At 40.5% G+C, this 999,643-nt stretch overlaps 2 protein-coding genes across 2 annotated transcripts in view; both read left to right on the top strand.

Moving 5' to 3' along the window:
- Positions 1-87,333, top strand: part of LOC124721655 (serine/threonine-protein kinase PLK1-like) — a 262,748-nt gene extending 175,415 nt beyond the window's left edge. The window contains exons 2-11 of the mRNA XM_047246724.1: positions 34,210-34,317; positions 74,592-74,708; positions 75,231-75,442; positions 76,856-76,951; positions 82,516-82,788; positions 82,890-83,181; positions 83,324-83,543; positions 83,959-84,109; positions 84,188-84,431; positions 85,619-87,333. Of these exons, the coding sequence (XP_047102680.1) occupies positions 34,210-34,317; positions 74,592-74,708; positions 75,231-75,442; positions 76,856-76,951; positions 82,516-82,788; positions 82,890-83,181; positions 83,324-83,543; positions 83,959-84,109; positions 84,188-84,431; positions 85,619-85,828 (1,923 nt within the window). The 3' untranslated portion in view covers positions 85,829-87,333. The remainder of the gene's footprint in view (positions 1-34,209; positions 34,318-74,591; positions 74,709-75,230; positions 75,443-76,855; positions 76,952-82,515; positions 82,789-82,889; positions 83,182-83,323; positions 83,544-83,958; positions 84,110-84,187; positions 84,432-85,618) is intronic.
- A 63,916-nt stretch (positions 87,334-151,249) lies between these two features.
- LOC124722628 (KICSTOR complex protein SZT2-like) lies at positions 151,250-878,530 on the top strand. The gene is made up of 58 exons (XM_047247762.1): positions 151,250-151,376; positions 151,472-151,606; positions 171,254-171,427; positions 171,510-171,587; positions 184,507-184,599; positions 213,115-213,252; positions 219,819-219,981; positions 225,593-225,813; positions 231,732-231,862; positions 233,366-233,489; positions 244,023-244,167; positions 259,746-259,992; positions 265,470-265,739; positions 268,102-268,216; positions 290,299-290,486; positions 307,849-308,079; positions 319,076-319,154; positions 328,383-328,492; positions 357,238-357,409; positions 556,563-556,729; positions 563,053-563,177; positions 567,029-567,262; positions 581,206-582,204; positions 594,516-594,694; positions 613,814-614,188; positions 614,390-614,516; positions 635,853-636,084; positions 636,180-636,261; positions 650,437-650,622; positions 661,554-661,758; positions 678,519-678,828; positions 681,029-681,222; positions 689,306-689,444; positions 689,773-690,011; positions 690,908-691,157; positions 701,952-702,123; positions 702,231-702,396; positions 704,422-704,588; positions 705,051-705,173; positions 705,273-705,528; positions 716,143-716,358; positions 734,120-734,160; positions 739,887-740,050; positions 742,619-742,890; positions 761,061-761,167; positions 780,232-780,414; positions 798,704-798,953; positions 804,408-804,549; positions 827,730-827,832; positions 830,431-830,627; positions 832,007-832,235; positions 839,112-839,325; positions 843,456-843,553; positions 843,679-843,875; positions 845,244-845,456; positions 849,423-849,606; positions 862,534-862,794; positions 875,238-878,530. Exons 1-58 carry the CDS (start codon positions 151,311-151,313, stop codon positions 875,376-875,378), a joined length of 11,019 nt encoding a protein of 3,672 aa, XP_047103718.1. The 5' UTR covers positions 151,250-151,310; the 3' UTR covers positions 875,379-878,530.
- The last annotated feature ends 121,113 nt before the right edge of the window (positions 878,531-999,643 follow it).

Genomic DNA, 999,643 nt, shown 5'->3' with positions numbered 1-999,643 from the left:
TCCGTGCTGGAGTAACCCTTCTGCCTATTAGGCAGCAGGCCCTGTTTGGTAGGCGCACACAGTCCGGCGCCGGTGGCCCAGCCGATCTCCGTAAACAAGCGGCGAGTGTGTTGATGTTAGGAGTGACGCCCGCATCGTGTGGCTAGCGCCGCTGTAGCTGACGCCAATTTCCTCGGCTTGTGTAGTAAATGTTTAAAGTACTGCGTTTTATTGGAGATGATGGTTAAGAGTGGGTGTAGATTGTTGCAGTGTCGCCCACGAAGCGGATTTTTAAGAGTCTCATTTCATTTAGTGATTCTGAGTTGCTCTGGTTAGGCAGGAGCGTGTGTGGAAGCTTATATAGGTGGATCGAACTGACTGCTTCTGCTTTAATTACACGTTTTTTTTATATACATTTGTATACGAAATCCAGAGATTATCGAATTGTTCTGCCCTACATAGGGATTAGAGGTACAGAGAAGACAATTATTTAGAATCTACTGCTTTCAATGGTTCAATGGCTCTGAGCACTATGGGACTTAACTTCTTAGGTCATCAGTTCGCTAGAACTTAGAACTACTTGAACCTAACTAACCTAAGGACATCACACACATCCACGCCCGAGGCAGGATTCGAACCTGCGACCGTAGCGGTCGCGCGGCTCCAGACTGTAGCACCTAGAACCGCTCGGCCACTCCGGCCGGCCTACTGCTTTCCTTTGAATATATGGGCATAAGCCTTCCAAATTAATAATAGTAAATTACCTATAAAACTCGTTTTGTTAGTACGATGTAAGTAGATTGTTTTCTACGGAGATTTGAAGATTCCTATTGAATTTAAAGAAACAAGAGCATTGATAGCTTTAACATACAGTGACTCATACCCACGTGATTTCAGTAAAGGAAGAAAAATCCTTTTTACTACTACTATACATCGGATTTTCGTCTTTATATAAGAAGTAAGGCTGTAGTCAACCAGAAAGTTGGTGTGAACATCGCAGTACTTTACTAATCATATTCCTGTTGCTTGTAGTATACCCATGCATTCTTCCGACATTACAACTGTCTGACCTAGTGTAACATGGACTGTATACCGTGGCACAACACGGTATTTTTGACATTAACAAATCATTACTATAGGTGACACAAGCCTGACACCTTATCAGTGGTCCATCGAGGCACACCGCTTGTCTTCATACAAAAAAAGTATTTCATGATTAGAAACGAAGTAGTACACTCAGAGAGATGCTATTTTATGTGGCGCTTCTTGTGTACCATACCACCACGCAGTGTGAAAGTTCGTCAAATGAGTTCCTTTCTGAGTGTATTTGCTGGCCGGTCCTACTCCGAACAAAGGACTGCCTCCTCTGTTTCGTCGCTCGTCGCCGCGTACCATAGCATCAGAAACAACGGGAGGGAAGGCGGACACATTGCTTCTTCCCGATGTCAGGGAGAGTCTCCAGATGAGTCACGTTCAACCAACCGCTGGTGTTGTACACTATCAGACAGGACATATCCACACCAGGATTATCTGTATAGAAATCCAAGGAAAAGATCAACCCAGCTGTGATTGCGAAGCAATAGGTTGTGCGGACAAAATAAGTTGACTTGTAGTTGCGTTGACCGCACATAGGGGAAAGGACAAAGGCAGTGCTGGGGGTTCCATTGTGAACGGCCACCGCAGCTGTAGGGAAGTGAATTTAGACAGCTGCAGCCTACGCACATACGCCTGACTTGTAAGCTACAGCTAGTGAGTATCTGAAAGATTGTCTTAACAGGTTATTATAGTACATTCGACATGTATTTACTTCAAAGTGAATAGTTTGTCACTAGGGTACCGAAAGAGATATAGCTGCATAAGAGACGGATCAAGCAAAACATAAAGAGCCCGACCATGCGCTCCCAGAAGGAATTCTCATAAAGTGCAAAAATGTAGCACACACAACGTATTATGTTACTGACATCGGAAAATAAAGAGCGTGTTTTTTGTGGAAATTATACGCCAGTCCTCTGAGAACCTACTCGTCATGCTACGTAAATATAACATTTTCTTCTTCTTCCACGTACCTTTGTTGAAGTTGAAGACTTGAGAAATACTTCGTTATAATTTCACGATACTCCTGTATTCTTTTTATTGTGCGATTGGAATAGCTAACAGTTGCTGCAACCCTCTCGAGCACATTTTCAAATGAACTTGTGCTGTTAGCATGTTCCACGCAGTAATGTGTCACGGCTGGAACATCGCCTCTCTTCTATTCATTAATGAGTTAAAGGGAAGGGTAGGTAGGAACCGCTACAGTATGTCTGGGTATGTGCTATACCAGAAAGAAACGTGTGGTAAATTCATTATTGCTACTGGGCGCGAATAGTAATACATACTCCAATATTATTTGCCCTGTACATCGCTGCCATGCTTTGAGATTTCATCTGTTTACAGTGCAGGTGTGGAACTTATAATTTTAACGGACTATTTAATTAATCTACACTCCGTTATAAAAGGTCTCACCCAGAAAATTGAACTCTTGTATTCAGACAATACTTCTCCAGCTCATACACGTGCAGAGCTGTAACTGTCTGTAAATGATCAGTAGTGCATATGAACGGTTTGGCTTGTCCCCTCAGCATCCCAATACAAAGGTACTCGCACAGTCAACGTCTGGTAGTGCCTTTCCCGATTTTAATATCTATATTACCAGCACGCGTATGGAGCAAGTAGAACACTGCCGCCGCCTGGCAACTATATTACCAACTAATGGCTCATCGCAAAAGGACGTGGACAACGGAACAAGAGTTGCCCTTGATTTTGGACGTCTCCTAAATAAAAATGTGACACTGTGCACCAAACTGGTGGTATATCGAGCACTTTTTTCTATTCTGTGGTTGTGAAACCTGGACGCTGTATCGCTGTGATCTTAAGGAAGTAGAAAGCTTCAACCAACAGAAGCTCAGATACATTATGAACATCAAATGGGATGACTTCGTATCGAACACACCAGTTCTCGAGAAGGCGAAAATGAACAGTATAGAAGATACAGTTATTGGCCACCAACTCACATGAACTGAGCGTTCCCAGCGGATGAGAAACGACAGACTCCGTCGACAAATTCTTGTATAGTGAAGTGAGAACAGGGAAAAGGCACTATGGTGCTCGGTGAAGCACTAGGATCAATTCGAGAGCAACCCAAACATTGATCCTAGTAACTGGTGCGCTACAGCAGATCATCGTACGCACTGGCGCACAAGTGCTCCAGCTACTGTTTTACATTTTAAGCAGTAACGTCGATGACTGGAAAATAAGAAACGCCAGGGATGTAAACTTCTCCAGGCCCAGCCACGCTGGCCGCCCTCTATTATATGTAACCTGTGTAGCGGCGTGTTTAATTCCAGGATTGGTCTACTGAGCCATCAAAGGCATCGGCACGTCAGAACCGCTGTGCAATAGAGGACATACACGAGAAAAACGAAAACTTGAATGCGAGCATCAGCCGACGATGTAGTCTATGTATCTATGGGTCAGCTCAAGAACATAAGTGACTGAAACCGGTTTCGACAAGTACAGTAGACAATACAGTAACTTTCGGCGGAAGACAGCAATTTTTTTAATACTTTGAAGTTGTGGAATGTTGCTGACGCGAAATATTTTATATCACGTCATGTACTTTTTCGACATAATGAAGGTTGGTTCAAATGGCTCTGAGCACTATGGGACTTCTGAGGTCATCAGTCCCCTAGAACTTAGAACTACTTAAACCTAACTTAAGGTCGCAGCGCCTAGAACCGCTCGGCCATCCCGGCCGGCATAATGAAGGTGTTCAGTAGGAAAAGCGTAACGAGTTAAGCCTGGAACTTCGAAATCACGTTGCTAGTTTCAGATTACTTCACTAACAACTGTTTTCATATACACGAAAAAAAATCCTGATGAACAAAACACGCTCAAAGCGCGTCTCATTCTTACTGTAGCCGTCATACTCGTTCGACCGACAACACAGCACAAATATTAGACCGATAATATAGCACAAATATTAGACGGTACAAATTTAGTATTATTTCGTTTTAGTTTTAAAGATGATCGAAATATGTCATATAATTAAAAATGTGCAACTGAGACTGAACAATAAATGAGAATTAGTTTTAGCGTCACAGTGTGTAGAATTCAAACAGAATAAATGTGCGTTAGGCATATAAACAAGCATCATAAACTGATGATTTATTAATGATTTTTTTTCCTGGTATGCTTTGTCCTCGACAAACTCAGCTTATTCCATTGATATCTGTAGATCGAGCGGACATGTAAGGCTATTGCTCGCACTTAAAAATATTACGGCTTCGATGCAGTAGCTAGTAACGTGTTGGTAGGGCACGGCGGCGGGGTTTGTCGGTTGTGAGCCGCAGTCGGCTATGCAGCTGTTCGGCTCGTCTAGCGCATTCCCGGCGGCTAGATGCGGCATGACGGAGACGCCGGTCAACGGCCAGCCAACAGGTTTGCACCTAGAGTTGCTGCTGCCGCTGCATCGGATCGCTGCCGCTTCCTACCTGCTTGCCTTCGGCGCACGCCGAGGAGCTGTCTAACTCGGCTCGCTTGCGTACAGCCAGATGCACCCGGCATCCGGTTGCATATGCACTACAAATTCCTGTAAACTGTGGAGTAGAGAGCAAGAAGCAAAAAGGAGCGGTGTTGCTTATATTTCGGAAAGCGTTGGCACAGTTCCGCGCTGTGTTTCAGTGAACGATGTTAAAGCTCACCGTGTATTGGAATAGATTGTTCATTGGATTAAAAAATTTCTTCGAGGTAGAACTCAACACATTCGTAACGGATGAATAAATATGGATGTAAAGGCATTTCTGGGGGTACTCCAAGGTACTGGTGTAGGGCATTTGCTGTTTACGGTATGCAGCGCAAACCCGAAATCCAGGCAGATTTTCGGAGATCGTCGAGGGATATTTTTTTTAGTATTTTGGTATAAGAGACGTTTGTTTTCCGGTCGGCCGTTCCACAGTAATTGCATTACGTTTGATTTGTTATAACTATCCTCCCATTTATCTTTGTCTGTACTGCAGTGAAAATAAATAGACATAATTTTCAGTGTAGACTGGGTGTGCTGTGTGTCTTGGTTGGACACTAACACGTTCCATTCAACCACAATGCTTCCTGTTGACAATAGTAACGCCTGCTTTAGACTTCGCCCTCAAGCTTTCATTGAGTACTGCTCGCTTAGGCGTTAGGTTTGTCTTTCCGTCAGTGCTAGTTCTATGTTAATAATGGACAGCAGTATGGATAGGTTTGCTGATGATGCTGAGGAGCACCTCGTGTATAAGTTCACTGAATGCAATGCAAAAGCGGCCCAACGACGCTATGCTTAGCTGTTTTGCAGCCGCGGCAAACAGTACTTGCAAATCTGTGGGTTATTGCATTATTCTGTGGTTAATATGGAATATTTTTATGATTGCACATTATAGACTTTTTCACTGTTCTGCAGGCATTTTCACAGAAACAAAGGTAAATCGGGTAACAAACAAAATAAGTTAGTTACATCACTATTATGTAATTATCCTCCTTATACCTCAGGTCAGTTATCAGAAAACATCCCAGATTAACTTCCAAAATATTCGCAGTGGAGTTCGGATGCACCTTGTATAGTTTCTTGAACACAGCATACAATTTATCGGTATGCATTTTTTTTATTTGGATCAAAATGCGTACGACAAATACTTCTTGACGGCAGTAATTTGACAACTACTGCTAGATAACGGCCACCTACAGGCTTAATCATGTATTAAGATCAAGTATACACACCGATGTTCATCCAATCTACTAAGTTTTCCAATATTGCCTCCTCCCATAGTCCTTACTTTTTTGTTTTACTGTCGAAAGCAGCAAAACGATTCGGTCAATCGGTCAGTTTCTCCCGTGCATTTTTCATGTTAGTCTTAACATTTTCCACTTCTGTCTGTTCCTTGATTAAATTTGTTTTCCTATCCATCCCAGTAATCGTCAACATGGGTTTTTGTTTACAAAGCACAATCTACTTCACGTATTACCACTTTCGGCCGGATTATACCAATTTTCGGATCGAAAATATGAAGACCATGACATCTATCACAGCTGTAACTTTCAGCGTGTCTTAAAAAATGTTAACTGGTTTGAAGGGAATCATGCTTACTAAAATTGTGCATAGGATTGTATGCTGTGAAATGGAAAAGTGTTATTTTATCGCAACTATTGGCTACCACATTGCATAAAGATACCATTGTGTATCTGTAACGCGAGGTAACAGATATTTCGCCGACGCTGTCACAATCAGCAATAAGGATTCTTTCTTTTTTTTCCCCTACTTGCGCGCTCCAAGCAGAATGTGGAACGAAGACACTTGGTGCGTGTGCCAGGACAACCGAGGCGCGTAGCGCTGCCAGCCGGCACTATTGTACTCGCCACCAAAATACGCTAGCAATGTGGCCTTGCCTCGTTGCCCGCAGTGACGCCGGCTGCCGATAGGCAGAATAGACGCTCGTGGTGTCCAGTCCAGCGAAACGAGTCCTCCCGTTCCGACTTGACTGAACACTGCATCCCCGTCTTCACTTCAGGGAATAAGCCTGTCGCCTGTTCCGATGTCAATCTTCCCATTTTTCCCGCGGTCTTCCGGGATATACACTACTGGCCATTAAAATTGCTACACCACGAAGATGACGTGCTACAGACGCGAAATTTAACCGACAGGAAGATGATGTGATATGCAAATGATTAGCTTTTCAGAGCATTCACACAAGGTTGGCGCCGGTGGCTACACCTACAACGTGCTGACATTGGAAAGTTTCCAATCGATTTCTCATACACAAACAGCAGTTGACCGGCGTTGCCTGGTGAAACGTTGTTGCGATGCCTCGTGTAAGGAGGAGAAATGTGTACCATCACGTTCCCGACTTTGATAAAGGTCAGATTGTAGGCTATCGCGATTGCGGTTTATCGTATCGCGACATAACTGCTCCCGTTGGTCGAGATCCAATGACTGTTAGCAGAATATGTAATCTGTGGGTTCAGGAGCGTAATACGGAACGCCGTGTGGATCCCAACGGCCTCGTATGACTAGCAGTCGTGATGACAGGCATCTTATCCGCATGGCTGTAACGGATCGTGCAGCCACGTCTCGATCCCTGAGTCAACAGATGGGGACGTTTGCAAGACAACAACCATCTGCACGAACAGTTCGACGACGTTTGCAGCAGTATGGACTATCAGTTCGGAGACCGTTGCTGCGGTTACCCTTGACGCTGCATCAGAGACAGGAGCGCCTGCGATGGTGTACTCGACGACGAACCTGGGTGCACGAATGGCAAAACGTCATTTTTCGGATCAATCCAGGTTCTGTTTACAGCATCACGATGGTCGCATCCGTGTTTGGCGAGATCGCGGTGAACGTACATTGAAAGCGTGTATTCGTCATCGCCATACTGGCGTATCACCCGGCGTGATGGTATGGGGTGCCATTGGTTACACGTCTCGGTCACCTCTTGTTCGCATTGATGGCGCTCCGAACAGTGGAGTTACATTTCAGATTTGTTACGACCCGTGCCTCTATCCTTCATTCGATCCCTGCGAAACCCTACATTTCAGCAGGATAATGAATGAGCGCATGTTGCAGGTCCTGTACGGGCCTTTCTGGATACAGAGAAAGTTCGACTGCTGCCCTGGCCGAGCAACTGGCTCGTCACAATACGCCACTCACTACTCTTGATGAACTGCGGCATCGTGTTGAAGCTGTATGGGCATCTGTACCTGTACACGCTATCCAAGCTCTGTTTGACTCAATGCCCAGGCGTATCAAGGCCGTTATTACGGCCAGAGGTGGTTGTTCTGGCTACTGATATCTCAGGATCTATGCTCCCAAATTGCGTGAAAATGCAATCACATGTCAATTCTAGTATAAAATATACGTCCAATGAATACCCGTTTATCATCTGCATTTCTTCTTGGTGTAGAGATTTTAATAGCCAGTAGTGCAGTTTCCTAGTGGTTTACATTTCAATACTTCAGTCGTTAGTCTTATTTCTGGCCACCTACAGATATCTTCACGCGTTTTTGCTCTTTTATTTTATTAACTAGTTCACCGAATAAACACCTAACTCAACTCTGATGTCTTCATTCCTTATGATTCCTCAGAATGCAACCTGTCGTGTATCTCATAAATATGATTTCTGTGGCATTACTTTTATTCATTGCCTTTCTTTCGTAATGTCCACGGCACTAAGGTGTGTTTTAAAACAGGAGTAGCCATTACATTATAAAGTTTAATTTTTTTCTTTCCTCATTTCGTTGACTAGCATTCCGTGTATTGTACCATACATTGATATTTATTCAATTTATACTTTGGTGTTCTTTTTTAAACATGTGCCTTATCCAACGAACGAAGTTAAAATGCGAAATTTGTTCTAAAACTTGACCATTTAGCAGTATTTTGGAATGCACAGGGTCTTTGCAGAGGTCTATTATCAGACTTTCCAGAATTAGTATTAAAATTGTAGTCGTATATCTGATCTAGGCTGTACAGGGTAAACCAGATCTGCACCGAAAAACTTGTAGATGCTTCTTACGTCGTGGTCCCAGTTTTCTCTCTATCCGTGTTTATTGTCATTCCTTAAATGGGGTCTTAATAGCATGAATTAAGTACGTCGGGCATCCTTTTATATCTAAGCAAACTCAGACTCCGTCCAAACTGGCCTCGGAAGGCCCAACTGTACCAACCGACCGTCGTGTCATCCTCCGCGAATAGGCGTCATTGGATGCGGATATGGAAGGGCATGTGGTCAGCATACTACTCTCCCGGCCGTTGTCAGCTACTTTCGAATAGAGTAGCTCCTCGATTGGCCTCACAACGGCTGAGGGTAGCTCGCTTGCCAAAAGCGCTTGGCATGCTCGACGGTCACCCATCCAAGTGTTAGACAAGCCCGATAGCACTTAGCTTCTGTGATCTGGCGGGAACCACCGTTGGCGTTCTGTATCGAGAATGCCCCATATAATACGTCGATTGGCCAATTCAAATTGTTCTCGTAGCATCTAAAACAAACTTGTTTCCATATTGAACTCCATCTTTTCCTTTAATTTGTCGTCGTCGTCGTCGTCGTTGTTGTTGTGGTCTTCAGTCCTGAGACTGGTTTGATGCAGCTCTCGATGCTACTCTATCCTGTGCAAGGTTCTTCATAGCCCAGTACTTACTGCAACCTACATCCTTCTGAATCTGCTTAGTGTATTCATCTCTTGGTCTCCCTCTACGATTTTTACTCTCCACACCGCCCTCCAATACTGCTAAATTGGTGATCCCTTGCTGCCACAGAATATGTCCTACCACGCGATCCCATCTTCTAGTCAAGTTGTGCCACAAACTACTCCTCTCCCCTATTCTATTCAATACCTCATCATTAGTTATGTGATCTACCCATCTAATCTTCAGCATTCTTCTGTAGCACCACATTTCGAAAGCTTCAATTCTCTTCTTTTCCAGACTATTTATCGTCCATGTTTCACTTCCATAAATGGCTACACTCCATACAAATACTTTCAGAAACGACTTCCTGACACTTAAATCTATACTCGATGTTAACAAATTTCTCTTCCGAAACGCTTTCCTTGCCATTGCCAGTCTGCATTTTATATCCTTTCTACTTCGATCATCATCAGTTATTTTGCTCCCCAAATAGCAAAACTCCTTTACTACTTAAGTGTCTCATTTCCTAATCTAATCCCTCCGCATCACCCAACTTAATTCGACTACATTCCATTATCCACGTTTTGCTTTTGTTGATGTTCATCTTATATCCTCCTTTCAGGACACTTTGTCTTATCACATTAATATTACAAGCTCTTCCTTTCCTAGACTTTTTCTGCGCTTACAGTAGTAGTGAGTCGCCTGTACTTTTAAGACGATTATTGATTTGCGTATGCAGCGTGTAACATTTGTTAAGAATCATTCCACGGTATGTTTCGCTTTTATTACGATCTTCTTTCGTATAAAACAGTAGTTACAACTTTAGCTGTTGTCCAGGAGTCCGCTATTATCTTTGTTTCCAGAACGTATTCACTGCTATTAATAAGTGTAGTCCCCGCAGTGGTCTTCCATATTTTAGTAACGTCTCGGTCAATTTATGTGATTTTGGTACGTAACCGACAAAGTAAAACATTTTAAAATTTTCGACCGTTTCCTGGAAGCAGTTTCTGCATGTTACTGGGTAGACAAAGTAATTCTGGCGTGAAAACCATTTCGACTTGACGTAATCTGTTTGTGAATCAAATGACAGTAGATGAACGATTGTATGGAAATTTTCAGTAAGAGGAAGCAATATCTCGCGCAGCACGTTACATGCTTGGCACGAGTTCATGAGGTCGTCGGTGGGAAGAGGGTATGCTGTGTTGCTACTGCCTTTAAGGTGCACATATTCGTTACACAGGGAAAATGACTGCCTACGTGCAGGGGTTGAATTCAGTATATAACGTTTGTCTGTAGTCTTGAATATAACAGTAGTGTAACAAGCTAATGACAAACAAATATTGGACTTCACAGCAGAAGATATCTCAGTGCTTAGAATAGATCGTTAGTGCTATACAAATCCAAATAAATAACACTCACAGCATAGAAAGTAAGATGCCTCGAGGATCACGATGGAGGGGAGGAGAATCACCTTAAAACCACGCCATTGTAATATGTAAAGCAAAACTGCAACAAGAGGTTCACGAGATTCATGCTACCGGCTCGTAGTAAACCCTTGGCCGTACGAAGGAGAAAACACACATTGGAATATGTACAAAAGCTAGTACGTAACGACTATGCCTTTGACATGAGAGGCGCAACGAAATTGGAAAATAAATCAGTAATCTTAATCTACAAAAATTCATTTCATTCATAAAAAATAGAATTTAGTTTTTTGTTCAGTTGACTACAACTTCAGTACCGTGGCATTTACCAGAACTTTTTCCTGCTGGGAAAAAAACCATAAAGTATATAAACTGCTCGAAAAAAGTTTTGCGCCATATTCAAATCAGTAAACGTGCGTGAGCTTAGATTCGAGTGTGAGTTAAAGAAGCTGCCTTATGAAACGAGGTTTACTCTGAAATGAAAGCATAACGATAACCAAAATAGTTTGCTCTTCGCTTCTTGTATATGACATGCATCGACCCTCGTTGGCACACTGTCCAAAAGTGGTCGAAACATAGCTGCCCCACTCTTCTTGGGGTCATCCAGAGTGCAAGGAGGAAGTGAACGCGTGAGCTCGTGCATTATCGGCTTGAAAGACGACTTCAGCGCCGAAATGTTGGATGTAGGACTTCATAGTAGGTCAGAGTATCTGTCTCGATTCTGCACAGCCCTCAAATTACTCTCGTCAGCGTTGAAAGGCGTCAGTGTCCGTATCTGATTGCAGCCCAAAGCTTGTCCGACCCACGTTCCTGCTAAACACACGGAACAGCCTGCTGGAGCCGGCCCCTGTGGCCGAGCGGTTCTAGGAGCTTCAGTCCGGAACCGCGCTGCTGCTACGGTCGCAGGTTCGACTCCTGCCTCGGGCATGAATGTGTGTGATGTCCTTAGGTTAGTTAGGTTTAAGTAGTTCTAAGTTCTAGGGGACTGATGACCTCAGATGTTGAGTCCCATAGTGCTTAGAGCAATTTGAACCATTTTTTGCGTGCTGGAGAGGTGAATTGCTTCCTGGCCGCCTCCATACAAATCTACGACGATCATCAGGCCTCAGACAAATCCTGCAGTCATCGGTGAAGGTAACCTAACACCAGTCATCCAGGTGTTCCCTAACCCATCTTCTTCAAGCGTTAGGTTGCTCTATGATTTGTACTACTACTCGTAGACATTGGGAGACCAGTTTGGTCGCGTGGAGACGGATGCGTGCTGTCTCTGTCGTCGTAACCATCGTAGTTGCTTCCAAAAAGGCAGCAGTTTTGTTGCATTCATTTTCGAATTTCCTACAAACGACAATCTGTAAGTAGCTGTACCATCAGCTGGTCTGGTTGACCGCAGCCGTTCACTAAGAGGCAGATACTAATTGTATCGCCATAACACTCAAATATGATCGTGTGGATTCTGGGGATGAAAATAAATACTTTTATTTCGCTTTCTATATCTATTCAAATGGATTTTACAATTTTGCATGCTGTCTTGTAAAGCCGAGTCGTTCCAGCTTAAGGCACGTTAAAAATTTGCGGAAATATTTCTACAACCACAACATGTGAAATTTCAAGTAACCCCTGAATTTCTATTTCGGCAAGATCCAGCTCAGTGTGCTGTGGAGAAACATCAGTTGCTCGCCACATGCTCGAAGACTGCACAGCTCCAGAAAACGTGCGACGTCAAATGGATGAGAGGCACCACCTGACAGATTCTAGCTATCGATGAAACTGCTACTAGAGGCGTTCAGTGAGTAATGAAACACATTTTTTCCTGAAAGCAGGTCGGTTTTATTCAGGATTCCGTTATACTATATTATTCCCCACTCTTTAATTACAAAACACCATTATTCAACATAATCTGCGTTCAGTGCGACGGCCCTAAACCACCTTACTGTTCGGTGGAGGGGGGAGGGGGGTGGGAGAGGAGGAGGAGGTCGACGTCGGAGCCAACGTATTGCGGCATCAATAACCTCCCCATCACTCATGTACCGCTTCCTTCCGTTGGGTTAAACAGATGGAAGCTCTGAATGGTCTTCTGTTAGGCGGCGAGGAACACATCGGTCACACATCCTTGCGTACCCCAAATGGTGAACATGTGTGTCACCAATACCAACAGAGACGTCCAGTTGAGTGGCGAGGTGTGTGATTGCGACCCGTCGATCACCTCGAATGAGTGTCCACACGTTCCAACATTGCAGGAGTCACAACTGAATAAGGCCGGTCGGCACGCGGGAGATGACAGATTTGTGCGACCTAGTTCCGATGATGAACACGCTTCGCCCAGCGACTCACCGTGCTTTTGTTCACAGCCACGTTTCCGCAGACATTTTCTAAGCGCCTCTGTATATCTGCGAAGTTGTGGTTTTTACTCGCTAACAGGAAACAAAGGGTGGCAGTGCAAGGGACTACTGAATTAACTCATCAGTCGCCATGAGAATAGGAAGAAATTACATGTGGTGCCCCACAAGGATCCATATTAGGGCCATTGCTTTTTCTTGTGTGCTTTTTCTTGTGTACATTTTCTGGTGTACATTTTCTTGTGTACACTGCCAGAAGCAGAGTCCGTTTTGTTTGCAGATGACACAAGCATTGCAATAAATAGTATGTCGGGTGTAGTTCTAGAAAGATCTGCTAATGATATTTTCATGGATATTAATAAACGGTTCAAAGTCAACTCACTGACATTAAACTTCGAAAAGACTCACTATATGTAATTCAGAACCTGTAAGTGGTTTCCACCCAGCATATGCATGAAGTATGGAGAAGAGCAGAAAAAGCTTGCATACTTTGCCTACTTTCATTCCATAATGTCATATGGTGTAATATTTTGGGGTAACTCTTCAAGTCAAAAAAAGTTTTCAGAGTCCAAAAGCGTGTAGTACGTATTATTTGTTGAGTAAATTCACGGACGTCCTGTAGAAACCTCTGCAAAGAACTGGGTATACTAACTACTCCCTCTCAGTATATTTACTCCTTAATGAAATTTCTCTAAATAATATATATCTCTTTTCCGACAAACAGCTCAGTTCATACATACAATACCAGGGACAAAAATGACCTGCACAAGGACTTAAAAGCACTTACTTTAGTTCAAAAAGGGGTCCACTACTCAGGAACACTCATCTTCAATAATTTGCCAGCAAACATAAAAAAATTTACGTACAAAAAAGATCAGTTTAAAATGAGCCTGAAAGACGTACTAGTGGCCAATTCTTTCTACTCCATTGACGAATTTTTTAATAGAAACAAATGATGTATTCTATTTATTCATACTATTAATTGTTATTTCAACTTAAAAAAATTGACATGTTCCATATCCACGAGGATCTCCTCAGAACGGATCTGTGGAACGAAAAACTAATCTAATTTCCCCAAAAGGAACTCAGTGACGGCTCTCTGCCGGCCGGAGTGGCCTAGTGGTTCTAGACGCTACGATCTGGAAATGCGCGACCGCTACGGTCGCAGGTTCGAATCCTGCCTCGGGCATGGATGTGTGTGATGCCCTTAGGTTAGTTAGGTTTAAGTAGTTCTAAGTTCTAGGCGACTGATGACCTCAGAAGTTAAGTCCCATAGTGCTCAGAGCCATTTGAGCCAAAAATATGCTGCGTCACTTATTGAACGCCCCTCGTATAAGTCGTGCTATACACTTCCTATGGAGTGGCTAGTACGACAAGATATAGAGATAACGTCGTTATATTTCGGCTTGTGGGGCGGAGGTGGGACTGTGTGGGTCTTTCACCGCCGATTTGGCCCCTAGGAGCCATCCAATCCGTTCTTCGCATCTGAACCTGACATGGTTCTCCATCAGCCTCTGGGCGTAAGTTACTAACTACATGTATTAGGTTTTCAGTGATCTTAATTTTATTTTTGACAGATGAATTTTAGTACGCTAGTTAGCCGTTCATTTACCCAGTACAAAATGTCAGTTTTATCACTGTTAAAAAGAGAAGGGAAAAAGGCTCGGACCTACACTTCGTACGACAAGAGAATCTAGGAACTAATCACATCGTAGTTCTATTCCTTAATACTACTTACGCTCATCACGTAAAATTTCCTGCAAGAAGAAACTATTTCGCACGTATCTTCAAATAGTATCAGAATCGCCCTAAAATGAACTCATTTGATCACTAAACGTTCACTAAGTTGGTTTCCAACGTTAGTTTCTTTCCTATTCCTTGATGCATGTTAATAGAGTTGAGCGCGCGAGCGGTTTGTGTGTGTGTGTGTGTGTGTGTGTGTGTGTGTGTGTGTGTGTTTGTGTGTGTGTGTGTCACAACACTAAAATATTAGAACGTCGTATACAATTCAAAACTGTGTCGCGTGACCGGGGTTCTAAAATAGTAGAGCTAAAATTACCTTGCGTCAAATTCCTGTGACTATCTCAGGACCTGTTTTGCCGAGAGCTAATTCGGACGCAGCCTGTGACAGGCAGACCGTGGCTGTTATTGAAACTTGCGTGCTGAGAGCCGATCGTGCGGCTCAGCGTGCACCTGTTGCCCACTTAAGACGGAATTGCGTGCTGCCGCGGTTGCGGCTGGTGTGCAGACCGCTAATTATGTCGGGAACAGCTGCGTGGCTGCCACAATTGAGCGTTTGTTGCTTCTTTATTCAGAGATTCGCCTTTGTGTGCTGCTGGCTGTCGCCGTTCCCATGGAGACGCGCAGATGGTGGGCGAGGACAATTCCCTCCAGCGGAACATTTCATTTTTGTCATTCGTTTTAAGAATCTTCCACGTAGAGCTGGAAAGGCTAATAATAATGTGCGAAGTAATTACCCTTGTGATTGTTACGTTCATTGAAGTATGTGGTGGTTCGTAAAAAGACGAAATCAGCTGCGGTTTCCTTTTGAGAGTTTTCTCTCCCGTGGTCTCGACAAAACTTTTCAAATGTTTGACGTACGTATTCACCATGTTTCTATAATTTTTGTATGGTCTTAAGAGTCTGTTGCAGTACTCTATTATACAGGCTGCACCCGAGCTCTGCCAACATTATTTTGTAGGTTGCTCAAGGACATTTTCTGAGCGTTCCCCACAATACCGTAAGTGGCCTAAGACGATCAGCGGACATACTGAATGGCGGCCATTGTGGTGGTAAACTCGGGTGAAAAATCTCCTTGCCGGCCGGAGTGGCCGTGCGGTTCTAGGCGCTTCATTCCGGGACCGCGTGACTGCTACGGTCGCAGGTTCGAATCCTGCCTCGGGCATGGATGTGTGTGATGTCCTTAGGTTGGTTAGGTTTAATTAGTTCTAAGTTCTAGGCGACTGATGACCTCAGAAGTTAAGTCGCATAGTGCTCAGAGCCATTTTGCAAAATCTCCTGTTGCTTGCATCTCAGCGTCTTTAAATTTCCGCAGTTAAAATAAAATAGTTCCTATGGTCCACAGAAATAATTTTCGTTTTGCTGTACATGGTTTGGAAAACGACAGACGGATCAGCTTAGAATTCTGCAATGAATATAATTCACAAGAAAACATCTTCCCTTGAAATGTTCCTAACACAGAAAATGATTGTTATTCGGAAACCTTCCTCCTGACAGCATTTAACCATTCTTCTAAAAGCTGTGGATTTTAAATTGGAAACCTGCAAATAAATGCACGTTCATTATAAGAATATCACGTTGTACGCACATTTATCAGGCAAGTGCATTAAGGTCTAAAAGTATCCGCGTACCTATGAAACGTAATATTACTTTCTTTCTCGAAATTGTGCAACTAAACGCTGCGCAACTCATCATCATCTTTCTTCACGTAAACAGGATTGTGTATATACAGTACAATTAGAACTAAAAAACAGTGTATACAGGGTTATTACAAATGATTGAAACGATTTCACAGCTCTACAATAACTTTATTATTTGAGATATTTCCACAATGCTTTGCACACACATACAAAAACTCAAAAAGTTTTTTTAGGCATTCACAAATGTTCAATATGTGCCCCTTTAGTGATTCGGCAGACATCAAGCCGATAATCAAGTTCCTCCCACACTTGGCGCAGCATGTCCCCATAAATGGGTTCGAAAGCATCGTTGATGCGAGCTCGCAATTCTGGCACGTTTCTTGGTAGAGGAGGTTTAAACACTGAATCTTTCACATAATCCCACAGAAAGAAATCGCATGGGGTTAAGTCGGGAGAGCGTGGAGGCCATGACATGAATTGCTGATCATGATCTCCACCACGACCGATCCATCGGTTTTCCAATCTCCTGTTTAAGAAATGCCGAACATCATGATGGAAGTGCGGTGGAGCACCATCCTGTTGAAAGATGAAGTCGGCGCTGTCGGTCTCCAGTTGTGGCATGAGACAATTTTCCAGCATGTCCAGATACACGTGTCCTGTAACGTTTTTTTCGCAGAAGAAAAAGGCGCCGCAAACTTTAAACCGTGAGATTGCACAAAACACATTAACTTTTGGTGAATTGCGAATTTGCTGCACGAATGCGTGAGGATTCTCTACCGCCCAGATTCGCACATTGTGTCTGTTCACTTCACCATTAAGAAAAAATGTTGCTTCATCACTGAAAACAAGTTTCGCACTGAACGCATCCTCTTCCATGAGCTGTTGCAACCGCGCCGAAAATTCAAAGCGTTTGACTTTGTCATCGGGTGTCAGGGCTTGTAGCAGTTGTAAACGGTAAGGCTTCTGCTTTAGCCTTTTCCGTAAGATTTTCCAAACCGTCGGCTGTGGTACGTTTAGCTCCCTGCTTGCTTTATTCGTAGACTTCCGCGGGCTACGCGTGAAACTTGCCCGCATGCGTTCAACCATTTCTTCGCTCACTGCAGGCCGACCCCTTGATTTCCCCTTACAGAGGCATCCAGAAGCTTTAAACTGCGCATACCATCGCCGAATGGAGTTAACAGTTGGTGTATCTTTGTTGAACTTCGTTCTGAAGTGTCGTTGCACTGTTATGATTGACTGATGGGAGTGTATTTCAAGCACGACATACGCTTTCTCGGCTCCTGTCGCTATTTTGTCTCACTGCGCTCTCGAGCGCTCTGGCGGCAGAAACCTGAAGTGCGGCTTCAGCCGAACAAAACTTTGAGTTTTTCTACGTATCTGTAGTGTGTCGTGACCATATGTCAATGAATGGAGCTACAGGGAATTTATGAAATCGCTTCAATCATTTGTAATAGCCCTGTATATCAGGGGTCGTGAAAATGCGGCCCGAATCAAGTGTTCGTGTGGCCCGCGGTTCTCAGCCGTATTTTATAATAATAATCATCTAGGAGATAGAAGCCGATCCAAACACTCAACTACCGTTTAGAGCTCTTTAAAACTGTAGTTATTCTGCTCACTTGCAAATAAAAATATTTACAGAGACAGTAATATTTTCAGATGTTTGATTTTAATTGATGTTTGCCAAATTGTCAATGAGCTATGTAAACTCGGCCACTTACCTCAGGGTAGAAGGTAAGAAGTGCAGCCACTGTCGGGTTAGAGGATGTGAGAGGAGGAATGTATTATATGTGAGAGGAGGAATGTATTATATGTGAGAGGAGGAATGTATTATTGTTTGCCTTCCAGGACTGACAACTCAAGGGCGTGCGCAACTCGTACCGATCAATTGCTGTGGTATAAATTTTCACACGGAAATAGCAAGGATTCGCGAATGTGTATTACACGACTGCCCTCTTCAAATGCAGTACTTGTAACAAAGGCGGTTGTAATACAACATAATGAGTGGAAAAAATGGCATGCAAAACATTTAATAACATTTGTGATCGTGTCTCGTATAATGTTGCATTAAAACGTAAGTACAGTTACTGTTATTAATAAATTAATCATATTCTCATACACACGACACAAGCAATTCTAGTGTCACAACTTTGGGTCACTGGAAGTGACAGCAGTCTCAGAGAACAGTCAGCACGAAGTTTTCGGAATGGTGACGACTACTGACGAACAGTACTTGGGATCCGGCAGCCAACTTAGCGCGTCCTTAATATAGGCATTGTTTTAGCAGACTACCAATTAATTATAACATAGGTACACATGTGGCTCGAAGTGCCACCCCACAATGTCAGTATTGGCCCTTTATATGCTCCAGTAAGAATATACTACTCGATTTGTGTCGCTGAAAGCCACAATACTCTTCTTACCAGACTCCTACCACTTCAGTCGAAGGTTCAAAATATCCTCCGACTGCAGCGCCATCGATGAGTCTACCTATTTTTCCGAGGTCTTTGGTTTTGGTATAAGGAGCTTGTGGTGTCCGGTTGCTCGTTATAGTAACTGAAATTCATCTGATTAAAGCTGTGTATCCCTGTTAAAGCGCAACGAACACGGACGTAAAACAAATGCGAGACAGAACCAAGCAGCACTGAATGTAAGGTTGAAGGCGAAGTAAAGTGGGCATCACTATTTCCAACAGCAGGTATAGAGAGTATGTTCTATAAGTCTTGTTTGGTTACCAACGTGGCCCATTCACTGTCTTCGTTTGCACTGTTGTCCAGATATTTTCAAAGCAATGCAGATAGTGGTAAAGAGGGTGGTAGAAGAAATCAAATCGAATGTTGTTACTGTGTAACTAGTCACTCGAAGACAAAAAACTGCACATCACGAAGGAATTGTCCGAATGGGACGGAAATCAGTAGATTTCTTTTACATGCAAAGAAAATCAAATGACTGTAATTTCAGAAATATTGGATGACTTATTCGAGAGAGAGCGTCACAAACTGAGCAAGTCTGTAACGCATTCGTGCACTTCCGGCCCTTAGACAAGCAGTTATTCGGCTTGGTATTGATTGCTAGAGTTGCTGGATGTCGTCGTGAAACATATCGTGCCAATTGGCGCGTTATATTGCCAAAATCCCGAGCGGTTTGGAGGGTCCTCCCCATAATGCTCCAAACTTTTTCATTTGGGAGAGATTCGGCAACCTTGCCAGCCGAGGTAGAATTTGGCGAATACGAAAACAAGTAGTAGAAACTCTCGCCGTGTCCGGGCGGGCATTATCTTGGAGGAGTAGAGCATCGTCAACGTGCCGCTGTGAGGGCCTCAGGGATTACAACCAATGCGATCCTGCTATGAAAAGAATTGGCATCCAGGACCATCACTCCTGCTTGTCAGGCTGGTATCCCACCGCAGTCCGGGGTGTCTCCAGACACGTCTTCGACTCGGAATCTCATTGAGTGGAGTAAAATTGTCGTCAGTGATGAGGCCCACTTCGAACTGAGCCCCAATGACCAGTGAAGGCTTCTCTGGAGATGCCCCGGACAGCGTTGGGATACAAACCTGACTGTCGCCCGCCGTAGTGCCCGATAGCCAGGAACGGTGGTCTGGGGTGCCATAACAGGAACCCTTTAGTCGTCATCTGCGGCACCCTAAGAGTACAGTAGCACATCGAGGATATTCTACGCCCCGATTTGTTGCCCTTCACGGCAGGCCAAAAAATGGTTCAAATGGCTCTGAGCACTATGGAACTTAATTCTGAAGTCATCAGTCCGCTAGAACTTAGAACTACTTAAACGTAACTAACCTAAGGACATCACACACATCCATGCCCGAGGCAGGATTCGAACCTGCGACCGTAGTGGTCGCGCAATTCCAGACTGTAGCGCCTAGAACCGCTCAGCCACCCCGGCCGGCACAGCAAGCCATCCTGGGCTTATGTTTCAGCAAGATAATGCTCGCCCGCACTCGGCCAGAGTTTTTGTTGTCTGTCTTCCTGCTTCCCAATAGGTCACCCAATCTCTCTCTCTCTCTCTCTCTCTCTCTCTCTCTCTCTCTCTCTCTCTCTCCTCCCTCCCCCCTCTCCTCAGTTGAGAACGTTTGGAGCATTATGGGCGGGGGCTTCTAACTAGGTCAGTATTTTGCCACTCCAACACGCCAATGGGACAGAATTTGGCACGAGATCCCTCAGGACGACATCCAACAACTCTTATCAAACAATGCCAAGACGAATAACTGCTTGCATAAGGATCGGAGGTAGACCAAAGCATTATTTATGTAATTTGTGAAGCTCTTTCTCTTGAATAAATCATCAAACGTTTCTGAAACTGTAATGATGTGTTTTTCTGTACATGCACATCACAATTTCCGCCCATTCTGACAATTCCTTCGTGGTGCGTCCTTTTTTCCCGAGCGCACAAAAAATCAGATTACCTTCCATTAAGAACGTGGGTGCACTCAGCGACTGTAATATGACTTACAAATGATAGAGCACAGCAATCAGTCGCCCTTCTCTTGCAGGTTTTATTCGGCAAATCAAGATTTCGGCTAGTGCCTAGCTATTATCAATGCACCATTTCATAGTATCAACGTATGTTCTAGTGCATCAGTTCCCTGTTGTTCGGACACAGTTCTTTGCAGACTAAGTCTGCATGCATTAATACTATGAAATGGTGCATTGACAATTGATTTACCGAATAAAACCTGCAATAAAAGGGCGATTGATTGCTGTGCTCTATCAGTTGTAAATGTACAAAAAAATACTCCGAAAATATCCCTCAACTTTTTCCCTTGCGTTTATGCCATCTAGTACGGGGTCTGCTTTTTAGGATTTGGCAATCTTTGTTAGTATTCTACTTTGTGGACAGATGCCCTTCCTCAGGTCACGGTCATTAAGGTAACCTATAGGCGGGAAGTTGTGCGCGGCTTCTGTCCGTGAGTCGCGTCAACTTTGCTGTGTGTTACCCTATTGTAACTGTTAATGGATTGTGATAGCTGAGGCAGAATTTGGGGACCAGCCCAGCCTTTACATAAACAAGACTGAGAAACCGCATAAATAACCACATCCAAGTTGGTTGACGTACCAGCCCACAGCTATTAATCGACTGGGGGTAGCTCATCTCTCTCTATCAGGCTACCGCGCTGCACATTACGTTGTGTGAACGTGTCGGAAGATATCTCTCAACAATCTCCGAAAATTAATTGGTGGTATTCGTGTTCACTCCGTGTCCAAGGCGAGTCGTAAATGATGAAAAACATTCGTGCGTAGTGTTAAACATTAAGTTACAAACTCAGTTATTTTGCCCATGTTCCTGTGTAAATATATGGCAAAGCATCTGTTTCATAAAATAAAAAAATGTGGGGGAAACTTTCGTATGTTTCTGTGCGTCCCCATAAAGCTGGAGGAAAGAGTGACAAAACTGCAAAACTTGCAGACGTAGTAAACAATAATCTCCATGAAGACGGGGGCTATATTTCTCGTTTAGAGCTCAAGCATGTACCACAAGATTTTAAACTTTGTCACCGCTGACAACATTTAGTTCTCAAGTTCTTATAAGATTGCGCGTAGCGCCACGGTACGATGTTCTTTTATTTTTATTTTTCCGCGTAGCTTCCCAGGGATGCCTGATACAAATAAAGACTTCAGTGTGTTATGCTGTACATAAGTGGGAGAAAAACATATCCAGGATATTTAGGTTCTTCAGTGTTTTGTCACATCATTAATTTTTTCTTTATTTAGTGAACAAATCAAGGAGTAAAAACAAACTGTAATTGATATGTCCATAGCAACAGGCGGCCCAGGAGATATCTTCCCAGATTATGACGCACCCTGTGTACTAGATACGGGAAAATATGTATTCTTTTCGTCTTCATGATTTTGGCGGTAACCACAGTATACAGACCATATACTGCTTTGGGTGCAGACGGTTTTAAAATATTAATAACGATTTGCTGCGGCTGTCGATCTCATCTGTTCTGTGTCGGATATATTTCTAGTTTATTAGTAGGATCTTGTAGCCTCGTTTTGATGCACTTAGGAGCATATTTCTCTCACCCTTCTCTTGCAGGTTTTATTCGGCAAATCAAGATTTCGGCTAGTGCCTAGCTATTGTCAATGCACCATTTCATAGTATCAACGTATGTTCTAGTGCATCAGTTCCCTTCGATCGTGTCTTGTGAAACGAAGAAAATAAGTGCAACAGAGATGGCTCAGCGGTAAGAAACTGGATTGTTCACATTCTGCAGCGTTTTAAACCCTTGACCAAGCATCCAGATTTAGGTTGTTACATGTTTCCTTACACTGCTAAGGAAAACAGCCATGGTTTCTCTGACGAGGGACACAGACGATTTCCTTCCCTAGTCCGAGGTTGTGCCCAGTCTTTAAAAACTTAGTCCTCCATGGGACTCTAAACATTACTCTTCCTTTTTACGTATGTCTATTATGTAAAGCTTTTTATTTAGTCGTACAGGCAGACCTAAAAACAAGAACAAAATTGCAGTAGCGTTTAGGACCAAAGAACCGACAGCGGAAATGTAAACCACAGAAAACAGCATCCTTCGCGTTTTAACAATGTAATAGCAGCTGTGTTTGCAGAATAATTTTAAAAAATTGGATTCCGCGCAATTAATCAAACAAAAGAATGTTATTGCTCAAACTTATTTACACACATTTGTGCTATAGTTAGTGGCTCAAGTTTTATTGAAACCTAAAAAATATTTCTTTACGGAAAAAATCACGCCTGAAAATATTTTTCTTTTATTGTAATTTCTATCGTAGTCTCACGCGAGTGGGGCTTTTTGTAGCATCTTCATTCAGTGGTCAAATAGTTTGTCACTTGCCACAATTTTTGTGAAAGTGGTTGGTGAGTTAACAAGTTGAGTTTTTCTTTAACCTTAATATTTCGCGACAGTATTTAGTGATTGCTTATAGTTTGTCTCGTTCTCAATGTCCTCATATGCATGTTACTCTTACTTACAGAGAGAGGCACAAAACAGGGTACATGTTGTTTGAATGAATAGCACAAGTTAAACCATTAAACTTCGTGTTTTTAATGTTTGTTTTCCTATCGTGTGCTTTTATCTCAGCTGACGTTACACTGTTTCCCTGTTTATCTCCCTCCTCCTTTGTCTCTCTCCCCCCCCCCCCTTTCCCTATGAGATATGTTATGATCGTATGGCATCAGGCCGGGCGTTCCCATCTGAGTTTGTTCGATCGCCTAGTGCAAGTATTTTTGACCTCAGTTGGAGGGAGAGGGAAAGAGGGTGATGGGAGAGGGGAGGAAGTATCCCACTGTCAAAGTTGCGTAGTAGTAAAATGCATATTTTCTAAATGAGGAATTTTGCCCAAACTTAAGTCATTACATACTGTCAGTACATAAATCCGTATAGATTTATTGTTGTCTCCACTATTTTGTAGGGTTGTAGATGTCTCCTTGTAAGCTCCCACACGTATACCTAATCCTTCACTGAAGTGTACGACGGGACGGCACAATCAAGATAAGGGCTGCTACGTGTTTTGACACGAGACATCAGACTCGGTGGTAGCGTAAAGTTCATTTACTAAACGCTTGCAGAGGGTGCTGGCAACTAGGAAGTCTTTACACGGGCGCCGGAGTGAGTGTAAAAGTTGGAGAAACGTCCGGGTTGTCGGCTTATCCGCAGCGACAAACTCTTGACCCGTGCGTGACATCACCAGTCGCAGCCACAGCTGCGAACAGAGGTCGGCCGATGTTGTCAGCAGCGTCCAGTTGCTGACCGCTTCCTTAAAAGTAATTCAGGGCGCTAATAGAATAAACGCACCGACGCTTGACAGCGAGAGACAAGACGTCAGAGTTCGTTAATGGCCCACAGCTAGGACAACGACAAGTGGTCGTTAAGCTATTGCAGAGAATATTGTTCGTATCTCGAAAGGAATGACCTCTTCCATGCCAAGCAGTATGGATTCCAAGAACATAGTTTATGAATTTCTGAAAGCCATGGCCCAGTCTAATAGGCGCAGTATTTTTTGACTTACAGCGTTTGACATGGTACCATACATACTTAATATCGAAAATACGACCGTATTGCGTATCGGGCGAAAATCGTGACTGGATTGAAAATTTCTTGATAGGGAGGACGCAGCGTTTTATTTTGGATTGACGTCATAAAAAAAAATGGTTCAAATGGCTCTGAGCATTATGCGACGTAACTTCTGAGGTCAGCAGTCGTCTAGAACTTAGAACTAATTAAACCTAACTAACCTAAGGTCATCACACACATCCATGCCCGAGGCAGGATTCGAACCTGCGACCGTAGCGGTCGCTCGGTTCCAGACTGCAGCGCCTAGAGCCGCACGGCCACTCCGGCCGGCGACGTCATCTACAGATTTACTAGTTACTTCAGGTGTAAACCCAGGGAAATATGTTGACCCTTGTTGATGTGACTTCGCAGGCAGTATTAATATAATACTCGAGACTTTTCGCAGATGATGTGGTTATCCGTAATGGAGTACTGTCTGAAAAAAGCTGCACAAATATTGGCAGATCTCGAAAAGATTTCAGTGCAATGCAGAAATTGACAAATTTATCTAAAGGTTGAGAAATGTAAAATTATGCACTTCCCAAAGCGGAAAAAACATAGTATCCCATGACTAAAATAGTGAGTCGTAACTGGAATCGGTCAAGTCAAATGCCGGATGTAACAATTGTAGGGATATGAAATTGGCTCAGTCGTAAGTAAAGGAGGTAACAGTTGTAGAGTACTAGGAAAATGCAGTAACCTACGAAGGCGTCTGTACGAAACACTCTTGTGACCTATCCTCGACTGCTGTTAAAGTGTGTGTAACGAACAACAAATGAGACTAGCAAGGGATATTGAACGTATACAGAGAAGGCAACACCCATGTCACAGACTTGACTCGTTGTCAGTTCAGTTTTTTTTCAGCTTCTATTTGCCTTTCCAGATGTTTTAAGATAAACGCAAACTATCCTGCGAGAGCTTTCTTACAAAGTGTCAAGAACCAACTTTAAATGATAATTTCAGAAATAAATAACCTCTTACGTGTCGCTTCCATGTGACAAGATTAGACTAATTACAGCAAATACACAAGCGTTTTAAGCAGTTATTCTTCCCGCACGCAATATGTTACTGGAACGGGAAGATGCCCTAATAACTGGTAGACCTATATTGGAAGTACCCTCTGCCATGCACTGAACTGTGTTGCGCAGTGTGTCGATGTATATACAGAGGGATACTTAGATTTAAAAAATTTTTACCGAGAGAAACGCATTTATTTATTGTGCCATGTTAATCGAAAGTAATACAAGTTAACGCAAGTTCATTATATTTATCAGGATATCACTAGAAAATTTCAGTGAAGATGAAATTTACCTTCCAGTAATTGTTTGGCAGAACAGAGTTCTGACTATTTTAAACATTCTTCTTTTTTGGGGAAAACTGGGCGGTATCAATCCTTCCAAGAGTTTTTGAAGCAAATAACTTTCATTGACTGGACACTTAATCATTTATGAAACCACAGCATTTCCTTAATTACCAGCACTGAAGCTACTAGTTCTACTCACTTCCGGCGTCGTATCCCTGGGCTTCTTAGTTAACTCCATCCTATGAAGATGTTTGAATCAGAAGACTTGTGACACGGGGGCTTCCGCATAGGCAGCTCGCGAACAGTTTCGGGTGTTTGTTCACCCTTAATTCGCAACTTAGTTATCAATTTTTAATTTCCAGTTATTCGATTTTTTTTCGTAATATTCAAATACATATTAAAATCTTCGTTAGTATCCAACTACACACAAATTTTGACTTAAAACTTGAAATATCCAAATTTGTAAAGCACTGTTGTGTTTTCAGTATATATCCAGAACTACTGTACATTTGAAATGACAAATCCCCCTCCCCCCCCCTCCCGCCATATTCGATAGTAATTGTCCATAGTTACTGAATAGAGGGGTCTCACTACTTAAAAGTACACGAATCTGTAAGTATATGACGGGGAAATACGCTCTCCAGTACACGGTCCGTTTATTTTCTGAGATATATCTCATTGTCAGTTACGGGAAGTAATGCGTAACTCAAAAGGACAATACTGGACATTGTATAATTTGATGCTTGAGTAAAAAAGTGGACGCAGTCTGACTGAATAGACGTCTCCACTCATAATGGACGACAACACACTAACTGCTGTGTACTTCACTTTCATCTGTCCAAGATCCAAGGGTAAATTTCATTTAAAACTCGTAGAAACGGACTTACTCTCAGTGCATACATGTATCTTCGATTTTTGCCCACGTATTCAGAATGGATGGGTACTGAATAACTGAGCATACTCTCTGATTGCCCAAAACAATATGACCACTGCCCACCATGAGAGTGAATACCACGTGGTGGCTTTGCAGGCACGTGATGCGGCAAGGAAGGTATATAAAAAGAGCAGGAATAACTCTAGTGACGACGGTGGCCGCAAATTGAGAAAGCCTCTCGCATAAGGCTGATCGCTATACCCCGGCGGCTGGGAAACATCTCGAAACGGCTAAGATGGTCAGTTCTTGGCGTGATAGTATCTGTGGAAAGTGATTGGAGGACGGTGAAGCCACGAATAGGCGAAAAAGTGCTGAACGTTCACATATCACTACAAGTGGCGATCGGAAGCTTGCCCTCTCTGAAAGTCAGGCTATGTGGCGGTCTGTGGCAGATCTTACAACAAAGTACAATGCTGGTGCAGGCACAAGTGTTTCGAAGCACAGCGTTCAGCACACATTGCTGAACATTAAAGGTTCGCAGCAGACGGCCACTACCTGTTCCCATGAAACTTCCTGGCTGATTAAAACTGTGTGCCGCACCGAGACCCTAACTCGGGAACTATGCCTTTCGAGGGCAAGTGCTCTACCATCTGAGCTATCCAAGCACGACTCAGGCTCCGTCCTCACAGCTTTACTTCTGCCAGGCAGTTTCATATCAGTGCACACTCCGCTGCAGAGGGAATATCTCATTCTGGAAACCTGTTCCCATGTTGACCCAAAGACATTGCCACTTACTATTGCAGAAGGCACACCACAATTGAAATTTCTTGCACTACAGAAAAATGGGAGAATCCGAACTGAGTTATCGTGCGCGGGTGTGGATTTCTGGTCGAGTCATTCTGGGTTTTTAGGCGAGTGTTACCGTCGAGCGAGCGTGCAGGCGCTCATTGGGCACAGACCTCAAATTCGATTGTGAAGCCAAACAGTTAACGGGACAGTGGTATTTAGTAAACGAGACAGACCCCACGAGGTTTTCATTGAAGCCAATGAAGTAAATTTCATTCTCGGGAAATCAGTGTCATCTTTTCGTGTGACTTTCCCCCCCTTCCAGACTTTTAAGTGTGTTCTTGTTTCGTTATGCGCGGATTGTCGGCGGAAATGGTTACACGCCAGTTGGAATCGGTGTAAGAACTGTAAGTGGCGTAAATTTTCCAGTCAGTTGTCGGATCTCTGTATCTCTCAGGAAGTGGTTGGAGTTCACAGTTATAATGACCGACGTTCTAATAGTCGCAAATTTAACACTTTGTCTAGGGTCAAAGCGAAGTGGGCAACCATTAATGAGACTGATTTAACATGTTTAGAAGTGCAGAGAATTAATCTGGGTCCGCCAGTAAAGGTTTCTGATTAAATCCGTGCAGCAGTAGGTCGCGTACGTTGTCTTGCGCGCCGCCTATCGACAAGTGTGTGCGACTTCTGGGTGTGTGTGTGTGTGTGTGTGTGTGTGTGTGTGTGTGTGTGTGTGTGTGTGTGTGAGAGAAACAGACAACTGTTAGCTAATAGTATCATATTTGTTGGCAACACTTCTATAGTCAATAGATTCGAACTGTCACTGCTTCCTTTGGTCAACCTCAGATCTGCGAGTGTTGAATACGATAAGGTGCGTAAAAACAATTGCCATTAAGGCACGTATCGCTCCTCCTCCACTTAATTCTCTCCATTCTCCAGTCCGCTCTTATTTCGCATGTTTAGGAACTAGATATTTCGAGAAGTGCGATTAAATTTTGTGTCAAAAACATAACAAAGGTAATTTCTATTCCTCTACGTTTTATCAAATGAGTACTTTTGAGGACACAATTCCGACACAAACAATGCAGACCCAAGCTAGAAATGAGCACGTCCGTTGTGTTCTAACATAGTACATGTGCCCCCTCCCTCCCTCTTTCCCTCCCGCCCCCGAGTATTGGTAACGTCCAAATTCATTCAAAGTGTTTCTCAAAGCATACATAGAACTACCTTTTTGAGACGAGTTATGAAGTTATCAATTCGAAGCTTTTGGCCGAGAAACCCTGTTGTAGAATATGAAGGAAAGTATAATAATTAAATTGCAATTCAACACACGAAGATAACTGCAAACAAGAAAGAAGCTTTGATAAAGGGTAAAGAAAATATTTACTTTTGCATCATTCGTTTTCGTAAAATTCAGAAGCGTTACATTGTTTTACTAAACTGAAGGCGCAGTCAGATTAGTCGGATTTTGATTCGTAATGGAATCACTTTAATCTCAACAGTTCCAAGTGTGTGTCTGTTAAAGGAAAACAACAACAACGGTACAAACCTGTGATGAGAAGTTTAAAACAGGAATATTTTTTTACGAGGTTTTTATGAACTGGTGTTCATTCTTCGCGAAAACAGATGCTACAGAAAGCATGGCCAGGTTTGCTTCTCCAAGTGACACACAATTTGAAATCACTGTGGTCTCTTGTTGAACACTAAAGCAAGAAATTGACTGTAGCATATAAAAATGGAGTTGGTAAGGATTTTACTAAAATTGTATTAGTATTCTCACCCAGTGGAGTGATCAGTGACTATGCGTTCTAGAGTTTCTCTCCTGTACTGGTCGCACCTCGTTAATGTCTTGAAATTATACACGCCAATCGCTTAGTGACAGTAGTGTTTGAAGATTCGTCACTGTAGATTGTCACCGGACCCTCCCTTGCTGAGTTGCGCGGTGTTTACCATCAGACTGTTCGTCATTAATTAGGCTCGATACTTAGCGAAATTTTGAGGGTGTAAGGCGATTACGGCCTAGTTCTCTCAAAATTAGAGGGGCTTAAGATTGTTAAGTACTTCTCGACTTGCTTCTACATTAATCTCTGATGATTAAAAATCTGGACTGTGATTAACAGCCTCGCGCGTGTTAACATTAAACTTAGGTGTAACAAATGGATTATATTTCTTTCTTCGCAAGCAGACTACGACATATCCCATGACAGGAAAATAAAGCATTAAGATTTGTGGGTATTCGTGTTAAATGTTTTGTGTTGCAATTTTTGTTTGATGTCATACCTCGAATCACGTTGCAAAAATAAATAATTTTGCTGGCTAGTAGTTGTCTCTGATAAATCAGCCTATTAAATTTTATAAATAGCCATGTTGAAAAGATTTACGCTAATACAGAGGCATTTTTCCCTCCCCTCGCTCCTTTTTCGATTGGTAGAGGAAAGAAAATGACTAGCACTCGTACGAAGTTACTTCTTTCCATGTGCTGAGCAGCTGCTTGCAGACTATTTATGAAGATGTGAACAATGATCGTTGAGCAAATGCATCACAGTGATAGTGGAAGGCATGCGAAACATAGGAATTGAAACTGTTCCAAACGTTTCTCTAGACTCGCCACAAGGTTAGGAAACTTAGTGCGAATCTGATGTTGAGAGACGGACGCCGTATGACGAAACTTGAATGTTGAAACGCGTCCTCTGAATAAAAAATTGACTTCATCGAAAGTTAAAAATATCGACTATTAAAGTAGTGTGAAGATTACCGCTGGCATAATCTCTGTCGATTGCCGTGTGGTAAAATCATAAGGTCAAAACGAAATGCAAAATATTTGACACATGGTACCTGTATTGTGCGAAAAGATGTAGGTAATGACCCTTACCGACAAAAAGTTAGGTATTCCTCATGAGTTCTAAAAACTTACTTTAAATTTCGATTACACAATAAATACAAATGTAAAGGTTTTCGATTAAAATAAATGCCCACTTAATTTGGAACCAAGGCATACAAAATGTTGGGGAGAAGGCGAACCAAAGACAGTTTTATCGGCAGAACACCTAGAAGGTGAAACAAATCTCTTAGAGAGACTGCCTACAGTAGGTCTGCCCGTCCTCTTCGTGAATATTGCTTCGTCGTATGGGATCCTTACCAGGTAGTGTTGACACCGAAAAAGTTGTATTATTGCGAAATAAAGGAGACATATTTCATTTCGGCAAGCTCTTTCCACAAAATTTTAGTCACCAGCTTTCTGCTCCGACTGCGAAAATATGTTGCCGATTCCCACCGACATACGGTTTACTAATCATCGTAACAAAATAAGAGAAATGAGAGATCGCACGGTAAGAGTTAGGTATTCACTTTTCCCACTAACTATTCGACAATGGGACGGCCATGAAATAGTCTGAAAGTGGTTCTATGAACCCTGTGTCAAACATCTACGTGAGAATTGCAGAACAGTCCTGTAGATGTAGACCGATGTTGAATGTACTGTTCTATTTCTAGAAGTTCGTGCGGATGTATGCATTAATAATTGCTCCGTGGTTAAGAGTAAAAGAACATTGCGGATATTACGACCTCCGTCTATTTGCACTACAAGCGATAGATAATAATTGTTATTATTACACATTGCTGACAGAGTCAGCATCTTAGCTCGAATGAGTCGAGTACAGCAGGCGTTAGATGGGTAGCTGACGTCTGCAAGGGCTAAAGACGGCGAAATGCGCTTGTTATCTTTACCATGAACATCCTGCTTCAAAAATTGTTAAGGATTTCGTTGCCACTTGTTGACAAACTGCTTATTGGCTTCTGTCTCGGGTTCTTCGGTCATCTAATGATTTCACTGACGTTTCGCCAGCACGAGTGGCTGGCATTGTCAAAGCTTCACCCTCCATTGCCGGTGGTGAACTGGAGCCGAGCTCGCGGCCGCAGACTATATGTACCTGACGCGCCAACGTCCGAGGGCTTCTCCGCGGTCATTTCCGGTGCGGTTCTCCTCTTGCTACCTGCGACGGTCGTTCGCTGCAGTGCGGGAAGCCAAGATCCATTTCCTGCTACCGCCGTACCAGCAACCGCATTACATCCAAGTCATTATTGTTAACAGAGATCACATAATTACCATAAGCTGCCACAAAGCTACCTGAAGGTTGTTCTAAAACATTCCATCAATTGGAATCTTAGATTTGCGGTGTGACTTTCGTTTATCACCCATGATATAATGTTCGGCACGTCAGTGAACCTACCAACGTTTCTCTTAAATGTAAGAGTATTTTCAAGTACGCAATGCAACGCTTAGTACATTGAAAATTACAACGCGTTAAATAGGTTTTAACATCATGACGAATTAGAGTACATTTGATAAAGGAACTATGGGATTAACATTTGGCAATATGTCAACCCTATTTTGTATTAATATGTCATGATCGGCAACTACGTTCTGTGGAATGGAAATTAAGAGAGAGACTTCAGCAAATGAACGTGCAAGCGTACCGTCAGAGATCCGGTCACAGAAAGAGTTAAAGAAAATTCCTTGAAGGTATATAGCAAAAGCCAATCACTGTACAGTTTTATTTATGCCACGACGCTGTTAGCACTTTCATTCGTTTTCAATTGGCAGCAATGCATTTATTTCTAGCTCAGTATAACGTTTTTATCGAATGCATTTTGAACGCTGCAGCGTCCTTTGCTTTGTAATGTGCAGCTGTGTTTTCCGCCCCTTTATGCATAGCACAAATATTTTGAGGTTCACTGATGCAGTACAGCTCGCGTTATGTTGCCAACCAAGTGCGTTTGTTCATATTACAAATAAAGCTGTACAAAGAATGGCTCGGTGAAAAATGCCATTGTGGGCTTCTTGGGCTATCTTACCTTGCAGTGTGGTTGTGTCGTATTATGTAACCAATCCACTCGTGTCTTCTTCACTGTTATTCTCCTAAATGGCCTTTCTTCACAAACTGTTTGCAGGACTTCCTAGGTAGTGGTTCTATCTGTTCACTTCATCTTAAACAGGTATCTAGAGCCTCATACCTCAAATGCTTGCAGAAACTTCATTTTTTCGTATTGAAGCCACAAAGTGCTGGACCCAAATGAAGCTGTTAACCACCTTTTTTTACCTCATTTCAGTATCTTTATTGCTCGATCAAAGCACTTTCTTTTAGTCATGAAATTAATTTTCTTTCTCTACTTCTTTGTTTTTGAGTTCTTGTCGTCATCCGTCAACTTAGCTCTAAATATGCGAATGATCTTGTCTGTTTATTTTCTTTTCATTAATTGTAATATTTATTACTTTTGATTTCTTCGAGCACACAAGTATGTCTTTTTAGAGTTAGTTTTCTTTTTGTAAACATTCTTTAGTACTGTACTAATAACTTCAAAGACAGAGATTACTTTCATCGGGAGCTGTTATAGCGTTTTCAGACGCAAACCTGAAAGTTTGTGTTCTTTCTCCATTATTACGTTCGATGTATAGTATTCCTTGGACTCGTGTATTGCATGTACCTATGACTAACGCCGTAAAAATTCTGGCTTCTTTTTGTGTATTTCTTATCGTCACTATCGCTGTTTGACCTTTTTCAATTATTCTTCTGTCTGTGTAGTCTAGTTTAATAATTTTTTGTACTTCTGTTAGTTTCTTCCATTTGACAGTGTCGAGTGCTTCCTGAGGTCTAAAGAGCTAGGTAACTTTCTGTTTACCGTTAACCAAAATTGTTCTTCAGGTAAATTGTCTTCATATTTTTTTCTTAGTGCGTCTCTGTATTATTCTTGTTAATATTTTCGAAGTGTTAGGATGCTCAAAGTCCTGTGATCTTCACATGTAACTGCTTTGTTGTTCTTCAGTATAATTATAATGATACTTTCCTTAAGGTAGTCTTAGACATTAACAGTTCTATATATCTTATAACATCTCATACATATTTTAATGAATATTTCTGGGTCTAATGCTTTAAGTATTTCACGTGAGCTTGAATTGGATGTAGGTAAGACTAGGGGATGCAGATAACATTTCTCTCATCCGCTCAGATATCTGTTAATAACATCAGCAGTGCCGAAACTGGGACGTCTTGACTAGTTAAAACTACACCGTATGATGTGTTTCTCATCTCATTTCGGAGCAGAGCCAAGTGCATGTTTTAAGGTACCTTTAAAGTATTTCCCTTGGTTTTAATCATATACGAGACGACAGCAGGACAGTAAGTCCGCTAAAGTTACTGCATCGTGACCAACAAGGGAACTGCTGCTTGATTCGCAGAAGTTAAGTTTCAGAACAACTCTGTGGGAGCGCTCCAGCTTAGCAAAAGTAATTAGACGTGAACGTCGGAGCGCATGCAGTGATGGCGCTCTATCAGGCAACAATCCGAATGCGGCCCCTTGGCAGCGAAATATGCTCCAGATATAAGAATAGTCAGCTTCGATATTCCGTGCCAGCAAAACTGGCGCGCCGTCGCTGTTTCTTTAGCGACGCAAGCTTTTTGCTAATTGCGTTCTTATTTCTAATCTTGCAAAAGAGCGCAGACCGCATTATTTCACAAGAAACTGCTTATACAGGGTGTGTTAGAATTTATAGCGCAAAATTATCCAGGTAAAGGCAAACGGTAATGAAGAAAAATATTCCAGTAAACGTTAGTACGCAGACTAGCAGTTTACGATAATTACGAATGTATCTAAGTCTCTACAGATTTCTGTGTGAAGTATTCTCCCAGTTGGTACAAATGTAAACTAGATGTTAATCATCTGATTAGGCTCAAATTTCATTGAGATCGAAAGAAATGCACAGCATGCCATAAAATACAACCTAGCAAATAGCAGGCACAGTTTTTTTTAAATGTATATACCGAAAATCGTAGCAGCAGAGCACACACTTGAGTACATGTTCAGTAATTAGTACAATTTTATTTCAGGGTGGCTTCGCACGTGTCCACGAGTTGATGGACCTAACGACGGATACAGTGTACGCTGGCAAGATCATCCCGAAGAACAGGATCACCAAGCGACACCATATCCACAAGGTAAGTCAGAGGGACGCCCCAGTTGCTCTCGCGTCTTGCGCGCGGCACAAGCGCTAGGTGGTGAGCGCCTTGCGTATAGGCTGCTGCCTAAGCGCCGTAGTAGTGCGGTACGTGGGAAAGTCGCAGCCGCTGCACAAACGTGGGACAGTGCGGAAGACGTATCCACAGCGTAAAACAAAGATATATGTGTACAGGGTGAATCTGAACGCCGCCAACAAAATTCCAGGGTTGCTGATACATTTTCTGAGGATTTAGTTTCCAAATTACCTGAGCGGCCAACATAAATTCATCTCCGGGACCAAAAACGTTCAGCGTCAAGGGACACGGTTCTAAAGCGGTAAAGAAACTAGTATAGGCAACACCTATATATGACAACAAGTGTCTGGCGCAGTTCTATGTTCTTTTAAAACCTCCATTACAAGTAGTGCGTTACATAGTTACAATAGTCTTCCACATACAATAAAAATTTCATCATTCTCACCTTCTAATAAAACGAAAACTTCATTCTTGCTACAACACTGTTTCTATTGAGCAGCAGAATTCTTATAACATGTGAACTACAAGAGTTCAAACAAGCAAGTTTTTCGGATGAGAAAATAGTCACCAAATTCCGATCGAATGAGGCAGTGACATACAAAACAGAACTGTTTTCCAGTTCGTTAGTCCATGTTCCTTGGAATCTTTTCAAACTGGAACAAACTCACTCCTGAGAGAACGCTCTTATATTCACATTAGATGGAATAATACAGACCATAATTCTATTAAATCAAGGAGAAAACCTCAGTATCATTTTTAAGAAACTCAAGGAAGCAAACCACCCACACTTTACTTCGTAACTCCACACATGTATCCACTACACTACACTGTGATATGTAGCATACAGGCATTCGTTTTATGTTAAGATCTTCTGAAGGCTTTAATCGCTGACAGGTTACTGATATTCAATTATAAAAAAAATGGCACCAAGAACAACGCATCTTCGATGAATTTTCACTGTGCGATTGTCTTGCCGGCCGCGGTGGTCTAGCGGTTCTAGGCGCGCAGTCCGGAACCGCGCGACTGCTACGGTCGCAGGTTCGAATCCTGCCTCGGGCATGGATGTGTGTGATGTCCTTAGGTTAGTTAGGTTTAAGTAGATCTAAGTTCTACGGGACTAATGACCATAGATGTTAAGTCCCATAGTGCTCAGAGCCATTTGAACCATTTTGCGATTGTCTTCAAACAGCGTACTTTCATAACACGGAAGTTGTTATGCCTAAACAACAAACTGTTAACATTTGTTAGCCACCAGCATCACATTTCCAATAATTTTATCGCAAAAATTCTAACCAAAAGGAGACGTTTTAGAGATCTTACATGTGCTGATGCTTCGAAATAGCACACATTCATGAAAAGTAAGTTATAATATGAAACGCACCGAATATTGGAAACCAGGAAACCAAATTCGGCGTCTTATAAGTTCTGCTTGTAACGTACAACGCGATCGTACATCTCGGTGGCCACGTTCCGCTCCACGTAGCAAGAATGTGTCGTCTGTTATTTAGTCTTTCGCGCTACAGAACGTTGTGTAACGTAGCCGTCTTAGATTGTTTGCAGAAAATGCTGTCATTTACCGTCTTGCAAAGTCATCAGATAATCAAAACGACTTGCAAAATGATTTAGATATCTGTATGGTGTGAAAAGTGGCAATTGACCCTGAATAAAGAAAAGTGCGAAGTTATTCACATGAGTACTAAAAGAAATCAGCTAAATTTCGATTACGCGATAAGTCACACAAATCTGAGGGCTGTAAATTCAACTAAATACTTAGGGATTACAATTACAAATAACCTAAATTGGAAGGATCACATAGATAATATTGTAGGTAGAGCAAACCAAAGACTGCGCTTCATTGGCAGGACACTTAGAAGGTGCAACAGGTCTACCAAAGAGACTGCTTACACTACGCTTGTCCGCCCTATTCTGGAGTATTGCTGTGCGGTGTGGGATCCGCATCAGGTGGGACTGACAGATGACATCGAAAAAGTACAAAGAAAGGCAGCTCGTTTCGTATTATCGCGAAGTAGGGCAGATAGTGTCACAGACATGATACGTGAATTGGATTGGCAATCATTAAAACAAAGGCGTTTTTCGTTGCGACGGGATCTTCTCATGAAATTTCAATCACCAGGTTTCTCCTTAGATTCCTAAAACATTCTGTTGGCACCCACCTACATAGGGAGAAACGATCATCACGATAAAATAAGAGAAATCAGGGCTCGCACAAAAAAATTTAAGTGCTCGTTTTTCCCGCGTGCCGTTCGAGAGTGGAACGGTAGAGAGACTGCATGAAGGTGGTTCATTGAACCCTATTCCAGGCACTTTATTGTGAATTGCAGAGTAATCACGTAGATGTAGATGAGAACGTGAAATTTCACGCTGTGACGTCACAAATCACGACCAACATCTCGTCCAAAGACGCTTTCTAGCCCCGTGTGCGGATGGCTTGGAGCCATGCGTGAAAACTTCATTGAATTGGAAAGTAGAATTCTATTTATCGATATGACAGGACAATTACGTAGTTCACGTCTACCATTAAGCGAGGAAACGTAGCGAAGCCATCTATCTGTTAAGAAACTCTTGTGACGATAATGGCATCGAAACGAAGGATGACAGAGAAGGGCGAAATATTAAACGCTTGTTTCCAGCCCTGTTTCAGCAAGAAATATTGAACTGCAATTTCTCATTTAAATCGTTATACGAATGTCAAATTGACGGATATCGAAATAATTGACCATGGTATAGAAAAGCAACTGAAATCGCTAAAGAGAGGAAAGTCCACTGTACCTGATGGGACATCAGTACGATTCTACACTGTGTGTTAAAGTACTTGATCCTCTCCTAGTACCAGTGAACCGTAGGTCACTAGACTAGCGAACCATTCCCAGTGATTGGGAAAAAGCGCAGGTCGTTCACGTTTCGAACAGACCCACTAAACTAGAGACCTATATCTCGGCCTGTTTCAGGATTTTGGAACGTGTTTTATGCTCGCGTGCTACATCTCTGGGGGCCGAAAAACTGTGTAAGAATCAACGTGGGTTCCGAAAACAATCGCGTGAAACACTGCCCTTTTTGCTCATCCACGAGACCCAGTAGTATAGCGGCTCCCAGGCTGATGCCGTGTTTCTTAACTTCCGAAAGGTTGTCGATAAAGTTCTGCACTGCCGTCTTATCAACGAAATAAGAGTGTACTGATATCAGACCAACTATGTGACTGGATCGAAGAATTTCTCGCAAAATATCAGAGTGTATGCATAAGGAGTTATTGAAGAAGTAACTACCACATAGAACTAATCCAGATTGGGAGACGCCAGAGACACTCACTAGAAGAATCCTGAGCAAATGTTGTCCGTCTACAGATGTTGTAGCTTAAAAAACCCTTGTTCTACCAGTACTTCAATACTGATCGGCAGTCTGGGTACGTACCAGACAGAGTTGATATAGGAAATAGAGAGGATACAAAGAGCATCGTGTTTCATTATAGATTAATTTAGTAAGCGCGAAGGCGTCATGGAGATGATAAACCAACTCCAGTGGATGATAAAAGTCGATGAAAGGCATTCAGCGTTAAGATATGGTCTGCCGTTAAAATTCTGAGAGTGCACGTTCGTACAAGAGCGAACCAATATATTGCTTTATCCTGCGTATATCTCGTGAAGAGACCCTCAACATGAAATAAGAGATTCTAGCTAACTCGGAGGCTTATCGGTAACGTTTCTTCCGCGAAACATACGCCACTGCAACAGGAAACTTGGAAGAGACTGGTACACAAAGTACTCTCCACTACACACAGTAAGGTGACTTTCGAAGTATAGACGTAGATATAGATCAGATGTCAACTGTACTATCAGATTGTTCGTGGACTATACTGTTGTCTGTAGGAAAGTATCGTCAATGAAACGTCGTAAGGAAGTTCAGAAAGATTGTGACAAAATTTCCACATGGTGTGATGAACGACAGCTCTACTCAAATGTCGATAAATGCAAGATCATGGCCGGCCTATGTGGCCGAGCGGTTCTAGGCGCTTCAGTCTGGAACCGCGCGACCGCTACGGTCGCAGGTTCGAATCTTTCCTCGGGCATGGATGTGTGTAATGTCCTTAGGTTAGTTAGGTTTAAGTAGTTCTAAGTCTAGGGGACTGATGACCTCAGATGGTAAGTCCCATAGAGCTGAGAGCCATTTTTTGCAAGATGATGATTTTGACAAAGAATTAACACCATAGTATCTGATTACAGGATTAATGATGAACATCTGGAGCATCTCACTCCGAATAAATATTTAGCTGTAGTAATAAAAAGCGACAAGAAAGGCGACCTACACCTGAAATCAGTATTAGGGATGCCAATGGAAGACTTGGATTTGTTGGAAGTTACTGTGAAAGCGTGTGGCATCTGTAGAGGAAATAAAGCGTACACTGAGGCGGCAAAAGTCGTGGAATAGCTCCTAATACCGTGACGGACCTCCTTTTGCTCAGCGTAGAGCAGCAGCTCGATGTGGAATGGACTCAACACGTCGATGGAACTCACCTACAGAAATATTGAGACATGCTGCCTAGGTTGCTGTCGATAATTCCAAAAATGTTGCTGATCAAGGATTTCGTGCACGAACCGACTCTCGGTTGCGTCCTAAAAATGTTGGATTGTATCCATGTCGGGCGATCTGGGTGGCAAAATTATTCTCTCGAATTGTCCAGAATGTTCTTCAAACCAGTGGCTAACAGTAGTGGTCCAGTCACATGACACCGGTTGTGTGGGAACATGAGCCGCGCGGGATTAGCCGAGCGGTCTAGACGCTGCAGTCATGGACTGTGCGGAGGTTCGAGTCCTCCCTCGGGTGTGTGTGTGTGTGTGTGTGTGTGTGTGTGTGTGTGTGTGTGTGTGTGTTTGTCCTTAGGATAATTTAGGTTGTGTGTAAGCTTAGGGACTGATGACCTTAGCAGTTAAGTCCCATAAGATTTCACACACATTTGAACATTTTTTGGGAACATGAAGCCCATGAATGGCTGCAAATGGTCTCCAAGTAGCCGAACATAACAATTTCTAGTCAATGATATGTTCATTTGAATCAGAGGATCCAGTCCATTCCATATAAATACAGCCCACACTATTATGGAGTCACCATCACCTTGCACGTTGCCTTGTTGACAACTTGGGTCCATGGCTTCGTGGGTTCTGCGGCGCACTTCAACCCTACCGTCAGATCTGACCAACAGAAAATGAGTGTCATCTGACTAGGCCACGGTTTTCCAGTCGTCTAGGGTACAACCGATATGGTCATGAGCCCAGGAGAGGCACTGCAGGCGATGTCGTGCTGTTAACAAAGGCACTCGCGTCGGTGGTCTGGAACGCAAAATTGCGCAGTACTGTCCTAATGGATAAGTTCGTCGTACGTCCCAAATTGATTTCTGCTGTTATTTCACGCTGTTTGCTTGTCTGTTAGCACTGACAACTATACGCAGACGTCGCTGGTCTCGTTCGTTAAGTGAAGACCGTCAGACACTGCGCTGTCCATGGTGAGAGGTAATGCCTGAAACTTTGTATTCTCAGAACACTTTTGACACTGTGGACCTCGGAATATTTAATTCCCTTACGATTTCCGAAATGGAATGTCCTATGCGTCTAGGTCCAAACACCATTCCGCGATCAAAGTCGGTTAATTCCCGTCGTGCGGCCACAATGACATCGGAAACCTTTTCACATGAACCACCTGAGTACAAATGACATCTCGGCCAATGCACTGCCCTTTTGTACTGCGTGCACGCGATGCTGTTGACATCTATATACGAGAGTTGGAACTTTAGTAGTGGCAACTATTTATTTACAGCTCGTACAAAATAGATACGTGTTTCAAAGTTTTACTGACATTCAAAGTAGTCACCGGCATTGTGTATAACCCGTTACTAGCGATGTGGAATTCGTAGGATACTCTTAGCAGTGCCAGTTGTGTTGACAGTTCGAGCGGCGCGGTCTCTTGTCCGACAAATATGTAGCAGTTCTGAAGCGAATGCCGTGAAGTGTTTCCTTCAGTTAGAAATAGTTGAGCTTACGAGGGCTTAAGTCAGTCCAGCAAAATGGTCAGGTCCTGCAGAAAGTGTCATCACTTCTGTCTCTAAGCTGGTTGTAGGTTGTGTTCCAAAAATGAACAACATAGAGACAAAAGTGATGACACTTTTTGCGGGACCTGACCATCAGCTGTGCAACAGTGTACAGTTAACAATAAAAGAGGTATACAGTTGTACATTTAATAAACGCCGCCCATACTGTCGCAATCAAGCCCCCAGCATTACGCTTTGTAAACAGCTGTGCCTCCTGTACACCATCTGAAGATGAACCTGAAAAGGTTCGAAAACCGGATCACGGAAAAAACAGTTCTTTCAAAAAAGTGACTGGCTGCAGTTTTCTGTATTTACATTGAATAAACAGTCATGGGTTCTAAAACATCCGTAATGGCTAAGCTTAATATGGTTTACAATCATTCCGCGCTATTCAGTATGGAACAGTGAAAAAAAGGGGGGGAAGGGGGGGAGAGGGGCCGGCCTTGGTGGCCGAGCGGTTCTAGGCGCCACAGTCTGGAACTGCGCGACCGTTACAGTCGCAGGTTGGAATCCTGCCTCGGGCATGGATGTGTCTGATGTCCTTAGGTTAGTTAGGTTTACGTAGTTCTAAGTTCTAGGGGACTGATGACCAAAGAAGTTAAGTCCCATAGTGCTCAGAGCCATTTGAACCATTATTTGGGGGGAGGGAAATCAGTTACTGGTGCCAGACTATGGTGGCCTTGAAGCTTTCCCTGATGCTAATATTTTGGCGTGGAAGACAGAGCATACGCACAGAGTATACACACACACATATATTCTTTAAAAGTGAGTGAGTGCGGTACCGATGTCGATCATAACGAAAGCAGACAGATGGGTACTAACAATAAAAGCTGTCGCAAGGCAGTACCCAGCATTAACCTTTGAAATAGCTGTGTAACCTCCAGTACATTATCTGAACATCAACCTGGGAAGGCTCGAAGACCGGTTCATGGAATGAATTACTATTTCAAAAAAGTGACTGGTGGCAGTTTTTTGTATTTACATTGATTGTAAACTTTTGTACTAGCTCAAATTACTAGAAATTTCTCGTTGTAATCATTTCGCGAGACGTATGTGGGAAGAAGTAATATGTTGTTCTCCTGGACGTACTCTCGAAGTTTCAATTGTAAAGATATGTGATGCACAACGCCTCTCTTATAGCGTCTGCCAGCGGAGTTTGTTGGCGTCTCTTTAACGCTATCGCACCACCTAAACGTTCTCAACATGAAACACGCCGCTCTTCATTGGATCTTTTCTATCCCTTCTCGAGGTGGCGCAGTGGTTAGACACTGGACTCGCATTCAGGAGGACGACGGTTCAATCCCGCGTCCGGCCATCCTGATTTAGGTTTTCCGTGATTTCCCTAAATCGCTCCAGGCAAATGCCGGGATGGTTCCTCTGAAAGGGCACGGCCGACTTCCTTCCCCATCCTTCCCTAATCCGGTGAGACCGATGACCGCGCTGTCTGGTCTCCTTCCCCAAACCAACCAACCAACCTATCCCTTCTATCAGCCGTACCTGGCAAGGGTGCCAGTGTGATGAACAATACTCAAGAATCGGTCGAACAAGCGCCTTGTAAGCCGCTTCCTTCGTGTATGAATTGTGTGTCCTTCAGATTCTCCCCGTGTATCTGTCTGGCATCTGCTTCTATTCTATCTAGTCATTCGACTTACGATCGCTCCTAGATATTTTACTGTAGATACTGTTTCCGGTAATTAGTGCAGTTGTACAGTGGTGGATTTCTTCTTCCATGTATGTGCAATATGCTACATTTACCAATCTTCTGCAGGTACTTTCGCAAATCGCACCAGTCTTTTGGCGTTGCTACCTTCTTGTAGACAACGGCATTATCTGCAAACACAGTAACGGTCCTATAACACTTCCTTGCGGTACTCCTGAAATTTCCTTTACATCTGTCGATTTTGTTCGATTTAAAGAGCGACGTGAGTTCGTGGATTTTTACTAAACGGCAGTGCGAGACGTTGTCAAATGCCTTCCTGAAGTCAAGGAACACATCAACCTGAGCGCTGTGGATATCATGGAGGAACAGAGCGGGCTGAGTTTCGCAAGATCTCTGTCTGCGGAATCAAGGTTGATTTTTATGGAGATTTTAGCTATCCAAAAACATCATAATACGTGAGCGTAAAACATGTTCCATAATTCAATAGACTGACGTCAACGGTACAGGCCTATAATTATCTGCATTTGTCCTACGATCCTTCTTGAAAACGGGAATGACCTGCGCTTTTTTCCAGTCACTAGGTGCCCTTCGTTGCTCTAGCGACCTGCGATAAACTGCTGCTGCTATTAGGAGAGCAAGATCTTTCCCATAATCTCTGTATAATCTTACAAGTAACTCGTCTAGTCATTATGGCTGTTTACAACTAACGAAGAAAGGCCACTGCGTTGGGATCACAAATTCACTTCAAACTTCGTACACCTTAGTAGGCCATTAAAATGACATAATGTGAAAATCGTGAGATGCACAACTCCGGCAATTTCGATAAAATCGCAAGAGAAGTTTTCCGCGTCTATTATGTATCGGATGTATCTGTGCGTAGGTACAGGGTGTTAGAGTTCAAGGTGGTAGAGGGTTAGCGTTCAAGCTTCGTATGACGGACGTGCAAGAGACGACGCTTCGACTCACGCTCTGACCTAATTTTTAATCGATATTTTTTCATCATTGGTCATATTATTCAATTTATGATCCTTAAGAGGTAATATAATTTAAAAAAAAGTGTATTTGCATGAAGTTTTAGTGAATTTCATGTTATTTGGCAGCTTACTATTTTTAATTAAACTTAATTATTAAAAACTGTCGACTAGTAAATGAACAAACGCATAGTGTTTTCCTGAAAATGTGTATCTGTCGTGATTAGCGAAATTCCTGATACATGCCATCTGGTGAGATACCCAGAACTACTTTGCATCTCGCTGCTTCGAGCTGCAGACACACAGGCAGGCTCCATTTGGCAGTTAACCTGCATAACAGTGAGACATTGCTTGCGTAGCAAGAACGAATATTGTTAGCGCAGATTTTTTGAATGTCGCAGAATTTACACTTTTACTAGAAAAATGAAGTTTGAGCGGGACTCGAACCGTCGCCTGATACGCGTTCGTCTTACGAAGCTCGAACGCTAACTACGTGATCAAGAACTCTAATGTCTAGCACCTACGCATATATAACATCAGTTACATAACAGACGTGTAAAGATTCTCTTACGATTTTCTCGGAATTGTTAGAGTAGGGCACCTTACCGCTTGCAAATAACGTTGTTTTAATGGCCTACTAAAGATGTACAAAGTTTGAAGTAAATCTGTGATCCCAAAGTCGTGGCCGCCCCTTGTAAGGGATTGTAGTTGCTTTTCTGTTCCGCGATCACTTACCACAGTATCAGCCATTTCGACGTTCGTACGAAGATTGAAACCGGCGGTGAAACAATATCAGAAGACGGAATTCAGCATTTCGACCTTCTGTCATCTTTCTTTTCTGTGACAGTGTGGTTCCTGAAGTATGGCTCCGTGTCTTGGTGATTAAGTTCCAGATTTCAAACCGAAATGTCTCCGGTTCGGTAGTAGGATTTGTATCGGTCACTTATCACTTCTTTTACCTCTGGCAGTGTTTGTCGATATGAAAAATGTTTTGCTCCGTGACTCGGATTCCACGTTTAAGCTGCAGGTCCCCCATAACTGGCTAAGTCGGTTAAAAAGGTCTGAGGAGGGTAACGGCATGAAATTTCCAACAGGGCCATGCCTGGGAAACATTTGTGTTGAAAAGTCTTCAGACTGATGACAGCTTTACTTATGGCTCCTGAGTGAATTTGATCCGCTTTTACGTAAGACCAAAACCTCTTACGGTTTTTCGTCAGATCGGTTGTAAAATTTCACTTTCAAAGTCTCATTGCTCTCCGTAGGCACACTTTCGCTTCGTTCAGCTTTAGTCACACATAGGTTTTGATTTATCTTGAATGTGTGGTGTTCTTTGTTTATGAGAAATTTTCTAACATAGTTATTAAACCATGATGGGCCTTTACCATCCCCTAAAACCTTGCTCGGAACGTATTTGTCTAAGGTGTAATGAACGATGCTTTTGAATTTTTTTCCATTTCTTCTTAGTCTTCAGCACTGAATATCAAACGCTGATTTCTTCCAGCAGGATAACTGTCCGTTGCACAAGGCCAGACTCGTGCAACTGATGTGAACCCCCATGGAAGACATGTGGGACACATCTGACGCCAGTTTCGCGCCTGCGTCCGATATATCTGTGACGTTCGACTTTTTGATCACATTCACCAGCATATGCAAAATTGTCGTGGCTGCGTGTAGACAAACGCAGAGATTTCCATACACTCTCTCATCTACTGCCTTATAAATGTACACTGTCCCTCATATCTCTCCTCGTCCTTAACGCTTATGTCGGAACAACATGACAGAAACACACGTTCCCATCATAATAAAATCCTCTCTGTTCCACTGCATCGCTCAGTCACCTTCTCGAAGTCCTTTACAGTAGCGGGAACCCGACTCTGGAATAACTTCCCGCGGCCGGCCGGAGTGGCCAAGCGGTTAAAGGCGCTACAGTCTGGAACCGCGCGACTGCTGCGGTCGCAGGTTCGAATCCTGCCTCGAGCATGGATGTGTGTGATGTCCTTAGGTTAGTTAGGTTTAAGTAGTTCTAAGTTCTAGGGGACTGATGACCTCAGATGTTAAGTCCCATAGTGCTCAGAGCCATTAGCCCAAAACTCGCTATACTAGTAAACATCTACTTTACACACCAAGATATTAATGTACATCTGCACAAATCTTCATTACTATTGCCAATTTTTCTCATGTTTATCATTATTATTTGATTTTTTTACTGTTACTATTATTGCTTTTATCATAATTTGTATGTATAGGACCTGTTGTAAAAATACTGCCAGCACTTACTTATTAGGTCTTAGTCATTACTCTTTATTCATATTGTCACTAGAGTAATCTAATTTTCTTATTTAAACTATTGTCATAATTAACTCTGATCTGTGAAATGCTGTATGTGTGAAACACTGGTCCGATGTAAGAGAGGGCCTGATGGCACTAATCTGATCAGGTTAAATATAAAATAAATAAATAAGTACAAACATGAGCACGTTCCAGCAGCCCCAAGGTTTAGGTGCAGAAGTAGTTTCCTCAAAACCCCTCTAGTGTTGCAAGAAGCAGCAGCAGCAACTACAGAAAGAAAGCAGTTATGGATCTCTAGACTTGAGAATATCACTGTCTGGCCTCTCCCTTAGGAAATCCTCCCGTCTAGGCATTAACAGAATTGGCTCTTGTGGTCACTCATCTGTCTTCGTTCTGGATGTATGTATGCAGACTGAAGCGACGAATGAAAATTTGTACCAAGGCCTGGATTCGAAACCGTGTCTCCTGCCCACTAGGCAGATGCGCTAACCACTACGCCGCCCTGCCACAGTGGCTTTCACAACTACACGGACTACCCTAGCACGCTTATCTCCTCAATCCAGAGACCCGTGTATTGCCTTTCAAAGTTGGACTAACAAGATATGCAATAGTTGTGTAACAACTGCTGGGATATGTAGTCAGAACGGGGAAATTGGAATAATTGGCACACGAAACGATATTTTCTTTAAACTGGGCAATTTAAGGACCACATTAAGCAATCTTTATACACTGTCCAGTCGCACTAATGTGACCACTTGTCAAAAGCCTTTTGCAGCGTGGACCGATGCGAAACATGTAGGAAGTGTGTCAGTGAGGTTCTGAAAGATACCGACAGGGATGTGGAGCCAAGCCATGGCCAGCTGCACTAGCTTTCTCGGATGAGGATCCATGGCGCGAACAGCCCGATCGAGCTGGTCACACCGATCCTCGATTGGGCTTAAATCCGGAGTGTTTGGTGGTCAAGCGAGTACGGTAAACTACCCCTGGTGCTCTTCCAACCACGCACGTAAACTGTGAGCTGTGATGACATGTTGCATTGTCTTGCCAGTAGAGGCCATCGTCCCGAGGAAAAACAAACTGCATGAAAGGATGGATATGGTCTCCAGGGATAGATGCATCTAAATCTACATGGATACTCTGCAAATCACATTCAATTGCCTGGCAGAGGCTTCATCGAACCACCTTCACAATTCTCTATTATTCCAATCTAGTATAGCGCGCGGAAACAATGAACACCTACATCTTTCCGTACGAGCTCTGATATCAATTATTTTATCGTGGTGATCGTTCCTCCCTATGTAGGTCGGTGTCAACTAAATATTTTCGCATCCGGAGGATAAAGTTGGTGATTGGAATTTCGTGACAAGATTCCGTCGCAACGAAAAACGCCTTTCTTTTAATGATGCCCAGACAAAATCCTGTATCATTTCTGTGACACTCTCTCCCATGTTTCGCGATAATAAAAAACGTGCTGCCTTTCTTTGAACTTTTTCGATGTACTCTGACAGTTCTATTTGGTAAGGATCCCACACCGCGCAGCAGTATTCTAAAAGAGGACGGACAAGCGTAATGTAGGCAGTCTCCTTAGTAGATCTGTTTCATTTTCTAAGTCTCCTGCCAATAAAACGCAGTCTTTGGTTAGCCTTCCCCACAACATTTTCTATGTGTTCCTTCCAATTTATGTGGTTCGTAATTGATTTTACGGCTTTTAGATTAGACTGATTTATCGTGTAACCGAAGTTTGAGTTCCTTTTAGCACCCATGTGGATGACCTCACACTTTCCGTTATTTTGGGTCAACTGTCACTTTTCGCACCATTCAGAATATCTTTTCTAAATCGTTTTGCAGTTTGCTTTGATCTTATGATGACTTTACTAGTCGATAAACGACAGAGTCATCTGCAAACAACCGAAGACGGCTGCTCAGATTGTCTCCAAAATCGTTTATATAGATAAGGAACGGCAAAGGACCTATAACACTACCTTGGGGAACGCCAGGAATCTCTTCTGTTTTACTCGATGACCTTCCGTCAATTACTATGAACTGTGAGCTCTCTGACAGGAAATCACAAATCCAGTCACATAACTGAGACGATATTGCATAAGCACGCAATTTCACTACGAGCCGCTTGTGTGGTACAGTGTCAAAAGCCTTCCGGAAATCTAGAAATACGGAATCGATCTTAAATCCCTTGTTAATAGCACTCAACACTTCATGTGAATAAAGAGCTAGTTGTGTTTCACAGGAACGATGTTTTGTAAACCCATGTTGGCTGTGTGTCAATAGACCGGTTTCTTCGAGGTAATTCATTACGTTCGAACACAATATATGTTCTAAAATCCTGCTGCATATCGTCGTTAACGATATGGGCCTGTAATTTAGTGGATTACTTCTATTACCTTTGTTGAATATTGGTGTAATCTGTGCAACTTTCAATTCTTTAGGTACGGATCTTTCGTCGAGCGAACGGTTGTATATGATTAAGTATGGAGCTAATGCATCAGCATACTCCGAAAGGAACCTAATTGGTATACAGTCTGGACCAGAAAACTTGCTTTTATTAAGTGATGTAAGTTGCTTCACTACTCAGAGGATATTTACTTTTACGTTACTCATGTTGGCAGCTGTTCTTGCTTCGAATTCTGGAATATTTACTTCGTCGTCTTCTGTGAAGGCATTTCGGAAGGCTGTGTTTAGTAACTCTGATTTGGCAGCACTGTGTTCGATAGTATCTACATTGCTATCGCGCAGAAAAGGCATTGATTTTTTCTTGCCGCTAACAACTTCGCATACGACCAGAATCTCTTTGGATTTTCTGCCAGGTTTCGAGACAAAGTTTCGTTGTGGAAACTGTTAGACACATCGCGCATTGAAGTCCGTGCTAAATTTTGAGCTTCTGTAAAGGATCACCAATCTTGGATATTTTGCGTCTGTTTAAATTTGGCATGTTTGTTTCGTTGTTTCTGCAATAGTGTTGTAACCCGTTTTGTGTACCAAGGAGGATAAGCAAACTTGTGTTGATCCACTGTGTATTCTAGAATGACTAGATCAACCGGGGAATGCCTCCAAAACATTCCCCAGACCAGAACGCTCCCTCTTTTGGCCTGCACCCTTCAGATGATCGTTGCAGGGTGTTCGCTTTCAGACGTTTCATACCGTACAGGCCAACGGCCATGTGTCCGATAAGCCCACCTGTCACCATACAGAGTATTTCCGGATGCGGTATTGGCACGCAAGTTTCAGCCTTCGTCGCCGATTAACCGTAGTCACAATGAGTGCCAGGTGCCTGCTGCGGAGAACCATACGGGGAAACGTTCGCTGAAAAGTCGTTCAGGAGACCCTGTTCGTAACCACTTGTTTTATCTGGGCAATCAGTTGCTAAACATTTGAAGGCCCATTCACCTGTACTGTACGCGCAAACGAAAGTGAGATTCGGCGCGGTGGCTGATGGGAGCGACCGTAAGGCATTTCCCCATTTACAGTCGCTCCCGTCAGCCACCGCGCCGAGTGTCAACTTTGCGCGAATAAAACCCACCGTGGTTCAACAACAAAGTTAGGAAACTAGTGCGAAAGCAAAGAGAGCTTCACTGCAAATTTAAACCCAGCCAAAACCTCTCAGATAAACAAAAGCTAAACGATGTCAAAGTTAGCGTAAGGTTCAAATGGCTCTGAGCACTATGCGACTTAACTTCTGAGGTCATCAGTCGCCTAGAACTTAGAACTAATTAAACCTAACTAACCTAAGGACATCACACACATCCATGCCCGAGGCAGGATTCGAACCTGCGACCGTACCGATCGCTCAGTTCCAGACTGTAACGCCTAGAACCGCACGGCCACTCCGGCCGGCTAGCGTAAGGAGGACTATGCGTGAAGCGTTCAGTGAATTCGAAAGTAAAATTCTATGTACCGACTTGACAGAAAATCCTAGGAAGTTCTGGTATTACGTTAAATCAGTAAGTGGATTGAAACAGCATATCCAGACACTGTGGGGTGATAATGGCATTGAAACAGAGGATGACACGCGTAAAGCTGAAATACTAAACACCTTTTTCCAAAGCTGTTTCACAGAGGAAGACCGCACTGCATTTCCTTTTCTAAAACCTCGCACGAACGAAAAAATGTCTGACATCGAAATAAGTGTCCAAGAAATAGAAAAGCAACTGAAATCACTCAACAGAGGGAAGTCCACTGGACCTGACGGGATACCAATTAAATTCTACACAGAGTACGTGAAAGAATTTGTCCCTCTTCTAACAGCCGTGTCCCGCAAGTCTCTAGAGGAACGGAAGGTTCCAAATGATTGGAAAAGAGCACAGGTAGTTCCAGTTATCAAGAAGGCTCGTCGAGCTGATGCGCAAAACTATAGGCCAATATCTCTGACATCGATCTGTTGTAGAATTTTAGAACATGTTTTTTGCTCCCGTATCATGTCATTTCTGGAAACCCAGACTCTACTCTGTAGGAATCAACATGGATTCCGGAAACAGCGATCGTGAGAGACCCATTTCGCTTTATTTGTTCATGAGGCCCAGAAAATATTAGATACAGGCTCCCAGGTAGATGCCATTTTCCTTGACTTCCGGAAGGCGTTCGATACAGTTCCGCACTGTCACCTGCTAAACAAAGTAAGAGCCTACGGAATATCAGACCAGCTGTGTGGCTGGATTGAAGAGTTTTTAGCAAACAGAACACAGCATGTTGCTCTCAATGGAGAGACGCCTACAGACGTTAAAGTAAGCTCTGGCGTGGCACAGGGGAGTGTTATGGGACGATTGCTTTTCACAATATATATAAATGACCTAGTGGATAGTGTCGGAAGTTCCATGCGGCTTTTCGCGGATGATGCTGTAGTATACAGAGAAGTTGCAGCATTAGAAAATTGCTGCGAAATGCAGGAAGATCTGCAGCGGATAGGCACTTGGTGCAGGGAGTGGCAACTGACCCTTAACATTGACAAATATAATGTATTGCGAAAACATAGAAAGAAGGATCGTTTATTGTATGATTATATGATAGCGGAATCAACACTGGCAGTAGTTACTTCTGTAATATATCTGGGAGTATGCGTACGGAACGATTTGAAGTGGAATGATCATATAAAATTAATTGTTGATAAGGCGGTGCCAGGTTGAGATTCATTGGGAGAGTTCTTAGAAAATGTAGTCCATCAACAAAGGATGTGGCTTACAAAACACTCGTTTGGCCCATACTTGAGTATTGCTCATCAGTGTGGGATCCGTACCAGGTCGCGTTGACAGAGGAGATAGAGTAGATCCAAAGAAGAGCGGCGCGTTTCGTCATAGGGTTATTCGCTAAGCGTTACGGAAATGTTTAGCAAACTCAAGGGGCAGACTCTGCAAGAGAGGCGCTCTGCATCGCGGTGTAGCTTGCTGTCCAGGTTTCGAGAGGGTGCGTTTCTGGGTGAGGTATCGAATATATTGCTTCCCCCTACTTATACCTCCCGAGGAGATCACGAATGTAAAATTAGAGAGATTAGAGCGCACACGGAGGCTTTCCGGCAGTCGTTCTTCCCGGGAACCGTACTCGACTGGAACAGGAAAGGGAGGTAATGACAGTGGCGCACAAAGTGCCCTCCGCCACACCGTTGGGTGGCTTGCGGAGCATAAATGTAGATGTAGATATAGAATATTACGCATCTCTGCAGCCGTCGTGCACCCCTGTTATCCTGTGGCCCGTGGTGCGCCACAGTTGCCTGGCCGCCGGTTTTGGATAGCGCCATTTTTGCAGTGCAAGATGTACTTAAACCACGGCGGCACGCGAGCAGTTCACAATCTTAGCTGTTTCGGAAATGCAATCTCTCCCCCCGCCCCCCTCTTGGCCCGAAAGCCAATGATCATGCCCTTTTCGACGTCGGATAAATAGCTCCGTTTCCGCATTACGACAATGACTGCACTGTATTCCGCCTGCCCCCGACAGGCTTTAAATACCATCCACTGCTAGTGCTGCTACCCACCGTCTGTGAGGGATTATTGCACTCTGACGTCGGACATAAGCGGTGCTCGCATTGTGACTTGACCGTGTACATCTTCGCAGGTGCTCAGAACATGGGCACTTTCCATGGCTACCTGTACTCTTCCTTGTCTCTACCTGCTGTTCTGCTTCGCGTTATGAAACTGTTTGAAAGTATGAGGAAGGTATAAGTACCAGGTTCTGTTAAAATGGTTGTTGTCTGTAATTAATATTCCTGAAGGTCTCTCATTTCCCCCTCTTTAAATGTAAGGGCCAAGTTGTCCGAAGCAACTACAGTGTAGAATTTTTAAATTTTGTTCTTTTTAATCGATTTGCAGTCAATATGCATGGGTGTACGCAGAACTGATTCGCTCTTTCTGATAGACTGTAGCAACCTCTCGTTATTACCATTTTCTTGACGTGTAATAACCATCTAAAATTTTTGGCTGCATTATTTTCCGAAGGCTCTTCCTCTCTAATTACTTTGCCTCTCTCTGCTATTTCTTTCTCATCGTTTGGAAGGTTTCACTCATACACACACATCGTGATAAAATTATTGAGACACAGTAACTTAATTCAGCTCGTACTGGGCTAGGCAACTTCATATAATGGCTGTATGCTCTGAGAAAACCAACAGTCGTCGTGTCCCATCTCCCATTGTTTTCTTTCCTTTTGCTAGCGCTAGCTGCATAATCTCCCTAATATAATTAAAGCCATTGCGTATGTTGTGTATTAAAACTGTCGCTTTAACTGAAATTCAGTTGTAAGGGATATGTCGTGATTTAGATATAAATAAATTACGAGTATCACAAAGCGTGTAGTCAGCTTTGATGTATTTCACAAACATTTCCCGCCTGAATCTCGCATTGCTGCATAGAATAGTTACATTACGATCGGTTTCCTGAGACATGACTTCTATGTATTTGCGTAAGCCCACACAAAACATGATAATTTTCGCATAGTGGCTTACGGAACACGGACATTGTCGTATATTCCTGAGAAAGGGTTTGCTACTACAACCAGTCACGATTTAGGTTAGCAAATTTATTTTATTATTGTTTACAAATATAGAGTGCTTTCATACCAATTCACATTCTCTCTCTCTCTCTCTCTCTCTCTCTCTCTCTCTCTCTCTCTCTCTCTCTCTCTCTCTCCCCCCCCCCTTCCCCCCCCCTTCCCCACAGTTATATAAATTGAAATTCCCTGCTCGCTTCTGACACCCCCACATTCCGCTGCTCGACTCGCTGCGACGCACTTGCTACTGTCACCGCGCACGTAACGCCATGACTGTGAAGCAGCTTGCCGCCGCACTCGAAACCGTCATCCACGCGATGGGGTTCGCCGGCTGCCACCAACGTCAGCATAAGCGCAGGCGAACGCAGCAGAACAGGAAGCGCCTCCAGTGCTACAATTGCCAGCAGCTGGGGCATGCTGCGCGGGAGTGCACGAACGCCGTCGCGTGCTTGAAGTGCGCGGCGGCTCACGACACCCGCAGTTGCACGAAACCCCGTGGTATGGCCAGCAGATGCGTGAACTGTGGCGGGTCACACGCCGCAAACTCGCGTCGCTGCGGCTACCGTCGGGAGTTCCGCCGGCTGTCCGTCGCACCACGTCCTGCGACGGCGTCAAGCGCCTCGACGGCCGCCCCGCCCCCCCCCCCCCCCCCCGCTCCGGCGAGGGGTGCGAGCCGCGCCGTCTTGCAGCCGCCACCGACCACGCCATGGCCGACTTCCAAGCCGCCTTTGCGGCCGAAAGGGCCGCACTGAAGGAGGAGCTCGCAGCAGTCCATCGCCAGCTCCAACAGCTGCGCGATGAGCTGCGGGCTAACAAGAAGAAGCCGCCAGTTCCCGCCGCCGCCCCTGCCGTGAGTCGTCCGGTGGGGGTCGACGCGGCCACGCAAACAACCGCCGCTCCCCCTCCCGCAGCACTGCAGGAGGTGGCGCCCATGGAATCAGAAGATGTCCCGCCTGAGCTGCCCCCCTCCGTGGTGGCAGCCGCAAGCAAGGGCGCTAAGGCGCCTCCTGTCTCCTCGCAAGCCAAGAAGCCAACGAAGAGGGGGAGGATTTGCCTCCCGTTTCCTGACGCGACCAACGTGCAGGTCGTCCTGAAGGACATTGCCGCGGCACTGAAGAACGGGTCCTACCCCCATGCAGACCAACCATATCCCTTCACTCCGCCAGACCAGCCCATACCTTCTCTCCCCCATCGACCGCTTCAATTTCGCACGTACATATACCGTGACTCGATTATGGCAGTGCTCACGAAGAAAGAAATAGAACAGATAAATTCACACCCCATATTCACCCCCTCTCAATGGGATGCCTTAAGCTACTTTATAGACGAATTCGTGGAGGAAGAGTTCCGGTCTGGTCGGCATAAACAACGCCAGTTACAGTAACGAACACCACGCGCAGCCATTGCCCCTGTAGCGGAGCCTTAGCTTAAACCATCGGCCAGTCACATCGGCCCTTCGTTTTCCATTTCTCTCACTGTCTCTCTAACTATCCTTTCATCTTCTTTATTTAAAAAAAAAAAATCCAGCGCAACAGTCAAGGACAATACCACCCGTCATGTCACACCCACATTTTCACCTCACCAATGAAGAAGGAGAAGCGCATCAAAAGCGCTAGAACTTCGTTCCCGGCTGAGGGTTCAACCCTCCATCATGTGCGTCGTCGTCGCTTCTGACTGTATGTTTGAGGTAATCTGAGGAACTACTGTAGGGGTTTTGACTTATAGATACGCTGATTCACGAGGAAGGTTGTGTGTATAATTTTTTTTCGTAGAAATTGGGTGAAATATTTCGCCGCCGCTGAAGACGATGGCATTGCCATCTAGCGGTGCAGCCGCCGCAACTCCAGACAACAGCGAAGCTTACGCAGAATGCGAGTCTGGCCTAGTGGTCTACCAGTAAAGCGCGTGTCTGAAAACCGAAACGTTGCGGTATCGAATCCCGGATATTTCACTGTCGTTTAACCTAGCATTCACACCTCAGTGATATGGAGATTAGCCACAAACGAGACGTGTTACGGTTCCCACGTTAAACTGTAGGTCGCCTTTTCTGGGTTGGATAACTGGCTAGGGAGATGCAATTCGTGGAAGTGACGCCTAACTGAAACACTTGTACAAGGAGATTGAACCACTCAAAAGAATCTATACTTACATACCTATATTCTCCTTCTGTACATGATACATATAAAAGTCCCCCGCTGCCTATAAATCAAGGCTAATGCCAGGAACTACTGTAGGGACTTTGAGAAGGGTGTCACTAATCGATACATTGACACACAAGGAAGGTTTGTGTATAATTGATAAATATTTGGTGCAAATTGGCTGAATTATAGTCCTCCGCCTCGTTTTTCTGTGTGTATGTGAAGGTTGCTCTCAGGAATTACTCCACAGATTTTCATACTCGGGGCCACGGAGCCTTTGATGCAAGGCTTACATTGTTAGCCACGGGATGAAACTCGTATAGGGATTTACGGTAACACGACCTCGGATTTGCAGTGTGAATATGTTGCTCGTAATTTGCTCGATTTTTGCTCACATCCATGATTTTTTTATCATTTAAAACAGAAGTTGGTTTCTTTGCGTTGTGTTCAGTGGACATTTGCCCCTGTCTACCAATCAGTATGTGAACTGCTAGATTGAAATGTGTTTTACTTATACTGTTCGTATTGTACTCTCTTTTAGTTCGAATCTGTCTTCCGTACTTTCCTGCGTTTAACCGCGTTAACAGCTTTTGACAATTAGTATTCAACTCAACTACATCTATTCATGGGTTGAGTATTTATTTCTACTTTGAATGGTGTTTCTTGCTACTGAGTATTCTTTGTAATATTAGCAACAGAGTACGTAAATATTGTGTCAGGCCTTAATATACAGCAAAAATATTTGACATCGAAGTGCATATTTGTACATACGATCGTGTGGTATAGTGTGAACGGTCTTCCACCGTATTTAATACTAGTGCATTTAGTAAACTTTTGTTTACAGAATTCATTAGTACATCCAATGATGAAAGCATAACTGTTTATTATTTGCTTTTAAATTTTCATGGGAGTGGGAGTATAACTGCAGTGTACTGATTTCTGCTAAAAAGTGTTGTTTGGAATACATTTTTATAACGTCTGAACACATTTGCGCTACTGCTGTTGCTTGTGGATCATTTGTAAGGAAGAATGCCTTAGTCACTAAGACTGCAAAGCTTTCTCAGTAGCAAGAAACACCACCATTCAAAGCAGAAATACGTGCTCAATCCTTGAAAAGAGGTAATACAGTTAAGTACTATATATGTCAAAAGCTGCTAACAGGGAGTTCTCCATTAAATGTGTGAGAGTACGAAAAACGGATGTGAACTAAAATAATGTAGAATACAAACAATATACTTAAAACATATTTCAATCGAGCAGTTCATAAACAGAATCGTAGGCAGGAACAAATCCCCACAGAACACCAAGCGATAAACCAGCTGCTGTTTTATACGAAACAAAAACAAATATGGAGTCATTTCACTCCACACAATTTTACAGATACATGTAAAAATAAAGCAGAGTACGAACAACACATTGACAATGCAATTCAAAGAGAGCAATACACACTTAATTCGTATTCGGGAACACAGTGCGATGAAATCAGCTTCTGTGACATGTCATGTCAGACGATTTTTAAGTGTTGGCGTGTGCTAAGGCGCACTTATTCCCACTTGATTACGGACGCACGGTCAAAATTGCAGTACTGGACTTTACAAATAAATAGTTTTACTATCAGAAGGTAACAGCGATGTCATTTACAAAATTTTACATGACTACAAGCCCCAGCTACGAGATGTTAGTCTTAGTTTTTGACTGAGATTTCTCGAATATATTACTTTGGAAAACAACAAAAACCTTCCGGTTTGCAGCCACCCACTTTAATGCTACACTATGATGCCCACTCATAAAGGATAAATAAAAAATGTCTAAATCGCGTATTTCAAATTAAAAACATCACTGCCAGGACACAAGGACCGCTACTGTGTTCTGTTTCCGGGTCTTTGTTGGGGACCTTGCAACCACTACGACAGACAAGTCGTCTGGCCTCAGATACTTCGTGCTGCCCGTGCGAAGCTTGGGGCAGCTTGATAGTATTACAAAAGTCAAATAGCAAGTCTAATATTGGTTCTCAGCACTCGCATATTTTCACGAGTGTGGTTACCTAAATATTAACACAATGCATTCTGTAAATATTATTACATAAAATATTTCGATAGCCACGCTTACAAAAAAAAAAAAAAAATTCAGTCATCTAGGTTGTAAGCCCTCTGGCACCGTTGGCGCTGTTTGATATTGTTACTGGTTTTTAATAATGAAATTTGGTGCTCAACAACTTGACTTTCCAGTCCGGAAAACTTACAAGAACGTGCAACTGCGTTCCATTGGCCATATGTGGAATTCTGATGTGTTTGTGGTTATTGTAGATATGCTTTGCGGATACAGAGTGCGCGCACATTGGTAGTTGTGGAGTCATTGACAAGCTAGTGGAGGTCATTGAAGGGACGGACACACTGAAGCCAATTAACTCAATTTTTCTGCCAAAATTGAAGTGGTTTGATATTGATGTGACTCTCGACCTACGTAGCTTTGAACTGTTATTCCTTTTGCATTTTGGAAGGTCAGAGAATCCAGTTGAAGGCAGTGTCTAGAGTGTTAGCGTTTTAAGTTGTCTAGTCCAGTGGTCGGAATCTTTCTGAATGCAATTATATCGCTGCAGAGCGTTAGTGCTGGAGCAGTGACAATTTTAACTCTACCGGGCCAAAGAGAAACTGGCGACTCTTGTTACGGCTGCAACGGTAAGTGTAGCGATGCACTGAATTTATCTGCTTCCGCCCATAAACTTTCCCTTAGAGGTCAGTGGTGCAATGCGTTGCATAATCACGCGCGTCGCATATCGCTAAGAGCTCTTGGGTTATTTGTAACCTTTTGCTTTATCGTCCGTTGTAGGTTGCTGGAATTACACGTTTGTTCAAAGACAGAACAAGTTTAGTTAGTTCGTAACGCTGTGTTAGTGGGGGTGAGAGATTTTGATTAGATTATTTAAATTCTTCGCAACACCGACGTAATTTTGATTTTAAATTTTGTTGAGCAGTGCTTATTGCGTACGGCCTTGTCGCAGTGGATACACCGGTTCCCGTGAGATCACCAAAGTTAAGCGCTGTCGGGCGTGGTCGGCACTTGGATGGATGACCATCCAGGCCGCCATGCGCTGTTGCCATTTTTCGGGGTGCACTCAGCCTCATGATGCCAACTGAGGAGCTATTCGACCGAATAGTAGCGGTTTCGGTCAAGAATACCATCATAACTACCAGGAGAGCGGTATGCTGACCCCACGCCCCTCCTTTCCGCATTCTCCACTGAGGATGACATGGCGGTCGGATGGTCCCGGTAGGCCATTCGTGGCCTGAAGACGGAGTGTTTTTTATTTTTTTATTTTTTTAGTGCTTATTGCGTACTAGCAACCCGCCCCAGCTTCGAGCGGATAGCACAAAGTACTCTATTTGATCAAAAGTATCCTGACACCACTGTGCAATACGGAGTTGAGCACTAGATGTTACGAAAGGCGGACCCGCCAGTATGAAAGAAGGCGGCGAGTGTTTTCTTGTCAGTAAAGAAGCTGTAACTGTGGAATAGGTCGGTTAGCAGAGCTTAATGACTCCGAACATGGACTAATCAATGGATGTCATTTGAATAACAAATCCAACAGTGACATTTGAACCTTTCTAAAGCTGCCCAAATTGACTGTTGGTGGTGTGATTGTGAAGTGAAAACGCGAATGACCGACAACAGCTAAACCAAGAGCAGACAGACCTCACGTACTGGCGGACAAGGACCGTCGAGAATTGCGGAGAAGTGGTTGTGAAAAATAGCGTGAAGTCGGCGGAAGGAATCAGTCGTGAGTTCCAGAGTGCTACCAGCAGTCCAGCTAGCGCAATGACTCTGCGTAGCGAGGTCAGAAGAACAGGATACGATGACTGAGCAGCTCCTCCAACCACACAGTACTGTGGTCACGGCTAAGCGAAGCTTGAGGTTGCGTAAAGAGCGACGACAGTGGATGAGTGGAAATGAGTGATACGTAACGCTGTACCCCGTGGCGATCCGACGGAAGGGTTTGGATTTGGCGAACGCCTGGAGAAAGTAACCTGCTGGCAAGCGTAGTACTAACAGTGTTGGTGGTAGTGCAGTTTGGAGGTGTTTCTCACAGTTAGGGTGCGATTCCTGTACTGCGCTTCAGAAACGCTAAATGGGAAAGGCTTATAACCCATTTTACAGCCTTGTGTACTGCATGCAGTAGAGACGACGACGATTGATTGCATCACAGTATGACAGTGCGACAATGCATCCTGACGTGAAGCAGCATCTGTGAGGCAATGGTTTGTTGACCGTAACATAACTGAAACGGACTGGCCTGCCCACGGGCACTATCTGAACTGAAGGAACATCTTTGAGATGAATTCGATTCACACTCCAGCGTCCAATATCACAAACGTATCAAGTTTGGGCTCTTGAGGAGGAAGAATATGCGGTTATGGCTCAACATATGCTAATCGCCATTAAAATTGCTACACCACGAAGATGTACTACAGACGCGAAATTTAACCGACAGAAGATGATGATGTGATATGCAAATGATTAGCTTCCAGAGCATTCACACAAGGTTGGCGCCGGTGGCGACACCTACAACGTGCTGACATGAGGAAAGTTTCCAACCGATTTCTCATACACAAACAGCAGTTGACCTGCGCTGCCTGGTGAAACGTTGTTGTGATGCTTCGTGTAAGGAGGAGAAATGCGTACCATCACGTTTCCGACTTTGATATAGGTCGGATTGTAGCCTATCGCGATTGCGGTTTATCGTATCGCGACATTGCTGCTCGCGTTGCTCGAGATCCAATGACTGTTAGCAGAATATGGATTAGGTGAGTTCAGGGGGGTAATACGGAACGCCGTGCTGGATCCCAACGGCCTCCTATCACTATCAGTCGAGATGACAGGCATCTTTTCCACATGGCTGTAACGGATCGTGCAGCCACGTCTCGATCCCTGAGTCAACAGATGAGGACGTTTGCAAGACGACAACCATCTGCACGAACAGTTCGACGACGTTTGCAGCAGTATGGACTATCAGCTCGGAGACCGTTGCTGCGGTTACCCTCGACGCTGCATCACAAGTAGGAGCACCTGCGATGGTGTACTCAACGACGAACCTGGGTCCACGAATGACAAAATTCATTTTTTCGGATGAATCTAGGTTCTGTTTAAAGCATCATGATGGTCGCATCAGTGTTTGGCGACATCGCGGTGAACGCACATTGAAAGCGTGTATTCGTCATCGCCACACTGGCCTATCACCCGTCGTGATGATATGGGGTGCCATTGGTTACACGTCTCGGTCACCTCTTGTTCGCATTGACGGCACTTTGAACAGTGGACGTTACATTTCAGATGTGTTAGGACCCGTGGCTCTACCCTTCATTCGATCCCTTCGAAACCCTACATTTCAGCAGGATAATGCACGACCGCATGTTGCAGGTCCTATACGGGCCTTTCTGGACACAGAAAATGTTCGACTGCTGCCCTGGCCAGCACATTCTCCAGATGTCTCACCAACTGAAAACGTCTGGTCAATGGTGGCCGAGCAACTGGCTCGTCACAATACGCCAGTCACTACTCTTGATGAACTGTGGTGTCGTGTTGAAGCTGCATGGGCAGCTGTACCTGTACGCGCCATCCAAGCTCTGACTCAATGCCCAGGCGTATCAAGGCCGTTATTACGGCCAGAGGTGGTTGTTCTGGGTACTGATTTCTCGGGATCTATGCACCCAGATTGCGTGAAAATGTAATCACATGTCAGTTCTAGTATAATATATTTGTCGAATGATTACCCGTTTATCATCTGCATTTCTTCTTGGTGTAGTAGTTTTAATGGCCAGCAGTGTATATTTAAACCCCATTGAAAGTTTCCCTAGGTCAAGTCGTTATAAAGGCGTATGATGGACACACCCCATATTAATGGTCCCGTAATGGGAGTCCGGATACTTTTGCTAAGATATTAAGAGGGTTGCCCAGAAAGTAATGCACCGCATTTCTTCTTCAAGTCTTTATTGAACATAATGAAAATTATGGTGTTTTGTGTACACACCCTATTTTTCCACGAAATCTCCACCCCGTTCTGTGACCTTTCTCCAGCGCGAAACAGGGGTATGTCTGTCCTGTCGGTAACGATCCTTGTCGTAGTGGCGGGACCAGTGCTTCACTGTGTGCATCACAACTACCTCGTCCTCAAAATGTCTTCCACTAATGGCATCCTTTAATGGCCCAAACAAGTGGAGGTCCGAGGGGGCTAGGTCAGGTGTGACAGACGTTGATGGTTTCCCCGACCGCTGCAAATCGTGGAACTTCTCCGAACCGCCTTCCGATTACCTCACCCTCCGTGCCCAGAGACATAATACTTCTGTCGACAGCAGATGCTCCATAGACTTTGCACAAGCGTTTGTGAATATTCGCCACAGTTTCTTTCTCTGCAGTAAGAAATTCAATGACGGTACGTTGCTTGAAACGTACATCACCTACAGCCGCCGTTTTGAAACTGTCCTACAACTATAATCCGTTCATCATAAGAATATACCAGATGTAAACAAACACAAACGCGACGATTGGTCAGCAGCCGTAGCACTCGTGCACTGGTGTTGTTACGCTCTTTGAAGTAGGTCCTACTTATGTATTAAATATCTTATTATTAAGTTACTTTAAATGAAGCTTTAAGATATTCAAATGTATTAACAGCCATCAACATTTTTCTTAATCACGCTTTAGCTACGTAGGTATTATTTCAAAAATCGTGTACAGTCACAACCTTTGCACCTTTGTGCTCTGGTTGTTGCGCTTTTAATGCGCAGTATGTTAATGGCTGAGGCTCCTTTCTGTTCTGTAGTGAAACACGCGCGTGGAACACGGTTAAAAAGTGCCGAGAAATACACTGTTCCTAATGTTTTTCATAAATTTACGGAGATAATAGTCTTTGAAGTTTTCCCAGCTTTGTATGTACCACAGTTGATAACTAGGCCTGAATTGAACGCACAGCGCAGTCGGTTATTCGTCCTTAGGTTCAAATCTTACCAGTATCAATTTTTTTTCTCGTTCAATTTGAAATACCTACATCTCGTAATTATAAAAATTATCAATTGTATCAATAATGCACGTCTTCTTGTTTCTAATTACAAATTGGGCGCGATATTCCTGTTTCCATTTCAAATACAAGTTCTTAATTATCGATGTCTTATGAAATACTGTTCATAAAAGTTGTTTAAATTAAGAGAACATAACAATTTAATTTTTTAAGGCAAATATGAAAACCCAAATCCTCTTTTTTGGACTATGTCCATCGTTTTATAACACAGAGGTATGTAAGTATCGTAGAAACATGAAAACAATCATTTTTCACAGCATCGAGCACATCATACAAATGCTGCATTTTTACTTTTGCTACTGTACCATTAAAATATGAACCCAACAGAACTGATCTGGAGCCAAGCTGCGGCATTTGGCCCGCGAAGTAACAAGACTTACGTTAAGCTGCCAGACGTACTGGATATACAACCAAAAGCACGTTATGTGCACTGCACTGCTCACAGTTTCGACTTGGCAGTTGTAGACAGTCTCCACCATCTTATGGCTATGAGGGATATTTTGGCTTTAGCCAAGGACTTAATAAACACCGTAAGGGAAACCAACAAAACGACGGGGCTTTTCAGAAGCATACACTGTGGGAGCGCCAACGACCAAGCTGGTCTACGACCCCTATGCCCGACTTGATGCACTATGCGAGCTTCTAGTATCTTGAGAATATTGAAAAACTTTGAAGAACTTCTAGATTTTTTGAAACATTTTCTGCAGAGGACAAAACACAGGTTACAAATGTGCAGGCTACCTTGAGTCAATGCTACAATTCAAGACTCATTTCTTTTTACGCCTTTATTGCCATGCAGTGAACCCAGTAGAGGATGTCAATGAAAAAATTCAATGCCCTCATCTAAGTGTTGCTGATCTGGAAAAAATATGAGGGCTTGTTTTGTATATTGAATGGAAGGCGTGATAGTTTTGAACACTTTTGGGAATTGTGATTAAAAGAAAAACCTTCACAAGTTGTTGATCCTTCGCTTCCTCGGAATCAAAGTATGCCAAGGAAGTATGAACACAATGAAGCCAGCTCATCGCACACTTTCAAAACCCCCAAAGGAACACTACAAAGCTATTTACATTGAAGTTTGTGAAACGGTGCAATCTTGCATTACTGATAGGTTTGCTTCAGCTGGACTCACAGGTCATTGCAGTTGAACAAGAGTGCTTGCTTTTAGTAAACAGAGGTGAAACAAATTTGGAAAAATGAATTGAGTTTTTCAAAAATCACCTAGACATTGAGAGACTGCGCTTACAGTTGAATATGGTAGCCTATATCGCTAATAAAAAAACAACTGGTCTTAAAAAACATGCTTGATGTAAGAAAGTACATTACACAAGAGCCTGCAGTTGGAGAAATGTTATGTGAAGTAGTGAAGTGCATTAAGCTTTCCCAAGTAGTTCCAATCACGACAGAAACAGCAGAACGGTCATTTAGCGCACTTAGACGTCCGAAGTCATATCTCCGATCAACAATGGGACAGAAGCAATTGAACAACTTGGCTGTTCTTCATGCCCACCGAGATGTTTTGGATGAATTGGATATCCGACCAGTCATCGACGACTTCATATTCAGTAATCCAGTCAGGCGCTCGATATTTGCACCTTTCTAAAGACTCTAGCCCTAATAATGGCAATTTGAGCAATATTAAAAAATCTTTAAACATTTACAATGTTTAATTTTCAGTTTCGAAATATTAGTACCAGTTTAGTACTGTATTACTATATTACTATAGTAATGTAGTAGTTATTTTCAAATACTTTAATATTTTAGGGTGTTGTTGTTGTTGTTGTTGTTGTTGTTTTGTCTTCAGTCCTGCGACTGGTTTGATGCAGCTCTCCATGCTACTCTATCCTGTGCAAGCTTCTTCATCTCCCAGTACCTACTGCAGCCTACATCCTTCTGAATCTGCTTAGTGTATTCATCTCTTTGTCTCCCTCTACGATTTTTACCCTCCATGCTGCCCTCCAATATTAAATTGGTGATCCCTCGATGTCTCAGAACATGTCCTACCAACCGATCCCTTCTTCTAGTCAAGTTGCGCCACAAGCTCCTCTTCTCCCCAATTCTATTCAATACCTCCTCATTAGTTATGTGATCTACCCATCTAATCTTCAGCATTCTTCTGTAGCACCACATTTCGAAAGCTTCTATTCTCTTCTTATCTAAACTATTTATCGTCCACGTTTCACTTCCATACATAGCTACACTCCATACAAATACTTTCAGAAACGACTTCCTCACATTTAAATCTATACTCGATGTTAACAAATTTCTCTTCTTCAGAAACGCTTTCCTTGCCATTGCCAGTCTACATTTTATATCCTCTCTACTTCGACCATCATCAGTTATTTTGCTCCCCAAATAGCAAAACTCCTTTACTACTTTAAGTGTCTCATTTCCTAATCTAATTCCCTCGGCATCACCCGACTTAATTCGACTACGTTCCATTATCCTCGTTTTGCTTTTGTTGATGTTCATCTTATACCCTCATTTCAAGACACTGTCCATTCCGTTCAACTGCTCTTCCAAGTCCTTTGCTGTCTCTGACAGAATTACAATGTCATCGGCGAACCTCAAAGTTTTTATTTCTTCTCCATGGATTTTAATACGTGCTCCGAACTTTTCTTTTGTTTCCTTTATTGCTTGCTCAATATACAATTATACTGTTGGTGGGGGGGGGGGGGAGGTTGTTTTGGGGGAGGAGACCAGACAGCGAGGTCATCGGTCTCCTCGGATTAGGGAAGGACGGGGAAGGAAGTCGGCCGCGCCCTTTGAAAGGAACCATCCCGGCATTTGCCTGGAGCGATTTAGGGAAATCACGGAAAACCTAAATCAGGATGGCCGGACGCGGGATTGAACCGTCGTCCTCCCGAATGCGAGTCCAGTGTGCTAACCACTGCGCCACCTCGCTCGGTGTTAGGTATACTGTATTGACTTTATTAACTGTATTAAAACGTTAACTTTGAGATATTGTTTTTATTTAATGAACCCTGTGCTTTATACAGAGTAAGCTTAAATGAGCTATTTCACTTATTAATCAAATTGCTATTACTGTGCGACAGCAATAGTTTATGTTTTATTCTTTTAATGATAGTTTAGGATTTATTTAAATATAATTTGTCTTTTCAGAGCTATATATTCACTGCTGTGTAATGGTCTGTAAGCATGATTATTACTGTAAATTAAATTAGCGTTTTACGAAAATACCGTGCGTGTTCGTTTTCTTTTTTCAAACCCAAAAAACGTCAGGCTTGTCTAGTTTCCCGGAGTGTCGAGTTATCGAGAGTCCAGTTTTCGGGGTCCTAATGTTGATCATATGACTCTAAAATGCTTAAAAAAACTTTTAAAACACCATTTTTCATCTAAAATTTAGAAAATTTCCCGGGGCAAGACCACCAGTATACCCCCCTCCCCCCTCCAATATTTTTTGTAAGTCGGCGCCCCTGCCCTCGTATATGTACAGCCGGACGACTTGTCTGCCGTAGCTGTTATAAATTACGGGTAAAAACCTTGAGTCTATCTGTGTAGTTCTAAGCTTAGCCTTCACATATAAGACAGAAAAACGCGGCGAGTGATTTAATTTATAATACGTGAAGAAAATGACATAATTTGCTCTCACTCGCCAGGACAGTGCACATGGAAAAAAATCCAGGAACTTTGTGTATGCTACCAATTGTCTACAGCAAATTTGTGGATCTTTTTTTGTAGAGAGAGAATTTCCTGTGACTCGGAGCGGGCTGCCGGAACTGAAATGTTTCGTCGCGTGGCGAATACATTTTAGAGAAAAAGTACTAAAATAGTTGTGGAAGTCTGTGATCGAAGAGTATGTGGCACACCAAACTTTATTAATGTGGGTATGTACCCACTCGGTCTAGCAACTCAATTGTTTGATGTGCATAGGATAGTGGAACGCTCCGGCATGTGTTTAATCGTATGCTTAATATTGGCTCGTCCGGTGTTCGTGATCTATTGGCAAGCGTTGCTGCCTCTGGATAACGGGGTTCCGGGTTCGATTCCCGACCGGGTTGGGGATTTTCTCTGCCTGGGGACTGGGTGTTTCTGTTGACCTCAGCATTTCATCATCATCATCATCATTCGTGGCATTGGCTAGATTGGACTGTGTAAAGGATTGGGGTTTTGTACGGGCGCTGATGACCGCGTAGTTGAGTGCAACACAAACTCGTCATCATCGGCTGTCACGGAGAGGGTGTCCACCCCCCCCCCCCCCCATTCGCCCCCGCACTAGTAAAATTTTCATACCATGGAGCGAACACTTAAGGCTGGCTTTTTCAGTGACCAGCTGACGTGAATTAAGTCAGCATTTAACCCCCAAAAACTCGACATTTCCTCGCGTCAAATTTCCAGTGGCGCCCAGTCAAAAGCGTAACACTTCAAACTGCGAAAATTATAAAAGTTTCGGGCATTTTTCCTACGGAAGTGTTTCATGTCTTCTATACCTCTTTTCATCCGAACCAGCACCCATAAAAAAATTTAATTCCTGTTGCCAGACGCAGATTCTTGGGCTCGTGAAGCCTAGAAATATCGTTTTCAGATAACATCAAGGGGAGATTGCAGACAATGTGCAATATGTTCTATGATCCGCAGCGTCTGACAGCTTAGTAAGTCTTGACATCATAGCAATGTCAAGTAAATACCGTGAGCGTATTCACGGGAAATTCTGCCTTCGCTCGTTATTGGAAGTGATAGTTCAGCACAAACCACTTAGACAATAAGTTCACACTTTCATTTTAAGGCACACTGAAAAGTATTGCATTTGAATCTTAAGCAAAGTTTGCGTGCCGGTCTCGGTGGTCTCGCGGTTCTAGGCGCGCAGTCCGGAACCGTGCGACTGCTGCGGTCGCAGGTTCGAATCCTGCCCCGGGCATGGATGTGTGTGATGTCCTTAGGTTAGTTAGGTTTAAGTAGTTCTAAGTTCTAGGGGACTGATGACCACAGCAGTTGAGTCCCATAGTGCTCAGGGCCATTTGAACCATTTTTTTGAAAGTTTGCGTGATTGTTACGTTTCTTTTATTACCTTGTATTTGCCTGACACAATTTTCCTATATCTTATGTTTTAAAACTGAAATACTGATTTTTGCATGGAGATCAATCTCGACTATTTATTATTCTTTTAAAAATTATAACACACAGCGTGATTAGTAAATCGTGTTGATTGCCTTAATTAAACCCACCAGGTTATCCGAGAGCACTAATGCGCTGCTTCCTGGAATTGGGTAGGCGCGCCGGCCCCGGATCGAATCCGTCTGGCGGATTGACGACGAGGGCCGGTGAGCTGGCCAGCCTGGATATGGTTTTTAAGCGGTTTTCCACATCCCAGTAGGTGAATACCTGGCTGGTCGCCACGTCCCGCCTCAGTTACACGACTCACAGACATCTGAACACGTTCACACTATTCCATGGATTACACTAAACGCAGACAGCTGCGGTACATAATTCCGGGGGGGGGGGTGTATGGGGTGGCGCAGGAAGAGCATCCGGCCACCCCTTAACATTAACATTATCCTTGCCAAATCCTACACTACTCATGCCGACCATGCGCAACTGCGGGATACAGGCACAAGTGATAGGTAGATAAAATTTATTCCCTTAATTATATCAATTACTGTGATTTTTAATTTTTTAATCTTAATTCATTGAATCGTAAATGGTATACAACAATTTTATATAAGTAAATAATTTTATATAATGAAATAATTAACGTTACATATTGCATTATAAGAATTTAATTCAAATTTCGTTTTCAAATCATATTTTCACAGGTTGTTGTAGTTGTGGTCTTCAGTCCGAAGACTGGTTTGATGAAGTGCTCGATGCTAGTGTATGCCGTGCAAGGCTCTTCATCTCTGCTGCAACATGCGCCCGTTTGAACCTCGTTGCTGTGTTTAAGACATGGTCTCCCTCTGCATCTTCTACCTGTTCCCTACGGATATAGTGGCCTTGTTCCAACACTGTCTATCCTCGACCTATATTCAGTACAATGGTGAATTTTATGAACAGATTGATGGGGTAGCCATGGGAAGCCCCCTAAGCCCCGCAATTGCGAATTTATTCATGGAATATTTTGAACATCAAGCACTGCAGTCGGCCAAAAAAAGCCCCTCGAAGTGGTATCGGTATGTAGATGATACCTTTGTAATATGGAATCATGAGGAAGAAGCCTTGATTGATTTCCTGGTACCCTTAAATAGCATCAACCCAAAGATCAAATTTACTATGGAGAAAGAAAAGAATTGACAACTTAACTTTTTGGATGTATCAGTTATCAAACGGGCGGATGGGACCTTAGGCCATAAGATCTACTGGAAAGGTACACGTACTGATCGCTACCTCCATAAGAACTCAAACCACCACCCTAGGTAAAAGAGAAGGGTCATAAAAACACTAGTGGATAGGGCCAATAATATTTGTGAACCAGGCTACTTACAAGAAGAACTAAAACATTTACGAATGGCTTTTGAGAAAAATGGTTATACGAAAAACGAGATTAACTGAGCACTTCACCCAAGTAGAAAAATGCCTAAAAATAGGAGACAGCAACAACCATCAGCTGGAAAAGTATTTCTTCCGTTCATCCATAACATCACGGATCGCATTGGGAAAGTACTAGCCAAGTTTCAGGTGGAGACTATTTTCAGACCTACTAAGAAAATTAGTGAATGCCTTAGATCAACAAAAGATGCTCGTCACCCCCTAGCCACCCCAGGGCTATATAAAATTCCGTGTAGTTGTGGCAGGGTTTACATAGGAACTACAAAAAGAAGCATCAATACACGGTTGACGGAGCACAAAAGAAACTGTCGCTTGGGACATATCGGCAGTAGCGGAACATGTTTTTAAGGATGGAGATCACGAAATAAAATTTGGTGAGACAAGCGTGCTAGCGACGACGTCGCATTATTATACACGTATGTATAGAGAGGCAATTGAAATCCACAAACATCAATACAATTTTAATCGTAAAGAAGAAGGATTAAAATTGGACAAGATATGGCGGTCGACATTGCATCAGTCACGTGACAATCGATTGCCTGCAATCGAGAGAACAGACGATAGCCAGAGATAGCTACACATCGACGCCACGTGACGTGCGGTGGCGCCCTCTACGATCTCCATGTAAGCGGCGGCCCAAGCTCCTAGCAGCCAGTCGTCGACTTACCTCGGAAGATGTTCTCCGTAGTTGAAAACGAAACGTCAGTGAGAAGTAGTTCTACAGATCGACCACGGCAACTTAGCCCGGAAGTGTTTACTGTTGAAGACGTCGGCCGTGAAAGCCTACATGGGATCTATCCTATTCTGTTCATGTTCACCGCCGTCCTAGACAAGTTACAGGACATTGTGAAAAAGGACTCAAGAAATGTGGGTTTTGGAAGCCAACCCTACTGGGCTTCCCGAAAAACAACCTCTACCGTCCACGTCATACCTTGTGTTTGCGGACGACCTGGACATACAAAGGACGAAGAGACTGCCATCATACAGCTCGAGGTACTTGAAGAATATGCAGAAAAAGTAGGATTAACAAATCTCATTCGAGAAAAGTGAATTATTATGTTCAAAAACAGAAATTTCGGGCCTGAAAACAAAATACGGTAAAATCAACAGGGTGCTGTACTTTAAATAACTTAGAAAACTCATCGAACGTATGGACGTTGGAAAAAAAAAGCAAAATCGGCTCCAAAAAGTAAAAAAAAAGAATTTGTGTTAGTTCTAAGCCTCTACGGCAAAAAATCCATCGGCACTACAACACAGCCACAAAATCAAAAGTCCTCTACACAAGCGAAACACAGACACTTATCAAAAAACATAAACTTGAAGAAATAAAAAAGAACAGGAAAAGACCATTGGAAAAATTATAGGAGCACGACATACCTACGATGATTATAGGCTATAATCAGTCAAATCAACAGACAAGTTTTCAAACATCGAAATTGACAGACTACCAGAAAAGAGATTGACAAAAATTATAATAGACTGTGTAATATCACATAAGAACTCAACACCTTGACTGAACGAAGGTCGAAAGGACCTTAATAACGGAAACATAAGATCAACCGACATTTTCTACACACACACACACACACACACACACACACACACACACACGGTGTAGATAATTGGGAAGATGCATCAGAGCAACCAAAATAAAAACAGTATAGACAAAAGTGGTCGGGAGAACATAAACAAGTCTTCTTGGAAAGAATGTAAGCCTATTGGAACAACAAGAAGCACAAAGAAAAGTTGAGTTACTTGCTTAACATCATCCATTTATTGGGCGAATTTGTTGTAGCAGCAGCAGAAACAACAACAACAACTTTCAAAATTTTTTCAAAAGCATTATAAAACAGGCTGGAAGGCCAACTGGGTCAGCAGTCTGGAGAATACCGAGGAGGGATTAGAAAAGGACGTTCCTCTGTGGAAAAATTTTTAAATCTGAAATCAATAATCGAATATAACAGAATAAGATCCAAAAGCGTTTATATGACATTTGTAGATTTCAAAAATGAATAAGATTCAAGTGTTTCGAGCTGACAAGTTGGTTGCAGTCACAAAAGACACAATTAAAAATCCAAAATTAAATTATTAGGTGAAAACATTTAAGGTTTTTGAGATCAAAACACATGTAAGACAGAGGTGAATTATCCCCACTGCTGTTCAATTGTGTACTAGAAAAGGTAATCAGGGACTTAAGGAAAAGAACAAAAGAAACTGGAATAAAAAAAAATTAAAAAAAAATACAATTACAACTGAGAGAAGGGGGATAGACAGAGTTTTGGTTGTTTGGCTTTTACCTTCAATCTCGTCATCTTAGCTGAATCAGTAGAAGGTGCAACAATGCAGATAAATCCTCTACAGGAAACAGCTTCAAAAGCAGGCCTATGTACATCTTTTGAAAAAACAGTGTATATGACAGATGCGAAGGAGGCAGTGAAATACGAGGGCCGTTCAGAAAGTAACCTCCGGTTGATTTAAAAAAATACACCAAGTTAAATAAAAATATTTTAATATATACATCTTACAACTACATCTTTGCACTATTTTTCTACATAGTCTCCATAGTGATTGAGGCACTTATCGTATCTCTTCACAAGCTTTGAAATTCCTTCTGCATAAAAATCACCCGCTTGTGCCTGGAGCCAGCCTGTGACCGCATCTTTGAGCTCTTCGTCGTCATCAAACCGCTGTGACCCGAGCCATTTCTTCAAATGCATGAAGAGGTGATAATCACTTGGCGCCAAGTCTGGGCTGTAATGTGGATGGTTGATAACGTCCCACTTGAAGGACTCAAGAAGGGCCGTTGTTCTGCGAGCAGAGTGAGGACGGGCGTTATCGTGCAAAAAAACGATACCGGAAGTCAGCATACCACGGCGTTTGTTCTGTATAGCCCGTCGTAACTTTTTTATTGTTTCACAGTACACGTCTTGATTAATGGTCGTACCACGTTCCATGAATTCAACCAACAACACGCCTTTGGCATCCCAAAACACCGTTGCCATCAGTTTTCTGGCAGAAAAATCTTGCGAGGCTTTTCTTGGTTTGGTAGGCGAATTTGAATGTGCCCACATCTTTGATTGTTCTTTTGTCTCAGGGTTCACGTACTTAATCCAGGTTTCGTCAACGGTCACGATTCTGTTTAACAATGATTCTCCTTCGTCCTCATAACGTGACAGAAAGTCTAATGCAGAGGCCATTCTTTGAGTTTTGTGGTGGTCGGTAAGAATTTTGGGCACCCATCGTGCACAGAACTTACGGTAACCCAATCTTGCTGTCACTATCTCGTACAAGAGAGTCTTAGAAATCTGTGGAAAACCAGTAGACAACTCCGACATTGAGAAACGTCGATTTTCACGAACTTTTGCATCAACTGTCTGAACGAGTTCGTCAGTCACCAATGATGGTCTACCACTCCTCTCTTCATCATGAACGTTTTCTCGTCCACTTTTAAATAAACGTACCCATTCATGGACAACTCCTTCACTCATAACTCTTGGTCCGTACACGGCACAAAGCTCACGATGAATAGCTGCTGCAGAATATCCTTTGGCTGTAAAAAACCTTATGACAGCACGCACTTCACATTTGGCGGGGTTTTCTATTGCAGCACACATTTCAAACTGCCACAAAAACTAAACTAGCGCAGGTACGACGTTCACTCGACCACGGCTTGATGCCGACTGACCTGTTGAGTGCGTGAACGCACAGATGGCGTCGCTACTCCCCCCACAACCCCCACTGTGACCAATCGGAGGTTACTTTCTGAACCGCCCTCGTACATGGAAACTGATTAAGGAAGAATAAAAGGAGACTACAGACTTTAAATTATAGGTGACGTAATACAACCAAGTACTTTGAACAAAGAGTGTAACTTATCAAGAACAAGGAAAAATTGAGATGACTTTTCAACTAACAAAAAACTTATATAACAAGAAATCTATTTCCATAAATGCAAAACTTCAGCACAACACCACTGTTATTAAACCAGAATTCCTTTGTTTAAGTACAGATATACAATTAAGTGAAATAGAAAAGAGAAAAAGAAAAATAACCAAGGAGGTTTTGGGACCAATATATGACAGTGGGAAACAGAAATGAAGCAGTTGTGAAGAAGTTTATGAAAAAATAAACAATATCTGACACAATGAAGAAGAGAAGAATTGTACTGTAAGGACACCTAAAAAGGCTACATGAAAAGAATAACGAAAGGTATTTTTAACTTTTTTGACAGAAACACAAAAAACATCACTGGCATGGATCAAAGACGTTAAACAGGACCTGAAAGAAATAGGAGCAGGAGAAAAATTCAGAGTAAGAGTAAAAAGTTTCAAGGGCTTCCAGGAGAAAACAAAAAGTACAGGTACAATATGGACAGAGAGAGAATAAGAAAAGAATAAAAAATGACTGGACAGAAAGAAAGGAGAAAAGAAAGAAGACCTAAGTAATTTCATGTGATCCTTCTGATGAAACAATTCCAACATCTATATTCTTGAAAAGAACTGAAATTTTCTGTCATAGTTCCTAAATAAGGTACACTTGCATAGGCACCTCATAGTACATAAAATCTGTCTTGTAACCCCACATTTCCTGGAGTGCATTGATAATTTTAGATGTCACACTAACTGTGCACATAATGGGAATCTGATAAAGATTCATTATTGAAAAAAAGCGAGTGAGAGTTTGTGGCTGGCTATTAGCTAGTAAAAAATGAATTAGCAAGCCACCCTGTAGCACACTAAATTCCCCTTCATATCTGTTTATGAAAGTGTCCTGATGCAATATGAAACCTGAAAATTCTATTCTCAGCGCCATTTAAAATAGAGGGATGTACATATTTCTAACCTAAGGGATTTCCATTAGCTAGTACAAAAAGAACAGGTAGTTAAAATGTAACTCAGATTGGTTCAGCACAAGCACCTTTTGTATTAGGAGTCCAGTGCCTCATTATTAAACTTGGTGGTGAGGGGGGACATCTTTGCAATTGAATTGTTGGAAGATGTTCTCTCATGATTGTGTTGATGGTTATGTGTGACCATTAGTTTATTTTGTTCAAGTTTCCCAATGACTTGTGGCCTTGCATCTTGAAAATGAGGAGTGTGTCTTTAGATGGTGTACATGATCTTATAATGTATCTCTTTGTCTACTGTGTCAACTTCTTCAATCCTCTGGATTCCCACATATACTCCTATTCAACAGAGAAGGAAAGAGTATCTTGGATGTCCTAGCCAATTCCCTTTGGACTGTGTGAAGTGACACAGTGAGCAAGACACTGGATGTGTATTTGGCAGAATGGCAGTCTAAATCCCCCCTCCAGGAATCCAGATTTAGGTTTTCAGTTGTTTCCGTAAACTGACTAAGACAAAGAGCAATGTTCAGTTCTTGCCCCATTCTTTCTGAACCCGAGTAGTGCTGAGTCTCTAATGATTGTATTGTTAATAGAACTTAGGTTTGGATCTTCCTTCCATTTTCTCTGCTCATCTCCACTTCTTCTTCAATCCATCCTCATGCAAGCCAGTACCATCTGGATTGCATGCACTTTTACACAAGTTTTTATTAGTCTGGGAGGGGAATACTAAAGGCACAACCATGAGAAACTACTAAATATCAATAACCAAGCCTTTTTTTACACTCATTGTTGTAAATATTAACCACAGTGATTGTCTAAAGTAGGGTACAAGACTTAAACACCTGGGCCTCACCAACAAAGAGAAGAAAACTTGCTCAAGCCCTTTGATAGAATATTCAAATATTGAACAGATAGGATGGTGAGTTATTCCTATACACAGATTGCTAGCAATCTCCTTGGCCTTCTGTGAGTTATTTTCGCACTCAACTCTCAACAGTGCTGAATGTGGTGTAGACTGAAAAATGGAACTCATTCCGAGAATATGTCGTCAACTTTGTGCCCTATTGATGGGCAGTGTCAAATATCTCAAGTAGCATGGCCATAGGTCACACAATCATAGTCTGCATGGGACCAAACAAAGGCATTATAAGAATATGATATGTGCAACTTACTCAGCACCATTGAAGCTTTTAAATGTCCTATAAACATTGGAGCCTGAGCATAAAGTGGGGCATTCATGACTCTTGTGTAGTCGAGGCACAATTTAATCAAGGAAAGGAACAAGCTAACATTAGAAGTGGATAGGCCATTTGCAAGTCATTAATGAGATTTTATTCCAAAGCAGTATGTATCAGTTACTACTTTTCTTGGAATTAATAGATTTTGGGAAAGTTTTTATCTTGATCAGCATTAAGGAAAACAGCTTTGAGTCAACTGATATTAGTATTCTGAAAAATATATACATGAATGCTACAGTTTAATTAGATCTAATCATGATAGTATGAAATTCAGAATTGGAAGATGACTTGTGTGCACACAACCCTCTCACCACTGTTCAACAGAGCTCCATTTCAGTACAGAATTAACTGTAAAATCAACTGTATAATGATTAAATGATTAACTGAATATGAGAGAGTATTAGCTGACTTAGAATGTTTGTTACCTTTGTTCTAGATCGCACGAGAGATTTTTATACATAGAGGTCTGGTGCACAAACATGTTGTTCGGCTGCATCATTTCTTCGAGGATGCTCTCAATGCATATATAATTCTGGAGAACTGTCCCCGAAAGGTAAGGCTACATTGAAACTAGTAATCAACAAATACATCCAGAAGCAGAATTCTGAGAAACATAAATTGGATAGTAGCTACATCAGTGTACTGAGAGAACATGTCCCATTGAATTTTATTGCAGAACATCAGGGATGTTTGTCCTATGTAATACAATTATGTTTTCTTGAAATATAACTCTTACTAGTAACATTTTTAACAGTAAGGATTTCACAACAGTAAAATGTACACCTAATTTATGACCCTTTAGAAAATGATAATGTGGATAATTTTTGTCATTTTATGATAAATTATCCCATTGTAGATAACTTTTCTATGCATTTTATATCAATGGGATACATGTAAAAAGCATGCATGTTGGAGCACTTGATATTGTGCTACAATTATATTCTAGATGAAGATTTAGTTTACTACTCAAGAATATTATATTTTAAAATTTTTGAATTAGAATAAGTTAATTATTTGCTGTAGTTGATTAATAGTACACTTGAAACATTATTAAAACGTGTCTCCAACTTTTCAGTCACTGGTGCATGTCCTGAAACACAGGTGGACAATCACAGAGCCAGAAGTTCGATATTACTTAAGTCAGCTTGTGTCTGGTGTTCAGTACATTCACAGTCAGAATGTAATCCACAGAGACCTGAAACCTGGTAACATGTTCCTCAGTGAAAGTATGGTGGTGAAGTTAGGTGACTTTGGACTTGCTATGCAAATTGATGGTGACAAAAGAGTGTAAGTTATTTGTAAAAGGCTGTATATTTTAAGGCATTCTACAAATAAATATTATAAGAAAATGTTATATTTTTAATGTTTCCTTAATATCATATCATTGTGTCTTCATTGACTATGCTGAAACAAAAATTTTCAAAATGGTAGAGGGCTGCAATAAGTCATTGTTTCCATTCTAGCTTTATAAAGCATATCTAGATTTCAGCTAGTAACTAGCTATTATCATTGCAGTATTTCAGAGTTGTTATCCATGTGCGAGTACATCTACATCTGTTGTTTGGGCTCTGTCAGTTCATTAAAGATTGTCTTTAATGAACTGTAACAGAGCCTGAACAACAGGTGTAGACATACTAGGGCATGTATAACAACTCTGAAATACTGCACTGATAATGGCTAGTTACTACTCAAAATCTGGATCTGCTTTAATGAAGCTAGAATGGAAACAATGACTTATTGCTGCTTTCTACCATTTCAAAGTCGTATCGGAGCCATGGAGTGCATTATAGGTTACCAATGGAGGTAATTTGATGAAGCAAAATTCACCAATTGATTCTTAAGTCTTTAATCCTTTGGTCATCTTCAACGATTTTACTGACAATGCTGCTTTTTCAGTAAAATAGTTTTCGTCAGTGGTTCCCAAACTTCCAAACACTGAGAATCCTGTTAGTTTAGTGAGACACCTTGTTTAATTTGGAAAAAAAAACCTGAAAACACTTGTTTTATTCAGAGATTAATTCAGTTTTAAATTGTTACTAATAACACACAAATCATAGTAAAATTTAAAAATAATGTTCGTATTGTCAAAATGGGTTAATAGTATTTAGCAGTGAATTTATTCACATGGAACATCAGTGTTACACAGAACACAGTTTGAGAAACACTGATCTTACATGTACCTATTCGATTTCTGCAATTTTTCTGCCATATACCTCTTTGTCAATAAGGAGGTCATTATCATATTGTACAAATAAAAGTAAGCAACAATTAGTTCTTTGTAAATGTATCTCCCTCCAGCTTGACTCTTTTATGTGAAATAATTTCTGTTGATGCGGAGAATCATTATTACAGAAAGATCAGAAGGCTAAGATCGCTATCTGGCGATGTTTGATGCTGCCACACTGGAGATCACTCTTGATTAATTTTCATATTTTGTGATTCCAAGATAAAATTAGAGAAATACTTATATTTAAATATGTAGATGCCAATACTTTATTGTACTATTACTCCAAGACTGCAAGAACACTTAAGTCAGTGTCCAATTTTGTATCAGTTGCTTGTTAAATATTTCTTTAGTAAACTACTGTACTTGTTGAGGATTCAGATATTTTTACTTTCCACATTTAACTCTTTCCTTTCTTCATAAATTTAGTGATAATGAGTGAAACAATCATTTTCATACTTGTCTTCCTTTTTCAGCTCTATATGTGGCACCCCAAATTATATTGCTCCAGAAGTTCTGAACAAGCTCAGCTATAGCTTTGAAGCCGATGTGTGGGCTATAGGCTGCATAATGTGAGTACTAGTTTGGTTCATGTGAATTACAAAATTTTGTGTAGATGTAAAGTGGACTGCATTGTGCATTAGCAGCAGCAGTAGTTTATTGCTAGTAATTGTATTGCCTGACACATGCTAAACTAAAATGGGCATAACAGTTATTTGGAGCCCTTCCAATTTTCCTCCTCTCCTAACTGGGTAGAGTGAAGTAAACATGTGTCCACAAGAGAGGGGTTGCTCCCACATACAGATTTCGTTCATTGCAGAAGTATCCATATCTCTAGAAATAATTATCATATATCACTGAACTACATTTTTACCCTTATTCAGGCACTGTTGGAGGATGCTATTGGCAACATTATAGTCTTAGCAATGACTATATGACAAGTTTGGTTGTCATGCCGTAAATGGGTTAGTGGGGTTCTTTGTCGGCGCATTTCATCATTGTGGCATGGCCTCTCTCCATGAAAATAAGCATAGGGCCATCAAACTGATCCTGACGGCTTGGACGACCTCCTCACACCCTTCCCGGCGAGAGGAGGTCATTTTGGCCAGGTTGCAGATTGGGCGTTGCCTAGCTGATGACGCTCGAGCAGTTGCTCGTGTCCTTAGTTTTATTACATTGACGGACTTTGTAAATACTTTCTGTTGTTGCCCCCTTGCGTTTTTCTACGCTATTAGTGCATTGATTTGCATGGACGTTAATAACCTTAGTAGTTGTGCGCCCTAAACAAACAAACAAAAAAACTGTAAATGGGAAATTGTGCTGTTTACTTTGGCTAGACACAGGCAGGTACCTGGTCAGAACAGTACCGAAATAAAGTGCCCTAAAATTTTGTCTCACTTTGTTGTGCAGAACTTTGTCTTGAAGAAAAGGATTGTCAAGCACTGAAATGTAAGGAGTCAGTCAACAATTTAAGCACTTCTTGTAGCTCAACAGTGCAACAAACAGAGCTGAAGAATACCTGACTGACGTGTTACCAGTTTCAGTAACTGCTCATCTTCCTGCTGCTCCATCAACAAATTGTCTTAGATGACCCTATGTGTGATATTCCAGAGAACATATAGTAAGGGAATGTGCTGGCCATCAACTTCTCATCCATCCATCCATCCGTCATCTTAAATCCTATATAGAATCGCTAATCGGCTAGAGTAGTTCTATCCAACTAGACGATGATGAGTTTACAGCTTGCATGGTTATCAGCCCCTCTATTCACAGAAAAACATGCATGAAGATATGAAATGAGAAAAGGAGATCTGTCAGCTCCAGGATCTTTGAACATGCGCCATTGTGGCTGAAAAGTGTAGGAGACAGTAGCTTTAGGGAGACAGTTAAGAGAGAAAATCCAGGCAGCTAGAACTGTAGTTGGTAACTTGTTGACTTGGCAGGTGTGGCACCAGAAGACAGCAAAAAGAGAGATGAATTCTTAAATAGTGTGTTCAAGAAGTCCTTCACAGAGGAGGACTGTACAAACATACTGCATTCAACCGTTGCATAAACTGTGTATTCCGTATATAGATTATGTATGGAGTACATAGTAATGGGCTTACCTAGCATAGAGAAGCAACTAAAAAGAGTTGAAAACAAATAAGCTGCCAGGTTGAGACCGAATTCCAACTCAGGGTTATAGTGGGTACTCTTTTTGCATTGTTCCCTTGTTATGGACTCATAGGCTACCATGACTCTCAACAACCTGAGAGCAATCAAAGGGCATCACCAAGGCATGGAATACTTCACTCCAGACCTCTCAGAAAGGTGCCATGATACTGTGCCGACTGCGTATCAGCCGCACGAGACTTACCCCTTATGCGTCAAGAGAGCACACCTCAATGGAGCTGTGGTAGTCATTTCACGATTGTCCATATTCTCAAAATATGTGACCTGCTGATTGATCTGAGATAAGCAGTCAACCTGTTTACCTCACTAACTCTGATACTTTTGGACAGTGAGTTAGCAGCTACTAAAGTCCTACATTTCATGAGAGACAGCAGATTTTACAACAAAGCTGACTGAACCTCTATGTTTGGTGTCTGGTGGTTGGGGGAGTACCAGCTCTTGCTGGGCATGTGCTCGGAATTGCCTCGGGCTACTTTCTCTCTCCACACTTTTGTGCATTTTTAAGCTTTTATGTACGTATTTCATTTATCTTACCTATTTAAGATAGTTATTTCTCTCTAGTCCTTATGCTGTGCATGTTCTCACTGCATGTTAATTCTACAAACTATGATTACCCTTCTTGGCGTACCTTTTGGTGACCAACTACAGTTCTAGCGACTGGATTTTCTCTCTTTTTAACTGTCTCCCTAAAGCTACTGTCTCATACACTTTTCAGCCACAATAACATGTTCAAAGATCCTGGAGCTGACAGTTCTCCTTTCCTCATTTCATATCTTTATGCATGATTTTCTGTGAATAGAGGGACTGATGACCACGCAAACTGTGAACTCCTCATCGTCTAGTTGGTGTGATGAATGGCAGTTGTTCTTAATGTCAAGAAATATAAGTTATTGCAGTAGAAAAGGAAAAACAATCCCATAATGTTTGAATACAGTGTTAGTACTGTGCTGCTTGACACAGTCAAGTCATTTAAATATCTAGGCACAATGCTGCAAAGTGATTTGAAATGGAATGAGCATGTAAGAGCAATAGTAGGGAAGGTGAAGGGTCAGTTCTGACTTACTGGGAAAATTTTAGGAAATTATAGCTCATCTACAAAGGAGACCACACACAGAACACTAGTGTACTATTAGTGTGTGGAATCCTTGCCTGATAGGATTAAAGGAAGACATATAAGAAATTCAGAGGCATGTTGCTAGATTTATTATTATGGTATTATGGTAATTTGATCAATGTGAGTGTTATGCAAATGCTCTATGAACTCAAATGGGAATCTCTAGAGGGAAGAAGACATTCTTTTCATGAAGAAGTACTGAACTTCAGAGAACCAGCATTTGCAACAGACTTCAGAATGATACTTCTGCCACGAACATATGTCTCGAGTAAGGACTTGGAATACAAGACAAGATAACAGAAATCAGGCTTGTATGGATGAGTATTGACAGTCGTTTCCTCCTTGCTCAATTTGCAAGTGGAACAAGAATGGAAATGACTTTTAGTGTTAAAAGGTTACCCCCCCACCCCCCTCAATGCACCATATGGTAGCTTGCAGAGTATATATGGAGAGGTAGATACGGTGGATTGACATTTTGTGAATAATTTGTCAGCAAAAGTTGTACCACGATTTGTTGATGGCAGGTGAAAGGCCCTGTGCATGTCGTTGACAATATGGTCGCATGTACTACCATGAGGTGCCATCCATTTGGTGCTACGAGATGTCACATGTTACAGTATCATGTTCTGTGCTTCCATCTGGACAAGCTTGTAGCGTTTATTATTTCTGATCAAGCATGTGAGCAGATCTTAGTCTGTGTTGGTCTACCACTTCGGGTGTTAGGTTCCTGTCTCAGCTGTATGACAAACAGACATTAATAAAAGTTGGATGACTCGGTTACCTCCTGCCCGGAACTACATTTAGATGCAAATGTACAGTGTCCATTACCATTTGCATGGCCATACATAAAAATCGTACCTGCTTGCTCATGGTTAAATGGAACATTGATAAGGTAACTCATGATGACTACACAAGTGAGATGTAGAAGCGGGACTAATCTCAAATGTGTGCAAATGTAAAATATAAACTTCTCTATATCAGCACTGTGCCAATGAAGTTACAACAGCTCCAGCAAATTGACTTGTCTCAGTATCATCACCTACTTATCTAACAAAATAAATTTCAATTAGTGGATCAGTTGTTTGGATTATACCTGGATCAAATTTTCTCACCATCATCACTGAATTATCTAACAAAATAAATTTTAGTTAGTGCATATAAAGATCAAATGGGATTATACCGTGAACAATTTGATTTTAAACTTATTATAACTAAAACAATGAATGACTTTCAGTGGATGTCTATTTGAACTTCTGTTTCAATATGAGGACTATGCCTCCAAAGTTTGTAGAAGGGGTTCTGAAACACACGGTAGATGGTATCTAAGTTCAATAATCACTTCCAAAGTATATTTTCTGCTTCACTTCTTATTTTTATTGATGTCCATAACAGTTACCTCCATTGGTCTGATGTATTTCTGATTCAGGATTTTTAAAATTTAGTGCAAACATGACATTGAAAAAGATACTTTATGAATATTTTATTACTTCATTTCCTAATTCAACCATTTAGTCAGGTACCTGGTGGATTTAACCACTTGAGGAACTGATTTCAGATCATTAAATTCCAAAGGTGACATAGTATATACTAATGACATGTCTGAAACTTTTATGTACCACACTAACCAACATACAAAAATATTGAGTGGATAACTATCAAACATTGTGGACATGTAAGTTCTGTTTCTCTCTTGTGAAGTTTAATCAATCAGGAATGACACATCAATTCCATTGACTCTATTGTACAAATGAATGACTCCCCTCTTGCCTCAATCCCACTGGATTAATTTTTATAGACACCCAGTTTCAGATGCTGAAAAAGATGACTTGCCATGAGTTCACAAGACAGCAAAAGGATTATCAGTATGTGCAAATATCCATCGGCAGAAGTTCTCACAGGGTTTGTGATTGCCAGGTGAAAGACCCTGTACCATTTAAAGGTGATATAGTCTATTCCTACACATAATAGTGGCATGTCATAAGAAGTGGATATTGTGGTGGCTGTCACTCTCCTTCACAACAGATACTAAAGAAATTCATCCAGGCAGTATGATGATAATTGATTGGTGGTATGCACTGTTGTTGTTGTTCATTATTTGTAGATTGTGGGAAGGAAAGATGTTGGGTAGCGTTGCAGTTTCCAAAAATGTATCTAACAAGTTACTTCAGATTAGAACATGTAGTTTCCTTGAAAATGTCAGTAGTATCCTAATAACTTGTAAGAGATGTGTTCAACATTGTACAACACCAAATGCCGATGATACCTCTGTAAATGAATGAAATACTACATACCTCAAAATACTGAGGCAATTTTAGTTACTACAGTGATAACAGATATTTAATTTTGATAACTCCTGTTTTCTTTATTGCTTTGTTACTGTTGGTTTTTCTTATACGCTGCTCAGTTCAGTTATTTTGATGTCCATGAAATTACACACATGGATCTGGAGTTACATTCTATTGAATTTAAAGTTACTCTTTAGTCTTCCATTTTGATATGAAGCAAAGTGTCAGATGCAGCATTTTGACAACAGAAATACAGGAGCTCATTTGCCACATTAGCTGATGTCCCACTAGATTCGAAAATATGTTCCACAATATAGAAAGAGAGGTAAATGGTGCTTTGGTTGTCAACAACTGCTTGGCGAGCAGCATGTCAGAAAATTCATAACCATTAGATTATAAAGTATCATGCTTAGAAGAAATCATCCTTTTGTTAATATTAATTCACCAATAGTAACATATAATATTTTAGTGTACTGTCAGAAGCATGCTGAAAGGCAAATTTCATTTCTCCATGTTGTTTTAAGATGGATCAGATTATTCTTTGCATTGTAATTGTGTGTTACAGGTTTGCTATGCTAGTTGGGCAGCCTCCCTTTGAAACAGCAACACTGAAAGACACTTATGCAAGGATTGTAAGTAACAAGTACACACTTCCACCATGTGTATCAGAAACTGCGTGTTCCTTGATAAGAGTGTTGCTGCAGCCACTTCCAGAGGATCGTCCAAAACTGGAGGACATATGTAAACATGAATTCTTTACAAGTGGTTATACTCCAGAAACATTGTCTCCATCTTGCTGTTACACAGTTCCAAACTTTCCCAATGTAGTAACTGACAGGTAACAAGCAAATTATTTGTTTTTGAGAACTAATTTGTAACAATACAACAACAATAATCATTAAACTTGAAATCCATACCTTTACAAGTGACTTTTTCCAGGTCAACAGTCCAGTTGCAACCTAGAATTGCTAATCCCAAACATGTGGAAGATCAACACACAAAAGATAGACTTAAAAACCAGACACACAGAGTTGCACAACAGTTCAAGCCCAGAGCTCCAAACTCAACATTGCAAGAGGAGCCACAATTAAAGGCCAGAGTCAATGGGCTATTGCCAAAGGAAGACAAAGGACTAAACTTTTCGCAGAGAAGTGAACCAAAGCCTCCAATGAAGAAAAAATCTATGCTTAAACTACAGTCAGCACCAAAGAGTCCTGACCTAAGTGAAAAGGTAAGGAACTAATTTATACTATTTTTAAATGGACAAGTGCTAAAATGTATGCAACACACTATGGGCAGTTACATTATTTTATCTATTCTGATTCTAACAGTGCTTAATGAGTGTAATGTTCTATGTTTGCATTCACTGACAGAAAGAAAAATCTGTAACAAGAGAAAGTGGATCAAGTGTGGGCTGCATGCCAACTCCAAGCCGTAAGGAACTACGTGCAGCTTCATCTCTGAAACAAATGATTAGCAGTGTGCTTTGTCCTGATAAGCTAAGTCTGTGCCGTAAGCGTGTGTGTAATGCTGTTACCCTCTATAGATTTCTTACTGAATGTTTCAACAGTATGCCAACAGATGGTGGAAAAGGTACATATTTCATGTAAATATGTTTAAGAAAAATGTGTGTAGGTGTGTAACTTATTTTTATAATTTACTTCAATGCTTAAACCATAAGTCTATAAGACAATTAAATTAAAAATTATTGCTATCATCAGTGACAAATCTATTGGATCTTGGGCCAATCATGTGGTCATAGTAGAAGACCCAAACAAAGTAATTCAACAAAATATATTCACCTGTAATTTGTGTAGTACTGACATCTTAAAATAGACATGACAGCCTGGAACCAGCACCTAATGTTCAACTGACACTCAGGAGCAGTAATGTAGATAGATTTGTAACTGAAGGCTATAATAATTTAGGACTAAATTAGTTATAAAGATTACTCTGCAATAAAATTTGTCACAGGCATGGTATATTAGATTTTTTCTTCTTTTTACAGCTAATCCTCACCCAGTAAATTGCAGACCTCTCTTTGTATCCAAGTGGATTGATTATTCAAATAAATATGGCTTCGGTTTTCAGTTGTCAGATAAATCTGTTGGTGTGCTTTTTAATGATAGCACACGAATTAGTTTCAATGCTGACAGAAGGTAAAAGGGGTAAAAAGTACTAATGAAAATGTGGCTGTCAGTAAATTCTGTTACTAATAAAAGCTTCCTTCATTGCAGTCATGTGGAATTTCATGATGCAAATGGGAAAATTACAGCACATCCGATACATTCTGTGCCAGCTGCACTGCAGGAACGCTTAACTGTTCTGCGTTACTTCAGTCACTACATGGATGAGCATTTAACAGAGGGTGGTGACGGAATGCGTACAACAAGTCGTCGCAGGTTGCCTGTTCCACATATGCGTCGCTGGGTTCGCACAAATGCAGTCATAATAATGGAGCTCTGCAATGGCACTATTCAGGTTTGTGGTAACCATTCACTGCTGAAATTCTTTTCAAATGTGTTTAAGACAATTTTTGTGGTTGAAAAATTAAAAAAGCTTATAAAGATATTCCCCCTCCCTCACGCAAGCACGCACGCATGCGCGTGCAAAGAACAATAACTGCTCCCTGAATTTATGGAACATATGCACTATCATTAAATAAGTAATAAATTGTACAACTCTCAAAACAGCTCTTATAATGTTTCTCAGTGTTTTCTGATTAGTTGTGACTACCTGTAAGCCAGACATCCAAATTAACTGCAAGAGATTCTGAATCAATGATGTACCTCTAGATCTCAAAATGTTATCGTCATGCCATTTTTTCCATGGAAGTTTAGGCTTCCATTGCGACAAAACTGTGTGTAATTTTTTAGCTAGAGGAGTTAGTAATTTATGTTGTAATACATTACTTGTAACATGTCTTTGAATGCTTGTCCATAGTTACTGGGATTTGTGTAAAAATGACTAATTTCTTCTGTGATTATAGCATCAATGCAGGTTGCACACAGTAAATAAACAAAAACAAACAAACCAGTGGCACTGGTTCTATTCATTTTACAGTAGTATAGTCAGTGAAGAAAGATCCTTCAGTTGCACTACAGTTGGCGTAGCTGCTTTGTGTGTCTACCTCAACCAATCACATAACATGATTTTGTATACATCTCTATAGTAATACTGTAGTGTTGTAGCAGCTCTGCGGGCAACCATTATTTTTCCCTACAACTGCTTGCACTTTGCGGTTGAAAGGTGGCAACAGTGCTGAGAGCTGCTGCTGGGATCTTTCAGCGACTCTGCTGTAAATTATCCCCACACTTAGTGCAAAATAAAATTGGAAGTGGAAACAGATTTGTTAAGTCTTTCCCTTTTAAATGTACTAAAACACAGAAAAGGTGCCTTTTTTTTTTTTTTTTTTTTTTTTTTTTTTTTTTTTTTTTTTTTTTTTTTTTTTTTTTTTTTTTTTGAGAGGGATTTTTTGGGGGGGGGGGGGGGGGCATGTGGTAGGACAGTGAGATGAAGTAACTCATTCAGTTACATTAAAAATCAGACACAAGGTAGGCAAGGAAAGAGCTGAACCACAGTATTGGCGCACACTCCATCTATTTTAATAGAAAGTATCGTGATACATATAACATTGCTAAATTAAAAGGATTCATGTATTTTTTCAGATAAATTTCTTCAAGAATCACACAAAACTGATACTATCAGACTGGAAACAGGGGCTGCTTGTAACATACATAAACAGTGAACGTCAGAGTGTGTCATACTGGCTGCATGAAATTGAACTTGTTGGTTGTGACAGTGACATTCTCGACAGACTGAAAATAGCAGCAGCAATATTGCGAGAATTTGCTGAACTTGATGGAGAGGTTGTGTAACTGTTTAATGTTAACAAATGTAGTTTCTGTGATTATGTGAGATTTAAAAACTGTTATGAGCAGTTTTACATTATTGATGTTGATTGATTTTTACTACATAATAATAAGCTGTTGTACTTGTGTGTGTTACAGTGGTGGAGTGAAAGAGGGAGAAGAGTGTAAATTTTTTGCAAAATAGTTTTCCTTTCAGTAGTTACTTGTTTGTTTGAAGTATAAGCTACTGATGTAAAGGAAAGGAAGATGAATGATCTGCATTTCAACAATTTTCAGTATAATTATGCTGATAGTAAAATATTATATTTTTTAATTATGTTGAACTTTGTTTTCAACAAAACTTAAAAAAAGAAAGATAAAAAATTGTTTTATTGGAAAGAGAGAATTGTGATAATGGTGAGGATTAATGTAACTTGGAAGTAAAACTTGAAGTAACTCTACTTTTACACAAAACAGAGCAGTAAAAGTGAGTGTAATTGCTATGTTAATTTTCTGGGAAATAATTACATATGAATATGTACATAATATAGTTCATTTTAGTTTTAAATGAGAAGTTCGTTAAAGTAGATGTCTGTGCTGTTTAGAATTTGAAATATTGCTCATGTTGGTACAAAGTTAACCAATTTATGTATGTGTGTGTTTGTACATAGTATTTAATTATTTGCGATTGACTTTAAATACAAGAAACAGCCAGATATTGGACATTATGTGCCATTCTTTTTTTTATGTTTTGTGTGTGGTGTGCCTGTAAGCTGTAAGAAATATGAAATGCTTAGTGTGTAATACACTCAAGTGGATTTCCTGACTGATTCTCCAGTATGAATAGTAAGAGAAATTGTGTAACTGAAATTTTCAAGAAACAGTATATGTAGTATTCTCTGTGATATTTACCAACTGAAATGTTTTGCTGTAACGTACTATAACTCATATGTAGAATGGTTCTATCTTTCATGAAGATCACATGTCAAATTTGAATCATGAAAATATCTAAATGTTTGGGTGCAATTCTATTGCCCTACTCTGCTTCTAATTTTTGTTGTTTTACTCATTATTTTTGCTTTGGTACATGTTGCTGCTTATGTGCAGTTATCAAACAAATGGATCCGTAGAGATATTGAAAATCAGTAAGTTGAAAATGATTTAATCTGTCTTTGATAATACAACTTGTTGCAACACATTCAGCTGCAGCTTTTGTAACTCCATGGATATATATCTTGTGCCAATTTAAAATTTTTATCATTAACAGCCTATATGCACAGCCATGAAAGTAAATTGCAATTGTACTCTGATTGTATGTAGTAGTTTGAGAAAAAAAAGTGCTTAACTACAAATAGTTAATTACTGTGTAAAATGAGGTGGACTGGAACTAAAAAGATACATGATAAATAACAGATCCAAACCAAAGATGATTATGATGATGCTGCATTTTGTGTTCAGTTTTAATTGCTGATTGTAAGGTCAGCTAAACAATTTTCTTGGTGCACAGTAAACAATGCAAAATATTTTCTAAACTGAGTGTTTACATTTTTCTTAACCTTCTGCAAAAACAAATCTCTCAACATTTGAATCCAAAATAATTTACATGGATCAGATCCAAACAATAACAGTTTTAATTTTTTTCCCCACTTCACTACAATGAAGAAAAGCTTCTGGCTTTACTCCAGGCTATAAGTGTAAAAAAGTACCATTTCACAATTAAGATTACAAACTCGACGCAATACACACAAATTGCAGTTCACCGATGCCATGCTCCTACTGTTCTTCTAATACTACCTTGCATAAAGGAGTTCATAAAAGACAGCTGGTGGGGTAATTCTATGCATTAGTTTTACAGCTTCTGCATTTGTAACAGGTAATGTGACAACACTGAAAACTGATGAGACATTGTGGAATCTACTGTTCATGTCATCACAACTTTACCATTCTTAATACATGAAGTTAGTGCTACAAAGTACTACACTTCCTGGTGTAAAAGGTATGTATAGTGTTTTTCTCTGCAACATTTGTAGCATTTCATCTATAGTATGGACCATAAGAGACACCATTCCTGCATTCCTCAAGTGATAGAGATCTGTGAAAGTTAAATGTGTGTCTGGGTGTGTATATCGTCATCAATCATCATCTTGGTAGATGTTAGTTCCAAAAGTAACTATTGTAATATCTTTCAGTTCATCACTGGTGTGATGGCTGTTTATAATCATGGGGTTTTGAGATCACATTGCTCAGCCTGTGATATTTTGGCTAGCTGTAAAACAATCTACTTGCAAGGAAACTGTCACTTAGGAATTTATGCACAGGTAACATAGATAGTACCTAATGTGTAAATCTGCCACAATCATAGTTAATCATAGAGTTGTTAGTACAAGAAACGTGCTGCATCTTGATGTTCTGTCACCAACTATAGTGGAGTCAGATGGTTCTCTTAGACCGCATATAGGAACCGGCAAGCAACTTTTTCTCTGTCCATCGATTCCCTGACTGAATGTTGCTGTTTGACAACTTCAGATACCTCATTGTTAGTACTGCCATTTGTATAATGCTTACAGCAGTTCCTCACCCATTCATTCTAAGATTTCTGTCGTATTTATTGTCACCATAGCTTTCCAATATAAACTAATACAGTAGGCATTTTTGATTAATAATAAATAGAGGGTACACAAACTGTGCAAAGTCATGCATTTGCTCTTCTTTTCCAATCTGTTTATGGATGTTCGTCATCCATATGACAATTCTATTTTTCATGCACCACACTTCTTCTTCCGTGCCCTGCCAGGATACGTCATCACATAGCTAAGGCAGTAAAATTTTCTTTCCTTGAGAGTGCTTGTGGTTTCTGATATTTTCAGATTCTCCTCAGTATTTTACAGTTGGGTATGTGGTTAATGTGAGTGGACAGCTGTAGGCCCACATATCAAAATTTGTTTCTTGTGGCTTTGTTCAATATTCATGCTTAAATTTCTATAATTTTTTTTGTATCATTGGACTCAGACTCATTAAATAATGTGAAAACTGTGTACTGTGATGCACCTAATTTGTGATCTTTGAAAAATACATGGGTGTATTTTAAGTTTGCCTGTAGATGTTTCGTACAGAGGTCACAGAACTGTAAAGATATCTAACAGGTATGTGTAACTATTGCAAAGAAACATTGCTGTTAACATGAGGGTGTGCTGAAAAGCAATGCCTCAGAATTTTTTATATGATAGCTCTTACAGCTTTTTGAAATAAAACGACCTGTATTAAGATTTTACATCTTTATTTTTCATGTCTAAATATTTATTTCGCAACATAGCCAACCTGGTGATGAACACATTTCTCCCAACAAGAGACCAGTCTGTTGATTGCAGAATGTTTGACTTTGTCCACAGAGCCATGATCTCACCTCTACTTGCACCGCTTCTTCACTGTCCAAGTGAAGTCTTCGATAGTGTTCTTTAAGTTCTGGAAACAGATGAAAATCAGATGTGACAAAGTCAGAACTGTATGAAGGATGATAAATGACAGTGCAAGGCTTTGGATTGTTGCACATGTTGCAGCACTCCTGTGTGGTCTGGCATCGTCATGCTGAAAGAGAGGGTGCTATGTGCTTCTTGTGTGGATGAACTCTTGAAATTTGAAACTCTGTTACAGCGTGCTGTTTCCCACATACACACAGTTACATTAAACACCACCATGTTATGCACCAAAATTTGGAGCCCTGTAATGGTAGACATGTGACATGAAGAATGCAGATGTAGAATGTTAATAAATTAATTTAAATTAAAAAGTTTTAAAGAGTTTTCACATAAATGTGGAGGCATTACTTCTCACCACACCCTTATATTAGCAAATGCCTGGAATGTAAAATAGACAGTTGGGTTATCGGAGTAGAAGCATTATTCCTCGGCTGATCAGCTGGGTTTGCTGTATGTTCACTCCTAGTTATTGTTTTGACAGTTCTCCGTTTGCTTTTGGTTGGCAAGTAAGAATCTGATTAATCTAGTGAATAAATCTTGTTAACGTGTGTGTGTGTGTGTGTGTGTGTGTGTGTGTGTGTGTGTGTGTGTGTGTACATTTATGGTTGAAATGATGAAAGCAGCCTATAAAGTGGTGATTCTGAAATTACACAAAAAAGCAAGGCCTACAAGCAATATACTGAGTGAAATAGTGATATCACAATATCACATAGCGATGTTAAGTGAAGCCAGACAGAAGAACTGCTTTTAAGACAACAAGTGAACCTAGAGAAGCAGATTAGGGATCTGTAAACTCAAATTGCAGCCCAAGATGACAGGAGTTTATACCAACAAATGTTGAATATGAAGGGCAGTTTGCCTGCTGCATCTAACGTGGTTTCTGCACCAAAGATAAAAACACAGATACCGAAGTTCCTGCCAGAGAAGCCTGAACTACATTATGTAATGCCAGATTCGGTGTTTACGCAAAACAGCGGTACTAGCAATTGCACAAAGCTCGCTGAAGCATTTAACAGCTTGGATGCTAGAGCAGTTGAATGGTGTCTGACATTATTTTGAAACCACACTCACAACAACAGTATCTCCACTTGAAGGACACTGTGGTCCAACAGAAGTGTAAGTCGTTGGGCCAACAAATGGACCAAGTACTTCAGTTCAAACATATCGGCAATAAATGCCATCTGAATTCTGGCAACAACTGAAGAGCATCATGGGAGAGCTAGCAATGTCAGATGAAACACTTTGGCATGTGTAGCTAATGCAAGTATTGCTTCCACTGAAAATGGTGGTGGTGACATGGAGGAAGTGTGATATTCTGTGCTTGCTGTAGCAGAGAAGGTGAATCCTACAGTGGGGCAAGCAGGTACCTCAGTGGTGTTACAGGTAGCTAGCAATATCACCATTGTTGAGACAGCAGCTATACAGCACGAGCAACAGACGAACATCAATAAGCAGCTCTGAAGTCTGAAACACCAGATGGACACAATCTTGAAGCAATTGTTGTCCCTCGCAATGAATAAGTGGACCCACACAAGGAAAGATAAAGGAGAAGAGGGGTAATCCATCCAGCCAGCCAGCAGAATTGGATTGCTAGCCAGATGGTATGAAGAGGACAAAATCGTCAGATTTGTTTGTACCATAAGTGTTTTGGCAATGATGCCATGAGATGCATATCTCCCTGCGCATTCCCAAGCAGCCTCAGTGACCAGCAGTGGGCAGAACAGACAGCACAGTTCCACAAGAGTGCCAAAATTCTAGATGAGGGAGTTGCTGCTACTTCTGCAGACACTGACAGAGATGTATCCAGAAGGAGTCATGACCAAGCACTCAAGATTGGCCCAGTTAATTCATGACAAATCAATGGCATCCATACATACAGTGAAGCAAGCGTGTCTGCTCACATTATCACATCACTTGTAATCAGATTGGTGCTCCCTTATTGACTGGGGTTCAGGTGTAAGTGTCTTGCAATTCCGTCAAAGTAGGACTGCAGTGATGGGTGCAACTCTCCACCTTACAGCAGCTAACAACTTGTCCATCAGAGCTTATAGTGAATGTAATGCAATGGTGGATCTGGGCTTCAATAAAAATTTCAAGTGGAGGTTCACACTGGCAGATGTTAGTGAACCATTATCAGGTGCAGGCTTTGTATACCGACAAGGTCTGAAATAAACCTAAGTATGGCATGAACTAAGTCGGACAGTGAAGTGGTAACACACACTATGGGCAGAAGTGCAACAGTGCCATCATCTCACCCATTTGTTTGGTTAGTCCAGGAGCTAGATAAAAGGTTGTTGGCTGATTACAGAAGGTATTGCATACCAAGGTGCATCACATTAAGATGTCATCTGGTCAACCGATTTCTCGATGTCCACCGAGATAAAACCCAACTGTTTCTTGTGGCAAAAGTGGAATTTGAAGAGATGTTATGTGTGGCCCAAAGGCCTGACAGCACATGGGCATCACCATTGCATATAGTTAAAAAGAATGATAGCACCTGGAGACCTTGCGGGGATTACCCCACTCTAAATGCAGGAAACAATCTCTGACCATAATCCTGTTCCTAAGCTAAGGGATTCCACGAATGTCGTAGCTGGAGTTACGGCCTTCATTGTGATGGACTACAAGAAGGCTTATAAGCAGATTCTAGTCACTGAAGAAGATATTCCCAAGATTGTGGTGGTATTGCCTTTTCGCCTCTTAGGATATATACTCATGCCATTTGGTTTAAAGAATGCAGCTGTCATGGCAGAGGTTTGTAGATGAAGTACTAACAGGCTTGGATTTCTGCTTTGTCTACCTTGATATTTTCAGACAACTAAATTACATGAAGAACACCTTAAGGCAGTGTTCGATAGGATGCATGAATATAGCCTGGTGCAAAATGTGTTCTGCGTCAAACACAGGTGACATTTCTTGGTCATATGGTAGCTACCAGTATTTACCCTCTCAAAGAGAAGACAGAGCTCATTAAGAACATTCATCTCCCAATGGATTACCAGCAATTAAGAAGATTCCTGGGGATTGTCAACTTTTTCCTGCATTGCGTACCTAGAACAGCAGAGGTGCAGGCACCACTGACAGACGCACTGGCAGGTCAGAATGTTACGGGCAGGCATCCCCTGCTATGGATGCCCATGATGCAACATCCTTTTGAAAAGGAAAAAGCTAGTTTGCAAAAAGCAATCCTTTTATCCCACCGGTTCCATAATGCACAATTAGCGATGGTGGTGCATACCAACCAGCATGCTATTGGGGCAGCTCTCCATTAGTGTCGAGAGCAGTTGGAAACATTAGGAGTCTCTCTCCTTGAAGCTGACAGAAGCCCAAACAAATTGGAGTCTACGATTGAGAGCAGCTGGCCGTTCGTGAAACCATATGATACTTCCATCTGTGTGCTGCAGCTGGAGTTTATTGGGAAATTCACAACAGACATAAGAGGGGCAGAAAATGCAGTGGCCGATATGACCTCTCCCCTCGAAGAGTCAGGGCAATTTCTTTTCCAGTAAAGTATGATCAACTTGAGCAGCCCAGGTTACAGACAAGCAACTGCAAAAATATTTGCAGGATCATTCAACAGCTCTTCAGCTCAAATGTTTGCAGTTGCTGGGCACAATGAACCTCATTTGGTGATACATGTCTAGATCCTCACCTAGACTGTTCGTGACCAAAATACTACAAAGAGTGTAGAGAGGGTGAGGGTGAGGGTGAGAGAGAGAGAGAGAGAGAGAGAGAGAGAGAGAGGGGGGGGGGGGGGCATCATCATCAAGCAATTTGGATGGTAGAGCTCTGGCACAGAATGTGGAAAGCTGTGCCTTAGCGCCATGAGAACAGCTGGACAGCTGCACTACCACTGAATTTTCTGGAGCTTCACACAGTCCTTAAGCCAGACATCTGGGCATCTACCACAGAGATGGTTTATGGAGAGATGATATACCTGCCATTGGAGTTTTTTGGCAACACCAACACAAATTGAGATGCCTATTATATATGCTGCAACAAGTAGAGCTCCAAATAGCTAAGCTGTGCCCCTCACCAGTGTCCCATCATGGAGATAAGAGAGTGGTCATCCCCAAAGACCTTAAAACATACTTAAATGTGATGCTGCGAACAGATGCGATATGACCATCATTGCAACCACCACCCACTGGACCCTTACAGGTACTAAAACACGAGGAACGTACTGTGTAGATAATGTACAACAACAACAACAACAACAACAACAACAACACAATGACAATGGCATAGGAATGGGTAACACTGGCATATTTGATAATTCAAGATGTACCCTCACAACAAGATACCTTGGGTACTACAGCAGCTACCTTGAGTAAACTGGACAGGGCTATTGATCTGTCAACAGCATCACCACCCTCGACTCTGCTAATGAGCCCACTGATGAAATTTGTAACCTATACAAGAGCTGATCGATGGGTACAACATAAATACCTGCACGTCCCAAGAGCTCTGCTCTACTGGGGGAATGGGGGAGGGGGGGGATGTGTCTGTGTGGGAAGTGCCAAATCCAGACAGTGATTGAGAATGCATGTATTATTCTTTGACTGACTGGCTGGGTTTGCTGTAGGTTTACTCTTAGTTTTAGTTGACATTTCTCTGTTTACTTTTGGTTGTCAAGTGTGAATCTGATTTATCGAGTTAATACATCTTGTTAACCAGAATTCATGTGTGTGTCTGTAGATTTATTGTTGAAATGATAGCAGCCTGTAACACTTTAGCACTTGATAATAAATCACATTTGTCATTGCCAGACTTTAAACATTTGCATATTTTTGTGTGAGTTTAAGGGTTGCTTTCACACAACATTTTCCAGGCACTTCCCAATGTAGTCTGTTATCCAATTTTTAAAAATGGTGCTGGCTAGATTTTCTGTCATAAACTACTCACTTGAATGATTCTGTACCATTATACCCTGTATAAACACTTTATTTAATTTTATGGCTTAAATGTTTTTGTGGTAAATCAGCTGGGATAGCATTTATTTCTCTCTTCAGTCATGACTAATTGTTGGAACACACAGAGGCCAAGCCTTACAAAGTGATACCTACAAACAAGTTGGTGAAAATGAAAGAAATTATGGTTTGAATTGTTTAGAAAATGTCTTCATTCAGATTTTCTGTAAACTAACTTGGTCCCGAAGATTAGCAGTGCTGACCATCTTTCATATCAGTATTTGCCTATGGCCTCAGTTGGATTTGGCGCAGTTGAGCTGCAGTGCCAGCACAGTGTAGTCAATCTGTAGCTATGGGGGCATACATGTATTTATTAGCTCAAATATTCTTAGTCTTATTTATGTGTGTATTGATGACTGAACTCCTCCTTTACTGTAAGATGAATTATTACCTTTACTCTTTCAGTTAGTTATATTCCAACAAGGGCTTTCCATTGCTATAAACAATTGATACAGTTAAATAAACAGTCACATTCTACCATGGATTTGGCATGTACTGAAATATGTCTTTAGTACAGCCATTCGGTCATAGTCTTGAAACCAGGAAGTGCGTTGTAAATTGGAAAGGTCTTACTTTATGGCAAGTTGAATGAGACATGAATATATTTTATTTATATGAAAACCTTTGATACAAATCTGCCTGCATGCACACACACACACACACACACACACACACACACACACACACACTCTCTCTCTCTCTCTCTCTCTCTCTCTCTCTCTCTCTCTCTCTCTCTCCTTCTCCCCCCCCCCCCCCCCCCCTCTTCCACTGAAAGGTAAGTATGTTGCCTTTTCAGTGTGAGCAGGCCAGAGGTAATTACTGTCAGTACTAAATGAGGGGCGTATAAAGTTATACAATTAATTTTTTTTTTTTTTTTTGCAGGTACGTCTGCAGTGGTGGTATACACAAATCTCTGTACCTCACTACCGGTGCCAAAACAAAATGGCACTACCCTTGATAAAGTTGTGTATTGTGCATTCATTCATTTATTTTCAGCAACAGCTGAAAAGTTGCAGCTGTGTAAGGACAATCTACTTTGCTGCTTTACCTGCCGAGATTGGCGCACTGCTGCTGAAAATGAATCATTGCGTGATACCCACTTCATCAATGGGCTGTACCATTTTGTTTTGGGTAGCATTGGGGGGTGCTGTTGTGTTGTGGTACAGTGATTTCAAGGTGTACCAGGTCTGTAGACATGTACCTGCAAATGAACAAAAAAATTATGTACTTCACTGTTACAATACCAATACTTCACTGTTACTTTTTTAAGGTGATAATTAGAACTATACCTGGATCAGAATAAAAATGTGATAAACAGCATTACACAGGTGATGTTGGCAGGTTTGATGTCAATGTCAATGTCAATGTAGCTGCAGCAGCAGCTGTAAATTTAGTACCGAATTCATCCGCATTTTTACCATTAACACAGAGGTCACCTTGTAGAATCATAACAGCCTTATCACTTTGCTGCTCACTTCTGCTTTTAGTTGGACTTTTTTTTTTTGTACGGATTAAGGAACAAAGCATACGATGAAAACAAATCACAACAGTTTCATTGGCTGACACACAATAATTCTTATTCAAAGAGTCCTACGACAAGGCAAACACGACAAAAGGTGTGACCAAGCTCTTCCTCTGGTTGGTTGTTTCTATAGTAGGTCTCCCATAAACTAGCTGTCAATCACTTTTTTGTGCTTATCTTGGGTATACATGACAATCCAAACCTCAATTTGTCAGGAAACGTGACAGAACCTATGATATTCATCATCGCATAAATTACTAGATAATAGATCAATTTGGGACGGTCCACAAAAAGGAACAGTTGTACATGAAAAACTGACATTGTCAGAAAATTGGTGACTTTACAAATACCACTTAAGACAAACACTGTGCAAATAAACACAATTTAACAAATGAAATAACAAGTAAAAGGATTTTCTTCTTTACTACAGCATTACTGGTAAATCACTAATCAGTCACAATGATAAAACATTTATTCAAAGTAATTTTAAGATAAAACAATTATTAAGACTACAACACAAAATAAAATTTCAGGCTGCAGCTTGCTGAATGAAGATGAAATTGATTAGTTGCTCCCCTAAACCCTTTTTACAACTTGTTCCATGATGTTCATTGTATAGTTCAACTAAACCACCTCACAGAAAAGTGCAGCCTGTGACAACTTCCCCTCCAGTTTAGACCTCTTTATCTAGGAGCAGTTCTTACACTCTAGGTCTTCAATTACTTTTTGGATAGACTCCAACCCGTGTTTTCCACTAGTTTTTGTCCTCTACTGCTCCTCCTAGTACTGTGGGAGTTATTCCCTGACGTCTTAAAACATGTCCTTAAATCTGTCCCATCTTCTAGTTATACAAGATGTGTTCAAAAAAATGTCCAACCTTTAGTTGGCAGAAATGCAGTTGTTAATTTGGATGTCCAGAACCCTAATACCTTCAGAGTAATCTCCTTTAGAGCCCTGTAAGCACATGGACCATCAGAGTGGCTTGCATGTGCCTGGGGTATGATAGAAAGATGACGAATACACTCCACAAAGGTTGGCAGAAGTTTCCAAAGATGACAGAAGCCGGCTCACCTGTTAACACAAGCAAGTGGCCACTTGTCTACAGCCACAAGAGCGTCACATGCTTGTCCAGTCATGGTGATATCACGTGCTCACACTTGCAAATCTGCTGTGTTGTACATGTGTGTGATATCCTTTCCTATGTCACTTCCTGACACAGGATAGAGGGAAGACAGGGGTTTAAGGTCAGTCTGCAATTTCCAAGTGGTGAGCAGCAAATGCAGAAAGACAAATTCCTGGTGAAGGCAGATTGATGACTTGGATCAGCACCAAACACTGTCGCAGATTGTGAGAATTGACAGGATGCCAGCAGCAGGAGACTCAGGGGAAACCAGGAGTCTGATTAAAACTATTATTTGTGATAAGACTCACTAACACACTGAAGGCTAATTCTAAACATTAGAATAAGCAAAGAAGGCAACTGGTTGCACAATAGAAGTCAGTGTCTGAAGCCGTGGGGGAAGGTGCTAACTGAAGTAGCAAACCAAGCAGCATGTTAAGCACAAACTTGAGAGCAGCACTCCAAGTGAAGAAAACACTGTCGGAGCTTATCGAGGCTGGTCATGAGTGACACGGTGTTGGCGCCCCAATGGTCTGACTGAGAACTTTCCCTGAATACAAAAACCATGGGCTTTTAAAGAATCATCATGGTGCTTTGTTCCTCCCTTCCTATAGTGGCAATGCCAATCCACTGGTACTTGTTAGCTTCAGCTGATCTGGCAAGTCGCAATCTACCTCCAGCCCCCCCCCCCCCCCCCCCCGACTGACCACATTTAGATTACTTCCCTGCTCTTAATAGGTAGGTAGGGGTGCTTCTGGATTTTAAATTAACAAACTCCAACTTTGGTATCAACAACATTCAGCTGAAAGCTTAATGTCACTGCCACTGCTATTATGGCCAGCAACAACAGTGTTTTATGTCACTTGGCCCTGCCTCTGTCCTTATGTGGGTGCTGCTGTAGTAGCACTCTAATATGTGTAAACCCACTGACATTTCAGTTCTCAGGAGCAAATATCAAGCTTGCTGCCTCTGCTAAGATGCCTTTTCATGGTCATCTTCTACAGTGATGCCTTACAACATTCTAGGCCAGTGGTTCCCAACCTGAAGATTATTACCCCTTGAGGGGTAAAAACTAAATGATTCAATTCTGTTTGTCATGTAAATAGATTATTTTCAAAAAATCATAACTATTATCACAATTTTGTAAGACTCTAATATTGATTATACAAGTTGTGAGTAATTACTTTTTCTCAATAAGTAGCATTAATGTGGTGGACGTTATAGGTTCCTCACACAGTTAGTCCACTAAACACATACGTTGTGCTTCATCTCATAAATTGCTGATGATTAAGTGAGACATATATGTAACAAATACTAAATATCTCAAGAAAATGTCTTCTCCAAGTTATAGATAGTGCCTGCAGTAGTCCAGAAATTGCTTCATTACTCACTTTGAAACATATAAATGAATAAATTGACAGCGTAACACAGCAGTAACTACATAAGGACTACTATAGTGTTGTACATAGTTTTATTATTATTATTATTATTATTATTATTATTAGTAGTAGTAGTAGTAGTAGTAGTAGTAGTAGTTTGACACAAAGCATCACCAGCCTCAAGTAGTCCAATTTCTGCCAGTTCAGAAGCAAAGAACGCAGCAGTTAAGTGATTTACAAACGTTAAGTATAGTGCACAACCGAACTTGTTTAATTTTAAATGGGGTTGCAGTGTGCAGGTCAAGCAAGTGCGACAATGGAGAGGAACAATAAAAAATAAATATAAGCCATCTTTCATCATTTTAAAATTAAATGTTCCAAGAAAAGGGTGGGGTTACCAGCTAATGTCCATTTGCACTCAGGGGTGGTAGTCTAAGAAAGGTTGGGAACCACTGATCTAGGCAGTGGATGGAGTTACCAGTTAATTCTCTGAAGTGAGACTTTTGTTCAGAGACATCTGCCCAGATCATCTGTAATTTGCAGGGCTCTAGTGTTACTATTTATTTCTGGTAACTTAAACACTACCACTTTTACCTGCACTCTGCTAAGTTTCTCTGGTTTTCTACCTTGGAGTGCTCTCGATGGCCCCCAGTAGTCTTAAGCGTATCGACATACAAGTCATTACGTTGTCAATATGTGACACCTTACCACCAGAGTTGATCAAAATTTGTTTGGACGATGGTTATTATTCATCTCTTATGAATAAATAAAAATAAAAATAAAAAACACACATTCATCCACTTTCTGTGAATAAGATGATTTATGACAAAAGATAAATTCGAAATCCAATTACATACAGTGCTCCAGTTTTTTGTCATTTATTAAACATATATATGTCTTGTTTTTAATTTTCAGAGCAACTAGTTTCTGAAATGTCATCAGAGTGTATCTTTGATTTTCAAAGACTTGCCATTGAGAGACACCAAAGAAAATACTATACATCTTCAAAGAGGATATCAGTGTGTTAAATTGCCTGAAATCTTCTTTATTTCAGGATATCAAAATCTTCAGCAAAAATTGAGAAATCTACAGTTCTGCTTTAGATTGGCAAATAACTTCATTGCAATTCCACATGACCTTGAACTCGCAAATCACTGTCAAAGTAAATATTCTTTTTAAGTCGTCTTCGGCATTTTTTTCGTTCTTAGTGTGATCACAATATACAGTGAATAATTCTGTTAAAAATGAAGTAATAAGCTTACATGGGATTGCATTTAGTATCCTTCAAAGTACTGCCCTTGGCTAGCAATGCACTTATCCCAATATTGCATCCATGAGTGGAAGAATTTTGGAAGGGCATTCAACTGCTTGGTTGTGGCCCTCTGTATCAGGAATGGCGTCAAAATGTTTTCCTTTAAGCACGGTTTTAATTTTTGGGAAGAGCTAGACGTTGCATGGTGCTAAGTTCTGTAAGGAAGGCAAATGGGGCCAGACAGGAACACTTTTTTCAGACAAAATACTCACAAATTCTCTCTCTCTCTCTCTCTCTCTCTCTCCCTCTCTCTCTCTCTCTCTCTCTCTCTCTCTCCATACATAATTTAGCAAATGTTGCAGTACACTCTTGTAAAAATTTGGCGTTTCTACTTGTTCTCTTTGCTATGTGCCGTCAATATCAAAAAGAACAATGAGCATGCCTTTTGATATTTGGTCTCGTAAACTGACATACGGCCGGGAGAGCAGTGTGCTGACCACATGCCCCTCCACATCCCTATTGAGTGACGCTTGTGGGCTGAGGACGACACAGTGGCCGGTCAGTACCATTGGGCCTTCATGGCCTGTTTGGGTGGAGTTTAGTTTTTTTATGCCTTTTGATGTTAGATTTTGACTGATGTACCTTTTTAGGGTGAGTAGATTCACTGGTTTTCCAATAGTATCTTTGAATTGTCTTCTGAGGGCCAAACCCATAGACCCAAATTTCATCTCCACTTACAATTTTGGATGTGGAATCCATATCTGAATGAAGATGATCCTTCAACTCCATGCAAACTGATAAATGGTTTTCCTTCTTTTAATTGTTCAAAAGTCTGGGAACAAATTTTGTACTTTCACAAGTCATTTGAAAATTATCAGCTACAATGCTTTGCATGGACCTGTGAGAGATCCTAAGTTTTTCGGTAAGACCTTGAATAGTTATCGCATGTTTCGGTGAACAATTTTTCCCATTTTTTGCGTATTTTGTTCTGTTTTTGGTGTTAATGGATGTCCCAAACATTGCTTGTCTTCTACTGACTCACTTCTTCTAAATCAGTCATTAGTGTGTTTCTTTGGCACTTTTTTTGCAACTTGAAACATAACTTAATGTTCATGCATTGTTCAGAATCCATGATGCGCAATAGAAAAATAACCTGGCCCTACTAGTGTGTGTGAATGCTGACGGACAGGTCAGAACATGTTCCAGCTTGAAGTTGTCTGTCTCAAAAGATCAGACTATCAGGTAAATTACATTAAATGGTTGTAGTGTCGTCAGCAGCAGCCGCTGACGCCGCCTTCACTGTATTTTTTTGATCACACCTCTTATGTGTCTATAGCGTTTTGTAATTCTCTATTGGCCATAAACAATGGTACTGGTGAACTATTTGTTTTTAAATCATGAGTAAGGCACTACTGCAATAATGTCAGTTTCTGTAAAAAGGCGAAAAAATCATATTTCAATCTTCTCTTCACACTTTTTTGATACAGTTACCTTTGTGCTGCAGTATTATAAACACATGTATTCAAAACCCAGTGTCTCTTCTGAAATTTTTGAATCTCAAATCTCTATGTAAATAGATATGTGTCGGGTCAAAAAATTAGTCCCTATTCTAATGGAAAGCTTACTCAGTCAATGCTAAAAGATCTGGGTGACTTTGGACATGTAGCAGCAGTTCACAAATGTTTAGGAGTTCTTTTTATTTAAAGTCTATTGATACTTGTCATTAGCAACTGAATTATAACTTGAATCATTGATTTTGTAGTACTGCAAAGATGAACAAACTGTGTAATTAAATCACAGAGAAATGTTAAATGCGAACATTTCAGTTTAGGCTTTGCTGTGACCATTATTGATATCAAATAAAACAAGAAGTTTAATGTTACCAGTCACTATTTATAACCACATCATGTTTCAAAGGTTTAAGACTCCATCAGGTGGATTTACACGTGTTATTATGATGTGTATGGCGGGTTACAATTATATAAAAATTTTGCGACTGATCTAGTGTCAGCCAATTGACTGCATAACGAAAAAATTTACAAATTTAAAGGTTCTAGTGCTGGCAGAAAACAACGAGCCTCAACAGGGCAACTATTTGTCTGTCACATGTTCCAAAGATCATTTTGATGATTCTTTCATCAAAATGATTGGAACAAGTCAGTTTACAGCATATGCATAAATGATTTGGGTTAACATTAATAAACACATTTTTTATTCTTACTTGTGCAACTACACTCAAAAACTAGTTGTCCCCCTCTCAGGCTACCAGTTTTCAAATAGAAATTTGTCCCTGGAACAGCATGAGTTGTTCAGAAGAAATGATTTTAGGTTAGATTTAAAACTCGCTTTGTTCCCTGTCAGAAATTTTAAGTTATTGGACATGCAAGCAAACATTGTCGTTGCTGCATTTTGAACTTCTTTGTGAGCCACTAACAGCGTTTCTAATCAGTAAATGAGGTCACTTTTTCCTCAGATGTTGTAGGTACGGACATCACTGTTCTTCTTAAGACCGTGATGGATTATTTATGACGAATTTCACTAGTGAATATATGTATTGTGACAGTGTAGTTAAAATGCCTGGCTCCTTGAAAAGTGCCTACATGACATCCATGGGCAAACACCACATATTATTCATACTGCTCACTTTTCTGCAATCTGTATTTTCTTTCCAAGTGGTAGGTTGTCAGATCTGTATAACCACTTGGCAACTGACACACAGTCATGCATATTTTAACTGTTAAACTATTGGGACCTCAGTGATGGATTATGAATGGTAACACATGCTCAGCTACCAGTAAAGCACATAGCAGACTTCAGCAGTTCACTGGTAGGGTATTGGGAAAATGCAGTTAGTCTACAGAGGAGAATACTTCTGCATCACGTCCTATGGTACTGCTCTAATGTGTGTTACTCATACCTGTTACACCTGCTTAAGTGCAACACAGACTCTTTATTTTACAATGACTGTTCACAAAACCAGTCTGCATCAGGTCATCAGAGTTGTACACTTAGGTGCCAAAGAAACTGGTATAGGCAGAATATATAAGACAACTAGTGTCTGGTGCAGTTGTTAGATCAGTTACTACTGTTACAATGGCAGGTTTAAGTGAGTTTGAATGTGGTTTTATAGTCAGTGCATGAGCAATGGAACTCAGCATCACCGAAGTAGCAACAAAATGGGGAATTTCCCATATGACCATTTCACAAGTGTACTGTGAATATCAGGAATCCGATAAAGCATCAAACCTCCAACATTGCTGCGACCGGAAAAAGATTCTGCAAGAATGAGACCAACGATGACTAAAGAGAGTCATTTCACTTGACAGAAGTGCAACCCTTCTGAAAATTGCTGCAGATTTCAATGCTGGGCCATCAACAAGTGTCAGCATGCAAACCATTCAATGAAACGTCAACGGTATGGGGTTTCAGAGCCAAAGGTCCACTCGTGTACCATTGATGACTGCATGACACACAACTTTACATCTCGCCTGGGCCCATGAACACTGACAATGGACTGTTGATGACTGGAAACATGTTGTCTGGTCGGACGAGTCTGGTTTCAAATTGTTTTGAGCAGATGGACATGTACGGGTATGGAGACAACCTCATGAATCCATGGACCCTGCATGTCACTAGGGGATTGTTCAAACTGGTGGAGGTTCTGTAATGGTATGGAGCGTGTGCAGTTGTAGTGATATGTGGTCCCTGATATGTCTAGATACGACTGACACATACGTACGTATGCACGCACGCATCCTGTCTGATCACCTGCATTCATTCATGTCCATTGTGCATTCCAAAGGAGTTGGGCAATTCCAGTAGGACAATGGAACACTCCACACGTCCACAATTACTACAGAGTGGCTCTAGGAACACTCTTCCGAGTTTAAACACTCCCACTGGCCACCAAACTCCGCAGACATGAACATTATTCAGTATATCTGGGATGCCTTGAAACGTGCTGTTCAGATGAGATCTCCAACCCCTCGTATTCTTAGTATTTATGGACAGCCCTGCAGTATGCATGGTATCAACTCCCCCCAACACTACTTTAGACATTAGTTGACTCCATGCCACGTCATGCTGCAGCACGTCTGCGTGCGTGTGGGGGTCCTACAAGATATTTGGCAGGTGTACCAGTTTCTTAGACTCTTAAGTGTAGATATATACCAAGAGAAGAATGCAGATAATATGCGGTCCCAGAAATCCATCAGCATCCTTTACGAGATGTGATCAAAAAGTGACAGCAATTTTTAAGTTTTTCGGGCTTTATACGTCAGATTTTCAATTTTTTCTTTTAAATCCTGTTGGTAGACATGTTCCCGATGTATGTATTTTCAGCTGTTTTGAATATTTAGTTTATTGTTGACAGTCGAAAAGGCTGTAAGTGTTTTCGGGTGCACGGCAAATTTTTACTTTCAAAAAAAGATGGCTCAAATAATTTGCATTAAATTTTGCTTGAAAAATAGAATAAAGTGCAGCACTGCATTTGAAATGTAGACTGTGACTTCTGGCGAATCTGCTCTGAGTAAGAAAAGATATTTTACGAGTAGTATGAACATTTCAAAGAGGGTTGAGAAGATGTTGAAGGCTACGACTGCCCCGGATGTGATAGCACACCAATTACTGATGATGTGGAAGAAATAATGAAAATGGTCCTGTGTATGTATGTAGATGTAGATGTAAAATCATCAAATCAACATCAGAGAGGCACCCTATGATGTCGGCATATCTTTTGGCTCATGCCAAGCAATTTTTTCGGACGCTTCAGGCATGAAACATGTAGCAGCAAAGTTTCTTCTAAAATTATTAAATTTTGACGAAAACTGAATAGCTGAATGAAGTCGACAACCATCCAGAACTCCTAAAGGAGGTTATAACAGGTGACAAAACATGGGGATACACGTATGACATTGAAACCAAGGCCCAACCATCCTAACGGAAACTGCCTGAAGAGCCAAAACCGAAAAATTCAACAAATTTGTTCACATGTGAAGATTCTTCTCACTCACTGTTTTCTTCAATAACAGTGGGAAAGTGCATTGCCAGTTATGGTTGTACAGACAATAAGGAATACTACCTGGAAGCTATGCACCATTTGCGAGATGCAATTAGAAGAAAATAACCAGAATTGTGGCAAAACAACTTGTGGAAATTGCATCATGATAATGTTTCCGCTCACACCTTAATACTTGTGATGTTTTGGAAAAAAACAAAACTGTTATGTGCCTCAGCCACTGTATTCGCCAGACATGGGCCCCTGCGACTTCTTTCTATTCCCGAGGCTGAAGAGATAAGACGTCATTTTGCCATCATTGATGAGATAGAAACAGATTCACTGAAGGAGCTGCACACTTTAACGAAAAGTGAATTCCAGAAGTGCTTCCAAGTTTGGAAAAAGTGCTGCCAAATGGGTATTATATTTGAGGGAGGTTACTTTGAGGTCGACAAAGTTGGTGTTGATGAATAAATAAAGATTCTTTAAGAAACACAAGAATTTCTGTTACTTCTTGATCACACCTCGTATTTGCAATCAACTTGCAGTTGTTCAACTGAGACCCAATAAGCAGCAGTCACACATGCACAGCATCACCAAGGAAGATATTAGGGCACAGCATGATAGATAGTTATCTCATACTGGCAAGGTGGCCAGTTTTACTTCCGGCATGAAGTCAGAGATGATGTTCATGTGACTGCTCTTGGACACCACTTACCGATTGCAGGTTAAGTCTTTGGTAGTGTATATTGCAGACTATTGACCTTGCTGCATGACGATACAGGTGCAGCATCCCTTCCCACCTTTAACTGGCCCACAGTGTCAAAAGTGTGCTGTTGGTAGCCAGATCACCTTACCAGGAGGAGGATAAGTGTGGGTGGGCAAACCAGTGAGAGGTTTTATGTTCATCTCAATGTCAGCTAGTGTACGTGGTTGGGCTGGCTGCCTGGCAGCATCCACTATGGAAACCTCCTTAAGTGTGAGCCCCTACCTGTGCACCCAGAGAGTACTAGTAGTGACAGTTGCGCTGGTGTGAGTGAGTTGCAGGCCACAGGAGGTCCCAAGAGTGTCCTGCATCTTGCCATGCAGCAGTTCAGCGGTTCTAGCAGAGTGGTTCCTTGGATTTGTGTGGTCCTGTAGAAGAGCAGGAACTGGGTCAAGACCTCGACTCTGGATGCAGCTGACACCATTTAAACCTTAAAGGTGCAGATGCACTGCTCAGCTTCACCACTGGAGGCTAGATGGGGAACCACTGTTGTCAGGTGAATTATGCTGTTGCAAGAGCAAGAATCCTGAAACATAGCAAATCAGAATTGAGGGCCATTGTCCAGAACTATTATTTCTGGGGGCCCTTCAATGATGAACATTTTCTGCAAGGTGCTTATTGTTTCCCTTACTATGATATGCAGCACTTGAATGACATAAGAGAATTTGGAGTATGTGTCACTGATGATGAAGAGCCACATTTCTCACAGGGATGGGCAAGCGAATTCCATGTGTACACAGTCCCACAGGCACTGTAGTGTTAGGCAGGTGTGGAATTGTTGCAGAGGTGCTGGATGGTTTTTTCTTCTGTGATGCTGGGCCACACTGTGAGCACATTCATGTGTGATGTGTCCTAGTGGTCAGCATGCAGCAGGTTTATGACATGCTGATGCAGTGGCATGATCACCTGGCAGTCATTGCCATGTGTTAGCTTCAATACACCCTGTACACATGATTCCTACTTTTGGGAAAAAGTAGTTTTCAGAGTTCTGAAAGGGAGTGGAGTGGAGGGTGTTTGAGTCAACTTTGGCAAATATGTCTTATAATTTCCTTTAGAAGAGGTTCTTCAGTTGTGTCCTCTGTATTCATGGCTGCTGCTGCTGGAAGAAATCTTTGTAGGCAGTTTTGTAGGGTTCATAGGTTTGGAAACTGTATGCTCCCTGAGAGTAAAATGTGGGGTTTGGCCTTGTAGGTAGTTTGGCCATGGCATTGGCAATAGCATGTTGTACTGTCAGCCGATAATGAATTGTATAATTCCATCGGCAAAGGACTTAGCACTGGGTCACTTTCTTCATGAAGTTTACTATTAGGTCCAACCAAGGAAATCACTGGTTTGTGTAAGCCATGAGGTGAAATTCAGTGCAGAAATGTGTGGTATTTCTGAATGCCACATATGATTACAAGGGCTTCTTTCTTTTGTTTGACAATAGTTTGTTTGGGATGAACTTGGCATTTTAGATGCATATGTGATGGGTGGTCCACACTCATCAGCACTTCAGTGAGAAAGGATGGCACTGATGCAATGTTGAGAGGCATTGGTGGCAACGATAGGGCATTATGACTATCCGTTGATCACCAGACAAGGAACAGTTTGAAATGCTGTCTTAACTTCAGGGACCATTCATATTTTGTACATTGCTTACATAAACTATTAAATAGTCTGGGTGGCATTTGCTATGAATTTTGCATAGTAATTTATGTTGCCACGAAACAACTGGGAGTCTAAGTTGGTAGGCACTTAAAATTTTTTGCTGAATTTGTTGCAGTCCTTTCAAATTCCTCCCCGCCCCCCCCCCCCCCCCCCCCCCCCCCCCATGAACCATGGACCTTGCCGTTGGTGGGGAGGCTTGCGTGCCTCAGCGATACAGATGGCCGTACCGTAGGTGCAACCACAACGGAGGGGTATCTGTTGAGAGGCCAGAGATAACATGTGGTTCCTGAAGAGGGGCAGCAGCCTTTTCAGTAGTTGCAGGGGCAACAGTCTGGATGATTGACTGATCTGGCCTTGTAACATTAACCAAAACGGCCTTGCTGTGCTGGTACTGCGAATGGCTGAAAGCAAGGGAAACTACAGCCGTAATTTTTCCTGAGGAAATGCAGCTTTACTGTATGATTAAATGATGATGGTGTCCTCTTGGGTAAAATATTCCGGAGGTAAAATAGTCCCCCATTCGGATCTCCGGGCGGGGACTACTCAAGAGGACGTCGTTATCAGGAGAAAGAAAACTGGTGTTCTACGGATTGGAGCGTGGAATGTCAGATCCCTTAATCGGGCAGGTAGGTTAGAAAATTTAAAAAGGGAAATGGATAGGTTAAAGTTAGATATAGTGGGAATTAGTGAAGTTCGGTGGCAGGAGGAACAAGACATTTGGTCAGGTGATTACAGGGTTATAAATACAAAATCAAATAGGGGTAATGCAGGAGTAGGTTTAATAATGAATAAAAAAATAGGAGTGCGGGTTAGCTACTACAAACAGCATAGTGAACGCATTATTGTGGCCAAGATAGACACAAAGCCCATGCCTACTACAGTAGTACAAGTTTATATGCCAACTAGCTCTGCAGATGATGAAGAAATAGATGAAATGTATGACGAGATAAAAGAAATTATTCAGGTAGTGAAGCGAGACGAAAATTTAATAGTCCTGGGTGACTGGAATTCGTCAGTAGGAAAAGGGAGAGAAGGAAACATAGTAGGTGAATATGGATTCGGGGGGAAGAAATGAAAGAGGAAGTCACCTTGTAGAATTTTGCACAGAGCATGACTTAATCATAGCTAACACTTGGTTCAAGAATCATAAAAGAAGGTTGTATACCTGGAAGAATCCAGGAGATACTAAAAGGTATCAGATAGATTATATAATGGTAAGACAGAGATTTAGAAACCAGGTTTTAAATTGTAAGACTTTTCCAGGGGCAGATGTGGATTCTGACCACAATCTATTGGTTATGAACTGCAGATTGAAACTGAAGAAACTGCAAAAAGGTGGGAATTTAAGGAGATGGGACCTGGATAAACTGAAAGAACCAGAGGTTGTAGAGAGTTTCAGGGAGAGCATAAGGGAACAATTGACAGGACTGGGGGAAAGAAACACAGTAGAAGAAGAATGGGTAGCTCTGAGGGATGAAGTAGTGAAGGCAGCAGATGATCAAGTAGGTAAAAAGGCGAGGGCTAATAGAAATCCTTGGGTAACAGAAGCAACATTGAATTTAATTGATGAAAGGAGAAGATATAAAAAATGCAGTAAATGAAGCAGGCAAAAAGGAATACAAACGTCTCAAAATTGAGATCGACAGGAAGTGCAAAATGACTAAGCAGGGATGGCTAGAGGACAAATGTAAGGGTGTAGAGGCTTGTCTCACTAGGGGTAAGATAGATACTGCCTACAGGAAAATTAAAGAGACCTTTGGAGAGAAGAGAACCACTTGTATGAATATCAAGAACTCAGATGGCAACCCTGTTCTAAGCAAAGAAGGGAAGGCAGAAAGGTGGAAGGAATATATAGAGGGTTTATACAAGGGCGATGTGCTTGAGGACAATATTATGGAAATGGAAGAGGATGTAGATGAAGACGAAATGGGAGATAAGATACTGCGTGAAGGGTTTGACAGAGCACTGAAAGACCTGAGTCGAAACAAGGCCCCGGGAGTAGACAACATTCCATTAGAACTACTGGCGGCCTTGGGAGAGCCAGTCATGACAAAACTCTACCATCTGGTGAGCAAGATGTATGAGACAGGCGAAATACCCTCAGACTTCAAGAAGAATATAATAATTCCAATCCCAAAGAAAGCAGGTGTTGACAGATGTGAAAATTACTGAAGTATCAGTTTAATAAGTCACAGCTGCAAAATACTAACGCGAATTATTCACAGACGAATGGAAAAACTGGTAGAAGTGGACCTCGGGGAAGATCAGTTTGGATTCCGTAGAAATGGTGGAACACGTGAGGCAATACTAACCTTACGACTTATCTTAGAAAAAAGATTAAGAAAAGGCAAACCTACGTTTCTAGCATTTGTAGACTTAGAGAAAGCTTTTGACAATGTTAACTGGAATACTCTCTTTCAAATTCTGAAGGTGGCAGGGGTAAAAGACAGGGTGTGAAAGGCTATTTGCAATTTGTACAGAAACCAGATGGCAGTTATAAGAGTCAAGGGGCATGAAAGGGAAGCAGTGGTTGGGAAGGGAGTGAGACAGGGTTGTAGCCTCTCTTCGATGTTATTCAATCTGTATATTGAGCAAGCAGTAAAGGAAACAAAAGAAAAATTCGGAGTAGGTATTAAAATTCATGGAGAAGAAGTAATAACTTTGAGGCTCGCCGATGACATTGTAATTCTGTCAGAGACAACAAAGGACTTGGAAGAGCAGTTGAACGGAATGGACAGTGTCTTGAAAGGAGGATATAAGATGAACATCAACAAAAGCAAAACGAGAATAATGGAATGTAGTCAAATTAAATCGGGTGATGCTGAGGGAATTAGATTAGGGAATGAGACACTTAAAGTAGTGAAGGAGTTTTGCTATTTAGGGAGTAAAATAACTGATGATGGTTGAAGTAGAGAGGATATAAAATGTAGACTGGCAGTGGCAAGGAAATCGTTTCTGAGGAAGAGAGATTTGTTAACGTCGAGTATAGATTTAAGTGTCAGGAAGTCGTTTCTGAAAATATTTGTATGGAGTGTAGCCATGTATGGAAGAGAAACATGGACGATAACTAGTTTGGACAAGAAGAGAACAGAAGCTTTCGAAATGTGGTGCTACAGAAGAATGCTGAAGATAAGGTGGGTAGATCACGTAACTAATGAGGAGGTATTGAATAGGATTGGGGAGAAGAGATGTTTGTGGCACAACTTGACTAGAAGAAGGGATCGGTTGGTAGGACATGTTTTGAGGCATCAAGGGATCACAAATTTAGCATTGGAGGGCAGCGTGGAGGGTAAAAATCGTAGAGGAAGACCAAGAGATGAATACACTAAGCAGATTCAGAAGGATGTAGGTTGCAGTAGGTACTGGGAGATGAAGAAGCTTGCACAGGATAGAGTAGCATGGAGAGCTGCATCAAACCAGTCTCAGGACTGAAGACCACAACAACTTTCAAATTCAATTTGTGGCCTACGTATTCCACCTATTGTTGAAAGAATTTACAATTTTGCAGATTGCACTTTAACTTTAGTCCATTTTGTTGTTATGTCTGGAACAATAGGAATGTCTGCAAGAGGTTGCCCTTTTTTTATGCCACTTACTAATGTATTATTCATGTAGTTTACCATATTTGAAATCTTCTGAATCAGCTGCTCCAAAATATTCTGTAAAATAGCTGGCGCACTAGCGATTCCAGATGGCAGCCTGTTACATACATAAAATCGAAATGCAATGTTGATAATTACGAATTGGTTTGTCTGTTTCTCCTGGCAAAGAAGCTTTGGAGATATACTGGTCACTGATAGTTTTGAGATGGGCTCTTTTGGCCTTACAGTGGGATTGACATCAATCTCGGAATATGTATTTATTGCTACTTTGATATCACCACAAACATAAAATAACCATCTGGTTTTTGTTAAACTACCAATGATGTTGTCCAGTGGCTTGATTTGATGGCGTAAGGATGTCTTGTTGTATCAAATGATCTCATTCTGCCTGGAGGTCCTCTCACAATGCTATCTTACTGGTCTAGCTCTACAATAGTCAGGTGCTGCCGAAAACTTTAACAGAATGTTAGTTACATAATTATTTGCACACCCTAAGCCTGATGAAAATAGATCTGAAAATTCTTTGCACACTCAATTGAGATTATCAAATGGTGGCACTGCTGTTACAATATTGATGTCATCCACTATTTTAAAACCAAAAGAGGAAGAATTATCTATCATACAAATGTTTTGTACCTGAGGTGATGGTACAACTAAATTAATCAAATGGCTGACTTCCTCGTACAACACCATTGCCGTGAAAACCTATGTGGTGCTTACTGTAGGACTGGAACCTCTCCGATGTCGGTTGAAGAGATGGAGGACCAGTCAGAGCATATGTTTTCTCATTCATAATAAAAACTGGTGAACCACTATCAACTGCATACTTATACTAAGGCTGCATTGTTGGTGCAACACAGTGTAAACTTTTCAAACTTCTGCATATGCCCTTGTTTACAGTGCTGCGCACACAGTGTGTTTCCTTATTCAGGCACTGAGTGTGGGTGTATATCTAATAATAATAATAATAAAAAAAAGTCTGGGCACACTGGATACTGCAGGGAACAGTGATAGAGGAACTATGTGACTGAGTTGAATAAATATCCTGGCTGATTTGTTGCTTGGAATTTGTCCATAAATGGATGTTAGGGTTTGAATTCAAAGAGTTCTGATCACCCTTACTGTGTCTTTAATGGGAAAGCCATTTTATGGAAGATACACTATTGTGACCGATGGTATGCAAATGGTCAACACGTATTTGCAGTAAGGTTAATGCTGAAATTCAGCTAAGTGTCATTTGGTAGGGACATCTGTACTGGACTCATCTATTAAGAAACTTTTGGAGAAAGGAAACTGAACACTGAAATTCAATAGTTGTGTATTTTTTGTTCTTGAGTAATTATACAAGAAGTACGAGTACACTGGTGGTGCAGAGGAAATGTAAAAAAGGTTCATGTTATACTTACAGGAGGTGTAGTGCTAACTGTGGAGAGGCAAGACATGAAAATGCAAATTTCTACATTGCTGGTTGGAGATCAATCTTTACAGGTTCTGTCCATATGACTGATGCCGAGTGAACTCCTGGTTCAAAAAAACATAAGGGTTTTAGAGGTTAGGATCTTTGATCTTCACCGTCCCATGTTGTTGGGGTAGTATTTCTTTGTGCATGGCCTTGAGGGAGGGTTTCTTGTTTTCCTTTGGTGTAAATAACAGAAACTGTTGCCTTTATGACATTTGGTGGGGGCAGCGCTGAGTGTTGCTTCTACTCTCTTGCCACAGTGTGGGCCCCTGCTTGGAGGCCTTCGTTCAGCATTCTGAAGCACAGGAGACTGGTAGCGTATGAATTAACATGAGTCTGAGTTAGCAACCAAGTGCTTACAGCAGGTCTGACACGAATGTGTCACTGGACTATCTGAGGTCCATCCAGCTACAAAGACCAACCACAGACCAAATTCTCAGTGTCCATGTATGTCTTTTGTAAGGATAATATTAAAGGCATTATCTATTTTCTGATCAAGAAAGAGGAAGTGGTTCTGCATATGAAAACAACACTTCAAACCAGATTTGAAAACTGTATAGCAATAAAAGGAACAAGGCATTTCCACAAATTCCTTGGCATTGCAGAAAACTTAGTTTGATGTTATGTAACGTCAGAAACCGAAAGTTATGATCATCATTGTGTCAGTAAAATTACATCTCTGTCTTTAATGTTGAATGACATAGTGGCATGTGTGTATGATGGACAGTGGTGGCTTGCAGAGGTTGAAAGAATAATTTCGGCAAACAATGATTTTTTGTGCATTTTTACCACCTTGCTGACCCAAGAACATCATTCAAGAAATCTACTAGTGACACAGTTTGGATACCAATGAAAAATGTTTTAAGGAAACTTTCAGTCCTCGAACTTACCACAGCAACTGGGAGGTCTTATTCTATACCACAGAAGTTGTCTGAAGAAATAAGTGTTCTTAACATTCACTACCAGGTTTAGGAACAGTCGCATCTCGAAGGATGTTAATTGAAAATATTTATTTTAAGTATGTCAAAATAATATAAATGTTAATTTCAGTGATGTTTCCACTTTTTGTATATAATTCAATACCTTACATCAATAATAATTGATTATATCCCACCAGTATCACACATGAATAGGCAGCAGCCATAAGATCAGTTGTAGAGTAATGCAAATTATTTCCTCATTTTCAAAAATTCATATCGTTGTTCACAGTCAAATATCAATGTTGAAATTTTTACAGTATGTTGCTATCATATAGGTGTACAAACTGTGCAAAAATCATATTTTTATATTCAGTCCCACCTGAGATAACTATCCTCAAACTTAACAAAAAATAGAAATTTTCAAATTTCAAAAATTCATATAAAATGAAGGAAACATTTGTAAGTGTTCTTGCTCTATATGAGGCTAGTAGTGTATGAAATCTAAATATAGGAAAAAATAGACTCTCATAAATCACTCCTTGTTTGTTATGTTTGGGCCTAAAAGGTGGATTTTTGAAAATTTGGTTACCAAACTTTGGAGGTCATTTTGACTGGTTATTTTTGAATTTAGGGCATTTTGTGTAATAGACAATGTTGCAGACGACACTTTTCTAAAAACAATCATGTCAATTGCAATGTTGTAACTTAACCCAGTGCAGAGATATTCAAATTTTCACTAATGTCTCCAGACTGGAAAATCGTCGCGCGCCTACAAATAAAAATGGCCGCCATCTAGTAAAGTTGCAAGATAAATTATTTTAAAAAACTGTTTTGAACTTCTCAAATATAGGGCAATCACATATAAAAAATTAAAATATTTAAAAATTGTCAAGCAACCATCACTGGACCACTTCATATGGATGTTGTTGTTGTTGTTGTTGTTGTTGTTGTTGTGGTCTTCAGTCGTGAGACTGGTTTGATGCAGCTCTCCGTGATACTCTATCCTGTGCAAGCCACTTCATCTCCCAGTATCTACTGCCACCTACATCCTTCTGAATCTGCTTGTGTATTCGTCTCTTGGTCTCCCCCTACGATTTTTACCCTCCACACTGCCCTCCAATACTAAATTGGTGATCCCTTGATGCCTCAGAACATGTCCTACCAACCGATCCCTTCTTCTAGTCAAGCTGTGCCACAAACTTCTCTTCTCCCCAATCCTTTGTTTCCTTCACTGTTTGGTCAATATACAGAATGAATAACATCGGGGAGAGGCTACAACCCTGTCTCACTCCCTTCCCAACCACTGCTTCCCTTTCATGTCCCTTGACTCTTATAACTGCCATCTGGTTTCTGCACAAATTGTAAATGGCTTTTCGCACCCTGTATTTTACCCTTGCCACCTTCAGAACTTGAAAGAGAGTACTCCAGTCAACATTGTCAAAAGCTTTCTCTAAAGTCTACAAATGCTAGAAACGTAGGTTTGCCTTTCGTTAATCTAGCTTCTAAGATAAGTCGTAGGGTCAGTATTGCCTCACATGTTCCGATGTTTCTACGGAATCCAAACTGATCTCCCTCGGGGTCGGCTTCTACTAGTTTTTCCATTCGTCTGTAAGGAATTCGCATTAGTATTTTGCAGCCGTGACTTATTAAACTGACAGTTCGGTAATTTTCACATCTGTCAACACCTGCTTTCTTTGGGATTGAAATTATTATATTCTTCTTGAAGTCTGAGGGTATTTCGCCTGTCTCATACATCCTGCTAACCAGATGGTAGAGTTTTGTCAGGACTGGCTCTCCCAAGGCTGTCAGTAGTTCTAATGGAATGTTGTCTACCCGGGGCTTTGTTTCAACTTAGGTCTTTCAGTGCTCTGTCGAACTCTTCACGCAGTATCATATCTCCCATTTCATCTTCATCTACATCCTCTTCCATTTCCAAAATATTGTCCTCAAGTACATCACCCTTGTATAGACGCTCTATATACTCCTTCCACTTTTCTGCTTTCCCTTCTTTGCTTAGAACTGGGTTTCCATCTGAGTTCTTGATATTCATGCAAGTGGTTCTCTTTTCTCCAAAGGTCTCTAATTTTCCTGTAGGCAGTATCTATCTGACCCCTAGTGAGATAAGCCTCTACATCCTTACATTTGTACTCTAGCCACCCCTGCTTAGCCATTTTGCACTTCCTGTCGATCTCATTTTTGAGACGTTTGTATTCCTTTTTGTCTGCTTCATTTACTGAATTTTTATATTTTCTCCTTTCATCAATTAAATTCAATATTTCTTCTGTTACCCCAGGATTTCTATTGGCCCTCGTATCTTTTCCTACTTGATCCTCTGCTGCCTTCACTACTTCATCCCTCAAAGCTACCCATTCTTCTTCTACTGTATGTCTTTCCCCCATTCTTGTCAATTGTTCCCTTATGCTCTCCCTGAAACTTTGTACAACCTCTGGTTTAGTCAGTTTATCCAGGTTCCATCTCCTTAAATTCCCACCTTTTTGCAGTTTCTTCAGTTTTAATCTACAGTTCATAACCAATAGATCGTGGTCAGAGTCCACATCTGCCCCTGGAAATGTCTTACAATTTAAAACCTGGTTTCTAAATCTCTGTCTTACCATTATATAATCTATCTGATACCTTTTAGTATCTCCGGGATTCTTCCATGTATACAACCTTCTTTTATGATTCTTGAACCAAGTGTTAGTTATGATTAAGTTGTGCTCTGCGCAAAATTCTACCAGGCAGCTTCCTCTTTCGTTTCTTACCCCCAATCCATATTCACCTACTATGTTTCCTTCTCTCCCTTTTCCTACTGACGAATTCCAGTCACCCATGACTATTAAATTTTCGTCTCCCTTCACAATCTGAATAATTTATTTTATTTCATCATACATTTCTTCAATTTCTTCATCATCTGCAGAGCTAGTTGGCATATAAACTTGTACTACTCTGGTAGGCGTGGCCACAATAATGCGTTCACTATGCTGTTTGTAGTAGCTTACCCGCATTCCTATTTTCCTATTCATTATTAAACCTAGTCCTGCATTACCCCTATTTGATTTTGTGTTTATAACCCTGTAGTCACCTGAACAGAAGTCTTATTCCTCCTGCCACCGAACTTCACTAATTCCCACTATATCTAACTTTAACCTATCCATTTCCCTTTTTAAATTTTCTAACCTACCTGCCCGATTAAGGGATCTGACATTCCACGCTCCGATCCGTAGAATGCCAGTTTTCTTTCTCCCGATAACGACCTCCTCTTGAGTAGTCTCCGCCTGGAGATCCGAATGGGGGACTATTTTACCTCCGGAATATTTTACCCAAGAGGACGCCATAATCTTTTAACCATACAGTAAAGCTGCATGCCCTCGGGAAAAATTACGGCTGTAGTTTCCCCTTGCTTTCAGCTGTTTGCAGTACCAGCACAGCAAGGCCGTTTTGGTTGGTGTTGCAAGGCCATGTCAGTCAATCATCCAGACTGTTGCCCCTGCAACTACTGAAAAGGCTGCTGCCCCTCTTCAGGAACCACACGTTTGTCTGGCCTCTCAACAGATACCCCTCTGTTGTGGTTGCACCTACGGTACGGCCATCTGTATCGCTGAGGCACGCAAGCCTCCCCACCAACGGCAACGGCATGGATTGACCCACTTATTTTATATAATGATAGACACAAATGTGGGCAAGAAGTGTGATCATTGAACACTGATGATGATGATACATTAAAATTTATTAGCCTAGTATTTAATACCATAAATAATACTGATACACAATATTATAAGATTAGTTACTTGATATGCAGACAGCTGTACAAACGTTATTTATATTGGAGTATGCAAATTACTTTTTAGAAGTTTTTCAGGAAAGAAATACACACAAGTTCTACATATATATTTTCTCTTTCTACAGCTTTTGTTAAAGGGAATGTCTTTAATTACAGTCAGTGCTTGATTTGTTAAAAAAAGGTTCTCATACTGTGACTTCTAAGGAGTTGCTTCTGAAATACAGACTTCTTAAAATATTATTTTAACACTTTTGTGAGAATTTGAAAAATGTGAATACAGCATTTATTTCACACTGCATTAACTGCAGCAAAAGTTCTATCATAACCACATCTCAAAACCTGTGGTTCTGATTCCCCCCTCCATCAGAGGTACTCGTTTGTACCGTCACAAATCGAGCACTGATTGTACGTATTCATAAATTTATTTATTTCATATTCACTTTCAGCTAAATATTATCTTCCATCTCTTCTAGTATCTAGCTTGAGCTTTGGACTTTCACTCTCCTTTCTACAAAAGTGTATGCTTTCACTTGTTTCTGATGGGCATGCCCCACTCTCATGTGACTGTACGTGAGGGTCTTCCACAACCCATACATGTAGTCTCAGTCATTTTTTACACTGTTCACTGTAGTGGTCTGAACACACATTTTGTCACAGTAGTCATCTGGCATGAACCTAAAAAAAATAAATTAAAAAGTCAGAGAGAGTCTACAGCATTTACTGCATTTACATAAGCAACACATCAAGACTACAATCATAAATAAGACTACAATGTATGTGGCAAAGGAATAGGGTGATAAGTGAAGTCTGAAAATTTGCAGTAATATTCCTTTTATCCTAATCTACGATGTTGGGATCTATATCCATATTCAATTCAGGAGCAATATCTACACTCATTAAACTGAAACTAATTATTTGTTCTGACTGAATGAAAACATAGTTTTTTCATTATCCTTACATTTTTTCTATAAACCTCAGTTAACCTCTACCTTGGATTGATGTATCTACTGGTTTGATAACACTGCATAAAATGTTAAGACCTTTACCGCTAGGTACTACAAATAACTGAGCGAGGTATTGCAGTGGGTAGCACACTGGGCTCACATTCAGAACAACGATGGTTCACACCCGTGTCCGACCAGCCAGATTTAGCTTTAGTGCGATTTCTCTGAATTGCTCCAGACAAATGCCAGGATGGTTCATTTGAAAGGGCATGGCAGATTTCCTTCTCTATCCTTGACATAATCTGAGCTTGTGCTTCGTCTTTAATGACTTCAATGTCGACAGGACATTAAACCCAATCTTTCTTCCTTTCCTTCAGATGTCCCAATAGTCTCACTTAATGTGACAAATTTCTGTACACAGTCTGTTGGAGTTTCTCATATTCTGGCTTCACAGGTTTCATGGTTGTTTGTCATCATCAGCACATAAGTCTGTTTACATGGTTTTTCCACCAATGGAACACTCAGGAGATAACTCAATATATGTCCTAACAAGAACACATCTATATCAATAATCATGAGCAACTGAGAACTATAGTCCGTGAGACGAGTGGTTGGTACTGACAGTTCCGGCGGGCAGACGGCGCTGTTGCCGAACGTGGATCACAGCACGCGGCGCCCTGTCTGCTACACGCATTCTCTAGCAGCAGAAATAAAAGCGAGACAAAATACAAGTCGTATTGGCACGCGTGAATTTATTTAAAGTTGATGCTTGAAATATATTAACTCGAAAACTGATAAGAGCTATTGAGTACAAGTATATAAGATGCTGAAACATAATAAAGTTATTTGTTAAACTTCACAACTGAAATGAAAACTATTTTCGCAAGTTGTTGAACATTAGCAGTTTTGGTTTCCATTGTTAAGTATTAGCATTATTAATTTGTTCTACTAAAAGCTACAGAATAATTGGTCAGTGTATTAAGAGTTATAATCTGAAGAAAGTACTCACAATATGATGATCTGGTTGTAGATCGATAGCAAACTCCCTCCTTACATTCCTGAATACGTTGTAGTTACTGTAATGGAAAAACACCACTCACGTCACTGTCAGAATCTGATTTGACATTGTCTTCCTCAGCACTACTCGAACTATCACTGCTCTCTCCCAGATGTATAATTAAATTTTCGATGCATTCTTCCACAACCCCTTCGGTTTTGGCCGCCTCTCTGATGGCACTTGCAGTGCTGTTTACAATTTTAGCCCACGTCTCGCTTGTCACTTTATTGATAGCTGCTGGAAGGAGAGTTTCCACTTCAGAGCTCGTGAATTTTTTATTGTTTGCAGCAATGTAATATTTTATCTGCGCCCACACTCCTTCAATTGCATTGAAGTGACAGTGGTATGGAGGAAGCAGAACGATTTCATGCCCGTGACTTTTAGCAATCTCGTCAATTACATATGTTGGAAATTGGGGTTTCTTTTGTGCCACAATTTCGAGCAGTTCCGCCTTCCTTAAATCTTCTCTGAAATCTACTTTTCGCCGTTTCAACCACTGAATGATATCGTCTTTTTTTGTTGCCAAGGTTGGTGCCTTATCGTGAACAACGGAATGATAAGGCGCATTGTCCATAACAATCACTGATGGACTTGTCAGATTCGTCATAAGCGATGTCTCGAACCATTCTTGAAATACTACACTGCTCATTTCTTCATGGTAATCTCCCGTCTTTTTTGACCGAAACATTTTCAAGCAGTTTGGCACAAAACCTTTCGATGTTCCTGCATGTAAGACAATAATACGCCCTACTTTGCCAACAGGCACTGCCATTGTCCCCTCGGGCGTTCCATCATTCCAGCCTCTACGCGAAGAATGGCTGGCATTGACCCAAGTTTCATCTAACCACACTATACTTTCGAATTCCACACCCATGATCCTGCGCAGTAATCTGTACCGCCATGCAACTACATCTGTCCTTTCCATTAATATTTTGCGTCCGTTAAACAGTGAATAGCTGAAGCCTATGTCTTTCAACACTGTACGCAATGAAAATTTGCTCCCTTTAAAAAGATCGTCTTTCTGAAGCGACACCTGTAATTTAGATAGAGTGGGATGTTCCCTTCTCTTATAATAGCTGTATATATGACGACGAATAGCGTCTTTCTGAAAATCGTCCAAAGCTGTCACCTGCTTATTTCTCGGTCGCTTCTTTCCTGGTGTGTGCAGCTTTGTTGTGCCACTCTCGTCACAATCTACACTATACTGTTCTTTCCCTATCTTTACAACAGTGTTCTTACTTATTTTCAATGCTGCTGCAGTTCTCTTCACAACCTGAACAACAGGAATTAAGGGCCCACCTTTGTCCTTTTCTTTCTCAAAGTAATCCCTCACAGAGCACACGAGTTCACGGGCCTGGGTGTGTAGCACACTTTTCTTCCTCCGTTTCACTTCTTGTGTTGGGCTGGTACTACCCGCCGCACTAGACATTGTTTACAATATAACATAAACAAAGAAACACTAAAAACAACAAAAACGAAATAAACTGCGAATTCAACTTCAGACTAACGACGAACGACCGCACCGCCTGCACGCGAGACACTGGTAAGTTTCATAAGCGCGCGCGACCGGGTTTCAGAGACAGGCGTCTAAAGCTAGCGAAATGAGGGATGCTCAACTACCGGACCTACCGATAGATGGCTCTAGCGCGTGCCGGCAAGACGTTATATAATTGAGTGTCCGCCATATCTGAATTTGGCAAACAAACGAAGTGTCAAAACACGGATGAAAATGTTTTTCGTTCTGCGCCCTCATAAGTATTTTATATTGGATGTTCTAGATATCTACACATCAACATAATGAAGTGTTTCTAATCTAGCGAGAAAAAACAGTGACAGTTCTGCTATGAAATTCCTAAATTCGAGTGTGTTTTGAAAGTTTGACAAGCTGACCTATAAATTGTTTACTATTTTATGAGTGCTTTACTTATTTGCCCGTTTTAAAACACTATTTAAGATTCAATGGAGGTCAACAAATTATCTTACTTGCCGAAACTTTTAACTACTGGTATAATTCGGAAAATCAAGTGTGGACAACAGTGAAGACATCTCTTGAAAAAAGATTGACATCGTTTGCTGAGGGGTATCTTTACTGACAACGGAAATTACAAGTGAACTATTAAAGTATTACTCACGTATAAACAGAAAAAATTGTTATTTTTCTTTATCTGAAGAGATGCATTGCCGATCTGCATATATGCTGACACTGTAATTGCAACATGCACTTACGAATTTGGCTCTCCCTTTGATCAGTAATTTAAATGCCATGATTTTATTAACGCCTGTACATGACACGGTGTATTTAAACTGAGTGATATGGTAGAAGCACCAGTATTTAACAGTGCTTCAGTCTTTGATACGAGACAAGAAATACATTTAAATGAGATAAAAACAAAGCCCAACATTAAGGCTCCTCTTAAATGCATGACTTGTATTGGACTGATCCATGATGATGTAGGAAGTGAAAGAAGTTGTTGAAAATAACCTTGATCACAGCTGTTAATTTTAAGGTTGGCGTGTCTTAAAACTGTAATTTTCCAGTCTGACACCCAAACAATTTTAAAATTGAATTCAAAACATGTCAGTGAGCAGAATTAATTACACTTTGACTTACAACCACAGAATTCTATTTCTGTGAATCTTGGTTCCAGTCTTTGACATGGAGTCAATCACTGGAATGAGTGGTTGTCAGTATACGGCCCAAGCAAAAAACAAACCTGATAGTGAAAGCTGCAGAAGCTGGCCAGACAGGCACCCCAATGGCTGCTACCATCTGTGTGAGACAAGGGTGACATTATATTGCAAATTTATTGTAAAAAGTTCCATATTGTCTGAATTTGTCCTATACTGACAGGACAATCTAGTCCAGTCGATTTTCTTATCTGCAAAAGTACACTAGCCAATACCAGTGGCACAAAGGTAGTGCCACATTACAAACTATCTGGTAACAACAGAAGTATTGGTGGACAATGTACAGTAAATAATATGTAATAATCTGAGAAATTCAAAATTGGTTTGAAGAAATAGGACAGTATTGGGAAAGAGAGTAACATTTTGAAAATAACAAATGACGCAAGTAGAGTTCTCAGCTATGAAAGCTCGCTTAAATTTTTTTCCCCCCTCTCTCTTTTCGATTATCAAGGGAAAAATGTGATAACATAAAAGTGCAAGAAAGTTGTGTACAATGTTGGAAATGATGAAAAAGAAAATCTCACTATGCTTCCTCCTCCATGTGAAGAGTATTCCTGTAATAATAGCTAATAGCATACCAAGAACATGAGGGTGTCACAGTGGAGATTTGTTTTCTGGTACAGACACCTGATACAACTATTCCATAACAAAACGTACTTTCAGTAGGTGTGGTACCAGTGCACTCCCATAGGATAACAGAATATTATGTCCTCCAGGAATCACATTGGGTACACCACATACAGCATAAATTGTACAGCAACTACAGTGCTTTGTGAGCAAGTAATAATAGTCAGTATCTTTAATTTTAACATAACTCTTGACTCCCATAATTATCTGCTTATACGTGTGCTTGTACTACAGGTTATTGGTAAAGCAAATACTAATTGAATACGTCTTCACACTTTTAATACTTAGCAGAAATTCTGAAAAAAGTAAATTGTTTTATTACTGTATCACCTCTATGGCAAATTAAGAGGTACTGACTGGTTTCTTTGAACATTTAATAGAAGCCTTCTTTTTTACCTGCTATTGATTAAGAGCCATTCCAAGTTCTGTACAGAACAATCTCTCGCATTTTTCATGAGGTTTGTTATTCTGTACACTAATATTTCTTCTTCTAAATGGTAAATAATGCATTCAGACAGTGCTGGTATTAAAGGTAATTCATGAAATAAATTATATTTAAGCCAGAAAATTAAAGGTTCCACATGGCACATGAAAAGTACCTTGCTACACACATGTATGTACAGATTCCAAAATGTCTGTGAATTTGAGTTACAAACTTTTTTAAATAGAAATATGAAGATCACAATACTTTGGGTTTAGTTCCCTATGGGAAACTTTGTTATTTATGTGACTCGTGCAACTGCTTTCACTCTTAATGGAAAACTAAATGGTTTATGTTAAAGTTAACTAGCAAAAAGTGTAACCCTTGTTACATAATTTCTGTGAAGTAAGATTCCTTAATGTTATTTCCTTCCTTTGTCATCATAACTCGATAATTTCAGTTCCGTATGGGACATAAGAACTAACAAAATGAAATGCTTTTATTACTATGACCAAACAAAATCTTTTTAACATGTAGTACACAGTTCAAATCAGCAAAAAGTGTAACCGTATAATTAAGGTAAATGTTGATGAAAATTAGGCATGTAACATGAATACTGAAATTTCCTAGATTTCCACGTGTACCTGTAATCACTGTATTCTGTACTTTGTAATGCTAGAAAGATAATTCTATATGATTATTTGCATTCTCTTCCCCCCCCCCCCCTCCACCCCCCCCCTTTTACACAGGAAAATATAATAGAAAGACATCCTAACAAAATAAGGACAAAATTCAGAAAATTAGGTTTTGCCTGTCTCAGGTCCCCTTATTCTAGAATGGTTATAAAGTAATAAGAATGCTTATGATCAACTGGAACATTGTGTTCATTATAGGAAGTATTAAAACAAGAATTAACAGAGTAACAATTTTATTGCTCTTATGTTGCAGAGTATCCACAAACATTACTGTTTGAAACATAGGGCCACTGCATACTTCATTAGATCACACCCATCCTGTGATTAAACTGTTTTCTTAAAGTGAAAAATTCAAGTTAACATAGTTATTGAGGGACATATTTTCTCACACTGAAAGCCATCTCTCAAATAAGTCTCAGCACATTTTTTTTCATTAATTTCACAAAAATCACCCATTTTTAATGCAAGTGCATATTTTGTAACACCAAACACCTTAAACTACGCTTGTATAATAAACAATTATAATTTTGTTACAATATCTACACAGGATGTAAAGACTTAATTTTACTTCAATGTGATTCATCTTTTGAAGTTCATCATTACACAACAACAAATCTATGGACAAAATAGTTTTAAAAAAATCTGTCAAAATGTCGCACCCATTTGCATGGAATGTCCCATTACATAATTTTTCCAATTTGAGCACTATACATGATTAAACAATATGAGTTTATTTAACTTCTGCCTTATACTTGATTTGTTGTTTAAAATTTTCTCAGCAGGCTTTTTTTCCACATGTTTTTAAGCGTATGCAGGAGTATAGGGATGCAATCTTACGAACAAGTTGAGTCTGATATAAGTCCTCAATCCTAATTTCATAACTGTAATCATGACCAAGGGCAGGAAATGGGTAATCTACAAATTTATTTTTAACACAATGCAAAATCTTGGCCTGTATATGTTTGTCACATATCCCCAGCAGTCACAAACATCTGAAACAGTTTCTGAGTATTCTACAACAGAGTACACGCAGTCACTTGTTTTAACCAGTTTTCCCCGTTTTAACAAAATTTACAAATGCATTTTTATTGGCCATATTGGGAAAAGCATAGAGAGAATCACATTCTAATGCAGATTTAACTACTGGTGGCTTCAGTATGTGAAGACAGCCTTTGCATGTGATCTGCCTTGAAAGGCGCAATGACACATACCCTGCAATATAATTGAGTATGTTTTACTTGTGAAATGAGAACTTAATCTTATCATCAAGAAGTGCACACCACTCTACTTCATTTTCTGCAGCACTTTCATCACTTTCCACTACATGCTTTCTTGCATGAAAATCATAAACAGGTGGCAAACAACACACATTAAAATTTGAGCAATTCCCATTCATTGCAGTGACACTGTTACCCAAGAGCAACTTTCTCATGGCACATTTGAGCTGGTATGCATTTGGATTGTTGTTCCAACCACATCTGGACCGAATGCAGGGAAAAAAAGCTCTATGTGGTCTTGTGACAGTTTATATGTTAGCAAATACTTCAAAGGAGATTCAACACGAAGCATACTTGTCAGAGCTATGTGCCTTACTGATTGCACATTGAAAATTATCCCAAAAGCAAAAATATTTCTTGCATGGAGCAGCAATGGAACACCAATGATTTTTAAGCTTTTGATATAATTTTCAGTGTGTCTGAAAATACCAACGTGTTGACTGGGTGTTGTGTGATGTCCTTAGGTTAGTTAACACGTTCGCTGCGGTCGCCCGTGCGAGCCGCTAACGCGCGAGGCGGACGCTTGTAAGCGCACGTGCGCTGAGAGCTGAAATCATAGCCCTGCGAAACCTGTAAGTTTGTGGCGAATAAACTAGATGCCGCCAGCTGATTCGTTTGGAGTTCGTACGCTGGCTACCAGAGGCGCAGCGTTCCACTCAGTCAAAACAGTTCGGGGCTAGCTGCCAGGAGCGCTGCAATCACTTCTCTTTGCAGCCGCACGGCCTTCTATGATTTTTATTTCGAGGAAATAACTTTACATAGTTACCGACTTAGCTCGCCACTGTTGTTGTTGTTGTTGTGGTCTTCAGTCCTGAGACTGGTTTGATGCAGCTCTCCATGCTACTCTATCCTGTGCAAGCTTTTTCATCTCCCAGTACCTACTGCAACCTACACCCTTCTGAACCTGCTTAGTGTATTCATCTCTTGGTCTCCCTCTACGATTTTTACCCTCCACGCTGCACTCCAATACTAAATTGGTGATCCCTTGATGCCTCAGAACATGTCCTACCAACCGATCCCTTCTTCTGGTCAAATTGTGCCACAAACTTCTCTTCTCCCCAATCCTATTCAATACTTCCTCATTAGTTATGTGATCTACCCATCTAATCTTCAGCATTCTTCTGTAGCACCACATTTCGAAAGCTTCTATTCTCTTCTTGTCCAAACTATTTATCGTCCATGTTTCACTTCCATACATGGCTACACTCCATACAAATACTTTCAGAAAGGACTTCCTGACACTTAAATCTATACTCGATGTTAACAAATTTCTCTTCTTCAGAAACGCTTTCCTTGCCATTGCCAGTCTACATTTTATATCCTCTCTACTTCGACCATCATCAGTTATTTTGCTCCCCAAATAGCAAAACTCCTTTACTACTTTAAGTGTCTCATTTCCTAATCTAATTCCCTCAGCATCACCCGACTTAATTAGACTACATTCCATTATCCTTGTTTTGCTTTTGTTGATGTTCATCTTATATCCTCCTTTCAAGACACTGTCCATTCCATTCAACTGCTCTTCCAAGTCCTTTGCTGTCTCTGACAGAATTACAATGTCATCAGCGAACCTCAAAGTTTTTATTTCTTCTCCATGAATTTTAATACCTACTCCGAATTTTTCTTTTGTTTCCTTTACTGCTTGCTCAATATACAGATTGAACAACATCGGGGAGAGGCTACAACCCTGTCTTACTCCCTTCCCAACCACTGCTTCCCTTTCATGTCCCTCGACTCTTATAACTGCCATCTGGTTTCTGTACAAATTGTAAATAGCCTTTCGCTCCCTGTATTTTACCCCTGCCACCTTTAGAGTTTGAAAGAGAGTATTCCAGTCAACATTGTCAAAAGCTTTCTCTAAGTCTACAAATGCTAGAAACGTAGGTTTGCCTTTCGTTAATCTTTCTTCTAAGATAAGTCGTAAGGTCAGTATTGCCTCCCGTGTTCCAGTGTTTCTACGGAATCCAAACTGATCTTCCCCGAGGTTGGCTTCTACTAGTTTTTCCATTCGTCTGTAAAGAATTCGTGTTAGTATTTTGCAGCTGTGACTTATTAAACTGATAGTTCGGTAATTTTCACATCTGTCAACACCTGCTTTCTTTGGGATTGGAATTATTATATTCTTCTTGAAGTCTGAGGGTATTTCGCCTGTTTCATACATCTTGCTCACCAAATGGTAGAGTTTTGTCAGGACTGGCTCTCCCACGGCCGTCAGTAGTTCCAATGGAATATTGTCTACCCCGGGGGCCTTGTTTCGACTCAGGTCTTTCAGTGCTCTGTCAAACTCTTCACGCAGTATCATATCTCCCATTTCATCTTCATCTACATCCTCTTCCATTTCCATAATATTGTCCTCAAGTACATCGCCCTTGTATAGACCCTCTATATACTCCTTCCACCTTTCTGCTTTCCCTTCTTTGCTTAGAACCGGGTTTCCATCTGAGCTCTTGATATTCATACAAGTCGTTCTCTTATCTCCAAAGGTCTCTTTAATTTTCCTGTAGGCGGTATCTATCTTACCTCTAGTGAGATAGGCCTCTACATCCTTACATTTGTCCTCTAGCCATCCCTGCTTAGCCATTTTGCACTTCCTGTCGATCTCATTTTTGAGACGTTTGTATTCCTTTTTGCCTGTTTCACTTACTGCATTTTTATATTTTCTCCTTTCATCAATTAAATTCAATATTTCTTCTGTTACCCAAGGATTTCTACTAGCCCTCGTCTTTTTACCTACTTGATCCTCTGCTGCCTTCACTACTTCATCCCTCAAAGCTACCCATTCTTCTTCTACTGTATTTATTTCCCCCATTCCTGTCAATTGCTCCCTTATGCTCTCCCTGAATCTCTGTACAACCTCCGGTTCTTTTAGTTTGTCCAGGTCCCATCTCCTTAAATTCCCACCTTTTTACAGTTTCTTCAGTTTTAATCTACAGGTCATAACCAATAGATTGTGGTCAGAGTCCACATCTGCCCCTGGAAATGTCTTACAATTTAAAACCTGGTTCCTAAATCTCTGTCTTACCATTATATAATCTATCTGATACCTTTTAGTATCTCCAGGGTTCTTCCATGTATACAACCTTCTTTCATGATTCTTAAACCAAGTGTTAGTTATGATTATGTTGTGCTCTGTGCAAAATTCTACCAGGCGGCTTCCTCTTTCATTTCTGTCCCCCAATCCATATTCACGTACTATGTTTCCTTCTCTCCCTTTTCCTACACTCGAATTCCAGTCACCCATGACTATTAAATTTTCGTCTCCCTTCACAATCTGAATAATTTCTTTTATTTCATCATACATTTCTTCAATTTCTTCGTCATCTGCAGAGCTAGTTGGCATATAAACTTGTACTACTGTAGTAGGTGTGGGCTTCGTATCCATCTTGGCCACAATAATGCGTTCACTATGCTGTTTGTAGTAGCTTACCCGCATTCCTATTTTCCTATTCATTATTAAACCTACTCCTGCATTACCCCTATTTGATTTTGTGTTTATAACCCTGTATTCACCTGACCAGAAGTCTTGTTCCTCCTGCCACCGAACTTCACTAATTCCCACTATATCTAACTTCAACCTATCCATTTCCCTTTTTAAATTTTCTAACCTACCTGCCCGATTAAGGGATCTGACATTCCACGCTCCGATCCGTAGAACGCCAGTTTTCTTTCTCCTGATAACGACATCCTCTTGAGTAGTCCCCGCCCGGAGATCCGAATGGGGGACTATTTTACCTCCGGAATATTTTACCCAAGAGGACGCCATCATCATGTAATCATACAGTAAAGCTGCATGCCCTCGGGAAAAATTACGGCTGTAGTTTCCCCTTGCTTTCAGCCGTTCGCAGTACCAGCACAGCAAGGCCGTTTTGGTTATTGTTACAAGGCCAGATCAGTCAATCATCCAGACTGTTGCCCTTGCAACTACTGAAAAGGCTGCTGCCCCTCTTCAGGAACCACACGTTTGTCTGGCCTCTCAACAGACACCCCTCCGTTGTGGTTGCACCTACGGTACGGCTATCTGTATCGCTGAGGCACGCAAGCCTCCCCACCAACGGCAAGGTCCATGGTTCATGGGGGGGGCTCGCCACTGTATCTTTTCATAATTCTTATGGATGAATAAAACTTTGTTCTGCAAAGGAAGTCAGCAGTTTCAAGTTATAATAAGATACTGCTGGAATTTATATTTCGTAATCCATACCTGGCTGAATACAAATTATGAACACGCCTAAATTTTGATCGCAAGACTAATGTCTAGTTTTGCGACAAATTCATGTTGTGCACGAACGTAATATTGGCAACGAATATAACGTCTGCGGAAGAGGTGCTAGATATAGAAATACAAGTACACTTTAGCTGCATGCCGATCATGTGATAAATGCTGCCTGCTGTCTGTCGCTTATAAGCGTTACATGCATTTATTGCAAACAATTCTAACAAAGCCCCTTATTTATTTATTGTATTGCTAACTGGACAGAAAATGCAATTCACACAAGTGACAAATCCACTCCATTGAAAAAGAATTAGTCGGAAAACACCAAAAGATTTATAAAACGAAGAAAAAGAAACAGGACTCGTCTGCAATGTGGTGCTATGGAAACCCAATCACAAATATATACATATTATAAAAATGACTGTATGTGTATGTATGTATGTTCCACATCTCCTCCTACTGGACCGATTTCAACGAAACGTGGTACACATATTCCTATTATCGGAAAACTATCACTGTAGGGGTAAGAACCACATACGACACATACGTCAGGAGATATGACGTCATGAACAATGTAATTCGTCAAAAACGGCCGCATCATGTGACGATATTCCACATCTGCTCCTAAACTAGTACACCGATTTCAATCAAATTTCGTACAAATCTTCTCTAAGGTAATGAATCATTTGCTATGGTAGCAAAAACTACTTACGATATATAGTTCAGGAGATATGACGTCATAAACAATTCTGTTCTTGAATAACCGCAACATCAGGTTTGTGATTTCTATTTATTATGTCATTACTACTAAAGCTATTCGCGAAGAATTTTGCAGAGGATATGCATATATACCACTAAATGTAGCTTTGAAATTATATCATAGTATGACACGTAGTACAGGAGATATGACGTCAAAACTATGAAACGCACGAAAATCCGTCCCACTATGCATGTGGTTGTAATGTATTACGTCTGTAATACCAACTCCATTCGCACCTCATTTTGCAGTTTCCTAATATTCTTCCCGGGGAACATGGAAAATTATATTCTTGTGGGACACATAGTACAGGAAATATTATGTCATGAAGATTGACCTGTGTGAAAACGGAACTGAGATGAATGGAAAATAGATAGCGATAGAACAGGCGGCGATGGACAGAGAGAGAAGAAGCAGATGGACTAAAATAAGACAGGAATGAATACACACCCGGGCAACGCCGGGCACTGCAGCTAGTAACAAATAAGTTTTCAAGGTGTAGAGGTGATGTTTTTATAGCAAACCACAAATAAGTCCACATACGGTACTGTACAGAAACATCATATTCTGAGCAACCAATGTAACTATATTTACATGGCTATCAAATAAAACAAACACTTTACAAATCAAACACAAACAGATCTTCCTCTGTAGATACGACGTCCCATTACATTATGGATGTGTAATTGTGCAGCAGTTCAAACAGAATCCAGGTTGGTTTGGACACGTTATACACACGTATGGTGTATCCGTACGCTTGCCCCGTGCCGCGCACGTTTTACATCGCTTCCGCATAACTTGCTTCGTCCCTTCCGTTGCGTCCCGCTTTTGCACAACATGTGTGTCTTTACATTTGTTACGCACACCTTTTGTAACGTCCATTGGTGGAAGTAGTCCCTTCATTATTTGTATTCTATAATCATACAAAGTCATATTATGCCCTGAGTATTTATTATATAGGTAATGTGCATTGAACATTAGCATGTCAACTACATGGAAGAATAGTTTCTTTGGCCAGCGGATTGTCTTTCGTTCACATAAATAATAAGACAACATCTGGTCCTGCCTATCGGTCCCAGACATACAACTATTATATCTGATAATTGGCAGTGGTTTCGCGACTATTTGCTGGCGTGCATTCTGCACACGTTCCATTGTATTGGGGTATTCTGTGGAAATATAGGAGACCTCTCGTCTATCCTTCCATTTGCCGATCATTACCCCGTCCGAATATCGTGCTATGGTGTCCCCTTTCCCCAGCTTGGCGCATACCACGTCTTTAGGGGTATTTTTCCTATTCACCCTTAGTGTCCCGGTGCAATGTGTTTTTGCATTCAACAGGGTTTTAGCTAAGGCAAAGCTGTTGTAAAAATTGTCCATGTAAATGTGATGGCCAACATTCACCTTCTCTTCTAACAAATGCAATACTATCTTTTCAGCATGCCCTTTTCCCCCCATATCACCACGCATCCCCGTGTACACAGCGCATTTATTGATGAAGCCGTCTGGGTTATTTAGCATGTACAATTTGATGCCATACTTATTTCTTTTGTTTTTTATGTATTGTCTAAATGACAATCGTCCCCTCCAAAGAATCATTGATTCATCTAAAGAGAGATCCCTACCTGGATAATACACATTACACATTTTGTTGTTGAAATAATTCAATATAGGGCGTATCTTATACAGTCGATCATTTGGTTTCGGTTCGCCTGACTCTGGATTTTTTGCAAAATGCAATGCGCGTAAGATAAGCAAATATCTGTCTCTGCTCATACTCATCGTTATTCCTTTATTTTCGAACAGCGGATCCCTCTTCCAGTAGTCTTGTAGTCGGGCACATTTGACATTACCCATATGTAATGAAATCCCCAGGAAGACAAGTATTTCTTCTATACTTACGGGTTTCCAATTACTAATTCTAGAGCCCTCTTGTGTATTTGCGCTCGCAAATATATTCCGTGCGTTATCATTTGTTTCGTCAACTATGAGCTGCAGTATGTCATCTGTAACCAGTAGCCTAAAGAAATCCATTGGCGTATTGCCAGCAGGCTTCATCAGCAAACATTCTGCTTTCGTAAACGGGTGATACTGCATCCCATGTGGTTCTTCATGCCACGTAACACCTGGTTTGCTTACCTCTGCGAGCGCTGGTTCTTTATCGTCGGCGATTTCCTCATCATCGTCGCCCGTATCGTCCGATTCCGAACTGTCACGAAACATACTGGACAGTTCTGCTTCCACACTGTCATCACTGTGGTCTGTTTCTGCAGTCTCCAAATGCCAGTCACCCTCATCTGGTTCGTCCTCTCTGAACTCTACATCACTATCTTCTAACACACGTAGTAACTCATGGTCAGTATATTGGTCACTCTTCCTACACTTTTTCGCGTTCGAAGGCCCCGGTGTCGGTTCATTCGCCGCCATTGCAAACAATGCACAACACAGACGACAAAAAACGAAAACACACAACTGCAGACAGGAACACGTTACGTGATATGTCGTTGGTTACTTGAACTAACACGAGTGCACAGCCGAACAAACTAAACTGAGAACTCTGCTAGTGAACGCGCCGCTTATATGCGTCAGCCGCAGCGAACATGTTGACGGCGTAGCGTAATGGTCAAGCGCATTGCTCACGAAACAGTCGACCTGGAATCAATCCCAGGTGCTTCCTAATTTTTTTCAATTGTTTTCATTCTTATTTTCCTTGGTTTCGTCAGATTTTGCAACTATTTACCGTAGAATTTAAATACATTCAAGTAGTATATTTATATAACTAGGCGAAAGTTTTAATGAAAATAAAGATTTTAAAGATTCTTGTGATTACGTGCGCTACTTTTTATTCATTACGACAGTAGAAGTTTTGCCATTTTTATGGTGACATATCATAGAAACATATATGTTTCACTCTAGGCACATTTTATGAAGGCATTGTTTGAGCAGTTACATTTCTCTGCAACATGCTTCATTGGAAAGCACACTTAATTCAAGTTTTAAAACTAAGGTGTTTCCTCTAATAGTTTGGATGCAAACCAAGCGTACTAGATCATAGGGGTGTCCACAAGAGCACTGAATTGATGCAGCACGGTCGAATGTATTTTAATTGCATCTTCTCTTGATGATACCTCTCGCTGTTGTTGGAGTTATTCAGGGGCACTTTGTAATCTTTTAATTAGATTTTTGACTTGACGATAGAAATATACATCTACCGTAAATAACCGAACACTCTGAAGATACGAAGTAAAATAAAAATGAGAAAAAAAAATCAGGACGGACCTGGGATTGATCCCAAGTCGCCTGTTTCGTGAGCAATGCGCTTGACCATTACTCTACGCCAATAACGACGAACAGAGCGCTAAATAGGGTATAGCCTCCTATAGTGCTATCGGAACAACTTTCGAGAGCATGTTCTCCTTTCCTATGGCCAACTCAGGCGAAATATTTCGGGCACGTTATGTGGAGTCCCACCTCTTTCTAGAAACAATTCGGACGAAATCGGCGTGTCCCAGTTGGCGACCTCCCCTAGTGAGAACTCAGCTAGCGAGCGCACCGCTTATAAGTGTTACCCGCACTGGCTTGCTGATCGCGGCAACGCTTATGAGCGTCAGCCGCTCTGGCGTGTTGATCGCGGAAACGCTTATGAGCGTCAGCCGCAGCGAACGTGTTAAGTTTAAGTAGTTCTAAGTTCTAGGGGACTGATGACCATAATTGTTAAGTTCCATAGTGCTCAGAGCCATTTGAACCATTTTTTTTTAATTTAATTTTTTTTTTTAAATGCCAAGCCAATAAGATTTGTTGTCAAGTCTCATGGGGGCTCTTATACCCTTTACCCAATGGATTTCTGGAGTTCAGAATATCAATAATCATATCAATATTATACAAAAATTCTACTGTTGCTTCACTTCCTTTAATATTTGGATCACCAACCCTCCACAAACACTCTATACTATCTGCCACACTAGAAAGTCTGTGGAGCTAATGAAACATTCATTTTTCTATTTACATAACTTATATGTTGTCCTGATAGTTTGTTGGCAAATGTCATACTTTCTTCTTGTTGTACCTTGTTCAATTGCTCAACGAAATGCCATCTAATAGCGCCAGTTGGAGATGATGTACCTTGTTCAATTGCTCAACGAAATGCCATCTAATAATGCCAGTTGGAGACTCAATAGCAGATACTTCTGCTAGAGCATTTCTGGCAAACTTAATCATATGACATGCCCAAGATACAATAAACATTGTAGCTCTTAAAATCACCCTTGGAAAAATTTAAAGTACAGCCAAGTGTACGTAAAGTGCTTATATTTACCTTGCAGCCATCACATGTAACACACCAAACCCTAATGCCAGAACTATGCAGCCTCTCTAAAGCGGATTTTATCAGTGTGGCCTGATTATTTGCCTGTACACCGTTGATAAAGAAATATGCAATCGGGCATATAAATTTGCCTTTAATAGAGACAAGCATGAAAACCAGAGCCTCAGATGCCTCTATTACTTCTTTTGACTGAGGCACTTCCCCACCAAACTCTAAAAAACCTGTGTATTGCTTAGTTCCTTGGTCCCAAACTACTTGCTTCCTAAGTGCCACACTGTCTACAATTAGACATGAATCGCTGAACCGGTCCCTTACAATTGGGTTCGAATCAATGTACTTAAAAACATCTTTTAAGAAGCCAGTTTCACAGTCGACACTTGCCCCCCTTTTGGGAATCAATGATTTATGGGTCAGAGGCATTAATTTTTGCAGGTATTCATATGCTGCTGGTGAATAAAAGTACACAGTCATCGCAAACATTTTCACATTTGTTGTGTATCTATTACCCTTTGACGAGAGAGAGTTGTCCACTAAATTGCACACTAGTTCCACTTGTGTTCCTTTCTGATGATTGAGGAAGTTATGTAACTATTCAGGAAGATGCCCCTTCTCCTTCAATGAACTTATGATGTCATCCATGGAAAACACTTTCTTCTCTCTTCTTCGAAGTTTTTCACGGACACACTTCAGTTTACGTTTTAATTCGTGCACAATGTCTGAGAAAAAATTGCAAGTTTCGGTCGCTTGTCTTCCATTTCTACTTTCGGCTGTATACCACAATCAATTACTTGAGAACCAACTGCACTCTGAAATAAAGAAATAATTTCGTTATATATGATTGAAATAACTCAAGGCTTGATGAAAAAATATTATAAGAAAACTTTGGGGGTGTGAAAACATCCTTATACTAACGATTTCGACACAATTCGTAGCTTCTGCATTGGATAAATGGGACATGCTTTCCACGGAAGAATTCTCATTGACAACATTCTCCACGCAATCAGTTGCTTCTGCAGAGGGCAAATCAAGCACGGATTCCAGGACAGAACGCTAAAAACAAAAATATGGAACTGTATTACAACATTGCTTAGACCTATGTAGCCCATTTGTGTCCGTACGAAATAAATTCACAAAAGTCAAAACCACACACATAGCAAGGAAATTAATTAGCTACCTCAAATGGAGAAGCATCGTTGTCACTCAAAATCCTAAAATGTCGTCGTGGCTGCTTATTTGGTGGCATCAAATGTGTCGGAAAGTCAAAAATTGATGGCACTGCTTCGGATCTGAGACGTTTCTTCCACGTTCCAGGGCTCACTACGTAATCATCTTGTGGGAAAAGGTTTTCGCAAAGAAAACTGCAAGACGTAGGTTTAAAATCTTTCCGCTTCACGGAAGTAATCCACTTCTTTAGCAGCTCTGGGTGCTTTAGAGGAAACCTGTTCAAAAACATCGAATTAGCAAACGCACTAAGTCTGTATTGTTGTCGTATTGTATCGGCAGTCTTATCACCTGTGAAATGGTAAGTCACCTTCCTTACTCCATCGCTTCGCACAATTGAAAGCGGAACAAGAAATCACCATTTCGATAATCCTTAATTCCTTATACACCGTACAGACCGAGAGAAACTTCTTGGCAAATTCAAATATGGCGGGCAATACAGACGATAGTAATCAGCTGGTAGAGCCATCTATCGGTAGGTCCGGTAGTTGAGCATCCCTCATTTCGCTAGCTTTAGACGCCTGTGTTTCAGAGCGGCAACGTGGCCCTTGCTACCCGCTCAAAGTCAGGCCGTCATTGGCTGCCTGCCTGCGGTCGCTAGGCAACGGAAAGACGCTACCGAGCTGTCAATACCAAAGACTCGTCTCCCAGACTATATTCTTCTCAGTGAGAGCTATTTCTTTACTCTCAAATCATCTCTTATCAATTGTAAATAGTGTACGACTTGCACTATATTAATTATGTGTATTTTTAACATTCCCTTTTTTGCTTTTACTAGTGTGGAGATTACTAGATCATTCTCAGGCTCTAGTTCACTAAATACTGTGCTTAATTGAGTCAGCTGGTTGTTTATTGCAATCAGTACAGCTAGTTTCTGTATTCTATGGTTCATACTATTGGTGTATTCCCAGATGTATTTTCCGTCCTGGCTAAAGTTATTTCCTTATTTCCTGCCAGACCAATGATTTTGTGATTAAAGCTGGTAATGTTGCCTTAACTACTGTGAGCTGTTCCCTAGTTTTAGCAGTTTTCTCTGTTCTCCTTCCACTAAATCTATTTTCGTTTTAAAATGTGAACCATCTTGTTTGTCCAGTGTGCCAAACAATATCTCACTAATTTCTCCCACAAGATTTAGTACAACCCATCTTCATCTGACTCATCATGCTAACTGCCCAATTGGGCTCTGCAAATTCTGAATTTTCTTCACATGCTTACTTAAGCCTTGTTGTACCATGTTACATTCTGCATTACCTGGGTCCAAATTTGTGAACTTCTGTTTACAAAATCCTACAGCCTACTGCATTAATCACTACACCTCAAGTTCTTTCTTACGATCCATTAAATTTATGTTGGTCTCAATGTTCCAATTTACACTGTAAATCTGTACCTTGCCTTGATTATCACAATGTAGTCATGGTGACAAATGGAATTTCACCAAGATGACAGTCCTGGTTTTGTCCCCTGATTTGGCAGTGCAGCAATACTGCCATAATATTTTGAGAAACTCCTTTAATCTATTTGCGTTCACCGTCAGGTACTTACTTTTCTCAGTGGGAATGACAATTTGCCTACAAATATGGAGAAGAGTGAGATTCTACTAGACACTGTCTTTAAGATGTGAAAGAAGATAACTGATATTGAGCATCTGTAGAGGCAACTAGAGATGACACATGGCCAAACTGTATACGTTTACAGAATAGAACGATCCCACAACTATATACTCACTAGGATACTGCAGTATTTTCTTACAATCAACTTGTATCCCAATAGCATTGGGACAGACAAATAATTAAAATTGGCTAAATAATGTGATGCACAGTGCCATGGTGATACAAGAACTCAGGAAAGTGTATACATGCTATGTATACAGGAGCCATATTCCAAAAACAGGACATTATCCCACATACCAGTTACAGCACTGATTATAACATCAGGTCATCACCCAATGGTTGCCACTGTGGTGTCAGATAAAGACAGAACAGTGACGAAGAGATATCAACTCTGTGACAAACATGTGGTGACAATAGAAATAATGACTGCCTTAGGAAAATTTTACATAACTAATGAATATTTTCAAGGCAATCAGGAGATACAACTACATATATAAAACTTGAAAACAGCTGCAATACTGTATCAACACGACAGACACATTTTCGTAATGGATGCAAGTGCGAAATCAACATTATAGCATAGCTGAGTAACAGGTGACAGAGGACTCCGCGTACAGAACGCTATACAAGAAATTGGATTTCATGTCATGAATAGGCTTCTCAACCCACCTACTTTCCAAGATCACACAGGTGTGGCAAGAACTCCCAGACTCAAAAGTCAGTGACCACACTGCAAACTGGTAGATCTGTAATGGACTTACAAGTACTATAATCTCATTTACTTCACAATTACAGACACAGATGACAACTTAGATGTTAACATCCAGCCTGAGTGACTATACAATCTACACAAAGTGAACTGCAAACTTTTAAAGGCAGAATTCAAGATACAATCACTGCAAGGAAGTGGATTTGATGTTGACACCAAAGGGGACAAATAGGTCCGAGTGTTGCAGATGGCGCAAGACAAGGCAATCCCAACACTTGTTAGGAAGTCAAAAGGGTTTAAAATTCCCTGGAGTCCTGACCTACAGTCCATAAGATGCAAAGCACGACAGACAAAAAATACTACCAGAGATCCTTAGGGGAAACAGAACGACAAAGAATGTCGAGTTTCTACTGAACAGGCAAACAACAATATAAAGAACTAATACACCACACAAGAGTGGAAAAATGGGAGGTGTATATTAAGAACGAAATGGTAACAGATGTTTGGCGTTTTCCATACAAAAATGCAACAAACAAAGTTTGATCATCTATTGTAGTATCAACCCTGAGACAAAGAGCAGCATGTGAATAATAGTGTTGTGGTTCTGTTTCCCCAGGAGAAAGTGAAGCTGGCAATAATCCAGTTAAAGCAGAAGAAAGTGGTTTAGGAAATGGAGATCCATCGAGGATGTGATAAATCATGCGATCAATATTGTAAACATCTTAGACAACAAGTGTGTTTTAGACATAATGACAGATGTACCTGGGAAGTTTCAAAATTTATGGTAGGCTGCCCTGTTCAAAAGACAAAAGACTAAAACAGGTAGACTGCCTCTATAACAGACTATGAGATTATTGCAAAGATGGACAGGTGCTGTTACAATGGCTTGGAAAGGAAATTGTAAAAAAAAAACATCACCAAAGGCTGCCCACAGTGCTCTGTTTGTGGTAAACAGTTCTGGCGTGTTGGGATAGAGCCATTACTGAACCAGCTTCAGAGTAATAACAAACACTACAGGCTGCATCACCTAGAGAGACAATATGCTAATTACAATATCTGCCAAGACAATGGCTAATTTAGAGAAAAATAGCAGGGTAGTTCTTGAAAGACGAAATAACTGGTGCATAGAAGGAGGAGGAGGAGGAGGAGGAGGAGGAGAAGAAGAAGAAGAAGGAAAAAAGCAGCACACAAAACACTTGATATAACAGGCAATCAAAAAGCAACTGTTTGAAAGTTGTTGCAGTGTACATGCAACACAGCACAAGTCCGATGTGGGTATGTAAGTACTGACATATAGACAAGGGACTAGGGAGCATTCGTATCTTTCCAACATATACACAGTAAATGCGGAAACGAGAACTATGGTGATGTTATTACCAAATGTGTCCAAAACGGAAAACCATGCTATTATTCTTTTTTTGGCTACCAAGGTCAGACACCAGTAGGCAGCCATCAGAGACCAAAGAACGTGTATGGGGCAGCTTGCCTGTCAAAAACCATCATTATGGAATGAAGTGCCAAGTTCTATACTGGTGGTGATTCGACAAAAGAAACAAGACACAAGATGCTGGTTGATCTGGGAGGCCAGCCTCATCCATTACAGGCAAGTGGGAGAAACTCATCACCCTGTAGTCCTGATCTCTCCCCATGCAATCATCACACCTTTGGTCCCTTAAAAAATGTCTTAAAGGGTCAATGATAGTTGTCAAATGAAGATGTACAGCAGGCAGTTATGGCCTCCTTCACACAGCTGGGCACGGTGTTTTACCAAACAGGTATCTTCAACCTGGTGTGTCAGTGAAACGATTGCCTAATTGCTCGTAGCTATTTTGCCTGATTGACATTCTAATTCTTGAGTGTACAGCCTCTGAATGGAAACATTTTGGTGAGCTCTTATATATTACTAAAAGAAACATGATCAAAATTGAGAAACCCCACAGTCAGAATAAATGACCAACCTATGAAAAGAAAAGAAGTTCATAGGTACCTTGGTATAAAAATCAAAGAGAAGAAAAACTTCCATGCACATATAGAAATCGTCTACCAGAGAGGCATTAAACCCCTGAACAAAAAAGGAAAAATTGGGCAAGGAAGTTTTCAGCTGCCCCTAAGTGCAACAAGGATGTACTACAACACATCCCTAATTGCTGCTGTGGGCTTTGAGTGAAGTGTTTGCACTCAGAGCCTGAGATGTGAGGACAGTTCAAGAGAGCACAGTGAATAGTACTGCTGCACCTGACAGGTGCAATACGATATAACAACACAGACTGAGGTGTTGCTGATGATACTACGTGGTAAGAAAGAGAGGTGCACAATATTGGCTCAAAAAGGGTGAATATGATAAGGTAAAGGAGATAATGGGCACAAGAGCCACACAGAGTAAGGCATGCATTGATAAAGAATGGCAAGAAATCTGGAATATAGCAGAAACTGGGAGGAGAACTTACCAGTTCCTTTTTAACATGGAACAAAGATCCAGAATGTCATACTTCCTTCTGATCAATGAAACTATACACAGAACATGGTACATATCCCAGTTACTTGCTGAAAATATGACAACGCACCACATACCACTGTGGATGTGGAGCAATCGGCACTCAGGACAACATCATCTGGGGGTGTGCCATTAGACAAGATGTTACAGACTGGGACAGGAATGTCTTTCGTAATACAACAGTTTATAACATAATAATGAATGAGGAACTGTAGCATAAGCTGAACGCACTGAAAGATAACATATCAGCTTATGAACTAAAGCCTACATGGCTGAGAGACAACCAAGAAGAGGCCATATATCATGACAATGAGATGCACTATGGCAGAACATCCACCTACAACAAACTTACAGAAGCAGTTGAGAGATGAGCCTTGGGTGGCATAGTCCAGAATAAATTACAAAATTTGTGATCTACCAATGCTGCATAGAGCAACAGACCAGTATTGCGTACCTTCTGGATAAACATATCTGTGTACCAGACGGCCAAATGGTAGTATGTAGAAATATTTCTTTTAAAAATTATCATCATCATCATTTTTTTCTTTTTATTTATATATTCTATGTAGATGTTTTCCCTTAAACATCATAATGCTTAGTTATACTAACACATTTGAAATTATGTTAAAATATTTTGTTCTATATACGCTATATATGTTCTGTATTACATTGCTCCATGTGCAACATTCAGTCTGCTCCTGTATGTAGATAAAAAATAGCAAATACATAAGTAAGTAAGTAAATAAAAATACATTAGTTTTGGAATGTAGATAGTGATCACAGATTGATCTGTAGGAAATCTTGAGGTCTAGGTTAGGTTGGAAGCTGACCATTTGATGTGAGTTGGCAAAATATTATCAAATGCTTCAGTTAGTCCTGCCAGTCTGCTTTTCATGGGCAGTTATGTAATGACTGGGCCATTTGGAAATGCCTCTGAAACTGACTAAAAATTTTAATGAAAAGATTCATTCCTCTTCTTCCAAGTTCAATAAAAGGAAATGTTCAATAAAGCTAGTAGCCTGAAAGATAGTGGGAATTTCACTCTGAAACTTATCTAAGCTGGACATATACCATTTAACTGATACACGCCGATCCTCATCATTTGCAGCAATTGGCAAAACATCAGTAGAAGTTGGAATACAACAATAAAAGTAAATAACGGTTAAGACTTTAAACTGATGCACAGTTTAAAACTATGATGAATGTTGACTACACCAAACTTTTTAAAGAGATCAGTTCTATCATGAAAGCTGTAGGCAGCTCCATGCAAAAATGTCATAAAAGCTTAACTTAGCCACAAAATGGAAATTTATAATACCCTCATGAGATGCAGTCCTTACTTATATGAGGAAACCTGACATACCTAACAGGCCTATATGATTGATTACCACTTCCACAAAAATCTACGAAACCATAATATAGACTAGAACTGTCAGTTTCATAACAAAGTTTAAAATACTGTACTCAGCACAACAAGATTTTAGAGAAGGGAGATAAATGATAAAAGCAAAAACATACATAGCTGAACATGCTCTCAGTATGCTTGACAGGTTAAGAAGACTTGTGGGAACTTAATGGATCTGCATTTGACGATGTGAGTCATTCCAAGCTATGGAAAAACTGTATCAGTATAGGATTTCAAGGAAATGCTATGACATAATAAAATCATACACTATGAATTGGAAATAGTACACAGAAATCAGACTTACTAGGGGAGGAAAGTATAATCAAATACATAGGAGCTACAAACTGTCAAGAACAGTTTGCCACAGAGTTCTGTACTTAGGCCAATACCATTTATTCTCTACATCACATTTGGCCAGGAATTCGGCCAATGGGCCATGCCCTGGCTCGCACATTTCCCCCCACCAATGTGCCAAGCTGTCTTACTGCAAAGAGGGGGAGGGGGGGGGGACGCGAAAATTGAGAGCCCACCGCATTTAAATGACAATGAATACGACTTGATTTTATTTTTCACATTTCTCAACAACAAAGATCAAAGACAAAACAAATTTTCAGTATTATTTAATTATTTTGGCATGCAAAAGACATAACATAATTATCTCATACGAACTGCCAGCATACGGGCATACACAGACAATTTTGCAGATTTTTGCATTCAGGTTTCCATGTAATTGTAAGATTTTTAGTTTCATTATCAAAAAAATATGTTTCACACATACATGTTGGTCGAAATATTGTAGCATCTTTGCAACCTCATTATGGAGACATGGAAAAACTGCCTGAGGAAAACAATGCATGTGTCAAGAACAGTTTTAATGTGAAAGGATTTGTCTTTAAAATGAGAATTACACTGAAGATCAGTCAGTTACATCTGCACATGTACAGGCCACTCTCAACTGAAATGGAAAATGGCCTCAAAAACAGATGTAAGATTGGCAGTGTCCTAAGAACTTTTGGGGAACTATACTTGTAATTCTTTCACGGTCACAATGAATTCTTCAAAGCTTACATTTTCTTTAATGACAGTAAGCTTAGGGAATTTGACTGTTTTTAAAAATGTATCTACATCTACATCGACACTCTGCAAGCCACCGTACGGCGCATGGCAAAGGGTGCCCTGTACCATTACTATTCATTTCCCTTCTGGTTCTACTTGTAAATAGAGCAAGGAAAAAATGTCTGACTGTATGGCTTCATGTGATCTCTAATTTCTTGTATCTTATCTTAGTGGTCCTTATATGCAATGTATGTTGGCAGCAGTAGAATCATTTCGCAGTCAGCTTCAAATGCTGGTTCTCTAAATTTTGTCAATAGTGTTTCTCAAAAAGAAGGTCGCCTTCCCTCTAGGGATTCCAATTTGAGTTCCTGAAGCATCTCTGTAAAACTTGTGTGTTGTTTGAATGTACCAGTAACAAATCCAGCAGCCCGCTTCTGAACTGCTTCGATGTTTTCCTTCAATCTGACCTGGTACGGATCCCTAACACTCCAGCAGTACTCAAGAATAGGTTGCACCAGCATCCTATATGCAGTCTCCTTTACAGGTGAACCGATCCTTCCTAAAATTCTCCTAATAAACCAAAGACGACCATTAGTCTTCCCCACCAGAGTTCTCACATGCTCGTTCCACCTCACGTCGCTTTGCAACATTACACCCAGATATTTAAACGACTTGACTGCATCAAGCAGGACACTAGTAATACTGTACCTGAACATTACAGGTTTGATTTTCCTACTCATCCGCATTAACTTAGTTTTTCACATTTAGGGCTAGCTACTATTCATCACACTAATTGGAAATTTTGTCTAAGTCATTTTGTCATCCCTTCTAAACACGATTTTCTTTTTAGATGCATCCCCATCAAATCAGAAATAAACCATTTCTCACATTGCAAAGTCTTACTGTGTGCAATCAAGTCCACTTAAAATGTGAGGACGGCAATCCATTCCGGGTATTCTAATTTTTGTTCTTGCACTCCTTTTTTCCTTCATATATTCAACAACAGCAATATTTAAAGTGAAAAATCATTCCAGACATGTGCCTTGACTTAACTTGCAGTAATATATAAAGGAACTAATCCCATTACAGTGAATCAAAGCCCTGCATCTTTTGTTGGGGCCCAACATTCTGCCCTGTATGAGGTAACTGGTGGACTGTGCAGTGATATATTTTCAGCCTGATTCTGTCTGAGGTCTTCTTACCACAAAGCACATCAGTCATTGTCTGCCATTTAAGCCATACATTGCTAACACAGTTTGTGATTTCAAGAACAAGTGAACTGTCTGCAGCAATTTTTGAGCCAAAGTTCTTAAAGCTATTTGTCTGTGGCAGATCTATACCGTGTATGCTTCGGTGTACATCTGGCCTAACATTTCATAATAATGTAACAAATGTGGAAATACACAGGCACTAAAGTGTGACACCTATTATTGAGGAGATGAGGGACAGCTGTCTATGGCAGTTTAGACATGTACTATGAGCACACCACGATATTTATTTTATTTATTTATTTGCCCATAGGCCAGTTAGTAAAACAGTATTAGGCACGTCATGAACATACAGAAATAAAATATACATACAAAACATTAATAAAATAGGATAGGACAAGGTGAGAATAGGGGAGGAAATACAATAGCAAAGCACTGGTTTTTGTTGAAAGTTATGGTAGACAACTTATTTGGAGACCGACGCAACGTTTGCTAGATACTCTCCCTGCAGACGTCAAGGTGGTTGCCCTCCACCCTGACCAAGCACAAAATCGTGTCAACTGGAGACAGAGAGCCAAAAGAGCAGACCCTGCTACAATGAGGGACAAATACTGTGGAGGAGGACGAACAGACAAAAGGATTTTTAAATAGACTACCTAATGCAATTATGAAAAGAAATGAAATTAAAATCTTCAAAAATCACTTAATAGTGTACTTTCAGAGAGAAGTATTTACATCATGAGTGAGTAGGATAAGGTTACCTAAATATAACACAAAATTTGTTTGCATTTTTTAAACAAAGAGTACCTGTTAGGAAAAAATATTGTATGTTGGGGAGTATAAGCAGCTTCCAAATGAGACGGTATTTACAAAATGGTTCAAATGGCTCTGAGCACTATGCGACTTAACTTCTGAGGTCATCAGTCGCCCAGAACTTAGAACTACTTAAACCTAACTAACCTCAGGACATCACACACATCCATGCCTGAGGCAGGATTCGAACCTGCGACCGTAGCAGTCGCTCGGTTCCAGACTGTAGTGCCTAGAACCGCACGGCCACTGGTATTTACAAAATTTAAGTTAAAAATATAGACCGGAGAAGTAAAAACACTATCATTTTAGGACAAAAAAATCTTAAATGTGATAAAGTTGGTCCAAAATATTACACACGGGATACTCTTATATACATTGAAGATAGAATGTTTAGGTCATAAAAATGACATAGACCCAAAAAACGATACATTTGTATATCTAGGACTTTTATGGGATATTTACGGCATGAAATGTATGTAAGAGGGAACTAAAAACAAATCTTTGCTTTTTTTTCCTGTGTAAAGTCAACCAACAACAGGTAAGAACCATTTACAATTTATTTTATTTATCGTATGATGACACACAGTTTGGATCCAATACATAATTTTAAGAGTATACAGTGTAAGAAATGACAAGCAAAATACAGGTACAGAATGAAATGTCCAAAGTATTATACTAAATTATGTACACATTACACACATTTTTATATTTCCGAGTCCAACCTGTTGATCCAGTTGAGCCCTTCACCTGATGCATGGTGGATGTCATTTATTGATCCCCTGAAGGCTCATTTCGGGCATTCACCAACAATGTGATTTATTGTTTGCAGGGCAGCTCCACAGTCACAATCTGGAGATGTTGCCCAGCCCCATTTGTGCTTTAGATATCCGCAGTTCCCTTGTCCTGTTCGGATGCAGTTGATGGTTATCCACTGGCGTCTGGGGAGTGTGAAACCTGGAACTCGCATGGAAGTCTTTTGAACCAGATGACTGTTGAACACTGACAATTCTTCAATTCTTCCCATTGGCTTCTCCATACTTCGTTGATGTTAAAGTTGGAGGCTTCAAGATGTTGTGCAAGGTGGTTTTCTTGACTTCAGATGCTGATGTTCTGCTATTAATACCATCGCTGTGTATGGGTAGCTGGGGGTTTTTCTGAATGTTTCTCCAGATCTTCAGGAGAGCATCTGATCTTCGAAGAGCTGAAGGCTGGATGCTACTTAAAACTGGTAGCCATGCAGTTTGAGTGCTACGTATGCAACCTGTGATAAATCACATTGTCTGGTTGAGTTGCACATCTATCTTGCTACAGTGAGCACTGTTCATCCAAAGTTGGGCAACAGTATTCAGCGACAGAGTATGATAGTGCCAAAGCAGTTAATCTTAGGGTTTGACCACTGCAACCCCAGGAGGTACCAGCAAGCTTCTGAATGATATTATTACAAGTCTTCACTTATGCGGCTACATTGGAGAGATGGTGTCGGAAAGTCAGGGACAACTTTGAACATGGCTGACGTTTGCAGCAACCGTATACACAAATTTGAAAAATATGTAAAAATCTACCAACCGGTTGCATATATTTTCTATATACCTTGACCAGGTTTCGTCACCTCTAAGGGTGACTTCATCAGAAGGTGATGTAATTACATGAAGAACATATTGTACATCTTTGACAATATGTTCTTCATGTAATTACCTCACCTTCTGATGAAGTCGCCCTTAGAGGTAACGAAACCTGGTCAAGGTATATAGAAAATCTATGCAACTGGTTGGCAGATTTTTACATATTTTTCAAAAAAGTCAGGGAGCTATCGAGTGTTATTCTGAGGTACTTTGGAGTGCTGCAGTACTGTAAGGTTTGTCCTCACAGTTTAGCTTCTGGTTTATAGTCAGACTGTGTGTTCCGTAGGTGGAATGCTGAAGTAACAGTTTCCTGAGGGTTTAGGCGGAGGCACCATTTCCGGAAGTATGTGTCCAGGATTTCCATGTCGGTAGTTAATGTGCTTTCAGCAGTGGTGAAACTGGAGCTCTGTGTTACCAAACAGATGTCATCAGCATATATGAATTTCCTTGAGGTTGTGGCTGGCAGGTCATAAATGTACAAGTTGAAAAAGGAGAGGGGCCAATACAGATCCTTGAGGTAGTCTGTCACTTAATTTGAAGACTTTGCTTCTGTAGTTTTCAGAGTAAATCTGGAAAAGTCTGTTGCTAAGTAGGTTTGTGAGTTTATGACACTGAATGATGCTCACAAATTTTAAGAGAAGGCCTTCTCGTCATACGGTGTTGTAGGCAGCGGATAGATCCAACAAATCAGCTATGCTTACGCATTTCTTCTCATATTCATTTTCAATATGGGTTGTTAATGCAAACACTTGGTCATTACAGCTTCTACCAGGCCTGAGTCCAGCTTGTTCTATGGTTATTTGTTTATCAATTGTTTCATAGATCCTGTTGTAGATGAGTCGTTGAAGTAGTTTGTAAGTAACACTTTACAGGGTTATTGGACGGTAACTTTCTACTTTTATTGGGTCTTTGTTCGGTTTAAGGATTGCTATTAGCTTGGTTTTCTTGAATAATGGTGGGAGATTTCCAGCGGAGAGAATGTCTGAGAAGAAGTTAGAAAGCCATTTGATAGTTGCTGGTCCATAGTGTGCAAGAAATTCAGGGTACTTCCCATTGAATCCAGCTACCTTCCCAACTTCCATGTTTCTGATGGCATCTCTTACTTCCTCTTCATTGAATGGATTGGAAAATTTAGAGGAATTTGGGGCTGCTCTTTTCTTGGCGTTGAGCTGGGTTTTGATTTACAATTAGACTTAATGAACCTTTGTAAATGTTTTCTCCTGTCAGTGCTTTCATTTAATTGTAAAACTATTTTGTCCTTGTTCACAGACTCTAGCCACACAAGTTTTAGGACATTTTTCCAGTATTTTTGTATCATTCAGACATACCTGTAGCTGTACGTATGTATTCCTCTCTCCTCCTTGAAATTCAGCTAAAATAAAATCTCCTCCACCTACATGTGCTGATTCAGTCACTAAAATAGAATCTGGTGAAGATTTTTCAAAGATAATCATCATCCAGACTGTCCTCACTCTTCAGAGATGTTGGAATCAGAATCAGTTTCCTTTCTCTTTTGTGTACTGGCCACAGTTTTCGTCACAGGCATAGCTTTCTGGCTCTTCTGCTTTTAGCCTACTCCTTTTTTGTTTGGAGTCTTTTCTTGTTCAGCAATGGGTTTATTCTATTATTCTGAGGTTATCATCTGTGACAGTGGGGCCTATGCTTGGACACAAATTTGTCAGGGTTTTTTAAATCTTTTGAGGAGTAACTTCTCAAAACCTCCTAAGGATTCACTGCTGCATAGGTCACAGTACTACTTCCAGACCCATCTGCCTCAACTTCACCCCCATCTGAGCAAGGCAACGTGGCATTGTCAGAAATGCTGGGATCTGGCTCAATGATATTTATGGGTACATCCAATTTTGTTTTGTAAATTATATCTCTGAATGAGATTTTCACTCGCAGCGGAGTGTGTGCTGATATGAAACTTCCTGGCAGATTAAAACTGTGTGCCGGACCGAGACTCGAACTCGGGACCTTTGCCTTTCGCGGGCAAGTGCTCTACTATATGTGCTACCCAAGCACGACCCACGTCCCGTCCTCACAGCTGTACTTCTGCCAGTACTTTGTCTCCTACCTTCCAATCTTTACAGAAGCTCTTCTGCAAACCAGGAGTGCTTCTGTAAAGTTTGGAAGGTAAGAGACAAGGTATTGGCAGAAGTAAAGCTGTGAGGACGGGACGTGAGTCATGCCTGGGTAGCTCAGATGGTAGAGCACTTGCCCGCGAAAGGCAAAGGTCCCACGTTTGAGTCTCGGTCCGGCACACAATTTTAATCTGCCAGGATTTATATCTCAGAACTTTTTCAGGATTCAGTCAATAAATAGGATACTGTGACCTACTGTATGGACAGTTCCCTGTGTTCTTGAAGCCTGAAATTATGTTTTCAGGCTCAAAGCATCTGTACTTTGCAAGCAAGATCCACAAATTTTGATTTAGATAGTGTTCTGTAATTGCTTCTTTGCTACTGTACCAAATCACTATTTCAAGTGTCCTTGAATGGCTTGAAGCAATACTTACTTATCTAAAAGTTGCAGCTGGGCATTTGCATGCCATGACAGTTTCATGATTGCAACTTTCACATTCTTTGCTTTTTCATTTACTGTGGGATCAAAATGACTGGAGTGACCATCCAACAGCAAAAATAAAGGCCTACCTATTAAAGTATCATATAAATGACTTCAGTTTGCAGGAGAGCTTCTGTGAAGTTTGGAAGGTAGGAGACGAGGTACTGGTAGAATTGAAGCTGTGAGGGTGGGTCATCAGCCATGCTTGGGTAGATCTGTTGGTAGAGCACTCGCCTATGGAAGGTAAAGGTCCCGAGTTCGAGTCTCGGTCCGGCATACAATTTTAATCTGCCAGGAAGTTTCATATCAGCGCACACTCTGCTGCAGAGTGAAAATTTCATTCTAATGACTAAAGAAGTTTCAAAATATGGATGGTACCAAGAAACCATGAGCTCCATTTGGAAAAAAAAAAAAAAAAAATGTATCAAGTAAATCATGTGTCCCATTCCAGGAGCTCCATAAGCATAACCCCTCAAACACACAACTAACAACTTAAAAACCTTGTACAGTCTCCATTCCTAGTCCACTAATGTCAACAATAAAAAACCATGGCACAACTGCTACCTCATTGCCAACAGCAGAAAGAAACGTATTTCTGTGAATAGAACTGCATAATCAAAAAAGAAATTAGTGTATCTCCTTTAAGACTCAATTGCATCAGATTTTGGAAATGAGCATATCAAAATAAGGATTACATTGACTGCTTAATAAATATCTCCTTTTAATGAATGTGACAATAATGAATAATCTAACAGACACAGTACAATTTTCTGTGAATTTAACACAAATTTGGTAGATACAAAGTCAGTATTTCTATAAATGTGGCAACTATTCTAGAACTGTGTGTGCATTTATTTTCAATCTGAAAGTGATGTTTGTCAAAATTATTTTTTACCTTAAATGTGAAGTTTATAATAGAAAAAACAAATTATGAATAACTATACCCAAACAATGGCAACATAAATAACAGTAGGAACACTTGTGATAGGTATGGTTTTATTATGAAGAGACTGAGTGTGTCATTTTACCTTTGGGTGGAGTTTTATGACACCTTACCCTATTTAAATTAAAACTAAATGTTGCACATTATGAAATACACAAGGGCTTTTATGAGCCAATAAAATAAATGGACAACAAAAAATCATCATCTCATTTTAAATTTATTATAGTTTAGCATCAATGTAAATGGTAAATGCTGTCAAGAGACAGACATTACTTCTATATTAGTCACTGAGTGTATAACACCGTATGATGCACCCATATTTTCTTTCAATAAAACATTTCTGGGAATGTGATTGTCATCATGCTGTCTTATAGACAATTTTTTTTGTCAGTTATTGCAAGTGGACTATATCATGGTGCTGTATTTACACCCTGATGACGGCTATTTGCAACAGGGGCTGAAACAATAATCAATGAAACAACATGACAACGTAGTCACATTTCTGGAAAAGCTACACTGAAGATAACAGTGGCCATGGAAGTCTACACTCACATTTATACAGTTTATTACATCCTGCTTGGATTTCATGAAACAGGAAATGTTCTAGTCTCTTAAAGGATGGGTGCTATACCCGTTCTGTGAATGGTGACGAGAAAATTTCTATGAATCGTGTTTAAAGATGTGTTGGTTAGAACACAATAGTTGCTCTACCTGGAATCTTAGGTGTGATGACAGGCTAATATGTAGTGTAGCCTGAGGCCTTGGTAAGGTTGGAATGTGAGTTGGCGAAGCCAACGAATGTGAATGCAAAATAAATGTGGTAAGATACTGATTTGCAGAATAGCCTGATGTCTGCGTTAGATACATGTTTAATTCAGTCCTCGTTATAACAATTAAAACTGCAAGCTAACTGCTGAAAACCTATGTTAGATAGTCGACAAATCTCTGACGAGTATTTTGATTCTTATTATATGCATATATCGTATATAAACTACGATAACTGCAAGGGCCTCCACTAAGTAACTTTCACCAGTGTGTAAATAATCTACACTCCATCTCAAATACGGTTAAAATAATGGCAAACACCACATCTAACTCAATTATGGCATCCAGGTACAAAATCTGAATGCAAATACATACTGGAAAACATTTGTGGGGCAATAATTTTACAAAAAGAAAACATCTAAGTTGTTACGTGTTACTAATGGATCACTAGTGAGAAACTGTTGCGAATGTGGAGCAGAGAACATATTTTCGAGTCGCAAATTCATTTGCAATTGGTATTATGTGTCATAAAATGATCATGGCTAAACTATAAACAGAAATTAGATATCATGTAAACAACCTGCAAAGGCACTGTAAGAAATAACCAGGAATCAAATGGCAAATGAAGGTTCATTACGATACACAACCGGTATCAGTTTCCTGATAATCAAGCCTCAAAGCAAGAACGAACGTTATGCCGGTTAATGTCATTTACTCACTCAACAACCTACAAAAACCATGAATACAGGACAACATAACCCGAAAATAAACACAAGTCTATTGCGTTATACTCACAACACATTCTGTTATCTCAACTGTATGTCAACTGTCAAACACACAAAACGCATGACAGCTCTATTATGAATTTGTTTGCAGTGCGTCGAACTACGAAAAATACCAACAGTTGTGAACGAAAGTCACACTTTGAAATTTCTTTTATGCTTTGAAAGCACTGATTTCACTGGCCTTAGTTGTATAATTAGTACGTACAATTTGATTGCCTATTTTACAGGAAAAACTCTATTGAAGCTATCAAAAACCGGGTGTACTATCACAATTATTTATTATTCAAATATTGGTTACATTGGAAACAAAACAGAAATGACCTAGTGTGGAACATTTGTTTTAGGTTAAGATGTACGAAAACAATACAAATTGAAAGACAGTTGTTTTGCCGGCAAAAAATCGCCGAAATATATTAAGAGATGGAGACTAGTGTTATATGTGTGACTGAAATGGATACAGACAACTGTCAGAGAGAGGAAATTAAGGTGTGACATTATTCGCAGTTTGTTAATTTGCAACCACTTGTTAAGTTTAATATCAAATTATTACCAAAAATCCATGGCATTTAAAATTTTTGTAGGCTGGTGGGATACTGGAAGCAGGATGTGTTTACTTGATAATGAGGGAAGGCTGTCATGTATCCCTAAGTTCTAGAACAGAATGGTTACTGGAACATCTAAACAAAACAGTTTCCATCGAAGAAACGCAGACTGAAGTAAGTGAAGTATTTTATGTTGCAGTAAACGGTAAACCGTTCACAAGCGTGTGAAGTTTTGCGTAAGGTAATGTGGTATAAGTCATAGGTCTGCATTATCAGATAACGCAGTAGACGAATCAGATTTCACGACCGCGTAGACTTATGATCCCTCTTCTTCGTTTTTTAACACACATACACAAAAAACAGCTACACGAATTTCCCTATGTTTTTTCTTAATTTATCACATTTCATATTTTAAAGAGTTTATTACAACTGTATGAATTTGTTTGCCTAATCTCAAATTTATAAGTGACAGTAGATTAGTGGTCATTATGTATTGCTGCTGCAACTGGGGAATTGTTTGTTACGAGCAGTATTTCGTGTAGTTACCACTTACTATCCCAGCCAATAATACCCTTTGATGGTTGCACTGAGAATACTACTGGTTCTTCACTGTCATTACAACATCTTCCTGTACACAATTTTTCTCGTTGTTCCATTCTCACCATAAACTAGGACCTGTTCTCATAATAGCAATGCAGAGATATGAACACTATAAGGATAACACATGGCAATTTGATTTGTTAATTTTAGGCTGTTACATATTCTGTGTTTTCACTGTGTGTGTGATGTAATGAGTCAGTTCTATGTGAAGTCCGAAATAATGACCTTACTTATGCCACCAGTTTACCTTCATCCATGACATCATCAAAATGTGACACAAACAGACTTATTGGTATCCAATATGCTTATAAAATCAATTCCATAACAAGAATTTCTGCTATTTTCATGACATGACATTTATTGGCCTAACTATTTCTGAACTAGACCCACCTGTTATTATAACTTCTCACTTAGTATATGCCATGGATCAGAATGTAATCACAACCAAAACAGTGTATTCATATTCGTTAGCTTTGACAGCTCACAATCAAACTGTCGCATTCAAGCCTACCTAGACTTTGAGCTTCTCTATAGATCAGTCAATCTCCATAGTATAGAAGAAAATAAATACTGTTATTGTTCTGTCCTATCTCTGTTTGCACTTGTATGATGTCGCATGCCATATCATGTTGTCAAAGGTCAGAGCTGCTGCCCAGTACTGATAGGTTCAACTGACCAATCAGGTTAATGCATCAAGTAAAATCTGACATTTGTACATTAAACCTACCACTTTCTTGAGCTCATAATCTTTCCACGAAACAGTTCATAGCCCAAAATGGACAACTGACAGCAGTACCCAATAGAAACACCCTTTTTTTTTCTCTCAATACACATCAAGTACTGTCACTTGCATTAGCTCATTTAGTACTAAACATATATTATAATTAATGTTTGAGCATTGTCAGTTTACTTTCTTTTATGTTTGATTTTAGCTAAGGTATACCATGCCTTGGTGGCTCCATAGTGTTCTCATACACTCTGCTGTGTTCATTACCGGCACAGTATCCAAACAATCTTATGTTTCAGTTTAAAACTCTATGTTTTAACTGCAGGTGCTGAAACCATTTCCTTTTACAATCACATTGTCTCTTCTAGTAGTGTTTGACTTTGTACAGAAATTTGGAAAGGAACAGAAGTGTACTTCTCCTTCCACTGCCACAATGTGACTGTTTAGATATCTAATTGCGTATGCTTCTGTGGCCATTGTCAGTTGACATAAAAGTTTTCTCAGTATCATACTGTGTCATAATGTAAAAAACTTTACTGGAAAAAACCAACATTTCGACCATGGTTACAGCAGCCTTCTTCTGGATCTGGTACAATACTCAGAAAACTTTAATATCAGCTGTTTAGGTGTACACCAGAAAGATATAAATCTTCTACTTTCCAAATGGAGTATAGACATTTTAACCAGCCAGCAGTCAAATCAGTTACAAAAGACCTTAGAGCTTTTTTCTGCATTACCCAGTATTGGGTGTCTCAAAACATTGGGCAGTACAGTAGTGCCAGTGTGTCTCTCAGCGGCTGCAATAAATAATCATTCAAGCTCATGATAGCTAGACTTTTGCTTTACTGTAACTTCTGATGTTATTACCCAAACAGTATCGGAACATTAACGAGTACCATGCTTGAATATGTCTGTGAGTGATACAAGCTTTTTTACTAGTTTATGCTGCACGGTTCATTAGAATGCACAGCTATAGCTGTGTCTGTCCTTTTTGTCACATGATCTCTTTTTTTTTCTTTTTCACGTGACTTTCATCATACCATTCTCCATATATACAGGGTGAAGCGAAATTCGTACACTTGGGCTTCGCAGCGCGACTACTCACATGCCAGCGATAAAAACATATCTCTCACAAAATTTCATCTGGCGAGTGCATACAGCAGAAAAAGGATGTTAAAAGAGTGGCAATCTAGCAACACTTTAACTACATGTCTGGTAACTACCTCTGTCAGCACATATTTATTCGTGCTGTATAGTTGCTGCAGTGGATAGAGTTTTGGGTTGGGAAGCATTTTTTTAAATTTGCTAATTTCATTCTGACATTTCACACTGTAATATACACCATTTCTTAGGTCACATGTGTACTAAATTGACAACATTTTGTAATGGTGAACATAACAAATATGTGGTTAGACGAATAAGTTGAAACAAATGACCTGTCATAGGACAGAATAACAACAAAAACAATATAAATTTAGAGATGCTAAAGATGATAGCACAATACAATAACACAACATCCTCTTGTCATTTATATTACATGTAATATGAGTGCTCAGATGTCACACATTAGCAACCAGTGACAATAATAATGTCCATATTAATGACCAAATGACCTCCACAACAGAATACATTGTTCTCAGAACAACAGATGCTCAAAGTGACTTCCCTGCATGTCCAAACATTGTGCAGCCTGCCAGACCATACAGCTCTGGACCCTTTGCAGCTAAGCTGTGTCCACAGTAACAAGAACAGCATGAACACGTGCTACCAATTCTTCCACACTCATCAGCAGAGTAGAGTACACATGTTCCTTCAGGTGTCCCCACAGGAAGAAATCCAGAGGATTTAGGTCAGGTGAACGCGGTGGCCATACAACTGGACCTCCACGTCCGAGCCATTTCCCTGGAAATTTTCTGTCCAAGTACTGTCGCACAACAGTTCCAGAGTGTGGAGGTGCACCATCATGTTGGAACCATGTCCTCTGCAGAACATTTAGGGGAACATCTTCCAGTGCATCAGGCAGATATTTTGAGAGGAATGCATGATACCTTCGTACAGTCAACCGTTTAGGCAACATGTAAGGGCCCAAACACCTGTCACCCAATATTCCGGCCCAGATGTTGATACCAAAGGAAACTTGATATCCACGGTCGCAGGCGATGTGCGGGTTAACCTCACAGCAATGGTGGGCATTGTGCATATTAAAGACACTCTCATGAGTGAATGCTGCTTCATATGACCATATTATGGTGTTCACGAAGTCATCATTGGCTTCCTGTTGTTGTTTGAGCCATTCACAGAATTGAATCCGCTGATGGCGATCTTCAGGATACAGGTGTTGCATGAAAGCATAATGATAGGGGTGCAGCCCATGCTCGTGCAGCACGTTAATGACCGTGTGTTGCAAGACACGCAGCTGCCTTCTATGCTGCGTGTACTTCGCTGAGGTTCTTGGTGTATGGCCTCCAGAATAGCTTCCTCAGTAGCTGGAGTATGGCAAGTCTGTGGACAACCCCTGTCATGCGATGGTGGAAGGAGAGAATCTGACTGCTAAAGGCGCAGCTCCAGACGACAAAACACATTTTTATCTGGATGGCCTCAACGAGGATATCTAGCAGCATACTCATGAATGGCAACACCAGCCAGGTTATCAGATGCACCAAGGACCAGAAGCATATTCATTGTTTGTGTGTGTCATACATCTGCCGCACTGGTTTAGAGGATTACTACGAGAAAATTTGATACGTGTACACATTTACATTGGGGTCTGTCACGGGCACATTGCTCTGCTCGCAACTAGTCCCTGTCTGGTGGACAGCGCACACAGTATAAACACTCCATCGGTCCTGTGTGCTGTTCCACATAACGCCCATTACCCCTCTGATAGATATTGTTCTGCATGATTCATCCTGATCCCGCTAATTGTGAAATGTTCAGTTATGAATTACACTGTTACTCTAATGGTAATGGACATGATGTTTCCATAATCCCATCAATAGAATAATAATAGTAATAGTAATGCTTTGAGATACGTACTAACCAGCATGTGATTACCAGACTCAATGTTGAAAGGCAAAATTAGCGGGACCGTGGTGATAACACATACAAACAGTAACTGAGTTTGGACATTATTTTCAAAGCATGTTGCTAGTACTACTGGGCAAATAAGGCGCCAAAGAAATGTAATGGACATGAACGAGGCAAGAATAACATTTGGTATTAATCTATGGGACCATTGGAGGAGGGTACAAAGAAAACAGGTTTCGCATCTACTAGATGAAGTGGCGCGAAAAAGTTCACGCTCATAACATGGTAAGGGCTTCTTTCGAAGCTGGCGAATCTTCTATTTCTACCATTGTAGTATGCAAGTGCAAATGTTTTCTATAGGACCCACTGCAATCACCATTGACCATTAAGATGCCAGATACTGCACCACCTCTACTACATTTACTGAATAAAAAACATATGCCTCAACCCAGGGTCAAACCACCGACCTCCTGCATGCTAACTCAAAACTCTATCCACTCCACCAGCTCTACAGCACGACTAATAAATGCTGACTGAGGTAGTTGACAAACATGTGGTTAGAGTGTTGCCAGATTGCCACTCTTTAACATCATTTTTCTGCTGGATGTACTTGCTGGATGAAATTCTGTGAGAGACATTTTTTTTAATCGCTGGTATGTGAGGAGTCGCACTGCAAAGCCCGAGTGCGCGAATTTCACTTCACCTTGTATATTAAATAAAGGACACAGTCGTCTAATAAAGAACCAGGGATAATTAACAGTGCTGATGAGAAGGCCAGGACACCCAAGCAATAAGTGAAACATCGTGTGTGGTATATACTTTGGTATACTAGGTGTACCGGTATGAAATGAGCGTTTTTTTGTGAAAATGAAACACTAATTTTGAATTGGAAAGTAAAAACATTTTATTCAAAGTACTGACCATTGCTTTCTAGACATTTTGACCACCTTTCTGGCAATTTGTGGATACCACGCCAATAGAAATGTTCGTCTTTTGAAGCAAACCAATCAGACACCCAATTTTCTACTTCTTCGTAGGAATGGAAGTGTTCCTCAGCCAATGCGTGTCCCATTGATGAAAACAAATGGCAGTCGGAAGGGGCCAAGTCTGGTGAATACGGCGGGTGGGGTAGCAGCTCCCAGCCAAGTGTTTTGATTGTATCCTGAACCAGTTTCGCTTTGTGTGCAGGTGCATTCTCGTGTAAAAAAATTACTTTGCCATGTCTTCTGGCCCAGTCTGGTCTTTTTTCGGTCAATGCATAGTTCAAATTGATCATTTGTTGTCTGTAGCGATTATTACTCACAGTTTCACCGGGTTTTAGAAGCTCATGATACACCACACCTTTCTGATCCCACCAAAGACAGAGCATTGTCTTCTTGCCAAATCGATCTGGTTTTGCAATTGATGTTGATGGTTGTCCTGGATTAACCCATGATTTTTCCCGTTTAGGATTCTTAAAATAAATCCATTTTTCATCGCCAGTAACAATTCGATGCAAAATTGATTTTCTTTCATGTCTTTCAAGCAAAATTTGACAAATAGTTTTTTGGTTTTCCATCTGTCTTTCATTCAATTCATGTGGCACCCATTTTATACACTTTTGGATCTTTCCCATAGCTTTCAAACGGTCAGAAATTGTTTGTTGTGCAACATTTAGCATTGCTGCTATTTGCTTCTGACTCAAAGTATCATCTTCATTCAATATTGCTTGATATTTGGCGTCTTCGAACTTTTTTGGTGGTGTTCCACATTCTTCATTTCTTACATCAAAATCATTATTTCTGAACCGTTGAAACCATCTTTTGCATGTTGCTTCTGATAGAGCATGATCACCATATGGATCGACAAGTATTCAATGCGACTCTGCAGCACTTTTTTTCAAATGAAAACAAAAAATTAATGCTTTCCGCAAATCATCACTTTCTGGTACAAAATTCAACATTGTTATCACTATGAAAACATGTGGTGATGTTTGTTCCATGACTTGATATATACTAAATATCTTTGACAGATGTCATACCACCCAAACAAAAAAAAATTACGGCTGATTCACAACAAATGTTCCCTATTGACACATTTGTATTTTAACGCTCATTTCGTACCGGTACACCTGGTATAATAGTAGTGCCTTAACTCTTGTATGGATCGAGGTATTGAAGCAAGCATAATTTTTTTTAAATAGAATGATATGTTTTCTTAATAGCATACAAAACCACTTGAAAAGAAGAGTACAGTGATATAATATTTGTTAATTTTGAGGTTCTTTGCAAAATAATCTGAGAAGTGTTTTAAAATTGAAGAGCAAGTCAGCTGGATTCTTTTGTTGCATTGTAAACACATTCATGCCAGGGTACATCATCGTATCAAGCCTCTCAGTTGCTTACTGATCTGCACAGCAGAACTAGCTGGAACTGTCATCTATCAGCAGGTCATTTCTGCTTCAACATTGCTTGCATGCATACATGTACACCAGTGAGGAGAAGTTAGGCATTCTACTTTTATCAATCAAATAAATGCTGCCAAAACTGTATGGTGGTATATGGGTGTCTGTCCTGAAAGCCAGAAACTTGCACAGATTATTTGCTCAGAAGTACGAACAGGCAGCTTCAGAATCAACCAGGGGACAAAGACTGCAACTGACAGGGCACACTAAGAAGCCTATCAGTCCATATGGTGGTGCAAGACATACTGCCAAAGAATGTGGGATCAGCCAGGCGAGTGTCATTCACATCTTATATCAACATAAATTCCACTCTTGTCAACTATCACATCATGCACTCACTTGTGAAAGCAGCCATGTCATATACCAACTCAGTTACAACTAGTGCACAGCCTTTTATGTCACGATGACAACCAACTACCAGTCCACCAGAATGAGTGGCTATCACCAAACTGTGGCCAAGAACAAAGTTGACAACCCAGTGGCACAGTATTTAGCTGAGCACTACATGCTCGATTTCAATGGCTGCTTCACAACCTGGTCCATCTGGATCTTTCTCTTTGCCATGATATTTTCTGAACTATGCAGGTGGGAATTATCCTTGAAACATATCCGTTGGTCCTGTAACCCTTCTGGCCTCAGGCTCCAGTAACCCACTGTCCCCACACACTCCACCCACCAATTTCCACTTTGTTTGTGCTGTCACCTCCTCCAAATCTATGTCTCCATGTCACCTTTATTGTGCACCACATCCCACTGCCTCCGGTACCTGCCTAGCTCGTGTCTTTGCCACCCTTCCCTCCTGCATTCGTAGCCGGCAAACCTGCTACCCACCCTCACCCACTCTTCCACTCTCCTGCCCCCCCCTCACCCCCCCTCACCCTCCCCCCCCCCTCTCTCTCTCTCTCTCTCTCTCTCTCTCTCTCTCTCTCTCTCTCTCTCTCTCTCTCTCTCTCTCTCTCTCTCAACCTGATGCTACCCCCACGCCACCCTAAAAGATACCTGAGGAAATGTAATCTACTTACAAAGATAGCTTACAAATACTAATTTAATTGATTACTGAACACAGCTAATTGGTCTACAATCCTTACCATGTAGGGACATAGAAAACATGCAAAGAAGAGCAGCACCTTTCAAAGTTAAAGTGAAAAAATCAGAGAGACAGATCAGCCAACTACAGCGGCAGTTGTTCATCATGGAGAGGTTTTCTGTTCAAATTCCCAGAATGAACTCTCTCAGATGAATCAAACAACACATTACTACCTCCCTTGTACATCTTGCAAAATAAGAATGGTAGTGAATTTAAAGAAATTCATGTGGAGGTTAATTGACAGTTGTTGTTCCCATGTGAAGGAAGGTGACAAAGTAATAGTTACGCATGAAATACACTCCACAAAACACCATAAAATGGCTTGCAGAGCACGGATGCAGATATTACTGAGAAAATCTTTAATGTGTCAAGTCTGAACAATAACTGGTATTCGGTGGCTAACTTAAAGAGGTTATCCATAAAATTTCATACACTGTCAGAAGATGGTAATGTATACATAGTGAAGAATGCCACAGGTTAGTGAACATGCATGAGATATGAGCCATGTTGAAATTAGAATGTGGTATATTGCTTATCCCCAGAAGCATATCAGGTTCAGTGTAGTACTCAGTTACATCTGTGTCTTCAAATTATAACCATCCTTACAATGTATTTTGATAGCAAGTGGTCAGAATAGCAGCACCTCGTGGAGGCAGCTCCTTATGATTTCTGTGCTGAACCTTTGGAAGAAATGCATCTCTTCAAGTAGTTACCACAGCCATATATTCACCATCTAGATATGGAAAAACGTAAGTACAGGTGACAATTTCCAGTTAATGCAGATGTTTGAGCCCAGAAATCTTATCAGTTGCAGATAATGTTTCAATGATAAAGATTTTCTTCGGTTTTAAAAAGGCATTTGTTAGTATTTGCAGGTGCAACATATTACAACAGATGCTTAAGTAAGATTTGAATTGTAACCATTTTAATGTGATCCATAATAACTCAAAGATATTTCCACTACAGAGTTGAATTTTCACATCGAGTGAGTTTGTGCAGAGAACAGTTTTTTCATACAGAGTTATTCATATTATGCACTCTTACTGTGATTGGCATAAACTTGAAAAGTGGAAGGTAGTACTTATCATGTCTCTAGGACTCCTTAGGTACAGTCGACAAAACAAAACTGTACAGAAAATGACTAAGTCCCACATCAGGTATTCTTGGCAACTACAGCCATGTCACAATTTGTGGAAATGCTTTCACGTCGTTAATACCCATGTTGCATTATTAACAACAACATATTATCATACTGATGAGACATACTATACACAAAATTAGAAATGAATACCAATTAAATATTACACATGGAAGCATAGGATATCGATAGCGATCGTGAAAAATGTAATGATTTGATCAATAACACTAGAGGCAGTGTGAATGAGATGTTAGTGTCGCTATGCAAGGTGCTTATGCTCAAAATGTGTGGTCATCACTTGCTGAACCAGAATTCTGTCGTCCAGCCAAAATTTTTTATGTCCCTGTTTTGGTAGGTGCCAATTGCCTTTCTTTGATAGCTTCTCTTGTGTTGATGAGGAATACACTGGTCCATATTATTTGTAGTCTCTAAGAGAACTATTGTAGTATGAGTGAACAAAAACTTCATCACAAAACTCACAAAATTTTAAAGGAAAGTCATCTAAGTTATATTACATGTATAGGAGTGAGAGAACATTATTATTTTGGGAGTAACTGAGTTTAGATCAATCAGATTTCTAGAAATTTTTTTATCTTTTATGAAGTTTGAATTTGGCACAAATGAAACTGGTAATGATGTACTTTTATCAAATTATGCACTCAAATGTAAGTGCCAAGTTCAACAGCAATATTTTTGCCCTTTTATTTGGGCACACTAAAATTCATTATCATTCTCAATTTTGAAAACAGTCAGGCCAAAATTAAGTTGTCAAAGAGAAAGTTTTGTCTGCATGCATAAAACTTCTCAGAAGCAGCAGACAGAACAGGAAAGCAGATGCAGCAGAACAAACCATTAAGATGAAATTGAGTAAGAAAGATGTTTAAGTATGAACTCATATATTTTAGTCTGAAAATGAAATTACAGATATGTTGGGAAAAATAAGTTCAGCTATTCAGCATGATGGTTCTCCCAGGTAGATGCTATTTTTCTTGACTTCCGGAAGGCGTTCGATACAGTTCCGCACTGTCGCCTGATAAACAAAGTAAGAGCCTACGGAATATCAGACCAGCTGTGTGGCTGGATTGAAGAGTTTTTAGCAAACAGAACACAGCATGTTGTTATCAATGGAGAGACGTCTACAGACGTTAAAGTAACCTCTGGCGTGCCACAGGGGAGTGTTATGGGACCATTGCTTTTCACAATATATATAAATGACTTAGTAGATAGTGTCAGAAGTTCCATGCGGCTTTTCGCGGATGATGCTGTAGTATACAGAGAAGTTGCAGCATTAGAAAATTGTAGCGAAATGCAGGAAGATCTGCAGCGGATAGGCACTTGGTGCAGGGAGTGGCAACTGACCCTTAACATAGACAAATGTAATGTATTGCGAATACATAGAAAGAAGGATCCTTTATTGTATGATTATATGATAGCGGAACAAACACTGGTAGCAGTTACTTCTGTAAAATATCTGGGAGTATGCGTGCGGAACGATTTGAAGTGGAATGATCATATAAAATTAATTGTTGGTAAAGCGGGTACCAGGTTGAGATTCATTGGGAGAGTGCTTAGAAAATGTAGTCCATCAACAAAGGAAGTGGCTTACAAAACACTCGTTCGACCTATACTTGAGTATTGCTCATCAGTGTGGGATCCGTACCAGATCGGTCTGACGGAGGAGATAGAGAAGATCCAAAGAAGAGCGGCGCATTTCGTCACAGGGTTATTTGGTAACCGTGATAGCATTACGGAGATGTTTAATAAACTCAAGTGGCAGACTCTGCAAGAGAGGCGCTCTGCATCGCGGTGTAGCTTGCTCGCCAGGTTTCGAGAGGGTGCGTTTCTGGATGAGGTATCGAATATATTGCTTCCCCCTACTTATACCTCCCGAGGAGATCACGAATGTAAAATTAGAGAGATTAGAGCGCGCACGGAGGCTTTCAGACAGTCGTTCTTCCCGCGAACCATACGCGACTGGAACAGGAAAGGGAGGTAATGACAGTGGCACGTAAAGTGCCCTCCGCCACACACCGTTGGGTGGCTTGCGGAGTATCAATGTAGATGTAGATGTAGATGTAGAAAGATGTTTAAGTTCTGTTGGACAATATTTATTAAAACCCTGTTGGATGTGTACAATGATACAGAAGAGATACGCAGGTACGAAATTGCATATTGTTCTAATTGGCAGGACAAGAGTAGAGTATTGTTTTCCAACAGAAAAGTAGGATTCATTCCTCTGTAATTTTCGAGGAAAGTAGAACTCAGTAATGTCGTGGTCTGCAAGTATGAAACTACAGACACCAGATGGAATGCACTACGCTTTGTCTTACTGCAACTAGTATTTAATTTGGGAAAATAACTGTTTATGCTCTGATTTGACATTGTTTTTAATGTGCCCAAAGGATATTATCACTATTGAAAATAAGTGTGAATATAGAGGAAAGGAGTCCAATACAGGTGAGTTTGTCTCTGTGAGGAAGGTAGATTATGATAACAGTAAGTGCTCAGCTTCATTGTGTGATACCAGAACTTAGTTCTAACACTGCCAGAGTGCTTGTAGGGCAGTGACAATAAGATAATTACGGAGCTGGATATTGTTGAGAATCCTTTATTTTAAAAGTGTTGAATTTTGAGTTTTTTGAGTGTACGTGCTTTTAGGGCTTTAATATCTAAAGTTGAATAGCTGTTGCGATGATCTTCATATGTTTATATTATTCACAAAGTATTCTTTCGTTTACCATAATGTATTGTCCTTCAAACTGAGCAGTGTAACTATGGGGCTAGGTTTCTAGCATAAGATGGCTTATTAGCAAGATGCAGACTAATGTCTTTAGTAAGTGGTTTGACAATTTTGTGAACTTCAGGAAGCCATCTGGTGATGATTCTGCTTTGCTAATGAGTGATGGGATTCATATTACATTTCTCTGAGAGACAAAGCAAGAGAAAATATGACCACACATCTGTTTATCTCTTTATCCATGCATAAAATACAGTGTCTTGTGTGAAATTCATGGGGTCTGTTTACAGTATAATATCCCCAAGAAATAGAAACCTGGTGAGAAAATAACCCATGTCAAATAGCAACCTCAATTTTGATTATGATGTTATTTGGAGTGGCACACTTGAAAGCAGTGATAATGGAAAATGGGACTCTTTACATGCAACGGGAATACAGAATAACTTTGCATTATACCAGGAGTTTGACATACAAGATGCAAATAATGGAGTAAATGTGAGTCCAGTTGGCATCCGGTCAGCTCCCATAATCACCAAGACACATCAAGACCAATTTAATGTAGTAAGGTCAGCATGTTCTGAACCTGTTAAATCATCTCCATAAAGGGAACATTTGAAACAGTTCAAAGAGATGAAAGGTGTGGTGGAATCGTAGGAGACAGAAGTGATTCTTAGTTTGATATAGATTTATTTGAGAGAAATCCTTTGGTTGTGCAGTCTGAAGAAGAAAACACTGAATGCGTATTCTGCAATGATTGTTTCTCTGAAGACTAACATAGAGAAATAGGCACAGTGCATGCATGGGATGCTATCCCTGGGCTCCTGAGGAATGCTAATTGGAAAAAGAGCTTTGGCATTCCCTGGCTGCCCTTCTTTTGCAAAATAAAAACAGAAAATGTTGAAGAGGCATTTAGGAAGGAAATATTATTATTTTAGGGTTTGCCTGTTTTGATATTGGTCAATATTATATTTTTCTCTGACTGTCTCATACTAGGAGACCATTTCTGTTTCAGTTCAAATTGATTTGTTACTGCTTTTTTCAAATTTAAATGTAATAAGTGTTAAGTAGTCCAACAGCTTTGCTGGAATGGTAACACTGGTTCCTGTCAGATCATCAAAGTGAAGCACTGTGTGGCTGGGCTAACACTTGGATGGGTGACCATCTGGTCTGCCGAGCACTGTTGGTGAGCGGGGCGCACTCAGCCCTCGTGAGGCAAACTGAGGGGCTACTTGATTGAGTAGTAGTGGCTCCAGTCTCGTAAACTGATGTACAGCCAGGAGAGCGGTGTGCTGACCACATGCTCCTCCATATCCGCATCCAGTGACGCCTGTGGGCAGAGGATGACACAGTGGTCGGTCGGTACTGTCGGGCCTTCATGGCCTGTTCAAATCGAGTTAAGTTTTTTAAGTGTTACGTAGCATGAATCCAATAAATAAAATGTGAAATGTAATGATTTCATTTAAATTTCCAGTTAACAAACATGCATTTTTATCAGGAATTTAATACAAAGTGGGGTAATGTGAGATGAGGAAAGTTTCCCATTAGGGATGAGACTGGGATGAGGTCCACCAGTTACCTGCCTCATTTGTCAAGGCATGGCAGCAGTCGGCATCTGGAAATAAGTCTTATCGTCTGTGAGATTCGCTCATATAACACTTGGTCCAGGGGCCAATGTCTGCCAATGTAAGTTCATTTACCACTTCAGTTTGCTCCACACATTTTCAGTGGGATTAAAGTCCAGTACTCCATGAGGCCAGTTGATCAAGTTGACATCAGCTTGTTGTGAACCATTGCTGAACAATTTGACTCAATGTGAACAGGTGAGTGATTCTGCTTGAACTGGATCCCTTCATTGTGACAGCGCACTGAAACCATCATACTGTACAAGTGCCAAGATGCTATCTCTGGTGGTCTGCATATGCTGAGACATCCTGGCAGTAAATGACTGTTCGTCATATCAGTATGTTGTCCTGTGACTCCTTCAATGAAGTCAAATACTGTACAGTGACAGGGACTGGTGGCTGATCAATGGTGCTGTTTTTGACATTCAATCAGCAGGTATGACAGTTGAAAACTATACTTCATCTAACTGCTCGAATTGTGAAGATGTCACAAATGTCTGCAAAAGTACTTCAGTTACAAGATGTGATACTTGCGTATGGTTATTGAGCTGACACAGTTTATAGCCAGCAATCCCAAGTTACTATTTGCATTCCAGTTTTCAAAGCGCACTCAGACATGTGAGGCTCTATTTAAATGGACTTAAGTTTCCATACCTTATTGTGGGGTTTCCATAAAATGATCAAGTGAGGTGGTAGTGATTAATACACTGGATTCCCATTTAGGAGAGCTGGGGTTCAGTTTCCTGTCCATCCATCCAGATTTAAGTTTTCCGTAGTTTTTGGAATCATTTTGAAGGCAGATGCCAAGAGGGTTTCTTCAAAGATGATATTGTCGATTTCCTTCCACATTTTTCCCCAGTCTGGGCTAGTGCTGTGTCTCTTATGGCATCATCGCTGAAATGTCACTTAATGGTCAGGAGCAGGTGGGTGACAGTGCAAAGGTTCAAGTCCATGACACACTTCACATTGTAAAGGTTAAGTGTTGGTTTACAAATACAGTATGAAAAGATCATGGAAATAGTTCTGAGTTTAATTCATCATTACAGTTTGGGCACAAGACTATTGAAGACTAACAGAATGATTTATGGAAGGAAAGGTCCGAGTAAAGAAACTGCCATACAATGAAGTCAAGTTTGGATCAAATTTCCACACATTATATCAATAAAAATGGCAGAATGTTTTTGTAATATAACGTCTTGTGCAAAATGAGACCCCCTCCCATATTTCCACATAACCAGGAAGCCACAGAGAAGAGGAGGCTTTTGAGTTAAAACAATGGGATCTTTAATCAAAAGAAATCTCCCTTGAACTCTTTAACAAGAGATGTTTACGAGGACAGTATCCCACCTCCTGTAGGGAAGCTAACCTGGTTCCTTCCCTAAAACCAATAAAAAATCACTGATCTCAACATAGTTTTTCTGCAGTGCTCTTTCTTGAGCAGGTGTTCAGTAGCTGCTCTGTGGATTCTGGAAACAAGTTTTTTGAGTTGTTTGCATTATGGACCTGAGAGTATCTTTCTGCTCTGGATAATTTTACCCAACTTGAGATAGCTATACAGAAATCTTTCCCATGTGAGAGGTATCTCACAGGAATATCTTTCGTCAGCTTTATTAATTTATTTATTTATGCATCTAGTTCTATAGAACCAAATTGAGGAGCAAACCTCCAAGGTCATGGAACATGCCAGTACATGAAATTACAACATAAAAGTAATGATTCTTTCGACGTCTCCATATTTTATTATAAACATTTTTTAAATCATGTTAACAGAACCTGAGAAAGACACTGATAACAGCAGCTGGTTAAACAGGCAGTGGCTGATGTGGGTTTTGCTGTGTGTGAAAGTTAATTGCTGCCACTGCAGTTTGTGACCTCTGCTGGAAGCAATATAGATTGCATGAGAAAGGATTTCTGCAATAGTGTACCACCAAGTTCCTGGATTGTGAACTATCTGTAATTCATGACGACACTTTGTATATTGCCTCTTAGTGTTGTGCATTACTTTTTTATCTCCTTATGTCTTTGGTGGTCATCCATTGCTGCTTTAAGTTTGAGGTGGTGAATTGCAGTGACAGTGAAATAAGAGTGAGTAAATCAGATCAAATAATTATACTTTAGAGAGATAGTAATTTAGATGGTTGAAGAAAACTATTCTTTCGCTTGTGTGGCATGGGCATAACCAAAACAGTCATTTTCTAAATCAAGATACTAGAAATGTAGAGGGAAGAAAAGTCTGTCTTTTCCCAGTTTCTTGTACAGTTAGGAAATGGTTCCTTCTCCAGATCTTTCCCTGAACTGACAGAGAAACCACTTACTTAAAATCACACACGATATTTGAATAATGTCCATTGCTCAGATGTGAGGTACTGGTTGTTGCAGTTTATCAGTAAACTGACAGCATTCAGTTACCTCAACTGTATTTCACACAATAGGACAACATGTTTTGAGAACATCGTCTCTCGAAACGTATTATTGCATTGTGTGATGTACTGTTAAAATGTATTGCGCCACCCACCCACACACACACACGCCCCCCTCCCCCCACACACACACACACAGAAACAGCATCTTTTTGGAAAGTGTATAATGATGTCATAAAATTCAGACAGGAAACGTGTACTGAAAAGAAAAAAACCTGATGGCGTTTCAATTCTGATGTTGCTCTTGTGTGACTGATTGTTTCAAAACATAATGTCATATGGTGGATTATGCCTAAGGCCGGTATTACACTATCAAATTTCTTTGTCAAATTTCTTTGTCAAATATCTTTGTCAAAAATCTTTGTCAAAGATATTTGATGGTGTAAGAGGAACTTTGTCAAATGTCGTCCAATATTTGATCAAATCTAGGGCCTCACTGTAGATTCGATCAAAGAAATCGCTTGTCTTCTGTTCACTGCAATGTGACATGTTACCACATGGAGAGCTAGCATCGCTGCAGCGTTCTGTCATCTGTAGTGTTTTTATAAACATTGCCAGTAAATACAATTGGTGTGTGCCGACAACTACAAAATTAATAGAGATGTACGAAGCTGATGAGGCGCTTTACAACGTGAGGCACCCTGAGTACAAAAATAGATTAAGAAGATTAGAGACCTGACCTAACCTAACCTAACCTAACCTAACCTAACCTAACATAACCTAACATAACCCTCTCCTGTAGCAAGGAATCGGAGTGAGCCTGCCTTCTGAAGATGTAGCGGTTCTTAAGTGAATATTGTGCTTTGTGATATGAGGATACACTTCACTGAGCACATACAGAAATGTATGCTCATCCATTCTTAAGTAATTGATGTACGACTTGACATCTTCCACTGTAAACTCAGGTAACAAGTTTTGTTGAATGCTTTTATCGTGTCGTAAAACCCACGGCTTCACCCAGATTAGATTAGTTTTTCATTCCATAGATCCGTGCTGAGGAGATCCTCATGGATGTGGAACATGTCAATTTTTTTTTAAGCTGAAATAACAATACTAATAGTATGAATAAATACAATACATCATTTGTTTCTATTAAAAATTTCATCAATGGTGTAGAAGGAGTTGGCCACTAGTAAGTCTTTCAGGCTCCTTTTAAACTGATCTTTATTTGTAACTAAATTTTTTATGTTTGCTGGCAAATTATTGAAGATGAGTGTTCCTGTGTAGTGGACCCCTTTTTGGACTAAAGTAAGTGCTTTTAAGTCCTCGTGCAGATCATTTTTGTTCCTGGTATTGTATGTATGAACTGAGTTGTTTGTTGGAAAAAGAGATATATTATTTAGGACAAATTTCATTAAGGAGTAATACTGAGAGGCAGTAGTTAGTATGCCCAGTTCTTTGAAAAGGTTTCTGCAGGACGTCTGTGAATTTACTCCACAAATAATATGTATTACATGCTTTTGGACTCTGAAAACTTTTGTTTGACTTGAAGATTTACCCCAAAATATTATACCATATGACATTATGGAATGAAAGTAGGCAAAGTATGCAAGCTTTTTCATTTTTATGTTGCTTATGTCTGCTAACACTTGAATTGCAAATACAGATTTGTTAAGGCGTTTCTGCAGTTCTGTGGTGTGCTAGTCCCAACTGAATTTATTATCAAGTTGTAATCCCAGGAATTTAAGACTGTCAACCTCGTATGTATGGTTCCTTTTTTTCCCCCCACTTCTTTTCCGCATGTGCACACAATGCAATTGCGGTACATGCAACTGCTGCGGTTAATAACAAGTTGTTGTCTGCCATCTTGAACTTTGACGAAAAATTTGATGACAGTGTAATACCCCTTCTAGCGCTACATCAAAGATCTTTGTCAAATATATTTGACGGAATATTTGATCACATCTTTGATCAAATCTTTGACAAAGAAATTTGATAGTGTAGTATCGGCCTAAGAACAATACTTAGTTTTTTGTGTAGAAACATGAGTCAGTAAGATATGTTCTACATTTCCTATGTATAAAGTATTACGAAGTATTTGTAGGAGATGGTGAACCAGGTTTAAATATTGCATATGACACTTCTTCAAATATGTTGCATTTAGCATTGCAAAGCTATAATTTTCAAAATATGTTCTAAAATAAGTAGTCCAGATGTTTTGTTTGTGGTGTTTGAGGCCAGTCTTGGATGTGTTTGAGTGATATTTTTGATAAGAGATGGAGAATGCAGTCTCAGATGCTGGAGAGAGAGAGAGAGAGAGAGAGAGAGAGAGAGAGAGAGAGAGAGAGAGAGAGAGAGAGTGAGTTAACTGTCCCATTTCATGGATATTTGAGCACAGACACTGATAACCCTGTCACCAAGTGCCCTAGAAAACAACAGCATAGGCAAAATATGAATGTTTAAGAGTGTGTGTTGAATAACAACAGATACATCACACACAAGCGTTTGCAAGGCTTAAAGTACAAGACAACTTGTAAAAAATGTAGCAAGACTATGATGGAAACAGGAACATTGTTTTCTTTGCCACAAATCTGTGTATATTTTTTGGGAAATTATACAGTCAAGAACACAGCCATGCTAGGTTTTGTATTGTAATCTTTATATACACTGATCAGCCAGAACATTATGATCACCTAGCTAATTGCCAGTATGTCTACTTTTGGCACGGATAACAGTGGCAACACATTGTGGCATGGAAGCAATGAGGCCTTGATAGGTCACTGGAGGGAGTTGGCATCACTTCTGCACACACAAGTCACCTGACTCCTGTAAGTTTGTGGGGAGGGGGGATGATGACCTCTGACGCCACATTCAATCACATGCCAGATGTGTTCAATCCTGTTCAGATCTGTTGAGTTGGAGAGCCAGCACATCAATTGGAACTTGCCACTGGGTTCCTCGAACCACTCCAAAACACTCCTGGCCTTGTGAAATGTTGCATTATCTTGTTGAGGAATGCCACTGACATTGGGAAACATGATCATCATGAAGGGGTGTACATGGTCTGTAATCAGTGTAGATACTCCTTGGCCTTTATGGTGCCTTTTACGAGCTCCACTGGGGCCATGGATGCCCCAGAGCATAATGGAGCTGCTGCCAGCTTCTCTCTGTTTCGCAGTACTGGTTCAGTGAGCTGTTCCCCTGGAAGACAGCGGATTCATGTCCTCCCATCGGCATGGTGATGAAGGTTTCAGGATTCATCAGACCATGCAATGCTCTGCCACTGCTGATGGTCAAGTGTCCATTTCAGTTGTAGTTGCCAGTGTCATGGTGTTAACATTGGCACATGCATGGGTTGTCGGCTGCAGAGGCCCATCATTAGGAGTGTTCGGTACACTGTATGTTCAGACACCCTTGTACTCTGCCCCACATTAAAGTGTGATACTAGTTCTATCGCAGTTCACTGCCTGTCCTGTTTCACCATCCTGCCCAACCTACAATGTACAACATCTGTAATGAGGAGTGACCACCCAACCACACAACGTCTGGACGTGGTTTCACATTGGTTTTGCCATGCATTGAAGACACTCACCACAGCACTTCTTGAACATATGACAAGTTGTGCAGCTTCCGAAATGCTCGTGCCAACCCTCCAGTCCATTAAAATCTGCTGTTGGTCAAACTCAGAATAGATCGTGCATTTTCTCCATTCTACACATGGACAGCACACTCGCGGATACTACATGCATGGTACGTGTATCTGACTAGCAGTCATTCCTCGCCAAGTGATGCTGCTATTGCCTGGATGGATTTGTATTGATAGTAGGTAGGTGGTCATAATATTCTTGTTGATCAGTGTAGGCAGTCACTGATTTCTGTTAACTTCACAGTATCATTCAAAATACCTGATCTTAATAACTTTTAGTTCAAATCTTAATAATGTATGTGATACAGCTTGTAAGTGTCTCTTATGTGGTTATTGTATTGTGATGTAATAGAAAAATATTTTCTTATAACTACTCATCGCTTAGACAGTTATGTTTAATGTGTCTTAATTGTGTGCTGTTTTTCTCTTTCCAGGAGCAAGAGCTCATAGTCAGATCTATCGTGCCATATGAACCCCCACCAAACTGTAATTATGAAGCTAGTCATTATTATAAATATCTCATCACACAACAGTCAAAAGTAGTTTTCCTGTCTCACAAGTACCGTATAGTTTATTGTTTAGACATGAGTCCCTCATTGTCTGCAGTGGTAAGTATGATTTGCTTTCAGTTGTTTGAGAATCAATTAGCTGAGCTTCTTAAATGCCAATTATGACTTTTTTTTTTTTAAGGATATTCAAAGAGGTGAAGTTATGATAGATGAGATGTTTGTTTCTTTGAAACATAGTTTGGAAGGACTAACAAAACCAGTAAGTATTTAATATTATTGTCATTAAAAGTTCATAAATACAGTTTGTTCTAAAATGTTAGTATTCAGTTATGTTGAGAATATTTATTGTATACATTATTTAAATAAAATAGTGTATTTTATTTTTTTATTTTTTAAATTTTATTTTATTTATTTATTTATTTTTTTTGTTGCTTCACATGTGCCATATAAGGAGTCTTCATAAAATTTGTGTCTGTAATCTTACTTTTTTCACTGCTTTTATCTTGGGCAGAAGAGGGTGGACCTACAGGCAGCATAAACTTGCCCGAGAAAATAAGCTAGGTGCTGTGCCAATTTTTCACACCAATAGAACATTATGGGAAAAAAAGGTCAATATGAATTAGGATAGACTGCTTCTTACCACATAGAGGAGGCATTGAGCAGCAGGCAAGCACATTTAAAAGTAGACTGGTGGACATTAATCAGCTTTCAGACAAACTCCTTCATCATACAAAGGGAAGAAACCCCCCTCCCCCCCCCCTCTCTCTCTCTCTCTCTCTCTCTCTCTTTCTTTCTCTCTCTCTCTCTCTCTCTCTCTCTCTTTCTCTTTCTTTCTCTCTCTCTCTTTCTCTTTCTTTCTCTCTCTCTCTCTCTCTCTCTCAGGGTGGTCCATTGATTGTCACTGGGCCAAATATCTCACGAAATAAGTGTCAAACAAAAAAACTACAAAGAACGAAACTTGTCTAGCTTGAAGGGGGAAACCAGATGGCGCTATGGTTGGCGCGCTAGATGGCACTGCCATAAGTCAAATGGATATCAACTGCATTTTTGTAAATAGGAACCCCCATTTTTTATTACATATGTGTGTAGTACGGGAAGAAATATGAATGTTTTAGTTGGACCACTTTTTTCGCTTTGTGATAGATGGCGTTGTAATAGTCACAAACATATGGCTCACTATTTTAGATGAACAGTTGCTAACAGGTAGGTTTTTTAAATTAAAATACAGAAAGTAGGTACGTTTGAACATTTTATTTTGGTTGTTCCAATGTGATACATGTACCTTTGTGAACTTATCATTTCTGAGAACGCATGCTGTTACAGTGTGATTACCTGTATATACCACATTAATGCAATAAGTGCTCAAAATTATGTCTGTCAACCTCAATGCATTTGGCAATACATGTAACGACATTCCTCTCAACAGCGAGTAGTTCGCCTTCTGTAATGTTCGCATGCATTGACAATGCACTGACGCCTGTTGTCAGGCGTTGTCGGTGGATCACGATAGCAAATATCCTTCAACTTTCCCCACACAAAGAAGTCCGGGGACGTTAGATCCGGTGAACGTGTGGGCCATGTTATGGTGCTTCGACGACCAATCCACCTGTCACGAAATATGTCATTCAATACCGCTTCAACTGCACGCGAGCTATGTGCCGGGCGTCCATCATGTTGGAAGTACATTGCCATTCTGTCATGCAGTTAAATATCTTGCAGTAACATCGGTAGAACATTATGTAGGAAATCAGCATACATTGCACCATTTAGATTGCCATCGATAAAATGGGGGCCAATTATCCTTCCTCCCATAATGCCGCACCATACATTAACCCACCAAGATCGCTCATGTTCCATTTGTCGCAACCATCGTGGATTTTCCGTTGCCCAATAGTGCATATTATGCCGGTTTATGTTACCACTGTTCGCGAATGATGCTTCGTTGCTAAATACACTCCTGGAAATTGAAATAAGAACACCGTGAATTCATTGTCCCAGGAAGGGGAAACTTTATTGACACATTCCTGGGGTCAGATGCATCACATGATCACACTGACAGAACCACAGGCACATAGACACAGGCAACAGAGCATGCACAATGTCGGCACTAGTACAGTGTATATCCACCTTTCGCAGCAATGCAGGCTGCTATTCTCCCATGGAGATGATCGTAGAGATGCTGGATGTACTCCTGTGGAACGGCTTGCCATGCCATTTCCACCTGGTGCCTCAGTTGGACCAGCGTTCGTGCTGGACGTGCAGACCGCGCGAGATGACGCTTCATCCAGTCCCAAACATGCTCAATGGGGGACAGATCCGGAGATCTTGCTGGCCAGGGTAGTTGACTTACACCTTCTAGAGCACGTTGGGTGGCACGGGATACATGCGGACGTGCATTGTCCTGTTGAAACAGCAAGTTCTCTTACCAGTCTAGGAATGGTAGAACGATAGGTTCGATGACGGTTTGGATGTACCGTGCACTATTCAGTGTCCCCTCGACGATCACCAGTGGTGTATGGCCAGTGTAGGAGAACGCTCCCCACACCATGATGCCGGGTGTTGGCCCTGTGTGCCTCGGTCGTATGCAGTCCTGATTGTGGCGCTCACCTGCACGGCGCCAAACACGCATACGACCATCATTGGCACCAAGGCAGAAGCGACTCTCATCGCTGAAGATGACACGTCTCCATTCGTCCCTCCATTCACGCCTGTCGCGACACCACTGGAGGCGGGCTGCACGATGTTGGGGCGTGAGCGAAAGACGGCCTAACGGTGTGCGGGACCGTAGCCCAGCTTCATGGAGACGGTTGCGAATGGTCCTCGCCGATACCCCAGGAGCAACAGTGTCCCTAATTTGCTGGGAAGTGGCGGTGCGGTCCCCTACGGCACTGCGTAGTATCCTACGGCCTTGGCGTGCATCCGTGCGTCGCTGCGGTCCGGTCCCAGGTCGACGGGCACGTGCACCTTCCGCCGACCACTGGCGACAACATCGATGTACTGTGGAGACCTCACGCCCCACGTGTTGAGCAATTCGGCGGTACGTCCACCCGGCCTCCCGCATGCCCACTATACGCCCTCGCTCAAAGTCCGTCAACTGCACATACGGTTCACGTCCACGCTGTCGCGGCATGCTACCAGTGTTAAAGACTGCGATGGAGCTCCGTATGCCACGGCAAACTGGCTGACACTGACGGCGGCGGTGCACAAATGGTGCGCAGCTAGCGCCATTCGACGGCCAACACCGCGGTTCCTGGTGTGTCCGCTGTGCCGTGCGTGTGATCATTGCTTGTACAGCCCTCTCGCAGTGTCCGGAGCAAGTATGGTGGGTCTGACACACCGGTGTCAATGTGTTCTTTTTTCCATTTCCAGGAGTGTAGAATGCGTGCAAAGAATCTGTCATCGTCCCATAATCTCTTGTGCCCAGTGGCAGAACTGTACATGACGTTCAAAGTCGTTGCCATGCAATTCCTGGTGCATAGAAATACGGTATGGGTGCAATCGATGTTGATGTAGCATTCTCAACACCGACATTTCTGAGATTCCCGATTCTCGTGCAGTTTGTCTGCTACTGATGTGCAGATTAGCCGCGACAGCAACTAAAACAACTACTTGAGCATCATCATTTGTTGCAGGTTTTGGTTGATGTTTCACACATGGCTGAACACTTCCTGTTTCCTTAAATAACGTAACTATCAGGCGAACGGTCCAGACACTTGGATGATGTCGTCCAGGATACTGAGCAGCATACATAGCACACGCACGTTGGGCATTTTGATCACAATAGCCATATATCAACACGATATCGACCTTTTCTGCATTTGGTAAATGGTCCATTTTAACACGGGTAATGTACCATGAAGCAAATACTGTCCGCACTGGCGGAATGTTATGTGGTACCACATACTTATACGTTTGTGACTATTACAGTGCCATCTATCACAAAGTGATAAAAGAGGTCCAACTAAAACATTCATATTTCTTTACATACTACGTGAATATGTAATAAAAAATGGGGGTCCCTATTTAAAAAAAAAAAAAAAAAAAAAAAGCAGTTGATATCCGTTTGAGCTATGGCAGCGCCATCTAGCGGGCCAACCATAGCGCCATCTGCTTTCCCCCTTCAAGCTAGACAAGTTTCGTTCTTTGTAGTTTTTTTGTATGACACTTATTTTGTGGGATATTTGGCCCTGTCACGATCAATGGACCACCCTGTATATATACATCCAGTTAGTGTGGCCACACTCCAGTGAGAAGCTCTCTCTACTGAAGTGAGTAGTGATGGGTGTACGGAAGATGTGTGGAGGGAGAGGTAGGGTGGTGGAGGGGAGAGATGGCAGGATACAGGTTGTGTGTGTGTGTGTGTGTGTGTGTGTGTGTGTGTGTGTGTGTGTGTGTGTGTGCGTGCGTGCGTGTGTGGTGTGGTGAAGCTACTGTAGTGTTGCTTGTGTGAATCCGTATAGACAGGTGTGGGACAGAGACAGGATTGTGGGCTGCTAGGTGCAGCAGTGGGCATTGGGAGAGTTGTGCTGAGGGGTGGAACCCCGGGGGGGGGGGGGGGGGGGGGGGAGCAGAGAGAATGAAAGGACCCGGACCCTGCAGGTGAGCTGGGGAGACAAATGGTGTGTGTGGCTGGAGTGTGTATTGGAGAATGGAGGCCTTGGCTTCACCGTCTGGACTGTGAGGAAATACATACCACTAAAATACAACAACACTCAACCTCAAAGTGTGCTACATGCTGATGAGGTGAATGGCTGTTGAGGTAAAACAGTATCTAGCAGGCAACCTTGGGGGCACCTGTGCTCCGCTTTCTCCTCCCCCCTCTTCCCTGTTGCATAAGGTTTGCTCAGGCATGCAGGGCTCTGTCTGGGTGGACATTTGTTTCCCTAGCATCTCCTGGGATCTCAATGGAACTTATGTGAGGGCATGGTTACCTGCTCTGATATAATGGATGTGGACCTTGTGGAGTTACGTGAAGAATAGAAAAACGTGGGCATCCCAGAAGTGCAGAACTATATGAGGAGAGTCAGTGGCACATTGGAAAAATCTGCAGCGTTTATTCTAGCATCTACCGCTCCAGAATTACATGAACACATCCTTGCAGGCTATACCCTTCTTAAGGTTCACCTATTTGTTCCTAACCCAATGCGATGTCAAAGATTTGGCCATACCACTGTGGGGTGTAATGAGAGGGCTACATGTGGAAATTGTGGAGGCCCAGCTCACAAATTAGGCAATTCTTGTACACTTCCTCTGAAATGTATAAACTGCTCGGGGGATCACCCAGTATGGAGCAGAAATTTTGAGATGTACAACAAGGAAAGGAAAATTCAGGAGTTGAAAGTCACGAGATGCATACCCTATTACAGCAAAGCTTTGCAACCTCCTGTTTTTGATACCTCTTTTCCATCAGCCCTTAAGCAGCCAATCGCCAAGTGTGATGCCTCCACACAAACTCAGGCCACAGATTCAAGTATGAGTGCATAGGCTTGTCAGTGTACCTGTGGGGGAAAAACTACACTTGAGCCAAGAATCATTCAGAAGCCATCAGCAATGGGCTTACAACATAAGCCACATACTGCTGCCCACCATCAGAAGCCTACTAAGCCATCCCCTCAGAACAAGCAACCAACTCCTCCCATAAGTAAGTATAAACATCCCTCAAAAAGTAGTTTGGAGTTGAAGAAAGTGGCAGTTAAATCTTCAGATTGATGAGCTTTCTCCCTCTCAGATGGGGACTTTACTCTTGAGGATATGGATTTCCACCTGGAGGAACCGGAGGGCTGGGCACCAGCTAACATGTCCCCTGACCTCCCAGCTAAATCACTGCCTTTGTGGTAGAAAGACAAGACCAACCATCGCTAATCAGTGGCTGCCACAGAGACTTCTGCATTGTGGTGGAATTTAGATGGATTCCGATCACATCTGGAAGAATTGCAGCTCCTGATCCAGGAGAAACCGTTCTGCATCTGCTTACAAGAAGCTCATTTTAAAGTCACTGACACACCTGTATTAAGGGGTTACCACCCCTACAGGAAGGACGATGTTACTGAAGACAGGGCTAAGATGGAGTGGCTGATTTCACTGATGACAGATGCTATTCTTCTCCTGTCCCTCTTACCACGGCCAAACATGCAGTTGCCGTGAAAGTTCTAGCACCATTTAACATCACAATGTGTTCTTTATGTCTTCAACCTCATGATCCTGTGGATGCAGATGCACTGACAGAACTTTCCCAGGCAATCCCATGCCCATTCTTCCATGTGGGGGACTTCAATTCACACAACATGCTGTGGGATTCTGCCACCACTTGCTCCATGAGTCAAATTATCAAGCGACTTGTCCATTCTGAGAATATCTGCCTTTTGAACTCGGGTCAGTTCTCACACTTTTCCACAGCTTCAGAATCTTTTTGAGCCATTCGTCTTCGTGTTTGCTCCCCAGGTAGTGCAGACTCAGTTCTGTGGGAAGTGGCTACAGATTTACATATTAGTGACCACTTCCCACTGTGGGTCCATCTGCCGGTTCAGACGGTGGTCGACAGGAGACCACGAAAATGGATGATTCAAAGGACAAATTGGTTGCAGTACAGTTGACAGGCCATTTTGAACAAAAGGAATGTGTGCAGGAGATGGTGACCCATATCACTTGTGAGATCCAACAGGCTGCTGCAGAGTCCATCCCACAATCTAGAAAGCACCTCAGACAACAGACTGTACCTTGGTGGAATGACAACTGTCTGAGGAGAGTGATAAAAGAATCGAAGAGGGTTTCCTGGAAGGAATTACAACTTCCGTTAATTGTTCCACTTCCACCGTGGGAAAGCATGGGGAGCTGACAGGTCCCGCCTCCTGTAGTTTTATAGGGCATTTGTTTGATCACATTCAGATTATGGCAGAGTGGTCTGTGGATCAGCCTGTATTTCCTGCCTCAAGATCTTAGATGCTGTCCTCAGTGAGGGCATTCAGATATCGACTGGAGCCTTTCGGACCATCCCAGTTTGTAGTCTGTGTGCAGAGGCTGGTGAACCACCACTCTGGCTTTTGCAACATATCCTTTTGGCTTGAGAGGCACTGAGACTCTCAATGTCACCTCAGTCATTGGCATTTAGTGCAGTGGTCCAACCAAACTTTGAACAGTTGTTCAGGAATCGGTCCCATGCGACCAAGCCATTTGGAATACGTGCTACTGACTGTCTCAAGGATCCAGATTTATACAGATGGATTCTAGAAAGAGAATGTCCTAAATTGTTCTGCTGTTTTCCCTGATAGGGATTTCAAAGTGCGTCTTCTGGAACAATTTACAAGTTATGATGTGGAACTATATGGCATTATGATGGCACTGGAGAGAATTCACAGACATCACCATACAAGGTTTCTTGCCTGTTCATACTTGCTTAGTGCACTACAAGCACTTCACCAGATGTATCCAGTAGACCAGCTGATTCAGCTCATCCATGACTCCTTACAACAGCCCCAGCATCGTGGCAAGGAGGTGATCTTTTGCTGGGTACCTAGCCACATCTGGATATAGGGAAAACAACATGGCTGACAAAGCAGCCAAGGAAGCATGTCAAGATGGTGTTATCTGCCAGTGTCCCATTCCGTTGCACACTGCCATCTCATTTTCTGACTGCTGCATCATGCATCAGTGGAAGACTGAATGGTTGAAAGTGACAGAAAACAAACTGCAGTCACTCAAATCATCCACATTGGTGTGGTGGACTTCATGTCAGCCTCAATGCTGGAAGTGGGTTTTGCTTACCAGGCTGTGCGTCAGACATAGCGCTGTAACACATGGCTTCCTCCTCTGGTGGGAGTATCCCACCACTCTGTGAGGTTTGCGGTGTGCACTTTCAGTTCAGTATATTTTGACAACGTGTGTCTCATAGACTGGTATCAGGGCAGCCCTCATTCTTGATGGAGATCTGCCCACCACCCTCGCTGATACTGATTCCTATACAGAGTGGTGAAATTTTGTGAACTGTCAGATATCATCCCTAAAGTGGTGGGGAAGGGAGGCAGACTTTAATGCATTATAAACTGCTCTGTATGTGGGGACAGCCTTTGTCACCATCCATGAGATGCTGACTTTTCATCAGGGCACTGATGACCATGATGTTGAGTGCCTCTCACATAAAATAATGATAATAATAATAATAATAATCCCTGTGGAGGCCCGGGAAAAGAATAGGCCTCCGGTATGTTCTGCCAGTCGTAAAAGGCGACGAAAAGAACAAACCACTAATAGGGCTAACCCCTCTTTTAGTGTGATTAGTTGGTTCAGGACAGAACTAAAGAAGCCTCGGACAAGCGCCGTCATGGTGGGGATGACGCTTGAACCCTATGCCCGCCCACAATGGTAACGACACTGCTAGCCAACTGGAAAATTATTTAAATCCAAATAGAGGTGTTTTGCAGGATATGCTTCCTGCAACCACCCTAGAAGGAAAACAAAGACAGAGGATGAGATGGTCAGATGAAGTTAATCGACACCTCATGTTCTGTTATTACCAAGCAACAAACCTAGGAACCAACACAACTGGATACAGATCACAAGTATACACAACATTTATTACCAGATACCCAGAATTAAAATTTTTAACAGAACAACGACTAGCTGATCAGATCCGTGTAATAATCAAAAATAACAGGATACCCCAGTCAGAATTAGAAAACATCAAACAACAAGTACAACAAATACTGGAACAAAATAATGTGCAATCAGAAGAAGAAGAAAATACAGTAATGGACTCAAACATCCCAGAGCAAACAAACAAAGAACAACACGCATCAATTAAACAATCAGAGGAAAACGAAATCTTAAGACAGCCACCAGAACAAGCACAAATAGAACACAAAGTGACACACATGTTAGATATAGAAGAAAAATTTCAGCTGACATATATAGAATACAAAGACACACATACAGACATTAGACCATTCTTGCATAGACCGCCAAATAACCCACAAGTCGAAACAACAATAAAAACTATCAACACAATCATACACAACAAAATAAATGAAAACACAACTATGGAAGAGTTACAACTACTGGTTTATATAGGAGCACTCACTACACTAAATATACACACTAGGCAGAGATCAGAACCAACCATCACACAGAAGAAACCCACAAAACCAGCATGGCAACACAGGCTACAGATCAAAATAGAAAAACTGAGAAAAGACATCGGACAGCTAACACAATTTATAAGAAATGAAATCTCGGAAAAAAAAACGAAAAGGTTAGGTAAAATCTCACAACAAGAAGCGACAGAGCAATTAGATGAAAAGAAGCAGAAATTACAAGCATTGGCCAAACGACTTAGAAGATACAAAAAAAGTGAAAATAGAAGGAAACAAAACCAAACATTCAACACAAACCAAAAGAAATTTTACCAGACAATAGATAACACACACATTAAGATAAACAATCCACCAAACATAACAGACATGGAACACTTCTGGAGCAACATATGGTCAAACCGGGTACAACATAACAGGCATGCACGGTAGATACAAGCAGAAACAGACACATACAAGATGATACCACAAATGCCTGAAGTGATAATTTTGCAAGATGAAGTCACCCAAGCAATTAATTCTACTCACAATTGGAAAGCCCCTGGAAATGATAAAATAGCAAATTTTTGGCTAAAGAAGTTCACCTCAACACATTCACTTCTAACTAAATTATTTAACAGTTACATTGCAGACCCATACACATTCCCTGATACATTTACACAAGGAATAACTTATCTGAAACCTAAAGATCAAGCAGACACAGCGAACCCAGCTAAATATCGCCCCATAACATGCCTACCAACAATATACAAAATATGAACTTCAGTCATTAAACAGAAATTAATGACACGTACAACACAGAACAAAATTATAAATGAAGAACAAAAAGGCTGTTGCAAAGGAGCACGAGGATGTAAAGAGCAACTGATAATAGATGCAGAGGTGACATATCAAGCTAAAACTAAACAAAGGTCGCTACACTACGCATACATTGATTACCAAAAAGCTTTTGATAGTGTACCCCACTCATGGTTACTACAAATATTGGAAATATGCAAAGTAGATCCTAAATTGATACAATTCCTAAACATAGTAACGAAAAATTGGAAAACCACACTTAATATCCAAACAAATTCAAATAATATCACATCACAGCCAATACAGATTAAGCGTGGAATATACCAAGGAGACTCATTAAGTCCTTTCTGGTTCTGCCTTGCTCTGAACCCACCATCCAACATGCTAAATAATACAAATTATGGATACAATATCACTGGAACATACCCACACAAAATCACACATTTGCTATACATGGATGATCTAAAACTACTGGCAGCAACAAATCAACAACTCAACCAATTACAAAAGATAACAGAAGTATTCAGCAATGATATAAGTATGGCTTTTGGAACAGACAAATGTAAGAAAAATAGCAAAGTCAAGGGAAAACACACTAAACAAGAAGATTACATATTGGATAACCACAGCGACTATATAGAAGCGATGGAAAAAACAGATGCCTATAAATATCTAGGATACAGACAAAAATAGGAATAGATAATACAAATATTAAAGAAGAACTAAAAGAAAAATTTAGACAAAGACTAACAAAAATACTGAAAACAGAATTGACAGCAAGAAACAAGATAAAAGCTATAAATACTTATGCTATACCAATATTGACCTACTCATTTGGAGTAGTGAAATGGAGTAACACAGACCTAGAAGCACTCAATACACTTACACGATCACAATGCCACAAATATAGAATACATCACATACATTCAGCAACAGAAAGTTTCACATTAAGCAGAAAGGAAGGAGGAAGGGGATTTATCGACATAAAAAACCTACATTATGGACAGGTAGACAATTTAAGAAAATTCTTTCTAGAACGAGCAGAAACTAGCAAAATACACAAGGCAATCACTCATATAAATACATCGGCTACACCACTGCAATTTCATAACCACTTCTACAACCCTTTAGATCACATAACATCAACAGATATGAAGAAAGTAAATTGGAAAAAGAAAACACTTCATGGCAAGCACCCGTATCATCTAACACAGCCACACACCGATCAAGACGCATCCAACACATGGCTAAGAAAAGGCAATATATACAGTGAGACAGAAGGATTCATAATTGCAATACAGGATGAAACAATAAACACCAGGTATTACAGCAAGCATATTATTAAAGATCCCAATACCACAATAGATAAATGCAGATTTTGTAAACTACAAATAGAAACAGCAGATCACATCAAAAGCGGATGTACAATACTAGCAAATACAGAATACCCCAGAAGACATGACAATGTCGCAAAAATAATACATCAACAGCTTGCCTTACAACATAAACTTATAAAACAACACGTTCCTACATACAAGTATGCACCACAAAATGTACTGGAGAATGATGAATACAAATTATACTGGAACAGAACCATTATAACAGATAAAACAACGCCACATAACAAACCTGACATCATACTCACCAATAAAAAGAAGAAATTAACACAACTAATCGAAATATCCATACCCAATACAACAAATATACAAAAGAAAACAGGAGAAAAAATTGAAAAATACATCCAACTGGCTGAGGAAGTCAAAGACATGTGGCATCAGGATAAAGTTGACATCATACCAATCAACTACAGGAGTCATACCACACAATATCCACCAGTTCATCAATGCAATACAGCTACATCCAAACACATATATACAACTACAGAAAACCGTAATCATTGATACATGTTCAATTACCCGAAAGTTCCTAAATGCAATATAACATATACCGTACAGTTAAAAGGAAGTGACGCTTGATCAAGGTCCGCGTCACTCCATTTTTAACCAGACTTAACGTCTGAGTGAAGAAATAATAATAATAATAATAATAATAATAATAATCTATAATCTATAATCTAAGGTGGTAGACTACAGGCTGCTTTCACAGGTGGCACTACCTTTGATGGGATAGAAAATGTATGTGATAGAACTAGAGTAAGTGGTAATGGGATGATGTGTGGGACACATCTTGCCTCTAGGTTTTTTTACAGGGATATGAGCCATGAGCAAGAGGTTGGGAACAGGGGTGGAAAAGTGAAGGATAGTGGTACTGCATAGGTTGGGTGTGCAATGCAGTACCAATATGGGAGGGGACAAAAATAGTGTGGAATAGATGGTTCACATCACTAGTGTGGCCCACTACATAACTGTGTTAATGTATTCTAGAGGATTTAGGGTGACTTAGAAGGCAGTCTGTTTCTTCTGATTCAGGGGCATAGATGTGGTTCTGTTGAGGTTCAGACATAGTCCAAACACTGAGAGCTTTCAAATGTTGGGGACAAAAAGAGCACAAGTAGATAACAACAACTACAGTTCTTAAACTCAGATGTTTCAGTAAATCAACAGTTAAATGGAAGAATATAGTTTTACCCAGACCATTTAAGAGCATTTCCCTCTAATGACTACTACAGCCCCTCAGGACTGATCTTTCCACTATCTGTGAGTGACTGCTGAAAGGAGTCCCCACCAGTAATGACATTTTCAGCTATGCTTTCTTCAGTTGGATTCAGCTTCATCTGAAGTACATGGCATTATATCAGATATCACAATGAAATTCAGTACAGCATGTTGTGGTAGCTCACTGGTAATCCGAAACACATCTTTGCTGCCTTTAACCTAATATGTGAATCAAGGCACTTTCCCAATGAGTAGAATGAAGCTATTTTAAAACATCCTCACAAATCCGTGAAGGACCTTTCAGCTATAGAACAGTTTGTCCTGTGCAGGCATCACCTAATATGTGCTTAGTTTGGCCTCGTAAAAAATTTTAATAATGATTGGAGGTAGGATATCCTCAGATAGATCCATTCTCGGGACATACAGAGATGTATCCCTGTCTGTATATGGTGTTTTCTCATCATCAACAAGAAATAAATCTTTTCTGGTTTGTTCTGTCCTACAAGGTCTTGGTCCAGTTATCTCTTCTTTAGTTGTCCAGTGTTCCTTCTCCCATGTTTTGCCTTGTAGTTCAGCAGTTCATTTAGATTTATGGGTTCATCCATTCTTGTTGTGTATTCCTTCGATTTCTTTGTGTATTGTATTTCTTCTATGTACATCTACTTGTTGTTTTATTTTTCAGTGTTGTATTCCTGGCTCATCTGTGGAATTTAGGCCACAGATTTATGTTACAGTAATAGCTCATACTCCATTCTTCACCACACCAGCTCAGCAGGTGAGTAACAGTAATTTTATGAATATTTTATATTACAGTTTGGCATGTCACTTCGCCCACAAGAATTTCAATGAAAATATTTTAAGTTTCATATGTACAAGGCCTAGCAGAAATTCAGATTGTTTTCTGTACCATACTTGCTTTGAAAATTATTAAAAATCAAAAAGGCCACTTTTATCTCATTGAAACTACGAAGACCAATTTGTCATCGAGATATCTTTAATTATGAGTATGAAGTATTCCCCTTCCTCTTGTAGCCACATTTCTTTTTCTTTTGATATTCCAGTGTCAAAATTATCTTGATGGAACAGGGAAGAAAGTTGCATATAGCTCTCTAATTGGAGCCATTGTCGCCTTACTTCTCATTTTCAGAGTCTTACGAAGCTAGAGACTCTGTAGTATTGAATGTGATTCGTCTCTACAGTAGGATTAGTAGTCATGGCAAGTCCTTGATGCTATTCAGTTAATTAGACCAAATACCAGTCTGCTAATCCAGAGCAATACAAATGTAATTTTAAATTCAACATACATTCATTCAATTCATTTACACAATACCAGTCTGCTAATCCAAGACATTACAAATGTAATTTTAAACACAACATGCATTCATCCAACTTGTCTACACTATACCATTCTAGATTTGATATAAAGTATACAGGCTGTAGAAGGCAAACAGAAAATAATCTCAATTAAGCTCTATTCCAGAATATCTGTAGTAAATTTCTGCTATAATTTCCAGAACAAAGATTGAGTAAAAGATCAAACTTGTTCCATCTACAACATGAATGAAATACTGACCTTACAATGCAGTGAAGTCAAAAAGAGTAACCATGTTAGAAAGCAGCACAGGGCAAGTTTTTATTCATGGTATCTGCATTGATCAAGAGTGAATTTTTGCCTCCATTTCTCTCAGTTTCAGGGTTTAATCATTTTTCCTGAGGTATTTTTGGAAGAGCATGAAAAGAACGATATTCTGCAGTTTTCTCAAACCGCATGCAGTGAATGCTAGGCTGGTTTCTTTGAAACGATGAGGGCCAATTTCTTGCCCCATCGTTCAGCAGTTTGAGGTTGTGTTCTATCTCTTATGACCTCATCATCAACAAGATGTTGAACAGTAACTTTCCCCCTGGATTACTCCTAATTATCCCATCTACATATGATGTTTTAGGTTAAATGGTAATGGAAAGAGAGAGAGAGAGAGAGAGAGAGAGAGAGAGTGAGAGTGAGTGAGAGTGAGAGTGAGAGTGAGAGTGAGAGAGAGAGAGAGAGAGTGGGGGGGGGGGGGGCTGCGTGTACGTGTACGTACCACTTTCTTGTTCTTTGTGTTGAGGTTATTTTTTATTTTTGTGTTTGTGTGGTAAAATTGTGTTCGTGTAAATTACAACATCCTCATCTAATACAGCAAGGGAAACAATATTTGTTACCCAGCTTGCTCATGACTCAAACCGAACTTCATGCTGTTCTCAGCATTAAACAAAACTTGTGATCTCTGAAAATTTGTGGTTTTTGAAACCACAAGATGCAATAACAAATACTTGATCAGAAAAATTTTAAACATCCATCTGAATCTGGAATTGCAAGCTAGTTCAGTGGTCATTCCAGGTTGACTGTATGTGAAGACTACAGGCAAGTGAGTTTCAATCTCTTAACATATTTGATTAATACAGAGGCCAAGGAAATGACACCATCTGTTGCTTAAGGAAGACGTCTTGGACAGTCTGAAAAATGTTGGTGTTACACGTTTATTCATACCTGTTTGTTACACGATGTCGCCTTTGGGTGATGGACTGTCAGTGCCAGTAAAACATCCTTTATATAATGTGAATGATAAGATCTCCACTGATGGAAATTGCGACGTACCCGAAAATGTACCCAGTGAGATCTTAAACCATGGCACTGGGATGTACTATTGAATGTATGCATATAGATATTACTCAGTGAAGTTGGTGACTACATGTGACTATTATTATTCAGCAACTTTGTGCGATTGTTATGTTATCAGTCAGCGAGCTTCCATGTGTATTCAGAATCCTGCTACAGTTTGGTCAGTTATTGAGATTTAATTGTTGTAAAAATAGCTAACAAGCTGCAGGTCAAATCTTTTAGGTAACGCAGTAGAAATTTTTGATTTGTTACTATATTCCATTACTGTTTTTGCATGGGGGATGCTGCTGAGTGGGCCACAGTGGTCATATAGAAGAGTGACCCTCTGGAGTTTCAGTTGTAGGACAATGTGATTTTTTGCCGCTTATGGGTCTCAGTTGATTGTGCTGATGGCTTGTACTGTATCCATGGGCACCAAACGGTAGTGCACCGTGTGCAAACTTGTGATAGATGTATACTGTGTCAAGTTGTTCTTACTGTCCAAAGTCGTATACTGAGCAAGTGATGCACTGGCTTTTCCTACTGTCACAATCTATGTAATTTTTTAATAAAGTTATTTCAGTAAGTCACTCATTGATCAAATGTCCACCAGTCTCAGTACTGTTTTTGAAATTAATTTGTAACAGAGGTACTTTGAGTTTCAGAGCTTCATTGTATTAGTGAGATGTTCAACATGTAATATGCTGGACCCACATTTGGCAGATGACAGGACATCAAACTTTAATCTTCTTTCTTCCATTTCATGATCAGTAGCAACAGAGCTAAAATCCCTGTGTGATCATTCTGATTCTTAACATGTGATTTCTGATTCCATGGCTTCCACAACAACTTCATATGCTTTATGGATGAGGTGAAATCTTCAACAAGACTTCATTGGGTTTCTTCTCCTATCTTTATCCATCCAATCTGAACTAGTGCTCAGTCTCTAATAACCTTGTTGTGCATGAGATTTTAAACAGTAACCTTCCATCTTTTAATACCTTCATGAACTTTTGAATTTATTTCAATGTGTGTAGATAAAATAGTTGCACCTCCACTTTTACTAAAGGTTAACAATAAAATGCATTGCTTCTGTGAATCAATGTCATTTTTGTTTTTCTGTTTCTCAGTTGCTTGAATACTGAGTTTATTAACCAAACCTTTTAGGCTACTCATTTCTAACAGTTTATGACATGAATTAAACTCATATATATAATACAATTAATATATAGTGGTTGGTTGTTTAACATTTCATACACCATTTAATTTTGTCAAGAAAATTAGTTAGAATTTCAGTGAGGGTTTTTTTAGTTTAGTTGCAGCCATTGGAGAACACTTCAGGTCTAATTTTTAACCAGGAAAAGAAAGTGTTGGTCCTTTGCTGAAAAAGTATAAAAGAAACATAGCCATCCATATTAGTTGTTTTAGTATATGATCATTAGGTATATGCAGTTGCTGGTAATGACAGTGAGACAAGCTTCACATGTTACAACATATTATTTAAAAAACTGAAGATTTTTGAGAGGGGTGAGATGATCGTACCGGTGCTGGTGAAAGAATTAGGAACAGACACATGACAACTGGGTGAATAGTGGCCCTGCTAGAGCAAGGTTGAAGAATAAGATCAGATGAAAACTGTTAAATATTTGTACATGAGAGAGGAAAGCTTCCATCCACAAATAAATATACAGGGTGATTATAATTAAAGTTAAACTTCCAAACTGCTGTAGAAATAACACCACTGGTCAGAATGATACCAAATTGCAACAGAGTATTATCGTAGAAGGGGGAAAACATATCACAGAAGAAAAATAAATAGTTACAAAATGTAACAGTAGATGGTGTTGAAAGCATCATAATTTAATGGTGCTCGACTACAAACGACAAATGAATCATACAACACTGCCTAAGGTGCACATTTGACGTTAAACTAACTGTACTACTCAGTGTGTGCATGGATGTACAGGTGTGATACTGTTAGTTATGTAAACCCATCCACCACGACAAGATCATATCACATCAGATGGGAAAAATCGGTTTTGAATTGTCCTGAGGCCAAAAACCACATAAAAAGCATCTATCAAAATCAAATTGGATTATTAATTTGCATGTGACTGGTGCAAAACATGTTCAATATGCTGTCCACCATTTTCTGCAGCAAGTTGAAATCAAGAAACAGCATGTTCCACAACTGATCGAAGTGTTTCCGGGGTCATGTTGAGAATGTGTTGTGCAGTGCATGCCTTCAATGCAGCTAAGTTTGCAATCGGAACACTGAACACAACATCTTCCAAATAGCACCACAGCAAGAAGTCGTACAGATGAAGATCAGGTGATTGGGACAGCCAGGCTGTTGGGAAATGGTGGCTGATAATTCTAGCGTATCTGAAATGGCACTTCAGCAGCTGCTAAACCAGATTTGCAATGTGCAGAGGTGTGCCATCTTGCTTAAAAATGATCACATCCACACTGTTGGAGAGCTGGAATGTCTTGGTTGTGCAAAAGACACTCGTAGTGCTTACCAGTGACAGTACAGGTAACAGGACCGGAAGCACCTGTCTCTTTGAAAAAAATATGGCCCTATGATAAATGGTGCCATAAACCCACATCACACAGGGACCTTTTCAAGGTGAAGTGGTACTGGTTGATTTGCGTGTAGATTTTCTGTTGCCCATATTCGACAATTATGTGTATTGACATATCTTCCATGGCCAATCATTGTCCACTTCCAAGTGAGCAAGAAATTCTAAAACAAAGGTCTCCCTTGCTGGCAGGTCAACAGGAAGCAACTCTTGCACATGTGTAATTTTGAATGTATAGCAAATACGGAAGTTCTGTAGGATTTTACACACCATGATCATGGGCATGTCCAATGTTCGGGCAATTCTCCGTGCACTAGACATTTGCACACCACCACTCGTCTCCTCATACATTGCTGTGGTCACTGCTTCCACTGACATCGAATCAATTCATTTCCTCTCTTTACCAGGTTGCACACCAAAAGAACCCATCTTTTCGAATTTCCGAATCATTTTCTCCAGACCCACAGCAGTCATCGGACCAACACCTATTTTCAAGCCCCTCAGTGTCTGGAACTTCTGCAGAGTGATGTGTGCACAGTCATCATTCTTGTAATACAGCTTTCCAAGCAGAGCACAATCATGCATTGAGACAATCATGGCAAATGTCACGGACATGAAAGGAGGAAAAGCCATGTGCCCGGCGTGTTTGTACCAGCTTCAGTGGTTCATGTGCATGACATATTTTGACACATCCAGTACCATCTATTGCTCAATTTTCAGACTATTTTTTTTTTCTTCCACACATTTTCCCCCTTCTCCGATAATATTCCATTGCAATTTCATTTCATTCTGACCAGTGGTGCTATTTCTACAGTATTTTGAAAGTCTAATTATAATCACCCTGTAGGTTTAGAAATTATCGCACTTGTGAAACTCAGTTTGTTCTTTTCTCGCACGATGTTCTGTGAATTGTGGATGAAGGGCAAGAGGCAGATTCCATATTCCTAGATTTCTGGAAAATGTTTGACACAGTGTCATACTGCGGACTGTCAACAAAAGTCCGAGCAACTTGAATAGGTTCTCAGACATGGGAGTGGCTTTTGAAGATTTTTCAGATAATCGAACCCAGTACATTGTCCTAGATGTTGAGTGCTCATTGGAGACAAAGGTACCATCAGGAGTGCCTCGGGGAAGTGTGATAGGACTTCTCATATTCACTGCATACATAAACACTATGGCAGATATGCTGAGCAGAAATCTGCAGCTGTTTGTTGATATCACTGTGGTATACAGTGTTGCCTATGAGTGTCTGACTGTAGTAGGATACAGGATGACTTGAGTAGAATTTCTGTTTAGTGAGATTAATGGTTGCTTGGTCTGAATGTAGGAAAATGTAAATTAAAGCAGATGAGTAGGGAAAACAGTCTTGTATTGTTGGAATGCAGTGTTAGTGGTGTGCTACTTGACACAGTCATATTGATGAAATGTCTAGGCATAAAGTTGTAAAGTGACATGTAATGGAATGAGCACGTAAGGTCAGTTGCAGGGAGGGTGAATGTCGACTTCAGCACATTGGGAGGCTTCTAGGAAAACGTAACTCATCCGTAAAGGTGAGTGTGTATAGAACACTATGTGAACCATTCTTGAGTACTGTGTGGGTGTTTGGAATCCCCACCAGGTCCGATTAAAGGAAGGCATTGAAGCAATTCAGAGGCATGCTGCAATATTTGTTATCGGTAGATTTCCATCAGCACGCGAGTGTTACGTAAGTGGTCAACAAACTCAAGTGAGAATCACTGGAAGGAAGAAGAATTTCTTTTCTTGCATCACTATTGAGAAAGTTTAGAGAACATGCATTTGTGACAGACTGTAGAATGATCCTTCTGCCACCAACATACATTTCAAGTAAGGACTGCTAAGACAAGAGAAATCAGGCATCTTACAGAAGCATATAGGCAGGTGTTTTTCCTTCACTCCATTTGCAGGTGGAATGGGAAAGATAATGACTAGCAGTAGTTAAAGGTACCCTCCACCATGTGCTGTATGGGGCTTGTGGAGTATGTATGTAGATGTAATAGTAGGCTGAAGTGAAAGAGTTACTCGATAGATAAATGAAAATAAATTTCTACTGATACAGAGGCATGGGAGAAATTTCCATAAAGATTTACTGTGGCATGGTGGTGAATGGAAAACGTAAATGGGAATAGACATAATTTAAGAAAATACTCTTGTTCATTTAAAGAAAAATGGAACAGGTGATAGGAAGAATACATAGTACGACAGTAATTCATTTAGAATTTGAATTAAGTAGTTCTTCGTGAAAAGTTGAGCAGGGGGGAGGGAGGAGGAAATTTCTGATATTTGGGGGACAATAAGTTATTTTTAGTGTAGTCAGCACATTTTAGTAGTTGAAAAAGCAGAAACACTATAGTGATTTGAAAAATTGGGATGTTGTGCATCAGACTTCGGGAGAACAGTGTGAAATGGGAAAAATCGGCTTTTTGAGGAAGATTGTAATGGAGGCAGATTGTAACGGAATCTGTAATTCTTCCCAGTTTTGAAAAACCCATTGTAGTTGTCTCACTTTGATCATGTAGCATTTTGGTATATGAACAAACAACTATGGAGATATTTTTAAAGAAATTGATGTTAATGGATTGTAAAGAAATATCAGTATGAGGATACATAAATGCATGATTCTAAGCCACAGTATGTCTGGTTTATGGGGTCATGAAAAAAGGGTTATGGACATTGAGGAATTGCCTTTTTGGATCAAATTTTGCTATAAGATAAATAAAATGCCTCAGAGGAATTTTTGAAAGCGTGGCATTTTGTTCTATGATTTACTGCAAATATGGAAGCATAACCTGATGGGACCATTGCAGTTACAAGAATTCAGTTTTGAGGCACAATGCATCAAAGGAGCGGATATTAAAATTACTTTTGCTTTGTCCAGTCTTCTAGACGACCTTGAGGATATACAGATACAGAGACCTCAAGGTTGGGCCTCAAATATATTAAACATTAGAAAAAGTAACCAGTAAATTTTTACAGTGAATAGAATACTTACTCTGCATCAGAGTTATTGAAAAATGGGCCATGAAAATGTTGCTAAGAAGACGTTCTTAAATGCCCAAAAGTTCAAGAAGCACACTCATATAAAACATCTGAGATTTTTATTTATATGCATATTTTTTGTATTGGTAATTCATTGCCCCTTACATTTGACAACACGTAAGCAGTAATTAATAACATGTAATAAATAGAAAATTTTGCACGTGTGTATGGGATTTGCAATCTAAAAGTAGAAAGTTTAGGTTTACCATCTGCAGTAGTATAGAGTACTTTACAAATGTTCTGAATTTCACAAATATTTTACTCTTTCTAGACCACAGGTGGATTGATTATGCTTACCTTTTACAAAATTATTATGAAGCAGTTAAAATCTTTTAATCCTGGATGAAGATTAAAATGGAAAGCAATAATATGCCCACTGTGTTATAACTTCCAGTTTTGCTTTTCTGGTTGTTAGTTATTACTTTGTCATGTGGACTTTTATCACGTAGTATTAATAAATTTCATTATGTGAGAGTGTTTTGAGATGTGTTGGTGATGTTGAAGTGGCTGCGCATGGAAGTCAGCAGGCATCGGCCATTGTGTGTTGCAGTTGTAGCCTGGCTGGACTACACACTTGGCCTTAGCAGCATTGACTCCTACTGTCATCACTTGTGTCCAGAAACAAGTGTTGATTGATCTCCAAGGACACCTGACTGGATAACGATATTCACGTGACCGCTTCCAGGGTGGGGAGGTATGCTGGTCCCAGACTGAATCTTCTTGGAGGATTAAAGTTGTGGGGTTGATCTGCTGGTTAACCTGGATGTGTTTTTTAGGCCGTTTCTCACATCCCACTAGATAAATCCATGCTGGTTCTTGTGTTCTGCCTCAGATACACACTATGCAAACATTTAGCACACTTTTGCACTGAATTTACTCTACACACAGAAAATTGGGTACACTGCTTCTATCCAGGGGGAGGGGTGGTGGGATAGGAAACTGATGACCTTCACTATTTGGTGCCCTTAAACACTCAGCAGCCTCCTAGCAGATGATGAAGTGCCTCTCATTAGGACGAGCAGCAAAGTAGGAAAATCTCTCCCTTAGCATTCTACAAAATTTCCTTGACCATATACTTACATCTAATTGTCCAGCTTGAATTTATCATCTCGGCAGTAAAATTATTTTTTAGTAACTTTCATTTCTGTTACTTACTAGTAAATGCACAGTTTCCAAACACATTTGTCTGGAGATGTTCCTAACTAATATTTAGTTGGCAATAACTGTAAAATTCCATACCCTGTCACTTGTTTAGTGTCTTTGACACTTCTGTTCCTCTAATAGCACTGACGAACAGGGCAACAACCACCCTCGGATTAAGTCCTTCAAGCCTGCACTTAAGTAGCTTTTTGGGAGACACCTGTAGTGTCACTAACTCACAAGATGCCTCTGCTTTTTCTCCCCATCTCCAGGGGACTGGGTTTCCACTGCACTGACACACATCTACATCCATAGTCTGCAAACCACTATGAAGTGCATGACAAAGTGTACCGCACGTTAGGCTTTCTTCCTGTTCCATTCACATGTGGGGCAGGAAAAAAATGACAACTTAAATGCCTTTGTGTGTGCTGTAGTTAGTGTAATGTCATGTTCATGGTTCTTCTGGGAGAAATGTGCTGGGGCTGCAGTGTTTTCCTACATTCCTCAGTTAGTACACGTTACTGAAATTTTGTAAGTAGGCTTTTGTGGGATAGTTGACATGTGTATTCAGGTGGCAGCTAATTCAGTTTTTTTTCATCATTTCTGTCATGGGTGGGTGGGTGGATGGATGCAAAACCATGATCACATTCATGGTGCTGGAATATTTTATAACTCCTGTTTTGGTCTCTTTACACAGTAAAAAGTACCCAATTTGCACATTTTACTCGCTGTTACTTCCGAATTGGAGAGAGAGAGCAATCTGTTCCTCCATTGTGAATTCACCATTTTTACTACGAGGTGCATTCAAGTTCTAAAGCCTCCGATTTTTTTTCTAATTAACTACTCACCCGAAATCGATGAAACTGTCGTTACTTCTCGACGTAATCGCCCTGCAGGCGTACACATTTTTCATAACGCTGACGCCATGATTCCATGGCACCGGCGAAGGCTTCTTTAGGAGTCTGTTTTGACCACTGGAAAATCGCTGAGGCAATAGCAGCATGGCTGGTGAATGTGCGGCCACGGAGAGTGTCTTTCATTGTTGGAAAAAGCCAAAAGTCACTAGGAGCCAGGTCAGGTGAGTAGGGAGCATTAGGAATCACTTCAAAGTTGTTATCACGAAGAAACTGTTGCGTAATGTTAGCTCGATGTGCGGGTGCGTTGTCTTGGTGAAACAGCACACGCGCAGCCCTTCCCGGACGTTTTTGTTGCAGTGCAGGAAGGAATTTGTTCTTCAAAACATTTTCGTAGAATGCACCTGTTACCGTAGTGCCCTTTGTAACGCAATGGGTAAGGATTAAGCCCTCGCTGTCCCAGAACATGGACACCATCATTTTTTCAGTACTGGCAGTTACCCGAAATTCTTTTGGTGGCGGTGAATCTGTGTGCTTCCATTGAGCTGACTGGCGCTTTGTTTCTGGATTGAAAAATGGCATCCACGTCTCACCCATTGTCACTACCTACGAAAAGAAAGTCCCATTCATGCTGTTGTTGCGCGTCGACATTGCTTGGCAACATGCCACACGGGCAGCCATGTGGTCGTCCGTCAGCATTCGTGGCACCCACCTGGATGACACTTTTCGCATTTTCAGGTCGTCATGCAGAATTGTGTGCACAGAACCCACAGAAATGCCAACTCTGGAGGCGATCTGTTCAACAGTCATTCGGCGATCCCCCAAAACAATTCTCTCCACTTTCTCGATCATGTCGTCAGACCGGCTTCTGCGAGCTCGAGGTTGTTTCGGTTTGTTGTCACACGATGTTCTGCCTTCATTAAACTATCGCACCCACGAACGCACTTTCGACGCATCCATAACTCCATCACCACATGTCTCCTTCAACTGTCGATGAATTTCAATTGGTTTCACACCACGCAAATTCAGAAAACGAATGATTGCACGCTGTTCAAGAAAGGAAAACGTCGCCATTTTAAGTATTTAAAACAGTTCTTATTCTCGCCGCTGGTGGTAAAATTCCATCTGCCGTACGGTGCTGCCATCTCTGGGATGTATTGACAATGAACATGGCCTCATTTTAAAACAAATACGCATGTTTCTATCTCTTTCCAGTCCGGAGAAAAAAAAAATCGGAGCCCTTAGAACTTGAATGCACCTCATAATAAATGGTAGTGAAGAATCTGTGAAATCATTATTTTTCAACACGTCCAATACTGCTGTTATTTCTTTTGTCTCCAGTTATTGAGTGGACAACTACTCCTGGTTTACAAACCAAACAGTTTCTTTTGTGGCTACATTGAGTAAGCATTTGCTGTGGGAATCATCATAGATATCATGTTGCTTGTTGAAAACATTTTGTCAGTTGTTTTAGAGCCAAGTGTGATGGACAAACATTAATGTGCAAATTCTTTACACACTTTGGCAACACAATTTTTTCCTATTATCAATTTACCATACTCGGTTTTCCATCACAGCCATCACAGTGCACACATTTTAGGTGATGTGTCCAATTTTGTTTCACCCTAGTGATGAGTAGCAACAATGGAAACGAGATAACAATTTTTCAGCTATTTGGCTACACATTGCTGTCATCTCTGCTTTCCTTTGCTTATGTGAAATGGGTCAGCCTGGGAAACTTTGTACACTCATATGTGCTAAACTGTTGAGGGGCTCTAAAAGCTAACAAAGTTCAACTACTGCAGAAATGTTGTCAACTATACAGTCTACTAAATATGAGTCAAAATCAGTTGAGAGTAAAGAAGAGGAACATGGAGCTGTAACATACTTAATAAGAAAAATGAATGACGGCTATAGTGACATAATTGGAGGTAAGTTCTTTCTATAAAGTGTTATGCAGAATAAGAGTCTTCATCTATTACAAAAATCTACATCTCCATCTACATAGATACTCCCCAAGCCACCGTACAGCACGTGGTGGAGGGTACCCTGTCATTTCTTTGCTATTCCTATCACTAATACAGTTATGGAAAAATGACTGTCTGTATGCCTTCGTATTAGCCCTAATTTCTCTTATCTTTGTGATTCTTAGGCGCAATGTATGTTGGTGGCAGTAGGATTGTTAGGCAGTCAGCTTCAAATACCAATTCTCTAAAATTGTGTTCCCGAAGCATATTTGTAACACTTACATGTTGTTTGAACCTACCAGTAACAAATCTAGCAGCCTGCCTATGAATTGCTTATATGCGTTCCTTTAATCCTACCGGTATGGATCCCAAACATTTGAGCAGTACTGAAGAGTAGGTCAGACCAGCGTCCTGTACACAATCTCCTTTACAGATTAACTACACATTCCTAAAATTCTCTCAGTGAACCGAAGTTGACCATTTGCTGTACCTACCACAGTCCTTACATGCTCATTCCATTTCATATTGATTTGCAACATTACGTCCAGATAGTTAAACGATGTGACTGTGTCAAGCAGGACAGTACTACCACTGTATCTGAACATTACGGGATTGTTTTTCCTACTCATCTGCATTAACTTAGATATTTCTACATTTAGAACTAGCTGCCATTAATCGCACCAACTTGAAATTTTGTCTGAATTATCTTCTATCCTCCTACAGTCACTCAACTTCGACACCTTACCATACACCACAGCATAATCAGCAAACTGCAGATTGCTGCCTACCCTGTACCCCAAATCATTTATGCATAGAGAGAACAGTGGCACTCATACTGCACTTCCCTGGGCCGCTTTTGACGATACCCTCGTTTCTGATGACTACTCGCCGTCGAGGACAACGTACTGTATTCTGTAACTTAAAAAGTCTTTGAGTCAGTGACGTATCTGTGAACTTATTACCCAGGGGCATCATGTCAAATGCTTTCCAGAAATCTAGAATCTGCCTGTTGACCTTCAACCATAGTTCGCAATATATCGTGGGAAAAGGGCAAGTTGAGTTTTGCATGAGTGATGCTTTCTAAAACCACGCTGATTTGTGGACATAAGCTTCTCAGTCTGAATAAAATGTATTATATTCGAACTGAGAATATGTTCAAGGATTCTGCAGCAAAGTGAAGTTAGGAATGTTGGTCTGTAATTTTTCAGGTCTGTTCTTTGACTCTCCTTATGTACAGAAGTCACCTGTGCTTTCTTCCAGTTGCTTGGGAGTGTGCACTGTGTGACAGATTCACGATAAATGCAAGCTAGGTAAGGGGCCAGTGCCATAGAGTACTCTTTGTAATACTGAACTGGGATTCCATCCGGACCTGGTAACTTATTTGCTTCCAAATTTTTCAGTTGTTTCTCTGTGCCAGGGATGCTTATTAGTATGTTGTCCATACAGGATTCTTTCTGATGATCAAATGATGGTATGTGTGTATGATTCTCCTGTGTGAACAATTCCTTGAATGTGAAATTTAAAACTGCGGCTTTCGTTTTGCTATCTTGAAGTGCCATGGCAGACTGGTCAACAAGGGATTGGATGGAAGCCTTAGACTTGCTTAATGATTCTCTCTCTGTCTGTCTGTCTCTGGGAGGAGCGTGGTGGAAATTCCTGTTTGCTCAGCCATATTTAGCTTTTTCCTAGTTTCGCTTAAAGCAGATGCTGGGATGGTTCCACTGAAATGGACGGATTTCCTTCTCCATCCTTTCCTATATGAGCTTGCGATCTCTCCCTCATGACATTATTTTGAAAGGGACATAAAACCCTAACTGTCCTTGCTTGTTATTGTATTAGTAGAAAACTGAGAATAATTTTAATGATGTGTCATGTTGCAAACAAAATACCATGACATGGAGGAATTTTGAGGCATGATAATGTACTTACTATTCTAAAGGATCATGGCTGATGGCACACCAGCATGCTAACCATCATTCTGTGGCAGTACCCCTATAACAAGGTACTGACACAGCACTTTCAGTTGGCTGTGGATGCCACTGCCGCCAGGCAGCAAAACAGCTCTGCATGAGGCTGCTACAAATAGACAGACTCAGTGACCTACCAGCAGCAAAGACTTTTGTGTGACAGAACTCAGTAGATGCCACACTGTCCACATAATCCAATGAATGCGGCGAGCCGTCACCATGTAACTGCCGGCTGTGTTCGCACTGCTGCCCCTACCTCACAGACACTGTATACACACCAGCTGGTTGCCACTACAGTACTTGATCAGTGTGCTGCCTCAGCAGCACATGGGGCTTCGGGAATGTCTGCCTCTGCTACACTGAGTACGAAGACAGAAATGCCATGCTGTACTCACCAGGTGAGGGTGTGCACTAGTGTCTGCTCGAGCTTGATGCAATAATAAAGAGTTTTACTGTAATTCGTGTCACCTACAATGGATCCTTGTCTCCCTCACCCCACTGATTGAACCTGCAATGCCCAGGTGGGAGAGCAGCTACACCATCCTGATGGACAAAAGAAACATTACCCGATCTCCCAGTGATGGACAATGTAACTGGTCTGTTACATATGAATGAGACATCTATAGGATGGCATGGTGATGAGTGGAATATAGCCTAGTATTGTTTTGATTAACTGAAGACATAGGTACTGTGTGGAAACTATGAAACTTTAACACAGGAGATGGAAAAACAATGTAACACAAAAATGTAATGTAATTGGCTTGTCATCAGCGCCAGGTTTGGTAAAGGTTGAGCAGGGCCTGTAACACTGATGAACAGTGAGGTCCCTGTTAGCAATATGCACTCATATTTTTTTCAAACATGATATTTTACACCCGGGTAATATATGAAGGTAACAACTAATAACAGTTTTTTCACTAATGTATGCACTAAGAACTGCTATGTACCGTAATTTGATTTTTGATCCTTAACTGCCCAACATAGTATCCATTGATCAAGATGCTCAGGCTACTTGACACAGTTAATTTGTTAGCTCAATTCACATTACAAGGAAAAACCATTCTTTGGACAAGTACCTGGTAAAAACCATGTGTTTCATTTACAATGCAAAGGTAGTTCTGATCATCAAAAACACCTCATAATACCGTTGTAGATGCATTAGCGATGTGTGCTTTTGGACTGTCATGTGTGAAACAGCCGTGGGTATTTTTGTTAGTTTTTAGTTCTCTGAAGAAAAGGCTGCAGTATATTGGTCACATACCTATCAGAAGTTTCATGGTTTGGTTGAAAGAGAGCAGTCCAGGAATTTATATTACATTAATTGCATGCCACAATCCTGTTTTCACATTGTGCAGAGCCTCTTGATGTAGCTGAAGAGAATTTTCAGAACTCCAGTGTCGATTGTTCAGCGAGTCCACATATCCCAATTATTGCAGACATGCTTCCTCAGAAAAAAAGATCATTTCAGGATCAACCTCTCCATAATGTACAGACTGTGGTTGCCAGTTTCAGTACGGATATTGAACAACAGTATCTGAATTGATCAGTTCATGCAATACTGCTATTTTGTCTGCGTTCAGTTTGAGTCTGTGTCCAGATGCTACTGATATAGCTGCCTGAAGTTGTGGTTGGTGCAATGATTTTCATGGAGCTTTTTTCGGGGTCACTCTTAACCTCTCAAGTCTATTCTCAGCTAAATCCAATGTGCTTTTGTCACAGTCCAAGGAAGAGCCAGAGTATATGCAGCAAGTGGAGTGTGCCTCCCCAGTATTGGTTCCCGTTCAGTGCCAGGCTCCATGCTTGTGTCATATGTGAAACACCCCATAGTAAAATATTGCTCCATGTTTTCTCTGTCTCATCTCAATAAGAAAATTGATAACCTACTGGGATGGCTATGCAGTAACATGTCAGGACAGTCAGAGCATGGAGGTGAATACTGTCATGATTTGAACCCACATTGTTCCGAATCAGTTTTTCTGGCAGCTCAAATATGTTTTTCAGGTGGTTATCCACATTAATCTGGGCACTGGTGGGCTGGATAAAGGCTTTCCCCTTAGTTACACTGTACATGAACAGTAAGAATAGGAAGAAACACATCTACATTAGAACAGTAAGACACAACAGTAAGACACAGTAGGTTTCAACACTCATTCAACCACCTGTAGATTAACTATTAGTCATCCTATTTAGACAGGACCTACACAGAATCATATTTATACAAAAGATGTTTGTATTGTAATAATATTTTAAAAATTCACCTCTGTTCTCATAAATACTGAAGAGAATCACACTTTGGTTCTCATGACATGTAACAGGCCCAGCAGTGTCCCAAGTCTGAAAAGCTGATTCAGTTTACCTATTATGAATAGTAAATCTCTCCTTCATAAAACAGAAATAAGATTTTTAGGCCATTACCTACTCAGGTTGTGCATGCAGTGAAAGTGATCAATTGGATGAAGGGGTTCTTACTCGGGTTTTCACTAAGTGGGAAGATCAAGGTAACTATTTTTCCCAGGTTTTAGCTATTGCTCAAATTACTAGCAAGTAGAATAGACAGTTACTCTCCATTTTTGGCATTGACTGTGCAGACTGTCTCGAAATTAACATAATAGTTGTGTGGGTAACCAATGTTTTGGCTGTGGTTGCAATGGTCTGCTCTAGTTCTATTGGTTTACTGTGATGGTGACAAAGAAGGCCACTACAAAAATGGTTGAAATGTCTGTGGCAGTTACTTTACAGTATGATATGGCTTTATATTCAAAAGACTTTTATGCTTACTGACTCTTTCCACGTAAGCCTATGTGCATACCTCAAAACTGATTGTAAATTATTACAGCTTACTTTAAATAGGAAAATAATTCATATAATAAACCTATAAAGTTTGGACTATTACACATCACATAGGACTATGCTACATAGTAAAATATAGTGACTTACAGATTGTGAAAACATGACCTGCTTTGTGCTTAGCAATCTAGCAATCCCTTGCTGTATAACTGTTCAGGGAGAGGAAATAAAAATGTTTCGCAATGACATTGTATTTCTGAGAGAGACAGCAGAGGACTTGGCAAGATCAGTAGAATAGAATGAACAGTGACTTGAAAAGAGGTTATAAAATAAACACCATCAAAAGTAAAACAATGGTGGGGGTGTAGTCAAATTGAACCAAGTAATGCTGAGAGAATTGGAGTATGAAATGAGACACACAAAATAGTAGATAAGGTTTGCTATTTGGGCAGAAAAAATGGACACGGGAAAACTGAAGAGGATATAAAATGTAGAGTACAATTGGCAAAAAAAGTGTTTTTGTAAAAGAGAAATATTTCAAAGCTGAATGTAAGTCTAAGTTTTAGGAAATCTTTTCTGAAAGTATTTGTCTGGAGTAGCCTTATGTGGCAGTGAAAAATGTTTGATAAATGATGCAGACAAGAGGAGACTAGAAGCTTTTGAAATATAGAGTTACAGAGGAATACTGAAAATTAGATGGATAGATAAAGAAATGTAGTACTGAATCAAACAGTATTGAAAATGGGTTTATGATACAACTTGACTAAAAGAAGGGATAGATTGATATTGTCCATCTTGAGGTGTCAAGGACTACTTTTTTATTGTAAGAAGTGTGAAAGATGAAAATTGTTTATGGAGATCAAAGCTTGACTACAATAAGTAGGGTCAAGAGGACATAGGCTGCAGTAATTATGCAAAGATGGAGATACTTGAGTGGGATGGACAAGCATGGAGATACATGCATCAAATCAGCCTTTCAGCTGAAGACCACAATGATACCCATAATGTCATGATACTTCCTCTTTTTGAGAGCACCGATTACTTTACAAATGTACCAGATACCTTCAGTTATGTTTTTTCATGAAGATAAGAAAACTTCTGTCTCTTGCAACTGAAATTTATTTTTGAGTTCCAGAAATGTTTCGCCTATTCATGTTAGGCATCTTCAGTGGTCTGTGTCAGCTGCTCTTGGTCTTGTAGCTAGCATTGCTGACTCTCAATCACAGAACCCCGATTTCGATACCTGGCTGAGTTTGGAATGGTCCACTCAGGACTGGGGGCATGTGTTGTCATCGTAATCATCATCATCATCATCATCATCATCATCATCATCGATGGGCAAGTCGCTGAAATGGTGTCAGATAAAGAGACTTGCATCAGGCAGCTGAATTCCCAAGAAGGAGAATCCCAGCAACAAATTCCATATGCACATTTCATTTCATTGGTCTATAATATCCACAGAATTATTTTATTATACATATTTTAGAAACGTAAACCATGTGCATTTAGCACATATAGAGTAACATATGGCAGGATGAACAAGACACAAAAATGAATCTAAGTAAAATACACAAACATATAATTGTAAATAGAAATAGCTAGATCCAAACAAAGTGCCAAAGAATCACATAAAGATATATAATTAAATAATTTAATATGTATTATAGACCACTGAAGATGCCTAACATGAATAGATGAACTATTTTTGGTACACAAAAATAAATTTCTGTTGCAAAAGATGAAAATTTTTGTATCTTTCTAATAAAACATAATTGAAGTTATTGTTAGCAACTGAGTAAAATGGCTGCAAATATTAATAATATTGTTACCTGGTACCATTAAAAAGTAGTTACTCCAGTATTATCCTAGATAAAAATCTATTTATTGTTTACCATGGAGAAAATCACTCATCCTATAATGTACTACTTTTCAAAAACCCACTTTTAATACCTTAAACCATTTTCCAAGACACCTGGTATATAAACACCAGTATCTGTTAGATGCAGGGAGGTTGCACATTTTTTTCCCCAGTTTGGAACCCTTATCAAATTGCATTACCACATGACACAGTGAAGGGCTTGACAATTGATTTGCTTAATCTGTGTGAGGGCATCACAGAAATACTGGAGAAATGCTGCTGTGAGATGTAGAGAGACATTAGAAAAAAAAACCAGAAATACTCTAAAAGTTCTGAGGGTGGCCATTCCAAGATATGTCATTAAATATATTAATTTCTCCAGTGTACATCATCTATTGAACCACTTTTAATAAGACTAACATTATTGTAATGACTACCGGAGTACCCAGCATTGCATGGGTATGTATTTATTCCAATCTTCTGTTAGTTCATCTCCTCCTTCACCCTTTCTCTTTCCTCCCCCTCCCTCTTTCTCCTCCTCCTCCCCCTCCCCTTTCTCTTTCCTCCCCCACCCTCTTTTTCCCCTTCCCCCTCCCCTTTCTCTTTCCTTCCCCTCCCTCTTTCTCCTCCTCCCCCTCCCTCTTTCTCCTCCTCTCCCCCTCCCCCTCCCCCTCCCCCTCCCCCCCCTCCCCCCTCTATTCATGTCCTTCTCTCTGTCCATTTCCTCTCCCCTCTCTCTCAGTCCATTTCTTCTCCCCCCTCTCTCAGTCCATCTAATCCTCTTACATTTCCTTGTCCATCTCTTTCTCTCCCTGTCTCAATCCATCTCTTCTTCCCCCTGTCTCTGTCTCTCTCTTCCTCTTTCCTTTGTCCATCTGCTCCTCCCCCTTCTGTCCATTTGCTCCTTTACCCTATGTCCAGCTCTGCCTCCCCCATCTCCTTCTCATCCCCTGTAGGTCGATCTCTTCCTTCCCCTCCCCCCTCCCTCTCCTCCTCTTCCATTTCTCTGACAATTTCCCCCATTCCCCTCTCTCTGTCCATCTCCTCCTTCCCCTTATCTGTGTCCATTTCCCCATCTCCCTCTTTGTCTGTCCATCATCTCCTACTCCTTTCTCTGTCCATGTTATCACCCCCACCCCCAATAGCAGATTGCTGGTTCCTACCTTCACAGTTGGTGAGAAAAAGTTTTGTAAAGGTTTGAAATTGTGTAATGTTTGTTGCAAGTTACTAAGTGCTCTCATTCGCAAATACTGGACAAATAAAGTCTGAGTATTTGTGGATCATGGGCTATACTTCTTTTTCACCCCCACCCCTTTGATAGGTAGGTGATTCTTACCCCCACAGCACTTCTTTTCAGGAAGTGATATGTGACCAAGTTTGGTTCAAGTTGGTAGAATGGTTTCGGAGGAGATGTGGAACATAAATACATACATATATTTTTATATTATGTATGAATTATTTGAACTGGACTCAAACCTGGGAGCTTTGCCTATCATACCAGCTCACATTCCTCTGCAGAGTGAAAAGTCATTCTGGATTATTATTATTGTTATTATTATTATATTTTTAACTTTATCATCATTACAAAAACAATTTTCTCTCTGCACAGTGTAATACTTTTTGTTTATTTATTTATTCTTTCATTAATTCATCCAAGAATCATTTTACAATGATATAGGATACAATAAAAAGTAAATATCGCAAAGGTACACACACATAGAATGCATAAATATGTTTTTAGGACAGTACTTGTGGTCGGCCATTGCCTAGGTAGAGAGTCTGTCTTGGCATTTGCGTGAAATGATGTAGGAAAATCTAAGTCAGGATGACCAATGCCCTTGCACCAGTGGTAACACTGGTTCCCTTCAGATCACTGAAGTTAAGCGGTGTTGGGCTAGGCTAGCACTAGGATGGGTCACAGTCTGTGTTGGCTGAGCACTGTTGGCAAGCATGGTGCTCTCAGCCCTTGTAAGGCCACTTGAGGACCTACTTGATTGAGAAGTAGCTGCTCTGGTCACAAAAACTAACAGGGGCGGTAAAAGTGGTGTGCTGACCATGTGTCCCTCCATATCCGCATCCAGTGGTCCTTATGGGCTCAGGATGATAGGGTGGTAAATCAGGATGACAAACTCCGTCCTCCTGAATATGAGATCTGTGTCTCAACAACTGCACTGCCACATTTGGTTTACCCCTATTGTACAATATTCTTTTGATTCCACAAGATAACTTATAAAACATAGTTTTTAATTGTATCTCTGCACAAACTATGGACACTCGCTGGTGACTCCGAGACCATGAACATGCCTTGCATTCCCTTCAGTCCCTTTGAAAACTGATTCCAGCCCCATAAACATGCTGCTTCTATGGCTAATGCACGTCTCCACGTCTGTTCAGTCTGCCTGAAAAATGAGTTGGCATCCTCCCCATGAAGAATAAGGTGTTGGACTCAGGAGAATGGTAAGACATTACTGTCATGCACTATAGATCTTGGCACAAGGTTTTCTGGTAACAGCACTATGTTGTTGTCATGTATTGTAATGTGACAGGGTATTGGAATTTCCCCCTTTCATTATTAACTAGCACTTCGAATCCTCTAAGCAACTTTTAATTTTGTGGCATACATTACTTATGAAATATATTTTAGCTGTCTTTTTAAATGGATATATGTTAGTAATCTTTTTCATCTCCTTGGACAGTTTATCATACAATTTTATTCCCTGATAGGAAATGCTGTTTTGAGGTTTCTTTGTTTATTATTTTCTTGCTAAATGTGAGCCCAAATTTGCTCTTGTTCCACAATTGTACCACTGTTAGTGAACGACTTACCTGTATGTATCTATTGGCAAGAGCAATGAGAGATCCTGCAGTAGTTGCACACTAAAAAAATTACTCAAAATTACTAAGAAAAGTTATTAAAAAACCAAAGAACATGCGCATTAAATCAGAAATCAGTAATTCTGACAACAGAACTTAAGGCTATACGGAATGGCGCGAAACAAGAGACAGGACACTCATTCAAAAAAGAGGATAACATCACTACTGCATTAAATGGAAGCACTGTAAATTATGAATCACAGGTAGCAAATGTATTTAATAATCATTTATTAAATAAATCAAAAATATAGGGACAAACAACTGATACAAGAGAAAAATCATAGCAGTATGTTGAAAAAGTAACTCTTATAAAATTACCAACTTTGCCTTCTGAAACAAAGAAAATTATGTATTCTCTCAAAAATAAAAGTTCATCTGGGTTTGAAGGTGTTTACAGCAGCATACTAAAGATTAGTTCCATATAATAAGCCCTGTCTTATATGAAATATGTAATACATCACTAACTTAAGGTATTTTTCCAGAGAGATTGAAATATGCCATTGTTAAAACCATCTGTAAGAAAAGTTATAGGTGAGATGTCAGTAACTATTGACCTGTTTCACTATTGACCTCATATTCAAGAATATTATCCCAATTGAGCAACTGTAATATGCTCTGTAAATCATAGTTTGGATTTCAGAATATCATTTACACATTCACTCACCAAATTTTACAGGTATTAAATAACAAAATAGCATTGATTGGTTTTTTTCTGTGATCTAGCTAAGGAATTTGACTGTGTGATTGCAATAATCTCTGAGATAAACCGAGTTTTATGGGATTGATGGCATGGCCAACCAATTGATAATGTAATTTCTAACTAAAGGAATGCAGAAAGTTGCACTTAGTAATTCAACCAGATGTAAGGAGGGATGATTCTTCTATCCAGGGAAAAATGATTTATGGGGTTCCACAAGGCTCAAGATTAGGTCCACTATTGTTTCTCATATATGTAAACGTTCTTATGTCTAATCACAACAAGCAGATTGTAATCGATCCAAGCATACATATAGAAACAGAAGAAACGGTAAACAAAGTTCTTAAAACTATCATTAACTGATTTTCTGTGAATGATCTCACTCTCAATTTTAAAAAGACGTGACATCCAATTCTACACATCTAAGGGTACTACCCCAATGATAAGTGTAACAATTGGTGAAGAAATAATAAATAGAGTGCAAACTTCTAAATTTTTAGTTGTCCATATCAATGAGAATTTAAATGCAAAGAAGATTTTTTTTTAACTCCTAAAACAACTTAGTTCAGCCACATTTACACTTAGAATCACTGCAAATCTTGAGGAGAGACAGATCAGTAAGTTGACATTTTTGCATATTTTTCATTCAATGATGTCAAATAGAATAATGTCCTGGGGTAACTATATCATTAAGAAAGAAGGTCTTCATTGTTATGGCCTTTTCCTCAAGTTTAAAAACTTTACCCATATTTTGTGTCTTTAATCCACAGAAAAGAACCCCCATAGCTAAGAATTGCGTGTATGTAGGAATAATATGTCATCACAAGACCTTGGCTGTTACAAATCGATGGTAGAACCCTAAGAGTGTAGCATGCTGATGACATTCTTTTTACCAATATCTTTGTGTGTTCATTTCAAGTGACAATCAGAACTTTGCGTTTTTCACACAACTTGAAGCTTTATTGTCTGTGCTTAACTTGCTTCTATGACTGAGATTGTTAATGTATGCCGTGCAGCGGCACGGGACTCGGAGGTAAGTTGGTTTGAAGCCTGCTGGTGGATGAAATTTTCATTGCCAGTATTTGGCTGGCAAAAAGAGAGCTGGTGATGTAAAATTCGTAAATCACCAGTTTTTGTGCCAATGCCCTGGATTAAATTCCACCAAACCTTTTCACAGTGTCTCATGAATTGAGGACACATGACACTGTTGATTGTGATCCATCCATTGGATGGGGATGTTAATCTTGTCAGCTCCCATAATGCTATTTGAGAGGTCAGGCTATGAGTCAGCACTGGGTTTCACTCTCTCCTTTCTCTCATCATCATACAACACTAACATAATACTGCACTATACACACATCTACTCCACTCACCTACACTCTGCAAATACATGTACAACACAGCTCTCTCATAACTCCAAATAAAGGGACCAATGTATGTAGAGGAAGGACACCCTTTGGAATTTAGTGGTTGAACCCTCCCGGTAGAATTTTCCAGCTAAAAATGCCATATGACATTTAATTTCATGTAATCTGTGCTTAATGGAACAGAGTTGTTTTCCCTCTTGGTGATGAAGTGCATGTTGTATGTTTTGTTTATATTCAATGTTAATTTATTACCTACTGTCCAATTGTAAACCTCTTTGATGGTAGTGACGTCACTGTCATCAGCAAAGATAACTTTTTCTCTGTGTCTTATACTGCCTGGAAAGTCATTGCTGTGTGTATTAAGAGCAGAATTTGATTCAGTATACTATCTTGATGCACACCTGTGTATATATGTTTCTTGTTTGACACTTGTTTCGTTAAAAGCAGATATGTGAACTCTCGGTGTTTTTTTTTTTTTTTCACCATACTTTTCCATGGAAGACTGGAACCACTCATTTGCTATTCATCATACTCCTAGTGCTTCTAGTTTGTTTAGTGATATTTTATGGCCAGTAGTGTCAAAAGCCATGGCCAAGTCTAAGACTATGCCTGTGAAACAGTCATCTTTGCCTAGATCCTCAAGTACCATTTTCGTGAACTCTGCAGTGAACAATATTGTACTTCTTCCACATTGTAAACCAAACTGTGCTCTGCTAGAAGGTTGTATTTATGCCTGTAACTAATTATTCTGTCTTTTGTGACTTATTCAATTAATTTTGAGCACACTGATGTTCTCTGTAGGTAGTATTTCCAAAAGCATGCCTAACCAAGGCAACTAATGTAAAGGTATAAAATAAAGAGTAAAACATCTTTATATTTTTATGCTGTAACTTGACAGTTTTATATTTTTGTACTTTTGCTTTACATTTAAAATATTGCTGCATGCAAAATGTCATCCTACGTGGTGTAGCAGCTATAGTCGCCGGTTGGTGACAATGGTTGATTCCTGCAGTTATTTATCATTTTAAGATTTGTGCTTTCTAGAAGATTCTGGGACTTACTTATACTCCCTTTGTCAGAAAAGTTCAAGGACAGGTTTTTAATAAAATAGAACATTGCACTTACGAGGTAATGAACCTAGCTCTTCATCGAAGTAGTCCCCTTGACTATCTCTACACAGCTGCCAGTGTTTCTGGAGATCTTGGAAGCAAGCAGGAAAATTTTCACAGCAGTGCTTGTAAGCTCATTTGTCACAGTGTGATAGATGCCTGTGATATCTCGATGAAATGTTTTGTTTCAGTCACCTTTTCACTTGTGGAAACAAAAAGAATCACAATGCGAGAGGTTGGTTGAGTATGGCAGATGTGGGATGACAGTGACAGAAATTCTGGCCAGGTACTCGATAACAGATAAAGCACTATGGGGTCTTGCATTGTCGTGCAGTAAGAACCAGTCCTGAGAATTCCTGGGAATACTAGAAGTCAGGGCAGCGATGCCAAATTGCGTTTTGAAACGTTTCAAGATTTTGATGTAAAGAATTTGGTTCACTGTTTGACCTGGAGGAACATACATATCGTGAACTAATCCTTTACAACTGAAGAGTGCAATCAGCATTGTCTTTATTCTCAAAGGTTGTCATTTGACTATTTTGAGTCTGGTGATCCATGAATCCACTATCCCGCACTCCATGAATCCACCATTCTGCGCTTTGAAACTTTGTGTGAAGATCATACTGGTAGCACAGACTTTCATCCCCAGCCATAATCTTTGACAGAAATGTGGGATCACATCCAGCTCTATCCAGTAGTTCCATAGAAATTCTTTGTCTTTCCTCTTTCTGTTCATCTGTTAGTGTGTGAGGGATGAGTTTTGCATTAAGTTTCCATTTCCATAAATATTTGTTTAAAATCTTATGGCAACCATCACAATTCAAATTAACTTCTTCCAATATTGCACGCACAGTTACGTGACGGTCTTCTTGCAATAACTGCCTTACACGCTCAACGTCTGTACTATAGATGGGTGCCCAGCTGTGGGATCATCTTGCACTGAATCTCTGCCTTCACAAATCCTTTTGTGCCACTCGAAAACACTATTTCATTAAAGCGCCTTGCCCGCATATGCTTGCTCAATCATGGTCCACGTTTCATTAGAGGTTTTCCCGATCTTCATGAGCTAAATGCGGAACTTAATGTTCACTCTTTGCTCACAATTGCCATCAATTGTGTCACTGTAACTATTGCGCCAAGAACCCAAACAGTGTGTTGCTAAGCACAACCCAGCAACCTAGTGAGTTTGCATGGAAACATGACCAAGGTCATTTTAAGGACACAAACCCACCAGGTAACACACAAACATTTCTTACTCTTTAGTATTTCAAACTCAGAAATAAAAAAAAAACTGTCCTGGAACTATTTTGACAAAGGGAGTATTTTTGGGATACTGTAATATGGTAGAACATTCTTTATATGTATAAACAGGAGGACTTGCTGCTGAGGCAGGAAGTACAGATCTGTGTATGCTTCATGTGTACTCAATAAATGTGCTGTCAGTGTGAAATGTTCGTTGTGGTTGATGGCTATTTCCTTTCAAGTGATACTGTATTATGGATTCTATGTTACAAAGTTTAGTGGCTACACTGGCTAAGTTATATGTCGATACCACCTTAGCTCTGACAAAGCAGTGCAAATGCCGCTGCCTTCGTGGGCAGGACCACACATACCAAATAATTGTTGAGTCAGATGCACATCAGCTAGCAGTAATGTTTTCAGATGATGCTGGCCAGGATCTGACTAAATAGCTAAAGGGTTTTGACTGTGTCACTAAGTGCAACAGGTGGGATGACATGACCTACCTTGCCAGTGTCTACTTTTACTTGAATGCTACCACCCAAGAGTGATTCATCAACAATGTGGAAATGCTCAAGAGCCGGAAAAAATTTCAGATGGAAATTAGGAGACAATTAGCGTATACACACCGAAGTGCCAAAGAAACTGCTATAAGCATGTGTAATCAAATACAGAGATATATAAACAGGCAGAATACGGTGCTGCGGTCGGCAACGCCTATATGAGACAACAAGTGTCTGGTGCAGTTGTTGGATCAGTTACTGCTGCTATAATGGCAGGTTATCAAGATTTAGGTGAGTTTGAACATGGTGTTATAGTCGACACACAAGTGATGGGACACAACATCTCCGAGGTAGCGATGAAGAACTTTCCCATACGACCATTTCAAAAGTGTACTGTGAGCATTAAGAATCCAATAAAACATAAAATCTCCAACATCACTGCTGGAAAACGATCCTGCAAGAACAGAACTAACGACAACTGAAGAGAATCATTCAGTGTGACAGAAGTGCAACCCTGCCGTAAATTTCTGCAGATTTCAATGCTGGGCCATCGAGTGTCAGTGTGTGAACCATTCAACGAAACATCATCAATATGAGCTTTCAGAGCTGAAGGCCGACTGATGACTGCATGACACAAAGCTTTATGCCTCACCTGTGACAGTCGACTCCAACATTGGGCTCTTTATGACTGGAAATGTGTTGCCTGGTCGGACAAGTCTCTTTTCAAATTGTATTGAGTGCACTGACGTGTACGGGTATGGAGACAAACTCATGAATCCACGGAGCCTGCATGTCAACAGCGACTGTTCAAGCAGGTGGAGGCACTGTAATGGTGTGGGGCATGTGCAGTTGGAGTGATATGGGACCCCTGGCATCTAGATACGACTCTTGACAGGTGACACATATGTAAGCTTCTTGTCTGATCACCTGCATCCATTCATATCCATTGTGCATTCCGACAGATGTTGGCAATTTCAGCAAGGACAATGCAACATCCCACATGTCCAGAATTGCTACAGAGTGGCTCCAGGAACACGCTTCCGAGTTTAAACACTTCCGCTGGCCACCAAATTCCCCAGACATGAACATTATTGAGCATCTTGTAACATGGTGTTCAGAAGAGATCTCCACCCCCTCATACTCTTACGGATTTATGGACAGTCCTGAACCCTGCAGGATTCATGGTGTCAGTACCCTCCAGCACTACTTCAGACATTGGTAGAGCCCATGCCACATTATGTTGCGGCACTTCTGCATGCTCATGGGGGCCCTACACAATATTAGGCAGGTGTACCAGTTTTCTTTGACTCTTCAGTGTAAAAGATGTCACCACAACTGGGTCTTCATTAGATGGTGACAGCAAATTGAGGCAGTGCACTTGAAAAGTGTACAAGGAAGGATTTTCAACATATTTCTAAATATTGTCCTGATGACAGTCATGTTCGAAGACCATCAAGATCTTGCATTGATAATATGACAAATAGCCAGAGATAAAAGATTTTTTGACATCTGTTGGTGTTGAATTCGTACAGCCAAAAGTAACGGCGATGAATCTCAAACCCAGTCTCCCAGTGAAGTGTCATTATTAATTCAAAAGAGATTTGCTGATCATCGATACTGATCTCTTCAAAACAGGCCGTAATGGAAGAGTGGTGTTAGAAACCACCAGACTTGTGCTACAACCATCAGTGAAAGTTCTTGATGACACAAATACAGCCAACTCCTTCACCAGTTTGATCAGCATACAGAAAAATACACACATGGAGAATGTAGGACAGTACACCAGTATATTTTCATTATGTACACCCTGGATATGTTGTGTCCTAGCATAAAGAAAGAAGAATAGTGTTCAGCGACTATTCCACAAGAAGAAATCGAATGAAAAGGTAGTCCTATGCTTGCCAGATAACTACAGCTGACCTGCAGGGTGAAGCCGTCACTGTTTACATCACTTTCAAAACTACTACAACCATTCCCTGCTATTATATGCAGGTTCCAGCCACTTGCCCAGTCACCAAAATCAGAGAAATTAAATGAAGCAGTCATTTGTGGATATCAGGCCATCACAGCTGAAAGTCCTTAATGGGCAGCAGTTGCTGATGTGTTGTGAAATCACATCAGTGATCAACCTGTTCGGCTAATAGTCAACTCCATGCCATCATATTCTCCTTTTTCTGTTTTGTAATTTGTATTATAAAATACCATTATCTTAATGAAAGTGCACTTGAAACCTGCTCCTCTCATATGCAATAAGATGATTGCTCAAAGATGTATTTTCATTTAATTATAGATTACAAGAGGTATAATACATGTAACTATCTTTTACCCATACTGCACACTACAACTTGAGCATGTAGCATTGAATTTTTTAGTTAATTTGTGTCATACCACATTTATCTTTTTTTCTTGTATGAAGTAGAGTGACTTTATTGATAGTGTTGATTTACATCTTTTAATGTAAGTGCTGCCCCACACTTTATGGTAATCTTGGGAAAGTTCTGACAACAAAGAATATTGCAGCTGGTCCGTACAAAACTAGTCACTCATATGAAAATATGACAAGCTGAAAAAATTCTTAATTTTAAATATATAGTTGAATAATGGTTGATGTGCATGCACAGTCAAGTAAAAATTTTTGAAAATTGTTCCAGGTGCTGGTTCAAGGCTGGGAAATTACTGAAGAAAATTTAGAAATATTTCTTAAAACTGTTCAACAGCAGCTTCTGGAGCTAGAAAACATTGTGGCCGAAGTAGCGGGTATTGCATATGAAAGAGTGGAAACAATTAGAGTATGTAATGTAGTTACTAGAATCAGTAATTGAAACAACTTTACCTTGTGCTTATATTTTCGTGAGAAGTTTTAGAATTGTTGTAGGAGAAGGCAACAGCTCATTGTATGGGGAGGATGAGTGTAAAGGTGCATCGGAGGAGGTCGTTGACCACTGTAGCTCAGCTATTGAACTTGGGTTCACTACCTTTCTTGGGTGATTGACATGTTCAACAGAGCAAGTTTCATAGTCGAGCTACTGAAAGTAGCACCCTTTTTTATATGCCGATGCACTACCCCTGCAGTTTCTGTATGGTGAATGGTTGTCTTTACTCATACCAATTTTCTCTGTAGAATAAGAAACTGTGTGATTCATATGTTGGCAGTGCCGTTTCCTTACATCTAACATAATAATGAACTTTTGTGCTATCTTCTTTATGCATACACTTCAAACTAATATAATTTCTTTTCCACAACACACTCCATGTGTCTTTTCACCAGCTATCAGTACCAAATGGCAATTATTTTTACTTTTACTTTGTAGGTTCATTTATAATGATGTGCAGTATTTATTGTTTCATTTTTAATAATGATATACAATATGCAATTGAGTTGTACGCATGACTGTGGGCTGACCACGAGGAGCACTCAGAAGTAAACATAAAATTGCAAACTTCTCAAAGCATGAATTTCTACAGACAGAAATGAAGAGATGACACTGGTTTCATATTTAAGGACTGGAATTCAAATCCATATCAAGCAAACCCAGTTTAAAATTTCTCCAATGTCCTTAAATAATTCTAGAGAAACACTCAGAGTGTACCTTCAATGCAATGGCCGAATCCCTTCCAAATCCTTAGCCAAGTAAGTTAATGCTTAATCTTTATTGGCATAAATATTTTGAAGATCGTATCAGTGCTATAATGGATGCTATAAAAAATACATGTAAGTCAAAGGTTCTGTAGAGATGTGTTTTGATTTATAAATCATCAGATTAATCAAGGTTAAGGAGAACATGTCACACACAGGTTTGGAGTCATGTGTCTTACGTATAAGACAGTATGAAAATTTTGTGTTTTATGAGTAAAATATATGGCCCCATTCCTTTGAATGGTGTGTTCTCCTTAATCTTAAGTGATCTGATGCTGTATAAACCGAAACACGTTATTAGAGGAAGTAGTCACCACACACTCTGTGACTTGGATGTATTTTTTATAGTGTCCATTACAGCACTGATACAACCATCAAATTACTTAAAAATGGGTGCATACCTCTTATGTGATTTCACATCATACCTGTTATGGCATAAATATTGCCATACATGACTATAGCCTTCCACTGAACCCTAATCTATGTTCCGAGTGGTTAATGCTTAGTCTGGAAAGCTGTGGATGTGACTGAGAAAGAAATAAAACTGAGAAGAAATAGGATCTAGGATGTAATAGGTTTGGAGATAAGAGAATGGAGAGACAGAAAATCCACAAGCCCAAATGTGGGTGAATGTATTGAAGCACGCTAACAAGAAAATGATTGTGGAAAGTAAAAGTATGAGGGCATTTCGAAAAGTAAAGATACAATGACCCACAGTCCTTAAATAGAACATTTATTTAGAAAACGTCAGTTACATCTTATTAACTGGATTATTTGTTATTTTTCGACATAATCACCCCCGTTATCCAAACATTTGTTAAGTCGGTGCACAGGCTTTTGTATCCCACAGCCATAGAAGGTTGCTGCCTGTTGTCGGAACCACATTTCAACTTCATCTTTGATCTCTTCATCATCGTGGAATGATTTTCCACCAAGATTTGACTTCAGGTAATGGAAGACATGGAAGTCGGTGGGCGCAAGGTCTGGTCTGTATGGCGGATGATCCAATACATCCCATTTGAATTGTTTGAGTAGTGCTTTGGTTACGAGTGCTGTGTGAGGCCGAATGTTGTCATGAAACAAGTGGACTCCACTTGTCAGCATTCCTCTGTGTTTGTTTTGAATTGCCCTTCAAAGGCGTTTCAAAATCTGGCAATATGCAACAGCATTAATTGTCATTCCAGGAGCCATAAATTCCAACAGAAGAATGCCTTGTCTGTCCCAAAAAACAGAAGCCATGATTTTCTTCACTGAAATCGATGTTTTGAACCCACGTCTCGTCACCTGCCACAATGTGATCAAGGAACTAATCACCTGCTTCAGCATAGCGTGAGAGGAAGTCGAGTGCAAAGCCCATCCTTTTCTTTTAGTGTTCTTCCGTTAACAGTTTTGGAACCCAGCATGCACACAATTTCCTGTACCCTAACTTGACAATCACAATGTCATAAAGAGTTGTCATCGACACGTCTGGTATGATCTGATGCAATTCGTTCAATGTGAGATGTCTATTCACACGAATTGCTTCCTCTGTTCTCCGAAGAAGGGCATCAGAGATCACAGATGGCTGACCTGTTCTTTGTTCGTCATGAACATCGGTCCTACCTTCAGAGAAATGACGACACCATTTTGTTACATTTTGTCGATTCATAATGTTCCCATAAACAGAAACAATTTCCTTGTGAATATCTGCTGGTCGCTGACCTTTTCCATAAAGAAAACGTATGACTGAGTGCACTTTGCATTTGGCGGGATTCTGAATCGGCAGAGCCATTTTAAACACGACCTACTCCAACCAGAATCAATGTTCAACTGCCGAACGACTGCGAGGAGAAAGCTAACGGTTCAAGGTTAACACCAGTGTTGCCAACTTGCTCGCCAAAACTCTTCTGTTCCTCTGGCATATGGTGTATCTTTACTTTCTGAAATACCCTCGTATTAGGAGGGGACGACAAGTTAGTTAAGGGATGATGATTTGGGTAGAATTGGTCATATATTGTACATGCTGGAGGAAGATGTGTTTTATAATGAAAATAAATGTTTGCAGTATTGTAAACCAGTAATGTCTTGGGGTGTGAGCCAAGTGACAGAGTTGTTGCAAGAGCAAACCGATTTTCATGCTATAGAACACATTCATCAGTGATAATGAATTTTTGTTAACAAAATCAAAGTGTCTGTGTATGGGTAGACCTCCGTCTTGTGTTCAGTGGTTATCACATCAACATAGTCCTGGATATTTTTAGTAATGAAAAGTTTGATTTTGTTTTGAAGTGTTGGTCACACTGTTTTCTAATTTTATTGGATACAGCGACAGGAAATGCAGAGGGATGGTGGCAAAAGGTGTGAAGTGTGGAAGTGGTGTACAATTTCATCAAAGCCAATAATAACATTTTATTTAGTTTTATTTATTTGTTTATCCTGGCAAATTTTTGGTACATATATGGGGAGAATTAGCTTCTAAGTAAGTCTCTAAATGCTCGTACTGTTCTTCATTGGTAGGTTACTTTGTAAATGATGTGGTTGCAGGCATAAGAGAAAAGATATAAAAGATAACTGTCTAAAATTTTGGGGGAAGGTCAGCTGAATTAGATTTTTGGCAAGGTTTTATTTAAAAAATATTGTCTAGAAACTTGTTGCTACACAGGCCCAACATGAAAATTAATAAATACTAACACGTGCAGGTGTGGAGTGTGGCAGTCGTACAACTTGTACATCATCCTCGCTGCAATATCTGCATCAGTATGAATCATCTTTATTTCCATTGCTACACATAGTTGTTGAACAGTATAAACAACAATATTGGTACCAACTGCACTGGAATATCTTCATAAATTTTTCAAGTCAATAAACTTTACCAACAGCCGTTTACTTTAGGATATTTTATTTTATTTTAAACGCAACCAGTTTTGGCACTTCATTTTGCCATCTTCAGGCCCCGGCATAATAAAGGAGTATATATGTAGTAATATAAGGATGTACAAATCAAGTTTACAAGTGACAGGTAATCATAATACCGCTTAAACTTAAAAATGATGGAAGTATTAGCATTAAATCAAATCTATGTGTACATCCAGCACAATAGACTAAAACATGTGTATATGTTTGTTAGAAGCAATAAACCAAACCTCTATGTATATCCAACACAATAGACTAAAACAAGTATACATATTTGTTAGTCATAAAACATCACAGATTTACTAGGAAGCATGTAAACTCATTAAAAAGATCAGCACTAGACAGCGTACAATCAAGAGCTCCATAGAAACAAAGCTCGTCATTTTTTTATTTCTTTTATTTTTATTTATTTTTTTAAAAATAATAAATCCTATAATATTCTTTTGGATGAGGATCCGCCTAGCGTATATGAGTACCAATCTTCATTTAATGTAAAATGTCACACAGTAAGCTATGAGTTACAATAGTATTCATATTTACAGCCTAGGCAATATCATGGATGGTGAGACAAATAGCAGTCACAGCATCAAAAATAATTTGACACAAAATGGCAGTCAACATATTACGAGAAAATAGTATGCATAGCAAACACTAAGAATATGCACAAGAATTTTGTGGCCTAGATTGTACAGTAAATCGGAATAAAAGGTATGATTGGTTTTCTTAATATCACTTAACAGGTCGGCATTCCCACAGCGAAACAAATAAACAAGAAAGTCAAATCCTACGTAAGGAAGGTGAATCCTATAAGTTCACAGCGGACAACTTCATACAATTTCACTGGGAGTATAAGGCAATACCTAACATGACCTATCTATAGATGACCATCTATATACTAAGACATAGCAAGTTGTGTCGCGATAGGTAACCTGGGTACAGATAAATAAAAGGTAAATGAGTGTGCGAAGACCATTATATTATCGAAGTTGAAGCCCATAAAGCTATCTCCATGAATACCAAAACTCATCTCTAGTAAGAACATCATAACATACTCCCTGAACTGTATGGAGAAGTAAGGACAACACTGATAAACTAACCGGGTCCTAATCATACTCTTTAGGTATAGTCAAGACTTACTGAATATCCACAAGTGAATTGGGGAATGTGTCAGTTTGGGTCTAAAAAGTAACTGGCATTATAAGGAAGTATTAAATGCTTCATTGTCCTAAGTGTCCTAATTGTAATTCATAGCTTACTGTGTGACATTTTACTTTAAATGAAAATTGGTACTCATATGCGCAAGGCGGTTCCTCATCTAAAAGAATATTTTAGGGTTTATTATTTAAAAAAAAGACCAGCTTTGTTTCTATGGAGCTATTGATTGTATGATGTCTAGTGCTGTTCTTTTTAATGAATTTACATGTTTCCTAGTAAATCTGTGATGTTAAATAGTTTTATGACTACCAAATATGTACACATGTTTTAGTCTGTTGTGCTGGATATACAAAGAGGTTTGGTTTAATATAGCACTCCGTCTTCAAGCCACAAGTGGCCTACCCAGTCATAATGATGGTATTCTTGACCAAAGCTGCTACTATTCGGTTGAGTAGCTCCTCAATTGGCATCACGAGGCTGAGTGCACCCCAAAAAATGGCAACAGCACATGGCGGCCTGGATGCTACTAACAAATATATACATGTTTTATTCTATTGTGCTGGATGTACACATAGATTTGATTTAACAGTAATACTTCCATCTTTTTTAAGTTTAAACCATATTATGATTACCTGTCACTTGTAAACTTGATTTGTACATCCTTATATTACTACATGTACACTCCTTTATTATGCAGGGGCCTGACGATGGCAAAATGAATTGCCGAAACTGGTTGTGTTCAAAATAAAATAAAATATCCTAAACTATATAGCTGTTGGTAAAGTTTATTGAATTGGAAAGTATGTACCAGCCAAGTGCCCTGGCCATAATGTACCGACCGAGACAGTCTTCATAAAGGTGAATGTGCCACGTAAAGTACCAAGTTGTAGTAACAGAGATGTTTCTCACCTTGTCACTCATAGAAACTACCATGAAACCATTCTACCTTGATATACTGCCTCAGATGCCATCACCTTTCTCATCCATAGGTAATTTTAGTCTGGACAACAGAACTGCAACATAAATACTTCTTTTCTCCAGCAGTATAATTGTATTCTTTTCTCCAGCAGTATAATTCTATACCCATATGTATTTTCCATGCCAATTCACTTTCAAACAGATTGTTGTAGATACCAATTTTTTATTTCTGGACTTTGAACGTCATTTGAAAGTAGCAGTTCTTTACCTGAATCTTGCACCGTACCATCTAAAATTGGAATGTTTAATACCACTGTGATGAACTACTGCAGTTTCTTTGTTTGATCATCATGAAATTTTTTTCATAACTATCTATTTCAGGAATAATTCACGTTAATTACTACCTCCCCACATTACTACAGAATTGTCTAAAATTTGCTAGGCACGACCATAACTGATATTTAACTATAACTGACTTATTTTTAATCATCATTCTGTCATAAGACTACCACTATGATCTTAATTTGATCTAGTTCTCAAGAACTATCACTATGTGATAAATCAAAGAGCACAATGAAACATTAGATATTTTTAGCATTCAGTTAGAGTTTGGTGACTATTTCACTATGTCATCCTTATAAAATAAGTTTGGTAGATGTTGCTCATACGAAGGAATCACTATCATAGTTTTCACATAGTTTTGTTGTATTTGTGAAAGAAATTAAACAAAAAAATAAATTTTTCAATACACAGGCTGAATCTGAAAAACTTGTTGGGGGACTGTTTGAGGAAAGCAGTGAAATGATGCAGCCACCAACTGCTCACATTCCTATGGTTAGTCCAGATTTGGGATTTATCAACATGTTACGTTATGCCATATTGGCACTAAGGCTACTTCCTGACTCCAATTCTTCAAGTAAGTATGTTTTCCAAATCATATGTTATACATTTCTTTGATTGATTGATTGATTTCTTTATTAATCCATGTAACAATTTACATTGTGTGGATTTCGTCAGCAAAATCATATACAATACAATATACCTACAATTATACACATAAAATTAGTATTTACACACATTTTTGAGGTATCTTAAATTAGTTTTATATCCTTGTGTAATTTGTAATTTTCTTATAGTACTGTACAATTTTTGATTACATATCATAATTATTTCCTCATGTATTACAATGCAGGCTACTTTAATTACACTACATGTTTTAATTCAGATAGTCCGTTACTGCGTAATAACTTTTATTTAATAAAAAAAATTTTAGTTTTGTTTTGAACTGTCCGATTGTGTCAATATCTCTTATTTTTTGGGGTAATTTATTATACAATTTAACAGCATTGTACAACAAGCTCTGCTGAGTTTTAACTTTATTTTTCCTCTCTAGATGCAGATTGAATTGGTTTCTAGTTTCATAGCTGTGTACTAATGAATTTTTCATATAGCAGTCAATATTTTTTTTTACATACATAACACTTTGAAAAATGTATTCACAGGGGACAGTTAGGATTTCCAGCTTTTGGAAATGTTCAAGGCAGTGAGCCCTACTGCCACTCTTGGTTATTATACGAATTGCTCTTTTTTGTAATTTGAAAACTATTTGAATATTTTTACTGTTGACTCCCCAAAATATTATTCCATAGGTAATAACAGAGTGGATATAAGAAAAATATACAGATCTGACACATGTAGTATCACAAACTGCAGTCAGAATTCTCAGAGCATAGCATGCTGTAGCGATTCTGTTACTAAGTATTTTAATGTGTTCTTCCCACTTTAACTGACTGTCAACATGCATACCAAGAAATTTTGTGTAGTCTACACATTCTATAGTTTCATTGTTTAACTTAAAGTTGTTAAAGTGTGGTTTTTTGCAGACATAGAAGTTAACAGCATTTGTTTTTTTAAGATTTAGTGTTAGTTTATTATTGGATGCCCACTCACGTACACTGTTTAGTGTTTGTTCGGCTTTTTCTTTTAGTGCATCTGGTGATTTGTCACTGATTAGAACATTTGAGTCATCTGCAAACAATATTGTTTGTCCATGCTTGATACTCTGTGGGAAGTCGTTTATGTAAATGAGGAATAGTACTGGGCCAAGGACACTACCCTGTGGGACACCTATATTTACATAATTTGGGTCTGAAGTATACTTTACAATATAGTTTGAGCAACTTGAAATATGTGAGATTTCAGTTATCTGTCTTCTATTTTTTAGATATGACTGGAACCACTTTTTCACAAGTCCCCTAATTCCAAGTTCATCTAACTTATTTAACAATATGTTGTGGCCTACTGTATCAAACGCTTTAGTTAGATCAAGAAATATACCTGTTGTGTAGTTCCCTTTATCTAATGCTTCTAGAATGTGTTTTGTGAGGTGTGCTGTTGCTGATTCTGTGCTTTTCCCTGATCGAAATCCAAACTGGTCAACAGACAGTAAGTTGTATTTATTTAAATAATTGATTAGCCTATCTTTCATAATAGTTTCTAATATTTTTGCAAAGCATGATAGTAGAGAAATTGGCCTATAATTTTCAATTATTCCTGCATCACCTTTTTTGAAGAGAGGTAGTAATTTCGCATATTTTAAATAGTCTGGAAAGTAGCCCTGCTTGAAAGATTGATTTATAATATCAACTAAAAGTTGAAGCCATTGTTTTCTTTTCTTTTTTCTTTGAAAGTTAATTTTGTCTTCCTAGAGAGTTTCTTAGTCCAGATTCAGGTTCAAATTTCATAATATTACAGAAAGGCATCTTAATTGCTTTAGGACAAACACCCATTTATTTATGTCTTGTTTGTTGCTAATGAAGTCCTTTGTTTTTCATCAGATGCTGTTGTTCATAAGACATAGACTTGACATGTTTGACAATGCAGTAATTTGATTGTTTTAAGTGTTTTTACCTATATTAATAATTTGGTGTTTAGAATCACTTTGAACTGTAATACACATAAATTTATTTGTTTTCTTGCGTAGGGAACTGTTACATTAATTGTGTGTCCAAATACTCTGGGTCAGCATTTCATGCTTTGTAAACATGTGTGGTGTATTACTTTAAGTTAATTGCTACAAATATATGTATGTTTTATAAATATGCCATCTGGACCTCTCCTCCAACAACTAGGAGATTTTAATAAATTAAAAGTTGTCTTATCAATGGCATTTTGTCAGTGACCACTCACATATATACATATTAAAGGGCAAGATTTTAAGAGTGGTTTCGTGCCTTATGGAGTTGTAATGGGATAAGTTGTTCATTTGTCCCTGCCAAATGCACATAGATTCTTTTTCCATTTTCTAGCTACATATTCTGTCTAACTTTTACCATTTATAATGTCACTGTTCCTTCACTATTAATCTCCCAGTATTGAAAGGGAATCATGTGAATTGCCTGCAACCTGAGACGTTGGTAGGACAGGCCATACTGGTGGTGGCAGGAATTGATGGGGTCAGAGGAGGGAGGGTGGTCTGCTATCTAGGTCAGGGAAAGACTGTTATCAAAAACTACTGGTTTGTGGAAACTATTTCATGTTGATATGTAGACCTCCAAATCATCAGAGGGAAGATATGGAATGGCACAATCTGAAACAGCATCAAGCCAGAGCACAGATAACAATGCTCTTGAGAGTTCTTTAATGATCATTGTCATCATTATCATTATCATCATCATCACCATTATCATCATCAACAACAATATCATCATCAACAACAACAACAACAACAACAACAACAACTGTAACTGTAACTGTTAAATACCTTTTCTACTGAGTTTTGTGTTCTCCATATGACTTGGATGTTTTTATTCATATTGTATGGGTCTATAATAGTATTTTTGGCTTTCAGTATACCTGCTGTGCCAACAGGAATAGTTTTGCAGGTTAGCTGATGAGAGTATCTATTTGATACTAATTAATACAGACTGAAGCAAGCATTCATTTTTCGCAAAGCTCTTCAATCTAATTACTATAACTGAAGAATTAACAGAACAAAATACACATTCTCTGAGGGGAGCTCCAATCCTTCATAGAAAACGTTCAAGCAGAAATTGTTATCAGAAAATCAAAAATGATTCCAAAATGATTTACATGACACATCTGCATGGTGCAAAAAGTGGCAATTAACCATAAAGGTCTTCCCCATATGTTCTAAGAAAATCCATTAAATTTCCACACACAGTAAATCACAAAAGAGACTGCCTGTACAGTACTTGTCTGTCCTTTCTGGAGTATTACTCTGCAGTATGGGATCCTTACCAGGTAGAGTTCTCAGAGGCCATCAAAAAAGTTCAAAGGAAGACAGCTTATTTCGTGTTATTGCAAAATAGGGGAGAGAGTATCACAGGTATGATAAATAAGTTGTGATGACAATAATTAAAACAAAGCTGTGGCAAGATCTGTTCATGAAAACATGATCACCAACTTTCTCCTGCAAATGCAAAAATGTTTTATAAGCTCTTACTTACATAGGGAGATAAAATAATAGAAATCCAAGCTTGCACAGAAATAGTTAGGGTTTCATTTTTCCCACATGCTGTTTGAGAGTATAACAGTCGAGAAATAGCTTGAAAGTGCTTCTATAAATCTTGTTCCTAACAGTTAAATGTGGATTGCATAGATCTAGATAAATAGGGAATGAGGAATGTGGCATGTTACAAATTTAATATCAAGGAGAATGTGTGTGTCATTCTCTTAGAAAATTTTGACAAGTGACGTGAAGTCATCAGCATAGTCATTGCAGAAGTAATTAATATTTATTGAAAATATTTTCTGGAAATGAAGGAATTATCAGGGAAACACAAAGAGATCGTTGTATTTATTAAGGGCAAAAGTTTGAGGCTGGAGGAACTGTTGTTCAACAGGAAGATGTAAAGTTATCATTATCTTCACCCCTCAAAATTGTGTATGGTTGAAAGCGATTACTGTGTGAAATATATAAAAAAAATTTTTTAGCACTGAATTGTTCAGATGTCTATTTAGAATTAAGAGCAAAAATGGGTAGCAAATAAAGAATGCGGGAATGAGTAGAAATAAGAAACAAAAGAAGCTATAGTAGAAACAAGAAACAAAAGAAGCTATAATGGATTTGTCTGCTTACTTCAGGAAAACAGGAAATTGATAAATGGAAAAATAATGTGATAATATATACAATAATGATAAATGGAAGAGCCAGGAAATAAGTGCAGAAGCAGATAGCCAACTTTTTTTTCATAAAGTCAAAAATAGACAGTGAGTAGTTGGAATTAGTGAATATTCTGATTTTCAATATTAAGTTGCTATTTCACATTATTGTGAGAAATTATTCTTGTTCGATGGATTTCTTTGCTTATGTCAAGTGCGTGGCCATTTCTTTTTTGGGTTTTCCAGTATTTGAAGAATTGCATGTTTGGCATCAGCTGTACAAATTTAGTCATTATTTTCTGCCAATTTGAGTCATAACAACCACCTTCACAGGAAGAAAAATGCTGTACATTAGATGGATATGTAATTAAACTTTCCATTGGATAAGTTGAATTGTATCTTTACAGAAACACATATAACAGGCTGTGATTTTGGTACCAGCATAAAATTGGTTTCACTATCGTTAAACAAATGATCATTAAGGTGGTAACACAAGGACTGACCACTGTTGATATGAGTATAACAAAGAACTTATTCATAAGTTTGTATAACTTCCTTCCTTCCTGTGAAGATGGTCACTATTATGAAAACTGGTAGGAAGTAAAGAATAAATTTGTACAGCTGATGGCAAACATGCAATTCTTTAAATACCTGACAGCTGTATCGAGTCACTCCAATAAACTGTTGTTTTTTTTATCAGCCTTCTGTAATCATTTTCCCATTGTAACCTCTGACTCCATTCATTTATCACTTCAACTCGTAGTCGCCTCACCCCTGTCCCTACTATAGAATTTCCATTTCTCATTCTGTTTACATCATAAGTACCTGCACAACCTTTGAACAGACATAATGATAGTTTAAAAATGTATCTTTCCAGTGTGAAGATAGTTTTGCTTTTTGTAGTGATTTTTATTTGGGGAAAAAAGAAAGTAATTGAAATAATTCAGGATATTAGTTAAGTTATTATGGAAATACAGAGGAAGTTGCAGAGAGAAGAATCCACCTACCATGTGTGCAGCAAAGTGGGCTGGTGGTGAAGGTGCAGGAGGGGGTGGGGGATGTTCATTAGATATAAATTGAAAATGGAGGAAATATTTGTAAAAAATTCGAAGAGTGAACAAATTTTTCAGAACAATGTTCTGCATCATGACTGTTATGCCTTAATGATGCCTCTCCTGATACTATATTAAGTTGTAAAAACATGTATTATTTTATTATTCATATATATCCTTTCCCACAGTTCTGCAATTTGCCTCATTTCTAATAAACTGCCCAAGTGCAACTTTGTGTTAGATACAATTTCTGCTGATCCCAACATGCAAGCACATCTAACTATTATCTTCCTTATATAGTTTTTGTATTTAATATCTGATGGTAATGTACATTTTTTTTATTTCCCACAGATATTGTCATTCTTACGGATGGAATTATAGCAGTACCTGATGCACATGTCTTTGATTCTCTCATGAATCAGCTACGTGCAAATACAATACAATGTTCTTTTCTTCATGTGGGATCATTGTTCCATCCAGAGTGTTGTACAGGAATGGTTCCTGATGTGGACATTATGAGATTTATTGCAGAAGCTACACACGGTGTTTGTATGAACAATGTATCTGATTATGTAAGTTCATTTTAATTGAAGGGGTAGTGGATAATATTTGAAAACAGTCTCCAAGAACCATACACTGTTGTTAAAAATTTTGTAACAAACTGACACCAAATTAAGATGTCACATGTGCCTCATCTGTGCAAGGAGCCTATTAAAGAACCTTTCTTTGTTGCTGTCACTGAATTGGAATTTTTCAGAATGCTTAATCTGAGGAGTGGAGAAATATTCCTTTCAAAGAGTAAAACGAGACTTTGTATACAGTCCTTTTGTAGTGTTTTGCAGATACTTTGGTAGAACCAAATCCACTGAACATGAATAATTAGAATTGTAACTGAAATCAAAAGTCTATGATGTAAGAGCTCAGAAGGTGCCTAGTTATTATCCTCTAGAAATCAGTAAAGGTGGATGGGGTAGCCTCTTTTGAAAGTGACATTTTAAATATTAAATCGTATGCAAGGATATAATTATTACCGGTGGTTCTAACAAGAAAAAAAAATATCATTGATTACTTATAGAAACTTTAAATGCATCAGTCCATCTGCACTTGAGGCAGAGAAGCTAGGAAGGCAACGTCTTCTCCTGAATGGTCTGTCTCTGCAGAAAGGGGATATAGAATTCATCAGTTTGATGTAGTAGAATACTTGATATCCTATACCAAAACTATTTTTAGTGAAATTATGCCATCATTACTGACTTTTAATTCCAAAAAACAGAAATACAGAAAAATATGCAATGAAATTAACTTTAGAAATATTTTACAGAGGTGGTGCTGTACATCTTCAGTGAATGTTAAGAACTGCATTATGCAATACACAGCTGTAATGGTATATTTCTTTAGAGATGATCAATTTCGGTCGAAGATCAAACCATTATCAGTTCCAAAAACCACTTCAGTTATGCATTTGCATAATTGGAATAACAATTATTGGTTGTACATTGCTCCATCATTGAAACTAGCTGTATGTACGTAACATTATGTCCATTTAACCTCAGATCCAGGAATGTTTGCAGGTCGGTCTCACCATGAGTCCATAGGTAAAGATGTCATCAATTATCACATCTTGATGACTCATCTATGAATATCTTCTCACAATTATATTTGACATAGTCCTATTCTGAATCCCATGCCACTTTCCATGATATGGATCTCATCCTCACCGAAGGCCATCTACACACTTCCGTCCACATTAAACCTACCAACATACAGCAGAACGTACAGTTTGACAATTGCCATCCTTTCCATGTCAGACGTTCCCTCCCGTACAGCCTTGGCATCCGAGGCAAACGTATTTGTTCAGATGGGGACACTTTACAGCAATATTCCATCACTCTCACCTCACCCTTCACTGCACATAATCACCCCACCAACCTAGTTAAAAAGCAAATTTCCCGGGCCATCACATTCAATTCTGGTACTGCTGATCCCTCAACAGTATTATCTTGGTCTGGAATGTGTTAATGAGCTACTTCGACAGGGCCATGACATACTAAAATTGTGTCCTGAAACAAGATCCATTCTGTCTGAAATTTTGCCCACCACACCTAAAATAGCTTTCCGTCGCCCTTCCAATCTCCGTAATATTTTTGTCAGACCCTATGCTCCTTCTGGACCCATCTCCTTACCCTATGGCTCCTACCCCTGTGACTGTCCCCACTGCAAGACTTGCCCTACACACCCTCCTACCACCACCACCACCACCACCACCACCTATAATAGCCCTGTAACTGGCAAAATATATACTATCAAAGGGAAGCCACCTGAGAAACAACACGTCATGTACCAGCTATTATGTAAACACTGTTCGGCCTTCTACATTGGCATGACTACCACCAAATTATCAATTAGGATGAATGGGCATAGGCTAAGAGGGTATACTGGCAACTCACAATATCCTGTTGCAGAGCATGCTCTACAACATGACATTCGTGACCTCGGCGCCTGTTTCACCACACGCACCATCTGGATTCTTCCCCCAGACACCAGTTTTTCAGAACTCCGCAGGTGGGAACTAGCACTACAATGTGTCCTTGGTTCTTGCCACCCACCTGGCCTTAATTTACATTAATTTCTTCCATCTCAGCATTTATTAACTGTAACTACTCTTTGCTTCACTCTGTTTTTGTTTTCTACAGCTTTCGTTGTCTTTCCCCTCTGGTTTTCACTGCCCTCTTCGACCTCTGTTACGTACAATGCACTTAGTTTTTCACTCATAGTAACTCATGCATGATGTTTAAGCAGTAATCTCTGTCTGCATACTACCCTGCCTTCCACCTTTAACCTCTCAGGTTTTCAAATCTCATCCAATGCAGTCCCCAAAAATCAGTCTTTCCTTCTCATCCCGTATGGTAAGTCTCCCCTGATCGTGGTTCTGGGTGCCTTTCCCAAAATCTACCCCTTTTTCATAGACCTCTCCACTCCTTTTCCCTTCACCCTTCTTCCTTCCCCTTCAATCCTTCTGCCTGAAGAAGGAGCTACTGGCTCCAGAAGCTTGCCAATGTGTGTGTTCTGCCACCGCATGGTGAGTAGATTTTTTTTGTCTATCCAGTTCTTGTAAATAATTGATTGTTTTTGTTGTTATGTGTATTGTATAATGCAATTGGTAACAGAAGTCAACTTTGTTTTCCACATTGTTGGTACCAGGCTACTTGTAGTATGAGCTGTTAGTGTTTTGATGGACATTAATATGAAATAAGACGTACTGTGTAATTTATCTTGAATTTTTTAAAAAAATTATTTTGTTTAATTTTTTTACTAATTTCTACTTTCACTAAATGTAGACTCAAAATGGGAAATGATGAAAGTCCAAAATGTCAGAATTTAAAAAACCGGAAACAAACCACAACAGATTAACATTAACAATCAGTTTATTTGACGGAATGTAGATTATGATAATTTCACATCATTTGTTGCATCTAACAGAAAAATGTTGCAAAACTGTAATAAGAAACAAAGTATTACAGATTCACATTAACAATCAGTTTATTTGATGGAATGCAGATTATGATAATTTCACATCATTTGTTGCATCTGACAGAAAAAAAGTTGCAAAATGGTAATACGTTTAGACTTAACGAAAGAAAATTTAGGTAAAGATATAAGTGTGTTGCCTAACTTCCTGGAGTTGCTCGCTGAATGTGCTCAGTATCGCCTCTGCTATTTTTGATCAGTAATAAAGACATCACTGACACAATGAGAAATAAAATTCCCTGTATTTCACGAAGAAAATTTGCCTTTCTTCCGAGCACATAATTTGTTGGCCAATGTAAGGCAAGGAATATTTCCTAGGGTGAGAAAATTATGCAGTTTCAACACCAAAATTATACAGTATTTTATTTTATTATACTACACAGCTACATTCTGATGATTTCAGCTTACATAATGTATTCATGATTATTCCTGAGCAACAACTGCCTGATTGTTTATTACATACTGATTTCCTTGAATTCTTAGCACAATATTACACTTAATGTATCTCATCTTGCCTTTCCTTTCCATCATAAAACACTTGAGGCAAAAGGTTCACTTTGAAAGTAATTGAAATGAAGTAAAATGTACTATTGCTTGGTGCTTGAAGCAAAGCAAGCATTAAACAGTTTATAACATATTTAGCACCACAAACAGACACATTCGGTGCAGTCAGCATTCCTCATGTCATGAACAAAGGAACTTACACACTGCTATATCTAGGGGAGGTGTTTTCAAGTGCAGGGAGACCTGGTACTTTCAAAATATCTAAACTTATTAGTCATGGCACATTTAGCAGTTTACATGCAGGGTGAAAATATCCAATTTTGGCACTTTCAGCATGTCACATTTCCAATCTTCACTTGTGAAAAATGTAGCTGCAAAATCATCACACAGGGTTAAAATCTATTTCAACACACTGTGATCAGTTGGCATCACCTAGGTATAGGTATTGCAAAATTAGGATTCTCTAGATATTTTGGGGAGGTGGTGGTGGTGGTGGTGGTGGTGGTGGTGGTGGTGGTGGTGTGGGGGGATGGGGGGTGGGTTGGTGATTTGTGCGCACCACCGTTCCCTCATAATCATAAGCTCTGGACATGCTTCAGCGGCCACTATTAGGCGTAACGGTGGAACATTGTATGTTATGGGGAGTGGTTTATTTGTTTAAAACTCAGATTGCAAGAATGAGTACATACGTCTAAGAAATTCTCAACCTCAAGGTTTCGTCACGCGTTGATGGTTGTTGAGCTGATTTGGTTGTTATTGTACAATGCCTGGGACACCTGCAACACCTTACTTCTATTAGGCTTGCTCAGGTATATGGGATCTGCCTGAGATACCTGTCTTTTACTTAGCTTTCAAAAGATTAAAATTTATCATATTTTTTCAAGCATGATCCCTCCAGCGAGTGTAGTCAGCCATTGCTTGAAATGGACATTCAATCCTGTGAGTGAATTTGATAGCCTAGACCTCTACTGGAATTAAGAACTTAATCAAAATCTGGCAATGATAAACAGATAAATCTTAACTATTTCAGTATAACTGGCACACTGAACTGTTGGCTTGGTCACTCTACTATGGGGTCATAGAATCAAAATTCATAAACTGCCTGTGAACAAGAAGGGCAATTAGGATCCTAAGCAAGGCATGACATAATAGCTCTTGGTGTGAACCAAATTTCAACCCTAAGATAGAGTTGGAACCTGGTTTCTGAAGAAACGCAAAATTATATTACCTTTACCAAATAACATGGGAGTCAGTTTTAAGGACTGTTTTTTTTAACTAGATTTTTTTAGGAATATTAGACAAACACTACAACTAAATGGCTGTACTCTCAAAACAATGGGATTTTCACAGATGCTGTTTGGTTTTACCTAATCATTCACACAAGACCCTGTTACCAAATGAATTACAGTATTTGGTGCAGAATTACATGCAATCTTGAGAGTGTTTGAGCAGGCAACTTACACCGAGAAATTTATCATCAATGTTTTGAACCCATTTATCCACATGTATCCAGCAGAGAAAGAAGTGCAGAACATCCAGGACTCCCTTCTCTACATGCCATAGTTGAGAAGGTACTGTCACTCTACTGGGCACTAGCAGATTAAGGGAGACAAATTAGTTGTTGTAACAGCCAAAGAAGCAGGTACAAGAAATCTCATGGTTGGATGTGACTCCCACCCCCCTTGCTCCTCTATATACCATCCTCTCACTGTTGGAGCAATCATGCATCAATAAGAAGAAGAATGGTTAGAAGTAATGGAGATAAGTTGCAACTTGGAGAGTCAACTAATTGGATGTGGCATACCAGTTTCGAACTACTGGAGTGAGGTGAAGTCCTTAGACAACTGTGAACAGGGCATAGTCTAATAATGGATGGTTTCCTGCTCAGGTAAGAAGCCACTCCATTGTGATATGCTTATGGTGTGCATATTTCAGGTTTCTATGTTTTGACAGACGTTTGAACAATCTGATTGGTTTAGTACATATGTCAAGGCAGATTTTAACTTGCTATCAGGACACACACACACACACACACACACACACACACACACACACACACAATGAGATGTTTGAACAATCTGATTGGTTTAGTACATATGTCAAGGCAGATTTTAACTTGTTATCAGGACACACACACACACACACACACACACACACACACACAATGTTGTAAGTAGGTAGGAAAATCAAGCCATAGTGTAAAATATAAAAGATGTTAAGTCTTATGAAATTCGAGTAACTCTGAAATAATTTAATGACAAAAATATTTTTTGTGTTTTTTGTTCATTTCATATTTTTTCTTCTTATGCATTGAAATAGCAGGGGGTTTCATTTACAAAATGTATCCTGTATAAAGCTAATAGTCATTTTGCTACAATACTGTTAACAAAATCATCATTTTTGTGTCATAGAGCTGTTAACTGTATTCACTTTATTTGTCATATTTTTGTGTTGTCAGGAAATAAACACAGCAGCCTGTATGAATGTCTACCATAATGCATTTTTGACATGGAGCTTTTACACAACTTTTCCTTCTGTGCCATCAAATTACCACTCATCTCATGGAAATGTGCTCATCTGGAATACAAGGTATGTTCACCACATAAAGTACTATGTACTTTTTGATGATGATGTGCATAATTCTAGAAGCCATTTGTTATCCCCAAATTTGTAATGTGAGCGAATCAGATAGTTACATGATTCAGAAAAAGAAAGACCTACAGGACATTGAAAAGGAACAGGAAAAACAAGAGGAAAGTAAATAATGATTTACATTATTAATAGCCAATAAAAAAGGGCCTCATTTTCAGACGAAGTGATATTTTTCTGTACCTCAAGTAGTTTGATATAATGAGCCTTGAGTGTGTCATTGACAGACTATATCAGTCTGGAAATCATTTCTATTCAGCTCCAAAATGAACTTATGTGTTTATGAAAATTAAAAAATATGTCTGTATGATTTTCCTTAATTTCTTCATATTACTCAGTCACTTAAAAACTCCAGGACTATCTACGTTAATGATTCACTGTGTTAATGTTGAAGGCATTAAAACAAATGCAAGTAACCTATTCCAGTGAATCTGTGATGAGCCCTTCAGAATAAAAGTTAAAGTTTGTCATTTACCAAAAGGTGTAGCTTGGCCTATCACCAAATATTTGAAGATGATGTTGAGTCGCAGACAGGGACAGCAAAAACACTGCAAAACATGTAAGCTGTCGGCCAGAAGGCCTTCTTCTGAAATAGACAACATACACATACACATTCATACAAACACAGCTAACACACACGACCACTGTCTCTGGCCCCACCAGCCAGAGATTTTGGACATGTGTATGCAAGCTCTCTCTCTCTCTCTCTCTCTCTCTCTCTCTCTGTGTGTGTGTGTGTGTGTGTGTGTGTGTGTGTTTATTTCAGAAGAAGGCCTTCTGACATAAAGCTTATGTGTTTTGTAGTCTTTTCTGTTGTGCCTGTCTGCAACTCAGTATCTCCAATATATGGTGAGTAGTAATCTGTCCCTTTCATAATACTGATGTTATTCCATCCTGGATTTTTCCATTTTTTAAGAAATATTTGAAGATTGACGAAGTTTCATATTTTAATTTTAGGAGGGACAGAAGGGTATTTTGAAATGATAATCTGCAGGGAAACTGTTTCAGCAGCATTATTGTTTACAGCAATTTTGAGAACATTTTGTAATATACATCCACCCAACTGGAACTAATCATTTTCTTTGCGATTGCTAAAAAGGACTTACTAATTACTTGAGCAATGTTGTTTGTAATTTGTTTAGTCATTCTTTCATTATTGAATAAGATTTTTAAAAAACAGAAAATAATGTAATAGTTTCAGTGTAAATATTTTTTCAAGAACTCTATCAACTGTTGCAGTGGTATGATAATATAGCCTGTTGAAGGAGACAGTTATAAAATTGTGGATGGAGACAGTTATCAAATTAATTAGTTATAAAATTATTGGGATAACTATTTAAGACTATAAAAATTTTCACAACTTGTTGATAATGTGCTATAGAGATATTTTTCTTTTGTTGATTTGAAATAGTAAATTTATTTTGCACTTGTATAATTTTTCAGACCTTACTCTTTTCGTGGGACTGAAGAACCACAGTTACTGCGTAAAAACCAAATGGAAGACAATTTGAATTTGAGCTTATCAGCAATTATTTGCTGTCGCCAAAAGGAAGGATTTTCTATTAGGGTAATTACTTTCAAATATTATAAATTTATCTGTTAATAAAGTAGCATTCCTTCATATGCTACACTAACAAAGAAACCATTCTGCTTTGCCATTTTGCCCAAATGAGAACTGAGGACGATCCTGGAGACTTCAAAATGTTCAGTCAGATAGGAGGGATGAGGAGGGAGGAGTGGAGGGGAGGAGGTTGGTCCAGTGGGAAAATAATTCATGTGTTAATTGCAACCTTAAGAGTTGGGGGGGGGGGGGGGGGGGGGGAGAGGAGGATTTATGTGAATATGGCTGTGTAAACCTTCTGTATTATAGATAAGCCAAAGACAAGATGTTAATTTGTTTTTTGATATCATCAAGCACTTTCGTGACATGTCATTACTAGTACAGAAGACAAAGTTATTTGAAACCAGAAGTAAATGTGCACCACTAACACTAATGTAAGGGTAAATGTCATCAGTAGCAATATAATCTGGGTAGATGTGGGGTGAGGAGGGGGAAGGATTCTGCGGTAGGGGTGAGGGAGATGTTGCACTACTGTGGGGAGTGAACAGGGATGTGGTGGGGACAGGATAGGGCTGCATGGTATAAGGCTGTAGTTTTTGGTGCACAGTGAGTGAAGGACAATTCTCACTATAGAAAATAGTGTCTAAACTTCAGCTTGTGTAAACAGTCTGTAACTGTTCAAGACTGTCATTCTCATCATTTTCCTCTTTGTTCATAAACTCAGCATGGACAGACCCTGAGACTGCAGTGAATGAGAGGAGCATTTAAGATGACTGGTATCATTAATCCCTGGAATGTTATGTGGCCTATCAAAAAGTATAATCAATCAGTTTAAAGTAGGCACTGAATCACAAACAGACACAGTGAAAAGACTTCTAAACTTTGAGATTTCAGAGAGAAAAGTCTTCCACCAGAAGCAGAAGCAGAAGAGCGCGCGCGCGCGCGCGCACACACACACACACACACACACACACACACACACACACACACGACTACTATCTATACTATCTATGTCCGCTCAGGCCCGACTGAGAGCTTTGCCAGCATCTGACATGAGCAGCAATCCATGATGAATGGTGGGGGTAAGAGGAGGCATGGGGTGGGAAAAGGGAGGGGTAGCAGGATAGGCATGGGGGAAGATGTGCTTTTGTTGGAGCAAGCCAGAATGTGGTGGGAACAGGATAAGGCTGCTAGATGCAGAGATTGGAGGCTGTGCTGGGATAGGGGGAAGGGAAGAGACTTAGAGAAGGGGAACAGAAGAATAGGTGCATTGTTGGAATGAAAGACAAGAGTAGTGCTGGGGTGGGAGCAGGGAAGGGGGTGGAGAATGGAGTCTAGTAAAGGTTAAGGCCTGGGGCTTCATGAAAACGAAGGGTATGTTGATATGTTGTAGGGGAGAGTTCCCACCTGTGCGATTCAGCATAATTGGTGTTGGTAGGAAGGATCCAGATCACTATGAAGCAGTCACTGGAGTGAAGCACTTCTTGTTGGTAAGTGTGTTCAGCAACTGGGTGGTCCATCTGTCTCTTGGCCACAGTTTGGCAGTGGCCGTTCATGAAGATGTTCAGTTCATTAGTCTGGTCAATATTTGGGTTTTAAATAAAAAAAGCACCTGATGTTCAAACATGCATTTTTATACATTATTTGATGGCTGTTAGTAGTCACGTTCCAAAAAGTTAAGTGTAATAGGTCTGCAAAGCAGGGTTTGTCAGCTGCAAGGGGATGTGGGAAGGCCTGGTGAAGGCTCTTGTAGAGGTGGTGGATAGTAGTAGTCCAAGGATGGGGCAGGGGGTGAACAGATTGGGGAGTTTTTTGATGTGGTGTGGTATTTTGCATGGTACTCTTTAATTCCTGTAGGGCAAGAGTTCCAGTCCAGGAGATGAGATGTAGTAATTTGAGATTGCAGAACAGGAGAAGTTTATGGATGGAGAGGAAGTGTTGTAAGGAGGTTTGGGCCTGATTTACAGGGTTTTACAGGACTAGGTTGGTAAAAGCTATTGACTGACAGAATTTGAACACAGAGGAATTGTGGAAGGAGGGGTTCCAGTCAGAGATTCGTAATATGATTTTCAGGCCATTGACAAGATTCCATGAGACAGACGATAAAACAGGAATAGTGCATGGGACTAGGGTCTGCCTGGGGATAGGAAAACATTTCTGTATTGGCAAAGATGGAAGGAGCAAGGGTCAGCAGTGGAGGATAAATAAATGCTTATTAAAAATATGTGGGGAAAAGAAAAAATAACAAAACAATGAGGTGGGTGAGGTAAGGGGAAAAAGGTGGGACCTGAAGGAGTGAAGCCAAAAGTGAAAGACAAAAACGAACTAGAATCACCCTAAAAACACATTGAGATCAAAAAGAAAAATAAATAAGAAGACGATAATAGTGGGATGCAGGTTGGTGGGGGGATATGTGTGAAGAAAGGGGATAGGAGGTGTGACTGTATTAAGTGTGTCAGTATGTGTGTGCTGGACTAAGGGAAGAGGAAATTAAAATACATGAGTATGAGGGAGGAGAAGTGATCAATTTTGTGTAGAAATAATTATATCGGTGATAAGACTTTGGGACATAAGATGCTACACCAACAATACATGTGGTCATATAGCTGTGTGTTGCAGATGGATGAGACTGTCAATACAGTGTGGCTTGGAAGTAAAGGCATGTGCAGTTCGGAATGCGATAGAAAACACCAGAAAGTAGAGAAACAAAAGGATGGACATCGAGTATAGTAATGTGTTACAGAATAGCAATAAAGAAAAACAGCACTGGATTGTGGTATCGAAGGAACGCTGCTAGTCAACATCAAATAATGAGAAGTCAAAGATAAAAGGACCTTCTTCACGTATAGAAGACGTGCATCATGTGCGCTCACGCGCGTGCGCGCGCGCGCACACACACACACACACACACACACACACACACACACACACACACAGAGCATTACTCACTCACACATGGCTGCTGTCTACAGCCGCTTGGGCCTGACTACACCTGCACATGACCTGAGCACAATCCAGGGTGGGTTGTTGGGGTAAGGAGGAGGCAAGGTGCACGGAGGGGGAGGGATAGCATTTGGGGGGGGGATGTTGTGTTGCTGTTGGAGTGGGGAGGGATGCGGAGTGGGCAGGATAGGGCTGTTTGTTGCAGAGATGGAAGGCTGTGCTGGGAGAGGAGGTAGGGGAGAGAGGAGAGGAGAGACATAGAGAGGAGAAAAGACTAGCAGGTGCATTGGTAGAATGGAAGGTGTGGGTAGTGCCGGAATGGGAGCAGAGAAGGGAGTAGAGAACAGGGGCTAATGAAGGCTAAGCCAGGGGTGTTAGGAGAATAAAGGAGATGTTGTAGGGAAAGTTCCCACCTTTGCAATTCAGAAAAAAACTGGTGTTGTTAGGAAGGATAAGGGTGGCATAGGCTGTGATGCAGCCTTTGAAGTGAAGCACATTTTGTTGGGCCAACATGTTCAGAAACTGGGTGGTCCAACTGTCTCTTGGCCACAGTTTGACAGTGACCATTCACACAGACAGACAGCTTGTTAGTTGTCATGACCATGTAGAAAGCAGTACAGTGGTTGCAGCTTAGTTGGTAGATCACATGGCTGCTTTCACAGGTAGCCCTGGCTTTGGTGAGATAGGAGATACCTGTGATAGGACTGGAGTAGGTAGTAGTTGGAGGATGTATGAGGCAGGTCTTGCATATAGATATACTGCAGAGGCATGAGCCGTGAGACACGGGGGAGGAGCAGAGGTGGATTAGGGATGGACAAGGATATTGTGTAAGTTCAGTGGGCAGCAGAATACCACTGTGGGAGGTTCAAAATGGTTCAAATGGCTCTGAGCACTATGGGACGTAACTGCTGTGGTCATCAATCCCCTAGAACATAGAACTACTTAAACCTAAGTAACCTAAGGACATCACACACATCCATGCCCGATGCAGGATTCGAACCTGCGACTGTAGCGGTCGCGCGGTTCCAGACTGTAGCGCCCAGAACCTCTAGGCCACTCCGGCCGGCCACTGTGGGAGGGCTAGGGAGGATAGCAAGGAGGATGTTCCTCATTTCATGGCCAAAACGAAAGGTAGTTGAAACCCTAGCAGAAAATGTGTTTCAGTTGTTCCAGTCCTTGTTGCTACTGAGTCACAACTAGAGTGCTCCTTTGTGGCAGGGCAGTGGGTCATGTGGAATGTGGTAGGTGATAGGGGAGATAAGTTATGGGAGATCTCTTTCTGGACAAGGTTGGGAGGGTAATTATGATCTGTGAAGGCCTCAGTGGGAACTTTGGCGTATTTGAAGAGAGAATGCTCATCACTACAAGTGCAATGACCATGGGTGGCTAGGCTGTATGGAAGGGACTTTTTGGTATGGAATGGGTGGCAGTTGTCAAAGTCAAGGTATTGTTGGTAGTTGGCAGGTTGATGTCAACAGCAGTACTTGTGACCACCCTTGAGTAGTCACATGATCTAAAATCTAAGCTACAACCATTGTGCTGCATTCTACATAGACATGACAACTAATGAACTATCCGTCTTCATGAACGGCCACTGCCAAACTGTGACCAAGAGACAGTTGGACAGCCCAGATGCTGAACATGCTTACCAACAAGATGTGCTTCACTTCAGTGATCGCTTTGTAGCCATGTTTACTAATAACATGTGTAAACAGAGCATTACTGCTCTGTTTATGCATGTTGTAAGTGTGTGTACCTTTAAAAGTCGTGTGTGTTGTACTGGAATTCATGGCATGCTCTACATATGAGCCCCGTCCATTATTGAAGCAATGACGGATGTGATGTTATGGCCCAAATTATTTGAACCATAATCTGTGAAGATGGTCATGTCTGAAACCAGCCAGTATTTGGGTTTTAAATAAAAAAGCAGCTGATGGTCAAACATGCATTTTATATGTATTACATTTACCACACCCTCAGAAACTCCATCCCACCTTACAGAATCCAGAATGTAAATAGACCTGGAAAACTGTCATGAACCTGCCCTGCAAAAGCCTCAGTCCCACAGAAGTTTCAGTCCTTTCCTGAGGGCTTACCTTTTGCGCCACTCCCAAATTCAATCATGCTGGACTTGTTAATAAAGACTTTTCCTTCTCCCAGTTCCTACTTTTACGCCATCAACCTTACTAGACAGATTCAACCCAAAACCAATACTGAGCCCCACCTGAATCAGTTAACTCCTTCATCCAACTGTGATGTACCTCCGTTGCCCCCAAATCACCCAATGTTAAGATTGCAGAATTTCCTGACCTCGTACCTTGCCTCACCACCATTCCCCGATTCCCTCGAAATGGAAATCAACCTTACATCTGCAGAAAGAACTGTGCTCCACCACTTATAAGATGGTCACAACCTTATAGTCCTACGTGCTGTGGTTATGAACAGCAAGGATTAACTTGGCAGAGGGTCTCCACCAGCTGTCAGATACATCCACCTACAAACCCTGCTGCAGTACACCATTCCAGAAATCCAGCAGGAGCTTCAGTCCCTCTTCAAATTCTCAAGTCCATCCCAGAAACACTCCCCTAGGTCTATTTATGTCCTCACTCTCACCACTCTCCACAGTTCTACCTTCTAACTGCTCTCTACAGTCCATAAACCCAACAACCCAGGATGCCACATTGTGTCCAATTACTATGCCTCCACTGGGAGACTGTCTGCTCTTGTGGACCATAACCTATCCCCCTGAATAAAAGATATGCCAATCAATTCCTCCATGAGCTTTCCACAGTTGCTGTTCCTTTACCACCTGGCACCCTGCTCACCTGCTCATCACTTTTGGTGCTACTCCCTCTAGACTAACACCCCCTTGCCCATGGCCTTGCTATTATTGAACTCAAACTTTCCAATCACCCAACTACTCCAAACCTACAACCTGCTACGTTGTTACCATGACCAACTATATCCTCTCTCACAATTACTTCTCCTTTGAAGGCACAACTTACAAACAAATCCATGGTACAGAAATTGGACCTGAGTGATACCATTCTATGCCAGCCTCATCATGAGCCATTTACAGGAATCCTTCCTAGCCACCCAGAATCCCAAATCTCTCATCTTGTTCAGATTCATTGATAACATCTTCATGATTTGGAGCAAGGGAGAGGATACCCTATCCACATTCCTCCAGAACTTCAACACCTTCTCACCCATTCACTGCATCAGGTCCTCCTCAATCCAAGAAGACACCTTCCTTGATGTTTTCGGCCAACTCAAGGATGGATACGTCAGTACCTCGGCCACATCAACCTACTAACCCTCAACAATACCTCCACTTTAACAGCTGCCACCCATTCCATACCAAAAAGTCTCTTCCAGCCTAGCCACTTGTAGTTGTTGCATCTTTAGTGACAAACAGACTACATCTACATCTACATCAATACTCTGCAATCCACCTTATGGGCTCTGTATGAGCACTAACTTCTCATCTCTTATCTTCGTGGTCCTTATGCACAGTGGATGTTGGAGGCAACAGAATCATTCTGCAGTCAGCTTCAAATGCCAATTCTCAAAGTTTTCTCAATAGTGTTCCTCAAAAAGGGTGTCACCTTCCCTCCAGGGATTCCCATTTGAGTTCCTGAAGCATCTACATGACAGATGCGTGTTGCTTGAACCTACCAGTAACAAATCTAGCAGGCCACCTCTGAATCACTTTGATGTCTTCCTTTAATCTGACCTTGTACACATCCCACACACTCGAGCAGTACTCAAGAATATGTCGCATTAGTGACCTATATGCGGTCTCCTTTACTGATGAACTACACTTTCATAGAATTCTCCCAATAAACTGAAGTCGACCAATTCACCTTTCCCACCACAACCCTCACATGCTTGTTCCATTCCACATTGCTTTGCAATGTTATGCCCACATATTTAAATACATGATTGTGTTAAGTAGGACACTACTAGTGCTATATCTGAACATTACTGGTTTGTTTTTCCTACTCATCTGCATTAACTTTCATTTTTCTACATTTAGAGCTAACTGCCATTCACCACTCCAACTACAAATTTTGTCTGAGTGGTCTAGTATCCTATTACAGTCACTCAACTTTGACACAGAGCCATACACCACAGCAAACAACTGCAGATTGCTGCCCACTCTGTCTGCCAAATCATTTGTGTATGTAGCGAATAAGAGCAGTCGTAACAAACTTCACTGTAGCACTCCTTCGTACCTTTGTCTCTGATGAACACTCGCTGTCAAGGATAACATACTGGGTTCTATAACTTAAAGAGTCTTTGAGCTACTTGCATATCTGTGAACCTATTCCATATGCTCATACCTTCATTAACAGCGTGCAGTGGGGCACCGAGTCAAATGCTTTCCGGAAATCTAGGAGTATGGAATCCGCAGTTCGCAGTATATCGTGTGAGAAAAGGCCAAGCTGAGTTTAGTATAAATGATGCTTTGTTCAACCATGCTGATTCATGAACTTAAACTTCTCGGTCTCAAGAAAATTTATTATACAGAATGAAATTTTCACTCTGCAATGGAGTGTTCACTGATATGAAACTTCCTGGCAGATTAAAACTGTGTTTCAGCCCGAGACTTGAATGCAGGACCTTTGCCTTTCACAAGAAAGTGCAAATTTATTGTATTCAAACTGAGAATATGTTCAAGGATCCTGGAGCAAACCAATGTTTGGGATATTGGTCTGCAATTTAGCGGGTCCATTCTTGTACCCTTCTTATACCCAGGAGTCACCAGTGATTTTTTCTAATTACTTGGGACCGTTATACTGGCCTACTAGATTGCCTTATGTAACACGACTGGACAAGTGGGTTGGGCACAGTGGTTCCTGAGAATAGTCTTCCAGATTGCCTTATATAATATGACTGAACTTTACATCACAACTTGTTGTACCACATGTTGACTATCTTACTACAGTTGTTTTTCTACAGTATAGCTTACTTTCTTAACAATTTAATGGCTTTACAGTACTTTTAATAATTGATGTAATAGTCAAAGCTTTACCCAGTACAGGCGAATGAAAGCTCGTGCACCTGCCACTCCCCATCCACATTCCTAGCCCCTAGCCTGGACACCTGCTGCCTCCCGCTGACTCACTAGCTACCTATCGCCAACTTCTCCTCCTGCTTCCTTCTCCTTTCTCCCTGTACCCACCCCATCCGACACAACCCACACATCCAGTCCACCTGTCGAACTGCAATCTACAATTCTGGCATTGTGTGTCCAGCTGGCACATTGTAGGTGTACAGGTGTGTGCGTGTGTGCGTGTGTGCGTGTGTGTGTGTGTGTGTGTGTACATTTGTCACTGATTGCCTGTCATTATATGGCCACGACCGTGCATTTTTGATCTATGATTATTGTAAAATTTTGCACGAGTTCATGTCCCCTACCCTGCTCTGACCTTATTATCAGGTAGTTTTTGTCCCACAAGTATGTACAATTGTACATTTATTTTCTCCTTAAACTGAAGATGTATGTCAGATGTACTTACAGTTACGTTAGACTTTAGTTTGGAACTCTTCAAACTAAGTTTCATGACAAAATGTTCACATTAAAACTTTTCTTTAGTTAAGTAATGTTAACTTGGTGCAATGTTGACTTGAAGAGGGGTTCCTTTACACTTGGAAGTAATCCAGTTATAGTGTTTTAGTTAAAATGATATTATTGTAGAAAACATGTTTGACATTGTATTGTAGTATGTGTTGTCATTTTATATGAAGAATTTATTTCTGAAAAATGTAGCCACTGCTTGGTTATTCATTTATCAAAAATTATCACTTGTGAAAATGCATTTTCATTCTTCTTCTTCTTATTTGTTTGTCCTCTAATTCTCAAAGATTCAAAACTTTCAACTGTGTTAACATATACTTTTCTTACATATTCATAGCCATCTATGATAAATTGATATTTATAGCATTGTCATTACTTTTGTCAAACCTTAGCAGCAACAAATAAATAGTCAAATGATTATACCTTTGGATTCCATACATTGAAATCCATAGAATGGTCAGTTTAGATCTGAACATTTGGATTCATTACACTGAAATCTTCAGTTCAGATCTGAACATATGATCCAGGGAAAAACATTCCTTCATCTGGAACTTAAAAACATTTTGAAGGTGTGAGAATAGAATAGAAAAGGAAGAATTATGTCAATATAGGAACTATTGGGTTGGTGCACAATTTCATAGCATTTTTCCATAAGTTTAAAAAACGCATCAGATGCACGTAACAGAGACTTCAGTCATCAACAGTATATTTACAACAGTGTGCCAATGCTGGGGTAACTTTTTGATTATACAGCTGTTGAAATAAAATGGTGTTCAGCTGAAGAACTTGTCAAGCCATCTTCATAGCATATTTTCATCCAGAAAGGAAGTTCCTTGAAGGTTGCTTGATAGAGAGCAGAAAAGGTGAAAATCTGAGAGTGCAAGTTGAAGTGAATAACGTGGGTGCGGAATGACTTCCCAACCCAACTCCTATATAGTGTTTTTTGTCAGTCTAGCAGAATGTGGGAGGGCATTATTGTGGAGTAGCATCACTTCATGCAGTCTTCCTGGTCGTTATTGTTGGATTGCATCTGCAAGACATCTCAGTTGTTGACAGTAAATGTCAGCGGTGATGGTTACACCTCAGAGAAGCAATTTGTAGTACATTGCTGTTCCATCAGATGCAAAACATTATCTTTTGTGGATGTTGCAGGTCTTTGTAGGGGAACCTGCTGCTTTGTTTGGGCTCAGTGATTCCTTTCTTTCCCTTATAATAACATAAAGACACCTTTTCTCATTACCAGTAATGATACAGGATAGGAATGATCAATGTTGTTCACAAGCCAACTGATAACGAGCAAGCAGAGATGTGCATATGGCCACCGCCTGATTTTTTTTAAAAGACCATGTGTACCCATACACCTGATTTTTGAACCTTGCCCATTGCATGCAAATGTCGTACAATGATGGAATGATCACAGTTTATCAAATTTGCTAGTTCTTGAGTACCATGATGTGGATCATTGTGGCTTAATGTGTTTAAATGATTTTCATCAGATCCCAAAGGTCTTCCTGAATGTGGAGAGTCACTAATATCTAAATGATCCTCCTTAAAATGAGAAACCTGTTTTCTTGCTGTGCTCTTTCCAGTGGCATTATTCCCATATATGGTGCAAATATTTCTGGCTGCCTCTGCTGCTGTCACCCCTCTATTGAACTCAAACAGAAGAATATGTTGGAAATGTTCAGATTTCTCAACTGGGCACTCCATTTTGTAGCATCCACAGCTCCTCTCATTATCTCCAAATGAAAGTGTGTAAACTGAAATAGCAACAGTGAACTACAAATAGACAATGACAATCAATAAATAAACTTATAGAAACCAGGATAGCGTGCAAAACAAAAATTCTATGAAGTTATGCACCAACCTAATATATCAGCATTCATCTCAAGACCGTTAGAGTTTATAGACACACTAAACCAAGTGTGCTCTGTGTCCTGTTTCATGTAAAAGTTAGTAGACTCCCATTCTTACCTTTTATGCTAAATTCTGATTTTTGTTTTCAATTTTAGGCAATTAACATCTGTGAAAGTCATTTGGAGATACATCTTGTTCTTCCATGGAAAAACTATATTTATCTTGAGTACGTCCTCACTACTCAGTGGCCTATTAGTCCAGTTACGAGCACACCTATACATTATCGCATTAACATTGAAGGTAATTGCCTTGTATGTTTTACAATCATTGTTTTGTAATACAACATTTTCTTAATATTGTGCATTTCTTAAACACATTGCATAATTAGTCAGACCATATACTACTGTTATGTCTCATATGTGTCTGTTTCTCTTTTTTATTACTTTATCTGTTGTTAGTCTTTTATGTTAATTACTGTATGAAGATAAGGTACAGGCTGTTTCATTATGTAGACGATTTACATAATTTTATTTTGTTTCTTAATATACTCTGTCACAAATGACAGAGAGTTGCATTGAAATGGTACAATGTTTTTGAAACTCTTATTTAATACCTTCACTTTTGCTGCTATGTATCAACTTGTGTATAAAAAAGGCTTAGTGGAACACAATGTTGGACCATAATGCTAACATTTTTTGTATTTTAATTTTATTAATAATACAGTTAGTGCTTGGCAATACCTTGCGTTGCATTATTAGTAAGTTTTCTTGATGAATGGGGGACCAAGACAATCTTTTCACCTCTTGTGTTCCTTGTATCTGTATTGGTCATGGAGTAGTATGTTGAGGAGAGTCTACTACCCACCTGCTTGCCACTTCTGTGTGGTGTTACAATGCTACTTGAAAATTCACACATCTGTACATCTTGCCACATTCAAGAGGTTTTGCAAATTGTGGAGAGTATCCTTTGGTTTACTAACAGACAGGTAGGCTAGGACTGTGAACCACAACAGTAATGTATGAGAGAGAAGAGTTGGGGAGGACTGGAGAGAAGGCAGAACAAAGAAAGATAAGGGTTTAATGTCCAGTCTACTATGTGATCATGAGAGCTGGAGCACATCCTCAAATTGTGTAAGGATGAAGTACGATGTCAATCATCACGATATTGGCAGTAAGCAATTTGAGGAACCCTATGGTGCACATGAATCTGGATGACTAGATGAGGATTTGCACCACCAACAGTATCCAAGTCTCTATCGAAGCCTAGTAATATCTATATTGTTGCCCCACTGTTCACTTTTGCATATTTTGGGTCATCTATTATCTTAATAAGTGCAGCATTTGTGCTGTGGAGATTATGAAAACTGGATTCATGTTTACCATATAGATTCAGTTGCTTAAGTATACAGTTAACAATATATTCCAAGACTTTGGATACAGCAGGTTAAATGGAGGTCCTCTGACTTAGTCTGTTGGGGGGGGGGGGGGGCGGGGCGGCTCCCTCGTTGATAAATTTCCTTCTCAGTAGGTCATTATTATTATTATTATGGTTGCTTACTTTGCTTCTTCCGGACTGTTTTTGCTCACTCATTTTGGCTAACTCAAATTTGGTCCCTGCTTCTGGGTGTGACTGCCATTCTTCCAATTTTACAGTTGTGTGGACCATGAAGGGAATGTCACCCAATGTTATCCACATTCTGCCCACTGTGCAGTCCTATATTAAGCACCTCTGCTACATCTGTATCTACATCTATATACATTACAAGCCACCACATAGTGCATGGCAGAGGGTACCTTGTATCACTGCTAGTCATTCCCTTTTCTGTTCTCCTCATAACTAGAATGAGAGAGAGACACCTGTCAATATGCCTCCTTACAAACCCTAATTTCTCTTCTCTTTGTGTTCCTTAAGTAAGATGTGCATTGGTCACAGTAGAATTGTTTTGTACTCAGTTGCAAATTCCGGTTCTCAGAACTTTCTCAATAGTGTTCATGCAAAGAACATTGTCTTTCCCCCAGAGATACCCATTTGAGTTAATGGAACATTTCTGTAATACTTATGTATTGATCAAACCTACCGGTAACAAATTAGCACCACATCGATGAATTACTTCAATGCCTTTCTTTAATCCAACCTGGCGGGGATCCTGGACACTCGGTCAGTACTCAAGAAGGGGCTACACAAGTATTTTATACATGGTCTCTTTATAGATGAGTTACACATTCCTAGTATTCTGGCAATAAACGATAGTTGCTCATTCACTTCCCTACAATTGACCTTATTTGCTCGCTTCATTTAATACTAGCCGCGTGAAGTGGCCACGTGGTTTGAGGCGCCATGTCATGGATTGCGCAGCCCTTCCCACTGGAGATTCGAGTCCTCCCTTGGGCATATGGGTGTGTGTGTTGTATCAGCATAAGTTAATTTAAGTACTGTGTAACTCTAGAGACCAATGACCTTAGCAGTTTGGTTCCTTAGGCATTCACACACATTTGGACATTTCATATTGCTTTGCATTATTATGCCAAGATTTTTAATGGATATGATGTGTCAAGTAGCACATTGCTAATATTGTATCTGAAACCTACAAGGTTGTTTTTTCTACACATCTGCATTATCTTCACATTTTTCTGTGCTTAGAGCAAGCTGCCATTCATTGCACCAAATAGAAATCCTGTATTGTCATTCTGTATCCTCCTACATTCATTCACCAACAGTGCTTTCCTGCACACTACAGCATCATCAGCAAATAGTCTCAGATTGCTGCTCACTGTATCTGTCAATCATTTATGTTTATGGAGAACAAGAGTGGTACTATCACACTTCCCTGGGGCACTTCTGTTGATACTCTTGCCTGTGATGAACACTCACCATCCAGGACAACATACTGTGTTCTATTACTTAAAAAGTCTTCAAGCCATTCACACATGTGATAAGCTATATCATATGCTTGGACATTTGTTAACAATATGCACTGGGATATTGTGTCAAATGCGTTTCATAAATCTGTGGATATGGAATCTGCCTGATGCCCTTCATCCATGGTTCCCAGGAGAAGAGGGCAAGTTAAGTTTCACATGAGCAATGCTTCCTGAATCTGTTCCCATAAGTGGACAGAATATTTTCTGCCTCGAGGAAATTTATTACTTTCAAACTTAAAATATTCTCAAAAATTCTGCTGCAAACTGACATGGAGGGTATTGGTTTGCAGTTTGGTGGATCTACACTTTTACCCTTATAATATATGAAAGTCACCTGTGCTTTTTATATGTAGCTTTTGCTAAGTGAGAGACTCATGATAAATACAAACTAGTGAAGGGCCAGTGCTGGAAAGTTCTCTCTGTAAAGCTCAATTTGGATGCCATCCAGACCTGGTGCCTTATTTGTTTTAAACTAGAATTTCTGCACAATCCTAATGCGTGGATGAGGTTTTAAATGTGAAATTTAAAACTTCAGCTTCCCATTTGAAGTCTTTTATTGCCACACCAGGCTTGTTGACGAGTGACTGAGTAGAAGCCTTTGACCTGCTTAGCGATTTTACATAGGACCAGAATTTTCTGTTATTCTTGACAAAAATTTTACTTACGTACAATGATGGAAGTTGTATGCTTCATGCATTGATCTTTTTATAGACACACAAATTTCTACTAATTCTTACCTGTCAAAATTTGTGCATTCTTTTTTAAACAGAGAGTTCAGCAATCTCTCGTTTTCTCCGCATTTACTGAATTTAATTGTTAAGCCATGGTGGGTCTTATCCATCCTTAATCCTTACTCAGCAAATACTTCTCTAGATGATGATGATATTTTGTTTGTGGGACACTCAAATGTGTAGTAATCAGTGCCCGTACAAATTTCCAATCCCCTGTCCCTTGGCAGAGAAAATCCCCAACGTGGCCGGGAATCGAATCTGGGACCCTGTGATTCAGAGGCAGCAGTGCTAACCACTAGACCATGAGCTGTGCACACTTCTCTAGAGGAAATTATATCCATTTACTGTCTTAAGTGGGATGCTAACAACTGCTTATCTGCTCTTTGGAGCATAAAAACACTCCAAGTCTTCTTGATGAATTGACTTTCTTAACAACCATCATTGCTATGATGGAGTCATGATTACCAGTCCCCGTCTGTATACTGACATAGTCAATAAGTTCAGGCCTGTTTGTAAGTACATGGTTTGTCAGTTACCCACACAGTTGCAGCCCCTTGTTGGTGCCAAGGGATATGTGCCTATTGGGTTTGGGACAAGGGGATGCCAAACAACGGTTGCCATTGCTGGTCAACCTTTGTTGTGCCAGGGTAACATCCATGGAGAGCCTCTGGTTGGAGTGGTTGACACCATAGACCACTGTAGATGATCTGCAGTTAAGAGGGTCAAATTTACTTACACTGCTAGTTACAAGACCCCCATAGCCTCAACAGAGGGAATAGATTGTTTAAGTGTAGTGTTCAAGACTATTGAGTGGATGTGGTAAGCAGGAGATGGGCATCCAGGTGTGAAATGTAATTAGGTGAATAAGAACATGATACATGTGTGTTCAGAGAAAATAACTTGGTTTTATTGCCATAATTCTACCGCTAAGGGTACAGAAGAGTGAATTACTGTCACCTGGAGACTGCTGCCAGACAGGCAGAGGACGTGGTGTCCTAAAGAGGAGCAGAATGGTGTGACTAAATAGGACAAGGGCTGACTGAGAAGAGAGTGAGCAGTTGGACCTGCAGCCTGCTCACCAATCTCCCCTGTGTCATCCACATTACCATTACTGTCCCTCTGATTGGTTGTTGAAGGTGCTTTAGATGAGAATGCCTCCCAAGTGATGCTCTCAGAGATGTCACCTCATCAGCAGTACCTACTGTGAGAATCTTTTCACGGGAAGTGAGCATGGGTAGGTGACAGTATCCAGTCATATCCGATGGTATGCTGGCTCTACAGAGAAGCCTTTCTATGATGTACAGTGAACAATAATTGAAAAATTAAAATTTTTAAACATTGAATAAATAGAATTCCTTTTCCACTCTGTCTGGCTGACCATCATGTACAGTAGGAAGGTGTGGCCCCTTTCCACACCAGCAGATTCAAAAGAAATTGTGAGAAATGCTTCCTCAGTATGACATTTTCCCAAATGGAGGTTGAATCCTTTTTGTTGGAGATTTTGAAGAAAAATTTTGGAAATTGAGCTTGCACAAAAGTACTTGGTACATGCACAGAAACAAGTTTTTGTCCTGACTCCGGGTGATTCCATCCCTTTGTTTGAAGGCTGTCACCTCTGTTGACTGTTGCCTATTGACATGTGCACTTGGAGCGGTCTCATTGCTGTCATTCTACTACACAGCATGCCAGTGCATTCTTCTTACATCATAGGTGCAAATAAGATTGTTCAGAACCAGCTGCCATTAAGTTTATGCCGGAAGAGTTGAATGGGAAAGCAGAAATCTCATTAAAATGTGTACTGGAGATAGTTGCAGGATAATGAAGAGGGAAAAGGAAAACATAACAAAAACTTCCCAAGGCTTCACTACCTGAGAAAAGATGCCAAAGGAGGAGGAGAAAATTTTTTATTTACATAATATTGATATTCCATCCAACTCTCTGTAAGTAGAACATAGTGTTTGGTCACTCACACTGGCAGTAACACAGAGACCAGTGGAACAAATATGTGCTTCCAGAGGTCAATGATGGCAGAGTTCATGAAGTGAACAGCTGTTGTTGTTGTGGTCTTCAGTCCAGAGACTGGTTTGATGCAGCTCTCCATGCTACTCTATCCTGTGCAAGCTTCTTCATTTCCCGGTGTACTCATACCTTGGTCTCCCTCTACGATTTTTACCCTCCACGCTGCCCTCCAATACTAAATTGGTGATCCCTTGATGCCTCAGAATATGCCCTACCAACCGATCCCTTCTTCTAGTCAAGTTGTGCCATAAATTTCTCTTCTCTCCAATTCTATTCAGTACCTTCTCATTAGTTATGTGATCTACCCATCTAATCTTTAGCATTCTTCTTGTAGCACCGGATTTCGAAAGCTTCTATTCTCTTCTTGTCTAAACTATTTATCGTCCATGTTTCACCTCCATACATGGCTACACTCCATACAACTACTTTCAGAAGCAACTTCCTGACATTTAAATCTATACTCGATGTTAACAAATTTCTCTTCTTCAGAAAAGCTTTCCTTGCCATTGCCAGTCTACATTTTATATCCTCTCTACTTCGACCATTGTCAGTTATTTTGCTCCCCAAATACCAAAACTCTTTTACTACTTTAAGTGTCATTTCCTAATCTAATTGCGGCAGCATCACCCGATTTAATTCGACTACATTCCATTATCCTCGTTTTGCTTTTGTTGATGTTCATCTTATATCCTCCTTTCAAGACATTGTCCATTCCGTTCAAGTGCTCTTCCAGGTCCTTTGCTGTCTCTGACAGAATTACAATCATCGGCAAACCTCAAAGTTTTTATTTCTTCTCCGCTAACCCAAAGTAAAGTTCAGAGCATAGCAGAAGTCATCATAAGCATACACAAATGTTCAGAGAGCAGTATGAATAAAAAATGTAATACAGGCAAGGTCAAACAGTGTATTAATCTACAAGACGCATCTATGATGTCAATGAACTAGCAAAACTAACTGGCAAGTGAGGTTCCACAGTATTTACAGGCACTCTCTTGTCAGTGGATGGGTCCACTTGTAGCTGTGGCTGTGGCAGTACCTCTTGTAGTAGCCAGCTGTGGCCGGAGTATGTAACCGGGTACCTCTGACATGTCCTCCATATCAATACTCAGGCTGGGCTGGGAATCTGAATCACTGACAAGTACTAAACACCTTCCCCCCTTTAATCAGCAAATAGGGCCAGCCCAACCTATGCCGACTTCATTGAGGAAAAGGGGAAGAGAGGTACCAGAATTCCTGCCAAAGGCTCTTACGCTAGTTCCTTGATGTGGTCAACCAGCTCAGATGCCTGTGCAGTCTGTAGGATTTCAGGTGATTGATGGGTTCTGGAGTGCTATTTAGTCCTGCCTGCTGGGGTGTGGGTGCCAGCTGTGACTCCACCTCCGTTGATTGTGAAATCTGGGGTCGTTGGTTTTGGTGGGAGTTGGAAGTGGGTTATTGAGTGGTAGTGGTTCCACCTCCATTGGCTTCCATCACTTGTCACTGTTGATTCCCTGTCAATGCCTAAGATGAGGTTGGAGATTTTAGTGGTAACAGGCAAGGTGTTGGACACGTTTGTTCTGGGCACAGTTGTGTAGATGTAGCCCAGATGGCAGCTGTGGGAAAGGGTGGTGGGATACATCTCATTGTGACCTGTGCTGATTTTGATACCCAGCTAGAAGCTCCTGGCCAGCCACAACCTCAAACATTTGTGCCCCCTATTGTGGATGATGATGTCTGTGGTCCACCTGGGATCCTGGCCAAACATACAAGCCCAGACAGTAGAGGCAATATAGTAATACAGCTGTGTGCATGGACACTGGACACACCAAGTCATGTGCAGCAAATTGAATAGGGTACAGCATCTGCACTTGCATAAATTTTCAGTTGGGCTACATCCATTCACGGGAATGAACTGGTAAGTGGCATGGAAGTTGGTGAGTACTTCCTCAGAGTCAGTTGTCATCATTATCTTGTGCCTCTGCAGTCTGATGGTCCTAACATTCACTCAGCTTCCAAATTGGATGCGGGATGGAAAGGAGCAGTGGTCATGTGCTCAATGCTGTTGCACTGACAAAAATCCTGAAACACAGATGCCATGAACTGAGAGTCATTGTCAAAAATCAGGGATGAAGGTGCCCTTCTATTGGAAATATGATAGAGAGGGCACGGATGGTAGCTGCTATGGTAGTGGTAGCTATCCATACCATATGTGGAAAGTTAAGAGAGGGCATCAACAACCTAGTTACCGCATTGCTCGCAAGAATGGTTTGGTGAAATCAACTTATGCTCTTTGCCAAGGGTACTCGTAGATGAAATGCTGTGCTGGGGCTGCATGCTGGCACAGACTTGGCAGGTCTGATCGGTATGTTCTGTGATGGTGTCAACACCAGGCCAATACACTTGATGCCTTGGTATTGTCTTCATTCTACACATTCTCCAATGTGAAATATGGAGGAGCTTCAGTATGTGGGGCTGGAGCATGGGAGGAACTACCATCCAGCATTCAGAATTGTCCGGGCTAACAATGTGACATCATCAGTGACATTAATCATGTACTGTAATTAAAAACAGATGCACATTGCTGGACTGGTGTCCTTAGGCAGGTGCCCTGGCCATCCCTGCCATACAGAGACAACACCCTGCAGAGTAGTCAATCATGGCCTGTTTCTGTAATTAGGAATTCATCTAGGTTGTGCCACTGATTTGCATCTAAGGCAAAACACAGTGATTTGTGCCTATCAAACTCAGCATCTGGACCACATGGCAAGCGGGAAAGTGCTGAATGGTGGGCTGATAATGGAACTCATAGGTGTAGTTACTCAGGAATAACGCCCACTGTTGCAGCCGCTGCACCGTCTTATCAGAGAGTTTTAAATGGGGAGTGAATAACAGAATGACGGGCTTCTGATCAGTGATCAGCTGAAACTTAATAACGTAGATATATATGTGAAACTTCTTGACACTGTATATGATAGCAAACAGCCCCTTCAAAATTTGTGAAAAACCTCCTCTGTGCTACATTTAATATTTTAGATGCAAATGTGATGGACTGTTTTGTGCCGTCAATGTATTTGTGGGACAACACTTCACCACTGCCACAATCCAATGCATCGGTGGCAAGCATTAAGCGTTTCACGGATGGAGTTTTGCTATACAAGAGGCTGAAGTAAGGCCCTTTAAAGTAGCAATTCAGCTTTCTGGCAAGACAATCTCTGACCACATAAATTTAACTGCAGTTTTTTTATACAACTGATTAAGCAGATGGAAAGTCTATGCCACATTGAAAATAAAGTTCGCATAATAATTTATTTTGCTTAGGAATGATTGTAGTTCATTGAGGTCTTCCAAAGCTTGTAAGTTACTGATTGTGTCCCCCTGATACTGTGTGGGTGTGAGCCCTTCTTTACTTAATATCTGCCCCAGGTGCTTCACCCTTTGCTCAAAGAAACTACATTTGTCAAGGCAATAATACAGACCACAGACATGGAACTGCTCAGACAACATCCATAGATTGTGCAGATGCTGCTGCCACGTGGCCCCAGTAATTAGCCAGTCATCTAAATAATTAACACAGTTGAGGATACTTTGGATGCGTTGCTCAAAGTATTTCTGAAACATCCCAGGAGTGCTTGGAACCCCAAATATCAATGTATTTTAATGATACATGCCAAGCAGTGTATTAATCATTAAAAACTGTTTTTTTCTGATCATCTACAGGCAGTTGAAAGTAGGCATCAATGAGATTTATATTTGAAAAATAGTGGCACCCTGCTAATTTTGCTAACAATTCCTTCAGCCAAGCAACTGGATACATATTGATGTTTACTTGAGCATTAATGGTAGACTTAAAATAAATCATAAATTCTAAGTGATCCCTTTGGATTATCATCTGTGATCCGTGGCATTGGCCATTGCTAGACAATACTGGGAATATTACTCAGATGCTCTGCAATCTATCCAGTTCCACTTTAACTTGATCACAAATGGTGATAAGCACTCAATGTGCCCTCAAATACTTGCGCTCTGCTGATTTCATTAAGGATATATGGGCTAGGAAACTTGTTGCACAACCTACTGTAGGTTCAAAGAGTTGCTTATATTGCACGCATAAGGTATCAAGTTCTTTGTATGGTATCACAGTTGAAACTATATTCACTTGGTTTGAATGTGGAAACAACAAAGTACCAAAGTGTGTAAGCGAAAATGGTTCGTGGTCTTGCAAGAAGTGATAACTAGCAGGTTTAGTTGCTGATCTACAATTGTATACTTAGCTTGGACTACAATCTGACCCCGCAACAGGATCAACTGGCCATTGGTACTCTGCACTGAGGGTACCACAGCTGTGGTGACCCGATGTGCCAATACGTATCCACATTAATCAGAGAGATGGCTGTGCCTGTTTCCAACTGGAAATCTGCCATTACTCCATTAATCTTCAGCTGCATCATGAGCTTTTGCATCCTGTCTGCTGCTGCTATGAACACCAGTGCATGCAGTGCACTGATGGCTGTTCTTGTTGTCGTAGACCAACCCAGGCAGACACTTGCTAGCTGCCCCAGTTTGTGCCATGCAAAACAGGTGCTATCACAGAAATGGCAGTGACTCCATTGCTGCTGCGGGCCACAATCTGCACACAATTTGATGGCACAGACTTTTCTGGGACGCTTTGAAGTTGTCAGGGAGGGGCCTGTTGTATGAGCTTCCGATTGCTTTGGGACACATCAACAGCAAACAAAGTGCCTCTGTTTCTGTGCATCTGCGAATGATGAGGTCTTCTGTTTTTGTGAATCTACCAATGATGATATCTTCTGTTTTTATGTGTCTACCAAAAATGAGGGCAGTGGATCTCTAACTGCTGCACTAGCTACTGAATCCTGTGTCACCAGACTACCGACAAACAGGTGCTCGGTAAATCAGATGATGACAGTTACTGGATATTATTAGTTGACTGTAGACTATGACTATGACCCTGCCACTGCCGATTACTACTGCTACTACTGCTACTACTACTACTACTACTACTACTACTACAACGGCGATGACATTGACGACTAAAGAAGTTGACACCATAAGTATCGTGAAACGTGTGTGCAGAAGCTGTTACTTCATGAGCTTTGTAAATTTTTAGAATGTTGCTTAGAGTTGGATCAGATGACTGTAAAGCCTCTCACACTGTCTGTTCTGTCAGGGGCAAGACGCATAAGAATGTAACAAAGAGATGATTCCACATACAATATGCCGCTATGTTTATAGGAAACATCGCACAGGTGTGCCAAGCCTTGCAAATCAGCAGCTGATACCATGTAGGATTGTGCATGTTGCTTACCGCACTGATTAAATTTGAGCCTAGTTGCAACTAGTTGCCAATACATGTCCACATTAATCAGAGACATGGCTATGCCTGTGTCCAACTGGAAATCTGCCATTACTCCATAAATTTTCAGTTGCACCATGAACTTCTGCATCCTGTCTGCTGCTGCTGTGAACAACAAAATATGCCGTGTACTTGAACAGTTAGTTGCTGTGTTAATGTTCCTCTAACCATCTCACAGTTCAGCATCCAGTTATTGGCTGACATAATTTTTGACTATGTAGTGGTTGGCAGTAAAGAGCGTAAATATAACAGAAGGCAAAAAAGAACAACAACAACAAAGTCCAGAGCATAGTATAAGTTACTGTAGGCATATACAGTCAGTCTTGGGAGCAATCCGAATCAAAAATGTATTACAGGCAAGGTTAAACATTATACTAACCATGGCACATATCTAAGGTTCTAATGAATTAGCAAGGCTAACTGGCTAATGTGAGTCTGCAGTATTTACAGTCACACTTGTGTCAGTGGACAGCCTCACATGACATGCTTACGGTTGAAGCTGCGGCTGTGGCGGTGCCTCATATGGGAGCAAGATGTGGCTGGAGTACATAGCTCGGGTATTTCTGACCTGCTATCTGTATCGATACTCAGGCTGGGTGGGGAATCCAAGTCACTGTTAAACTTACAAACAGGTTGTCAGGAGACTGCTATATATTACACTCCTGGAAATTGAAATAAGAACACCGTGAATTCATTGTCCCAGGAAGGGGAAACTTTATTGACACATTCCTGGGGTCAGATACATCACATGATCACACTGACAGAACCACAGGCACATAGACACAGGCAACAGAGCATGTACAATGTCGGCACTAGTACAGTGTATATCCACCTTTCGCAGCAATGCAGGCTGCTATTCTCCCATGGAGACGATCGTAGAGATGCTGGATGTAGTCCTGTGGAACGGCTTGCCATGCCATTTCCACCTGGCGCCACAGTTGGACCAGCGTTCGTGCTGGACGTGCAGACCGCGTGAGACGACACTTCATCCAGTCCCAAACATGCTCAATGGGGGACAGATCCGGAGATCTTGCTGGCCAGGGTAGTTGACTTACACCTTCTAGAGCACGTTGGGTGGCACAGGATACATGTGGAAGTGCATTGTCCTGTTGGAACAGCAAGTTCCCTTGCCGGTCTAGGAATGGTAGAACGATGGGTTCGATGACGGTTTGGATGTACCGTGCACTATTCAGTGTCCCCTCGACGATCACCAGTGGTGTACGGCCAGTGTAGGAGATCGCTCCCCACACCATGATGCCTGGTGTTGGCCCTGTGTGCCTCGGTCGTATGCAGTCCTGAGTGTGGCGCTCACCTGCACGGCGCCAAACACGCATACGACCATCATTGGCACCAAGGAAGAAGCGACTCTCATTGCTGAAGACGACACGTCTCCATTCGTCCCTCCATTCACGTCTGTCGCCACACCACTGGAGGCGGGCTGCACGATGTTGGGGCGTGAGCGGAAGACGGCCTAACGGTGTGCGGGACCGTAGCCCAGCTTCATGGAGACGGTTGCGAATGGTCCTCGCCGATACCCCAGGAGCAACAGTGTCCCTAATTTGCTGGGAAGTGGCGGTGCGGTCCCCTACGGCACTGCGTAGGATCCTACGGTCTTGGCGTGCATCCGTGCGTCGCTGCGGTCCGGTCCCAGGTCGACGGGCACGTGCACCTTCCGCCGACCACTGGCGACAACATCGATGTACTGTGGAGACCTCACGCCCCACGTGTTGAGCAATTCGGCGGTACGTCCACCCGGCCTCCCGCATGCCCACTATACGCCCTCGCTCAAAGTCCGTCAACTGCACATACGGTTCACGTCCACGCTGTCGCGGCATGCTACCAGTGTTAAAGACTGCGATGGAGCTCCGTATGCCACGGCAAACTGGCTGACACTGACGACGGCGGTGCACAAATGCTGCGCAGCTAGCGCCATTCGACGGCCAACACCGCGGTTCCTGGTGTGTCCGCTGTGCCGTGCGTGTGATCATTGCTTGTACAGCCCTCTCGCAGTGTCTGGAGCAAGTATGGTGGGTCTGACACACCAGTGTCAATGTGTTCTTTTTTCCATTTCCAGGAGTGTATTTTGATATGACACATATTCTTTATTTTACATTATAAGTATTGTTGGAAGAGACATTATTCATTAAGCTATATTCTTTACCACTTTTTTTTATTTTATTTTTTTTATGAGATATCGTTCTTGCAGTGTGTGGTTTGACTTGTTTTGCTTGTTGATTCTTTTGATAATGTTTTTTTTTTTTTTTTTTTTTTTTTTTTTTTTTTTTTTTTTTTTTTTTGCGAGAAATGATTGATATTGAACATCTGCGTTTATCAGATTATTGTTCGTCCTGACATAACCGGTAAATGTGATTTACACTTCAGCTGTTGAATTGCACGTACACTATCATATAGTGGTACACTACCATGCAGTGGTTGTTCATGATGGAGCCCTCACCACTACTGTTGTCCCTTCCCGTACCATATCAACTGTGCATTTACAGGCTAAATTATTTTGAATGAACTCTAACAACAATTATCGAAATGCTAAAGTACTTCGTTCCAATTAAAATGATGACATCCTACTCAGTCACAGACATGGCTCTCCTATTAGAAGGCTGTGACTTTCCGATCACTATTCAGTCTCACACGAGACTCACACAGTCTGAGGTGTAAATTTTCCATTGCGACCTCGCATAGCAGCCAGATGGAGAAATATATGCAAACTTGATGAAATAATGGGAGGAGGATCAGTTTGTCCACCACATTACAATGTTTCCATTATATTCTCACCGGGGATGCCATATGTAAAATTCCCAAAATTATAGAGTAAATACTGAGATCCAACTCACACCAGCTTGAGTTGATGATGGGACCATGTCATGCTTTAAACCTCTAACATGTTGCCACAAGATCATTAAATATCCAAGGATGGCTGTATCTGATGAATAAAAGTAGTCAAATAACTCAAAGAATACACATTCTGTTGTTGTTTATCTGTACCTGAAGTAATAATAATATTTGAAAGAAATTCTGTTTTTAATCTTCTTGTGATTTCTATTACTTTTTGGCCACAAATATGTCCTGGTTTTGAAGTTCTGTGTATGTGGATCATGTGATCATCACAGTTACTGCTCATTTTAATTTTGCCGAAGTTTAAAATAATGGCTATGGGGCGATGAGTGTTTTAAGTTCTAAAATAACAAACACACATGATCATATTAATGGAGTCTTCTGTTGTTTATTGATAGAACAATCTCATACCTAACCATGAAAAACAAAGAAATTGCATTCTGTTCCACTGATACATATTTATTACTATCTGGTCTTCAATTAGCAGTAAATATATTCGTGGAACAAGACACAATTTGTGTACTTTCCACCTATAAATATTTTACCATACTTTCTGTTGCTAGTTTTAAATTTTCTCTTATATTATTTACTATATTGGAAATTTACAAGGGTCGCTCAATTAGTAGTGCCCCCATATTTTTTAGAAAAGCCATTAATATGCATAGATAAACCTCCTTGTTGGTGCTTCACATTTGAAGTTTGTTCTGTGCACCGGTGAAGTTTCGAACTATTCTGGCAGATGGCAGAACTGCAGTACAGTGTCAAAATGGCGTACACATGTGACTCACATTACAAGCAGCATGCTGTTATTGAACTCGTGTGTGCAGAAAAAGAATCCGTGGTGAACATCCATAAATGTTTGTGTGCAGTGTAGGGCAATGCTGCAGTTGATAGGATTACAGTTCGGCAATGGGTAAAGAAAGTTACAGCCTTAGGAAATGCAGAAACAGAGCTCCATGATCAGCTGTGCTCGGGATGTCCTGTCACAGACACTGTTCTAGACATGCTGAAGTGTGCGGATGCCATTATATGTGCCGACCAGCACATCACAACTCGACAAATGGCTCTACAGTTGTTAGTCAGCATTGGAAGCGCATCTGCAATGATAGAGACTCTCGGATGTTCAAAGAGGTGTTCAAGATGGGTTCCATGAATGCTCACAGCAGACCACAAGATTCAAAGAAAGGCCATTTCATCTGAATTGCTGGAACATTTTGAGACCGACAGCGAGGCCTTTCTGTCATGGATCATTACAGGAGACGAAAGCTGGATGCACCACTTTGTGCCAGAAACAAAAAGGTAGTCCATGGAGTGGCATTGTCCTCATTCATGACAAAAGAAGAAATTCAAGATAACCCCCTCTGCCAGAAAAGTCATGGTGACAGTCTTCTGGGATTGTGATGGCATCATTCTCGTGGATGCCAAGAGGGTCAACCATCAATTCAGAGACATACACGAAGACTCAGAATAAACTCGAGAACCATTTCCGACATGTTCAATTGGACAAGAATCCAGCAGAAATCTTGCTCCAACATGATAATGCACACCCACACACAAGTCTGAGAACCCGGGAATACATCGCTAAAAGGGGTTGGACATCATTGCTTCATCCACTCTACAGTCCAGACCTGGCACCCGTGGACTTCCATCTCTTTGGGCTGCTTAAAGATTCTCTATGGGGAACACACTTTGAAGATGATGAGAGTGTCAGTCATGCAGTGAAAACATGGCTATGCCTACAGGACAAGAGCTTTCACCAACACGGAATACATTCTCTTTTACGTTGGCGTACGGCCATAGATCATGATGGAGACTATGTAGAAAAATAAGACAAGGACAAGACATGTTGATTTATATTGTCACCAAATTCTGTCTCTTAATAAATATGGTCTGAGGAAAAAAAAAATGTGGGTCATTACTTATTGAACGACCCTCGTAGATGTTACATGGTGATAGACTGTACAAAGCACCTATATTATCTTTATTTTCATTTTTCTGTTGCAGCACCATATGAATTCCTACATGATGTCACATGCCTTGTTAAGAAGGAGTTTAAATCTCCATATCGACAAGCTGTAGTATCAAGATTTTGGGCCACGTTCAAAAGTTTGGGAGTGTCTGATCAAATATTAGTTCATCTTAACACTTTCCTCAGTAATTCTACTGCATATGTAGTGCCTGAGAGCATACGCAGTGGTATGCCTGTATTTTATCTTCCACCGAATTCGTGCAGCCCTTCTTTAACTTCTAGGTAAGAAGTGCATGCTATTACTTGCAGAATGTAGCCCTATGTATTAGTTTTATCTAAGATTAACTAAAAGGAGAGGGAGGTGATACAAATTTCATTTGGAAGGTTCAGCAGCAACAGTGAAATCGGGACAGAAAAAAAGGAGAGGCGTAATAAAATCTAAATTAGCATTGCAGGTTTGTTGCTCAGAAGAAGAAGAAGAAGAAAGGAACGGAGAAAAATAGTAAACCAATAATTATAATGGGTGAAGGGTTGGGGTAGTGTGTCATTTGTTGACATATATTTCATAATGGAGGGACTATAGCCTGTAGTACATAAGCAGATACTGCTGTGGTGTGTATCTGTGGATAATTCCAGGAAAATTTAAAAAATAAATAAATGAATAAATAAATAAACATGGAAAATTTGTTGTCACTGATGGTGAGTCAGTGTAGTACCTACATAAAGTTTTGTACACTGTTAACATTGTAGCTATTTTTGGTAAATGGTCTCACAAAATACTCTAACCATGATGTTATATATATGACCTTTTGTGGGACTGGAATGGTCAGTACTGGTGTGCTGCACTGATTTTTCACCTGTGGTATATGCAAAGGAAGAAACTGTGGAGAGGGAATTGTTCAGTAATACCCTTCACATTGGGATGTTATGGGTCTTGTGAGAGCAATTAACACTATATCGTCTGTCGACACGACAGTGGTGTTGTGCACAAAATAGCAGTCAACAGCCGGCGACACCACAGTGGTGTTGTGAGCATAGCATCGCGCAGTGGCCAGCGACAGCACGTTAGTATCTTTTGCATTTTGTTGGTGTTTTGTTTAGGTACCAATAAGTTACACACGTCAACAAGTTTTTTGTTTTTGTAAGTACTTGTGCCCTTTCATAATGGCAAACGAAAGAGATGATATGATTATTTATGATGAATGTGCCGACATCTTGTCTGATGTTCTGGATGACTTGGCCAATTGGGAAGAAGACATTGGGTATAAAAAAAATGAAAGTGAAGCAGAATTGTTGGAAGATAGTGAAATATGTCCAAGAAGAATTTGGCGAATGCTACGGTTGCCAACTGATTTGGATGAAGAAGACAGTGCACAGTGGTCAGACTTTGATTTACCGAGGACCAATAATACATTTGAAGGATCCCCGGGTGCAAACATATTTCCCAAAGATACACAGAGCATTGAGGATATCGTAGAATTATGTATTGGGAATGATGTATTTGAATATATTAGCAATGAAATCAACAAGTACTACAGTCAAAATTGCAATAGAAAGAAACCAGATTAAAAAATGCCAAATTTGTTGACATTACGGGACCCAAATTTAGAAAATGGTTTGGGCTTGCTATCTTTATGGGAACTGTGAAAAAAGCAAGGATTGTTGATTATTGGTCAATGAATCTGTTGATAGACATGCCAATATTTCGCAAAATGATGTCCCACAACCGTTTCAGACAAATATTATCATTTTTACATTCTTCCAGCTTTTCAAAGTGCAATTCGTAATTGATTATTTTTGCAAAAAGTTTAAAGAATCTTTTAATGTAAGTCTGAACATCTCAATTGATGAAGGAATGATACTGTGACATGGATGGTTAAATTTTAAAGTTTACAATCCGTCGAAAATTACGAACTACAGCATACTCATTCACATGCTGCGTGATTCGAGTACAGGATACATTTCCTCATTCAAGATATATTCCAGTGCTGGACAGCCTTCATCAAAAATAGTGATGGAACTATTGACACCTTCTGATGGAAAGTGGCATCACCTCTACATGGATAGTTATTATAACAGTGTAGAACTTGCAGAGAAGTTACTTGGAAAGAAAATTCGAGTTTGTGGAATGATATGACAAAATAGAGGATTTCCAGGAAAATTAAAACGCACAAAAGTCAATGTGTTTGAAGCTTGTTATCAACGGAAAGGTGAACTACTTGCACAGGTATGGAGAGCTCCGAAAACTAAAATGATATGAATGATCTCTACAGTACATAATGCCACTTTGAATGACACTCAAAGAAAATGTAGAAAAACCAGTTACACAATAGAAAACCTGAAAGTGTATTAGACTACAACAAATACATAAAAGGAGTGGATCGGGCAGACCGATATTTGAGTTATTACCTTATATACATAAAAACTATAAAATGGTCAAATAAAGGTTTCCATGTACCCCTTTAATTGCACATTATTTCATGCATTCTGTACATGTCAATGTTTCAATACAGAACACAAGTTTCCGATTTCATGATTTTTTTATTGAAAGTGTCTGATTTGTGGATAAAAGACCGTGTTGCTGTTTCTGAGAAAAACTTGGAGGTAGCCACTACATCACATATGTCTCATCATGATCCGGTTGACAGACTTTCCAGTTGCATAAAGCAACACGAACTAATACTTATTTCCAAAACGAATAAACGAAAACAAAGAAACTGCCATGTATGTTCCAAAAACAGAAAAAGAACAACAAACAAACTTAATGTGCAAGTCTTGTGGCGTTGCGTTGCATCTCGGAGACTGTTTTGCTGCATATCATATGAAAGAGAAATACTAGGTACTAAAGACAATGCAAATAAACAAATATATGAAACAAACAAATTTTGTATTTATTTATGTATGTATTTATTTGAAATTTCAGGGAAGTAGGGGAACAGGGTTGAGAACTTATGAGAACTAGTGACGAGATTCGTAAAACTTAACAATGTACAGGGCTATTACAAATGATTGAAACGATTTCATAAATTCACTGTAGCTCCATTCATTGACATATGGTCACGACACACTACAGATATGTAGAAAAACTCATAAAGTTTTGTTCGGCTGAAGCCGCACTTCAGGTTTCTGCTGCCAGAGCGCTCGAGAGCGCAGTGAGACAAAATGGTGACAGGAACCGAGAAAGCGTATGTCGTGCTTGAAATGCACTCACATCAGTCAGTCATAACAATGCAACGACACTTCAGGACGAAGTTCAACAAAGATCCACCAACTGCTAACTCCATTCGGCGATGGTATGCGCAGTTTAAAGCCTCTGGATGCCTCTGTAAGGGGAAATCAACGGGTCGGCCTGCAGTGAGCGAAGAAACGGTTGAACGCGTGCGGGCAAGTTTCACGCGTAGCCCGCGGAAGTCGACGAATAAAGCAAGCAGGGAGCTAAACGTACCACAGCCGACGGTTTGGAAAATCTTACGGAAAAGGCTAAAGCAGAAGCCTTACCGTTTACAATTGCTACAAGCCCTGACACCCGATGACAAAGTCAAATGCTTTGAATTTTCGGCGCGGTTGCAACAGCTCACGGAAGAGGATGCGTTCAGTGCGAAACTTGTTTTCAGTGATGAAGCAACACTTTTTCTTAATGGTGAAGTGAACAGACACAATGTGCGAATCTGGGCGGTAGAGAATCCTCACACATTCGTGCAGCAAATTTGCAATTCACCAAAAGTTAATGTGTTTTGTGCAATCTCACGGTTTAAAGTTTACGGCGCCTTTTTCTTCTGCGAAAAAAACGGTACAGGACACGTGTATCTGGACATGCTGGAAAATTGTCTCATGCCACAACTGGAGACCGACAGCGCCGACTTCATCTTTCAACAGGATGGTGCTCCACCGCACTTCCATCATGATGTTCGGCATTTCTTAAACAGGAGATTGGAAAACCGATGGATCGGTCGTGGTGGAGATCTGATCAACAATTCATGTCATGGCCTCCACGCTCTCCCGACTTAACCCCATGCGATTTCTTTCTGTGGGGTTATGTGAAAGATTCAGTGTTTAAACCTCCTCTACCAAGAAACGTGCCAGAACTGCGAGCTCGCATCAACGATGCTTTCGAACTCATTGATGGGGACATGCTGCGCCGAGTGTGGGAGGAACTTGATTATCGGCTTGATGTCTGCCGAATCACTAAAGGGGCACATATTGAACATTTGTGAATGCCTAAAAAAACTTTTTGAGTTTTTGTATGTGTGTGCAAAGCATTGTGAAAATATCTCAAATAATAAAGTTATTGTAGAGCTGTGAAATCGCTTCAATCATTTGTAATAACCCTGTATAATCTCCCGATAATGTCAAGAATGGCCTATGACAAGCCAAGTAATCTGTATTAACACTGCCTGCACCAAGCAAATAAATTTGTATGAGACGTGCGGATGGCAGAGCGCGACACCACTTTGGTGTCGCTGGATGGCAAAGTGTTAAGAGCTGTTGAGTGCTCCCTGCCTCGTATAGCTGTATGAAGATGGTAATGGGATCCAGTCATAGTGTTTTATATTGAATGATTGCCATATTTATATATTAGCATCAAATACTTATTCAAGCCTTGTCTTTCATGTTGTCAACATTTAAAATTTAGGTGGCTGAATATCTCAGCAGCCACTATGTATGATGCTGGAATATAATAATTTGCAGAGAGAAAGTGTGTTGACTTTTTCGTCTTTGTCTTGAGAAACCTCTTTAAAGCACTCGTAAGTTCAGATTAAAGAATGTGTAAAGAAGAGAAAGTGTACTGAGAATAAACCTGCAATTTTGGGCACCTACTGAAACTTAATTGTGGCGGGTTTACTTAGAGTGAAGATTCCCTTTGAGCAGTCCTGGATTTTTGAGAGTTTTTGGTATTAGAGAGAACCTTCCATGTTTTATTATCCTCAAAAGGCACTTATAAGCCATCGATGATGAGTACAGATACCAGCACACTTGCAAGAATATCTAAAGATAGTCCCCTTAATGAATGGATTAAAAAATGAGAACATTATTTGAAGGGTCCACTGCTGCAATGTTTGTGTGAAAAACCAGAGGAAAGGGAAGTGATTATTTACTTACCGAGGTAGATACTATGTAGAATTACCAGGATTTGGCATCATATATTGGTTGGCATTGTTCTCATTTCTAAAGTAACAGAGAGGTAAACAACATTGTAAAAACATCACATTGTGAGGCATGTCTTTGACATTATTTTATGTAGCTATCCTTTGTGGAGAGGAATCTGAATAAATAGAAAATATTTTATTGGAAATATTGTTACTTAATTATTTTGATGTTAGTTGTCATCAGAAAAGATCAACCCTTTATAGAAATGCAATGAGCAGAATGACATTGCAAATGGCCTATGAGGCATCTTAACATTCAACCTTGGAGTATAATTTTTTTTTCCTTTTTTTGGGGGGGGGGGAGGGGGGGGGAGCATAAGAAGGTTTATTTTGAGAACTTTCACCATGTGCTTAGCACTGATAGAATGTAGGTCAGTTGTGTTCTATTTGGGATTTTACATAACAATATTCAAAATTGAAATTTTTGTACATAGATTAGTCTAGTGGGATGCTGAGATAAAATTGGCTTTTAGTTGCTAGATTACATTTTAGACTTTATTCTTAGCTTCATTTTATCTGCTAATGAGGAGCATTCAGGTGACTGAAATTTATTAGGATAAATTTATCTAAAGTTGCCTGCTTCATACTGATCATTATAGTCTTTTTTTTCAGTGATATGACCAGCCCACAGTTTTGGCAGTACTGGCGACAGATTGTTTTGATGGATCCAAATTCATGGCATAAGTGGCTGTATACAAGAACTGTTAGTTTGATATTGCAACATGACCATCCATTGCCAAAACACCTGCATCTGGCAAATACAAGTGGTCGCTTTCAGGTCATTCAGTGTCGTCAGGCCGCTGCAGCACTTTACGCTCTTCTCAAAGACTGGAGCACCTTTGTACTGATTGAGAATCAAGCGTATGTTAAGCTCATCCCAGGGTGAGTCACGAAATTAATCATTTAACTTAAAGATAAAATTTACAGTTGGTGGCAAATACATATTGTTTTAGTGGCAAAGGTTTGTCAGTGCAGAGCATTATAATGGTTAATTAAAAATATAAGTTATTAGCCATGGTTCACTACTAATAAACGTTAAAACTGTGTTTTGGACTGGGACTTGTATCTGAACCTTTGTCTTTTGTAGGAAATGCTGTTAATATTGAGACATGACTAACAACTACCTTCACAGTTAAGATCCTGTCAATACTCCTTGCAGCAAAGCATGCTAGAGACCACATTTAAATTTAGAAAGAAGGGGAGAATTTCTGGCAGAAATGAAACTGTGAAAAGGCAAGTAATCAGCTATGTTTGCATAGCTCATTTGGCAACAGCAATTGCCTGCAAAAGGCGAGAGTCCAGGTTTGAATCCCAGTCATCCACACAGTTTTAATTTGTCTGGAAATTTAACAACAGCACATACTACTGTGCAAAGTGAAAGATTCAGGAATTTCAGTATTGTTTTTTTTACATTATATATATGTTTTATTTTTAGCTTCTGTGCCAGATATGTGTTGTGCAAAATGTAAAAGAGTCAGAGCACCTTATTAGAAAGTGTTTAATAAAAAACGAACAATCTTTTAGTGAAGCAGAGATAATTTTTTGTATACATTTGTTGTCTCTATAAATCCTGTTTATGATGCTCTGTGTGAGGTTATATACAATGTAGATTATGCTTGTAAAGAATATTTTCATGTTTTATAGTTGGCCAGAAATATAGGGTACAGTTTGTAGCTCTTAGATTGAGTCTCAAATTTTTGAATTAAATCTCTAGATTTATTGTAATAATTTTCAGAGGGGACTGTATAACATTTGGCTATTGTACATGAAATGTTGTATTTGGCAGTGAAGCATCAAAAAAGAGAAACTCAGTAGAAAGAAACCTTGAGTTTGAAAGCTTGTACAATATTCTATATACTGCTGACGGCGTGTCTGTATCCATTTTTTACCTGCTTTGTCAGTAAAACATTTGCATGAAAAAAGTGGTATAAATACCTACAAAATTAATGACTGGTTCAGAAGAGGTCTGCTCTGTATGGTAGATGGGGAACACCTGGATAGTTCAAACTGTGTAGCTTTTCTCTCTTTAATTTCCATCTTTTTTAAATTCACCCCGTGGACTCTTAATATTTTTTTCACTCTCAACATTGTTTCTGTCTACTCATCCCAACACTCTCCCTTCCCACTTTGGTTTTAAATTTCTTGGCTTGTGTTTTTTCCTGTTTCTGTATTTGTCTTCAACTCTAGTATTTGTTTTATTTGCTACCTTGGTTGTTAACTTACCCTCCCATTTTTCCAATTCTTATTTCTGTCTTATCAAGTGTCTTCTATGCCTTTTTTAGATTCCAAGGTTTTATAGTCACACCTTTTGCATTCCGCTGTTAATTTAAATTTCATCATGGCCAGTTTTGGTTATTTTGGGACTTCGTACTGTGTTATTGCCTCATGTCTTCTTTCTAAAAGTCTCCACATCTGTCCTCCTATAAGCTTCCATGTTATTCTATGAAAAATATATCTTTTCCATAGCATAGTGTTAAACTGTGCTCCTGACTAATATGAGGGTTCTAGTCTTTATTTCAGCTGTTCTGGAATTTTCTTGAGAATGATAGTTTATAGTATGTTGTACATAACTATGACACTAAAAGAGACAGTCTCTGGCTTAACAAACTATGTTATTGACCTGCAGATCGCAGAAGTTTTATGAAATTTTGCTGTGCATCATATTAGAGGGTATCATAATTATTCACTTCAAGGATGCTATAGTTTTTCTATAAAATTATGCATAGAAGGAATCTGTTGGAAGTAGGTACCAGATAATCAAAATTGGTATACAGTTTGTATTTATTTATTCACAAGAAGAGTGAGCAGAAAAAAAATCCCCTTTAAAACTTCTAATTCTGGTGCCATTTGCAAGATGGCAGAAAGCAGGTTCACTATCCAGTGGCTAGAATGTTAAAAAGTCATTTGTTCTTGTGAAAGACTAAAGTTGGACTATTTAAAGTGACTGTTGAAAGTATTTCCTGTAACCTTTCTTCAGTATGCCATCAAATACTATTTACTTACTGGGTAATTCTGACAGGGTGGTGCTATATTAATTAGTGTGAACTATGTAGCCCTTGAGGGTCTGAAGATAACATTCAGAATCCTGCTGAATCCATGTATTAAATAGGATGCAGATTACGCCAAAATCTCATGTTCAGCTTTGAAATTCCAAGCTATGATAAACTATATTAGTTGATAATATATTGTCTGTATTATTACAGCTAAATATGAAATTTTAAATATGTTCATTTCTTTGTTTCAGTGATTTAGAGAAGCCCCCTCAGTCTTTTGTTGCTCTAAAGGTTGCCTCAAAAGCTCCGTGTGTAGTGCTCCATTTAGCTTTTCTTGAGGGTACACCATCAATGATACGACAACAGGTATGTCAAGAACGAACTTATATAATAATTCATTGTTTCTAACAAAGAAAACCTTGAAAATCAGACATAAAAATGTGATCAAAAATTCAGTTATAAGTAATTTAAGTTTCTCTGAATGTAGAGATGATAGGTTTTTTGTTTGTTTCCAAATCTGTGCTATTGCTTGCTCATGGTGTATGCTCTCTTTTTCACCCTTTGGCATGGTTTGCCGGTGGTGAACTGGAGCCGAGCTCGCGGCCGCAGACTATATGTACCTGTCGCGCCAACGTCCGAGGGCTTCTCCGTGGTCATTTCCGGTGCGGTTCTCCTCTTGCTACCTGCGACAGTCGTTCGCTGCAGTACGAGAATCCAGGATCCGTTTACCTTAAGGCTTTCCTCTTTCTTGTTCAAACTGTTCGCGTGTTTTTGTATTTCTACAGCTTCTCTGAACAAGCGTGTGTGATAGTGGTTCTCTACAGCCAGAACTTCCGTGTCGGCGAATTTTATTACATGGTCGGCCATCTAGAGGAGTTTTATCAGGCCACTCTTGTCTAAACTCATTGTCTGATTCAGATATATTAATGATGGTTTCGTTAATTGGATCCAGAACAGAGACAAACTATCCTGACTCCTCCTGGACGCATCCCCTCCTTTGACTTCCCTTGGTTCTCTTCATCTCAGCAAGCCTTTGTCCTCAAATTTGGCCACCACCCCTCTGACGGCTCCATAAAAGATCTCTGTAGTGACTAGAATCAGACAAGACCAGGAATGACTCCAGAACTAGTTAAAACAGGCCAACCAGCTGTGGGCGTCACAGCAAGCTGCCTGAGAGTAAACGTGTGGACAAGAACAAAAGGAAGAGAAACAATGGAGATGGCATGACAGAATAATAAGCCCAGCGAGTAAACCAAGATCGAAAACCTAAGACGTAGTGAATACGGAACCAAGGCAACAATGTGTAATGAGATCAATATAGTAGTGCTGAGAAATCACGACTTACTGCAGAGCTGTTGCACTCCTGGTGTTAAAGGGCACCTTTTGTACCCTGATAGGCTGGCAAGGTGGGCCTTACATTGCGGTGGCACATGCAACAGTGAGACAAGCACCCACAGATGTAGCAGTGCTGTATAGTGGCTGTTGTCAAGTTCCACACCTTCTGGTGGACTTTCAAACTCGCTGGGCTGGGACACTAGATACTGCCACCCTGTAGTGGGCAGATAGGGCCAGAAGCACCCTGGACAACACTTGGAAAGGTGAAATGGCAGTGTGGGTGGAGTCCCAGCCCAGAAGGCCCTCCAGTTGGTGGGAAGCAACCGTCGTGTCTGGCAATTTGGTGGAGCCCAGTGGAGTGGGCCGCAGCGGTGTGGGCAACGAAGGCCGAGAGGGAAAAGGTGGCGCTGAGACCTCCACTTGTGCATGCATTGACGGGAAGTGCTACTGGTGACCTGGAGCACAAGTTGTACCTGTGCAGGTGTTGCAGTGGCAAGGGCGGACATTCCAGGTCCGACTGAGCTGGTGGTGAAGGTGCAGTCGATTCGTGGGGATGGAGCTGGTTGGTATACCGGCACTTGAAACCCTTCATAGTTTCAGCCATCATAAGGTGCAGCGCAAGGGTGGTGACCACATTGGACAGAATCCATGAGAGTTTTGTCCTATTCAAGTGGGACTACATAGCCGAGCCTGGTAGAAAGCCCCCAGTTAGTCGGGTCCAGGGTTCCATGAGCTGCAGATGTAGAAGATGGGAGGAGAGTACATGGCTGCCACCCATGGAGGTTACGGTCATGGACAGAGGTGGTCTTGTAGGTGCTCAGAAACATTACGAGTAGAGCTGTGGTGGTGGATACGCTCATCACTTTTAACATTTGTTGTTTGAACTTTTCACTATATGCTCTGCTGCACAATTAGAGGATGTGTGTAATGGCAGACTAAACAGATGCTTGGTGCCATTGGATGTACAGAACAGTTTGGAAGCTGTCCCTGTGAACTGCGGCTCATTGTCTGACATAATAGTTTGGGGAAGCCCTTCAGTTACTAGGCATTGAGAGTGGCATCAGTGGTGGTGGATGCCATGTTGACCACACTGTAGGTAGTTATAATAAGCATCCATGACAATGAGCCACATATACCCTAGAGAGAGACTAGCAAAATACAGATGAGTGCAGTTCCAGGAGCAAAGGGGGATGGACCAGGGGATGAAAAATTGCAGCGGAGCGGCGTGTCACCTAATGAAAGCTTTCATCTGTGACGTACCCCAGTGCCTACAATGAAGGCGATACAAAACATGAGGGTGCATGGTAGGTAAGGTCACGACACGGTGATCATCTGCCTCTGTGTCAAGCATGAGAATATCAGAGATGACTGACAGACGGTGGGAGAGGTGAACCCAGACCCAGAGTTCAGGAGTGTAGATCTTGGAAAAATGAGTAGGCCACCCATGGAGCACCTAGTGCATGACACACTCTATGACAGGGTTGTGGCGTATGTCAGCAGTGATGTGATTATCTGTAATGGGCAACCCATCCGAGGCATGCTGTCATTCCACACTGATGTGGAAACATAAGATTTCCTGTCTGTCAAATGCCTGGTCTTGTTCTGAGGGCAGCCAAGAGAGAGCATCAGCATTTGCATGTTGCACCATGGGCTTATATTTAATGGTAAAACTGTAGGAGCTGAGGAGAAGCACCCAGTGCAGGAGCTGTTGTACCATCTGCTCTGAAAGCCAGGAGTGTGGCCCAAAGAGTGCTACCAGCAGTTTGTGGGCTATACTATGGGTAAACTTGATCCCAGACAGATAAATCTGGAACTTCTTAATGGCAAAGGTAATTGCTAAAGCTTCCTTTTTGATCTGTGAGTAGTTCTTTTGAGTGGGTGTCAGAGACTTTGATGCGTAGGTAATCAGTTACTCAGTACCATCATTGTTTCTGTGTACCAGCACTGGTAGGACTGCCCAGGTTGCTTGTGGTGTTAATGGAATTTGAGGCACAATACAAACACATGGAATCATTCTAAATAAATTTGACAGCAACAAACACATCTCCTCAAACATAAGTGGGACAGCATTCGAGAGTGGTGTCATCTTCTTTAGTAACAAAAAATGGTTCCAGTGAAGCACAAGAAAGGAAAAAATACTGTTGGAGAGTGTCATCAGAAACACGAAAAGCAGAAAAGTGCTATTTTAACCCTTACAAATACATGCCCCAGTCCTCTTTGGCATCATTAAATGGTGGAAATGCAGGTGGGGTTGGTTACCCTGAACCTGCTGGAGCAGCTCCATCTGTTGCTGGTGGTGCTGTTGCTGTTGTCGAATCTGCTGCTGGAAAGGAGCATCTGTTCCTGTTCTATGAGTTGCACAAGCTTTGTATCCATGGGATGCTACTAATCTATTCCCTCATCACCAATTACAGTGATTGGAATTGGTTTATACTGGGAACGACCTGAGAACCAGTTGAAACAGGCCGACTGGCTGGGGCATCACAGTGAGCCACATGAGAGTACACAGGTGGGCAGCAACAAAAGGAAGACAAACAATGGATATAGCATGCCAGAACAACAAGCCCAGCAAGTAAACCAAGATTGAAAACCTAAGACGTAACAAATTCAGAAACAAGAGAATGATGTGTAGTGAAATCAGTACAGTAGCGCAAGGAAATCATAACTGACTGCTGGCTTTGATGGACAGCCATGGGCACTGATAGGCCAGCTAGGTGGCACAGCTCTTTCTAGCAGTGCTTGGAATGGTGACACCAGTGCCCACAGATGCAGCAATACTGTTTAGTGCCTTTCATCAAGTTTCATTCTATGTGGTGGGCCTTTAAAATTGCCGAACCGGGATACCAGACTCTCCATCCCCTTTAAACTTTGGGACCACCAATACCTCTCTTCAATATATGCTTTTCCTTTACATCAAAAGCCTCCTTGTATACTCTCGCAGTCTTTGGATGGTGCATCTTATCTCAGTGCTGCTGAACACTTCGCTAAGTTCTGCTGAGATAGACACTTTTTGTCGTTCTTGGCCCACAAATAGATCTCCATCAGCATACTCCCCCATACTCCTTCTTTTACAACTAAATTCGTTAACCAGCCACAAGAGAGCATTCCCTTAGTTACCTAGTATTCCTCCAGACTCGGACAGTTCAGCTACTGCCGTGGTACCTTTCAATGTATCCTGAGGAGTACGCTCTTTAAACTCAATGTCATCCAAGCTATGAAATATTCTAGTTCTTCCTTATGTTATCCTGCCTTGAATCACTTGCTACATGCATAATTTCTATATGAGAGACCAAAGTGCAAGACCAGTCCCATGAATCCACCTTACATATCCTATTCCATTCCTGTCTCCTGTATATACTGTCTATAAAGAGCCAGGCCCATGTGTGAAAGCAGCCATATGCAATACCAATTCTGTTGCAACACCTGTGTAGCTTATCTGTGTATGTGACCACCAACTAGTTACCCATGGATAAGTTCAACCTCCCATTGGCAGACAAATAAACATTCATCCATAGCTGTATAATGTTTTTGGTGATATTTGCTTAGAGAAAACCAGCTCTTCATTGAAACTTTCATGTTGCAGTGAAATTAGCTTTTCTGGTGAATCTGCCAACTGAGCCATCTCAGCACACTTAATGACCCAACCGTTGTGAATGTGGTATAAATTTTCAAGTTCTACCAAAATAACTATGTATGATATTGTGGTGATAAGGCACTACACTTACCACCTGGAGGAGTGGAGTTGAGAAACTCACCCATGCTTCCCCTTAAACAAGTTTATGCTATCAACCACAAATCTGTAATCATTTAGTTTACTGACAAATTTTAAACTCATATTGCACCAATGCAACAAGAAAAAATTAAAAAAAAGAAGCCATGGCATTCTCGGCATATGCACACTATTGCTCATAATCTCGTGTTCTCTTGGCTCCATTCCATTGTAAATGCTTGTTGATAAATACATATGAACGGTAGTGAATACTGGCAAATTCCCTGTGAATGCTTGTTCACTTCTGATCACTTCCATTTGGTGTGGTGTAAACAAGGGTTTACACTTGTTCAATCGTATTAATTTCTGTTCGTTCTAGTATTCACCGGGTTTAAGAGAACAGAAATGATATTGTGGTGTCATGCAGAGATTGCAGTGCCACACTGTAGTCAGCAGTGCGTATTGATACCACAACTTAGTGAGGGGCTCCCTGCAATCCGCAACAACATATGGGAGGCAGTCCTGAGGACCACACTTCCCCTCAGCACTGCAACACCCTCGTGCTGAGTTCAGTATGGAGTGAAGTTGGGAGGAACTCTGCCCCAGTTCATGACCTCATCTGAAGGAGTCTACATCATATGTAGGCCAAGCTGGTTGTGAAAGTTTCAGATGAACTTGTACTGTTGTAAATGTCAAAGATTTACTATGAGAGAACAGTTTATTAGGTAGTGCAGCTTGTGATGCTTTCATGTTGTTGTTGTTGTCTTCAGTCCTGAGACTGGTTTGATGCAGCTCTCCATGCTACTCTAGATGCTTTCATACTGAATTTATTTAACTTTGATAGGTTTCTTTGCTACAGGAGCATTGGATAATTTACAAATGTCATTCAGTATGATGCTTGCGTACTGAATGACATTTGTAAATTATCCAATACTCCTGTAGCAAAGAAGCTTATCAAAGTTAAATAAGTCTTTTATTCATTAATGTGATACAGAAAACTAAAATTTCAAGAGTCACAGTTCCTGTTAACCACCCCACTGAGCAATCAAAGAACCCAAAAGAACTGGACAAAAGTAGTTTCATCTGGTCGCAACAGATGTAATTGTTCCTTGGCTGGGGACCACAGCCATAATATACTTTTTAAATGAAATAATTTCTGCTATGTGACTGTAAATTTGCATTTTTTTTCACTATCACAATTTTGGCTGTAGAGCTGTGTCCGTGTGCAAGGTGGAAACTGAAATAATGCACCTTAAATTGTGTTTATTTAATGTTATCACATTATGTCTTGCACTTTGTTAACAGTATGTTTTATTGGTTTGTTTTCACATTGCATTTGAAAATGGCTCTACAAGTGAAATCGTGGTAGTGAAATACATTAAACACAAAAACATACAGTCTAGTTGCATTAATGGTTTCATTTAAAAATGATATATGGTTCCTGTGCTGGAAGTGCAGTTCCTGTGTTATATCAGAATCTAACATCAACTAAATTTGGACAGGATCGAGTGCTTAGGGCTCTTTATTAATTCCATAATGACCCACGGTGATTGGGGCCGCTGTGGTCTAGAGGTGCACCTTTGTCGGGTTGTGGAGGTAGTGTTGCTGGCAAGGGCTGGGTAGAAAAACTCTGCTGCAAGATATAATATATTTTATTTAGTGTTGAGTTACAATGTTGATGTGCTTCAACAGCCCCAGATATGCCCTCTGCAGGTGTGTGGTCTGCCGGCAGTAACATTGATGTCGGAAGATCGCAGTGCGAGATGACCATTTGATGTGTATGCCCTGCTTTGCTGACACTGTTTACCCCACTCGGCAGTGCGTGCTTGGGTTAACACTTTGTAGCCCTGAGTGAGCAATCTCAGCAATGTGACTCTCCACTGAATTCTCATAGACGTCCACTGCTTCTGGGTTAGAAACTCACCTTAGTGCAGATGGATGGCGGCAGTGCTACAACAGCGTGGCTGCAAACCCCTGCCCTTCAACCCAGGAGGTTGGTTGTCACCATGGAGTATTGGGACAGCTCATCCGTCATGTCATTCTAAGTCCACAGGTTCAGACTTAGTGCTGTGAACTGATCAGATGGAGATGGCCACCCAGACTGGCGTCGGTTGCTGGCTGGCCCATAACTTGATGGAGACTTTCGTAGACATGATGTTGTGGCTGGTGGTGCCAGATTGTGCATATCTGTGATAGAAACAGAGGGTATCTGTAGTAATTAAAAGCATGCTTGTTGTGCGTATACATTGATTACGGGCACATTCAGTTCAACACATATCATGTCTCAATGGTACGGAGATACTGTGAAGGCTGGTAATGTCACCACAATTGTGTGGCTTGGCCCAGTTGCCTTGTAGTATACAAACCGGTTCACTTGTGAAATTACATATCAGCACCTTTGCACCTGCCTGTTTGCCTCACATACAGCTGCAATGGACCTGCTTCTCACCCAGTAACACCCAAAATTAGTGACATAACTAATATATTCATTCAGCTGAATTCAAAATCCACTTCTTCTTCATCTTTGATGGGAAGTCTGAACATTTTTAGTTTGAGGCTTGTCTGCTTGTCCTTCCTCAGTTGATTTACTTGCAGGCACTCTGCTTGTCAACTCATGACACTTATCTCAGAAACAGCAGTACTTCGCAGAAGCCAGCCAGCAGAAAGCAACTTGAGGCTGCTTGCAGTTGAGCAAAGTTACAACAAATTTTTCTGAATCTATAGTTGTTTAGATGTTATTCAATCTCTATATTGAGCAAGCAGTAAAGGAAACAAAAGAAAAATTTGGAGTAGGTATTAAAATCCATGGAGAAGAAATAAAAACTTTGAGGTTCGCCGATGACATTGTAATTCTGTCAGAGACAGCAAAGGACTTGGAAGAGCAGTTGAACGGAATGGATGGTGTCTTGAAGGGAGGATATAAGATGAACATCAACAAAAGCAAAACGAGGATAATGGAATGTAGTCGAGTTAAGTCGGGTGATGCTGAGGGTATTAGATTAGGAAATGAGACACTTAAAGTAGTAAAGGAGTTTTGCTATTTGGGGAGCAAAATAACTGATGATGGACGAAGTAGAGAGGATATAAAATGTAGACTGGCAATGGCAAGGAAAGCGTTTCTGAAGAAGAGAAATTTGTTAACATCGAGTATAGATTTAAGTGTCAGGAAGTTATTTCTGAAAGTATTTGTATGGAGTGTAGCCATGTATGGAAGTGAAACATGGACGGTAAATAGTTTGGACAAGAAGAGAATAGAAGCTTTCGAAATGTGGTGCTACAGAAGAATGCTGAAGATTAGATGGGTAGACCACATAACTAATGAGGAAGTATTGAATAGGATTGGGGAGAAGGGAAGTTTGTGGCACAACTTGACCAGAAGAAGGGATCGGTTGGTAGGACATGTTCTGAGGCATCAAGGGATCACCAATTTAGTGTTGGAGGGCAGCGTGGAGGGTAAAAATCATAGGGGGAGACCAAGACATGAATACACTAAGCAGATTCAGAAGGATGTAGGTTGCAGTAGGTACTGGGAGATGAAGAAGCTTGCACAGGATAGAGTAGCATGGAGAGCTGCATCAAACCAGTCTCAGGACTGAAGACCACAACAACATAGTTGTTTAGTGGTTGATGTCACAAGTAAGGTTGTGACACCTTCGCCGCTTTTTGGCTGTTCCCTGACGAGGATTGTCTGCCAGAGCAAGTGGGCAGTCTGTCTGTTTCTTATGTGAACTGGGGTAGAGGCCTACATGAGCTACTTGAACCACAATGTGAGTTGATCATTGTGCTTCTCAGGCCACTGTAGCATGATTCTGACCTTGTGACACAGACAAGTTACCCTGCTGGAAGATGGCTTCACTGTCGGAGAAGACACTAAGTATGAAGGGATGCAGGTGATCCACAGTGATATTCACATAGTAAACAGCTGTCATGGTGCCTTCGATTACTACCATAGGTCCCACAGAAGCCCAGGTAAATGTCTCCTATAGCATAAAACTGCCCCCACCGGCCTCTGTCCATGACGCAATGTGTATCCACTCTCGATGATACCATTCCATTGCAGTCATAATTGAGTGTCATTGTGTCAACATGGGAATATGTAGGGATCATCTGATGTGGAGCCCCATGTTCAGCAATGTATGGTGGACAGTGTGCTCCAAAACATTGTGCCTGTGTCAGCCTAGTACTCTGTCTAAAGATTTGCCACCTATTCTGCTTTTTCAGAGCACGTTATGTGATGGGGCATGAACATCCAACACCTTGTTGTCTACTTGTGGTTTTATCATCCTTCAACGTCATGACAGTAGCATGTGAACAACCAACTAGACTCGCCATTTCTGATATGCTCATTCCTAGGCAACAGACTATAACAATCTGCCTTTTGTCAAAGTCACATAAACCAGTGGATTTTCCCATTTGTGGCCCTGTTTGTCTCTGCTCTGCCTATACACTTCCCTTACTACATCACTTGCCCACAAAACCACTAGACACCGTTCAGTTGTAACCAATAGATGACATTCAGTTGTGAGATAAGTAGTAGTCAGAATGTTTTGGTTGATCAGTGTATAGCTAGAAAAAAAATTGGTCCTTGTTTGGAACTCTGAGGAGTATCCCACATTACAACATCCCAGTTGGATGCTAGCCCATTTCCCACTATGCGATAGTGTAAAGCCAATTTTTTTGGTTTTTTGTTTTTCTTTTCTTCTCAGACAAGACTGAGATCAGCTGAATGCCTTGCCTCCAGTACTGCAGTATTCTAACTTATGTAGTAATGTACCATTGTCTACACGGCTGAAAACCCATGCTGCTTCATATGTTCTCACTACATACTGAAATCCAGTGACAGGGGGGGGGGGGGGGGGGGCAAATGATAAGCCCACAGTATGGGCTCCTTTTTTCTCCTGTGGCAGTGGCATCAGTTATTATTAATTACACAAGTAGCCTAGGGGAAGGCTATGTGTCCTGGTAGTCAATGGTATATTTTTACAGCATACATGGGTTGGATAAAAAATAGTGACAACACTATTACAATTCATACCAGACTTTATTGACAGATGTTCACTGTATTAGACACCCTCTATATAATCACCCCACATCTCTATCACCTCCCCACATAAGTGGGTGTCACTACACACTGTCAGCATGTCCATCTGTGTTGATGTCACACAAGTACTGCCTAAGCCACGGATGACATTTTCTCTTGCGTTTTAGTGTGTGCCGTGAAGAGGTTCCTCCATTTTGGCGAACAGATTTTAATTGCGTAGACTCATAATCGGTGAACACCGTGGGTGTTCCAATATCTCCAACCCCCACTTCTTAAAGATACTGTTCAGGCACTTGCACTGCCCTCCTACACTTTCAGGCAGTACACAAGGCAACTGACTCAAGCACAGCTGTCACCACTCACTGCACTACTTCATCTGACCTGCTGCTATCAGCTATAGACAGTGTGCATGCCATTTGATGCACACCTTTCATGTTACAGTAGTGCTGCCACTACTTTTTATCCAACCTTTGTAATTAATAAACATGTAATTCCAAAAGTGAATAAAAATAATGACCAGGGTGACTGAAAACATCTCTTTGCCATTTCTAAACAAGTGTTAACTTATACTTCGCAGTACTGTTTACTGATGGCAATTCATGAAGCCAAAAAACTTGACAAAATAGATATTTGTGCCCCAAGTCTTAGAAGCTATAATTGGCAGGTTACTGCTGACATTATATGGCCACCCCTTTTCAAACTGTTACCCACCCCTCCCACTGTCACTAAATGTTCCTCCTTTGAAAAGTAACAGTGGGTCTACGCTGGTGTGCAAAACTTAAGAATGAAAGTAAGTTTCACATCATGTGCCTTTGCCAAGTAACATATCTCCATGGAACTTGGACCATACATAGAAAGAACTGCAGCAGTATAGTACAGACACTAACAGAAAGAAATGGTTAATGAGACAAACAGAAATGAAACTTTTATTCAAAGACAATAATTACACTTAAACCATCATGATTTATGTTGGACTCCTTGATATTACAAAAGGTGGGACATTGTTCTAATAGGGCGTGTGATCACAACAGGTGGCAATGAATGCTCTGCAATGTGCTCCCAGGTTGGATTAGTTGACAGCTGCTGGATGGCTGGCCATTAGTCCATCTGGACATGCTGCAATATGTCTTGACAATGCATCCCACACATGCTCTAAGGGATTTAAGTTTGGGGAGCAGGCAGCTCATTCCATTTGCTGAGTATCCTCTCATTCTGAGAGCAGCTCCACATGTGCAGTTTGATCTGGCCGTGTGTTGTCATCCATAAAAATGACATCAGGGCTGACTGCATACCTGAAAATATGCATATGGGGAATGAATACAGTTTTGCAATAATGTTGACCAGTGAGTGTAGAGTGTTCAAAGATTTGGAGGTCAGTATGCCCATGCAACATAATGCCTCTCCACACAATAACACTTGGACCATTGAAATGATCATGTTGAACAATGTGTCTGGGTGCATTATCTGTTCCCATGTACCCAGGAACATTGTCAAGCATGATTGTTTTGGTGGTCCATGTGTTTTGGTGTTGGGAGGCGTGGGTGTACTGACCTCCAAATCTTTGAACACTTTACACACACCAATCAACATTATTGTGACACTGTAATCCTTCCCCATGTACGTCTTCTCAAGTCAGAACTGAAACATCAGTTCTGACTTGATTTTGACGTATGACAATGCATGACGGCAATGAACTGCACAGATGGAGGTGCACTTGTAACTAGAGAATATTCAGTGAATGGAATGACCTGTCCGTTCCCCTGACTTGAATTCCATTGAGTGTGTGTTGGGCATGTTGGGGAGATGTATTGCAGCAAGTTCACATGCACTAATGACCATCCAGTAGTTGTCAACTGTGCTGGTGGAGAAAAGAAGTGCCATACCACAAGAATTCCTTACCAACCTTGTGGCCTTGACTCCTTATCTTGTTTAATTATGTTATATATTTTGCAATGAACCCAGATCAATGACCTTGTTGTATTAGTATGTGCAGTAATTGTATCTGGTGAAATGCACTACGCTTGAAACTGAATAAAAAAATGAAAATGAAAATGAAAATGAAAATGAAAAAAAGTTTGTGGCCAACATGGGTGCACATTCCAGAGCGTGCATTGCTGTCCATGGTGATCTCGCACCCTGTTAAGAACCATGTCTCACCTTTTGTAATACCCAGGGACCATCCGATCACAGTGACTGAAGTGTAATTATTGTCTTTGAATAAATGTGCCATATCTGTCCATATCATTGTGTAATTTTTTTTCCAGGAACCTTTCAGTTCTTTTATTTATGGCCCATGTGTCATCAGCTATGTTAACTGACAGTGAGACAACATGCAAAGGATATTTTCATTCTTAAGTTTTGCGTACCAATGCATATTATCCATTACCTCACTGAACCCTGTAGCAGGTTTCATTGTACTACTGGACTGGTACTCATATCCTTAAACTTCCTGCAAACAAAGACATCCTACCCCACAATCACAGTTATTATCAAGCAACAGAACTTTCTTGTCCCTTCTCTTCTCCATCTTAATTCTTTCCTTATATTCAAAGTCTCTGGCACATTTCACCCACTATAGTTCTTGCCAAGATAGACACGAAGCCCACACCTACTACAGTAGTACAAGTTTATATGCCAACTAGCTCTGCAGATGACGAAGAAATTGAAGAAATGTATGATGAAATAAAAGAAATTATTCAGATTGTGAAGGGAGACGAAAATTTAATAGTCATGGGTGACTGGAAGTCGAGTGTAGGAAAAGGGAGAGAAGGAAACATAGTAGGTGAATATGGATTGGGGGACAGAAATGAAAGAGGAAGCCGCCTGGTAGAATTTTGCACAGAGCACAACATAATCATAACTAACACTTGGTTTAAGAATCATGAAAGAAGGTTGTATACATGGAAGAACCCTGGAGATACTAAAAGGTATCAGATAGATTATATAATGGTAAGACAGAGATTTAGGAACCAGGTTTTAAATTGTAAGACATTTCCAGGGGCAGATGTGGACTCTGACCACAATCTATTGGTTATGACCTGTAGATTAAAACTGAAGAAACTGCAAAAAGGTGGGAATTTAAGGAGATGGGACCTGGATAAACTAAAAGAACCAGAGGTTGTACAGAGATTCAGGGAGAGCATAAGGGAGCAATTGACAGGAATGGGGGAAATAAATACAGTAGAAGAAGAATGGGTAGCTTTGAAGGATGAAGTAGTGAAGGCAGCAGTGGATCAAGTAGGTAAAAAGACGAGGGCTAGTAGAAATCCTTGGGTAACAGAAGAAATATTGAATTTAATTGATGAAAGGAGAAAATATAAAAATGCAGTAAGTGAAACAGGCAAAAAGGAATACAAACGTCTCAAAAATGACATCGACAGGAAGTGCAAAATGGCTAAGCAGGGATGGCTAGAGGACAAATGTAAGGATGTAGAGGCCTATCTCACTAGGGGTAAGATAGATACCGCCTACAGGAAAATTAAAGAGACCTTTGGAGATAAGAGAACGACTTGTATGAATATCAAGAGCTCAGATGGAAACCCAGTTCTAAGCAAAGAAGGGAAAGCAGAAAGGTGGAAGGAGTATATAGAGGGTCTATACAAGGGCGATGTACTTGAGGACAATATTATGGAAATGGAAGAGGATGTAGATGAAGATGAAATGGGAGATATGATACTGCGTGAAGAGTTTGACAGAGCACTGAAAGACCTGAGTCGAAACAAGGCCCCCGGAGTAGACAATATTCCATTGGAACTACTGACGGCGGTGGGAGAGCCAGTCCTGACAACACTCTACCATCTGGTGAGCAAGATGTATGAAACAGGCGAAATACCCTCAGACTTCAAGAAGAATATAATAATTCCAATCCCAAAGAAAGCAGGTGTTGACAGATGTGAAAATTACCGAACTATCAGCTTAATAAGTCACAGCTGCAAAATACTAACACGAATTCTTTACAGACGAATGGAAAAACTAGTAGAAGCCAACTTCGGGGAAGATCAGTTTGGATTCCGTAGAAACACTGGAACACGTGAGGCAATACTGACCTTACGACTTATCTTAGAAGAAAGATTAAGGAAAGGAAAACCTACGTTTCTAGCATTTGTAGACTTAGAGAAAGCTTTTGACAATGTTGACTGGAATACTCTCTTTCAAATTCTAAAGGTGGCAGGGGTAAAATACAGGGAGCGAAAGGCTATTTACAATTTGTACAGAAACCAGATGGCAGTTATAAGAGTCGAGGGACATGAAAGGGAAGCAGTGGTTGGGAAGGGAGTAAGACAGGGTTGTAGCCTCTCCCCGATGTTGTTCAATCTGTATATTGAGCAAGCAGTAAAGGAAACAAAAGAAAAATTCGGGGTAGGTATTAAAATTCATGGAGAAGAAATAAAAACTTTGAGGTTCGCCGATGACATTGTAATTCTGTCAGAGACAGCAAAGGACTTGGAAGAACAGTTGAATGGAATGGACAGTGTCTTCAAAGGAGGATATAAGATGAACATCAACAAAAGCAAAACAAGGATAATGGAATGTAGTCTAATTAAGTCGGGTGATGCTGAGGGAATTAGATTAGGAAATGAGGCACTTAAAGTAGTAAAGGAGTTTTGCTATTTGGGGAGCAAAATAACTGATGATGGTCGAAGTAGAGAGGATATAAAATGTAGGCTGGCAATGGCAAGGAAGGCGTTTCTGAAGAAGAGAAATTTGTTAACATCCAGTATTGATTTAAGTGTCAGGAAGTCATTTCTGAAAGTATTCGTATGGAGTGTAGCCATGTATGGAAGTGAAACATGGACGATAAATAGCTTGGACAAGAAGAGAATAGAAGCTTTCGAAATGTGGTGCTACAGAAGAATGCTGAAGATTAGATGGGTAGATCACATAACTAATGAGGAAGTATTGAATAGGATTGGGGAGAAGGGAAGTTTGTGGCACAACTTGACCAGAAGAAGGGATCGGTTGGTAGGACATGTTCTGAGGCATCAAGGGATCACCAATTTAGTATTGGAGGGCAGCGTGGAGGGTAAAAATCGTAGAGGGAGACCAAGAAATGAATACACTAAGCAGATTCAGAAGGATGTAGGTTGCAGTAGGTACTGGGAGATGAAAAAGCTTGCACAGGATAGAGTAGCATGGAGAGCTGCATCAAACCAGTCTCAGGACTGAAGACCACAACAACAACAACAGTTCTTGCTATCCTACACTTATGACAGCTTATGAAGTCAATTTTATTTATTTATTTATTTTTAAAAATTTCTTAATATGAAGCTACTTGATAGCAAGCTGTTTCTGCCAGATCTACCTGCTGCCATTGATCAGCTCTTGGTTTTATTCCACCTCCACCTACCTCTCCTAAGCCTGTCTAATTATTTCCTGGCTTTCTGCAACTGTGCTTGAAGGAAAAAATTCTTTTTTATGCTCTTCTCTTATCCTGTTCCTGCTACAAGACTGCAAAACCAAGAGCAGGTCACCACAAGTTCTCCAGCGACCACCACTCTACATTCCCCACTGAAACACTTGCCACAAGCAAAACTCGTAAATTTTTTGCTTCTCCCACTCTTCTCTGTCTTGGTCAGAATGAACTAAAAACAGTAAACAAAAGGAAATAGAGGTGACTTTCAGTGTTTGATTTTATTGAATCAAGCTATATATAATTCAAATTTACTACACTAAACAAACTGGAAAAAGTTCTACAAGTTAGTTGGGCAAATGCTGCTGCGGTAGGGGATAAAATACTACAAGAGAAAGGGATGGAAGGTACTAAGACAGCAGTTCATTACAAATATGAGTACCTTATGCTCTCTGCTTAAACATACAAACATTTATTTACACTAATGAATACTAAAAAGCTAAATAGTTTACTATTATGTTACATTTCTTCCTTTACGTGGTAGACAGGCATTTCCAGATATTATTTGACAAGCTGTTCATAATGAAGTGGTTGAGCCACTGCCTGAGCTATGAAAACAGTCCTTTAAAACTGCAAATTAACTGATGGCCATCAAACCTTGGTCATACAAAACTGATGGTAAGATTATGAGCCGAAATGAATGTAAGGAAATTTGTTTCGTCACACCAAAATATTCATTTTACAAGGAGCATTATAACCACTGCCCTTCCTGCATGTGCCAACATGTATCATGACTCATCCATCCATCCATCCACCTAGTATTTTTCTGTTTTTCCTGTAGACATTCTAATCCCTGTGTTCTGTGAAGTGTGGTGTGCAGCAGAACTCAAACAGGAAATGGTACTGCATGTAAATTGTGGATGCTTTCATGTTTTCTATTGTCCAGCACTGCATCCATTGCTGCAGTGTGAGCTTTCTGGCTGTGCTCCCAGTCATTGTATATGTCTGTCTCTTTTTGTTGACTGCGGTGATCACAGTTTTACTGGATGACAGGTCCTTAGAGGGTTCATTTTTGAAACAATGATCCATGAAACTCTTAGTGGCTTAATGACTTTGAAGATGCAGTGTCCTGTATGTCTGGTCCTGAGAAATTGGTCCTAATCAAATGCATTAAAATGCCATGTTTTGTCCAGCAATTCAGTCAGTCAGTGTGGAGCCTGACATTACATTCACAAGGGTTTTGCTAGTTACCAGGAGCTCCAATGTTAGGTATGTTGTGGAGCCCTTTAGGAAGATAAGTGTTCAGGACTGGAAAGAAATCCATATCCACTTGGTATGTCTGTCAGGAGCAAGTTGTGGCTCACACCCTCAGTGTCAATGACACCTGTTGCATAGGTTCTGAGCCATCCTCAGTTCATGCAGGCAGCTAGTGGAGGTGGTGAAGGCTGCTAGTCCCATGCATGCATTCACAATTTGCAGCATTGTTCCCAGAGCTGATCGGTGTCCTTTTTTGAGCCGAGTGGAAGGTCTTGACCAAAGGCCTCATCGACTATGTTACCATCTTGGCTGCATATTTCTGGACCTGCGTTATCAGGTGGGGAATTGTAGGAGTCTCCTGGATGGGTCAGGAGTGTACTACACAAAGGAAGCAGAGTACTTGTGGAGTGTGCATGGGAGTTTCTGTATAGGTGATAGTTTGAGGTACTCTGATGAAAACTCGGCAATCGATATGCAGATAGCGAAATCAGACGATATTCAGAGTAAAGGCACTTCGACTGTAAAATTTTTATAAGTAAATTGTCAAAGTATTAATAACAAAGTTCCCAAATATACCTCTCTCCAAGAAAGTTGTGCTCAAATTATTCTTGGGACTGAGAACTGACTGAAACCCAAAGTAGAAAGCTCAAGAGACATATAGTGAGTCATGGAATGTATATCAGGAAGACAGATTTGCCACCATAGGAGAGGGAGCATTCTTTGCAGTTGGCAAAAATGTTGTCTCTATTGAAGTCAAAATTGTGTATGACAGTGGAGTTACCTCACTGAACCCTGTAGCAGGTTTCATTATACTACTGGACTGGTGCTCATATCCTTAAATTTCCTGCAAATAAAGACACCGTACCCCACAATCACAGTTACAATTATGAGCAACTTAAATTGAAAAGACCACATAGATAATATTTTGGGGGAAGGCGAAACAAAGACTGCACTTTGTTGGCAGAACACTTAGAAGATATGACAAACCCTTGAAAGAGACAGCCTACATTACAGTTGTCCATCGTGTACTGGAATATTGCTGCGTGGTGTGGGATCCTTACCAGGTAGGATTGATGGAGGACATCGAAAAAGTGCAAGGAAGGGCAGCCCGTTTCATGTTATCACACAATACGGGTGAGAGTGTCACTGATATGATACACCAGTTGGGGTGGCAGTCACTGAAACAAAGGCGGTTTTTTTCACAGCAAGATCTATTTACAAAATTTCAATCACCAACTTTTTCTTCCGAATGCGAAAATAATTTGTTGACACCCACCTACATAGGGAGAAATGATGATCATTATAAAATAAGAGAAATCAGAGCTTGAACGGAAAGATTTGGGTGTTCGTTTTTACCACGTGCCATTCAAGAGTGGAATGGTAGAGAAGTAGTATGAAAATGGTTCGATGAACCCTCTGCCAGGCACTTAAGTGTGAATTGCGGAGTAACCATGTAGATGTAGATGTAGATGTAGATGTCATGTATAACAGGTCTAGGAGAAACCAAGTTAATTGTTGGATTTTTTACCAGCCACCTCATTCCGCTTTGACAGTTCTAGAGTCATTCAAAGAAAGTCTATGGTCAGTAATGCATAAATACCCAGACCATGCAATACCAGTTGGAGGTGACTTGAACCTACTAAATATGGACAGGGATTTTTATAGATTCATTGCAGAGGATACAGGCAGACAATCTTGTGAACACATTATCCAAAAACTGTTGTGAGCAGCTAGTTCAGCAGCCCACACACAATGAAAATATCTTGGACATTGTAGCTATAAGCAGATTGTACCTTATTGATGACATCAGTAGAGTGATGGGAATTAGTGATCATGATGTCATCATAGCAACTATTGTATGCAGATGTTAATAAATCAGACTAGAATTCTAGGAGAGAGTCCCTGCTAGAAAGAGCAGATAAGCAGTAGTTAGCAAATCACTTACAAGGAGAGGGTCCCAGCGGTGTGATCGACTTTTTGAAATTATCTATATGGTGATGAAAGTTAAGATCCCAGGTATCACACACTGCAGCCATTCACCCTGGTGGGCCCTCATTTGCAAGTAAATGATGGACAAAAATAAAAAATAGAAAAATAAAAATAATTCAGAATTTCGTGCCACAAAAGAAGTTGCATTGTTTATGCTTGCGTGGTGTAATGGATAGGGTAACAGCTTCATACACAGGAGGTTTGGGTCTGAATCTCATACGGAGCATAATTTTATTTTTTACTTTTAAATCTTTATCAAAATTGCTTTGTTAATTATTTTTATTCACTTAATTGGTTCAAATATAATTTTTTATTTCTATTCCTTTGTCACATCATTTTAATCACTGTATGAACTGTTTCATTTGTTTCACTTTTTCTTTATATTATTCATTTTCCAGTCGGAATTTGTGTGAACACAAATTTAATTATATTTATCTGTTATAATATTAAATTACTTGAAAGTTCTGGTCTATCAGTTATAAAACAAAAGATGAAATAATCTATTTATGTCTGTGCAGGTGAAAAATGTATATTTGTTACCAGATATGCAGTATTTATTGCATGGTAATTGTCATACAAGCATTTAAAACATAACCTAAATACCTATTGCAGTATGGACAAATTTAACACAGATGAAAATTTAAATGAGAGATGGATTTCTAAGTGAAATGAAATTCAAGTAAAAGGAGAAATAGGTATAATGAAGGCAATAATGTGGCCAAAAAAACAGACAAACAAAAAAAGAAACAGTGTGATAAAACAAAAGAAATTAAAGCAAAATTAATAAATAAAATTAATTAAAAACACATCAACAAAGATTTCAAGTGGAGAAATAATGATGTGAAGAGAAATGAGAGCAAATGATGAAGTTGATATGTTTAAAATTATGTGACAAAAGAATGAAATTAAAAATTACATTTAAATCAGTTAGTTGAACAAAATGATGATCAAAGCTATTTCGATAAAAATTTAAAAATAAAAACAGATTTTACAACCCCTAATGAGATTTGAACCCATAACTTCCTGTATGTGAAGCCATTATCCTATCTATTACACCACCCAAGCACACCAAATAGTACAAATTTTTTAACCACCATCAGGGTGAAGAGCTGCAGCATGTAATACTTGCGATCTTAACCAACATCAACTTGCAGATAGTGTCAAATGGTCGATCACACCATTGGGGACCTCTCCTGGCTAGACAATGAATTGTAATCGTTTAGTGTCGGTATGATGGACATAGAGGAATTATGTGCAAAGTTTAAGCAGATTGTAAATCATGCTCTGGAGAAGTATGTGCCTAGTAAGTGGGTTAAGGATGGAAAAGACCCACCATGGTTTAATTATGAAATTCGGAAGATGTGGAGGAAACAGAGGCTGTTGCAGTCTCGGTTCAAAAGAGAATGCACAAATGATGACAAGCAAAGGTTACTAAAGATTTGTGTGTCAAGGAAAAGATCCATGTGCAAAGTATACAACAACTACCACTGTCACACCTTAGTGAAAGATCTGACTGAGAACCCGATAAAATTCTGGTCCTATCTAAAATTGCTAAGCAGCTCTAAGTCTTCCAACCAGTTGGTTATTGACCAGTCTGGTGTGGCAGTGGGAAGATAGCAAACTGAAAGCCAAAGTTTTCAATTTTGCATGTAAGAAATTGTTTATGCAGGAGAATTGTACAAATGTGCTGTCATTTGACTCTAGTACACAGCCCTGCATGGACGACATAATAATAAGCATCCCTGGCATAGAGAAACAACTGAGAGACTGAAAACTCAAAAGTCGCCAAGGTGCAATTGGAATCTCAATTCAGTTGTGCAAAGAGTACCCTACAGCATTGGCGCCATACTTATCTTGCATTTATCGAAAATTTCTCACCTGGAGAAAAGTCCCAAGTGACTGGAAAAAAGCACAGGTGGCTCCCGTATATATGAAGAGGAAAAGAATGGACCCACAAAATTGCAGAACAATGTCCTTAACATTGGTTTACTGCGGAAATATAGAACATATTTGGAGTTCAAGTATAATAAATTTCCTTGAGACCGAAAAGTTTCTGTCAAGGAATCAGCACGGTTTTAAAATGCATTGTTCATGCAAAACTCAGCTTGCCATTTTTTCATATGATACACGGCAAATTAGGGATGAAGGGCAACAGACAGATTCCATGTTTCTATATTTCCAAAAAGCATTTGCCACAATGCCCCACTGGAGACTTAACAGAGCATATGCAATAGGTTCCCAGATATGTGAGTGGCTCAAGGACATCTTAAGTAATAGAACCTAGTATGTTGTCCTTTGTGGCAAGTGTTCTTCAGAGACAAGGGTATCATCAGGAGTGGCCAAGGGAAGTGTAATAGGATCATTATAATTTTCTATGTACGTAAATGATGTGGCGGGCAGGGTGGGCAGCAGTATGTGGTTCTCTGCTGCTGATGCTGTGGTGTACAGGAAGATGTCAAAGTTAAGGGACTGTAGGGAGGGTACAAGATGACTTAGACAAAATTTGTTGTTTGTGTGATGAATGACAACCGGCTCTAAACGTAGAGAAATGTAAGTTAATGCAGATAAAGAAGAAAAACAAACCCATAATGCTTTGATACAACATTAATAGTGTCTACATCTACATCTATGTGATTACTCTGCTGTTCACAACAAAGTGCCCTTGACACCGTCATGTTATGTAGATGTCCAGGTGTAATGTTGCAAAGTGATATGACACAGAATGAGAATGTGGGGAGTGTGGTAGGGAAGGAGGATGATTGACTTCGGTTTATTAGGAGAAGTTTAGAAAAGTGTGGTTCATCTGTAAAGGAGACCGCATATAGGATGCCAATGCAACCTGTTCTTGAGTACTGCTCGAGTGTTTGGGGTCCACACTGGGTTGGATTAAAGGAGGACATTGAAACAGTTCAGAAGCAGGCTACGAAATATGTTACTGGTAGGTTCGAACAACATGCAAGTATTATGGAAAAGCTTCAGGAATTCAAATGGGAATCCCTGGAGGGAAGGTGATATTGTTTTCAAGGAACACTGTTGATAAAATTTAGAGAAACAGCATTTGAAGCTGAATGCAGAACAATTCTACTTCTGCCAACATACATTTCACATAAGGACCACAAAGATACAATATAAGAAATTAGGGCTCATAAGGAGGCATATGGCCAGTCATTGTTTTTCTCACACTATATGTGAGTGGAACAGGAAAGGAAATGACTAGTACTGATATTGGGTACCTTGCACCATGCATTGTACAGTGGCTTGCAGAGTGTGTGTGTCGATATAGAGATAGGTGTAGATGAAGAGGAAGATGTTTTCATATATGGGGGAACAGAAGTTATTTCTTTTGAATATGAAAGCACTCTCCAAGGGCATATCAGAGTAATTATGAATTCTGAAATAAATTATTCATGTTGTTTTGTTTAGTTCTCCAGTATGGCATTATATTCCATTTACCAGGTAATTTGAGTTCTCTAAGTAATGTGGAAAGTCATTTAATGAACTGTGCATCTGTAATAATTGAAGCAGTAATTGTTTACAATATATGTGTGTTTTAGAGATCATTGGGAGTAGCTAGTTTCTCTTGTAGTATATACCTGATTTCATAATGAAGATACATGAGTGCTCACAACTAATACACTCAGGTTGGTGAGGCACGTAGTATGACAAAAGAACACTCTGCCATATTTAATTTTTTAATGGATGTAGTTTCTTTAAAGTTTTGTAAATTCTTCTATTATTGTAATAGTTTTAATTTCTTTTTACTCCAGATTGTAGGTCAACTGAGAGACCAGGTAGCTCATCTCACATTTCCTCAGAGGCCTTCTACTAAGGATGTACTGCCAAGAAAAGTTTCTGTGACTCAGAATTTACAACAGCATTCGCCAGTTACTAGGACTTGGTCAGAAATAAAGTGCTGTTCCCTACTACGTAAGCCGGTTGAAAAAATTTTGATCAGGTGAGTATTAAAACATACTTGTAGTTACACTAAGAGAAGTGCTTGTAGATATTTGAGAACTCAAATACATTTCAAAACCCATGTAGTATAATTTACATACTTGTATTTACCTTGTCAGAAAGAAAACAAAAAGTCATATACTCATGTAATTTATATGAAACTGAGAGTCTTGAAAAATTACTTATTGTAAAAAATAGACCAAAACTTTATGAGAAATGAAAGCATAAAGTATTACAGGACCTTTTGAAGGAAACTCATGGGTCACCATGACTATGCTTTCAGTGAAATGACTGTATGATCGGCGACTTCAAATGAATAAAATCATAACAGTCTAGCAGATTATTTTAAGAATTTACTAAATTGTGATAAACCCAAAAGTCTAATCAAGGTCAAGAAACCCATTCTCCGGTGCCCAGAGTGCAGACCACCTAACAAAGACAAAATCAGGTGCCGCATTGACCATTTAAAAAACAAGAAAATGCCTTGAGAAGACTCAGTAGTTGCAGAACTGTGGAAATACGGCCGTGAAGAATCAGCTGAAATCTAGCAACAGCGAATTAATTAATTAATTAATTAATTAAAAAAAAAAGAATTCAGGAAACCCTATCTGAATACTGGAAAATAACCCCTAAGTATCCACTGAAACATGAAAAACATCAACTGCTACAGAGGAATATCACTGCTGCTGGTAAGTTACAAAATTCTCTCACTTGCCATTCTGGAGTTTTTAGAAACCCAAGTTGAGCATCAAATAGAGCTAGACCAAGACGGCCTCAGGAAAGGTCGTTATACAGCCGGACGGATCCATAACCTCAAAATCTTCACAGAATATTATACTCTATGGTCTAAGCAGTACAGGTCAGTTCATTTGTTGACCTTACACTGCTGGTATTAATTAGAGCCACCCTGATGGATACAAACTCCAAGATAAAGTAAGTTTTTGGAAACAGCCACAAGTGGCACTGTGTATTTTTTATTGACAAGTTTTGCTTAAATGAACAAGAGAATGATCAGAATATACAGTTTAAAACTGGCAGACAGCTTTACAGATTGCCTTTAAAGTTGGCTGACAGCTCTAATGATTAAACGGGCTGTACTATAGTACTTAAACATTTGTTTAAAGTACAGTAGTAAATGATGACAATGAGAGTGCCAAAGATGAAATTCATCTTTGGCTCTGTCAGTACACTCATTCTTTTACTGTACTTTAAATGTAACTTTAACTACTATGTTACAGCCAGGTTAATCTTTAAAGCTCTCAGCAGACTTTAAATACAATCTTTAATGCTGTCAGCCAGCTTTAAACTGTATATTCTGATGATGCACTTGTTCACTTGAGGAGCAAAACTGATCAATAAAAAGCACAAAGTGCCACTTGTGGCAGTTTCCAAAAACTTAGTTTTAACAGTTGCTCCCCTTACAGACAATGTTTGCTCTTGGTCCAAGATAAAGTTCCTAGGATGCCTTTGGGAGTGAAACAGGAGTGAGACAAGGCAGTGGGCTGTTTCCAGTGCTTTTCAACTGTGTTCTTTAAAATATCATTATGAACTGGCAAACATGATTGATGGAAACTGACAACGTGATGATACTAGTGACTAAAGCCAAAGGAATCATGGTAGACTGTCTAGGTTTTGCAATGATGTAGCCTTTCTGTCACATGACACAGAAGCTGCTAAGATTGACATTGAATATATTGCTTCCCCCTACTTATACCTCCCGAGGAGATCACAAATGTAAAATTAGAGAGATTAGAGCGCGCACGGAGGCTTTCAGACAGTCGTTCTTCCCGCGAACCATACGCGACTGGAACAGGAAAGGGAGGTAATGACAGTGGCACGTAAAGTGCCCTCCGCCACACACCGTTGGGTGGCTTGCGGAGTATCAATGTAGATGTAGATGTAGATGAAGTGGTAAAGGAAACTGACAAACAAATTGGTCTGCAGATATCGTCTGAAAATACAGAAGTAATGGCTAATGTCAAAGAAGCTCCTCCCCCTTTCAAAATCTGGACAATTGTGGAGACAACAGCAGAGTAGAATAATCCAAGTACCTAGATGAGTTCAGTATGAAAAATGGACTGGACAAGGAAGGACTGAAGGAATGAATATGGAAACTTGGAATAGCCTACCAAATGTCACATTCGATCTACAACAAAAAATACATTTCAAAAACACAGGGATACATTACAGTGAAATGGTTCTGAACTCAGTTGTTACATGTGCAGCCAAAATCTTATCTCTAAATACAAATGAAGGCCTCCTCAAAGAACTGAAGAGAAAAGAGTGCAGAATCATTAGGACAGTCATGGGCTCCAATTACAAGAGTGGCATCCACCAAAAAAGATTAAACAAAGACATCTATGATAAAGTAGAGAAAATTGCTCAAATGAATGGATGGGAACAGGTTAACCAAGATGATCTCCTTTTTTGACTCAAAACCTCCAACCCACAATGACCTGGTTTAGAAATGCCAAAACAGGCCCACTCACAAAGAATGAAGAAAATCTGGGCTTCAAAGAAAGCTAAGTTCACTGCCAGATGTAACAAGACTTAATGTGGTCATAGATGTCCTTAGCAAAATAATGATGATAATGTAAGGGTAAATCAAATGAAAATGAGGCAGATGGTAAGAAGTAAGTAAACTGTTTATTATTTCAAAAGTAATCAACATAACTGTTAATAAATTTACCCCAGTGTTAGACAAGATGGTCCATGCCTTCATGGAAAAATGTTTGTAGTTGCCAGTGGAGCTATGATTGTACCCAGGTATGCACCTCTTTGACTGAAACAAATCAACGGCCATGAATGTCTTTCTTGAGGGCTCCAAAAATATGAAAATTCCATGGGGAGAGATTATGACTGTACGGAAAATATGTAAGGGCTTCCCTGCGAATCTTTTGCTGCATAGTTGGAACAATGCTGGCCATGTATTGGCACCTTTGATGGTTTTTCCCTGGAGGTGACTTGTCAGATTTCCTCCCATTTTCCTGTCGGTGCATCGCCAAGAAGCCCATAAATTCTCTGTTTACATTGTGAGCACAGGAGCGGCACTATAGCATTCCCTTTGTCAGCAAGTAAGATGACCAACTCTGGATCATCACTTGACTGGCAGACACTCACTGTTTCTGCCTTTGAAATGTTGCTTTGTGGTGGTACAGCCCTGGTGAGCACACTGCATGTTTCACGATGTGTTTATTTGGCTTCATTAACTGGTAGATCATGGGTGTCATCTTCCATACTGCTTATGAGGTCGACAGTTGGTAGTGACATTGGAGCAGGGGCTAAGTTTAGTCTTTTCCTGACACTGATGCATCATTGATCATTCTAAGTGCAAGATTGATCACAGTTTGCTTATACGTTGGTTGTAGATTTTCTTCACACACAGTCTGCCTGCGCCCATGTGATAGCGTCAACCCACTCCCACGAAGTGGGAGCATGTGCAGAAACACTTTTAGAGGTGGACATTGTAGTGACCTGCATAAGATTCCACACCTGCACTCTGTACCCACAGCTGTACGGCATGCTACGGAAGTCGCAAGATGCTATCACCGACATAGGCCTCCACTCTTGGATGCACTTGCAGCCTCTTCATAGTGCACTCTTCTTGCCGGCCAATGACTTATAGTGTAGGGTCAGGCCACCCTCGGTCTCAGTCAGGTGTTGACATTCGGCCTTTGTGTCTCAGACTAGTAGTGACAGTACTCTGTGGCAGGTGTTTTCCTGTACCAACATTGTTGAAGTAATAAAGTGTCATATTTGTCATTATCCACGTGTTCTTGTAGTCAGAACATGTTGGCAATGGATAGGGTTGTTTTTTACGTGTTCTGTTCTGCGGTTGCTTTTTGCATTTGATTGTGACATTTTACTTGTTGTAACATGGAAGACCTGCTTCAAACATTGGTGCAACAACAGGTGGAAATTCTTACGGTCTTGCAACAGGCTTTGCTTGTGTAGCTCTCTCCCCCTTCAGCTCCAGCTATGTTTCCTTCTCTGTATCTGTCATTTGATAGGGCAGTGGAAGGTCGGGAAGCATACGGACACCGCCTACGGCAACTTTTCTGTGCCTTCCACACTACAGACACAGAGGTATGTCGTGCACTGTTTTTGTCATTGGATTCTCCTGCCATCTATTAGGTGTTGTGGCAGTTCGCCACATAGCAGGAACCTTCTTCATTGTCTTCTGACAATTTATGCTTGTTGTGGTCTTCCTATCATCACTGCTGCATGCAAGTTGTGATCGCTAGGGTCGAATTTTGCTAATGGAAGAAACATTACCATCAGTCTTATCATGCATAGGCCACTACCCTCCACGGCCTTAGTCACAAGTGCAATTTTGTCACATCCAAGTCAAAAGAATCGTATGCAGAAGTCACGGTTCGCGATGTCATCCGTTCCGCCCCGGATAAGGAAGTCTGGCAATGAACCCTCCAATTAGAAAACCCTTCCCTCAGTGAGGTGTTGCCCATTGCCCAATCATATGAGATCTCACATGCCGCTGCTATGAGATCTCACGTGCCACTGGGTGGCAACTGGAAGCTTAGTGTGGCATTGCAGTAGCACAGCTGTGTCTGCAGCATCCGGGGAGGATTACGTAGCAGAGGTGCAAGCCAGCCAGTCTGGTGGCTTCTATGTAGCACGTAAACAGTGTTCCATCCACCGCTCCCTGTTGCCATTGTGTCTGTCTTGTTACTCCCAGCATGATAGATCAGAGTGACCCCAGCACTGGGCCATCTGTCGTAAGTGTTGGAAAAAAGGCCACATTGCGGTAGTCTGCCAGTAAATGGGACAGAACACAGAATCAGAGAACGTGGATATGGATAGCCAGGAAGTGACATTGTCAGGGCTGGTTCCCAGTCAGGAGTCCAAGGAGCTTTTTATAGAGGATTTGGTTCTCTCTGGTAGCTGCACCTACAGGTGGACATCAACACAGCAATTTCCTTGCTTTAATCCCAAACATATTCAGAACTTGGCTCTTCTCCTCCAGTGTCACTGGTAAACGGGTGCATATGAGGATATGATAAACGCCAAATCCCCTTCCTTGGTTGGTTTGCAGCTGACATTACCTGTTGATCATTAACTCAGCCTATTACCTTTGTTGTTGTTCATGATGCTACTTCAGCAGACCTTTTTGGGTTTGACATCTTTCAGGTCTTTGGCTTTTCAGTCACGGAGTCCATACAGTTGGTATCTGGCGATGTCTTATCAGTCATTGGAATCTCTTTGCTCTGAATTTCAGGATATCTTTGCAGAAGGCCTAGGGGGTGCCACAGACTTTAAAGCTCACATAACCTTGAGGTAGTCAGCTTGTCCTAGATTTTTTCATGCTCAGCAGATTCCAATAGCCCTCCACTCGCAAGTCAAGGTGGAGGTGGACTGGCTCATATCTCTTGGGGTTGTGGTTCCCATTTCCTCTAGTGAATGGGTCACATCCTTTGTTATCATGATGAAACCCTCTGATAAACTGCAACTTTGCAGTGATTTTAAGGTCATCATAAATCCACAGTCAGCGGTCGACACACAACCATTTCCGTGTCCGAAGAGCTGTGTACATGCTTAGCAGCAGGTCAGTTCTTCTCCAGATGTGGTCTTTCTGAAGCGTATCATCAGTTACTTCTGGATGAAGAGTCCAAGTGTATCATTGTTCTTAATACACCTGTCAGCCAGTGTCAATACCAATAGTTAATGGTTGGTGTGGCAAGTGCCTCTGCAATTTTTCAAGGCTATTTAGAACACGTCATGTCCACTATTCCACACCGTTTCAGCCACCTGTATGACACTGCCATTACCAGACATACTCGGAGCAAGCACCTGCATTTCCAGGCCTTTTATGACAAACTTCAGGCTTTGGGTCTGCCTTGCAGTCTACAGAAGTCTAAATTTTTCCAACCCTCTCTTGAGTATCTGCGGCACACAAATCATGGCAGGGTGTCCAACGCTGGTGAGTCTGGTCAATGCCATTACGGATCTGCTGTCCCCCTTGTCATTGCATGAACTGCAGGCTTTCCTCAGTAAAATTTCCCGTTACCATTGGTCCATTTCCGGTATGTCCACTATTGCGCACCCTATCTACCTTCTCCTCTCCTTTGACTGATGTGCGACAAAGCCTTTCCCATGCTTCAGGTCACCACCATATCTATCTACTTTTGATCCCAACAAAACGTTGGTTTTGACTATGGGCACATCCCATTATGGCGTGGGGGCAGTTCTCACCCATAAGAATGCAGACAGCTCCGAGCAGCCACTGGCATTTGCAACCAAAACTCTCCATCTACTACAGATCCATTACTCTCAGGTCGAGGAGGAGACTCTGGCCTTTGTGTATGCATTCACCAAATTTCATGTAGCCTTGTATGGCACCAAATTCCAACCAATTATAGAGCACAAGCTGTCAGTTTTGTCATTGAGTCCATCCGACTGAACCCCCAATAAGGCAGCCCACAGTTTAAAGTGATGGGCCTTGTTCATCTCTGTTAATGTATATGATTCCACTTCTGGCACCAATTTTAATGTATATCCCACTTCTGGTCACTAATATTAACAGGATTTGGGTTGTCTGGGGGAAGAGACCAAACTACGAGGTCATCGGTCTCATCAGATTATGGAAGGATGGGGTAGGAAGTCGCCCGTGCCCTTCCACAGAAACTGTCTCGGCATTTGCCTGGAGCGATTTAGGGAAATCATGGGAAACCTAAATCAGGATGGCCGGACACGGGATTGAACCATTGCCCCCCGAATGCGATTCCAGTGTGCTAACCACTGCACCACCTCGCTCAGCCAATGTTAATGGTTATGAGCGGGGAAGGGGGTAGAAGATTGTTACATATGCCTCGTGACGACAGTGTGCAGGAGGTCGAGTGGTCAGGATTTGAGAGTGGGTAACCAGGGCTGCCATTAAATGACAAAACAGGAAATTAGGTACAATAAAGAGGATATATTTCAATGTACGGTGTACAAGGGGTGCACCTAGGGTCAGAAGTTACCAGGTTTAGGCCAGTCTAGGAGGTAGAACAATTAATTGAAATGGACAACGGAAGGGGAAGCGGTTCATGTTAACTTACGTTGGTGGCTGGTTGTGAAAAGCAGCGCCAGAGGCTCTGCCTTCCAAAAAGACGTCTGTTCTGCTCGAGGTCTGGATTACAAGAGAGAGAGGCAACTGTGTTCCACACTCCAAAACACTCCAGCATCCACACACGTGAAACTGCCTCGGTTTTGCAAGACAGGCAACTTGTGTCACGTAGATACAACATATGTTACTCTGGGAGAAAACTTGTGGGCCTTTGAAATAAATTTTTTAATCAATTCCTTAAAATATTCCTGGACTGGCTGCCACCATGTACATCTCTAAATACCACTATGGCATCCATTTTCACTCCACTGGGTGCCAATGTGGGTGCCTTATCCAGGCTGCCCATCGGTCTGAACCCTGAGTTTGATCATGTGTTTTCATTTGGATGTCACCTCCTGCCAGGTGGTAGACAGCTTTCCAGTCATTAGTACTGTGGTCACCAAGGCCGCAGCATCCGACCCCATCCTCAGACAGGTCATCCACCCACCTTGTCTGGTAGGGTTGGTCATTTTGTTCTCCAGGTGGCACTTTCGATCAGCTTCATAACTACTGCACCATCACCTCTTGGTCGTCATTATCGCCATCATTGTCTTCTCCTCCTCCTCCTCCTCCTCCTCCTCCTCTTCTTCATGAACAATGCCACTCCTAGGGTGATCATTCCCAAGAGTTTGCAGTGGGAGATCTTGCAGCTGTTGCATGAAGGTTACTGGGGTGTTTCCCACACCAAAGCCTTGGTTTGCACACATGTGTACTGGCCTAGCATTGACAGGGAGCTGGAGCATTTGGTTGCTGCATATCCCCAGTGCACTAGTGAACAGGCAGCTCCCAAGGCTTCATTTTCCACATGACCTTCAGCAACCCAGCCCTAGGAATGCGGGGAATGCATCCATGTAGATTTTGCAGATCTGTTTCTGAATGTGTTTTGGCTAATTGTCATTGACACATTTTCCATATGTGCTCTGGTGCTCCTTGGCCATTACTGAAGTCACTATTCAGGCTTTTTTTTTTTTTTTTTTTTTTTTTTTTTCTTGGCCATTATTGAAGTCACTATTCAGGTTTTTTTTTTTTTTTTTTTTTTTTTTTTTTAAAGTGTGGTAGGTCTCCTGGCTTCTCTCGTTGCTGACAAAGGACCACAGTTCCTGTTCCTGGCATTTCATGATTCATGTGTACAGTTTGTCATTGACAATGTTCATTCTCCTCCTATTCACCCTCAATGTAACGGTGGGGCTGAGCACATGGTTCAAACCTTCAAGACGTACTGCACTCTGCACCATGGACGGCAGTCTGGGCACATGATTTTGACTGGCATCCCTGCTGGTTACCGGCAGCCTTCATGTGTCAGAATGGCCACCATGTCTACACACTCCACATGGGAGACCGGGAGATCTGGTGCCATGAAAATCAGCGTGTCTGGGTGAGCACCTGTTCACCCATCCCAGGCATGCCACTGTTGTTACTGGTACCCTGGTTGCTGGGTGCCACCTATCTGCCTGTGTTCCAGCCTGTTTCTGCCTGTGTCAGCACTGTCCAATGAACCTATGATGTTACAGCCTCCAGGAGCAGCTATGGTGTCCCTCCAGCCAGTGGACATGCCCCTTGCCGGTCTGATGTGTCTTGTGTGCCCTCAATCTGAGGTAGAGTTGCCTCCACCTTTCCCGCCACTGCTGGCTGTCCCCATTGATCCCGGCTTTGACTACATGTTACTGATCCTGTTGTCCCATGCTCCCACAGCGGGCATTGGGGCTCTCCTCATGCTGGCCACTTTCGCCCATGTTCCAAGGTCTCTGCTGACCAGGAGTTGCCCTCTCCTCTCATCTCCGAGGCCTCCATGGACGTGGGCACCATCTCCACATCACGGGAGGCCACTCCTTTCCTGGGGAATCAGTGACACTCTGGCCGCAAGCGGGAAGGGGTGTACTATTGCATGTAATATTCCACACCCATGATCTGGGTGTGCTGCTGTGTGATGTGCAACAGAAGTCACAAGTCACAAGACACTAGCACCGGAAGAGGCCTCAACCCTTGGATGCATGTGCAGCCACTGTGTAGTGCACTCTGCTGGCTGGCCAACGGCTTGTAGTTGGTTCTCTGTCTTACCAGCACCAAGTTGGCTCGTTTTGTCATGTGATGTGATACCATGGCAAAAGTTGATATCAAAGTACCATCTTGACATCTGAGTAGGAATTCAAATGAACAGATAAGCCATGCTTTCTAATTCTGCAGCTAGTCCAGCATCTTCATTTGTTGAAGCACTACCTTCCCATGACGTTGAAGCACTACCTTCCCATGACGTACTTGTTATACCATCTGGTGTTTTCCTGGCATATTTGTAACTTTAAGAATTCTCAGGTGTTCACCAGAGTCATGTCGTGAGTTCTCCGAGGTATTTTGGCAAACAGTCTCATTACCATCTTCAGTTGTTCCTGATGACTGTTGCTCTGCTTGAGTCAGTGTTCTATATATATGTCGGCTGTTCCTCCCCCCATTATTCTGCTCCTATCACTGTCCGAACAACCACTATGTTGAGTGCTGGAGGTGGTGGAAGTGTGATGCTCAGCTGCGAACTGTGGTACCCAGTGTCTAGGATGTCAGGATTGGGAGTGGACCTCACTGTAAAGGCTCACTTTGCTTTTTATCGGCTCAGTGCCGGGTTCCATGTGTGACTTAGTTGTAGGCTGCTATCTTTGTCAACTGCACTGGTGGGTTTTGTTGACTTCATCAGATGTCAATGTAACTTCAACATGCACAAATCTTTGGTGGATATGTAAATGATTTAGAGTGGCAATTCACTGTGACAGGTAGAATGACAATCAGCGTGCATTACTGTTGTTTGTGTTTAGTTTTGTTATCAGGCCTGCTGGATATATAAGGGATGTGAACAACTTCATCTTTGAGTGATAACTGTGAAAGACATGGAGATAACGCATACTTGTGTGAGGCAGTGCTATTAGCATCTGACAGTGTTTGAAAGGGGCCTCATTGTAGGTCTCTATTTGGCCAGCAATTGAGGGGCTTTCAGATGTGTCAGTGGCTCGATGTTGGACTGCATGCGAATGTGAGATCAGGCATAATCATCAACGTTGTGATTGACCGCATCTGACCACCTCAAGGGAGGGTCGCCGTGTTGTGCACCAAGCACACTGTAACCTCTTTACAAGTGTGCCTGCCCTCCAAAAACAAGTAATGGTGTCCCAGCAAATTTCTGAGTCATTCCACACCATTGATCGCAGACTAGGAACAGCCAGACTGGAGAATTACCATCATGTGTGTAGATTTCCATTAACACCATAACATAAACAGCTGATTTTGAAGTGGTGCTGTGACTGGGAATCATGTACTGCTGATGAAAAGCAGCACACTGTGCTTAGTGATGAATTGCATTCCTTCACTACCTCTAGATGACCATTGTTGGCGGTGTGACCTTTAGAACACATGGGGGACCAACTTGGGCACTGACTCAGTCCCAGTGCCATTATGTAGGATATCAAGGACCAATTGCAACAGTTATGGGCCGGCCTGCCTCAGCTTTATACTCTAATGGCTTTATGACACCTTTCCCAACCAAATCAGTGCATGCATCTAGGCCAAGGGGGTGCAATGTTATACTGATGAATGGGCTCATATCTCCAAGTTCTTTGTATATTTGATTCAGTTTTGTAGTCACTGCAAAAGCATCACATGTTCTCTCAACGTATGAAGTTGAATTTTTTCCCTCCTCCTCCTCCTCCTCCTCCTCCTCCTCTTCTCTTCTGGGCACTTCACTTTTTTTGTCATGTAGAGAGAGAGAGAGAGAGAGAGAGAGAGAGAGAGAGAGAGAGAGAGAGAGAGAGAGAGAGAGTGTGCATTGATACAGGCAGTGTCTGATAAAAGATGTGTGTATTTTTTTCAGTCTGCCCAGAGCTATTTTTTAACTTTATAACAGAAAATTGCTCCTATTCTCATATCCCATGTTCTTGTTGTAATCTGTAACAATATACAGCTTTTGCACAATGCCATTCTTTACATATGATTCTACAAATGCGTCATCATTAGATGTGCTAGCCATTATGGTGTCTCTTTCTGCCATTCCATTTTAGTAACATCTGCTTCTTTCTGTTCACCATTACCATAGGTGTCTACAAAGGAAAGCAAGAGGGGGAACTTGTCCCCTGTTGGAATATTGGGAGGGGGCTATACTGTTTTTATGTTAGAAACGCATGTAAAGAATCTGTGATTCTACTAAAGAACAGATGTAGTACCATTTCCTACGCGTAGGCCTTGGCACTGTCACACAGTCAAGGTGGATGTGAAACTTTTGATAACTGAGCCAAAATAAAGAGTCCTGATCTTTTCTCTGTCACTCTTTCATGCAGGCTTTAAAGAGCTGATGAAATGGACCAGCCCAACACCTGGTGCACAGATTCCAGCTATTCTCAGCACATCACTAACATGATGCATCTCTCCCCACCATCTGTCCCCAATTCCCACAAGGATATCCTTCGCCTTCCCCTCACTCCCCTCCTCTTGCTGCACAACATAATTACATCAGTAGTTTACCACTTTTCTGTGGAACAGGAAGACCCGTAAAGACTCGTTTCATCCAACAACAGCTATGCTACAGACTGTCTGAATTTATATTTTAAAGTTATAAACTACAAGATTACACATCATAACAAGAAAAAACCTCAGAATTTAATAATTAGACTGCTAAAAAACACAGAGAAAGCTATATATGTAACTTATTGCTCGGCAGATGTGCAGCAGGCAGCAGGCAGCAGGCAGCAGGCAGCAGTTGGAACTTGTTCAGTCTTCATTCAGTTCTGCACAGCATAACTATTGTTCTAGACTACAAATAACATGGCTATAATTTACAGTATGAGTGTACATCTATCTATAAATCCAAGGATGGAAATGAATCAGTTAAGAACAGGGGAAAATGTGTTGAATTTATAGTTTGAAAAGATGTCTTCTCCAGGAACCTTCTGATACTCTGTGAGGTACAACATATTGTAACTTGCAGTCATGGAATTATGAATCCTGCAGTCTGGTTGGCATGGCAGCTTGATAATGTGTCAAACTGGGGCAAGAAGCATCAACTTGGTTCAGTCCCTGTCTGTTAAAAGTTGATTGTACCACCAGATTTCAGGGTGATTTTGAGAGCTTTCTCACATTTGTCTAGGTTGTACTTTACCCAAACAGCTAAAATAAATAAATAAATAAAGTAAGAAAGATAAATGTATCTTTGAAAACACAATAGGTTCAATGTGAGTTACTCTAGTGAGCATCTGTATTACTAGGCAACTATCCTGTAATGTAGAATCCATTGACATTTGCAGGTTGCCTATCTGACAACTTCCAGGGGCAACAGAAATTTAGTTTTCAATATTTTGTGTAATTACTGATCAAATTTAAAAATTTAAAATGCTGTCATAATCTATTCATTAAGAGGTTAGAAACTGTATGGTTGTAGTGAGATATTGTAGTTGACTGCGTGCAAATGCCTGGACTGTATTCATCGAATATTTGAAAATGGCAGCAATTAGCAACTTTCAAAAAACTTTACACTTAATTTCAGGCCTGTACAAAATTTTTTCTTGCAGACTCACAAAATGATGAAAGGAAAAATGTTTCTCACTTTTCGCTGTTCATGCAATAAAATGTCAGCATTATACATGACATTTCAGTTTATTACTTCTTTAACAATGACTCTATTCACAACGTGATTTGTAGACAGTATCCACACATACCACTGATTGTACCTCAGTGTATGACACACAGTTGTTAGGAGATATGGTGTCATAAACATTGATTTAACTTTTGCTTAAAATGGAGTACAAATTACCCAATCCAATTCATCCAATGTTTCATAATGAGAACGCTTAGCAATTTCAACAAACTTTAAACATAATTTCAAACCTTATCAAACATTTCCTCACTTGCATGCTTCACATAACTTATTTAACATATTGACTTATTTGTAATGTGGTAATAATCAGATGTATGAAGCAGTTTTATACCTGAGAGTTCGATTTTTTGAATACTTGCGGGTTTACTGGTTAAATAATAAAAAGTGTGAAAATAATTCATTAAGTCCAATAACATGGCCATATGTGCAGTTACGTAAGCAAAGTGGTATAAATGGCATCACAGTTGACCTAACCATTTTTAAAGTTTGTTTCCTGTTTCTCATCTTTCGGAAGAACTAACATGTCATTTTTTGCAAGTTAATTTGGTTGCTGTTTAGCAGGATTTTCTCAGATATTTTTTTCTGTTATTGGATTTTTAATTTTCTATGTAACCCTACCATTATTTGGGTATGAATAAAAATAATGTTTCATGAATAACTTGGTGTGTAGCTTGGATTTAATTAGAAGAAAAATATAATTTCAGGTCATTCAGTTATAAAGTTGGCATTCATATTCACATTAGAAGTATAAAAGTGTGAAGTGAGTGTATACTAATGAAACATGCCTGCCATTTAGGCATCAAAGTAATCTACCTTAAATAAAAGTGGGATGTGTATCATTTGTTTGACATATATTAAGTTTTTTAAACCTATTTCCAAATTTATTTTTCGGGAGCAAGACACATTCTCTAGCTCATTGAGACAGTTATATAAAAATGGCATTTCAGAATTGTGCCTCATGTTTTTAATTATTTGTGAAGTTAGAAAACTCTTTCCTGCTTTGCTGCATTGTACTAACAATACTATTATTCTTGATTGTTAATCTGTCAGCCAGATATGGATTCATCTACATCTACATGACTACTCTGCAATTCACATTTAAGTGCTTGGCAGAGGGTTCGTCGAACCACAATCATACTACCTCTCTACCATTCCACTCCCGAACAGCGCGCGGGAAAAACGAACACCTAAACCTTTCTGTTCGAGCTCTGATTTCTCTTATTTTATTTTGATGATCATTCCTACCTATGTAGGTTGGGCTCAACAAAATATTTTCGCATTCGGAAGAGAAAGTTGGTGACTGAAATTTCGTAAATAGATCTCACCGCGACGAAAAACGTCTTTGCTGTAATGACTTCCATCCCAATTCACGTATCATATCTGCCACACTCTCTCCCCTACTACGTGATAATACAAAACGAGCTGCCCTTTTTTGCAACCTTTCAATGTCCTCCGTCAATCCCACCTGGTGAGGATCCCACGCCGCGCAGCAATATTCTAACAGAGGATGAACGAGTGTAGTGTAAGCTGTCTCTTTAGTGGACTTGTGCATCTTCTAAGTGTCCTGCCAATGAAACGCAACCTTTGGCTCGCCTTCCCCACAATATTATCCATGTGGTCTTTCCAACTGAAGTTGTTTGTAATTTTAACACCCAGGTACTTAGTTGAACTGACAGCCTTGAGAATTGTACTATTTATCGAGTAATCGAATTCCAACGGATTTCTTTTGGAACTCATGTGGATAACCTCACACTTTTCGTTATTTAGCGTCAGCTGCCACCTGCCACACCATACAGCAATCTTTTCTAAATCGCTTTGCAACTGATACTGGTCTTCGGATGACCTTACTAGACGGTAAATTACAGCATCATCTGCGAACAACCTAAGAGAACTGCTTAGATTGTCACCCAGGTCATTTATATAGATCAGGAACAGCAGAGGTCCCAGGACGCTTCCCTGGGGAACACCTGATATCACTTCAGTTTTACTCGATGATTTGCCATCTATTACTACGAACTGCGACCTTCCTGACAGGAAATCACGAATCCAGTAGCACAACTGAGATGATACCCCATAGGCCCGCAGCTTGATTAGAAGTCACTTGTGAGGAACAGTGTCAAAAGCTTTCCGGAAATCTAGAAATACGGAATCAACCTGAGATCCCCTGTCGATAGCGATTAGTGTACTAGTTGTCGAGGTAAATACAGTAACCCTTTCTCAGAAAATCATGAGTAATTTCAAAATCAATTTGAGAAGTTTTTTTCTCTTCAGTGCCGTAATTTGCATTCTTTACCAAAATTATTGTAATAAAATTCCATAAAACATGGAATAGCTTTAAAAAAAAAAACTGTTGCCAAACCAGGTACACTGTAAAAGGATAAATTGCTTCCATCCAAGATGACTTTCCCAGAGCAACAGAAATGTGCCAATAATAATATCCCTTCGTGGTGTATAAATTGATCTTAAATTGCCCCTCAAATGTTCTGTAATCAATTGTACTTTCAATAGTTGTCCACTTATAGTACTTAAGGATTTATATGCAGTGTTGCATGCAAAGTGCAGAACTTTTTACAGATGACAAAACCTCTTTTTATTCACAATTTTCGTGAAGAATGGTGTAACAAGTGACTTCCTCTTTGAAGACTACAGTTTGTTCTGGCTTTTGCAGAATTGCCTGAAGATTGATCATTCCAATAAATGTTTTTACTTCATCTGTTGTGCCATATTAACTCCATACCCTAGGTATTACTGCTGAGTTTATTCATATTTATACTGCTCTTACCAGTGAACCTGAAGCTATGGTGGGATGAAATAACATGCATAAAAGCGTATTGTGGCATTTGTAGTTGTGTCATTGTCAGGTGTGCTGAATGCATGTCACTTTCCTTTTCCTCACTGTTTGTGTCTCTCAAACCAAATTGTTATAACCTTCTAAAAGGAGTCTTTCTATTTCTAAATCCCACAAACTGTAAGTTTACTGACCTGACTGAATGGGTGACTCCTAAAGCTGCTTCTTCATTCAGTGTCCAGTTTATGATTAGTAGCTGCTTCAAGTGAACTGTAAATAACCTTACATAACACTATCAAAGTAAAATTTCACTTTGAACTTACTTATTTTTATGGTCAACACATTAAGATGATCAACTTTTATACAGTACTTGTAACATGGCAGATCAGTAAACTACACACACTACTATGATTCTAGATCGAACAACATTGTTCATACTCAGTAAATGCTCAATTGGAAATTTACGTAAGTGACTTTATAAGGCTGACTTTCACTGAACTTTACTCAGTCAAGACTTGACCATGACAAATCATATATACATTTGTCTGTGCTCTACTGCAGCTTGGCATGGACTAACTAGCATACTAGCTGTACATGACTATAGCTCGATGGCAAATAGCTTTAGCATTGCTCACAGTGGCTTTTTTAAAGATGGGAGTAGGAGAGTTATAGAAAATTGTTAAAATACATAGTTATTACATTTTCTGTAAAAATATGAAATACAGAAATGATAGTTCATACATATATACATTACAGAACTACCTTACTTTAAATAAAATTTGGTTAAATATTCTTAAAATATAACAAGTAGCAGGTTCTGCTTTCACAAGTGAAAATTTGAGTACGTTCTTTTATCGTAGGTATTTTGTTAAGTCTGCCAAGAAATGTGTGGAAATTAAAATTTTATAATTGAAATATGTTATACTTGTAAAAGTCTGGATATTTGGAAACAGGAAAAATGGAAATGAGCATACGGCATTGTGGGCCGGGAGTCCCCCATTCGGGGGAGTTCGACCGCCGAGGGCAAGTACATATTGCATTCAACGCCACATTGTGCAACTTATGCGTCAGATGGATACAGGAAAATCAGGGTTACAGAACAGTAACACTGGTATTTTTGAAATAATTATATTTTAACATTTCAACATTCTAATCTTCTGAAGAGTATGACAATTTAATATGAGGATATCTATTGCACTGTTCAATTTTCAGACAAAGATGTATGTTTTTTCATTTCAGCAGACAAGAAAAAAATACTATTTGTGTTAAGAGTGGTATTATAGCAAGTGGAGCTGTTCCATCTTGCTATATTTCAAAACAAGATCTTCTTGCCATTGCAATAGGTTACATTGTAGCAAACACAAGGAAAACAGTCCAGAAAGTGCTCTATTCAACTGTCACTTAAACACATGAAATGCACTCGTGAAACAAAATGATGGAATTAGTGTAGAGCACATCATCTTGATTCGTGAGAGGTATCATCTAGTGTAGTAAGCTTTAACTAACAGCATTACATCAGTCTTAAGCATCTCCAATCACCATTACCATGATCCATATTTGCTCAAATAATTGGTATTGGCAGCCAATAACATAAATCACAAAGAAAGAGAAAGAAAGAAAACCTTATTGGAGTGTCACAGGTCCATTAGTGTGCTCTGTCTTCATTCCTACTTTGCTTGTTGTTGCAGGGAGGGGGGCGGGGGGGTGTAGATGTATGCATTACACCTCTGGGTATCTAGCAGATAAAAGATTTGATGTAACAATTAAAGTATCCATTTTTAAATAATTGAATAACTATGTCATATATAAGTAATTAAGATTCTAATGTAGTTTGTTTGTTCCAGGTATGAACGTGTTCCACCAGATTTCAGCACTGTTGTTTTCCCTGATGGAACACAACCTGCAACTTCAGGAAAGCAATTACTCTACAACATGGCAGGTGCTAATGCAGGAGGGCTGCTTACAACTTTATCCAGATACTTACATCACCGCCGCTGGCTCTGGTCAACACAATCTGGACCTAATTCATCTATTGGGATACCAGCTATTGCAAGAATTCTTTCAACTATAACAAAGTAAGTGTTGAAAGTTGGATACTGTGTTTAACGTTATTAATGGTCTGGTGTGTAACGTTTCCTGAAATATTGATCCATTGTGTAAACACAATATTTAAGTCTTCTTGTCTAGTGTAGCTGACATTTTAAAGTGAGAGTTTCTATGAGATAAATAAAGCTTGTGTAATGGGATTCAAACATTAAGTGATGACTGTAGATTACTAAATCGTATGGTGATTACAAATACCGTAGGATATATTTTCCAAATTGCCTGTATAGTTCCTGATCACAAAACAAAACACTTTTCACTGTTGAACTTGTTTATTATGATAAAAACACTCCTTGCTTTGTATGTGCCCATGAAAGTTATGTTTCTTTTCAATATAAATGCTGTGACCAAAAGTCACTGGACATGAATTGTTGTTTCTTCCAGAAAGACCATTGTTGTAATTAATCGTGTGTATGCCCATCTTTTTGTACTATTTCAACAACATGAACAACATGAAATGGGCGGATGGCTACCTACCTTGTAGTGGAGATGTTGAGTTGCAGACAAGCACAATGAAAAGACAGCTATACATTTTAGCTTTCAGCCAAAAGATCTTCTTCTGAAGAAGGAAACACACAGACACTCACACACCCATGACCACTGTCCCTGGCCACAGTTGTAACTGCGCCTCATTTGAGCTGCAAGCTGGCAATGGGAGGAGGTATGGGAATGGGAGAGGGAAATAACACGGTGGGGTGGGAAAAGGTGTAGTGCTGCTTGGGTGAGTGTGCAGGGATATGGTGGGAACAGGCTAGGGCAGCTAAGTGCAGTCAAGAGTTTGGAGGGGGTGGGGGTGATGGGAGAGAAATAGAGAAGGGTAAAAGAACTAGTTGATACACTGGTGGAATAGAAGACTTTGCTTTACTGGAGTGGGAGCAGGGAAGGTGATAGGTAAATGGAGGACAGGGACTAGTGACAGTTGAGACCACGGAGGGTTATGGGAATATAGAATATATTGCAAGGAGAGATTCCGCCTGCGCAATTCAGAAAAGCTGGTGTTGGTACAAAGGGTCCAGATGTTCCAGGCTCTGAAGCAGTCATTCAAGTGAAGCACAGTGTGCTGGGCAGGATGTTCAGCAACTGGGATGTCCAGCTATCTCTTTGCCACAGTTTGTCGTGTGTACAAACAGCTTGTTGATTGTCATACCCATGTCAAAAGTAGCATTGTGGTTGCAGCTTAGTTTGTAGATAACATGATTGCTTTCACAGGTAGCCCTGTCTTTGATGAGATAGGTGATTCCTGCGACCTGAATGGAGTATGTGGTAGTGAGCCCGCCTGGCTAGCTGCGCGGTCTAATACGTTGCTTCCTGAGTGGGAAGGCGTGCAGGCCCCCAGCACAAATCCACCCGTCGGATTTGTGTCGAGGTCTGGTGTGCTGGCCAGCCTGTGGATGGGTTTTAAGGCAGTTTTCCATCTGCCTCGACGAATGTAGGCTGGTTCCCCTTATTCCACCTCAATTACAATATGTTGACGATTGCTGTGCAAACACTGTCTCCATGTACGTGTACACCATAGTTACTCTACCACGCAAACATTTGCGGTTATACTCGTCTGGTATGAGAAGTTCCCAGGGGGGTGAGGGGAGGGAGGGAGGGGGTGGGGTCGACTGGGGGCCTAACCGCACAATAACCCTGGGTTCGGTGTGGGGTGGTGGTGGGGTGGGTGGACTGCTGTGGTCTGTTGTGGGGTTGTGGACCACTGTGGGCTACGGCAGGACGAAGTCTCTCCATCATTTCTAGGTCCCTGGTTCAATACACAATACAATACACAATGTGGTGGTGGGAGGATGTATGGGACAGGTCTTGCATCTACGTTTAATGCAGGGATATTAGCCATGAGCCAAGGGGTTGAGGGCAGGGATAAAGTAGGGATGGACAAGAATATTGCGTAGGCTTGGTGGGTGGCGGATTACCACTGTGGGAGGTGTGGGAAGGATAGTGGCAGAATATTCCTAATTTCAGGGCATGATGAGAGGTAATTGAAACCCTAGTGGAGTACGTGATTCAGTCATGGGTGGTACTGAGTCACAAGGGGAGTGTTCATTTGTGGTTGGACAGTGGGTATGTGAGATGTGGCAGGTGACTAGAGAGACAAGGAATGGGAGACTTGTTTCTGTGTACAATGTTGGATCAGTAAATACAGGATTCTGTCTGTGAAGGCCTCTGTGTGATGCTTGGTATATTTGGAGAGCTGTCACTGCAGATGTGATGACCTCAGTTGGCTAGCGTTTATGGAAGGGACTTCTTGGTATGGAATGTGGTACAGCTGGTGTCCTCACTATCAGTCCAGATCACAAAGATGTCATCAGTGATACTGAACCAGGTGAGGGGTTTGATATTCTTGGGGGGGGGGGGGTAAGAAGGATTCCTCTAGATGGCCTATGAATAGTTTAGCATAGGATGGTGGTGGTATGTGGGTGACCATTGCTGTATGATAGATTTGTTTGTAGGTGATGATTTCAAAGGAGAAATTATTGTGGGTGAGGATATAGTTGGTCATAGTGACCACAAGGGAAATTGTAGGATTGGAGTCAGTTGGCATTGGGAAAGGTAGTGTTCAGAAGTGGCAGGACCGTGGGTATTGGGGATGTTCATATACAGGGAGGTGCCATCAACAATGACAAGCAGGGCATCGTGTGATTTGTAGGAGGGTAGACTACTAGTAATAGGCTGAAGGTGTTCATCTACAAGAGGTTCTATGACGAGGCCTAAGCATTTGAAGAAGGACTGGAGATACTGCTGGATTTCAGGAATGGTGTCGCTGTGGCTGGGTTTGTAGGTTGATGAATGTGACAGCTAGCAGAATCCCTCCACTGTGTGACCCCTGTGGTTGAAAACCACAGTAGTGGAGCATTTGTCGGCTAGTAGGATTAGGTTGGGATCAATTTTTAGGTGGTGGATTGTGGTTCCTTCTGTGGATGTAATATTACTTTACAAATTGAGGCATTTGGGGAATGATGGTGAGACAAGATTTGAGGTTAAGAAATTCTGGAATGTTACCAGGGTGGATCACGGTTGGATGGAGGTTTGAACTCAGTCACACAGTGTTCAGTGTTGGTTTTTGGTTGAGTCTGATCAGTAGGCTTGTGGGGAAAAAATTGTCTCAACTGTAGGGACCAGGAGAAATAGAGGTCTTTAGTAACATGTCCAGCATGATTGAATTTGGGATTGGGGTAAAATGTAAGGCCTTTGGAAAGGACTGATACTTCTGTGGGACTAAGGCTTTTTGACGATACATTCATGAATGTATTTGTGGTCTGTTACAGTCGTCTGTCTGGTGGTGGGAGGGAGTTTCTCAAGGTGTGGTAAATGTAATAGGCCTGCGAGGCAGGATTTATTGGCCATGAGGGAATGGGGGGAGGTTTGGAGACTGCTGTAGAGGTAGTCCAAGGTGGGAGTGGGAAGTGAATGGGTTGGAGAGTTTCTTGAGGTGGCAATGAGTGTGTGCTGCATTAGTTCCTCAAGGGCAAGAGTTTCAGCACGAGAGATGAGATGCAGGAATTTGGTATTGCAGAGCAGGAGAATTTTACGGATGGGTAAGAGGTAGTGCAAGGAGATTTGGGATTGATTTACATTATTTTGACGGCTTGGTTGGTGAGGTCAGGACTGACAGAATTTGAACAGGTGGAGGTTATTGTGGAAGGAGGGTTTGTAACCAGAAATTGTCAATTTGATGGTCAGGCCATTTTGGGGGTTCCATGAGCTAGGTACACAACACAGGAGCAGTATGTGGGATTGGGTACTGGTTCGGGTAAGGGCTCTGTTCTGTATTGGTGCAGATGAAAGGAGCAAGAATGCATTGTTGAGGATAAGAAATGCTTAAAAATATGTGGAGGAAAAACTCATAAATATATGTAAAATTATCTGGCAAAAACTCTCAAAAAGGACAGATCAGATGAAGTATGGGGAAAAAGGTGAAACCTGAGGGAGTAGGACCAATGGTGAAAGGCAAAAGTGAACTAAAAAAATGTAAAAACACAATGATAGCAAAGAGAAAAATAAATAAAAAGACGATAGTGGTGAGATGCAGATCAATGGCTGGATGTGTCTGAAGAGAGGAGACAGCAGGTGTCAATATAAGGGTGTTGGAATAAGAGGAGAGAAAGGGGGTAGGGGGTGTTGGTAAGGTCAAGGTTAAAAATGTTTGTGTGGCACAGAAAAGTAAGGAAAATACACATGAAAGTATGCACTAGTGAGAGAGGAAGTGTGATCAGTGTGAATGTCTAGAATAAACCATATTGGCAGGAAGAATGTGGGACATGAGATGCAACACCAAGAATCTGCATGGTCACATAGCTATGTGTTGTGCATGGACGAGATTGTTGATACAGTGTGGCTCAGAAGTCAGAGCGTTTGTGGTTTGGAAGGTGAAAGATAAAACACAGGAAAGTAGAGAAAAAATGACAGACACTGAGTAAAAGAATGCAATACCTACCAATCACCAGCAATACCTCCATTTCGACAACTGCCACTCATTCCATACCAAGAAGACCATTTCATACAGCCTAGGCACCCATGCTCGTTGCATCTGCAGTCAGAACAATGCCTCTCCAAATACACCCACAGTCTCACCAAGGCCTTCACAGACGAAATTATCCATCCAACCTTGTATAGAAACAGATCTCCCAGTCACATTCCACCTCCCACATATCCACCATCCGGCCACAACTGAGAACTCCCCTCGTGACTCTACGACCCAGTATTGGAGCAACTGAATCACATACTCCACTAGAGTTTTGACAACCTCTCGTCATGCCCTGAAATGAGGAATATCCTACCCATTATCCTTCCCATCCCTCCCACAGTGGTATTCTGCCACCCACCAAACCTATATAGCATCCTCGTCCATCCCTACTCCAAACCTCTTGCCTCATGGCTAGTATCCCTGCAGTAGAAACAGACACAAGACCTGTCCCTTACATCCTCCCACCACTCCATACTCCATTCAGGTCACAGGAATCGCCTATCCCATCAAAGGCAGGGCTCACTGTGAAAGCAATAATGTTATTTACAAACTAAGTGCAACCATGATGCTGCTTTTGGTGTGGGCATGACAATCAACAAGCTGTCTGTACGCATGACAAACTGTGGCCCAGAGATAGCTGGACCATCCAGTTGCTGAACATCCTGTCCAACACACTGTGCTTCACTTGAATGACTGCTTCAGAGCCTGGGGCATCAGGATCCTTTGTACCAAACCAGCTTTTCTTAATTCCACAGGTGGGAACTCTCCTTGCAATATATTCAACGTTCTACTAACCCTCTGTGACCTCAGTTGTCACTAGTCCCTGTCCTGCACTTACATATTCCATTCCCTGCGCCCACTCCACCAATACACAGCCTTCTATTCCACCAATACACTCACTATTCCTTTTCCCTTTTTATACTTCTCTACATCTCCCTCAACACCTCCCCCCTCCCCCTCCCCCTCCAAACCTCCTGACTGCACCTAGCTGCTCTAACCTGTTCCCACTATGTCCCTGCACACACACCCAAGCACCATTACACCTTCCTCAACCCCACCCTGCTATTCCCATCTCCCCTCCCAACACTGCCTCCTTACCCCCACTGCCAGATTGCTGCTCAAATGAGGCACAGATATGTCTCAGTCCGTCCACAGTGGCCAGGGACAGTGATCATGGGTGTATGAGTTCTTATTGTATGAATATGTGTGTGTTTTCTACTTTAGAAGTAGGCCTTTTGGCCAAAAGCTAAAATGTATAGCAGTCTTTTCATTGTGCCTGTCTGCAACTCAATGTCTCCTCTACATGGTGAGTAGTTACTCCATTCTGGACTTCCCATTGTTTGAGTTTTACTCCTGTTGAATCTTCAGGTATTCAAACTTCAAGGAAAGCTTTCTGCTAAGTTATGTTACACTGAAGATGTAATTTGTAGGACTGAAGATAGAATTTGTGCCTGTTCTTCTTGAAGCATAGTGGGTAGTGTCACCAGATTTTTGAGTGAATTAATTTTACCTGTAACCAGTACTGTAATTTATTCTAAGGATATTCAGTAGGATCAGAAGTCTATCAAATCCACCAGATTTTCTCTAAAATATGGTGTATTGGCATATGCTGTATGGACAGAGGCATTATTATACTGATAACAGATATATGTTGAAGGGACCTGGAGACACTGGTGGGTTTCAGGTAGATTTTACAACAGCAGAACAGAGCTTCTGAAATCAGGTTTTAAACTGAAGAACATTTGCAGTTGCAGTTGTGGATGTGGATTCTGATCATAATTTATTCATTATGAACTGCAGCTTAATACTGAAATTCCAAGAAAGTAGGAAATAATGGAGTTGGGACCTGGATAAATTGAAAGAATCAGCAGTTTTTGAGAGTTTCAAAGGGAGCCTTAGGCAACTATTGACTGAAATGCAAAAGGAATATGATATAACGTAAGTATGGAGCTTAAAGAAATGAAATAGTACTGGCAGCAGAGGATCGTGTAGGTAAAAAGATAAGGCCTAATGAGCTTGATGCCTCTCCCTTACAACCATTACTCGTCCCTCTCCAAACCTCTTTCCAGCCCCTGTCTTCCTTACTCCCTTCGTCCACTCCACTCGATGCAGCCCCTCATCCACTCCACCCGACATAGCCCCTCATCCCTGTTGAGCTGCAGTGCAAGAGCGATGTAGCCATGCACATTTATGTGTGTGTGTATTTGTACTCTAGCAGTTCAGGAGGAGGATTTCTCCAAAAGCTCTGCAACATTCTGTCTTGTTTCTGTGACCATAGCTGACTCAACGGCTAAATTGCATGGTGGGTTGTTACCTTACTCCTTCCTTTATTAACAAAAATATTCCTTGCATATAAACTAGTCGTGATCAGCTCTTGAAAAAATATCTGTTATTAATTATGAAAGCATGCATGGCTCTGTGACAAATAGGTGTCACATATAGGAGAATGAAAGAAATCTGTGGAGAAGAGAGAAGCAACTGTTTGAATATCAAATGCTCAGATGGGAAGCCAATAGTAAGCGAAGATTAGAAGGATGAAACTTTGACGGAATAAAGAGAAGGGCTGTTTAAAGGGAAAAAAACCATGCGAAGATAATGCTATGGAAAGGGAAGTGGACTTACATGACGATGAGATGAGAGATTAGATACTACAAGAATAGTTTGGTGGACAACTGAAAACCCCAAGTTGAAACAAAACATCTAGCATTGAAGACACTCCCTCAGGATCATTGGGATCTTTGGGAGAACCAGTCATGATCAAACTATTCTGCCAAGGCGTAATATGATCGGACATCAAGAAATAGTAATAATCAGAATTCCAAAGAAGACAGGAATTAACAGGTGTGAATGTTATCAAATTGTTTAAGAAATTATGGTTGCAAAATATTAGCACAAATTATTCACAGAAGAATGGGAAAACCTGTAGAAGTGTATCTGGGAAAGATCAGTTCGGTTACTGGAGAAATAAAGAAATGTATGAGGCAACAACCGATTTTAAAAGATAGACTGAAGGAAGACAAACATGAATTTATAGCATTTTTCAGTTTGGAGTAAGCCTTTTGCGATTTTGACAGGAATACACTTCGAAATTCTGAAGGTAGTGGGAATAAAATACGAGCAAGGAAATATTAACTACAAGCTGTACAGAATCCAGAGTCAAAGGACATGAAAAGAAGACAGTAGTTGAGAAGGGGGTGAGACAGAGTTGCAGCATATCCCTCATGTTATCCAATCATTACATAGAGCAAACAGTAAAGGAAACCACAAGCAATTTGAGAAAGCATTGGAAGTTCAGAGAGAAGGAATAAAATCTGTGGTGTTTGCTGATGACACTGTAAAAGGACTTGGAAGTGCAGTTGAGTGGAACAGGTAGTGTCTTGAAAAGAGGCTATAAGAAGAACATCAACAAAAGTAAAACAAGGGTAATGGAATTAAATCGAATTAGATCAGGTGATGCTGAGAGAATTAAATTAGGAAATGAGACACTAAAATTAATTGACAAGTTTTGCTATTTGGGCACCAAACTAATTGATAATATTTGAATATGAGTGGACATAAAATGCAGACTGTTAACAGCAAGAAAAGCATTTCTGCAAATGAAACATGTATTAGAAATTTAAGTGTCAGAAACTGATTTCTGAAAGCCTTAATCTGAAGTGTAACCTTATACATAAATGAAACTTGGCTGACAAACAGTACAAATAGGAAGAGAATATAAGATTTCAAGCATGGTGCTACATCAAAAATTAAATGGGTAAATAGGATAACTAGTGATGGGGTACTGAATCAGGAGGTTTGAGGAGGGATAAATTTATGGCACAACGTGACTAAAAGGAGGGATCAGATGTTAGCACTCATCCTTAGACATCAGAAAATAGTGTGGTACTGGAAGGAAATGTGAGGAGTAAAAGTTACAGAAGAAGATCAAGGCTTGCAGTAATTACATAGAAATGGAAGAGCTTGCACAGGATAGATCAGATTGGACAGTTGCAGCAATTAGTATTTGGACTGAAAAGGATAACAACAACAACAACAAGGAGTCAATTTCAAAGTGTTGCAGAGTGTGAGTAGCATACTGTTGTGTACAGAGTTTTCATAAACATCTATCTTCATTTTTACATTGAGCAAAACTAATTGTGTAGTCCCCAATCACCTCCACCAAATTTGACTGTCACCACTACACATTAAAGTAAATCCTGTTTGTCAGGCATTCACAAAGCCCACTACAATCCCTGTAGTAGTTGAGCAAGTGAAGCAAAAAGGAATTCTGCTAACTAATGCAGAGAATGTCTGCAGTCGCTTAGCAGATATTCAAATTTCATCTTTCAGAAAATAAGAACTATAAAGCATCTCTGACAAAGATATGAGTTGTTGACCCCCAATGCCCATAAGGATTTGTTTTTACTTTTTGGGTTGTCCTATCTAGCATCACTTTGTGAAGGCTCCCCATTTCCTGTGGGTTTGTTTGCATTAGATCATCATTACTACCAATTAAGATAATTGAATGATGAACTTTGAAATTTTAAGTTTGTTAGTCCAGCTTCAAACCTTAAAATAACCATCATACAAGGAGTGGACGAAAATATGGAAACATCAAAAACACAATGCTTTACCTTGCCTAATGCAGTGTAGGAGACACATTTACATTCAAAACAGCTTCTAGTCATCTCTGAATGGACAAATACAGGTCCTGTATGGTTTTCAAGAGAGTCTTATACCATTTGTCCTAGAAAATAGTGGCAAGTGCAAGTAATGATGATCTAGGTAGATAGCAATCATGCACCCTTCTGTCCAACATAGACCACAAAGACTCAATAATCTGGAGACTGTGGTGGCCAGGGGAGATGCAGCAATTCATCCTCTTGCTCACAGAACCAGTCCTGGACAATGCAAACTGTGTGAACTGGGGCCCTGTGGTCTTCTAACACGGCATCACCATTGGTGAACAAACATTGTAACATGAGATGGACCTAACCAGCCAAAATCCATGGCAGTAATGCAAACTTGCAGAGTAACCATGGGGACCAGGGAATACCATGATATTGCTGCCCAAATCACCACTGAACCTGCACTGTATTTCACTCTAGGGATGTAAAATCGGCCGGAAGTTGTAAACAGAGTGCAACATGACTCATCCAGCAAAATGACTTTCTTCCATTGCACCATAGTCCAAGTGTAATGGCTTCAGCACCACGTTTTACTGTTATGGGGATTTGCATCACTAAAGCTGTTTTGGAATTTCAGCTCTCTCCACAATTCCCTGCTTATGGAGTTCCCTTCATGTTGCTTTGGTGCTGACAGGGTTCAAAAGTGTGACATTCAGTTCTGCAGTGACTTTTGCTGCTGTTGTCCTCTTATTTTTTATCACAGTCTTCTTCAGTGACAGTCTGTCATGATCACTCACCACAAAATATCATATACATTGTGACTTAGCGAATGTTGTGTGGTTCGGATTCACTGATGACATCTTTGTGATCTGGACTGATGGTGAGGGCACCCTATAAACATTCCCATTCCTTCAGAACCTCAACACCTCCCCCCCCCCCCCCGCCCCCTCCATTTGTTTCACCTGGTCCTCCTCAACCTTCCAATGTTCCAATGTTGACCTCCACCTCGAGGATGGCTACATCAGTATCTCAGTCCATTTCAAACCTACAAACCATAAACATTGTGACTTAGTGAATCTTCGATATGGTTCCTCTTGAAACACAGATCTCTTTGGTTCCCCTCAGTTATGGAAGTACCCACCAAAAGGGCACCAACATTTTGCCCACATTCACTTACCTTGAACATAATACACTCACAACTACACAGAACACTGTGCTAACCGTGACTAACACTTGCCATGCATTGTGCAGGTGCCATTCTTGGTTAAATATAACAATGCAACCTGCAGGCTTGACAGTCACCTGCATTTTATATTCAAGCATAAATTTCTCTCTGTGTTTCCATATTTTTGTCCAGCCCCCGTAGCTGCATGTATTGTGTTTTTGTAGCAACTCCATTTGGATGATGGACTGATTCCTGCACAGAGACAATTTTTGTCGTCCTGTGCACAGTTTAAGGTTACATGTCATGTTGATTAGCTTGCCGCACCGATCTGTGATGTATAAGTAACACATCAAGCCAAGTAGTGTTCAGCTTTTATAATTGTGTCCTCCCATACTTTTTGTAATACTTGCTGCTACTCTTTGTAAATTACTCACAATAATTAGTTGAATAAACTTCTTACTATAAAACTGTAATAGCAGTTTTGCCTATATTTGTAACTTCAGCAGTTTCAATTTTTGTAAGGTTGTCTGTAAGTAAATGATGGTGAGAAATACACCAATTCATTAACATGTTTAATTTTTGAGTGCCAAGATTCACTAAATCTCACAATCAAAACTTTAGATTTCTTTAAGCTTATTTGTGTTTATTTTGTACTGTACTAGCATTCCTTTACGCACATAAGTAAAGTAATTTAACCTTTAGTTCATGACACCTTTGTTACTGTGTTGCAGAATGAGGCTTCAGGAAGGCTTCACTTTTGCTCATTCATCTGCTGGGATTATTAATATGGTTCTTGAGGTTGAGATGAAGGTGAGAACAATAGATTAATACCATGAGAAATTGTTTAAAAGTTCGCAAATTTACTACAACATATAAGTGATATATAACTGCTTTGTATTCTTAAAAATAGCATTATAATTTACTGCAATTCTTGTCAACTCTTTCTACACATTTTGTATGAAAGACTGTATGCAACACAAGAAATTCTTTCTCCCCTTACTTACACTTCTTTTACTGTTTGATCTTTCATGTACTGTGTTGCCTGTGTGCTTTGTCTCCTGAATTGTATCTTAAAATGTGTTGTATTCTTGGATTTGTTGCCTGCTTATCCATCTCACCGTACTTAATATGCTGAGTATGTAAACTTTGCAAAACCTGTGAGGAGCAATAAGTTTCCTGTTAAATCAAAGACACTTAAAGTACTACTGGAGAAATGTACGTGTTAGAAATTATATAAAAAAGGGTTACTATAAAATGTTATAGAACAGCTACAGTACTTCATTTTATTGGGAATAACTGATCAGGAAACAAGAACTATGAATGTTCTTCTAGTATATGGAGTAATTCATTGTGTGAGAAGAATAACTCTTACATGTGAGAAGCCAGTAAACATCACATATAGGAAGAAATTGAAAAAATAATTTTAATTAATGGAAAAACTACATTTCACATTTTTTAATTGCTTTTAATTGTAACATCATGCAATTGGTGCTCATTATTTATAAAACACTATTGGATGTTTGTGTAAGGTCTCCATTGCTTTGCAGGACATTAAATCAGTGTGTTGGTTACTTCTTATTCTATTATTTGATGTAATGGTTGAATACTTCCAGGGAAACTTTCATACTTTTCAGCTTTACATATCCCACAAACACTAAAATATGGTATGGGGAAAGACACACAAAGAAACAAATCAGTTGACCTGGCCATATTAAAAGTGAATAACAAGAAGTGTGGGCTATGGTCTCAGCCTGTTGAAATGACATATCCTTGACTGGTTTATTGTATTCCAAAGGTAGGAAATTTTGTGGTCTGCCACAGTACTGATCCAAAGTTGCAGAAACTGTCCTCCTTTCTCATGTATGCAAGTGACAAATCAACAGGTTTCAAGAATGAAACTATGGTGCTTCTTGCACCAGCCATACAAAAATGGAAAAGGTAATCCTCACTGCATAATGGCACCTATCCTTTTGTAGTGCATGAACATAAGTACTCTTGTGGGGAGGTAAAACTCCTTGCACAGATAATAATGCTGTGGACATCTCTCAGGAAACACTCTGTAAAGATTCTGATACTCTTTTGTTGTCTGTGCCTTCTGCAGAATGGATGACCTTGGTGGTGAGAGAGCGAAAGGTAGTGTGGTTTACATAATGAAAACAATTCATTTTTAGAGTCCTCCCTGTGACATAAAAAAACTATGATTTGTGATTCATGACTCCTGTGCCTTCCTTAACTTTCTTAAAACAATTTCCAAGGTTATTTTTTCAGCAGTGACACTACCACTTTAATCTTCTACCTATGTCTTACATTGCTAATACTTCATCTCTGATATGGATCTCAATATGGATAATAACAGATACTCATTTGTTTGTTACTAAAGTAATTGTCATAGAGCTGCTTCATGTTCAGTTAAATTACTATTCTATTCAAAATTTTGACTAGAGTTACTCAGACATTCAAGGGTACTGTTAGATCGGCCTTGCAGTGATCTTCTTACTAAACATCTCAATGCTCATTCTGCAGCGTGCAGTTCTCAACATGACTATAATGGAATATTTTTTGAGGGTTGCACTTTATTGGATAATATACAAATAATATTGATTTTCTGTTTTGGCCAACCTTTTTCTAAGATGTAATATGTTTTTGGATACCCAGTAGTGAGTCAAGAAGATTGTGTGATATGTTACACTAGTGGTGAAACAGGAATGAGAATTACCTGTATAACATTGAAAAGTGTCCAATTACATACAAATAAAAACTGTGACAATTTTCCAAAATATTGCCAACACCTTTCAGTCTTATGACATAAATACAACTTTATCCTCTGACAACAATGTGTGGCATAAGTCACCCCACAATTTTGAAAGGGACCTGAATGTATACAAAAATTCTTTAATCTGTAATGTTGCTTGTACTATATGTTAAGTTCTCTATATAGCCCAAACTGAACTGAACTTCAGTAACCAGTTCAAAAAACATATCAATGCCTGGCAACACATACACACAACCAATAGATCAGCCATAGCTACATGCATTGAATATTTAGGATATAAATGTGCGAAAGTAAATGGCAGTATGACACTGGGTAAATTAAACAAAAGCAATAATGTGGACCTAAATAAAGAGTTTGACACTGTCATACACAGCAAACAGGTGGGAAAACTATTTAGTGATACAATATAATTTAGCTTAATAAATTATTTTAAACAAATTTATGAAGTTTACTAAATAAATATCAAGGGACTGGAAACAGTGTTTATATGCTCCATATCTAGCTGCACTTCTAATAGAAATAATATTTTTAATTGGATTAAAGTATATGATTGTTACATTGCTGTTGTTATTGTTGTCTTTAATCCAAAGATTGGTCAGCAGCTCTCCACACCAGTCTATCCTGTGCACATCTCTTCATCTGTGCATAGCTACTGCAGCTTACATCACCTAGAATCTTTGTATTGTAGTTAAGCTTTTGTCTCCATCTACAGTATATTATCCCACTCACTTCCTTCCATTACCAAATTATTTCTTGATGCTCTGGAATGTGTCCTTTAACCTATGACTTCTTTTAGCCAAGCTGTACTCTGAAATTCTTTTCTCCCATTTAAGACAATTGGCATTTATTGTTCTGTCTCAGTTGCATAGTTTTAATTAGATTGCATGCAATGCTGTGTTCATATCCTGCATTTAACATTTTATTAAACACAATAAGGGGACCATACCCTAACCATGAGAAACACACCATACCTTAACACCATCTCCTCCATACTTCACTATGGCACTACACATGATGGCAGCTAACATTCTCCAGGCATTCGCCAACCCCAACCGCTTCTGTCAGATTGCCACAGGGTGTAAAGTGATTCATCTCTCCGAATCTCATGTTTACAATCATTCACTGCCTAGTAGTGTCACTCTGTAAACCATCTCAAGTGTCACTAAACTTTGGCTATAGAAATGTGCAACTTTGAAGAACTCATCAGTTTTTTGCACCACATTTCCTATAACCCAAAGGCACATTTGTTTTTCTTGGTGGACTGCTGGTAGCACTTTGGAACTCATGAGTGATACCTTTCACTGATGCGATTTTTGAAGCTACCCTCTGCAATGCTCGACGGTCCCTGCCCATCAGTGCATGAGGTCTGCCTGGTCTTGGTTTAGCTGTGGTTGTTCCTTCATGTTTCCACTTCACAGTCACATCATCAGCAGCTGAGTTGCACAGCTTTAAAAGGGTTGAATGTCCCCAATGGATTTGTTACTCTGGTGACACCCAGTGATTAGTCAACGTTCGAAGACACTGAGCTCTTGCGACTGACTAATTGTGCTGTTATTGCTTCTCTACTGACAACACAATACTCTCTACCTCCTTTTATACTGGTGGGTCTGCCTGTTGTGAAATCTAGTGGTCAATTCTGCATTACATTATGGTCTCTTGATACTTTTGATCAGATAGCATGTAAAGGTATGGATTACTGGTTGTCTTCTGTTTGGGAAATGTTCAGAATACCATCCTCTTGCACCCACAGCATTGCATTTTGCTGCCCCATAAGCATAGTGAATGTTGGATAGCTGGTTGTTTGATTACCTGTTCGCAGTATCTCAAGTGTGACACAGCACACAGCAAGAAATGCAGTGGAGCACGACAACAGCACAGCATAACGCAGTAGCAGCTTAGGTGGACAAAACTGTACTGCTGCTTCAGTCTATATACATAAAAAATATGTTCATTTACCAAACAAACTTCTGCATTCTAGACACTGATTGGCTGTCATTCTATGGCTGTAGCTTCACAGTGGTGCACTTTAGACATACGTTTATTTGGAAAATTTTGCTCAATTTGGTGTCCCATAACTTGCTCTGACCTCCTTGTCAGATTGTTGTTTTCCACTCTGTATATTCCTTCCGCATGTTGGCTTTCACTTCTATGCTTATTACTAGCTTGTCAACTTATCTCCTGATGTACACACAAGGGCTTTTATTTTCTCCGAATACTTCTGAAATTGTACTATATTTAGTATATATCTTTCTTATAATCATTCCTGTTTCTGTAACTTTGCATTTCTCTTCTAGCCATCCCTACTTAGCAGTTTCACACCTTCTGTCAGCCTTATTTTTTTTATATTTCTGTATTCTCTTTTGCATGTTTCAGTTACTGCATTTTTACATTTTCTCCTGTCATCTGTTAAATTTAATATGTAAAATATTTTTCAAGGATTCCTGATGAGCATTGTCTTTTTGCCTAGTTGTTCTTCTACTACCTTCACTTCTTAAAGCCGCCAATTCTGATTCTGTTATTTTTTTACCTGTTTCAGTCAGTCAGTGACTAATGATGTCTTTGTAAAACTCGGCAACCTCTGATTGTTTCATTTTATCCAGGTTCTAAATCACCTTAATTTTCTACCATGCTATAATTTCTTCACCTTTCATCTGCATTTGATAACTAATAAATTATGATCAGAGTCCACAGCATCTCAGGGAAATGTTTGGCAATTTAAAATCTGGTTTTGAAATCTCTATCTTACCATTATGTAATCTGTCAAACTTTTAGTGTCACCAGATCTCTTTCATGCATACAACCTTCTTCCACGGTTCTTACACCAAGTGGTAGTTTTGATATAGCTGTGCGCTCTTTTGCTCTTCGTTTTCTACTGTTGAATTCCAATGTCCCATCAGAATTAAATTTTTGTCTCCCTTAACCTACTGAGTAATTTATTTTATCTCAAAATACGATTTTTCAATCTCTCCATTATCTGTGAAGCTATAGGTGCATGTACTTGTACTAATGCATAAAACAGCAAAAAAATGTATAGATGTCTGATACCGATTTTGTCACATATCTTGTGTTTAAAAACTGAAATAAACAGTTTTTGTGTAAGTAGGATGGATTATAATATATTTTAAAATAAGAATTTCTTAGCATTAATATAGCTTATTAACAGTGATCGAATTCTTGCAAATTTTCAGATAGTTATCACCACCCTCATATATACAATAAGCACAGTTTATAAATACAAGTGGAAATATGTAAAATAAGTTTTGGGATGTGTAAGTGACATTAATGTTTCGTCATTAGTGCAACATGACACACAGCCTCTTTGTCTTGTTGCTGGCTGCCAAAAAAGCATCATATATGCCTGCCGCAAGAGTAACGCAAGATGCAAAATGAGATGAAATCCCCCTAATGTTGAGGTTGATGATGATGGGTTAAATAAAGAGTGAAAGTTGCAGAAAATTGTTTTGTGTATTGTGTGGACTTCCTTTGAATTCAATTTTTTTAATTGATTGTGTTCAACAGCTTCTCTAAGTTGTAGAAATGGCACTATGGGTAACAAATTACATTGGTGTTCAATTTATTGTGCAGTTGGTTTTGGTCAGATATCATTTTCCAGCATATGTATCAACTAGTTGACATTGAGAAGGACTTCAGAAGTACCAACTCAGAAATTTCTATAAGAACTTCAAAACTAAGCTCATAGGATGTTAATGGCAAAGTCTTTGCTTCAAGAAATAAAATGGCCAATTTTCTCTAATCAATCAAGAAAACTGCAAAGAACTTGCCTGTTATTTCAGAGAATTACTTAGGTACTCAGAACCAACACACAGATTCTCACCACATGAACCTGTAATCCAAATTCATTACTGCTAGATGAAGAAGAAATTGCAAGACAGATCAAAAGACTCGTAATGATAAAGCATTGGTGGGGGACAGGGGGAATATGTAATCACAGCAGACGTCTTCAAATCAAAGGCTGAGACATTATAAATGAAATCACAAAACTCATGCAAGCCATTGGCAAATAGAACTAATTCCAGGATGATGGAAAAATGCATTAATTCACCTGTTGCACAAGAAAGGAGACAGATCAAATGCAAATAACTACAGGGTAATCCCACTAATATCAGTGGCATAGAAAACTGTATTCCAATATCTTCTTGATAGAGCACAGAAACAACTTGAACCAAAAATTGAAGAATATAAGGCAAGATTCAGACCAGACTATTCATGTCCAGAGCATATCTTGAACATAAAGCAAATCTTAAGACACCAGAGAATTTGTAGCAAAAATTTAGTCAACACATTTGTTGGTTTTTTTATTTTTTTAAACTGTATTTCGGTTGACCACAAATCACTTTTCAAAATATTAAAAGAACAAGATCTAAATCTGCACTTGCAGTCATAAAACAGTCTTTGACAGATACAAGGTCCAGTGTAAATTTGTGGTAGAACTCTCAGTTCCTTTCAAAATCAAAGCAGGAGTAAGCCAGGGAGAGGGGCTGCCTCCATTATTTTTCAACTGTAACCTTGAGAAAGTGATACAAGAATGGTGCAAACTGAAATCAGTCCTCAAAGACCAACCAATCACTTTAGGCGTAGGCAAGTGTTTGCAAACAGTTTAGTAATATTAACTTGGGGCACTGCATCAACCCAGAATCAGATTGAACTCTTGGAAAGAAACTGCAGAAAAAATCAGTCTCCAGAGATCTTTTGAGAAGACTGAGTATATGGCCAGCAACAGACAACCACCAAAATACGTGAAGACAAGATACAGAAAAAATAGATGAGTTCCATAATTAAAAAAGCTCAATGAAACCATTTGGGAAAATGGAATCCAAACAAGAGTTAACAAGATTAGGTTTCCAAATGCCCAAAATATCTAAAAAAAAAAAGTCTCTCCAGTCACATGAAACAAAGGCATCTCAGTACAGTAATTAAACCAGAAACATTTATATAAAGGAAAACAAACTTGTAAGAAAAATTCTAGGTCCAAAACTTGTAGACATACAGTACTGACTCAGAAGCAATCAGGAAATCAGTACACAGATATCTGTAGTGACATTGGGAAAGGCAGATTAAGTGTCTATGGACATGTTAAAAGAATAAACCTAGACAGACTTACAAAAAGGTAGTCAATTTTTTTGATAACAGGAGCGAAGCTAAAATGGACATGATGAAATGGGTTCCCAAGACCAAAACTCATCTTACATCAGCAAGAATTACTATGATGTCCAAAATTAAAAAATGCCAAGTTGACCAAGAGGAAAAGCTAAGGTAGAAGAGTGGAACAGTGTGGTCTGAAGGTAAAAAAAAAATCCACAGAAAAGAGAATGAAAGAAATATGGGCACAAAGAAAGGCAAATGCCCACCTCTAAGTACTTTGTGTAGACCTGATTGTCTTATTTAAAAATAATTTTACATTCATCTCTAGTGTTTGAAGAATGCACTTTCAATATATGCAGACTCCTCCAATGACTTCCCTAAAAATAATTTTGCAGATAAAATGCTACAGGCAAGGGAGCATACCTGAAAATTGGCTAAAAGCAAGGGTCATTCATATTTACAAGGTAGATGACAGGAGTGAATGTGAAAATTTAGAGGCATCATTTACTCCAGAATAATTATTGGTAAGCTTAAGTGTATAGCAGACACTATCATCAGCGAAGAACAGATGGCATTCAGATGGGACAGCCCTACAATAGATGTCATTTTCTTATTGAAATAAATGGTGGAGAAAAGAAGGGAATAGAGATGTGATATGGGAAATTTTGATAAGGAAAGGCTTAGCGTATAATACATTAAAAGTGATCAAAAATCTATACCAGAACACTAATGTGACACGATTGATATGGGGAAGCAACTGACAGCACCAGTAAAAAACAATAAAGGAGTTAGCCAAGGTTACTGTCTTCCCCCCCCCCCTTTTCCCCCCCTCCAAAAACTTTTTGATACCTTTGTGGAAATGGAAATGCCTTGTGGCTAGGGCCTCCTGTCGGGTAGATCGGTCACCTGGTGCAAGTCTTTCGAGTTGATGCCACTTTGGCGATTTGGATGATGGGGATGAAATGATGATGATATGGACAACACAACACTCAGTCCCTGAGCAGAGAAAATCTCTGGCCCAGCCAGGAATCAAACCCGGGCCATTATGTATGACATTCCGTTGCGCTGACCACTCAGCTACCAGGGGCGGACTATCGTTGTGGATGAAGTATAATAAGATGGAAACGAATTTTCAAATGTAGTATAATGCTCTTGCCATAGTATAGTTTAAGTAGTACTTTATATGCTGACATTGTTGTTGTTGTTGTTGTTGGTGGTGGTGGTGTTGTTCAACAGACAGAAGATAACTTACAAATGGGGCTATACATCTTAAGAAATATAGCAGAAGAATATTGACTCCTAATATGTCCACATCAGTCAAAAGTAATGTCATTTCTGGGGAAAGCATGAAAAGATCCAAGATTGATGTAAATGGCAAAATAGTTGAGCAGGTATTACCTTTAACTACTTTGAATATGAAATACCCTCAAAAACAGTTCATCACATTGAAACAAAACTTTGCAAATTTAAACATATATTTGGAACAATTCATATAGCTCTGAAATATGAAAAAAAAAGAAGAAAATTAGCTGAAGCTCTATAAAAAGTGATGGTTCCACTATGGAAGTGAGCTGTGGGTACTCACGAAGAAATACAGAAGGAAAATTATGTCATCTGAAATGAAATTTCTCTGGGTAGTCAGAGACTGCACACTGATAGGCAAAAAAACAAAATGCAGAAATGAGAAAAGAGCTACAGATTTTTGATTTGGAAAGCAAAATTTAAAAAAAGAAATATGAAGTCAACTTGTGTAACCATTTAGAAAGAATGTATCAATATAACCTGCCTAGAATGCCAAGACTTCAAGCCCAGTGGACAGCAAAATGTTGGATGTCTGGAGAAGAAGAAGAAGAAGAAGAAGAAGAAGTGGAAGATGAAGATAAAGATGATGACAATACAATGCTTCCAGTGAATGTTTTGTTTCATTTCCAAGCAATCTCTTAAACTGTGTTTAGTTTGTCAGCAGGTAACTGCTTTGTCATTGCAAATGGATCCCAGTCCAGTAGCTTTGTGGTTGTCTTTAATCTACCTATATATTGGGTGCCATTTCTAATATTAGTAGTAACAATTACCATAAGACTGTCATGTGGTTTCAAGCACTGTTTATTAACTTAGCTCATATTTTAGAGTAAATATAGAATATATTAAACTTTCTTTTTCAGTTGCCAAGCATCAAGGATAAAGATGAAGATGATGAGGATTGCATCCAGCCGTGTGTAATCCAGTATGTTCTCTTCCCACCTCATACAACGTCAATGAGCAACAAGGAAAGGTCAGTGATATCAAATGAATGTATAATGTAAAGTACAGGCTACAGTAATACACTAAGTGAATCAGAACCTTCAAGACGGGCTTCGGGGAGTGATAGACCTATGCAGAAACGATAACTTTTTGTCAAGTAATTCATAATTTTGAATGTGTCTATGGAATTACTCAACTCTGTTTTAAGCATGTCAATTTTTTTAGGTAAGTAATTGGACAAGTTCAGACACTGCACTTTTAATCAGATGGTGCTTATGTGTATGGTGCTGAACAAAGCTGAAACTACGTTGTTCTCATCTTATACCCTATATTTTAACAAGAGCTAGGTGAAGCAGTTGATTCCTGTATAGTTCTTCCATTTGGAGTGTTTAAAGAGAGGCCGTGTAAACTACCCATGTCACTGGCCCCCAATGTTTTACCAACAATCACTGGTATGGCAGCATTCTGTGTGTAATAAACTTTTGTGTAAACACTTTGGGCAGTATATGTAAACTGTTTAAGTATCTGAAGGCATAATTCATATTTAATTTAATTGACATTCTCTGTGAGGCTATGGAATATGAATATTGTAATGTAATTGCAATGCATTATAAGTGTCTTGTCTTTGATGCTGTGTTTCTCATTAAATAATGCCAGTGAATGTTTGTTGTCTGACAAAAATTATCTTTTATCCAATAATGTAAAAATAAAATAAATTTATTCAAAGATAGTTGGCTGTGCTAATCTGTAACCTAAATAAATGTAAACTACCCTCCATGATACATTTCAAACGATGATGTGTATTTCTGAAATAATATGCTGAAGATATTTACTGCTTGAAAAAGGGGGGGGGGGGGAGATCCGCTTTGCAGGATCTTATAATTCCTGCTGTTGTATTACAAACTTACTCTGTACAATTAAGCTACTAGTACTCTTTGAAAGCAGAGCAACTTACAGTTGGATAACAACAACACTAAACAGCAGAATCTGCGTATCAGTATCTGTCTCTTGGAACTCTATGTTTCTTCACTAGGAACTGAGCCATATGAGAGGGATAGGAAGAGTAAAGAAATATGACAATCAATACACAGTACAGCACCATGGGCCAGATTGCTGTCCTATGCGTCTAAGGTTTTGTTTCATGTTTCCATCTTTTTCATCTATAAGTCATTTCCTGGTTCATGGGATTTGAATCATTATGGTTTAATTTTGACTTTCATAGAGGGATTTCACTTTATGGCTTTCACTTTATAAGGAAAAGACAGATTGCTACTCACCATAAAGATGAGACATTGAGTTTCAGATAGTCACAACGAAATGACTCTTACAACTTAATATGTCATCCTTAAGGTGAGTAATAATCTATCATTTCCATATGTTGTTGATATTCCAACGTGGAGTTTTCATTGTCTGATTCTGGCTAACTGCTTTCACTTTATCATTTCTCTGTTTCCTGTATGTTGCTATCTGACAGTCTTCAGAGGTCTAGTTTTTTATTGTTGCTTTTCATTATTGCTTTTAAAAAAAATTTTGCATCATTTTAATTTCTTTCTCATTGAAACTGCCTGGCAGATTAAAACTGTGTTCCGGACCGAGACTTGAACTCAGGATCTTTGCCTTTCGTGGGCAAGTACTCTACCATCTGAGCTACCCAAGCACAACTCTCATTCTTTTCAGCACATGTTGCCTTAGTAATGTCACCTAGCACTTCTGGCCAACTTCTAATGTATATACTGTGTCTCTTGACCTCTGTCTTAATCTTTCCTAATAACTATGCATATTCTTATTTCTGTCTTCTCTATTAGATTTTCCTGAAGATCAGTATTTTTTGGTATTTTTTATCTTATTGCAGTTCTGTATGTTATTTCATTAAATTATATATTTATGTCTCTGATACTTCCTAATTTTATTATAGCATTTTCATCACCCCTGTATACTAGTCACTTTTTTCTGTGATATCCCTTAATTTTGTGTTTTTCACATAGCTGTTCAGCTTATGGCTTTTTCCCCTGATCTTTAAGTTGTTTTAAATGGTGAAATACATTTTGTTTGCTAATTCTTTGCTTCACTTATGCATCTTTCAGCTTGAAACATACTCTCACTTTTTTTGTAGGTCCGTCAATAGGTTTTATGAAGTGCTTTCGTCTGAAAACTTAGAACAGCATGTGTCCTTTTTATCTGATCTACATCTACATCTACACACATATTCCACAAGATACAAAATGATGTGTGGTGGAGGCTCCTTCTACTGCTACTAGTCCTTCCCTTTCCTGTTCCACTCATAAATGCAGCAAGGGAAAAATGAGTGTCTATATACTTTCATACAGGCCCTAGTTTCTCTTCTGTTGTCTTCACAATTTGCACATAAGATGCACATTGGTGGCAGTAGAATTACTCTACAGTTGGTCGCAGATGCTGGTTTCCTTAAACTTGTTCGGTAGTGTTTTGTGAAGAGAAAGTTGTCTTTCCACCATGGATTCTCATTTGAGTACACAGTGCATTTCTTTAACACTCACATCCTGATTGAACCTAACGGTTACAAATCTAGCAGCATGGCTCTGAATTGGTTCAATGTCTTCCTTTAACCCAACCTGATGGGGTCCTCAGACACTCTAGCAGTATTCAAGAATGGGTCATACTAGTGTTTTACACGTGGTATCTTTTATAACTGAACTACACTTTTCTAGAATTATTCTAATAAACTGAAACTTACCATTCACTTTCCATATTACCAGCCTTATGTGCTCATTCCATTTCATATTGCTGTGCGACATTGTGTGTAGATATTTAATCAAAGTGACTGTGTCAGGCAGCACACCATTAATAACTTATTCGAACCTTATGGGATAGTTTTTTCCTATCAATCTACAGTAGCTTAACATTTTTTTTTTTTTACATTTAGAGCATGCAGGCACTCATCACACTAAATAAAAATTCTGTCTAAATCATCGTGCATCCAGCTACAGTCAAACAACAAAGACACTTTTCTGTACACTCGTGTGCCATCAGCAGACAGTCACAGATTGCTGCTCAACCTATCTATCAGACCATTATGTATATAGAGAGCAAGAGTGGTCCTTCCGTGCTTCCCTGGGGTGCTCCTGACGTTAGAGTTGTCTCTGATGAACATAGCTGTCCAGTATAACACACTGGGCTCTATTATTTAAGATGTCTTCAAGTCACGTATCTGAGAACCTGTTCTGTATGTTCAGACCTCTGTTACAATCTGCAGTCCTTCCTCGACCTGTAGGAAAACTGAATCCCCTTCATCCATGGTTTGCAGAAAATTGCTTGAGAAATGGCCAACCCGAGTTTTTTGTGAGTGATGCTTTCTAAATCATTGCTGATTTGTGGACAGGAGCTTTTCTGTCTGCCCAAAATTTATTGTACTTGACCTCAGAGTATGTTCAGAAATTCTACAAAAAACCAACATTAAGGATATTAGTCCGTAATTTTGCAGGTCTGTTCCTTTATCCTTCTTATACAAACATAAAAAAAAGTTTTGCATCACCTCGGTTCCGAAAGTTCCAGAACATGTACAGAAAATTGGTATAGAGATCAATTGTAAACATCATTTCCGCCCTTTATATTGCACTTGAAAACCACACATTGCATGTTGTACCACCATACAGCGAGACCTTCAGAGGTGGTGGTCCAGATTGCTGTACACATTGGTACATCTAATACCCAGTAGCACATCCTCTTGCATTGATGCATGCCTGTATTCGTCGTGGCATACTATCCACAAGTTCATCAAGGCACTGTTGGTCCAGATTGTCGCACTCCTCAACAGCGATTCAGCATAGATGTCTCAGAGTGGTTGGTAGGTCACGTCGTCCATAAACTGGTCTTTTCAATCTATCTCAGGCATGTTTAATAGGGTTCATGTCTGGAGAACATGCTGGCCACTCTAGTCGAGCGATATCATTATCCTGAAGGAAGTCATTCACAAGATATGCACAATGGGTTGCGTGAATTATCATCCATGAAGATGAATGCCTCACCAATATGCTGCTGATATGGTTGCACTATCGGTCGGAGGATGGCATTCACGTATTGTACAGCCGTTGCAGTGCCTTCCATGACCACCAGTGGCGTACATCAGCCTCACATAATTTCACCTCAGAACAGCTGGAAACCTCCACCTTGCTGCACTCGCTGGACAGTGTGTCTAAGGTGTTCTGCCTGACCAGGCTGCCTCCAAACACGTCTCTGATGATTGTCTGGTTAAAGCCACATGTGTCACCCATCAGTGAAGAGACTGCGATGCCAATCCTGAGCGGTCCATTCAGCATGTTGTTGGGCCCATTTGTACTGTGCTACATGGTGTCGTGGTTGGAAAGGTGGACCTCGCCATGGACGTCGGGAGTGAAGTTGTGCATCATGCAGCCTACTGCGCATGGATTGAGTCATAACACAGTGTCCTGTGGCTGCACAAAAAGCATTATTCACCATGGTGGTGTTGCTGTCTGGGTTCCTCCAAACCATAATCTCTAAGTAGCAGTCATCCACTGCCGTAGTAGCCCTTGGGTGGCTTGATCGAGGCATTTCATCAACAGTTCCTGTCTCTCTGTATGTCCCCCATGTCCGAACAACATTCCTTTGGTTCACTCTGAGACGCCTGGACGCTTCCCTTGTTGAGAGCCCTTCTTGGCACATTTAACGATGTGGACACAATCAAACCTCGGTATTGACTATCTGGGCATGATTGAACAACAGACATCATCAGCCATGTACCTCCTTCCTGGTGGAATGACTGTAACGGATCTGCGGTCGGACCTCCTCCGTCTAATAGGCGCTGCTCATGCATGGTTATTTACATCTTTGGGCGGGTTTAGTGCATCTCCGAACAGTCAACGTCTGTCTTCAGGAGCTCTGGGAACTGGGGTGATGGAAAACTGTTTTTGATGTGTGTATATGCAAGTCACCTGTGCTTTTTCCCAATTGCTTGGGGTTTTGCACTGGGCGAGAGATTCACAGTAAATACAAACTAAGTAAAGGACCAGTGTCGAAGAGTACTCTGCGTAAAACTGAATGGGGGTTCCTTCTGGACCTGACAATTCACTTGTTTCCAATTCTTCCAGTTTCTTCTTAATGCCATAAATATGTATTTCAGTTTTCTGCACATGGGAGTCTGTGCATTGCTCAAGTGATGTATGTATAATCCTCCTGCATGAATGATTTTTTTAAATGTGAAATTTAAAACTTCACTCTTCCTTTTGCTGTCTTTTATTGCCGTACCAGTGTGTCCAAAGATTGACTGAATTGCCTACAATCCGTTTAGTTTGATGTAAAATCATAATTTTTTTCAGTTTCTCAGCAAGATCTTTTGCTGACTTGTGACTGAGGAAGTTGCTGTATGCTTCCTGCATCAGTCCTTTTGTAGGCACATGAATTTCCACTAGCTTTTGCTTGTTGACATTTCTGCGTTGTTTTTTGAACTGAGGGTGCCAAAATCTATCAGTTTCCGAATTTTGTTATTTAACTACTGTGGGTTTTTTCCATTCTTCCAGAGTGTGATTTACACTCAGTTTAAACTTTTCCCATAATTCCTCTACATCTGTCACATTGAAAGTAGTTCGTGTCCATTTGTTGTCTATGTAGGATGCTAACAACTGCTTGTCTGCGCGTTCCAGCATAAAAACTGTCTTAGCCTTCTCGATGATTTTAATAAATTTAGTTACTGTCATTGCTGTAATGACATCATGCTCACTAATCACTGTCTCTATACTGACACTGTTAAAAAGGCAAGACCTGTTTGTAGCTGCAAGGTCTAAAATATTTCTGTTGTGTATGGGATGTTGAACTAGTGCTCATGACAGTTTTCAGAAAATGTGTTATGGATTACTTCATGAGACTGTCTGTCCTGCAAAGAATCTGTAGATGTCCCAGTCTATACTTGGTTGGTAGTCACCTCCAACTAATATAGCATGATCAGGGTACTTCCACACTACTCAGCATGGACTCTCTTTGAATGATTCTACAATTGTTGAAGCAGAATCAGTGAAAACATGAGCTAATTAACTTCATTTCACCTAGGGTGTTTGATCACATCCAGATAACTTTGCAGTCAAACTCAATTTCGACCTCGATAGATAAGATATTTTTGTCGATTGCAGTGAACACCTCCCCTTCCAATGGCTTCTAACCCATATTTCTGATATACATTCTATGCCTCATTAAATACTTTGAAGCTTTCTACTTTGGGTTCCATTCAGCTCTCAGTTCCAGTTATAATCTGAGAGTGACACCTTTCCTAGAGGATTGAGCAGTTGAAGTAGAAATATGAAAATATCATTCAAAAATTATATAATTTTTTGTGCAGAACAAATGAACTTTCATAAAGTACTTAATGGTGGCCAGCCTACAATATTCATATACAAAAATGAATGTGTGTTGACCATGTAAAAGTTATATTTGATGAGCAACACACAGCATTTTAAAGGAAATACTTTATTATTTTAAATTGTATGGTCAGTACTATCTGTACTGAGCCATATGAAAAGGTTCTGTGAAAGGGTTATTGAGATCTTCAGCTTAATGGGCTAGGGATTTCTTTCACAGCAGTTATAGGCATTCTTGAACCACCTCTGCTCCCTTTGCAAGATGTGGATATATTGCGGCCACAAATACCTACACGATATCTACCAAATTAAACCCTTCTCCTTTAACACCAGAAAGAGCCCTCTGGACTACACCTCCAAAAGTTCTTAAATTTATTGATATCCTATACCCATCTTGGAACACCACTACCCGTCAATCTCTCATTGCATGCAGACCATACCTTACTGCCCTTTTCCTTGTACCAATGTCCACAAAATGCAGATCTTAAACCTGAAACACTGTTATCAATGTATGCACCAAAACTCTCAACCCTACAGAAGTGTCAGACCTATCCAAAGGTATCACCTTCAAACCCACTCTGAACTTCAATCATATCTGATTCATTAAAGACCAACATTCCTTCTCCCGAACCCCACATAATAACATTGTTTTTTGTTGCCAGTTCTTCCAACTAACGCTTGTCTAATCACAACATTCAACCTGGCCTCTCCCAATTTATACCACTATCTAAGTGTGACCCTCCCATGTAACCACCTCCTGGTTGCCATCCAGGATATCCTTGCTTCCAGTTTGACCTTCCCTCTTTCCCCAACTCTCTTCCCAGTAGCACAAATACCTCAACTGAAGAAAGACAGCCACAGCCTCAAGACAGGACCTGATATCATCATCCTACCTGCAGACAAAGGCTCCACCACTGTAGTGATGAACTGCAGTGATTACCTGACAAAAGGCACCTGCCAGCTGACTGACTTCTCCACCTAAAAGATCTGCCATAATGATCCCATCCCAGAAGTTGTACATAACCTTCAGTTCCTACTCAGATCCTTAGGCCCTTCCCGCAATATCTACCCTGAATCTATCTCCCTCCTCAACCCAACAACCCTGCACACCGACCTTCTGCATACTTCCCAAAATTGATGAACCCAATGATCCTCAGCTTGTTACTGTGCTTCCACAGAAGGAACCTCTGCTCTCATTGATCAACCATTTCGCCATCCCCTCAGGGGCATACACCTCTTTTGTGAGTATGTGCTTGGCCACCACAGGGTCCCAGTCCTTGCACCTCTACTTCCATTTCTGTGCTGCAAGTGTGTCGTTCTGCAACTCTTTTTTCCTCTCTTCCTTTCCATTTGATGATCATCTTGGTGTCAGTTGTGCTTGGATCTGGTTTCTGATTTTGAGAAGCTGTTTTCTTCCCTTGCAGCATTTGCAACTTTTCATTCTTAACTCTTTGGTCCCCTTGTTGGGTTTGACTTGATACGCCTTTCCCAAATTTTACAGAAGTACAGATGGTGCATGAAAGATCACACAGCATATATTCCACCTCTTGTGCCTTTTATTCTAATGCAGAGAGATATGACCCCCCTCCTCCTGCCCCATGTTCCCTGGCTACGCTGTGGGAAGAGGAACAAGCCAGATGCCTGGAAGCGAAATACTTCACCCAATACTTGCTCTGTAGTCAGACTGATGAGGCTACTTTTACTGCAGTGAAACTTTTGAAGACAAATTTGGAGAAGTGGAATCTCTAGGGGAAATATGATTTGGTTTGCTATTTATTAAAACTTCCTCTCCTACCAAATCTACTGCTCTTCAGGCATGTGATCAACTATTTGACATACCTATGACTATTGCACCACACAGAACTTTGAAGATGGCCCAGGGAATCATCTTCCACAGAGATTGTAGCTCTAAACAGGTGAGGTGCTCCAGACTAATCTCCAGAGGCAAGGTGTACATTTTATTACATGTGTACAAAAAGGGCCCAAGAATAATCAAATGGATACAAGTGCCCTTATCTTAGCCTTTAAAGGGAATGTCATCCAGGAGGCGGTTAAGGTCAAGGTGTACAGGTGTGACGTAAAAATGTACATCTCACAGCCATCCTTCAGATGTTTACCTGTTGGGCCTATTTCATCCAACTGCCTGATGTTCCCAGAATTGGCAACTGTGGATGATCACTCTATGAAGGTAGTCCGTGTGAACATCTGCCTTTGCGTGTCAACTGCACTTCCATTTTTGCTAGTTTGCCCAGTTTTCAAGAAAGAACGAAAGTTCCAGAAATACAAATCTATTGACCATATGTTCTGTACTGAGGCACGGAAGAAATACGAATCCCTACATCCTGTGGATATGATGATCATTTATGCTAAAATCATGACCATCCCCCTCCCTCCCATCTATACCGTCCCCAAACCATATCTTCCACCACCCTCCTCAATCCATTTCATGATCCCTCTCGCCAGAAACCGCCAGACCAGAGACCCAACACCAAAGAGTGCTTGAAAGAGCCATGACCTGTTGGTCCAAGGACTGTTCGCTATTCATATGCCCCCATGCTCGATGTAGATAGCTGCTTGAACAGACCTTGCCTACCGAAGCTTACAAAGGAATGGAAGACTAAGGATCAGGACAGGAGTCCACCGGTGTCCCTGGAGGTGCCAGATCCCCCCATGATGTCAGATTCTGAGATGATGATTGTGTATAAAGTTCCATCCCCACTGGTGACAGGCAGTGGGCAGTGATCCTGCAGCTTGACTGGCCCTCCTGGCTCCTTTGCGCCTAACCTGACCACCAGTCACATGGTTATTCAGTGGAATTATAGTGCTTACTTCTGTCATCTCCCAGAACTGCAACACCTTATTTCCTCTTCTTCTGCAGTTTGCATTGCTCTCTTAAGAAATGCATTTCACTTTTGACCATTTTCCAGTGCTCTGTGTCCACAACTCGTGGTCTAGTGGCTAGCATTGCTGCCTCCGGATCCTGGGATCCCAGGTTCGGTTCCCAGCTGGGTTGGGGATTTTCTCTGCCTGGGAACTGGGTATTTCTGTTATCATCATCATCATCATCATCATCATCATCATCATTCGTGACAGTGGCTAAATTGGACTATAAAAATTTGACTGTGTAAAAATTGGGACTTTGAACAGGCACTGATGACTGTGCAGTTGAGAGCCCCACAAACCAGTCATCATCATCATCATCCTCCAATGCTCTGTGGTTACTGTATATTCAGCCGGTTCAAAAATGGTTCAAATGGCTCTGAGCACTATGGGACTTAACATCTGAGGTCATCAGCCCCCTACAACTTAGAACTACTTAAACCTAACTAACCTCAGGACATCACACACATCCATGCCTGAGGCAGGATTCAAACCTGCGACCATAGCAGTCGCGTGGTTCCGGACTGAAGCGCCTAGAACCGCTCGGTCACCACGGCTGGCTATTCTGCCGGAACTGTGCTGGTTCTGTGAGGGCATCTGGAGATGTCTGTACTTTGGTTCACGTAGATGTCATCAGTGTATGGATTCACATTCATGTGTCATTGGAGGCATTACCATTTGCAACATTTACCTACCTTTAGGCAAGTCACTTACTTATGTTGAATTGACCACATTAATCCAACAACTTTCCCCATTTTCTCCTGTTGGGGACTTCAGTGCACATCACCCCCTGTGGGGAAGTACCACTTGATCTAGTAGGGGCTTTTTAATTGACCAGCTTCTCACAGACCATGATCTGTGCTTCCTCAATGATGTTTCTCCTACCCACTTCAGTGCCACCCCTGGCATCTATTCAGCTGTCAATCTAATGATCTCTTCCCCTAATCTTGTGGCTTTGCAACACTGATCTCTACACGACGAATTCTGTGACAGTGGCCACTTTCTGCTGATTGTATCATTTCCTTACCACTGCCAGACAGCCAACAGGCCTGTGCATGTTTCTGCTGTAACCTCTGCCATCTCTGTCAGATTGTATTGACATGGTTGTGCAAGGCATCTCAGATGTGATCATCCACACCACTGGAACTGCTATTCCTCTTTCTACAGGTCCCCCCTACCATCAACCATTGCTGTGGTGGACCAAAGGTACTGCAATAGCTATTCTCCTCCCTGGGGATATACGCTGCCTCATCTGGGGTGTGAATGAAACTTCTCGGCGTTATGAGCCCTCAATGCTGTTCTGATTCGTGTCCTACAGAGTGGTCTTTGTCGTGATTCAGTGGTTCTTGCAGATCATCTTGTGACCCACTTTGCTGCAGCATCAACATCCTCTTTCTATCCGGCTATGTTCTTACTACAGAAGTGACAAATCGAAGACATCCCATTACGTTTCACTCCCTACCAAGCAGAATCTTATAATGAACCTTTCACTGACTGGGAACTACTTCAGATTCTTGCCTCATCCCTCAACGCAGCCCTAGGCCCTGATTCAGTTCACTGTCAGATGACCCTACACTTGAATATTTCCCAAAGGCGACTTCCCCTCAGGGTCTCCAACCATCTTTGGCTCCGAGTTGCCTACCCCTCACAGTGATGAGGTAGTGTGGTTGTCCCAGTTCATAAACCAGACAAGAACCCAATGTGTATAGATAGTTACGGGTCGATTAGCCCGACATACTCTGTGAGCTGCTTGAAAGGGTGGTTACCCACAGATTATGCAGGCTTCTCGAATCTCAGGGCCTTTCATCCACCTACCGGTGTGGTTTCGGGGAGGGACGATTCACAACCAACCGTCTACTTAGGTTGGAAACAGCAATATGATAGGCTTTTTCTAAATGTTAACACCTTGTCTCAGTCTTTTTTGACCTGCATAAGGCATAAGACACTGTTTGACATTATCACATTTTACCCAACCTGTATGACTGGCACATTTGAGGCCCCCTACCAAATTTTATTCATCAGTTTTTATCGCACCGGTTATTTTGGATTGGCATTGGCACTTCAGTCAGCTCCTCACAGGTCCAAGACAATGATGTTCCACAGGGCTTTGTGTTGAGTCACTCTTCTCCTCACTGCCATTACTGGATTAGTGAACTCTGTTGAGTTGCTGGTCACCTCTGTGCTATATATTTACTGTTTTTGCACTTGATACAGTTTCCATTTGGTATCCTCTGCTGAAAGCTAGCTCCAAGGTGCCATCCGGCAGGCCTCTATGTGGGCTTTTTCCTGTGGTTTCCAAGTCTCTCCTACAAAAATGCAGGTCGTGCATTTGTGCTGCAATACCACGGTTTGTCTGAACCCGGAACTTTACATTGGTACCTAGCACTTGGACATTGTGGCACAGTCCCATTTCTTGGGCCAACTTTTTGATAGAAAGCTGACCTGGTTGCCCCATACTTGTCACCTGAAGACTAGCTGCATGTAGAAGTTTAACACTCTCCACTTCCTTGCCCACATATCTTGGCTGGTGGATTGTGCTACTCTCATCTTTATTTACTGGACTCTGGTTTTGTACCCACTGGACTGTGGGTACCAGGTTTACGGCTCAGCAGCTCCTTCAGTTTTAAAACTGTTAGACCCCAGTCCACCACCATGATGTATGTCTTGCCACTAGTGCCATTCGGACTTGCTGAAGGGGGATCTTCGTGCTTGAGATTCGGCAGTACGAGCTCTCGGTCTTGAACGTGATTGCCATTCGACAATCCCCTGATCATTCCACGGATCCCATTCTCTTTACGTACGAGTGGTGTCGTCGTCCTGATTCCTGCCCTTGCCTGGGATTACCAGTTGGGATGCGCCTCACTTCCCTCTGCCAAGATCTCCATCTCCTCTACGTCGACTGTGCTCCCTGTGTTTTCTCGTGCACTCTCCCTCGGATGGTGCTCGGGCGGTGGATTTTGTCCGATCTCATCCGAGATCCTAAAGTCTTCGTCGCCTCCGTGACCATTTGGCATCTTTTACACCCAGTTCTTTAAGAGTTTCGGGGTGCTACCATCTTTTGCACCAAAGGCTCTAAAACTATGAATGAGACAGTTTATGTTTTTACATCTCCTGCCAGTATGGAATGCCACTTGCTGTCGGGAACATATAGTGTGTTTATGGCAGATCTGGTAGCTGTCAGCAGAGCCCTCCATTTTATTAAACGGGCCTCCCTTTACTGTGTTTTAATATATACTGACTCAATGTGCAATCTCCAGGCTGTTGACCAATGCTGTTCTTCCCACACTTTGGTATCCGTTACTCGTGACCTTCGCCATGCTGCCTGCTCAGTTCACTTTCTCTGGGCTCTAAGTCCTGTGGGTATCCCAGGGAATGAACTCACCAACCATTTGGCTAGAGGAGCACTTATGTACTCACCGCTCACTTTCCTGACCTGAGGTGCGGATTTTTGGGTGCACGTGGGATCTCTGATCGCTTGGAAATGAAATGACATCTGGTGGGCTACTGCCCCATCTAATAAACCCCACGCAATGACTTTTGACTTCTCCTGTAAGGAATCCACAGTCTCGTGCCCAGTCTCTCGCAATTGGCCATACCAGCTTAACCGATGGCTGTTTTTCTTCACCATCATCATCATCATCATCTTCTTCTTCTTCTACTTCTACTTCTACTTCTACTTCTTCTTCTTCTTCTTCTTCTTCTTTCTGCTGTAACGAACCACGCTCACTTTGTGGTTACAGGACCTTACAGTAGCTCATATCTTGGCGGAAAGTCCCCTCCTTTTGGCCATCGACACTACGTATAGACTTATGGACTATTGCCTCTAATATTGGTGAATGATTAAGGGATGGTAGAATGGTTTCATGGTTTTCTCTGCATAAGTGCTTTTTGTTCTCAGTTACAAGGTTTTTATTTACTTCTGGTGCAAGGACAGGGTGGTTGGGGTTGGGGTGTCTCCCACTGTATCCCCCCCTGCAGGTATGGGGGTTAGAATAGGTCCGAGGTGTTCCTGCCTGTCGTAAGAGGCGACTAAAAGGAGTCTCAGACGTTTTGGCCCTATGAGTTCAGGTCCCATTCTATAGTTTGACCTGCCACTTTCAAAATTCTACAGAAGCGCGGGACATATGGGGAAGGATGCCTTAAGTGGTGCACGAGTTATCCATAGTGCCCTTAAATTTGATCTCCTGAATCTCTTGTCATGGCTTTGCATCTCCATCTGTGATTCAACTATTTGGGTAAGGACACGTTCCAGGCTATGTCATCTTCTTCCATTGTCTCCTGTCCGCTTTCACCCACATTACGATATTGGATTTCTCTGCTTCCAATATCCAGCACGATAGCCAGTCCATTGTGGAGGAGCCGTCATGTACCCATTTGATGGTAGCCCCCCCCCCCCCCCCCCCCCCCCCCCCGACAACACAGGGATCGCACTGTTGATGCCTGAGTTATAAACTCCCCACGTATGCCAAGGAATAGATGCCCGTCTTCTGGGGCATTAGGACTCCCGGCAACGGCCATTGTACCCGGCAACGGCCATTGTACCAGTTGGCCTTTGCTGTGGCTGGGTGGTGCCCGTGGGGAGAGCCCCTGACCGGAGTGGGTGGCATCAGAGTGGATGACCCGCAATGAAGCAGATTAAGTCATCTCTTGCTGGTGACTGTACAGCACCACCAGTCTCTAAGAAGGTCAAGATCGAATACAATGCCAACAGGTATGACCCTAAATCGTTTACTCCCCTCGCTACACCATGGGAGGAATGTAGGGCTACAGAATGGAAAGAGCCATATTCGCCTCCGTTTTTAGTCTGTAGCAGAACTGATGGGGACTCCTTTCTATCTGTGAAGCCACAATTTTTCATTGAACAGCTTGAGGATAAGTTTGGAGAAGTGACAGCACTGTCCAAGATGTGAAATGGCACAGTCTTGATTCAGACAGCATCCCTAGCCCAATCCCAAGCGTTACTCGCCTGTGACAAGCTGGTTGCTATTCCTGTTTTCATCACTCCCCATAAAAGCCTCAACCATGGTCCAGGGGATCATTTTCCATAGGGATCTCCTCTTGCAGTCTGAAGACGAGTTCCATGCCAATTTAGAACGGCGGGGTGTTCATTTCATCTGGTGCTTTTACAGGGGACCCAAAGACAACAGAGTTGCTACTGGTGCCTTCATCTTGGCCTTTGAGGGTGATTCATTGCCTGAAAAGGTCAAGATAATGGTGTACCACTGTGACATTAAACCATACGTCCCTCCGCCTATGCAGTGCTTTAAGTGCTGGAAGTTCGGCACATGTCTTCCCGCTGCACTTCCAGTGCCGCATGTCGAGACTGCGGATGTCCCCTGCACCCAGATACTCCATGTGCACCTCCTCCCACTTGCATCAACTGCTCACCAGACTGCCCAGTACTCCAAAAGGAGCGGAAAATCATGGAGTACAAGACCCTGGACCAGTTGATTTACACAGAGGGTAAACATAAATTTGAAAGATTACACCCCATTCGGTTCACATCGACATACGCAGCAGCTACGTCGCCATCGTCGTCCCAAGTGCCAGTGGTTCCTCACTCTGTGCCACGAACAGTGGGCCCTCTGGGCCACCAGAATACATCCATTCCCTTGGTGGTAGGTGGAAAATCTTTCTCCGTTGCTCCCAAAGCACCTACTTCGGGAGCAGGGACCCCCAAAACACAGGGGACATCATCCTCTCCCCCCTTCCAGAGAAGCAACAGCCTCCTCCGGCTCCTCTAATGGGTAAGGGGTCCCGTGGGGCCCTCTCTCCCAAGATCTCCACTAATGCCACGGTGGACACTCGCCAGTGGCTCAAGGAGCCAAAAGCTGCAAAAGCTGCTGGACGAAGAGCTTCACGATCTTCCTCCGTGCCTGAAACTGCTTCGGAGAAATCTTCCCAGAAGCCCCTAAAGAGAAGTGAGAGAGCAAGCAAACTAAGAAGAAGTCTGCTAAGAAACAGGGCGCTCTGGTGGCCCCTACACCACCACTCCCTATCAATTCTACATCTGAGGATGTGGTGGAGATCTTAGCATCCCCTGTGGACCTGGATCCCACTGATGCCTCATCACCATAGAAGTGGCTACAAATACTCAATCGGTGGCAGCAGGTGACCCTGAGGCATAACCTGCCTCCTTGCGCACTTCGTGCCTTCCCAGCCTCATGGTAACACATCATCCTTCAGTGGAATTGCGGTGGTTTTTTCCACCACATAGCTGAGCTATGGCAGTTCTAAAGCTTTACACCTGCTTTCTGCATTGCCCTTCAGAAAACCTGGTTCTGGAAATGCAGACTCTTGCCCTCCGTGGCTATAGGGGATATTACAAGAGCCGTAGTGACTATAAGGGAGTGTCAGGTGGAGTTTGTGTTTATGTCCTGAACTCAGTATGTAGTGAACCAGTGCCCTTCAAACACCTCTTGAAGCTTTGGCTGTCAGGATAAGTACAACACAGGAAATAACTGTCTGCAACGTATATCTTACTCCTGATGGTGCAGTAACCCTGAATGCATTGGCTGCACTGACTGATCAACTCCCTAAACCTTTCCTACTGTTGGGAGATTTTAACATTCATAACCCCTTGTCGTGGCACTGTGCTTACTGGCTGAGGCATAGATGTTGAAAATTTACTGTCACAACTCGACCTCTGCCTGTTAAATACAGATGCTCCACTACATTTCAGTGTGGCACATGGCACACATTCGGCCATTGATCTCTTGGTTTGCAGTCCTGGTCTTCTCCCATCTATCCACTGGAGAGCACATGATGACCTGTGTGGTAGTGACCACTTCCCCATCTTCCTGTCACTGCCCTGGTGTCAGGCTCATGGTCACTTGCCTAGGTGTGCTTTAAACAAGGCAGACTGGGATGCTTTCACCTCTGCTGTCACCGTTGAATCTTCCCCACATGGTAACATCTATGTGGTGGTTGAGCAGGTAACTACAACAATCATTTCTGCTGCGAAAAATGCGATCCCTCATTCTTCAGGGTGCCCCCAGCGAAAGACTGTCCGTTGGTGGTCACCAGAAGTCGCTGAGGCAATTAAGGAACATCGGCGAGCTCTACAGCTACATAATCGGCACCCTTTCCTAGAGCACCTCATAGCCCTTAAATGGGTCTGTGCCCATGTGCACCGGCTTATCAAAGATGGAAACAGGAGTGTTGGGAGAGATACACCTCGACTATTGGGTGCCATATGTCACCTTCCCAAGTCTGGGCAAAGATCAAATGAGTTTTTGGGCACCAGATCCCAACAGGTGTTCCTGGTGTTAACGTAAATCGCATGTTATCTACCGATGCAAACATGATTGCAGAGCACTATGCTAGCGTCTCTGCGTTGGAGAATTACCCCCCAGCCTTTCTCACTCTCAAACGGTGGATGGAAGAGAAAGTTTTACTGTTCACTACACACTACAGTGAATCCTATAACGCCCCATTTACAGAGTGGGATCTCCTCAGTGCACTTGCACATTGCCCCGACCCAGCTCCTGGGTCAGATCGGATCCACAGTCAGATCATTAAACATCTCTTGTCTGACTACAAGCGATATCTCCTCATGATCTTCAGCCGGATTTGATGTGATGGCGTCTTTCCATCACACTGGCAGGGGAGCACCATCATACCAGTGCTGAAACGTGGCAAAAATCCGCTTGATGTGGATAACTATTGGCCCATCAGCCTCACCAATGTTCTTTGTAAGCTGCTGGAAAGTATGATGTGTCGGTGTTTGGGTTGGGTACTGGAGTCACGTGGCTTACTGGCTCTGTGCCAGGGCAGTTTCCGCCTGGGTCACTCTACTACTGATAATCTTGTGTCCCTCGAATCTGTCATCCGAACAGCCTTTTCCAGATGCCAACACCTTGTTACTGTCTTTTTTGATTTATGAAAAGTATATGACACCACCTGGTAACATCAAATCCTTGCCACAATATACGAGTGGGGTCTCCGAGGCCCGTTCCCGATTTTTATCCAGAATTACGTGTTGCTTTGTACTTTCCATTTCCAAGTTGGTGCCTCCCATAGAGTTCCCCCCCCCCCCCCCCCCCCCCCCCCCCCCCCCCCCCCATATTGAGGAGAATGGGGTCCTGCAGTTCTCTGTATTAAGTGTATCTATATTTTAAGTGGCCATTAATGGTCTATCAGCAGCTGTAGGGCCAGCTGTCTCACCCTCTCTCTATGCAGATGACTTTAGCATTTCGTACTGCTCCACCAGTACTTGTGTTGCTGAACGATGCCTATAGGGAGCCATCCACAAGTCGCAGTCATGGGTTCTAGCCCACGGTTTCCAGTTTTGGCCGCAAAGTCATGTGTTATGCACTTCTGTTGGTCTCGTACCGTTCATCCAGAACCAGAACTTTGAACTTTACCTCACTGTAGTGGAGACATATCGAGTTTTAGGACTGGTTTTCAATGCCCGATTGACTTGGCTTCCTCACATTCGCCAGCTTAAGCAGAAGTGCTGGCAGCACCTCAATGCCCTCCGCTTCCTGACAAGGGAACCTCCTCATCGCACCCCCCTCAGATTTAGTTATAAGTTGGCACAGGGATAGGCCATGAAAAACTGAACACAGATCAATTGAGGAAACAGGAAGAAGTTGTGTGCAACTATGAAAAAAATAAGCAAAATATACAAACTGAGTAGTCCATGCGCAAGGTAGGCAACATCGAGGATTATGTTAGCTCACGAGCGCCGTGGTCCCATGGTTAGCGTGGGCAGCTGTGGAACGACAGGTCCTTGGTTCAAATCTTCCCTCGGGTGAAAATTTTAATTTTTTATTTTCAGTTAATTATCAAAGTTCAGCCACTCACACATAATCAACTTCGCTCTCCAAAATTCCAGGACATGTTCAGATTTGCTTGGACATATACAGAATTTGATGGTCTACGCACAGAAACATTTGAAAACGTAAAAAACATATGTTTTGACAGAGCACAGGGAAAACTGTGCGACTCTGAAACTGTTGCAATCATTTGATGCAGTTTATGTGACAAACTCTTATGTTTTCCTCACTTTTTTTGGAGTGATTATCACATCCACAAGAAAACCTAAATCGGGCAAGGTAGAAGAATCTTTTTACCCATTCGCCAAGTGTACAAGTTAGGTGGGTCGACAACATATTCCTGTCATGTGACGCACATGCCGACACCAGTGTCTTATAGAATATATCAGATGTGTTTTCCTGTGGAGGAATCGGTTGACCTATGACCTTGTGATCAAATGTTTTCGGTTCCTATTGGAGAGGCACGTCCTTTCGTCTACTAATCGCACGGTTTTGCGGTGCGGTCGCAAAACACAGACACTAAACTTATTACAGTGAACAGAGACGTCAATGAATGAACGGACAGATCGTAACTTTGCGAAAATAAAGAAAGTAAAATTTTCACTTGAGGGAGGACTCGAACCAAGGACCTTTCGTTCCGCACTTGCTCACTCTAACCATGAGACCACGGCGCTCATCTGCTATCGTTCTCCTTTATATTGCCTATGTTACACATGGACTACTCAGTTTGTATATTTTGCTTATTTTTTTCATAGTTCCACACAACTTCTTCCTGTTCTCTCGATTGATCTGTGTTCAGTTTTTCAAGGCCTATCCACTGTGTCAATTTATAACTAAATCTGAGGGGGTGCGATGGGGAGGTTCCCTTGTGAGCAACAGCAACTGGGGTGGAGATTACTCTGCGCTGCTGCAGCTCTACAGAGTGCTTGTTCAATCTCACCTTGACTATGGGAGTCTGGTTTATGGTTTGGCGGCACCCTCAGCATTGAGTTTATTCGACCCAGTGCACCACAGTGGTGTTCGACTAGCGACAGGAGCTTTTAGGACGAGTCCGGTGACCAGCGTCATGGCAGAGGCTGGAGTCCTTCCATATTGCAGGTCAGGCATGCGCAACTGCTCGCCAGTTACGTTTCACACGTTCATAGTTCTCTTGCGCATCCGAATTACCGTCTCCTTTTCCCACCCACAGCAGTTCATCTCCCTCATCGGCGGCCCAGGTCAGGGCTTACAATTGAAGTACGTGTCCGATCCCTTCTATCTGAACTGGAGTCCTTGCCTTTACCACCTATACTCGAGGTCCATTCGTGTACACCCCCATGGTGTACACGTAGGCTGCGGCTTCGCCTGGACCTTTCACATGGCCCAAAGAACTCAGTTCACCCCGCGGCTCCCTGTGCTCACTTCCTCTCGATTCTTGACATGTACCAAGGCCATGAAGTGGTTTACACCAACGGCTTGATGGCTGATGGTCACATCGGCTTCGTATATGTCCATGGAAGACATATTGAACAGCATTCCTTACCTAATGGCTGCAGTGTTTTCACTGCAGAGCCGGTGGCTATATCTCGTGCTCTTGAGCACATCCGTTCATGCCCTGGGAGTCGTTTCTTCTGTGTATTGACTCCTTGAGTAGCCTACAAGCTATCGACCAGTGCTACCCTCATCATCCTTTGGTAGTGACCATCCAGGAGTCCATCTATGCCCTGGAACGGTCCGGTCATTAAGTGGTGTTTGTGTGGACCCCAGGACATGTTGGAATCCCAGGCAACGAACTTGCTGAAAGGCTGGCCAAATAGGCTACACGGAAACTGCTTGTGGAGATCGGCACTCCAATAACTGACCTGCGTTCATTTTTACACCGCCAGGTTTTTCAGCTTTGGGAGACGAAATGGCATAACTTCAGTACGCACAACAAACTGTGTGCTGTTAAGGAGACTATGAATGTGTGGTAGTCCTTCATGCAGGCCTCTCTCTAGGACTCTGTGGTTTTCTGCTGGCTCCGCATTGGCCACGCTTGGGTGACCCATGGCTATCTCCTGCACTGTAAAGACCCACCTCAGTTTCGGTGCGGCGCCCGGTTGACACTGGCCCACATTCTGGTGGACTGTCCCACTTTGACTGTTCTGTGACAAAATCTTCGGTTGCAGGACTCGTTGCTGCTAATTTTATCTGACAATGCCTCATTGGCTGATTTCGTTTTACGTTTTATTCATGAGGGTGGGTTTTATAATTTTATCTACATTTTAGTGCATGTCCTTTGTCCCTCTGTGTCCTCCACCCTAGTGCTTTTAGGGTGGAGGTTTTAATGTGTTGCAGAGGGGCTGGCTTCTCCTTTTTATTCTCATGGTAATCTGTTTTGTCATTTTAATCTCTTCTACCTGTTTCTTGCGTTTCTGTGGTTTTCTTCCCCCCTTTTGTCCATTCAAGTGTTTGTTGCCCTTCCATCATTCTTCTGGTTTTTCCTTTCTCTCTGTTTTGTGTTGTCAGCACCATTTGTTTTATTCTCACCCTTGTGGCATTGTTTTATTTGGAACAAGGGACTGATGACCTAGCGGTTTGGTCCCATCCCCCCTCTTTTAAACCAACCAACCAACCAACCAACCAACCAACCCACTGTATGCTAAGTCTGTGGGATACCTGACCCTACCTCCTTGACCAGACTACTTTTTCATCACAATTTTACTCCATTTTAATTGCTTTTAGAGTTGGTTTACCTCCTTTCTGCTGCAACCAGTTTTCTGTTGTGGGTGTTACACATTGTTGGACAGTGGACTCTCTTGACTGTAATGTATCAGGGGTGCATCAGTTGTGGGTGGGACGTTATCCATCACATGCAGATCCCTGGGGATACACATCTGCTGACTTCCCTGTCTCCTCCATCTTGCTTTTGTTATAGACGGCACTCTTGCTTTTACTATTATGAATCTTGTGACTAGATCGGAAAATGTTCAAGATGGATGTCTCTACTTCCGGATGTACCACTCTTGGATCAAGAGATTGATGATCTCATTCTTTGGACCCTTAACTCCCCTCCCCACAACCAACCAACCAGTTCCCCATACCCTAGCTTCTCGTATTAAAGGTACAGACTGCTTCATTTACTGGCTCTCAACAATTCCCACTCTCTTACTACTTGGATCCCTACTCATCATTGGTTGGTGCCACCTCCCTATACAATAACATCCCCCATCCCTATGTTGTACCTACTATTGAACACTACCTCTCCCAACATTCTTTTGGCTCTGATTCCACTCCTCATTCGACATTCATTTAACTAATTACATTTTCGCACATGACTACTTCTCCTTTGAGAGTGGAGAGGATATACAAACAAATCTGCAGCATGGTCACATAGCATCCTCCTGTGCTGACCTTTTTCTGGGTCATCTATAGGAAACTTTCCAACCTATCCAAAACCTCAAACCCCTTATCTAGTTCATGCTCATTGATGATATCCTCACAGCCTGGACCCATCATCAAACTGTGGCCAAGGGCAGAGTTGACCACCCAATATTGGAACACACTGCTGAGCACAGTATGGTCAGTTTCAAAGGTTGCTTCGCAGCCCAAGCCTTCTGGGTCCTTCCCCAACACAAGATTCTCCAAACTACGTAGATGGGAGTTATCCTAATCCCCACTATACCCCTGCCCACAACACAAATTCACTCATCCTGCATCTACAACCTCCCCTCACAGTCTCTCCTCCTGTGCTGTTCTGTCATCCCCTCCCAATCCATTCCTCCACGTCGTTGTCATTGTGTAGTGCTAGAACAGATTGATGCTGGTGTCCATGTCACATTATAATCCTGTGCACATGCTACTTGTGTCACAGCCTAGCCACACTTTCCCAACCCTCCCTCCTGCTCTCTGCCTCCTCTCCTTACCCACTCCACCCGGCACAACCAGACAGGTGTGTGTGTGTGTGTGTGTGTGTGTGTGTGTGTGTGTGTGTGTGAGAGAGAGAGAGAGAGAGAGAGAGAGAGAGAGAGAGAGAGAGATGGGGGGGGGGGGGGGGTCAAGGAGTGAGCTTTAGCTCAACAAAGGATTCATTTGAAAGCTAGCCAAGTTTTCAGTCTTTGTTATGCACCTATCAATGACTGAACATCTCTACCGCTTGGAGAGTTGTTACCAAACAATCTTGTTAAATTTTACCAGGACGTTGCTTATCCTAGTATACTTGCTGAGATGCCTTCGATCTGTTTCACAAGCATTGTGTCAACTTGGAACACCACGTCCTCTGTATACCAAAAGCTTAGTCTGGGGCAGCCTGTAACTTCAGCAGTGCATCAGTGTTTATGTGCTGATTAATTGGTTGATAGTACAGCTTTTAATGACAGTTTATGAGCATTTATATCCATTGCTGCTGTTGAACATTTGACTTTATGATGTGTCACATAGCCAGTTAGCCACTGAATCAGTAACAATTTGGAATTTGAAGCCACAAAGGTATTGGTAAAATTTCTTCAAGGCATAAATGACAGTGCTTCCCTTTCAGTCTGCAAGGAATTGCCTCAAACTGTATTTTGGATCATTAATGCAGTGGACATTCAGACCAACCCATCTCCTTGTGGGAACGAACCGAGCTGATGCCCGTGTGCAATTAGCTCATTGGAATTACCAAAGGCCCAACATGAGTCAGACATTTGTTATCACAGTTGTCATTTAAATTCTTGGTATCCTTTCTGTATTTGGTAGAACATGCACAGCATGTCATTTAGTCACAGCTCATTTCACAATGTGGCTACACCTATTGCATTCTTACTGTGCTTAATATCTCTCTTTATTATGCCAGAAGTAAGATTGCAAGGCATTGGAAGATTTTTCTTAATAGCCTGGAGCAGGGCATCCATTGATTGTAAACACTTTTTGTCTAACTTATGACTAAATCAGTGGCCTTTATTCAGTTTCCATTCCAATCCATTTACACATGATGCATCAAATTATGATGTAAGGTGAAGCATTTGTTGTTAATTTCACAAACCATATGAGTACATCTAGCAAGTTTACGTATCTAAGAACTTACTATGTGATGTGTTTGAAATGACAATGGGTATTTGCCTTATGTGGCCTAGCACAGCCAAGATTTGAAGCAAACAGTTTACAAAACTGCTGATAAAGTAAGATGAAATTGTTGCATGAGACAGTTTTCCATATTATATGTGTCCCATTACACAGAAAAATCTGAGAGCTTCTAGTATGTGTACACTAAAAATATTTTCCACCATCTGCTGTTTCATCACTTATTAATGTGAGAGGGAACTTACCTGCTCCATACTCTACTTTGATTATAAACAAGCCCTTGACGTAGAGATGTTGTGCACCTTAACTCTTCAGGCGTATGTAGCATGGATGTAAATTTGTACACTTTTCCATATATGTCACTCAATTTTTTTGTGCCTTGATACATAATGTTAAGCAGAAATTGTTGTCTTGTAGTTTAAATTGTGAGACATGATGGGGTATTCCTGGTGAGTGATTGCTTTGACATGATGGTTGAATTTTATTGCGTTCTACTATTCGGTGTAAAATTTAATTTCATACATCTTGGTTATTGCCAGAAAGTCTTCAAGTATAAGCTTTAGGTCATCTTTGTGCAGCTTTATATCTAGCTGGCAGTGGGTGCTAAATGATCTTGTCCGTAATGATTGAGTCTGTGTGTGACATGCCACAGCCTGATTGTACACAGACAAATTTACAATTTGTGATGTGGCCTTGTAACTCTATGTTGTACAAGATGTTGGATTGGTGAGAGCTTTTCATAGCTTGCAGGAAAGTGTCGCGTACAGCTGTAACATGAACATAGTGCTCAGGCCATTGAGAGGCCTTTGCTATTAATCAAGCATATTCTATATCTACATCTATATTCTGCAAACCACTGTGAGATCCATTCCATTAATGTTACATTATTAATGAAATAATTTATGCTGTAGTTTGCACAATTAAGAGTCCCAGTAGTGTAAGAAAAAGGTCCCATTACCACTGTTCATCCACAACTTGAGATGTGAGGAACTATAGTTCAGGGTGCTATCGTTATATTTGGCAGCTATCCTTTGTTTGCTTGAATTTACTCAACTCCAGGGGACAGTGTATGTTTGACTGTGCTGAATTCGGACTAGTTTTTGAACTGTTTGTACTATTGCCAGACCTGTTGCTCCAAATGGTGAATAAGCAAGATAGTAAAATGATGCACAACCCCTCCCATTCCTGTCCTGTAGACTTGTCTCTAATGTTGTACCAAGGCTCAACTGGAAGTTAATACATTACCGACTTTTTACTGGGTACCCACAAACACTTCATGCAAAATTAACAGAAAAATTGTTTCTGGTTAACATAACAAAATATACTTGCGACAACTGAAATGTGATTGTCTTAGTATACGGTCATGCTTGGTGAGTCCCTAACAGAATACATGTACCTCAGGGAAATTGGAATGGAAATTGACAGTGAAAAGTGTTGATTCTGAAGACAGTCTCCTTGGTGCACAGGAATCAGATGTTGTCACTTTCTGGGTCAGCAACTGATGTAGGGGAAGTTTTGGGTATATGAATGCATGACTCACTAATTCAGCCACCTACTCAGGCCATTTGCTTGATTCAGGAAATGTGTCATGTTGGGGAAACATAAAGGGTACTGGGGCTCCATTCAGAAAATACAATAACAAATGTCCAGTTGTAAGTGATTTCAGTTCAGGGATGACTTTAAATGATTAAGAGATCACTCTTTAATAGGTACACATCACTTTCAAGATGGACTACATGTCAAGTATGTGGATGGCTGTTTCACTTCAACATCTGGTAGTGGACATCATCAGTGGCAACTACTGTATCATATAAGGCTTGTTCAGGGATGTAGAACTTCATGGATTGACATATATTTCCATAATTTCCTTTGGGACCACAACGTTTTTAAATTATCAACTAAAGAAACCACTAGTGTGGGATTGATGTACTGTATGGTAGCACCAGTATGACCCAACACCGAGGGCTTCATGTAACACTGTGAGCTGCAGTTAAGAAACATATATTAAACTGTAACAGAGCACCAATCATTCCTGAGTTTACATTTGTAATTGAAAGGTTTGGTGCAAGAAAGGGGCAGCTCCACTTTTTGCCTCTATTGAATTGAACATAAAAAAAGAGCCGCTTCGTTTGGTGGAAGAAGGAGGCAGCTCCACCTGCTGGTTCCAGAGAAATCCAACAGATGGAGCTGCCTGTACTCAGAGTTTGTGTGAAAACGGAGGCAGCTCTGGGAGTTGCCTCGTTCTTCTCCCAAAAGATAGTAGGAAGGAGGTTACCTTACGTAGCGTTCAGCAGACCTATGTAAACATTGCACGTTCTCTGTGAGGGCTATTTATTGTCAGGTTTACGCTCTGATTTCTGACTTCATCGTCTTTTGATTTCACGGTTACTGTCAATATGAGTGAATCAGAAGAAGAGCGACTGTTTAATTGTGACTCTTCAGAAAACTATGAGCCAGGAGAAGATGAGACACTTACTGATTCAGAAGAAGATTCCAGAAACAGACACGCAGTTGTTGAACTATTGGAGAGGAAAAAAGGATCGCACAAGGAACAATGGGAATCGAACATAAGAAAACAGCGGAAGGTTGATGGAAAGCAGTACAAGAGTAAGCGCGTGTGTGTGTGGGGGGGGGGAGGGGGGGGCGGGGGGGGGGGGGCGGAGAGCCCCACTGGCCCCACTGGACTACAGACAATGATTGCAGTTGCAAATACAAGTGTTTTACTGAATTCAACATTGAAGCAAGACATCATATTATTAATTCCTTTAATGGCCTAACTACTAAGCATACCTAAGATGTGTATTTGGCTGGTTGCATTAAAGGTTTACCTGTTAAAAGAAATAGGCCTAAAAGTGGAACAGGAAAGCCCAAGGCGTTTGCAAATGTTTACACTGTTCGAATCGATGAGAGTAATGCAAGAGTCTGTAAAAAAGCATTTGCGTCACTGCATGGTGTGTCCAGAAAGTGAGTGGAAAACATTGCAAAGCAACTTTCTTTTGATGGAGCTATCACACCAAAACCAGATGGTAGGGGACAGCAAGAAAATTTCAGATGAAACTGTGCAAAAGGTTCATTGTCACATTGACAGTTTTCCTAGGCGAGAATAACATTACATTTGACAAGACCTCATTGTCAAAGAAATGCATCATTTGTAAATGGAGAAGCACTCTGAATCTACAGTAGAATATGTTTTTTTACTTTCGATGCTTCAAGACACACAACAACATCAGATTCGGGCACCCAAGATTGGACGTGTGTCAAAAGTGTGACAACATACAAAAGGAACTCAGTGCCCCTTCTATCTCAGATGAGAGACATAAGGAGATCCAGGATGCCAAGCTGCTTCATCAGAGTCAGGCAAATTCATTTCATCAAGATGTTAAAGACAAGATGGCACTTGCACAACATAATAATGACACCGAGATGTTGTGCTTCGACTGCCAACAAAATATGCCTCTCCCCAAACTTCCTTCTGGGGACACATTTTATAAATGCCAGTTGTGGGTCTATAACTTGGCGATTTCGTCTGGTAAGACCTGAAAACATCATTTTTATCTCTATGATAAAACCATCAGAAAAGAGATGCCCAATGAGCCAATAAGTTTTATACATCACTACATCAACCACGTTCTAATAGATGATATCAAAATACTTTACCTATTTTCTGATAACTGTATCTCAAAAATAAAGATCATTCATTAATGCAGTACCTGTTTTACCTTGTGCAGAGTGGCTGCTTTACAAAGATTGTTCATCGATTCCCAGAACTGGGCCACAGCTTTATGCCTTACAACAGAGTGTTCGGTAATATAGAAAAGTTTTTGAGGAAGATGGAAAGAGTTTTTCTTCAAGAGGACTATGCTCACATTATCAGAAGACCCAGTCCCAAATTTCATGTTACTGAAGTGGACCAGGGATTTATTTTCAACTTTGTTGACAAGTTGAACTTTCTTTAAAGAACCCATATGGATCATTATCGAACAACAAAAGAAGAAAATATTTAATAACTAAGTACAAAATATTCCTCTATGAACAGCCATACACCAGTAAAGGGATTATTCAATGGATTGTGACTGTAGGGATGACTGTCTTCGATAATGTGCATATTTGCAACCAAAGATCTGCGAATCTCATAACAATGGACCACCTTCGTCAAGCTTATGATTGTCTCCTCCTGTTTAAAGACTGAAAGTTTAAAGATGTCAAAGAGTTGGCCAGAAAGTATGTTGGGCAAAACAAATTGTGATTTTATGACCAGTTAACATCAGATGCTTCAAGCGATCATTAGGAGACTGAGGGGGAGCTAGAAGACTGAAGAAGAACTGTACATATTGATGTATTATGCCAGTAATGTTGTACTGTCTTTATTAATAAATGTTCTTTAATCTGAAATATGGTTAATTACAGAGGAAATGGTCGTACAAAGAGTTTTTCATTGCCTTTGGAGCAAAACAGAGGCAGCTCCAAAATTCAAAACTCCATTGCATGTACCTGAGTGCATGCATTTTTGTGTATTCTGGTCAGTAGTATTAGATACCCCATAACCTAACAAAAAGCTGACTATTTTTTGGTTTCAGTGAAAACCAATTTTTTCTTTATTTATTTATTTTTTAAGTTGCCACAAACTGGAAAAAGTGGAGGTGCCTCCTTCTTGCACCAAATCTTCAATCGTGAAAAGTGTAGACTATGAAAATGTCTGTCATCTTAGCTCCCATGCCCAATTCCAATTTACGTTGATTTCATAATGCACGCGCATTATCCCCCCTCTTTCTCACACACTTACTGTGGGATTCTGCTTAAACTTGCTCCAGGAGTCGTAAGTGTTCAAACATGCTTGTCATCTTATGAACAACTGGCATTTTGCACAATCCAGGTAGCTGCTGCTGAATTATCACTAGTTATTTAATGATTTGCATTTGAATGGCCATATACTATATGAACTGGGCTGGTGATTAATCTAGGCTATGGCTGATTTCCTTCTTGATATATGTTCTATCGAATAAGTTGCCCTTCCACAAGGTAAAGCTGACCAGTGCCACAGTTCCATTTCATTCCCATACTGACTCTCGCTCGATCACCATCACCCTCCCTTCCCTTTATTGCTCCCTCCCCCTCCCTGTTCCTCTTTCTCTCTCCACCCGACACAACCCCTAAACCCTGTCAGACTCATGTGCTGGGACAGTGTAGCTATCTCTCTCTCTCTCTCTCTCTCTCTCTCTCTCTCTCTCTCTCTCTCTCTGTGTGTGTGTGTGTGTGTGTGTGTGTGTGTGTGTGTGTGTGGTGGGGGGGGGGGGGGGGAGGTGGTTGTTTTTTTAGTCTGTTAGCTAGTAGGAAGGACATTGTCAAAAAGTTTAGCAATGTTTTCAGTGTAGTTTATTTGCTTGTTGACTTCTCAAAGCCTCAGTTCTACAGTGAGCACTTATCTTTACTCCTTTCATTGTTTGTATTCTATCCAGGACTTTCCAATATTGTAGCCATGTTTTTTTGTGTCGAGATTTATACAAAGAAATGAATTGCTGTGGGGGTCAATCCTTCCCTTAGAAACCTGAACAGTGACTCATTTAGTCTCAGATACAAGATGCTTGTATTTTTAATACAGTAAAAGGCACATTAAAGCGTTATTGCTAACATTACACATCAAATACAAAAAAAAGTGTGGCATATCACTGAACACTGTGTATGACAAGTGCCAGTTTTAATTTTTTGTGTGTCACTAACAAAAATAAGCTATTGCATGGAATCTATGTTTCCAGTAATTCTGAAGAGGGCACAGAAGAAATTATAACAGATGCTGATGCTGATACAGAAGGAGAGCTGCAGATAATTGCAGAGTGCTGGATAGAGCCACAGCATGGCGTTGTTATTAACAGCCCACCAGAAAGGTCTTACATGAATAATCTCCCCTATCACAAATTGGCAGATGCGGTAAGTAAATGCCTCCATTTTACTAAGCAAATCATTAACTGCAATTTTTCCTTGTTTTCAGACCTTTATATTGTGATATCCTATATATTTCACTTTGTTTTGAAATTTGTCAACAGTTTCATATAATAAGTTATGAATAAGAAAGTAAAGTGCAGACATCTTCAATGATTTGTTAAAATACTTCTTACTGTACACAATGTATGTAAAAGTACTTAATTGCCATGTCAGTATTCACTCATCAGGTGCATCTACTACAGATAACATTGTCCTCTGTGTCAGATGCCGTGGATGAAGGGCCGTATGCCTGAATACTGATATGGCAATTAAATATTTTCACAAGCAGCTCCTAGTGTACAGTAAGACATCATTTCACAAGCTGTGAAACACCAAGCGTACAATTTTTTAACATCTTATTTAAGTTAGACTAGATGAATAGATGCTACATCTACGTGGTTACTCTGCTATTCACAACACAGTGCCTGACAGAGGGTTCAATGAAATTATCTAAACTGCAAAATACAATTAGGAAACTAGAAATCTTCAGACAGAACCACTGTACATTAAAGCATAGAATATAAATAACCCTCTACTGAGATTGAATTAAGAAAGAGAAATATATAGAAAATTCATCACTAGAAGAAGAGAATATTTGGAGTTTTAGGCAGGACATAAGTAATTGTTTTAAGACAGAACTGGAATGGCACAATGGAGGGTAGAATTAAAATCCCAAATGTATTTATGTGCTTAAAAGAGGAAAAGACATATGTTATGCAGCAATGATTACAGAGATTGCCCCAGAGCTGTATGTAAATAGTAATTTAGATGAGATGTTGATGAGAAATGTTTATGGTTCAAAGGCCTATGGACAAAAGAAGTAAAAATAAGAAGTATTTTAGGCACTAACAAACCATTAGGCAGCTTTACACTGATAGTTGTAGAATACAAATGTTAGAGGTAAATAAGAAATTCAAAAGTTATGGGTGCAAATGCAACAAATGTAGAAATGATTATATGGACAGCAGCCATGAGTGATCATACTAAATCTGAATAAAATCAGTGCTGTAGTTGCATACATGTGTTTTTCACCATGATCACTTTCAGCCATTTAGCCATTCTCAAATGTTATGCAAGTACTTTGCCTGAATTAAAAATAAATAAATAAATAAAAATTACAGAAAGTGTCTCAGAATAAACAACAGTACACTCTGGAAACTTACATATGGCTCAATGGCTGAAATTGGCCACAGACGGAAATATATTTATGCAGCTAGATTTGTGATTGATTCATAGGGTTGTTTTGTATTGTATGGAACTGGAGATCTAGAAACAACGGAGAGACTTTGTCCCTGCCATAGCCCTCAGTGGCTCACAACCCCACAACAGGCTACAGCAGTCCACTCACCCCACCGCCACCAGTCCACTCACCCCACCGCCACCCCACACCGAACCCAGGGTTATTGTGTGGTTTGGCCCTCAGTGGACCCGCCCCCCTCGGGAACTTCTCACACCAGACGAGTCTAACCCCATCGTTTGCATGGTAGAGTAATTATAGTGTATGCGTACGTGGAGAGAGTGTTTGCGCAGCAATTGCCGACATTGTGTAACTGAGGCGGAATAAGGGGAACCAGCCCGCATTTGCTAAGGCAGATGGAAAACCACCTTAATAACCATCCACAGATTGTCCGGCACACCAGACCTCGATGCTACTCTGCCGGGCCTTCTCATCCAGAAAGCAGTGCATTAGACCACACGGCTAACCAGCTGGGCTTCATAGTGTTACTAACAGCTGCAAATATCATGTGTGCAATATAAATAAAATAGTGGACAGAACAATTTTAAACTTTTTACATTGGGTCTTGCACAGTAAGTTAGATACATGGGTTAGACTGTTAATTAAGCGTAACAGATCCTAGAAATCTCTTAATCATTTAATGGGTTCCATATAGGCCATGTATTATGTAGCAATGTTTTCTAAGCATTAATTTTGGTTATGGAAATGATTTTTGGGTTTGATTTGCGTGAGATTTATTTAGGAGCCTAAATGAAGTATTCATTCTTTCTTCAACAAATAAGAGATCATATTTAAAAACATAACATTCTCTTGGTGTTTCCTCTTAAGTGAGAGTGGTAATACTTTTGAAATGATAAATTGGTTGATAGAAGCCTTCTCTGCAGATGTTATATCAGGCTACTCAGACTTGTTCTGAAACATAATGTTTGAGCGCAAATATCACACTGTGTACTTTTGTTACTTTCACCTCTTACAGAAAAATATCCCCACAAATAACTAGATATCTATCATTTTATTTGTGGCTGTTTATCACATACAAATGTAAACAATATACATTATTGTATGAAAAGTGCACACTGTTGTAATAAGGATCTCCTGAAGCTGCTTTTTTTATATTGATGGGTTGGCTGTGGGAAGCTACCTTGCAGAAACACTGAAAAACTACACTGCCTGACAAGAAAGTGAAGCCCATATAAGACATGGTCTGATGTCAATATAATTTTGTGCACATACACACCACTACCTGTTGTTTAAATGATTCTCTGATGAGTAGAAAGGCTACCAAAGTGGATTAGTGCTTGTTCATATTTAGTGTTGTTATCAGACCTGGTAGTGTATATGAGGGGCATGAACATCATCAGATATCAAGTGATCACTGTGGAGTACACAGATGTGCCACATACTCATGTGAGACAGTATTTTTATGGTGTGAGGAGCCATCAAGAACGACTTCAGCTCATGGCTGCTAGTGATTGAGGAAGCCCTCAAGGCACAATGGGTTGTCATGGACAACCTGCATCCTCATGTGTAGTCTCTCATGCTACAGTATTATGGTCCAATTTTTCAACAGACAATACTCATCCATACATTACACATGTATCTATGAACTGTCTGTGTGATGTTAAGGTACTCCAGTGGCCAGCAAGATCTCCAGATCTGTCCCTGATAAAACATGGGTGGGACCAGCAATTTTAACTATAAGAAAAATAAGAATTATAAAAAATGAGAAGATAAGAAAGTAGCATTATAAAAAAACTGAGTAGTTATCTCACGAGTATCCAGAAATGAAGTGAATGGCAAAAATTTACTTTCCCGTTAGGGAATTCTACCCTTTAAAAATTTTAGTGGGTTGCAGGATGTAAGATATTACTTGCTTAATAGGTATGACTCACTAACAGTATTATTTTCAAAGTCACATTAATATCACCAAAACTCTAGCTTTCTCACTCTCACTTCAGCCCATAATGTCTATTAAACATAATTAGCCCATGAATCTAACAGAAACAGTTGTTGGAAAAATATTCATCTGGACCACAATACATCAAAGTTCCATATAGGCAAGAGGTAGTGGAAGCCACACATCTGTGAGCCAGAGAAGTAAACACAGGGTAAGCAATCAGTGCAGCAAGGTCCACCTGTAGATACCAGCCAGATAACAACAACCACTATTGATTGGCCTTATATTTGGCTCGCCACAGAAGCTCATCTGACTAGCCTGTGATATTGGCCTTCTTTCCACCACAGGCACCCTACCAGATGTATGTCGTGTTGCAAATATCGATGAATTTTTATTACTCTTCTACACATCTGGGTGGTTTACTAAACCAATACCTCCTCGAACCACCACTTACAAGCGGGACCTGCCTGACTGGAGTGGGAGAGAACTTTGCAGCAGAAGTGGTCAATATCTGGACCATGTCACTGCTAAAGGTCCAGGGGAGATGTATGGGGGTTATGGTGATGACGGTGCTGGATCCAGAGCTTCTTGTGTAGACCGAGAGACTTCTGGGAGTGGAGGCATCTGTGTGGTACGTGGTGGGGTCAGTCGTTCAACCACCAGTGAAACTGGATCGACATTTGTGGGTGTGTACTGTGGCTCATAGGAAGGTAGGACTAGATGGCCACCCACTAAGACCCAGGAGTGGAGAGAGCTATAGTGTGGTTACAGTGGTGGAGACAGTGGACTCAGTGAGAAAGAAGGCCTCTGACGAGGGTGCACAACTTAGTTGATTGTCTTGTTGGCACAGCATCCCACATCATGCAGCCACTGTCATCATTTTCAGACCTACTTGTTCTGGCTCTTGGATCCACCCTGGACTCCATCCAAATGTGCATGTCCACATCAAAAACATGTTCTCAGAGAAGGGGGTGGAAGGGGGAGACACAGGAGATACAGAAGGGTCCTATGAGGGTACACATGAAAGAGCTGTGTAGGGCTTTCAACTTTTGACAGGTGTGGACTAGTTAGAAGTTAGAAAGATGCTAAGTGCTGAAGCCAGTTTATCAGATTCTAAAGATTTCAACATTTGTGCCTTAAAGGTGAAAACAAACCACTTGAGGCTGGATGTAAAGGTGGTGTTGTAAGACGTTTAATACACTACTGGCCATTAAAATTGTTACACCATGAACATGACATGCTACAGATGTGAAATTTAACTGACAGGAAGAAGATGCTGTGATATGCAAATGATTAGCTTTTCAGAGCATTCACACAAGGTTGGCGCCAGTGGTGACACCTACAGCGTGCTGACATGAGGAAAGTTTCCAACCGATTTCTCATACACAAACAGCAGTTGACCGGCATTGCCTGGTCAAACGTTGTTGTGATGCCTCGTGCAAGGAGGAGAAATGCGTACCATCATGCTTCCGACTTTGATAAAGGTCGGATTGTAGCCTATCACGATTGCGGTTATCGTATCACGACATGGCTGCTCGCGTTGGTTGAGATCCAATGACTTTTAGCAGAATATGGAATCGATGGGTTCAGGAGGGTAATACGGAATGCCGTGCTGGATCCCAACAGCCTCGTATCACTAGCAGTCGAAATGACAGGCATGTTATCCGCATGGCTGTAATGGATTGTGCAGCCACGTCTCGATCCCTGAGTCAACATATGGAGACGTTTGCAAGACAACAACCATCTGCATGTACAGTTCGATGATGTTTGCAGCAGCATGTACTATCAGCTCGGAGACCATGGTTGGGGTTACCCTTGATGCTGCATCACAGACAGGAGCACCTGCAATGGTGTACTCAATGATGAACCTGGGTGCACGAATGGCAAAATGTCAATTTTGGATGAATCAGGTTCTGTTTACAGCATCATGATGGTCGGATCCGTGTTTGGCGACATCGCTGTGAACGCACATTGGAAGCGTGTATTCGTCATCGCCATACTGGCCTATCACCCGGCATGATGGTATGGAGTGCCATTGGTTACACGTCTCTGTCACCTCTTGTTCGCATTGACAGCACTTGGAACAGTAGAAGTTACATTTCAGATGTGTTACGATCCGTGGCTCTACCCTTCATTTGATCCCTGCGAAACCCTACATATGGGCAGGATAATGCACGACTGCATGTTGCAGGTCCTGTACAGGCCTTTCTGGATACAGAAAATGTTCGACTCCTGCCCTGGCTGGCACATTCCCCAGATCTCCCACCAATTGAAAATGTCTGGTTAATGGTGGCCGAGCAACTGGCTCATCACAATACGTCAGTCATTACTCTTGATAAACTGTGGTATTGTGTTGAAGCTGTATGGGCAGCTTTACCTGTACACGCCATCCTAGCTCTGTTTGACTCAATGCCCAGGCTTATCAAGGCCGTTATTACGGCCAGAGGTGGTTGTTCAGGGTACTGATTTCCCAGGCTCTATGCACCAAAATTGAGTGAAAATGTAATCACGTGTCACTTCTAGTATAGTATATTTGTCTAATGAATACCCATTTATCATCTGCATTTCTTCTTGGTGTAGCAATTTTAATGGCCAGTAGTGTACTATTATGAGTGTAACAGCTTTTAAAATTGGTCACTGTGAATTAGGGACACTGCCTGTCACCAGTGTGCACGGTATACCCTCTCTTGCAAAGAGCTACTCCAAGGCTCCCACCATGGCTGCTGCTGCTAATAGCTGGAGGCAGACATTGTATGGGAAATTGGAGGATATGTTGACAGTAGATAAGCACATGGACTCCAGGAAAGGGCCTGTGAATTTGGTAAGAACTTGGTGCAGTGGTTACATCAGTGGTGGCCACTGTGAGAATGAGAGGAGGTATGGGGGTTGGTTGGTGTGCCTGGCAAATGATACACTGTTGAATCACCTGTGCAGCTTTGTCACCCATACAAGACCAATAGATTTAACGTGTGACAGTTGCTTCATCCAAGAAATGTCCCAGTGAGACTGATAAATATCCTGAAGCACATGATGCTTTAGAGGAGATGGTGTCACCATATGGTACCATTAGTCATCTTCTGTAAGGAATACCACACTTTGCTATACATGAAGTTGGCGGCATAAGGAACTCATTGAGCAGTTGCTCCTTTTGGGTGTCCTGACTCTAAACAAACTGTTTCCTGATGGACAAATTCAGCATCCAGACCTACCAGAAGGCAAGAGAGCACAACTGCATTATACTGCCGAGTAGAAGTGTAATAACTAATGGAATATTGAAAAGTCACCAAATAGAGAGCCCGTCGATGGAAGTGGTTGTGCTATATGCTGTGTTAGTTTTAAGTGACTCAAAAAGTTTATGGTCAATGATCACATGAAGTATACAACTATACAAAAAATGCTAAATCAAGTGAGGTGGTGCGATGGTTAGCACACTGGACTCACATTCAATAGGGCGACAGTTGAAATCCCTTTCCAGCCATCCAAATTTAAGATTTTCATAATTACCCTAAATCACTCCAGGCAAATGCCAGGAAAGTTCCTTTGAAAGGGGAATGGCTGATTTCCTTTCCCATTCTTTCGTAATCCGATCTTCCAATGACCTCATTGTTGATGGTAGGTTAAACTCCAGTTTTCCTTCTTCCTTTAAGAAATACAAAATATATGGGCATCAAAACTCTACATACACATCTGCATCTACATCGACATGGCTATTTTGCAGATCACATTTAATAAGTGTGTGGCAGAGGGTTCATTTAACCACCTTCACAGTAATACTCTATTATTCCACTTTCGAACAGTGCACATAAAAAACAAACACCTATGTAGGTCGGCGTCTACAAAATATTCTCACATTCAAAGGAGAAATTTGGTGATTGAAATTTTGTGAGAAGATTCCACTGCAATGAGCCTTTATTTTAATGATATCCATCCCAAATCTTGTTTCATGGCCATAACACTCTCTCCCCTACATCATCTGCAAACATCCTAAGACACCTGCTCAGATTGTCTCCTAAATCATATATACAGATAAGGAACAGCAGAAAGACTATGAGACTATCTTGGGGAATACCAGAAACCACTTCTGTTTCCATTGATGACTTTATGTCAGCTACTATGAACTGTGACCCCTACGACAGGAAATCACGAGTCCAGTCGCTTAACTGAGACACAACCGAAGTTACACAATTTGATTACAAACTGCTTGTGAGGTATGGTATTGAAAGCCTTCTGAAAATCTTGAAATACAGAATCAGTTTGAAATTCCTTGTCGATAGTACTCAACATTTCATGTGAGTAAAGAGCTAGTTCTGTTTCACAAGAATTATGTTTTCTAAATCCGTGTTGACAGTGTGTCAATAGACTGTTCTCTTTGAGGTAATTCATAATGTTTGAGCACAATATAAATTCCAAAATCCTACTGCCTATCGATGTTAATGACATGGTCCTGTGATTTGGTGAATTACTCCTATTGCCTTTCTTGGATATTGGTGTGATCTGTGCAACTTTCTGGTTTTTGGGTACAGATCTTTTGTTGAGGGAGCAGTTTTATATGATTATTAAGGAACCTAATTGGGACTGGACCAGAAGACTTCCTTTATTAATGAATTAAGTTGCTTCACGACTCCGAGGGTATCGACTTCTAAGTTGCCAATGTTGGCAGCTGTTCTTGATTCGCATTCTGGAATACTTACTTTGTCTTCTTTGGTGAAGGAATTTCGGAAAATTGTGTTAAGTAACTCTGCTTTAGCAGCACTGTCATCGATAACATTTCCATTGCTGTTGCACAGGGAAGGCATTGATTATGTCTTGCCACTTGTTAATTTATTTGGTATAAATCTCTCAATCACTGTCAATACTATTTCTTTGAATTCATACCACATCTGGTCTCCACTTACATTGTTAATTTGGAAGGAGTGGAGGTTGTCTCTCAGGATTGCGTCAAGCAAATTTTTATCTGCTTTTTTGAATATATATATTTTTCATTTATTTTTGGTGAATTTGGGAGTTGCGGTATTCAGTCTTGCTACGTCAGCCCTGTGTTCAGTAATCCCAGTATGCATTTTGATGCTCATTATTAGCTCAGGATTATTTGTTGCTAACAGATCAAGCGTGTTTTCACAACCGTTTATTGCTGATGATTGCGCAGTTGAGCACCCTACAGACTAACCAACAACCATTTACTATTCAAGTGTGCTCATGAACTAATTGCTGTAGATAATTTTCAGAGAATTCATTCAGCACAATTTTGGATGATGTCTTATGTGTACCTCTGGATTTAAACAAAATGATGGTCAGTGATGGAGTAATTGACTGTAATATAAATGTGACTGGGATTTCCATTCCGCCCTCTTAACTTTAGAGAGAACCACTCTGATGCCATTTGGGGATGTGTGTGTCTGTGACCACCTCTAATGGCAAGTGGAGCTGCTAAGTTACAAGGCAGGGAACTGCTTGGAAGGCCAATTGTAACTTCAGAAAAGACTGATTGCATTTTTCAGGCCATTGGAAAGGTATTCATTTTTTACAGAGACAGTTTCTAGAAATACTTGAAGACAAAGGCACAAGCACGTTCTGAATAGTCTCTACATATTCTGTGGTGGAGCAAAGGCCCTCATCATTGAGGATATGACCTAAATAAGTAACCAAAGGTTGGAAGAAGGCACGTTTAGAAAAGTCCTTTCTGTACAGGATTGCAAAAACTGGACAGAGATTGCGCAAATGTTTATCTGTTACATGACCAGTGACCAGAATATCAGCAAGGTGATTTATACAGTGTAGAATGCCAGCAGTAGTCTGTTCAAGAAACTTTTGTAAGATGGCAATGGTGCTAGCCACTTCAAAACACAGCCTGCTACTTTGACACAGTCTGAATGGTATGTTTAAGACTAGTATCTTGTGTGAGTCTTCTTCCAGTGGCAACTGAAAATTGCACTCTGTGATAATAATTGACCTCCTGAAAGTTTAGAAAAGAGTTGGTCTGAATGAGACAAAGGATAAGAATCAATGTCCACCTGATCAATAATGGTTATCTTAAAGCTTCCTCACAATCGAAGAGACCTCACTGCCAGTTTCCTGATCACCACTAATGGTGAAGCTGCTGGCTGTAGGAAACAACGGACGCAACTTGTTATTATAGTCTGTCAAGTTCAGTCTTAACCTTGCCCTTAACGACCATTGGAATTGGGCAGGGTTTGCAAAATCTTGATCTTACTATTGACTTCAATAATATGGGACTGAAAGTCCACAGTTTTCCCCAAAACAGGTTCAAATAGTGGTGCAAATTGTGTATGTAGCATGTCAATGGTAGCATAGTTTAGTGACAAGCTGTGGAAGCTTACTGTGTGATATAATGAAAATCCATAAATACAAGATGCACGAAGGCCAAATCTATTCTAGACTGATCGATCTGCGACAAAGAAAAATGACAATGTCAAAGACACCTTATAAGTGACCACCAGTTGCACACAACATAGAAGCGTAGCCCCACGGCAGGCGTAAGACCATTTCTTTGATTGTCAATATAAATATGCTGATAGGCTGCTGAAATGAAGGAGATCCAGATGGTAGTAAATTCTTTATTGTGCTGACGCATTTGGAGCAGAGCCCATCATCAGAGAACCTAGTAAAAAAGACAAAAGACAATACACATAATAGTACCTTCAGTGACATAGCATTTCAACGTATTGAAAACGAGTAGAACAACTAAACAAAAGGAAATACATGCCACTTCTTAAAAAAGAAGTTAAAGTGGGTGCATAATGATGTTCATACAAAAATGATAAACAGCATTTGTTGTAGAATGCAGTAAGTGATGTAGACCAGTCAAAACCAATACATGAAGTGAGACTGGTTCATTATGGAGCCATAACGAAAGCACAGAGTACATAAGCTGAGTGTCCTCTACACCATGTGATGTGTCATTAGTTTAAGAAATAAAATCAATGAAAACAATTTTTATGTTTTGTCATTTTTCATAAAAATTATGCAAATGTCAACTTGTAATTAGAGCCACCAGAAACTTTGCAGTTTCTCTTGAAACAAATATGCCAAAGCTGTGCGAAACAGATTACACTGAACAGACTGGGAGGTATTTTCAAGTCAGGTATCATGAGCATAGATATGCTAGTAATGATAGTAGATTAGGGGACCATCTAAGAGAATGCAAACATTGCTTAAGAAGCATTAACAATGACTAGTCTATCCTGCACTATGGTAGTAAAGGCAGGATCCTAGATATTTTGGAAGAGATTGAAATTTACGTCGGGTATCAGGAGGATACGAATCTTTTGACAAATGTGCAGGTAGCGAGCTGTCATAAATGGTTTTTTGGTTTCTTCCATAACGTAATAGTGGACAAAAAATAAAAAAAGGATTTTGTAAACTTTATGTTAACCTTCATTTTTTTTATTAAGGACTGCTTTGTATTAAGGCTGCAATCTAAATTTTGTAAAATTCCTTATAAGTTAGCTTTAGATTTTGTGCATTCAAAGCTTTAGTCAGTTGTGAGATCTTCTAGTAGGAGTATCATAAGTTTTCCTCTTTCAACTTTCAAGAGAAACTAGAAAGTTTCAGTTGGCTCTTGTTACTTGTTGACATTTTCGTACCTTCCCGCCAGAGGTTCAGGTCCTCATCCGGGCATGGGTGTGTGTGGTGTTCTTAGCACAAGTTAGTTTAAGTAGTGTGTAAGTCTAGGGACCGATGACCTCAGCAGTTTGGTCCCTTAGGAATTCAAACACATTTGAACATTTTCAAAATTTTAATGAACAATGATAAAATGTAAAAATTGTTTTCATTGATTTTATTTCTTAAACTTATGACACATCATACAGTGTAGAGGATGCTCAGTTTATGTACTCTATGCTTTCATTATGGCTCCATAATGAGCCAGTCTCACTTCATGTTTTGGTTTCGAGTGATCTGTGTCACTTAATTGTATTCGACAAGCAATGTTGTTTGTCAGTTTTGTATGGACGTCATTATGCATGCACTTTAAATTCTTTTGTAAGAAGTTGTATGTATTTCCTTTTTTTTTAGTTGCTCTACTCGTTTTCAGCAAGTTGAAATGCTGTGTCACCATATGTACTATTATTTGTATTGTCTTTTGTGTTTTTTACTAGGCACTCTGACGATGGGCCTCACCTGAAATGTGCCAGCACTATTAAGGATTTACTAATATTTGGATTGCCTTCATTTCAGCAGCCTATCAACATTTTTAGTGTCATATTTATATTGATTGCAATTATGGCTGCATACCTCCATCAAGACTTTGTCTGATCTATGAACTTTGATTGTACTACACCGAGAGAGGGAGGTGTTCACAATGACAAAGTCCATGAAAGCTGTATTGGAAAATGAGCAGGAGAGTGCCAAGAGTGATTAGCGTTAGGGTCTCACAAGGCTGTGGGCTTGTGGATGGTTGTGACACAGATCCAGCAAGCGTCAAATGTCCAGAGCTCGTGGCGAGGGCAAGATGACACCATCTGATGGGTAACAGAAGCGGCCAGCATTGAGCTTGGAGCATGCACAGTCTGCAGAGTGGTTGAGCAGTGACCTAAATACTCATCAGAGGCTGAATACTGATACAGTGTTGCAGAGGCACAAGATTGTATGAAAGTGGAATTGTGCTTGTCGCTAACGAGCGAGGTGGCGCAGTGGTTAGCATACTGGACTCGCATGCGGGAGGACAACAGTTCAATCCCGCGTTTGGCCATCCTGATTTAGGTTTTCCGTGATTTCCCTAAATCACTCCAGGCAAATGCTGGGATGGTTCCTTTGAAAGGGCACAGCCGACTTCCTTTCTCGTCCTTCCCTAATTCGTTGAGACCGATGACCTCACTGTTTGGTCTCTTCCCCCAAACAATCCAATCCAATGTGCTTGTGACTGAAGTGCTTTTTACTATTATATGTGTACCACATATCGGCGTGGCTGTCACCCTTCCAGTGCTATAGTGGCATCGTGATGTTTGGAGGAAAACAATCCGGCGAATTGTGTTGATGTCTGCTGTTTCCATATGATTTCCCAGAGTGGAGCTACTAGCAGCAGGGGCCATGTTATACTCATGGTACACATCTTTAAGTATGGTGACTGTGTCTCAAGGGAGCAGCTCGCCATATACAGTAGACCTAGTGAAGGTTATTTAGTTTTGCATTTCATTAACCTGTAGATGATGTATTGGTTGTGTAGCTGCTTCGTATGGATGGCTGTAAGGAATGAAAAGCTCTGAATTTTGTGCCATTACATAGTGAAGTTGCAAAAGGCAATGATGTTCGTGGTATTCGATGCCCCACATATTATCTACCATGCAACCACAATATTGGCTACTAATGGCAACAGGGGGTGGGACTTGGAGGTATTCAATGATGAGCCCAGCATAAGGCTACAGAGCATAGTTGAACAAAAAAGTTGATGAGTAACTCACAACAATGCTACAGTATTAGTGGTGTAAAAGAACAGTGATAAAGATAAACAAAGCAAACATTGTATTATGTCTACAACAAAGTTGCTGAAGTTGACATTTCGTCAGAAAGAAGCCAAAAAATTTCTCAGAGTGAGAAAGCAGTAGCAGGTGAAATATTAGCATTTCTACAGGATGAGCCAGTGGCATGTTGGGTGTCGTATACGCTCAACTGTGAGGACAATGTATATGAGGAGTACAATGATGACAATATGTGCTTAATGAGTGAAAGTTATATCGAAAAAGGTATTGAGCCAGGTAGTTCATCATACTTGTTGGACAGGGAGCCACGAATCCCATCTCCAATGAAACATAGTTAAGGACAATCGTTGTCCAAGGGGCGGGTACTAAACATAATTGTGTACATGGAAGAGCATCTGCAGCTTACTAAAAAAACAGATTTCGAATAATTCTGTGGCAGAATAACCGTGTAGTTCATAAGAAAAAATATGGACAGTCAAGTGAGGACAATGCGCATTTTTTTACAAAAACTGGTGTTTGCATATTTATAAGGTGCTCGATACAGTTTACAGGAGGAGTGTGATAGTGACCTACTACGTTATGCACATCAAATAGTGTGTGACATAGGTTACAGTGATTTCAAGGGAAGTAGCAGATGGTTGCATAACTTCAAACAGTGCTACAGAATTGGAAGTTGTAAGATAACAAAATTTCGAACAAAGCATCAACTTGATGATGCACAGCAAACTGCAGAATCGGCCTGAAGAATTGTAGATTAGATGAACAAACTTATACCATTGTTCCATAAGGAATTTGTTTTCATCCCTGACCAATCGATATTTGAAGAGGAAATGCATATGAAAGGAACCCTGGACGTTAGAGGTACCAAGAGAGTTGATAAAGATCAACTAATGTCAGTACTGTAACACACTCATATATAATTATGCTGACTGTTAATCTTTTTGGTAAATTGGCTGGAAAGTTATTTATTATGCTGCAATAAGTTGGAGGTTCTCTGCCCTCTACGATTCTTGTTTGTGTGAAGTCTTGCAAGGACATTTGGGAACATTTATGTCACAGCAAACAAGAGTGGGAAGAAGGTGTAAGAGAACTACAACTATGGTATGAGCAATGCTTTTGTCCAATAACTGGTCAAAATAACTTGTATTTGCTTCATTCCTGGTCTGCATACAAAAATCAGAATCCTTTAGAGCAAACTATTCCTCCTGAAAAGCATGTGACGTTGCAGTTCATTCCATCTGCAACGGCTGGACAAATTCATCCTCTGCATGTTTGTTTTTTCTGTGCCTATAAAATGTATTATTGCACTATCTGCAGCCAAGCCTTAAAGGATAGCCAGTTTTATGATATGCTCTGTGACAGACTTTTTCCCATTCCGTTGCATGCCGTCACATTCCATCAGTTCTCATCACCCTGTTACACCAATGTGGTTCTATATGCATGTCTTAAGAGTGGATACCTAGCTGAATGTCCTTCACTGGTCGTAACTTCCAAGCAGATTGTCTCCGAGCTTGAAGGTACGAACCTTTGTGATCACTGTGATGCACCATTTTTCATTTGGTGTTCATGGTGCAAGTTAATGGTTCATTTTGAACGTTTCTTGAATGTTGAGGATGTCCATTTTGTGAAGTGTAATACATACATCCGATAGAAGATTTATCTCTGCACCTCCCGAACACTTGTTTTCTGTCACACTCCTGATGCGCATGGTGAGTCTTTAGCAGCTAATATATATCCTGTCGTAATTGTTAACCAAACACTTTCAGATGAGTCATACTAAAGATTGAACTTGCTACATCACACTCACTGGATTCCTTGTGAGACTGAATTTACCATGCTTAACAAGCTTTAAATATCTCACTGGGTAGGACACTTTTGTTACATCATTGTCAGTTTAAGACATTGAGGTACAGTATTGGGAATAGTACCCACAAACTATATGGTGCTTCTTATCTTACTAAAAGTTGGAGAGACGATCAAAACGTCTAGCTTGTCTTGCAGTGCCCTGGCTGCAGTGAAGTACACAGTAGTGTGTGGTATAGGACATAAGCATTTGACAAAGTAGTCTGTACATTGTGGTTTTAACCTTGACTTGACAGTGCATTGTTCATCTCGCCACTCGCATACCTGGCAATGTTTTAAAAAGAGTACTTGTACAGCTGGTATAAGAGACATGTAATAACCTTTCATTAAGATCTAAAGATGGTAAGTATGCTAACCGAAACCGGTATTCGACAATGAAGGTTGTTTGTGAGTGATCTTGGCTAAGAAGTTCACCTTCTCTCAAGTAATGTATTATCTATTTATTTTTTTATATCTACTCATAGTTGTAAGCAGACAATACATTAAGATGGTCCATTGTTGGTGCTAACAGTTTTAGGGTCACTCTCTTGATACTTTATCTGTGTGTAAATTAGCATTGTACATAATTCTGTGGAAACTAGAGTGGATGAGGAGGAAACATGCAATAGAACTATTAGATTAGATTCAGTATTCATCATTCCTTCCATAGACCCAAAATGAGATGATTCTTGCGGGTGTGGAATTTGTCAGAAAGCATAACATAAGAAACATAGGACCTATGGATATAATTCTCACTTCCATGATCATTTGTCAGGAGAGTGTCAAGATATGTGAGTGCATTACAGTAAACTGGCACTGCTAATATTTAAAGACTTAATACACTGTCAGAATGAAACATAGTTATGCACTTTTAATAAAGTAATTGTACCTAAGTACCTAATCTTGGGTGTTGTGATCAAGTGCTGTCATAACTGAAATCTAACAGACATTTATACTTAAGCAGGTATAGCAGTCTCTGTTAAGACGGTGACTCCCGTCATGTCCTGCAATCAGTATCAAAAATATAATCAGTGGAGAGAATGACTTGAATGTAATAAAAATAAACCACTCAGTGCAAACTCAAGCGATGAGATGCCACACTGCTGAGTACAAGGATGTGTGGGTGTACAAGGAACTGATTTACATGTGAGAGATTCATGTAGAGGAAGATCTGTGCCAATCAAGTCATCAGCTTGTTAGCTATTACATCACTTTCAATCACATTTCATTTGCGAAATGTGTGGCTGAAAGTGGTGATCAAAAAAGTGGTTAGTGAAGTCAACTGTCTGGCTGTCTTTGACCTCTTTCTGGTCGGACTGAGGGAACTGGTGGTGTGACAAGAAGTTGTACAGGAAGCATGTGACCATATTATATAATTGGCAAATCAGTACTGTTGTTTTTATTTCATGACTATGTATCCTCTGTTTCACAGATATCTGATGAATGGATTCTCCCAAAACACGGAATGTTAAAGTCGTTCGTGTACCAACTGATGACATTTCATTAAGTAGTCAATTCAGCATTTGTGCATTACCATTCCAGTTACACTGATGGAAGTTATACTGATGTTACTGAGAATAGGACATTGTCCATTTACGTTGCGATGCTCATGAAATGATCAAAGGACTAACTTATATGACAAGTAGGCACCACATTTTGACTGACTGTGTTTTTATTGGTTAGAAGAAGCCAGAGCTCCATGTTTTTGGGCAAACCAAATGTTAACTTATTAAAGGAAAATTTTTGTGTGTATTTAAAAGTTTTCTTTGAAGTCTGACCTTCTAGTGACCAACACCACTGGGATCATGTTACCAGGCGAGATAGCACAGTGGTTAGCAAACAGAACTCACATCCAGGAGGAGTGGGGTCAAATCTCTGTCTGGCCACCCTGACTGAAGTGTTACATGGTTTCCCTAAATCAATTAAGGCAGATTCAATAATGTCCTTTTGGAAAGGACACGTCTGATTTTCTTCTCCGTGTTTGCCCTATTTGAGCTTGTGCCTTATGCTCTGAAGCCATAGTCACTGACATAATGTTAAACGAAAGCTTTCTGTTCATAATTATGTTAGCATGTTATACAAAGTAAATTTGCTAAATGGGGAAAAACTGTAGGAAATGATCCCTGATAGGATAAGGAGTAAAAAAGGTCAAATGGATATATGGCCAGAAATGGTGACGGTAAAAGATCTTTGACAGTGACACCAGTACCAGGCGGGGACCCACAAGCATGTGGTAACTAGCTGACCATGTGGAATGTTTTCCACAACATCTACAACTATCCGTATCACTTATGATGCATGTTGACCTTATTAGCTATGGACTTGCCCAGGCAACGATGATTTTGCCACTGGATCGTTACACAGGCCACCATAGTGCTGGGATTTTTGTCAACCGTTGTATTCACAGGTGAGGCTACCTTAATGAGGTGCAGTATTGTCAACTTTCACAACCCCCCCACCCACAGAGAATCTTCGCAGTATTCTGGCAGCGAAGTATTAGCACCGATTCAGTCCCAATGTGTTTATGGTAATTATTGCCAAATACCTTGTGGGACCAGTCATTTGTCTACAATGCCTCAGAGGTGAGGCGTATCTGCACTTCCTATGAGTGACACTGCCTCCCCTGCTGTAAGATGAGCCTTTGATGCTGTGAAGGGTAATGTGGCTCCAACGCACTGTCCTCTTGCATGCAGAGCTAAAAAGCTAGTACAAGCAGAATGTTCCCACTTGTCTGGTGTGTTCACATGTATGCTTCCAATCATTGAAACCTACACTGTGAAAGATCTTTTATCTCCATCTTTAAGTGGGTGTACCTCCCTTGGAACATATTTCTGTCCATATGACCACTTTGCTTCTTAGCCCTCCGTGATCATTTCTGCAGTTTGTCATTTCGGAAAATCACACTCTGGATACTGTTAATATAACTGTAGAATTTTTCACAAGAGTGCTTGGTAGCAAGTATTGAGAGGCACTAAAATCATGTACCTCATTTAATCAGCTGATAATGAATAACAACCATAAAATATGGTAGGATTCAGGAATATCTTCACACAGTGACTGTTAACTTTGGCACTGCCATCATTTTATAATCCCCTGAAGTTGTTCTGTTTTGGTATCAGGTAACATTCATTATGCTGGACCTAGGTTTTATTCTCCTGGAAATGCATCCAAAAAGACCAGAACTCGCGTATAATTACGAGTCAAGTCAGATAATACCATCACGTAAAAAACATTGATATGACATCCTTGGACTAACCTTGAGCCTATATTTCTACTTCCTTTGTTTGCCAACTATTGTCATTGAAAATATTACCTCCTGCACCTCCAGCATCTCTGATGTTTCATGATAATTCTCTCTTGATGTTATATGACCCTTTCAGTTTTTTTTTTTTTTTTTGTGCCATTGGGTCCTTTTCTACAAGTCTTTTTTCTTTTATTTTTCTTTTCATATGTACTTATGTTGGCCCATTGAAGTATGATGTTGAGATTCATACTGTGACATTTAGCTTTACTTGTCAAGAACTCATCATTATTTGTTATTTCACAAAAAACTGTAAATTATCATTACACTGTGTGTAGAACAATTGGGGATGTGAAGTAAGCCATACCGTGCTAGTGACAAGCCACACTTGTAAGTTCAGTGGATTTGCATTCAGGATGACAGTTCAAATCTGTGTCTGGCCATCCAGTTTTAGGTTTTCTGTGATTTCCCTAAATTAGTCTTGGTGAATGCCAGGATGATTCCTTTCAAATGTCACGGCCAATTTTATTCCCCATCCTTGACACAATCTGAGCTAGGGCGCCATCTCTAATGACCTCGATGTCAACAGGACGTTAAACCTAAACTTCCTTTTTTTTTATATTTGTAGTATAGTAGGGAAGAATGAAAGCATGTTTGAAAATGCAAAGATTAGTGTAATGTTCTCACAGGCTTTCTTGAATTAAGAGTCCAGCAGTTCTATGCTTCTTATTTCTTTTGTGAAATTTCCTTTTCTGTGTCTGGATTTAAAATTAATACCCACTTCAGGTTTGCTAACTCTGTTGAAGCCATTTTGAGTTAATTGCTTATTTATAAGTTAATTTTTATTAGTTCAATGAATTGGTCTTTTTTCGAAACTACCATTTACCTGTCAGTGCCAGACTAGATGTAACATTCTCAAAAAAGTTTAATGTCTGTATGTTTTACCTAGAGACTACTTACATAAGACTTCTTCATCAACTATCAAGTGTTTTTCTTGATTACAAGGCTTTTCAGTTTGCAGGCAGAGATAGGACTATCTCAGGGAAGTATCGCGTTTGTCTCTTGACCTTGTTACCCAGATAATGGCAGTAATCAAATTCATTCTATTGCAGCTCTTTTTGTGCATCTTTTATACCAAGCAGTTGCAAGTACATGCTAAAGTTATGCATTTTTTAGACTCTACAACACTTTTCCACACAGTTTTATAAATATTTGTAGTCAGATATTTATTTTTTAAAAAATTTAGGAGACCGTTTTGCATTTAAAGATAGTGGAAATACTAATTCAACAGAGACAGTTTTCTGTTATCTACAGTTACATTTAAACACAGAGTTATTACTGTATGAAAAATATGAAGCAGCTACTGTCCTGACATTTATTATTATAATGACAATTAAGAAATAGGTGAAAGTAATGGAATAATGTCCTCCTCCATAGGTATAGATGTCAGAAGGATCTGTGATAACACATGAAGTCACAGGAAGTCAGAATGACGTGCACCCAGAGTAATACCAGCATCCCTAAATAAAATCAAAGTGTATTTGTTGATCTTCGACAAAGTTACTTTCAAATTATAAGGAGTTTTGAGTGACATGATGAGACAGAGTGTGAATCAAACAAGGCACTCTTCCAGTGAACAAATTTTTTTATTATTTTTTATTATGTAATTAATTACACAAGCTAATGCAGAGTATTTTTGATTGCTTTTTATTAAGTAATGGTTCAGTCTCATGTTTTTTTGGGCATTATTCATATCTGACCTCGTCCTTCCCCCCCCCCCCCCCCCCCCCCCCCCCCCTCTACAGTCTTCCAGTTTCATCACATGTAACTTAAAAATTAGCAAATCACATGCAATTGGGCTGAAAAGTAACTTTATGTTTCAATATGAAGGAAGGTTCTATTGAAGTATAAACATGAAAATACCTCAGTATTACAAGGGAATTATATTCTCTTTCTCTCTTTTTCTTTAAGCATCTAATGTAGTTTTTTCTCCTATGAATTGCCCTTTGTATGTCAGGGTGAATTGACCAACGGTAGTCTCCCATTAGGTTATTATTCCAGTGATCCTCATACCATTTTTCTATCACTTTGATGCCATGATAAAAATCTGTATATTGTTCGTCACTGACATCTCCCAGATATTCTGCGGGAAAAATCAAGGTAATGTTCAGAGAGTGAATCTTGAACTCAACAAATAGCCTCAGTACATGAACTGTTCCAGCTTGTTTGTTCCAACAGTAATATATTATGGGTTCTTTTTGCTGCCTAAGAATTTAGTAAGAACCACCTTGATTGATACTCAAATGTCCCTCTCATACACAGTAATTTTTTACTCATAGTTGGAATGGAACATCATTTACTGAATGTCATGCCCAACAGACATATCTTCCTTCATTGTGACATGTGATAGATGAGGAAAATTCTCACAAAGATACCTAAAACATTCTCCATCCTTGGATAGGTTGCAAAACTTTCTTTTCTCCAGGCTTCAAAGACTTCCATGCATGCGCATTTATTCTGGGTCAGTGTCGATCCTTGCCCTACTATCCCATTCATATTTACAGAAACAGTTAAAAATCATGCATATTTTAAAATATTGAGTGTTAATTGTTTAAAAAATTCAGAGAGTGATGCAGCTTTTTCTTGTTGTTGTCAAGCTTCAGCTCACTAGAAACAAGAATAAGCCATTTTCATTAAAAATGTTTTTAAGTAATTGACCTGTGTCATTAACAAAGTTTCTGTATATACATATATAAAGGGCACACAGTTCAGAATCAGTATGCCAGTTAGGCAAAATTGTCATGAACATTGGGACAATCATCCCAGTGATGCACTAGGTTGAAGATAACTGTTTGCTAAAAGACTGCCAGCCGGGGTGGCCGAGCGGTTCTAGGCGCTACAGTCTGGAACCGCGCGACCACTACTACGGTCGCAGGTTCGAATCCTGCCTCGGGTATGAGTGTGTGTGATGTCCTTCGGTTAGTTAGGTTTAAGTAGTTCTAAGTTCTAGGGGACTGATGACCTCAGAAGTTAAGTCCCATAGTGCTCAGAGCCATTTTTTGCTAAAAGACCATATCTTGCTGCGTGAAGAAGTTTGTAACTTGCTGCGTGAAGAAGTTTGTAACTGCCTGCTGCACATTCTTGTCCGACAGGAATTGTCGACCTTTCAAGGCTTTTTTTAAGCGACTGAAGGCTCAATAATCACGTGGGGAGAGATCAGGACTATAGAGTGGATGCTCTAGTGTCTCCTGTTCGAGTGGTGTAACTTCTGCATTGAGACATTTGCCATACGGGGATGTGCGTTATAATAAAGCAGCAGCACCTGTGGGGACACCATTCCACAGTAGTGGTTTATGATAGATGTACTGACCCATACACAAGTCTACTGGTGTTTGTCTTTTGGCAACCAAGAGAAGAATAACTGCATGTTGATCCTGTTTGGACACATTTGGTAATAATGCTGCCACAGTTCTCGTGTCTGAATCAACTGCACACGTGTAGGAAAGACATGAATGCCACACTAATCCCTTGCATATACACTGCAGCAATGCCCTCAAATGAGTCAAAAAATCTTACACAGGAATGTCACTACTGCATTGTATCAGACATAAAACATGAAAAATAATTGCCTTGGACAAAACTAAACTGTATTTTTTCCCCTAAGAGAAAACAGAGCATTGTCTTTAATACTCTCAGGTCATTTGAGATGGCTTGTAGAGATGATGATACATCTATTAATTTCCATCATGTTGCCAATTTGCACATAACCTGAAATGAATAACTTTTTCTTTTGTGTACTTTGTGAATTCTGTTCTTCTTATTAAATATTCTCAATTGCAGTGTTCAATATTTGTGCAGATACTGTAACACTTCTGTATAGAACTCTTTAATAGTTTTTCCGGTACTCAAAATTTCATTTTGAGTTACAGGAGTATGCTACTGTCAGCTCTGCTTGGTAATAGAATGTCAAGTGGTCAGCAAATAAGAATGTTTGTGGCACAAGGTTTTCTATTTTGCCATTGCACTGTTACAATTTTTTCTTCAAATCTGCTGAGTAGGATGGTGTTTCTAAAGTGTATTCTTCAAATCCTCCAGTTTTCTCATCAGCTAAGTAACTTTCATAGACCTGATGATAGATTTTTCCTTCTTTTTTTGAAGTATAATCAATAAGAATAATCACTTTCACACCCAAGAAAATGCTGCAGATTAAACTATCTTCACGCTTCCTGGTAAAGGGCTACTGGCTTCCACCCACTGCTTGGATTGTTGTTTTATTTCTGAAATGAAGTGGTGGACCCACTTCCCATCCATAGTAAATATTATTGTTCAAAATCAACTGGAGCCTTTGTACCATATCCTGTGGTCATTATTTAACAAATGTGGCACTCATATTACAGAAAGTCTAAGCACAGTTAACACTTCAGAGATGAGTGATTTAGCTCCTACAGTACACAGCCCATACTCCAAAAAGCTGAATGACGTAGGACCTACATTGGCCGTTCCTAAACTTTGCCCAAACAGGCCATGTAGGTCCAATGGTACTGACCGGCTGCTATGTCATCCTCAGCCCACAGACATCATTGGAAGCAGATATGGTGGGACATGTGGCCAGAACACTGTTCTCCCAGCCGTATGTCAATTTACAAGACCAGAGCCACTACTTCTCAATCAAGTAGCTTCTCAGTTTGCCTCACAAGGGCTGAGTGCACCCCGCTTGCCACACTTTGGCACGCCCATTGGCACATTGGCCATTCCTCAGCTTTGTAAATGAATTCCATCATTTGTCCTAAATATCGTTTGCATAAATATGTACTGTATGATGTATGTACTACCAATTAAAAAAAAACATAGATGGCAGCACCTATCACTCATATTAGTGGGAAAAACATAACATTGTATGTTGCTTGCTTTCGCGGTGTCCATTCACCTTGTTGCCATGCGCTGCATCTCCCAAGGTCAAGTGCAATACAGAGCACATTGATTGTTGTTTGCAACACACTTTCTATCTATTTTCAAGACAGCCTTACAGTTTATTACTGGAAAGTAGAAAAGGGATAGCTAATGATGTAATTACCCAAGAGCTAAAAAAAATTAACTTTTGTTTAAAAAATGTTGTTTGTGAAATGGAAAGGCATTAGGAATGTCTTTATTCTGGTGACAAAATACAATATGGCTGCGTCCACTGTCAGTGTCAGAACAAAATTGGAAATGATAGACAAGATGAAACTTGAGCGTATTTTGGATTATAATAAAAACAAGGCTAATAGTCTCCTCCCTTTTGAGAGGAAACAAATAAAGTGGTGGAAAAAAGTTTTTGTTTCACAACCTTATGATGATGATTGTAAATTAAAATGGTTTACATAAAAATTGGAGGCCTGCTAGCAAACACATGTTGGATTCATTACTGAACTAGCACAGGCTTTGTTAAAAAAAGGAGGCCTGCTAGAATCAACATCTACTTAAAATTGTTCACCTGTAAACAGACTCACTTCAAGACATTTTCCTAAATCAATTTAGGTTATAGAAGATGTCAAAATAGCCACTGAGGTAGTTAAGGTTTGTGAAGCACAAAGAAGGCAAAATCAGGGAAAGTGGCAAGGAAAAATACCAGGTAGTATTATGAAATATGTTATATAGGACACCATTTTCCAAAATGCTTCAAAACTTTTCGTACTAAGCAAAATTTAACTAATTAATTTTCAATAAAAGAATGACCTTTTCAAACAATTTTATTATTGGTACCAACAACTTCTAATCCTTCTCCATTTAGGAAATGAAAGAAAAAAAAAGTTTTTGTTATTGTGATAACAACATAATTTCACATCAATATAAAAGTATTGCCACTTATGTAAATCTGTTTGTTTTCAATGTTTAATAGAAAAGAAATGCCCCTATTTCAAATGCAGTAAACTAACTTAAGTCTGTGCACTAGAACGTGCTACACAAAACTCAGAAAAAATGTGAAAAGGCACAGTATCAGGCAGTTGGACACCACTCTGACTGCCCAGTCCTCAGAGTGTTAATTCTTCATATAAACTGTAGCACTCTTTCTTCTAATATTCCTGTGGTGTGAGTTATTTTGTACACCATTAATCACTTCCTCTCCGTAACTGTATTGTGCTTGTGAATGTTTGTAGTTTTGAGACACCTTTCACATGAATCATCTACAAGATAAATACAGCATGTTTAGCCTCTGTCTCTCATTTCTTAACAGTTAAAGTTACAAAGCAAATTCTGTATAAACCTCATCAGTTTTTTAGAATTTCAATTGACACCATGATGTCACTTTATACCAGTTTAACAATTTGAATAAAACATGCGCAGAATGTTTAATTAAAAAAAAAACTTGCAAAAAATAGTGCCACAAGTCAAGTTAGCATTTATTTTATATTATGATGCAAAATGGGCCGCATAACAGAAACTTATTTTTTTGACAGACACATAAACAAGACTGAAAACTTGCTAGCTTTTTTGACAGATTCTTTTTAGAGATAGAGTACACACACACACTGGTCCTTGTATGATAAAAATTTCCCCTGCGGCAATTTTATAACAATTTTGTGAACTTATGACTCATTTATCTTGCTACAAATTGTTGGTTTTTAGGTAAACTGCACATTCTAAGTGATTTTTTCGTCATAGTAATTAACATCAAATGACAGCTTACAGCTGTAAAGATGAATCTAATTTAAAGTATGCACAGTTAGTGAATTCTGTCAGTGTGTTCCTTTTTAACTTGTAGGTGGTCCTTTATGCTCTGTTTTACGTTTTGGGGGAAGAAGTGAGGAATTTCTTCGTGATTTTGTGATGGTCAGGCAGTCTTTATAAAAAAAAATGATAGTTATCTTACATCATCCCTGTGGCCATAACTGTTTGTTTAAAAAAATATTTCTATTGCTTACTATGATTATCATCAAGCATATGTACTGATACTTGAGCATAAGTATCCTGAATGACCCAAAGACATCATTAAGGGAAGAACAGTTACCCCACCACTCTAACAGCTCATTTCTATCGTATAAAAAGTCCGAATACTTCCAACATTTCAGAATTTTCTCTTAAGGTGTAAAATTCTGAACTTATTCTCTTGGTCAGCTTATTTATGCGTTTGTACTGTTTTCTTTCTTGTTAACCATAAAAAGGAGTAAAGAGTTCATATGGAAAAGAGCATACAAAACTGCCAGAAAAAAGTGTAAATAGAAAAATTGTCACCATAAATTAGTCAGCTGTTGGGATTTGATAATATATTTCTGAAAATCAGGTGCATGCAAGTTGAATATTGCAGAAATGTTCTGTATCAGACAACTAGGATTTTCCCAGTCAGTCTTAAATTTTTATCTGTCTCTTCTTCTTTATTTCATCTCTACCAGCATTTGTTAATATGGAAAATGCTGAGTTGTGGTGTTGTTTAGAGTCCACTTTAAAAGTGTAGGTTCCCCTGGGTACGTTAGTTGAAAGATTGGACAAAGGCAAGAGCAAACCACTTCCAGTAGGACCATTCCTAGTAAAGCACTGAGGTGTTAAATTAACCAGTGGGATGCTGATAGTTTTAATATTTTTAAAATCTTCTTCTATTTTTCTCAGATAATAATATATACTTGATTCTACACCATTATCATTATTGTAAGAGCATAATTGATTTGTATATGTTTTACTTGGTTGTAACTGCAACCTTCCGTAGTAACCTGCTTGTACCTTATCTAAAACAAATTATGGCTAATCAGTTGAGCCAAAATGATTAATGTCTGTTACACAAGACACTGGAGAAAAAAATCCTTATCAACATGAAGGCTCTGTGAGATATCTGTTTGTATTGGTTATCTAGACTGCTAAGAGCATCTGAAAATTTCTTGTGAAATACAGAAAACAAATATCAGTTTTGTCATGTGTGTACTGACAATTCTGTATATGTAATCTGTAATTTTCAGTTTGTCTATAGTTTTATATGTCTGTCATGAGCAACAAATTTCTGTTTTGAACTGTGTTAATGTGCCCTAATACCCAATGCTACTGTGTGACCCTTTCCTGTAACTAATTTTAAAAAATCACAAAACTGTAGGTATAAATGGCTATATTAATATTATAATATTAGTTCCAGACCAGTCATCTCTGTACCTCCTTTGTAATCCTCCATTAGCTATTCGAGTTCATTAGGCGCATTATATATGTTTACTTTGTTGCATGTCTATTTCTATAGCAGTTATTTATTTCATGGTAATTACTAAAGAAGTGAAATATTTTCATTGGCGTTAATTACATAAATAAGCAAATACAACTGAACCAGTTTCACAGTACTGAAAATACTGACGAAGGAAACAATCTGAAGACTATGTTCACATTAATTTTCCACTAAATAATTTCTCCTGGAAGTCTAACTTGATAGCAGTAGAACTTGTGCTGAGTGAGAACACAGGAGAGATGTGCTGCCAGAATTGAACTGTGAAATTGAGAGTTGTGAGTTGTGCCCAGATAACTCAGTTCTTATGGACAGTTCCCATGAGTGTCAGGGATCCAGGTTTATTTTCCAGTTTGATACATAGTTTTAATTTGTCAGGAAGTTTCCTCAGAATGGACATTTTGCTGTAGAGTGAAAGGGTCATGCATGACTTAACAACATAAAAAAAACTTTATGATGATAGTTTAGCATTAGAAATATTGCCAGGCATGTGTGTGCTAATGGTGCAGCAAGGGAATTCCATATTCAGCATATATGACTTATTTTGTTCAGCCTTACCCATCTGTCATGTTGAGAATCAAAATACTAGTTCTAGCCACTATATAGGAACGACAATTGTAAATGCATAATAGTGTTGCTTACAAAATATGTGGACAATATATGTAAAATTCAGATTACTTGACAATCTAAGTGATTCACTCCTTCAGAATGCATTTTGATGATTGCCAAGTAAACTCTTACAAAGTATTTATTTAGCACTATTCATAGCATTGGATAACATCATCTAGTTATCCATTGCCACTCTGGAAGACATCTAAATCACCTGTGGCTTGTGTCTGTACTTTCTTTGAATGGTTGGATTATTTTCTGTGTATAAACACTATGTTCTGTAATTTTTGACCAAAAAATGAGATACATATTTGTCTGATTAAGTATGGTCATCTACAGTAAAATTATCCCTTGTCATACGTCCTTTAAGGCAGTTGGTTTTATTTACAGATAAAAATTTTCTCCTTTATTCGCAAAAACATAAAAAAAAGAACTTACCTATTGACCTTGTTGATTCCTCTTTGTTCTGAGTCATACTTTGTATGATCTCTAAAATCACAATGCAAGTGTAACTAAACACAGTGTTTACATGCCAACCAGTGAAAACAAAACTGTGGTTAATTGTAACTATAGTGTTCCTGGAAATAAAGCATCTGAAAATATGGTTATGAGTCAAGGAACACTGTACAGGAACTGAAACTTTGAATAGTGAGGGACAGTCAAGGGAGATAATGTAGGAACATTCTGAAGAGAAAGACATTCAACGTTTTATTAAGCCAACTGCTCCTCTCTGTGCAGTTTTCAATCCAACTGATAAATTATCAGAAGACTTGACTGTGTGTGATACTGTTCCATTAATGGTCAAACGACACTGAAAGCTCGTACAACATTATTGAAAACATTGATAGTGTCTTGCCGTTGTTCTCCTAGTCAGTAATAAGACAAATGTTATTTTACCCTCAGTTCCTAAATGATTCAATAAAGAATATTATAAACAAGAAAAACACCATGGTAAATCATATTTTAGTGTAAATAGTGAACTGTTCGAAATGGTGCAACAAAAGCAGGCTATCCATAAACTCTGAAATGGGAAGACTGTTACGTAATACATTCAGGAAAGACTGTCATGTGACAAATTCATGAATCATGGTTTTCACTTGAACAAACAGGGGAAGGAGCAATTTGCAATAGGCTTTGTGCATTAATTAAAATTAGCAATTGTACAAAACAGTTGCATTTGTCTTTGAACCAGCAAGTTTGTCTGAAGTTATCAATGTTTCACCAAAATAAATATAGTTCAGTGAAAGCCAGTGACAAACAAGTGTCGAAAATGAAACGTGCTTCTCGACAAGTGGATTACCATTAGAGGCACCATAGCATAAGAAAGCCATGACCCACAGTGGTGGCAACCAACTAGCAAGAAAACATCACCTACCTCTCAAAACAAGGAGGATTTTTGTACAGCTAACAGCACTAGGTCTAAAAAAGTGGTAAGTGATCAAGGAATGCACAAAATGGTCCCTACTTCAAACTTCAAATTGCTCCAACAAAATGTTCAGTCTCTTTCAGAAAACTTGTTAAACGATGTGAGTGATACTTCTGTTTTATGTTGTATTGAGCACTGGACAAATAGAGACATATAAGAACTGTCAGTTCAAATTAGCAGGCACATTTTGTAGAAAAGTACTCAGGCATGATGCTAGCTGCATTTATGTCCAAGAAAATATAGAATTCAGTAATATAACCAATTTTTACAGCTTATCCAGAGAATGAGACATGGAACTCTCAATAGTAGAACTGCCAAATCGAAATACAGTAATCATCTGTTTGTGTGTGTGTGTTTGTGTGTGTGTGTGTGTGTGTGTAAGTCATCAGATGGGGATAAAGTAGGTTTTTATAATCATATGGAAGAGCTGGAATGAAATTTTCACTCTGCAGTGAAGTGTACACTGATATGAAATTTCTTGGAAAATTAAAACTGTATGCTGGAGTGAGACTTGAACTCGGGACCCTTGCCTCTTGTGGGTAAGTTCTCACCACGAGAGCTACCCAAAACATGACTCATGACCTGTCTTCACAGCTTGGAAGGTAGAAGACGAGGTAGCAGTGGAAGTAAAATGTCAAGGACAGATCGTGAGTCATTGGGTAGCTCGGTTAGTGAGCACTTGATAGAGAAAGCCAAAGGTTCCAGTTAGATTCTCGGTCTGTCACACAGTGTTAATCCACTGAGAAGTTTCATATGGAAGAGCTGTAAGAATCTTCCAACATCCACAACAAAAATATTTTTATATGTGGAGACTTTAATGTTGATTTCTCCAAACCCAGTAAATTTAATGATGAAATCAAAGATGTGCTGGAATCCTTTGAGTTAAAACCATCTATAACTTACCCTGTTAGAAACCTAGCACTTCTGCAACAACCATTGATCAGGGATTTGTATATACAGATAAGTATATTTGTAACACACAAATTGTAAACACTTGTAGACATAAAACCCCAAAAAACTATAGCTAACGTCAGGAAGTTCAGTGATGAAACTCTTGAGAAGAGCAAACTGGACTGATGTTTACATTTCAGACAACACAGTCTACATTTTTGATAAATTTATGACCATGTACATTCTCTCTCTCTCTCTCTCTCTCTCTCTCTCTCTCTCTCTCTCTCTCTCTCTCTCTCTCTCTCCTTTTTTTTTCACAGTCAGAATAAAAGGAAATTATGTGAATACGCAAAGCAAACCACAAATCCTGTTTTTGTTAACTATTTTAAACAATATAAATGAATACTTATGCAAGTTATATTGAAAGCAAAGAGGATGGAAAATAACAAACACATAGAAAATTCCAGGACCAAAACTAAAACAACCTAAAATATCATAAAAAGAAACAAGTACTATATCGCTGGACCACAACAATATAGAACTTCATGGAAATAACAATAAAATAACTAATCACACAGTAGTGGCTAGTAGATTGAACAGTTACTTCTCAAATATTGCATATTGCACTACACCTGATTACCAAACATCACAACTTACAACAATCAGACAGCAATACACTACATTCAGATTCAAAAATTTATACAAGAACTCTCCTATATACAAGAAATCTCCTACAACACCTGAGGAATTATCTATGATGATCAAAACATTATCCAATAAATATTCAGCATGTGCTGATGAAATATCAGATATTGTCATCAAAGAAGTGTAGTATTTGTCATTCATGAGTGGTATATTCCCAACAAATCTGAAAATGGCAAAAGTAAACACCACTGTACCAGAAAGGAGACAAATGTGAGGCTGTAAACTATAGGCATGTGTCAGTGTTGTCAGGCTTTGGCAAAAATTATTGTGAAACAGTTTCTTGGGAGACTAACAGCCTTCCTAAATAAATAAATAAATGATGATAAGTGATTCACAACATGGATGCAGAACTGACAGATCAACACAGTCAGCAATTTTTACCTTCCTACATGAAAGTCCAACTGCAGTTGATAAGAAGCAACACATTTCTGGCATATTACTTGACCTTAGTAAATCTTTCAATGTAACTGAAAGTAACTATGGAATATGAGGCCTACCAAACAGGTGAATCCACCCTTTCCTTCATTATCATCAACAGATCACTGAAATAAAATACAAAGATACAAAATTTCTAATTTTTATAGTAAAGCACCAAAAAATTGCATATGGAATCCCTCAAGGGGCAAACCTGGGGCCCATTGTTTTAATTCTTTTTGTTAATGATCTATCACAAAATTTGATTAATGGGACAATAGTACTTTTTGCAGATCACAGCAATATCCTAATTAAATCATGCAACGAAGACAGCCTACAAGAACAGCTGCAGCTGTAATACAAAATTTAATGTAATCATTGAGAACAAACAACAAGCTAGTATTAAATTCCAGAAAAACTGTGACAACCAATTTCCTCTCTTCACAACAACTCCACGTTGCAAACACCACTGTTTAATGTTGATGGAAAAACTGTCTCATCTGTGAATGTGACAAAATTTTTAGGTATACATATTTTTAGGTATACATATACAGAATAACCGGAAATGGGACACACACCTGAATAAGGTAAATAGAAAGTTAAATACACTTACATATACTGTAAGAATTCTCTCACAAAATACAAGCCATACATCAGTGGTCACAATGTACCATGGCATTATCCATTTAATACTGATGTAGGGAATTGTCTTTTGAGGGTACTCCGTAAGTAGTGGAAAAATATTTATATAAAAAGATTGTTAGAATAATAACACATGCTAAATACAGACTCCTTTAGACCAATATTTAAAAGTCTCAATATACTGCCCCTTCCTTGTTTATATATCTATGAAGTACTAATCTTCGTAAAAGTAAGCATCTTAAAGGAAGAAAATATCTGCAAGGATAATTGTGATTTCCACTCTCTTGATACTGGACAGAAGCATTACCTGCATGTCAATACAGCAAGTATAAACATTTGTATGTTTATAACACATTTCATGCTGTATTAAACAGATATGTCATTTACATAAGTTTAAAGTGAAACTGAAAGAGTACTTGCTTGACCACTCCTTCTACGTATTTGCTCGGCCACTGCTTCTATTCTGTTTTAGTTTTTATAGCACCAAGAAATATAGTGTAATTGATCACATATTCTTAACAATACCATACAATTAGGTGTTATTTTGCCAGTATGAATTACCGAATAAAAATATAATTGGAAGTTACATACTGAAGATATGTCATAACACCATGACATGAGGATAAAATTTCATAATATGAAGACTGATTTGTTGATAATCACAACATAGAAATGAAAGCTGTTTCACACTTGTTCTCAGCAAAGAGTTTTCTTAGTTCAGCTAGTACAGATGAACTTGCAAATGCATCTTACTAAGTAATGTTCTCAGCATGAGTAGGAATTGTACAGTTAGGCAAGATAGTGTGGATAGATACAAGCTATATATATTCAAACATGTGACATGTATCTAGGCACCACTGTGCAAATTGTAGGCTTACCCTTTTGATGAAAGGTGGATGCTGTTGTTGGGTGCTATTCTCATACTGTAACATAAAAATGGAGATACTGGCCTTGTACACGATATTACTTGATTTTGCCATAACAGAGAATGACCCGCCCTGCATAATATCATAATTGCATTAATATTTGAATTGTGAATATTTTGAACAGTATTGTCTGTGAAGTTTGAACAATGCTGCACAATTTATTGCTTTTAAAACTTTCAGTGGCAGATACGTTGAAAATGTTTTGTTACCCACTAATGATAGTTGTCCAATAAAGAGAAAAAATTGTTTCTATATGAGATGCAAGTTTGTCATTATTTCTACCTGACAGAACTGAAACAGAGAAGAAAATCAGTGTCGGAATGTCTTCATGTGTCCTTCATCCCTGGCCTACAATTAGCCCTTTATTCATCAAATTCAACATCCATCAGTTTCTAATGCTTTTACTGATGTTTCTGGTGGATAGAAATACCATTCTGCCTATTAACTGACAGCTATTGAAAATCAAACAGTTCGTTGGTTACTTTTTTCACACGTTTCCTTCTGTCTGATGAAACATATTTACCGCTGGTGTGACGACTCTATGGTGAAATATGGATTTGTCTCAGCCATAATATGGAGTAAGACTTAATTTAAGTATGTCATAAAATAATTTAATTTCCTAATTTTATTTCCTATGTTTTCATTCATACGAGGGCATGCTGAAAAGAAATGCCTCCAAATTTTTTAATCTGTTCTCAATGTTGGTTGAGCTATTATATATCAAACGTCTTACTCAGTCAACTTTCCTGCTTTACTGAAGCAAATTGCAACCCTCTGCTGTTAGATGGGCCTGAATTGTAGGGTGTAGCATGGCAGTATGTAACGTAACTATGTCAGTACATGGGAAACAGCAGGCTGTAATCAAGTTTCTAATTGCAGAAAATGTCCAAACATGGAGCACTGTCTCCTTCAGCATGAGAGATCCAGACCACGCACGAGTTGGCTCCATCAATCAAGTCAAACATTTTACAGTTACGGAATCAAAAAACTGCTGTCTTGTAGGGAGAAATGTGTTTTTCACCAGATGACTATGTTGAGAAATAAATATGTAGATATGAAGGATAAAGATGTAGAATGTTAATGAAGTTTGTTTTATTTAAAAATTCTTAAGCATTTTCACCTAAAAAAATTTGGAAGCATTGCTTTTCAGCACACCGTCGTGTTTTTCATGCTGTATGCATTCCAACATTGTAGTTGTATATAAAGTACCTAATAATCCAAAATTGAAAGAAGTAGCAAAAAATCTATTTTTTATGCATTCTGTGGTATAAAATATGAATTCTGTAGAATTCTAATAAAAGACATGTGATGCATTTTTTTTAATAATGAAAAAAGTGGTGCTAGTTACTTATATTTTCATGGGTAGTCCTGTTGCAGTGACTCAGTGTTGCTCCCATTACCTGAATGTAGATATCTTCGCTGGTCCAAGTGGAAAATAATGAAAGAGGGCTAACTCTTAGACAGGATATTGGTTGGAAGGCTTTTCTTTTCTTACTGAAGCAGTCTTTCCTGAAGAATTTTTCCAACATGTTCTAAATTTAAATTTTCTGAAGTGAAATTGCTCTTAGTTTATTTTAGGAATCTTATTAGTTGGACATTGGATACTGTTTTCTCCAATGATGAAGTCATCCTGTAGTTTCCTATCAAATATTGATCCTCATCATTTGTTAATCCTGTCTCACTTCCCATATCGTTGTTGTATATGTCTATGACTGTGTGCTAACATTAATTTTATGACCATTAATTTTAGTTTTTATTATATTAGAGTAAGACATGACATTTCCATTTGGCTATTGCATTTAATTTTACAGACATGGATCAGTGTAATTGTAATATAATCCACAGATCTGAGAAAATCAGCTATTAAAGTACTGTTTTGCCTGAAATTATAGCTGACCATTCTTCAGAATCTGCTTAGATGGTGGTACTGACTTATCTGTATATCATTCACTAATACAGATAGCAAGAGATTCTTTTCACAGATTGTTGGCCTCAGTACTGGTATCCTATATTTTGAGGCATCAGATTATTACATCAAACTTGTCAACGTAATATTTAGCTGAAAATTCATGATAGATTAAACTGTATACTGATTTTCATGTATAAACTAATTTTTTGCCATTCACAGACAACACGGTTACCATTTCTGGCCAAAGGCAAAAGTTTGCATTTCCAGTCCTGGCTCAGCACACAGTTGTAATAGCTAAGGAACCTTCGTTGTGGTACACACTTCACTTCAAAGTGTAATATTCATTCTGTAAGCATATTAAGCTCTTTGTGCGCATTTTTTCCTAAAGTAGCATGTGGAAAAGCAAGTTTTTCTGTTAATTTTGCCATTTCAGATCATCTTGAGGAGTTTATTGCTGACACATCCTTAACTGATGTAATTAAAAATTGCAGCAAAGTTTAAAGTGTCTTACAGTATGTAACAGCAACATCCTTACATCCTTTGTATCTGTCCCTGAACAGTGGCCCAGTGGTTAGCATACTGGACTCACATTCGAGAGGATGGCAGTTCAAATCATGTTGTCTAGATTTAAGTTTTCCGTGATTTCCCTAAAACACTCGAGGCAAATGCCGGAATGTTTCATTTGAAAAGGATATGGTGAATTTCCTTCCCTATCCTTTTGTAATCTGAGCTTGTGCTCCATCCCTAATGACCACACTGTTGATGGGATGTTAAATTCTAATCTTCCTTCCTGAGCAGTAGAGAGTTTCATGATATTACTTAGACCAGGGAGAGGGAACTCGAATGACCACAGGCAACAAAGACTCGGTTGATGCAGGAGTTCTGTAGTTAAAGAAGTGGCAGGAAACTAAAGGTAAACCCTACATAACATGCACAGTGTGCACATAATTACAACACTTGCAAGCTGCAGAGCACCACTTATTCAAGACATTCTTGAGTGGATCATCTTGTTTTCCCATCATACAAAAGACCACAGTGACTGAAATCTTTCTGCACCTATGCGGCATTAGGTTGCCCAACACAGAACCAGTGAGACTGGCTGTCTTTGATGGTGGGCAAAAGATAATGTTCACTTTATGTTTGCAGAGAATCCAACCTATTTTAGAAGAGACTCCCTTAACAAAGTAGGAGGGCCAAGAATTTAAACCTTTCTTCTTCAGCCTCTTGACCGAGGACACTGAAATTTACTTTGACTGCAGAGCCTTACATACTATGTGGGGAAGGTAGCCATTGATTTAGAAAACTTTTTCAGGGTACTAAAGTTCTTAACACAGATGGTTGGCACAATAGTATGTGCCCTGTGGACAAGAGTATTAAGAACACCACCCATCAGCATTGGATAGTGACAGCTATCTGTCTGCTTATAAAAATCTGTGTGTGTCGGCTTGCAGTAGGCTCCAAATGCTACCATGCCTTCAGTATCCATCTCCATGTTCCCATTGATGGAATTAAGGCAGTCCAAGAACTGAGAAAGTTGCTTCTTGCCACGAGCCTACACCACAGATGTATCATCTACATACCACATATCTCCAAGAAAATGTCAGGCCTAAAATAATAAGGTTCCAGTGCCTTCTTCTCAAAGTCTTTCATAAATAAATTGGCCACCAGCAGTTTTGGAAATTTGTGGTAAGTTCCTATGAGACCAAACTGCTGAGGTCATCGATCCCTTGGCTTGCACACTACTTAATCTAACTTTAACTTACGGCAAGTACAAAACACGCGCGCGCGCGCGCGCGCGCACACACACACACACACACACACACACACACACACACACACCTATGCCCGAGGAAAGAGTCGAACCTCCGACGGGGGAAGCCGCGCGGGCAGACAGAGGGTTCCCTGTGGCAACACCTTCAATCTATTCGTAAAAATCGTTGTTATATAAAAGCACCTAATGTGAGAGTATGCTGAAAGAAAATTGTAACATGTTTATAAAATGTTTTGGAATCATAGGAAGGATTTGGTTGGTTTGTTATACCCAAACTGGTTTCCGCGATAATTTCGCCATCATCAGTGGATTTTTGTTCTTTTTCTCCTTCTGACCTTTACACAACACAACATGGTTAACATACTGTGTTGTCTCATGCAAAATGTCATGTGTTGGCCTCGGTACATAAATTAAAGGGGTGCTACATAGCATGAATTAGGATACAGGCGCACTCTGAATGCCTAAGATTTGCGCCCATACGTAAAAGTACTAAATTTTCGAAGTGACTTGATTTGATGGTATTAGTTAGGTGTTTACTTTAGTGTTATTTGACTTAGCAACGACTCTGTCGAACTTGCGCGCCTAACTGTGCATTTGGCAGTTTATTCACATGTTATGCGAGGCTACGTGCAGTAGGACATCTTCACAGGTGTCTGTAATCTGTGGAGTATCACGCAGAAGGAAGAGGCATATCGCTTATCATTTGACGCACGTATCGTTTTATTTGCATTGGTGTTGAGATATTGCTACACACTTCTCGCCTGAAGAAAAGGAATTTTCAAGCCCGTGTATAGTTTGCCGTCTTTACAAGTACCCTAACCATTTAATAGTTCTCGTATATTCAGTCATCACTCACCGGTAATTATTTCTTGCGTCCGCTTGCCGGGAGTGCGTACCACGCGTTTTCCTCTCGACTCCCGCCCTTTCTCACCTGTTTCTGCCTCTGTGGTAACGCGTATGCTTTTGACGCTCAGCGGACAGCTTCCGGATAACAATTTGTTTCAATATGAGTCTGTTTCTTAGCATAAGATCGCAAATAGTGATTACGAAGTTCCTTGCGACACAGCTTGTGATATAAAGTTCTCGATACAAAAAGAAGTGTCACACTGAATTGTCTCAGCCATAACATACATTCCGACTATGGCCTAATCGGAGATCAATACCAGTTTTCTGCTTCTAGTTGACCCTGTTTCTTGGGGCAACTCCCATCAAGATTGGGCAAGTATGAGGGGCAATAAATTGAAAATTCAATACCCGCCACAGTAGGACCATGTAATGGTTCCATTCAAAAGTAATCACCACACACGTTAAGACATTTATTCCTCTGGGAGACATTCCCGTTTCTTAGAGTGCAATCGGTGGCTGACGGATGCACAACCGCACCCACTCTTGCACTTCCTCGTCTGACTGAAACCGACACCACGCTTGTCTTTCTTCAAGTCACCAGCTATGTGAAAATGACACGATTAACGATCCTGGGCGTATGATGTTGCGACCGACCGCATTCTACGGAACAGGAATTGATCGTCCCGTCTCCCTGTGGAATAAATTGACGTGAATGGTGATTACTTTTGAACTGAACGACTCCATGTTCCCGTTGTGCCGGGGGTTTGGTTTTCATTTGACCAACCCCGTGGCATGGAGTCAAACCAGCCTTCAGAGTAGGTACATTTACATCTTTACTCGGTAAGCGACCGTGTGGTGCGTGGCAGAGGGTAATTTGTGTAACACTGTCTCTTCCCCCTTGCTTCTTCCAGACGTGAGTGGGGCACGGAAAGAACGGTTGTTGCTGAGCCTGCGTGTGAGCTTAAATCCCTGTCTTATGGTCTTTTCACGAGATATAGGCAGGCGGGGGCAATATATTGGTTGACTTTTCTAGAAATGTGCACTCACAGAATTTTAACAGTAAACAACGCCTCTCTTGTAACGCCTCCCACTGGAATCGGATGAGCATCTCCATGACACATTCGCATCTACTAAACTAACCTGTGACGAAATACGAAACGCGCTGCACTTCTTAGGATTTTCTCGATGTCCCTATCAGTCCTTTCTGGTACAGATCCCAGACTGACAAGCAATATACTAGTATCTGTCAACGTGCGTGGATTACACTTCCTGACGATTCGTCCAATGAGTCTATCTGGCAAATGCTTTTCCTACAATTTTATGTGGTCGTTCCACATTAAATCGCTCTGAATGCATACTCGTAGGTACTTAATGGTTGCGACTGCTTCCAATGCTTGTCCTGCAATCATGTAATCTTACTATAACGAGTCTTTCCGCCTATTTAGACGCTATGCCTTACGTTTATTTATGTTTAGGGTCAACTAGCAATCCATGTATAAAAAGTCGATCCTCTGAAGCTCTTCCCGCATTTTGCTACAATTTTCTAGAGTTGTGATTTTTCTGTATAGAACATCCTCATCTGAACACTAGGTCATTTGTTATATGTATCGCGAATAGTTTAGGTTTTCCATGATTTCCCTAAATCGATTGAGACAATGCTGAGGCGCCTGTGAAAAGAACGTGGCCGACTTCTTTCCCATCCTTGGTCCATCCTAGCTTGTCTTTCGTCTCTAATGAACCGTGTAGATAGTGACATTAAATGCTGATATTCCCGCACCCGTCGAGAGGGGCTGAGTGGTGGGTGCATGGGATGGGGGAATGCAGCCGGGGCTCTACCCCCAGATCTTGGACTGTTGCATTGGGCCCGAACAGCACGCAAGAGGCCCATTTAACACATGCTTTAAACTTGCTTTTTAAAAGTGTGAAAGTAAGAAAGGAGAGTTTTGTAGATTTTTCATTTTATGGCAAGACGAAGGCTATCTTGTCTGTTAGAAAGTAATGGGAAAGGTTAACACCAACCATTAGGTTATGGAACGAGGGTTTTGGTCGTTTAAGAGCCATTCGCCCTTCCAAATTATTGAGCTCGCTGCCGTACCGCGGAATAAAGGAAGACGGAAAGAAATGCTATCTGCAGGAAAGATTTATTGTCTTCTTCGATATACTGTTGTCACATTAACTACTAAGTGTATCCCCACTATTGGGGTTATCGAGTTCGCCTTCACAGTGTACTTGGGTAATTAAGAACAGCTACACGCAACGTTCCTTAGAGCATTGGTTGGTTTCACACCATACCAAGTGTGATACCTTGTGCACTGCGCTCTGTCTTAGCGATTGCTTTAGCAGTTTTTTTTTTTTTTTGTGTTCATCATGAACCGGTTAACATTGTGGTGCAGTTGTTTTTTGTGCTCGTATTTTTATACGCAAATGACATACGGCTGTAAATAGGAATATGAAGGAAGGTAGGAAATTATTTCTGCTTAGAAAGAGCGACAAGAAACAGATTTCAGATTACCTTTACGGTCAACATGAAACATCATTTCCAACGCTGACGGGGGACTGTTGACCCCAGAAGTTAAGTCCCATAGTGCTCAAAGCCAAGCCAACGCTGACAATTCTGAGCATTCGGACAAAGTTCAAGAGTACTGTGTACTATGCTTTAGACAGGTATGTGCCGAACAAAGTTACGAGGGATGGGAAATACCAGCCGTGGCTCGACGAAAGCAAAGAGAGCTTCACTGCAAATTTAAATGTAGCCAGAATCTCACAGACAAACAAAACTTGAACAAAGCCAAAATTAGCGCAAGGAGGCCATACGCGAAGGGTCGAAAGAAAAGGAAAGTAAAATACTATCGACCGACGTGACAGAATATCCTAAGAAGTTTTTGTCATATGTTAAATCAGTAACAGGATCGAAGCCATTTGTCCGCTCTCTGACCATAGTGGCATCAAAACGGAGGGTGATAGAGAGAAGTTCGAAATGGTAAACATATTTTTCCAAAACTGTTTTACCGAGGAAGATCACACTGCCATTCCCCCTTTAAATCGTCGCAGGAACGCCTAAATGACAGATATCGAAGTAATTGACCGTGGGGTAGAAGAGCAACTGGAATCAATCAGCTGAGAAAAGACCGCTGTGCCAGACAGGATACCAGTACGATTCTAAATAAAGTATGCAAAAGAACTTGTCCCTGTTCTAGAAATATCAGACCAGCTGTGTGTCTGGATTGAAGAGCTGTAGTAAACAGAACAAATCACATTATTCTCAGAAATCCTCAGACATAAAAGTACTCCCAGCATACCCTAGATAGTATGTATGTATGTGTGTGTGTGTGTGTGTGTGTGTGTGTGTGTGTGTGTGTGTGTGTGAGAGAGAGAGAGAGAGAGAGAGAGAGAGAGAGAGAGAGAGACCATTTGGATAACATCGCAAGTTACATGAGACTTTTCCATGATGATAGTGTTGTGTAAAGAGAAGTCGCAACACTAGAAAATTGTAGTGGAATGCAGAAGACCCTCAAAGGATCGACGTTTGGTATAGCACTTGACAGTTGATCCTCAACGTAAGCAAATGTAACGTACTGCACATGAATAGGGAGAAAGACCCATTATTGTATGATGACATGATTGCAGAACTATCAGTGGAAAGACTCGCATTCATAAAATACCTAGAAGTATGGGTCTTTCGCGACCACATAAAACTAATCGAAGGTGTGGCAGATACCAGACTGCGATTCATCGGAAGAATCCTTAGGAAGTGCAATCCACTCACAAATGAAGTAGCTCATAAAATCCTCATTCGACCAGTACTTCAGTATTCATCGTCTGTTAGTCTGGGATCTGTACGAGAATGGATTGATAGAGGAAACAGAAGGTCCAAAGGTGAGCAGTGCGTTTCGATACAGGTTCATTTAGTAAGGACGAAAGCACCACGGAGATCCTCAGGAACTCGAGTGGCAGATGCTGACACTACAAGAGAGGTGTTCTGCATCACAATGTGGTTCACCATTAAGTTCTGAGACCGTATGAGTAAGGTGGTTCGGGAGAGTTGACACAGTGGTTTATGACCACTTACATCACCTGTTACCATGAACAGGGGACTATCCGCCCCCACCAGCCCACCTGCCCTATTTGGCAATAAAGGACCCCCTCACCTCAGCCAGCTGTCTTGTACGACATGTGTTCTAGACAATATGTTGTTTCTTTTTACTTGGGGAAGAGTGCTTTATGATCCCAGCAATGTGACCCTTAATCGATATGTCTTGTATGAGTACAGAAGGATCCCTTCCCCATCCACAATTAATTGGAGTGTTCTAGGCCATTTGTTGGGCCATTGTCTTATCTGAATAAAAAATGTGCAGGTGCCCCTGAACGTAGGAGAATTGACTTGATTTACTAGTATGAAAGTAAAAATTTTACTTTTCATTTCTTCTCATTGAAATGGGGTAGCCAGCTTGGATGTTGAGTTGCCACAATAATGGGAATATGGACGTTTAGGGACAATCTTTTGATCTGTTGAATAAATAAGCCCCCCCAGTTGCCCTAGCTTAATTTAATGACCATTATGTAAACGAACTGCTCACTTGGGCGCATATTTTGCTTACTTACGATGTAATTAATCAGCAATAACTGTCAAGATAATTGCCGCAATTTATGGGCAAGATGGCGGCCGTGGTTCATATGTACCCAACTTTTACTGTAAAGAAATAACTGTTATTTTATTGAAGGTAATTTACGACCCTGAAAAAGACAGTTCCCCCTCCCTCATCTGACATCATTGGTCTCATACTGGCCTCGCCCGCACTCCTGCCTCCACAGTCTTTTTGTGCGTGCGTGTTTGTGTGTGTGTGTGTGGGGGGGGGGGGGCGCTTTCGCTGCTTAGTTTAGCCTACTTTTTAAGGAGATACGTGTAAATATGTGTTCTGTGACTAATTTTACCGAATTTTGAAGGCAACAACCTTAAATATGGGTTTTGCTGCTATTTTATCGATTTTTAGGAAACACATGGAAAAATATGTGGCTTTAAATGTTTAATAACACCTCCAAAAAATGACGCTATTTATGGTTTTTAGGCATTTCGTTAGAATTTTTTTCGATTTGCCCTCAGTATTTCGCAAAATATCTGCTTTTCCTGAAGACTCACTTAAAAATGGAACCTTAAATGTGTACCTACCAACACTATGGTACTGCAAGCACTCTGACATATGACACTATTTACAGTTCTTAAAAAAATTTTGTCAATTTTCTCCGCGAAAGATGCACCAGGCCTGTGTATCGTGTAAACAAACTTATCCCCGCACTTATTGTGTATGATGTAAATATCAGGTCTCCTAACATTATATGATTGCATGAATGTGCTATGTCTGTTCTTTCCAGCATGTCCGAAAGAACAGACACCACACATTCATATAATTGATTCACCTCGATGGGCAGTGAATCCACCACCTTCAATGTGGATGTACCATTATGTTCGACATCCTGCGAGATCTTAAAAGTAACGAATATGGAGGACATGGATGGGGACTATGGATAAGTGGCGCTAGGTGGGAATGTGGATCAACCGGTAGGCATACTGAGATGGTTTGCGCAATACCAATAAACAATGTGTCCGGGTGGCACAGTGGTTAATACGACTGCCTAGTAAGCAGGAGATCCTGGATTCGAATCCCAATTTGGCACAAATTTTCACTCATCGCCACTGTTTCAGCATTAAGTCCCTATGCAGCTGACATTGATAGTTCTTCTCCCCCCCCTCCATCTTCAATTTTATGACTATAATTATACTGGACTTGTAAAAAAAATAAAAAAAAATGAGAAAGGCTCAACTGTTTCTGTACAGAACCGAACCCTTGCCAGATAGGATTGACGGATGACATGTAAAAATTTTTTTTCAAAGAAGGGTGAATCATTTTGCGTTTCCACGAAATGGATGAGAGAGTCCCAGGGATGACGAACTTTCCCCATAAAGTCATGTACACCATTCAGCGAACGATTTACTTGATGGCACTGATTCGTTTTACTGAATAAAAAAATGCAAGCTTCGGGTCGCATTTCTGAACGGAACTAGCAACCTCTGAGTATATGGAACTCCAGTATGCCGACGAAAAACGACTCAGGCGCTCGTAACACTATCCAATCAAAAGTATCCGAACGACTATTAGTGCATATTAATATGGGTTGCAGCATATACATTCCTAACTTACATCGTCCTCATTTTGAATGTGTGTCTCGAAAGCTGTAGTTTTTATTGAATAATTTGTTAATGGCGAGAACATACGGAGAGGTGGATTAATAACTCCGCCAGAGCAATGACCAAATGAGCTTTGTTGCTATATCAATATGGTTATACGGTAATCGAACAGTAATTGATTTCTCCGTCTGTACACACAGTAAGTTGCAATATGTTAAGAGCCAGCTACCAGTCACTGCACTTGGCAGTTTAATGTTTCTGGCGATAGTGTAGAGGATACCTGGTTTTATAGACACACAAAACTCGTGGAAGAATGTTCTCTCGGTGCGTGATTTGTCCTAATTTAAAGTACGTACAAACGTGTTTCCGCTTTAGCACTGTCAGTATGATGCTCAGAAATAAAGAGAAACACAGGAGTGACCTATATCTTCACGATCTGCTAAACCAATCGCACATTTTATATGAAAATAAAAAAGACGTATTAAAATCCTATTTATTTTTGTTCGGTGTCTTCACAGCGCAGTTAATAAAAGGTGGGTAACCAACCAACTTTAATATACGAGGACAGCTCCTTTGAGGATGACGTGGCTTTTCCTCTCGTATTCCCGCCCTTAGCTATTCCTCCATTAAAAACTTAAACCATCGATATATAAATGTACAACGCAGCGGTAATATAGCCATTCTTTCTTATCCCACCGTAACATATTTTATCGAGAAAACAAAAGACGGAACTTCTGCTGCTGAGTGTCTCTCGATGAAAAACCTTCTTATTAGCTCCTAATTTTCTCACTGCAGTCACTTCGCGAGACATTCGTGAGAGGGAGTAATATGTTTGCTCACAACACTTAGAAGAAGCGGTAAAGAGATCACCTCTCAGCCTCCCTTTTGTCATAGTATCGCTTACCTCCCCCCACATTCTCACCATTGACGAATCTTCCAGTCTTCGATAAATGGCGTCTACATCTACCTGATTTTCACCAGCAAGGCTGGCTCTAGATGTCACCAGCCAAGTCACGAAGCCCTGCTAATTCCTTAGAAATCTCATGACGTTGCGATAGCACTGTTCCACTAGAAGGCTGTCTTGGCCTCTACCCGTCATTGGCTATGTAGAGAGATATCACAACTAGAAAAAATAGCTCACTAATGTACAGGAAGAAACTCACAACCACGCAGGTGCTTAGATCCAGATTTTTTTTTTACGATTGGTGCTGCTTCTAGTGATTTGTAGTCAGTCGCGTAATAGAAGGGAAGCAGGTCATTTCAGCTATCTTAGATCTCATAGTTACATTTATCTACATGCAGCTCCAACTCCCACCGATCCTCAATCCTATTCACATCGCTATAGCCAACTGGTGCCCATAGATAAGAGCCTACATGTAAATATTTATTCCACTGCAATGTACGGGCTATGTTGAAACAGTATTATCAATTTTTTTCGTTCCTATTCTATGCACATACGTAATGATCTAGTAAAAATGATTGTATGTACTTGAATCTCCTCTGTAATGGCTTTGTCAGATACAGGCTATTTTTTAATGGAGAGAATATGGGGGATTAGTTCTCGAGTGCAATGGCCTGCTGCACCTTTAGTAGACGAGGACTGCACCAAGAAAATCTAATGCATAACACCTACATTTCACGGCCATGAAATGATTGTCTGTAAATATTTATCTGTACGTCTCCTAATCACCTTCATTGTAATCCTATGATCTCTATCCTAAATATACGATAGTAGCGGTACAAGGGTGTCAAAGCCCTAATTAACAGCATAGCGTTTTGCGAGAAATACGTCTTTTTTTCAAATGGAATGTGCCAACTGTGTCACAGAACTTCCAACACACCCAATTCATTGAATCATTTACATTGGTGTAGCCATTTCGCACAGCCACTCACAGTTGAGGGCTGCTATAAGAGTAGATAGAGATTTAGGGTTTAATAATAGCCTTGTTCAATTGTGAGCTGTGCACAAATGTGTAGTTGTACTTATTTTATATTTTTAGAAACAAATCCACCAGTACTTACATGTCGGTCCGAGTTGCCGCCCGTGGTGGCCGAGTGGTTCTAGGCGCTACAGTCTGGAACCGCGCGACCGCTACGGTCGCAGGTTCGAATCCTGCCCGGGCATGGATGTGTGTGATGTCCTTAGGTTAGTTAGGTCTAAATAGTTCTAAGTTCTAGGGGACTGATGACCTCAGCAGTTAAGTCCCATAGTGCTCAGAGCCATTTGAACCATTCGGTCCGAGTTCTAGTGTTAATTTCCATAGGTGGCATGCAGGTGGGATTTGCAGCTGCTTGCCTGCCACATATAAATCGATATGTCAGTTCTTAGTGTTTGGGTACTTCGCTTAAAATTCCAACAAATGAATGTGTGCCTGATATATGCATTCTAAATCATCATGCACCGTATGCTTCATGCTAGACTTTTTAATGCTTACAGCAACAGTATAGAAGATTTCTAGTCCTATTAATCTGCAATAGATTTATTTACGTTAATATCAACTACCAGCCGCACCACAGGTCTTACTGCCTGATTGTAGACATCTTCATCACCTGCAGATATCCTACATCTAAAAAAAATTCGTCTCAAGACGCTGCACAGTGCATTGTGGAGGGTACATCACACCAGTATTACCGATTCCCCTCCATCCCACTTTCCCGCACGATCAAATGAAAAATGATTGTCTATATACCTCCATACGTACCCTAACCCACTCTCACATTTATGGGAGAAATACGTAGTCTTTCTCAGAGACTTTTTCCGCTACATATTCGAATGGAGTATGCCAACCTATATGATCCTAGCAACAGCAACATGATACTTTTGCTACGTAGATCAGCCACATAACAAGCACAGATGTTGACTCACATGATTGGTAGACAGCGACTATGTAGTATTGAGCTGTCAAATCGTAGTTACTGTTCACCAGTACATGTTATGTAAATACAAATGGGTCTGTACGTGCTAATGTCAGGATTGCAGCTGACAATGACCTTCAAGTTATAGTGGAAACTGGCTGTGTTATGAAGGTGAGGGGCTCGTTCATATAGAATGGGAGAAGCTGTGTGGTAAACATATCGATGGGGTTGCTGATGGATGAGTACGGCACATTCTGTCTTGACATTCCTGTCTTCAACAGCAGTGTTAATGCAACAATAGTTATTAGTTTTAGTGTTGCTACGTTAAAATTGACAGCTCGTGAGTCATCTCAGAGTATATTTATAAAGCATCAAAGTGTGGTTAACGTATGTGGTTTGCAGGAAGTGGTATGTGTTGCAATTGAACGAGAGTAGGTCTGTGGTATTTTCTTGCTTAAGAGAGTGGGAGCTGTGCTGTTTCTGATTTTGGTCACTCAATCACTCTAAGATTAACGAAAGATCAATGCAAGATGGTATATTTACTCCAATAGGTTTTGGATGCAGTATATGTGGAATTCAAAGGATACAAAAAAATCAATTATTTGCGTAATACTGTCATATAGTTTCCAAACGTCTGTCAGCCCTATTGAAGTACAGTAAGGCATATCTCTCTCTCTCTCTCTCTCTCTCTCTCTCTCTGTGTGTGTGTGTGTGTGTGTGTGTGTGTGTGTGTGTGTGTGTGTGTGTGTGATTATGTTTTTGAAATTTAGTTTGCTTACGGCGAATTGTCAGTCATCCACTCACTCCTACGGTTCTCTGTGACATGTAAACGCCATCCTGATTTCGAAATATAATTTCCTTACAGGGAAATACTCGTTCCTACAGTGGAGCAATGGAATCAAATGTTTGTAACATAGTTTTCACACTTCTGTCAGGGCTATTTAAGTATTGTCATGCTATGTGCGGCACTCCCTCCCACCACTAACAAATGTTCCATTAAAACTACACTCTTCAATGCTATATATTTCGAAACGTAATACGCTAAGAAGAAAACACAGTCATCCAGAATGACTTAATTTATAGATGATATAACGCTACAGTGCCTTAAAAACATGAAGAACTTACAGCTCATCACAAATTCAACGCACACGTCTCGAAATTGTGTGTCACATTTTTTTCTCTCTTTTTCAATACGGAGTGCGATTTTACCAGTAGACGGATCTCGTATTAATGTCCGCTAGTAAATGTCTGGATACTTCCTATCAGATATAGTTTCATAACTCCTTCCACATATCGTTTAAAGAAACATACCCACTGGGCTCTTCAGTTGCCTGTAGGGGTAGGGAGCTGTCCGTGGGCGGTGGGTGAGGCATGGGAGGGGGCTGCTTAAAGAGTATAGCGACCCGTTGTCGCAGGCGCTGACCTGCACTTGTGTACAGTGGTGGCGGGGCGTTTTATTAGCTCTCTCTTATTCCAGGAGTGAGTGTTGCCTGAGGCACCGAGATGGATTATTCAGACGTACGGAAGAAGCTGTAAAGTGCACATCAAGACAGTACCCTTTCGGTGCGCATAGGAGACACTAAACTAAACGTAGACATGGCAATTATTCACATACTATTCTGGCAGTTTGCATTCCTAAAATTCAGAGCAACGGCGCAAGCTGGAAGTGACGTCTATCCAGTAGGCGCATGCAAACACGCACAGGTGTCCTCTCCCAGACTAGTGAAGGCTTCACGACTGCATATACATATACATCGCTCTGTAAAAGTGTTCTAACTGTTAATTTCTTCTTCTTCTTTACAAGTGCAGTATAATCATAACGTGCTAAGGGACCTGGTAGTTACTGCATACACAAAAAGTGTGCAGGGATAAGTTTTTAAACTATATGTAGACCAGGTGCGTCTTTTGTGGAGAAAATCGACAAAATGTTTGAGGTCTGTAAAGTGTCAGTGTGCTCGCAGGATATGTACTATGGTTTTGGTGGCTACACATTTAAAGTTCCATATTTAAATGTGTCTTCTTGAAAAAGTAGATATTGTGCAAAATACTGATGAAAAATGGACAAAATTGTAACGAATTGCCTAAAAACCGTAAATAGAATCATTTGTTGGTTAAAGTTAACGAATTTTTACATGTTTCCTGAAAATCGGTGAAATAGCAGCGAAACCCGTCTTTAAGTGTGTTGTCTTAAAAATTCTGTACAATTAGTCACAAAACCCATATTTATGTGCATCGCCTTAAAAAAATGGGATGAACTAGAAACGAAACCCGTATTTACATATATCTTCTCGAAATGTGCAAGGTAATTGGAGAATAGCAATGAAACGTGCGTCTTCTTAAAAACTTTGTAAAAATTAGCCACGAAACAGTAAATATCGTTGTTTGTTGCAGAAAATAGCGTTTGGTGCCGAACATTCAGAAGAGTAGGCCAATACCGCTAGGTGCTGTGCTTGGATGGAAATTTGCAATATCAGCAGGATTTACTAATGCTACTCGAGAGAGATCCATACTACGAATGACCATCTCATGATGCAGGTGGGGACATTAAGGGGCATTAGGGGCAGTGGTGGGGGTGTGGCCAATAGGAGCACAATGGAGGCCGTGGGAACTGTAGTCGGTGAAATGTGTTTTTGGGTCATAAATTACCATAATTAAAATGACAGTTATCACTTTACTCTAAAAGCATTGAACACTTGGGTAAACATGAACCGAGGCCGCCATCTTGCCCATAAATTATGGTAATTATCTTGATAGTTATTGCCGATTAATTACGTCATAAATAAAACATGCGCCCAAGTGAACAGTTTATTTATATAACGGTCATTAAATTAGGGTAGGGCAACAGGGCGGTTTCTTTATTTACGAGATCGAAGGATTGTCGTCTGCAGCTCGTGGTCGTGCGGTAACGTTCTCGCTTCCCGCGCCCGGGTTCCCGGGTTCGATTCCCGGCGGGGTCAGAGATTTTCTCTGCGTCGTGATGACTGGGTGTTGTGTGATGTCCTTAGGTTAGTTAGGTTTACGTAGTTCTAAGTTACAGGGGACTGATGACCATAGATGTTAAGTCCCATAGTGCTCAGAGCCATTTGAACCATTTTGAAGGATTGTCGCATTCCTGTTCAAATGGTTCTGAGCACTATGGGACTTAACATCTGTGGTCATCAGTCCCCTAGGACTTAGAATTACTTAAACCTAACTAACCTAAGGACATCACACACATCCATGCCCGAGGCAGGATTCGAACCTGCGACCGTAGCGGTCGCACGGTTCCAGACTGAAGCGCCTAGAACCGCTCGGCCACTCCGGCCGGCGTCGCATTCCCGTCTTCCGAGTGCAGTTAACACTGGCAGCCACCTCTATTACCTGGTGTTAACGTATAGCCAGGGGGCACACAGGGCGCCGCTGTTATTATGTTTAATAGCACAGTTGCACCGTCATGTATAATTCCCAATACGCCTAGTGTGTGGCATGTATTAAACAACCCAGCACACTCGATCGCAGCTGGCCTCCCTAGCTTTAATATAACTCTGTGATACACACAGACAGTAGGATTTGATTAGCACACACCTGCACTTGGCACCAGGGCCTAGGATGGACAGTACTAAAACAGCCTGTACATATGCTGGAAACTGTACCTCCCCAAGGTCAAGGAACTTCCTACAGGAGCTCTAGGCTTACCTCACCATGACCCATAGAACAGTTACGCTGTGAACTGAGATTTATTCCCAGAACATTCAGAAAGTGCAGTAACTCTGCTAAAGAGAGTAGCAAACTGAGACAGTTGCGTAACACTAATTTAATCCTTTCCATTAAGAGTGTATCCTCTCGTCCATCATGGGTTGTATGGTAACAACTCTCTTTTAAGTTAATAATGATTATATTATTCTAAATAACGTCCTCCACAATAGTGTTTAGTTCGTTTGTAAAGATAAACCAAAGATTTAGTTTTATTGCCAAAACACTTAGAAAATACAGAATGTCTACTAAAGAGACTGCCTACATAACGTTTGTCAGTCCTCTTCTAGAGTTCTGTTGCATGGCGTGGAAACCTTACCAGATAGGATTGATGGTTTACATCACCTTGGCTGTGGTCTGCATCTCACCCCATAGCAGGTGTGTGCGTTTGCTTCCCTTGTAACTTCCTTAATTTAAGTTAGTGATAATTACACATTGTTTAGTATTGCATCCACAGCCTGGCATTACGTCTTACATTTACCTGCAAGGTGGCAGCACAATGCAGATCTGTTTTAAGAGAGAAATCAGAGCTCACATAAAAAGATTTAGGTGTTTAATACATGCATTATTACTTTGGCTGTACTGGTTTCGACCACTATCTTGTAATTTTCGTAAAATTCAGCGAATTTCGACAAACTTTATATCGAGTACATCTATGTCACATTTACACACTCACCGTCAAGTTTTGTAGTGATGCAGAGTGGTAGAACCCCCCCCCCCCCCGCCCCCTCACCACCACCACCACCACCACCACCACCAACACGAATATGAGAGCCATGTGTGTTGTTTTTACTGATGTAGAAGAAATAAGCTGAAGACAGTGGGACGAAAATCGAGAATTGTACTTGTAATTTCAAGTCAGAAGGTTATTTTTGGGTTTTTACTGCCTACAGTGTGTAGCAATGAGAGCTGCTAATATCCATATGAAGATTGCAGCATCGGAACATTGTATGTTTTGCGCATATTATTATTAGAACACTTTGAAGATGCAACAGATACACTTAAAGAGAAAGCATACACTGCGGTTGTCAGTGTTGCCGTGTGATGAGGAACCCATAGCATATAGGTTTGATAGTTCCTTAGAGGACGGCGCAGCTGATTTGTAGAGTTATAGAGACGTTACTGCCAACAACTGTTAACATCGGAAGCTCCATAAAGCTTTTACCGTATGAAGGCCGCAACGTCAGAAGACTATTGAAATACAGGAAGACCTACAGAGGATCAATAATTGATGTAGGAATCGCAGTTGGCCCTGAATATAAATAATGTGGCATACTGTGAATAGATAACCAAAGAGAATTGTTATTGCCAAATTTTTCTAGTGGAAACAGTATCAGCCATTAAATCCCAACTCAGTGCTACATGGTTTGCAGCAGTGATCTGCATAATTTGCGTCAGTCTAAAGGAGGAAAAATGAAGAAAAAAAGCGTAATTGCTGTGTGATCAAAAGTATCCGGACACTGCCAAAAATATACGTTTTTCATATTAGGTGCATCGTGCTGCCACCTACTGCCAGGTATTCCATATCAGCGACCTCAGTAGTCATTAGACATCGTGAGAGAGCAGATTGGGGAGCTCCGCGGAACTCACAGACTTCGAACGTGGTCAGGTGATCGGGTGCCACTTGTGTCATACGTGTGTACGCGAGATTTTCACACTCCTAAACATCCCTAGGTCCAGTGTTTCCTATGTGATAGTGTAGTGGAAACGTGAAGAGACACGTACAGCACAAAAGCGTACAGACCGACGTCATCTGTTGACTGACAGAGATCGCTGACAGTTTAAGAGGGTGGTAATGTACACTCCTGGAAATGGAAAAAAGAACACATTGACACCGGTGTGTCAGACCCACCATACTTGCTCCGGACACTGCGAGAGGGCTGTACAAGCAATGATCACACGCACGGCACAGCGGACACACCAAGAACTGCGGTGTTGGTCGTCGAATGGCGCTAGCTGCGCAGCATTTGTGCACCGCCGCCGTCAGTGTCAGCCAGTTTGCCGTGGCATACGGAGCTCCATCGCAGCCTTTAACACTGGTAGCATGCCGCGACAGCGTGGACGTGAACCGTATGTGCAGTTGACGGACTTTGAGCGAGGGCGTATAATGGGCATGCGGGAGGCCGGGTGGACGTACCGCCGAATTGCTCAACACGTGGGGCGTGAGGTCTCCACAGTACATCGATGTTGTCGCCAGTGGTCGGCGGAAGGTGCACGTGCCCGTCGACCTGGGACCGGACCGCAGCGACGCACGGATGCACGCCAAGGCCGTAGGATCCTACGCAGTGCCGTAGGGGACCGCACCGCCACTTCCCAGCAAATTAGGGACACTGTTGCTCCTGGGGTATCGGCGAGGACCATTCGCAACCGTCTCCATGAAGCTGGGCTACGGTCCCGCACACCGTTAGGCCGTTTTCCGCTCACGCCCCAACATCGTGCAGCCCGCCTCCAGTGGTGTCGCGACAGGCGTGAATGGAGGGACGAATGGAGACGTGTCGTCTTCAGCGATGAGAGTCGCTTCTGCCTTGGTGTCAATGATGGTCGTATGCGTGTTTGGCGCCGTGCAGGTGAGCGCCACAATCAGGACTGCATACGACCGAGGCACACAGGGCCAACACCCGGCATCATGGTGTGGGGAGCGATCTCCTACACTGGCCGTACACCACTGGTGATCGTCGAGGGGACACTGAATAGTGCACGGTACATCCAAACCGTCATCGAACCCATCGTTCTACCATTCCTAGACCGGCAAGGGAACTTGCTGTTCCAACAGGACAATGCACGTCCGCATGTATCCCGTGCCACCCAACGTGCTCTAGAAGGTGTACGTCAACTACCCTGGCCAGCAAGATCTCCGGATCTGTCCCCCATTGAGCATGTTTGGGACTGGATGAAGCGTCGTCTCACGCGGTCTGCACGTCCAGCACGAACGCTGGTCCAACTGAGGCGCCAGGTGGAAATGGCATGGCAAGCCATTCCACAGGACTACATCCAGCATCTCTACGATCGTCTCCATGGGAGAATAGCAGCCTGCATTGCTGCGAAAGGTGGATATACACTGTACTAGTGCCGACATTGTGCATGCTCTGTTGCCTGTGTCTATGTGCCTGTGGTTCTGTCAGTGTGATCATGTGTTGTATCTGACCCCAGGAATGTGTCAATAAAGTTTCCCCTTCCTGGGACAATGAATTCACGGTGTTCTTTTTTCCATTTCCAGGAGTGTATGTGGATTCGATGGAGAGACTGAACAAAACCGCATTAGTCGAACATAACTGCATTCACCAGTGATGTTACAGGCAATGCCATAGTGGATGCAGAATATGAGCATGCAGTGAATGTTTGGCAGGAATTAAATGCTGCTAATTTAGGGGAGTATGCAAGGAATAGTATGTGTAGTGTGTGTGTTGGATGTGTAGCTGTAATATTAAATGAGTAATTAAGATTGACAACTTGTTAATTAATTAATTGACTAGTCTGAGTTGGGTATCAATTTACTCGTAATTTTATTGAGAGTTTGAATCTGGGATCAGAGTTAAATGATTAATTTTATTACTCTCTCTTCCTTCGTGGTGGGGACTGGAACTGAACAAACGTGTTATGTGCTTGACAGAGTCACTGTGTTACACATGGACAGAGATTTACACTGGTTGTAGATATTATCGAGAAATTCTGGAGTGTATTCATGACTACATACATGTTGGATCCTGTCTTCTGTTACACTGCACCAGGGCTTTTGTGGTATACCACGTTGAATAGACACATGTCAACATCAAACTGTTGACTAATGTTGACATACTACTCTTTTTCATGGGGATTCATGGGGAGCTTTTGCAGTATGTCCATAGACATGCCAAGGCAAACTGTAAATGGGACAGTTCAATGCATCTTATGTGAGTTACATCATGTATTTGGATGTTAAAAACTTATATGGGAATGACATGCAACAATTGTAGATATTGGAGAGTTTCGTTGACTGTGCAATAGGGAAATTGTCAGGATGGATGTGACTGTGGATTCTGGTGTAGGATATGTGATGGAGGCAGACGTGGTATGTAGTTTGCATGATGTGCACAGTGATTTGCCACTGCATCCAGAGTTCCTAGTTCGGCGCAACAGTTCCATACCCTAGCTGATGACAATGCTGAGGTTAAAGAGAGGCACATTAGGCACTATAGAATCCTACAGCAGAGTATCATATTGTGAAGGAACTGCGTAGAGTCATCTGTGCTATCTCTTTCAAGCTGTGATGCTGGTTGAAGGAGTATATTGATGTTAATAGCAAACATGGGTCTCTCACAACATGACTTTGAAAAAGTTTTTTCAAGTTAGTTAATAATTCTATTTTCAGAAAAATAGTGAAGAATTTGAGAAACTGTCATAAAATTCACGTGCTTCACTGCTAAAGGGCATTATGACGCAAAGGATTATATCATCAGGCTAAAGTTTAAACAGGCCACAATTGTTAGTCAAGAATTCATTGCTCTGGTTGTGGCTAAGGTTTTGATAAATATCTCGTAGCCTGTTTATGTCGATGTGCGTATATTGGACTTTTCTAATCTCTACATGTACCAGTTTCATTGTGGGTTCAAAGAAACTCATTTTGCAGATCCAAAGTTATTTTCTATGGATATGGACCGCCTGATCTATGGAGTGAAGGGTTGTAATCCATGTGAAGTAATATGATTCCTCCGCAACACATATGACACATCTGGATACACGACTGATATTCCATCTGGCATAAAACCAGCTAACAAAAGGTTTATTGGTGTAACGAAAGATGAGGCGAATAGGTCGCAGATTGTGGAGTGTGTTGTTCTTACATTGAAAATGGATGCATACTGTACAGAAACATGTGCCACCTAGAGGTGGGCTAAGGGGATGTGGCGTGCAGCCTCAATGGCTGTCACAAGTGTTGATGATAAGGAGTGCCTGTGTGGTAATGCAGAATATTATCAGCACATAGTGCACTAAGTAATCATTTGGTCACAAGACCATGTGGTACACACTGTATCACAATTGAATATGTCATGTCATGGTGACAAACAGTTAATTTGCGAGGATGGGACTGAGACCCTCACACACTCTCACAATTTACAAAAGTGATATAGCGGATGTGTTTATAGTGTATATGTGTGCAAGTGCATTTGGAACAGTTAACAACTTTGGCTATTCGTGCATGCACCCTGAACTGATCTAAACCTCCATATATCACATTGTCTACATAGTTATATTATAGTACACTAAATTCATCACCTAATGCTTGCAACATTGCTTGGATTTCCACAAAAGAGAGAATTGAGACAGTGAGAAATGGAGGCCAATATTGTTGTCACTGGATGCCCTTATAGGCTTGTGATGCTTAAATGCATGTGTGAAAACAGACACTGTTGACAATCCATGAGGGTTTGGGTCGATAAGTGAGGAATCCTGGTTCAGGTCCTGGTTTGGCACAATTTTCACATGTCACTATGAGGTAGTAGATCCATACCTATTACAGCTGGTGTGAAGGAAATCAAATTCAGGAAATTAATTTTAAAGTATTTTGTACAGCTATCAATGGGCAACAGTATGTATTCTTGCAGACACCTCTTTTGTCAACGGAGGAGGATATTGAACTAAAGAATGATAATTCTATCTCTAATATTGTCTCAGTTGCAGTAAAGAGTGTAAAAATATGCTTGTTAAAACAGTTATATCAAAGAATAATGACTAACATTTTTTTCAAAGACTACCATGGGAAATGTACTATATAGCTTCCTCTTTTAGATTTTTAATGTAGAAATTTTATAGTCATTATTATTAAATAGTAGTAGTGTCAGAAGTATCTAGTCATTATTATCTATGAAAGAAAAATTTATCTCTGTATTTTCTAGCCAATGTTATTGAAGTGTCTTTGTACAAAAGAAAAAAATATTGTGGGTATATATCTAATGAATAAACCAGAAATTCTTTTATCTTATATATCTCTCTTGATCTTCTCATTTACAAAAACCTAATCACACATTGGCATATAAAAATGTGCAGCCACTGAAATTGGTAGTGAAAACATCCTCCAAAGTGGGTGATCTTTGTAAAAAAAAAAAAAAAAAAAAAAAGGGACACCTACCTCCACTAACTGAGACAGTCATTCACAATACAATGGGTGGCAGAGATAGTGCAGTCATGATTCTGAACATTGATTAATGAAAGTGAGTGCACTCCACACTATTGTCATTGCTGTAAATTTTAATTCTTTTTGGCTGATCCACAGCACGTGTTGTATAACAGTCCAGTAACACCACAACCACATGCTTACTCCCACTCACATTTACATTGTATGTTACAGAGAATGGAATCACTTTAATAGGTGAGGAATGCCGTCTTAACCACCCAGAAAGTGGTGCTGACATTGGTTATAGTGGTAATTTAAAGTCCTGAAAGAAGAGTTCTTTATGTCTTGCTGCTGCGTTATATTGCTGTGCACTGCTGCTGCTGTGATGGAGATTCAAAGTTGAATAATGAATCACATGGTAGAAATCTGAAGTCTGCTAAATTAGGTAGTTGCTTTGGACACTCAAAACAGCTACCATAAATCCCAGTAAGTTGACTGCTTCATCATGAGGGGCCCACTCCACTGTGGGAGACCTAATGATGATAAATTAAAAACACTTATGTAATAATAACAGCAACAACAACAACACCAACAACAAGAGAGGGATGAAAGTATTAATACTTATATTAGAATCTGACAATCTTCTTCTTTTTTTTTCACCCTGTGTGTGGTGGCTGATCTCTTTTGTTGCTGCTGATGCTTTATGTTGTTGATCGACTAATGTACAGAGCACTAATGCTAAGTGCACCACATGATGCTGGGTACGCTGAAGAATGTTGGTCGGAGAGGGGTTAGAGGAAGGGGAGGGGGCCCTATAGGAATACATTACATGGGTGGGTGAAGGGAGGACGCCATTTTGGATCATAAATTATGGCAATTAAGATGATAGTTATGGATCATTAGTTAGATCTTAAAAAAGCAGAACAAAGAGCACAAGTGAGCAGTTTGTTTACGTTAGTATCATAAATTATACAGATTTGTGAACCTGAGGACACTAAGTCAAGTGACTGGTTTGTTTATGTGAGGAGAACAAAAAACCCTCTGTCCCAGAACTGAACACCTCCACCCCTCCCAAATCACTAAAGTCTGTAGCCCTGTACATGTTGAAATACCCCAGCTGAACTACCGTAGAACAGAGGAGAATAAAGAAATGAGTGCATTGTTGAACTGGAATATTGTGTGGTAATTCGTTTTTAGCAGCAGTAGAAAAGTTGCAGATGTATCAGACCAACATAGGCGGTTACAGAAGTCATCTGGAGTGGCCTGACAGAGCTGCAACATTCCCACTTCTGCTGAAAATGAATTAGCACATGACACCATACTATTGAAAGGGCTGCAAATTCTTTTTCCTTCTCTAGTGGCATGATACGGTTTTGTGGCACAGGGATTTCGATATGTACAAGAGCTACAAATATGTACATACAAGCAAAGAAAAGTTAGTCATGTCATTTAATGATGTTTTAGAGTGATGATGTATTTTTACCTGTCCTTCATATTTACTGCCACATGTACTATGACTAGTGTAGATGTGTATTCTGGACAAATTCATTGTAGACAACATCCAAGAGATGTGCTGAGAGAACATACTAAGTACATCTGAAAAATTCTGTAACGACCTGTGTTGAGTGGGGCCGCTATGGTGTTGGGGTGGTGGAGTGGTAGTTTGTGGAGGCATTGGTGCTGCCCATGGGAGGCTAGGAAAACTCTACTGCAAGATTTAACAGCTTTTATTTAATTTGGAGCTCCAGTTTTGAAGTGCTGCGATGTCCGTGTATATGCCGTCTGCAGGCACATGGTGTTGGAGGATCATGGCGATGGGATGGCTGTTTGACATCCATGTTCTGCTTTGCTGGCAATGTTCACCCTCCGTTGTAGCACATACCTGAGTTAGCACTATGTTGCTCTAAGTGATCAGTGCCAGTAATACTAATGTCCACTGAATTCTCATAGGCATCCACCACTACTGGGTTAGAAGCTCATCGCGGCTTGGATCAATGGCGGCCATAACACCCTAGCTTGAGCCATTGTCCTCCTAGGCAGGAGTTTATTTGCTGCCATGGATCCTGGGGATGGCTCTTCTGTTGTGTTATTCTAAGTCCACTGGTGCAGGATTAAAACTGTGAAACTGGCATCAGCTACTGGCTCGCCCATAGTGTGATAGTTATGTGGACCCAATGTCATGGAGAGTGCTGCCAAACTGTGTGTAAGTGTGCTAGAATCAGAGTGTACTTATAATTGGTAATAGCACACTTTTTGTGCCGACACATTGATTCCAGGCATGTACAACACCTTTGTGCCTCAATGGTGTGGAAATACTCAGCGGACTAGTTCATAGCTACATGGTCTTTCTGCAAAGTCTCAGTGATTGTCTGGCTTGGTCTGGAAGCCTTGTGATACACAGCCATGCTTGCTTGTGAAATTATGTATCAGTGTCTCCGCACCTGCCTGCTTACCTACCTCACAGCTGCTTCTCATCCAGTAACACCAAAAACTAGCGCCAGCATTACATATCTCCCCTCTCTGGGATGACCCAGACCTCGTGCCTGAACCCATGACTGGTGTGCAACAGAAAACTTGACTTACATAATTACAAAGTATATAATTTACAGTTTTCCTCGTACATTAAGCAAGAAAACTCGGAAGGCTGACATTTCCTTTACAGTTCTTTGCCCATTGGCTTGTGCATCCATTCTTATGCTATTATATAAAACCTCTGTTCTTGTTTTCTACATCTACATCTACGTGATTACTCTGCTAGTCACAGTAAAGTGCCTGGCAGAGGGTTCAGTGAACCACCTTTTATGTGCGAGCCCTGATTTCTCTTAGTTTATCGTGATGATCATTTCTCCCTATGTAGGCGGGTGCCAACAGAATGTTTTCGCAATCGGAGGAGAAAACTGGTGATTGAAATTTCATGAGAAGATCCTGTCGCAACGAAAAACGCCTTTGTTTTAATGATTGCCACTCCAATTCACGTACCATGTCTGTGACACTGTCTCCCCTATTTCGCGATAATACAAAACGAGCTGCCCTTCTTTGTACTTTTTCGATGTCATCCGTCGGTCCCACCTGATGCGGATCCCACACCGCCCAGAATAAGGCGCACAAGCGTGGTGTAAGCAGTCTCTTTAGTAGACCTGTTGCACCTTCTAAGTGTTATGCCAATGAATCGCTGTCTTTGGTTTGCTCTACCCACAATATTATCTGTGATCGTTCCAATTTAGGTTATTTGTAATTGTAATCCCTAAGTATTTAGTTGAATTTACAGCCTTCAGATTTGTGCGATTTGTCGCGTAATCGTAATTTAACTGATTTCTTTTAGTACTCACGTGAATAACTTCACACTTTTCGCACCATACAGATATCTTATCTAAATCATTTTGCAAGTCGTTTTGATCATCTGATGACTTTACAAGACGGTAAATGACAGCATCATCTGCAAACAATCTAAGACGGCTACTCAGATTGTCTCCTATGTCGTTAATATAGATCAGGAACAATAGAGGGCCTATAACACTTCCTTGGGGAACGCCGGATATTACTTCTGTTATACTCGATGACTTTCCGTCTATTACTACGAACTGGACCTTTCTGACAGGAAATCAGGAATCCAGTCGCACAGCTGAGGCGATACTCCGTAGGCACGCAGTTTGGTTGGAAGACGCTTGTGAGGAGCGGTGTCGAAAGCCCTCTGGAAATCTAAAAAAAAAAAATGGAATCAATTTGCCATCCCCTGTCCATAGCACTTATTACTTCATGAGTGTAAAGAGCTAGTTGTGTTTCACAAGAACGATATTTTCTGAAACTGTACTGACTATGTGTCAATAAATCGTTTTCTTCGAGGTACTTCATATTGTTCGAATACAGTATATGCTCCAAAACCCTACTGCAAATCGACGTTAGTGATATAGGCTTGTAATTCAGCGGGTTACTACTACTTCCCTTTTTGGGTATTGGTGTGACTTGACCAATTTTCCAGTCTTTGGGTACGGATCTTTCTGTGAGCGAGTGGTTGTATATAATTGCTAAATATGGAGCTATTTTATCAGCATACTCTGAGAGGAACCTGACTGGTATACAATCTGGACCTTGGCTTTATTAAGTGATTTAATCTGCTTCGTTACTCCGAGGATATCTACTTCTATGTTTCTCATCTCGGCAGTTGCTCTTGATTGGAATTCAGGAATATTTACTTCGTCGTCTTTGGTGAAGGAGTTTCGGTAAACCGTGTTTAATAACTGTGCTTTAGTGGCACTGTCATCAGTGACTTCACCGTTGTTATTGCGCAGTGCCAAGTACTGATTGCGTCTTGCCACTGGTGTGCTTTATGTATGACCAGAATCTCTTTGGGTTTTCTGCCAGATTTCGAGACAGAATTTCGTTGTGGAAATTATTAAAAGCATCTCGCATTGAAGTACGCGCCATATTTCGAACTTCTGTAAAACTTTGCCAATCTTGGGGATTTTGTGTTCTTTTAAATATGGCATGCTTTTTTCGTTTCTTCTGCAACAACGGTCTGACCCGTTTTGTATACCATGGGGGATCAGTACCACCACTTATTAATTTATGTGGTATATATCTCTCAATTGCTGTCGATACTATCTCTTTGAAAACATTCCACAACTTTTCGATACTTACAAGATCAGATCGGAAGGAGTGAAGACTGTCTTTTAAAAATCAGGGAAATTACAGGAATTTCTACGCGTTTTTTAACTTAATTAGATCGAATTTTAGAAATAAAAAATTTAAAAATACTTAATATCTCAAAATATGTTAATTGTATGAATATTATTCCGCATAAATTATCAGTGCTGAAAAACTGTGGTTAAATTACTGGTTATAGGTGGTATATAGCTCATGTGACAGGGAAGAAAAATCGCTATTGTAGTATGCTGCCCACCTCCCTCCATCTCCATTAATTTCTCAAAAGTTTTTTGACACTATCTTCCTTCACACACCTTGAATAATTCTCAGGGATTTTTTTTTTCGCGTTTGAGTAGCCACCTTGTTAAAGCATATTGTACTGCAAGCAACAATGCCGGTTTGAATACCACTCATGGTTCCTGGTCTTGAAAATCTTAATTAATTATATACTACAGTACAATTTTCTTATTAGTATATCCAGTTTCTTGTACCCCTCGTTCCTTCTCATGTACAACAGTTAACCAATCCAGTGCTGTCTGATGTACTGGAGGATCACATTGACGAGTGACCCTCCAAAGGCTGCATAAAACAGAGTCAACACCAACATGGTGCCTGCGGCTGTGATGCTTATGGCGTTGATCCTGTGCTGCTGCTCCTCCTCCTGATATTGCCTTACTTGTGTAAGCATGAGCTCCTAAACACAGGCAGTGTCCGTTAGCCGGTTTAAGGGTAGAATTAGGTTAGGATCCAATGTGTCATTCAAGTAGGCCAGATTTCTCACTGCAGGGATAGCTAGTGGCTACTCTGGCTGTTACAACTGTGGCTGCCTAATGTTCAATCTGGTTTTCCGTGTAAAAGGCACTGTCAGGTGAAAGGTCTGCCCTGTCATATCACTGTCCATCCTGTTAATAATTGTTCCACTCTTGTGCAGTTCCAAACATTTAGCTCTCGTAAGCCTCTATCCTCTGACAGTGTTGGAGCTCAGTTAGTGACATCACCATGTGACTACCACCATCTTGTGTTATCAGCAGTACTTCATGTGTCTTGACTTGAACAAACCTCCCCACTTTAATTGGTATGCATGTACGGAGTAAAATTTGAACCTGGCTTGCTCGTTGGTAATCAAATATTGTTTTAATACATACAGTCTTGCTAGAGCCATCTTAATCTCATCTGCTGCTATGTGGTAATATAGTGGTAGATTTGACTTATTTGGTTCAACTATGCATTCCAGTTCCGGCAGCAATTCCTTCTGTACTTTCTGTAGGTCTACCAAGAACTGATGCGGCCTTAACAGAGCTGGACTCAGCTGCTTATGTGCCACATGTGCGACTGTTCCCTGCAACTCTGTTACCACCTCCCAAGCGTCACACAAGCTATCAGCTAAAGATTGCAACAATATTGTTACTGCCACCCTCCTATCTAAAGTATCTATGCATATAACTTCGAGCTCCCAGTTCACAGGTGTTAACAGTCGTCTTTACCAGGTGCGTTACCTCTCTTGCTAACCTTCTTAAGCCTGTGTGTTGTTCAGTACCCCTTGTTTCAAACTGCTTAGTTCTATAGTGTGCCATTCCATGGAGGCCTTATTCCTCGGTGCCACGTCACTCACACTCTCTGTTGTACCATTCAGTTCCTGGATGTCACCAACGTTCGGAGTGCTCTGGATCTAATTACCTTTGCTTATGAGTGTGGCACTACTTCCTCTATCTGCTGCATCTGCACTTGCTTGTTTATGTGATTGGTGCAACTTACCATACTCACTCCTCATTTCCTTCAGCATGTCCTTTTTCCTGTCACCACCTGCCGTAACTCCACAAACACATCTCCTAAGCGTCTCACCTTATTATACATTTTCCAAACGTTCAGGGTCGGGATCTGTGCCCAAAAATGACTTGTTAGTACTACATTTTCTTGCCTTGTTAAAAGTACTCCAGTTTTCGATGGTAGTACTCCTGGTGAAGAGGTGCAACACTGCCAACATAAGGACTCCCCTCATCTCTACTCTGATCTGCAGACACCTGGGAACAGGGAACTTCCATCGCTTCCCTCACCCCCTTTGAAAGGTATGCCATCTAGCAGATACACGGAGGAAACCCCACCCCTAAACTACCTAGAGTACATAAAAATGAACGTAGAAGTATAACACTACAGATAACATGAACAAAACTCGTCCCTCCTATCCTCACCCTCAACTGGTTCACTAATCACGTATGCTTCCAAATGATACATCACGCAACTTATGTTTCAACCGTATACATTCTAACACAAAATATAAACTATTCACTTCTACTTCCTTGGTCATAATTCATACGGAATCGCCTGTTATGCAAGGTTTCCACACTTCCTCTTCTTCCTACTACCCGTAGCTTTACCCTCAATGGATAACAACACTTGCATCACCGCATCTGGAGCACCTATAAACAGCCTCAGATGGTCAACATGAATAGTTATCAAGGGCCAGTTGTGAGTCAGGTTACTCACTTGTGCTATTTATGCTGAAGCGCCAAAGAAACTGGTATAGGCATACATATTCAAATACAGAGATCTGTACAAATGCAGAATACGGCGCTGCAGGCGACAACGCCTGTATAAGACAACAAGTGTCTATCGCAGTTGTTAGATCGGTTACTGCTGCTACAATGACAGATTAACAAGATTTAGGTGAGTTTGAACATGATGTTATAGTCGGCTCACGAGCGATGGGACACAACATTTCTTAGGTAGCGATGGAGTGTGGATTTTCCCATACGACCTTTCCACGAGTGTACCGTGAATATCAGGAATCCGGTAAAACATCAAATCTCCGACATTGCTGCGGCCAAAAAATGATCCTGCGAGAACTGGACCAACGATGACTGAAGAGAATCGTTTCAAGTGACAGAAGTGCAGCCCTTCCGCAGATTGCTGCAGACTTCAGTGCTGGGCCATCAACAAGTGTCAGCGTGCAAACCATTCAACGCAACATCATCGATATGGGCTTACGGAGCCGAAGGCCCACTCATGTACCCTTGATGACTGCACGATACAAAGCTTTATGCCTACCTGGGCTTGTCAACATCAACATTGGACTGTTGATGACTAGAAACACGTTCCCTGGTCAGACGAGTCTGGTTTCAAATTGTATCGAGCGGATGGATGAGTACGGGTATGGAGACAACCTCATGAATCCATGGACACTGCATGTGAACAGGGGACTGTTCAAGCTAGTGAAGGCTCTTTAATGATGTAGGGCGTGTGTAGTTGGAGTTATATGGGACCCCTGATACGTCTAGATACGACTCTGACAGGTGACATGTACGTAAGCATCCTGTCTGATCACCTGTGTCCATTCATGTCCATTGTGCATTCCGACGGATTTGAGCAATTGCAACAGGACAATGCTACACCTCACACGTCCAGAATTGCTACAGAGTGGCTCCAGGAAAACTCTTCTGAGTTTAAACACTTCCAAACTCCCCAGAGATGAACATTACTGAGCACATATGGGATGTCTTGCAACGTGTTGTTCAGAAGAGATCTCCACCCCTCGTACTCTTACGGACTTACGGACAGGCTGCAGTATTCAAAGTGTCAATTCCCTCCAGAATTACTTCAGACATTAGTCGAATCCATGCCACGACGTGTTGCGGCACTTCTGCGGGCTCGCGGAGGCCCTATACGATATTAGGCGAGTGTATCAGTTTCTTTGGCACTTCACTGTTTATATTCAAGGTCGCTCACCTCACCCTGGGGAACCATCGGTAACTGATCAAGGTCCGTCCTCCATCTCCCCCTCCCTTCTCCTCCCCCTTGACCAGTAATATTCAAACACCATATTTTTTCACATTTGTTCATATTTTTCCATTTAATCCACCAGCTAACATATTTTTCCAAATTTTTTCACAACTTTCCGTATATTATCCAATTACATGAGTTTTGTCCCACTGCTCCCGATACTACATCAATGTCACATCATGTGTCATCACCTTGTGACGTCACATTTGTGTCACATCGTGACACATTGATGTCATGGTGATGCTCTCAGCCAATCACAATGCAGCAGCATGTTCCCAAAAGCGCCCAAATTATTTATCATTAGTAAGCCGCCGCTACATTACTACAGTGTGTGTTACAAACGAACTCATTCCCTTATTGGTTCAAAATGTTCAAATGTGTGTGAAATATTATGTGACTTAACTGCTAAGGTCATCAGTCCCTAAGCTTACACACTACTTAACCTAAATTATCCTAAGGACAAACACACACACACACACACACACACACACACATATGCCCGAGGGAGAACTCGAACCTCCGCCGGGAACAGCCGCACAGTCCATGACTGCTGCGCCCTAGACCGCTCGGGTAATCCCGCGCGGCTATTGTTAGAAATAATGACATCACAACATATTATGCAGTATTAATAGTGCCATAGTAGATTCTGTAAGCGCTACAGCTTTACTAATTTCAAACGACAAAGATTGTTTGTATAAGAAATACCACATTTTGATAGATAATCCTTTGCTAAGCCATCACAACATTACTAGAATGAGTGATGTCATAGTTTTTATGTAGTTGTTGGAAATAATGTCACAGTAAATTTTTGACCTCATACCAAAATTCTGGGGTTAACTGATTTCCAAAAAAAGATACAGTGTGTACAAGAAGTAGCGCAACACTAGAAAATGTGCACTTAAGAGAGCTGACCAATATCTCCAAACACCCCCCCCCCCCCCCGACCCACCCTATCCCTCGCCCCAAGAAGAGTAAGTTGCCTTTAGCGTAGAGCGCACTTCGAACACCTATGCTTGGATTATGACCATGAAAACACTCCTCCAACCCGGAAATGACCGAGAAATTTACATTATTTTAGGTGTAAACGTCTCCTATGTGGCAGTTCCGATTGATGGCGCAAAAGAATGCTGCTATATCAAGCATTCAGCGAGGGGCCTCCCTCTCACAGTAATAATGGCAAATGGAAATACGTGGGCTGCACTGCAGATAAGCATCGGTCCCTCCTTCCTTTCTCTCTCTCTGGATCAATCAGAATCAAATTTCTCAACCATTCTGCCTTCAAAACTGCCACTTATATGTGGGCCTTTCAAAACTGGCACTTATATGTGGGCGGGGGCTTCAGTCTCCGTCAGCTAGAGCTCCTGGACAGAATATGAAGATACGTAATGTGAAATATACTCTAGCAATATTAGTGTGCTATGTCACTATAAATCCTGGTCCACACTGGAGTCTTTGTTGTGGGGCAGGTCCGCTCCAGTGCCTCCCATCTTTTCAGGGGCAGCTCTGCAACAAAGAGTCTTGTTCACACCATTAACGGCAGTTCTCCTCAAAATGTCTCAGGAACTAGCCTACACAAGTCTCTCTGTTTCACTTCCGTTTCTGAGTAAAAATCGAAATAAAACTTGTGGATATCTTGTCAATGCTGTGAACCATGCCGTGATCTCTTGGATCCGTTATAACTGGAAGATGGCGGTGGGTCTGTCAATTTTTTAAGAATGGCTCCCAGTGATTTTCAACACCATCTACAAATACGATATTGCAGTGCCTGTGTTATTTTGAATTTCGATGCAATTGATCCTTCTGACATGCATGCAGATCCGAAGGAACAGGCACTGCGGCGACTGCAGCTGTTACGAAATATATGAAATGTATTCGCAGTTGCAAATATGGACAACCATATGCTGTATAATGGAATGACGACAATGAAAATCTATACTAGATCAGGACTTGAACCCGGATTTCCCACTTACCACGAGTGATTGCCTTACCATTTGGCCATCCAAACACGACTCACGGCCAGGTCCAAACTTCCGTATATTGTCAACCACGTGTCTGCAACCTGTATCCGGACATCGATTATGTACATTCCTGTACAGGGCAGAGGTTTTACTTGGAAATCGCTTCCTTGATGTCGGCGGATAAATACGATACTGAAGTGCCAATGTTATTCCATTTGCATGTCCGAAGGGACATGCAATGCGGCAACTGGATCCGTTATGAAATACATGAAATATATTCGCAGTTGCGGATATGGACTACCAACAGCTGTATAATCGGAAAACTACAATGAAAGTTTATGCTGGACTGGGACTCGAACCCGGATTTTCCGCTTAGCACGAGTGGTCACGTTACCATTTGACCATGTGAGCACGACGCATGGCCAGACGCAAACTTCCGTATGTCGTTAACTGTGTATCTATAACCTGTACTTGTACATCCATTATGTATATTCCCGTATACCAGAAACATTTTACTTGAAGCTGCTTGCCCTTGTCGGCAGATAATACGATGTTTTAGTGCCTGTGTTGTTCCGAATTACGATGCAATGATGCTTTAATAGGCACTGTGGCGACTACAGCCATTATGAAATATGTAAAATGTATTCACAGTTCCGAATATGAACAACCATCAGCTGTATAATGGAATGTCAGCAATGACAATTTGTGCTGGACCAGGGATCGAACACAGATTTCACACTTATTGTGAGCGCTCGCCTTACTATTTAGCTATCCAAGCGTGACTCACAGCCAGATCCGAATGTCCATATGTTGTGAATCATGTTTCTACAGCCTGTAGATATTGCAGTGCTTGTGTTATTCCAAATTACGATGCAGTGATCAAAGTCAACAGACAATATTGAGCTGACTACGACGTCTGGTGATAAGAAGAATAAAGTACCTCTGAAATCTAGCTGCTAATGGTATACTAGATGGTCCATCTGTTTTTGTAGGATGTAAAATTTTAGTTGGATGTTGATGATACGTTTTCTCATGGTAATGGTTGGTTTACAGTAGCAGTTGTTATTGGACATAGCGGTATAAGTAATGTTTCGGGTCTTGAGAGTTTTTGTGAAGATGCTGTTATTGCTTATCGTACTTATTGTGTTTGGGAACAACGTAATAAGAATTGGTGTGTGTGTGTGTGTGTGTGTGTGTGTGTGTGTGTGTGTGTGTGTGTGTGTGTGTGTGTGTGTGTGTGTGTGTGCGCGCGCGCGCGTGTGTGCGCGTGTACGTGTATGTGTGTGTGTGTGGCGGGGGGGGGGGGGGGGGGGAGCAGAGAGGAAGTACTGCAGCATTCTGAATCCAAATAAATAATAACATTACTTTTTCCTCATGAACACAGAACTACCGGGACAATGTCAATTCCGTCTTGTCACCATGTCTCTCAAGAATGCACAATTTCTCGAATATTAAAGCGTATGCTGACACGTAGGAAGATTTCCCACTGTTACTTGGAGCCAGTGAGCTGGGTGTTATATGCATAGTGGTACTCCCCTCCACTAGCAGCTGCATATACGCGAGTAAGGATAAGGTGATGGACAGTTTGGCACAGATGAAATTGCAGGAAACTTGCTGATCACAAGTAGCATACATTTTGTCTACATCACTTAGATTAGCACCTAATACTATTGCTGAGCGTTTGTCTGATTTTTTAAACCATTTACCTTACATTTAACCATTTTTTTTCGATTGTTCTGCCTGACAGTATCAGTTGTGGGAAATATATACACTGCTTTCAACACATATACAGTTGTTTTGGAGGAGAGTGACTGCACGTAGGGGACAGACAGTCATATATGCAGCCAGTGTGCATACTGTCCACAGTTCATTGTCACTGTGTGGGAGATTATGCCTGGCACTGTTGAATCGCCAGGACCATTTGATAGCTCCGTCTGCAAACCTGCGGTCTCCTGTCATTGCTCTATCCTTTTGAATGTTTAACATTGTACCGTCTTGCATTATTATTTTTAAAATGATGCTATTACACTATTGCTGTGAAGTGGGTTTGGGTGACTTTAAAGTGAATTTCCTCCATTCGTATATGTTTTTGTGTGTTGAATAACACCATGCATACAGAAAAAAGTCACATCCACTGTACCCCTCTCCATGGGGTATCCATGTGGAAGAACATGCACAAAATACTGTAATTACATCCATACTTAGAGGGTGTGACCGAAAGTGCTGCTATCTTGAGTCTTTAGCCAGGTCTTCCTTTGCAACCGATATGAATAATGGTCATCCAGTGTTTACCATACACACACAAAGAAGAGATAGGAGAGAAGTGATAAATGCAAATACTAAAACAGGCTGATGTGAGATCTAAAACATCACATTCTGGAGAATTAAAGTAAATGTGGATAACTTGTGAAGAAGAACACATATTCCAGGCAGTCAGCTCTGATAATGGGTTGTAGACCTGTGTTTTGTATGCCTATTGTTTCCAGTTACTTAATGTGGAAATATACATACCAGTGGTTGCCCTACAAACACAAAGAAAACATTAATAGATATACAGATACTAAGGCAGACTGATGTGGCATTGAGCGATGCCTTGGAGAATTAATGTAAATATGGTTGACTTGTGTGGAAGTACATACTGAGGACAGATAATGGGTTACACAAACTAGATAATGGGTTACACAAACTAGATAATGGGTTACACAAACTATCAAATGGGGCTACTGGCAGTCATGTTATGGACTATCACTTGGTGGAATACTATGTTATTCTGCTGTCTATTAATAGTGAGCAAAGTACATTGGAAAATAATTATGGGGTGTATAAGCATTACAGGAATGCAGTTTTAACAGAGCATTTGCTAATTCTAGAAGGGATGCGATGACTGACTGTGAGCCATGTTACAGGGGTTGGATACATGCTATAGAGCCGGCCTTGTAACCGTGCGGTTCTAGGCGCGTCAAAATGGTTCAAATGGCTCTGAGCACTATGGGACTTAACATCTATGGTCATCAGTCCCCTAGAACTTAGAACTACTTAAACCTAACTAACCTAAGGACATCACACAACACCCTAGGCGCGTAAGTCCGGAACCGCGCTGCTGCTACGGTCGCAGGTTCGAATCCTGCCTCGGGCATGGATATGTGTGATGTCCTTAGGCTAGTTAGGTTTAAGTAGTTCTAAATCTAAGAGACTGATGACCTCAGATGTTAAGTTCCATAGTGCTTAGAGCCATTTGAATCATGGTATAGAATCAAGGTTGGGGAGCATTTTATTATTTACCGTTCATATGGCTGACAAAAGTGTCACCTTCCCCAGACGTTTTTGCGTGTGTTAATAACATGGAAAAATCTAATGACAGTAATTCTGAAAACGCAAAGGAGAGGCCTAACTGTCTTGATGGTAATGATATACAGTGGAACCTTGCTTAACGAGCACCTCCTATAATGCGCAATTCGCATAACGAGCAAAACAAACTGTAAAAAAATTACTCGCTTAACGAGCAGTTTTTCTCCCTAACAAGTGACAACGATTTAGTGTGACGTCACCAGGCGTTCGCGCGCGGCGGGGGAAACGTTCAACAATGAGAACATCTTTCATTGTAGGCAGTTTTTAGTGCATACTGCAGTCTCAGTTTAGCGCTCTATCATCTACCATCTTAGTGCAGCTTGTGATCACACATTTTTCTAAACTTTTGCTCATACGGTGTTTTTTGTGTGTAAAATTTTAATAACCCTCGTAGAAATGACCCCGAAGATAAAGGCACAAGAAGACGAACATAAGAGAAATGAAATGACCATAGAAATGAAACGTAATATCACTGCAAAACGCGAACGTGGTGTGAGCGTTGCTGATTTAGCACGCACATCTAATCGGTCTACTTCAACTATTTGCACTATCCTGAAGAACAAGGACAAGACAAAGGGGATAGACGCTTCAAAGGGAATGGCAAGAGTATCTAAACAGCGGCTTTGTATTCTGGATGATGTCGAAAAGCTGTTGCGTATATGGATAAATGAAAAGCAATTGCGAGGCGACACTATTAATGAGAACATCATTTGTGAGAAGGCGAGAATGATTTTCTCCGATCTCGTTAAGAAGTCGCCAGGATCATCAGCGGCCGAATAAGTGTTTAAGGGAAGCCGTGGGTGGTTCGAGAAGTTTAAGAGAAGAACCGGCATCCATCGCGTTGTGAGATACGACAAAGCAGCCAGCTCCGACAGAATAGCAGCAGAGAACTTCAACAGCAACTTCAAGAGGCTCGTAAGCTATTCTGTGCCAATGCAAGTGGCTATTTGAAAATTAAACCGTCGCTTGTTTACCATTCAGAAACTCCACGAGCCTTCGAGAAGTGTAAAGCTTCAGATGATTCTGCCACTCCATGTCTTACTTGTTATGGACAACGCTCCTGTTCAATCTCCAACCCTACAAGACCACCTCCTTGAAGAATTTCAATTCAATAAGATCCAATTTCTGCCTCCCAACACCACTCCATTACTCCAGCCTATGGGCCAGCAGATTATGTCTAACTTTAAAAAGCTCTACACTAAAGCACTCTTCGAGCATTGCTTTGAATTGACTGAAGCTGCCAATCTCATTCTCAGAGAGTTTTGCAAATGTCATTTCAACATCGTTGCCTGCGTCAAGATGATCTAAAAGGCGTGAGAAGGGGTTACCAAGAGAACTCTCACTTCTGCTTGGAAGAAGCTGTGGCCGGAACGCATCGTTGAATGTGACTGTGAGGCATTTGAGTCAGTACCTGTGGAGCCTGTAGGGACGAGATTGTGTCTTTGGCCAAGAGCATGAGACTAGAAGTGGATAATAATCATATCGAGGAGCTTGTGGAAGATCATAGGCAGAAAATGACCACCGAAGAGCTTATGGAGTAGCAGTGTGTTTCACGGCAGGAGGTTGTGGAGAGGAGTACTTCAGAGGAGGAGAAGAAGGAGAAGGCGGTAACAGTAAAGCTGCAATTTCTGGCGCAGTAAGCAAAATGCTAAAAAAAAGCATGGGAATCGGTTACATCATACATTGAAAATTATCACCCCAATAAAGCAGTGGCTACACACGCTACAAATTTATTCGACGATAATGCTGTGTCGCATTTTCGCCAAGTGTTGAAGCGTCGGCAGAAACAAATAATATAGATAGCTTCTTAGTAAAAAGGAATTAATTATGTATCGTGAATAATAAAGTACGTAATAGAGTCTGTATAATTTTCTTTGATAAAATGGCATAAATAAGGTAAAACTTTTCTGCACGGAACGGTTTATTGTATTTTACATTGATTTGTATGGGATAAATTGTTTCATGTAACGAGTGTTTCGCACTACAAGTAAGATTCTGGAACTAATTATGCTTGCTATGTGAGGTTCCACTATAGATGTCTAATAGAGGCAATGTGTCGAGCAGTCATATATTAGATAGATGAAAACATAGCGACCTCTTTTTCGAAGCTGTATGACCGAAAGTGCTACCATCTTGAGTCTTTACCCAGATGTTTTGTGCCACCTGTATGAATAATCATCATTCAGACTTGTTTGCCACACTCATACAAAGAAGACATATGAGAGAAGTGATAGATGCAAATACTAAGACTGACTGATGTGTGATCTGAACCATCACATTCTGGATAATTAAACTAGATACGGATGACTATGAAGAAGCACACGTGTTCCTGGCAATCAGGTGCGACAATTGGTTACAGAACTCTACTCTGTATCGCTATAGTTTTATTTAACGTCGAAATAAGCATTACAGCGATTGGCCTACCCATTAATAAAGATTAGAGAAGTGACGTGTGATTGAACACTCGCCATCTGTAGGATTAATGTAAATGTAGTTGACTTGTGTGGACAGTCCAGACAATCAGGACCAATAATGGGTTACACAAAATACCAAACACGGATACTGGCAATCATATAATGGATTATCTCTTGGCGGAATACTATGTTGGTGGTGGTGGTTAGCGTTTAACGTCCCGTCGACAACGAATACTATGTTGTTCTGCTGGATGACTGTCTATTTGTTGTAAACAAATCAGTATGATATGCATGTGCATTACTTTTTGACGGAGTGTTTGTAATGGCAAAAGGACGTGGATGACTGTTTATTCATCATATCGTTTCATCAGCCAAGTTACTGGGGTCAGACACATGCTATAGGATCAAAACTGGGAAATAACTTTTTTTTTGCGGTTACTATGGCTGTCAAATGCACCATCTTCCTCGGAGGTTTTTTGCTAATGTTATGAACATGGAATGATCTAGGGACAGTAATTCTAATAATACTGGGTGTCTTGCTCGACAATTACCTATTAAAATTTTTGTATATGTAATCCTAATACCGATCTGGAACTTTGTCTTCTGGAATATAATGCGATCATATGCACTATGTGATCAAAAGTATCCACACACCCCCAAAAACATGCGTTTTTCATATTAGATGCATTGTGCTGCCACCTACTGCTAAGTATTCCATATCAGCGACCTCAGTAGTCATTAGACATCGTGAGAGAGTAGATTGGGGCGCTCCTCAGAGCTCACTAACTTCGAACGTAGTCAGGTGATTGGGTGTCACTTCTTTCATACGTCTGTACGCGAGATTTTCACACTCCTAAACATCCCTAGGTCCACTGTTTTCGATGTGATAGTAAAGTGGAAACGTGAAGGGACACGTACAGCACAAAAGCGTACAGGCCGACTTTGTGTGTTGACTGACAGAGACTGCCAAAAATTGGACGATTGAACAGTGGAAAAATGTTGTGTGGAGTGACGAATCACGGTATACAATGTGGCGATCCGATGGCAGGGTGTGAGTAGGGCGAATGCCCAGTGAACGTTATCTGCCAGCGTGTGTAGTGCCAGCAGTAAAATTCGAAGGCGGCGGTGTTATGGTGTGGTCTTGTGTTTCATGGAGGCGGCTTGCATCCCTTGTTGTTTTGCGTGGGACTATCACAGCACAGGCCTACACTGATGTTTTACGCCCCTGCTTGCTTCCCACTGTTGAAGAGCAATTCGGGGATGGCGATTGCATCTTTCAACACGATCGAGCACTTGTTCATAATGCACGGCCTGTGGCGGAGTGATTACACGTCAATACCATCCCTGTAATGGATTGGCCTGCACAGAGTCATGACCTGAATCCTACAGAACACCTCTGGGATGTTTTGGAACGCCGACTTCATGTCGGGCATCACTGACCAACATTGATACCTCTCCTCAAATCAGCACTCCGTGAAGAATGTGTTGGTGTTCCCCAAGAAACCTTCCAGCACTTGATTGAACGTATGCTAGCGAGAGTGGAAACTGTCATCAAGGATAAATGTGGGTCTAGACCGTATTGAATTCCAGCATTACCGATGGAGGGCGCCACGAACTTGTAAGTCATTTTCAGCCAGGTGTCTGGATACTTTTGATCACATAGTGTATGTTGCTCACATGGTCATGACGTCTTTTCTTGTTATAACTCCTAAAAGTCGTCTTGCGGTAGCGTTCTCGCTTCCCGCACACAGGGTCCTGGGTTCGATTCCTGGCGGGGTCAAGGATTTTCCCTGCCTCGAAATGACTGGGTGTTGTTGGGTTGTTTTCATCATCATCATTCATCCCCATTACGGTCGGAGGAAGGCAATGGCAAACCACCTCCGCTAGGACCTTGCCTAGTCCGCGGTGCGGGTCTCCCGCATCGTTTCCTACGCTCCTCGGAGTATGGGACATCATCATCTACAACTCCTAAAATTAGAATACGTAAGTCTTATATTTTAGCTGGATGTGTACTACTTGTAGTAGACTGTTAGACTGTAGTTTTAACGGAATTTTCGAGAAAGGCAGGATGCAATACATATGTTGATACTCTACTTAAAAATGGGCAACCAGGATCAATAATGGGTTGTAAAATTATGCTTTATATGCGTATATTTTATTTATTTATTTATTTATTGTTCCGAGGGACCAAATTAAGGAGAAGTCTCCGTGGTCATTGAACGAGTCAATACATTAAATTATAACACGATATTAGAAACAGATAAAATGAAATATTAAAAAACATATTCAGGTGACAAGTCGTAAGTTTAAATGAAGAAAATCAACAATGTAACACATGAATTTGCTTAATTTTTTAGCTCTTCCAAGAGCTCCTCGACAGAATAGAAGGAGTGAACCATGAGGAAACTCTTCAGTTTAGACTTAAAAGTGTTTGGGCTACTGCAAAGATTTTTGAGTTCTTGTGGTAGCTTATTGAAAATGGATGCAGCAGAATACTGCACTCCTTTCCGCACAAGAGTCAAGGAAGTGCATTCTACATGCAGATTTGATTTCTGCCTAGTATTAACTGAGTGAAAGCTGCTAACTCTTGGGAATAGGCTAATATTGCTAACAACAAACGACATTAAAGAAAATATATACTGTGAGGGTAATGTCAGAATTCCCAGATTTTTGAATAGGGGTCGACAAGAGGTTCTCGAACTTACACTACATATGGCTCGAACAGCCCGTTTTTGAGCCAAAAATACCCTTTTTGAATCAGAAGAATTACCCCAAAAAAATAATACCATACGTCATAAGCGTATGAAAATATGCGAAGTAGACTATTTTTCGTGTTGAAGTGTCACTTATTTCAGATACTGTTCTAATGGTAAATAAAGCAACATTTAGCTTCTGAACAAGATCCTGGACATGGGCTTTCCACAACAGCTTACTATCTATCCAAACGCCTAGGAACTTGAACTGTTCCGTCTCGCTTATAATATGCCTATTCTGTCTGATCAAAATATCGGTTCTTGTTGAATTGTGAGTTAGAAACTGTAAAAACTGAGTCTTACTGTGATTTAGCATCAAATTATTTCCCACAAGCCACGAACTTATTTCATGAACTACATTATTTGTTACTGTTTCAATATTACACACAAGATCCTTCACTATCAAGCTGATGTCATCAGCAAACAGAAATATTTTTGAATCACCAGTAATACTAGAAGGCATATCATTTATATAAATAAGAAACAGCAGTGGCCCCAGCACCGACCCTTGGGGAACGCCTCACTTAACAGTGTCCCATTGGGACTGAACATCACTACCACTCTCAATATTGCGGAGAATTACCCTCTGCTTTCTGTTCTTAAAGTAAGAGGCGAACCAATTGTAAGCTACTCCCCTTACTCCATAATGGTCCAACTTCTGCAGTAATATTTTGTGGTCAACACAGTCAAAAGCCTTCGTTAAATCAAAGAAAACACCTAGCGTTCGCAACCTTTTATTTAATCCGTCCAAAACCTCACAGAGAAAAGAGAATATAGCATTTTCAGTTGTTAAACCATTTCTAAAACCAAACTGAACATTTGACAGCAAATTATGTGAATTTAAATGATCCAGTAACCTTGTATATACAACCTTCTCGATAACTTTAGCAAACACCGATGGCATAGAAATAGGTCTAAAATTGTCAACATTATCAATGTCTCCCTTTTTATAAAGTGGCTTCACTACCGAGTACTTTAATCGGTCAGGAAACCGACCACTCCTAAAGGAAAAGTTACAGGTATGGCTGAGAACTGGGCTAACATACATAGAACAATACTTCAGTATTCTGCTAGATACCCCGTCATATCCATGAGAGTTCTTTGTCTTTAGTGATTTAATTATTAACTCAATCTCCCTCTTGTCAGTATCATGGACGAGCATTTCAGGTAACAGTCTCGGAACACTTTTTTCTAAGAGCGCTATATGATTCCCTGTTGGGACTAGGTTTCTATTTAGTTCACCTGCTATATTCAGAAAGTGATTAATAAATACTGTACATATATGCGACTTATCAGTAACACGGACATTCCCACTACGCACTGATTCTATATCCTCGACCTGTCTCTGCAGACCAGCAACTTCCTTTACGACTGACCATATGGTTTTAATTTTATCCTGAGACTTAGCTATTCTATCTGCATACCACATACTTTTTGCCTTCCTAATAACATTTTTAAGCACCTTACAATACTGTTTGTAATGGGCTGCTGCATTTAGATTTTGCCTGTTTCTAACGTTTTGATATAATTGCCACTTTGTTCTACAAGATATTCTTATCCCTCTAGTTAGCCACCCAGGCTGCCTGTTTGTGCTAGTATCCTGTTTTAAACGTTCTAACGGAAAGCAACTTTCAAAGAGCATGAGAAAAGTCTTGAGAAAAGCATTATATTTATCGTCTACTGTATCAGCGCTATAAACATCTTGCCATTCTTGTTCCTTTATAAGGTTTACAAAGGTCTCTACAGCAACTGGATCAGCTTTCCTGAACAGCTGATGACTATATTTAACACGTGTTGCAGCACAAAAATCTTTTAAAGTTAAAATTTGTGCATCATGATCTGAAAGGCCATTCACCTTTTTGCTAACAGAATGCCCTTCTAATAATGAGGAATGAACAAAAAAGTTTTAATTATTTAACGTGGAAATTGATAGTTGTTTTGTAGATTATCTATTGATGGAATTCAACGTTAATCTGCTGGAAAACTGTCTGTTTGTCTAATCAGTTTTCCAGCCTACTTCCTATGGAACCAAGACTGAGAACATGTTTTATTATTATTCACTCTGAACTATGGCTAGTAGAAATGATACCTTCCCAGAGCAGTTGCTGAACTAATGCTTTAACTCCAAACTTTATATGTGAAAATGTATTACAGTTCCACCACACTGCACTAATTTCAGTATGGTGTTGTACATAAATGCCTACGATTGCCCGTCGAATTTATAATTATTTATCATTTACATAACGTGTTTAGGATTTTCGAGGTGTGTGACGTAAAAAATGCAGGATTTGTTTGAAAGCCAAAGACACTTACCAGGTTGGAAATGTATATTTCCTAGAAATTACCCAGCTGATTTTCGTGATAAGTTTGTTGTAGCTCTTCCATAGAAGCCTAATTTAATGACAGTACAGTGTTTACGTATACTGGGTGATCAAAAAGTCAGTATAAATTTGAAAACTGAATAAATCACGGAATAAGGTAGATAGAGAGGTACAAATTGACATACATGCTTAGAATGACATGGGGTTTTATTAGAACCAAAAAAATACAAAAGTTCAAAAAATGTCCTACAGATGGCGCTTCATCTGATCAGAATACCTATAATTAGCATAACAAAGTAAGACAAAGCAAAGATGATGTTCTTTACAGGAAATGCTCAATATGTCACCATCATTCCTCAACAATAGCTGCAGTCGAGGAAGTGTTGTGAACAGCACTGTAAAACATGTCCGTAGTTATGGTGAGACATTGGCGTCGGATGTTGTCTTTCAGCATCCCTAGTGATGTCGGTCGATCACGATACACTTGCGACTTCAGGTAACTCCAAAGCCAATAATCGCACGGACTGAGGTCTGGGGACCTGGGAGGCCAAGCATGACGAAAGTGGCGGCTGAGCACACGATCATCACCAAACGACGCGCGCAAGAGATCTTTCACGCGTCTAATAATATGGGGTGGTTCTAGTAAAACCCCATGTCATTCCTAGTATGTGTGTCAATTTTTATCTCTCTATGTACATTATTCCGTGGTTTATTAAGTTTTCAAATTTATACTGACTTTTTGATCACCCGGTATATTAGTCCAGAGTAACCCTTGAAAGAGACAGGTGCTCATTAATTCTGTACGCATGTCACAAATCCTTGTGTTATTCAATGTTGATCCGAACTCTAGGTTGTTGTGTGCTAAGTTGGTCATGTGATCATGATGTGTCTCCATAAATTTTTAGAGCACATGCACTCAGGAAATCCGTGGCGTAGGACATGGTTTGTCATTCGCATTAAAACAGATCAGGATATTTTTTGCTATGGAGATGGGAGTTCAGTCCAGTGTCTATACATGCGTATGGCTGAACAAATATAAGACAAAGCTTGCACACGCATTTTGCGGATTCTATGATTATTTAAAGCTGGTCCGAACTTTAGGTTGCTGTATGCATGTGATAATGATGTCTGTGTGTCTGTGCGCGCCGTGATTTTTCTCTTATCTTACAGAAAACGTGTATTGGCCACGACTGTCAGTTTTCAATAGTGTTTTTGCGAGAAGTGCATTGTCCAGTTTGAGATTACGTAATAATAGCGTGTTGATAGAAGCTACCAGAATTGATGAGTCCAGTGTTACATTGTTGATTGTTTTGGGGAAGTCTTCTACTAATGTAGTAAGGAGTGTGTTAAAACATTTCTGCAAGCAACGAAAGATTCACTGCTACAAAGAGCAGCCAGCGACCGTATAAACCACGTGGGATCATCATAACTTTGTTATTTCTATCTTTAGTTTTTCTTCTTTGTAGGAAGCAGTCTGTGGTCTGTCTTGTGATGCATTGATCTTAGTTCACTAGCATACTGTAATTTGTCGTCACTAATGCATCAGACTGTTTTTCTTTGTGCAATAGACGTAATAAATTCCTGCTGTGCAGGAAAAAGTTTTCTACCGTTAGTGGTATGTCATTAATGGTATTATTTTTGGTATTTAGAGTGACATACAATAAGAAAATTTTTTTAGAACTTTTACGTCTACCTGCATTCTGTATGTGTGTCTACTGGCTACCACATGTCTTCAAAACGTCCCTCATCAAACACCAGCTTTGTGAGATTACTGATGCCACCAATGCATGGGGACTACTCAGCTCCTGTTTCATTTACGGGTCCCTGAGTGACGTTTCTGTACTGAACATTGTGATAGGTGGTTGCAGCTTGGGTGAAGGAATGCTGCCATTACCACTAGAGCACACATTGTTTGGAATCTCTGACACGTCGGAAAGTTTCCCATGGTTTCTCGAAGCCAATGAGCGTGTTGTTGTATGCGTTGTACATGTTGATGCACCCCTGGGCTAGTGGCTGCACATACGAGAATAAGGATAGATGTTGGGTGATCGCGACCCGGCCAGTATACTGAGGGTTGGCTGGAGGCTCACAGTGCCGGAGGTTGTGGGCACTGCCGTTGAGGTGCTGGAGGTGACATTGGAAGTGGCCGGAGGTGGCATTGGAGGTGGGTGGCAGCAGCATCAACAGTGCCAGCTGTAGCTCCTGCAGAGATGTACAATGACTCGTGTGTAACTGTTTGGATCCGTATTTTATGTACATTTCTTTGGAATGTCTTTGAATGATAATAGACAGATGGTGCGTGAATGTTGCCTATGAACGCATTTATAAGGGACAGTCAAATGAAAATCTAATATCTGTCGCAATGGGACTGTAGAATGGTTCCATTCAAAAGTAACCACCTCTACATTGAGACATTTATCCCTCTAGGAGCTGAGACAGTCAATTCCTGTTTCATAGAATGTGGTTGACCACTGTTGGAGCCAGAACCACACCCACTCTTGCATTTCCTTGTTTGACTGAAACCAACGTCCATGCATGACGTTCTTCTGGTCGTCCAGGATATGAAAATTACATGGTCAAAGATCCAGGCTGTATGGAAGATGTTGCAGTGTTCCCCAACCTAATCAATGAAGCTTAGCCTTCATATGATTGGCTGTTGGGTCGGGCATTATCGTACAACAGCATGCTTCTGTCAGACAGCATTCCTGGGCATTTTAATTTTATGCCACATGTCAGTTTCTGCAGAGTGTCTTCATAGCACTATGCATCGATTGTGGTTCCACACTTGAGCAACTCGACAAGCAGTGGGCCTGTGCAGCTTTGGATTTCTGTGGTAGAGGCAGATGTGGGATGTTCCACATTTGGCTTTTCCATTTGCCCTTGGACTGTCGGAATGTTGTCAGATGGGATCATCTTGTTGCACGATGATTACCACCCCCATCCAATGTGAAGGCCAGATCTTTCACCATGTGATCTTTATATCTTTGGCGATCTGAGGAAAGATGTATATGGAGGTCAGTTCCAGTTGGATCAGGAAGTGCAAGAGTGGGTGTGGTTGCGGCTCTCTCAGTGGCGAGCGATGTATGAAACAGGAATTGATCCTCTCATCTCCCAGTGGGATAAATGTCTTAATGCGTGTGGTGAATACTTTTGAATGGAACCATTCTATGATGTCGTTGTGGCGTGTGTTCAGTTTTTATTTCACTGGGCCTCATATCATATAGCGAGAGAGGTGTCCATGGCCTTAGACAGTCAGTGACTTGGTAAGTAGGTATAGTTTATTTTTGTTGTACTATGGCCATTGCTCAGTCTCATTTGGATGGCAGAGTTGTCTATATATACTACAGATTATTTCTGTATCTATTTATGAGTCTTATAGTGACATTGCACATTGTAATTGCAAGAGTTTATTTCCTGTTAAATGTCTTTTTATTCTGCCTGGAATCTTTGGCTGGCTGAGACTGACGCCATCCATGCATAAGCGCTAGTTTAGAAAGCACAATGGTCAGGGAATTCGATCCTGAGTGGTCCAGAGAGAGAAAGGAGGGATGGGACGACGCTTATTTGCAGTGCAGCACACGTATTTGCACCAATGTGTTGGGACCTGTTTGTCATTATTACCAGGGAGGGGGGGGGGGGGAGAGGAGGGACGCACCAGCAGTCACATAGGAGACGTTTACACCTAAAATAATGCAAATTTCTCGGTCATTGTCGGGTTGAAGCAGTTTGTTCATGGCCATAAGTGTTCGAAGTGTGCTATGACCTAAAGGCGACTTCATTTGCATTTTGTGTGTGTGTGTGTGTGTGTGTGTGTGTGTGTGTGTGTGTGTGTGTGTGTGTGTGCGTGTGCGTGTGCGTGTGGGTGTGCGTGGGGAGGGGGAGGGGGGGTGTTTGGAGATACTAGTCAGATCTGTAAGTGCATGTTTTGTGGTGCTGTGCTGATTCTTATAAACACAGTATCTTTAGTTGGAAATAGGTTAACCTCTGAATTTTGGTATGTTGTCATAAATTTACTGTGTTGTCATTATTTCCAACAGTGTGCTCGATTTAACTCATAAACTATGACATCACATATGATATTTCTTACACGCACAATATCTTTGGTTAGACATCGGTAAAACTGCTGTGCTTATAGAATTTGTTATGTCGTCATTAATTTTGCTGAATTTCACGCACGCACGCACGCACACACACACACACACACACACACACACACACACCACTTCTTGGTGATAAATAATTTGAATACTTTTTGGAACATACTGCTGCATTGTGGCTGACTGAGAGCATCATCATGACGTCGACATGATGCAGTATGATGTGACACGACACAACACGACACTGATCTTACAGTGAGAGCAGTGGGACGAAACTCACGTAATAGTTTAAAGTATGTAAAATTGTGGAAAAATACGAATAATTGTAAAAAAGATATGAGAAAAATAGCTAAATTTGTCGAATATATGGAAAAATACAAACAGTTGTGAAATAACATGGAAAAATACGTAACGTTGTGGAAAGCATGGAAAAATACGAAATATGAGAGTGCTTAAATATCTACCTGGTTGTGGTGTCTGCTGATGCCTCGAACGATGAAAATTGCGTAGCATTAAATTCGTTATTAACAAATACCTGCATCCTAGACCTTGATTGATTGTTACTTAGATAATTACAATAACGTTAATTTGTTATTAACAAGTAGCCACACTCTGATGCTCACCATATGGTGCACAGCTCCTGTGTGAACGCACCTACACATATTCTTCAGTTGTAAAACATGAAGATGGAGAGAGTGTGCCCTGGAATATGTAGGGTGGACCATTCTAATCCATAATGAGGAATAACTCGGGATAGACAGCAAAATGCTTTATCTAAAAGTTGTAGACAGCTAAGAGGATCGTAGATTGCTACTAATGGCCGTGACTTTGAAGGTGATTTCCAAGGCGATTTGGAGGTCAAAGGATTTTTTTTAAAGATGGGAACCTTAACATTTGATTTAGGTTTTGAAAAGAGCGGAAAATTTTACATATAAATAATACATTATTGAAGGTCGTGGCAAGATTAAATGAAGGTCAAATAAACAAATACGGCTTTGCTCTAGTAGGGAGTAACTCCTAATATAAGAAGAATACAGCAAAACAGAGTTTTAGATACAAATTGGAAGGGGTATAAGGGGTCACGTATCATTACCAATAACCATCATCTTAAAGGTAATTGTCGAAGGTCATTCGAAGGTTGTGTTTTGTTTTCATGGAAACCCCTCTTTTTGACATCAGATTTAGAAAGAGTGAAGAGAGATTTGAACGTTAAACTTTATTTAACGTTTTTATTGACAAAAATAGATACATCATAATATGTAAATGTTAATTTAACATTTGTAAGACAGAACAAACAGAAACAAAACGTAGGTCATTGATTTATACGTCGTTGAGTAAGTTCCCTCACCTGTCATTTCTTGAAATGCCTGTTCCAATTCGTATCTAACATTGAATTTTGCAATATCCCTCCTCTGTTCCTAGTTAATCCCTACTAGAACTAAAAACGTATTTGCTTGAGTAATGTATCATTTTATATGTAAAATTTGCCGCTCTTTCTCAAATCTTAAATAAAATATTAAGGTTCCCATTTTATAAAATCACTTTCACCTCCAAATCACCTTGAAAATCGCGTTCAAGGTCACAGCCATTAGTAGCAATGCATTATCGTCTTTTTCCACTTGCATCTTCTATCCAAAATGCCTTGCTTTATTTCATCTCTGTCCCAAGTTATTCCCCTAGTGTGGATGAAAATGGTCCACCCTGTATATTATACATGTGTGTAACCTGATACTGGAAGTGTAACCTGACAGTGGAAGTGATATGATCATTTTCACACTCATAACCGGCCTTTGGAATCTACTAACATGAATAGTAGTTGTACGGTCAGTAATTGAAGCTTGACATTTACTGGTGATGTTGTTACTTTCTATGGCCCCTGGTACTGAGTTAAAGATTTCTTGGTCTTACCTTTTGAACATACTTGTTTGATAACATTACCCACTACTGACATTATACTGTGGTAACCTGCAAACACGATTTCCAATCACTCTTGTTGTACCCGGACTGTGGCGTCTGCTGCCTGAACATGCTTCCAAATCTCCTTAAGTTCTTTTAGCAACATCCTGAACGGACTCCCCATCCGTGCCAACTATTTACCCTATTTTGTACAATGGCAATGAGGTGTACCACGCATAAACTACCTTATATGGTGATATTCGTGAAGCATAATGGATTTTTTAATTATTCTCACTTGCAACGAAAGATACATAAACGTTCCAATCATTATGGTACGAGTTCACATAATGACTCAAAAGCCTTCCGACTGTGGGATGTACACTCTTTGTCCTACAGTTAGCCACAGGGTGCAGTGGACTTGTCCTTAACTTCCTAACTGTTGACAAATTACACAGCTGCTTTAACAAATTTGACAAATTTTGTCCCTTGATCTGTACTCATAGTTTATGACACTCCAAATTTGAGCATCCAGCTGTTGAACAATGCTTGCACCACGATTGCTGCATGTTGGTTGGGATTGCAATCGTTTCTGTGTATCTAGAGAAATAACCAATAATAATCAGCACAATTCAATTCTTGACTATAGTCCTGGTCAATGGCCCTAGGACGTCCAACCCAATCATCTCAAATGGTTCCGTCTCTTCTGGAAAGCTCTGCAAAGGTATTAACTTATGGCTCATACCTACCCATTGTGCACAACCTTTCATATACCGATCCACATCTTCTTCCCTTGACTTCTGTCAGTAGGATTCCACGTTTCGCCTATTCGTCGTACAATAACCCACATGTCGTGACAAAACTTCCTCTTTTAGCTCTGTTGGCATTACCATCCATAGTCCCAATCTCGTTGTCTTACACAAGAACCCTGCACACAGTGAACTGTAGCTGTGACACACATTGTTTATATTCTGCAGCAGCCCATTGTGTTGCTTTCCATTGTGCAAGGTCATGACCCAGTGTTTGTATCTCTGCTACTTTTCGATTTAAACTATCTGTTTTTGTATGTTTCCTACCATTCTTCTGTTCGACTTTATACTTGAAGTGGCTTAACTTCAGTGCCCATCTAGTTAGTCTACTAAAAGGGTCCGTAAGTCCCAACAACCACTTACAAGCTTCATGATCAGATACCACTTTAAACTTCTTCCCGTACAAATATCTGAAACATGCAATTCCATATGTGACCCTTAGCATCTCTTTTTCTGTTGCGAAGCAGTTTTTATCTGCTCTGTTCAACTGCTGAGAGACATAGGGTACTGGATGCTTGCCTTCGCTTACTAATTGACTGAGAACACACCCTGTAGCGTGATGGGAAGCGTCGGCGACAAGATAATAACTTGCTCATAGTCTAGAAAAATTAGTAGCCTACTGGACTTGATGTAGCCCTCCTTAATTCCTCAGATGCATCTTGGCAAACCTTTGTGCATTCGAACATGAACCCCTTGTAAAAGTCGCGTAAGTGGTCCCTTTATATCTATAAATCCCTTTATGAATTTTTTATAATAATTTCCTAATCCAAGGAAAGGTGTTAACTCCATGCTATTACGAGGAATCAGAAATCACTGTATTGCTTGTATCAATCTCAGTTCCATCATAACCCCTTCAGTGCTGATAACATGCCCTATGTACACTAATCAGGCAGAACATTATGGCTACTGACCTACTATCGATATAAACCCATCCAGACAATAACAGCATCACCTGGTGAGCAATTACTGCTAGTCAGACACACGCACTGTACATGTAGTATCAATGAGCATGCTGTCTGTCTGTAAATTGGGGAAGGCATGCAATCTATCTGAGTAACATTTCGGAAACTGCATGACTTATAAGATGTTGAAGAAATGCTGTGGTGTGTGTCTTCAACACATGTCAAAACCAAGGTGAAACCACATCCAGACGTCGTGGATTTAGGTCACCCCCCTCATTACATATGTCGAATGACATAGGCTGGGCAGAGTGGTAAAACAGGACAGGCAGCGAACTGTAGCGGAACTAACATCAGACTTTAATGCTGGGCAGAGTACAAGTGTGTCTGAACACACAGTGCACCAAACACTCGTCATGATGGGGCACTGCAGCCGACAACTCATGCATATGCCAATGTTAATACCACCACATTGGCAGCTACGACTGAAATGGGAACGTGACAATCAGCGATGTACATTGGCCCAGTGGCAGAGTGTTGTATGGTCTTCTTCATCATGTCGATGGGAGGCGTAAATCTGTCGTCTTCCAAGAGACAGCTCCTTGACACTTTTACTGTAGGACAGAGAAAAGCTGCTAGCGGCTCCATTATGCTCTGGGGAACATTCATGTGGGCATCCATGGGTCCAGTGGAGCTTGTGAAAGACGCCATGACTACCAAGGAGTATCATACACTGGCTGCAGACCACGTACAGCCGCTCATGACGATCATGTTTCTTGACATCAGTGGCATTTTTCAACAATATAATGCGCCATGTCAGAAGGCCAGGAGTGTGTTGGAGTGGTTCGAGGAACACAGTGGCAAGTTCCGATTGATGTGCTGGCTCCCCAACTCGCCAGACCTGAACCCGATTGAACACATCTGTGATGTGATTGAACGTGGCTTCAGAGCTCATCAACCCCCGCACCCCTCCCCAGAACTTATGGGAATTAGGTGACTTATGTGTGCTGATGTGGTGCCAACTCCATGTAGCGATCTACCAAAGCCTCATTGTTTCCATGCCATGATGCATCGCCGCTGTTATCCGCACCAAAGGTGGACATACATGCTATTAGGTAGGGAGTCGTAATGTTCTGGCTGATCAGTGAATGTAACAAATTTGTCTTTTGCCACCGAATGGGCACGTCATCTTGTTGGGTGCATTTATACACTCCTGGAAATGGAAAAAAGAACACATTGACACCGGTGTGTCAGACCCACCATACTTGCTCCGGACACTGCGAGAGGGCTGTACAAGCAATGATCACACGCACGGCACAGCGGACACACCAGGAACCGCGGTGTTGGCCGTCGAATGGCGCTAGCTGCGCAGCATTTGTGCACCGCCGCCGTCAGTGTCAGCCAGTTTGCCGTGGCATATGGAGCTCCATCGCAGTCTTTAACACTGGTAGCATGCCGCGACAGCGTGGACGTGAACCGTATGTGCAGTTGACGGACTTTGAGCGAGGGCGTATAGTGGGCATGCGGGAGGCCGGGTGGACGTACCGCCGAATTGCTCAACACGTGGGGCGTGAGGTCTCCACAGTACATCGATGTTGTCGCCAGTGGTCGGCGGAAGGTGCACGTGCCCGTCGACCTGGGACCGGACCGCAGCGACGCACGGATGCACGCCAAGACCGTAGGATCCTACGCAGTGCCGTAGGGGACCGCACCGCCACTTCCCAGCAAATTAGGGACACTGTTGCTCCTGGGGTATCGGCGAGGACCATTCGCAACCGTCTCCATGAAGCTGGGCTACGGTCCCGCACACCGTTAGGCCGTCTTCCGCTCACGCCCCAACATCGTGCAGCCCGCCTCCAGTGGTGTCGCGACAGGCGTGAATGGAGGGACGAATGGAGACGTGTCGTCTTCAGCGATGAGAGTCGCTTCTGCCTTGGTGCCAATGATGGTCGTATGCGTGTTTGGCGCCGTGCAGGTGAGCGCCACAATCAGGACTGCATACGACCGAGGCACACAGGGCCAACACCCGGCATCATGGTGTGGGGAGCGATCTCCTACACTGGCCGTACACCACTGGTGATCGTCGAGGGGACACTGAATAGTGCACGGTACATCCAAACCGTCATCGAACCCATCGTTCTACCATTCCTAGACCGGCAAGGGAACTTGCTGTTCCAACAGGACAATGCACGTCCGCATGTATCCCGTGCCACCCAACGTGCTCTAGAAGGTGTAAGTCAACTACCCTGGCCAGCAAGATCTCCGGATCTGTCCCCCATTGAGCATGTTTGGGACTGGATGAAGCGTCGTCTCACGCGGTCTGCACGTCCAGCACGAACGCTGGTCCAACTGAGGCGCCAGGTGGAAATGGCATGGCAAGCCGTTCCACAGGACTACATCCAGCATCTCTACGATCGTCTCCATGGGAGAATAGCAGCCTGCATTGCTGCGAAAGGTGGATATACACTGTACTAGTGCCGACATTGTGCATGCTCTGTTGCCTGTGTCTATGTGCCTGTGGTTCTGTCAGTGTGATCATGTGATGTATCTGACCCCAGGAATGTGTCAATAAAGTTTCCCCTTCCTGGGACAATGAATTCACGGTGTTCTTATTTCAATTTCCAGGAGTGTATTATGATGTGAACGAGAGTTGTGATTGCAATAAGGATGGTAATTTTGTGTTGCATCATTTATGACATGTAAGAGCTTTTTTTCTTTTTCCCTCCATGATGGTTTGTGACCGAAACCGGTCGGAATAAATAAGAAATTATAAAACATCGCTGTGTCGTGCGTTTTACACGATTTCTCAGTAGTGCTTTCTGCAGAAAATGTGTCTTTTTCACACGAGTAATTCCCATTCGAATTCTCCGAGCATAATCGCGTGTTGAATCAACTTACCAGTAACAAATCTAGGAGCACGTCTCTGAATTGCTTCGATATCTCCTGACGGGGATCCCAAACACACGAGCGTAACTGAAAAAGAGTTCATACATGTGTTTTGTACGAAGTCTCCTTTGTAGATGATCTACGCTTTTCCAGAACTCCGAAGTCGGAAATTCGCCTTCTCTACAGCCGAACTTATGTACGTATTGTTTCATTTCACGACAGTCTGCAGTGTTGCCTAGATGTAGAATGGACGTCGTTGTGTCAAGCAGCGCACCGCTGATACTGTTTTCTAACATTACAGAATCTGCATTAGTTGACATTTTCCCACATTTAGAGGAAGCTTTCTTTCATCATCTTGTATCGTGCAGTCACTCAACGTCGACCGTTTCTCTTACACTATAGCATAATCAGCAAACAGTCGCAGATTGCTGCTCCTCCGTCAGTTCGTTTATGTGTACAGGGTGCCCCATTTTAATCTGGAGCGGCTTAATTCTGCAAAAAAAGTCTCTAGTAAAAGTTGTAAGGTTTGAAGGGGGTCATGGAGTTGTTACCTCGAAATGACCTTGAACCATGTTTTGGAGTCAGACCAAGGTCAAGTTCAGTTTTGCGAATGGTAACGCCTATTTTTTATTCCATATTTGTACTCCACGTGAAAAAATACCCATTTTTTGTAGGAAACGTTTTTTAAACCAATAGTTTGTCACCAAGGGATACTTCATTGTAACTTCCCCAGGTTACCAGTATCTCGGGAACGAAGTGAGACTGGGAAAATTATTTAATGAGAAACTTGTATGATTTCTGATCTCTGTCCACTGGTAAAATTTTCGTGAACTTGAAATGGCCTTGAAATTCTTCAGTAGGCATTAACCTGAAAGCAAATACCATCGGCATTAGCGGAACGCAATGTGCACCAATTGGAGGTTGCCCACCCGACTTCGCACATCGTTAGCCCTGATTAACATGGTTCTCACTGGAAATTTAGGATCTAAAAAGCTCGATCAATTGGCCATTTTGTCTAATGCTGACGGTATTCGCTTTCAGGTTAATCCTTGCTGAAGAATTTCAAGGCCATTTCAAGTTCACGAAAATTTCGCCAGTGGACAGAGTTCAGAAACCATACAAGATTTTCATTAAAAATTTTTCACGATCTCGCTTCGTTCTAGAGATGCTGGTAACCTGAGAAAGTTACAATGAAGTGCTCCCTGGCGATAAACTATTGGTTTTACGGAAAAAAATGTTCCCTACAAACAATGCGCATTTTTTCACATGGGATACGAACACGGAATAAAAAATGGCGTTCCCATTTGCAAAAACTAACTTGACTTTGGTTTGACCTTCAAAACAGGGTTCAAAGTCATTTCGAGGCAACCACTCCATGATCCCCTTCAAACCTTACAACTTTTGCTAGAGACTTTTTTTGTAGAATTGTGCCGCTTCAGAGATATCGGCCGGTATAGATTAAAATGGGACACCCTATACAGAGAACTAGAACGGTTGTGTCATACTTCCCTGGGGCTTTCCTGACGATACCCTAGTCTGTGATGAGTACTTGGCGCCCAGGACAACGTGCTAGGTTCTGTTACTTAAGAGATCTTCGAGCCACTCACATACACATATCTGCAAACATGTTCCGTATGCTCGAATCTTCGTTAACAGTCTGCAGTGTGGCACAGTGCCAAATGTTTTCCGGAAATTAGGATAGTGGAATCAACCTGTTGCCCTTCATCCACGGTTCGGAGGGTAGCGTGCAAGAAAAGGGCAAGCCGAGTTTCGTGCGAACGTGTATGTAATGGAATGTTGTTATTGTCGCCAAAAGAAGACCAGGGCGAGGTGGCGCAGTGGACTCGTAATGAGGAGTATAGTAGTTAAAACACTGTGCTTGCATGCTAGAGAACAGCGGTTCAGATACCCATCTGGCCATCCAGATATAGGTTTCCGCGATTTCCCTAACTCGGTTACGGAGAATTTTAAGACGCTGCTTTTGAAAAGGACGCGGTCGATTTTCTTTTCCCACCCTTCCCCCATTTCGAACTTGGGTCCCGTCTCTGATGACTTCATCGTCGACGAATGTGAAACCGTAACCTTTCTTCTTTCTTTCTCCAAAAGAAGAGTTTGTTAACAAAGGATCAAAAATTGTTCTGTTGGGAAATAAATACAAAACTGTTGTTTGTCTCTAGCTTGTTAACTTCAGACTCGTCCTGCGGAAAAATGGAGGATTTGCGACTTAAGAACAGACATGTAGTTTAAAGTTCACTGGATAAGTGTGTACTAGATAAGATAACAAGTGATTGCATATTTGCGCCGTAGTTCAGCGATAACACTGGCAAGAAATCAAGGTGCCATTTGTAGGTACAGTGCATGCTGACTGTATCAGGAGCTATGTTTAAAGCGAGTAATGATTTCCGAACGTACTATTTAGTGGAGAGTTAACTGGACTTATCATTCGCTACAAAAAACTCTGCAACAAATCCGTAATGGAGCCAGGATGGCTGGCTTGGTCGGTAGCTTTGTTGCAGAATCAAGCCTTGTACTGGAAGGGCACTACTTATGCACCGTTAGTAGCTGAAGCGGAAAAGAGGTGATAGCAGACTGGAGCTTTGTGTTAATCTATGAGGCATACTCTAAATCCATACGTCGTCAGACTTTGTCCCGCACAAAATTCTAAACTATTTTCAAGCTTCAAATCGCAAGAATTATTATTCTATCAGAACTTGGCAAATAGGAGTGAGGTACTGGCGGAACTGTAGCTGTGTGGAAGGATCGCAAGTAGAATCTTGATTACTCAGCCGCTCGATTGCTCAGATGCGAAAGGCAAGGTTCTGATTTCAGGTTCCAGTCCAACGCATAGTTTTATTCTGCCATGAAATTTCATTTCTAATCGTATGTATCATAGGAAATATGGGTATTAAAATGCTTCATTACTCCGTACATGAAAATAAGACGTCGCCAAAAGTACATCTGCTCATGCGTCTGATGCGGTACACCCGCTTCCGAGGTCGCTAATGAAACTGCTTGGGGTGTCGTACGCGTTGTCCTTCTTTGTCCCATTTTGCTTCGTCCTTTTTTTCCTCTTTTGTTTTGAGAGACGAGAGAAATACGGACTGTAAGATTGTCCCGCGTTTGTAATTTTTCGTCTACACTGGAGTGCTTACATCTGTTTACAACCGGAACACAGCACTCGGGGTACTGCCCTCATCGCAAGGCACAGACTTTACTTCGTCGTACTGTATTGTGCGCATGCAACCCTAGTGTCCATAACGTGGTCCGAGTTTTACAAATCTCTGTTTTCTACAATGCACCTCGAGTTTCACGTATGGTCCACTAGAGACCCACCTCGTAAAAATAACGTAGGCAATATAGACAGTTTGTGAAATATGTGTATCTGTGTAAAGGCACAACTGCTTTGGACTTCGTGTGTCAGCATACGTGGTAAAAGTGGGCGCGAATTTATCCAGAATTCGAAGAGGGGGTGCAGTGTATGGGAAGATAGAGATAAGAAACAAATGATTGAAGATGTTGGATGTAGGTGCTACTCTGGGCTCAAGGCAGTGCCCCTGCAGGAAATCGCGGCAGGCCGCATCAAAGCAGTTGGAAGACTGATGACTTCCAGCACCCCCCCCCCCCCCCCCCGTAAACAAAAATGGAGTGACATTGTAGAAGTTGTGTAATAATATGTTTTTCCTTTAACAGCGCTAAGTCGCGAACGTGCTTGCGTAGCGCGGCTCTTCGTACCAGTCCTTGGCGACTCCCGCGATCAGTACCAACTCTCCCCTCATAAATCTTAGCAGATAAAAACTATCGAAATGAAAGTTCATAGATATTGTCAAAAATCTCTGCCAAATTCAAACGCATCAACTTCCACCGAAAAAGACGAATTATTTTCCACATTAACAAACCTCACCGAGTGAGTTTCTTTTAGTGAATCAGTGATGTTACTGCACAAATAGGGGGTTGTTTCTCATACACTGGCATTTTAATTGGTGCAGCTCCTCTGCAATTATAATCAAACTAATGACCAGGAAAACAATAGCTTTGTAAGGATCGCCAGCCTGGATTTGTCCCTCATAACCTAGTTACGAAACTCAGAGCTCTGAAACTGCTCTCCCGTAACAATGTTATTGCTCTCAGGTAAATTTCAAAATCCGATCACTGGACTGGAAACGCACAACGCCAGTGGTCTTCGGTTAATCTCCAACTGACCCTTTCCTGTACAAATCCCTTGTTGTTCTCAACAATTAAAAAGTCTCGTATCAAGACGTTTTATTTGTTGAGAACGACGATGATTTTGTAACGGGAGTGGTCTGTTGGAGGTTAACCTCAGACTATTAGCGCTGTGTGTATACATATATATACTGACGGAAAAAGCACCAAAAAATAATTAATGTAGAAGAACGAAATTTCAAGAATACATTTCTCTAGGTAACATATTTAAGTGATTAACATTGCAAGATCAAGACTTAATGTAAGCCCGTGATAGACCATTGCAAACTGAAACGCTTGTACATTAATAACCCGTGAAGCCTCTAGAATGTGACAGCAAGCATGCAGACGCGCGTGCATTGTGTTGTACAGGTGCCGGATGTCAGTTTGTGGGATGCAGTTCCATGTTTGTGACACTTGGTCGGTCAGTGCAGGGATGGTTAATGCTGGTTGTGAATGACGCTGGAGTTGTCGGCCAATGATGTCCCATGTGTACTCGACTGCAGACAGATATGGTCAAGGCAGCATGTCGACATTCTGTAGAGCTTGTTGGGTTACATCAGCGGTATGTGGGCGAGCGTTATCCATTTGGTAAACACCCTCTGGAATGCTTTTCATGAATGGTAGCACAACATGCCGAATCACCAGATTGACTTACAAATTTGTGGTGACTGTGCGTGGGAGAATCAGGAGAGTGCTCTTGCTGTCATACGAAATCGTACCCGAGACAATAACTCAAGGTGTAGGTCCAGTATGTCTACAGTGCAGACTGGTTGGTTACAAGCCTTCAGTGGCCCTCTTAATCAACACACGGCCATCACTGGCACCGAGGCGGAACCAGCTTTCATCAAAAAACACAACAGACCTTCACCCTGCCCTCCAATGAGTTCTCACTTGACACCACTGAAGTGAGTACAGGGCGTTTGGCTCGGACCTGTCCTTGAAGAACCGATTTGTTTCAGTTCGTTGCGTTACTGTAGTGCCAACTGCTGCTCAAATTGCTGCTACAGATGCAGTACGATGCGCCAGTGCCATACGCCGAATACAATGGTCTTCCCTCTCGGTGATGCCACATAGACGTCCGGAGCCAGGTCTTCTTGCGATTGTACATTCTCGTGACCACTGCTGCCAGCAATCATGTAGAATGGCTACATTCCTGCCAAGTCTTTTTGCAATATCCCGGAAGGAACGTCCAGCGTCTCGTAACCCTATTACACGACTTTGTTCAGACTTAGTGAGCTCTTTGTGCCTTAAAGGCCTTCTTGACTAATACAAACTAACCACGTTCACGGCCGTTACAGCGTGTATTTGAAGCAAACCTGATTTCCATCCTGATATGCGCTTGGCGAGAAATTTGAACAGACATCATCTTTCAGGTATAGAAACACTCTTATCAACTTTCGTTTCAAATTGCATGGAAACAACGGTTTTATTCCCACATTAATAAACCACACCGAGTCCGTTCTGTCAGCGAATCGGAGCCGTTGGTGTACAAAAATGGACATGTTTCTCATCTACGAGCATTGCCATTGGTTTAACTGTATCTATAGATGAAACCTGCCCTTTATTCAATTCCGCTGTTGGGCAAAGCCACTCGTGTGCATATTTCAAACTAATTACCAGAGAAATACATCTTATATAAAGGTCTGCAGCCTGGACTTGACTCCTACGACCTAGTTTGGAGAGTCACATCTCTGACACACGAATCATTGTCCTGCAGCAATCACACTGCTGTTAGAGAGATTTCGAAATCCGACCACAAGACCGTTAACATACACCGCTGATAGCCATCTCCTCATTTTCACAAAAGCGCCTGAGTGTATCTTTCTCAATACTAGACTGGACTAGTGCATACGAGGATAACTAACCGTCTGTCGTGTCATTCTCGTTCGCTACGCAATAACAATTGTATCCAAAACTTGTAATCAGAGCCGGCCGTTGTGGCCGAGCTGTTCTAGGCGCTTCAGTCCGGAACCGCACTGCTGCTGGGGTCGCAGGTTCGAATCCTGCCTCGGACATGGATGTGTGGTGTCCTTAGGTTTGTTAGGTTTAAGTAGTTCTATGTTTAGGGGACTGATGCCCTCAGATGTTAAGTCCCATGGTGCTCAGAGTCCTTTGAACCTTGTAATCAGAAAACTTATGAATCTGATGATACACACTTAAGAAATAAATAACTAGAACAGAAAATGTCTTCCACAAGAACAAGGAAAGAAATTGCAAAACAAACACCTATACCGTGCATATCTAAATACAGCTCGAGTGTGTGCGACACTCATCAGTAGTTTGGACAAACATGAGACACGGAGCGTAAACAAAGTTAGGCGGCACGAAGTTCACAGGCTTGTTTGACTGGCAAAAGAGTGTCACAGAAATGTTTAAAAGTCCACCTGGCAGAAAGGAAGGCACCGTACATCGCGCGAACCTGCTTAGAAAACTTGTAGAGCCGTCTTTGAATGCTGAAACTATGATTGTTATTCAGCCCCCTACGTATCTATCCCGTAGAGATCGTGCAGAAAATATTACAAAACAGTTCGCACAGAGCCGTGCAAGTAGTCATTCTTCCTCCGTTCCGCTCCTTCGGGAAGATACACTTTAGTACTTAGGATCTTCAGAAAGTAAGTTAGACATGCCGTCCCACGCCAAGCCATTGCATAACATGAGTAGCACGTTGTCAGAAGAGAGTGCATGTTGCGGTTTCTGCAGAGACAGTTTTACTGCGGTACGTGTGACAGGGCATCACAGTATGGGAGGAGTGAAATGGCGTGGCAACTCCAAAGTTGGCGTACACGGGACAGTACGATCCTTCTGGGCAAAACTTCTAAATTACGCACAGACTCACCGTGAAATTGTGGGGATGTGTGGAACAAATGCAATGTCGCGTCCAGCCGTAAAGAAATAGTGTCTGCAGTTTGACCAAATGCTAACGGACGTGGGTGGTGCTGATCGGAAAGTGCAGATCGTGCACGTGCGATTTACTTCATTTCGGCAAGCTGAAGGAACATCTGGGAAGGGGCGGGGGACAATTTTTCAACGATAAAGTCATTCCCACAGCAGTTCTACAATGGTTCTGTGACAAAGGAGCGGATTTCTATTATTGAGGATCTGGAAGATTGGTCCAACGTTCCGGCTACGTTGAAAAATTTATCTGTTTCACTATGAAGTGTAGCGCAACATTCAATAAACATTACTCGGGCTTTAATTTATTTTTTGGATTCCCCTCGTAAAACATTTAATCCGGGAGTTGGAACTTTAAAAATGGCAACTATTTATTTCTAACTCATACAAAATAGATACATGTTTCATAGTTTAATTGCCCTTCAAAGTATTCATGAGCATTGTGTACAAGACCTACACATGTTGTGTGGGCGATCTCTGTTTATATATATTTTCTGTGAAAGCCAAGATCGCTTGACTTAAAGGCCTTTATTCCGATTACTAGTTTCGACAGAATCGTGCTGTCATCTTTAGATTGCCATTACACTGTATGAAAAGAAAATAGGTAAGCGGTAATCTGCAAAAGAAACAACCATTTTTTGGATTACCCAAATTTTACAAAAATTCCTGTAGTATATAATTTGTTAGACTAATTTCAAAATATTTCAGTATATCACCGGTTAATACCATGGCGCCACCTGCGTCTTCACGGAAACTGACAAGGGCTGTGCGGCGCCTCAGTTTAGTCCACGTGAGGACGTCGACATGGCGTGTAGTTTTGGTGAACTCTATTGGTGCTATGGATGTTGAATTTTTACCTTTTATTCATTTGACAACCCATCTGGGAGCATCCTGTTTTATAAATGACAAACCATGTGGAGCTTTTTAATGTATTTACACTTTGTTCTCAAAAGTCGGCGAAATGTGTATGAGGTGAACATATACGTGATATTATGTGAAAAACGTACGTGAATGTTTTTGTAAAATTTGGGTCATCACAGAAAATTTTTGTATCTTGTGCTGATTACCAATTGCCTGTTTTCATTTCGTACAATATAATGACATGCTGAAGATGAGAGCACGATTCTGTTGGAGCACGATTCTGTTGGAACTAGCAAGTGGAATAAAGGTCTTAAAAATCTATCACAAAAATATACATTGTGTATAACCCGTTGCCAGCGATATGGAAGACGTGGGATACCCTTAGCTGTGCCAATTGCGTTGATAGTTCTAATGGAACAGTCTATTTTCCGATGAATCTCTGTTACAGTTCGGAAGCGAATGCTATAGACTGCTTCCTTCAATTAACGAGTCAAATTCAAGTCACAGACTGGTCAGTCTGTAGAATGTGGTAGCTGGTACAGCACTTTCCAGCTTAATCGATTGAACAAATTAGCCACAGCTTGCGCCATATGGACCCGTACATTGTCCTGTAAAACGATGCTCGGGTCCAGTAGAAAGTGTCTGTAATTCTTTCTCTAAGCTGGTCGCAAGCTGTGTTCCAAAAATGAACAGATAAACGTATCCTGCGACTACCACATACCTAGCAACTGGTTATACACAATGCTGGTGACAGTATTGAGACAACGCAGTTTCTGCACCAAAGTAACGTTATTCTTTTTGGCGGCGATGACATCATCAACTAATGTCAGCTGATGAAGTCATCCAAGATGGCGCCTGTGCCGCCAGTTGGTGACATCATCCAAGATGGTGGCCCTGCCACGCCCCCCTCCCCCTGCCACGCCCCCTGGTGGGAAGCTCAAATTCCATCAGGACAATACAACCTCTGCTAACCTAAGAAAATGGCGAGAAAGAAAGGTCACTTGGGTTACCTCCATTAACATAAGTCACCCGATCCACACCTCTTCCTAGGGATTGGCCCACAGTTTGAATTTTGGCAGTAAAGAAAGGTCACTTGGACTACCTCTACTAACCAAAGAAAATGGCATGAGAAAAGGGTAGTTCAACTACCTCCAATAACCCAAGTCATCTGACCACCACCTCTTCCTATGGATTGGCTGGAAGAGGACTCTACCTATACTGGACATAAATCTTTATTTTGCATGCACCAGTCTTTATTTAAACAATTTGATGCAGTACAGCCACCCAGTGTGTTCACCACAAGGTCCAGAGTCCAACTGACCTAGTACACAGTACAACAACCAGAGGGGCTGTAACCCGCTCCCTGATGTAATCCATGATGGCGGTCTGGTGGTGGAGAGGAAGGGTCTTATAACAGGGAATTCAAGGGTATATTGTTTATTTATAAAAAAAATCAGTTTGTGGGGGGCGGATTTCTCTTGCTCATCATTCTCTGCTGTTTGGAAACATGTAGGTCTTGTAAGAAGTAATTACATGGAGCAAACATGTTGCATAACCTAATGTTCGCCACTGTTCTCCAGGTGTCTTAACCTAATGTTTGCCCATTTTTCGGCACTTAAGCTATTGTTCTGTTGAGTGGTTTTCCATGTCACCCCAATTTCCTTAAACTATTCTACCGCCTTTGATACCAAAAATTTACCGCCTTTGATACCAAATTAAGTATTAGTTATGTCCTCCCACCATTTTCTGGTACACTTCTCAAGTTTCACATGCTTTTGATCGTCATTTCCGGCGCATTCTTCTTTGTCACCCACCCCCTTAAACTATTGCACTGGGTTTTACATAAAAATTATGCAAATTAACATATCGTTCTTCACTTAACCTGCTGTTCTGCTCCATGTCGCCCACTTACGCAAACCCTCCCTTAACTATTGTACCGCTAACACCACGTTGATATAAAATATTTATGCAAATTAATTAAATCGAAATTTTTCACATGTGTGGGGTAGTTTTTTTTTTAATTCGCAGCATCCTATTGGTCGGTGAAATCGATTAAATATAGTTTAAACAAAAGATAGCTAATAAAAACACATCCTGACATTAAACGCCTGATGCCGATGCCATCCCCGCCACTGCTGCCACCGCCGCTGCCCCCAGCCCCGACCCCACCCCAGCCATGGCCGCCACAGCATCGCTCTGGCGTCCATGGGCCGCCCTCCGTCAGGCTAGCGGGTTAGGGCTGCGGCAACTAGGTTGCTCGCAGCGGCCCAATTCCGCAACGTCTCTTCCTCCGCCATCACATCCTCGCCGATCACTTGAGATACAGCACACACCCCTGTCCACCTCACCACAGAAGTCCAAGGTGCACTCACACCGATCCCATATGCAAAACGCCTCTGGGCAGCATGTGTGTTTACCGGTGCTGAAGCTATACATCTGGAAACTGACATCACAGACCGCACTATAAAAATCTGTTCCAGAATAGCACAGGCTGTTCCCCCCAGAGATCCGTGACTGACGCCTGAGTTCTAACCCTCGTACAAGAGAAAAATTCCCTCTGACACACACTTAATAGTGATTCGTAGAGCATAGATACAGATACAGACTAATTGCTGCGTTACAGTCTGCATGGGGGAACTGCAACTCTTGTTGTTGTTGTGGTCTTCAGTCCTGAGACTGGTTTGATGCAGCTCTCCATGCTACTCTATCCTGTGCAAGCTTCTTCATCTCCCAGTACCTACTGCAACCTACATCCTTCTGAATCTGCTTAGTGTATTCATCTCTTGGTCTCCCCCTACGATTTTTACCCTCCACGCTGCCCTCCAATACTAAATTGGTGATCCCTTGATGCCTCAGAACATGTCCTACCAACCGATCCCTTCTTCTGGTCAAGTTGTGCCACAAACTTCTTTTCTCCCCAATCCTATTCAATACTTCCTCATTAGTTATGTGATCTACCCATCTAATCTTCAGCATTCATCTGTAGCACCACATTTCGAAAGCTTCTATTCTCTTCTTGTCCAAACTATGTACCGTCCATGTTTCACTTCCATACATGGCTACACTCCATACAAATACTTTCAGAAATGACTTCCTGACACTTAAATCTTTACTCGATGTTAACAAATTTCTCCTCTTCAGAAACGCTTTCCTTGCCATTGCCAGTCTATATTTTATATCCTCTCTACTTCGACCATCATCAGTTATTTTGCTCCCCAAATAGCAAAACTCCTTTACTACTTTAAATGTCTCATTTCCTAACCTAATTCCCTCAGCATCACCTGACTTAATTCGACTACATTCCATTATCCTCGTTTTGCTTTTGTTGATGTTCATCTTATATCCTCTCTTCAAGACACCATCCATTCCGTTCATCTGCTATTCCAAGTCCTTTGCTGTCTCTGACAGAATTACAATGTCATCGGCGAACCTCAAGGTTTTTATTTCTTCTCCATGGATTTTAATACCTACTCCGAATTTTTCTTTTGTTTCCTTTACTGCTTGCTCAATATACAGATTGAATAACATCGGGGAGAGGCTACAACCCTGTCTTACTCCCTTCCCAACCACTGCTTCCCTTTCATGTCCCTCGACTCTTATAACTGCCATCTGGTTTCTGTACAAATTGTAAATAGCCTTTCGCTCCCTGTATTTTACCCCTGCCACCTTTAAAATTTGAAAGAGAGTATTCCAGTCAACATTGTCAAAAGCTTTCTCTAAGTCTACAAATGCTAGAAACGTAGGTTTGCCTTTCCTTAATCTTTCTTCTAAAATAAGTCATAAGGTCAGTATTGCCTCACGTGTTCCAGTATTTCTACGGAATCCAAACTGATCTTCCCCGAGGTCGGCTTCTACTAGTTTTTCCATTCGTCTGTAAAGAATTCGTGTTAGTATTTTGCAGCTGTGGCTTATTAAACTGATTGTTCGGTAATTTTCACATCTGTCAACACCTGCTTTCTTTGGGATTGGAATTATTATATTCTTCTTGAAGTCTGATGGTATTTCGCCTGTTTCATACATCTTGCTCACCAGATGGTAGAGTTTTGTCAGGACTGGCTCTCCCAAGGCCGTCAGTAGTTCCAATGGAATGTTGTCTACTCCGGGGGCCTTGTTTCGACTCAGGTCTTTCATTGCTCCGTCAAACTCTTCACGCAGTATCATATCTCCCATTTCATCTTCATCTACATCCTCTTCCATTTCCATAATATTGTCCTCAAGTGCATCGCTCTTGTATAGACTCTCTATATACTCCTTCCACCTTTCTGCTTTCACTTCTTTGCTTAGAACTGGGTTTCCATCTGAGTCCTTGATGTTCATACAAGTGGTTCTCTTATCTCCAAAGGTTTCTTTAATTTTCCTGTAGGCAGTATCTATCTTACCCCTAGTGAGATAAGCCTCTACATCCCTACATTTGTCCTCTAGCCATCCCTGCTTAGCCATTTTGCACTTCCTGTCGATCTCATTTTTGAGACGTTTGTATTCCTTTTTGCCTGCTTCATTTACGGCATTTTTATATTTTCTCCTTTCATCAATTCAATATTTCTTCTGTTACCCAAGGATCTCTACTAGCCCTCGTCTTTTTACTATTTGCTCCTCTGCTGCCTTCACTACTTCATCCCTCAAAGCTACCCATTCTTCTTCTACTGTATTTCTTTCCCCCATTCCTGTCAATTGTTCCCTAATGCTCTCCCTGAAACTCTGTACAACCTCTGGTTCTTTCAGTTTATCCAGGTCCCATCTCCTTAAATTCCCACCTCTTTGCAGTTTCTTCAGTTTTAATCTACAGGTCATAACCAATAGATTGTGGTCAGAGTCCACATCTGCCCCTGGTTTGGACTTTCGGCTAGTAGACCAATCTCTTATGAATGATAAGGCTGATGACTGTATTATTATTCTTGTATCAGATCTTAAATGTTCGGCACAGTTAAACAGTTTGTCTTAATCTAGACCAAAAATTGGCTACTTCCGGCTGATTTTCTGCGAAACGTGGCGAAGATTCTCTTCTGTGCAGTAGGCTGGACACAGACTACAATCAAGCGTGTCTTGAACAATCTGCTCTTTTCCACAATCACACAAAATGTTATTTTCTGTAGGAGAGCTCTAGCTTGTAAGATTGACCCTTGAACTGCACGCTGCAAATTTCAGCCTGTTCAGGGATTTCCAAATCGGTCAGTCTTTATTTTGGCCAGGAGGTAACGTTTGAAAGACTCTTTTCCATCTCAGGGGAAAGTGACCTTTATCCTCCATAGTCTTAATCTGCCTTATCAATTGTGGCTCTAACTTCCTATGGTGTTCTAACGAAACTCTTCCTTGATTTTAGTCGTTGCAGGTGTTGTTCATCTCCATACGAGGACTGGGTCTTTCCTGATCCACTTTCATTTTTTCATTGGTCGTATTAATTTCTCGTCGAATAGGAGGTGGTGCTATTCCCGTTAACTATTAAGGTAGTAAAGGTATTCGATTGGAGTGTGCTTCCCTGTTATAGTTCTGAGCAACAACTCAACTCCATAGACAATACCAAGCTCTCGAAAAGTGACCGTCACCAATAACTTCGTTGTCGACGGGAGATTAAACCCCAATATTCCTTCCACCTTTCCTTCCTTTGAAACGTGAATTCTGTCCGTTTATATGAAGGGTAATCATAAAGTCTTAGTTGTCACCTCGAAGAAGTAGCTTTGTTGAGTTTTTGTTTGTTTGCAAGTACATGTGTGCAGTCCCGGTACACAATGATGCCATCGGATTCAGCGCCGATACATGGTGGCAAAGAAGCCAAAAAAAGATGGCGCAGCCCTTTGATGAAGTGGAGTATCATGCGGTAATCCGTTTAGGGCTGCAGCGGAAATGTTGTGGTGGTGCGACCTCTTTTGTCTTCCTGACAACATCAGAAGTACTCTCATTGGTGAGCTCTTCAGAAGTATGCCCTGCGCTGAAGCAACGTATAAAGATCCTCAGCTGATGGAAAAAAAAGAACTAGCTGCGCTACACTTGTAAAATGAGTGAATTTCATTAGTTCTGTCTGTAACTACAGAATAAAAAAAATTTTGAATGAAATACCTGGTCTGTGTAGTCACTTTGAATACACCAATTATATTACAGAGTCCGTCCTAGCACACAGTTCCAGAAATGAACATTCGATTACAGCACGCTTTCTGTCTCCCTCTCTGACATCTAGAGTAAGATTTGAAGCCACGTCCAGTTATTCCAAGAATCGTACTTTTTATCTGTTACTAAGCAGCTTGTAAAAACATACGATATTTAATGGTTTTGAATGCTTCATCACATTTAGGACTGTTGAAAGTTCATGGTTACAACTGCGTAGTTCGCTACGCGGAATTCATTCGCGTTCGAAAGTAAGTCTCAATTCCCAATAAAAAAATCGAAATTTTCATAGACGTCGGCCACGACTGATAATAATCGATACATATTAATTCAGTTCTTCATAAGACAATTATCATACCATCTTCACAAAATTGATTAGAGCTCTGGGCTAAATGACCTGTCACCGCCAGAGCAGACCACGAACTCTTCCAGACTCACGTGCGAAAATCCTCTCCCACTATCAAAGCGCGCGAAAGATCTCTAATTGGCCGAATAACAGAGTAACCTATTATCTTCCTATTTCAATTCACATAACTCGTACTCTCCCTCTTTTGACCGGTGCAGACGGCTAAAGAACTAATTTATTTTGGTTTGGCACCTCTGGCAGCGTGCTACGGCACTGTGGCGCGGTGATTTCAGTGTGTACCAGGACCGCAGAAATTTACATCCAAGCAAACAAAAAATTTACACTGATAAGCCAAAACATTATGACCACTGCTCACCGCGACGTTGCTTGCACCAGTGGCGTTGCGGGCACATGACTGGGTAACTAAAGTATGTATGAGGAGCAGACACGGACAGGGGATTACCCTAGCGACGATATGCGCTGCAAATGGGGAAATACATTAGGATAAGCATCTTTGACAAAGGCAGATTATTATTTCGCAGATCCTGTGAACGAGTATCTCGAAAACGGCTAACGTGATACTGTCGTAAGCAACTACGGAAAGAGGCAGAAGGACAGTGAAACTACCACTAGACGCTAAATGGATGGACGTCCACGACTCTTCAGAGAAGTGGGGTTCGGAGGCTTGTCTGCTCTGTAAAGTAGGATAGATGGTGATCTGTGCAATCTCTGCCGAAAGAGCACAATGCTGGTGCACGCAAAAGTGTTCGGAGCACACCGTTCATCGTAGATTGTTGAACATGGAGCCCCGCAGCAGATCACCCATACATCTTCACATGTTGACCCAACGACATCGTCAATTACGACTGCAGTGGGCACGGGACCATCGGGATTCGACCGTCGATCAATGGAAACGGATCAGCTCTTCGGGTGAATCACATTTTTGCTATCGTCTCCAAAAATGCCGTCATCGAGTTGAACGACGGCTAGAAATGTGCAGGGTGGTGGAAGCAGTATTATGCTATGGGAGACATACTATAGCGCTTACATGGGACCTGATGTAGTAATCGAAGTCACGCTGACAGTTATGAACCATCTGCATCCCTTCATGCTTGACTGCGATGTCATCTTTCAGTATTACAATTGTCCGTGTCTCGGAGCCAGAACCGTGCTACAGCGGTTTGAGCAGCACTACAGTGAACCCATGTTTATGTCTCGGCGACCAAATTCGCTTGATGTAAATCCTATAGAACCCATCTGGGTTGCTATCGGCCGTCGTCATCGCGTATGCATATCAGTAATCCGTTATTTACGCGAATTTCATGACCTGTATGTAGACATCTAATGCCACACAGCTCCACAAACCTATCGACAAACTGTCGGATTCCCGATACGCAGAATCAATCCTGATTCACAGAATCAATTATGTTTCGTTCCAAAGACGGACAAACAAGCTATTAAGCGAGTGTTCATAATGTTTTGGCTCATCAGTGTGTAATGTTACTTTATTTCTTCACGGTGATAATTAAAGCATTATGACTACATCTCGTATGTACTGGATAACGGCAGAGATGTTGTTCTATCGCCAAGCGAGTGCAAACCACAGGTGTTCCTGCAACAAATGTCCGTAAGATGTTACTATTTTTCACTTACTCTTTGCGTCTCCATCACCCTCTGTTTTCCAATATTTAAGTAATTTCTTGATTATAGTTCCGACTTAGTTTACCCTCTCCTACCTGGGAGATCAGAGCAAGTAGATAGGAACCGAAATGCATTCCACGTTATTCCAGTTCTGTCTGATTGGGCAACGGATGTTGCTGCAGCTATTACTCACTACGCCATTACAAACTGCTAAAAGCAATATCTGCATATCTGCGATCGTGTGTGAGCTGTGGTTCAGGGGGACTAGGATGTGAAAGAAGTACCCTTATGAAAGTTTAAAAAAGCTGTACTGTGGACGGAAATAGAGCAATAACCAAAATAAACAATACTAGCTCTATAATCAAATTGTGTGTTTAGGCAATATCGCCTCAGTTGCGCGACTCGTTTCGTTATTTCCTGTCAGAAAGGTCACAGTTCGTAGTAATAGGTGGAAAATCATTGAGTAAAACAAGGGTGATATCTCGCGTTCCCCTAGGACCCGTTGCACATCCTCTGCTGTTCTTAATCCATATAAACTATTTAGGAGACAATTTGAGCGACACTCTTAGATTGTTTGCAGGTGATGCTTTCATCTACCGTCTAGTAAAGTTATGAGAAGATCAAAATCAATTGCAAAATGATTCAGACAAGATATTGTGTGGTGTAAAAAGTGGCAGTTGATCCTAAACAATACAAATTGTGAGACCATCGGTAGGCATTCTAGATGGGTTCTAGATTTAAACAGACAGATAACGTGAATTAAAGGTACAGTAGGATAGCAGTTCCAGGACGAGCACAGATCCTATTATAACGGGTTTATGGTGTCACTCCCGGTGTCAAGTTATGCAGTGGGCGATGTTTCAACTCACCCAGTGTATGTCACATCATACCCACACATATGATAAGGACTTCCGGTATCATGTTACTCAGTTGTGTGGCTTCAGGAGTAAAGGATGCCTATATCCCCACGAGGCATGCCCATGCACCTTATAAGGACTCCAGCTGTCAGATTACACTTAACATTGAGAATAGGTATCAGATTACACTTGAGGCAGTTGCACTAGGTACATTCAAGGTTACCTCCCACTTACCTGATATACTACATCAAACTCCTGCAGTCAACTTATAAGAATAACCCTGAACCAGTAATGTGGTCTCCAGATGGGAAAATAAAGGTCACCCTCTGAACCAATGAGATTAAATATCTCCATCTTCCTCCCCTTCTGTTTTTATAACTAGAGCACTTGCATTGATTTGCTTCATTTTAGTGCTGGGCACCATAGGGAGAGGATGTGGTCTGTTATAAACAATAATTTTCTCTCTGTAAGGAATGGGTTAGGAAATAAATACAATGTTGCAGCAAATTAGTATCTGGTTATTTAACAAATTTTCTGCAATACAGTTTGTTAACAATATTTTTTACAGAACTACTTTTACAATTTGTTCAGTCTCTGTATACAATAATTGCATTTTAATCATTTCTTTCTGATTTTTTCCTATTTTAAATACATGGGAAAGAGGACAAGCAGGAGCAGGTGAAGATTAAACACACACGCACACACCATCTTTTTTGACCTGAGTCCCAAAACTCTAGAATCTGTCACCCATTCACTTCGTTTTTGATCAGGCTGATAACCTTTTCTTGTGGTATTAATCCATAAGTCGTATTGGCCAAATATCCAGACGTGTCAAATGTTTTGGGATTGTACCTAATTAGTTCATATGGATTGCAGCCTTTCACCAGTAGATGTAATTGTCTGTATCTATATAAAGTAATTTCGGATCAGCGAAGTTTAACTTCACAAACTCATAGTAAAAGTGGTACATGTGGAGTTTGGAGAGGTCAAGAATACACATTCCGATATAGATGGGCTTCTGGAACTGGAATGAAACGTTAGCGACTACTCCTTGATTGAAGAAGATGATCCACTTGAAATTTGACCTGGCGATGTATTCCCTTGCGCCACAACGCCCATCCCAGCGGTAAACTAAATGAATTTCACCGTACTCCCTGACATTTTCCATCGTATTGTTTCAAATGGCTCGGAGCACTATGCGACTTAACTTCTGAGGTCATCAGTCGCCTAGAACTTAGAACTGCTTAAACCTAACCAACCTAAGGACGTCACACACATCCATGCCCGAGGCAGGATTCGAATCTGCGACCGTAGCGGTCGCTCGGCTCCAGACTGTAGCGCCTAGAACCGCACGGCCACTGCGGCCGGCTCCATTGTTTTCCCAAAAATTTAATTGTTCATTAATTTGTAAAATATTCATCGAAATCACACACAGCAAATGACGTTTGTTAGAACTTGTAAATCAGTGTACTCCTAGAACCAGCATGACTGGCCAAACGAGATTCTATGAGTGATTCAAAGTAGTTTCACCCCGAACCTGAGAAATGCTGGAGATTTCCGTAGTTCAGAACTTATCTATGCTTATTCCCCAGCGTCGTCATTACCTTGGGCAGAACCGTTGCACGGGACAAGATGCTGTGGACGCAGTGGCATATTGCTGTGTGCTCATGCTAACGGGTGTGATATTTCAGGTCTGCCTCCAGGGTATATCCCTCACCTGAAACCTCGACCACATACAGGATTTTTTTTTTCGTTATGGCGATTTCACCTTTGGACATCCATCGTAACCATCCAATCAGCTGAGATTGCTGCATGGCTTGTCTGTAGAACTTGTTTACATCCAAGTAAAGGACACAACCTAAACCATCAGGTGCCCTCTACTCCTCATCGCTCATTTACAGTTTATTCACTTTGATGTACGTGTGTAAACAAAGCCACCCACGAATCTCACGTTTGAAGAAAAACAACATGTCAGCTTCGGTCAACAGTTCAAGATCGACACGTGTCTTCCTTAACATCATATCCCACAAAAGCCCTAGCAACCTTTTGCAATATTTTCCCCGACGTTTCATCCATATTTGTTGCGGTTGCTGTCATACAAACATACGACTTTGGTACGTGCTGTTCTGTGAAGGTGATGTGAAAGGCATTGGGTTCACCTTCACGATGTGTCACAGGAGCAAGGGGTCACTCAAAGTCCGCGTACACGACGAAGGGGCTCTTGGTGGTGGGCATTCTTAAACTTCAAGAAATTTTTTATCCTCGGTAAGCATTTCCACGCTTACTGATTCCTGGTTTGAGCAATCATCAGGTGCCATGCAAGAGTAACTCTAGATAAAAGAGTTGCGGCATATGCAGCTAAAATACCTTGCTCATTTTCTTGTACTCATTTTGGGGGAAAGTAGGTGGGACATGCTTTTGAAATAGATGTAGCTTTGCTGCTCCCCCTTGGATAATCGTATAGTGACCTGCGGTGAATGAGGCCGCTGTGATGTAGAGGTGATGATAGTGATGACGATGATGATGATGATGATGATGTTTGGTTTGTGGGGCACTCAACTGCACGGTTATCAGCCCCCGTACAAATTCCCAAATTTTGCTCAGCCCAATCTCGCCACTTTCATGAATGATGATGAAATGATGAGGACAACACAAACACCCAGCCATCTCGAGGCAGGTGAAGATCCCTGACCCCGCAGGAAATCTAACCCGGAACCACGTGATCGGGAAGCGAGAACGCGACCGCGAGACCACGAGCTGCAGACTGATGTAGAGGAGTTTAAGTGGTGGGTTGTGGAGGCAGTGGTGCTGTGGGTGGGGGGGGGGGGGGGGGGTGGAGGGGGGGGGGGGCTAGGGAACTCCGCTACAAGATATTTTATTTATTCTTAAGCTATAGTGTCAACATTCTGCAGTGCTCCTGGATTCGCCCTCTACAAGAGTATGGTCCACCAGCTGTGCCGATGACATTGTAAGGTGGCAGCAACAGTGGGATGGCCATTTGACATCTGTCCTGCTATGTTGATACTGTATACCTCTCTCAGCAATGCTTGCTGAGTTAGGGTATGTGGCCCTGAGTGAGCAGTACCAGTGATTTCTGCTGAATTCTCATAGGCAGCCGTTGCTACTGGGTCAGAAACTCGCCCTGGTGTGGATGGATGGTAGCAGTACCGCTCATAATCGTCATGGACATTCACAGCTTCAGGCATCACTTCGACTTCACTCTGAGCCTAGCAGCAGCAACACCCTTGACCGCTCTATTATGGATCACTAAGTATGTCCTGCAGCAGCGTTTGAGTACTGTATGGCTGCTGCCACTTTTGGGGCCAGAATCTCACAATCCCACATTGACAACACAAATGTGGGCTGTCGAAATCCTGCAATTTTGCTCGATGCCTGCCAAGGCCTTTTGATGGGAATGCTCCCTGAAATCGTTAACAACGTGCGGTGTCCTTTCATTAAGTGCCAGGTAGTTGTATACTGTGGGCTCATGAGCCCCCCGAAAGAGGGCAGTGATGCTGGTGAGGAGAAGAGCATTGTCTGTATATGAGGCAGAATTGATTTGATATCTCAAGGCAATTCAGTCACAGAGTAGTATGGAACTTTGGCGAAAGTGTGAGAGACAACCGCTTTTCTGAAATGCAGGAAAGTGGCTCGGGTAAGGTACTCAGCCCTGTACTCCACCTTGAATGATACATGATTCAGCTAATCGGGGTCCAGTTTCATCTCACTTCCAAAAGATATTACTGCTTAAAAAGTATGTATTAATGTCCAGAATCTAGATGAAAGGAGTGAATATTGCTTTGCATGGTCACTTCTGGCTGGTGATAGAAATTACCCTACGTGCTTCTGAGTACTTATAATATGTCTGATGTTGACTAGCATTATAATGTTAAAGGCATCTCACTTCCTATAAAAGTCTAGGACATACCAAAATTATAAAGGCAGAATCTAGACTATTCATTCCACATTTAGAAACTGATGTTGATGAATGCAAGCCAGAAGAAGAAGAAGAAGTTCATGAGCACACTGTGCAGAAAAAAGAAGTCAAACATGAGTAGTTGCACCCATCTACTTTCCAAAATTAGCTGGTTAGCGCCCCAAACATACACATTTGTTGCTGTTCTCCAAAGGTGTGAAGCAACACTAGATCTGGATGAAAAGCAAGTCCCAACAAATTTCCTACCAAATGAGTACAAGAAAATGTGCAAGAAATTTTTGCCACAGAGGCCTCAATTCTTTTTACCTTGAGTGAGTTTCTTGAACAGTGCCTAACTAGTAGCTTGTATGGGGTAGGAATAAGTGCAGAAATTCCTTGCGAGGATAAAAAGTTCTTGAAGTTTAAGAAGACCCACCACCAGGAGCGATGCCCCTTCGCCATGTACACCAAGAATAACGCTCAGCTTTCAGGATTCAGTACATTTCTTGCTCGTGTCTCCTCAGAAGCTTACTGAGAAAATGCGCCATGAGGATATGCATATCACCAGAGCTGCTTATCCCAATGATACGAAGTTTCTGCTTGTGACAAAGAAGGGGATCTTTCCTAATGAATACCTAGAATCGGATGAAACCCAAGTTTTCTAATATAAGCTCATTCTTCAACAAACTGACAGAGACTGCCATAACATATGCCGAGTATGAGCACACAGAGAATATTTGGCAGGAGATCTATATCCTGGAATTAAGGGAATATGCAAGATTATACATGAACACTAATGTACACCTGTTCACAGACGTTTTTGAGAAATTCCAGACTGTATGCCTGGGCACATAATTTTTGGATCCTGCCTTCTGTTTCACCACACCAGGGCTTTTGTGGGACATGCTGTTGAGGAAGACATTTGTTGACATCAAACTGTTGACTGATGTTGACATGTTGTTCTTCTTCAAATGCAGGATTAGCGTGTGGCTTTGTCATTGCATGCTAAAGTGTGCCAAAATGAATAAACTGCAAATGAACGAGGAGGAGTACAGGCCACCTGACGATTTAAGTTACGATCTTTACTTAGGTGTAACAACCTCAATGGGCAAGTCATACAGCAATCTCAACTGATTGGAGGGTTACGATGGATGTCCAAATGGGGAATCACCAGACTAAAGAAAAAGATCCTCTATGTGGCTGAGGATTCTAGTGATTGATATCTCCTGAAGACAGACTGGAAGTAGCCCACCCATCTGCATGACACACACAGCGACTTCAAAAAATGGTTCAAATGGCTCTGAGCACTATGGGACTCAACTGCTGAGGTCATTAGTCCCCTAGAACTTAGAACTAGTTAAACCTAACTAACCTAAGGACATCACAAACATCCATGCCCGAGGCAGGATTCGAACCTGCGACCGTAGCGGTCTTGCGGTTCCAGACTGCAGCGCCTTTAACCGCACGGCCACTTCGGCCGGCACAGCGACTTCCCACTGTGTCTTGAGTAACTAGCCCCACAGATGGTTCCATCTCCAAGCTGGTAAAAATGCTGGGGAATAAGCAGAGATACATTCTGCACACAGAAATCTCCAGCAATGTCTCAGGTTTGGGGTGAAACTTTTAGACTCACCCATGGCATCTCCTTCAACTAGTCACACTGGCTGGAGTGCAATGATTTAAAAACCGAACGGAGGACCAAGTGCGACGCACTGGGGTTAGCACACTGGACGTGCATTTGTGAGGACGACAGTTCAAACCCGCGTCCAGCCACACTGATTATGTTTTCCATGAGTTTCCTACATCGCGTCAGGAAAAATGCCAGGATGGTGCCTTTGACAGGGCATGGCCAATTTCCTTCCCCATCCCTCCCTAATCCGATGGGACTGATATCCTGGCTGTTTGGTCCCCTCCCAAAAATGAATTAACCAACTGAACAGAGGGCATACGTGATGTGTAATTTTGATGACTATTTTACAAATTAATGAACAAGTAAATTGCTGGGAAAATACTAGAAAATGTTAGGGAATAGCATGAAATTTATTTGGTGTTTTCACCACCTGTTGCAGCTAGTCCACTTTCCCATATATTTAAAATAGGAAAATCGTCACAAAGGAACGATTAAAGTGTAAATATTGTATGTAGAGACTGAAAAAATTGTAAAAGTATCTTTGTGAAAAAGTGAAAGAATACTGTTAACAAACTGAATTGTAAAAAATTGTTAATAAACCAGAATTTAATTTGCTACAAAATTGTATTGATTTCCTAACCCTTTCCCTACAGAGAGACAATCATTGTTTATAACAAACCGCGTCCCCTCCCTATAGTACCCAGCACTAAATTAAAGACATCTACACAAATGCTCAAATTATAAAGGTAGGACAGGGGAAAGAGGGGAGCTTGAATCCCACTGGTCCAGAGGATGACCTTAATTTTCCCACCATGAGATAATATCACCTAGAAGTCCTTATCAGTGTATTGAACCAGTTTGAGGCAATGCATCAGCTAAGTGAGGGATGATCTTAAATATATCTAGTGAAATTTCCTCAGTGTAACCTGATGCCCCATCCTAACGTCAAGTGTAATCCAACACCAGAATTCCGTATCAGGTACATGGGCAGGCCTTAGTGAGTGGGGAGACCATGAATATACCTAGCACTGTTGCCTGATGTATAACCTCATACCGCTTCCCAAGGTCAAGAGTATCCTGACAGCTGAAGCCGTTACCAGGTGTTTGTGCGGATCTGTGGATTGGGGACGGGAGTTTGGCAGCCCTCTGTGTTCCCAGTGTCGCGCAGTTGTGTAACATGACACTGCAGGCCCTAATCAGGTGCGTGAGTAAAGTGTTTTCCACTTGGTTGCTTCCTGTCTTCAGAAGGATGGTGTTCACAAAGTGGGCGTACATTGATACCTCCGAATGTAATATTGCTCGCCCATTTGCGTAACCTGACACCGGAAGTGACATCATCAAACTTGTTATTACCAATTCTGTCCTCGTACTGGCGCTGCTATCCTACTGTCCCTTTAAATCACTTTTTCTACCCCTTTAAAGCATACCCCTTTACATTGCGTCCATTTAAATCTAGAACCCGTCCTTTATAATTACTATTATCCACAAGAGTACTCAAAGGAATTCGTTAAATTTTCGTTACAACATACATTACACAAATCTAAAGGCTGTCAGTTGAACTAAATACTTAGGGGTTACAGTTACGAATAACTTAAATTGGAACGATCATGTAGATAATGTTGCATGAAAAGCGAACCAAAGACTGTGTGTTTTATTAGCAGAACACTTAGAAGATGGAACAGGTTGTAATCTTACCCTCCCACACATCACTATTAAATTTTTCTTAGTGTATTATTTAGTTTCAAAAGCTTCGAGTGGCTTAAGATATAAAAAAGAAAAACGTTTCACTTATCTTCATTTTCTCTTCTAGTTGTTGGCTCCAAGTCTTGCGTCTAGGGGCACATCCTTGCGGCTGAAAGTTTGATTTAACATTGTGGGTTCCTGAAGACTAAATAACTGATGAAGATTTGCTTGTATATTTCTTGAATTTTATTCTTTGTCACATTATTAAATATCGCACTGTTCTTACAATTTCCACGCAGTATTCCAAATTACATTGTTAGTGTCGCTCATATAAAAACGTCTGTCTCCATCAGAGACGACTACTACTACTTAATTCTGCCGTACTCACAATATTCCAAAGAGTTTACAAAGCAACAGAGTTTACATAATTTCTTGACAAAAGAAGAATCTTCAATAAGCCATATCATTAGTGTATAACTGAATCCTGAAATAAATTTAATAATTAACGCTAGAGTGTACAATTAATAATATGAATTCTAAGTTTGCCAGAATTTCAAATGTTTCTAAAACAAGAATAATTTTTAACCTTTAGTACATATCGATTGTAATAAATTAATTTCTTTTTATAAATTTTAGCCAGAAATATAATACATCGTATACAAAATCAAATGAAATTCTTCCAGTGAAATAGCCGAGAATGTTCACCTATACAAGAATCGACAGTATACTTAGTATCGGTTATTTTTATATATAAAAAAAGAGGAAGTGTTAGAGGAGGGTGTCCCATTACAAGATCTACTAAAGAGACTGCCTATACAACACTTGTCTGTCGGAGAGAATGTTGTTGTGTGTTATGGGATCCTTACCAGATAGAATTGGCTGAGTACATCGACAAAGTTCAAAGAAGGGCAGCTCGGTTTATATTATCGCGATGTAAGGGAGGTAGTGTCATGGATATGATACGTAAGTTGGTGTGGTAGTCATTAAAATAAAGGCGTTTTTTGCGGCTAGATCTTTTCACGAAATTCAATTACCAACTTTCTCCAGTGAATGCGAGAATATTTTGTTGGCGCCCACCTACATAGGGGGAAATGACAATCATAATAAAATAAATCTGAGCTCTCACGGAAAGGTTTAAGTGTTTGTTTTTCCCGCGCACTATTCGAGAGTGGATCAGTAGGGATACAATGTGAAAGTGGTTCAGTGAATCCTTTGCGAGGCACTGCTACTGTAGTCATGTAAAGTAGATCAAGACAGTCTGATAGAAAGTCCAAATCTTCGCACATCTGCAACGTCAAATTGTGCTATTGGGAAGCATACAGTTCTGTGTTGCTTTATCTTGGGCTGTGTGAAATGCTTGGATCCTTCTTGGTTTTCTCTCAACTAGTTGGTCGTGACGTTACTTCTCAGGCCTGTCCCACATTTAGACAGCGGCTCTCATGTGGTCAGGCAGTGTGTGAGGAGGGCTCCTGCGACGACATACTGAAAGGTTCAGCTGGCCTCAAGGGTGCTCAGTCGGGTTCATTTCAAAAGATAGCACATTCCATTCCATCCCATTCGGTTGATTCCTGACTTCAGAAGGATGGTGTTCACAAGGTGGCCATACATTGATACCATCTTGTTACGATGTTCATCAGGCGATTTATTTGCGTTCTTCGGTGACGAGAAGCCGACGTCAATGACCCAGGTTCCAATTCCATTCCAGGTATTCCTCATCGTCTTTACACAACACAGCTTTGGGTGGTGGGGGAGGGCTTTACTATTGTTCATAACGCACACCTAAAGATCAGATTGATAGAGTGGAGATCGATGCGTACTTACTAGGTCGACACAAGTCCTCCCAGTCATCAAGAAAAAGGCGACCCACAGGTTCGTTACATTCTTTTCGGAGTATCTGTGAGTCCCAATTTGTAGCCAGCGGTCATCAGCTCTTGTTATTGACCGCGACTGACCAACATTGAGGCAAATCGTGAATGCTTTGTATCTGATACAGCAGTTGAATGTTCGGATGATGTCGCTGTGGTGTGAGCAACTACCCGTGATATAAAGTGAAAATGCGTTCATGATAGAAGTGGGAAGTGACCCCTTGAGATATGTTTATAGGCAGCAGAGTGTACCGATTTTCCCATTAACAATTAGATGCACAGCGCGCTTTACTGAACTTCACTAGGAATCCGTATTTACTTTAAATTGCGTTATAGAGGTACAGGTGGCAGTACATAGCGGATTCCACTTGTAGAATGAGAACTGACGAAAATGTTTTTGAGGAAAAAAACGTGTGGAAATAACGAGTGTAGTGCAAAACTATTTTGAGTTGTTTAGATGAAGAATCGTCACAAGTAAATGCTGATATTGTAAGGCGTTTTAAGCTTCTCGTTTACGATGTACGCGAATGATTTAGCAACTTGTGCTGATAACGTTTAAAGGATGCTACGAAATGAGCCTTATTCGTACATAAGGCCAGCGTAACTTATAACATGTATACGTAATATGGTTTTAGGTTGCACTTGAATCTTATAAGCCTTCACAGATGTGTTACTCATAAGAAAGGAAGTTTAGGGTTTAACGGTAGGTTGATGAAGACCTGATTTGAGACGAGTTGTACAAAGATCCGATGGGAAATCGGCTTGCTCACTTCAAAGGAACAATTAGAGCCCTAGGGAAAGCACGGAATATATCGTCCGCTATATCTCCACAAATCATTTTTCAGTAACTTAAGTAAGATGAGTGGGCTATTTGTCAGCACCATCTCCACCTCCCCCACCGTCTCACAGTCACGGAAATTGCAAACACAAAACCAAACTCCATATTATCTCACCACAGAAACATATGGGATCATAAGGCAAAATATTACTCACCCCATTAAAAGCGCACACGTGCCACTTTAAGTGTTGTAGATGGTGTAGGAGTGGTACCAAGTGGTCATGTGACCCTGCACCGCTGATGCAAGTTATTGCACTGAAGTGGTGTGTGTGTGTGTGTGTGTGTAATTGTATGGAGTCAGCACAGTAAGTTGGGGTGACTTGAAGACGTGACAGAGTGACAGAAATGAGCTATTGTCTTTGGACGTGGCCAAGACCACACCGTGAGTGACACGGCCTGATTTTCTGGTCTTTGCCGGCCTTTACCTGTGCGCCGTGTTACAAAGAATGATGTACAACTCACAGAAATGTAACTAGGCGTAAGAACAGTGATCGTAAAAAGATACTAACCTACAAAGATCGGGGATGAGTGTTACGCCTTGTCAGTGACAACGTGTTTCTAATCAGACAGGAATTGCTGCTGTGAATCCAGGACAATCTCAACCAGTTTCCGAGCGAAAATTGCGAAAGAAATTGTATTGTACGGACATTTGTACCCGGGTACTTTGCAAACGGCCACTTATAGCGGCACAGAAAGCTGCATGTCTTGAGTGGGTCAAACAACACAGAAACTGGAGGGTTGCTGTCTAGTGGCATGTATTGTGTTCCGACAAGTCGCGATTTTACCTCTTTTTAACTGATGCAACGCGTCGAGTTCAGCGACGGCTCAGCGAGGCATTTAAACTGTAGTGTGTCGAGCGCATTGTTCAGGATGGGAGTGATGCTGTGATGTTTGGGGGTGTTTTTCATAATATGAATTGGGTTCACTCATCCAGGCCATCGTGAACATTAACCAGAATGGTTATTTCAGCATTTTCGGTGACCAGCTGTTGCTTCCTTTTATTCTGATTGATCGTGACACGTATGCTGTGGACACTCTAGTTTTTAAAACTGGCAGCAGCCGTGTTCACAAGACTGCATGCATACGTCCCTGGTTTGATGAAGACTCAGACACCCTATCGTGTCTCGAATGGTACGCTAAATTGCCCGATCCAGATCCCATAGAAAATGTCTGGGATTATTTGGAACGTCGAATGAAACGTGGCAGTCAACATCCATGCAATGTGAGAGATCTGCTGGATCTTATCATCAGTGAGTGGCTTCGACTGGATATGGAATACCTGAAGAAAGTTGTGGACTTTCATCGTGCACTTGTGGCCACTGTCAAGGGTAGAGGCGGTATTACACGGTATTAGCGTGATAACTGTTGGGAGTATTAGCACTTTTGTTCAGTACCCTTACTTCCCGTGAGGTTTATTAAAGAAAACTATAACTAATGCAGCTGAAGGAGAGATGCCGGACGTGAACTGCAGATGCTGATGCTTGATGACGGTGGCATCGACGAGTTATTAAAGATGGGCAATAATGGCCTACATGCTTTCATAAAGCAACGTTGCCGTTCGCAATGGTGTTTGTGCTCCGTAGGTATCACTCAGAATTCTTATCTTAAGTGGCAGCGTACTTGTGAACTTGGCCCTTCGTCCGCCTTCCGAGAGCCTTTTAGCCATTATCGTAATTATGGTCTACGTGCGTTTTTGAAGTGTTATGTCGTGCGTCTTAAACTGTGTTACGCGGCTAAACTGAAGCCATTTCTGAACTTCTGTAGATGACAGTGGTATAATAAAATAAATTTGCGCCATTAACAATGTCTGAGACATAGCTCCCACACTACAGGTAATCTGCGGTTTACAGACCAGAATTGCTTTGTATTCGGAGCTATTTCGATTGCAGCACCGATTGGTCACTACGTGTTATAACTCATCGCTATTAAATACCAACAGCGCTCGGCAAAATCAATTTGTTTTTGGAATTCACATAAGTGAAACACTTAAGAGATTTGCAAACCAGTCTACATCTGCATTCTGCAAATCACTGTGAAGTTCCTAATTCACTGTAATAATTCGTGATACCGGCTTCGTGGAGGTATATCCGCCTATACAGCTGAGCTTGCTTGATCAAATTTTAAAATGAAATTTTCAACACTATAATAAAAGACAGTATAAAATTCTTTTTGTGGTCAGGAAAGTTAGCGAAAGCGTACAACAGTTAATAAGTTCGTATGTAAATATTCCAGAATTCGAAGCAAGAAACTTAGAAGCAGGTATCCTCGGTGTAACAAAGTAGCTTAAACCGTCCATTTAAGGCAAGTCCTCCGGTCCAGACTGTATACCAATTAAATTCCATTCAAAATATGCTGACATAATATCTCCGGAACTAAACAATCGCTTACGACCGCTCGCTCGATGAAAGATCAGTACCTAAAGACTGAAAAGTTGCATAGGTCATACCAATACTCAAGAAATGAAGTCCGAGTAATCCCATGAATTACAGACCTATATCACTGACGTCAATCTGCAGTAGGATTTTGTAACGTGTACTGTGTTCGATCATTATGAATTCAAAATGGCTCTGAGCACTATGGGACTCAACTGCTGAGGTCATTAGTCCCCTAGAACTTAGAACTAGTTAAACCTAACTAACCTAAGAACATCACAAACATCCATGCCCGAGGCAGGATTCGAACCTGCGACCGTAGCGGTCTTGCGGTTCCAGACTGCAGCGCCTTTAACCGCACGGCCACCTCGGCCGGCCCGTTATGAATTACCTCGAGGGAAACGATCTGTTGACACACAGTCATCACGGATTCAACAAATATCTTTCGTGTGAAACGCAACTAATTCTTTATTCTCACAAAGTAACGAGTGCAAGGGAGAGGTGTTCTCAAATCGATTGCACATTTCTAAATTTCCAAAAGGCTTTTGATACCGTTCCTAACAAGCGGTTCTAATAAAATTGCGAGCCTAAGGAGTATCGCCCTAGTTGTATGACTGGATTCGTGATTTCCTGTCAGAATGGTCATAGTTCTTGGTAATTGACGGGATATCATCGAGTAAAACAGGAGTGGTATCTGACGTGGACCAAGGAAGTGTTCAGGCCCTCTGCTGCTCCTAGTCTACATAAATGATTTAGCAGACAGTCTGAACAGCCCGTTTTAATTGTTTGTAGGTTACGCTGTCGTTTACCGTCCAATAAAGTAATCAGAAAATCAAAACCAATTGCAAAATGATTTATACACTGTATCTGTATGGTGAGATAAGTTGCCATTGGCCCTAAAGAATGAAAAGTGTGGGGACATCCACATGAGTACTAAAAGGAATCAGTTAAATTTCGGTTACACGATAAGACAGACAAACCTAAAGGCTGTCACTTCAGTAAATGTCTAGGAATTACAATAACGAACATTTTAAATTGGAAAGATCGCATAAATAATGTTGTGGAGAACGCAAACCAAATACTACGTTTTATTGGCAGAATACTTAGAAAATGCAACAGGTCTATTAAAGAGACTGCGCACACTACACTTATCCGTCTTCTACTAGAATATTTCTGTGTAGTATGGGATACTTACCAGATATGCATGACGGAGGATATCGAAAAAGTTCAGAGAAGGACAGTTCGTTTTGTATTATCGCGAAATAGGGGAGAGAGTGTTACAGATATAATACGCGATTTGGGAGAGGGGTAGAATCTTTAAAGAAAAGGCATTTTTCGTCGCGGCGAGATCTTTTCACGAAATTTCATGCTCCAAACTTCTCCTCCGAATGCGAAAATATTTTATTGACACTCACCTACATAGATGGGAATGATCACTGCGCAAATAAGACAAATCAGAGGTCGCACGGAAAGATTTAAGTATTTGTTTTTCCATTGCGGTGTTTGAGGGTGAAGCGGCAGAGAAATGGTGCGAAAGTGGTTCAATGAACCCTCTGCCAAGCACTTAAGTGTGAGTCACAGAGTAGTTATGTAGATGTTGCCCGCACAATACTTTTTTAAAAATTGGGAATTGTGTAAATGACAGTTAAATCTACAGAAATTCAAACATATTATTTTGGTCATTTGGTAGCAAATATTCTCACTTCTACTGCTTTTACATCGGTATGAAACAGTATTTTGATACTTTCTTGTTATTGTTTCTGCTTTTAATTTAAGCTGATACGTGGAGTCACACTCAAAGATCTTTCAGACAGAACTTTTATAGGCACAACCTCCCATCCTCTTACTCATATTTTCAAAATACTTCCAGTATAGGTCAGACAGTCTTTTACAGCGAGGTTGAAGATATGAATTGACATGCACAAATAATTTATAGTACAGCAAGAAGTGACCTCTTGTTACAAATTCAGTTTATTCGTAATTTTCAAATAATACGAGTGAATTTCGCATTGTAAACGTCCGTATGGCCGGCCGAAGTGACCGAGCGTTTCTAGGCGCTTCAGTCTGGAATCGCGCGACCGCTAAGGTCGCGGGTTCGAATCCTGCCTTGGACATGGATGTGTGTGCCGTCCTTAGGTTAGTTTTGAGTAGTTGTAAGTTCTAGGGGACTGATGACCTCAGATGTTTAGTCCCATAGTGCTCAGAGCCATTTGAACCATTTTTGAAACGTCCGTATAGCGTTCTAGCGAGAATGTGCACGAACGTCTACACTATCTGATCACAAATATCCGGAGAGCTGTTACTGGACATTCATACGATGTTAATCAGCCATTAACCTTTATGACGGCAGGAACTGTGCTGAGGACACTTTCGATGATGTTTCTGAATGTCTGTGGAGGAATGGCAGCTCATTCTTCCGCAATAGTCGTAACCAGAAAAGTTAGTTTTTTGGATGCTGAAGTATGGGGCGAATTCTGCGTTGTAACTCATCCCATACGTATTCCGATGGGTACTGGCTGGGACTCTACACAGGCCAATCTATATCCGTCAGGAATTTTACTGTAAATAAGCCACTGCCTTACAGATGCTGTTTTATGACGGGGTGCGTTGTCATGGTGATATGGACAATCATCGTCTCCGAACTGTTTCTCTGGTGTACATGTACACTGTGTTGCAAAGTGTGTCCATATCCTTCTGCTTTGAGCATTTTCTTAAGCGTAGTAAGGAGACCACAACATAACAACACAAAGCACTCCCATACCGTAACACCACCACATCCGTACTCCACTCTTGGCAATACACATGGCGGCAGGTAACATTCTCCAGGCATTCGCCAGACTCATACTCTGCCATCCGATTACCACCGGTTGTAGCGAGGTTCTTCATCGTAAATCATTCGTTTCCAGTCATCCAATTTCCAGTGGCTCTTTAACCTCAAGCGTCGCTTGGCACTGAGTACAGAATTGTATGGCTTATGAAGAGCTGATCGACCATTGTAGCACTTCTTTTTTTAACCCCCCACGCATATTCATTGTGCTGGCTGGACTGCTGGTAGAACTTCGGAACTCACGAGTGATTCCCTGCGATGATGTCATGCTACTTTTTTCAGCCATCCTTGGCAATGATCGAGGGCTCCTATCCTTCAGTATATGTGTTATTCTAGGTCAAAGTGTAGCTATAGCTGTTCCTTCGCATTTTCACTTCAAAATAACGTGACCAGTAGGCTATTTGGGAAGCCTTAGAAGGGTTGAAATGTACTTGCTGGATTTGTTACTCCGCTAACGTGCTGTCAATAGTACACGTTCGAAGTCACTGAGCTCCCTCATTCTGCTGTTACTGCTTCTGTGCTGGCAACACAATATGCGCCGCCTCCTTTTATACTGACGAGTCCATCCCACGTGAGATCTAGTGGCCAATTCCGCGTTGCGTAAGGATGTCCGGATAACTTTGATGAAATAGTCCATGAGCATTAGGGATGGTAAATGTGTAGCTCGATTTATTGTCTGTACTCGATAGCTTTTCTGTTTGCTCGCTCTGGAGTCTGTGTGTGTGTGTGTGTGTGTGTGTGTGTGTGTGTGTGTGTCCAAAATCGGTGGTGAAGAACATTTTGATAAAAAAGCACCTTATTTCCGCAATGGAAATATATTTCGCACGTGACTACAGACTTGGTATCTGTCCTTAATGGGTTGCCTTCTCTAATGAAATCTGCACCAGATGAGGAAGCGAGTATTGACAGAACGTCATTTTCAGTGGAATATCGACGAGGTGTATAATAATGTATTTTACTGGCGCAGTGTTACCGCACTAAGGCCCATTATCAGCGGTCCTGGATACAAAAGACAAACATACTGTAGATATAATTACAGATAAGTGTAACGCTTCGTCAGCGTCGAGAACAGCGAAAGCACTAATGATACAATTTTTAAAAATTTTAAAATAATTACAAATCAGTGTCATATATTGTCATATCGATAATTACTTATAGCTCACATGACGGTACGCTCAACGTAATGTGTGCTACACAAGAGGCCGATTCGATTTACACACCATTTTTCGTTGTCAATCAGAAAATCGCCGAACCACTAAATACTTAAGAACTTCGACGTATGATGGGCACAGACGCATAGCTCAAAGAAAGTATGTATGTAAAGCTGAAATAATGCGGAGATTTAAGTTGGTTGGTTGATTTGGGATAAGAGGACCAAACAGCGAGGTCATCGATCCCATTGGATTAGGGAAGTATGGGGAAGGGAGTCGACTGTGCCCTTTCAAAGGAACCATCCCGGCATTTGCCTGCAGCGATTTAGGGAAATCACGGAAACCTAAACCAGGATGACCGGACGCGTGTTTGAACCGTCGTCCTCCCGAATGCGAGTCCAGTGTGCTAACCACTGCGCCACCTCGCTCGGTGGAGATTTAAGTGGGTAGATCTGCCACCAGTTATACCTTAAAGAAATTCACTAAGTGTGAAATCAGAAGGATAGCCAAATGTTCGATTGTATTCTTTCGTTTCCGGGGGAACTTCATGATTATATGAGTTAGTTCCCAATGTGAAAGGTACATTTTAAATATGGCACAGGTCGGATGAGCTAATTTGAATTCCGTTTTTTGGCACTTGCCAGCAAGTGTGAACTTTTAAGCCGTTTTCCGCAGTCGGCTTCGGCAATAACAGTCCATTACATGCTTCTAATTTGGGAAAATTACGAAATAGCTCCGTTACGCCACTGGCAAATAAGTAATATTATGCACTGACAAATGGTTCAAATGGCTCTGAACACTATGGGACTTAACTGCGGAGGTCATCAGTCCCCTAGAACTTGGAACTACTTAAACCTAACTAACCTAAGGACATCACACACATCCGTTCCCGAGGCAGGATTCGAACCTGCGACCGTAGCGGTCGCACGGTTCCAGACCGTAGCGCCTAGAACCTCTCGGCCACTCCGGCCGGCCTATGCACTGACAGAAATCTTGTTTCAAACAAGATCTTTATTTTATTCACCAAATGATAAGCTGTTGTGCGACTGAAGTTTAACCGTCGTGTCCCACAACGGAATAATCCAGTTTTATTATCTATTGTTGTGATTTATGTTAGGATCGCCTTTCCATCTAATGCATTTGCTTTCTTCCGATTAGTTCTCAAGTATAAAACACTACTCCTAAAAATATGCAAGTCATGCGTATCACAAAAATGTTTCGTTATTCACGTTTTCGAAGTTGAGAGATTATGATTCCAGAGCGCTGCGAAAGCAATATATTTGCCGTGTGCACTTTGTGTTGGTAGAAGCGATAAGGCAGAGATAACGAACGAGCTTTTGCACCTGCACGATATTTTGTGCTGAGTGTGATGGACGTCCCCTCAGGCCGTCTACTACTTTGTATATATTTCGTAGCGTTTGAAACTATTCGTTCTTTAGGGAGACGTTTGATGTTTTTCAAAGGGTAATCACGACTGCAACTGTTTGAGTATCTGTCTACATTTCGTCGACGTCTACGTCGTTAAGAACTCGATACTAGTTCACTTCGGGAAGAATTGCTGAAAGAACTGGCCGTGGTCTCCTTGTAAGGACCGTCTCGGAGTTTGTAAAAGATGATCTGGGAAACGATAGAAATCCTAGGCGAAGATAGGCAAATGGAAATATAGCTTCGCTCCTGTTGAATAACTGGTCACTGGTCAATCTCTGTTCCACGTCTCATGGTCGCTGACAAATATGCTCATCCCTCATATAATAGTGAACAGATTTTTAAAGTTGTAGGGCAAACTTCTCGATCACGAGGTTAATTTATCGTTTTATCTTTCGAGCCCCCACAAACCATTTCTTCGTTTTAGTTTCCTGCAGGCCTTCGTATGACATGATTCATTGTTTCTGTACATTAAATACACTTTTATGAGTAAAAGTTAAAACAGGCTTTTTAGCAGCGAGCCGTTTGCGAGATAACAGATTACTAGTCACCACTTAATTCAATATGAAATATTGCCCAATTTAATACAAACGAATTTGAAATGTAAACTTCTGGATTAAATTTCCATCTACTATGACCATGAAGTCCTTCGCGAAGAAGTCCTTGGTTGAAAAATTCTCGGTTAACTGACCGCGTCAGATTCATATAAAATCCCAGGCTTTCGATGATTGCCACGAATTAACCGGCAAATTTTTGTATGAGTCCCATCTAATCGGGTTCAAATTGTCGAAAAGCCACATGTTGTTCATGAGTCAACACATCAGCAACGTTTGCTGTTGACTCTATGGTTAGAGGTACTAGGTGATCATCTCATTAGAGTACCTGCTACTTCTGCGGCGGGATGTTCCAGTATTGCAAGAGAATGTTCCCCTCTCGCTATGTTGAAGAATGTGGTACGTGCATAATGGGGTACTGGCGCATTTTGCTGCTTATATGTGACGACATGTAACGAGCCAGTCTGGTCCAAGATGGATAGGTCGAGCTGTACCTGTACATTGGCCTTCAAGATCAACTACTCTAATTCCTGCCGATTTTTCTCTCCGGGGTCATCCCAAAAGTGAAATATATAACACTCCCATTAACACGGTTGTAGAACTGGAGTAGCGATGCGCACAGTGTTGTCAAGCTTTACGAGATTATGCAGGAGGTGTTTGAAAGAATTCGTAATTCACTGCAGAGATGAGTGCAGCATAACATCCAAATGCGGGGACGACACGTGCAACACTTCGTTTGACAGGTACGAGTGTGGAGTAAATCGTAACACGTAACGTGATGACGTAGTATTGCTTTCTTTTTATGGTGGCCCGTGGGTGAAATTTGTGCCTTATTAGACAGACACGTAATCGAAACTTTTTATTTCAAGTACATCTGTAATAATTTCATACTGAAGTCGATGGGGGAAATTATTTCGCAAATGTCTTGTTTGTGCACTCATTTTTTTCTGGAACTACTTAGTTTCTACTATCATGTACTTTCACCTGCGTCAGTTTTCGCTACGAATTATTCTACACCCTTTATATACGAGATGTATATGGAAAGGAAGTTCGTATGCGGTCTAGGAAAAGCACGTACATACGAAAATACCAATAACAGCAGTGTTTATTCCACAAGCAAGGTCATACCTTTCAATGCTTGTCACTATAATTTCCTTCGTTGCTATGCCGTGAGACTTATGTAGCAGAAATTTCTGTCTCGTGATAATAACCGGCTAGTGTCAATTTATGTGATTTTTTTTTTCACGTTATTTTGGCGCTGGTGGAGAGAGTCACGGCGAAACGTCTATTCATTGGGCAGAAGAGCTGCGCTCTACCAAAACTACGGGTCGGTAGTTTTACTACACTACGTAAATGACATAGTAAATGGTAGAGTTACCGGTAGTACTGGTAGCACTGGTAGGGAAAGAAACATGAATGAAAGAGAGAAACTGGGGGCCGCCGACTTCTCCTTTATTTTTCTTTTTTTGCGTGGCTACTTGTTTTGCACATATAATTAGAACCGCATGTTATTCATCGTTAGTCCATTTTGTATTTAATATCCTTACAGAATAGAAATTGCATTTTATAAGTAATAAAAATTAGCTGATGGCATAACTTCTGCGCTTTTACCTAACCAACGCAGTTACTTTTGATGCACGTACAGTTTATATGCACGAACGTAAAAAAAGATATATAATTATTGTTGTTATTTTGTACTCAATAGATCGTTCTTTGTTATGATCAAAGGCAAGAGTTTCCTATTATTACTGATAAATGCGGAAACTGTATATGAATGACAGAAACATGTTTTATATAAGAATGAAATTTTCACTCTGGAGCGAAGTGTGCGCTGATATGAAACTTCCTGGCATATTAAAACTGTGCGCTGGATCGAGACTCGACTCGGGACCTTTGCCTTTCGCGGGCAAGTGCTCTACCAACTGAGCTACCGAAGCACGAATCACGACCCGTCCCCACAGCTCCATTTCCGCCCTTTCCACTATGCAGCAGAGTGTGCGCTGATATGAAACTTCCTGGCAGATTAAAACTGTGTGCCCGACCGAGACTCGAACTCGGGACCTTTGCCATTCGCGTGCAAGTGCTCTACCACTTGAGCACTCCGCAATATCCTTTCTTCCAGGAGTGCTAGTTCTGCAAGGTATGCAGAAGAGATCTGCGAAATTTGGAAGGTGGGAGATGAGGTACTGGCGGAATTGGAGCTGTGGGGACGGGTGGGGAATCGTGCTTGGGTAGCTCAGTTGGTAGAGCACTTGCCTGCGAAAGGTAAAGGTCCCAAGTTCGAGTCTCGGTGTGGCACACAGTTTTAATCTGCGAGGAAGATTCATGTTTTATATAAGTTCGACGAAGTGTTGAAGAGACGTTTGGTGTATTGTTGTATTGCGGCTATTCTTCTGTTTTACCTCTTTTTTTTTTTGAGAAAATTGCGTTTTGTAGTGCTATATGAAAAATCTGTATTGTTGTCTTTATTTTTGTTACAACATCCTTCTGCTTCATGTTACAAATCAACAATTTTAGAATAAAACCTGAATTAAACACTGATAATGTAAATTTTGCCATAAATATTGTTTATTTTTAAGTAACAAACAGGAGGATAATTGTGGACGACAAAAATATTCCGTAGATTACGCGGCCCTTTATATATCCTCAGTCAGTTTGTAGACGGTTCACGGCTTTTGGTTTTTAGGAGAACGTAGTAAGAAACTGATCGCATTCGTAGAAAAGGCGATCGCTGTGAGGCAGCGCCCGATAGGCATGCAACACATCTAATGCGAGTACGACCGTAACTGACTGAAGCTGCTTTGAAAATTTGTGGTAAAGTCTTATGGGACCTGCCGGCCGCGGTGGTCTAGCGGTTCTAGGCGCGCAGTCCGGAACCGCGCGACTGCTACGGTCGCAGGTTCGAATCCTGCCTCGGGCGTGGATGTGTATGATGTCCTTAGGTTAGTTAGGTTTAAGTAGTTCTAAGTTATAGGGGACTGGTGACCACAGATGTTAAGACCCATAGTGCTCAGAGCCATTTGAACCATCTTATGGGACCAAACTGCTGGGGTCATTGGTCCCTAAGGTTACGCACTACTTAATCTAACTTACGCTAAGGACAACACACACACACACACACACACACACACACACACACACACACACACACACACGCGAGGGACGACTCGAACCTCCGACGTGTGGGGCAGGGAGGAGGGGGAGGGGGGGGGGGCGTACCGCGGCAAGACGCCCAAGACCGCGCGGCACTGAAGCTACCTAGGCTTCCGTAATATATTCTACGGTAGCCTAAACAGTTTCATTGGGTAGTGAAGAATTTGGCCTTTATTCGAAATTGAACGCCTTCGTGATACAATCTGTAGGCCATGCACCAGGCAGCATCAGGCGCTTGTATTTGTGTTTAATGTACTCATTTAATCACTATTTTTGTTTAATATGCTCGACTAAACAATAACAGACTTGGCGAGTCCATAAATTTAGTTGGGTTCATCACTGACCTTTCCGGTACAGCGTAATGTATACAAATCCAAAGTTGACAGATGACCCTTTGATGTATAAATCAGCATACGGTAATAGCTGTGCCGCTCAGCGTTTATGTGGTGAGAGATTTTCAGAACTGAGATGGTCCGACAGGAAGACGTTCTTCCTACATCTGACGACGACCCTAGTTGTTGTTGTTGTGGTCTTCAGTCCTGAGACTGGTTTGATGCAGCCCTCCATGCTACTCTATCCAGTGCAAGCTTCTTCATCTCCCAGTACCTACTGCGACCTACATCCTTCTGAATCTGCTTGGTGTATTCATCTCTTGGTCTCCCTCTACGATTTTTACCCTCCACGCTGCCCTCCAATGCTAAATTGATCCCTTGATGCCTCAGAACATGTCCTACCAATCGATCCCTTCTTCTAGTCAAGTTGTGCCACAAACTTCTCTTCTCCCCAATCGTATTCAATACCTCCTCATTAGTTATGTGATCTACCCATCTAATGTTCAGCATTCTTCTGTAGCACCACATTTCGAAAGCTTCTATTCTCTTCTTGTCCAACCTATTTATCGTCCATGTTTCACTTCCATACATGGCTACACTTCTTCAGAAACGCTTTCCTTGCCATTGCCAGTCTACATTTTATATCCTCTCTACTTCGACCATCATCATTTATTTTGCTCCCCAAATAGCAAAACTCCTTTACTACTTTAAGTATCTCATTTCCTAATCTAATACCCTCAGCATATCCCGACTCAATTCGACTACATTCCATTATCCTCGTTTTGCTTTTGTTGATGTTCATCTTATATCCCCCTTTCAAGACGCTATCCATTCCCTTCAACTGCTCTTCCAAGTCCTTTGCTGTCTCTGACAGAATTACAATGTCATCGGCGAACCTCAAGGTTTTTATTTCTTCTCCATGGATTTTAATACCTACTCCGAATTTTTTTTTGTTTCCTTCACTGCTTGCTCAATATACAGATTGAATAACATCGGGGAGAGACTACAACCCTGTCTCACTCCCTTCCCAACCACTGCTTCCCTTTCATGTCCCTCGACTCTTATAAATGCCATTTGGTTTATGTACAGATTGTAAATACCCTTTCGTTCCCTGTATTTTACCCCTGCCACCTTCAGAATCTGAAAGAGAGTATTCCAGTCAACATTGTCAAACGCTTTCTCTAAGTCTACAAATGCTAGAAACGTAAGTTTGCCTTTCCTTAATCTTTCTTCTAAGATAAGTCGTAAGGTCAGTATTGCCTCATGTGTTCCAACATTTCTACGGAATCCAAACTGATCTTCCCCGAGGTCGGCTTCTACCAGTTTTTCCATTCGTCTGTAAAGAATCCGCGGTAGTATTTTGCAGCCGTGACTTATTAAACTGATAGTTCGGTAATTTTCACATCTGTCAACACCTGCTTTCTTTGGGATTGGAATTATTATATTCTTCTTGAAGTCTGAGGGTATTTCGCCTGTCTCATACACCTTGCTCACCAGATGGTAGAGTATTGTCAGGACTGACTCTCCCAAGGCTGTCAGTAGTTCTAATGGAATGTTATCTACTCCCGGGGCCTTGTTTCGATTCAGGTCTTTCAGTGCTCTGACAAACTCTTCACGCAGTATCATATCTCCCATTTCATCTTCATCTACATCCTCTTCCATTTCCATAATATTGTCCTCAAGTACATCGCCAGTGTATAGACCCTCTATATACTCCTTCCACCTTTCTGCTTTCCCTTCTTTGCTTAGAACTGGGTTTCCATCTGAGCTCTTGATATTCATACAAGTGGCTCTCTTTTCTCCAAGGGTCTCTCTAATTTTCCTGTAGGCTGTATCTATCTTACCCCTAGTGAGATAAGCCTCTACATCCTTACATTTGTCCTCTAGCCATGCCTATTTAGCCATTTTGCACTTTCTGTCGATCTCATTTTTGAGACGTTTGTATTCCTTTTTGCCTGCTTCATTTACTGCATTTTTATATTTTCTCCTTTCATCAATTAAATTCAATAGTTCTTCTGTTACCCAAGGATTTCTACTAGCCCTCGTCTTTTAACCTACTTGATCCTCTGCTGCCTTCACTGCTTCATCCCTCAAAGCTACCCATTCTTCTTCTGTATCACCGTAAAACAAGTAGAGGCAACTAGCAGTGTTGACGACATGACAGTGATGAGTGTTACTTCGTAAACTGATGTATCCATATCGTTGATAGCATGTGCAGACATTACCAGCATCTGATCTTCCTCTCGGGTTCTTTTCTGTGATTGGTTTATTCAATAATGTGTCAACGCTAATTTTATTGCAATTGTGCTGTTATCTGACGAGGCTTCGTTTTACAAAATTAGATTGTAAATTTGCACAACCGAGCCGTATGGGCTGCCATCCTAACGCAAATATTGAAGCACGTAATCAACAAAGATATTTTTGTCAGTGTTTGTGTCTGCATTGTTCGTGACGGCTTTTTATGATCTCATATTTCAGCGTGCAACGATCAAACTTACAAGGTTTTCTTAGAGAATATTCTAGCTGGTGTCCGTCCTAGTTGATGTGTTTTTCTTAATGACATGAAACATGGAATTTACACGCGATGGTGCTCCTGGTCATTTTATTGCCAAAAGTCCGTCGGCTCCTACATAGCAAATTCCCAAGTTGATGGAACTAAACAAATGGACCAATTCCCTGGGTTCCATGTCCTCTCCCCCAGACCCAATAGACTTTTATTTGCGAGAGCATTTGAAATCTCTTGTATATCAATGCCCAGGACAAGATGTAGAGTGCCTTCTTACCCGTATTGTGGAAGACTTTTAAGCCATACAGTACACTGCAGTGGTTAAACATGGCATCAAAATCCTATGAGACGGCATTTTGATGTATGTATCAATACCAACGGATGGCACTTTGAACATTTGATGCAGTGAGAACTACGATCAGTTGTGCGCTACGTTCTGTTGCTATATTTTTCCCATGATTAATGTACTATGAAAGTCTTAAAATGTAAGTCCTTACATGGAAGTAAAACGTTTCCGGACCCATCTCCGGATAACATGTTTTCTTCTTCTGTGTGTAAGGAACGCGTCCTCAAAGTTTGATCGTACTTTTTCTGTTACTCAGTGTATAATTAATGACTGGTGATTTAGGATAACAGAAGTGTACGCCATAAGCGCGCACAGTACTTAAGTAGAAAACTACTACTCCTGAACGCTGTTTGACCGAGCTTGATGGCGCGGCGATTAATCACATTCGACAGTAGTATAATCCAAAACTCCGTCCTCCCACTGAAACTCATGTTTTCCGTGCTTGCCCTAAATCGATTACTGCGAATTATGGGGGCTTTCTTTTAAAGGACACAGCCGATTTCCTTCTCCATCCTTGTCGATCCGACTTCTTGTCCCGTGTCTAATGACCTCATCGTCGAAGGGCAGAAAATCCTCATCTTACTTTGCTGTCGTTTGAAGGAGGTGTACGCACCAAGACATTTTGGCGATCTTAAAAAAATTGTTCTGAGGAAAGCGTACCAATTTTAAATGAACGGTCGGACGCTATAAATTTACTTCATTCTCTCCCACTACTCCTCCCTCCCCCACCTTCGTCCCCGAATATGAATCGGCGTAGATCGATGAGGACATATAAAGAATACTGCAAACCATACTTTAAAACTTTTCTTGCTTTTCGACGCTTGTCGTCGTCGTCTGCGACGGCTCTTTAGAAATAGGGACCGCCGAGTTACCAGAGACTTACGTATACTGTAGATTTCCTTCTTTCAAAGCTTTTATTAATCTAATTAAAGTATCTGTTCCTACGTGCTTTCCCCCAACAAGATCGACGGAATTTTTGAACTCATTACTAAGTGTAGTGACAGTGTTTAACACCTCACAAACAGTGCTGTTAGGAAAATATTAGAGATGCTGTTTTCTTTCCCTGGCCTGTGGATGGTGTGTAACTGATATCTTTTCATGTCATTAAATTTCCCTGATTTTATGTGTATTGATTCCGATTGTTTGTTTCACTGAATTTAATTCAAATTACATGTATACCTGTGGTAGAGTGAACCACAGTTCTCCATCACATTCATTTCACCAGCGGTGCTATTCCCATATGCACATTGAGAAAATCTGTGTTTGTACTGTTGCGAAGTGACGGGAGGGAACACCGCTGACACTGAAATGTCGAATCTGGTATGAAGAAGTGCACAAATAATCTAGCAGTGTAGGTCACTTCTCGCGAGAAGAGGAGACACTTATCTGGCACAGGTTTCCATTTGTCGCGATATATTTATTGTATTGCATTCTTAACTGGTTGTACTGTATTTCATTGGTTTCGTTCATTTAATTTCAGTAAATGTAATTCAGTCGAATGTTAGTTTTACATATTCTTTGAGCACTCTTACTACTTCCAGTTGTGAAACAGATTTTATCGTGTGGAATGCTCAACTGCAGACTTTGAAAGATAAGGAGCATTTAATAAGACTTGCCATATACAAAGACATAGATTTCGCTGCAATGAAGATATTATATGTATAAATAAAAATTTTGCAAATAATCCGAGAAGGCTATAAATATTGAGTCTTGTAAGATGTAGCGTCCCATTTTAATTCGTGGGTTGTTTATGATATCGTGACGAGGTTTTCGGTAAATGATATTAGGAAACAGGCACATATTTCTTTTTAACATGGTTAATACTTCTAACTCTTGTGTCGCATTTTTTAAAAATCGAAGGGTATATTTTTGACGACATGCTAAGGCTCTTGTAGAGACAGGTACTGTGATAACATTTGGAGGTATATGAAGTCTTCACGGGTTGTCGGCCGAGTAGCATCGTCGTCTCGTAGCAACGTTTCGATGGAATACGTCTCCATCATCTTATTATATGAGCCCGTGACCAACGATATCCTGACACTTCACCTGAAGATGATGGAGACGCATTCCATCGAAACGTTGCTGCGAGACGACGATGCTACTCGGCTGACAACCTGTGAAGACTTCATATATGCAATTCGCCGAGAAAGCCTGCACTCGCTTATAACATTTGGTGGTGTTGGTGGTGAAATTTTCGCAATGTAATCTGCACAATGTTTTGAAATTGAGACATAATTGCGGTGTAAACATTGGAAGACGGGGCCCTCGTATCGTTATATGCAGAGAGAAGGTTAGACCCATTTACACCGCAATAACAGACTATGGCCGCCGTTCTCGAAATACGACTGTAAGAGGTGTTACGTCTTATCCTGAATATGTACCCCGTCGTTCGCAAATATTAGTCGACCACAGTATTAATACACCTGAGAGTGAGGGCCCTTCGGTCGGCTTATCGCTACTTTTTGTCGTGATATTTCAAGAGAACGCTCTGAATCACTTAATAGTATATGCACAACTGAGTTGCAATAATTCACAGTGCGATGGGTTTTCCGTAACCACCATTGTATTTGTTTATTGTAACGTGATTGCATGCCACGGGAGGCCAGGTGCAATAATATTGTGGTGTAGTAGTAACGAACAAAGTTTTTTAATCATGCAACGAAATTGGACTAATTATTCAGCACCAATTGACAGGAAACACACCAATAAAAGGAAAGGAGGTTTTAAAGAAAACTGATTTTTAATTTTGGTGTGTAATTTAAGTTCCGTATTTTTCCAGTTGTCCACCTTTTTAAGAAGTACCTTGTGCCGTCATTTCCAAGCTCGTAAGAAATAAGCCTCATAGTACGAAATTATTCGATCCACTTTTTAATTTGGCGAGTGGTTTTACGTACATTAAGTTCAGCACAAGAGGCCGCTGCGAGACGGGTCTAATTTCTTATTTTGAGATCACAGCAGACATTCCCTTAGCCCGTCTGCCTGATACCTGACTGTTGTTTTCGCCAACAAAGATGCTTTCCTGTCCGCCTCGGTGACTACGCGGTCAGAGCGATGGATTACTAAGCAAAGAAGCCCGGGATCGATTTCCGGCGAGGTCGGAGATTTTCTCCGCTAGGGAACTGGACGTTGTGTTGTGCTCACGTTCGTATCGTCATAATTAACATTCAGTTATTGAGATGGCTGTATGGGCAAGTCCCAAAAGACACTAAATTAAAAAGAAAAAAAAATAAGTTTCTTATGTTGTAACCATTAGCATAGTTCCCTACTTTAGGTCTGGATGGCTTTGGGGATATGGCTCATATGTGGCAGGTCGGTTGTGTACAACCTAAAATGAAAGACTCTAAGACATTTTGGATAACCAACCCCCCGTTTTTGAGAAAACTACCCCTCCAAGTTCATGACGCGCAGTCGACTCAGGATTGACAGGATCGATAGACTGTTGAAAACTGAGCATTCTTCATCAATATATATATGGGGGCCGCAAAAAATATTTTCGTAGAAATCTAGAAAGGAACTTTTTCTACTGCAGCTTGTGTACACACAAGGTAAACGCTATTCAACGACAGCGTCGGTAGTGTAGCGAACATGGCAGCTGACTGAGGAGCGGTGAACCTGTGTTAGATGCCCAGTTGCATTCTGCAGTTTTTTTTATTTTCATTTTTCTTCCGTTTCGAAAGTGGTGGGTATGTGAGGGTTAATAAGGTTAGTAAAGCAGCAGGGAATAATAACAAGGTAGACAAATAAATTTCTCAGAGCACTTGGGTTAGTAAAGAATTTAAAAATCCACTTCAAAATGACCATTTCACTCACTCTCTTACATGTCTTCAATTTCCTTCGAACAAGTAGATGGATGGCACGTGTCAAATAAATATTTGAAGCAAATATACTGGCAGCACAAAGAACATCTAACAAATGCAATCTTCGCCTAGCTACGTCGTTCCTTCCGAAGATCCGGAGGAAAACAAACTTGGTTTACATTTAACAGTATTTCTTTTTCGGGAATTAATTTTGAAGCTTACCACGCATACGATAACTTTGTCTGAAAAATCGATGCTGGAAGTTAATCATGAATTAGGTGTAATTCGTTATTTCATTCGCTCGGTAGTGCAATTCCCTCTTGGTTTCCAGGAGAAGACTATAATTTTGAAGCCTCAAAATGAAGTTTTTAACTTAACGATAAAAATAAAAGTCATATGGCTCGCACACAGGTGCACAGTTAGGCGGTATCACTTCTATCGTGGAAGTCAGTTGACCTTCGTCATCTATAAAGATGCTATCATACGTGACGGTCTTAGGTTTTCCACCCTAAGAGCCCAGTATCAGACAAACCTTGTTATAAGCAACGTATGGTTTGAAAATGTTCTCAAAATATGTTACGTAACTCGAATTCTTCTCTTTCCCGGATCTGGAGGAACTGAAGTAAACATTTTATACAGTCAGTTAAACGATTGACCTCTTCTATTTCCCGGATTTGGAGGGACTGAAGTAAACATTTTTTACACGGTTTAACGATTGACCTATTCTATTGTCCGAGGACCTAATTAATCCTTAGTTTCTTATTAGCACGGGAAAACTATAGGCAGAAATTTTCCAGAAGCAATGATGGAATATTGCGCCGTATACGAGTGGGTTATTTTACATGCACTACCAACTGGTTAGTTTTTCTTCCGTTTGCGATAACGTGTGCCGAACAATCGTTTTCTTAGCAATCTTACTCGGAATTGTCCTCATACAACGAAACTTGAAATTTTGTTGTTCTACTAATCCGAGTCTTACGAGAAATTTACTTGCGTACTTTGTTGTTGTGTGTTATTGACTTACTTACATTATTGACCGTCCTGTGCCTACCAATTTCGGTGCGGAAGCAACACAAAAGAACTTCAGGATGCAACTAGGGATCGAACACAAGTTCTCTCCTTCCGAGCCAGATGCTTTGGTCGCTACGCCAGCGGCGCTTTTGTTTAACAGCGCACGCCTTATGGGCACATAAGCGGCAGTCGGAAAAATTTCTCTCTTGAATTTGTAGGAAAAGATGCGCTTGCGGACACCATATATGTTGACGAAAAATGCCCAGTGTTCAATTATCTATCGATCCTGACAATTGTGAGTCGATCGCGCTTCATGAACTTTAGGTTTAGTTTTCTCAAAAACGGGGATTAAACAAAAAATATCTTAAAGTCTTTCATTTTAGGTTGAACACAAGCGACCTGCCGAGTATGACCCACCCGAATCGGTTGGCCGTGTCTGTGGCCTTCCCCTTGTGAGGTTCCGTAAGTAACACCCGCCCACGTACGTAAAGTGTTGCTGTTTTGAAAAGCGTAGCCATCTATGGTTGTATAAGATCTCAATGGTGAATCTGATTTCTCGTGTTGATTTACAAGTATATCGGTAGACCCTCCTCTTTCTAGGTCCATAGACACCATCGTGGAAGGGGAGGGGGCATAGGACCATCTACAAATCTGCATAACTACTCTGTAATTCACACTTAAGTGAATGGCAGAGGATTCATCGAATCGCCTTCACACTATTTCTCTGTCGTTTCAAGCTCTTAACACCGCGCTGGAAGAACGAATACTTAAATCTTTCAGTGCGAGCACTGATTTCTCTTATTTTATTACAGTGCTAGTTTCTCCCTTTGTACGTGAAAGTCAACAAATCATTTTCGCATCCGAAGGCGAATTTGTATATTGAAATGTGATGAAAAGACCTCGCCGCAACGAAATACGCTATTGTTTTGATGATAACCACCCCAGATCGTGTATCATATCTGTGACACTCTTTACCCTATTTCGCGGTAAAACAAAACGAGCAGCCCTTTGAACCTCGGTCAATCCTATCTGGTAAGGATACTAGACTTCACAGAAATACTCTAACCGGGGACGGACGAGGGTACTGCAGGCAATCCGTTCATTAGATCTGTTGTATCTTCTAAGTATCCTGCCAATAAAACGCAGTCACTAGTTTACCTTCCCCACAACATTATCTACCTGAGCATTCCAATGTAAGTTGTTCGTTATTGTAATTCCTAGGTATTTACTCGAATTGACAGCCTTTACATTTGTATGACTTATCGTGTAACCGAAATTTCACGGCGTCCTTCTTAGTACTCATGTGGATGTCCCCACACTTTTCATTATTTAGAGTCAATTGCCGCTTATCTCACCATACAGATGCCGTGTCTAAATCATTTTGCAATTGGTTTTGATCCTCTGATTACTTTACTGAACGGTAAATGACAGCACAACCTGCAAACAGTCTAAGAGGGCGGTTCAGATGGTCTGCTACATCGTATACAGTATATAGACTAGGAGCAGCTGCGGGCTTATAACACTTCACCGTTGAACGCTAGATATCACTTCTGTTTTAGTCGATGACTTTCCGTAAGTTACCACGAACTGTGACCTTTCTGGCGGGAAATCACGAATCCAGTCGTACAACTAAGAGGATACTCTATAGGCACGCAATTTCATTAGAAGCCGCTTGTGGGGAACGGCATCAAAAGCCTTTTGGAAATTTAGAAATATGGAATCGATTTGAGGACGCCTCTCCTTTGCACTCATTACTTCGTGAGAATAAAGAGCTAATTGTGTTTTACAAGAACGATATTTTCTGAATCCGTTCTGACTGTGTACCAACAGATCGTTTTCCTCAAGGCAATTCATAACATTCGAACACAGTAGCGTACTATGTACCCATAGTGTTTCCGAAAGAGACTAAGATGATTCTATATGCCGGTCATACCATTAACCATTAAAATAAACCATAAATTGCAGCAGCGGCTCGTTCACCGAAATCTCATTTATCTTGATCAGCCTATGCAGCGTAAATTGTGGAAAGTATTTAATTGATACTCGGCAATTATGTTTCTGACTTTTCTGTGATTGAAGCGCATTATTTCATTAGTAGAGCTTTAAAAATGCAGTCATGCCATCCCTGCTTTTTTTAAAGAGTAGTATGATATGATATCGATGGAAATGCTGCTTCCAAACTAGTGTGCCTATGGTAAATGCACTTCGTCCCTGGAACGCTCGGAGAAAACCTGTTCTGCTCGACATTCTCAGGAGCTTGTCAGTGGTTCAACTTAGGTTGGGATTTGGAGATGGTGATCTCCATTGGACGGATTCCAAAAATGACAAGAAAGGCTGCAGTTTGTGCTGCTCTGTGGGATCTGGACAGACGTAGACCCCACTTTCTGCGCAAACCTCACGGTACTTGATGTTTCTAAATGAACTTTAAAATTTTGAAAATTCATTCAAAATTACTCATACGACTGTGACTTAGCCTTGATGTAACTTTGTAGGAAAGTAGACCAAGTTTTAATTCACATCTTTCACTAGTATGAATCACACCAGCGAAATCACTAGCGAAGTTGGCAAAGGTGGCTGCCTTCACTGGTTTGAAAAATCAAAGTCGTATCTACTATATTAAAGATCCTCTTAGTAGTCCTACCGTTTATGAATGGCATAAATAATTTGTTGAAACTGCGTGCTTGGTAAACCGTAAAAAGTCATCAGGTCGACTGCGTGTGTCTGAAGAAGACGTAAAGCATGTGAGCCGAAGCTTTGTTAAACAGTCCTGCAAAATCGACGTGGCGTGCTTTTCACTCTCTGAGCGTCCCACACATTACTGTTTGGCGTGTGTTAAGAAGACATCAGCATCTCAAATCGTATAAATTAAGAGGGTTGCGAGAACTTAGACATTGATAGAATGGCTCGTAAGGACTTTAGCGGGGAAATGTTATATCGATTGGATAAAGACGAAGATTTGTTGGGAAACAACATCATTACTGATGAGTCGACTTCTCGCTTAGGTGATAAAGTTAATAAACACAAATGTAAGATTTGAACAGTGAAACCCCACGAAAAACCCTGGAATATGATCATGATAGCCAAAAAGTTAGCAAGAACAAGTTCTTCGTCCCTTTCCTTTGCCAAGAAGAGAAAATCAACGGAATAGTGCTCTAAGATATTCTGAAAAACTTTTTAATCCCTTTGATTAACGCTACTGGCCAAGAACACGGCCTACACTCTATGCAAGATGGCGCACCACCGTACTGCCTCTCTGACGATCCGGGTTTCCTCAATAACCGCTTTCCAGGTAAAAGGATTGACGGACGTGTGCTGATTGAATAGCCAAGCAATAATCTACCCAACAGTCGAATAAGTGACGTCTAACATGCTGCAACGAGTTTGGGAGGAAACTGACTTCAGATGGTATATGTGACGCATAACCAACGAAAGTCACATCAAACCCGTTTAGCTATAAGAGAAAAAGCTTCTGTATTATGCTAACACTAAAACGGAGGCTGTAAGTCATAGGAATAAACTTACATCAATTTTCAGTGTCATTAAGTCCTATTAGAAACACCTTGTCTTTATGCAACGTTCGCGACGAAAGTTTCGCGCCCAAACAGCGGCAGCAAACGCCACTATTTCACGAGAGATGGCAGTCTCTTAGCGGGACAATCGTTTACCAGTTTCATATTGTTTCTCTATTTGGGAGATAATAGTTTACCACACAGCCAAGGCCGCTTAAGGATGTTGGCACGGTGCTCTATACGTAGATGACCACTTCTAATGCTGTTGGTGGCCAAATGTTGTGCGCCACTAGTATGTAAGCGGCAATAGTATGAAAGGTGACGCGTACATTCTATGTTCGCCATATTGTCATCCCCCTAGGTTACTCTGAAAGATTCCCGCATCGTCTCATGTGGTGAATGTGTGAGCAGGCTGTGTGGTCAGACCAGATGTCACATCATATCATACTCATCCACGACAACGCAAACAAACCGCATTTCATAACAGAAGAGCGGAAGTCTACGGCAGCCCACCTCTACTAGAACCTTGCCGCAGGACAACAGTGTCGTTATCACTCATTGTCAGGCATTGGACTTACAAGGAGACGGCACGATCGTGGGGTCCGGGATTTGTCCGAAATTGTGTGTGGTGAAAGAGGACCCCTAACACCTCACGTGGTTAAAATATTAGGACGCACTACTCGGAAAATCCCAAGAAAAATCGATCCAAAGTTTCTTAGGTGCGTTATGAGTATAAAATGTTAGTCCGCTGCCGAGCCGCCGTGTGGCCTATATGGTTAGCGGTCGGACCCTTACGCCAGAGGTCTCGGGTTCGATTCCTCCTCCGGCACTTTTTTTATTCTTCTGTTGCTTGCAAAATTGCAGCGCATTGTTACAGGAGAATCGTGAAATTAATTCCCGGGAAGACTTTATAAAAATTCATTCTATAATTCAGCATCAGTTATCGTCACCAATGTTCCGAGACATGATTCAATATGCCTGGTTTGCCTCAAAATTATCAGAAACTCAAAGCATTTTCGTATATGTTAATGGGGCATATTTTTGTACAGATTTATTGCAAACGCCCTGTGATTGTAAAAAATCAGCTTTTATATGTTGCGCAAGATGTCGCAAAAATTATTGCTTTGTTTGCTTTTACGATAATCACCACTACGGTTCTTGTTTATAATTATTATATGTATAAAAATTGAATGTTTCCCAATCGAATTTGTTATTATGATTAAAAACCCAATGATTCTCCTTATATACTTTACAATAAAAAATGGAAAACCCACCGCCATGAATTGTGTTGTTGGACAAAAAGAAAATAATTTTTATTCAATAGTGTAACTACTTTGTTAAAGATAATGTAGGTTTGAGAAACTTTCTGAATAATTGGTGGAATAACAAAAGAAAATGAAACATAAGAAAAAAAGTGCCAGAGGGGGAATAGAACCCGAGACCTCTGGCGTAAGAGCCCGAGCCCTAAACATCTAGGCCAGACGGCGGCTCGGCAGTGGATTAACATTTTGTACTCATAACGCACCTAAGAAACTTTGGATCAATTTTTCCCGGGATTTTCGGGGTAGTGCGTCCTAATATTTTAACCACGTGAGGTATTAGAGGTCCTCTTTCACCACACAAAATTTCGGACAAATCCCCGACCCCACGCTCGTGCCGTCTCCTTGTTAGAGCTTATCGAAGCAAGTTTTTGATCTTCGTTGTAGAGGACACGTGAATGCTCCTTATTTCTGAAGTATAAGAAAAATCTATATTTTGTAAGGTCATAATTCATATCTGCAGTGGAGCTCGATCATTTTTGATTGAGCCCTGTAAATATTAGTGTTTTCCTTACTCCACCTGTACCAATATGTACCAGCTAAAAAAAGTAGTTAGCCCAAAGTTCGCGCTTCGCTTCTTTCATTCGATTGTATATGGTTACGCGCCATTAAATTCTTCAACTGGCATGTCCTTTCGTTGCACTCTTCAATTCGCGAATTTAGTGGCGGAACGTTCATAATTTTCTTGTGATCGGAATAGTGTTCGTGAAACATATATGCGGGAAGCCTTAGGCCTGTGAAAAGAGCCGACTATTGTAAAGTGTTCAAAAAGTGAATTTAATAACCTGCTGCCGCTCCTGGTAATGCCGTTGCGAGAAGCCGCACCAATGTCGAAAGATTTTCGGCGAGTGTATTTGTCTGGATTTCGCAATAAGCTTAGTTAGAGTATTTTCTTGGCCTTTCTTGACAGAGTGGCGTCTGACTCACGCAGTTTGCACTGTAGTTATCGGCTAAGATATCGAAGTACAGTGATAACGTACGTCCTGCTCGCACGCGTTGCTTTTGTTTCATCAGCGAAGGGCGCTAGCCGGTAGCGGCCCGAGCGAAGATCTAGCTCTTGCGTAATACTCGAACATCGTCGCTGACACAATGCTCAGGGTTTTTCTGACCGACACTATTCCCGTATCTTTTCCCTTGCCTGTTCAGTTGTCTGACTCAGCTCTCCACGCTGATCTATCCTGTAGAAGCCTCTTCATCCGTGCATAACTACTGAAACTTACATCCATTCAAACCTGACCACTGTACTCAAACCTTGTTCTACCTCTACAGTTTTTATCCCTCACACGCCCTTCCATTGCAAAATTGCCTGTTACTTGATACCTCAGGATGTGTCCTATCAACCAATCTTTTAAATTTCTTTTCTCCAAAATTCATTAGTAATTGGATCTACCCAAAGCTTCAATTCTCTTCTTGTCACGTGTGCTTACTGTCCGAGATTCACCACTGTACAGGGTTACACGCCAGACAAATAGACCTATCTTCAGATTGGACTTCATAACACTTAAACGTATGTTTGATGTTAGCAAATTTCTCTTTTCATAAACGCTTTTCTTGCTATTCCAAGTCTGCATATATTATATCCTCTCTACTTCGGCCATAGTGACTTATTTTGATGCCCAAATAGCAAAACTCATCTGCGATATATAGTGTCTGACTTTCTAATGGAATTCCCTCAGCATCACCGGATTTAATTCGACTACATTCGACTGTCCTTGGTTGACTGTTTTATTAAAGTTATTATGTGCTAGATTATGCATTTATGCTAGGAAGGGAATATTATAGAGGCCTAATCCTCTACAGCAAATGGGAACTCTTCTACAATCTCAGCTGCAGTTTCCAGTGAAGTGTAACAGTCTTAACAGTGTTGTAGGATCTAAATAGTGTTCTACTGTTGCAACAATACTCGTAGTTCCCCCTTTTGACTTGTTATTCTGTACTAGTGGTGACCTGCTAATGTATCTGAATGTGCGGCGCGCTAGCTTGCAAAACTTGGGGTTGACCCAGACACGAATCGTATCCATGTACCACATTAATGACCGTTGCGTGGTACATGGGTCCTCTTGGTGTTTGTAGGTGATTTTCTACACTCGTGTAGGCAAATGCCGAATTGGTTCCAAACGCAACACACAGACAGGCAAAATATCAGATATGCCTAATTTAAATGGAGACCGTCGCCGTAGCGATGTTGCATGTAATCTCAGTGGGCGAATGTGTTTGTCGACAGATGGCACTGTGGTATTCCCAATTGCACAAGCGCTGTTAACAGCTTCGCCACAGTTTCTTCGTCTCTGGAGAATTGTTTCTGCAGTTTGTTGCATGATGAATTCCTCTCAACCAGCACAGAGAGCTGTTATCCAGTTTCTTTGCTCAGAAGGAAAGCATGCCTCACAAATTTATCGCAGGATGAATCAGCCGCACGGAGAGCATTGTCTCGCGCGGTGCACAATTATTCCGATTCTGTCAGCGTTTGAGGCATAACGTGTAAGCATAAAGAACGTGCCACGCCCTGGGAAGTCGCATGTTACATCATCAGTGCCACGATGTGGGGTGTGGGGGAGCTCATATGGACGAATCGTCAGATCACAATCGTCGATAGTGTTGTTGTACTGTCGATAAGCAAAGGAAATGTGCATGACATAATCCACGAGAAGCTTCATTATGGCAAATTTTGTGGACAGTGGATGCCCAAGCATCTTTTGGAGACTTGAGGTACATGAAGCAAGGAACGAATTTCATTTCCTAGATTATGGCATGTCATGAAACGTGGTGTCACCACTTCGACTTTGCCTCTAAACGGATGATCGTGTAGTGACGCCATCGCCCAAAACATAAAAGCCCACTCTGCCCCGAAGACTGGAAAAGTGATGCTATTTATTTATTTATTTTTTTCAACAAAAGAACCTCTGCTCATGGAGTGGCTACCACGGGGTGCTAATGTTATCGCTAGGAAGTATTGCAACACGTTGCTCAAGCTCAAACAGGCCATCAAGAACAAGTGCAGAGGTAATCTCTCGAATGCGGATACTGGTTCTCCAGGAAAACGCTAGGTTACATGCGGCCAAGAAGACCCTCGAGCTCCTTCAGAAATTTCGATGGGAGGTCTTGGAACATTCTCCTATCCTCCTTACAGCCCAGATATCTCCCAATGTTGCTCGCATATCGTTGGTCCTTTAAAACAATCTCTGAAAGACCAGAGGTTCACCTGTAAATAGGAAGTGCACAACTCTGTTGAAAACTGTATCCGACAGCAAACCAGGAGTTACCACACTGAAGCTATCCCCTCCCTTACTACGCTTTGGGATCGATGTATCAACGACTTGGCAGTTATGTACAGCTGTATTGTTCCACATAAGCTCTAATTATGATGTTGTTGCTAAAATTTCTTTACATACAACTGTAGTCTCCGTTTTCATTTGGGCACACCTTACGATTGAGCACAGTACCCATTCCCACCCTATGAATACGGAAACGAATGTTGTGAATCATTAGTTTCCATGCGCAGAAGTTCCAAAGAAAAACTGGGTGAAACTTGAAGGTATACACCACGCTACAAACTTACTTTCTTTTGCAGAGGTAGCGAGAATGGAGAGGAAATCCAGTTGTAAATGTCTTAAAGTGAAAGCCTGATTTTCGCCATAACCGACTATTAACACACGCTTCGAAATTTTTGAAAAGAAAACTGGCAAATGCGACAGCGCATTTGTGTTGTAACATTGGTTCTAGAGTAGACACAGATTTAAAAACCATACATGGGAAGAAAATCACATGGGATGAAGATTAGGAATAGGGAAGGAAATAAGCCGCGTCAATATTCAAAGGAACCATCTCGGTATTGGCTCAAGCGACTGAGGGAAACGACGAGAGAAGTAAATCTGGATGTTTGTACGAGGATTTGAACCTCCATCCGAATATGGGGCCAGTGTCTTATGACAGCACCACCTCGCTCGGTTAGTTGACGTACTGTTAAGAGTCGGGTGAGAACCTTTGATAGCGCTCTTAAATTACGGAAAGCCGTGCTAGTGAAGACATTTCAATTACCTCGGAGATGCGTCGTGAAAGATCTTATTCCATTGCATTCCTGTAATGTGCGGCACTTTGTTCATCGTATGCTTTAGGCTTAGGGATTTACGGATTCCGAACTATAGGAAGGATGTATCGAGCAAATGAACCGTTGCTTCAGAATTGAAACATTGCTTGAGTATAGTGAGCAGACAAGTAGCTAAGCGACAGAAACAGTGCACTTGATTTGCGTGGAACGTATCACGATTTTGTCTCAGGAGCTCCTCATCTGGACTTCTTATGGTTTTCACCCGTCGCCATTCTTCTGGTCAGTAATGCGCATAACCGATATTTTTAGACAAAGCAGAAAAGGATCTGCCTTTCATAATCTCCTGCGAAAATTTATTCACTCGCCACAGATGCAACGTAATTTTTCAAACCTCATTACTGCAGACACATATGGAGAAACTATACATTTTCCCATAGCAACAGGATTTTTTTGTCGTATTTTTCTTGTTTCTTGAGTGTACCTTGTTCCTGTTGCTCTGATGCTTCTCCGCAGCCGTCATGTTTGCGATGCGAAGTTTTCAGGCACTGAGTTGTATGCTTTGGCTCTAAGGAAGTATTTACGTCACACGGAACTAAGAGACTAGCTACAAAATAGGAAAATACGTAGACAGTGGCATTAGTCTATCTTTGGGATCTCAGGATTGTATGCTAGTCCGAAAGAATTTAGCCGTTACGGAAGTTCGACTAAGTTGATGAGTCCGCTGTTTTTAAAGAGGAGTTAGGTTTCCTTTCCTTTTTTTTTTTTTAAAAAAAAAAAGAAAAGAGAACCACGTTTTCTTAACAATTGTGTTATTATGAAGAAATAACAATACCTTGAACATGTCGCTTGCTGTATAGATTTAGCTGGTTTAAATGAGAGCACACGTTATCTTTAATCTAATATTTACACAAAGCACTCCATGGTCCTCATTTTATCTGCTGTATACGCTCCGACGCTTTCGTACGTAGGTATCCAGCTTGTGGAAAAAGGTGTATATTTTACTTCAGCGTCCTAAAAGATAGGAAGGCTGGAAATTTGTTTTTTGTTTTTGTTGTCCTTGTGGTCAGCAGTTGGAAGACTGATTTAATGAGCTGTCCTCGCTAGTCTGTTCTTTGGAAATTTCTTCATTTGTGCATATCTACTTCACCGTATATCCATTTGAACATGCTAACTCTATTAAGCCTTCGTCTTCCTCTACAATTTTTACATACTCACACTTCGTTTTACTACCGAGTTGACGATTGCATGATGCCACAGAATATGTCCTATCACCTGTGAAGTTGTATAATAAATTTATTTTCTCCCTTAGTTACACGATCTACCCGTCCAATCTCCTGAATTGTTCTATATAACGACATTTCAAAAGCTTCCATTATCTTCTTGTCTGTAGTGTTTATCGTTCACGTGTCGCTTCTGTGTTAAGCTACTCTTCAGAAAAATACTTCCAAGAAAAACTTCCTAAAACTTACGTTTGTATTGGATGTTAATATATTTCTCTTTTTAGGTGAATCTCCTCTTGGTGTCGGCTACTGTAAATTTAATACATATTTACTTTGTCATCGTCAGTTATTTTACTTCTTGAACAGCTGAACTCGTCAACTACGTTTGGTGTCTTGTATCCTAATCTAATACCCTCACTATAAGCTGATTCTTCCTCCTGCAAAGTATGTTTATTTCAGACTGCTCAGACAGGCTACAGTAATGGGATGTCAAATGAAATGTATCTTTACGCCATTAATTTTCATCAGATTTCTGTGTTGCTACTTTCACTGTTGTCTTTGCTGCAGATATCTTCTCAAAGTAGTACACCATTCGTGAAAAGTGCCATATAAAAACTGAAACGTGACGAAAATGAAACTACTTATCTGTACTTCGAAAACAACTTTTACATTCCTCTCACCAACTGACAGGGAACTGCCTTATTGAAATATGGCGTGTGGTTTTGGCTGAAGGAAGTCTACAGGCTACAATAATTCCATATGGTGGTTGCTGTTCAAATTAATGTCAATACCCAGCAGTCAGTTTCGCATCCCAAATCATCACTCTTGGTATGCCACTCAACAATGTGAGCTTCCAACTTGCTGCTTGCGTTTGCGTATAACATGTTTGCGGCCGTCGCTATCGAACAGGTTACAGCGGGTAAGGTAAAGCTGTCTCAACCACAAGCTTGATTTGAACACCGCAGCGCTTTAGCAGTAATGGATCTTGTTCGAGGTATATGCCCTTGTCTTATTCTGACTTTTAAACTGACTTACCTAGCCGCTTACAGGGTGACTTCTAACTACGATGCATCTCGGATTTTTTCACGTACACAAGTCATGTCAGAGGGAAAAGAAGCGGTAAGTGATAGAAAACTATACCAGGACCGCCTGGGGATTGAACTATGGCCATTTGGATGTGTAGTTTGACCCGTACGACCGAGCTACCGAGCCACGTTTAGAGTCAGTTTGAAAACATTCTAATTTGTCACTGTGCGCGCCTGTGTTCACGTGTCAGTGGAGCCCGCCGCGTTTTTTGTTTATGGACACAGGAGGATGACATTGCATCAGTCTAGTTCATAGTCGAAAGGACAACGCGCGGTTCATCTTGGAGCAAACTCTGTGAACGATGCTGTATGGTGTTTACCACTGTGTAGAGATCCCGTCTGAGGTCATTCTGGGCGCAACCAGCAATCGCTAAGCCACTGCGTAGTGTACAGCGCACGCAGATCCATGTTTCGGTTCTGGGACATTTCATAGTTTTTTTGTGTAAATGGGTCCATAGTCGCGGCGAATTTCTTGAGGGAAGTCATTTTCCTCCGTAGGCTATAAATCACTTTATTTCTTACTTTAGCTGTTAGCGAATTTCGCCCTTGGTAATCTTCAAGTTTCCTCTGTTCCCTGTGTCACAGTGAAAATCTGTAATCGTATGACGCCTTACATTCCATACGTCTGTGTCGAGAAAGCAATATCTGATTGCGTCCGTAGTAAACGCGAAATAAAAGCATACGAAATTAGATGCCAAAAGATGGAAAAAATGGTTCAAAAGGCTCTGAGCACTATGCGACTCAACTTCTGAGGTCATCAGTCGCCTAGCACTTAGAACTAATTAAACCTAACTAACCTAAGGACATCACACACATCCATGCCCGAGGCAGGATTCGAACCTGCGACCGTAGCGGTCGCTCGGTTCCAGACTGTAGCGCCCAGAACCGCACGGCCACTCCGGCCGGCAAAAGATGGAAACTGCATATCGACTTACCCAAGTTATGTACAGCAGGAAAAGTATATCCAAGCCCACAAAACTAAGGCATTACAAGACAGTAATTAAACCAGAATGCCTCATGGATAAGAAATACCAATTTTGAACGGGAAAACATACGTTGAAAACCTTCAGAAAAAGGATCGCAAAATAGTAAGGAATGTTGTAGGCTCAAAACTTGTAGAGGAGCATTACCGACTCACAGGTAATCAAACAGTACACAAATATCCAAAGCGACATTAGAAAACGCAGGTTAATATTCTATGGCTGCATTAAAAGAATGAACAAAGACATACGAAAAAATAGTCGTATTCTTCGATAACGGAGGTAAAGCCAACACGAACAGTATGAAATGGATTGGCAGCATCAAAATTGCTCTGAAATCGTCAGGAATTACACTAGCAGATGTCCAAAACCGCGAAATCTTCAGGTCCAGAATTAACAAAATGGCAAGCTGACCAAGAGAGAAACCCAAAGAGTAATACTGGAAAGCATGGTCTGACGAGAGAAAGGAAGCCCACAGAAAGAGAATGAAGGGCACATGGGCACAAAGAAAGGCAAAAGCTCACCTCCAAGTACTCTGCGCAGTCCTAATGGAGATATTCGCAAATAACAATAAATCATAATTTCTTTACATCAGTACTTAGTACATCGCTTTAGAGTAACATCCAAGAAACCACAATACAGAGCATAATATCAATTAACTTGCGAACTATAATAGTAACAAACTCTCAAATTTTGACAACGTTATAATGTACGGCCGGTCAGGGTGGCCGAGCGGTTCTAGGCGCTACAGTCTGGAACCGCGCGACCGCTACGGTCGCAGGTTCGAATCCTGCCTCGGGCATGGATGTGTGTGATGTCCTTAGGTTAGTTAGGTTAAAGTAGTTCTAAGTTCTAGAGGACTGATGACTTCAGAAGTTAAGTCCTATAGTGCTCAGAGCCATTTGAACCACTTTTTTTTATAATGTACACAATATAAAATCGTAATGTGCACTCTCCATATCACGGTTTCACATAGCACTACGACTGAGAACACAGGTCTAAACATTGTGGCTATGCGAGCGTGTAAACAATGGGAATATTGTTTCTTTCGGTAGTTTCCACCTACGGTCGGGAAGCCAGCCTTTCGGTTATATTATTTTCTGAGTGGAGGGTCTTTCTCTTTCTGTTTTGTCTTACTCAGCCTCCTGTGTATGTCTGTTGTACCTGTGATATACGAACGGTGCCGACAGCACCTGCGAATGTGCGCCATTATTCCCTGACCACGGTATTGTTGCACTTGGTCTCCCGTGGCCGATATCGGAAACACGCGGTGACGTTACGGTTAGCAAATACAGTGGTGACTAAGGAAAAGGCATCGCACTGTGAATGATTTCAAGACAGTTGTGCATATATTATCAAGTGGTTCAGCGTGTTTTCGAGAAATGCCACGATAAAACTCACGATAAGCCGACTGAAGCGCCCTCACTCCCAGGTGCAATAATACTGTGGTTGTCTAATGCATGGCCAGGGTCAGATCTAACGCTCATCTACGTCGGCAGACCCTCACACAGACAGCCGAAAAGTATCCTGTATTAACTGTAGCTTGTAATTTATAGAAGACCTTGTTGTTTTCGAGACAAATTGTCTTTGGTACTTTATTCTCCAAAATGTATATTAAATTGAGACGCTTGTGCTGAAATGTGTTGGGGGGGGGGGGGGGGGGTAGAGACTTTCATGACACCCCACAACACCCCAGTACACTCTTATATCAACCCTTTCTCGCATCAAGACGCCCTGTCTTGATGAAATGGCACTCAAATAAATTCATTTCGGAGGAAACGAGATTTCTGCTTCAGGAACCTGCTGACATTGCACGCTTTTGACGTGACGAGGCATACTGGCACAGAGTGGCGACTCCATTTCATTGAAAGAATTTCATCTGATATCCACGTTTCTGCAGGTTGAAACTCCAATTTTCCCCGAACCACTTTTTGTTTCATCTGTGAGCAAGTTTACTTTATTAGTTTTCATGATGATTTGTCACATTTCTTTGAGCTGCCACGTCACTTATTAGTGATTATTTGAAGTTCAGCCAGGATTGAAAAGAAGAAATATACGAAACGACTCTTTTTGTTGTCCAAGAAATAGAGTTCAATCGTAATACTTTATAACTATAAACTTCATTTTAATTGAATCAGCTGTGGGTTCGTGGTGAAACATTGTAAATTAAGGAAACAAACACTGTTTTTAGCCGCGTTTCGCAATTTATTATTAATGTTATTGCACAACCTAGGTTTCGAATTATAAGCCCATTTTCAAATATATTACTGATTCCCAAAAATGACGGTACATAAATAAACATGATGACAAGGCAAAGATAATCTCATCTTCTTAGGTATCGATCCTTAGCTTAATGTACCCTTACATCAATGACCAATTTTTTAACAAATTACATCCATTAATACACATTCACCAATTATACTACAGTGACCGGACCGAAGTAATGCATCAGCTAAGATATTTTTAACTACGATGGACTGGAGCTCAAAATTTTGCTTCTATCCTGGGGTTCTGATCTCATCTAAAAGAGAGGTGAATAATTGAATTGGGTTTGCTCGTTTAAGAATAGGTGTGCGGATATACACATCTGTTTTTTAATTTCTAAAATTTCTAATTGGTCGAGTTTGGCCCTCTTTTCCTCTGTGTGTAGGACTTGTACATCTATTGTGTATTTGTGATTATTGTTCAGGCTGGCCTTCTTTATTGACAGTGCTTGGCGTTAGACTAACTCTACGGCCGCACGATAGAATCCGCTACTCGGCCTGCGTCTACGCCATCTCTCTGCAGTCGTAATGACGTTTTTGTTGGTACGTTGTTGTATTCATCCTACGAGTTTAAACTCGTCTGGGTTCTGGGTTTGTAATTTTCACTAACGTTCGTGTAGAAATCTGGAGGTATTGTTTGCCCTTACTAATGGCGTCTGCGTCGACCAGGTCTTATATCGAAATGTTCATTCTCTTGAAACTACTCTTGTATACATGCATATATCACTCAAAGTGACTTAATAACTGCTAACGACCTGAAGTCTGAGCTTTCTCCATCCTCACATTATCTTCCCTGAACTCTTTCCATCGACAACTCTTTGGTGGAGGCAGTTTCTTCGCGGTATAGGTCCCGGTAGTTTTACTCATTTTTATCAGTTCTACCAGTTTTGTTTCCTATTCTTTGAAGCTTTCCGTCATTCGTCTTGTTTCACTTTAATCATTTTTCTCCGCAGCGATAAGCTCTTTTACCCATAGATGTACTACTTCTTAGTTCCTAGATATACACGGCCTGACAAAAAATGTGAGGCACAGAGAAGCTGAGAAGGAAACAAAATGAAACTTTACGTGTTGAGGGGGCACGCGATGTTACTTCACTGATTACAACATCGAGTCGAATTTACAAAGTAGTTGGCAGTATGAGTCAACTTATCTGTATGACCTCGCGTCACCTCTGACTTGTATTCATGCTCTTATTCTCTTGAAAGGGTGCCATAAAAGCGTTGTATCCTCTCCTGAAACAAGCTGGCCCACAGCTGTTGTAACTGATCATTGATATTCTGGTCACTGGCACTGACACCGACTCGGCGTCTGAGATGGCTCGAGACATGTTCTGTCGGGGACGGATCTGGCGATCTTGCTGCTCTCAGGGGTACCTCCACATCAAAAATGGTTCAAATGGCTCTGAGCACTATGGGACTCAACTGCTGAGGTCATTAGTCCCCTAGAACTTAGAACTAGTTAAACCTAACTAACCTAAGGACATCACAAACATCCATGCCTGAGGCAGGATTCGAACCTGCTACCGTAGCGGTCTTGCGGTTCCAGACTGCAGCGCCTTTAACCGCACGGCCACTTCGGCCGGCCCTCCACATCACTCAGACGGTTCATAGAGACACGTGCCACGTGTTCACGTGCATTGTCCTGTTGAAAAATGGCACCACGATGCTGTTGCAAGTGACATAATACATGACGTAATACATGAGAGCGCAGGGTTTGCAAGACGTACCGTGGCGTCGTCAGAGTTCATTTCCATGACGCACCGCGGAGTCGTCTGAGTTTCCTCATCACTACCAGCCGTCACCTGAAGTCATACCCGATAGCTCCCCACAGCATGACGCCAGGAATAGCACCACTGTGCCTCTCAGAAACAGTGGAAGAATGCGCCCTCTCCTCAGGTCACCACCATACTCGCTAACGATTGTCATCCGGTATAGTGCAGAACCACGATTCATCGCTGAACACAACGCGACACCGTTCAGTCAGCAGTACATGCTTTCCGGTCACGGCACCACATCAAACGCAGCGGTGTGTGTTTTGGTGTTAACGGCAGCCTGCTCATAGGGCGGTAATTTCATAGACCGGCTACTGATAGTCTCCAGTCAGTGGTGTGAAATAACATGGAATGTGTTCTTGGATGGTAGGTCTAGATGTGAAAGGTGTACGATGTGTTTGGTGCACAGTACGACGATCATCCGTTGTGGTTGTCAGATGTGGTCGACCGGTCTACCCACGTTCCCATGCAGTGCAGCCTAATATGGCACATTTAAACCAACTGGCGAAATAGACCCCCGAATGTTGCCAAGTGCTGATAACGCTGTCTCATACGAGTATGTGGCATCTTCGTGTTCTTTACAGAACTCATTCAATATGTGACGCTCTTCATGCCCCTTACGTACTCTACTAGGCCTGGTGACAGAGCCAAACATGGACAACACTAATATACTCTGGTGGCTGTTATACCTGTCACAGAGAATTGCAACTCTAATCCTTTGCATATATGACGATGGTGTGTGCGTGTTAGTACGAAGTTGCATTGACATCCCACCATGTCTTCTAGGTGCTTCTCTTTTTTTTCCAAGGCACTGTAACGTCCATTTCTGTTACAAAACGTTTGAAGTGCCTAAAAAGTTTTACTTGTTTCACAACCTTTTCTTCCAATGGTATTGTAATTGAATCTACATGTTTACTTAAACTCATCGCTTTTGTCTTCCCTACACTTATCCTGATTGCGTTACCTTGCCCCTTTTTTATGACCTTCTCCAGAATATATTTTAATTCTTTCTTTGAGTCTGCCAACAATGCTTGATCATCTGCATACATAATTATCTTTATTCGTTCTGTTGCTTCTATTATACCCCATGCTGTTTCTGTATCTTCATCTGACTGTTTCTCAGCATAAATATTGAAATACGTGGTTGACAGGCAAAACCCCTGTCAAACATTTCCAATACCCATCTCATCTATTCCCTCTTCGTCAATCCTTACTACCACTTCATGTCTACTTCACATTTACTTGATCAGTGTTTTGTTCTTCCCATCTAAACCAACATCTTTCAAGGTCTTCAGGAGTATACTCTAGTCAAATCTTCAAACCCCTTTTCCCAGTCAACCAAGCAGATGTCAGCTTACAAAATTTCGAGACTGGATTCTTAAAAAGTAGAGAAACGTTAAGATTATGGTTTAATTGGTTTACATGTACTACTTAGTTCCCCCCCCCCCCCACCACCACACACACACACACACACACACACACACACACACACACACACACACACACACACACACACACACACACGCATACGCACACATACACTCACACACTTGAGTACAACGCAGAGAACATACATACAACCATCTGAAACTGTCAGAAAAGTCGCTGGCCGGAGGGGCTGAGCGGTTCTAGGCGCTACAGTGTGGAACCGCTCGACCGCTACGGTCGCAGGTTCGAATCCTGCCTCGGGCATGGATGTGTGTGATGTCCTTAGGTTAGTTAGGTTTAAGTAGTTCTAAGTTCTAGGGGACTGATGACCTCAGAAGTTGTCCCATAGTGCTCAGAGCCATTTTTATGTCATCAGTTTGTTGACCGTTCATGTGACTTTCCTCACCATGTCCTTTGTGATAGGTTCGTGTTAATTATATCAAGTCTATCCCCCCCCCCCCACCACCACCTACTGCACACCCCCTGTGCCGATTTGTTTCGGAAAGTGTTTTTAATTTCAATCAAGCAACAGCAAGTGTCCGTATGTCCTTTTTTTGTTTGGTAGTAAATGTGTGTAGGAAAAACTTCGCACACAATTTCTATTCTAAATAATATCTCGAACACTCGATTTAGAGTTATTGGAGATATTGCTCCTTTGCGATTTGTGACACAACAATGTTGACACAAGACAGCGGCACATTCACTACTTAACATTGCCTGCACACAAGTGACCATTTTGAACCTGCATCTGTTATTTAGAGTTGTTGGTTCAAGTTGCCACCGTAGTTACTGCGCTGACGTGAGACAGACGGTGTGTATATCCGGTTAAATTGTTCAAATGGCTCTGAGCACTATTGGACTTATCTGCTGAGGCCATCAGCCCCCTAGAACTTAGAACTACTTAAACCTAACTAACCTAAGGACATCACACACATCCATGCCCGAGGCAGGATTCGAACCTGATACCGTAGCGGTCTCGCGGTTCCAGACTGTAGTGCCTAGAACCGCTCGGTCACTACGGCCGGCTATCCTGTTAACTGCTAGCATTATTCGTCATGTTGTCCTCAAACATATTATAGCATATCGATCGATTTACCCCTTTGGAAAGGGTCTTCATAAATGTTCAAATGCAAAACCCCAATAGAATGCCATCTGACGGGGTCTTCCTTCTTGAAAAACATATGTCGTACGATCTTACGTAAGTCCTAAGTTACGTGTGGAACTGTCTGTATTCGGAACTTCCGAGTGAGTTGTAAGGCACTGGGTTGAGACCCTTATGTTTGCATGATAGCGAAGCATGGAGTACGGTGGTGAAGACCAGTTGACACTCTGTGCACTAATGAAATATCATTAGCAAGCCATATATTAATTCAAGTAAGTGTTACAGTTGAACCATCTCCACGGCAGCAGAGAGGAAGGCTGCAAACACAGCACGCACAGTAGGACACGCTGCTGCGCGTTGTCTGCAGTCTCCCGAGGCCGTTGTCTGCACTGTGGCAGCCCATTTAATACGAGGTGCATTCAAGTTCTAAGGCCTCCGATTTTTTTTCTAATTAACTACTCATCCGAAATCGATGAAACTGGCGTTACTTCTCGACGTAATCGCCCTGCAGACGTACACATTTTTCACAACGCTGACGCCATGATTCCATGGCAGCGGCGAAGGGTTCTTTAGGAGTCTGTTTTGACCACTGGAAATTCGCTGAGGCAATAGCAGCACGGCTGGTGAATGTGCGGCCACGGAGAGTGTCTTTCATTGTTGGTAAAAGCCAAAAGTCACTAGGAGCCAGGTCAGGTGAGTAGGGAGCATGAGGAATCACTTCAAAGTTGTTATCACGAAGAAACTGTTGCCTAACGTTAGGTCGATGTGCGGGTGCGTTGTCTTGGTGAAACAGCACACGCGCAGCCCTTCCCGGACGTTTTTGTTGCAGTGCAGTTCTTCAAAACATTTTCGTAGGATGCTCCTGTTACCGTAGTGCCCTTTGTAACGCAATGGGTAAGGATTACGCCCTCGCTGTCCCAGAACATGGACACCATCATTTTTTCAGCACTGGCGGTTACCCGAAATGTTTTTGGTGGCGGTGAATCTGTGTGCTTCCATTGAGCTGACTGGCGCTTTGTTTCTAGATTGAAAAATGGCATCCACGTCTCATCCATTGTCACAACCGACGAAAAGAAAGTCCCATTCATGCTGTCATTGCACGTCAACATTGCTTGGCAACATGCCATACGGGCAGCCATGTGGTCGTCCGTCAGCATTCATGGCACCCACCTGGATGACACTTTTCGCATTTTCAGGTCGTCATGCAGGATTGTGTGCACAGAACCCACAGAAATGCCAACTCTGGAGGCGATCTGTTCAACAGTCAATCGGCGATCCCCCAAAACAATTCTCTCCACTTTCTCGATCATGTCGTCAGATCGGCTTGTGCGAGCCCGAGGTTGTTTCGGTTTGTTGTCACACGATGTTCTGCCTTCATTAAACTGTCGCACCCACGAACGCACTTTCGACCTATCCATAACTCTATCATCACATGTCTCCTTCAACTGTCGATGAATTTCAATTGGTTTCATATCACGCAAATTCAGAAAACGAATGATTGCACGCTGTTCAAGTAAGGAAAACGTCGCCATTTTAAGTATTTAAAACAGTTCTCATTCTCGCTGCTGGCGGTAAAATTCCATCTGCCGTACGGTGCTGCCATCTCTGGGACGTATGGACGATGAACGCGGCCTCATTTTAAAACAATGCGCATGTTTCTATCTCTTTCCAGTCCGGAGAAAAAAAATCGGAGGCCTTAGAACTTGAATGCACCTCGTACTGCGATGTGCAGGGTAGTGGGCGGCAGACGTCACTCGTACAGTGGCGTCGACCATCAGATTGTTAACTACTTGTTACTAGGGCCCTCTCGTGGACACTGAAGGGGTTTTATCCTGCCAGATAAATATCCCAAATTGATGAGCAACACTAAGACACAATCGAAAAATAAATTTAAGCCACTTCATTCATGGATGAATTATATTTCCTTGTGATTCTTGCAATGACTCTAGTTTTATGTAGTCGTTCTAGTTTAGGTCGTTGTGGACGTTCACTCCCATATATTTTATGGCTGTCACATTTTGCAGTTATTTACCGTCAATCATGTAATATTATGCGCAATACATTGCCTGTATTTGCAATCAACTGCCAGTCGCCACACCAAGTGTCGAACCTTCATAGGTCATCCAGCATTTCGCTAAAATTTTCTGAAGTTTCAACTTTAATACGTACAACAGCATCATTCATCAACATTCTGAGATGGCAAACAAACAACAGACAATAATAAAATTGCTCGATCAACGAGACCATTAAAGCAGGATCACATACTTACAAAGATGAACATGTCACTGCTCTTTTGAACGGATCATTCTCGAATTAGCCTGAGAAACGTGGTAAAAAGTGATTGAGAATCGCAGGATGGGAACTTTAAATATTTCTGGAATACAGAGGTAGTGTCTCAGCCACAGCGTCGCCACTTTTGGTCTTCCCAGATGGTGCTTGACTCACAAAACTGAAAACAAATAACCGGCGTACCCAAAAGAACGGTACGCTCTCTTCTCATTCATCATCACTGAAATCACAGTCACACTTAAAATGGGAGAGGGTGCTCTGATTTGTAGCCTACCCTTTGAACTTGACCCTTCAATACAGTTCAGGAGGTCAAACAGCTGCTAAAACATTAACACTCTGTTATGTCGCAGAAAGATATCACGGGCATATTCAACTTTTTTCTTAACGTTTTCTCCAGACAGCGCCAAGCCAACTTAAACCAGGCCAGCGCGCCGTGCAGTGATTACAAGGACAAACAGGTAGGGAGACGATACCGCTAGTAATATGTCAAACCCAGGAAGCTACTGCTTCACCCTGCTCGAGAGAGAAGTCTATCACGATGTTGCAAGAATGAGTAGATGTTCCACAAGAACACCTATAAGCCCACCGACGTGACAGAAAAGCACCAAGCTCACACACTGCAAGCCACTGCTGTGACACCGAGATACGGCGGAGAACGTGGATGAACCGGCGGAGGACGTTGATGAACTCAGAATACGACGACAAATGTGGTCATCCTGGGTCAGACGAAATGTCATTGCCTCGGACAGATAGTAATAAATACTTAGGCTTCCATGCCGACATCTTTTTCAGTTACACTGAGTCAGCTATGAAGCTGACCCTTTGACATGCTGCCTACCGTTCACTAGATGACCTTCGAGATTGCTGCCTCTCTAGTCTACCAAGCCTGGTCGCTGTAGGCTGCCATCGTCTCATCCACCGATCTACTTCTGCCCGTGGCTTGCTGAGAAAATGTAAAGAATCGCATTACGGGTTCGTTCAGTAACTCCTGTGGCAGACGCTGCAGGGGAGGCGTTGTGAACCACAGAGACGTTTACTTTAAAATTTCTAGAGCGTACATTCTGGGAAGAACCAAGCAATTTGTTACTTCCTCCCACATACACTGTCGAAATGACCACGACGGGAAAGTCAGATGTGACAATAAGTCCGTTTATCCATCGAAATTGAACAGCCAAGTAGGAAAATGATAGTGGTACCAGAATTACCTTCCGCCAAAACTCTTATTTCAGACAGACCAGTTTAAATACTTACTTTTAATATCTTTGAATAACAACCTGATCCTAATCTATAAGTATATTTTAATAGGATGTGTACTACTATGAAGTAAATCTTTCCGTAACACCACTGCTCAACCACGATATTATTGCACTTGGCAGTTATCGGAAACACGCGGTGACGTTACAGTAAACTATAGAGCGGTAGCTAAGAAAAAAACATCGCACTGTCGTTTTCAGGTCAGTTGTGCATACACCATCAATCCCAATTACGCACAGAGTCAGGATAAGCCTACAGAAGCGCCGTTACTTCTAGGAGCAATAATATTGTGGTCGACTAACTGATATTGTAATCTATGTTTTAATGTGAAAAATAATGGTTCAAATCGCTCTGAGCACTATGAGACTTAACATCTGAGGTCATCAGTCCCATAGAACTTAGAACTACTGAAATCTAAGTAACCTAAGGTCAGCACCCACACCCATGCCCGAGGCAGAATTCAACCTGCGACCGTAGCAATCGCGCGGTTCCAGACTGAAGCGCCTAGAACCGCTCGGCCACACCAGCCGGCTGAAAAATAATATTACTGATAAATATTTATAGGCCCTTTTCCCATATATCAGTGTAGTAGGTTGTAATGAACAAGCATTTTTTCATCAAATGTTGTTTTAATTCTCAGTATACATTAAGACAATTTGCACTTAACAGTAATATTATTCTTAATAAACCTACGATCAGGGAAAGGTACAAAAATAAAACAACAGAAAGTAAATCGATAGCAGAATACAATTATACAAATAAAATACCACTCTTTTGTCCTGTGGTCCATATATTATGGCAGTCAGTTTCTCTAACCTAGTTCATAGTAACTGAAAGACCTTTAGTTTCTTTTTCTTCTTCTTCTTCTTCTTCTTCTTCTTCTTCTTGCTGTCCTGCGTGGATGTCTATTTTCTACGATTAAATAATGTCTGGTTGCTGGCGACTATCTTCAGGCATATTGTATATCCAAGAACAACTTTCATCATCTATGTACTTATATGAACCCCTGGAGTCCTTTTGTTTTCCTCCCTTCACTACATTAAACGCCACTGTTGATAGTCTCAGGTTTTTCGACACTCCATTACTGTATTTCTGTTTCTAAAGTCAGAGTGGTGTACATGGACCTTTGTAAGTTAGTGAGCCTAGTACTGAACCACCTGCTTTGCATTTTAGAACAAAACATTTTTGAATTGTAATACAATTCCCTTAGCGATAGGTTTCTTGTAGACATATTTGTCAAGACCTTCTTTACAATGCTTAAGCATGCTTCTGTCAATAAGAACAGTAAAGAGCGATGGACTACTTCTGCACATTACCTTTGCTGATACAGGGTGACAGTTATTGAACTGTATGAAAAAAATCGGCATAACTTCTGAACGGTTTGCGTTAGGACGTTCAGACTGCACGGTTGGTCGCGGGGCATGATGGGAATTAGTATACACATGCGCACGCGCCTTCTTTTGGTTGGCCATTTGCAGATGAGATACAGCGTGCGTGAGCGTATAGCGCTTGTGACAGTGCAACCACCGCTTAAAGGACGTTTGCGACAGAGTTCAAGCTGAAGTCAGCCGGTCCAAGTGTGCTAACAATCAAACCTATTAGCCATTAAGCCCCAGGACCCTGGAAAGCTCTTGTGTTTCGCCAAAACTATTGTCCACAGAATTGACGAACAGGACTTTGATGTGAATATGGTTTGGTTTAGCGACGAAGCCCACTTTCAATTGGATGGGTTCGTCAATAAGCAAAATTGGCACATTTGGGCGACTAAGAATCCGCATTTCGCTAATGAGAAGTCTCTTCACCCTCAGCGCGTGACTGTGTGGTATGCAATGTCCAGTCACGGAATAGTCGGTGCGATATTCCTTGATGGCACAGTGACTGCCGAACGGTACGTGAAGGCTTTAGAAGATGATTTCATCCCCATTATCCAAAGTAACCCAGATTTCCACAAGATGTGGTACATACAAGACAGAGCTCGACCCCGTCGAAGCAGGAGAGAGTTTGATGTCCTGGAGGAGAACTTTGTGGACACATTCTGGCTCTAGGGTACCCAGAGGTCACTGCACAGACCTCGATTGGCCTCCACATTCTCCGGATCTGAACACATGCGACACCGTTTTGTGGGGCTGTCTTAAAGACAAGGTGTCAGGAATAACTTCAAAACATTTATGAGCTGAAAACAGCCATTCAGGAGGTCCTCGACACCATCAATGTTCCGACACTTCAGCGGGTCAGGCAGAATTTTGGTATTCGTCTGCACCACATCATCGCCAAGGATGGCAGACATATCGAACATGTCATATCCAAAATCCGAGCATCTTAAGTGACGTTTACATGTTGAATAAAGTGTGTGCACGCCGTAGTTTGTAACTAATTTACAGTGTTTCGTGTAGTTTAATAATTGTCGCCCTGTAAATAGGGCTTTGCAGTAGGAATGGTTTCTTCTTTCTTTACTTTTACTTTAATCAGATCAAAGTTCCCATCACATTGCCCAAAATAATGTCCCCGAATTGAGAAAAGATGAGTAACCTCCACGTGAAGCTCTCGCGCTGCCCATGAAGTAAATGACACTACCGTCGTGTTCGTATTTTGACAACCACATGCATCAGAGAGCAGAACAATATGCTTGACGTGTAGAAAATTTTTCAAAATGATCTCTAGAACATTATGTATCAACAATACAACTGTGTTGGGATCCTTTTTAGCTTGCATTTCCATGAATCAGGACATAAATGAAGAACCATCATTGTGTACGTGGACGCTGAAAGCATATAACTACAATAGACATGTGTAAAATTGTCTGGTCACATTCCGTTTTAGTACAGGCAGGTTCTGCGAATAATTAAACTCACTCATGAGATGTGTACAGTCAGATTTGGCTTTATGAATAAAGTCTTTCTTGAGTGTAAGTTTCACCATTTCTTTTGTGACGTAAATACTGTGCTAAGCAGGGTCGTTTTTATTGGCGTCAAGTAATTTTTTTTTAAGTATTGCAAAAGTCACATACATCTGTTTTAGATTCTTTGAAGCTGTAGTCATAGTGTGTTTTGAAGTATTTAAAATAGGTTACATAACCCATTTAAAGTTTTTCACCTACAGTGTCAAAGAATCTCTTTGAGAAAAGATGATACAATGATTTAGTATTCAGAGCTGGGTTTTCAGAATTTCTTATAAGCGATTTGTGTTCGCAGTAAAGAATTCGTCGAGTCGGAATTGTGCGTAAGTGCCATATTAGCAATGGTGATTTCTTGAGGGCGAAACGAACGTTAACTAGTTATTTTTTCGTGCGATTCGTAGTCTTTGGACAGACATCTCGTACAGGCTTAATATGTAATCGCGACATACTTTCAACTGACATGGGGAGACCACGACCCTAGAATCACAGATTTACTACAAACTTTGTACATATTTAGTATGCCATTAAAACAACATAATGTGCGAGTAATAAGATGCACTTCTCTGGCAATTCAGAGAAATTCGCAAGAGAATTTTTACGTGTCTTTTATGTAACTGATGCATCTGTGCGTAGGTACCCGACGTTAAGAGTTCGTGGTGGTCAAGTGGTTAGCGTTCGAACTACGTAAGACGAACTTGTATGAAGCGACGATTGGACGCCCGCTCAACCTTAATTTTTAATCAATATTTTTTTCATCACTGGTCATATTACTTAATTTATATGGCATTTGAAAAGTAATATAATTTAAAAAATCCTGCCGGAGGTTCGAGTCCTCCCTCGGGCATGGGTGTGTGTGTGTTGTTCTTAGCATAAGTTAGTTTAAGTTAGATTAAGTAGTGTGTAAGTCTAGGGACCGATGACCTCAGCAGTTTGGTCCCACAGGAATTCACACACAATTGAACATAAAAAAACACGTATTTGCATGAGGTTTTAGTGAATTTCATTTTGTTTGACTACTCACTATTTGTAATTAAATTTAATTATTTGAACAGACATATTTATAACTATCGACAAGTAAATGAAGAAACACACAGAGTTTTCTTGAAAATTCCGAAATCCGTAACACATGCAATCAGGTAAGGTATCCGGACCTACTTTCCACCTCGACGCTTCCAGCTGCAAAAATGGCTCTGAGCACTATGGGACTCAACTGCTGAGGTCATTAGGCCCCTAGAACTTAGAACTAGTTAAACCTAACTAACCTAAGGACATCACAAACATCCATACCCGAGGCAGGATTCGAACCTGCGACCGTAGCGGTCTTGCGGTTCCAGACTGCAGCGCCTTTAACCGCACGGCCACTTCGGCCGGCTTTCCAGCTGCAGACACGAAAGCAGGCCCCATTTGGCAGTTAACCAATTTACACATGTACTACAAAAATTAAGGTTGGAGTGGAACTCGAACTGTCGTTTAATACACGTTCGTCTTACGTAGCTCGAACGCTAACCACTCGACCACCACGAACTCTAACGTCGAGCACCTACTCACAGATACATCAGTTACATAACAGACGCGGAAAACTTCTCTAGCAATTTTCTCGGAATTGCCAGAGTAGTGCATGTTGCTACTTGCACATTATGTTATTTTAGTGGTCTACTAAAGGGGTAAGTAAATCCGTGATCCCAAGTGGTGGCCTCCCCTTGTTAGTGTCGGAAATACACAGAAAATATTCCCATGTATTTCCCCTTTGGACTTATCGTCAGCGTCTTGTTAGGCGTACTAGATTTTTTCTCTATGCATTCACTTAAGACAGAATCTTGTATACTTTACTTTGATCTGCAATGGAACCGTCAATGAGCTCTTCGATGAATTTCGGCCCCTCATACGCCTTCCGAGCATAAAAAACGGATCACTAAACGTTGCTCTTCTTTGGTGCAAATAGACAGCGGAGCAGCCATGATTAACAGCTCGGCAGCAATAACGAAACTAACCTAGCAGCTTGAAAATTGCAAAGATATAAGAGCAAATAAGCAAAGCATGGGTCATCAACGTAAAACGATAGTATTACCAAAATAAACATAAATATAACTAAATTGCGGATAATAATTGACTTACCCTCGTACTACAGAAAATATTCGTTGGCTTGTCTCCGAGTTTAAACGGTTACTGTTTAGCTAGGTGTTGCGTAAGTCGCAGTTGCCCAGCAGCAACTCTATTCGCAATAAAAACGTGTATCTTCGTGCCTACTTCTGAAACTGGTCAATCTGTGAAGTGGTAGCTTGGTCAAAAAGTGGAGAAAATGTAAATTAATACCGATATGTAGGGGAATAATCATATGACGCTCTAGTGCAATGTTAGTGGTGTGCTGCTTCACACATTAAATAGCTAGCCGTAAGCAGCTTTTCAGATACTTGTGATCAGATAGTATATTTTTGTTTAGATACCTGAGACAACGGTGTGAGGGAAGGGGGTAAGTTAATGAGAGTTAAATGTTGTTATGGTCTTCAGTCCTGAGACTGGTTTGATGCAGCTCTCCATGCTACTCTATCCTGTGCAAGCTTCTTCACCTCTCAGGACCTACTGCGACCTACACCCTTCTGAATTTGCTTAGTGTATTCATCTCTTGGTCTCCCTCTACGATTTTTACCCTCCACACTGCCCTCCAGTACTAAATTGGTGATCCCTTGATGCCTCAACACACGTCCTACCAACCGATTCCTTCTGCTAGTCAAGTTGTGCCACAAACTTCTCTTCTCCCCAATCCTATTCAATACTTCCTCATTAGTTATGTGATCTACCCATCTAATCTTCAGCTTTCTTCTGTAGCACCACATTTCAAAAGCCTCTATTCTCTTCTTGTCCAAACTATTTATCGTCCATGTTTCACTTCCATACAGGGCTACACTCCATACAAATACTTTCAGAAATGACTTCCTGACACTTAAATCTATACTCGATGTTAACAAATTTCTCTTCTTCAGAAACGCTTTCCTTGCCATTGCCAGTCTACATTTTATGTCCTCTCTACTTCGACCATCATCAGTTATCTTGCTCCCCAAATAGCAAAATTCCTTTACTACTTTAAGTGTCTCATTTCCTAATCTAATTCCCTCAGCATCACCCGACTTAATTCGACTACATTCCATTATCCTCGTTTTGCTTTTGTTGATGTTCATCTTATACCCTCCTTTCAAGACATCCATTCCATTCAACTGCTCTTCCAAGTCCTTTGCTGTGTCTGACAGAATTACAATTTCATCGGCGAACCTTAATATCTTTATTTCTTCTCCGTGGATTTTAATACCTACTCCGATTTTTTCTTTTGTTTCCTTCACTGCTTGCTCAATATACAGATCGAATAACATCGGGGAGAGACTACAACCCTGTCTCACTCCCTTCCCAACCACTGCTTCCCTTTCATACCCCTCGACTCTTATAACTGCCATTTGGTTTATGTACAAATTGTAAATACCCTTTCGCTCCCTGTATTTTACCCCTGCCACCTTTAGAATTTGAAAGGGAGTATTCCAGTCAACATTGTCAAAAGCTTTCTCCAAGTCTACAAATGCTAGAAACGTAGGTTTGCCTTTTCTTAATCTGGCTTCTAAGATAAGTCGTAGGGTCAGTATTGCCTCACGTGTTCCAACATTTCTACGGAATCCAAACTGATCTTCCACGAGGTCGGCTTCTACCAGTTTTTCCATTCGTCTGTAAAGAATCCGCGTTAGTAGTTTGCAGCCGTGACTTATTAAACTGATAGTTCCGTAATTTTCACATTTGTCAACACCGGCTTTCTTTGGGATTGGAATTATTATATTCTTCTTGAAGTCTGAGGATATTTCGCCTTTTTCATACCTCTTGCTCACCAGATGGTAGAGTTTTGTCAGGACTGGCTCTCCCAAGGCAGTCAGTAGCTCTAATGGAATGTTGTCTACTCCCGGGGCCTTGTTTCAGCTCAGGTCTTTCAGTGCTCTGTCAAACTCTTCACGCAGTATCATATCTCCCATTTCATCTTCATCTACATCCTCTTCCATTTCCATAATATTGTCCTCAATTACATCGCCCGTGTATAGACCCTGTATATACTCCTTCCACCTTTCTGCTTTTCCTTCTTTGCTTAGAACTGGGTTTCCATCTGAGCTCTTGATATTCATACAAGTGGTTCTCTTTTCTCCAAAGGTCTCTTTAATTTTCCTGTAGGCTGTATCTATCTTACCCCTAGTGAGATAAGCCTCTACATCCTTAGATTTGTCCTCTATCCATGCCTGCTTAGCCATTTTGCACTTCCTGTCGATCCCATTTTTGAGACATTTGTATTCCTTTTTGCCTGCTTCATTTACTGCATTTTTATATTTTCTCCTTTCATCAATTAAATTCAATATTTCTTCTGTTACCCAAGGATTTCTACTAGCCCTCATCTTTTTACCTACTTGATCCTCTGCTGCCTTCACTACTTCATCCCTCAAAGCTACCCATTCTTCTTCTACTGTATTTCTTTCCCCCATTCCTGTCAATTGTTCCCTTATGCTCCTCCTGAAACTCTGTACAACCTCTGGTTTAGTCAGTTTATCCAGGTCCCATCTCCTTAAATTCCCACCTTTTTGCAGTTTCTTCAATTTTAATCTACAGGTCATAACCAATAGGTTGTGGTCAGAATCCACATCTGCCCCTGGAAATGTCTTACAATTTAAAACCTGGTTCCTAAATCTCTGTCTTACCATTATATAATCTATCTGAAACCTGTCAGTATCTCCAAGCTTCTTCCGTGTATACAACCTTCTTTCATGATTCTTGAACCAAGTGTTAGCTATGATTAAGTTGTGCTCTGTGCAAAATTCTACCAGGCGGCTTCCTCTTTCATTTCTTACTCCCAATCCATATTCACCTACTACGTTTCCTTCTCTCCCTTTTCCTACTGCCGAATTCCAGTCACCCATGACTATTAAATTTTCGTCTCCCTTCACAATCTGAATAATTTCTTTTATTTCATCATACATTTCTTCAATTTCTTCGTCATCTGCAGAGCTAGTTGGCATATAAACTTGTACTACTGTAGTAGGCGTGGGCTTCGTATCTATCTTGGCCACAATAATACGTTCACTATGCTGTTTGTAGTAGCTTACCCGCAGTCCTATTTTCCTATTCATTATTAAACCTACTCCTGCATTACCCCTATTTGATTGTGTGTTTATAACCCTGTAGTCATCTGACCAGAAGTCTTGTTCCTCCTTCCACCGAACTTCACTAATTCCCACTACATCTAACTTTAACCTACTACCTGCCCGATTAAGGGATCTGACATTCCACACTCCGATCCGTAGAACGCCAGTTTTCTTTCTCCTGATAACGACATCCTCTTGAGTAGTCCCCGCCCGGAGATCCGAATGGGGGACTATTTTACCTCCGGAATATTTTACCCAAGAGGACGCCATCATCATTTAACCATACAGTAAAGCTGCATGCCCTCGGGAAAAATTACGGCCGTAGTTTCCCCTTGCTTTCAGCCGTTCGCAGTACCAGCTCAGCAAGGCTGTTTTGGTTAGTGTTACAAGGCCAGATCAGTCAATCATCCAGACTGTTGCCCTTGCAGCTACTGAAAAGGCTGCTGCCCCTCTTCAAGAACCACACGTTTGTCTGGCCTCTCAACAGATATCCCTCCGTTGTGGTTGTACCTACGCCGGCCGCGGTGGTCTAGCGGTTCTAGGCGCTCAGTCCGGAACCGCGCGACTGCCTCGGGCATGGATGTTTGTGATGTCGTTAGGTTAGTTAGGTTTAAGTAGTTCTAAGGTCTAGGAGACTGATGACCGCAGATGTTAAGTCCCATAGTGCTCAGAGCCATTTGAACCATTTTTTGGTTGTACCTACGGTACGGCTATCTCTATCGCTGAGGCACGCAAGCCTCCCCACCAACGGCAAGGTCCATGGTTCATTGGGGGGGGGGGGCGGGGGAGAGTTAATATATGCAATATGTAGCTAGTGCTGTAGTGGAAATGAAATACAATGTACAGACTATACTGAACATACTAGACTTCAGCAACATGTACCAGTAATGAAATACCCATTACTTTCAAAAATTTTCAAATGTGTTTCTGTGTGGGAGATTGCTGAGTATTATTTCTGAAAAACACATCTCAGTACTTATCAGTGCAGTACATTATTCAGTGTTTACCATGAAAATGGTCTTTTCAATATATGTATACATTAGACAGTGGTTTCACCTGTCAGTAAAGGGAGGAAATTTCTTAGAAAAGATTTAAACATCTTAAAATAAATTGAGACACGGATATAACTGTCGTCCTGTGTCGTCCTGCATTTGTAATCCTTCGTTTTGAATCATAACAAAATACATCTATTGATTCGACCACTTGGTCATTGAACCATGGAGTGAACGAAATTGACAAAGTTAAATGGTCGTCCTTAGCTAGACATGACTCACCACTTCAAAGATTGTTTTGCAAACAATAATGGCACGTCAAAACCAACGTTTTTGTTTGTGTTTAGAATGTGTGTCCTTTACTGCTTGCGGCAATTTCCTTTTTACTTTGATCCACAGTCCTGCAGTATCTCAGAAACGACAACAGTTCAGCCAGCACCGTTACTGGATTGATCTATCTTAAAATCGGGATCGGCATGGAAGTAGTTTTCGAGTGATGGCTCAAAATGAAGTGCATCTATTCATACTACGTACTGTTGCGATGACGATCTCGTGTCCAACTATATTCGCATATTTCACATCATCTGTACCAGTGCAAACTAGTTGCTTGTCGTCTGTATCAAAAGAGAACTTACCATTTAACATAATAATTCATACTGATATCAGTGTAAATACTGCACAGTACGTGCATTGACTTCAACAGGAAAAGTTTGAAAACGTGTAAAAATACTTTTTTCGATATTGCCGAAGTATCGATACAGTTTTAGGTTTGACAAAAAGTGGACACTTTAAGATACGTACTGCAAAAAATATAGTAGTTCATGCCTCATGTCGTAAAAAAAACAATCACTGGCCACACTGGTTCGTGTGATTGGCTAGTGTTTTTAAAGACATGAATCATTCACTACTGTACATACGATTGTTTGTGGTGGTATCTTAACGATCGTTCATGTGGCGTAACGATTTTGATAGTGTGCCTCTGAAGATGGGTATGTGACTCGAGACTGGTTTGACATAAAAAAAAGAAAAGGATTAAAAACTAATCCAATTTAGTCGATGTCGACTTTTTGTCGTTATGAAGTTCTTGCGATTGGCCATGCTGCAAAGCACCTGTGTATAAAACATTTAGGTATTGATATAGATATCAAATGTCGTATCCAATCTAACATTGGAGCGTCCCTACACCGAGCCGCCGAAGTTGACCTGTCCGACAATGCTGGCCATGCTGTTGATGCATGACTGGTGCACTAGGTCGGCTCCCAGCGGCTCCATGCACGGTTGATGTTTGTACCTGCCGCTGCTATGAGTGGGCGCTGGTAGTGGCAGCCGTTTTGCAATTTCCTCTTCGAGATGTTCGTCTACTATTCCGGCCAGCAAAATTGCCAGCGCTGTCCGTCATTGAGCAAGTATGGTACACTTGGGGCGCAGTGGTGTAAAACGCTTATTACGGGAAACATGCCTTGACATGTTGCGATAACCGTAGAGCAGTATCTTTCAAAATGTATCAGACTCCTCTATGATGAGGTCTACAGTTTAGCTAGAGTAGTCTGTACAAGGTACTATCATCCGAGGCAATCCCTGTAATTATGATCACATAGGTGTACAATGTGTACCACAAGTGAATCAAATAGCACTCACGCGGAACCATGGATTCAGGTTCTTCTTCTTTTCTGTTTTTCATGCTAGCATTATGAGTGTCTCAGATCTCCACTGTTGTCCATGTATTCACAGATACCGATTAGTGTCCAGACCTTTAGAGAACTTTTTTGTAGCCTACCTATACGCATTGATCCTTGGTGTATGTACCAGATTTCTTTCGTCAGGCGAAGTACCGGGAGATATCTTCGACAGCTCACCATTGTAAGACGCGCGTTGCAGACAGTTCTGATCGAAACGGAGTTGATGAATATTTTGTTTGCGTAATGATGCAATCAACTTTAACAACTAAATAGATCTGCATATGCGATATCAAACCAGTACATTTACTTCAATCTGATTATAGTTAATGTAGCCACAAATGAGTATCTGACTCCATATTACTCGCTAGGAAGAAAAAGAGTCACTGTTTATGCGTTTATATGGGTCAACTAATCATTGTGCGGGTTAGTTTACATAAACGGCTCCTCAAATTGTCAATTTCTTCACAATGTCACAGTTCCGCCTGTATTTGGGCTATAGATCGTGTAAGTCAACTTGTGTTTCTCCAGTGGATTTCTCGAAAGAAGTAAGTGCTACTTGTTCTGACATTTGTCTAACTCGGTTATTGTTCCGGCGATAATATAATGTTATGCTAGAAAATGAAACGAATCTGCGCCACCATATTTTCCGGAAAAAGATAATATTAAGGTCTAAACTAATCGAGAATACGGCTTTCTCGACCAAGTATTAAGTAGCGATCAGAGAATTAACAGTTGGCAATGACTGCGCGTTAAAGGCGCTTCATTCTGGAACCGCGTGAACGCTACGGTCGCAGGTTCGAATCCTGCCTCGGGCATGGATGTGTGTGATGTCCTTAGGTTAGTTAGGTTTAAGTAGTTCTAAGTTCTAGGGGACTTATGACCACAGATGTTAAGTCCCATAGTGCTCAGAGCCATTTGAACCATTTTTTGACTGCGCGTTAAACTAGGGTTAAAAGATTTAACAGTTAGTTGGCGCTAGGATGTCGAGCGATAAATCAATTTAATACTTCCATGGAACGACCCACGGAGCTTCACTGTATTCCCACTAGGGTCTATTTCCGCTGAGAGCGTATCTTATGGAAAGAAGGTTGGAAGTAAAAGGTGGAGTTGAGGAAGGGGAGGAAAGCACTCGTCTTCATTCTACATGGCCCGCTTGTTCGTTCAAACTTGTGCAGTACCTAGGAATCAGACAGCTCGTAGTCAAAAAAATTCTTTGGTCTGGTTGCGGTCAACCAGTCTGTCCGTAGTCAGTCTGGGGGTACCCACTACCAGCTCTACACTCCGCCTCGGAAAGCTAGTTTGCGACGGACGTCCTGAAAAGTAATGTAACGGAAATTCAGCCACTGACTCCGAAACGTCAGAACTTCCGATTGAAATTGAACGTCTGACACAACCTCGGGTTCTGATCGTTTTGAAACGGAGGTTTCACTGACGGTTAAGTTTCAGAATCTCAATTACAAACTTCAAAAAGCAAAACCTCAAACAGTAGAAACCACACTGCCAGCCGTTTACCCCGAGCGTTCGGGGGAACGTTGCTGTCTCCCAACTGCCGCGGTCCAATTTAAATGACGGCCGCTGTTAACAAATCGCCTAGGGAAATTTCCTAAAAACCTTCTCGCAAAGAAATCAATATTCGGGATGTGGAGAATGGAAATGCTTCACAAATGGCTTCAGGGTGGCGGTTGAAGTGTTAAATGCAGCCTTTTATGTGTTACTCACGTACTCCGCGTGTTTAAGCCTCTGAGCCTCAAAAGGAATCACAATTAACACCACTGTAACGGCCTAAAAAACAAGCGTTTCCTTGACGTCTTCTTTTGAGGAAGAAAAGCCGATAGAGAAATAATACTTGGGGTAGTTTTTGAGCATATATTTAACTACATGACAAAAAATTTTTGTCAGAAAATATGAAAAATAGCGTCGCTGTATCAGTTCTCAAGAGGCATGTAGAATTTGAGGCGATCTGCGGCACGCACTATAACTGGTGCCTGTTTCAGTCTGGAAAAAGAAAAATAAGTCTACGTAATCTAAATAAGTGTAGCTAATGAACCACGTAGGGGATTGTAGAAATGTTGATTTTTGTGTAATTCGCGAGTGTTTGAAGAAAGTCATTCAGTTTTCACCTAAAAAGGACAGTCATGTGTTAGTAAATATTGTTTAAATTAACTAACCGAAAATCCCCTTTGCGGTTATTTCAAAGTTGTGGTTAAATTTTCAAATAAAATGATTGACAATAGTTGGAGTTATGCTGCGGGCCATTTTGAAAAAAAACGTATTCCGAAAAAAACGCGTTTGAAGTTTTGAAACGTGTTATAGACATTAACGAATGAAAAAATTCTCCTTTTAGAAAACTGTTACCAATAATCTTGTATCACTGGCCGCGGTGGCCGTGCGGTTCTGGCGCTGCAGTCCGGAACCGCGAGGCTGCTACGGTCGCAGGTTCGAATCCTGCCTCGGGCATGGGTGTGTGTGATGTCCTTAGGTTAGTTAGGTTTAAGTAGTTCTAAGTTCTAGGGGACTTATGACCTAAGATGTTGAGTCCCATAGTGCTCAGAGCCATTTGAACCATAATCTTGTATCCTAGGAATGACCTGTCGTCCTGTCGCCGTTTTGACCGAAATAATTTCCACTACTTTAACATAGAACGATTGAAATATCGATCTTGGCAATTCCATGAACGCACGAAACTATACAATTTCTTTTAGCCCTACTCCAAGCAGGCGCATTGCTAGGACAATTCGACGGTTGATTTCGTATGCGTTTCGTATAAACTTACTACTTGGTATAACAACTTCTGGACAGCTTGGACAAGCAATAATTATTGTGAAGGCTAAGCCTCGGGTACACCGTTCTTGCATTGCACGTTTTACGTTTCACATCTTGAGAAATAACAGAGAAAACAAGGAAATTTATAATCCTATAGCTCAATGTGTAATTCACATCAAAATCCTGGTAACTGTCTTTCAATTTGTCAACGGAGGCACTGACTCCTCCTGAACTGCTCGTAGACTAATATCTATTCTTTGGACGCGTTGATGACATGCTGCTTCGACGCCGCGTTGGATACAATGTTTTTTGTACCTATTCTGCTCCAGTACTCTTTCTTACCACTCATTCGTACTTGAACAGAAAATCTGTGTACTATAAGATCACATATAAACTATCAAATGTCAATACTGCACACAAAAACCAAGATTCGAAGCGAAGGAATAGTCTTTCTCGTTCACGTGCTGATGCCAAACTAACGTATTATTGTTTTGAAACTCTTCTAACTGTACCGAGACTGGCCGGCCGGGGTGGACGAGCGGTTCTAGGCGCTACAGTCTGGAACCGCGTGACTGCTACGGTAACAGGTTCGAATCCTGCCTCGGGCATGGATGTGTGTAATGTCCTTAGGTTAGTTAGGCTTAAGTAGTTCTAAGTTGTAGGGGACTGATGACCTCAGAAGTTAAGTCCCATAGTGCTCAGAGCCATTTGAACCATTTTTGTACCGAGACGGGATAACTAGTTGGCGCAAGTAGACCGTTTCGGGTCATCCGAGGAGCTAGAGGAGCAGCTAGGATTTCCGTAGAAACATTTTTTTTTCTATGATTAGATTTTTTGCCTCATATTTTAGAAGATTCAAAGCGTCTTTGAAGCCAGTAAAAAAGGATTTGTTAATTATATAAAGATGTTACCCTTTAAGAGAAGGTTGATTCGGATTTACTTCAGTCAAGTCGATGCAAATACTGGGAAGTGTAAAATTTGCGAGAAAAGCTATTCGAGGAGAGGAGATACAACTACTGCTTTTAAAGGACGTTTAAAATCTGTACACACCGCTGAATATGCAGATTGCAAGGATCTCCAACGTGAAAGGTGTACTGTTATAGTATCCTCCACTTAAGCCTCGCCACAAGAGTCTAAGCAACCGGTAACTTTAGAAAAATGTTTGATGAGAGATCGAAAATGTGATACGTCGAACCCTAAATAAAAATAAATTGAGCGCTTGATCTGTGAAATGAGCGGCCCTTAGAATACCTCATTTAATTTCTCTCTCTCTCGAGTTTCAGCGCTTAATACAGTTTGTTATGCAAAACAGTGGGTTACGGGTAGGCCTTTTCGTTTTTTTAGTACGCGCATTTCCATTAGCAATCATTAATTCTGTAAGTAACTTATGATGAAGCTGACAGAGGATGTTCGGCAATTCCTGTCACAAACTTCTAGGACTTGCAGAGGATAGTGAGTACAAAATATTTTGAATAGGAACTCATATTCCGAAACGTACCGTTTCCGTTCTACGATTGTTTCAATTCAGATCCACTTCTGCGTGAAGAATTGGACTAAACGTGACGCAGTACAATTATTAGGTAACAGCTCGAAAAGAAACATAACGAAACATCCATTTATCACTTAAGCACATTTGTTTGTATTAACACTTTAACATTAGGTGTTTACATGATTCCAAAACAAAACAGAACCCATCATACTGTATGTCCAAAACAGTACTGATGCATTACGGCCGGCTCGATGTGGCGGCCAGCAACGTTGTTACAGACATTGTACCTACGAAGCATGTTCTGGTACACACTCTCCATCCCTCCTGGTGTGTACTGCAGTGGCCAGAACTCGTGCCTGCAGATCTTCCTTTGTCTCTACAGGAGTCTCGTAAATTAGACTTTGCATACAACCTCACAAGAAGTAGTCCATCGGAGTTAAATCCGGGATAAGCAACTCTGAGGCTTTCCTCTTTCCCTCAGCAAGCGTGGACGCGTTACACTTCTGAATTGAAACTGACGTAAAACGGAAACGGTACGTTCCTGGACAAAGATTCCTACTAAAAATATTATATATTCACTCCCCTCTAGAAGTCCTAAAAGTTTGTAACGGGGATATCCGAACACCCTGTATTGTTATACAAGTAAAATAAAAAATATTATACCATGCTGTTGTTGCTCAGAAATGAGATGCGTAAACAGCACCTCCGACCCCGAGAAAACAATTGCGCAGCATGCTGACTTGAATTTCGATAAAACTACCGTCTTTACATCCCTGCCTCACGTTTAGTCGCCGATCTGAGCCCATGGGGGATCATCCGCAGCCGGTGTTGCTACAACATCCGCATTCCGTATAGTTCGCGCGGGCGGAAGGACCGAATTGGTCAGGCCTCCCATTGTCAAGCCTGGCTTAGCCAGTACTAGACCATTATCCAAGGAACTCACGCTACTTGGCCAGTATCCAAGGAGCAGACGGTACTCGTGTTGACGAGATTTTTCTCGCTGCTAATGACGGATCGCCGCCACGTTAGATGTTCCGTACATCGCTGTTATCAACGAAAGCCCGTCACTCCCATACAGGAAGTTGAATAATCCACAAACCACCTTAAGCCATCCACTCATGGAACTTGTTTCTCATCGTGAAGCACGCCAAACGTGGGGTCTATTGTGGTTGAAAATAGTTCAAATGGCTCTAAGCGCTATGGGATTTAGTCCCCTAGACTTAGAACTACTTAAACCTAACTAATCTAAGGAGATTACACACGTCCATGCCCAAGGCAGGATTCGAACCTGCGACCGTAGCAGCCGCGTGGTTCCGGACTGAAGCGCCTAGAACCGCTCGACCACAGCGGCCGACCAGTCGGTATTGTGGTTGGTGCATGGTTAGAAACGAGGGTACATCAAATGAAACGTGCTCCTCATTGTGGTTTGCGACTGCACTGTCGGCACACAAACGACACAGTTCACGAAAATTGACGCACATAAAATTACTCCATTAGCTCTATTAAAACAATTTTAAAACTTTCATCATAAATACTGCGATATAAATGTACAATAGTTTTCCACGTAAGGTAAAAATTATTCCATTATTCTCACTTTTTAGTAAAACCCTGAGGCCATTCGTATTAGACTCTACTCGGTAGATAACTTTTATAACGTATGAAATGCATGAGACTTGAAACAAAGAGTGCAAAATCTCCTATTGTTAAGTTGGTAGATAAAGCCAAAAAAATCATGTATTTAGTGCAATATTACTGTTAAATTTTCTGTACTTTAGGTTCGAGTAAGCGCGCGCTCGTGTTTGTGTGGGGGTGGGGGGGGGGGGGCGGCGTGCGTGCGTGCGTGCGTGTATACATACACGCATTCACAGTATTTATAACTGAAACCCATATCTCATTGTTAAGTGTATATTTCGTTCTTGCGATGTATAAGAAACTTTGCCTTTCACGCTTGAAAATTGTCCGTATCGTAAAATCCCACGTCCTGACGTCACAAAACTCGACTTGCTTCACGTCCTTGGTAGCTTTCACGTCCCATGTGAGGTCGGCATTAGGGATAGCCGCCGTGCCATCTGCCCAGAGGCTTCTTCACGTTTCCGAGTGTTGCTGTGATGCTTCTAAATAGTTAAATCTCAAATGGCTGCCCCTTTGTACACGTGTGCAGGGAGACAAGAGTTTGTCTGTCGCCCGTCAGTACTAAGAGGGGACCGTTGACAGTTTTCTATCGCTGCCAAGGAACCACAACCCAGTTTTACGCAGCTACAAAACAAAATCTTTGGAAAAAATATACCCAACGCAATTTCTGGTTCGTTTTATAGAACTTTTCAGTGCTCTGTATAGCACTTTTATCGCAAAGTGACAATAGGCGTACACCGTGTATTGGTTTCAAGTTATCTTAGAAGACTGTCGTGCTAAACGATAGAAAATTCGTGTCTTGTACCTATTAGGGCTTAAATAATTTTCTTTCCTTTCCATTCTTTCACCTTTATTTTTTCATTCTGTGCGTAGGCGTCATATATTGCGGATAGAAATCTGAGTTCTTGATCATTTAGGATTTGAAACGTATCCCATTCTTACCGAAAAAATGAGACTCGCAACGTTCTCCGAGCTTCGAAGCCCCTATCCGCCAGGAGCAAGCACAATGTAGAAGCGTTTGCAGGAAATACGAAGCTGGCTCGCGAAAGACGATCACTCAAAAATTGTCTCGAAATGAAGAAATACACGGAAATATGAGGACATTCAGGAAGAAATTTTACAGCAGTTTTAATGTCTCAACGTGCGATTAACCTATTTATTATGATCTAAATAGAAAAGAATTACGTGCGCGGTATTCAAGCGTCTGGCAACTTCTCAGAGAACAAGTTTTGGAAATATTTGTAATCTGTCGAAATTTCAGAATAATGGAATATTTGATCGCTTTGTATCTGATTCTAGAGTACTCCATAAACATACGCTATTTGAATAATGATGTAAAATATTTTCTTGTTGTGGGAGAATATATGCAAGCTTGATGTACGAATTCCGATTCTCGCAGTGCTTTGTGAACGCTGAGACGCCTAGCATCACCGCAATCCACATTAGACTACAGCTGCTGTCCGCCCCCTCCCCCTTTTTTTTCCTTCGACAAATCAGCTGGATGAGGTGGCTTTCAAGTCAGAGGCTGGCAGGATCATTCGTAGTAAAGTACAGGGGCGTTCAAACCAAAGCTTGGTTTGCAGACTGCTTCACGTGTTGTATGATTGGCGAGGACTTTCTCTGCAAACAACTCCTAATAGTTTAGTTTTCACAATTAATTTTCATTCTGCAGCGGAATGTGCGCTGATTTGAAACATCCTGGAAGATTATAACTGTGTACCATTCCGTGAGTCGAACTTGAGAGCTTCGCCTTTCGTAGGCAAGTGCTCTATCGACTGAACTATCCGAAATTCATTCTAGAAACAATCCCCTAGTTTGCGGCTCCTTTCTTCAAAGAGTGCTTGTCGCTCAAGGTATACAGGAAAACTTACCGGAAATTTGGAAGGTAGGAGAAGAAGGCCATGTGGGCATATCGTGAGTCGTGAGCATTTGCCGACGGAAGGCAAAGGTCCCATGTTTGAGACCCGGTCCAGGTCACAGGTTTAATCCACCAGGAAGTTTCAGTGGTGTAGCCGATTTCATTTTTCCACCAAATAAATCAATCGCAAGCAAAGATATTTCTTCCCGCAAAAGCCTGCCCTAAATCTGGATCATTTCTCAGATCTGGACAACCATTGTATTGGTAGTGGCAGTGGAGGCGGTGAGCTTGGAGCGTGAAGGCAAGCGGAATTCTTCACTTTATGTCTTTACTTTATCGAACAGTCGTTAGTAAATTAAATGCCTATTTTATAAAGCAGCAGTTCTTAAAATGAACTCGGGTGAAGCTGAACTCGGAAATCTATGTTGTGTACACTTTAATCTCAGATTATTTCCCCGTGAATAACGATCATCTCTGACTGCCAAAATTGGATGCATCAAGAAAATCTCAACTGCAATCGTCAGTTCACAACCTAGTGACACTATAAAACGACGGACTCCGTTTGCACAAATACAAGTTGAAAAGGCGTAAATAAATAAGCAATAGTTGTTAAAAATTCAACACTGCTGACGTTCGAAAATTTTTATCTGTGTGTGAAATAGTTTAAAGGCATGTCATTAATCTTAACAGCAAAGTAAGGGAAACTGGAACTATGTGCAGTGAACACTGAAGTATATGGACTTCGACAACAGCCAATAACGAATGAATATTTCTTTCAAAAATGCTCTGCAGGATGGAATAACAGTAACCACACGACTCGTATAATTTTTTTAAACTACCGAACGTGTGCTTCAACCGCTATGCCAGCTACCTGCACATTGATGAACAGAAATAGTAAGCACCTGTAAATCAATTACTAAAGTAATGTTTATCAAGCAGTCATGTATTGTAGTTGGGTCATGTTGGCTCAGTGTTTACGTGCTAGACTTTGGTTCCAAAGATGTGAAGTTCGAACCTATGTAAACACAAGCATCATTTATTTTGTTGCACTTTTCATTTCTTTCGCATCTACAATGTTTGTTGATGTGCAGCATGCTGAGTTACTTCGTGTTCAGAGTCCATTACCACCTGTAGGTCCCCATATATCTTAATGAGTAACTCTCTTCAATGGTCTATGGTAGCCAAGGTCATACCATATCACTAAAGACCATGCCCGCCAAATCTTTGCGGTGGTCGGATTTATGACAACTCTGTTTAAGCAGCCGATGCAAATCTGTCACTGTCTGCGCCAGCACTATCTTTAGCGTTTTATAACAATGGCTCTAAAATCAGCAAGCTGTTGAAACTATTGTCCACATAGAAAGTTGCTGGTCAAAGATCAATATTATGTATGTTGCGCGGCCAACACGATGTTGCCGAGATTCATCAACTGCAGAACGATGTATTCCGTTCAGAATTGATATGGAGATAATTATGATAACACTAAGCATGAAACTACCCAGCCTGAATACAGCACTTACTATTTTCCTATCGTTCTGTGCCACTGTGGTGGGTAGCGTTCTGTATCCAAGTGCATTAAGCGAAGGGAATTAATTTGTTTATTTCCCTTTACTTTACAGATATCTGACAATTCAAATGTTTTTCAGCTATAGAGAAATTTCATGAAGAAGTTTGAGGAGTTTCTTCGGCTTATTTTCCTCCATTTTTACAACACGAAGTCTTCAATAACAATATCTACGATGAACAATTAATATCAGTAGTTGAAGCGCGATAACCGTGTCAGCAGCTGTATTAACAACGTTGCTAAACTTGTGTCGTGCTAATTTTCTGAAATGAAATCAAACTTGATCTCCAGTCAGTGACGTTCGTACATCGGCCTTAAGCCTCGCAGTCGGGGGAAACGAGCAAACGAAATGGCACAGTAGTTACGACACTGGTTTCGCATTATGGCAGATGGCGGTTCGTAATTCTCGAATAGCCATTCACACTTAACGCAGTTTACTGGGCAGATGAACCCTTTCGTGGTTAAAACTCATTTTACACATATTTCAAAAATAAATTATCAGAAATACACAATTGATTGCCGGCCGAAGTGGCCGTGCGGTTAAAGGCGCTGCAGTCTGGAACCGCAAGACCGCTACGGTCGCAGGTTCGAATCCTGCCTCGGGCATGGATGTTTGTGATGTCCTTAGGTTAGTTAGGTTTAACTAGTTCTAAGTTCTAGGGGACTAATGACCTCAGCAGTTGAGTCCCATAGTGCTCAGAGCCATTTGAACAATTGATTACCAAAAAATTAAACTGGTTTGGAATACACTAAATTGATACAACACAACTGATAAATCAGTTTCGCTTTAGCAAATTAAGAACTTATTTTCTAGCTTGTGTGCTGCACCACAGAATTACACAACAATACGATCATACATTACGTTCACTGCTCTGTCGTCGTATTGGTCTCATTTACTTTGTTAGCTAGGATAAGGGATGTTTCAGTAAATAAAGTAGTAGGCCCAAGTTTGTATCTACGAAGGGAACAGTTGTGAAGAGAAGCCGAAAAGAATTCTACTTACCACATAATCTTCAACATACCGAGTACTGTACGTTTCGGCACTGATTTGATTGTAAGCTTTTTAAAAATCCTCTTTTTTGTAGATAATATAAATTTTACTGATTTAAAATTGTTTTTGCTAAGGGAAAGTTTTATTATACGTTCGATCCAATGAAAACAGAATTTGTGAAGAATTACATACAAGAGTATATATCGTGCTGGGTACATTGTATGTGTATTGCAAGAAAACTGAGAACTTACGGAGGAGTTAAACTGCGTTGTGTTACGATTTCTTGTCTGTGCACACCTGTTTGTTTGATGAACGAGATTATCGGAAGGTCGAGAAACTGAGAAAGATAACGGCGCTGCAGGGTTGGCCAGTCTCCACGAGGCGACACTTTGGAAGGTTTTATTTGCCACGCTGCTTGAGATTGGCAGTGTGTTCGGTTTCGAAAGGACGAGTGTTCAAATCCTGGTCTGGCTATTCAGAATTCGGTTTTCCGTCGTGTCCCTAACTAGCGTAAACGAAATGCCTGGGTGTTTCCTTTCAGAACGACATGGCCGATGTCCTTTCACATGCTTCCACAAGCCAAGCTTTTGCACCATTTGTGATGACCTCGTCGTCAACGAGATGCTAAATCCTTATCTCCATTCCTGCTACTCACCATAAATGGTATTTAGAAATGCGAACACTTTTATGTAGAGCGATGTATAATGATCTGCTTCATGGTGCACCGCATTCAGATTTCTTACATCGCGAGCTACAATTACCATTTTGTAGCAATCATTCACTCGTTACACACCTACCGTCATGACTGAAGTCGCTATATCGTGATGGAGAGGTAGCACTCGATCTGAGTTGGTAGATTCGAACTGCGGTGCGCACGGAAGACTTCATTGTTGGTTTTGCGCCGGCAGGATGGGAGAGCTGTTTTCATACAACTCCGAGTCTAAGGTTTGCCGAAAACCTTTTCGCTTTGATGCAAATCGGTGCTGCTGTGAGTTATGCTGATGTTAGACACGGTCACTGGTGACTCGTCCGTTAGATGAATTCTTAGCTGCCATGGCCTTTTCCCACAAGAAAGCGCTGGACGTTCAGCGCGTTTCATACCATTTTGTTTTTGTTCGCATTCCACTGACTGATTTGATGCGGCTCGCCATGATTTCCTATCCTGTGCCAAACTCTTCATCTCAGAGTAACCCTTCTAACAATACCACCACTTGCAAAGTATGTTAGAAATCAGGTTAATAATGTTGCTCACGCAGCATATGTTCGCTTTATTGGGCAACAACAAAGTTATTGACTGTGGATGGTATCGTCAGAATGGAAATAATGAAGTCACTGTAAAAAAGTCATTAATTTTGGCACGTATCTTGAATGGATTCTCACGTAGATTTCGTCGAAGTTGTTATGGCTCATCTTGTTGATTCTAGGGTGATCCACTTTGACTGCTAGAAGGTCCAGATCTGTATTTTAGCAATATTTGAAGACCTAACAAATGCGTTTTTCAGGAAATTCTTAATGACTAAACAATCCCAGATCAGAACAATGGTATGGTAGAAATAATTTTTGACTTGGTGTTCACGATCCACATTTTTATTAAACTTCTTGTAAATTCACATATACTTCTTCTTAATCGTCACATCATCAAGAAAACAGTTTTGTATCAATCTTCATATAAATCAGACTAAGAGCAGCCGACCAGTTGCAAAGGATAAAGTAATCTTTACCTAGGTTTCAATAGATATAAATCTATCTTCTTCAGAAGACGACCTGGGGACAATGAACATCGTAATATATATTAAGGTATGAAACATGAGTCAAGAATGAAGTTTAACATATATTAGGAAAATATTGTATTACAAGATGTGAGAAAGATTCTTGGTACTTACAGTATTATAACAACATGAAGTGATATGTCCTTATCGTTTAGGCAAACATCTGCATAGTTACATTAATCATATAAAATATAGCCCTGAAAACAGGGTTTGTCAGACAAATAAAATAGGTACATGGAAGTTGCAGAGCGCCTAAGCGACTGAGTAAAATCGGCCAGCGTAGTAGCACAGCGGCCAGGGCAGGTGGCGCTCATGTCGCGAACTATGTGCCGATAGGCGTACTGAAGTAACATTTGAAACATCAATATTAAATGCGTTCTTAAATAGAGTGATAATAAATAAAATGGCAAGCATTTAACACTCCCGTTATGACATTGTGGGAGGTATAGGAACAATAACGTAGATACATACATCAAAAAGACAGGTGGCGCTTCCGCCGTGAGTTACATGCAGTGGTCTATATAGCCAAAATATAAAAGTTATATTACCGTATTAGTGAAGCCCATAGAACGTATATAAGTCAAAACATCAAGAACAATCAGTAATGGCTCTTAAGAAAATTACGAGACCTGGTCCACAATCCAGTTACTACGTAATATAGAATAAGAGAAAATTACATGAGGGCCGCTGTAGTGGCAGCCATACATCGTGAGAAGAACACATTATATAAACGGTAGTAAACTGAAAGATTTGAAAGTGCATCCAGATGTACTTTCTTAGAAATTCTTTCATAAAATACAGGCCTTGTTTAATACTTCTTTCGTCAAAGATTGTTCTTTTTGCCCGTGCTTGTTTTATTTCTTATGTTCTTACTTCGTTCGTCATGCGGTGTTTTGATTCGAAGGTTGCAGACTTCCTTCGCTAAGTTCCGTACATTGTCCTCAGTTCTGTTGTAAATTTTTTCACTTATCATATTTTTGCTGCTCCTTAATTCTGTCACCTTCCTTCTGTGCTCAGTTAAGTATTGGTCCTATTGAAGAGGCCCCGTATTTATTCTTTACTTTCATAGAAGACAGCAATGTTACCAGTGGATCTTATCATTGCTATCCTTTCACCTTGCATTTTAATGTCTCTCTTGTGCCTTTTTTTATTTCCTCCATTGCTTCTTCGACGTAAATGTTGAGCAATAGAGGAGAAATACATACATCAGAAAAAGTTTTGCATCACCCTGGTTCCCAGAACTCCCGAAGATACACGTTAACTGTGGATATTGTATCACAGACACAGTCCCTTTGACTGTTCACAGATGTCACTAAACCCGCCCAAAGATGAAAACGACCATGCATGAGCAGCGCCTGTTAGACGGAGGCGGTCGGACAACCGATCAGTTCCAGTCATTCCACCAGGAAGGAGGTACACGGCTCGTGTTGTCTGTAGTTCAACTATGCCTAGACGGTCAAAACCGCGGTTCGATCGCGTCCGCATTGTTACTTTGTGCCAGGAAGGGCTCTCAACAAAGGAAGTATCCAGGCGCCTCCGAGTGAACCAAAGCGATGTTGTTCGGACATGGAGGAGATACAGAGAGACAGGAACTGTCGATGACATGCCTCGCTCAGGCCTCCCAAGGGCTACTACTGCAGTGGATGACCGCTACCTACAGACTATGGCTCGGAGGAACCCTGACAGCAACGCCACCATGTTGAATAATGCTTTTGGTGCAGCCACAGGACATCGTGTTGCCACTCAAACTGTGCGCAATAGGCTGCACGATGCGCAACTTCTCTCCCGACGTCCATGGCGAGGTCCATCTTTGCAACGACGAAACCATGCAGCGCGATACAGATGGACCCAACAACATGCTGAATGGACCGCTCAGCATTGGCATCATGTTCTCTTCGCCGATGAGTGTCGCATATGCCTTCAACCAGAAAATCGTCGGAGACGTGTTTGGAGGCAACTCGGTCAGGTTGAACGCTTTAGACACACTGTCCAGCGAGTGCCCCAAGGTAGAGGTTCCCTGCTGTTTTGGGATGGCATTATGTGGGGCCGACGTTACGCCGCTGGTGGTCATGGAAGGCGCCGTAACGGCTGTACGATACGTGAATGCCATTCTCCGACCGATAGTGCAACCCTATCGGCACAGCATTCGTCTTCATGGACGACAATTCGCGCCCCCATCGTGCACATCTTCTGAATGACTTCCTTCATGATAACGACATCGCTCGACTAGAGTGGCCAGCATGTTCTCCAGACATGAACCCTATCGAACATGCCTGGGATAGATTGAAAAGGGCTGTTTATGAACCACATGACACACCAACAACTCTGAGGGATCTACGCCGAATCACCGTTGAGGCGTGGGACAATCTGGACCAAAAGTGCCTTGATGAACTTCTGGATAGTATGCCACGACGAATACAGGCATGCATCAATGCAAGAGGACGTGCTACTGGGTATTAGATGTACCTGTGTGTACAACAATCTGGACCATCGCCTCTGAAGGTCTCGCAGTATGGTGGTACAACATGCAATGTGTGGTTTTCGTGAACAATAAAAAGGGCAGAATTGATGTTTACGTTGGTCTCTATTCCAATTTTCTGTACATGTTCCTGAACTCTCGGAACCGAGGCCATGCAAAACTTTTTTTGATGTGTGTACTACTTCCTTAGCTTTCATCCTTCTTAATCCTAATACTTCTCTCCTGTTAATCTTAATTATTGCCTACATTATCGGGCGTTATGTCAAAACTGCCTGTCCAGCGCCTTTACCTTTCCTGAAGTCAAACATCGACAAGTAATAGATCCTCGTTTTTATTTGCACTTCTGTATATTTTTCTGGTAAGAAGTTTGGTTACGTGATCTGTCGAACTGATCGTTAATTCTCGCATGTATTTGCCCTTTCTCTAGTCGTTTGTTTGTTATTCCCCCACCGACGATTTTAGAAATTCCTAATGAATGTCACCAATTCATTATGCCTTTTGTGACTGCAAGTCTTCCAAAGCTCTGTCGAACTCTAAGACTGGATCCCTTATGGTCTCCAAATTGTCACGCGTGTCTTCTACTGTCACATTCCGCAGCGCGTGCCGGCCGCTGTGGCCGAGCGGTTCTAGGCTCTTCAGTCCGGAACCACGCGGCTGCTACGGTCGCAGGTTCGAATCCTGCCTCGGGCAGGTTAGTTAGGTTTAAGTAGTTCTGAGTTCTAGGGGACTGATGACCTCAGATGTTAAGTCCCATAGTGCTCAGAGCCAGTAATGTCCCGGCGCCTGGGAGCGAGCATCTCGGAAAAGGCGAAGCTGGTCAGCTGTTCGCATGCGCCTCTTGTATCAATGGAAAATGGTGAAGGACGACGAAGCAACGAGTATATGAGAAGATTTCGTATGTCCACGCCTCATCACTTAACATGGTGGTCGGTGGCTTCTCCGCCCTGTTGAGCAGCATAGGTGGTGATCTATGGCAGAATTGACGACAGAGTAAAATATTGGTGCGGGCACAACTATATCAGAGCACACTGCTCAGTGCACATTGTTGGACAAGGGGCTCCGCAGCACAAGGTTGATACGTGTTTCCATGCTGACACAACAACATCGTCAATTCCGATTGAAGTGTGGACTAAGTAATCGATATTGGACTGTAGATCAGTGAAAACGCGTTGGATTAATCACGCTTCTTGTTACGCCAGCTCGATGCTCGTGTCTGGATATGCCGTCATCCAGGCGAATGGCTGCTTAAAAAATGCACCCTGCCATGGATGCACGCCAGTGGGGGCCGTACCATGGACATTCATCTGGGATTTTGTGAGATCTTTGGTAGCAATTGAAGGCATTATGGCAGCTTGGACTACGTGAACATTATTTCGGACCACCTGTATACCTTCACGCTAGATCTCTTCCCCGACGACGTTGGCATCTTTCGAGACGATAGCTGCCAGTTTCACAATGCCAGAATCGTGTTACAGTGGTTGAAGGAAGGTGATACTAAACTCACGTTGATGACTTAGCCACTAAACTCTCCTAGCCGGAAAGCGATAGAACATACACTATGTGATCAAAAGTATCTCGACACCCCCATAAATTTGGTCGCCGACACATCAACGTCAGTTCACGATAATGATCCTCAAACTACTGTAGCACGGTTGTGGCTCCTAGACACGGACAGCTATACTGCTGAAAGATGACATCACCGTCGGGCAAGACATGAAGCAGGGATGCAGGTGGTTCGCGACTGTCAGCGTGTCTTCGATTATTATCACAGGTCCGATGCAAGCGCAGGAGAATGTCTGCCATAGCGTAATACTGCTCCCACCAGCTTGCATCCGTGGCGTGCTGCACGTTTCGAGCCGTCGTTCACTCAAAAATGTGATTCACCCGAAGAGCAGACACGTTTCCATTGATCGACGATCGAATCTCGATGGTCCCGTCCCCGCTGCATTCGTAATTGACGATTTGATCGGGTTAATATGTGAATACGTAGGGATGGTCTGCTGCGGAGCTCCATGTTCAACAATGTACGATGAACGGTGTGCACCGAAACACTTGTGCGTGCACCCGCACTTTGCTCTTTCGGCAGAGACGCCACAGATCACCATCTATCCTACTTTACAGAACAGATAAGCCTCCGAACCCCACATTCCGTGAAGAGCCATGGGCGTCCACCCATTTAGCGCCTAGTGATAGTTTCACTGCCCTTCTGCCTCTTTCCGGCGTTGCTCACTACAGTATCACGTGAACATTCAACCAGTTTTGCCGTTTTCGAGATACTCTTTATACAGGCTCTGCGTAATAATATTAATCTGCCCTTTGTCAGAGTTGCTTATCTCAATGGATTTCCCCATTTCCAGCCCATATCTTCGCTAGGGTGATCCACCGTCCGTGTCTGCCCCGCTTGCATACTTCTGTTACGGCGTCACGTGCCCGCAACGCCGCTAGGCGACATCCAAACTCGCGGTGGGCAGTGGTCATAATGTTTTGCCTTATCAATGTATGTTTTGTCATTGAAATAAAAGGTAGATTTCTAGGGTGTTCTACGCAAATTGCTATGCGGTGCATGGAAGAACGCACTAGCCCACGTTCTTCCCATCATAGCCAACATTGTTGGAAGAAAGACCTTCGTCCGCTTCTAAGAAAGTATTGTAATACCTCCAACCGAAAAGATCGCCATCGTTTTGATGTTACAACATTTCCATATGAAGTGAGCCCTCTACTGCGTTTATATTGTCAACTAGTTTACATAAAATGCATGTACGCAGTTCCGAAATATTATTTTGCTCTCGAATCAAAACAAATTATTGATATCTTGTAACCAATTTTTCACAGCTTTTTCAGAACGTTTTCTCCAATTGCAGTATATCTGTTACACTCTCATACTAAATTGGGCATAACACTGGGCGTCCGTCCTATCTTTCTGTACACCCCTACTAATCCTTTCTGATAGGATTTCCAAATACTCGAGCGACATTTCGCGCAGATGTAACAAGCTTTCTGTGAGCAGCGTAGCCAATGGACAGAAACCTGTCACTCGCTTCCTTTTAAGAAACTGGTTAACATCCATGACCTCAGAGTATCGTAGCTGGCAATGAAAGTGAGTTAAGTCCCGCCTCGGGCGTGAGTGTGGAGTTTGAGCATTCCATTATTGTATGTTTGTGTGTCAACGCAGAGTATTTAAAATGAAAGAACAAACCTGACTATCAAAACTGATGTATCAATAAAACAAGTTGAATTGATAGAATTGCCAAAATGCAGTAAAAATGAAGCTGCTGTTGCATCTGTTATTGAAATTGGTGGAGTATCTTGAAAAACGTAACTTAGATTATTGATTTCTGTGGATAATGTGAACGAGATGAATGTGAAGATGCAGTTTAGATTTGTGCTCGATGAATGTGGAAAACTGCCCGGCGTATGCGAACCTGCAAACCGAAACCGAATCAAGCCGTGCCTTGCAATCTCAGGAGCGGCACCCTTGACTCATACGGCTAACTCATCGTCCGCATGGCATTGGACTGTGTTTTGAAGAATACAATTGAAACGTCTAAATAGGGCGTTCAACATCAAGAATGACATCTCTGTAGCTTATGTTCATGATTTCTATGATTTGCTTTTGGAGACCGTTGTAATGTGATCTTTCCACCTTCCTAAAGCGCTTTGTCAGATTGCTGCTACGAGCGAGAACACTGTCAATGGTATACTTAGATCGCCGACTCAGAGCAGGGAACTGTACTCACATCCGGAAAGACGGAGATGGCTTCCAGTCCGACTACCATGACTCATTCCCTCGTTCCTGATATTATTTCCATTTTCCGGATGCGAAAACGAATGGAGTTTGCCTACACTAAATTTGGCAATTATTATTTCAGTAGCAGGGTGACCCTCCTGCCAGCAAACTGACACTTATTCTTAGATAGGAAGGAAAAAAGATCAGAGCTGGAGCACACTCTCGGGTTATGGGAGAAAGGGGAAGTGAAAATAGGGATAGAAATCGATCGTTTTTATTCCAGAGGAACGAGCCAGGCATTTTCATTGAGTAAACAGGAAATCGGGCGATGTGGTTGGCTGGGAAACTATGAGGGCTAGGCTCAGCTGCCGAAATGAAGAGGTTTTTCTTTCTTCGCGCACAGTAGCACATTTCCTTTGCAAAACATGAGAGTGGTGGCTGTAATTTTGTATGTGGAAGGAAGGGGAGAGGTATGATGATGATAGAAGGGGGTAGTGCCAGCAAATAGTCTATTCCAAAGATCACCAAGACGTCGAGCTGAATGACCATATTCGACGGACGGATAACCATCAACAGTGTCACATCCCCACTCCGTGAAACACTACAGGAAGGTTTGGAATTTAATCGAGGACATTGGGGGGGGGGGGGGGGAATCTGATCGTCAGGGACATTACGCCACTACGTCTCCACTCCTTACCGGCCAAACACTGGCGGTAAATACTTTTTTCCATTACCAGGAATCGAACCTACGTAGGTCAGAGTTGAGCACCATAGCACAGACGTTCGTTAGCGACTTTGACCACGGTGAGGGGTTTGCCTTGTGTGATTTAGTGAAACTACGGAAAATATAAATCCGAATGGTGGGACAGAGATTTTAATTTGGTTCCTCTGGAATACAAATAAAGTCTCTCACACTGTGCCACCTTGTTGCTCGCTCTTGGCTCGGAAGGGACGCCTTGTACATAATCTGTAAATTTTGTTGTACTACTGAGTTGTTGACGAGGAACCAGCCTAACCGTTCTTCTATACCCATTTCTTGTCAAATTTGTGATGCGTGGTTTAAAATATTTAAAATGTTGTATCCACTCATCTACAACTGCTATTATTGTATTTATTCGTGCGCTATTCTACGACGTCTGACGATCAAGTACCTTGCGTTAGACACTGCCGCGCGTCCGAGTTTATTTAACTATGGAATCCCTTGTCTATCGATAGTTACGTTTCTAGGCGACACAAATCGAGGGCATAAAACTACGGGTATATTCTTGCTCATACGAGTAACTGTTCGTGTTTGCAACAGCCACCAAATGCATTGAGTATTTTTACACACAGTGGAAGTCATCTGGTAAATAATTCAGATTTTTACGTAAATGACAATACATACGATTAAATAATACAAAACAGATGCTCTGCATGAATTATGATTGTAATATAATAGTCTGTTAAAAGTGTAAATGGTTCCAATGGCTCTGAGCACTATGGGACTTAACATATGAGGTCATCAGTCCCCTAGAACTTAGAACTACTTAAACCTAACTAACCTAAGGACATCACACACATCCATGCCCGAGGCAGGATTCGAACCTGCGACCGTAGCGGTCTCGCGGTTCCAAACTGTAGCGCCTAGAACCGCTCGGCCACTCCGGCCGGCTTAAGTCATAGTTGTTTAGGTTTCTGTTAACAAAAACAGGGCAAATACATACATTCAGGGTAGGTTCTGCAATCATTTCAGTCGTTTGAAATAATCTCTGCATGTTTCATGTGGAGCTGAACAAGGTTCTGCATCGAATTACTTTGTTCACTGTCTGTAAACTTTTTTTTCTAGCAACAGCTTTAATGTACCTGGTAACCATAGTATTTCCGCGCAGCTGTTCGTTTCTTCTTCCTTGTCTACTTCTGCGCTCATTCCACAGTAGATGCTACTTTCCTGGTCCTGCCGTGACACAGGTAATTTTTTTTTTTTTCCCCGAGTATCATGTTCAGCTCTTCTTACCTGAGCCGGCCCTGGTGTCCGAGCGGTTCTAGGCGCTTCAGTCTGGAACCGCGCGACCGCTACGGTCACAGGCTCGAATCCTGCCTCGGGCATGGATGTGGGTGATGTCCTTAGGTTAGTTAGGTTTAAGTAGTTGTAAGTTCTAGGGGACTGATGACCTCAGGTGTTAAGTCCCATAGTGCTCACAGCCATTTGAACCATCTTACCTGAACCTACTTTGCTGTTGTCGTTGTAGTATCTAGTTCAATTAACTCTGCATTCACACACTCTACAGCTTCGATTTTTATACTAAACTACTGCACAATTACTAACCGAATAAAAACCAACAGTTCTGCTTCCCACCTCAGTAACTTCGTATTCGGTGTCCTTTTCCTTTGGTTTCCCGGAATGCTATTATTTCCGTTCGCTTTATATCATGTAGACAGATTTGCGACGTTATATCGTCTTTTGTTATAATCTACAAACAGCCCTAAGTGCTGGTTTCTGTTCCATTTTCCCAGGAAAACATGCCCATGCACTTTAATTAATATCCTGCTCACTAAGAATACGGAAATTAACTCACACAAATGAGTGTAATTTCACTTTATCTCAGCGGCTGTGATGCATTAAAAAACTATGCATTCACTTTTGCATGCCGCACGGGCGAATTCTTCTGTTAACAATTGGGCTCAATTTTGTATGAGTTTATCATGTTCGGTTGTCTAAATGTCCACTAACTTTATCATCTATAGACGGCATTAATTTACCGGCATCACTCGAATAGCCAGCCAGCTGTTAGTATCCGTTTCTCCTTTCTGTGGGATTACTACGTAACTTATTGATGCTGAAGGTTCAATAATGTAAGATCCTCCAGTTTTTTGCAGTTTTATTGTAATTCCAATCGTTTAGTGTTATGTTCGCTCAAATATTTCTGCAATAATTGCGACATTCATTCTCATTTGCCAGCTCACCACAGATAATTATTAATTTCTACATTCATCGAATACTCCATCCTCTGAGAATTCAGTGCTCCACATTTGTGTATTTCATCGAGGCTCTTCTATTGTATTGCAGTTACCATACTACAGGAATAAAAAAAGGAGCAGATGCATTAAAATATCATATCGAGATACATTACGGTACTTTATTTAGCTGTAGGATAGCATTGTATCATAACGGAATGATCAGGGCCGTTAAGTTACAACTGTAGCTGATAGCTTTCTTTTGCCGTATAAACTCTAATTTTGAGCCTACTTAATTACGCAATAATACCAGTGGTGTTTTGTAACTCGTGTGGGAGAAGAAGAATGCGAAATTTGCGTGTAACACTTACAGCTTCTCAACATGTGCTACAGATATTTAATTTTCATGTCTGTATCCCCGTTGAGGTTTTTGGGGTTTGCGAATATGTAATACTGGTAGTCTGACAGTATTTTTTACCACGACTGGAAGCATTCCCAACTCTCGTTTAATAATTTGTATAAAAAATTAACAGCAAAGGTTTCTGTTCTTATTGTGGTGGCTGCAGGATAGATTTAGCAGTTCTCTACCTGCACATCATGCAATGTATCGTACTCTGTACCTTCATGAGCCGCGCACGTATTCGATAACAGTTTTCCTGGATTTCCAAGTCAGGTGATCGCTGATCTTTGACGTGTCGCAATCGAGGCTTGCGCCGAATCCGCCCCGCCTCTCGCTCCCACGGCGCCTTATCGTATCAACCTGCTAATACGAGTATAGGTTTCGCCATTAGCCACCGACGTCGAGTTGACGATACGGGCCAAGATTGGGCCAATCGCGCCGATCGCAGGGCCTCGCGATAAACGTGCGACTGATTATAAAAGCTAGCTCGATCGGCGGCCAGTGGTCAGTCTGTTGTAGCCCTAGAAGATGCGAGCTCGGCAGGGAACGGTCTCCGGACGGCCGTAAGTTGGAAGTGGGGATCTCGGCACGTGTATCTCGATTCCGCTGCCAGATCTAACTCTTCCAGCTCATGGCCGAACCGATATTGCGACTTGAGGTCTTCGCGCCAGCTATCGATTGGCGTGCTATCTCAGCGCGCCCGTCAAAATTTATCAAGGCCACGTGATTGGTGAAACTCTTCGCATTCAAATGGATTTACATTTTCTTATTTATTTTATCATTAATGTTCGCACATTTTCTAAATAATTTAATAGAGTGCATATTGTTCAGTTCAGTGAGTGGAATACAGTTTATCGTTGATAATTTATCTGCCAGGTCATCGATATACTGTATTGCTTTCAGATATTAGTTCACAATGGTACATAGGGCTCTTGCGTTTTATTGTAAGTGGTATTTGGGCTAAGTGGAGAAGTGGTCTCTTCACTTTGTTTACAAGTGAGATTCAACTCCTCCAACTTATTTCTGCCACTTCTGTCGTCGACGACGAAAGAGCTTCGTAATTTGGATCACACGGACTTTAGTGTTAGTGCTGTGTATGTGAAAGACGCGTGTGTGACCGCACTGTCGGGATATTAGATAAATCATTTGTGTTACTATTTGCCGTTTGCTTCTTTCAGTCCCATTTCTTTTTATTTTAGATTGCATAACAACTATTAAGCAACTTACTGTTGTGAAAATTATTATGTTAACGAATCCAGAATTGTTGTATTGCTCCAAGGTGGTCATATCCATTAGGCAGTATGAACTATTTTCCGCGCGCGGATGTGTGTGTGTGTGTGTGTTCTAAAACTGTAAAACTGATATTTGTTCTTTGCATATTTATAAATATATAATAACTTTGAATAAAATTTTATTATAAATGAAATCTGTGGTTTTCTATTTTACAGGAAACCTTCAGCTGAAATTCTCCAAATTGGGGTTGTCTGAATGTTTCTTGTGAATTTGTATTTGCACTTTTTTTTATGGTACGCTCAGCTTCCTTATTGCAACAACCACGAAAGTTCAGCACAGTTTCTCAAAGTATTCCATTGTGTTTTCTGAATCTTATTCAGTGGATATGTTTGTTTTACACACAGCAACAATGTTCAGCATGTTGATGAACAAAAACATTTGGACTGTAGGACAACTCAGTAGTAAAACAAACTCATTATGTAAAGAACCTGCGAGTTCATATTGATGTAATGTGATGATGTCTCGACGAAGATGCAGCAAACGAGATGCATGACATTGTAGTATTTATTCCTATCTGTTATCACAAGCTGTTTTTACTTTATTTGATTACCAGTTTTGACCTATATTGATCGTCTTCAGATTAGACTAAAAGACGCATACAGAATATGCAAATAACCGTAAGTGACAGGAATGCACCATGAATAGAAATTTTGTGCCTTTCAAGCTGATTTGAAGATGATCCTTGGCGATCAAAACTGGATATAAAATAATAAAAAAATATCCTCATACATTGATAAACTGGTATCAGTACTTTTATTGGAAGTTCATTTATGGAAACAACACACACAGAAGAGACTTTGTTGGATTCTCTTCATTTCAAACAGGAAGTGGAGAATTAGCAGAATTTGTTGAATGTTTGAAAGGCAATCTGAGTGCCAAAATACTGTCTTAATTCAAACTGTTCATTTAGGCTACCTGTCTTGGTGTAAAATATGCATAAATAACATAATAATGGGTACTTAAATTGAAATGTGCTATCATATACAAAGGGAAAGAATAGTTTTGTGATTGTTAGGTGTCAACTGACATAAAATAATTGAGGTATGTTTCTGTGGCATGGTCTTTATAATGTGATACAGCAGTCTTTGGCAATGGAGTAAATCCACTGTGATCGCACAAAAATTCCACCAACACCAGTAAATAATTTCATAAGGACTTAGTTTCTTTTACAATGTTTGAACTGACACTGACAATTCTTTACATACATAAAGAAATAACACAAAGTACATAGTTTTCAGCATCATTCCTTTATAAGTCAAAATACATTATAAACTTCACTAAATGTGACACAGTTATTAGTCAGGGCATATTAAGAACATATATTTATATTAATGTTTCTCAAGTCAGAGTCCTTAAGGAAAAGTGCTTTTTTAATATACAATTGTTGATTAACGAAACACTAGTAGCAATAATGGTGGGTTGGGTATTTAACAGAACACTAACATATCCTCAGCTGTAGGTAAACATTTAGCAGGCATCAGTTCATTAGTAGAATTCGTGGCAACAAAAGTGTGACTACCAGAGTTCAGTATCTGAGTGATGTACCAGAAACAAGGTATATTTTGTTATGAGTCTACCAAGAAGATCAATATCATTGCTCACATACTTGTTAAATTTATGTGAGGGAGTCCCAGGAATTAATAACCTACTTAGAGGAAACAGTGCCAGGTTCTGGTGTCCAGGAAGAAATCTAGTAAGTCCTGCAGAACTTGCCTGTCACTTTTGCATGTACGGACCATAAATATTCACTTAGAATAGTAACAGCTTACACGCAGACTCGTGCTTCATCTATGAGAGGGACAGAGAGAAATATTACTAAATAACAAACAAAAACTATCTACAACAGATCTTACAGTGATTTTCAGAAATTGTAATTTGTACTGCGATCATCAAAAAGTTACCGGATGAAGTTTCTCTACCTGTCTTAAGATAGCATTCCCTTCTGTACACCAGTATGTAAATGATTATCTGTGCTGCAATTGTAATAGTATTTTGTGTTCTAGGATTGATCTTTATTGTAATAACTGATGAAATATTAAATTTCTAAATACTTGGAGTTCCTTTTCCTCTCATGATTAGAATTTAGATTTGTCATTCATGTGGTTTCAGAATCATCCCATCATGCCCTGGTTAAGTGGAACAGGGTGTGTATGCTTATTTCAGATGGTGTGTTCAAAGTAATTTTACCAAACAACTAAACTGTTTCCAGTTCTGCCATATCTTTCTTGTAACTAAGCATCAAACCCATCAAAACTCTCATGCATTCACAATAAAGATGAACATTTTCTTTTCTTTATGTATACTGTTTGATAAAATACAAGTTAATTCTTACCCAGTGAATCACAGGAAGTGTTTAAAATGTGACACTATTTATACATGGCATTCAGTTAATTATTAACAGCTGTTTGGCTACTTCATGTTTCATTAGCAAGATGACAACTTTTGACTGGTCATGGGGTAACTATGGCAGGGTGGAGATCACCTGGTGACAGTAATGTTGGTGTCAATACAAAATGTGATTGTGACTGATAAATAAAAGTGATTCTTAAACACTACATTCTCCCTTTCAATCTGGCACAGCATATTGTATCTTCTAGACTTTAGAAGTTACTTGAATTTTCTTATCAAGTTTGGAGATGCTAGTTGGTGGTAGTACGAAAATTCATTCTCCAAGCTTGTGTTGCATACATTTAAATTAGTGGCAATATTATTGAAACACTTTGCTAATTTTGCATATAATAAGGAGGTAAATGTTAATTGACACTGGATGATAGTTTCTGCTAACTAGTTTTGTACCATATACTGCTGCTTTACCTATTTAATGGGAGACGAACTACATTCGTATTATGAAGAAACAACCACATTGTTTGGAAACACAGAGTTTGTTCTGTTTCATTATCAAACTGATATTGTTTACCGTCAGTCTCAGCTTGATGTGGAATCTATTAATTTCCCTTTGTTACATTTTGCAAGTCATTTCATATGAAATTTAATTAAAGGGGTTTTCCTTGTGTGACTATGTGGATTGAAAAGCGTTTCTAGGGACAGCTGTAAATACAATAATCCTTTTCTGTGTGTGCAACCTTCATTTTGAGACAGATAAAAAAATTGGATTATCACTTTCACTGACAATTTTGTGAAATTCTCTAAAAACTGCAAACAGATTTGCAAATGTGCCATTTTTTGGTTGTTGCTCCAACCAATGCAGCTGATTCAAGTCCAACTAGACTCTTTGTTGGACCTTCATAATGAATATACCTAAATATGTAACAAAAAGTAGTCTGGATAATGGGAACTTTGCTTAGGTATCACCAAAACTGATCTGCCACTAAAAGTGTGCCTTACACCAGCAGTAATAACGTACGAGTCTAGCAGCTAAATTTCAGTGAAATACTTCAGTACATCCTTTTACTTCACTCATCCCACGTTAGTAACAGAACATAAAACATGTGTATGTAGGAATGATTCTATGTATCAGAAAAGTATTTTATTTTTTGTACATATCTGTTTAACAGGTTTGTTTTTGGAGAGGGTCTACCTTGAGCAAAACACAATATTTTTAATTTTCTTTTTATTCCCCAGACATGTTTCACTGAAGTTTCAGCATCATCAGTGTGTGTTTTGTTATCATCTATAAAACAGCAAAGATGTTTTTTACTACTGGTACACATACAAACTTAACTTTGTAAAGACAGTATTTACATACCTGAATAACAGACAAAATTTTGTACATATACCTTTTTACCACACACGGTGGGTTTCCTGGATTTTGTGTAATTTAATGCAGTTGTTTTATTTCACAGTTCATGATCTGCAACTGTATAGAATGAACTATGAAACAAAACAACTGCATTAAGATATATAAAATCCAGAAATTAACAGCATGTGATAATGAGGTATATATACAAAACTTTATGTTTTTCATATATGTAAATACTATCTTTAAAAACTCAAATTTATATGTGTACCAGTAATAAAAAGCATTTTTCGTGATGATGTAGAAACTTCAGTGACAATTTTTTTTATTTGTGTACATCTGGGGAATAAAAAGTAAAATTAAAAAAAATATTTTACTCAAGGGGGATCCTCTCCAAAAACAATTCTGACAGAAATGCTTCAACATCAAAATGATTATATCTATTTAAATGGAGAAGGTTGTATAATTTAGTGCAAGGATTAAATTGTTCTAAGCTAATAAAAACCTTTGCTGCCGTTGTCATTTTTTGGTGTAACTGCTGTTCAAAAAGCTCCTCTACATTTATAATTATTAGCTGGTGCTATGTACGCACAGTAACATTTTTATTCCTTGAAAATTTGAGACTGAAGAAAGTTATTTACTTCAGCAAAAATACATGTTTGTCTCAATTTCAGATTGCATTTGGTGAGCACTAAGATAAGAACACAAATACTCATTGCAGGTTGAAAAAAAGTCAGCTGAGTGAATCAGGCTGAAGTATAAGGGGGAGACCTTACACAAAGATAAAGTGTCATCAGAACCCCCACGAGTGTTGCAATAGGAAATTGGTCAGTCTCGCAATGTGCGTATCATTAGGTTCACAGACTCTGTGGTAGACCATGCTGAGCAATATTGTGGTACAGTTCATGGATGACCACAAGAGGTCCAGGTACTACACACATAGATGGATAGCAGACATAGTCTGTTCTGTCCATTTCAGTAGTTGTTCTGCATATGGGTTATACTGTATTGATAAGCAATTAGAGTTTTGCCAGTCGTAACAGCCTTGTGTTGGAGTATGAAAATTCACAGGCAGTTATTTATTGTTTTAACCTGGGTGGTCATTTTTTGTCTGTATATTATTTGGACAAAATGACTCTCCCTTAAATGTTATAAAACTCTCTCTCAGTTGACAATGTATCATGCTTGTACATGAAGTTTTACCAAAATTATTTGATAGTCTGTTGCTGGCAGTGAGCCAGAAACTGTGATTTCAAAAGACAGTGTCTCTGGTTGTGTGACATTAGTAACAGAATCTGAACTGTATGATTGGTGAAGATAAGTACAGGGTTATTACAAATGATTGAAGCAATTTCACAGCTTTAAAATAACTTTATTATTTGAGATATTTTCAGAATGCTTTGCACACACATACAAAAACTCAAAAAGTTTTTTTAGGCATTCAAAAATGTTCGATATGTGCCCCTTTAGTGATTCGGCAGACATCAAGCCGATAATCAAGTTCCTCCCACACTCAGCGCAGCATGTCCCCATCAATGAGTTCGAAAGCATCGTTGATTCGAGCTCGCAGTTCTGGCACGTTTCTCGGTGGAGGAGGTTTAAACACTGAATCTTTCACATAACCCCATAGAAAGAAATCGCATGGGGTTAAGTCGGGAGAGCATGGAGGCCATGACATGAATTGTTGATCATGATCTCCACCACGACCGATCCATCGGTTTTCCAATCTCATGTTTAAGAAATGCTTCTGCTTTAGCCTTTTCCGTAAGATTTTCCAAACCGTCGGCTGTGGTACGTTTAGCTCTGTGCTTGCTTTATTCGTCGACTTCCGCGGGCTACGCGTGAAACTTGCCCGCATGCGTTCAACCATTTCTTCGCTCACTGCAGGCCGACCCCTTGATTTCCCCTTACAGAGGCATCCAGAAGCTTTAAACTGCGCATACCATCGCCGAATGGAGTTAACAGTTGGTGGATCTTTGTTGAACTTCGTTCTGAAGTGTCGTTGCACTGTTATGATTGACTGATGGGAGTGTATTTCAAGCACGACATACGCTTTCTCGGTTCCTGTCGCTATTTTGTCTCACTGCGCTCTCGAGCGCTCTGGCGGCAGAAACCTGAAGTGCGGCTTCAGCCGAACAAAACTTTATGAGTTTTTCTACGTATCTGTAGTGTGTCGTGACCATATGTCAATGAATGGAGCTACAGTGAATTTATGAAATCGCTTCAATCATTTGTAATAGCCCTGTATTTGATTTGACCACTTTAATTACAATCTCACTGCTTTACATTTCTCCTTATGGCACTGATTATATGTCACGATATTATGAAGCCCCTATACCTGCTGAAAATAAGATGGTCAGTAATGTTGCTGCACTTCAAATGAATATCTCAGGCATATTTAAATGTTTGACTTATGTGCATAAACTGGAAAGTAAATTTGCCCTTTTTTTGAGATAGTTGGGTATGTTGTGGTATATTATTTCACTGTGAATGTTTTCTGGAGTTGGTGCCACCAATGCTGATTGTAACTGATTTTGAACCTTTTAAAAATGTCAGGAAGTTCACTGAATTATTGAATTCTCATCTTCAGTTTTTTTCAGGTCTGTGATCGAAATATGATGGACAGTCATAAAGTTTTAACTATCACCTTGAAAAGTTAGATTAATGCAATTAATTTTTTGTTTGTTTGCAGATACATGTTTACAGATCTGGTGCACATTGTACCATAGTACCCTGTTAGAGGAGCCAAAACGAAATGACACAGCCTGTAGATAAAGTGGAGTGTCATGTGGTAATTCATTTTTAGCAGCAGTGGACGCTTAACAGCTGTCAGGCCAGTCCATCTGGATTCATCACATTTCCACTGCTGCTGAGCTCATATTATAGCACAATACTCCATTTTATCAATGGGCTGTACTATTTAGTTTCAGCTCGTCTAGCAGCATACTACAGTACTGTGACATAGGGATTTCTGTGTACACTAGGACTGCAGACATGTACCTGCAAACAAACACTGAATTAGTTACAATATAATGTAAATAAGCAGATAAAAAACTAATCGCCAATTGGCAGCAGGAGAACACACACAGAAAAAGGTTTAACTTTCACAAGCTTCCGGAGCCAGTGCCTCCTCCTCCTAGCAGAAGAGTTGAAGGGAAAGGAAGAGTGGTGAAGGAAAAGGACTGGAGAGGTTTAGGGAAGAGGGTACAGTTCAGAAAAAGCACCCAGAACCCCAGGTCAGGGGAGACTTGCTGGATGAGATGAGAAGGGGAAACTGATTGTTGGGAACCGCACCGGACGAGATTTGAAAACCTGAGAACTTAAGGTGGAATACAGGGTATGATGCAAGCAGAGATTGGTACTAAAACATTGTGCTTGAGTTAATAAGAGTGAAAAACTAAGTGTGTTGCATGTAACAGAGGTGCTAGGAGGGACAGCGAAAAATTAACAGATCAAAAAGCAAAAGATGTAGAAAACTAAAACAGAATGAAGAAAGCAATAGTTAATGTGAAGAAATGCTGAGACAGAAGGAATTAACGTAAATTAAGGCCAGGTGGGCATGGGGGTAATCATGCGAATGTAAAAGGCTGAAAAGTATTTACATAACAGCAAGTGTATGACATGTGTTGTTACACAGGTGGCTCTTCTTTTGATAGTATATATTTTGCCAGTTACAGGGCTAGAATAGGTGGTAATAGGAGGGTGCATAGGGCAGTTCTTGCTGTGGGGATGGTCACAGGGGCAGGAGTCCTAGGGGAGGGAGATGGGTGCAGAAGAACATAGGGTCTGACAAGGATATTGTGAAGATTGGGAGGGCGATGAAAAGCTGTTCTAGGTGTGGTGGGCAACACCTCAGACAGAATGGATCTCATTTCAGGGCATGATTTTAGGAAGTCATGACCTTGTCAAAGTAGCTTATTAATACATTCAAGACCAGGATAATACTGAGTGACAAGTGGTGTGCTCCAAAGTTGTTTTTATAGGGATCAGCAGCACCTGGGTTGGATGTGATTGCCTGGGAAATCTGCTTTTGAACTAGGCTGTTGAGATGTAAGCCCAGTGAAGGGTGAGGTGAGAGTGGTGGTGTATTGCTGTAAAGAGTCTGCATCCAAATAAATACATTTGCCTTGAATGCCAAGGCTGTGTGGGAGGGATGGCAACTGTCAAAATGTAAGTACTGTTTGTTGTTTCCTAGTACACTTCATGTGGATGGAAGTGTGTAGCTGGCGTTTGGTGAGGATGAGATCAATATCTAGGAAAGTGGCATTGGATTTGGAACAGGACCATGTAAAATTTAATTGGGAGAAGGTGTTTAGAGATTACAGGAGTTTTAACATGTGAAACTCACCATGAGTCCATATGACAAAGATGTCATCAATGTATCTAGATCAAACCAGAGGCTGAAGGCTCATGGAACCCCGAGAAGCCCCCTCCCAGAGACCCATGAAAAGGTTGGTGTAGGAAGAAGCCATTCTGGTTCCCATGGCCGCACTCCTGATCTATTTCTATGTGTGCCCCTCAAAGGTGAAGTAATTGTTGGTAAGTATAAAATTGATTAAGGTGAGCAAGAAGGATGTTATAGGTTTGGAATCAGGTGCTGAACATTTCATCCATCAACACCCACCTAATTCTAAATCTGTGACCTTTCACTTGCACACCTTAATCAGTTTTATACTTACTAACAGTTACTTCACCTTTGAGGGGCACACATAGAAACAGATCAGGAGTGCGGTGATGGAAACCAGGATGGCTCCTTCCTATGCCAACCTTTTCATGGATCACTTGGAGGGGGCTTCCCTGGTATCCATGAGCCTTCAGGCCCTGATTTGGTTTAGATACACTGATGACATCTTTGTCATATGGACTCATGGTGAGGCTCACCTGTTAAAATTCCTGTAATCTCTAAACACCTTCTCCCAATTAAATCTCGCATGGTCCTATTCCAAATCCAATGCCACTTTCCTTGATGTTGATCTCATCCTCATCAAAGGCCAGCTACATACTTCCATCCACATGAAGCATATTAGCAAACGACAAACAGTATTTACATTTTGACAGTTGCCATCCCTCCCATGCAGCCTTGGCATTTGAGGCAAATGTATTTGTTTGGAGGCAGACTCTTTATGGCAATACACCACCACTCTTGCCTCAATCTTCACTGGATGTAATTATCTCAACAGCCTAGTTCAAAAGCAGATTTCCCGGGCCATCACATCCAATCCAGGTATTGCTGATCCCTCCAAAAACTAACTTTGGAGCACACCACTTGTCAGTCAGTATTATCCTGGTCTTGAATGTATTAATCAGCTACTTTGACGAGGCCATGACTTTGTAAAATTATGCCCTGAAATGAGATCCATTCTGTCTGAGGTGTTTCCCACCACACTTAGAACAGCCTTTCGTCGCCCTCCCAATCTTCGCAATCTTGTCAGCTCCTATGCTCCTTCTGCATCAGTCTCCCTCCCCTAGGTCTCCTACCCCCGTGACTATCCTCACTGCGAGAATTGCCCTATGCACCCTCCTATCACTACCTATTCCAACCCTGTAACTGGCAAAACATATACTATCAAGGGGTGAGCCACCTGTGTAACAACACATGTCATATACTAGCTGTTACGTAAACACTGTTCAACCTTTTACATTGGCATGACTACCACCAATTATCATCAGGATTAATGGGCATACACAGAGGGTGTACACCAGCAGCACAGTGTTGCAGAGCATGTTCTACAACATGACAGTCATGACCTTGGTGCCTGTTTCACCACACATTTGATCTGGATTCTTCCCCCCATACACCAGTTTCTCAGAACTCCGCAAGTGGGAACTAGCACTACAACATGTCCTTGGTTCTCACCACCCACCAAGCCTTAATTTATGTAAATTCCTTCTGTCTCAGCATTTCTTCACAGTAACTACTCCTTTCTTCACACTGTTTTAGTTTTCTACGTCTTTCATTTTCTGATCTGTCAATTTTTTGCCGTCCCCCCTCACACCTCTGTTACGTGCAATGCACTTAGCTTTTCACTCTTATTAACTCCTGCACAATGTTTTAGCAGTAATCTCTGCCTTGTATATTATCCTGTATTCCTCCTTAAGTTCTCAGGTTTTCAAATCTCGTCCAGTGCATTCCCCAACAATTAGCTTTTCCTTCTCGTCCCGTACAGTAAGTCTCCCCTGACCCAAGGTTCTGGGTGATTTTTCTGAACTGTACCCCTTTCCCTAAACCTCTCCAGTCCTTTTCCTTCATGACTCTTCCCTTCCCTTCAACTCTTGTGCAAGAAGAAAGAGCCACTGGCTGCATAAGATTGTAAAAATTAAACCTTTTTCTCTGTGTGTTCTCATGATGCTGCTGGGTAAGTATATTTTTTATCTATTATTTACATTATATTGTTGATAATGAATTAGTTATGTAACTTAATGTTTCTGAAATGATAATTAACTCAATACAACTCTCCCATGTACATCTTAAATGACTCTTAAAGACTGACATATGATGAAGTTAATCATTAGTTAAAGTCAGCTAAAAATTAGTAACCATATGAGTCATTTGGCTCTTTCCTTTCCAGATATGCAGTGTTGATTATGAGTGTATCTCTTGCCTGCTTACATTTGAACACCTAAGTCTGATGTGCAAAGGTGATCAAGTGTCATCCCCTATTAGATCATTAGCTGATGGCCAGACTGTTAATAATCCTTACCAAAGGGTAATTGACTACTTGAAGAACTGTGACAGGCAAGTATAAGTATTTTACCAAAGAATAATTGACTTTTTGAGAATAAAGGTGTATCCATAAACCTATGAATTCACAATTATGTACATTTTAGATGAGTTCTTGGTAATTTCTTAGGTTATATATATTCAGATAAGGTTTGTTTGCCTATTGAGTAGGGTTGGGTGGTGGTATGGGGGAGATAATAGAGAAAATAGCGTGGGACAGTTGTTTGGGGCTGGTAGACAGAGAGAGAGAGAGAGAGAGAGAGAGAGAGGGGGGGGGTTGTTTAAAGGAGGATGACCACCTAAAACTAATAAGACTGAAATTTACTCGACGAATCTTGAGGAAATGCAGGTATACCCATGCTCCTTCAGTGAATTCCTTCCCCTCCCCCTTCCTTGTCTCACCCCCCTCTTCAGTCACAACAGACTGAAAGTTGAAATAAAACCTTATTCATAAGGTGGTCCCATATTACGGGGAAGTATAAAGGCTACTTTACACTTTTACATTAGTTCATGGAAATAGTTTCGTATATGGCTGTAACATAGTGACACCAGTGTACACTTCAGTTCCATCGTTTTGTATGTGCCAGCTTCACTCATAGTGATGGATTTAATGCTTGTATGCATGAAGCTGCTGTATAAGAACATACATAAGAAATGTGTTTGGATTTGTGACGGAATTAAAAAAAGACATCATCTCGATTTCTCAGCAACCTTACTGAAACAGTTATTGTGGAAAACCTGAGAGATTATTTTCGCCATCTGAGAATGTTACCAGAACAGTTCACATTTCATCTTAATAGATTTCATGAGGTTATAAAGAAGAAAGAAACTACAGAATGTGAAGCACTGCCACCCAAACTGAAATGGCAGATCTCACTGCATTTTTTTGACAAGTGGGGATTCATATTTGTCTGTACATATTTTGTGTTCCAAAATCAACAATGATGCCATGACTACAATGTGTGAATGCGATACACTGCTGTGTTTTCAAAGAAGTGAATATTGGATACAGAACTCAGTTTAACAAATTTGTGGAGCTCTACTTCCTGTACATAATCTTAACAAGCAATCCACCAACTTCAACCACAGGATTTTGTCATGTACATGTTGTCTGCTCCACAGCCAGATATTTTACTTGCTTGTATTTTTTTGTAATTCATTTGTGTGTTTCTAATTGAATGAATTTTGGTTTTCAACTTGTACATTGTTAATCAATCAATGTTCAGGTCACGTAGGATGGCCTCAAGTGCAGCAACATGTCACTGCATGTTTTTGTAGGTAACTTCATTCAAAGTACTGTATAGGCTGCAAATTAACCCTATTACCTGTGAGATACATCCAACATCTATGAATAAGCAAGCCACCTCCCTTGTTAACTCATGGGATTGTGGGCCAAAGACAGGCCTTGGAACCTAGCCATCTCCACATTCTTATGTGGCAATCAGCAGGTATCAGGAAAATCCTGTACTGGTCAGCAAAGAAAACCTAGTACCAGTGATACAAGTTCTACTCAGAGTGTCCTCTTGCTCATCTTCTTCACACATCACAGTGCTAGGTTTTTTACTGTTGGTAATGGTCACCAGGAGGCCAAACTAATCAACTGGAGATGGTTTGTACGGTTTGGGTTGACATAGTTCTTCCAGCTACCTAAAAAAAGGCAGTGCGTCATTTTGTTGTATTCTCCTTGGGGTACTTTTTCAGCCATAATTTGTGGGTAGTGATCATCAGCTGGTGGTGTTGACTGCAGAGGATCGCTATGGAGCAGATCTTTAATGTTTTGTGCTTCACAATAAAGATCAAATATTTGAATGACATGTTTGTAGTATACATCAATTTTGCAGGCATTTTCTCCTGCTGACAACCAATCTTGCCTTAAGTGACAGTGTGTGCATATTCTTAACTCATGTTGACAAGCAGCATACTATTCATGTTGCATTACCAAATTCAATAATTGGAGACACAATGCACTCTGCAGAACTGCACTGAGACTGTAGGTGAACTTTTATTTTATTCAAACATGCACTTATGTCCTGTGGTCAAAAGTGTATCGAGAAAGAGCTTCAGATATTCTGAAAAAAAAAAAAAAAATAACAAAGAAACTAACTAGCTAACTAACTATCTAACTGTGGAAGTCACGAGGCTAGTCATCAAGTTTTGTAGGTCTGATAAAGCAGGAATAGAAACAGGGACAAAAGTGTTTTTGGGAGCTAAGCAGAAGAATAGTTGAACATACGTGCGAAATGAAAAGTTGGAGGAACTAATTCTATGGTTAGAAAGAACAATTTTACCAGTTTTTGAGAGGTGATAACTGGAAAAAAAGTATGTTACATAAGCAATATTGATATACATTTTGAAAAATGGGTGCAGAAGATAAACATCATATGCCTCTGCTGATGTTATATGACTCGAACTGTGGAAGTTTCTTGTATGTTTGATATGAAGAGTTGGCTCATTTTTCCACTCAGAATCTATTAGATGAGGCTTGTTTGTACTGATGATTTTTTCTTATATAATTATGTAATTGCAGAAATTAGTAAAGATATTGTTAGTTTTGGCCCATCATCTGATGAAATAAGTTGAGTCATGTGAGATGGCGTATTGTGGATGTGGCTAAGTGTTACCCAAGATAGTAATAAAAATGAGACATGGAGAAAGAGGACTGATAAGGCAGAACATGAACTTAGTGATCATTTGAATATCATTCTGTAGGAACTGAATAGGATTTGCAGCAAGTTATCCTAAAATATATAAAGTTCGCATTTGTACAAATGTTGAGAACACCAGAAGTGTGTAATTTCATATTTGCAGGAAGAGATGGGTGAAAAGTTGTGGTGGAAATATTTTTATGCAAGAGCATAACATATTCAGCCCCCCCCCCCCCCCCCCCCCCCCAATGAACCAAGGACCTTGCCGTTGGTGGGGAGGTACCTGTTGAGAGGCCAGACAAACGTGTGGTTCCTGAAGAGGGGCAGTAGCCTTTTCAGTAGTTGCAGGGGCAACCGTCTGGATGATTGACTGATCTGGCCTTGTAACACTAACCAAAACGGCCTTGCTGTGCTGGTACTGCAAACGGCTGAAAGCAAGGGGAAACTACAGCCGTAATTTTTTCCGAGGGCATGCAGCTTTACTGTATGGTTAAATGATGATGGCGTCCTCCTGGGTAAAATATTCCGGAGGTAAAATAGTCCCCAATTTGGATCTCCGGGTGGGGACTACTCAAGAGGACGTCGTTATCAGGAGCAAGAAAACTGACGTTCTACAGATCGGAGCTTGGAATGTCAGATCCCTTAATCGGGCAGGTAGGTTAGAAAATTTAAAAAGGGAAATGGATAGGTTAAAGTTAGATATAGTGGGAATTAGTGAAGTTCGGTGGCAGGAGGAACAAGACTTTTGGTCAGGTGAATACAGGGCTATAAATACAAAATCAAATAGGGGTAATGCAGGGGTGGGTTTAATAATGAATAAAAAAAATAGGAGTGCGGGTAAGCTACTACAAACAGCATAGTGAATGCATTATTGTGGCCAAGATAGACATGGAGCCCATGCCTACTACAGTAGTACAAGTTTATATGACAACTAGCTCTGCAAATGATGAAGAAATTGATGAAATGTATGATGAGATAAAAGAAATTATTCAGGTAGTGAATGGAGACGAAAATTTAATAGTCATGGGTGACTGGAATTTGAGAGTAGGAAAAGGGAGAGAAGGAAACATAGTAGGTGAATATGGATTGGGGGTAAGAAATGAAAGAGGAATCTGTCGGGTAGAATTTTGCACAGAGCATAATTTAATCATAGCTAACACTTGGTTCAAGAATCATAAAAGAATGTTGTATACATGGAAGAATCCTGGAGATACTAGAAGGTATCAGATAGATTATATAATGGTAAGACAGAGACTTAGGAACCAGGTTTTAAATTGTAAGACATTTCCAGGGGCAGATGTGGACTCTGACCACAATCTATTTGTTATGAACTGTAGATTAAAACTGAAGAAACTGCAAAAAGGTGGGAATTTAGGGAGATGGGACCTGGATAAACTGACTAAACCAGAGGTTGTACAGAGATTCAGGAAGAAGAATGGGTAGCTCTGATGGATGAAGTAGTGAAGGCAGCAGGGGATCAAGTAGGTAAAAAGACGAGGGCTAGTAGAAATCCTGGGGTAACAGAAGCGACATTGAATTTAATTGATGAAAGGAGAAAATATAAACATGCAGTAAATGAAGCAGGCAAAAAGGAATACAAACGTCTCAAAAATGAGATTGACAGGAAGTGCAAAATGGCTAAGCAGGGACGGCTTGAGGACAAATGTAAGAATGTAGAGGCTTATCTCACTAGGGGCAAGATAGATACTGCCTACAGGAAAATTAGAGAGACCTTTGGAGAAAAGAGAGCCACTTGTATGAATATCAAGATCTCAGATGGAAACCCAGTTCTAAGCAAAGAAGGGAAAGCAGAAAGGTGGAAGGAGTATATAGAGCGTCTATACAAGGGTGATGTAATTGAGGACAATATTGTGGAAATGGAAGAGGATGTAGATGAATGTGAACTGGGAGATACGATGCTGCATGAAGAGTTTGACAGAGCACTGAAAGACCTGAGTTGAAACAAGGCCCCGGGAGTAGACAACATTCCATTAGAACTACTGACGGCCTTGGGAGAGCCAGTCCTGACAAAACTCTACCATCTGGTGAGCAAGATGTATGAGACAGGGGAAATACCCTCAGGCTTCAAGAAGAATATAATAATTCCAATCCCAAAGAAGGCAGGTGTTGACAGATGTGAAAATTACCGAACTATCAGTTTAATAAGTCACAGCTGCAAAATACTAACGTGAATTCTTTACAGACGAATGGAAAAACTGGTAGAAGCCGACCTCAGGGAAGATCAGTTTGGATTCCGTAGAAATGTTGGAACACGTGAGGCAATACTGACCCTACAACTTATCTTTTAAGAAAGATTAAGGAAAGGCAAACTTATGTTTCTAGCGTTTGTAGACTTAGAGAGAGCTTTAGACAATGTTGACTGGAATACTCTCTTTCAAATTTTAAAGGTGGCAGGGGGTAAAATATAGGGAGCAAAAGGCTATTTACAGTTTGTACAGAAACCAGATGGCAGTTATAAGAGTCGAGGGACATGAAAGGGAAGCAGTGGTTGGGAAGGAAGTGAGACAGGGTTGTAGCCTCTCCCCGATGTTATTCAATCTGTATATTGAGCAAACAGTAAAGGAAACAAAAGAAAAATTCGCAGTAGGTATTATAATCCATGGAGAATAAATAAAAACTTTGAGGTTTGCCGATGACATTGTATTTTTGTCAGAGGCAGCGAAGGACCTGGAAGAGCTGTTGAACTGAATGGACAGTGTCTTGAAAGGAGGATATAAGATGAACATCAACAAAAGCAAAATGATGATAATGGAATGTAGTCGAGTTAACTCAGGTGATCCTGAGGGAATTAGATTAGGAAATGAGGCACTTAAAGTAGTAAAAGAGTTTTGTTGTTTGGGGAGCAAAATAACTGACAATGGTCGAAGTAGAAAGGATATAAAATGTAGACTGGCAATGGCAAGGAAAGTGTTTCTGAAGAAGAGAAATTTGTTAACATCGAGTATAGATTTAAGTGTCAGTAAGTCATTTCTGAAAGTATTTGTATGGAGTGTAGCCATGTATGGAAGTGAAACATGGACGATAAATAGGTTGGACAAGAAGAGAATAGAAGCTTTCGAAATGTGGTGCTACAGAAGAATGCTGAAGATTAGATGGGTAGATCACATAACTAATGAGGAGGTATTGAATAGAACTGGGGAGAAGAGGAGTTTGTGGCACAACTTGACAAGAAGAAGGGACCGGTTGGTAGGACATGTTCTGAGGCATCAGGGGATCACATATTTAGCATTGGAAGGCAGCGTGGAGGCTAAAAATCATAGAGGGTGACCAAGAGATGAATACACTAAGCAGATTCAGAAGGATGTAGGTTGCAGTAAGTACTGGGAGATGAAGAAGCTTGCACAGGATAGAGTAGGATGGAGAGCTGCATCAAACCAATCTCAGGACTGAAGACCACAACAACAACAACATATTCAGGAATATTGCTTCTCCTTTGACTCAAATTTATGAATGAATCATGGTCTGTGACCCTTTAGTATGTACAAAAGTTCAAAGACAGAGACTTTTCACATGAATGAAAATATTGGTGCTTACAATGTACAATAAATCATGAGAATCAGTAATACTTAAATTAATTAGAAATGTTTTGCATATTGATATAAATTTATATAGATTACAAAATGTTGCTTAGTTACATTTTCCATGTGATTTATAGCAGTTTTTTTATTCTAGTTCTGAAATACAAGCAGCAACATTTTTTGAAGAGAGAATAAACCACATACCATTTCCATTTAACCTGATGCATGTATTGCCAAAATGTCAGCAGGCTGAATTATTGCTGTCTACATTTATACAAGGTAAGAGCACCAGTACTGGTAAAGTAATTATTTTCCAATCAAATGGTACACTTGACAGTTGCAGTTTTGAATCTTCCTGGCAGATTAAAACTGTGTGCCCGACCGAGACTCGAACTCCGGGCCTTCGCCTTTCGCGGGCTAGTGCTCTACCAACTGGCAGAAGTAAAGCTGTGAGTACCGGGCGTGAGTCGTGCTTCGGTAGCTCAGTTGGTAGAGCACTTGCCCGCGAAAGGCAAAGGTCCCGAGTTCGAGTCTCGGTCGGGCACACAGTTTTAATCTGCCAGGAAGTTTCATATCAGCACACACTCCGCTGCAGAGTGAAAGTCTCATTCTAGTTCCAGTTTTGTAATTTTGGTGAAACTAGTGATGCTTCTGAATGTGTGGTATTCTTGTTGATACATTTTGTTCGATACAACAGCAGTAGTAGGTGACTGTTCATAATTTTTAGTTGAAGTCACTGTTACTATTATCTGCTTAGAAATCACTTTTGGAATGCAAGTGGCAAAAGAAAGTTTTTCATCAGTATTTGGTAAACAATGGGGTGGTGGTGAAATACAGTTTATGATTGGTGGACTGTTCACCAACATTTGGGATCAAATACCAAACTTCTCTACAGGGTCTAATGACATTCTCAGAGAATGAAAATCTCCTCAGGAGGAAGCAACTTGGATTCTGCAATCATCTTGTGTAATTCGGCTTACTCTCTTCATCTTTGAAATCGAAAAGGTAGATTGATACCATGTAACTAGACTTCCAAAAGCATTCAGCAGAGATACTCACTGTTGTCTGATGAAAAATGTATACGCTAATAGAATATCAGACCAGTTTTCTGACTGGATTGAAGACTTTGAAACAGATAGAACTGAATGAATTTGTAATGGGGTTCAATCATCAGAAGTGAAACTAATTTTATGTGTATCCCAAGGGTGTACATAGCCACTTGTTATTGTTCATGGTGTGTTTACTGATCATAGTATATAGAACAGTGGACATAAAAAAGATTGTAGCCAATGGGTATCATGCCCTGTCAATGACAAATCAGTTTCAAACCAAGGCTTTCATGGCCATTGTCTGTGATGTTAAAATCATCTGGTTTTTTAGGCCGCAACATATTTCTTCAAACAATCAACATTTTGACCCCTCTGCTGGGATCTTCTTCCTGCTAGTGGACAAAGCTCCCTTTTATAAGAGAAGTTGACACTGATCTCTGACAGTGCTCAGTTTCAAACCAGACAGAAATTGCTGCTGTTAGTGAATGCAGGACCATCTCAATCAGTAACCAAGTGAACTCTGCAAAGAGAACTGCACACAGTGGACATTTGGAGTCAGGCATTGTCCTTTCTTTATTAAGCATTGATATGGCACTGAGTTAAATCCTTAAACTGTAGAAATACTGCATCTACTTGACTGACATGATCCATATCATTGAGGATGTTGTGTAATAAAAATGTGAGTTACATTTTATATGAGCGACATTTTTCGAATGTGTGCATGGAAGATGTCATTCTGTTCAAGATAAGTGATTGTGTTTGAGAATATGTTCTTAGATTCTGCCGCAGAGGAATGTGGAAGCCAATGATCATGAACTAGTGCTTTCTTTCAACTAGTTCGTCTGTTGTTTTAATCTCCCCCCTCCCCACCCTCCCCTCCCCCATGTCTCTTGGGACCCACATATATTATGGTTAAAAGAGGGGATAACCTGGTTGCAAATTCTGTATTGAATCTGATAGGGATTCCATTGACCCTGGGCTCTTGTTCAGTTTTAGTGATTTCAGCTGTTTCTCAACAGGGCTGACATTAATATTTATATTGAAAAATCCTGCTTTTTGTTACTAATTGAGGAGAGTTGTGGTAGATTTTACAGACAGCCTCTTTATTAACTTGCGAAAAACTATTGGTTACAATAGGGATAACCAGAAACTAACTTTGCCTCTTCAGTGGTTCCAACTAAACACAGTCCCGAGGTACAGGCTCCAGCAAGCTCCTGGGAGCTTTAAAATGGGAGAAATTAACACTCGACAAACAGTTGCCTACAATGAAGTCTAACTTCTTGTTGTGGCACAGTCTTTTCCTATGGCACATCGATGAGAGTTCAAGTGATTGACTGCAAGCAGCCAGCACATGCCTTGGCCAGCTCTCACCAGTGGCCTCTTGCTGATTCCTGCAAGGTACCAGGTTTCTGTATTTCTCAGTGTGTGTCCTGGACTCAAGGCTGCAAGTCCCAATAACCAGCAACGATATGTCTGGAGATGCCCCGGACAAGACAGCCAGGAGTGATGATCTGGGGTGCCATTTCGTTTTCATAGAAGGATCCCTTTGGTTGTCATCCATGGCACCCTTACAACCCAGCGTTACATTGAGAAAATTCTATGCCCCATTTTGTTGCCCTTCATGACAAGCCACTCTGAGCTTACATTTCAGCTAGATAATGGCTGCCAAAACAGAGCAAGAATTTCTACTGCTTGTCTTTGTGCTTGCCGAACCCTACCTTGACCAGCAAGGTCACCAGATCTCTTCCCTATTCAGAATGTTTGGATCGTTATGAGCATGGTCCCCCAACCAGCTCAGAATTTTGATGATATATATATACAACCAGAAGTGGAGATTTCATGTGAAATGAATGGGAGACACATGTTTGCAGCATTTGTTTTGTATAGGCACATGTTCAAAAATAATGTGCTGTGAGACAAATTATTCTGAATTGGGTTCCCCTTGCCCCAATGCCAGCTAGGATGATGTGGCTCAAAAGAACTAAGGTCTGCAAAGGCCCACCCTCTCCTGTCCAGGAGAGAATGAAAGGTAAGAAAAAATTACAAGAACAAACTATGAGAACTGGGCCACTGTCAGATCAGTGGTGAGCCACATGCGACCCATGGGCTGCGGTTTGTGCACCCCTTGCCTAATGTTTTCCATAGAGTTACAGGCCTAAGACTACTTGGAAGGGTTAAAAGTAAATGAACTGTGAACTTCGTTATGTCAAATAGACAATGATGAGTTAACTTTTTACCGATACTTGTGTGTGCCAGATTGGTAAACCAAAGCAATGATGTGAGGCTGCATAGAGTCATATCTTCTTGGACACTTAAAGAAACTGCAGTTACAATGCCTACATTTCACCATCATGAAAGCAAAACTGTTTTTCTACAACTTATAAGGATGGAATAATATAAAAGTGACATAGTAGTGTAATTATTTAGTTGCAGACAGATCACTGTTGTTTGGGACATATTATACAGGAAGGTAATGTGAGGTTCATGTAGGTGACTTCACACTGTAAGAAGAGTAAATCTGGAATACTATCTTATAGACGCAGCAAGAGAGCAGGATAGTGCATAATGTGTTTGAGTATGTGAACAATGAAAATAAATATTTGGAGAGTAGGAGGGAAATGAGTGGTCAGAGTACATTTCATATGATTGAAAACGACAGTGTCTGTTAGTACTTGTAATGAAGTAGGCTTGAGTTTATGAAGTTAAGTTCAATATTTTCATTTGCTGTTATGAGAAGTTCATCTTATGAATGAAGAAAGGTAGTTTCAGCTGGTGATAAGGAGCAAGTAGGAGTCATGACAAAAGCACTGGACTACCATGTGGAAGGAATGGGGTCATATCCTCGTGTGACTATATTCTTACTGCATACTTAAATGTATATATTTGTATTTTTTCCTACATTTTGTAATGTTTCAAAGTACTTCAGCTGTCTCATGGTTTACAATTGGTTAGCTCTTGGTTGACTACTTACATGGTTTTTTTCCTTTTTCTTTTTTTTTGTCAGAGAAATTTAGCTTAAGGGCCTGTTGTTCCCAAATATTTTTTTCCACATTCAATCTTAATTTTAAGTGTGTCTTGCAGATCTCAGTGGTAATGCTTACATGGAGAAAAGGAACTCTTCATCATCATCTACTCTTCCAGAAGATGGGCCAAATAATTTGCTTCTTGATGCTTTGTATGAGCATCTGAAAAAGCTTCACAATAAAGAACTAAACCTGAGTGATGATGACTGTGCGAAGTTTCAACAACTGTTAATAGCAAGACAGAGGGAAGGAAGCACTTATCCATTACCAGTTCCTTGCAGTGATGCAGATGGTATGTTTGCATGCACAAGTGCGCACACGTGTGTGTGTGTGTGTGTGTGTGTGTGTGTGTGTGTGTGTGTGTGTGTGTGTGTGTGACTCTCTGCCAGGCACTTAATTGTGAATCATGTGAATGTAGATTTTCTTGTCTAATGTAATGACATCTAACTGAAATTAATGACAGCAGCACAGAAGGAGTCAAATGTGTAGAAATTGATTGGTCTGTCGAAGAGTGAGATTTTATAGGGCAAGGTTAGCAGATGATAACAGAAGAAAGAAAACAGAAATAGATAGAGAAGAGGAAAGAATATATAGTATTGACAGTGTGACAGGGCTAATGGCTCACTGTTGGGCAGAAGCAAAACAGCTGGGATAGGCTGAGAGGGAAGCTACAGTTATGATCAAAGATGAAGATATAATTTTATCTTGCATGTCAAGTAGTTTAGAATAAGACACTGGTTGTTTCAGTTGAATGGCTGAAATGGAGAAGGAGATGGAGAAAAATTTAAAGTTGTACATAGTTACAGCCCAGATGCTTTATGTATCTGATGCATGGGAATCATGATCGGTATTTGGTACATGAGGAGAGGTGTTGTGAACAACAGTGACTAAGAAATAGATGAAGAAAACAGAGTGTGCGAAAATCGCATTTCAGCTGTCAAGTTTCCAACCTTATTTTATTTGGCATTTTACTACACCATCTTGAGACCCCCGACTGACGTGTAGAAAGAATTTACCTGAGTTGTGATCAAAACAGGGGCCAGCAATACTCGTATTAGTATATTTTTGCTATAGTGATCACTTCAACCATCACCTGCTGACCAGTATTGCTGGCCCCTGTTTTGATCACAACTCAGGTAAATTCCTTCTGCACATGGGTCAGGGGTCTCAAGATGGTGTAGTAAAATGCTGAAACTGGTTGCCAAATAAAATAAGGTTTGAACTTGACAACTAAATGTGTTTAATTTGACATCCTTTATCGAACAGCCGAGTCCCACAACCATCTCTAAAAAGGCGGACTTACAGAGAGCTGTGAAAATCACATTGGGTGTCCAGTCACATCCATCCTCATTGAGTGTAGAAAGGACTGATGTGATCAAACAACTGAATCTTATAAACATTTTTTTATGCAAGCATTTATGACTAGCTCAAGTCATTTGGAGTTTTCACCATTTTTACTATTTGTGGTGTGTTGGATTAAATCACTGTAGTAAAGATTTGGCAAGACTGAAGACTGGGATACTCAATTTTTATTTTATTTTGACTGGAAATACACTGTCTGACAAAAGAGGTGAAGCACCAAGAAGACATGGTAGGATCTCAGTGTAAATTCATACAGGTACACACCAGAGGTGGACATGTAACTGATTAGAACTGCTGTTTTGTGTGATAGATCAGACAGCATGGATTTATCTCCTTAATTACAGAGTTCCAGGAAGCTACTAAAAGATTACAAAAATAGACATTTTACAATCTGATGTTTAAAAAGAAAAAGGTACTGTTTAAATTTTGTTAGTCAGATGCTGCTGAAATGTTTTATAAATATTTCCTTCCTGAGTATGCAGTAAACCTGTGTATCAATGATTTCATCACATGACTTACTAAAGGTGCATGTACACTGAGTTTGAAACATGGTCTGCAATGCTGTTCGCAACATGTTGTCAACATCTTGAAAATCAGTGTTTTACAGCTGTGTCAGTGCAGAATGAAGGTACCTTGTTCCTAGCCTGCTACCACTAAATACTGCTATGGAGCGCTAGTGTTCATTTTCGCTCTGTCTGTAGCATTGTGTCTTGTTGTTACATGTGTTCCTGTACTTGGACAAGAAGCAAAATTTACTAATTGTCACTCTTTGTGAGATAGAGGAGTGTCTTTGGCATGTTCAGAGTCGTAGTTATCAAATTATCAAACAGAAGCATGACTTTGTGCAAATAAAATACTATGTTGCTTCACACCCACAGCAATGGCACAGATAAAAATATTAAGTTTCGCATTTCACAGTACTGCAGCAACAACAACAGTGACAACAGTATTCATTGTCTGACATTGGGAAAAATTGTCTTCAGCAAGTTACATGAGCTGCTGAAAAGGGCAGTGACAAAAAACAGAAACAACAACAGCAATAATAATAATAATAATAATAATAATAATAATTAAGATGCTTTCTATGAGACAAAAATGAATGTATGTAGGGGGCAGCAGTCAGTTATAGACATCGATGTGGCAGGGGGATCACCAGCTGTAGAATCCCACGTCACATTCGTTGCAAGTGGGAGTGACATTGAGGCTGAAGAAGGTTTCTTTATTGAAAATGATAATTTTGATTAAATTTAATATGAAAATAAATATAAATGTATGGTCATTTAAACATATCTCCTTGATTTAGGGTCGGAAAGTGTATGAAATATAGCATTTAAAGGTCTAAATCAGACTTTTAGTTTCAAAATTTTTTGGCGATGGGATTGGGGAGAGGGGGAGGGGGCCGGAATCCCCTACATATTTTTCATGTGGATACTAAGGTCATCATCATTGATACCTGATACGAGAGCAGCAAAGTTCGTAGAGCTACTGGTTAGATACCAATGTATATCATCAGCTTATGTGTGGTAGTTATAAATATGTGGTATATATACTATGTGATCAAAAGTATCTGGACACCTGGCTGAAAATGACTTACAAGTTGGAGGTGCCCTCCATTGGTAATGCTGGAATTCAATATGGTGTTGGCCCACCCTTAGCCTTGATGACAGCTTCCACCCTCGCAGGCATACATTCAATCAGGTGCTGGAAGGTTTCTTGGGGAATGGCAGCCCATTCTTCATGGAGGGCTATGCTGAGGAGAGGTATCGATGTCAGTTGGTGAGGCCTGGCACGAAGTTGACGTTCCAAAACATCCCAAAGGTGTTCTATAGGATTCAGGTCAGGCCTCTGTACAGGCCAGTCCATTACAGGGATGTTATTGTCATGTAACTACTCTGCCACAGGCCGTGCATTATGAACAGGTGCTTGATCATGTTGAAAGATGAAATCACCATCCCCGAATTCCTCTTCAATAGCGGGAAGCTAGAAGGTGCTTAGAACATCAATGTAGGCCTGTGCTGTGATAGTGCTGTGCAAAACAGCAAGGGGTGCAAGCCCCCCTCCATGAAAAACATGACCACACCATAACACCATCGCCTCCAAATTTTACTGTTGGCACGGCATATGCTGGCAGATGAAATTCACCGGGTATTTGCCATACCCTCAGCCTGCTATCTGATCACCACATTGTGTACCGTGATTCGTCACTGCACACAACGTTTTTCCACTGTTCAATAGTCCAATGTTTACACTCCTTACACCAAGCGAGGCATTGTTTGGCATTTACCGGCATGATGTGTGGCTTATGAGCAATCGCTCGGCCGTATAATCCAAGTTTTCTCACCTGCTGTCGTACTGTCATAGAACTTGCAGTGGATCCTGATGTAGTTTGGAATTCCCATGTGATGGTCTGGATAGATGTCTTCCTATTACACATTATGACCCTCTTCAGCTATCAGCGGTTTCTGCCAGTCAACAGACGAGGTCGGCCTGTACAATTTTGTGCTTTACATATTCCTTCACATTTCCACTTCACTATCATATTGGAAACAGTGGACCTAGGGATGTCTAGAAGTGTGAAATCTCGCGTACAGACGTATGACACAAGTGACACCCAATCACCTGACCACGTTCTAAGTCCGTGAGTTCTGTTCTGTGGAGCACCCTATTCATCTCTCTCATGATGGTCACTGATATGGAGTACCTTGCAGTAGGTGGCAGCACAATGCACCTAATATGAAAAATGTATGCTTTTGGGTGTGTTACTTTTGATAACATAGTGTATGAAGTATCAGTGCTGTACAGCAAGATTAGCAATATACTAAGGTCTGAACCCTGAGGGAATCCTGAGAGCATATTTCCATGATGCCTTCTCTGACCCACGGTTGACTCAATACCTGTATATAAGGTGACTGTCAGAATTGTTTTAAATAAAATAATAGCTGTTTTATTTTCATTAATTAATATATTGAAATCAGCAGTATCAGAAATCTTGCTGAAAACAAGCAGTGTTAAAATAATCACTTCACACCTGTCCATGGCATGTTTGATGTCATCAGTCACTTTGATTAATCAAGTTGCTGTACTATGATATTAATCTTTGTAAGTTAATCTATCAACTGTTCATGAACAATGCACTCCAAAGCTGTAGGTACAGTTGGTAACATGCTGATTGGCCTATAATTACTCAGTGATTTTGAATTATCATTCTTGGCTGTTCGTTGGATTAAGTTTTGTGTTTACTTTGTAGGATATATCCACCAACAAGAGATAGAGACTGAATGTATCTGTAAGAGCTGGAATAATAATACTGGCAACATTTTAAATCATTCACATGCTCACTCCATTATTACGTACTGCATCAGAGCAGATTCTCGTGATTGTTTTCCCATACTGTGCATGTAAAAACATGTTTTAGAAATATATATTTATTGTGAAGGTGCTTTCTTTAACCGATAACTTGTAGCAAAATGAGAGTTCATCATTGCTGAGAAAAAGTTATTTAATATATCTGCAGAGGCTTAAAAAAATAGCATCAGATGTTGCCTTTCTATCCCAAAGCTGCACAGTTATTCTCATGGTGCTGCACGATTCGAATTGCTGCATACAACAGAGCAGGCATACCTGATTTTGGCATTGCCCACATTTTGCTTCACTTATTTCTGCAGCTTCCTGTATTTGTTTAATTGTTTTATTTTAAGGCCTTCATTGGACCACTCTAGGCAGTTATACAAAAGTTTATACAAGTTGTTGCTATTTAGTAATACAATACAGTTCAATAATAATTAAATAAGACAGTTCAGTAGTACACTGGTTATACAAGGATTATTATAATTTTTTATTATATGAAGGGGTTTGGCTCTTCTGTCTGCCCAATACATCTTCATTCTGTCAGATATTTTCTTTGTTTCAGGTTACTCTTCTTGTAACCCCTTTATTGATCTTTGTTTTGCAGTCTGGTTTGTGTGTCTTGCAGTACTCTGGTTTTCTCTCTTTTGCTTTTCAGGTAATCTACTGTAATTTGGAGTTCTCTTATATCTTCTTTAATTTCTGTGATCCATTTAATGTAGCTCTTACTTTTCCACATTTTTTTTCTGTTATTCCCTTACTAATTCTGTTTTCTGGTGTTCTCATCACATGTCCAAAGAATGAAATATGTTTCTTCCTGATTGTGTTCATTACTGGTTTTATTTTCTTGTACATTGTTCCATTTGAAGCTGTTCTGCCATGCCGATTTACTTTATATTGTTTATTTATGCACATCCTAATTATACTTCTTTCTATCTTTAGTCTTTTGTCAATTTCTGCTGTATTAGTTGTTTTGATGATGATTTCAGCTGTGTAAGTTATTTCTGGTTGTGTAACTTTTTTATATTGTTTTAATTTTGCATATATGGATAGATTTTGTTGTATATGTTTTTGGTAATGTAATTTGATTTCTTCAATTTTTAATTTTATTTTGCTTTGATGTTTTTTCCTTTAAATTGTAAGTTATGCTTTCACCTAAATATTTGGCAACAATTTTTATGTTCTGTACTCCTATTTCAATTTTGTTTGCAAGTGGTCAGGCAGTTAGCATAACCTCTTTTTTTAATGATATTCTGAGGCAAATTTTCTGTGCTATTTCTTGTAGTGATTTAACTTGTTTCCTGGTTTCTTTAATGTTGTCAGCTAGGAGAACAAGATCAACATCATCAAGTCCCAAGCAGTTCAAACTTTTGTCATTTTCAGCACCTTCAATTCTTATGGTCTGTGGGTTATTCTTGTATCATTCTCTCATTATGTATTCCAGTGCACAGTTGAACAGTAATGGTGATAGACAGCCGTCTAGTCTTAGGCCTGTTTTTATAATGAATGGTTCAGAAATTTCTCTTCTAAATGTCACTTTTGATTTGGTGTTGGTAAGAGGAAGTCCTATTATTCTCATTAGTTTTGGATGGAACCGTAGAGTTCTTAAAATTTTTAGTACTGATGGTGTACAGGAACAGTCACATGCCTTCTTAAAATCTACAACTTTGTTCCATTTCCTTTAGTATGTCATAATTAGTTTTAAACTAATGATCTGCTCTGCACAGCTTCTCTATGGTCCGAATCCTCCCTGGTATTACCTTAATTCCTGTTCTAGTTGCTCCTTAGGATCTTGGATAAAACCTTGTATATGCAGTGCAGGAGAGAGATTCCTCTGCTGTCTGTAGTTGTACGGATCACTCTTATCCCGCTTCATGCATAGTGGATGGATGATAGAGGAGGTATTCACTATGTCACATTAATATTTCCACATTTCAACAAAAACCTGATCTTCTCCACATCCCCCCCCCCCTCCTCCGCCTCCTCCTCTTCCTCTCCCCCCCCTGGAAAGTTGGGGAATCTGATTTGTTCGGTCCAGTTTTAATTGGGATTTTTTCATTGATTTGTAAGAGTTCTTTGGATCCTTCACAATTCAGCAATTTTTGAATGCTTTTGCTATGATTTCAGAATTATTTTTATTTTTTACTGTGTGCCATTCTTCCATCTTCATCTTCCAGTATTAATGTAAGGGGCTCATACTGTTGTAGTAGTTTCCCAAAGATTTTATGGTAGTTCCTGGAATTGGTTTCGTGATAATAATTGTCTTGAAGTGTGTTGTTCTGGATGTAAGGTTATGTTCTCTGCAGAGTTCTACAAGTTTTTGACCATTCTTGTTTGGAAAGTTATGTGGAATCCATTTTTTCAAATATATCTTTATATTTCCTTTGTTTTCCTAGCTGGGTGTTGAAGTCTCCCAATAAGATTTTTACATTCCTTTTACTTATTCTGTTCACAGTTTGTTTGAGAAGATCCCAAAATTTTTTGTTAGACAATTTTGTTCATTTGTAGGAGCATGAGCTTTTATAATTGTGAAGCTTTTATTCATTGTTTTAAAAGTCAGAGTTTACAATTCTGGGTGATTTTGAATCTATTATGTTTATGTTCACTATAAATCATGTTCGAAATTGGTCATACTGCTTCTTAATGCTCTGTCCTAGTTTCCCATTTTAAATTCTCTACCCTTATGACTTGAAGGGGCCTGTATTGTGTTTCTCATTTCTTGGAGCCCTGCTGTTAAATTTTTTTGTTTATTTAATTCATCTGTGAAATTCTTGAGTTTCTGGTCTAAAGTACCAAGCTTATGTTGTGTGTTGATATGTAATTTATGTGCTTATGTTGAATCTTCTTTTGCATGTCAGTGTGTGTTTGGGTGACTGCAAATGCTCCACTTCATTGCTGTCTTCTACTTTTTACAACTACAATTGTTATGTGCAAGGGGCGTGTTCCTGTATACTTCACAAAGTTCGGGTGTTGGACTTTTTATTTATTTATTTATTTATTTATTTATATATTTTTTTGTGGAGCGTCTTGTATATTCTTTATTTGTTAGAGTTTTGTTCTCAGCCGTGTAGCAGGAGAACCCTTTACTTTGACTGAAAATTTAGGGGTGTGTTTGTCTTACAGTACTGTAAGTCTGCGACTTAATTCCTGGACATTACAGTCTAATGTCAGCTCATTTCTTATATCCTGCCTTGGAATATCTGAACCGTTCTTTCATAGGATATCACATTTTAATTTTCTATATGTGATTGCATACGATTTTTTTGTGGCAGCGCACATGGAATGCATTAAGAATATCACATCATGGGCAGCAAAGCCAGAAGCAGATGTCTGACTTGTGTGAATTTCTTGTAGTTTTCATTGCTGTTATATATGTTAAGGTGCGGCTGTGTGGCAAGTGATGGTTAGGCTCCAGAGCCATAATAATCATATTGTTAAATTGAAATGATCTCCTTAAGGTATTTGCCGAGTGAGATTTGAGTTGCAGGCCTCTGTTTGGGTAGAACTGGGTGGCCAGTAGAAACATCTGGTAGTAACTTAATTTCACGTAGGGTGGTCAGTCGTGACATGATAACTTTGCAGTCACCTTCAATTTTGACCTCAATAGACACAATATTTTTGTCAATTGTTATGAATACGCCCCATCCTGTGGCATTTAACCTGTCTTTTTCATATATGATCCATGTCTTGTTAAGGTTTCGGAGCTTTCTACTTCAGGTTTCATCAAGCTCTCAGTTCTGAGTTTATTTTGAATGTGACAGCTTTGCTGGAGGCCATCTAATTCAGGGAGTATGTTAGGACTGCTGTGAAAATTTATTGTTAAAATATTGACATTCAAAGTGTCTTTAATTTGCACTACCAGACTTGTTAAAATCAGAAACATTAGGTACCAGAAAACACAGAGAATTTCTCTGATACCAGTTCACTGCACACTGATAGAAAGCAAATGTGAGTATGGCTGCTAATGTTTACACAAATGAGAGACTCGCCCCAAAACTTCTGCCAAGCAAGAACTTTTGCACTGAGCTGAGACAGATGATTGTGTACGTATTAGACAGTGCAGAAGATCCTCCATGTTCAAAGACTGTTGAGTCCTCTCTTAGAAATAGCCTACCACTTCATGGTACATCCTCTGTCTCTGTATAAGCATCACAACCTTACAAGCTCTTCAACTTTCGCTTGACCTTGTATACTGGCAAATCCTTTCCACATACAATGAATAGTTAACCAACAATTTCCTTCATCAGTATCTGTTTAAATGCAAAAACTAAACTATACTATGAGTTTCACATTATTAAACACTGCCATCATGGGTGTGTGCAGTAGTGTATCTCATTGCGTTTTTGTGGTATGTAAAATGTGAAAGTATTCCCACAACATATATAGATAGTGGTTTTGTCTTCATGGCAGCCCTTATTACATTTCATAATTTTATCTGAAATGCAATTAACAGTGTGTAAAAATAAAAAATTTCAAATTGTAATGGGACTAACAAGAATTTTGGTGAGGATTTGTAGTCAGAATAGTTTAAAAGTCACTCATTCCATTAAGATATTAATCTCTAAATTTTTTCATTGTTTCTTGATCTCATTCCTAATAGTTCATGGAGCACTGTTCAGAAGTGCTAGTAACTGTTCATATAGTTGTAATAAATTTTTCCCTTAAGAATTACTAATACTTGCATATTACGTTACACAACAACCTTTTCCCCAGGAGCAACTAAGAAGCTGTTATATTTCTTTCTTTCTTTAATTTGTGTTTAAATTTTGAAATTCATATCTATTTGAAGTAGAGCAATATCAAATATCTGGTGCTCATTCATGATGAGTGAAAGTGATCAGTAAAAAATTACCAGCACTTTTGAACAGTGCTCCATAATCCAGTAGGAACAAAATCAGCATACACTGGGAAAAAAATTAGAGGTTAGTCTCTTAGTACAATGATTGACTATTAAGTTATTCTGACTACAAATACTCACAAAAATTCTTGTTAGTCTCATTACAAATTGAAAATTTTTATCATTACACACAGTTAATTGCATTTCAGATACATTATGAAATGTAATGAAGGCTGCCATGAAGTCTGAATCATTATATATATATAGTGGTAATTCTTTCACGTTTCATATACCATGAAATTGCAACGAGATACACCACTGTATTCACCCATCATGGCATTGTTTAGTAATGTGAAAGTCGTACAATAATTTCTAACAAAGAAATTTACATCAATTTCTTCCATCTCAGCATTTCTTCTCAGTAACTACTCCCTTCTCCACTTTATTTTTGTTTTCTACATCTTTCACTATCTGACGTGTCTATTTTTCACCATCCCCCTTGCACCTTGCACTTAGCTTTTCACATTTATTAACTCATGCATGATGTCCTTGCAGTAATCTCTGTCTTTCATATTACCCTGTCTTCCACCTTTAAGGTCTGAGGTGTTTAAATTTCATCCGGTGCAGTCCCCAACAAACAGTCTTTCCTTCTCATCCCGTCTGGTAAGTTTCCCCTGACCACAGTTCTGAGTAACTTGTGTGTGTGACCTTTTTATCTACCCAAATAGATCATGCTATAGTTTAGTTTTCGCATTGAAAGAGTTACTGGTTAAGGAAATTGTTGATTAACTGGTCATTGTATGTGGAAATAATTTGCAAGTATACAGGGTTGAGTGAAAGCTGAAGAGGTTATGGTGGTTATACAGAGACAGAGGATGTACCATGAAGTGGTAGACTATTTCTGAGAGATAAATCAACAGTCTTTGAACATGGGGAGTCTTCTTTGGTATCTAATATGTACATAATTATTTGTCCCAGCTCACATGGGGACACTTCTTTGGTGTCTAATATGTACATAATCATTTGTCCCAGCTCAATGCAAACATTCTTGCTTGACAAAAGTTTTGGGATGAGTCTCATTTGTGTGAACATAAGCACCTGTACTCAAATTTATTTTTCTGCCAGTATGCAATGAACTAGTATCAGTGACAATCTGTGTTTTCTGGTACATAATGTTTGTAATTTTAACAAATTTGGTAGTGCAAATTAAAGACACTTTGAATGTCAATATTTTAAGAATAAATTGTCGAAGCAGTCCTAACATAATCCCTGAATTAGGTGGCCTCCAGCAAAGCTGTCACATTCAAAATAAACTCAGAACTGAAAGCTTGATGAAACCTGAAGTAGAAAGCTCCAAAACCTTAACAAGACATGGATCATATATGAAAAAGATGGGTTAGATGCCACAGGATGGGGAGCATTTATTACAAGTGATAAAAATATTGTGTCTGTTGAGGTCAAAACTGAAGCTGACTGCAAAGTTATCAGGACACGCCTAACCACCCTATGGCACATAAAGTTACTATCAGATAAAGTTACTACCTACTGGCCACCCAGTTCCACCTTAACAATTGTAGTGTCATTAAAATAAAGTCTGCAAGTGTGGGAGTACCCAGATCACCCAATAACAGTTCTCAACACATTTTCAAATGGTTCAAATGGCTCTGAGCACTATGCGACTTAAATTCTGAGGTCATCAGTCACCTAGAACTTAGAACTACTTAAACCTAACTAACCTAAGGACATCACACACATCCATGCCCGAGGCAGGATTCGAACCTGCGACTGTACCGGTCGCTCGGCTCCAGACTGTAGCGCCTAGAACCGCACGGCCACTCCGGCTGGCAACACATTTTCCAAACTGTCCTGAGGTGCTAGTTTGACAATCTACACGACCTTATAGCTGCAAACAGTCCTGCCCTTATCGACAGTGTCAGTATAAAGACAGGATTTAGCGATCATGACATAATCATAGAAACAATGGTTTCTGAAGTTTAGAAATTGATAAAGAAGGCTAGAATAGTTTCATGCTGGAAACAGATGATAAGCAATTTTTGGCATCCTACTTAGAAAATGAATGGGCATCATTTGGTTCCAGTATGATGGCATAAGGGAATTATGGGTAAAGTGTAAACTGATTGTAAGTCATACTCTGGAGAATTACGTCCCAAGTAACTGTATTTAGGATGGAAAAGATATACTGTGATTTCAAAACAAAATACAGAAGACACTTAGGAAACAGAGGTTGTTATGCTCTAGGTTCAAAAATGAAAGCAGAATCTTGACAGGAAAAAGTTAACTGAAATTCATGTGACCTTAAAAAGATCAATGTGAAATGTGTTTTTTTCATCTCATAATGTACACAATTTCAGAACATATGTCTGATGTACAAGAGCCATGTCAAGGTTACAATTTGCTTATTTAAAACTTTCTCACACTTACAATAATACTTTGTGGAGAGTTTACTAACTTGAAATTTACATCTACTATAACTATCATAAATTTTATTCCATTTTAGGGGTCCAGCTCAAAGGATCACCTCGACATTCATATAATCGTCCACATAGCAGTAGCATCATTCAATTAGAAAATCACGTAACTTGCTTTTTAAAATATTTATCTTCATATTCGTTACGTCACACCCTTTTTTTGTGTTGTGAATTTTCATGGCTATATACCCAGGAGTCTGAGCACACAGTTTTAAGTGATGAGAGTTGAGAACAAATAACTTTCCAGGTCCAAACGGAATCCTAGTTTGGTTTTACAGAGAATACTCTCTTTGGCATTGACTCCATACTTAGCTTACATTTAGGACAAATCATTTGCCCGCCAGCACTAAAAAAAAAAAAAAAAAAAGAGACTTGACTCCTGTATAAGAAGGGTAAAAGAATGGACCCACAGTGATCTGCTACAAAATTCTAGAGAATATTATGAGTTCAAATATAATAAATTTCTTTGCAGTAGAAAAGTTTCTGTCCACAAATCAACATGAATTTAGAAAGCATCACTCTTGCAAAATTCAACTTGCCATTTTTATCACTCAGTATTTTGTCAGTCACATGTGAATGGCAACAGGCTAACTCTATATTAGTTAATTTCTGAAAAAGTTTGACACAGTGTCCTATGGTAGACTGTCAATGAAGATCTGAGCACACGGAATAACTTCTCGTAGATTTGTTAAGTAATAGAATCCAGTACATTGTCCTAGATGATGAGTGTTCATCAGAGACAAGGGTACATCAAACATGCCCCAGGAAAGTATGAAAGGACTGCTCTTGTTCTCTGACAGACAGAGTGAGCAGCAATCCCCTCCTGTTTGCTGATTATACTGTAGTGCACTGGAAAGTATCTGCATTGTGTGACTGTAGGTCGGTACAGATTGACTTTAGAGAGCATTTCTACTTGATGTTAATGCAGATGAGTAGAGGCAAAAGAAATCCTGTAATGTTCAAATACATTATTAGTGTGTGTTTCTTGGCACAGCCACGTTGATTAAATGTCTAGGCATAACACCAGAAAGTGATATGAAATGGAAATGACAAATGGTCAACTTTGACTTATTGGGAGAGTTCTAGGGAAGCGTAATTCATGTGTAAAGGAGACCATGCACAGACCACTTGTGCATCCCATTCTTGAGCACTTCTCTAGTGTTTGAAATCATAAACAGGTCAAATTACAGGAAGAGCTCAAAGCAGTTCAAAGGCATGCTGCTAGATTTGCTATCAGTAGGTTTGATCAACACAGGAATATTATGGAAGTGCTCCGTGAACTGAAATGAGAACCCCAGGAGGAAAGTCAATATTCTTTTTGAAAAACACTACTGAGAAAATGTAGAGAACCAGTATTTGCAGCTGACTGCAGAATGATTTTACTGCCACAAACACACATTTCATGTAAGGACTGTGAGGAAAAGATAAGAGAAATTAGGGCTCATACAGGAGCATATAGATAGCTCTTTTCCCCTCGCCTTATTTGTGAGTTGAACAAGAAAGGGAATGAGGAGCTGTCTCTAGATGTAGAAGTAGAAGAGGTGTCTTTTATGATAGCATTTTGTAGTTGATTGAATGTACACCACACTGGTTGACAATCTATAACGACATACACTTCTGTAAAATTTGGAAGAATGGAGGTCACACCTGGAAGCAAGAATACAGAAACTGACATTTATAGTTGCTCTATCTTGTGGAGAACTGTTAGTCTCACAGTTTTGATACAGAAATGAAAGAAAGTCATATAACTATTTGGGCTTATGTTTACAAGAATAGTTGTCAGATTACATTTATCTTCAGGGTAAGTGACACAAGTTTCTTGCAGTCTTATCATAACAGATGATACAAAAAAACACAGAGCAGTCCCATTCAGTATTATCAAGATCTGCTGACAAAGTTGTTTCAAGATGTCAAACTGAAGCGGTGCAGAAGGATAGCAAAAGGTGTTAGAAAATTTTGTGACTGTATCATCTTTTAAACTGCCCAAGTCACTAGTACTTTTTTTAAACAGTTCTTGCCATATGACCTCTATTATTTCACTGCAGTACATACAAGATAGTTTGTGGTATAAAAAATTGAGATATCAGTTGTTCCAAAATATGTCTTTTTAACATAATATTACTGATAACAGTATAACTAAAGCCAGAGTAATGCTTTTTAAATGGTGTTCTGCTTATAATAAGAGATTTTTTTTTGTTTCAGATTCTGATGGAATACCCATTCCAAAGTGGAGATGTTTTCTGAAAGGGATAAGTGTTACACATGTAATGCTGACATTTGTGCCGGCTACATACATGGACCTGAAAAATCTCATGCTTTCAGGAGATATTTGGATGACCAAAGACACCTTGGCGGTAAACATCTGGAACAATGTAGATGAAAATTTACATTTGGAACTTGCCAGTATTTCAAATAGTGAACAAAGGGTTAATGAGAAAGGAGCCATATATTCAAGTTTGGACAGGCTTAGCTCACTTGTAGATATTCCGCAAAAAGTAGCTGGTGGCTCCTCGGTCACAGCAACTACTCCAGCATCTTCATTGTCTCGTAGGTCATCATGTGATGCTTCACAAATCCATGGCAATATAGCTCATTTAAAACTTCAGGCTAGTGGAGAGTCATCTTGTGACTTTCTCAATGAAACACCGTTTCGTATACGAGCTAGTTCTCTGGATGCAGTAACAAAGCGAACAGTACGTGACATACCATATAAACTCTTCTTAAAAACAGGATCACTTACTGAAGATCTTGCTGCCACTGATGATTCGGTGCTAAGGAATAAGCATTCTGGTGGAGAGAACAGCAGTAGCTCAAAGATGGGTGTTTCATATCAACAGAAAACATTATTGCATAAGGCTGATGAGATACCATTGCTAAAAAGAAAACCATCATCTAATTCAACTAGTGAAAAGAATCGGAGTAGTGCTGAGGAGCGAAAACCTGTATATGGTTCAGTTACATTGCCAGTCTATATGTATGACTGCTCACTCTCTGTTTTAATGGAAGCTCTAGTGTATAAAGATTCTGCTAATAAAGCAGTTAAAGATATTTACGATGATCAGAGGCGTAAAATTGAAGCTGAACTGTCAAGTGACTATCTTCCAAACTGTGAATTTGATATAAAGAGCAAGAAAACAGATGAAACTGTTTACAAACACTCCAATTCAGAATCAAAATCTGAAGACTCCGATTCTACTTTAGGTAACTTTATAATTCATTTTATCCTTCATAAACACTCGAAATTTTGTTAATAATATGCCTTTTCTACACAGTAACGGTATCAAGTATGAATAGAATTAGATGTAAGAAATACTGTTCATAAATACTGAAAACTACAAACTAGTTCAGCAGTAGTTCTAAAAATGAAGCACTGAAGTCAGAAATGTTGCAATCAACAATGGCTTTTTAAACAGAAAGCAAAGTGAAGAGAACATAGAAATGAGAGGAAACATTGTTACAAGAAGATGAAGCCCAGGATACATATATCTAGTCATTATCCGATGAAAGCTAGTATCTTTGTTGTACAATACCAAAATTCATAGTGTTTCTTTGATCACTACTAGTGGCCTGATTTTGTTTTTTGCTACCCATCAATGCAGATTTGACAGTAACATTCCAAGCTGACAGTTAATCTGTGTCCAGTTTGGTATTGTTAACTATGCATCAAGTTGTCTTCGAGGACTAAAGGGAAAGATTTTATTTTTACAGTGAATGTTTTTTTGTTCTTTGATAAAATATGAGGGTTGTACCAAAAGTAAGGTTCCCAATGAGCTACAGCCTCAAGGGAAGGTGCTAGGCTAAATCTTATGACAGTGCCATGTGCAGTGATTCCCCCACTCTCGAGCCTGCCCGTTCGTTATTCGCTACGCCACTCAGTGTTGGCTTGGCACCCATCAGAGATGGAAGTGTTGATCGCCACTCCCACCAAGTGTGAGGTTCGAGCAGGAAGTTACCACCCATGCAGATTCATCAGCAACTGACTGAAGCTTATGGTGAAGAGTGCATATCCATTTAGCACATCCGCGAATGGTGCAGGGCTTTTTCTGAGGGTTGCACGGAAGCTCACAATGAAGAACAGAGTGGAAGACCCACGGTTTCGGATGTGATTGTCCAGAAAATCAATAGTGAGCTGCTCAAAGATTGGAGGGTCACTGTCCATGAACTTGTTGAATGCATTCCTGAAGCTTCTCACAGCACAATTGAAAGAACTTTAACAGAAGCATTGGGTTATCGCAAGGTGTGTGCTCACTGGGCCCCTAGATGCTGACTGACGGACACAAGGAGCAACACCTTGGCTGCACTTGCAAGTTTCTTCAACAGTGTGAGCTGGAAGGCAACAAGGAAAAGTTGTTGGACTCTATCGACATGGGAGATGGAATGTGGGTGTTTCATTTCAGCCTTGAAACAAAACATCAATCTCATCAGTGACATCACTCCAGTTCACTGCCACCAAAGAAATTCAAACAAATGCAGTTGGCAGGAATGGTTATGGCAGCTGTGTTTTAGGATTGGAAGGGGTACTCCTCATCGATTTCATGCAACTTGTGATGACAGTAAACTCATACAGATATTGTGAAACTTTGACCAAACTCCGGCAAGGAATCCAGAATTGCCGGAGAGGATGACTGAAGGAGGGAATAGTGCTTCTTCACGTCAATGCTCAACCCCAAGTCACTCGTCAAACACGAGCTTTTCAAGTAATTTGGGTGGACTGTTATGCCCCATCCCCCGTACAGGCAGGGCTTAGCCCCCAGCAATTATCACCTCTTCCCCAAGCTAAAGCAACTGTTATGTGGCAAACACTTTAAGAGCAACGACGAAGTCTGAGCAGAGGTCACACGCTTCCTAAATGGGTTGGTGGGAGACTTCTTCGACTTAGGAGCACAAAAGCTGGAGCACTGCCTTCAAAAGTGTGTTGAAAAAATGGAGACTATGTTGAAAAATAGACAAAAGTGTAAGCTTTTCAACTATATATATATATATATATATATATATATATATATATATATATATATATATATATATATAAAAAAAACATGGGAACCTTACTCTTGGTACAACCCTCGTAACTTACTTTTCAGTGTAATTTTCTTTTAAACTGTTAGCAAAACATACTTTATTTAACAAATCTCAAATGGGTGGATTCCATCCTGGATCAAAGTTCTAAACCATTTGCAAAAATGGTGTTTTATGTTTGTTAGTGCTTCATTGTACTCAAAAAATTTTCCAGCCAAAAGCTAGTTTAAACATCAAAATGGGTGTAAGTCAGAGGAAGTAAAATATGCTGCACATATTTAATGTTGCAACAATTGGTACTTCAAGTGCCGTAGCCAATGCTGAAGCACCTTAGTGAAAGAGCTGCATTGTCCTGATAGTAGATGAGATGACTTTTTTCCCCATGTTTCTCTGCAGCTGATTCAAAACACTTGCGTAATATTTGTTTTTTTTTTTTTTCTTTTTTCTTTGCACACCAATTAATAATGATAGTCCCTTTTGCACCCTATAAAACATTGGACATTATCTTTCTGGGAGACGAAGTTGTGTTCTGTTTTTTGCATGGCACTGGCTTGCACTCACTGCTGTGATTGCTGTTTCATTTGTGGTGTAATATGGTGGTCCCATCTATACTAATAAACTAGTGCTCAAGTGAATAGGATTCTAATTCAAATAGGTGAATACTGAGCAGTAGGTTTTAGCATTTGATTTTTACTAACATTCAGCAAGTGAAGCACCATCTTGCACTTGTATTGTCTTGTATGTTAACCGGGGGCCCAGAAACGATGGAGAGGCTCAGTCCCTGCCGCAGCCACAGTGGTCCACAACCCCACAACGACTACCGCAGTCCAATTCACCCCTCCACCGCCCCACACCGAATCACTCTTTCATGGTTATTGTGCAGTTTGGCCCCGGTGCCCCCCCCCCCCCTCCCCCCAAGGGAATGTCTCACACCAGACAAGTGTAACTGCTATATTTGCATGGTAGAGTAATGGTGGTGTACGTGTATGTGGAGAACTTGTTTGCCCAGCAATCGCCAACATAGTGTAGCTGGGGCAGAATAATGGGAACCAGCCCGCATTCGCCGAGGCAGATGGAAAACCGCCTAAAAACCACCCACAGACTGGCCGGCTCACCGGACCTCGACACAAGTCCACTGGGCGAATTTGTGCCAGGGACCAGGCACTCCTTCCCAATACGGAAAGCCATGCGTTAGACCACACGGCTAACCGGGCAGGCTATCTTGCACTTAGTTATCACATTCTTAATTCTTCATGCAAAATGTATCATAATGTTTCTTTTGATCATAATGTTTGATTGTCACTGATTGGCCAATACCATATTATTCATTTTCTTGACAGCGTCATTTGTGGTTGCAGTTTACACGTGTATCACTTCCAAGGAAAAAAAAGGCAACTTTTGAATTTAGCTGCCTGTTCCATTGCAGTTGAAAGTGAAGGAGCAGTCCCTGCATAAAATTTCACCAAATTTGAATGGTTCTCCGAAAAAGGAATGTTATAATGGCAGGGTATTCCAGTTTTTCCATTGGAATTAAAGTGACACAATACAATTACCTTAAAAAGCTACATAATCAAAACTGTTTTGTAAATGAAGCTGACATATGACCGGCATGAGGCACCACACAGCCATATAACAGAAACAAAATTCCATTTACATCAAAACCATCTCTTTGGCATTCCATGGACTTTTCACCACACCCTCATGACGAAAGACATATTCAGTGGATTTGCCACCAAGTGAGCCAGCCAAATGCAAGATTGTGAGTCAGGCTCCACTCTTGCCTGTTATGCACCAGTTCACCAGCAAGTTACTCATTTATCTTTTTCTGTGTTTTCTTTGAAGGTTAATTCCTAAATTTCATGTATTTTTTTCTGTTTAAGAGGTGTAGGCCCATGTCTGTGTAACTGTGAAGTGTAGACTCAGGCAGTCTGTAGTGCAGTTGTTATTCATCAGTTTGTTCTGAAGAGCCAGCAACTGTTTGTTTCAGCTTAGCCAGTCAGTCAGGCTCCATCCCTTGCTTGTTATGCACAGTAGACCAGCAAATTACATATTTATCTTTTTCTGTGTTTACTTCATAGTTTACTTCTTAAATCCCAAGTGTATTTTAGAGGTGTAATCTAATGTTTATGTAACTGTAAAGTGTACATCCATGCCATCTGGAGCACTGTTGTCATTCCTTTTGAGCGACCAATTACACAGCTCAGTAGGAGTTAGTCTCCATTGGTGACACATAAGGTGGGTAGCAAGATGCATATTTAGGTTTCTCTTCATGCCTTTATAGTTTACTTCTTAAGTTAGTCGTGCTTGGGTGGGTAGGATGTGTGTGTGCTGTGTGCAGACTTGGGAGGAAATGATCGTATTTTGTGAACAGCTGAATGCACTTTAGGCTATGATCAGTTGTGTTGAGGCTGCTATTTTGGGTTGTAGCAGTGGTGGGGAATCTGGCGCATTGTGTGGGACACCTCAGGTGTCACTTGTTTTGCCTACGGGCCCTGCTGCTGTGGCACTTCCCAGTGTATCCAATGTAGTGGATATGCCCTAGCTGCAGGGTGAGCGGTGGTTGGTAAAGCATTTACATCACTTGGGGCTGAGGGTCGCTGTGGAGTCTGGACATTTGGCCTTGCCCACTTGCGTTGTGGATGGCAATTGGTCGCTGCTTAAACATGGTCTGAGCAGCCACATAGGTAGAGCAGTTTGCTAATTATCAAGAGCTCCAACACTAAACATGTTATGGAGCCCCTTAAGAAAGTAGTATCAAGGGACAGAAAGAAAGCCAATGTGCACTTGGTTGTCTGCCAGGAGGCCTCATCCGAGATGTACCTTGCCTGTGGCTATCAAGCATGCAGGGTGCAGTCATCTGCAAGTTGTTGCTCACGTTAGCACCACTGACACCCGTTGCTAGGGTTTTGAGGCCAACTTCAGTTCGTATGAGTGGCTGTTGAAAGTTATGAAGACTGCTCCCCTCCTGCGCAGGTTTCCATTAGAGTTCACAATTTGCAGCATTCTTCCCAGAGTTAATCGGGGTCCTTTGGTTTGGAACCTAGTAGATGGTCTGAACCAAAGACTCGTCAACTCTGTGGCGATCTTGACTGCAGATTTCTGGAGTTGCGATATTGAGTGATGGACTGTAGGACTTCCTTTGATAGTTTAGGGTGCACTACACAAAGGAAGCAGCGACTCGGGTAGCAGGATGCGTGTGGACTGCACATTGAGGTTTTTTTAGGCTAGGCAGTAGTTCGATGTACTCTATTGAACAATCACTAGTCACCTCATAGGTAGCAAAATCAGAAATGTTCAGAGTGAAGATTCTTTGACTGTCAAAATTTTATTAGTAAATTGTCAAAGTATTCATAAAAAAGTTACTGAATTTACTATCAAACAAGAAATTTGGTATGCTCAAATTATTCCCAGGACTGAAAGCTGACTGAAACCAGAAATAGAAAGCTCTGAAACATTTGACAAGTCATGGAAAGTATATCAGAAGCATAGATTTGATGCCACAGAGGGAAAAGTGTTCATTGCTATTGATAGAAATATTGTCTCTATTGAGGTCGAATTTGAGTTTGACTATAAAGCTATCTGGATGCATATAACAGGTCTAGGTGAATTCAGTCTAATTGTTGGATGTTTTTACTGGCCACCCAGTTCTGCTTGTGACAGTTTTAGAATCATTCAAAGAAAGTATACACCCAGTAGCATGGAAACACCCAGAATGTGCAATATTATTTGGAAATGAATTTAACCTACCGAGTACAGACTGGGATTTTTATGGACTTATTATAGGGGGTTACAGACTTTCCGCCTGGTGAAGTACTTTTGAACATATTTTCTGAAAACTGTCTTGAAATATTTTAGACCTTGTAAGCACAAACAAGCCTAACCTTATCGACAGTGTCATTATTGAGACATGGATTAGTGATAATGATGCTAGAAAGAGCAGATAAACAGTTTTTAGTATCTTACTTTAACAGTGAATAGACATAATTTAGCTGCAGTATGATGTACGTATAATAATTATGGGCAAAGTTTAAACAGATTCTAAACTGCACTCTCGGGAAAAATGTACTGAGTAAGTGGATTAAGGAAGAGAAAGACCCACTATGGTTTAATAACGTAATTCAGGAAATGCTGAGGAAGCAAAGACTGTTGCATCTCGGTTCAGAAGAGAAAGCACAAATGATGACAGGCAAAAGTTAGTAGAAATTCATGCATCTGTACCAGGATCAATGCGCAGGGCATACAACAACCACAACTGTTATACCTTAGAAAAAGATCATGCCGAGAACGTGAGAAAGTTCTGGTCCTGTGTAAAATCACTAAGCAGCTTGAAGGCTGCTGTCCACCTGTGAGTGCACCAGAGGATATGTGCCTTTAAACTGGATATGGTATGCTATAACTGAAAGTAAACGTAGTAGTCACCCTCCAGCTGGGCAAGCATGCATCCTAGAAAATTGCATGACTCCTTACTCTGTAGGGATTAGGTTGCATATTATCACCTTTGGTCCAGTCAACACAAATGCCACATGGCATGCAGAATACTTTTGTCAATAAAATTGATGACTAAACACTTAAATGAAGTGCACAGATAAAGAATTAAAAATAATGATAAAAGATAAATTTACCTCATGGGATAAATAATGTTGGCGAAATGCACTGACTTGCAGTATTTGTTTCAAGTAAAGAGCCCTTAAAGAAATCACGTATGAACTGTGCCCATATAATTCTATTACAAATAAGAGTTTCTTAATTACTGATGAAAATAAATAAAATAATGAGCAGCAAGCAAAGTGATTGGCAATGTTCCATGCTCTATTTATATTTAAAATTCGTACCGTAAATACACTGAGGTGACAAAAGACATTGAATAGTGATGCACAAATACAGTTGGCAGTAGTATCATGTACACAAGGTATGAAAGGACAGTGCATTGGTGGAGCTTTCATTTCTACTCAGCTGATTCATGTGAAAAGGTTTCCAATGTGATTATGGCTGCATGATGAGAATGAACAGACTTTGAACATGGATTGCTAGATGGAGCTAAATGCATGGGACACTCCATTCTGAAATCATTAGGAAATTTAATATTCCAAGATCCACAATGTCAAGAGTGTGCTGAGAAAGCCAAATTTCAGACATGGATAATGCAGTGGCTGATAGCCTTCACTTAACGATTGAGAGCAGTGGTGTTTGCGTGGTGTTGTGGTGCTGACAGACAAGCAACAATGCATGAAAGTACTGCAGAAATCATTGTGGGGCATATGACAGATGCATCTGTTTGGGCAGTGTGGTGAAATTTGTCATTAATGGGCTATGGCAGCAGATGACCGAAGTGAGTGCCTTTGCTAACAGCAAGACATTGCCTACAACACCTTTCCTGGACTCATGAGCATATCAGTAGGACCCTAGATGACTGGAAAACCATGGCCTGGTCAGATGAGTCCCGATTTCAGTTGGTAAGAGCTGATACTTATGATTCAGATGGGCCGCAGACTCCATGAAACCATGGACTCGAGTTGTCAACAGTGCACTGTGCAAGTTGGTGATGGCTTCATAATGGTGTTTGCTGTGCTTATGTGGAATGGGCTGGTTCCTTTGGTCCAGCTGAACTGATCATTGACTGGACACGGTTATGTTCAGCTATTTGGAGACCATTTGCAGCCATTCCCAAACAACAGTGGAATTTTTTTGAGTGACAGTGTACCATATCACTAGGCCACAACTATTTGTGATTGGTTTGAAGAACATTCTGGACCCATCGAACATTTCTTGGACATAATCAAGAGGTCAGTTCATACACAACATCCTGCACCAGTAACACTTTCACAATTGTGGATGTCTGTAGAGGCAGCCTGGCTTAATATTTCTGCCAGTGACTTCCAGTGACTTGTTGAGTCCATGCCTCATGAAGTTGCTGTATTATGCTTGGCAAAAGGAGGTGTGCCACGCTATTAGGAGGTATCCCATGACTCGTTTCACCTTAGTGTAAGTCATTATTGCAATCACCAGCTACCTATGGAAACATTCTGTCCACAGTCACAGGTATGATATTGAAGCCTGTCACTAACTAATCTAGTGCCTTTAAAAGTTCAATGCAATAACCAAAATTTAGCACAGTCCAAAAAAGTGGAAATACTAAGCACTCTAAGCACATGCAGCACACTGAGCACCCGACATCTCACTAATCTTACCACAAACTACCAGTGAATCACATCAGAGAAACAACATCTGCCAGAACCCATGAGACTCGCTCTGCCTTCTCATTTAAAGCCTCGGTCACATGACCTACTGCTGTATATGAAACACAAGCTTCTCTATGCCGAAGTATTATACCTCTACTTGTCCATCTGCTTGATACAATTTGAAATGAGACTCGTACGACCAGGCAACATTTTTTTAGTCACCAACAGTCCAATGTCAGTGTTGATGCACCCAGGTGAGGCATGAAGCCTTGTGTCATGCAGTCATCAAGGGTACATGAGCAGGCCTTTGGCTCCAAAAGCCATATGAATGATGTTTCATTGAATGGTTTGCACGCTGACACTTGTTGATGGACCAGCATTGAAATCTGTAGCAATTTTTAAATCTGCAGTAATTTGCAGAAGGGTTACACTTCTGTCAAGTTCAGCGATTCTCTTCGGTCCTCGTTGGTCTCGTTCTTGCAGGATCTTTTTCCATCTGCAGTGATGTCAAAGAGTTGATGTTTTACCAGATTCATGATATTAACGGTACACTCGTGAAATGGTCATATAGGAAAATCCCCACTTCATCGCTACCTCAGAGATGCTGTCCTATCACTTGTTCACCAACTTTAACACTACGTTCAAACTCACTTAAATCTTGATAACCTGCCATTATAGCAGCAGTAGCAGATCTAAGAACTGCACCAGACACTTGTTGTCTTAGATAGGCGTTGCTGACTGCAACGCCGTATTCTGCCTGTTTACATACCTATGCTGATTTCTTTGGTGCTTCAGTTTATTTATACTCACAGCTTCTTACATATCATTGTCATGTTCATTGTGCAAATAGTTGTAAGTTTTCAACAGAAATAATGTAAATTACATTTGTACTGACTGTAGTCCCAGTTCAAGTCAAATGCATGACTGACTTACGCATATTGTTGCAGTGCCGTACTGGTCAAACCAAACACTGTTAACATGAATAACTATAACAAAATCTATTTGCGGTAATAATGACTGCATGGTACTTATTGTAAATGGAGCAAGCTGCTGCTAATAATTTGTGTACATGTGGAGAACTCTGTTTTGGCCAATGTTTCAACAACAGTATATAATAATTTGTTGAATAATGTTTAAGAGAGCTGATCAACAAAGAGTGAGACTGAATTTTTCCACTAGCTCCAATGATAGTTTCCTATCTGTACCATGAATACTTGAAAAAAGTTGATTTTTACGTGTATTCGATAGGTTGGTAGTAATACTCTAATTTGTAGATGCTCCTTGTATTTCGCATAACAGACAATGAAGGTGGTGAGAGAGGAGCAGTATGGCACAATAAAATTATGTGTTCATTTAAGCCATACAGCCACCATACAGCAAGGTGGGTCTGGTGTTTTGGCGTCTGCTGTGACTGAAGTCAGATTTAACACAGCTGCTGTGGTTGTTCATGAGGATCGTCATATAACATTACATAGCCTCAGTGAAGTGTTGAGAATTTAATATGGCAGTGCCTTAATGATCATGCATGATCATCTCCATATGACCTGCATTTGTGCCCATTTTCTGTCACATCTGTTGACTCCCAAACAACAGGCTGTGCAACAAGCTGTGAGGTGCTGTGCCTCTTTGCTGATGGAGGGAATGCTTTTCTGGAATTGATGATCACTGATGATGAGTTGTGGCTGCATTATTATCATCCTGAAGAAAAGTGAGCCAGCACAATGTGAAAATCGCAAGGTTCTCTAACACCAAAAAAAGTGAAAGTTGTTCTGTCAGCAGGGAAAGTGATGATGGTTACATTTTTGATTGTCATGGAATGATTTACCAGCATCCAATTCCCCGAAACACTACTGTTACAGCAGCATATTACACGTCAGTATTGGCTAAACTGAGGAAGCACATTTTAAGGACAAAACCAGATCTTTCTTGGACTGGGTGATGACTTCACCATGACAATGTGAGGCCTCACATTGATAATCAAGCCCTGAACTCCCTGGCTCAATTCAGAATTACCTGTGTACCACATGCCCCATATAGCCCTGATCCTATGATTTTTTTTTATTCCCATCACTAACAGCTAAACTTCGGGCCATTCAATTTGAGAACTCTGAAGCAGTGCTCAAAAAAAAGTGAAGCGGTTCACAGGGACCTGACAAAGAATGATCTGCACCATGTGTTTGAGGACTGACAGAGCCACTAAAAAAAATACATTAAAGTACGAGGGAGTGCTTTGAAAAAGATAATGTCAGCACTGAAATGCGGTAATAAACATCTGTGGAAAAAAATTCAGTGTCATTCTTTGTTGATCAGTCTTCATATATGCAATAATTGCATCACCAAACATCACCATCTAACTAATGTCAATACCTTTTCACTGGTGTGCCAGTGGGAATGAACATGATACAGAAGCATCCCTTTATATACTGGCTTCTGGCATGTAGTGTCAACAGTGGGAGTGCTCACTAGGATTCACTCTTTGTTTCATAATTTTCTTCCTTTCCATGGTTGTCATTACATTGTAATCTTCACTTTTCTTCACTCACTTTTTACTATTATTTTCACTTTCCATGAGTTTCTCTTTTCTGTTGATTTAGGTAATATTTTCCTTCATTTTTTAAATTTTTATTATCATAATTATTCAACTTTTGTCATTCTTATTGCATAGCTACTGACTTCAGTCTCCTTTTGCAGATAAATTCTCTTTGACAAGTCAGCATCTCGCACTCACATTTCCTATTTTCAACTTTTCGCATTCTTGCCATTCCATGTGGTGCTTTCTTTATGCCAACATTCCATTCTTTTTGCCACTTGACATGGGATTTTTGAAAAAACTGACCAAGTGTAATTCCCACACTTTGCTCCAATTTAGTCCTCTTGCTCATTAACATAAGTCTGGAATAATTTCATCTCAAATGTATCATATGTTTCATTAACACAGTTCTGACTGCTGTCGTGGCTTTTCAGATATATTTTGTGCACCATTCCAGTTTATCATTGAAATTTGCATATCATGATATAATTATCAAATAAAAATAAAAATAAGTTCTATGTATCACACAACAGCACACTCAAGTGTAAAAAATAGGTTACACAGATACTAGTTTTCATAACCAGACTTCTACCATTTGACAAAAGTGAGGAAAAGCTTGGAGATAACATGACTTATTCAAGAACTATGTGAAGAATCCCGCAACACTCAAAATCAAATATTTTGTGGTATTTAGTTTGTGCCTTGTAGCTGACTCTGCTAACGTTTGATAAACAGGATTTTTATTTTTCTAATTTTACTGTGATTTCATTTTTGGCCATTTTTTCTGTACAGATATGACACACATTTTATTAATTCATTCATTATTGAATTTTGCCTTGTGAATAAACTATCCGAGTATTGTATTCGTATACGCATTGTAGTTTTTAGTTTCACGGCTTTCCAGCCACTAGAAAACTGCCCATTCCAGTTCATATATCTAAGACTTGCTTTTCAGGAGCACTGAAATAAAGGAGTATACTATTTCAGTAAACATTTCATGAGATGCTTTTCATCAGAGATCGTCTGTTACAACAGACAGAAAACTGTCAATTGAAATTTTAACCATCACATACCATTTCTGTTCATACAGATCAAGACTGAGAAAGCTGTCTAGTTTGTGATTCTTAAATATAACAATGAAAACAATCAATTTTTGACAATGTAATGTAACTGAATAGTTACATAATCCAGTTACATTGTTCTTCCTTAAGGTGTAAATAAAATTAAGTGAATTTAATCTACTTTTTTCACTCCTGTTGAGGAAGTGGTCACTGTTTCAATCCTGGAACAAAAATTTCAAGATGAGTCAAGAAACATTACCTCCTAGACAAATTGTGCATTATGACTATGGTGACACTGTGTGATTCTGGTTTCTTTAAAAAGTGAAAGATCTTTACAATTTTTATTTTATTGGTTTTTTGTACATTAATTACATTTATTGGGAAAGTATTTCCCACTTGTTCCAACTACATTTTATTCTGTTATGTACATGGGCAGCTAAGGGATGTTTGGCATATTCTCTGGACCCCAGTAATTCTTCTCCTTGTAATCGTGGTACAAATCACAATAAGCATCTCTGTAGTAAAAATGAAGTATGTATGTTGAGAACTCGGTTTGATGAAATGAAGAATAGTTTTACCATTACAATCAGCATATTGTATTTTGCAGAAATTTGGAGGCTGACAGTTGCTACTTTACCTAGTCTTTCTCCCTTTATTGCTTTCCTCTAAAGCTAGTGCATCCTATTTGCTACATCATCATATTAATATGACATTTCTTCATTTCAGACAGGCCTACTCTAAAACAGCACTGCAAATTAATTAGTTTGGCATTCTATAGATGCTATGTTTACACAGTATTTAAATCATTGCGGCAGAGTTATGTTATGCATGGAGCAGATATTCAGGCTGCAGTTGCTGAATGTGAAGAAAATTTGATTGAGATTAATATCACAAGTTTCTTGATGGTGAGTATATATTCTAGTATGTATTCTAATTATATCTTTTGACACAAAGAAAGGATAATTTCAATAAATGTTCTGCATTCTGGCAAATTTTTTTGGAAGTTAATAGATTAAATTGTACTAAAGATTAAGTCATCTTCGAATTGAGGGATGACTTAAAAACAACAGGTTTTAAGAGACATGGTTCTATTGCAGGTAGCATGTCCTTACCTTCTTTGGACCTTCGAATAGGTTTATCCAGCCAATTATAGATGAACCTACAGTTTAATCTAGACTGTGATCTCTGGTGGAATTTGACATTTTTCACATTAACAAATTATTCCCAGATAGAAAAGAAGTAATATAAAGAGCAATCAAATGAAAACAAGATAGTTGGAGGAAATTGGGTGAACTGTTTATTAATTCACAATTAATTGCCATATGTGTTAACACATTTATCCCTTTGTGAGACGAAGTGACAATTGCCTTCATGGAAAAATGTTTGCAGTTGCCTACAGAATCACGATTGTGATAATAAGCAATCTTGCCTAGAAACGCCTGAAGTTCTTTGACCGTAGACGGCCGGAGTAGAGCGTTAATGGCTGCAACGTACTGACGTAGAGGACGTATACCCTCACGGGACAAGTGGAAACCAAGATACACAATGGAGGGTTGGAAGAACTGTGACTTGGCCAGATTGCACTTCAACCCAGCCGAATGCAAAACCCGAAACAGTGAACGCAAATTGTGAAGGTGCTCCTCAGTGGAGGCCCCCGTGACAACAGTGTCATCCAGATAGTTTATGCAGCCGAGAACGGAAGCTGTGAGCTGTTCCAAAAACCGCTGAAAGATGCCCGGCATGCTAGCGACGCCAAATGGTAACCGCTGGTACTGATACAACCCACAAGGAATGTTGATGACGAGAAATTCCTTGGAAGAAGCATCCAACGGCAACTGATGGTACGCTTCCGATAAGTCAAGTTTAGAAAAGAACTGGCCCCCAGCGAGCTTGGTAAATAACTCCTCAGGACGGGGAAGAGGATAAGTGTCAATGAGGCTCTGAGCGTTGACGGTGGCTTTAAAATCACCACACAATCGCAGACTCCCATTTGGTTTAGAAACCACCACGATTGGCGATGCCCATTCACTGGAGGTAACAGGAAGGAGAATCCATGAAGCTGTTAACTTGTCTATCTCAGCCTTGACAGGAGCACGCAACGCCACCGGAATAGGGCGTGCCCGGAAAAACTTAGGGCGAGCTGTAGGTTTAAGAGTAATGTGGGCTTCAAAATCCTTGGCACGACACAGACCAGCAGAGAACACAGACGAAAATTCAGAACACAATCCATCCAGCTGTTGATACGGAATATCCTCAGATATGAAGTGCACATCATCATCAATAGAGAACCCGAACAACTGGAAAGCATCATAAACGAACAGGTTTTCAGTGCCTGCATGATCCACCACATAAAATGTGAGGGGCCTAACAACAGACTTGTAGGCAGTGGAAGCATCAAACTGGCCAATGATAGGAATTTTCTGTTTATTATAAGTTCTCAGATTTCGCGTAACTGGAGACAAGGGAGGAGAGCCCAACTCCAAATACGTGCGAGAATTAATGAGAGTTACTGCAGAGCCAGTGTCCACTTGCATGCGAATGTCTTTATCCAGAACACGAACAGTAACAAACAACTTATTTGTTTGAGAAAGCACACAGTTAACATCCATGTCCGATGTCTCGTCCTCGTCGACAGGAACTTTAGGGGACTGACACACAGAAGCAATGTGGCCTTTTCTCCTACATGCATTACACGTGGCCCAACGTTTTGGACATGCGGCCCTGTCATGCTGTACGAAACAACGTGGACAAGAAGGAAGTGCGGAACGAACCCGCTTCTGTGGTTGCTGTTTTCGCTGCAAGCGTTGCGGCCCAATGCGACGTTGTTTATGCGAGTGAACCACCGCCACATCTTCGTTCTCCTGTGAAACAGGCAAATTGTCCGTGTCGAAAGTTGACTGTACAGCGCCTACATCACACCACGCGTCTATTTGCGCGCCAGCAGCGTGAGACACTTCAAAGGATTGAGCGATGCTTAGAACTTCTGACAATGACGGGTTTGGCTGTCGTAGGGCACGTTGCCGAACTTCTTTATCAGGAGCAAGCCGTAGAATAGCATCCCTAACCATTGAATCAGCATAAGACTCATGATGAGTGTCCGTGAGAAACTGACATTTCCTACTCAGACCGTGTAGTTCCGCCGCCCAAGCCCGGTAAGACTGATGGGGCTGTTTATGACACCGGTAGAACACCACGCGGGCGGCAATGACATGGTTGTTTTTGCGGTAATAGTTAGACAATAAGTCACACATTTCTTGGAAGGACAGGGAGGCAGGTTCCCGCAGAGGGGCTAACTGAGATAGCAGCTGATAGATCCGTGGGGAAATCCAAGATAGAAATAACGACTTACACATAGGAGCATCGACAACGCCGAAAGCCAAGAAGTGTTGCTGCAAACGCTTCTCATAATCCTCCCAGTCTTCAGCGGCCTCGTCGTAAGGAAGGAATGGAGGTGGAGAAGAGGAAGACAGACGATGAGTAAGCGACGTCGACAATGCCTGAATAGCAGCCGTCAGCTGTGTTTGTTGTGCCTGAATAGCAGCCGTCAGCTGTGTTTGTTGTTCAATGAGCGCTTGCATAAGCTGTTCCATGTCTGCCCCGTCACGAACACACAAATCCACAACGCAGTGAAAATATCCCATCCTCGTTGCCAAAAAGTGTTATAACCTTTAATCACCAATAATTGCGTGGATATTCAAACACACTCACTTAGAAACAATAGCTGGTTACATGATAACAACTCAGTATCTCTCATTCGACTTACGTGCCGTGACATGCGGCCGGCGCCGTTTGTAGCTAGGTGGCGCTCCCGCGCTCAGCCGAGTTGCCGAGAGCCTCTATCGCCGTTTGCGTGTACTGTCGTGGCGGCACTGTTAAATGCTGTGGCACTGTCACAACAATCTTCTGCTGCAAATTACAGAATATTTCCTTCATTTAATTACAATAAATTTTTTTAAAAAAAAGTTTCAACTCCTCTCAACCTGAATGTTGGTTTGAAGATTGCTGTACTTAACTAGGCACCATCTGGTTGGTGGTCGTGTGCCTTAACTTCCTCTGACTTTTGAACTGACTTGCCTAGTTAGTTATAGAGGGACCTAAAATTTACCATGGACTGCAAACCATGAAGAAACTTGGCATTTCCACTTTTTTTTTTTTTTTTTTTTTTTTTTTTTTTTTTTTTTTTTTTTTTTTTTTTTAAATATATAACTGTCTTCTTGTCTTCTACTCCATCTCTAATGACCTCGACATTGATACAACATTATACTTTCTATCTGCTTATCACCTGTATCTTGGAGCTCATCAGTAACTTGAAGTTCATTCTATGAGTTAGCTATAGCAGATATTTCAGTTAGCTATAGCAGACATTTCTCTCCATTTATTGAGGTGTTTGTTCCTACATATAAGAGAATACAGTCTACAAAAATTTCACTATTTTTCATAATATATTTCCCAACATAAGTTAATTAAAAAGCTACAGGTATCTATCCTGTTTTTTGAGCAAATTCTTCACAAATTTCTGTGAAAGTATGTGTTTGTAAAGAGAGATTCCTCAAGTGCAACTTACAGTCCAGAAAAAAAAAGATGGTGCTGTGATGAATGCTCATAATGCCACTAAACATATCACTAAATCATTTCTGACCCATAGCTGTGATATGAGCAACTTTTTAAAATACGCTTCACATTCTCCATAGATTGCATTCTCAATCATACATCTTGTGGAGGACTATTCATTAGCTCTATGCTGGGAAGGTGCTTCATGTGGTAATGAATTTTGTTATGCTCTTAAGTGCGACACTTGCCAGCAATAAAATAAAAAGATTAGGTGCACCAGCTAGAGATATGTGATGAAACTGCACCATAATTGCTTTTTATTTCCACAAAATTTATGTTTTGTACCATAGATAAAGTAATGGTAACTAACCTTTATGAAAGTGCTTAATAATGCGCTATGATGTGCTTAAATCAAAATAACTAACAGATTTCATCACACACTAATATTTATCTTTTGTGTTTATGATAAACTTAGGGCCGCTTTCACAGTTGTTAGTTATTACTTTGAGACATTGATGGGTGAACTTTAACCCAGATATATTAATGCATTACATTACTGCGGTGTATGGCCGGGGTGTTGAGTGCTGCTTCAGACAGCAGGCAGCAGCTGTTATATGTGTGACTAGCCAGGCATGGCTGGCAGCACTGGCTCTGACTAACCAGTCTTGAGTGACCTTTCAATAGAAGCTGTAGTATTTCCACATCACATGTAACAGAGAAGTGTATCCCAGGTAGAAGTATACTGACTACTGTATTCTCCCTCGACACTCTGCAGAATTCCACACTGAGTGTGTTTCTGTGTCCTGCTAATCAAATTATTCATTCACAACTTTCATTGATCTTGACTAACAGCTTCTTTGACCAACAGCTGGATCACGCACACTCTTGCTAAAAGATGTGCCTTTTGAAAGTTTTCCAGAAATTTCTGATCTCGATCTTTACACCTATAAACACTTGCCATGCCAGAAAGGCCTTTGTTTCAGCCAGTTTGTAATATTGGTGACCTGGCAAGCTGACAAAAATGGAGATTATTCCTGAAATAACAATGATGCTCAGGGACACTCATATGGCTTGTCACTGTCTGACTAGATGCTTATTTGCTATCTTCAGGCCAACCTGTGTATAGACATGATACAATCTAGATTTGAGGCAAAGTCAAAAATATTTGCCTCTCAGTTTGTAAAAGTTATTATTTTGCATCTTCTTCTTCTGTCTGTGGTATAGTTTTGATTGTTTATTGCATGTTTACAGACTTGCATGAACAAATGCAGCTGAGTAAGAGGAGAGTTTGAGAGCTAATATATAATTCCATTAGTACCACTCAACTTTCCGTCATCTTCCAACTGATGTAATCAGTGTTGGAGTTTCATTTTTGGTGGCAAATTATTGCAGTAACTTAAGTTTTTGAATCTCTTTTCATATGAATTTTCAGTCCTCAGAGATATTTATGTTTCACATGGAATATGATTTCAATTATTCATGCAGTTAATAATTTCCAACAGTTGTCATTGTGGTTTACCCATAACCTGTAGCTGCAGTATGTCCTGACAAGCTCATTATTACTTTATTATATGCAATTGAATGCAGGGGAACTCAGGATTGCACTGAAGAGCATGTTTTCACATTGTGAAGTTATGCTGTTTGTGTGCTTAGGCTGTCAGTATTAAAGAATATCTACATTTCCCTAGCGTCAAGCTTTCATACAAACCATCAGGATTTGTCATTCATAAAATTGTTCTGTGCTATCTACCATCTAGATATGTTTCTGAGAGGAGGTTCACTTGGAAGTCACAATACCATGAATTAATTTATGCAGTAACCACATATAATGCTGATCCATAAACTGCGCTGGTTCACATAAACTAGAGGGACATCGCATAAGTGATAATAACTTGTGATAACATAAAATAATTGACATGAAAATGAAATACAATGTTACCACAATTCATCTGGAAAAAACTCCACATGTAAACCATTGAAGACCCAGTCCACTTGTGTCTGTTCGTGGGGGACAACTGCGTGTTTGAGAATATCACAGCAGTTAGTGCTGTTAAAGAGAGACCATGGATGGAATGGCCAACTTAATAAAATAGTGTTCACACATGTGGGAAACAAATCAAACTCAAACAGATGTGGCCAGGTTGATAAATGTTCATTCTTCTGTTGTTTGTAGACTGGCAACAATTTTTAACCATAGGTTCAGCATATGAAATGTTTAATGGAGGGTTAAAATGATCAATATTCCCTATTATGCACATGACCCCATTCTCTTTCATCCTAACCATGGTCTGCTGTGCCCTTCCTGCAGTTGCCAAAAGTCTGTCGTTATAAAATACTGTGCTTGGAAGATTTCATGACCAGTCACAAGTCTATCACTCAGTGCTCATCATGAGAGGGATAGAGCACGAAGCAAGAAATTGTGGTGATTAAGACACTGAACTTGTAATTTACCATGAACAATGTTCAAATCCCAACTCAACAAACAGGATTTAGGTTCTCCCTATTATCAATAACTTAATTAAGACAAATGTCAAGATAGTATCTTTGAAAAGGACATGGCTTAATTCCTTCCCACTCTGAGTTTGTGTTTCATCTCTATAGCTTCCCTTTTGATGGATCATTTAACCAAATCTCCCATTTTTGAAGAAAAATAATGTTTGAACTGAGCTGGTCAATGGTGATGTTACTGATATCCCTATATGACATGATGTGTATTAGTGCAGTACATATAAACTGGGCTGCAGATCAATGGATGACCATTCTCTCCACATAAAAGACTTGGTTTCCCATTCAAAGCTTTTACAGGTATGTTCTGATTTGATGAGGATGTAGAACTTGTTATCATCCATCAAAAAGCCATGAAGGGAGTTGCTCTGGATGAGAAATGTCTTTAATTTGTATGATATATCCTTAAGTACATGCATATAACTCTGTCTTTCCACATGGAATTGCGACTGGACAAGTCAGTGGTGATGTTATTGATGCTTATGTATAACACTGTGTATGTCAGTGCACTGTATTATGATTTCATCTTACATAATGACCCCCCCCTGTGGGTCCAGTGGTTAGTATAGGCCTGAGATATTCCTGACTGTCGTAAGAGGCAACTAAAAGGAGTCTCACACGTTATGTGAGAATCCCCTGTAGGGTCTGAACTTCATTTTTCAAAATTTTTCTGAAGAGTGAACCAATTGGGGAAGGGCGCCTTACGTGGTGCATAGTGTCCATCATACACTGAGACCTCTCGCATCCTCCCTGGGGTATAGGGACTCCCGGCAATGGCCATCCTGCCAGGGTCTATGGGGTGGGCCTTTGGATGGAGTGGGTGGCATCAGGTTGGATGACACGCCATGAAGCGTAATACATCATCTCTTGCTGGTGGTCAAGCACCAGCAGTCTTTAAGTGATCAAGGTCTACCTTTAATGCTAAGAAATACGGCCCGAAATCCCACCTCCCTGGCCACACCATGGGAGGAATGCCAGGCTAAGGATGGCAGTGAAGCTTATTGACCCTGGTACCTCGTATGTAGGAGAGTTGATAGGGAATCTTTCTTGTCAATAGAACCTCAGCTTTTTGTGGAACATTTAGAGGACAAGTTTGAGGAGGTGGAGGGCTTGTCCAAAATGTGGCCAGAGTCGGCCTTGATCAAAACAGCATCATCTGACCAGTCATGGGCACTACTCACCTGTGACAAGCTGGCGGATGTTTCTGTTTCCACCACGCCCCATAAGAGCTTACGTATGGTCCAGGGTATCATATTTCACAGGGACTTTCTTTAGCAGTCTGACAATGACCTGCATGCCAATTTAGAGTGGCAAGGTGTCCATCTCATCTGGTGCATCCACCGGAGTCTGAGGGATAATCAGGTTGCCACCGGTGCCTTCATCTTGGCCTTTGAGAGTAACATAATACCTGAGAAGGTCAAGGTGATGCTCTACCACTGTGACACAAAGCCATATATCCCTCCCCTGATGTGGTGCTTTAAGTGCTGGAAGTTCAGCCATACCTTTTCCTGCTGTGTTTCTAGCACCACCTGTTGGGATTGTGGATGTCCTTCACATCCCAATACTCCCTGTGCCCTGCCCCCCACCTGTGTCAACTGCGGAGAGCACCATTCACCTTGCTCGCCAGACTGCAGGATTCTCCAGGAAGAAAGAAAAATAATGGAATGCAAGACCCTGGACTGACTGATGTACACTGAGGCTAACAGAAAAAGTGAGAGGCTACATCCTGTGCATATGATGTCAACCTACGCCGCTACTATGACAACAGTTCTACCATATTCCGTACTGCCGCATACAGTTGGCTCTCAGAGCCGTCAGACTCCATCTGCCCCCTTGATGGTGGGGGGCACTTCCCTGTTGCTCCTGCACAACCTACTTCAGGAGCAACACCCCCCCCCCCCCCCCAGCCCCCAACCATCGGGGACATCAGTCCCCACTTCTCAGCTGGAGAAGCGTATTGGCTCCTCTCACCAGGAAGGGATCCCTTGGGTCACTCCTTTTCCAGGTTCCTACCAGTGGCAAAGCTGACACCCACCAGTGGCTGAAGCAACCACAGGTAGCTGGTCGTAGTGCTTCACTGAGTCAATGAAGCCCTCCCAGCCAGACAAACCTAAAGAGCAGTGAGAGAAACCTAAAAAGAAAAAGACTCCCAAGAACCAAGGCACTGCGGTGGCACCCACACCACCACTGCCTACAAGGTCTGTGTCTGAGTATGAGGTGGAGATTCTGGCATCCACTGAGGACCTAGATCTTGCTGGGCCCTCAGACACAATGAATGTCGATCACACAGGTACTCATCTGGTGGAAGCATGTTACCCTGAAGTGTAGACTGTCTCATTGAGTGTTTCATGCCTCCCCAGTCTCACGATCATGTAATCCTCCAGTGGAATTGCAGCAGTTTTTTCCACCACCTGGCTGAGCTATGGCACTTCTTAAGCTTTACACCTGCTTTCTGCATTGCTCTCCAGAAAACGTGGTTCCCGCATCCCCTGCCCTCCACAGCTATAAGGGACTGTAATAAAGTGTCAGGTGGAGTTTGCGGCTATGTCCTGAACTCAGTAGGTAGTGAACCTGTGCCCCTTCAAACCTCCCTTGAAGCTATGGCTTTCAGTATAAGGATGATGCAGGAAATAACTGTCTGCAATGTATATCTTCCTCCAGATGGTGCAGTACCCTTGAACGTATTGGCTGCACTGATTGATCAACTCCCTAAACCTTTCCTACTTTTGGGAGATTTTAATGCGCATAATCCCTTGTGGGGTGGTGTCATGCTTACTGGCCAAGGTAGGGAGGTTGAAAATTGACTCTCACAACTCGACCTCTGCCACTTTAATACAGGTGCCCCCACACATTTCAGTGTGGCACATGGCACATATTCGACCATTGATCTCTCGGTATGCAGCCCTGGCTTTCTCCCATCTATCCACTGGTGAGCACATGATGACCTGTGTGGTAATGACCACTTCCCCATCTTCCTGTCACTCCCACGGCATCATACCCACAGACACCTACCCAGATGGGCTTTAAACAAGGTAGCCCAGGAAGTTTCACCTCTGCTGTCACCACTGAATCTCCCCCACATGGTACCATTGATGTTGTCGTTGAACAGGTCACTACAACAATCATTTCTGTGGTGGAAAAGCTGATCCCTCATTCTTTAGGGTGCCCCCAGTGAAAGACTGTCCCTTGGTGGTCGCCGGAAGTTGCTGAGGCTTTAAAGAGCATCGGCAAGCTCTACAGTGACATTTGCAGCACCTTTCCTTAGAGCACCTAATAGCCTTTAAGTGGCTGCATACCCATGTTCGCCAGTTATAAAACAATGGAAACATGAGTGTTGGGATAGGTATGTGTCAACCATTGGGTGTCATACATCACCTTCCCAAGTCTGGACGAAGATCAGATGTCTTTTTGGGTACCAGACGCCAACAGGTGTGTCCCTGGAATTAACATGAATGGTGTGTTATCTACTGACGCAAATGCGATTGCCGAGAACTTTTCTGAGGACTATGCTTGAGCCTCTGTGTTGGAGAACTACCCCCCAGCCTTTTGCACCCTCAAACAGTGGATGGAAAGGAAAGTCCTCTTGTTCATTACACGCCACAGTGCCCCTTATAATGCCCCATTTACAGAGTGGGCACTCCTCATTGCCTTTGCACATTACCCTGACACAGCTCTTGGGCTGGATTGGATCCACATTCAGATGACTAATCATCTCTTGTGTGACTACAAGTGACATCTCCTCATCATCTTCAACTGGATCTGGTGCAATGGTATCGTTCCATCGCAGTGGCGGGAGAGTACCATCATTTTTGGCTCAAAGCCGGTCAAAACCCTCTTTATGTGGATAGCTACCTGCCCATCAGCCTCACCAACTTTCTTTGTAAACTGCTGGAATGTATGGTGCGTCAGAGGTTGGATTGGGTCCTGGAGTCACATGGCCTACTGGCTCCATGTCAGGGTGGCTTCTGCCGTGGTCACTCTACCACTGATAATATTGTGTCCGTCAAGTCTGCCACCAGAACAGCCTTTTCCAGACACCAACATCTGGTTGCCGTCTTTTTCGACTTATGTAAAGCATACGACACAACATGGTGACATCATATCGTTGCCACATTGTATGAGTGGGTCGTCTGGACATCGCTTCCGAGTTTTATCCAAAACTTCCTGTTGCTCTGTAATTTCAGTGTCCAAGTCAGTGCCTCCCATAGTTCCCACCGTATTCAGAAGAATGGCACTCCACCGGCCTCTGTATTTAGTGTGTGTCTATTTTTAGTGGCTATTAACGGTCTAGCAGCAGCTGTAGGGCCGTTGGACTCACCTTCTCTGTGTGCAGATGACTTCTGCATGTCGTACTGCTCCTCCAGTACTGGTGTTGCTGAGCGGTGCCAACAGGGAGCCATTCACAAGGCGCAGTCATGGGCTCTAGCCCACAGCTTCCAGTTTTCAGCTGCGAAGTCGTGTCTCATGCATTTCTGTCAGCGTTGCACCATTCATCCAGGATCAGAACTTTACTTAATGATGATCCACTCACTGTAGTGGAGACATATCAATTCTTAGGACTGGTTTTCGATGCCCGATTGACTTGGCTATCTCACCTTCGTCAGCGTAAGCGGAAGTGCTGGCAGCACCTCAATACTCTCCACTGCCTGAGCAACACCAACTTAGATCGCACTAAGCTACTGCATTTCTACAGAGCCCTTGTTCAATCCTGCCTTGACTATGGCAGTCTGGTTTACCATTCAGCGGCACCCTCAGCATTGCATTTACTCGACCCAGTGCACCACTGTGGTGTTCGCCTAGCAATGGGAGCTTTTAGCACGAGTTTGGTGACCAGTGTCCTGGTGGAGGCCAGAGTTCCTCCATTGAAGGTTAGGCATGCGAACTGCTTGCCAGTTACTTTACACACGTTCTCCTGTGCATCAGAATTACCATCTCCTTTTCCCAACCATGGCGGTTCATCTCCCGCATCGGCAGCCCAGGTCAGGACTTATGATTGCAATTCACGTCTGGTGCCTTCTGTCTGAACTGGAATCCTTCCCATTACCACCTCTTCTTGAGGTCCATTCACGTAGACTTCCATGGTGTACACCTAGGCCGCAGATTCTTCTGGGCCTTTTACATGGCCCTAAAGACTCTGTTAACCTTGTGGCTCTCTGCTATCACTTCTTCTCGACTCTCGACATGTACCGGGCCATGAAGGGGTTTACACCAACAGCTCGATGGCTGATGGTCATGTAGGCTTTGCGTGTGTTCGTTGAGGACATATTGAACAGCACTTCTTGCCAGATGGCTGCAGTGTTTTCACTGCAGAGTTGGTGGCTATATCTCGTGCTCTTGAGCACATCCGCTCATGCCCTAGCGAGTCATTTCTCCTGTGTACGGACTCCTTGAGCAGCCTACAAGCTATCGACCAGTGTTACCCTTGCCATCCTTTGATAGCGTCCATTCAGGAGTCCATCTATGGCCTGGAATGGTCCCATCATTCAGTGGTGTTTGTGCTGACCCCAGGACACATCAGAATCTCAGGTAACAAACTTGCCGATAGGCTGGCCAAACAGACTATGCGGAAAGAGCTTCTGGAGATGGGCATCTTCGAAACTGACCTGCGTTCTGTCTTACACCACAGCGTTTTCCAGCTTTGGGAGATGGAATGGAATAACAGTACGCATAACAAACTGCGTGTCATTAAGGAGACACTGAATGTATGGAAGTCTTCCATGCGGTCTCTCGTAGGAAATCAGTTGTCCTCTACCGGCTCCGCATTGACCGTACGTAACTAACGCATGGTTGCCTCCTCCGTCGGGAGGACTGACTTTGGTGTTGCTGAGGCTCACAAATGACGGTCATCCACCTCTTGCTGGACTGTTGGACTGTCCACTATTAGCCACTCTGCGGCAGGTGTTTAACTTTCCCAGCACTCTACCTTCAGTGTTGGGCGACAATGCCTCAAAAGCAGCTTTAGTTTTACGTTTTATGCATGAGGGTGGGTTTTATCATTTGATCTAAGTGTTAATTCATGTCCTTTATCCCTCTGTGTCCTCCACCCTATTGCTTTTAGGGTGGAGGTTTTAATGTGTTGCAGAGTGGCTGGCTTGTCCTTTTTATTCTCATGGTCAGCCAGCCATGATAATCTGCTCTCTTGTTTTGATCTTTTCTACATGTTTCTTGCATCTCTCTGTGGTTTTCTTGTCTGATTTGGTCCATTTTAGTGTTTGTTGCTCTTCTGTCATTCTTGTGGTTTTCTCCTTTCTTCCAGTTGTGTTTTGTATGTCTCAATTATTTTACTCCCACCCTTGTGGAATTATTTTAATGGGAATGTGGGACTGTTGACGTAGCAGTTTGGTCCCTCCCCCCTCTTTTAAACCAATCAACCAACCAACAAATGACATCACGTCACCACACAGAGTTCATCTCATTTATAGTTATATTGATCAAGAAACAATTCAGAACATGGGCTGATCAACTCAGTTTTCTAACCCAACAGGACACATTTGAGATACGTTCCCTATTCAGCACTTGTTATGCAGAGAGCAACTTTGCAAAGGGGACTGATGACCATAGATGTTAAGTCTCATTAGTGCTCAGAGCCATTTGAACCATAGCCAACTTTGCAATATGGAATTCACTCTCTATAAATCATCATTAAAAGTTTTACACATAATCGTATGAGCTGTATTGCTGCTATCGATATTCCCACTGATTATTAACATTGATTTTGTTCCACCAAACTGAAACATCAGTTTGGCAAAATTCAAATTTGTTCTAAACTGGAACATAATTTTTTTATCTGAAAACATATTTCCATAAAAATCATTCCATTCCATTGTGGCATAGTGGTACAGTAACATTCTATTGTTGCTGTTGAAAAAACAGTCATAGGTTGCACAATATTCTATAATAAGTTCACAAAGAATTTTGTGCAACCAATGACTTTTTTTAAAAAAATAGTACATATTTCCATGTCTTGTTATGCCATGACATATGTTCAGTTAAGTCACTCTCAACATATTTTGAGTTGCCTGTATTGTGGTAATTTGTTTACTTCGTTAACTGAACACCGTATATTAATTTGTAAACTGATGTGACTGAGAGTGCATTTACGGAGTGGAACAATTCAGATAATCGTGAGTTAATGGAGAAATTCTTTGAGATCACTGTGCTTATGAAATCATGAACTTTATAAGAGTTCAGTTATAGATTTGTACAGTCATCAAGAGAGAGCTGGGTGGGATGCAGTTGTAAGGACCTAGTTACACTCGAGAGTGCCAAGAAAACATAACTGACAATAACACAGTTATTAGGCAGTAATACAGGATTGCCTTCCAAAGCATCCCACCACAGCCGGGCCAGCAGAGCAGTTCCTTGTCAGTGTTGGGAGGCTAGTGTGTGCTTATCTTGCACTACCTCCAGCCCAGTGAGCATCAGTCAGTGGCTGTTATGTCACAAGGTGGCCATTGAGCAATGGCCCCTGGCTCTATGTATCGATCTCAAAAGTGCACTTGTTTATGTCAAAGATTTGCACTCAGGAGTCAGGCCCCAGGTCCACCTAAAGCATTGCTGACTCACAGTGGTCAGCTCCCAGCCCTTGTTTAGGAGACAGGAGCTGGCAGCATCAGTGTCTGCCACAAGAATAGGATGCGCAGCAGCAGTGCCCCCTCTTGAAGGCAGATGACGAACACACTGTCTAGGTCATGCAGGTAAATTGGTCAATCTTCCAGCAGACCTGCAGGGTGATGGCAGCCTCCGTACCCCATCAATGTTATCTCAGAAGCTGGTAGTGCAGGTGGCAGTGGCACCTTCCTTCCAGCCAGACTTGAGGTTCCATAGACGATCAAAGATGGCTAGGCATGCTGACAGTCGATCTCCATATCATCCCCTCTCACTGGATAGTGGCAACTGATACAAGGGCTTGAGACTATTCACTGGGCAGTTGGCAATCAGCCCTCTGCAATGAGCCATTTGTTGTATTTATGTTGACACTTCCTGTGCTCTTCAGTGGTGGATATGGCTACGATATCATGTGTCCTCGTTTTCCCTCACTGTCAGCTCTCCTAGTGACTTCAGACTTTTGCAACTTCACCTTTCAGATGCTCTTCTCTGCTGGCTCTGTACCTGAATGCTTATTATTGTATTGTACCTGGCCTGCCGTATGACACATTGTCATGTCTCTAGTATGAAAATATCTCTCAGCTTCTTCCATGATGTCATTATGCTTCATTTCCAGGCTTGAGCACTCAGTCATTCCCCTGTGCTGTGACAGCTTCCGTGTTTGCCACAACTCGCTCAGCATTTCCCCCTAGCTAGCAGTCTACTGGTCATTGACCAAGGCAGTTTGGCTTCCAGGAGCTGCCAAGGTAGATCTTGAATGAATTTTTAATGTCAGCTGGGGATACTATCCAGGGATGCAATATCTCCTCCTTCTTTCAGAAAATTTGTCTCAAATTGGTCAGTTTCGAGTGTACAAAACAATTTAATACTACATATTTTGCACCAGTAGTTACACAGTATACTGCTTTAGTTACTTTTTCATTTTCATACAATTATTTCTTACACACTGCCACAATTATTCACATACTTACTGGTTCATCTATTAGTTTACACATAATTGACTTACTATGTCTAAGCCTTATTTACCAACCAATGAGTAGATATTTGGTGCACAGGTAAATCTGAGTGGTACACTGACTTTTGTTTAAAACAGAAGTAGCGTACACGAATCGCAATCAGAACCACTACAGCACTGGTAGGTGTCGTGCTTACGGTCAGGTTGTCTATCGTGGTATTCCTGTATGTGCAGGAACATTTGTTTGGCATTAATTCTCCCTTTTTGCATTGCTACTAGTTCGTTTATTGAGTGTATACTGTCTGGATTCAGGGTATTATTTAGGAAGGTTAAATCTTGGGTAGGCAGCACCTTTAGCAGCTTCTTGGGCCATTACAACATGAGGGTATTCCATCTTAAATGTGGTCATACCAGTGATCATAACTGGTAGACAAAATGTCATGCCTGCTAAGTCCTAGGTCATACTGTTTATTAGTATTCCACTATCCTGTAATTCCACTCTATTCATACCTGATGGTTTCCTGTGTTCATCCTGAGCACGGGGTCCCGGGTTCGATTCCTGGCGAAGTCAGGGATTTTCACCTGTCTCGAGATGACTGGGTGTTTGTGTTGTCCTCATCATTTCCTTGTCATTCCTGAAAGTGGCAAGATTGGTCGAGCAGAGGTTGGTAATTTGTACGGGCGCTGATAACCGTGCAGTTGAGCACCCAGCAAACCAAACATCATCATCATCATGTGTTCATAACAGTTTACTATGACCACTTCTAGTAAAAAAAATTGAGGAGACCCAGGGAGTACATATTCTCTGGAAATGCAGATATCACATTAACACATCCCTCTGACGTTAACTTGCTTCAGTTTTTCCCAGGAATAACTGGACGTCACATGCCTGTATGCCAGTCTGTATTGTTGTACTTGGGCAGTTTGTAACACTTCCTCTGGGGTTTCTGTTGGTCTTCCAATGACATTAGAACATAGTCATCTCTTTGCTCTGAAATTATTAATACATCTTTGGCCCATACCTGTACCCATTTTGGTATGTGACCACAGAGAAAGGAAATTTTATCACTGTCTGCTCCTCCCTTCAGAAGGTGCAATTACCCAGACAAAATTACTCAGCTCCCGTATACAAAACCCTCATTGTATTGATTCCTCTACAATGGAAAAAAATACTTTAAAACATGTTATAAATGGAACAGAATAAAACTGGATGACTTGCTAATAATATGCACAAGAACAAACGAAGTGAAATTTAGGCAAACAACAATGATTACTGCTAATGTAATAGCTCAACATCTTCAAAATTACGCAATGAACTATCTCTATTCTCCCATTGGCTGGAGGATGGAAGGGGCTTGTTTGCAGCTTGCAGATTTGGAGCAATAGACACAGTTGCTTCATCAGATCAGACATGAATTTGGTACCCTGATCTGTAATTAGCATGTCCGGGATGCCAAATGTGAGCAACCAATTATTTACTAATGCTTGAGTAACTATATTTGCTTTTTGGTCAGGAATTGCAACCATTACTATATAACATCAGAAAGGGTCAATTATCATCGATATGTATTTGCTTCCTATTGGTCTTGTATTAAGTGGCTCCAAAATGTCCATCCCAAGTATTTAAAATGGTTTAGATGCTTCTAGCGGACGTTGTAACAGACTCGGCTGGTGGCTAAGATAGCTTGTTGCACACAAGGTACGCATTTCCTGATGAACTACTCGACATCTTGTTTTCTAGTGCTCCACCAATGTTTTTCAACAATTCATCTATCAATTACCCTTCATCCATGATAGCCTGACAACATATGGTCATGTGCTTGTGCGTGCCAAGACTTCATTCTGGAAAGCTGTGGGTATTACCACTCGCAATCCATACTTTGTTGTTCTGCACAGCAAGCCATCGTGCATCATGAACTAAGGTTGCAACTTGAATTGTTGATAGTCAGGATCAGCAGCTTCAAACTTTTGCCATTCAGCAATGTTCCGGCCCAGTGTTTGTAGAACAGCAATTTTGATACTCAAACTCTTGGCATTAGTATGCCTTTTCTGTGGCTTGTGTATTACCTCATAATCAAATTGACTTAAACGGAGTTCCCACCTTGTTAATCTGCTGCAAGGGTCCTTCAGTTCTAATAACTACTTAAGAGAAGTGTGCTCTGTCACTACCTTAAACCTTTTGCCATATAAATAACAGCGAAAGTACACAATAATATAGATTACTGCTAGCATCTCTTTCACAGTCATGGAATAATTTTGCTGTGCTTTGTTCAGTTGTCGGGATTTGTATGCTACAGGACACACTTTACCAACTATATTCTGTCGTAGTAAAACCCTCCAGAGCGATATTACTTGCATCGCAAAAGAGAATAAATTCTGTTTCAAAATTGGGGAATGTCAAAACTGGGTCTGATGTCAGTGCTCATCTTAAAGCATCAAATGCCATCTGACATTGGGTAGGTCATTCAAATTTTGCTTCTTTCTGTAACATACAGTTCAAAGGTCTGGCAATTTCAGCAAAGTCCTTTACTAATCGGAGATAATAATTACAGAGACCGATGAAACTCTGCAAGTGTTTAACTGTCTTCATTGGAAGAAATTTCTGAACTGAACATTGATCTGTTCTCACACCTTCCTTACTAATCATATGCCCAGTATAATTTACTTCTATTGCTGAAAAATAACATTTATTGATGCTTAGCATTAGTTGTGCTGTTCTCAGTCTTTTTAATACTTCCTCCAACCTTCCTACATGCTCTTCCATGTCCTTTGAAAGCACTATTATGTTATCCAGATAGATCAACCATGTTTTGGTTTCAATCCCCTAAGTACACAGTCCAATAATCTCTGAAAAGTGGCAGGTGCATTCTTGAGCCCAAGTGGCATTCAACGATATTGCAAATAGCCTGTGGGATGGAGAAAGCTTTATTTGGCCGTTCTTCTGGCACTACTACTATTTGATGATATCCACTTTTCAAATCCATTGTGGAGAAATAGTTACTCCGACCTCAGTTGTCAAAAGTCTCTGTTATATTTGGTATTGGATATGCATTGATGATTGTTCATGCATTGTGAGATATTGGCAGTCACAGCAAAATCTATATTTTTTAGTGCCCTCTGCTGACCTTATCAGGACCAAAATTATGAGTGCCTCCCGGGGACTGTCACTATATTCAATAATACCATCAGCTAGCTGCTGGTCAATAAATAGTTTCATTATTGGTAACAAACACTTCAGAACTTGATATGGGTTCTTGTACACTGAAGCATTATTCCCATGTTGGTATTCTATGTTGTCTTAGTGGCATTGCTGGTAATAGACCACTCGTTGGTGGAGATGGCAATGATGTCATGTGTCCTGGTTTTCATTCACTGTCAGGCTTCACCTGTCAGAGGCTCTGGCTCAGCACTCAGCACTCAGCACCTGTATACCTATTGTTGCATTGTATCTAAACTTCCGTACAACACTCTGCTTTGTCACTAGTATGATGGTATCTCTTGGCTTGTGTGATGTCATTGTGCTTCACTTTCAGACTTGAGCACTCTGTCATTTCCCTATGCTGTGATAGCTTCCATGTTTGCTACAACTTGCTCAGCATTTCTCCCTAGTGAGCAGTCTGCTAGTAATTTAGACAGGTGATTTGACATCCAGGAGCTGCCAAGGTAGACCTTGCATAAATTTTTAGTGTCCACCAGGGATACTATCCAGGGGTGTAACAACTTGAATCACGTCTGAAGTTTTAGGTTCTTGGTATGAATTTGAGGTTGCAAGATTTCAGTATGAATTTAAAATTGCTGGAGTTCTGCAGATTACTGCTTACAGAGTTTGGTCGTAGCAAGTACTTTGTTGTAAATGATGTAATGTTACTGATTTTCATTGATGGCAATGCTGTAGCAAATAAATACTGTCCTTATTTCATAAGAGCACAACAGATAGATTAGAGCTGATTTTCAATTTCCTTGTTAAGGAGCAGCTTTGTGTAATATTACACTATCTATTTAATAAAATATCAGTTTTTTCCCTGTTGGCTGGTTGGCTGTAGTCAGTTAGCTTGACACCTCACATATCTTCATAGATATATTAGAAATATAATAAACTTACCTTCAGTCTTTAAAAACTTAAACTACCGCCCCCCCCCCCCCCACACACACACACACAGAGAGAGAGAGAGAGAGAGAGAGAGAGAGAGAGAGAGAGAGAGAGAGAGAAATAGTTCTGTATGTGTGTTCAGTTGTTAGCTCTGATGAAGGACTGGAGGTAAAGTATATAGCCGTTTCTACTTTCTGATCTGTTATTGAACAAATCAGTTAATTTACGAGTAATAAACTATCCCCAGATATGTAATAATATTTCATCCCAAATTTTGTAATGCTTTTAATAATAAACATTTTTTCCCATTTTCAGACTGCATGTGGTCACCTCAAGGACATTCAAATGAACAGTCAGAAAGATGTGAACGTTGTGGAAATAGTATCAAACACTGACAGTGATGAAAAGAAACAGCCAAAACCAGATGCATTATGTGATACAAATAAAGATGAAACATCTGCAGAACAACTTCAGGAAGCAACTGAAACACTTAAATTAGAAACAAGAGTAGAAAATGTTTTAATGCTGCCATTGTCAAAACTACAGGAGTCCGTAATATGCAAAGAACTGAAACAGTTGCATAATATGATCAAACAAAAATTTAAGAACATTTTGAGGGTGTATTTCAAACCTGTTCCCTCACACCAGGAGTATTACTTTTGTGATCCAGACTGGGAAAAGATACATATGGTATGTGTATAATTTTAATTATGATGCTACTTTTCACACTTTTGTTTTGTAATACTGGATAAAAGTTTTTACATTTTTTATTGGTTAACATATGCTATGGTTCTTAATTTCATTGACAAATTCTGTTTATTACTCATATCAGAAATTCTATATAAATCATTTGTAATATAGAGCCTCTTTGTATTTTGAAATTAATTGCAGGATATGGGCTCATATGACATTGAAATTGAAGGAGAGATCAGAAAAACTGAAACTGGAGATGCTGCAGATGTTGAGACTTTCAATTCAGAGTTGGTGGAATTTCAGCCACAGCACTGTGGAATACCGGGTATTTCTCACAGAAAATTATTTGAACAAATTTAAAGATATTGTGTACACGTTTCCCTCAAATTCCTCTGTGATCATTCCTCAGTTCCAGAATAATGTAAAATGCTTTCCATGGAAGTAGGCATGGAGTTGCATTCTTGTGTATTGTAGTTATTTCCAGTGTGATAGCAGTTCCTCAATAGCTTTTGCGTGATGTTACACTCTCAGTTTCACACATACTGTGTTCTGCACAATGTAGAGTACTGGAACATATATGGTTTCATTTTTATCTGTAACCATTTCTATACTGGATTGTACCAAAATATTTTTTTTAGAATTCTCACAGTCAGTAACAATCTATATTCTGTGTGACATTTATGGTACACCTGACGTATGCTGTTTTGGGCATTAAGCAGGAAAGTATTGGGAAGAGCATGTTAGTGAAAGTTAGAAAAACTAAGATGATCAAACATTCCTTCTTATATGTCTAATTTTGTTTGTTACTTTTTTTTTTAAAAGATCGTATGACACAACAGTAGCTCATATTAAATACGGGACCGACAATGAACTGTCCATTGATATCTTTCATATGTGTTCTAACATTATTGAGGAAGATTACAGAAAAATCAAACTCTTAATTTAAATTTTTAGACATCAACAGCTGGTGTGAACTTGAATGAAATCCATTTGGGAAGATACTAAATTTCACCAAAAATTGAAACAAAGTGATAGGAGCGGCTAACATTTGGACCAGTTTACTACAGTCATCTTTGGTGCATAATGACTTTTGAGCAGTCTGTGATACCTCCCTTATGGCCAGGCTGTATGTAATGGACTGATGTAGTTAGTGCAGCAGATCATGTAGTGGAGGTAGCATTGGTGATTAGTGAGTTTAATGTGAGCATAGGCACATATGGAGTCATCAGTAAAGATGGGATCTGCACTGAGGAATGTTTCTATACCATGGAAGACAAGGATATGAATGAGTGAGATGATATGTATTGAGCTTCTGGGTTAGTATAGATAATGTTTCTACACATTGTTCAGTAACATAAAAAAGGCATCAGTGAATCTGAAACAGGTGAAGGTTTTAGGATTCTGACTGACTAGGAAGGATTCCTCTAGATGATCCCTGAACAAGATGGCATAGGAAGGTGCCATAAGAGTGCCAGTAGCAGTGCTGCTGATTATTTTTTAGGTTCTGTCATCAAAAGAGAAGTAGATAGGAGTGGGAATGTACTCAACAGTCTTACTATGAAGGAGATGGTGCATTTGGAATCATATGGGCATTGGGAGAAATTGTGTTTGGAGTTGCTGAGGTCATGGGCACTGGACCAAACAAGTTGGTGCAGTGGTCGAGACACATGGGCTACGTAGCACTGGGGCATCATCCAAATCCCTGTTCACCTTTAGGTTTTTGATGGTTTTCTATTAATAACTTATGGTGAATTCTGGGATGCTTCCTTTGAAGAGAGAGTGGCTGATTTTCTGCACCATCCTTGTCCAATTAAAAACTAACTACCCTTTCTTGTTACGATAGGGTAAAGGATGTTAATTTGGAGGATTATGACATTAACAATGACAGGCAGACCAGCTGGAGATAAGCAAACAGAAACTCTAGAGAGCAGGTGGAGGAAGTGGTTCAGGTCTTCTAGGTACGAGGTTAGCCTTTGGAAAGTGTGTTAATAGTGTTGGCATACAAGAGCATGGGTCATGATTCGGCACTGCAATAAATAACCACAATGGGCTCTCCTTGTTGGTTACACTTATAGATCTTGAAAAGCTTTTAGAAAGTCGGAGTTCAGGGTGTTTTGAGAATAAGGATGGGTGAGACATAGGGATAGCTGCAGGAATGTCACATGTGATTTGAGAGAGCACTGGGGGCAGCTGCAGCAGAGCTTGTAGGTGATGTGACATATACTGACATAGGCAGTCTTTGAGATGCTGTTCATAACAACAGTGTTGGATCCTTCATAGTCATAAAGGATGATGGTCACATCATGATTTGTTTTGATGTGGCAAGTGGCAGTTCTGTTGACAGTTGTGAAGTGTTGGTCTTTCTGAGGAGAAATATAGGGAATGAAGATGACAGGTTTGAAGATTAGCTGTTCTTTGAAAGTCGAAAGGGAATAGGTGGGTTGTAGTGGATGATGAACATTGTTGGATTGGAATAAAGACTGTGTGAGGTGAGACTCATTGTTGGCTTGCATGAGTGCGCGCGTACGTGTGGGGAAGGGGAGGTGTAGGTGTACATTTAGATCTTCCTGTGGCTATCTAGGTTTTCTGTTGTTCCAATAAAAAACTTTAGCATAATCTGTTATGTTTCCTTATAAAATTCCTCTGTCAAGTCCCTTCCCTTTGCTTACCACAGTACTGAGCTCCCACCACATCTTTAATGACCTTGAGATGGCAGTGGTCTGTTAAAATTCACCATTGCTTAGTGTAAGGGATCTAGATTTGTCTGCCAAGATGTTACATATCTTTGTAATTAGGACTTTATTTATGATTAGGTAATTTGACTCCTTGCTCATGGTGACAAACTCTAAAAGCTGGCAGATTTTGGGAAAAAAATGTGAGACAGAACATAACAGAATCACTGAGTAATAAATATAGAATGGAATTTAGCACTTTTTAACCTCTACACTGTTGTGTATTTCATAACGTATAGTGTGAGTCAATCAACATATTGATGGAACATTGTTATTTTGTAACATTTTTTTTAGTGTGTATGTGTTACACATTAAACCAAACAGAAACATCCCAGCTTGTGCAATGTACATTGTGATACGAAAAGGATAGATTGCTACTCACCACATAGAGAGTGTGTGGTGTTGCAGACAGGCACAATAAAAAAGATTGCTAAACATTTAAGCTTTCAGACAAAAAAGTCCTTCTTCCAAAATAGAAAACATACACGTGCCCCCCCCCCCCCCCCCCCCCCCCCCCCGCCCCCCCACACACACACACGGCCACTGTCTCCAGGCACTGGGGCCCAATGTTGGACTGAGACTGTGTCTGACATAAGTAACAAGCTGCTGGGATGGGTTGTGAGGATAAGGAGGAGGCATGGGGCAGGGAGGGGAAGGGATAGCAGGTTGGGGGTGAGGGAAGATGCTGTGCTGCCTGTCAGGAATGTGTAGTGTTGCGGTAGGGCCAGGATGGGTTACTAAATTCATGGTTGGGAGGCAGTGCTGGGAGGATGGTAAGGGGAGGGGAAAGGGAGAGGGGAGAGGAGAGAAATAGAAAAGCAGAAAAGACTAGTAGGTGTCTTGGTGGGATAGTGGGGTGTGTGTAGTGCTGGAGTAGGAGCAGGCAAGAAGGCGGTTGGTAGAGGACAGGAACTAGCAAATGTTGAGGACGGGGGTTTACGGGAATCAAGGATATGTTGTAGGGAGAGTTCTCACCTGCGCAGTTCAGAAAAGCTGGTGTTAGTAGGAAAAAGCCAGATGATGCAGGCCGTGAAGCACTCATTGAACTGAAGCACATTGTATTGGGCAGCAACTGTGTGGTCCAGCTGTCTCTTGGTCACAATTTGGCACTGGTCATTTATGCAGCCAGACAGCTAGTTAGTTGTCATGCCCACACATAAAGTGGTACAACGTCTTGGATTTTCTGTTGTTTGATTGTACATTGCTATATGTGACAAAACTACTGGGAAACTGTGAAGGTGGAGATAAGGCAACATGTCTGTGATGCTGTTAAAGCCAAACCCTTTTCCTATATTATCACCTAATATTACTGGTTCTTCAGTCTTGCTTGTGGCACTCATATGCTTTCTTTCGACTGTAGTTAATAGAAATCGTATTGTGAAACCAAGACAATTTACACAACACGTAAGATACTGGACTCATGTTTGGAAACAGCAAGTTCAGATACCTGTGTGGCCATCCTTATTAAGGTTTCTGTGGTTTCCCTAAACCAGTTCAAATAAGTGCTTCGAAGATTCATTAAACAGGCCATGGCCAAGTCCTTCCCCAGTTTTCCTCCGACTGAGCTAATGCTTTATCTCTGACGACCTCTACATCAGCAAGCCATTGTACTGGTTTCCCATTCTTTGATCTGTGCTCTTCTTTTCCATGGATTGCTGTCATTGGTCTCATTGGTTCATTTGTCATATGTTCTCCATTTAATGAGTGATATGTTGTAAAGTTCTGGTTTGCAGTGTGTTCTTGGTGCCATTGTATTCTTCCATCAAACAAATTCCTACAGAAATGTGTTGCAATTGGAATGTCGATATTTGATTGCCACATGGTACTAGCCACAGGAGAGTGCCTACCACAGCCAGTTTTCCATCTACCCACATCTTTGGTGTTGTTGCTGTGCTGCTCTGCCACAGATGTTCTCCAGGGATGGACATTTTGTATGCTCAGTTGGATGGACTAGGGCTTAAGTATGCCAGGCCAGCTGCTGAGAATCAACTAACAAGAAGTTCCAGGAAGAGCTCTTCTTGTATCGTTAGTTTATCTTGCTTTCTCACAAACTACACAGCAGTGTAGGGGATTGTATCACTTGAAAATAGAATCACTTGCATTTTGGGTGATGTACAATTTTTTAACAGAATTTATATCCTACAGAATTGAATTATCCGTGTCATTACTCACTTCACTTTGATGGGTTCTGGAAGTACACTTGTAACAAAGGGGTACCTCTCAGTTATGTCAGTGTGCCTATTTTTTGATGCAGTTTGTAGCAGTTCACCTACTTTGTTTCTTTGTTTGTTGTCCTTGGTGCAGACATGCTGGTTGAAAAAATAGGGGGTGGACATGCAGTAATGTCTACTGTAAATGATGTAGCTGACAGATGCACAGTTGCGTTTCACAGTCTTTTCTTTCACTTTTCACAATCCCCCACCCCCAATAATACACAGTTGTATATGGCCAGTGCACTATTTTTCTAATTTCCCTTCAAAATGGTTATAATGGCTCTAAGCACTATGGGACTTAACATCTCATGTCGTCAGTCCTCTAGACTTAGAACTACTCAAACCTAACTAACCTAAGGACATCACACACATCCATGCCCGAGGCAGGATTCGAACCTGCGACCTTAGCAGCAGCACAGTTCCAGACTAAAGCGCCTTGAACCGCTCGGCCACAGCGGCTGGTGTAACTTCCCGTAAGCTTCATTAATAGTTTCCAGGCGAACATCCACATACTGGAGCCAGAATGAGATTTTCACTCTGCAGTGGAGTGTGCGCTGATATGAAACTTCCTGGCAGATTAAAACTGTATGCCTGACCGAGACTCGAACTCGGGACCTTTGCCTTCCGCGGGCAAGTGCTCTCCCACCTGAGCTACCGAAGCACGACTCACGCCCGGTCTCACAGCTCTACTTCTGCCAGTATCTCATCTCCTACCTTCCAAACTTTACAGAAGCTCTCCTGCGAACCTTTGCAGAACTATCACTCCTGAAAGAAAGGATACTGCGGAGACATGGCTTAGCCACAGCCTGGGGGATGTTTCCAGAATGAGATTTTCAATCTGCAGCGGAGTGTGCGCTGATATGAAACTTCCTGGCAGATTAAAACTGTGTGTCCGACTGAGACTCGAACTCGGGACCTTTGCCTTTCGCGGGCAAGTGCTCTACCATCTGAGCTACCGAAGCACGACTCACGCCCGGTCTCACAGCTCTACTTCTGCCAGTATCTCGTCTCCTACCTTCCAAACTTTACAGAAGCTCTCCTGCAAACCTTTGCAGATCAAGCACTCCTGAAAGAAAGGATACTGATATGAAACTTTCTGGCAGATTAAAACTGTGTGCCCGACCGAGACCCGAACTCGGGACCTTTGCATTTTGCGGGCAAGTGCTCTACCATCTGAGCTACTGAAGCACGACTCACGCCCGGTCTCAAAGCTCTACTTCTGCCAGTGTCTCGTCTCCTACCTTCCAGACTTTACAGAAGCTCTCCTGTGAACCTTTGCAGAACTAGCACTCCTGAAAGAAAGTATCCTTTCTTTTAGCAGTGCTAGTTCTGCAAAGGTTCACAGGAGAGCTTCTGTAAAGTTTGGAAGGTAGGAGACGAGATACTGGCAGAAGTAGAGCTGTGAGACCGGGCGTGAGTCGTGCTTCAGTAGCTCAGATGGTAGAGCACTTGCCTGCGAAACGCAAAGGTCCCGAGTTCGAGTCTCGGTCGGGCACACAGTTTTAATCTGCCAGGAAGTTTCATCCACATACTGCTGCAATAGTTTACTGTTGAACATCTACGAGCAGTAAAAACATAACCACATAATTCACAGTTCTTTTGGAATAATCAGGTACGTATGCAACAGACACTGTCATTGCTTTAACACATGGCCTATTGGTGTAAAACTTATTGCACTGTTAAGTTGATGCATTGTTGTCATTCTAACCAACACAGGTTCCTTGTCTGAAATTCAGCAGTGGACTGACTGTCTCGTGACCAAAAATCAGGTCCTTACATGTCCTCACAATAATAGGTACTGAAACTACACATTGTTCAAAGTGAAATTTACAGAAATTACAATTCAAACTTACTTCATCAAATTAACTGAATACTTCGAAAGATTGGTTTAATGGTTTGTTCCACTAGAACAGTTAGGTCAAATTATTGGTTTAAATCAAGAAATTAACAAATATAGTTATGCAAACAATAGTTTTGACAAAACTGTTAATAACTTTAGAATTAATGAAGGGCTGACTTTGCTAACATGTTTTCCAATAGAGCCAAATAAATACTCTAAGAATACTATTAGTTTGTCCTCCAAATGTTTATAATTAGTTCAGAATTTATATTTTTTGATATGTCAATAATAGAATTTAAGTTACGAAACAATTACTGATTTCTCCCTATAATGAAAGGTACTAACTAGGAATAGCCAAAAAAAATTGGAAACTCAACTACATACATGCTTTAAAACTGAGAACCAACCTTTCTTTTTTATGAAAATGCAAATTATATTCACATTTGTTAATGGTAATTAGTTTAAAGTGAGGAAAATTAATTTTAAGGAGGCAGATGGCAAAACAACAGGGGAAGTAAAAATATCCCAGCTTGCTTTGTCGCAAATTGATATTACTATCAAGTAAATGGGTAATAAACACTATTGTGTTGGTTCTGCATGCACATCCAATTAACAAACAAATAAATAGCATATATAAAAAAGACATATGATATTAAATGAAAACCACAACACAAATGGAAATGAAATATATACCTAGCAACAGCAATTGTTCTGAAAATTTCCATTACTTTGAATTTTGTGTATCTTCTTCAAACAGTTTCTGTTTAATAGTGTAACTAGGGGTCTTGTACAGCATGACACGAGTGGGATGTGAGTCGTATGGAAGTAGTGGAGTGTTAGTACGAATGAAAGGCATACAAACCAAGAAAATGTGGAGTAGTTGTGGATAAAAGGGATCCTACAAGAAGATATTCCATACGCCTGTCTCATAGGCAATGGGATGGGTGGCTGGATAGGAAAAAAAGAGGTGAAAAAGTACAGTAAGGAGCATTCTGGTAGAATGTAAATAATCTGAGAATAAGGGAGACTACCAGCAATGCAGAAGCATTAAGTCAATGCCTACAATGTGTATAAAACTGCCTCCTCTGTAGCATGACTAGCTTGCAAGAGAGCAGGGGAAGATGGCCTAAGCCATCTGCCCTGTAGGAGATATAGAACTCAATGGATAAGATTTAGAAGTGTGTCTCTGTAGGCAGATGCATGAGGTAGTCGCATGTCCTGTCTCTTAAACTGCTTGATTTATTGTTCAAAGTGGCTGGACTATGCAGCATCTCAGTATGGCTCTGTACTACCCTTGGGGTTCAATCTGTCAATTCAATATGCATGCAGGTGCCCATGTAGCTCACTGGAGTGACGAAGTACTGAAAGCAAAATATTAATGACATAGGAAGGCAATAAAAATTTTTAATTTTCTGGGGTCCATAGTGCAATTGACAACTGGTGTTGTACGTACAATTACTTGGTTGTACAGCACTGTGGTTATTGCTTTAAACACTGTTCTCATCTCCTGTGCAAGTGGAAATTATGTGGCGTGCAAAATTATGTGTGATTTCACTTCCACTTGTAGACCATTGTAAGTCATCACTGTGTGGGCCACTTGCCACAGATAAATACTGTTTCAAGTGTTCAGTTGTTCTTTCAGTACCGCACAATCTGAGAAGATCTTTTATTTGAAATTTTTTACACAGTAGACCAACATTAAGAAAATATATTTTCTTACTCCATATTTTTTGAGTTAATGTTCTGTTTGTAGATCATTTGTATAGCAAGTGCTCACTTGGTTTACATTTGTTGTTCTATATCTAAGGAAGGCTAAGCAACATACTCTTACAAAGCTATCACATTTTTAATGAGATGAGGAGGAGCTTAGTGTTTAACATCTTGTTGACAATGAGGTCATTAGAGACAGAGCACAAGCTTGGATTTTGGAAGGATGGGGAAGGAAACTGGCTGTGCTCTTTTAAAGGAACCATCCTAGTATTTACATGAAGTGATTTAGGGAAATCATGAAAACCTAAATCAGGATTGCCAGTCGCAGGTCTGAACTTTCGGCCTCCCGAATGCGAGTCCAGCGTGCTAACCACTGTGCCACCTTATTCGGTTTAATGACATAAGTTGGACGCATAGCTGGTAGGCTATAATGTGATTTTTTGCATTATGTTTCCTATTATTTCCTTGCATCTTGTTTAAAGATACTGTGAAATTTGACAGTGAGTGAGAAGTGTACCACTTGTTATAGGTTAGTGAGTTGTGGGGTACACTATCAATTGTGTAGCAAGAACAGGAGTGAATGTTACAGGGATGGTAATCGGAAGGTTAGTGAGGCCCTCTCCTGAGGAAACTAGACAAGAATTGGAGAGGTTATCGGGGTGGGGTTGCACAAAATCCTTCCTGTCACAATTACAGCAAAGTCTAAGAAGCAAAACTTGTTAACACTGGTATTCAAATATGAGAATTTGGCAATGTCACGCACACTGTTGTTATAAAAGGTATTTACTGGGAATAGTTAATAATTATTTACAGTCATTTCAGTTTCAGTTTAACTAGCTTACTCTGTATAGCATTGGAAATTATTGTACTGTTAACTAATATTATTTTAATCAAAGAAAGAGGAAAAAAATACAAAATCAAATTCTGTGATTTAATATTAATTTTAGATGTGAAGATGCTGTCAATATTTTATTGCAGTTTTTTTTTATTTGCTTTAATTTAGTTAGTTACTGTGAACATTTGTTTCATAAAGATACTTAATGTAATGCTTTGTGTATTGTTTTATTGCTCTTGTTTTTTACATCTTATTTGTGTACAAAGAAAAAGGTGTAAAATTTTTTTAAGCACAGGAACATAAAATACATAGCACAGTCCTGTTTTCTGGACTGATAAACTATAGTAACCATACTTAGAATCATTAGATATTGGTTGTATAACTACTCTAGATGTGGATTTCTTCCTGATTGTACTGTGTACATAGTGAAGCAAAAGTGTTATTGTGAAGTCTTGAAGTGTCAACTGTTTCCATAAAAAAAATGTTTCACCAGGATAAGATTGGGGGATAATACACTAAGAAGGGAAGCAATCGTGTAATGTTCAGGATTGGCACTGATGGACACAGCACTGAAGTGAACTTTTTGTAAGATTAGCAAAAGGACTGATTTTACAATTTACATTTAATACTTTATTTTTTGTTTCATTTCTGATCATAAGTGACTGGCTGGGAGGCTCACCCTCTTCAAACTCCAGATGATGCCCGAACATCGCTTCTCTCTAACATGGACTCTGATAGTATCAGTGATATAGAAGATGATGACATATCAGATGAAGCACCACCATTGTTCCTTCATTTGACTTGCACTATTCACGCTAAGAGTAGCTCTGGAAGCTGCACAGTTACAACTTTGCCAACATGCATAAGTAAGTACTTCACTTCTTGTTTTCAAATAATGTAATTTTCCACTTCAGCTTCATTTATTATATTTTGTGTTTACTGAAGCCAAAGTCCATAGAGTGTGTTTCTAAATTCACAGACATATTTTTGAATGTAACTGATATTCTGCCACAAATGACAATTCCTGATTTTGGCCTGGATGAGATGGCGGGAGGACATAATGATGAGACCATCTAGAAATTTTACAATTTTTTTAAAAAAATTATTATTTGTAAAATAACTTGAAGTGATACAAGACATGGGAATAGATCGTATTACTTCCAATTTCGGTTTAGCATTGTATATTCATATTTCTATAATCTTCCTTGGGTCCCTTTTATACGAGGGTAAGTCAATTATTATGTGCAATTTAGTTATATTTTTGTTTATTTTGGTAGTACTGTCGTTTTACGTTGATGACGCATGCCTTGTTTATTTGTTGTTATATCTTTGCAATTTTCAAGCTGCCAGGTTAGTTTCATTATCACTGCCATGCTGTTAATCATGGCTGCTTCGCTGTCTATTTGCACCAAAGAAGAGCAACGTTCAGTGATCCGATTTTTGTGTTCGGAATGTGTATCGGGCCAAAATTCATCGAAGACTTTCGATACAGTGCCTATGAAGGGATTAAAAAATTCCAAAATGGTTGCACAAGTGTTACGCACGATGAAGGAGCCGGATGACCATTTACCACCAAAAATGAAGAAACCATTGAGCGTTCATGTGAAATGATTCTCTTAGACAGATGATTATCTATTGACGAAGTGGCACATCATCTGCAAATTAGTCACAGTTCTGCCTACAAAATCATCCACAACAGACTTGGGTTTCATAAAGTTTGTGCAAGATGGGTCCCAAAACAACTCGCACAGTTGCATAAAAAAATGCGCTTGGACATCTGTGAAAAACATTTGGACTGCTATGGTAACGAAGGGGACAACTTCTTAGACAGGATCATTACTGGTGACAAAACATGGGTCCATCATTACAAGCTGGAGAGTAAATGGCAGAGTATGTAATGGAAACATCCCAATTCGCTGTGAAAGAAAAAGTTCAAGACCGAACCGTCTGCCGGAAAATTGATGCTTACATTTTTTTAGGATGCATAGGGTCCGGTACTGGAACATTATGGGGAAAGGGGCACAACAATATACAGTGTATGTTACAGTGAGATGCTTACTGCCAGGCTCAAGCCTGCAATTTGAAGGAAACGCCAAGGATTGCTGTCAAAAGGTGTTGTGTTGTTGCACGACAATGCCCATCTGCACACTGCTGCCCACACTGCTGAAACACTCCAGAAACTCAAATTTGAAGTATTGGATCATCCTCCATATAGTCCAAATCTTGCCCCTTCTGACTATCACTTGTTTGGTCCACTCAAACAGGCATTAAGAGGCTGTCAATTTGCCTTGGCTGAAGCAGTGAAAGAAGCGGTGCATTCCTGGCTCACAACTCAACTGAGAACCTACTTTTATGAGAGCATCGGGAAGCTTGTAAAACAATGGACCAAGTGCATTGAAACACAAGGAGACTATATCGAAAAATGGGATTCTTGTAAGTTTCCTATTTGATTACAATAAAATTTTATAACTACTTTGCAGATAATAATTGACTTACCCTTGTACTACTGACAGCATATTAATATGTTTCTGATATCTGGATAGTTCTGTTCAGAATTATTGATTCTCAGTTTGTGAGTACTGAACAATACTATGGTGAAATTTAAGGAAACAAAATGTAACTTCACAAAATAACACCCTATGGAAAGTGCCCACTTCATGTGTTCATTAATGTTTGAGCAAGGTGACACAGTGCTAAGATACTTGACTCACATCCAGGAGGATGGTGGTTCAGATCCTTATTTGGTCATGCAAATTTAGGTGTTCCATGGTTTCCCTCAACCTCTACAGATAGAACCCTGAGTAAGCTTACAATATTCATTCCTGTTCCCACTCTTATCCAAACCTGCACTAATTTTCAGTCTGTAATATCATCACTATTATTGCAACATTAAACTGTTAAAACAATTCCCTAATGCATTTTGCCACAGTCCATCCATTTTTCTCTGTCTTAAGCTTTCAGAATAATGTCTCCACCATAAAATAACAGTAATGTTTAGGTTAAATTTATTAACTTAATACCAAAGCCTGTCTTGTCCTGATGATGGGAATACAATATGCTAATGATGAAAATACAGTACATTGTGTCACAACAGCTGTTAAGTGTGTTCAAAACTGGTATATAGTCATTAAACTTAGCTTGACAAGAATTTGTATCTGGAAAATTATGTCAATGTGTGATTGAAAGATACTTTATATCTTCTGCATCACTCAGCATGAAAACTCAGTTTTAGTCTTAAAATCTCTGTTAAAAATATGATTCAAAAGCTAAAATAAGATTATGAGAAATGGCATGTCATAATCTTTCTAAAGAAAACAAAATAATTGCAGATGCAATGCTCATTTAAATGCTACAATAAAAAAATATCTTCAAGTTACTCTTTTCATCAAACAGCAAAAGTACAGACAATGTGAACCACAAGATTGATCAGGTTAAGTGTGTCATACCTTAACTGAACCATGAGTTGTGGAGCATGAATGTAATGAGAAACACAATATGTGTTATTTAATTGCTAACTGTTGGTAGTATTAGCTATATGTGGTAGAACCAAAGCCTCCCTCTGGAATTGGGCTCTTGGAAGAGAAGCAATAGCATCTCTTACACAGATTATGTGGAAAATGTCAGCCCAAGAGGGAGTGTGAAAGTGAAGGGAATAGTTCTAAACACAATAGTATCATCTGTGTTGGTATTTATTTATTTGTTTATTTACTGTATGTGTTTATTTTACTAGGCAAGAATAGGTCCTTCAAAGTGTCATTCTGATATGTGCACCCTCTTATAACCCAAAGTCAATTCATTAAATTTGAAGCAAGTTTAAATTTGGGCAGCTGGTCACAATTTCACAGCACTTGGCACGCTGAGATATTGACACACTGCAGAGAGAGGTAGCAATGGTAGAATTTAAATAAACAGTTTCCAGAGTACTCATCTTTTATTATTGTTCTTTGTTGTTGTTGAAAGTTGTAGGCTTGTAATCCATGTCTATGCTAGATTCTAGAATGCAACTTGATATAAAGGCCTAGACGATGCTCGGTTTCATTTTCGTAAATGATATGAACACTGGTTGAGTTTCTTTTGTTTAATAGATATATTTTTCATTATTTCACTTCACAATACAAATAAGGTCAACCTCCACACTAACTCAGCACATACATGACTTGTACTTCATACTCATACTGAACAAGAACAAAGACTTACTTATAACAACGTGTAGCAAAGAAAATACTAACAAATATCCATCTATTCATGCAAAATCATCCTTGGAACATACATTGCAAAATTAAAGTACAAATAATTCTTTATCGTTGCTTATCTTGCTAAGAAGTCCATAATAATCATAATGATTGCATAAAGTGTTTATATATGTTGAGATTTATACATTTTCGTATAGCTATATGGTAGTGGATTTCTGGGTTTTGAGTCTTTAACTTGGGAATCAGTCATGTCATATTATTCAGAATCAGTTAGTGCATTCTATTTCACGATAACCAGTTTTATTACATCAGATAGCCCTAGAGATTTTGTTTAAAGTTAATACCGGAATGTGCGTAGTACTGCAGTGGTGGTGGTAGTAGTAGTAGTGGTAGTAGTTCATAGGGTACTAGGAAAGTTTTTCAGTACAGCTTTATTTATTTATTTATTTATTTATTTATTTTTGAAGTAATTTCCACCACATTGAATACACTTCTCCATCCTCTGAAACCAATCCCTAAACCAGTTCTACCAAGTTTCTGTAGGGAGTGAAGATTGATGACTTGGGCAAGCACTGCTCAGTGTACCACTTAGCTATGACTGTCGTCTGTGTGTCCAAAACATGTTCCACAGTTCCACTCAATTTGAAAAGAACAGCTATCATTTTCTTCTTTACTGAAGCTATGGATGTGTCGTCATATTCAAAGACCCAAACTTCGTTTTGAGTCTTATTTGGCACATCATAATAGTACAACCAAGTCTCGTCATCTGTCATGATGTTATCACAAACTGAGATTATCTCTTAGAAAACTTCGTTAACATTTCCCGGCACCAAGTCACACATCATATCATCTGATCTTCTGTCAGTTGATGTGGCACACAGATAAAACAAAGTTTTTTTACTTGCAAATGACCATGCAGAATAAAATGAACTGCTGGTGCATTTAGCCCTAAGGTATCCTCTGTCTGCTTATCAGTCACTCGCCTGTCTTCTCTAGCATTTTCCTCACAGTATCAATGTTTTCCTCCGTAACTAATTATTGTGGACTTCCCGTCATCTTAGTGTCCTCTAAAATGAAATTTCCTCTTTGGAATTCTCTGTACCACCTGAATATAATTGTACGTTATGGACACACATCACCGAGTGCAAGAGGCATTTCTTCAAAGCACTGGTCTATGTTTAAACCTTGCGTGAAGTTTTACCACAAAACTGCCTGAATCTCACTTCCTGACCACGATGCCATAGCAAACACTTCAAACTAACCCTGCTAGTGAACGACTGTGTTCACAGACATGGCGCAGGGGCTAGAATGCAAGTATGAAGTATTCTCAGAACACAGCAACAATCAGCCTCCTGCGACTTATTGTTGTGTCGCATTGCATAACTTTCCAAGTACCCTTTGTAGTATGCATGGGTTAATAATGTAATGTTAGTCCTATTATCATTCTATTAAGCAAATTTCTCAAAATATGATTTAGCTGTTAAATGAGTGAAATGATATATTAATGGAAAAGCATGGTAACATTACCAAAACAATCACATTCACAGAAAGAAACACCTGGTTTGGAGAAGAGTGAAAAAGAATTGTGTAATGTTAAAAGAAAAAGCAGAAAGGGAAGAAAAGAATCAGAAAGAGATAGGGCTGAAGAGAATTTCAGGAGTGTTGATAATGTGACAGAGAGACTGATTCACTGTCAGGCAGGAGGAAGACCACTGTGATATTCTGACATGGACGCTATGCCAGTGATAACAGGAATAGCTTTAATCTCTTTTTCAATAGTGTATTTTTTTGGATGAGATGTAACTTAATAGACAGTTTGTTTCGTAGGTAAATGGCTGACATGGAAATAGATTCAGAGTTAAATACTAGATTTATCATATCTTGTATTGCAGTTATTGAATGGCAGTAATTATTTAATATGTGAGGAGAGTTTTTGGGACACCAGTAACTAATAAACTGATGAAAAAAGTTGATATGTGAAAATCGTGTCATTTATCAGGTTGCATCTAACCAGATCTTATGAAAGATAAATACGATCAATCAACCAAATGTTAACACTTGTATCTTACAGAAGCATTCATATGTGTCTGCAGAAATTTATCTAAGCGGGGCAAAATTCTAAAATTACCATTTTTATGCAATTGAGTTGAAGAATTTAACAATGTATCTTGCCCAAAGAATTGAATAGATGCACACTACACTTTCTGTATCCTGAATGATCGATAGTTATCCTCTCTAAATCTTTTTTTGAAGTAAATTACTTTTTTACTTAAAAATGAGTGTATTTTATTAATACATGCATAGCACAACTTTATATGTTATTAACATGATTATCGATGCTACCTTTTCTGAGTTAATGACTTGAAACTACATCCTCATATGTTTAAGCCAAACATATCTATTGAGTTAGATAATAAAGCTAGAAAATATTCACAAAATACATTTCTGTTCACATAATGGTAGGTTGACCCAGAAAATTAATAATCAGAAATAAAAAAAGAGCTCAGATGACAGAAAAGTTATTGCTGGATATGAAGGAAAGCAATAAGAGAAAATGCCATTGATTAATATATCCTTCACGTACCAGAACTAAACTTTAAAAATGTTTCTTATAGAACTTTGATACAATGTGGAATACTTTATTTGCTTGCTGTATTTTAAATATGATCACGTTAACGAATTTATCTATCTTCATGGCTTGTACTTTTTTATGTTGATTGGCATAATTAAAATTTAACAAAATGACTTATGAATGCTACATTTTTGAGTGTTCGTTTAAAGTGTAATCTAGGGTCAATATTCAACTAGAGGGATGTGGGAAACTTTGCAAAACCACTCTCAGTTTGACCGAGGACTGCAGTGAGAGTATCCTTGTCTTCCAATTTGTTTTGTTTTGACAAACTGCCTCTTGGCTTCTGTCTCGGGTTCTTCAGCCGACATTCATCTAATGATTTTACTGACGTTTCACCAGCATGAGTGGCTGGCATTGTCAAAGCTTCACCCTCCATTGTCAGTAGAGGGTGAAGCTTTGACAATGCCAGCCACTCGTGCTGGCGAAACGTCAGTAAAATCATTAGATGAACGTCGGCCAAAGAACCCGAGACAGAAGCCAATAGGCAGTTTGTCGACAAGTGGCCATGAAAGCCTTAACAATTTTGTTTCGTTTTAACAGTAAATCTTCTGCCAAGTTTTTGAATTGCATAAAGTAAAAGAGAAAGCTTCTGTTGGCTGTGACAGTCTGTTCTTCCCAATTTAATGCTCAGTCAGGATTATGATGAGATCATTTACTGTTGTTTGATATGGCAATATGGTACCCTCAAAGAGTATGCAAGAAATGTCCTTGCCAAAATGTTTATTGATCAACTTATGTTACATTGTAACAATTGCATGTTATTTTAAGATGCAGGTTTTGTGCCCTTCTTGATACAGAACAGATGTCATCATTCATGTCTCAGATGGAGGAATAACCAGTCACTGAGACACAACTGAATTTCATTGAGATTTGAGTGTTAGTTACAATAATGTAACACAAGCAAAATACCATTGATATACAGGAAAAGAAGAAATGGATTGAGGAATGAACCTAGGTGGACTCCTAAGATCACAATCACAGTTTTGTGTGGTAACTTGTGACAGCTGTGGATGACTCATTGAAATCTGCTTTTCATGTAGTTCTTAGAGAAAATCACTGTTTATTTCTCAAAAGTAAGATTATGAAATCAACAGTATCATATGCCATGCTGAAATCAAGCAGTTTTAAAATGGTTGCCTCATGTCTGTCCATGGGTGAAACTAAATCATCACTCAGTCTGACAGTCTGATTAATGCAATTGCAATGCTATAGTGTTTTTGGAAGCCTGATCGATTTCTAATGTGGATGTTATACATGGTGAGGCAGTCAATCTGAAACAGTTCTGATGTTGATGCTATAGCACATTACAAGAAATACTGCAAAATATTAGAGACTGTAATACGGACATCAAAGCAAATATATTACAAGGAAAAGATAGTCATATCAGATAACAAAATAAAGACAATATGGAATATAGTGAAGGAGGAGACCGGTAGAACCAGACATGAAGAGGGACAAATAGCATTAAGAGTAAATGATACATTGGTGACAGATGTGTATAGTATTGCAGTACTTTTTAACAAACATTTTATAACTGTTACTAAAAAGATGCGGTTGTCAGGCTCTGTAGATGCTGCTATGGAATACCTCAGACCAGATATTTCAAGTAACTTCTTTAATATGAATTTGTCCCTCACTACCCCAGCAGAAATAATGTCCACCATAAAATCTTTAAAATCAAAAACATCTAGTTGGTATGATGAAATATCAACAAAGTTAATTGAAGAATGTGATTCTGGGTTAAGTAACATATTAAGCTATCTGTGTAACCAGTCGTTTATCAATGGAATATTTCCTGAATGCTTGAAATATGCTGAAGTTAAGCCACTGTTTAAGAAGGGAGATCCAGCATTCTCAAAATTTTTAGAAAAAGTAATGTACAATTGACTTTATAACCATCTTATCTCATATAACATACTGTCAAAGTTGCAGTTCGGATTTCTAAAGGGTCCTAATATTGAGAAGGCTATCTACACTTACAGTGAAAATGTGCTTAATTCATTAGACAAAAAATTGCGGGCAACTGGTATATTTTGTGATCTGCCAAATGCATTGAACTGTGTAAATCACAATATCCTTTTAAGTAATTTAGAATATTATGGTTTAACAGGAAATGCTGAAAAATGGTTCAAATCTTATATCTCTGGCAGGAAACAAAGGGAGTTATTAGGAAAGAGACATGTATTAAGCTATCAGTCATCATCCAACTGGGAACAAATTACATGTGGGGTCCCATAAGGTTCCATTTTAGGACCCTTACTTTGTCTTGTGTATATCAGTGACCTTTCATCGGTGACATTACCAGATGCCAAGTTCGTTTTGTTTGCCGATGATACAAAAATTGCAATAAATAGTAAATCAAGTGTAGTCTTAGAAAGATCTGCTAATAAAATATTTGTGGACGTTAATCTTTGGTTCCTAGCCAATTCTTTATCATCAAACTTTGAAAAAACACACTACATGCAGTTCAGAACTTGTAAGGGGTATCCCACAAGTATATTACAAACATACGGTGACAAGCAGATAGAAGAAGTGGACAGTGTTATATTCTTGGGATTACAGCTTGATAATAAATTCAACTGGGAGGAGCACACCACAGAACTGCTGAAGTGTCTTAACAAATCTCTATTTGCAATGCAAATTGTGTCAGACATAGGGGATATAAAAATGAAAAAAGCTGGCGTACTATGCTTACTTTCATTCCATAATGTCATATGGGATTATTTTCTGGGGTAATTAATCAAGCCAAGCTACAGTTTTCTGGGCACAAACACGTGCAGTAAGAGTTATGTGTGGAGTGAACTCAAGAACATCGTGCAGAAGCCTTTTTAGGGAACTAGGCTTCCCAATATATTTATTCCTTAATGATATTTGTCATTAAAAATATATCACTTTTTCAAACCAACAGCTCAATTCATGGACTCAATACTAGAAATAAGAATAATCTTCACAAGGATTTAAAGTCACTTACTCTTGTACAAAAAGGTGTGCATTATTCAGGAACACACATTTTCAATAACTTGCCAGCAGCCATAAAATGCTTAACAACCAATGAAATTCAGTTTAGAGAAGCCTAAAGGATTTATTGGTGGCCAACCCCTTCTACTCCATTGATTATACTAGAACTGACATGTGATTACGTTTGCACGCAATTTGGGTGTGTAGATCCTGAGAAATCAGTACCCAGAACAACCACCTCTAGCCATAATAATGGCCTTGATACGCCTGGGCATTGAGTCAAACAGAGCTTGGATGGCGTGTACACGTACAGTTGCCCTTGCAGCTTCAACACGATACCACAGTTCATCAAGAGTAGTGACTGGCGTATTGTGACGAGCCAGTTGATCGGCCACCATTGACCAGACGTTTTCAATTGGTGAGATATCTGGAGAATGTGCTGGCCAGGGCAGCAGTCGAATACTTTCTGTATCCAGAAAGGCCCGTACAGGACCTGCAACATGCGGTCGTGCATTATCCTGCTGAAATGTAGGGTTTAGCAGGGATCGAATGAAGGGTAGAGCCACGGGTTGAAACAGATCTGAAATGTAACATCCACTGTTCAAAGTGCCATCAATGCGAACAAGATGAGACCGAGACATGTAACCGATGGCACTCATACCATCGTGCCGGGTGATACGCCAGTATGGCAATGACGAATACACGCTTCCAATGAGCGTTCACTGCGATGTCGCCAAACATGGATGCGACCATCATGATGCTGTAAACTGAACCTGGATTCATCTGAAAAAATGACGTTTTGCCATTCGTGCACCCAGGTTCGTTGTTGAGTACACCATGCAGCGTTAAGGGTAACCACAGCCATGGTCTCCGAGCTGATAGTCCATGCTGCTGCAAACGTCGTCAAACTGTTCATGCAGATGGTTGTTGTCTTGCAAACGTCCCCATCTGTTGACTCAGCGATCGAGATGTGGCTGCACGATCCATTACAGCCATGCGGATAAGATGCCTGTCATCTCAACTGCTAGTGATACGAGGCCATTGGGATCCGTATTATCCTCTTGAACCCACCGATTCCATATTCTGCAAACAGTCATTGGATCTCGACCAGCGCGAGCAGCAATGTCACGTATGATAAACCGTAATATTGATAGGCTACAATCCAACCTTTATCAAAGTCAGAAACGTGATGGTACGCATTTCTCCTCCTTACACGTGTCATCACAACAACGTTTCACCAGCCAATGCCGGCCAACTGCTGTTTGTGTATGAGAAATCGGTTGGAAACTTTCCTCATATCAGCATGTTGTAGGTGTTGCCATCGGCGCCAACCTTGTGTGAATGCTCTGAAAAGCTAATCATTTGCATATCACAGCATCTTCTTCCTGTCGGTTAAATTTAGCATCTGTAGCATGTCATCTTCGTTGTGTAGCAATTTTAATTGCCAGTAGTGTAGTTCTATTAAACGTTTATTACCTTACAAATAAAAAAAAAACTTTTTTTTTTTTAATTTTAAATTCAGCGCATTAGTGGTTGTAAAAATGATTCTTTCATATTGTGTTCATTAAAAAAATGATGATCATTCCACTTGGGATCTTTAACATGGTACATTAGCTTATGTGTTTGAGTTGTAAATATTTGTCATGTATTATTGTTTTTCTGACATTTTCTACATCCTGGAGGACCACCTCACTACGGATCAATTGATTGAAAGTAAATCTAATCTAATCTTCATGAACAATATGCATCAATGTTTTTGTAACTGTGGGTAATATTCTGAATGACCCGAAGTAATATGATATGGAAACTTTGAAAGGATTGATGTAAGCACTTTTTCAAAATGTAAGTGGAAATCATTTCTCACAGAGAGAAGGAGTGAAGTAAATCCACTTAGAAGAGACCAAGCGAGGTGACGCAGTGGTTAGCACACTGGACTCGCATTCGGGAGGACGACGATTCCATCCCGTCTCCGGCCATCCTCATTTAGGTTTTCTGTGATTCCCCTAAATCGCTTCAGGCAAATGGCGGGATGGTTCCGTTGAAAGGGCACGGCCGATTTCCTTCCCCATCCTTCCCTCACCCGAGCTTGTGCTCCGTCTCTAATGACCTCATTGTCGACAGGATGTTAAATCTCCTCCTTCTCCTCCTCCTCCTCCTCCTCCACTTAGAAGAGAATGTGAAATATTTCTGAAATGATGACACCAAGAGCATTCCTATTATAACTATTTATTCAGCAGTCCGAAACAATGACATGAAGAAATATTTGAAAACAATTATAAGCAGTGGAGCATTTAGATATGCCCTACTGTGTACTACTAAGATCACATCTTAAAGATTCAGATTTAAGAGAATACCATGTTGAAGACAGCTGTATTAATAATATACACAAGCGTAATAATGTAAAACTTACTGATAATCCAAGCCATGTAATTATACATATTGTAAAAAAACTAAAAAAAATATTATGACTTCCTTTCAGAGCTATGGTACTTTGATTATGTTTACTCTATGTATAATGGTACTTAATAAAAAATATTGTGTCTGGCAGGTGAACTAACGGAGTGCTTGGAAAATACAGATGCAGACATAAATGTCAGTGGCCTACAGGTAACGTTGGATGTGTTTTGCCTAACTTTGCCACCCACTGTGGAATTTGTTACTTCAGAGAAGACATTAACTGAAATGAGAAGTACCTCATTCTGCAGTTCATCTCCAGTGCCAACAGATGGAACTAATTCACCTGTCAGATCTACACGCAGCAGTCTTACATCAAATCATCAGTATGTCAGAAATATTTTATTTGGACAGTTCTTGTAATTATTAAAAACAGCTAATTAACTAGCTTGCTTCTGAAAACAAATTCTTTTTCTTACAGGTATGTTTCGGGGTCTGCAGCTGACTTTTTGCAGCATCTTCCAGATTATCAACATAAAGCTGTTGCAACATCTGTTGAAGAGGTAAAAGGCTCTTGTATGACATCAGTGTTATGTTTGTTAACATTGCTTCTTTATGTGTGAAAATATTTTTTAAAAATGTGAAAATAGTTCCTTATTTTTAGAAACTTGTAGTTTTATCTAACAGTTTTCTGCTGTCCATATTACAAAGGTTCTTTGTAAGTTTTTTTGTTTACATAATTCAAATATGCCATAAAGTGGAATACAAATTAAAATACGCCCTTTATAACCCTTGCAATTTCATTTAATTAACATATCTTGAGGCCCATATATCATGTGCAGTGAAACTAAAGTACTTAGGTTTGTGATCAACAGAGGATAACAAAATTGTGTTATTTTGGGCTATTCAGTGTCCTCTAGTTGTCTTATGGACATTACGTGAAATAGAACCATAAAATTAGAAGGGAACATAACATAATTCCATTAACATTATTAGGAAAAAGATAGAGTTCTGTAACCGTAAAGATGGTACAATGAGTTGCAGACAGGTACAATGAAAAGACTGTTAGGCATTTAGCTTTCAGCCGAAGCCTTCTTCAGAAATGAAAACACACACACACACACACACACACACACACACACACAGAAGCAAGCACACCTCATGCACACATGACCACCATCTCCAGCAGCTTGGACCAGAATAAAAAATTGCATTGCATTAAATTGACTTGGGCAATTGGTCATACCAACGACCTTTAACTTTGAGAGTCTGCACACTACACTATGCCGAAGCACAATGAGAAGTCTCTGTTATGATCCTGCATACATCTTTCTTGTACACACTTTTTCTTTTTTATATTATTGATCACAGACTTTGAAAGAATATTGTCATTTTACAATTTTTATGTTTTGGGAGCACATATTTATGAACATATGTAAATGCTTATGTTGTATATATAATGCATTTTGAGACATTATCAACTCTTATAAATTTTAAGATGACAAATAGTATTGAAATGTACTTGTATTTTATGTAAAAAATAATGGAATGATATGTTCCTTTCTAATTTTATGGCTCTGCTTCGCGTGATAAAACACCTTAACAATACTATATGTGTACAGTCCTTTTTTGGACATTGACAAGTATTATAACATGTGAATTTTTAACCCTTGGATAAGATGACAAAATTTAGTCAAATATATGTGTATTTTATGTAGAAAACAGTGGAATGGTGTTATGTGCCTCTCTGATGACTATTTCATGTAATGAGATAAAAAAACTTGAGGACACTATCAAGCCCAAGTCATAGGCAATTAAGTCATTTTGTTATCCCCTATTAATCACTAACATAAGTTAGGTGAACTTAATGTATACACATTTACAGGGTGTTTCAGAAATGACCGGTATATTTGAAACGGCAATAAAAACTAAATGTGGAGCGATAGAAATACACCGTTTGTTGCAATATGCTTGGGACAACAGTACATTTTCAGGTGGACAAACTTCCAAAATTACAGTAGTTACAATTTTCAACAACAGATGGCGCTGCGGTCTGGGAAACTCTATAGTACGATATTTTTCACATATCCACCATGCGTAGCAATAATATGGCGTACTCTCTGAATGAAATTACCCGAAACCTTTGACAACGTGTCTGGCGGAATGGCTTCACATGCAGATGAGATTTACTACTTCAGCTGTTCAATTGTTTCTGGATTCTGGCGGTACACCTGGTCTTTCAAGTGTCCCCACAGAAAGAAGTCACAGGGGTTCATGTCTGGCGAATAGGGAGACCAATCCACGCCGCCTCCTGTATGTTTCGGATAGCCCAAAGCAATCACACGATCATCGAAATATTCATTCAGGAAATTAAAGACGTCGGCCGTGCGATGTGGCCGGGCACCCATCTTGCATAAACCACGAGGTGTTCGCAGTGTCGTCTAAGGCAGTTTGTACCGCCACAAATTCATGAAGAATGTCCAGATAGCGTGATGCAGTAATCGTTTCGGATCTGAAAAATGGGGCCAATGATTCCTTTGGAAGAAATGGCGGCCCAGACCAGTACTTTTTGAGGATGCAGGGACGATGGGACTGCAACATGGGGCTTTTCGGTTCCCCATATGCGCCAGTTCTGTTTATTGACGAAGCCGTCCAGGTAAAAATAAGCTTCGTCAGTAAACCAAATGCTGCCCACATGCATATCGCCATCATCAATCCTGTGCACTATATCGTTAGCGAATGTCTCTCGTGCAGCAATGGTAACGGCGCTGAGGGGTTGTCGCGTTTGAATTTTGTATGGATAGAGGTGTAAACTCTGGCGCATGAGACGATACGTGGACGTTGGCATCATTTGGACCGCAGCTGCAACACGGTGAACGGAAACCCGAGGCCGCTGTTGGATCACCTGCTGCACTAGCTGCGCGTTGCCCTCTGTGGTTGCCGTACGCGTCGCCCTACCTTTCCAGCACGTTCATCCGTCACGTTCCCAGTCCGTTGAAATTTTTCAAACAGCCCAGCCATGGTTGTCAGCTTGCTGTCCAAAGATGATGATAGTATGACACAAACACTGGTTTAACTCTCCCAATAAATGCTTTGTAACATTTGTCATTTTGCAATCTGTTTTATGTGTTGATACCACATCACAACACTTTGAAAGGTCTGGTGTATGGGGGCTGAAGAGGGGCTTAAAGTAAATCATTGTAAAGCATGAACTAGAAGCAGTGCACCAATGCTTAGTGTCCTAAAATCTGGATATTTGTCACATGTTCCTAAATGTGATGTACCATTAGTGTGTAGTTCCACCTGGTCTGGCAGTGGTGCAGTTCTCAGGTTGTTGTATTCCCACAAGAGAACATTGCACAATGACTGACACATCAACTTTATTAAGTCTAGAAAACAACTTATTATAATGGGTGCACTAGCCACAGAGGAGCTCATAGCAACAGTTTGACAACACATATGAAGAGATAAGCATGTAACTGAGTTACATCTGGCCAGGCCTGTCTCTAAAAGCTGTCAGCTGGATGGTAAGGTGTGCACACAAGAGGCTGCACACGCATTCGTGAGTGGAAGCCTCTGATGGTTGTCGAACTTCTAGCTGTGTCTGCTAAGTTCTGCGGTGTGCTTTATGACTGCTTGCTTGAATCTTGGGTGTGGATCTATGCGGGTCATTGCACCATTCCACTCTTTGGGGAGCAGAAGTTTGCTGGTCCCCAGGGTGAGTTGCAGACAGCTGTGATGTAGAGATGGCATCCACATTCATAGAGGCCCAGGAGGCAAGAGGAGCAAGCAACCCTAACTCGCTGGAGATCTGGGTATATGGTGAAATTGGCCAGTGCAAAGAGAGTTCCAATGCCTCTCCCTCCTCGTCCCCATCCTCCACCCATTCCCCCTCCCCCTCCCCTTCCCTGTCACAACATGAAATTACAGAACTGGCGACGGGCAGTCCAAGTTGGAATCCATAGCGATATCCGATGGTAGTATGGAAGATGGAGTGACACTGCCACATCTCCTGTGACATGTGACAGTGAACCAGCTGGAGCACCAATGGAGCTGCTGCCGGAGGCTGCCAAGTCATAGTCACTACTGTAACTGGAAGAGGAGACCAGAAGCCTCACACATAGACTGCGCCCAGTGACCACGTTACCACCGAATGTGGTGTTGCAGCTGGGATGGGGGAGGGGGTGGGTGGGGGATGGTGCTCACTTGCATGTGGAGCTGATTTTGGTGGTACTTGACCTCCTGATCCCCTGTCTGGAGGGTGTAGACACAGTGGCCATTCTGGCGCACAATGACTGACGGTTTCGAGCAGGGACACTGACCAAAACTACGTACCCAGACTTCCATCTCTAGCATAAAGCCTGGTGCTCTGGAATTCAATGGCGGGCAGGAGGTGGAGCAGTCTCCTTTGTTTGCACCCCTGGAGTAATCCTGCTGGGCTACAAGGACCAATAGGAGTCATCTGGTAGGCTGTCAGAAAAAATTTAAGCCTTCTTCAGTGGGAAAATCTTGCAGATTTTTTTCATCTGGTTGTTAAAGAAGCACACCATGCTCTTGACCTCCCAATTAGATTGTGGGTGGAAGGGAGGGGATTGAACATGACAAATGTTTGACTGCACACAGAAATGTTTGAGATAGGAACTGGTGTCCATTATCAAAAACAAGGATTATTGAAAGACCTTCCTCAGGAAAAAAAAATTGGATAGAGTTTGAATACCAACCACAGTAGTGACCAACGGACACTGGGCCATATATGGAAAATGCAAAAATGTGTTGATGACGATCAGTCAGAATGCATTCAAAAACAGACCTGCAAAATCAATGTGGGTGCATTTGTAGGGCTGGGTTGCTGGAGACCACGGAGAGAATGATGACCTCGGAGCCACCTGTTCACTATCACACTGGAGATATGCAACAACCAAGTGTTCCAGTTTTTGGTCAGTGCTGAGGCAGAATAAATATGTCTGTGAACCAAGGCTTTGGTGCGGGAAGTGCTCCAGTGCCCTTCATATAACAGCTGTAACACCTCTTGCTGCAAACTCCTGGAAAGACCACCCGGGGAGCTGCATCATCCATAGAGATGAGGAGGACCCGATCTAAGACTGAGAGACAATGGCCATGACTAAGTAGTTGCGAAGTGGATTGGATGAGTGGTCCAGAGGACAAGAAGACCAATGCTGTTGGACAAGGCAGACTACCTGCCTGAGGATGGTGTCTGCTGCTGTTGCCTTGGTGACTCGGGCACTAGTTATCCGAAACTATTTACCGCTTGTTGGGAGGTGATATCCAAATTAAAACACGAGCTACACCCAATTGAACTGAGCGTCCGGGCAAATGGGAGGCTGGGAAAAGGTGTCTGTGTTGGCATGGCACACCATGGGGCAAAAATGAATGTCACAGTTGTATTTGGAGAAGAACGAAGCTCACCACTGCAACCTGTGAGCCTTGGTGGAGAGACTAAATAATGAAATTAAGGGCTTCTGGTCCATAATTACTTGGAATTTGGCACCATACAAGAAAATGTGTAATTTGGTGACCGCATACACAATGGCCAGAGCTGTCATCTCAGTCTGAGAGTACTGGACCTGTGCTGGACTGAGGGGTTTGGATACAATTGTTAGTGGCTACCCCAAGGCATCTGCTTTCTGATGCCTGAGGACTTCCTCCGTGCTTTGCTGTGAGGCATCCATAGCCGAAAGCAATGTTTTGTTGGGATCAAGGGTAGCTAGATACGGTGCCAACTGGAGGTGTTCCTGCAGCATGGTGATGGCCTGGTCACACGCAGGAGACCAGACAAAGGCAGCACCTTTGTGTTGAAGGAGACTCAGTGGGTCCACGATAGTGGATGAACCAGTGGTAACAGGCAATTTTACATAAATAAAACCTGCAGTTCACACAATGACTAGTGACATGGAAAGTCTGCAGTTGTTCTGGCAGGGCACTCCATGGATTGGACATCCTGCCTCAAGATGACATGGTCCAGATATTCAAGAGGAGGTTGGAAAAATTTGGAATTCTGCTGAATGCAACACAGACCTGCATCCCAAAGTTTTTGAAAGAGGGCCTGGTGGTTGTGCAGGTGGTCATTCAAAGTATGTTCTGTGATGACGATGTCATCCAGATAGTTGAAACAGTGAAAAATATTGAACATGATATGTTTCAAATAGTGTTGAAAAATTGCTGGGGCACTTGCCACCCCAAACATCAGCTGATGGTATTCATAAAGACCAAAAGACATGTTAATGACTATGATACACTTGGATTCATCATCCAGGGCAAGCTGGTGATATGCTGTGGAAAGATCAAGTTTGGAGAAGAATTGATCCCCTGCTAAGTGTGTGAACAGTTCGTCAGGACATGGCAGTTGGTATGTGCTGACCATGGACTGTGAATTCATGGTGATCTTAAGATCACTGCAAAGGCACAATTTACCAGAGGTTTTCTTAATGATGACAAGGGGTGTGGCCCATTCACTAGAGGAAATGGGAACCACAACCCTGAGAGAGATAAGCTGATCCAGCTTTACCATGACTTGAGAGCAGAGGGCCAGGAAAATCTGCCTGGCACAAAAAAATCTAGGATAAGCTGACTGCTTATAGGTTATGTGGGTTATGTCTGTGACACACGCTAGGCCCTCTGCAAAGATATCCTGAAATTCTGAGCACAGAGATTCGAAAGACTGATAAGGGCCCTTGGCAGATATGAACTGTATGGGGTCTGTGACTGAAAAGCCAAAAGCCTGAAAGGCATTAAACCCAAAAAGGTTTTCTGAAGTACCGTCATGGGCAACAATAAAGGTAATAGGTTGAGACACTGATTTACAGGTGACATCCACCACGAATTGGCCAAGCTAGGGGATTTGCTGTTTACTGTATCCCCTGAGGCGCCTGCTTACTGGCAACAACTGCGGATAGCTGAGGTCTCAATATGTTTGGGCATTAAGCAGGGAAACTGCCACACCATGTTTACCTTCAGGAGCAACAGTCACAAGAGAACAAAAAGCCTGATAAAAAGCTTGTTGGAATCATGATAGGTAACTGACCCTGACAACAACATTTCTCGAATATCAGCATCCATGGTCTGTGATGCTGCATTCTGTACAACTGAGTGGCAGACTACCCCACTGTGGCCTGTTTACTGACACTTATGACAGAAGGCCTGAGGCTGGGGACACACTGATGTGTTATGTTTGGTGTAACATGATGCTCATGATGGTAACAGGGAGCAGCGAACAGCAAATGGAACTTTGTATTCACACTGTGCAGGAGCCGTGTGATCCACAAGCATCCACCACCATGATGATGTCCTCCCTGGATGCAGTGGACACAGCTGGGCCACCCTGTACTGCCGCAACATCGCTCCAGGTTCCCATTTGCTGACCAGTAGCTTATGAGACCTCATACAACTGGGCAATGGAAATAACGCCTTCAGTGGTTATTCTCTAACTGGAGGGCTCATTGTCACATGTCCTTGTCCAGGATGGAGTGGATGATAACATCACAAACCAAGCCATCCACATATCACTCCTTTGACTTCTGTGTGATAATATGGCACTTGTGACTAAGGCCATGGGGGGTCACAGCCCACGTGTGGTAAAACTGATGAGGCTACTTCTTGCATTGATAAAATTCAACTTTAGCAGCCATAACGTGTGCGACAGTGATAATTGGAAGACAACAATGAACATAAGGTGTCAAGCAATAACTTGGAAGGTTGCTGCGCTGAGGCCAACTGCCGCAACACCTGATACCAGGTGGAAGAAATTTATGACAAAAATAATGCACGACATATGTCTGCATCTGTAATGTGGACATTGTGAAAATGCTGTTGTAGATGGTGGTGTAATGTGGAGAGGACAGCTGAAGCGCACTAACGAATTTGCAGTGAATGTTTTTGCAATCATCTCAGCAGGTATGTCTGTGTCTGGAACAGCTTCTGCCCATCTTGTGCACATCCTCAGTTGCCACGAATAGATACTTGTAATCTTCTGAAGGCACCAGAGTGCCCATGAAGTTGATTTGTATTTGACCAAACCTCATTGGAAGCACAGGGAAATATCCAATCTCTGCTTGAACATGGCATTCCACCTTGCACTGCTGGCATTGAAGGCATGCACGAGCCAGGCCTGAGTGTCTTTTTTTGTTGACAGTCACACGAAATGGTCGGTTAATAATTTAGTCATGGGATTTATCCCTGGATGTGCCAAGTTGTGGACACTGTCAAATTCTACTTTTCCAAACTGTAGCAAAGTATAGGGCTGTGGCTTTCGTTCTCAGACTCACACCATCCTTTAGCACTGCCACCCAGCACCTCGACGTGCTTTAGCCTCAGTCTCATGGGAAACATGCCTCACGCACTTGTGTATCATCAACAGCTCTCTGTATAAGTGCTTCATTTTCTTTGGCCTGGTTGTAAGTTTTTTGAAAAAATAACTTAACAGCTGCCAGTGTTTATAGACATTCTGGTGTTGAGTGGCACCAATTGCTCTTTGCCTGCTGTGTACAACAATGGCCGTTGGTGGTGTTGACCACAGGTTGGGTGAGTGGCACTGCTTCTGCAAGGCTCACCTGTAGATCATGTACAGTTTTATCCATTTCTAGAGTCCATTTGAGTACTCTACCCTGAGTGTTGTGACTGGAATGTGCTGTTTGCTGTTTGGGAAGTGGCACAACTGTGTACACGTTGTATCTTAAGATCCAAAATGTCTATGATACAGGCGATGTTAGTAGAGCTATCTTGGAATTGGCTGCCATCTGGGATTGAGGAACACAGCATTGTGAACATGACCTTTTATTAGGGTCTGTCTTTAGCTGTGATGCCTGAAATGGCTTGGTCACTGTCTCAACTGTGCCGCATAGACTTTGGTGTACTTTGGCTATGCTCAGTGAATGTCAGAATGAGGTAGTGGCACAGTGAGGCATTGTGTCCTCCATTGAGCTTAGTGGTTTTGGTTGTATTTGACTAGAACATTGGTAGCTGTTGATGCTGTGGCCACCACAGCAGTTGAATATGGCGTTCTGTGTGCCCTGGCAGCAGCTTGCAGTAACTTACATAAAGGTTGCCCTTCATGCACAGTCAAAGCTATCTGTACCTGTGAAGGCAGCTGTTGTTGCCAGATTGCCAGATATGTAATAACAAATCATCAGAAACCACACTAGTGCCAGCCAAGCATGTAAATGACTCCAAAACTCTGATGGGTTTTTGTCACCATCTTTTTTCATGGTACAGCACTTGTTTAAGCATTTAATCAAATAGTTTAGTGCAATGAGCAACTAAATCCATTTTGAGAGCAAGCTAGGATCAGTGGTGAGGTGGGTACAAAGTAATGTCCAATACAAAAGTGATTGCCCACAGCTCCAGGTTCTAATTGCCAGTTTAATCTGTCCGAATTATGTCTGGATTGATGTCGCTACCTGGAATTGCGGGGAAACCCATCACAGATGATTACACTCAGTCTGAGTTCAGATTTAGTTGTGGCACTGCATTAATTGATTGCTGTCATGGATGAAGAAAGCTCCAGAAGCTCAATCTCTTGCTGGAGGTGCTGGATCTCACAGCTGATGGCATGTAACAGTTTATGTGCGTCCTTCATGTCAAAATTACATTTCACAGGATGTGAAAAATATTTTTCCACCACGGAACTATTTTTTTTTTTTAAATCAGCGTTACCAATTATGTAGGCGAACTTACTACCCACATATAACTATCCGCACTAATTTAGTGTATAATGATAATCATTTTTATCAAGGAAAAGAAAGTAATATATCAAGATGCAAACAATAAATCAGACAGTGAATATTCAACATTTTCACAGAACATATATCAAACTCCATTGATTGATCCTTTATTCCCTCGTATGCTAGTTCTGTGAATATTTCCAGGATTACAGTTATATGCTATTGATACTCAGCTTTATGACACATTTGAGTTATGAAAGTTTATCATATTTTTTTCTCTCATATTGTGGTGTTTGAAGAGAACAGAAAACAGTCCTAATAAATAAAATGAACCTTTGTATTCAGTTGGTGAGAAATCTGTTATAAATTATGAGGATCACTGATTGAAAACTGCTAAAGGACAGTTTTTTAAAAAGCATACACTTAGGTGACAAAAGTCATGGATTCAACAAGTTGTTGGAAGCCCCTGCAGTAATTCTGAGCCTTGCTGCCTCTATAGTTGCCTGTAATTGCAAAGGTCTTGCCAGTGCAGCTGTTTGTGCATGACTTGACCTCTCGAATATGTCACATAAATGTTCGATTTGCTTAATGTTTGACAATCTGGGTGGCCATATCCTTTGCTCAAATTGTCTAGAATTTTCTTCAAACACAACGCGAGTGATTGCAGCCCAGTGACATGGCACACTGTCATCTGTAAACATTACATTGTTGTTTAGGAACATGAAGTCTATGAATGGCGGCAAATGGTTTCTAAGTATCTGAACATAACCATTTACAGATAGTTATCAGTTCATTTGGACAAGAGGACCTAGTCCACTCAACCTAAACAGAGCCCACACAGTTATGGAGCCATCACCAGCGTGCACAGTGCCTTGTTGACAACTTGGATCCATGGCTTCATGGATCTGCACCACACTTTAACCCTACTGTCATCTCTTGCCAACTGAGATTGAGACTCATCTGACCAGGTCACAGTTTTCCAGTCATCAAGGATTCTACGGATATGGTCATGAGTCCAGGAGAAAGGCGATGTCGTGCTGTTACCAAAGACACTTGCGTCAGTCATCTGCTGCTGTAGCCCATTAACGCCACATTTTGCTGTACTGCCCTAACAGCTGTATTCATCATTGTGTGTTCCGACACTGACAATGTTGAGTGTTTATGGAAAAAGTTCAAGGCAATCGTAAAATGCGTTTTAGACAGGTACGTGCCGAGTAAAACTGTGAGGGATGGGAAAAACCCACCGTGGTACAACAAAAAAGTTAGGAAACTACTGCAAAAGCAAAGAGAGCTTCACTCGAAGTTTAAATGCAGCCAAAACCTCTCAGACAAACAGAATCTAAACGATGTCAAAGTTAGCGTAAGGAGGGCTATGCGTGAAGCGTTCAGTGAATTCGAAAGTAAAATTCTATGTACCGACTTGACAGAAAATCCTAGGAAGTTCTGGTCTTACGTTAAATCAGTAAGTGGCTCGAAACAGCATATCCAGACACTCCGGGATGATGATGGCATTGAAACAGAGAATGACATGCGTAAAGCTGAAATACTAAACACCTTTTTCCAAAGCTGTTTCACAGAGGAAGACCGCACTGCAGTTCCTTCTCTAAATCCTCGCACAAACGAAAAAATGGCTGACATCAAAATAAGTGTCCAAGGAATAGAAAAGCAACTGGAATCACTCAACAGAGGAAAGTCCACTGGACCTGATGGGATATCAATTCGATTCTACACAGAGTACGCGAAAGAACTTGCCCCCCTTCTAACAGCCGTGTACCGCAAGTCTCTAGAGGAACGGAAGGTTCCAAATGATTGGAAAAGAGCACAGGTAGTCCCAGTCTTCAAGAAGGGTCGTCGAGCAGATGCGCAAAACTATAAAATAAACCTATATCTCTGACGTCGATCTGTTGTAGAATTTTAGAACATGTTTTTTGCTCGAGTATCATGTCGTTTTTGGAAACCCAGAATCTACTATGTAGGAATCAACATGGATTCCGGAAACAGCGATCGTGTGAGACCCAACTCGCTTTATTTGTTCATGAGACCCAGAAAATATTAGGTACAGGCTCCCAGGTAGATGCTATTTTTCTTGACTTCCGGAAGGCGTTCGATACAGTTCCGCACTGTCGCCTGATAAACAAAGTAAGAGCCTATGGAATATCAGACCAGCTGTGTGGCTGGATTGAAGAGTTTTTAGCAAACAGAACACAGCATGTTGTTATCAATGGAGAGACGTCTACAGACGTTAAAGTAACCTCTGGCGTGCCACAGGGGAGTGTTATGGGACCATTGCTTTTCACAATAAATATAAATGACCTAGTAGATAGTGTCGGAAGTTCCATGCGGCTTTTCAGGGATGATGCTGTAGTATACAGAGAAGTTGCAGCATTAGAAAATTGTAGCAAAATGCAGGAAGATCTGCAGCGGATAGGCACTTGGTGCAGGGAGTGGCAACTGACCCTTAACATAGACAAATGTGATGTATTGCGAATACATAGAAAGAAGGATCCTTTATTGTATGATTATATGATAGCGGAACAAACACTGGTAGCAGTTACTTCTGTAAAATATCTGGGAGTATGCGTGCGGAACGATTTGAAGTGGAATGATCATATAAAATTAATTGTTGGTAAGCCGGGTACCAGGTTGAGATTCATTGGGAGAGTCCTTAGAAAATGTAGTCCATCAACAAAGGAGGTGGCTTACAAAACACTCGTTCGACCTATTCTTGAGTATTGCTCATCAGTGTGGGATCCATACCAGATCGGGTTGACGGAGGAGATAGAGAAGATCCAAAGAAGAGCGGTGCGTTTTGTCATAGGGTTATTTGGTAACCGTGATAGCATTACGGAGATGTTTAACAAACTCAAGTGGCAGACTCTGCAAGAGAGGCACTCTGCATTGTGGTGTAGCTTGCTCGCCAGGTTTCGAGAGGGTGCGTTTCTGGATGAGGTACCGAATATATTGCTTCCCCCTACTTATACCTCCCGAGGAGATCACGAGCGTAAAATTAGAGAGATTAGAGCGTGCACGGAGGCTTTCAGACAGTCGTTCTTCCCGCGAACCATACGCGACTGGAACAGGAAAGGGAGGTAATGACAGTGGCACTTAAAGCTGAAATACTAAACACCTTTTTCCAAAGCTGTTTCACAGAGGAAGACTGCACTGCAGTTCCTTCTCTAAATCCTCGCACAAACGAAAAAATGGCTGACATCGAAATAAGTGTCCAAGGAATAGAAAAGCAACTGAAATCACTCAACAGAGGAAAGTCCACTGGACCTGACAGTGCCCTCCGCCACACATCGTTGGGTGGCTTGCGGAGTATAATTGTAGATGTAGATGTAGATGTATGCCCTACATTGATATCTATGATTATTTAATGCAGTGTTACTTGTCTGTTAGCACTGAAGACTCTATGCAAACACACTTCTCTCAGTCATTAAGTGTAAGCTGTCGGCCACTGCATTGTGTGGTGAGAGGTAATGCCTGAAATTTGGTACTCTCAGTAGGCCTCGACATTGTGGATCTCAGAATTTTGGAATTCCCTAACGATTTCTGAAATTGGCTGTCCCATGCGTCTAGCTTCAGGTGCCATCCCATGTTCAAAGTCTGTTAATTCCCATCTTGCAGCCACAATCACATCGGAAACCTTTTCACATGAATCATCTGAGTACAAATGACTCCTCCACCACAGCACTGCACTTCCATACCTGGTGTACATGATACTACTGCCATCTGTACATGTGCATATTGCTATCTCATGACTTCTTTCAACTCAGTGTATAACTGAATCATAAATAAAACTTTATTTAGATTAATTGTGAAGCAAATATGTTAAATGTTGTTAACATGTTTCTGCTTATATTTTCATTTTGAAGATGTAAAATGTTTAGGTTTATAAACATAAATGAGTTTCTATGTAAGACTTTTTCCACAACATCTTTTTGCAGTCGACTAAGTGGTTTTGAATGATTCCTCAACTAAGTGGTTTTCCATGATTTCCCTAATTCATGTAAGGCAAATGCTGGAATGGTTCCTTTGAAAGGGCATGGCTGATTTCCCTCTCCATCCATCCCTAATCTGAGCTTCTGCTTCATCTCTGTCACCTTGTTATCAATAGGGTGTTGAATACTAATCTCCCTCTCCTCCTTCAAGTAAGTGAAGTGTCGCAACCATTAAGACAGTGGACTCACAGTAGGAAGGAATAGATACAAATTCCCTTCTATCCAGCCAGATTTACGTGTATTGTTGTTCCCTCAATCACAAAATTTCTGGGATCTCAACAAATTCATGGGCTGTTGCCTTCTCCTTGTTGTCAGATTGAACTAGTACTCTGTGTATTATGCTCTCAATAGTAATGAGAAGTACTCTCAGTAGCTGGTGCTCCTACAGATTACACATGTTTGTCAAAAATCAAGTTATACCACCACCAGCTTGTATGAACATGTTTATAGTTGCTATCATTAATTTGTGATGGTGGTACAACATGATTTTGACAAGAAGTTAAGAAGAGGTTAAAATTCAGTCTGTGTTCTGTAGTTTGCTCTGAGACATGGGTAGCAATGTTTTCATTCTTGTTTCAACCATTAATCACCTCAACTATTTAGTAAGTTGTTAGCTTTATTGTTTCCATTCATTTATATTGTATCATAGGCTTTCCTGTACCATGTTTATAACACAAGTTATTTACATGTTCAGAAGGTAGGCAGTAAATAAGGCTTCTGATACATAAACATAATGACCTACCTCCTTAATAATAGGTCCAAGCCAACAACATATTCAGTCAGTGTGTATTGGAAGCAGTATGTAAATATTGAGTTCCTATTGTTTTCCTCTAACCTGCTATGAAGTAGATATTATCGAGTCAGGTCTGTGAATAAGACATCAGCACAAATGCAGTGAAAGAGGTACATATGTTTTCAGGAATGTTCATAATTTTTTATACAAGGAAGTTAAAACATTTTTGTAACTTAAGTACCGTAATTAACTTTGTTCTTCCTCTGAAAACTTTATCATTAGACCAATATATATGAACATTTTTTTAACTGGAGTTCTTTCTTACAGATTGAATGGTTGCTGCGTGATTGGAGAGCAACATTCCTGCTCGATGTATTTCCTATTCGAGAGGAGACTTTGGAGTTTGTTGCAAAGCATGTGGGAAGTTCACTCGGTCGTTCAAGTTGTTTGCTTGAAAAAGTTCCTTTACAGTTTGTCTTTGGGCCAAGTCAAAGTCTTGAGAGATTCATTCAGGTAATTCCAGATACAAGTAAAACTCTTTGAATTTTACAATATACAGGGTGATTCAAAAAGAATACCACAACTTTGAAAATGTGTATTTAATGAAAGAAACATAATATAACCTTCTGTTATACATCATTACAAAGAGTATTTAAAAAGGCTTTTTTTCACTCAAAAACAAGTTCAGAGATGTTCAATATGGCCCCCTCCAGACACTCGAGCAATATCAACCCGATACTCCAACTCGTTCCACACTCTCTGGAGATGTTAGAGAATTGGCTGTTCCCTCAGCTCGAACAAGAAGCACAACAATTCATATTTCAGCAGGATGGAGCGCCACCACATTGGCACTTATCTGTCCGTAACTACCTGAACGTCAACTACCCGAGGCGATGGATCGGCCGCCAGGCAGCCTGTGACAGAGCACTTCATCACTGGCCTCCAAGAAGCACGGATCTTACCCCCTGTGATTTTTTCTTATGGGGGTATGTTAAGGATATGGTGTTTTGGCCACCTCTCCCAGCCACCATTGATGATTTGAAACGAGAAATACCAGCAGCTATACAAACTGTTACGTCTGATATGCTACAGAGAGTGTGGAACGAGTTGTAGTATCGGGTTGATATTGCTCGAGTGTCTGGAGGGGGCCATATTGAACATCTCTGAACTTGTTTTTGAGTGAAAAAAACCTTTTTAAATACTCTTTGTAATGATGTATAACAGAAGGTTATATTATGTTTCTTTCATTAAATACACATTTTTAAAGTTGTGGTATTCTTTTTGAATCACCCTGTATTGTACACTTTCTAATAGAAGGCTGCTGTGACATGAAGGGTAAAGGGAAAACAGAATAAAATTTGATATATGTTTATCTGTCAGTGGCACAAATAAATGATAAAAATGTTAGATTCAGACAAATACAATTATAATAGTGTCATGTAATTAGAAATTAATGTAACCATTATGCACTAAAATAAGATGTCTGGTTGTTATGATACAGAATGTACTCTTGAACTTATTCATTATCTGTTAACTTGCTCCACCCCACTGACACTGACTTCTGAGGGACTTTTCTTAGCTAGATTATGTACCATTCTTGCTAATTTGGTAAAGTATTTGTTAAATGGTCAAACCAGGAACCATTTCAGGTAATATGTGCTTGGATACAGCCTGACTGTGAAGTAGTTCAAAGACCATGCTGTAAGAAGTAAGATCTTTCTATCATAACAGTGTTAACTCTCAGGATTCTGGCTTCCAAATATACTGATACATCAGTAGTGTTCTCGATTTCAATCTCTTACTTTAGGGTAGTAATAGCTCATCAAAGTTTTGAGTCAGTTCATGAGGCAGCCATGAATAGTTCAATTGGATGAGCACTGTGATGAGTTTGCACTCCTTTTAAAAATGTTATCTGGCCTTGTTATTTTGTGTTGGCAGTGGAGAATGGGGCAGGTGCATAGATTTCACAAATTACAGTGTAGCTATCATGAGCATATGAGGTACTGTGTCATGATGTCTGTATGTGAGGTCATACAAAAAGCTCTGCAACACTTAAACAAAGTGCTGATGTATGGTAAGTAAAATTCACAGTAGTGGTTTATTTCACCAAGTATTAATGATGCTCCAACTTGATGCAAGTTGTTAAAGTTCCAACATGTGAAGTCAGCAGATAATTAAGCTTAATTATAAGTTATGTCATTCAAAACAACAGCATGAGGCTGCACTCAAATTGTGCATTAGATGCTCACTGCCCAATCTCTCCATCACCATAGCAGTGTGGCATACCACTTCCCAGAATTAAGAGTCCAGATCTTCAAAAAAGTGACACAGTTCTGTTGCCTATGTCTGCATAATTATGAGCAGCTGACCCAGGTTCGTTGGACACCAGGACTTTCGTACTCTCATTGTCAGCATGTACAGAAAAGCTTTTTAGTAATGCCCATCATTAAAATTTTACTGAACATATAGCTACCCCATGGATATAAATTTATCCATTTTTAAATACTTTTGCAGTTAATGAGATCCCTCACCGAGTAGCAGAGGTGTGGGATCATTGACAGGCATACAGAAAAGAATGAAAACGCTTCTATCTCTTGGAAGAGCTCATTTGATGAGCTATAGTATAAAAACACACACACACACACACACACACACACACACACACACACACACACACACACACTCACTTATGCACCTAAATTATGCTAGCTGGGTGCACAGTGCTGGGATTGCAGTTTGGCAGGTGTGCAGGGGTTACGGATCCTGTAGGGTGGGGTGGATAGAGGCAGAATGAGATGGGAAGTAGGATGATGGCTTGGGACACGTAGATAGAACGAATGGCCACCGCCAAACTGTGACCAAGAAAAGAGCTGACCATCGAGCTGCACAACACATTGCTGAGCACAGCATGCCTCAGTTTAATGGCTGCTTCACAATCCGTGCCATCTGGATCCTTCCTTCCAGTACCAGCTTTTCTTTGACACATCCTTTGCTCCCATAATCCTCCTGACCTCAGTCTCCTCTATTCCACTGCCACACATCCTCTACCCAACAGTTTCTCCTTCATATGTCTTGTCACCTCCTACCAATTCACACCTCCACATTATATCCGTTGTGTGCTGCCTGAACTCAGTGGCTTCAGTGCCCCAGTTTTGCATGCCTAGGTTGTGCACCTAGCAATTGTCCCTCCCACATTGCTTTCCTGCACATCTGTTACACCCTCTGAACTGCTAGCTATCTGTCCCCAAACCCTTATCCTGCTTCCCACCCCTTTCTACATCCTGCACTACCCCTCACCCCATTACACCTGCTGAATTGCAGTCCTGGCATATGTCCAGCAGGCACAATGAAGGTGTACAGGTACAGGGATTGGACAAAAATATGAAAACATTGCAAGAAAAGCATGCTTGAACATAAATGCAGATGTTAGCCAGGCCTGCAGGTTGTGCTGTTGTATTTGACCTCAAACAAAACCCGTGCAATGTCCTCAGTACGTTGCAAGGGACAGTCATGGTCAGAACAGTGTTCTGTGTAGTTGTGAGAGCATTATGCCAGAACTAAGTGACTTCAAACATGGGCAAACTGTTGGTGCTCGTATGATGGATGCTTGATAGTTGAAGTGTTTGGTGCTTCAGGAGGAACCATATCAGAGATTTATACCTTATACAGGGAAAGTGGAAGAACATCATGTGCTAATTCACAACACAGACAGAAGTGTGTGTTGAGTGAGTGTGACAGATCGTCATTGATGGGGATTTTAACAAACAATAAGTGGTCAAGAGCTGTAAAAGTCACTGCAGAAATAAATGTCACACTTGTAAACCCCATCAGTACCAAAACAACATGAAACGAGCTCCATAAACAGGGGATTTCAGGGCAAGATGGAATTACAAAACCACTTACCAGTGATGCAATTCCCTTTGAAATGAAAATGTTGTACCAAAGCCAGAAAACCTGGACTACGGAACAATGGAAGAATGTCATTTGGTCAGATGAGTATTGCTTCACACTCTTCCAAACAGCTACCCAGTTTACCTCCAAGAGTGAATTGTGGCTGGGATTCAGTGATGATTTGGGCACCTATGTCATGGAGTACCGTGAGCCCCATGGTTACTCTGCAAGCAATTTTGGCTGATTCTGTGTTCCAAGATAACACGGTCTCTTATCACCCAGCTTGCATTATCCAGGACTGGTTCTGTAAGCACAAAGGTAAATATCACATCTCCCCTGGCCACCACAGTCACCAGATCTCAATGTTATTGAGCCTTTGTGGTCAACTTTGGAGAGAAGGGTGTGTGATTGCCATCCATCTCCATCATCGTTACCTGAACTTGCCACTATTTTGCAGGAAGAATATGAGATTCCCTGGAAAACCATACAGGCCCTGTATTTATCCATTCCAAGAGGACTGGAAGCTGTTTTGAATACAGGTTGTTACAAAAAAAGGTATGGCCAAACTTTCAGGAAACATTCCTCACACACAAAGAAAGAAAATATGTTATGTGGACATGTGTCCAGAAACGCTTAATTTCCATGTTAGAGCTCATTTTAGTTTAGTCAGTATGTACTGTACTTCCTCGATTCACTGCCAGTTGGCCCAATTGAAGGAAGGTAATGTTGACTTCGGTGCTTGTGTTGACATGCGACTCGTTGCTCTACAGTACTAGCATCAAGCACATCAGTATGTAGCATCAACAGGTTAGTGTTCATCATGAACGTGATTTTGCAATCAGTGCAATGTTTACAAATGCGGTGTTGGCAGATGCCCATTTGATGTATGGATTAGCACGGGGCAATAGCCGTGGCGCGGTACATTTGTATCGAGACAGATTCCCAGAATGAAGGTGTCCCTACAGGAAGACGTTTGAAGCAATTGATCGGTGTCTTTGGGAGCACGGAACATACCAGCCTATGACTTGCGACTGGGGAAGACCTAGAACGACGAGGACACCTGCAATGGACGAGGCAATTCTTCATGCAGTTGACAATAACCCTAATGTCAGCGTCAGAGAAGTTGCTGCTCTACAAGATAATGTTGACCATGTCCCTGTATGGAGAGTGCTACGGGAGGACCAGTTGTTTCCGTACCATGTACAGCATGTGCAGGCACTATCAGCAGCTGATTGGCCTCCACGGGTATACTTCTGCGAATGGTTCATTCAACAATCTGTCAAGCCTCGTTTCAGTTCAAATGTTCTCTTTACGGATGAGGCTTCATTCCAACGTGATCAAATTGTAAATTTTCACAATCAACATGTGTGGGCTGACAAGAATCCACACGCAATTGTGCAATCACATCATCAACACAGATTTTTTGTGAATGTTTGGGCAGGCATTGTTGGTGATGTCTTGATTGGGCCCCATGTTCTTCCACCTACGCTCAATGGAGCACGTTATCATGATTTCATACGGGATACTCTCTACCTGTACTGCTAGAACATGTGCCTTTACAAGTATGACACAACATGTGGTTCATGCACGATGGAGCTCCTGCACATTTCAGTCGAAGTGTTCGTACGCCTCTCAACAACAGATTCGGTGACCGATGGATTGGTAGAGGCGGACCAATTCCATGACCTCCACGCTCTCCTGACCTCAACCCTCTTGACTTTCATTTATGGGGGCATTTGAAAGCTCTTGTCTACACAACCCCGGTACCAAATGTAGAGACTCTTCGTGCTCGTATTGTGGACGACTGTGATACAATACGCCATTCTCCAGGGCTGCATCAGCACATCAGGGATTCCATGCAATGGAGGGTGGATGCATGTGTCCTCGCTAACGGAGGACATTTTGAACATTTCCTGTAACAAAGTGTTTGAAGTCATGCTGGTACGTTCTGTTGCTGTGTATTTCCATTCCATGATTAATGTGATTTGAAGAGAAGTAACAAAATGAGCTCTAACATGGAAAGTAAGTGTCTCCGGACACATGTCCACATAACATATTTTCTTTCTTTGTGTGTGAGGAATGTTTCCTGGAAGTTTGGCCGTACCTTTTTGTAACACCCTGTATAAATGGAATGCCTACACCATAGAACGCATGGTAATGTGTTGTGTTTTGAATGTTTCCATATTCTTGTCCTCCACGCCTTTGTGTGTGTGTGTGTGTGTGTGTGTGTGTTTGAACTACCATATGATGAATATTGTTGTTGAGATGTTTCTGGCCTGCTACGGATTTATTTTTGTAGGGGGAGATGAAGTGTTTGGTGTATGAGATACTGATAGCCACTCCAAAAGAGCTGATTGCTCATTTGCTTGAAGCTGCAGCCATTACTCATGAAACACCTGGTTGTTTTGAGAGTATTAGGCATTCATCAGTACTCAAACAATATTCATCACATGGCAGTTTGAAAACCGTCTCTGAACTTCAATAGTGTCAGAACTTTCATGGACCCCAGTGGGGAAACAGTGCTCCTGTGCATTTTTGTCACAAGAAAGTTTCTTTTTATCACCTCTAAACACACTGAAAATATTACATACAAAGTTTTTTACATGCTTTATAATAAGACAGTAATTTTACCCAACTAAACTATACTACCTTGCAATATGTTGATGCCACAGGCTCAGGATAGGGACAGTCTAAGGAGTACTGGCTGCCTTATATAAGTATTCTGTCTCTGTTGTGTCACTGATGTATTTAAGGTTTATTTCATATTATTTCAGCTTGCATGTCCACATCATATGATACTTTAATACACTCCTGGAAATTGAAATAAGAACACCGTGAATTCATTGTCCCAGGAAGGGGAAACTTTATTGACACATTCCTGGGGTCAGATACATCACATGATCACACTGACAGAACCACAGGCACATAGACACAGCAACAGAGCATGCACAATGTCGGCACTAGTACAGTGTATATCCACCTTTCGCAGCAATGCAGGCTGCTATTCTCCCATGGAGACGATCGTAGAGATGCTGGATGTAGTCCTGTGCAACGGCTTGCCACGCCATTTCCACCTGGCGCCTCAGTTGGACCAGCGTTCGTGCTGGACGTGCAGACCGCGTGAGACGACGCTTCATCCAGTCCCAAACATGCTCAATGGGGGACAGATCCGGAGATCTTGCTGGCCAGGGTAGTTGACTTACACCTTCTAGAGCACGTTGGTGGCACGGGATACATGCGGACGTGTATTGTCCTGTTGGAACAGCAAGTTCCCTTGCCGGTCTAGGAATGGTAGAACGATGGGTTCGATGACGGTTTGGATGTACCGTGCACTATTCAGTGTCCCCTCGACGATCACCAGTGGTGTACGGCCAGTGTAGGAGATCGCTCCCCACACCATGATGCCGGGTGTTGGCCCCGTGTGCCTCGGTCGTATGCAGTCCTGATTGTGGCGCTCACCTGCACGGCGCCAAACACGCATACGACCATCATTGGCACCAAGGCAGAAGCGACTCTCATCGCTGAAGACGACACGTCTCCATTCGTCCCTCCATTCACGCCTGTCGCGACACCACTGGAGGCGGGCTGCACGATGTTGGGGCGTGAGCGGAAGACGGCCTAACGGTGTGCGGGACCGTAGCCCAGCTTCATGGAGACGGTTGCGAATGGTCCTCGCCGATACCCCAGGAGCAACAGTGTCCCTAATTTGCTGGGAAGTGGCGGTGCGGTCCCCTACGGCACTGCGTAGGATCCTACGGTCTTGGCGTGCATCCGTGCGTCGCTGCGGTCCGGTCCCAGGTCGACAGGCACGTGCACCTTCCGCCGACCACTGGCGACAACATCGATGTACTGTGGAGACCTCACGCCCCACGTGTTGAGCAATTCGGCGGTACGTCCACCCGGCCTCCCGCATGCCCACTATACGCCCTCGCTCAAAGTCCGTCAACTGCACATACGGTTCACGTCCACGCTGTCGCGGCATGCTACCAGTGTTAAAGACTGCGATGGAGCTCCGTATGCCACGGCAAACTGGCTGACACTGACGGCGGCGGTGCACAAATGCTGCGCAGCTAGCGCCATTCGACGGCCAACACCGCGGTTCCTGGTGTGTCTGCTGTGCCGTGCGTGTGATCATTGCTTCTACAGCCCTCTCGCAGTGTCCGGAGCAAGTATGGTGGGTCTGACACACCGGTGTCAATGTGTTCTTTTTTCCATTTCCAGGAGTGTACATAGTAGTTCTTGTTGATGTCTTCAGTTTAAGATATTGCATGGCTCTGTAACTTCACACTGTTTGTCAGCAGTAGATCTTAATAACTTAATTTCTGTCTGCCTAATTTGGCATGTTATAACTTTTACAGTTTTTATCTTACAATTAAGCAACTTATATTATCTTACTCATCTCTAAGAGATCTTTTCTAGCTGTGTAGGTGGAATGTAGCATAAATGGTTGCTGCGATCTTGTTTTTAGCGTACTACTTTCTGCAACCACAAGGCAGCCAGAAGCTCATGCGATCCATTGTCCATCTGTCCACCTCCTAACATTTCGTAACTGCCTGCTGCATCAACTAGCTATGGTGAAGCCACTTGTCACTTGCTCAGTGAGGCTAGTGTGGCCTTGTAAATGTAGCCAATCTCGCATATTGTAGCAACATTTTTGAGTGTGGCACTCATGCCCACTTCTGTAATGTTACAGCACAGTTGGGGGTCTGCATTTGAAACTTGTCTGGTGTAACATTTTAACCCAGCATAAATCTTTATAAAGACAGTATGCTATGTCTTAATTTTAGAGCCTGGATTCAGTAATACTTATTCATATATCACAGGAGTTGGAACAGTGTCCTACCATAAGGCTTATATCCCAAGCAGGTTGTTGGTCTATATATGAGATGTTTCAGACCTACAGAACTAGCCCATTTTCTTAAAAACCATGCTTTTGATCTTTTACAAGTAAAATGAGTTTTAGGCATACTGGGAAGGACAAATTGAATGGTGATGCTTACATTACCTGGAAACTGATGGAAAATGGGGAAAAAGAACTCAGCCTTACAATTTCAAATTCTAGTATGGTACAACATTAGCACCATTGAATAGTTGTCAAAATTGAACAATTTTTGTATTTTATGTTGCTCTGAAAAATTGAACCATTTTTGTATTTTATGTTGCTCTGATGTGATTTCAAAAACTACTCCTGGGGATGACAATCTGAATAATGCTTAAGGAAACAAAAAGGAATTGGACTGAACAAGAAATGTGCTGTTTAATGTTATGATGAAGGGAGCACTTTTTCTTATACTTTCGACACTGAATAAACTTTATTTGCCAGTTTAACACTTACAAAAAATATTAGAGAAGAACATGTTTTCATGTGTAGGTGTATGGAAATAGGTGTTCACAATGCTTGTTCTAAATATAATTATGCCTGATGTGCACTTTGAGAACCTGAAGTCACTCTACATCTGGGAACGATCAGCATGTTTCACAAATTCTACTTTTTTATGTTGTCTGTCATTGTAGGATACGACTGAGTAATTCTGGTGATCATAGTGGCTAACTGACACCCCACTGCCAATTGCTCAACCAGAAAAAAAAATTGATTTAATGTATGCATAGCCACCAAAGAGAAATATCTCATCTCGGGCATTTATCCTGATGCAATTGTGTTGTAAGTGGAATGTCTTCTAACAACTTTGACAGTGTGTGTTGCAGAAATATAAATTAATCATTGTCATTTAACTGTTCATCACAAATTAATGTGATAATGACATAAATCACTACCAGTAAGTTTATCTAGATGGTATTTACGTTTGCCTAGATACTCTTCTTGCTGTTCTTCATGTGGAAGGAGGGGCTGAGATTTATATATCAAGGGAAAAAGGAAGGAAGATAAGAGTTTAATGTTCCGTTCACTGTGATATTATTAGAGCCACAGAACATACACAGATTCAAGTAGGATAAGGAATGAAATTGGCCATTTTCTTTCACAGGATCCATCCCAGCATTTTGCCCTAAGCAATTTAGAGAAATTGTAAAAAACCTAAATGTGGATGACTGGGTGTGGATGACTGCCATCCTTCCAAATGCAAGTCCAGTGTGTATTTTGCAGTTGAGTTTGTTTGTACCTTTTTCCAGCATTTTCCAAACAATGTAAACCTTACCATTTAGTATGCCCTTATCGATTGTCAAAAGCACATTTTGCCCAAAAAATATTTGATGCATTATTTTCGAGAAAAAGGAACACTATGTTATTTCTCAAGCACCCTGCAGAAAGAATAAAAAATAGTGGGTCAGACATGAATGAACCTAGAAGCAAGAAAACACGAACACCAGTTATCTTAATCAGAAATCATCACCTGCAGTTTCTCTGATGTTTCTCAATATATTTGCAGTTTCCAATTGTGAGCTCAGCATGCATCCACAAAAGTCTTTGATCATTTTCCCAGTGGAATGTCTGACTGGTGGAAAAACTAATTTTTAATTTAAGTCAACACATTTCTCGTGAGAAAGTCTTTTGTGTTCAAGAAATGAGTCTACAAACAGTGGTAGCATTGTTAGTATAGTTGCCAAATGTTTTACTTCATTATTAAATTTGTGTGTCAGTTTTAATGTGGACATTGACAAAGTATGGTATCTACATCGATATTCTGTGATTTTTAACTGGTCAGCATGGAAGTGTATGATCAAACAAGTCATGTAAACTGACTTGTTGCATCTCTTTTCCCCTCCTCTCTAATGAAAACAGCAAATTTTGCAGGAGATGTACCCAAAGTTAAAATTTAACTACTTAAGTTTCTGATCTAGTGTTGGTTTGTTCGAGAAGTACCGATAATGAATGTTTATTTGAAAAGTAACACTGACAAAATTTAAAAAGAGGAATAAACATGTGAATGTAATTGATAAGAAATCTCAACCCTCTGTGAAATCAGTAGAATACAGGAGAGAACAGTGACAAAGAAGTTGACAAAAGGAATTTTTCTTCTCTTAAAATATCTGTTAGATGCTGTCAACTGCCAGAGAGAGCAGTGATCACAATGAAGAAAGGTTGCAGAGTTTTTTGTGACAAGTGACAAGAAACAGCATTTAATTTATGAGTAATAACATGGTTTGTGTACCTATGTTTATTTTCATGTGAATTTATTCCCTCTTGTGAGTTTAATGATTCCTGTAGTCTGTTCAGTTCACTTGATCTAATGTTCTGCCATTCTCATACATTGCTTACATTAACAATTAGAGTTCCTGTAGCTTGTTTCACAGTTCAGCATAATTAATATGAATTAGGAGCATAAAAAAGCAAGGCACTTTGTGTACCATTCATGTCTCTTAGTCCTCACCAGTGCACTTGTCTTTGAATTTTAATTGCATATCTTATGAAGTGTACAAATTTCCTAAGAACTAAATCTCATGCCAGTCACATAGAAAAGTATTTAAACATAAAAGTTTTTTAGATGGGAAGGAAAAATATGTTGTTACTATTTAGCGTCCCCCTTTAATTTCAGATATAGCTTGATAAAATTTCATTATTATAATGTTTCTTTGTACTTATTTTCTGTTGACAGGAATTCAGCAATTTAGCAGTTAGTGGTTATCATCTTATACAACTTGGACAGTTTTATTATCTTGTCAAAAATAAGACTCGGTCATCAAGGAGAAACAGTTCTTTAATTCCAACTGTAGGAAACAAAGTCTCGTATCAACCACACATGACCGACTGTGCTGAGCTGTATGCAGAACCTCGAGAAAGGCTTACAGATAGAGAGTCAAGTAAGCAGTCAGATTCGTCATTCTAAGTTAATCATCTCAATAAATTAAACAGTTGTGGTAAATTCCCAACAATGTTTGTGCTGTAGAATACCAATAATATAGATCTTATAATATTAATAAATTATTAGACAGAATTGTTGGTCACTACTTACTGTCAGGGGCAAAATGTGTAGCACTGCCAATGCACACATATAAAAGTGGCACACATTATCTATTGCCAGTACTACCAATTTCACCTGTTGAAGGTAAATAAGGCCAGCTCTTCTGCCTTGATTGAGTTTTCCTTTGATATAGAAACCTTATAAATATGTCAGATGAAATGGTTATATTTGATAATATTGATTTTCACTTCAATACCCTTAGCCTGTTCATCAGGCTTAGTATCTTGAAACCTTTAGATGTTTTGTTTTCATTTTTAAACTTTTCAAATATTAAAGATTGCTTTTATGCTTAATTACTTGTGATAAAATAATGTACACCATTTGCTGATACAAATAATTATCCACCAAATAACCGTCTCTAGTACCTTTCAATAGAGTTCATCATTTGTGGCTTCAGGGAGTGCTTCTGACTTTTAAAATAAAAGTTATGATGGTACTATGTATGTTCTCAACAAATCACATAGTGTTCTGTGGTGAAGCATGTGTTGTGTACCAGTATTGTTTTGCTCTTCATACTGTCAGTACACCTACCTGTAAATCCAAAATTGTCTAATTTTAGCACCAAGAGTATTACATGAGATGTGTATGGGATGATGCACCTTGCATAGTACACATTCAGAACTTTAATATTTTGGTATTACATAATGCACACTGTTCTGTCTCATTTACTAATGCAAAGTTTGAGCACATCCATGATACTCTCTGACCGACTGAACAAACCCATGATAAGTCTTTCTTGCATAATGGGCTGACAGTCCTGATAAACATTTTAAAATTCATCGTATTTTGCTTACAACAGCAAATTTAATTGAGATTCTTCTCGTAGAAGCAAGTTTTGAGGTGTCACCATTACTATCGAGCAGCCTAAAACAAATTGTGCACATACATTGCAAATCTATGCTACTATGTAGACATGTTGTTGTTTAGTGTTGTTGCCAGAATTCTTAAAAAGCACTTGACCAATTTACTTCAAGTTTTTACACAAAGCTCTGATGAACATTCAGGTGGACAGAGGCTATATATATATTTTTAATATGTAAGTATATATGATATATAAAGGAGTAACATTGTTTCTAGTAATCTCGAAAAGTTCTTGTCTAATTTATGTCAGATTTTCACACGTTGCTTTAATAAACAATTGGACAGACTTGGGCTACATATTTTTTAATATATAAAGACTGAACAATGTTTTCAATAATCTTGAAAAGTTCTTGACAAAATTAGCTTCAAATTTTTACCAGTACTCTGATGTAATTTGCACAGATAAAAGCTATATATATATTTAATACATGTGATATATAAGTATATGTATACAGTATGTCCTGGGGAAATGTTGTTATCAAAAATCGCCAAAACTTCTTGGTTTATGTATATCAAATTGTTGCATGATACTCTAATGGACATGGGCTGTATGTTTTTTAACCAACAATGTACAAGTTTTATATTAAAACCAAGAGCAAACAAGAAAATACTGTGCTGTGCTGAGAAAATGTGCAGTTTCATTTTCTTTCTAGCATTTGGTTTTAACTACAATGGCAGAGCATATAAACAGTAAACAAATTGTTTCTCCCATATATAATCTTCCTCTGTATATTACTGTCACCAGATTTCCAAAATCAAAATATGGGACACAAATTAGATGCTAAAATGAATCAACATTTCCTGGAAGCTTCCATTAATACTGTATACATATAGTAGGTTGGTTTTAAAATTGCTTATGCTACAACTTCAAGGTCATTGTACATTTTTGTGAAAACTTGTATTTAAAAAAAACTTACATTACTAAGTGAGTAAATATTTTATAGTTTTAGTATTGTCACTTGCAAACACATTATATAACTTAATATAACGAGTTAACTATGGTATACAATGATTATTAATTTCATAGGTTACTTCTTTCTCATTCTCAATTGCACTGGAAGTTTTGCAATGTGTAGTTTCCGAAAAATCATTGTTATTATATTTTATAGAAGAATTTATGCATTCACGAGTTTGATATTTTCAAATACAATTGTATGGAAATCAACACATTAAGCATCATGAAAATGAATCTTAGTTTTAATTATTTTCTTAACCATTTCCACACTAAGCCCATTCTTTTCATCACTCTGTAAGGCATTTTTGATAGATAATATACTTCCTCCAGCAGCAGTGATGCCAGGTAGAGCTAGCAAAAACACAGTAATAAGCTTCACATTTCTGAAGATGATAGACGATTTTTCACCAACAAACCTAACAGTTCTTTATTAATGTCTTTTTTAACTTCATATACATTATTAACATGGTTCATGTCCCCAAAATGTTCTATAACAGATAGATTACTTCTCAAACAGCAGTTCTAGGCGCTTCAGTCCAGAATGGTGCTGCTGCTATGGTTGCAGGTTTGAATCCTGCATTGGGCATGGATGTGTGTGATGTCCTTAGGTGAGTTAGGTTTAAGTAGGTGGAAGTCTAGGGACTGATGACCTCAGATGTTAAGTCCCACAGTGCTTAGAGGCATTTCTCAAACAGCTTCCTTACGGTTGCAGCAGTGCAGTTCATCTATCCAAGGGAATGATTGTGTTTAATTGCTGGGAAAGCAGCAAGACACGTTTCTTTATCATTTATCATGGCACTACTTGCACATTTTGTAACAAAAGACGTTGCACTTTATGACGGAGTTTTGCATGAAACACCTAACATGCTTGAAACAGCTCGCTTTTGTCCCTTCACATTAATGATTTCACACATCATCACATTCACCTCCATGGTGCAAAATAATTTCATTCTTTGTTGTTCTTATTTCAGAAATGGAAACTCATATTTAATTTCATCACTAAGTACACTCCTTCTTTTTGGCATTTCTGTGAAAATTTTGCAATGTGTCATATAAAGTAATGTAACATGTGCCTCTAATAGTTTAAAACCACGCTTCTCAATGTGGTGATCTGAAGCAAAGACAATGCACAAAGAAAGTGGAAATGACAAACTGCTAATCATGTGAAAGCATGACATAATACCAAGCAAAATACTTCAAAAATTGTGCCTCATTCTGTTTGATTTCATCAAAGTGTGTATCTCCTTCATTATTTGGATATGGCTACATCTGCTCTCCATTTGGTTACACTACATTTTACTTAAAAAAAGGTATTTCAAAACTTGTGGGACATATAGCAAAAAAGGGGACAATATGCATCCAATATATCTTTTGTTAGGACTGGGAGGACACCTAAACTAAATAATGTGTGATCCCATAAAATACAGGACATCTGGTAACCCTGCTGTATGTAGAATTTTAAACAAAGTCTGAGCAGCCATCGTAGGTTGTTTGCAGATGATGTTGCCGTTTATTGTCTAGTAAAGTCATCAGAAGATCAAAACAATTTAGAAAAGATATCTGTGTGGTGCAAAAATTGGCAGTTGACTCTAAATAACAAAAAGTGTGAGGTCATCCAAATGAGTGCTAAAAAGAATCCGTTAAACTTTGGTTACATGTTAAATCGGTCAAAATCTAAAGGCCATAAATTCAACTAAATACTTCAGAATTACAATTACAAACAAATTAATTTGGAAAGAATACATGGAAAACGTTGTGGACAAGGCAAACCAAAGACTGTGTTTTATTAGGAGAGCACTTCGAAGATGCAACAGATCTGCTAAAGAGACTGCCTGCACTACACTTGTCCATTTTCCTTTGGATAACTGCTGCATGGTGTGAGATCCTTGCCAGATAGGATTAACGTAATACATCAATAAAGTTCAAAGTAGAGCAGCACATTTTGTATTTTCGAGAAACAGGTGAGAGAGTGTGACTGACATGGTGCAGGATTTAGGGTGGACATAATTAAAACAGAGGCGTTTTTCACTGTGGCAGAATCTTCTCATGAAATTCTTATCACCAAATTTCTGCTTCAAATGCAAAAATATTGTGTTGACACTGACTTACATAGGAAGAAACGATCATCATAATAAAATAATGGAAATCAGAGCTCGCACGGAAAGATATAGGTTCTCATTTTTTCCAAGTGCTGTTTGAGATTGGAATAATAGAGAATTGTTGTGAAGGTGGTTTGATGAACCCTCTGCCTGGCACTTAAGTGTGATTTGCACAGTATCCATGTAAATACTGGTGTAGAATAAACAGACTTATGCTGTTTTGTTTTCTTCCTCATAGTCTGCTGTAAAAGAAAACCCGTAAATATGGAAAATTGTATTTATGGCTTATGAGCAGAATACTACTATGGAATCAGAATTGTCTGAAACTCTGTAATCCACCCCATTTGCACATTACAACTATGTGAAGTACTGTCACTGAATCATGTTTGATTCCAGGGAATGGTTGTGCCCCATAACCATGATATAATCCAGGTCAGAAAGAAGGTGAGCATTGATTATAATGTCGTCTCTCTTTTTTTATTGTATTGCAGATGTCATGTAGACAGGACATAATTATAATGACACATATTCAATTCGAACTCAGGCATGTACAAGCATTAGTCCCACCTAATGCCACGTGTCCACAGTCCCCATCGGTGTCCTCCATGCTCGCTAATTTTAGATCCTCCCTGAAGATTGAACATAAATGTGCATCCACACTGGAGGGTCAGGATTCATTGCCCAGGAAGATAAATGGATTATATCAATGTCTGGTGTCTGTTCTTTCAGACAGGTCAAAAAGAATAGACACCCTACAGGTTCCACAGCTGTGATAAATATTATGTAAATTGAAGGGGATGGCGGAGAAAGGAAAGAAAAGGGAAGAAACTAATGTATCAGCTGCATCGGTACTTTGTGCGAAATCAATGGCAACGAGTGAAAATGTATGCTGGACCGGGACTCAAACCCAGGATCTCCTGCTTTCTAGGCAGTTGCATTAACCACTGTACCACTTAGGACTCAGCATCTATTACAAATACATGGACTATCTTGGCATGCTCCCAGGCTGATTCACATTCCCACCTAGCGCCACCTATCCGCAGTCCCTGTCCATGCCCTCTACGTGTGCTAACTGTAGATTCTCGCTGGAGCTCAAACATAAATGTGCATCCACACTGAAGGTTGTGAATTCATTTCTCATCAAGGTAAATCAATTAGTCAAATGTGTGGTATCTGTCTTACATTTAACAGAGAGTGTTAAGACTCACGGCTTATGGCTATGTGATCTATTTGATTTGCAGTAACGTGATATTATGAGACCCACGACGTCTTATGACAGTTATGATGTGGAAACACTATATCTCCAATGAATAGGTCATGCTCATTAAACATATCTATCAGCAGTTCACCGTTTATGTTTCGATCCCCAATGCCATGGATATCCACCATGTGTTCAGTCTCTTCATTTTCTGAACCAGATTTTGTGTTCAAGTCTCCCACTAAAATATTTATGTCACTATGGTTTTTTTTTTATTAGTACTCCCTTTAGATCTGTATAAAATGCATCCTTTAACTCTCATTCAGCCACTTCGATAGTTGCATAGCACTGAATTACAATGATATTTTGCACATTTACTTTAAAGTTTGCAGTTATTATCCTTTCTGAGACTGGTTTCCACTGCAGTAACCTTCTTTTGCAGTCTTTGCATCATAAGAGCTGTACACCATTCCTTTGTATTGCATCTTCACCTGCCTGTCCTACATACAACATTCCACCATTCTGTATTTATTCCAAACTCCAAAATTGTTTTTCTTTTCAGGCCAAAGGTCGTATTCTTAGGATCCATGTGGTTATTTATACTTTTAGTTTCTGTTGTTTGAATTTTGTTGTTGTTGTTTGTTATCAGTCCACAGCCCCCAAGAGTCCTAATGGAGCTGCCACCTCATGGCCTGGACATGTACCCAGGTTTTATTTCAGGGCCTTACCCGTTAGATAGCTTGTAATCACCTCAACTACAGAACACTAGCCATCCCTCTGCAGTAATGCATGCATGCACCACTGTTGTCCTGGTTACCAACAATATTTCACTGCCCGGATTAGGGGACTGTGCCAGCTGCCACACAATCATAGAGAGGGAAGGGAAAGAATAGGAAATAAAAGAGGATGTTGTGAGACATACTTTGTCTGGATCCTCTGTGGAGCCCTGTCTGGCCCGGGAGGCCCTTCTGGCAGTTACACTACCACTGGTATAGCCCACCACTTCAATGGAACACACACACACCCTCTCCTCCCAGAGACATTCTTTTATTGAGGCCGTGTCTTCTGAGGGGGTGTTTACTTTTTGAGATTGAAAAAACAAGTTCATGTCTCATCTATTTTTAGGTATGAAGTGTCATTTAATATGACATGAGAGACAACTGGTATGTTACTCAGCAGTGGGGAAGAAAAAATGATCCTGATGGAAACACTAAATGTCCTAAAGAAATTCCAACTTTTCTTTGGGAATCACTTTTCTGGCCAACACTTTTATGTTCATGTATTTATTTTGCCAATTGGGCTAGTAATAGAAAGGCTAGATAATAACTCAGTATACTTTAAATAAGATTTTTGTCACTGTCAGCATCTAAAACGCTTCCATTAAAAGAGAGCAACACTAAATATTTCAGCCAACCAGAAACATAGTGAGTAAGTTAGTTATACTTCCATTTCCTATGTACAAATTAAGAATTCTCAAAACATTGGTACTACATACACAATAGAAGTAATGCATCCTGGCTTCATACATAGGAGCTAATATAAGTAGTTATGAATTTTGACACCATTAACATAAAATCTGTATGATAAAGATTTTGGTTAAGTAGACACTGTGCTGCTTCGTCTGCCCACTGTTGCAAAAACAGTACTCATTTGTTGAGCTTTAAAATTGTAGTGCTCAGAATACCTTGAAATTTAGATTATACAAAGTATTTTATTTAATTCAAGAATGCATTTGTGAAGACAAGTAAATTGGCTGGAGTCTTCAAACAGTAAAGTTGGATAGCAACTTACAGATGTGTACTTCTTCATCCATACTCAGAAAACCACTGTGAAATGCATGACAGAGGGCACTTCCCATTGTACCAGTTATTAGGGCTTCTCATTTCATTCACATGTTGAGCCTGAAAAGAACGACTCTTTAAATATCTCTGTGTTCCCTGTAATTAATCTAATCTGTCCTTATGATCCTTATGAGAGCGATATGTAGGGGGCTGTAATATATTCATGGAGTCATAATTTAAAGCTGGTTTTTAAAACTTCGTAAGTAGGGTGTCATGGGGTAGTTTGCTTCTATCTTGAACCATCTGCCAATTCAATTTCTTTGGCATCTCTGTATCATTAGTCAAACAAGCCTGTGACCATTTATGCTGCCCCTCTCTTATACATTCAATACCACCGGTTATTGTATTTTGTACATATTCCACATGCTTGAGGGATATTCTAGACTGGATCACACTAGTGTATTGTAAGCAATTGTATGTATAGACTGATTGAATTTCCATTGTATTCAACCAAAACTGAAGTGCTACCTGGTTTACTTATGACTGAGCATATGTGATCTTTCCATTTCATATCCCTACAAACAGTTACACCCAGATCTCTGTATGAATTGACCAATTCCATATATTGAGTTGTTGATATTGTAGTTATAGGTTACTGTAATTTCTTTTTTTGTTATTTGAAGTGCACTATTTTAAATTTTTGAACATTTAAAGCAAATTGCTCTTCTTTGCACCACTTCTTCCTAAGATCCAGCTGAATATTTTTACAGCCTTTTTCAGACAATGTTTCACTATAGGTAACTGCATCAACTGTGAAAATCTGGAGGTTACTATTAATATGATCTGCAAGGTCATTAATATACAATTTGAATCGCGGGGTTCCCAACACAATTTCCAGGGATACACATGTAGTGTCCATAACTCTCTGTCCGAGATAACATGCTGCACCCTCCCTACCAAGAAATCCACAATCCAGTCACAAATTTTGCTTCATACCCCATTAAATCATACTTTCTAAAATAAGTATAGGTGTGATACTGAGTCAGAATGCTTTCTAGAAATCAAGAAATACTACACGAGTGTCTTGATCCATGGCATTTGGGATGACGTGTGAAAAAAGAGTGAGTTTGGTTTCAGATGATCGATGTTTTCAGAATCAGTGCTGGCTGGCATGGAGGAGGTCGTTGTTTGAGATACCTCATTACATTTGAGCTTAGGATATTTTCCAAGACTCTACAACAAATGAATGAAGGATAATGGATGGTAGTTTTGTGGATCAGTTCTACCCTTCTTGCAGATGTGTGTGACCTAGGTTGTTTTCCAGTTGTTGGGCTTGGTTTTCTTGTTCTGGGGAACTATGTTAGATTATGCTTAAAATGGGGCTAATTCAGCTACAAATTTGGTATAGAATTACAGAGGGATTCTATTTGGCCCTGAAGCTTTTTTTAATTTTTGTGAGTTCAACTGTTTCTCAACACCACTAACACTAATCTCTATCTCTCTCATCCTTGAAGTGATGTGAGAATTAAATTAGGGCAATGCCCCTGGATTTTCCTTTTTAAAGAAACAATTGGAAATGGAGTTCAGCATATCTGCATTTGATATGCTTCTGTTAATTTCATTTCTTGTCTCATCCACAAGTAACATTAACTTTAGTACCACTAACAGCCTTTACATATGATTAGAATTTCTTTGGTTTTTGTGACATATCCTTCGATAATATCTTGCCACAGTAGTTGTTGAAGACTTTAGGCTTTGCCAGCTTGATAGCCAAATACATTTCATTTAGCATCTCCCTAATGTTGTAACCGTATACAGTGAGCATGCATAAATGAACAGCATGCACCTCCACAGCCAGCCCAAGGAGGCTGCCTCACAATGGCACAGGTGGTGCAAGAAGTACCACACAATGTGTAAATAACTGTATATAAGCCAGTGCACTGTGTCCTCAGCTGTTCTATTGTTTTTGTGACTATGGAACACTTCTCTGTTAGCATTAATGTAACTCCTGATTTCATGTGGTGTTATTACTACAGTGCCATTCATATGTCTGTATTTTCCTTTATGTGGAAGCGAACTAAAAGTTGATCTGTGGGAATTCTAATATTGTGTTTGTGCAATTTTACAATATATTTGGTGATGAGGATGCCATTCTACTCCATGTGTTGCATTCTCAGTTCACTACGGCCAGTATGTCGGTGGCAGAAATTCTTCAGACTCTTGTTGAACAGCAGCGAGCTCTCACTGTGACACTAAACAGTTTGGCAGCCTCAATGACATGCCAGGGCTCACCGCCATTGATGAAGCCACCACCATTTCCTCTGTATGATGGTACTCTGAAGAATTGGGATGCATACAAAAAACACCTTTGGCAACATTTACAAGCTTTTGGTGTCTCTGACCCCAATATGTGTAAGGCTTTCTCTCCTATGGCTTTCTCCTTGTGTATATCATCTTTTGTGTCAGATAGCTCATCTGCCAGAACCTGCCAATCTCTTTTGATGAAATGTGTCAGTTTCTCTCTAATTATCATTGCAAATGCCGCACATAAGGCCTCCCCAGTTTGTCTGATAAACAGGTTCGAGGTGCTGTCTGTGGCTGATGCCGAGCCAGATGCTGTCCTAAACGGAATTCATTAAACTTTGGTTACACGATGAATCAGTCTAATCTAAAAGCCATAAATTCAACTAAATACCTAGGTATTACAATTACAAACAACTTAAATTGGAAGGAACACACAGAAAATGTTGTGGGGAAGACAAACCGAAGGCTGCGTTTTATTGGCAGGACACTTGGAAAATGTAACAGATCTATTAAGGAGACTGCCTACACTATACTAAAATATTTTGTTGACACTGACCTACATAGGGAGAAATGATCACCATGATAAAATAAGGGAAATCAGAGCTTGTATGGAAAGATATAGGTGTTATTTCTTTCCGTGCACTATACGAGATTGGAATAATAGAGGATTGTGAAGGTTGTTTGATGAACCATCTGCCAGGCACTTAAATGTGATTTGCAGAGTATCCATGTAGATGCAGTTGTAGATGTAGATGTTATTGCTACTCGCATTGAGTTCTGCCATAGTCAAAATCGGCTGCAACAGTGATACAGAATTAGAGCAGAGGAACTTCATGGTCTTAGCAACCATTGCCAGTTTTTAATTGAAGCTGACTGGGACTCATATGCTGGTTCGGAGGTTTGTGATGCTATAATCATCATCATCAGTTATCTGCTATATTAGCAGGTCCTTTGCCTCTCCATTTTCTGCAATCCATTGCTTCCTTCTTAAGGCTGCTGTACGTTGTACCATCCATCATGTCATCCAGTATCTGGAATCTCTTCCTTCCTTTGCCCTTCTACATAACCTTCTAAAACTGTTTTTATCAGTCCGTCATTCTTTCTTAATATATGCCCACTCCAATTTCTTTTTCGTCTCTTTATTACATCTAGTAACTGTCTTTTCTCTCCCACTCTTCTCAGTACCTCTTCATTTTTTACTCTGTCCATCTAACTTATTCTTTCCATCTTCCGCCATGTCCAGATCTCAAAAGCCTCCAGCCTTTCTCTGTCTTTTTTCCTCACAGTCCATGTTTCAGCGCCGTATAGAAGAACACTCCATACAAGACATTTTATGAGTCTCTTTCTGAGTTCTCTGTCCAGACCGCTGCAGAAGATTCTCCTTTTCTTATAAAATGCCTCTTTTGCCATTGCTATCCTTGTTTTAATTTCTGTGGTGCACTTCCAGTCGGTGTCTATCCTGCTTCCAAGATACTTAAAATTTTGCACCTGTTCTAGTGTTTCTCCATTCAGCACAATTTTTATTTCCTTATTTCCTCCTATTGCCATTACTTTTGTTTTATTTGTGTTACTTTTCATTCCATATTTTTTCCGTTAGTTGCAATGGTGTCCACCAAATCCTGTAATTCTTTTTCCCCTGTGGCTAGAAGGACCATGTCATCAGCAAATCTCGAGCACCCTACTCTTCTTCCTCCAGTTTCTACTTCTTTGTCATCTAATGAGCATTGGTCAATCATATTTTCCAAGTACAGGTTGAAAAGAGTAGGTGATAAACAGCATCCTTGTCTTACTCCTTTCCCTAGTCTGATCCAGTTTGTACTTTCTCCTCTCACTTTAACTGAAACTTTTTGATTAAGGTATAATGAGTTTATAAGTCTTCTGGTTTTCCAGTCCACTCTCTTTTCCCTCATAATAGTCGCCAGCTTGTCCCAAACCACATTGTCAAATGCCTTTTCTAAATCGATGAAGCACATATATAGGTCTCTTCCTTTTTCAATAAACCTTTCTCCCAAGATTCGTAGGAGCCCTATTGCATCTCTGGTGCCCGTATTCCGTCTAAAGCCAAACTGCTCCTCGCCGAGATTCTCCTCTATTACTTTTTCAAGTCTTTTATTAATTATTCTTAACATCACTTTGGCTGCATGTGAAATGAGGCTGATTGTCCTGTGCTCGCTGCATTTCTTGGTTCCTTGTTTTTTCGGTAATGGAATCATTACTGTTGTCAAAAAGTCCTCAGGCCGTTCACCACTGTCATATATTTTATTACATAACCTCAATATTTCTCTTATTCCATTGTGGTTCAAGCATTTTAGTATTTCTCCCGGTATTGTATCTGTACCTACTGCTTTGCCATTTTTCATTGCAGCAATGGCAGACTTTACTTCTTCCATTATGATGATCGGTCCTTTCTCTTCATCACTTACAGTGTTGTGTGATTCAAGTTCCAGAGTTTCTGGTTTGCTATTTGTGTCATATAGCTCTTTTATATATTCTTACCATCTCTGGAGGACATCGTCACGATCTTTGTACACTACCTCTTCGTCTTTACTCAAAATTTCCATAGTAGCACTTTCTGCTCTGTCCCATGTCATAGTCTTTACTCTGTTGTATAGTAAGTCGTATCTTCCCTTCCTGTCCAGTTCTTCAATTTCATCACATTCCTCTTTTAGCCATTTTTTCCTAGCCTGCTCTGTTTCTCTTCGCAGTTCGTTATTTAACCTTCGGTATATCTTTCTTGCATCTTCAGTGTTCTTGTTTTTCAATTTTCTTCTCTCCTCCATCTTGGAAATCATTTCTTGTGTGACCCATGGTTTTTTTGACCTTTTCCCTTTTACATATCCTATATTTTGCTGTCCTGCTTTAATGATTCCTTCTTTCAGCATATTCCAGTACTCGTTGGCATTATCAGGTGCTTCTTTGTCTCGTAATGTGTTTAGAAAGTCCCGAGACAGCATTTCTGTAATTTGTTCTTTGTTGGACCTTATCTTCTCTAGATCCCACTTCTTCACCATTGTTGCCTTTTTCAGTTTTTTCATTCTTATTTCTATGTCTGCCATAAGTAAGTTGTGGTCACTATTAATATCTGCACCTGGTAATGTGTACACCTTCTTGATTCCATTCCTGTATCTTTCTTCTACCAGTATAAAATTGATTTGGTTTCTGTATTTATCCCCTGGTGATTTCCAAGTGTAGAGCCTCCTCTTATGGTTCTTGAACCATGTGTTTGCCGCTATCAGCTGCCTTTCCCTGCAGAAGTCAATTAACCATTCACCTCTGTCATTTCTCTTTCCAAGACCATGACTGCCTACTATGTGTCCCTCTTTCCTTTCTGCCACAATGGCGTTCCAGTCTCCCATTACTATTTTGCAGCATTTTTTATTTTCGTCCATTATTCTCTCTATTACATTGTACATTTCCTCTACAATTTGGTCATCATGTTCTGAAGTTGGCATATACACCTGGACAATCAGTAAATCTTTTTGTGCTCCTTTCAGCCTTACACCAATAACCCGGTCATTTTCATAGTCTACATATTCCACACATTTAGCCAATTCCTTTGTCATAATCATTCCTACTCCATTAATTCCTTTTACTTCTCCTCCTGAGTAGTAGAATACATATTCATCTGACTGCAACTCTCCATGTCCATTCCATCTTATCTCAGCAACTCCTACGAGGTCCATATGATTCTTTTCCATCTCTCTTTTAAGGTTTTCTAGTTTTCCTGCTTGTAGCAGAGTTCTGACATTCCAGGTACCAATTCTCGTTTTGATTTTTTGCCTCCTTTCAAGTTGTCCCCCCCGGAGATCCGAATGGGGGACTATTTTACCTCCGGACACTGATTTAACATGCTATAATACTCTTGGCCAATGGTAGAGAAGTTTGTGAACAAGTGCTCACTGTACAGGGTTACAGCACCTAATTATAGCCTGGAGCTTCGTTTTACACCTATTTTGCAGTAGTCTCTGTTTCTGTTAAAGTTTCTTTACAACTACTGTATTTGATCTAGGTCCTCTTGCATTGTGAACTTTTATTCTAGGTATATATGTATCAAATGCATGGTCAGCTTGTCTTCTAAACTTGGGCCACAATTCAAGTACATGCTCATCTTCAGAGCTAAATGTTTTGATTTCCTTACTGAGGTACAACACCACTCTCTCTTTACCTCATTTGCTGAATATATGAAGCCTTATACTTGTTTTAGTTGCCATTTTTACTGTGGTAATCATTGTTGCCACAACTGCATCATGGTCACTGATACAAGTTTCAATGTGGACATCCTGAAAGATGTCAGGTCTGTTTGTTGCCATTACATCTAATACATTTCCACAATAGGTGGCTTCTGGACAATCTGCTCTAGATGGTTCTCAGAGAAGGTATTTAGCAATGTTTTGCCAATCTTGATATACCCATTGCTTAGAAAACTGTAATTTTCCAGTTGATTGTAGGATGATTAAAGTCTCTTCCGGTGATGACAATATAATTGGGGAAATATGTACTAGTGAAGTTAGGTTTTCAATTACACCTGGAAGTGATTTTATTAAGCGATAAAAAATCTGGTTATAAGTTTATGCTGAGCCTTTTTACTGAGTCTTGCACAGACAACCTTGCATGCACTTTCAATTTATATCTTGGTATATTTGGGTTAGTTGTCTACTGTAACAGATACACTACCTCCATTTACTAGTAGCCTATCCTTTCCATGTACACTTAGATTTTCCCAAAAAATCTCACTGCTATCAATTCTGGGTGATAACCAGCATTCTGTACCAAGTGTTGTGTGTACTGCTCTAATTTTTAGGAGTGCTTCAAACTCTTGGCACTTTGTTGTGAAGGCTTTGGTAGTTAATGACTATAATTTTAATGATTTTTTTGTAGGGGGAATTTCCTTACATCTTGTACTGACACTTCCAGGTCCCCTGCAGCTATTGTTATGTGGACTCTGTGAGAGCCACCTACTGTAAAAAGATTTCTGTCAACTACTCGGGTAGCAACACCTGATCCGTAGTACACAACTGACCCATTTAGGGGGATCAAACAGTCCTCATCCCTTTGGTGCAAGTCCAGGAAGTCACTGCCTAGCTTGTCACAGAACCTTTGAAGTCTCTGGTTCAAGCATTCCACTGTTCTCAGAACCAGGGGGCTACAGTCAGTTCTGGTGACAATGCTGCAAATTGTGAGCATCGTTGAAACTCTATGAGCAAAGCTGTTGGTCTCTTCTCAGCCTTCTTTGCCAGTCACTGGAATGATCCAATTATGTCCTTGGAGCCCATGCAACAAGCATTATTTGTTCTAACGTGTGCCACAATCTGCAGTTGGTTGCACCCTTTATCCTCAGTGGCTGCCATATTAGCACCTTCAGCGTGTTGAGTGAGGCCCCTAGGCTTACATACAGAGTGCACATCACGTGTTGTTCCATCCTTACCATTACTGCCATTTCCCAATGGGGTACCATTATTTGCCATACGTTTGAACTTCTGATTATTAATAAACTGCTACCCTTATGCATTTGATTCCATATGTCACAGGACATAGCAGGTATCCCACCTAGTGAAGTGAGTCTCCTGGCTCAGTTTTGGTTTCAGTGCAAGACATTACCTTGAACTTGTTAAGATGTTTCTGGCTTCTCCCTGGTCCCTGGCTCCCCTGTACAGGACACATAGTCCTACCACTGACAGACCACTGCCAGTTAATTGGTGATGTATCCCATTCTTTCTGTGTAGGAGCCAGAATCCACAAGAGGGGATGCTACTTGAGCTATCTTTGGTATCTCTGGTAAATAACTCTCAGGAGCTCTCCGAACACACCCATTTGCAGCAGTTTGTATTTATTTGACACAAGTGAGTGCAATTTGCAGCTGCTTGCAAACATGAACTAACACATTCCTTGTTCGAGAGCAGCATTCACAGTGAGGCTGCATTGTGGCTGTTTTACAGAACAATGAACAACTATCTTTAAATAAACTTGCTGATTCTCTTTTGATTTCTGGACCTATCAAGCTAAAAGTATTAATAATTGCCTTTAAGAAATGCAGAAATTTGTTTCGCAAAATGAGATTTCTATTAAGGTAACAGTGAAGCCTGGGGTAAAAGTTACTAATTTTCTGAATTTTTTTGAGGTTTTAGTCAATAATAACCTTGAAAATACTGTTAATTTACAATGAATACAGACAATATACAACCCTGTTGAAAGAGAAAACTAAATGTAAACCAGTAAGATAATTACAATATGTGCTAAGTAACTGCAAATTACAAATGCTAATTTGGTATAAAATATGCTATTCACAACAGTTGAAACATCCAAAAATTCTCTATATGTTGATATATTCTGAAATTGTGGTTGAATGGTTCTCTGAATGAGGATATTACAACTAAAGTTTTATAAAGTAAAAATGTTGATTGCAACTGATGATATGCTATGAAATACATTTCTCTCGGCACTCAACATACAAAATTAAACAATATATTGTGTTACACACAAGATTGTTGATACACTCTGTGTGAAAAGCATGCTTAAATTGTACCTGAAGTTTCTCAATGACTCTGTCATACACTTGTACACAAAGGAACTATTAGAAGTCAGTTTATGTACATATCTGGTTTTGCAGCACATTTTACACCATCATGCCAAAATGGAACACTGTAACAATAGCTCTCAAAAAAGGCCAAAAATGTGGAACACAAAAAACAACTTTTTCCACATGGGGTGGCTATCAGTCCATTGTACATGATGGATGTGATGAGTGCCGAGCAGTCCACAGCACAAAATGTCATCATCTGGATCAAGGGGAGAACCTCTTTTACAAGGCAGAAACAAATTAGACAACCGAAAGCCATAAAATTTAGTCTGGTTTTTGAATATTAATACCAATGTGTTTTGTTTAAAACATTTTTAAGATGTATTTGTAAATGTTGGACTGTTTGTCTGTAAAGCATTATCTCCAGTGCCTAACTCTATATAATTAACATTTCTTCTAAATGGTTAACATACTCTTCTTGAGTGATTGGTGCAGGTCATCATTATGTGCTTGTGAAAAAAAAAGAGATGATTAGTCAGTGATGTCATTAGAGACAGAGCATAAACTTGGATAGGGCAAGGATGGGAACAGAAATTAGCTGTGCCCTTTTCAAAGAAACGATCCAAGCATTTTGCTTGACTAATTGTGGAAATTACAGAAAATGTATTCAGGATGAACAGGTGGAATTTTAAACAGCCCCCCCCCCCTCCCCCCTCCATCTGAATGTGAGTCTCGTGTTACCAGTGTGTCATATTACTTGGCTATGTAGTTAGAGAAGTATGTCTGTGTTGTGATGCATGTATGTCACTGTTGATATGTTTGTTTTATTCGATTGCGTGTCTTTGTAAGCTTCTTTGAGGTGACCAAACCATTTTCCATTTCAGGTGCAGAGAATGGAATACCTGAGAGTGTAACTAACACAACCATGGAAACTTTGGCCAGTGAAGACAATATTTCTGCTGTAAAAAGTCTTTGGAAAATACAAGACATAAGTAGTAGGAGGAAAACACAGCTAGAAGACAGTGATTCTGATGAAGACTCAGAGTGCCAGAAACAGCGCAGAAAGGAAAAGAAAACTGCCCAGAGTAAAGGAAAAGTAGAACAGTGGGCTTGTTCAGCTGCAGCAGAACATGAGAGACTGTCACTCTCAGCTTCACCATCCCTCCCTCTTACAGGCCAGGATAATGAAAACAGGTAATAAGTTAAGCGTATGAATTAGTGCTTTTCTTTTTGTTGTGTGCTTTAGGCACATGAGTGGCTTACTTGTAGGTCCACGAAGAAGGAATTGAATGCCAGATGCATTTCTAATGTGGTAGTGGAAAACAAACTGAAAGACTTTCTCAGTCACATCTCATCCATTTCCAAATATTTTTTTCATTTTCCATTCATATGCACATTTCAGAAACACAAATACAAATAATGAGAACAGACTGCTACTCACCTTTGTGATGAAGGATTGCTTGGTGACCATGTATACATAAACATGAGGTGTCTGTCTCATGAGATATTGAGCTTTCATTCTTCTTTGGGTCAAAACAGTTATTGTGAAAACACATGGTCACACAAACATTAAAAAAAACTTCTAAGGTTGTAGCATGACTAATGGTGAGTGATGATTTGGGATGAGAGAGCAGGGTTCACAGTAATCATAATAAAGAAGGTGGTTTATTCAGTGGAGTGCTAAGATGAAAAGACAGATGGTGTGGAATAGGTAAATGGAGATGGCTAGGCTACAAGGGGTGAGTGAAGTCAGGGACAAGGCTGCAGCCAAGAGAGGAAGAGGAGGAAAGAGAGAAATGTAAAAAAGAAAAGGAATTAACAACAAGGAAAGGAAAGAAGCCCAAGGAAGAGAAGAGTTTCACAAGAAAGCGAAAAATGCTGGTAATAACAGGAAATAGAACATGAGATCAATAAATAGATTGCAGGAAATGCAACAGTCCAGTCCTTGTTTAAATCTTTAAGGGCAATTCTGTAAAACAGTTTTGGAAGATAACCCATTCTCTTCCAAAGTTGGATAGTGGTTTAGGTATGTTGATGATATGTAGCCAGAAAGCTTAAGCCCAGGGACTTTAAAAAAATCATTTTGTGTACACAACACTGTTGGACACTTTTTGCTCAATGGTAAAGACAGCACTTCAGCTTTGGAGGAGAATAATATATAAAAAAATCACTTGTAACTGTGGCAAACTCTATAAAGGTAAGTCTCCTGGGACAATATGCACCCATTTGAAGGGAATCATGGAAGTTGGAAACTTAGGGAAGGAGACACTACTTTTGCACACCACCTGCTTAAAGAAGGCCATAGTCACAAGGTGCAACATCAAGTATTACATCATATCCATAAAAAGGAAGATGAATTACCTTGAAATAATGAAAATTAATAAACATATATTCATCTGCTCATGCTTAGTACTGAATCACCAGACATAGTTCCCTTACTCATCACTTCTAACTGCAGATGTTCTCATAATCCTATCCAGGCCAAGTTGTGAACTATGCCTCTTACTCTATTGCTCAATTTTTTCCCTTTTTATTGCCCTATTAAATTTACTACGTATAATCACAGCTGCTTCATTTACCTGCTTAATCGCACTAGTATATCTTATCTGTTTGTAATCTAGGACCTGTTAAAGACAATAATAGTTTGTTCAGCCACTCCATTGCAACAAGCCACAAAATTTTATTGTTTATTTATTTTCTTGCAAGAACAATTGTTGTAATTTGTTATATTGTTAATTAGTTAGTGTGTCACATATTGTATCTTAGTTAAATAATCTGATATCACATTTTGACTGAAATAATTCCTCTTATTTTATTCATAAATCAGTCATTAAAAATTTTCAACTTTGGAAATGGAAATACTCTGTAGATGCACTAGTTTAAAATCTTTGATCCTATGAAAAGTTCACATATTTATCCTTGAACCTGATGCTGGTGTAACAACTGAAAACAAGTTTGTGGGATAAATAATAAATATCGTAGACTATTACGCCAGTGTTGTGTGTGTTTTCATTCATAAGATGTATCTGAGTTGAAGATGATTGCTTGTTGAGTTGGAACAAGGTTCACATTCCCATGTTGTCTTCCAGAACAGGCTTCTCATGGTTTCCTTATATCACTTAAGGCAAATGCTGGAAAGATTCCTTTGCAAAGGGTGTTACCAATTACCTTCTCCGTCATTGTCCTATTCAGTATGTCTCCACTTATTATATCCTCCTCATTGATGAGACATAAAATGCCACTGTTCCTTCCATAATTTCTAAGGACAGTTCATTTATGCAAAAAACCCACTGCATTGGAATAGTCTCTCTCCACTCATTAGTTTCTGGATAAATAACAGTAAACATCTTGTGTTGCAACTGTATTTAACACCTGTATCACATCAAAATTTCAGACCCAATTCATCAGTAGTCAGAAGCCAGAGTTGTGAAGTTGTACAGTGTGGTGGAGAAGAATTAAATCAAGATGCAGAAGCTGAAACAGTGATTCCTCCTTTGAACTATCTACAGTGGAGTAAAAAACAACTAGCTTCTGAGTACAGAAGTGAAGTGTCAAGTCTTGTTGAGAGTGGCCAAGGAACAGAAGATGGTAAGTTGTAAAGAAATAATAAACCTTCAACCTGCATGATATATTTTAATTAAGTGTAGCAACTGTGAAACAAAGGGATTGATTGACCTTACCAAAATGAACATTTACTTTGTCCTGTGATGTAAGGATGTTGTGGCATGTGATGTCATATGTGTGCAAACAGAGATAGAATGAAGCAGTGGCAATATTCATTTTGCTTCTGTTTTATTTTCTGGAATTCAGGTTGTAGTGCAGACTGATTTGTACTGTATCCAGTGGAATAGGTTGGTTTGGGCAGTAACATTTTGGTTTTGTGTTGATAAAGACAACAAAAACATGACTATAAAATTATAGTTATGGTAACATGTTGATATGATACATATTGTAGTTCAAGGCCTGCAGATACATAGTGTAGCTCAGCGTCTATATGTTCAGACAGTGGAAAATAAAAGATGGAATAATGGTAGTATTATGAAAAGGATAGACCGCTACTCACCGTATAGCAAAGATGTCAAATCGCAGACAGGTACAGCAAAAAGACTACTAAACATGTAACCTTTGGCCAGAAGACCTTCTTCCAATATAGACAATATGCACACACACATTCATGCAAACGCTTTTCACACATGTGTGACCACTGTCTCTGACTGCTGGGGCCAGACTCAGTCTCAAGCCAATGTATGAGGGAGACTTTTTTCTGGTGGTGATCATGATGGTGAGAGAGGGGTGAAATAATGAGAATTACACAGATAAATGTTTCGTTTTTTAAAAAACTATACATAACTGCATAATCTTCAAAACAGTGCCTGATGAATGCAATGCAGTTGTCCAAGTGTGTCTTTAACAAGCAGTGGAAATAGTTATTAAAGTCATCCATATGTAAACAGTTTTTAAAGTCATACATAACTATTTCCTGAGGCACTTTCTATCATTTTTTCACCTCTTCTATGTCCTGAAGATACTTCCCTTTTTTCCTCTTCATTCTAGGGAACAGGAATAAGTAGAAAAGGAATATGTCCAGTGAAGTAGGGTGGGTACAAAACTATTCTCATTTTGTTTTGGTCCTATAACTGCATGACCAGCAGCACTGTCATGGAGAAGGAACAAATAATTTGACTACCACAATGCAGGAAAAGTTTTTTCCATAGTGCATCTTGCAGTAGTTTTAGTGTTTGGTGGTAATAATGTGGTAAGAATGCTGGTTACATGTCACAAATTAGAAAACTAATTCATTCTGGAATATCCCCATCATGTAATAGAAAAGAAGTGCTTTTGTAATTGGTTCTGTTCTGTTTTGCTTTCTTTGGTTATGGTGATGAAGCTTTCTCCCAGTATGCCTGCTAAAGAAAAGTGACCATTTCCATAGCTAATCTGCCTGACAGGCTGTCCTGTTCTACCGCCATCTGCAAATTGCTGAATACATGAATCAGCATTCTGATCTGACACTTCTTCTGGGATGACAACTGGCAACTGCAAACAAGGTTAAGGGGAGGTAACTGTTGGGAGAAACGAGCACTACAGTTCCCATCACCTTCCAGAAAATAATTTATTTACACGAGTACAAGATGACCCTGAATATAAGATGACCCCCTGCTTTTTCCTTGAAAAAAATTATTTTTAACATAAATTTTTAATATAAAAAATTTAACGTTATAGCTGTTCTAAATATTTCCTATTTGTTGATTGTCGACAAACTGATAACTCAAAGAGAAATATAATAAACAAAAAGAACCAGTTTAGATTAATTTTTGTCTTCACCTCCTTTTTTCCTTACAATCTAAGACAGTTGTCTGTGGTATCACTGTTTTTAATTATCATCAGTTACATCATCACTGGGATTGTTATATTCATTTGTAGGTCATTTGGCATTTCTTTCTTCCTGACATTCCGCTGATAGTATGTAATCTTTTGAAGTACCCATAGCATTCGATATGCAGGATCTTTTGACTCCTTCTATAATAAACTCACAAGAGATTCTGCCCCAGACTATAAGGATCCACAGTGTCATGTTTCCATGAATTATTACCAGATCTGTGTTGTCCTTTGCTATCAGATCCTTAACGTCTTCCACTGATAAAATCCAGAGCATGGTATTCTGTTCCAAACAATGTTCAACATTGTCATTAGTCTCTATCAATTTTCTAAGATAAGAACTGCAGGCAATTTTTCTTTCGTTATCATTTTCCTGTGAAGAAGCACATACGTGGGATCAGCTTCCTTCCATCTGCTAATGCATCCAGCATTTCATTCCCAGAACTTTTAATGCCCTTCACATTGACAGTAACATTTGATTGTGTATCAAAATAAACAGGCACCTGATTGGCATAGCCCATGTAGCCTAGCAAATTGTCATTTTCTTAGATTGATTATGCAATGCTGATATTCAAGAACTTCTTAGTCATATGCTATGGGAAGTGGCTGAGCTAGCGTTGTTCTGTGTCATAACGTAATAGCTTAAAAGTTTTTTGGGCATAATGATGACAGAAAGCCTAATTATATTCCCAAGAAAAAGTGTGAGATGGAGTTATTGAGAAATTTCCTCCTCTTGAGCTTCTGAAATTTCTTGCTCACTCAACAAATGTGATGTATTTGTGACGGAATTACAGAAAACTGTGAAACTTAATAAGTACACTCACAAAATTACATCAGTGCAATCACATTGGCTCAGCCATTCACAACAGCAGCTGTTATGTTTGCTAATGTTTCTTCCAAAATAATTCTAGAAATTGACAACAGAAGGCTGCACCAGTCAAGGGGCAGGTCGTGAGACATCCATACATTGTTCTCATATGAAATTTGTCCAGTTTTCAAGTGACAGGTGGTTCACACATTGAGAGAATCGAGACCCAATGTATATTCAGATGCAGTCTTTCTAATACAAAGTTACAGCCCAGGCAATATTTGGAATTCCCCTGCAAAGTCTTAAGGCCTTGCCACTTGTTTATTCTCATGCACAAATCAGCATTTGCTTTGAATTCCATGATGCATGCAGTTGGAAAATTCTTCTTCATTTCCAGCGCCTTCATTCAAATAATTTCTCAGGTAATCAGTAAGCCTCCTTGTTTGCATTTCTCTTGCACATACTGAACAATCCACTGCTCCAAATCCTTTCCTGCTTTGGTCCCATGAAAATTTGATGTGTAGAACTGTTATTCTTTAATTTATTCTTCACCCTAACACCAGCTACAAACATTCACTTCTGCGATGCCAAATTTTCTTCCTGCTGTACAATTTTTTGTGCCCTCAGCTTAATGAATCACCACTACTAATAATGTAAGAACAACATTGTATTGTCTGCATGAACCAATTGCAAATTGCAGACTCATAAATCCACATTTCTCCACAGAGTCATGGCTGTAATTGGCATCCATGATTGATTGCTACAATTTACTGTTCCTACAGCACTGTCAATATAAGCAAACTGAGTGACAACCCAATACATTGTACTCTAGACCCCCCCCCCCCCAGCTGAATCAGCATAAATTGTACAACTTCACATTAATACTATAACCAACCCTGAAAACCAACAGTGCTGTAGAGCAGTAGCAACTTCAGCACCATTGTTGAAAATCATGTTTTATTTGTTGTGCCACATTTCACGTATTCTGAGCAAACATGTTTTTATTAGCATTAACTTATCTACTGGGTTAAAGTCTAGATCAGGGTCACAGCCAGTCATAGTGATATGTGTCTAATGCCCAGATGTTGGCAACGCATAAGTCGCATATATCAGTAAGATGATAGTTTCACGTCACCAATGAGAAGTGAGGAAAAATGTATTTATGTATACAAGATCCAGTGAATCTTGTAATTTTGCATATCACAAATATTTGGCTGTCTCTTACAAATATATTGCAGTTCCTGAGGTTGTAGGTACAGTGAAACCTGAGAACACAACTGGTTCCCCCCCCCCCCCCCCCTCCCCAAATACATAGCTGCTTTTGGATCTATATTGATGTGAGAATGTGATGATATTCCTTCCTCTCTTGCTTCCAAACATGTTTTCTGCCTGCAGCTCTCTTATTGGCTGCATGGAACTAGCAACTGACACACCCCCTTTCATTCCCATCATACCTCATTATGGTGAGCATTGACAGCATTGGTACATCAAACACATAAGTATGCTATGGTCCCTCTCTAGACTTTTACCATCTACTATAGAAATATGTACTGTTGTGAAGCATTTGTCCAATTTTAAAGTCAGTTCAATTCTGACTGCAAATGGATTCAGGCAAACTGCAGTTTAAACGTGGTAGATGTTCATAAAAAGCTAAGGTATGCTGTATACATTCCCATGGGTGGCAGTGCAATGAAATTTGCTACTTGCTCATCACTCTCCTCATCACATTAATTCCAATTCTTAGTCAGACAGGTGTCATTGTTCCCCCTCCAACCCTCCCACATTTTTCAAAATTAATTTGCATGTGACCTCCGTTATGAAAGCTTAATCTGTAAATGTAAGATGATCTGTATATTAATCTATTACACAACATAAAAATGTTGAACTCAGCAGGAATAGTTTGATCTACAAGTGTATGACAACCCTGTATTTTTCAATTGACAAACTGAGGTAAAATGTTGTCTTATAATCAGGTAAAGATGGTCATTTTTGTGACTTTTCAGTCCCTTCTTGTATAATTTATGGAATATGTTACTTCATACCTGTAATTGTCCTTTATTTCTTGAGCCATTTCCAGAAGGAGTGAAGGAAAAATGATTGCTTGTATTTCTCCATACATATTTTAATTACTCTCATATTTTTCTTGTGGTCTTCCATATATACTAAATATATAATGAAAGGGGGAAGGGGAGAATATTAGGATGTAGTGAAAGTATTAGTGTTTTATACTCGGTCTCAAATATAGGTTATTTTAACTTCCACCATCATTTTGTGAAAAGAACATCATATTATTTGGATAGTATCATTGATAATGAAATTGTTATTCTTTTCTATACTGTAGAGTCACATTAGTGTGACCACTTGGCAGAAGGCTGAATACATGCATTTTACAGTTTGGATCACTTTGGGATATGCATGAAGAGTGTCAGTGAGGTTCTGGTAGGTACTTACAGGGATGTGGAGCCATGTTGACTCTAGTGCCGTGGCCAGCTGTGCTGGGTTTCTCAGTTGCGGATCCACTGCACATACAGTCTGATCGAGGTTATCCCACAGATTCTCTATTGGGTTTAAACCCAGGGAGTTTGGAGGTCAGGGGACTAAAGTAAACTCATCCTTGTGCTCTTCGAGCCAACATGTACATTTCAAGCTGTATGACGTGTTACATTGTCCTGCTTGTAGATGCCATAATCCTGAATAGAACAAACTGCATTTATAGTGGACATGGTCCCCAAGGGTAGATGCATACCTGCATTGATCCATTGTGCCTTCCAAATTGAGAAGATCATCCAGGGAATGCCACAAAAACATTCCCCCAATCATTATGCTCCTTCCTCCACTCTGGACCCTTCCAGTGATTGTTGCAGGGTGTTTGCTGTCAGACGTTTCACACCAATTACCTTCTGTCGGATGGAGAATAAAACATGATTCCTGTGAAAAGGCCACCTGTCACTACTCAGTGGATATCCAGTTTTGATATTGATATGCAAATTTCAGCCTCTGTCACTGATGAACAGTAGTCAGCATGAGTGCACGAACCAGGTGCCTGCGGTGGAGGTCCATACACAGCAAATGTTTGCTGAATGGTCTTTGAAGAGACACTATTGGTAGCTCCTTGGTTCATCTGGGTGGTCAGTTGCTCAACAATTGTGCGCCTGTTTGCTGGTACACATCTCTCCAGCCGCCATTCACCCCAGTCATTTATGGCCCGTGATGCACCACAGATGCAAGAAACAATCAATGCCTTCTCTGCATGGTAGCAATGGAGATATTATCGAAGAAAGTGCTGCCAAAGCAGAGTTACTAAACATAGCCTTCCAAAATGCCTTCACAAAAGAAGACAAAGTAAATATTCCAGAATTCAAATCTAGAACAGTTGCCAACATGAGTAACGTAGAAGTAAATATCCTCGGAGTAGTGAAACAACTTAAATCACTTAATAAAAGCAAGTCTTCTGGTCCAGACTGTATACTAATTAGGTTCCTTTTGGAGTATGCTGATGCATTAGCTCCATACTTAACAATCATATACAACTGTTCGCTCAACAAAAGATCCGTACCCAAAGACTGGAAAGTTACACAGGTCACACCAATATTCAAGAAAGGTAGTAGGAGTAATCCACTAAATTACAGGCCCATATTGTTAACGTTGATATGCAGCAGGATTTTAGGATATATATTGTGTTCGAACATTATGAATTACCTCGAAGAAAACGGTCTATTGACACACAGTCAACATGGGTTTAGAAAACATCATTCCTGTGAAACACAACTAGCTCTTTATTCACATGAAGTGTTGAGTGCTATTGACAAAGGATTTCAGATCGACTCTGGAAGGCTTTTGCCACTGTAGCACATAAGCGGCTCATAGTGAAATTGTGTGCGTATCAAATATCGTCTCAGTTATGTGACTGGATTTGTGATTTCCTGTCAGAGAGGTCACAGTTCATAGTAATTGACGGAAGATCATCGAGTAAAACAGAAGTGATTTCTGGCATTCCCCAAGGTAGTGTTATAGCCCCTTTGCTCTTCCTTATCTATATTAATGATTTTGGATACAATCTGAGCAGCCATCTTTCATTGTTTGCAGATGACACTGTCGTTTATCGACTAATAAAGTCATTAGAAGACCAAAAAAACTGCAAAATGATTTAGAAAAGATATATGAATGGTGCAAAAAGTGGCAGTTGACCCTAAATAACGAAAAGTGTGAAGTCATCCACATGAGTGCTAAAAGGAACTCGTTAAACTTCGGTTACATGATAAATCAGTCTAATCTAAAAGCTGTAAATGCAACTAAATACCTAGGTATTACATTTATGAACAACTTAAATTGATAGAAACACATCAAAAATGTTGTAGGGAAGGCTAACCAAAGATTGTGTTTTATTGGCAGGACACTTAGAAAATGTAACAGATCTACTAAGGAGACTGCCTACACTAAGCTTGTCCGTCCTCTTTTAGAATACTGCTGCGCGGTGTGGGATCCTTAACAGATAGGACTGATGGAATACATCGAAAAAGTTCAAAGAAAGGCAGCATGTTTTGTATTATCGCGAAATATGGGAGAGAGTGTCACAGAAATGATACAGGATTTGGCCTGGACATCATTAAAAGAAAGACATTTTTCATTGCGACGGAATCTTCTCACGAAATTCCAATCACCAACTTTCTCCTCCAAATCTGAAAATATTTTGTTGACACTGACCTACATGGAGAGGAACGATCACCATGATAAAATAAGGGAAATCAGGGCTTGTACGGGAAGATATAGGTGTTCATTCTTTGATATTGCCATTTTTCCATGCAGAATATGCTTCAACAATGGCAGCACACAGACTGTTTAGAAACTTAGCTGTTTTGGAAATGCTTCCATTCCTAACCCGAAAGCCAATGATCATGTCCTTTTAGATGTCAGATAAATCTCTCCATTCCCACATTACAACAACAACTGCACTGTTTACCTTGTTCCCGCAACACACTTTATATACCTTCTCTGCTAGTGCTGCCACCTGCCGTCTGTGAGTGGTTGTTGCACTTTGATGTCGAACATAGCAGTGGTCACATTACTGTAACTTGATGATACTGTATGTATTTTAAATACAAGATCCATTTCTGCATCTATTATTCACATATATGTTCATTCATTCTATCAATCAAGTACTATTCTTAATTGATTACTGTAATAAAATGTTAACTGTCTTAGGTAATATCAGCATATAAAAGTTTTAAGAAAATTTTACAAGGAAAACATCATAAAACAAGCTGTGTGATTTAACTGATACATTTATTGGACAGAAAAATTGGTAAGTGTATGTAGAAAAAAATTAGGAATTACTGTAATGCCTCCAAATACACAAGAACAAACATTTTAATTTTTTGAAGCTTCTTAATCTTCAATTTCAGCTTAGTGCAAATAATTTTTTAAATCTTTGTGTCAATTCCTTATAAATACTATAGAAAACAATGAAATTTCTGATGATTTCAGGTTATGAGGGAGACAGCAGTGACTCAGCTGACGAATGTGATTGGCTTCAAGATATGGAAACACGCAGGCCATCACTTCCTAACTTCTGGTTAATTATGAAAGTAAATGAAGATGCTGTAATTACATACTTTCATTGCAGGTAGATATGGATGTGGATATTTAAATTTTACTTTTATTGTGTGTGACAGATAAGAATAGATCTAGAGCTCAAAACATTGTTATTATGACTCGTCAGAATTGTGAAGAGAGAGCATTATGTAAGGAGGACTGTGAAATCTATTCTTAAAGAGAAATGTTTACTTTGTAAATAGAGGATTTCATTACCTTGTACACATTATTGGCTTATATACAGTATTAGAAGGATATGAATTTGTCTTATTTGAGCCATAGCATGCATTTATGAGAGAATCATAAAATATTTTAGTGCCACCCTGTTGCAGTCTAACTAAAACATATTCTTCTTTTAGATTTAACGAGATGGAGAATGATAAAGTTAGAGCTTACAGAGATGTTCAGCGGAATATGATCAAAAATATTAAGGACTTATGTAAACTTGTAAATCAGACAATGTTGCTACAAAATTTACATGACACGCGAATGTGTGATCAGCTTTTGGAACCAGAAACTAGTGAAGATATATGGCCTTCATCAGCAGAACTTTCTCAATCATCTAGTCATCCTGTCAGTCGTTTGAAGTCTACTGATGGTAAGGAGGCTAATGCTACATGTATCTACTGTGCTCAGTCAGTATGAGAGAAATTACTGTCAAAAATATTATAATTTTAGATAGTGCACTGGTGGATTGTTAGATGTCTTTAGAAAACTGACACATTTACTTGTAATGTAATTTGCTTGATGTCTGACTGAATAGGTCTGACTGAATAGAATCAGACTTTGAATCCAAAGGTTCAAGACTCAATTCCTGTGTCTCATTGCTTCTTTCACCACAGTGATTTGTGTGTGTGTGTGTGTGTGTGTGTGTGTGTGTGTGTGTGTGTGCGAGAGAGAGAGAGAGAGAGAGAGAGAGCGCGCTCAGGGGGGAGTTGTGTTTTTTTTTTTTCCCACCATGGTTCGGATTCCACATCAAACTGTGTGTATTCCCTGTAACAATGTTTTTCTGAAGAGTAACCACTAATGTCTTGTCCACATAAATTCATAGTGTTTCTGCATTTATCACATGCCAGGATTCAAAATATGTTCCCCTGCTTATCAGAATGTTCATGACATTTCAGGTTCAACTTTTCAGAATGAATTTCATTGCTGTCATGTCATATCATGTCATTGCATTAAATTAATTTCATCCCCAGTGATTCAATTTGTTTCAGTTCATGAGTTTAGATCAGATAGTCTCACTTTACCGATTATTAATAATATGTATGAATTCCCTCCAAAGTGTCAATAATTTAATATACTTTAGTTATCTGGAGATGGGCACAAATGCCCAAAACCAGTTAGGGCTCTCAAATAAAAACATTTTAAAAGTGTTTGTGGCTGGTTGCATTATTCACCAACAATTTGATATTCTATACTTACAAATTCCATGTTATGACAATGACCAAATTTATTTTTAATAAATTGTAAATCACTCATTTTATATTTCAGATGGAACAGACAATGAATATCAGTCAAATTATTTAGATGCAACAACAAAATTTATGCCTGGATGGTTTGCATGTAATGTTGTTTGGGAAACTTATTTTTCCCTCCATCCTCGGTTGAAGACAGGCCCAGGAAAGCCTGCTTTGTCTCGTGGCATCCAAGCTCTGCGTTCTGTTCTGAACCGCTTTTCAGTTAATAATCGCAAAAATATGTTTGTTTATCAGGATCATACAGGAAATGTGTTTTATTTGAGGTAAATAAGCTTTCTCATATTTGTAATCAAATATTTTTAAAAAAAATCATGATAGTGATGATAAACTTATTTTTCTGTTTGCTTCACATGATTTTTTTTAATTACAGAAGTGTCACATTGCAGTGAATTGTATAGATCATTTCTCATTGTCAAGATGACCCATTGAGTTGCAGACAGGCACATTGAAGACTGTTATACGTGCAGCTATCAGCCAAAGCCTTCCTAAACAAAGGAAACATAGACATATTCACCCAAGCAAGCACACCTCATGCTCACTAGACTGCCACCACTGACAGCTCCGACTGGAATGTGGCTGTTCCATTCCAATTGGAGCTGTCAGTGGTGGTGGCCAAGCGTGCATGAGGTGTGCTTGCTTGTGTGAATATTTGTATGTTTTCTTTGCTGAGAAAGGCTTTGGCAGATAGCTGTATGTGTAACAATTGTTTGAAAAGTGTTACAAAGTTATTTTTCCATTTCATTGGACTATTACATTCATCAGTATAAGTAATTACAAATTACACACTACTGTTTATGTGAAGATTATCTCAGGATTCCAGCTTCACTTCATTTTTGAGAAGAAAGAGAAACACTTTTTGTCCTGAGGTCAAGCTACTCATGATGATGCCTACTTCGAGACATTACTTAATCTTTATTAGACTATTAATAACCAAAGGGGAGGGGTTATATAATGGGGAATGTGTGTAACTTGCAACTCTTGTAACATATCAATTACTGGCTAAATGTTAGTTGTCTGGTCTGACTCTGCTGTTTTCAAAGGAGAATGATGCCCACAGTATTGCATGAGTGTGCTAGTACCTTTCTGAGAAGTTTGACAGGAAGCAGCACCTTACAGCAAGTATTTATGAGTGTTAACAGGAAATGACCAATTGTGAAGTGTCTGCATTCTGCTCTGGATGCAGATTGGCCAAATGGTGTGCACCTTAAAAAAATTTCACAGACCAGTTTTGGTAGCTCACAAAATTGAGGATCTGCTGGCCACCCTTACAAGTGTAGGGTGAAGTCGTGAGCCTGCTGGGATGGAGCTGAGGTTTTAAAAGTGTTGCATGTATCAAGTTGGGAGAGAGTAATCCCCAGTCATCGATAAAGCTGTTTTCCAGTTTTTCCGGAGAGATTTAATGAGCATGTATTTACTAGGTGGGCAGAGGTCTTATATTAGATCATGGAGCCATCAGCTTGTTGGAGATATTGTTTGATAATGAGGCACACTTAGCAAGGTCTTATAGGAAACAGTAAATTCTATTTGTTCTGGTGGAAACTTATGGTGTTTTTACATGTGCCATATACACAGTTATGACTATATTACTTTTACCCAAAAAACTTGGCCACTACAAATGCATTTTCTTTTTCTTGACCAAGTTCATCTTCTGTGCTGGAGTTTGAACATAGTCAGCATTGAAGTATATGCTGAAGAGTTTGGCTTTCTTCACAGTTACACTGAATATGGTCTTCATCAGTGTAACACCATCTTGACAAACTAAACTTTGATATGCCAACTTCAGATCTCAATTTGCTCAGGGGCTTCCAAGTCATCCATTTCTCATCATAGCCAGGAGGTAGAGTTTCTGAATGGGATGGTAGATCATAGCCCTCCATAGTTGCAACTGACCTTTTTCAGCATAGTTGCAACTGACCTTTTTCAGCAGTGCTTCTAAGTGCAGCTGATGTTTGTAGGAAACTCCTCCTTGACTTCAGTCATTGCAGCTGCGGCTTGTGCCCATACAGAGCACATGTTCTCTCCTGCTCCACTTTTTTCCTTTCCTCATTTGTGGTTATTTCTCTTTAAACAAAGTGTGGTGCCATTCATGCGAGGTGGTAAAACAATTCAACTGAAGTGGATTTCAAGCAACCTGTTATGATACTGCAGGTGTCTGTGAGAGCTATGTCCACATTTTGGCATGTGTTGAATTATACCAGACAGGACATACATACTCTGCTGCAAAATAGCATAGTGCAGTTGCAGAGCTTTGTAGAGTTTTAGGTTGACTACCCCACTGTGATTCAGCCAGTTTCCATAGAAAATTGTTCCTGGTAGAAACGATTGACTAGCAGTTCATGCAGGGTTTTGTGAAAGGGAGAGATCTATCAAGTGTCACTCCTAAATAGTTTGGGGTCTCACAATCTGACCATACTATCTTTAATTTGTGACTACTTCCCCCTTTTCTCAAATGAAAAGCACCCGCTTTTGTCTTTCTGGAATTTGGTTTAAGTTGATTTGTGTTGTATTATCTGGAAAGTTGTTTAATTGCAATCATGAGGGTGGCTAGAACAAGGTCATGGGCATACAAGAAGCTCCTCTTGTTGTGTTCTATGGTTTGGTGATTTGTGTACATCTTGAACAGAATTGCACCCAGCACACTCCCCTGCAGGATGCCATTTTTTTGTAGTCTCCATTGGCTGTGCTGATGTTGGAAGTCAATGAAGAACCAACAATTCTGCAAGAGAGTGGCAGTTAGCATAGGTTGGCTAAAATCCTTGGCCAGGTTGCAGACCTTGGCTAGAAGTAGTTGACTGACAGTGTCATATGCTGCTGGTAAGTCAGCAAATACCACTCCTTTTACCTTATGAGCTTCAAATCCATCTTCTTTATACTGTGTGAGATTTTGCAGCTGTCCATACAGCTTGTGCCCAGTCAAATTCCAGGTTGCTGAGGTATAAGTAAAGTGTCAATTAATAGGTGATTTAGAATCAATCTTTCCAGCAATTTGTAAAAGTGACATAGTAGTGCAACTGGTCTAAAATTCTTTGGATTATTTCCTTCTTTGCCAGGTTTCAGCAAAGTGATAACTTGGCTCTTCCTCCATATCTTTGGGATTTGGCTTCTGCCCATACAGTTGTTGAAAAGTTGGAGAATCCATTTCTTTGTTGTTAACCCCAATTGTTTAATTTGCTCAGTTCATATATCATCCACTCCAGAAGATTTTCTATTTTTGCTCTGTTTGATAGCCCTTTCTAATTCTTCCATGCTGAATGATGTGAGGCCACTTCTCTCCTCATGCTCTTTCCTTTGCAGTTTTGGTTTGTGTGATTTGTGGTTTGCCTTCCAGTTCAGCAGTAACTGATGTTCTGTTTGATTGACAATGGTACTATGAGCTGCAATGGTCTTGGATCATTGCTTAGGCATCTCAGAAGACTCTAAGCTTTATGGCTGTCTATTTTCAGATCCAAGTTTTCTATAGTTTGTATTCACTTATCCCACTGTGTCTTCCTTATAGAGGAAATGAGATTGTTCCCTTCTTCCATGGTCACTTCACTGAAAGGATTTTCTTCAAATAAGTTGCTGCATTCTGCGAGTAGGGTGGGTTAGTGTGACATAAGCCCAGGGTTATAAGATGTTCAACAGCTTCAAGAGAGAGGCACTTTAGAGCCATGGTAAAGGTGTCGTAGCAACTGGCTAGTGGTTTTATAGTGGATACTTTGGCGTCAAATAAGCCTGCAAATCTGGACCGGTCTGCCTTTTAAAAATTAAAACACCTCCAAAAATATGGTTTCTGAGGAGGTATAATGGCAGCAAATAATGGGCATATAATTGGCCTATGCTGTGAGTTGGATATTGTGGAACATACAGAATTTACACATTGTTGGCTAGTATTGCTACTGGCAAATATGAGGTCAAGATTGTAAGCTTTCCTCCCCCTGCCACTGTTAAAAGATCTTGGTAGTTTTGCGTCATGGATTAAGGTCAGGTGGCTCAATTCTGCCCATTCTTGTACTGCTGTCCCATTCTCATCTTCATGATCACAGCCCCTAACAGTGGTATGGCTGTTGGAATTGCTGATCATAAACTGCACATGTTTATTTTGAAAATTGGATTGTTTGTTAACAGTGAATTCAGCACCAGGCGGTTTATAAAGGCATGAAATGGTGCAATTAGCTGTTTCTGGAGTGAGAATTTCAATGCTGTTTTCCTCCATGATTGCTGTGGATACAGTCTGAATACCTGGGTGAACAAAGATAGCACTTCCATATTTATCATGTGGTATTTCAGTGGTGAGACCAATTCCATCTATTTGTGGTCTGTGCATGTGTTTCGTGTATGCACAGTATATGGTGCTGGTGTAGACTGCACACTTCTTGCAGCAGTTTTTCTTTGGCTAGTGTTATTTCTTCTATGTTAATAGTCATTAACTGTGACCTGAAACGGGCTCCAGTGTGGATGTTTCTGTTGTGAAAGGGCTAGTCATCATGCCCTGACATTTCCCAGAGTATTCCCAATTGCTTTTATTGTCCTGATCACAAGCATCGCAATCTTTGGGGAGGCTCCTTTCTTGCACCTTGTGTTTTGTGTTTGGAGGAGATACTATTAACTGAAGTGAATATTTTAATTCTGTCTGGGAGGTCAAAGTAAGGTTGGTGAACCTTATTTAGCATGATAGTATCTGTGTAACTGTGAATAGAAATAATCTAGGTCTGCCATCAAACTTTTTGGAGGAATTTACAGAACAATACATGATGTGATTGGTCTCACACATCACACGATGCTAAGAGTGAGTGGACTGTGGTTCAGACTGTGATTGGAACTTAATTTGACACTACAGAAGCTCTGAGATGACAGATAAGAAGAAACATTTCCTTTCCATATGGCCAAAACTCATGACACACAGAAGATGTTATGGCCATTCAAGTGGGCAGTTGTGATGTCTTCCCTCTACCTTTCATATCCTACACAACTAGTCTTTGCTTCTTTCAGAAGTGAGAGGAGTATTGGATGGAAATACTATTCTGTTGTTGTTGTGGTCTTCAGTCCTGAGACTGGTTTGATGCAGCTCTCCATGCTACTCTATCCTGTGCAAGCTGCTTCATCTTCCAGTACATACTGCAGCCTACATCCTTCTGAATCTGCTTAATGTATTCATCTCTTGACCTCCCTCTACAATTTTTATCCTCCACGCTGCCCTCCAATACTAAATTGGTGATCCCTTGATGCCTCAGAACATATCCTACCAACCGATCCCTTCTTCTAGTCAAGTTGTGCCACAAACTCCTCTTCTCCCCAATTCTATTCAGTACCTCCTCATTAGTTATGTGATCTACCCACCTAATCTTCAGCATTCTTCTGTAGCACCACATTTTGAAAGCTTCTATTCTCTTCTTGTCCAAACTAATTATCGTCCATGTTTCACTTCCATACGTGGCTACACTCCATACAAATACTTTCAGAAACGACTTCCTGACACTTAAATCTATACTCAATGTTAACAAATTTCTCTTCTTCAGAAACGCGTTTCTTGCCATTGCCAGCCTACATTTTATATCCTCTCTACTTCTACCATCATCAGTTATTTTGCTCCCCAAATAGCAAAACTCCTTTACTACTTTAAGTGTCTCATTTCCTAATCTAATTCCCTCAGCATCACCTGAGTTAACTCGACTACATTCCATTATCCTCAGTTTGCTTTTATTGATGTTCATCTTATATCCTCCTTTCAAGACACTGTCCATTCCCTTCAACTGCTGTTCCAAGTCCTTTGCTGTCTTTGACAGAATTACAATGTCATCAGCGAACCTTAATTTCTTTGTTTCTTCTCCATGGATTTTAATACCTACTCCGAATTTTTCTTTTGTTTCCTTTACTGCTTGCTCAATATACAGATTGAATAACATCAGGGAGAGGCTACAGCCCTGTCTCACTCCCTTCCCAACCACTGCCTCCCTTTCATGTCCCTTGACCCTTATAATTGCCACCTGGTTTCTGTACAAATTGTAAATAGCCTTTTGCTCCCTGTATTTTACACCTGCTACCTTCAGAATTTGAAAGAGAGTATTCCAGTCAACATTCTCAAAAGCTTTTTCTAAGTCTACAAATGCAAGAAACGTAGGTTTGCCTTTTCTTAATCTAGCTTCTAAGATACGCCGTAGGGTCAGTATTGCCTCACGTGTTCCAACATTTCTTTGGAATCCAAACTGATCTTCTCCGAGGTCGGCCTCTACCAGTTTTTCCATTCGTCTGTAAAGAATTCGCGTTAGTGTTTTGCAGCCGGATTTATTAAACTGATAATTCGGTAATTTTCACATCTGTCAACACCTGCTTTCTTTGAGATTGGAATTATTATATTCGTCTTGAAGTCTGAGGGTATTTCGCCTGTCTCAAACATTTTGCTCACCAGATGGTAGAGTTTTGTCAGGACTGGCTCTCCCAAGGCTGTCAGTAGTTCTAATGGAATATTGTCTACTCTCGGGGCCTTGTTTCAACTCAAGTCTTTCAGTGCTCTGTCAAACTCTTCACGCAGTATCATATCTCTCATTTCATCTTCATCTACATCCTCTTCCATTTCCATAATATTGTCATCAAGTACATCGCCCTTGTATAGACCCTGTATATACTCCTTCCACCTTTCTGCTTTCCCTTCTTTGCTTAGAACTGGGTTTCCATCTGAGCTCTTGATATTCATACAAGTGGTTCTCTTTTCTCCAAAGGTCTCTTTAATTTTCCTGTAGGCAGTATCTATCTTACCCCTAGTGAGATAAGCCTCTACATCCTTACATTTGTCCTCTAGCCATCCCTGCTTAGCCATTTTGCACTTCTTTTCAATCTCATTTTTGAGACGTTTGTATTCCTTTTTGCCTGCTTCATTTACTGCATTTTTATATTTTCTCCTTTCATCAATTAAATTCAATATTTCTTCTGTTACCCAAGGATTTCTACTATCACTTGTCTTTTTACCTACTTGATCCTCTGCTGCCTTCACTACTTCATCCCTCAAAGCTATCCATTCTTCTTCTACTGTATTTCTTTCTCCCATTCTTGTCAATTGTTCCCTTATGCTCTCCCTGAAACTTTGTACAACCTCTGGTTTAGTCAGTTTATCCAGGTCCCATCTCCTTAAATTGCCACCTTTTTGCAGTTTCTTCAGTTTTAATTTACAGCTCATAACCAATAGATTGTGGTCAGAGTCCACATCCGCCCCTGGAAATGTCTTACAATTTAAAACCTGGTTCCTAAATCTCTGTCTTACTATTATATAATCTATCTGAAACCTGTCAGTATCTCCAGGCTTCTTCTGTGTATACAACCTTCTTTTATGATTCTTGAACCAAGTATTAGCTATGATTAAGTTATGCTCTGTGCAAAATTCTACCAGGCAGCTTCCTCTTTCATTTCTTATCCCCAATCCATATTCACGTACTACGTTTCCTTCTTTTCCTTTTCCTGCTATTGAATTCCAGTCACCCATGACTATTAAATTTTCATCTCCCTTCACTATCTGAATAATTTCTTTTATCTCATCATACATTTCTTCAATTTCTTCATCATCTGCAGAGCTAGTTGGCATATAATCTTGTACTACTGTAGTAGGCGTGGGCTTCGTGTCTATCTTGGCCACAACAAGGTGTTCACTATGCTATTTGTAGTAGCTTACCCGCACTCCTATTTTTTTATCCATTATTAAACCTACTCCTGCATTACCCCTATTTGATTTTGTATTTATAACCCTGTATTCACCTGACCAAAAGTCTTGTTCCTCCTGCCACCGAACTTCGCTAATTACCACTATATCTAACTTTAACCTATTCATTTCCCTTTTTAAATTTTCTAACCTACCTGCCTGGTTAAGGGATCTGACATTCCATGCTCCGATCCGTAGAATGCCAGTTTTCTTTCTCCTGATAACGACATCCTCTTGAGTAGTCCCCGCCCGGAGATCCGAATGGGGGACTATTTTACCCAAGAGGATGCCATCATCATTTAACCATACAGTAAAGCTGCATGCCCTCGGGAAAAATTATGGCCATAGTTTCCCCTTGCTTTCAGCTGTTCGCAGTACCAGCCCAGCAAGGCCGTTTTGGTTAGTGTTACAAGGCCAGATCAGTCAATCATCCAGACTGTTGCCCCTGCAACTACTGAAAAGGCTGCTGCCCCTCTTCAGGAACCACATGTTTGTCTGGCCTCTCAACGTTGTGGTTGCACCTACGGTATGGCTATCTGTACCACTGAGGCATGCAAGCCTCCCCAACATTAATACTGTTCTAGACAACAATAATGTTTAAGTGATAGTCACAAAGTTCTCTGAGAGTGCAGGTGCAATCTGTGGAAATTAGGTGGAAACATGACTAAACATGCCTTAATTTAAAGCAAAAAATATATTACTTCAAATAGATCTTCTGCGCTTTTTGGCTTTGTTATCCAGATAACCCTCTTATTAAACACTTTTTAATAAGTATATCTCTTTTTGTTTGCTTATCCTTGTCTAGCTAAGCTAGTGCTATATCAAAAATTTTAAGAGCTGCACACTGAACTTTGTGTTTGTTGTCCAATTGGAGGTTGTGAACCTCTTTATAAATTTTTAGTACCATCCATATGAATCTACCATAGTTCTTCTTTGAGTTGCTCCAGGCAGTCCAACATGATACACTGTCCATACAAGTAAACTGTACCGGAGGGCGGGTCACCTGGGTTTCTGGGATGTTGCTTCCTCTGCAGAGAAGCTCCACAGAACCATGTTAATGAATTGTGGGTTGGCATTAGCTTTTACCACAGTAAGGTTTATGTGATGTAGATAAAATCCTGAATGACTACACTGAGATGTTTAAACAGCATCACTGACTCCTCTGTATTACACCTAATGCTGCAGCCAAACAGGACAGAATTTATTTACATCTACTTACATGTATTACTATACTTACATTTGAAGAAAGCTGGCACTCACCACAACTAGCACTGTTCTGCCTCAAATCCAGCTATTGATAGTTTTGACAGTTTGTGTGGGACACTATACCTATTATTGACAGTAGCAGTAACCATGTATGAACATAATAGCTGGTGACATTTTCAATCAGCTCTTTTATATATTTTGTGAAAGAGGAGGGATGCAATCACATGTTTGTCAGACACACCTGCTATATTTTCTTCTGATAATCTTCATTTTGAAATTCATATTGAATTCTCCTAAAAAAATCATTGGGCTTAGACAGAAGGGACAGAAAAACAAACAAATGGTTAGGAGAAAACTCTGAAGTTGGTAACATAATATTTACTGTTAAGAAACTGAAATGGAGATGAATGGGGCAAATAATGAGTTGAATGTTGGGAGATGGATGAATGAAGAAATTCTGTGTGGGAGCCCTTGTGATAAGAGAAGCCCTAGAGGATGACCTAATGCAAGATTGATTAACAGTGTAAAGCAACAGGCAAGGCAAATTTTAATGTGAGAAGCTGAAGATATTAATCAATGGAAATGACTGGGGGAGTCCTGCAACCAGCAATGGATGACAAATGGATGATGATGATAATGATGATGATGATGAGTCTTCAACTGACACTACATATTGACGTCTACCTGAATAGGAGCCCTTTGTGCATTTGCATGTCTTATGAAATCTGCTGTAGTACAGAACTGCATTAAAAGGCTTCAAAATAAGTCATATACTCTTCGGCGTTTCTTGACTAAGAAGAGTTTCACGTGATTATTGCTTTTAAAATGTGTACTGATGCTGAAATATAACTCTTGAAAGTCATTTCATTTGAGCAGCATATATATTCTAGAAGTCTGAAACCGTCTCATGTTAGTCATGTAAGCATTTAGCTCTGTGCATAAGTCTTGTTACCCTTCTGGTAAATAGGAATAATTTTGTATATGTCACATGCCCAGTGGTCTGTGACCACCAAAACCTAATCACACCAACCTGTAACCCTCCTGGCATCAATCTCTGCTAACCTGTTGTCCCATGTCCATACCCACACCCACCTCCACCCTTGCAGTCATACCCTCTCTCCACAGTCTCCCTCTTGCTGTTTTCCGTTTCCACCTCCCAGCCCACTCCTCCATGTCACTATGTGCAGCCTGTGTCCTCTCTCTGGAGCCAGATTCTTGTCCTGTGTACCTGCTACCTCTGTTTCTCAGCTTTCAGTCACCCTTTCACACACAAAAGCTTGCAACTGTCTCAGCCTTGTATGTAAACTGAAGGGGGAATTCTACTGTCAGCTGCAGCCCTTCAATTTAGATGTTATGTTTCACATCTGTGGGATCTGTGTGATGTCTGTTCTTTTGAAGGAACAGACACCACACATTCAAACAAAAAGTCTCAGTCTTGTTTATCCCTGTTGAAGGCTCAATGACTCAGTTTTTGGTGAATTAGCCCCTTTCTCCTTCCAGACACCGTGTACTATGTATATGCTCCTGTGAAACCTGCTTGTATTGGTCAGTGTTTGCTGTGTGCTCTTCAGTTCATTTCCGTGATTGTCTCTGAGACAATTAAAGGGCACAACTTCTTTGTGTACTCTGCATATTGTACTTTATCTGTCAGGTTACCCTGTTCTCAGCTGTATAAATGAGTATGAAATTTGATGGGTGTGGGGCTGGGGACACTACTCGATGCTCCCCGTTGTTTCATACTTTTTCTCAAGTTGAAAGTCATCTGAACAAAATGATTTTGTAATTAATCTATCATGATATATTGCAACTGAAAATCATGTATAATTTTTTTCTATTCCCTCAGAAATCATATGAGGACTACTGAAAGCTTTTTAGTAATATGTCCCTACTGCAGTGAGGGACATACCTGGTTTAGGCATAAAAAATGCTGGTCTTGTCTATGGAATATGTGTAGAAATGGAAACATAGTTATGTGAAAGTCCATCTCAAATGACTTTGTCTATGTATGTTGATCTGGATGGTATTATAATTCAGCATATTTCTATAAACACATTGAAATTAATTGCATTTTGTATAACTTCTTATCCTCTTTCTAATCTATTGCCTATTTTATACACCTGATGATATCAGTAATAATAGCTATATACATTTACAATGACTTTTAAAAATATTCTTTTTATAGGTTACATGAAAATGTGCATTTATCTTGCAAGCTTGGTCTCACTGGACCTCCTAAATCAGACACTGATGATAATTCACCCGGGCCTGTATCAAGAAGCTCATCATTGACCTCATTAAACATTTCAACCAGAAAGCAGCCCAGTTTCGTTTCAGAAGATGGTCTCAGTAGTCAAGTGAGTTATATTCAAGATTGTAGCAGCACTTGATCACTTGTGAATATAAAGTTAGTAGAATTTATGATCAGTAATACACATAATTTTTCCCTCCATTCCAAAAACAGGCAGAGGAAATAGCTAGGAGAAAATCATTTGGGGAAAGAGATGCACCTGCTGTGCCTAATGGTTCTGGCTCCAATGATGGTGTAGTAGCCTGTGCCACACCACAACCACCAGCTGTGAAGCCTGATGATGTTATATTTTTAAAAGTTCATGGTATTTCTGAAGCAGGTAGTTATTTCAGTTGACTGTATGGTATAAAAACATGCTAAATCGGTGCTAATTAACCTGAGGCATATTTGTTGATAGTTTAATAAATTTAAATGTTACATGAGTGTGTCATAGATTAAACAGATCTTGGTTCATGTTTAGCTGAGTTAGATTATCATCACATCCTTAAGTTGGCTGTGAAATTTCTAAAGTCATTTATGTCATTGCACTGAATCTCAGTAGAGCAAGGCATGTGTGTGTGTGCAGGTGTCCTCCTCCTCCAACCTCTACACACACACACACACACACACACACACACACACACACACACACACACACACAGAGAGAGAGAGAGAGAGAGAGAGAGAGAGAGAGAGAGCTGTGGTTTGTTACGCATTACAAACACACATTTGTTTTTGAAATGGTATAGATCTGTGACTGAGTAGCTCTGCTGTGTGACATTTACAAAATTTCACACATGTAAATACTTGTGGTGTAATTTTTTTCCATTTAAGAGATATTTTGTAATACAGTGTCTCATTTTGTTACTTATGTGTTCATTGACACTGTCTTGTGCACCTCTGTTTCCTTTCAATGCTGATTTTATACAGATTTTCCATGCACATTTTTCATTGAAAAATTAAGAGATGAAAACTGTTTTTTGGTTTGTGTAGGTAGAGTTAGCAGAGCTTTTTATCTCTATAACCACAGTTCATATCAGAAATGGCACTGAATACTCAGTGTATCCTTCCACTTTTTGGTATTATGATTACAGTGTTGGGTTAATACAGTGTGGTTTGTTTACTTATGCAATTGCATAACAGCAGAATTTAATGTGAGACGGAATTTCTTTTCCTGATTACTCTTTCTTTATCTCATTATTAATTCAGGAAGTTACACCTTTTTGTGTGAGATTCCTTTTGTAATGATTTTTATGCATGACAGTGTGATATAGCCAGCAGTTTCTGTTTTATTTGCTAACAGTTTTGGGTTATTGTAGCAATATCTGTTTGCATCTGCTGCAACTATTCATTTTTGGGGTACCATCACTGCAATAGTTCTCCATAATGAATTTTCACTCTGCCATGGAGTGTGCACTGATTTGAAACTTAGAAGGAGGAGATGAGGTAATGGCAGAAGTAAAGTTATGTGGGTGAGTTGTGATTTATGCTTCCGTAGCTCAGTTCACAGAGCACTTGCTTGCGAAAGGCAGAGGTTCCATGTTAGGGTCCTGCTCCAGCACACAGTTTCATTTTGCATCTTATCCCCCTTCTTGACTAAGACATCTTTGAACTGAACTGAGACTCCTTCATAATTTCTAATACTGCTTTCTAAATCTACCATTGAATCAGTGTGCATAGTCCGGCAGCACTGAAACATCTTCCAATAATTTTTGGTATAAAATATTTCATTATGTCATTATAGGAAGTGAACAAGTTGACAGTGCCTTTTTTTTATAAATGCAGTTGTCATCTTTTTCTTTGTGTATTAAGCTTTTAAGTCTTCAAAATATAATACAGGTCCAATATGATTGCAAACATATGCTGTTGTATTGCGCTAGTTTGCTTTCTCAAACATGAACATTATATTATGTCCATTAAGCTTATAATACCTTGCTCTGTGTAGCCTTTGGTATCATAAAGACAGTTCATGCAGGTACTATAAAATTTTGATGCAACTAGAGACGCTAGTTTGTGTCCGAAAACTATGATAACACAACATAAACATTGATAAATGATTCCATATGTGAGTGAATATTATTTGTGTTCATATAAAGCTAGATATTTAGACTTATGCTACCACTGATACCTCTTCATTGTAAATAACAGTCAAAAAGGAAGTGCTGTGTACAAAAGAAATAACCACACACATCTTTGGCTGTTGTATGAGGTAAACATAACTGTGGACATGATTTCTTTTGTGCTTTTTCTGCATTGGTAAATATGTTTAATTGTGAGTCCCTCCTTTTTTTTACAATTGTTGTAATGTAACTTTTGAGTTTGAATTATTTGGTGTTGCTTTCCTTTTTGCATTATTTCTCTTCAGGTCCAGAAATAAAAGAAGAACTCATCCAAGTTCTTCAAAACCGTTTGGATGATGCAATATTGGAAGTTCTTTCTGTGATGCTAGCAAGGAATCCAATGTGCAAACTTACACCTGAAGATGTGCATTTTATACAAAAACCCGATAAATATCCAGAATCAATAGTGAAGGTACACAATCTGGTTCTTGATTATATTCAGTTTTGCCTAGCTGTACAGTAATCATACATTTAATTTCATCAAGATGTATTGAGGAGTCATAGATGGATCTAACTATATTAACAAACAATGCAGACTTTCATGGCCAGTGTTTGCATCCTTGGTCTTTTTGTTTTATGAGCATTAGATTGTAGTTCAGAACTGTACTAATTCCATGGATCCAAAACCAAGGTTGTAAACCAGGATTATGAAAATGTGATATTTAAAAAAATCTGGAAGATATTTCATACTAGCCTGTATGATTGAAAGATAGGAGGACATACCACTATTTTTTAGATGAATTATCAGCAGTTATAATAAATGTCATTCTTGTGTGTATTTATGTTTACCTCCAGAGTTCATGTGCTTCATAGTGTAGAATATAGATTAATGTACCTTTATTATATGACTAACAAAATGACTTTGATTTTACAGTTTAGTGTACCAAAACATGCACTGGAACATATTCAGGCATTGGAGTACTATCTACGCCAGAATATACTGCAGTTTTTGTACACTCCAAAGTACACAGATCCACGCCCTGAATACCATTTTCAGGTATTTTGTTTAATGTAATTCCATAAATTAGTTATTGAAATATGAAGTTTCAAAAAATAGAAGTTTCTGGTATTGTTGTCATTTCGTTCTCATTTCTAGGATTACTCGCAGCCAGAAACATCAGAGAAACGAGTACCTGAAACTGATATATTCCTATACAACCAGAGCCCTGCATCTGGAAATAAGGGAATTGCATGTATTGCAATAGCAGTGGTAGACCATTCTGGTTTTCTCTTACATCATTCAAGGTACCCAAAACCATCAAGAGATGCATACAGTCAAGAAGTAAATCCCGAAGACTTTGATTCACTGACATGTGTGTTACCCAGCTATGAAGAGAATTCTGATGATTCAGGTTTGCTTGTTACCATGCTTACCATGTGTGTTTACTGTCGTTTACTGCACTGCCTGCAATGATAAAATTGTGTGTGTGTGTGTGTGTGTGTGTGTGTGTGTGTGTGTGTGTGTGTGTGTGTGTGTGTCACCTTTTTGGAAACTTGTATTACTGGTCATGGCATCTTATGTTGTGTGGAGGGAGGCATTATTACTGCATTACTGCACTTTTGATTCCTTAGCACATTTTGATATAACCCATTTTTAGAATTAACTGAAGCTTGCATTACTCTTATGCCAACTGACAACCAAACTGTCACTTTTCAACATAACTAGGTCTCAGGCTACGATACAGTTCAGTGAATCACATTACAACCAAACTGTCACCTTTCAACCAAAGCTATACTTCAGGCTGTGGTACAGATCAGTCTGTTACCACTGCATAAATCCCAGAAAATAATAGAGATTTAAAAAAAGTCAGTTTTCTGTTCTCTTATTGTTAGTTCATATATAATGTCACACAGCACATCATTATCACACCATGGGATGAAGCCAGGTTTCAGTAGTGTCAGTTCACCCCACCCCCATCCCTACCCCTCTTCCTCTCACAGAAATTCATAACTATAGTGCATGATAACGTCATTCTTTGGTGACTCAGTGTAACAAGTGTTTTGTCACAGTAAAAATGTTCTCTGTTCTTTGAATAATATATAATATTAAAAAAAATGCAATTCCCAACTAGCAGAAATTCCTACTGTGCTACTGCTACATTTCTGACCATGCATCTGTTTCATGGAAGTCCCTCCATATCGAAAGTTTATGCAGTGTGGTGTAAACATCACTCTCTCACTGTTTTGAAGTTTGTAGCTACTCAAGTCAATCTCATGCTCTGAAGATATTTGAGTGATGTCTAAGATTGTGGCCTGAAACACCATTTGATTTTGAATGGGAAAAGCAGTGAAGTAATGGCGTGATTAAATTATGTTCATTTTCAGAACTGATTTGCCATCATAAAGAAACTGAAATAGTGAACCCTACTGAACTGGAAGTCACTGTGAAATGACAGGTCACATCTGATGGATCAGTTAACAGTCTAAAAGAAGACATAAACTGTGATGTTACCTAATGACTAAATGATTAATCACATGAAATTTGGCATTAGTCTGTATAAGGGCATAAGATCAAGCATAATGAACTGCACCTGAAAAGAAGTATTGACATTATGGGTGCCTCAGTGGTCAACACTCATTCAAAAGGAATAGTGAAATGCAACCTTGAAGGCAGTTTTAATAATTTAGGAGAGCAATGAAGATTACAAGGGAAGGTCAAAAGGTAAAATTTAATTTATGAATGGACAGAATGCTATAGACAGGGAAGAACTCTATGTGATGAAGAAAGTTCAGGCAGGCCATCAGCCTCAACAACTGAGAACAATTTGGAAGTTGTTGAGTGTATGGTGAAGGAAATTTCTTGCCATAGGGCCTGGTAACACTGCAAGTATCCAGGACTGGAGTACTGTCGACTACAACAGTCCTATACGACGTGTCACACTTATTCCCACATTAGTCATTGTATTGTAGCAGACCATGAAACATGGCAGCTCCATTATCAATCTGCACCAAGGAGAAAATGAGGGCAGTGATTCACTTTTTGTTTGTGGAGGTATTAAACCTGTGGAAATTATTCACCAAATGCAAGCTGCAACTGTTTATTGCCAAGCAAGAACTATGACTGGATAGTATGCTTCAGACAAGAAAGAACTTCTCTATGTGATGAAGAAAGATCAGGCATGCCATCATCATCAACAACTGAGGATAATTTGATCACCAATACTTTACGTATCAGTCATGGTTCAGCATTTTCCATCTTACACAACAGGCTAAATTTTTGGAAAGTGTATGCAAGGTGGGTATCAAAAGAATTATCAGTTCAGCATAAGGTGCAAAGGGTGGACATCTCTTGTAGACATTTGGCCCGTTGTCATCGTAAGAGAGATGGATTGTTACAGCAGATTGTTACTGTAGACAGAATGTGGGTGAATCATCACGAACTGGAAAGTAAGGCTGTGAGCATGATTTGGAAACACACATCATCACCAGAAGTTAAGAAATTTAAACATTAACCCACAGCTGGTAAGATTATGCTAACACTGTTCTGGAACATGAAAGTTGTGCGATAGCCCTTCATTTCACCTCAAGAGGTGAAACTGTGAACAGTGAGAACTGTTGTGATGTGTTGCGAACTAAACTGAAACCTGCAATCAGATTAAGACATCACAGAAAATGGCAAAAAGATGTCATCATGCAGCAAGATAATGCTTGGCCACATTCTACCAGACAGACAGCCAAATCAATAAAGGAGTTGGGATTCGAGTTGCTGGAACACCCACCATACAGTCCAGACCTGGCTCCAAGCAGTTTCCGTATGTTTGGACCACTGAATGAAACGCTCATTGGAAGAAGATGCAAAAGTCATTGATGTGGTGCAAAATTGGTTACTGGTGGAACCAAAAAATCTTTTTTCAAATGGAATCAAAACGCTTTTGGAATGTTGGACAAAGAGTGTTGAAGTGCAGTGAGATTATGTAGGAAAAGAATGTGTGTTTCAGCTTTCTATCATTAGAAGAAATATTCCTTTTCTCAAAACTCCCTTTACTTTGTGACGTCCCCTCATACTTTTTGAGCCATCCTATCTTAACAAACAAAAGTTGAAGACATCATTATGATCCAGAAATGAAAGAAGAAAGAAAGCAAAGCAAACTCTTAGATTCTGCCAAAGAAAGGAAACATATTTTTTGTCCAGTAAGTAGTTTTCTGGATTATGTGAATCTTGTAGTAGTTGTGGCATACTAAATACTCAGTGATACTCTGGGATTACAGCTGTTTGTTGTTTGCTATCTAGCAATGGCCCCACATGACAAAGTTATGTGATTATAACCGTGGAGTTAAAATATAGTACTGGAAAGCCCTTGGTGGAATACAAATTATTTAAAACACACACACACACACACACACACACACACACACACACACACACACACCTGCCTCCTTTGTCCCACTTGGCTATATTGTGCCAGCACTGCTGCTCGATGGGGTGAGGGGCTGTATCTGATGGGGTGAGGGAGGGTAGAGAGGAGGTGAAGAGTGAGAGATGGTTGGGGAAAGGTGGAAGGCAGGTGGGAAGGAGAGGGAGGAGCAGGTATGTGGGGTAGGAATGTGACACTGGTGAGCTGGTTTTGGCTGCAGACCGTGGAAGTTGTGCACAGTGCATGATGATGTGGAGGATGGATTGGTAAGAGGAGATAGAACAGAGGATGAATGATCTCTCACATAACTTAGAAAAAACAGTGGATTCAACTCTTTACAAGGCAGGATATATCATCATCAATAAATATACAACACAGGGAAAGGAAATACATAAAACTGTTTGTTGAAAATTCTTTGGCATGCATAATGCTCAGAATGTGAATTGGAAATCACACATTTTAGATATTTTCTAGCACTTGAGTGTAGCAACATTTGCTCTATGTATAACTGCCAATTTTGGTAATGAATGCATCAGAAAATTAGCTAACTTTGCTAACTTGCATCCTTTGATGTGACATATGGATTGCCCCAGGATACAGAACCAGAAGGATACCAGGTAAGCATGAAAGGGCTGGGCCCCAATTACATATCATCCATTCCTTCAACTACAATAATTACATTTACTATCAATTAGTAGAATGTTAACGATCTGATACAACAACTTATTCACACACATCTGCAAGCTTGCTTTAAGGCAAAGAAGTGACATTTAAACAATCAGTAAACACAATGAATAAAATTTGTTACAAGGCAATGTAGTTACAGATGTAGAACTTCCAGAACAACAGGAGGATAGGACTTGGAAATAGATATAAGAAAAGTTCTAGTTTAACAGCAGTTAAAGTGCTCGATGGTTTTACCAAGTGACAAGTGAAATGCCCTTAAAGATATCATTAACAATAAATGGAGAAGTCCCCAGAACAGATATAAAATAATTATTCAAACCCAATTTGTTTAACGTCAAAAGAGCAATTTCTGACAATTACAAGAAATCAAGTGAATAATTCAGTTTATCTTGACAATGAAATAATTGAAAAGGAAGCACAATTAACTGACAACAAACAATTATGAGTAAGTAAAATAAGAACCTTTAAAACCATAAGCATAAAACATTCTCCCTTAAAACCCAAGCTTTTTCTGATGGCAGTTACATAATTGCTAAGAGAAGAAGAGGCACTCCCTGCCCCCTAATTAACTGAAATAAGGATCACATCCCAAAATAATTTAATGATCGCCAATTTAGGCTGGAATAAGGCAAGAAACTCAACTTAGATATCTTTGCAGAGAACTGGCCAAGATTCAAGAAGGGAGGCTGGAATCAAACCACCACACTGGTGATTACAACACACAGCAAAGGCATGCTGCAGTGAGTTGACACAAGCTGCACTTCACTATAGCTCACTTCCAGCAGCCACCTCACACAAGTACACATTGGTCAGCACCCCCACAAAAGACAAGAAGCCACAATAAGTTCACCCTGAAGAATAAATACAAGTATCAAAGATACATAAGTGAAATCACATGACCTAAAAATATCGACCTTCCATAACAGGAGGGTGTGACCCAAATAATCTAATGAAAGGCCCCTCATTATTTCTGTCCAACCCCTAGTAGAGTCAAATTACCAGAACTTTTATGGGGAAATAACAAACAATACAATAAACAGCAAATATAAGCTTATTGAATGTACATAAAGATGTGCATGAAGGTCCTGAGCTCAAATAAGAATACTTAAAACAGAAAACTGGAAGGAAAGCAGTGTGGGCAGAAAGTCCTCATCATCAAGCTTACTTTAAATAATACGAGTACAGTAAACTTATAGACACATGAACAAATGTGCGTAGCTGGTGCACACCAGGACATTTAAAACATAGTTCAATAACATGCTTGATTATAAACAGGTAATGATCATAATGAATATAGAATTTAAAAAGATAACCCTTTAAACATATCCAAAAAAACCATTTGAACTAATAAGGTACTTAAACCAGAATGTAAGATGAGCAAGCTTTCCACAACACACCCTGAAATCTACACTCACTCAAAAACCTTTTACAAATATCAAGCACACATTAATGAGACACTAGCAAAATTACACAGTATACCTCTAATGAGGCAGTAAGCCAACTGATAGCAATGGAGGCCAGAGTAACACTTGATTACAAAGTGGTGGGCAGGCTCACAGGACCAACAGCCACAAGGTCGAAACACAAGCGGTGGAAATACAAGCAAGACAGAAAGAACAGATCAACTGTCTCCAAACAGGAAATAGCAAGCATGCCATGATCCAAAAATCAGCACATGCTGAACACCGGTCGCACACTGCCAAGCTCCCCATCTGCCCCAGAAGGATGCCCAGCTTCAACTCCTCTGTCTCTCCTTGCCGCTACAGCTGCTCACCAAGAGCTGAAGCACCACCTCACAGAGCACAAGCGCAAATGATTGCACCAGAAGGTCAAAAGAGGAAGTAAGGCAAGCTGGCACGGCTCAACATCCCCCACTCAAACCGAAACATTCTCCTCTTCTCGCTCCCCCCCCCCCCCCCCCCCACCCCCCACCTCTGCGGCTAAGCACTTCCCTTGACTAGGCTAACATGGACCTAAATGTTCTACCAGTACCAGGATTATGATCCAGGAGGTTGACAGGGCTCAACACCTTCAAGATGGTTTAAAGGCCTGCAAATCGCAGTGCAAGTTTGCTGGAAATTCCTACTCCCTGGCCTTTTTTAGTATTGAAGTTTGAACAAATATCTTATTGCTGACCTTGGCTTGAAACAGTTTTCTGTCCTGATTGAAAAGTTTTATTTGTCATTGATGAACTAATTCAGTATTCTTTGTGTTCCTGTCCCAATTCTGTTTAATGACATCTGGGCTAAGCACATCGGGCAGAAGGTCATTAATGCTCCATAAGTTTGCCAAGGAGAATTAAGTGGGTAGGCAAACTTTAAAGTAGTAGGCACAACCCCAGAGGCCTCATGCTGAGCTGAGTTGAAGGCAAAGTTAATCCATGGGACACAATTATCCTACTTGGACTTGGACTTATCATGATAAATGATGAGGGCGGCCTTCAAGTTCCTATTTATCCTTTCAGCAAAGGACGGTTGAGGATAATATGGAGTAGTACTAATGTGCGTAATACTGTTGCAAAACAGAAACGCTTAAACTCCTTCTATACAATGGCTGGAGTGTTATCACTGACCAGCACTTTGGGAGACCCAAACCAGGGAATGTATCCTAGAAAGATGTTAAGTAACAACAGAAGCTGTGACTGTCCTAGTCAGAAGAAGCCAAAGAAAATGGGTGAAGGCATCAACAACCACCAAAATATAATGATTCCCCACTTTAGCCATGGGGAGGGGACCAATGTAATCAGTAAATAACTTGTCCTTGGGGTACTGATTACTTTCAGAATGTAGCAGATCCTTATAGGAGTTGGAATTAGGTTTTCCTATCTTACTTAGGTCACAATCCCCCACTAAGTGTTGGATGTGTTTATACAGGAATGGCCAAGTAACATTGCGCCAGACTTTAGCGATGGTTTTGTGGACACCAAAATGCCTTCCCGAAAATGAATCATGACAGTGTTGGAAGACCAAATGAACAAGTTGTACAGGTAAAAATGGTAACTTGAGTTTGCCTACCAATCTTGCAACAAAGAATGCCCTTCCTTAACAAATAACCTGGAAGCTGACACCCGCCAAGAGCTGCTTCCTAATAGGGGATAAATGGGCATTCTGATCTTGCTTGGACTTAAGGTCCATGAAAAGTTGGGAGACCTTGGCTAGGATGCTACATACAAGGGCAACAGAGGAAGAAGAATATTAAGTAGTAGCCTCACTACCCTCCTAAAACATATGACACATTGCATCAGCAACTAAGTTATGAGAGCCTCAAATATGCCACACCTGAAAATAAAAGGCAGAGATGCCCACTGCCCACCTGTTGATCCTCCTAGTGTTCCTAGGACTTGCTAAAACCTATATTAAGACATGACTGTCAGTCACCAGGTCAAACTCTCCATCTTCAAGATAAAACTTGAATGCTTCAAGGGCGAACAACATGGCCAAGGCTTCATGCTCATAAACTGAATACTTGAGCTCTAACCCAGACAATTTTCTTAATACATAAGCAAAGGAATGCCTCTCTCCCAAGTCCTCCTGGAGAAGTACTGCCACAATCCAGACATTGGATGCATCAGTTTGAATGATAAACTTCTTATTGAAATCAGAAACAGTCTTGGATGCATCAGTTTGATAGCTTTGAACATAGCCTGCTACCTCTCTCGCCCCTCCCCCACCCCATCCCAGACGAAGGTGTTGTCTTTCTTACAAAGATAACTGAGAGCAGCCACAAGCACGACAAAATAAATCAAGTGAGATCTTCTTATTGGGAGGAGGGGAAATTTCCTTAAACCTGTGACTAAATGCTCCATAATAAACAATGGGCCTTTAATCCTTCCCTTGTCCTTTGGCTACCAAAAATTTCGGCAAAGCATAAGGTGAAGTGGACGGCCTTGTGACACCATCATGAAACATGTCATCAATTTTCTGGTGCAACACTCACTCTAAGGAGGGGACATCCAGTAAGTAACTTGGCAGATGAGAATGTCATCAGCCAGATGGATCTTATAATGAATGAGATTGGTTACCACCAGCTTATTGGTAAAAACATCAGGGAACTGACAACATATGCTTAACAAGCATTGACCCTCACCCACATTTAAATGGCTGACATAAAATTCAGAATGCCCTACTTCAAGGTAGTTCACATTACTGGTAAAATGATATGAACAAAGGGCTATCGTCTTGAAAGGGTGAAACTTAAAGAAGAAGATGTCACCACCGAATTCATATGCTAAGCCGGTTCACCAAATGAAGCCACACCCCAGAACAAGAAAACAGACAGGTTCTTAACACCGCGCAGGGTAGTCGCGTGGTTTGAGGCACCTTTTCACGCTCTGTGCAGCTCCCCCCGTCGGAGGGTGTATGTGTTGTCCATAGCGTAAGTTAGTCTAAGTTAGATTAAGTAGTGTGTAGGCTTAGGGACTGATGATCTCAGCAGACCTTACCACAAATTTCCAATTTTCCTGCTTCTTAACAACAAATAATTTAGTTGGCCAGGAAAAAACACAAATAGACAAACTCCCCCACATCTCTCCCACCAGAGTCAACTCCTGCCCATCAGTAGCCCGACATCTCTGACAAGAAGATTGTAAGGGAGGCATCTTACACACATACCGAAGCTCCAAATACCAATTGTAATCAAGCAAGAGATCACACTGCCAGCGTCTAACAGAGCACAAACTGGCACCTGATTTAAATGAGCACATATGAAAGGAAGGGGAGTTCCTTACTGGCAATGATGTGTGTGCAACCTACTGGAGGCTTACCCGAAAGAAATTTAGGCCATCCCATAGGTATCAGCTATTAGGTCTTGGGGGACACCCAACCAGACATTCATGCACAAAATGGTTCCCTCAACTACACCAAAAAACAACCTTTACCAGGCCACCCATGCGAGGCAGCAGGTGTGCACCATTGATAGAAGAAGAAACATCAGCCCAGCCTTCCTTCCCCTGATCATGTTGTTTGTCAGCAAACAACATTGAATGTGGTGGGTTTACGGTCAAAAACCACACATGTACAATCTTCTGGTCACATTCCCTCCAAAATAGTCAGAATGATATTGTGCTCCTTAACTGTCATCTGCAAGGCAGCAACTACAGTTTAGACATATTCAATATATTCAAGTAAAGGTGCAGTATGTGCTTGCATGTGCCAGTAATGGACAGGTCTAACTCATTCTTGATACATGGGGGTAACTTCTTTCGTGTTATGCAGCATCTCAGGTCCCATAAGGTGAGCCTGACCTGGAGAACCTCGCCAAATAAAGTACTTAACAATCTGTGAATTAATGGCTACAACAAACTAAGTATAATGACGTGAGAGATCTGTAAGGCATCAGCATGAAGTTCGAAGTGCCAATCATAATATGCTCTCAGCTTGGGACAGCTGATCAATAGACAGTTTTTGAAATACCTTGCAACAAATGCCTGATGGGATTAACCAATTTAGCAAAAGAGTCAGGGACATATCTGTCAAAATCGGAGGTACCTACACTGCCTAACCCCTGACCTAAGTACCTGGTAGCAAGAATACCTCATCCAATCCCACAGTACTAGCACTGATTAACAGTTCCTTTACATGACTAATCAGTTGATTAATTATCTCCTGTTGCACCTGGTTAAGGTGGGCAGTCTTATTGACACGTGCATAGCTGGTGCACACCAGAATATCAAAACATAGTTCAGTAACATACTTGATTAAAAACAGGTAAGGACCATAATAAATACAGAATTTTTAAAAAATGCAACATTTTAACATATCCAGAAGGACAGTTTAAACTAATAATGTGTTTAAACCAATATGTAAGATGAGCAAGCCCTCCCACAACACACCCTGAAAGTTAGACTACACTTAAAAACCTTTTACAAATATCAAGTACACATCAGTGAGACACCAGAAAAATTACACAGTAAGCCACTGACAACGCAGTAAGCAACCTCAGAGCAATGGAGGCCAGAGCAACACTCCATTATGTAGTGGTGAGCAGGCCCACAGAAGCAACAGCCGTAAGGTTGACCCACTAAAGTCATGCATCAGTGATACAAGGAAGTCAGGGAGAACAGGTCACATAAGCAATGCGTGAATAACTCTCAAAAGGCACACAGTCGATTATTCCACCAGTTGTTTCTGAACAGGAAATAGCAAGCACGCCAAGGCATAGAAAGCAACATGTGCTGAATGTCAGTTGCATACTGCTAAGCTCTGCCTCTGGCCTGGTAGGCTGCACAGCTTCAACTCATCTCTCTCCCTGCCAGTATGGCTGCCCACCAATAGCTGAAGTGACACCTCGCAGAACACTAGCACAAAAGTTCATGCCGGCAGATGGAAAGAGAAATTCAGGTAAGCCACCACAGCTCAGCATGGTATTATTTTCTGGGACAGTAGCACACGTAGGCACACAGTATTCATTGCACAGAAATGTACTCTGTGGCTAATATCTAGTGTCAATCCTCGAACTTCATGTGGACAACCTTTTATAAAATTAGGCCTAACAACCACTTCACAATACATTTACTATCCTATGTAGTTTGTTGTGAAGAATAAGGTACTATTTGAAAATAATAACAATGTTCATAAATATAATACTAGGAACCAGCCTCCACTGATCACAACTTAACCTTACTCTTGAATATATAAGAGCAAATAATGGATCCATTAAAATATTTGACCTTCATCTTCTTTATATTAAACATCCAACTAAACAACTTCAAATTTTGGACTCCAATTCAATGTCCGTCATTTACATTTCAAACTCAGATGTATGCCTCACAGGCCTTGTTAATTCTACATGATTTTTTTTTCCTTTGGGAATATGACAATATAGTTCCTTTATATAGTATGTAACCGATGTATATAATTCACACTTTTTAGAAAGATGGCAAATATGAATTTATTTATTCATTTATTTATTTGTTCATTTTTACAGAAGAAATGGCATTTATGGAATTCCGCATATGGAAACAAGGCAGAGTTAACATTGAATCTCTGACACTGAAAATAAAATCATCTGTTCGGCATGCTTTATGGGATCTACTAACAGAGTATCACCTGCTTACAGCACCATTTACAGTTCCTCTGACTTCTGCTGTGAACCTGAAGACAGTATCTACTGTTGAAAGACAATCATCTCTTCCTGATGAAGGTATGGATTTTATTTCTTACAGTGATTGTTTGTTTCATACATATAATGATTTTTTACCCAAGAAAGGTCATCTGAATATCCTTCGAATATTTTCCACAAAAGGAGAGAAATGAAGGAAGAAAACAAAGACCAGTGGAAGAGGGAAGAGTAAGTGTGTGTGTGTGTGTGTGTGTGTGTGTGTGTGTGTGTGTGTTTTAACAGAAACAGCAAAACTCAAAGAGTAACCACCACTGCTCTTGCATGGGAATATCAGACAGCACAGTGTGGACTGGAATATGTCACTCTATGAGACAGGGCAAGTCAGTCAAGTAAGATGTGGCAAACAAATGTTTACTGATCTCTCAATGTCTGTTGTTATTTTTGACTAATTGACAGCAAGCCAATAATGACATTACTATTGCACCCTGGTACAATATTACTTTCAATATGTCTTAGCAGAATGGCCTGATATTTCAATTTCCATATGTCCACTCGCCCCATGTTCCTGCCAGCACTGTGCTGTCTGTTTCAGTCATGCAGCAGTATTACTCAGTTGTTGTATGGTTATTCTTAGACTTTTGCTGTCCCTGTTAATATATTTCTTGTCACAAATAATTTTATTCTCCAAGTGGAATTTGATGTCCTCATTTAATAGAGAGATCCCAAATTCATGTAGTGTGATATTTGGTTTGATGATATGTGTTAACAGTGAAATCAAAACATGAAGAATAATCGGTCTTCCTGCAGTGAAGTGAGTAGCAGTGCTGTGAGGCACTGGCAGATAGACAGCACAGCACAGGCTGTCAAACAAGATGGGCCAAGTTGGGCAATGGCAACATTGCAAACAAACATTTACATGTGTTATAAGTTCTAGAGGAAATGGAGCTAGTGGTTATTTTAATCACAGAGCATAATAAAATGAGAGGAATATGGAAAATGTAACACTAAACTATTCCATGAAAATATCTTGAAAGTGATTCTGTCATGAGTTGTATTAGTATAGTAGCTACCTGGTTGTCTCTTAATTAGTCTTTAATCCAGTTCAGTAAAACAAAAGAACCCAAAATATTCATAAACATTTGTATGCCATGTCTTCTTTGCCTGTGTTGTCCTGTCTTGTGTGCCATCTCACACCATATTAAACCGAATATCACGCTAGACTACTTTGGATCTATTCTATTGAATAGGGTCATAAAATTTCACTTTAAAAAACATTTTGTTTCCATTAAGAAACAAACCTGCATTTTCAGTTCACTCCGGGATCACATGCACCACATAATGAGCATTCACAGAATTTTCAGACTTGCAGGCACCTGAAATTTCTTCAAACATATAATTTGTTGGGAAAATTTTAAAATTCACCTGTAATGAGCAGTACTTATTTGGACTGACTTCATCTACACATTCCCAAAAAAAAATTTCAAATATCTGTTGAAACATTTAATTCTAGTAATTTAAACGAACAGAGTAACCTGTGTGACTTATCAGAGGTAAAAATAAAATATCTGTGTCACAAAAAATTTTTTCAACTGTTAATCAAAAACTTAAAATTGTTTCAGATGATCTTTATTCCATGCATATAGCTGTTAAAGTGAATACTATGAAGTGTTGCATAGTTTTCTGAACTGTAGTTAATATGTATGCCAGGTGCTGTGAAGTATTCCGTTAAACATAGTGCATGAGAGAGCACATATACTAGGATACAAATGATGGTATTACTACTGCCTTGAACACAAACATGAGATTTGTAATGACTACTTCATCTTCTTCATCAAACTTTGTCAGTATTCTTTAATTAATGTAAAGTTATGTATTGGTTCCCCAAGAGAGCTGTACTTAACAGTACCATATATTTCCTCCTACTCATTGACATTGTCTTATGTTTACTTTAAGGTAAGTTGTCATTTATTACACTATCTGCAAAATTTTTTTCCTTGTCTTACTGAATATCCCTTGATTTAATCGATGAAGATATTTGCTTTTGTAGATTGTGGATTGTATTTTATTGGTCCTGTTGTCTACATAGCAGCTTATGCATAAGACATTGGACAAGTCAAGCTATAAATATACAGGCTGAAAGTAGTTTCAAGGCATACATATTTAAGCTTACAATAATACACTTTACACACAAGTATTTATATAACACATTTCATAAATTTAAATATTCTTCAATGGAATAAAAGCAGTGATGCTGTAAATATGACTTTAGAGATTTTCCAAATGTATTGACCTCAGTGATAGCGTTTATGTTTTCAGGAAGTTTGTTATAAAGCTTAACTCCAATGTGAAAAGTACCTTTTTGGCACAGTGCTGTGCTGATTTGAGTCATACGTAAGTTCCTGTTTTGTCTGGTAAAGTGCTCATGTATATCACAGTTTTTTTGTAGCCTCTGGTCCTTGCCTATTACATTTAATTTAAAGAACAAAAGGGTTTCCATAATGTATACACACGGTAATGGGGGAATACCAGATTTCTTAAACAGGGGTTTACAAGAGTCTCTAGGCTTGCACCCAAACAAGATTCTAATGGCCCTTTTTTGTAGTTTAAAAGTGCTATTAGCTATTTTAGAGTTTCCCCAGAAGGTGACCCCATATCTAAGACGAGAATGAAAGTACGCATGATATCCATTCAATACTGTTTTCTCACTACAGCATGATTTTAATGAACAAAGAAGATAACATGTTTTGCTCAGTTCTGCATTGAGACATTCAATATGCTTATTCCATCTGATGTTACTCTGCAGCCAAAGTCCTAAGAATTTGGTTTCAGTACTGTTACCAACTGGTTCGTCATTGATAGAGACTGATGGGATAAACATGTCCTTGTTAGGAACATTGTGGAATTTTAGAGCAACAGTTTTCTTACTGTTTATTACAAGCTGATTACTCTGTGCCCAGCTGCTAAGTTGTTTCGTGACCATGTTTACTGTCTGCTGTAACTGTTCATCGTCGTCTCCTTTTAGTAGAATTGTGGTGTCATCTGCAAATATGATTGATTTGTGTGCATCAATATTTAAGCTTAGATCAGTTATGTACAGAAGAAACAGAAGGGGTCCCAATACGGATCCTTGGGGTACACCACATTTTATTTGTTTATAGTCAGATAAGTGATTACATACAGTTTTTAGTTCAATATTTGTGTGCTTGATGCGCACTGCCTGCATACGATTTGTCAGGAAGGAACTGATCCACTTGTTGGACAGACCTCGAATACCATATCTTTCTAGCTTTGATAGCAGAATTTTATGGTCCACCATGTCAAAAGCTTTTGACAAGTCAATAAAGACTCCTATTGTTTCCTGTTTTTTGTCCATCAGGTTTAGGATGGAATTGATGCACTCATAGACAGCAGTTGTCGTTGACCTCTTATTTCTGAATCCATGTTGTTCATTACATAGGATGCTGTTTTTATTTATAAATTTCATAAGTTTCTCATACATAACTTTTTCCAGTACTTTAGAGATGCAGGAGGAAATTGTGATGGGTCTGTAGTTATTTACATTGTCTTTATCCCCTTTTTTATATACAGGAATAACTTTTGATGTTTTTAACACATCAGGGAAAGTGCCTGCCTGAAGTGAGCAGTCGCATAAATGTGTGAGTACTTCAATTAGGTTTGATGCGCTCTTCTTTAACATTGTTGCAGGTATACCATCAATACCTGCCGATTTGGAATTTTTTAGTCCTTTTATTGCTTTAGCTACTTCATCTTGTGAAACAGAACTGATGTACATTGATCCTCTACATGTACTTATTTTATATTCATTTGCCTGGATGCTCTTAAAGTTTGATTGTAACATATTTTCAGCAACACCTGTGAAAAAGTTGTTAAATGTGTTAGCTACTTCTAAGGGGTTTGTTACTTTTTTATTTTTATGTGATAGTGTTATATTTTTCCAAGGTTGTCTGTATTCTCCACATTCTTTTTTTATAACACTCCACATAGCCTTTGATTTATTAGCTGAATTATAAATGATTTCATCATTATGCATTATTTTTGCTGCTTTTATTACTTTTCTTAATATTTTGGAGTATTTTTTATAGTATTCGCGTACTACAGGTGAGGAATTTTTCGAGTTACATATTTCATGAAGTAGTCTTTTCTTCTGGCATGAAACCCTTATTCCCTTTGTGATCCAGCTGTTTGTTCTAGAGTTTCCCCGTATGGTTAATGTTTTCAGTGGGAATGCAAGTTCAAAGAAATGGGTTAATGTATCAATGAAAGTGTCGAATTTTTCATTTATATCGTTCATTTTGTACACTCCTAGCCATTTTTCTTTCTGTAATAAGTTGTTGAAGTAGTTCACATTATGCTGATTATAGCTTCGATATGCTGTTCTAAAAGACATGTTGTTAATAATACTGCCTTGTACTTTTATGCTTAATATTTGAGCAAGATGATCACTAAAACCTGCATTGAAAATTTTTAGTGAGGTGTTGTGTAAACTCTTCTTTACTAGAAGCTGATCAAGAGCTGTTTGACAAGTTGCTGATACTCGGGTAGCTGCTTTTACTTCAGCCTTTAAATTGTAGGACGTTGCAAGGTTCAAAATGGTCTCCCTATTTCCACTATTCGTGAGGAAGTCAATATTGAAGTCACCACAGATTATCAATTCACAATCCATTTTATTTACTTTATTTAGCAATGACTCCATTTTGTTTAAGAAAAGTTCAAAATTCCCGGACGGTGATCGGTAAACTGTAGCAATAACCAGGTTGAACTGAGTAATTTTTATAGCTGCAATTTCATAATCCTTTTCGACATTTGCCCTAGTTAAGTCAGGTAGTGTAATAAAATCTTCATTATCCTTTGTGTAAATTGCTACCCCACCCTGTTTGCTGTTTTTCCTGCAGTAGTAAGCAGCCAAGACAAATTTGTTTATTTTCGTATTCTGGATTAATTCTGGGTTAAGCCAGTGCTCAGAAATGCATAACACTGAGATATCATTAAGTTAATGTGTTAATAGAATGTTAATTTCATCGATCTTATTACGCAGGGATTGCACATTATGGTGATAAATTTTTTAGTTCGGGCGTATTCACGATTTGGTAATTGGGAATCATATTTACAGCATCACATACCTCTAGTTTAAATTAGGAACGTCAGCAGTGTTGTATTTTCGTTCTTCTTTCTTGTTTATTTTGTTTTCCTCGCTGTTGGAAGGATGTTCAGGAAGCTGATAAATTGTTCTATCTCTTACAAGTCTTTCTTTGATTATTTCACTAACACGATCACAAACAAATCTTTTCCCATCATAGTTCAAATGCATTCCATGCTTCGTGTGCAGATTTCCATGTAGCTTGCTTATATCCAGTACATCGCACTTAGTGTATTGAGAACACAGTTTCCTTATTTTAATGTTTGTTTTCCGAATTTCTTTGTTTACACATGAACTATAAATCAGATCATGCCTATGAGGAAGTGTGGCAACTACTGTGTTTCTGCATTTATTAGCTTGTAAAAAATTCTGTAGCGAGAGTTAATGTCTACAACATTTTTACATCCCGCTCCCGGTTTCACTACACTAGTCACTGCTATGTCGCGATTTTTCTCACGGAGCATGCTGGATAGATTCCTGCCATTACTGTCTAGTAGTAATAGTACACTACTCTTTTTCCCTGATGATCTGTGTTTGTTGTTGACATTATTTGAAAAAACGCTATTCATTTTCAGTTCACTGTCTTTTTCAAGTTCACGATCATTTGGAGAGTCGTTATCACAGTCACTTGTTTGCAAAACATGATATTTGTTTTTCTCCGAAAATGTGACAGTTTTAGCAGACTTTGTTGTTCTTTTTGTAGTTGGAACACTATTTTTGTACGGCACTTTTACCCACTCGGACGATATATTACTTTTGTCTTGCATCACTTCACTTAGTGTTGGCTTCGATCGCAGATCCCGATTTTCTTTCTTGAGTGAGTCAATATCGCTTCTTAAGGAACTGACTATGAATTGTAAGCTAGCAGTTCGTTCTTTTAGCGTTGTTATTTCAGTGTTACAATTCTTACAAACACCCTTTTTAACAGCATAACTATAACTATTTCTCAAGTTAGATTCACACACTTCTACACTCGCGGCCATCTTGGATACACCTTGTGCATAACAACATAGTCACCAGTCTCACAGCATTGTTCACAGTATTTGGAACACCATTCATTTATATGGCAAACAAGAGCAGTCGTGATCATTCACTCTTGGGACATTCACAGTGCAACCTTTGCTTTGGCCAAACATTGGCTCTGAAGGATATTGCTGTCCATTCCACCAGTAGAAAAACATATGTCAGAAATTGTTCCATATGCTTTTACCTTTGTTATCAGCCAGTAGCACAGAAAAGTTCTGGATGTCTTATGGAAATATTGGACTGTAAATTGTTTTTGCTAACCTGCATTTGCAATTTACAGCATACTGTCTGTGTGGGGAAAACTTGACCATTTTAAATGAATGATGCTTCCTAGCTCGAAAGCTAGTATGAATACTGTTTTCTGTTATGTGTTTTTGTGCTCCACACATTAGTCCACTATAGATGAGTGGTTGCCTTTCCCTTATGATATGTATTCAACCTTGAGAATGATTGCATCTACCTGGAAAATCAGTAGCTTTAATTTTGCTCAGCCTACTCTCTTTTACATAGACTAGAGGAGTGGATTACAGGCAACACACATTACATACGCAAGTCACAGGTTGCCTCCACCCTGCCTCTGCTCAGGGGCCTAACAATAATAAAAAGATGCCTAGTGGCCCTGGGTAACATGAGCAAACATTTTGTGTCTTAACGAAAGTTGTTCCTAATGATGTGATCTATCACCCCTAGACATTTGATGCCAAGACTTTGAAACATCCTGTACACAGTTACTCAGCACTTATGTGATTATAATGGAAAGGCATAGTGCTGATTTTAAAGTTCTGAACACTGGGATAAATCTATCTCAGTAAATGATGACTTACTAATGCAATAATAGTTCCAGTCTGACTCTGCTGTCTGTGGTAGTACCTAAGTCCTGTCTCTGTTAATGACTCACTCTGTTGTATGCAGTGATTACTGCGATACTGTGTGATGACTGGGACAATGTGACAACTGTCCCCTTAAATCTGCAGTTGCTGGATGGGTGTTCATTTCTGAACTATTTGTCTGACACCAGGTGTAAGCAGGATGTAGTACCTGTTATCAGCACACTCTGTGGCATCATATCATAACTACGGTGGATGGATATGACTTACAATTGACGCATAATAAGGTCACTGTTATGTGCACCATTGATGTGGTGCCACACTAGAGACTGGCCTGGTATGTGGTGCCTTCTGTGTATATAGTGGTGTACCATATCTTATGGCAGACACAGCAGTGTTTAAACCTGGACTGCATTTCTACACATTACATGAAGTTCTTGTGTTTCTGGTGAGATGAGCTTCTCAATAAAGCACAAGTCACTGGGACAAATAATGAGATCGTAGCATATATACATGTTAAGTTTAAGTTAATGTTCTCATTTGGTATTGTGGATAGAAAGTTACCAACTTCTTGCCTCCCTTAGACAATGTAAAACTCTCCAAGTAACATGGAAAGATTTTTCTTCCTTTAATAACTGATGCTTTTAGGGTGACCATGGCATTGAACTTTACTTCACCTTCTGAAAGAATTTCATTACTCTCAATCAAATCAGAACACAAGGTTTGTTTATTAATTAATGCCCATGCATCACAAAAAACTGTAACCAAAAAGAACCACATAAAGTGAAGGAATTCTGGGAATTAATGGAAGAAACTACAGCTACTATTCCCTATCACCATATTAAAATTTTGATGGGAGACTGTAATGCACAAATTGGCAAGGAAAACAAATTCATAACAATTGTAGGACTGTACCTTGCTTACCAAAGGACTAGTAAAAATGGAGAGAGACTAATCAACTTTTGAAAAGTATTTGAAATGAAATCAGTGTCAACACATTTTCTGTCATGTCCTAACAAGAAGAAACTTGGAGATCTCCAAACTACATTTGGAAATTTAAAAATACAATATACAACCACCCCAAGAGAAATTGAAAAGAGATTTTGAATGTGAAAAAAAAAAAAAAAAGGAGTCATCCGTTCTAATCGCCACCTGTCATTAATTAAATTCCAGCCAAATTGAACCAAACTGAGGATGCGAACAAATCCAAGAACTGTTCCAGAATTTTTTAAACAAATTTCAAACATCTCCTCTGCAAACATCTTCAGCCAAGAATCTGCCAGCTGGTCAGAACTTAAAGATATTTCTTTACAAGCTTCCCAAAGTACTAGTACACTCCAAGGAAATGTAAATATAGGAGGTAGAATAAAGACCAGAATTCCCATAAAACTGCACAAAAGTGGCATGAATCCACAGCGATCCAGAAACAGACTTCAAATACCGTTCAGTTTGTAAAGCACCATTATGATAAAACCAGACTAGCTCAAACAGGACAAGTTCAAGAAAAATAACACAGTGAATCATTAGAAAAGAAACAACATATCAGGTTCAAATGGTTCAAATGGCTCTAAGCACTATGGGACTCAACATCTTAGGTCATAAGTCCCCTAGAACTTAGAACTACTTAAACCTAAGGACATCACACACACCCATGCCCGAGGCAGGATTCGAACCTGCGACCGTAGCAGTCTCGCGGTTCCGGACTGCAGCACCAGAACTGCACAGCCACCACGGCCGGCTCAACATATCAGGTCCCAATCTCAGTTTCAGATGGCTGGATGGGACTCTGGAAACAAATTATAAAGAGGATTGTAAACTTTTAACAAACTACAAATTGACAAAGCACTATGTGAACTTAGAAACAATGAAGTTCCAGGGGAAGATGGGATAGAAGCAGAAATATGGAAAATAAAATGTAAAAATCTCATGCAGAAACTTCATGAAGCTGTTATATATATTTGGCTGGAAGAAACAATTCCTATAGAATGGCAGTATGTTGTAATGCATCCACTTCACAAGAAAGAGAACAAAACTGATATAAATAACTGCATTGCTGCCAGCTACTTACAAAATTCTTTCAAAAATCATACTTAGATACACTGTTGGTGGGAAAAAATTATTACACCTGGGGTTTCAATGTCATCCACCAACAGATAGCATAGTGGTAAATCTACCATAGTGCCCTCTGTGTCTACTCTTTAATAGGGAACATTCACATCACAAGGCTCAGTGTGGTGAAAATGTGTGAACCACCCAGGCAACCATGCCACAAATATGCACTTGTCCTTCCTACAGCCAACTGAGTGAGTTTGACAGGGGTCAAATAGTGGCCTTCCAAGTGGCAGGATGGTCATTTCAGAGAACTGTCACACAAGTTGGATGTGCTGTGTGAGTTGTGCAATGATGCTGGCATTGTGGTCACATGAACATTCTCACACCCATAGATGACATTCTGGACATACATACACTACAGATACCTGCCAGGATGATCATGTAGTAAATACAGCAGTGGCAGATCATAAAGCTACCAGAGTGCAGATAAGAGGGCTTGCGAGCCCAGACATGTCAACATGAACTGGTTATTAGCTGTGGCCCTACAGGTATGCACACCTGTAGCCTGTCTTCCACTCATGCCACAGCATCAATGTGCACGTCTCGACTGGTACCGTCAGAGGATCAATTGGAAGATGGAATGGCATGTCATGGTCTTCACCCAAAAGTGTTGGTCATTTACATGCAAAATGTAGACATAATGAGTGCTGTCTATTAGAGTGCATTTGTCCATTGGTGTTTCTGGAGGGGATACTATCCAGTGCTCGGTATGTGCAGAATGTTGTTAGACCTGTTCTTTTCCTGTTCTTGCAACAGGAAGGTGATGTGTTGCTCACCCACACATGGCCCATGAAACTCAACATGCTCTTTTAAGACATGCAGCAACTTCCCTGGTCTGCATGGTCTCCAGACATGTCTCCAATTAAGCATGTGTGAAATATGGGATATGATGGGATGAGAAGTGACGTGTGTAACTCGTTAACCAACACCTCTTACAAAACTATGTGAACAGCTTGCAGTTGTTAGCATCCCAATTAGTAAATAAATCGACTTCATTTACTTCCGGTACGATGGACATGGAAGAATTATGGGCAAATTTTAAACACATTGGAGAAGTATGTGCCGAAAAAGTTGGTTACGGACAGAAAAGACCCACCGTGGTTTAACAGCGCAATTCGGAGAATGCTCAGGAAGCAAAGACAGTTGCACTCGCGGTACAAGAAAGATCGGGAGAATGAGGACATGCAAAAATTAGTAGAGATTCGTGCTGCTGTAAAAAGAGTGATGCGCGAAGCATACAACCACTACCACCGTCATACCTTAGCAAAAGATCTTGCTGAAAACCCAAGGAAATTCTGGTCTTACGTAAAATCGGTAAGCGGGTCGAAGACTTCCATCCAGTCACTCACTGATCAGTCTGGCCTGGCAACAGAAGACAGCAAAACAAAAGCTGAAATTTTAAATGTAGCATTTGAGAAATCTTTCACGCAGGAAGGTAGTAGAAACATACCGCTGTTTGAGTCTCATACAGATTCCCGTATGGAGGACATAGTGATAGACATCCCTGGGGTTGTGAAGCAGCTGAATGGGTTGAAAATAAATAAATCACCAGGTCCTGATGGGATTCCAATTCGGTTTTACAGAGAGTACTCTACTGCATTGACTCCTTACTTAGCTTGCATTTATTGTGAATCTCTTGCCCAAAGTAAAGTCCCGAGCGACTGGAAAAGAGCGCAGGTGATGCCTGTATATAAGAAGGGTAGAAGGACGGATCCTCAAAATTACAGACCAATATCCTTAACATCTGTTTGTTGCAGGTTTCTCGAACATATTCTCAGTTCAAATATAATGAATTTCCGTGAGACAGAGAAGTTGCTGTCCATGCATGAACACGGCTTTAGAAAGCATCACTCCTGCAAAACACAACTTGCCCGTTTTTCACATGATATCTTGCGAACCAGACGGATGCCACATTCCTTGACTTCCGGAAAGCGTTTGACTCGGTGCCCCACTGCAGACTCCTAACTAAGGTATGAGTATATGGGATTGGTTCTCAAATACGTGAGTGGCTCGAAGACTTCTTAAGTAATAGAACCCAGTAAATTGTCCTCGATGGTGAGTGTTCATCGGAGGTGAGGGTATCATCTGGAGTGCCCCAGGGAAGTGTGGTAGGTCTGCTGTTGTTTTCTCTCTACATAAATGATCTTTTGGATAGGGTGCATGGCAATGTGCAGCTGTTTGCTGATGATGCTGTGGTGTATGAGAAGGTGTCGTCGTTGAGTGACTGTAGGAGGATACAAGATGACTTGGACAGGATTTGTGATTGGTGTAAAGAACGGCAGCTAACTCTAAATATAGATAAATGTAAATTAATGCAGATGAATAGAAAAAAGAATCCTGTTATGTTTGAATACTCCGTTTGTAGTGTAGCGCTTGACTCAGTCACGTCGATTAAATATTTGGGTGTAACATTGCAGAGCGATATGAAGTGGGACAAGTATGTAAAGGCAGTTGTGGGGAAGGCGGATAGTTGTCTTCGATTCATTGGTAGAATTTTGGGAAGATGTGGTTCATCTGTAAAGGAGACCGCTTATAAAACACTAATACGACCTATTCTTGAGTACTGCTCAAGCGTTTGGGATCCCTATCAGGTCGGATTGAGGGATGACATAGAACCAATTCAGAGGCAGGCTGCTAGATTTGTTACTGGTAGGTTTGATCATCACGCGAGTGTTATGGAAATGCTTCAGGAACTCGGGTGGATGTCTCTGGAGGAAATTTAGAGAACCAGCATTTGAGGCTGACTGCAGTACAATTTTACTGCCGCCAACTTATATTTCGCGGAAAGACCACAAGGATAAGATAAGAGAGATTAGGGCTTGTACAGAGGCATATAGGCAGACATTTTTCCCTCGTTCTGTTTGGGAGTGGAACAGAGAGAGAAGATGTTAGTTGTGGTATGAGGTACCCACCGCCACGCACCGTATGGTGGATTGCGGAGTATGTATGTAGATGCAGATGTAGATGTAGCATGTGTGGCATAACATATCCCAGGACAGTATTTGCAACCTGTATGATTGGCTGGATGCCAGAGTCAGTGCCTACCTTCCCGCACGTGTAGGTTACACCATGTACTAATATGATGTTTCAGCAGGAGTCGATACCTGGTACCTCAGAACTGCATTTGCTATTAATCTGGACATGTAATCATTTCATGTAAGCCATATGAACTGTTGCAACAATAAATCTTGAGTGAATTGGAAACCTCTAAATGGGTGTTGTAATTTTTTCCCAGCAGTGTAGTTTGAGACAAAAATGAGCCATTTGATTGGCAAATATCAAGTAGTGTTTAGGGAAGGTAGATCCTATTTGGAAAAAATTCTCAGTCTCAAGATGATATACAAATCAGCAAGGGCAGACGACTAGTGATCACCTTTGTATACCTCTAAAGGGCATATGACTCAACATACAGATGTACACTGTTTAATATACTAGAAGAGTTTAAATGGTGTAGAAAGACTGAACAATTAGTTAAACAAACATTAACTTGTACCAATTCAAAGTTAAATTCCAAGGCAAAATGTCTGAATCCTTAGATATAAAAACAGCAGTCCAACAGGGAGATAGTTCTCCTTACAGTTTAGGCTTATACTAGAAAAAGTAATTAGGACACATGAAATGGAAGTAAAAGGATAACTACTGGAAGACTATTTGAAATTGAAATTCATTTACAATGTTTACCTTAAGCAGACGATCTACCAATCTTTTAAAACAACAGAGAAGAGGCAACTAAAAGAGGGCTGAACATTTCTTATGAAAAATCCCAATACATGGAAGGTCCTCCTCGATACCTAGATGGACAAAAAATGGTTCACATGGCTCTGAGCACTATGGGACTTAACATCTATGGTCATCAGTCCCCTAGAACTAAGAACTACTTAAACCTAACTAACCTAAGGACATCACACACATCCATGCCCGAGGCAGGATTCGAACCTGCGACCGTAGCAGTTGCGCGGCTCCGGACTGAGCGCCTAGAACCACTAGACCACCGCGGCCGGCACCTAGATGGACAACCCATGTTTATACAGTTTGACAAAATACCTCAAATATCAAAATTTAAATACCTTGGAGAAATCATCCAATCCTGTGGATTAAATTGTGAATTATTAAATTACAGAAAGTTTATTGAAATATGTGAAATAGGTACAATGAAGAATCAATGTTTCATAGTGCAAAATTAAAGCTTGACATCACAGTAGTCAAATCAGAAACGTTATATGCATAGTCAAATCAGAAATGTTATATGCATAAGAAATTGTAATCACTGGAGGTAGATCATTAACTAAAGACTTGGAAGAAGAAGAAGGATGATGGGGAGGAGGAGGAGGAGGAGGACTAAGAGGAGGAGGAGGAGGGGGAGCAGGAGGAAGAGAAGAAGAAGAAAGGAAAATAGTATGGAAAATTTTTCATCCAGTTTGTGTTGAGGGGATCTGAATCAGACAGAAGTCTAAGTTACATCAAAATTTGTAGAAAATCTCAGATGCTATTAGGAAAAGAAGATTAAATGAGTGATAATAGACTGACCAAAAGGATTTTCTATGTTGCACTCTCAATGAGTTAAAAACAGTTGGGTACTTGGGGGATTGAGAAAGTTCTGCAGGAAATAGGCATTACAAACACAGTTCTACAGGGGAGAGCTGCATTCAAAACTTTAATTGACAAGTATCAGTTTAAAGCTAAACCAAATGTTACATCTAAGAGACCATGAACAGAAGAACACAGGCAAAACTACAGTGATAAGATGAAGAGATTTTCAGAGAAGAAGAAAGCAAGCATATCAAGAAAATAAGTTCAGTTGCATTGCATAGCTGAGCATAATGATAAGAAAATAAAATAAAATGGACCACGTTGTTACTTATTTCTATCCCTTTGCTCCCAGTGGCTTCAAGGTCAACTTAAATTGTTGCCAGGTGGTATAAAATATCTCTCACATGTGTGTTGTCAAACTGGTTAATTAGGATAGTCATTTGAGAATATACCATACCATTAATAGTGTGCCAATAAACATGCAAGGGACAGACAGCTGGTGATGGCCATTATAGACTTCAAAACAACATTTAACTCAACAGATAGATGTGCATTGTGTAACATACTAGAAGAGTTTAAAGTGGGTAGAAAGACCAGATAGTTGATTAAAAAAACATTAAATGACAACAGCTCAAAAGTTAATTCCAAGGCCAAATGTCTGAAACTTTTGATGTAAATACAGCAGTCCAGCATATTTTGAACTTGTTAATCAGGTTTCACAAAGCTCTTGGTGACTGCTATGGATTGACTGTGCCATTTTCCTAAAGGCAAGTGCATTCTGAAACTTGCGTGTAAAATTTGCATTCTCTGTAAATTATTTGTGAAATGATTTTGCACTTCATGTGTTAAGTTTTGAGTATTTATCTAGGGATCTTGGAGTTTCACCTTAACCTTGTATATGTGCCCTACACATGTTCTTTGCCAGCCAACAGGTGCTTACATTACGCAGTACAAGTCTGGGCACTTTGTTGTTTTGCACTGCTAAAAATACCAGCTTTTACCACATTAATTTGCAATAAGTAAGTTTAAAATTCCTGTGTGTAAATAAGCAATCAGTTTAAAAGAAAAAAAGGTTTTGAGGAAGATACCATGAGATAATTATTAAAATCATAATAGCATAACAGACTTAACTATATGCAAAAAGACAAGAAAACATTTAAAAAATTATGAAAATTGTATATTTGGGAGAGAGGGATATCATAGAGTGGGTGAGCACTGAGTAGCAGCAAACAGCAGAGGCACTGGATATGAAATTACACGAAGGAAGTAAATCAAAAAAGAAAAGAAAACAATGACAGCAAAGAAAAATGAAACTAACATATAATCTTACATAAGATTACATAAAATTAGCAAATATAATTCGTGAAACACTAGAAGGTACAATATATAAAGTCAAATTTATAGGAGAAGTATCTCAGCCATTTGAAATAAAAACTGGTGTTAGACAAGGTGATGGTTTATCACCTTTACTGTTTAATTGTGTTCTAGAAAAAATTGTAAGGATCTGGAATTTGGAGCTAAAAAATCACAAAATTGAACCAATAACTTTGGGATGGAAAACAAATGGAATCAAAGTAAACTGCTGGGCTTTTGCAGATGATTTTGCAATACTTTCAGAAAACCTGACAGAAGCAGTTATTCAGATAAACCTTCTGGAAAAAATAGCAAACGGAACTGGTCTCAAAATTTCAGCTGAGAAAACAAAATTCATGACAAATATAAAAAATGCCCCATAATTCATAAAAACACAAATAGGTAAAATAGAGCGAGTAAATAAATTTAAATATCTTGGAGAGACTATACAGTAGAATGGACTAGAAAAATCTGCAATAGATGTAAGAATTAACAAAATGGAAAGAGCACATGGGTTGACCAGAAATATTTACAACAAGAAATGTACAGGGCTATTACAAATGATTGAAGCGATTTCATAAATTCACTGTAGCTCCATTCATTGACATATGGTCACGACACTACAGATATGTAGAAAAACTCATAAAGTTTTGTTTGGCTGAAGTCGCACTTCAGGTTTCTGCCGCCAGAGCGCTCGAGAGCGCAGTGAGACAAAATGGCGACAGGAGCCGAGAAAGCGTATGTCGTGCTTGAAATGCACTCACATCAGTCAGTCATAACAGTGCAATGACTCTTCAGGACGAAGTTCAACAAAGATCCACCAACTGTCATAACAGTGCAACGACTCTTCAGGACGAAGTTCAACAAAGATTCACCAACTGCTAACTCCATTCGGTGATGGTATGCGCAGTTTAAAGCTTCTGGATGCCTCTGTAAGGGGAAATCAACGGGTCGGCCTGCAGTGAGCGAAGAAACGGTTGAACGCGTGCAGGCAAGTTTCACGCGTAGCCCGCGGAAGTCGACGAATAAAGCAAGCAGGGAGCTAAACGTACCACAGCCGATGGTTTGGAAAATCTTACGGAAAAGGCTAAAGCAGAAGCCTTACCGTTTACAATTGCTACAAGCCCTAACACCCTATGACAAAGTCAAACGCTTTGAATTTTTGGTGCGGTTGCAACAGCTCATGGAAGAGGATGCGTTCAGTGCAAAACTTGTTTTCAGTGATGAAGCAACATTTTTTCTTAATGGTGAAGTGAACAGACACAATGTGCGAATCTGGGCGGTAGAGAATCCTCACCTCCTCTACCAAGAAACGTGCCAGAACTGCGAGCTCGCATCAACGATGCTTTCGAACTCATTGATGGGGACATGCTGCGCCGACTGTGGGAGGAACTTGATTATCGGCTTGATGTCTGCCAAATCACTAAAGGGTACATATCGAACATTTGTGAATGCCTAAAAAAACTTTTTGAGTTTTTGTATGTGTGTGCAAAGCATTGTGAAAATATCTCAAATAATAAAGTTATTATAGAGCTGTGAAATCGCTTCAATCATTTGTAATAACCCTGTATATCTAGCAAGACAAAACTAAAACACTACACCACAGTGGCACGACCAGAATGTTTATATGGATCTGAGTGCCTAACGATGAACTATAAGATGGACAGACTATAGAAGTACTGGAAAGAAGGATTATCAGAAAAATAATGGGTGCAATAAAAACTGCAGATGGTTGGAAAATTAAAAGTAATGAGGAGATCTACAAAAATATAGGGAAAATATTGAAGTAATGGCCAAACGAAGATTAACCTTTTTCGGACGCCTCTACTGAATGAATGGAAACAGACTAACTAAACAAATACTCCTATATTTCTGGAAGAAGAAATCGACAATAGCATGGATTACAGAAGTAAGGCAAGATCTAGAAAGAAACATCAAAGAATCAGAAATAGCAGAAAGAAACTGTTTTAAAAATAAAATACTAAATTTGGAAGACTTTCAAAGCAGAAGAAAAAAAATCAGGAGCAACATGGACAGACGAAAGGAAGAGACTTCACGGGGAGAAAATGAGGGAATACTAGAAACATAGGAAACAACAACAAAGGAAGAAGAGGAATTAATAAGGTGACAAGTTAGGTGCGACACTGAGGTGAAATGAACAAAAAGACTTAAAAATGGAGGAGAGGAAAAGCAAAGAAGAAAAAAAATGAGGCAGTGTTAATAAATGATGACTGGAACAAGAGACAAACAAATGAGTGATTATATATGTGAGAAACAGGAAGAAAGGAACACCATTACAGATGAGCAATGACAGATGCATTTAGTTAGAAGACAGTGATTTTGCAAGCAGTAAATGCAGAAGAAGTAATGTCAACCAAGAGTAGCCTGGAATGACACAGAGGAATGATAAAACTAACACACATTAAATTAGAATCACATTTGTTTTCTTAATCAAGATTTTCTTGATTTTCTTTGTCCTTGTGTTCATTTTTGTCATCTCAAATTTTGTAACATAGGGAGTTTGTTAAATGGTTTGATGTGGGTAGTTAAGGTTTCCCATAAAAAGGATCAGTGACCCATTGATTTGTATAGAATGTAACAATTGAAGGGGGGTGGGGGGACGGGGAGGTGATATGCCAATCAGAGATCACTCTTGTACATCTTGAGAAAGCTCTTAGCCAGTCGAGAGACTGTCCTGAAGACATAATTCACAGATTTTACTATGTAATTGTGAGCAAAATAAAATCTGATGTTGTTATATTCATATATTTAGTTGTCAGATCAAACTTTGTGATTTTATACAAGAGCTTTTATATTGTGTTTATTTCTTTTTTAGATGCTGTTGCTGAAGAAATGTCAACCAAAATGCCCATGCAGGTTAGTGGTGTATATTTTTGTTCTAATGTATGCTGTGACTTGCAGAATATGGTTAGTTGAAGATCAGTGTTTTTACCTAAACTGTCCTACATAAGTAGTGAATAAATTAATAGTGAATAATTTAATTGATAGTAAAGAATTTAATTTACACAAATAGAGAATAATTTATGCCCACCAACTTGGTTTTATAATATAATTTCTTCATTATATAATCCATAAAGCAGTAATTACCTCCCTTCCCTGTTCAGTCAGACTTCAATTGGAAGAAACAGTGTAACATTAATTTTAGTACTAGCATAGCACAGACTTTAAAATATGCAGCTGGCATTTGTGATTAAAGATTCTGTTATACTGTTAGAATTCCATGATACTAGGTAACAGGACTGATTTTAGTACAAAAAAACTACATGAATATTTTTATAGCACACTTCAAAATTAAAACTACTGAACAGTTACAACTACAGTTTAAGGAAGCAGAGTAGCAATTCAAAATTGTATTGATTACATTAGAAGAAACAACTGATTTGGTTCAGTCACATGCTATAGACAAGTGGCTAACGTCTTGTGGTCTTCAGTCCAGAGACTGGTTTGATGCAGCTCGCCATGCTACACTATCCTGTGCAAGCTTCTTCATCTCCAAGTAACTACTGCACCCTACATCCTTCTGAATCTGTTTGTTGCCTAATAAATAACAAACACTGGCACCACATTGCTTCACAGCTTACTGAATATAAAGAGAGCTTGAAATTGTGTTCCATGGTACTTCCACAAGCATCCCTCACTATCGCAAAATATCACTGTTAATTTAATATGAAAGCTTCAAGGTGGCATTGAGCAATCTGATGACATTTAATTTCACACTCCTGCTCTCTGCGAATGTTGTGGTTAAAGTCTCTAATTTTTTCTGAGACAGGGCATGTGATCAGTTTGTTAAGCTCTACAGTTCACTTAGAAAGTAGGAGATATGTTAATAGAAAGTCCTTGGTGAAATGTAAACTTCACACACACACACACACACACACACACACACATTTTGCTGACACTGCATCTGAGATGAGTGGTTGTGGTGAGTGGAGTGGGTGAGGGGAGAAAGGAGATGGGGAATAGGATGGAGTGTCGGGGTAAGGTGGCTAATGTTCAAGAGGGAGAGGCAGCAGCAGGCACACACGATAGGACTATGCCCCCAGTAAGCTTTCCTGTCTGCTGGAAGCGGGCCTTGTGTGAAGTGCACAGTGACATGGGTGAGTGGATTGGAAGGAGAAGATAGAGCAAGTCATGGAGATGAGAATGTGAGTGCAAGATGAGAGAAGTCAGGGTGACAGGGCAGGTGTGGAGGTTGATCTGGGGCAGGAGCTAGCAGAATATAAGGCCAGAAGGATTATGGGATCAAAGCGTGTGTTTACATGTGATTCAGAGAATCTGGTGTGATGAGAATGATCCAGATGGTACAGATTTTGAAACAATGAACGAGGATATTGAAGCAATGAATGAGGATATTCTGCTGTGCAGGGTGATTGATCCTGATTTTGACTATGCATTGGCGGTGGCCATTCATTCTGGTGGACAGCTGGTTGTTTGTTATGCCCACATGAAATGCTGTGCAGAAGTTCCAGCAGATCTCAAATATGATATGACTGCTTTCACAAGTGGTCCTGCCTCTGATAGGATAGGTATGCCAGTGATGGGACTAGAGTAGGCTGCAGTGGGTTAGTGTATCAGACAAATCTTGCAGTGGGGTCTTCCACAGGCATTGGAAGTAGATATGATGGAGTGGAATATTTGATAGATTGGGTGGGCACTGGAATACCATTTTGGGAGTTGTGGGAATGAATGTGACCAGGGTATCACTTGTGAGTAAGGAGTCAGAGTCCTTATGAACCATATATTTAAGTTGAACGAGTCTGGGGTGATGACGGGTGATGAGGTGGGTATTCCTCTGCAGCTGGTTCCTGGGTGTGGATGGAGAATTAGGGGCACCTGTGTATATGCTGTGGGATATCTGTTAACAGGCTACATTTGGAATGTAATGCCTTTCTGTGAAGGTCTCAGTAATGCCTTTAGCATGCTGGGCAAGGGACTGCTCGTCACTGCAGATACATCATCCACGAGTGCTGGACTGTATGGGAAGGAGACTTTTTTTGAGTGTGGAAGGGATGGCAGCTGTCAAGGAGAGTGGCATGCTCAGCTGAGGAGGACCAGGTTAGGCAGATGGGAGAGGTGTTAAGAATGGTGGAATGAAGATAGAGTGTCTTGACCTGGGTCCATATCCTGAAGTTATCATCAATCAACCTGAACCAGACAAAATATTTTGAATTTTATGGAGATAGAAAGGTTTTCTCTAGAGGCTCATAAATAGACTGGCACAGGAGGAAGCCAAACAGTGCCTGTGGCAGTGCCCCAGATTTGTTTGTATATCTTGTACTTTAAGGAGAGATAGTTATGCATAGGGATACAGTTCATCAGTTATATAAGGAATGAGGTGATCAGTTTGAATTCTGTATGATGTTGGTGGAGGTAATGTTTGATAGCACCAAAGGGTGGGCATGTGGTATGGGGTATATAGCAGTATACGGAGGTAGCATCAACAGTGATGAATAGGTATCCTTGTGGCAATGGGGTGTGAATGGTTGTGACAGTGCAGAAAGTGGTTCATGTCTTTGATATGTGAAGATAGGCAGGGTTCTGGGTTGACGATATTGGTCAACAAGAGCCAAGATTCTTTCAGTGGAAATGTAGTAACCAAATACAGTGGGGTGTTCATGGTGGTTAGGTTTGTGGACTTTAAGGAAGGATGTAGGAAATGGGTGTGTGAAGCAGTAGTTGGGCTGAGGAGGCAGTTGGGTTTAGGGGACAGATTCAGGAATGGCTTTAAGGGTTTGAGTAGTGATTAGAGACCATGATGAACTGCTGGGATGGGATCAGTTACTGCCTAACAACCCATACCATCTGGAGCCTTCCTTTCACTAGATTTTATGAATAACATGGATAGGAATTGTTCTTACAACACATCCTCTGATCTCGTAATCCTCTATGCCAAAACTCCACTAAGTGCTGATCAATACAGACATCCAGCCCTGCGCCATGACCCTACCTTCGAACATCCTGCACTCACACCCTCTTTGTGCTATCTCTCCCTTTTTATGTTCTACTCCTCCTCCCAGTGCACTCCTCCATGTCACTGTTAAGCTTGCATAACTCCCCCTGCCTGCAGCCAGAATGAGTACATTGGTGTCACATTCACACCCTGTTCACCTACTACCTCTCTCCCCCAGCTGTCAGCCACCCTTTCCCAACCCACCCTCAAACTCCCAGCCTCCTGTCTCACTTTGTTCCATCCACCAAACACAACCTTTCACACGAGCTGCTACAGGTTTATCACAATGTAGTTGGTCAGGGTAATTCATCCAGAAGTTAGCAACAGTGTCAGTCCTGTTTATGTGCCAATCAGTGATTCAGTACCTCAACAAAATTGTGAACTGTTATCTTTTTCTTTTTCCCTTGTTTAGAAAGTAGTATGTGATTTTCTCAAGCTTCACCTTCTCCATTTATTTCATTCTATAATCCTCCATAATTGCTCAGACACTGCACAAACACTTACTTCAGTCATTTATATGATACAGACAGACATTTGATATTTTGCAACAGGTCAGAAGGGGATGGCAAACCAGCTCTGAGACCTTGACAGGACAGTAGTGTGGAATTATGATATTGTTCTCAATGCTTTTTGGCTAGGTTGCATACTGTCATTTTAGCCATCACCATTTATTAAGTGGTGATCCCCCACCACTTTGTGTTCACCATTTCCTGATTGAATGCACTTTTTTTAACCACTTACGTTCTAATGTATGTTTGCCACCTGAGTGTTTAATCTTTGGTTCAGGACCTCCACTGTCACTACAGCGTGCATTGTGATCCTTTCTCCAAGAGGAAGCCCTTGTTCGTAGCTCTCTTTCCTTCCGTTGAATTGGCGTAATGTGTAGTCGTTTTTAGCTTCTTTTTCATACTAGTGTTCTAATGTTATGACATGGACACTTATGACATGCACGTTTTGAGTAGGACATTGCATTATTAAGACATGAAGATTTTAGGTGGACTAAATTTGTTTGAAGGAGTGGTATTCAATAGTGCAAGAGAGAAAATCCATGGAAAAGGAATTAGAAATTGATTCACATGGAATGAAAGCTTCTGCTCTGTGAGAAGAGTGAGTTCATTAGGAACCTTGTTTGCTATTTTTTAAAAGCTCATGGAATGCTTATTCCTTGGGCCAGTGTGTTGCATGCTGATCACCGAACGACTGTGCATGAGGTAATGTCAACTTGTCTGGTGTCATTTCATATGCCAGGTGACAGGACTTATACTTGTACAGTTCTCCGTCTCTTGCCATTTTTGCTTACTTATTTTAATTAATTTAATAGATCTTTATGATTGTAAAATACAGGTTTTTTATACTCAAAGAGTAATAATTAAGATATCCCCCTTTGATAATGCAAAAGGCATGACCTTTTGTATTCATCTTAAAATTTAATTTAATTTTACATGTCATAAATTAAGGAAATAGGTGCTATGACCTATCCTTTTACCGTTATGTCAATTGACAGATGTCTTGTTTTAAACCTTTATGGTAAAAATTTATTCTATAGTACTATTTAATATATAACTACATTTAGTAACCTGCATTCTATATAATGAAGAGCTTATGTTCTTTTTTTCATAAATCATTACATCTCATTGAGTCATTTTATTTTGCCGTTTGTTTAATGCTCAACTGGAATGGTAACATGTAATATGACTGTACCTCGACATAGTGGCAAAATTATTTTTTTATCTCATTTAGCTATCACAGTCTTCAGTTTGGCACTTATCTGTTTATGTGAGGTATTCTTTGACAAGACTTGTTCTATCCATATATTCATGTTTCTTTATTGTGGTATGTTTTCATCCTCTTGTGATGGCTTTGCTAGCCAGTCTTATACAGCATTCTATTTTACTCTGATTTGTTCCTTATACATTTTCCTCTTGTGTTCAGATTTGATGGTTGTGATTGCCAAATGGTATCCAAAGAAAAATTCAGTAATAAAATAATTTGCCATCTAGACAAAATTCTGTGTAACTGGTACTGAAACCTAGATCCCCGTCTTTTGTGAACAGTGCTGTATACCACTATATTCCACTGGATACTCCACTGGTATGTCCAGTACAGAAGAAATGCCTCATCATTTGTGTTTAGTTAAGTATGGTGTCTAACAACAGAGAATGAAGTCCAAACTGTATGTAACACTGATTTTCACAAACCAACCACAGCATGTAAGGATCATTGTATGCTAATCATTGATGTCAGAGCTGTGAATACTTTTGTTGGAGTCCTAGCAGCTGCATTTGGTGTAACACAATTTTATCATTTCTTCACACTCACTCCATCTTTCTAATATAAAAAAAAGGCTTATTTACACATTGTTTAGCCAGTAGTATGTTTTCCTCTTTTCCTTTTGTCTTGACTTAATTCAAATGTCTGGTTTTGCACTCTTCCTGTTCGTCATGTCCCCATTTTCTGCTGATAAACTTTTCTGGCACCTTTTTAGCTGTATTCCTCTCTTTGTCATAATGTTTCCTTCTGTCTGTGCCAGATGGACATGTGCACTTGGGGTTTTGTGGATTCTTTGTACAATGTTTGACACTAAATGCTTAACACATTGATGAGACAGTAACACAATATAATATTGTTTCAGGAAGATGACACAGCTGTAGCTGGGGACCTTTTAAATGAGTATGAATCTGGAGAAAGTGGAATTCTGCATAAGATGTATGCCAGTGTAATTAATGAGTGGCTTGAATTTGCTGTTCAGATAGGAGTTCCAGCTGTGAAAAGGTTCTGTGTTACCCTAACATCAAGGTACATATTTTATTCTTATTTGTGACTAGAGGTGGTCCTCTTATTACAATTGTAAATTTTCAAACTACATATTACCTTCATATTAAAGTAACAAATTGTGTCCAGTCCATTTTTAACTTTGTAAACGCATGTACTTAAGCTTTAATTTGACATATTAATAACAGTTTTTCTTTAAATTGAGTGTCAAACTGATATACAAATTTAGTCACTTCCTTCAGTAAGTTGTATTTCAGTGTGTTTGTCTGTTTTTCAGCCTTTTCATGAGGTACACTGTCAAACAGAAAATCTCATTCCACACCAATGATTTACTGTTTTAAAATATGCAAAACTTATTTTGAAAAACTGTGGCTGAAATGCCCTTGTATTAGTTCAGTTTATTTTTACCAATGAATCCACAGTAATTGCTTTTCACTGAGAAATTTTAGGTCTTCCACTGAAAATTTTGTATTTCTTGGAGTGACTCAACGAGCAGAGGGTATGTACAGCTCCTGAGAAGTATTGTGCAGGTGCCATTATTTGACTCACTAGTGCTATAATCAAGACTTTTTGTACACTGTTATGTAAATTACACCTACTATAGAGTGTTAAAATGTTTTATTTTGGTCATTGGTAGAGAAAACATCTTCTGAGTCTCAACAGATGTTGATAGAAACCTACAAAAGTGAGTTAGTGAAAAAATTGGTAGTGTTCAAGTAGAACAAACATTTTTATGAATTTTCATAAACATCAAATGTGGTACCCATAGTGGCTGCCAATCCACTTCCACCACTGACGAAAACAGTGGGCACATTCATCAGATCTTCTCTGTATTCAAATGAGAAATAATTAATGTCACTTTTGTGGACACCCTCTATGACACTACAGATGCTATTCAATGAAAAAGTCCAGAAAATTTGACAGAAAATACTTCAGTTTTGTCACGTGACAGAACCTCGGCACATTAGTAATTTCTGCTTAAAGATTACCTTGCAAGTAGTTATACACTGAAGTGCGAAAGAAACTGGTATAGGCATGCGTATTCATATACAGAGATATGTAAACAGGCAGAATACGGCGCTGCAGTCAGCAGAGCCTAAGTAAGACGATAAGTGTCTGATGCAGTTGTTAGATTGGTTACTGCTGCTACAATGGCAGGTTATCAACATTTAAGTGAGTTTGAATGTGGTGTTATAGTCAGCGCATGAATGATGGGACACAGCATCTGCGAGGCAGCGATGAAGTGGGGATTTTCCTGCACAACCATTTCACGAGTGCACCGTGAATATCAGGAATCCAGTAAAACCTCAAGTCTCTGACACTGCTGTGGCCGGAAAAAGATCCTACAAGCACAGGACCAACGATGGCTGAAGAGAATTGTTCATGATGACAGAAGTGCAAGCCTTCTGCAAACTGCTGCAGATTTCAATTCTGGGCCATCAACAAGTGTTAGCGTGCAAACCATTCAACGAAACATCATCAATATGTGTTTTCGAAGCTGAAGGCCCACTCACATGCCCTTGATGACTGCATGACACAAAGCTTTATGTCTTGCCTGGGCCCATCAACACTGGCATTGGACTGTTGATGACTGGAAACAACTTGTCGGACAAGTTTCATTTCAAATTTTATCGAGCAGATCGACATGTATGGGTATGGAGACAATCCATAGACCCTGTATGTTAGCAGGGGTCTTTTCAAGCTGGTGGAGGCTCTGTAATGGCATGGGCTATGTAATGGTGTGGGGTATGTACACTTGGAGTAATATGGGACCCTTGATGCGTCTAGATACGACTCTGACAGATGACACGTATGTAAGCATCCTGTCTGATCACCTGCATCCATTCATGTCCATTGTGCATTCTGACATACTTGGGCAATTCCAGCAGGACAATGCAACACCCCACACATTCAGAATTGCTACAGATTGGCCCCAGGAACACTCTTCGCAGTTTCAACACTTCCACTGACCACCAAACTCCCCTGATTTGGGATCCTTGCAACATGCTCTTGAGAAGAGATCTCCACCCCCTCATACACTTATGGACTTATGGACAGCCCTGCAGTATTCTTGGTGTCAGTTCCCTCCAGCAATACTTCAGACATTAGTCAAGCCCATGCCATGTTGTGTTGCAGCACTTCTGCATGCTCACAGAGGCCGTACACAATATTAGGCAAGTGTACCAGTTTCTTTTGCTCTTCAGTGTATTAGTACAGTGGAAAAAGCACTCTACTCTTCAGATACTGCACCTGCCAATTTCCTTGCGCTTCCAGTGGTTAAAACTGAAAATTAATAGACACTATAGAAGTTGAAAGTGTTTCTGATAAAACTTGAAGGAGCATTTTTAACAGTTGTAGGAATGTCGGTACAAGTGTATAAATGTGTGATAAAAGTTGTTTGAAGAAAATGTAACTTACAATGATGCAAATACAATAAGAGTTTTGTTTATAAATGATTACTGAAACATTTTGAATATACCACTTATAAACAAATAAATACTTGTTTTTCATTAAGAGTATGGAAATATAGTATGTCAGACATCTTAGATATGGCTGCCTCTTAAAATATTTATGTTCTTCTTGGTTTTTTAGGCATTCACTGTCTGTGACAGTTAAGGAGCTTAAGAATCTTGTTGTCTTGAATGCACAAGACACAACTGCACTCGTGTTTAACAGAGTAACAAATGAACATCAGCTTGAGGAGGAGGAAGATGTATTTGTACCTGTGAGTGTGTCTGATAGTGACATACATGATCAGCCAAGGACTGATTCCAAAAGCCTTATCGTAGGCAGAAACCTAGCACAGTGGAAGGCATGCCTAACAGATGATGGAGTTTTTGACAATGATGTCCTAGATCCAAAAGGTAAAAACTGACCCATTTATTGAGAGGAGCACAAATGTTTTTTGATGCTTCTCATGTTTGGGTTATTATCATACATTCTTTTCCAGATACACTAAGAACATTAGAGAATTTTCATTGGCATGTTATTAGAAAACGTAGTTTACACAAATTGCAATGTAAGACACCCATGGTAAAAAATTTTGTAAGGCATGTGGAAAAATTCAACAGTGCTTGAGTCATAGGACAGACCTCATCCTGTGTATTATGAAAATAAACATTAGCATTTTATAATCCTATATAACATTTATCTAACCTTCGTGTTGACTTCTGCTAGGAAACCCCTCCCAGGGACTCACTACTCTTTTGTGGGTATGGTTGTGGCAAGCATGGGGCCACAAGGCATTGCAGTACTTCTTGCTATCCTGTATACACTTTTACTGGATGACTGTTTCTTTTCTCCAGCTTATCCTGCAGGACAGACTCTCTGCAGCAAACCTAGCTCACTCATAGGATGTGAATCCTGGCTTCTCACTCTGTTATTTCCTTATTTTACATAATGTATTTTGGTTAATTTATATTCAGTCCCCACATCTGTGTTTGACCTCAAACCTTCTACATTTTTTAGAGATTGTGCGAGCAGTGTGGGAAAGGTCACCTACTACCCAACATGGTAGCAGGTATGTGTAGAACATTGCCATGTACATATACAGTGGTGGTACCTGACCAAACACAGATTGCACTATTGATGCCCAAGATGTCATCTCCCAACACATGCCAATGGTTAGGTCCATTTGGGGGTCTGGCCATCACCTGGTGACCCTTGCTGTGGCTGGGCAGTACTCCTGGGGGTAGCACTTGTTTGGAGCAGGCATGATTGTGGTGGATATTTGGTGTCACGAAATTTGCCAAAGTTACCAACCAGTGGCTTTGAGGACTTGGCACTCTCTTCAGACAGACCACAACTCAGTGCCGACTGTTATGACTGTAGGAATTTGCTTCCTTGGTAACACCATGGGAAGAAAACAAAACCAAGCAACTTGCACACAGTCATTTCCCTCAGTTCCTGGTTTTCACCTGAACAGATGGAGGGTCTTTTCTCCCTATTAAACCAGTGTTTTTTGTGGAAAGTATTGAAAACGTATTTGGCAAATTCTTTTCCCCTGGTGATATACGTTTTACCATCACACCCCATAAGAACCTTGACATGGGATAGGGATTAATTTTTCACCAGGACCTAATGCTGCAGATGGATGAAGGACTACATGAACACTTGGAAAGATGAAGGATTGAGTTCGTACGTCGTGTACATCGAGGCACATCAGGCTATAAGATAGACACTGGTGCTTTCATCCTCGCTTTTGAGGAGGATTCACTTCCAGAAAGTGTCAAAAACTGTGTGTTACCATTCTGACGTGAAGCCATATTTCCCACCCCCATTGCAGTGTTTTAAATGCCAGGGTTTCAGGTATATGTGTTCCCGGTGTACAACCGACCCAGTTTGTGGAGACTGTTGTTGAACATTTCACGAAAATTTACCATATGTACTACCAGCTGCCTGTGTCAGTTGTGGGACCAACTATCTTCCCAGTTTCCAAAGTGTGCTAATGTAAAAGTGAAGTTTGGAAGGTAGGACATGAGGTACTGGCGGAATAAAAGCTGTGAGGACGGGGTGTGAGTCGTGCTAGGGTAGCTCAGTTGGTAGAGCACTTGCCCGCGAAAGGCAAAGGCCCCGAGTTCGAGTCTCGGTCCAGCACACTGTTTTAATCTGCCAGGAAGTTTCATATCAGCCCACACTCCGCTGTAGAGTGAAAATTTCATTCTAGAAACATCCCCCAGGCTGTGGCTAAGCCATGTCTCCGCAATATCCTTTCTTCCAGTAGTGCTAGTTCTACAAGATTGGCAGGAGAGCTTCTGTGAAGTTTGGTAGGTAGGAGACAAGGTACTGGCGGAATTAAAGCTGTGAGGACGGGGCGTGAGTTGTGCTTGGGTAGCTCAGTTGGTAGAGCACTTGCCCGTGAAAGGCAATGGTCCCGAGTTCAAGTCTCGGTCTGGCACACAGTTTTAATCTGCCAGGAAGTTTCATATCAGTGCACACTCCGCTGTAGAGTGAAAATTTCATTCTGTGCTAATGTACTCAAGAAACACAAAATCCAGGAACTGAAGATTGCAGATTGCCTCTTGAATTCTGAAGCTCAAAAAATACCATCATCTGCATCCAGTCTCAGTGATACCAACCTTTTCCACTACACTACTGTCACTGGGTTGTCAGCAGTACCTAGTGTAGTGACTCCCTTAGTGTCGACATCTGGCTGTCACACAAAAAAAAACTTGACAATAGCTCTCCCCTGCCCCACCTTGTGGTTCCTCTGGCACCGTCTTATGGAACCACTATAAGCACTCAGCCAGAGAAGCAGCACCCTCCTCCAGCACCTGCCAGTGAAGAGACTCCCTCTCAGGAACCCTCTCCTCAGAAATCCACAGGTCGACCCGATGCCAGCCAGTGGCTGAAAGGAGGGCAGACTGTGGGTCCCAGGACTGCCCACTCTCCTTCCAGCCCACTCTCCTTCCATTCATACGCCCTCAGTAGATAAGCCCTCACAGGAATTTTGACACTAAAAAGTTATGAAAGAGAAGAAGAAATCTTGGTAGAAGGCTACTTTCATGGTCACTGCAAAAATTTGTTTGTCTTACAAATCTGTTTTTCAATGTTGTAAGCACTTCTTACATTTTACATTGCTATTATTAAACAGTATTAAATCACAATTATTACTCACATCATTTTTTGCTCCTGACTGTCATTCACCCTTTCCCAGCTCTTCCTCCTAACCGCAGCTCCTCTCTTCCTTCACTAACTTCACTTGCTACGCCTGACACAGCCCCTCACCTACATCGAGCAGCAGTACTGGCACAAGGCAGGGACTGAGAGAGGGAGGGACTTAGGGGGAGGGGAGAACGAGAGGAGAGAGTGTTAAGTTTCATTACTGATGTCTGTTTGGTCATATATATGATGTGTTTCTTTTCTGTGATTATGTTTTGAATTTGGAAGTTTTCTTGTAGTTTTAGGGTTTTTTCCTCAGTTTCATAACTTTTAGACTTGTTTCTATTGTGGTTGGAGGCTAGGTTTTCTTGTCAGAGGTGTTCCTGCAAATGCTGAATGATTGGTGTAACTTCCATGCCCTTTATGTTCTTTATATTTGTTTCAGATGTTCTTCTGGTCTGCCCTGTGTACAGAACATCACAGTTGTTACACTGGAGTTGATAAATGCCCAATTTTTATGTGTGTGTGTGTGTGTGTGTGTGTGTGTGTGTGTGTGTGTGTGTGTGTGTGTGTGTGTGTGTGTGAGAGAGAGAGAGAGAGAGAGAGAGAGAGAGAGAGAGAGAGAGAGCGCTCATACACATAATTGCTCTGAGTAACCAGAAGTCACCCATTGGGATTTTTTGTGATCTCTCAAAGGCTTTTGATTGTGTAAATCGTGGAATACTTCTAGATAAGCTCAAGTACTGTGGTGTGAATGGGACAGTGCTCAAATGGTTTAAATCATACCTAACTGGAAGAGTGCTGCAGAAAGTTGAAATAAGCAGTTCACATAATATGCAAAAAAAAAAACCTGGTGATTTCTCAAACTGGGGAACAATCAAGAATGGGGTGCCGCAAGGTTCGGTCTTGGGTCCTCTGCTGTTCTTAATATATATTAATGACTTGCCATTCTATATTCACGAAGATGCAAAGCTGGTACTTTTTGCCGATGATACAAGTATAACTATCACACTCAACAGACAAGAATTAACTGGTGAAATTGTAAATAATGTTTTTCAGAAAATCATTAAGTGGTTCTCTGCTAATGGGCTCTCATTAAACTCTGACAAAACACAGTATATACAGTTCCACACAGTAAATGGAATGACACCATTAATAAATATAGACTTCGATCAGAAATCGGTAGCTAAGGTAGAATATTCAAAATTTCTAGGTGTATGCATTGATGAGGGTTTGAAGTGGAAAAAACACTGAGGATCTGCTGAAACGTTTGAGTTCAGCTACTTATACTATTAGTGTCACTGCAAAATTTTGGTGATATACATCTCAAAAAATTAGCTTACCATGCCTATTTTCATTCTCTGCTTTCGTATGGCATCATATTCTGGGGTAACTCATCATTGAGTAAAAGAGTGTTCATTGCACAAAAGCGTGTAATCAGAATAATTGCTGGAGCTCATCCAAGATCATCCTGCAGATACTTATCTAAAGAGCTAGAGATCTTCACTGTAGCCTCACAATATATATATTCACTTATGAAATTTGTTATTAACAATCTGACCGAATTCAAAAGTAATAGCAGTGTACATGGCTACAACACTAGGAGAAAGGATGATCTTCACTACTCAAGGTTAAATCTAACTTTGGCTCAGAAGGGGGTAAATTATGCTGCCACAAAGTCTTTGTTCATTAACCTAATAGCATCAAAAGTCTGACAGATAGCCATATAGCATTTAAAAGGAAATTAAAAGAATTTCTTAATGGCAACTCCTTCTACTCATTATATATATTTTTGGATATAGTAAGTGGGTAATTTCCCCAACCACCACAAAAAAAAAAAAAAAAAAAAAAAAAAAAAAAAAAAAAAAAAAATTAAGTGTCATGTAATATTTTTGTGTCATGTATCATCTTGTATAGACACCTTTTATTAACCTGACACGTTCCACATCATTACAAAGTGTCGTATTCAAGATCTATGGAACAAGTACTAACCTAATCTAATCAAGTTTTAAGAGTGTAGGTGATATGATAGGCTGTAATGTTAAGACATAATTGACACCGAAGTGATTTCATGGAAAGAAGGAATACAGAGGTCCCACATAGGGGGAGGCATTGTGGTAAACTTCAGTCTCTCTGAGATTGATCCCACACATGCCAAGGCTAGTAACAGAGAGCTGAGCTGCCTCCCAAGTCTGCAGTAAAACTCATCCAATCTGATTAGGGAAAGCTCATAAGTCACCTGTGACACACCATACCATTAGTGCTGACACCACAGAATCAACACTGGCAGTATGGCATGTGGCCCTTAACTCGCACAGCACTAGCCTAGGATGAAGGATCTTAAATATTGAGTACTTAATTATATATTGTACACTCCTCCTCTGTCACAAAGATCCATGTGACTTTGTGATTTTGTTCTGATAGTGGGCTTATAACTGATGGAGGGATTATTAAAGATGAAGGAACATTTGACGATGTTACATTCACAATATGCAGTTCGTGAAGGGCATGAAAGCAACAATAACAGTAACATTTAGTGACTGGCTTGCTGATGAGCAATAGCTGTGGCTTGCAGTGCAATGGAGGCAGTAGACAAGACTGAGTAGCCACCGGGCTGTTACTTGTAGATTTGTGAAAGTGTGCTGAAACTGTTATGACTCATATGAACATCGTGACTGGGGAATTACTGCATTATAACCCTACAGAGAGCACTATGGAACATTATGATTTAAAACCTTTGTCAACATATTATTCTGTTGACAATAACAATAACAAAATTAAAATTAAATAGTTTATGTAAGGCATCCTGAAAAGTAAAGCATCCAAATTGAAATAAAACAAATGTTATTAACATACTACAGCTTTATTCTTCATGTCTACATATTTTCAGCTTTCTGCCACTATATGGCTCTGAACTGTAGAGTGCAACATTGTGGTGTGTTATGTAATTATGTCAGTGTGTGAGAAACACCATCCTGTATCCCTCGGAAAACTGAAAGCAAGAATTCAAAGAGTTCATCCACACATGGACCACCCTCTTTTTCAACCAGACCATACACGAACACTACAACATCTGCAACAAACTGTCACCTTTGAGTCATTGTCATTAATTATCCTGCGTACCACCCTGACTTGGCCCCATCCAATTTTCATCTGTTTCCAAAACTTAAAGAACACCTTTGGCCAGCCACTGTGGCCAAGTGGTTCTAGGTGCTTCAGTCTGGAACTGCGTGACTGCTACGGTCACAGGTTTGAATCCTGCCTGGGGCATATATGTGTGTGATGTCCTTAGGTTAGTTAGGTTTAAGTAGTTCTAACTTCTAGGGGACTGATGACCTCAGATGTTAAGTCCCATAGTGCTCAAAGCAATTTGAACCAATTGGAACACCTTTAAGGACTCCACTTTGGCAGTGATTAAGCAGTGCAAGCAGAGGTGAGGTTGTGGTTCCATCAACAAAGTCAAATTCTACAATGACAGTATTAACAAACTGATCTATTGATGGGAGAAATGTGTTCATCACCAGGGTGACTATCTTGAGAAATAAATATGCAGACATGAAGAGTAAAGATGTAGGATGTCAATAAAGTTATTTTATTTAAAATTTGTAAGAATTTTCACATAAGAAATTCAGATGCATTACTTTTTTAGCAAGCCCTTGTATATCTTTCTGGGAATTTTGCGAAGTTATTGTGAGCTAAATCTATTTAATTCATCATAATGTGGCACACTGTTGTCAGACTCAATCATGAGACAAAATAAGAATTATGTAGAATTTATTTCTTCAGTGATGGGGCATTGTAGGAGGGCAGATGTTTGCAAAAATAAAACTCTACAGCTAGACCAGTGTTAACATGAATATGAAATTAGTAGAACATTTGTCCTGTATGCAAGCATTATGTGTAGTCAACATCCCAGATGGTAAATTTAATGTACCAGGAACATAATAACACTTATGAATGAGGGAGAACTGGGAGAAGTAGATAAGATAATGCTAGCTTAGATGTCTTCCATACGATGGATGTTATTTTAAGTGTACTGGTCTCTCAAATGGATAACCAGCGAAGTGGCACAATGTGCATCCAAGTAATGCAGTACAATTTGTTCTTTAATGGAGATAAGCATACATTAGGGAATAAAGTCCCAACACAAAGTATTCATTTATAAAACTTTAGCTTAAGCTATAACAACATCTGTAACATATATAAGCAATTTACACATATGTAAGGATCAACAATTTTGGAGTAATCATACACAGATACACACCAGTATCTGCTGAATCCTGAGGGCTATAATTTTCGTCTGTATGTGGATTAGGCATGGCAGCAGCAGGAGATGGGGTATCTGTCGTTCAACACTTATTCACATATTCCTATGATTAATAAAGTTGTGATTGTAAATGACATAAATTGGGTAAAGTATTTTGTTATGAAAAATACAACTCTGTGGTATAGGAACTGAGAGTTGCTCCTTCTGTGGGGATAATAACTGTTCCAAAAAAGTAATTAATTCATTAGTAGAATTAAGCAGTTCCAGCAACAGGTCAAGATGTTATATGGGAATGAGGACATATAACAAGAAAGTTAAATGATATGCAGAAAATGTCTGAAAATTAAATAAGAGTGGCCCCACAGTAGGTCATACATCAATGTACAAAGCAGAGGTGATCAACACACTATAAATATAGGAACTATGGATTTTGGGTTCGCAATAAGCACATTTTTTTAAAAAGGAAGTAGCTATACTATAGCAAGGAAATGACTATGATGTAGAAGGTATTCAATGCATATGTGAAACTGCGACAGACTAGGAAGATAGTATTGCTGGTCAGTCGGGCTATTTTTGTTTTGTGCCATAAAAAGGGATGATCTGGTTGTAATGGATAAGTCTTGAAGTCCTGTCGAAATCTATGTACTTCCCCATAAGAAGTGGAGCTGCAGATACACTGGAGCTACTGTAATACACTAGGCTTTGTTTCAGAAGACATGAAGAAATCATAAGAACACAAAAAGTGGCTGCCTATCCTCCCCACAGCAAATTACTTTTGTTAATAGATAACAATCCCAAACTAGATTACTTCTTCCTTTTTACGAGTAAAAGATAAAGTTTAGTCTGCTCAACTCTCATTTCTCATGGCTGTCGCTACTTAGGTGTCGCATGACCTCATGGCCTTTTGCCAACACCCACTAGTGTGTGCTGCAAAGGTATACTACATGCTGTTGAACTCTACACTTATACACGTACTAAGGTAAAGGTATTCATTGTATCAGCCATTATGTGCCAAAGCTAACACTAGTGGTCTCTCCTATTACTGGCATCACACGCAAAAGGAAAACATTAAAACACATTACCATACTTAACTTTATCAATTAGAAGACAATCAACCACATTTGTAACTTCTCGTTCAGTACCCTTAAAAAACAAGGGAAGAAGTGAATAGCAAAGTGAATTTAATTTTGTGTATCTAAATCCTTATATATATTTAATTATAATTAAATATAATAGAAGGAAACATTCCACGTGGGAAAAATTTTATATAAAAAAACAAAGATGAGGTGACTTACCGAACGAAAGCGCTGGCAGGTCGATAGACACACAAACAAACACAAACATACACACAAAATTCAAGCTTTCGCAACAAACTGTTGCCTCATCAGGAAAGAGGGAAGGAGAGGGGAAGACGAAAGGAAGTGGGTTTTAAGGGAGAGGGTAAGGAGTCATTCCAATCCCGGGAGCGGAAATACTTACCTTAGGGGGAAAAAAGGACAGGTATACACTCGCACACACGCACATATCCATCCACACATACAGACACAAGGAATATGTCTGCTTGTGTCTGTATGTGTGGATGGATATGTGCATGTGTGCGAGTGTATACCTGTCCTTTTTTCCCCCTAAGGTAAGTATTTCCGCTCCCGGGATTGGAATGACTCCTTACCCTCTCCCTTAAAACCCACTTCCTTTCGTCTTCCCCTCTCCTTCCCTCTTTCCTGATGAGGCAACAGTTTGTTGCGAAAGCTTGAATTTTGTGTGTATGTTTGTGTGTCTATCGACCTGCCAGCGCTTTCGTTCGGTAAGTCACCTCATCTTTGTTTTTATATAAAATAATTATAATTAAAGAAATACATAATTACTTAAATACTCCTGGCAGCTTGTAATAATTGTCTTAATCTATTTACTCTTGAACGTGGTTGTTGTTCAGCCCATGGAACAAAGCTGATATGGAAGTACTGTTTTTAAATCATACCCACGCCTACCAGTACGTTGCTGACTAGGGCATGATTTTGGGATGTACAGCTGGCCTTTACGGTTGTGGGGCACAGCATTGGCTGATTTCTACCATGTTATCCCAGGTAAAGTTGCAGCCAGCCAAAGTGCACCACAACTACTCAGTCTGGGAGCTGTAATTCTGCATTTACAGGTCATGTTAAGCATATTATTTGGTAGGAGCCTTCCAAGAGAGGTGTTAACTTTTTAGTTTTGCCCTTTTTATAGCCAGATTCCTGAGCAACACCCATTGTTCAGGTTGATAATCAGGAATACCCGCATTCTTTTAACTTTGTTTAACTTGCCTAGTAACAGCAGTGGTATTGTTTCCAGACAGTTTTCAAGTGTCATGAAAGATGTTGTATGGCTGTTGCCTTAACATCAGGTGGCAGCTTATCTAGTTCAAGTGGTGAACACATTTTGTGTCCCTGTACAATTTCAAAAGGAGTGAAGCCAATTGATTCATGCACTTTCATGTTATAAGAGAACAGGACAAACGGAAGCAATCTGTCCCATTGTGTATGGCTTTCCTTCACTTCATACAGCAGCTTTTTGAGAATGGACATATGGACACACACACAACACAGCCATTACTTTTTGGATGTAAGAGATTGTGCACGACTCCTTTGTTTTTAATAATATGCAAACCTGCATGAAGAGAGATGGAAAGAAGTTACTCTCTTAGTCTGTTATGATCGCTTCAGTGCTGAAATTGGGAATGGTCCCACAATTTTGAGGGCAACCAATTCAAATGGTTCAGTGGCCTCTGGAAGATCTTTAAGGGGAATTGTTGGTTTTACATATTGTGCCCTTTGCACACATGGTAAACAAGACCGTACATAACTTGCAATGTCCCACTTATGAGTAGGCCTTCAGAACTGCAAGGCTATTCATGCATTGATTACTGTCTTATCGTAGGGACTTGCTTGTATTCTATAATGTGGCTGCTGCAAAATTCTTATGTTAAGGGATTTCAGAATAACCAGCCAATTTCCCTGTGGTATTTTACAATAAAAGATTTTATTAACAACCATGAAGTCCGAAGATGCTGCAGGTTGCTTGCATTCTTCGTCCTCTTGCTGTCCTTTCTCTGGTTCAGCAACCAGGCCCTCATCAGCCTGTATTATACTGAACTTTTTTGACTCAAGTGGTTGATATTTTGATGGAGCTCTCCTGGTTTGTGCCTCACTGAGTAAATGCATTTGCTCAGCTTAAGGGTCCATCTAGTTGATCTGCTGCTAGTGTCCTTGAGTCACAACTACCACATCAAGGTTGTTGCGTATACCTGTAATGGGATTTTTTAAAAAACCACTTGCAGACCGAAAAACATGTGAACACCGCAAACTAGCAGAAACATGTACACATCATAAACATCACATTGTTGCGTATACCTGTAATGGGATTTTTTAAAAAACCACTTGCAGACCGAAAAACATGTGAACACCGCAAACTAGCAGAAACATGTACACATCATAAACATCACATACTGAAAACTTAATGATGAAGAAACATAACTAATACAATGAGGTTTAAACCATGGAAGTAAATGAACATTACATAGGACATTTAATTATAGACCCTGAAAATATACTATTTCAAGAACAGAGGAGGGATGCAAGCACCATAAACATAGGTCTAACAAAAGAATTAATACTTAGAGAAACTAAAAATATCATAGGTACAAGACATAAACTCAACAAAATGAGAGAGGTAACCACAGATTCTAAAACTCTGAATACCATAAGGGAGAAAATGCGCATAATAAACCTAATCGCTATTGAGCTGTCCAAGGTGACAAATAATAATACAGTAACAAAATATTTTGAGTAACAATTGTAGTCTAATACTATTTAACAGCTGTAATGTAAAACATGAGAAATGTTTATGATATTGACAAACACATTTGTAAGAAAAACCAAGTTGTTACAATGACCACTGAAGATTCATTGAAATAAAGCAAAACACATATGGTCTAAATAAGACTTTTATGGCAGTTTCAGAAAATGGTATATAACCTATATCATTTGTTTAACTGCAAATGTGAAAAAAAATGGGTCCTAACAATCAAAAAGATGATACAAATGTAGTAAACCTTGTGTATGTATAGAAACAGAATATGTGTTCCCAGAATGAGTAACCACTCTGCAGTAGAGTATTCATTGGCAGGTTAAAACTGTGTGCTGGACCGGATGCAGGAAAGTGATCTATCGAGTGAACTACCCAAGCATGACTCATGAGTTGTCCACATAGTTTTGCTTTTGCCACTATCTGATCTTCTACCTTCCAAACCTCATTCTGGAAACATCCCCCAGCCTGTGGCTAACCCATATCCCCACAATATCTTTTCTCGTAGGAGTGCTAGTTGAGCAAGTTTTGCAGGAGAACTTCTGTGAAACAGATTCCAGTTGCATGAAGCTAAAATAGGTATCTGTCATGTAAATATATTTCCACAAAAAGTGAACCAAGCTCTACTATTAGGTGTAACTGCAACTGAATAATATTCCAACATTTGATTTTGCTGATGAGTGCCCAACATGTCATTATTGTAGTTTATCATTTATTAGAGTTCAAGAATGCTCCACTGTTTCTATTACAAATTTCAATCATTCTCGCATGATGTGTATTAGAAGTGGTGATGATGTTATCTTTGTCTTCGCATGTGCAAACAGCAAAATTGCCAGTCATTGTCACTCATCAGATTTTTTTTTCAGTTTCGTGCAACTAACTCTTTAGCTCTACCCACCTCCATAGCTGAAAGCTGTGAAGCACTCTTTTTGATGGTGTTTGACATGAAGGTAACTTTTTCAAATCCTACTGTGAAGAAATTTCCACAACCAATATTTGACTGTCAAATGGAAGAGAGGTACTAATGTAAAGTTCATAATCACTAGGCTTTGTGCTAATATTCCGGATTAAATTCCATAACTGTGAATAGTTTCTCATGAAGTGAGGGCATGTGGTGCTGTCAATCATGATGCACCTGTCAAATGAGGTGAGTTATGTGGCAGCGTAGGGCTCATCCTGTCCCATCTCTCATTGTTGTAAAACACAAATGTGACACCACACAAGACACACAAACTTCACAGGCATCTACACTCTACAAATAGACTTAAGATGCAACTCTCATACTCTGCATGGAAACGGGTTTGTAGTCTGGAATACAATAATTACTCATAAAACTACTGAAACAATCCAGAACTGATTTAATTTTGTAGAGCTCATCACTGGGTTGCAGTGTGTTGTTGGGGAAATGAATATATTTCAATAGCAGATGAAATTTGATTCTGCCTGTAACAGGTTGCCAGAATGGGACCTTATGAAAATGATTTTTACTCCATTGAAGTTCTATGATTACGAAAAAAATATCATGAGAAATAAAAGCTCCAGAAATACACAGCAGGCCATTAAAACTGCAACACCACGAAGGACAGCAAGTAATAAAATTTCAGTTATTGTGGGTTTACTGTATAGCGGGCAGTGTGTGTGATTAAATTTGTAGATGATTTGAGAGTGCGCAGGGTGAGAAATTTAGCACATAGAGCTGCCACCACTGGAAGCAACTATGGCTCTATCCCAGCTGGGTATTGAGTGGAACTGAGCTTGGACGCAGGTACAGTACTCCAAGCTGTTTCTGCTCTGTGATGGAGTTCACATCAATCATACTGGCTGACAGGTGGGACATGCTAATCCCTTACCAAGCACAACCAAATGTTTTCAATAGCTGTGAGATCTGGAGAATTCGCTGGTCAGGACAACAGGTACACGTCCTCTGTATTGAGGTAGATCAGGACAGCACAGGTGACGTGCATTCTTCTGTTATCTCATCGTAAGTTTTCAGCACAGAGAGATTGTATACAGAGCATAGCTACTAGTTTTAACATGTCGAAATGTAACAAACACCTGCTGTCCAAATTAACAAATCAGATGTGATAGTGTCGAGTACCCAGGCACCCATACCATCACATCTGGCACTGGGCCAGTACAAAAGTGACAAATTTGATTGGAACTTCCTCAGAGCTTCTTCTCGTGGATACATCTGTCATGATGCTACATGGGAAACTGGAATTTGTCTGAAAAGATGACATGGTGTCACTTCTATATCTGGTGCTGTCGGTGTGCCTCTCTCTCTCTGCTGCCATCTCTAATGAAGCTGCAACAGTGAACATCATGTCAACATCCCATGGTGCGCTGGGGGTGCTGATACATGTAAATGTATCTGTCATTGAGTACTAGGTGTGTACAATCCTTTTGAGTCCACCAATGCCATATTCGCATACCAGTGATGGGATGTTGACCAATGGGAGCAGCAATATTGTGGAACAATAAACCACAGTCTTGATAGGCCCTGGTAGATGTTCCTACTTCGTTCAGCTAAATAAGTGAAGAAAAAATCAATAAGTCTATTGATACCAAAAGTTTCGAAGTCTTATTTCCATTGAGCCTCATAATCGAACCTAATTACTGGTGTAGCTAGAGAAATAACACGTAATACAGCATCATAATTTGTGGTGCCTGCCATTAGGTTGACCTCATCATCACCTTCGTTGAATCCGTTGGCAAAGTGTGAATCCTCACTTAAATGTTCACTGAAAAATGATTTGAAAATACTTCTATCAATAGGGAATACACTCCTACATTACTGGCCATTAAAATTGCCACACCAAGAGGAAATGCAGATGATAAACGGGTATTCATTGGACAAATATATTATACTAGAACTGACATGTGATTACATTTTCACGCAATTCGGGTGCATAGATCCTGAGAAATCAGTACCCGGAACAACTACCTCTGGCTGTAATAACAACCTTGATACGCCTGGGCATTGAGTCAAACAGAGCTTGGATGGCGTGTACAGGTACAGCTGCCCATGCAGCTTCAACATGATACCACAGTTCATCAAGAGTAGTGATTGGCGTATTGTGACGAGGCAGTTACTCGGCCACCATTGACCAGACGTTTTCAATTGGTGAGAGATCTGGAGAATGTGCTGGCCAGGGCAGCAGTCGAACATTTTCTGTATCCAGAAAGGCCCGTACAGGACCTGCGACCTGCAACATGCAGTCGAGTATAATCCTGCTGAAATGTAGGGTTTCACAGGGATCGAATGAAGGGTAGAGCTACGGGTCGTAACACATCTGAAATGTAACTTCCACTGTTCAAAGTGCCGTCATTGCGAACAAGATGTGAGTGAGATGTGTAACCAATGGCACCCCATACCATCACACCGGGTGATACGCCAGTGTGGCGATGACGAATACACGCTTCCAATGTGCGTTCACTGCGATGTCGCCAAACACGGATGCTGTAAACAGAACCTGGATTCATCCGATAAAATGACGTTTTGCCATTCATGCACCCAGGTTCATCGTTGAGTACACCATCGCAGGCGCTCCTGTCTGTGATGCAGTGTCAAGGGTAACCGCAGCCACGGTCTCCGAGCTGGTAGTCCATGCTGCTGCAAACGTCGTCGAACTGTTCGTGCAGATGGTTGTTGTCTTGCAAACGTCCCCATCTGTTGACTCATGGATCAAGACGTGGCTGCACGATCCGTTACAGCCGTGCAGACAAGATGCCTGTCATCTCGACTGCTAGTGATACAAGGCCGTTGGGATCCAGCACGGTGTTCCGTCTTACCCTCCTGAACCCACCGATTCCATATTCTGCTAACAATCATTGGATCTCGACCATTGTGAGTGACAATGTCGCGTTACGATAAACCGCAATCACGATAGGCTACAATCTGACCTTTATCAAAGCTGCATTTCTCCTCATTACACGAGGCATCACAATAACGTTTGACCAGGCAACGCCGGTCAACTGCTGTTTGTGTTTGAGAAATCAGTTATAAACTTTCTTCATGTCAGCACGTTGTAGGCGTCACCACCGTCACCAACCTTGTGTGAATGCTCTGAAAAGCTAACCATTTGCATATCGCAGCATCTTCTTCCTGTTGCGTCTGTAGCATGTCACCTTCGTGGTGTAGCAATTTTAATGGCCAGTAGTGTAAATTCCTTCCAATATGATTGGTCCTCTTATTCCTAAGAATTGTAATAAGAAAAATTAACCTCATATAATGAGGGCTGAACAGCTGCTGATGTAGATGTATCAGAGACATGGATGCCATCATTGAACAGTTTTCAGGTTTGAGGTTGATTATTAACAATAAGCAGAACTCCCTATCATACACACCAACTGTGAAATATCTTCTTCTGGAGCTGGTTCCTATTGCATTTGACAGTTCAGAAAAGTTCCCCTATCCGTGGCAATATTAGAAATCAAAGTACGCCCATACCCTGGGAAACAAGCATAGGGGAACAAATGCAGGAATCCTGCATCGCTGTGTTAGTCAATGTTCTAGTGGAAATGGTTTGCCGTTGTCTTCCTCTGACATGATATGAAGTGTCAAGTGTGTGTCTCTGTCTTGTAGATGACCGTGGTGAGTGCTTGTGCAGCACAGTGTTGATTTCTGTTATGGATTAAGGGAAGAGAGAGGGTGAAACCCAGTGCTGGCACATAGCCTACTCCTCTCGAATTGCACCAAGCGGGCTGCCAGACTTAATGTCCCTGTCTGACAGTTTGATCATTGTTAACAATGTCACATACCTTCACTTCCTGAGACACTGCAGAGAGATTTGGAATTTAATCCAGGACATTGTTGCGTATACTGGTGCTCAGGAACTTTAAGCCGCCACCTCTCCTCCTCTTACTGGCCAAATAATCACAGTGAAAATTTTTCACCTCCAGGATTTGAACTAGTGTATCTCCAAGTCGAGCACCACTGTACAGGTGTGTGTTAATGACCTTGGCTACAGAGGTGAATCCTTGGCAGTATTCCAAACCTGTATTCTCTCCCAGAATTTCTGTGATGCTCATTGTAGCCGCTACTATAACCTTACCTAAAAAGATCCCCACATGCAGCTACATCCACTCCTTTCACAAGAACTTGCAATTGTTCTTATTCTACTAACCATTACTTCACTATTCATGCCATAGCCTATCACGGACACTTTTCAGTATCCTCTTCTTCCCAAGAGTCTCCTAATCACATTTATGTGTGTGACACACCTGTCCCCCAACTTTTGGAACACATAAAAACATTATATTTTTAATCTTTTTTGTGCTTGCATTTTAACTTGTCATTTCACCTATAAAATCAAAATAATTGAAAGAGACATCCACATTATGTTTTTGCAGACTTGTATTTAAAATGGTTAGTGTTAAATGAACCACACACATTTGCAGTATATTAAATTGCTCAAAAAAAAGTTTTGTGCCACTTTTATGCTTTATATAGTTTGCGTTTTGTGATCAGGAATCTCTTTCTCAATACTCATTTTGACCACAAAATTTGGTATATACAGAAGCCAGTGTAATGGATTTAAAGTAAATGTGCATTCTCACTGCAGGTCAGTGGAATGCACTGTGTTTCCTATCATGAATGGGACAACATTTAACTGTCAACAGCACAGTGATGTCATCTGAACATTCAGTCACTATTGTGAGATACAAAACACTGAATTTCCACCTTGTAGGGGTTAGTTGTGCTCAACAACAGGTGATGACCACTACCTACAAATTATGGCCCATACTTATCCTAAGAGAATGTAACAGAACTGTGTGCTGCATTTTTGAAGGCAACTGGGAGGGCTGCAACTTCCCAGACAGTTGTACACAATCAGCTCCATTTCATCAAGTTGACCTCTAGGCACACATTGTGAACAACAGTACAAACCCCAGCACCTTCTTGTGTGAAGGTGGTGGACAAGGGAATACCTGGAATAAAGCCTGGATCAGTGGTGTCAGGTTTAGAAGAATATGAAAGTGGCCAGGTACCAGTGTATGCCTTAAGCGTACAATGCAGTGGGTAATTCAGAGGCTGCACTGTATTGGTTTAGGATACTCCAACCTACCATCCAACCCCACAGTCAATATGTTGGCAATTAGCTTGTCTTTCAAGATGATAATGTGCGAATACACTACACCCACCTTGTGAACACCTGTCTCAAGGAGGCAAGAGTTAATCATATGGAATAGCTTGTAGTATATGCTGTCATTAATCTGGCGGAATATGCCTGGGACCAGTTTATATTTACATTGTGTATTCTTTTGATCTCAGTATGGACAGACTTAGCAGTAATGTCTCAGCCACCTTGCGGACAGCATTCCAAGGTGGATCCAAGCACGTTAGAATACATGGGATGTAACAACATGGTATCATATGTTACCCAGCAGCAGATTTTGATTTCAAATATGTGTACTTTTGACAGATTGCTCTTGCTTCAGTATATATTTTGTTTTCATTTCACGGTAAAATTATGTTTTAGCTTCATAAGGCTTGTTATTTCATTTCTTAGCCCCCTTGAACATAAATCCACACACTTTGTTAGCCATGCAGCTTATGCAAAACATTTTTGAGCCAGTCATTAAAGGTCTCTATCTTCTTCACATGAGAGAAAAGTGACACTAAGCATGTGGTGGATAAAAAAATTGGACTCAAAGAATTCATGATTAGCTCAGTCAGTTTAATGAATGTTGTGTCATATTGGGAAAGAATAAGAGACAAAGAGAAAGTAGGAAAATAATATAGGGAAAGTTCTTAAAGAAAGTTAGGCGACGGGGCGTGGGAATACAGTATGAAGAGGGGCCACAAAATTGACTAAGTAGTGAATGGATTACACCTATGTGACAGTTTCAGTCTTCATTGCAGTTGAAGTGAATGCTAGTCAGGGAGGGGGAAGGGTAGTCGCTGGTATGATCTAGAGAGAACTGGAATACAGCTACTGTGCACTCTTAAAGAGAGTGAATAGTAATTGTATTCTAGGTCCTCTCACAGGGAGAGGAGGAGACATGAACTGTCCCATCCCACTATGTCCCACTCATAGAATTCTCCAGGGAGAAGAGTGGTGTGGGTGAAGTGACCACATTGCTCACACTGTACTCCTACCATAACTGTGCTTTGTACTATACTTGTTCTTTGTGCTTCTTAGTGAAACAAAAGTGATGCACAGAGTAATGTGTGATCAAATATTCTGTGTGAGGAACATTCAAACTGGTTTTGCCTTGTATAATTACATGTTCAGTAATGGTAGTGCTGCAAATGATGTATAAGTAAATTTATTAAGACTTTTAAGTAATTTGACTGAAACTACCGTTTTTCTTTTGCAGCCCAGAAAGGATTTCAAAAGTTTCCACCCCTTCTTGAGTTAGTGGGAGAGAACACATGTTTTGTGCCACGTCAGAGGTTTCTTTTTGCTGTTTTAAATGAGTTGCAGGTAACGTTAATGCATAAAATTTATAAATTTAGCTGCACCAGTTTTTTCCTACACTAAAATAGTGGACTACTAAATTCATTTCATCATCCTCATCTTCATTCATAGGTTTCATGTTGATGTCCAGAGAATATACAGGTATAGTAATTATGAGAGAAGTAAATTTTGTTTCAATTTTTGAATCATGAGGTCCATTTGTGGGTATGTGTATTTTTTTATTATTATTTTTAATAGTATTATTTTTAAAGACATATGTACTTTTTGGTCTTTACATTTCCAGTTTCCTTCATTATTATTATTGTCAAAGACACTTGTGCCTTTTGGTTTTTACATTGCCAGTTTCCTTGTCATTTTTATTTAACATACTCTCCACTTTTTAGTGTATTTCTTATGATATAATTAAAAACTCTCATTTCTTATATCACTCCACAACATAAAACACTTTGGTGTGTAAAATAGAAAAAAAGTTCAAATGTGATGAAAGCAGAACATCAGTAAAATCAGAATTCTTACTTGTGAAGAACTGCATTCAAACTTGGGGCTTGCTGCCCTGAATCAGGTCTTTTGATGTCTCCTTAAATCATAACACAGAAGTGTGTGATGCTTCCCTTGAAAGGAACATGGGCAGTTGCTTCTCTCTTGTTTGAAATGAGAATGACAATTGAGAGGACAAGCCAGTCACCATCTTAATGATGATGTGACAAGTGATTACTTTCTGGAATAAGAACAGATAAATATCGTAGCCATAGAGACAAGTGTACATGTACATATACACTTCTGATGCTTCAATGTAACCAGTGCACATGATTTTCTATGCTGAGGAGGACTGACAAGAAAGATAGATGAAGGAAAAAGAATCACAGAAGCTTGTATAGAATTGGGTGGAGGTGGAGAAGCAGGCAAAGGAATAGAGATACAAAGCTAGCTGCCAGAGTTAGGTTAAGACAGGGGTCATATTTCATGGAAGGAGGGTGAGGAAATTTTAACCAACCAAAACTGAAAAAAGTGAGAAAACAGTGGAAGTGGAGTGGGGGATGAGAGAGAGAGAGAGAGGGGGGGGGGGCATCTAAGGAATACATTTGAAAAGAAAACAGGCAAACCAGAATAGACTGGAAGGGAACAGTACATACACAGGACAGGAGAGTTCAGTGGTTATAGAGATAGGAGGCTAGATATTATCTAACTGTTGTTCAGGACAAATTAATTATAACACAATGAAGGTTGTAGTGGAGATTTGGATGGTATAGATGTTCTCACAAGCTACTCCATTGTGGATGGCGTGAGGGATGCCACTCAAACCTAGGAATCAAACCATCATACTGAACAGAAAGCAATATGCCTTCAGACCAGAGAAAATGTGGTAAGGATGAAATTTTAAGTATTCACAGGTGTAACTACTACCCACAGAAGCTGTTGAGTTCCAAGTTGTAATGTTTCTTTTGAAGCTGAAATCCAGCAGTACTTCTTATCAGCTGTTGTTGCATAGGATGTTCCTGCTGCCATTTTATTTAAATTGATAACATTTCTCTGCTTGCGCACCAACTCAGTAAACACACAGTTTTGTGCATATGTCCCAGGTGTTCTCAGTAATCAACAACCCTATCATTGTACCTCAGCACTCAGTACCAGTGAACTGTAAGCATGTACAAAGCTGTCTGGTGGACATCATAACTCCATGCGACATTTATCAAGTGAGGCTGCAGTGTGGCAATGCACTGGATTCACATGGAGGAGATCAATGGTTCAAATCACCATCTGGCCATCCAGATTTTGCTTTTCTGTGGTTGTCCTAAACTGCTTAAGGCAAATGCTTGGATGGTTCCTATGAAATGGTTGTGACTGATGTCATTGCCCATCCTTCCCAAGCATCAGCTTTTGTTCTGAATGTGATGATTTCCTCATCAATGGAAAGTTAAACACCTACTTTCCTTTCCTCCATGCAAAATGTTTGTCTTTTTGGGTGTTAACTAGCAACCAGGCCTGGATTCACATGGGTAGCACCAAGTATCTACAGCCAGATGATTTGCCTGGCATATCGGTAATAAATTATATAAACAAGCTTTCCTTGTGAATCAATCTATCTATTAGTGGAAACTATATCAAAATCTCTGTAGTAGTCCTGAGACTGGCTTTCATATACAGACAAAAACATGTTGGGGGACTTAAATTCATCACATTTCAGACAATTTTCCAAAATTTTTATAAATTGTATACACAACTTCCGTATGCATCAGCCTATTGGTGAAAACTGTGTAAAAATCTCTACAATAGTTCCTGAAATTAGCCTTCTCATATAAACAGAAAAATGTAGCAGTATATTTCAGTTTATGATATGCAAAGTTATATGTGATAAAAATTTAAGTATTTTCTAAATGATCCTTAAAGTGTTGTAATATAAATATGTCTGCTACAGCATAATGTGTGTAACACCTGGTCAGTGTAACAAAACTAATTTGTTTCACTACTCCTGACACAACAAAGAAATGTGCAAATAGCTCTCAAAAGCAGTCTGTGCCTCATGCTGCAAGCATAGTAAGCAATCAGACTAAAGATACAGCAAGGAAGTTTGTAGTTGTGCCAGATTCCAGGTATGACGGTTTCGATAAGAGGGCATTCAGTAAGTAATGCAACACTTTTTTTTCTGAAAGCAGGTTGATTTTATTCAGGGTTCCAATACATCATATTATTCCCAAGCTGCAAAACCCTATTTTTCAACATTATCCCCATTCAATGTTATGACCTTACACCACCTTATTGGGAGGGCCTGTGTACCTGGGTGGTACCCCTCTACCGTCAGCATTGGAGCCAATCTCTTGCTGCATCAGTGACCACCCCATCCTCCATGTGCTGCTTCCTGCAGAGTGCATCCTTCATTGGACAACAGGTGGAAGTCAGAACTTGTGGGTCAGAAGGTGGATGAGTGTGTCAGTACTACCCTCAGAGACGTCCACTTGTGCTGTGAGGTGTTTGATTGTATGTGTTAATCACCTTGAATGAGAATGTCTGCATGTGGCAGACTAGAGAGGTTTGGGTGACCATGTTGCAATGATGACGGACACCTTGCCCAATGACTCACTATGCTTTTGTTCAGTACCATCTCCACATAGACATTCTGCAAATGCCTTTGAATATCTGGTGCTCTGGTTCCCTGCCAACGGAAACTCAGTGACAGCTCTCAGCTTGGAGCATACCTCTGTTACAGACACCATTTGGAAGGCTACATATAGCACCACCACCTATTGGAACTTAATGAAACTATGGGGGGTTGAAGTGGAAATATTCCACAATGTTTCACAAGACATTCTGCAATTTTTCAACCAGAATTGGCCAAGAAAAAGAGTGTTGCATTACGTATTGAACACCCCTTGTAAATAATCACATCCATGTAGCATGGAGCATGGTAATAGCAAGAGTTGTTACTGAAAATGCGGGACAGTCTGATGTGATAGTGCTCCACTAGAAAGTGGGTTTTATTAGCTGTATATTGCCAGAAGTTCCGCACATGATAGGCATTTTACACCATCACTCAGGTGTCTGTGAAATGTGGGACAGTAATGATCATAGGCTATCAGTCCTGCTTGCCAATGACAGAGATTTAGAACCCCTCATCTATTACAGCCAGAAATGTTCCTGCTGCTAGTGGGATCATCAAACTGGCAGGGGGAGATGTGGGTGAGCAGGCCAGCAAGAAGTTGCAGCATAGGCTGCCACCTCAGAGTCTAGTGACATTGATGGTTGAGGCTCTGTTATATCACACATTTGCACTTATATCACTGTCATTTGCACTTATATCACTGTCATTTGCACGTGATTGGCACAGCATCTCTGAACCAGATTTGGCTGTTGGCAGAGTCCAGCTGTTTGCCTCCTTGCTGGAAGCAGACTGTAAAGGGGCTGGGGAGGGATGCTACTCCATTGCTGTCCAGCTGTGGTATTTCTTGACGTGTGACTGGCATCAGAAGTTGTACTGGGCTGGCACTGGCCTCAGTGGTGGTGCTGTCTGACACTGTGTGGAAGTTTGTAGGTGCATATTTATGTTCTGCACCAGTCTGATGCCATTGGCTTCCACTATGAATATTTTTTGGCCTCCTGATGCTGGGGAACCAACCTCCAACCTGGGACATATCCAAAGCTGTGGACACACATTGCTGCACCCACAGAGGGTATGTGGCAACAGCTGGGCTAACCGTGAGTATGTCACTGGTTGTAGGACCTCCAGGAGTATTTGGCACTTGTGGCCATGCAAAAGCTCTACTGAAATTCCTCCCTGGATCAGTGTGGTCTCGTATGAGAAAGGAATTGAGCCAGGGCATCCGCTTTTCATACAGTCACCATCATCTTGTGCACCTGCGCTTTGAATGTGCAGTTGAACTGCCCTGCCTCCCCACTGCAGGCTGAATGCAATGATTATGTTCAAATGTGGGTTCTGACCTTGTGGGGGAGTCAGGAATCAGGAGAAGGCATTGGCATTTGCATGTTGCACTGTAGGTCAATAATGATTGGTGTACATGTAATTATTTAGGAAGAGGGGCGATTGATAGAGGCATTGAACTGCCTTTTTCTGGATGTTGATTCTTGGGATCAGCCAAGGAAATTGGAGGTTGGTAACAATGTACAAAATATTTGGATGCCAAATATTATCACAAGAGTTTTTTTTTTTTCATTTTGAGAATAAATTGTTTGTGCAGAAGTCAGAGTTTTGCAGGCATATATGATGTATTTTTTTTTTATACTCATTGCCAGTTTTGTGGGATAGTACTGCCTCAGTACTATGCTGGGAGCCAGGATAAGTTGCATTGTTGGGTTATACATTGTTAGACAGAGGGCTGACTGGTGTCACTGTTCTGCTTTGCTGATGCTGCTAAAAGGCTCTGAATTTTATCGTGTAACATGGTGGTGTGTAACATGATTATGTCAGTGTGTGAAATCCAAGACATCACTTTGATAGAGCTGAAGCAACGAAAAAAGCATGCCAAATTCAGAAGAACACAAAATCCCCACGACTGGCTGAGTTTCACGGAAGGTCAAAATTTAGTGTGGATGTCAATGTGAGATGCTTTTAATAGTTTATACAATGAAATCTTCTCTCAAAATATGATAGAAAACCCAGAGAGATTCTGGTCAATTGTAAATCACACCAATGGCAAAAAACAGTCAATACCGTCACTGTGCGATAACAATGGAAATGATATCAATGATGGTGCCACTAAAGTGGAATTACTAAATACAGTTTACTATAATTCCTTCACAAAAGAAGACAAAGTAAATATTCCAGAATTCGAAACCAGAACAGCTGTTAGCATGAGTGACATAAAAGTAGATATCTTAGGTGCTGCAAAACAAATCAAATCACTTAAGAAAGGCAAGTATTACAGTCCAGATGCTATACCAATCATGTTCCTTTCAGAGTATGCAGACACTATAGGACCTTTCTTAGCAATCATATACAACCGCTCACTTGACGAAAGGTCTGCTCCTAAAGACTGGAAAGTAGCACAGGTCACACCGAAATTCAAGAAAGGAAATAATAGTAACCCATTGAAACAGACCCATATCACTGACCACAATTTGCAGTAGGATTTTGGAGCATATACTGTACTTGAATATTATGAATCACCTTGAAGAAAATGACTTATTGATACATAACCAGCACAGATTCAGAAAATATCATTCTTGTGCAACACAGCTCTTTATTCCCATGAAGTAATGAGTGCTGTTGATAAGGGATCTCAGATCGATTCCATATTCCTGGATTTGTGGAGGGCTTTTGATACCGTTCCTCACAAGCAACTGTTAATTAAATTGCGTGCATATGGAGTATCATCTCAGTTGTGTGACTGGATTTGTGATTTCCTACCAGAGAGGTCACAGTTCATAGTGATAGACGGTAAATGATTGAGTTAAACAGAAGTGATATCTGGCATTCTGCAAAGTAGTGTCATAGGCCGTCTGCTGTTCCTGGTTTATATAAATGATCTAGGTGATGATCTGAGTACCCCTTAGATTGTTTACAGATGACGCTGTAATTTACTGTCTATTAAAATTATCAGATGATCAATTCCAATAACAAAATGATCTAGAGAGGATTTCTTTATGGTGCGAAAAGTGGCAATTAGCACTAAAAAAAGAAAAGTGCGAGGCCATCCGCATGGGTACTAAAAGAAATCTGATAAATTTTGGGTATACGATAAATTGCACAAATCTAAGGGCTGTCAATTTGACTAAATACCTAGGAATTACAATTATGAGCAACTAAAATGGGAAAGACCACATGGATAATATTGTGGGGAAGGTGAAACAAAGACTGTGCTTTGTTGGCAGGACACTTAGAAGATGCGACAAACCCACTAAAGAGACAGCCTACATTACACTTGTCCATCCTCTGCTGGAATATTGCTGCACAGTATGGGATCCTTACCAGGTACGATTGATGGAGGACATCGAAAAAGTGCAAAGCGGGGCAGCTCATTTCATGTTATCATGCAATAGGGGTGAGAGTGTCACTGATATGATATGCGAGTTGGGGTGGCAGTAACTGAAACAAAGGTTGTGTTCTTTGCAGCAACATCTGTTTACGAAATTTCAATCACCAACTTTCTCTTCTGAATGCGTATATATTTTGTTGACACCCACCTAGATATGGAGAAATGATCATCATAATAAAATAAGAGAAATCAGAGCTCGAACAGAAAGATTTAGGTGTTCCTTTTCCCATGTGCGATTCGAGAGTAGAATGGTAGAGAAGTAGTATGAAAATGGTTCGATGAACCCTCTGCCAGGCACTTACGTGTGAATTGCAGAGTAACCATGTAGATTTAGATGAATTGGTGCAAGCAGAGGTGAGGCTGTGGCCCTGTCAATAAAGTCAGTCATTCTAAAGGGAGGGTGTCAACGAATTGGTTTCTCGTTGGAAGAAATGTGTTTATCGCCAGGGTGACTATGCTGAGGAATAAGTATGTAGTCATGAAGAATAAAGATGTAGAATGTTGATAATATCTGTTTTATTTAAAAAAGCTTTAAGAGTTGTCACATAAAAAATTCAGACACATTACTTTTTAGCACACCCTTGTAATTTTTTAAAAGTGTTTTGGCACTGGTGGGACCTTTCTTTTCCTTGGTCTTAACATAATAAGTTATTGAATGATCTCATAATGTAAACTGTGTTAGGTTTGCATTTTGTCTAATAATTATTTTTCTGAAGGTATCATTGGATGTCTTTTAGGTCTGGGAGCACTCAAATATCATCTATGGCTTGTGCATGTTTATGGGTTTTGTTCAGACCTCTGTGAGTCAAGATGTCACTAAGGCATTCAACTTCTTTTTGAAAGTGACACTTGTTTATATTACATTTTAATCAATTTTGCTGTACTGTGTGCCAAAGCCCCAGCAAAAATTTGTAGCATTGTATTGTATTGTATTGTATTGTATTTATTGGTCCAGTAAATCTTACATGTACAGTACAGCACATCAGATATTGGACAGGTCAAAGTATATCTTATAATTAAAACACTTTAGAAACTAGAAAATTATGTTCACAAAATTTTACAGCACTTCATATACTGGGCAAGTCAATGTGTAAGTTATAATTAAACCACATTAGAAACTTGAAGTTTACAACTGAATACATGTATAAGCCAATATTAACGATTACAGTATTTGCACGATCCTCACTTAAGCTCTAAGGATTTTTGAGGAACTCTTCTACACTATGAATTGACATGTACACTAGAGAATTACATTCACAGAATTTTACTTCATATACTGGGCAAGTCGGTATACAACTTATACTTGAACCCAATTAGAAACTTGAGAATTACATCTGAATGTATTTATAGGCCAATATTAATGGTTACAGTATTTGCATAATCATCACTTAGACTCTCGAGGATTTTGGAGGAACTCTTCCACACTACAAAAGCAATGTGTCAACAGATATTCTTCTAATGCTGCTTTAAAATTTTTTACATCAGTCTTTACTTTAATTTCTCTTGGCAATTTATTGTAGATAATTTTTCCATGGTGTAATGTTCCTTTTTGGCACAAACTGGTTTTTGTATGGAGTACATGAAAGTCAGTTTTCTGTCTTGTATTATGATGATGAACATTTTCATTTTTGGGGAGGATACTAGGATTTGTTATTGTATATTTCTTTATAAGCATTGCACTTTCAAATAGGAAAATACATGGAAGGGGAAGAATCCCCATCCTTTTAAATAATGGTCTACATGGTTTGTTCCTTTTTATTCCAGCCATGATTCTCACTATTCTTTTTTGCATCCTGAAGAGTTTTAGGCAGTTTGGCGAGTTACCCCAAAAAGTGATCCCATATTTTAGGACAGAATGTATATTTGAATAGTAAACTGTCATTAGACAGTCCTTATGACAGCAGTTTTCTAGCACTCTCATTAAATAACACATGGTACTTAGCTTCTTTAATATGTTGTCAATGTGAGTTTCCCATCTAAGATTATCCTGTAGCCAGACCCCCAGAAATTTTGTATTACGCACACTTGCAATATCCGTGTCTGACATCTGAATTCTCATATCCTCTTCAATGTTTCTCTTGACATTATGAAAATTTAATGCTACTGTTTTGCTTTTATTTATTATTAGTTTGTTTTGGTTGAACCAGTTTACAACATTTGTTAATGCCTCAGACAGGCTTGTCTGTAGTATCTCTGCAGTCTTTCCGCTGACTAATATGCTTGTGTCATCTGCAAACTGGATAGTGCTATGGTACTGGTTGGTTGATGTTATGTCATTTATATATATCAAAAATATGATGGGGCCCAGTACCGAGCCCTGCAGTACTCCGTATTTTACTGCTTTATAATCAGAATAGTGTCTTATTGATTTATTTTCTTTGTGAAAATGTATTTCTACTACTTGCGTGCGGCCAGTAAGATATGATCTAAGCCAGCTGTTAGGCATACCTCTGATACCAATTTTTTCAAGCTTCTGCAGCAGTAGAGTGTGGTCTATGATGTCAAAAGCCTTAGACAGATCAAGGCATATGCCAGTTACTTTTTGTCCACTATTAATTTTTTCGAGTACTTCACCCAGAAATTCATATATTGCTGTTTCTGTTGATCGGCCTTTCTGGAAGCCATGTTCAATTGTGGATAATATTTTGCTCTTTTCTAGAAAATCTAGCAACCTCTTATGAAAAAAATTTTATAGTATTTTAGAAAATGTAGACAGCAAGGCAAGAGGTCTATAATTGGCTATGTCTTCTTTCTTACCCTTTTTGAACAGTGGTTTTAGTTTCACTGTCTTTAAGCAGGAAGGAAAGACTCCATTTGTTAATGAACTGTTGAAAATGTGGGCTAATGGTATTGCAATGAGGTCCCCCACATTTTTAATGACATAATCTGGAATCTCATCCACACCTGTTGAAAATTTTGTTTTTAACTCTCTAATTGATAGTATAATTTCCTTAGGGTTGGTTGGAGTAAGAAATAGGGAGTTGCAGTTTCTATTTTGATTTGATGGTGTTGTAGCAGGATTTTTATTTGAAGATTTTATGTCAGATAGTAATTTTTCACTAATATTTGCAAAGTATGTATTAAAAGCATTGGCTACTTCTTTTGGATTTGTAATTTTTTTGCCATCTTGGATTACCTGGAGATTTACATTTTGGGAGGTCTCATTTCCTACTTGTTCTCTATCTTCCACATGGCTTTCATTTTGTTCCTGGCCATTTTTATATGGTGATCATTTGTTGTTTTTTTAGCTTCTTTTATGACTTTGTGAAGCACACTCTTATAATTCTTGAAATGCACCAGAAATTCTTATGTAACATTTTATATTTTTGAGATTTCATAAAGTCTCCTCTTTTCAGAACATGATATTTTAATGCCTTTCGTCAGCCATGTAACATTCCTTTTTTTAGTTTTTAATGTTTGGTTTTTAACTGGAAAAGAAATATTGAAATAATGGGAGAATATTTCCATGAACATGTCAAACTTTTTACATGTGTCCTCATAGTTGTCTATATCATTCCATGTTTCTTTTTTTAGTAAGTGCCTGAAGTGTTCTAGGTTGTGCTTGCTAAAATTTCTACCTTTTCTTGTCATTTGTTGTTCAGTATTTCCTGCAGTCTCTACTGGGAAGTCAATAAACTGTGCATAATGATCACTAAAACCTGTATTCATATTTCCAGATTTGTATAAATATTTATCTGTATTTATTAGTATCTGATCTATAGCACTGCTTGATGATTTGGTGACTCTGGTGGGGGATTTGATAGTTGTATGTATATTGTAGGTTTTTAATAAGGCCTCAAGGTTTAATCTGTCTTTTGAGTTCTTGTTGAAATCTATATTAAAGTCACCACATATGATGATTGTTTTACTAACTATTTTTATACTGTTAAGTGCCTTCTCAAGATTTTCAATGAAAGTAGTTACGTTTCCATCTGGGCTTCTATATATGCAAATAACAATTATATTTAAATTTGTCAGTTGTGTAGCAGAAATTTCGAAGTTTTGCTCTTCCCCTAGCTGGTTAGTGAACTTTAAATTTTCGTGTTTGACGTCCTCTCTAACATATATGCATGTTCCTCCATGCATGGAGGTTTCCCTACAAAAAAAAGATGAAAGGGTAAAGCCCTCTATCCTTGTGTGATGTAACATATTTTCGGATAACCAGTGCTCACTAACAAATATAACAGACACTTCTTTTAGTTCATCTGATAACAATATTTCTATCTCACTAACTTTATTTGATAAGGATTGTACATTTTGGTGCAGGAGCATAAATTTCAATGATGACTTATTTACTGGGTTGTTTTGGCCTACCTTATGTTCGACAGCTGCACATGACATACATTTTTAATACTTTTACAATTGAAGTCTTGTTTCCAGAGCGATGTTTTAGAAGATGAAATCAACATTTTTTCTGGAATCACTTGCCATAAAAAATGTTGTGGTTCTTTCCTGTTTTGTGTTGGGCGAGTTGACTTGTAGTGTGATGGCGTTTCTGCTGTAATTTTTGGAGTTGTAATTTGAGGAACTGCAACTAGGCTAGATGAGGATCCTCTTCTTGCCGCTTCAACACTTCCTGAAGTCATTGGAGTAATATGCTCTTCATTTGAAATTGGTGATTCCATTGCTGCTGCTGCTACAATTGGAGGCTGCACTAAGCCTGGCTGATTTCGGTTTAATTGTTCTATGATTGCATCGCACAGTGCTACTTTCCCTTTCATGTTTCCATGCAATCCATGGGTGGTGAAATCTTCTCTTTTTTGACTGTCTGCATTAATATATGTCACATTGCTGAAGAGCTTACATATTTTCTCGAACTTTCGGTTAGTTGCTTCGATTTCTGCATCCACACACGATGTTTTGATGAGGTCATGTCTCATAGGGATGCTTATTACGAAAACTTTCATGTCCATAACTTTTGCCAATGTTTCCCTTAAAGATCGCAAAGTGAATTCTGCCTCGTTCTTGTAGACATCGTTTGCGCCAGCTAAAATAATGCAAGAGTTACAACTTCAATGGTTGTGTGTTAATATGCTGAGTAACTTCTCGCAGTGGAGCACCTGGATTCACAAATCCAATAACACTTTCATTTATTAGTTTTTCGTTCATGATCTTTGCCAGTCCTTTTCCATGACTATCAGAAAATAAATAAATAATGCCAGCATCTTGTTTTTTACGTTGACTGTTTTCGTTTGTTGTTTTCAGTTCCGAAACTTTCGTTTGTATATTTGCTTCACTTTGCCTATTCGTTTTTTCTGATAGCACACTGAATCTGTTTTTGCACACGATATTAGAATCAGTCAATAACTTTCTTTAAGAGTTTGACAGTTTACTTTTCACTACCGGTATGTTTGGAAGTTCGCGATTTCGAGGAAAGTTTGATCTGTTTACATGCTTTTCCGCTACCATGCTAGAGTTGTTTGTTTGCACACGTTTTTGTTTACTTTCAGTTCCTTGCAACAGTTTTTCTTCAGATGGCTGTATTCCATGATTTACTACACTCGATTTTTGCACACTGTTTTTTTGTATTTAAGTTACACTGCTTCTTTGAGATTTATCTTCCTGGATAGAGTTTTCTTCGGTCACTGATTCCCATTTTTCTGTGGAGGCCGTGTCTTCTTGCTTCCTGTATTTTCCTGATTGAAGTTCTTTTATATCCTGTTTTAGAGTACCGATTATGAATTGTAGACTTTTTATACATTCATTTAGCTTTGATATCTCGTCCTTACAACTCATACACGATTTCTTTTTTCCATTGAATTTTACTTTTTTTTTGCGGAGATACACGATTTACTTTAACACTAGTTGCCATCTTAATAAGTAGTATTTGCTTTTGGATGTTTTATAATTAGCTGTTCTAAGAAACTTTGGAAAATGTTGGTGCACTATCAGTTCTGAGAAATAGTATGTTGTATCTGTACAACTTGAAGGGCATGTTAATTACCATGAATTTCTATGACTGTCTAGTGGCAGTTGCAAAGGTCTAGGACAAATACAGGCCATCACATAGTTTTGACACAAATTCTTCTGGCCATGGAATGGAACAGATATCAATGTCCAACAGTGCTTGTACAGCCGTTCTGCAACGTTGCAAATTTAGAAACAACCATTTGGTTTGTGAAACTTCCAGCAATGTTGCTCATCGACTATTCATGATATGTGTGAGGATATCTCGTTTCACTAAGCAGTTTAACTCACTTTTGAGTTTCTGTCAAAATGCTATTGGGACTGGTTGGCTAGGAAGTAATGAGGTGTTTGCAGAAGATTTTAAATTAATATAAACCACATAATTGTTGATGCACCCTAAACCCAGAGGAAAGAGATCAGAAAGTCCAGTGCTTAGTGATCCGAACTTATTTAATGCTACTGTCACAATATGATGTTAGTGTCATGTATTATTTAAAACCCAAGAGTTGTGAAAATGTCTGCCCCAAATACTTTTTGTGCCGTTGGTAAGGGCACTGCTAAAACTATTAGTGAATGCCTAACTTTTTTTATACAATACTGTTACTGTAGATTCACTGCAAAATACAATGAAATGTTTGCTATAGGATTTAAATCTTTCTGATGTAGGCTGAAATGATGGTGAACCAATCTGGGCATAGGCCTTGTCATTTATGATAGCAAGTGGTGCACTGGGATTTCGAAGAAAATTTAATGATTGATTGTGAATTATTTATAGAAGAGAGAACTTTTGTGGTCATTCTGTAAAAGGAGTCAGCTGTGGGAGAAGGACATTTACACTGTATTCATGTTGTCAGGACTTAGCTAGTAGGAATGACTAACTGCAATACTGGAGACTTCCACCACATGTACCTCTTTATAAAAACATCCACAGAGCGTATTCTTATACAGGCAGTGAACATGAAAGTGATTTGAAAATCAGTTAGGACAACCTGGGTATGTAGCCTTCCTATTGTTACAGTGAGGATAGGCTGACGAACGTTCCCATGAAAACTGAGACACACTAGTGTGATCTGCTTTTGTCCAGCCTGCTTGGCTTGTTGCTCAATGATGGCCTGCTGCTGCCTTTTGTTATTGTGTTTGCTGTTCCTGTTGTTACATTTGAAGTTGCAGCTGTTGCTGACACATTTTCATGAATCCTGAATCCATATTAATTCAAATTTGAACTGCTATTCTTACTTGTGCACTGAGTTGGAGTCCTAGTTGCCACTGCAACACCTCATTAGTGTAACAAAAGTGATTTATTTCACTGCTCTTTAAGCAACATAAAAAAATAATAAATAAATAAAAACCAGTCTGTAGAGGAAAACAAATGGAACTAAGGTAAACTGCTTGGCTTTTGTGGACTCCTCCATGATCCATGGACATTGCCGTTAGTGGGGAGGCTTGCGTGCCTCAACAATACAGATAGCCGTACCGTAGGTGCAACCACAATGGAGGGGTATCTGTTGAGATGCCAGACAAACGTGTGGTTCCTGAAGAGTAGCAGCAGCCTTTTCAGTAGTTGTAGGGGCAAGAGTCTGGATGATTGACTGATCTGGCCTTGTAACAATAACCAAAACGGCCTTGCTGTGCTGGTACTGCGAACGGCTGAAAGCAAGGGGAAACTACAGCTGTAATTTTTCCCGAGGGCATGCAGCTTTACTGTATGATTAAATGATGATGGTGTCCTCTTGGGTAAAATATTCTGGAGGTAAAATAGTCCCCCATTCGGATCTCCGGGTGGGGACTACTCAGGAGGACGTTGTTATCAGGAAAAAGAAAACTGGCATTCTACAGATCAGAGCGTGGAATGTGAGATCGCTTAATTGGGCAGGTAGGTTAGAAAACTTAAAAATGGAAATGGATTGGTTAAAGTTAGATATAGTGGGAATTAGTGAAGTTTGGTGGCAGGAGGAACAAGACTTTTGGTCAGGTGAATACAGAGTTATTAATACAAAATCAAATAGGAGTAATGCAGGAGTAGGTTTAATAATGAATAAAAAAAATAGGAATGTGGGTAATCTGCTACAAACAGCATAGTGAACACATTATTGTGGCCAAGATAGATACGAACCCCACGCCTACCACGGTAGTACAAGTTTATATGCTGACTAGCTCCGCAGATGATGAAGAGATTGATGAAATTTATGATGAGATAAAAGAAATTATTCAGATAGTGAAGGGAGACGCAAATTTAATAGTCATGGGTGACTGGAATTCGAGAGTAGGAAAAGGAAGAGAAGGAAATGTAGTAGGTGAATATGGAACGGGGGTAAGGAATGAAAGAGGAAGCCACTGGTAGAATTTTGCACAGAGCATAACTTAATCATAGCTAACACTTTGTTCAAGAATCATAAAAGAAGGTTGTATACATGAAATAATCCTGAAGATATTGACAGGTTTCAGATAGATTATCTAATGGTAAGGCAGAGATTTAGGGACCAGGTTTTAAATTGTAAGACATTTCCAGGGGCAGATGTGGACTCTGACCACAATCTATTTGTTATTAACTGTAGACTAAAACTAAAGAAACTGCAAACAGGTGGGAATTTAAGGAGATGGGACCTGGATAAACTGACAGAACCAGAAGTTGTAGAGAGTTTCAGGGAGAGCATTAGGGAACGATTGAGAAGAATGGAGGAAAGAAATACAGAAGAAGAAGAATAGGTAGCTTTGAGAGATGAAATAGTGAAGGCAGCAGAGGATCAAGTAGGTAAGAAGACGAGTGCTAATAGAAATCCTTGGGTAACAGAAGAGATACTGAATTTAATTGATTAAAGGAGAAAATACAAAAATGCAGTAAATGAAGCAGGCAAAAAGGAATACAAACGTCTCAAAAATGAGATCGACAGGAAGTGCAAAATGGCTAAGAAGGGATGGCTACAGGACAAATGTAATGATGTAGAGGCTTATCTCACTAGGGGTAAGATAGATACTGCAAACAGGAAAATTAAAGAGACCTTTCGAGAAAAGAGAGCCACTTGTATGCATATCAAGAGCTCAGATGGAAACCCAGTTCTAAGCAAAGAATGGAAAGCAGAAAGGTGGAATGAGTATATAGAGGGTCTATACAAGGGCATTGTACATGAGGACAATATTATGGAAATGGAAAGGGATGTAGATGAAGATGAAATGGGAGATATGATACTGCATGAAGAGTTTGACAGAGCACTGAAAGACCTGAGTCCAAACAAGGCCCCGAGAGTAGACAACATTCCATTAGAACTACTGACGGGCTTGGGAGTGCCAGTCCTGACAAAACTCTACCATCTGGTGAGCAAGATGTATGAGACAGGCGAAATACCCTCAGACTTCGAGAAGAATATAATAATTCCAATCCCAAAGAAAGCAGGTGTTGACAGATGTGAAAATTACCGATCTATCAGTTTACTAAGTCACAGCTGCAAAATACTAACCCGAAGTCTTTACAGATGAATGGAAAAACTGGTAGAAGCCGACCTCAGGGAAGATCAGTTTGGATTCCGTAGAAATGTTGGAACACGTGAGACAATACTGATCTTATGACTTATTTTAGAAGAAAGATTAAGGAAAGGCAAACCTACATTTCTAACATTTGTAGACTTAGAGAAAGCTTTTGACAATGTTGGCTGGAATACTCTCTTTCAAATTCTGAAGGTGGCAGGGGTAAAATTTCTTTCCCCCAATTTGTACAGAAACCAGATGGCAGTTATAAGGGTCGAGGGGCATGAAAGGGAAACAGTGGTTGGGAAGGGAGTGAGTCAGGGTTGTAGCCTATCCCTAATGTTATTCAATCTGTATATTGAGCAAGCAGTGAAGGAAACAAAAGGATAATTCAGAGTAGGAATTAAAATCCATGGAGAAGAAATTAAAACTTTGAGGTTCGCAAATGACATTGTAATTCTGTCAGAGACAGCAATGGACTTGGAAGAGCAGTTGAACGGAATGGACAGTGTCTTGAAAGGAGGATATAAGATGAACATCAACAAATCGAAACAAGGATAATGGAATGTAGTCGAATTAAATCGGGTGATGCTGAGGGTATTAGATTAGAAAATGAGATGCTGAAAGTAGTAAATGAGTTTTGCTATTTGGGGAGAAAAATAACTGATGATGGTCAAAGTAGAGAGGATATAAAATGTAGACTGGCAATAGCAAGGAAAGCGTTTCTGAAGAAGAGAAATTTGTTAAAATCGAGTATAGATTTAAGTGTCAGGAAGTCGTTTCTGAAAGTATTTGTATGGAGTGTAGCCATGTATGGAAGTGAAACGTGGATGATAAATAGTTTAGACAAGAAGAGAATAGAAGCTTTTGCAATGTGGTGCTACAGAAGGATGCTGAAGATTAGATGGGTAGATCACATAACTAATGAGGAGGTACTGAATAGAATTGGGGAGAAGAGAAATTTGTGGCACAACTTGACTGGAAGAAGGGATCGATCAGTGGGACATATTCTGAGGCATCAAGGGATCACCAATTTAGTATTGAAGGGCAGCGCAGAGGGTAAAAATTGTAGAGGGAGACCAAGAGATGTATACACTAAACAGATTCAGAAGGATGTAGGTTTCAGTAGGTACTGGGAGATGAAGAAGCTTGCACAGGATAGAGTAGCATGGAGAGCTGCATCAAACCAGTCTCTCGATTGAAGACCACAACAACAACAGCAACAACAACAACAACAACAGCAACAGCAATGTATATCTAGAAAAACAAAACTAAAACACTACACCACAGTGTCACTACCAGAATGTTTATATGGATCTGAATGCCTAACGATGCCTCAGTGAATGCGGGCTGGTTCCCCTTATTCCGCCTCAGTTACACTATGTCCATGATTCCTGCGCAAACACTTTCTCCACATACTAGAGGTACTGAAAAGAAGGATTATTAGTAAAATAATGGGTACAATAAAAACTGCAGATGGTTGGAAAATAAGAAGTAATCAGGAGATCTACAAAAATATAGAGAAAACATCTGAAGTAATGGCCAAACAAAGATTAACCTTTTTCGGATGCCTCTACTGAATGGATGGAAATAGACCAACAAAACAAATACTCCTATATTTCTGGAAGAAGAAATCGACAATAGCATGGATTACAGAAGTAAGGAAAGATTTAGAAAGAAACAACATCAAAGAATCAGAAATAGCAGAAAGAAACAATTTTAAAATTAAAATACTAAATTTGCAAGGCTTTCAAAGCAGAAGAAATAAAAAGTCAGGAGCAACATGAACAGAAAAAAAGAAGAGACTTTTTGGGGATAAAATGAGGGAATACTGGAAACATAGGAAACAACAACAAAGGAAGAAGAGGAACTGAAGTTGTTAACATGATCCTAGTTGGTCAATACAATTGTTAAAAAAGAATTCTGTGCTCTGATGTTATAAATGTAACAGATAGCCAGCATAAAAATCCTCCAAAAAAATTGATAGTCCTGACAACCTTCATATCCAATAGATAACCTCAAGAGAGTCTTAAATCACAGCCAGGTAGAATGGTGCATGGTGTCACCAATAGTCATCAGCAAGAACAAGTATGGTCTGAAGTGGCCCACCCAGTTAGACGTGTGGTCTAACGCACTGCTTTCCGGGCGGCAGGGCATGCCGGTCCCCCCCACGAATCTGCCCGGCAGATTAGTGTCGACGTCCGGTGTGCCGGCCAGTCTGTGGATGGTTTTTCAGGTGGTTTTCTATCTGCCTCAGTGAATGCGGGCTGGTTCCCCTTATTCCGCCTCAGTTACACTATGTCCATGATTCCTGCGCAAACACTTTCTCCATGTACACATACGCCATAATTACTCTACCCAGTAAATATTGAGTTTACACTCATCTGGTGTGAGACATTCCTGGGGGTTCCACTGGGGACTGAACTGCACAATAACCCTGGGTTCGGTGTGGGGCGGCGGTGGGGTGAGTGGACTGCTGTAGCCTATTGTGGGGTTGTGTACCACTGTGGGTTACAGCAGGGAGAAAGCCTCTCTGTCATTTCTAGGTCCCCAGTTCCATACAATACAATACAATACAATGGTCTGAAGTGATCGTGCTGCACTAGATGTCAAGTATTGTTAGCCATATGACTAAATGGTTCTACCCCTGTGATAGCATCCTTATGCTGCCTTGTGGCAGTTGATGAACTCTGTTGCAGCAATGAGCTCAAGCTATTGATGCCACAGTTGAAACACATAGATATAGCAAAGTGCTCAAATAAAAATGTAAAATGAACTTTTATCTGCATTAACAATAATGTGCTGGGTTGGCACATAAGTTCGTAGCATTTTTCTTTTCCATGTTGGTATTCCAATTGCTATTGGTTTATTTATCGATTGTAATTTTTTATTTATAGTTCATTGTTGTTGCTTCAGTTTTGTCATTTGGAGATAACCAGTGGAGCTGTGGTTGCTAGAAAATGGAACGCCTATTGGAGAAATCGAAACATTTCTGACATATTTTTCTGTATGAGCTCAAAAGAGAGTGCCTACGGATTACATTTTCTAATTTACATTGTGTTGCATGCTTCTCACAACTCATAACCACACTTGTATGGGTGCTGATGACCTCACTTACATTGAAACATAGCTATATTAACTGTATGATTATTAACTTTTTTTGATCAGTACCAAAAGCATAAATTTTATTTCAAAGAAGATATTTATTTTCAGATGATTGTGTACACATATAACTGGTCAAAAGATAGAGTGGAAAATTTGAATAAACAGGTTCATCTCTTGGGACAGTGGCTAAGTGCACGTTCAGGTCTGCTCACGTGCCTGACAGCACAAAAACTTGGACTGTTTCACAACCAGGAAGTTGCTCGAAAACGGCATACAGGTCTTCATCCTCAGGTACGACTTATTTTTCTCTTTTTTTTGATAATATTAGTTGACACCATACAACTGGAACCTACTACAGTAGGCAGTCTAAGTAATCACTATCTAATTTATGAACTGTGACAGTTAAACCTCCAAAATGCTTGTAGTAAAGATAATAATAATAATAATAATAATAATAATAATAGGTGATCCATACTGTCACCAATAACCTGAGTGTTTTCTGACATACATGAACTTGCCTTTGGTCAGCTCACTAATCAGCCAACTATCAAAAATGACAAGGGAAATTATGCAAGATTGTTCAAATGACATGGAATGAATATAAAAAATGGGAAGCCATAGGTTAATAACAAATTTTGTATGAAAATTCCAAATAGTGTGAATAAAAGTTAAGCTTAAAAATAACAAGCTTGCAGTGAATGTGCAAAGAACAAATTCATGACATTTCATTGACACAAACAATTTTTAAAAAAGAGTGTTGAGATATACACAATATTTTGATATAAAGTCAATATGAATCTCAGTACACTCACATTGAAAATTCAACATGTAAATACTGACAGAAGAACTGAACATCATAAAGGAAAAACTGGAGCAAATTTTTAAAAATTATGTGACAATACAAATTATTTTGAAAATATAATTTTTGTTTTCAAATTTCATTAAGCTTTTTAAGGAATTTTCAGATATTCAGCCTCTATGAAAGGTTTAAGTTTCCAATATGACACAAAAACAAAATATTGGAAGGTTATGTGAAAAATTAATTGTTTACCCTCACCAGTCATAACACACAGTTCAGAATAGTATAATAATAATAATAATAATAATAATAATAATAATAATAAATAATGACAGTAATAATAATAATAATAACAGTAATATTTATGCAACATCAAATAATCAGATGCAGTCTGTAGAAATAAAACTGTTTTCAGGACATTGTACAGATTATTCTTATGAATATATCAGTTTACAGTTTATAAACTGAAGTTCTGTGTTTTAAAAAAAAATTACATTTTAATACAGTTTGCATTTTTTAACATATTAGAAACAGAGTACAGATTTTGTTATCATTAGATTAATTATTAATTACATACAACTGTGAGCCTGACATACTTACAAGGCATTTTTCATGAAGATAAGGAACTCATATAAGGAATAAATGGATTTTCAATTAAAATTCTGTTTAGAAAGGCTGTGAGATTTTCAGATAGGTCATTCACTAGCTGGAGCCCAGCATGAAATTCGTAGCTGTTCTGTGGCTATTTACATGGTTTCTTAATCTTTGTGTGGTATTATGCTGGTGTAGGTCAGTTTGGATTTATTGTTTTCATAAGCAATATTACTTTTAATATGTAATACAACTGTAATTGTATGCTCACCTAACTTTGGGAACAGTATCCGACATGATTCTCTTGGTTTGGCACCAGAAATAATTCTTACAGCTTTTTTTTCTCCAGTGTTAGAAGTGTGTTTAGGTTTCAGTATTCTCATGTAAATAACTTTCTCAGTTACCTTAGAAAATTCATGTAAAATTGAGATGGGTCAGTAGTTTTCAGTTTTAGATCTATCCCCTTTCTTCTAAATTGGGGTTGCTTGTGCCATTGTTAGATTGTTTGAGAAACTATGTGATGCAACAATATGATTTACTGCTGTGGCCATTGCATCAGAAATGTTGCTAGCCACCTTTTTAATGTCACTAAGTGATCTTGCCATGTATTTTATCTCCTTGCTGTTAGCTTAAGCTGAGTATATACTTTAGCTGTAATGGCCGTATATCTTAAATGGAGATTATTGAAGTGGTCATTGATGGATTTTCCAACAGAAGAAAAGTACTTATAAAAGCATTTGCAATCTGATTTTGCATTTGATGATACTCCCCTTATAGTTGATGGTAAAATCACTGGCTGATTTGTCCTTACAGTTTCTAAAAGAGCTGTGGCAGTTTGCTGGAATTTCTTAACATCATTGCTATGTATTTACTTCTAGTTTCTAACAGTAGGTCTTTGTAATCATAATGATAGTTCTTAAATTCCACCTTTATCCTATGATTATTGTCATCCTTGTATGTTCCTTATCACTGTGTAAAAATACAGCTGAGGTGGTTTTCATTAGTCATTAACATTAGTGTCAGCTTAGGTGTTTGGTATAGTCAAAATTATTTTCTTTTCGCTGTGTTGTGGCTCCCTGTCAGATTCAACCCAAATTCTGAAGATATTTGCTGTAGCCACCAGAAAGATCGCGCGAGGCGCACATTGGCACGGCGCGTCACGGACGGTAGTTGCTGCAAGTAGAGTCCCGTCCACCAGAGGGCACGCGAGAATTCGGACGTGACCTCTGCCGGCATAACAACAACAACAACTCCGACAGCACGGCCGGGCCCAGTCAGTTGAAATCAGGCAGGTCTAGCAGACAGTTCCCGGTCTACACTAGATGAAGTGCGACGGATACGTGAATCGTGTTACTACACAATTTGGCGACGAGTAGGGTCGTTCTTTCGCGTGTTGCGTCATTGTTCTGGTTTCGCAGCTTCTCCACGGCATGGAGGATTTGGTGCGGGTTTTGGTTGCGCAGCAGACGGAGCTCATGGCCGCCATGAAACAAGTGCTTCCGGCGTTGCTCTCCACGCCGTCTGCTCCGGCGCAGTTCCCTCCTCCCTTTCCCCCGTATGACGAGACGGCGGAGGATTGGGACGCATATGAACATCGCCTTAGGCAGCATTTCCAGGCGTTTCATGTTGCCGATGCGGAGGTATGTCATGCTCTCTTCTTGTCTTGGATATCTCCCTCGCTGTATCACGTTTTGCGGCAGCTAGCGCCGTTGCAGGAACCCTTGTCCTTGTCTTTTGACGCATTGTGTTCCTTGCTGTCTTCATATTATCGCCGCCGCACGCATGTTGTGGCGGCTAGGGTCGAGTTCTATCAATGCAAGTAACAGCCCCATCAGTCTTACCGGGCGTGGGCAGCTACACTGCACGGTCTTAGTCGCAAGTGTCATTTTGTCACGGAGCAGTCGTGAGAGTCGTATGCCCACGTTATGGTGCGCGACGTCATTGTTCGTTCGGCCCCTGATAGGGAGGTCCGGCAACGGGCCCTGCAGTTAGAAGACCCTTCCCTCGAGGAAGTCCTGGCCATTGCTCAATCGTATGAAGTCTCTCACGCAGCAGGTCAACAGCTGGAAGCGTGGTGCGACGTCACGGAGGTTCAGGGCGGCGCAGCCGCGTCCACTGTGTCCGGGGTCGACGACGTGCGGGCAGTACAGTCCGGCCATTACGGCCGCTCCCGCGCGGCGCGTAAACAAAATTCCTGCTGCCGGCCCCTGTTGCCGTCCTGTGCGTTGTGCTATATACATCATGATCGGTCAGAGTGCCCCCAGCGTTGGGCCGTTTGTCGCAAATGTAATAAAAAAGGTCACATTGCTAAAGTTTGCCGCTCAGCCTCAAAAGAATCGAAGGAAGCAGGTACAGTGGACATGGACGTTGACATTCAGGAAATTTCATCGGGCCAGGCTCCCGACGCATCGGCACGCAAACTCTTTATCGAGGTGTCGGTTCGGTCGCGCCGGTTACAACTGCAAGTAGATATGGGCGCGGCAGTTTCGTTGTTGAATGCACAAACTTATTCCGACCTTGGATCGCCCCCGTTGGCGCCAGTTTACCGGCGTCTACGCGGTTATGGTAAACAGTTCATTCCCCTGTTGGGTCAATTCACTACCGACGTGACTTACAAATCAGTCACTCGGCCTATTACTTTTATTGTTGTCAGTGATGCGAGCTCCGCTAACCTTTTTGGCCTGGATGCCTTTCAAGCTTTCGGTTTTTCTATCGCTGACACCATACAGTTGGTCTCCGAAGACGTTCCCTATCAATCATAGGAATCTTTGATCTCAGACTTTCCAGATATTTTTGAGGAGGGCCTGGGGCGTGTTTCAGATTTTAAAGCTCACTTAATGTTGAAGGCGTCGGCTCGCCCGCGTTTTCTACGCATGAGGCAGATCCCCTTGGCTCTCCGCCCTCAAGTAAAGGAAGAGCTCGACCGGGTGACAGCCCTAGGGGTCGTGCTTCCCATTTCTTCCAGTGAGTGGGCTTCGCCCCTCATTATTGTAAGGAAGCCCTCGGGAAAATTACGTCTTTGTGGCGATTTCAAGGCCACCATTAATTCCCAATTGGTGGTGGACACCTATCCTTTGCCTCGTGCTGATGAATTGTTCTCCGCTGTGGCGGAAGACCAATATTTTTCGGAAATCGTTCTGTCGGAGGCTTATCATCAGATACCACTTGTTGAGAACTCCAAACGGCTGGCGGTCGTCAACACTCCGTTTGGCCTTTACCAATACCAGCGGTTGGCCTTTGGAATATCCAGTGCCCCGGCGATATTCCAGCGTTATCTTGAGCATGTCACGTCGACAATCCCTCATTGTATTAATTACCTGGATGACATAATTGTCACAGGCCGCAGCACGAAGGAACACTTGCACAACCTTCGCACCCTCTTTCTCAAATTCAGGTCTGTGGGCTTGCGTTGCAACCTGCATAAGTCAACCTTCTTCCAACCGTCCATTGAGTATGTGGACTACACCATATCTCGGCACGGCATCCAGCCACTAGGAGGTTTGGTCCAAGGTATTGTCAACCTTCCTCGGCCCGCTTCGCTGAAAGAGTTACAAGCTTTTTTAGGCAAGATAGCCTATTACCACCGGTTCATTCCCAGGGCTCCCACTATAGCTCACCCCCTGTACTGCCTTCTGCACAAGGGTGTTCCTTTTGATTGGTCGCCTGCATGCGAGCGAGCGTTCACCTCGTTGAAGGGCCTCCTCACGTCAGCCCCTTGTTTGGCTACTTTTGATCCCCATAAGCCATTGGTCCTGGCTACAGACGCTTCGCAGTATGGGGTGGGGGCGGTCCTGGCCCATCACAACGCAGATGGTTCCGAGCAACCACTGGTGTTTGCGTCTAAAACGCTTAGTCCCGCGCAGGCCCATTACTCCCAGATGGAAAAGGAGGCTTTGGCCATTGTTTACACTGTTACCAAGTTTCACCCTTTCTTGTATGGCACGAAGTTTCAGTTAATCACTGACTATAAGCCGTTAATATCGTTATTTGGCCCCACCTCTCAGATTCCAGATAGGGCGGCCCACAGACTACAGCGCTGGGCCTTGTTCCTCTCTAAGTACCATTATGACATTCATTTTCGCCCTACAGGACAGCATGCCAACGCCGACGCTCTTTCCCGTCTTCCGGTGGGCCCGGATCCTACGTTCGATCGAGAGGAGATTATGTGTTTTCATTTGGATGTGGCATCCCACCAAGCGATTGATGGCTTCCCGATCACTAGTTCTTGAGTCGCCAGGGAAACGGTGGCTGACCCGGTTCTCCAGCAAGTAGTTCGCCTCATTCAGCAGGGGTGGTCTTGCCGCCCTCCGGGCCAGGCCTCAGACCCTCTTCGTAATTATTTTCTTCTACGAGACCGCCTCTCAGTCTTGGAAGGAGTTCTCCTTCTGGCTACCGATGATACAGCTCCTCGCGAGGCTTACGAAGGGAGGTCCTCACGTTATTACATGCGGGGCACTGGGGTGTTTCCCGTACTAAAACCTTGGCTCGCAGACATGTGTACTGGCCCGGTATTGACAGAGAAATTGAGCACTTGGTGGCCGCCTGTTCCCGGTGTGCGAGCCAACAAGCATCTCCCGGGGCAGCGTTCTCTTCATGGCCGCCGGCAACCCAAGCATGGGAACGTGTTCACAGCGATTTTGCGGGCCCGTTTCTCAATGGCTTTTGGCTCATTGTCATTGATGCTTATTCCCAATTCCCATATGTGGTTCGCTGCTCCTCAACCACTTCAGAAGTTGCAATCCAGGCACTAACAAAAATCTTTTCTGTGGAAGGTCTGCCAATCACCCTGGTCTCAGACAATGGACCGCAGTTTATTTCGCAGACCTTCCAGGATTTTTGTAGGCGCTTCGGTATTCGGCACGTTTGCTCTCCCCCCTTCCATCCACAATCGAATGGGGAAGCCGAGCGCATGGTGCGCACATTTAAGACGCAGATGAAAAAGTATGTGCACGAATTTCCTGCGGAGGAAGCATTGACGTTTTTCTTGACGGCATACCAGACCACACCAATGGGAGAACGCAGCCCCGCAGAGCTCCTCCATGGGTGTCAACCTCGGACTCTGCTGCACCTCCTCCGGCCTGCTCCTCGCCAGTCTTCACAAAAGGGAGTGCCTGGCTTTCCACTGGGTACGTCAGTCTGGGCCCGTGGGTTTGGTCGCAATCCACGTTGGATACCGGCGGTGGTCCTGCGCCGACATGGCCGCCGGCTTTATACCTTGTAGGTGGGGGACCGGGTGGTACGTCGTCACCAAAATCAGCTACGTCCACGTTCGGGCACCCACCCTCCGACCTCTCGGACACCGGCTTCCCCATTGCCGGCACCTGTGTTGGTTTCACAGGGGACATTACCTCCTCTCCCCGCTGTGACTCTGCCGCACTGCGATGGTTCTCAGCCTTGGCAGCCTCCAGTAGCTCCAGCACCGGCATCACCATCGTTCGAGATGCCACAGCGAGAGCCGGGCCCCCTAGCAGGCCCGGTTTCTCAGGAGGCTGGTTCACCTGGGGTCGTCCCTTCCCCTTCGTCCCCGCCACTGGGTCTTGACCCTCCCGAGGTGGAACAGGATCCGGCGTTCGACAGCTTGTCGCCCGTTCTGTCCCGGGCTCCGGTTGTGGGACGACGGGGGCCTCTTCGTGTGGGTCACTTCCAGCCGTATTCGAAGGTTCTGGCTCGAGGGTTGGCAGATCCCCTCGACTCCGGCCATCCAATGGATGTGGAGGTCATTGCTCCGGCCTGACGCTACACCTTCCGACGCAGTGGATCACAGTGGCTGCACCCCCGGAAGGAGGAGGAGTGCTGTAGCCACCAGAAAGATCGCGGGAGGCGCACGTTGGCACGGCGCTTCACGGACGGTAGTTGCTGCAAGTAGAGTCCCGTCCACCAGAGGGCACGCAAGAATTCGGACGTGACCTCTGCCGGCATAACAACAACAACAACAACAACAACAACTCCGGCAGCACGGCCGGGCCCAGTCAGTTGACATCAGGCAGGTCTAGCAGACAGTTCCCGGTCTACACTAGATGAAGTGCGACGGATACATGAATCGTGTTACTACACAATTTGTGGCAGTGCCTCTGGAGGACAAGCTTAATTCCCAGATCTGAGATTTACCAGCTTGTTAATTCATTGTAAAACTCTACAAGTTGCCTTGTTTTTATGGCATAAATCTATTCAACTTTACCAAAGTTACTGTCAATACCAAGTTGTTAAGAGTAGAGTGCACATCATACAACTATAGTTTCGAGAATTACTAATAAGTTCTGTGTTCATTACATTTTCAGAACAGTGATTTCAGTTTTAATAACCTGCTATTTAGTGAATATATATTATTCTATCCTGCAGGAGATAATCTGAGTTGTGACTTCATTTCCAGTTCTGATACTAATAGTCATTTGCATAGTAAGTTCTCTAGTTACTGGGATTACTAAAGGGAGAGAGGCCATTCATTTCGCAGAATTATTTGTTAAGACAGTTGACCACACTAAAATTTTTGATGCCTGCAAGTCGATAATATGTTGAGGTTTAACAGAGGTCTAGCATAAAACACAACTTTTAATGATAAGGTATTGTGCTTCAGAAACCTAAGAACAGATCTTGAATTTACAGGGTATTCAGAAACAGTATGGGAAGCTAAAAGGATGTTGCATGGTAGGTTCTGCTGAGAAATGATTGTTAAGAAAAAAATTCAATATGTTGTGCCATTTCTGAGTTAATTAGCATTGACGTTAGCGAACCAGGATGCTATGCACGCAAATTTAGGAGGCCACAAGATACAGTTAGTATCATTTGTTCTCATAGCATAGATGATAGCACATGGGACTGCTCAGCCTTTGGCTCGGGTTTGATCCTTACTACCTTCACATGTCCAATTTTTGTATCACTGTCATTTTCAGTTTTAGGAAACTGAACAAAGAACATGTTTGGCAACACTGTCTTTGGTGGGTCACTTGAATTTGCTCTCACAATGGCCTGATTGGCTAACTTCAATATGCTAATTAACTTGGAAATGATGCAACATATCAAATTTTTGCCTTGGCAGTTATTGCTCAGCATGACATATCGTGCAAAACTCTTACAAGCTTTTCAAACCATTCCTGACAACTGTGTACAAAGAGCATTGAAAAAGTTTCCATTTGGGAACATTGCTGCAGCATATGTGCAGCATAATGCAACTGCAATGCTGGTGTACAAGCAGTGGCATGTAGGCAATGGATTAGTGTGGTAGTCATGTCTTTCCAAAATGCGTGCGGTAAATGCAGAAATGTGAACTATGGTGACGTTGTTACCAAATGCATTCAAACGGTGCCAACGTCTGTTATTCTTTTCTTGGCTGTTGAAGGACAAACAGTTGTAGACATCTATTGGAGAATGAAGAATGTGTATTGGGCAATGTCTGTTGAAAACCAATTGCAACAAGAGGTGCTGCTGCTTCATGATAACGCATTTCCACATATCACAAATGTTGTAAGGCAGAAATTATGTCAGCTCAAGTGGGAGACACTTGAGCACCTATCCTGTAGTCTTGATCTCTTCCCATGCTACTATCACACCATTGGTCCCTTAAAAAATGCCTTGAAGGGTCAAAGATTCCTGCCTGATGGGGATGTGCAGCAGACAGTTACAGACTTCTTTATGCGGCAGGACACAGTGTTTTACCAAATGGGAATGTCAGTGTGATGATTGCTTCAATCCTCACAGAGATTTTGCCTGATTGGCATACTGATTCTGGACTGTACAGTCTTCAAATGGAAACTTTTTGCTATACTAGTGTTTTCCACACCATTCTAAAGAAACTATTGTAAAAACAGAAGCTGTATCATTAGCAGTTCTAGCATGTACCAGCCTCATAACTTCAAAATTTTCTTGCACATATCATGTTTACTCATTGGTTCATATGTAAATGCATTATTAGCTTCACAGATTGTACACTATTTTTGGATGCTGTGTAATACATTTTTTTCCAAAATTGAAACTTATAGGCAGTCACAGATCCACATGAATCAATACAAGCTTCTCATGAACATTGTTATCCTTCATTACTTACACTGACATCATTGCTGACTGCATACTTGAGTGGCCCATATTTTTAAACATAGCAATGGGATGCTATACTGATATTCTGTTTGTGACACATTTCCTAGGTAATATTGCCTAGTACACTACTATTCTTGCATCCCACAGACTAAACTATTTTGTCTGTTAACGGATTAAAGCACATTCCTCTACATCGATCAGAGTGAATGGTTCCAATGAATGTTTTCTTACCATCCGTACCCTATCCAAGTTTATTCTCCACCTCAGATGACCTTGTTGATAGACCATTAAATTTCAATCTCCTTTCCATCCATTCTTGTTTTGTGCATGTAAGTTACACATCTTGAAAAGTCTCATAATAAAAACTTGTTTATTGCAGTGCTCCATGGTAGAGTATCCTGTATAAGTTTCCTCGCATCTGCATGACTACTGCAACCTTCAAATTTACTGTACTCAAGCCTTGGTCTTCCTCTTCCCCCACACTTATGCCCATTACCAAATTATCAATTTCCCAATGTCTTGGGATATGTGCTCTCGACTTATTACTCTTGTCGTCAAGCCGTTCCATAAATTTATTTTCTGCCCAATTCGATTCAGTACTTATCTGAGCTACGTACGTAATCTTAAGCATTTTTCTATAGCAGCACATTTCAAACACTTCTTGTCGCTTCTTGTCTGTACCACTTATTGTCCTTATTTCACTTGCATATAAAGTGACAACCCAAAAAGATATTATCAGAAAAGCTTTTCTTGCTGTTGTCAGTCTGCAATTTATCCTCTCTCTCATTCTGCCATTGTCTGCATTTTGCTCCCCAAATGGCAAAACTGGTCTGTTACTTAAAGTGTCTCATTTCTTAATTCAGTTTCCTCAGTGACACTTGATGAAATTCAGCTACTCTCCACTACCCTTGTTTTACTTTTATTTGTGTTCATCCTATAGCTTCATTTCAATACGTAGTCCTTTCCATTCAGCTGATCTTTGAAATCCTTTGCTGCCTCTGACAAAATTACAGTGTCATTGGGAGATTTAAAAGTTTTTATTTCCTCTCCCTCAACTTGAATTTCTTTTCTATAAGTCTCCTTGGTTTTCTTTAATGCTTGCTCACTATTCGCATTGAATAACATGGGGGATAGGCTACAACTCACTCCCTTATCAACTGCTGCTTCCCTTTCTTATCCATCAACTCTTATAACTGCAGTCTGCTGTCAGACCAGTCCTTAGTCACAGCTAGATAAGTGCTATGTGATGGAGTCATGGAGAAAATATTGGAGACTATTTCAACACTGTTCTGTAAATGTTCACAACAATCTTGACTGTGAGACAACACTGAAAGTAACATCGCACCAAGTAATGGCAAATTTCTTCTGGAAAGCCTGACAGACAAGCAAACCTAGGTTCTACAGTCTCTGCTAAAGCCTGAGGACTTCTTGTCCCACTGGTTTAGCAGGTACACAGACAATTATTTCTAGAAGTGAGTGATAACTCGGTAACAAATGTAAAGTCCATACTCCAGGTTCCAGGAGAGGACAAATGCCCTCCGTTGCCCCCACTTGTGGATGCATATGGACACCACAGTGTGTTACTAGGAATGTTGCTATTGGAGGTGGTATGTCCTTGCTTCTCTTTGATCATTGAACTGACATATCCAGTCAGTTAAATAAGGATCCACAGTATAACATGAACTCTGAATTGTAAAACAATGGCTGTGAAAGGTAAAAGAAGTTATAAATGACAGATGAAATTTCTAGGATGGATTAACATAAAAACCCAGACTTTTGGATCCTTAGTCTGGCATGTAACTACTGAGAGACTGACCCTTTAATGCCATTCTACACTGGTGAGCCTAAAGAGTCTGACCATCTGCTTCATAGGAGAAATTCTGTTCACATATAAAGGCTGTTAGTGGTACCAAAGTTAGTGCCAGACTCTCATGGACAGCACAGGAACTGAGATTAAGAGTAGTCTATCAAATGCAGAAATGCTGAACTCAGTTTTCAAATTTTTTTTTAGAAAGAAAAATCCCGAGTTTAACTTTTGCATCACTTCAAAGAAGAGGGATCTAAAATTGGTATTAGTGATGTTGAGAAACAGCTGATATGGCTAAAATTGAACAAAGCTTTAGAGCCCAATGGAATCCGTCATATTCTAACCAAATTTCTTGCTGCATTAGCCCATCGTTTAACCATAATCTATGGTAGATCGCTTGAACAAAAAACTGTGGCCAGTAGTTGGAAGAAATCACAAGTCACACCCATCCACAAGTAGAGTAGTAAAAGTGGTCCACAAAACTACCATATAATATCATAGACATTCATTTGTTGCAGAATCTCACTATATATTCTGAGCTCAAACACAATGAGGTGTCCCAAACAGAATGACCTCCTCCATGCCAACTGGGAAGGGTTCCAAAAACATCAATCATGTGAAACCTAACTCAAACTTTTCTCTTATGACATCCAGAAAGCCATGGACTGAGGCAGTCAGGTAGATGCAGTATTGCTTACTTCCTGAAAATCATTTGGCTCAGTACTTCTACATCTACATTTATACTCCGCAAGCCACCCAACAGTGTGTGGCGGAGGGCACTTTATGTGCCACTGTAATTACCTCCCTTTTCTGTTCCAGTCACGTATGGTTTGCGGGAAGAATGACTGCCGGAAAGCCTCCGTGCGCACTCGAATCTCTCTAATTTTACATTTGTGATCTCCTCGGGAGGTATAAGTAGGGGGAAGCAATATATTCGATACCTCATCCAGAAACGCACCCCCTCGAAACCTGGCGAGCAAGCTACACCGCGATGCAGAGCGCCTCTCTTGCAGAGTCTGCCACTTGAGTTTATTAAACATCTCCGTAACGCTATCACGGTTACCAAATAACCCTGTGACGAAACGCGCCGCTCTTCTTTGGATCTTCTCTATCTCCTCCGTCAACCCGATCTGGTACGGATCCCACACTGATGAGCAATACTCAAGAATAGGTCGAACGAGTGTTTTGTAAGCCACCTCCTTTGTTGATGGACTACATTTTCTAAGGACTCTCCCAATGAATCTCAACCTGGTACCCGCCTTACCAACAATTAATTTTATATGATCATTCCACTTCAAATTGTTCCGCACACATACTCCCAGATATTTTACAGAAGTAACTGCTACCAGTGTTTGTTCCGCTATCGTATAATCATACAATAAAGGATCCTTCTTTCTATGTGTTCGTGATACATTACATTTGTCTATGTTAAGGGTCAGTTGCCACTCCCTGCACCAAGTGCTTATCCGCTGCAGATCTTCCTGCATTTTGCTACAATTTTCTAATGCTGCAACTTCTCTGTATACTACAGCATCATCCGCGAAAAGCCACATGGAACTTTCGACACTATCTACTAGGTCATTTATATATATTGTGAAAAGCAATGGTCCCATCACACTCCCCTGTGGCATGCCAGAGGTTACTTTAACGTCTGTAAACGTCTCTCCATTGAAAACAACATGCTGTGTTCTGTTTGCTAAAAACTCTTCATTCCAGCCACACAGCTGGTCTGATATTCTGTAGGCTCTTACTTTGTTTATCAGGAGACAGTGCGGAACTGTATCGAATGCCTTCCGGAAGTCAAGGAAAATAGCATCTACCTGGGAGCCTGTATCTAATATTTTCTGGGTCTCATGAACAAATAAAGCGAATTGGGTCTCATACGATCGCTGTTTCCAGAATCCATGTTTATTCCTACAGAGTAGTACCACACCTACGTTTATTATCAAAGTTACAATTGTATAGGGTATCAAGGGAAATTTGTGATTTGATTAAGGATTTCTTGTTAGGGAGGATACAGCATGTTATCTGGTATGGGGAGTCATTAACAGATCTAGAAGTAACTTCAGTTGTGCCCTAGGAAAGTTTCCTGGCATTCTTGCTCTTCATGGTGTTCATGGGGTGGACAAAAATATGGAAGCACCAAAAACTCAACACACAACCATACCTAAAACAGTGTGGGAAACCTGTTGATGTTCAGAACAGCATCCCATCATCTCAGAATGGGTAAATACGAGTCCTGTATAGTTTCAAGTGGAATCTTATACCATTATTCCTGCAAAATAGTGGCAAGTTCAGCTAATGATGATGAAGGTTGATAGCAATCTTGTGCCCTTCTCACGAAAGTAAATGACAAAGGTTTAATAATATTGAGATCTGGTGACTGTTGTGGCAAAGAGAAATGTGACAATTCATCCTTCTGCTCACAAAACCAGTGCTGGGCAATGCTGAGCTGTGTAAACAGGAGCACTGTTGTGTGGAAACAGAGCATCCTCATGGAGAACAAATGTAATATCATGGGATGGACCTGATCAGCCAAAATGGTCACGTGATCCTTAATGCAACCTTGCAAAGTAACCATGAGGCCCATAAAATATCATGATGTTGGTGCCAAAGTCATTACCAAACCTCCTCTATAAACTCAACCAGAAGTTGGAAACAGTGTGAAATATCCATCACACCACTTCCCAAGTAGATGTGTCAAATACTTGACACACACATATTTGACATACCTACATGAGAAGCAAGTTTCTTGACAGGCATGGACATCCAACATCTTGTCACCTACTTGTGGTTTCACCATCCTTCAACCACTTTACATAGGCGCTCATGGGAACAGCTAACCAGATTCACCATTTCCGATATACTACTTCCCAGGCACCAGGCTATAACAATCTGCCAGTGGAGTTCCACATTTGCAGTCAGTATCATTGACAGATTAATTCCCCATTCATCTCTATTCCACTTATATATTTTACTAACTGTGTCATGTGCCTGCAGCACCAACATTTTGCATTCAGTCCCACAGAGGGTGGTGGTCATAGTGTTCTAGATATATTTCAGAGGGGGCATTTATTATTGTTTCACAGGATGTCTTTCCACACCTACCACTTACAAAACTGCAATTAACACACCCATTTGTTGGATGATTAATTTCTCCTCTAATGATAGTACGATCAGAGAAAATAAATACTAACAAACTGCTGTTTCCTGAAAAATTGTCAGTTACGTCTTGTGGTTAGTCTTGTGGGCAGTAACAAAATCCAATTACAGGTTAGATCCTACCTTTAAAACTGACCCTCACCCAAACAGCCTTGCATGCAGGTTGAATTTTTATCTCGGTGGATTTCAGCTCCTTGTATAATGTGACAAATGCATCACCCCCATTTCCCATTGGCCTAGCCTTTCAATAAAACCATAAACTTACCCCACAAAACCCCTACTATATATTTCAGGTATTAACCAATTTCCTGTACTTAGTGTTATATGTACTCGACTGATTTTTAGGTGTGCATCAAACCATGGCACTTTGTTGCGAATGCTTTGGCAGTTGATCACTACAATTTTAATAATCTCATCTGTGGGTGAAATTTCTAAAGATCTTACAGTGATACTTTGGGCTTTCCTATAGCATCTATCTTCATAATAGTAATGTATGCTTCTACAGCTCTGCATTTCTTCTCTAGCTATTATTGCTGCAGAGGGCCCAGTAGACACACCTCTGTGTGACATCAGGATACCTGTTGTGAACCTGTTAAGCATCAATAATGCTAGTAAAATATTATTAGAGTTCAGTCATTTATTCTCAACATTTACAAGTTGTCATTCTTCTGCATCAGCTTTGGCTGTTGCTCATTCAGCTGTTTGTTGTATTCTAGCTGACATCTATCCAATCAGCTTCACGGCTGCCTGACCAGGTGAGGTTTAATGACTATGGTGTCATGGCAGGTTGCCGACAACCACACACAGCCTTTGCCCAGAGTGAAGTGGTCTCTTTTTGGCTTCTGGAGTGTCCTCAGTCCCACTCCAAATTCTGTGATGTCTCTTGATGACCTATCTGCGATGTACCTGGTCTCGGTAGTCGTGTGGTCAGTTAGCCCTGGTAGGTTTCAGCACCCAGAGGTACCTGAGTGTTGAACAGATATGTGGACCCCAAAATGCCAAGTTTCTGGAGGACATAGATTCATCACAGTAATATAATCATGGAATCAAGTGCTACTACTGTGAATGCCTTCAGTCCCAATGATCAGCTTATGATGAGAGCTGGGGTATTTAAAGGGAGATAGTGTGAGGCTATGGTGTGAGGCTCGGTTCGTAATGACCACATATGTCCTCCTCCTCCTGCTATATTCGCTTAACAGGCTGTTAACTGCTGTGTCAGCTCCCTGTCAAGTGCTCTTGGGAAAGATATAGAGTTCTTTGCAACATGTCTTACGAGCTAACAAATATACTTGTCTCACTTCCTTTGGTTTTCTGTCGCAGTCTTCTATCCGCTGAATGTGTATCCTCACTTAACAGACAGTGCCATAGTGTGTCAATGAGGTAATCCTCTGGCAACATACTAGCACACTTCCTGCTTTCCCCTCTGTCTCTGGCATGACTTGATTTTGCTTGTGGCAGTGCGAATTAGTTTTAATAATTTTTTTTCCAATTTCTGCCCCTTACTCTTCTGTGCCGTAACACTACTTTACTATTTTGCACTTTCAACTAATTTTATTTTTAAATTGTAGATGTGCCCTTTTGCCTGCTTTATTTGCTGCATTTTTATATTTTCTCCACTTATTAATTAAAAATGGTATCTTACGTGATATCAAATTATTTTCACTGGGTCTGACGTTTTGCCTACTTTTACCCCCACTGGCTTCACTGTTTCATCTCTCAAAGTTATCTTTTCAGTTTCTACTGTAATTATTTCACCTATATCATTAGTAGTTACTTGATACTCCCTTTGAAACCTCCAACAACCTTCAGTTCTTTCACCTTAATTTCCTTTCTGCAGTTCATAACCAATAATAGTCAGGGTCCTCAACTGTTCCTGGAATCATTTAAAATCTGGTACTATGACTCTGTATTACTATTATACTATCTATCTGAAACCTTCCAGCAGCTCCAGATCTTTTCCACGTATGCAACCTTTTTTCATGCTTCTTAAAGCTAATTTTAGCAATGATTAATTTGTTCTCTGTGCTGAAAGCTACTAGATAGCTTCCCCTTTTATTACTTTCTGTATCTCTTCCTGTCTTTTCCTGCTATCGAATTCCAGTTCCCCCATCACAATTAAATTATCATCTCACTTAAAACTTAAAAATCTCTTGTTTCTTAACAAACAGTCTTTCAGTCTCTTCATAATCTGTGTAGCTAGTTGGCATATTTACTTTTACTACCATTGGTGGCTGTGGTTTTGTATCTATCTTGGCTCCATATCCAAACACGTAAGTGTACTGTAGGAAACAGTTATCAGGCATCTTTGTTAACTACTGCAGAGGAAAAGTTTTTTATTCCGTGGTTTTTATTCCCAAATTTATTGCTTGTAGTTACAGTCAATGATGATCGTCTTCAGGTTGTGCAAATGCTGTTTCTGGCATGTCACCAGTATTTTTCATTTAATCTACAGTGTATGATAAATTGAAAGAATTCACGGTGTAGAGGTAATATATTTTCATAATACTATATAAAGACAAGTTGTTATCTAGTGTTCTTACCAAAAATCTTGAAAGGTACACCACCAATTTACTTCAGATTTTTACATTATGCTCTAATAAACATCCATATGGACAATATGTGTGTGTGTGTGGGGGGGGGGGGGGGGGGGTTCTGTTTTCTTTTTCACAATTATTTTTAACTGTGATAGCAGGGAATGCAAACCATTAGACAAATTGTTTCTCCCATGTGTATTCTTTCTCCTTATGTATAATTTTTAGCGAATATCGTTCACACAGCTGTGAGAGGGATGAGGAGGAGATGGGGAGGGGGGGGGGGATGGGTAGAGGAGGAGTGAGTATGTGATGCACAGAGGGAGGGGGAGGAGGAGATGGTCTGTGAGAGAGATGGGGAAGCATTTTAGGTTGTATATACAATCCCTGTACATATTTAGCAGTTGCAAGGCATTGACAGGATTGCTAGTAAATATGACCACATTATTTCTTACCTATAAGGTGCAACCTCACACAATGTCCCACATTGGACAGGTGAATAATACTGCCAGTATCTTGAGAATGGCTTACATACCAGCAGAAGATGGTCATATTGTCTTGAAACTAGAAATTGTGTACTACTTTTGCAATCTAAGACAGATATAAACTATCTTTTGTATTTTCTTGGACTGCTGTTTTCCTTCATGGTGATAAGATCTCAGTTTCAGCATTATTACAGATGACTCATGTTGCAGCTTAGATACAGATGTCCATGACAGAATGATGTAGTATGATGCAATAAAACTCAATTTTGTTGGTTATACTGGCATACAGAAGAGACTGTGAGTGAGAACCAGTGTGCAGTGTCACTTGGTATGGCACAAACAACATTATCCTTGATCTCTAGGGCAATAGTAGTAGTTTTAAGGAGTCATGAATCATGTAGTAGCCTGTACCTCTCAGATGCATGTGCAGATACTTTGTGAATTTCATGTCCTGGAGCTTTTTTTGCATTGTTTTAATTAGGAACATATATTATGTATTTTATTTATCAGTTCCTCTTATCTTTAAGAAGGTTTTTTTGGTATGGCAGGAGTAGTTGTTGCTTTGTGTGTGAGTGGAAGGGGAGGGAAAGTGAGTGAGGGGAAGGGGTGAGGGTAGGGGTGAATGCACACACATGTTCACATATTTACTGCAGTTGTTTCATCTCTAAAGCTCAGATTTTAGATGGGAGAGGAAAGTAATAATTAAACTCCCTTGTACAGTCAAGAAAAATGTTGCACAGTTATATATTATTTATTTCAGTTGTTTGACAAAAGCCATCAATATAAAGTTCTTGACCTAGTTGTTCCTCTTCTAAATTATATTGTAACTATTTTTAGTTCTGTTCACAGACACTAATGATTTCTATTTTCTGGATTCTTTCAGTGCTTCAAATTTCAGTTTCTCAGATAAATTGCTTGTCTTTTAGTTTTCTAATGCATGTAGCTGAACTGACTAACTAATAATGTATCCTAATTATTGTCCACCTGTATCCATTTTCCTCTAAACCCTCTCCACCTGTATAACTTATTGTCTCCCCTTTCCCATACTTCTTGTCTCCCCCTTCCCATTCTCTTTCTCTGTAGTAACAAATAATCTTTTTGTAATAGACGTGTGTTATTCACGCTATTCGGTTGTCTGCAAACATATGAAGTAACTTTATTTCTTTTGTTATAGAGCATGAATATCTACATGTCGCACATGACAGAAGTGGAGCAACTAATAAAATTTTCACCAACTTCAGCACTGCTGAAAGATTTACCTTCTCGGCGTCAGATGTCGAGCACGCATTCCCTCAATGCAGTAACTCGAAATGTTTTTCGTGACAGTAAAGTCAATCGACAACCCTTTAAAAATTCGTCAACCTCTGATCCAGTTTTCCATATCATTCAGCAAATGATGGAAGCACGGAATATGGACAAGAGAGGTATATTTTGGTTCAGTAATCTCAAAATCTTTTTTTCACTTTCGGATATTGCTATGTGTAGCTAAAAGCTATAACTCCTGCAATATTTTTCTCCATATTCTCAAAAAAAAAAAAAAAAAAAAAAAAAAAAAAAAAAAAAAAAAAAAAAAAAAAAAAAGAACATATGCTTGAGTAGGAATACAATGATTAGAAGAAAAGTTATTGGTATGGTATAGAATTTACAATGATATAAATGAAGTGTTGTGTTTGTTATGTTGGTACATGTTGTGTAGTAATGTAAGTTAAGTGTCAATTTAATCTGTTGAATAGTCTTATTTATTTGGCTATTTAATATAATTGTGTTGTGTGTGCTTCATTCAAATAGATGACTGGATTACCGTGCTGCTGTACTTTCTTAGTTTATCGCTAATGGAAATATATGTGCTATTCGTGAAGTTTTATAAGCAGTCTGCTCCTATGTTTTCATTAGTTAAAAGTTGGACAACTGAATTTAAAATAATACTGTAATTCTCTTTCGGTGACTGGAAAACTGCAGCCTCAGTTAAAGAGTTCGAGAAAAGACACGATGTGGTATTTGATAATCCCACATCACATCACATCACATCACATCACAAGTGTGTGATGTAGCTGACCTTCTAGTCATGAGGGTGGTACAGTTTGTGCAGAGTGTTAACTATGAGAAGACTTTGTTCAAGAAGCTTGTCACATTTGTTGAATACCAACCGAAGTAAAATTCAGAAATTGTTTTGTAGAAATGTCTGGATTGTTTTAAAAATAAACCTACCAAATTTTTGTATTGATTTGTTGCTGTGGGATACACATGGGTCCCACATTTTATCCCGAAAATGAGGCAGTATTCAAAGCAGTGGCTTGGAGCTTGACATCATAAATGAAAGTTGGTAGGCATGTTTCTACATCTAAAGGATGGTGTCTCTTCAACTCTCATCCCAGTTGCATAAGAGTGATACCAGTAGTGCCACTATGAGGATGCAAATCACTTTGCTTTAAATACATGCTGTAATGGTCATGAGCATTAGATACCTTTCAGATTGTATGTGGTGAGTTGTTGTTAATCAGGAATGCCTTTAAGGCATCAAAGACGCCATTATCAACAACTCACTGAGTTTGGACAAGGTCACGTAATAGGGCTACGAGAAGCTAGATGTTCCTTCTATGTTACTGCAGATAGGCTTGCAGGAATTTAGCCACTCTTCACGATTGCTGGCAGTGGTGGTTGTGAGAATGTACAGTCACAAGAAGACCGGGCTCTGGACACTCACGTTGCACCACCGAGGAGGAAAACCGTCTTGTTCGGCATATGTCTCTGGCGCACAGTACTGCATCTGTAGCAGCAATTTGAGCAGCACTTGGCATCGCAGTGACACAACTAACTGTTACAAATCTGTTACTTCGAGGACAGCTCTGAACCTGATGCCCTGTAGTGTAAATTCAACTGACCCGAAACCACCGCCATTTGCGGCTTCACTGGTGTCAAGCGAGAGCTCATATTAGGGCAAGGTGGAGGTCTGCTGTGTTTTCTGATGAAAGCCGGTTCTGCCTCAGTGCTAGTGATTGCCATGTGTTGGTTAGAAGGAGGCCAGTTGAGAGCCTGCAACCAACCTGTCTGCATGCTAGACAAACTGGACCTACACCAGGAGCTATGCTCTGGGTGCAATTTTGTATGACAGCAGGAGCACTCTCGTGGTTATCTCATGCACCCTAACTGCAAATTTGTACATCAGTCTGGTGATTCGAGCTGTTGTGCTGCCATTCGTGAACAACATTACAGGGGGTGTTCCCCAGCAGGATAACACTCACCTGCATACCACTGTTATAACCAAACATGCTCTACAGGGTGTTGAGCTTTTTGCCCTTGCCTGCTCGATCACCAGATCTGTCTTCAATCGAGCAGATATGGGACATCATCAGATGATAGCTCCAGTCGCATCCACAAACAGCATTAACCATCCCTGTATTTTGACCAACTAAGTGCAACAGTCATGGAACTCCATCCCACAAATTGACATCTAGCAGCTGTACCTCACAATCCATGCACGTTTGCATGTTTGCATTCAACATTCTGGTGGTTACAATACTTATTAATTTAGCAGCTTTTCACATTTGCAGTGGTTTATCTTATGCTTACATTAACCTGTGATCTTGCAGTGTTAATCACTTAAATATGTCACCTTAGACAAATATATTTCATTACTGTACATTAATTATGTTTTGGTGGTGTGTATAGTAATATGTGAAACCAATCCAAGTAACACAAATATGGCTTTATTCACAAACCTCTGAACAATAATGGAAATAAATCTCTCATGACTCCACACAAGACAAAAGAATCATACAGAAGGTACAACATAAGTGACAAACAGAGCAACTGATGTTAGAGATAAAAACTGAAAGAAAATAGTGAGAGTGAATATGTAGGCATGAGTCGTCAGTAGACAGTGCAGTGGAGACTGTGCTGTGTGCACAATTCCTACAGGTGGCCTCTAGTGGCCAGCCCACACTGATACAGTTGGTGGTTGATTTAAGTACACATGCATGGTAACACTACACTCAGTGCTCTCACACTCACGTGGACTAGTAGCAGGATATAGCACACTTCTCCCTCACTGAAGAGGGAACCCAGAAAATGGAGGAGACACCGGTGGCTCGACAAGAGACACATCCATTGTATTTGGAGTGGCAGCAGCTGCCACCGACGGTGCGGGTGGGACGATGTGCCAGGCGGGCACCAAAGCGTAGGGCCGAAATGTGTGGAGATGTGGGCATGCCCGAGGGTGGTGGGCCTGTGCAGCACCTGATGACAGTGTGCCATCACCATCTCTGTGTCATCATCAGCAGGCATGTTCTAGTGCAGAGGAGATGGGGCTAGATCCACTGCCGACAATGGATGAGGCAATGATGGCGAGGGGGTCAGTGGAGGTGACCTGATCGGAACAGCTGGCTGTGGCAACGGACTCGAGACCGCAAATGGACCAACCCCCATTGACAAGACCCCAGGGTACTTAATGTGTAGGAGGCTGCCAATGGGACGGGGGTGCCTCCACACAAAGCAGCGAAGTGTTCTCAGTATTTGGAAAGAAAAAAAACACAGGTCATTTCCATTTTCGAGAAGGGTTTCAAACAGCTGCACAAAACTGTAGATTTGTATCTCTGCCATGTCTGTTGTTGAATTTTGAAACATGTTTTATGATTATGACATTTCTGCAGACTGGAGATCTCTTCTGTGAGGATTAACAAGGGTTTTGAAAATAATGATCGTGTGAATCCCAGCTCTCGCTGTTTATCCGTGACAGCAGTAGATACTGGCGGTCAGGTTGATATTGTGTTCCTGGGTTTTGTTCAGTATAGTTGCACACTATCACGAAATGAACAAAATAAGAGCATATGGAATATCAAACCAGCAGTGTGATTGGATTGAGGAGTTTCTAATAAAAAGAACACAGCATGTCATTCTCAGTGGTGAGAAATCTTCCGACATAAAAGTAACTTTAAGTATACCCAAAGAGAATGTTACAATACCAGTACTTTTAACAATATATATAAATGACCAAGTGGATAATGTTGGAAGTTTCATGGGGCTTTTTGTGGATTATACTGCTACATAAGGAGAAGTCGCATTGCTAGAAAACTGCACCGAAATTCAGGAAGATCTGCAGAGCTTGATGCTTGGTGCAGGGATTGGAAGTTAACCCAGGACATCAACAAACACAAAGTATTGCACATAAACAGGCAGATAGACCCATTCTAATATTACTACTCTATTGCAGAACAATAACTGGGAGCAGTCACATCCATAAAATATCTATGAGTATGTGTACTGAACAATTTAAAATGGAACAACTGCATAAAACTAATTGCAACTATGGCAGATGACAGACTGAGAGTCATTGTAAGAATCCTCAGGAAGCTAGTCCACTAACAAAGCAGGTAGCACAGAAAACTCTCGTTCAACAGGTACTTGAATTTTGCTTGTCAGTCCGAGAGCCATGCCAGATAGGACTGGCAGAGGAAATAGAGATCAGGAATGTGTCACAGAGATGCACACCCAATTCCTCAGCAGATTCTGCAAGAGAAGTGTTCTGCATCAAGGTGTGGTTTACTGTTAAAATTCTGAGAATGTATGTTCCTAGAGGGGTCAACCAATATATTGTTCCCTGTTATGTATATCTCAAGAAAAGACTATGACCATAAAATTAGAGAGATCAAGTTCACTCAGAAGTTCACCAACAATTGTTCCTCTTATGAACCATTCACAAATGTAACAGGGCAGTGTGGAAGTGATAGTGATCCACGAAATACGCTATGCCACGCATTGTAAGGTGGTTTCCAGAGTATATATATGTAGAAGTTCACTCTATATTGGTGTTTATGCATGTTTTTATATGAGTTAACAAATATCATGATTTGCTGAACTGGAAATTCCTGTTTACCCAAGTTTGACTGCAATCCAGTATTATTATAAGAACCTGATCAATTTGTCTCTGTTCCATACATAAACTCAAAACCTTCCACAGTTTGTAAAATGTCATTTAAAGACAGCTCTGAAGGACACAATATCTCTGTGAATACTTCATTGTGTGAATACTTCATTGCCTATCACACAGCTCCTCATGATGGAATCATTGTTGGATCATTTGGATTTATCTTACAAATATGTGAAAGTGTGCTGCCTATTTTACAATTTTATCTTAGTGTGATCCACTTGTGATCTGGTTCATTTTGCTGTTTCATGTGCCTATAAAATTCTATGTGGGGGATGATGACAAGAGTTTTCCTGTCATAATATGATGACTATACTTCATACACATGGTTGAAATCTCAGCTGAATTAAAATCAGTTTATCAGTTGTCTAGTAACTCATGAGTAGTTATTAATATTTTCTTAAGTCTTATTTTGTTTTGCTTTTGATTTTAAAAGCTATATACCACAAACACATCATTGTTAACAGTTTTACACATCTTATGATCAAGCCTTCTGTTGCTAACATGTATGTTACTTTAAAATATGAACTTTTACACTTTAAAAAATTATCTGAACACCTCTACTGTAAATGGATGTGTGCTCCTATTGTGACTCACGTTATACAGAAGGTAGAATGTGGAAGCAGAGTGCAGATTCAGTTTCAGTAATCTACTTCATGATGTATGTTTCAGCTTACAATCCAATTATATTTCTGTCAGGTCATTTGCTAAATCTCTGCAAACTGAAATTTCGTTGTTCTCAGGCATATAATGCTATATGTGCATGCATTTTTATTGGCATATCTTCTGATTATGAAAGATTTTGTGATATGGAATGCCACAAGTTTATTAGTTCATAACTACTGTGTTTATGTAATTTTTATGTCAAGTGGAAGTTTTCTTATGGTCATATTTCATTTCACTATTCATTTATGATGGATTGGTTCAGCACCTTATCTACTTTTTAATTTTGTAGAAGACCAGAAGAAGCTGTATATAATGTGGCAAACGCGCGGTGCTACTCCAAACATACCACTGGATGAGGATATTATTGATGTCTTTAAAAGTCATTCAAGAGTAATTCATTATTGTCTAACTCCATTGCTGTTTTTACCAAGGTAGGTCAGTGCAGTGAGTGCTTTGTCTTACAATGTCTATATTGAATACAAAGGTCGTATCATAAGTTATGATTACCATTTTGTAAGGCAAGGAGACATTAGAGTGTAGAAAGAAAACCTATGCCACTGAAAGTGCGTATCCTTATAAATGTGTAGTAAAATTTATATTCTTGTGGACGAACTTAGTCCACAATTCGGAGTTTCCAAGTACTTCTTCTCTAGTACTCTGCTGGAGCTGCACAGCCCCACATTATTTGTAAAATCCTATGTTGTCCCTATATCAGATTTTATAAAGTCAAGCTAGTATTAATTGGAAGAAGTTGCAGTTGGACCCAGAGAGAACACGTACAGATTTCCAACCATGCCCGCCAAATTCTTCCATCATGTAGGTATAGGAATTATCATGTTGCAGATTAACGTGATTCTTTTTCATTATTTATCTTTTAATGTGTCATAGAACATATGCAAAATTTGAAAGTACATAGTTACACAGAGTCCACATTTGACACTCCAGTAAATGGTGCCAATCGCCATGGCACCTGAAGATAGCATTCTTCGTTTCTTCTTTCGAGTAAGTTTGGCTATTTCAACTCTGAACTGTAATGTTCATTCTGTTTTGTACAGTTTTATAACTGTTACTCTACACTACTGTAAGTTATCATTTTTGATGTGACAAAATGTCAGCAGCTCAAACGACACTGCTATTTACGACTGCTTTTTGGTCCTCGATCAAATTCCGAAGGACCCACAGAAAACATGCTGTATGATACGATTTTCCAAGTCTGGGATCATCTCCTGATTAACTCTTTATCCTACATGGAGGAAACGCACTGTTTCACATACAAAATGACACCTGTTTACTATAATCAGTTTATTTATCAATTCCTAGTTCATGCATGTGGTATAAGAGTAATGATTGAGAAATTTCTGTATATCTGTATTTCCAATGTAAAAATTTATTTTCTACATCCTGTATCATTTATCCCAACATGCTGAACACCTTATGCATTCTACATATGTATTCCACAACTTATTACCAATGAATATCTGCTGTGGTAACTGCTTCCTTTACATTGAAATCAATTAGTTCCCATTATAAAAACAGAATTTCGTTATGAGCTATTCTTCACTCTGCATATTACATGCATGTTTTGTGTAAATCTCTCACACTGCATATTGCATGTTTGTTTTGTGTAAATCTCGTCATTATGTGTTCATTATTTCAATTGACAATGACGGCTGCCATGTTAGACAAATTCAAATGGTTCAGATGGCTCTGAGCTCTATGGGGCTTAACATCTGAGGTCATCAGTCCCCTAGACTTAGAACTACTTAAACCTAACTTAGCTAAGGACATCACACACATCCATGCCTGAGGCAGGATTTGAACCTGCGACTGCAGCACCAGCACAGTTCCAGACTGAAGCGCGTAGAACCACTCGGATACAGCGGCCGGCAGACCCAGAAGATTCCTGGAGTAGAATAGCCTACTTCTAAATACCATGACGGAAAAAAGCTATGGCATTCTTGCCATATGGCCCACTGCTTCTTCCTGTATTCTATTCCAAATTTCCCCAATCAGTCTGGCAAATTTCTTAACAGAGTTTCCAGTCATCCCTTTCTTCATTTTCAATATGTTGAACGGTGATGGCATTGTATGACCATATACTACTTCATGTGGCAATAATCCTGTATTCATATGCTGTTTTGAGTTGTAGGTGAAGACAAGATACCTCAAATAGACATCCCAGTTGGTCCGATGTGAGTCAACATATCCAAGCATCTTCCTGATTGTCCTATTCAGTCTTTCACTTCTTGCATTGTCTTTTGGAAGGAGAGGACTCGTCCTTAACTTCTTCACATTCAATAACGTATGCAATTCCATGAGTAGATCTGACATGTAGTTTGTCCCCTGATCTGTTACTGTTTTTTCAGGCACTTCGAACTTCAGTATACAATTTTCACAAATGCTTGTGCCACTGTTGCTGCCTGCTGGTTTGGCACTGCAACCATTTCCACCTATCCTGAAAAATTATCTATGATTGTGAGTACACATGTACTCCCAGCAGGTGTTTTATTGAATGGATCTAAAACATCAATCCCCAGAAATTAGAATGGTGCTAATGCCTCAGGTAACCTCTGTAATGGTACTCTTGTTCAACACAAATCTGCTCTCTGTGCATACTGTATGCAGTTCTGCTATACTGGTTTACGTCCCTCTGCCTTTTCCTCCACCATTAGCTTTTTGCTACTCTTCTGTTGGTAGATCGGCAACCTCCATGACCCACTAATTTGTGATCATGAGATTCTTGTAGCACTCTATTCCTTAGCTTCAATGGTACTGCAACCCGCAGTCCCAACTTGGTTTCTCTGTATAGCAACCCATACTGCATACAAAACTGTGACTGCTTAAAATACTGCTTACATTCGTTATCTGCTCTTTGTGCAGTTTGCCATTCCTTATGTTCATTATCCCCAGTATTTAATACTGTTACTTTTCTACTTAAGCCATCCTCATTTCTGTGCTTCTTCCCAGGTTTATGCACGACTTTGAAATCAAATTCTTCCTGCCCATCTTGTCAACCTACTAGAAGGATCTTTTAACCCCAACAATCATTTTAATGCTGCATGATCTGTTAATACTCTATACTTTTAACCATACAGATAACATTTGAAATATGTGATTCCATAAATAAGGCTTAACATCTCTTTCTCAATTGTGGAATCATTTATTTATACAAAATGTAGTTCTCTTGATGCATAAGCTACTGGATGTTCTACACCTTCTGCCTTCTATGACAACAGATAGACAAGTTCTTGGTCTGAGGTATGACATGATAAAATAAATTCTCTATCAAAACCTGGAAATACCAATATCAGACTCAGTGTCAAAGCTTCTTTTAGCTCCTTAAAAGCATGCTGGCACTCTTCTGATCACGGAAATTTAGTACCCATTTTTAACAATTGTGTCAATGTCTGGCAATATCTGCAAATCCATTTATGAACCGATGATAATAGTTCATGACTCCTAAGAATGATTGCAAATCTTTTACAGGTTCTTGTGCAAGAAATTCACATACAGCTCTGATTAATCTTGGGTCTGTCTTAATCCCATCTTTACTTATGATATGAGCTAAGTATGGTACCTCTTCCATCACATAGTTACGCTTTTCTGTACTCATTGTTAACTTTGCTGCTTTTAGCCTTAGGAATACTTTCCTTAATTACTGCATATACTGTTCCATATCTCTCACGTAGACAATTATGTCATTGAGATACACTAAGGATTGCCGTTGTTTTAAACTTCTTGAGTACTCCATCCAACAATCTCTGAAATGTTGTAGGTGCATTTTTTAATCCAAATGGCATTCTTCTGAATTGATAGCGTTGCCAGTTTGTCGAAAATGGTATTTTGTGTCTGTCTGATGATAACCATTCTTCAAATCCATTGTTGAAAAATATGTGGATCCCCCTAAATGATCCAAGGTTCCTGTGCTGTTTGGCACAGGGTAGGTGCCCATTATGCCTTTCTCATTTAAATGTCTATAATCACAAACCGAGCGAGGTGGTGCAGTGGTAGCACACTGGACTCGCATTCAGGAGGACAACAGTTCGATCCCGTCTACAGCCATCCTGATTTAGGTTTTCCATGATTTCCCTAAATCATTTCAGGCAAATGGATGGTTCCTTTGAAAGGGCACAGCCGATTTCCTTCCCAATCCTTCCCTAACCCGAGCTTGCGCTCCATCTCTAATGACCTCATCGACGGGACGTTAAACACTAACCTAACCTAACCTATAATCACAACAAAACCTATATTTTCATGTTCCATCCGTGCTCTATTACTTTCTTCAGTTCTTCCATCTTTCAGCTGTTGATTGATAAATTCCTCCAATATTGTCTGTAAGTACCTAGGTAGACTGGGGATTCATTTCCCATTGGTATGCGATGCTGTGCAATATGCATAGCTGGTAATAGCCCTTTTGGCAAACAACATAAGTTTTCTATCTGTTCTCTGTTGCTTTCCTCTAGGTGCTTCACTTTTCCTCATAATGCTGTTTCAATGGGATCTGGTGATTTTCCATGGCTGACACCCCTCGTGTCCCATTCTTCTTCCTCCAGGTTATCTATATTAGCAATTAACAACCCCTTTAATAACCCTATGTCCTCTGCACTAAAATTGTGTATGGAAACAGATACTTACTTTTCACCCTTCATTTCTTGTACTTGTGCAATACCTCTTTTAACTAAGCAACTTGTCTGATCTAATACTTCATTCTCTTCTAATGGTTCCACCACAGACAAAATTCCTACCAGTAAACTAGACCCAACACTGACCCAGAGTGACTTTCCAGTGCCATTTGGTGCACAATTGTTCAAATCAGTTTTTAGTATGATCATTCGCAGTTTAATCAGTTCGTCGTTTGTGACAGACTCCCTTCATGACATTGCTACACTGGCATTGGTTTCACCTAACTGAAACATTTTCCCGTCGAGTTCCACCCTATGATACTGAAGATCAGTTGTGGCACAATACTTATATAAGAAATCTAATCCTAGAACCATGTTGTAGCCCTCACTCACATGTGGGACACTCTCTACACACTGTTTAAATTGAATCATATATAGGCAAAAGTCTATGTCCATCGATCTTAGTGGTATGATATTTTTATCCCCCATTCCATGCAATCTGTACCATGGTGGATCCCATTGCTTATGTTTCACCAGATCACTACTGGCAACCAATACATGTGCCCCCATGTCCAATAATATCCTGCAACGTATTTTCCACATTGTTCCTCTTATTGCACATTCCACCTGTGCATATGATGTTGTAGAATCTAATCTTACAGGGAATAACCGTAATTGGACCTGTGGTTTCCATTGGTGTTTAACACCTTGTACTTCCCCGGTTCTCTAGTACCAAAACTGTCATTTCCTCTTATTTTATCCACATCCCCCTGAGGCTGGCAATGCTGCCCCCTTACATACTCCATTCCCTCACACCTGAAGCATTTTATATTAGCTGCAAACACTGTCCATTTACCCTGCATTCCAGTTGACAAATCGATCTCCTAACACTCTGTAGCTAATCGCATTGCTGTGTGCAAACCCATTGGAACCCCTGTTCATACATGTCTTGACATTTCTGCCTGCAACCCTCTTACAAAAGCATTGAGTATCCTCTGCTCAGCTTCTTGTAAAATAATTTCATTGACTGCAGCGTTCTGTCCTAATTCATAGGTACATCCATCAAAGTTCCTTATCCTATCTGCAGATTGTTCCACAGTTTCTGCATTTCCCTTCGTTATTACCCTCAGTTGTTCCCTAAAGTGTGTGACACTATTCCATGTTGTATATCTCTGAATTAACCCATCTTTAAATTCTTCAAATGTAGTGGCTTCCTTGAGAGCTTCTGTATACACTGCATAAGTTTTAGCTTTCCTTGTTAGTCTCTATTTCACAACACTCATGGCCGAGTGCACCAGTCTCAATTAACAGTTAACCACGGTTAATTCGATATATAATCCTGTTCAGCGCAATATTCTGGTGCACCAACATCGATCTAAGTTAAACCAGGGAATCGACCGCGGTTATATTTAACTGGGGCTCTTTCCCGGTTTCCTCAACATAACCGTGGTTTTAGATGCATACGCTATTAAGATGGCGGTACGTTTTGATGTTATGGATGGCATTGAGGAAGATTTGTTATACCTTGACCATTTAAATTGTGACCGAAATCGTGTTGGAATGATTGTGGAAAGGGGAAACCCTTCTGAAGATTATGGTGACAGGAAGTTTGAAGAGAGATTTCGTCTGTCAAAAGAAACAGTGTGGTGGTTATTAAATCAAATTAATGATAGGTTAGAATTTCCTACTGATCGGAATAACCCTGTTTCTCCAATAAACAGACTTTTGATTACTTTAAGGGCATATGCAACAGGTGCATTCAACATTCTTATTGGGGACAACAGTAATGTGCATCGTACAACAGCACAACGAATCATCAGTGATGTATCAGACATCATAGCATCACTGTCTCCTCGCTTTATAAAATTTCCTACAAGAGAAGAAGTGCGCTGTGTGATGTATGGTTTTAGTCAATTGGACCGATTTCCTGGTGTTCTTGGTACCTTGGATTGTACCCATGTAAGAATTCAGTCTCCTGGAGGAAATAATGCAGAACTTTTCCGCAATAGGAAATCATATTTTTCCTTTAACTGTCAAACCATTAGTGATCACACTTTGTTAATAAGATATATTGTCGCTCGATGGCCGGTCTCTGTGCATGACAGTACCATATTTCTCAACTGCGCTCGCAGAGCTCAATTTGAAAACGGAGAAATACCACAAGGTCTCTTATTGGGAGATAGTGGTTATGCATGTAGATCCTACTTTTAAATCTGCAAAATGAAGCAGAGCATCGATATAACAGGTCTCATATTAAAACTGGAAACACTGTTGAGAGAAAATATGGTATGTGGAAGAGAAGATTTCCCATATTATCTGTAGGAATAATCATGAACCATAGACGTTGCCGTTGGTGGGGAGGCTTGCGCGCTTCAGCAACACAGATAGCCGTACCGTAGGTGCAACCACAATGGAGGGGTATCTGTTGAGAGGCCAGACAAACATATGGTTCCTGAAGAGGGGCAGCAGCCTTTTCAGTAGTTGCAGGGGCAACAGTCTGGATGATTGACTGATCTGGCCTTGTAACATTAACCAAAACGGCCTTGCTATGCTGGTACTGCGAACAGCTGAAAGCAAGGGGAAACTACGGCCGTAATTTTTCCCGAGGGCATGCAGCTTTACTGTATGGATAAATGATGATGGCGTCCTCTTGGGTAAAATATTCCGGAGGTAAAATAGTTCCCCATTCAGATCTCCAGGTGGGGACTACTCAGGAGGACGTCGTTATCAGGAGAAAGAAAACTGGCGTTCTACGGATCGGAGCGTGGAATGTCAGATCCCTTAATCAGGCCGGTAGATTAGGAAATTTAAAAAGGGAAATGGATAGGTTGAAGTTAGATATAGTGGGAATTAGTCAAGTTCGGTAGCAGGAGGAACAAGACTTTTGGTCAGGTGAATACAGGGTTATAAATACAAAATCAAATAGGGGTAATGCAGGAGTAAGTTTAATAATGAATAAAAAAATAGGAGTTCAGGTAAGCCACTACAAACAACATAGTGAACGCATTATTGTGGCCAAGATACACACGAAGCCCACGCCTACAACAGTAGTACAAGTTTATATGCCAACTAGCTCTGCAGATGACGAAGAAATTGATGAAATGTATGATGAGATAAAAGAAATTATTCAGGTAGTGAAGGGAGATGAAAATTTAATAGTCATGTGTGATTGGAATTCGAGAGTAGGAAAAGAGAGAGAAGGAAACATAGTAGGTGAATATGGATTGGGGCTAAGAAATGAAAGAGGAAGCCGCCTGGTAGAATTTTGCGCAGAGCATAACTTAATCATAGCTAACACTTGGTTCAAGAATCATGAAAGAAGGTTGTATACATGGAAGAACCCTGGAGATACTAGAAGATATCAGATGGATTATATAATGGTAAGACAGAGATTTAGGAACCAGGTTTTAAATTATAAGACATTTCCAGTGGCAAATGTGGAGACTCTGACCACAATCTATTGGTTATGAACTGTAGATTAAAACTGAATAAACTGCAATAAGGTAGGAATTTAAGGAGATGGGAACTGGATAAACTGAAAGAACCACAGGCTGTAGAGAGTTTCAGAGAGAGCATTAGGGAGCAATTGACAAATACAGGGGAAAGAAATATGGTAGAAGAAGGAGGGATAGCTTTGAGAGATGAAATAGTGAAGGCAGCACAGGATCAAGTAGGTCACAAGACAAGGGCTAGTAGAAATCCTTGGGTAACAAAAGAGATATTGCATTTAACTGATGAAAGTAGAAAATATAAAAATGTAGTAAATGGAGCAGGCAAAAAGGAATACAAACGTCTCAAAAATGAGATCGACAGGAAGTGCAAAATGGCTAAGCAGGGATGGCTAGAGGACAAATGTAAGGATCTAGAGGCTTACCTCACTAGGGGTAAGATACATACTGCTTACAGGAAAATTAGAGACCTTTGGAGAAAAGAGAACCACTTGTATAAATATCAAGGGCTCAGATGGAAACCCAGTTCTAAGCAAAGAAGGGAAAGCAGAAAGGTGGAAGGAGTGTATAGAGGGACTATACAAGGGCGATGTTCTTGAGGACAATATTATGGAAATGGAAGAGGATGTAGATGAAGATGAAATGGGAGATATGATAACTGCGTGAAGAATTTGATAGAACACTGAAAGACCTAATTCGAAACAAGGCCCCGGGAATAGATAACATTCCATTAGAACTACTGACAGCCTTGGGAGAGCCAGTCCTGACAAAACTCTACCATCTGGTGAGGAAAATGTTTGAGACAGGCGAAATACCCTCAGACTTCAAGAAGAATATAATAATTCCAATCCCAAAGAAAGCAGGCATTGACAGATGTGAAAATTACCGAACTGTCAGTTTAATAAGTCACGGCTGCAACATACTAACGCGAATTCTGTACAGACGAATGGAAAAACTGGTAGAAGCTGACCTAGGGGAAGATCAGTTTGGATTCCGTAGAAATATCGGAACACGTGAGGCAATACTGACCCTACGACTTATCTTAGAAGCTAGGTTAAGAAAAGGCAAACCAACGTTTCTAGAATTTGTAGACTTGGAGAAAGCTTTTGACAATGTTGACTGGAATAATCTCTTTCAAATTCTGAAGGTGGCAGGGGTAAAATACAGGGAGCGAAAGGCTATTTACAATTTGTACAGAAACCAGATGGCAGTTATAAGAGTCGAGGGACACGAAAGGGAAGCAGTGGTTGGGAAGGGAGTGAGACAGGGTTGTAGCCTCTCCCTGATGTTATTCAATCTGTATATTGAGCAAGCAGTGAAGGAAACAAAATATAAATTCGGAGTAGGTATTAAAATCCATGGAGAAGAAATAAAAACTTTAAGGTTCGCCGATGACATTGTAATTCTGTCAGAGACAGCAAAGGACTTGGAAGAGCAGTTGAACGGAATGGACAGTGTCTTGAAGGGAGGATGTAAGATGAACATCAAAAAAAGCAAAACGAGGATAATGGAATGTAGTCGAATTAAGTCGGGCGATGCTGAGGGAATTAGATTGGGAAATGACACTTAAAGTAGTAAATGAGTTTTGCTATTTGGGGAGCAAAGTAACTGATGATGGTCGAAGTAGAGAGGATATAAAATGTAGACTGGCAATAGCAAGGAAAGCGTTTCTGAAGAAGAGAAATTTGTTAACATCGAGTATAGATTTAAATGTCTTGAAGTCGTTTCTGAAAGTATTTGTATGGAGTGTAGCCACGTATGGAAGTGAAACATGGACGATAAATAGTTTGGACAAGAAGAGAGTAGAAGCCTTTGAAATGTGGTGCTACAGAAGAATGCTGATGATTAGATGGGTAGATCACGTAACTAATGAGGAAGTATTGAATAGGATTGGGGAGAAGAGGAGTTTGTGGCACAACTTGAAAAAGAAGAAGGGATCGGTTGGTAGGACATGTTCTGAGGCATCAAGGGATCACCAATTTAGTATTGGAGGGCAGCGTGGAGGGTAAAAATTGTAGAGGGAGACCAAGAGATGAATACACTAAACAGATTCAGAAGGATGTAGGCTGCAGTACATTTTGGGAGATGAAAAAGCTTGCACAGGATAGAGTAGCATGGAGTGCTGCATCAAACCAGTCTCAGGACTGAAGACCACAACAACAACAACAACATAAGATGTAATCCACAGAAAGCAATGTCAATAATTGTGGGTACGGCTGTCTTGCATAACATTGTGAGGAGTACATCAGTGAAGAACCACCAGAAGATCCTGAAATGTCTCGACTTTTAAATCAGTTATGTGATCCTAGAGGCCCCAACATTGAAGACAACGAACCAGTGCTACCTGGACAGCAGATGTATCGTGATGATACATTACCTGGAAGAGCAGTTCACCGTGCTATAATTAATGAACATTTCCGATAATCTAACATAAACTCAGACATTGTTCGTAATGGAAAATTATGATTATAGTTATGAGATTTCACCATATTTTCAATTTTTCAGATTATCAGCATATAATCTATTTTGTTTCTGCTGTCTAGCGAACATAAAAGTACTCACTGAACTGGGTGTGTGATGCAAATTTTGAGGTTTTGGCGTGCCAGGGACAGGATGTGCTGCCTACAGACAATTACCCAGCTGCTGCTTTTCTGAGATATTTTTTTAGTGTGGAACTGTTGATAATACATTCTTAAAGATATATTTCTTGCATCACATTGGTTGTGAAAGCAATGCAGTACTCTGTTATTTATATACATGTTCAGTTTCTGGGTATTTACTTAAATTTGAGAACAAATGACTCCATTACATTTAGAGAGTGTGAGAGTAAAAGCAAGTAGAATAAAATACAATGGATATTTCTGTATTATGTTCACTATAAATCCTAACCATCTCTTAAATTTTCTACTGTAACAACAAATATGTGAATGTCCAACAGTTTTGCAATATTAAAAGAGCACATTCTTTATTATTAGAACCTTTCAGTTTAGAGATTATTTTACTGCACTTCTGCTCAGTATTAATGCAGTCTTATCACCTAGATTAGCTTAAACTTGTGAATATGCAGTAAACACATAGGCACAAAATAAATAATCAGTTGTGTAATAACATAAAATGTCAGTTTAGGATTGTTTATTTGTTAAATTGTCTTCATATTAATCACTACTCTTTATTTACAATATGATTTTCTTCAAACATTAGTGTGTGTGGCTATAAGGTTGTGCAAAGAATTAAATTACGATGTTAATTCTAGTCAGTCATAATTCTTTGGGGATTAGTGCAAGAGCAATAATTACTTAAGGAGTGTGCTACTTCAGAAGATATGAAAGCAGAACCGTAATGCTGTGGGTTGACAGTACGAAGTGTCATACTTTAAGTTATTACTGAGGGAAACTCCCTCCCTCCCTCTGTCACTGATATTGGTTCAGTTTTTTCACATATTTAATGCTCACCTGTACAGAAGGGAATTCCTTGTCATTGCATTGTGCCACAGAAAAAATGCCTCACTACAAATACAGTTGTGGCAGAAGTTATGGGTTGCCATCATAAACATTAGCAGGTGCAGAGTATTGCTAAGAAAGCCACACATGCTATGATTACTATAGCAGAAAACAGTGACCCATCATAGGAATGCATTTCTGAAAATATCTTGCTACAAATTTTGTTGTGATAAAAGTTATGGGCTGACATTATAAACATTAACAGGTGCAGAGTATTGCTAGAAAAGCCACACAATGCTAATCTCACTACTGTCCATATTAGCAATGTATTGGGTTTGGGTTGTTTTGGGGAAGGAGACCAGACAGCGAAGTCATCGGTCTCATCGGATTAGGGAAGGATGGGGAAGGCAGTCGGCCATGCCCTTTCAAAGGAACTATCCCGGCATTTGCCTGGAGCGATTTAGGGAAATCACGGAAAACCTAAATCAGGATGGCCGGATGCGGGATTGAACCGTCGTCCTCCCGAATGCGAGTCCAGTGTCTAACCACTGCGCCACCTCACTCGGTAGCAATGTATTACTCAATAATGCCTCTCTACAAATACTGTTATGGTAAATGTTACAGGTTTCCACCACACACAGTACCAAGTGGTGTGGCTAGGAAAGCCACATATGCTATGCTTACTTTTGCAGAAAAGATAACCCACTACAGCAATGTATTTCTCAAAATGCCTCACTTCAAATTGTATTGTCATAAAAGATATAGATTCCCATTACAAACATTACGAGGTGCAGAGTATTGCACGGAAAATGGCACACACAAAATTATGATTTGGAGCACTTTCCCTCATAATTTAATATGTTAGGATATTTCTGGTATAAACAATGCAAAACATGATAACATTGGGCCTCATGTATATAACTGTTACAGCACATATGTTCATTCCAAAGTTAGAGTAACAAGGATGCTTTATTACTATTATTTTGTTTCATTAACAGTCTACCTCATTGTTAAGTCATTTAAGTAGAAATTGGCACCTGACGTTATGGCTGCAGGCCTGCAACTGACATGTAGCTTACTTGTGTAAACTGCAGTGTTGCTAATCTGTTTTTACATATGAAGTAATTGTAATTTTAAGTGATTGGATGAAACTTAGTCCAGACCAAATAAGCTGTAAGCAGATATTACACAGACAACTAGGATAGTAGCAGTATCACTAACAGGACAAACACAGAGAAACAATTTGAACTGTGAGACAACTTTAATACATTAGATAGAATACAACACAGCACAAAAAATTACAAAAATTCACTGTCACAGGAAAAAAAAGTCGCGTGTCACTGGCATTTTTCTTCTTCCAGTATTTTAGTTTTTCTTTCAGGGCCAGAATCTTCAAATTTTTAATTCTCAGCTCCTTTTGATGCTCTGCCTTCATCATGTGTAATTGGGCGTCCAGTAGTTCCACTCTCTTCCTGCACACATTTTCGATTACTGTTCCTGAACCTGATGGCCTTGGTTTTGCAGGCATCCTACGATGATGCCATGTATTTTTCAGCGTACAAATGTTTTCATTGGGTTGATCAGGAGACTGTGAAACAGATTGCAGCTGGGCAACATCCACCAGAACACTCTTTGGTGTCTCTTTACTTTGTATTATGACAGATGTGTGGGAAGTGCTAGGTTGTGTGCACTCTGCTAACTCGACAACTGAAGCAGGTGGCGTGTTCTCACTGCACTGCACTCCATGTTGACAACATCCACAATCATGCTAAACTGTGCATCGGAATCGTATGCATTTGTTAACGGTCTCATTGAGGAACCAACAATTCCTAATGGTTTAGCCCGATCATGGATCTTGGTTTTTTAGGTAGGCTTCCCCCCACCTGTTTTATACACTTCAACCTTTTCTTCTGCAAGGTCTTTTCGAAGTCTTCTTTTCATGTTTTCATAACAGGTTTTCAGCCTGTTACAGGATCTTTTTGTCGCACCTGAAATTAAATAAATGTTGTAGTTTGTAGTACCATAAATTAATTCTTATATTATTTACATTCATAAGTCCATTTTGCATTCTGAGGCTCTTAACTTATTTATAACTGCAATAAAAATCTAAGATCTGTATATGGCTTTTGTTTACATATCAGTTCATTAAAAAGAAAGTGGTATAGGCATATACAGGGTGAGGCAGTGAAACGGCACGATTTTGTAAAACCACCAAAGATTTATTTACAAGTAAAATCATAATAGTTGAACATGGATCTCAAGTACAAGAGTGGAAATTAAAGATTTAACTTAAAAACAATCATTTTTTAAATATGGTGTCAGTGAGGTGTCGTCCTTGGTTTTGCACACATTGTCTAAGCCTGAGATGAAATTGTCCCATGACGTTTCGTAGCATCTGTACTGGAATATTGTTAATTTCCTGTCGAATTCGCTCCTTCAGGTCTTCTTTTGTTCTTGGTGGATTTTCCTGGAAGACTTTGCACTTGAGGTAGCCCCAAAGAAAAAAGTCTGGTGCCGTCAGATCTGGTGATTAGACGTCGTGGAAATGCAAGTCTGAGCAATTCCATTGAGACATTAGCAGTATGGCTTGTTGCATCATCTTGCTGGAAGAGTGTTTCAGCATCTGGATCATGTCGATCAATTCCAGGCAGACCAAAAATGGTCAACATGTCAGCATAACGTCCAGAGGTTACCGTCACTGTGTTGCCATCTTCATCTTCAAAAAAATAGGGCCCCACGATTCCACGAGATGACATTGCGCACCAGACTGTTACTTTTTCAGAATGGAGAGGTTTTTCATGAAGTTCGTGCGGGTTATCTGAGGACCAATATCTGAAGTTTTGCTTATTTACGTACCCACTAAGATGAAAGTGGGCTTCATCACTCATCCATAAGTTATGCACTCTTTCTTCATTTCGTTCAATAACGTTAAGCATTGACTGGCAAAAGCGTATACGGTTATTGTAGTCATTAGGTTTAAGGGCTTGCACTACCTGAATTTTGTATGGATGATAGTGAAGGTCACTCTTCAAAATCCGTCTTACTGATCGATTGCTGAGACCAAGTTCTGCGCTGTGCCGTCTCGCGGATTTTCGCAGACTTCGTCCCAAGGCTTCGCGCACACGATTAATGTTCTCGGGTGTCCGGATTGTTTTTGTGCTGCCGCCTCTTTTCTTTGTTGTGCTAGCAGTAGCTTCAAAGGTTTTAACCCAAAGGAGAATGGCTTTCCTTGATGGCACGGGAGCCCGTGGCGGCAGGTTGAATTCACGACGAAAGGCGCGTTGAGCACCAACCACACTATCCGCGTTTTTGTAATATGCCTTTACGGCATATGCACGTTGCGCACTCGACCAATGCTCCATGGCTACTGAAACTTCCACCACTCTAGACGCCCAAGGTCACTTCCCCCACTCTCGCAACCCCCCTCCGCGCCCGACAACCACTATCGAAATCGTGCCGTTTCACTGCCTCACCCTGTATGAAGAATACGGCACAGGACTAAGTGAGAAACGTATGTTCACAATTTTCAACATAAAAGCTTCCGTTAGTCACATAATATTTAGTTAACAGTAGCACGGCATTGGATTTTAAATTTAAAACTAACAAAACAATTCCAACCATAAATGTACATAGTCCTATCACGTATTTCAGTGGTACATCAATAACAGTTTCAAATTTCAAACTAAAAGCCAGTGTGTATCATATCCTACCCTTACGATGAACCTAGAAAAGTTATTCATTTATGAGTAAACTTACCAGGAGTAGAATTAAATTCCGCCTCCACATGGTACCACATTGCCTGTTTTTCTTTTAAGCTGCAGCCGTCGGTTTTCTTATTTTCAAGAACGGATACATTTGCACCCATCAGTTCAAGAAGTACATCTGTCTCGTACTTCGAGAAATTCGGTGTTCTTCTTTTATTCTCCATTATTCTCCAAAAAAGAAACCAACAGATCAGAAATAGGTACCGAGGTACGTACACACACTTCTGCTTGTCGCCGGAAAAAACAGCAAAGATAGAATGGGGCACCAGCGATTATCTGTGCAATTTCATGTTTACTAACATCTTTGCGTCGCCAGGACACATTCCATTGCAATGTAGAGAGTTTACTGCGGTCAAATGCACAGTTAGCTGACGATGGTTTGCTGACCAGCGATTAACGTTGGTGCACTGCAGAAACATTTTAAACGCGATTTACTTTTAACCATGATCGCGTGACCTTGGTTATCATGCTTTTTGACCAGGGTTGGTGCACTTGGCCATCAGTTATTCCTGATCAGACCAACCAGACCAGATTTCCAATGTCTCCCACAAAGGTCTGCACAACCTCGGTTGCCTTTTCAGAGAAAAGAGCAATTAAACTTGTGACTGACTGATCTATACCTGTTGTGACAATCAAGTTCTGCCAACCAGCACCGTTCTCTATTATCTGCTGGTAATCGTGCTACCTTTTTTAACATGAACCATGGACCTTGCCGTTGGTGGGGAGGCTTGCGTGCCTCAGCGATACAGATAGCCGTACCGTAGGTGCAACCACAACGGAGGGGTATCTGTTGAGAGGCCAGACAAACGTGTGGTTCCTGAAGAGGGGCAGCAGCCTTTTCAGTAGTTGCAAGGGCAACAGTCTGGATGATTGACTGATCTGGCCTTGTAACAATAACCAAAACGGCCTTGCTGTGCTGGTACTGCGAACGGCTGAAAGCAAGGGGAAACTACAGCCGTAATTTTTCCCGAGGGCATGCAGCTTTACTGTATGATTAAATGATGATGGCGTCCTCTTGGGTAAAATATTCCGGAGGTAAAATAGTCCCCCATTCGGATCTCCGGGCGGGGACTACTCAAGAGGATGACGTTATCAGGAGAAAGAAAACTGGCGTTCTACGGATCGGAGCGTGGAATGTCAGATCCCTTAATCGGGCAGGTAGGTTAGAAAATTTAAAAAGGGAAATGGATAGGTTGAAGTTAGATATAGTGGGAATTAGTGAAGTTCGGTGGCAGGAGGAACAAGACTTCTGGTCAGGTGACTACAGGGCTATAAACACAAAATCAAATAGGGGTAATGCAGGAGTAGGTTTAATAATGAATAGGAAAATAGGAATGCGGGTAAGCTACTACAAACAGCATAGTGAACGCATTATTGTGGCCAAGATAGATACGAAGCCCACACCTACTACAGTAGTACAAGTTTATATGCCAACTAGCTCTGCAGATGACGAAGAAATTGAAGAAATGTATGATGAAATAAAAGAAATTATTCAGATTGTGAAGGGAGACGAAAATTTAATAGTCATGGGTGACTGGAATTCGAGTGTAGGAAAAGGGAGAGAAGGAAACATAGTAGGTGAATATGGATTGGGGGACAGAAATGAAAGAGGAAGCCGCCTGGTAGAATTTTGCACAGAGCACAACATAATCATAACTAACACTTGGTTTAAGAATCATGAAAGAAGGTTGTATACATGGAAGAACCCTGGAGATACTAAAAGGTATCAGATAGATTATATAATGGTAAGACAGAGATTTAGGAACCAGGTTTTAAATTGTAAGACATTTCCAGGGGCAGATGTGGACTCTGACCAGAATCTATTGGTTATGACCTGTAGATTAAAACTGAAGAAACTGCAAAAAGGTGGGAATTTAAGGAGATGGGACCTGGATAAACTAAAAGAACCAGAGGTTGTACAGAGATTCGGGGAGAGCATAAGGGAGCAATTGACAGGAATGGGGGAAATAAATACAGTAGAAGAAGAATGGATAGCTTTGAAGGATGAAGTAGTGAAGGCAGCAGTGGATCAAGTAGGTAAAAAGACGAGGGCTAGTAGAAATCCTTGGGTAACAGAAGAAATATTGAATTTAATTGATGAAAGGAGAAAATATAAAAATGCAGTAAGTGAAACAGGCAAAATGGAATACAAACGTCTCAAAAATGAGATCGACAGGAAGTGCAAAATGGCTAAGCAGGGATGGCTAGAGGACAAATGTAAGGATGTAGAGGCCTATCTCACTAGGGGTAAGATAGATACCGCCTACAGGAAAATTAAAGAGACCTTTGGAGATAAGAGAACGACTTGTATGAATATTAAGAGCTCAGATGGAAACCCAGTTCTAAGCAAAGAAGGGAAAGCATAAAGGTGGAAGGAGTATATAGAGGGTCTATACAAGGGCGATGTACTTGAGGACAATATTATGGAAGTGGAAGAGGATGTAGATGAAGATGAAATGGGAGATATGATACTGCGTGAAGAGTTTGACAGAGCACTGAAAGACCTGAGTCGAAACAAGGCCCCCAGAGTAGACAATATTCCATTGGAACTACTGACGGCCGTGGGAGAGCCAGTCCTGACAAAACTCTACCATCTGGTGAGCAAGATGTATGAAACAGGCGAAATACCCACAGACTTCAAGATCAATATAATAATTCCAATCCCAAAGAAAGCAGGTGTTGACAGATGTGAAAATTACCGAACTATCAGCTTAATAAGTCACAGCTGCAAAATACTAACACGAATTCTTTACAGACGAATGGAAAACCTAGTAGAAGCCAACCTCGGGGAAGATCAGTTTGGATTCCGTAGAAACACTGGAACACGTGAGGCAATACTGACCTTACGACTTGTCTTAGAAGAAAGATTAAGGAAAGGCAAACCTACGTTTCTAGCATTTGTAGACTTAGAGAAAGCTTTTGACAATGTTCACTGGAATACTCTCTTTCAAATTCTAAAGGTGGCAGGGGTAAAATACAGGGAGCGAAAGGCTATTAACAATTTGTACAGAAACCAGATGGCAGTTATAAGAGTCGAGGGACATGAAAGGGAAGCAGTGGTTGGGAAGGGTGTAAGACAGGGTTGTAGCCTCTCCCCGATGTTGTTCAATCTGTATATTGAGCAAGCAGTAAAGGAAACAAAAGAAAAATTCGGAGTAGGTATTAAAATTCATGGAGAAGAAATAAAAACTTTGAGGTTCGCCGATGACATTGTAATTCTGTCAGAGACAGCAAAGGACTTGGAAGAGCAGTTGAATGGAATGGACAGTGTCTTGAAAGGAGGATATAAGATGAACATCAACAAAAGCAAAACAAGGATAATGGAATGTAGTCTAATTAAGTCGGGTGATGCTGAGGGAATTAGATTAGGAAATGAGGCACTTAAAGTAGTAAAGGAGTTTTGCTATTTGGGGAGCAAAATAACTGATGATGGTCGAAGTAGAGAGGATATAAAATGTAGGCTGGCAATGGCAAGGAAAGCGTTTCTGAAGAAGAGAAATTTGTTAACATTGAGTATAGATTTAAGTGTCAAGAAGTCATTTCTGAAAGTATTCGTATGGAGTGTAGCCATGTATGGAAGTGAAACATGGACGATAAATAGTTTGGACAAGAAGAGAATAGAAGCTTTCGAAATGTGGTGCTACAGAAGAATGCTGAAGATTAGATGGGTAGATCACATAACTAATGAGGAAGTATTGAATAGAATTGGGGAGAAGAGAAGTTTGTGGCACAACTTGACCAGAAGAAGGGATCGGTTGGTAGGACATGTTCTGAGGCATCAAGGGATCACCAATTTAGTATTGGAGGGCAGCGTGGAGGGTAAAAATCGTAGAGGGAGACCAAGAGATGAATACACTAAGCAGATTCAGAAGGATGTAGGTTGCAGTAGGTACTGGGAGATGAAAAAGCTTGCACAGGATAGAGTAGGATGGAGAGCTGCATCAAACCAGTCTCAGGACTGAAGACCACAACAACAACAACAGCGTACTGCTTCCAGCTCTGACATTCCTTGCATCTATGGTTCTCTCGATGCTTTGCCCTCGACAACACTCAGTAATGACTGAGAACCTGTTCTTAGTAAGATTAAGGTGAAGCATGAGATATTTGGCGAACATAACAAGATGACTAACAATGTGGATGGAACACGAACAGCTGTACCACTGACACTACCTCTACAGCTGCTACCACAAACACAGTTGGTGTGTTTCTTCTAGCATGGACCTCATGACAAACATCGCTCTGGAGATGCAGGGGCAGGGGCAGGGGCAGGGGCAGGGGCAGGGGCTAGACATGAATTGTACCTAGATGCACCCAGGAGGTCAGTTCATCAGCTCAACTGATGATGGTAACAGGGTTGCTTACCAAAATATTGTGCCTGTTGGACATTGAGAACCGGCAGTGCAACCATGGACTGTTCTGTTACTGTAGGTTATCATTCACTACTCTGAAATAACAATGTATCTGTGGTTAGTTGTGAATGCATTAGTACAAATAGCATACAGAGCTCTTGATGTTCATACATATTTAAAAGAACAATTAATAATTTGCCACTGGTTGCGTTATTTGAGTGTAATTCAAGAAATAAGGAAAGCAATTCTGGATTCAAAATGTGTTGTGATTGTATAGTATGCTGATCTGCCTTTTTTATTTGATGAATAACTGACATGATCGTTTAATAACATGTGCACTCTTTATCGGTGGAAGGTAAGAAATAATGAGCATAGTTTACTAACACTTAACACTATAAATAAGAGCTATTTTTAGATGTGTTTCAGGTGGTGATGATGCTCATATCTGTAACCCCCCCCCCTCTTCATATAAGGAAACAGTCAATTTACACTGCTGGGATTGCTTTCCATCTGTATTTAATGAAATTTCTTTCTTAGTCTTCACCGACTTAAGTATTTAGAGTACTTCAATATTTGTGTTCTATAAGAATGAGAAATAATGCACCACAGACAACATTATTGATTTGTGTTTTTATTTACTGTTGAATTTTATTTTCAGAATCAACAAATGTAGGTGTGCATACATAGACTTTGATAATTGTACATAGTCTGTTAGTTATGTTAACACCAACTGATAGCTTCATTTAGGCTTAATGAAGTGTTCTGGATTGAAATAATCAGTTGGTATTTGAGAAATGTTAATACAAGTTTCTATATCCTTTATTGACCACTTGCAGCAGAAGAGGTTGTGTGATTAATATGTTGTGGAGTGCATCAGTATTTTTGCAACAGAATTCTGGAAATTTAAATATCATTCTGCATCCGTAATTTTTTAAACATCTCTGTATTGTTTAAGTGAAAAAGTTGTGTTGCATTTTAGAATGGATCTTTCAATAAACTGTTATAAATACTGACTTTTAAATTATTGTACTGAGTGAAATGGAGGGGGGACGGGTGACAGAGATGACTGTGCCAGGTAAAAAAAAAGGCACATTGTTGTATGTTCATTTATAATGAAAAGCAGTGGTACTCTGTTATATTATGCTCATCTATAGTAAAAAAAAGTAGCTGCACCACAGCATGCAAAATGTAATTTTGTTTATTATAAATATACATTCAGTTTATATAGCCACTGTATGAATTTACCACTCTAATGAACTTGTTTGGGTGTATTATTGTGTGTGAATTGGCAGCCATTCTTGATCTGTTCTTTGGATATGAGTGTGCAACTTTCCTTAGAGGATATCATTGTAGATGTTCACTTCGGTCTGAAAATCTCTTAGTCGGTTTTAACATGCAATTATGCTACATAAATGGGAGTCACAACTGTGTATTTAGCTTGATATAAAGTAGACAACAGTCTATACTTTTTATGTCTCTGACATAACAACTGGATCCCCATATCACTATTACATCAGAAATATCTAAGGAAAGTGATGGAAATAGTAGGTGTTGGATATACATAGCTTGTCACAGAACATGGAGGTCAGAGGCTTGCCTACCCTGTAAAGTGGGATGAGCAGCAATCTGTATCAGATCTGATGACATAGTACAGTGCTGATGCAGGTACAAGTGTTTTGGAACACACCATTCAGTGCACATTGTTAAAAATGGGGCTCCACAGTAAATGACCCCGACATGCATTCATGCTGACCCAACAACATAGACAATTATGATTGCAGTGGGCACAGAATAATTGAGATTTGACTGTGGGTTAATGTAAACCTGTCACTTTAATGGATGTATCATTTTTCTTGTTACACCAGGTCTACATCCACAGTTACATATATACTCCACTAGCCACCAAGCGGTGTGTGGCGGAGGGCACAAATCACGCTGAAGTCATATTCCTCACCCCCGCCCCCCTCTGTTCCACAAGCAGACCGCGCGAGTGAAAAATGACTGTCTGAACGCCTCAGTATGAGCTCTAATTTCCCTTAACTTTGAATAGTGATCATTGCGCGATTTGAAAGTTGGTGGTAATAATATATGCTCTACATCCTCGGCAAAGATTGGATTTTGGTATTTAGTGAGCAGCCCCTTCCGTTTAGCGCGTTGTCTATCTACAAGTGTGTCCCACTTCAAACTATATATGAGATTTGTAACACTCTTGTGATGGCTATATGTACCAGTCACGAATCTTGCCGCTCTCCTTTGGACATTCTCAATATCTTGAATGAGACCCAACTGGTAAGGATTCCATACAGACAAACAATACTTTAAGCCTGGACGAACTAATGTATTGCAAGCAATTTCCTTTGTTGATGGACTGTATCGCGTCAGGATTCTACCAATAAACCACAATCTAGAGTTTGCCTTGCCCGTTACTTGTGTAATCTGATCATTCCATTTGATATCATTTCGAATAGCCACACCCAGATACTTGACAGATGTTACCACTTCCAAAGACTGGGCATTTATTTTGTACTCGTACATTAATGGGGATTTTCGCATTGTTATACACAGTAGGTTACACTTACTAATATTGAGAGATAACTGCCAGTCATTACACCACACATTTATTTTCTGCAAATCCTCATTGATTTGTCCACAACTTTCACGTGATACTACTTTCCTGTAGACTACAGCATCATTGACAAATAATCTAATGCTACTGTCAATACCATCAACCAGATCGTTTATGTAATTCGTGAAAAGCAGCAAACCTATTACGGTGCCCTGGAGCACACCTGAAGTTACGCTTGTTTCTGTTGGAGTCACCCCATTCAGGTTGACATACTGCTGTCTGTCTGTTAGAAAACTTTCTATCCAACCGCATATGTCATTGGGTAGACAACAAGTGCGCACTTTTTGGAGCAGGTGACAGTGCGGAACTGAGTTGAATGCATCAACCTGGGAGCTGGAATCTAGAGCCTGTTGTATATCATGCACAAAGAGGGCCAGCTGTGTCTCATATGACCGCTGTTTCCTAAAACCGTGCTGGTTTCTGCAAATGAGCTTCTCAGAGTCTAGAAAGGTCATTATGTCTGAACACAAAATATGTCGATGCTTGTTTCCAGATAGCCTGCATCCAAGTGAACAGTTGTTCAAAACATGTGCTATGCCATGCACACAGGCTGGTGTGGACAGTATTATACTATGTAGGACATTCACCTGTGCTTCCATAAGATGTGTGGTAGTACTCAAAGGCACTATGACGGTTGTGCATTACTTGAGCAGTATTGCGGACCATCTGCATCGCTTCATGCTTGAGGTCTTCCCCTATGGCGATGGCATCTTTCAGCCAGATATTTGTCAATCTCACAAGTCCAGAATTATGCTACAGTGGTTTGAAGAGCATGATAGTGAATTTATGTTTATGCCTTGATAACCAGATTTGCATAATCTGAACCTAATGGAACACACATGGGGCAATATCAGGCAGCAACTATGTATGGACAAAGCACTGTCTTGCTGTTAATGGGAATTGTGTGCTCTGTGCATAGACATGTGATGCTACATACCTCCAGAAACCTGTTAAGGACCTGATGAATCCATGCCATGAATAATGGCTGCTTTATTGCATATCAAAGGTTGGCCAACATGATATTAAGGAGGTGGTTGTAACAGTTTGGCTCATCAGTGTATCATCTTCAGATATTCATTAGTGAATAGGTTGTCAGTTTACATGCAAGATATCACACTTGTGCTATTCTTTTGCAGTAATGGCACATATGGTCTTCCCACTATAGTGGGGAATCAATGTGAAACTCAGAAAACTTTACTGATTTTTGTTCCAGAGACATCACATCATCAACTTAACACTTATACTTCCTTTGCAGAGTGTAAATTGAACAAAAATAATATCTATAGGGATGTGAATAAATATATTTTATGTATTGTTTCTGCCATGCAATAAGATTTTTCACTCTTATTATTAACCAACAGATGGCGTATCCAAGCAGCTGCCACACGCGACCACTTACTCAGTCTCTCAACCTCAGGGACTTCACCTGTCCTTAATGTTGAAGACTCACCTGACCACTCACAGGTAAGAGAAAGAGAGAGAGAGAGAGAGAGAGAGAGAGAGAGAGAGAGAGAGATGGAAAACCTAGAATGGAATGTAACAATATTATGAAAAGGACAGTTGCTACTTACCATATAGCGGAGATGTTGAATCACAGATAGTCACAACAAAAACACTTGTGTGTATGTGGTCTGTTTTTGACAAAGGCCTTGTTAGCCTAAAGCTTATTTTGTGATAGTGTTTTTGTTGGGCCTATCTGCGATTCAGCATCTCTACTATATGGTAAGTAGCAGTTATTCTTTTCAAAAAATATATATCCCTTAAACTATTTCACAATATAATTTTCTGCAACTGCAGCAATGGATGACCTTCGGTGTACACTCTCTGTAAAACTCTGTTGCCAGTGACCTTAACTTAGATTGAACAGCATAATAAAGCACATTGTCAACAAAATGCTGTGATTATGACTGTTTTCCATATTAAAGATGAAGTAGTAATGGCTGGGGGCTGAATCAGGGCTCTCTCATTTGAAACTTGTAAGATGTTCTCAAATGTTTGTGGTTATGTATGGGTGAACATTGCTGTTATCATGTAGTAACATGTTTAAAGTTTTGCTGTATACTTTTAAACTGACTGATGTGCCTTGTTACTTAAACTGAACCTTCAGTGCATCTTTCCTACCACTATAGATGGGAATCATAAACTCCTTCAAACATCATGTCTGGTGGCATGTTGAAGGATTTTATGATGAGCTGATGGTGTTCCACTCCATACACTGCTGTTTTGTCTCAGTGTTCACATATAGGACCCCTGTCTTCATCTGTATCAATGTGATCAAAAATTCATCTACAAGTTGTAGGGTGAATGAGAGAGCTAAATGTATTCTGTGGGTATTATGTGCAGTTGAAAAAAGTGAGCACGAAACTTGTGATTGCCTAATTAGTTAGTTATCATGTCACACCAAACTTAATGAAAGGTGAGGAAAAGTGTTTCCTAAATCCATACTTATGAGTCACTGGTTTTCTCTCTGTGGTTTGCTATTTTTGCACAAGTTTATTGGTGACTGCAGACAGTAGTTCCAGCCTTACCTTGTTGTGCACATAATTTCATCTGTCCAAAAGCATGAGTGCCTACAGAACCTCACATTTCATTCCTGTGTCTGCTGCCCCCCATCCTTTCCCCCCCTGCTTCACTTAGGATTTCTCTTCCACCCATCCATTTTAAAGCCCCACATATGTGGAAACATTGCCTGTTTGCCTTGTCTTGTCACACTTGAAACTTCATCTGATAAAATAAAGTACAATAATACATATTTAATAAGTATTATGTGTACTTTGTTTATTTTTCGCCATGTGTTCTGATTGTGATCATGAAATTAAAAATGTATTACGATGTTCCAGAACTGAGTAAGGTAAAACTCTAACCTGAAAGAGGTACATGTTTTCCAGCTGCGATGAGCAGGATAGCTGCAGTTGCCGCAGAATCTTTTCCCATAGACGAGACATGCGTGCATTATGCTTTTGAGGTGACTAGTTACCAGACAGGCAACTCTCATGCCCACCTCTGCTGTAGAGCATGCTAACCAACTTGGTGCTGAGTACCCCAATATGGACAATTCTTTTGTGTCGATTCATATGCTTAACCAGTCTGGTGGGATCATTCCTACATAAAAAGGAATGACGTGGGCTTGTTAGTAGGTAAACAACATACATGACTGCAAATGCTGCTTTTCCCTTGATGTTATAGGATTTGCCTGTGATGATGTGGGATTCACCATTGATCAGGTTGGGCCAAAGAAGATGATGAGAAGCTTGTGATTTATTATCTGATGAAATTTAGTCCAACATAATATACTCTAAATGAAAGCTAAAGCCTCTTTCTCAATTTGACAATAATTCATTCCTACCACCAGTGATATTTTTGTTGCATAAACTTTCAGTTGCAGCCAGCAATTAGGTTTTAATGTCAGTATGCACCTTTTGATGGTGTTTGTCTTGCGTCACTGTGTGAAAAAATGGCTGGAGCAAGTAAAAATTGTGAAAATTTTTATTTCATTGCCCACATCTGTTTAGGGCCATTTAATAAATACTCCACTTGTTATGTTCTGCAATAAAAATCACTTTTTGAGTATTAAACAATGGAAATTCCAGTTTGGAATATCAACACTGTAAGGAAAAGTTGGATTGCTACACTCTGTAAAAATGACACTTTAAGTAGCAGACAGGCACAATTAAAAAGAGACTTACACATTAGCTTTCAGCCACAGGCTTCATCAGAAAAAGAATGAGAAACACATACTTCTCATTCTCACAAGCAAACACACCTCATGCACACCCAGAGTTGGCAGTGACGTGTGCATGAGGTGTGCTTGCTTATATGAATGCATGGTATGTGTTTCCCTTTCTGTTTTTGACAAAGACTGTGGCTGAAAGCTAATTTGTAAGTGTCTTTTAATAGTGCCTGTCTGCAACTTAACATGTCATCTTTACAGTAAGTAGCAGTCTATCTTTTTCCTTACATTGTTATGTTTTGTGTATTTATTGTTTGGGCTCCCTACTTTGGAATTTTTTGGCAGTATTAATGTTGTGCCATGCTTATACATTTTGTTTTGTCTTGTTTTAGAAGAATAACAGTCCTGCTAGCACAGCAAAAGATACTGAAGATAGTTCAAGCATTTGCTCTGAAACATCTTCACGTCGTTCGGTAGAAGAAAAATGGCACAGTACTTTATGTGCCAATTTTGTTCTTGAATATAAACAATATCTCCAAACACTTGGATTCATTACAATACAGACAAAGCCTGCTGCTGTAAAGAAAAGGTAATTTTAATATTTACAAATATATTGTCTGAAGCTTATATTGCTTATGTCTGTAGTATTTAATTTGTAATATGACAAGACTAATTTCATTTAAATATACGAGGGGCATTTCAAAAGTTCGTGCAAAAATAAAAACTACTTACGTGTTTGGGGTAAACCTTTTTTATTTTTCGACATAGTCTCCTTTTAGAGTTACACACTTCGTCCAATGCTGTTCTAATTTGTTGATCTCTTTCGAATAATAGCAGTTGTCCAAGTCTCCAAAATAGCTATTAGTTGCAGCAATCACCTCCTCGTTTGAATAAAATCTTTGTCCTGCCAGCCATTTCTTCAAATTGGGGAACAAATAGCAGTCCGAGGGAGCTAAGTCTGGAGAATAGGAGGGATGTGAAATGAGTTGGAATCCTATTTCCAATAATCTTGTGACCACAACTGCTGAGGTGTGTGCTGGTGTATTGACGTGATGGAAAAGGACTTTTTTGCGGTCCAATCGCTGGCGTTTTTCGTGCAGCTCAGTTTTCAAATGGTCCAATAACAATGAATAATATGCACCTGTAATAGTTTTACCCTTTTCCAGATAGTTGATGAGGATTATCCCTTGCATATCCCAAAACACAGTCACCATAACCTTTCCGGCCGAAGGAATGGTCTTTGCCTTTTTCGGTGCAGATTCTCCCTTGGTAACCCATTGTTTAGACTGTTGTCCAGTCTCAGGAGTATAGTAATGTATCCATGTTTCATCCACAGTGCTGAAATGGCACTTAAAGTCCTGTGGATTCTTCCTGAACAGCTGCAAACCATCCTTCCAACACTTCACATGATTCCATTTTTGGTCAAGCGTGAGCAGTTGCGAAACCCATCTTGCGGATAGCTTTCTCATGTCCAAATGTTTATGCAAAATATTATGTACCCATTCATTCGAGATGCCCACAGCACTCTTCTGTCATCCATCACCATACCATGGATTTTATAAATGATTTCTGGAGTTGTAACCTCCACAGGGTGTCCAGAACGTTCAGCATCACTTGTGCCCATACGGCCACTCCGAAAATTTTGAAACCACGTATAAACTGTTCTAATCGAAGGTGCAGAGGCATTTTGCCTTTCATAAAGTAATGTTTAATCATCATATGAAATTCTTTTTCATCCATTATTTGACAATCACTCGACTTCCTTGACTCACACGAATCCCAAACGCAAAGAAATGGACCAATATGTCTGAAACTTGGTGTGTGTTCTTTCCAAAGATGCTACTAACTACATATGACCTTGATATGGGCTGGTGCTGCCATCTCTCAGACTTTGCATGGACTTTTCAAATGCCCCTCGTATGTATTTTGTGACCAATTTCCTAATGTATGTGCAAAATTTAATTTCAGTCATAAGCGATCACAGAAAAAGAAAGATGATGATGATGGGAAGAAGAGTTTACAGAATCTTTCCCCCACAGAACTTGTAGAGAGAGGTGTGTGGTATCTTCAGAAGTCACTTCTTGGCGGAATTCTTCTGTTTGAAATCTCATTTTGTGAGCCATTTTTGCTTGCAAAGCTGCATGCCCTAGAATGCTCTCGCCTTCAGTCAAAGACATCTAGTGCTCTAATATCTCAGGTATGTATATCTCTTTCAGTTTCCTTATTCTTCACCATTTCCTTGCTTATGAATAAGTAACAATAAAGATTATGAAAAGTGATCTACACAAATGTACTAAGGAATACCAAAAATTACAGTGTATTGTAAAAGTCAGTGTCACAATAAATTGTTAATATGTGAAACTCGGATGCAAATAATGTCTAATGGTAACTGCTGTTACATATTACTGTGTTATAGAATGAAGTCTGCATTGTAAGATCAGTTTTGCAGAACACTGTTAACAAGAAGGATATAGTCTCTGTTATCTAATACACCATGAACAAGTAAAAATTAGCGATCTGCATGGGGCCATTTTCAAACACTCTGAATAACAAAATGTGCATTCTAAACATGTTCTTCAAGATGAAGCTAAATAGAAAATGGGTGTAGGAAATGCCAAGTCAAGTTAAATCCAAGCTTAAATCCCCCAAGAAAAACCATCTTAAATCTACATCTATTAATTTATCTTGCAACAGCTACAGAAATACTTCAGCTTGAGCTTGATTAAATGAAGAGAGTGAAAAATTCAAAACTGAAAAAGTAAGCAGTTGAGCTGGCTCAATTTATTTGAAATGGATTTAGGCATGCTGACACCATAACTTCTTTCTGCATCCTTTGAAGAAGGTTTTAAATCATGTAACTGGATGAAAAAGAGGATGTCACCTGAAATGTGGATGACATAGATCTGGTTGCTTTACTGCAGAACTGAAGCAATTATAGAAGAGTTCATTAAAGGATGTATAACAGTATGCCTAAAAACTAAATATAATCAGACCAAAGTTATATATAATCAGTATGTAAAAGAAATACATTGAAGAGTAGTCACATTGTTGAGCATTAGTATTCAGAAATATAAAAATGGTCTGCAATTTATGTGGGAAACTGCTGTCATATTCAAATTTAAATTCCCATTTTGGGAACATGGGAAGTCAATAACAGATGTACAAAACAGTTTAAAGAAATGAATCGTGAATCTTACCGTTTTGGCAGGTGTGCTTGCTACTTACGGAACTGAGTGCTACCTTTGCTAACAAGGGAAACTCCCCATCACACACCTCTCAGATTTAGTGGTAAGAGGGCCCATTTGACAACCCATCAAAAACTGAACACAGATCAAGCATGAAAACAGGCAGAAGGTGTACTGAACTGTGAAAAGAAAGTGAAATAGAAACAGTGAATAGTCCAATCAAAAGAACTTCGACATAGAGAAAGGCAGATGAGCCATGGCGTCATGGTTAAGTGGAAACTTTATTGGACTCTAAGGTGGGTAACCTGTTTTCAAAGTTCACTCTTACATTTTTTGCTGTTTGCTCTATTCAGATTTGTGTCTGTGTCATGGTTAACATCTGTTTGCAACAGCAGGGTGTATGAAAGGGACCTGTAATAAAATTTGATTCTGCACAACTACTCTGTTAGCAACCGAAAGGCAGTGACTTTCAAATGGGAACCGCAATCATTTAATGACAGGGCAACAAGTCAACCAAATCCTCCACTGGAATACATGTCTGGTGTGTAATACATGACATTAGTGACAGTACGTGTATCAAATGGAAGGAATCCTTATCGATGCACGTAATTTGTATGCCTGGTGAGTGAGTGAGATATGCGTCCTTGCCCGATTTAGCTGTTCGTATGAATTTGAATGTGATCCCTCCCAAGGAAATGATGAAAACATAATAGTTTGTCACATAACTTGTGACAAATGAGTGCAACAGTTTCACAATCACACAGTTTTCCCTGTGCTCTGTTAAAACATGGTTTTTATCATTTTTGAAGTTGCATTCCATTTTGGACATTTTGATCCTTGAATTCATTTAACATAGTTTATTTGTTCTTTTCATTTCTGTGAGATGTCTATGTGGTATCTTGCCTGCTTGACTATTCATCACAATTACTTGTGACAGTAATGTATTCTTACCACATGACTCATATTCTATGACCATTGTATAGTGTGAGTATGGCAACTGCCAAGACTACAGAAAGAGGACAAACATTGCAATGACCAGATGGACAGTTCAAAATTTTGTAAAAAATAAATAAATAAATAAACAGTACGAGGGAGATTTGAACCCAGGTCGTCCGCTTGGCAGTCCAGCACCATGACCACTTAACCATGATGCCATAGTTCTTCCGCTGTGATCGATGTTGCAGATTGTCGGTATGCCTCTGTGTGGGCTCTAATCTCTATGATTTTATCCTCATGGTCTCTTCATGAGATATACGTAGGAGGGAGCAATATACTACTTGACTCCTCGGTGAAGGTATGTTCTTGAAACTTCAACAATGAACAAGTGTACTGTAACCTACTTCCTACTGCATTTCCTTTGGATTCTTCCAATGAATCTCAGTTTGGAATCTGCTTTACTGACAATTAATTTTATATGATCATTCCATTTTAAATCACTCCTAATGCCTACTCCCAGATAATTTATGGAATTAACTGCTTCCAGTTTCTGACCTGCTATATTGTAGCTAAATGATGAAGGATCTTTCTTTCTATGTATTCGCAGCTCATTACACTTGTCTACATTGAGATTCAATTGCCATTCCCTGCACCATGTGTCAATTTGTTGCAGATTCTCCTGCATTTCAGTACAATTTTCCATTGTTACAACCTCTCGATATACTACAGCATCATCCGCAAAAAGCATCAGTGAACTTCCAATTTTATCCACAAGGTCATTTATATTTATTGTGAATAGCAATGGTCCTACGACACTCCCCTGTGGCACACCTGAAATCACTCTTACTTCAGAAGACTTCTCTCCATTGAGAATGACATGCTGCATTCTGTTATCTAGGAACTCTTCAATCCAATCACACAATTGGTCTGATAGTCCGTATGCTCTTACTTGGTTCATTAAAGGACTGTGGGGAAATGTATCAAATGCCTTGCGGAAGTCAAGAAACACGGCATCTACCTGTGAACCCGTGTCTATGGCCCTCTGAGTCTCGTGGACGAATAGCGTGAGCTGGGTTTCACATGATCATCTTTTTCAAAACCCATGCTGATTCCTACAGAGTAGATTTCTGGTCTCCATAAGTCATTATACTCTAACATAATATGTGTTCCAAAATTCTACAACTGATCGACGTTAGAGATATGGGACTATAGTTCTGCACATCTGTTTGATGTCCCTTCTTGAAAACGGTAATGATCTGTGCCCTTTTCCAATCTTTTGGAACGCTACGCTCTTCTAGAGACCAGTGATACACTGCTGCAAGAAGGGGGGCAAGTTCCTTCATGTACTCTGTGTAAAATCGAACTGTTACCCCATCAGGTCCAGTGGCCTTTCCTCTTTTGTGTGATTTTAATTGTTTTTGTATCCCTCTGTCATCTATTTCGATATCTACCATTTTGTCATCTGTGCGAAATCTAGAGAAAGAACTACAGTGCAATCTTCCTCTGTGAAACAGCTTTGGAAAAAGACATTTAGTATTTTGGCCTTATATCTGCCATCCTCTGTTTCAGTACCATTTTGTCACAGAGTGTCTGGACATGTTGTTTTGATTCGCGTACCTACTCCCAAGTCAGTACATAGAACTTTTCTTTCGAATTCATTGAACGCCTCTCGCATAGCCCTCTTCACACTACATTTCGCTTCATGTAATTATTGTTTGTCTACAAGGCTTTGGCTATGTTTATGTTTGCTGTGAGGTTCCCTTTGCTTCCGTAGCAGTTTTCTAACTCTGTTGTTGTACCATGGTGGCTCTTACAATCTTGTTTGGCACGTACTCATCTAATGCATATTGTACGATGGTTTTGAACTTTATCCACTTATCCTCAACACTATCTGTACTTGAGATAAAACTTTTGTGTTGAGCCATCAAGTACTCTGAAATCTGCTTTTTGTCACTTTTCATAAACAGAATAATCTTCCTACCTTTTTTAATATTTCTATTTATGGCTGAAATCATCGATTCTGTAACCACTTTATGATCGCTGAACTGTTTCAAATATTTCAGGTCTGTTTGTCACCAGAAGGTCTAATATGTTATCGCCGCGAGTTGGTTCTGTGTTTAACTGCTCAAGGTAGTTTTCAGATAATTCACTTAAAAAATTTCACTGGTTTCTTTGTCCCTGCCACCCATTATAAATGTTTGAGTCTCCCAGTCTATATCAACAGTGTTGTTGTAACCACCCAAATCACATAACATAAATTTTGTCTTCCAAATGAATAACTTTATCATTTATTTAAGCATGTGTTCAAACTGTTGAGCATGGACCGAAAGGCACATTTGCAATCGGCATTCAACAGAACAATGAACAGATGTAATTACAGTGGATTATATGGTAAAGCATGCACTGGTCATTCGATGTTTTGTCATAGACTGCATCTTTGAATGCTCCCCAAAGAAAGAAATCAGGAGAAGTCAAATTGTGGGACCTCACAGGCCATTTGATAACAGAATTTTGTCATATCCAGTGTCCAGGAAAGTTCTCATTCTGTATTTGCATTGCAACAAAGGACGAGTGAGCTGGACAACCATCATGTTGCAGTGACATACACTGTCGAATATTCAGTGGAACCTCTCCTGGAACAACCGGCAGAATGTTTGTCACAACGTGTGCTTACGAATGTCCATTTAGAATGTGTGAGATGAAGTAAGGTGCTACAATACAATTTCCTTTAATGCTCCATCATATTTTTATGCTCAACAGCCATTGATGTTGCACCTGACAAAGCTAGTGTGGATTTTTGGGTGCACAGAGTGCTCGTCATGCAAATTTACATTAGCATTATTAGTAAACATTGCTTCATCAGTAAAGTGCACACTTTTGAAAAAACATAGGGTCATCTCTCAGTTGCTGAAGGGCAAACAGACAAAATTCTGTATGACATATGAAATCACTGTTGTCGAGTGCCTGATGTAGTGACAGATGATAGGGATGGAAATTATGTCGTTGTGGGATGCGAATGACAGTCATCTTGCTGATTACACATTCCTTAGCAATATGTCTCATACCACTGTGCAAATTCATTAGCAAGAACTGTTTCTTTGTGTCCTGTCAGTTGCTGTCTTCTTTCCTGTCCTCTGTTTGGCATTCAAGCAGCCTGTCCTCACTAGCGTTTTAATAATTTTGCAGTTGTCTGGCGCATTGGACACTGGCGATCCAGATAGTTAGCCCTTTACTGTGGTACTGTTTTTACATCATTTCTTTTACATTCACCATATGAAAGTAGTATATCCAACTTCTCCCCATTGGTTTACACATCTGTATGCAATGAATGCGGAAGCAGAAATGAGCAGCCTGTAGTGCAGAACAATAAACAGACAAATTTGTTGACTTTTGACACAGCATATCACGAGAGCTCTGCTTGGAAGTTTTTTCACCACTAATGCTGATTCCAGCCACCATGCTCTCAAATGCAGCTATGAAAAGTACACAGTTCCATTTAAAAAGATGTAGTTGCTTCAATGTCTCCATTCATACCAGTGCAAAAACATTAACCAAACAAAAGAATATGCGCCCCTTGTTGTTCTAACATTTGCCAAAAATAACATTTCGATATTTGTAATCATTCACGAAATGGAAGGGGTGTTATATCTTACTTGGCTCACACTGTGTATTAGACAGTATTTTTGAAATTTTATCCTGTGAGCTGGCACAGTAGTTATTATACTGGACTCAGTCAGGAGGAACAGGGTTCAAATCCCTATCTGGCCATTAAGATGAAGGTTTCAAAGATTTCCGTGACACTTAAAGAATTTTTGGTAACATTTTTGGAGAACAGTGCTCTTGTAAGCTATGTAAAAATAGTGAAAAACAGTCTAGATCACAATGGTTATTTTATTTAAAATGACCCGTTTCAGTCTAGTCTTAAGCCATCTTCATAATAGCACCATCAGCTGAAGTTGACAATGCCAGAACACGTGGTAGACCTCAGTCACTGAAACTGTGTGTTAAGCAGTTTCAGCAACTGAGGTCCACTGACTGTTCTGAACATCATCAACTTCAGCGGATGGAGATACTCTGAAGATGTCCTAAGGCTAGGCCGGAACCAGTCATTTTTAATAAAATAATCATCAAAATCTAGATTGTGTCTGGATTTATTAGAATGTGTTTTATATTCAGACCAAAGGGCAGCAGCCAATGTAAGTGGAGGACCTACCGTTTGTTTTAGCTAATGATGAGATGAGTGTTACAAAGCGTTTAGCATTTTGTGGATTCCTGGTTCCAATGTTAGGTCTTAGATTGGAAGTTTTCATGTGTTGCAGAGTGGTTGGCTCATCTTTTTTTGTCTGGCAATCAGCCAATCACATATTTCTGCCATAATCTTTTAACTGGTCATGGTTTTTTTAAAATTGGATCTGGATTCTCAGTTAATCTCTTTTAAGGACTGACATTGGAAGATGCTATACTGTGTGTGTGTGTGTGTGTGTGTGTGTGTGTGTGTGTGTGTGTGAAAGAATAGCTTTTTATAACTTTAAACCACTTGAATCACATTCATCACATCATCTTTTTAGTACAGGTAATAAGAACATCAATGCCATCGAGCCAAAAGTGCTACCAATATAACAGAAAATAGTGCCGGTAGTGGTAGTGAAAGACTCCATCTCAGAACTACGATCAACAAAGAAAGGACATAAAAAAAGGATGCAGCTTAACACTACATAATTTAATAGCCATCTGAAAGATGTACTGTAATTCAGCAATCACCTGCGAAAACAGAACAGGTTATTCAAAATAGAAAAGATCTTTTTAGGCTGCAGTGAATATTGTAAACCTTGAAATATTACTCATTTATTTCTCCCATGCAAGATTTCATATTGGTTTTTATGGAACTTTGTCAAATGCTGTAAGAGATGTAGACTTAGAAACATTTTTAATGTGTTAATTTGAAATTGCAGTTTACACTTAGCTTCCTGGATGAATGTGATAAAATCAAGATCCTGATGCATTTGCATTCATTCACATATGATTACCATTTGAGAAGCATTGCTGGCTATGTATCAGGTCGCCAAGCGCTTCTTCGTCAGGGTTATCATTTAACCCATTTTCTGGAAGATTTTATGAAGTACTACTCCAAAGCTCCCAATTTTGCAAGAAACCTTGTATATGCAGGTAAGTTTTCTTTTTGAGCCATTGTATTTCAGAAGTTTACTAATTAATTATTGGAAAAAAACATAATATTACTGCAGAGAATTAAGAAAACAAGGAACTTGTTTCTTGTCCAGTAGTTCATTCTGTGAACCACTAAATATTGTATGAAAACCCTGTGTCAGCTGACAGAAGTATCAATTTCTCTCTCTTCTCTTCCCCTTCCTCCCTTTCTCATTTCTTGATAAAAATTTAAGAAGGAACGTACATTTTTCTGTTTCTTATACATCAATATGAGTAAAATATGGAACTGTCTGAAAAATGAAAATGTAACTTTTGCCCTAGGAATAGACACAAAAGTGGTGTGTTTAGCACTCATCAGCTTTGTGTTGCCTGCCATTCCTGATATTTATTTAATAATTATTCTTAAAATTGAGAGACTTGTTCAGAATTGTACTAAAAACAGATTTATTTCTTATGTTTTGTTTTATGAATTTGAATTTCATCTTACTGCATACATAGTTATGTATAAAATGACTAAGAGCACTGATAGTCACTCAGCTTTAAAACAAAATGTTATACGGTACACATGTGCTAAAGAAGTAATGACTGCTCAATCTTTGAAGCTGTTGTTCTCCTCCATAGAAGGAAATTTAAACATAGGTGCATAAGACACTTCTAACACTGCAACATTATGCATTCAATGCATAAGACAATAGGTACTTTGTTTGCATGTCTACAGGAAGAGAAGCTAAAAGACATTCTAGTATCTAACCAGTGACTGTGTAAAAGACTTCTGGATGCTCACCAGCATTTGGAATGTACTTGGAATTCGACATGATTGCCCTAAATGGTTATAAATTATTTTCTTGTAGTTTTTTCAGTGTCTTTTTGCCAACAAGGTTTATTTAAAAAGGATGAAGCCTTTGGTTGGTAGGAATAGATTTATTTGTTTGAGGTACAGAAACCTAATCCCATTCAAAGTAATCTTCTTGGTAATGCACACACTTCACCCGACACTCCTAACATTATTCAAAATACTTCAGGATTAAGTCTTTTCAGATAGTGATTAGCTAGGTCATCATATTCCACATGATGTCTTGTCTTGATGCATCATGTTCCTTTCAGGGGCATTTTCAGCTTGGGAGATAGCAGAAAGTCACATGGGGCCATGTTGGTAAGTAGGAAGCCTTACTAATCACAGGAATATTGTGTTTGGTGAATAAAGTCTGAATCAGATTTGCAGGAGGGGCAGATGTGTTATTGTGATGGGGCTACCCAGTTTTTACTGCCCACATATCCAGTCGTTGGCAGCACACAGCACCATAAAGATGACAAAAGGACTTGTGGTAGTGTTCCTTTCTGATGGGTTGGCTATTGGTGTGTGCTCATGATGTACCACCCCATTAGTGTTAAAAAAAAGAGCAGGTATTGCTACAGATCTGCCATGATTTTGTTGGTCCTGAAGATGTCAGCCATTTCTATTGTGATGATTGCATCTTGGTTTTTGGGTCATACACACAAACCCACGTCTCTGATTTGCAGATGGTGTTGCTTCTGCCCTATCATCATCAAATGCAGTATCAATTTTGTGGACACTCTACTCTTGTTCAAATCCTCAATCAAAACTGAATGTACCAATCCAAATCTTACACCTACCTCATTTGCAAGTTCTTGTACTGTGATATGACATTCTTCCATGCCCAGTGTCTGAACTTCCTCAATGACATTGTCATTTCCTCTTGTTGTGGGGCTGACGAAATATTGTCCACTGTCAGCTGATGTTGGGCCATCTTTGAATCAGTTACAGGATCCCTTTATCTATGAGTTGCTCATGGCATCATCCCCAGAAGCTTCTTGAATCTTGCAAATGGTTTGCATTTGGATAACTCCAAGTTTTTGGCAAGATTTGATATTATTTCACTGCTCTGTTTTTTCTGTCATTTAACAACTTACTGGAATCTGATGAGTGCTCACAACAGGTCCATGTTCATGGGCTGGCCATTAGCAACTGACACTGTCTGCTGGTGAGAAAAAATTCACAACTACCCATGACTGTCCCCCACCACATCTCCACCAAAGTAAGTCTTCCGCAATTCTTTTGCTTACACGGGAAACAAGAAGGTCTGATACTGTTTGAACACTCCTGATACTATGAAAGTTTATTTGTCAGTGTGTCCCAGAATTGGTTCTCAATTTAAGTACAATTAAGTAACTCAAAATAGTCCAGAAACAATGCATTATACAGATCTATTTTGTATAGTTCACTAAATTTTAATGTACTCATCTACAATAAAATCATCTTCTGTGTCCACAGAAGAGTGCATTGTTTGCATTTGATTGTAACTGCTTGTCTATAATGCAAATTTCTACCTTAATCAAACAGTTGAAAATCAAGGATGAAATAATGACAGGATTGTGAAAAGAATAGATTACTACTCACCATATAGAGGAGATGTTGAGCTGCAGATGAGCACAACAGAAAGACTGCTAAACATGTGAGCTTCTGGCCAAAAGACCTACTTCTAAAAATAGACAATACACACACATTCACAACTCACACACACATGACCACAGTGTCTGGTCACTGACCAGAGACAATGATCATCTTGCTTGTCATAATTTGAATAGTTTTCTGCCTGTAATAATGTGTAATGACTGAAAATATTTGTAAAGAAAGTTTATGTGGTTAGAAAGCAGAGTCTGTCATTGAGGACAAGGTAACAGGTCTGACAGAGGATTTATTGAGTGATCTGTTGGAACATTAATTTCTGAGTATATGTCAAAGAGAATGCAGCAGCCGGAGGAATGTGACTGTTTGAAACTGAAAACAGGAAAAATAAGTAGCTTTTAAATAAGTACATTCTGTGCCTGAATGAAGTCAATTCCAATGCATTATGCTGAATTAAGATGTGTAGAAATGCTCAGTGCTTCAAAACAGGCTAATGACACACAAAATTCATTTAAAATTCAGCAACTATCAGGATGTCGGACTGAAGTTTTTTGCTGTAGTATCCTTATTGTTTCTCTCAAAGATGATGAAGATTATCACCATATGCTCTAATCTTTATTTTTATTTTATACTGCAAGAATATTTTATACAACTGCCTGGATGCCACTATTTTTCCACTTGATCAATTGATATATTTTTGAGTTGTCTGCTATGGCAGATTATTTAAACTAGAACAGCGACGATTTCTTTTCAGATTTATTGTGCAAGTTGGATTTTGCAAATTTCTATTGGATTGAAATAGTCTCAAACTAAACTGTAAATAATCAAGAGGAGAAGAAATGAAGACTTACTGAAAGAACAGAAGCTGAGAAGTAGTATTAGTATTTCTTCAAAATTACCTACATTAAGAAAATGAAATATTAAGACAGTTCTGAAAGGGTTTTTGTACTAGTCAGATGTATGGTGAACAGTGCATCAGTTGCATGTTAACTTTAAAATTTTAGCAGCCACTGAAATCAGAATATGGGCTTCTAAAATCTCATACATATATGTTAGCTACATGAGTGTCAGACCACAAAACTGAAATATTTATCATAATAATAATATTACTAACAACAATACAAATGTATATTATTTTGTAATAGAAAATCATGTATGGAAGATAAAATAATGATGTGAAGGAAAAAATATCATCTGCTAGACAGAGGAAAGGCAGTGAGGCACTTAAAAAATGAATAATGAATGCAGCTTAGCTTTTGAACTTTTTATCATAGCAGAGCACACACATTGGCACTGTTGTTAACAAAATTGACTTGTGTTGACAGAAGTAAGGTTTAAATCCCTGTCCAACCATTCAGGATAAAATTATTTGTGGTTTTTCTAGACAATTTGAGGCAAATGGTTTTCCTAGACAACTTGAGGCAAATGCTTGGATAGTTCCTATGAGTGAGGTATGGGAAATTGCATTCCCCATACTGTATAGATGAATAAATAGTCCATTTATGACGACCATGCTGTTGTTAGGAAGGTCAACTCTGACCTCAACCTCCTCTCCATTTTTGTTGTCATGTTTTCTCCCATTATAAGAATGTCTAATTCCTCTGCAGTTTTAATATTGAGACTTGGCCTTATACTGTTTTCTTCTAATTTGATAAGAAATGCTGCAGGAAATTTTTTATCTTAAGAGTACTGTTGGTCTCAGATGTACTGGATGTGGAAGACCTGACAACACCAGCCCGTCAACTTTTCAACTACCTTTTGAGTCATGAGAAGCAGTATCGGATGGAAGTTTTTCGAATGGTTCCAGTGACTTATGAAATTGATACTCCATATGTAAGTATAATCATATGTGGGAAAGATGTAATTTATTTCATTTTAAGTCATCATCAAGTACCATGTTATCAGTTTGTCCAATTATTTTGCAGGATAATGAATATGTTCTTGTTCAACTTGAAAATACACCTCATATCACATATAAAGATGCTCATGATGTGAAACGTACAGATGATTTTGATATCACCTTGATTGTATCTCATAATTCATTTTTATATGATCAAGCTGAGAAGTCCATTGAAGAGTCAACATTACGGCTGAAATATTACATTATTTTAACAAGTCGCAGGTGAGTTCTGTGCATGTAATAAATATTAATTGATGATTAGTTGTCCAAATGTCATTATTTTGAATTTTTTTTATAATTGTTTACGCAGAATATAATGTGTGGCCAAACGTGTTTCTGTCCAAGCTTCAATTGTTAATAAGGAGGAGGAGAAGACTCATCTGCAATATACAGAGTGTAAATTATACCAAACTCATACCTCAGGAACTCCCAGCGCAATATGAATAAAAACTGTGCCACTCTTTGCAGTTCACTCTTATGAACTAAATGTTTCTGTTTCTCAGCTTATTTACTAAAATGTGTATTTAAAGAAACAGGCTCATAACTTGGTCAATAAGCCTTCCATTTGTACGAACTTTAGCTTGTATTTGCAGAAAAGGTGCCACATCTGATACGGCATCTGGATCTTCAGCCATACCTATTTCACTTTTCTGTGATTTGCTGAAATTGTTTCAGACAAATATCAGAATTGGTTCTTAAACAACACAAGGTCACTTCATACTGTCATCCTTCCCCAACCTATTGTTTTGTCTTTAGTTATCTAAATGACCGTGAGATATCAAACTCTAGGCACCCATTTTCTTTCACTCTATTTTTGGACTTGACATTGTTTTATGTCTGTGATGTGTGAAGTAAAGTACAGCCATAGATGTTTTAACTCCCAGGTTATATTTGTCTACCTCAATGTCCATGTCATATTCTGCTGTACATATTAACTTCATCATTTTCCTCATTTAAAATGTCTTTTAAAAGGATAACTTATTTTATGATTCCCTTATATTCCTTCCAGTGTCCAATGTTGTGTGTTCTTGTCAACCAAACACAAGCCTCAAACCAATATAACTATTATGGCTTTGTTGTCTGCCAATTGTATTGTGTTAAACTTTTCTGTATGCTGTGTTTAATGATTGTGTTTCCCTTTCACAGCATTTTGTTGAACTTCCTGTGTGGTGCATGCCTACAGTACTAGTTTTGTACTTATTAAGATATTCTGATAAAAATATCTTTCTCACATATAAATTAATTATAAACTGAAACGGTTGTGCAGACTATTGGGAGGATCTCAAAATATTATGGTTATCCATTGTAAATCAGTTTCAGTTTACATACACCACTTCATTGTATATTAATCAAATACATGCAGTTAACTCCAGACCCATTCCCACAATGCCAATGTAAAAGCATTGATCCAGATTCAATCCCTGCATATTCACATCCTCTCAGTTTCCACACTCAGTGTATTTCATAAAAATGCTACCGAATTAAATTTTTTTAATAAATCTGGTTTTTGTTATTTTTTCATTTTATTCAATAAGATAAGTGATGGGATGTGTGATGTTGAATGCAGTAATTGTACATACTTTTAAACAGGGAACTGTACCCGAAGCTAGAAATTGAAAGGAAACTTGGAAAGTTCTGCACAGTTTCAACTGCTACACATGAACAACCACAGCAGCCTTTGCCTGATGACCAGTGCAGCGATAAGAATGCTTCTGACAGTGAAACTGTTCACAGCGGGCTTGAATCATCAACAAGTTCAGAACATACAAAGGACATCAGTGTCCCAACACAAACACAGATAAGGTATTTCATGGACACAATTGGCTTTTTAATTGAAATTAGAAGTGGTGTTTACAATTACATTATTCACACTAATTGAAAGATGATTGTAAGCAGAGAACACACTCAAATGTTAATCTGTGAGTAAACAACAAATATCACTGTCAGTCTATCTGGCACCATGTAGGAACATAGGCATGTATATGCATGTGTGTTTGTGTATTTAACTCTAGATCGTCAAAGGATAACTCTGAAAGCTAGCAAGTTTTCTTCCTTTTGTGCATGCCTTTTGACAACTCAATGCTACTGCCTTTCAGTAAGTGGTCTCCTTTAATGCTAAAATATTTACACCCTACAAGAACTTTCCTTCAACATTAATACCACATTTAATTTATTTGATCATGCAGTGAGTTAGAAGAGAGCCTCCTCTTTTTGTCTTATGTGCATAAAAATTTGAATAAGTGTAACCCTCTGTGAAAGTACTTAATGTGACTCAGCTTAGCATGTGCCCTTTTAGCCATGTTTCTGTGTTCTAAATTAGATGCTGTATGAGCTTACTTAGTTTTTCAGGCTGCAATTGAAGAAAATTCATTGTTATGTGAACTAGCACCTGAATAGCTCTCTTGCGCATTCTAAATAAATTCTAGGCTGACGTTAGCTCTTCCAAGCACCACTTTACAGATAACTTATTGTTGCTAAATATGTGTGAAGTACTATGTGGCATGTCCCATAAATACGTATTATATAGAATAGTGATTCATAAGTCAATACAAATTTAAATATGTTTTGAGAAATAAAGTACTTCATAGATAAGCTTTCCATATCAAGATAAAAGTGTTAGCATTTTACTTTAGAGTAACGTTTTGAGTAATGATATGGGGAAAACATTTCATAATTAGTATCCTATCACAGACGTGTAATTAAAAACAGTGGCAGTTGACAAATGTAGATCAACAAGCACTTTGTAAGTACCCTAGATTAGACACTACATCTTCTTGCAACACCTTATGGAATTGTGAAATACCTTTAGTGTAGACTGCTGCAACAATGCTTCACTTAGTTTCTCATTCAGTCTATTCGTTTGTTCAGAACTGCTAACATAACATCTCATTCATCTTGCGCGAACATAGTCATGTACACAGTAAAAGAAAAAAAAAAAAGAAAAAAAAAGAAAAAAAAACAACCATGAGATGCAAAAATCAGCATCAACTTGTAACAACTGTCCCATTCTGATGCATAATTATCACAGTGGATCAATCACTCGAAAATACGTTGTAAGCAATGAAGCAATGATTGTCATATCTACCAGCATAGTATCTGAAACACAATCATCTCAGTATATCTACATGATTCTCACTTTGTTTTGTTGTGGTCTACCAATATTTTCACAAATAAATTTAAGGAGACTGTGTTCTACTGTGTATGTATAAACATGCTATGATCCTTAAAGAGGCCTTGATGTGACACAAAACATATAAATTGTTGAGCTGTGGTATATTGCTACAAGATTTACCATGTATTGGCTGTGGGTTTCATCATCTTTAAATTGTTCATTTAGATCTTCATGTGTTAAAATATAAATAATATACAATGAGGTGATAAAAATCACACTATAGCAGTATACCCTTGTACAGATGGTGGTAGTATTGGGTACACAAGTTTAAAAGTGCAACGCATTGGTAGAGCTGTCATTTGTACTTAGTTTCTTCATGTGGAAAATTTCCATCGTGATTATGACCACATGATGGTAATTAACAGACTTCAAATGCAGAATAGTAGTTGGAGCTAGACGCACAAGACATTCCAATTTGGAAATCATTAGGAATTTCAATATTCCAAGAACCACAGTGTAACAGACGTTAAAGTAACCTCTGGCGTGCCACAGGGGAGTGTTATGGGACCATTGCCTTTCACAATATATATAAATGACCTAGTAGATAGTGTCAGAAGTCCCATGCAGCTTTTCGCGGATGATGCTGTAGTATACAGAGAAGTTGCAGAATTAGAAAATTGTAGCGAAATGCAGGAAGATCTGCAGCGGATAGGCACTTGATGCAGGGAGTGGCAACTGACCCTTAACATAGACAAATGTAATGTATTGCGAATACATAGAAAGAAGGATCCTTTATTGTATGATTATATGATAGCGGAACAAACACTGGTAGCAGTTACTTCTGTAAAATATCTGGGAGTATGTGTGCGGAACGATTTGAAGTGGAATGATCATATAAAATTAATTGTTGGTAAGGCGGGTACCAGGTTGAGATTCATTGGGAGAGTCCTTAGAAAATGTAGTCCATCAACAAAGGAGGTGGCTTACAAAACACTCGTTCGACCTATTCTTGAGTATTGCTCATCAGTGTGGGATCCGTACCAGATCGGGTTGACGGAGGAGATAGAGAAGATCCAAAGAAGAGCGGCGCGTTTCGTCACAGGGTTATTTGGTAACCGTGATAGCGTTACGGAGATGTTTAACAAACTCAAGTGGCAGACTCTGCAAGAGAGGCACTCTGCATCGCGGTGTAGCTTGCTCGCCAGGTTTCGAGAGGGTGCGTTTCTGGATGAGGTATCGAATATATTGCTTCCCCCTACTTATACCTCCCGAGGAGATCACGAATGTAAAATCAGAGAGATTAGAGCGCGCACGGAGGCTTTCAGACAGTCGTTCTTCCCGCGAACCATACGCGACTGGAACAGGAAAGGGAGGTAATGACAGTGGCACGTAAAGTGCCCTCTGCCACACACCGTTGAGGGGCTTGCGGAGTATAAATGTAGATGTAGATGTAGAAGAGTATGCTGAGAACACAAAATTTCAGGCATTACCTCTCCCCATGGACAATGCAGTGACTGACGGCCTTCGTTTAATGACCGGGAGGAGCAGTGTTTGTATAGAGTTGTCAGTGGTAGCAGACAAGTAACACTGCCTGAAATAACCACAGAAATCAATGTGGAATGTATGATGAATATGCCCACTAGGACACTGCTATCAGACAGCCGAAGTGAGAGCCTTCGCTAACTGCATGACATCACCTGCATTGCCTCTCCAGGGCTCGTAATCATATTGATTAGGCCTTTGACAACTCTAAACATGTGACCTGGTCAGATGAGTCCTAATTTCAGTTGGTAAGAGTTGATGGTAGGATTTGAGTGTGGTGCAGACCACACACAGCCATGGACCTAAGTCGTCAACAAGGCACTCTGCAAGCTGGTGGTGGCTCCATAATGGTGTGGGTTGTGTTTACATAGAATGGACAGAGCCCTCTGGTCGAACTGCACCAATGATTGACTGCAAATGTTTATGTTCAGCTACTTGGAAACCATTTGCAGCCATTCATGGACTTCATGCTCCCAAGCAATGATGTCATGACACCAGGACACAACTCTTCATGTTTGGTTTGAAGAACGATCTGGAGAATTTGAGAAAATGATCTGCCCACACTGATTACTCAGTATGAATCCCATTGAACATATATGGAACATAATTGAGAGGTCAGTTCCTGCACAAACTCCTGCACTGGCAACACTTTTGCAATTATGGGTGGATGTAGAGGTAGCATGGCTCAATATTTCTGCAGGGGACTTCCAACAACCTTTTCAGTCCATGCCATGATGATGAGTTGCTGCACTACACTGGGCAAAATGACGTGATATTGGGAGGTATCTCATAACTTTTGTCACCTCATTGTAGTAAAGACAGTATGAATTCATCATAGTTATCTGCGTCATATATTTAATAATCACATAAACTACCTCTTTAAGAAGGGAAGAGATTTTAATAACTCGCATGATCATAGTGGCAGTGTTTGCTACTAAATACTAAATATGACTGTAGCTAGGGTAGTGGGCATTTTGTCTCTCTTTTTTTCTTGTCAAGTGACCTGTAGAACAAAACAAATTTTTCCAGGAAATCTGTAATGATTTTTGCCTTATACTTTCATTGGTACCTAACTTAAGAAGAAACCATTTTTTATGTAATTTTGTTGCTTTCAGACAAGAATCTGTGAACTACTTGGGCTACTATTCGTCACACGAACAGTTGATGCAGCAGCTTATTTTGGAACAAGCATCCACTTCATGTAATCGCATAAAGAGCATGGTAGCAAAAGGAATGGTTGATTGCAGAACTCATTTGTTATGGGATAAACTTCAGTGTTCTCCAAAAGACACCAAGGAAATGGTAATGTGATTTTTTTATACAATTTTTCATTGTGCCCAGTTGAATTTCAACAGAAAATGACTCAGTCTGAAAACTCTGCTTGTTGCTCACTTCATTTAATTAATTTGTGTTTTCTATGGCATGCTAGAAATATTAAATTCTTACTTAATAAGGTAGTAGTGAAAGTAAAATGTCCAGATTTATTTAAAAAAAATTTTCTAATTTTGTTAGATATGAAACTTCCTGGCAGATTAAAACTGTATGCTGGACTGAGACTCGAACTCTGGACCTTTGCCTTTTGCGGGCAAGTGCTCTGCCAACTGAGCTACCCAAGCACAACTCACGACCCATCCTCAAGCTTTACTTACACCAGTACCTCATCTCCTACCTTCCAGACTTCACAGAAGCTCTCTTGCGAACCCTGCAGAATAATCGTTCCTGGAAGAAATGCTATTGTGGAGACATGGCTTAGCCACAGCCTGGGGCTGGAAACATCCCCCAAGCTGTGGCTAAGCCATGCCTCTGCAATATCCTTTCTTCTAGGCGTGTTAGTTCTGCAAGGTTCACAGGAGAGCTGTGAAATTTGGAAGGTAGGAGACAAGAAACTGGCAGAAGTAAAGCTATGCGGACAGGTCATGAGTCATGCTTGGGTAGATCAGTTGGTAGAGTAGTTGCCACGAAGAGAAAAGCTCCAGAGTTCGAGTCTCAGTCTGGCACACAGTTTTAATCTGCCAGGAAGTTTCATATCAGCGCACACTCCACTGCAGAGTGAAAATTCCATTCTGAGTACATCCCCCAGGCTGTGGCTAAGCTATGTCTCTGTAATATCCTTTCTTACAGGAGTGCTAGTTCTGCAAGTTTCGCAGAAGAGCTTCTGCTAAGTTTGGAAGGTAGAGATGGGATACTGGTGGAAATAAAGCTGTGTGGACAGGTGTTGGGTTGTGCTTAGGCAGTTCAGTTGATACAGCACTTGCCCATGAAAGGCAAAGGTCCAGAGTTTGAGTCTCTGTGTGACACACAGTTTTAATCTGCCAGGAAGTTTCATATCAGTGCACACACTGCTGCAGGATGAAAATTTCATTCTGGACTTTATTTGATTATAATACCAAATCTTTGTCCAAGCAGAGGTGGTTATTAGACTAAATAAGAAATAATGGTCCACCAAAAGAGATGTATCATGTTATAAAACCTTCCAAACTTCACAGAAGCTCTCTTGTGAACCTTGCAGAATAATTGTTCCTTGAAGAAAGGCTATTGCGGAGACATGGCTTAGCCACGGCCTGGGGGATGTTTCCACTCGAATCAAAATTTTATTCTGGAAACATCCCCCAGGGGGCTCAGAGAATTTAGCATTGTTGTTGTTGTGGTCTTCAATCCAGAGACTGGTTTGCTGCAGCTCTCCATGCTTCTCTATCCTGTGTGAGTTTCTTCATCTCCAAGTAACTACTACAGTCTACATCCTTCTGGATCTGCTTAGTGTATTCATCTCTTGGTCTCCCTCTACAGTTTTTACCCTCCATGCTTCCCTCCAATACTAAACTGGTGGTCCCTTAATGCCTCAGAATGTGTCCTGCCAACCGATTCCTTCTTTTACTCAGATTGTGCCACAAATTCCTCTTCTCCCCAGTTCTGTCCAGTATCTCCTCATTAGTAACCTGATCTACCCATCTAATCTTCAGCATTCTTCTGTAGCACCACATTTTGAAAGCTTCTATTATCATCTTGTCTAAACTATTTATCGTCCATGTTTGACTTCCATACATGACTACACTCCATACAAATACTTTGAGAAAAGACTTTCTGGCACTTAAATCTATACTTGATGTTAACAAATTTCCCTTTTACAGAAACGTTTTCCTTGCCTTAGCCAGACTACATTTTATATCCTCTCTACTTTGACCATAATCAGCTATTTTGCCCCCCAAATAGCAAAAATCATCTACTTCTTTAAGTGTCTCATTTCCTAATGTAATTCCCTCAGCATCACCTGATTTAATCCAACTACATTCCATTATCCTTGTTCTGTTTTTTCTGATGTTTGTCTTATATTCTCCTTTCAAGACACGGTCCATTCCATTCAACTGCTCTTCCAGGTCCTTTGCTGTCTCTGACAGAATTACAATGTCATCGGCAAACCACAAAGTTTTTTATTTCTTCTCCATGGATTTTAATTCCTACTCAAAATTTTTCTTTTGTTTCCTTTACTGCTTGCTCAATATACTCATTGAATAATATCGGGGGTAGGCTACAACCCTGTCTTAGGCCCTTCTCAACCACTGCTTTTCTTTCATGCCCCTTGATGCTTATAACTGCCATCTGGTTTCTGTACAGATTGTGAATAGCCTTTCACTCCCTGTCTCTTACCACTGCCACCTCCAGAATTTGAAAGAGAGTATTCCAGTCAACATTGTCAAAAGATTTCTCCAAGTCCACAAATGCTAGAAACGTAGGTTTGTCTTTCCTTGATCTATCTTCTGAGGTATGTTGTAACGTTTCTACGGAATACAAATTGATTTTCCCTGAGGTCAGCTTCTACCAGTTTTTCCATTCGTCTGTAAAGAATTCATGTAAGTATTTTGCAACCAAGACGTATTAAAACGATAGTTCGGTAATTTTCACACCTGTCGACACCCATTTTCTTTGGGATTGGAATTACTATATTCTTCTTGAAGTCTGAAGGTATTTCTCCTGTTTCGTACATCTTGCCCACCAGATGATAGTTTTTTTTTTTTTTTTTTTTTGTCACGGCTGGCCCTCCCGAGGCTATCAGTAGTTCTAATGGAATGTTGTCTATTCCCGGGGCCTTTTTTTGACTTGGGTCTTTTAGTGCTCTGTCAAATTCTTCACACAGTATCATATCTCCCATTTCATCTTCATCTATGTCCTCTTCCATTTCCATTGCATTACCCTCAAGTACATCGCCCTTGTATAGACCCTCAATATACTCCTTCCACCTTTCCACTTTCCCTTCTTTGCTTAGGACTGGTTTTCCATCTGAGCTCTTGGTATTCATACAGGTGGTTCTCTTTTCTCCAATCGTCTCTTTAATTTTCCTGTAAGCAGTATCTATCTTACCCCTAGTGATATGTGCCTCAACATCCTTACATTTGTCCTCTAGCCATCCCTGCTTAGCCATTTTGCACTTCCTGTCGATCTCATTTTTGAGACATTTGTATTCCTTTTTGCCTGCTCCATTTACTACATTTTTATATTTTCTGCTTTCATCAGTTAAATGCAATATCTCTTTTGTTACCCAAGGATTTCTACTAGCCCTTGTCTTGTGACCTACTTGATCCTGTGCTGCCTTCACTATTTCATCTCTCAAAGCTATCCCTCCTTCTTCTACCATATTTCTTTCTCCTGTATTTGTCAATTGCTCCCTAATGCTCTCTTTGAAACTCTCTACAGCATGTGGTTCTTTCAGTTTATCCAGTTCCCATCTCCTTAAATTCCTACCTTATTGCAGTTTATTCAGTTTTAATCTACAGTTCATAACCAATAAATTGTGGTCAGAGTCCCCGTCTGCCCCTGGAAAGGTCTTACAATTTAAAACCTGGTTCCTAAATCTCTGTCGTACCATTATATAATCTATGTGAAATTTTCCAGTGTCTCCTGGCCTCTTCCACTCATATGACCTCCTTTCTTGATTCTTAAACCAAGTGTCAGCTATGATTAAGTTATGCCCTTTGCAAAATTCTACCAGGCAGCTTCCTCTTTCATTTCTTATCCCCAGTCCATATTCACCTACTACTTTTCCTTCTCTTCCTTTCCCTACTATTGAATTCCAGTCCCCCATGACTATTAAATTTTCATCTCCCTTAACTATCTGAATAATTTCTTTTATTGCATCATACATTTCTTCAATCTCTTTGTCGTCTATGGAGATAGTTGGCATAAGAACTTGTACTAGTGTGGTAGGTGTGGGCTTCATGTCTATCTTGGATACATTAATGAGTTCACTATGCTGTTTGTAGTAGCTTATCTGTGCTCCTATTTTTTATTCATTATCAAATCTACTCCTGCATTATCTCTCTTTGATTTTGTATTTATAGCCCTGTATTCACCTGACCAGAAGTCTTGTTACTCCTGCCACCAAACTTCACTAATTCCCACTATATATAACTTTAACATATCCATTTCCCTTTTTGTATTTTCGAACCTACCTGCCCAATTAAGGGATCTGACATTCCATGCTCTGATTCATAGAATGCCAGTTTTCTTTCTCCTGATAATGACATCATCCTGAGTAGCCCCTGTCCAGAGATCCAAATGGGGGACTATTTTGCCTCTAGAATATTGTACCCAAGAGGATGCCATCATCATTTAACCATACAGTAAAGCTGATGTTACAAGGCCAGATCAGTCAATGATCCAGACTGTTGCCCCTGAAACTACTAAAAAGGCTGCTGCTCTTCTTCAGGAACCACACATTTGTCTGGCCTCTCAAAAGATACCCCTCCATTGTGGTTGCACCTACGGTACGGCTATCTGTAGTGCTGAGGCATGAAAGTCACCCCACCAGTGACAAGGTCCATGTTTCATGGGGGGAATTTAGCATCACAGGAAGGATAAAAATGCCAAAAGTGAATGATGGTTGTTCAAATTACTGCTATTCATGGTGCACTGCAGTTATTGTAACCAGACATTCCATTTTATGCCAAATACTGTTCTTAATTTCAGTACCTGATATCACACTGGAATAGAAAGAAGAGAAATACTCACAACCTAGCTGACAACCATCGTAGCCTCTTTTACGTGTGGCTGCTGGACTCTCCAGAAAAGGAGAACTTGTTGAAAGAATGCTTATTGTATGAATTAGAATGTAAGCCTAATAATTTGTTCATGTGACTATTATTACTACTATTATCTAAGTTATTATTTGAACATTTGTACCTAACTTTTTGTGTATCTGTTTACATATAATTTAGATTGTAAGGCTTATGTCCATTTACATATGATTATCACAGTGTTAATCTGACACATTCTTCATCCAGGTGATACACTTCTGTCACATATGCATGAAACCCAAAAATAAACACTCTATAGGAAGGGGATATACTCAGAGATCCTTCTTATTTCATTCCCATTTTTGTTCTCTTTGTCTTTTCCGTATTTCTTCCACTATGTAGAATGCATCACATTTCATGCATCCACACTACATAGGAAGGAGACCCAATTTCACTGAGCACGTTTGACACATTTTAGGTTCTGAACTATCTAATGATTATGAGTCTCGGTTTGCTAACTCTTAAATTTTGCATGCCTCCCATCAGTTATTGGATGCTGAGCAGGAATATTAGGTGTTGCACACTGTGGAACCAACGGTTTCATCATGTGGAAGGGATGACCCTCACTAAGAAAACCCTCAACTCCAAGGTGACTAAAACACAACAGTGGATGTTAAGCTAAAACACAGACATGTTGCTACATCTGCGAGTAGCTGGATATCAGCATGTGCGTGTGAATCCAAGAGAGAAACACTTGAAGCCACAAGGCAGAGGGGCTGCATGCAGAAGATAACATGACACCAAGCAGTAGCTGAGCTAAACATGGCTGCCTGATGACAGACAGGACACGGACAAGGACAAGGCCAAAGCAATTGATGTAAACAGTTAAATGCAAAGCAGAAACCTTTGCCACAGCAATGTCAACAGGCCAAGAGGAAAGAGAGAGACAATCTGAATCACAATCAGAGAGAAAGACCAAGTGCCAAGTGAGGTTGTTATCCAGAATTTTGTAGTATAGTGGTGATAGTGACTGACAATATCAGATGCGAGTGCAGAACTGACTGAAAGTTTGCTTGTTGGTGTAGTCATGTGACAATAGGAGTGGCATGCTCATGCTTAGCTTTACCCAGACATATGAGACTGAGGCTGTATGAACTGGATGGTTGTCTGGCTACTCGAAGATACAAAGGTAACCCAATTCAAAAGAGCAGTCTTCAACCTAAACCCTTGTTTGAACAATGTACGTTTTTGGGGTGGGTGGGTGGGGGGGGGGGGGGAGGGGGTGGTGGGGTGGCAGGAAATACCACAAAGTAATTATCCAAATGGGGCAGAAATTGGTAGATGTTATATACATGTACAGACAAACAAATTATTACAATTTCAGAAATGCTGAATGATTTATTCAAGAGAAAGAGCTTCACAAATTGAGTGAATCAATAATGTGTTTGTCCACCTCTGTCTGTTAAGCAAGCAGTTATTTGGCTTGGCATTGACTGAATTGTGTTATGTCCTTTAGAGGGATACTGTGGCAATTTCTGTCCAAGGGTTTGTTAGGGAATTCTGAGCTGGATGGAATGCCTTGCTCATAATGCTTCGAACATTCTCACTTGGGGAGAGATCTGGCAGCCTTAAAATGAGAAGATAATATGGTTATTGCATGCCTGCCTGTTAAAGTTAATTATATGGAAAAAAATTCCTCAGTAGCTCCTCCAGGGGAGCTATTTATACATTTCTTTTGTGGCTACATGAGTCCTTAATATTATCCCGTTTGGATTATTTATGTGTTGCATACATATCCACAGTGCCATTGGTATTAAACTTGCTCAATCCTGTAGTTCTTCAGGCTTTCCTGCCAATCTGTTGACATTTTGAAAAAATGGGACGTCTGCCAGATGTTAACGTCATTCTTGCATTCGATGGTGTAACTCCGAGAATGGTTCTTGGGCAGATTGAGTCCAGTATTTATGCCTGCAAGGTGCTGGGCAATCCCTAGTTCGTCCAAGCTGCCATCAGGTGTTCCCTCCTCGTCCGTGCCTGCCAGATGCCGGTCCCATGGACCTCTCTGGTCACTGGTGTTCCCACTACCGTCCACACCCAGTTCGGCTGCTCTCTGGGGTTGCGGTCATCTCAGTAGCGTCTGGTGTTCTGTATCCTGGCTGTTTCCTTGGTCTCCACTTCTGTTTCTTGCTGGGCGATTTATAACTGGTCCACACTGTGTTGAGTGTTTCGTTCGCGGGCCACGCCCATCAGGCCTGACTCCCATGGTCCCCTCTGGTCATTGGTGTTCCGAATGCCATCTGCGCCCGGTGTGGCTGTCCTCTGGGGTTGTGGTCATCATCAGAGGTCTGTCAAAACTGGTCTGTAATGCTGGTGTTCTGTCTCATTTTGTTTCCTCGGTTTCCACTTCTGTCTCTTGCTGGGCACTCTGTAAACAGTCTGTGCCACGTCGAGTGTTCTGTCTCTGGTCCGCACGTGCCAGGTGCAGGTCCAGTGGTTGCCTCTGATCTTTGGTGTACCGACCAATGTCTGCCCTGACTTGGATGTCCTCTAGGTTCATGGTTGTGATCTCAGGAGTGTCAGGACAAATCTGTAGTGTCTGGTGCTCTGTCTCGTGGCTGTTTTCTCGGTACCCACTCCTGCTTCTTCTGAAATCTCCATGTGTTTTGCATTGAGTTTTCAGAAGTTCAAGAGCCGGATCCCAGGCCATGCCGAGCTGGTATCCGTTGTTACGGCTGATTAGATTCTCCGTGATCTTGATCTTGATGGACTCTTTTATGACACTGTCCCAATATCTAAGGTCCTGTGTGACAATCATGGTGTCATTGTAGTTCATCAAGTGACCAAGCTCTAGACAGTGTTCTGCTGTGGCGGATTTGGTTGCCTGTCTGAGTCTGATGTGCCTCTGATATTCTTTATACCTGATGTCCTCAGTCCTGGTGGTCTGGCCGATGTATGACATCCCACACTCACATGGTATGTTGTAAATGCCTGGCTTCTGTAACCCCAGGTCATCCTTTACGTTACCCAACATTGTCCCAATCTTAGTGAGTGGGAAAAGTATGCTCTTGATGTCATGTTTCATGAGAATTCTGCTTATCTTAGCAGAGATCGATCCAGCATATGGCAAGTATGCCACCCTCTTTGCCTCTTCTGATTCTTCTAGATTCTGTGGTCCACTGGCAGGTCAGAGTGCCTTTTGGATATCTCTAGACGAGAATCCATTCTAGCTGAACATCAACTGTAAGTGTTCTATTGCCATCACCAAACTGTTGGTGTCTGACAGAGTATGTGCTCTGTGGACTAGCTAAATCCAATTCACTACAGTTGTATGAGGCTGACAACTGGAGCCTTTCACACAAATCCCATTGACAGCCTTCTAGCAGAAGCATACATGCTGCTGCTGCAAGTCTGGCATCAGCAACGTCTTGTTAATTATGCATAATAATTCAATCATCACCTAGCTATCCATACCATCTGGTTCTGTTCAGCAGTCAGGAGCCTAGTATTAAGGAATGAAGTTCAGCTTCCCCAGTCCAATTTCATGCACAGATCCTCTGAAGGGGCTCCTCCTTGGTATGTAAATCTCCCAAAGCTACACCTTAACCTGTGTTGTCAACCTAAAGGGAACACAGACCCTAATATCTACTGATGACTATTTCTTTTGATCCTATGTGAGTAGCTGTACTCTGAAACAATCCACTCAGGCAGTTCTACAACTAATGGTAGAGTTTGGTATGTGTTTGTGTCCACTGTTGTTCAAGAACTATTGTCTCTGCCAAATGCATATATTGTGTTCACTGTTGAGATGAAAGCCATAACATGAGCCTTGCAACACCTGGGAACCCAAAACATCAAAGGGTTCCTATTCTGCTGCAACTCATTCAGCTGTTTTCAAGCTGTTAAAAAGTGCTGTCCAAAGAATACATTAGTTTCAAGTGGTCAGAATCTGCTATCTGAACTGCAAAACACTACCATCATGTTCATCTGGATGTGAAGCCGTGCTGGTATACCAGGAAATGAGCTTACTGACCAATTGGCCAAATGTGTGACTGCAAGTGAATTACTAGAAATGGGAATACCTGGCACTTACCAATGATACCAACACAGGAACCTAATGATCCTGAAAGCTTGGGATATGGAGTGGCAAGCTATCAGTACCCACAACCAATTAAGAATGATTAAGGAAACCACTTGTGGATGGAGGACTTCCTACCAGGCTTCGTAGAAAGTCTGTGTCACTTGACACAAACTGCAGTTTAACCATTCTAGCCTCACATAGTTCCATTTTAGATGTAACTGACACTAGTATTTTTCCTACAGAATTCTTTATTTTAAGTCATTAAGTATGATAGATGTAGAGAGAGGACTTCTTGCCACAAAAGGGGCCCCATTGAACCTTCAGCTGGGTCCTCCCCAGCACCGACATCCTCTAACACTTTCCCATCCTTCATTTCAGTGACTGCTTCACGTCCTGTGCCATATGGATCCTTCCCACCACCATCAGCTTTTCTGAATTGTCCAGGTGGGAACTTTCCCTGCTATACATCCTATGTTCCCGTAACCCTCCTGGCCTCAACCTTCATTAGTCACTGTCCTCACTCATTCAGCGCCTTCCCTATTCCCATTCCCAGCACTACACAGCCAGCATTCCCCCATCACACCCAGTCTTTTTCTCTCCTTTTCCGCTACTTCCCTCCCCTCCCCCCCACCCCTCTCCTCTGTCTAACCTGCAGCACTTCACTGTCTGCCACCCTCACCATACTATCCCTCCCCCTCCCCGCCCCTGGTGTTGCTGCTCGCAGTGTGGTTTCAGTTGCCTGAGACTGCAGTTGTGTGCAAGTTGCGTTTGTGTGTGTGTGTGTGTGTGTGTGTGTGTGTGTGTGTGTGTGTGTGTGTGTGTCGTCTATTGTTGACAAAGGCCTTAACAGCTGAAAGCTTTACTTGTGAGTCATTTTGTTGTGCCTATCTGCGACTCAGCATCTCCACTATATGGTGAGTAGCAACTTTCCTTTTCATAATATTGTTACATTCCATCCTGGATTTTCCATTGTTTGATTTACTTATCTTTTTGTTGTATGGATTACCTCTCTTTTAGCCTCTACAAATTGTTTCCAAAATATCTGGACATTCCTCCCCAGCTTGTTATTGCTTTAGTCAAATAATGGATTACATTAGTGTTATAGCAAATAGATTTGACAGTAAAAAAGATTGTCTTTACCCTCATTCTCGGCATAATCATTAACATCAGAGTTTGTCTAAGGCGGAGAGAATTGTAATCTAGTAGTCTAGTCCCTATCAAACCACAATCCTCACCACCACATCCTTACCTATTACTCATTGTAAAACTGAGTCCATTGTGTATTCAAGGGTAAATATTCTAATTTTTATATCCTGAAAGCAACAGAAGACATGCCAGACCCACTAAATAAGAGAACTGGTACCATATGTCAGAAACATATAAAACATGAACTGATAGCAACCTTAATTTCAGTAAGATGTGACTCAGATGGTATTGTTGAATATGAATATAAGAGAATTGCAAGCAAAGTAATATCATGAACAGAGTTGACAGCAGTTTAAAGCAAGAAACCTTGCATCTCTCCTAAAGTGTTTGAACACTATGGTTTATTTCAAGACTGAATAGACTGTATCATGAACATTATGCAGTACCACTAAAGCAACAATACGAATGTTGTAAAGCTAACCTAGGAGCAGCATTTACATGAAAGGTCAGTATCAATATATGCTGTCCGCCAATGTATTAGATGGGTACTGAAGCAAAAGATTCAAAAAGAGGCAGTATCTGTGGCGTGTGCAACATCTCAGTTGTATTAGGCTTGATCAGGTAGGCTCAGCTCTGCCCTTAGCCAACATATGTGGCTCATGGGAATGAGTTGCTTCTTAATTCATAAACTCCTTACACTCCCAATGAGATGGAGCAATAGCGAGTGGATCCACTCATGAGAGATTATCAAATAGCAGTATGACTGTGAGTCTTCCTAAGAATGTAATCTCTGTTACGAGAAAAGAGGAAGTTTGCAAGATATTGCAGGTGCCCTAAAATCTCTCATGTGGTTGTGAAATTGAATGCTTTTGGTAGAACCAACTTCTTATTGTGCGTAACATATCTGTAATACTATATTACTTGTAGAAGTACCAGCAGTGAGAGAAATGCAAAACACTGTCAGTTATAGAAAGGACGTTATCTTATGGAAAATTGTAATGACAATGTATAGGAACTAAGAGAAGATTGAGAAAGGGTAGGCATAGCAGATATGTAAAAATTATGAAAAAAATTAATGGTGAATGCAAGAAAACTGCTGCATTCATGCTGGCAGTCAGTTCTCCAGCATTACCTAGACATAAAACAGCAGTGTTTGTCCTCCTTAATATGAAACCTCATGGTCCAAACCAAATGTGTGGTTTCAAGTGGGAGCATGGTAGACATACCATATTTCCTGTGAGGAACAAGTAAATGAAACGTTTTGGACAACCATCCAGCTTGAGTTGAGACTGTACAACTATTGTAGACAAAAACATTAGATGTCAGGAAATTTAAGTTTTAAAATGGATATAATTATCTGAATTGAAGAAAATATATGAAATTAAGAAACAGCACTCATTTATATCATTTGTCAATGGCCAAATTAACGTATTGATAAAAGCATGTCCCTATGTGCACTTTAGCTACTGAGACTAGTGTGATCACTTACACCTGTATGTGAATTTTCAATGATAGTCTTATGGTGAGTCACAAATGTAGCTGACTATGTGGAAAAAATTGAATTCATGAAGTATTACTCTAATCTTGACAACATTAAGGCAAACTAACTACATCTCTTTCCGTGGGAGCTGCCAATTTTCCTTCAGCTCCCACAGAATGAAATTTCCTTTGTTAAATCAGGAACGTCCTCCTAAGAGGTTTTCCTCAAAAGAATGAGCTATACTACTGTATTATTGTAGGGTAATGTTGTTCCCTGTTCCAGTAAATATTAATGCCAAATTTTACAATACTAGTAACAGCCTCATGAAGCACCCTTCCTGAATCAGGTCTCATTTTGTTGCTCTTTATCCAGCATCAACAGTATCTAAACAGGATTTAAAAGTTTGTGGCAAAAAGTTGTTAGAACATATAATAGTTCTCATTAGTTTTAACCACATTTTTCAGTCATTTAATTTACCTCAATAGTATCTCATATTCCTGAGCCTCCTATAATGGAACCTCTCATGACGACCACATTCCATAGACTTACCATGACAATCTTAAAGGGTAGAAAGGCCTTAAATTACCACAGGGAATGATCAGTGCTGCAGATGAACTCTCTCTACTACATTTTAACATGATACTTATTTTGTTTTCGTTTTGGTATTACTACTTTCTTTATGGTATTATTAGAATAATATATTACCTGGATACACACAGTCATGTTTTGCATGTTAGCACATAGCTTCAGGCTTTTTTGGAAGGTGTACCAGCCTCACATTAAATCCACCTGATGGATTCATGACAAGAGCTGGTGTGCCAACCAGCCAGGATTTGGTTTTTTGACAATTTCCCACATCTGACTAAATGAATACTGGGATTTTACCCATGTCAACCTCAGTTACACAATTCTCAAACATTTACAAAACATTCACACAATTTCATATGGTTAACATTAGATGCAGGCAGATGGGATACACAAATTCCGTCTGGGGAGTGGGGGATGACATGAAGGGCATTCAGTCACCCTGTAAAAATAACATTGCCGTATCCACATTAACATGCCGACTATATGTAGACACGGGATAAGGCTAGGAAAACAAGGGGTATCAACAAAAACTTGTGGACCACTTTCTTATATTTAATTACCATTCATCATAATGAAGCATCTGAAGGCATTTTTCCTATCTTATACAAAACTTGTTTCAGGATACCTTAATACAAGTGCTGTCAACATATCTTTTAATACCTTAATATAAAGCCCATGCATGCATTTATCCCTGCCTCCCTCCCCCCCCCCCCCCCTCCCCCCTGCTTTGAATGAACACATTAAAGATCCTGTTACAACCGACACAATTTGTTTCAGAGAAGCTCAGATTTCCTGTTTATAAGTTATTTCTGTCTTTGATGAATGTTTTAAGGAAAATTGATTTCTTGTGTAAGTACAAATGATACTCTGTACTTTCATGATTGTGACATCAAAATTTATTTTGTTTTCAGACAAGTAATTCGGACCTAAGATATAGTGAGTTCTGTGAATTATGTGAATTGGCTGTTACTGAACCACTTAGTCATCTCGACCCTCGTCTTGGTCCACTGTTATGTCAGCCCATAACATGGTATGAAAACTTAGCAAGAACCCTGCTGTACAAGTATTCTGAACATAGCCGCCATTTTGAAGCACCAGATGGAAGCACACAACATATTGTGATCCTGCACCCACGATATCTTGAAGCATTCATGATGCTTTCCATTGACTTCCTAACCTCGAGAGGTGTAAGTCTCAATTACATAACTATAGCTCTAAGGTAGTCTGTCTACTGTTAAATTAGATGCTTTTTGAGTATTTCTGTTTTGTAGATAAAACTAAATAAATTGTGGTATAGATCACAACATTAATTGGGAAGACATAGTTTTGGCATTTAATTAGACTTCAGATATAACTAACAGAGATTTTATATAATTTGTACAGAACAGATAGTTTCCCAGAAAGCACAAGGGTACAGCCAGTTTAGTTCAGTAGCATTATAAAAGGGATTTCATTAATTATCTTTATTAGATTGGAGAGCTGACAAAATCATAGAAGGCAATAAATTGTGTGTCTGAATAATGGTAAATAATGAAGGCGTATTCACATGTGCTCAGATCAGCTAAATAATGAAGCTGTATTCACATGTGATCATATCAGGTCCACAGACATACATGAGTGTCATGATAATATGTAGTTTTCAAGAGAATAGGTTGTGGTTTTGGAGGAGGAAGTAAAAAAGAAGAGAAAAATTGGGTAAATGAATTGGCACTTAGGCACTTTGTCACACTAACAGCAAAGCACAAAGAAAGTTGCCAGTTAATAAATGGTGAGTGAATGCATAGGCTGTAGCACCCATGTTTCAAGTGTTAGCCTGCTGTGCTGTGAACATTACTTTGGTTTATGTTCATGGCATTGCTAACCACTACTTCAGTAATCTTTGTTAGCACAGTTAATAGCAATATAATCACCTTTGTTTACAGTTCCAGGATTGACACCTATAACTCCTGTCTATCTTTTCAGTTTCAATCTTACAGTCATGGCTACGCACCTTCAGTTGTAAAACATATAGTGTAACAATTTGTTTTGTCACTGCTGGTATACAGAGTTGAGAATTAGGTATTTATCAGTCTTATGGTCTTTGTCATCTCTCTTTGCCTGGGAGAAATAAAGGAACACAGAGGTGACAGTCACTTATACTTTACAAATTGGCTTTATTGTGCATGTGCAGCACTGAGCAGTGGGAAATTATATGAGATCGTGCACTACTAGAACATTTGTCCACTCTCCTTGGAAGATTAGTCACTAATAGTACTAACTGTTAAGGAGGTAAAAGGCTTGACATGCATATTTCTTTAAAGGGGAAGGAAATAGTTGTTAATGCAGAACTACTTTTAATGTTATGTTGGATACCATCATTGTGAAGCTAAAGTGCCATGTTTGATGGTTTTCTTATTGTAATTTGTATGCTAAGAAAATGTAATCCTTAGCTTCACTGATGCTTAAAGATCTATCAAAATATATGTCATTTTTAGTCAAGGTTGGCATAATGAAATATTGGGAAATGTAACATTAATGTATAAGCCCACTTCTACATGTACATCTACATCTACATTTATACTCCGCAAGCCACCCAACGGTGTGTGGCAGAGGGCACTTTACGTGCCACTGTCATTACCTCCTTTTCCTGTTCCAGTCGCGTATGGTTCGCGGGAAGAACGACTGTCTGAAAGCCTCCGTGCGCACTCTAATCTCTCTAATTTTACATTCGTGATCTCCTCGGGAGGTGTAAGTAGGGGGAAGCAATATATTCGATACCTCATCCAGAAACGCACCCTCTCGAAACCTGGCGAGCAAGCTACACCGCGATGCAGAGTGCCTCTCTTGCAGAGTCTGCCACTTGAGTTTGTTAAACATCTCCGTAACGCTATCACGGTTACCAAATAACCCTGTGACGAAACGCGCCGCTCTTCTTTGGATCTTCTCTATCTCCTCCATCAACCCGACCTGGTACGGATCCCACACTGATGAACAATACTCAAGAATAGGTCGAATGAGTGTTTTGTAAGCCACCTCCTTTGTTGATGGACTACATTTCCTAAGGACTCTCCCAATGAATCTCAACCTGGTACCTGCCTTACCAACAATTAATTTTATATGATCATTCCACTTCAGATCGTTCCTCACGCATACTCCCAGATATTTTACAGAAGTAACTGCTACCAGTGTTTGTTCCGCTATCATATAATCATACAATAAAGGATCCTTCTTTCTATGTATTCACAATACATTACATTTGTCTATGTTAAGGGTCAGTTGCCACTCCCTGCATCAAGTGCCTATCCGCTGCAGATCTTCCTGCATTTCGCTACAATTTTCTAATGCTGCAACTTCTCTGTATACTACAGCATCATCCGCGAAAAGCCGCATGGAACTTCCGACACTATCTACTAGGTCATTTATATATATTGTGAAAAGCAATGGTCCCATAACACTCCCCTGTGGCACGCCAGAGGTTACTTTAACGTCTGTAGACGTCTCTCCATTGATAACAACATGCTGTGTTCTGTTTGCTAAAAACTCTTCAATCCAGCCACACAGCTGCTCTGGTATTCCGTAGGCTCTTACTTTGTTTATCAGGCGACAGTGCGGAACTGTATCGAACGATTTCCGGAAGTCAAGAAAAATAGCATCTACCTGGGAGCCTGTATCTAATATTTTCTGGGTCTCATGAACAAATAAAGCGAGTACATAGTAGATTCTGGGTTTCCAAAAACGACATGATACTTGAGCAAAAAACATGTCCTAAAATTCTACAACAGATCGACGTCAGAGATATAGGTCTATAGTTTTGCGCATCTGCTCGACGACCCTTCTTGAAGACTGGGACTACCTGTGTTCTTTTCCAATCATTTGGAACCTTCCATTCCTCTAGAGACTTGCGGTACATGGCTGTTAGAAGGAGGGCAAGTTCTTTCGCATACTCTGTGTAGAATCGAATTGGTCTCCCGTCAGGTCCAGTGGACTTTCCTCTGTTGAGTGATTCCAGTTGCTTTTCTATTCCTTGGACACTTATTTCGATGCCAGCCATTTTTTCGTTTGTGCGAGGATTTAGAGAAGGAACTGCAGTGCGGTCTTCCTCTGTAAAACAGCTTTGGAAAAAGGTGTTTAGTATTTCAGCTTTACGCGTGTCATTCTCTGTTTCAATGCCATCATCATCCCGGAGTATCTGGATATGCTGTTTCGAGCCACTTACTGATTTAACGTAAGACCAGAACTTCCTAGGATTTTCTGTCAAGTCGGTACATAGAATTTTACTTTCGAATTCACTGAACTCTTCACGCATAGCCCTCCTTACGCTAACTTTGACATCATTTAGCTTCTGTTTGTCTGAGAGGTTTTGGCTGCGTTTAAACTTGGAGTGAAGCTCTCTTTGCTTTCGCAGTAGTTTCCTAACTTTGTTGTTGTACCACGGTGGGTTTTTCCCGTCTCAAAGTTTTACTCGGCACGTACCTGTCTAAAACGCATTTTATGATTGCCTTGAACTTTTTCCATAAACACTCAACATTGTCAGCGTCGGAACAGAAATTTTCGTTTTGATCCGTTAGGTAGTCTCAAATCTGCCTTCTATTACTCTTGCTAAACAGATAAACCTTCCTCCCTTTTTTTATATTCCTATTAACTTCCATATTCAGGGATGCTGCAACGGCCTTATGATCACTGATTCCCTGTTCTGCACTTACAGAGTCAAGAAGTTCAGGTCTGTTTGTTATCAGTAGGTCCAAGATGTTATCTCCATGAGTCGGTTCTCTGTTTAATTGCTCGAGGTAATTTTCGGATAGTGCACTCAGTATAATGTCACTCGATGCTCTGTCCCTACCACCCGTCCTAAACATCTGAGTGTCCCAGTCTATATCTGGTAAATTGAAATCTCCACCTAAGACTATAACATGCTGAGAAAATTTATGTGAAATGTATTCCAAATTTTCTCTCAGTTTTTCTGCCACTAATGCTGCTGAGTCGGGAGGTCGGCAAAAGGAGTCAATTATTAACCTAGCTCAGTTGTTGAGTGTAACCTCCACCCATAATAATTCACAGGAACTATCCACTTCTACTTCACTACAGGATAAACTACTACTAACAGCGACAAACACTCCACCACCGGTTGCATGCAATCTATCCTTTCTAAACACCGTCTGTACCTTTGTAAAAATTTCGGCAGAATTTATCTCTGGCTTCAGCCAGCTTTCTGTACCTATAATGATTTCAGCTTCGGTGCTTTCTATCAGCGCTTGAAGTTCCGGTACTTTACCAACGCAGCTTCGACAGTTTACAATTACAATACTGATTGCTGCTTGGTCCCCACATGTCCTGACTTTGCCCCACACCCGTTGAGGCTGTTGCCCTTTCTCTACTTTCCCAACGCCATATAACCTAAAAAACCGCCCAGCCCACGCCACACAACCCCTGCTACCCGTGTAGCCGTGTAGCCATCAATGTGCATCTATTTTTGATTCCAAATTAAGTTGTATGGCATGACACCTACACTTTTACTCATACAATAGAAGTGCAATACCTTCAGAAAGTACTTAGCATACAAGGAAAAAAAAAAAAATAGAAACACACACACACACACACACACACACACACACACACACACACACACACACACACACACACACACACACACTCTCTCTCTGCTTAATTTCTAAAATTTTAGGTGCTGGACTGCACCTCTTCAGGCATATAAGAGAAAAATTTGTCTAGTAAACATGGGCTCTAACATGCATTTCTTAAGAGCTCTAAGCACATGTTCAGTAGAAGAGATGTGTTTACAATAGAGAAGATGAACAAATGCTCATAGTTCTTCAGGTATGTATTTTAAGTCCGCCCCCCCCCCCCCCTCCCCCGTCATTTCGGCCTGCTATGGACCACAAAGATTTTTATCTCTTCCCAGATTGTGTTTTCCCCTTTTGCCAGTAGATTTTCATTTTGGCTGACTGTGCTTCTTTTCTCTGTTTTCACCGTTTGCAGGCAGGACTTGGAACTCGCGTAGTAAGCGAAATAAAGTTTATAGTAATTTTGACTTTTTCTCTGAAAACTTCTCGATCCTGAATGTCATCAAATGAAATTTCAGCTTCATGTAAATCCTTTTTAACTTGGCTTGCCCATTTTGAATATGATTTTGTTTTTGAAATTGATGAATGTATGCGATGAGTAAGTCTTTGCGGGTTCATTCTTTCCAGATGACCAAAAAAAACATCATTCTCCACTTCCTCATTCTGGTATAATTCACAGTTGTGTCTTCAGCAGAAATCTCCATTTTCTTTGATAGGGCCAAGGAGCTTCCCCAAATTTTCCAATCTTTTATTTCAAGTTTTTGTAGTGGTCCTTTCTTCGTCATGTTTAAACATTCTGATGCATACAAAGCTGGCGGTCTAATTACGGTGTTATAATAACAAAGTTTTAGGTTTAAAGACAGGCTTTTCTTTTGTATAAGTCTTTTCACAGATGTAATGCACCTTCTAGTTTAGAACACCTACTTTCTACAGCTGCATTTTCTGAACCGTCAGGTGTAATTGTTTTCCAAGATACTTAAATTTCTTGGACAGTTTGATTTTCTCTCGTTGTATTTCAATATGAGGAGGAGTGTGTTTGATGTTTGTAATGAATTCAGTTTTGTTAAATGCTATTTTTAGGCCAGTATTAGCAGCAATTGATTTTAGGCTGGACACTTGAACCTTAGCTTCGTCAACATTATTTGCAATGAGTGCCAGATCATCAGCAAAAGCCAAACAGTTTCCACTGAGGCCATTTCTTTTGTGTCCAATTTGAATCCCATAACCTGGCGGTACTGCTGTTTTCCCCTCTCTGACGATCTTTTCCAGGACACAGTTGAAAAGCAATGGAGAGAGCAGATCACCTTGTCTCACCCCTGTACATATTTCAAATGGCTCTGATAGTTCGCCTCTGAACTTGACCTTTGACACTGTGTTATTTAAAGTGGTGTTTATCAGATTAATTGTTTTCCTATCTAGACCAAATACAGCAAGGGTGTTCTTTATTGTTTCTTGATCAATTGAGTCATATGCTTTTTGAAAGTCGACAAAGGTCACAACAAACGTTTTTGATCTTGATTTGGTGTATGATATAACAGATTTCAGGTTATGGCTCTGCTCTGCACAGGATCTTGATGTCCTGATTCAGCTCTGTTTAACAACAGTCTCGAAAAGATCTTGTATGTCGTTGGTAGCAAAGAGATCCCTCGGTAATTATTCAGATCACTCTTATCACCTTTTTTATGAAGTGGGTGAATAATTGCTACGGTGCAATCTGGGGGTAGAGTTTCAGTTTCCCAAATCTTCACTATGATATCATGGAGATGTTTTTTTGTATCATGATCTGTGTATTTCCACATTTCAGCCAAGATGTGATCCTCACCTCCAGATTTGTTATTTTTCAAGCTTTGTATAGTTTTCATGATTTCATCTAATGTGGGAGGGGGACTATGTGCAGGAGGAACAGTAGGATAGAAATCAAGCTTTTCATTTGGATTTTCAGCATTCAGTAGGGATGAAAAGTAATTTCCAAAAGCTGCAGCACATGATTGGTCATTCAAATTTAGTTTTCCATTGAGTCCTCCTATATGTAACGTAGAATGTTTGAACTTCAATAGATGTGATTTAAAGGCTTTATGAAATTCCCTAGTGTGATGTCTTCTAAAATTTGCTTCTATTTCATCAGTTTGGTTTTTGTTGAAGGGTCTCTTAGTTGTTCTCAATGCTTTTGATGTATCTTTCCTCACCTTCAAGAAGTTTTCATGATTTTCGGAGGTTTTCTTGCTATTCCATTTTATCCAAGCCTGTCTTCGCTTTTCAATTGCTTCATTACAATCTTCGTTCCACCATCGGTGTTTATATTTTTTATTGGTCAGTATAGTTTCAGTGACTGATTGTACCATGGCTTCTTTAATTCTGTTCCAGGCTGTTTTATTTGGTTTGCTGTGTAGAGTGTCTGTAAATTTGTTGTTGACATCTTTCAGTTTACTTATATCAAATTTTGGAGGTCTGTTTTTTCTTGAAATATTGGAAAGGTTCTTTCGGCTATCTGGGATGATATTCATTTTTACCAAAGACAAGTAATGATCAGAATTAATATTGACATTCCTCAAAACTTTAACATTGAAAATTTCCCTGGTGGATTTTTTAGAAATAGCTACATGGTCCAGCTGGAATTCTCCAAACATTGCGTTAGGGTGTTTCCAAGTTTTGGCTTTTCGAGGTAGACACTTGAAAGCTGTAGATTTTAAAAGATCACAGTTCTTACAAATATCAGTTAGTCACTCACCATTTTTATTTGTTCTTTTATGTGCAGGGTAGTCACCAACAATTTGTTTATACTTTTTTTATCTACCAATTTGTGCATTAAAATCGCCCATCAAAATTATGGAATGGTGTTTTGGAACTTTGTCAATTGTTTCTTCAAGTTTTTCCCAAATTTTGTCGACTGATTCTGATTCTTTTTTGTTTGATTCATATGTGGCAGCATGGAAATTTACTATCATATAAGCCTTATTCATAGATTTGAAAGACAGTATTGACATTCTTCCACAACTTGAAGAGAAATCTAAGACTGAATCGATCATTTTCTTGTTGACAATAAAGCAAGTGCCTAGATGTGGTATATTTTTGTGACTCTTTTGCCAGGTTTTCCTTTGTATATTCTAAACCCTTCTGATTCAAAACAACATTCATCTGTGAATATGGTCTCCTGTACAGCTGATATCATTACATTTTTTCTCTTAGTATGTCTAGCAATTTTCCAACTTGAAGAAGAGAGTTTATATTTATGGTTGCCAAGAAAGTCTTAGGTTTCTTATGACATGATGATGTAGACTCCCCAAAATCCACAGGTCTATTATCCCACAAACGGGAGTGGATTGGTTGCCACCCGGGGTGGTTATCCTGAAGTATAATGGGGTTGTGACTAATGGGGTATTGAGCCCCACAGTGTGTGAAATTCAGCCGCCCATTCTGGGTCAGATGCTGTTTGCAGCCGCTCATTCTGAGACAGACACTACAGTTTACTAGTTCTGGTCCACCCTGGCTATTTCATTTCACCAGTATCACCCATATCTGAGAGACATTCCCCTATCCGCCACCCAGGGAGGCGTCCGATGGGGGACTAGTAAACCCCACACATCACGTGTTTAGTTATGGTGGTTCCTCCGCCCTTTCTGCCATTGAGGTGTCACTAATCATCCTCTTCCACCATCCAGGTCATTAACCGTCCCAGATGAGAAGTATAGGTTGGGAAATGAAAGACCCCTAGCACTCAAAACCTAATAGCATCAGGGTCAGAAAGAAATAAGAGGTGGCTGAGGATGGCCAGATAGGAAAGACAAAAGTGAGGAGCCCGGAATAAGTAAGTGGAAGCAATGCCAGGACTCAACTCGGGGCCCTGTGGTCGCCAGCCATGTACTCGCAAGGTGTGAGTCCCTGGGGAATGTATTTTAAGTAATTTAAGAAAGTAAATATAATCTAATCTTAAAGCCCATATTTAGTAGAATTTCCTGGCGTATTTCTGGATATTGACCGTTCTTCCTGGGACACCATGTGTAGAATCTGATAATGATCCCATTGGCCTCTTTCAGAATGCCTCAGACAGTAAAATCTACATCAGACATTCTAGAGGTGCAGTATTTAATCTGGGGCAGTACTCCTGGGTCTTGCTCTGTAGGGAAACATTTGAAAGCAGAGTTCAGCATTTCTGCTTTTCCTCCCCCTTTCCCTCTCCTTCTCTCCAACCCTCTCCTTGTGTGTGTGTGTGTGTGTGTGTGTGTGTGTGTGTGTGTGTGTGTGTGTGTGTGTGTGTGTCCCTCCCTCCCTCCCCCTTTCCCTCTCCTTCTCTCCAACCCTCTCCTTCCCTTGCTCCCCCACTTCTAAATCAAAAAGGATGGACTGATCATGTATTTCTGGAAAAAGAAATTGATAGCCTGGATCACAGAAACAGGAAAATAACAGGAGTGAAAAAGCATCAAACAATCCAAAATGACAAACTAGAAATGCTTTTAGAGCTAAGATCCTCAATTAAAAGAACAGGTGGAGCATGGACAGAAAAAAATACCATATTTAATGGGTGAAGGAATATTGGTAAAAAGCAAACAATGAAAATAGAGGAACTGGAGTTGTCAGGTGAATCCAGATTGCCAGCTGGTGCAGAACTAAACTGCTACTTCATTATCATTTGGCTCATTGTGAGAACAGGAGTTTGACATCTGGAATTCAAAGAAAAAAGTTTGTTTTGGGAACTGTAATACTCTATAGTGTTAATTCATAAGACAGATTGGTGCATAAATACGTAGCTTTAGGAGAGACAGCTCCCGGTATGGCCAGTAGAATTGCATAAAAACACACAACAGTCCTCATAGTTTTCAGATTCATGGGTTCCTTTTACAGGGAAGAAACTGGTATTAGTTAAGGGAGACTGGAAAGGAGAACCAGCTCACTCATGCATTTGACAAGGACCTGGAGATCTGGAAACAGATTCTTATGAGTATTTTACTTTCATGACATACAAAATGAGTGCTTGTAAGCAGTCTGTGATTTGAGAGACCATATATGAAAAATGTGTGTGTGTGTGTGTGTGTGTGTGTGTGTGTGTGTGTGTGTGTGTGTGTGTGTGTGTGTGAGGGATTGGGGGGGGGGGGGGTCAGAAACACTCTGAAAAGCTTTTAATAAAACTTTGATGCATTGCACTGTTGCCAATTTAATTAGCATTGGAGGTAACCAGTCAGGCTGTTGCCCATGCAAAAACAAGCAGCCTGCCAGGAATGGAGGTGCCAAATATGTTGAAAGTGTTCATTTAGTTGTAAATTTACATGGGAAGAGGATTAATGGGATGATGACAGGTGGGTTTGACACACACACTTCCCACAGCAGAGAATGTTGTGATATTTGTATCACTCTTTTGTTCCATTTGAGGAAACCAAATGAAGACTGCATTTGGCAACACCATCTCTGGCAGGCTGCTGGAATTTTGCACACGACTCCTTGATTGACTAACTTCAATTCTAAATAACTCTGAAGCAGCGCAACATACCAAATTTTTTTCCTAGCAATACTTTCATGGCACAACCTCCCCTGCAACACCCTTACAAGCTTTTCAGATTGTTTCTGATGATCCCCTATACATGTGGTGCAATAAAGTCCATCTTACATAATAGAGTTGACAGCCTACTGTGGTTTTTTTAAAACAGTTTCATCATTCAGAAAAGAAGGAATATATGTTCATCCATTCACACATCAATTCATCATGTTCCGTAGATCCCATAAAGAAGGACAACCTTCAGAAATGTGGAATGAGTCAAAAGTATACATTAACATCAGACAAAGACACCACAGAAACAAGTGCATCTCTAAAAAAACAGTACTAAAACACTGTACTAGAGTGTCAGAGTAAGAGGTCAAAGACAGTACATTAGTAAGCGCAATATCTGTTTCAATTCCCAGAACATAAAAGGGAGGAATAGAGTGAAAAGAGTAAAAAATGATTTTGAGACAAGAAGTGGAAAGAATAATATAAATAAAGGTGATAAAAAGAGAAAGAAAAAAGGAGAAACATGTATATGGAAGGATAATTGAAAATTATAAAAATAAATAAGATAAAATTGTAGCAATCACCAATAGAGGAAGGATGGATCTCTCTCTCTCTCTCTCTCTCTCTCTCTCTCTCTGTGTGTGTGTGTGTGTGTGTGTGTGTGTGTGTGTGTGTGTGTGTGTGATGGGGAGGTGACACATTTGCACTCTGTTTTAAACAATCACGCATCTCAAAGTTTATTGCGTCACATTTCCTAAGCTATGTGTTGCACAGTGATATAAATTTGGAGGTGATGTATGTAAATACTGCCTGCAAAATATGTTGTGAGTAGAGTTAGTAGTAAAAAGTAATAAATTGAAATGCCATGCCCGATGTTGAAGTTTTGCTGTATACCATAGATTTCATGCTTCTAAATAGCTATGACATCAAGTTTCCTGACAATGTGCTGTACACTGATATAATTTTGTAAGTTTATTAAGTGGTATATGTGGATACTGTCTACACTCAGTTTTTGAATAGAGTCTGTAGTAACAAAGAAATAAATTTAAATGCCATACGTGATGCTGAAGTTTTACTGCATGAACAACAAAAATGTAGTAACCAATAAACATTTTTCCTGTCATCACTTTTAAGGGGGGTGTCTGCGATAAAAAGTTTTTTGAAAGTTTGAAATAGTGTTTAAAGGTTATTGGAAGTCGCTAGGTGCTGTCATTCTCAAATACAGGTATTTGCACACTGTCAGCTATGCTGCCTCAAGACAAACATGCAGTTTCTAACTGTAATACTTGTCTTATTGTGCAAAACTTTTAACATTAGAGTATACACCTCAATGAGTAGATTATGGCAGCATTTTAAATGTTTGAGTTTGGTCAGTAACTATTCGAAACATTGAAAATAAAATTTTTGTTGCTTCTGGAAGTAATTAGATAAGCAGCCTGGATCAGGTAATAGGATCTGGATTATGGGTTCTGGGATAGTCGCTTAGTAATATAGATAGGTTCAAGAGGGCCATGGGCACTTAGGTTTGTTGAGTCATGCTGAAGAGCATGTTCAGCAATTGAGTACTTTACATCCCAGAGCCGATAGTTCATCCGTGCTCATTCAGGTATCCTTCATTTTGGTGGTGCTTATCCACATGTAAAGAGATGTGCAGTGAATGCATTTGTAGAAATAATTTGTGATTATAATCTACATGATAATATCTACAACAGTGAGTGTGGACTGTCAGTTATAAAAGTATTGTGCACACAGTTAAAGATAAGTGTAAGAAAATGAAACAGAAGGAATAATAGCATACATAATTTCTCTTACTCTTTCATCTTCCCTTCCCAAAAATGATCGTCACACAAAAGAAGCAAGAAAGACTTTGGGCTTCATACATTGTGCAGTTCGACAATTGAGAAACTTCCTGGCATGTTAAATCTGTGTTGGACCCATACCCTTGCCTCCCACTTGCAATGCTTTTACTGACTGAGAGAACTGCCCACATTTTGTTTATGGCCCCAGTTCCCCCCCCCCCCCCCCCCTCCCTCCAGAAAGAAAGAGTTGCTTAATTGAAGCTTAGCGATACATTGATGTTTAGTCTGTAAGTACATTGTCCAAGGGATTCAAGGAACAGAGTCTCAAGTTGTGGTACACCACACAGTCTTGACATGCCAGGATGTTTCACATGAGCAAATGCTCTGCATGAGAATGAATAAATCATTATAGGAATAACGTCTAGGCTAGGCTACCTAGCACAATATCCTTTCTCCCAGAAGGGCTAGCCAAGCAGGGTATTTGAAGAGTTTTTTGTGGAGTTTGCAAAGTAGGACAAAGTTTCTGGTATACTGGAAGATGGATCGTGAGTGACATCAAGATAGCTGATAAAATCACTGCCAGTGAAAGGCAAGAGCTCAAGTTTGAAGTGCAATGTGGTACACAGATTTTCACACCACCATGACAGATTCATTGTAGAACTCAGCAACTACTGTGTTTTTCACATTCACACACTATCTGTGCCCTGAATACTTTTATATTTTTTGCAGTAACTTTTAATACTGTAGTCTGTATTTTGATTAATTTTGACTAATGAGCATTGCCTTTTTTGCAGAATCTGTGCATAGTGTATCGGAAACCACAAGAAGGGGGACATGCTGCAAATCAGTTGGAATTTTGTCAAGATGACATCAGGTCATTAGTTGAAGGATTTGTGAATGCTTGCTGCTTCCGTCTTTGGATTGGATTATTATAGAATGTGTTACAGATGATAAAGGCAGCATGGCATTACACTTCTAAGAATGTTGTTCACTGTTAATAATTGCTGTTTAGTTTTTTTAATGCCATGACATTTTGTATGAAATGATATATTTTGATATTGAAAATGGCATGCAACTTTATTTTTAATGTTGTACATAAAATCATATTTTTGCTAGCACTATGTTTATAAAAAGTCATAACTCATTAAAAGAGCTATTATTGGGAATAGCTACCAGAAATTATATTTTAAATGTGCTAGTTACCACTAAGTTCAGTGTTTCAAGTTTTCTACCATACACAGATCTGCATACAACATTTTTGCTATGCTGCAAAAAGCATGAAAGGAAGCAGGAAATGGGTATTGTTTGTTTCTGTGCTAGAGGGTACACTAAATAAATTTAGACATAACAACCAAAATTTCATCCTCAATAAACAAAATGTATTGTATACAGACTTCGTAACCCATTAACTTAGTGCTAATGCAAAGAAATGAAGGCAAATGAATTTGTTCTGAGGTGTGTAGAATATTAAAGTCAGTGTAAGAGGGAAAGGGGGAACTGCTGTAATAATACCACAGACACTGCCAAAAACTATGAATTTTGTTGATAATATGTTGAAATTTTTTTCTTTAGTATTATTTTTTGAAAATTTTTATGGAATTTGTTCATGTTATTGTGCCTTATTTCTCAGTTACTGCACAGAAATGAAGGCAAATTAATTAGTTGTAAAATTTGTATGTAATGAAAGTCAGTGCAGGAGAAGATATATATTTTCAAAAATGTATAATTTTTGTCAACAGTTTTGGTCTGCTAATATTTTGTTCTTTTTAAAACAATTTTTGTGGATTTTTAATTGTTTTTGCACTTTATCTATCATTAATTCTCCTTCTTTGTTTTTAAAAGTTTCTCAGTCATAGCCATTTGGGCTTGACAATGTTGTAGATGTGACTATTATTTCACAAAGAGATTGTACTGATATACTTTGTTTTATTACTATATACTGAGAGAGAGAATTTGTGTCTTCATTCGTAATTTAACTACAGAAATGTCTGCTTTCGACAAGAAAGATAACATTCATACAGACTGTTGGCTCAAGTTTTAATTTAATGTGGGTACATGTTAATTGCACTGATTAATAGAGAAAGTTTGTAAACAAGGATGTATACATTTCTCACTGAAAAAAGCACAATTTGAAATTTAAGATCAACAAGATCTTGGGTATACATGATATTGCCTATAGAATAGACATACATAATTATGTGAAGGTGGCAATTCAATGGAGCTGCTCTTTAACTAAACAAGCAATGTGCCAAGCTAGAGAATAAGGAAAAAAATAGAGAGATGGTAGTTTCATTTCCGCTGCAAATGCCAAAGGTAATTGTCTGTCTTTTTTGGTTGTTATTACTATTATCATTATTGTTATTTCAGAGATTTTATTTTATGTTACTAGTTTTTAGAGTATCTTAAAATATGATGTTATTGTACATGAAATAGACATTTTTATATCCTTATAGTGAATTAAACTTATACATGAAGAGACAAGTCTCTTTGTTAGTAACAGCACATTTATAAATATTTTGTATGGACATCCGTCCATCTCATACGAGGTGGGGGATGGTGGGTTTAAGGTAAATGAGAGGTATAGCGCAATGATGGAAAATCAGTTCTAGAAGTGTATGAGATTCCTGTAACGAATGAAAACTCTGCACTCCAGATTCCAGTGTGACTGGAAGGGAGGGGGGTTAGAGTAGGCAAGTGCTTGCTCTTTGCTCTCTGCAGCCCCCTCCCCCCACCTTTGCAGATGCCTATGACTGTATCCATTTTCTGTAGATTTTTGACAAGCAGCATTTAACAATTTTGCCTCTGCTTGATGTGCTTTGTGTCCATTTCATTTACAATAATACTACATATAAGCTACAGTCGTTATGTTTGTGTTTTTGTTCATAATATTTATTGTAATGCACAAAATTGTATGCCTATCTCTGTTCAATCTTACTGCTGTTATTTAATGCTTCTAAAAGTGGTGATACTTTTTTTCCACTTTCTACTCAGGAATTCAAAACTACGTTTCTTACTAATGTTTTATCATTATTGTTTATTGTTATACTGAACAACCCATGTAATAACTACCCTGATGAATTGCACAAAAAGGTTGTTTCCTTTTTGACATTCTTTAAATGAAAGGAGGACTGATAATCTCTGCATAAATTATCTCCTCCTGCATCAAGATTGTGCAGGAAATTGTTCACTCTAGTAAATTATTTTATACGAACACAGTATGATTGCCTGTCAATATTGTTACAGCTGAAATTAAGTGCTCATCTGGTATGTGGAGACTTCGCAATCCATGAATAGATTTATTAAGTGGATGTGATACTTGTACTTTATGTACTCATCACTGTGTACTGTAAGGCTTACAAAGTACAGATGTAGCATAAAAAAACCGGTTGTAAATGACAACTGTTAACTGAAAGCCATGTAGATTCATTGACCAGTAGAGTGCTTGTTTTTATAAGTTTATCTTAATTTTATTTTTTTATTTTCAGATACTGTAAAGTACACTATTTTAATATGACTGTTACTATGTAATTTCATTAATTTTATAAGCCAGTGTGATGATTTTATTTTGAGAATGCTTATTTATGAACTCCAGTAACTGCAAATTAAGTGGAGTCTATACAGCTCTCTGCTGCCAACCAGAGAGAAAGTGGTGATTGTTGCAGCTGTACTTTCAGCTACATTCCTTGTATATTCTACAGTTTACAATTGCATACATAGCTTATAATTGTGGTAGCCCTATCTCTCTCTCTCTCTCTCTCTCTCTCTCTCTCTCTCTGTCTGTCTGTGTGTGTGTGTGTGTGTGTGTGTGTGTGTGTGTGTGTGTGTGTGTGTGTGTCCAGGGGAGCATGGTGTTTCTAGAATTTCTGTGAAGTTTTTCTGAGAATACACAGAATGGATACCTATTAAAGAGAAATTTGATCTCAACTGTAAATATTATTTGTGCACTGTAAAATCTCCATTAATAAAGAAGTTCAGTGAGAAAAATAATGTGATAGTGAGATGATACAGTGTGGGGAACTATGTGTAAATGTAGGATATCTCCAGTGTTTTCAGTTACTGTAATAAAATATACATATTGAAGTACAAACTTGAAAGCTGTTTTTCTTCTATTATAATTGATATTATTTTTATTATGTGGATATTCAATGGCTAAATCTAAGAACATTGAACATGAAATGAATTACCCATTCATTTAGTAAGCCAGTTAAGACCCTCAGCTGTTGCCTGTTCACATCCTCACAGTGGCAAGTTGTGTACTTAGCTTTTTAGTTCAATTCTTAAATTCCATGCATGTTTTTCTATTTAAGTGGTTTAATCTCAGGTTTTTAACTGTAAGTGTAAATACAGGCAGCAGTTTTCTTTACTTCTGAATGGCCAGCTATATAGCTTATTAAGGCATCAGCGTCCATTGACATGATGTTGGGAATGTAGCAAGTTGCATATCAAGGTTTCTGTGTGCTTTTATAGTTTACTTCTTCAGTTATTCTTGCTAGGATGGGTAGGATGTGTGCATGCTGTTTGCAGATGCAGAAGCAGCTGGCCACAGTTCATGAACAGTTGAATGCACTTTTAGCTACACTCAGCTGCCTTTAGGTTGCTGCCTCATGAGGTAGTGGTGGTGGAGAATCTGGCACGTTGGATGGGACACCTCAGATGTTGCTAGTTTCACCTGCGGGCTCTACTACTGAGGCACCTCTTAATGTACATGTTGTAGTGGATCCACCCTCAAAGCAGTATGAGTAGTCGATGATAATGAGTTCGCATTGCATGAGGCGAAGGGCCAACATGGAAGCTGATCTTCTGGCCTCCCCTGTTTGCCCTGTGAGCTAGCAGGTGGCTATTCCTTCAGCAGGGTCCGAACAGGCACACATGTGCAGAGATTGACTAGTATCAGGACTTCCAGCAGTAGATGTTGTATGGAACTTGGCTGAAAAGAAAGCCAACGTGCACTCGGTATCTCTGCTGGGGGGCCTCATCCAAGAAGTGGAGATGGTGTTGCCTGTGACTATTGAGCATGCAGAGTGCAGTTGTCTGCAAGTCGTGGCTCACTTTGGTGCCAGTGACACCTGTCCCATGGGTTCTGAGGCCACGTCCTCGGTTCATACATATGGCTGGTGGAGGTGGTGAAGGCTGCTGACCTCACATGCAGTGTGCAAGCAGAGCTCGCAAATTGCAGCATTGTTCCCAGAGCTGATTATGGTCCTTTAGTTCGGGACCTAGTGGGCATCTCATCAAAAGGCTTCATCAACTTCATACGTTTTGGGCTGCAGATTTCTGGACCTGCATTATCGACTGGGTAATTGTAGGGCTCTCGTTGATAGGTCAGAGGTGCACTACACAAGGAAAGCAGCTACTCGGATAGCAGGACACTTGTGGAGTGCACATTGGGGTTTTGTAGACTAGGCGATAGTTTGAGGTTCTCTGATGAACACTTGCCAGTCGATATGCAGATAGCAAAATCACACTGTGTTCAGTGTGAAGACACTTTGACTGTCAAAATTTTATCAGTAAATTGTCGAAGCATTTGTAACAGATTTCCCAAATTAACTGCCCCCCCCCCCCCCCCCTTTAAAGTTCTCATGGTCACTTTATCCTTGGGAAGTGTACTGTTAGTAGCATGTAAATACCCATATCCTGCAATGCTAGTTGGAGTTGACTTTAACCTACTCAGTGTTGATTGGGATATCTATGGATTCATTGCAGGCGGTACAGACAGTGTTTCAAATTCCTTTTACCACATTTTCTGAAAACTGTCTTGAGTAGCTATCTCAGCAGCACACATCCAGTGGAAATATCTTAGGCCTTGTAGCTACAACAGGCTGGACCTTATTGATGACAGCAGTATAAACATGAGAATTAGTATCATGATGTTATCATAGCAGCTATGGCTATGACAGTTAATAAATCAGTCAAAGAAGGCTAGGAGAGTGTTTCTGCTAGTAAGAGCAGATAAGCAGTTGTTAGCATCTCACTTAGACAATGAACTGACAGTTTCAGTATGATGGACATAAAGGACTTACGGGCAAAGTTTCAGAGCATAAATTGTGCTCTGGACATGTATGTGCCTAGTAAGTGGATTAAGGATGGAAAAGACCCAGCATGGTTTAACAGCTAAATTTGGGATATGCTGAGGAAGCAAAGACTGTTGCACTCTTTATCCAAAAGAGAATGTGATAATGATAACAGTCAAAGATTAGTAGAGACTCATGCGACTGTGAAAAGATCTATCCATGAAGCATACAACAACTGAATAACTGCCACCGTCATAACATAGCAAAAGATCTGGCTGAGAACCTGAAAAAATTCTGGTTCTATGTAAAATCGCTAAGTGGGTCGAAGGCTTCCAACTAGTTGGTCATTGATCAACCTGGTATGGCAATAGAAGATAGCAAAAGGAAAGCTAAAATTTTAAATTTTGCATTTAAGAAATTGTTCACACAGTAGAATCATACAAACATAACATCATTTCACCATTGTACAGAGTTCTCTATGGATGATATAGTCATAAACATCCATGGCATAGAGAAACAATTGAAAGAGTTGGGAAAAAAATAATAATTTGCCAGGTCTGGATGGAATTCCAATTCAGTTTTGCAAAGAGTACTGTATGGCATTGGCCCCTTACTTAGCTTTCAATTACCGCAAAAATCTCACCCAGCCCAAAGTCCCAAGTGACTGGAAAAAAAAGTGCAGGTGACACTTGTATAGAAGAAGGGTAAAAGAATAGATCTGCCAAATTGCAGACCAATATCCTTAATACCAGTTTGCTGCAGAATTCTTGAATGTATTCTGAGTTTAAATATAATAAATTTCCTAGAGATTGAAAAGCTTACATCCATGAATCGCCACACTTTTAGAAAGCAACAGTTGAGTAAAATTCAGCTTGCATATATTCTCACATGATATACTGTGAACTACGGATGAAGCAGGCAGATTCCATATTTCTGGATTTCCAAAACTCATTTTCCATGGTGTCTCATTGCAGACTGTTAACAAAGGTACAAGCATGTGGATTGGGTTCCGAGTTATGTGAGTGGCTCAAAGACTTCTTAACTCGTAGAACGCAATATGTCATCAGAGACAGGGTATCATCCATCTTGCCCAGGGAAATGTGAAAGGATTGCTATTATTTTCTGTATACATAAATGATCTGATGGACAGGGTGGACAGCAATCTGGTTGTTTGTTGATGATTTTGTGGTGTATGGGAAGGTGTCGAAGTTAAGTGACTGTCGGAGAGCACAAGATGACTTGGACAAAATCTTTAGTTGGTGCAATAAATGTCAGCTAGCTCTAAATGTAGAAAAATGTAAGTTAATGTAGATGACTAGATAAACAACCCTGTAATGTTAGGATACAGCATACTGCTCGACACAGTCATGTTGTTTAAATATATGACCGAGACATTACAAAGCAATATGAAATGGAATGACATATGAGGATTGTGGTAGGGAAGGTGAATGATCGACTTTGGTTTATTGGGAGAATTTTGGGTAAGTGTAGTTCATCAGTAAATGTGGCCACGTATAGAATGCTAGTGTGACCTATTCTTGAGTACTGCTTGAGTGTTAGGGTTGTGCACCAAGTTGGATTAAAAGGAAAACATTGAAGCACTTCAGAGGTGAGCTACAAAATTTGTTACTGGTAGGTTTGAGCAACACGAAAGTATTATGGTGATGCTTCAGGAACTCAAATATGACATGCCTGGAGGGAAGGCAATAGTGTTCTTTTCAAGGAACGCTATTGAGGAGGTTTAGAGAACCAACATTAGGAGCAGGCTACTGCATGATTCCACTGCTGCCAACATACATTTTGCATAAGAACTGCAAAGATAAGATACAAGAAATTAGGGATTGTACATAAGTATATAGGTAGTGGCTTTTCCCTTGCTCTATTTGCAAGTAGAACAGGAAATGGAATGACTAGTAGTGGTACAGGATACTGTCTGCCATGCACCATATGATAGCTTGCAGAGTATGTATGTCGATGTAGATGCAAATGAAGTGACTGGAATAAAAGTGTATTTTGGTTTAATACTGTACACGAGCAAAATTGTAAAGCAGATTTCAGCTAGTGGGTATTTCTCTGCTTGCAGTATGTGACATGTAAAAGAAGGAGCATTGTTATGTTGAACAGCTAGAAAAGTATCTCTATGAAAAAGGGAAATTATTACATATGTGACTCAACAACATGGGTAAAAGGGAAGTTCAAGCAGTTATTAAAAGTTTTCAAGATTATTCATTAGATTGAGAGTTTTGTCAAGGAGTTTAATGAGAGACTTCAACAATTCTGTCACAGTTGCACACACTTCGCATTTTTCTTAACTCTAAATCTATGGTTTACACATGACACTTGAGAAGCATAGCACACACAGAATATGGACAGAGACTATTTACAAGGTTCGTTCGATAAGTAATGCCCCACATTTTTTCCTCAGATCATATTTATTGTTAAGAGTCAGAACTTGGTGACAATATGTCTTATCTCCTATTTTTCTGCATAGTCTCCATCATGTTCTATGGCCGTATGCCAACGTTGTGGAACAGTATGTATTCCCTGCTGGTAAAAGTTCTTGTCCTGTAGGTGTAGCCATGTTTTCACTGTATGAATGACAGTCTCATCATCTTCAAAGTGTGTTACTGTAAAGAATCTATAAGGGGCCCAAAGAGATGGAAGTCCAAGGGTGCCAGGTCTGGACTGTAGGATGGATGAGGCAACGATGCCCAACCCAGTTTGGCTATGTGTTCCCGGGTTCTCACAACTTGTGTATGAGCATGCATTATCATGTTGGAGCAAGATTTCTGCTGGATTCTCATCTGATTGTACACATCAAAAATGTTTCTTCAGTTTATTCAGAGTCTTCACGCATGCCTCTGAATTGATGGTTGACCCTCTTGGCATTACATCCACGAGAATGATGCCATCACAATCCCAGAAGATTGTGAGCATGACTTTTTCAGTAGAGGGGGTTGTCTTGAATTTCTTATTTTGTGGTGAATTAGGATAATGCCACCCCATGGACTGCCTTTTTGTTTCCAGTGCAAGGTGGTGCATCCAGCTTTCATCCCCCATAATGGTCCGTGATGGAAAGGCCTCTCCATCAGTCTCAAAATCCTCTAATAATTCAGGTGAAATAGCCTTTCTTTTAATCTTGTGGGCTGCTTTGAGCATTTGTGGAACCCATTGTGAGCACCTCTTTGAATATCCGAGAGTCTTGATTATTGCAGACGCACTTCCAATGCTGACCGACAACTGTAGACCCAATTGTCGAGTCATGATGCGCTGGTTGGCATGAATAGTGGCATCCATACAATTCAGCATGTGGAGCAGTGGCTGTGACAGGACGTCCCAAGCATGGATGATCATGGACCTCTGTTTCTGCATTGCCGAGGCTGTAACTTTCTTTACCCATCGCCCAACTGTACTCCTATCAACTGCAGCATTGCCATACACTGCACAGTAATGTTTATGGATGTTTACCATGGTTTCTTTTTCTGCACATAAGAATTCAATAACAGCATACCACTTGTAATGTGAATCATATGTAGACGCCATTTTGATGCTGTACTATGGCTCTGCCATTTGTCAAAACAGTTCAAAACTTCACCAGCACACAGAACAAACATCTTACGTGAAGCACCAACATGGACGTTTGTCTGTATATATTAAAGGCTTTTTATAAAAAAAATGTGGGGCATTACTTATTGAACAACCCTCACGTTTATATAAATCAGCTCCCAGAAGTGATCTGAGGCTTGAAGGCATTCACTGTTTTGTCTATTAGGTAATTTGTGAATGACTCTATTGTAGATGTAGTGGTAAGACATCAATAATAAGTCATAGTTTTAATAATTGCTGAAGATAATTTTTTTTCAAAATGATAACAAAAACCATGAAATCCTCAGCTTTACCTGTAAACTATAATGGAAAATTAGGTTGACTATCAAGTAAGGATAGTCAGTTCATCCTAATAAAAATTTGTAGATTTAATTAAAATGAAGTTTTATTGAAATGTAAACCAATGTGGCTACAATTATTGCTAATTCTATGGCAAAATTCACAATTAAACACTCTGTTATTTGGCATTCGTAAACTACAGTCATGAAAGGCTCCATATATGAATTCAGCACAATTACACACAAGTTCAGCAAACATTTAACAACTACAGAATGCAGTTTTTTAATTTGACTTCTGTAAAAAAATATGACTTTGTGGTATGTGGTAAAGAATAATTTTTATGAATAATTTTAACATTATCTTGAAATAGTCTCCAAGAGTACTGTTTTACTGATGCCAATTGCTAGTTACTGATATAATTCAGAAAGACAGGAAATTTTTCTCATAGTACATTACATAAAGTGCTGCTCTTGGCTGCAAGATGATGGTGGATCTACATCATAGGCTGCATTACTGAACAGCCACATCTAATCATTTTCCATCTTCCAGAATGAATCCTTCAGTCTTTAGCAGAGTTTCTTTTGAAACTCGCTATCAGATTAGAATTGTGTGCTAGGATGGGACAAGAAGCCAGAACCCTTCTGCAGGAAATTCTATTTCATACTGAGCTATCCAGGAATGTGAAAGGCAAGATTCGAGTTCCCAGCACAGTTTTTCTTAAGAGGTGGAGCCCCTCTACGCCCATACTGGCATGATGGCTAACTCAAAAGGTCTACTGCCATCTCTGCATAATGATTAGTTTTCACTAAAGTGAGGTGTCGCAGGATGTGAGTACTGCAATGTTTGCATACGTCTGGTTAAGGTTAACCATTAATACACACTCATCTGCAGATAGATTGGGTATAAGGTTGAACGAAGCGTAGTGGTTTGAAGGGTAGAGGAAAAAAAGAGCCAAGGGAAAAAAAACCTCTGTGATAGTTAGGTCGGGTAGTAAGAGTGGTAGTGGATGTCTTGCTGCTTGCGACAGGTCATGCAAGGGTAGGCTTTGTTAGTAGTGGGTATCATGCATGTCGATACCTTTGACATCATGTGGTGCTGTTACTTGGCGGCTGCCGCTGGGTGCCAGTGTTGATCTCTCAGTCAGTGTCAGCATACCTGTAACAGTTAGATTCATCATTGTTTTGTGTCCAATAGGTCATATATCAGATGCACAGTGTAGGGTGATGTTGGTGATTTGTTTGTGCATCAGTGAGCGAGCTCGGCGGTTTACCTGCTGTAGCCTGTTGGTCAACTTTAATAGCAGCTGGTATTTCCAGTCAACATTGCTGATATTGATATGCAGGGGCTTGCCGATGTTTGTCACTTGTTGGTGTATGTTAGCTTGCCATAGGTGGTTATGCCCTAGCTAGTAGTGTCAGATAGCTTTATGTTCCTCTTTATTGTAAGGGAAAGTCTTGGATGGAAATAAACTGCAGCCTCGACCGCATCTCAGATGAAATTTTATGTGGCAGATAGACATACAAAATTAAATGTAATTACTTGATTCTCCTATAGAGGTTTAAAATACATAAACACACATATTCTTCTGCCACTCCACATGATTACTTTTTAGGTTACACTAGGCATAAAATCCATTAAACTTGCTTAGAATAAGAAGATACTGCCACAAGCTGCCTGCAGTGTGGCATAGTATGCCAGCCAGTGACGGTAATTGCTGTACCATTTCATGCAGCACAACTTGCGTCATGATGTTTGTGAAATAAAAAGCTAACAGCCTATTTTGTTGGGGATGTCTGAATCTCCACTACTCATTTGACATAAGGCACTTTATGTTTAAGAAGGTACATCCAGCCAAGAGTTTCAGAAAACAGAACTCTCTTTCATTGACCTTTACTGCCAAATGAAAGGAAGGAATGAAGTGTAGACTTTAATGTTTCATCAATGATGAGGTTTTTACATGGGGACTACTAGCTTTATTGAACAAGCAACAAAAATATTGTCACATTGGAACCTGAGTCAACTCCAAATCTGAAAGCGGGGTCGTCAATGAAGTACAACACTTAGCAGTGAAAGTACATTTCTTACAAATGCCAATGTACAGCCAGAACAGAACAGAACTTCTGGATGGACAATGCTGCTATTTACACAAAAACTGAATATTCCAGAATATACAAACATAAGATATGTTGAGAACAGTAAATACCAAATAACAAATAATTGACAGTGGTCAGGTTTAAACTGGCGACCCATAGTATGCCGTCCTCACTGCATGCAACACAACTCATAACATCTCTCTCTCTCCTGGAGAAACAGCGACTTCCTCTTTCAGAATTCATTGGAGCTGACTACAGCACCCTGTACCTAGATCTTGTCAATGGTTTCCTGTGTGGCAGCACTGGCAGATCCTTGCATTCTGGTTGCATTGTCATATCCTCTTCACTATGTGAGTATCGTAGGTTGCACATGCCATCAAAGCTTTGCAGCTGTCGAGCTTATCCTTGTCCTTGTCCTTGAATGAGATGCCCCCATTGTGAATCTGTGCATCATGACAGTAATAGGGCTTCACAGAGAGGAGATAAACAACATCTCTGTACGTTTGTCTTCTTGATGAAGGATCATAATCCTCAACATCGTATGTGACATCTGACATGTGATGGAGGATATCGTATGGCCAAAGTAACACTTTAATAACTTTTCTTTACTCCCACCTTCCACACAGGTGTAAAAATCCATACCAAGTCTCCCAGGCTGTTTTTCACTGGCTGTGAGTGGCATTAATAGCACTCTTGAGCTTTTTCCGGGACGTCCAGGGTCTGCACACAAGTCAACTGTCTTGCTTCTTCAGTCATGGTGATTAGGTGCGTAGTGTAGTCATCCTGAGTATTGTCCAGTTGAAACAGGAACAGTGTATCCACTGTCAGTTTCGCCTGGCGACTGTGGAGCAGAAAGAAAGGTGTGAAGCCTATAGTGTCTCACATCACTGTGTTATATTCAAACATCAAGATGGGCAGTATTGTATCCTAATCTCTCTGTTCGACATCAGCATACATCAAGAGTATACCTGCTGTCTTATTAAACCATTTATGAGGCCATTCATCTGTGAATGGTAGGCAGTTGTCGTTCTGTGGCTGATGTAATGTTAAATTACCTCTGATACTAGTCTTGATTGAAAAAAGTTTCTACAATGAGGTATCATCACACAGGGTGCTCTGAGCTTCAAAATGATGCCTTCTATGAGGAAATTTGCAATTTTTACAGCTTCAGCAGCTGGAACAGCTTTGGTGACAGCATAGTGGGTAAGATAGTGCAGACTGTTATTGATTGATTTCCATTTGTTAACTTCAGGAACTTCCCCAATAAGTCGATTATAATTTGTAAGAATGGTACTGCTGCTAGCAGGATTGGTACCAGGTGCCCCAGAGGCAACTGCAGGATATGCTCCTTTTGCTGGCATTCCTTACTTTAGCTCACATAGTGTCTAACTGATTGCTAGAGATCTGGTCAGTAATACCTGCATCTGATTCTGTGTTGTCATGGTCCATGCAGGTCCCCCCGTCGGAGGAGGTTCGAGTCCTCTCTCTCTCTCTCTCTCTCTCTCTCTCTCTCTCTCTCTAGAGAGAATTGTCTAGAGAGAGAGAGAGAGAGAGAGAGAGAGAGAGAGAGAGAGAGAGAGAGTGTGTGTGTGTGTGTGTGTGTGTGTGAGAGAGAGTGTATGTGTGTGTGTGGGGGGGGGGGGGGGGCTGCAAATAAGCTGGGATGATGAGTGATCATTTCTGCCTTCTGCCCCATTGGATCATTGTTTGTCTCATACAATGTTTCATTCATTAATTGGAATTCTCATTTGATCAGTTTTTTCTTCTTTAAGGCTGGATCTTCCCTCTCTTCATCAGAAATGCCGTTTAATCCAACAATAACTGAGATTTCAATCCTGCTGCTATATTCTGCCAAGGGATTCCTTGATAGTCAGTTCTTGCGTCTGTGTCCAGTTTTGTATACCTCTATGATATCATACTCCTAAAGCTTCAGTGCCCAACTTGCCACTCTACCAGTCGACGAATATTTCAGGTTAGTCAGCCAGCATACAGAATGGTGGTCCATCACATTGATGAATGGTTAGCCTAATAAATATGACCAGAATGTTTTGATGGCCTAAACAACTACAAGCACTCTTTCTTGGTTGTAAAGTAGCTCATCTCCAACTTGGAGAGTACTCTGGGAGCATAATTTACCACCTTCTTAAATTTGCACTACAACTGCACTTATACCATAACAGCTAGTGCTGTTGTGAAGTTCTGTCTCATCATTTTTGTCATACAATGCTAGGACTGGAGAAGATGTTAGTACTTCTTTAAGGGCAAAGAAAGAACTTTCATGCACTTTGTTCCAGGTAAATTTGACATCTTCCTGCAGTAGTTCTTCCATATTACAGAATTCCCTTTATGACTCACTAGTAGTACAAGCATGTTCTGAAAAATCTTCTCACATCACAAATGTGCCAAGGAGTCAGAAAATCTGGGACTGCTCTTATTGTCTCCATATCAGGACAGTCTTCATCACCATTCATTAGGTGCCGCAATAGTGCTTTTTTCTTCTCCTCTTCTTCTTCATGATCATGAAATGATTCCTGAAAGATATACTCATCTCTCATGTTTAGAATGACACAATGAATGGTAAGTTGTAATTACTATTTTCTAAAAGGTATAGTTTTAGGTATCATTTACTCTACAGGCAACCTGATGTAGTTTTTCCATGATTTCCATAAAATCATTTCAGGAAGATTCCATGAAAAAATTTCAAGTTGATTCCAGGCTAGTACCTTCAACAAGGCCACAGTTGATTTCCTTCCCCATCCTCATCCAATAAAGCTAGTAGTCCAGATGTAACAGCCTTAGAGATGATGAAACATTAAACTATTCTCTTTATTTGTTCTTTTCCTTTTGCAGTAAAGATCAATGAAAGAGAGAGTTTTGTTTACTGACACTTTGTGTGGATGCTTAAACACAAAGTAACTTATATCAAATGTGTAATGGAATTTCAGACATACCTGACAAAATAGGCTGTCTTTTTCTTATCCCACAAACATGAAATTCTTTTAGCTGTAAAAGATTAATACATTGTCGAGTGAAGAAACAAAAACTGAATGTTTAGACTGTCTTTTGTTACTATCTACTGTTACATACTTTTCACTTAATAAAATACTTTTTCTTCTTATCAATGGCTTTTATCCATTGTTCTAATGCATTAACATTAAAAATATTGGTTTTCTTTTTTGTTTTTTCTTAATTGTACCGGGTGTCCCAGGAGGAATAGCTAATATTCAAGGATATTAAAGGAATGCAGATTTGAAGAAAAAAAATTCGTATGGACGTATGCCTTACTCCAAATTGTTTCTGAGTTAGAACACATTTAATGTTCATTTGTTTTGGGCTAGTGGTGTGCACATATGCGTCTTAACTAATTAATCTCTTTGACATTTTATTGTAGCCCATTCTACTTTGTTGCTTTCAAACTCTTTCCTTGGGATATTTTTCCACCATTCCACCATGGTACATGTAGTTGTCCATGGTGTGTTGTGAGTAGAGTAGCATGAGTGACTGATAGAGTATCAGATTACAGCTTCTGCCATCATAAAATACTGTTGGCACCTTCCAACATGTTGAATTCCTGATCACAGAGTGTTTACCAGAGTTTTCGGCACATTGCCTGAAATGGGTTTTCATCCAAGATCCCATTTTTCTTCTGAACTTGTAGTTCAACAACCTGTGCAGGAAGTACAACACATTGCTGAAATGCTGCAGCATAGCCTTACTACCAGCACATGGTGACTTTCCATGTATCAATGTTCCATGAACATGTGTATGAAAATTTGTACCCATTTCACGTACAGTGAGTGCACAATCTTCACATTGCCAACAACGGCATACCACTTGAATATTGTCACTAGCTAAATGACAATTGTCATGTGCTTTCATTAAGGGGAGGTTTACTATCTTTTGGTTCAAAAAATCGATTTTGTTAAAATTGCATTTTTGGATCCATAAAAGTGTTTAGAATCCATCCCTGAAATGGTTTTTCTTAATACGGAATGGAAATGTTTGTTATTTGCGGTTGAACAAAAAATGCACCTGCCTGAAATCAGCCTTTTTCACGCACCAGTTTTTTTTTGGGAATTTTGACTTTGTATCCGCGAAAAAATGTTCTATGTGCTTGCCCATAGGATCAAGGAGCTTATGATGTATGATGGCTTGGCAATCTGACGGCATTCCAATTCGGTGGAACAGATGATGAAGGCAATTTGGGCAATGTATTTCTACAAGTGTTCGATGGACGACCGCCCACAACACCAAAATTGTCTGGCTGGGGAAACTAGTTGGTGCAAGTGGCGCATTGCAGAGGCTACCAGACATCTGGACAAATATCAACACAACCAGCCGCTCTCCAAAGAAGTTCAAATAGTGATTTGTCTGATCTACAAGGCCCTTTCAGAGGATGAGTTATTGTACCATTGCTGGGGAAGAAACACACAAAATTCAAATGAAAGTTTGAACGTGTGTGTTTGGAAGTTAGCCCCCAAACATTTGCATTCTGGTGTGAAGACTGTGAAGATTGTGACTTTCCTGGCAGTGAGCAGCTTAAATGAAGGGTATTCAGCAATTCTGAAGACCATGACAACAATGGACGTTACCCTGGGACATTATTCGACACTGTTCACCAAGCATTCGAATGACCACCGGATTCAAGCGGCCGAAAACCACTTGTCACCGGCCGTACCAGCGGCTCTGGAGCAGCACAGGATAGCCCAGATCGAGCAGACACCCTCTATGAGGAAGAGGAAGGACTAGTTTATGGATCCGGAATAACAGATTGAACATAAGTTCCATAATATTGCATTTTTATATGTAGTCAAAACTTCAAATGTGTTTTTCTCTAAATGACTTTTTTTTATCATGCAGTATGGTAACTTTAAATCTACTTAACCTACTGGCATGATTCTTTGTTTCCGACGAAACTAACTAAATTGTCTAGGAGTTGTATTCTGATCCATCAACTATAAATATTTCAAAAAATTGATAGAAAAACCCTATTTTGTTTTAAATGGCCGCCATTTTGTTTCCTATGGTCCAAATAACTTAAGCAAGATACAACTCATAAAGAATCTTATATACTTCACTAACGTCAACTCAATTTTGATTTCAGATGAGCTGGCTGAACTGTGACATACCGTGCGTGGAGGTCTACATCAAAATTTTGTTTCATTCTGACGGCACTTCCGCCTTTGCCCTTTGACATTTCCAGTCGAAAAAATTTCAGTTTGCAGAGCAGATATCAATAAAGAATTTGACCAAATTTGATATTGATACCTATAAAGCATCGCAAGAAAAAAATTCTCAAAGAAAGTTTTTTTTGGGGCCAAAGATAGTAAACCTCCCCTTAATGCTATTCACTGATGAATCCACATTTACATGGAATGTAATCAACAACACTTAAAATAATCATCAATGGACACAGGAAAACCTACATGCTACAGTTGAAACCAATTTCTGAGTTCATTTACCAATCAGTGTCAGGTGTGAAACGTTCAACAACATGTTATTATGTCCAGTCACTTTGGAAGAGTGAATAACAGAACCAACGCATTTGAGAAAAAATCATTTATTGAACATCTTGAGGACATTTTTTACAAGTGCTTCCAGCATGAAAGAGTCCTTTCATATTTTACCAGACATGTGAGGGAACATCTCAACTGCAGTTACCCTAACTGCTAGATTGGTTGTGGTAGTATAATTAACTGGCCACCAAGATGCCATTATATTTTTGTTTATGGTCTTGGGTGAAATCTTTGATACACAAATGAAAGCTGAATATGCGAGATGAACTGTTTGGTTGCATCATGGACACTGCTGCCATTATTAGGGAACATGTAGAGGCACTCAGACAAGCAACACACCATATTCTCCCAAGAGAGAGAGAGAGAGAGAGAGAGAGAGAGAGAGAGAGGGGGGGGGGGGGGGGGGAGGGAAAAAAAGCATTGAAGTTGATAGTGGCATATTCAAACATTTAGTGTGAACTGTACAAATACAACTATAATGTGTGACATACAGGATATGGTAATGCTTTGAGGTGAATGTGTAAAAACTATGTATCTGTCAACTGATATTTTATAAAATGCATGTTGTAATGTTTACTAACTGCTGTACACCAGTAAACCAAATAATGTACATGTTCTATCTTGTAAACCATTCTGAATAGGGCATATGTCAGTATTAAGTTTTTGCTTCAAATGATCATTCTTGTCATACCCCTGAATACTGACAATTCCTCCTGGGACAGCCTGTATGGAAATTAGAGTGGTGAAATGAGAAAAACTGAGGGATATGATTTTATTGTCTTTTTTGTTGAGTTCAACTTGTAACATTTTGTTTACCAGCCTACAGAGAATAGTGTTAGGAGAAGCTATTATTCAATTTTAATTGTAACTACTGATCAAGATGGTGCAGTTGTTAGCGGATTCAGGAGGGTGACAGTTTGTATCCACGTCTGGCTATCTAGATTTACATTTTCCATGATTTTCATAAATTACTCGAGGCAAGTAAATGCCATGGTGGTTCCTTAGAAAGGGCATGGCTGGTTTTCTTCCCCATCCTTGAAACACTCTGATGAGCTTGAAGCCAGTGGGACATTAAACCCTTATCTTCCTGCCTTTCATGCCTTCCTTTGATTATAATTGGAACAGAGATTTTATGTTCATTTGAGGCTGACCTTATAGATAACCATGCAGTGTGTTAATAAAATCTTCTCGGGTTTCTTTCCCTGCAAATTCACACTGAGTTCATGGTTTTTCAGAAGGCATATAATCTCCTTCCACCTTCTGACAACATTTATTAAAGAACTGTTATTGCAGGGATAAAGAGGAACATTAAAGATAATGCTTATGTTTGAGAAAATTCCTATCATTCTATATCTCAGATGGTATTAACTAAAAGACCTCAATTTCTATACAGCTTAAGGAGTTACTTAGAGCTCTCTCTCTTCCATCCTTGGCAAACTAGACATGTTTGTAAATTCCTGTATATATGAATTACATTTTTCTTAAATTTTAATACCAAGTCATGTCCAATATGATTGTAACAATGATCTTTGGATGAATAAAACTACCACTGTATATCTGAGAGTCAGTGAACAGCCATTCTTGCTGTATGAGGCAGGGCTGTGAGTCCTCAGGTAGAGGTAATGTTCCAAAGTATTAATATTCATGAAGCCAGAAGTTGATGAACCATGTTGACAAAATTATTTTTTCACTATAGAAAGCTTTCAAGAATATGCTAGTGCATATTCCTTAAGTCTCCCTCTGGAGTCTGCAGACACAACAACTAGGATGTACTCTGTGTATGCAACAACAACTTCAGTAGCATCTGCCCATCTAAGAGATGTAATTGGGGTTCAGTGCTAAGATTCCAGAACAGTGGACCACTTATGGAGCCTTGAGGACAGTCATTGGTAAACTTTTTAATTAACTTGCTCTGCCTCACAAACCCCTGGATGCTATGTCCAGTACAAGAATTAACAAAGCTTTTATAAGGGGGGGGGGGGGGGGGGCTGAGATCCTGAAGGCATGTGAACATCGCAGGCCACCAAAGAACATTGAATGCATATGTGATGTCAATCATGAGCGTGACTGCGTACTTTGTTGTCAAATTTTGAACAATCTGACGAGCTCTATTAACCACATCATTTATTGACTCCCTTTTCTGAATCTCTATTGACTCTAATTTAAACCCAAGAGCTTACTGAGCACTTGCAACTGATCACAGAGTAGATGCTCCTGAAGTTTGACCAAGGTGTTTAATAAGCAAATAGATCTATAGCTTTTCGGTGATACTAGACCTTCATTTTCTCCTTTTTTAATTGCTACTGCTCCAGCTGTTTTTCATATTGCCAGGATCCTACGTATTTGTATTGCATCATTCAGTAATGCTGTCAAATACATCATTATCAATGGACCTACCATCCGCACGACTTCAGGGTAGACACCATCTGTACCAGGCACGTTTCCAAATTTGGGCTTGGAAATTGTCCCAGCAACTTATAATGGATCACCCTCCTCCAACACTACCTTTTTATATCTGATACCACATATACTATCGGTTCTTGTATAGGTGAACATTATATCAGCTGTCTAACTGAATGAACTTCAAATGATTTTGTATACAATGTGTTATATTTCAGGCTAAAATATGTAGAAAGAAATCAATTTGTTAGTACTCTGTACGTGCACTTAAAATTACTCCTCTTTTAAAAATATTTGAAATTACAAAATTTCCGGTATACTTAAAGTTCATATTATTAATTGCACAATCTAATATTAATTATTAAATTTAATTCTGGACTCATTTATAAAATAATGATATAAATTAGTATAGATTCCTTTTGCATCAAGAAAGTTTGTAACCTCTCTTGCTTTGTAAACACTTTGGAACATTGTGAGTCCCGCAGAATGAAGTAGTGTCATGCGTCTGATGGAATCAGACCTGTATTTGATTGTGTCACTAATAATGTAATTTGTTGTGTGATGGAAATGAAAATTGTAAAGTCAGTGCAATTTAGAAGAATGGGGTAAAATAAAAGATATTCATAGCAATAGGCAAATCTTCATCAGTTATTTCGTCTTCAGGAACCCACAACGTTATAAAAATTACAGCCTCAAGAATGTTCTCCTAGACCCAACAACAACTAGAGCCAATAACAACAACAACAACAACAACAACAACAATGAGATAATGAAGATAAGTAACACCACAATCAACAACAACAACAACAAAGAGATAAAAAAGATAAGGAAAAACCTTTCTTTTTCTATTCTTTTTTTTTACATCTTATGCCTCTTGAAGCTTTCAACATTTGTGCAAAGACAGAGAATTTTTATAGTGATGTGTGGGAGAGTAAGGTTACAAGTGGGGGCTCATCCTGGATCTGTTGACTGGTTGACTGATAACAAAGTCTTGTCTCTTGCAGAAGAAGAAGGAACAGTAATTTATGTCAATTCCATTTATAAAACTCCAATCACTTTAAGAAAGAAGAACGAGAGGTGCTCAACAAAGTTGTATGAACAGTGACGAGAAAATATCAATAATGACAGACTGGACGAGATCATTTGTAGGAATTTTTTTTTTTTTTTTTTGAGGAAATGAAGATGGACAAAGATAGCAAATTTAGTGCAGTTAATGATCAGTTAACAGAACTAAAAACAGATAACAAAGCAAATTTAGTGCAGTCAATGAACTGTTAATGGAAATACGAACTGAAAACAACAATAAAACAGACATGGTGCAATACCAAATAGACCAACTTAGTAATCAGGTTCGGACCTGAAAAATGGGTTGTCAGAGGGTTAAGATGTGTGAATGAAGAAGATGATGTATTAGAAGATAAAATTTATTGTTTTGGAAAATGAGTTTGTGGCCCAGTCTGTACGATGTGCAAAGAATGTTGATGATGTCAGAGTTGAACAGAAAGCCATAGCAGAAAGAATGGAACAGAACTTTAGTAATTCAGATCAAAAAATATTAAATGTTGAAAACAGTATGCTAACTAATGTAAATGCCTTAGGTAAAAAAATTTCAGTAGCTCAGGAAAATTGTATTCACACAAATCTTTATTTAAACAATGGTATTGCATGGTCCAACATTCTAATCAAAAGTTTTCCATCAGACAATTTACATCCAGTGGATTTTCTACACCACTGTAGAATAGTTTGTGTCAGGCATGAGTGACGATCAAAAGATGTCTTTAAGGTGAAGCTCTGTCTTGGGTAAATCTAAATTTAAGTCAGTGGGAAACCTATCAAAGTTTTGAAAAAAGTTTTTTAAATAAATTTTGGTCGGAAGCTGAACAAGGGAGAATTAAAAGTGAATTTCTGAATGGTCCAAATTGTAGGAATAGGGATGGTACACTGAAAGAGTTTTGTAAGAATCAACTTAAGAAATTAGCACTCCTTGACAGGCCATTTGATGAAATGATATTAATTGATGAGCTCAAAAGGAGATTACCAGAAAGATTTCAGAGGAATTTAGTACATGGACCTAACGATTGTCTAGAATATTTTTTACAATATGTAGATGGACTGTATAGGGCAGTAGAAACAAACATGTACAATAATAACTGAAATGATAGAGATCATGATGGTGACAACTACAGAAACAGGGATAGTGGTAACTTCAATCAGGGTCAAAATGGTAATAGAAACACAGATTTTGAACATCAGCAGAGTAGGAACAATGGGGATAACTATGGGCAATATAATACGAAAAACAATCATAGAGGCAACTATTTGGGGAATGGTGGTCCACCTTAATGAAGGTCCACAGTTCTGGGGCGAGGGGAGACAACAAGTACAGGACCTCCAAATTACATTTACATTTAGATAATAATACAGTATTAATAATGTGGCACAGGTATCTGAAGTTAAACAGAAAGAACATTAGATCTCTCATTTATGTTTTGATCAAAATTTTTGGAATACTATGTTTAATTATAATAATATAGATACTAATCACAAACCATAATGGGAGACTAATGAAAATTTTGATGTAGTATGTACTAGTGATTTCTTATCTTGTTCAGAAAACAATGTTATTGATGTATGTAACACAGGTAATTACTGTAATGGATCTGAATTAGGTATTTTTGATGTAAATGTGAATGAGAGCTGTGAAATGACTGTGGTTGGTAAGTCTGAGACTGGTAGCTTATTGCAAATGAATGTAGGTGACGTGTGTGACTTTGATAGTGATGCGAATTGTGGTGTTAATGATGTTATTGATAAAGTAATTTTGAAAGAATATGATGATGATGTAGATGATTATGGTGATGAGTATCAGGTATTTATGGAGTTTAAGAATAATGAAGTTTCAGAGTTATTTGTGAATACAGGTAAGGCAAGTGATGTTTGTGATTATGTTAGTGAGAGTCATGGAATACCAATCCAGTCAAAGCAGTGTTTCATTAATGTCATGCAGAGTAATGATCCAAACAGTAAAGGCGAGATATCTGTAAGCTTAGTGAATAAAGGTGAAAACTTTTTGAAATTTGTTTGGGACCAAATTCATGATAACATAGATAAATGGGCATTTTGGAATAAGTTAGGTGCGGTTAGTCAAAATTTGTATCCAAATTGGTGGAATGAAGTGAAAGAAGACCCAAGTAGGAAATGTAATTTTGACAGCAATATATTTTGTGTTCCTTCTTTAATAAGTGATGTTAGTTGTGCTATGCTACCCATTCAGTGTGTTCAAGCTTTACCTGACATGTGTAACCAAAGTAATGCAATCATACTAGTAAAGTTGATAAAACACTGCAAAAGCAGTGTAGATGCAACATTTGATGAAATAGAAAGTGATCTCTTACATGAAGTGTCCAATAACAGAGATGATGATTCAGATTTTGGATGTCATTACATTAAGATTAATATTGATCAGTGAGAAGGGAACTGTTTGATCGATATAGGTAGCCCAATTTGTGGTATATCTGAACAATTTAGAGACAAAATCCAATATAGTAAGAATTTTGTGGAAATGTCCATTGCACTTGCAAATATAATAGGAGCTACTGGTAAGCAAAGCAAGTATGTAAAATGTCAAACACTGTTAACATTTTGTACAGAGGACAAGATATACGAACATGGATGCATAATGATACTTAGTCTGGAAGAAAATATTCACTATGTCTGTAGATTTTTAATATTATACAATTGTGTTTTGTTTGCCATGAATGTAGTATGTAAGAACATGTAGGTTCTAAAATTCTATTTTGTCCATTGCCTGGGTTTAAATCTATCTGTAGATTCATAAGACTATATAAGTATGTTTCGCTTTCTGGAATTTAGTATGTAAGATGATGTGATTTTTAAAGATCTGTCTCATCTATTGACTGAGTTAAAATCTATAATACATAATATAATTATGTTTTGTAATGGAACTGTGCTTTAGAATTTGATAAATATATGCCATGAGACTATGTGAGTAGATCCTTCTGCAATATTGAGATGGGACAATATTCATAACTTGTACTGCAAAGATTGGAATAGTATTTGAGAATATCTCTGTATTACCTTATTAGACCATTGTTTTCATTGCATTTAACTCTGTTTATTAATGTTTCATATGTGAACCCTCTTTAATCTCAACTGACATAAATCCCATATAACTGACTTTAAAAGTTACTAAGGAGAATATATCTCATGTGATGTACAGAAGGTATTGAACAGCATATTTAGTACATAAAACAAAGTTTCATGACTTGATGTGAATGCTAGACAGGAAAGTTACCTATGGGTTGGGGCATGTAATGAGAACTCTAGGGAGGCAGCTGAAAGATGTGGGTGGATCCACTCCCCACACTGCTGTATGGCTGGACCAGTCAACTTGCAAGAGATTGTGGGTGCTGTGTAACGTACTCAAGCACCTGTCGACTGAATCTGTGTTGTGACTAAAATTTGTGAATTGTTGGCCAAGACTGCTAAACACAGTGTTATTCAGCATTAATGCATGTTTTTATTTTTTAATTTTTTTAAATTAAGTTTTTTGTTATTTTTTTATTGGGGGATTGACTTTCCAATCATTACATCATAAACTTAGGCCCTAATATTTTTCCATTATTTTGTTCTTTCATGAGTCAGCATATCCTTGAATACTCTGGTTTATGTGGCTGACTGATTCCTACTCATGATTGTATATATTCTTCTGGTCTGTACCTGTCATTGTGAGTTTTTCAAGTCAGCTCACTTATCATACACTTAGGCTCTGAACATTCTTTACTCTTTTGAAGATTTTGAAGGTTTGATTGTATAGGTCTTAACTTAAAATTTATAAATTCTAGTAATTTACATTGTCTCTGTATTATTTCTATATTTTAGTTGTGTAATGTTGTAGTTTTGACCTTGTATTATTTTTCTTGTGTCAGTATGTTCCACAGATGTAAAAATCTGAATACCATATCCTGATCTATGTATAAATTATGATTTGTATAGTAGATATTTTTCTCTTGTTCTCTATAATATGTATGTATCAGATACTCCTATACATCAATCTGCTATCTTGGGCATCATTTTATACACCATTTGGCAAACCTTATAGTCTGTCATAAAATATTGTAAACCTTCTTTTTCCAAATTTTGTGAGGGGGTAAATTATAATGGGCCACTCTCCTCTAACATTACCTTTTTTTATAAAAAAAAAAGAAATAACAAAAAACCACACATACTATTGCTTCGTGTGTAGATAAGCATTATATCAGCTGTCTAACTGAATGAAATTCATATGATTTTGTATACAATGTCTTATGTTTCAGGCTAAAATATGTAGAAAGAAATCAATTTCTTAGTACTCTGTAGGTGCACTTAAAATTACTCCTCTTTTAAAAATATTTGAAATTACGAAATTTCTGGCACACTTAAAATTCATATTATTAATTGCACAATCTAATGCTAATTATTAAATTTAATTCTGCCCTCATTTATAAAATAATGATACAAACTAGTACAGATTCCTTTTGTGTCAAGAAAGTTTGTAAACTCTCTTTCTTTGTAAACTCTTTGGAATACTGTGAGTTCTGCAGAATGTAAGTAGTAGTGGTCATGCTTCTAATGGAATTAGACATGTATTTGATTTTGTCACTAATAATGTAATTTGTTGTGTGATGGAAGTGAAAATTGTAAAGTCAGTGTGATTTAGAAGAATGGGGTAAAATAAAAGATATTCATAGCAACAGGCAAATCTTCATCAGTTATTTCATCTTCAGGAACCCGCAACATTATAAAAATTACAGCCTCAAGAATGTTCTCCTAGACACAACAAGAATTAGAGCCAACAACAACAACAACAACGAGATAATAAAGATAAGTAAAAAGTTTTTCTTTTGTACATCTTACACCTCTCGAAGCTTTCAAAATTTGTGCATAGACAGAGAATTTTAATAGTGATGTGTGGGAGGGTAAGATTACAAACTTCTTCTTGAGTGAAAGGTATCACATAAGCTGATTTTTGTATTTGTTAGCTAGTTCACTTCTAAGTTGTGCATGTATTTCAGTATCAATGTCTGTGTTATCATCAGCAAGGTTCATTAGCAGATATTATACTGACTCCCTCCATCCAACCATCATCAAGCCATTCTCTTTACAAATTGTGGACATGACAGTAGGTCCCTTAACCTTTTCAGTCAATAATTTATGTGGTCTTGTCAGTATGTCAAATTGCAGTTGCCTTTGTAGAAATTCTTCCCAGTGTATTCTTTTAGTGTCCTGAAGGTTTGTTTTGTAGTGCATCTTAATTTCCCTGTATTCATGGAGTCTAGCAGTGTGCTCTGACTGCACTAAAGGACATCGATAGTAGCCTGATTGTTTACCTTTTCTTAGGGATATAAATATCCTGTGCTCTTTGCAAAAGTTCAGTTAGTTGTTGTGCGCCAAAGTCTACATGTACCAGAAGCAATTCCATTAGAAGTGCTGCACTATAGGCAACTAAGCCATTCCAATCTGTTTTCCTGACATCTAACCCAATTCTGCTTTTCTCTGCTTGTCTCCCCCTATTATTGCCACTTCTCCCTTTTGATGACAATTGCATTGTGGTCACTGGATGTTAGGTACTGGAGCACATGCCAACTGTTAATCTTAGTTGCCATCATGCCGTTTGCTAAAGTGGCATCTATGTTAGTGGCTACACCTGCTTGTCCCTCAAATGTAACTTCACTAGCCTTCAAGATTTAAAACATGAGGTCCAATTCCTGTATTATGGCCTCTAGTATCTCACCTTGTTTGTCAGTTTGCTTACTGCACCACAGAGATAATTTTGCATTCACATCTGTTGCTATAAGGAGACATGCACCTTATCCATATAGAGTAATCACCCTGAGTTCATCTACATAAGGGGTACAATGGGATGACAATACCACATGTAGATGCTTACTACAATCCACTTTGTCTGCAAATCCTTCCACAAAAATGGCAGGCATTGCCTCATCATGGCCCCAGTAGCTGTTAACATACCTGAAGGGAAATGTGGGAGCCAATTGTTTCTACAATATGGTTCTTTCAGACTATATCAACACTCCGCTTGTCAATTACTTTTCATATTTCAGGCATAGCCAGTTTACTTTGAGCAGCATTTAATTTATCTGTAGTATCTTTATCCTTTCACACATTTCGAGTGTGAACAAATTATCCGGGTTAAGGGTGTGAACCTTCTCAAGGCAGTATGGGTGCAAATCATATTTGCACCGCACACGTCAAATTGTGGAATGGCTTACACCCATTTCCTATGCAACCCACACCGAGCTTATTGAGGGTGTGTTTTCCAGCAGTGCTAATGCCTCCTGTTCAAGCCCTGGTGTATGCACTGTGCATTGATGACCATGTACTTCAGGCCTTCACACCTGTGACACAAACTGAATACACTGGGTTTCGAAGTAGGCCTTAAATGTGCATGTGCCAGTATGAGAATGTGCCAGTGGAAAACGTACCTGAGGTCAACCTATCTCTCATAGGGACCTATGGATGGCAGTAAATATGTGTGGATCTGGCACTTGATGATTCGGAAAGTGCCAGATACACAAATGTTGGACAGTGTGAGCATTTCCATCTGCCATCCCATAAACACAGTGCATTGTGATGAAGCAAGCTGGGATAATTTTAATTCCCTTCTTGTTTTGCCATCTGCTTTCTTAGATTCATTTTTTCATTTTTGAAATAATGACCATTAACATGCATGAGTATAATCTGTATTTTCTTGATAGAGAAAGATTGGCCCTCAGTTTTAAAGTAAATAACACCAGGTCTAATTTTGTGATTAGTTTTATAATTGATTTTATAATTTATTTTGACTATTCCTAGTTAGTATTTTTCATTATAGGGTGAAATCAGTAATTGTTTTGTAACTTAAATTCTATTGTTGATGTAGAAACAAATATAGATTCTATACTAATTATAAACATTTGGAAGACAAATTGCTAGTAATCTTAAAGTATCTATTTAGCTCTCTTCAAAAACATTTTAGCACAGCCAGGCCTTAATTAATTACAAAGTAATTAACAGTTTTGTCAGAAGTATTGGTTCCATAACTATATACATTAATTTCATGATTTAAACAAATAATTCGGCTGAGTAGTTTTAATTCTAGTTTATTTTCTAAGACTAATTTCTAATTCTAGTTTCTCTTAATGTGATACATCAAATTTCTCACTCACAGGCTGAACTTCAGCTCGCTGTCTGCTCATGTACTCAGCCACACTACAGAATTCATCTTCTATTAGAAACATTATTAGGGTTGTGAGGAACATCATCTGAGGTTTTGTAAGTCTCTTGACAATGCTTATATTAACATTATATCATAGTACTTAGACCCTGTTTTGGAAATCTCAATACTATGTGAAAAGCACTGGATTGCTTTTAGTTGTTTGTGTTACAAGGATTAACGGTCTCATTGGTCTCCAGTTTTGTGTAATTTTGTAATGCTGTCACAATGGTCTTGAATATATAATGAAGGATACATCAAAATATTAAGATCTTTGACCCAATTTCTACAAGATTCATTTTCCTTCTTTGTCAATGTATTTCAAATGGCATTGTTCTGTATTAAGAATATTCTTTTCATTTCTGTGATTGTTGAGTTCCTCCATACTGTGATTCCGTATTGCAAGCACGGTTCAAAAAGTCCGTGATAGACAATGAACAGGAGGTCTTATTGTTCATAATGAACCCATTGTTTCATTACAAATATCACTAACCCTAGCTTGTAGGAAACAGTATTTATCTGCTGTTTCCAATTTAGCTCATAGTATGTTGTTATACCTAAAAACTCAACTGAAGTTACTTCCTCTAGTTCTTTTTTGCATCGGAAAACGTCTGTGTGCTCTCCCTTTTGTTTATTGTTGAAAACTATATACACAGTTTTTCTTCATATTAATAATTAATTCATTTTCCATGAGCCATTGTACTATATTACTGACTGATAAAAAAAGTGTTTTTCTTAAGTGCTTCAAATTTGTTGGAACAATTTAGCACAGTCATATCACCTGCATGCAGTATCTTATTTTCGTTTTCATATGTTTGTACACTATTTACAAATAAATTGAAGAGGATAGGTCCCATAACAGATTCTTGAGGTGCAATATACTTGATGTTTCTAACTTCTGATCTTATAAGTTGTTAACAGTTACATATTGCCTCCTGTTACTGAGATATGATATTATCCAGTCTGTCGCTTGCCCACTAATACCAGTATTCTCTAGTTTCTTTATAGGGACTGCATGCTTAATTATGTCAGACACTTTAGATAAGTAAAGAAAAACTCCACATACTACCATCTGGTTGTCCAATGCCTGTATGAGAAATTCTGTTAATGATTCAGTTGACGTTTCTGTTGGTTTCCCTTTCTGGTAGTGTTAATTTTTAATTTATTATGTTTTGTACACCTACTGTAGTGTCTGTTCTTGTTACACAAAAGAATATTTAGTGTTTCTGTTATGCTTTTTCTTAAAAATAACTCATATTATTTGAAATCCCAACATTCACAACATTGGCTGAATTTTTGTTTGACAAAAAAATTGAAAATTCTATTTAAGTTTTCTTAATGGGAGTACGTACGTCCTATACCCACAGTGTTAAATTTGCAATATTGATGACCCATTATCTAAGAACAGACAGAGATCTGAAATTTTTGGGATGTATAGTATCACTCCTTTTCTGATTACTGAACCAGAATCAAAATGTACAGAGAAATAATTAGCTAGTTATGATTTTTTTAAAATTTTGTTCAATATTTTCTTTTAAAAGTTCACTTTTTTCCGTAAGTAAAAAACTGTTAGAGCTAGAGATGTTTTGGGAGGTTCAGTAGCTGCAATATACTAAGTGGTAACATAGTGTAAAATTAGAGATATGTATCTGTAATAGTTCCTGAGATAATGGGTCAAATAATTTTAAAAATGTCATTTCCGGCAAATCAAGTTCAAACATTTTATTTGATATTAACTTACACATGGAGGCATGCCAGCTTCTAGAAACAGCCAGGCCCATAATTAACATAATCTGGATCCTGTCCTTGACTATCCTGCAAACTTAGAAGCTTCCTTCTTTTCCTGCCTCTTGCTTCTTTAGTCATTTCCTCTGCTGCACGCTGGGCTTTCATTATCCTAAGTCGATCCATTTGCTGAAAGGCTAGCAGTGTGTTGGCACCTGGAGTGATACCAAGTTCCTCTAATACCCCAATTCTTCCCTTTATACCATCATTAAATGTTATCACAACATCACAAACACCCAAGCATAGAGTTTTCCTTCCTACAAAGACATTTTTTGGTATGTGGGTCCAAATTACATTATTGAAAGACTCATTCAGGTTTTGTGTTCGACAATGGAGACATTTGGAAAGAACGTCAAGATTAACTAATTCCCTATATATTGGTTTAATAACTCCCATCACTGCAGATGGTATGCTATTTTTGTGCCTAAATTGTTCCTCACTACCCGCTGCCTGAGCTTTGCGATACTTGCACCATGAATCAGCACCAGGTGGACAAAGACCATGTATAGGTGTATCATCAGTGGGAGATTTGTGGAAGAATGTAGCCCACACTGCTCATTTCATCCCCTGTAGGTCATGTGTATTGTTTCTTGTTGCCATTCCATAATTATGCTGGAGTTCAACAATGTTTTTTTCTGTAAGTCTTCCTTTACCATTTAGAGTCTTTCCATCTGATAACTTCTCTTTTCCTTTCATCTGCTTCAATTTTCGGAGATGTGCTCCCACCCAATTTTGAACATGGCCCACACATTCAATCTTAACAATCTGTTTATTATCATAAGGTTGGCTTTCCACTACTGATTTCTAAGCTTTTGAATCACCATCCCCCAAGTACTCAGTGTAACACGCACCTCTCTCCTGTTGTGAAAGTCTGAACATAGAAACAACTTCAGTAGCCTCCATACCCCAACTAGTTCCCTCGTAATTCTTAGCACAGGTTGTTTTATGGCTTTAACTTGTTTCATCAACTGATTTACACTTCAATGTCTAAAATTGTACCTGTGTCAACACTAGTGACAGTTGCAACTGCATTTTTTGATGTGTGATCTCTCTTCTTTCCCAATGCACCTCATTCCATACAGGAATCTAACATTGATCTCCAACAAGTCATTCTTGCACTTTTCAGAAGTCCAAAATGATGTCGAGAGCCTGCAAACTTCGCACTGAATATCAAGTTTGTTAGCCATTCCAGTCCTTGCAGATGAGTCCTCAGAGATGCTAATTTTCCCACCACAAACCTTATGTGACACAGCATCTTGCAAAACTTGTCCTAACACACTCAAATCTAAAAGACCATAACCTAAACTATTTTGACCTTTGCCAATAAATAAATCCCCATGGTCTCCAAGTTTCCTCTTCGAAGCACTAGTAGGCGTGTCCTTATAACGGGTCTGTGAAAACTCTATTTCAGGATCAACACTGGATTCAGATTTTGTGATATGCTGATTTCCATGGAAACATCGCTTCTTAAAACAACCCTTTCTTTTCGTCATGTTGAAAAGAGGTATAAGAGCGTATAATAACACACCAAACCACTATGTTTTCAGTTCAAAACTTATGACATATGACAACCACAAAGTAAATAAACAAAATGCATGTGCTATACTGCCATTTCTGTTTACACAGTGCATCCAACCTCTTAACATGAACATTAACATGATTTCAAGGAATAAATAGCTGAAAACTACAGCCTTCTAGATTGAATAGTTCAAGAGATAGAGATACTTAGGCAAGTCAGTGCAGAACGACCGGATAATTTTACACACACACACTATTAACTTTGAAATGATAAAAACTACACTTATAATTGGAATTTTTTGACAAATAATGCATCAAATTATTCAGGAGAGATCAAATATTAATAAGAGATAATAATCCGAAAATGTCACTTTTTGACCAATTCCACCAAACATACTCCCCTTAATACACTGACAGAAAAAATTGCAACACCAAGAAGGAGTTTTGTGACATAAACAAAAGATAGTAGATGTGTTTCTACATTTGGAACATTGTGTGTATTCAAATTTTGTGCCAGTTGCATAAGAGTGGTGTTAGCAATGCCACTATGAGGATGTAAATATGTTTGCTTCAAATACACACTATAATGGTCATGAGCATTAGTTACCTTTGAGATTGGACATGGTGCACTGATGTTGGCCAAAACTGCCTTTAAGATGACAAAGACACTTATCAACCCTGCACTGAGTTTGAATGAGGTAGTGTAATATGGCTATGAGAAGCTGGATATTCCTTCAATGATATTGCAGAAACACTTGGCAGGAATGTAGCCTCTGTACATGATTGCTTGCAGCTGTGGTCAAGAGAATGTATGATCACAAGAAGACTGTGCTCTGGATGGCCACATTGTATCCCCAAGAGGGGAAAACCATTGTGTTTGGTGTATGGCTCTGGTACATCACATTGCATCTGCAGCAGCAATTTGAGCAGCAGCTGGCACGACAGTGACACAACAAACTGTTACAAATCAATTACTTCAAGGAGAGTTCTGAGCCAGATGCCTGTAGCATGCATTCCACTGACCCCAAACCACTGCCATTTGCAACTTCACTGGGGTTAAGAGAGAGCTCATTGGAGGTCTGTTGTGTTTTCTGATAAAAGCTGTTTCTGCCTCAGTGCCAGTGATGGAAGTGTGTTGGTTACAAGGAGGCCAGTTGAGGGTATGCTACCAACCTGTCTGTGCTAGACATACTGGACCTACATCTATAGTTATCATCTTGGGTACAATTTTGTATGACATCAGGAGCACTCTCATACTCTCATGTTTATTCCATGAACCCTGACTGCAGTCTGGACATACTGGACCTACATCTGTAGTTACCATCTTGGGTAAGATTTTGTATGACATCAGAAGCACTCTCATACTCATGTGCTTATTCCACGAACCCTGACTGCAATCTGGTGATTCAACCTGTTGTGTTGCCATTCATGAACAGCATTCCAAGGTATGTTTTCCAACAGGTTAATGCTTGCCTACATACCACTTTTGTAGCCCTCAATTGAGCACATATGGGCATCATTGGGTGACAAATCCAGCCTCATCCACAAACATCATTAACCATCCAATTATTGACTGACCATGTTCAACAGGCATGGAACTCCACCCCACAAACTGACATCCTGCAGCTGTACAACACAATGCATGCACATTTTCTTGCTTGCATTTTAAACATTCTAGTGGTTATGCTGGTTACTAATGTACCAGTTTTTCACATCTGCAACAATTTACATTGTGCTTCAATTAACCTGTGATCTTGCAATGTTAATCACTTAAATATGTTGCCTAGACAAATGTATACCTGAAGTTTCATTACTCTACATTACTTATTTTTTGATGTTACAATTTTTTTCATCAGTGTAGTATAAATTTCATCAAAACAAGAGAGCTACTAGTTTCAGTAGTGTCTATTTTCACCATAGAAGCGTAATTAAAAGTTCCTAAATCAATATTATGAAAAGGATAGATTACTACTCCCAATACAGTGGAGATGTTGAGTTGCAGATAGGCACAAGAAAAATACGGCCAAACCAATAAATTTTCAGCCAGAAAGGCCTTCGTACAAATTAGAAAATACACACACACACACACACACACACACACACACACACACACACACACACACACAGACTTTTCTGGCCAAAACCTTACTTGTTTGACCATCTTTTTGTTATGCCTGCTTTAAACTCAACACCTCCGCTACATGGTGAGTAGCGATCTATCCTTTCCATAATACTGTTATTATTCCATACTGGACTTTCCATTTCTTAAAGATTCTAAATCATATGTCTCAGCACATTTTGTACTGCTTACTAATCAAATTTTCTGTATTATAAATTATTAAAAACCAAACAAAGAACCTTGATAAAATGAATTCTCTAAAAAGAAATTTACTGCTAATTCATCCTTCTGTCATTATATCTCTAAATCATTAGGAAGACAGTGTCAAAAGCACAAAACACTATAGTGTCACTTTTATTTGCATACAGCCATCTAGCATCCTTGATACATATTTTAAAGTTAAACTCAATTCTTCTACCAAAACTGACCATAGGTGCATGAAATGTGGGAGTAGTTATAGAGCAGTGAGAAGGGGGATTTATTGCCAGTGTTGTAGGAAATATTTTTACTGGGAGGGGGTGGGGGCAGGTGTAGTGAGAAGAACATTGGTGGCAAAACAAAAGAGGATCTCACCTAGAACTGCAGAATGATTGAAGAACAGGAAGGGAACATCTGTGCTCCTTCAGGCACAGTTGAAGGAAGCAAGGACGGAATTGATCATGATTAAATGAGATAGAGGGGAGGAGAATGGCTAGAAACTAGCAGTTGGTAGTAATATTGTGAGAAAGATAACACAATCCGATAGTTTTATTATCAACAGTAAAAACTACTGCCAAAGTTAAGTGGATAATAACCTCAGGTCTTGGACTAGGAGCAGGAAATTTTCAGCTGACATCAACCAAGATCAGAAAGCCTAGGAACGTGCAAAGTGTTAGGCCCTAAGTTACAGGTAAGCTTAGGGGCAGTGTACCAAGCCACCAGCATTTTCAAATCAAATCCAGTGAAGTGACAGAGAACAGGGTACTTACGCAAGGTTGTTTCAAAAGAGGACCATGTAATTGGTGGGACAGGAAACAGTTTAGAAAGGCATGGAGAATATGACATAGGTAGTGACCTGGACAAGACAGCTTCCCTGACTCACAACACCAATATATTCTTTGTTGAGCTGTTCCAGCATTGTGATCAGCCACACCTTAGTGGAGCTGCGAGGCAGATTAAGGGGATGGACCCCTTTGAAAATTTCAAGAAATAGATCTTTTTGCTTAAAATTTTCTCTGACATATCTACTTTACAGCAGTGTTCATCCCAAATTTTCCAGAAGCTGTGTTATTCAGTCACAAAGTAATTTATGAAAAGTCTCTCCAAAAACTTTCACAGCAAGAAAAAATAGTCAACATTGTGGTCAATATGGCAGCATGTCATTTCAACAACAGCCTAACGGGCATTAGGGAAACTATGAATGTGCTCAAACTTGAAATCAGACCACCCTTTTACAATATCTGCACAAAAGCAGACAAAAAGTGTATTGAGCGAGCAGAGCAGGGGATGACAAAAGCTGTCAGGGAGACCCGCAGGACCACCATGGCCATGACAAAGATGAAGGATGACTTTCTTTTGGATCTCTAAGTCGTTATATGGTTACATGGTTATATGGTCCAGGTACCAATGACTAGAAGTGTCTTTAAATTAACTACAATAAATATAACCCAAAACATTAAACAAGTTTTTCTCGAAACTATATTTTTCAAATTGGCAGGAAGCATAACTTGAGAATGATACATACAATTTTGACCAGAATTTGATGCTAACATTCTAAATTGAATTCTCTGTCAGTGTACATAGCCTTTTTTGTGATATCTTTGAAAGTCTATTTTTGGTACACTCTTTTGTCTCGTTTTTGTGGACAAAGAACATGACATTTGTTTTAACTCATCATCATTTTCTTAGACTGGTTATTGATTTTTCTCTCACCCCATGTATGCTGTTAGAGAATATGTTGAAAATAGCTTACGCAAACTTATTTCGTTACAGGTCCAATAGGAGGTCTTCGGGAATTCCCACTGATGACCAATGTGCTGGCTGAAATGGTCCTTCCACATGGTGCAGCAGTTACAGGGGCCTCCAGAGTCAACACAAAAATGATTTCTTAAACACAAAAATGTAACAAATAAAACTATATCATCAGATTTAGCATTACTTTTTATTTTAAATTATCTATTGTTAGTGCATTCAGAGAGGGCTACCTCCTTAATGTGGGGTAAAAATGATACTGATGGCAGACAAATGTATTATTACTACTACATTTATAGCAAATTCTATGTCATTCCTCAGCCATGGCTAGACAGATAGCGTCAAGTTTATTATGATATTACTACAATAAAGTGAATAAATATTACAATTTAAAATATGATACTAAAATGGATACTATAGAACATAAAGTTAAGAAGTAAATTACAATATACTTTACAATAACAAGACAATCAATATTAGATCACAATGCAGTAAAATAGCAGAGTTGCTACTGTTTTCATTGGCACTGAGTTGCAGCTCAGATAGTTACTGAAGTATTCTTCAATACTGTTCAAAGGTTGCTCTTTTAGTACACACAAAACTTTATTTCTAAATGGTTTGACTGGCAAAGACTGAATATCATCATGCAGAGCATTAAATAATTTTAGGGTCACCATTGGGAAGCTATTCTGCATCTTAGTTCATCAATATCTTGGCCCGTCTATACTGTTTTTAAAGTGAGTGCTCTGTTGATGAACTTCATATCTCTTTCTGGAGGTCTCATGATTTGTCTTTGTGTGAACAAGAAAATATATTTGTTGAAAACAGTCAGAATTCCTAATCTGGAAAAAGCTGGTTTGCAATTGTCAGTTTTTTTTGCTTGAAGTAATGGTCCTCATTGCTTTCTTTTGCAATAAAAGCACCTTCTTGCAGCCTGCAGAATGGCCACACAGTAACAGCCCATAGCTGACGTACCTGTGGAACACTACATAGAATGTTGTTGATGGGTATTGTTGTGATACTACATTTTTTAATTCTTTCAAGAGGTATATAACCTGTGAGAGTTAACATCATACAAGTTTAGTGCACTGTTGCCAGGTTAACTTTGTATCAATGAAAAAGGCCAGAGGCTTAACAGTTACTATGTAATCCAGTGCTCCAGTATCACTGAGGTTTCATATTATCCTCTGCGTTTTGTCTTCTTTAATTTTCATCTTGTTCATAATAAACCAAGCCTTGACCTCACTGAATAGGATTCCTGCTTGCTGAACAGATTGAACAGCGTTCTTTGCTTTTGATAACAAATTTGTATCATCTGCAAACTTCAAGATATGCCAATTGGAGCCCATGTCATTAAAAAAATTAAAAATAACAGAGACCCTATTCGGTATCAGTGTTGTGCACCATGTTTTAACTTCATTTCACCTGAATCTGCTTTTTGCAGTGATACATTCTGTTGTTTGTCACTTACGATAGGATTTGAGAGATTTTAGAACAGCTCACCCAATACCATAGCATTTTAGCTTTCTGAGCAGGGCCTTATGTGGGATACAGTCAAATGCCTTACTAAGGTCACAGAGTACCAGTTGACTTGCCCTTCCAAAAGCCATACTGTATAGCACAAAAATGGTTATTTACTTCAAAATAATTTAATAGCTGATCTTTCATTATGGATTCTATCACCTTAGCTAACACTGGTATTATAAGATATGGGCCTGTAGCTTGATGCTTCATGTAGATAACATTTCTTAAACTGGTGCTGTGTATGCTACTTTCAGGAAGTCCGGAAATTCCGTGATGTGGAGGCATTTATTAATTACTGCTGTCAGTGGTTGAGAAATTCCACACAGTTTGTTCTGGTACCTGTCAGGAGTATCAATAGATTGAGTTTCACTAGGTGTGGCCTACACCTAAATGGCAATGGGAAGGGAGGATTGGTACAGCCGATTCACAAAGGTATAGGGAATGCATCGCAGGCCACACATGTTCAAATACATGTTGTCATGGTTAGGTGACATAGGTCATATTTAGTATAAATCAGACAGCAGGTCCTCCTGCCTAAAGAGTATCCCAGCAGTTTAAAAATTCTGGAAAAGTCACTCACAAGATACACTGAAGAGCCAAAGAAACTGGTACATCTGCCTAACATCATGTAGGACCCCATGAGCATGCAGAAGTGCCACAACACAATGTGGCATGGACTCAACTAATGTCTGAAGTAGTGCTGGAGGGAATCTATAAGAGTATGAGGGGGTGGATCAGCACGTTGCAAGGCAACCCATATATGCTCAATAATGTTCATGTCTTGGGAGTTTGATGGCCAGCGAAAGTATTTAAACTCAGAAGGGTGTTCCTGGAGCCACTCTGTAGCAATTCTGGATGTGTGGGGTGTTGCATTGTCCTGCTGGAATTGCCCAAGTCAGACAGAATGCACAATGGACATGGATGGATGCAGGTGATGAGACAGGATGCTTACATACATGTCACCTGTCAGAGTTGTGTCTAGGTATATCAGGGGTTCCATATCACTCCAACTGCACATGTTCCACACAATTGTAAAGTCTCCACCAGCTTGAACAGTCCCCTGCTGACATGAAAGGTCCATAGTTTCATGAGGTTGTACATGTGCATGTTCATCCACTTGATACAATCTGAAACGAGGCTTGTCCAACTAGGCAACATGTTTCCAGTCAACAACAGTCCAATGTCAGTGTTGATGGGCCCAGGCAAAGCGTAAAGCTTTGTGACGTGCAGTCACCAAGGATACACAAGTGGGCAGAAGGCTTGCACTTCTGTGAAGTTGAATGATTATCTTCAGTTGTCATTGGTCCTGTTCTTGCAGTATCTTTTTCCTCCTGCAGCGATGTTGGAGATTTTATGTTTTACCAGATTCCTGATATTCATGGTACACTTATGAAATGATCGTACATGAAAATCCCCACTTCATTGCTAACTCAGAGATGCAGCATACCATCGCTTGTGCACTGACTATAACACCATGTTCAGACTCACTTAAATCTTGATAACCTGCCATTGCAGGAGCAGTAACCAATCTAACAACTGCACCAAACACTTGTTATCTTGTATAGGCATTGCCAACTGCAGCGCCCTATTCTGCCTGTTTATACATGGTTATTACAAATGATTGAAGCGATTTCACAGCTCTACAATAACTTTATTATTTGAGATATTTTCACAATGCTTTGCACACACATACAAAAACTCAAAAAGTTTTTTTAGGCATTCGCAAATGTTCGATATGTGCCCCTTTAGTGATTCGGCAGACATCAAGCCGATATTCAAGTTCCTCCCACACTCGGCGCAGCATGTCCCCATCAATGAGTTCGAAAGCATCGTTGATGCTAGCTCGCAGTTCTGGCACGTTTCTTGGTAGAGGATGTCTAACACTGAATCTTTCACATAACCCCACAGAAAGAAATCACATGGGGTTAAGTCGGGAGAGCGTGGAGGCCACAACATGAATTGCTGATCGTGATCTCCACCACGACCGATCCATCGGTTTTCCAATCTCCTGTTTAAGAAATGCCGAACATCGTGATGGAAGTGCGGTGGAGCACCATCCTGTTGAAAGATGAAGTCGGCGCTGTCGGTCTCCAGTTGTGGCATGAGCCAATTTTCCAGCACGTCCAGATACACGTGTCCTGTAATGTTTTTTTCGCAGAAGAAAAAGGGGCCGTAAACTTTAAACCGTGAGATTGCACAAAACACGTTAACTTTTGGTGAATTGCAAATTTGCTGCACGAATGCTTGAGGATTCTCTACCACCCAGATTCGCACATTGTGTCTGTTCACTTCACCATTAAGAAAAAATGTTGCTTCATCACTGAAAATAAGTTTCGCACTGAACGCATCCTCTTCCATGAGCTGTTGCAACCGTGCCGAAAATTCAAAGCGTTTGACTTTGTCATCGGGTGTCAGGGCTTGTAGCAATTGTAAATGGTAAGGCTTCTGCTTTAGCCTTTTCCGTAAGATTTTCCAAACCGTCGGCTGTGGTACGTTTAGCTCCCTGCTTGCTTTATTCGCCGACTTCTGCGGGCTACGCGTGAAACTTGCCCACACACGTTCAACCATTTCTTCGCTCACTGCAGGCTGACCCATTGACTTCCCCTTACAGGGGCATCCAGAAGCTTTAAACTGTGCATACCATCGCCGAATGGAGTTAGCAGTTGGTGGATCTTTGTAGAACTTCGTCCTGAAGTGCTGTTGCACTGTTATGACTGACTGATGTGAGTGCATTTCACGCACGACATACGCTTTCTCGGCTCCTGTCACCATTTTGTTTCACTGCGCTCTCGAGCGCTCTGGCAGCAGAAACCTGAAGTGCGGCTTCAGCCGAACAAAACTTTATGAGTTTTTCTACGTATCTGTAGCGTGTCGTGACCATATGTCAATGAATGGAGCTACAGTGAATTTATGAAATCGCTTCAATCATTTGTAATAGCCCTGTATACCTCTGTATTTGAATGTGCCTGTCTATACCAGTTTCTTTGATGCTTCAGTAGCCGGCCACAGTGGCTGAGCGGTTCTGGGCACTTCAGTCTGGAACAAGGCGACTGCTATGGTCGCAGGTTCGAATCCTGCCTAGGGCATGGGTGTGTGTGATGTCCTTATGTTAGTTAGGTTTAAGTAGTTCTAAATTCTAGGGGACTGATGACCTGATGTTAAGTCCCATAGTGCTCCGAGCCATTTGAACTGTTTTGACACTTCAGTATAGATTCTAACTCACGAAATGACATACATACTACACATCACAAAGAAAAAGAAACCATTGGAAAATGTAACTTGGACATTTCATAGGCTTAACAGTCCTTCATAAAAACATGCACTCAATAAAAATTAAAACAGAACTATCTGAACTTGAGCTACAGTCTTTGAACTGCACAGTAGTTTGTGTCGCTGAGTACTGGTGTAGAGACACAGAAATCCAACATGTAGTGTTATCATTATATGAAAAGACAGACTCTTGCTGTAGGACTACTTCAAAGCATGGAGGATCATGCATTTATATCAGAAAAGGAACTCAGTTCAAACCAAGTACAGTACCTCATGTAATAACGCAGCAACTTTCGCCAATTCTCCATGAGCAGCCATGGAGGAGAAAGGGGCTGGACTCCCTGGGGTGAGCCCCCGAGTGTAATCATTCTGCAAGCACACAGCGGAAAGCCAGGCTGACATCTGCACCTTGCTCAAGGACGGACATGATGCGAAGGGCCTGTCTGACAATGAGAAGCATGCCATGCCGAGAAGTGGTGAACACGTGTAGCCATCAGGACAGAACGCTAAGAATGCACACACTGACACATGTGAGTTGTTCTGGTCTTGTGACAGTCATTGTACCTGCCTTAGATAACAGGGATGAGCCGACAATTCCAGCACCCCATGGAATGTAAAAAAGAGCCTGGGGAATCGGCGCAGGGAGGTGTGTGAAAGAAACCAGCATTCTTAAGAATATGTTTTCCTTGACAGTGAGGACATTCCTTGTAAATGAGGGACGCTGGCAGATTTTGAGGTGATGCCCAAACATGAGTCTGTTCAGGGCTCAAGCAGAGAGAGTGGTTATAAAGAAGTGTTGTGTAGCTGCTCTCCCAACAGCCTTGGAATGCAGGAAAACATCTTAAGAATGTGAAATCGTGAGAAAGGCACTGATTCATGAGCTACACACGCCAGCCCTGGCCAGATAGAAAATTTCCACCCTGCACGGAGAGGCACGGTGATGAAATGCTAGATTTTATAGTCGGAAATACTATACTATCGAGTAGAGTGGTGGTCATGGATTGGACCACTAAAACTGTTGTCAGTTTGTTCAATGATCAGATAGCATGAGATGCAGAGGGCAAAAAAGGCACAGTTAATTTAGTAAAATGTAAGGAGAATGAGGAAATTTGCGTAGATGGGCCATAGGAGCTAAAAGGTGATTTATTGCCATCTGCAAGTCGTGATGAGAATTCCATGCACTCAGCTGATGAAAGTGAATCTGACGAACATGATGCCACTGGTCGTGGGTTAGAGACCCTTGCACACATACTATTAGGGTGTAGAGGACCAGAGGCCTTAAATAAGTAAGCTACCATGATACCCCAAACCTCCCATGCGAGTATAGATGACGCATTCAAAACGGAACATAGCTATGTACAGAGAGAGACCACAGTCAAATGCCGTGACAAGAGTGCCAAGACAATGAGAAACGTTGAAGGTGAAGCCCCTACAGCTACAGAGAAGCTCATGTGGAGTGTAAAATGCAAAAGCGATTGCAGCATGCCAGAGAAACACTGTGAACTGCACCACAAAAGTACTAATGCCCACTCGCCAGCAGTAGAAGACGATGTTGTTCCCTCCACGGTCGCAGAATTTGCAAAAGTAGGATGGTTTTTGGAGGATCGCAGGTGTTTCCATGCTTCCAAGTGGCGAGAAAAACTGACATCTCAGTCAAAAGCAGGGTAGACTGCAGACAATGATTTATTATGTTATTCATGATGTTTGAGAGTTACGGTGGGATTTTTAACGCCCACAGCCTGAGAGCATATGTGGCTCAATGGAGTATTGTACGGCAGTAGTGGTGTAGAAAATTGTAGACGTCTGTTGACAGCACGCTGTATCTTGTGAACAGACTTTCTGTTGTGATAATTAATATGTAGCTTCTGTGCTTAGATATCATTTTTTAGTGTGTCTGGACTGTGAGCCACTTGGTGTGAATATGGAGAGATGATATGACGGTTGGATATGTGGGTGCCTGGGTTCCGTGCGCCGTCACGACGTGCGGCGCAAAGCTAAGAGGAGCCACTCGCATTTGACAGAATAATACTTCCCACATCGCGGGATTATCATGCAGCTCATGCCAGAGCATTGCCGTTTCCATGTCATTCCATTTTTGTTTGTTTATTTGTTGTATGTATTTAATTGTAATTTAGTGCGATGGATCTATGTTTTATTGTATTGCCATGTGAGGTGTTTAGTGTAATGACTCTAGTGTGGAAGGTGAAAACCAGGCACACACCAATATTTGATGAGATTTCTGTTGCAGCATACAGAGGCATCCAATAAGTACCTTGCAGTTGGAAGAGAAGACGTTTTACCTTTGCAAAGTAGTGGATGAAACGTTTATCAAAGCATGTTAGCATTATTTTGCATGTAAGAATTTAAGGGCTGGGTAAAATATCACGAATGTACAAAGTAAGGTAGACAGAAGATTTGTTTTTAGACATTCTAGTTCACATTGACATGGCTCGCACAGCTGACACTATTGAATTTAGTTTTTAAAAAATGCATGCTTAAGTTAAAGGAATAGAAAGTTAAGTACTCGACCAGTTTTTTTTTTTTTTTTTTTTTTTTTTTTTTCTTTCTTGACATTAGAGTCAGTCCATGTGGCTGGCATAGCTAATACTATGCAACCTAGTAAATGAGAAGGAGGCCTCCCAAAGATCAGTGAGGAGTAATTTATGCATATTGATTGTGGGTTTTGTGGAAGAAGAAAAGGTACAAACCTTATTTTTGTACATCTTATAAGGTAACAAAACATGTGCATGGTTGACAAAAATGTGAAGGGGCTACCCATCCAATCCTATCTATCATACCCTTAATCAGTTCAATAACGTGTGTCAATGGAGAATTTATTGTTTTGTGTGACCAGAGGTTGGAACTGACATCCATTCTGTATCGATTTAATAGCGCCCTTCGATGAACAATGAGACTTAAGGGCAACTCTTATGTCACTTGCCTTAATTCTGTATTGTGTAATTTCCATGTTGGTGTTTCTAACAAATAAGCCTTTCATAAACATTATTGCTGGGTAAAGTTCATTTTTGTTTCACATGTCTTAACTCTATGTGTTGTATGGGTGTATAGTATTTCCTTCTGTGACGTAATGAACAGTACCATTGTGAGCGGTTTATTTTGATTGACACTTGTCATGAATATAAGTTTATTTTCCATACACCTTGCATATGTCTGTGACATTATCATCATGATCATTGTGTTACTCATGTATTGTTTACTTGTTTTGATCTTCATTTATTTGTGAATGTCTTGTCTTGTGTTCATATACAATGTTATCGTCAAGTTCAATGTGACGGTGTTCTTCATGAACAATTTATTTGTAAGGAAATTTACTTATCTGTACATGTCTTGTACCTCTTTGCTAAGGGCAACCATATATGTAAATTTTTAACTGGGCTTGACACACTAGGGCACAGCTGAAAATGTAATATCCCCACAATACCCCACATCAGTGAATGAAGTGTTAGTATTTTTGCTTTGAATTGTGTGTGCAACGGGCCAAGTGAACATAGATGGGCCACTTTGCCATGACTTTCAACCCTCAGTATCAGAAGCTTAATAGTCATAACTAGGAGCTGTGTAATAACGCAGCCACTTTCGCCAAGTCGCCGCAAGTGGCCGTGGAGGAGAAAGGGGCCGGACTCTCTGGGGCAAGCCCTCGGGTGCAGTCATTCTGCAAGCACACAGCAGGAAGCCAGGCTGACATTTGCACCTTGCTCAAGGATGGACATGATGGGAAGGGCCTGTGGGGCAACAAGAAGCATGCTGTGCCGAGAACTGATGGACATCTGCAGCCATTAGGACGGAACACCAAGAATGCATGTGCGAAAGCATCTGAGTTCTTATGGTCTTGGGGCAGTCATTTTACCTGCCTTAAAAAACAGGGATGTGCCGACAATTCCAGCACCCCACGGGCACAGGGAGGAGCATAAAAAAAAGCACAGGGAATCAGTGCAGGGAGGATTACGAAAGAAACCAGCATTCTTATGAAGATGTTTTCCTTGACAGTAAGGACATTCCTTGTAAATGACGGACGCCAGCAGATTTTGAGCCAGAGCCCAAACATGAGTCTGTCCAGGGCTCATGCAGAAGGAGTGGTTATAAGGAAGTGTTATGTAGCTGCCCTCCCAACAGCCTCGGAATGCAGGAAGACATCTTAAGAATGTGAAATCGTGAGAAAGGCACTGATTCATGAGCCACACGCCAGCCCAGGCCCGATAGAAAATTTCCACCGCACACGGAGAGGCATGGCGATGAAACGACGATCTGTCATTGGGCTACATTAAAAATTTCGTTCGCAAATGACAACACTGAAAGAAAAAATATTTCGATGAAGAGTTGAACTGGGAAATGGATGAGAAGAGAGAAGGGAGTCATGGAGACACCGTGGAAGTGAGAGGACATGGGCACTCTTTCACCCATCGCCAACACCCGCCTCCCGATGCCATGATAGCACAGCTTCAACCACGCAACCAACAATGGGGAGAGAACACAAAGATTGTATATGGGACCTGCCACAAAGCCACGATTGCTAATGAGGGCAGCCAACCCATGCAGCTCAGCTCCGATGCAGGATGCCGCACCGACGCAGTGCCTGCTGCCAACAGCAGCATACGACGAACGATAACAAGACTGGTAAGATGATTCACTTCCTCCTCTTTCCCATTAATAACTGAGTTGTGTCCACACCCAGTCAAATCGGCCCTGAGATTTATAATTTTGTTTTGTTTTGTGTAAACAGCATGAAAATAAATATGTTTTGAACATATAAGCAATCTTTTATATTCATACAGGAGCCCCTTAATTTTGTACCCTTTGTGTTTGATTTCATTTAATTTCTAGAATTCACTACAGTTTTGGCACCCAACATGGGTAATGTTCATGATATCTGATGTCACAAAATAATTTCTCTAGATTCTACTACACTTAGTACAGTAAGTGAAGACAAACACTTCTGAAATATCAGAAATTAACAGGGCTTGATACAACCAAGAAATCAATCATTTGGTGTGTGTATCAATCTCCCAGTGGTAGCAAAGACAGTTTTTCAATAAACTAACAAAAGTTCTACATAAAGCATCAAGTACAAAAGTCAACATAACGTTATGTGGAGACATAAACATAAACACAAATAGTATAAACAGAACTAGAAGCACCCTCATTAATATCCTTCAGAGTTTTGGCATGTCCCTGGTGGTCAATAGTACAGCAATGGTTACTGGAATGACCACAACCATGTGACCACAAATGTGGACAGAGAAAAGTGTGACATTGCTGTAAAAGATCTTGGACTATCAGACCATTTCTGCCAAATAACAACAGTGACATCAGGTGTGGAAAAAAATCCTAAATTGCAGACACACAAAAGATATTTACAGAAACCAAAATATAAGTTTTTTCTAAACAAATAACAAACCAAAGCTGGGATGAACTGAATGCAGAAACCACTGTAAATGTGAAATTCTCTAAATTCTCAACATTATTTAAATTGAACTTTGGAAATACATTTCCAAAAGTACCCATATCAGTATCAATGTCTACCAAAAAATCAAATGGATAACAGCAGGTATTAAGAAGTCCTCTGTTCCATGAAAAAGAGTCATTAATGAGCTGGAGTTCTTAAATTACTATCATAGGAACAGAGAGATTTGTAGGAAGGTGCTAATTGTTGCAAATAGTCATTTAATGACAAAATAATATGTAATTCAGAGAATAAAAGCAAAGCAGTCTGGGATGTCATAAAAAAGGAAACAGGGAGAGACAAACAAAGACATAATAACATAATGATAAGAGGGGGTAGAGTAATAAATGATCTACATCACCTAGGAAACTGTGTGAATGACCATTTTTCAAGTATTTCAGAGAACTTACAGCAAAAATTCCCAGAAAGAAGTAAAACAACAGTAAATAATCATGCAGTAAGAACAATGATGTTACTGCTCATTTCAGAACATGAAGTCAGTAAAACTGTACAAAAACTAAAAAAATAAAAAGTCCATAGGGTTAGATGGAGTACCATTGTGTGTACCAAAACAATACATAGAGAGTACTGTATGGGAACTATAACTTGGCATGTGGACCCCCTAGTTCTGAATCGGAAACTATCCGCAGCAGTCAGGAGATTTCATGCTGTGGCGTGGTGATTAGTACCTGTTGCCAACTGTTTGGTGTAGACTGCATTTGTCGTCTGCTTTGTTGCCTGCTGTTTTAGTTGCTTAGCTCTGCTGTTGCTGTCAGTGTACAGTATATGTGTTTTCACTGCTTCCAAATTGAGTGATGATCCAGTTGCTGGCCCATTGTGGGAGTTACCATCGACTCCAGTTCAGAAAAAGAATCTGGTTATAAGGAGCACTTCTCATAAAATGATGATGAATGTAGTGAAGTCCTGTGATGATGGAAAAAAAAAAAAAAAATTACTGTTGCACCCAATTACCAAATACCTCAGAGCCGCGGCGTACGCTGGGAAGAGCCTGCACAGTATTGTGGGAGTTAGAGAATTTGCCAGGAATCACCCAGACTTATACCCACAAACTCCTGGCAAAGAGAGATTAGTTTCAGTTATAATCCTATTAGAGATATTTCTAAATAGCTCCACATTTGATTGTAATTAATCAAAAATGTGTACTCTTTTATTGATAGAGCCAGTAAAAAGACAGATGCTTATAGTAATGACTAATCATATGCTTTAACCCATTTCTGAAAATACTTGAATGCAATTTGTCCCTTTTGGGAGCGCGACATTACAGGTGACATCTCACCTGAAAATCTCTTGACTCTTGCAAGCACTTGTTTTCAGGCTGTTACTGAGGGAGACAGGAAAGGTCACTGCAAAAAGGTATAACAGCTTCATCAGGAGTACTGGAGGCATGACAGTGTGATGGAAATAGCCATCAACAACCTCATTGTCTACATTGGAACTTCAGATACCAGTGATGAATCAGGAAAACGATTATGTGTGAAAGTGAAACTGTTAGCGCATCAGAATTATCAGAAGCTTCAGCAAAATTGGCCTGTTTCATTCTTGTTTTATTATACATTTGTGTTGAATGTTATTATAGCTTTGCTGAAATGTGTGGCACCCAGTAAATTTAAAAAATAAACAGTAAGTTAGTATCTTCGATTCCTGGTGTCGTAAATTGTTCTTTTACCTACTTATAATTCCACATTTATGTTGATAAGGTAACTGATAATGTAGGGCATTAATGTCTTTATTTAATATGTCAGTGCAAACAGTGGTCTCAATTTCGATAGGATGAAGTATTTAACTGACGATTAACTCTGTCCTACCCACAGCTGCTTTTGTGGAAGTTTAAGAAATATGTTTGTGTTGCCTGCACCACGCACTTGCAGTACATGGAGGTGGAGCTGGTTCCCCTCCTCACACCACCTCTCCCCTCAGCAGCCCTAGTGCTCACTCTCCGCTCCCCGCACCCCTGGCTGGGAGATGCTAAGTAATAGCTCGCGAATAGTATACAAGCCACCTGAACAAACATAATAAACAAATCTTTCTCATCAGGAAAATTTCCAGAATATTTGAAATAGGCAAGAGTTGTACCTCTGCTAAGGAAAGGTAATGCGCAAGACATAGAAAATTACTGGCCCATTCTCCTACTTTCACCATTCTCAAAAATAGTAGAATCAATTATGAAAGACAGATTAATGAATCACTTAAATGAATAGAACCTTTTGGTTTCTGAAATGACAGGAGTACACAGTTGGTCAGCCATAGTAGAATTCTCAAAAGTGGTACCTGGTGCTCTTGGAAAAGATGAATGCTTAGAAATTATATAAGATAACTGTTTGCAGCTGTCAAATATTTGAAGCAATGCATCTCTGAGCCATCAGCTGTACAGATACACTTTTATTCAATACTGGTTTCACTAATAGCTAAGGCTTAAATTTTATACAGTGTTGCATTTGTATCAGACAAAATAATTTTAGTACATCCGAATTTATGCAGCAATTGTATGAACCTTTGACTGGAGCTGATTTGAAGCTTATATATTAGTGACTCATCATTGTACAGCTTTTCCTCCTGTGAATACAGTTATTTGACCAAAATCAGTAAATAATAAAGGTGTATTTGTACAGTTGGTGGCTCAGAGATGCATGTCTTAAAAGATGAGTTTGTCACAGTCATATTTTTAGATCTTTCTAAGGCTTTTCATACCATTGATCATAAGATTCTACTAAATTAGCTAGAAGCATTAGGTTCTGATCAAACCTAGCAGTTAGGGTACAACAAGTAGAGATAACACATACATCAAATAAGCCTAAACTTTTAGTAAAACACTTACCAAAACCAAACCACATTAATACAGCAGTTCCTCAGGATAGCGTTTTATGATCAATACTGTTCCTGATATACATCAATGACTTTTACAGCAGTGTTAGTCATGTGGAAAAATTACCTTTGCTTATGACAGCAATATTATAGCTACTGAGAAAAAACAAGAACTCGTTGAAGAGGAAACAAATGAAGCCCTCAAAGAAGTTTAAATTGGCCAATGAACAATAAAGCAACTTTGAACAGAAAGAAAACTGATGCCATGAAATTCACCTCAAAGAGAGAAAATGATGTTGTTAAATTAATTTTAGACAGCATGTCTACAGACTGTGTAGCAAATACAAAATTTCTAGGAATGAATACCGATTCTCAGTTGAAGTGGTGTGAACACACAAAGATACTCATACTTGCAAACTGAACGTCATCAGCATTATGCCTTCAGAGTCCTGTCATCAGTGCATGACAGCGAGGGGTTTTTTTTTTTTTTTTTTACATGCAGTTCATATGTACATACAGTTTTTAGGTATGGGATTCTTTTCTGGGGAACAAATGAACAAAACTTGAACACAATTTTCAAAATGCAGAAAAATGCCATAAGAATAACAACCAAAAGTAGTAGTCAGGCTCATTATAAAAATCTGTTTCTTGACACTGGGGATTTCAACTGTACCATGTGAGTACATTCAAAAATCAGTTGCACACAACAAAAACATCAATGATCATTACTGCACAAAGAGCTTTGTCCATGACTATGGAGAAGATCTAGACTGAACTTACATTTGCCATGAAAGAATAAACACAAAACTCAAAATAGCAATCTCTATCAATGAATAAAACTGTACAATGAATTATTAAAGGAGATTAAAGAAACAGCTAAAGCAAACTTATTGAGAAAGACAGTTAAGAAGTAACTGTTGACCAATACATTGACAAATTACTTACGTAACAAAGAGTATGGGTTTGGTAAAAAATATAACACAAATATTTAATAATAATGATAATAAGTCCATCATTCCACATAACAATTATACACTATATGTTTTCCTTCTTTTCTTTTCTAGGAAAACTCATTCCCAAAGCTATGCAGTGTCTAATACGAGGGTCGGTCAAAAAGTAATGCCTCCCATTTTTTTTCTACTTAAAGAAATTAAGTTAAGTGAAAAATTTGAATTTGGCGCCATTCCTCAAACCTTCTTCTGCAATCCACTGCAGTAGTAACTTTCTGTGTCAACAGGTGGCAGCACAGCAGAAGTTTGTAAGATGGCCGACATCGATGTTCGTTTGAGACAGCGTTGTGTGACTGAATTCTTGAATGCAGAAGGTGAAACGCCCATACGCATTCATGAAAGACTGAAGAAGGTGTATGGTGTTGTGACAGTGGATGTCAGCACTGTTAGACGATGGGTTCGTCGTTGTAAGGAAGCTGAAGGGCAAACACCGTTGACTGACGAAAAGCGGAGCGGCAGGCCGGTGAGTGCAGTGACTCCACACAACATTCAGCAAGTTGATGACATCATTCGTGGTGACCGTCGGGTGACTGCAGATGAAGTGTGTCGCATTATTTCTCTTAGTAAAGGCAGTGTGATCACGATTATTAAACAATTGGGGTACTCAAAAGTTTGTGCACGGTGGGTTCCAAGAATGTTAACCGATCAGAATAAAGAGGCAAGGAAAACAATAGCCTCCCAACACTTGCAGCGCTTCCGTTTGGAGGGAGATGAGTTTCTGAAAAAAATTGTGACCAGGGACGAAACATGGGTGCATTTTTTTGAACCCGAATCAAAGAGGCAGTCAATGGAGTGGCGTCACACAAGCTCGCCGAGGAAGAAAAAATTCAAAACTGTGCGATCGGCAGGGAAAGTTATGGCAACAGTTTTCTGGGATACAGAGGGTGTGATTCTGGTTGATTTTTTGGAGCAGGGATGCACAATAAATTCTGTTCAATACGTCACAACCCTCAACAAACTTAAAGCACGTCTTCAGCGAGTTCGCCCAACAAAATCAATGGCAGATGTTCTTCTTTTGCATGACAATGCAAGACCACACACCAGTCGTCACACCTCTGACGAGATTGTCAAAATTGGATGGGAAGTTTTGCCTCATCCCCCATACAGCCCTGACCTGGCACCATCAGACTTCCATCTGTTCGGGCCACTAAAAGAAGCTCATCGTGGGATTCATTTTGAAGATGAGGAGGCCGTCAAAACATCCGTGCGTCAATGGCTTAGGAAGCAGAGCTGTGATTTTTACCGTGCTGGGATACATGCCCTTGTTCAAAGATGGACCAAAACTGTAGAGATGGGCAGAGATTACATTGAAAAATGACAAAATGATCCTCAATGTTGTGGTTTTCAACCTATGTAATTGCATTTAAATTTCCTGACAATTAAACGTAGAAAAAAAAATAGGAGGCATTACTTTTTGACTGACCCTCGTACTAACACCTTATCCTGTTTATGAGCTCAACATCTCATTCATGACAGAAGGATGCTGACTCAGTTCTTCAGGCTAGTGAATGGGAAGTTACAGTACACAAAATGTTTCTGACAGCAGCTGGCAGTGTGTGTAGCATTATGACACAATGTACGTGTATAGTGTTTGTGTGGTGCAGACTGGGAGTAAGAAATGAATGACCAATGTAGCATTAGCCTTTTTACATTATTAAATAACTTATTTATAAAACAGTATTGTACTCTAGGGATAAACTGAGGTACCACTGTTTTAAACAGAGTGGCCTTGTATTTGTGAGGGTGGAGACTCCAATCCTCATCTGGTCATTGTAATTTATGAGAGTCATTCAATAATTAAAGATACAAATTTATCTGGAGAAAAAAAGCATTTATTTTTACAAAACAATACTTTTTCTAATTTTCAATACAATCCCCTTGAACATTTATGCACTTGTTCCAATGAGCTACAAGTTTTTTTATTCCAGCTGCAAAGAACTCTTTATCTTCATGTTTGAACCAATTTCCCACAACTTTTTCATGTCCTCATTGTTCTGGAACCTCTTCCCATCTAATGCCTCCTTCGGTGCACCAAACAAATGGAAATACTAGGTGCTAAATCAGGACTGTAAGGGGGATGAGGCAGTACTTCCCAGCCCATTTTGTTGATGGTTTCATGGGTTAGTTGAGCAATATGTGGATGTGTGTTATCTTGCTGGAGAATCACACCTCTCCTCTGAGATCCAAGGCATCTCTCTCTAATGGCTGGCTTCACCTTGTTTAAAAGCCAATCTGAGTAGTATTGGCTGTTCACTGTACACTGCTCTTTGAGATAATCACAAAAAACGGTACCTTCAGCATCCCAAAAACCATCAACAGGACTTTTTCTTCTGATGCTTGGATTTTGAATTTTTTCTTGACAGATGAGTTGGTGTGCTTCCACTCCACGCTTTGTCTTTTGGATTCTGGCTCATAATAGTGAACTCAAATTAAAATTTTGTCAAGGAAGTGCTCACCTTCTCTTTCATAATGTTCCTTTAGCTCTGTGCACACTCTTAACCTTGTTTCCTTGTGTAGCCATGTCAATTCCTTTGGGACTTATCTTGTACATGTTTTGCAGTGCTTCAGCTTGTTACAGATAATGTAACAGTACTAATTTGAACATTATCATTTCCACAGTCACCACTGGTCAGCACAAATAATGCCATCAATTCGACTTTCAGGTGAGGAAGTTGAAACTGCAACTGGTTGGCCAGAACAGTGTTTGTCAGTCACTGAGTCACGATCATTTTTGAACTTCTCTACCCACTTGTAAAAATTTGCATGATTCATACAACCTTCACCAAAAACTTTTGACATTCTACTGTACATATTCACTGATTTTTCATTTCAGCAAATAAAAAACAAATAACAGACTGTTGTTCAACTAATGTGGATGTTTCAAGTGGACTCACCATCTTTAAATGTATTTTTGAGGTTATAAACAAAACAATGTTGATACATCAGCTGATCAGGGCTCATCCCAGTGATGCCAACTTAAACCCATAAAAGTACCAAACTTGCCCTACTAACAGTTTTTTCCCCAGACCAATTTGTCTCTTTAATTATTGAAAGACCCTCGTAGCTTTTCCACAGTTCCCCTTAATTACTTCAGACAAATCCTGGAATGGTTCCTACTATAAGGATAGGGCAATTACCTGTCCCATCCTTGTAAACTAGATCTGTAAGTGTGAAATGCCTGTACATATGAGTCACATTGTTTTTGTTGTACATAAATTGTAATATCAAAACATGTCTAGTATACTTGTAAAAGAGATCTATGGGTGGCTGGAACTGGTACTACTACTAACACTACCACTACCACTACCACTACTACTGATGGACCAATATCAACGTGCTCACCTGGAAGATAGAGACCTCAGGACAATGTTGGCCAGCAGTCAGAGCAGTATATCCAGATGGTGACCATGCAGCCACTCTGTTGGGCTGCAGCCCTTGATCAGGGTGACCCCATAAGTTGCTAGAAACCTACACAGTTTTGTGGTGTTAGAGATCATTTCCTTGCAGAGACAGTTTTTGAAGGTGTGTATAAAGCATTCTGCATGACTGTTGGAAGCCAGGTGAGAAAACATGGCGTGAAGGTGTTGAACTCCATTACAGATGCAAAACCATTCAAAGTCATAGGGGATAAATGCCATCCTGTTATCAGAAACCAAGGTGATGGGGTTCCTTCAAATGCAAAGATTTTCTTCCTCAACCATGATGGTAGTAACAATGTAGAATACAAGAAGGAAATGAGAAAAAGAATCAGTCATGACCTAACACATGGAGCCCGAAAGTGCACCAGCAAGACCTAAGTGGACCTGCTCCCATGGTTCCACAGCATCACTGGACCAGGAATAAAGTGGCTGTGGACATGCAGCTTGATTAGTCTGACAGGTGAAACATTGGTGAATCAAATCTGCAATCAGAGTCAGCATTTGACCACAAAACATGTTATGTACTAAAATGGAACACCTACAGCCATCCTTACTACATTATTTCTTATATGGCTACCAGTTTCTGTGCTTCAGTGCACCATCCTCAGGCGTTAATTGATCCTGAGGGAATTAACTCCAATTGTATACACCATGGTTGGAGGCACAACATTGTTGTTACATGTAATCCGTGAAAACCACTTCATAGATAGTGGCCACTGATGAATCATGTATACAATTAGAATTAACCCCATCGATATCAATTAAGGCCTGACTGGCCAAAACTGGTACCCATATAATAATAACACTGTAAAAAGGACTGTACATGTTCCACTTTATTACATAAGTGAACTTCCAATCAGAAGGATGGACATACAAAAACAACACATGTAGTCATGCAAAATTTTTCATCAGGGACAGGCGACAATGGCCAGTGTGCAGAAGGCACAGTGCTTGCAGCTGAAGGAGAGAAAACTCAGGAAGTGGCAGTTGACATCATCTGAGATCCATGAGAGCTTTTGTGGTCAGAAGAGATGAAATTCCAGCTTTGGAGGTGTGTCCAGCCACACATGTTGTACAATGTGAGCAAGATGGTGTAATGTTGAGATCTTGAGTTCTTGTTGGTAGCAGCTACATTGTCACGTGATGTTAAAGGAAAGGTTAAAATGACTGAAACCAGATCTGAATCAAACCGGAAATAAACCAGTTCATTATGGATGAAGGCTGGGTCACATCTTATGGGGAATCATGAGAGTATGTCTGCATTCATTGTTTGATAGTGCACAGGATAAAGAACATTAGACAAGTACGGCACCCAGTACTGGTGGCAATGGCTGGTCCAGTCTGGTGATGCTTCAAGCCAAAGACGTAAGTAACAGTCACTGATCTATGAAAAGGTGGAATTACTATCCATAAAGAAATAATTTAAATTTATGGACTGCATAAATGATAATGACAGCCTCCTGCTCAATATGAGAATAGTGCTGCTGAGGCATGGATAAGTGTAGCAGCATATGTGAAAGGGTGCTCAGTGCCATTGGGGTATGTATGTGCCAGGACTGTGCCAATAAGAATTTTATCAACCATTGCAACATAATCCATATTTGGTTCCAGTGGATTTGCTGAGAGTGTAAGGCATATATATGTCAAGAAATGTTGCCTGAAAGAACACTTTGGCAGGTTGCATTTAAATCTTTTCACTACCAGCCTCTGCCACAAAAGCACAAGACTGTGAAAGTGAACATGTGGAGATGCATCTGTGACCAAAATATATTCAAGGTATGTGGCACAGTTGGGAATACTTTGCAACAGTTGATTCATAAAATGCTGAAATGTGACAGAAACTGAAGAGATTCCAAAAGATAATTGATTACAACTATAAAGGCTATATGGCATATTTATCACAAGGTAAGCTTGTGACACTGCATCGAATGGAATTTGAAAAATGCGTTAGGTTAGTTTTTTAAAATAAAGTTCTGCGGCACAGAATTAATTCAGTATTAGAGGACAATTTTCTGCTTCAGCTTGTGTGTTTATCCATGACTTTAAGATCAACAAAAATACTAAGGTGCCACTGTGTTCGCATAATATTTCATGAACCATAAATCTAAAAGCCTGGAAAAAACCTACCACAAAAATATTGTCCACTATAGGGTCAGCTGCCACTCCAAAAGGTACTGAATGAGTGACTTTTGCAGGTTTGTGGACTTGAGCTATTCACACTACCTCTCTCAGAGAAGGATCCTATTTTCTCAATACATGGTTTCTCACTTCTTAGTCACATGTAAACTGTGCTATAGTGTCAGTCATTAAAGAGACCCATATAGTGGCAGAAGGTGTCCATCAATACCTTCTTTTGTAGGATGTCACCTCAACAGAGGACTTCATCAAGTGCTGCCGACTCATTAAGCTAATGCATTAGAAACAAATATGCTAAAATACATGAAACACACTTCTGAATATCATACTGATGGCTGTTGTAGAAAACCATCAGGAACTCATAATGTTGGTATGGCAAATAATACAAGAAAAGAAACAACAGGTTTTGAAATCTGTTAACAGCACAATAGTTTCATTAGTTTTTCTGGAAACCACCATAACTGAACTTATTACTACAGCATGTAATGATAAAAACAGGATGAGGTAATCAGTAGATTTGTGAATATTGAGACCACTCATTAGAAGGCCAGCATTTCATTGTTTCCAGTAACCCACTTAAGTTTTTTTAAAAAACTAATTAACTTAAAAGCTGTCTTTAATTAAATTTTGCATCCACCCAAAATTACTTTGCCATTTGAGGCTCTATGTCCATTAGATTCCAGGATTTAACTTCATAATTTTGTTGCACTAATTTTTCTGTACCAGTTAACACACTTAATTGTTCAGTTAAGCCCTTAGTTGAAGAACTGACTAAATTAAAATAATTTCAAATATGGCAAATTTACTCATAGACAGATAATCTGCAGTGGAGGCATACACTTTGCTAATAAATAGTATTGAGAACTTTTATAGTTTTCCATCTAACTATATTTCAGTTAAACAAAATCATTACTGGAACCAACAGCCCATCTAAATTCTTAAATTTTCACCCTATGCTTTTACAAACTATAATAAATTTCAAAAATCACAAAATATAATTAGGCCTATGCCGGTTTATGAATAGGCCTTCTAAGCCAAAAATGCTCAGTCTGAGTTGAGCTAGCACATATTAACAACATGCAGCAAAGTGCATCACAGTCCTGAACATGATAGTACACAATCAACATCTCTGTGTAAACATCACATTGTATCTTTGTGAATCTCTTCGTCAAAAGTTAGTTCACATGTGAATCAATTGTGCAGTACTTCAGGGTTACCATCTATTTCAATTATGGTGTTAATGTCTCTGTGTTAACTGTATACACTGTTGCACTTTACTTATTGACTCCAATGTCTGTGTAATTAGATGACAACTGTGCAATGTGTATCTGTTAAGATTTGTATGTAGATGTCTTCTTTAAACTATTAGCCACTGTCAAACTAATTTGGAAGTTATTGTATGTGTCTAACTCTGATTACTATCTTATGTGAGAAATGAGACTGGTCATCATGATGTTATGAATGTTAATAAATGTGTGAAGCAGTTAAAGTATTTAAACATAGTATTTGAAAATTCATCACGGATCCAGTTTGCTGCAATTCGGTGAATTCTGACAATGAAACTCTGAGTATAATCTAGTAATCACAGGTTAGTACTGTTACATTTGGTGTCAGAGATGGCGATTGATTTGATTTGATTTTGGCCGGGAAGCTAAAACAGCTTTGGTCTAACCCGCCACTCCCCACACCGAAACTGAGCTTACTATGTGGTTTTGCTCCCTGTATATCTAGTAAAGCCAACCAATACCCTTAAATAATGCAAGGAGTCCTTTTACAAGTTTTTTGTTAGACACAATTTCTTCTTGTCCCAAAAATTCTGTGTCTCTTGCTCTCCAATACCGTGCATTCAAAGATTTGGTGTGATGCGGTTTCTTCACTCTCATCACTGATCTTACATTTAGGGTCTTTTTCCATTATATCCATTGTATGCAGGTGTTTTTTTTTTAAATTCCCATGGTCTGTCAACAGTCCAACCATGAGTTTAATCTCTTTCCTGTTCAAGCCCGGGATTACAGAGCTTCTTTTAAAACACGGCTTTGGCATCATTACCTTACAATGTTTTTGTTTATGGACCTTGGTCCAATATTCTATGTGCTGTCCTCTAAGCCAGTTCTGTAGTTCTAGTTTGATCATAGCCTTGGTAATTGTCAGGACAGGTTCCGGTCCAATGAAAGGAGTCTTTGCCCTCATCCTGGCTAGTCTGTCAGCTTGTTCTTTGCCACTGATCCCTGAGTGGCCAGGGACCCACACTAGCTTTATCCTATTGCATCCCCCTAGCTCCACCAGGGCCCTGTGGCATTCTGTAACAATCTTAGATCATGTTGCAGGAGATGCTAATGATTTCAGAGCTGCCTGGCTGTCTGAATAGATGTAGATGCTATGATCCTTGTAGCACCTATGCATATTCTCCTCCACACATGCCCTGAGGCCAGTTCTCCTAGAGAATTGATGTCCTCCAATCTTGGCTGAACCCCATAAACCCCAGCCCCAGCACCTTGGTCTGAATTCAATCCATCAGTGAACCAGAGACAATGACCCCCTATGGTGTTGAATTGTTTTTTCCCACTGCTGCCTGCTTCCAATTATTATACTGTAAGGCTTGTTGAAGCACTTGGGAGTTATTATATAGTCAGCCAGCATTTCTCCAGCAATTCCTATATTTACCTCACTCACTATTTGACCCAAAGGTGTAGTGGAGGCATGTCCAGCATGGCTTCCATCCCAGCAGTTGATGTGCTACTAATTCTGCCTGTTACGGCTAAGCAGGCCAGTCTCTGCATCTTAGCAAGCTCCTTAGCTGCAACCTGTTGTTCTACCTTCTGCCACCACACTACGGCCCCATAGGAGATCCTAGGTCTAACCACCGTGGTGTATATCCAGTGCGTTCCTCTGGGGTTTAGGCCCCAGTTTTTGCCACAAACCCTTCTGGTACTCACTAGAGTACCTTTTGTCTTGGAGCATATGCTCTTAATGTGAGTGGTCCCTGTTAGTTTCTTGTCTAAGGTTACCCCTAGATATTTCACTGTCCCCTTCACAGGCAGAGTTTCATCAAAGAGCTTTAGATTCCAACTTGAGTGTTGGATATGCTTCTTCGTGAATAGTACTGCAACAGTCTTCTTAGGATTAACCCTTAGATTCTGTTTAATGTACCAGTCTTGCACAATGTCCAATGCACCTTGTGCCATATTCTTAACTGTGTCAGTAAATTTGACAAGTATTATTATGACAAGGTCAACTGCGTATCCTTGGCAAAGGCATTGGCTGGAATTTAGTTCCTCAATGAGTTCATTGACCACTACATTCCACAATAAACGGGACAAAGCTCCTCCTTGTGGACAACCTCTAGTGGTGTTAATTACCGTGTTTTCATTCGTCATGGTGGCTTCTACCTTCCTTCCACTAAGCATGGCCCTGGTCCACCCACATATAGTGGTCCCTAGGTCATGCACCTCTGCTGCCCTAACCATGGAGTCGAAGGTTGTGTTACTAAAGGCCTGCTTGATATCCAGGAAGATGCAGAGGGCTATTTCTTGAAAGTGAAGTGCTTTCTCCACCCTCCCAATGAGTTGATGGAGAGCTGTCTCACATGATTTACCTGGTTGATATGTGTGTTGCTTTGAATGTAGAGGAACCCTAGTTAGCCTCCTCTCATCAACATGTACATTAACCAGTTTTTCCAATTTTTTAAGAATGAAGGAAGACAGACTAATTGGCCTCATATCCTTGGCCTTGGTAGGATCAATTCTCCCTGTCTTTGGAATAAAAACAACCTTCACTGCCCTCCATGCATAGGGAATGATTCCTGCTGCTAGGCTAACCATGAATAACCTGCATAGGACTCTTATGAGATTCTCTCCTGCCTGTTGCAGGAGAGCTGGAAAGATTCCATCTGGGCCAGGTGACTTAAATGGTTGGAACATTCCCACTGCCCATTGGATTTTATTGGAGTCAACAAACTCCTTGGCTGATCCTCAGTCCTCTCTTCAAGTGCCTGAGAACCATTGTCTCTCAGGAACTGCATTCTGATCTATGTTATCTGCCAGAGCGTATTGAGGAAAGTGTGTTTTGAGCAGCAGTTCCAGCATCTCATGTGCCATCTTTGTATATTCCCTATAATGTACCTCCTGGATTAGTTAATACTCTAGTGTGGATTTTGCGAAGTCTAGCTTAAGTAGCCATGCCCTCAACTTCCCCACAGAATGCCTTCCAGGATGCCTCCTTTGTTTGTCTAATTGCAAGGTTGTAGTTTGACAAGAGCCTCACGATATTTTGCCACTGCCCTTTACATCTCGCAAGGTTAGACAGTCTTCATACCTGTTTTCTTTGCATTTCTAAGTTATTGCTCCATCAAGGCACACTCCTATATGTGCAATTCTTGGTGACTGCACAGTTGCCCTGGTATGAGGTCACTATGGCAGAGGTGACAGCTTCTGCTACTTTCTCCAGTCTGTTTTCCTGGGATTCCTATTGGCCATGGTCTGTCTGATTCCCATTTCAACCTTGAATTTAATATACTTGTGGTCCAATGAGGATGGTTCTAACACCACAAGCCATTTTTTAATGAAGCTGCCCATCCTCATGGAACCAAAGGTTATGTCAATTACTTCTTCCCTTCTGCTATTCATGAATGTAGGTTCATCGCCCCTATTCAGGACCTCCAAGTTGTTAGACAAGAGAATTTCAAGAAGGTATTCACCCCTACTGTTGGTGTACTTGCTGCCCCACACTAGGTTGTGAGCATTGACATTACATCCAACCAGCAGTTGGTCACCTTGCCAATGGCAAGCTCCTGTCAGTCTACTCACCTCCAAAGGAGGAGGAGAACTGTCTTCATAAGGAAGGCATGCTGAGGCCAGAACAATTTCCCTCATGATACCTTCCTCACGTTGCTGCATCCTGATGGTCACTAGGTCCCTGGAGCATAAATCCATCATTGGCATGAAAGAAATTCCATTTCTCACACAGATGTATGTTCTGGAGTTTCTTATTTATTTATTTATTTATTGTTCTGTGGGACCACATTTAGGAGAAGTCTCCATGGTCATGGAATGAGTCAATACATGAAATTATAACATGATTGTAGAAACAGATAAAATGAAAAATAAGAAACATATTCAGGCGACAAGTCGTTAGTTTAAATAAAGAAAATCAAGAATGTAACACTGGAATTTGCTTAATTTTTTAGCTCTTCCAGGAGCTCCTCGACTGAATAGAAGGAGTGAGCCATGAGGAAACTCTTCAGTTTAGACTTAAAAGTGTTTGGGCTACTGCTAAGATTTTTGAGTTCTTGTGGTAGCTTATTGAAAATGGATGCAGCAGAATACTGCACTCCTTTCTGTACAAGAGTCAAGGAAGTGCATTCCACATGCAGATTTGATTTCTGCCTAGTATTAACTGAGTGAAAGCTGCTAACTCTTGGGAATAAGCTAATATTGCTAACAACAAATGACATTAAAGAAAATACATACTGTGAGGGCAATGTCAAAATTCCCAGACTATTGAATAGGGGTCGACAAGAGGTTTTCGAACTTACACCATACATAGCTCGAACAGCCCGTTTTTGAGCCAAAAATACCCTTTTTGAATCAGAAGAATTACCCCAAAAAATAATACCATATGACATAAGCGTATGAAAATATGCGAAGATTTCTAGCATAAATCAGCTTACCTCCACTGCCACTAAGACCCAGTAAACCCCCTTTATATAAGTAGGTTTCTTGTATCAGGGCCACATCCTGTCTCCCCAGGCAAGGGCTCAGGGCAGCAGTGGCCCCTTTATTGTGCTGCAGATTAATCTGCAGCACCTCGAATCTGTCTTGCTGCCATAATTTCCTTTGAGGTCTTTGATTACCCTGCAGTGACCTGCAAGAACCGTAAAAACAATTTCAGTTCTTGTTCTCTCATCGTATTCAGAGACTTCTCTCTGACCTCCACCACCAGGGATTGTCCTTCTGGTACAGCCTTCTTTCTGATTACTCTCCAATCCTCTGTCAAGACTTTGGGTTCAGGACCCCTATTTCCTCAAACAGAGTCTTTGGAAAGACATCCTTAAGGGTCTTTGGTACTCATATTGATACCTTTGCAGTCTTAAGAAGCAGCTGCTGTCCTGACCAACAGCTTCACATCCTCCCACAGGGATATCATGGGCACCTTGTCCTCAAGGCATTCCACCACAAGCACCCCATTGCAGACAAAAATGAGGGTGCCGCAGTCTAGATAGACCCTCCTGAAATTGGGTCCTGGACCAGCGTCCCCCCACCCCCAATCTTTTCAAAGAGGGCCATCTGTACAAGCTCTTCCTGCTCTGAGGTGATGCCTATCAGTGGATAGCCTTCCTGAATAACTGCCATCTTAAAAACTGTGATTGTAGTACTATTGGTCTGTTTCCCTATTTCTTGCATCTGCTTTCTCTGGGCTCACTTATCCTGAGAGGAGGGAGTCTTAGATTCCTCTCTTACCCTCTTGTTACATGTCTTTGATGTTGCGGGGGTCTGCGTATCCCCTTCAGCCTGCGACAGTTTTCTCTTGGGGGTCTTGGGCTCAAGCCCTTTTCAGTCCCTCCACTTATGTTTGGGAACTCATTCTTTTCGTTCCTTTTATTTCTGTTCCCTGAGAAGTTTCCTCCTCTGGGCCCTAGACAAGGCTTTAATTTTGATCTGGTTCAACTTCTCAGTTACAGTTCGGTTCCCACTTCTTGCTCAGGTCTAGACCCTGAGTCAGTAGTGGGAGTGCATTCCATTGGTCCTGACCCCAATGTTTGGGTGTCTGAGGTCTCAGTTTTCCCCTCAGTTTGTTTTAATTTATTTTTGTCTGTCATGTCCATTACCCAGGGAGGTCGCCTAGTATCTCTGAGGCTCTGCCTGCGGCACATCTTCTCATGTGCCACGCACCCCTCGGCACAGATCACATCACACCTTGGGTGGGGGAAGGGGATTACATAATGACTACGACTGTATAAGGAAGACAGGATGTTGTGGGACACTCTTAGTCTGATCCATCAGACTGCCAGCCTTTCTGGCAGTAGGTCCTCTATCTTTGGCATAGCACTCAGCTTCACGCGGATACACAAGCCTCTCCACCTGCATGGACAATACTTCACCAAGGTGACGTCTCCCAGAGAGGGGTGTGGGAATTAGTCCCATCTTGACATAAACAAGAAAAACTTCCAATTTACAAAACTTGAATCTAGTGGTAGCAAACAGTGAGTGTATGGTGACAGTGACATTGAAATACTCAACTAAAAATTTAGTGGAAAAAGGTTAACGTGCAGTGACTGTGCTTATTTGCAAAAGTGAGCAATGCAGAGTGTACTAATAAAAGAGACACAATTAATTATGACTTTGTGCAGATGACACAGCAGTGACAGTGCCAAACTGAGGATTAACCAAAGGAAAGTTAAGAAAGTAGCCACCATCTTGTACATTCAGGACCAACCAATAGGAGGATCAGAAGGATAGCGCCATTTTGGATAGAGCAGAAGGCATTGAGGAGTGAGCTTGGGGTTAAGATGTAAACATGGCAATACGAAAGATGGAGTGCTGGAATGTATTGGTGGCAACAGTGCCTCAATTTAAGGAAAACATAAGATAAAGTGCTTTTCTTTTTCAAGCATTGTTTACTGTCTTTTGAGTAACAAGACAGTGTGACTGACACTGATGAACAGGAGGAAGAAATCCGTGGAGAAAAAATAATATCTAAAAGTGAACCTTGTGAAGATAATGTGTTTAAGTCAGAGTCTGATTCTACTTGTTTTGATGAAGTTAATGACTGTCAACTTATTGACAAAATGTCAGAATTTCACCTAATGAGTAGTATGACACAAAAGGTGAAGAGAGTTCCAAAGTAATGCATGAAAGTAAAATTGAACTGTTAACAGGAAAGGGATACCAAGGGAAATAAAGTTTGAGTACTAGCAATGACAATATTGTGTTAGCAGATGTGAGGAAAATGTTTGTGTATTTGACATCAGAAATGAAGGAAACCAAGTGAAAGGGGCAAACTTCATACTGACCTTAGAAGTAGCATAAAGGCTAATTTGGGCAATCTAGCTGGAAAGATAGATAAATTTAGTAATTACCTTACACATGACATTCAAAGTGACATTTGGAATGTAGGATGAGATTTGAACGATAGCTTAGATTCATAGCGAATTTGCTTAGAAGAGAAAATTGAAGGTGTAAAAGGGATCAAAATGATATGCTTTTAGTAATGCCATAACACAAAATGAAAATGAAATTGAAAACAACTGTAATAAGGCCATGTAAGTTGTTGTTGTTAATTCTTGTCAGGCTGAGTTAACAGAAGTAGTGCAAACACGTGATGATAATAATGATAGATACTGTCATTCTGAATCTGGGGGTCAGTTCGAAAGAGAATACACAAGTGATGACAAGCAAAAGTAAGTAGAGATATGTGCATAAGTAAAAAGATCATTCTGTGAAGCACACATCTAGCACCTTCATACCTTATCATAAGACCTAGACAAGAACACAATAAAATTCTGGTCCTTTGTAAAATTGCTAAGTGGGTTGAAGGCCTCCATTTACACACTGATTGACCAATCTGATATGGCAATAGAATACAGCAAAACACAAGTTGAAGTTTTAAATTTCTGATTTAAGAAGTCATTCATACAGGAGGAACATGTAAACATACCATCATGTAACCATTACACAGACTTCTGTATGGAGGACATAGAAATAGTCATCCCTGGCACAGAGAAGCAACTGAAAGAGTTGAAAGCAAATAAGCCACCAGGTCTGGATGGAATTCCAGTTTGGTTTTACAGAGAACTTGCTTACAACACTGGCCCTTTAATTAGCTTGCATTAATTGTGAATCTCTTGTAGAGTGCAAAGTCTCAAGCAACTGGGAAAAAGCATGGGGAAAAACTATGAGAATCACAAAATTATAAACCAATGTCTTTAACATCTGTCTGTTGCAGAATTCTTTAACATATTCTGGTTTCGAATATAATAAATTTCCACAATAAGGAAAAGCTTCTGTCCACAAATCAGCATGGTTTTAGAAAGCATCATTCATGCAAAACTTGGCTTTCCCATTGTTCGTGTGATATCCTGCAAACTATGAATGAAGGGCAACAGGTAGATTCCATATTCCTTGATTTCCAAAAGGCATTTGACATATTTCCCCACTGCAGATTGTTGCTGAAGGTACAAGCATTTGAATAGGTTCCCAAATACGTGAGAGGCTTGATGACTTCTTAAATAGTAGGACCCATATTGTTGTCCTTGATGGTGATTGTCCATCAAAGACAAGGGTATCATTTGGAGTGCCCCAGGAATGTGATAGGATTGCTGTTATTCTCTCTGTATATAAATGATCTGATGGACAGGGCTAGCAGCAACCTATGGTTGTTTGCTGATGATGCTGTGATGTACAGGAAGGTGTCAGTGACTTTAGGAGGATACAAGATGACTTACACAAAATTTCTAGTTGGTGTGAAGAATAGCAGCTGGCTCTAAATGTAGAAAAATGTGAGTTCATGCAGACAAGTAGGAAAAACAATCCCATAATATTTGGAAATTGCTTTAGTAGTGTTCTACTTGACACATTCTGGTTTGATTAAATATCTAGGCATCACACTGCAAAGCAATATGAAATGGAATGAGCATGTAAGTATTGTAGTGGCGACACCAGACTGTCGATGTAAGTTTAAGGAATGTGTGGTTTATCTGTAAAGGAGACCATGTATAGAACACTAGTGTGACCTATTCTTGAGTACTGCTCAAGTGTCTGGGATCCCGACCACATTAGGTTAAAGTAAGACGTCAAAGTACTTCAAAGGTGGGTGCTAGATTTGTTACTGGTAGGTCTGATCAACATTCAAGTATTACAGAGATGCTTTTTTTTTTTTGGGGGGGGGGGGGGGGGCGGGGAATGCTATTGAGAAAATGTAGAGAACTAACATTTGAAGCTGACTGCAGAACAATCCTATTGCCGCCAATGTACATTATGTGTAAGGACCATGAACATAAGGTAAGAGAAATTAGGGCTTGTATGTAGGAATATAGACATTCATTTTTCCCTTGTTCTGTTCTTGAGTGGAACAGGAAGCAAAATGATTGGTAGTGGTACAACATACCCTCTGCCACTTTTGGAGTATATATACAGAGTGAGTCGTGTAAGACGTAACACCCCCATTATTCCATTGGCGATTGCACGTATGGACAAGTGGTGTTTGGCGAATCATAGCTGGCTATGGGGCACATACTTTGGTACATGCACAATAATCACAACGTTTATATTGACTGAGATAATGAGGCAAGTACATGTTTTTTAAATGGGACGCTATACTTTTTTTAACATCATTTGAACGCTCTGGAAAAGATGCATATAGTGATGTAATGCATGTAGCTATTGTGATTCAAACTTCATTTAAAAGACACTGGGAAATATTGTACAATTGAGGGTCAAGGTGGTCGGAAGCGGCTGCAGACCGTAAACATGCCTTGTGCGACCCGCAGGCTGAGTTGCTGTGCTCTATACAGCATGCACGGCCTACGCTATGTAGGTAAATCCTCATCCGCCCTCTTTTAACTATCCTCTAACTATCCTATCAGTATATTGTAAGAGAAATTGTAATTGTCTTCTACTATCTTCAATTTATAGATAAGCCAAATTGCACTATTTCAGTGATGGAATATTGTGTATGACAAGATAAAATTATGAAAAACTACAGAGCAGCAGTAAAATAAATGTTTCAGATAAGTTTAGCTGTTTAAATGAAAGTGTTTGTCCACTAATAATGTGCCACATTATAGCCTTTCATGCTAAAACAAAGGAAGTTCATATAAAAATTAATCATTCTGCCTATAGCACTGCTTGTGAAAATAAAGGTTTGCCTTTATATAGCCCTTCAGGAGAGAGTAAAGAAGAAAATATTAAAGTAAAATATTGTCCACACCTGGAGTATCAAAATTTTTGATTGTTATATGGAGGAAGGTAAAGTTTTATTGTGTTTTATTTCTGTGGAGCAACATTCACTAAAATCTTTGTTGTATAAAAGACAAAGCATGTATTTTAATGTTTAGTTAACCCATTTCTGCCTGAATTAGTTTTCACTTCTGTCTTTTAGAAATTAAATATTTATATGTTTATTGTTATCAAAGAAACATACTACAACAAGCAAAACAAAGAATAATAAATAATGTAAACAAAAGAGGGTGTAACAAGGATGCCACATTGTGTAGAACACACATTTTAAGTGGAATGTATGACAGCAAATAAAATAATGCAATGTATGTAATTTATTTATTGCATTTAGCTAACACTACTCACGTTCTGTGATATAGTACAAAAAACTCTATGCACAAAGCAATATAATATTTGCAGCACATTGTTCATGCAGTTACTCTACAGTTTTCTTTCCGTGGCACCATAGCTGCCGGATGATTTTTCTCATCATATCTCATGTTATGCAGCACTCTAACTTGATTGAATTATCTGTAGGGTGATGAGGACCTCTGGGGATAGCTGTATTGAGAGTCAAGTAACATTTCACAATGTATTGCCAAAACTGCAGCTGTGACACATTCATATCCATCTTTCTCTAGAAAAGCCACCCATTATGTTCAAACACATCCAGTAAGCATACGAAAATTGGCCACCACCATTTCTTTCCTCTAATATTCACCCTATATAACACTATATTTTCAGCCCTTCAGTCAGCTCCCCCCCCCCCCCCCCCCAACCCCCCACCCACCCACCCACACACATACATTCACACTACATATTTCTGTTGTAGTCTGCAATAACAAATGGTATGGGTTGCAAGGATCCTTTTCTTATCTCGTCTGGAGTATTGATCCACAGCGTTGAGTGGATTGATGCCATGGCTGGTCAAAGCTCTTATTACTGCAGAGTTATTTAGCCAACTGGTAATTATCATTTCACTTTTCTTGTTGCTCTTATAATCAGAGTCATCTTTCTTATTTCTTTTCAACACTGTCTTGGAGGGTATGAGCTGATATTCTTTAAGTAGATGAGTCTCAGGAATAAGTGCAGTTGCACTATAACCTTGTTTCTTTAGGTGAACCATCAATGTCTCTGATGTAGTGTGGATCAGCTCCTTGGTATATGAAAATCCACTAGATAACCTGTGTTTGTGTTTAGGCACAATGATTTGTACCCAAATCTAGTAATTTCACCTTTCAGAAATTGCTTGCATCTGTGCCTGCCAAAATACTTTATCATGCTCTCATCATAATCTAAATCTTGCTCAGGCCAAAAGTGAACAGAAAACTCTTTTCTTAGTGTACCAATTAATGAATGAAGTTTTCACATTTTATAATTTACAATGATTTGTGTGTTATCACATGAATGAAAAAGTCTCATAACTGTTTCAAAAGTGTCTCTCCTCATTATGTTGTATACCATTTCACTAATCCCAGTATCATCTTCTGCTACATATAGGATTATAAGCCAAGAGAATTGGAATTCCCAGATAACCTTTTATCTCTTCATGTGTTATTTTGGGACTGAGGAAATTCTTGAACATAGTAATGAGAAATTTAATTATTTCATCATTCCAAAACAATTTAAGGCACTAAAGTGGTAACAAGATTCTGTATTTATGAGAGAGTTTGTAATGGGACAAAACATTCATACCAAGAATTGGTTCATCAATGTCAGCAATGTAGAAAGTCCATGGAAAACACAAAGAATGAGATAGGTGCACCGTAACTTTGACAGAGCTGGTGGTTTGTAATGTTCATGCATTGACGGCTCATGGAAGTGACCTTGTCAGTGAAAAGATGGGGGGAGCCATCAATGTAGGTATGATAGACACGTCAGCACCAGTGTTGACTAGGAAAGTGAGCCGTGACAAAATTTCAGTCACGTACAAACGACCGCTCAGCAGGACGGATTAGTGGACGGAGTGCAATGTGTGAGGACACCCATGGGGTTCCCTGCAGGACTCGGCGTCTTTTAGGTCCTACAGTCGGCGTTTGGGTGCTGGCAAGGTAACCGGCAATTCTTAGCACCTTGTGGTACCAGCAGTACGGATGAACCGGATGTGGTGGTGGTGGTGGTAACTGCGGCAGTGGGGGAGGCTTGTCCTTGTCAATTTGTTCTGGCATGGAGACTGGCGTGTATAGTGAGTGGGCGATCCTGGAGTGTTCAGATGGTGGAGAGAGCGAGCAGATGCTGCCAGGCAATGTAGAAGGTGCAGAGACAGAGCGAGCTGGCATTGTCATACCCATGAGTACAGTTGGTCTGTGATGCGGAGATGAGAGCAAATTGACTCGAAATAGTGCAGTAGCAGGTGGATCTGCAGGTCAGTAGGGAACTTGGCAGACCATACCACCCACAGAGTGACGGCCAGCATGGTATGCTCACTGACAAGTAACCGAAGGTGATGCCAGAATGTGATGGGGTTTGGTCCCCCAGGTGTTCCTCATACAAGATCTTGATGATTAATTGTTGTGGTGAGCAGGCGAATCGTTCAATGATCATCTTCTTCACAAACTTGTATTTCGGTGGAGGCAGTGGCGAGAGGGGTAGATCACAACTTAAGTCTGAATTATCATGGAGGTGCGTGATGAGACACAGGAATTTAGAGTTGTCATCAGACACATGATGCTACTCGACAAGTGCAAACCATGACATGGGATTGTCCTCCTATAAAGGTCGCAGCTTCGGCAGATGACTTGGAGGTGGGGATGAAGTGGCTGGAACTGGGGCCCCCTGCGAGTGTGAGGGGGGAGGGGGGGGGGGCAGGAGGGGGTAGACTGGTAACTCGTATGACAAAAGTTTGAGTTCTCAGCGCACTTTGAAGACACACCCCATGAGGTCGGACCGTAAATGACCAGTGGAATTTGCAGAAAGTCACTACAGTGTGGTTAGATGTCATTGGAAGGTGAAACACCAAATGATGCACTGGAGCCGACATGGTCAGAAACTTGAGCAACTGGTCTGGGGGGTGAGTATGGAGAATTATGCGCACTAAAATGTCCTTGTTTGGAAATGAGGCAAAACCAGACCAGGTCACAGTTGATAGTGGCCGGGTGCATTTTGCAGTAATGGCGGTGCTGCACACAGCACCACAGTAACTGTCATTGCAGCCTGTTGAGAGTCAAAGTACATGTGTGAATGCAGATCACTTTGAGCATTACATGATTGATTGGTAGGTACACAGTTCTGAAATTTGTTCACTTCAAACTTTACCCGTTGGCGAGCACAGTGCAGCAACACGAAACCCAAGTCCATTGTTTGTGTTAGCGGTGTAGCACTCGACCATTGTAGAGTGACAAAGTTTGAGGTTAACATGACTGGAGATCCCGAACTGCTGTAAATTAATGTAGAACTGAAAGAATGAAAAGGTTCCGCGATTGTTGTTCAGCTTTCAAATCTTCAAACAAGGCATTGGGTGAGGCGGCCATGGCATTGTGCACATAACCTATTGATGCTACAACACCCGGTGCAGTAGTCGCAGAAGACGTGCAAACTTCGGGGTCACCAGTATGGGAATGTGATGCATGTAGAGGTAAACTAAATGAACTGTCCCACAAATATCTGCACATAAATATATATTTCCACAGTAGTCGTACACATGTACACACCAAGAGACATAAGGGCAGACTCTTAGAATAACATGTCTGATCTCAGTCGAAGATCATGTTGTTCATGGTCAATATGACCTATCGATGCCACACACCTTATAAAGATATGGTGATGCCAGTTCAATTATTTAACCATGATCTGTGTCAAGAGGAAGTAGAGGATTGCATGGATGCTTCAAATCATCAAGTATGCTGGGTACCCTGCTCTCCATCAACTCAGGAAGATGCATGAAAATAGTTTTGATGTATCTACTTGGAAATAAATGATTTTTTTACCTCACAATCTGTGTATGATTTCTCTTCACCTGTTACCACTTTGTTAGTGTACAGTTTTAAACAGATACTATGCCAATGGTTTCCCTCAAGTACTGGTGTCATAATTTTAGACATGTTTGCTAGATATCTTTGGAAGTGGTTACAGTCACGGGCCTCCTGCTCCCTTAAGCCAATTCATGCGGCGTGATAGGTGTAATCCCATGCATTTATTCTATACATTTTGTAATCTTCATGTTGAACTTCACCTTCATGTTCAAAACTAATGTCATTTGTATCCTGCATATCCTTTATTTATACACAATTTTGATAGAATGAGATTTTCACTCTGCAGCAGAGTGTGCACTGATATGAAACTTCCTGGCAGATTAAAACTGTGTGCTGGACTGAGACTCGAACTCGGGACCTTTGCCTTTCGCGGGCAAGTGCTCTACCATCTGAGCTACCCAAGCATGACTCACGCCCCGTCCTCACAGCTTTACTTCTGCCAGTACTTCGTCTCCTACTTTCCAAACTTTACAGAAGCTCTCCTGCGAAGCTTGCAGAACAGGCAAAGGTCCCGAGTTCGAGTCTTGGTCCGGCACACAGTTTTAATCTGCCCGAAAGTTTCACAACTGCGATAGGTTTTTTGTAAATAACAACAATAGAGACATGTGGTAATGAATTTTTTCATTTATTCAATTCACACAGATACAATTTGATTTTTGAGATACAACTCCGTTTCTGAGATACAATTCGGTTCTTCAGGTACAGATCAGTTCTTGAGGCACAGTTCAGTTCTTGAGATACAATTTGACTGTGATATTTCAATGCAGAGGTAGTTTTAACCGACATGCTATTACTAAGGACTTGGAAAAAAAGAATCTCATAACAGTAGTACTGGTTAAGAATATTTTTTACAATTTTTTCCATTAGCATTGGATGAGAATATTTTACAATTTTTATAAATCTATGCAAAAAACTAATGTGGAGTTACTTTTTTGCTACAACTAAATTCTGAGCCCCAATAGATTGAACAGTTATTCTAATGGGCTGGTGGATATATACACTTAAAAAGATAATCAGTCTTTGACAGCTAGGGTCAAGTGAAAATTAAAAATTTACATGACACACATGATGCGCAAATATATTCACATGTGTGTACACAGTACACATATGGCATGTATGAATAAATATTTAGATGACATATTTCTTTATGCTTTTTTACATTTTTAAAAAGTTTTTACTTTTTTCCTCTCTTTCCCTCTCACACATTCCATCGCTCTCACTCAGTCAGAGTCCCTCATCCCTTCTCTCGCTACAAGCTCTTTATGCCATTCAATGCACATCCTTTGCCCACCTCTGGCTGGCACCTTCCAATGTGCGATATGCATACATTTATCATCACAGACCTACAAACTCCACAACTGACAACCCATTTGCCTCATCTTTCATAAGGCCGACAACTTCCTTGTTCTGTGAAACAATACCACACGGATTATCGGTCGTGTATGAGGATGTGTCTAATTCCTTACCATGGTACCTGATTACTTCATATAGATCGCAGTTCTTCACCCTATAGATGATCATATCTGTAGCAATATAAAGTAATTTAGGATCTGCCAAATGAGTTTTTGCAAACTCATAATGAAAGTGTTACATGTGGGGGTTTGGATAATTCAAGTATGCACATCCACACATAAATAGACTTCATAAACTCCACTGTAGTCTTTACCATCTCCACAGCAACAAAGTTCTCATTGAACATGGTGACCCTCTTAAACTTTCGTCTGGTGATGCATTTTCTTATGCCACAATGCCCATCCCATTCGATTCTAATCAACGTTTTATACCATTCTCTCAAATTCTTCATTATTTTGCTGAAAATTTATAAAAATCTTTCTCAAAGTCACATGTCACAAAAGCTCTTTGTCTTGTATTCAAATCAATATACTCCTTGAACCAGGGGGGACTGCTTGAAGGAAATGGCCAAGGAATTCTAACCAGCTCCACCAACAAGCCGAGAGGCTGCTGGAGATTACAATAATGAATAATATATTTCCACTTATTCCCCATCATTGTCATCAGTTTTGGGGTTGGGCCTCCTCATGGAACTAGCTGCTTGGGACACAGTGGCAAATTTGCGTGCACATCATGTTAACTAATAGGATATGTGAGATCTGCCTCCACTACATACCCCACATCAGCCGCCATACCCCCCTCGATTTTTCCAACTAATCCCTTGCATTTGTCTTCAAGCACCCATCAAAACTCACCAATCGGCAGTGAGCATTGCATGGTGTGCCTGTATAAGTTATTTACATCCAGGTCCTGCATCTGTGGGTTATTTGGCTTGGAATACCTATGGACACATTGACAAAGTACCCTACAGATCCCTCGCTCAAAGAAAACAAGCATGTCAGCATCGGTCAACAGTTCGATGCTGCACTTCGTTTTCTGGAGCATAGTCCCCAAGAAAACCCAGGTTCTGGGTAATAAAAGGCAGGATCAATGCATAGACTGGGATTCCTCCAAAACGTCCTCAAGCAAGCGCACATCTGTGTCCATGTAAAGCAGTGTGTGGAGATATTGAATTTCCTCCAGACATTCACAACATGCTCGTACTCTGCATCCATTGTGGCATCACCTGTAGGCTTGCTGGAGAGTGCAGCTTTGTTGAGTATCCTGGTTTCATTGAGTTTTGCCATACTATTCAGATACTCATATGGAAAAACCCCCTTCCCAGTCACAAGTTTGAACTTTTTCTCATTATGAAATGCAGCTCGAGAGATGAGCATATCCTCCCGGGTAGAGTTTCTGGAGTGGTGCCTGCATAAAATGTAGCAGCAGGTCGAGGAAGTGGAGCGTAATTCTTGGCGTCATTTGTTTGGAGGATGAAATATATTTCACAATGCTCTCAGGCAGAATACTGACCTGATTATTCTCCATGCGAAAATCAGCCAAGTGCTCAACCAGAAAGTGAGTGTCATATCCACTTAAATTATGGAAGAAAACGGGTGTGTGCCTTGGTGACTGATACTTCAAAGCTGGCCGTTGTGGCTGAGCGGTTCTAGGCGCTTCAGTTGAGAACTGCGCTGCTGCTACGGTCGCAGGTTTGAATCCTACTTCGGGCAAGGATGTGTGTGCTGTCCTTAGGTTAGTTAGGTTTGAGTTGTTCTAAGTCCAGGGGACTGATGATCAGATGTTAAGTCCCATAGTGCTTTGAACCATTTGATACTTCAAATTGCAAATATTGTGAGCTGCACTGCTGAACTTTCCTGTAAGATGGCAGTGGTCCCTACATGAAGTTTCTGCTTTTCTATCTAACAGCAGCCTGCAAATATGGCAGACAACCACGTTATTGTACTAATCTTCATTCTCCTTTGATTGAGTCGTGGGAACATTGTCACTGTAAAGATTATCAGCTTCACATGAAAGTTTTTCGAGGTCATTGAGAACCAAACCACAGGATTATCGCAACATATAATTTGGAGTGGTTAGGACTTCAACCATAGCACCATACAATTTGGAATGCAGCCACATGTGGTACATGTTTTTCCGTGAAGGTAGTATGTGAGGCCATAGGGTCACCTTCACAGTAGGTCACAGGAGCAAGAAGGCATTCAAAGTCTGAGTATGGCACAAAGAGGCATTACTTCTGATGGTGAGTATTTTTAAACTGTATGAATTTGTTTTCCTGGGTCCTTGGGAATGCTATCTAATAGATGCTTTGCTGAATACTCGCTTGTCGAAAAGGCACTGAGGCACCTTAAACAAATATGCTTTTTACACTTGTGGTTACTGAGTTGAGGGAATAGGAGTCAGGATATGTCTTAGATCGAAATGTAATGATAATTGCCTGTCTCCTTATTTTTATCATTAGAAAATAAAAGTACATTTACATGCATCTTATGCTCACCAGAAAATTTTAGGAAATGGAGGGGTCGAACGACAATATGCTCGTCCCGCTCATCTGATATGCATTTCTCCAAGCCATAAACATGAACCAATATTCTGGTCCTCAAATTTAGGTATATCCTGGAGTTTAATGGAGAACTCTATATCATCAAAGTTAGAAAGGCCAATGGGAAACTCGATATTATCAAATTTAAAACACTTTCGGACGCCAAGGCGTCTACCGTATCAAGATGTACACTGTGTATGTTTCGTGTAATTTCTCTCACAAGCGAGGACTGAGCATGCAAAACAAGTTTTTTTTTTATTTTTGACATTCATGCCTGCCTCCTTATTAGCTATGTCTTTAGGAAACTGAACATAGATGGACCCTCCATTTACCGTATCATAAACATGTGTGTGGGTATCCAGGTGCAGTGCTTGGCTGAGTGCTTTAGTTGACCCTTTAACTTCTATTTCATAAAGCAGGTCCATTATAGCACTCATGAGGACTTGTGAAGCCACCTGGTGATTGACTGATGTGCTCAATGTTATCACGTGCTTTTCCCCATAAGATATTGAAGACTTGTCTCTTCAATGCCAGAGGCCTGTTTGTGGGGCAGGGGGGGGGGGGGGGGGGGGTTAACAGATCAATACATAGCACAGTGCTGCTTTTAATGGCGGGATACTGCAGATCATTAATGACCTGGATGAGCTCAGTTTCCAGAAAAGAAAGGCATGCTTTTAGACACCCTGCAGGGTATTGTATCTTCGTGCTGGATTCTTGATCCTAGTGAACGAGATTTGCTCCCCAAAGGCATCTGCAATCACCAAGTATTCTAATTGCAGTGCACTATGGTGTTACTACACTGACGCCCTTCACTAAAAGCACGGGAGAGGGAACTGCTGCCAGCATCAGGATTACACTATAACTACAACTAGTTGATGACGATGCTGCTGCTTATGACTGTTGCTTGGAGGAATTGGGAGGTGGACATACTTTGCAGTTTGGGCAAGAATATGGGGGAGGAAGAGATTGTGCATTGCCCCAGTGTGAGCAGCCTGGCTGTGGCTGCAGCTGCAGAGATGTTGCTGTCGTCACATCCCGGAGGGAGGGTTGACCACAGATGCCAGAGTGGTGCTGGGCAGTGGGGGCGACGGCAGCTGTGGCTGCTTGTGCTGCGGCAGCTTCCCATACAGTGACGAGGTCAGCCTTACACGGCGGAGTGTGCTGCACAGGACTGCGTCTAGATGTTCATCTCTTCACCACCACCGGTACATGCGCCACTGTGTACTGCGGTGATTGTTCCCCAGACACGGCCACTGCAGAAGAGACAATAATGAGAAATAAGTCCATCGTTCAGATGTTGTCAGCTGCTGCAAGGAAAGAAATAACACTGGTTATTTGCAAGCAGAATGAGTACATGTATATAAATTACTTATATCGCTCTGGCCCTGTGACATGACCCTCAGGTCATCCGACATCTCCTCGTGGCCATGCAGCTCCTTCTCCATCTCCTACACCCACTCAAGCATCTCCTCATCTGAACCACCATGGATCAATCGATCAAGATCTCTGAAATCGGCTACAATGGCAACATATTGATTTAATATAAAAAAACGTACACATGTAAAGAACTGCAAAAAAAAAAAAAAAAAATTAGAATATGCACTTACAGTAGATCTGCAATGGGTCTTGCTTATCCTCGACACATACCCCTTCTTGTTCCTCTTCTTCTGTCAGCAAATCATGTACTACAATAATAAAGAATATGCAACATATTTTATGTATACAATGAAATTTTTTAGAAAGAAATTGTATATTACAAAGATGAAGAAAAAATATATATACTTACGATACTGTGGCTGCTTCTCAGCATCCAGCTGGTCAATTATCCTCAGGACAAATACCGAACCATAAGACGAAATGTACCCAATTCTACTGCTGCGAAATTCTTAGTGCAGAAAGTTACAGTTATTGATATTGGTCCCTCAAAATGATCTACATTAGCATAGAATATGCAAGATATTACACATATGATGAAATATTTTAGAAAGAAATTACTTATACTACAAATATGCAGAAAGAATATGTATATTGCTGCTGCTACCATTGATTCTCATTATCCAGATCGTCAATTATCTGCTGGACAAATGCTGAAACAATAAGAAGACATGTTTCCAGTACTAAGAACTTCTTAGTGAAATAGGTACATTTATCGATTTTGGTCCCTCGGAATCGTCTACAACAACCTCAGACACGTTGGTCCCAACATATTATGTAAACTACGAAGATGAAGAAGAAAATATAAACTTATAATGATATTGCTGCTGTTGTTGCTGCCGCTGACGCATCTGCGGCTGCTGGCGCTGATGCATCTCGGCACTTTGGGAATCAGCGATTCGGTGTATACACGCTGAAACAATAAGACGGCATGTATTCAATACGACGAAATTCTTAGTGAAAAAAAGTTTTGGTTTTCGATTTGAATCGACACTTAACAGGTAATTCTCTATCCTCCTCTAACGGTTTTTGCCACTTGTCGCCAGTGGCACTGCTACTGCTTGATGCCACTGAACGTTTCATATTCGATCAGAGACGAACCAAACTAACGATTAACGCACACGAGCGAGAACAAGACAATCGACCTCACACAATGGCGACTGAAGACAGAATGAGACTGGAAGTGGAGGGGGTGGGTTTTACATACTTTCACTAATTCAGCGTCACCAATAGAAACACAGTATTCTGGAACACCTGATTCACCATTAGTTAAGAGGAGTGCAGTATTCTGGACACCTCAATCTGCTGGTTTGAAATGCAGGTTCTGCACCCGGAAATGGCAACTTGAGGTGGACAAAGCATGCCATTGTGAACAAAGGGGAGTGTGGCTACCAGTTGACCTGGTGGCTGGTTGGCCACAGAAAATGTAGCTTCCATCTGGTGTCGCAGACACCAGGGAACTCTCAGTGCCCAGTATGTGCCGTGTGATTTCAGTATGGATCGACGCTCTAACAGGCTTTCTTTTTCGTAACAAACTCACTTTTGCCAGCTGCAACAGATCTGTCTTGGGGTATTCCTCCTCCAAAGTGTTAAACAGATATGGCGCTTAGCAAGAGGAAATTAAACTGTACTTAGACACGATACAGAACAGTTTCGCGAGAACATTATGGTATTAAAAAGTTTCTATACCCATTCACTTGGCCCTTGAAAATTAACCCCGAATTATCGTACTCTAGTATATTGCACTCGCAATGATGTCTTAGTTGAGAAATATACGTGATTTATGATTTAGGTGTTAGGTCTAAGATAGTTTATGTGCGTAGACATGGCATAAGACTCAAATGCACAAACACAAACTCCAACTTCACGGTCTGAACAGAGAAAACGCCACTGTGTTGGCTGGATTTACAAGTACAGGCAGTACAAAAAGGTTTCGTAGAAGTGGCGAAATCGAGAAAATAAAAGATATGAGGCTTTTTTATTGTAATTACACCCTTTGTTCCTTGACAAATATGTGATAACGATGAAGTGGCAGGAGGGTTTTGCTATTGGACCATACAAAACGACATGAGTGTGGACATATCATAATTTTTTCGGACACCATACACCTATAAATGATAGACGGAAATGTTAGACTGTTTGAACATGAAGTTAATATGGGTAGTCTTTTGACATATCACCAGATTTGTGTGGGAAGTGATCAGACTCACGTTAAAAATTACATATTTCCACCCTTAAGGGGAGGATTGATTTGATGTAGGGAATTGTGATTTCAATGCATTGATGATTATACTGACATTAACGGGTGATAGAGTCATTTTGTAAACACCTGTATAATACAGGAATGCAAGGCTCAATTGGATCTGCTATAGCACACAAACAGCAATATGGCTCTAACATCATGGATATGCAGAATATCTTCTCATCGACTCCCCTAAGCACATCCTCACATGTTCTTTGTCACACTATCGATTGCGATGTTTATTATAGCACACTAACGCATATCACTGATGTCTTTGCAACCCTTTTGCCTGCAGGAGCGCTGTTGATTATCACACAGTACTGGACGCCTGAGCATTACAGCACTTGTTTGAGAGAGTCTTAGTGAGATGCAGCGCCTTCCAGAAGCAGTGACTGAAAATATCTGCAGTCTGTTCTAGAATCTGATGGACTGGAAGACTTAAATGTCAAATAATTTCCTAGAGCTCAGGAGAATCAAGGCACCTAGTTGGTGTGTGTGGATATACCATAATTTTTTTGGACACTGTACACATATAAATGATAACTGCACTGCTTGTCTGTAATGAGTATGTGTTGGAATGTAAAGTTACTGTAGTCAGTGTTCTGACATGTGCAAAGAAAATGACTGTGTCTGGTTGTAAGGGATGTACAGATGTGACATGGAAAATTGCGAATTAAATGCATCGATAGCCATAAGGTGTATAAGAGACTTGACGTGGAAAATTATGTGCAGTCGTAAGGAGGATATAGATATCCATATTTCAAGGCGAGATTCGTCATGAGGAGGTATTTCGGGCACTTTGCTCGTTGTCAGACTGCTTCAATAGTAATATTTTGTTGTTATTACAATGATAAATATGTGACTAGTTTCTTAGGACGACTCCAGGCGTGTGGCAGATGTAGTTGGCGGCTGATGCTTTGTTCTGGCATCAGCGAGACTTCCGGTCTGGTGTCTGTGCCACCCTGTAACTATAGGGTAACTTGGCAGGCGTGTGGCACTCATGATCGCATGTGTTACATGTGAAGATTTAATATGATAGGTGTTTGTGCTGGACGATTATTCCCCCTTATGTAAACTGACTGAGTTGATGACAGTCTCTACAACTTCTGACCATCCAGGAGATGAGTGTGCAGCTACCAGTAGTGGCCCACGGAAGTTTCTGAGTTTAGCTTGGTGGACTCTGTCTTGCAGTGGTATTTGTTGTTATTACTTTCCTATTGCCCAATAGACCATTCCACCTCCTTTTCCTTCTCCAGAGAGAACCGACTTAATAATTCTATAGTGCTTAAAAAAAAGAATACTTAGCAGACCTGTAGTCATCAGGAGTTCGACAACTATGATGGCATAAATTTCCACTGTAATTTGAAATTCCATGCATCATTTTATACAGCACTGTTTCCAATCGAGACATCAAATTCTCGTTTGATCAATTTATTGTTTCCAATAGTGCCCATCTGTCCAACTCCTCCTGCAAATTGTTTAATGACATAGCATGCAACTGAGCTGAAATTTTAAATTCTCGGCTACCTCTAACATAGTTGAGTTCCTGCCAATCAGCCTAACTGTGACAGTATCTACCAATAGGAGGCAATGGGAAAAATCCAGAATGGTTTGGAGATTTGGTAATTGCAGGATCGATTCCTGCCAAATATACCAGCCATACGATCCACCAATATGATGCAAGGATAAACTGTCAGCACATAAAGGATATCCATTTATTTAATTAGTCAATCAATTTTATAGAGATGGGGGCCTATTTCCAAGCCATACACACTTGTATTTTTGGAGGTGCTGGGGGTTTCCCAGGTATCTGCTACTTCGTTCAGGGTAAAGGAGGAGTTAGTGTGGCACAGATGCTACCTACTTCTCGAGTGTTTCTGTTCTATCCGCTACAAGTTTTCATAACAATGGAACTGTGAGAACAAAGAGGGTGGGGACAACAACCTTGGTCTGTGTGTGTTTCCCCATGTTGGTTCAGAAAAAGCGGGAAGTAGCCACTTGTGGTAGAGAGAGAAGTAGAGAGAGAGAGAGAGAGAGAGAGAGAGAGAGAGAGAGAGAAAGAGGCAAGATGTGAGTCTGGTATCAAAGAGATGCTTGCACCTGATGCTTTGTTCTGCACATTAGTGCAGTCTGGTGGCTGCTGTGGTGACACAAGCCCAGTTCATGGCCTAAGCTGAGAGGCTTTGACAGTGGTTTTGACGTGGGATGCGGTGCCCGACAGGTTTTTGGCTTGTGCGCACTGTTTATGGTCCTGCTGGGACACGGCTACAATGAGGGATGCATGGAACTTCCAGTCTTACACTGCAGCTACAACACGAAAGAAAGTGAGCACAATATAATTACATGTGGTGAGTGTTCTTTGCTGATTATTGATGGTATTCCTTGTGCGATAAGAGAAAAGTGATCTATTTGCATATTTAATTACTTTTTTTCGGTGTACTTTACAAGACCTGCACCTGCCAAAATTATATTAAAAACAGAGAATTGTGAGCCTTTCCCACCAAAGAAAAGAGATATTAAACACCTATGAACTGAAATTTACAAATAAACAGTATACTCTCTGCTATGTAATTGTTATTTATTTCAATTTCGTATCATGAGATACTTCCTCTGCAGTAAAGACCAAGTCTTTTTCCCGCTAGTTTCCACATGAAAGGAGAAAGGGGGAAGTGGGGGAATAGGGGCGAGGGCTAGGGGATTTCCCAGAGGGGGAGTGGTTAATTAATTTATCAATCTAATTAATTAGTAAATTAATTTGATATCAAAAGTGTGCTTAGTGTGCTTTTACTGGCAAGAGGGAGGAGGTCGACGATTTCCCAGAGGGCCTGGGGGGGGGGGGGGGTGCAGGAGGAAATGTAAGGGTTGTGGGTTTCTCAGCATGGATTATCCCCAGTGGGTCATAAATGAAATAGAATAACAATATGTTCAGGGGAGGGAGAGGGGGTCATCAATCAATGAAATTTGCACCTGAATGTACGCAAACTGCACAAACAAAATGTATCAGAAACCCCATTACCCCACTACTAACGTTTGCCCAGGCAGTGGATGCAGCATTAACAGAAGACACATCCATCAGTTCTTTTAAAGAAGAGTTCAGGGAATCCAGTCACCTCAGAGAGTACTGTTTTAGATTTAAGGCGGACATCACGCAAATAATGGCACTGTTTAAAAAACATATTGGGAAAATACACTGAAACGCCAAAGGAAATGGTATAGACATGCGTATTCAAATACAGAGGTATGCAGTCAGGCAGAATACGGCACTGCGGTCGGCATTGTCTATATAAGACAACAGTGTCTGGCGCAGTTGTTAGATCAGTTACTGCTGCAAGTTATCAACATGTAAGTGGGTTTGAACGTGATGTTACAGTCATTGCACGAGCGATGGGACACAGCAACTACAAGATTGTGGGGATTTTCCCATATGACAATTTCATTAGTGTACTGTGAATATCAGGAATCCAGTGAAACATCAAATCTCTGACATCGCTACAACCAGAAAAAGGTCCTGCAAGAACAGGACCAACAACGAATGAAGAGAATCGTACAGCGTGACAGAAATGCAACCCTTCCCAAATTGCTGCAGAGTTCAATGCTGAGCCATCAACAAGTGTCAGTGTGTGAACCATTCAATGAAACATCATCAATATGGGCATTCGGAGCCGAAGGCCCACTCGTGTACCCTTGATCATTGCACGACACAAAACTTTACACCTTGCCTGGGCCCTACAACACTGACATTGGACTATTGATGACTGGAAACATGTTGCCCTGTCGGACGAGTCTCGTTTCAGATTGTATTGAGTGGATGGACATGTACAGGTATGGCGACAACCTCATGAATCCATAAACCCTGTATGTCAGCAGGGGAATGTTCAAGGTGATGGAGGATCTGTAATGGTGTGCAGTTGGAGTGATACGGGACCCCTGATACGTCTAGATACTACTCTGACAGGTGAAACGTATGTAAGCATCCTGTATGATCTACATCCATTCATGTCCATTGTGCATTCCGAAGGACTTGGGCAATTCCAGCAGGACAATGCGGCACCCTACTCGTCCAGATTTGCTACAGAGTAGCTGCAGGAACATTCTTCTGAGTTTAAACACCTCCGCTGGCCACCCAACTCCCCAGGAATGAAGATCATTGAGTATTTCTGGGATGCCTTGCAACATGATGTTCAGAAGAGATCTCTCCACCCCCTCGTACTCTTACGGACTTATGGACAGCCCTGCAGGATTCATTGTGTCAGTTCCCTCTTGCACTACTTCAGACATTAATTGAGTCCATGCCACGTCGTGTTGTGACACTTCTGCGTGCTCGCGGGGACCCTACACGATATTGGGCAGATGTGCCAGTTTCTTTGGCTCTTCAGTGTAGGTTCCATGCAGCCGAGTTTTAGCAGAACAGATAAACAGGTACCACAATGTGCACAGCCGCCGAGAAGGATAGAGGAAACTATGCAGAAGTCACCACAGGGAAATTGGAAGCATGTGACCGACGGTGTGTCGTTGATGAAATCTTCAATGGATTCGGTGAAACCCATGACACGCTATGTTTTTAGAGAACCAGATCACTTAGCCCGACAGTGTAGTGCCGATTGTAGACTAGCAAATAAGAACACTCAGAAACGGGGAAATGCAAGGACGGCATGATCATACAGTCGACCCGTGCCGCAAAGTTGTACTCAGTAGACTGCAAGGGCAGGAATGACTTCGTAAATATAAGATGCACGGAAGGAAGTGCCGGAATCATAATATTCATAGCAGATGGTGCCCCTCAGATTAGCGTAATAGCCGGCCGCAGTGGCGGAGCGGTTCTAGGCGCTTCAGTCTGGAACCGCGCGACCGCTACGGCCGCCGGTTCGAATCCTGCCTCGGGCACAGATGTGTGTGATGTCCTTAGGTTAGTTCGGTTTAAGTAGTTCTAAGTTCTAGGGGACTGATGACCTCAGATGTTAAGTCCGATAGTGCTCAGAGCCATTTGAACCATTAGCGTAAAAACAAATGAGCACTGCAGAATACGGTGGGCAGTAACGCCGGCAAAAGAAAAAAACTTAAAGGAATCAGTAAAGAAGTAACGGAGGCGCTCGGAACCTTGATGTTAACGCTGAGGATAGGCGATGATTCATATGCAGAACACAGGTTTCATATAGTGGAGGACGAGTTAAGTGTTCTGTTGGAAGAAATCTTATTCAGAGACTTCTACGAGAGTTTAAAAGTAATCATAGATTGCGCAACAAAAACGCTATTTGTCAACGGTAAACCGGTATGGTTACAGACGGATCTTGAGCCTAACCATCGAATCTTGTGAACAGTAGGAGAGCCAAGAAGAGAGGAGCAGTGTCTCGTGGAACGAACATCAGGCAGCCTGGAGAAACGGGTTGCAAGGACAAATGTAACATAAGAGGTATGGTTAGGAGTCCAAGCAGAATCAGACATGTGGCCGAGAGATAAGAGAGACCTCCGGAGGGAGGAGTCAGTAGAATAAGAAGCGATATGGCACCACATCTATGTGAAACAAAGGACAAAGACGAGTAGGAGAGGGAAAGGAAACAGGACCTGTGTGATGTTATGCAAACATTCCCACGAGAGTGCAGAACACATATTTGACAGAAGAAATAATGGAGAAGCAGCAGTTGCAAACGAGAGTATACGGGGTGTTTCGAAAATAATATACGTATTTCGAACGCATATGTTTTTTAAACTGTAAGACACGCAACTATGAAACTTGGAACACATGTTTACGAATCTCTCAAGCTTAGATTACAGATGTTCAATATGTCCTCCATCAGCTTTCTTGGGTAAGCATGTCTATCATCACTGAAGTTATGATAGTACGGAAACGGTTCTTCAACTCTTCTAGATTCTCTGGTAGTGTTGGTGCATAAACGTAGTCCTTAATGAAACCTTAACAGGAAGAAGTGACAAGGCGTCAAATGTAGTGATTGTAGTGTCCCGCTGGGAAGTGCTGAGACGCCGACTGTTTGGCAACCAATCCAACGGCTCGGTTGAGATTTATTTAAATACTCACGCTGCTTGCGACTCCAGTGAGGGGGTGACCCGTCTTGCTGAAAAATGAAATTATCCTCATCAACTTTGGAAACAATCAGTTTCGTAACTTTGCAAGAAACTGCTGGCCATTGTGTTTCCATCAAAGAGGAATGGGCCGTAACCAGATGAGTGGGATGTAGCACAGAACACATTTTGGGTGCATCTTGTTCGTATTCTATGTGTGCATATGGATTCTGTAGTCTCAAAGCCGAACATTGTGTTACCACTAAGATGGAAAGTCGCTTCATCACTGAACACGATGCGTTGTGTGAAATTGTTATCATTGTCAGTACCATTCTGAGGCGCGTCACTCGTTTGCTTTTGTCATTATGACGTAGAACCTGTAACAGCTGTCGCTTGTACGGCTTCATAACCAGCCGATGTCGCAAAATAGGCCAAACTGTTGATCAGGCAGTTGTAGCTCCTGGCTGGCACGACGATTTGATTTCGTAGGATTATGTCGGAAATCGGTTTGAATTCTTGCGACATTCTCGTCGGAAACACGAGGTCGGCCAGGACTCTCTACATACACACCCTGTATCTACATAACGTCCGATGCCACCTGCGAATATTTCATCCATTCGGAGAATCAGTTTGGCACATCAGCCTGAAACTTCTTTGCTCTGTAATCATGGAATTACGCTTCGCAAACTCGATAACACAAAATGATTTCTGGTGCAGTGTAGCTACTTTGCAACATGTGTCGATAACCAAGCAAAGAGAATACGATCGACATCTAGCGGTAATGAATATAAACTAGACGGAGTATTCGTTTTTCCATTCGGACATATGCTGAAGAACTGGCACCACCCGTCCATATAATTGATACATTCCAGTTGGCTATGAATCCACAGTCGTGTGTGCAGATGAACATTTACGTTCCACCTCTAGAGGGAATCTAAAATTAGCGAGCAAGGAAGACATGGACGGGGACTGTGGCTAACTGGGAGTAAGAGTCGCCCAAGATAGTCAGCGCACTTGCGATTAACACTGTGTCCCGGTGGCACAGTGGTCGATGCAGCTGACTAGTAAGCACGAGATCCCGCGTTCGAGTCCCGGTCTGCCACATATTTTCACTCGCCGCCACCGCCGATTCCGCATAAAGTCCCGATGCAGCTGACATCATCGGTTCCTTAGCTTTCCTTTCCACTCTCCCCTTCAATTTACATAACATATATCACAGCTGCGGAGTCCGCATTGTGTTCGTTCTCATTCATATGGTATCAATTGGGTCTCAACTTCACTGACACTAATATCGATATCACTGACCTTTGCAGTAGTTCGAGAATTAAACTGGAACAGTACTCCTGGCCTTTTTCTATGTAACATTTAAAAACGGTGCTCGGGACTTCTGACTTTGCTTATTTATCTTTAGTTTCGGTGCCTGTGTCATCCATGAGTGTCTGGACACTTCTTCGGTGCTAATGAGAACCTTTACATATGATCAGAATTTCTTTGGGTTTTATGAGAGATCTTCGATAAGTCTCTGCTATGGTAATCGTTGAAGATTTCATGTGTTGTTGTTGTTGTGGTCTTCAGTCCTGAGACTGGTTTGATGTAGGTCTCCATGCTACTCTATCCTGTGCAAGCTTCTTCATCTCCCAGTACCTACTGCAGCCAACATCCTTCTGAATCTGCTTAGTGTATTCATCTCTTGGTCTCCCTCTACGATTTTTACCCTCCACGCTGCCCTCCAATACTAAATTGGTGATCCCTCGATGTCTCAGAACTTGTCCTACCAACCGATCCCTTCTTCTAGTCAAGTTGTGCCACAAGCTCCTCTTCTCCCCAATTCTATTCAATACCTCCTCATTAGTTATGTGATCTACCCATCTAATCTTCAGCATTCTTCAGTAGCACCACATTTCGAAAGCTTCTATTCTCTTCTTGTCTAAACTATTTATCGTCCACGTTTCACTTCCATACATTGCTACACTCCATACAAATACTTTCAGAAACGACTTCCTGATATTTAAATCTATACTCGATGTTAACAAATTTTTCTTCTTCAGAAGCGCTTTCCTTGCCATTGCCAGTCTACATTTTATATCCTCTCTACTTCGACCATCATCAGTTATTTTGCTCCCCAAATAGCAAAACTCCTTTACTACTTTAAGTGTTCCACTTCCGTTTATGTCCATCGTATACCCACCTTTCAAGACACTGTCCATTCGGTTCAACTGCTCTGCCAGGTCCTTTGCTGTCTCTGACAGAGTTACAATGTCATCGGCGAACCTCAAAGTTTTTATTTCTTCTCCATAGATTTTAATTCCTACTCCAATTTTTTCTTTTGTTTCCTTTACTGCTTGCTCACTTCAAAGATTTCATGTATTTCCCTTTTGCCAGTAAAACACATTTCCTGCTATCGTAGCCACTGAAGGTTTCACGCATTACCCTTTTGACAGCAAAACGTCTTTCCGGCTTTGGTAGCCACTAAAGGCTTCATGCACTGTTCTTCTGACAGAAAAACGCGCTTCCTTTAGCATCTCTGTATTTATAGCCCTGCACTTCATTTTATTAGTCGAACACGATATTATTGTATCTTGGATTGAGAGCGCTTCGGTCGGCATGACGTGAGTCAGCGTGTAATCGGGGTTGTGGAGGGAAGGAAAGACGGTATAACTACAGTGATGCAATGAAGACTGCGCTGACCTTGTTGATTAGAGATACGGAGTGGGTGGTCCAACACACAAAGCGTAGACGCAAAAGTCTTAACCTACTGTATCTATTTCACTGGAATCCATTCCAATTTCATCAGCCCTGTCAGTTTCCATATCACTGCTATTGCCATGTGCTGCATATTAATCTTCACTCTCCAGGTGAACACTGATTATTATATTCTCTATTGCTTCTTCCATTAACCCACCTCTGCGACAATATTCATTTTCAATTCCTTTTAAAGGTTCGCAAGCTTTCAACCAATCGTGTTCGGTAATCCCAGACAAAGCCTCATTGGTGTTTTATGGTACTTAAATTAAGGGAAGAAACGTTTTTTCTGCAGTTTTTGTTTCATTGTATTCCAGATTAGCGCTATAGAGTTCAAATCACAGTGGTATGGTGGGATTCTCAGGGCTGTACATCCCTTACACTTTAAAGCGGCATCAGCTTTAAAAATAAGCTTTGGCTTATTAAACTCACAATTGGTAAAAGCTCATTTCTTGTGAAGCTCGGTTTAAAACTGATTTTGTTCTGAATGAGCAATTCAGTTATGCCCTTTCTGCGAGTTGCAATAGTGTGGGTCTTATCTAACAGAACAGTATGATACGATGGGTTGTCAAGAACAACAGTTCTACTGGCTGGGATGTTACGAATCAGTTTCTCTTCTAACCATTTGTGATAATTATGGCCATTCATATATCCTGATAACCTTGAGATTTAAATTCAGAATCATAAATTAGCTCTGCTCCCTCTATGAAACCCATGGCTCCTCCAGCATGGACAACAATAGCTCTGATACCACAATTGTTCACATGTTGAAAAGACCTTAGAGCTGGTAAGCTAGAACACAAGGTCCTGGAGTGAATGCTACTGGACCTTTAGAACCACAATTTATTAATAAATGAAGTTACAATCAATTTGTCGCTGATCAACAGTAACTTTAAAAACTTTCCCCAAAGTGAAATTTACGGGGACTATCCCACTGCAGCAATTACACTTTGTTCAACAACATACTTCGGGTATTAAAAACTTCAAAATATTAAGACATTCCTCAAGTTGCAATTTATGGGCACTAGCCCACAGCAGCAATTACTCTTTTTCTGAAAAGAATGTATTAAACTTCCAACGATCTTACAGGCAGCAGTTCACTGGTACAGTTGCCTTTAAAGAATGAAGCAGTGTATACACCCCATGCAAACTGTCCGACAATTAACGGTGTATGACATACTTCGACAAGAAGCAAAATTCAACTCCATTTATGAACGCCACAGCCTGGGGCAGTTACTACCAAAGTAGTATCAATTTTATACAGTGCTATATAAATGAGTTAACCACTATCAGATAACTGCACATATTCTCTAGAGACACAATTGCATTTGCACGCGCTAACACCGGGTGACAACTACTGCCAAATAGAAACGGTTTCTGCTAACCGTCCCAATGAACTTTCCCGCCATTTACACACTGTGACATTTATGGCTTAACTTGAAAGAAATGTTCAAATGAATTGACGTCCGCTAAAACCCTGTGAAAATTACGCTCAGAGCAAACACAGTTTTAAACTGGATATTCAAATGACATTTTCGGCCACTAACATACCGTGACATCCACTCTTTAACTTGTAAGAAATGTTCTAATATATTTACATAAGCTAACACACTATGGCAGTTATTCTCAAAACAGATACAGCCTTATACTGGCTATTCAAACGAAATTTTCAACGGCTAACACACAGTGACATCTATTCCTAACGTGCAAGAAATGTTCAAATATATGTATGTGCGCTAGTACACTGTGGCAGTTACTCTCAAACCGATTCAGTTTCGTACTGGCTGTTCAAATAAAATTTTTGGACACTACCCACTGTGACAGTTACTAAAGCAAAATCAAGAACGCACACCAAACACCAATCGACATCGTGTTGTACAATAGTCGGTGGTCCATCAGCTCTTCGCTCGCACACGGGACTGCTTTCACTACCCGTCGCCAACCAACTAAAGCTCGCGCCAGTCACGGATGTTATCACCACGACCCATATCCCAACTAGTGCGGGAAAACCTCTCTGATGCACGTCGATACAAGCTCTTTGGCATGCACTGCTATTACTCATTACACCTGGAACTTCTTCATACTGCCAGGACTTTTCCAGTGTATAATGCGGATGCACACTCGTTCCGTACCACTGGTTTATTTGGTCCCTTTTCATTATTTTTTGGAATTGCTCTGAAGTGTTCCCCACGTTCTGCAACGGTGTCGGAATGTTCTATTCCGATGGTACTCTTATTTTTACGTTTTTTGAACGAAATCCCATATCTCTCTGTATTTTCCGAAATGTTTCACTTCCCCTCTGTAAACCAACCACAGTTTTTGAAAACTTAAGCAGCTTTCTCTACGTTGTGTTTCCTTCTTTTCAGCATAAACCTCCAAAAAATTTCTTCACACAAGTGCTTTATCGACGTCATCTAAATAAACAACTTTTTTAAACTAATTTATTTTGCTGTTCATTTTGACTTTTTATCATTTCTGTTGCAAGATTGCTTTCTGTAGAGATACCATTACCTGATTCTGATTTTTCTATTCCTGGAAAAAATTGACAACTTTGAACAGAAGCTCTTTTTCACATGAATGTGTCCACTTTTGCGGTATCTTGCTCTGTTTTCCACTCTCAGAGCACGGACAACGTCGCACTGTACTGTTGACGATATTTCACGAGGATACACTGAATCACTTGACAGTATCTGCACATCTGACGTGTAAGCATTGACAGTACGATGCGTTTTCCTCAGTCTTCACATTGCTTGTTTACTTTGTTACCGCCTGTTTCCGATAACGGCTACGGGAGGCCAAGTGCAATTATATCACTTCTGGGTGGTACATCTAAAGTGCAAATATCGCTGTTTGTTTTGAAGTTTCTCGGTAGAGACTGTATACCATGGAGAGGTACTGCCATCACGAGCTGCTCTGCTAGGTACATATTTATCGATTCCTTGGTCAATTATTCTTCGAAACTTGAGCCCCAGTTTCTCTACATGCTCATGCCAGGACGAAAGGTTTCGAATTCTTCCTTGAGGTACGAAATTACAGTTTCTATATCTAACTTGTTTTAGCTGTCCTTTGTACTTCGGTACTGATTGTTTCTATAACTGTAGAGTGGAAATCAATAATGGCCTAAGTGCCACAAGAATGTTTCTGATTTATTCGGTTTTTTTTTTGTTTTGAGAAAAATATTTTAATTAAAAAACCTCAGCAATATTATTTATTTGTTGTCTACAGTAAGTCTCACAATATTGCAATTTTTTCAGTTTCCTTCCTTTTATCAATGAAAATAAATATTTTATTCTGAAAGTCACGGAACGTGCTAAATGCTGTGTAGGTATCGCCAAAAACGATGTAAATACGAACGAAAAAAAGTTAGTAATAAGCATTTTACAGATACACATTCCTAGGATTAAATTATTTTTAATCCTTCTTTTAATTTTATAGAGCACGAAGGAATTTTAATTAACCTTTCGAAAAATGTTCAGTTAGCTACGTTCAAATACAGCTGCATCTGTTGCAGATCCTTTTCCTTTTCAGCTGATGAGTTGTTTTTACATTGTTGTGACGGTAAAACAAAGTTCTATGTTATGTCTGTGACAATATCTTTCTCAAAAATCTTGGAGTTGTTCCAGTCTTCAAGTTCGTTAAACATTGTTCTCATCTTGACGACACCAGGTGCAATTTTTTTAACTTGAATCCCACTACTTTCGGAAATATTTATTTTCGTTTTTTAAAGTACGAGTACCGGCTGCTTTTTTGAAACAAAAAGTCTGGATTGTTAGCTGTCACATTTTTCATAAGTTTTGCAGTGTTCTTAGGTAACTGACACTCTGAAATTCTTCTATCCTCTTACGTTTTTCATCTGGGCAAAGTTTCTGTCAGACGCTGCAAGCAATTTCAAAGTTTTGTGGCACTCAGCCCGCTTTAGCCCCACCAGTGGGCCGGCACATAGCGCTCATGTTACCTTTCGGACGTTATATGCACTACTAAAAATGATCTTTGCGCTTAGCCCGCTTCTCAGGTTGTTGGCAGCGGCACTTAGCTTGGTTTCTCGGGTCTGACTAAAAAAAAATTTTTGCACTTATCCGGTTATTGATTTCCACTCTGCAACTGTAAATTGGCCACTGATTTCAATTTCTAGGTGGAAATCCTCTAAGAAATGAGGTCTACTTATTTCCATTAGACCTAATGTATTCCCGTTCTCGTTCAGATAAAGCATTTACCTTTTCTTGTCACGCCCGTCACTGTAATTATACCAATCAACTGATGGAAGATTAAAGTCTACATCCCACTTCCAATTAACCTATCTTTTTTATATACACGTAGATCTACCCCAAAACTCCAATGCTTTTCTTGGATGCACCAAATTCTGGAATTTTTTTGTTATTGCTTCGGTAGTTGATCTCTAGAATTTTGACAGTCACCTAATCTACACTCCTGGAAATTGAAATAAGAACACCGTGAATTCATTGTCCCAGGAAGGGGAAACTTTATTGACACATTCCTGGGGTCAGATACATCACATGATGACACTGACAGAACCACAGGCACATAGACACAGGCAACAGAGCATGCACAATGTCGGCACTAGTACAGTGTATATCCACCTTTCGCAGCAATGCAGGCTGCTATTCTCCCATGGAGACGATCGTAGAGATGCTGGATGTAGTCCTGTGGAACGGCTTGCCATGCCATTTCCACCTGGCGCCTCAGTTGGACCAGCGTTCGTGCTGGACGTGCAGACCGCGTGAGACGACGCTTCATCCAGTCCCAAACATGCTCAATGGGGGACAGATCCGGAGATCTTGCTGGCCAGGGTAGTTCACTTACACCTTCTAGAGCACGTTGGGTGGCACGGGATACATGCGGACGTGCATTGTCCTGTTGGAACAGCAAGTTCCCTTGCCGGTCTAGGAATGGTAGAACGATGGGTTCGATGACGGTTTGCATGTACCGTGCACTATTCAGTGTCCCCTCGACGATCACCAGTGGTGTACGGCCAGTGTAGGAGATCACTCCCCACACCATGATGCCGGGTGTTGGCCCTGTGTGCCTCGGTCGTATGCAGTCCTGATTGTGGCGCTCACCTGCACGGCGCCAAACACGCATACGACCATCATTGGCACCAAGGCAGAAGCGACTCTCATCGCTGAAGACGACACGTCTCCATTCGTCCCTCCATTCACGCCTGTCGCGACACCACTGGAGGCGGGCTGCACGATGTTGGGGCGTGAGCGGAAGACGGCCTAACGGTGTGCGGGACCGTAGCCCAGCTTCATGGAGACAGTTGCGAATGGTCCTCGCCGATACCCCAGGAGCAACAGTGTCCCTAATTTGCTGGGAAGTGGCGGTGCGGTCCCCTACGGCACTGCGTAGGATCCTACGGTCTTGGCGTGCATCCGTGCGTCGCTGCGGTCCGGTCCCAGGTCGACGGGCACGTGCACCTTCCGCCGACCACTGGCGACAACATCGATGTACTGTGGAGACCTCACGCCCCACGTGTTGAGCAATTCGGCGGTACGTCCACCCGGCCTCCCGCATGCCCACTATACGCCCTCGCTCAAAGTCCGTCAACTGCACATACGGTTCACGTCCACGCTGTCGCGGCATGCTACCAGTGTTAAAGACTGCGATGGAGCTCCGTATGCCACGGCAAACTGGCTGACACTGACGGCGGCGGTGCACAAATGCTGCGCAGCTAGCGCCATTCGACGGCCAACACCGCGGTTCCTGGTGTGTCCGCTGTGCCGTGCGTGTGATCATTGCTTGTACAGCCCTCTCGCAGTGTCCGGAGCAAGTATGGTGGGTCTGACACACCGGTGTCAATGTGTTCTTTTTTCCATTTCCAGGAGTGTAATAACCATAATAAAACCTTGTGTGGAAATCACACACAATCAACTACCTGGGTAGCAGCCTGTGATTTGCAGAGCACCCCTGACACATTGAGCAGGCCCCAATTGTTCTTCGTCTTATTGTGCAAGTGTAGGAAGTCGCAACCTAGCTTGTCCAGAACCTCGAAATTCATGCCTAGCCTTCATTTCGATTCGGCACCAGGGGGCCACAATAAGTTTTGGAGACAATGCTGCACGTTGTGAGCTTTGCTGAATGAAAATGCCATTTTCAGGAATGTTACTGTGATATGATTCTCTTGAATCCACCACTCAGCCAGAGATTGACAGGAAACGTACGATCTTTATTTGATGGATTGCTTTCGATTGGAAGCTCTTTATTTCTTTAACCTAAAAGTTCGCATATTAAAAGCTTGTTCTGGTGTAACCCAAGAACTGTTTCGGCTACTGCATAAAATTGCTTGAAATTTCCTGTCTTTCTTCGCACCGATAATTTTATTTCAGTTGTCTTTGTACCAACCATTTTACATGTTTTTGCTCTATCAGTTTTTTTACTTTTGGTTTCCTGTTGAGAAATTATGCCTAACGTTGCTAACATTTATCAAAAGTCCCACGGTTTATTCGCAGTGACGTAATAGCTTCCATGAACTTAGGCTATCTATCACGTTTGATGTGAAAGCACCGCACCACTTGCTCTCGACGCTTTTTAAAAACAACCTTTTGAAAAATTTGAGCTATCTCATTCGAAGCAAAAGGTCAAAATACCGCTGTCTACACAGATAGTTCCTCATTCAAGCCGGCCGTTCGGTTCTAGGCGCTTCAGTCCGGAACCGCGCGACTGCTACGGTCGCAGGTTCGAATCTGCTTCGGGCATGGATGTGTGTGATGTCCTTAGGTCAGTTAGGTTTAAGTAGTTCTAAGTTCTAGGGGTCTGATGACCTCAGATGTTAAGTACCATACTGCTCAGAGCCATTTGAATTTGAACCTCATTCAAGACAATCTTTTAGTTAATATGAATTAATTAAAAGCTCAATACGAAAACGTCGATTACTTTCTAAACATGTTGCCTATTCAAAATCTGATTCCAGATTCTTATTTCCTACATGAAATCTACCGTTTTACATGCATGAGTGTAACAGACTTACGGTCCGTCAGACGCTATAATCATGACGTCACAATCCACTACGTTAAAAGAAGTTCGCCGGCCGGTGTGGCCGAGTGGTTCTAGGCGCTACAGTCTGGAACCGCGCGACCGCTACAGTCGCAGGTTCGAATCCTGCCTCGGGCATGGATGTGTGTCATGTCCTTAGGTTAGTTAGGTTTAAGTAGTTCTAAGTTCTAGGGGACTGATGACCTTAGAAGTAAAGTCCCATAGTGCTCAGAGCTATTTGAACCAAAAGAAATTCTTTTACTTGAAGGGGACAGTGTGTCATTGTCAAAGTCAAAGGCTGCTGGATACAAAATGTGTGCCAGACCACACTTGATATGTCAGTGTATCCAATCGACGTTCTTTTGTGGTTGCAATACTGATTTCAGCCATCTTAAACTTTCAGCTAATGTTTGTGTTAGTATGATTTTGATCTAAAAGTAATAAGTAAACGAACATTACTCGAAGTTGTTCGTTAAATTACTGATTGGTAATATACTAAAACTAAACTCCATCCGAACGGGCCTTGAAGGCCCAACGGTACCGACCGACCTCCGTGTCATTCTCCGCCCACAGGCGTCGTCACCGGCTGCGGATATGAAGGGGCACGTGGTCAGCACATCGCTCTCCCAGTCGTTGTCAGTTTTCGTGACCGGAGCCGCTACTTCCCAATCAAGTAGCTCCTCAATTGGCCTCTCAAGGGTTGAGTGCACCCCACTTGCCAACAGCACTCTGCAGAGCGGACGTTCACCCATCCAAGTGCTAGCCAAGCCCGACAGCGCTTAACTTCAGTGATCTAACGGGAACGGGTGCTACCACTGCGGCAAGGCGCATAACAAAGAAGAACCCTCAAAACCTCAAGTGACCTGCACCACTAGATGAATCAATGAGCTCAGACGTTAAAACGATGTAACCAGGACTGTTGTGGATTTGTCATCTACATATTTACATTAATAGGGACTGGTAAGCTTGGAGCTTGTTAGGTTTCTTTTATCCAAAAAACTGCTGACAGTGCGTCGTCACAAAGAACGTTACGTCACTACACCGGCGACAATTACGACGCTCCCAGTGTTTCGCCTTCCCATGAACAGGAGCCTCGACCAGACTGCTTGGCGGAAAAGAACCCACAAACTCCTCAATGAGATACTCAGTGAATCGGCAGCATTTTCCGCTAGGCTTGTACTAAAACAAAGATCAACTTGAACACCTATAATGCTTCTACTGAAACTGCAAGAAAACGCACAAATCATTTATGTCTCACTGCAACGAGCTTTGCCGAGTAGAAGAGATGTGATTTTTAAAATCCGTGCTTGTAATTCGGTTTTCCCGTTATATTTTCTGAAGATCAGGTCATTAAAAAAAATTGATATTGGATCCGACAGAAAACAAAAAAATTCCAGAATGAGATTTTCACTCTGCAGCGGAGTGTGCGCTGATATGAAACTTCCTGGCAGATTAAAACTGTGTGCCGGACTGAGACTCGAACTCGGGACCTTTGCCTTTCGCGGGCAAGTGCTCTACCATCTGAGCTACCCAAGCACGACTCACGGCCCCTCCTCACAGCTTTACTTCTGCCAGTACCTCGTCTCCTACCTCCCAAACTTTACAGAAGCTCTCCTGCGAACCTTGCAGAGCTAGCACTCCTGAAAGAAAGGATATTGCGGAGACATGGCTTAGCCTCAGCCTGGGGGATGTTTCCAGAATGAGATTTTCACTCTGCAGCGGAGTGTGCGCTGATATGAAACTTCCTGGCAGATTAAAACTGGCTGTGGCTAAGCCACGTCTCCGCAATATCTTTTCTTCCAGGAGTGCTAGTTCTGCAAGGTTCGCAGAAGAGCTTCTGTGTAGTTTGGAAGGTAGGAGACGACATACTGGCGAAATTGAAGCTATGAGGACGTGTCATGAGTCGTGCTTGGGTAGCTCAGATGGTAGAGCACTTGCCCACGAAAGGCAAAGGTCCCGAGTTCGAGTCTCGGTCCGGCACACAGTTTTAATCTGCCAGGAAGGTTTTTCTTTTTTTTTAAAAAAAAAGATTAGTTCCGATTGTAAAAATTTAGGCGTTACAGTTCTTGCTCGGTCTTTCCTGGATGCAAATTTCCCTGGATGCAACTTTCCCAGGGTGCAGTCTACAGGACAGCCTAATATGTACTGACTCGCTGAGTTTCCCATATTTTCTTAAGAGAGCAGCCGAAGGTAAAATTGCAAATTCTTTAGCACACGATATACTGACAAGTCGTAACAGAACACAGGAGCTGCATCAACTGATTCATCTACAGTGAATGCTGGGCCGAGCTCTTAGAATGGGCAATGAACGCTCAGATCAAAGGGTGAAAACGCTGCAGCGCCTATTTCCTACCGAAATACACCTAACCAGGTCCGCCAGCTGGTTCACACGTACCATTCTGTACCATCCTCTGCCAATGGCGTCAATAGGATGCGGCATGGAGGGGAATGGGGTCAGCACGCCGCTCTACCAGCCGTCGTCAATTTCTTTGACCTTGGAGCCTCTACTTTTCATTCAAGTAGCTCCTCAATCGGTATTGCAAGGCTCAGTGCACCCCGTTCCAGTCTTCCCAACGAGGAAGAGTTCCTGGCAGTATTGAGAATTGAACTCAGTTTCTCCCTATAGAAGTCAGTGAGGCAGACCACATGGCTACAAAGGCAGACACCGAAATACCAATACTGTACATTGATTTTCATAGCACACTAGTCAACAAAACAAGTATGTTATTGTTAGTGGACTTGCACCGTCACGTCAAATGCACACAGTACTGGCTGATACACAAAAGATTTGACGCCTTTTTCGGTTTCGCAACTTTTAGCTATAGAGAAAAGAAATTGTTATTGAGAGGCACCCACATGCCTTGCTCATACTGTGGCATCAAGCAGTCAGGCCTGCAAGATGAGTGGTCTGCCAAGCAAGTGGATTCATTCTTATTTATCGAGTAACATGAACTCTCGTACTCACAGTTAAGTTAAAAATTATCCTCCTATATGAATAATACGCAACGGAAACGCACATCTGACTATCAGTAATTTACAGAACTCTGACTGTTCACTACGCAATGGCAATACCACATTTTCTTTTTTTTTAATTTAACGGCTTTTATCAACACGTGGCCATCGCACTGAGTGGCGCACACATTATAAATTCTGGATATCATGACAACATACAGTTCGAAGGAAAAGGCCACCAATCTTTTTCTTTTCACTATCTTATTTATTCCGATAAATTCTATAACCTAAACACACAAATTCTATAACCTACAACAATAACACATGAGAAATTCCGCCCAGTGGGCATGGCTTTACATTGGTGATTCTCTATCTTATGGTCTCGTAATTATTTAACACTACAGTGCATTTTCTGGATAGGATGGTGGATCTTTTTCTATATCTCACACTTCGACTCTCACAACCATCATCACGGAACTTTCCTCCAGACCGAGCGGTACAAAAGGAACACGCATAACCCACTACCTCTGAAACTACCTTGCTACTCTCCCATGCAAACCATACATACTTAAATTACATGACATACACCACACTACAACATGAAATACAACACAGGGAATAGTCACAACATTATCACTTTCAGCTTTCCCACTTCAATTAATATTTATCCCAGTTTCACACGACACTGCCCCACTTCGTAATTCTACTTTCCTACTATGAACTCTGGAGGTATATGCACGTCTTCCTGTGCAATGCAAGCCAAGTGGCGTTGCTGGATAGACGGCTGACTCACCTTGCTTCTCTCTCAGAGTATTATAGTTTGAATCATGCGTCACACGGAAACATATCACGCAAAGTAATATTAAGAACATATTCATCACACACACGAGTCCTCAACTGATACCATGGACGAGTACTTCTCTTTATCCTTTGTCTCATAAACAGATAGAGACTCACACAGTACTCACCACGTGGAAGTACTCGCCTCTAATTTCAAGTCCTGCACACGCTATTTCTTAAATATTTCAACTTATAGTACACACGCTAGTAATTCAGCTTAACTTAAGCACACGGAAGTATTTCAACTTATTGCTACATGTGGTTTCATTGTGACCGTTGGTCACTTCCGAAGATTACTACAATCCCATTAATATTACCTGCCTAACGTTTAATTCTCCCCACAAAAGTTCCTGAAATAGTGAAATTATTATTTCAAACTACTCTTAAATATTCCACATGCATACCATGTCTCCACTCTTTTGTCTTTACGGAGCACACCTAAGACAGGTCTTAACAGCACAAGATCCAGCGGCAGAGTGCCCAAACATGGCCGTTCTTCAGGTCCTCTCGCACCTCTGCCGAAGTGGGGGAGCACCTTGCTACCGTATTGCTCAGCCACATTTCAGGCCCTCAAAGCTCAGGTAAATTTCATCTCTTTGGTCCCACCAAAGGTAGCCAAAGGATCGTCTCAAAGATGATCATATATTCACATTCACTATCTGCGGTTAGCAGACAACCATACATTCATTCATTTCACAGATCTCACCAAACTGGATGTAGGGATTTATTTTGTGGGAGTACACATGTGATCAATTAAATAAATAAATTGTCATTCTTTCCTACACTGGTATCCAGCTTCGCTGTATTAATTGAAATTGAGTTATTATTAGAAAAAAAAAGTGTTGTTCTGACAAAAATAATGAAGTATGTTGTACCTATTTTCAATGTCGGGCGGTACTGTACCCTTTCATTATTAGTAGGTTAAGTATAGCTAATTGAACGAGATACTTGTTGTTTCGCAACTTTTAGCTCAAGAGAAAAGAAACCGTTATTAATAGGTTAAGTATAGTTAGTAGAACGATATACTTGTTAAAAGTAGTATCCTCTTAAAAGTAGTATCCTCTACAAACTGTAACATCAGCATCACTGAAGAGGACATTCAACTTAACAGAATATGATAAATACAGCTACACTGCATAAAATTTTAAAATTACTGATGAATTTTCTCTTAAATCTTAGCTTCTCCCTTGATAAACGTGTTTGTCGCTTCATTCCTCTCTGTAAAAGAAAGCTTTTAAGTTATACCAGCTGTTCTCATTTGTTATTGTGTATGCTTATGTATAAAAATAATTAGGGTTTATGTTATGAACTGTATCTCATATTTCAATTATGGAATCAGACAAAATACCTTTTTAGTATCAACATATGACACAGCTGTTTGTTTATATCTGCAAATTAGTTTTTATCTCACAAATTGTGCTTCATATTCTACTGGTAACGTCTGACAAATGTCCTATTAAGCATCATTGGGTCACGTAAATCGATACAATATGTAGGTGGCAGTCCAATCAATCTCAATATAAATTGGCCATTTCTGCAACTAATAGAATATGAACAAGCAGTAAAATGTTGCAGAACTCGAGCCCAAGCAGTACAAAGGGTATTGTAATGTATTGTATTGTGTGTTAACCGGGGGACCTAGAAGCGATGGAGAGGCTCCGTCCCCGCCGTAGCCGCAGTGGTCTACAACCTCACGACGACTACCGCAGTCCACTTCACCGTTCCGCCGCCCCACACCGAACCACTCCTTCAGGGATATTGTGCGGTTCGTTCGGCCCCCGGTGGACACCCTCCCCCCCTCCTCCCAGGGAACGTCTCACACCAGACGAGTGTAACCCCTATGTTTGCGTGGTAGAGTAATGATGGTGTACGCGTACTTCCTTGCGCAGCAATCGCCGACATAGTGTAGCTGAGGCGGAATAAGGGGAACCAGCCCGCATTCGCCGAGGCAGATGGAAAACCGCCGAAAACCATCCACAGAATGGCCGGCTCGCCGGACCTCGGCACAAGTCCGCCAGGAGGATTTGTGCCGGGGACCAGGCGCTCCTTCCCAATCCGGAAAGCTGTGCGTTAGACCGATCGGCTAACCGGGCGGGCAGTACGAAGGGTATCTGGGCAGCAGCAAAAGTAACGTGGCTTCCTGACTCTCTCGTAAATGCTTTCAAGCACTTCGCCTCAACGCACATTAAACTCTGAGTCCGTACCTAACACCTCGCTGCTGCAAACGGACGTTACGCCACGACACAGACACGAATTTGAATAAACCGAACAGCGAACAAAGAAGAAAAAAAAATTGACAGGAGGGATGTTTGAAGACAGCTCGCCCGCTAGCTAGGACAACACCGTAACCACTTAGCCATGACGCCACGCCTCGTCTGGGCTGCTGTATGTTGCACTTTTTGTTCTTGAATTGTTCACTGTTTCTATTTTGCTTTTTTTTTTCACGGTGAAGTACACCTTCTTCCTGTTTTCGTGCTCGATCTCACCAATATTGAACATCACTAGACTCATGCCTATCGATGGGGAAGCCTGGCGCATCCACCGCTCACGATCGTCTAAAAGCAGGTGAGTTCTTCGATCTCTCTTGTCTGTAGACAGGCTCACACAACTCGTGTCTGCGTAAGCCAAACAGGAGCCAATACCTTATTCCGAGTTACTTTAGGATTATATTAGTTTTGTATTAACTGCAGCTTTGTAAGCGTAATAAATGCTCCAACATGACTTGATAAAATGTAGACCTTCTTAGCCTATATGCGTCGAATGCAATAATTATTCTTTATACTAAACAGGACACACGCAGTTCAAATGTTGGACTGTGATTTGTCAGTTTCGTATCTCGGTAGGTTGTAGACTCTCTTCCTCGCCGAATCGAAATGATCATTAGGGCTAGAGGTGGTGTTACATTGTATTAGCATATCTTCAGGGGTTGACTAATTCTTTGTCTCTTGCGCATTTAGGGCATTGAGCATCGCTAAATCATAGTATTGAAAGTAGTATAAGCCCTATATCTTAAATGATTTGTAATGTATGAGTTGTTTGCTTGGATGCCTTGTTTACTCTCAAATGATATATCCAGATCAATATATCCGTGCATATTATAAATACATGCATATATATATATATATATATATATATATATATACCACATCTCCTCCTAAACCACAAGGCCGATTTCAACCAAACTTGGTACACATATCACTCACTGTCTGGAAGGAATCGCTGTAGGGGTAAGAACCACTTACCTATCAAAGGAGTGGGGTGGGGTGAAAGAGGAGTTTAGCCTACGACACGGGAATGCCCAGAATTTATTCATCCACTATTTGAGAATGAGAGGACTTAGAGACTTGCATTGAAGTTTAGACATAGTTTCAGACCTTTACACAACTTTTTCTTCCTGACAAATCCCACAAAATGATGAAAAGAGAGAAGTTTATCGCTTACTACATTAGCGCTGTTCATGCAGTAAAACTGCCATATCAGACATTTCGTTTTAATTTATTACTTCTTTACTACTAAATGTAATCGTGACACATTTTGCAGGCAGTAATCATACACACCAGTGAACGTGCCTGCAAAATTATATAATTTTCCGACATATTATTCAGGAGGTATGATGTTATAAACATTGACATGTGTGAAAAACTGCTGCATCATGCATGACGTTCTTCTTTGATACTCACTATATTTGCAACACATTCACATACATTACCGAAATATTCCACAGAATGTACCTACATAATTTTGGCATTGCACGACACATACATAGTTCAGGAGATATGATGTCAAATCACTGAGATGCATGAAAAACTGCCACATCGTATATGGCGTTTAAATTTGTTATTTATTTACTACCAAATCCATTCGTATCGAATTTCGTATTATTGCCCCCTTATGCCGCTGAATATACCTACAAAATTATATCATTGTACTACGCGTAGTTCAGAAGATGTGACGATATAAACATTGAGTTAAATGAAAACGAAATTGCAGGGAGAAATTTTCTAGAGATACAGGCGAAATATGAGTAAAAGTATGTGTGAAATATATTAAATGTACTTGAAATGTATGTGGCATATGCGTATGTTGGCAAACCAGGGGATAGAAAACTCTTCCTAAACTCCTAGATCTATTTCAACCAAACTTGGTACACATATTACTTATAACCTGGAAAGAAATACTGTGGTGTTAAGAAGAACCAGCAACCTCCTATTGGGGTAGGGGCTATAAATGGAGAGAGAACGGGGGGAGGTAGAGATGGACAGGCAGAGATAGGGATGTAGGTCATGGACACTGACATGAGAGAGAAGGAGATGGACAGAGAGATGGGGAGGGGAAAATGGACAGATGACAGGATGAGGTGGAGATGCACAGAGAGAGGGGGGATGAGGAGATGGACAGAGTAAGCAAGAACAGGAGATGGGCAGAGAGAGGGGGAGGAGCAGATGGACAGAGAGAGTGGGGAGGAGCAAATGGACAGAGAGAGGGGGAGTAGAAGATGGACTGAGAGAGGAAGGGTGGGTAGCAGAAGAACAGAGAGAGGGGCATGAAGAGATAGAGAGTCAGGTGTGGTGGAGATGGACAGAGAGAGGGCAGAGGAGATGGACAGAGAGAGGGGGAAAGAGGATATGGACTACTACACTACCGGCCATTAAAATTGCTACACCAAGAAGAAATGCAGATGATATGCGGGTATTCATTGGACAAATATATTATACTAGAACTGACATGTGATTACATTTTCACGCAATTTGGGTGCATAGATCCTGAGAAATCAGTACCCAGAACAACCACCTCTGGTCGTAATAACGGCCTTCATACGCCTGGGCATTGAGTCAAACAGAGCTTGGATGGCGTGTACAGGTACTGCTGCCCATGCAGCTTCAACACGATACCACAGTTCATCAAGAGTAGTGACTGACGTATTGTGACGAGGCAGTTGCTCGGTCACCATTGACCAGACGTTTTGAATTGGTGAGAGATCTGGCGACTGAGCTGGCCAGGGCAGCAGTCGAACATTTTCTGTATCCAGAAAGGCCGGTACAGGACCTGCAACATGCGGTCGTGCATTATCCTGCTGTAATGTAGGGTTTCGCAGGGATCGAATGAAGGGTAGAGCCACGGGTCGTAACACATCTGAAATGTGACGTCCACTGTTCAAAGTGCCGTCAGTGCCAACAAGAGGTCACCGAGACGTGTAACCAATGGCACCCCATACCATCACGCCGGGTGATACGCCAGTATGGCGATGACGAATACACGCTTCCAATGTGCGTTCACCTCGGTGTCGCCATACACGGATGCGACCATCATGATGCTGCAAACAGAACCTGGATTCATCTGAAAAAAATGACGTTTTGCCATTCGTGCACCCACGTTCGTCGTTGAGTACACTATCGCAGGCGCTCCTATCTGTGATGCAGCGTCATGGGTAACCACAGCCATGGTCTCCGAGCTGATAGTCCATACTGCTGCAAACGTCGTCGAGCTGTTCGTGAAGATGGTTGTTGTCTTGCATCATCTTCAGGCGAAGTGGATACGCAATCCATGGAAAAGTTGCGACTAGAAGACGACGCCACTCGGCTGATAAACCGTAAAATTTTATAGCTAATCGTTTTGTTGTTTCTCGAATGTGGCAACAGTTTGTAGAGACTGAACTGTATATCGAAGACGAGGGTAGGGCCGAACACGCGTAACATCAGAAACGGAGGGCCGTTATTTGGCTGTAAGGGAACTACGGTACCGCCTTAGTACTGCACGGCAACTGGCATCTGACCTCTCAGCATCCCCTGGACATGTTGTATCATGGCAAACGGCGTACAGAAGGCTTCGGCATAGTGGCCTTTATTGTCGGAAACCTGCAGTATGTGTAGCTGTGACGAGTCTTCAGAGGAGGGAACGTCTTGATTGTAGTCATCAACATGCCACCTGGACGGTCGATAAGTGGGACAATGTTCTTCTCATAAATGAATCCTGATTTGGTGTGGAGAGTGATTTTCGGCAGATTCGCATCTGGAGGGTACGTGGAACACGATTTTCGGAGCCAAACATTGCGGAAAGAGACCGATATCGAGGAGGATACCTAACAGTGTGGGCAGGGGTTATGTTGACCACTCGAACGCTTCTCCATGAAATTGTACGGATGAATCGGCTAGGTTTAAGTGCTGTCAGGTATCATGACCTGATCTTGGGACCGCAAGTGCGATTGTTGCGCGGTGCTGTGGGCCCAGACTTCGGACTGATGAACGATGATTCTCGAAATCGTAGAGCACAGGTGATTTATTTTATCTTGGAAACGGAAGATATTGCACACATGGCGCGGGCCGCTCGCTCTCCCGATTTGAATCCCATACAGCACGTCTGGGACGCCCTAGAGAGACGGGTTGCATCACGTCAGCATTCACCAACCACTCTCCTTGACTTGCGAGCAGCTCTGCAGGAAGAATGGGCTTTATTTCCTCAACATGAGACTGATGACATGATTCACAGCATGTATTGCTGCCAGAGGTGGTCACACCCTATACTGAGCACATTAACCGATTATCGGAATGTGTGTGCAAATCCCTTAAATTGGAAAAAACGAAGAACATTTTTGTGTACCGTTATGCGTGTGGCAGTTGTTTATGCTCTGTTCCTTACATTGTTTTTACTTTACTATCATCTGCCTATACTGTTTCGGGGCAAAATGGCTCTGAGCACTATGCGACTTAACTTCTGAGGTCATCAGTCGCCTAGAACTTAGAATTAATTAAACCTAACTAACCTAAGGACATCACACACATCCATGCCCGAGGCAGGATTCTAACCTGCGACCGCAGCGGTCGCTCGGTTCTAGACTGCAGCGCATAGAACCGCACGGCCATTCCGCCCTCGGGGCAAAATAAACACAATTTTGCAAAATTTCCGTTTGTTGCTTTAATGTTGGATACCAGTATATGTTGCTTGGTAGTTTTGGGGATTAGCTGCCATGTAACAATGGGACTAATTTGGTCTGATGGTAAGCAGTAATTAATTCTGTCTTGACAGGGCTTAATATGGTGGATACTCTGGTGCAGATTGAAAGGTTCAATCTGGAATATTATATGTTGTCTGCTGAGGGAAGTTCCATTATGGATCTTGGGACTCTTCCTGTCCTGTAGCTACAACTTTGGTGTCTGTGGACGCTACAGTACGTTTAATGTATGTCGCAATGTAAGCTCCATGTTTCACAACGTACAAGTAACTATAACATGATTTAGGGACACTGTCCCTACTGGTGGCCACAGAGCAATTTCAAATAATTTGCTTCCAATATTAAGTTGCATTTATTAAACAGAGTGTATTAAACAAACTCCGACAGCGCTCAGTATTTTGCGCGGAGGAAAAGAAAGAGAGAGAGAGAAAGAAAGAGAGAAAGAGAGAGAGAGAGAGAGAGAGAGAGAGAGAGAGAGGAGAAGCTTAGTTTGTCCACTGTGGAAGGTCGACGCTTGAGAATTTCTACGTCAGTGTGTCTTTGCATTGTATTTGATATTCTAATTAGTTATGCAATCTACAAGCCATTAGTGTAATGGCCATCCGGGTGTCCCAGTACACTACTAACAAAATGACTTTTAGAGTTCGAGTCGGTGCTTCACACAGCTCGCCCTACATTCAAGAGAATGGAGTCGTGCAAAGCTCTGCACTGAACGTCCCATTCGTTTTAATTGCCGTAAATGGTCTCGCAGCAGCAGTGGGGTCCTCAGTATATGGCAACAGCTGTGCTGCTGTACGTTTGCGTGTGAAAAGTTTTACCAACATAAATACTCATCATCATTGCACGTTCACAGCAAATGAGAGAAGACTACAAGAGAACGAAAAGTTACAAGTAGGTACCATATTTTCACCTGGAGTTTTCCCAAAACTGCATCTTGTACATACAACAGACTGTGTCTTGTGTGCTTGTTATGTGTCCTCACACGTAGAGAAGTAGTGTGTGATCGGTTGGTTTGGGGAGTAAAGGGACCAAACTACAGGGTCATCAGTCCCTTTTCCCCCATACAACAGTTCTTGAGTTAAAACAGTTCACAAAGGCAGTCAGGTAAAGTAAAATGGGGTAGAATTGACTGGGAACCACAGGGAAAGAGAAAACGAAGGAAACTAACCAAAAGGGGAAAACGGACACTAAAAGGAAAAAGTGCTGGAGGTCATTAAAATAATATATGTAGCAGATGGCTGTCTAATCGCAAGGGTAAAAAAGGATGAGCCAGCTACTGTGCAAATAACTAAAATCCTCAGCCTAAAAGACAACGCTAGAGGAACACAGAAAGGGACAAGACGAACACCAAGGCGAACAAATAGCAATGAAAGACTGAGGGAAAGTTAATATGGAGGAAGGGTGGAAGCCTAGGAGAGAAGGCCTGACGCTCACCCTTAGACTGTGTGATAAAAAAAAACCCTCACGAATAAAACGTAAAACTATGTCAGCCATTGAGGCATTGTCTCCCAACACCGTTGGCAGTGTCATGTGAAGGATATAAGTCCGTCGCAGAGCGGCTAAAATTTGGCAGTCCAACAAGATGTGGGAATCACAGCGACACCTAGGTGGGTCCTTGCGACGGAGGAGGTGTCATGAGTTAGCTAAGTATGGCCGACGTGGATCCAGCAAAGTCCTTGCGAGTGGTTCGCACGGATGACAGCCACACATTCGTTGTTTCCTTGATAACACATAGTTTATTTGGCGCACTGAGGATGCACCATTCAGTATCCCAGATTCTGGAAACTGTAGGGTACAGGGTATAAGACCAATCACAGATTACTCTCTGGCAGGCCGATCTCCAGAGTTGGCTTACTAGTAGCCCGTTTGGCCAGCCTGTCAGCAAGTTTGATGCCCAGGAACCAGACATGTCTTGGGTCCAATGAAGGACACTGAATATCTACTGTTTTTGAGGGCATAGAGAGACTACTGCATAGTCATTATCAAGGGGTGGTGAGGGAAGTATGGGTCGAGAACTTCTAGGCTGCTTAAGGAGTCAGTACAGATGATGAAGAGTTCACCTGCATAGAAGCAGACATGCTCAAGAGCGCGAGAGTTGGCTACCAATTCTGCAGCGAAAACACTGTAGCCATCTGGCAAGGAGCGCTATCCAGTATATCCAGCATAACTGTGAGTGAAGCCAACGTGACCACCGACCATCGAGCCATCAGTGTAGACTATTTCTGAGCCCTGGAACTCGCTGAGAATAGAGAAAATTGCAGGTAGAGGACTTGAGGTGAAATTGAGCCTTTTGGGCCTTTTGATAGGTTCAGACGAAGCTGTGGCCAAGGCCTGGGGCATGGAGGCATACGTGAGTGGACCCGCAGGAAAGTTTGTAGAAGGAAAGCGTTGAGTGTAATAAGAAGCGACCGGATGTGGACTACAATTGGAATCCCCGATCTGGGTCGCCGTTGTGGGAAATGGACCACTGTGTCAGGGAAAAAGAAATGGTAATTGGAATGGCGAGGTGAACTACGAATGTGGACACCATAATTCTCAAGCAGTTGCTATTGCTTGACCTGTAATGGAGGAACGCTAGCTTCCACGAGGATGCTGTTGACTGGGCTCATTTGGAAAGCTCCTGTCGCAAGCTGAACTCACAGTGGTGTATAGCATCCATCAGTGGCAATGCTGAGGGTGATGCTGAACCATACACCAAGCTCCCATCGCCAAGATGGGACTGCACAAGGGAGTTGTACAGCTGCAGAAGTGTAGGGCGATCAGCACCCCAGTCAGTATTTCTCAGCCATCGAATAATATTAACATGCTGCCAGAACTTTTCCTTGAGGTGACGAAGAGGGCAAAGTCAAGTTAATCGAACGTCAAACACCTTTCCTAAAAACTGGTAAGTCTCCACTACAGTAAGTGGCTGGTCATCGAGGAAAAGTTTCACATATGGGGAGACAGTATGGCAATGACAGAAGTGCATGACATCAATCTTGGCGCCTGAAAACTAAAAGCCGTGAGTGAGGGCCCATGCCGGCACCTTTCGTATGGCTCCCTGCAGTCGACATTCAGCCACACCAATAAAAGAGGAGCAGAAGGAAATACAAAAATCGTCATCATGTAAGAAGGGGTATACTGAGGACCCCACTGCTGCTGTGAGACCATTTATGGCAATTAAAACGAATGGGATGTTCAGTGCAGAGCCTTGCACGACCCCATTCTCTTGAATGTAGGCCGGCCAGGGTGGCCAAGCGGTTCTAGGCGCTACAGTCTGGAACCGCGCGACCGCTACAGTCGCAGGTTCGGATCTTGCCTCGGGCGTGGATGTGTGTGATGTCCTTAGGTTAGTTAGGTTTAAGTAGTTCTAAGTTCTAGGGGACTGATGACCTCAGAAGTGCTGGCCGAAGTGGCCGAGCGGTTCTAGGCGCTACAGTCTGGAACCGCGCGACCGCTACGGTCGCAGGTTCGAATCCTGCCTCGGGCATGGATGTGTGTGATGTCCTTAGGTTAGTTAGGTTTAAGTAGTTCTAAGTTCTAGGGGACTGATGACCACAGCAGTTAAGTCCAATAGTACTTAGAGCCATTTTTGACCTCAGAAGTTAAGTCCCATAGTGCTCAGAGCCATTTTTTTCCTTGAATGTAGTGCGAGCTGTGTGAAGCACTGACGCGAACTCTAAAAGTGCCGAGTGACAAAAAGTTCCGTATAAAAATCGGGAGCGGGCTCCGGAGGCCCCACCTGTGCAGTGCAGTGAGGATGTGATGTAGCCAAGTGGTACTGTAGGCTTTCGTCAGGTCAAAAAAGACGGCAATAAAGTGTTGACGACGGAAAAAGGACGTTCGGATGGTAGACGTCAGGTAGACCAAGTTGTTAGTGATGGAGCGGCTTTGGCAAAACCCGCCCTGGTATGGAGCCATAAGGCCTCGAGACTCAAGTAGCCAACACAACTGCCAGCTCACCATATGCCTGAGAAGCTTGCACAGGACATTGGTGAGGCTGATTGGACGATAGTCCACATCTAGTGTGTTCTTTCCAGGCTTTAGCACTGGGACAATGATGCATTCCCGCCATTGCGACGGGAATTCGCCATCGTTCTAGATGCAATTGAAGACAGCACGGAGGTGGCGCTGGTAAGCTGCTGACAGATGTTTAATCATTTGGGAATCGATGTAGTCTGGTCTAGGGGATGTGGCAGGACATTCAGCAAGGCCACTGAGAAATTCCCACTCACTAAAGGAAGCATTACCTGGCTAGGGTGGCGTGAAGCAAAAGATAGGTGTTGTCGTTCCACCTACCATTTGAGGAGATGAAAGAAGGGGCGGTATTTCACAGATGCAGAGAAGCGAGCATAATGCTCGGTAAGATGCTCTGCAATAATGTCTAGATTGGTACATACAGCTCCATGTGTGGAAATTCCAGGTATACCTGCACGGGTCTGGTATCTGTAAAGGTGTATGAGCTTGGTCCAAACCTGGGAATGAGAGGTTCGTGTTGCAGCGTTGGAGATATATCATTCCCAATACTCCTGCTTCTGTCATTTGATGAGGTGACAGACCCAGGCACGGAGCCATTTCAAGGCAATGAGGTGCTCCAGGGACAGGTGGCCCTTATGATGATGGAGGGCCCAGCTACAGTCTCTAATGGCTGTAACGATTTCCAGCGACCACCAAGGTACTGTCTTCTGCTGGGGGCAACCTAAGCAACAAGGGACTGCCCATTCAGCTGCGGCAACAATGCTAGTAGTGATGGTCTGGGTCATCTCATCGATGTTGCCATGCAACAGAGATTCAACGTTGGTAGCAGAGGTGAAAGTGTCCGCATCAGCCCATCTGTGCAAGCGTCTAGGTGAGTGAGGCTGGGGGAGGGAAAGGAAGAGTAAAAGTAGTCACTACCATACAAGTTGTCATGAGCTCTCCATTGGATAGACGGGAGAAGGCCACTCCTGAAAACCGAGAGATCAATGGCCGATTATGTGCCATGTGCAACACTGAAATGTGTGAGGGAACCTGTATTTAGGAGGCAAAGGTGAAGATGACTTAGTTCCACCCCACAAAGGGTTGTGGGCATTAAAATCACTAAGAAGTAGAAAAGGTGGGGGAGTTGGGAAACTAGTGCAGCCAGTACATGGTGCGGCACTTCACCATCTAGAGAAAGGTAGATGTTACAGATGGTAATTCCTTATTTTGTCATCACCCTGGCATCCACAGCTTCTAAAGGGTTTGAAGGGGCACAGGTTCACTACAGACAGAGGCAAGGACACAGATACAGACTCCACCAGACATTCTGTTACAGTCAGGACAGTTTTTGTAGTACCACAGATAGCGACGAAGGGTGGGGGAGGGGTTGCATTGTGGGAAACCAGGTTTCCTGAAGGGCAACGCAAAAAGCAGACTTAATGCTTAAAAGTTGTCATAACTCAGCCAGTTCCACTGGAGAATGACGCTGTCAGTCGTCTGGGAAGGCATGAAGGGACCAACGAGGCAGTCACCTGCAACCACCTGTTAAGTTCAAGTATCCACGACCATTGCGTCCAATGTGTCAGCAAGATCTAGGTCCTTGAGGAATGCTAGAATCTCTGCCTTGTCCTCAGATATGGAACTCTTAGGGAGTGGTGGTGTTGGTGCCACCAGTGCGTCCTGTTTCTTAGCGGACTTCTTCTTTGTCTGCTTGCTCTCTCGCTTCTGTTTAGGGGCTTGATGGGAGGACATCTCCGAAGTAGCAACAGTATGGAGGAAGACTGTGAAGCACTTCATCCAGCAGCTTGTGGCTCCTTCAGCCACTGGCCAGTGTCCACTTTTGCACTGGTGGAGACCTTGGATGGAGAGACCTGAGGGACCCCTTCCATGTGAGAGGAACTGGAGGAGGCTGTTGGTTTTCTGGCTGGGATGTGGGGACCGATGTCTGCAATGTTTGTGAAGGCGTTGCCCCCGAAGTAGAAGCTTGGGAGCAACAGAAGAAGAAATTCCCCCAACCATCAAGGTAGGGGATGTAATATGGCAGCCCTGAGGGCCCACTCTACGAGGTATAGGCGAGGAGGCTACCATCGCCAGTGAGGTTGATGTCAATGTAGCTGCAGCATATGTGGATATCAAACAAATGGGGTGCAACTGTTTATATTTCCATTTAGCCTCTTGGTAAATCAGCTGGTACAGGATCTTGTACTTCATAATTTTCCGCTCCTTCTGGAGTACTGTGCTATCTAGTGAGCAGGGCGAGTTGTGCTCTCTACAGTTTACACAGGTGGGAAGAGGTGCACATGGAGTATTTGGGTGCAGTGGACGTACACAGTCTCGATATGTGGCTCTGGAATTGTAGCGATAAGACATGTGCCCAAATTTCCAGCACTTAAAGAACCACATAAGGTAAGGGACGTATGGTTTTATGTCACATCAGTATACCATCACCTTGACCTTTTCAGGCAATGAATCACTCTCAAAGGCCAAGATAAAGACAGTGGTAGCAACCCTATTGTCTTTTGGTCCGCTATAGACGTGCCAGATGAAGTGATCACCCAGCCATTCTAAATTAGCTCGTCATCAGACTGCAAGAGAAGGTCACGATGGAAAATAACCCTCTGGACCATGCTGAGGCTTTTATGGGGAGCGACGGAAATGGTAATATCACTGAGCTAGTCACAGGCGAGTAACGTCCAGGACTGGGCTGGCGATGCTATTTTAATGAGGTCTGCCTCATTTCTCATTTTCGACTGCATAGCCACTTCCCCCTACTTGTCTAGGTTTTAGACAAAAAATAGAGGCTTTGTAGCAAGAAAAAAGTCCTCATCTGTTCTGCTGCAGACTAAATACCTTGGCGAATAAGGTTCTCTCGTTTCCATAGTCCTACGTTCCTCCCATGGTGTAGCTCGGGAGGGGAACGATTTAGGGTCATACCTGTGATCATTGTAGTCTACCTTGCCCTTCTTAGAGACTGCTGGTGTCATTCAGTAACCAGCAAGAGATGACTTGGTCCACTTCATTGCGGATCATTCGCCCTGATGCCACCCACTCTGATCAGGGGTTCTTCCCATGAGCACATGAGCACCACCCAGCCACAGCAAAGTCAACCTGGCATGATGGCCGTTGCCGGGAGTCTCGATTGCTCAGGAATATGGGCATCTAATCCTTGGTATACATGGGGAGTTTGCTGCTAAGGCATCAACAGTGTGATCCCTGTGTTGTCAGGGGCTATGGCCAAGAGGGTGCCTGACAGCCCTATCACTACGGACTGGCTACTGTGCTGGATATTCGGTGTGGAGAAATCCAACATTGTCATGGAGACAACAGAGCACAGCAGAGAATGGAAGAAGATGACATGACCCGAAAGATGTCCTGGACCAAATAGCTGAATTGCGGTTGGAGTCACAGAGCCATGACAATAAGAGGTGCAGAAAATATAACTGCACTATGGATATCTGATGCACCACGTAAGGTGTCCTTCCCAATGTGGACAGCACTTCTGTAGAATTTTGAAAGCGTGAGGTCAAACCCTAATAGGGGACCAGAACTTATTAGGCTGAAAAGTGAGAAACTCCATTTAGTCCCCTCTTACAACAGGCAGGAATACCTCGGACCTGTTCTAACCCCTGAACCTACAAGGGAATAATGTGTGGTATTGAGAAGTATAGTATACATCTTCTTCATCTGAATCATAGTGAATAGCACAGCCATAAATTTGTTATATGAATGGGGAATTATTCCACTTAAGCTGTATTTCTTTCCACAACTATTCTCGGCTTCTGAAGCCATTATCCAGTGTTTAGAAAAGTTTACAAGTCCACACCACATTACGCCCTCAAACAGGAAGAAGTTTTTGAATTCGGTTGTGAGAACACATACATCAGACAAGAATAATTCAAGTGCATTCACGATGCATCTCATGAGCTAGAGGTATATATCCTCTAACATTACAGTTAAGCACTTAACCCTTCATCATGCAAAGAGAGGGAAGAAAATAATTATTGTACAAAAATGGTTCAAATGGTTCTGAGCACTATGCGACTTAACTTCTGAGGTCATCAGTCGCCTAGAACTTAGAACTAATTAAACCTAACTAACCTTAGGACATCACGCACATCCATGCCCGAGGCAGGATTCAAACCTGCAACCGTAGCGGTCGCTCGGCTCCAGACTGCAGCGCCCAGAACCGCACGGCCACTCCGGCTGGCTATTGTACAAGAATACAGAAATTTTTACTCGTTTTAAAAACGATCCAGTTTACGTATCAACGAACAAAGTGTACTACAAAACAGGCTGTATTTCGTTTATTTTACTCATTTTCTGCTTATGGCTAATCAAATTAAAGTAGCAGTTCAGCTTGTAATTTCCACACTGAATAGTAGGTTGGTTGGCTGGTTGGTTGGTTCGGGGGAGGGTACCAAGCAGCGAGGTCACTGGTCCCATCGGTTTAGGGAAAGATGGGGAAGGAAGTCGGCTGAGCCCTTTCAAAGGAACCATCCCGAAATTTGCTTGAAGCGATTTAGGGAAATCACGGAAAACCTAAATCGGGATGGCCGGACGTGGGTTTGAATTGTCGTCGTCCTGAATGGTAGGATTATTTATATTGTCTATATACTAAATGAAATTCTCAAATTTTCGTATTTCCTGGATTGATAAACTATGTCTTTTTAATAATTATATTTTTATTTTCTTTGGGTACACGCATGCATCTTTGCACGTTTCCCGATTTCTGTGCACCACCTATCTGTGAAACCATCAGAACAGTAAAATTTGTTAACCAAATCGAACGGAAACACAGAACGCCACGCTACCACTTTTCCACTTAGGCACTTTTCTCTAGGTAACTATCTTTTCATCAATTTACGTTCACACTATTGTGTTCCCGTTTCGTGGCGGCAACATAGTTTAGGATTCGTTCCTCAATCAGTAAAAAAGGAACCGTTATAAGATCTCTTTGTTGTCCGTCTGTTTGTCTGTCTGCCCGACTGTTAAGACTCTTTTTCTCAGGAACGGGTAGAATTATGAAGCTGAAGTTTATGCCATGTACTAAGGTCTACGGACCCTTGACAGTGTAAGACATTTAAGCTTCTAAGTCAATGAACGCAATATAAATTCACATATTTCGGACTCGCAAACTCACTCATCAGAATCTATAGCGTACTTCTCTTTCACCTAGAATCACGAAATTTCACAAGAAGCAAGATTTCACAGCAAGTAAAGGAAAAAAACGACAATTTTTAATTTGTAATTATTTCACATAAAAAATATTTGCTTCGTTGGTTCACAGACATCACGTCGGATAATTTTGTGTAACCTGCACAATATTTAAACGAGACAGCTGCTCGTCATCTTCAGGTGCTGACTGGCTTGTCGCTGTTTTAAGTTAAAAACCAGGATTAGAAGATATGAAAAACAAAACAAAAGCAGGCGATAAAATGATGACTGTTAAAAACTGTAACATGGAGAAAAAGATACGAAGAAAAATATAAAAACAAGGTGTTTGGCGATGCTGATTAAAACGCATAGTAAATAGACAGGCACAATTAAAAAACATGGCAACAGCCTGGTTTCTGTTCGCAAGAGATAAAAAAGAAAAACACAACTAGCGACAGACAGTATCGTGGCTGTTCGCAACAGACAGGGGACGCACTACACTGAACACTCACTTAAAGCAGCGCTATACAGACGACGCAGTGGCGGATGGGGGGGGGGGGAGGACCTGGACCAATGAGGGGAAAAAGGGGGGAGCCGATGGAGGGAGGGGACATAATGAAAGGGGGGCTGCGTGGGCACGAGAAGGAGTGGGAAAGGCAGTGGAGGGGAGAGCAAAAAGGACTCGGGGGAGAGAAGGGAGGCACAGAGAGGGTAGGCGGAGAAAAACAGGGTGGGAGGGGGGGGAGAGGGAGCCCAGGTAAAGGACAGAGGAAGGGAGGGAGAGGTGAGGATCAGAATTGATAGGAGGGATAAATGGAGGGAGAGAGGGCATCATCTGGGAGAGGGAGTCAACGGAAGCCACACTGGGAAAGGAAAGGCGTAGAGGTGGAGGGTAGGGAGGACACAACGGTGAAGGTGCGACAGAGGGCAGGGGTTGGAGAGGAGAGGAGCAACCAGGTGATGAGGGGGATCAAGACGGCAGGAGGTGTAGAGGACGCAGATATGTTCGAAGAAAACAAGCAGATGGGGGAGAGGAATCAGGTCATAGAGGATCCACGTGATTTGTCGCTGCGATGCTCCCCAATATACACGCTGGCTCGCTAAAGATGTGCAGGCGCCAAGAGTTGAGGCTATAGCGGCATCGTAGACGAATCATAGAGCACGGCGACCTCCCGCTGCCGTACAAATGGGCCGTGAGCTTCTCATTCGCGACACGGGAAAAGCGCGGCCGCAAATAGTGGCACAGTGAGCATGTGGGCAGTTTGTCGGCGCCCAGTTTAAGTGTGCCGACTTTGATTATCTGTCTGTGTTCGAGTGCGGCCGACGATGCCCTAGTACCGACAGAGCTGGTTCCCATACCTTGCTGACTTGAAATCCCGTGTCTCAATTGATCACTGGCGGCACTAACGCATCGAGGGCCGCAGTCGAACGAAACCGAGTCAACACAGATGGAGAATCAATGTCCGCATACTTAAACTGGGCGCCAACACTCTGCCTGCACGCGCGCTGTGAGTCTATTTGCGGCCGCGCTTTTCCCGCGTCGCGAATGAGTAGCCCATGGCCCGTTTGTACAGCAGGGGGCACTGGAGGTCGCCGTGCTCTATGATTCGTCTACGATGATTTTATAGCCTTAACCCTTGGCACCTGCGCATCTTTAGTGAGGCAGTGTATATATTGGCGAGCCATTGCAGCAACACATTTATCGCTTGGATGTCTGCCCCTCCCAGGTTCTATAAAGCCCTTCAAATCCTTGAACGCCATGCACTCCGCCTCGCCTTCCGTATCCACGTTCCGTCCCCCACGCACATCCTCCATGACCTCATCCCCTTTCCCCACCTTCTCCTTTTCCTTGAACACATCCGCACCCTGTTTATTGTCCACCGACTCGATACTGCCTGCCCCCTGGTATCCCCTTCCTCTCCATCCCCAGCTCGTTGAGCGTCTTTACTGTTGTGTCCCGCCCTCTCTCCATCTCCACACCCTCCACCTCCTTTCCCAACGCAACTTCCAGCACCTACCCCTCCCGTTTGATGAGCTTTGCCCTGACATCTACCGCTCCTACCAACTCTAACCCCACCTTCCTCCTGTCTCCTCCTCAGGGCTCCCTCTCCTCCCCCTTCGTTCTCCTGAGAGGCTTTCCCCCTCCTACACCCCCTCCCTCTCCTGTGCTCTCCTTCAGTGTCTCTGCACTCCCTCCTGTCTTGTCTTCCTTCATGTCTCGTCCTGCCTGTCTCCTGCACCTTGGTGCGCCTCCTGCCCCTTTTTTTCCTCTTCCCCCCGCCCCCCCCCCTCCACCCCAACGCATCTTCCTCCCAACTTTTTCTGTCCTCTCCAGCCTCCAGTCCCTCGTCAGGTCCCTACGAGTGGTTTTTTATTCTTCATAAGTGCTTCTTCGTTTTCCGGTGTTTTTTTTTTAAGTGTCTTGCTTTGTGTGATTTTTATCCTGTGGCTGACTTTTAACTTGTGTTTGCCTCCAGTGTTTGTTAAGTGCACTTTGATTTGCCAGCTGTGTTCTTTTAACTTTATGTCGACTTTTTAACTGTCCCCCAGTGCATGTCCCCATCTTAGGGTATATTTTAACTCCCATCAGCTCTGTTTACTGTGTTTATGTCCTCCTTTTTAGCCCCCCTTTTTATGTAATCACCCTTCTGTATTTTTGTAAAGCCAACTGTCTGAAGAGCGGTGGACTGTGCCACTGCCAGCCCTCCCCTGGCCATATGGGGCAGGGAAATGAAATTACGATAAAGAAAAAAGAAAACAGCAACACGTCAGTAAGCACCTGAAGATGATGAGCAGGTGTCTCATCGAAATATTATGCAGGTTCCACAACATGCTCAGACGCGATGCCCGTGAACCAAGGAAGCAGTTTCTATGTTGCGAAAGTCTAAAAAAATATTTATTTTCCATTTGTTGTTCGTCCTTCCGTTTGTCCATCTATTTGTCCATCTGTTGAGACCCCTTTTTCTCAGGAATGGGTAGTGGTACCAAGTTGAAATTTATGTCAGATACTAAGGTCTACAGTCCCTTGGCGATGTAAATAATTTAAGATTCTAAGTCGACTTAATTAAAAGACGCGGCCATTTATATCGCATATTTTGATACTCGAAAACTCACTCATCAAAACCTATAGATGAATAATCTGTATTCATGTCTGGCGCGGTGGTCTAGAGATACTGCGTGATTTTTTAACAAAAAAGAAAAAAAATGTGGTAAAGCGTTTGGCTGGATTCGGAAGGGCTGAAAAAAGACTAATAACGCTTAATTTCATGAATGCGAGGCCTCTGGATCTATTTTCTGATTTTGATTTTTGATTCTAACGTAAACTTTTCAAGATGTAAATAGTCTGCCAATGTGCAGTATTAAAGAAATTAAAAAAGAGCAGTAAGGCGTCTGGTTATGAACGGAGGTTTTGTAGGTAAGAATCCAAGATGTGTAACTTTTGTTTCACGTTGCCTTTAATATAGTATAAAAAAGCAGTAAAGCGCTTTAATGCAAACCGAAAGGTCATTAGACACAGAAACTCAAGAAATTTAAGAATTTGAACTACAACACACAGAAAATCAAAATAAGATCCTTCTAACCCACAAATTAAACATTTTACAGCTATAACTGTCCGTTCACACGGAAACCAATGACTGTCAGTACAAAGGGAGGATCTATACACTACACAGTTATTAAGATGCGAAACTGTGGCTGCTAGATACAAAAACATGAAAGAAATTTAAAAACTTAAACTGCACACAGTAAATTAAGTCGCTTCTTGTCAGAAGCTCAAACAACTCGCAAACGTAACACTGTGCTCCGTTGTGTTGCTGCAGAGACGGATTTGGATCTTCTACATCTACATCTACATGACTACTCTGCAATTCACATTTAAGTGCTTGGCAGAGGGTTCATCGAACGGCAATGATACTATCTCTCTACCATTCCACTCCCGAACAGCGCGCGGGAAAAACGAACACCTAAACCTTTCTATTAGAGTTCTGATTTCTCTTATTTTATTTTGATGATCATTCCTACCTATGTAGGTTGGGCTCAACAAAATATTTTCGCATTCGGAAGAGAAAGTTGGTGACTGAAATTTCGTAAATAGATCTCGCCGCGACGAAAAACGTCTTTGCTGTAATGACTTCCATCCCAATTCGCGTATCATATCTGCCACACTCTCTCCCCTACTACGTGATAATACAAAACGAGCTGCCCTTTTTTGCACCCTTTCGATGTCGTCCGTCAATCCCACCTGGTAAGGATCCCACACCGCGCAGCAATGTTCTAACAGAGGACGAACGAGTGTAGTGTAAGCTGTCTCTTTAGTGGACTTGTTGCATCTTGTAAGTGTCCTGCCAATGAAACGCAACCTTTGGCTCGCCTTCCCCACAATATTATCTATGTGGTCTTTCCAACTGAAGTTGTTCGTAATTTTAACACCCAGGTACTTAGTTGAACTGACAGCCTTTAGAATTGTACTATTAATCGAGTAATCTAATTCCAATGGATTTCTTTTGGAGCTCATGTGGATCACCTCACACTTTTCGTTATTTAGCGTCAACTGCCAACTGCCACACCATACAGCAATCTTTTCTAAATCGCTTTGCAACTGATACTGGTCTTCGGATGACCTTACTAGACGGTAAATTACAGCATCATCTGCGAACAACCTAAGAGAACTGCTCAGATTGTCACCCATGTCATTTATATAGATCAGGAACAGCAGAGGTCCCAGGACGCTTCCCTGGGGAACACCTGATATCACTTCAGTTTTACTCGATGATTTGCCGTCTATTACTACGAACTGCGACCTTCCTGACAGGAAATCACGAATCAAAGTCGCACAACTGAGACGATACCCCATAGGCCCGCAGCTTTATTAGAAGTCGCTTGTGAGGAACGGTGTCAAAAGCTTTCCGGAAATCTCTAAACACAGAATCAACTTGAGATCCCCTGTCGATAGCGGCCATTACTTCGTGCGAATAAAGAGCTAGCTACGTTGCGCAAGAACGATGTTTTCTGGAACCATGCTGATTACGTATTTATAGATCGTTCCCTTCGAGGTGATTCATAATGTTTGAATACGGTATATGCTCCAAAACCCTACTGCAAACCGACGTCAATGATATAGGTCTGTAGTTAGATGGATTACTCCTACTACCCTTCTTAAACACTGGTGCGACCTGCGCAATTTTCCAATCTGTAGGTACAGATCTATCGGTGAGCGAGCGGTTGTATATGAGTGCTAAGTAGGGAGCTATTGTATCAGCGTAATCTGAAAGGAACCTAATCGGTGTACAATCTGGACCTGAAGACTTGCCCGTATCAAGCGATTTGAGTTGCTTCGCAACCCCTAAGGTATCTACTTCTAAGAAACTCATGCTAGCAGCTGTTCGTGTTTCAAATTCTGAAATATTCCATTCATCTTCCCCGGTGAAGGAATTTCGGAAAACTGCGTTTAATAACTCCGCTTTAGCGGCACAGTCGTCGGTAACAGTACCATCGGCACTGCGCAGCGAAGGTATTGACTGCGTCTTGCCGCTTGTGTACTTTACGTACGACCAGAATTTCTTCGGATTTTCTACCAAATTTCGAGACAATGTTTCGTTGTGGAACCTATTAAAGGCATCTCGCATTGAAGTCCGTGCCAAATTTCGCGCGTCTGTAAATTTTAGCCAATCTTCGGGATTTCGCGTTCTTCTGAACTTCGCATGCTTTTTCCGTTGCCTCTGCAACAGAGTTCGGACCTGTTTTGTGTACCACGGGGGATCAGTTCCATCTCTTACCAATTTATGAGGTATGAATCTCTCAATTGCTGTTGCTACTATATCTTTGAATTTGAGCCACATCTCGTCTACATTTGCATAGTCAGTTCGGAAGGAATGGAGATTGACTCTTAGGAAGGCTTCTAGTGACACTTTATCCGCTTTTTTAAATAAAATTATTTTGCGTTTGTTTCTGGTGGATTTGGAAGAAACGGTATTGAGCCTAGCTACAACGACCTTGTGATCACTAATCCCTGTATTAGTCATGATGCTCTCTATCAGCTCTGGATTGTTTGTGGCTAAGAGGTCAAGTGTGTTTTCGCAACCGTTTACAATTCGCGTGGGTTCGTGGACTAACTGCTCGAAAGGTTTAAGTAGTTCTAAGTTCTAGGGGACTGATGATCTTCATGTGTTTAGGAGTGATGCCCAGATGTTTTAATTTCTGGTTGAACTATAAATTAGCTACAGTTTTAAAGAGCTTCGTTTTCAAATTTCTCTAACTTCATATTAGCCTGATTGCCTCATTTTATATGTTAAACGTAAATTTATCCATGTTGTAAGTCTGGATCGTCAACCGCCTTTTTTAAACCGCCAACTTCCAGAACACTTTTATGATCTGGTTTCTTAACACTATGCCATCTCACCGAGTAAAGCCTTACTAGAGAGTGGAACAGGTCTTTGAATAGAATTAAGCACAGCGGACAAAATAATTAATCACCTTCAAGAGATGTAACTCCCGTCATTACATCTCCGTTTACTGTGTTTTTTATGTCCTCCTTTTTAACCCCCCCTTTTTATGTAATCACCCTTCTGTATTTTTGTAAGGCCTGTTGGCTGAAGCCTGCCGGGGTGGCCGAGCGGTTCTAGGCATTACAGTCAGGAACCGCGCGACCGCTACGGTCGCAGGTTCGAATCCTGCCTCGGGCATGGATGTGTGTGATGTCCTTAGGTTAGTTAGGTTTAAGTGGTTATAAGTTCTAGGGGACTGATGACCTCAGAAGTTAAGTCCCATAGTGCTCAGAGCCATTTGAACCATTTTTTTGCTGGCTGAAGAGCGGTGGACTGTGTGACTGCCAGCCCTCTCCTGGCCATATGGGGCTAATACCCTCTAACATCGCCTGTAACCTTGATAATTTCCTCAGTTCGATGAGGTAGAGAGTCCGCAAGTTTCTCGTGGCATGCCATATCCAGTTGAAGCCAATAATTGAAGATTCGATCTTGTAGAACTACAACATTGCAGGGATATTAATTTATAAGTTTCATCCGCTATTTTAAATACAGTAGTCACATACGAACAACGAACGTATAGGTGCAGCCTTGTGAACACGACAGTTGACATCTTGGACGATGAGAGCGACCATAGGATTCCCATCATGTAGAAGTGGCAGACTCGGATACACTTGACAACAGTGAATGTTTAAATAAACTTACTGGTTCATGTTCACAACAACAAGTTTGGCGATGACGAATACACGCTTCCAAAGTGCGTTCACCGCGATGTCGCCAAACACGGATGCGACCATCATGATGCTGTAAACAGAACCTGGATTCATCCGAAAAAATGACGTTTTGCTATTCGTGCACCCAGGTTCGTCGTTGTGTACACCATCGCAGGCGCCCCTGTCTGTGCTGTAGTGTCAAGGGTAACCGCAGCCATGGTCTCCGAACTGATAGTCCATGCTGCTGCAAACGTAGTCGAACTGTTCGTGCAGATGCTTGTTGTCTTGTAAACGTCCCCATCTGTTGACTCAGGGATCGAGACGTGGCTGCACGATACGGATAAGGTGTCTGTCATCTCCACTGCTAATGATACGAGGCCTTTGGGATCCAGCACTGCGTTCCGTATTACCCTCCTGAACCCACCGATTCCGTATTCTGCTAACAGTCATTGGATCTCGACCAAGGCGAGCAGCAATGTCGCGATACGATAAACCGCAATCGCGAAGGCTGCAATCCGACCTTTATCAAAGTCGGAAACGTGATGGTACGCATTTCTCCTTCTTACACCAGGCATCATAACAGCGTTTCACCAGGCAACGCCGGTCAACTGGTGTTCGGGTATGAGAAATCGGTTGGAAACTTTGCTCATGTCAGCACGTTGTAGGTGTGCCCACCGGCGCCAACCTTGTGTGAATGCTCTGAAAAGCTAATCATTTGCATATCACAGCATCTTCTTCCTGTCTGTTAAATTTCGCGTCTGTAGCACGTCATCTTCGTGGTGTAGCAATTTTAATGGCCAGCAGTGTAAGAGAACGAATTCGAAGATTTCGTCCATACGTGGGGCACCCTCTCATTGAGCATCACAGTGCCAGATGACTCATGAGTGCTGCGACATTTGCAACAATCCGACGGCTGTGGTTCAATGCCACCGATCATCCTCCAGACGTTCCCGACTTGGTCCCATCCGATTTTCATCTGTTGTCAAAACTTAAAGAACACCTCGAGCACTTTACTTTAATAGCGATGAAGCAGTGCAAGCAGAGGTGTGGTTGGGACTCCGTCAACAAAGTCCAACAATCTACATTGATGGTATCAACAAACTGGTTGCTCGTTGGGAGAAATGTGTCTATGTTGAGAAATAAATACATGGACATGAAGAAAAAAAAGTAGAATATCAAATTTGTTTTATGTAAAAGGTTTAAGAGTTCCCACATAAAAAATTCTGAGGCATTCCCAGCACGCCCTCGTACGCTGTCCACACATTACCAGTTAAACGCTTCACGGTGCCGTCGGTGCACTCAGCGTCTTGTGTCGCTTGAAAATCGAGACTCCTAAGACCACAGTACACACCTGCAGCCAGATAATGCCCAGTTTCTGCGTTGCTTGGCTCGTTGAAGACGTGTACATTTTCATACCACTGTAATGGCCTCTTTTGGGGTACCTGTCTCCAAATGCCCGTTGCTTGCAGTTTCTTTTGCAATGTTTGCTCCGAAACTGGTTGAAGGAGACTTGTCTGAAGTCCTTGTCCCTAGGAAGTTTTTACGACCTCCATTCTTACGCCGTACTACATGGCTGCGAATTATACCTCATTCCTTGTAGACGCGTTGAAGAGTTTTTGTCTTGATACATCAAGAAATAGGGCAACTTCATTTATAGCGTGGTAATGGCCACATGCAGATACGATAGCTCCTTTGTGACATTCTGTTACGTCTCTACATCGACCCACCTAACGGCGCTGAGTCGCTACAACCGACAGGCACGTACACACCATTTTAGCTCCATGGCATATGCGAGCGGTTCTAAGGACCACGTGTCCGCCTGGTACCTGTTCTAATTAGTCTATAATGTTCCAAAGCGACCAAAGTGCTTTTTCAAGGGGTTAAATAATGTTTGTCCGATCAGCTTATTTTTGATTAGGACTCTTTCAATAAATATTAGCCTGGCACCTGCTTTTTCTGCACCTAGCTTCGCGGAAAAAATGTACACTACTGGCCATTAAAATTGCTTCACCAAGAAGAAATGCAAATGATAAACGGGTATTCAGTGGACAAATATATTATACTAAAACTGACATGTGATTACATTTTCACGCAATTTGGGTGCATAGATCCTGAGAAATCAGTACCCAGAACAACTACCTCTGGCTGTAATAACGGCCTTGATACGCCTGGGCATTGAGTCAAACAGAGCTTGGATGGCGTGTACAGGTACAGCTGCCCATGCAGCTTCAACACGATACCACAGTTCATCAAGAGAAGTGACTGGCGTATTGTGACCAACCAGTTGCTCGGCCACCATTGACCAGACGTTTTCAATTGCTGATAGATCTGGAGAATGTGCTGGCCAGGGCAGTAGTCGAACATTTTCTGTATCCAGGAAGGCCAGTACAGGACCTACATACAACAAGCGGTCGTGCATTATCCTGCTGAAATGTAGGGTTTCGCAGGGATCGAATGGAGGGTATAGCCACGGGTCGTAACACATCTGAAATGTACCGTCCACTGTTCAAAGTGCCTTCAATGCGAACAAGAGGTGAACGAGACGTGTAACCAATTGCACCCCGTACCATCACGCCGGGTGATTCGCCAGTATAGCGATGACGAATACACGCTTCCAATGTGCGTTCACAGCGATGTCGGCAAACACGGATGCGACCATCATGATGCTGTAAACAGAACCTGGATTCATCCGAAAAAATGACGTTTTGCCATTCGTGCACCCAGGTTCGTCGTTGAGTACACCATCGCAGGAGCTCCTGTCTGTGCTGCAGCGTAAAGGGTAACCGCAGCCGTGGTCTCCGGGCTGATAGTCCATGCTGCTGCAAAAAATCGTCGAACTGTTCGTGCAGATGGTTGTTGTCTTACAAACGTCCCCATCTGTTGACTCAGGGATCGAGACGCGGCTGCACGATCCGTTACAGCCATGAGGATAAGATCCCTGTCATCTCGAGTGCTAGTGATACGAGGCCGTTGGGATCCAGCACGGCGTTTCGTATTGCCCTCCTGAACCCACCGATTCCGTATTCTGCTAACAGTCATTGGATCTCGACCAAGGCGACCAGCAATGTCGCGATACGATAAACCGCAATCACGATAGGCTACAATCCGACCTTTATCAAAGTCGTAAACGTGATGGTACGCATTTCTCCTCCTTACACGAGGCATCACAACAACGTTTCACCAGTCAACGCCGGTCAACTGCTGTTTGTGTATGAGAAATCGGTTGGAAACTTTGCTCATGTTAGCACGTTGTAGGTGTGGCCACCGGCGCCAACCTTGTGTGAATGCTCTGAAAAGCTAATCATTTGCATATCACAGCATCTTCTTCCTGTCGGTTAAATTTCGCGTCTGTAGCACGTCATCTTTGCGGTGTAGCAATGTTAATGGCCAATAGTGTATATATGGGAGATTTAGCTTGAAGTCCCCTTCTGGGGATCTTGGCCGCTTGGTACAATTTGTTTTATTTGTCGTTACTTCGGCGACTTGCTCGTCGATGTTGATGAGGACATGAGGACAAAACACACACACACACACATACACACACACACACACACACACACACACACACACACACACACACACACACATACCCACATACACAAAACCAGTCCCGACCACTACTGTGAATTTAGGACAAAAGACACATCCCATTTTGCTAGCAGCTGCATTCGTGTAAGGAGCGCAAAAAAAAAAAAAAAAATACTGTTCCTCTGTGCACGCTGCAATTAGTCTAATCTTGACTTGGTGGTTTTCTAACGCAGCGATTCGCAGGGGGCTATGATGCATTCCTAGATTTTGCACTGAATACTCGTTATGGATAGTTTGTAAGTAGTCTTTTGAGGAAGTTTTACTCTGATATTTGCCCGCATCTCGTGGTCGTGCGGTAGCGTTCTCGCTTCCCACGCCCGGGTTCCCGGGTTCGATTCCCGGCGGGGTCAGGGATTTTCTCTGCCTCGTGATGGCTGGGTGTTGTGTGCTGTCCTTAGGTTAGTTAGGTTTAAGTAGTTCTAAGTTCTAGGGGACTGATGACCATAGATGTTAAGTCCCATAGTGCTCAGAGCCATTTGAACCATTTTTGAACTCTGATATTTAAACTATCTGACTATCAGTTTTGGTTCGTTTGCTGCTGAAGGTTGCTACGTGTCCCCACACGAGCTCTGTTGATATGAGAATATCGAAATGGAAGTTTCACTCTGCGGGTGAGTGTTCGCTGATTTCAAACTTCCAGGAAGATTAAAACTATGTTTTGGAGCGGGGCTCGAACCTAGGATCTCGTCCTTTTGCGTCAAAGTGCCCTACTGACAGAGCTATCCAGACACGACTCACAACCCGTCCTCACAGCTTTAGTTCCACCATTCCCTCTGCTCTTACCTACCAAACTTCACAGAAGATCTCTTGCACTCGTTGCGGGACAAGCACTTCTGGGAGAAAGAGTATACCCGAGAAATTGCTTATTTACAGTCCAGGGAACTGTTTTCCTAATTTATTTTTACTTTTACAACGGAGAGTGCACAGTTTAGAAACTTTCTGGTAAGTGAAAACCGGACGCCGAACCAGCACTCGAACCTGGGACCGTTGCCTTTTGCGGGAAAGTCCTCTACCGATTGAACTATTCGAGCTTTAATCACGACCTCCACTCCTCACAACCGTGCTTACCCCAGCCCCTGTTCTTTTACCTTTCAAGCTTGGAAGATAGAAGAAGAGACGCTGGTGGAAGTAAAGCTGAAAGTGCGGGCAATGAGACGTGTTTGGATAG

The sequence above is a fragment of the Schistocerca piceifrons genome, chromosome X (genome assembly GCF_021461385.2).
Source record: "Schistocerca piceifrons isolate TAMUIC-IGC-003096 chromosome X, iqSchPice1.1, whole genome shotgun sequence".
NCBI lineage: Eukaryota > Metazoa > Arthropoda > Insecta > Orthoptera > Acrididae > Schistocerca > Schistocerca piceifrons.
The sequence above is the reverse complement of the archived record's forward strand: the minus strand, read 5'-3'. Positions and strand labels throughout refer to the sequence as shown.

What these genes read in the sequence shown, in the direction of transcription:
- LOC124722628 (XM_047247762.1), top strand. Translation starts at nt 151,311, where the DNA reads ATGGAGACTAGTGTTATATGTGTGACTGAAATGGATACAGACAACTGT. An exon ending in GTTGAAAAAATTTTGATCAG is followed by an intron (nt 290,487 to 307,848) that starts GTGAGTATTAAA and finishes TGTTTGTTCCAG; the next exon opens with GTATGAACGTGTTCCACCAG. An exon ending in AAGAAACCTTGTATATGCAG is followed by an intron (nt 839,326 to 843,455) that starts GTAAGTTTTCTT and finishes TGTTGGTCTCAG; the next exon opens with ATGTACTGGATGTGGAAGAC.